Source organism: Lissotriton vulgaris, chromosome 8 (assembly GCF_964263255.1).
Source record: "Lissotriton vulgaris chromosome 8, aLisVul1.2, whole genome shotgun sequence".
Lineage (NCBI taxonomy): Eukaryota > Metazoa > Chordata > Amphibia > Caudata > Salamandridae > Lissotriton > Lissotriton vulgaris.
Genome location: NC_141696.1, coordinates 1,356,606,995 through 1,357,760,427, shown reverse-complemented (window position 1 = coordinate 1,357,760,427; position 1,153,433 = coordinate 1,356,606,995). Strand labels below are relative to the sequence as shown.

The following is a 1,153,433-nucleotide window of genomic DNA, read 5'->3' as shown; positions in this document are numbered from 1 at the left end:
ACTATTGCATGGCACAGGAGGATAAAGTTGATGGTTTCCTGGAGGCTTGAATAGCTGACACTACCTCCTTGGAACAACGTCAGTCCTGGAGAGCTCGTCTTTCAAGATGGAGGCAACCAGATGTAGAGTTGCTCATTACTTTTATGTCAGCTCTGGAAACCCGTGAGGCAGAGAGTGAATTGGAAGAGGGGGTTTTGTATTCCCACAGAATGAATTGGTGCCCGCAGTAGATTTTAACAATATTGTTTTGTGTTATTGTAATGTTATTGTGTTCTTTTCTGTAATATAGTTAGGGGGATATTTACAACAGAAGTGGCGGAGCGTGCCGTTAACCTCCTTGGTTTAACAACACGCTCCGCCATTTCAGAAACGCAGGGCTGAACCATATTTACAAGAATATGGTGCAGCTTACCTTTCCCGCCTTGCCAGGCACTACACTTAGCAGTGTATCACCTATGCAGGCACTCTTGCACGATAGCCATAGTGCAAGGGTGACTGCATCTAGGGAAGATTGTATATGTACAGGAAAGTCCCCCTTCCTGTACATAAACAATCTTGAAATGCTGTTTTATCACTTCTATGTGTGCTGCTTAATGCAGCACACATGGAACGTACAAAATGTCATTTTTTTAAAAGATTGCTTATTTGCAGGAAGAATCACCTTCCAGAACATAAACAATCCAAGGAGTTTTGCTTTTTCCATGTGTAGGCAGCACACATGAAAAAAGCAAAAACAAGGAACAATAAAGCATTTCTCCTCGTTTCGCCAAGTTAAGACCAGGTTTTCCCTTCATTGATGTAGAGGGACTGATGGAGTGTCATGTACTGGTGCAGATGGAGTAACATATATACATGGCCGAAACGCTTCATGTTTCGAAGTAAAACCTTTGCATCTACACCAGTCTCAGTGAGCGTTTCCTTCTTCGTGTTGGATTTCTTGGTGAATCTACTGCCGGTAAGCTCATCTAACTTAACACTCCATAAAGAGTTTTTTGTTTTACTAATAACTTTGGTGCCATTTGACCAATCTTCACGAACTGTTCAAAACTAGTTTACCACTCACTTCAGCTGCTGTTGAGAAAGTTTTGGGGTGATTTGTCAAGCGGGACTGAAGAAAATGGGGGTTCAAAAATGTGTTTTCCCCATGCTGTTTCCCATTGGGATTTTAGATTCAACTACAGCCCAAATGGCTGCACAAAATTATAGAAAAATTGGCAGAAAGTTAGATCTTGGTCCAGAAAGAGTGCCTTATGTAGTTTGGTGTAAATCTGTTCAGTAGTTTTGGAGTTCTTAAAGAAAACAGATTTATGGATGTCTAGAGCTATGGATGCACGTGGTACCAGCAATGCTGTGAGTGACTGGCCGTAAGCTGAAAGGAAATTTACGGCCGCTATTTTATAAATTGGGACCTGGTCCCGGGGAGGGAGGGGGAACAAAAATAACTGTTGAAATTGAATGATAGTGATCAGTATGGATGTACCCATAGCCCATGAGAGTGATCGAGAGGTCTCTGAGAGACCCCCAATGGTTCAGGAAATTGCCCAAAAATGTTTTTGGGGGGTGACCGTGGATCAGGGGGTCCATCGCAGTTCTTAGCACAGCCCCTGAAACCAAAATGGACCCTCGGATCCAGAGCCTGATTAAAAAAAATACACCAGACCCACTCAAAATCCCACTCCCACACATATGAAGCCACTCACAAACCCACACAGCCACTCACACACCTATACATCCACTCACACATCAATTCACAAACCCACCAAAATTAAATCACACACCCACAAACAGACCCACAGAACCGCTCACACACCTACACACAGACTCACACAGCCACACACACACCCACTCACAGACATATACACTCTCTCACAAACCCATACAGACACTGACCTACTCACTGCATTAAATGTGTTGTTGTTTTGTATTAAATGTGTGCTTTCAATTGAGACCAGATCTGCAAATCTGTCATGGATCCGCCTGCAGCATAGCCGGCAGACCCCTTATTTGACAGGATATCCAAGGTAAATCCAGGGATTCAAGTGAGACATTTTAAAAAAAGGATTTGAAACAAAAAGAACCAGTGTTTGGAAAAAGGATTGTCTCTGAAAAGAGTCTTTTTGTTTATGGTATGTAAATGATAACTACACATAAAACAGGATGAAATCTTTTAAGTTGTTGAGGAATACCCAGTTGCCTGTGTTTGTGAAATAGACTCTGCCTTTTTGATATAATTTGTCCATGTCACAGAGTATGTGGTTATGGAATATAGAGCCCATAATTGTAGGCTTGGAGAAATGCAGAAACGGCATTACTGACATGTTTTCAGGATTTCTGTAACTGTGGACAAAATTGGGTTGACTACTTACACTTCTGTCTTCGGCAAATGTTGCAAAACAAGGAAGTATGTGGGGAAAGTGACAATAATTTACCACAGGCATCATTCATTAGGATTTCCAGACCTACTCCAGTAATTGTGCTTAAGTCAATGCCCCCACAGTGCACAATCATGAGGTCTGGATATTGACAATCCACAATGCTTACAACCAAAGGCATCAATTGTAGCCACTTTAACGCTCTCTGGCCAACTCAAGTAATGTCTACATTAGGTATATCTAGGTTCCTGTCATTGCCACTCTTTCTTGCACTCTGTCCGGGAAAAATAGAAAACTATGGCCCACAATCCAGCCTCTCATCATTTTGGAGACAAGCAGGAGTAGTAAACAGAAGGCCACAGCAGAAAGAGGCAGTTTTGAAGATCAAAGGCAGCTAAAATGAAGGAAATCAAGTAAGATATAAAAGGACATATTAAATTGGATGGTGGAGATGTGCAGGCAACTAAAATTAGATAGTGACGTTTATATAAAAAAAGTAACTACCTATGTGATTGGCTTTCGAAAAATTGGTAGACGTTATGTTGTTTGCGATATGTTTGAAATTGCTAACAGTCAACCATACCTGCTACAGTTAATGTGAAGCTAGTATACTGTTTAATGAAAATCTTGAGAATGTACTCACCTGCTGGTAGGCAGAGACGACTGGAAACATGATTACTATGGAAACAGTGCTAAAAGAGTGTTGGGGAAGGCAGCAAAAGAGACTTCAGTGTGAAACTGAAAAACATACTGCAGTAAATAAATTGCTCAGTAGGGAGTGCATGTGTTGTAACTGGTAACATTTTAGAACAAAAATAGAAATGGAAAGCATTAACAGCCGATTGCTTAATGCTTCTAAGGGCTCCCATGTGGATCCGCAGATCTGTGGATGAGGATTGCCATAGGTCTGACTGGAGACCTGCAGTGGAATACAGATGTTAACAAATATTGCACTAAATTTGGACAACAGCAAAGAAATTGTACAGGTACGTTAATTAGGTTGTACTATGGAGAAGTATATACTTGTTTTTAAAGGTGTGAGTGTATGTAACCTGAAAGAAAATGTATAGCTTTCAGTAACTATAGTAAAAGGCAAAATAGGAGGGAGCTTAGATAAGAGCATTAAATAACAAACACTGGCAAAGCCAAGAGGTCTCACCTATACAAGAGCTATTGACTTTGGCAATGCGTGTTTGACATGTTGTACACCAGCATAGCTGCTATTCAGCATGGCTAAAAGTTAGTGGTGTGGAGTGTCATAGAGTGTAGTGGGTAACTAGAGTGCTACAGAATGGATTTGTTGGAGTAGAGTGTCATGGAGTGGAGATTAGGGAGTAGATTGTTGTAGTGTTGAGTAGAGTTCAGTGACAGAGTGTGTTGTAGACTACAGGGTCGCGGAGTGGGGTGGAATAAGATGGAGTGGGTTGGAGTGAATTGAGGTAGTGGGGTGGATTGCATTGGAGTAAAGTGGGATGGATTGATTGAGTGGGTGGACTGGATGGGGTGAATTAGAGTAGATTGAGATGAGGTGAGGTGGATTGGGGCGGGTTGGAGTGGGGAAGATTGGAGTGGGTGGATTAGATTGCATTGGGTGGGTGGAATAAATTATAGTGATAGGATTGTGGTGCGGGGTGGATTGTATTAGGTGAGGTGGATTGGATTGGAGTCTTGGTGGTTTGGGAGTGGGGTGTATTAGGGTAGAGTGGAGTATGGTGGATTAGATTGGACTAGATTGGATTGGATTGGACTGGACTGGAGTGGGTGGGTGGGTATTAGAATGAGGTGGATTGAATGTACTGGGTTGTAGTAGGTGGATGGGACTGGAGTGAGGTGGATTGGACTGGGGTTGGGTGGGGTGGATTGGACTACAGTGTGGTGGTTTGGGTTGGATTGGAGTGGGGTGGATTGGTTTGGAGTGGAGTGGAGCGACGCACGCCACGACCGAACCACCGACCCCCACCACCACCCTCCGCGACTGGACTCTGATCAGCACCGAAGACACCGTCCGCACAATGAACTCCATCCACTCCGGATCTCCAACTGACCCCTGTCCTCACCACGTCTTCAACAAAGCCGACGCTGTCATCGCACCCCACCTGTGGGACATCATCAACACCTCCTTCGACACCGCTACCTTCCCGGAGAGCTGGAAGCACGCCGAACTCAGCGCCCTACTCAAGAAACCATCAGCCGACCCCACCGACCTCAAGAACTACCGCCCCATCTCGCTGCTCCCGTTTCCGGCTAAAGTCATCGAGAAGACCGTCAACAAGCAGCTGGCTGCCTTCCTCGAGACGAACGGATCCCTCGACCCCTCGCAGTCTGGCTTCCGGGCCAACCACAGCACCGAGACCGCCCTGATCGCAGCCACCGATGTCATCCGAACTCTGCTCGACAACGGAGAAACAACGGCCCTCATCCTCCTCGACCTCTCTGCGGCCTTCGACACTGTCTGCCACCGTACCCTAGTACAGCGCCTCAGCAACGTCGGAGTCCAGGAGAAGGCACTGGAGTGGATCATCTCCTTCCTCGCCGGAAGGACACGGAGAGTCCGCCTCCCTCCGTTCAGATCTGAAGCCACCGAAGTCATCTGCGGCGTTCCTCAAGGCTCCTCGCTCAGTCCAACCCTCTTCAACGTCTACAGGAGCACCCTTGAAGACATCGCACGCCAGCACAACCTCAACATCATCTCCTACGCCGACGACACCCAGCTGATCCTCTCCCTCACCAACGACCCCGCCACCGCCAGAGCCAACCTTCACGAAGGGATGAAAGAGGTAGCCTAATGGATGAAGAACAGCCGCCTGAAACTGAACTCGGACAAGACGGAAGTCCTCATCCTGGGATCCTCACCCTCCGCCTGGGACGACTCCTGGTGGCCCCCCGCCCTAGGCAGCGCACCCAAACCAACAGACCACGCACGCAACCTGGGCTTCATCCTGGACTCCTCCCTCTCCATGACCAGACGAGTCAACGCCGTCTCCTCGTCCTGCTTCAACATCCTGCGCATGCTACGTAAGATCTTCCGGTGGATCCCCACAGAGACCAGGAAGACGGTCACCCAGGCCCTCGTCACCAGCCGTCTGGACTACGGCAACTCCCTCTATGCCGGAACCACCGCCAAACTCCAGAAGAGACTCCAGCGGATCCAGAACGCCTCAGCACGACTCATCCTAGACATCCCCCGTCGCAGCCGCATCTCCGGACACCTGAGAGACCTGCACTGGCTCCCGGTCAACAAGAGAATCACCTTCCGACTCCTCACCCACGCACACAAAGCCCTACACAACCAAGGCCCAGGATACCTCAACAGCCGCCTTAACTTCTACGCTCCCAAACGCCAGCTTCGATCGACCGGCCACGCCCTCGCCGCCGTCCCCCGCATCCGAAGAGCCACCACAGGGGGACGGTCCTTCTCCTACCTCGCCGCCAAGACATGGAACTCCCTCCCAACCCACCTCCGCCTGACCCAGGACCACCTCGCCTTCAGGAAGCAACTCAAGACCTGGCTGTTCGAGCAGTAGCGATCCCCCCTCCCCTAGCGCTTTGAGACCCTCTGGGTGAGTAGTGCGCTTTATAAATGCTTTGATTGATTGATTGATTGAGTTGGCTGAATGGAGTGGATTAGATTGGGTTGGATTGGATTGGAGTGGGGTAGACTGAATTGGGTGGATTGGATTGGGGTACAGCGGGGTAGATTGGATTAGAGATGGGGGGGTGGACTGGATTGGAGTGGGGTGGAGTGGACTCAATGGTGTGGATTGTATTTGAGTGGGGTATTGAGGTGGGTGGGGTGGATTGTAGTGGGTCAGATTGGGTTGTGTTAGTTTGGATTGGGGTGAGGTGAATTGGAGTATAGTGGATTAGAGTGGGATGGATTGAATTGAGGTCAAGTGGAATGGATTGGAGTGGAGTGAATTGTATTGAGTGGGGTACATTGTATTGAGTGGGTTCGATTAGATGGGGCAGATTAGGTTGTAGTGAGTTGTGCTGGGGTGGGTTGGACTGGAGTGGAGTGGACTGGAGTAGGGTGGAATGGATTGGGTTGGAGAGGAGTGGGGTGGGGTGGGTTGAATTAAGGTGGAGCGAAGTGGCTTGGATTGAATTGGAGTAGGGTGGATTGGATGGATTTGATTGAGTAGGATCATTTGAACTGGGGTGGATTGGATTGGAGTGGAGTGAATTGGATTGGGTTGGGTGGATTGGATTGAGGTTGGGTGGGTTGGATTGCGGTTGGAGGGGGGTCATTTGAAGTGAGGTGAATTAGAGAAGGGTGGACTGGAAAGTATTGGATTGGGGTAGGATGGGGTGGATTGTGATGGATTGGATAGGACTGGACTGAACTGGGGTGGGGTGGATTGGATTGGGGTATGGTGGGCTAGATTGGAGTAAATTGGATTAGAGCAGAGTGGGTTGATTGCATTGAGTGGGGTGAGGTGGGGTGGATTGGAGTTGGGTGGAATGGGATGTGTTCAATGGCATGGATTGTATTTGAGTGAGGTGGATTGGATTGGGGTGTGGTGGACTGGAGTGGGTCAAATGGGGTAGTTCTGGATTGGGCGTTGGATTGGGGTGAGGTGCATTGAAGTGGGGTAGATTGTATTGAGGTAGGGTGTAAGGGATTGGATTGGGGTGAATTGTATTGAGTAGGTGAATTGTATTGAGTGGGTGGATTGTATTGAATGGGGTGGATTGTATTGACGGTGGATTAGATTAAGTGGATTAGATTGGAGTGCGTTGAACTGAACTTGAGTGAGTGGGGTGGATTGGAGTGGGGTGGACTGGAGTAGGGTGGAATGGATTTGAGTAGGGTGGAATGAATTGGTGTGGGGTCTGGTGGATTGTAGTGGGTGTGGTGAATTGTAGTGGGGTGGATTGGAGTGGGGTGAGGTAGATTGGGGTGGGGTGGGTTGGACTGGGGTGGGGTGGTTTTAGGTGGCTTGGAATGGGGTGGGGTAGGTGGATTGGATTGGAGTGGGGTGGACTGAGGGGCGTACCCCACTCCACTCAGTCTACCCCACTCAGCTGGATGGATCAGAGTGGACTGAATTTGATGGGGTGGATATTAGCATATTGGACTGGACTGGAATGGGGTGAGGTGGGGTGGATTGGATTGGAGTGGGGTGGATTAAAGTGGTTTGGAGTGGGATGTCTTAAATTGGAGTGGGGCAGGGTGGGGTGGATTAAGGTGGACTGGACTGACTGGTTTACAGTGGAAATGGCTTTCAGCAGAAGCGGCCGCTCCACACGCAGCTCCCAGCCTCCCAGAAGCCTCTCAAAAGCGGTATCGTTACCTAATATAAGATCTACCTGATTTAGGATCCTGCACATTTCAACTTCATTGCAGCCAGAGCGTAGAGCTACATTGCCCCGCCCGCCCGCCGAGCAGCATTGTTTACATTTGCAGAGGCCATCTGACTCATAACGATTGACGAATTCAGTGCGCTAGTTAGACTGTTATTCTGCACATCTCTGCCTGTATTTGACCTGCGCCAGTTATTGCATTGTGTACCTGCCTGACCGCCATTATCATCGCGATCGCCTACTCTGTGCCCCAGTGTTGTTTGCAGTTCTACTGCTTGCTGCCATTTTGTTTGTTTTTTGTGCCTCCTTCCCCCGATCTCCACCCCGCCTCCCTGCTGACCCTCCCTCCCACTTATACTGACCTTGCAGCCCCTCCTCGCTTGCGCTGTGACCGTCCTGCTTTCAGCAGAAGCGGCCGCTCCACACGCAGCTCCCAGCCTCCCAGAAGCCTCTCAAAAGCGGTATCGCTACCTAATATAAGATCTACCTTATTTAAGATCCTGCACATTTCAACTTCATTGCAGCCAGAGCGTAGCGCTACATTGCCCCGCCCGCCGAGCAGCATTGTTTACATTTGCCGAGGCCATCTGACTCATACTGATTGACGAATTCAGTGCGCTAGTTAGACTGTTATTCTGCATATCTCTGCCTGTATTTGACCTGCGCCAGTTATTGCATTGTGTACCTGCTTGACCGCCATTATCATCGCGATCGCCTACTCTGTGCCCCAGTGTTGTTTGCAGTTCGACTGCTTGCTGCCATTTTGTTTGTTGTTTGTGCCTCCTTCCCCCGATCTCCACCCCGCCTCCCTGCTGACCCTCCCTCGCCCCTCCCCTTCCACTATCCACATATGACAGATGCACTTGCGCGCAGCGTTCACGCGCAGCGATCGCGCCCCAGTCGCGCCGAAGGTGCGCCAAAGGTAAGCCCGTCTATGCCCGTCCGTGCCTGGACCGCGCCCAGTGCCAGACCCCCTGGACCCCGCCGCTCCCAACCCTCTAGAGTCACGTATGATACCGCTACACTCCTCTCCCTCAACCCCGGACGTTCACCACTATGCTGCGAAGCTACTCCAGGACGTACTCACGGCCCTTTCGCCTGCCTCTCCTGCAAGTTCAACTGCTTCAGAACCCTTGCCAAATCCACGTCCTCCAAACATGACTCCGACTCTAACCGCCTAAATTGCATCCTGCTCAACACCCGCTCAATCCACAGACACGCCACAGAACTCTGGGACCTAATCGACACTGCGTAACCTGACATCGCCTTCCTCACTGAAACATGGATGAACACATCATCTGCTCCCGACATCGCCATAGCCATACCGGCTGCTTACAAGATTATCCGTAAAGACCGCACCAATCAAACAGGTGGAGGCATCGCCATCGTCCACAGAACCACCATCAAAATCACAACCAGCTCCGACGACAATCTTGTAGCCGCCGAACATCTCCACTTTCAGATCCACACCGAACCCAGGACCACACTTAGTGGCACCCTCATTTACAGGCCCCCAGGCACCACTCGCACTCAATTCAGCTATGACATCATGGACTTCATCAGCCCACACGCCCTCGCCTCCGAGAAATACATTCTTCTAGGAGACCTCAACTACCACCTTGAAAACAAACCCGACAGCAACACCAACTCCCTTCTGGACAACCTGGCCAATCTCGGACTCAAACAACTTGTTGACACCCCCACTCACTCAGCCGGACACACGCTCGACCCTATCTTCACCTCCAGCAAGCACATCTCCTTCGACCACACTACTGCTCTCCACTGGACGGATCACAGCTGTGTTCACTTCAGCTACAAAACCACCCTGACCCACAACCCTCCACGACCTATTCCTCGGAGAAACTGGAACAAAATCACCACCGACCAACTCCTCACATCACTCAAACAAAACCCTCCCACCCTCTCAACGGACCCAGACCAAGCGGCCACCAACCTCAAGCAATGGATCACCCATAGTGTGGACGAATTAGCACCCCTGAAAAAGCACCAGATGAAATCAGCCAGCAAAAAGGCTCCCTGGTTCAATGATGAACTTAAAACATCCAAGAAGCTATGCCGCACCCTGGAGAAGAATTGGAGAAAAAACCCAACCTCAGACAACATGGCCTCCCTCAAGACAGCCACCCGCAAACACCACCAAATGATTCGATCCGCCAAGAAATCAGCATTCAAGGATCGTCTCGACAACAACACTCACAACAGCAAGGAACTCTTCAATATCGTTGAAGAATTCACCAACCCCACCGCAGCATCCAACGACATCCCTCCCTCCCAAGACCTCTGCGACGCGCTATCCTCCTTCTTCTACAACAAAATTGCCGACATCCACAACAGCTTTGAGAATTCTCCCAGCGATCAACCCGCCCCACCCCCTTCAGATCCTACTCCTCCAACTAACAACCTCAGCGCCTGGAACCCAATCTCCACTGATGACACCATTCGCCTCATGAACTCAATCCACTCTGGCTTGCCCTCTGACCCCTGTCCCCACCACATCTTCAACAAAGCTGACTCCATCATCGCACCCCAACTCCGCGATGTCATCAACTGCTCTTTCAACTCTGCCACCTTTCCAGAAAGCTGGAAACGCGCCGAACTCAGCGCCCTCCTGAAGAAACCCACAGCAGACCCCTCAGAACTGAAAAACTACCGACCCATATCCCTCCTCCCTTTCCCGGCCAAAGTCATTGAGAAAGCCGTCAACAGCCAGCTCGCCACCTTCCTTGAATCCAACAACTCCCTTGATCCATCTCAATCCGGGTTCCGAGCCAAACACAGCACCAAAACCGCCCTCATTGCAGCGACCGACGACATCCGAGCACTCCTGGACAACGGAGAAATATTGGCCCTCATCCTACTCGACCTCTCCGCCGCTTTCGACACAGTCTGCCACAGCACCCTTTTACATCGCCTCAGTAACATCGGCATACAAGGAAAAGCCTTGGACTGGATCATCTCATTTCTCGCTGGGAGAACTCAAAGAGTCCGACTTCCCCCATTCTACTCAGAGACCACCGAAGTCATCTGCGGCGTACCTCAAGGATCCTCACTCAGTCCCACCCTCTTCAACGTCTACATGAGTCCTCTCGCCTCCATCGCACGTCAACACAACCTCAACATCATCTCTTACGCCGACGACACCCAGCTAATCCTTTCCCTCACCAAAGACCCCAACACCGCCAAAACTAATCTTCACGAAGGCATGAAAGAAGTTGCCGAATGGATGAAACAGAGCCGCCTAAAACTCAACTCAGACAAAACGGAGGTGCTCATCCTAGGATCTTCCCCCTCAGCCTGGGACGACTCTTGGTGGCCCTCCGCTCTGGGCACAGTACCCACACCCACAGACCATGCACGCAAACTTGGCTTCATTCTAGACTCCTCTCTCTCGATGTCCAGACAAGTAAACGCCGTCTCGTCCTCCTGCTTCAACGTACTTCGCATTCTCAAAAAGATCTTTCGCTGGATCCCCCTTGAGACAAGAAAAACTGTCACCCACGCACTGGTCACAAGTCGGCTGGATTATGGTAACACACTTTACGCCGGAATCACAACAAAATTACAGAAAAAACTCCAGGGCATCCAAAACGCATCAGTGAGACTCATATTAGACCTCCCACGCCAAGATCACATCACCGGACATCTAAAAGACCTCCACTGGCTTCCCGTCAACAAAAGAATTACTTTCCGCCTTCTTACCCACGCACACAAGGCCCTCTACAATCTAGGACCCGAATGCCTCAACACTCGACTGTCATTCTACAAACCTACCCGCCAACTAAGATCGTCCAATCAAGCCCTCGCCGCAGTCCCGCGCATCCGGAAATACACCATGGGTGGCAGATCCTTCTCCTTCCTGGCTGCCAAGACATGGAACTCACTCCCCACCCACCTCCGCCTCACTCAGAACCACATCTCCTTCAGAAAAGAACTGATAACCTGGCTATTCGACAAATAATATACCCCTTCCCCTAGCGCCTTGAGACCCTCTGGGTGAGCAGCGCGCGATACAAATGTCTGAACTTGAACTTGAACTATTAAGGCGAGCTGGATTGGAGTGAGATGGATTGGAGTGAGGTGGGTGAAATGGATTGGAGTGGAGTGGTTTTAGCTGGGGTGGATTGGATTGGAGTGGGGTGGATTGGATTGTGGTGGGGTGGATTGGATCAGAATGGGATGGATTGTATTTGAGTGGGTGAATTGGGCTGGATTGGATTGGAGTAGGCTGGGTAGAATTGGAATGGGCTGGATTGGAGTGGATTGGATTGTGGTATATTGGGTTGCCGTGGATTAGATTGGAGTGGGGTGGGGTGGATTGGAATGGGCTGGAATGGATTTGAGTGGGTGGATTGGGTTGGACTGGAGTGAGCTGGGTAAAGTCAGAATGAGTTGGATTGGATTGGAGTTGGTTGGATTGTGGTGAATTGGGATGCAGTGAATTGGAGTGGGTAGATTCGAATGGGCTGGAATGGATTTGAGTGGGTGGATTGGTATGGGGTGGATTGGACTGAGGTGGATTGGACTGAGGTGGATTGGATTGGACTGGGGTGGATTGTGGTGGATTGGATTGGAGTCGGGTCAGGTGAGGTAGATTGGATTAGTGTGGGTGGATTGGTGAAGCCTTATGAATTGAAAGTGGTGAACTGGGACAGAGTGGGGTGGATTGGACTGGAGTGGGGCAGGTTGGAGTTGGTCGGATTGTTTTGTAGTGAAGTAGATTGGAGTGGGGCAGATTGCTTTGTACTGGAGTTGAGTGGTTTGGAGCAGGGCAAATTCAAGGAAGGCAGATTGCTTATTTCTCCTTGTGGCGCCATTCTAACGCCTCCTTTTGAAAGTTTTTGGTGCTGCCTCAGATTTACCGATCACTTTAAATCTGGAACAGTGTTATAAAGCCATGGGTGTTGCTGGGAAATGGATCTTAAATGTTTAACATTGTTTAAAAAGACGCACTATGTATGTTTCAATGGTCTGGAAATATAATTTATAGACTTATGTTCTCTTATTTATTGTGAAACTCCTGAAGAAGAGCTAATTAAAACTTGAAATGCATTGGGTATAAGATGAGTCATTTCTGAGGATGTTTTATGTTTTCCGGCGTGCCCAGAAAAAGGCTTGGATAAGCCTATCTCCGGCATGAGAAGCAGTTGAATACATTATATCTTACGTGTGATTTGCCATCGGAAATAAATGAAACCTTCAAAAGTTTATGGAGTACATGGATTAATTCTTGAAAATCTGGAGTATAAGTGTTAAATCAAAGAAACGCTGTGCACCCGTGCAAGGAACACAACTAGGCTCCGATTGTTCAATACAGGAAGCGTGAACCAGGGCGGATCACGCAGCCTGGGCTGCACGCTCCACAGTTTAGTTGTGAGAACGTGGAACAAAAAAGAAAATAAAGGTGTGCACTGTAGCACTTGAATGGAAACTTTGTTGCTGGGAATGCCCACAGTAACATCCATTGCATGCCCCTTTGATGCAGAAAAGTACATTGCAGAGGGCCATATTTACAGGACTGTGTTAGTGGCTGTGCACGGCCTTATAAATATGGGCTTGCATAGAGCGCCCCCAGCGATGCTCTGGTGGCACTAGGGGCTTGTAAATATGCTCCATTGTGTTATTCTCATTTCTGATGTTGATACACAATCCCACAGTGCACCTTCAAAGTGGGCATTGACACCACTCACCTCAAGTTTAAAGGGTCTGCTTTTTCACCCCATCCCCACAGGCAAAACTGCATTGCAGGGCTCAAATATCTGGGAGTTCAATGTGCAACGATTGATATAACTGAAGCCGGTAAAATAGCCTAAAGCACTGAGCAGCCCAGCTCAGATATATGAAACATGCAGTCACGTGTTCAAATGCTACGAGAAGTTACGCAGGCGTGCTCAACAGGGTTGTACTGAGGAGGACAATGGCGGCAACAGCAAGTACTTTGTTATTATTTGTATTAAAAACCCCACACAAACACATAGTTTATCACCCAGAGGAGTCACACCCACGACCACTATCCATTTAGGATTTTGTTTGTTAGCATCTCCCTCTCAATCTCGCTCCATGTATTATGTTTGATGCACCATCTATATGGCGAATCCACAAAATGGCTACCTATCCGCAAAGCATTCAACAACTTCTTATGGGTCGCAGGCACTATATAAATCTACAAGACAAGATGCTCCATGGACAAATACAGCAAAAGCTAAAAATGGGGTGCAAAATGCGACTATGGAAATGAATTGCAGAGGGTGCGAGTAATATTGGATGTTTTTATTTTGTGTATGGTTTTTCAATTTCGTTACTAAACAGTGTAGAGTTAAAAAAGTCATGTGCAATAATTACCATGTTTCATAAAGCTGCGCAAGTATTTCTAAAAAGCATTTGCTAATGCTGTGTAAAGGACGGATGCATTCATTGGGATATGGAAGCACAGACAATGGATCCGTGACCCACCCAATGAAGCCATTCTAGAACAAGGCTAGCTTTTCGGCTGGCCGCATTACAGAACAAAAGCCAAAAGGTGTGGCAGCCTCACCGTCTCCACACTGTAGTCACACACACGAGGTAGTACCTTAAAATCCATGCTCTTACATTGCCGGGCTGTAATGGTACTGTTAAGCATACTACAAGTTTCCTCATCGCCACAGTTTTTCCGGCAGTAAGCTTGCCATGAAAAGTGTGGCGGTGAGAACGCCAACCTTTGTAGGGCCCCCTGTTACCTCAGGGCTATGGGGTGCATGCAGGGGGGCACATGGTGGGTCTCCCTGTGTGCATGCACCCCATATCCTGCATGACATGGTCTGCACCAGTCCATTCGGTGCAGGAACGGGCTTTGGCTTTCCCGTTGAAGTGCCTTTCTAAGGCTCACCACCTGGTACCTCCAAAGCACAGCCCGCCTGACAAGAAGACTACTCCTAATCTGGCAGGAGATCAGTGGATGAGTTTGGCGGTGTGGGAGCAGGGCGCTGGCGTGGCGGCCCACTTCCATACCAGTAAACTCGTATTAAGGCCCTTAATCTCCGTGTTCCTAAAAAAATCAAATGCACCCTTGTAAAAAGTAACTGGTGCACATGTGCCTCTGATCTTGGGCAAATCAGCAAGTCACTTAATCTCCCTTTTCCTTCAAAAACAAGGTATCCTTGTGTAAAGTAACTGGCACTCATGTAAAGCCTGTTTGCGCTATATAGCACTGCATAAAACAAAATGAGATAGAGGATGGAGCGAGTGAACTGAAAACACAAGCACTGTATGGAGTGATACAAGACAAAGAAAAAATGTAGTTCCCAAAGTTGGGTCAGTGGATGTTTACAAGTACTTGGTCCATGTTCTGAGGGAGGGCCAAACACATTAGAGGCATGACGCATTCATGTCATGGACAAATAGGGACAAAGGTTTTGAGAGCGATGATGGAGCAAGCAAATCAAAAGCCTATGGGCTGGCTGGAGCTCACAGATAGAACACTACAATCTCTTTGAGGACAGCTCATGCGTTGTTAAGTCGAGACCTAAAAATGTAGGGATCAGGAAAGGTGGTAGAGGTTGCGATACTGAAAATACAGTTGCTTTATAGAGCCAGAATGAATATGTTAAAAATGTTATGTTGCTGCTTGCTTATAGTATGTAATTCAATAGTATGTAATCTGCAGCCAGTCACGCACTCAGGCAGACACACACCCAGTTACATTCCCACAAAAGCCTTCAGGTATACACCACTCATATAGCCAGACACTGACTGACATACACATTTACTCACCCATAAAACAATTCATATACCCATTTTCTCAACTATACATCCACTTACAAAGTCATGCACACACCCATAGAGACACTGTCACACCCACTCACACACCTTCACAGCCATTTGTATCCTTAAAGACTGTTCCGAGTGAATATTCCTGTGTTTTCTACACCACTACTTTAAACACTAATGACCAAAGTAAAACATCTTTGTGTATAAGCTACTCTTTTGCAAACCACACCAACACCATTGATGAACCTGAAAAGAAGTTTTAGTGGAAAGTAAGATTTACAGAAACTATTATAATATTCAATCAGTTGGGAGGTGTTAGCCAGTGGCGTAACAAAGGCCCCCGCAGCCCCTGCGGTGCGGGGGGGGGCAAGCTCCTAGGGTCCCCCTCAGCACAGTTCTCTGGCCAGAGAGCTCCCGATTTAGTCTGGAGGGGACCCCTCCAAGTACTTTGCAGGGGGCCCCAGCAAGTTTCGTTACACCAGTGGTGTTAGCAGACAGGCCACTGTATGACAAACCACTACTGATGTGGTTTTTTATTCTGGACAAAGGTGTAAGCAGAAAGACAAACTGATGTTAATATCTTCTGCACTGAGCCATCACCCTAGAAGAAGGTCTTAGTGAACAGATGAATTTACTGTAATCTACTACTACATTCATACATCTCAAAGGATATAGTTCTAAGGAAACTGGTAAGTGTGTCATAAAACAGAAGAATACTCAGCCATCACTCTGGAGTGAAGTCTTAATGAACAGCTTAAACTGTTGCAAACCATACACCAATAATATTAGAGGAGCCAACTTTCAACTCAGCACCCTTAAGAAAACCAAGCCTTTGCTTCCTCCTGAAGACATCAGGCCTGCTGTACAATCCCTGGTTATCTCTCATTTTGAATATGGTTTGGTGACCCTTGCTGGGCTTCCCAAAGTTAGCTTGGCCCCGCTCAGAGCTACTCTAAACACATCAGCCAGGCTCATCACTGGCTCTACAAAGCATGACCACATCTCCCCCGACCTTCGGCAACTAAATCTATTGAAGCCAGGATACGTTTCAAGATAGCTTGCTTGACACATAAAGCCATACATTACAACACCCCGGTATGCTTGGCAAAAAAGCTTGAACTATCGGGCTCTTGTCGGAACTTAGGAAGTACATCCACCCTACTTTTGAAACCTCCCATATTCAAAAAGAAAAGATCATACAATTGGGCCTTCACGGTCTTGCTCCAAGAATTTGGAACACTCTATCTCCTGAGAACAGATCCAATCCTTCCATGGCAGCTTTCAAGAAACAGGTCAAACGGCTATTCTTGAGTGAACGTTACAGCATCAACTTGTTCTCATGCATTGTCTACAAATTTGACTCTTATTTTATACCGTTGTTTCGATTTATTGTATGCTTGTCTGATAAATGGGTATCTTGCTCTAGGGCAATTCTGATATTGTTCGTATGGGCCTTCTCTTCAACCCTTGACCTTGATTGTTTTCCTCCTTTGCTTGACGTTGTGTGGACTTAACTCCACTATTTGTAACATTGCGCTTGGTTTTATTCGTGCTTTTGCCACATCTGTACAATGCTCTGCTACCTGTAAGGGTCTTGTTCGCGATTTATAAAACTTTTCAATTAAATACACATACAACAGCAGGGGACATGTGTCAGTGAGGAGGCTAGTTCACTGATAAATAGTATATCCAGTTTGAAAACGAGATTATAGATCTGATGACGTGTTAGGAAAAGTAACATTCCTTATTACTACAGAAAGAATAGTAATTATTTAGTATTTATCTTAACCTCTGAAAAACTTTTAAAAACATACATTCACTGGATGATGTCATCAGTGATGTCATTTAGCCCAGCTTCAGACAGGAGATCTTCACTGGAGCATCAGCTTAGATGGTGCCATGATACATTAAAAAACGTAGGTATCTAGATATACCACACAGACGAAACCCTGCATGGATAGGGCACTGAGGTCAATACGTGGATCCCTCATCTTTTGTCGTTCACTGCCCCTCTCCCCGCTGGCCTGAGTGGTGAATGCCAAAATGCGTACACAAAATACAGCTACTCAGACATCCACTCACAGACTGATACAGACAGTCAGACAGCCACTCAGATGTGCTATGGTAGAAATAGTATGACTAATTGCTAGTACAGAAAGAATAGTAATTTAACATATTTTGTAGTTTAGTATATATATTTAAGTCTCAGAAACATTTATGAAACACTTACAGTCACGGGATGATGTCATTACTGATGGCATCAGTGATGTAATTTGAGATGTCATCAGTGATGTCACTGACCATGTCATTTGTGATGTAATATGTGAGGTCATAAGCAGTGCTTTGGGGGGTGTAAGTTATAGTTAGCTCGGATAACTACACTTGCTGAATTTCCCTGGTTTTGTATGACTGAAATCTGAGCCTAACTATCATGTCCCTGTAACATTTGTTTTTTTCAGGGAATTTCTAAGGTTTTTAAAATTCTATTTCCTAACTATAAAGTACTTGTACCTTTGTTTTTTCAGTGAATTTCTACATGTTGTTAAATTCTATTACCTAACTATAACATCCCTGTAACCTTTGGTTTGCTCAGTGAATTTCAATTTTTTTTTTTAATTTATTTCCTAACTGTGACCTTTGAGAGTTGGTTTGTAAGTGGCTGTATGGGTTTCTGAGTGGGTGTGTAAGTGGATTTGTGGGTGTGTGAGTGGCTTTATGGGTCTCTGTGTGGTAGTGTGATGACTGTATAGGTGTATACATGGCTGTGTAAGTAGGAGCATGAGTGTCTGAGTGGGTCTGTGACTGCTGTGTGAGTATATGAGGAGATCTGAGAGTGGGCACATGGGTGTCCGAGTGGGTCTGTGAGTCAGTGCGTCAGTCTCTGTCTGGGTCTGTGAGTAGGTGCATGAGTGTCTTTGAAGGTCTGTGAGTGGTTGTCTAAGTCTCTGAGTGGGTCTGTGAGTATGAGTCAGTGTCTTAGTGGGTTAGTCAGTGAGTGTGTGAGTCTCTAAGTGGGCCTGTGAGTGGATGCATGAGTGTCTGGCTAGGTGTCTGAGTGGGTCTGTGAATCGGTGCATGAGTTTCTAAGCCAGTCTGTGATTGGTTGCCTGAGTCTCTGATTGGGTCTGTGAATGGGTGCATGAGTCTCTGAGTGGGTCTGTCAGTGGATGCATGAGTCTCTGAGTAGGTCTGTGAGTGAGTGTGCGAGTCTCTCAGTGGGTCTGTGAGTAGGTGCATGAGAGCTTTAATGGATCTGTGAGTGGGTGTATGAGTGTCTAAGTGTATCTGTTAGTGTGTGCATGAGTGTGAGTGTGTCTGTCAGTGTGTGCATGAGCCCATGAGTGGGTTTGTGAGTGGATGCGTGAGTGGATGAGTAGGTCTGTCAGTGGGTGCATGGTAAAAAAAAGTAGGAGGCATGAAGGAGCAGGTCCTCGTGCTAGCTCCCCCATAACGGTCCTCCTGTCCCGATTGTCCACAGTCCGCTACCTTCTTGCTGCCTTCCGTTTTGCACCTTTGCTTGTTTTCTGCTCATTTTTAAGCCTCTACTCTGCTCACTCCTGCCCTCTATTTTGCCTTTTCTGCTCATTTCTGAACTTTATTTTGCCTCTTTCTGCTCATTTCTGACCATTATTCTGCCTCTTGATGCTTTTTTCTCACCTTTATTTCGCCTCTTTCTGCTCCTTTCCCACCTGAATTCTGCATCTTTCTGCTCGTTTCTCGCCTTTATTCTGTCTCTTTCTGCTCGTTTTTCACCTTTATCTTGCCTCTTTCTGCTCGTTGCTAGCCTTTATTCTTCCTCTTTCTGCTCGTTTCACACCTTTATTCTGCCTCTTTCTGCTAATTTCTCACCTTTATTTTGCCTCTTTTTGCTCGTTGCTGACCTTTATTCTACCTCGTTCTTCTCATTTCTGACCTTTATATTGCCTCTTTTGGCTTGTTTCTGCCCTTTATTTTGCCTCTTTCTGCTTTTTTCCCCCCGGACTGCAGGGGGAGCTTCAAGACTATTGCGGTCCCAGCCGGCTCTCCACCTCTTGCAGAAGCTAGCATTGCTGCTGCATGGAGGGTGCTACTGGAAAGGCATCTCTGTCCGTGCAGGAACAAATGTTTCATCTCTTTCCCAGCCCGCATGTCTGGGGGCAGGGAAAGAGAATATTAATGTATCAATACCCTTATGTTTATATGTGATCACCGTTAGCTATTAGATTAATCATGACCCAATTTTTTTTAAAACATCTTTTTATTGAAAAAAGAAAAGAAAACAATAACAGGTGACTTACATCGCGGAATGAAAGGATGAGCAATATACATACAGGGCATAATGGATGGAGAACTATCAATAATGCCTACTCACAAGCTACATCGGGTAAGCGGCCACACGACATTCAGGATAATCAAACAAATACCAAACACCAACCCCACCTCCCCTGGAAACAGGATAAACATTGAGCAGCAGTCTAGAGTAGAGGGGAGGGGGGGGCGCAGCAGTAAAAAGGTTACGAGACTACAGCCGCATCCTGAATTCAATAACGGATGACGCAACAGTTGGCTAATTTATGCTAATAATACCCCCACCAGAGCCCATCCACCCAAAACACAAATTTGCGCCTCAATAAGACCACCGATATCAGGATTCAAAAGGATTTCAAACATAAAAACTACAAAGACTAACAAGACGAACACCCCTCCCCCCACCCTGCACCCCTGCATATGGCTTGCGCCTGTCCCCAACTAGCTGTGTGCCTGTCGCCCCATCTAACTAGGTACTAAAAGTAGAAAAAGTGGAGGAGGACACCACAGTACGGGCCCCCGGTCCCCCCTCCCCCTCGCCATAACCAAGAATCCCCCAGGATAAAGCCCACAACTATTAGAGCGATATAAAACAAAACAGGGGAAACAGTAAACACCACCCGACCTCCCGTAAATACAATGGTAGCGAATCCCACTTCAGCAAGCCCACGGTGCCAAGCCCCAACAATCAGTCTCATCCTTGACCCTGCCGATCAGTCGTGCAAGCCCCTTCCGGACGGACTGTCGCCTCCGCAGGATAGTCAAAATGCCGAAACAGTTCAGTAAAGTTCCTTCCGAGGCGACAGTTCATCGACATCAACGATGTCCCTCACCGCCATGAGCTCCCAACGTCGTTGTCTCTGCGATCGTAATGAAGGTGTCTGAGAGGGGAAAAACGCTGTTTCATCCTGTAGACAGTTCCCACCAAGAGTTTCTGGAAAGGAAGCACCAATTAATCCACACACAGTAGGCAATGATGGTGGGCTTGACAATCCGTAGAGAGCACAGAGTTCACGGCCGTCGGCCATCACACTGCCATGAAGCTCCGACACCCCTCGTGGCACAGGGCCCACTGCAGTTACAAGGACCTCCGTGGGTGGTATAGGCCGATCAGGATATTGCACCGGATCAGGGTCCGGTCCCTCATGCCCATGTCGGTATGTGACCGCTATCATTTTCTGAACAATGGACTCCACATGGGAATGTAGTGCCCCGATAGCTACCAATACAGTCTGCATCGACGGTTCAGACTCAGTCCGTCCCACCACATTTCGTTCCGAGTCGACCATAATCGCCTCCCCCAGGGGCACCGGACTTCCCCGGGGGAACCGGCAAAATTGGGACAGACTGTCACGGAGGGAGACTCAGGGCATACCTAGGCCACAATCCACGCTCCGCTACCGCAAGCGAAGACCCCGACTCAGCGAACACAGGCGGCGGCAAACCGGGTCTCTGGGTCAGGGACCTCCACCCACAGCCACAATCGTGCCTCGTCAACCCTCCGTCGATGTTTAGGCCAGAGCAACAACTGCCGTCAAAATCGGGCTTAGAAAGTTCTCCACATCCAAGGACCGGACCCTGTCGATCACCCACGGCCGATTTTATTCAACTGGAACCCGGCTGGGCCAGTACTCGAGTCCCCGGCTCACAAGCTGGTGTAGGCCCCAAACTGAAACTCTACATAACTCCGTCCACCAAGCTGGTAAAAGTCCCGGGATCGCTCCAAAGTACAGCACAGCAGTTCACACGCCCGGAGGCAGGGTGTAAATTCAGGATTAGTAGCAGGATCATCTGGCGGGGGACGGAGGTCAGCGGAGCCGGGAGCCTAAGCGGCCATCTTGGTTGCTAGCGTAGCTCCTCCCCCAATCATGACTAGATTTGATTGCTTTTCAATAATTAATGTTTCATGATTGTCATTAATGTTGGTACTGGAAATTGGCGGGGTTTGTAGACCACCATAGATAGTACACTAATTCCTTTCTGCTGCTTGTAGAGCCCATTGAGAAACCAGTAACATTTGACTCCTTATGTATCCCTACCACTCAGTTCACGATTTCCTGCGGGGTAATTATATTGGTCATCTTAATGTACCACCTGATATGTTTCAAACTCTTATATTGATTCAATGCAGGCAAGTGTAGAGGTCTTCAGATGTATTGAGGCCTCCCTGGTACTTGGAATATTATTCCAGGATATAACGTGTCTCTAATTTCCTTAGTTTAGACTCTCTATTTCCCCCTCTCCTGCTCAGTGGGACTGCATCTATGAGATAGTATTTAAGTCCTTGTACCTTCGAATCATGTTGATCTTTAAAATGATGTGCGATTGAGTAGGTATTGTCTTGATTTAAAATGGCTCTCATGTGCTGGAGTACTCTTTTGTGAGCCTGGAGTTTCGTACTCCCAATATATTGCAAATTACAGGGACATTGTAGGACATAAATGGCAAGATCTGTTTTGCAAGTCAGGGCTTTCTTGATTTTGCATTCTTTGCCTCCAAATGGGGTTTCATACATTGTTTTGTTGACCCCTTGTTGGCAAGCCTTGCAGGTTTTGCATTTATAAAAGCCTTTATGGGTACTTAACCAATTAGTCCCTTCCATAATCTCTGGACTGGTTTTAACTAAACTGTCTCTCATGAAGGGTCCCCTACTATGAGTAAATTAGATTTTGTGTGGAGGTAGGTGTCCTATCACCTGGTCATTAAGTACTAAAGGCCAATTTTGTTTTGTTATTGACCTAAGGCTTTCCTTTTGCTTACTGTACCCAATGATGACGGCTGGTTCAGTTCAGTTAAGGAACAGCTTTGTTTGTCTCTGAGCAATTCTGCCCTATCCACCTTCATAGATTTTTTGTAATTGCTTTGTTAATGGTTTTATGTGTGTAGCCATGTTGTAGGAATCTCTATTTGGTAGCTATTTGCGCAATCTTAAGATCTTCATCCTTGCTGTTAATCCTTGTTAGCCTCAACATCTCCCCGTAGGGAATGCTTTTTACCAAGAGCCTAGGATGAGCACTGCTGGAGTGAAGAATGGAATTGCCAGCAGTCTCTTTTTGGTACAGTTTAGTTTCAATTTTACCATTAGATATTTATACCTGGGTGTCAAGGAAATTGACAGATTCATGACTGATGGTGGCTGTGAAATGCAAGTTGATATCATTCTGATTACTTGCATTTACAAATTTAATAGCTGTTTCCTTCGTATCACTCCATACTACAAATAAGTTGTCAATGAATCGAAGCCACAAGATAACACTGTTATTCACATATTGTTCATGTGTAGTACCAAGAACCAGCTCCTCCCACCAGCCCATGTGTAGACAAGCATAGTTCGGGGAGAAGCTGGCTCCCCTGGCTACTCCTCGTGTTTGTTGGACTAAGGCATTGTTGAACATGAACACGTTATTATTGAGACAAAATGTAACCATCTCTATCAGCATTTTGTTGTGCTGTACAAATTGTGCTGATCTTAAACTCAGATAGTGTTCCAACGCCTTTACTCCATCTCTATGATTAACGCTCGTATAAAGTGAGCTTACATCAAGCGCTATGAAGATATGTGTTCTTCCATTCAAATTTGCTCAATTTCCTTAAAAAGTCCCCAGTATCCCTGATGTAGGATGGTAGTGACTGAACATGCTCCTACTAAAAATAGTCCACATATTGTGACATATGCTCTGGTAGGCTATCTCTAGGAGCTGTAATGGGTCTCCCAGGTGGTTTCTGAGGGTTTTTATGTACTTTGGGTATAAAATGTATAGTGGGTACAGTTGGAGTCTCATTTTTCAAATATTTGTATTCCTGCATGTTGCGAAGACCTAAGCTTTTCCAGGCCAATAGTTTTTTGTAAAAGTCATTGTACGTGATTTTTAAATTCAGTGCATTGCTCTTGATATAGCACTCTCATTGAACTGTTGATATGATTCTTTCATGTATTCTTCTTTTGACCAAATCACAATGTTTCCCCCTTTGTCAGAGTTGCGTATCACAATCTTCTAGTTGGCCTGTAGTTTTTGCATTAAAAGATAGTATTGAGGATTTCTTCTATTGTATTTGTGTTTGGCATTACTCACTCTGTGATTTAGTTTTTTAATTTGAGATGTAACCTGTTCACTGACGATATCAACTGCATCCCTTGGGGCTATCAGAATAAAAGTTGACTTCAGTCTGAATGGTGTATATCTGATGTTCTTATTACCCATTCTCTTATCACAATTATCATTCGTATTGTCAATCCTTGACTGTTGACAACCTGAACCGGATGCACCTTCAGTGTGTTCCGCATGCATCAGTTCTTGTAAGTCTCTCAAAAGGGGCATATCTGACATAGAAAGGTTCATAGTTGATGATTGATCCACTGCTGCCTCCCTTTCAATTGATTTAACATCTTTATTCATGAGTAGATGGTATTTTTTTAACTTCCATTTTCTCACTCATTTATAGATATCCATTCTGGTTGTTGCATAAATAACCCCTTTGCTGCGGGGGTTAATTCCCACGCTGTGCTGGGGGGGAGGGGGGCACGCACTGCGCCCGCATGCTCATGGCGAGCTCAGCTCGTCATCAGGCAAAGCGCTCCTGTGCTCATGACGAGCTGAGCTTGTCACAGGTGCACCGGTTACCGTGGAACGCTCAGCACAGCAGGGGAATTATCCCCGCATGCGAGCGTTCCACGGCTCAAGACGAGCTGAGCTGGTCATGAGCATCGGAGCACCATGCCTCATGACGAGCTCAGCTCGTCATGAGCATGCAAAGTGTTAAAAAAAATTCTCAGAGCAAAAGGACAAGCCTAGACTCAATAGTTGTTCCTCTGCTTTTGATAGATCAATGTTGGCAAGATTCATGATTGTGTTGGTTGTTGTTGTATTGATATTTATTTCTGCTTCCATCTGCCCGTTGTCTGTTTTTTTACTTTTGTTGCATTTCCTGCTCACTTTCTTCCTCTGCTGGTGTTTGTTGTTTTTGATTGATCGGATTTGTTTCTCTGTATTCGGGGGCAGAGAGTCTGTCTCCTGTCTTGGCATAAAAAAAACAGCTCCTCTGCCAACAAGAGCTTTTGTAGCAGTTGCCCTTCCCCCGGGTGTCTTAGATCTGATTCGGACTCACTATCCACTGTGGAACTAAGGTCAGATTTGGAGGTGTTGTTATACCTCTCCCTGTTACCTGAAGTGCTCGCTATTTGATCTTCCCTGGGTCTAAATTTGGATATTTTCAAGTAGTCATATTTTTTGGCAAACGTAAAGATCTGTCCCAACTCATAGTCTATCTTGTCTCTATGGAACTTGTAAGTCTTCCTTTCTTTAATTTTGTCTTCTTCCTTCCGCAATCTTGTTGTCATTTACTGGCGCAATTTAGTAACTTCGTTTGTTTGTCCCATGACTTCTATTGCATCATTGATCTTATCTATTTCCTTCAGTAGTTCAGCACGGTCGATATCACCATATTTAATTAAAATCTGTAACAGTCTTTTAGAGAAATCTAGATTACATTCAGCCCATTTTCTCATCATGCTTGGATTGGGGTACTCATAACTGGGTGCAATGAGTATTCTGAGCCCCCTGTGTATTCTCCCAACATCTATGTATTGTTGGAGTGATCTCGATTCCCACCACTTGTTTTGCTCCTGGCGCATTGATTTTTTCAGCTTCTTCATTTTATCAATTAGGTTAGTGGCATTGCTGCTTGGTGGTGTTGTTGTTTTACCTCGCCCCATCATAGAGGCCAACGGTGTATCACTAAACATTTCAGAGGCAGCCGCCTCCTAGTCCCGTAACTCGTCAGCATACATCTTGTTTTGATATGAGTAAATCAGCCGGAACGGGGGATCCCCGATGAATGCAGTATCCTGTGTTCTGCTGTAGCACACTTTCCACCCCCGCAGTTTAACATTTCCTACCTTTCCTCGAAGCCTGCGTCTCCGACTCAGAATCCGCCTGCCGCGTGTTCGGGTGCCGAAATGTTTGTTGCTGCCAGGGGGGGACAGACGCGTTATTACCTTATGGAAACCTACATTGTCCAGGACAAGTCCCGTAACGATTGACTTCTGTTGTCTCCGCGTTACCCAAACCCGGAAAGGGGGTCCGTGTACAGCCAGAAGAAGCCTTCCAGGCTCGTATATACTTTGGATTCTGTCAAAAACTGCAGAATTTTTCCCACAAAATGGGCATGGACCATGATATCTATATATCATCATGTGAACAAGCCTCAGATGAGCCGAAACTTTTTGACGATATACAAGGAATACATTGAATTGCATAACCTTCTGGTCCGTGTCCATTGTTCATGAGGCAAGGGGGATTCCTGTTGTCCTCACATGGAGGTGATTATATATATATATATATATATATATATATATATATATATATATATATATATATATTACCCACTGGCGGCCGCCAGATGGTAGTTATAGTTAGGATTTTTTTCAATGCAAAATCTCAACATTCTATTGAAATAACTTTGGCGCGGTTGAGGAATCTGCCTGAAAATTTCCTCAAATTTGCCTCGCGGCGCTTTGGTCCTTCCCTGAAAGTTTGGGGGGGATTCGTCAAGCGAGGGCCGAGATAAAAGGGGGGTCCCAAAACGTGTTTTCCCCATGTTAATTTCCATAGGGCGGTCGGCCTCACTTTTAGCCCGAACGGCTGAATGGATTTCCACCAAACTTGGCAAAATTGTAGGGACTGGTACCCCGATGTGCCTTTGCTATGTCTCAAGATATATGCTCCAGTGGTTTTTACGAAAATTAACTTTGAAAAAATATATATTGGGCTACATTGGGCTATATATATGTTAGAGCCCAAATATAACCCAATGTAGCCCAATGTAGCTCAATGTAGCCCAAAGATGGCCACCAGAGACATAAAAAAACAAATGTAGCCCAAATATCAGCCAGATGTAGCCCAACTATAGCCCAATGACAGAATGTTCCAGAGTGTTCTAAAGAACAACTAGAGCGCTAACAGTCTTACTTATGACAAAAGTATGGCACACCTGAAGTCATCTTGATTGGAATAAAGTGTTAACACTTACAACATTTAATTTGCAAAGGAACAAAATGAGGGGGTTCATTTTGTCATAGAAATTATGATTAGTGCTGAAGAAAGAAAAATTGTGCTGTCATGAGTGATGTCACTGACCATGTCATGAGTGATGTAATATGTGACGTCATCAGCAGTGCATTGCAGGCGCGCAAGTTATAGTGAGTCCAACTAACTATAACGTGGGAATTTCAATGGTTTTATGTCAGTAAAATTTCCAGCTAACTATAACTGGTGTGAAACCTATGGTTTTTTCCAAAAAGGGGCAAAAAATAGGGCCCGTGGAGAACAACGTGGTGCATAACCAACAAAAAACTTCAGACTCATCTGACAGTGACACTCAAGAAAGAACAAAACAAAACACGGTACATCTCGCCAATAATAGCCCTGAAAACCGGGCTGAAATGCAAATCACAGGAAGCCCCAAGTTGATTATAACGACAAGACTAAATCTCTCAGGCCGCAACCTGCGAGAAAATATCGTAAAGACTGATCAACTCAAAAAAACTGTCCCAAAGGCAACCTTTATTCAAGGGGAATCCAAACCCGCTGACGAAGAAAACACCAAGTCAAGAGAGAAGGGGCCAGACGGTTCAACAACGATAGTAATATTCCATTTTGAATACCACTCTAGAGGTTCAATGGACTTCTTAAACAGGGGAAACATCTTGCGGCTATTAAAAACAATAGAGAGCCTTAAAACCATTACATCAGCAGACTTGGATTCCGTCAAATTTATCGAATCTCGGAGCCATCCTGGGGTAGAGTCGACAAAAACCACATGGACCACAGGAGAATTCCCGGAGAGAATACTAAAAGAAAAGGAAAGATTTGACTCTTGGGGTATAGAACTTCAAACTCTCTCGCCCACAAGATACCCGGAGCCCTTCTTATATGACAGTCTCCAAAAGAAGTCCAAGGAGACGGCTCTTAAAGGATCTGTCTTAAGAGGAGCTAGAAGTAAAACGCCAGAGAGACAACTGCACCTGAATCTGGAAGAAACAAGATCACTGACTAACGACAAGAGGGCTTCACCCAATTGGAACTGGCTCGCAGAGTCTCTAAATGCGAAAGAGACAAGCCAATGACAAGCAAAAACAAAAACAGCCAACAAACCTAATACCCTAAGTATATGTTCATGGAACATCAACGGCACCGGCGACAAGTTTTCAGACACTGACTTAGGCAATCACCTGACAAAATTCGACATCATCGCCATACAAGAAACTTGGACTGAATCACCTCCAATTCTGCCAGGGTATACACTGAACTTCTTACCGCCTACCCAGAGCTCGCTTTTTGGCCACAAGAAAGGAGGCCTTGCCACTTACAGCGCATTAACAGCGATACTAAAAGTAGACCAGCTAAACTACAACTTATCTGCCCCAAACGCAATGTTAGCTCTACGACTGTCACCCCGCATGCAAGACCCAAATGAGGATATAATCTTTATAAACCTCTATCTGCACCCCAGAGAGAAAATGAAGGGAGCTCGACAACTGAAGGAAGAACTTGCGAAATTGGTGAAGGCCGAGCTCACGAATAACATCATTATCTCAGGGGATTTTAACCTAAATTTGCTGAGCGAAGCAGCCACGGGCACTAAATATGATGAGGACCCATTCGCCTGGGAACCTAATTGGCAAGACCGCACCGCAGGGGGCAGAAGTACAAAAACTACAAGGACCCTGCTGGCTACACTAGAGGAGCTAGGACTTAGGGCACTTAACGGAAGATTTCCAGGGGATCAACCGCAGTCAGCAACATTTCACAGTACCCAGGCAAGTTCCACCATAGACTTTACCTTTGTATCCCGTAGTCTGTACCATAGAGTTGTAGACTTTAGAATCGGTCTTACTGACTGCAGTGACCACCTGCCTCAGGAAACAGTAATGCACATATCAGCGACACTAAAGCCTCCCAGCTCGAACAACGTAGGTACAGACTTTACATCAAATGAAAGACGGGTACAATGCAAAGTCTCCAACCCAGAAAAATTACTAGAGCAAGCGATACGCTCTCTCAACGAAGCTCAACGCATTACGCACAACCCGATAACAAGCTGGGAAGTGTTTGTAAAACAAATGAGAGACACCGCGCAGAGAAAAGAGCTTGAAACACGAACAAGAAACTGCTGTAACAAGAAACAGAAAAGATGCAACAACTTTCGAAACAGCAGCAGGCTAAAAACACTTAAGACAATGATTAATCGGACTCTACGAAGAGTAAAAATAGATCCGTCCCTCCTCCACGAGCTCAGACAGCTAAAAGGAGAGCGTAAGAAATTAATATGGCAGCAAAAAAGGGAAGAGGAAGAGGCTTTTTGGGGAAAACTCCTACATGACGCCAAAACAAATCGCAGTGCTCAGTTCTGGCAAAAGATCAATGCTCAGATCAATGGAAAAAATCGAGGGATTGACTCACAGGTGACAGAGGATGACTGGATAATCTACTTCAGCACTCACTTTAGTGAGAATAAAGGAAGTGGAAAGAAACAGGCGCTGACAATGGAAAGACGGACGAATACCCGTCCCTACACCGAGAACATTGGAGAACGAATGAAGCTGTAATAATCACGACGGAACAAATTATTAAAAGAATCATAAAAGGCAGAAGAGACGGAGCCCCTGGCCCTAACGGTATACCACCAATAATATTTAAGCAGGACCCAAAATACTGGGCAACTAACTTCAAACCAATGTTCAAAAAAATCTGGCAATCATCTACAATCCCACAATCTTGGAGGGGGGCAATAATATCCCCAATCTACAAAAAAGGAGACAGAAAGGATCCTAAAAGTTATCGGCTAATAGCCCTTCTAGACAACGAGGCAAAGTACTATGCAGGCCTCCTACTTCAGGAACTAACTCTATGGGTAGAAGAAACTTCAACAATCCCGTTTAACCAAACCGGCTTCAGGAAAAACATGGGGACATCTACCAACATCTTAGCCCTGTCACTAATAATCGACTCAAGAGGGAAACTATCCCTTGTACCTGTGTTTCATAGACTATAGCGCTGCATTCGACCGGGTAGACAGAAACCTGTTGTGGAAAAAACTAAAAAGAATGAACATCCCACATGATCTACTGAACCAGCTAATTCTCCTGCATAGCGATACGTGGGTGCAGGTCAAACTAGGCCCTGGAGAATTCTTAACTAAGAAAATTCAAACCCACACAGGTGTAAAACAAGGCTGCGTGTTAGCCCCAACCCTATTCAACCTTTTTATGGCCGAATTATCCACAAATTTAAACGCAAACAACTCACATGCTCCAAAATTAGGGGGCAAACAGCTTTCTTGCCTATTCTACGCCGATGACCTGGTGCTGATCAGTCGGACACAGATTGGGCTACAAAGGCTCCTCGACATCACTGCGGAATACTCCAAAGCCAACAAACTCTGTATTAACTACAGTAAAACGAAAATCATGCCCTTTAATTATCGCAAGAAAAATTCACCATTTAGATGGCACTTGGACTCGAACAAACTGGAGACCACAAACAAATATTGTTACCTGGGAGTAATTATAGACGAAAGGGGTAGCTTTAAACCACAACTGGAGGAGATCAAGAGGAGAGGCCTAATGATAGCAGCATCACTTAGGAACCTCAAAAATAAAATCGTTGGCCTAAACCTCGCCCCCCTCCTACAAGTAATCCAAGCCAAGCTGATTCCATCTATCACATATGGAAGTGAAGCTATGAGAGGGAGGGACACGGGAACTCTGAACAGAGTAGTCTCAAAAGCAATGCGGATTATGTTCGGTCTTCCGAAATACATCTCACCGGCGCAGATCCGCCTAGAATTTGGGATGGCCAAAGAAGAACTTGCACGAAAGGGAACTTACCTTAAGACCTGGTACAAAATAAGCAGAGGAGAAGAAAACACCCTTAACACATTTCTCTGGAAAGAGCTACAAAGTAAAAGCGACAGTCCAGCAAGACATTTCCTGGAGGATGCCATCAATCATCTTGGGGCAAGGCAGCTATGGGACCTCCAAGGGAGCCCGTCAGGCTTCAAATAAATCATAAACAAAATCGTCAAGAAAGAATCCCTCCTGCAAGACAAAGCTTCACTAGCAAAGAGAGCACACGGCTGGCTGACCGTGCAAACATACAACAAACGTACTCCACAGGCGTACCTGGTGAACAGCTTCTCCAAAACAACAAAAGAATCATTTTTAAAACTACGACTTGGAGTGCTACCAGCAGCGGGCCACATGGCCCCATGGCTGCGGCCATCAAAACCAGCAAAATGCCGCCTGTGCGGAATACATGAGGAAAACATCACACACCTCATAACCATCTGCAAAGAGCTGCAGCAAGCCCAGAAGAACTTACTGAGACCCTTATTTTTAAATAAAGGAATCAGGTCCTGCAGAGAAGCAGTTTTGAGCTGCTTTAGAGGAGACGACGTGCAAATGGCCTGCCGACTGGTAAAATATCTCGGAGTAGCAGAATCCAGGCTCAAAACGACGAGACCACAAGTGGACACCGATATCACCTACACAACATCATCTGCCTCCAGACCTCAGACCGGGCAAGAGACCCATATTGACCAAGAACATTAAATTATTTCTCACAAGAGGCACGAACATCTTGGGAGATAGCCGGTCCGTCCCCGGTGGGGAAAGAACAACATATTTGCCGGAAGCAAGCGCTCGGACAGAAGTACAAATTTTTACCTAAAACAGAAACTTATTTGTACTTAATGCTGGATGAACATTGTCCAACCTTTTACGGTTTTAGACCGACTTTTTTTAACTGTTTCCTTCTTTTTTTAACTGACCATTTTCTTTTATTGCTAAAAGCTATTTGTAATGGTTTTTATTAACTGTACAATAAAGCATTTACTTACTTACTTACTTACTATGATTTTTTCAGTGAATTTAATAGGTTTTTTAAATGCTAATTCCTAACTATAACTGGTGTGAAACCTGTGGTTTTTTCAGTGAATATATGTATATATATATATATATATATATATATATATATTCCACACAAAGTTCCAATAAAGTACGCTCTCAGGAACGACACAACAATCCAGGAGTAAACTTAGATCCTTAGTTTATTCACACAACGTTTGCCGTACCAATCATGCAAATTTTATTGTATAATTATTGATGGTTGTGAAGCTCATCTTATAAATGTTATTTTGATTAATTAGTCACGTCATTGTTATGTTTACAACACCATTACAAGATGGCCGACATTATTTTGTATACCAATACGTAGTCCTATTTCTGTTTTGACTTTGTAACTTCATTTAATGGCACACTTTCTCACACACTTTGTCACACGTGATCAAGGCAAGTCGCCGAAACGCGTTGTGTGAATAAACTAAGGATCTAAGTTTACTCCTGTATTGTTGTGTCGTTCCTGAGAGCGTACTTTATTGGAACTTTGTGTGGAATACTTATTTTCCGGTTGCTTCGCCGGAGCGTACGCCACTTTTCAACGGGTCACAGCGTTGCAGCAGAAGTAGCTTTGTTGGACATATATATATATATATATATATATATATATATATATATGCTGCAAGAACTCGTCTCAGTCTCCCAATGAAAACCGACAGCCAAATATGCAAAAGACGAGGTAGACCCGATTCAGTGCTTCTTTTTTATTTAATTTTAAAGTGCAACCACATCAGCCACGACGCGTTTCGGCAGATCCCTGCCTTGATCACATATATATATATAATATCAGGACTTATGAAACGCCATTTAGCTCTAAGATACATTCCATCAAGAAATATCTGTCATGTAAAACTGAATTTGCAGTGTATGCACAAGTATGCAGCTGCAACTTATTGTATATAGGCAGCACTAAACTTGCGGTGCATAAAATAATTCTGCACAATACACGTGCTTTTGTTAATAGCGACCCTAGTTATCCTGTGGCAAGTCACTTTAAGGAACACCATCAATTTAGCCTTAAACACCTCAATTATTATGTGTTGGACCCAGTGCCCTTTGACAAGAGAGGTGGAAATAGGGATGCCAGACTCCGGCACTTGGAAACCAGATACATTCTAGAACTGGATACCAAGCAACCAGGGGGTTTAAATACCAGTGAGGACATGTATACCTACCTATGATAGTTTTTCACTAAATATTTATTTAAATATTTTTTAAAGTATTTATTTAATTATTTATGTGGTTATTTATCATAAGATTCTGTTCAGATTGACGACCAGTTTAGATGCAGGTTCTCCTCCCCATATATATATACATATTTTACTTACTCGGTTGGGTTGAGAAGGCCTCCAGGAACGTGCAATAAGTTTTATTCTTCAGTGACACAATGTTAATAGGGCTTCATTTTCACTAATGAGTCACTATTTGTATCTTGAGCTACATCAGAATGAAATGTTGAATCATTTTTATAACATCAGGAATTTTTTAGCTAATTTATTGGGGTTTTAGGTTGAAATGATTTTATAACAATTGTTATATTGTGTATTCATTTGTGGGAATCAACCTTATGACCTTCTCAATCGTTTGCCTATTGACTTGATCTCCTTTGCAGTATGCATTATGTCTTGTCATTTTGTTTGCTACTTTGAAAATTTGTTGCAAGGTCATAGGAAACCAGCATTAGCCTGTACCAGTTTGGCTGCTAGCAACTTTTTGCACATATGTATTTATTTTGCACTAATTTAGCACTTTTTTGCACATATTAGGATTTAACGAGGGACTGGCACTTGAGGATGATGAGGTATACATACCATGCACTTAGCCACTTTTAACAACACATAGCAGCAAGATTGACTTTGATTCAAAGCTAGGATATGAACACATGCATGAATTAGGGGTTATTCGTATGTATTTATACAAAAAAGTATCCCTCTATTATTATATTTTAATCACGTATGTTAACGATCAATGTATTTTACGGTGATTTGACATCCTGGTTGAATTCCTATACTCATATTGTACATGATTTTACGCATTACGCTGTAAAATGAATATGTAGTATGTCTGTTATGTCTATTGCTGCTTTCACTAAGTACTTGCACTTTAAATAGAGGTAATCCCGCCCCAGGCCCTGACATGTGATCAAGGCTGTGTCTTCAGGCCGAAACGTGTAATGGCGACATGGTGATTGCTGATTAAAATCACCGCAATGAATATGGGTCTACTCTTGCCTTATTTCGAACGGATGCGAAGTGAGGGCAAGCTTGCAAATATATATATATATATATATATATATATATATATATATATATATATATATAGGAGTGAAGAACAAGCAAGTATTTTGTCAAGCTCTATATAAGTTGTGTACTTCGAGTGAACAAAGATGGCGATTACTTTTGATTGAAAAAGGAGAAAACGCGTCTTAAATTAACGTGATTGCAGTATGGTCTCAAGAATAAAGAGATGGATTTCACACAGACCTCGAGTGCAGATTCTCTTCTAATAAAGGAGTTTGTGGTTAATATTAAAAAGGAGCCAGCGGTGGCGCCTTTTACTGCACCACCTGTGTTTTGGTGCATAGTGGGAGTAACCACGACTTTGGATATACATATATATATAAAATAACAATACACAATTGAGTATAGGAATAATGCCCCACGCTTATAGCTTTTAGTGCACTGGTACCCAACCAGTGTTGGAAAGTATAATACAGAGTACTGAGAATCAGTAATAATGCCCCACAGTTGATTCTTGTCTGGCATGACTTCTTCATTCACATATGCTGTATTTTCAAAACAGCCAACACGTGTTTTGCACCTATTCCGCTTCAGGGCTGTCACAAACACTGAAAAATACATATAAATTCCATCATATCATGTTAGAACCTATATATTTTGTATATACCAATTTAACCTGATCTAACAAATCTAATACATTTTTTTCTAAACTTTTATAGCCAAATTATTGGCCTTGAACATTCCACTTCGTCCTCTCTCTACTTAGGCTACATCCCCCCCAAAAATTATTTCTTTTGGTATATCTTTATAGTTCGCCATATGGATTTAAGACCATATCCTTTATGACACGCACAAAGTATCAACAATAGATGGATTTTGTTTTATAGGCATATACCATGTTAGACTAGACAGGAGAGGTGGAGATTTGGATAAAAAGGTCAAGGCTAGTGAAACTTTTTGGATAAATGAACTACAGACGGTCCAATATGGACTTCATATAGATCAAGAGCTGTTCATGGTGCTGTAGTTATAAACTAGTGTAGAACCTCACAATCAATGAGCACAGGATTTGAGAAAAATACAAACTATATCAAGAAAAGGTAGGAGAGGGGTGCATAACAAGTTGCTTCAAGGTGTATCCAGCAACTTTTCTATACCTGTGTTAACTATCTTTCTACGATAATCTTTACTGTAAAATATTTCATGATTCAAAGACATAGGTCAAAAGATGTTAAGCGAGGTAGAAATCACCCCAGGCTGACTGCGGTGACTCCAGGAAGGCACATAGAGAATAAGGGCAAGTTTTGTTTTTTCTTCAATTGGGATCTGATTTCTCTATCAATCATGATAACTCATTTAAATGTTAGGCAATATTATATCCTCATATTTATTAAACTGGAATATCATTTCTATTAAGTAATAACAGCACTGATATAAAATGACAGTGCTTACGTAATGTAGATAATGAGAATATTAGTATTCTCAGTAGGTACATTTAGATATAAATACATGCTAGGTAGATTCTGCATCATAATAAGAAAGCCAATATGGCGATAGCAAAACGACAACTGTATAGATGCTAAGCACAGCTAGCAGGTTCAAGTCTATAGATATTTTCAACCATAGTATGCATTTACATTGTAGACAATGAGAACACTGTCATCTCTGTAAGGATTATTCTAGATATAAAATGTACGGGACCAAAGCTGCATCACAACTAAGAAGACTAGTTGTCATTTAGGCTCTCTAAGTAATGATAAAATGTATCAGTACCTAAAGTCATATAGGTGACGTGATTAATAAAATGCTAATAGGGTATTTTAGGACGAAACATAAGTTGGATCAACTCTGTATCACTAAAGAGTCAGTGAGGGTGCTAGAACAATGGTAATTCGAGAGGTGTAGAGGATTAACTAGATGGGTTTGGGACTGCAGAAAACCTCGTTATTATATCTATTTCTTTGTAATTTTTCATTTAAGAATAAATCGGTGATATTTTTTTTTGTATAGCAATTTTTTGGTATTCCTAAACATTATTACAATGCAAACTAGTGAAAACAATTGTTTTCTCCTAAATATAGCAACTAAAGTGAATACTTTTCTGCCGGGTCATGGCTAATAGCAACTTGAAATTTTGATGAACCACACAGGGACTCATATTTCACTTATCAAGGGGGTATATATAGAGGAAGAAGAAGCTCATGCATTTGTGAGGAGAGGAAAGGAACGCGCAAGATAGGCTGGAGACGCTTTGCGCACAAAAGGTAGGAGTACATGATGTAGATATGATATAGAGTGCAGTAGTGGGTACTTGTGGATTGATGATTGTAGTAATTTTTAGGTTGAGCCTAGGCCTGCATGTGCTGTCTCTTCGACACATGCTGTATTCACTCTGTGGGCTTACAGCCCACCCACAGGTTCTCATTTGTTTATTTCAGTGCCCTTTAAAAATCCTTGCTTCTACGTTTTTTTTCCCTATTTGTTCCTCCTTTTTCATTGTTTGTTCCCTCCCAAGGAGCTGGCCCCCCACTACTTGTAGCCTTCCACTTGCCCCATTTTATGACTGTAAAAGGTACTACTTTTTCCACTGTCTGAGAGCACTGCACACGAGAGCTGGATGTTTTCAGTTGCACTGAGCTCCCACGTCAGGCAGCCATTGGGCAATAACCCCCTAAGCTCGGCGTACCTGACAAATTAAAGGGATTGTTCCCTAACCGGTGGTGATGTGTGTCTTTATGGCGTTTCTCCTTGTGGGGGCTCTGTGTGCCCACGGATGCCCTGTGCTTCTATGAATCTAGATGGCAGTCATGGGTCAAATGCTTCTTCATAGGTCTCCTGGGAGAGTTGTTAAACTTTTTTTTCCCTTTCACCGGATGCCTGGCCTCAGATACAGATTAGGTCTTGGCTACGCTACATGTCTGTGCTTGGCTCTTCACTTAAATTTACTTTATTCCTCGCCTTCCTTTCCAATAGGTGCCTTTGGTCCCCATCAGAGCTGCAGCCAGAAGGTGCAAAAAGGTAAATGCCAGTGGCCCCCTGCCCCATCAGAGACGACAAGCGCACGCCTAACACAAAACATCGCTAAAACTCATACCTTCTCCCTTCTTCCGTCTTTCGATCTCACAGGATCGGACAGTATGATCTTTAGGATGGACACTAACAGCGGATCCCTACTTATGGTCCTCATTTACCGTCCTCCTCAAAGTATGCCCACATTTGCTGCATCTTTAGCAGAACATCTTGCTCCTCTGATAATTAGTTATAAGAAAATTGTGCTGCTGGGTGACTTTAACCTTTGGATGAACTCCACTGAGTTGGTTGGGCAGGCAGCTGCACTGAAGGAAACTCTCTTAGATTTGAATCTCATCCAACAGATTCACCTCCCCACCCACGAAAAAGGGCATAGCCTTGACCAAATTTGGTCACAGAATGTTCCTCTCACTATTAATTCCATCACTCCCTGCATTTGGTCGGATCACTTTCTGATCGATTTTTCTATTATTATCACCGAGAGCAGAAAACAGCCGTTTCAGAAAGGAGGGAAAGTCAGAATTTGGAAGAATGTTGACCTCCCTGCTTTTATTGACACCTTAACCTCATCCCTTCCCCTTTTAGATCAGGATATCGAAGGGACCGAAGAAGCCTTTTCCAGCGGGCTACTTCAGGCAGCTGACGCTCACGCCCCCTGCTCTAATTTTTCCCGCTCCCGCACCCATGACGCTCACAGGTGGTTTACACCTCATCTGAAAGCTCTAAAGCTGCAAGTTCGTCAAAAGGAGCGGAAGTGGCGAACAGCGTACTTAGAACTTGACAAAGCCAATTACTGTAGGGCGCGAAAGGAGTACCAGAAACTCATTCAGAAACACAAAACTGACCACTTCTCAGAAAAAATCCTTCAATCACGTAATAAACCCAGAGATCTGTTTAATATTGTGGAGAGTCTTAGTGGCAGTGACAGAACCTCTTTAGCTGTGGCTCCCACCCAGGACTTCTGCAACACATTAAACACTTTCTTCTTTAATAAAATCTGCACCATAAAGCAAAGTATTTCCACCATTTCATCTTCCCCTCTTCTGGCCGACATTTATCATAATCCTTCAACTCTGGAATTTCTCCCCTTCATTGACGTTGCCTGCTTATCTAAACTCCTTCTTAAAGTTAAATCTGGCTCTCCTGAGGACATCTGCCCCCCATATATTTTGAGAGAAGTGGGAACCGCCATCCCCGAGAGCATGCTCTCCATGATGAATGGATCTCTTTCACAGGGCCTAGTCCCCGATAACTTTAAAAAAGCTCTTCTTATTCCTTTGTTAAAAAAAGCGGGGGCTAACCCATTGGACCCACTTAACTACAGGCCTATATCCTTGTTGCCGTACTGTGCCAAATTATTGGAGGCCCATGTCTGTAACAGCATCTCCCAATTTTTGGAAGAATCACAGTACCTTGCGCCTAATCAGGCTGGCTTCCGCCCTTATCATTCTACCGAAGCAGTTACCGTTTCGGTACAGAATACTTTGAGGCGGAATGCCGATGAGGGGATCCACCAGGCTCTGGTGCTACTGGACCTATCGGTTGCATTCGACACGGTTGACTATACCATCTTGGTCAACCGTGTCGAGCAGGCAGGTCTCAGGGGCTCTGCGCTGAGCTGGATCCGCTCATTTATTACTGGCCGCACTCAATCTGTGAGACTGGGTTCCTTTACAGCCCCCACCATCCCTACCACTTGTGGAGTCCCTCAGGGCTCATCCCTGTCACCTTTGCTTTTTAATTTATATTTACGCCCCCTGCTGTACTCTCTCAGGAATGCCAGAGTAACCATCTTCAACTACGCAGATGACTTGCAGCTCATCTTCCCTTTAAACACCAAGGACTCAGTGGCAGAGTTTCAAAACACCATGTCTCACATCCTGAGTTGGATGAGCTGCAGTCATCTGAAACTCAACCCAGGCAAGACTGAATTGGTCTTGCCTGGGCAGAGTGTACTTAGTTGGAACCCTGGTTTCTGGCCAGCCAGCATGGGAGCCCCACCATCCAAGTCGCCCTCAGTTAAGAGCTTAGGAATTTTTCTTAGTGAAGATCTCTCTCTGAAAAGGCAGGTCGGCGCAGTGGTGTCTTCTAGCTTCTTTCAGTTGAAGAAAATCAAGAAAATTGCTCGTTTTTTTTCCCTGGAGGCCCTCACACAGATTGTCATCTCCCTGGTTCTGTCCAGACTGGATTTCTCCAATAGCCTCTATCTCGGGCTCCAGGTTGGAGAGCTAAAGCGTCTCCAGCTGATTCAGAACCAGGCAGCTAGACTTATTCTCAACCTACCTAAAAGGCAATCTGTCAGATTGGGCCTAAAACAGCTACACTGGCTGCCTGTTGAGCAACGGGTAGCTTTTAAAACCGGATGTATTTTGTTTAAGTCCCTACATCACTCTGGTCCTCTATTCATTAGAAATCTGTTTAAAAAATATGATCCCCCCGTAATCTCCGGTCCATGCATAAATCCCTTCTGATTGTCCCTCCTTACAAGAGGAAACGTCTCGGAGGTTGCTGCTTTGACCACCTTGCAGCCACCTTCTGGAATTCTCTTCCCCTTCACCTCAAAACTTGTGATAACATCCTCAGTTTCAGACACTCCCTCAAAACATGGCTTTTTTCCCAAGCGTTCTGCTGAGTTCCTCTTTGCCACTCCTGACTGACGCGTTGTGTTCCTGTCTATAGCGCCATGAAGCCCCCGGGCGTACGAGCGCTCAATAAATACATATCAATATCAATATCAATAAAGCGGGCACCTATCTCCCCGGACCTCCCTCCTCTACCCTCATAATTTCTTTCTAAATATTCTCACCCCGTGTTCCCCTCAAAGTTTATTAGCGTGCTGCGGTATCAGCACCCTAGGCGGAAGAGGGTGTGTGCTTACTCTGAGGCAGAATGTGGGGGTCCCCGGCTCCCACCGCAGACCCACGTGTGTGACCCTTTATCCGGAGCCGGCGCTTTAGCTTCTCTGCTTTACAAGAGGGCACCAGGTGCAAGCACGAGATAAGCCGGGGACCCTTTATCAGGGCCGGCGCTAGGGATGGGCAGCATGGGCGGCTGCCCAGGGCCCCGAGCTCAGCCCATCAACAGGGGGCCTCGCAAAAGTGTTTTCCCACCGGCCGCCGCGAGGCCCAGGGAAGGGCTGCCTCTCCCTTGGGCTTCGCAGGCATATTTAGGAAATGGGGAAGAGGCCCCCCTCCCTTGTGCCTCGTAGCACTGGGTAATGGCTCTGTTAAGCCCCAGGGAGGGGGGCCCTTTTCCCCTGGGCTGTGCAGCGCACATATTAGCGCGAGGCCCGTCTGCATTTGTAATTGGGGATGCCGTCCACTTCCCACTCCAGTGCCAATTAGCACGCATTTTGGGGCCTGACAGTGGTAAAACAATTTATGAAGACAAGCAACTCTCACAGATGCTGATGAGCTGCGAAAGAGATGCTGGTCAGTGGCTGAATGGAAGGTGTTGTAGCACACGAGGGGGGCACGCACCATGCAGGGCCAGGAGCACCTTCCGTAATTTAGATGTAAATAGCTTTCAATCTCTGCGTTCCAAAGAGCTCTCTCAGTCCAGGGGCTGTGAGTCAGGTCAGTTAAAAATGTTAAGTGTTTTGCAGGCTCCACTGGTGTAGAGTTCATAGTGTTCTACTCCTCATTTCAGTCATGCATGAATGTTACGCGTCCCCAAAACTTTGAGGGGAAAAAGTGTTCCCTTTTAATTAGTAGTTATGAAAAACTTGATTGTGTAAAATTATGTCTATTTGGGCAGTACCGTGTCTAGTAGTTTAAGCCATAGGCTACGTTTTTTTGTTGTTGTTTTTTTTGTCCTCATATTGCGGAGCTTTATGTGGTCGGAGTTTCAGGTGTCTACCTCTAACTTTTTGTTTCGTTCCATTTCTACCCCTTGGTCTCTCTTGTCTGGGTAGTGTAGAGGAGTATCCTTGAAACATCACATAGTTTAAACTTCGGTTTCGAAACGTGAGGGAGCTAGCTGTTATAGCTACTCAACAAGTACCATACTTGTTAACCAGAAGTTGTTTCGCCTTAATCATAGGACTGATGTTTCTACTCTGTGGTAGGATTTACATGTTTTTCAAAACTTTCCCAATACTTAAATCTTTTGCTGTTGTTTCCTTTTCTATCTAATTTGTTTATTCTTACTGCTGAGTTCATCCACTCTCTGTGTGTTGGAGAGGATGTTCCTATCCATTTAATGCAGATTTCCCTTCTTGCAAGTACAATTAATACAAAGAGCAGGTTTTCTTGGTAGTTGTTTAACCCCCCTCTACTGACTGCTTCTTCGATCCCGAAAAGAGTAAGAGTGGTACTTACAGTTATTTCTCTCTTCATGATTTCGCTCTGTATCTTACCAACTTCATTTCAGAAATCCTTTAACATGGGGCAGCTTCTGAACATGTGGATGTCGTCTGCCTTTTCTTCGCCGCATTTCGGGCATTTCTTTATTCCTGTATTTTTGAATTTTGAGAGTTTTTTCGGGGTCCAGTATGCTCGATGTATTGTATATAAATGGTTTCTTTTTAGTGACGCAGATTTTAGTGTCGACCAGCATTTCTCCAATGATTTTTCCCAAATTAAGTCTAAGTCGGCTGTGGTCAAGTCTTTCGCCCAGATTTGATCTTCAATGTTTTGGTTTCTGTCTCCAGCTGTTATTAACCCCTTGCATGCTGATTAGTGAGCAGTTCCGTCATCAGCTACGGGTGAGCTGTGCTGATGACGGAACCGGTCCGTCATGACTCCGCCCGCGCAAGGCGGAGTCAGCATGGGCGGGGAATTCCCGCCGCACGCAAGGGGTTAATGCCCAGTACCATTTTTGCCACTTCTTTTGATATTAATGTATGTTTTACCATTTCTTTTTCCAGTTTTTCATTTTCTTTGTTATATATGGGTAATGTTTTAGACCAACTTAGAATCTGATAATATTTAAATTTGGAGATTGAATTGCTAGTGATATTTTGAAGTTCTGTCCATGTTCTCAAAGTTGAGCCATTCAATAGTTGTCCCCAATAGTTTACGTTGGCTATCTTTAATGGAGTTGCCAAAGTATCCTTTAGGCATTCTGGAGTCCCTGGTGAGCTCCAAATAGGTGCTTTCTCGCTATAGTACGGGATATTTAAGACTCCTCTTATTTGGGTCCAAATTTTTGCTGCCTCCCTTAGAATCTTCAATTTAATCTTTTTGAAGTATTTGGGGTGTCCAAATTTAAACAAAAAGTGATCAACTGAATCTGTCATTACTTGTAAGTGTATTGGGTAATTTCCATAGCTTTTAAGTAGCACTCGAATGTTTTTAAAGTAAAAAGCCCTATGATACTCCTATAGGTCCGGGCTAGCCAGTCCTCTGTCTTGTTTTCTTCTTCGAAGTTTTTTGTGTGAAATTCTTATGCCTTTCGAGGCCCATATGAAGCTTGCGATTTCGCTTTGTGGTTTATTCAGTAATGATTTCGTGAATTCAAAAGGGATTGAATTGAACAAAAAAGTATATTTTGGTAGTATGGACATCTTGATGATGTTAGATCTTCCTATCAAACTGAGTGGTAAGGTAGACCAAGTCTTGAACAATCTTCTCACCTCAACTGCAACTTTGTTTATATTGCGTTGCGTTATTTTATTTAGATCATGATTTATCAGGATTCCCAGGTAACTTATTTCATTCTTTATATTTGAACTTTTAAATTTGGTGTTCCAAGTCATAATTTCCGTTTTTGTGTGGTTCACTAAGTAACCTGAGACCTTTCCAAAGGCACTAATAGTTTCTTCGATCTTGGATTTGGCTTTCAGGTAGTTGTTCGTGAAGATCATTAAGTCGTCTGCATAAAGTGCAATTTTTTTCTCCCATATTTGATATTTAAATGGAGTGATTTCTTTGGCTTTCCTTAAGTTGTTTGCAAGCGGTTCAATGTATAAATTGAAAAGCAGGGGTGAGAGAGGACACCCCTGCCTTGTTCCTCTACCGATTTTCACATCATCAGTAAGACAACCATTAACTAGAATTTTAGATCTTGGTGTCTTGTATATTTGTTTTATCACATGCATAAAGGGCTGCCCTATGTTATTTTTAGTCATGACTCTCTCTAAAAAAGCCCAGTTCACTCTGTCGAATGCTTTTGCGGCATCGACAGTTAATATAGTGAGGGGGAGATTCTTTTGTGTGGCTATGTCTATTGCAGTCAATAGTTCTTGTGTGACTTCGTGCAATTGTCTCCCTTTAACAAAACCTTTTTGGTCGGTGTTTATACGTTTCGGCAGATTTTTCCCCAATCGTGTCGCCATTATTTTCGTGAAGATTTTATAGTCTGTGTTTAACAGAGATATAGGGCGATATGATTCGCATCTGGCCGGATCCTTTCCGGGTTTTAGGATAATGGTGATGACCGCATCATTCCAGGAATCTGGTATGCTGCTTTCCTGCTTAAGAATCAGGTTTGCTAGGTCTGTGATGTGTGGGAGCAAAATATTTCTTAGTTCCATATAGAACTCGTTTGGTAGAGAGTCCGGTCCCGCTGCCTTTCCTTTCTTCAGACTTTGAATGGCCACTTCCACTTCGCTTGTTAGGATTTCCTTATTCAGTTCTATTTTTTCTTCATCTGTTAATGCCAGTATTGGGACATCTTCGAGATAGGAGTCAATTAGTGAAACTTGTGGGTTTGTGTCTTCGGTATATAATTTTTCAAAAAAATTCCTGAATTCTTGTTTTATTGTTTCATCATCTGTTCTTTGTGTTGTTTGTCCCTCCTGATGTATACTTCTTACTTTATTTTTGGCTAGGTCTGTTTTGAGTTTCCATGCCAACCATTTTCCACATCCCTCGCCATATTCGTGTTTTGATAACTTGCTAGACTCCCATTTTTTCTGCACTCTTTCTTCGAGGATGTCTTCTAATTTTTCTTTCTCGTGCTGTCTTTCTTGTTGTATTTCCTATTTTCTACTTGTTTCTTGTTCCCTTAATATTAAGGAGTCTAGAGTGGTAATATTAGTTTCCAGATCTGATATTTCGCTCTTTAATTTTTTATTTTTATAAGCATCTAGGCTCAATAACTTTCCTCTTACCACTGCTTTATATGTGTCCCAAATTATCTGTTTTGTGGTGCTGGTTTTGTTAAGTTCAAAAAAATTTAAAGTTTCGTTTTCTAATTCTTTAATTATTTGTTTGTCTTGTAATATTGCTCTTTCTACTGTGAATCTTTTTATAGTTTCTGTTTTCTTGATCTGTATTGTTAATTGAACAGCCGAATGGTCTGAAATATGAGCTGGTAGGTGTACTACACTTACCACACTGTTGGATAAATCTCGATCAATAAGGAAGTAATCAATCCTCGACCTGTGTCCTAGTTTTTTGTTGTGTAGAGTGAACGGTTGCTTGATGTCTCCTTTGTCTCTCCAGATATCGATCAGCTCAAGATCTTTTTTGTATATGGCAATCCACTCTCTCATTTTTGGCAAGTTTGCCTGTCTTCCTGGTGGTGACCTGTCTAGTTTGGGGTCCATCACAAGATTAAAATCTCCTCCCAGGATAATAGGTGAGGTAGCTAATAGAAGCTGTGAGTATAATTTCCATAGGGGTTCTGCGTCGTCTTGATTTGGACCGTAATATCCTGCTATCGTGAGCGGTCTGTTTTCAATCTTTATTTTGACTATTGCCCATCTTCCCTTGTTGTCCACTTCTACTGAATCAATAACCGCTTTTAGAGACTTTTTTATGATTCCTTTGATGTTACATTGTTGTGTTGTACAAGCGTATGTATCTATCCAGCCTAAATGTTTTACTATTTGTATCCACTCTTCTTTCAGGAGATGTGTTTCTTGCAGTATTATTACTTCGGATTCTGATGTTTTGATGTATTCTAGTATTTTGTTCTTCCTATTCTTTGTCCTTAGCCCGTTTACATTCCAAGAGAGTATCTTGATGTTTTTAGTTGTACTCCCCATTTTTCCATTTCTGTTTGGATTGTGGATTATTGTTTAAAATCTCCATTTTGTTTCTCCTTTTGATACAGCGTAAGAGGATTTTTTTGGGGTTTTTTTTCCCTATTTTGCGCCCCACCCTTATTTCTTTTCGTGATATTTTTGTGTTTTCTTTTTATTAGTTTTGTGTAACCCTCCCCGGGGAAGCCTCCTTCTTCTTTTCCTTTGGTTATCTTCATAACCGGCTGTGCTTCCCTGCCCCGTGATTTCCTGATTTGCTCGTAGTGTTATTTTGTAGCCTTGCACCTCTGATTTTTCTGCTATTAGTCGATATTATGAATTCAAGGGATTTCCCGCTAACTCATCGGTTCTTCTGCTCTTCTCTGGTCTCTCATAAATTCAATGAATGTTCTGACTTCTTCCGGTTCTTTCATGTTTCTCATTTTGTTCCTCCACATTATTCTAAGAGATGGAAGGAATTTCATTTGTACCGTAGCACCTAGTTGTTGAAGTTCTGACATTAAATTTCCTATCTCCCATTGCCTGATTTGGGACGCCTTCGACATGTCTGATCTTATTCTAAAGGTCCAGTTCTCTTTGTTGAAGTTGCCATTTTTCAATGCTTCCCCCAAGATTTTCTCTTTTAGTAGGTATGTTTTGAAATTCACGAGTATTTTCCTTGGGGTCTTCCTCTCCTTGTTTTTTCCAAATGGGTCCCTATGTGCTCTTTGGATGTCCTCTTGTAACAGTGCTTGGTCTGCCCAGGGGAAAAATTCCGTCAGTAGTGCTACTACAAATTTCTTCATGTCTGATCCTTCTTTATTTTCCGGAACATTTAGAATTCGTATGTTATTTTTTCTTGCTTGGTTCTCTAGTGATTCCATCTTTTCATTCATTACCTTAGTTTCTTGTTTCAGAGAATTTATTTCTTTCCGATTTTTTTCTACCGTTTTGCCTAAGGCGACAACTTCAGTGTCTACTAGCGTCACTCTCTCGCCTAAGGCATTTAGTTTATTGTCCCATTTTTCACAAGCTTCCTGTATTTTGTCTTGTTTGGCTTCAGATATTGCGAATTTTTCTCTTATTTCAGTCCATATTTTCTCAAGGAGCTCCTCTGTTTGATTTTTCTGAGGGTGTTGAGTGTCTTTTTCCCCCCCTTGTGATCCCCCCTGTGATTCCTCCGTATATTTTGTTGTTTCCTGTGTTTTTTCGACACAGTCCTCTTTTTCTCCCCCCTCCGCCATGTGTTTTCCTTGAAGCTTTGTATCCTTTTTCAAATTAACTTCCTTGCTGCTTTTCCAACAGTCTTCTAAACACTTTGACTCAACACCTTTTTTGTTTTTAGTTTTTCTCCCTTTTTTTGTACTGTGTGATAGAGCTTGTGAAGTTTCAGCTCGATTTAGTGGTAGTACCGTGTTAGAACAGCAACGACTTTCTTCTTCCGCCCTCGTAGGTGATAGTTCATGAGATGGAGGTTTAATCTGCTTGCAGTCTTGGGTAGATTGAAGTTGTTGTATTTTGAAATACGATCTTAGAGAGGGTGTCACTTATATTTTGGTTTTTGTTTGAGACGAGGATACTATTTTTTCTTTAAGGGTAGTCAGTCCTCCTTCAGAATCAGCCTTGTTATTGTCTCTGATCTGTTTTCTGAGCTTTTTTTTTAAGCTCTCTTGGAGATATCCCTTTAGGATACTACTCTTGCCTTAGGAAATTTCTGTTTCGCAGGCTATAAGTGGATATGACTTGTTCTCTTTGTTCTCTTTGCTCTTCTTGTACTTTTAGAAATTGTCCTCCCTGAGTTTTTGTTTCTGTTGCTTGTGACTGAGGGGGGGACTTTTCCGAGTTGTTATAGCCTTTTTTACCGCCCTCCACTACTATGCTCGGCAAGTCACTCATAGGCTGTTTGTCTATGATTTCTCTTTGTTTGTTAGCTTGTGTGTCTAATGGATATTGGAGAATAATTGGTTCGATTGGGCATATGGATACTGTTACTGAAGTCTTGTCTTGTGTTTTCTTTAAATAAATTGGAAGTTTAAAAATTGAGCAATTTTTTTATCTCACCTTGGGGGGTTGTGCTTCTTTTTCGTTGTGATTACTTATTTCCTTCTTCTGCTGGATATTTTGCTTTTGCTTGTGCTTGTTTCGCTTGTTGTTGTTTCTGATTTCCCTATTAGTGAGCTTTTCCCCCGTATAGTTTGGTTTGATTGCTAGCCTTCCCAAGCTATTCGATTCCTGCTGCACACTTTCGCTTTCAGTGCTTGTTCTGTGTTCTTTCGGCAGCTCACTGCCTCTCACGCTTACTCTGCCGCTTATGCCCCGGAATTGGAAGCTCAACCTTCCGGCGGCTCGGCAGCAGCGCGATCTGGCTCCCGCAGCCGCCGCCCAGAAACTGAGGCTGCAACTCGGCTCCGCTCTCTCCTGCCTGCCGCAGCGCGAACTCTCTCCTCTCCCAGGTACGGAAACTGAAGAAATCACCATGCCGTGTCGGTTTGCCGGTGAGAAACCCTTGCCGTTTGTTATATTCCCACTTACTTTGTCATTTCGTGCATTTGCGGTGTTCTTTAGGCTACCGTCTTCCCCGCATGTCTCACAGGTTCAGGAGCACATGGGCTGAGCGTCCTACCCAGCCGCCATCTTCCCCCTCGATCTACAGGGCATCAAATGTCAGCAGGTTCACCATCAGCTCCACCACCCATAGGCTACGTTTTACAACTTTTTTTTGAACAAATCTTTGGAGAGAAAAACACTTTAAACATCGAATGCAAATATATAAAATAAAAATGTTGCCTACCCCAAGGTATTCCCTTGAGTATATGCCTATTTTTAATTGGCCTATTTGAAATGTATACAAAGGGACGATTTTACAAAAAGTTTGTAGCCTAAGCTCTGCTATCCCAGTACAAAATCTTAGGCTAGAGCTTGGACTCCATCACCCATGTTCAAGCACTGGCTACTGTGATTTGTTGGGGGTACAAGGTCCTTAACTCCCTTTGCTGCTAGGCCTTTCCCCCGTGCTAAGCCTTTTTTTGGCCATTTGTTGTAGTTTGCGTTTAGGCCTGTAACTTTGTGCATGCAAGGGGATGGAACCAAACTCCCCTGGGCCTTACATCTCGGGCTCATGGTGGGGGTCCACATCTTGAAGCCATGGTGAAGCACTGAAAGGCCTTGCAGAGGCCCCCTCTCCCCTGGGCCTCATAGCCATACTTCAGTGCTGATAGGCCTATGGGTCTATCCTAATCCTTTCAATGCTACACCATGTATGAGAGGCACACAAGAGGGGCACTCCTTGTGTGGGCCCCCACCCCTGGGTCCATTAAAATGTTACTCACAGTGCTGGACCCTGGCCCTGTGCATGTGTCTCTAACAGAGGAATAGCAATCGGTAGTGCAGCAGGTGGCATGGCACCAGCTCACGCATATTAAGAGCTCAATCTTTCAATATTATGGCTTTATTGTACTGTGCAGCCAGTGGCCGATGGTGAGAGATGCTTTCACTTTTCACCATGGCACCACTGGTGTGCTACAGCCCTCTCTATCATGGGCCTCCCAGCCATTTTACAGACCTGTGAGGCCTGCGAGAGGCCCTCCCTCCCATGGGCATCACAGCCATGGTTGGACACTCACAAGAGGAGGCACCCTCCTATGAGATAAGCAGCACTGGGACATGGCTATGAGGCCCATAGGTCCTCTCTCAAGGGGTGTAGTTAACAATAGTGCAGCAGGTGCAGTGGCACCAGGGCTCTTTCTTGCATCACGGTCCATGACAACATTACTAGGTCACTGGTTCCTACTCCCTTGCACTGCAGAGCCATGATCCAGTACTGCTGTGCAGCTCACGGAAGGCCCACCCTCCCCTAGGCCTCACTGTCATCGTCCAATGCTGAGAGGCAGCACAAATTCATGAATTCCATGCTTACGGCAAGAGGCGACATCTGAAGGGCATAGCTATCAATAGCGTAGAAAGTGCAATGGGACAATAGTCTTTTGGGGTTATCTGTCCAATGCACCCAAATTATGGATGTATTTTACTGCTCAGTCAGTGACCGGAGGGTAGTGTGGAGTCACAATTTGCCTTGCTTGCGCGACGGCAGGCCTGCTCTCCTACACCTTGCATCCATGATCCTGTTCTGTGATGTCCAAATATCATTCTCTCCCTTGGGCCTTATGTTTTTTATTATATGTGTTGTGTTTAACACTTAACATAATTCTGGCGAGTAAAGAGCCTACACACAAAAAAGATTGTCCTACGTCTCTTAGCATGTGTGTGTGAGATACTGGTGAAAGAGAGGATTTATGTTAAAACAAATTATGAAGTATTAATGTCATCCTAAGGTAGCACAATAATGGCACAGAAAGATAAGGGAGCCTTTTGAAATTTGAAATTATATCCATGGTGTGAGAGGTATTCTCTTGTGTCATTTTATATTTTGAATGATCCCGCCCCTCATTATTAATATTATTATTATTAATTCGTTCTTGTTAAGCGCATGGCTACCCTCAGGCATCCCAGCGCTATCATTACCTCACAGGATCTCCCCCCTTTATGAGTCAGAACTGGAAATTGTGTCATGCACTCATCTGGAAACAATCAGTTAAAGAGGAGTAAATAATGTACATCTTTGTGAGACCTGCACCTAGCTTTTCCATCCAATATCACAAATGTAATCCATTTAATACAGTTTTAAAATATATGGACTTATTTCATTTGTATATTTATCTTTTTGTCCATGTTACTGATATCGATGTTAGGTCTCTTCAGGGTTGCCAAATAAGATCAATAGTCCTTCAATGTCACTTTCTGTGATGTCACTTCTTCTGATGTTACCAAGGGCGGTTCCTCCACTAGGGCGGAGGTGCGTTGCCCCACTGCTTTCTTGCAGTGTGAGAAGCTGAAACACAAAATGCTAAAACTACCATTTTATGTTTCTGCTACTCGCACTGCAAGAAATCAGAAGGGTTTGTTGGGGATGGGCGGGTCTCCTTTAGGGCAGGGGAGGATTGCCTTGCCCCCTGAAAAAGGCCCTGACTGTTGGTCGGCCCTCCGGGACCGACCAAACAGTCATGCACACTCTGGCCTTTCTCCATGTAGGCACCAATGCACCCTTCATGGAGAAAATGTCCTCCCCATAGGCGCCTGGCTGGTCGGCGGTCCAACCAATCACAATGCTGCCATTGCAGCGTTGTCATTGGCTTAGGAGAGGGAGGCTGCCTGCTTCCTGTTCCTGCCAGAGGCAGGAAAGAAAGAGAGCAGGTCAGGAGCAGAGATGACGCGAGACCTGGGAAGGTAAGTTTATTTTATTTTTACATTACCCTCTGCGCGAACCCCTGCAAGACCTCACACCCGCGAGTCATGCTGGCCGCGACTGGATTTTACATGAAAATTAGAGGGGCCTCACATCTTCCCTTTTGCCCGGGGCCCCAGAAGTTCTAGGACCGGCCCTGCCCTTTATAGCCTCTCAGAGTCAGGCCAGAATGGCGGGGAGCTGTAGACTCTCAGTAGGGCACATGTACACATCCACAATATCTCACACGCAAACACAACACACTCCTAGACTAGACAAAACACTTGCACACAGAAACACAAACATAGAGGTACATGAAACAGACCGCCTCTCTCACGCACACCTTGAAACTCAAAACCTCAGCTTCGTTAATTTGGGTGATTTTTTTAAGTTTGTTGTGCTTGGTGTTACATTGTACCAATTGTTCAGGTGATGGGAGGCTGGATTGTACACAGCAGAGTTGCTCTGTAGGTGGTGTCATGGCTGTCTGGGGGGGGGAGAGAGAGAAAGAGAGAGAGAGTGTGTGTTCGTATGTGTGTATTTGTGTTTGTTTGAATTCTTGAACATCTGTTTTCAGTTATAGCTTGTACAAGGATGTAAAAAACACACAAAAAATACATATGATTGGATAAACTACTCACACCTTGAGATCTGTTGTGCATCTGCCATGTAAGACATCTCAGTAATCCCTTTCCCTTCAGTGTGTAACATTTCACATGCACCACAAGAATCCGAAGACAGAGTGTAGCAAAAACCAGATCCGGTCTGTCTTTAAAGTGCTGTGTGTGTAATAGGCAGAGATGTTAAAGTGCTATTTTCTGCGTAACAGAGGCTGGAGCTTTAAACCTCCATGCGAGTATGAGGTTGTCACAAATGTAGTGCCACGCATTAATTTCCTTTAACAGTGCTTGGCCTTCAGCACATCCAAACCTGCTCTTTGTAGAAAGAGGAAACACGAGGATGATGGAACCTAGTGTGCCAAATTACTCACTGATTGCCTTTGAAATGTCACCCGCCAGCTTCTCCTTAGCCCTCCTGGGGAAGAGAGAGGTCTCCGTGCCAGCGAGGAGCCCTAACTAATTGATATAAACCGTGCCGGGACCCAGCGGCCCCTAATAGCCCCAGAGGAGTGCCAGCACTGAAAGCAGTCGGATAGCCGTGCCACATCTCTGCAGTCTCCTACCGTGACCCGGCGAGCAGACCAGCCTGAAAGCCTCTTCTCATCTCTCTCTCTCTCTCTTTTCACAACTCCCTGTTTTCAGTTTCTCTTGCTTCTGCTTCCTTGTATCTTTTTTCTCTTCACCATCCCTGCTCATCCACTCACCTCTAAGCACTGCAGATTACTTTCAGCACGTCAATATATTTGACAAGTATGTACTTCCTTTGCACACTTGCAAATAGAATCACAATTACAAGTAGCAAACATGTCAATTACTCTGTGCGCACCTTGGAGAGGCCAAGGATTGAATGACCATGTGTTCTAAACAGATATATGGCCCACTGAAAAGCACTGTGGGAAACTAGCACTACTTTCAGCCTCAACTGCAGAGGTCGCATACATGACCCTTTATAAACTATCACACAGGCGCCTAAAGGCGACTCAGTTCACAGTAGGCACTATCCAGGGATAATACACTGCAAAAAATAATGCAAAATACCATCCTAGAGCACTTAGGGAAAGCAAGATTAAGTAAAACATCTGGGGCCTCATTTATGAAAAGTGACGCATCCTTGCGCTAACGCAAGGATGCGTCTCTTTTCCGTACGACACCCTGCGTCAGAAACTTGCGGCGCGGATGCGTCATATCTACGGAATGACGCACCATGCCGCAAGCGGAGGCGCAAGGCGGGGAAAAGTGACGCAGACGCGGCCGTCCTGACGTAGCGAAAAGACACGCAAGTGCGGGAAAAATGCCGTAAGTCGCATTTGCGGAACGACGCAAGTGTACGCATCGCTGCGTCACTATTACGTTGCGTCAGAATCCGGAAAACGCCAAAAACAAGCGCATCTATCACCTAATTCTCCCGCAAATGGAAAAAATTGCCACCATGGAGCCTGAAGGACAGAGCAGCAGCCAAGGAAACCTTCCACATGGCAGCCAGAATGCCCAGCCTGCAACACAGGGAGAAACTCTTGGAAAGAGGAAGCGCAAAACAAATTTCAGTGCTGAGGAGAACGATACACTGATAAGTGAGGTAACAGACCACCAGCACCAGCTGTTTGCTAGTTCCAAATTGCCACTATCCAAAAAAGAGGCCATTTGGCAGGACATATTGACCAAGGTGAACAGTGTGGGCCAATCTAGGCGGACAGTCATTGACCTAAAAAAACGGTGGAATGATATCAAGCGCCGCACTAAAGAAAAAATGGCCAAAAACCGGAAAGACTCTGGGCTTACAGGAGGAGGCAGCCCATCACAACAAGAAGAGCTGGATGACCTTGAGGAGCGGGTTGCAGCGGTCATCCCAGAGGAGTTGGTTGTTGGAATCCCAGGGCAGGACAGTGCACTGCATGAGGAACTGGAAGAGACACAGGAAGACACACAGGGTAAGTCCCTACAGGGGGAAATGTGCAAATAAGGTAATGTTGTGCTGTGCATAAAGTAAGGTGGCTGGTTCAATTACTGACGTGTTGTGGAAAGACAAATCATGCAATGTCATGAACTGTGCAGGGTCTACAAAAAGTATTGTACCACAGACATGCACATGTTACATTTGGGAAACAGCTACCCCTGTGTAAGTAAACATATATGTCCAAAGTGAAGTCTGAGCCCACTGCTGCACCTGACAAGTGCCACACGCAGGTGCAAAAATATAACTACCCTCCTGAAAATAAAATCACACAACATCCTGCTACAGACCGAGTGTCACACTTGTATGACTTGGACTGCTACCACTGTGCTGGCCGGATGTAATTTTGTTCATGTAGTGTTGCCACAATGTGCCACACCCACAATAATAGGCCACAGACAGCCATGTAACATAGTACAACATATCATGTCATTGCATCATTCCCACATTAAAGTGTCAGAAAGCGCACTTCCAGGGCTGTTGCTAAGGGTATACCCAGAAACATCTATGTCCAATTGACAATGTACAATAGGAACGTCAAAATGTAACTATCATGCTGCGCAACAAAGATATGCATACACAGGGTCTGTGTAAGGCATGCACAACCTGAATTAAAACTTAATCTCCCCTCCATGATAAAACCAACATATCTCTTTTGCATTCAAGTGGACACATAGAAAGGTGAAAAATCTTTTCATGACTGCATCATGCACGAATGTGTCCCTTCCATGCACACAAACGCTGATCCCCTGCACAGCTGGACCCCCTGCAACATGGTGCAAGTCTGCCTGGGTTGGCGCATGCCAAGCATTGTGTACCTGTGTTGTTGTGAAGGACAGGTGTGCTTCTGAGTATGGCCATGGGCCTGGTCACGATAATGTAGTTGTCGTAGTACATGGTCAACCATGGCACATTAGAGTGCCTGCTCATTCTGAGTGTACCAGTGTATGGGTTAACAATGCCTCTTTGATGATTGTCGTGCTGCCACATGCAGGTGACACAGAAGTTGTCAGTGACAGTGATGGTGATGTTTGTAGCAGAGTTATGTCCTGGCAGGTGAGGTGGCATACAGGGTTGAAGGTGAGGAGGTACCTGACATTGTATACTTGCAGTGTTCAAGAGGAATACACCTTTGTTCACAGTGTGTACCTGAGCCAGTCAAATGCAAACAGCGTACAGTATGGTAGCCGTTGTGTCATGCGATGACCATTTCAATGTATGCTGCACAATGTCAACTATGCAATGCATGTGTTCAAAAATAATATATCTCAATTCTACTTCTTTGTGACCCCAAGTATGTTGTGATATAAGTACTACATGTGGTAATGTGTGTCGCTATGTAAAAAAAAAAAATATTGACAAATGTTAAAGAGTAATAAAAATGTTGTGCATTTATGTGTCAAACAATAACAATTGGTTGTGTCATGGGGGACATATGTCTGAACTATTATTTGGATAGGTGTACATCATGAGAAATATGGGGTAACATCACAGATTATGAACCAATGCTGTGTACATAATGTTTGGCTATGAAAAATGGTGTGTGCAGCACTCACTAATCTGACTCCATTGTGTGTGTTGTGGTTGTTCATAAAGGTATTTAAAGCTTCAGGTCTGGGTGTGTGGTGACAAGGAAACTCAATCCATGTACTCACTGAAAGTCTCCGCTGTGAAACACCTACTCTACAGTTGCAACATGCCTAGTATGAACAATGAATGAAATGGAATGTCATGACACGGCATGTTTTGGTATAATGTATGTGCCTTTTTGTACAAGAGTGTCACACCTGTTGTCCATGGGGGCACAGTGTCAAACATTGGCAATTGTGGAGGGAGAGCTGTGAGTTAACAAATGCAGGACAGAACAATCAATGTCTCATGGTTGCAGGGATGTGTGTGTGAGTGTGTGCAGCAAAACATATAGAGGCCCATTCACAGAATGAACTCAAGACTCAATTCTAATCTTACTACTATATTGTAATTCACAGAATGCAGTTACTACTTTTTCACATTCACAGAATGAACTTAATACTTTTGGTATTCACAGAAGTAACGATTTTGACTAAAGTGTCTCTGAAGACAGACTTAAGATAGAGTAAAGGCAAAATCCTAACTCCTGTGAATACCAAAAGTACTAAGTTCATTATGTGAATGCCCAAAGTAGTAAGTGTATTCTATCAACACCAAAAATGTATCAAGTTAACAATTGAGTTTCAAGTTTGTTTTGTAAATCTGGAACACATTGAGGGAAGTCACGCCTCAAAGATGTGTCCCAGTTCTCTGCAGCCTATGCAACCCTGCCTTTGTGTCACGTTAAAGGAATCAGCCAGCCAGGCTCACTACTCTGAGTCAATCACAATGCTGTGAAGTGCTGGTGTTACTTGTAATAGTACGTGGGACAATACATGCTGGAATGTTGGCCATGTTTGCCATGGAGGCTGAAATGCAGCCTGTATACCAAACATGGAAGTGGGTATTACTGCTCTGGTCATCATGGGTGGTACCTGAGTCATCTTGGCAATATGCACATGAGCCACATCATCTAAGATGCCCCCTACCCACCCTCCCATGCCATGATGACACATAGCATTATCACATCAGTCACTCATCCCTTGGGTCTCCATAATAAGTCATTTCAGTTCTCTCATCTGAGCCCACACTCCACATATGGTCTATGAACTACCACTAAGGCCACCACCCCTGTGTTCATGTGTTTGGTCATCACTGAATATAGTAAGTCACAATTAGCCTACTCAATGTCAGCTGCTGTGCAAGCCCACAGCAGACGGATGTACATGGTGTGCTGAAGCCACGCCTATGGGAAGTCTGAATGTGCCCATCTGGGTCTCAAATGCAATCATTTGCAGCAGCATCTGATATACAGTCATTCACTGATGCAGCTCAGCCAGCCTCCATGCACTCATACATGGAAAACATTTGAGAATGACAACAGGCCTTTCCAAACATGACCCACAGACATTGCACATGCCTACACTGCTGACAAACCTCTAACACCACCCTGGTCTCAAACACAGCCTACACCAGCGTTACTGCAAGTGAAAGTCACACCTGGATACACAACTGTGCATACCACACCTCCACCCTCTGCAAGCCTAACAAACAGCACTACAGGGACACGGCATGGTAGAGCACTGATCTCTAAGAAGCAAGAGGCACCAGCAGATACCTTGGTAAGAACTGTATAAACACCAAGACCCCTGAAATGTAAAACACATACATGGCCCCAATGAGGGAGAACCACAAATAAACAATCCTACATAATGGAAAGTCCTGCCAGCTAGTCAAGGTCGAGCATTTATACAACAACCTATGCTGCAAAGCCACAGACATCACCCTGCCACTACAGACCTGTGATAAGTGTCCAACAAAGTTCACCATAAACAACAACCATTTCAATACAATAACTTTCCCGTACACATGAGATGCCACAGGCAGCACCACCCACACCTCTCACAACACAACAGCCATACTAACAAACCCACCGGGACACCAGTCACAGCTCAATGCACACCCTCAAACATGAGATACAGCCACCTGTGGGATCACTACAGCCCTGTCCTCATTATATCAACAACAGCACCAAGATCACCATATTCACAGCCACAGGTGACATCTCCACCCTCCGGGACCAGGAGCTGTGAGTGTGCTCCAACACAGACTAACAGCACACAGATTTGCCACACTACATGATGCAGGATTCTAAGGAACATTGCTTAACAGGGTCACTCACCCCAGCAAGAGGTTCAAGGATCAGACTGACAACCTTCGCCTTCAAATGCACGTTATTCCAATGCTGAATGCAAGAGGGACCATCTATGTGTCTGACCCCTGTCAACATCAACAGGGCTGCCTCAGCACCATAACTAACCAAATACAGCCTCAACATTGTATCCATTGCTGATGACAGACTACTCATACTCTCTCACACCTAAGACTACACCAACTAAACACATGAAAAACAGTGAGGAATGCAGTACGTCCCAGTCTGCATCAACCACAGCTGCATGTAATCAAAATCAGAGAATACAGAATTCTGTGTCCTTGGAACAACTCCTTCAGCATGTGAAAACACATGTTGCATCTACCACTCTGATGGGAAGGGGCTGCCACTAATGCTCGAAGAGAAACGTCTTGATGAGTCCTCTGAATGGGAGTAGGTCCTGGGTGTGCCGTAGATGGCCTGGGAGTGCAAGGTCTTGGCGGTGAGGTAGGACAGGGAACTGCTGCTGGAAGTTGGTCATACGATGCGGTGGACAGCGGTGAGGGGGAGGCTGGTGGAGTGGACGTGGCGTGTGGGGGTGTAGAAGCTGAGTCTGCTGCACATGTAGGGTGGTCCGGCCTAATGGAGTGCATTGTGTGTCTGGTTGTGGAGCTTCAAGCTGATCCACTTGCTGATGGGGAACCAGTGTAGGTCTCACATTTGGGGGATGATGTTGCTGCGGTGGGGGACGTTGACAATCAATGAGCCGTAAGTGCATTGGATGTGTTGCAGTAGTAGTAGGTCTTTTTCAGGGAATCCTGCCTACAGTGCGTTGCAGTAGTCCAGTCTGCTGGTGCTCAGGGCCTGTGTCACAGTCATTTTTGTCTGGGGTGGGGATCCACTTGTGGATCCTGCATAGCATGTGGAGGCAGTTGTAGCATGAGGGGAAGATGGCGTTGACCTGCTCAGACATGGAGAGGGAGGAGTACTGGAAGTATTGTAAGTTGGGTGTATGGTCAGTGAGTGTAGTTGCTGTTCCCAGTGTGGTTGCCCGACAGGAGTTGTCCCAGGCTCAGGGTGTGGGTCCGAGGATGATGACCTGTGTCATCTCCAAGTACAGTTTCACACTGCTGCTCCTCATCCAGTTGGTGAGGGACTTCATTTCCACGTGGAGGTTTGTTCATGGTGTGTGTAGGTCCCTGGTGATGGAGTGCAAAATGCCACATGCACTTCCTACTGTGCTGGAATGTGTCCCCAATACACACCAACTAAACAGACATCAGGACATGCACTCAAGTAGAATGTTGCAAGTGTGCAAGCACTGTCTGCCCATGTGCCATGTTTATTTGTAAAGTTCGTATCCATCAAATGATTAATGCCATGTCACTTTTTGTACACATGAGTGATGATGTGTCGCTTGAACTTTGACATGTTGAAACACAGCAAAGTCAAAAAGGGTAGATGACTCTAAATTGTGCATTTGTACACCACATGTCAGACATGATCATAAACATACATCTATTTTTGATTTCAGGCCATGGTACACCTACTCTGGAGCTGGAAGCCATGTTTGAAACGGACAATGAGGGTGGTGAAAGTGTAACAAGTATGGGCCCAGAAATCATCCAGGACATAATACAATCACTACAAACTCCCTCTCCACCCACAAGAAGGCAAAGCAGCCCAGTGGGATCTCCGGTTGGCCAACAGGGAAGCACTCCTATGCCACCTCCCACAACATCTGTGCCTCACCAGTCGCCAAACACACTAAATACATTTGAACAGCGTGTAGTGGATGTGCAGAGTCAGTTGGCACAGGAGGTGCGTAAGGGCATTGAGAGCATGGCAGGGACCCTAGAGGGAGTGCTCCGGTGCCTAACCTCCAATACTGCCAGTGCGGAAACTGGTAGCACCACTGAAGCACCACCACGCACTTTGTTTGACGCCATGACTGAAATTTCCGAAGTCATGCAGCAGAGGCACAGACAAATGCCCACCACAAGTGCCAGCTTTGAAGTGGCCAACACTCTGAAGGAAATGCAGGACACCCTCAAACAAATGACAGCAAAACAGGATGAATACCTCACAAAATTGGCTGACTATCAACGAGATGTGAAAGATGTGCTTGAGAACCAGCAAATAATGCTGAATGCATTTATGCGGTACCTGATGGGCATCGAACATGTTGCAGGTCCAACACCATCAACATCTGCAGTCCATGAAGTGGCTATGCCTACTGTGTCGACTGCCCCACTGGTCACACCATCAGCTGGGACAAACACATCAGATGAAGATGAATCTGAAGAATTCCCAGTCCTCCGCAGAACAATGCGTTAGAAGCACATATTGTCAGTGTTATATCTTTGTAATGATGTAATGTTCTATGGTCTCTGTGCTCACAGGATTCCAGAGTGTGGAATCCAGGGGGCAGTACACAGATGAACAGTTACTGTGAGAGTTGGTCCTTGGATCTCCCTGGGGTTGTTACTTTGAATAAACTACATTTTCTTCTACAATCCACTGTACTTCAAGTCATTGCAGTCAGGAGTCGGATTTTCCTTCACGAGCAATTGTTGTCATCACAAACTACATGTTCCACAAACCCTGTGATCTGGGTGGAGTATATAAGGGTGGAACCTTCGGAGAAAGACGTAGGATTATTTTTGTACCTGACCCGGAGGTGGAGTAGGAGGTTCATCCTTGGGAGTGCTTGTTCCTTGTGTTTCCTTGTCTTGGTCCTCTCTCCTGCTCCATGACAAACAGCATCAAGAGGTCCCTCCTACACGCCACAGCAAAATTCACACAATCCTCAAAGTCGGTCACACTGCCAATCCATAGACAATATACATTGCTTCATTTCCAGAAACAATGTTCCACAACACACTAGCTGCCACACTCCACTATGGCATGCGGCAAGGTAATACACCACACTGGATTGTCTCCTCCCTTGCAGACCAGAGCAGATGATTTTGCATAACACATTTCACAGTACAACACACAGAGTACTGATGCTGAGTTCCTCAGTGACTGTCCCTCAGTACCTTTGTCTACTATGTGTACATGGCCCCACTTGCTGAGAACATCAGTGGACATGGACTCTGCATAGTACCCTATGCCTAATACACCCAGCTCTGCCTCTCCCTCACCAAGGTACACAACATCACAGGACACAACTAACCACAATGGATGCAAGATGTGCCAACAAGTATGTGCCTCAGCTGGACAAATCTCCATTTGTTGTCAAAAGAGGTCATCACCCTCACAACAACCACTACCACATGGGACTATACCTGGGGGTACCCTGGGCTGGATAAACAGTTCACCACTCATATGTCTAACACAAACTATACATTGTACAGAACACATCCCTCACCCTGTCAGTACGGATAATAGTAGTATCCTCACCATAGTACTTCACCCTCTGCAAACTGTGCAAGAGCATCAAAATTATTGTCAACTGATGCATTGATTAGACCTGCCACACATCCATCACCATCATCCGGTTCAATGTTAATGCCCTCAATATCAGTATCAAAAATACCCTCCGGACAAAAATGATTAACGTCCAGACAACCGTAGGTAGACGTTCCCAGTGGCTCCCATGATTATACCACTACCGCCAGCACATACAGGATAACAACTGCATCCACACCCATACAGATATACTGACACTCAAGGAGTTCACACACACACACAGTCAGCCACAACCCTGGGCAACCAAACCTCTACCAATGAATCTGCTTCGAGTCCCACAAGACATACGTCTGGAATACAGACCTAGCCATGGTCACATTTCTCTGCATCTACATAGCCAGCTTGTGAACCAGCTTTCTTTTCCACTTTCAGGAAAGACGTGGGTCATATGGCCCTGAGCATTGTGAAACACTGCAAACATTGAGCTACAGTCTCAATACCAGGTGGCCCAATTGATGACGGCCATTGTGCCATCTGACCCTCACTTGTAGTGACGTTGTGTGACGCCTAACCCTGCCTAATAGTCATCATCCATCACCAAGGCACATGGTCATGCGATAATGCAGCATGCATCAAATCTGACCCTTACACGCCTTGTTCTGCGTTACAGGCACGTGCAATGGGTGTTGCTGGGTGCCTTGCCAACAACATCCATTTGCTTTTCACACTGGCCCAGATGCAATAGGAACATGAAATGGTAAGCTCTGTCCAGAAATACACTGACCCAAGGCAGGCTTGACGAAGGCTCAATGTTGAGAATTATGAAGAAGTCTACTTGTCTCACCTTTTTCACACAATGCAGTACATATTGTAAGAGGAAGAGCCCGTTGTGATGATTGATTAACTGAGAGGTGTCCGTTCCTGTACAAGTCTGATGGTCCCCGCAAGGCAGACACACTTGCCCCATTGTGCAAAGGTGACTGCGTTAGCGAAGAACAGGACATTGTACAACAGTGATGGTGAGAACAACAGGACTGCGCTGTATCTTGCAGACATGGCACGGTCCTGCCCTCCCTCCTGCAAAAGGGTAGCGCAACTGGAAGGGCTGCTGTGCTCCACTATGGCGAAACTTAATGAAAGAGGTCCCACAATCTTTACACAGGATTGTTGTTCACATGGGCTCACCTGAGACGCATTAGCTAAAGTCCCTCAAGGGTGAGTATTGGCCTGTATGAATTAGTGATAGTATAAGAACAACTGGCTTAGAATAGCCAACACGTAATGGTAATCTCAGATATGAGATCATTGTTGACATTCCTTGTCCAGCAAGGATAACGCTCACCCAGAGCTTATTTCACAACTTCATATGCCTACAAGTCAGAGTCATTGTGTAAGAGAAATATGATTTATTTGCAAAAAAAGTTCACACTAAATAAAATCTATGCTAAACTACACTACACTTATCAAAACTATAAATCAAATCCTACACTAAGCTAATCTAAGGCGCTAACATCTACACTTATCTTGTCTAACTTATCCTATACCTACCTCACACATACTACACAACACACAGATGACCCCCCACCCCCTATTCAACAATCACACATCAGGCACATATACACTTAATCTAAACACATACTAATTAACCTATCTAACTAAACAAGGATATATATATATATTTTTTTTAATTTTTATAAACATTTAACATACACTATACATCAACCCCCCACCCACTCCTAATAACTTAACACTTATCCTAACACTATTCCTAAGTACTAAAACTATCCTAAAAACTATCTGACTACTTAAACATTTAAACAAGAACAAGGTCCGTAACTTGACAGGTGCAACACCATGTCATCAACAACAACCACAGTTCTTCAATGTCTTTATTCCTGCTCGTCCATTTGAGCAATGGTGGCCTTCAGGTCGGCAACCATGGACAGCAGGGTGGCCAGCTGCAGCTGCATGCCCGCAACCTTTAAAGTCAACTCCTTTTGGCCCTTTTCAAATGTTTCCATTTTGGCCTCTATTTTGTCAATCTTGGCCATCAGGAGCACACCGTCTATATCTGCCTGCGCACAAGCCTGTTTAGGTGGGGCTACTGCAGCTCCACCTGTCATTGTCCCAAGGGCCTGTGCAATGTTGGTTCCTGATTTTGGATGAGTGCTTGTCACTGGGCTCAGATTAGAGGCATGTCCAGATGTTGAACAACCTGCTGATCCTGCAGATTGACTGTCCATTTGGGGGTCTACATCTACATGTGAGCCAGTTGCTGGTCCTGAGTCAATGTGTGACCTTTTCCCCTTTTGCTTCCTGCTCCGCATGTTGCATGGGGAAGTGGGAGTTGGTGATCTCCAGGCTCCTTCAGCACGTAATGCATCATGTCGGCGTCCCATCTGTCTGAATGCACGACCAACATTGCGTATGTGTCTGTATCTTTCTAGACGGATGCGATAATGCCTCTCCTCATCTTGTGACATGTTGTCTGTAATGGAGCAATGACATCCACATCAGTCTGCACTTACACATTGACACCTGTACACATGCACATTATACGATCTTCAGAACATTTTGGCAAGGGCCTATCGTTAACAGGGCATCTATGTCAAAGCATGGGGTCATCATCATCGATTGTCATACACAGGGATGCTAAGTGATGTTGCGTAATACCTAAGATGATAATCACTGTAGATGACATGTAAGGCATCAATACATATGAGATGGTACATTCAAATGCATTTGTCCTGGGCATGAACTCAATGCCCCCCATTCACATATGCAAGCTCCTTCTCAACATGATGCAAGAGCATCTGTGTGCAGGCAAGTTTTCTCTAGGCATTGTAATTTGACACTTCATACGCAGATACAAAGCAAGGTATATGGACCATCAGCCCTGTATGCTGCACAAGGCAACACACATGTGAAAAGCACCATGTAAACAAAACATGGGCACATTAGCATTGTGTTGGAAGGAGAAACACAGGTGTGCACTGCAATAGATTTGGGGACTGACTCCTATCATGTGACTCTTGTACATGGGGTGCTGCTTGGGAGTAAACATGTGGTGTGTTTTCATACAAGGCAACACACACTGCACAACACTTCCATGGTAGACACTTCTTTACAGGGGACAACATATAGACAGCATTAAGGGCTGGTATGTGGATTGACTATGCATGATCATTGATGCAATGGACATTTAAGCACATGTACATCATACCATATCAACTACTGATGTCAATAGGGAATTGTGCCGGTGACCCTTTTAGTAGCATAGGTAAGTGCATGATTGTTGTGCTAATTAATGATGGACTTGCAGCACTGTTCCATCCCTCTAACAATGGCAAGTACTGACACACGTGGGGCACAAGGAAATCGAACTTGTAGGAGGAATATCTATGTAGTACTACAATGAGCATGTCTCATGTAGCCATGGTATGAATACACTGAGTGTCACGTACCCCAAGGGTCCTTGCTCAGCACAACAGTCTTCGACATCTCCATGAGCACACTTGCCACCATTGCATGCACACACCACAACAACATAATATCCAATGCCAATGACACCCATCTGGTACTGTGCCTCACCCAAGACCCAGCCACAACCAAACACAACCACCATGAAGGAAAGATAGCCACTGCAGAATGGAAGAAGGTCAGTCAGCAGATACTGTAGACACACAATACAGAGGTTATCAGCCTTGGCTAATCAACTAGTGGCAGGGACGCCGCCTATTGGTCCACAACAATGGTCACTGCAACAACACCCACGGACCATACACCCCACTTGGGATTCTTCCAGGTCTACTCACTCACAACTAACAAACAAGTGGACATCATGTCATCCTTCTGATTTTTCACCCTGCGCATGCTCCAATAGATATTCAGGTGGATCACCATGGGAACGTGTGAGACGGTCACCCAGGCCCTCATCAACACCCAACTGTACAAGGGGAATGCCCCATACACAGGAATCAATGCCAGACTTCACTTAGAACTACTACCCATAGTGAAAGCATCGGCACAACTCTTCTACGACATCCGTCACCACTGCAGCATTTCTACAGGCCATAATGACCAACACTGGATCACCGTCAACACAAGGATCACGTTGAGGCTCCTCACACACACACACATACATGACATGGGCCCAGAATGACTCCTCAAGGGGCTCTTGTTCTCTGATCCTACCGGCCACCTCTGCTCCACCAGCCTCCCACTAGCCACCATACCAAGGATTGACTGCTCCACCACTGGAGGTAGATCACCCTCCTACCTGGCCACCAAGACATGAAACACCCTTGGGGCACAACTACGACAGACCAGGACCATCTCACCTTCATTTAATAACTGAAGACCTAACTATTTCATGAGTAGCAGCACACCCCCTCCCTTCAGTGACTTGAGACCCTCACACCTGAGTATGGTGCTCTATGGAGGGCTAGATGTATTGTTTGATTGTGGTCTATTTTTGTGTGATGTATACTTACAGCAGCACAATAAGTGTTACTGTGTTCCATGCACACTGTAACACCTCATACATGTGACCCTTATATTTGTGTTCATGCATTTCCACATGGTGCCATTGAGTCCTTGACACTTCCATGCACATGTGATGTGTAAACAGGATGCATGCAAGAATGATGCATTTCGACTGTCTGCATACATGTCATGCATGAGGAGACATTGTAAGCATACAGACAAAGATAGTAATGATTTCACACTCACCAGTGGCCTTAGGATCCTTGAAGGACTCCACCTCTTCCCTTGTGTATGGTGGTGGCCCACCTACAAGTGAAAGACAATATACCAGAATGTCAGCGTATGCAGCATATTTCCACACAGTACAGACATTACATGAGAGTCAGTTGAATCCTCAAGATTGGCTTACGTGCGTCCCATGAGTCAACGTAAATCAGACAACAGTCTATGGCTAACTGCTTCACATGTGAAGCACACTCTTGCACTGCATGTATTACACACATGTGATCCCTTGTTTGTGGTGTCACATTGAGATGGCATTTGCTAAAAATCTGCACACTTGGTCCATTGAGAAAATATGTTATTGTCATGTAGATGTATGTGATTGTGCTTTGAAGAATGTATTTAAACCGTATGGGATACCTTCCTGTACGTCAATGGTCAAACTGCATACACATGTGTTGTTGTGTGCTGCACAATGCAGCTGCACACAGGGAAATATGACATACATGGATACATTTAAACTTCACTCCCTGTGGCGCCTCACTTACACCTCCCCAGGGCAGGCATGTGCTTTTTGCGCTGCCTCACACTCGTACATCTCTGGCCTTATCTTCATAGGGCTTGCGCCGCCAGAGCGTAACTTTGACACATGTTAATGAGTGTTGCTGCGGCGCCAGAAGGCCTTCATTACAGAGGCCCCTGGTGCATTGACTAAGGTCCATGGATGTTGGTGTGAAGATGGCAAAGAACACCCATTGCACACCCTTTTGACACATAACAATGCATTGAAAGTGCTGACCTTTATCATGCATGATTATGCCTCAATGAGCGGCATAGTCCAGCATGGTGAAGATCAATCTTGCTTGTGCGTTACCACTACGTCAGTAGAGGCCATGTGTATCATGCCTTTTGTGAATTGCTAAGTCTGACAATTGCAGGATTTTGCCGTTGGAGCATTTCTAACTGACTACTTCCATGGCTTAGGATGTATGAAACATTTTGCATTTACGGAATTTGAAAAGTTTTGAAAACCACAATTTGCCATAGCATTTTGGTACTTGCAAATTTGCTATTAGTTAAGTGCTATGGGCCTCATTTATGACTTTTTGCCGTAGGGAAGCGCAGCAGGCCTTCCTGCTGCGCTTCCCTATGGCAAAAGAAAAGGGCAGAAATGCGCCATATCTATTAGATACGGCGCATTCCTGTCCTTTTCCCCTGCGCCGGTGCACAATGTGCTGCCTGCGCCAGCACAGGCCCCCTTGCACAATGGTGCAAGGGTGGCTGTGTTGCGGGGAAGATTATTTTTGTACAGGAAGGTAAACCTTTCAGTACAAAAATAAGCACAAGAGCCTTTTCCTCTTTCTATGTGTGCTGCAGAATGCAGCACACATGGAAAAAGGAAATACGAGGAGAAATAATGACATTTCTCCCTGTTGCGCCTCCCTTACGCCTCCCCTGGGGAGGCGTAAGCTTTTGGCACAGCTTCAGAGTTAGGATTTCTGGTGCATGTGGGGCAGTGTCAAAAGGGCATGGTTGTTGCTGGGAACGCCCCCAGCAACACCCATTGCACGCCCCTTTAACGCTGAACACTGCGTTAAAGGGACTGATATTTATCAGACAGCAGTACGCCACCAAAACTGGCGTACTGCTGCCTGATAAATACCACGCAGCCTTCTGCGCCACGGAACTTCATGAAAAGTGAATTTTCGATGGCGCAAGGGGCCTCATAAATGATGCCCTATGTATGTATTATTTTTTGTGTATCAAATTATGTTTCAGATTTAGCTAATTGACAACAACCTGTATTTGATGGTAAGTAGCTATTTTAGGGAAATATGCTCCATTGCACATTTTTGAAGGTGCCAGGTGATGCACACACATGGCCATAGTGCATGTATGTGCACCATATGCACACACATCATTTTGATGGGTCCAGCAGGGTTTTTTTGAGAAACACCTGCACCCTTTGGAGAAATCACAATGGCTGATTTGCTATTACAGTATTTATAGAAAAGTGATTCCTATGTCCCTCCTGGGCCATGGGAATGAATTTTGATTGATCCCTTACTTACAAATTAGACAATGCAAAGTAGCAACTATGGGAGATTATGGAATTCCTACAAAGTAGTGATTTTTCTTTATACATACCATTTTGCGAAGAAAAAAAACAATTACATTAGAACCTACATTTATTTGTTGAGAAAGGGTTTGTTGATAGATATGGCCCTATGTCTGACTTTACAGGGGCACAAGGGGATCATCAGTGAGGCCCCTGTGGTTTGACATTTGGTTTGCTTTACCTTAGGATACCGTTGTTAATACATGAAATAAATATATATTGACTTACCAATTGTTCCATCAACCTCAATGCCAAGGTGGTCCAGGAGATCCTGCTCACGGTTGATGAGATCTGCCCACCGATGTTTGTACTGTCTGAGGGTCCGGTCCACTCCAAACATTCTCAACATCTGGTACCGGACCCTCTCCCACCTGAGCTTCCTTTCTTGGGTTGGGTAACCCTGCACTACCCTGCCTCCACTCCCAATCATATTTGGGAGGTAGTGGAGTATCAGCCACAGTAGCCCCCCATACTCCTTCTCACTTAGGTTCCTAGACCTGGGTGGCATTGTGACAAAGCACAAGCCACGCTGTGTAAATGCCACAAATAAAATTTTGCTGGCACAGAAATCCCAAAAATACACAATTTCTCCACTTAACTGTACACTACTCCCCCTATTACTAACTATGTTACAACCCCTAAACAGAACAGTAATCCCCCTATGAAAAAAGTATTAAAACCCCTAAACAGACAGACACCCCTTGACACACAAGACACAGTTAGACAATACACAACACTACAGCCACTATTTGGACACACTTACCAAGACACACACTGTAAAACAACTGCAGGACAGGACAAAACTCTCAAGAACTTTCCAAACACACTCCTACACCTCTCAGAGACTACAAAGGAGTGAAATAGAAAGTGAAAGTATCATATAACTTCCTGTTTGTGAGCAGGGCAGGCTGGGAGGCTGGGTACATCATTTCCTGTTGCGATGCGACTCGTTTCCGCAAATGCGTCATTTTTTGACATGCGAATATAACCGATTTATGTCGCATCGTTATTTTAAGCATGGTACACTGATAATACATTTTCCCTTACGGTGCGACCTGTTATCGTGGGAGCGTCATTATTGTGATGCGACCAAATCATTATTGTGTCGCATCGTTATTTGAAGCATGGGTGACTGATGCCATATTTTACCATGAAGCTGCGACCAATTGCAGTAGAAGCGTCACTATTGGCATGCGACTGAAACCTATTTAGGTCGCATCGCTGATTAGACGCAGGGTACAGTGATGACATATTTTCCATTACGGTGCGACCTGTTATTGTGGGAGCGTCATTATTGTGATGCGACCAAATCATTATTGTGTTGCATCGTTATTTGAAGCATGGGTGACTGATGCCATATTTTACCATGAAGCTGCGACCAGTTGCAGTAGAAGCGTCACTATTGGCATGCGCATTAAACGTAATTATGTTGCATCGTTGATTTGTTGCATGGTACGCTACTTCCTTATTTCCCCTTACGGTGCGAGCAGTTATCGTCAAAGCCGCATTATTGTCATGTGACCAAATCATTATTACGTGGCATTGTAAATTTGAAGCATGGCTGAGTGATGATATATTTTCTCCTCAAGGTGTGACCACTTTGACTACATGCAACATTATTGGCATGTGTCACAATATTCAGTAATGGGGCATTGCATTTTTTTATCTGTCAATTTTGTTGCATATATTAGCTGCTGTTTTTTTGATGGTGGGCAAAAGATGCATGTTTACGCTTAGCATGGAAGTGTCTCAACAGGGACAAACCATGTCAGCCTGCAGAAAATGTGTGTTTCAATATTCAGCTGAGTCAGACTAAGACATATGTTGACCATAGTCACTTTTGGGCCTTGTGTTATGTCACTTTTGTGCCTAGAGTCAGCAAAGCATGGGTCAGTTTCAGACTTATGCAGACCTAACGTCTCCCATCTCCCTCCTTTCTCAACATTAATGTAGGACCATGTTACCCGATGTCTATCACACTACATCGAATCCTCCTGTCACATGGAGCCCAATCAAGGCGGTTTCAGACCTGCCCACTCAACAGAAGCAGTTATCTTGCCACTCTTGTACACACTCAGGGGCAACGTGGACGCAGGGTCCCCCCAAGCCCTCTTACTCCTGGACCTGTCGTCCGCATTCAACACGGTGGACCATAACATCCTTCTCCACCTTGGAAAACATGCAGGCATCCAGGGAACCACTCTTGAGTGTGTCGAGTCCTTCCTAACTGGAAGGACTGAAATGGTCCGCCTGGGACCCTATAGTGAAACAAATACCCCCACGTCCTGTGGAGTCCCACAGGGCTCCTCCCATTCAACACTCCTGTTCAATCTATACCTTTGGGCGCTGATCCATTCTGTACAGAAATGGGACCTTATTGTGTATTACTACGCTGACGACTTACAGATCATCCTCCTGCTCAATTCACCTCCTGCCATCAAGACGTTCCACGCTGTCATGATCCACATCCAATTATGGATGTACCAGTACCTATTGAAGCTTGACCCCGTTAAAACAGAGCTCCTCCTCCGTGGACTCAGTAATGGCCACTGTGGCCCTCAGTTCTGCCCTCAGAGCTAGGTTCCCCCCCAGCCCTGGTAAAATAAGTCAAGGGTCTGGGAGTCATCATTGAGGCTGAACTCTCCCTCAGGCCACAAGTGGGTGCGCTACTTTCTTCCTCTATGTACCAGGTCCGGAAGATCGTTACAGTCAGTCACTTACTCCCTCCCACCGCACTTACCCAAGTGGTGTTTTCACTCGTGCTCTCACGCCTGGACTTCTGTGAGTCCATCATGTACGGTCTCCCACGATCCCTGCCACACCACCTCCAAGTTGTCCAGATTCAAGCAGCCCGTGTAATTCACATTACACCCAGATTGCAATCAGCCAAACCTCTACTCCACAGTCTTCACTGGCTCACAATAGACCAGAGGGCATCTTTTAAGGTGACCTGTCTCACATTCTAAGCCCTCCACTGGTCCCGCTCCACGTTTCTCAATTATCTTATCTGCCCTCACCACACAACACAAACACTCATATCAGCTCACCGTCATCTGGTAGTCACTCCCAATACTAAAACCCAGAATTTTGGTGGTTGCACAATTTGTCATCTGCCTCCTGGGCTTTGGGATCTCCTTTCTCTCTCCTTCAAATCCTCCCCTTCCCTTCTGGACTTGTGGTAATCGCTTCAAACACACCTTTTCCCTTCCATGTGCTAACTCTCGGCCACTCACGCTTCCTTCCTCACTCACTCTGTCTTATGGCGCCAGCAAGCCTATGGTCTCTGTGCACTCTATAAATTTCACCTATGAGAAGGTTACATCAGATAACGTTGCTTTTCTGCTTTGAGTCAGGAATGCATGGCTCAGATTCTGACGTTGTCAGACCTATCGTCACTTATGTGCGTGGAGTCAGGAATGCATGGGTCAGATACTGAGGTAGGCAGACCCAACGTCACTTTTGTGTGTTGAATCATGAATGAGGTTCTGAAGTATGATACACTAACTTCATTTATGTGCCTACCACATTTGTTTATTTGTGCAAACTTGTGTGAGCACTGAAGGCTACTTTTGGATGGATGGTCAGATTTTGACGCACACCCACTGTGTAACATGTTGATGATTGTAATTTTTGACATATTACTTATTTACTTTCATCATCACTTTACAACATACAAGTACTTTGTTGTTATTTTTCCTGCTGTGTGATTTCATTATGTGGACTCCTCTTCACCAGTGCTTTATTAAATTTCTGCACCACAACATATGGATGCTAAATGTTGCTTTTTGACAATTGTGAATTTACAACCTAATTTATGACGTATTTGCGTATAATATTACTGCATGCATTCCTGCGGCACTTCCCTACAGCAAGCAAATAGGGTGTGAAGGTGGTGTGTCTATGACATATGGGAGATTCATGTGCTTTTCATGTGTGGTGACGCGCAATGGGCGGCCTGCCTACCTGCAGTATGTTTGCTGTGTTTCATGGAGGAATACTTTTGTACAGGAAGGGTCACCTTCATACACATGTGCATTCATACCCTGCACACCGAGACACATGCACTATGGTGCCAGGGTACCTGTGTAGGCCAGACACTGGTGAGTGTCCGCATTGCAGGTGAAATTGCAAGGCAGTACAATGTAAATGGATGTGTGGGCTGATGTATGTCTGATGTCAGCCTCCAGACATGAGAGTAAGTGTAATGTATGAACTCCACATATGAGATTGTCATGCAAATTGCAGTGTGAATTATTGTCAAATAATCATGCACAAGGTACATAAGGTTGTATGAAGTATTTTTATTTGTGCAAACACAAATGTAGATGCATGATGCGGATGTTATTAGTGACATTCTTAAACGAAATTGCGCACTATCTGAGCACGTCTACGGATGCCTACTGCTGTGCTTGGATTTACAGGAGCATGGCCATCCTCCTGGTCATCCTGTGGCATTTCTGCATTCAAATCTGGATCATCGTCCCAGGGAACACGTGTGAGAACACAAATATTGTGCAGTATTGCACAGGCCAAAATAATTTTGCACACTGTCTCTGGTGAATACAGCATGCGTCCACCAGACTTGTCCAGGCGCCGAAACCTGGCCTTGAGCAGGCCAAATGTTCTTTCCACAATGTTCCTGGTCCGGCTATGTGCTTGATTGTATGCAACTTCCTGTGGTGTCTGTGGGTTTCCATACGGTGTCATCACCCACGGCTGAATGCCATACCCCTGGTCAGCTGTAATAGAATAAATGAGAAGGTACAATGAAAAGTTTGATATGGTTGGGGTAAAGTAGAGGCCATATGTTGTGGGTAATATTTCATTTGTCAGTGTCCATTGGGCATGGATGTTGCAGATAACACACCCAGGGACTCACATGCAAGACACCTTTGCAACATAGTTCTGCTGTGCAATGGACACATATTTGGAAGAGACAGGTAGTGTAGGCAAACCACTGATATTAACAGCATATCATTCCATAACATAAATTTATTTCTTAAAGTAGATAAGTATGAAGTCCTCCTATGCATTTTGGCCAGGAGGCCCTTTGTCATGGAGCATTCATATCCACGCATTGCAAGGACCGTTACTCGGCTGTTCTAAGACCGGTGTTCTGTTATGCTGGTCTTGGAACAGCCAAGTAGCAGTCCTTGCTACGCGTTGCTATGAACGCTCCTTGACAAAGGGGCTTGTAGAAATGTATTTTTGCTATAGATTGATATGCTGTTGATATCATCGATAACCCATTAACTTGAATACTTGTGAATTAAAAACAGAACTTGGATTACAACTTCTTTGGATCATTTTCATGATCATGTACGCTGTGCCTCGCCAAGGGAATGTATTTGCAGTGGTTTGTGTACACTAACTGTCTTGCACTTTTGTTGCTTTGACGGAAGCACCACCCTTGGGAGCACCCTCAGCTGAACAAGACTCTACATACTTTGTTTACTACCGCTGTGCACCACCCACATCCTTTTGTATTTTCTCAAATTTTGAAGGACATGCATTGACTCCCTATATGCCTCTACATGACCGTGGGCCTCATTTATGAGGGACTTGCACCACTGGTGCGTGACCTTTTGCCATTTTAGTTTTGACGCACCAGCAGTGCATGACCGTCATTAATTATGGCCCTCTATTAATGTCTATGTATATGCTATTACATGGGTACTCACAAACTTTATATCGGGGCCAAATTTACAGTGTGGCTTGTGGCCGAGGGCCGCAGTGGTGGGGCCGGTGTCAGTGGGGGAGTGGCCAGGGCTAGAGCCACAAATACAAACTGACCATGAGGTTGGACACAGGCCGCAGCGACAGACGCCTTTGTCTACTGAGCGGCCAGACCTGGCATACACATCTCTCACACTCACTCTCTCACACTCACTCACTCACTCACTCACTCACTCACTCACTCACTCACTCACTCACTCACTCTGTCTGTTTCCCTTCCTCTCTCTCCCTCTGTCTGTCTGTCTCCCTCCCTCTCTCTCCCTCTGTATGTCTCCCTCCCTCTCTCTCCCTCTGTGTCCCTCTGTCTGTCTGTCTCCCTCCCTCTCTCTCCCTCTCTCCCACTCTGTCTGTCTGTCTGTCTGTCTGTCTCCCTCCTCTCTCTCCATCTGTCTCACTCTGTCTGTCTCTCTCCCTCCCTCTCTCGCCCTCTGTGTCTCTCCCTCTGTCTCCCTCCATCTCTGTCACTCTCCCTCTCTGTCTCTCTCTGTCTCCTTCCCTTTCTGTCTCCCTCCCTCTATGTCTCTCTCTGTCTCCTCCTCTCTGTCTCCTTCTCTCTGTCTGTCCCTGTCTGTATCTGGGCCTGTCTCTGTCTGGCCCTCCTCCCCCTCCCTCTGTCTCTCTGTCCTTGTGTCTATGTCTGTCTGTCTCTGCCGCTATCTGTCTATGTATGTCTGTTTCTGCCCCCATCTGTCTCTGCCCCCATCTGTCTCTGCCCCCATCTGTCTCTGCCCCCTTCTGTCTCTGCCCCATATGTCTCTGCCCCCATCTGTCTCTGCCCCCATCTGTCTCTGCCCCCATCTGTCTCTGCCCCCTTCTGTCTCTGCCCCAATATGTCTCTGCCCCCATGTGTCTCTGCCCCCATGTGTCTCTGCCCCTATCTGTCTCTGCCCCTATCTGTCTCTGCCTCTGTCAGTCTGTCCCTGTCTCTGCCTTTCTCTAGCCCTGCCCCTATCTGTCTCTCACACTATCTGTCTCTGACACTCTGCCCCTATCTGCCCCTCCCTCTATCTGCCTCTGCCTCTATCTGTCTCTGACACTCTGCCCCTGTCTGCCCCTGCCCCTGTCTGCCCCTGCCCCTGTCTGTCTCTGCCCCTGTCTGTCTCTGCCCCTTCTGTCTCTGCCCCTTCTGTCTCTCGGGTAGTGCACACATACTGTGTCTACACGTCCCCGTCACCAGCCCAGAGACAGCCTCCCCCCCTGTAATCTACAAGCGAGCTAGTTTTCTTTCAGAATTTGCTGCTTTGTAGGGTCTGTGTCCCACCACTTGTCACATCATGGCACCCCCAGCAGTGAGGCCAACGCCCCCTTGGCGCCAGTCAGCGGAGTATTTAACGGCTCTTTGAAAGACCATTTAATTGTTAATGAGGCCTTGTTGATTTTGATCTCTTCTTAGCGCCCCTGCATCTCCACCCTATGCCTGAAATCACCCGGCCCCCATAAATCAACAACCGGTGGTGTTTGCAGACACTTTTGAATAAATTTAAATTTAACAGAGGTACATGTCTGCAAGGTCCGCGGGCCACACAGGAAGGCTTGCCGGACCGCAGTGGAAGGCTTGCCGGGCCGCTGACGGCCCGCCGGCCGTACTATGGGTACCTGTGTGCTAGTACAACATTATTACATCCTGAACCTCATTTATGCGTCATTACAGCAATATTAGCAGCATGGTAGCATGGATGGTGCATTGTATCATACTCTTTTGCTTACCTACAAGTAGTCCATTTCCATACTGGCCATTCTTGAAACGATCATTTATGATGCAGTTCCTGAAGATGAACGCATCATGGACACTGCCAGGGTATTTTGCCAGCACATTAGTAAATAGTCCACGGTGATCCACGATGGCCTGTACATTAATTGAATAGTTGTGTTTCCGATTGATGTACAAATGTGCAGTTGCTGCCGGAGGGACTAATTGCACATGCGTACAGTCCATGGCACCCAGCACATGGGGTAAGCCTGCTATGGCATAAAATCCTTGCTTTATCTCCATCTGCTCTTGTGCATTGTTGGGAAAACGGAGGTAGCGGGGTGTGAGATGGATGATGGCATCCAGGACAGTTGGCAGGAATGATGAAAAAGCTGGCTGGGATATTCCTGCCAGTTTGGCGACTGTTGTCTGAAAGGAGCCCGAGGCTAGCATGTGCAACACAGCCAGGAGCTTTGCCTGTGGCGGTATGTTTGTAGGCCTGTTGCTTCCTACCTCTAGCCTTGGTCCAATGAGTCCCAGTAGATGTTCAATGGTCTCCTTCTTCAGGCGGAATAGAGTAATGACCTCCTCATCCCTGATGTCTCTCAGGACGCTCCTTGGACGGAATAACCGCTCCTTTCTGCGGCGTTGCCTTGGGGGTGGGGGTGGATTTTGTGGTGCAGGGGGTTGTGGTGGTATTCCTGCAGCTAGTTGTCTCCGTCTGGCAGCTACTCTCAGCATAACGACCTCCATGGTGTGGGTATGGTTGCAGCAAAGTTCAATGGCCTCCTCTCTCCTCTCCTCTCGCTATGTGCCGATGCGTCATTTCCTGCGCGTCCGTTTTGTAGGCGCACCAATTCCGACGCATCCGCAACGTTGCGCCATTTCCATCGCGGATGCGTCAAAAGCGGGAAAGTTAGTAAATGCGGATGCGTCACTTTTGCGCACATTTTTCCGCGGTTACTCCCACATTGCATACATTATTATTTGCGCGTCGCAGGGCATTCTGACGCAGTGGGTTTTGTAGCGCAGTGAGGTAAAAGTGACGCATCGCTGGAGATGCGTCACTTCATTAATATGGCGCATGCGGTGCGCCGAAGATGCGTCATTATTTTTGACGCATCTTCGGCGCAAGCTGTTCATAAATAAGGGCCCAGAAAAGTAAATAGTAACTACATCCATGACAAATTGTTTTTTTACAGGTATTGTTCAGAAATTGATCAGTGTTTTTTCCTTTAAAGTTAGAGACATGAATATAAGGCCAGACAGGGGGCCCCTTTCAAGGTCTGTCATTAATTACTGCCAGGTTTTAGTACCGGAGGGACCCACCCCACTTAAAGCCACCCCTCATCCTGAACACGTTTTTACAACAGCCAACAACATATGCCTTCTTCTCTAAGGACCTTCAGGAAATGTGAGTCTGCATCAATGTTTCATGCAGTCTGAAACCAGGAAAGGAGCTGCCCTGTGTGTGTGTATTTACTATTGGTTTCTGAGGATGAATGTAGCTGCTGCAATTGGTACCTGCCTTTAACAGACCTTGGCTGATACAAGAAGGATTTGTGCCAGTGAAGCGTGTTTGAAATGCTCTAGCAGGAGCTAGTTGTCCCTCTGTCATGAGACCATTACCGTTTCTGTAATTTATGGAGAACTCGTAATTGATTTCAGTATTTTGATAAATACTTGCCATTTTTTATGGGATCACAGTGCTCCATGTTGGTGATTGTAGAAGCCAAAACATTTTCGTGGCGCGCTTTCAGGGCTTCAGATAGATACCAAGTGTAAACTAAAAAGAAACCAATATCGTACTATCTGATGACGTGAGTGACCTCTCTCCTCTTTTAAGCCTCTGTTTTGGTTGTATTGTTTAGCCCTGTGACAATCCAGGCAACGGGGGAGGCAGGACCGGATTAAGACCTGTAGAGGCCGAAAGCACTTTCTAAAGGTTTTGGTGCCCCCCATATATATCTATCTAAATCAAAATATAAACAATAATAAACCATAAAATATATATATTTTTTAAAATGAAATAAAATGTTGGAAAATAATGTTTATTTTTGTATACTTCCACTTTATATTTTCAGCTTGCAGTTTTTCACCATATGGTCCATGATAAATTCGGCAATGGAAAATGTCTGTGGTGCCCCCCGCACCTCCCCCTTAAAGTATGTGCTTATTTTGCTTAATGGTCAATGCATGTGTTGTATCCTGCTTCTCCCTGCTCGTCTCTCTTTCTTGTCCTTTCTTAGTCTCTTTTACTCCGCTGCTCAGCCTGTATCCTCCTTAGTTCTATCTGTGTATCTAAGTGTACTTACTGCCAGTTACTTTGGAGGCTGAGCAGCAGGGCAGCTGCTCCCGGTGGGACATATACCTTAACCTTTTCTGGAACATGGATTACTACCTTATCTAAATGCTGTACTTGATTATTTGATTACAAAGAATAAACATATCTCCTGACACAGCAAATAAGGATTCATCTTTCAATTATTGGATGTTACAGCAGCCCGGGGGGGATGGGATGTGGCTTTAAATCCAGAGCTGTCAACTTTGGAACTGAGAGAACGAAGGGGCATATTATCAAGACAGGAGATAAAATTATCGCCGCTTTAGCGGCAGAAAACTGCCGCTAAAACAGCGATAATGGGCTTGATAATATGGGTGGTGGGGGTCCATATGCTCTATGGAATTCCAATTGAAGCCCATGTTAGATGTCCTTCACATCTAACATGGGCTTCAATTGGAATGCCATAGAGCATATTATCAAGCCCATTATCGCCGTTTTAGTGGCAGTTGTCTGCCGCTAAAGCGGCGATAATTTTATCACCTGTCTTGATAATATGCCCGAAGTTCTAGATTCAGTGTGAGCTCGACATCCCTTGATTTTGATGAAAATCACTTAACCTGCCTGTCCCTATAACGTGAATGTAACCTTGTGTAACTGGTTCACTTGTAAAGCGATCCAATACCTTCAGGTCGAGTTTAGCACTATATAAAAGCACAAAAAGATAAGCCATAGTGAAAAGGTTGTTCCGTTTGCTGTACTTGTGATTTGCATGCAATTTCAGCACGTTGCCTTTCGCGTCGGGAATGGAGGCCCGGGCGTTACACAAACTCATGCAGCGTGGGGAGGGACACATCCTGGAACCCCTCTCACCCTCAATGGGGTCCCAGTTCAGGCAAAGGAATATTGGTAAGATATTGGAGACTCAGGTGCCCCTCATCACATTCTGCAGGGTGGTTCCCATCATTTTGCATTACACCACTGTGGAGGCCTGTGTGATCTTGCTGCTTCACAGTCATTGCTACACTTTATTTAGCATGACATTTTTATGTACAACTTTCTAACAACGTTATGATCCCTTATGTGGGTTCCTGTAGGTAGTAAATTCCTTTTAGGTTGTTTATGTAGACAGTGCACCTACATTGTTCGGCCATTTTGGCAGCTCAGAGGGTACAAGAAACCCATCAAAATTTGACCTGTTGTTTGTCCACTTTCCTTGGCAGATTTTTAATTTAGGGAAGTTAATACAGGGTATAATATTAATATCATGTGAGATTGCTCCTCGTTATTAGCAAGGTATTTTCTAAGTGGGAACATAGCCTGACATACCATGCAAAGGGGAGAATAGATGTTGGTAAAATTGACCTTGGATGTTGAATGAAATTGCAGAATTACAACTTTTTTAATATGTTTTTTAGGACCACGCACACAAATATATCGTCATCCTTGGGGTCCTTAGAGCTAACTAAGTAAAATGTTTGGGGAAAAACCAAAATGGAGAAAATATTTTAAAGAGCTCTACTGTTTTTCTGCTGGTAGAGCATACCAAGGAGTCGTGGACTGCAGTTTGAGATCTGACCTTGGGTTCTAGCAATCAGAATGTTTTACTGTCTCTCTAGTCAGCAGCCATCCTGTGCTCTAAATTCACACAGGCGCTCAGAGGCCATAGGTTTTTCAGGGTGCAGTGCAAGCAACTCCTTTTTTAGGTCTTGCTTACTAGACAGTGCATGTGCTATCTGTGCAACTCATGCTGTTAGCTAAGAGTGGGCTTAGAGCCCGCCCATTGCTTATCATTGGTTGGCTTCACTAATTTACTTGCTTCTTATTCCTTAACCACAGTGTGCTTTACTTCAACTTCTTGTGTTTTTCTGCCCTCCAGAGCATGGAGGCACATTTTCAGATGCTACTTTTTACTTTCTGTTTAAGTACTCCACGAGAGTGCATGTGTTTTCCATCTGTCTCTCTCATATACCCCCCTCCGCTGCACTTGTTGTTTTCCTGCCCCATTTCCATAAGTCTCATGTCTTTGGCGGCCTCAATCACTGGGAACCCACCCGGCACCAACCAACCACGCACGCAACCTGGGTGTCATCCTCGAATCCAAGCTCAGCATGACCAACCAAGTCAACGCAGTCTCCTCGTCATGCTTCCACACCCTCCGTATGCTCCGCAAGATCTACAGATGGATTCCAACTAACACACGGAAAACAGTCACCCACGCCCTCATCAGCAGCCGACTCGACTATGGAAACGCCCTCTACGCCTGAACCCCGTCCAAACTCATCAGCAGACTCCAAAGAATCCAGAACACCTCCGCACGCCTGGTCCTAGACGTTCCACGCAGAGACCACATCACCCCGCACCTGAGAGACCTGCACTGGCTCCCCGTCGACAAAAGAATCACTTTCAAACTCATGATCCACGCACACAAAGCACTCCACAAGACCGGCCCAGCCTACCTCAACAGCAGACTCTCCCTATACGTACCCAACAGGAGGCTCCGCTCCGTCGACCTATCCCTGGCTGCCGACCCGCGCATCCACAGAGCTACTTCCGGGGGCAGATCCTTCTCCCACCGCGCCGCTGTCACCTGGAACGCTCTCCCCCTACACCTACGACAGACCACAGACCTCCCGGCCTTCAGGAGACTGCTCAAGACCTGGCTCTTCGACCACTAGCTGTAGCGCCCCCCCCCCCCCCAAGCGCCTTGAGACCCCAATGGGTGAGTAGCGCGCTTTACAAATTAACTGATTGATTGATTGATTGATTGGTGCTTCTCCCCACTCCTACCATTGCTTTAACACCAGTGTTCTTCATCCGGAGCTCCTCATTGTGGTCTCTATTGTTCATCTGTCTTTGCTTTCCTTCCCACACTTCTGTGTTATTTCCCTCGGCTTAACATTGTGCAGCTTTGGTCCTCCCTCCTTGTTGCTTTTCTGCCCTCTGTTATTCTGCCCTCCATGTTGCCCCCTATGCTTGCTTCACCCCACCTGCATTACTTTTTGTTTAACGATCCAACTCGGATTGGTAAACAAAAATAAAATAAAAAAACTTGCATCATGTTTTTAGCGAGTGCACCTTCAAAATTATTCAGCGGGTTGCATAGGCTTTTTATTCCTGTTTACTAGCCATGTTTCACAGTATCAGGGTTGCTAGGCAGCATTGTTCAAACCAATGGAAAAGTCAATAGGTCCCAAAGTGGTAGCTTATTGGCTTTGCCTCTGCTTGTTTTGCAGGGTAGCTGGACAGGAGGTACAACAAATTTAAATTTTGCTTGCTTTTCGTATTTTATGGTTATTGGGGATGATGAGTCAAGGTACTCCCTAACATTCCTCTGACAGAGAATCTACATCTAGGTTCTGCTGGTAAAAGTACCATTTTTTTTTCTTTTTTGAGGTTGGCCTCTCCACTTCAGACCATAATGAAAATGTGAAATCTTAGTGCAGCATTCACTTTTAACCTGAGCATTACCACCTTCCCCCACCCGCACAAGTTTATCACCATGAGTTGTTCCTACCGCGGACGGCTCCATTGAGCAGTCCTACCCCATTTTCACCCAGACTCTCATACTTGCAGAATTAAAAAATTTATGTACAGAGAGGAGGAGCTTCGCGGGCAAGCAAGATGGCTGCGTAAGCTCGGAGCTCCGCAGACCCTCCGACCCTCTGCAAATATCCTGGACGAAATCCTATTCCACAGCGGTGGATTCTAATTGGCGAATGGTCACGGACGCAGGAACTGCTTTCCGCTTCCAAATCCGACATTCCTCGGAGAAGTTATGTCGTGATGAACTTTGTGCCAGGGATGCGCCATTGTCCCGGAGGTGGCTGGTGATCGAGACGACGTGGCGCATGATCGATATGCGAAGCGAGCATCTCCTGTTACTGCTGGCGGAGTGCACGTAGCTGCGGAGTAGCATACTGCTGACTTGGCCTGTGTGGAAGCTGAGCCTCGTGCCTACTCAAGTGCCTACTGTGTCTTCGCCGTATTGCTTTTTGTTCTCTACGGACCCATCATGGCCGGCAGGGGTGATCCGGACAGGACGGCGAACCGTGCTAGCAGAAAGACGATCCAACCCCAGGCCAATAAAATCGACCGATATGCCCAACAAAGGACCTCGCCCTCCGTAGTGGCCCAGTCTAAGGACTCTTTACGCACGAGCTCGCCTGACGGGTCGGAGCCCACTTTACGAGACATTATGGGGGCCATCACAAGCATCAGGACTGAGATGCATAAACAGCATGAGGTCCTTGCACATAAGGTGGACACCCTGGCCATTGACCTCAACTTGATCAGGGCCGACCTGGGCAAAACTAATGATCGAGTAAAATCCCTCGATATCAAGACCTCCAGCCTCACGACCGATGTCTCGGACCTGCAAGCGGAGATCCGCACCTTGAGGTCGGTTAATGACCTGTTCTCGAGACGGCTGGAGGACTTTGAAGGACGTGCCAGGCGGCAGAATGTGCACATTATCGGAGTACCGGAGGGTGCGGAAGAAGCGGCCGCCGATCTCTTCGTTGAGGACTTGGTGAAGACCCATCTCGCTCCAGCTGGTCTCAGTCACTTTTTCTCGGTGGAACGGGCCCACAGAATACCTGGCGGCCCCCCCGAAGACGGGTGTCGCGCCGAGGCCCATCATCGCCCGATTGTTCAATTTCAGAGACCGGGACATGATTCTCCAGGCTTCGAGGCGACATGGGCCTCTCAAATTCCAGAATGCTGAGGTGAACTTCTACCCGGACTTCACCAGGGCCGTTCAGAGACAGCGCCAAAGCTTTGCGGGGGTGAAACGGCGCCTCAGGGATTTGGGGATGAAATATTCTATGCTGTTCCCCGCTAAACTGCGAATGGAATGTGATGGCCGAGCCCTGTTCTTTGATATGCCTGAGTCTGCGAGTGACTGGCTGGACACTTTGCCGCACCGCTGAGAAGAACACGAGGAACACTCCGAAGGCGCCTCTGGGGGCCCTGATCTTCAGGAATAGTGTTTTTTGCACTGCCTTTAGCGGTTGGTGTGCCCGTTGGCTGTGACTGAGAATGCCAAGCTGTTGCACTTTTACCCATCCTACTCTCACATAGAGGGTGGCAGGGGGGGACTGTGGGGGTTCCTTACTCCTCTAGGGTCTTTCTTGTAGTTTAGTTTAATGGGGCGACAGGTATACTGCTGGTTGGGGGGGCTTTTTAGTCTGCTGCAGGGGTGCAGGGTGGGGGGTGGTGTTGGGAATGGTTTTGTGTGTTCTTTTTGCTTCCTTCTTCTTTCTCTTAGGCAATGGGTCGTATGTTCTGTCCTGTTTCATTTGTCGTTGAGGCTTTTTGGGGTTGGGCGGGACTTGGGACATGACGATGGGGGGTAGGAAATTGCAAATTCTTTGTTGGAATGTCAATGGCTTGGGTGATCGTATTAAAAGAGGGGTGGTATTGCAACTGCTTAAAAGACAAATACTGGATATTGTTCTCTTGCAGGAGACTCATTTGGTAGGGAACATGTGTAGAGCGCTCAACAGGAGGGGCTTCAAAATGGTGGCTCATTCGGGGTTCTCTTCGGGGTCCAGGGGGGCGGGTGTCATGGTGCGTACGTCCCTTTCTTTTGAGATTGACTCCACTATAGTTGACGAGAGGGGGCTGTACGCGGCTGTTTCAGGGCGCTGGGAGGGGCGGGCCCTGACATTGGTTTCGGTTTATGTTCCTCCGGGTTTGCAGAACAACACCTTCCAGGACCTTGGGAGCGCCATTTTGAACCTGCCCGCGGGGTTGTTGATTGTGGGGGGTGATTTTAATTCGGTTTGTTCCGGATTCTTGGACAGACATCTGCCTAGAGACCTCCGTAACACGCAAATGTGGTTGCCCACCTTTCTTGATACCCTGGGGTTGGTCGACTGTTGGAGACTCCTTCATCCCACCCAGAGCCATTACTCATTCCATTCTGGTGCTCACGGTAGCCTCTCCAGGATCGACTACGTTCTTACCTTGGCGGCTCACGCACAGGCGGTCTCCGAGGCCCGTTTTCTGGCGAGGGGTATCTCGGACCATTCTCCGCTGTGGGTCTCATTCGACTTCAATATTGTCGTACCGGACCGACCTGTGGTGGTCAATCCGTGGTACTTTCGGAACCCCAAGACTCGTGGTCTCCTGGCTAAGGCTATCGACCTTTATTTCACAGAGAACGTGGGGTCGGTCTCATCGTCTGCCACTTTGTGGGAGGCTTTTAAAACTGTCTTGCGGGGTGCGGCCTTTACTCTCATAGCGGAGGCCCGTAGGAACAGAGATGCCGACATGGTGCGAATCGAGGCAGAGATCATGGAGCTGGACTCCCGATTAGAGGCGGGCCTTGAGCCTGACCTGCTGCATAACCTCTCCCTTAAACAATCGGAGTACCGTGACCTTGCCACCGACGCTGCTCTCGTACTGGGCAGGGAACAGCAGGGTCGGATTAACGACGTTGGCGACAAGGCCGGGAAGTTGCTGGCCTGGCTCGATAAGAAAGAGAGGGCCAGCCGTGTCGTCCCTGAGGTATTGGGAGAGGATGGTGTATCAGTCACTGACCCAAGCGCCATTGCTGAGTCCTTTTCGGAATACTTTCAGGGCGTTTATGCCTCTGTCTCGGACCGGTCTGAAGCCGATTCGGTTGCTTTCCTCTCTGATATCCACCTCCCGTGCTTGTCGGACGCGGACCGGGATGATCTAGACAGGGACATATCCGTGGATGAGGTTGCACTTGCAATCCGTTCCTTGAGGTCTGGCAAGGCGCCGGGCCCCAAAGGCATTCCGGTGGAACTGTACAAGATTAAACCGGATGTGGTTTCCCCGCATTTGCGTAATATGTTCCAGGAGGCGCGGGAGACTGGCCTACTTCCCCCTGACCAGAGGTTGGCCACCATCGTGGTCATCCATAAGGAAGGGAAGCCGAGAGACTTGTGCCGATCGTATCATCCCATCTCTCTTTTGAATGCGGAGCCTAAGATTCTTGCCAAAATGCTCGCCAACCGTTTGATTGGCGTCATCGGAGACTTAGTGCACCCGGACCAGTCGGGCTTTATTCCACACCGCAACACTGCTCTCAATCTGCGTCGACTTCACGGTGCCCTAGCTAGGGCCCATACGCTTGAGGAGCCGGCTGTCCTGGCATCTTTAGATGCCACGATGGCCTTTGACTCTCTCGAGTGGAGTCATTGGTCAAAGTTGAGACATTGGTCATTGGTCAAAGTTGAGACATTGGTCTCAACTTTCTGTTGAGACCAATGTCTCAACAGAAAGTCTCCAAACAAAAAAGAAGGCAAAATGGGACACATTTGAATTCTATGACCAGGGAAAAATCGCCAAAACGCTGGCGGAACTCAGATCGAACAACCATTATCAAGACCCTCTACCGGGAAAGTGTGTAAGAAAAATCAGTCACACCCTAGTCCCGATCTGGACCGAGATAATAAATGCCTCACTTGCACAAGGAACCCTCCCGGACTGCCTAAAAACAGGACAGGTAGTACCCATCATCAAAAAACCGACAGCTGATGCAACAGACCCGAACAACTATCGACCAGTGACCAACATCCCTCTACTGGCCAAACTCATTGAGAAATGCGTACAGGGCCAACTAAGTCAACATATCGCTAAATTCTCGCTACTTGACGATTGCCAATCAGGATTCAGAACAGGACACAGTACGGAGACTGCGATCCTGCACATTGTTGATGACGCCCTACAAGCCTTAGACCAAAATCAAACATGCCTACTAATCCTCCTAGACCTGTCATCAGCATTCGACACGGTAAAGCACGAAGTGCTAATGACCAGGCTACAAAACAGGATGGGTCTGTCCGGAAACGTGCTGAAATGGTTCAATTCCTTCCTACAAAATAGGACTCAGAGATTCTTGGTGAATCAAGCAATCTCTTCCCCGAGCCCCAATGTAATCGGGGTCCCACAAGGCGCAACGCTATCCCCAGATCTATTCAACTTGTATGTTGAACCTCTCACTGAGATTCTTCAACAATCACAGATATCCTATCACATGTATGCAGACGACACCCAATTATACATAAAGATCGCCTCCCTTGAGGACATTGACCTAATGAACAAAACACTAAAGAGAGCTCTGCAATGGTTAACAATGAACCATCTGAAACTAAATGCTCAGAAAACAGAATTCCTGCTAATCTCCCCGACAAGGAGCCAATCGGATGTTAAGGAATGGATTAAATTGGTGACGGCGCTAAATTGCGCCCCGACACTAGTCAACTCAGCCAAATCACTAGGAATTACGCTAGATGAAAACCTCGACATGAAAGACCACATTAACTCAATGGCCAAGAGCGCCCGCTTCCACTTAAATTACCTAAGAAAACTGAAGCCCTTTATCTCAGAATCGGATCTAAAACTGGCTATCCAATCACTTGTTATCTCGAGGATCGAATACGGCTGCACCACATTAGCTGGCCTACCGAAAACATCCACAGCACCACTAAAAGCCTGCCTCAATGCAGCGGCAAGACTCATCACGGGAACAAAGAAATTCGATCATATATCTCCTCACTTGAAAGCTCTAAACTGGCTACCCTACGAAGCCAGAATTCAGATGAAGATGGCCTGTATTACACATAAAGCGGTTCACCACAACACGCCTAGATACCTAGCCAAGAAACTTAAGCTATCAGGAGGTAACAGAACAACCAGAAGCGCAAGAGAGCTTCTATTGCGACCAGCCTTTTTCCGCAAGAAAAAGACCTACAACAGAGCATTCTCTGGAGCTGCCCCCAGAATCTGGAACTCACTCCCGCCAAGCATCAGGAAGATTCAAAATACATTATCATTCAAACGAGAACTTAAGAGCCACCTGATGAGTAAATTCCCTACATAGAGAAACTTACGGACTACTGAGACGATCATTTACGCTCACAGAGGAGTGTCCACTTCATGAATATTAGAAGATCATTACCTGACATCTGATTGTGTCCATGTTCAAGCCTAGGCTAGATACATACTGCTACCTCATATACTTGTGAATTTATAACTATATCTCACAGACAAGACTATATAACCTCTACCTCACCTTATTTATTTACCCACACTATCCTGATATGCACTGGAATACCTTATAACCCTACCTCACTGAGCTTGGTTTGAGACCAATGCTAATTGCACAGACATTAAGTTCTTATATATCTAAGCATGTACATTCATTATTTTGCCTTCTACCTCATATATATTTTGTTGTTATTACTGCTATTACAATATCTATTTGTTATTCTTACCTGTTAAGCGCTCTGATACCCACGGGTCTTGTACGCGCTATACAAAACACTATAAATAAATAAATAAATAAATAAATAAAATACCTGTGGGCAGTGTTGGCGAAGCTCGGTTTTGGCCCGGAATTTGTGGGGTGGGTCAAACTCTTATATGCCGGACCGCTGGCTAATGTTGCTGTTAATGGCCGGGTTTCCGCGCCTTTTGCTCTTCAGAGGGGCACCAGGTAGGGCTGTCCTTTGTCGCCCCTCCTGTTTGGACTCGCGCTCGAACCACTCGCGGCCCTGTTGAGGGCCCATCCCGAACGACATGGTATCAGATGGGCCCCTGACTTCGAGGACAGAGTCTCACTGTACGCAGATGATATTCTTTTGTACCTCACCTCCCCCTGTAAATCCCTCATTGTGGCCTGTGATGTGCTGCGGCTTTTTGGTTGGTACTCCGGCCTAGTCATTAACTGGACCAAGTCACACTTGTATGTCCTGAAAGGGGGAACGCCGCGCCTCCCAAGGGGCTGCGGCATACAGGTGGCGAGCCAGGGCTTTAAATACTTGGGGATTTATATCTCCACTAATTCTAAAGCGCGCTATGAGCACAATCTGCTTCCCCCTCTCCTCCGCCTCCGGCGTGATGTGGAGGCTTGGCGCAAACTTCCGCTTTCCCTGCTTGGGCGCGCGGCATTGTTTAAAATGATGTCCCTGCCCAGGTTCCTCTACGCCCTGCAGAATACCCAGGACCCGGTCCCAGCTCGATACTTCGGCGAGATCGAGAGCCTGCAATGCGCCCTACTTTGGGACGGCCGCCCTCGCATCGCGATCACGAAGCTTACGCTACCGTGGTACGATGGGTGGATAGCACTACCTGACGTGCGAAGGTATTACTGGGCCTCCCAGTTAGCGGCAATTAACCACGGCCTATACGGTCCGGAGAACAACCCAGGATATGCCATGGATCGGTGGCTCTTGGGCGGCGGTAATTACTACAGGGCACTCTACTCGAGGTCTCTCGACAGGCGGATGTCTGGTCCAACGAAAACGCGGTCCATATTTGGAGGGCGATTACCAAGGCGCAGGGATGGAAGGATAGACTGACTAAGGCGACCCCGTTGTACGACTCGGACATCCTGGGCAAATTGTGGCATACCAAGGGCTTTGATAAGTGGGACCTTATTGGCATTTCCAGGGTGGAAGATATGTTGCAGCGTGGCGAGGTTAAGACCTTTGCCCAGTTACAGGCAGAGTTCCAGCTGGGTGGGGCGGAATTCTTCCTGTATGCTCAGTTGCGCCATGCATTGCTGTCCGCCAGACCGGAGGGGGAGGCGATTCCTGACAGCTCCCCTTTAGAGGACAGGGTGCTGGACGGCCATATGCCGGACAGTGCCATCTCGCTGTCCTACAAAAAACTTATCAATGTTCGTACGGACCTCCTCCTGGGTTTGAGGGACAAGTGGATACAAGATGGGATAGAAATTGATGACGAGGATTGGCAGAGTGCGGTGTCCTCCCCTAAGGAGGTTGCTATCTCTTCCCGTCTTCGGCTGGTGCAGCTTAAAATCTTGCACAGAGTTTATGTTACCGGTCCCAGACTTGTGCACATGGGCTACTCTGTTGATGGACTTTGTAGGCCTGGCTGTGGCGCCCTCGCCACCTTCATGCACATCCTGTGGGAATGTCCTGCAATAGCATCCTACTGGCGACGCGCGCACTCGATTATGGGCGAGGTGACTGGGGTAGCAGTGCATGCGGAAGCCAGGAGATGCCTCCTCAACATTTGGGGTCCGACAGACCACAACGTGGCCCAGACCCAATGGGTGACCCTTGGCAATATGGTAGCTAAATGGGACATCGCGCAGAAGTGGGGAGCTACAGCGGCACCGAAGGTTGTACAGTGGAAGGCCAATATGGATTGGTGTATGTTCCGGGAAAAGACCGTTTATGTTGCCAGGGGTAAACCTAAAAAGTGGCAGAAACTGTGGGGGGCTTGGAACGAATATAGAGGGGACATTTGCGTGCCCCCAGATTCCGCTCCACAGGAGGAACGCCTATCACCGTAGCTTGAGACGCCAACTGGGAATTTTTTTTTTACTTTGCTATCCTGTGTTTTCCTCCCTCTCCACTCCTAGTGCTCTATTCCGTTGGTCGCAATTGTGCTCATTGTGCCCTCCCGACCCCCCCCCCCCGCAACGCCTCACTGTTTCTCACATTCCATTGCCTCTCTCTTTGTGCCAGTTTTGGTGCTTCCTTTCTTTCTTTTTCTTCATTACATCTATGTTCCTTATATAAAATTTAAAATCAACCTCATTCGTTCTGATATATTAATTCTTGCACTCTTGTTCTTCTGCTTCGAAATGCTGCCTCGCCTCCGGGATGTCAGGCTGAATAGCTGTGTGCACTGTTCTTAAATAAAGGTTTTAAAAATTAAAAAAAAAAAAAAAAATGTATGTACAAATTGCCAAATTGCTAGAATGGAAGGTTTCAATAGGAGTAGAGATCAAGGGAATGGTCTGCCCAGTGGATAATAAGAATTTTGCGTTAAAGGTGCTTTCCTGGAATCTGAATGGATTAAGGACGAAATATAGGATGGGAAAAATATTTCAGTACTTAAGAGATACATTAGAGCAGATTCTTATATTACAAGAGACACATTTGATGGAAAGTGTATTAAAGTCTCTCTGCAAATCTAGAAAATGGATCCAAAGTGTCATTTGCACTACGCAACAACACTCCACTAAGGGAGTTGCTATAATTATTTTTAAAAATTCACCTATCTCTCTTGAGTCAAGTACGGTGGATAAAATGGGGAGATGGGTCATTGCTAGGGTCAAATGCCATACATTCAAGTTTACATTGACGGGATACTATGGCCCGAACACGGACGATCCAGGGGCCTTTAGAGGTCTGTTGTCTGAATTGTTGAATTATACAGATCCGGTAATATTGGCTGGAGAATTTAATGTGGTCCTGGATCATACCCTTGATAAATCACAGAGAAGTAGAGCTATTCTTAACTATAAAATGGCAGGACTGATTAAAGACACAGTGAAACAACGTGCATGGTATGACGTGTGGAGGAATAAGATGGGCAAGAAAAGAGGCTATACTTTCCACTATAAGAAATACAATCATAAGTCTAGAATAGACTATTTTTTCTTGAGTGCAGTTTTAAAGAAATGGGTTCAGGATGTCAATCATGTAGGGGAACATCTCTCTGATCACTCAGCTGTGTCTCTAACTCTCAAGATACCAGTTAGAGCAATTTCCAGAAGATGGACGGTGTAGCCTGCCATATTTCTGGAAGAAGAAATAATTGAGAAATTAACATCAGAAACAGAGGCCTTTTTTCAAATTACTTTAGGTAGTGCCCTGATACATATGGTTTGGGACGCATGCAAGTGTTTCTTAAGGGGTTTAATAACTTCCATACAGTTTGCTAGACAGAAAAAATACAAAGCGGAAGTGTAGGGAATAGAAAAAGAAATACAAGTAATCGAGAATCATATTAATACACGCCAGTGCACTTTGTGCAGGTTGTTCAGTAGATTATCAGAGGGACCATTAACCTTACTTCTTTTCAGGTGACACTCCTCATGTGTGTTTATCTCCTGAACTGATTGAGAGTGAACATTCAAATTTTCCCTAACATCCAAAGTCGTGCCTGAAACCATACCAGGATTAAGTGTGGGTGGAGGTGGGGTCGGTTGGGGTTGGGCTGTATTACTTGAAGATTTTAAAGAGCGGGGTAAAAAGACCTTAGATGCGATGTTTGGGGCTCCAATTATTGGCCCCTCCACAATCGGGGTGATCCCTACAGAGCTAGCGTTATCCATAACACCTCCCGACAGTGGATTACTACTAAGCCTGGAGATGCTGCTTTCAATCAAAGACAGCCGTTGTATAATTGGGCCAAGTTTAATGTCCAGAATGTCTTTGAAAAAGTTATGCATGGATTCTAAAAAAAGGCGTCATGTTTGCATTAATCAGCTCTTGCCTGACAGTTGTGTTCTTGGACATTGTTTCAGCTCTCGGTCTTTTTGCCCTCCCCCCAGATGTCTGGCCCTTTCTTTTCACTCCAAGACCTTGATTGGCCAGCTCTACTCCTCCAGGCCTCCCTCGAGTAATTGGTCTGATGGTGGATGCAATTACGGGATTAACAATATTTGCAGTCCCTGTTTGCCCAGTTGTTCAATCCTGATGAACCCAAGGCGAACTGATCAAAAGGTACCTGATGCCCGCTGCGATGATAATCAGTCCTCTCTGACCCACTGAGTCCTGTGTTCCTGTATTGTAAAGAAGATCCTCTACTATCCATGTCAGTAGCTGTGCATATTGGCTGGGATGAGATGGGAATAACAGGTGATCTAGACAGGCGCCGATTCACCAATGCTATCTCTTTATCCAGCACTAATGCAGCACGCTGTAAAAACGAGTCCATGGTTACAATAGGGCCTGGAGAGTCTGCCTTAACTGCTACCCTGCGCGTCCCCATCAGAAATCGTCTCCCGCCCCCTCTGTGTTACACCCGTCCTGTAGCTGAAACAATTGGGTACCAGTCCCTAAAAGCCCCAGATGGTCCCCAGAGTTTCAGCACAATAAGCAACGTTGAAGCTAAGTGGAATTAAGTTGGTGAGGTCGATTTATCCCTACCTGCTCGATGGAGTATGTCAGAGTAGTCCAGATTGGGGTTGATAACAGAGGGCAATGTGCGATCCTCCTCTGAACCAGTGCAAGAAGTGGTTTATTCGGAGTAAGCCAGGAGCAAGAATATGAAGGCCAAAAAAATATGCCCAGCCCGGCCTCCTCTGGGCTCCTCCAGGCACAGACGTGGGCCGCCCTTGGCCCGTGCTTCTCCCGGGCGCATTCCGCACTGCGGGAGCCCACTGGGACTCATGAGGGCGCCTCCAGGCACAGGAAAACAACGTTGGCGGCAGGGTTTGCAAAGGCACCTGGACTGGTAGTCTGTGTCCCCTCTCCTCTTCTCTGTGGCAATGGCGGCAAAACAGCAGCAGTAACGGGCTGTCCTATATGTATATTTTTTCATAATTAAAAACTAAGGGGCATATTACCAACAACTAGCGATAATTATCGCTATGTTGGTTTAGCGGCGATATTTTTATCGCCGAGCTGCGGCGATTTTTATCGCTTAGGAACCTTGCTATTATCAAGGTTTATCTCCTAAGCGGTAAAAATCGGTCGAAATGCATGAATATCGCTGAAAAGTCAGCGTTATTCATGCATTACCGAGCTAATTCTCTTAGCCATGTTATCCACCTACCATTGGATAACATGGCTAAGAACTGCTCAGGGGCAGGTGTTAGCGTTTGGAGATATTCGCGCTTAGTGCGAATATCTCCAAAAGTTGGTAATAGGAGATAGCGATGTTAGCGACTGTTTCCAGTCGCTAACATCTTGGCACGCCCACTTTGCATGTCATTAGTGATAAATATCACTGACATGCAAAGCGGGGCCCAAGATGGTCGCTATCTCCTACTAGCTGTCGCTAACTGGTGTTAGCGACAGCTAGGTAATAGGGAGGTAATTTTATCTCCGCTTTCTTGGCTTTTAAAGCCAAAAAAGCGGAGATAAACCCCTTGATAATATGCCCCTAATTTCTTTGAACTTACCTTTAAAAAGTACAAATCATTTTTTGGGGCATGTAGCTGATATATAAAGAGATCAAAGTGGACAATTAAAGACCAGTAACTTGACTGGATACAAAAGTTTAGAAAAAAATGATTCATTTTGTTAGATCAGGTTAAATAGTTTTCTAAAAAATGTATAGATCCCAATATGATATCAAGCAATTTATATGTATTTTTCTGTGTTTGTGACAGGCCTGAAGAAGCATTCTGTGCGCAAAAGACGTGTTGTCAGTTTTGAAAATAGTGCATATGTAAATAAATGAAGTCGTGCCAGACAACTATTAACTGTGGGACCTGTGGGACATTACTATTGATTCTCAGGGGCAGATTTACAAGAAGGTGCCACAGCGTGGCACCTCAAGCTCTTTGGCTGTGCCACGGTGCAGCACTCTCAGAGCACAGGAGTACAACATATTTACAATGATATGTCGCATTCCTGTGCTCTCCCCTGTACTAGCGCACAAAAAGCTAACATGCTCCGGCGTTGGCACCCTTGCACCATGGTGCAAGGATGCCTGCGTCATGGTGAGATTGTTTTTGTGCAGGAAGGTGCTCCTTCCTGCACTTCTTTTAAAAATTAAGAAGGAAGGGGCTGTGTGGCCCCCTCCTGGGCCATATACAGACCCGGGACCACCACCTCCCCAGGGCCGGCCCATGTACAAGAAACCCTACTAAAGCCAATTATGGCCCTGGGACTTCCACCACCAGGGCCGCTCCTGCAATGTCCTGGGGTGCCCACCTCCGAAATAAAGCAGGTTTGGTTTTGCTTGGCGGGAGCTGACAGCCCCCAAAAAGCAAAAGCAAACTTCTTCCAGCAAGCAGTAGCTGTCAAACCGTTTCCGCTTGCTGAAAGCAGAGTTTTCATATCTTTCCCTCCCGCAGAAATGCGGGCAGGGAAAGTGATTATAGTATTGCTCTTCCACGCGGGGAGCTGCATTTACAGCAGCTCAGTGCATGCAAGAGCAATGTCGGTTCGTGCAGGAGGAAGGCAGGTGGCTGGGACTGTGCTGGCCTTGAGGCTCCCCCTGTGGTTCCCAGTATCCAGACAGGGTGCCATGGGTGGGACCAGGGCACCCAGTGAGACGTGGCCAGGACCTGGCTTCCTGGGGCTGAAATCGGCACAGGGAGGGGAGCCATGTAGCCACTCCCCCCTATCGATTTGTGGCCGGGCCTCGGGGATGGGGTCCCCGGGGCCAAAATCGTCCAAAGAAGAGGTGATGCGCAGCCCCTCTCCCCCATACAATTTCAGCTGGGGCCTGAGGAACGTGTTTCACAGGGCTGAAATCGGCCCAAGGAGCTGCGCATCTCCCCACCCCAATAAGTCGTGGCTGTGCCCCGGGGGATGAGGTCCCTGCGGACGTTCTGGCCCTGATGCTCATTTTACAGAAATGAAACCTCAACAAGAGGCAATTACAAATATAAACATACCAGGGCCCCCGTTGAAACTTCACTTCTGAAAAGGGCAAATGATCCTAGCTCCTGGGCTTGGCAAGGGCAAAGCAAATGTGTTTTCCTGGCAATTCCATATTGAAAGACAATCTGAAATTCTTTGTGGAGGTGACTGCATCATTGATCTATTGGAGCACAATCTGTAAGTGACTGTGACGAGTGGGTTCTTTGTGGTCCTGTCCTGGTGAGAGCAGAGTCCATGGTTCTCCCTTTAAATTGCTTGGAGTATGCAAATGTGGAAATCACTTGGATGCTTCTCTGTTTGGCGCCACCCACCTTAGTAGTATCCGATGGTCTTCCTGCCTTTTGTCAGGATGATGGACAGCTTAACAAGTGGCCCCCACAGCGCATTTCCCGACAATTTTGGTGAAGAGTTCTTGATGCAGAGGAATATGCGAACCTCTCTACCAAACAAAGAAGCATTTACTTCATATAGTTAAGAGTAAGGACATCTTTGCAGTCTCTTCATGTTCTTTATAGGACGTTTCATGTTGTCAGATATTTAAGGCTTCCGGTTTTTTACAGATTTTCACAGATAACTACAGAAAGAAAACAATGGGGGATATTCTCAAGAACGTGTGATAATTACCGCAAAATTAGCTTAACGCAACTCTCCTTATCGCAGCCTATTGCGGGAAAATAACGCTGTATTAACATAGCATTCCCAACACGGCAGTACCATGCGATAGGCTCACGATAAAACTTCAAATGTCCGCGATAAAGTCAGCGCGACGCCGCAAAAATGCGAAATACGAACGCAAAAAAAGTTGCCATGAGACCAATCGCGATACAAAAATCAGCGCAAACCAGCGACGGGCCTGCAATTCACACATGTCAGGCGGGAAAAATCACCATAAAAGTAGAAAAAAACCAGACAAAGACATGCCAAACAACCCCGAAGCACAATGGATGTTGCTGGAGCAAGTACGGAGGACAACCAGAACCACATAAGCCCCCTGGAGGACCAGCCAGGGACCTCGGGGTCAGGGAAGGGCAAGGAGAAGAAGAGTAGGAAGAAGCGGTTCAGTCCGCAGGAAAACAGGATCCTGATAACGAGGTGGTAGAACACCATCAACAACTGTTTGTCACCTCCACTGTGTCATTGGCAACTATAAATGGACTATGGCAGTCCATCGTGGACAGGGTGAATGCAGTCGGAGTGTTGATGAGGACAATGGAAGAAGTCAAGAGGCGCTGGAATGATGTGAAGCGCACAATCAAGCTCAAACTCGCCAACAACTGGAAGGCAGCAATGCAGACTGGGGGTGGGAGTCCTACGCCACATGAGGACCTGGACGAGATGGAGGAAATTGTGTCCACAGTCTTCAGTGGGGAGATGGTGGCAGGAGTTGGGGGACCGGACACTGCTCAACATAACCGGACACAACAGCACCAGGGGGAATAACAACCAGGGACGGGGGGGAGATGAACACAATAGCACACATGTACAATTAAGTAGAGCACATCTGCGAACAAACCATGCCCCAGCCCCCAACTCCCCCAAGGAGACCAATGTACCCAAGTATTCAACATCTCAGCACTGTATAAGCACAGAAGTCAAACGCACACTGCATGATAGGGATAAGGGGATGCAGAGATGCAGGGGCGACTCCCCCGAAATGCAGCACACACACACATAACATGCAGAACGCATCAACATTGACAACAATGTGGTACAAATCACAACACGTCCACAACCGAATGCAGGACACAAATGGTGCCGCTTATGTGTAGAAACTGGCCAATCACATTTGGCATTGCAGGGAAATGTGAGTTGATAATGTACAAGTACAAACACACATACATTATGTTGTCAAAATGTCCACTGTCCCCCATCAAATAGGCAGCTCCTCCCAAACAGCCACAATGTACACAGTCATGCAGTCTGTATGAAAACATGTACAATGCGACAACATACATGTGAACACATTGTTAAACTGCATATCCCCTCCACATTGCAGAGGGAGGTCCGGACTGGTGACGATAGTTGTGAGCCCTACTATACCGCAGTGTATGCCTGAGCCAGTGGGCAGTGCGTGCCTACTGCCACGTGGCGTTGCCTCACGGGTCACAGAGTTAGTGGCACCTCAAGGGCTAAGCGGGTGTGCAGCCTGTGATGATGCAGTGTGCACTGGTATGTCCTTTGCCATAGCGAAATCAAGACCCAGAACCAAGTGTGAGATCTGGAGGGCCCACAGAGCTGGGCTGCATGATGTGGAGGGTCCCATGTTCGTGGGCCCTGGCCTGGGGGTTTGCACCGGCATGTGGTGGGCCCTCTTTGTGACACGCCGGTGGCGGAAAAGTGAGCAGGGAGGCCTGGGTGCGCAGGGGCGGGCATGCACCGCTGGGTGGCAGGAGGGACTGGGGTGCAGCTGCCTGGGTGCGCAGGGGCGGGCATGCACCGCTGGGTGGTGGGAGGGGCTGGGGTGCAGCTGCCTGTGTACGCAGGGGCAGGCATGCACCTCTGGGCGTCGGAAGGGGTTGGGGTGCAGCTGCCTTGGTGTACAGGGGTAGACAGGCGATGATGGCGTGCGCAATTGTATGTACTTTGCCATTCATGTATCTGGACTCTGTTTCAGATGTGGGACCTGGTGCACTGCACTACATACTGGCACGTGGTTGGAGACACAAGAGTGGCAGCAGGTGAGCAGTGAGGCCTGGGTGCCCAGTGTCAGCACTCTCTCTCCCTATCCCTCTCTTCTTTTCTCTGTGTCTCTCTCCCCCTCTCTTTCCGTCATCCTCTCTCTCTCTCTTTCCGTCTTTCTCTCTCTCTCCCTCTCTTTCTGTCTTTCTCTCTCTCTCCCTCTCTTTCCGTCTTTCTCTCTCCCTCCCTCTCTTTCCATCTTTCCCTCCCCTCCCTCTCTTTCCGTCTTTCTCTCTCTCTCCCTTTCTGTCCATCTTCCTCTCTCTCTCTCTCTCTCTCTCTCTCTGTATCTCTCTCTCTGCTTCGCTCTATCTCTGTCCTTTGATGAGCGCATGACATACCTCCTTATCTGGATTTTGTCTTGCAGGCTGTGACCTACAGATTGTCCAGAGGAGAGCCGCCATGTGTCTTGAATAATGTTCTTCTGTGTTTTTTAATACATTTTCGTTTGGTAATTCGAAGGTGAATTTGTGATGCTTATTTTTTGTGACAGCACATGCATGTTACCTGTTGTGATTGTGCGACATCAGGCGGATTCGCGGATTCTTGGGTACATGATTTTGTGAAGTTGATGTGACACTTCTTTGCCTGGGAGGGGAGCGGGGGGGGTGCTTAGGGGGGGAGGTGTCCTGGGGGTGGTGGCGGTGGGTGGTGTGGCCCTGTTGGGGCTCCGAGCTGCATGATCAGTTGCTCCATGGCATCTGTTGTTCTATAGGTGTGGCTCTGGGCTGGGCTCCCTTTCCTGGTGCAGGCTGTCATCCGACTTTACACCAGGTCAGAGCAGGTGTTAATTTCCTGCTGCTAACATGCCTCTACGCCTGTTTTGGGTTCTTATCGCCAATCTGGCTGGGCGTAGAGAATGTTGCGGAGTGGTGTCATCGCAGATTTTGCACGGGAACGCCTACTCTGCATATCATGAGCGATAGTTGGGGGGTCATCTGTGGCAATGTTTTTTGCGGCTGCTATCACAGGTAAACTGGTGATATGGGCTACAGGCCCCAGCTTGTGAATGGGGCAATACATTTATCCCCACTTTGGCTGCGATAAAGTGCAGTTAACTTAGCGATAAATCCTTGAGAATATGCCCCAGTGTATTTCCTGTCTGTATTTATTTTTAAAGTGGAAAAATACAGAAAATATAGCTTCTGGTGAGAGACTCTTTATGATGTATTTCATGAATTCCAGGCAAAAGCTTAGCAGATAGACAGCATGGAAAGTTAAAAAACAGGATGAGATTTCTTTAAATACAGGCATATGTTAACATATATATTTTAGTATAACTCTAATATGCACCTGTGATTGTAGACTTTTGTTATATTTGCAGCTTAATTTGCTAAAACGTGAAGGCATCAATGCATGAATGCACGTCCAAGAGTTGCATAAATGTGGACATATACTATTTCACAGCTTCATTTATTATTAAAACATAAAATAAATATGGATAAATACCAATAAGATGGACAAAAAAATAATTTGGATAAATACAGACAGAAATGTTAAAAAATAAATATCATAAAACCTGGACCCCCTCACATATTTCTGGATATAGACGCACCAGGAACAATCACATTACCAAAACACACACAAGGTCACTGGTGACATTTCCTCATGCTCCATTACGCATCTGTAGTGTGGAATACATACTGGACATTGACCCAAGGCGGTAGTACTTAGGGCTTGATTATGACTTGGGTGGTGTGGCGCTGGGTCCTCCCACCACCGCACTGCCAAAGCTGTTGTCAGGCCCCCCGCCAGATTAGGAGTTTCCTTATGTCTGGCGGGCTTTTTCTTTACGTTCCTACTGTGGTGCCCTGAAAAAGGGCACTGCAATGGAAACGCCAAAAACAGTTCCTGCACGGCAAGGACTTTTAAGTCCATGTCATGCAGGAACTGGTGTGCATGCAAACAGGGGGGCACATGTTGTGCCATCCTGCATGTATCCTCATGCGGAGGGAGCACAGGAGGCCCTGTAGGGCAACCCTGTTTCCTCTGCAACAGTCTTCATGGAGTAGGAACCTCCATGACCCCACCAGCAGAGAGAAAACTCGTAATATGCTTAGCTGGACTGCGACTGTCCAGCCAAGCATATTGCAGCCTCCTGACCGCCGCAACACCACCGAGGAACAGCGGGTCTCAGGTGGCTGTGCTGTGGCAATAGCGGTCCAACCATCCTAATTGTAATAGGGCATTTGAGAGACCGCAACCGTTGTGACCCCACAAGTCTGGCAGTACATAGACCACCAGCTTGGTAATAGAGCCCTTAGTAATGTACCACTTGGCTAGATATTTTGTGCAAAACTGCACTCTTGTAGGTCCTTTGTGGCTGAGTCACTCACACGGCTACTGACACACCCACACAGACACTTAGACATCCACTGACAAACCCACCCACAGACCCACTCAGACACTCACACACCCACTCACAGATGCACTTGGACACTCACTCAAACACTCATATACCCACTCATAGACTAATGCACCCACTCCCAGATCCACTCAGACACTCACTCACAGACTGACTCACACACTCATGCAGGCACTTGCAAACCCACTCAGACACTCTTGCATCCACTCACAGACCCACTCAGACACTCAAGCTGTCAGGAATATCAGGGCGGCTTGCGGTCTAGGGCCCGCCCCACGGCATGAGCTATGCTCGAGGTATTTGTGTGGGAAAGTTCACAGTTTTCCCTCCAGGGGGCGCTGGTGGTTCGCTTGCACAACCTACAGTAACATATGTTGATGCATATAATGATGTGTGATGTAAATGTACTTGGAACATGCTCTTTATACCCCTTAGTTCGCCTAATGCGTGAGATTTGACTGTCTCACGCGAAATGAGTGAGGTTTGGCAACCTCACGCGAGATGCGTGAGGTTTGGCAAGCGGTATTGAAAACCTCACGCGAAATGCGTGAGAAACGGCAAGCGGTCGCGTTTAACATCGGGCGTAGCCACGTTAACGTGCGCGACCACGCCCAGACCTCTTTGCTCACTATTCTAGAGATCTTGAGGGTGTAGCAGCGTCTCCCTGTAGCTCTGAGTGGAGTTCAGAGTTTTGGAAGCATTTTCTTGGACTTTGCTTCTGGAAGTGGTTGGCAATCCTTTTGAAGGTCCTTTGGGAAGGCGCAACCTGCTGTGGAGGTATTTGGGAATCCTTTGCAGTACCAGTAAGTTGGATATCTGAGGCTTAGGTTTCTTCAGCCACGCCCTGTGTATCAGTAGAGTAGGTCGTACTCTACAGGTAGGACATTTTAAGCTATTTTCTGCGCCAATATTTAAAGTTCATTATAGTAAACTTATTTAAAAGTGTTTTTGAGTCTTTTATCTGCGCAAATTACACATTCTTTGTTCTCTGTGAAATAATTCTCTGAGAGCTTAGGCTCTAACTTGTTGGGTCTTTTTCTTATGGTTTCTTTGGTCGCAATCCATAACCGTCGCAGTACGAATTGACATTACAAAAGAAAGAATTATATTGTTAAAGAAAGAATTTTCAAGTGAAGGTTTTGAACTTGAGATTATTTATGTAAAGACTGCACTAGAGATTATTCATGTAAAAGTTTATGTTTTACTAGGCGAAGAGACATTTTTGACTGTCATTGTAAAGTGGTTATTTACAAGAAAGGTGTCATTCTGTCAGTGTTGAATCTGAGACCCAAATGTGTTTTCTTTTGATGCTTAATTTAAAGGAATGATTTCATATATGTTAATTTGGAGTTAAACCCAGGTTAAAGACAAAAGGTCTTTTATTGAGGGGTGAAATTTTAGTTCTTTAAGCTGTTGCAGAGTTCTTAGAATATCGGTATAGATTTGCAACACTAACTTTTCCTTTTCAGATCTCCTTCCCTGCTGTTCCCTACCCAACTCCCCTGACTAACTTTTCCTTTTCAGATCTCCTTCCCTGCTGTTCCTTTCCCAACACCCTTTTCCCCTCGCTTGATCACTTCAATATTCTGTGTATTTACTACAATCAGAATTGGAGGTATCGAGAGGTGGGCCCCTATATCAACTCGACAGATCCTGAGGAAGACCTCGTCTGACAGAATAGTGAGCCCACGAATTCTTTTCCTCCTGATCTGTCGGAGTTGCTATAATGGCCACCTTAGATGATTTAATGGCGGTAATTGTAAAAATGCAAACTGATCTAAATGAAACCATGAATGCAACTGCGTTATTGGCTGAGAAAGTGGATAACATTCAACTTCAGAATACACCATTGCCTGATGAAGTTCAGGATACAGGTTCAAGAGCTCCCACTAATATCTCTGTTACTGTACCCCCGCAAATTCCTTTAGCATCCCCAGAACGTTTTACTGGAGATCCTTCTAAGGTGCAAACCTTCTTGACACAAATTGAGTTGCACTTTTCTTGCAGGCCTGCAGCCTTTCCCACTCCTCAATCTAGGATTGCGTTCCTTATATCCTACCTGTCTGGAGATGCCGCTACTTGGGCGGTTCCGTTGGTCAGACAGGATAGTGCCTTATTATATAACTGGAGACGTTTTGTAGGGGAATTTGAAAAGGTGTTTGATAGGCGAACTGTAACTTTATCTGCAGACAGGGAATTATTGCAATTAAGACAAGGAAACAGAGACCTTATTTCTTATTTGTCCCATTTTAACAGACTGGTGGCCGAAACCTCTTGGCCAGAAGAAAAGAGAGCTGCTCTTTTTTATCAGGGTTTGCGGGATGAGTTAAAAGATGTTCTTGCACAAATTGATCCACAACCAACTGCATGTTCGGATTTGATTAATCTAACCTTACGACTGGATCATCGGCTCTCTGAAAGAAGGTCAGATAAAAGAAAGAGCGAGAAGCCAAATTGGAAGAATGAACCTAGATCTCGGACTCAACTATCTCACTCCGAATCCAGTTCAGAACCAATGGAGATCGGAGCTCTTAGACAACCATTATCTAAGGAAGAAAAAGAAACCCAACGCAAAAATGGACAATGTCTTTACTGTGGTCGCAAAGGACATTTCGTGAAGGATTGCTTGATGAAGCCAAAAACTAAGTCCTTCAGTGCAAACAAGGCGGCAATCCTAGAAAAAACAGATCAAACGTCGGAAAACTAGTTTGCCCGAGATGTTTAGAAGGGGATCTCTTGGGTACCATCGCTTACCCTTCCATAAACTCTTGTGTGTCCAATTACAAAGCTCATTTCAGGTTAGCAGTACAAATTCAAGTAACTCTTAAGATTTGGCAAATGGAAGTTTTAATTGACTCTGGTGCTACTGGGAACTTTGTTGATCTAGACACTGTACAGAGACTAAGTATCATTTGCGAGAAAAAAGAAACTCCAGAAATTGTCCAAGCAGTCGATGGGAAGGTTTTGTCCGGAGGGCCAGTTACAATGCAAACCTCAAAAGTGGTTATGATCTGTGAGGATTCAAAGAAACAAAGACATTTAGAAGAAGTGCAATTCGATGTGATCCAAGCTCCTCAATATGGGTTTATTTTGGGCATGCCTTGGCTCTGCTTGCATAATCCTCTAATCGATTGGCAAAAAAGAGAACTTGTATTCCTGTCAGAGTTTTGTCAGTCATCTTGTTTAAAAATCTTGGAACCAATTGTAAGTAAAATCGCAACTGCAGAAGAAAAAGAGACAATTTTACCCAAAGCATACAGAGAATTTCAGGAGGTGTTTAGTGAAGAGAAAGCAGCAAAACTTCCACCTCATCGAAGCTATGATTGTCAGATTGATCTTCTGCCAGGATCATGTGTACCCAATTGTAGAATTTACGCATTATCAGAAAAAGAAAACCAACATTTGAGAGACTATCTAGACCAATATCTAGAAAATGGTTTTATCCGTCCTTCTAAGTCTCCAGCTGCCTCCCCTTTGTTTTTTATTCCAAAAGCGAATGGGGAATTAAGAACTTGCATCGACTATAGGGCGCTGAATAAAATAACCATCAAAAATAAATATCCATTGCCGTTAATCCCTGTCCTTTTGGATCAAGTCAAGACAGCAGTGATTTATACCAAACTTGATCTCAGAGGGGCTTATCACTTGGTACGAATCCGACAAGGAGACGAGTGGAAGACTGCATTCAAAACTCGATATGGTCTGTTTGAATACTTGGTAATGCCATTCGGTCTCTGTAACGCCCCAGCAGCATTCCAATTCTTCCTCAATGATGTCTTACGAGAATTTTTAGATCTATTTGTTATCGTGTATATCGATGATATTTTAATCTACTCAAACTCTGTGGAAGAACATGAAGGCCATGTAAAACAAGTTTTGAAAACCCTACAAAAACATAATTTGTATTGTAAACTAACAAAATGTGACTTTCATGTATTTGAAGTGGAATTTTTAGGTGTCCTACTCACCCCAACAGGAATGAAAATGACTGATCGAAAGATCCAAGCAGTAGCTGAGTGGCCTATTCCAACTTCAGTCCGGGATGTACAATGTTTTTTGGGTTTTGCAAACTTTTACCGTCGATTTATTGATCACTTTTCTGCAGTAGTAGCTCCTATCACAAGATTACTGAGAAAAAAGGTAAAATTTGAATGGTCTTCCGAGGCAAATGATGCATTTCAGAAACTAAAAAAGGCGTTCACAGCAGCTCCAATTTTAATGCACCCGGATGTTAAAGAACCTTTCATAATCGAAGCAGATGCGTCAGATGTGGCAATTGCAGCTATTCTTTCTCAAAGGCATCCTAAAACTGGTCAAATGCATCCGGTGGCATACATGTCACGAAAATTGAACTCAGCCGAACAAAACTATATCATCGCCGAAAAAGAGTTACTTGCTATCCTAGAAGCCTTCAGAGAATGGAGACACTACATCATGGGAGCTAAATTCACGGTAACCGTTTACACGGATCATAGGAATTTGCAATTTATGAGCTCAGCCAGAATGTTGACACCCAGACAGCTAAGATGGATGATGTTTTTTGCAGAATACGATTTCGTAGTAACTTATCGTCCTGGTCAAGACAACAAGAAAGCTGATGCTCTTTCTAGGAAAGATTCTTCTTTGCACAGGTTCGAAGGAGATCCACAAGCGATCATAAGCCCAGATAAAGTACTTTGTTTGATATCAGCCGATCAATTTCTAGAGAAAATACACGAAAGCTTCTCTCCTAATCAATGGAAAAAATGGGAGAATAAGGAAGAGAATCAAACTATCAAAGAGGGATTACCATTTCATGGAAGGCAAATCTATCTACCAACCAAAGAACTACAAAGAACTGTTTTCAGTTGGTTACATTCTCATCCAATGGCAGGACATCCGGGTCCGAGGAAGACAGTGGAGAAAATACAAAGATTATTCTGGTGGCCAACTCTGCAGAAAGATGTGACTCAAATGGCTCAAAACTGTGAAACTTGTGCAAGATTCAAAACGGATCACAGTAAACCAAAAGGTCTGTTGCAAGTGCTACCCACTCCAACCAGACCTTGGGAACATATTTCCTTGGACTTCGTTACAAATCTTCCGCAAAACAGTCAACATTCAGTTATCTTGGTAGTTGTAGACAGTTTAACAAAGTACGCACATTTCATAGCTTGTAAACAATTGCCTACAGCTGGACAGTTAGCGCAAATCTTTCTAAAAAATATAGTGAAACTACATGGACTGCCTTCAGTATTGATATCGGATCGAGGTTCTCAGTTTTCATCCAAGTTCTGGCAACAATGGTGTCAATGTCTACAGATCACGTCAAATATGTCAACCAGTCATCATCCTCAAACGGATGGTCAAACCGAACGATTAAATCAAACCCTGAAGCAATATTTGCGATGCTATGTAACAGATTCAAAAGAGTCTTGGTTGGATTTGCTATGGTTTGCTGAGATAGCCTATAACTCATCACCTCATTCTTCTACAGGATCCTCTCCTTTTGAGGCCCTATATGGCTATATACCAAAAACAATTCCTCTAAATCTGCCCAAAGAAGAGACCAATGCACCCGCAGTTCAAGAGACAGTGCAAATTATGCAGAACATTCATCAGAAAATTCACAAAAGGCTATTACAAAGTAAAGAGAAATACAAGCAGCAATATGATAAGCGTCATCGAGCAGGACCAATGTATTCTTCTGGAGATAAGGTGTGGTTATCCACTAAGAACTTACAATTTAAACACAAAAACATGTTTCGTCCCAAATTCATTGGTCCATATTCAGTGATCCGTCAAGTTAATCCAGTGACATACAAATTGCAACTTCCCAAGAACTTGCGGATTCATCCTGTATTTCATACGTCATTGTTAAAGCCAGCTAGACAAGGTGTAACCCCCAAACCTGCACCGATCCTGATTCAGGGCAATTGGGAGTATGAGGTGCAGAAGATATTGGATTCTAAACGCAGAGGCACGAAACTATGGTATCTGGTTTCCTGGAAAGGTTACGGTTCTGAGAATGATTCTTGGGAACCGGCGGAACATGTTCATGCCCCTCGGTTGTTACGCAGATTCCACCTCCTTCATCCTTCTAAGCCGGGCCCTAGACCGCTCTTGGGAGGGGGAGGTACTGTCAGGAATATCAGGGCGGCTTGCGGTCTAGGGCCCGCCCCACGGCATGAGCTATGCTCGAGGTATTTGTGTGGGAAAGTTCACAGTTTTCCCTCCAGGGGGCGCTGGTGGTTCGCTTGCACAACCTACAGTAACATATGTTGATGCATATAATGATGTGTGATGTAAATGTACTTGGAACATGCTCTTTATACCCCTTAGTTCGCCTAATGCGTGAGATTTGACTGTCTCACGCGAAATGAGTGAGGTTTGGCAACCTCACGCGAGATGCGTGAGGTTTGGCAAGCGGTATTGAAAACCTCACGCGAAATGCGTGAGAAACGGCAAGCGGTCGCGTTTAACATCGGGCGTAGCCACGTTAACGTGCGCGACCACGCCCAGACCTCTTTGCTCACTATTCTAGAGATCTTGAGGGTGTAGCAGCGTCTCCCTGTAGCTCTGAGTGGAGTTCAGAGTTTTGGAAGCATTTTCTTGGACTTTGCTTCTGGAAGTGGTTGGCAATCCTTTTGAAGGTCCTTTGGGAAGGCGCAACCTGCTGTGGAGGTATTTGGGAATCCTTTGCAGTACCAGTAAGTTGGATATCTGAGGCTTAGGTTTCTTCAGCCACGCCCTGTGTATCAGTAGAGTAGGTCGTACTCTACAGGTAGGACATTTTAAGCTATTTTCTGCGCCAATATTTAAAGTTCATTATAGTAAACTTATTTAAAAGTGTTTTTGAGTCTTTTATCTGCGCAAATTACACATTCTTTGTTCTCTGTGAAATAATTCTCTGAGAGCTTAGGCTCTAACTTGTTGGGTCTTTTTCTTATGGTTTCTTTGGTCGCAATCCATAACCGTCGCAGTACGAATTGACATTACAAAAGAAAGAATTATATTGTTAAAGAAAGAATTTTCAAGTGAAGGTTTTGAACTTGAGATTATTTATGTAAAGACTGCACTAGAGATTATTCATGTAAAAGTTTATGTTTTACTAGGCGAAGAGACATTTTTGACTGTCATTGTAAAGTGGTTATTTACAAGAAAGGTGTCATTCTGTCAGTGTTGAATCTGAGACCCAAATGTGTTTTCTTTTGATGCTTAATTTAAAGGAATGATTTCATATATGTTAATTTGGAGTTAAACCCAGGTTAAAGACAAAAGGTCTTTTATTGAGGGGTGAAATTTTAGTTCTTTAAGCTGTTGCAGAGTTCTTAGAATATCGGTATAGATTTGCAACACTAACTTTTCCTTTTCAGATCTCCTTCCCTGCTGTTCCCTACCCAACTCCCCTGACTAACTTTTCCTTTTCAGATCTCCTTCCCTGCTGTTCCTTTCCCAACACCCTTTTCCCCTCGCTTGATCACTTCAATATTCTGTGTATTTACTACAATCAGAATTGGAGGTATCGAGAGGTGGGCCCCTATATCAACTCGACAGATCCTGAGGAAGACCTCGTCTGACACAAGCAGCCACTCATGCACCAAGTGAGACATTTTTGCAGCCACTCCTACTTCGACACAGATACTCACACACCCACTAACACACCCATTGAGATACTCACTCATACACACACTGAAACACTCAAGCACTCACTCACACACTCACTCTGAAAGGTTACAGTTACAAAATAGAATTTAAGAACCTTAGAAATTCACTTAAATAAACAAAGGTTACAGGGACTTTACAGTTAGGAAACAACATTAAAAAAAACTTAGAAATTTACCAAATAAAACAAAGGTTACAGGGACATTATAGATAGGCTCAAATTTTACTCGTATAAAACCAGTGAAATTCAGCAGTTATAGTTACTATAACTCATACCCCCGTAATGCACTATTTATGACCACACATATTACATCACTTATGACATGGTCAGTGACATCCCTGATGACATTTCAAATTTACATCACTGATGCCATCATCCACAGAATCACTGACACACCCACTCACAGCCCCATAGAACCTTTCATACACCCACTCAACCATTCAAAAACCCATTCACAGACCCATACCAGTACTTACACACCCACTCACTGATTCATAGATCTACACAAACATCCACTCACTAGCCCATACAGCCTCTGATACACCCTCTCAGTTTCTAATACAGCCACTGACATATCTACTCACATAACCATACAGCCACTCACACACTGACTCAGTCACTCATAGAGCTACTCACACACCTAGTCACTCGCTCATACAGTCAATCACACAGCCACTTACCAATATAAAATCACTCACCTTTACAGTCACTGACACAAGCACACACTCTTTTTTTGCAAACAAAAAAAGAGTGTTCAATGGTACATAGAGAACCACACTTGGAGCAAAGAGAAGGGAAATGTCACTGGCCTCGCTTTGGTCAGTTAGAAAAGCCCTCACTCACCGACCTGGTCGATGACATGCTCCATCATCGGGCCCCACTGAAGAGGCCGAGTGCCTCTTCAGTGTGCTGCGACGCCAGATCTACTGCGGAGATGATTTTTTGTGAGTCCAGGCGTAATGTGAAACTAATTAGTGGTAGTGTGAGATAAAAAATGTCTTAAGTGTATCAAAAATTATTTATTATATGATCACTAGGACGTTAATAAAATCTAGTGTTGGAAGATGAACCCAAATTAATTGTTAGCTTTAATTCCAATAGATGTTTACATCAGTCAACATGTTTCTGCCTTTGAAACGGTGTAATTTTACCAGGCATTCATCAGGACAACAAAATGGACTAAACCCTGGCGGTATGAGCTACTAAGGCTCACCCTAACCATGGGACGTGAAAGTTAAAGGTGAAAAAGTAAAAAGTGCAAAAGGAAAGAGCTTGCTCCTTCCCGGTAACTCCTGGTTTAGGAGGCTTACCAACTGTAAGGTTACTGCACTTGTAAATTACATATGATCAGCACCATGGGTCACGAGAGTGGGTGGTAGCGTATTTGGCACACCGCCCTAGACGTCAGGCACCCTCTCGGAACTGGCTGCTCTCTCGACCGGACCCCGACAATCACACACTCACCCATACAGCCATTCTCACATTCACTCACTCACCCATACAGTCACTCATGCTCCATCATTCACCCATACTGCATTTCACATGCCTAGTTACTCACTCATATACTACTGACACATCCATGTACACACCCACACAGCCATACACACACTCACTCACCCATACAGCCGCTCACACACACACATTCACTAACCCATGCAGGCACTGACTCACCCACTCCATTATCTATCAAGGCAGTCACACACACCCTCACCCAACCATACAGACACTCAGAAACCATAGAGGTAACCAGACAATTACTCACTCACCAATACAGCTAATCACATACCCACTCACACACCCATACAGCTATGTAGACACCAACAGACAGACAGATACAGACATTCACACAACCAGTCACTCGCCCATACATTCACTGAGACAACTAATCACTCACATATACAGTCAGTCATGCACCCACTGAATCATACATAGCGGCACTCATACAACCACTGATTCACAATACCTTTTGGAATATATATTTAACACTCATACACTTTTAATAAACATTCACAGTCACCAAATGATGTCATCAGTGATGTATTTGAGATGTCTCAGTGATGTCACTGACCATGTCATGAGTAAAAAAATGATTAAAGCATTTCGGAAAAACTGCCTTCTTTCAGGTTGGTATCTACACCAAGTTGATGTAATGTTAGTTTGATACAGTTACTACTATATCGTGGTAGCTTACTGTGTTGGGTGGTATTCTCTACAGAGGCATAAAACCTAACTCTGTGTGCTTAGTGCTACTAGCTACTGTCTTACTATTGTGTGTTGCATTATTCATTTGTCAAGGTGATGTGCTAACCATCCATACTAACAACAGAAGAGCCATTAAGGGAGCAAAGCCAGACAGAGCAAGATGCAGGCAGGCTTTAAAGCCTCTCCAGTTTCATACAATGGCCATTTAATCAAAATGCATAGATGTGCTCAGCGAACGTTTCATGGGAATAACAAATGCTTTCTGTACGTCTTTCTGTGTATCGCCTTGATCTGCGCGTTTTGAGGCGCGAGCTGGACCTTGGCAGAAATGTCAGCCATCAGTATGAATGGCAAATGAATCATTCCCTGTCTGCACGCTGCTGGGAAAATATCTGCCCTACAAAGAGAGCTCTGAACGCAGTGTAATGCAAATTAAACTGCTCTTTAAAATTGCTTTTCATGCCCGTGGTTCTGCTTCGTTGCATTACAAGGTGTGAAAGGTCTGGAATGGATCTGCACATACCAGCCAAAGGAGAAGAACGTTATTATGTTCAAGCCCTCCCTTCTGATATTAAGGATGTGGGAGACATCTGAGGCCCAGTTGGGTACTCTATCCTCGCTACAGGATGTTATTCATGGGTTCTCATGAAGTTTAACTTAATTACTCTCAATACCATTAGTCTGAGTCCTTGCTTCCTCATTATAGCCATTACATCATGAGGTGAGTCTGCCTCCAAGACAGGCGCTCTGTTGCCCTTTTTAATTTTCTAAAATAATAAGCCCTGCCTCCACTCTTCAGTTGGTGCATGTTGGAAATGGGATCCCTGGCTAGCCAGGGCTTGCGCCAAAGGCAGTGAGAGGCCACCACTCCTAAGTCAGGGCAAGGGAGTTACACGCCAAGATAACCCCTGCTCACCCTCTAGGTAACGTGGCGCGAGCAGCAGGGCTAAACTTGGAGACAATGTGAGTTAAGTATTTGCGCACGCACCCCAGCAACAACACCCAAGGCCCACCACAAAGGAAACTCCACACAAGGTTATATATAAAATAGCATTTGTATTATAGTAACAACACATTAGATAACACACATACTTTACAATGTGCCAACAGGCACGGGCAGAATTTACAAGGGATTATGTACAGGACAGGGCCACATGAACCATTGTCAGGGGTAGGCACTTGTTAGAAATAATACTTGAAATGAAATGAAATGAATGAAACTTATATAGCGCACGACTTACCCTGGGGCATCTCCGCGCTTGCTTAGGGAACCCGTCCTGGTATTCCCCTGTGAGATAACCCTGGCAGGGTATCCACAAGGTGAAAGCCAGGCATCCCACCGCGAGGGGCCGTTGTGGAGATTAAGCAAGCTATTGCCCAGAGTCGCAGAGTGTGAACCCGTGAGTCGAGAAGGCACCGGAGCGAGAATTATCGAGTCCGTGGAATTTTTGAGCCCAAGACCCGCCGAGGCGGGGAATTGAACCCTGGTCCAGGGCCGAACTCAAGCTCCAGGTCTGCCGCCTCTAACCCCTGAGCCACACTTCTCTTGTAGGTATAACACTTAGCACATAAACATATAAAGACTGTAGCACCAAAAATAGTAAATGTAGCACACAACCAGTAATCACTGGTAAGGGTAAATACCTCCTACGCAACCCTAAACACTGTAGGAAAAATCACGCAGGGAACTAGGACCTTATCATCAGGGCCTATAGAAGGAAAACCATCACCTAAGCAGGTCACTTTTAGCAAAGGGAGGGAAACCTAAACAATCACCTAAGCAGGTCACATTTACCAAAGGTAATACATAAACAATCCTCTAAGCAGGTCACTTTTAGCAAAGGGGATAAAACATAAAATACCTAAGCAGGTCACTTTTAGCAAAGGTAATGGGACATCAACAATCCTCTAAGCAGGTCACTTTTAGCAAAGGGGATAAAACATAAAATACCTAAGCAGGTCACTTTTAGCAAAGGTAATGGGACATCAACAATCCTCTAAGCAGGTCACTTTTAGCAAAGGGGATAAAACATAAAACACATTGCACATGAGGCATTAAAACATATTCAGAGGTGCAGGTAGAACATTTGCGCAGGAATCAAAATAAGCAAGTAACTCACAATGCGCAGGGTGCACATATCACAATACTAGAACTGTCCCTCAGGCCAACTGGCCGCGCAAGGGCTGAAATGTCAAGAGTCCAAATTGTCAGGAAGGTTGCGCGGGCAGCCAAGAACACAAGCCTAAACGTAGCAACTGTCCACTAAGTGCTGGACAGTTGTGAATAAGGATATTGCCAACATCGGAGCCTTGTGGGCTCAAGAACACACTGGGGTGGAGCACCACGTGGGAGCCTCGCAGGGCTCTGATCCAAAGCACTTGTGTCCCCAAGAGCCTCTTTGGGCTCTAAATCAATAGAATGGCCCTTGAGAGCTTCAGCGCTCTAAAACAATAATGGGCACTCAAGAGCCTCTCTCAGGGCTCTCCAACAATAAGGGGGGGCGGTAGCCTCTCAGGCTCAAAGAACAAATGACGCTGTGAGCCTTTCTGTGGCTCTAAACAACTGTGGGCGTGGGGAGCCTCTGGGCTCAAAAACGGGAATGCCCTGAGCCTCTCGGGCTCGAAATATACAGATTGCCCCCAGGAGCCTCGGGGCTCCTAAACACAGATGCGGGCTTGTTGAGAGTCCCTCACGGGGGACTCAGGAACCAATACAGATGCCCCCAAGAGCCTCAACCGGCTCTTCACACTGATGGGGAGGGGCGGGCACCGGCAATGTGCCCCGATGCCCTCCTCCCCGATTCTGCACTCCCGGGCCCCACTCACCGGCTGTCTCGCTGGCGGGACGGCTCTCCTCTCCGGCAGCGCGGGGCTCCGCTCTGCTCACGGGAGCCTCGTGGACACGGCCGGCAGCTTCTCGCCTCGCTGCTCGGCTGCGGTGGCAGGACTTCCAGTTCGCCTCTCCCGGGCCGCGCAGCGATTGGCCAGTTGACCCAGCACTTCCGGGTCGTTTTAAGGCAGCGCGGCGGCCCGGAGGGAGCTGCACAACTCCTGAGCTGCGGCGGTGATCTCGGGGCAATGCCGGGTCGGCACCGGCTTTAAAATAATTAAATAACACGGGGCAATGCCGGGTGGTCACCGGCTTCCAATTAAAATATAAAGCGAGGTGGGCACTCGCTCGGCCAAAAATTGGCAAAACTAGACGGGCAGAAGCCGGGTGGGCACCGGCTGCACAAAAAGCGCTCCCAAGCGCTTAGGGGCAGAATAAAGCGTTCCCAGGCGCTATGAGCAAAGTAAAGCGCTCCCCAGCGCTAGTAGAGAGAGGAAAGCGCTCCCAAGCGCCAGGGGACAGAATCAAGCGCCCACAGCGCTAGGGGTCAAAAGCAAAGCTCCGGCAAGGTCTGGAGGCAGGCAGGGGGCAAGGCTGGGCCTAGAGCCAGCTCACTGGGTCTCCAGGCAGGGAGACAATCCAAGTGGCGGTCCTCCTGGCCCCAGCAACAGCAGCAGCCCCCTCAGCTAGGATCCAACAGCAGAACAAATTGTATGGGGACACAGCCCCTTCTTATACTGTAAATTCGGATGTATGTTATTAGCACGCATACTTTTACCACGCATACCATTACCACGCAATTTTTACAACGCAGGACCCTTTACAACGAATGCCTTTACAACGCATTACACTACAACGCAGATACTATTACAACGCATACCATTACAACGTAAGTATAGGTAAGTATATAACATTTTGAAATAATGTAACTAATAATTATTTATATATGTTAATTAATTATATTAATTTTTATTTAAGAATGTGTAAATATATATGTTAAAATACCTCTATACCCCAAAACCCAAACCCAGCCCTGAACCCTAAAATACCCCTGTACCCCAAAACCCAAACCCAGCCCTGAAACCTAAAAATACCCCTATACCCCAAAACCCAAACCCAGCCCTGAAACCTAAAAATACCCCTGTACCCCATAACCCAAATCCAGCCCTGAAACCTAAAAATACCCCTGTACCCCAAAACCCAAACCCAGCCCTGAAACCTAAAAATACCCCTGTACCCCATAACCCAAACCCAGCCCTGAAACCTAAAAATACCCCTGTACCCCAAAACCCAAACCCAGCCCTGAAACCTAAAAATACCCCTGTACCCCAAAACCAGCCCTGAAACCTAAAAATGCCCTTGTACCCCAAAACCCAAACCGAGCCCTGAAACCTAAAAATATCCCTGTACCCCAAAACCCAAATCCAGCCCTGAAACCTTAAAATACCCCTGTACCCCAAAACCCAAACCCAGCCCTGAAACCTAAAAATACCCCTGTACCCCAAAACCCAAACCCAGCCCTGAAACCTATAAATACCCCTGTACCCCAAAACCCAAACCCAGCCCTGAAACCTAAAAATACCCCTGTACCCCAAAACCCAAACCCAGCCCTGAAACCTAAAAATACCCCTGTACCCCAAAACCGAAACCCAGCCCTGAAACCTAAAAATACCCCTGTACCCCAAAACCCAAACCCAATACCCCTAATAAATGTTTTAAAAAAAGATAAACGTACCTATACTTACGTTGTAATGGTATGCGTTGTAATAGTATCTGCGTTGTAGTGTAATACGTTGTAAATACATGCGTTGTAAAGGATCCTGCGTTGTAATAGTTTTGTTGTAACAGTATTTCGTGGTAAAAGATGCGTGGTAAAGGTTGTATACCTGTAAATTCCTTTGTCTGAAGGTGCAGGGTGGGGGAGAAACCAGTCACAGCTGGTTTTGAAGTACCCTGGATAGCTCAACCACCCATTTCATTCACTGGCAGGGCTAAGGTCATCAGTCGCACCATAGGGGGCGGAGCCAGCATTGTGTGGGGAAAGTCTAGCCCCATCAGGGACCAGGTGCACGCCTCCCCAGCCATCAATATGCTAATCTCACACTCACCACCGGGCAGACCCATCCAGCCTTCCTGGAGCCAGGCTCACCAGCCAGCTCCAGCCAATCACACGGCAGGCATATTTTACATTAATATGCCAAGTCCTAGAAGTGGCACGTCTACACAAGACACACTCATGCCACATACATCATTGCGAAGCATTCATTCTCACGAGCTCGCACATACCAAATTCGAGTCTGCACTCTCCACGCATCAGGAACTACTAGGGACACAGACATTCCCTATGCATCCCTATGGGAGAGCAGGCAGCCTAACTACATGCACGCACTTTACTCTGGGACACAGGGAAAAAGTGCGCAGAGACCAGAAAATCATTAACACAGATCACAGATTAAAAGCAAAAAGATTAGGGGTGAACCTGCCAGAAGGGCCAAGTCCAACAGTGCATATAAGGACCACCCACACCGAAGACATCCTGCAATGTTGCAAACCCTAGAACGGCCAGGGTCAAAGGTCAAACAGGAGGCAGGGTGGGCATAATGACTGTGACATGGAAGACTGGACTTGCAGTAATGTGGGTACTGGTAAGTAACAAAGGGGCACATGCATCAAGCGTTTTTGCGAATCGGCCCGTTTGCAAATGCAAAAAATGCTTTTCAGATGCAGCAAACCCTATTTTGCAATTTGTTAATCTGTTATCGAATCCCAAAATGGGCTTGCAATTCGCTAACAGGAAGGGGCGTGTTTGAGGCATCCCTTCCTAATACCGAATCGCATCGGTAAGTAGGAATGTTTTGTGATCGAAATGAAGTCGCAAAACATTCGCATTTTACCACCTACTTTAAGCGTATGCAGTGGTTCCACAGGCAATGGTCCCAGGGGCCACTGTCCAATCTTAAAAAATGAAAAGAAAACTTTTCATTTTTGTTTTTTAAATGCATCCTGTTTTCTTTAAGGAAAACAGGCTGCATTTAAAAAAAAATGCTTTATTTAAAAGCAATTACAGACATGGTGGTCTGCTCAGCCCAGCAGGCCACCATCAATGTGATTTTTGCTATTCCTAGGGGGTCGCAAATTGCGACCTACCTAATTAATATTCATATGGTAGGCCATTTGTGATCCCCTAGGAATCACTAAAAGTGTTCAACACACTTTCATGCATGACGTTTTGCGATTTCCTAATTGCAAATCGCAAGAATTTGCTATTAGGATATCGCTAAACGGTTTCTTAATTCATCTGGCCCAAAATCACGTATCCTTGTGGCCGAAGGTGTTGTGGAGATCTCACGAGGTGAGAAGTTACATGATTCCAAAAGTTGTGGTCTGAAAACTCCATAAGGTAAATTAGCTTTAGATAATGCTCTTAGCAAATACTCGTATGGCTTTCATGCCGACTGTTACCAACTTTTTATAACATGTTTGCGGCAGGAGTTTGCAGTAGCATTGCAAGCCCTGCAAATATACATCCGATTGTTTAGAAACGCATAAAGCAGCAAAATAATGCTCGGTGCTTGCTAGTGGTGAAACCATTCGCTTGTCCTACCTTTGAAAGCTGATGTCAAAACTTTACTATCCAACGGCGTGAGCAGGATTAATTAAGTACCGGTTACGCATGGGTGAATAATGAGTCAAATTGTACCGTAAATAATTTTTTTAAGAGCACTGGCAACACAATGCAAAAGTACCTTTTTATTTATTTATTTATTTATTTGCAAACTTATACCGCGCTAGGAATCGACTCCCGAAGGAGTATCTCCGCGCCTCTGGCATCATCTGTGAGCAAAGAATACCCAATCATATAACATTCCTCCCTAGATAGATGGCCTAGTGCTGAAAGAGAAAGGTTTTTAGTTTTTTCCTGAAAGGAAGATGTTCTCTGCATAGTCTGATTTCCATGGGGAGATCATTCCACAACTTCGGGCCAGCCACTGACAAGGCCCTTCCCCCTTGTCTTGTCTTCTTAAACCTGGGGACACATAGCAATTCTCGATCTCCTGATCTAAGAGATCTGGAGGGGACATATAAATTAAACTTTTTAGTCAGGTAGTCAGGGCCTTTCCCTGTGAGACACTTGTGAATGACTCAGCATGTTTTAAACATCACCCTCTGTTTCACTGAAAGCCAGTGAAGTTTGGTTAACAGGGGTTTAGATGGAGTACAAGCAGGGACATTAAGAACAAGGCGTGCAGCGGTATTTTGCACAACCTGTAGATGGAAATATTCTTCTATATCTTTGTTGATTTTTTTTTACTGGGTTCTATTCTGCGGAGTTTTCCAACTCGCCCCCTAAATGTTATGTTACCTCCTACATTGAAGAAGTCGGAAGTCAGAATGCAGATTCATCTAGGAATATGTTTATGAAGACAACGGCCCGACGCTGCCATCCATCAACAGCGCCCCACCCAACTAACTCCTCTAAGGCAGCATCATTCCATAGCATAGATAGCTCCACGTTATAATAATGACATCACATTCAAATTGTTGCAGAATTCTATAAGACAGAATATATCAATATCTAGTCTAAATTTAATATAAAAAGCTTTTGTGGTGGCAAGGGGGCATATTTGTGAGGGCTTTGCTTTGACGCAATGTGGTACATTCACAACATGAACCTCCAAATCATATTTATGAAGCCAAAACTTTGTGTGGCTTCCAATGACTTAAACAATATGGCATAATGCAGTGCAGCGCAAACCGGTGCATTGCATTACTTTGCACAAGGGAGACATTCCATGAGGCTTAGCGGTGGGGGTTCAACGCAAATCCCATGGTTTTTGACACATTCCCATATTTACTAAACCCTCCTAACGGGAATGCGCCAAAAATATACGCCTCCCCTGGTGAGATGTAACAAGGAAAAATATCTTTATTTCTCCTCGTTGTTTCCTCATTCCATGTATTCTGCATTCTGCAACACACATAGAAAGAGGAAGACAACTCTATAGATTGATTTTGTGTTGAAAGGTGTCCCTTCCTACACAAAAACAATCCTGTCTACAAAACAGGCCCCCTTGCATCATGGTGCAGGGATACCTTCGTTGGCGCTAGGCTGCCGAAACGGTGCCAGTGCAGTGAGAAAGGACAAGAATGCACCATATTGGATAAATATGGCACATTCCCGCCCTTTACCTGTGATGCAGGGTAGAACAGCAAGGTGACTTGCTGCCCTGCGCCACAAGGGCCATAAAAATGGCCCTAAGTTCTTTCTTCTCTGCTCCCTCTGATTGATCACCTCCAGGTTTAAGCCAGACCAGTAGATGAAACAGACATAAAACATGTTGAAGCCCATGACCTGCTTAAAACTAACCTACAAAAAGGAAAAAATAATAATGGTAAAACGACTAAACCAGCCTTAACTATACCCATGACCAGGTATGCCTGCCTATGAGACAGACAAAAACACTCTGCTGGATATTTATGAGGGCTTTGTGTCATGCTTGCACCATGCAGCGTGGTATGTGCCCAATGCAAATATCTATGTCATATTTATGAAGCCACGCAAGGCCATTTTGCGTGGCTTTGAATGGCTTCAAAAATATGGAGTAATAGCTTGGTTCACTGAACTAAGGAGGAGGCCTAGACAAGAAGCCAACACAAGAGAAGGCTCCTCTTAGAAGTTTTAGTGGTAATGGCCCTGACAGTGATGTCAGTGAGGTGCGTAGGTGAGGCCCTCAGAAGAGATGTGACCATCTTAAACTGTCCCTGCATGCTGTGCAGGAGGGTTGGGATAGGGGTGGAGGGTTGATTTGACACCCTAGGATTGGCTGGCCAGAGGTTTCTGGCTTCTAGAACCTTCCACCCCATTTAAAAACTCTTGTGATAGGGAGAGAGAGTGCTATTTACAAAAGAGTACCAAACACAGGTAAAAGGGTAATACTGCAATAAATGGCAGACTCTCAAACCAAAAAAACACACAGGGAAGGCACTTCTATAGTCATGGAGAATAGAAATGTTCTCTACTAAAAGGTCTTCCTTCAGATAATAGAGAGGGCATGAACTAACTGTGGAAGTGTCTTTGAAGGAGGAGAACTTTGAGGTCAGTTTTGAAGGCCTGGTAGGAGGTGGTGGTCCGGAGCTGAGGCGGAAGTAAGTTCCAGATTCTCATTGCGTTGCCTGAAAAGTATTGGGCCATCGATCTTTCCTTCTTGAAAGTACATATGACCAGGGGCCATATGTATGAAGCCTTAGTGAATCCATAATAAGTCGCAAACAGGTAACCTCCACAAAAATTGCGTTTTTGAATGTACAAAAGCCATTTGCAGATAATTTTGTAGCAATATGAATGAAAAGCGAATTGCTATTTTTGCAGCACTAAATAGCGAAACGCAAATAACAAATCGTTAATTGCGAATTACTATCCGTATGTCGCAAATAGTGGCAAAAACTTAATTTTGCACATGCACATTACCACCAACTCAAACTAGGTGGTAACTTTGTGCAAGCTATAACAAATAGCCCCAGAATGCATCTGCAGCTTAAACAATGCCGGCTCTCTATATGACGGCAAGGAGAATATGCATCTTGGCTGGGTTGCAGAGAAGGAGGAGAAGACAGGAGAGGAGTTTCAGCATCAGAATTACTCTATTTTTAAAAACAGAGGAAGCCATATATATATATATATGAACAAGGCCACGTAGTTGGCCGAAACGCGTCATTCTTTCCGATGTATTTGCGCTCAACAAATAAAAAAAAGTCACTGTTTCCAGCAGTGGGAGAAAGTTACTACAGAGTACGTGTTTCTCTTTATGGTGGATCTACTCACCGGATAGGTAACTGGATATATATATATGCTGCCACGGAACAACACCGCAGGAAATCCTCAGGTTTCCGTAGTAACAGAGTACCATCAGCATGCAAGCATGGACTCAGTGAGACTTCAACTACCAGCATGCCAGGCAACTGTCACCCAAGATGTCCACCAGAGGGCCGGCCAAGCGTTATAAATTCTGAAGTTCCCACTGACACACCCTGAACCACCTGGGCTTACCTTTGAAAAAGTTCGCAGCAGGCGAAAGAAACGTGTCAGGAAATACAGCTGCCCATCTGTACTATTCCAGTGCCACAGGCAAGGTGTTGAAAGTGCGACTCTCTTTTCCCCACAGGAGAAGTAATTTGGTATATATAGAGCGGTGGGTCCAGCCGCAGAGACACGCACTGCCTCCAAAGAGCGCTGATAGTCACCCGACCATGGACCACAACTTTTGCCTCGGAAACGAACATAGGGTGAACAGCAGCCGCCAAGCACCAGAGTTTGGTGAGGATCCAAACAGTCCAACAATACAGACTGCCACAGGACAACACCGCAGGAAATCCTCAGATTTCCGTAGTAACAGAGTACCGTCAGCATGCAAGCAGGGATTCAGTGAGACTTCAACTACCAGCATGCCAGGCAACCGTCACCCAAGATGTCCACCAGAGGGCCGGCCAAGCGTTATAAATTCTGAAGTTCCCACTGACACACCTTGAACCACCTGGGCTTACCTTTGAAAAAGTTGTCAGCAGGCGAACGAAACGCGTCAGGAAATACAGCTGCCCATCTGTACTATTCAAGTACCACAGGCAAGGTGTTGAAAGTGCGACTCCCTTTTCCCCTCAGGAGAAGTAATTTGGTCTATATAGAGCGGTGGGTCCAGCCGCAGAGACACGCACTGCCTCCAAAGAGCACCGACAGTCACCCGACCATGGACCACAACTTTTGCCTCGGAAACGAACATAGGGTGAACGGCAGCCGCCAAGCACCAGAGTTTGGTGAGGATCCAAGCAGTCCAACAATACAGACTGCCACGGAACAACACCGCAGGAAATCCTCAAGTTTCCGTAGTAACAGAGTACCGTCAGCATGCAAGCAGAGACTCAGTGAGACTTCAACTACCAGCATGCCAGGCAACCGTCACCCAAGATGTCCACCAGAGGGCCGGCCAAGCGTTATAAATTCTGAAGTTCCCACTGACACACCCTGAACCACCTGGGCTTACCTTTGAAAAAGTTCGCAGCAGGCGAACGAAATGCGTCAGGAAATACAGCTGCCCATCTGTACTATTCAAGTGCCACAGGCAAGGTGTTGAATGTGCGACTCCCTTTTCCCCTCAGGAGAAGTAATTTGGTGTATATATATATATATATATATATATATATATATATAAAACAACAGTTGGCGTTAGTCCAGGGCTCTGTCGGCGCGGCGGTCCCTCCCAAAAAAACGGCGTTTTTTGAAATACAACAACACGCTTTCTGCATACCCTCCAGGTTCAGAAAGGGTCGGGACACTCCGGGATGCTTCAAATTAGCAACAAGGGTTACAAAATGCTTTTGTAACCCTTGTTGATTAATAAATTAATTTGAAGCATCCCGGAGTGTCCCGACCCTTTCTGAACCTGGAGGGTATGCAGAAAGCTTGTTGTTATATATATATATATATATATATATATATATATATATATATATATATATATATATATATATATATATATATATATATATATATATTCACTGAAAAAACCATTGGTTATAGACCATATATAGTTAGGGATTAGCATTTTCAAAACCTTAATTTACTCGCACAAAACCATAGAAATTCGCATATATAGTTAGTTGCAATAACTATATATCGTGCACCCGCAATCCACTGCTGATGATGTCACATATTACATCATTCATGACATGGTCAGTGACATCACTGATGACATCACTGATGACATCTCAAATGACATCACTGATGACAACATCCAGTGACTGTATGTTTCTGTAAAGTTAAAATATGTCTTACATATTGAAGAATGAGGGGATGTATAAGTGTCTGGATGAAGGATTTAGTAGGTGCATGACTGATTGTATGAGAGAATGATTAAATGTGTCTCACTGAGTGCATGGGTTAGTGACTAAACTGTCTTAATTTGTGCATCATTATATCTGTTGTTCTGTAAACTGCTGCATGTGTTGATCAGTAGCTATATGAGTAACTATATGGGTTATTGATTGGTTGCCCAAGTATTTGTATGGGAGAGTGAGTGTGTGTGTGGGGGTGGCTGGGAGGTGTGTGACTCTGTGCATAGATGTGTGAGCAGTTGATTCACTAGATGTATGGGTTCAAAAGTGCATGTGGAAACAGCTGTATGGGCGGTTGACTGTTTGCATGAGTGTATTGGTGAGTGATTGGATTTCTCAGTGCTACATGTCAAAGTAAGTACATATGTAAAACACAGTACATGTAAGAGTTGACATATATAAATAACTGTGCATAAGAGCCAGTGAATGTGTGAGTGGCTGTATGGATCATTGTGAACTTGTATCAGTGATTGTATAAGAGAGTAAATATGTGTTAGTATATGTTTGATTAAGTAAGGTGTGTATAACTGTATAGTTGAGGAAATGGAGGTGTGATTGATTCTTTGCATGACTGACTAGGTGTGTGAGTAACTCCATGGATGAGTGACAGTCTGTGAGTATCTGTTTACACTGATTGTATCTAAGGTTTTATTCGAGTCTGAAGAGGTTCATCGTATTATCACATGAATGATATCATCAGTGATGTGATCAGTAATGTCAAATGAGATGTTATCAGTGATTTCATCAGTGATGTCATTTGAGATGTCATTAGTGATGCCATCAGTGATGTCATTTGAGATGTCATCAGTGATGTCATTTGAGATGTCATCAGTGATGTCATCAGTGATGTCACTGACCATGTCATGAATGATGTAATATGTGACATCATCAGCAGTGGATTGCGGGTGCGCGATATATAGTTATTGCAACTAACTATATATGCGAATTTCTATGGTTTTGTGCGAGTAAATTAAGGTTTTGAAAATGCTAATCCCTAACTATATATGGTCTATAACTAATGGTTTTTTCAGTGAATTTTCAAGGTTTTGTAAATGCAAATTCCTAACTATATATGGTCTATAACCTATGGTTTTTTCAGTGAATTTCATTGGTTTTTTAAAAGCTAATATCTATAGCTGTAAAATATATTCTTTATTACGTGACGTATCACGTAGCCACGTGAGACGCCTCATGACGCGTCACATAAACGTGACGTATCGTCTCTGTAGCGCAAACAAAACCCGTAACGTAAGCGCGCCAGAGCACGCTTACAGATATATATATTTTTTTTTTAACCTTAATTAGACAAAACCCACACGTGCACATATCTTGAGGCCTTGCAAAGGCACATCAAACAAACAATTTTGCCAAGTTTGGTGGAAATCTTTTCCTTTAAATTTTATTTTACTGTTTCTCTTGGTTTTCCCCTTGTTACGCTTACCGGAACGCTACCCGGTACGCAAACCGGACGCTCCGAAAACACAAGATGTCGGACTCCCGTTACGCTACCGTTTAGCTGCCCGGTTGACGTACCGGGAAGCGCCTCTACCGCGAAAAATCGAAATTTTTTTTTTCTTTTTTCCTTTTGCCCTGCGGGGCACTTTAATATCCGCCTCATCAATCCTAGGGGGTCAGGAATGGTCTACCTTGCCCCCTTTCCTTCATTTCCCCCTTCGTTTTTCACCACCTCTTGTCTCTCGATCCTACCGAGAGACAAGATGGCGGCCGCTCCGGACTGTTTACAAAGTTGACAGCCAATCAGCTTCTCCTCAGACTCCCGTTACGCTGCCGGTTAGCTGCCCAGTTAGCTGCCTGGTTCGCGTACCGGAACGAGCCTCTACGGGGAAAAATCGCAATTTTTTTTTTTTTTTTGCCCCGCGGGGCACTTTAATATCCCCCTCATCAATCCTAGGGGGTCAGGAGGGGTCTACCTTGCCCCCTTTCCTTCATTTCCCCCTTCGTTTTTCTCCACCTCTTATCTCTCGATCCTACCGAGAGACAAGATGGAGGCTGCTCTGGACTGTTTACAATGTTGACAGCCAATCAGCTTCTCCTCAGACTCCGTTACGCTGCCGGTTAGCTGCCCGGTTAGCTGCCCGGTTCACGTACCGATTTGCGCCTCTACGACAAAAAATCGAATTTTTTTTTTTTTTTTGGGCCCCGCGGGGCACTTTAATATCCCCCTCATCAATCCTAGGGGGTCAGAAGGGGTCTACCTTGCCCCCTTTTTTTCATTTCCCCCTTCGTTTTGGCCTCCTCTTGTCTCTCGATCCTACCGAGAGACAAGATGGCGGCCGCTACGGACTGTTTAGAATGTTGACAGACACCGGAGAGCCAATCAGCTTTGCTTTGCAAAGCTCCGTTACGCGCAAAGTACGCGAACTAGTGCGCTATCTACGACGCTGTCACAGATATATCTGTTTTTTAAAACGTTAATTTCTCAAAATCCACAGGAGCACATATATTGAGACCCAGCAAAGGCACATCGGGCTAACAGTCCCTACAATTTTGCCAAGTTTCGTGTAAATCTATTCAGCCGTTCGAGCTAAAAGTGAGGCCAAACGCCCTATGGAAAAATGAATGGGAAAAACGTGTTTTGGGACCCCCCTTTTTTCTCGGGCCCCCCTTGACGAAACACCCCCAAATTTTCAGGGGCTGATCAGAAACCAAATGTGCCATTTTCCTGAAAATTTCAGCCGATTCCGTCCACAAACGCCAAAGTTATTAGACATAGAATTTCCAAAAGTTCCATAGAGAAAAAATCCTAACTATATATACCTACTGGCGACCGCCAGTAGGTAATATATATATATATATATATATATATATATATATATATATATATATATATATATATATATATATATATATATATATATATATATATATATATATATATATATATATATATATATATATATATATATATATATATATATATATATATATAGGCTGAGTAGCGCTGTAATCTTGGAACTCATTGCAGATTTAATGTCACAGCTTGAGAGTAACCCCTTGCACAGTAATTACATCCCAACCAATGTGCAGGCTTTATGTAGTTTGCACCTCTACACGTTTAGTAGCTACTAAGGTGTTATGTTACTGTGCATTCAGACATATATTTTCCTAGAAATGCACAAGAATTACACAATACCAAAATTGAATTTTATTACCAATTTCACTCATGTAATTGGATGTATTGATGGAACATGTGCCTTTCTGCCCTCCATCTGACATTGGGTATTTATTCATAAATTGCAAAAATATTTATTCCTTAAACATCCAAGTGGTGTGCGATGCAAAACATGTAATCACAGATACTGTGTCACAATATCCAGGGAGCGCCCACTCTTTCATTTTTCGCCATAGTGGCATTTATACAAGGCTACAGAGAGGAGATTTCAATGATGAATATTTGTTGGGTAGCTATAGATTGAGTAATGTGAAATATACCTTACATGTGACTTAATTCCTCTGTCTCATTCAGTTATGTCTGTTTGTAGGTAGGTGATAGTGAATATACTTTACATTAATGGAATACGACACCTTATCCATCCCCCACAACACCAAATGAACATCATGCAATGTGGGAACACCAAATGAACATCATGCAATGTGGGACTCCGAAGAACAAGAGGTGACATAGAACACACTTTTGAACTACTAAAAAGCTCTAAAAGCAGTTTCAGATGTTTGCATAGGAGTGGTGGTGCCATACAATATCACATTAACCCCTTGCATGCGTCGGACGGCCCCCAGCCGTCCGACGCCACCGTGGGCGTGTGCGTCGGACGGCCGGGAGCCGTCCGATCTGAGCACGCGTGGAATTTCGCCGCGCTGTGGCAAAATTACGGCCGCGCCCAAGGGGTTAAACACGTTGCAATATTGTAGCAACATGTGCATTTCTGCGCAATATAGCCACACAAAAAAGAATTGGAAATTACAATGCCAGATTCAGAGTCTAATGACAAGGATGAACAGACCTACCACCTCATTCACATGGTGGTGAATTAAGGGCTGCAGGAGAGTAAGTCAATCAATCAGGATTTATAAAGCACAGCAAATCATCTATGATGGTCTCAAGGTGCTGGAGTTGCTAGCTGATTCACAGTGCTCTGTTTATATGAACAGTCAGGCTTGAGTTCTTTCCTGAATTGCCGGAGCGAAGTGGCGCACTTCAGGTGCAGGGGAAGGTTAATACAGGCTTTGGACGCCAAGTGAGCTGGCTCGTCAGATCATGGGGGTGTCTGCGAGGAAGAGGAAGGCGGATCACCAGTGTCTGGTCGATTGGTGGAAGGTCATTTGTTTGTTGATATATGCTGGTCCATTGTTGTGCTGCCTTTGTGTGCGTGGGTCAGCATCTTGAAATGGCATCTCTTCTGGATTGAAAGCCAGTGTAGCTTCCTGAGGTGGGGGGTGATGTAAGTCTGTCTGGAAAGGTCGAGGTTATGTCTTGTGAGAAAGACGTGCCAACATTACTAATCATTATTTCTCACACATTACTAATCATTATTTTTCACAGTAAGGGCCACGTTTTTCATAGGGTTGTGTCACTTTTGATAGAACCCTGAATATATGCGATTTATTAAGCCACACAAGGCAACCTTGTTTAACTTTGAGTGGCTTGATAAAGCCAGAGTAACGCAATGCAGCGCAAACCACCGTCATGGGTTATTCTGCCCCAGGGAGGCATTCCATGGTTGGTGCTTGTATGTTCTCAGGCAAAATTCATGGATTTAGATGCATTACCAGATTTACCATAAGTGGTAGACATGAGAATGCACCAAAACTGCTATGCCTCCCCAGGTGAGGCGTAACGAGGAGAAATATGTTTATTTCTCCTCACTTTTTACTCTTTCTTCATCTGCAGCAGCACACATAGAAAGGAGAAAATGTCTCAGGGTATTGTTTTTGAGCATGGAGGTGCACCTTCCTGCACAAGAACAATCCTGCTAACCCAGGCACTCTTGGACTATGGCGCAAGAGTGCCTGTGTTGGAGCTTGTGCGCCAGTGCAACAGTGCTGGGAAACCCTAGGAATGTGCTGTATTATGTTTAATACAGCGCATTCCTTCCCGTTCCCTGTCATGCAATGCAACAAGGTGACTTGCAGCGCTCCGTTGTGTAACATAGTGGTAAAAATGCACTTTAGTGTGTTAAACAAGTATTTTTCATGCACTAGAAAGATGCTTGTAGTTTTGAAACTATAATATACCTTCATTTTCAGGTGAGGTAATGTATTACTGATGCTATACATCTCTTTTTGTATGTTAAACACATAGGATGCAATATTTGGAAATTAAAGTGAACAAAAGTGTACAATATTTTAAGGTTTGTGTTTGCCTTGAGCACATGTTTTCGCTCCAAAATTTCCCCAAATCCACTGCAACTCCTGCTTTGACACAGATTTATACTTTCTGTGGCTGAAATGCTGCTGACACTGGATTGATCCTTGCCAATTTTAGGGAGGCAAGTGTGAAGTTCATCTAAAGCTGAAGAGACATCAGATCTATACATTAAAAGAGTATCAGGGTGAGTACACCTCTGTATTTTAACAGCTGGAGGTCGCAGGTGACTCGCTCTTCGCTTCTGAGCTGAGTGGTCGCTCCCCTGTGGCTTTGGTATCGTTGTGCAGCGCATTGTACTGGATACTGCTTGATATCTATTGCCTGCTGTGTGCTTTTGACTGCCGCTTTGTTTATTTGCATTTTTGAATTGCCAGCGTTACTTTCTTGCTGAATTTGCGTTTTCCCCCAAGCGCTCTTGCCCTGCTGACCCCTCCGCCTCCATTTTGTTGTTGTTGTCCTCCTCCGTAGCCCGCCCCGCCTCCCAGCTGAGCCGCCCTCCCACAGACTACAAACAGCGCTCCTTTATCTGGAAGCGCTGTGACTCGCTCTTCGCTTCTGAGCTGAGTGGTCGCTCCCCTGTGGCTTTGGTATCGTTGTGCAGCGCATTGTACTGGATACTGCTTGATATCTATTGCCTGCTGTGTGCTTTTGACTGCCGCTTTGTTTATTTGCATTTTTGAATTGCCAGCGTTACTTTCTTGCTGAATTTGCGTTTTCCCCCAAGCGCTCTTGCCGTGCTGACCCCTCCGCCTCCATTTTGTTGTTGTTGTCCTCCTCCGTAGCCCGCCCCGCCTCCCAGCTGAGCCGCCCTCCCACAGACTACAAACAGCGCTCCCTTACCTGGAAGCGCTGTGACTCGCTCTTCGCTTCTGAGCTGAGTGGTCGCTCCCCTGTGGCTTTGGTATCGTTGTGCAGCGCATTGTACTGGATACTGCTTGATATCTATTGCCTGCTGTGTGCTTTTGACTGCCGCTTTGTTTATTTGCATTTTTGAATTGCCAGCGTTACTTTCTTGCTGAATTTGCGTTTTCCCCCAAGCGCTCTTGCCGTGCTGACCCCTCCGCCTCCATTTTGTTGTTGTTGTCCTCCTCCATAGCCCGCCCCGCCTCCCAGCTGAGCCGCCCTCCCACAGACTACAAACAGCGCTCCCTTATCTGGAAGCGCTGTGACTCGCTCTTCGCTTCTGAGCTGAGTGGTCGCTCCCCTGTGGCTTTGGTATCGTTGTGCAGCGCATTGTACTGGATACTGCTTGATATCTATTGCCTGCTGTGTGCTTTTGACTGCCGCTTTGTTTATTTGCATTTTTGAATTGCCAGCGTTACTTTCTTGCTGAATTTGCGTTTTCCCCCAAGCGCTCTTGCCGTGCTGACCCCTCCGCCTCCATTTTGTTGTTGTTGTCCTCCTCCGTAGCCCGCCCCGCCTCCCAGCTGAGCCGCCCTCGCCCCTCCCCCTCCACCATCCATATATGACAGCTGTTCCCGCGCGCAGCGTTTACGCGCAGCGTTCGCGCCCAATCCACGCCGAAGGTGCGCCAAAGGTAAGCCCGTCTACGCCCGTCCGCGCCTGGACCGCGCCCAGTGCCAGACCCCCTTGCCCTCGCATTGCCCAGCCATCCCGCATTACCTACGATGCCACCACCCTCCTAGCCCTTAACCCCGGCCGTTCCCCCAACTGCGTCCAAGCCGCTCCTGGACACACCCATGGACCTTTCTCATGCTACTCCTGCAAATTCATCGGCACCGTCAACAACTCCGCTACGATCACACCTCAGATTCCCGACCCCAACCACCTACAGTGCATCTTGCTCAACACCCGATCGGTCCACAGGCACGCCATTGACCTATGGAATCTACTAGACACCATCTCTCCGGACGTCGCCTTCCTTACAGAAACATGGATGAACGCCTCCTCCGCCCCGGACATCACCATTGCCATCCCAGAAGATTATAAGATCATACGCAAGGACCGTACCGGCCACACAGGAGGAGGAATCGCTATCGTCCATAAGAAATCCATCCACATCTCAACCAGCTCTGACATCAATCTCGCCAACTCTGAACACCTTCACTTCCAGATCCACATCGACCCCAAGACCACACTCAGAGGCACCCTCCTTTACAGACCACCAGGACCCCGCGCACAATTTAGTGAGGACATCACGGACTTCATCACTCCACACGCACTCCCCTCCAAAGATTACATCCTCCTGGGAGACCTCAACTTTCACCTTGAAAAGAACAACGACCGCAACTCCACCACCCTTTTGGACAACCTCGCCAACCTCGGACTTAAACAACTGGTCACTTCCCCCACCCACATCGCAGGTCACACTCTCGACCCTATCTTCACCTCCAGCAATCATGTCTCCTTCAGCCACACTACGGCTCTCCTCTGGACTGACCACAGCTGCGTTCACTTTACCTACAACAAGCCCAAACCCAACAACCAACTCTGCAAAGAAACTGGAACAAAATCACCATCGACCAGATCTCCTCATCGCTTCTTCTAAACCCCCCAGCCCACTCCTCAAACCCCGACCAAGCCGCCACCAACCTCTCCCTATGTCTATCCAACAGCGCCGACATCCTAGCACCACTGAAAAAAACGACAAAGCAAACTTGGCAGCAAGAAGGCCTCATGGTTCAACAATGATCTTAAGAAATCCAAGAAACTCTGCCGCTCCCTTGAGAAGGCATGGAAAAAAGACCCAACCACCAGCACCAAGGACGCCTTCAAAAACGCCACCCGCATACACCACCAACTGATCCGAAAGGCCAAGAAAACCGCCTTCAAGGAACGACTAGATAACAACGCCCACAACAGCAAGGAACTTTTCAACATCGTCAAGGAATTTACAAATCCCTCGGCCAACTCTAACGACATCACCCCCTCTCAAGCACTTTGCGACTCCCTAGCCTCATTCTTCCACAACAAAATTGCAGACATCCACAACAGCTTCGACAACCAACCCGGAGACCAACCCACCCAACCTTCTGCAGGTCCTTCACCCCCTTGAACATCCTTAATGACTGGAACCCTATCTCCACTGAGGACACCATCCGCCTGATGAACTCCATCCACTCAGGATCCCCCACAGACCCCTGCCCTCACCACATCTTCAACAAAGCAGACTCTATCATAGCACCGCACCTCCGAGACGTCATCAACTGCTCCTTCAAATCCGCCACCTTCCCAGAAAGCTGGAAACACGCTGAACTCAGCGCCCTTCTGAAAAAACCCACAGCGGACCCCACCGAACTCAAAAATTACCGCCCTATCTCGCTCCTTCCATTCCCGGCCAAAGTCATCGAGAAAGCAGTCAACAACCAGCTCGCCGCCTTCCTCGAAGCCAACAAATCCCTCGACTCCTCACAGTCCGGCTTCCGAGCAAAACACAGCACTGAGACCGCCCTCATCGCAGCAACAGACGACATTCGAACTCTACTGGACAATGGAGACACAGTCGCCCTCATCCTCCTCGACCTCTCCGCAGCCTTCGATACAGTCTGCCATAGCACCCTTCTACAGCGCCTCAGAAACATCGGAATCCAAGGAAAAGCACTGGAATGGATCACCTCGTTCCTCACCGGAAGAACCCAGAGAGTCCGCCTTCCACCATTCAAGTCAGAGGCCACTGAAGTCATCTGCGGCGTACCACAAGGATCTTCACTCAGCCCCACCCTTTTCAACGTATACATGAGCCCCCTCGCGGCCATCGCCCGCCAACACAACCTCAACATCATCTCCTACGCGGATGACACTCAACTGATCCTATCACTCACCAATGACCCTAGCACCGCCAAAACTAACCTACACGAAGGAATGAAAGAAGTAGCCGAATGGATGAAACACAGCCGTCTGAAACTGAACTCAGACAAAACAGAAGTCCTCATCTTAGGTACCTCCCCCTCCGCATGGGACGACACTTGGTGGCCAGAAGCCCTTGGAAAAGCACCCATCCCGACAGACCACGCACGGAACCTGGGCGTCATCCTGGATTCCTCACTTTCAATGAACAGACAAGTCAACGCCGTCTCTTCATCCTGCTTCAACATTCTCCGCATGCTCAAAAAAACATTTCGTTGGATCCCCACCGAAACTAGGAAAACGGTCACCCACGCTCTGGTCACGAGCCGACTGGACTACGGAAACACCCTCTACGCCGGGACTACCGCTAAAATCCAGAAAAAACTCCAACGAATGCAAAACGCCTCAGCCAGGCTCATATTAGACATCCCGCGTAAAGAACATATCTCTGGTCACCTGAAAAACCTCCACTGGCTTCCCGTCAATAAGAGGATCACTTTCCGACTCCTAACCCACGCACACAAAGCACTCTACGAAATCGGACCAGAATGCCTCAACACACGAATGTCCTTCTACACCCCCTCCCGCCAGCTTCGATCCTCCAACCAAGCCCTTGCCACTGTAACTCGCATCAACAAGACCACCATGGGAGGCAGATCCTTCTCCTACCTGGCAGCTAAAACCTGGAACTCACTTCCCACTTACCTTCGCCTTACCCAGAACCACCTAACATTCAGAAAGCAACTTAAAACGTGGATATTTGACAAGTAATTCCCCACCCCTCCTTAAGCGCCTTGAAACCCTCTGGGTATGTAGTGCGCTATATAAATTCTCTGACTTGACTTGACTTGAATGTAGGTGGTATATAGTTCGCGCCAAATCATTCTCCAGTCAACTTTATAAAATGTGCTGGCTAGGTCAACAAATGCAACGTATGTTGTTTGTTGTGTAATTGTGATGTATTTATCAATACGTAGTTGCAATGGCAGACAATTGTCTATTATAGAAGCATCTTTTCTAAACCCTCCTTTCTCCACAGGGATGAAATTCTTATGATATATCCACTCCTGGATTTTTGTTCAGTTGACTTAAATACAGTGCACCTGGCTTGCACTGGTAATTCCCTTTAATTTTTTCTACTTTACTCTTGCTGTTAATGGATTTTCCTCATTTCTTGAATCTTCCATTATTTCACTCTCCACAAACAGTGGAATCAGGACTGGGTACCAGCCCGCTTTAGAAGTTACATCACTTCTCTCAGTGCCTCTCTGGCTTCTATTTTCATTTTTCTCTGTCTGTGTCACAATATGGGTGATATTTTGTATATGTTGGTTGAAGGCTTTATCAAGTTTGCTCTTTGGATTTATATCAACATTTTGATCTGTCTTGATAATCTTTATTCAACACGTGTAGTTATCAACTGCTGTATTGCTAACGGTAAGAAACTGGGGCGCATATTACCAACAACTAGCCATAAAACTAGCGATAATTATCGCTAGGTTGGCTTAGCTGCAATAATTTTATCGCTGTGCAGCGACGATTTTTATCGTTTAGGAGCCTTGATATTATCAAGGTTTATCTCCTAAGCAATAAAAATCGGCCGAAATGCATGAATATCGCTGAAAAGTCAGCGTTATTCATGTATTACCGAGCAAATGCTCTTAGCCATGTTATCCACCTCCCATTCATTGGATAACATGGCTAAGAACTGCTCAGGGCAGGTGTTAGCTTTTGGAGATATTCGCGCTTAGCGCGAATATCTCCAAAAGTTGGTAATAGGAGATAGCGATGTTAGCAACTGTTTCCAGTCGCTAACATCTTGGCACGCCCACTTTTCATGTCATTAGTGATAAATATCACTGACATGCAAAGCGCGGCCCAAGATGGTCGCTATCTCCTACTAGCTGTCGCTAACTGGTGTTAGCGACAGCTAGGTAAAAGGGAGATAATTTTATCCCCGCTTTCTTGGCTTTTAAAGCCAAAAAAAGCGGAGATAAACCCCCTTGATAATATGACCCGGTATTGCTGGTTGACTGGGATGTGAGACCTGGTCAAGCAATATAGAGTGATTTTTAATAAATTATACTAGACCACAACCACATCACTCCAATTAGTAGAAACGTGAGACAGTCAGTTTGTAAGGTTTCAGGCAAAATAGTGCTAAAAAGCACAAAACGTCAACTGTGGAGATCTGGTCGCACCAGACCGGGACAAAGTCACAAGTTCAGGCTGTGATGTTGGAGGTTGGGCTGGCTACAAGGATCAAGTTAGGCCCTCTGAACAAAGAACCCTAAATACTGGTTGCAGAGCATCGTATGGATCTATATTGAGGATGCACGTGCAGCCTAAGCGATGTGTCGGTTCTGAGATGTGGCTAGGCTGCGGTGCGAGTACCTGTTGCATCTTCATCGAAGATCCTGTTGAAGCGGTTTTTAATGCAAAGTCCAACGCCGGGGATGCAGTTTGCAGTTGGGGTGGTGTGTCAGTTCCAAAGAGCTGCGAGACTGAGAAGAGGAGTCCGTTGTCATTGTTGAGGCTGTCATCAACTAGAGATGTGAGGGCCTGCACCGATAATGCAGCAACAGTTCTGAATGTGATGCGAGTTGTCTGGTGATGCAAGTCTTCTCGACTGGTCCCATCCCTGCAACAGTGGAGATGCGTTGCTTCTGTTCGGGGTTGTGCCGCGCAGTAGAGGAGATGTATCGGGTCCGCTGGATCCACAGAAGCTGGTAAGCCCACTTTCAAGGGTCCAGGACTTGGGTGGCACTACTTGGCAGGTGTTAGAAGAAAACAAGTTACTTACCTGTAACTTTGGTTCCCCAGTATTGGTAACTTTCATAGATTCCCATGGTTTGTATCATTCCCCGTCGTCGGAATGGGAGCCTCGTTAGTATAAAAACCATAGAAACAAAAGAGAAAAACAGGCCTAGGCCTCATCTCATTTTGTATCCCATCACTCTCTTTGTGTAAAAGAGACCAAACTTTTGCCAGGACCAATCAGAGTAGCCTCACCCCCTAGAACCTTCCTGAGAGAGCTCAGAGCCTCAGATTTTCGTAGCCGTTGTGCAAACCGCCACTATCTCATGTGAAAAGACTGAGCTTTCCCAGGGGAGGCGGGTGGGCGCATGGGAATCTATGAAAGTTACCAATACTGGGGAACCAAAGTTACAGGTAAGTAACTTGTTTTCTTGTCCCAGTATTGGACTTTTCATAGATTCCCATGCTTTGTATCAGAGTAGCTAGCAGTAAATCACTAAGACACATTCTGTAAAAAACATGGCATTACATAACCATATAGTAATACTTATAGTAAAGTAAGAAAAATAAACATAAATTTGCTCACCAGGATGGAGGGATTGTAAGGAAAGCTCACCTCTCAATGAAAAAGATTCCGTAGAACTGCTTGACCAACAGCCGTGTCGTCTCGTCCTGCAGACTCTAGGCAGTAATATTTCGTGAAGGTATGAGTACTGCTCCACGTTGCTGCCCTGCATATATCTTTAATGGCGACTCCAGAGAAAAGAGCCACAGACGATGCCACAGATCTTGTAGAATGGGCATGAACTGTACTGTTCAATGGCTTGCCCGCCTCCTGATGGCAAAATTGAATCGCACTGGAGATCCAGCGAGAAATGCCACTCTTTGCCAAAGGAAATCCCTTCCCTGGTGCGCTGTAGGACACAAACAACTGGGATGATTTCCGAAAGGGTCGTGTTCGCTCTAAGTAGAATTTCAAGCATCTCTGAACGTCCAAAGAATGTAAAGTGCGTTCCGCAGGTGTTGAAGGGCGTGGAAAGAAAGGCTTTAAAATTATAGGTTCATTCAATTGGAACTCAGACGGCACCTTCGGAATGACCTTCGGATTGGTGCGAAGAATAAGAACATCCTTTTTGAATTGAAGGAATGGATGCACTATGGAGAGGGCTTGAAGCTCACTAACTCTTCTCGCTGAAGTAAGAGCTAAGAGGAGGGCAAGTTTCCAAGAGAGGAACTTCAAGTCCGCCTTGTGCACAGGCTCAAACGGAGGTTTCATGAGTTGAGCCAGGACAAGATTGAGCTGCCAAACTGGTGGAGGAGGTCGAACTGGAGGGTACATCCGGAACAAACCCTTCAAGAACTGCTTAACAATCCGAGAGGACCATAAGGAAGGGCCTGAAGAAGTACGCCAAAACCTTGAAATGGCTGCAAGATGGACCTTCACAGACGAATGTGCCAACCCAGACTTAGCCAATGATAGTATATATGGCAAGAGTTTGTGAGGCAGAGATTTGTAAGGATGGAGACCTTGTCTTTGACACCATAGGCAGAACCGTCTCCATTTTGCCTTGTACGTTTTATTTGTGCTAGGTGCTCGAACCTGTGACAAAACGTCTCGACATTCCTGAAAAAGATTCAGATGACGGAACTCTCTGTGTTCAGGAGCCACGCTCTCAAGTGGAGCAATTGCGGATCCGGATGGTAAACCTTCCCCTGATTCCTGGACAACAGGGACGGAATTGATTGTAAGCAAATTGGAGGAGCCTGGGAGAGCCGCAGGAGCTCTGTGTACCAAAATTGCCGGGGCCACGCTGGTGCAATGAGAATCATCTTGCACGGTTCCGCCTTCATTTTCTTGAGTACTCGAGGAATGAGGGGAATTGGAGGAAAAGCGTAAAAGAATGCGCTGTACCAGGCCATCGAAAGGGCGTTCCCCAGGGACCCCTGATGGTGAACCTTGCTTGCGTAAAACCGGCATTTGGCGTTCATTGGAGAGGCAAAAAGGTCGATGGTAGGTGTCCCCCAAATCGAGAACACCCTCTCCAGAATGGACTGATTCAATTCCCATTTGTGCGTAACCTCCGTCTGTCGACTCAGGGCGTCCGCCTTGACATTGAGCGAGCCTGCCACGTGTTCGGCTCTCAGACTGATGTTGTGAAGGATCGCATAATCCCAAACCCTGTGAGCTTCTGTGGACAGAGTTTGCGACCTCGTTCCCCCTTGCTTGTTGACGTAGTGCATGGCCGTCGTATTGTCCGTCCGGACCAGCACTGAATGATTGCGAACTCTGGGAAGGAAGGCCTGCAAAGCCAACCGAATGGCCGTCAGCTCCCAAAAATTGATATGGCACTGGCGCTGATCCGGGCTGCAGTGTCCGCTGACTTGAAGTTTTCGGAGCACCGCTCCCCAGCCTTCCAAAGAGGCATCCGTGGTTATGATGAGGGAGGATGGTGAAATTCTGAACGTCAGACCTTGTGCAATGTTTTCTTGTACCAGCTACCATTCGCATGCCTTTCTTATTGTTGAAGTCACCAACACCTTGTCGTTGAATGATCCGTCTGCTTGTCGCTATTGTTTGTCTAGTTCTTCCTGCAGAGGGCGCATTCGCAGCCTGCAATGCGGTATTAATCATATGCAGGATGACATCGACCCTAGAAGGGACTTGTATTGACGGACTGACAGGCATTTCTTGTGGAACAGTTGGCGAGCTGATACGATCAACTTTCGTTGACGGTCCTCCGAAGGATGAGCCGTGCACTGTGTGGTGTCCAAAATGGCCCCCAGAAATCGTGTGGTTTTGGAGGGTTGTAGAACTGACTTGCGTTTGTTTAATTGAAGGCCTAGGTGTCTGAACAACTGAATGCAAGTCGAAACAGCCTGAGAGGTTTCCTCGAAAGATGGAGCCTTGACTAGCCAGTCGTCCAAGTAAGGGAACACCTCCAGGGAATGTGTTCTTAGAAAAGCTGCCACTGGTCCCAACACCTTGGGAACACCCGAGGTGCAGACCGTAGGCCAAACGGAAGCACCTTGAATTGGAAATGGCTCTTGCCCACTGTGAACCGCAGATATTGTCTGTGAGCTGGGTGCATCGGTATGTGGAAATATGCATCTTCTAAATCCAGGAAAGCCAAGTAGTCGCCTGGGTTCAAAAGAGGAAGAATTTCCTGGAGAGTGACCATCCTGAAAGAGAGTTTGATGAGATAAGTGTTGAGCTCTCGTAGGTCTAGAATGGGGCGCCAAGTCTCTGTCGTCTTCCGCACCAGGAAGAACCTGGAATAAAAACCTCTGCCCCTCTGGGAGAGAGGTACCGGTTCTATTGCCCCCTTGAGGAACAATTGATGGGCTTCTAGATGGAGCAGTCTCAGATGGTTTGTGCAGATGGCGCCCGGAGCTCTTGTTGGAGGAAGATCTTGGAATTCCAACGTATGGCCACTTTGTACAATATTCAGGACCCACTGGTCCGATGTTATACACCTCCAGCTGTTCAGACAAAAAGATATCCTGCCCCCCACCGATGTGACTGGGAGGGAAGGAACAGCAGGTAGAGCCAGGAGGCCGCTATTGCCACTTGGCGCTGTCACGTCCTTGAGGATTCTGACCCCCTCGCGGAGTTTGGCGAGAGTAAGACGCCGATTGTCCCTGCCATTGATTGGAGTACTAGGTCTTATAAGACTGGGACGATTGTGATGAATATCTTTGTTGGGCGTTGCCTCTATACAAAGAGAAACCTCTGCCACGAACGCCTTAAAACGGGACCTTACGGTAGTTGAGAGAGCCCAGTGACTTCGCCGTGTCGGTATCTTTCTTTATATTCTGCAGGGCATCATCAACATGCTTACCGAAAAGCATTTCTCCATCAAATGGGAGGTCCAGGATCTTATTTTGGACCTATTGACGAAACCAGATGGCTCTCAACCAGCCCTGGCGACGCAGCACTGCTGACCCCACTAAGGCTAGAAAAGCAGTGGAAGCAATATCCATCGCAATCAATCAATCAATCAATCATCGCATTTATATAGCGCACTACTTACCCAGAGGGTCTCAAGGCGCTGGGGGAGGGGGATCTGCTACTGCTCGAACAACCAGGTCTTGAGTTGCTTCCTTAAGGCGAGGTGGTCCTGGGTCAGGCGGAGGTGGGTGGGGAGGGAGTTCCATGTCTTGGCGGCGAGGTAGGAGAAGGACCGTCCCCCTGTGGTGGCTCTACGGATGCGGGGGACGGCGGCGAGGGCGTGGCTGGTCGATCGAAGCTGCCGTTTGGGAGCGTAGAAGTTGAGGCGGCTGTTGAGGTATCCTGGGCCTTGGCTGTGTAGGGCTTTGTGTGCGTGGGTGAGGAGACGGAAGGTGATTCTCTTGTTGACCGGGAGCCAGTGCAGGTCTCTCAGGTGTCCGGAGATGTGGCTGCGACGGGGGATGTCCAGGATGTGTCGTGCTGAGGCGTTCTGGATCCGTTGGAGTCTCTTCTGGAGTTTGGCGGTGGTTCCGGCGTAGAGGGTGTTGCCGTAGTCCAGACGGCTGGTGACGAGGGCCTGGGTGACCGTCTTCCTGGTCTCGGTGGGGATCCACCGGAAGATCTTACGTAGCATGCGCAGGATGTTGAAGCACGACGAGGAGACGGCGTTGACTTGTCTGGTCATGGAAAGGGAGGAGTCCAGGATGAATCCCAGGTTGCGTGCGTGGTCTGTTGGTTTGGGTGCGCTGCCTAGGGCGGGGGGCCACCAGGAGTCGTCCCAAGCGGCGGGTGAGGATCCCAGGATGAGGACTTCCGTCTTATCTGAGTTCAGTTTCAGGCGGCTGTTCTTCATCCATTCGGCTACCTCTTTCATCCCTTCGTGAAGGTTGGCTCTGGCAGTGGCGGGGTCGTTGGTAAGGGAGAGGATCAGCTGGGTGTCGTCGGCGTAGGAGATAATGTTGAGGTTGTGCTGGCGTGCGATGTCTGCGAGGGGGCTCATGTAGATGTTGAAGAGGGTTGGACTGAGCGAGGAGCCTTGAGGGACGCCGCAGATGACTTCGGTGACTTCAGATCTGAATGGTGCTGATCGGAGTCCAGGTGCGGAGGGTGGTGGTGGGGGGCGGTGGTTCGGTCGTGGTGTTTGTCGGTTGAGTGCTGAAGCTGTTGTGTATGTCCGCGATCTTGTTGTGGAAGTAGGAGGCGAGGGAGTTGCAGAGGTCTTGCGAAGGGGTGATGTCGTTGTTTCCGGCGTTGGGGTTGGAGTGCTCTTTGACGATGTTGAAGAGTTCTTTGCTGTTGTGTGCGTTGTTGTCCAGTCGTTCCTTGAATGCAGTTTTCTTGGTGGCGCGGATGAGTTGGTGGTGTTTTCGGGTGGCGAGCTTGAGGGCAGTCATGTTGTCCGGTGTTGGGTCTCTGCGCCAGGTTCTCTCGAGGGCTCGGCAGTTCTTCTTGGAGCTCTTGAGTTCGTCTGTGAACCATGGGGCTTTCTTGCTACCGGGTCTGCTGGGCGGGGTCCTCAGGGGGGCGAGCTCATCTGCGCAGTCGCTGATCCACTTTGTGAGGTTGGTGGCCGCCTGGCTAGGGTTCGTTGTGCTGGTGGGAGGGTTCATGCTCAGGGAGGGCGCGAGCTGGTCGGCTGTGATCTTGTTCCAGCTCCTGCGTTCAGCCTGTTGCTGGTGGTGGTGGATCGTGGTCCTTGCGAAGCTGAAGTAGACGCAGCTGTGGTCCATCCAGTGGAGTCCGGTGGCGTGGCTGAAGGCGATGTCCTTGCTGGATGAGAAGACGGGGTCGAGTGTGTGTCCGGCGTAGTGGGTGGGGGTGGTCACCAGTTGCTTGAGTCCCAGGTTGGCGAGGTTGTCCAGCAGGGTGGTGGTGTTGCGGTCGTTGTTGTTCTCCATGTGGAAGTTGAGGTCCCTGAGGAGGATCTAGTCAGCGGAGCAGAGGGCGTGCGGGCTGATGAAGTCGGCGATGTCTTCGCTGAATTGTGTGCGTTGTCCCGGGGGTCTGTAGATGAGGGTGCCTCTGAGGGTGGTCTTGGGGTTGATGTGGACCTGAAAGTGCAGGTGCTCGACGGTTGCGAGGGTGTCGTCGGTGTTGGTCGTGATGCGGATGGTGTTCCTGTGGACGATGGCGATGCCTCCTCCGGTGTGGTTGATGCGGTCCCTCCGGATGATCTTGTAGCCGTCTGGGATGGCGATGGCTATGTCGGGCGCTGAAGAGGCATTCATCCAGGTTTCCGTGAGGAAGGCGACGTCTGGTGACGTTGTGTCGAGCAGGTTCCAGAGCTCGACGGCGTGTCTGTGGACGGAGCGGGTGTTGAGCAGGATGCACTTCAGGTGGTTGCTGCTGTTGCTCGCCGAGGTCTTGAGCACTGCTGGGGTGGTGCAGGTCCGGATGCAGGTGAACTTGCAGGCGTTGCAGCAGAAGGGTCTGTGGGTGCGCCTCGGGTTGGCTCGGTAACAGCCCGGGAGTCGGCCGGCGTCGCACAGTCGATAACTTCGGAGGAGGATTTTTCTCCCTCCATCAGCACTCTCTTGGCCTCATCCCTTGTCGCGTCTGGCAATTGTTCCACAAACGGTGCCATGTCACACCACATCTGGCGATCGTATCTGCCTAGAATGGCGAGAGAATTCGTTGCTCTAACCAGCAAGCTGGCCATGGAAGAAAACCTCTTCCCCACGTTATCCAGACGTCTACAGTCCTTGTCCGGAGGCGTAGTCAAAGGTGTCGTTGGATTTTTTGACTTCCTTTGGGCGGCCTGAGAGATCACTGAATCAGGCTTCGGCTGTCCAAGAAGACAAGCTGGACTGCCTTCCGGAGTCTTATACTTCTTTTCCAGTCTGGGAAGCACCGGAATAACAGTGGCTGGATTCTGCATGATTTTCATGCCTCCCTCCCACACATATTCGATTATCGGAATGGACTTGACAGATCTCCTGTATTGCTCCTTGAAGTCATAGAGGAAGCACTCAGACTCCTCTCTCGTAACCGGCAGTCCAAACCTCTTTGACGCCCTCTCCATCAGGTTATGGAACCCCCCTATGTCCACAGGAGGGGATATAGAAGTATCACGACCACTGGTGTCTGGGTCTTGTAGCCCACTGTCACCCTGATCCAGATCTGGGTCCTGCAATGGATCAGTCAAGGGATCCACTTGAACAGCATCATCGTCCGAAGAGGTATCCTGCTGGACAGGATTGGTTGGTTCTGGATCCGGTGTCCGAGATCGGACCAGAGGTATAACCTGAGGTGGGAAGTGGGGCACCACCGGCGAAGGAGGCGGATCAGTAACTGACTGTGTTTCTGGCAATCCCTGAGGCGCAGACTGCGTTGAAGGTTCCGAAGGAAACCTGTTTCTATAGTCCTGCAACATCAGCTGAAGATCAGAGAGCAGAGAGGCGGGCATGGCCACCATGTCTTGTCCTAAACCAGTGGTACGTCGCTCTTGTGAAACATAGTGCAACTGTTGCTCTCCTGCATGCTCGAAATATTCCTCCGTGTCAGTGTCCTGCAGTTTTACATGCAAGTCTGAGGGACTGTAGGCGTCTCCGTAATGGCCAAACTCATCCTCCTCTTCCTCCGACTCATCATCCAGGAGCATATTCGGTGGATGCGATGACACTCGTCGTGGAGACGTCATTTCCGGCGTCATTTTTATTTTCTTCAGTGGAAAATGCATCTTTTGACCCGTCGATGGTCTCGTCGTCAGAGCCGTCGTCGACGGAGCAGCAGTTGTCGACGGTATAGCCGTCTTTGTCGACGAAGTCTTGGTCGTCGACAGGATGATCGTCGACGGTACAGCTGCCGTCATCAACGAAGTCTTGGTCGTCGACGGGATGATCATCGACGACTTCGTAGACGAACTCGTCGTCAGAACCATCAGCGTCGACGTCGAAGTTGTCGTGGTCGTCGACGTAGTTTTCGTCGTCGACGAGCCCGTCGACAGCACTTTACCGGAGCTCATCGTCGTCGACGTGGAAGAAGCAATCGTCGACTAACCTGGAACCTTGAATGGCGACGAAGACGTCGACGTGGAGATCGCTACCGACGACGAGCCCGTCGACGGAGCCAAGGAAACAGCGGGAACTTTCACAGAAGTAATCGTCGTCGACGTACCTGACGTTTTCATTGTCGATGGACGCTGTTTTTTCTCCGGACCGGTTCCAGGAGTGACAGACAGAAGAGTGTTTGTCACCAGTCTTTTCTTTTTTGGACAGAGGAGAAGTAATGGAAACCTCCTTTTTGTCCTTTGAGGCTGTAGCCAATCCAGTAGCCTGTCCCTGCCTCTCCTTTTTACTTCCGTGAGGAGATTGAAGGGGACCAGCCCTCTCAGACCTATCAGAGATCTTGTGAGGGGCCTTAAGAGGGGGCTCAATTGAAGAAGAACCAGGGGGAGACCTACCCCTCTTCCTGGACTTGTGAGAGAAACCTCTTCATCTGATGAAAGCACCTCCTTCCAAGTCTTCATCTTTTGAAGCCAGGTCAAAAGTCGACCCTCTCTGTCACGGAGAGTCTTGGTAGAGCAGGTTCTACAACTTTTGTAGTCGGTGGCCTTGTGGTCCGGGTATAAGCAATAAATACAGTTGTCATGCTTATCTTCCACAAAAAGTCTTTTTTTCCCACAAGTGTCACAGGACCTAAATAGGGCCTTCTTCTCCTTGTCAGACATCTTGATAGCAGTTGAAAAAATTGAAGAAGTAATCCAAAATCCAATAAGATTGTAGAAAAAAAACTGAGCAGAGCTCAATGGAGACTCCCTAGCACAATGTGCGGTAGAAAAATCTGAGGCTCTGAGCTCTCTCAGGAAGGTTCTAGGGGGTGAGGCTACTCTGATTGGTCCTGGCAAAAGTTTGGTCTCTTTTACACAAAGAGAGTGATAGGATACAAAATGAGATGAGGCCTAGGCCTGTTTTTCTCTTTTGTTTCTATGGTTTTTATACTACCGAGGCTCCCATTCCGACGACGGGGAAGTTAATGGTTGATTGGGGTGTGAGCCTCGGTCAAGCAACAACCACAATCCTAGACAGGGTAATGTACAAGCAAACTCTAAATTAACCCATACTCACTCTCTGGTAGCGTGGCACAGAGCACCCAGTCTCAACTTGCAAAGTATTTGTGCAACACTTTAAACAGTAACTCAGTGAAAACACCACAGAAAAAGTCACACACCAGGTTAGAATAATAGAACTGTCTTTAATAAATAAGACCACATGACAAAAATCCAATTAGTAGAACCGGAGACATTGAATTTTAAAATTCAGGGAGAACTATAGCGCCACAAAGTACAAAGCGCTATTGGGGATATCTGGTCCTTCCAGACTAGTACAAATTCACAAGTTTGGCCAACCGTGATGGAGTGAAGACCTGCTAAAGGGAGCCAGTTATGCTCACTGAACAAAGTACCTTAAATCCTGATTATGGAGCATTGTGTGTATTTGAATCAAAGAAACGTTGCACAGGTGAGGAGATGCATCAGTTCCAAGATGCAGTGAGGCTGTGTTGTGTGGTCCTGATGCATCAACGTCGAGGATCCTGTGGACGGGGCTTGTAATGTGAAGTCCAGTGTCGAGGATGTGAGGTACAGCTGAGGTGATGTCTCAGTTCTGATGAACGGTGAAGATGCGATGCAGAGTTTCAGTGTCTTCGCCAGGGCTGCCATCAACGAGGGATGCGTGGAGCTAACGCTGGGAAAAGTGTTGCACTGCGGCGGTTCCAAAGGCAATGCGTTGATCCCAAGATGCGGAAGGCAGCGGCAATGCGTATCTTTTGCAATGGGTCCAATTCATGCAGCAGAGGGGATTCATCAGTTCTGCTGGGGGAGGACCCGCTCAGCGGAGGAGATGCATCAGTTCTGCTGGGGATGCTTTACTCTTCAACAAGCACAAGGGAAACCCTACTCACAGAGAACCAGGGTACGTATTATATATCAAGAAACAGTGGTTCTTGTGGAAACATTGATTGGGTACATGGATGATTTAAAAAATGGCGCAATGGCAAGAAGTTTGGGTCAAGTGGATTTCAGGCAAAGAGGTAGCCGAGTACACCGTCCTTATTTTTTAAAGTTTACATTAATTATTTGAGAAAAACTATTTCTTTGGTACAAAACAATAGGTGCATAGTGTCCCCAGTGTGAAATTGGAACCAAGAAAACAAAAATGTAGTGACATTTGTGACAATTACAGAGTGTTTTCCATTATTTTTTGACAAACGATCATTAATATTTTCAGCAATTTCTTCCAGCACTGTAAACAATAATTAGTGCTAGTATAATGATTCGTTCTCTTCAGTGTCTACAGTGTTTCGACCCTTCAAAACAATATAGGGTCTCCTCAGGACCTACTGATATAGGGACATCTGTAAAATCAAAAAGAGGAGTGGCATAAGCTCTAGTTTAATGGGAGCCTTGTTCTAGGGTGGATAAAAAGGAAGGCCGTCGAGGTGTCAATACCTGGAGCAAAAACATTCCTTTTCAACCTTCCCTACTAATTCCCATCTAGCCACTCTACGAGGTCGCCTTTGTTATCTTCTAGCGCTTGGACGCCCCCGGGCAGCAATTCGCGCTCTACAAATTTACATCCATTTCCATTTCCATTCCATGAGAACACCGGTCAAGTGAAAGAAAGGAAAAGATACTCACACTGGACTCAGCCGGGTGCTACAGAAGTGAGAGGAAAGAGAATTAGTGAAATCCAGATATTACAAGTGATTAATGGTAAGGTACTCAATTAGCTTTTGAATTGCTTACCTCGGTGTGAGGACAGCGAGCGGGCGAGGTGGGGGCTGGCGCTAGAGGATGAGGCAGGGCAGGCGTGATGGCCGATGGAGCTACAGGAAGTGGTTCGCTGTAGACAACAGGAGACTGTTAGTATTGGCTTTGATTAATCAATGTGTGTCCTTCCATGATAAAGATGTAGAAGGCCTTACCTGAAGAATGTCTTCACAGTATAGGCGGAGGAACAGGTACGTAGTTTATGTGGGCAGGAACTCGATGCGTCCTGGCTGGGTATGTCCTAGAAAACGTATGGTGTGTTCAATATGATGCATGTAGCATAGGCGTCAACTGTCAAATAATGGAGAACTCGGTATTCTCTCACCACCGCATTCTATATTAATTAAGCGCGGCGGCCCATTGTTTACGGTGTGAACATTCAAACATATTCAGTCACTTGATGGAGGGCCCGGGGGCATGTGAAGCTGACCAGCAAATAAGTGACAGCTTTCTTTTGATAACAAAAACGGAGCGAAAATGGAGCTTAAATGTGGCCTTGTTAAAAGAGTCCAGTTAGCTAGTAGTGCAGGGTCAAAATGCCGATAAACAATGCACTCGATAAAGGCAGTAGTGTACAGCAGAAACGTGAGCTCTAATTGGATAGGGAAGCTTAAATTAAAGCGCATGCTAAGCTGACCTGCACCTGTATAAAGGCCTTCTCCTAGTAATAAAGAAGGAACGAGAATAATACTCGAAAGTGGCGTAGTTGAACTGGTTACAAAGCTAAAGCCACATATAACTATGTGGCTATGGGGCGCTAGTAACATTTAATTTATAAGCCCTGGGTACATATAGTACCACTTTACCATGGATTTATAAGTAAATTAAATATGCCAATGGGTTATAAGCCAGTATTACCATGTCTGGAGAAGATAACACATGCACTTTAGTACTGGTAAGCCGTAGTAAAGTGCACAGAGTTCTAAGGCCAGCAAAAAAGTCAGAAGAAATGGAAGAAGGCGGCAAAAAATTGGGAGGATGACCACCCTAATGCTGACAGGTCTAAGAATGACAAAACTTTATCTCACACCGACATGTAACCGGTGCCTGTGTCTGGTTCATTTTGTGGTACACATTGATGACAGACACTGTTTTAGGAGTAGATTCCCTATACACATAAGTGGCCTACACTCTTAAGGGGGATAGGACTATATCTAATTCAGTCACTGAGTAGCCTATTAGAGAAATTCTAGGCTTACATTTTGCTCTTCCTTGGGTTAGGTTTGACATGCTTTGTGGAAGCTTTGATGAGTCACATGAGAAGATTTCACGAAAAGGCTACTCTGAAGTGTCACAGAGTATGATGAGACTGATTGGTCCACTTTCCAAGAGTTTCTGATTTTCTAGTCTCGCACCCTTGTTAACTTTTTGTTGGGTCATGCTCATTTTATCCAGCAACAGCTTTTATAGATCTATCAAAGAGTCTTTATTCAGCTCAACATCGTTGTATTCAGTTCCAATTATGTTCATTTTTGGGAAATATTCATTTGTTTAGAATGATTTTGAACTCCACTGATGGTAAGGATACGATGTCTTAATTGCTTTATTTGCAGATCAGCTGCCATAATATTGTAAGAAGCACCAGCATCTTGGGTGTATTTTGTGCCTGTCTCCAGGCCTGTCATCACCATTAGACTCTAAGGGGCATATTTACAAGCTCCTATCATTACTACAACGTCACGTTCAGTGACATTGTGAAGGAAATAGAGGCTTCACCTTATTTACAAAGCAGCGTTAAGCCACTTAATGTGGCTTAACGTTGCCTTGTAAATAATGCACCCTTTCAAGCTGTACTCAGCATGAAAGGGGAGGGCAATGGGTGTTGCGGTGGGCGTTCCATCGCAACACCCGTTGATTTTGACACTGTCCCCTATTTACAAGGGTGGCATAAACAAGAGGCAGCGCCAAAAATGAAGATCAGGGAAAACCTGGTCTTAAGATGGTGAAACTAGGATGAATGCTTTATTTCTCTTCGTTTTTGCTGTTTCTAGGTGTGCTGCATTGTGCAGCACACATTGGAACAGCAAATTGCCATTGATTGTGTATGTACAGGAAGGGGACCCTTCCTGCACATAAACAATCCAAAAAAGAATTACGTTTTAAACCAGCACACATAGAAGTTTCAAAATACCATGAATGATTGTTTAAATGCAGGAAGGGAGACCTACCTGCTCATAAACAATCATTTCCCCTACCGCAGGCACCTTGCACTATGGTGCAAGGGTGCCAGCGTTGGTGCTAGGCAGCTGAACTCGGCACCAGCACTAGGGGAATTGCAGGGGTGCACCGCATTCTTGTGAATAAGGCGCATCCCTGCACTTTCAGAATGGAGAAGCCTGGCATTAGCAAAGTTTGCTTAATCCCACACTTCTCCATTCTGTTGTAAATATGCCCCTAAAGGTCTTCGGTTATCAATCCTACTCCAACCCACGTGTGTCTCTCCAGTGCTTCCCTTCTCAAGCCATTGTGGCGAGGTTGTTGTGCTGTGGTAATATTCTTATCGCTGCCGGACTGATTCCGATCAACAATCCTTGGACTTGCTGGAGGCCTGAAAGAAGCTACCCCTCAACAACTGTGACTGAGCCAAGGTCACCCACTACTCTAGCAAGCCAGGCTGAAGAAGGCTGAAATGCCAGAAACCGGTCCTCTGAAGCTTGTTTCCGGTCCAGGGAAGGCATGGCTTGGCAGTTCGGGCTGGACTGTTCCCATGAGGCACAGGGTCAGACTGATTTGCATATGGCCATGTCTGAACTGGGGTGGTGTGGAGTGCAAATAAACGATGGATTTAGGCCCAGATCTCTGTACTGGGGGGAATGTATGACATTGTTCTGCATTCTGTCCATCAACTGTGGTTTTTGCAATTGTCACCCACTACTCTCACCTGAATGAAAAGGGATGCCCTACATTCCCAAACCCTAAAGTATTGTGGTCAGCTCTGTCAAGGAGACCTAAAGTCCAACAACAGCCTCTGATGGGCTGAAAGCCTGTCTGGTAAGGATTCCAGTATGAACAGGCACCGGTATGGGATGAAGGCTATCACCATGGAATCAAAGACACTGAGAACATACAGGGATCGTAAAAGCACTTTGAGTGGCTGGACCAGGCATTTAAAGTGGACCTTTAAACTAGGTGGCAACCTCAACTTTTGACTTCAGTGAAGTTCTGTGCACCAGTTTAGAGAAAGGATTAGCACAGGGGTAGGTATATTGCTGTACTCCCCTAGAGTTGAAGCACTTCCTTGGCTACTACTGCACGTAACTGAATCACTGCAGCCATAGGCAAGTCGGATTTACCTCACATTATTTGACAAGAAAAGTAACTTACTACACAGCTGTGAGTTTACTGTGCTATAGCTCCTTCAAGTGCACTCAACTCATAAACATTCCATACAGTCATAATACTGAACCCTATCAACGCACCATTCATGTTTAGCTGTATTTGAGTTTCTAAACCTAGATCATCCTCCAGGAGCAGGACTGATTTCCCACTCTACCCCGACAGCCAAAGCCAGGTTCCTCAGCTTACAGTAGTATCTAGTTCCCTAGGTTTAGGAGACAAATCACAGAACTTGTTACAAGAATTGCTTAGTGGCCACTAGGTTCCCTTGAGAATTGACCTGATATTACCTCGCTCAGTATCCACCTTCCTATGTAAGTCTTAACGTTTTAAATATTTTTCTGTAGTCCTATAAAAAATAAAGTAGAAATGTTCCTTTTTGTTCAGCAGTCCTGTTCTGCTTCTTACTCACCTTTACCACAATTTATATGACTTTCACCTTTTTTCCGTTTTAGAGCACATTGTTTATGAAAAATATATCTATTGCGCCTAAAGAACCATTGGTGGAATTTAATAACCTTTTTGTGATTTACAAACTTTGAAAAGATAGCATAATGAACAATATATTGGGCAAAATATGTTCTTTTGTTTTAAAGTGTTCAAGCAGCTCAAAACTAAACCATGCAGAGTCAAAGTGAAAATCTTTATTGTTCAAATCAAAAACCATCACTGAGTTTCAGCACAATTTCGAAACATATTTTTGTTTGCTTACATCAATAGTTACATACAGTTTTGTATTTCTTTATAAAAACATAAAAACATTCAGTTGATAAAAAAAACTTAAACTAGAAAATAATACCACTTTTTTTTTTAATAAAACATTGACCAGTTCCTAGATAGGCAAAATTTCTACTATCAGAAATGTTACGATGCCATAAACTAGATCGTTGAACGTAGATCCATCTGGTAAGTTAACCAAAATTAATTATTTGTAAAACGTTTTAAGAAATGATTGTTTAGAAGACATCTGTTGTGTGGTGGGATGGCGCTTGGGCTCATGGAATCACCTATACATCGGCCTTTGGGAATGCCTCTTGATGGTCAGGTGGTACTGACGTTGGCTCCAGTTTTCCTTAAGATCTTCTTTCTTGCTTCCAAGCCATGGCTTTCACCAATATAACTCTGATTTGCTCTAATCCAACAACTAAGTGAGAAATTAAGCACTGCCTATGGCCCACTTGTGTCCCAAACATTCCTGGGTCTACAAACTGTAGCTAAACTATGGTAGTTTGCATTCATTCATTTATAATGCATGAGTCTAATTGACCTTTCACAACATCATAGGAGGGATGGAAACCATGCTCTAATCAAAGAATAGTTTTGACTAAAGGGCAACCCTGGGGATTTTCAGCAACACATCTCTTGGCATGTGTCAAGTGCTAAGTGTCTAAAATTTCTATACCAGGGGACAATTCAGTCCAAATACGTATCTAAATTTAGAAAGTATTTGCGGCACACACGTCATCTGTAGGGACTCCTTACGCATAAATGTGATGACTAATTGCTTGCCGGTAATGGTTCTTCAAGCTTTTCCTGTGAATATGGTTCTCTGCATCATTTGTGCCTGCGAATGCAAAGGGTGGGCACTGCTACACATCTGTGTGTACTGGGACCAAATGTTCTTCCCAGTCTTTCACCCAGAGGGACAGAGAACGCGGCAAAAAAGGGAGAAGGAAGGAGGAGAAAGATAGGGAAACAGTGACAAAGAGAAAACAATGATAATACAGGACCTGCAAAAGTGAGATAAAGAAATGGAGTGTAGCGTGCTGAAAAGAGAGCCACCAACTAGGCAGGCGTGGTATTTGGCAACGTTACATTCAGTAGCAAAGGCTGTGAGCATTTTGGATCTATGCACTTATTCACTTAGGGCCTCATTTATGAGGTTTTGCCGTAGGGCAGCGAAGCAGGCCTTACTGCTGCGCTGCCCTACCACAAAAGAAAAGGGCAGGAATGCACTGCCCTACAGTAAAAGAAAAGGGCAGGAATGCGCTGTCCTACAACAAAAGAAAAGGGCAGGAATGCGCTGCCCTACAACAAAAGAAAAGGGCAGGAATGCGCTGCCCTACGGTAAAAGAAAAGGGCAGGAATGCGCTGCCCTATGGTAAAAGAAAAGGGCAGGAATGCGCTGCCCTACAACAAAAGAAAAGGGCAGGAATGCGCTGCCCTACAACAAAAGAAAAGGGCAGGAATGCGCTGCCCTACAACAAAAGAAAAGGGCAGGAATGCACCGTATGTATAAGATACAGTGCATTCCTGTGCTTTTCCCCTGCACAGGCACACAATGGGCTGCTGTGCGCCAACACAGGCACCTTTGCACCATGGTGCTAGGGTGCCTACTTAGCGGGGATGATTATTTTTGTACAGGAAGGGAAACCTTTCTGTATAAAAATAATCAGTAGAGGCTTTTTCCTCTTTCTATGTGTGCTTCAGAATGCACCACACATAGAAAAAGGAAAAACAAGTAGAAATAAAGATATTTCTCCTCGTTGTGCCTCCCTTATGCCTCCCCTGGGGAGGCGTAAACTCTTTGTGCTGCCTCAGATTTACGAATTCTTGTAAATCTGGGGCAGGGTCAAAAAGCTATGGATGTTGCTGGGAACGCCCCCAGCAACACCCATTGCACGCTCCTTTAACGCAAAACACTGCGTTAAAGGGACTGATATTTATCAGGCAGCATTAAGCCTAAAAAAGTGGATTTGTGCTCCCTGATAAATATCTAGCAGGCTTCTACGCCACGGAACGTCACAAAAAGTGACGTTCTGGAGGTGCAAGGAGTCTCATAAGTGAGGCCCTAATTATTTAGTTAGTTATTTATACAAATAAAGCACTGTCAAGACCACTTCCAGATTCCAACTCAGTTTTTAGGACCAGGTATTCATAGATTTGTACATTAGCCAATTTCCTACTACCAACTTGTGAGATGTGGGTAGGTCTTCAAAGGAGCTGGGCATCGTTTCATACTGATGACTTAGATAATAATATCGAACCAAGTGACCTGACGTAGTACTAATTCAGCATGGGTGATAATTTACTGAACACACCAATCATGGAAAGGTACAAAAAAAACACAATGGTGCATTTAAGAGATGGTGTTGCTTCACTTCACCTCTTGCCTTCTTGGCGACAAGTTCAATTGTGAGCCTTTGGTACTATTTGATAATTCACTGTTACACGTCACTTAGCTCACAGCCACAATTGGTTCCACTGAAGAGAGATCAGTCTTCCCTGATTGAATGTTTGAGGTTGAAGGAAGCGTATTGGAGACTTGAGATCTCTTAAAATGGCCGCTTTCGGGCCAGGCTACTCTGTACGATGGAACGGTCGAGGGCAGCATATGCTCCGTGGGTCCAGACTGTCTTTTACACATACTGATCAACGATTTCAGTTCAGATCGGAAATTATCATTCAGCCAGCAATAGATGAAGGGATTATAACAGGTGCTGCTCATTGCAAGCCAATGGAAGGCGAAATAAAGAGCATTGTTGGTGCGAATGGTTTGGCTCGACAGAAGGACAACGTAGCAGTTCAGCGGAAACCAGCATACTGCGAAGAGCACGACCACGAGCATCAACATTTTGATGGTTTTTTTCTTCTTCCTTCTCAACACAACATACTGCTCAGTTGTCACATCTCCAATGGCATTGCGCAACCACAGCTTCTTGGCCACTGTTGTGTAGGCAACGGAGATGATTAAAAGAGGCAAAACGTACAGCAAAAAGAATGTTGCCAGGTCGAGGTATTTCCAAAAGAGGTAGGCTGGCTCAGGGAAGTCTGGTAGGCAGAGACTTCGGATATTTTCCTCACTGAAAAGAAAATATAGAATAGTTTAGCAAATATGAGACCTGTTTAGTATGCAGTAAGTGGTGCTTTTCATGCTACTGTTTGTTTCAATCTAAAAATTATTAAATTAGATGGAACAGAAGAACAAAATTGTGGAACAACTCAAAATGTATGCCCAACAAAGTCATTCCATAGCACAGTTCAGGAATATTCTAGAACCTGAGGATCTTTACTAATTAAATAACTCTGGACCTGTTGTAGAGACGGGTGCCAATTCTGAGTGGATGAGGGACACCCATTACGGACAGACATTTTGTCGATGGTGTGTTTACGGAAGCTGAGAATCTAGATTTTGTATTACAGGAAAACCCCGAATTATGCCCAAAGAAACATTCTCGAGATCACTGACATACATCTTGTCAATGGTGTGTTTACAGAAGCTGAGAATCTAGATTTTGTATTACAGCGAAACCCTGAATCATGCCCAAAGAAACATTCTGCAGGATTGGAGACTCACTTCTGGCATGTCTGCTGCTGCACAAACACAGCAAAAAGTAACACTCTGAGGGCCCGATTCACAGAACTAACTTAAGACAAAATCCTAAACTTACTACCATTTTGGTATTCACAGAAAGCACTTAATCATTTTGGTATTCACAGAAGGCACTTACTCATTTTGCTATTCACAGAAATTAGGATTCCTAAATGCCTTCTGTGAATACCGAAAGTCTTAAAGTTAGGATTTTCTCAGTTTAGGAGTAGTAAAGTTAGGACTAACTTTAAGACTTTCGGCATTCACAGAAGGCATTTAGGAGTCCTAAAGTTAGGAGCCCTAACTTTACTACTCCTAAACTGAGAAAAATCCTAACTCTAAGACTTTTGGTATTCACAGAAGGCATTTAGGAGTCCTAAAGTTAGGACTAGTAACTTCTGTGAATACCAAAATGAGTAAGTGCCTTCTGTGAATACCAAAATGAGTAAGTGCCTTCGGTGAATACCAAAATGGTAGTAAGTTTAGGATTTTGTCTTAAGTTAGTTCTGTGAATCGGGCCCTGAAAGTCTAAATGATAAATAAGTCCATTTTACACTTGTGCTGTTCTCTTGCAAGATGTATGAAATTCAAAGGTTTAGAAATTACAAATTCACACCCTACCTACATTGTTATTAAAAAAGTAATTTAAATACTTTGAAAGAAAGCCAAACACTTTTTAAGACTGTGCTGATTTTACCCATGAGAACTGATGTCGTCATGATTATAATCAGTAGACTTTAATCAGAATCAACTGATGGATCACGGATCAGGATCCGCTTGTAGTAACTGCTGCCAATATTCAGGTGACATTTAGCCGCTATGTATTAAATGCCTTAAGTGTTTCTGTTGTGTGCGAGTATCAGCCCTAACTGGGAATCCATTTTAATCGCGTGTTTTTAATCTGCGCTGACACTTACTGTTTTAAAATTGTACAAGTTACTCCTTCTTCCCATGCTGATCTCTTGGTGCCATCGCTTTCCGGCCCGCCACAGCTTCAGTAGCTGTTTCTGCAGAGAAAGCTTTCGGACTCACTTCCGGAGGGCGGCAGTTAGCGCTCTAGTACACTCTGCCATAAAAGCTGATGCCGGGCACGCAGCAGACGCAAGCAGCTGGCATGCCGAAGGTGCACCAAAGGCAAGCCTGTCTGTGCCCGGACGTTGCAAGGACCCCTGGTTCACTTAGGGTAAGTGATAACAGATCCCACCGTTACCATTACTCATTGGTTATCATTCATCAATTGAGGGTGCCGAATAGCGTAAGAGCCCCACAATAACTCTTATGCTCTAATAGTTTCCCCCCTAACCTAGAGGGCCCAGTGGCTTGTTTCAAATGCTATCTTCAAAATAACAACAAACTAGGGAACCTTATGGGGACTGACCCATGCCCCATACTTATTAGGGAGGACCTAAGAAGCCTCCTCTGGTATGTAAGGTCACTAGCCAAACATGTCACTGAGATATGGGATCTAATCACTGGATATTTGTTTCCTGACGGAAACATGGCTGAATCCGTCCAACCTTCCAGGCATCTTGCTAGCTATTCCAGATAACTACAAACTGATAAAACTTGACAGAGGATCAAAATTAGGTGGAGGCATTGCCATAGCTTTCAAAAATACAATCAATGTAACATGGATCACGACCACCATCTCTGACTCAATAGAGTTAGGTATCTTTAAAATAAATCTCTCCACTACAGACACCTGCAACGGAGCCCTGATCTATCGCCGCTTCAGGATCCAAGGCTAATTTCAGCCAACAGCTGATGGAAGAAATAGCCACCCATGTCTTAGCCTCAAATACATTTCTCCTCCTAGGTGACTTAACTACCATGGGGAAGACCATACTATTTATCAAGTCACTAAGCTGTTAGCGGACCTGGAAACACTAGGACTCTTCCAACGAGTCAGAGGCCCCATGCTTATAGCGGGCCACTCACTCTACCTGATGTTCTCCATTCTAGAATGTAAGGTACCAATTCCCCTCACATGGACAGATCATTTCTTAATCACTTTTCACATTCAGTCTCTTCAACCTTCCATCACAAAGAGTAATAGCAGACCGGCACTAAACGCCTACAGATCATGGCATTGACTTACTCCAGAGGCTTTTAGGGAAGCCTTTCAACTCAGCCTGCCACAAAGTAATCCCTATGTCATTGATCTGCTGGAGTCCTTCAACATTGCCTTAACCAAAGGCCTAGACGCAACAGCCACCTATAAAAACCACTGCCCCACTAATCACTGACCATCGGCCCCCTGGTTCTCCTCCGAGCTAAAACTAGAAAAATCAAGGTATAAGAACCAAGAGAGGTGCTGGCGCAGAAGCAAAAAGCCTCAAGATAAGGATCTTTATAAACAAGCCTTATTGTGTTACCACCACAATAGCAAAATTGCAAGGTGTAATTCTATTATCAATCAAATTGAACAGGATGGCAACTCGCCTAAAGTTCTTTTTAATATAGTTCACGACTTTACCACCCCTCCGGCAAGTACTCAGTCTTCCTCTGAATCCCAGAACCTATGTGACTCACTGGCCAACTTTTTTCAGGAGAAAATCTCCCACATGTTACCTCCCCCCTTCTCCTGGGGTAGGGATCATAAGCTCCGATGTTGATCAGTTAAAGGATATACCTTACATCTTAGGCAGTTTTGCACCTTTCACCCTGGAGGAAATTTGTAGTTCTCTGGCAACAGCCAAGTCAGGCTCCACTTTGGACATCTGCCCCCCAAAATAATGTCTCTGCTGTCCAACTGCCTTGCCCCAGTGATCCTAGAGATTTTCAATTGCTCAGTGAAAACAGGCACCATCCCGCCTGAGTGGAAGGAGGCATGTGTACGTTCTATCCTGAAAAAAAGCACCTTGGATCAAAAATCCCATGCCTATTACAAGACTATATCTTTGCTACCTCTTCTGGGCAAACAGCTCGAAAGTCTAATCAATAAACAACTAGTTGCCCACCTAGAAACCAACCAAATGCTAGATTCCTTCCAATCTGGCTTTCGACCAGGCCATAACACGGAAACGGCATTCCTGGCCGGGACTGACTCCCTGCGCCTAGAGCTGGACGCAGGTAACCCAGTAATGCTCATGCTATTAGATCTCTCACCAGCCTTTGATACAGTCTCTCACTCGAGGTTGCTGGAAAGGCTGCAAGAGATTGGCATACAAGGCCTTGCACTCAAATGGCTCCATCATTTTCTGAAAGATAGACATCAAACTGTCATCCTGGGCCCATATTCCTCTTGCAAGACAATCCTTGACAAGGGTGTTCCCCAGGGTTCCTGCCTGAGCCCTACTTTGCTCAATGTCTACATGGTTCTCCTTGTCAGGATCGCAGATTGCTTTGGCTTCAAAATAATCTCATACGCGGATAACACCCAGCTGATGTTTACATTTGACCCTGATCTGACAGAAACAAAAAAAGTTTCACCCTGGTCATCTAGTCATCTCCGATTGGATGAACAAGAACTATCTCCAATTAAATGCAGACAAGAAGGAGATCATGCTGTTTGGGAAAGCTTCCTCTATTTGGACAGACGATTGGTGGCCACACCAACTGGGCTCCACTCCTGTGCCCAAACAGGCAGTAAAAAATCGAGGTATGAAAATAGACCAAGCTCTAAAAATGAAAGAGAACATCTTGTCCACCTCTGGAGTATTCAATCATAACATGCACCTTCTGCGCAGAATATTCCCTTACCTTCCAACCTCTGCTTGAAAGACTTTAGTCCAAGATTTAGTAATAAGCAGGCTAGACTACAGCAATGCCCATTTAACGGATGCTAACGAGACCCTGGTTGCCAAACTCCAAGTAGTTCAAAACACTGCAGCAAGACTCATTCTTAATTGCCCTTCAGGGACAGCTTCGCTCCATTGCTGAGGGAACTGCACTGGCTGCTAGTGAAGAAAATATCTTGTTTTAAGATCTGCTGCCTTACCTATAAAGCCCTAAAAGGGAAAGGCCCATTATATCTGCAACAACAAATTAAAGCATACACACCTGGCCGTTGCCTAAGATCTTGTGATAAAGTCTTATTGTGTGTTCCTCACATTCGCCTGACTCGAAGTGGAGGAAAGGCTTTTTCCTATCTCGCTTCCTACTACTGGAACAAGCTTCCACTCCATGTTCGCGCATGTTCGAACTACTGTAAATTTAGGAAACTACTCAAATTCCACCTATTCTGAACTCCTTTCTCCCTCCACTGATTCCTGTTTCTGCAACACCCGAGATGCCCTCGGGTGAATTGTGCGCTATATATCAAATATAAATAACATACCATTAAATAACATGTAAACTGAACATCCTTGATATGCACAACTCTGGAAACCATGCAGTCATTTGGTGTGCAGAGTGCACGTGGTCCTAAATGCAATCAATTGTGTGTAAGGAGAAACAAAATGTACTTTTCATGCATTCGAATGTTGAAGGTAAATCTAACACTTCTTATCCATTATTTACTACAGAACTTTAAAAAAATGAATGATATGACTAAAGCTTTATGAGTTCGAATGCACTTGCACAAAGTAGGCATACTGTAGTTATACATTGAGTTGCCTAAAGCAGTATCTTCTAAAACTAACTTGAAACTTTCCCAATTACATACGAAACCAGCAGCTCTAATTATAACTGTAAATCTTGCAGCCTAGGCCAAAAACTCTGTAACAAACTCCCCACAAGAATCCAGGATACTCTATCAAATGCTTCTTTATGTAAAAAAAAATCATAGCTTGAGGTCCTTGTCAATGGTTGCTTGACCTAAACGTGATGTCACTGATTTAGTGTATTCTGCTGCTCTTCTGCCTGTCACAAATCCAAGTTGGTACCCATTCCCAAAGTCCGAGACAAACGAGGGCACGTAATGTTCTAGTAACTTTCCGTAGATTTCTGCAGCAGTGAGATGGACACATATAATATGCCGTAATAAGTTATTTATTCGTGACTTTTTTAAACAGTAAGAAAGGCATCATTCTATGAAGAATGTATTTACTTCCATTTGCATAATGAAGTACAGTGCTCAAAGCAGATTTGGTGCTAATTGAGTGAGCACCTTTTATAAAACCCATGCCTGATCAAGCCCAGGGGGTTGGTATTTTTGATATATTTAATAAAACAAAGCAACACAACTTTTTTGTTTGATAAATTACTAATGTGAGAAAGGCAGTCAATAAAGGTGGGCTTATCTTCCAGTTTAGCAGTGGCACACGTGAGTTTTTCTGACTGACGTCTATATATTAACAGAGATGAGAGCTATTGTCTTTATCTTTGCAGAGCTTACCTGGGCATATAATAAACGAAGCGACTCGGCAAATTTACAAATTGCAGTTATGATATGCCTGAGCAAGTCCTGGACATGTTGACTCCTACTTACAGACGGAGAGCTTCATTCCCTTACAGATGAAGAGCTAGAATCGTTTCTATTTTTTGTTAATTTCAGTGCAGTTTGCACAGTTTATCATAAATTGTCATATGGTGTTTTCATAGTTAATAAGCTCTATATTCTGCTCTTCTGCCTTCTATCTGGGATACAACATAAAAAGATTTAGAAGTGTTGTCATTTAGCCCGTGACCTGGTTTGTACCCATTGATCAACTGACCTAGGACTGGCTTCCAAATTGTTGACTGCTTCATATATTGGGCCATCGAATGCCGGTGACACCTTGCATATTTTCCTACACATTGTTTGTGTGTTCTGGTGTTACCTTCCCATCCTAAAGAACCTTTCGGAGAATGTCCAAAGAGTAGTTCAAAGAAGCTGAAACATACCCTCTTCTGTGGCTCCTCTCTGTAGATTCAAAATAGACATGGCACAAAGGAATTTCCCTTCCGCTAGAAAGGCTCAAAGCAGAGGCTTTTTATTTTTGGAATTATGTGGATCCCAAAATACACAAAAATCTAAATTTTATTAGGAAGCTCAGATCTTTAAAAAATGTGGTTTTATTTCTGAAGTGATATGATTGACTCAAGCATATCACTTGATCTTCTTTGGTCCATAAGAATACTCTCTTTTTGTCAGCACATACTACTGCTTTAATTGATGTCACTAATCAATACTAGATTCTGTTTGCTGTACTTGTGCTGCTCCTATTCATTAAGTTAAGGACACCAACTTAATTTTTAGCCCCCACTTTATAAAATTTTCACATTTCAATTTTCTTTTGTGTGTATACATACTTTATTAATCAACTAATGTTATTTAATTTTCTAAACAGTCATGGATCCTGTGAGTTGACGTTGAGGACCCTTGGTGGTCTCCAGTTCCTAGATTAAGAAATGCTGCTGTAAAAGACAACTGAAATTGCGTTTTAGGGTTTAATATTCACATTGGGTGTCTACTGGTGATGTCATATGAAAATATCAATAACCATGGTTCTGCCTGTTCAGGACATTACACATTTTCTGTATCTATTCAAACTGAATGTCAGAAAGCAAGAATCGTGGAAAAAAAGAGAGGCCATATGCTTACATTAATTAACTGCACATACAGTACGTTTTGATCTACTTCAAATTTTACCTGTACTCAAAGGTGAACAATTTTTGGTACATGGCATGGGGGAGAGAAAATCCGGTGGCCATTATCCAGATGACAGCAATATATACCGCTCCTTTTGCTGTGGATATCCGAGGTTTCAAGGGATGCATTATCACCTATAAAAAGTAAGAATGTGCATTGTGTTTGAGTATTTACAGGCATTGAAAAGTGCATTATTATTTGTCTAATATCTAATGTAAAATTAAGAGGCAAAGCACTTCTTATCCGTTCTTATGAACTTCCTACCAAGAGCATATACAATATTTGTGTCCCAATACATATGCTACAATCTTGGATAAATGGTGCAGGGGTCATTAAGTCAAACCTCAAAAGAATTAGAAGGCCATTGCTGCCTAATACAGCGCTGAAGTAACTGCTTCTGTTTCAGATAGCTTGAAGGAAGGGATGGACATCATGGGGCAGATTTACAAAAAACTGACACATATGTACAAATACCTGTTTCCCTGCGCCTCCATATGAAACCCTTGCTCCACCATGAATGCACCGCATTTACAATATGGTGCACCATGGCGCAAGGATTTACAGATGTGTCAGAAATTCTGACGCATCTGTTGACCCAAAAGTGACGCATTGCTGGAGTTGCTCATGAAAGTGACACAATTCCAGCAATGCGCCACAACAGATAGGTGAGTCCCATTTAAAAAGCCTTGCGTCATTCCTTACGCCTGGTCTGAGAACGCGTAGGGATTTTGACGCAGTGAAGACGTAGAGTGATGCAGTGAAATGTTGTAAATTTCACTGTGCCAGTTCTACATGCCTTTTTGCGTGGGAACGCCCACCCTGCATACATTATACATGACGCAGGTATAATGTGATGCAGGACTTTACAACATGACTCATTTCCCTAGATGCCAATGCTGGCTTTTTAGTCAATAGCACTTTACATTCTGGGATTTATGAGCTCCTACTTACAATGCTAAGAGGTAAAAGCCAGAAGTCCTGGAATGCAACCTCCTGTCAGCTAAAAAGCAAAGATTGGCTGAAGGAGTCACATATGATGCAGTATCATTTGACAATCATGAGTCTGAAGAGATTCCTGCACTGAGATGAATAATACACACTTTCCATATATATCCTAAAAAACAAACATTTCCAAATTCTAGAGGTTTAATGGACCCAAGGAAAAAAAATCCCCGTCTTTATTGATAGATCAACTGAACAGCCATAATAATGCAGCGTGCAGAGATAACTAGAGGTCGAAGCATTACACAAAATGATACAATGCACTCCTGTCTCTCACATTTCAGCTTACCAACAAGCACAATATAAAACACTTCCTACAATGGCACAAAACAAAGACCACACTCTTCCTACCCACACCGTCCAGGATGGTGCTTGCTATGCATGCAGTGAGCATTTCAGTACCTTATACAGGCTAGTGTTATACAAACGCCACAATAAAATGCACATAGTTCTGCATTGCCAATTTCAGAGCAGTGATCACAAGCAGAGACATAATTTCTCACTGAAAGTCAGCATTTCCACTAGTCCTATAGAAAAGGGAAACCTTAAGTTTTGTTTCGTTAGAAATCCCCTTTCTAAGAAAACAGACATATTTTTTATAGTTTTTCCATTTAAGAATCCTTTTACTACTGATTCTTTCCGGCAGTAATAACTTACACTACGAAATTCGGCTTCACCCCTTATTCAGGGGGTGAAGACAAGGAAGTCTACCCTTCAAAGTACTTTATACCAGAGTTTGAGAATAGCTAAAAATAGAAAAGTTACTCAAAAAGTGTAAGAGTAAACTACTGCTGTAAATTATTCACAACTGCAAGTTACCTTTGTGAATTCCCCATATATTTCCAAATGCTCAGCCTGTAACACTTTGAAAATGAGATGCATAGAAGACTATTTAGTGGCTAGCAGCTCTCTAAAGGCACAGCCTGTAGCATGAAGGGGTCAAGCAATATGGCAAGACGTTTAGCTTTACACATGCTAAGAAGGAAAAACGTTATAACAAATGGAGGGCCAAAACCGTCAGTCTTGAATACTTTCATAATTCATGACAGCGCGAACTTGACAATGTAATGACCTCTTATGAATGTGATAATCGCTGTCTTTATTTTAATGGTTCTGTACGCAAGCTCTCATCCACTCTGGTGCCAAGGAGACAGAGGCTAGTTTGGAGCACAGGTTAGAGGGGACATATTTTCTATGCAAAATTAATATTAGCATTCAAGACGAGGCCAGATTAATAATTGTTCATGCAATGCAGCAGAAAAAACAAACTTACTATGCTGCTTTGCACCACACAGTGTGTAGATACATACCTCCTAAGATTGGCCTGCTGCTGTCTTCCCCTCTGCTGGGGCACAACCAGGCTGCCTTGTGCGACACACAACCTCTCGCTATGCTGTAAGGTGAGTGTGGGCTGTCTATCTCAGTATTTGTAATGAAAGCATACCTTTGCAGTAGATATGCCTATCCCTAGACAAACACGAAGCAGGGCTGGGTTTAGAGTTCGTGGCGCCCTGTACGACAATCTTTGTTGGCGACAAAAATTATTTTTATGTTGAGTTGCATGGTTTCTCAGCCACATATTAAATATATACAGGATAAATTGAGAGTATATGAAATAAATGCTCAAATATCATATAAATGGAATAAGAAATATATGGGGAACAGATATTATGACACCATCAATCAAATATAACTTGTATTTTATAGCCTAAAATAATATACATATTTTGTTTATGTAATTATTAAAAAAAAAATTAACAGTGGTAATATTTTAAAATATGATCTACAAAATGAAAGAACATTTAACTTTACGGGCTTTCATTTTTGCAAATGTCAAGATTAATGTGAATAAATCCAGCTGTTGTGCAATATCCTGTTCAATGGATAGGATTGCCAGAGATAATAGCCTTTCATCTATTATTGTTGAGCGTAAATAGGTTTTAATTAACTTTTACTCAGAAAAACCTCACTCTCCACTAGCCACTGTCACTGGCAAAGTTAAAAGTATATGCAAAGCCACCAAAATATTAGGGAAGATATCTTGCATACTCATGTCTTTGAAAAAGTGCAATGCTTCACGCGGAGTATTTTTACCATTAGGGGGAATGAATTAAAAGTGTATTAATTCTTCAATTAGGTCTGATGCATTAATATCAGAAGACCTGCCATCTGTAAGGGTTGCATGTATATCCCTGCAATGACCAGGAAAACCTTTAGGTAGAGATTTCAAATTCAAAAATGCATAGTCTGACATTTTTGACTAAACCCGCCATCTGCGCTTTATCAATTCGCCCTTGTCCAGTTTCCTCATCTGAAAGATTTTAGAAAAATGAAGTTTATTTTTATTTAACGGAAATGTTATATCCTACATTTCAGGGGGGTCAAGAAGTTACAATATTATCCACAAAGGTATAATTTAATTTGTCTGACCACGGTGCTGGATCAGATGTGTCAGATATGGAGGATGACGAAGTATTGTGCTCAGCTGCCAGTGTAATAGTTTGACTATTTAGCGTAGCAGCTGAGCTGTCTTCAATTGCTTTTTCAAATGAAGCAAAAGATTACTTTACTGATGCTCTGAGGAGGATGACAAGGTATTTTGCTCATCAGACAGGATACTAACATTATTGATAATTAGCACACTCAAACGATGGCCCGTTTCACCCCGATCCTTCATCAAATCTTATTTAGATGGTCCACCAAGTCATTACAATTTCTCAAGGCATTTCACAGCTTTCTGTTTTTGTGCTTCTCTTTCCTCTTCCAACTTTGTGCTCCGGATAGCTTTTTGGTCTCATTCTTTCAAATGACAGTTCCTGATGTTCGCCTAAAAAATGCACACAATTTCTGTGTCCATTTGATGTGCTAATTGACAAATGATAGGCCTGGGATGGGGGTGTCATATCCTGAATTTCATTCTAACTGCATTAGGGATTGAAGCCATACTGGCATTATCCAATTCACTTTCTAGTTTAGTTGTAGAAGAGTACCTGGTTGAGGAGACGCACAACAGACTGAGATCATGAAAATGGAGAGAATGGTTTCAAAATAAAATGTGCTCAGTTTGCAAACAGTGCATAATAATTAATGAATGGATAACACATACTTTGTCCTCTTCATATTCACACTTACACTTACTCTCCAAATACTAACTGCAACAGAGAACGGAAACAGTACAATGTTGTCTAATTATCAGTAATGCATTGCAATTACTAGGAATATGGGAAGATTAAAGGTGGCACACCTTTATTGCAAAGAAATAGCATCTCTGTGCACTAACATGCCTGAAGGCATCTTCCAGTTCCTCCTGCTTTGCATATGGCCTGTGAATCCCTTTCCGTCTAGATCCAGAGTACATTCTTTTCATGGGTACAGTACACAGCAAGATTTCCAAATTACATGTTTGCACTAACATTCTGTAGCAGACCTTTGAGTTCAAACTAGGGTAATCACTTTTCTCAAATGAAATACCAGTTTTGGGATCCTAAAATGGCCCACAGCTGGTACTTGATTAACAATTTGTACAAAATCCTTTTTATTCTTTTTAACACTGTATGGGCATCCTACAGACTGCTTCACATCTCATCTAGCATCTGATATGATCACCTCACCTCCATTCTGTTGGATCAGAATCATCTTCAAAACCAGCTGCGCCATTTACATAGCCATTGTGAGCACCACCCACACTTTGAGATTAACGGGAATGTAGTGAGGCACTCTAACACCCCTTCTCACGCTATTAAGCTTTATTTTGCCTCGCCTAGCCGCTTTGGTTGACTGTTAGGCGGCGGCGGGCGCCATCTTGGGTGTGGGCTGGGGCTGCGCTCTAGTCGCGCTGGCCTCCCGCCCTCCCAGACTACTTAGCTCGTCGTGTTTCTACGCTCGCTGCCTTTCTGAGCTCTCCCTTTGTGAGCACTAGGGCTGCGAGCTATCTGGGATCAGTTGTAATCATTGCTGCATTTTTAACCTGTTGTAAATCGTTTTTAAAATCATTTTATACTTCGTGCAGAAAAATCCGTTTGGGGGCATTTTATTCTTTGAGATTAACGGGAATGTAGTGAGGCACCCTAACAGCCCTTCTCACGCTATTAAGCTTTATTTCGCCTCGCCTAGCCGCTTTGGTTGACTGTTAGGCGGCGGCGGGCGCCATCTTGGGTGTGGGCTGGGGCTGCGCTCTAGTCGCGCTGGCCTCCCTCCCTCCCAGACTACTTAGCTCGTCGTGTTTCTACGCTCGCTGCCTTTCTGAGCTCTCCCTGTGTGAGCACTAGGGCTGCGAGCTATCTGGGATCAGTTGTAATCATTGCTGCATTTTTAACCTGTTGTAAATCGTTTTTAAAATCATTTTATACTTCGTGCAGAAAAATCCGTTTGGGGGCATTTTATTCTTTGAGATTAACTGGAATGTAGTGAGGCACTCTAACACCCCTTCTCACGCTATTAAGCTTTATTTCGCCTCGCCTAGCCGCTTTGGTTGACTGTTAGGCGGCGGCGGGCGCCATCTTGGGTGTGGGCTGGGGCTGCGCTCTAGTCGCGCTGGCCTCCCACCCTCCTCACGGCCAATAAATGAGCACCATGACCAGACGGCGCAGCGGGCTGGCGCAGCGGGCGCGCGCCGAAGCCGCGCCAAAGCCAAGCCCGTCTGCGCTCGTCAGTGGCCGGACACGGCCCAGGGCCACAACCCCTGGTCCCCGACTGCGCTATTCTCCTCAGCAATTAAAAGAGCTGAACCTAGGTAAGCTACATCACAATTGCATTACTGTTTGTCCTACCGCTGCGGTGGGCGACTGTCCCCTCCCGTGCCCAGGGTGTTCTTACCAACTCCCACATTCTTACTCATCAGTCCTTCCAGACACTAATTGCACCTTGTCTTATGTTCCAGATTACGCTGTTTCTGATAGTTGCCGAGCAGCGCTTATTAACACACGCTCCCTTCCATCCCACAGTTTCCAGATCAGCGAGTTTATACTCGCCCATGACCTGGACTTACTATTTGCCACTGAAACTTGGGCAGATGCCGGGTCAGGGCCGGATTTCTGCGCCGCAACCCCTGATGGATATAGTGTAGTCAGACATGACAGACCCATAGGAAGAGGGGGTGGACTCGCTATTATTTATAAGGACAAATACCGTACCACCTTGGATCCCATTAACTCCGCTAACTGTGAAGCAGCTACCTTTGCTATTAGCATTACCTCCAAACAAGCTCTGAAAGGTATATTACTATACCGGCCTCCTGGCCCTCGAAACCCCTTTCTTTCTACTTTTTCCGACTTAAATGATCACATCATAAGCTCTCAGAAATATATGATACTGGGAGATTTTAACTTCCATTTGGAAGAGCAGGACAACCATGACACAATCCAACTTACTGCTGATCTCTCCAATCTGGGACTGCACCAATTGGTCAAGGGCACCACACATCAGGCGGGACATACCTTAGACGGTCTGTTCACTAATGATCCTGACATCGCTGTACTGGACACCATTCCTATCACGTGGTCAGACCATAGGGCCATTATATTTCAGCTATATATCCGGACCGCAAATCCTTCTCTACCCAGGCCACGAACCAGGGTTGGGACTCGTGCCTGGAAAAAACGCGGATATCCCTCAGATGTTAAATTCCCTGGCTCTCTCCTGCCCTCAGGGAGGAGATACCCCTGTATTATCAGCCTCAGATTTCCAGGATTGGATTCGAAGTGCCGCCGATCTAGTGGCCCCGGAGAAACTCACGAGACCTAACAGAGCATCTCCGTCGGCCGCTTGGTACACTGAAGATCTCAGACTTCACCGCCAACATTGCAGGAACCTAGAAAGGCGCTGGAGGAAAGTCTATTGCCCCATAGCCAAACAAACTTATAAAGATGCTCTCAGAATATATAAAAAGGCGATTATTGCCCGAAAAACTGTTTTCTTCTCGGCACAAATAGAGAACTCCGCAAATTCTGCTAGAGAGCTGTTCTCTGTCGTTACGACTCTGTCCACCCCCTCCACTGGACCCGGGGTCGAACCTTCACAGATTTTTTGTAATCAACTGTCCACTTTTTTTACCACAAAGGTGGCAGATATATATGCATCTTTTGAAGGGGATATTAGAACTAAACATAGAGTCTGTACTGGGGAAGAAGTAATTTCTGATCACAATTATGATAATTTTCCCTGTTTTACACCCACCTCACAGGACAACATTATCAGACTCATCTCCACCATCAAGTCGGGTTCCCCTCTGGACCCTTGTCCTCCCTCCGTGATGGTAAAACTCACAGAAGTGATCTCTGGTCCCCTCATGGAAATTTGCAACACTGCATTCCAGACAGGTCAATATCCCAGCCTGTGGAAGAAGGCTGTCATAAAACCCCTTTTAAAAAAACCTTCCCTAGACCCTACAGCTGTGGCCAGTTACAGACCCATTGCGTGTCTACCCTTTCCTGCCAAAGTATGCGAATTCCTGATGAATAGACAACTCTCAGAGTTCGTCGAGGCTCACCAACTCCTCGACGAAACGTAGTTTGGGTTCAGGAAAGGGCATGGGACTGAGACCGCCTTGATAAAGGCCTCTGATGAACTCAGGGCAATCATGGATCAGGGAGGGGCGGCTGTCTTGATCCTTTTGGATCTGTCGGCAGCCTTTGACACGGTCGACCACACCATTCTGGTCGACCGTGTCACAGCCCTGGGGATAAACGGTTTGGCCAGGGACCTTATTTCATCTTTCCTGGAAAATCGTACCCAGACTGTGCGGCTGGGAGATTTCTATTCCCCTATCTCTGCACTCCCCTGTGGAGTCCCACAGGGCTCCTCGCTAAGTCCCATGCTATTTAATATCTACGTAGCGGACTTGGCGAGGGTAATTAAGGCCCATGGGATACGAATTACATCTTACGCAGATGATACCCAGCTGGTTCTGGCTATCCACAGAAATGGCCCTTCTGTGGCAGCCAACTTCCAAAGAGCCATGCTTGAGGTCAGTACCTGGATGGCCTCGAATTGTCTGAGGCTTAACTCGGACAAGACCGAGATCATGACCTTTGGCAGGCTCTCCCCGGAATGGTCCTCCATCTGGTGGCCTGAAAAGCTGGGCCCTCCACCTGTCCCAGTGGAAAAGGCCAGAAACCTGGGAGTGATCTTTGACAGTAAGCTGTCCTTTGACCTCCACACTAATAAGGTTGTCTCCTCAGCATTTTTCATTTTGAAAAAAATTAGGAAATTACTGCCTTACCTCCCTACCTCAGCTGGGAAAACTGTGGTCTCTACCTTAGTTTTCTCAAAAATAGACTATGGGAACGCTCTCTTTTTACACACTCAGAAGCGTGTCCTAATGAAGTTGCAGTCTATCCAGAATGCGGCTGCAAGGATTCTTCTAAATATCCCTCACCGCAAGCCCACCACCCCTGCCATCCGCCACCTCCACTGGCTGAGAGTCGAGAGCCGCATTAAATTTAAGGCCCTCTGCATTGCCTATAAGGCAGTACATGGCATAGGACCCAGGTTCCTTACTGAAGCATTTCAGCTTTATACTCCCAAGAGGCAATTAAGATCGGCCAACACCAGTCTCCTCCCTGTACCGCGTACAAGAACTGCCACCTGGGGAGACAGGCGTTTTCTGGTGGCCACTCCAAAACTTTGGAATCTCCTGCCACTGGTCATTAAGACCGCCCCGAACCTGATGAGCTATCGCAGGCTCTTAAAAACATGGTTATTCAACCAGTAAGAGGATGGCTGATTCTAGTAGCTCCACAGCGCCGAGACACCCCAGGGTATTCGTTGCGCTATAAAAATTTCGAAAATAAATAAATTATCTTGCAGACCAGCCCACCATCTCTGGTGACTCAACATACCCACAACCAGGACACCATCAGACTGACACCTAAGAAGTTTATAAGAGAAAAAACAGAGTAGCTAATTTTTCCATTCTTGCACACAAGATCAGGGATAACATATCATCTCTGTATCCATGAGGACTGCCCCTAAATGTTGCTCCAATTTAGGCAAGCGTTCAAGATAGACCTCTTTAAAAATTCCTACATCACAGTACAATAACAGTACTCTGCTGCTTTAAGATCCCAGATATCTCTCTTATCATCTGTTGCCTGTAGGCTTGCCATTGATCCTGTACAGTGATTTGCTGACATTTTGCTATGTTTTATGCTAAACAAATACCACATACATACCTGTGTCTCACAGACTCCGTACAAAAAAGGAACATAACATCCCACGTCCTTGGCTGCATTGTTAAATATTGGACGAATTTGTTAGCATGAGCTGAAAGCCATTTTGTATTTCTGGCAGCCATCTTGTTTCCTATGTGCTGCCACGTGCTCGCCATGTGCTCTGTCATCCCTCAGTGTTGACTGCTCTTGTAATCTGCCTAAAAACGAACTATATTCAGTATCTTCCGCCTTCGCACATGCTCAGTTGAGCTTGCAGCTGTCCTTGCAACTGTTTCTAGTATGCAAATGCCAGGATGTGTTTGCCAAAAACAGCCACTGTTAACTCCTCCCACTTTGTTGAGCAAGCAGATCTTGTATGCCCATATTAGTCACTTTGCATGCTTACATGTGCCAGGACTGCCCCTTGGTCTTATGCGGACTATGGAACACTAAGCATATATAAGGCCCCAGTTTTCTGTACTTAGACTGCCTCATTCATTTGCTAAGGCTTCTGTGTGACGTAGTCTCCCTCATCTGAGGTTTAATAAATAGGTATTTTATATTTCAGCTTCTCTGCCAATTTCTTCTTTGTTGGTTTAAAAGGACCAAGTATCAATGGGACCCTTGAGAAGGTTTCTTGTTTTCTTCAAATGGCCCTTAAACGTGGACCTCATCAGAGAAGTGGCTATCTAAGCAGAGATCTTGTCAGGAGACAGAAATCTACTGAGGAGGACAGGACAGGATTCTACTAAGGAGGTACTCTGTGCACAGAGATTCTGGGGATTCTCTGTCTCTGTAGTCCAGTATATTTCTGATCTTCCTGATTTTGATCCTCCACGTTTACCACTCCTGACTGAGAACCTTTTTGGCATGAGTATTCTAAAAATGACCGTTAGGTCATTCATAACTTGTCAGTTAGAATTTGGACAACCATTTGATTGGTAAGAGTCGTTCTGCGTCACTTGCTGTTGGTTTTGATGCCTTGGATTTGTAAGGTAGTTTAGTAACACTTACTGTGTCTTAGATTTGTGTTGGCCAACTTTGGATTTGTATGGGCTAGATATACAAATTGCAATTTGTGTAGGCAGGTAATGAGTAGACTTTTCTCTACTTTGTATAAGATTTGAACGGCGCAATGTACGAAGAGTACCTTAAGACCTACTTTGATTACAATATTTGCATATTTTGCAATATTGTTGGCATGCCTGTTTGAAGCACACATCGAAGAATGTGTTGCTTTTTGGAGGTACCATAGTGCGATGTGAATTAAATTAGCTGGCTCCCTTGAGGGAATACCTAAATCGGTTTAGGTATAAAAACATATTTCTTCCTTGGTGATTTTGTATCCCCATGGAATTCAAATATGGACGTAATACAAACAAGGATACTTTTTCTGCGCAATTTTATGAATGGAGATATGCAGAGCGATATGTGTTCTGCCAGACAAAGCTAGTGAATTGAATGTATTTTGGCTTTTTGAAAATGAAACAGTCTGTTGGGCTGTTTTTGCAGTCTTTTGGAATACTATTGAAAAGCTCTTCTTGTAGATATGACTTACAACTAGTATTTACAAATGGTTTGGTTTAAGTACAGTCTGTGGGCTGTCCTTTGTTTCTGTCTTAAGTGTTGATCTGTGGGTTAAATGTGTGTTTAAATGTCTATGTGGTTTGGGGTTTTCCCATTAGTGAAACTTCTGTGAGTAAATAGTGATTGCGCTCTTTGTGTAAGGATTGCTAGCCCTAAGTGCGCTGTATTATGTGTCCTGAGTGTATGACCCCTTCTGTATATGTTTGGAATGAGCTCAATGTGTGTGTTTCTGTTTTTTTGCTGTCATCAGTCTGTTGTGCAAAATGTCATTTAATTAATATTAAATAAAAATTAAATAAAAATCCAGAAATGAACCATATGATATGCTAAATAACTGTATGTTATTATTAAATTGATAAGAGTAAGCAACTATGCCCATGTACAAACTGCTAATGCTTAAAAGATAAAATTAGAATTAATTCACATTCAATAGGAATAAAATAGGCCTCAAAAACGAAATTGTGTGTTTTGCAATAAATAAACTTACATCATTTTTCTTGGATACATTGTATTAGATATTAACAGGCAAACACATCATCTGATTAAATTTTTCCTGAACAAAACACATATTATAGAGCATGCATTAAAATGCCGCAGTTTTAAATAGTCACCATGCTTCCATTCCAACACTGAAAAAAGCTTTCCACCAGCTGTGTTTTTACTGCCGCCTGGCAAACAGCTGTCGTTTTTGTAGGCCACAGAGAGACAGGAATGTTGATTCAGCTAGGATTTTCTCAGTGCTAGCATTGTGTAAAATCCTGCATTTCAGACTGCTGTTTTCAAAAGTTACAAACATCAGGTCCATTATTTTAGATACCAGGAAATCATTTAAGGTAGGGATTTCCTTTCTTAAAGCTTTTTACATGAGCACATTCTTGGTTCTGATGTTAAATAATGACTGTCCTTTTAAAAAAGTGTCGCCAAACTTTTCATGCTTCAAGTTAGGCTTCTGTGCTTAGGCTTATGAATGAATGTGTCTAAATATGATAGGCAAGAGATGCAGCTTGCTTTTCCTATGTGGAATTTTCAAAATGATTGGTTTTAGTAAAAAAAAATATATAATATTTATGAAAAAATTATCTAAAATAATAAGTGCTTTTAAATTCGTTTTTTAATATTTATAAAGCTTAATACTCATACTGTGACCTCCTAGCATTAAAATTTAATTTAAGTTGTGTTGTATCACATAATGAGGAAATTTGCATTTGAAATATCACTCCGCGCAGGTGTAAAAAACTCATTTAAATAAGGGTATATATGATTATTTTAATTTCCAACTCCTTGGCTATCTAGTAAACATTCTGAGGATGACTATTATGCAAAAAAATATAGTATATTCATTTTTAAGTGCCCCAAATATCAAAGTCAAAATTGGGAAAAATTCACTATTTAAACAGCATTTTTTGCCATTTAGAGCAGCTTTTAAAGTGTCTTAGGCTTCAGTAAATGCATAAATTTAGGTATAATACAAATAGCTGACTACTATATTGTTAGACAAGTATATTGCATACTGCTTACAATTGAAAATATGTATAAAAAACCAGCAGAAGTTATTTTTTTAACTCTAAACTGACAAACAGGGGAATGGGTCAGCTTTCCGTTTTCAGGGTGACTTTGAATAGGGAAAGCTGCATGGAACACTTTGCACACAGAATAGGACAGCTGGGAAGAGTTAAATGTCAGTTCTATATGTAGAAACCTGGCAGGACTACCAGAGCAAGGTCTGCTTTGACATTTTAACATCTGAAACTTTTTGAAAGACAAGATGGCAGCACAGGGAAAAAGGAAAAGTTTTACCTTTTTTTTGTTGGCAAAAAACAAGCACTTTATGCACTCATGTGATAGCAAACGATATAATGGTATATGTGAACTTTGATTAACAGATAAGCTTTGCGAGATTTATACAGCACTAATGCTTAAAAGCTGAGGCAATGACATTTAGTTTGACTTCATGTGCCCTCATGTTACATTTGTACATTTGCTAAAAGGGTTTGCAGCTTGGGTATTCATGTCTTTTTAGTTCTCTAAAAGGTGCTATGTACCTCCTATAACTTTGTTTATGCCTAGTTGCTACACATAGGAGTTGATAGTGTTGACAGAAGGGAAACCTGTTTCAGGTTTCCTACTGTCAAAATGGGGGAAGGAGGCTAGCTCCTCTACAAATAATGCTAGGTAAAATGTATGTTGCTCTTTCCTTTTCTCAACTTATTTTTAGCCTGTCTAAATTGTCTGTGAAATAGCAATGAGTCACTTAATTGGCCATACAGTAATAATGTTTTAAACATTGTTAGCATTAATAAAATGAATACAAATATATGTTATGTTACTGCCCATCCTGTTTGGTGAAATTATGACAGGATAAGTAGTCTAGATTGTTGTTCTTTTGATCTTTAAGGGGAGCTAGAGGTTTTTTATTAGCTAGTCTGTGTCAATAAACTGACAGTCCTTATTAGAGCTGATGTTGCATAGTTTGGATCATGAAAAGTAGAACTCAGGGAAGATGCCCATGTGATCATTAGCAAAAATATTTTGAAGGAAATGTTGTTGTATAGATAAGAGGCCCAGTGAAATTAGCAGTTTTAGATTTTCTTGTTGCTCCTATAACATGAGAGCATGGTCCTAATCCTACAATGTAGGTATGTGGGTGCTTTTATTAAGAATAATCATTTTTGAAGTGTCTGCAGTCCTGTACAAGTAATGTAAAATTTATGAGCAAAAGTGTAGAACATTTCCTTTTTTTGAGGGTTTTCAGATTAGAAAACAGGAATACACCAATGTAAGGATTTAGGGTATGTCTGTGCTGTTTTTTCTCTTTTCCTCGCAATTTAGAAAATGAATACAGACTTCCTTGGCTGATTGGGATTGGGTGATGTATTAATCTTGTCAGTTCACCAAAGAGTTCCTTTTATACTTGCCATAGGTCCAGGCTGTTGTGTTTTTTTTACTCTAACATGGATAGATGGAAGTGGTTCTTGGGTGCCTTGCTAATATATGAGGCGTCCCAAGACTGGGAAGTATATCAACAGACACTATCCTCTCTGTTGATAGACTGTTTCTGTGCCTTGTCTAAAGACCTTTTGTTCTGTCCCGCAAATAGATATCTGCTGTTTTACAACCATTGCCAGAGGGGCCCGGACATCAGATTCAGCCTGGGGAGACAGCTTCAGCACCAGTTCAGCTTGAAGCCGAAGTGAAGGTAACCAGCACAGGCATTGCTGGCAACTAGGACCTCAGTGAAGGAAGAAGTCCTGAAATGAATCGTGTACCCCTGCCACTGTCTTGGGCGAAAGACGGGGTCACAAATCAGAAAGGAGAAATATTTGATGCTCATCTGAGATTTACAGACCGACCAGAATGGCGAGGAGGCTTTGCTTGGGGTGGCCCCTTTTGAAACAAGGGTTGCTTTAGAGATTCTAGCATCAGGCATCCTGGTCCTAAAGTGAATGCAAGTTTGCTCCTTTGTTTGTTGGTAAAGAGATACCTGAGCACACTGGATGCAAATGTGTGGCCCCAACGAATTAGCAGTGCGATTTAGGGAAGAATTTGAGATTAGGGTACAGATGCTGTGTCTCTGGTGCCTGTTAGATTGAAGCGAAGAAAACTTGTGCACTGCCTGAGACACTGGACAGGATCGCTAAGAGCATTCGCCGGGTGGGTGACTGCCCTATTCTGAAAGAAGAGACTTTTCCCTTGAAAATGGGCTGTGATTCTTGAGTTGCGAGTTGTTCCGCTCCACCGTGGAAACAACAAGAGCCTGCCTGTGAGGCTCAAACGGACACAGGGAGAAGACTCCCCTCTGGCTTGGTTGTACAGCGGCTTCAATTTTCCCAAGGACTTCTTTTTTTTGTCAATAATGTATCCCTTTAGTCGTCCCATTTTTGAGGAGCAGCCCTTTGCAGCTCTTCGTCCTAATTCCTATGGCCCTGTGTGGTCCTCCTGGTCCCAGATATGATTGATGTTCTAGCCCTCATAAAAGGAAAATTTAACAGTCAATTGGAAAATGTTTTTATTAGATATGTGCTGTTGGCTATTCTGAAATTTAAAATGAATAGTCACTGAAATTCATAGGAGCCCTGAACATGTTTACTAGATGATTTTAGGATTTGCTTTTGCTTAGGACTAGAAAAATGATAATTCTATTTGTAATAGTGGTCATTTCTTTCTCCTGCTATCTGAATGTTAATTATGACCTGATGCTTCGTTCCCTTTGTATTCCTGCTTATGCTTATATATACCTGCTTAATGCTTAATGAAATGTTTAGAATGGAAAATTCTCACCTAGTAATGAATTAGGATATTGATACATTTATGAAAATTAATGTGCACATATTTTCTATGTTCCTACTGGATCATAGAAATGTCTTTAGCTCATTCTAAAAGGACCATCTGTTAAATATTGGACGGATTTGTTAGCATGAGCTGAAAGCCATTTTGTATTTCTGGCAGCCATCTTGTTTGCCATGTGCTGCCACATGCTCGCCATGTGCTCTGTCCTCTCTCAGTGTTTACTGCTCTTGTAATCTGCCTAGAAACGAACTATATTCAGCATCTTCCACCTTCGCACATGCTCAGTTGAGCTTGCAGCTGTCCTTGCAACTGTTTCTAGTATGTAAATGTCAGGATGTGTTTGCCAAAAACAGCCACTGTTAGCTCCTCCCACTTTGTTGAGCAAGCAGATCTTGTATGCCCATATTAGTCATTTTGCATGCTTACATTGAAGGACTGGGCTAATTTAAAGCCCAGCGGTTCCAGGGGACAACACCTGAAACCTTCGAGGAGATACCTGTTCCGGCGTACAAATTACAGAGACACGGGACACTTCCTTCGGCGTCAAAGATCAGCGTTTATTTACTGCAGGGACACAGAAGTCGCTAGAAGTACAACATAGTGTATGTTCAGAGAGTCTGCTTCAAATTGCAAAAGTGGATCGCTCCTTTTATACACATTTTAGCCATTGCACAACATAACGAACAAAAGGTTACAACTCAGTTCCCACAGTAAACTTCAAAAGGGTCGCATTCATGTTTTCAGAAGCCCGGAACATAATTACAGAAACATGTCGGTTCCCAACTGTAAAAACACACTATCCCACCATTAGGCACATTCCATTCTAGTCGTAAACGACCTAAGAGAAGGGACAGAAACAGGTGCAGGGAAACAAAGACTGACAACAGATTGAAAAGAGTGTGGGAGCAATATCGGAAGCGTGATCACAGGATCAAAGGATTTAAGCCTAACGTATGCAAGGCTGAAACAATAGACCGGCACGGCAAGATGAGCCTCGAGCGGAGCCATCTGCTTTTGCCGTGTCACTTCCCTAGTCATAAAGGCACACTCAAAGGAATATGCATCTTCCGCAAGAGCTTGGGAATCCCAGGGTCATCAAGCGGACATTGTCCGTTCGCCGGCTACGTGAGGGCAAGAAACAAAATGGATGCCATATCTAAAATGGAACCCGAAGGTTCGGATGAAAAACCCATAAATAAGACGAACCCTTCCAAGTAGTGTAGCGAAAACACGTACATCTACTAATCTCATCATTTACGGTTCGTAGATACCAAACTCATCCATATCCGACCAAACCCAAAACGTCGTTCCGATTCTCACCGAACCTCAGACGCTCCATTTGCCCTCATGTAGGCAAGCACTAGTCGATATCAAAATCAATATCGATATTCATCAGATCGTTTAGATGTTGCTGGAGCATTATTCTATCCATCAATGTCTCTCTGGTAACAGATGGTCTTCTTATACACGTTGTAGCACAAATGCTACATCAGGCTGGACCACACTGTACACAAAGACAACATGTGAACAGAAACGTCACAACAACCCCTACAATCATCAGAATCTTCCAACCCCAAGTCGACATCAGACCCCAAAACCATCCTAGAAGCGTCCAATCACCTTCGTCCACTTGTATGGACTCGGAGATTTTATGCAACTTTGAGATGGCTTGATAAACAGTTGGAGCATTGTCAGGTATGAAAATACAGCAGCTCGAATGGATCACTTTGCACACACCACCTCTATCTGCGAGTACAACATCTAGAACCATAAGGTTCTGTAATGTCATCAGTCTATCCGCTTGCAGCTCTGCTGTCAGGTTACCAAGAGCACTTGCAGTTATGTTAGCAGTTGATTCTACCACACGAGTCAACTGTCTCAGGTTCCTGCTATTAACCATAGGTCCCCAAAACGGTAGGAAACCCTTAAAGAAGTCTCCTGCTTCTTGAACGACAGTGTCCTCTTTACTAATAACGCCTCTCACAACTCTTGTTTTGTGGTAGTCTGGGCAACTGTGAAAGTCGGTGGCAAAAGATTCGCGATATAACATGTGCCCGAGAAGTCACGGGGCAACCACGTATAAACGCGATCATAGCACACAAAATAGGTACCCTTGGCAGTCAGAAATACAGGGGAAGAGAGCATCGGTAAAACATACGTCTCAGTACAAGCACTCTTCCCAAGCTGAGCTCTCGGATTTCGACCAAGACCTTGCAGACAGAAATGGCCAAGGTGGGGTACAATCCAGATTGGAGACGAGCTCTTAAGCTGTCTATCACCTACTGAAATACTATACTCGGCCTCACTCAGATCCTTGTAGGCTCGCACCTCCTCCTCTGGAATAAGCGATGTATCAAAAATATCTCTATCCAGATCAGCAATCGCTATCGTCAAAGACTTGTGGTACAGGCCAGAACCAAGGTCTGTGGAACGTGGCTTTCGACGGGGGTAGGAATGTAGTGCACTACGGAACATGGTTTGGAATGCCCGAGCTGACCCCTGGGAGCTGTAGGGAAAAATTAAATACGGGATACCCTTATCCATGGCATGTGGCATTAACCCACACACCCAACAGTTGGTAGTGTTCATCACCAACTGATGCTGATGCAAAAGTTGGACAAAGGAATTGTTCATAAATTCCGCACGTCTGACCTGTTCATGTTGGGGCAGAAGATGAAAAGAATGTGGAGAGATAGTGGGAACGAGAACAGAATTCAGATCATGAGAGGGGGAAGTAGGTGAAATGGAAGGCAACAGTAACTGAATCCCAAAATACACTCCACCCACCAATAACATAGACACAGTTAGGAACAACATGAAAATCTGAAACAAAAAACACTTTGTTTGTAAAATCTTATGCAACTTAGATCTTTGCGCCGACATCATCTCTATTTCTGACAGCTTAGAGAACTCCATCCTCTAAGGACCGTCCGTAACGTTCTTGACGCACCTAATTCTGAGTAGCAATTGTCAATTCCCAGGAGTTCCCAGAAATCGACAAAAGAAACCAACCTAGTGTCAGAGACCTGCCAAACAGAAGTAGGTACCCGTACGGCCCTACGGCCAACCCAGATGGTAGGTTTAATCAATTAAGCATCCAATTTCATATAAGTCTCCTAGCTGCACAGAAAAGGAACACACATGATATGTAAAACAAAATTAAAGAACTCAAGATTAGGAAAAATGCAAATGTTCACAATGTTCATAGCAACAGGGAGGGGGTAATGTAGATTCAAAAACAAAAGGGAATTTTTTATTTGTCCTTAGTCACCCGATCGAAGGAAATATCGACATTTTCCAGGTCGAGTTTGAGTGAACAGAGTTCGATTGTTCTAGGTAACGGTTCAGAACTTGAATTCTCCAATGCTGAAGACAAAGGTACAGTTCCAGATGGTTCAACAAACGTATCTGGCTGAGCTGGATCGATCTCTACAGTTGAGCATCACTAAATGGCACAAACTTCGGGATTATATCAGTTTCAGTCGGGGCAAACCCTTTCCTTATCCAATTATTTGCTGGCAATGGGAACGGCACTCTCTTCGTGTGGGTGGCGTGCACCCAATGTTTCCTGCCGTCCAACCGAACTGCAGTCCTCATTGCCAACAAGACTTGGTAGGGTCCCACGAACCTGGGCTAGAGATTTCGTTTTCTCCTAAAGTTACGAATCAGCACCCAATCTCCAGGTTGGAGTCGATGTCCAGGTCCTTCTGTTTGTGCCGGTAGAGCTTCAAAAACCTGTTGATGAATCTAACTCAATTTAGCAGTCAGATCGTAAAGATAGTCAATCAACATTGGATATTCAATTCTGCTAAATTCCTTAGGCCTTGGAACTCCCCAAACGTTCGCAGGACGGCCGAACACAATCTCATATGGGCTAAGTCCTACTCGAGAGTGCACATTCGCCCTGGTCGACAGGAGAGCTAGAGGCAATGCATCAGGCCATGATAACCCACTTGTCGCTTGGATTTTGGCAAGTTTCAGTTTCAGAGTACCATTGTACCCTTCTACCAAACCCGCCGATTGAGGATGGTTAGCACTATGAAATTTTTGGCGAATACCCAAACCCGCACACGCACTCTTCATCACCTTTCCCACAAACTCACTACCATTATCTGACCATACAATCTGTGGCATTCCAAACCTTGGGAAATACTCTTTGAGTAGAACTTTTGCTGTGGACAGGGCAGTATTATCCTTAAGAGGGTATGCCTCAATCCATCTGGAGAACGCACAAACCACAACCAATATATATTTTAAATTATTGCATCTCTCCATATGGATGAAGTCCAACTGGATAACTTCAAAGGGGCATGTAGGAGGAGCAAAATGACCAGGTGGAGTGGGGGTGCCCTTGCCAGGATTATGCATCAAACATACCATACAGTTCCTGACCACTCTCTCAGCACACTTAGCAATCCCATCATTCTTCCATACGGGAGACAACAGCTTACATATACCTTTCGTGCTAATATGTGACATGCCATGGGCCATAGTAACAACAGCAAGCACATACGCATCCGGTAACATCCATCTCTGATACTCTGACAAATCAACCCAACATCCATTCATGTCTAACTTCCCTGTGCTTTCTTTCCACTTAGCCTTTTCAGTTTCGGTAGCCTCATTCTGAATCGCTTTCACACTCTCAACTGTGTCCTCACACATACCAGTCTCCGCCGACCATCTCACTGAACTCGTAACATACATTCGGTTTGTCAGATTCTTGGCCGTTTCCTTAGCAATCTCATCTGCAAACGCGTTACCACGACCAACATCATCTGTAACCTTTCGATGTGCGCTGCATTTAATGATTGCCACTTGCTTAGGCAATGTAAGTGCATCTAAAAGATCGTTCACGAGCTGTCCGTGTTGAATCTTCGTGCCATGAGACGTCATGAATCCTCTCTCTCTCCACAATCGACCAAAACTATGTGCTACCCCAAACGCATACTGACTATCAGTAAACACATTCACTCGCTTTCCTTTAGACAAAACACACGCTCTCGTTAAAGCAATCAACTCTGCAGCTTGTGCCGAATTCTGACTCAATCTCGCAGTTTCCACAACTGTACTCAACGTCACTACAGCATACGCAGTCGTCACATCACCATTCGGCAACTTGAAGCATGAACCATCTACATACAAAGTACCATCAGGATCTACCAATGGAGTGTTTTTCAGGTCGATACGACCCTTCGTCTCTTCTTCAGTTCTTAAGTAACAGTCATGTGGTGCTACATCACCTGATTCCATATGAATCGGCAACAATGTCGCTGGATTCAACACACTACAACGTTTTATCTGTATATGACTTGCCAAAAGTGTCAACTCATAGCCGGACAACCTTGCACTCGTCAAGTGTTGAGTCTTTGTTCGATTCAAGAGAGTGTCAACTGCATGCGGAACCATCACTGTAAGCATATTATCCATGACCAGACCTGCGGACTGTCGAATGGACACCGCAGCTGCAGCTGTCGCCCTTAGACAACTTGGCAACGCTCTAGCTACTGGGTCTAAAGTCGAAGAAAAATATGCACATGGACGCTGTTTGCCGCCAAATTGTTGCGTCAAAACACTTAACGCACAACCTTCTCTCTCGTGAACATATAGTGTAAACGGCTTACTGTAATCAGGAGTACCTAACACAGGAGCCAAACACAACGCATCACGCAATTCAGAAAAACTTTTCTGACAATCTTCAGTCCATGGCAAAGGAGTCGGAACATCCTTGCACGTGAGAGCTAACAATGGCTTCGCTAACAATGAGAAGTTTGGAATCCATTGTCTGCAGTATGACGTGATGTCTAGAAAGGCACGTACGTCTCTCTGAGTTGTTGGCACAGTCATTCGAGCAATCGCTGCAATTCTTTCTGGGGTCAACCTTCTTCCCTCCTTTGACAATAAGTGACCTAAATAGGTTACTTCTTGACAACAATACTGTAACTTAGAAGGTGCCACCTTGTGATGTAAGTCACATAAATGCTGTAACAATGATACTGTGGCAGTTTTACAAATTTGCTCAGTGTCGGCAGCCACTAACAGATCATCGACATACTGAATCAAGGCCGCACCAGCAGGTAACACAAATGCATCAAGTTGACTCTTAAGGGCCTGACTGTAGATCGATGGACTCTCACAGTAGCCCTGTGGTGCGCGTTTAAACCTAAAACTGCGACCACCTAATGAGAAGCCGAATAGATCTCTGCTTTCCTCAGCAATCGGAATACTAAAGAAAGCATTCTTTAGGTCTATCACCGAAAACCAGGAGACAGAGGCTGGAATCAGGGTCAGCAAAGCTGTAATGTCAGGAACCACTGGAAACTGTGGAATCACGACTTTATTCACTTCTCTCAAATCAATTACAAAACGGTACACAGGAGGCTTGGATGGGTCAGTTCATTTCAAAATAGGTAACACAGGACTATTACACACATTTCCCCTAGTTTCTTCAATACCATCCTTTTCGATCAAGTCATAAATGATCGCTAATAGCGTTCGCTCGCCATCAAGAGAGGTACGATACTGGGGGATACGTGGTAATCTCACATGTGATTTTAATTGGACTACATAAGGTGGTATGTCCAGTAGGCCCACATCATTGGGACCTGTTGCCCATAAAGACTCAGGAAGGGAACTCAATTCCGGTGGGAGCTTATCAGTTGACAAGTACATAGGAGAGATCACTCTCTGACCTAATGTAAGCTCCACTCCCGTAGGAGAGCAATACAGAGTCGCATATAACCGCTTCAACAAATCCAGACCCAAGAGATTCTCACCACAACCAGTAGTTAAAATCATAGGAGCCTCTAGCTCACGTGTCCCGATCGTAAGGGACAAAGGGCTAGAAACTGGATTGCTAACCGAGGCGCCAGAGAATCCAACAGAAACATTCGTTAAGCCAGACAAAGGTGCGCCAGGGAGTTTTGAATGCATGATGGAACTTTTTGCTGCACCAGTGTCCAACAGAAAAGGCTCAACTACGCCCGATGTGGTAACTGCGACGTAAGGCCCTCTCTGATCAACCGGAACTGATACTACTCCCTCTCTTTGTCTATGGCTGTCTTAATAATCGCTGTCTGCACCAATCTCATGCTCAACATAATAGTCATCCACATGATACTGTGCAGATCTACCAGACGATGCATTCCGCTGATCAAAACAATTGCTCGTGTTCGATGGAGGAGCAGAACGCTCATTTTGATTTTGAGAGGTGCCACGACCTCTACCTCGAGAGACTTGCTGATAACCACCACGACCTCCTCGAACCGAGACACCATTCGTTCGGTCACGTAAAACAGGACAATTAAACTTATAATGGCCCTCACCCTTACAATATGCACACTGATTATTCCCAAGCATAGATCTGGTTTCAGAGTATTCAGAGCGCGACTGCATCCTAGAAGACTGCGCCTGTGGTCAATACTGCACATGCTGCTGTTGCGAGTCATTCTGATTCGAGCGCCGAGGATACGCTTGCTGCAATAAGACCTTAGTTTTTAGCTCCTTCGATTTCTTTTCTGCACGATCATTCTCCTCTTTTTCTCTATTCTCATAATATTGAGCCATTGCTAATATTTGAGCTGTGGTTGAAACAGCCCAAGCACTTTCAGAGTTTTTCAATTTGTTGCATAACTCAGGCAACAGATTGAACACGAACTTATCGACAAACAATCGCTGACCTCCCTCAGTGCTCATATCCTGACCACTATGATCAATAAATGCCTCCTCAAACCTAGTAAAGAAATCGGAGACACTCTCGTCTTTCTTTTGTTTGCAAGCAGACAATTTATCCCAGTTCACCTTCATCGCTGGCATGAGTGTTTTCATGAGCGCAATGATTCTTTGGGGCAGATCCGTAATTAACTGATCAGGCTTGGCCCCACCATCTTGTTGTCCATCGGCCGCTACAATTGCAGCCCAATCACCACCTAACTCAACTGCATGATTCTCGTTACGAATCTTCGCCCAGATCGGTTGCGGTACTACATTACCAAACAACATGTCGATATTAGCAAGGTTCATAATAGAAGCATCTACAAATTGGGATAACTCCTTGTAATAACCTGCCGGATTCTTCCGTGGGTCAGGCAAGGATTGTTTCACCTGCAAGACTTCTGATCGCTTCCATGGGAGGTGTATCCAAACTCTCTGGAAGTGTGGCAAAACTGGAGGAACGGCAGCAGCATCACCTGGCCTCTACACTGGGGGGACCTCTCGCATGGGGTACTGACCAGATTTCATTTTCAGATCACCGGAGTCGTCGTCAAACAACACTCGTGAAGGCACTGTGGACCTAAAAGCTAACAAACGCTCTAATGCACGCCATACATCACTACCTACAATCATACCGTTCGAAAACTGACTCTGAAGTTCAGTCATATCGGGCGGTACGATATCTAGCTCATCATTATCCAACTCCTCTCTCAATGATGTGCACATCTCTTCGAACACGAATCTCTGTGTGGGCTCATTAAACTGAGAGAACGTATCGAAAACTATGCGTGAAGTGTACTTAGCAGGGTGTCTAATCCACCTACGCGCCATAGATTCTAACACCTCACCTTCCTTTACACCAGGCATTTGGCTTCGTCTCTGAGAGATTTCAGAGACATCAGATTCAAATAACGATCCGAAAAGTGGAGAATAGAGATTAGCAATAGAATGAGGTATACGTTTACGAACAGAAGGAGAAGAGGAAAGAAGAACAGTGATAGTGATAGTGCTCCCTTGCACCTCTGATAATTAAACTCGCAAAAACGATTTAAACAATACTTGTTTTTTACTCTGTGTAAATATTTTAACTGGGGCTTTTTTATCTGTATTGTCTTCTGAGGCGAGACTACTTCGCCTCGGATCGAACTTCCCTTTTTCAGCGCCACTGCATCCAGGCGCAGGGAAGCTTTACACTCTACTTGGCCGCCATCTTCCATTGGGAAGGCTGGCCGAGAGCTCTGCGCCCCTCCCACCCTCCTCCCGCCCCGCCCGGAGTATGAATAAAAACAACACCATTGCCCGTCCGCGCAGCGGGCGCGCCAAAGGCGAGCCCGTCTGCGCCCGTCCGCGCCGGGACCGGGCCCAGGGCCATAACCCCTGCCCCTCGCCTTTCCTATACCCGCAACGCACTTTTGGAGTTCTGTCCACCTCATGCCTCGCTGTGCACTAAACTGGATGTCTCCTTCATACAGTCTACACCGCCTATACACTGCTCACATTGCAATGTTCCATCAGTGACTGCCAACCCAATTAGGGACGCTAAAGCTTCTACTCCTAAGGCTGACACGTATGTCTCCTTGGCACTTATTAATGCGCGCTCCCTAGGTAAACATTGCCAGGACATAGCTGACCTTATCAGCGATTCTAATCTAGACGTGCTCTATATTACAGAGACATGGTCCGACCAGACATATGCCCCTGACTATGTCACGGCAGCCCCCCCAGGTTATATTGCCTACCGACAGGACAGGCCCATAGGAAAAGGCGGAGGGATAGCTATTATAGCGCGAGACTATTTCAAAGTCCGCTGCTCGCCTATCCCCACCAACACATGCGAAGCCATGCTCTTTGATATAAAGGTGTCTCCCACCTACAATTTCAAGGGAACATTAATCTACAGACCCCCGGGGACAAGATCTGCGTTTCTCGCTAATCTCAGCAACATCACTGAGTCTATAGCCTCAGAAGACTCTACTACAATTATGGGAGATTTTAATTTCCACTTAGAGCTTCTCAATGATAGGGATACCACAACCCTTGTATCCGACTTAGATACAATGGGCCTTAGACAACTGGTTACAACTCCCACCCACCAGGCAGGCCATACGCTAGATGGAATTTTCTCCAATGTGGAAGGACTGTGTATCACTTCAGTTCTCCCCATGACCTGGACAGACCATTCAGTTATTTTTACTAGACTCACCATCAAAGGTTCACAGAGAGTAAAAGCCACCCCCGCTCATAAGAACACGTTCAAAGCATGGAAGGACATTAATCCGAATGACCTCACGCTGCTTCTTAATACCACTTTGCCGGAATTCTCCACTGACCCTATCACCGTAACCAACCAATTCCAAAAGTGGTTGGGTGAGGCCACGACTCAGTTGGCACCCACCAAATCAATATCCAAAAATAGAAATATGCCTAACGCTCCGTGGTACACGGCAGAACTCAAAACCCAAAAACAGTTAACCAGGAACTTGAAAAGACACTGGCGTAGAAGTTATGAAAGCGAAAACAAGGAAACATATAAGAAAGCTCTGGCCACGTATAAAGCTATGATAATAGCAGCAAAAAAAGATTTCTTCACACGGCATATAGAAACGGCTAAAAATTCCAGCAAACAGCTATATCACATTGCCAAAACCCTGACGGGAAATGCCCCGGACCTTAACCCTCCTCCATCGCAAGCACTATGTGATGCTTTATCGGAGTTCTTTTTTGCAAAGATTAATGACATCTATCAAGCCTTCAACTTAGATCAGGCCAGTTGCAGTGCTACCACTCCCACGGCCAGTCTCAATACCTCCTTGACCTGTTTTAGTCCTCTTACCACTGATCAAATAAAGGGCATAGTAACCACGATTAAAGCTGGTTCTGCCCTGGATCCATGTCCAACCTCCGTATTAGCCACCGTACCAGAGACCATCATCCCTATTATAACCTTGGTTTGTAATACAATTCTGGCTTCTGGATCTTACCCCGACTCACTTAAAAACACATTAATTAAGCCTTTGCTCAAAAAGCCTGGGTTAGATAAAGGTGAATTAAAAAACTATCGCCCTATAGCAAGTCTTCCTTTCTTAGCCAAGGTCATAGAAAAGGCTATGAACCAGCAGCTATCAGCTTATATAGAAAATAACAATCTGCTTGATGACACGCAGTTCGGTTTCCGCAAACATCACGGTACCGAAACCGCTCTCATCAAAGCAGCTGATGACATAAGAGTCATCCGCGACCAGGGAGGAACTGCTCTGTTAGTTCTCCTGGACCTGTCAGCTGCTTTCGACACGGTTGACCACAAGATCTTGGTCGACCGTGTCGAGAGGATGGGCATCACGCTCACGGCTAAGGACTTACTTGCTTCCTTTCTGGCCAACAGAACTCAGGCGGTCACAGTGGGCCCCTTCCAGTCGGCTGATCGGTCGCTACCGTGTGGGGTACCCCAAGGCTCATCCCTAAGTCCGACACTATTTAATATACATGTGTCGGACCTTGCTATGGTCATCAAAGCACACGGGATGGGCCTAACCTCATACGCTGACGACACTCAGCTGGTGCTGGCAATCAAGGGCGATGGACAACGGGTGGCAGAGAGTTTCCAAAGCGGGATGATTGCTATCGGCGAGTGGATGGCAAGGAATTGCCTAAAACTTAACTCCGATAAGACGGAGGTGGTCATCTTTGGTAATCTCTCCCCAGCCTGGTCGGAAACCTGGTGGCCACCGGCCTTAGGCACACCTCCCACCCCCACGGTCAAAGTTAGAAACCTAGGTGTTACCTTCGACGATCAGCTTGATTTTATGGCCCACGCAAACAAGGTGGCAGCAAATGCCCATTACAAGCTTAGAATGGTAAGAAAAATTACACCTTATTTACCAGACTCAGCAGCAAAAACTCTAGTTACCTCTTTAGTGCTCACATCACTAGACTACTGCAACGGTCTGCTGCTCAATGCTCAGAGCAGAGTTACCAAAAAACTACAGACCGTGCAGAACGCTGCCGCTCGCGTCCTGTCAAAAAAACCTAAGTTTGCACCCATTTCGGATACGCTTAGAAGCTATCATTGGCTGTCCATCCACAATAGGGTCAAATTCAAATCTATGTGTACTGTATATAAGTCTCTACAGGATCAAGGACCTCGATTTCTCAAAAACCAACTGATACCCTACAACCCTACCAGAACTCTCAGATCCATGTCTCTTAACCAATTAGTGGTTCAACGAAACCGAACTGTCTCTTGGGGTGATCGCCACTTCTCAATTGCTGCCCCCAGACTTTGGAACACTTTACCTAACCATATAAAAACAAGCCCCACACTTCTTCAGTTCAGAAAAAAACTGAAAACATGGTTATTCAATCAGTAATTCACATCTCTGTACTTCCTGATCATGGTGAGACCCTACTGCATTTTTAGCGCCGAGACGCCCAAGGGTATTTGTACGCGCTCTACAAATGACATTAATAAATAAATAAATAAACAGGAGCAACAATATTAGGACTAAACATAGGAGCAGTGGAAGTGGCCAAGATAACAGGAGTAGTAGTAGCAGTAGACTGAGAGGTTACGGGCAGAGGAGCAGTAGGAAGAAGAGGTGGTAAAGAAGCAGGGCCCACTTGAAGAACAAGGGGATTTGGAGGAACAGGGCCAACTACAGACTGACCAGCAGCCACCGGAACGACAGGCGGAAGAACAGGAGGAACTATAGGGGCTATAGCACCCTGTACATAAGGGGGTGGTGACTTTAGTAAATAAGATAACAAAGGATCCTCTTTCGATTCTTCTTCCTTCTTTTCAGAACTCGACGGTAAAACCGGATAACATCTATCCACCGCCATGCTATGCTGTCTGATAGAAACTTCCCTTTCCTTCTCTGCCGTGTCTCGCTGATGCTGTTCTGCACCTTGCATTATCGAAAGGACACTCTCTTTCTTATTTTTCTTAGTCAGCTTGATTTCTTTCTGTCTGGCCTCTTTACGCCATAACCTAAAGGAATCAAACATTGCTGGCCTAGCTTTCTTTTTAAACAATTTTGCTTCGAGATTATCTAAAATCTCAGTTTCAAAGCTACCATGGGGTGGCCAACTAAGGACACCATCTTTTCTCGTATAACGAATCCAAAATGGGTTATATATAATGGGGCCCACTCCATGTCTACTATAGAGCTCATAAATCGGAGTCCCAACTGGAGGTATCGGACACGAGTCCTCCAACCGGGAATCCGTGTTGCAATATCTAAGGAAACCAAACAAGATACTACGGCCAGGCATCATGCACACTAACCGAGTTTCAAACTTCAAGGGTTATCAAATTACGATATCCTCGCAAAAATACGAGACCCTCGGTTTTTGGCAATTGCAATTGTCAAAGAACCCAAACAACAAAAAGGAAAAAAAAACAACTAAGAACCAAAAATGTAATGGAACCATGCAATCAACCAAGTTTCAACAACAACAACCAAGTTTCAAAGTACGAAGCAAATATCAAGCAAATGCCAAGTTTTCAATTTTGAAACAAATGTTCCAAAAAAGGAACCAAAGAGCTAACCTAAGAACTGGGAGCGACCCACAAATACTTAGCTGAAAGAACTATGGCGTCACCAGGAAGGCCCGTCTATCGTCTCGCCGTACAAAGGACTACGCCAGGCGCCAAAACAGGTCGACAGTCAGGGCATCAGTCCGTCGCAGCCGTCGGGAAGCGGGAATCTTCACGGGAAAAATCTTCAGACCACTTATTTCGACACCAGGATCGATGAAGCGGGGTGCACCTTCCCTCGGAGATTTCACACGAAGTTCCTCACGATTGTCAGGCTTTGGACCGGTACCACATGATGTCGCCCCACGTTGGGCGCCAACTGAAGGACTGGGCTAATTTAAAGCCCAGCGGTGCCAGGGGACAACACCTGAAACCTTCGTGGAGATACCTGTTCCGGCGTACAAATTACAGAGACACGGGGCACTTCCTTCGGCGTCAAAGATCAGCGTTTATTTACTGCAGGGACACAGAAGTCGCTAGAAGTACAACATAGTGTATGTTCAGAGAGTCTGCTTCAAATTGCAAAAGTGGATCGCTCCTTTTATACACATTTTAGCCATTGCACAACATAACGAACAAAAGGTTACAACTCAGTTCCCACAGTAAACTTCAAAAGGGTCGCATTCATGTTTTCAGAAGCCCGGAACATAATTACAGAAACATGTTGGTTCCCAACTGTAAAAGCACACTATCCCACCATTAGGCACATTCCATTCTAGTCATAAACGACCTAAGAGAAGGGACAGAAACAGGTGCAGGGAAACAAAGACAGACAACAGATTGAAAAGAGTGTGGGGGCAATATCGGAAGCGTGATCACAGGATCAAAGGATTTAAGCCTAACGTATGCAAGGCTGAAACAATAGACCGGCACGGCAAGATGAGCCTCGAGCGGAGCCATCTGCTTTTGCCGTGTCACTTCCCTAGTCATAAAGGCACACTCAAAGGAATATGCATCTTCCGCAAGAGCTTGGGAATCCCAGGGTCATCAAGCGGACATTGTCTGTTCGCCGGCTACGTGAGGGCAAGAAACAAAATGGATGCCATATCTAAAATACCAAACTCATCCATATCCGAACAAACCCAAAACTTTGTTCCGATTCTCACCGAACCTCAACATGTGCTAAGGCTTCTGTGTGACGTAGTCTCCCTCATCTGAGGTTTAATAAGTATGTATTTTATATTTCAGCTTCTGTGCCAATTTCTTCTTTGTTGGTTTAAAAGGACCAAGAATAAGTGGGACCCCTGAGAAGGTTTCTTGTTTTCTTCAGCATAGCAATACAAAACCAACCTCATGCCCCAAACCCTATTGCAGAATGGGACTTTAATCCAAATCGTAGATACTATGTAGCAAGGTATGAGACACACACATAATAAGAGAGCGTGTGCAGAATGTGTGAGACACACAGAGGGGGAAATTGTGCACCAGTGATCATAATGAGCTTCTGCTCTAAAATTCTCTGCCAAGAGCAGACCTTGCTGCATCTTTATCACAGGATCAAAGTAGAAGGGATCTATGGGGAACAATGTTACCATACTTTTGGAACTTTACTAAAACCCGGATTTTATCTTAAAGAACGTCTCTCCTTGAAAGGCTGATGCTGACTTTAAAATGCCTCCAACTAAAAGGGAAAAGTGGAGGGGCTCCTATGAAGCTGAAGGAGCCGCACTGGGCTTAAGAAAAAGCAAGCCTTTTCGCAAAGCCTCCCGCTACCTGAAGCAATTAAATATGTGGAACTGGTAATCAGTAAACCTAAAGGCTGATTGGGAGCCAGTATAGGCTTTAATTTATGGAGTCAGTTGAAGCTTCATGGTGACAAAATTATTCTTTTTGAGAAGTAATATAAGAGCGTTACGAGCTGTGTTGTGGTGTGTGTGCTTTTAATGGGCACGTAAAAAATATTTGCACTAGGTACCGTCTAATTGTGTATTACTAAAATATCCATTTTGAAAGTACTTGTCAAATGCAGCTTGGTAAATCCAGAGTAATGCAAGGCCGTGCTTAACCACTGCCTTGTGTTACTCTGTGTTGGGAAGATGTTCAATGGGTGGAGTGTGGGCATTGCCACGCGTCCACCCATGGATTTTGAAGCATTCGCAGGTTTGCTAAGAGTACTAAACCTGGCAATGTGTCAAAATGCTGCTCCATCCCAACCAGGGTGTAACAAGGAGAAATATGTTTATTTCACCTCGTTATTTCCTCTTTATATGTGTGCTGCATTATGCAGCACATGTAGAAAGAGGTAAATGCCTTGGAGGATTGTTTGCACAACAACAGTCCTGTCTGCAACAGAGGCACCGTTACACCATGGCGCAAGAGTGCCTGCATTGGTGCCAGGCAGCACACAGTGCACCAGCGCAGAGAGACAGCAGGAATGTGCCATATATTAGTAAATATGGCATACTGCTCCTCCTTCCATTTCGCGCGGCTAACAAGGTGTCTTGCTGCATTGCATCAAAAGTTTGCAAAACTTGGCCCTCAATATTTTTCAACATTTTACAGCAGCTTAACTTATGCTGTGTGAATAACAATTTTGAAATAATGACTTACATTTTCACAGTGCTTTCTGTTACAGACTAGGCTCCCGAAGCACTATAAATACACCAGTCACTATTCCTCACTGCACCAACCTGGCTTCGGATTTGTGAGACACTTCAGTTACACAACAGTCTTTGCAGTAATCACATTAACCAACTGTGTATTTGTAAAGCGCACAATCAGGCGTCTTGGCGCTGTAACAGATGTTTATTGTTTCCCAACTCAATGGTACTCATTTTATTGACCTCGGATGGATGAAAGGCTGGGTGGACCTGGCGGGAATTGAGCCTGTGTCCATGAGGTTGAACACAGGTCTCTACAGTAGACGCCTTAGTCCACTGAGACACCAGACCCGGCTGAAGAGTGCATTTCCCATCGATTTGTTTAACTTCCGTTTTTTGTTTTTTTCAGCTCTGTGCATTATTCTATATGCAGTTACTTGAAGGTAAAGGACCAATCAAACAGTTACAGAATTTTTTACTTTAAGTTATGCCTTTGACTGCTCCCCCGCCCTCACTATCTGCATACCTATTACATTCTCATACTTTTTTAATGCACCTTTACCCCTGCGTTATCGCTTGGCTAAGTTAGGCAACATATTACCTTACTTCTTTGTTTTATCCCTTTCCAGCAGACCAGTTCCCTAATGCTGTTTCCTATTTCTTGGGTGGTAGGTCACCAAAGGCCCCTTATAGAACTAACGAAAATAAGGTAAGTGGAGATTTCGAGAGGAAAATCCAGCACAATTTGATAGGAATGAGTATGTTTTATTTTATTGAAAAAATAAGCTACCCTGTTCAATGAGCTCAACAATAAAGTAGTCTCAGTATTTATCTGCTCTCATATCACCAAAAAATCCTGCAGTCATGGACTTTCTAATTTATGGACAACACATCACTTTCTCTCACCAGTCCGTAAAGGTACCTTATTAAGGCCAGATTACTACTTAATTCATCAAAATCAAAGATAGAATATTATTGGCACTAGGGTTCGACATTCATCTACTTTATGTTCGCTCTAAAGGCATACATCATGTGCTCACCAGATTCACTGGATACAGCCACGGTTTGTGCATTTTTTCTACTTGATGGAGCTCTCTTCTTATTGCACTCGTGTGGAAAATATCCCAAAATATACTTATTCAAATCCACATTCCATTAGTAGTGTAGCCAGTGTGCCATAGGCCCCAGTGCAAAGAAAGAAAAGGGCCACCTGGCTGTCCTTTGAATTATATACTACAGCAAATATTAAGGGTTCAGTGGGCCCCTGGAGCCTGGCATCACTGCACCTGCTGCACCACTGGAATGTAAGCCCTTTTCTTTAATGAAATCCTAAAGCAGGTGTTGCAGTACACAAACAGAAATATGGGAACTATGGTTGGTACATTACACAGAGAAAAATATGAGGCATTTGTTCACATTAAAAAATTCTGCAAGGGCCTGAACACATTTCTTAAATAGAAAATTATACATTATCATTTGTATTATTTTTTTAATCTGTTTTATTAGGTTTTCCCGCAAGTACAACATTTGAAGACTACTCATATTGCATATTATGCCGCAAGAGCAGCAAGTTAAATGCATAAAGTCTAGTTCCCAAACAACAAAGCCTGAATTAAAATAAAAGTAACAGAAGCATACTACATAAACCCCAACTAACGCCACCCACAACCTCCCCAACTTCTCTCACCCCTAGATGTAGTATCTGTAAGAAGCAGGAAGCTAGGTCTAGCACTGGCTAAAACCATTATCCTAAAGGTGAGCATAAAGGATGGAGTCAGGTCAGAATCCATTAGCGTTGGGGTGTGTCAGTCAAATGAAGTACCTAGGGCAGGTGAGTTCTCAGTAGTCGTGTGAGAGGACATTGATACATGGTCCCCAGGTCTTTTGAAAGGACGTTTCCCGGTCATCTAGGGTTGCTGTGTGTCTCTCCATCCCTAATAGTCCCCAAAGTCGCAGAAGCCACTCTCATGGTCAGGGGTTCTCTCTCTAGCCCAGCGGGCCATTACTGCCTCTCTAGCAGCACATAAGGCCATGGTGATAGTCTTCCCCCTGGGGGACCACAGGGAGTAAGTTAGTGGACTGGGCAGTCCCAGTATGGTATACGTTGGGCATCTCAGCATGTCAGTGTGGAATATAGGATCAGTGCTCTTGAGCACTTCCCCGAAGAACGCAGTTATTCTGGGGCAGTCCAATTTCTCTGGCACCCAGGGAGTATTGTCAGTCGCCATCTATGTATCTGTTGTGGGGTATAGTACCAGGAGTGTACCATCTTTAGGAGAGTGTCTCTTTCCGAACTACTAGTTGCTAAAAGCCGTGCCCTAGTATAGATGTCTCTCTAGTCCATGTCCGTTAATTGTTGTCCCACTTCCGCTTCTCAACACTGTTGTGCTGGTGAATGGTTTCTCACGGCAACATAAAAAGATGATGTCTGGTATGCTGAACATTATCAAACAATCACCCGCCATTCACAGATCTGGGTTAAATCCATAGTTTATTTGCTCAGCATGCAACCCCAGTTTGGACCCAGCCATATGCAAATCAGTCTTGACCCTGCTCCACATGAGAATAGTTCAGCCTTAACTGCCACACCGGGTCCTCTCCGGTCTGGAAAAAAAGCATCCTGGGACCGGTTTTGGGGTTTCACCCCTCATGAGCCAGGCTAGCTTGAATCCAATAGGCATAGCGAGCACGGAACAACATCGGGGCATACCATTCCCACTTAGAGGGACTATAGCAACACAAAAGATGATGGACGGTGTGCTGGCCATTGTCAAACAATCACCCCTAGTCACAGATCTGGATTAAATCCTTTTTTTTGGCTCTTGTTGTGTTTGCTATGTTCGCCCTAAGTGGCCAAGGGTTTGCCCAGATGTGGGTCCCTTGCTCGCTGTGCTATTGGACTCAAACTAGCTTTGCTTATGTGGGGTGATACGCAGAAACCAGTCCCAGGATGCTTGTTTCCAGTCCAGGGAGAACCTGGTCCTGCAGGTTGGGCTGGACTGTTCCCATGAGAAGCAGGGTTAAGACTGATTTACATATGGGTGGGTGCAAACTGGGGTGGCTTAGTGAGAAAAATAACTATGGAATAAACCCAGATCTCTTGACTGGGAGTGAGTGGTTGAAAGGTTTCAGCGCTCCGTCCATCCTCTTGTTGAGTTGGTGAATGGTTCATCATGGTCTGATGTCATACCAGTTTATAGATATCTGAGAGGATACACTTATTGACCTGTTTCATTGCAGACTGCATTACCCAGTGCTGAACTTGCCAATAATGTGAATGTTCTCTCTAAGGGAGGCCATAGGTTTTTGTTAGTTTTTAAATATCTTTTTATTGCACATAAATCAAAAGGAATCATAATGGCATTAAGTAGCAAGCACCGTATTGAGATAAACATTGGTACACAGTAACACATTCCCATCTGGTCTCTGTAACCACAGAACCACCCAACCAAGGTCATAGTAGTCTTTTAATTTTTCAAAGGCTGTGATTCTGTCTGCTTGAAATAGGTCATCCACCGTCTTACAGTTGCCATGTCGCCAGGACTTGTAGAGAGTGCCTGTAACCGCTAGTACAAAGTGGGGGTTATGTAGTATGGAGGTCAGCAGAGATGGCATCGTCGTTATCCTCGGGCAATGGCGATCTTGTCCCACACTTCAATTGTTGATCTAACCACCAGAGAGAAATAAACACTAGGTGGCCTGTTTTGTTTGACAGCCAGGGAACTTTGCATATATGAATGTCAGGGATGGCTTGGTCCATCAAGCACCAGTGCTTCTCAGAGGCAAGAAGATGCAGTTCGATCATATATCGGAGGTGTACCACCGTGTAGTGTTGCGATAGCAGGGAACTCCCAAGCCTCCCTCCTCTATTGCCTGGTAGTCCCTGCATCTCGACATGTGGGGTTTCTGGCCCCCCAGATAAATTGATCAATGCATTGCCGCAGTCTCTGTATCATCCCTGGTGGTGAGCATTAGAGCCACTGGCGCCTTGGATCAGTCAGGATCCGCATGTACAGGGCATTATAGGTGATGGGGACTGGGAAGAACGAATCACCCTATACGCCAATGACAAACTGCTGTATGCTGTGCTTTGCCACCTTACTGTTGACAGGCTGCTACACATTTTCCAGTTTATTGGCAGCTATTCTGGGTATAAAATGAACTGGGGTACGTCTCTAATCTTTCCCCTTATAGGAGATATTCGTCCTCTGTCGTCCAGATGTACAGCCCTGACTGTGAAAGAGAAGTTTCAATGTTTATGCATCCACATCTCTGGGATTGCTGATGAATGTCTGGCTAAAGATTTACTGCTGCAGCTTGAAACCCTGTGGAGTGATGTGACCCACAAGATGAGACTCTCAGTGTCCCTGATGGGTTAAGCTGTCCTCTTTAAGATGACGACCCTACAGTGCTTGCTCTATATTATACAGAACACTCCATACAAAATACCACTAGGCTTCTTCCAGAAGGTTGACAGTGAGCTGCACAAACTCCTATGGGATGGGGTAGTTATCAGATAGCACAATGCTAACTCCAGAGAGGGGTATTTGAGGGGGGCCTGGCAGTCCCAGATATATGGAAATATTATTGGGCAGCTCCGTTGATTAAAGTTCATGACTGGGTATTCATGTGTAGAGGCGAACCCACCTGCCAGGTGGATCAACAGGCAATAGAAAGTTGAGGCTACACAGAAGCATTGTACCAAAGGAGGCAGGAAGGACAGTGCCAATCCACACACAGCCAGTGGTTCGTACGTGGCGTGAGGCCGCTAGATTTCTGGGCTGGGAGGACAGGCTAACGAGAGGAACCCGCTATGGGACAGTGATCTACTATGGGAGGTGGGGAACCTGAAGGGATTCCATAAGAGGAGACTCCTGGGCATTGATCACCATCAGGATATAGGGAGAGGCCAGGCACTGATTACATTTGATGACCTGAGGACAGTGTACCAGATTACTGACACTGATAGGTTTCGATACCTGCAAATGGGACACGCACTACGGTGACACGTCTTAGAGAGGGAACAACGGCCAGAATACACGGCCTTAAAGGACTGGCTATTGCTTGACCCTATGACAGACAAGGCCACCTCTATAACCTATAGGAAGCTCATGAACAACTCACCAGATCCATTGGGAACCCTAAGGGAGGCATAGGAGGCAGATTTGTGGCTGCTGGAGGATGATGACTGGGTGGAGGCAATCCAAGGTCCTTCAGAGATAGCTATTTGTGCCCCCTCCTGTCTACTACAACTGTGGATCCTAAAGAGATCCTATTCCTCTAGGAACACTCATGTACCGGGTTGGAAGATTTGACACAGACCTGTGCATTAGAGGCTGTGGCGCAGTAGGGTCCTTTCCCACATATAATGGGCCTCACCCAAAATTCAACAATACCGGAGGGATTTAGCACAGGTCATGGCCAGAGCCACAGGCTTAGATATCCCATTGGAGGCACAGTGGCATATTCTATGTGGGGCGGGGAGAAGGTGTGGTCTAAATATCACAAACTATGTCTGCGGCTGGCGGTGGGTGTTGAGAAAAGAAACATAGCAAGGCCTCGGATGCTGATCGTCCTCCGAGGGTGGTAGACTGGATAAAACCGACCAGGATAGGTGTCAACAAGCGAGAAGGTGGTCTATCAGAATCAGGGATGCCCAAGGAAATGGCAAAAATTCTGAGACCAATGGGAAGCATGTAGAGACCACTGAAAGTACACCCTGGTGGGAGGTCACAGACATGTTCATAAAGAGGCTTAGGTAGTATTTTGAACTATGCTTAGATGTGCCTGTTGTACTGTAGGAAGCCTTTGTTATCTAGTTGACTTTAACAGACACTGTAAAAATGGTGTATTTCTATTTTCGCACTCAGTCATGATTTTACATGTACAAACCTGGAGATGTGTCCTGAGCAACTGTTTAATAAAAAGATGTTTGAAAAAAAACTGTTTAAGGCTACCCTTGCTTTGCCTTATGTATTGTTCAAGAGGAAAATGTAACTCGCTGGTGAGATAAATCCTAAGAAAAACTAGGGCTGCATAACAACAACCTGCCCAATTGTTTGGTAATTGGAAATAATCTGACTTACCACACACATTATACATGCCCTTTATATTTTCCTCTAATTTTGAGAAGGTTTCTCCTTTAGCTCAGTAATTATGCTTGCCTTTCACTCCATCCCAATTAATCAGCGGTCTCATTTCCCTCTGGGTGCCGGATTATACATAGAGAGCCCTTCTTGGTGGCATCAATGCTCAATCTTGGGACTGGTTCCTTTAAAGTCTCCTTACACTTTCCAATACAGATTTTCACCGTTAACAATTGGCACATTTTCTAATGAGTCATCGAAGTCAGAATAATGTTTTTTGTTGAGTCTTGTTGATAGAAAAGATTTAAGAAAATGGAGCAAGAGAAAGAGTAGGAGAAAGGTAAGTGAAAATATGCTGTTCCCTCAGACGCGGAGGCTTCAAGGTAAGAGCAAACAAAACCGTTCTCTACTGCCATAACTTTCACATATTGGGCTAGCATTTGATAATACACATTATGACTATACACACTCTCATGCTGTGGGACATGGAGACCTTGCTCTCGTGTCTGAGAGATTTTACTACAGGTTCAAGGGTGGAGTTTGTCAGAACACGCAGAATATTCCCCATGCCCTACAGCAAATAAACATCCAACAGCCATCCGAACATGGAGACAGAAATGGCAACTGCCACAATTATAAGCAAAATGTTGCAATGTTGCTGCACCATGTTAGCTTACATCCGGTCAAGAAAATCTCAGATGAAAATAGTTAGTCCTCTAGTCACTATCCTATCATTGCTACCCCATCTCGTGAGCTACTGGGATTTCTATTCTGCATCAACTGGAGCCTTAAAGGATCTATCGTCCTCTGACCATTACCCTAACTCACTGCCCATCCCTTCAACGTTTGTCAGTGATACTCTTGTTGTGGCCTGTCTTAGTCTCAGGGAGGCTCGTCAATATAAGTCAGGTAGTCATCAGAGTCGAATTTGATCTTTGCAAGAAGTGTCCATCTTGCGTCTGAATACTTCCAGTTCACCATCTCTCCCGTTGGGGTTATTTGGCACTAGTCAAGTCCATGCTTTCATCCACAAAGTCAGTCTAGTCAACTTGTTCTGGTTCTTCTAACTCACTGCCTTCCCTAATCGTCTCTAGTCTTTTCAAGCTTCCCCTAATGAACCACATTCCTTAGAGTTGCTTGAGATCTCTGGTTCTGCGGGAGGATGCGTATTTTCAATCCAGGAGTTGGTATCACAGTGGTCTCCGGATTAGCAGCAGTCTCATCTGTCTCTCGTGTTGGTTGATGCTTGTCTGATGGAGACTGTAGACCTCCAGGCTGATCTTCCTTTTCTCCTGAAGTTCAGATAGCTCAAACATGGGGCAACTCCATGAATTAGTCGATGTTGGTTCCACTTCTTCCTCTTCGTGTCTTGCCCTCTTGGTATGGGATGAGTGTATCCACTTTGGCAAACCAGCACACTTGACAGCAGTTTTTGTGACCAGGATCAACTGGTAGGGGCCGCTCCAGCACTCCTCCAAGCAAAATTTGTGGATGTGTTTCTTGACATGAACCCAGTTGCCAGAGTTCAAACCATGTCTTGGAGACCCTCGGACATCTGGAGTAATCGCCTCGACCTGATGAGAGGCAGAGCGTGCCACATCAGATATTCCCTTACAGTTCTTGAGAACCAGGTCATCTGTGATGTTCACAAGAGTGGCTGTTGGGACAGAAGGACTTTGCTTAACTCTCCCCATCAGCATCTCATGAGGGGACAATCCTGTTCACTCATAGTGAATACTTCAAATACTCATTACTTCCAAAGTAAATATGTTAGACCAATTGGGTGACATGGAGGCACACACTTTAGCCAATTCAGCTTTGAAAGTCCCATTTAGTCTCTCTCCAATGCTTGATGCCTCCGATCTGTAGCTATGGTGGAATCTCTGGTCAATCTCTAAGGCTGTATACACAGCCACTGCATTACTTAAAGTGAGTTCCTTGATCCTATTCAAGATTAATTGACATCCCAAATCGTGGTCTCAACTTCTGCAGAAATAATTTAGCAACTGTTAGGCTGTCTTGGAGAGATATGCTGCAACCCATCGTGAAAACAAACACACAGTGACATACATCAGTTGGGTACATAACGGCATCTCTGCAAAGCTGAACTGGAGACAGTTGAAGGGACCATCAAACTTCTCAATGTGGCTCATGGTCACCGCAAGTCTTTTGCCCACATGTTGTTTTGGCAAGTTGGCACAACGCTGACACAAACCTTCTGCCATTGATCTGAAATGGAGATTATACCATTAGAGTCAGAAGGTGGACATCATTCCATCTCTGCTCACATGTGTTGGACCATAGGAAGAACAAACTTTCCTTTTCTGGACACCTAAATGCCAATGGCATCGTTCACACATCCCATTCTTTCCCACTTGGCTTTCTCTACCTCCGGGAGAGTTATTTGCAGTTCCTACAGCTCATTGATAGTATGTAGTGCTGGACTCAAGAGAGCAATACTGGGCAACTGCATCTGCATAAAAGTTGCCTCTAGTAACAAAATCACTGACACTCTTGTGTGCAACAGAATTCACCATAGAAATTTCCATTGGCAATTGCAAAGCACCAACAGGTTCGAAACGTGCAATCCATTCCTGATTGAGGTACAACCCAGTTCAGAAAACCTCACTGTGTCTATAACTGATGAAAGTTGTGTATAACTCTTAAACCATACTGTAGTGTAGTTCCTAGTTTCCCACTAGGCCCTGCGCATTGGAATAACATAAACAGTAGTATCGACGTGGAACTGCGGATATTCCAGGCCTCCACTGACTATGCTAAACTTAATTGGGTGTGTTACCAACTAGCTCAGAGGTCACTGGAAACTTTCTTCTCTGCATGGGAAGTGATCAGCTTCCCTGGCACAGACAAGAAGGGATTCAGCTTTCCAACAACCGTGCAACATGACAACTTTGCTCCTCAGATCAAGAGTCAATCTCTAGGGTCGTGTGAAACAATAGACATGTATTTCACTCAGTCAGTTTAGTGCAGTTTACTTTCACGAGATGTAGAGAACAGAGAGACGGGCGTTTGTCAATAAAGGGTTAACATTTATTGAACAGTCTTTCTTCTCGTACAAGAGAAATGTATTGCCACAATTGCAAGACTTGTTATGATAAAAAGTACGTACAGTAAGATAAGTATTGCGAAATAGAACTGTAAAAGCATTGATATGGTTTCTTAGCCATACAATGGTTTAAAAGTAATAAAACATATATACATTCATATATACATTAGGCTAACATACTCAACTGGTGCTTCTAACTACGCCTACCCCAGTGTGCCTGACCTAAGCCTAACACGTGGAAGGGGAGTAAGTAAGTAGCTTTAAGTTAAGTTGGTTTTGCCAAGGTTTGCTTCAAGAATTCTCGTCTAAGGGTTTAGTCAACACCATACCTCTGAATAGAATGATGGAAGTCTGGTATTTCCTTCAGGGGGCACTCAATATCCCAGTCACCAGCGAGGGCAGACCGGAAACGCTGGAGCTGGATTTCTCTGCAGGAGAAAGGCAGCGGCTCTTCTTCAGCGCGTCGGGAGGAGGAGGCGGGGGACAGCGTCCGCAGCAGCTGGAATCTGCTGGGCTCTTCGTAGAGGGACGGCTGTTCAGCTCCTAAGCGTACTGCACCATCGTTCGCGCTTTAGCAGCGATAATGGTATCAGTAGCTTCACCACCAAGGGACAAAAGCAGCAGCGTACTGCCTGCAGCAGCAATGGGATGCACACAGGGTGCACGACAGCTTACAACAGCACGACAGCTCTTGTTGGTCTCTTTGCTTAAGGCAACGTTGGTAATATTTATACCTGACAGGTGCCGGGTTTGACGCAAGTTTGCTGGACATAAGACGTCAATTAAAGATGTCACTAGGAAGTGATAGCTATCAGTTGCTCATTAGAGTTCCATTACTAATCAAAACACAGCAAGCGGGGATTTCCAGGTTTGCTGAGTTTTTATCTTGTTGAAGAACTCGGAGTGTTAATCTAGGAATATCAGATAGTGACTTCTGCTCTGTCATTGCACTAATTGGTTGCAAAGGAAGTGGCAGAGAACTATGCTGGAATGTGGCTCTGTTCGTGTGAGGCCAGAGATGACTTTCTGAAAATCGCACTCGAACGGTTATGCCAATATAGGGAATAAATGGATTTATAGCCGAATAGGGGCATAAGGTTACAGTATCGATCAGGAACCTAGATAAACACGCAACACCCACTCCACGTATTCATGTCCATCAAATTACTAAAACTAGAGCAATTAGATGCATGTGTAACATTGCCCACCCCAAAATACATAATGCATTCGAAATAGGCGTATTTGTAATACATGAAATTTAGGTACTGTACGTTTTTTGAAGCATAGAAATCATTCAAAAATTATTGCATATGAAATCAATGAACGATTATGCATAAGAATTACACATGAAGTATCTCTAACAGAAGAAGGGCGAGATAAATCATCACATATAAATGCATTGTAATAACATGTGCTAGAGGCTGATGTAATGTTGTTATGTCTCTAGATGTGTTTAGAAATAGAAGTGTGAAGCTTCTGTTCTCTAAGAATAGTTTTTACGTTAAGCAAAGATTTGTTTGTGCCAAAAAAGGGTGAATATTAGAAAAATTGTCCAAATCAAAAGAATTAATGCTTGAACGGGGAAATAGAGTTACAAAGCTTTTTGCAGTTTTTGTTGATCAAAACTGAAGGCCGAATTCAGAGTTCATGGGAACGCTGTGTGTCGGAAAGCTTCTCCAAAGTTATTGTTTCTGTATGGGTGAGAACATCGTGTCAGACAGGCTCTCAAAGAATTGGTCTACAAATTCAGGTGATAGTTCAACCAAATTAGATAGCGCTGTAACTTGGCAGGTGTGAGAATGATTGCTGTCATCATAGTCGGGAGCAGCAATGCTCACAGAACGTTGTACCTGGATGATGTTGCTTTTGTCACTCGCTCCACTGTTACCACTTGGTTGTAGCACAGGAGTCTCCACGAATGCCGTCATCAGGATTGGTAGCCGCTGGGGACAACACAATGCGTGAGCCGTTATTGGACTGAGCAAAGTATCGACGTCCATTGGTACTGCTGATGGAAGTGAAAGACAGATGTCCAACACGCATTCATCGCCGCAAAGCATACACCGTAGCACAGGTAAAATGCAATTTTGCCATATCGGTCTGAATGAAAGGAACCAGGTCATGTTTAGATCTCTCAGCCTGGCCAATCCAAGGACGTTAGTTATCCTGTCCCGGTAGCGCATTGCTAGGATTGTCTCTTCCATTCCCATGGGAGCTATGTCTGAGCCGAGGCTTGCCATAACGAAGCAGGAGGGTCAAAAATAAAATCCCTGCGACGAGTCCCAAAAATAATGGTATGCCGCCAAAAACAGAGTGTACAAAATTAGGAACGATTCCCAAAATTGCCTGGAAGGGTGTTAGAAGTCCCGTAAAGACTGTCTTAAATATGCCTGGGATGCTTGTTGCACTAGACATGTTAAGGAGTTGGCTCAACATTTCTACGAAATGCACGGGGCAATTTGTTGATAAAAGGTCATGAACTTCAGTAGCTGTCCTTGCAACTAGAAGATCATACGTCTCTTTTGATGACGTTATAGGCACTGTTGTCTGTAAAAGTACAGATTTCATTTTGCTTAATGTATCAATTCGTATAGAATAGAGATTCAGACGAGGCCAGATGGGAGTCACTGTGTCTGCAGGCCCACTCGGGAACAATAGTTGCATACAGCATTTGACCATGGATGTTACTCTTACTAGATAACTTTTCCCTGGCACAAGGCCACAACATCTGTGATCCGTTCTAAGAATGTAACTCCCGTTTGAAAGTTGCATAAAGAAGGGCTCTATCTGAGTTGCAGGTGTGACTAGCTGGTGGCATGAAAGGTTGTTTGAATTTCCATCACATGCTCCGTGTAAATTAATACCCTGACACAAAAGTATACCGCTTAGTGAATGTTTAAGATTTTCACCACTAAGAAATACATTTTTGTCGCTGTCACTGTAGCAAGAATGTGTGTATGGTAATTTCTATTCAGATTTTACATATCCTTTACCCAATTGTTCATACTGGCCAGCAGGTATGTACTCAAGGCATTTTTTAAATCGGAAAGTTGTTATCGGAATTGTGATAATTCCGTGTATTATCCATTCAATGACAGGACTCTCTGACATTGTTAATGGTAATCTCTCGAGTTTTTCGATGCTCAGGATTGTATAGTCTGCTCCTTTCTGTGCCAAACTGATCTGTTTATCAGTAAGGTTAAAAATGGAAAATAATGACGTTGTGTTGATTAAACGCCAAGGCACATAGCCTGAACGAAGATTTTGCAGCGTCCAGCCTAATTCTATAATAGAGCGTAATTGAGACTGGCCATGTTGTAACATTAGCAAGTCTCTGTCTATCACATCAAAGGCAGATGATACAATATTGTCCAACGAATATATTCTGGAAGACAGAGTCATTAACCCATTGTCTACTACAGAAAGTGATTTTTCCAAATTAATACGATCAATTTCTCGTATTTTTTCAGCAGTTTCAATTTGTTTGACTTTCCAAGCCTCGTTGTAAGCAGCATAGATACTGGTCGCTATGAAACGCTTTTGACGCTGTTTGCGTGGTCCAAGAATGAAATCGCGCAAATCAGCACCATCTTTTAGTAAAGACAAGTGTTGCTTAATTTCAGCCAGTGTGGATGATGTTAGCCATTCAAGGCAGAGTTTCCCTACACTGTATGTTGTTATGATCCCTGGATGTTGTCTCTGGGAATATCTCGGGTCTAGTCTGGTCATTTTTAACCCCTGTGTTTTATTCAGGAATCTATCTTGACAGCTGTTTGTGTCAGTAGGCCAGATTAACCACTTTTTCCAATCAGGATGTGATCTGTTCAAATGTAAAATTTGTGAAACGTCTAACTCAATATCTGCAGTTATATTCTCAGGTATTGGCTTTGGTATAGACGGTGTTTTAAGGTCTTTGATCTTAGCTAGGCCAAGACAAGATGTTTGGTGTATTGTGTCATTTAAAAACAACATTTGTTCTGGTATCATGCAGGTTCTAAATAGTGCTTCAATGCCTTGCACCTGCCAATCTTTTGTACCCCAAATTGTTTTCGTTTCAATATTATTTTTCCAATAATCAAAACCAAATGTCACCATTTTGTCATAAAATGCTTCTGAATATATCAATTTAGAATTTGTCAGCATTGTTTTCATTCCTGTTTTATCTAACAGTTTGTAATAAAACGTTTCTGCATCACTGGTGTTAAACCCTGAGAAGTATTTGAATTTCTCAAAAAATGCTTTAGAACTGCTTTTAGGTGGTGTAGCACAATGTTCCCATTGATTATACGTAAAAACATTTCTAGGCTGTGCAGATTTATGCAAGTAATGATCCCCATAGTGGGTGTAACAGAATAACTGCTCATAACTAGATGAACCTTGTAAATAATCATGATCTGTGAATCTAGCTGACATTACTAAATCAGACATCATGTCATTAATACTGTTAAAGTCCCAATCATCAGAGAATGTACTGTGTTTTACAAAGTCACTTAAGGAAACCTTTAGTTGATGAGGATACTTCAGGATTTCGACCGGACAATATATCTCATAGTCTGTTTTCTCCCATACTACCCCACCAGGTATTGGAATTGCTGTAACATTTACTGTTGACAGTTCTCTTTTCTTCACGTGGGATGATCTGTGTGGTTTCAGAACTAGGTTGATGTTCTGACTTGCTGTGTCCATTGTAATATATTTTCCCTCAATGAATTTTCCCAAACACAGTACCATGATGAGCCAAAGCAGGAGGAAAAATACACCTAGACCGAACCAGAACTCTAGCCAAGGGGAAATAAGGTAGATTTCCTTCAGTTCATGAAAGAGTTCTGTTGCTTTTTCTTTAAATGACTTTTTTGTTTCTGGCATCACTTCAGGGTCATTTTGATCTTCAGAGAAGTTGTCGAAGTTGATGAAATAACCAGAGGCAGTTCTGTCAATTGTTGGGATTGTTCTTTCAATCTGTCTTTCTGTAGCACTTTCTGATGCCACATCATTGTAGACTGGTGTTGTTTCTTGACGAACCGTTTCAATCTGTGTCTCAAGAGGCACGAGTTCCATGGCATTATTGCATAGTCCTTCATTGTGCACTGCAGACTGATCGAATGTGATTAGTCTTTCAGTTTGAACCTCTTGGATTGTTGCAAGTTTGGGTATTCTGTTGTTTCTTGGGAGTCCACTGGGCCTACTGTTGATTATAGGCCACATGCTTGTGGTTTTACCAGATCGATAGACACGACTCTGTTCTCCTTTTTACCAGCAAGGGGCGGCAGTACTACTGATCTTGTTCCGGTGACTGCCAAGACAGGTACTGCTTTTCTGTAAGAAGGCCCAAATTCCTTCTTAACCGCGATCTTTTCTCTGACTAGATCCCCAATCTTTGGAATCCAGACAGGCCTTGCTGGGGCTGTTGCTGGTGGTGCCTCGTCAGTGGTATCTGGCTGTTGCTTTAACTTTATGTTGCTTAATGATTTTCTTGTTTCATTCAGTTCCTGTAAAACAGCCAAACGATCCTTTACATCAAAGTGCGTTGTTTCTTCTTGTACCACTGACATCTGACTATCGAGGTCCTGAATACGCATTCTAATTCCGAACAATAGTTCGTATGGGCTGAAACCTTTTAGAGAATTTCTTGGCATGTTGTTAAGACTAGTTTGGACACTTATTAAATGTTTGACCCACCCAGCGCCTGAACCTAATACCTTCGCTGTTATAGATTGCTTTAGACGCCTGTATTCTATGTGCTTCCAAAATTGCACAAGGACGATAAAAATCCACCAGGACGACCTATAATTTCAGGGTGCGAATCTCTGTTTGAACCTGTTGCCAAATATATCGATCATTTTTTGAAACCCTTCATTCAGACTATCCCTGCACATCTCCAAGATACCACCGCTTTCTTAAACCGTATTTCCACCATCAAATTTGATCATAACAGACAACTCCTAGTTACACTGGATGTGGTGTCTTTATACACCCAGATCCCTCAAGAACAAGCATTGGAAACCTTGACTGTGTTCTTGGATAAAAGAGAAAGACCAGTGAGAGTCCCCACTAAGTTCATCCTTGACCTTGCACGGTTTGCACTGCAAAAGAACTTTTTTACGTTTGATGCAGAATTTTTTTATCAAATCAAGGGGGTGGCGATGGGCTGCCCCTTTGCCCCAGAGCTAGCCATAATGTTCATGGGGTTATTTGACGAGAAATTCATATATCAAACTAATCCTTTTGGCGGCAGTATTTCACACTACATGCGGTATATTGACGATATATTCATGGTCTGGACAGGAGGACATGAAGAACTGGGTCAATTCGTATGTTGGCTGAATTCGAGAACGATTGACATCCAGTTCTCGGTCTCAGCATCAAATGAATCTATCAATTACTTGGATGTTAAAGTGGCACCTTCTGAGGGAGGTTTAAGCACAACATTATTCCGGAAACCTTCTGACAGGAATAAAGCGCTGCATTTTAACAGCAACCACCCTCGCAGCTTGAAACAAAATTTGCCTTATGGACAATTTTTAAGAATCCACAGAAATTGTTCCAGCAAAGAAGAATACTTTCTACATGCTGAACATTTGACAAATCGACTCATTCAGAGAGGGTACCCAAAAAAACTACTAAAAAATTCCCTCAAACGAGCATGGTGGACCCCTCGAGAGACGTTGTTAGAAAAAAGAATTAAACCAGATGTTAAAAGGATGGTGTGTGTCACCACTTTCTGTCCGGCTGCAAACTTACACAGGAAGCTCATTACGTCCAACTGGCATTTACTAAAGAACCTGCATGAGGATTTCTCAGTACCACCACTTTTTGCTTATAAAAAGGACAAAAGTGTGGCCAATTATGTTGTTAGGGCAGCATTACCAATCACTAGGGCTCCTACATTACATAGCCTTTTTGGATTACCTCCACCCAAAGGACACCACAAGTGCGGGACATGCACTTGTTGTATTGAGACCATTGAGGACACAGTCTTTACATTCGACAATATTCATTGGAAACACGACACCTTTACGAATTGTAAATCCAAAAATGTCGTATATGCAATCATTTGCCCATGCCCTCTAGTCTACATTGGGAAAACGACACAAGAAATCAGAAACAGGATCACGCAACACAAATCGCGCATCCGCAGGGGGGTGGAGAATGCCCCATTAGTCAACCATTGGACCAAGTGTAAGCATGAAAACACAGACTTGCGATGGACAGTTTTGTCCAAAATTGAAAAAGACCCCAGGGGCGGTGACGTTGATGCCAAATTGTCACAACGTGAAGCAATGCTTATAATGAAGTTCAATACCGCAACGCGGGGATTAAATGAAATATCTGAAATTTATAAGCCTAATGCTTAAGCCTGACTGGTGAAAGAGACTGCATAGTCCATTCCAGCCCTGTTTTCCTAATTCTTTGCAAAACCGCCTTAGAACTACAAGTCCCAGAAACCCCGGTCCTCCGTTATGAACCAGGAAGTACCGAGGCAACAGTTCTACTCGAGGGCTCCAGCCGTGTGAACCATGCACACCACCTAAGGAGAAGGACTGACGCCTCGCTCCCACATCGGTATGTTGTCCCGTTTTACTGAGAATCAACCTGCTCGCGTTTGAACCGCCAGACAGCTAACAACCATTTCGCTCCGTTTTGCAGCAAAGGAGCGGTCGCCCATGAAACTAAGACAGAGCAGCGAGTCTGAAGCTGTTCGCCAGCGGGTAAGTCATTACGTTCCCCGTGCCCCCCCCCCCCCACCCTCCCTTATATCACACGCGGTCCGAATGAATGATTTGGGAAGGTGTGAGAATAAATACTGAATGTTGTCGCTTGTATTGTTTTTCCACACACAGCTGCTGTGACCACATCTATTGGGAAATACAATTCCACTTCGGAAGCCCGCCATTGATTGTATTTTTTTGACAATTGGATTAAGGTAGGGAGCATCAGTTGGACACTGGCAGTCGATCCCTTCTTTTATTTACTTGTTCATGTTCTGAACAAATGTGCTCAAGCTAGTCATTTTTTATTGTTTCAGAACCAATCCGGTCCTGAGGAGAACCCCACCAAATTTAAGGGGTTTGAAACGCGTCGACCAGTTTTTTGTCCCGCATCTGGTCACTATTATCACTTTGGAACAGTCGTTGCATTCATTTGGGTTCATGAGAGATCTTGTGACAACTACAACTATAATAGATTGCAAAAATATGAAAAGACATATTTTCCATTGATTTACTTACCGATGCCTGGACGCACTGTTTTCTTACTTTCTTCTGTTTTGAATGGTTTGTGTGTGAATGTATGGCCAAGTGTGTTTGAAATTGTTTATTCATATGTTTGTACCTATTGTATATAAAACCTATTGCATTTTGTATTTTGTATTTTCCATGCACGATGAATAGTGTGCTAAAAAAGAAAAAAAGAACGTTTACTAAAATAGAATAAACTTGTTTAGTGTAAAAGAAAAACAGGTTGTTTTTGCTTCAATCAAAGCAGCTTTCTTTGAAATTGATCAGTTGATGAATTGAGACTCCAGTATTGGCTCTTGTTTTGTTTAATAATAGATTGCTTTATGTCACGTTTTTTTCTTTCTACCACACTGTTCCCTTCGGGGTGTGACGGACAAGAATACCGCAACCCAATTCCCATGCTGGCCATGGCCTCCTTATAAGCTCGAGAGCTAAAAGCAGGACCCTGATCAGAATGGAACGTGGTAATTGCGTATGTGCCGATAAAGACTCGCAAATCTTTTATAACCGTTCTAGCGTCAGCCGAGCGCTGGGAGCCTCATTTCTTAAGTGCTTTTTGTCTTAATGGTATACACTGGGACGCGCTTCTCTTCTTTGATTGCGCAGATAGACCGCCTTATGCTGTCTAGCAGGGTTCCTGAAACTACACTGGCCTGTTCATTACTGCGATCTCTGTTGCAGTTTTCACAATTTTGAGCAAAACATTGAATATCTATACTCATTCCTGGCCACCAGTACTCTGATTGTAATTCTTTCAGAGAAACCTTAATTGTTTGGTGTCTCAGACCCAACCCCATGTGTGCTTCCAGTAAGAGGAAGCCCCTCCTGCTCCTGTTTGGAATTACTCTGTCCCCCCACTCCAGGGATTCGAGCAAAAGGAACGGAGTTTGCATCTATTACGTATGCATAATTGAGTGGATAGTTCACAGGTAGTGCTGCACAGTCGCCTTTTACGGTCGTTTTTACTGCCAGCATGGTTTCCCCGTCTATGTATTTATCTGTACGCTTTTTTGTGGCTACGGAAGCCGGTATAGTTGCTTCCGCTGTGGCTGTATTAGCCAATGAATTCCCTGCAACGTGAACGCCATCACGTTGATGACTCTGTGCGTGAATCACGTGAGTCTTTTGTAGTTCTTTGTGTAAAAGAGCTACCTGTTTCCATAGCAATTTATGCTTTATTGTGGCACCTGTGTCATCTTTGTAGTCATTTTCAATCCAGCTCTGCAGTTTGTTATTGTAAGAGTTGACGCAAAAATGAGAATCACACACTATAAGTGTCGGGAATTCACGTTCTGCATTTTTGAGCGCCATCTTTAAAGATCTGATTTCAGTTCTCTGAACCGAACAGTTTCTTACAGATTCAGTTTTTGTTACTTTCGGTCTGAATTTACCGCACAGCCAACGGCCTTTAATAATCGCACATGCTGCATCATAGGATTTTCTTTCTACGTTGAAATGCTGTACAGAGCTATCTGTATAGATTATACAGGCATATTGTGGGAGAGGCAAAATTTCGATTGGCAGAGGATATTCTTCTTCATATTCTAAATCATTCAGTTCTTTGAATTGCGGGGCGAAATAGTATTTCACATCTTCCGCTCCTAGAGAATCCATACACTGTATCCATTTCGGATCCAGTGACACTGTAGGCAGGTTTACTGGGCTGAATAGCGCCTCGAAGGCGGATTCCGCTGTGAGGATGTTAATCCGTTTGCCGTGTGCTAGTTCTCTTTCATTTGCTAATGCGATTTGCACTGCTTTCACAGTTCTTTCTGTGGGACTGAATGTCTTTTCTGCTTGTGTGTACAAGTGAGATTTAATTGAAATTGGTACCTTTTCTCCCTCATTAGAGGTCAGGTACGTGAATCCGCATCTTCCTGGGATGACTCGGATTACAAGATCACGTGTTTTGTCACGTGTATCTAATTTTGTTTTTGCCAACATGTCTGTTTGCAGTGATCTCAAAATTTCTGTGTGTTTTTGAGTCCAATTGATTTGTTTAAAATCAGGTTTAATTAATTCGTAGAGAGGTTTAACCCTTTCTGCGTAATTTAGAATGTAAGTTCTTCCGAAATTCAGAAAACCTAGTATGGATTGTAAATTCTTCAGCGTTTTTGGAGCTTGGAGTACAGCGCACTTCTCTAAGAAGTTGTCCGCTAGGCTTTTCCCTTCACTTGATAATTCTTACCCTAAAAATAGTACTGTCAGATGGGCAATTCGGGACTTTTTAAAGTTGAATTTGTAACCCTCTGCTGCGAACCCAAGTATAATGGTGTTCACTCTTTTCAAGTGAGTATCCAAGTCGTCGTCTGTGAGATAGATATCATCTACGTACGATAATGCCTCATCATCATATATTTGTAGTAACTCTGTTACCCTAGCTGAGAATAGTCCTGGGCTGTTCTTGAACCCCTGTGGGAGTCGACAGAATTTTTTCTGCGACCCAAATGCAGAGAAAGCGGTCAAATATCTGCTTTCTGGTGCAATGTTTTGACAAAAGAAGCCATTAGATATGTCTAATGTTGTTTTATATTTTTTCCTAACTATGTTATTCATTAGGGCTGCACTATGCGAGTTTTGTACTGCAAAAGTTTTGCAACATGTATTAAGATGTCTGTAGTCCAAAACTAGACGATATGAATTGTCTGGCTTGGAGACAGGAAACAAAGGATTGTTCATTTGAGAGGTGCATGTTTCAATCACCCCCTGGTACTCAAGTTGATCTAAGATCTCCCTGACTTGTTTTTTAGCTTCTTGCTTTATGGGATACTGCCGTTGGGCAGTTGGTTCATTTTTTAACTCGATTTTGTGAGGAGGTGAGTCCTCATCCCATCCTACATGATTTTTATATAATGCAGGTGCCACTGCCCATTTCCTTGCATATGTATATTTTTTGTGAATCGGAATGTGATTCGAGAAGGCAGGCATAATCACTTCTTCGCCACGAGGGCACTCCCTGACAAACTCCGGGGGCCAATCTTTTTCAGCTAACAGAATATCATAGCCTTTTGAGAGCTTATCCCAAAATAGACCCTTAATTTTCCTAGTCTTATCACCCTCTATACGCAATGTTATTTCGTATATCTTATGGGGCTCGCTAAGTCTGGTGTCGGCAGTTTCAACCTGAATGTATTCATTTGTGTCCACTGTCTCCAGATGACTCATCAAGATCTTGCGCGCTATACTGATTTCTGCTGCACTGTCCAACATTGTCAATGCCCACTCCCCGTTTTTCAACTGTGTCCTCAGTATTCTCAGCATGTTCGATTACTCTAATACTGGCTACCTTCTTTTTAGGAAATTGAGATTTCTTATTTTGAGCAGGTTCCTTGTCTTTGGACTTGGTGTGCTCTCCTTGGTCTGACCGTCCTCTTCTTTCCGAATTCTGTGGAAAAGATCGAGAGGGACGTGTATCAATACTTTGATATCTATCAGGTTTTTTCAGATTATCCCTATTTCTAAGGTTATATCTTTTCTCAGAGGGCTCCCTCTGGGGAGACTGGCGTTCTCGAGTCGGAGTTCTTTCCCTCCGTCGAGGAGACCTTCCTCTGGACTGGAAAACTTTTTCCTTGGGAGTGGATTGTTTATTTCCATCCCAGCTCTTTTTAGGAGTGTTTGAATTATTTTTAATAAATAATTTTACTAACTCTCTATATGCTTTTGTTAATTCTCTTATGTTAACTAAGAGTTCTTCTTTTGACATTTTTGCAATGTCAGGATGTGGTGTGTAGCTGGCTAGAACCGTCCACGTTGCTCCTGGTCTACCTAGTGGACCGAGCCTGGTAATGTGATCATTATGTTTTAGGGCGCCATTAAACCAGAGCAGGTGCTCTTGAAATTTAAGTGGAATTTCAATCTCCTCGAAAGGAGCGTACTCTTCCGGGGGTTTCTCTATTTTGTAATAGTGAAACTCTTTTGTTCTAGCGTTTACCGCTGGAAAGTTTATCCATGAATAGAATACCTCTGTCTGCCGATACTCGTGAGCCTCTATCACGAAAATTACTGTACCACCTTGAGGTGTCAGTCCGTTCTCTATAAGTTTTAAAGTTATAGATCTTCTTAAGTGGACCGGGATGATAATAGCATCCTGTTGGACCCGGGCCCTTATGGCTGATTCACCCCTGAACTTTTTGCTTTTGATGGCGACCTGGTGTTCATGATTTCTGGCTTGGCGCACTTTTTCCCTAGGTCCCAGAGTGAAAGTGCGTGCGTGTAGTATGGCTGGCCTGCCCTCCCATAGGAATGCATGGGGAATGTGTGTGTCCCTGGTAGTTCCTGATGCGTGGGGAGTGCAGGCTCGAGTTTGGTATGTGTAAACTCGTGAGAGTGAATGCTGCAAGATGGTGTCTGCGGCATGTGTGTGTCTAGTTGGGAAGTGCTACTTCTGGACATTGAGATATGTGTGCAGTGAGGGTGCTGGAGCGTGATTGGCTGGAGCTGGCTGGCATGCCAGGCTCCAGGAAGTCTGGATGGGTCTGCCCGGTGGTGAGTGGGAGATTAGCATGAGTGATGTGTGGGAGGAGTGTACCTGTGTCCTGGATGGGCTGGGTTTTCCCCACACAATGCTGGCTCCGCCCCCCTGTGGTGTGTCTAACGACCCTAGCCTCCCCAGTGAATGAAATGGGTGGTTGGGCCATCAAGAGTGCTCCAGAACCAGTTGCGACTGGTTTTCCCCCCACCCTGCACATTGTGACAAAGGATTTCAGTGTATAAAAATGGGGCTGTGTCCCCACTGAAATTGTTCTCTTCTAGGATCTTGAGGGGGCTGCTGCTGCTGCTGGGGCCAGGAGGAACCGCCACTTGGACTGCCTCCCTGCCTGGAGGGCCAGTGAGCTGGCCCCTGGCCCAGCCTTGCCCCCCTGCCAATCTAAGGACCTTTGCTGGAACTCTGCCCTGCTGAGGGCAGCTGGGAGCGCTGTGCCTGTGTTCCCAGCACCTGGGAGCGCTTTGGACTTTCCCTAGTGCCTGGAAGCGCTTCGTTTGCCTTTGGCGCTTGAGAGCGCTTTATTGATGGTCCTAGCGCTGAGGAGCGCTGTTGTGCACAGCCGGTGCCCACCCGGCATTTGGCCGCCTTATCTGCCGATTCGCGGCGAGTAACGAGTGCCACCTCGCTTTATTCTTGAGTCGAAGGCCGGTGCCACCCGGCATTGCCCCGTGGAGTTTTGCATTGATTGAAGCTGGTGCCCACCCGGCATTGCCCGTGATCACCGCCGCAGCCGAGGGGGAGTGAAAGCTGTTGCCGGGCCGCCGCGCTGCCTGCAGCGACCCGGAAGGCCCGCCTCCTGACCCCCAGGGCCGCGCTGCCATTGGCGGCCCCGGCGGAAGTCAGGCGGAGGGAGAGAAGACAAGGCCAGGCGGGAGGCGAGAGGAGCAGCCGGCTCTGTCCTCGAGGCTCCCCGAGTGAAGGAGAGCCTCGCGCCGGCCGCCGAGGAGACGCCTCCAGCCCCAGAGACCCGGTGAGTGCCTGGAGAGGGAGAGGGGCGTCGGGACACATTGCCGGTGTCCGCCCCTCCCCCGTAGCGCGATCTTGCGCGCGCTGTTGTGTGAAGCCCGAGGGCTTCAGGGGGCATTTCGTCTTGATCCCGAGTCCCCCGTGAGGGACTCCAACGACGGCCGCATTTGGTTAGAGCCCTAGAAAGGCTCTTGGGCGCCCACATCGAGTGAGAGCCCTGAGAGAGGCTCTGGGGGCATTTTCCTTGATTTAGAGCGCTGGAGCTCTATTTGCCTATTTGCTTTGTGAGCCCCTGAGAGGCTCCTTGCCCAGTCAGTTGTCCTGAGCCCCGAGGCTCCAACGTTCGCACCCTTGGTATTTACAACTGTCCAGCACTTAGTGGACAGTTGCTACGTTTAGGCTGGGTGTACTTTTGGCTTATTACAGCCTGCCCTGACTTTGGGACACAGGGACTGCCACAGGTTGTGGCTCATGGGAAGGTTTGCGCAATTGCTTGTGCTCGCACCGCTGAATGTGTTCTGAACCATCATGTGTCTTTCCTTGCATACACCGCTGAATGTAGGTACTGCATCATGTGTTGTCTTGTGCTCGCACCTCTGAATGTGTTTGGATCCATCATGTGACTTCCTTCCCTACACCGCTGAATGTTAATGCATCATGTGTAATGTTCCTATGCTTATACCCCTAGATGCTGGTGATTCCTAGGTGGTTGCTTTTCTCCTAGTACAGGTGTTGCTAGTTGAGGTCTTTTGTTCCCTGCGCAATAGTTTCCTAAGGTGGTTAGGGTTGCGTAGGAGGTTCGTATGCTTTACCAGTAATTACTGGTTGTGTGTTAATTTGTGATACACGTTTATTTTGATTCTAAAAGTATTCTATGTGCTAATTACTATTCCTAAAAAGTGATGATTCCTGACAGTGGTCCAGGAGGCCCTGTCTTGTAAATATCCCCCTTGTAAATTCTGCCCGTGCCTGTTGGCACAGTGTAACCAAATGTATGTTTTATCTAATGTGTTTTTGATATAATACAAAGGCTATTTTTATATAACCTTGTGTGGAGTTTCCTTTGTGGTGGGCCTTGGGTGTTGTTACTGAGTGCGCGCGCAAACACTTAACCTACATAGCCTCCAAGTTTAGCCTTGACTGCTCGCGCCACGTTACCTAGAGGGCGAGTAGGGGTTGCCTTGGTGTGTGACTCCCTTGCCCTGACACTTAGAAATGGCGATCCCTGACTGACCTCGACGCGAGTCTTGGCCGGCCAGGGTCCCGTTTCTAACATTGGTGGCAGGCGGTGGGATCCGGATTTGTGTTTGCGTTGTACTGCAGTGGCAACAGGCCACACTACAAAGCTCTGCATTTTAGATAATTACATGTTGGGGATTATTGTCCTTTGAAGTTCTAGTATTTCTTTTTCCAAAGAGTGTCCAGTACATTTGTCCCCTGCCCTGCTCCCAGAGTTTGGTACCTGTGTCACGTGTGGTCAGGTTGAGAAATCAGGGGTGGTAAAAACTGCCTTACCGGTCCGAGGGGAGGGTGTGCGTGGATGAATGGTGTGTTGCCTGGACAGATTAGTGTGAGTTCTCTTTAGTAGGGAGCTTGCTGAAATACTTTTGAACCGTGTGCTCTTGCTTCAGCTCTGACAGTTAAAGTCCCCTGTGTTGCACGTGTCTGTGAGCATCCTGTCAAGATGGAATCTCCTTTTAACCTCTGTGGTCTGTTTAAGTACAGTATGCATGAGTTGGTACGGTTATGTAAGGAGAGAGACATCTCAGTGAGTGAGTCAGACACCCAGTCCAAGCTTAGGGATAACATGATCCTGTGGCAGAAGAGTGACTGGGAGCGTGAGCACAGTGAGAGGGAGAGGGCCTGGACCGCACACCATGAGGGTGGTGGGTCTGAGGGGAGCCCTGAAGAGTCTGATGTGGAGAGTGAGGATGACAGTGGATGGGCGCCAGCAGAGAGCGAGTACCCCCTAGATAGGGAGTCCCTTGCTGGGTCCAGTGTCAGATGTAGCACCCCATCCCTTTCCCTGTCCCCAGAGGAGTGGGTGGATAGGAGAGAAGAGAGGGAGCACCAGTTGGCCATGGAGAAGCTCAGGTTAGAGCATGCCAGAGAGATGGCGCAGCTGGGTGTGAATGAGCGGACTGCAAAGGCTGAGAGGGCCTTGGCCAGGGAGAAGATAGCCCTAGAGGGTAGGTTATCCCCTGACCGCAGTCATAGTTTTCTGGATTCCCCAGGGAGGGTTGGATCCAGTGGTGGCAGCAAGAGAGAGTTTGGGGCGGGAAGTGCCATGCCCCGTTTCCAAAGAGTGGTACCTTGTTCCCGAGAGGACACATACAGGTTGAAGTTCAGAGGCAGTAGGAGACTGCCTCACCAGGATTGGGGAGATTATGTGGATGATTGCCATGATGCACTGATTGATTGGTTAGAGGTTCATGGGGAACCTGATTTTGATGGACTACTCAACCTTGTTATCAGAGAGCAGTTGCTCAATTGTTTTGTGCCAGAGTTGCGCAAACACCTGTCAAGAGGTGACTACGTGAGTCCTTGGGACATTGCAAAGGAAGCAGACCGCTGGGAAGGTGCCAGTGGTTCTGACACGTCATGGGTGAATGAACCCGAGAGTAGTGGGTTAGGTATCTTCCAGACCAGTGTGGTGGAGGAGGCTCAGAGTAGCCCAGCTAGGTCCCAGTGTAGCGAGAGGGGTGAAGGGGCTCACGTCTTGTCTCTGTGGAGTAAGAGTGAGTGGGGGACTGAGTGTTCCCAGGTGCCCGAAACCCAGTCTCAGAACCTGGATGGTTTCTTGAGGGAACACCAGGTTAAGGATCTAGGCTGTCCTGTTAGACCCCTTGAGGGTGATCCCCTAGTGTCTAGAGAACCTGGAGTATCTTTAAATAGTGTTCCAGTGGTTCTAGTGCCCGGCAGTGCCACTCCAGTTGGGGGGGCACGGAAGTCCGAAGTGAGGAGTGATTGGGGGAGTTCCCCAGTGGGAGAACCAGTGGGTCAGGGACTACCCAGTTGGGCGAAGTTCCCGTTTAGTGACCATGGTGACACCACTTCTGTTCTGGGGGATCTTCCCGCACTGTCAGGTGGACAGGAGACGGGAGATCTGCGCCAGACAGACAGTCACACAGCACATGAGTCATGTGTTAGCCTCAGGGGGATGGTGAGTGAGTCCCCAGAAGTCCTGGAGTGCCAGGCAATTATCCCACCTAGAGGTTTAGACCGAAGGTTGGGAGGCCAGGTTCAGGATCGGCCTGACCTGAAGGGTGGGACTTCTGTAACCAGAGTCCTAGCCAGTGCTTCTTCCAGGGGTACCTCTCCAGTCGGGAGGGTGCAGAACTCTGGAAGGGGGTGCAGAGGGTGGGAGAGTCCGCCTCTGACCCCGGCGCAACCTGAGGGGTTAAACCCTGGGTTGGAATGGCGTTCTAGGTGTACACCTCGCAGGAGGTGAAGGAACCCCAGACGAAGAGGTAGGGGGAGGAGAGCCTTCCCTGGGACTCCTGGTCCGCCTGAGGTTGTAGACCAAAGGCTGGTGAACCAGTGGCAGTCTAGTCCTGTCTTGCAGACAGGGAGAGTGGAGAATGGACACTATGTGCCAGGGGTTACTACCCCCCACTTTGTGAGTAGGCAGGAACCAGTGGCACCTGGGTGGCCCAGGGCCTGGTCCTGGCCGCGGACAGCTGAGGAGTACCAGTGGGGTAGCCCAGTTGTTCCAGATGGTGGTTTGAGAAGGAATCCCAAGGGTTCACAGTGGCGTGGAACAGGACGGTGTCCCGGCAGTGGCGGGCCCGTGTCCTTGTTCTTTCGCCCAAAGCAGGGAAGCCCATCACGGTGGTGATCGGTCTACCCTGGGTTTTGGCTGGAAGGGGGTTGTGTTGGACCCGGGCCCTTATGGCTGACTCACCCCTGAACTTTTTGCTTTTGATGGCGACCTGGTGTTCATGATTTCTGGCTTGGCGCACTTTTTCCCTGGGTCCCAGAGTGAAAGTGCGTGCGTGTAGTATGGCTGGCCTGCTTTCCCATAGGAATGCATGGGGAATGTGTGTGTCCCTGGTAGTTCCTGATGCGTGGGGAGTGCAGGCTCGAGTTTGGTATGTGTAAACTTGTGAGAGTGAATGCTGCAAGATGGTGTCTGCGGCATGTGTGTGTCTAGTTGGGAAGTGCTACTTCTGGACATTGAGATATGTGTGCAGTGAGGGTGCTGGAGCGTGATTGGCTGGAGCTGGCTGGCATGCCAGGCTCCAGGAAGTCTGGATGGGTCTGCCCGGTGGTGAGTGGGAGATTAGCATGAGTGATGTGTGGGAGGAGTGTACCTGTGTCCTGGATGGGCTGGGTTTTCCCCACACAATGCTGGCTCCGCCCCCCTGTGGTGTGTCTAACGACCCTAGCCTCCCCAGTGAATGAAATGGGTGGTTGGGCCATCAAGAGTGCTCCAGAACCAGTTGCGACTGGTTTTCCCCCCACCCTGCACATTGTGACAAAGGATTTCAGTGTATAAAAATGGGGCTGTGTCCCCACTGAAATTGTTCTCTTCTAGGATCTTGAGGGGGCTGCTGCTGCTGCTGGGGCCAGGAGGAACCGCCACTTGGACTGCCTCCCTGCCTGGAGGGCCAGTGAGCTGGCCCCTGGCCCAGCCTTGCCCCCCTGCCTATCTAAGGACCTTTGCTGGAACTCTGCCCTGCTGAGGGCAGCTGGGAGCGCTGTGCCTGTGTTCCCAGCGCCTGGGAGCGCTTTGGACTTTCCCTAGTGCCTGGAAGCGCTTCGTTTGCCTTTGGCGCTTGAGAGCGCTTTATTGATGGTCCTAGCGCTGAGGAGCACAGCCGGTGCCCACCCGGCATTTGGCCGCCTTATCTGCCGATTCGCGGCGAGTAACGAGTGCCACCTCGCTTTATTCTTGAGTCGAAGGCCGGTGCCACCCGGCATTGCCCCGTGGAGTTTTGCATTGATTGAAGCCGGTGCCCACCCGGCATTGCCCGTGATCACCGCCGCAGCCGAGGGGGAGTGAAAGCTGTTGCCGGGCCGCCGCGCTGCCTGCAGCGACCCGGAAGGCCCGCCTCCTGACCCCCAGGGCCGCGCTGCCATTGGCGGCCCCGGCGGAAGTCAGGCGGAGGGAGAGAAGACAAGGCCAGGCGGGAGGCGAGAGGAGCAGCCGGCTCTGTCCTCGAGGCTCCCCGAGTGAAGGAGAGCCTCGCGCCGGCCGCCGAGGAGACGCCTCCAGCCCCAGAGACCCGGTGAGTGCCTGGAGAGGGAGAGGGGCGTCGGGACACATTGCCGGTGTCCGCCCCTCCCCCGTAGCGCGATCTTGCGCGCGCTGTTGTGTGAAGCCCGTGAGGGACTCCAACGACGGCCGCATTTGGTTAGAGCCCTAGAAAGGCTCTTGGGCGCCCACATCGAGTGAGAGCCCTGAGAGAGGCTCTGGGGGCATTTTCCTTGATTTAGAGCGCTGGAGCTCTATTTGCCTATTTGCTTTGTGAGCCCCTGAGAGGCTCCTTGCCCAGTCAGTTGTCCTGAGCCCCGAGGCTCCAACGTTCGCACCCTTGGTATTTACAACTGTCCAGCACTTAGTGGACAGTTGCTACGTTTAGGCTGGGTGTACTTTTGGCTTATTACAGCCTGCCCTGACTTTGGGACACAGGGACTGCCACAGGTTGTGGCTCATGGGAAGGTTTGCGCAATTGCTTGTGCTCGCACCGCTGAATGTGTTCTGAACCATCATGTGTCTTTCCTTGCATACACCGCTGAATGTAGGTACTGCATCATGTGTTGTCTTGTGCTCGCACCTCTGAATGTGTTTGGATCCATCATGTGACTTCCTTCCCTACACCGCTGAATGTTAATGCATCATGTGTAATGTTCCTATGCTTATACCCCTAGATGCTGGTGATTCCTAGGTGGTTGCTTTTCTCCTAGTACAGGTGTTGCTAGTTGAGGTCTTTTGTTCCCTGCGCAATAGTTTCCTAAGGTGGTTAGGGTTGCGTAGGAGGTTCGTATGCTTTACCAGTAATTACTGGTTGTGTGTTAATTTGTGATACACGTTTATTTTGATTCTAAAAGTATTCTATGTGCTAATTACTATTCCTAAAAAGTGATGATTCCTGACAGTGGTCCAGGAGGCCCTGTCTTGTAAATATCCCCCTTGTAAATTCTGCCCGTGCCTGTTGGCACAGTGTAACCAAATGTATGTTTTATCTAATGTGTTTTTGATATAATACAAAGGCTATTTTTATATAACCTTGTGTGGAGTTTCCTTTGTGGTGGGCCTTGGGTGTTGTTACTGAGTGTGCGCGCAAACACTTAACCTACATAGCCTCCAAGTTTAGCCTTGACTGCTCGCGCCACGTTACCTAGAGGGCGAGTAGGGGTTGCCTTGGTGTGTGACTCCCTTGCCCTGACACTTAGAAATGGCGATCCCTGACTGACCTCGACGCGAGTCTTGGCCGGCCAGGGTCCCGTTTCTAACACATCCGGGTCTGTGTCTAGGAGACTCGTGTCTTCCCCTATTACTTGGGTTGCCAGTCTAACTGCTTCCCTTTCTTCTTCACTGTCTGTCATTTTTTTATAAATGCAGGCTTTGCAGAGTTGGTCTCCAAGGAGACAAAGATTAGGTGCACAATATTTTGGAACACTGTATCCTTCAACGTTGAATAAACCAGAGCTTTACATAGGAATCTCTTCCTATTAAGGTCGGGCGGATTTTAACCTTTCACCCACTCCAGACGTCTATTGGAGTATTTACGGGAGAAAGGGGTCTGTGTGAAATATGCACGACTGAGTTACTCTAACGTCTTGCGTTAGTTTATCGCCTTACCAAACGTTGGGCTCCATGTAGTGTAGTTCCTAGTTTCCCACTAGGCCCTGCGCATTGGAATAACATAAACAGTAGTATCGACGTGGAACTGCGGATATTCCAGGCCTCCACTGACTATGCTAAACTTAATTGGGTGTGTTACCAACTAGCTCAGAGGTCACTGGAAACTTTCTTCTCTGCATGGGAAGTGATCAGCTTCCCTGGCACAGACAAGAAGGGATTCAGCTTTCCAACAACCGTGCAACATGACAACTTTGCTCCTCAGATCAAGAGTCAATCTCTAGGGTCGTGTGAAACAATAGACATGTATTTCACTCAGTCAGTTTAGTGCAGTTTACTTTCACGAGATGTAAAGAACAGAGAGACGGGCGTTTGTCAATAAAGGGTTAACATTTATTGAACAGTCTTTCTTCTCGTACAAGAGAAATGTATTGCCACAATTGCAAGACTTGTTATGATAAAAAGTACGTACAGTAAGATAAGTATTGCGAAATAGAACTGTAAAAGCATTGATATGGTTTCTTAGCCATACAATGGTTTAAAAGTAATAAAACATATATACATTCATATATACATTAGGCTAACATACTCAACTGGTGCTTCTAACTACGCCTACCCCAGTGTGCCTGACCTAAGCCTAACACGTGGAAGGGGAGTAAGTAAGTAGCTTTAAGTTAAGTTGGTTTTGCCAAGGTTTGCTTCAAGAATTCTCATCTAAGGGTTTAGTCAACACCATACCTCTGAATAGAATGATGGAAGTCTGGTATTTCCTTCAGGGGGCACTCAATATCCCAGTCACCCGCGAGGGCAGACCGGAAACGCTGGAGCTGGATTTCTCTGCAGGAGAAAGGCAGCGGCTCTTCTTCAGCGCGTCGGGAGGAGGAGGCGGGGGACAGCGTCCACGGCAGCTGGAATCTGCTGGGCTCTTCGTAGAGGGACGGCTGTTCAGCTCCTAAGCGTACTGCACCATCGTTCGCGCTTTAGCAGCGATAATGGTATCAGTAGCTTCACCACCAAGGGACAACAGCAGCAGCGTACTGCCTGCAGCAGCAATGGGATGCACACAGGGTGCACAACAGCTTACAACAGCACGACAGCTCTTGTTGGTCTCTTTGCTTAAGGCAACGTTGGTAATATTTATACCTGACAGGTGCCGGGTTTGACGCAAGTTTGCTGGACATAAGACGTCAATTAAAGATGTCACTAGGAAGTGATAGCTATCAGTTGCTCATTAGAGTTCCATCACTAATCAAAACACAGCAAGCGGGGATTTCCAGGTTTGCTGAGTTTTTATCTTGTTGAAGAACTCGGAGTGTTAATCTAGGAATATCAGATAGTGACTTCTGCTCTGTCATTGCACTAATTGGTTGCAAAGGAAGTGGCAGAGAACTATGCTGGAATGTGGCTCTGTTCGTGTGAGGCCAGAGATGACTTTCTGAAAATCGCACTCGAACGGTTATGCCAATATAGGGAATAAATGGATTTATAGCCGAATAGGGGCATAAGGTTACAGTATTGATCAGGAACCTAGATAAACACACAACAATACTGGCTGCCAGTATAAATTGTGACTCATGAGCCTTCCGAGGTGCAGCAGGCTCTGGTAAGGGCAATCAATTCCGCTACTTTTGCGGACTTTACAAGGGACAAATGAGATGCTTCACCATCTCCTCTCAAACTACATACAGCATAAGCAGTTCTTAAAATGCTGCTTCATTCTCTCAAGCAGTACTCATCAACAAAAAGGGTATGATCAGATTCAGGAAGTGTCAGTTCTCAGTTTTGTACACAACTCAGTAACACTAATACAGTCATTATCAAATTCATCCTCATCATCTCCTTCTGGAGTTGGCAACATAGAAGACGGTATAGTGTGTTACATCTCCAGATGGAAACATTTTCTGCTGACAAAATGATTCTCTCTCGCCTGGATTACGGCAATGCTCTCTACTTGGGAGCTCCAAAGGCCACAATCAACAAGCTGCAGGTCACGCAGAACTGTGCCGCTCGACTACTCTACCAAATTCCACGTAGGCAATCCACCAAGCCTGCTCTCAAGAAGCTGCACTGGCTTCCTATTGCAGCAAGGATACAGTTCAAAGCCATGTGTCTCACCCAGAAAGCAATTTGGAGGACCGGTCCAGCTATAATGCATCCTTTAGTCACTCCCTATCTCCCCCACAGAGCTTTACGCTCTAGCTCATCACACCTGGCCACTTTGCATAAGATAAACAAAGCCCGTTGGGGAGGTCGTTCGTTCTCTGTTAATGCCACAAAAATCTGGAACTCCCTTCCTCTCGCTCTCAGAAAGAATAATAACCTGTTGGCATTTAGAAAGCTTTTAAAAACCCATTTGTTCGGAACATCCTGCTAGCACGCCAACCTGTTCTTCTCTGATTCAGACACCAGCGCTGCGAGGCCTCAGGGTAGTCTATGCGCTATATAAATGTAAATTTAATTTAATTTCATTTCATTTCATAGCGGGTTGAGCGGCTATATGTCAGGTGTTCAGTTTGGTAATTGAGGTGTAACCCATCACTTTCCCCTCAGTCTGCTGGATGCTGAGGCTCAGTGCTGCAACAGGTTTGAGACAGCCAGGTAATGCTTCTGCCACTGTATCAAGAGTAGCTGAGAAGTATTTAATGGGGCACTTAGTCTTCCCATAAAATTCTGTTAGTACAGACAGTACACACCCATCCCTTTCATGACAAAAGTGTTCAAATTCTTTCGTATAGTCTGCCATTCCAAGAGCAGGTGCACTACAAAATACATTTTTGAGCTCCTGGAAGGCTTCCATGATTTCATCATCCTTTGGTATCGGGTCATTGACATCAGTGTGCTTCAGCCTCAGTAAATGCTTTGAATGAATAAAGGAACATTTAAAAAGCGCGTGGTTACCCAAGGGCATTCCAGCGCTGTGGCACCGTTTAAGCTATGAGGAGATCAAGGAAAGAGAGTAGTTTTCGGAACTTGAGATAATCCGATTCAGAGCGTATGTAGAGGGGAAGATTGTTCCAAAGCCTGGATGCATTATATGTAAACAGTCGGCCTCCACTATGTGATCGTTTAATCTTGGGTACTAAGATTAAACCTTTGTTATCAGATCTAAGGACTCTGTTGGGCCGATAGGGTTGGATCCAGGGATGGATCAGAAGCGAGCCCTTTCCAGTGTATGCCTTATGTGTAATGCACAGCGCCTTGAAATTAATTATTTCCTGAACAGGGAGCCAATGCAAGGTGGCAACATCGGATTTCGCGGAGGAGCGGCTGGGAATATTCAGCAGCATGCGAGCTGCACAGTTCTGTACCGTTTGAAGTCTTTTGATGGTGGCCTGAGGGGCTCACAGGTACACGGCATTAGCATAGTCCTGTCATGATAGAATAAGGGCTTGGACTAGCAGCCGTCTGGCGGCAAAAGGAAGCAGGGGGAGTATCCCTCTAATCATTCTTAAAAGACCATATCAGTTGGCTGCCACTTTGCATCATTGTTCCTTGAAATCAAGGTTACAGTCAAGCCAGACCCCTAGGCTTTTAATTTGTTTTTTGGGACGGGGGAACCTAGGTAGCTAGGCCAGAGGAGGTCTGTGTTTAGAGGAGCGGACTTCCCCAGGAGCAGGAGTTTGGTCTTTGATTCATTGAATTTTAAAAATGAATTGTTCATCCAGGTAAAAACTTTCTCATGGCAGGAGGCTAGGAAAAGTTAGGAATGTATTTTCTGCAGTAGCCAACCATGCCCAGGAACATTCGCACTTCTCTCTGTGTGGTTGAGGCCTTCATTTTAAGAACTTTCTCTATGCGTTCATGACTCACCCACCTCACTCCTTTTTCAATTAGATGTTCCAGATCAAGACCTCCTTTTGACAGTACTGTAATTTCTCGGGAGAGACTGTATGCCCATTCTCAGCCAAATAGCTGAGTAGAGCAATTGAGTCTTGTTGCAAGGTTCCCTGGTCTTCGAGGCGATCAAAAGATTATTGATGTCTGTATTAAAGTGGAACTGCAGAGACTCTAGATTCTTTTTAAGTATCTAATTGAAATAGGATGGGCTTTCAGTATACCCTTGAGGAGCACACCACCACACATGGGTCTTCTCTTGGAAACAGAACGCTGAGAGAAACTGACTCTTCCTGTAAGGGAACTAAGAAGAGGGCTTGGCAGCGGTCAATGACTATGAACTACTCAGCCTCTAGGGGAACTTGGAACAATATCACAGCAGGGATCGGTACCACAAGATAGCATGGAAAGACAAGTTGGTTAATCTTTTGGAGATCTTGGATGATTCTCCACTTTTTGTTTGCTTTCTGTAAGGCCCTCATCATGTGTTACATGGACTCCTGACAACTTGCTTTAAAATGCCTTATTCTGTCATTCGCTAAGTGACTGGAGTGATCCCTGCTTCCGTTTCTGGAGACATTGTTATAAGGGCAAGTCTGCGGAAAAACAGCATTTGGAGGGGGGATGATCTTTAGGAGTTTTGTGCCTTTAATTAACCTAATCTCTCTCCCTGTGAAATCACAGACATTCTCCTTAACTGTCTCTTTCAGATCAACTGCTAGGTCCTTTCTTGTAATAATTGAGTATAACCTGACAACAGGTTCCAGTGACTGCAGCTTGAATTCAGTGTTGGCCGCTTGAGTTTCAAGTCGGACTCCATCTTGCGTGCAACTGTTGACACAGTTGAGTTTGTAGAGAAGGTCCCCGTCTAGCAGGTTCACGCAACTAGAATCATAAATCACAAACTGATGTTGTTCTCTTAAGTCTCCTATTTTTAACGGAACTGGAGCAGTAATTTGGTTAGTATGCTGTTGATTTGTAATGCCTACGACTTGAACTTTTTTTTCCAGAGAGGCGTAAATTAGAGACCTCAACTGTTCTACCTGATGAAAGAGTGGCTCCTGTGTCTATTAAGCAAGATATAGGATGTCCATTAGCCTCTCTGTCCACAAACGTCCACTCTGTTACACTTCTAGGACCCATTCAGGCACCGTCATTGGTCCTGGTTGAAATCAGTGGAAGTTTCAAACATCATGGTGAAGGGGTCATTTTGGGGTAACATTGGATTTTGGGATATTTTGTGTTTGGGTAGGGAATGTGGAATAATTCCTTGTATCAGCACTGGAATATAGGAGTTCAGCAGCACACCAAACGTAGGAAGTTTTGGGACTCACATGGGAGGTCTCAGTACAGGAGGAAGCTCTCCGTGCCCTGCTGGACTCACAATTTGGGGTTCAGTCACTTATTCTAAGTTTTAGCGAAATTCGCACTTACAATACCCCACCTTGTTGCAGATGTGGCATGGGGTAACCTTTTCTAAAGCACTTATACTAGTTCTGAACATATTACAATGACCTTTCCCCATTACTGGGACATGCTACTTGTGGGGCATGGAGACTACCTGCTATGCTATCCAGTGACTGGGGTCTACCTCGGGTCTCGCCTTTGGGACCTTATGAGTATTTAGTTATCCAGCACAATATCCTTGGTGCAACAAAATCAACTGTTGCATAGCTAAACACTTATAAGATCCCAAAGGCGAGACCTATTGGCTATGCCAATACTTGTTTGCATTGTAAGGGAGCAGGGCACCATTTACTGGCACTCGTGAGCTCCACAGACAGAAGGGTGTGAGGGAGCAGTGCAGATATTGAGAGGGACAGAATTCACTAAAATGCCTAGGGGCCAACATCAAGAAGCATGCTGGGGCACACTGCACAGTTTAAGATTGTTGCAGGTAACTATTCACTAGGGGGGTTTACAGTAGAAAGGGTGCAAGGGCATAGTGCCTAAATTCACCTTGGAGCAGGGCACAGTTCACTAAAACGTTTGACTTTCCACTATCAGACGAGTGTGGGGCACTGTGCACAGCTTGAAAGGGATGTAGGCACTTCTCACCATCAAGGCATCGGCTTCCAGACTCAAAAAGGTACAGGGGCACAGTGGGTATAATCCCAAGGGTGCAGGCCGCTGTTCAGTAAGTGCCCAAGTTTCCACAGCCAGGATGGTGTGAGGGCACAACTCAGAGATGGCATTTGTTTAGTATTGCAGTTCGGAAAGGAGCTGGTTCACAAATGCACTACTTAACTTCAATAAAACAAACTTAATGGCGATTTATAACAGTACCAACCCATAACAACTAATGAGACATCATCCCCAAATAATGGCACCTGTCCTCATTTTTGGAGTGTGGTCACTCTTCTGCCAGAGAATCTGTGTCATAGCTTACATCATGACAGAGTCGATTGACTAAAGATTACCTGAGGTATCTCCAAAGGCAGCCCAGCTCAGACAGCAACCCATGACTGCGATAAGCAGTTGTGCTGGTAACCCGATGGACGTGCATACTAGGTTTCATCCTGAATGAGGGGGTGCCATATCTTTGAGAGGGTGATCTTATTAAATTGAGTGAAGAAAGCAACATTTTTGGAGGGTGATGCAGGTTTGCAAAGGTGTATCTTACTGAACAGAGGATAAGTTAACAGGTGTGCCTGAGCCCCCAGAGTAAAGACACATAGACTCCGCTTGTCTTTAGGAAGCAGACAGTCACAGACACACACAAACAAGAACACAAAAGTGGTGCCACTAAAACAGATGAAATGTCTCACACTAGTGCCTTGGTGCGGTCTGTTGTCTGTGGCTGCCTGTAGTGAAAGAAAGACTCGTGCTGCCCAGTGTTTACACTGACAGTTGGTAGTGCACGGGCGTGCGTGCATGCGTGTGTCCAGGAGACGTGGAGGAAGTAAAGTGCATCCACATCACACACAAAAAGAAGCACTTTAACTTTTAAATACACAAGCACCAAAACGGCATTTTTCACTGACAATACAGAAATAAACAATAAATAATGTGAAGCATGATTTTTGCTCATGTGGCGCACGCCTCCCTGGCTGTCATGCAAGCTCGAACCCCCACCACTTTCCCTACCCCTGCAGCTCACCGGGACTAGGAGGAGGGCTGGAGACCGAGGGAGAGGCGGGTCCGGCGAGGAGCGTCAGTAGCAGCAGCCAGTTGGTGCCTCCCCCTGAGCGCTTCGAACGAACCTGATTCCTCATTTGCAAAGTTGGCAGCAGGGCACAAGTCCTAAACAAGGCGCGTGTGCCTCGCGCAGCAGGGTGAGATGGGGGTGTGTGTTCGATTCACTTGCGGGAGCCAGCGGCTGGAGCTGCGATAATTGATCACATCTGGTGCCAGCCGCTCGCTCCCGCAATTAAATGGCCTCACGTGCACGCGTTGCCATTGAAGGCAATGGCAAGGCGTGCACGTGTTTGGCTAAAAAGCTGTACCGATAGCAAGAGGTCTTCTTGCCTACTGCGTAGGCGAGACCTAAAAAACGAATAGGCAATTACATTAGACATGCATAGGCAAGTTTAGCAGCAAAGCGTACAGATCAGAACTACAAAGAACTCAATACAGTCCATTTGTTAAATCAGGCATAGATTGGTCTTCTAAAAGTAGGGAATAAGGGGTTCCAGGGGACATAAAACTACATATCCTTTTATTGGGTTTTAGACAAAGACTTTTATACCATTCTGAACAAGTAAATTTTTCTTAGGGAGAGCACCAATGGAAAAGGGCAAGAAGAAACATTTTACAACAGAATTCATTCAAAGATTCTCACATGCTAGTACTACATTGAATTTCAGTCATTTCCACAATTTATTCGAGCATGCTGGTTGATACATTGTAAGGCAATAGCCTGGGACAGTTTGAATATCCTTGGTTAGGTACAGAGGGAAAAATCTATGAAAACACTGTTGCGCCCATTCACAAAGAGCTTCTGCGCTCGTGGAGAGAGGTTCCTCAGTCGTGGCAGGATCTCCATGGTCTTGGCAAGATCTCGGCTATGGGAAACTGCAGGGCAGAGATCCTGCCACAAGTGCAGAGATCCCGTGGTGTCTCCGCCATAAGTTAGAAGGCTCTTTGTGAATCGGGCATCTCTGTTTATTCAAGCAAGTGAGCCTTGCAATTCGTTATTTATAACAAGAAACAACACTAATGGTCATCACGTGATATTTAGATGTCAGGGCAAGCAGTGAAAACGAATGTAAGGATTTTTCAGCTCCAGGACATATAAAAGTTAAAAATACACGTCCGGACTTTTAAACATACTGAACCCTGCCCTCTGGTTGGGGAGAAATCACACAAAGGGTGTCAGGTTCAACAGGAACAGATTGCCCCGATATTTGCAAAGGCGCCTCCTTCGTTATGGCGAAGGAGCATACCCCAACTAAGAAAAAAATTATAATAAAACCAATTTATCATTTTATTTTTCTTGCTGTGCCGATAGCCAGCTTTTGGGTCGTGCACTGCCATCCTGACAGAGCGTCACTGAAGGTGCAGGAGAGTTGTGCACTGTAAGTGTACTTCGGTTTGGCCAGCCGTCTTAGGACGGCCAAACTAACATGCACTTAAAACAACTCGCTCGACTCATCCCAGTCCGGATTTTGAGCCAACCACAGCACCGAGACCGCCCTCATCGCAGCCACCGATGACATCAGGACCCTGATGGACAACGGAGAGACAGCCGCTCTCATCCTCCTGAACCTCTCGGTAGCCTTTGATACCGTCTGCCACCGCACCCTAATAACCCGCCTCTACAACACTGGGATCTAAGGAAAGGCCCTGGACAGGATCACATCGTTCCTCTCTGACAGAACCCAGAGAGTCCGCCTCCCTCCCTTCCGCTCCACGGCCACCAATATCATCTGTGGCGTACCCCAAGGCTCCTCACTCAGCCCAACCCTCTTCAATATCTACATGAGCCCCCTCGCCACCATCGCACGCAAACACAACATCAACATAATCTCCTACACCGACGACACCCAACTGATACTCTCCCTCACCAAAGACCCATCCACCGCCAAAACCAACCTCCAGGACGGAATGAAAGATGTCGCAGAATGGATGAAGCACAGCTGTCTGAAGCTCAACTCGGACAAGACGGAGGTCCTCATCCTCGGACAATCCCCATCCGCCTGGGACGACTCCTGGTGGCCCACGGCGCTGGGCACCGCACTGACACCCACGTACCACGCACGCAACCTGGGATTCATCCTGGACTCCTCCCTCACGATGACCAAGCAAGTCAACGCAGTCTCGTCCTCATGCTTCAACACCCTGCGCATGCTCTGAAAGGTCTTCCGGTGGACACCCACCGAAACCAGAAAGACGGTCATCCAGGCCCTTGTCACCAGCCGTCTGGACTACGGGGACGCCCTATATGCAGGAACCGCAGCCAAACTTCAGAAACATCTTCAGCACATACAGAACGCCTCCGCACGACTCATCTTAGATATCCCTCGCCACAGCCAAATATCCGCCCACCTGAGAAACATACACTGGCAACCCGTCAACAAGAGGATCACGTTTAGGCTGCTCACCCAAGCACACAAAGCGCTCCACAACATGCGCCCCGAATACCTCAACTACCGCCTCTCGTTCTACACCCCCACCCACCAGCTCCGCTCCACCTGCCTCGCCCTCGCCACCGTCCCACGGATTCTCAGAACCACCACAGGAGGAAGATCGTTCTCCTACCTGGCAGCCAAGACATGGAACTCCCTCCCCGCACACCTACGACTGACCCAGGACCATCTCACCTTCAGGAAACACCTCAAGACCTGGCTATTCGAACAGTAGCAGCACCCCCCCCCCCTCTTCAGTGCCTTGAGACCCTCACGGGTGAGTAGCACGCTCTATAAATGTCACTGATTGATTGATTGATTGATTGAGTTACAACTCAATGGATGTTCAGCTGATTGGCATTGGCCATTGCTCACTCCTCACATTCTGGGTAAAACTTCTAAATTCATGAAAGGCTGGAAGCGTACTGCAATTACTTCGCCCTCACGCAAGACTAGATTTGTGCATCAACTGCTAGCTTTGCATGCAATTACTGCTTTTTTATGTGCTGTATCTTACAAAAAGTTGTATTCATTTATATTTCATACAATTAATTTTTGATTTACTGCAATCAGAACACGTTTCAGTTGTACATTGATGAAAGTTACAACCAGTACTTAATTTAAGCCAAATGTGGCATTTGGGGCTCTCTGGCACTCATCCAGAGCAAGAGGGAGAAAACAGAAAAGAGGGAAAAAAGGAGAAAGAGAAAGACAGAATAACAGTGACAAAGGGAGAAAGCATGGATGAGGAAAACGTACAAGAGTGAGATAAAGAAGCAGTCTGGTGGTCAACTAAAGAGGCATGTAGTAAAATCAAGACAGCACAACCTTGATATTCGGCACCCTAACCTATGATAGCGCCGGCCACAGGCTTATGAGCAAAACCTTGGTTTTCATCATCTATTCTTTTACAAATTGAGCACTGATCACAACTCTTCAAAATGATGCCAATTCAATATTAATTTGAGCCGGTGGTTTGCAGGGGTATACAACCTTTAGCACGCATTTTTTACAACGCACTACCATTACCACGCATCTTTTACAACGCATGCCATTACAACGCATAGCGCTTTGGGACGATCTGACATAGGGAATGGATAGTGAATAGGTTAATTTACTATCCAATAACCTTCCCTAGTGTCCAAGGGGACTGGTGTTGGAATAGTAAATTAAACTATTCACTATCCTTCTCCCAAAGCACTATGCGTTGTAAAGGTATCGCGTTGTAAAAAATGCGTGGTAATGGTATGCGTGGTAAAAGTGTGCGTGCTAACATCATATATCCTTTGCAGGTGGGGCTCACCAGCACTTATTTTGGTGGACCGTCACATACCTGTCCTCAAAAGACTTCAAACCAGATCAAAAAAGAGGAAATCACAAAAGGGTGAAAAGAGGACAAGAAAGGCAAAAAACTGTGAATGAGGGAGACAACAGGAATGAAAAAGAGTCCACAAGAGAGAGAAAAATAAGCAGGGAGAGTCGAGTGGTAAGTTAAAGAGGCAGGAGGTGGAACCAAGACAGCACTACTTTGGCATTTGGCACCTAGGACCTTCGATACCGAAGTCTTCGGGCTTCTGAGCAAAACTTTAGGCCCGGGTACTAATTCTATTACAAATTCAGCACTACATAAATTACAACATGTTGTGGTGTATAGCATACATAATAGAACGTTTCAAAGTCATGGTTACTTTACAATGAGGGTGGAGAGTGATATAAACACATTTACAACGACCAGACAGATGTGTGTAAAGACACCTCAAGAACTGCCGCTAACTAACGCTAACGCTAGTTAGCAGCAGTTTTCTTAACGCGGCCTATCAACAAAAACGATCACCCTGTTAGCGATGTATTTACAATACATCGCTACATGGCGATAGTTCCAGGTAGCTGTGGTGAAAACTGCCGTTAACACTAGCATGAAGGTGTCACAAATTCTGGCGTTAGCGGGCGAAAACTGACTAATGGCCAATTTGCTTGCAAAAAACTCACGTTAGTCCGCCTAACAAGTTTTTTTGCCTCTAGAGGCAAAAATAGCCAATAGGTCCAGCCCCAATGAAAAAAAGGAAACAAAACCAATGGAATTCAGATTGGAGCAGCTAGGGCCAAGTGCAGCACAGATCAGCAACTCCCCCAATACCCCCAACAGCCAGGATGACCAGCCAGAGTCCCAGGGGAAGAGGAAATCCAGGGCTTCAATCATGAAAAGAGGTGCATCGCTGGGCAAAGCCAGTGATGCATCACTCATCATTGCGTACTCCTTCCAACACCATGACATCCAAAACCTTGAAAGCGCGGACAGTCCAAAGGCCTCGTTGGGCCTGCGTCTGGGATGGGGAGTGGGATGCGGGTGTGCTGATGAGTTGCAGGCACATGGTGGTAGACATTGAGGTGTTGGCGATCACCCTTACCTGGTGGTGAAGTCTGCCAGGTCGCATGGAGACACGTTGCTGACCTGTGTGAGAAGACCGCCTGGTGCCCCTTTGAGCTGTGAACAGTAGAGGCACTCCTGTGCACCAACGTTGGGATGTTTGCATCGCATACCACACACCACCACTACACCGGGTTTCATGGAGGAGATAACCAATGGTGAGCCACGCCTCTCTGCATCACAGTCCGGAGGATGTTGCGCTGGCCGGACGCTGTGGAGGATGAGGCCCATGAGCTGCACCAAACTTGTGTGGCGGGAGCGCCGGAACCTCACGCCTAAGGGGGCCTTGTTGCATCACCTGCATCCGGAGGTTCCCCAGCAGACTTGGTGTCGACTGCTGTACCCTGGCTTGTGAAATCCCGCCTGGCTGAGGCTCCTGCTGACTGAGTCACAGATTTATAGAGAGTGCAGCGGATTGAGCAACAGTGCAATGCCCAGGTGAGGAGAAGGTGGGACGCGTAGCAGAGGGGAACCGGGGGTCGAGTCGGGCACAGGCCTAGCACCTGCGGGTGATGCACCCCCAGTGGCGGCTCATCCACTGTGGCGGAAGAGCGTCGCCTCACTGCTTTCAAGCAGTGCAAGAAGAGGAAACATAACATGATGATGACTTAGTGATGTACTCATGCTATGTTTCCTTTGCGGGCGGGAGGGTGGGTGGGGCTGCACTACCCACGGAGCAGGGCAGCTCAAGTGCGCAATGACTGCTCGGCCTTCTCATGCCACCCAAAGCAGTTATGCGCACATCCCTGTTTGCAATGAAGGCTCCATTACAGCGTGCATGGAGAACATGCCCACCCCTCCAGCCCCGGGCTGAATGCCTCAGAACGGCGCTCAAGAACAATCACAACTCCGTATTGCAGCATTTTGATTGGATCCCTGCTTCCTGTTCCTGGACTCGAGAGAGCAGGAGCACAGAAGGACGTGGCCTTGAGGTAAGAATAAAAAATAAATATTTACAATGCCCGCTACCCCCCACATCCCCGCCCCGTCCAGGGTCCTTTCCCATATTTCCCATCACCCAGCTGTCCAGTCACCCATGCAGCACTACATAATGGCAGTCTCTGTGCGGCCATGTGCAGCGGGCGTACCGCAAGCCAGTCTGTGTCCATCCACCCCTGGACCGCGCACAGCTCCAAGCACCCTTCCTCTCTGACACTCCACCGCTACGACGCCAGCACCCTCATCGCCATCAACCCTGGACACACACCTCCTGCCATCTAGTAATACTGTAGAATTCTCTTGCACCCTGCGCCTGTCGAAACTGCAAACACACCTTCTGTGACACCAGTACACCAGCGCCTCCTGCCACCCAGCCAAACACAGCGCAGCCAACCAGCGCAACTGAATCCTCTTCAACGTGCTGTCCCTCCACAAACACGCAATAGTAATCTGGGATCTCCTCTACGCCACCTCTTCAGACATCGACTTCTTCACAGAAACCTGTATCAACCTCTGCTCCGGACCGGGCATTGCCATCACCATATACGACGGCTACAAATTCACTCCCACGAACCACCCCTAGCGGCCAGGAGGAAGCATTGCCATTTTCTGGAAAAGGCACACTCCGAATGACCACGCACTCTAAAGACCCGACGGTGACCACAGAACACCTCCACTTTCAGATCCGGACCAACTCAAACACCACCCTCCATGGCACGCTCATCTACAGGCCCTTCGGGCCATGAACCCCCATTCACTGATGCCATTGTAGACCTCATTGCACCCCAGGCTCTCCCATCCATCGACTAAATCCTACTCGGAGACCTCAAGTTCCACCTGGACAAACCCAGTGACTAGAACACCATCCCCCACCTGGGGGACCTCGCCAATATCGGACTCAAGCAGCTAGTCAACGCAGCAAAGACATAGCCTGACAAACGTTCTAGCCTGTCTTCACCACCAGGGGTAACTTCAACTACAGCCTCACCACAGGACTCTCCTGTACCGACCAACATTGTTTACATCTTGCCCATATACACCATCGTCATCATCCCCCCCCCCCCGTAGCGGCTGGATCAAGGCTACAAAGAACTTCTTGTCAACTCCGTCAGCACCACCACTCCGCCAATGCTTACAGACGCCAACACTGCAGCACGCAACCTCCACAGATGGATTTCCAACTGCGCCAACACCCTGGCACTCCTCAAGAAAAGACCATGCAACACTCCAAGAAGGCCAACTAGTTTACTCCCACCCTCCACTAGTCCAGCCCCACCTGCAGACGCCTCGAAAAGAGATGGAGCCACAACATCAATCAACTCCGCAACACAGTCAGTTGTGCACCATGGCCAAGGGTGGCTGCGTTGGCGTATGGCAGCCGTTGTGCGCCAACTTAGGCAAAAAAGACAGGGTGACTTATTCAGGAGCCCCTTTTGACAATTTCACTCTGCCGGTGCATCATTTCCTTGACGTACTTGCAGCATGATTCTTGCACCACGTTGTGCCGTATTTGCAAAGTGACTCATCTGGGCATATGCGTGACCTTGTGAAGCCATGTGCCACATTATACCTGCATCAGGTATGATGTATGCAGGGTGGGCGTTCACATGCAACAAAGCATCATAGGAGTGGCACAGTGAAATCATCAGATTTCACTGCGACTATTCTAGGACGCCACTGCATCAGTACCTTACGCATGCCTCATGGCAGGCATATGGGTGACGCAGTGTCACAGGGACAGGCTGGCCCCATGCACAGCTGGAGTTGTGCCATGCTTATGACCCAACTCCAGTAATGCGTGACTTTAGCGCTGACAGATACGTCAGGATTCCAGACATATCTGTCATTAATTGCGACATGGAGTGCTATAAAGTGAATACAGCGCATTCATGGTGTCGCAAGAAGGGCGTAGTGAAAAGTGTTGCAATGCTGTTTTGTCGCAGCGATGCAACACTTTTCATGAATGAGGCCAAGGAATGCGCCCCATCTTATTGATGGTGCACATTCCTGCTCTGTACTTTTGTCGCAGGGCAGAACAGCAACATTCCTTGCAGCGCTGACCAGCACCAAAAACGTCTGAAATAAAGCCCAAGTTTTTGCACCAATTTTAGGACCAGCTATTTTCTGGTCTTAAAAAACTGCCTCTAACAGCAGCACAATACAATGAATTCCTTGTAAATATCGCAAAGTGGGGTTAGCAGCAGTTTTTGCACAGGAATGCCTACCTTGCATTTAATTTTCGTTAGCTCCCGCTACCAGAAGTGGCGTTCTGAAAAATGCACGTTTTTGCTGGAAAACTGCTGCTAACTGTGGTTAGCGACAACTTATAAATAAGGCGATAAAAAAAATAGCCACTGTAACTTCAAAAAATTGACACTACAGCGGTTTTGATTCACTACATGCATGACCCATCCATCTCACATCAGCATTATGCCCTCCCTGGATGGGCAACTGAGCAGTCTACAAGAGCTGAGGGAAGCCTGCCTGAAATTAAAAGGAAGACAAACTGGGTTTGGGTGGGCAGCTCAGGTGGAATGTATAAGAGGGCTAATAAAGTCCTCCTTGATTACTTTTAGAGGGCTATCTTTTAATTAATCTCCAAACACCCACATATTGCCACAGAGGTTCATGTCAGAATTACGGTCGAAATATCGATCTGTGCACATATTGAGATCCTCATACTGACTCCCATAATATAAAGATTAGATATTATAAACTTAGCTGTGATGATATTGTGGAAGTCGATATTATAGTTTCCATTATATCAGTAGGTGGGTTTTGTGACTGTGACATTGAAGCACAAAACCGCAATAGCTGATCTAGTGGAAACCATTCACAACTTGCCAATTGGAATTTCTACCTGGGTCAAGTTGTCCTCTGCGGAAAACTTGCGTACAGCAAGCGTTGCGGGCTCATATCCAATCTTGGCCACCTCAGCCATACATCTCTCTGACGTAAATTGAGTTTACCTGAATTCACGTTGTTTGATAGTCAATCCTGTTAATACAGTAAATTTAGCACTGAAAAATCAAACAATTATAAAAAATTAACTCAATATCTATCATGATACAGATATTCGTATTGAGTGCCAAAGGCCTCTTGGACAGCGACCCACTCAAACGATTGCGTCATCGCGCCTTCGGCCCTGGGCTGAAGCTGTGGCACTCTTCTCGAGAGGGCTTCAGAGCCATTTCCTGCTCCGACGCCTCGCATCTGTAAAGTGGCTTTCCAGCTCCTCCGCACGTTTCTAGATGCGCCAGGCACTTACTTCTTCCTGTGCAAAAGCACTCATGCGTCTTTGTTTGCTCAGCTAGGGACAGCTGCAAGTCCTTTTTAACAGCACAGTAAAGCAGACGATGTCCATCATATCCTGGAACGAGGAAGGAATATCTTCTGAGCCATCCGATCCTGATTGATAGCCCTTTATTTACAAGCGCATTATCATTGCCCTGCTGGAAGCATGGATGGATGCTCTCGCCTATACAGAAGCCCATGTTTCTTATTACACTTTGGAAATAGCAGCAGATAGGGTCCACCCTTCGTGGGTTGTTTCTAGGCGCAGATCTGTATTTGTCTTACAATATTGCTGAATTTATAACGACAGGATCTAATCATTTTTGGCAGTGCTACTTTCCTGGGGCGAGGCATAAAGATGGTTTGCTATTAAGTGTTATAACAACAGTTTCTGACAGCATATATCTCATGACTTCATAAATCTTGCTGTGTTTTTAGATTCTATTCCAACCAATTTAGCATCAAAGGCAGGAAGAAGTGCTCCTAACATTTTCATGATAGGGACTTACTTCAGTGTCAAACAGAGATGCGAGTTGAACCCTACATTCATTGCTAATAACTTTTTTCTAGATACCAACCCTCCAGAATAATTAATAGTTACTTGGTTTTATAAACTTAATGAGGTAATGAATGGACTCGGAATTAGCATGCAAGACAAACCGAAAGCCAAAACTTGACTTGTTTTATTCATACTTTTCAACAGCCAGTTTAGACAGAGTTCTGTAGGATGGAGAAAATAGTCTCACGTAGCCTGAAATACAATTAAAACGCAACGAGGATACAGAATTTAGCTAACATGTATTATGAAAGGATGGCCTGGGATGATTTAGAAGTTGCCTATGGTTCAGGGGATGTTGGCCCCTTTTGGAACATGATAGGTATGTAGTAGAAGTGTAGATTCTGCTGTAGACATGTTGATTACTGAGCACGTGTGGGTGGATCGTTTCACAGAAATATACAGTCCTCGTAAAATAGAAAGAGGCCCTTGTTTGTCTATTCTGCAGGAAATGGAAGAGTACTATATTGAACTTGGAGAAATCTGCGGGGTGATCACTGTAGTGTTGTAGGGCCTAGGCCTATATGCTGCTAAAATAAATGACACAGACACTGAGAGTACAGTGGTTAACTGGCCACGAGCATGTGCGCCCATGCCCTTTTATTTGCAGGGTCATGTCACTCGTGACACCTGTGGTGGATGAGTGTGGGGTGCAAGTGTGTTCAGACCTCGAGGGGGTGGCTGGCAATACCAGTGCCTGCTCAGACACTAGAACTTGTCCAGAACGACACTACAATCTCTAAGAGCCAGGGCCATTAACATCCCTGGCCGAAATGGAGTTCCAATTTATCTTAAAAATCTAACTTGGATCTTTAGGCCTCTTATTTACCTAGGGTTCCTAAGAGCTTTTGCACGCATTTTGTTTTCCCAAATTCATGGTGTTCTGTTGTAATCTGAAGGAGTTACCGGGCCAATCCACCCTGCTGTATACCAACTTCCTCAGTTAAGTTGCTTGGAAAGATATTTTTGGTTCCGTTCATTCAACCGGGCTGTTAGACTTGGCCCTTTTGCAGGGTCATCCCAGAACGTTTTGCCTTCCCTCTGTATTTTTTCTGACATTTAGTTGGTGGTTTTAGGACTCTGGCCACTTGATCACTGCTGTTCAGTGTTAAACTGCATCATGTGCTCTCTGTGGTAAACTTGGAAAGATTTACTGGCCCTGGGTATGTGAGATACCACTTTACAAGGGACTGATAGGAAAATTAAATACGCCAGACTGGTGTAGACCAATCTTTCCAAGCTAAACCCTGGGTTTGGTGAAACAAACTATTTTCAAATTGAAAAAAGTTTTCGGTGAGTGCGATCTGGGCCATGATAAAGGAAATCGGAGTGGCCGCGGTCCATGTCCCCCTGCGTAGGATGGAGTCCACTACCTCCAGTGCCTGGCATGTCTCTACATGTCAGAGTTTGAGGGCAAACAAATACTCACCAACACAAACCCATTCAGGGACAATGTCCAATTGTGGCGACGCTACATAGACGACATCCTCGTATTTTGGAAAGGCACAAGAGACAACATCTTTGCCTTCCGGTATACACCCGTTACAACGCATCTTTTACTCCGCACTACCATTACAACGCGACTTTTACAACGCATACCATTACAACGCATTGCGCTGGGGGGCGCTCTAGGATAGGGAATAAGTATAATTTACTATCCAACACCTTCCCTAGGGTCCACGGGGACTGGAGTTAGAATAGTAAATTATACTTACCACTATCCAGCACCTCAAAGCGCTATGCGTTGTAATGGTATGCGTTGTAATGGTCGCGTTGTAACGGTAGGTAGTTGTAATAGTATGCGTTGTAACATGGTACATCCTTGCCTTCCTCACATGGATTAACAGTCTCAACCCATGCCTCAACTTTACAGCAAACAGCTCGGTTTCCGAGATCGTCTTCTTGGACCTACTTATTACAAAGCAACCAGACAAATTGGTGACCACCACCTACAAGAAACCGACAGACAGCCACTGACCCCTACTCTACCAAAGTTTCCATCCCAAAGCCCTCAGTGAAAACTTGCCCTACGGCCAATTTCTACGTATGTGCAGAAATTGTAGCAACTTAGAAGACTACAAGAGACAGTCATCTGAACTGAGCACAAATTTGGCACAGAGACATTACCCACCAAACCAAATTAAAAATGCACAGAAAAGAGCCCAAAGCACGAACAGACAGACTCTCCTTGAAAGTCAAGACAAACAACAGTTCGAACTACTAACTTGGTGGACCACCTACACCCCAGAATCAAACATGATCAAGAGTGTGATTAACAAACACTGGAAAATCCTACAAGTAGAGGAACAATCTTTTAACAAGCAAAAATTAAGGACCTACTGATTAACACGAGACCCAGGAAACATAACACAACGCAGAACACACTCTGGGATCTACCACCCGTCACGGGTCACTACCCTTGTGGGTAATGTGTTGCATGCCCACTGACGAAAGCAAGCAAAATGATCGCACTGACAGATACATGGGTATGGAAACAAAACAAACACGCCAATTGCAACTCCAGCAATTGTGTGTACCTGATCACATGTCCCTGCCGACGCCAATACATTGGCAAGACAACAGGACCAGTGAAAACGAGAATTGGGGAACATAGGAGCAACATCAGGTGCTAAAGAACCAACACCAAGATGTGTGCTCACTATGCAGAAGCACAACACACACCAAACAACCTCAGTTGGACTATTTTGGAAACATGTAAAAATATTACCAAAGAGGCACTTTTCATGAAAGAACAACGCTGGGTGTTTAGACTGTCCTCCCACATAGTGGTAGTGAAGGATGACTTCCCATGGGCAGAACTAAATCGATAAATAGGACCTAGACATGCCTGATCGTCCCTGGGGGCCAACGGCACTGGGGGCAGCCCTGACCCCCACCGACCACGCACGCAACCTGGCGATCATCCTTAACTCAGCGCTCTCAATGACCAAGCAAGTCAACGCTGTCTCCTCCTCCAGCTTCAACACCCTCCGCATGCTCTGTAAGATCTACAGATGGATCTCACCAGATACAAGAAAGACAGTCACCCAGGCCCTCGTCAGCAGCAGACTCAACTAAGGAAACACCCTCTACGCGGGTGCCCCGACCAAGTTCATCAATCGAGTACAATGCATCCAAAACGCCTCGACACGACTGATCCTCAATGTACCACGACACGGCCATATCACCCCCCACCTGAGAAACCTGCACTAGCTCCCCGTCAACAAGAGGATATCCTTCAAGCTCCTCATCCACGCACACAAGGCACTCCACAAGACCGGCCCAGCCTACCTCAACAGACGGCTCTCCTTCTACACCCACTACTGCCAGCTACGCTCCGCCGACCTCTCACTCGCAACCATCCCGCGCTGGAGATCCTTCTCCCACCTCGCCACCAAGACATGGAACATCCTACCACTGAGCTTACGACAGACCCAAGACCTGCTGACCTTCCGGAGGACACTGAAGACCTGACTGTTTGATCAGTAGCGCACCCCCCCCCCCCCCCAGCGCCTTGAGACCCTCGAAGGTAAGTAGTGTGCTTAACAAATGACTGATTGATTGCTGTGATCACACCGCTTAGCTTAACACCAGCCGAACACAATTACCAAGTTAGACCTCCACAATAGTGAAGACCTTAGGCTTGCATCGCAATAGGGCACCCTACATTGAGCTAGCCACCCCTATTTAGGTGTGAATACAGCCAAATACATGATTAATGAGGGCTACGTCTACAGCTGAGGCACAGCAGTACCCTTGCTGATCCCTTTTCCACTCGGAACTAACCACCAGTGTTACTCCTACCAATGGACACTCACTAAAACACAAGGGAGTGATTATTCCACCCCGTGTTCTAATACCTTTCAATGAAGTTTTAAATATAACCATTTTAAATAGGCAATGCCACTGTTGACAATCACATACCCACTGCACACTGATAACTCCAGTGAAATACCTAACACCTAATAAAGTTTCAACACGAAAAGGAAAAAACGGCAGGCATACGTAGAACTCCACCCCCACAACACACTCCTCGAGGACATCGCTACCACCAAAATGGCTGCTCAGTTACCGTTCTAGAATTTCTAGTCATGGGCGTGCACAAAAGACGCAGACCCGGAAGACTCAGACACAGGGCCCAGAGCGAGGGTAGAAACACAGCTAGTTGCTGTTCGCCGAGCCATGAGTATACTACGCCAGAACTAAACTTGGATATCTCCAGTAAGCCTTGTCATTAACCCTGTGATAAACTGGTATGCAAATTCCCTCTTTTTCAGCTATAGAGCAACTACGTGCTCTGTTACAGTCCCCATCAGGCTGTAGACCTCTGTACTTAGAGTGAGTAGCCCAACCAAACTATTCCACCTTTTGGGTACAATCGAAAGCAAGACAGCCACCCCTGCCGCTCCCTTGTACAAACTACCTGATGATGTAACTGTTTATTGTATTGTGAATGGTTGATCAACCCGTATACCTTCTTAGCTTCACCGACCTGTTTAGCTTTACTTCTAATGACGCATAATGTGTGTGCGGAGTTGCGAGTCGACGGCAACCTTTATCCTGCCACTCCCTTGTACAAACGACCTAACGATGTAATTGTTTATTGTATTGTGAATGGTTGATCAACCAGTATACCTTCTTAGCCTCACTAACCTTTTTAGCTTCACTTCTAATGACGCATAATGTGTGTGCGGTGTTGCGAGTCAATGGCACCCTTTAGTATTAGTTGTCACTCACGAGGCATGTGCAAAAGTCTTTGAAGCACTACTGTCTTTTGTCTGTGCCAGACCCTGTGTAATCTGTTGTGGTCACTTTTAACAATCACGTTGAGTAATTGGGATATTGCCTTACGTTCTCACCCATGCGACATAATTGCGGGCACTTTTACACAACATAGTTGCACTGGTTGAACTACGTCCCTCTTGACATCCCAATCGTTACTACCGGGTGCCTTAACTTAAAGAAAACTCCCCCGTATGTATTATATAACGCACCATCTTTGGGTAAACCTCCGTACATTGGCTAAGGAGAACTCCTTCATCCCGTACAGGAACTTGACCTAACCAAGTACGCACTCGTATGGGCAGCCCAAATCCCGGATTAACGTCACTTAAAACAAGTACGGGCCACATATATGGCCACCAAAAACCATCTTTATCGCCTTCACGCTAGATATAACTAGCGCACACCCAGACACAGCACTATCAGTATGAAGCTAGGTCACAGTCATAACAGAGACACACCCCCTGTATTACTCAGGTTTTAATTGCCATTGTGCTGTTCTTTCCTTTCCCCCCTCCTTTCTCCCCCTACAGGTCTTACGCTACCACCCAGTATAAGTCTACTAGAGTGTTACTCTTTTTGTCTGGCTACCACCCCATCAATCAGGAGCCAGATATGTAGTAGTGCACCACACTATTTACGTAGGTCCTGATGAAGGACCATATGACTCGTTAGGAGCAACAGAGGCACTAAACATGTTGATCCTTTCCACAGAGATAGCCCTCTAGGAACATTACATCCACATAGGGGGAAACATCCTTTACAACGCAACTTTTATCACGCAGTGCTATTACAACGCAGGTTTTACAACGAAAACCATTACAACGCATTGCGCTGGGGGGCGCTCTAGGATAGGGAATAGATTTAATTTACTATCCAACACCTTCCCTAGTGTCCAGGGGGACTGGAGTTGGAATAGTAAATTAAACTATTTACTATCCAGCACCCCAAAGCGCTATGCGTTGTAATGGTATGCGTAGTAAAACCTGCGTTGTAACAGCATGCGTGGTAAAAGCATGCGTTGTAACGTCATACATCCCCACATAGGGCATCCATGTACTTTTAATCAAGCTGGAACTACCTTGAACATTAAAATAGTTGATTAGGACTGCTCCAGACTTATTTTAACTTTCACTTTCCATGCACTACCCTTGCCCTCTTACCCTCACACACCATACGTCTTCTTCAAAAAAAGATCTCCGCCAAAGAGCCCCATTTACGGTGAGCCCGTCGGGCATTGTAGCGCCGTCCCGACGAGGAGCAAAGCCCAATGATGAAGCATGACATCCTTCGGGGTGTGTGAGGGTATCACGAAGAAAGACTTGTCTTCCCCGTCCCCCCTAGGAACTGTATACCCCTTGTAGCACAGCTTACTTGGAGCCTGTATACAGGACCTGCTTAAATAACGGTTCCCGCTCCCAAACCTCCTCATTTTTTTGATGCTTAAAATTAAGTGCCAACGCTGAGCACTGGAAAGCACTCCCTCAAATTAAGCACTGCTATGCCCTTAAGACTTTCCCTTTTCCTCTGCCCTTTCTATACACCAGCACTTTATCGTGTGGTCATCCGTCTCAACTATGGAGTTTTAATGAAGACTCCATTAGCGATTGCAAGCAAACAGAACTTTTAAATAGTTTTATTCTGGTAACATGCGACCCTTTCTTCCGTTTTATCTGCTGCACATTAGCCTTTCAGGTAACATCAAGGTCAATTACGCAAGAGCTCACGCTCTTGCACTTTAATTCAAGTATACACAAGGTAATCAGGACGCTTTATGCTGGAAAAATGCGGCCCTTTCTTTTATCTGTTGTGCATTAGCTTCTGAGTAGTATTAAGGTTAATTATCAAAGAGCTCAAGCACTAATGTATTACCTTTTGAATACTGAATTATTCAGAACATTTACTGAAGTGACCTTATGTTTTAGTATGCGCTTATTCTTTTAACTAATTGTGTACTAGTTAATACTGAGTGCTTATATCATGTAATGGTTTTAACCAACTAAAATCTGGATTAATTAACTTAAACATGACCTTTGTCTATGTGCAACCAAGGTTGGTTTCAGTGCATAGTCTGTGGACAGGTCCAACGTCCAACCCTCTGAAGGGCAGCCCCCTCGCCGTGCGGGCCCTTTGGCTCTGTGCAGCAGGGTTGGCCCCAGGCAACAGCCTGCGGTAAGGTCTTGTTAATTTGTTTCCTGAGAGTTTACGTATCCTGTCTTGGAGTTAGTGGACCATCTCCAACTTGTATACCTTTCTTTGACATCCTGCAGGGTACACGGACTCAGCAGCTGTACAGCTAACCCTGGGGTCCAACAAGCATTTAATGCCCTTTGCCACTGATTTGCACACCATTAACCTGGGTTTTCGGACGTTGACCTGGATTCTCAGATGTATGATGTCAACTGGGACCACAAATGCAGCTTCAGGGTCCAAGAACCCTGCAACAAAATCAACCATTCAGCATTTGTAAAGCACAAATCTGTCACCCCTAAATCAGCATTTTTTAAACTTCAGAGCTCCCCCCCTTGGAGTCTATCTCAAGAGCGTCTGTGTGCTTCACCTGCCCCTATGGCTCCTTCATGTTTTTTTCCAGTAAGGGGGGGCCTCAATGTTTTTATTTTATTTTCAGCCAGCCCTTAGATCCAAGGACTCAGCTTTGGATTCACAGACCCAAAAAAAAGAGTTCACTCATTGAGTCGATTTGGGTATTTACATTTTTTTATTTTGATCCACGGATCACCCACCATCTTGGGTTCCCAGACCTTCAGCGAATTAATAGTCCAGGAAGTCTCACTTATTTTTAATTGGCAATTCAATTCAACTCAATCTGAAACCAACAAAAAGAGCTGCATGACAGATCTGTATGAAGATGCAAAACGAAATCCAATTAACGTTTTTGGGAAAATGTAGAGCAAACGTTGTCAAACAGTGTCAAAGGAAACTGCTTTTCATTGGAAAGCTAGACCCAACCACAACTACAGAGGTGCTATCACCTCAAACAACTGCAAGAGTAAAGTGCCCCATAAATTATTAAAAGCACCAGCTAGGGAGCCTTGGGTTGTTCCTTGTCTTTAAGTGGAGAATTGCTCCTTTATAAGAAGTACGTTAATGTTTTCCAGCAATGGTACTAAGCGAAAGACCTTGCAAAGTTGTATAGCCAATGAGCCTTGCTTGCGTTCATGCTCAGCATCTAGACCTTGCTCCCACGTTCCTCACCACCACAGCCTTTTCAATGAGCAAGTGGGGTTGGTCATGGTACCTGACATTCAGCCAGGCACTGCACCCATCCTTCTACCATCGCACCCCTGCAGTTCTGCATAACATAGGCGTGCAATCAGCCTTTCAAAGCAACTCTTGGTGCAGGCCTTGTAGAAGCCCCTGTACAACTGAAAGACAGATGTAACGCATTCAGCAGTGCACAGTACCATCTGAGCGGGAAACAACCTTTACAACGCAGTCATTACATCGCGCTACATTTACAACGCAGTCATTACATCGCAACATCCTTTACAACGCATGCCACTACAACGCAGCCATTACATTGAATGTCACTACTACGCATGACACCTCAATGCATGTCACAACAACGCAGGCATTACACGGCATGTCATTACAAAGCATACCATACAACGCATAGTACCCCTACACTATCCAACACTTACCCTACTGTTGCACCCCCTGGAGTTAGAATAGCCATTTTTACCCCTACACTATCCAACACTTACCCTACTGTTGCACCCCCTGGAGTCAGAATATAAATTTTTACCCCTACACTATCCAACACTTACCTTAAATGCAATGTAATGGTATGCGTTGCAATGGTATGCGTGGTAAACGTATGATGCAATGTAATGGAATGCGTTGTAAATGTAGTTTAAAAAAATGTGTTGTAATGGCATGCAATGTAAATGTATGCGTTGTAAAGGATGTTGCGATGTACAAACTGTGTTGTAAAGGTATGCGTTATAAACGTATGCATTGGAATGTCATAAATTTCATCTGAGTGCAGGGCACTGAATGCAACCAAGCCCTGTTCCAGAACAGGTGAACGATGAGCATGGACAGGTGGACCTTGCACTAACCTAAGTGCCAATGAACCAGCTGTGCATGACCTTCTAGACTCCATAGTTCTCACTATTCACTGTGCATGTTGTTTGCCATGCAGAGCTCCACTCTAAATCTTTCTGTTATTTTAACTTTTAAAAATCTTCAAAGGAACTGCACAAAGTAATGATCAAAGTAAACAGACGTCCATTTTGATTCATCCTTCGATGCCCACCTTAACACTTTTTTGTAAGGTAATTTGCTACTAAATGGATTTACATTAAATCAAGAAAGGCACTTCACTGAGTATACTTCCAGTTTTATTCCAATTACGGTCTAATTACGATCAACGCTACTGGTGTCTACTGTATGTGCAGCAAATTCCGTATTAATGGCTGCTTCTCAAACGTGAATGACTGTTCGTTCATGATTGATAAATGATTCAGATGTTATCTATTTGAATGCTTTGTAGCACATGCCCATGTGGAAGTTTATGGTTTTAATTGACTAGATATGATCTATTTGCATGTTTTGTGGTGAATGCCCATGTGGATGTTTATGGTTTTAATTTACTAGATTTGATCTATTGGCATGTTTTGTGGTGCATGCCCATGTGGGTGTGTTTATGGTTTGAACCCGTTAAGTACTACCGTCGGCCGTTGAATGTTCGGAGCACTACCTGACTGGTGCTGCGCATGTTCAACGGCCAACGCAGCCCCGCCCGTTCTTTAAAACGGCCGCACTGACGCGAAAAAACGGGCGCGGTTAACAGGTTAATTAACTAGATTTGATCTATTTGCATGTTTGTGGCGCATGGCCATGTGGATGTTTATAGTTTTAATTGACTAGATTCGATCTATTTGCATGTTTTGTGGCGCATGCCCATGTGGATGTCTATGGTTTTAATTGACTAGATTTGATCTATTTGTATGTTTTGTGGAACACGCCCATGTGAATGTTTATGGTTTTAATTGACTAGATTCGATCTATTTGAATGCTTTGTAGCACATGCTCATGTGGATGCCTATAGTTTTAATTGACTAGATTCGATCTATTTGCATGTTTTGTGGCGCATGCCCATGTGGGTGTTCATGGTTTTAATTGACCAGATTTGATCTATTTGCATGTTTTGTGGCGCATGCCCATGTGGGTGTTTATGGTTTTATTTGACTAGATTCGATCTATTTGCATGTTTTGTGGCGCATGCCCATGTGGGTGTTTATAGTTTTAATTGACTAGATTTGATCTATTTGCATGTTTGTGGCGCATGGCCATGTGGATGTTTATAGTTTTAATTGACTAGATTCGATCTATTTGCATGTTTTGTGGCGCATGCCCATGTGGATGTTTATGGTTTTAATTGACTAGATTTGATCTATTTGCATGTTTTGTGGAACATGCCCATGTGAATGTTTATGGTTTTAATTGACTAGATTCGATCTATTAGCATGCTTTGTAGCACATGCCCATGTGGATGCCTATAGTTTTAATTGACTAGATTCGATCTATTTGCATGTTGTGTGGCGCATGCCCATGTGGGTGTTTATGGTTTTAATTGACCAGATTTGATCTATTTGCATGTTTTGTGGCGCATGCTCATGTGGGTGTTTATGGTTTTATTTGACTAGATTCGATCTATTTGCATGTTTTGTGGCACATGCCCATGTGGATGTTCATGGTTTTATTTGACTAGATTCGATCTATTTGCATGCTTTGTAGCACTTGCCCATGTGGATGTTTATAGTTTTCATTGACTAGATTTGATCTATTTGCATGTTTTGTGGCGCATGCCCATGTGGATGTTTATGGTTTTAATTGACCAGATTTGATCTATTTGCATGTTTTGTGGCACATGCCCATGTGGATGTTTATGGTTTTATTTGACTAGATTCGATCTATGTGCATGCTTTGTAGCACATGCCCATGTGGATGTTTATAGTTTTAATTGACTAGATTCGATCTATTTGCATGCTGTGAAAAGCAAAGTTTACTATGCGAAGTAACATTCAAAACATAACTTTTCAACACTTTTTTGTTCCCCCGTCCACCACATACAGCCACACCCAAACCAGCGCATGACAAAACGCTGTTACTTGAGGCTATTTAAGTGCAACGTTTTGTGCAATGCCGGTGCCGTAGTTATGATCAAACCAAAAAAATACCTCTTCAATGGGAACTGCGTGTTAACCATAACTACACAGTCACTATCGCTGACTATCTAATATACTTGTTATGACCGTATCTAAACAAGCGTGCATTTCACTGATCTCAGAGAATGATAGGCTGATCTGTTAATACTGGGATTTGTATTTAGGATCTTAGGATTACATGTAGTCCTTAGCAGTGAGTACTTAATCAAACGATTTATATCAAAACATACACACAGAATTTTAATGCTAAGTTTTAACAAATAAGAGATACAAATAAATAAGTGTTTTAGATATAGGATCATATTCAAGACTAAATGACAGGACATATTTCCTAGGCCAAAGACACAAACGATTGCGATCCGTTTCCCCTCGGAAGGTCTCCTTGACTCTGGTGCGGTATTTACTTGCCTTTTTTCAGTCCTTGCCGATTCAGTTTCTTTGGCTACCTGTAGCATTTTGTATTGTGCTGCCTGTATTTATGTTAATTTAGCCAACAATAACTGCTGCCTCGCATCTCCTCCAGCAATGGTAAGATCCTTCACTTTCAGCCATTGCCTCCTCGCCTGCAACTCTGAACCACCTGCCATCAAGGAAACCATCAAAAAACCCACCTCACCAACCGCAACCGCCTCGGAACTACTCCACTGCCTCCTGCTCAACGCCTGATCAATCTTCTAGCATGCCACCAAAGTCTGGGACACTATCAACACCCTCACCCAAACATTATCTTTAGCACAGACACTTGGTGCAACCCCTTGTCCATCCCCAATATCGTCACTGACGCCCAACGGCTGCAAGATGAGACACCTCGATCGCACCAACAAACACGGAGGCGGCATCACCATCATCCACAAAGAAAGCATCCGTTGCACCACCACCAAAGACAACACTGCACTAATCATGGAATACCTCAACTCCCAACTCCAAACCGACAGCAGGTTGAACCATCAGAGTCACCCTCGCCTACAGACCCCCAGAACTACGCCCTGGCTTCTATAACGTCATTTTCAAATTCATCGCCCAACTCGCCATTGACTCCAAGCACTACATCTTCCTTGGCAACCTCAACTTCCACCTCGATGACCCAGACAAACAAACTACTAGAAAGCCTGAGCAACATCGGGCCCCATCAACCCCACACATTGCGCAGGGCATACGCTTGACACAATCTTCAGTGCCATCGATAGAGTCAAGTACAGACATGTCACCAAAATCACCTGGACCAACCATACTATCGTCCACTTCAGCATCGCAGGATCCTCATGCACCACCACAAAGCATCCCAGCTCCTCCCACCGCAGCTGCAGCAAAGTGACAGAGACCCAATGGACCTACCCCCTCAACACCACCCATCCAGACTCTGTAACCAACCTTGAACAGTCCGACAAGAACTTCTTTGCCTAGATTACCAACTGCGCAAAGAGTCACACCGATCAAGCCTACCAAGGCCAGGAGATTCACCAAACAATACACCAGAACATAAGACCATGACACGCAACTGCAAACGACTAAAAAGACAATGGCGCACCAGCAAAGATCCCCCAGTCCAAGCCACCCTCAAATCAGCCCTCAACCAATATCATCAACACCTGAAAGACACGAAAAGATGGCGGACCGCATCAAAGCCATCGAAGCCAGCTCCAACCACAGGAAGGAACCCTTCAACATCATCAGAGAGTTCTTCCACCCGTCAGCCACAGAGAGTATTATTCCCCCCTTCCTAGGACCTCTGCAACACCATGGTGGACTAGTTCCACAACAAGATCTACACCATATCATCACACCACATCATCAGGGGAGCTTGGTGTTCCCTCTGCACTCTCCCTACCTTTGGGTTGTTCTCCCAAAAATGTTGCCTCTTGGAATTCCTTTATCCTGCCAGATTGCACAGAACTACTACATGCTATGACAACTCTAAAACCAGCCAACCTCTGCCGGCAAATTTTTTTTGTCAGTCAGTCAAAAAGCTTTATTATTGGTTAAAAACCATAAAAGCACATATATGCAGAATTGGGAATAAAAACATGCCATTGGACAACAATATACTACATTCAAAATAACGGACAGAGTCCAAAATTAAAAACATGAGAAAAGTCCTATACAGTTAAGATAAAACAATAAATGGGCAAGTAAGTCGGTCCCTGGACATATTAGTTTAACGGTACCTTCTGGATTACAGTGGTTGTGCTAGCGCAGTTGAGGTAGTTTTGAAATTTTTTAATTTTTGCGCCTCTTGCGCACCACATAGACAGAAGGTATCTCGTGGTTGCAAACACAATCAATAGGTTGGTGTCATATTTTCATTTTCTATATACCTCCCTGTAATCCCTGAGACCCCTGGATTTACATAATTGGACGATCCATTTTGCTCTTGCCTTAGAGTAGAGGGGACAGAAGAGCAGAATGTGCAGATCCGTCTCTTCACTACCTTCACACCCTGGGCAAGAACTCGATACGTGGGGAGCGTTTAACCACTTATTTGTCTCCGCCCTCACTGGAAGAGTTCTATGTTTGAATTGGATATATAATTTATTTGCCAGTAAGGGCTGGATATCGTCCAGGAATTTCTCAAATTGGTAATTATCCCTCACCTCCAGAAAAAGTGTTGGTCAACCTACCCAGCAAAGGATTTGATAGTGTAAGGTCCTTTCGATGGCGCTTAAGTGCGACGCCCAAAGACCTCTTGGTAATCAAGGGACAAGTTTCCTCGGGAGAGGACCACAAATCGTCCCTACCCAATGCGTAGCAGAGCTGTTTAACATGTTTAAACCAGGGGCTTTTGCCCACACCCCTTATGGTCAAAAGGTCCCTTAAATCCTCCCTATAGCTTAGGAGCTCTGGGGTTGACCAGACTCGCCTCCAATACAGCAGGGGACAATTTAAAATAGGCCTGCTCCCATACAGGAGGTTAAGTCTAGCCGTAAAGGGGTCAAAGGTGTGCTCTGGGGAAGTCTCAATAGGCGCCTGATGAAACTATTCTCAGTTATAGAGAGAGGGGCGGCGCGAACGTGTCACCAGAGGTCTGCTCCGTAGATCACCCCACCTCTCGCCTGAGCTTTGTAAATTTCAACTGGCGGTCCCAATGATTTGAATGAACACTCATTATGAACCTTTAGAATACCGCCAGAGGATTGGGCCAACTTCAGATTTGCCTTGGTCAGATGCGACCCCCAATCCATCCTGTCATTTAGTGTTACCCCTAAGTAATCGAAGATGGACACTCTTTCCAGCACCGAACCGTCTATATAGGGGTGGGGCAGTTGGATGATTTTGCATTGTAGACCATATACTTGGTTTTGTAGAGGTTAATCTCCAAGTTTCTAGATCTACAGAAGAAGCAAAACGCCTCCAGTGTTTGCAGTATACCCATAGAGGATTTTGATAACAAAAGGGTATCATCAGCGAACATCAGGGCTGGTATCTTACGGCCTGCTAGGCTGGTATCTTACGGCCTGCTAGGCTAGGCGAGTCTAGATCCCTCGCTCTCATTAGATATTCGATCAATCCATTGAGGAACAGGGAGAAGAGCATAGGGGCCAGCACGCACCCCTGCCCCACGCCCTTCACCACCGGAAAGGGAGCCGAAAGCTCCCCATTCCTCCCATACCTCACCCATGCGTAGGTGCCTTGGTGCATACGTTTAAACAGCTGGCACAGATATACCGGAACACCCATCTCTAATAGTATCGCCCAAAGCTTATCCCTCTGGACCAAGTCAAATGCGGATCGAAGATCCACAAATATCAAATACAAGCAACCTGCCCCCATAGTCACCGTCTTCCAATAGACCAACTGGAGTCTAAACAATTGGTTGATGGTAGAGACCTTAGCGCAAAATGCCGCTTGGAGGGAGCTTAGGATGTGATGTTCGTCCATCCAGCTCTGCAACCTCGATAGTAAAAAGCGGGCAAACAATTTCTGGAATACATTGATGAGACTAATAGGGCGGTAGTTGGCCGGGTCCAGTGGGGAAGCCTTTTTGTGGATGGGGATAATCTCTGAGCCCAGCCAGGTTGGGGGGGATCTCCATGCCGTGTAAGATGGCATTAAAATATAGCCAAATGTAGGGAGCCCATACCGTCTGCTCACTCAAAAATAGATCTCCAGGGATCCTATCAAGGTCCGGCGCTTTCCCCGAGGACAAGCTTCTAAGGGCCGCCAGGATTTCGAGCATAGTGCAAGGTGGACAATCAGGACCCTTTGCCTCCGATAGTGCTAGAGCAGGTGTACTCTTCATTAATGGAACTAGATCTACTGTGGATGCAGAGTAAATGTGGGAATAGAGAGGCTTAAAGCGGGCTAACCAGACCTCTTCGCTCAGGTTAGGAGTTATGGCGGACGACGCCTCTGCTGAGCCTGATCTAACAAGATTCCAGAAGGCCCTGAACTCACATCCGTCTAGGGCTTCTTTTAAGCTTTCCCATCTCATAGCCTCCCATTCTGAAGTAGACTCCGTAATCATTTTTTTGTAGGTATGTCTAGCCATTCTAATAATCAACAGAGACCCGGTTTTAACCTCCTTTACGAGAGCGCATTTAGCCGCCCTACAATTTTTATTAAACCAATGGGCCTGTTTTTTTGGCCGTATCCTCTTATTGTCTGTAGTGTGGAAAAAATTAGCCAGAGTAGAAAAGAGCTTAGTGTGGATATGCTCTAGCTCCCGGAAGTAGGTCAGATCATAATTGTCAGCCTGGAGATCCAAAACCTCTATTAAAGCGCCAGCAGAGTGTTGGTATAGCACAGCTACTTTGCCAGGGGCTGACACAAACTTGGCCCACCTGATACGTCTTCCATCCGCCGCTATGACTAGATTCGAGTCAGTGAAAGTCTTCAATACCCCCACTTCATGTTGGTGTCCCAGTGTGAAATTTAGTTCAAGTGACAAAAGATTGTGGTCACTATCTACCCTTTGGATTACAGTGAAGGTCCTCAATTGGGCCCAGAATTCCACATTAACCAAGATGTAATCTATGGTTGTACTTCTCCCCACTCTGTTGTAAGTGCTTGTACCTGGTACATCGGGGGGAAGTCTACCGTTGCAGGCCTTGAGGGAGTAAGATACTACCAACTTACTAATCTGGAGGGCCAAAGGTGTTATGCGCTTTGCCGGGTACATGGAGCATTCCTGGATGTGCCATGTAGAATCCTCATCTAGGGTTACAGAGGGAATCCCAGCCAGCGGTTCGAAGTGACAATTAAAATCGCCCCCGATGATTCTGTGTATCGGTGAGGGAAATGAAGAAAGGAGTTCTTCAAGGGCCTCTAGCGTAGATAATCCCAACTGGTGGGGCGTAGGGCGTAAATAGATGTTAAACACCACCACCGTCGAACCATCCAAGTATTTAAGTACAATAAAGAGGATATCCGGGGAGTGGGAATCTATTACCTTAACTGAGCACCCGAGGTGTGTAGCTACCCAGATGCACAGTCCCCCCGAAGGTCTTCCCTTGGATCCCTGCAGAGTCGGTGTGAAGAAATTTGCTAAGCCCACCCTTGGGGGGACAGTCATCAACCAAGTCTCTTGGAACAAGCACAGGTCATATCTGTCCATCAACTCTCCCCATTCTGGATTGGATAGCTTAGGACCTAGCCCCGCTACATTCCAGGACCCAATTAATGACCTACGGGACTCGGCCCTAGCAGAACTGGCAATAGTGGATAGTAACACATTAGAAGGGGGAGATCCAATATGGCTGTCCAGCTCTATTCCAACTCCTGACAGGCTAGTATTAGGGTTTAGACTTAGTGAGATGGTTGTCATACCATCGTCCTTTGTCCTAATAGTCATGTGGGGTACGCCCTCCTCAACTCTCTCGCCCTCCCCCACAGAACACCTGGCTACATTGGGGACCATTTCATTGGGCCCCAGTGGATGAGGTAGTCAATCCACATTATTCAGGGAACTAAAACTATGAGCTACTGGTAGGTTGTATTCTAATTCCTATCCACCATGATGGAAAGAAGTTGGTGCAGGCCCACCCAGAGCTAGATCTCGTGAATAGAAGTACCCCAGGTGAAGTGTATTAATTGCGCCCGGATTGGAGGGACCTCCCCATTCAAGGATGTGATTAACCATGCCGGGATCCCTGAAGTTAACAATCACACATCCCCTCTAATATCTTTGGGTCTAGTCCCCAGCCAGCTGACTCTTCTAGCGAATAGAATTTCCCCGTGGCCTGAACTCTTCAAAGGTCTATTTCGGTTCAGCCAGAAAATGATTTTGTTCTTCAGCTCGGGAATGTTTCGCCTCGCTCGCCTGCCAACAAAGGGACTCCTGTTAAAACCACCACATACGGAGAAGCCTCAGGTGGTAACTGGGGGCAGGGAGGAGGTTGTTGGATTCCAATGGCACAAGATTTTATAGCATGGTTCTGAGGCACCAAACCCGGTACTGGCCGCTGCTTATTAGAGGCTTTTGGGGTAGAAGGTGGATCTAGGGGAATCAGACTAGCTGTATCTAGGTGCATCCTAGTTGGAATAGCTGGACCAGGAGCAATGGTGGCAGGAGTATGTTTATACGTGGTCGATGCAGCCAAACCCTGTATCGGGCTGTCTAGGCGAGGGCCTTAATTATGACTATGGCCTTGAGTGGCCTGCTTGGTGTTACCTAGAGCCGCTTTCACAGTATTATTCCCATTTAAAGTAGGTTGCTGTTCTCCTGCTCCACCCTTTTTATTTATCAATGACACAACTTTATCAATTCTACACATCAAGGTTTTAAAGTGAGAATTGATGAGCTGTTCCATTTGGCCTTGGAGGTCAATTAATAAATGGGTGGCCCTGACCGGGGGAGCGAAAGTAGAAGAAAGGGGGCCTGACACTGACTGTGGGGTATCGGGAGTAGGTATAGTTCTCTTAAATACCTTTTTAAGGGATTTTGGCTTCTTAGTTCTGGGACGGGGCTTAGATACATTTTTGCCTGCCTGGGGGACTGGAGAAGGTACAAGATTAATAGAGGAGCTAGCATCTGGCACGAACTGTGCACATGGGAGCTCGGCAAAGGAAGACACTAGCATTAAATCAGGAGAATTTACCATGGCTAGGGATACGTCCCTGGTAGGCAAAGGGGAGGGCATAGCAGGTGTGAGTGAAAGGCGTCTTTCGGTATTCTCTATGGCCGAAGCAACCACCCCTATTGTTTTTTATAGCATATTGTCAATGGCTGTTAAGGCGTTTTGCCTTGTAAGGGGGCGAGAGGGTGGGGGATTAGTTTTGCCCATGTTGCTTAGCGTGGAGTTCTACTTGGTTTGTTTTTACAGAAGCTCAAAATAGCGTTCTAAATGAATTAGATATAAAAGAGTAAACTAATCGTTAAAAAATAATAGGGCCCTACTGCAAAATGTCCATAGTCAATATAAAAAATGTCACAGTAGGGTCTAGCTTTGACTGAATAAAATAGTAGTGATTACCGCAACAGAAAGGTCCAGTTCATTAGCTTCCAAAGGAGTCAAGAGGGGTGGCCGTGCCCGGCCTCCTTCGGCCCCTGCCGGCCACAGACGGCCCGCCGTTTGCCCGGGCTTAGCCTGGCACCACCCGCGTGCGTCCCGCGTTGCGTGGGAGCTGGAACGCTTTAAGTCCTGTCCTGCGCCGCCAGGGGCCCGCTGGGTGATGTAGTCCGCTCCCCTCAGCGTGGTCACAGAGCGCTGCAAGCCGTTCCCCTCACGGTGTGGTTCCAAAGCGCCAAGCCGTTCCCCTCACGGCAGAGTTACAGGCTGTTGCCCTCACGAAGGAAAGGAAAGGAAAGCCATTCCCCTCACGGCAGCCTCAGGTCAGTTTAAGCACCTCCCACAATGTGTGGGAGCAGGAGTGCTTTAATTGCTTGTTACAGCGCAGCGGTGACGCCGATGTCCTGCGCCCCCGGGAGCTCGCTGGGTGATGTAGTCCGCTCTCCTCAGCGCGGTCACAGAGCGTTGCAAGCCGTTCCTCTCACGGTGTGGTCTCACAGCGCCAAACCGCTCCCCCACAGCAGGGTTCCAGGCCATTGCCCTCACGAAGGAAAGGAAAGGAAAGCAGTTCCCCTCACAGCAGCCTCAGGTGAGTTTAAGCACGTCCGGCCGCAATCTTCAGTGCCATCGATAGAGTCAAGTGCAGACATGTCACAAAAATCACCTGGACCAACAATGCCATCGTCCACTTCAGCATCGCAGGATCCTCATGCACCATCACGAAGCATCCCAGCTCCTCCCACCGCAGCTGGAGCAAAGTGACAGAGACCCAATGGACCTACCCCCTCAACACCACCCATCCAGACTCTGTAACCAACCTTGAACAGTCCGTCAAGAACTCCTCCGCCTAGATTACCAACTGCACAAACAGTCACACCGATCAAGCCTACCAAGATCAGGAGATTCACCAAACAAACCAGCTGGAATACACCAGAACTCAAGACCATGACACGCAACTGCAAATGGCTAAAAAGACAATGGCACACCTGCAAAGATCCCTCAGTCCAAGCCACCTTCAAATAAGCCCTCAACCAATACCATCAGCACCGAAAGACACGAAAAGATGGCGGACCGCATCGAAGCCATCGAAGCCAGCTCCAACCACAGTAAGAAACCCTTCAACATCATCAGAGAGTTCTTCTACCCGTCAGCCACAGAGAACATTATTCCCCCCTTCCTAGGACCTCTGCAACACCTTGGTGGACTAGTTCCACAACAAGATCTACACCACATCACCACACCACTTCATCAGGGGAGCTCGGGGTTCCCTCTGCACTCTCCCTACCTTTGGGTTGTTCTCCCAAAAATGATGCCTCTTGGAATTCCTTTATCCTGCCAGATTGCACAGAACTGCTACACGCTATGACAACTCTAAAACCGGCCAACCTCTGCCGGCAACATTTTTAAAGACCTCAACTCGGCCATTCTACTGATTTGGTCGAGGATCATTCATGAATCTCTCCTGCAAGGGAGCATCCATGATTGTCTCAAAATTGGACATGCAACTCCCATCCCTAAGAAGCCCAACTGGGATTTATCTGATCCTAACACTTTCCGACCGATCACCAACATCATGACACTAGCCAAACTCCTCGAGAAATGTGTCCACAAGCAGCTATGCAACCATATAGAGAAATTTCAACTACTTGACCTTTATCAATCCGGTTTCAGAGCAGGGCATAGTACTGAAACTGCTCTAACTTGCATTGTGTATGACGCTCTGAAATCCATAGATCAAAATGTCCCCTGTATTCTGATCCTTCTGGTACTGTCTAATGCATTCAATACCATCAAACATGTAAACCTGATTAATCTTCTTCAACTTAGGATGTGTCTCTCAGGGCCGGTCCTAAATTGGTTTGTCTCTTTCTTACATGACCACACTCAAAGGATTAAACTCAACCAGTCCCTCGCATCCAGTACCTCCGGTCAGGATTGGAGTTCCGCAAGGATCCGCACCCTGGCCCATGCTATTTAACCTCTATATGGAACCTCTCACCGTCATTCTGAACAAGTCTCAAATTCATTACCACATGTACGCAGACAACACGCAACTGTACCTGAAGATCTCCTCTCTGGAGGACATTAAAACCTTAAATGACGCTCCTTAGCAAACTCAGTAATGGTTAGCCCACAACCATCTTTTGTTGAATACCCTAAAAACTGAATTCCTGCTGATTACCCCACAGATCCACTCTGCACCGACCCGCGAATGGCTAAAACAACTCACAGCCTTTAACTGCACCCCTCATGTGGTTGATTCCGCTAAATCACCTTGGACAAATACCTTAATATGCAAACTCACATCAGCACCACCATTAGGGGTGCCAACTTTCATCGTAACACAATTAAATAAAATAAAGCCTCTCCTTCCCACCAGAAGACTTACAGCCTGCAGCACAATCCCATGTGATATCACAACTGGAATATGGCCTGGTGACCCTTGTAGGGCTTCCTAGAGCAAGCTTGGCCCCTCTCAGAGCCACGCTCAATGCATCCGCAAGGCTCATCACAGGCTCCAAAAAACACGATTGCATCCCACCCGACCTTTAGCAGCTCAAATGGTTGTCTAATGAAGCAAGGATCTGTTTCAAAATAGCTTGCCTCACACATAAAGCCCTACATTTCAACACTCCGGCCTATCTGGCGAACAAGTTTGTTTTTTCTGGCTCCGGTCAGAACTTAAGAAGTACGTCAACACTACTCTTGAAACCTCCTAAATTCAAAAAGAAAAATTCGTACAAACGTTCTTTCTCTGGCCTTGCACCTAGAATTTGGAATGGTCTTCCTACGGAGATGAGAGCCAATCCCTCCTCTGCCTATTTCAAGAAACAGGCCAAATGGTTTTTCCTGAGTGAACATTAACTGCATCCTCATGTACTCTTTCTCTAGTCCCCTTGTTGACAGATTTGACATTTATCCCAACGTATCTTTCGCTATGTATTTTTGATTGGATGTTAAACTGTTATTTTACTCTAGGGACCTTACGAAACTATAATAGAAGAATACTTCTTGGGCCAATTACAGATTTGTCATTTACTCTACTATGCTGTGACGAGCCACTCTATGATTGTTTTACTGAATGTTACAGGAAATATATGGCACTATATGAGAAAGTGAACTAGTAGGCCTTCTACCCAATGTCTGACTTTGATTGTTCACTCCTTCTTGCTTTACAATGTTGACCTCAACTGTTCTGAGTTCATGCTTGCTTCTGCCTCTGTGTACAGCACTCTGATACCCACAAGGGTCATGTTTGTGCTTTATAAAACTTTTCAACTAAATAAATAAATAAAAGATATCCACCATCTACACAAACTTCGAACACCAACCCACCGACCTCTACAACCTCCTCAAGCCAACTGACGCCACCCACAACCATCTGCACACTGCATGGAAATTGCTCACCACACAGAGCACCACAGGCATCATAAACTCCATCCACTCTTGAGAACCCACGGACCCCTGCTCGACCACCTTTTCAACCTTGGGAGCAATGAAATCAGCTACGAATTCACCTCCATTACCAATGCATCCATCACCACAGCCACCTTCCCTGATCAACGGAAACAAGCAGAGTTCCGACCTCTCTTCAAAAAACCCTCTGCCGAACCCAACAAACTCAAGAACTACTGCCCAATCTCTCTGCTCCCCTTACCTGACAAAGTCATTGATAAGACCATCAACCACCAATTCACCGAACACCTGGAGAGCAACAATCTACTGGACACCTCCCTAACTGTCTTCCACGTCAACCACAGCACTGAGACAGCCCTGATCGTGCCACTGATTATATTAAGATCCTCCTTGTCCACAGAGTGACAGCATCCCTAATCCTAATCAATCTTCATTTGAAACTGTATCCCACCACACCCTTATCCAGAGACTCCACCACATCGGGATCCAGGGGGACACCCTCAAATGGATTGCACCCTTCCTCACAGGACAAACCCAGAGAATCTGTCCTCCACCCTTCAGTTCGAAACCCAAGAGCATCATCTGCGACATCCCTCAAGTTTTGTGACGTCCCATAAGGTTCTTCCCAAAGCCCCACTCTGTTTCACACATTATACATTACACCCCTAGTCAGCATCATCAGAACTCAAGGCCTCAGTATCATATCCTATGCAGATGGCACCTAGCTCATCCTCTTGCTTACAGAAGACCCCTCCACCATTAGGACCAACTTCCACAACTGCTGGATGAGCATCGCCGAATGGATGAAGACCAACTGCCTGATACTCAGTATGGACAAAGCAGAAGTGCTGATTTTTGGGAACAACACCTCCCCATGGAACGACACCTGGTGGCCCCCAAACTCGGATCCAAACGGACAGACCATCCCTGCAACTTATTTATTTATTTATTCAAAGTTTTATATAGCGCGAACAAGATCCTTACAGATATCAGAGCGCTTCACATGGACAAGGTAGGGGCAATAGGAATGAACAGAGATAATGGGAGCAGTGTAATAGTCATTAACATGGTAATAATCATAACATACATAAAACATATGCATATACAATCAAATAAACAAGTAATAAAACAGCACAGGTCGTTGATCACACTACAGGGGTGTTCAGGTACACCTTGGGTATGTGGATGGCTTATACCAGTGTTATAGTATATAGAGAACACTGAGTGAGGGCAACGGGAGAGTGGATCAGTAAACCAGCGTGTATCCTATATTAGTCGGTAGACGAGAGTAGCGTAGTAGTGTCCCCATCAAGTAGAAGTATGGTGCCAAGGGACAATGAGAACAGTGGTACAAAGCAATGCAGAGTCACTGATCCAGCACCTGTGAGGTTCAGGAGATCTTGGCCAGAAGGATGCTTTTCACCTCTTTCTTGAAGAGTGTAGTGGAGGAGATAAGCCTTGTTTCAGGGGGGAGCGCATTCCAGATCCTGGGTGCCATTCCTGAAAAGGTCGCTTGTATGTTTTCTCTTTCCGGAATCTACAAGGTTTCAGGAGTAGATTTTTTGTACTTCTATTGGATCTCGACCCTCCTGATATAGACAACTTTTGAGCGAGGTAGTTGGGTGCATTGTGGTGCACGGCTGCATGTGTCATAACTGCAATTTTTAGCTGTATTCTGGCTTCAAAAGGCAGCCATTTTAGCGATTTTAAGTCTGGGGATGTATGGGAATGCTTTCTTGATCCAGTAATGAGTCTCGCGGCAGCGTTCAGGGAGGCTCTTAAGGGTGCTGTTGTGGATAGCGGTAGTCCGCTGAGGGTCACAATTCCGTAATCTATTCGGGGGGATGACTAAAGCTTGTACAGCAGTTTGGAAGTCTTCGGCAGGGAGGAAGGGTTTAATTTTCCTTAGTGTGTTGATTTGGAAATTAGCTGCTTTTGTGGCTTTGCTAACGTGCTGCTGCATGTTGAGCTTGGCGTCGAGAGTGACGCCTAGGGATTTCGCCGAGTCCACGATTGTGGGTTGGACATTGAGTGCTGTTAAGTTATTGAGCTAGGTTTGGGTGATGGAAATTTTCGCCGGGGGTGAGATGAGTAGGAACTCAGTTTTCAGAGCATATATTTTGAGGTGATTATCGGCCAGCCAAGATTGAGTGTTAATAAGCGTGGAATTCAGATGTTTGATATCTTCAGGGGATTGTAGTTTTAGGTAAAGTTGTGTGTCGTCGGCGTATATATGGAATTCGACATCGGAAGCTTGGAGCAAGGTGGCGAGCGGTTCCATGACGAGGTTGAACAGTGTGGGGGAGAGGGAGGATCCTTGTGGTACCCCTAGATCTGCAGGCACAGGTGTAGATAGCACATTGTCGATCTTGAACTTCTGAGACCGGTTGTGAAGAAAGGACGAAACCAATTTGAGAACAGTTCCCGATAGACCCATTCTAGTGCTTAGCAGCTCCAGCAAGTTCTCATCTTTGACCGTGTCAAATGCTGACGAGAGGTCAAGAAGGATGAGGAGGCAGGACTCATTGCGATCAAGAATTTGGAGGGTGTCATCAATTATGTGTGTCATAGTTGTTTCCGTACTATGTTTCGCTCGGAAACCTGATTGATGAGGGTTGAGGAGGTCGTATTGGTAAATGTGTTTTGTTAGTTGGAGTTGGACACATTTCTCCAGCAATTTGGCCAGGGTGGGGATATTGGTGATGGGCCGATAATTGCTTGGGTCAGACGGATCAGCTGTAGGTTTCTTGAGTATAGGCGTGACTTGCCCCACCTTGAGGGAGTCTGGAATGAGGCCTTGTTGCAGAGAGCTGTTGACGATTTTGGTCCAGAGAGTGAGGAGCACGGGGATGAAGTCTTTTGCAGCACTAGCAAGTAGAGGGTCTGTGAGGTGATTGGAGGGCTTTAAGGTGCAGAGCAGTTTGTGAATTGCTTCTTCCGAATAGGTATCGAAGTACATCCAAGTTGCCTTGTTTTTAGGTTGAGTTTTAGCCATTCTGGTGTGGTTGGGGAATCGGCTTACATCCATGATGAGGTAATTTCTTATGTTGTCAGTCTTTAGCTTAAAGAAAGCAGAGAAGGCTTCACAGTGTGGGGTGTCGCTTGTTGTGCTGTTTGATTGTAGGGGTTGTGTCTTTGTTTGGGTCTTGATTAGTTCAAACAGCTTTCTTGGCCTGTTTTTTGCTTGGTCCAACTGGCGGCTAAAGAAGTCCGACTTTGTGCGCTTTATTTTCCTGAAGTAGGCATTTCTCTTGTTCTTAAGTCTTTTGAGGTGCAGTGCTGAAGGGTCAGATCTCCAGGTGCGCTCTGCCATTCGCATAGTACGCCTGTCGTCATTGAGTCTGTCATCGAACCAGGGGTTAGAAATTTTGGTGGAGACTCTCTTCAATTGCAGGGGGGCGACTTCATTGACTATTGTCTTCATAGAGTCAAGGTAGTGGTCGGTCAGTGATTGAACATCCGAGGCACCTGAAGGGGGATGGAGGAGATTGCCGATGTGGGGAGGCAGGGTAGAGGGGTTAAGATTCTTCATGTCTCTTTTCCAAGTTTTGGATTTGATTGGTTGAGCAGGGTTAGGTTTAACTTTTTCATTTATAAAGAAGGTGATAATGTGGTGATCTGACCAATCGCAGGGTAGAATCGCCTCCAATTGTGTAGAGTTCTCTTTGGCAATGATGAGATCAAGTATCGAGCCTTTGTCGTGTGTTGGTCTATCGCATATTTGGGTGAGGTCAAGCGCATTAAGGAGAGTTTTGAGACTATTCACCACTGTGTCTTTCTGATCGTTCCAGTGGAGATTGAAGTCACCCAGGTAGACTTGGGTGGTCTGCCGGCCGGCATTGGAAGTGATCATGTCCATGAGTTGTTGGGTGAATATGAGATTGTCACCAGGCGGGTGGTAGATGAGATATACAGCACAAACTTGTTTGCCCTCGCTGGTGATGTCGAGGCAGAGGAGTTCACAGGAGGAGAGGGAGGGGGCGGTGCCTATAGTAACGGAGAGGTTGCTCCTAAAAATGCATGCAATTCCCCCGCCCGTCTTGCCAGGAGGCCTGTCCAACTTAATGATGTGATAATTGGGGGGGACTAGTATGTCAATAATCGGGGTAGAGGTTTCAGTAAGCCACGTTTCCATTAGAAAGGCTAGGTCCAGATCCCTAGCTGAGACGAGATCAGCGATGTCGGAGGCGTGTCTCTGGGCTGATCTGCAGTTGAGTAGGATGCATTTGAGTTTGGGAGAGAGAAGGGTGGTCGAACTTTCTAGTGTGAGGGGAACTTTTCTGAGGTTGTTAGGGACGGAACCTCTGTTGTTCAGTGTTGGGAGCCTCAGAGGGTTTGTAAGAATTGTGGGTATGGGGATGTGTGTGTTGGATATGTGTTTAACCGGACCTGGGCCATAAGAGCGCAGGAGAGAGCATAGGTCGCAGTCCGACAATAGGTTGAGGACACGGCGGGGCGGTGGGAGTTGTTGCGAACGGGGATAGTCGGCCAGCGCGGGTGTCGTCGGAGGCGAGGGTATGTAGGAAGGGTGTGTCGTTTGTAGGGTAGAGGGATCGTGGGAGGAAGGCTGGGCTGCGAGGAGAGAAGGTCTTTGATTGCGTGGATATCTTTTTTGATTTGTAGAATATCCTCTTTGACTTGTTGGAGGGTGGATAAAGTCAGGTCGGGAGGTGCACTGGGGATGGTGTTGGTGGTGAGAGCCATTGGTGAATGATTGAGTAGTGCGTTGGAAAGCGGGCAAGGTATCGAGGGGGGGGATATACTAGCGTTGTTGGAAGGTTCTGTGGTGCTAATGAGTGGTATGGCATTCAAAGTGTGGGCGTGTTTGTGAGCGATGGGTGTGGGTGAAGTTGGTGAAGCAGGCGGAGCGTGGGAGGCATAGGTAGTGACGTCAGTGGGAGACGGTGCCGGAGAGTAGAAGAGTGAGTGAAGGCTGAAGTCAGTGGGGGAGACGGGAGGGTAGTGAGGGCTGAGAATAAGAGGTGGGAGAGAGGGGGATGCTAAGGTAAGGGAGGCGGTGTGTTCTGTATCTTTTGTTGGGAGGGTGAAAGTGTCGTGGATGGGGGTGGGGAGGGAGCTGGGGAGGGAGAGGTGTCTGCCGTTGGGGGTATGGGAGGGGGGGGTGGATAAACTCCGAATGGTGGTGTGTTCAGATGGTGGCGTGTTGTGGGTGAGAGTTGTTGTGTCAGGTGTGAGAGACTCGAGGGAGGAAGTAGGGAGGGAGAGGGGTCTGCCGTGGGGGGGAAGGGAGGGGGGGTGGATAGACTCCGAGCGGTGACGTGTTCAGATGGTGGCGTGTTGTGGGTGGGAGTTGTTATGCCAGGGGGGGGTAGGGATGAAGGGGGAATGAGTGGGAGTAAGAGGGGTCATGTTAGAGGGGAGGCTAGTATATGAGGTGGAGATAATTGTGACTGCCCTTGGGGAGTGTGGGGCATTAACAGCCTGTGGGCCATTTACTGGGGTGCTGGGGGAAGAGGTGTTGTAGGTGGGGGCTGCGATGTCAGGGGTGATAGTGCTGGTGAAATTCTGGGTGGGGGTCTGCGGCTTCGAAAGGTGCTCTTTGAACTTAGGGAACAGGTTGTCGAGTAGTTCCAAGTTCTTGTCCGTGGATTGAATTAGGACAATCCCGTTATTGTAGATAGTAATGGTGGTCCTGCCAGGGAAGAGGTGGGAAGGTGTGATAGAGAGGGTTAGGCCGTGAGTTGTTTTCCTGGTGGAGGAGACGGAGAGTAGGGATAGGAACATTTTTCTCCATTGGGCTCTGCGAGAGGTGTGGAAGATGATATCGGTATTCAGGGCTCCATTGCCCGGTGAGAAGTAGGTGTCGGCAAAGGGTGTTTCAGGGTGCGACCTCAAGAAGTTATGTTTAAAACGTTTAGTGGCTTTTTTGGTGAGAGTGGAGGGGTAGTTAATTCTAAAAGTGTGCTTGCCGTTGAGCTCCATTTTAGAAAGGCTGTGATGGTGGGTGTATGAGATAGGACGATAATAAAAAGCTGTCAGCCGCTAGTTACAGGGCCAGGGAATGACTAGTGAGTGACCATGTATAAGAGGTAGAGGTCAGTGAAATCCACGAATATGAGGTAGAGGTCAGTGAAATCCACGAATATGAGGTAGCAATCAGTTAAATGGACCCAAAGTAACACTAGAGAATGGTCAAAATGAATAAACAGATTGTAAGAGGTAGCATTGGTGTACTTCAGGAATAGAAAGTGAATGGGTGCAGCTTACAAGAATGAGCAAAATATATGAGGTAACAATCAGTGCATAATAGAAATAAAAGTGAGGTGTGCGCGGTTTACAAAAAATACAGCATACAAATAGGAATAAAATACTAAGGATATACTGGAACCAATATAGGTGCAATAGTCAAATCTGAGATATAATATGAAGTATAATACTGCAATAAAAGTGCACAAGGTTATCAAATGAAAAGCATAGAGGGTAGAAACGAGCAATAAGGGAAAGCTAGTTAATGAGGGTGACTGGTCTGGGAAGGCCACCGAAGTGGTGGACTAGTCTAAGATGGCCGCCAAATAGAGAATAGGGAGGCAGGAATATAAGTCCTTTGTCTGTTGTTGCTAGATTTAGCTAGTTCAGTTTCCCTTTCTATTAATGGGTGAGTTGGTCCATCTTCTATGTTGCTGCTTCCATGTTGCTGCTTGGTGAGGAGGAGAGAACCTTATCACAGTTTAGGTGACCCCTGACCGAGTTGGTATGCCTCTTCATGGTCATCTGGGCAGTGGTGCGATTTATTACTCAGGTTTATAGCCCCCGCCATTTTTAACAAAAGAGCCTCTGCCACGTCGCCGAAAATGCCCTTGTTAGGAGAGAACTAAAAACTTGATCAGTCCGGGCAGAGAGAGGGCATGAATGATCAGTAGAGTAAAAGACTAATGTGTACACACCTTTTAGTGATTCAGGCGGCCACTCATAGCATAGCACCCCTGCACGGGCTGCCACTCCTCTGCGTAGCTTTATTATTATACCAAAACACCATTTTCAGTTGTGGGTAAAACTTCCCACATTGACCATTTATTAATTCACACATAAATGCTGCGCCCCTATATATGCGCTACAGTTTACCATATATATATACAAATTGGCATCTCTAGAGGCGTGTTGTACCAGCAGGACACAACACCACCCCCTTTTCCAAGCCACCAGCTTCTAGGGTAGAGCCAGAGAGTTCAGGACCACCAGCAGGACGGTCCCCTCTCCCGCCTGCCTAGAGCCGCCATAATTGCCTCCCCTGCTCCAGGGTCAACCGTTTTTCCATCCAAAAGGAGTCCCCCAGCCTTTTCTCTTAGAAGGGACCCCGCCACCGCCCCAACCTTTGAACTTAGGGACGGGTGGGTGGGCAACTATTTCCCGGCTAGCCTTCTCGTCAAACAGGCGAGAGACAAAAGAGGGCTACTCCCAGAGGCGCTGCCCTCTTATTTCCTTGGAGGGAGAGTCCTTAGACGCCCACAAAGCATCTCACATTACGGTGAGACCCTCCCCATGACGTCTGGCTGCAGAAACGAAACTTACCTACTGAGGCGGGCACGGAATGCCCACTAAAGGCCCCCCTCCCCTAGTCGCGGGGGTGGCCTCCCATAGTGGGGATATCTCGTGCCATTCGCTCATCACCCCTGGCTCACCCCCCTTGGATAGTAGTAAGTTAATTTAATTTATTCAACTTAACTGCGGAAACTGATCCGTGTAAATAGGGGGCCAGGAAAGCCGACCTGCTGGTGGTCCTGGACTCTCTGGCTCTATCCTAGTAGCTGGTGGCTTGGAAAGGGGGTGGTGTTGTGTCCTGCTGGTACAACACTCCTCTAGAGATGCCAAATTTTATATGTATGGTAAACTGTGGCGCATATGTATGGGCGCAGCATTTATGTGTGAATTTAATAAATGGTAAATGTGGAAGTTTTACCCACAACTGAAATGGAACTTGGTATAATAATAAAGCTACGCAGAGGACATCAATCATTTGTAAGTGTTTTACTGGGAGAGGGGTGAGCCTGGGGTAACGAGAGAATGGCACGAGATATCCACACTATGAGAGGCCACCCCCGCGACTAGGGGAGGGGGGCCTTTAGTGGGCATTCCGTGCCCGCCTTTGTAGGTAAAGTTTCGGTTCTGGGGTTGGACGTCATAGGGAGGGTCTCGGTAATGCGAGACACTTGGTGGGCGTCCGAGGACCCTCCTCCCAAGGCGATAAAGAGATCAGCACCCCGGGAAATAGCCCTCTTTCGTCTCTCGCCTGGGCAGCAAGAATGTCAGCTAAAGAAGAGTTGCCCACCCACCCATCCCTAAGTTCAATTGTGGGGGGCGGGGTCCCTGATAAGAGAAAAGGCTGAGGGACTCCTTTTGGACGGAAAACGGTTGACCCTGGAGCAGGGGAGGCAGTTATGGCGGCTCTAGGCTGGCGGGAGAGGGGGCCGTCCTGCTGGTGGTCCTGGACTCTCTGGCTCTATCCTAGTAGCTGGTGGCTTGGAAAGGGGGTGGTGTTGTGTCCTGCTGGTACAACACTCCTCTAGAGATGCCAAATTGAATATATATGGTAAACTGTGGCGCATATGTATGGGCGCAGCATTTATGTGTGAATTTAATAAATGGTAAATGTGGAAGTTTTACCCACAACTGAAATGGAACTTGGTATAATAATAAAGCTGGCATCATCCTGGATATCAAACTCACCATAAAAAGCCAGATCAGTGCAGTCTCCTCCATGTGCTTCCACACCCTGCACTTGCCCTGAAAGATCTTCAGATGGCTCCTCATCAACACCAGGAAAGCCATCACTCAAGTCTTAATTACCAGCCATCTGGATTACGGCAATGCCCTCTATGCAGGACTCACCACCCAACTCCTGAAGAGACTCCAGACGATCCAGAACTCAGCCGCCAGACTCATATTCGACCTCCCCAAACGGACCCACATCCCCCCACCTCAGGAACCTCCACTGGCTCTCCATCAACAAAAGGTGCCAATTTAAGAAGCGTATACACTGCTACAAGACCCTCCATGACCAAGAACCAGCATACATCGACCACCGCTTGCACTTCCACCAATCCTCCAGACACCTGCGCTTCACGCCCCTCGCCCTTGCTCACTCCCAAAATCCACCGAAGCAACAGTGCAGGACGCTCCTTCTCCTACATCCCAGAAGATCCTGGAACAACCTTCCGCAGCACCTCCGAGCATCATCCTCTCTTCCTGAATTCAGAAAAGGACTCAAGACCTGGCTCTTTGACTGATCCCAGCAAAAACCCAGCGCCTAGATACCTTCATGTGTGATTAGCCGTGCTCAATAAGTCCAAGTTGATTGACATATTTCCTAGACAAAGGCACAAACTATTTGACTGAAGTCAGGACATGTTTAAGGTGATACCCTGATCAAGTAACCTGTGGGTATTGCCTCCCTCTGTGCCCAGTACCCAATGTGTCCAGTAGGCAACAGTGACTAGGGTACTGGCAAAAAGGGTACAGCTAAATGTCATTCTATATGCCCAATGGCCAGAGAACATGGCCACATAACCTATCAGTAGACTCTATGCTCCAGAGTACGGGCTCAGGACTGGTTAATGGTCATGCTCTTTGTGCGGGTAGCTCGGAGTACAGCCACAGGCCATACATAATGGGTACTAATTATTCCCAGCAGACACTAGTGGTAGGGGTAGTGAGTAGTGAGTTTATACTATATCTCAAATTCTATCCCTGTTTCAAGAGGGCAACGAGGACATGTATATTGGGCACAGGACATGGCCTAAAATGATACCTTATCTCCAATGACTGATAGACATACTTGGATTTTAGTTGACAGGATGTCCTGGTTTAATTATCTTTACTCTTTTTAAGGTGTGACATAATGTGAAAGCTTTGAGACACTAGACCAAAATGAGTGGGTAAAATGAGTAGTAAGAGTAGGAAAAATGAAAATAGGGATCAGCAACTAAATCCTAAGGTTTTAGGAATAACCAGGATTTCAGATTTCGGTAGCATGTAAGGCGCTTGACAGCGTCACGTAAAGTTTGAGGTAAGCTGTGTAATACAGACCAGGGCACCTTACTGAAAAACTTCTGTTCCTTGTAGAAATGGGCCTTAAGTTTGAAGTTCTTGTCAGCGAAGATGAGAGCTCTTACAGAACGGTGAAATGAGATCAGAAATGCAATGTAATTGAAAATGTGGAGAAGTGCCATGTTGGTTAGGATCTGGAAAATTGGTGGTCAGTGGATGATTTCAAAAACTGGGCAGATATGCTCCTGATGACACATAAAGGACATCAGCAAAGCTGCTGAGTTTTGCAAGGCATATAGCTTCATGAGACGATGGGGTTTGATGGGTTCAATGAGTATGCTGCAGCAACCCTGCTTAGAAGGAAGCATGGCATGGATGATGTCAGAAAGTGAGAGGAGATGTTCTGAATCAGAGTTAGAGTAAAGTCAGCCAGTCAAAATCACTGCATTAATTTTGTATATTTTATTTTTGCATTCTTATATTACACACTCACTCAGAATAAAACACAAAATTAAAGAACAATATAAAGTAACTGGTATCCATAAGCTAGGGACACTTCAGAAGCCAGTCAGAAAGAGTACTGTAAAGAAGATAGCAGGAGGGAAACAAATTTGAGACTCATTTTTTTGTGGAAGTTAAGGACATTTAAGTGTAGAAAAAAGGGACCAAAGAGTCTAAAGGTATAATATATTTTGATTCAATACGTGTTTCAAGTTTCTGTACAAAACCGAAATACAGATTCTGCAGATCAGGAAGCCATATATTGAACTTTTATGGAGTTACATAATGCAGTTGCCACTCCCAAGAACATTGGCCATGCAGCTTTTTCAAGTCCAGCATCTCTTAGTTTCAAATGTTAAGTTGTATGTGCGTTTCCACTTTCTGGTACTTTCTGCAAGGTGCCTCATGAAGGTAACCATGAACGTAACCAGGTTGGTGCAGATGTGATGTTTTTTAGACTATTAAGGCCATCTTGAACTTTATCATGGCTTCCAGAGGTAGCCAGTGTAGATCTTTGAGAACTGGTCCAATGTGATCGTTTCCTGGCACGTGAAACCAGTCTGGCTGCAGAATGAAGCACATCTTTAATGGGTACCACAGTAACAGGTGAAAAGTGTAGCAGAAGAGCTTTACCATTAGCAGTTCCTAATGTGACTAATAGCTGAACCACAAAGTGGCAGTCAATTGGGAGAGGAGTTGGCCTATCGACTAGGGCTGTCGACCTCGAATCTGGGGAACCGGGTTGAGTCTCTGCAATTCGATCTTTTATATAGTATGACAATCTTAGCCGCCTGTGCAGATGTATTCTATTTTTCTAGGGGGGGGGTTTGTAATGATTTTAAATAATCAAACAATAAAACTTGAAACTTGAGTCTCTGCAATGACGCTGAACATCCTGTGATTCTGGGCAAATCACTTAATCTCCCCGTGCCGAACAAAAATTAATATGTCCTCATGTACAGCAACTGGTGCTATGTAAAGCGCTCTGATACCTTTGGGTCAAGTTCGCGCTATATGAAAAATAGGGGGTAAAAAATGTTGACATTTTTTGATTGAGTGTTCAACAGCTCTAGCTTTGCCTGCAAGATTTTCAATCATTGTTGACAATGACCACGGCCCTCCGAGACTTGCAGGCGGAATCTTCATAGAAAAAAAAACTATGCCATTAGGTCTTCAAAACGCTTTCAAACAAACAAGTAAAACTGATTTCTTTCTCTAAAGTAAAAAAAAAATTAAAAAGCAGGAAAAGAAGTCGCGCTTGGCTGCCAATCAACACATCTCCGACCAGAAAGCTACCAAGCAGAACGTTCAAAAGCTATTTTAAGAAAAGATTAAAAAGACTGCGCTACGGCTTGCTCTCGCCTCACGGCCTTTTTGCTAAATTGTTTGATGCCTGCAGGTTGTGACTATCACAAATCGAATCATTAATGCGTTTTCTTTGCACCTTCACTGTTTTATTAAATGAACGCAGATATTAGCTTTGTTCGTAGTTCATTCAATTTGGCATTGGAACATGTTGAAAAGCAATCATTTTTTGCATGAGGGGCGATTTTGCAACTGTTACAGTGAGATTTATCAAATTTAGAAACAGGACAGAAATGTTACTAAGCAAGTAAAAATCACAGGGAAATGGGGGTCGCTAGACATACAAGACTCTAACAGGCACATGCATCAACCATTTTTGCAAGCGCAAATGGTGTGATTTGCAAAAAACAGCCGTTTGCGCCCGCAGAAAAGGGCATTTGCGATGCATCAAGGTTCAAGGCACTCGCCATTTGAGAATTCGCAATTAATTGTGATTTCTCAAATTGTGTTTGCATTTAAGGCATCGCAATTTGCGATTCTTTAAATGCAATGCAAGAACCACTTTAAAATAGCGATTTCGCTACTAGGTGGCTACTAGGGGGCGCAAATTACCATCAAGTTGAACTTGATGGTAATTTGCAAAAAATTGCAGGTTACACACACACATGCCCTTGGGGCATGTGTGTGTGCTACATGTGTGCACAGAGAAATTTCAGGGGTGCAACAGGGTGTCCTTTTGACACCCTTGTACCCTTGAAATTGCATGAGCAATTTGAGAGTACCTATTGGTACTCGCAAATTGCGCATGCAATCTCCCATTCATTCCTATGGGCCTGTAGGCCCATAGGAAAGAATGGGAAGGCATTCCGCATTCCTTAATTGCGAGTCGCAATTTGCGAGTCGCAATGGAAGAATGTCTGGGAATCGCTAATTTTATAGTGATTTCTACATGCATAGGCTTTTGCAATTCCTTAATTGCGATTCCTTAATAATCACAATTAAGGAATCGCTAAAGCCTACATTGATGCATGTACCTGTAAGGCCCGAAAAGCTATGCCTTCTCGCTTGGCTCATAGCAATCCGTGTACAAATGCTTAAGTATTGTATATCCAGTTTTATTGGTGATGAAAGTTTACTTGCTTGAGTTTTTAGATTAGTAATTTTGTTTTTTGAATGTTTTATAAGTTGCCCTTCATTAGTGTGTAGCCATATGAGACTTTCAAGGTCAAAATGACGGCACTGGGCACTTTTCGTTATTATGCACTTTCAATGTTATGTAGAATGTTTTATGGCTTTAATTCACGGACATAAATATTTACTTACTTTGTTGACATGCTAAGATTTATATCCAGCCGTAATATTAGGGATTTTGCATCTTTGGAGAAAAAAGGAAAAAACACACACTGTTCCAAATAACTAACCATTCTGATTTGAAACGTAGGACTTGAGGAGAGTGAAGCTAAATAAATCTGGTTTTATCTGGAGAGGGATTTAATAGATTTTCAACCAGTTCTAAATCATTGCTAAGCAGCTCTTCAGAACTATCATGTTGTGAGCAGAGGATAGCTTTAGAATTGTTTATGTATCATCCACTTATTACTTAGTGGACAGTCACACCTGTTCCTTCCAGATAGACTCAGAAAAGGTCCATGTGTAGCTTAAACAGCAGATGAGCCATTATTGAGCTCAATGTCAAGGAAATCACTTAACTTGACCAAATGTTATAGTTGATGAATATGGAAGCAGAGTGTCTCAACACCTCACCACAATGTCCTCATGAGTTACTAGGATCTCAAATAGAATTTCAAAATCAACTTAGTAGATCCAGGAAGATGAAGATAAAGGTAGCCCCCCTCATCAAACATTCTATGAATATTGCCTAGGATTTTTAGTAAGGCAGACTCAATGCAGCATCCACTGATTCAATTGAATTGACATGCACTTCAAAACAAGGGGTGCTGGCTAGTATGACCATGAGACTCCTGCATTTTAATAGTAAAGATGACTTGGTTTAGTAGAGTAGTTTTAGAGTACAAGTCTTGAAAGATCTGGAGAGATTCAGGACAGCCCACAATCAGGAAACAAGAGATTGAGCTAAAATTTGCACAGAGAGATATCCAGCAAAGAAGATAGCATCATGAATCTACTAATTTAAGAGCTATCTGTTCTCAAAAAGAAGGTTGGGATCAATAATACATGAATGCATAAAACAATCCGAAGCCTAAAATCCATTAAAAATACCGAGTTATAATTAACTATACAACCAATAAACCCAGCCCCAATAAACTGCTCATAACCTTACAGATGACATCATACTTGACAATAAATTAGGGGATCATCATATGTTCATGTGAAGATAGCAATCATTTTTGAATCAATAACTTTTGAATACCAACTAATGGGATGCATTACATGCATAACAAGTATTCTTCAAGGTGAAAAGAACAAATTGACAATTAACGTTGCATGCATTCATATAGGAAGTCTTCTGATATTTCACTGTTATTACACAAAATGAAATAAATGCTTACAAAGCAGCCATTGTGAAACGTTTTAAGTCTGTAAATAGTTCTACAGATGTACCCTTAAAACACCATTTTAAAGGGCAACAAACTACTAAAGGACTCTCCAGAGCATTCGCCTAATTATAAATGGCCACTCACCTGGTGTCTGTCCACTGCAATTGCCGTGAGGGTTAAGGCTGAGACATGTAGTGAGCAATACTGAGCAAATCGACTGACATGACACATGCCCTTTCCGAAGATCCATGTGCTGTTCACAAAACGAGCCTGGGGAAGGATTAAAATATTGTTTGATTAAGCATGTCACAAAAATATGTTCTATACATGTATTGCACGCAATATTATAGATGCATTGCACATATGTGTAAATACATATGTCCAGTCAGGACAGTGGTCTTGGAAGAGCACTAAGGAAGTCATTTTTTATAAGTTTATATATATTTCATTTCAGCGCATCTTCTTCTATGCATGGATATTTGCACCAAACTCAGTATTCCTGCATGACGTTAACACAGTGCGGAATATATGTGAAGGCATCATAATAGTATACTGTTAACAGTATCATACAGCCAAAGTCTTCCTTTAATTATATCATTAATCCATGGCTACATTACTCTACCAGTTACGACATTTCTGTTCCAATATTATCTACAACATCACCAGGTAAGCAGGTATGAAGCGCTGGAGGAAGGATTTGTGCATGAATACTGGAAATTACCTATCAAGTTCAGGTGCAGGAATGGGGACACAGGCCTTTTTCTCAGTAGTTCAGACTGTGAGAAATCTTTAAACAGGTCCTTGATTTGCAAGAACATTTCACTTTACGGGGCTTGTAATGCATCGGTTGCAAGTTGTCGTGTTATCTGAAGGGTTCTCCGGCTACCATGATTCGTCCAGTTTTCAAGCTGCTCTCTAATGGGAGCTATTTGATGCTGATGATCAAGGCTGCTGTGGAATGGAACCAGGCATTGCTTATCTTGTAATTCCATAATTACTTGTTGCACACAAGTATTGGTTCCACCAGCCCGCGCAGTTAGGGAGGCAACGCTGTGGCCTTTGATAAATGTTTACAACATACACAGCAAGACCACTGACTCATTGTCAGTGAAATTGCTCTCCCACCCTCGCAGCTCCACCATTAAGTGAGGTGCCCCTGCCCTTGCACTTTTGAGTGTTGGTGATCGAGGCCCTCCTCCACCCGCAGGTTTCCCTGCGCCTCATCCCTGGTGGTCCAGTGGACCTCTGTCTCCTTTCTTTCTTTCTGCTCCTTCACTCGTTTTTCTCCCCTTTCTATCTTTCACCTTTCTGCACCTCTGCTCTTCTGCGCCTTATTTCTGCCCATTTTCCCTTTCTCTCCCTCTGCTCCTTCACTCGTTTTCACTCGTTTTTCTCCCCTTTCTATCTTTCACCTTTCTGCACCTCTGCTCTTTAGTGCCTTATTTCTGCTCATTTTCCCTTTCTCTCCCGCTGCTCCTTCACTCGTTTTCACTCGTTTTTCTACCCTTTCTATCTTTCACCTTTCTGCTCTTTTCTGCATCTCTGCTCTTTTGTGCCTTATTTCTGCTTATTTTCCCTTTTTTCTTTATCCCTTCTTTCCTCCCTTTACCTTTCCCCGCCGCAGCAGCCCCCGCGGCCCCTCCCCCCCCCCAGCGCGAACGGCCCAATCCAGCTCCCCTCCCCGCTCCCGCCTCCCAGCTGTCCAGCCCTCCCTGACCTCTACTTAATGGCGGCCACTGCGGGGACAGGCGAGCAAGATCACTGACACATTGTCAGTGAAATTGCTCTCCCGCCCTCGCAGCTCCACCATTAAGTGAGGTGCCCCCGCCCCTGCACTTTTGAGTGTTGGTGATCGAGGCCCTCCTCCACCCGCAGGTTTCCCTGCGCCTCATCCCTGGTGGTCCAGTGGACCTCTGTTTCCTTTCTTTCTTTCTGCTCCTTCACTTGTTTTTCTCTCCTTTCTATCTGTCACCTTTCTGCACCTCTGCTATTTTGCGCCTTATTTCTGCCCATTTTCCCTTTCTCACCCTCTGCTCCTTCACTCGTTTTCACTTGTTTTTCTCCCCTTTCTATCTTTCACCTTTCTGCACCTCTGCTCTTTAGTGCCTTATTTCTGCCCATTTTCCCTTTCTCTCCCTCTGCTCCTTCACTCGTTTTTCTACCCTTTCTATCTTTCACCTTTCTGCTCTTTTCTGCATCTCTGCTCTTTTGTGCCTTATTTCTGCTTATTTTCCCTTTTTTCTTTATCCCTTCTTTCCTCCCTTTACCTTTCCCTGCCGCTGCAGCCCCGCGGCCCCTCCCCCCCAGCGCGAACGGCCCAATCCAGCTCCCCTCCCCGCTCCCGCCTCCCAGCTGTCCAGCCCTCCCCGACCCCTACTTAATGGCGGCCACTGCGGGGACAGGCGAGCAAGACCACTGACTCATTGTCAGTGAAATTGCTCTCCCGCCCTCGCAGCTCCACCATTAAGTGAGGTGCCCCCGCCCCTGCACTTTTGAGTGTTGGTGATCGAGGCCCTCCTCCACCCGCAGGTTTCCCTGCGCCTCATCCCTGGTGGTCCAGTGGACCTCTGTCTCCTTTCTTTCTTTCTGCTCCTTCACTCGTTTTTCTCTCCTTTCTATCTTTCACCTTTCTGCACTTCTGCTCTTTTGCGCCTTATTTCTGCCCATTTTCCCTTTCTCACCCTCTGCTCCTTCACTCGTTTTTACTTGTTTTTCTCCCCTTTCTATCTTTCACCTTTCTGCACCGCTGGTGCACCGAAGGCGCGTCAAAGGCAAGCACGTCTGGGCCCGTCTGCGACCCGTCCCCGACCAACACCAGGAACCCTGGACCTCCGCCCCGCCAACGCTACGACCCAGCAGCACTCCACGCACTCAACTCAGGCTGCAACAACAACTGCAAGCTAGCATCACCAGCCGACACCCATGGACCCTTCAGCTGTCACCGCTTCCGGCACACCTGCAGCACCGCCAAGAACACGGATCCAGCACAACCCGTCCACAAGAACACAACCGAACCGAAAACCCTGCAATGCATCCTCCTTAACGTCCGATCCCTCCACAAACACGCCACAGAAATCTGGGACCTCCTCGACAGCACCACCCCAGATGTAGCATTCTTCACCGAAACCTGGACCAACACCACCTCGGGACCGGACATCGCCATCGCCATCCCCCAAGGATACAAGATCTCCAGGAAGGACCGCCCCACACACCCACCCAGGAGGGGAATCGCCATCGTCCACAAATCCAGCCTCCGCCTGAGCACACTCCCTGACGAGTCCACAAAACTGATGGAACACCTTCACTTCAAGATACTGGCCAGCCCCACCGCCGCCCTCCGAGGAACCCTCATCTACCGACCCCCTGGACCCCGCGGACCCTTCGCCAACTCCATCACAGACATTATCTCCCCGCAGGCCACCGCATCCACCAACTACACCCTGCTGGGAGACCTCAACTTCCACCTCGACAATCAACTGGACCCCAACACCACATGCCTCCTGGACAACCTCCACAACATTGGACTCCGCCAGATCGTGACCGAGCCCACGCACTCAGCAGGACACACCCTCGACCCCCTCTTCACTACAGGAAACTCCATCACCTTCAGCCACACCATCGAACTCCCATGGACCGACCATCGTTGCGTTCACTTCACCTTCAGAACACCCACCATCCACAGACACCAGCACCTGCTTCCACAAAGAAACTGGACCAAAATCACCGATGACCAGCTCACCTACTCACTCAACAACTCCACCCCAACAATCGCGGAAAACGATGACCCCAACACCGCAGCCCGAACCCTGCATAGATGGATCTCGGACAGCACCAACAGCATAGCCCCCCTCAAGAAAAACAACAATACCTGTGCCAAGAAAGCCAGATGGTTTACCACCGAACTTCGAGAGTCCAGGCGCACATGCCGCCGCCTTGAAAAGACCTGGAGAAACACCAAATCCACAGAAGCCCACAACAACTTCAGAGCCGCCACCAACGCCCACCATCAACTCATCAGAGAAACGAGGAAAAAAGCGATTGAAGACAGAATCTCCACCCACGCACAAAACAGCAAGGAACTCTTCAGCATCATCAAGGAGTTCGCCCAACCCACCAGCGAGTCTACCGACATCCCTCCCTCACAAGACCTCTTCAACAAACTCAGCATCTTTTTCCACCACAAAATCAAGAGCATCTACGACAACTTCGACGAAGACAACCAACACACTGAACCCTCACCAACCACCCCGACACCCGGAAACCAGCGATTGATGACTGGACAGCCCTCACCACCGAAGACACACTGAAGACAATGAAGTCAATCCACTCAGGGGCCCCCACGGACCCCTGCCCCCACCACATCTTCAACAGAGCCGCCAACACCATCGCACCCATGCTCTGCCACACCATCAACCGCTCCTTGGCGACCGCCTCGTTCCCCGACGACTGGAAACACGCCGAGATCAACCCCCTCCTGAAGAAACCCTCAGTGGACCCCACCGACCTCAAAAACTACAGACCCATCTCCCTGCTCCCGTTCCCAGCGAAAGTCATTGAGAAAGCCATCAACAGCCAACTCGCCACATTCATTGAAGAACACAACATCCTCGACTCCTCCCAATCCGGCTTCAGAAAAAACCACAGTACGGAAACCACCCTCCTCGCCGCAATAGACGACATCCGCACCTTACTGGACAAAGGAGAAACAGTAGCCCTCATCCTCCTCGACCTATCAGCGGCGTTCGACACAGTCTCCCACCGCACCCTAATACGCAGACTCTACGATGCAGGAATCCAGGACAAGGCCCTCGACTGGATCTGCTCCTTCCTCTCCTGCAGGACGCAGCGGGTCAGACTCCCCCCTTTCCTCTCGGACCCCACACCTACCACCTGCGGAGACCCCCAGGGCTCCTCCCTCAGCCCAACGCTCTTCTACGTCTACATGGCTCCACTTGCCCCCATCGTCAGAACCTACGGACTCAACATCGTGTCATACGCAGACAACACCCAGCTCATCCTCTCCCTATCCAACGAGCCCAACACCGCCAGACGCAACTTTCGAGAAGGCATGGAAGCCGTCGCCAAATGGATGAAAAACAGCTGCCTACAACTAAACACCAACAAAACAGAAGTACTCATCATGGGCCCAAACCCCGACGCGTGGAGCGACACCTGGTGGCCCACCGTCCTCGGAAAGCCGCCAACCCCCACAGACCACGCACGCAACCTGGGAATCATCCTGGACTCCGAGCTCAAAATGGACCGCCAGATCAACTCTGTCTCATCTTCCTGCTTCCACACCCTCCGCCTCCTTCATAAGACCTTCAAATGGATCCCCCTCGAACACCGAAAGACAGTCACTCACGCCCTGGTCACCAGCAGACTCGACTACGGCAACGCACTCTACGCCGGAATGAACAAAAACCTCATCCGCAAGCTACAGAACATCCAGAACGCCGCTGCAAGACTGGTCCTCAACCTGCCAAAACACTGCCACATCTCCCAGCACCTGCGCACACTCCACTGGCTCCCCGTCGAGGCGAGAATCACCTTTAAGATGCTCAACCACGCACACAAGGCCCTTCATGGCACCGGACCAGCATACCTGAACAGCCGACTCAAATTCCACGCACCCCAAAGGACCCTACGATCAGCCCAGCGCTCCTATGCCGTAGTCCCTCGCACCAGAAAGACCAGATCGGGAGGCCGTTCCTTCCTCGCGGCCAAAGCATGGAACGCCCTTCCGCTCCCCCTCAGACAGACAACATCACTCCCCATCTTCGCAAGAAACCTCAAAACCTGGCTCTTCGACAGACCCCCTCCTTGATGGAATGGAACCTGCACCCCCCCACTTACCCCCCCCCCCCACCCCACCCCTAGCGCCTTGAGACCCTCACGGGTGAGTAGTCACGCTTTAACAAACTCCTGATTGATTGATTGATACACATTGATTCTCTAAGCAAACTGAAAGCCATGCTTTTTCAAAAAGATGTGACCTTAACATCTGCCAAAGAGATGTTTGATCTCCAGGTTGCGAGATATTCGTCAAAAATAGAGACGCTACTTCATACGAACATCCCACAGCATTTTGGGTAGCTGGTCCACCGTAACTTTGACATGTCTGATACGATGAGAATAGGGCACTTTTTTAAATGTATTGCCTCTGGATTGGTTAGCACCTTTCAGACAGTTTTTGGAGTTATACCATCATTCATACACTCCATAGAAGGAAGTGTTTTTGGAGGTCTTCCACTTGTCCTGCTACTAGTGTCGGGGATTCTGATTTTAATTATTCTGCTCCGCAATGGAAGTCCCAGTTCAAACCGGAATAGAGACAGCACTGGCTGTGTTGTTACGCCGTGAGCACATAATACACTGCTTTGAGAACTGAATGAACATTGATTCTTGTCGTTTAGGCCTGTTTGGCCTCACTGCGGACAACCTGGATTCAGCTGCCTGCTTTGCAGCCATAAATGCATATTGGATTTCTGCCTTGGATCGCAATTGGTTGCGCCATTGGACACTGAGATACTAATGAACCATTTGAAGGCCCATGGTTACAGTTGTCCCCAGCGTATTCCTTTGCTGCTGAGCACATTTTTGAGCCACTCCTAGTTAACTGGATACTGGCTCTATGGAATGCTTACAGGATGTAGTCCCTCCCTCGGTGGCTGCTGTGGGAATTGGATGGACCCACCCTTGCGCTATACACCGGTTTCGAGGTGCGCCTCCGGGAATGTTGTCTGTGGTTGCCAGCAACAGCAATGTTACGTCTATCACTCAGAACACATAAACAATTGGCTTTTCAGTTTGGTAGGAATTATTTCGCCTATTTTCGTAAACAAAATGAACTATAAACAATGTTTTTCTGCTTTTATTATAGGCACCATGGCTTTCTGAGGGCTTGAGGTTTCAAACAGTATAATGACGTTTAATGGTTTTTATGAGTATTTTCAAGGGTAGTTTGCTTTTAAATTATTTTAAAAGTGGTTTTAGACATTTTAGTTAAAATTTTATATGGCCTGCTGTTTTTTTGGATGGCTTTTTTAAATCGACTCTTAATATGAGGAGTGAGTGTTATGTGCCCGAGTTAAGCCCATGTAGCAATGCTGCACATTTACTTACATTGTCCACTTTTCTGCACAAAAACATTATTTTTGCACAGATTCGTGTGAGTGACAATGTTGGATTATTCCTCTGAAACTGCTGTGCTCATATATCTGCCTTCACACAACATTATCATGATGCTTTGAACACTGATCACAAGGCCTTTACGCACAATGTACAAATGTTGCTCTATCTTCATCCACGGGGCGTGAGGATTATCTACATATCCATAACAATGCTAATCTGAGTGTACATTGCAAGGATGCTTTTTATTATAAATAAAGAAGCATTTCCGGGGGTTAGCAGAGGGGACACTTCCGCTGACATTGTAGGGTCATGCATGCTGAAGCTTCTTCAAGCAAATGTCTAACACCTCCGTGGGGGGTGTCCAGTCCGTGACCAAGAGGGGTCCTATATTCTTTATAGCCAAGTAATGGGGTTTTATCATCCGAGGGGGAATTCTTGGCTCCACACCTACATACACTCTAGACATACACAGAGTAAGGATTGCATAGTAGGAGTAAGCCTGATTACTACCTTGTATTATATGCCTGCATATATATATACACTGTCTTAGCACAATGGTGGAACTGTATCTGCTGTTTACTCTTTTAGTGCTCGTAATCACAGCACATGTATTCTATACAAGAATAACATTGATTCAATAAATATATTGAAACGTCCCACTGTGTATTCTTTGTATATTTTTCTTGAGACCAAGAGTGCACGAGTGACTATGCGAAGAGGTTCTGATCTGTTACCACGATCCATATGGGGTCATGATTGTCTTGTTCAACAGTTACCAGAAACCATTCACGCCCTGTCTGGGTTAGGGGAGCTTATGGTGGCACTGTGAGCTAGCTGGTTTCTAGGCAAACATATACTATGGTGGTACATGGAATCAGTCAAAGCACCTCACCCAAAGTTTATGATGTCTGCAAACGCGCAGATCCCACAGATTAGTAGGAACTACATGACATGATTATATAGAGGCAAGGAAGTAGGAAGGAAAAAAAATGGGCCTAGCCATCCCAAAGCGGCCACAGGTAGCCATGATATCTACACTAAATCAGACAAACTATTCTGTATGATTCCCTTTGTCCATAAGGTATGTTCGTTAATGGGCCCATATGTCTCTGGTGTGAGGTGAGTGGCAGAGTCGACATATAGATATCCAGCGTATCATGCCAGTTTTTGAGGTTGGCTATTCAATCTTTCTTAGTAGAAGAGGGTCCTCTAGGCCATGATATAGCTACTCTGCTTTTAGCAAGAAGGAGAGTAAGTACCACAGGTTTACAAGATAGTGTTGCCCCAACTATCACGATATAAAGTTTCCTTTACAGCCTTTGGGGAGCAACAGAGGCATGTGCCATCCATGTATAGACAAAATATAGAGTTCAAAATATTGGGGGGACAAAATATAATGCGAAGCATTTTGAGGAGAAGAGTATCATGAAGGTACGTTTCTATGGGTATGCAAAGTTTTACAAAATTTAACTCCACATGTATGTACCTTGATGATATATACACCTTGAAGGTATGTATATGTGGAGTTAAGAATAGTAAATCTATACTTATCTATTTGCACTTACTTTATCGATATTTTGATCCTCGATATGTTTGACATAATATTCTGTCCACACGTTATTTTTGTTCTTGATATTCTGTCAGAGATCCTGTACCAGCATGAGCGCAAATAGCATTGGTTCCAGGCAGGGAAATTGGGGAAACATTGTTCAGTGGGTGTTTTAGTCCGAAATCTTGAAAAGATATTAAATGGTGTATTCCTTCCTCTCTATTTTAAGAGCTCTGATCATGTTTAAAGAGTAACAAACTGTTCATCAAAGAGGTAACCTAATTTCCAAAGTCTAAATCAGTTATTTGCCTTTGGGCCTTTGATTCATAAGAAACTGAAAGAAAGGGATTGCTAATAGTTGAGAGCAAGGTGGAGAACAGTCCCCTCAGACCACTGCAGTGCCAATCTATTACATGCGTTTATGGTGCATGTGACAGTATTGGAGTGTAAATGAGGCGCACAGACCTATGTGCCACTATTGTGGTCAAGGGGGTATCCTCTACTATATTGCGCTCTATTCATTCGAATGAAGTGGGAACACAGGATGTATCCAATGGAACATATATTTAGCCTTGGCCGCCATGTAATAATATCTATGTTAGGAGTGGCAACTGTCTCCCCGCCCCCCAGACATAAGTTAAAGTAACCCAGTTAATCCTCTGCTGTCTCAAAAACACTGAGCACAAGGTATTGAAGAAAACCCTAGGTGTCGGCAAGGGCCCATTATTAAATAGATAAAGCAGCCGAAATACAAAAGCTTTCTTCAGCACAGCACTACATCCTGCTAGAACAAGAGGAAACCCGCTCCAGAGATCAGCCTGATCTTTGATTTTCCAGATAACAGTATAATTATTCTCCTGGATAACTAATGACTGGTCATGGTGGACCATGATGCCCAAATACCCGACTGGGTCATCACACCACACCAGGAGGAAGTTAGGTCTCCCCTGCCAGCTGTGAGGGGGATCATCTGAGATTTGCTCCATTTGATCTGCATTTTGGAGAAAATGCCAATCTTCCTCATGAGTGGACAAAGATTGTGAGCTGGCTCTTTAACATAGTACAATTTTGTCAGCGTAAAGGGAAGATAACACTTTCCTGCTCTCCGTGGACAGAGATGAGAGTGCTTCTCCTTGAGTGTACTGATCAGTGATTCCACAGCAAAAGTAAATATTAGCAGCAACAAAGTGCAACCCTCCCATGTCCCCTGCACACTCGGGAAGAGGGCAGACAGGCAACCGCCAATAATTTGCAAACTAGCAGAGGGTTCTCTGTATAATAATGTTATGGAGCCCACCAGGCACCTCCTCAGCTCTAGGCGACGGAGCAAATCAAACATATACGGCCATGAAAATAAGCCAACGGCCATCATACTCAGCAATGTCTGGGCTGCTCTAGTGAATGTCGGATGCTACTGAAGATCTATCTTTATGCACATCCAAAATAGCTTTGAAATCACCTCCTAATAACACCATATCATTTTTTAAAGATAGTAATGATTTCTGCACTTTTTTTTCCTCTTTTTCCTATTTTAACATCACGCTGTACTTTTCCTCACAAGCCAGTGAACCTCGGCATGAATCATGACAAGACGATACACCATCGGAGTCAATTTGCTTAAGTACGTTGAACACAGTTCACTTTTATCTGCTTCTCTATTCACTCCTTCTACAGTCTAATAATGTCGTATATGTTCACAAAATGTGGTCCTCCTGTTTGATTAATGCTTTTTTAGGTTTAGGTTTAGATTTCCCCTGATGAAGGGCCCCTTATGAGCCCGAAATGCATTGGGAAGACCGATAAAGAGTCAAAATCGACTATATCAGGATGACATATTTGTGTTGAAACAAAGAATACATCTTTATGCTATGAATAAAGATTGATGCATCTTTGGATTACAAGCATTCAGCCAGTGTTTTGATTAAAAACTTCACAACTTGAATTCCGCCACGGCGATTCCTATAACGCAGCGCCCAGAGGGACGTCCTCTAACAGTAGAGAATGCAGGAATCATTACTTTCACAATATCAACACTCCAAGGTTCAGAGAGTGATACCTCCGAGGCACGCGTCAATTTCATCATCCCTTAACAACTGAGCTAGTGCGCAGTCAACCATAATTCATTAATTGTTCAAAAATAAACAATGCCACATTATTCCCTCATAGAAAGTGTGAGTGTCCATGTTTGGCCCATATGTGTTTAAACTGTAAGACGATCAGGTCCAAAAGTGCTTTGAACTATGTAGTAACTGCCCTTAATGTCAGCGACCGTAGTCATTAGCCTAAAATTGACCCTGTGCTGCATCAGTATTGTCACTCTCTAGAATGAGTGTTATAGGATTTGAAAGTACTTGTGACTACCCCAGTCACTAGCAAAGCGGGATTCTATGTGTTTTTCTAAATGGGCCTCTCGTAAGTATGCATTATCCACGCCATGCCTCTTCAGGGTGGTTATTATTTGCATGGACTTTTTGCTTTGGGACAATTAGGTCCTCTAACTTTCCATGTCATTAATTTCATAATGCCTGAGATTCCGTGATGGTCTCTAGAGGGATAACAGCGGCAACATGCCAACATTCACCATCAACACTGCCATTTAGGCAATCCCAGAGCTTCTCATTATCAGCATTATACATGCCATGCAGGAATATCCTTTGTGCCCCAATGCCTCTAAAAGCCTTTATCATGATGCCATTGACATTAAGTGATAGCCACATGTGAACAACCCCCTTAATCTAAACCCCAATGAATAGTGAGAACAACCCACCCTCATAATAAATTAAGCTCAACTTATAAATCTAATAAACCCTCAGTGCAAATCCCGCCCAGTGGCTCTAGGGACCAACCAAGTAGAGAAAATGTATAGAAAAAAAAACATTCAAACCAAACCTTGCCATTCAACACATAACAGTATAGGATGCCCATCCCTCATAAAAAATGTAAATTTTGATCTACCTACCTCCAACTATCTCTGAGCAATACACATCTACAAAGAATTATTAATTACTAGCAAAACCACCCAGACACGAAAAGAGCAAAATATTTCCCAGACGCTCCACCCACCCACTTCACAAATGTGTCTAATCAGTTCTGTATACGATTGTCTCTAGAAGTCGGAGAGTCAATTGTTTCATTAGTTGTAGGTAGGCTTTGCTTCATATCAATCAGTCAGGATATAATGGCAGGTACATTCAAGACTGACCCCAGTCCCACTGTCCACAGGTGGGTCACCTCCCTCTGCCAGCCGCCCTCTAGCCACCTTTTTGCTTTTTTTGATCAGCGTTTCCAAACTTGCCACCAGTATGCAGTCCTTTCAATATAGCCAAATACAGCACAGTTGGAGGCGCATGGAACTTACACCAATCTAAGAGGGCTGCTCCCAAGTTGCCCTGAAAGGTGCTCCTCTGCTAATTTGAGCGCAAACTCAACATGCATGCTTTAGAGGCACGCCAAGCCTGTCTACTGGTGGAGCTGGTGAATTGCTAATAGGCTATCTCTCTTTAATGCAACAAGACAGGACTGATGATGGATGCTATACTGCGCATCAGTCATTAGAAATCTGTACACCTGTCACCTTTCAGTATATTGTGGAGTATATTCACTACTATTAACTTTACGTATGTAAGGAATTGTGTAGACTGCTTTATAGAATGTACACTGAACAATACCTGTTGACACTTGGTGGCATGATTAACTATTGTAATTCTAACCCTAAAACTCTTGAAAAAGAGGCTATCTCTTAACACTTTCCCCACAGCTGAATGTGGCAAGGAAATAGACAGTCCACTGATAGAAAATAAATGCCTGAATTGGCGCAGGTAGTTCTCAGTGGGCACTCTCCCTTGACTTAGGCTGTTAATGCTCTTAATGTGTGATGCAGTGCATGGGGCAGCAGGCGATGAGACCCCCTTTCAAGTGTGAGCTACATTGCATGCATGTGCCCAGCACAGTGTGGCTCACAGCTTCAGAGCACCTCAGGGCGAGAGGCTCAGGACCCACAGACCACTGCTTCAGAAGGCCAAATGCACCAGTCCCTGCAGAGGTATATAAAAATGCTTGAATTAATCTCAGCCACTTGGCCACATCCCAGTCCATTATTATTTTGCACAACATGCCACTTCAGTCTGGACCAAGCCATATGCGAATCAGTCAGTCTTGCTCCAATATGAATGGTTCAGTCCAAACTGAGACACCAGGTTCTCTCTAAACTGGAACACAAGCAACCCAAGACCAGTTTTGCCTTTACTGGAACTCGTCAGTTGGGTGCAGCTTGGTTCCAGTCCAGACTTTGGTCGGTTGGATATTTTTTGTTTGTCTATCCAAACACTGGAAACTCCTAGCATTCGCATTTTTTTCTTGATCCGTCTTGAATGAATTGTGTTAAATCTGGGACTTCTTTGTGGAATGTTAGAGAGTAGCACACTTTTTCAATATATTAGTGTCATGGTGAAGGGAGTGTTCGGACAAATTGAGTAGAGTGCTGTTAAATTGTCGGCGGAGGAGCTGTTGGGCTTGTCTATCTCTTGGCATGCAATTAAAAGTGCCATATCTGCCATCTGGTCTATTTTAATTAGCTTGAAATAGGGTGTCCACAAGGGGGCATCAGATGTGAACTAAGAGTTTCTGTGATTTATTAAACGGCACAGTTTTCTACTTCAATCATGGTTTGTATTTCTAGCATGTTCTACTATCAGTTGTGTGGTAGAAGGCCAGTTGTTTGGTAAGTTTGCATTGCCCCCTGCGGCGTTGAGGGATGGAGGGTGTGTGTGCCCTGTGATAGTGCATACAGTTGGACAGTCTGTGTCTCTCTCTCTCTGCAAACTGAAGTCTGTGGTTGCCTAGAAAAACTGTAAAAATAGGAATTGATCTTGGTGTAGTGAGAGTGCCTGGGTCAAAGAGTTATGGCCTGGTACAAGAGGTTGATGCATTCACCTTTTCATTTTGAAGTATGTCTTTTAAGAGGTGGTATTATGAGTAAAATGAGCAGATGTTTCTGTTGTCAGCTCTAATCAAGAAAGTGCCTTTATCAAATATACTGCTGATAAGGTTTGCTTTGGAGGTATTATTTCCTTGGGATTTTCGTCTTACATCTCTGAGTATTCTCTGTCTTTCAGTGATTTTGAGGCGGTTATTGTATGTCTGTCTCCAGGTCAATTTAGCGTTCATATAGACGGGAAAGTCAGTTCTATGATTTCTCATACTATGATGGTAAGATTGAACAACCAATATATCACACATTACATTTCTGGGCACAAGTTTAATCCTTTTTTATATATGAGTCAAGATTAGTTATCTAATTGTACTACACAATTTCCATATTCAAAACTAACAATCAGTTTGAATTAATAATGTTAAAATACAGTATATTACTCTAGTAAAATTACATTAGGCCTTTTTTTACATAAAGGTGAATGTGTTAGGCACTAGCCATTACCTTACTACACCAAATTAATACTTATTTAAACAGAAACAAGCAACTGACAGATAGTTTCTTTAAAATAGGGCAGCTCATGTTGCAGTAGCCGGCATTATAATGTTTTCAGGCTCATGATATGAATATGAACTTTCCAATTTACAGATACTCAAAGTATGTATGTTCTTTTAATTCAGATTTCAATCAATTTAGAGGTAGAAGTTCCTTTCCAAACTGTCTTTCACGGTCTTTTCATATCATACTGCACTATTTTCATAATTAGAATTACAATGTGTAAATTCTTCTCCGAATAACATTGGGACCAAGTCTAACATTGCTAATTTAGCACATAGCCTTGACACATTACTCTTAAATCTGGAATAAAAAATCCTTCTGCCCTCAGTGCCAGCAAAGAAGTTGGATCTGTTTTGTCTAAAAATTCTTAACCTCAATAGCTTCACTGCTGCTCCTGCATCATCAGGTAAGTCAGTGGTACTCACTATTGATCTTGCACTCTCATTTATCCAACACACTAACAAGATTGCCAAAGCAGCAAATATACATTGACATACACTGAAGAAGATATGTCATCGAATCCCTTCCACGTTTACCAAAATGCCTTAATGATATAAAACGCTGTATGAATTCTAGCAGGTTAAAAATTCTACAGATTTTTTCTACAGATCTGGGTACTTCGCTATGAACCAAAATCTTCTGCAAGAAGTCTCGGGGGTCAAAATTGACTGTAACCTAAAACTCAACCTTCAAGTTTCCAAGTGGTTTCTTCTTATTCTGTGATTTTAAGCAAGCTCAGATCTATTTGCCTATACTGTCTCTAGATTCCAGAAAAACAATAATAGTAGCCATAATATGCACTCATCTTGATTATCGTAACACACTGTACAGTATCAGTTAATGCTTTATAGAAGAAGGTTTCTAGTTTTTATATTACCAGCTTTTATGCCCAGTTCTAACCTGATTAAAAGCTGGGGTATAGTGCTAGGCTGGTGAAGTAGGAGCCTTAAAGCATTACAATATATTAGGTTTAACCTGATATCCTTGAGCCAATATATGCTGCCATGTTGCGCATTAGAAACTGGAAAAGATTGAATCAAAAGTCTCCAATACTGGTTGCAAGGTGAGTACACAACATTGGATAGCTGCCATTAAGAATTTCTAATTAAGTGACTCAAATTGCTAGGACGAGTTCAAAGTCAATATGAGAATCACACCTCGGTAATTTTAGGACCTAATCTAGTCAATGTTTCGCCTATAAGACCCAATAATAATTACATATCTTTTTTCAAATATTTAGTATTTTAATTTAAACTTCTTCATTCTACACTCTTAATTTATTTAATAATCTCTGAAGCACAAATGGCATTTCATCAAAAAGCACAAAATTGTCCACAAACTTTAAAAGAGATAATGCTCTAAGCCCAATTTGCTTGAGGCCATTAATAGCTGGTATGTTCCTGGTGCGGGCACCACCTCGGAGGTATTGTTGTGAAACCTGTGAAGAATTTTAATAATCCCGGCTCAATACATAATTTGTTCAATTGGTACCACAGACACTGCCTACTTATATGATTGAACGCCATGAAGTAGTCGATCGTGCAACAGTATGTGTTTCTCATCAATGCTTTCTTTGTTAGTAAAACAGTGACTACTATATTGCCAGTAGTACAGGTCCCAGATCTGAAGCCAGCTTGTTCTAGGGAAGAATATTGTAAATATGTATCCATTTCAACAGATGTTTTAATGCCACTTTAACAAAGAGTTCCCCTTCAAATAAAATAAAGCAATTATTCTATGGTTACTGGGTTAATTGGAATCCAATCACTTTTTTGTACATTGATGCTACGTTGCTTCCACGCCAAGTGTCAGAGACTTAACCTCCTATCATAACTTCTTTAAAATAGTGCCAGTAATTTTGCCCAACACAAAATAAACTAATTTCAGGATTGCAATTCGAAATCCATTGAGCCTTAGAAATGTTTGCAGACTTAGGGCCAGATGTATCAAGGCTTTTGCGACTCGCCAGGGCTGAAAATCGCAGAATTTCGGCCTTTGCGACTCGCAAACGGCCGTTTTGCGATATTTCACATGTATGAAATAATCGCAATTTATTTAATCGCAATTATTTGCGATTCCTTCTTTTGCATAGCATTTAAGGAATCGCAAATTTTGCGATTCCTTAAATGACATGTATGACACATTTTTGGTGTGCGAATTTGTGTAAAAAAATCGCATTTTACCATCAACTTGTAGTTGGTGGTAAATTGCGATTTTTTTCAAAAATGCCCTAATTGGCATTTGTAAGGGTGGCATGTGACACTCATACATGCCCATAGGGCATGTATGTGTGCCACATGCGCACACATGTAGATTTGAGGGGTGCAGCAGGGTGTCTTTGAGACACCCCTGCACCCTTGAAATAATTCTCAAATTGCGATTAGCAAATTGCGAAATCGCAATTTGAGAATTACTGCACAATCATTCCTATGGGCCTCCTGGCCCATAGAAATGAATGGGAAAATTATTCCTTAATTACGATTAGCAATTTGCTAATCGCAATTAAGGAATTTTAAGGAATCGCTAAAAAATAGCGAAATTCTACATACATACCATTTTGCACTTCTCAAATAGCGATTCCTTAACAATCGCTATTAGAGAAGTGCAAAATGGTTTCTTGATACATCTGCCCCTTGATTTGATTTTCAGTTGTTACTAGAGTTATTTCAGTGTCATACACAAACTCTCAGTGTTACTCATTTACAAATGGTCTGGAAACACATCCACTTGACATGGGCCACTACTTTGCGGTCTTCATTCTTGCTCTGATATGGTCCCACCCAGTTCTGATTCAGAATACCAGAACCACTTGTGACTAAAGATCAGAATCTCTTTCGGTCTTTCATATTCATCACCTTCACCATTTGTTCCCATTTTCAGCTCATAAAGCTGTTCTTAGCCACGTTATGCCTCAATGGCTTTCATTTGAATTTGAATTTAAAAAGCATTTGTACAGCGCTCGTATACCCAGCGGTTTCATGGCGCTAGTGGTGGACAGTGGGCGGCAGCAGCTAAAAGATTAGGTCAGGTAGGCTTGCGTAAAAAGGAAGGTTTTAAGATTCTTCCGAAACAGAAGGTAAGAAGGTGAGGTGCGTAGGATAACCGGAAGGGAATTCCAAAAGGTTGGAGCCAGGACAGCGAATCTCGCTCCACCCGCCTTCTGCTTTTTAAAGCGAGGGATGGCAAGGAGGGCCAAATGAGCCGAGCGAAGTTCTCTGCCTGGACAGTATGGCTTAATGAGAGAGCAGATGAAGTCGGGGGCAGTGCCCGATCTAGCCTGATACGTGAGGCAGCCGAGTTTAAACAGGGCACGCTCTCTCACAGGGAGCCAGTGCAGTGTTTTGAGTAGTGGAGTGACCCGATGATATTTAGGTAGGCCATGGATCACGTATGCAGGGGCCCCATTATAGACTATGTTGCCATAGTCTATATGGGACAGTACCATGGCCAACATGATAATTTTTAAAGCTGAGGGAGAAAAGAAACGGGAAACTTTCCTAATTACTCTAAGGGAAAAGAAACAGGAAGAAACCACGGAACTGACTTGTGAGTGGACAGTGAGCTGGGGATTAAGAAGGATTCCCAGGGTTTTTACTTTGGACACAGGAAGTGGAGGGACACCAAGGGAAGGGGGCCAGAAGGAAGGGGACCATGGACTGCAACCACCTCCGGTCAGGACCAGCTCGGTCTTGTCCGGGTTAAGTTTGAGGTGGCTGCAGTTCATCCAATCTTGAATGAACGTCATTACTGTTTGGGCGTTCAGGGCGGATGAGGGTGAGTGAGACAGATTGAAGATTAACTGGAGGTCATCCGCGTAATTGAACACGGTGACCTCCAGTTGCTGTAACATAAAAATGAGGGGAAAAATATAGAGGTTGAACAAAAGAGGGGAAAGTGATGAACCCTGAGGGACCCCGCACTCTACCTTGCGAGAGGCCGCAGCAAAGCCAGTCAAACGGACCGCTTGAGTTCTCCCAGCAAGAAAGGACTCCAGCCAAGAGAAGGCTAAGCCTTCTATGCCCGCCGCCCTGACACGGTTAAGGAGGATGGAGTGGTCCACCGTGTCAAAAGCGGCGGATAGGTCTAGGAGAATCAAGGCTTGCGGAAGGTTGATGTCAATACCTTCACGCAGCTTGTCCATGACTGAAATGACCACTTTCTCTGTAGAATGCAGGGGACGGAAACCGGCTTGGCAGGGGGAGAGGCAATGATTTGCCTCAATATGAGTGCTCAAAGTGGAGGTGATATGAGTTTCAAGAACTTTTGCAAGGTAAGGGAGGAGTGAAATGGGGCAGTAGTTGGAGGGGGAGGAAGAATCGGTGTCCGGTTTCTTTAAGATTGGGATGACAACCGCCGATTTGTGTGGACTGGGGACAAAACCATGTGCAAGTGAATCATTGAGGAGGGTCAAAGGGGGAATGGGACAGGCTGAGTAGACTTCCCTGAGGATACAAGCAGGGGCAAAGTCCAGGGGAGAGCCTGATTTGGCCCGATGAAGCAGAGGAAGGAGGGTGTCAATGGTTGGTAATGAGAAGTTAGTCAGTTTAACAATGGTGGGGGGAGGGGAAGGGTTAACAAAAGTGGAGGAGGGCGGGGGAATGTTGTTTTTAATTTTGACAACTTTGTCTATAAAAAACTCGTTAAGCGAGTCACAGAGGGACTGGGAAGGGGGGATGGTAACCGTGGCTCTAGTGGATGAGGCAAGTTCATGGACAGTGGAGAAGATTTCCTTCGATTGAGACTCAGCGATCATTAACCTGTTGGTGTAGTATTCGGCTTTTGCTTCCAGAATGCATTTCATGGTAGCCTTTTTTTGGGCACTGAGCTTTTGTTTAAAATCATTCGCCCAAGTATCAAAACCTACTTAAATAATGTCAGCCAGTTAGAGTTAAACCATGTACCACCAATATTTGGTGCCAATGGGCAAACATTTATACAAGTTTTTTAATAGATCTTTCTCTTTTAGAGGGTCCCAAAAAATGTCAACCGTTTTTGTCCTGATAGTTGTGCCATCAAAACTACATGATAAAGCTGTCTTGTCTCATTCGAAAAGGATTGACGTATGTCATGCAGTTGATAACAGCTGACATTTCTTCAAATTAACGTGATAGTGGTTGTATTTTAGAATATCCTGTTCTAAATATTGTGCCACAAAATTATTGAAGCAAGCATATTGATGACCAAAGCATTGTGAAGTTAAGTATGTAATGTTATCAATACATTTACTATTATATAATCTACATATACACACCTGGAAGACATTTTTGCAATGTACATTTATGAGGTGTTAAGCACAGTAAACCTATACTTGCCTATGTAGACTTACCTTCTCGATATTTTGGTTGACACAATTTTTGCTAGAATATTTTTGCACCACTATATTTAGTACACAAAATTATGGTACCATACAGTTTCAGACTCAATCAGTTGTGGTTGGTGGAGGATAGCTATTTCAGATCATGATTTTTTTTCAAGAAGTGTCGTACTTTCTTCCATTTAATGCTATTGGGGATTCCATTTACTTTGCATTTTTTATGTTAACCAACATTGTCGTACTGTTAACTGTGGTTGACCAGGACACGTTTAGAGGTGTACATTGGTATTTATGTAGCACAAACCTAGCTGGAAAGAACTGGAGTATTGTTCATCAAAGGGGGGAGCTCGAAGATGATACAGGAAGGAATTGCCTCTTTTAAATTACATCATATTTCATACATATACAAATGAATTTCACATATTTATATTTTAGTCACAAGGAGAGATTTCCCTTAAATCACACATCTTCGTAAAACCAGGCGGTTGTGGATTCAAACTCAGGTCTCCTGGTTCCAAATTATTCAGGTTAGCCCCTAGAAAATTATGAAGGAATGGGTGATACTGGAAACAGTAATTATGTAGTAATTATGAAGAAAGATTAAAGCAAAAATAAAATATCTTGAATTAGCATGATACGTTTTAGCATCAGAAACTAAATGAATGAGTCAAACAAGTATAAAAACCAACAGGTATTTAATCAGGAAGCACCCCAAAAAGGAAAGCATAAGAAAACCCAGCATTTCCACCACTTTGCACATCAGGTATTTATTGTATTGGCGGACGTTGTCAGGGAAGAAAAGAAGAGTATATCTTGCCGCAGTTATCTACTTTAGCAGTTAATAAGACAGTGGGTCTCCATACTAAGGAGTCACTACTCAGGTTCTATCAAACTATTTCTTTTAACATTAGCCAAGCTTTATAAAATTTTGAATAATATAGCAGCACTGTGATTTTTTTTTAACTAATACCTTAGTTAGCAATTGAAGAATGAATGTTAATAATAATGTTATGTATGGTTGTCATACATGAAGCAAACAAACATTTTTCCTTAAATGTTTCAGAACACTTGATAGTTTTATAGGGCCTGCTTTACCCTAGAAGGATGGACATACAGCCATCTTTGAATATTTTTTAAATTACCTAAGAATACTTGTCATTCCCAGATGGCCAATGCAGTAAAAGAACATCAGACATCTTTGAGCGGTCAAGAAGGACAACGTGTTGAAAATACTTCTTCAAAATGGGTGCCAGTATATGCACAGAGTAATCTTGGAATACATTTTGTAAAATGTGTGGAAAAACCAATCCAAGATATTGGCCAATGTACCTGCATGAATGAGTCCACTGAGACAACAAATGGAATGAAAGACCTTGCAAGCTTGATCTAGATAACCTTTAGCGGAAGACTGTGGTGCCCAGAAAAGAGAAACTTTCAAAAATGAAACCATTATGGCAGGAATGTCCAAAGTAGGTCGGGGGGGCTAAAGCCATGAAAGATATGCTTACATGCAATCAATTTAAATAGAAGAAATGTATATACTCAATGTTTATCCTTAAAGTGTTTTGGGCAGCTTTGGGTCCTTGGACTTACGTTGGAGATCCTTATTTTATGAAGTCTGTCTGCTGGATTTGCATACACGGCTCACAAACCTCACCATTATTATGAACAACACTACCTCTGAAAATAACTGTGTGCTCCCCCAACTTTTAAAATAACCTACCATCGCTACCTCCGTACTATATCACAGTCTACTCTAATCAGCCTACATATCGTTTACATATTATTACCATGTATGTTCATTGTTTTTATCATTTTCCTTGTGTATTGTTTAAATGTTGCTGTGCATATTCTGTAAAGGGCTCCGAAACCTTCGGGTCAAGTTTGCACTATGTAAAACTGGACAAATATAAATAAATAAATAGTCAAGCCTTGTTGTGGGGATAGCAAATTTCAAACAGGGAAATCAATAAATCAAGTAATATGTTTTTAATATTTATTGCGTGATTGTTCAAGAGATGATTTTAGAATTCTCATTACTTTTGGAAGAACTCACATAATGCACATCAGGTAATGTACTCATGCTATTGGGAAGAACATGGGGATTTGTCAATATCACAGCGTGTTCCCACTGTCCATCTAATAACTTCTTGTAAGCAATGGTCCCGATTCACAAACTTAATTTTTTAGAACGTAATGTAATACTATAGTAGTAATATTCATGTACTGCAAAATGCAATATGCAAACTTACGAATACAGACCACCACCTCTGTTATTTTTTGGGTGAGAGATCTCGGCTATAGTGGAAGATCTCCATACACATGAGTACCCTACTTTGTAGTAAATGTGGATTGACCAGGAGTAGTCGTGGGGAAATGGGCCATAGTTACTCAGAAAATGAGAGGGGTCAAGGGAAATATGAGAAAGTGTTTGTGAGGGACATGGTAATACAAAACACACACCCGCAAAAGGGTGAGACCATTACAATTTTAAAAAAAGCAAAATATATATCTAAAGTTACTGCAGTCCTAATTGTGTTAAAACAGGTGTAAGTGTACTCCAGACATGCCTTGGAGTTGGTCAAGCATCATTAATAGACAATGTTGGAACTGGGGTCACCAGTCCCCTAGGGTAGCATGGCACGAGCGGGTAGGCATCAGAAAGCATATGTGTTAAGCAACCATGCAGCACACGCAACCACTGAGTCAGAAACCTGGGCACGCAATTAGTGACACCACTCCAGTGAGTTAGTGTAAAAACTCAAGTTAACTTTATTAAGATAGAGCTGGGTCAGGGTATTAGGAATTCATCATAAAATTAGCTTATTAACTTTCCACTAAAATACATGTGTGAGAACACTTGCCAATAAATACTGGATGAATAAATAATAAATATTAAATATTAAATAACCACAGGCCTGACCTTGGCCTGGTTTCTCATCATCACCTGTAAGAAATACATTATAAGGTCATGAATACAACACTGCGTTAAGTAATGAGGAAACATTTCACTAAAGGTGTGACATCCTATTAGCCTCAGCCTTAGGCTCCTCCTCTCCTATTAGGGGTAAAACTTAGGAAGGCATAAATGACGTATCATAAATAACTGTAGATCAGAGTTATCATTCTTCTTACGCCTATGAAGAACTTCCTGTGAAGTCAACGTAAAACATTTCATTAGGTCAGTATTACCTATCTTATCAAGTAAGAATTTCCTTCAATCAGGGTAGCCTTTCTCTTAGCAGAAGTAAACATTTAATAATAGATCAACCATTTCATGCCTCAGACCTGCACATTCCATTGGGCCTATGCAGAGCATTCCCCTAAATAAGGCAGTAATAACTAGGCCTATTGTAATATGTGCATTTCATTAGTAGCACAAACACTGCATTTCTCAGCAATAACATTTCTTAAAACGCAGGAATAAACAGTGCCTCAAATGAGGGTAAAGCATTCAATTGGCAGGAGCGACCCCTTCCTTAACCAGGAATGACATTTCAGCGGATAAGGGTAACATTTCCTTATTCAGTGCCCAACAGTTCAATAATCCCAAAATAAGTCAGGCTTCAAGCATTAGTGAACATTTACTAATAGGTAAACCTTTCATAAGGCCTAGGCTGAACAGGACTCTAGGCGGAATATGGAAAATCCCTGGGTTTGGGTCTATCACTCGCTATTTCTCTTCATCAGGGAATGGTAGGCTTTCCATTACAGCCCCTAAACAGGAGGGGGGGGGGTTACCCTATTAGGAATTGAGGCCTATAAACTATGGGCCTTGGGACCTCTCAACCAGTCTAATACCAGGGTAAACATTTCCTGCAGTAAAGATAAGCAGTTCAACAACACAGTTCCTTGGGTTAGAGTAAAGGAAGCAATTCACCAATGCATCAACATTCAATAAAGGCATCACCTTTCATTATTTTCCAATAAACATTTCAGTATAACAACCCCAGCATTTCATTAACCCAGCATGGAACATCTCCTCATTTACTGGTGGGTAATTAATCACCATCTTCCTATGGAAGAATATCCATTTCCTTAGACATAGAGAACCAGGCCCTAGTTAGGGAAGAACTTTCCATTAGACAAGTTAAGCATTTCGTTTAGCAAGAATGAGCTTAAAGAACTTGGCTTGCACATATAAAACCTTCCCTTATGCATATAGAAACATCTCCTTAAGCCCGGATAATCTATGCATCAGGCTAAGATGAACAATACATTAGTCTAAGCTTAGCCATACCTAAGGCCTAAATAAGCATTCCATAATGGCTAAGCTGTCCCAGGCCTCAGACAACAAGAAGTCAGGTTCCCCTAGCCAGGGGTTAACTTTTAAGGGCCCACCAGACAATCCGGGCCTCCGCCCAGTTCAGGGAGTGCTGGAGGCACAATGGTGGCCAATGGGGCCCAGTAACAGCTTTTCCCAGGACGTGGCAGGTGAGCGCTTGAGGGGGGTTTCACGGCGCTTCTCTCCCTCATCACATTTCACAGGGGGGCAGCCTCGTGGGGACAAGCGGTGCTTCAGCCCCAGCCATCTCCTGGCATACAGCGCTTCCACGGGCACCCCAGTTCTGGGAGCTTGCGCTCAAACAGCAGTTCCCGGGCAGTATAGCGCTTCAGCAGGCAGTCCTAGCACTTGGGGCACTTCACAGCGCTTTACAGGGGGGCAACTTCCACAGCCCTGCAGGCAATTCACAGCGCTCCCACAGGACACAGCAATTCTTCACCAGTCAAGCGCTTGGAGGGCAATGTAGCGCTTAGGCAGTTTCTAGGTTGGCGCTTCATCAGCAGTTGCTTTAAAATAGAGGCAGCTCACAGGACATGCCAAAGAGCAGCGGTAGGTTAGCGCAGGGACCCCAGGTGGCGTCAGGGGGCACAGGGAGCAACACAGCGCCAATACCTGGGTGGCTCTTCAAATGTCCTGTGGAGATTCAGTCTCTTCTTGGCGCTTTATGTTCCTTGCGCCTTTGTAAGTTTCTTGGTTACTGGTTCCTTGATTTCTTCTTGGCGCAGCTGTTTCTTGCGCCCTTGTAAGTAGCAGTTGGGTTCTTGTTTCCTTTGGTTTCTTATTCCTTGAAGGGGGTTAAGTTGGTGGCTGGTGTTGGATCTCCTCAGCCAATCCCCTCAAGTGGTCCCTGGGGGTTCCCTGCCGCGGGGCTAGGTCAGTGGGGGGGGAACAGGATACCTCAACACTTGTAAAGCAGCACACTAGGCCCTGTCATTCCAGCATCATAAGACCCTGCCCTGACCCCCACTGCCTATCCTCCTGCGTAGGTACTTCCCCAGTTCTTCCCCTCAGCTTCTCTCCTCAGGAAAGTTCCCTCCCTTTCCTTTTATAGTGCCAGTTGACAGTTGGTAGTGGCAGTTGGTGTCACCTCACCTCTCCCAGAAGGTTCCAGAGGCTTCCGGAGGTTCCACCATTCTACCTGTGGACAGGCTGGCAGGCTAAGATGGATACATTGCCTGAGGGTTCCAGCCAGCCCCTGGCTACTAGAATGCGCCCACTAAACCACGCTGCTGCAGCAGTGGTCTGTGGCGGCCATGTTAGGGGTAGGAAGTACCTGTACTTTAACACTAGTTTTACACTACACAGGCCCTTCTCCACCACACAAGGCCTACACACTGTTGTTTCAATAGGGGCATTCTAAATTAACAGGGGATAAAAAGCGAAAAATGTTGGGGAAAGGGCCAAGTCTCACACATCTCCCCCCCAGCCAAAAGCCAGGGTAGACTGGTCATTCCCTTGACGGGCTTCCCTGCTTGGGGCGGAAAAAGGTGGACGCAGGCCCAATACCACCATGACATCCTCGCTAATCCAACCACCCCACTGGTGTTCCTAGTGGGATGCGGCCAGGACAGACCTCCAATCCGGATGTCTCTGGCCCTTACTCTCTCACAGAGTGGGGGGCAGTCGCCCCAGGCCCGTGGTACCTTTTTCCACTCTCCTCCTCAACCTAGGGTCTAAACCCTTAAGTTGAATTGGTGACAGGGGCGAGACCTACCTCTCCCTGCACCCCCTCCCAGGGTTCCGCACCCTCCCTCCTGGATTACACATCGGGACAGCCTAGTCTCCCAACCTGGTGTTCTCTTAAAGAACACTCCAGGCCCAGTGACCACAGCTGGGGCACCTCGGGACACCCCTGGGAGTCACAACGGGGGAACTCTGAATACAGAGATTCTTCCCGCCAGGTCAGGCAACCCCTGAGAGTCACAACCGGAGGAACTCTGAATACAGAGATTCCTCCCGCCAGGTCAGGCAACCCCTGAACCTGGCCACCCAACCCAGGATCTTAACCCCATGGCTGGACCGGTGCCAGAGGAGAGTCCTCCCTCCCTCTGCACCCCCCTTCCAGGGTTCCGCACCCTCCTCCCCAGATAGGTACCCCTAGAAGTCACAACCGGAGGAACTCTGAATACAGAGATTCCTCCTGCCAGGTCAGGAAACCCCTGAACCTGGCCACCCAACCCAGGATCTTAACCCCGTGGCTGGACCGGTGCCAGAGGAGAGTCCTCCCTCCCTCTGCACCCCCTCCCAGAGTTCCGCACACCCTCCTACCCGGAGAGGTACCCCTGGGAGTCACACCGGTAGGGTCCTTAGTTACCGGTACCCCACCTTCCAGGTCAGGCAATTCCTGATCCTGAAATCCCAGTCCAGGTCCTACACTCTGTGACTGGTCTAAACTCCGAACCTCGGGTACGCTGCCACCATTGGAAGCACCTGGTACACATAATTCCAAGGCCTTCAGCTCTAACTCTTCTAGCTGAAGCCTGTGCACCAGCTTCCTCTCATCCATTGCAAGGCTCTCACTCTCCCTCTCATGCTCTATCATCTTAGACAACGCACACCCCCAGTTACTCTACTCCCTGCCCCAGAACATCCTCCCGGTAGCACCTTGTCAGACACAACAATTTTGAGTAGGCCTGGGTCTTCTGGTGTGCCCGCCTCCCTGGGTGTGACCTGCCCCTCCTGTTCCCCATCCCCTCTCCCCTCTGGGTGGGCTCCTACCCGTGCCCCCAAAGTGGTACGGAGTTCCTTCTTCCCTCCGCCCAACAGGCACCCCCATCCCCTGACAACACTCCGTTATGCCAGGTGGGGACTCAGATAAATCTGGGAAAAGATACCAGGACGTGGGTGACAGGTTTAGGTCAAACAGATCTTGATACACTCTACAGGCTAGACAGTGGAGGGGTCAATTACTTTGGCTTACACACACAATAATTGTGCAGCCCAATTGCTGTGCACCCTGTCCCAATGGAGGGTGCTGCATGGTCAAAAGTCCTGGATCCCACCGCTCGACACCAATATGTTGGAACTGGGGTCACCAGTCCCCTAGGGTAGCATGGCACGAGCGGGTAGGCATCAGAAAGCATATGTGTTAAGCAACCATGCAGCACACGCAACCACTGAGTCACAAACCTGGGCACGCAATTAGTGACACCACTCCAGTGAGTTTGTGTAAAAACTCAAGTTAACTTTATTAAGATAGAGCTGGGTCAGGGTATTAGGAATTCATCATAAAATTAGCTTATTAACTTTCCACTAAAATACATGTGTGAGAACACTTGCCAATAAATACTGGATGAATAAATAATAAATATTAAATATTAAATAACCACAGGCCTGACCTTGGCCTGGTTTCTCATCATCACCTGTAAGAAATACATTATAAGGTCATGAATACAACACTGCGTTAAGTAATGTGGAAACATTTCACTAAAGGTGTGACATCCTATTAGCCTCAGCCTTAGGCTCCTCCTCCCCTATTAGGGGTAAAACTTAGGAAGGCATAAATGATGTATCATAAATAACTGTAGATCAGAGTTATCATTCTTCTTACGCCTATGAAGAACTTCCTGTGAAGTCAACGTAAAACATTTCATTAGGTCAGTATTACCTATCTTATCAAGTAAGAATTTCCTTCAATCAGGGTAGCCTTTCTCTTAGCAGAAGTAAACATTTAATAATAGATCAACCATTTCATGCCTCAGACCTGCACATTCCATTGGGCCTATGCAGAGCATTCCCCTAAATAAGGCAGTAATAACTAGGCCTATTGTAATATGTGCATTTCATTAGTAGCACAAACACTGCATTTCTCAGCAATAACATTTCCTAAAACGCAGGAATAAACAGTGCCTCAAATGAGGGTAAAGCATTCAATTGGCAGGAGCGACCCCTTCCTTAACCAGGAATGACATTTCAGCGGATAAGGGTAACATTTCCTTATTCAGTGCCCAACAGTTCAATAATCCCAAAATAAGTCAGGCTTCAAGCATTAGTGAACATTTACTAATAGGTAAACCTTTCATAAGGCCTAGGCTGAACAGGACTCTAGGCGGAATATGGAAAATCCCTGGGTTTGGGTCTATCACTCGCTATTTCTCTTCATCAGGGAATGGTAGGCTTTCCATTACAGCCCCTAAACAGGGGGGGGGGTTACCCTATTAGGAATTGAGGCCTATAAACTATGGGCCTTGGGACCTCTCAACCAGTCCAATACCAGGGTAAACATTTCCTGCAGTAAAGATAAGCAGTTCAACAACACAGTTCCTTGGGTTAGAGTAAAGGAAGCAATTCACCAATGCATCAACATTCAATAAAGGCATCACCTTTCATTATTTTCCAATAAACATTTCAGTATAACAACCCCAGCATTTCATTAACCCAGCATGGAACATCTCCTCATTTACTGGTGGGTAATTAATCACCATCTTCCCATGGAAGAATATCCATTTCCTTAGACATAGAGAACCAGGCCCTAGTTAGGAAAGAACTTTCCATTAGACAAGTTAAGCATTTCGTTTAGCAAGAATGAGCTTAAAGAACTTGGCTTGCACATATAAAACCTTCCCTTATGCATATAGAAACATCTCCTTAAGCCCGGATAATCTATGCATCAGGCTAAGATGAACAATACATTAGTCTAAGCTTAGCCATACCTAAGGCCTAAATAAGGATTCCATAATGGCTAAGCTGTCCCAGGCCTCAGACAACAAGAAGTCAGGTTCCCCTAGCCAGGGGTTAACTTTTAAGGGCCCACCAGACAATCCGGGCCTCCGCCCAGTTCAGGGAGTGCTGGAGGCACAATGGTGGCCAATGGGGCCCAGTAACAGCTTTTCCCAGGACGTGGCAGGTGAGCGCTTGAGGGGGGTTTCACGGCGCTTCTCTCCCTCATCACATTTCACAGGGGGGCAGCCTCGTGGGGACAAGCGGTGCTTCAGCCCCAGACATCTCCTGGCATACAGCGCTTCCACGGGCACCCCAGTTCTGGGAGCTTGCGCTCAAACAGCAGTTCCCGGGCAGTATAGCGCTTCAGCAGGCAGTCCTAGCACTTGGGGCACTTCACAGCGCTTTACAGGGGGGCAACTTCCACAGCCCTGCAGGCAATTCACAGCGCTCCCACAGGACACAGCAATTCTTCACCAGTCAAGCGCTTGGAGGGCAATGTAGCGCTTAGGCAGTTTCTAGGTTGGCGCTTCATCAGCAGTTGCTTTAAAACAGAGGCAGCTCACAGGACATGCCAAACAGCAGCGGTAGGTTAGCGCAGGGACCCCAGGTGGCGTCAGGGGGCACAGGGAGCAACACAGCGCCAATACCTGGGTGGCTCTTCAAATGTCCTGTGGAGATTCAGTCTCTTCTTGGCGCTTTATGTTCCTTGCGCCTTTGTAAGTTTCTTGGTTACTGGTTCCTTGATTTCTTCTTGGCGCAGCTGTTTCTTGCGCCCTTGTAAGTAGCAGTTGGGTTCTTCTTTCCTTTGGTTTCTTATTCCTTGAAGGGGGTTAAGTTGGTGGCTGGTGTTGGATCTCCTCAGCCAATCCCCTCAAGTGGTCCCTGGGGGTTCCCTGCCGCGGGGCTAGGTCAGTGGGGGGGGGGGAACAGGATACCTCAACACTTGTAAAGCAGCACACTAGGCCCTGTCATTCCAGCATCATAAGACCCTGCCCTGACCCCCACTGCCTATCCTCCTGCGTAGGTACTTCCCCAGTTCTTCCCCTCAGCTTCTCTCCTCAGGAAAGTTCCCTCCCTTTCCTTTTATAGTGCCAGTTGACAGTTGGTAGTGGCAGTTGGTGTCACCTCACCTCTCCCAGAAGGTTCCAGAGGCTTCCGGAGGTTCCACCATTCTACCTGTGGACAGGCTGGCAGGCTAAGATGGATACATTGCCTGAGGGTTCCAGCCAGCCCCTGGCTACTAGAATGCGCCCACTAAACCACGCTGCTGCAGCAGTGGTCTGTGGCGGCCATGTTAGGGGTAGGAAGTACCTGTACTTTAACACTAGTTTTACACTACACAGGCCCTTCTCCACCACACAAGGCCTACACACTGTTGTTTCAATAGGGGCATTCTAAATTAACAGGGGATAAAAAGCGAAACATTTTGGGGAAAGGGCCAAGTCTCACAGACAACCAATGCTACTGCAACACACTTCCAGAGGAAACAATAGAGGCATGGAATTAAAATAACACCCCATAGGAGCTCAAGTTTACTTAAGTACATGTGAATCAAATTTGAACTTCAATAATAGTTTATTTCAGAGAATTAGAATTTTGGTATTGTAAAGTAATATTTCGTTACTATATGTAAAGCCAACCCCCTGCTATGCATGGCCTGTCGCTGTGTGCAGTGTGGGTTTGACCACAGGCGCTGGCCTACGACCAGTCCCTACAGACAGCCAAACCTCCACTGATCAGCTGCAGGGCATAGTGGGTAAAGCTACAGTGGTTGTGCCAGGGAGAAAACAATTACTTTGCAAATGGCAATGAATCTTGTTACCAATATTTTATATGACTCGCTGCTTACGCAATATGCCAGAGAGTAAAAAGTAAAAGTGGGCTAAATCACAGCACGCAACAAGGTGAATTTAATGGAACACAGCGGTACAACAAAAAACTCTAAATTTGTTTGCAAAAATTATTATTATTTCATATTTTTTCGTTTTTCACAAAACATATTGAAAATAAATTTTTCAAGGGTTGTCAATGTGAGGCATAATTGTAAAGTGAAAAGTGTTTCAAAGTGACAATGGATGCCCAGTGCTGATGGCGCAGTGCATATGTACAAGAGTGAAGCTATATACAAATATGTACAAGTTGACGAATGGTCAGAACAACAACAAAGTCAATATCTCTTGTTATGGCAGGACCGCTCATTATTGTGCACCAAGAGGATTTGTTAAGACTGAGCCATGTATTATCGTCGACGTTTCGACCCTGGTAATGCATTAGTATAGTGTCAAAGTGGGTCTTCTTCAGGACAAAGGAAAGCCCAGCAAGTGGGAAGTATCCCTAGGCATCCCTCGCTGAGTCGAGGCTGCCAGAAAGATCTGCACTTGTCAGGAAGGCTCAGGTAAGTGGAATCTCTGAGATGAGGTAAAGTGAAAAACTCACCTTGAAATAACACAGCAAAGTTGTGCCCTATGTCAATTAGGAAATGAGTCAGGAAAACAGAAGATAATTTGAAGTAAATCCAGGCATAAAGTCTGTGGATTTATGCCTAGATTTACTTCAAAATCGATAGGATTTCCTCAGGTTCGTCATCTGTGAGTCCATTTTACAAATGTCCGCAAAACTTTGCAGACCTATAGCTTTTTCTACATTGGCAGATGATGCAAAATTTTGTGTTGCTTCCTCAAGGGGCCGCAAAGAAAAAAGGGGGTCCCAAAACACGTTTTCTCCCAATGCAATTTCAATGGACTTTTTCGTTGGGTGTAGCGCCAAAACGGACAGTTGAATTTACATGAAATTTGGCAGGATTACACATTATGGTGTGCAGATGATCCTTTATGGTAGAACAGGTAAGTAGCAGGGACGGCTGGAGTTAATGGTTGAGATGGGCGTTTCCCTGCCACCCTGAGGGGAGAGACAAGAAGAGGGGAAACAAAAAAACACAGAGCAGCTGCAAAGAAATAATACTTGATATATGGTGATAAAGTGTACTGAATGTATTTCATTTATAATGGGGCAACTGTGATTAACTTAGCAGATGCCCTGCCGCGCATGTCCCTGCTGGTCGAGGTCTCCTTCGCCCTGCAGGCAAAGGCTACAGCCGTGACATCATGGCAGAGGCTGTGCCGAACTGCAGTGCCATCGATAAGGTTGCCATTTGGGGGCTGTCACACTGGCCCTAGGAGGAGTTAACAGCACTCTATTCCTTTCAATGGCTGGAGGCAGAGCAGGTCAATATGAAGAATGAGGTAGTGTGTGGCAGCACTTTAATACTCATCACGAGGGGGCGCGCTTTAGGGGGACTCCAGCGATGCATGTGCGTTCACTTGAACATGTTATGTTGCTGTACCTGACTCTTCAAAGAGTGCGCTCTCTCATCTTGCTTGTCGCAGTTTAAGCCCAAGGCAAAAATACAGGGGCCACCTATGTTCCCTTCAAAGCTGCGATTGTCAAAGATTGCGTTATTTTTGGTTTTGCTGTATGTGTTTAACAGGTTTTGGCTAGTTCAGTTTTGAGACTTTAAATAGACTTGCCTTGTCCCATTGCCTCATTCGCGTGCACTGTGTGAAAAAACAGGTAACACGCTGTGGTACAAGATTTAAAATAGTATTTCAACAATGTGGCGCCTCACATAGGGAGCCCCTGTGTTGGTACCTAAGAATATGGACTGTTCCTTAGAAAAAGTGTTTTGCTGACCTTGCGCCATTTCGCTCTCCTACCCAAAACATTTGCTGCTGTAATAAATACCCCCGTGACAGAAGAAAATAATTGGTTCCAGTGTATGTTAGAGAAGCCAGTCAAATGTGCAAAGCTTGGACGCTTTATTATAAGTTGCTTTAAATCAGCTCACTTACATTGAATCAGCAACGGTGTGTAAGCTGCGTTAAACTATGGCATGAGGTTTAGGGCTGAGGCAAACAGGACGATACACACTGACACCCTTAACATTTCTGTTACATTGATTGATTGTTTATAAAGACACTACGATTACTTTGCGTGTAAGATGCCTAGACTGGCCTTTATATGTATGTATGTATGTATGTATGTATGTATGTATGTATGTATGCATGCATGCATATATGCATGCATGAATAGCTTGGTAAGGCCATCCTTGCTGCTCTGCTCCCCTTGCCAGCCCTGTTTTCATTCCAGTGAGTCTGACAATAAGGTACTACTGAACTGATCACGTGTCCCTCTTTTTTCTAAAGTACACATCCTGACCTTGCGTAGTTAAAGGTGCTCTCACATGTGATAAAGAACATAGATGAAATAAAGTGACATTGAAAAAATAAAGTATTTGCAGAATCACATCTTTTGGTCAAGCACAGAAGCCATTATTGATTCCAGCTTCACTAGTTTCACACTGTGCAATTAAGACACAAGATGGGTATCCCTTTCTGCCATCAAAAGTTAATGCTTTGGCCTCAATATTTGGAGACTGGGATTAGAGCCGTGGGTGAATTCTCATTTTACTTTTGGCAGTTGCACATGGCGTGAACCTTGCCCAAGGGTACAAGAGCACCTGACAACATTCAGAGACCACATTACACTTTGCCAGGATTCACAGGGCGCTGAGCCGAGACTGTGGTTGGAGCCAGGTTTCCCATGTTGCATGGCCAGCAGATGTGGCCACTACGTCCCATCGCCTCCGTGAATTAAAGAAAATGGGCACCAAAGCAAGCAATGCCCAGGTGGCTTCTAAAGACATGGCGATGCATGGCACTCCTATTACCAATCTTGGCAAGCACTGAGGATCTCAGGGGAAAATAGTTAGAATGAATGGTAAAATAGGTCTGGAGTTCAATGTGACTATTGGGAGCAGTAAGGGATCTCTAAGACTGGGGTGTGAGCTTATTATAGAGAAGCTTGCTTGTCTGCTTCTACCCTTGGTCTCTTTAGAGTAGCCAAAAGGCTGAAACAGGTAAAAGAACTGTAAAAATTCATATACATATTTTCTACTTAGATCCTAATTGTTTTTAAGTCAGTTGGATAATTGTATCTGTGTGCGGTTATGTCTAGATACAAAATACTGCACACCGTGCTGTTGCTCTATGCATTATGCTTAAGTACAAAGTTTTCCACGACTAACAGGATGCTGAAATTCCACTTTTTTATTTCGTTTTTTTCTAAACGTTTCCTCCCTCTCCCCCACTTTTTCAGTTTGGCCTCTATCATAGCTTTTACCCCAACCCATTTGTAATCCACCAGCTGCCACTGGTCAGTAGGTTAAGTAATTGTAAAGCTATAAGGCATTTTAACTCAATTTTATCTGTGGCCACTGCATTTTTGCAGAATTTCGCAAAAGAACTGAGGTACATATTGTAGACAAGGCATTATGTGATTGGTCAATGCCGGCCTTTATAAAAGATTAAGGTGGGAAAGTTGCTTTAAGTGCAATTTGCTTGTTTGGAATTTAAATATTGGTAAGTATTAGGTTTTATATTTTTTCAGTAGCAGTCGCTACGGGCAGTAGCGGTAGGGCGGAAGAGGGAGGAGGTTAAAAAAATAAAGAAAAAAGATGAATGGAAAAAAATTAAGTAAACTTTCTTGCTGGCCGCTGCTTCTCCTCCATCCATTTCTTCTTCAGTGGACGCAGGAAGCACCATGGCTTCCAGACTCCCCTAGCCAATCACAACAATACTGAAACCATAGTCATAAATGGTCTGAGCACCGTGGTACGGCATTCCGGTGGTGACTGGGATCCTGTGCATGTTCTCCACCCAGGCTGTGCAACCCAGCCAGGCAGAGAACATGCTAAGTGCACATAAGGGTTTGGCTGGCCAAGTCGGCCAGCCAAACCGTCATGCGCACTTATAGAGTGCCCTACACTCCTCCCCCCTGCTCTGTTGGCAGTCCTGCCCACCCCAACCCTACAGAGGAGTACTGAAAAATAAAATTATAATAACATGCTGTTATCATCATTTTATGTTTCCAGTGGGGAGATGCTCCTCCGCCTTAGCTGAAAACGACTTGGCTGCCTTTTATGTTTTGTAAAGACATCCATTAGTTAGTCATATGCCTCCTTCTCATCATCATGTACCACAATATACCAAAGAACAATAACTAAGTATTTTGAGACATATAACTTCATCACTATTTAAATTATGGACATCTAAAACAAAAAATTACCACATTACATTTACATCAGTTTACCCACTTTCATGCTACGTCTATTTAAAGCACCACACTCCATTCTACACCACTCTGCTCTATGCCACTCCACTCTACGGTGCTGTACTCTACATTACTCCACTATACGCCACTTCACTCTATGCTAATCTACAGTACACTACTCCACTGTACTCCACTCCACTCTACTCTACGCTATTCCACTCTATGCCTCTCTATTAGATGCCACTCCAGCATACACCACTCCACTGTAGGCCCCCCACTCTATGGCATTCCACTCTATGCTATTCCACTGTATCTTCTCAACTCTAGGCCACTGCACTCTACTCTATTCCACGATATGCACCTTCACGTCACTCCACTGTACGCTATTCCAATGTATGCCACTACACGCTACCACATTCCACTGTACACCACTCCACGTCACTCCACTTTATGCTCTTGCACTCTACGCCACTCAACTGCACACCACTCCAGTCAATGCCACTCCACTTTACGCTACTCTACTCTAAGCATGCTGATTTATATTATACATTAAAATATTTTTACATGTATTTTTAACACTCTACTCTATGATATTCCAATGTGATTAACTCCACTCTGCCCCACTCCACTCTATGCTATTCCACTGTATGCCATTCCATTCTACGCCACTCCACTGTTTGTCACTCCACTCTATGCCACTCCACTGTACGGCACTACACGCTACACTACTGCACTCTACTCAGCTTCCATGTACGCTATTTCAGTGTGTAATAAGCTGGGCTACACAGAGGTGAACTTCTCAGGAGGTACCTGGAGAGCTACAGTAGCTCACAAGCTACTGTTTGGAGATCCTCGGACGCCCCTCATTTACACCACACTTTACTACACTCTATAGAAGTCCACTGTACAACAATGTACTCCTGTCAATGCGAGTCTACAGCACTCTGCTTTACTCTTTGCCACGGTGTGACTCTGTACTGTAGTCTACGACACTGTACCCAACTCCTTCTATGTTGCTCCACCACATTTTAACATACTCTACTCTATTTCTGTACTATATTCCACTGTACTCCACCACTGCCGTCTACACCACTCTACTGTACACTACTTTAAGCCACTCAACTCTACGACAGTCTACGCCACTCCACTCTACTGTACTGCAAAGCACTCTACCCCCTGCCACTCCATTGTAAAACAATGTAATCCACTATGTGGCACTCCACTCTATGACACTTTGCAACACTCTACAACATGCCAGTTCACTCCACTGTCCCAGGCCCAGCTCTCCTGTGCTGCTGCATCGCTCTCTCCTGCTTTTTGCCTAGTTTTACTGCGCTCTCCTTTAATTCCTCCATTTTTCTAAGAGTGGAAAAAGGTATCAGAAGACCAGTGTAACAACACTCTTCTCTCCCAACTCACAGACTCTTCACACAACCCTGAGAGCTTCTCCCAGTGGATCACAGTCTGTGCCAATGCCATCGCCACCACCATGAGAGCCAGAACCAAAGAACAAAGCTAAAGTGCAAGCTGGTTCGCCAAGGAATGGTACTACACAAAATGCAACTGCTAACAACTTGAAAGGAAGTAGCGCATCAGCAAAAAGACAGAAGACCACACCATCTTTACGCTCACTCTGAACGAGTACCACCGCCTCCTGAAAGAAACAAAGAAGAATGTCCTAGCAGACATCATCAAAGCCAGAGCAAACCACAGCAAAGAACTCTTCACCATCGGGAAGAAATTAACCAATCTGCAGCCACATAATTCCGTCCCAGGAACTGTGCAACAACCTCGCAGAATTCTTCCACAACAAAATCTAGATCATCAACGTAAACTTTGAACACCAAAGCTCAGCTGCACAAAGCAGCAACCAGCTCGTATCCATAAACACAAACACCAGACACCTTCTCACCCACTGGAAACTGATAAACTCACATCTGTAAATGATTAAAGAGAATTGTAACCTCTCGCATTTATAACTTTGTAACTCACTGTGTTTTTTCTGATTGTTTTACTCGGAATTGTTATGTTGAATGGCTTTAATTAACAATCAATAACAAAATTAAATCTAATTTAACTTAACATAAGTTTTTAAAACAAAAGTTAAGGCACATTTAAATGAGATGTCTAACTTGAAACCAAATTATTAGGAATTACATTTTAAAAAGTGTTAGTAATGAAAGATATTTTTTTTAATATTACTTTAAAGTTAATATACATGAATGAAATTAAAAGATATTTTAATGATTTTTATTATTTACATTTTATTAGTTCAATGTTAGTAAACATATTTTCAATGATTTTATATTATACATTAACATATTTTTACATGTATTTTTAACAAACTATATTATATTTTCCAACATTTCCCCGTAGGGAGCTCTCCATCCAAGTGGTGGAAATATCTACTAGCAGGTTAAAAGTTACCTGTATTAACTTTACACTCGTAGATTCTGTTGTAGGAGGATCCAAGTCCTCATTTAACAGGGTGGATACATGTAAGTTTACACTTAGGAGTAAATCTCGAGTCAGAAATGGCGAACAGCAAAACATTATAGAGCCACACCTAAGAGTAGGAGTAGAGTTACACATGAGTAAATTCACTTCTCTCCTGTTCTCTGGAGACTGCCATTGTAAAAAATCATTTATTAATTTAAGTGGAGGAATAGATATTGGTTTTTGTGGATTCAAATATGGGACTTCTCAATTAAAAGTATTACCTTCTATATTATGTTTACATATTGGTTTAACAATGGTGCAATAACCAGTGCTTTAAATGGGCCGGTACTCACTGGTACTGAGTACCGGCACTTGTCATTTTTAGCGAGCTGAGTACCGGCACTTCTCCACTGCCAAGGAGAGTACCGGTATGCAAGAAATGTTCGCTCATTGCTGCTAGTGCTGCTGAGCTCGAGGCAGTCAGAGCGGAGCAGATCTTGACATCCGAAGCGCCTCTCTAGCCCTTAGCTGAGCCACCGCTGAACCATTCAGCAGCGGCTCATTTGCATTATGCACAGGATGTGGGATGTTGGGGTGTTGGAGATTTCACCATCTTGCTGTGTCTGAGAGTAGTCCCCATCCAGGCCCTGCTCTGTCAATGGCATTTGCACCATCGCTGGAGCTGCGAAGTAACTAAGGAATAATCCGAAGGGAGCCTTGAGTGTATTTGTCTGCTTATGTGTTCGTGTTTGCCTGATATTGTGTATGTTTGTCAGAGAAATTAGATCATAGAGGACGAGAATCGGTACACTTAAAGGGTATTTGAAAAGTAACGTGTGGAATGCTAGTTTCTGTGTGTATGTGTGCGCACTCTACAAGATCTAAGGATTTCACTTAAGTCAAGCAGGTAGAAAGAGTATGACATTACGAGGCTGCAAATATTACAAGGAAACATTAACATTTCGTGCTTACCCTTCATTTCATGTAATGAGTTAACACGTTATGTTTAGATTAATACATTTCTCACGTGTTTTGGTCTGTCCTGCAAGTGGTGTCTGAGATGCAACTAGCGCCACATTTTTCTTTTTGGGGGGGGGGGGGGGAGGTTGATAAAAAAAATTGGGGGGGGGGGGGGCGTCTTCTTCCAGCAATAGGCAGAGTAGAGGTCCAGGGGTTCTAAGAAGGGGTGTCAGTCAGTCAGTCAAAAATAGCTTTATTTGGTTTTCACAAACCATAAAGCATATAAAACATATTTCATATAAAAAACTTTTTCAGTTCATAAAAATTCTACTTAGTTCCTTTGTGGCACCGAGCCTTCAGTCTTTGCCCATTTTTATAAGTAAGCTTTCTACCGCTATCATAAATTTTATCCCCCTACATATTAAAATGTTTGATGCGGCGCCCATCCAACTTGTCGCCGCCTGTCTGCACGTGCGGATATTTAAATTGTTAAAAACCCTTCTCAGCAGTTTCCTTCTTTCTAAGAAGGGGTGAAAAAACAACAAAGCCTCATTAGGAAGTAAATGGTCTTTTAAAGACCTGTGAAGTACTCGGTGCGGCTGCAATAAGACGAACGCCAGACCAGCCAGCCTACAACAGCCTAAAAACTGTCTGTGTGTCTAGCTGTTTCAATCCGGTCTGACACACCAGAGGAGGGCATGGGGGGACTGTAGCCCTTTGAGCCCAATGGGCGTTGCGATTCTGAGTGGTGTAGAACTTATTATTAATTATGCTATGCCAGCATCTCTTTGGTTATGGGACACACAGATTTTTAGCCTGAAAGTGCGAATAGTACTGGAGATGGCTTGGATGCTCTCATAGTTTACAAGCTCCTTCCATTATGATTTAGGGCTTGTTCCAAACAAGTCTTCACACCACCCTTTCTTAGCATATGTAGCTGTTAATCTGCACATATCCTAAGTTGGAGACTACTATCAGGCAGTTGAAGGGCAAAATGAATACTCGATAGAAGTGTCTTTGTATTAGCATGTCTCTCTCCGCTTCTAACCCCGCCCACTAACCACACCCCCAACTCAATTTAATCAGTACCTGCACTTATATTTTCCCATTTAAAGCACTGGCAATAACGGAATTTGTGGAATTGAAACAGAGACTGCAAGTCTTGCATTATCAGCAAGCATGAAGATTAGGCTGGAGAAATTAACTTGGGCTGTGGCCCTCATATCCTGTTTCTCAGACAGTTGACATCTACACGCATTGTGATGCTGAGTCACTAATGCGTCGTATAGCACTGCAGAAGTACGGTTTATGACAGCAGGACTGCAGTGGTGAAAAGGTGACAGGTACATTTGCTGCTGGTTTTTGTCAAGTATTGGCCTGGATCCCTGCACAGGGACCCTCAATCCCTTTGTCTGTTCCCAAATTTGAAATATGCGTTGTGTGTTTCAATGTTAAATAGCAATTACATAGAGCCAATTATATGGTTTTATCCTTCACAGAACTTAAAAGAAAATTCTATTTTTTATACGTACAAATCATGAATTATCTCACGCTGTACAACAGTCTTAAAGAATTAGAGCAAGACAAAATGTGCTACATGGGTTGATCCTAGAGCTAGGGTGACCAACTGGCATTGGTGCAAATTCAGGACGGTGAGTGTAAAAATTCAGGACAAAGGGTCAAAATTCAGGGCACAAATTCAGGACAGGAGGTCAAAATTCAGGACAAAACTTCAGGACAATAGGTACGTTTTACAGACACATCAGAGGTCGCGCAATAGTATATAAGTAAGCCCAGCCATTTCCAAACATATTCAACCATTTGCAAACCTATCCATCATGTATCCTTCCATCTATCATTTCACTCATCCATCCCTTCATCCATCCCCTCATCCATCCTTTCACTCATCCTCCATTATCCATCCTTCCATCCACCCTTTCACCCTATCCATCTGTACACTTATCCATCCACTCTTCATCCCATCCATCCATTCACTCATCCATTCAGCCATTTACCCTTTCACCAATCCAGCCATCCTTTCACTTACTAATCCTTCCACCCATCCACTCTTTTAGTCATCCATCCATCCTCCCTTTCCCTCTCCATCGACCCTTTCACTTAGCCTTCCTTCCATCCATCCATCCATCCACCCAACCATCCATCCATCTACTCATCCACTCATGAATCCATCCATTGCCCCTATTACTCATCCATCTATCATTTCACTCCTTCACACATCTATTCATCCTTTTGTCCATTTACCCTCCCTTTCACTCACTCATCCATCCTTACACCCACCCTTTCACTCATATGTCCATTCATTCACCCTTGCACTTATCAATCCATCAATCCATCCATCATTTCACTCACCCACCTACCCCCATCATCCATCCACCCACCATCCACCCACCCACTCATCCATCCTTTCACCCACCCACCATCCAATCCACTCATCCATCCTTTCACCCACCCACCATCCACCCACCCACTCATCCATCCATCCTTTCACGCACCCACTCATCATCCATCCATCCATCCTTTCACCCACCCACTCATCATCCATCCATCCTTTCACCCACTCTCCATCCATCCATCCTTTCACCCACCATCATCCATCCATCCATCCATCCATGCATCTGTCCTTCCCCTCATCATCCATTCATCCCCTCATCATCCATCCATCCTTCCCCTCATCATCCATCCATCCTTTTCCCTCATCATCCATCCATCATTTTCCCTCATCATCCATTCATCCTTCCCCTCATCATCCATCCATCCTTTTCCCTCATCATCCATCCATCCATCCATCTGTCCTTCCCCTCAGCATCCATCCATCCTTCCCCTCATCATCCATCCATCATTTTCCCTCATCATCCATCCAACCATCCTTCCCCTCATCATCCATCCATCCTTCCCCTCATCCATCCATCCTTTCACCCACCCCCTCATCATCCATCCATTCCCTCATCATCCATCCATCCATCCTTTCACCCACCCCCTCATCATCCATCCATCCACCCTTCCCCTCATCATCCATCCTTTCACCCACCCCCTCATCATCCATCCATCCATCCATCCATCCATCCTCCCCCTCATCATCCATCCATCCTCCCCCTCATCATCCATCCATCCTTCCCCTCATCATCCATCCTTTCATCCATCCTTCCCCTCACCCATTGATCCATCCCATTCATTTATCCTGCCCCTCATCCATCCATCCTTCCCCTCCATCCATCCTTCTCCTCATCCATCATCCTTCCCCTCACCCATCCATCCATCCCATCCATTTATCCTGCCACTCATCCATCCATCCTTCCCCTCATCCATTTATCCTTCCTCTCATCCATCCATCCTTCCCCTCCATCCTTCCCCTCATCCATCTTTCCCCTCATCAATCTTTCCCCTCGTCAATCATCCAGCTACCCTTCCACCCATACATCCAGCTATTTACATTTTCTCTCCATCCTTCCCCTCACTCATCAATCCATCTATCCTCTCTCATTATCCATTTATTCAATCTTTCATTCATCCATTCACCCTTTCACTAATTCATCCAGCTATTCACACATCCCTTCACTTACTTACACGCCCACCTTTCCATAATAATTTTGAGCTGAGCCCTTTTGAGAAGAGGCCCATCAAGAACTTCACCCTCGCTGCAGGGGCCGTTCCAGGACTGGGACAGAAGTCACCCAGGGCGGAGACAGGATCCACCACAGGGGGGACAAGAGCTATCACAGGCGGGGGTGAACTGGAGCCACCACATGGGGGGACAGGAGCAGGAGTCATCACAGGAGAGGGAACGTGATCCACCAGGGTGGGCACAGGGGTGGGCATGCAGTATTCTAGTATCGGCTTCTCGCCCCCTCCTGCACAAGACAAGGAGAAGACAGGCTCTGTGACCAAAATGCCATCCCCCACTGTGATATACAGTACTTACAGGAGATACTCTAAGAGAACTGATTGACCTGATTGTCCTCCATACTTTGTTAATCACTGTGGGTGCGATTGTGCCATTTCTTTATTGTATTACATTATGCATGTTTGAAGAACCGAGGTTTGCTTACAAATTAGTGACAGTAATTAAGCTCGTGAAGAGAAGCAGGTGCTGCCTCGGTGTAATCAGGGGTGTAATCTGGCCGAGTCTAGGATGTTTGGGGCCCTGGGTAGAAATGGAATGTGTGAGCCCCCCTCTAAATAGCAGATACAAGAGGCATTCAGGGCTGTTTGCATGTGAATGGATGCCCCTGCTCTGAAGCTGCCGCCCCTCCCTCTGTCACCTTCAAGCACCTCTTAACAGCTCATCAAGGGCTGGAGGTGTGAGGGTTGCCATCCCGCTGTGCCTCTACAGTGCTGCTTGGGGTCTGAGCTTTCATACAGCATCGGAGTCAAGAAGGGAAGTGGGGGCAAGCTGTGCCCGGTTAAAATTACGGACAAATGGCGTCCGTTAAAGAATCCTTCACGGACAACGGACAGACAGCCAAAATTACGGACTGTCCGTGAAATTTACGGACGGTTGGTCACCCTAACTAGAGCATTGCTACAGACGCTAGCCTTAGGCTCTACCGAACAGATTAAATTGAATTCGAGATCCAAGATTTGCAAACTCTTTATGAATGACAACACACCTCCTTTCAAAACGTAAGAATGATTGGGAATCTGAACTGAATGAAATAGTCATGGTGGTTTTACAAAGATTCAAAAAATGTGTGCTAAACTACAAACAGACCACTGAGAGTCCAGTCCGTGTTTTCTCATCCCGTGTCCTGTGCATTCAGCAGTCGAGGCGAGGCGGCGGCAGGCTGTGGCAGGTGAAGCGAGGAAGCAAGGAGGCGGCAGGCGCTGTCCCGGCCGCCAACCCCTCCCCGACCTGACCAGACCAGAGCAGCAGCGGTGGTGAAGAGGTAGCGGGCAGCGGGAGGGCTACCCTTAATACCGCGAGCCTTGAGCCCCGCACCGAGAGCCGCGTTAGAAGCAACAATCGGGAGCAGCTGGAGCTATTGCGGCTCTGCAGTTGTGCTCTGCAGTTGTTGTGCAGTTGTGGTGCGGGAAGCCAGGAGCCATGTAACCTACAAATTACAGCAGGAGGCGCATAGAGCCTGCGTGGAGTCGCAGAAGACTGCAGGGGGGCCTGTGAGTGGCTGCAGCGGTCCCGGTCTTGATCCTGGACCCCCACCCGGTCCCTCATCGCTGCCGGCAGTACCGTCTATGCTGCTCCCCTAAGCCCCCCCCATCCTCACGGCGAGAGAGACGCTTTGCTTCTGCCGCTCCTGCTCCTACTCCTGAACCCGCTCTCTAACCTGCTCCCGCTGACCTAAACCCCCGCCTTCATTAGCGGCTGGCGTGGTCCAGGACTGCGGAGGACTGCAAAGCGGACTGCGGTGTTGCGGAGTCTGTTCAGTGGCACTTTCTTGGACCCCCTTTGTGACCCCCCTTGTGACTCCTGAGCCCCTCCTGTGGCCTGTGGCTTGTGGCCTGAGGGGGCACTGTTGCAGTCCATCACCATTTCTTCTCGACCCAAGACCTCTGCCCTTCATCCACCACCCCAGTCTCTTACCACATGCCCCCAGTAGCAGCCACTGCAAGGCTGTGAGCAGGGCGGCGGCAGAGGGGGCCAGGTGGGGTGAGGAGGGCAAGGCAAGGGTGAGGCGTGGGGGCCTAGGTGCTGCAGCTGTGACCTGGTAATTGAGATCCGGCAGAGGAGGCAAGACACTGCGGGACCTCTGGATCTCAGAGACTTTAGAGACTGCAGAGGCAACAGACGTGCAGTTGTGCAGACATACAGAGGAGTGGCAGATTTAAGACACCCAGTGGGGAAACAGCAATGACGAAACAGTAATTGGGAGCTAGTGAAATTTGGGGGAGCGAGTCCGGCTGTCAGCAGTCCAGTGTGAGTTCCAGCTGAGGCGGTCCGCCCAGAATAAGCAGTGCCGGCAACTTTGCCAGAGCGTCCAGCTAGCTCCCCTGGCCCACTCCAGCTCTTCTACCACCTTCTACCACCCTTCACAAATCACTTGAAAAAGATTGGAGAAAAAAACAACACCTCTTGCAAATCAAAATATTAATAATGGTCATCAGCTCCATCAGCATCAATTTTAATACCTCACCAATACACTGGAGGGGCCGGAAGGGCAAAAACAATAAAAGGACAAATGTAAAGAAAGGCCAAGGAAAAACTAGGAAAAAACAGGAAATATAATTCACCCCGACTGTTCGGGACCCTAGCAAACCAGACACCCAAGAACCATCTAAGGACCATCTAAGGGTCATCTGGCATTGACAAACAGGCAGGCTCTTAATACACTAAACAAAGAGGAGCTTAGAGGGAAAAAGAATTGATCAAAGGTCACCCTCCATTCAGTTATATGAATACAAAACAAGACCTAGATCAAAAAGGCATAGGGATTTCAATATATCAATGGTTTACCATCAACAGCAAAAACTTTTTGCACAATACTCGTCTCTTTTGATTATTGAGGTAGGAGGTACAACCAAAATATGTCAATCAATAAAAACCTTGCCCAACCCTTGAAGGAACAAAAGACAGTTGTGAGACAACCAATAACACACACCAATGTGTCCAAATAGGAAAATGAAAGGAATTAGAAAAAGTGTGTGTGAGCGAGATGGCACCTCACGGGCGAACCACCAATGGGAACCTGGCAGGTACTCACCAGGATTGCCCTGATCTCATCATTGGCGCCATCAAGCTCTAAAAGAAAACAAGTGTACACAGAACAAACAAAACAGTGTTTGTGAAAAAATGCAGTGTGTGAGACAAACAACCACAACACGGAAGACCAAACACATATGTAAAAGCCACAAGCAACACAGGACTTATCTTTATTCTGTTTCTTTAGTGTTGGTTATGGAATGTAAAACTGTCTTTTGTTCCTTCAAGGGTTGAGCAAGGTTTTTATTGATTGGCATATTTTGGTTGTACCTCCTACCTCAATAATCAAAAGAGAGGAGTATTGTGCAAAAAGTTTTTGCTGTTGATGGTAAACCATTGATATATTGAAATCCCTATGCCTTTTTGATCTAGGTCTTGTTTTGTATCAGGCTCTTAATACACAACAAAAAAAACCTTCAAATCAACAACTCAGCCACTAATCTGTAAAAACAAGCAAATCAATAACATTTGATTACAACACAATAAAACTACAGCAAAAAATCAAGGGCCCATAATAATCCAACCACTCGATTAAGTAATCATTTAATTAATCCCATTTACCTGACTTCCCCAATCAATCAACCCGAACCATTACTCAAACTAACCAACAGGAATCTCTAGGATCGATCGGGAAGCCCTGCAGCCCTTTAAACGAAAAATAAATGAATAAATAAACAAATTTAAAAAAATTAAAAAGCAAAAAGGCTCCCGGGATGAGGTCAGGACAAGTAAGGAAAGCTCCATCAAAACTCCCCAAAAAAGGTGCAAAGAAAATGTACCTCTGTGATCTGGTAGAACCCCAAATGGCATCCTCGCCTCACCAAACATCAGCAAACCCAAAGACAGCTTCTGATCCAGGGCCTGTACATGCCTAATCAACCGCTGAGAAACAAACATCTGGCTCTAAAGAACAATCTAAACCAACAAAAATCAAGGCCTCACTAAGGGACTACTTTAGGACCACAGTCCCAGCTACAGCACAGAAGAATACTACAAGCGCCCAGGAGAGACAACAGGTACCCCCCCCCACCCCGGCAGGTACTCGCCTAGGTACCCTCCAAGCTATGGCCACATCAAATAACGGTTCTGCCACTGATCCACAGGGTCGATGGAGGGCCCATCGACTTGAGGCAATCTAGCGCTTTATCAACATCAGAATCTCCCTGCAAAAGCACCCTAGAAGCCCTGGACGTCAGTCAACCACAACAGGCTCCCCTTCAACCCTCATGCCAACATACAACTCATCTAGAACAAGCTTCACCCATGGTAACAACCCATAGCAACGTTGACCAGTCAACTTTTCAACCATTTTTAAATTTAAGTCCGTTTTCTCCATCCGTATTTTATTCCTCAACCAATCCTAAATCGGACAAGCTACAAAAGAGTCCAAAAGCCTCACTATTACAGGCCGGGGCCTATCCACAAGCGTTCTTTAGCATCCCAGTACAACAAGAAACTGATTATTTTCTGGACAAGGTGAATCAAGGGGAAGAAGCCGACCAAACGGTCATCCGAGAAGGGTCAAATATTAACATAATTAACATTTCTCTGGACTTATCATTCTTCAATACTGAACCCAAAGAGCCTGAAAGGCAGGACAGTTCTCCTTCGGCCAACCTTAATAACCTATGGTCCCAATTATTACAAACCTTTCAAACAACGTCAGCTGCACTAACATATCATTCAGACAAGATGGATATGCAGGTGCACCTGCTAAACACACTTGCGGTGTACACTGCCGGGATTGACCAAAAATTGGAGGAGCTTAACGCTCTTATCAAAAAAGCCCAAGCCCAAACTCAACTGGTGCAATCAGTGTGCTGCTTCTCCCCTATATTCGACATCCTCTCATCTCTGCCCCAATTCCTTTCAGCCGTCCTAACGGAAATAAATAAACCCTCAGAGTCCGAGACCCAAGATCCCTCAGCTCAGACTCTAAGCCAGGGACAGGACCACCTTGCATGAAAGTACAAACCAGTCCAACTTTCCCAAACCCCACAGAGACAGTAGTCGCTAAACTACTCTCCATCGAACCATCTAAAAACCATAATTTACACCGGTTGTCGAAAGGGGAAAAGAAAAGACAACGAAAAAGCCGGAATAAACTACAAATTGGTACAACAACTTCAAATATGAGTAACGTCTCAAGGAGTGACGCAGCACTTTCAGGAAATGCCCCATCGACCCCATCAGCATTAATTTAGAAAGGAGAACTGACAAGCCCACAACTATTATCGAACCAGTTGCCGCCACAGACAGAACCTTCAACCCGGACCAGTTAACAGTTAGGGCTACCTCAAGTTCTAGGATGCCCCCTCCAGCTATCAATACAAGTAAAACCTGGTTCTAAACAACCACCATCCAAGCACCTAGTATTGGAAGAAGAGCAACAGAGTCCAGTAACTTTTCAAATGCCAGCCCAGGAAACTAGTTTCCCTCGTCTTCTTATCGTCAAGGACAACAAATCACGCACACAGAGTACAGCTATAGAATCTGGTCATAAGAACGATACAAACCAAGCAAGCTGTCGCAAGTTGGTGCCCACAAATAAAAGTCATCTCCCATAATCCTCAAATACCAACCATAAGGAATTGCCCCTTTTAGGATTCACTATATCTACATCGTCAAGAAAGCCCTCCGAAGAAAAACCAAAGCAAAAACAGCCAGTAATGGCCAATGAGCCCTGTGAGTCCCTAAGCAGCCCCCAAAACACCAAACTGCTGCTCATCCCAGAATTCACTTCGGGGGGCCCTCATGACATCCTCAACCGAGGGAATATACTAAAACTTTTCAAATCACTACAAGACCTAAACCACCTACAATCGAGATACATAATCGCTATCAAATGTATTCCATCTACCGGATCTATCACGGGCGAAGCTATGCAAGTAACACTGGTAACACGAGCAACCCGGGATTTGGTCTTGCAGAAAACTGACCAATTTAAAACCTGGGGTAGAACAATAACAATACCAAGTGCCCCTTGTTACCCCTCAATACTGGAAAACAACCAGGTGCGTACTTCTAGCTCCTCCTTAGCCCCCTATTTGGAACTGAGGTCCGCAAAAGGCAGCTCGTCAACTGGAACCCCTGAGCCCGCAACCGACCAGCGAAACCTTGGTGAAGCAGACTGGTTATGGCTGCCGGGGATTCTATCCAGAAACCAGACCGATTGAACCACCATTAACCACAGTCTGACAATATGCTCCTGGAACATCAACAGATTTGGCCTGGAAAAACAATCTCCCGCCACCCTGGACTTTTTAAAAGAATATGACATCCTCCTTTTACAGGAGACATGGCAGGAGAAAGTATCCCAGTAGTGGGCTTTCTGGAGTTTATGACACCTGCCACCAGGCAGTTCAAGTTCGGCAGACCAAGTGGCGGTCTCTTGATCTATGTATCAACAAAATTATCCAAATGCATCAAACAGATTACATTTGAGGTGGATTGGCTCTCTGGAATAATTCAGGGAAGTTCGCTTACGAACCCTCAGCTGCTCATCCTTAACGCCTATATCTCCCCCTGCACCACCAAGAAAAAATCCAAAATGGACAGCCTGATCAACTCCATTTGCAACCTAATTGGCAATTATGGCAGTACACAAAGTATCATTTCAGGTGACTTCAATACTAATCTCTACTGCAATCTTGCCGACGACACAGGACCGGACCCCCCAAGAATCCCTCCACATTTTGCATCCCAGTCAATTCCTGTTGGGAACAAATCTTCAACATTGGGTGAATATGTGGTAATGCAGTTCAGCAGCTTAGGATATACCTTATTGATTGGGCGCTTTTCCTCCGACATCTCGCCCGCTTGGACCCGGTCAGATGGCAGATCCCTCTTGTTTTTGGACTTTACTCTAGGGAGCAGAGAAATACTGCCCTGGATCAAGAGCTATCTAATTGCTCCACAAGGAAAGAGTGATCACCGGGCACAAATAATAACACTATCCACCAGCACTCCACACCATCAAGAAACTGGTCTACACCCACTCAGGCATCCACACAGAAGACCTAAAGTGGATAAAGTAGTCAGATTCCACGGCCCTATCCCATACAGAAAAAAAGCAGAGCCCTATTACATCAATCTCTAGAGCTAAATACTCATGTCGTTAGTGGCTGGACCTCTCTTACAAATCTCCTTCTCAACGAACTTCCTATAAGGAGGAGCCAGAGAAACCATAATTCTGAACCAAGAGGAACTGAGCACTCTGTCAATCAAGAAAGATCCCCAGCAATAAAATGTACATCAATAACTACAAGCAAGCTCAAGCAGCTTTCAGAATCTCCACACAAAAGGAAAAACTAGCGGCCTTGAATCAATTCTGGCTGAAGCTTATCCATGAAAGTAAAAATCCTAACCCGAAGCAATTCTGGTCTCTTGTAAATAGGAGCAAACAAAGTTAAAGTGGGTACGGTAGTGCAAACATTAGTGAAGCAGTCTGGAGTAAGTTTTTATCTCTTCACTTCAGATACACCAACAAAAACGAAGCTTGCATCGATTCCTCCAGCCTTGTCAACCCCATGATCTTTCCTCCGGGACTGGAGAGCTCGAGGCGGGCTCGGCCTGTAAACACTCCACCTGAAGATCCAACACACAAGGAATCAATTAAAAGGAAGGATACCTCACCAGAGCCTACGGTGTCACCTGTTGCCTTAAAAAACAAGATTTCAAACTTCATAAGGAAAGCCAGAGCCGAAGGAGCCCCAGGTCCGAACGGCCTCCCTCAAGCCATGTTCAAATCCGATGTCAGCCTATGTTCAGAATACTTGACCCCTTTATTTCTCTACTGCAGTCTAAACAACACGTCCCAGAATCTTGGCGAGGTGCAGTCATTCACCCAATCTACAAAGGTGGGAAGAGAAACAAGCCACAAAATTACCGAATGGTTGCACTTCTTGATGTGGAGTCTAAGTACTATGCAAATATTCTACTGGAGGAGCTACAGGCTTGGGCCGAAAGAACCGCGCTCCTTCCTTTTAACCAGACGGGCTTTGTGGCCTATACTGGTACTACAACCAATTTGCTAACGCTAACCATCTTTATGGATAAAGCGACATGCCAACATATCCAGCTGCACTGCTGCTTTGTAGATTTCAAAGCGGCCTTCGATCGTGTGCCCAGGGGTCTGTTATGGCAGAAACTAAAATCGTGGGGCATACCCCAGCCTCTTCTTCATGCAATAATTCAACTCCACACGGAAACGTGGATATGAATTAAGCTGGATGAAGGCTGCCATGTCTCCAGGAAGATCCGAACAGAAACTGGCGTCAAACAAGGGTGTGTATTGGCCCCACTCCTTTTGTAGGTCTCGCAGACGTAAAAAGCAGGCGTAAGCCTGCTGTCTGCGAGACATCTTTTGCTGGCGTGTTAGGAGGAATGTGAAGACAGAGCTCACGCACGAGCGTCGCTGTCTGATTCCTCCGCGAGGGCGCGCACGGCACCACACACGCATGCGCATACACAGAGACACACAAGCGCCCATGCACGCACCCATACATACAGAGAATCCACCCCCGCCGTCGCATACACACACGCGCGCACACACACACTGCATACACACACGCTCCCCCCTTACCTCACCAGACACACACACACACGTGCGCACACACACGCGCGCGCACACATCCCCCTCACACCCCACTCACCATGTTCTTCTTGCGTGTCCCTCGGCAGCCAGCGGGTCATTCAGGTTAGCAGGCGGGGGCCGCGGGGCTCTCCACGAGCACGGGAGCCCCACTAGCTAACACGGAAATCCTCCGGCGGGCACAGGAGCGCCTGCTTCCTGTTTTTGTCCGGCCCCGCCCCCGTCCCAACAAAGGTTGCCTGGCTTCCTTTTGAAGCCGGGCTGCGGCGGTGAGTTTGTTTGCTGTGCTATGTGTGTTCGGTTGATCCCTTTATTCTCTTCTGCACCACTCACACATACACTAAAACATGGACACCTCAGGTATATATTTTGTTTTAAAGTAACGCGAGTGCCTTACACATAAAACTTTGAACATATTTGTGGGTGGTTGATTGTTTTTGATAAGTTGAAGGCAAATTGATACGTTTACATGTGCTATATCTCTTTATCTGTGTGTATAGTGCTGCCCCTTCTATTGTTATACTTTTACCCGCAATGTGCTCTGAATCGTTCCCTGGGGACTTTTATGTGCCGTACAAATAAAAAACGAAAATAATGCAATGTAATAGCCCGATCTCCTGAGACGCTCCGTTGCACGCTGTAGCGCTGTGGGCCCAAGGAGCTATGCACGCGTGTTTATAGTGGACAATGCAGCTTAATGAGTCACACACATATGACTAAGAACAGGGACTGAGCTGCACGGCGACTCAGCTGCAGGTCGCAGGAGACAGCCCAAGGGGACTGAAACGCTCCGTTCCACGCGGTAGTTTTATAAATAAGCAGGGCAGGTAACAAAGTAGCCAGATCTCCTGAGACGCTTCGTTCCACGCTGTTGCCCCAAGGAGCTATGCACGCGTGTTTATAGTGGAGGCCCAAGGAGCTTTGTACGCATGTTTACAGTGGACAATGGAGCCCAGTATGTTACTCACATATGACTGAGAACGGCAACTTAGTTAGTTGCATGTCGCAGGTGTGACCGCTAGTGCCTCACTTCATTTTCATACGGTTGGATGTATTTGGCACACAAGTTGAGCGACTGCAGCTTTATGTGCACAATGCAGCTCAGTAGGTCACGCACATGTGACTAAAACGGCGGCCCAACTTTGGTGAGTTTTTCTTGAGCCTTTTGTGCTGTTTTCAAGAAAAAGGCTCACTATGGGATTCCCATAACAAACTGTTTTTGGAACCAACCCACAACCTCTTTCATTATTCTGGATATTTTGTTGCACATTCATTGAGAATCTACTCAACTTTTTTTATTGGGGGGGGCGGGAGGGAAGGAGGGGGTCGTGAAGGTTGTAAACGAAAAAGTAAATTTGTTAGCAAAGCAAAAATAAAATAGCGTTGTCTCACACTACCTCGCGCCCGTGCACACACACAGTCAGTGACGTCGTTGTTGATCGGCGAGTTTGTGCAACTTTGGAAAAGTCGGGAGGGTGAATGATACATCACGTTTTCACCCTCCTGACTTTTTCTAAAGTTGTGTGTGTTTGTATATAAGCTTCCGTGTGTTTTGTTTGTGTCTGAGTGTTTGTGTGTCTGCATGTTTTTGCAAATCTGTGTGTCTGCATTTACGTGTTTGTAAACAGTTTGCACACTTTGTTAACATGAATCTGTACACCTGTTTTTAAATGTTTATGCATTTGAATATGTCTGTGTGCAGGTTTGTTTCAGTGTCTTTGTGACATATGTGTTCGTCTGATTGGGTCCTTGACCCTTGTATATGTGATATGTTTCTCTGAGTGACTCAGTTAGTGTGTGTGAAGGGGTTTGTGTCCGTGACTGTAAATGTCAAGTGTTTTTCTGTGTCAGAAGTCGTCAGTGCGTTTTGGTAAGGACTGTGTGTAGCTTTGTGCTTATGGCGGCATGCCTTTGGGCCTCCCAATGCGCTTATGTGAGTATGTGTGCCTGTTTGGGTGAGTGTGTTCCATCCTGCCCAGTTGTGTGTCAGTATAAGCATCTGTGTGTGCCACAATGTTTATGTTAGTGTGTCTTTCTCCCTGTGTGTGGCAGCCGTTTTCATCTTCCTGAAAACATTGTTTTCGGTGCCTTTTGGTGATACATCACTTTCCCGGGCTGGCGTGCGTAGTTAAAAAGTACTAAATTCCAGGGGCGGCTGGTGACATTTGAAAGTGGTCAGGCGTAAACTAATTTGCATATTGCACCGCAGCGATCGAGCACAGCGAGCAAGCCCGAACCACCTTGCATCCATCCATACATCATTCATGCATCCACCCATCTATCCACCCACCCACCCTGCATCCATACATCATTCATTCATGCATCCACCCATCCACCCATCATGCATGCATGCATGCATCCATACATCATTCATACATCCACCCATACATCCACCCACCCTGCATCCATACATCATTCATTCATTCATGCACCCACCCATCATGCATCCACCCATCATGCATGCATCCATGCATCCACCCATCCACCCTGCATACATCATTCATTCATGCATCCACCCATCCATCATGCATCCGCCCATCATGCATGCATGCATCCATACATCATTCATGCATCCACCCATCCATCCACCCAACCATCCTGCATCCATACATCATTCATTCATGCACCCACCCATCCATCCATCCACCCATCCATCCATCATGCATCCACCCATCATGCATGCATCCATCCATACATCATTCATGCATCCACCCATCCACTCACCCATCCTGCATCCATACATCATTCATTCATGCACCCACCCATCCATTCACCCATCCTGCATCCACCCATCATGCAAGCATCATCCATACATCATTCATGCATCCATCCATCCATCCACCCATCCATCCATCCACCCACCCACCCATCCATCCATCATTCATGCACCCACCCACCCACCCATCCATCCATCATGCATCCACCCATCATGCATGCATCCATGCATGCATCCATCCATCCATACATCATTCATGCATCCACCCATCCATCCACCCACCCTGCATCCATACATCATTCATGCACCCACCCATCCATCCACTCATCCATCCATCCATCATGCATCCACCCATCATGCATGCATCCACCCATCATGCATGCATCCACCCATCATGCATGCATCCATGCATCCACCCATCATGCATGCATCCAATGCAATAGGTCTCACATTTATGCGTTTGAGCTATTGACATTGCAAATAGCAATGCCTTTTATTTTTGTTTTTGTTTTAAAACATAAAGAAAAGGCATTGACATTTACAATACCAATAGCTTAAACTTGGGTAACTGCGAGACCTATTGCATTGCAAATGCTTGTAATTTGTTTATATCCGACCTCTCTCCAGTTCTCGACAGTGTAAACCGCCATCCTCCTCAAGTTGACGGGACCCGCATCACCAATTTGCTTTTCGCCGATGATCTGGTGCTGATAAGTCACACAAAAGTGGGTCTCCAGAGGCTACTGGATGAATTGCTACCCTACACGACAAGAAACCATCTAGAGCTTAACTTGTCAAAAACCAAAACTATCTCTTTTGGGAAGCAAAAAAGGTCAACAGAAAGGTGGTACTTCAACAAAACAAAGCTAGATTCAACCACCAGTTATAAATACCTGGGCATCTTTCTGGATACAAGAGGTTCTTTTATCAAGCACAAAGAAGCATTAAAAATTAAAGCTCTGTCGTTAGAGGTGGCCGCTGCAAAATTGGCAAAACAGCTACTAGGTCCCAGCCTAACACCCATGCTGAAAGTAATGAAAGCCAAAGTAATCAACTCCCTGACGTATGGGCATGAGATCACAAAGGGCACAACCAGTATATTAATAAACAAGTTAACAACAAAAATCTTTAAAAGAGCCTTTCGGTTGCCAAAATCTGCCTCGCCAGCTCAAGTGAGACTCAAATTGGGACTCCAAGATCACCACGGAGTGGAGGCAGGTGCATTCGTTAAACTGTGTCACAGGGTTCCTTGGAGGCCTGACTCTTGCAGGAAATACAGAAAAATCAGACCAGCCACAAGCATCGGCAACTCCTGGATTGCAGCCTACAGTGACTAGGTGCTAAAGACCTCCGGGATATAAATCCCTCTCACCCTGTGTTAAAGTCCACCATAAACAAAACGTTAGATTGTGGTCCTTTCACTCGGACAGGGCGATACTCTCAAAGAGGAGACACGCCTGGGCTGTAATCGCCAATTTTAAAGTGGGTGTTCAGCCACCCTACCTGTCAAGCACATACGCACTTTATTGGAAACGCAAGTTTTTAGCCTTGAGGATGGGAGAATGGCCCTTTCTGAAGAACCTCCCGGAATGGCGCCGGCCAGGTAGTAGCACAGAATGCAGGTTGTGTGGCTACCATTCTGAAACAATGGAACATATCGTCTTTGCATGCCCTGCACTGCTCACAGCCATACGGTCACTGTTGCGAGGCCAATGTATTATGTTGGGATTTCGATCTTGCCGCCAAGCAATAAGGCCGCTCTCAACCCTGACAACACCAAGCTAAACATTGGGCTTTCGAAATGTGTCCATAAAGCTTCAAAACCTCTTGAAGCCACAATCCCATCCAACCCCTCCTCCCCATAGCAGGGTGGCCGAGTTAATAGACACAACATCCAAATCAGAGACTAAAATAAATCGAGAGTGATGTACTGTATCAGAACATTATTAGATCTTAGTGGTTCCGAATTTTAAGTCATTTTAAATCCATCGTTTTAATACTCTTATCACAGTCATTTCTGTTACTCAATTTTGTCATGTTTTATAATTGTAAATGCTTTTTTAAACAAATCAATAAAGATTATTGATATTAGTGCTACAAACAGACCTTATGCAATGAACAATTGTCTGAAGAATCTATCAGGCACCTAAAAGTTAGGTCTTTTAGAAAGCAGCAAGTATTGGTGATGTCAGAACACACAGACACAGACTATTTACATATATTCTTTCAATTCCCAGAAGTATAAGAATTGTGGTCCAAAATCAACACCAAATTCACACATTTATTGATATTCAGTTTAAAGTTGTTTTTGTCATTATTTAAATAATAGCTACTAGATACACAAACTACAAAGGGCCATATTTCCAAATCCATTTCCTTCTGTAAAATGAATTTTGAGAAATTTGGTTCCTAGATTATATTATTTATGAGAGTGAAACTCAATTTGGTATTTACTCTCTTGTTTCCTTGAACATGTAAGTAAATCTATCACCAGGGGCAAGGAGTGAGTTTCCGAAATCGGACGTTTGTCAAGGTGTACCTAGTATCACGTTTGTGGTTGTTCACAAACCTTTCCTTTGTCCTATTGTGCCCAGTGTGGGAATTAAAAGGCAATCCCTCCAAAACAGGTGAGGGTGTAGGGAAAGATGATTCCATACTGAGAAAAAATGTACACAGTGGAGAGAAAATGGAAGCGTCTTTAAAGTTCAATCACACTAAGGATTTTTTTGTCAATAGTTTTTTTGTAAAGTAGTCGTACACACTCCTCAGAAGGGATGTATGTTATTTAAGCATGAAAGAATTCAAGCTCCCTGGAGAAACATAAAAAGCATTGCCTGAAGTGAACAATAAAATATTAAAATGTTTTGGAACCAGCTAATATTTGGGTTGAGATAGGGGGAAAGCGAGTTCCTAAGAGTGGAAACAAGTACTGAGAGTCCTCTACCACATATTGCGCAGAGGAAATAAAGAGTTTACAAATGTCACAGACTGACTATGAGGCCACAGACGGCTGCTCAGAAAATGAGTTGCCCATTAATAGTATTTGCAAGAGTATTTTAAAAAGCACCCCAGTTTGAACGGGAAGGCAGTGACCTTTACTCTGGTGGAATTATTCTACATGACCTAGAGAGGTGCAACAAAACACTATGGTACCCTTTGTAAAGAGCATTGCAATAGTCTAAATGATGGTTATGTAGTGTAGTTCCTATATTCCCAATAGGTTCTGCGCATTGGAATAACATATACTATAGTTTAGACGTAGGACTGAGGTCGACTAGGTCTCTATCGTATATATTAAACTTAATTGTGAGTGCCAGCTAGCTCAGAGGTCACTAGAAACTTTCTCGAATAAACAAGAAGGGATTAGTTTCTGAAAACCGCATAAACATGACAACTTTGTTTCCCAAGAATAAGAAATCAATCTCTAGAGTCGCTGAAACAATAGATAACTATTTTACTCAGTCAATCGTGCATGCTTCGTTTCACCAGAGGTGCTGAGAAAATAGAGAGACGGGCGTTTTCAATAAAAAGTATTTATTGAACAGTCTTCTTTCTCAAGCATAAGAAATGTACTGCTACAATCGTAATACTGGTTATAAAGTACAGGGCATATAATACGAAAAGTATTATAAAGTAGTACTGTAAAAGCATGATATGGTTTCTAAGCCAAAAGTTGCCTAAAACATATACGATACATACAGTAATAAAATAATGACTAAAAGTACTCAACTGGTGCTTCTAAAATACGCCTACCCCGGTGTACCTAACCTAAGTCTAGTACCAGGGAAGAAGTAATTGAGGTGTAGCTTAAGTTTAGTATTCTTTGCCAAGAATCTATTCCAAGAATTCTCTAAGGGTCTAATCAGCTCTGTACCTTGGTTTTAGAATGAAGGAGGTCTTGTATCTCTCTATCAGGACTCGATTTCCCAGCAACCCGCAAGGGAAGCCTGGAAACACTGGAGCTGGATTTCTCGGCTGGAGAAAAGACAGCGTCTCCCAGTGCGTCAGCTGGACGGTCGGCTTCCTTCGGCACTTGCTGATGCAGGGCGTCGGGCAAGTAGTTAGTCGATCTGATCCAAACCACCGTGTCTTTGTCTGGGCAAATGTAGGCATATTTATACTTTGAAGGTGCAGAGTTTGACGTATGATTGGACTTAATAACGTCACTCAAAGACTCAGTTCTTTGAAAACTCCATGATTTCCTAAATAAATTAGTATTCAGGCGAGGGGAAGTGCCTAGCTGCTGAAGGCGGTTTTCTCTAAGAAATCGTTGTTTATTCTTGGACCTTAGTGGAAGTAGCCATGCCGTATTTGGGGTGCATAGGCTCAGTCCAAGTATGGTAATGATTTCTATGACTATATAAGGATCGGGTAATTTATACCTATATAACGGCATGAATCTGGAAAATTTCACTAGGGTCCTAGATTAATTTACAACATCCACTCCACGATCTTAAGTTTAATAACTAACTGTATTAGCACTGAACATATCTAAGGCATGTGTTTACAATCCCACCCCAAAATACATGAAATGCACTTGAAATGGCTGTAGATGAAAATTTGAGCATTTCTATTGTACGCATGTAAGGAAAATGATGTCATTCTAAGCATAAAGTATCATATCTGAAATGCAAACTGAAGGAACCATGTAATTTTATTTATGAAAAATGGCTCTTAAATGCAGAAAAATGTTTATAGCAGAGGCGGCTGGTTACATTTGAAAGTGGTGGCGTAAATAATTGTCGTACTGTGGTGAGCAAGATCGAACTACCCCGCCCCCGAGAAATGTTTGAAAAAAGAGTGGACAAATGGTGCATTTTCAAGCAAATTTGAGGTCACAGAAACCCCTCTCAACTAATTTGGAAATGTCTACTTTTTTTATTCTGCAGCCCACTATTGAGGTTAGCCAGGGTTTGCTGCAACGTGTGCATTTTTGTGCTAATGACAGCTATAACAAAAGTAGGAAGTTAAGAAAGCCGAAAATTTGCCTCATTGTCTTTATTAAAACCTGGACTTTTTTGGACTGGTGAAGCAACATACAAGTGATCCATTTAGCACCTTTGTAAAATGGAATGGAGGAAACATAACTTGTCTCAGTTCATTTTACAAGACGTTTTTTAAAGCTAGGCCAGAAATTGAGCGTATGGACTGAAGGTCTTTACCAACTATAAAACAGACCTCTTATGAAGAAGTGGTGACCGGTCAGAAAAGGCGTTCCCAATAACATTACCTTTTTTAAACTAATATTACATTTAAACAGATTCTCCTCTTGTTGGCATTGACAACAGACATGTAAATGTCCACGATTTTCATATAAAGTTTCAGATTAGACTTTATACTGTTTACAGTTTTGATATGTAAAACGAAATGCCCGAGATCACACATTTTAAGAGGGGGAAGCCGGGATTTGACCTTAGACGTTCTGGTTCAACAACTGGAAATGTAGCCTTTAAGACACATCTACTATCTTCCCACCAACGACCGTTGACATGTGAGGCCCATGTGCCCAAAACTACATGCACCACCTATCTTCAAGCATAGTTCTCCGTCTGGGGCCAATGTTCCCCTCCAAACAGCTGCTGCTTTGCCTGTTAAAACAACTGAATACAAATTCAACACACCAAAAGTGCTTAGGTGAAATCCCCGCATTCAAGCAAGGATATCACCTGACCTCGGTGGCAGCCCGTCTTATACAAAACAAGAGGTGGGGGGCAGGGAGGGTTGCTGAAACCTTTCAGAGGCGGGCTAGTTCTGGGCCTCTCAGAAAGGGTAATTAAAGTCACATTCTTGGAATCTGCTAAAGCATCTGATGCTACACGCAGCCTAAATAGAAATGTAACTGGGGAAGAAAGGTTTCCAAGCTTTAATTATTTTAATGCGTGTCAGGAAAGTGTCATGCGGTCATCTTAGCCCAGGCTGCAGAAGACGAGGGGGGCTGGAGCCCCTTTAGCCCAATGGTCGCTGCGGGCCAGAATGAGGTTATAATGAAAGGCTGCCTCTCTCTCTCGCTCTCATACTCGCTCACACTCTCTCTCTTATATCGCGGCAGCAGCAAGCACTTGATTGTAAGGGCCAAAGAAAGTAAAGTTGTTTAAAAAGTCCACCGCACCATTCTTCATCTAAGTACGTGAGGTGGCATCAAATTTACAGGTCCCTCTCGCGGCCTGCATGACTCCGGGGGTACGTGTGCGGTGGGGGTGGGGTAGGAGGTCGGGGGTAATGAAATAAATACAGTATTAAAAACAAAGAAACTAAACTTACGGGATGAGGCACCTCCTCCGCCGCCGGCCGATCCTGCGTCATAACATCACCTCTCCGAGTCCAACGTGACTGGATGCGACTGGGGGTGGTATCCTGCCATGATTGACACTGCATATGGGCTATTCTACGTCACCGCCCGAGCAGGAGCCTATCCGCAGACTGCTGCACTACACTCGGCATGCGCAGCATGCCTAATGTAATGCGAATGGAGTGGCCGTGCTAAATACAAAGCGCCCCAGGCTCGCAGATGCGTAGTAGGAGTCCACTTCTCTGGAATCCTGCTGCTCTCGCCTGCTTGCATGCACTGAATGACGCATGCGCACTTGAAGCAGCTGCCAGCGCAGGCCGGAAATGTAAACAGACAAATGAATTGCGTCTGCTTACATTTGTTGCTGCCTGCCTGTGTTAACGTTACAGTTTGTGAGTTTGTCATGATTGTGATAAGTGTGGCGCTGCCCAGACGCCCCTAATCGACCAGCCGCCCCTGGTTTATAGTATTGAGGACAAGGCCAAATATTTCCTCTAGAAAGTGTTCAAAAAGAATTTCTTGTTCTCTAAGAATAGTTCTACTTTAAGCAGATTAGTCTGTGCCAAAAAGTTAAATGTCTTTTGGGAGAGAAAAAAAAATGCAATCGTTTGAGAAAAATAGAGTTTCAAATTTAGAAGTCTTTGTTTTAAAAACGGGAAGGCCGAATTTCAGAGTTCACGGAACGCTGTGTGCATGAATCAAGAGTTATTCTCGGTGTCAGGAGAAAACAACAGATCGACTAGGCTGGCAAAGAAATTGTCTACCACAGTAGGTGAAAGTGGAACTATTTCATCAAGTAGATCAAATGTGCACAGATGCGAAGTATTGCCATCAGCGGTAAGTGCCACGTTAGCAATGTTCATATCCTATGGTACCTGTGTGCCTGTCGATCCTTATATCTCACCCTCAGTTAGACTTACTGGTGAGACCTCAATGAATGCCGTCATCAGGATTGGCAGCCGTTGGGGACAACACAATGCATGAGTCGTTACCGGACCTAGCAAGGCATCGACATCCGATGGCAGGACTGATAGAAGTGTAAGACAAATGTCCAACACACATTCCTCTCCGCAAAGCAGGCATCGTAGAACAGGTAAGATGCAATCTTGCCAGATTGGTCTGAACGCTAGAAACCAAGTTGTGTTCAGATCTCTTAAACGAGCCAAGCCAAGAATCTGTGTAATCCTCTCACGATACCTCATGGCAAGGAGGCATTGTTCCATGGTATTCTGGGTATCGCTGGTGACCGGACTTGCCATATCGGAGTAGAAGGAATAAAAATAGAATTCCTGCTACGAGTCCCAAAATGAGAGGCAGACCGCCGAACACAGAGTGCACGAAATTTGGAAAAATGCAGAGGACTGCTTCAAATGGTGTTAACAGTCCCAAAACAATCGTCTTAAATACATGTGCGATGCCACTGGTATCAGACATGTTTAAGATTTGACTTAACATTTCTGCGAAATTTACTGGGCAGTTTGTTGCTAATAATGCATGTATCTCTGCAGAGGTCCTTGCAACTTACAGATCATACATTTCTCTAGACGAGGTCAGTGGCACAGTTTTTTGCAAAAGAATGACTTTCATTCTGTCTAAAGTATCAATTCATATAGAAGAGATATTCAGTGAAGGCCATAATGCCGTCCCACTGTCTGTCTTGCTCTTTGGGTACAATACTTGCATATAACAAGTGACCCTGGATGACACACTAACGAGATAAAGTTTTCCTGGCAACAACAACTGTGGTCATGGAGCATAACGTAGCTGCCACTGGATAGCTACCTGAAAATTGGTTCTATCACTGTGGAGTGTGTACCGTGCAGGTGGCAAGAGAGGTTATTTGCAGAACCTTCGCAGGCTCCGTGTAAATTAATACCTTGGCACAAGAGTGTACCACTTAGTGAGTTTTTACAATTTTTACGAATAAGGAATACCTCCTTCCCCTTATTCCAACATTTGTGTGCAAGGTAAAGTCCAGGTCTACTTAATGTATTCTTCACCCAACCTTTCATACAGGCCCACTGGTATATGCTGTAGACAATACTGAAATTGAAAAATCGTCACTGGTATCGTAATGGTGCCATGTATTATCCATTCAATGACAGGCTTCTCAGAAACTGTCAATGGTAATCTTTCCAATTTTTCAATGCTCAGCACCGTATAGTCTGCTCCTCTTTGTGCCAAAGAGATTTGTTTATCTGTAAGGTTAAATACAGCAAACAATGACCTTGTGTTGATTAAACGCCATGGCACGTAGCCTGAACGAAGATTTTGTAACGTCCAGCCTAACTGCATTATAGAACGTAATTGAGACTGGCCATGTTGTAACATTAGCAAGTCCTGCTCTATTATGTCAATTGCAGAGGATACAATGCTGTCCAAAGAATATATTCTTGAGGACAGAGTCGTTAACCCATTGTCCACTACAGAGAGATTTTTAATAATAATAATAATAATAATAATAATACAGCATTTTGTAAAGCGCGAACAGCTACCTCGCTAGGAGGTGTCCTGGCGCTAGGAGAACACAGTTGACCTGGAAGTGAGAAGTGAGAGAGTTAGCGAGGTTGAGTGAAGAGCCAAGTCTTTAGCAACTTCTTGAAGCAAGGTTCGGAGGGGGCTTGCTGGATTGCTTGTGGTAAGGCGTTCCATAAAGAGGTAACATTTGCAGAAAAAGTTTGACCTCCTAGTCGAGCCCTTTTAGTTCGTGGGACAGCCAATTGAACGCGGCAATTGGAGCGCAGCACGCGGGTTTGGGAGTATCTCGGGAGCCGGCTTTTCAGGTACTCTGGGCAGGAACCATACAGAGATCTGAAGGCCAGCGTAAGTGCTTTAAATTTGATTCTGCTGGCAACTGGAAGCCAGTGCAGTGATCGTAGATGCGGAGGGACTGACTGCTTGAGAGGGATTCGCAGCAGCAGTCTCGCAGCCGCATTTTGGACTCTCTGAAGACTTTTCTCTAAATTAATACGATCAATTTCTCGTATTCTTTCGGCAGTTTCCATTTGTGTTATTTTCCAAGCTTCGTTGTACGCAGCGTATACACCGGCGTATATGAAACGCTTTTGCCGTGGTTTGCGAGGCCCCATTAAGAAATCTTGCAAATCATTTCCTTCTTTAAGTAAAGATATGTGTTGTTTGGTTTCCAGAAGTGTGGATGTCTGTAGACACTCAAGGCATAGTTTTCCTACACTGAATGTTGTTACTATGCCTAGATGTTGTCACTGGGTATATCTTTGATCTGGCCTGTTCATTTTGAACCCCTGTGTTTTGTTCAGGAATCTATCATGACAGTTATTAGTGTCTGTGGGCCAGATGAACCATTTTTTCCAATCAGGATTAGTTCTGTTGTGTTTTAAAATATATGGTACGTCTACCTCCTTTTCTGTAGTATCATTATTCTCAGATGTGGGTTTAGGTATAGACGGTTTATTTAAATCTTTTATCTTAGCCAGGCCAAGACAAGAAGTTTGTTGAACAGTGTAATTTAAAAACATTATTTGTTCTGGTATAATGCAGGCTCTGAATAGGGCTTCTAAACCTTGCACCTGCCAGTCTTTTGTGCCCCAGACAGTTTTTGTCTCAATGTTGTTTTTCCAAAAGTCAAAACCTAATGTAGATAGCTGAGCATAAAAATTTGCAGAATAAATTTGTTTAGTATTGGTCAACATTGTTTTCATTCCTGTCTTATTCATATTTTTGAAATAAAACGTTTCTGGATTTGTAACATTAAACCCTGAGAAGTACGGAAACTGTTCATAAAATGTTTTTGAGCTGCCCTTTGATGGCATTGGACATTGTTCCCATTGATTATAAGTAAAAACATTCCTAGGGCTTGCAGATTTCTGCAAGTAATGGTGACCACAGTGATTAAAACAATACATTTGTTCATAGACTGATGAACCTTGTGAGTATTCAGGTTCTGTAAATTTTGCAGACATTTCTAAATCTGACATCATATTATTAATAGTCTCAAAGTCCCAATCATCAGAAAATGTGCTGGGTGATACAAAGTCAGTCAAAGAAACTTTGAACTGGTGTGGGATCTTCACCAGCTCCACTGGGCCATAGATATCATAATCAGTTCTGTCCCATGCTATACCACCAGGTATAGGAACGGCTGTGATGTTCACTGATGACAGGTCTCTTTTTTCACGATGGGATGATTTGTGAGGTTTCAGGACCAAGTCGATTTTCTGACTTGCTGCATCCATTGTATTGTATTTTCCATCTATCAATTTTCCCAAGCTTAAAACCAGAATGATCCAGAGCAGGAGGACAAATACACCTAACACAATCCAAAATTCAATCCATGGTGAAACCAGATATGTTTTTTCAAGTTGATGAAGAGTTCTGTTATTTTTTCTTTAGGAGTTTTATTTGCTGGCTTATCTTCAGTTTTACTGGGATCCTCAGAAAATGTATCAAAGTTGATAAAATAGCCAGAAGCAGTTCTGGCAATTGTTGGAATTGCATCAGGATTGTTATTAATCTTTGGAGTTGCTTCTTCATTTGCAATATTGGTATAGTCAGAGGCTACATCATTGTAGACAGGTGTTCCTTGACGAACTGTTATTTGGGTCTCAAGAGGCACGAGTTCCATTGCTTTGTTACATAGTCCTTCTTTTCTTACTGCAGGTTTAGCAAAGGTGATAAGTCTTTCAGTTTGAACCTCTTGGATAGTAGCAAGATTTGGTCTTCTGCTACATCTTGGGAGTCCACTGGGCCTACTACTTAATATTGGCCACGTGTTGTAGTTTGACCAGGTCGATAGACAACTCTGTTCTCCCTTTTACCAGCAAGGGGCGGTAGTACTACTGATCTTGTTCCTTGAATTGCCAAAACAGGTACTGCTTTTCTTTAAGGAAGCCCAAATTCCTTCTTTACCGCGATCTTTTCCCTCACTAGATTCCCAATCTTTGGAATCCAGACAGGCCTTGCTGGGACAGGTGGTTTTTCTTCAGTGGTCGTTGGCTTTTGTATCGTGTTACTCAGACTTCTTCTTGTTTCATTTAAGTCCTGTAAAACAGCCAAACGATCTTTGGCATCAAAGGGTTTTTGTTCCACCACTGAAGTTTGACAATGGAGATCTTCGATCATCATTCTAGTACCAAATAGTAATTCATATGGAGTGATTCCACCCAGAGAATGTCTTGGCAGATTATTAAGACTACGTTGGACACTTATTAGATGTTTGACCCACCCATCACCAGAACCTAATATCTTAGCTGTTATGGATTGCCTTATGTCACGGTTTTTTCTTTCCACTACCGCATTACCCTCGGGATGGAAGGGACTAGAATACCGCAATACAACGCCCAAGCTAGCCATGGCCTCTTTGGAAGCCCGAGAGCTAAACGCAGGACCCTGGTCAGAATGTTGCGTGCCAATTGCGTATGTGCCGATAAAATCCTTTATAACAGTTTTGGTGTCAGCCGAACGCTGGGGCCACATCCATTTTATCCTAGTAGTTGTGGGACCGCATCTGTCCATGGTGACGTCTGCGTGTAGATAGTCTAATGCTGTCTAACAATGGTATCTGAACTGGGCTGGCTACACTGTAGTCAGGTATCTGGTGGTCCTCAAATCTGTGGTATCTTTAACAGGTATCACAGTTTATTCCAAATTCGTAAACTTGGATGCTCATTCCTGGCCACCAGTTCATCTCTTCTAATTCTATTAGAGATTTCAAGATCCCTTGATGTGTCAGACCCTCTCCCATATGTGCTTCTTGAACCAAGTAAGCTCTACGCTTCCTGTTTGGAATTACTCTTTCCTCCACTCCAGGGATTCGAGCAAAAGGAACGGAGTTTGCATCAATTATGTATGTATATGTGAGTGGATAGTTTAGAGGTAACGCTGCATGATTGCCTTCCATTGAGGCTTTTACTGTTAGTAACGTTTCTACGTCTATTACTCTTTTTGAGCGAGCGATTGTAGCTACGGAAGCCGTTTGCTCAGCTGCCTTCGCGGCTTCATCAGCCAATGAATTCCCTGCAATGTTATGTTATTTTTATTTGCACCGCGCACAGCTGCCCCAGCAAAGGGGCGTCCTGGCGCTTTGAGAAGGTAAACACAACACAGCATTAAAAGCGGGCAGAAAGGAGAAGAGACACAACACATGAGCTAAACAAATAAAAAGGTCTTGATAGCCCGTCTAAACTGAAGGAGCTCATCGATGGCCCGGATTTGTGAAGGAAGAGAATTCCACCAGCTCGCTGCCAGGACTCGAAAGGAGCGGCCACCAATTCTGCTCAACTTAAAACGCGGGACCACTGCTAAGTTCTGGCCTAGTGATCTAAGAGTGCGAGAGGGGACATAGGGGATCAGCAGTTTCTCCAAGATTTGTGGGGAAGTACCCTTGAGGATTTTAAATGCAAGGCAGAGAACCTTGAATCTAATCCTCTACTGCACAGGGAGCCAGTGGAGAGAGCGCAGGGCATTGGACACCGAGCACCGCCTAGGCAGACCTGTCACCAGTCGGGCCGCAGCGTTTTGAACCCGCTGGAGCCGCAGAAATTCTGACTGGTTAACCCCCGCCAGTAGGGAGCTGGCATAGTCCAGCCTGGACAGCACTGATGCTTGGACCACCAGCTGTCTTGTGGGTGCATCAAAGAATTTGAGGATGGGTCGAAGTCCTCTGATGATGCCATAGCAAGAAGCCGCCACATTCTTGGTATGACAGATGAAACTCAGAGAAGGATCAAGCCACACCCCCAGGTTTTTTATCTCTTCCGCTGGGAGGGGAGTCACACCCAACTCCGAAGGCCACCATTTGTCACCCCACAAAGCCACCTGTTTACCAACCACCATAATCTCCGTCTTCTTGGTGTTTAACTGGAGACAGTTGGAATTCATCCAGTTAGCCACTTCCCGCAGACCATCACAGAACCTGGGAGCCTCCAGGTCTGAGTCCCCACTCAGTGTGACCGCCAGCTGCGTGTCATCTGCGTAAGAGACCTTGGTCAGGCCCCACCGCTTGACGACCGCAGCCAACGGTCTCACATACAGATTGAAAAGGGTGGGACTCAGTGATGACCCCTGTGGGACTCCCTGGTCTAACGGGTAGGATGACGACTTACCGGGCGGGATCACCACCTGGAATGGCCTATCCGTAAGGAAGGATCGAAACCAGTGCAAGGCGGAGCCAGAAACGCCCACCTCCTCAAGACGCCGAATCAGAATCCCGTGCGAGACCGTGTCGAAGGCGGCACTGAGATCTAATAACAATAGTGCCGCCGTCAGACCGGAATCCAGCACGGAACGCAGATGCTCGACCATCGAGAGAAGGGCCGTCTCCATGCTGTGACCCGCACGGAACCCGTTCTGGGTAGGGTCGAGAATGTTAAGCCTACCAAGATGGTCTGTAAGAGTGGCATTCACATGGGCCTCCGCTATTTTCGTGGCCCAAGGGAGAAGGGAGATAGGGCGGTAGCTTTCAGGTTTAAGGGGGTCAAGAGTCGCCTTCTTCAGAATTGGCGTGACTACTGCCTGCTTCCATCTGACAGGAACCACTCCAGAAGAGAGGGACAGGTTGATCAAGGACAGCACCGGGGTACGGCAAACCGGGGCCAGGGTCTTGAGTTGGACCGGTTTCAGCGGGTCTGCCGGAGATCCAGACTTAATTTTGGCGCTGATAGAGTCAAACACCTCCAGAGATAAGGGGGGTAAGATAGAAAGACATTCCCCCTCACCTAAGGTGTGACCAACCTGCTCTAGCATCAGGGAACCCGTTGGAAAAGTGCGATAGATTGCTTGCACTTTTTCATGGAAGAAAGAGGCCAAGCCCTCACAATGTGAGTCCGAGCATATTTCCACTGCAGTTGCTCTCTTCGCCATCAGGTCCTTTAATACTTTAAAAATAAGTTTCGATGGATTGGCAGAATTCTGAAACTGTTGAGCATAAAAGGAAGCGCGAGTTTGACACACTGCCCTATGGTAGATCTTGACCTTGGCCAGATAACATATCTTCAGATCTGGGTCGTACGACTTCCTCCATAATCTTTCGGCCTGTCTACAGGCCCTCTTAAGAGATGCCAAGGAAGTGTCATACCAAGGACTCGGCTCCTTCCGATGACACTTGGACCAACACATAGGAATCAGAGAATCGAGGGCACCAGATATCCACTCACAGAAGGAGTCGTATCCACAATCGACCTCGGTGAGCGGACCTAAAGGAACCTCCTCGAGCAGATGGTAAAAATCCTCCAGTCTTAATTTGTTCCAGTGTCGTTTAAGAACAAGTCTGTCCTGAGATAGAAAAGGAGAGTCAGACAAAGAGCATGCCGTTTTCACCAGCATGTGGTCTGTCCAGACCAACTGGGAGGAACCAAGAAATCTGAATCCTTCTAGATTTGTGAAGAACGGGTCAAGAGTATGACCACCTCTATGTGTGTCGAAAGTAATCATCTGCGAGAGCTGTAGAGCCTCAAGATCCGCCAGAAAGCTCCTAATAGAGGGTGAACGCCATCACGCTGATGACTCAGTGTGTGAATCACGTGAGTCTTTTGTAGCTCTTTCTGTAAAAGAACTATTTGTTCCCAAAGCTTTATATGCTTGATTGTGCCACCTTTTGAATTTTTGAACCCGTTTTTAACCCAGCTCTGCAAGTTTTCGTTGTAAGATTCAACGCAGAAATACGAATCGCACACTATCAGTGTGGGGAATTCGCGATCGGTATTTTCAAGTGCCATCTTGAAACCCTGTAGTTCAGCTCGCTGAGCTGTACAGTCTCCGAGTGATTGAGTTTTAGTGACCATAGGTCTAAATTTGCCTTCGCCACAGCGACCTTTAACAATCGCGCACGCAGCACTATAGACATGTTTACCCCCAATTGCGGGCTGTGCTGATCTGTCTGTATATATTATACCTCCGTAATGTTCTAGAGGCAGAATCTCGGTTGGCAGAGGACATTCGTATTCCTATTGTAGGAATTCTAGCTTCTTCAGATAGGGGTCAAAGAAGTATTCAACATCTGTTGCAGCAATAGATTGTATCCATCTCAGATGTAAAGCTTTAGCATTGGGAATGCTTGCTTAGTCACATCATGGCAACAGGACCCCCCACAACATAAACATGCATCCCGCAAATAACACACTAGACACCAGTGTTAGATTGGGAAAAACTGCTTCAGGTTTATTAGATACAACGTTATGTAACCATAGTGGGTTATCTTACGGGCGATCCAAGGGCAGGCCGCATTCTCGCCACCTGCCCGCTTGTTGAGCCAGGCAGCACCGTGGCGAACCACCTATGTGCTGCCCCTTATGGTAATGATTATACTCACGCCACTTGCGGGGCGTAGCTAGGCAAACCCCCGGTTGCACAGGCCCACAACCACCCGAAGGACTACTGGGGCGCCGACACGGATTCCCGGAACCTCCCCTGAGGCCCCAGGTCTTAGGCTCTGGCACCCCTATGTGCCCGCTGAGGTACAGTGCTGCACCTCTCTGCTTCAGGATCGCCCTATAACTCCGCCACAGCCCGGCCGGTGGCCACCGTCGCCGCCCGGGCCCCCCACTACTTAGCTTCCTTCCTACCTGCAACCTCTTGGCTGGAGTGCTACCTGCCAGTCTAGGAGAAAAGGACCATCCCTACCGGTGAAAGGTGGACCCCACCACCTCATGGTAGCCCTAGATCTGTTCCTGAATCAACCCATGCCTGGGAGTCCCGGAGCCCTCCGCTCGGTGAACTTGCCCAAGGCACTGTCGACTCGTCAACAAGACCACTCTACCGCTTCAAAGGATTAGTCGCCCTGCCTCCCTGCGTAGCACGATCACCGGCCATCCTACCTCACATTGAATCAGAGCCCCTTACTTGCGCCCCAATTGCTGTACAAAAGAAAACGTTCCTTTACTGCACAAGGGCTGCAACATATGCCTAAATACAACACATGTGTAAAAGGAAACGCATTTCACTTTTGTCGCAGGGCATGCCTGCATCGCATCCGGACTCCCACTGCTTACTGACAGAACAGCCCAAATATTGGCCCGTACCAACAAATTTCCCGGTACATCTAACGCTTAAAGTGAAACATCCAAAATTGTACAGTAGCGACCGGCTAAGTTCAGATGCGCCAGATGACTATGAATGTACAACTCCCTGTGGTGTAACCTGCGTGCCCCACAAAGGTACCGACCTGACACCAGTGGAGGACCTGAGAGTCCCAGACCCTCGCACACTGCCCCCAGCGTGCAATGACCCTTATACCTGTTGGTAGTAGGTAGACCCCCATAAGTAGGGTGATTCTCCAGCCCGGTTCATGCATCTGAGACATAGAACATCCATTAGAAGCCCTGCTCCCCTACGTAATTAATATGGATACTCTGCCGTGAGACAGAGCCAAAAATGCCCCCCCTGCTACGGAGGCCAAGCTTGTTAGTTGGTTACGAGAACTAGTTTGCCCCAATACATTCTAGTAAGGAGATGGGTGTGGCACGTACTGCGTACCTCCAGCGCCAATGTAGAAGAGTAGCGTCGTAAAACTAAGACAATGATTCACATGCTAAGTCTGAAGACGACCAATGCACTTTGGAGTGTGTAATTTAGAGTCACTTCTAACTCTTCCCGTTCTACTTCTTCTCATAGGCACCATGGGCGTCCGCAGACATTTTTCCAGGGGGGGGCAAAATGTTAACGTCATCACCATCCTCCAACATGATGTGTGCCAGGTGGGGCACAAGAAACACTGGGGCGCAGAACTGGGATAGACTCAATTAATTCCCAGGAATCCAGGACATGTGACTGACCCTGCCACAGGCCAAAAAACACCACCTGTAGGGAAAACGCTAAACTTTCTAACAAGGTGCTTTATCTCTGTCTGCTAGGTGTGCAGACTTCCGGGTCCTCGATCCAACACCAATCAACGCTATTTTCAGCACGATTTGATTTTTATCAGAATACTTTATGACAGCCCATGATTAAAGCACCAGATTAAATATACTGTATGCACGGTGTATGTTAGGGATTATTTGTAGCACACATGTTTACCAATATTGGCTTCTTGGTGCTAGAATTCATGATAACTTTTATCCAAAGTTAAAGCACAATGTCAAAGTTAGTAATAAATAATGCATCAATCACACACGCTAGTGATTCGCCAATGGGTGCTCCATTTACTAGAATTCCCCAATACAAAATAAAATGTATAGGTCCAAATGTTCGGTATATTTTTTAAAAGAAACTTAGAGTCCCTCTACGTGTAGTCACTGTCAAACTGACATTGTGCGCACGTTTTGGGATACAATAATGGCCAGCTCCCTTATGCAGAAGCCCGGCACCGTAAATGTGTGGCACATGCGGCGCCCGCAGCGGCGGCACATCACAGGTCCAGGGATGCTGAATCTTACACAGTGGTCAAAGTGGGGGAAAAAAGTAGGGGAACAGTGGGCGGAGAATCAAAGGGCGGGAATAACCCAAGGTTTGGATCTGTGAGTGGAGCCAGAGGTGTGGCCTGAATGCGAAGACATCCCAATTTTTAGTATTTTTTTGGCATTTCACTGCCCAGTTTAATCAACCAATGGATACACATGATTATTTAAGGTTATAATGAGTTATTGACATTAAAATTTATTCACAAAGTGGGATATGCTTCTAATCACAGAATGTACCAAATACGATAAAATATGGTAACACAAGCCATTTGTCTCCGAGCCATGGAGTTTCTGTCATCAGCACTACTCCCTTTTTCCACAACAGCAGTTCAAACATGAATGGCAAAATATCCTAGTTTGCAAATGTTTTCTCTAAAATTATGCCTCTGCCATATTTGCCTCATAATGCAAGATATGCTGCATGATCTGACCATTTAAACTCATAAATTGTTTGTAGCTCAAACATATCAAAAGTTAATATAAAATGTGACTTGTGCTGCTACGGAGTGGATGGCCTATTGTAAAGGTTGACTGATCACCTTTCTCACTGCTGCGTTTGTATGTTACACTGGTACTAATAAGGCAAAATCTTTCCAGAGACTGTTAGCATGTGTACACACGTCAAAATAATAAAATATCTAAAAATATACTGCATTACGCTGCAGCCTTTTTTTTAATGCATAACTTAGTCAACACTACGGCATAATGTTGTCATCCTTTGCTGCATAATTAATTCCACTGGCCCCATAGCAGGCAGCACATGTTAAAAGTGCTTGTGAATGAAGCCGGGTGACTGTAAATTTGTGAACTTTGTTTGGTGTGCGTGCAAATCCGGCATTGCCAATCACTGGTGAGTTGCAGCTACTACTGCTGAAACAAGGCCAATGGAGGTACCTATGGGTGAGGCAGACTGACCTCAAGGGCAGAGCCAGCCAGAGCACTGGTGGTGTCCTGTGCATTAATGTTTGTTAGTGCCCCCCAATGGCCACCTCTGCCATGGATTCCCTCACTACCACCCGTTAACTGTGCCCCCAAGTCTCCATAACCACTCTCTCTCAGATGCATTTAATTTGATTTACAGTGCCACTCATACCATTGTAGGGTGTCAGAGCACTTTAAATCACACACATTACACAGAGACAATCAATATGTGTGTAAATCATTGTATAGAAAATGTTACATAAGACTAAGGACTACAAGGTGTAGGAGACACATGACAACCATACTAGTAGCCCGTATAGTTTTATAGTGATTGGTGTGGTGAAACACAATAAACGGAATTTAAAACGTAATACCATGGTTGGGGGTTCTCCTTAATAATCAGAATTGATTTCTGTCCAAAAGAACACTTTTTGGGACATTAGGATAATCAAATACGGGGTGGAGGCAGGGGAGGAACATAACACTCTAATTTATACCTTGCAGTTTGTATGCAGCTCTTAGATGACAGCTAATAGCTCCTGTTCTAAGTTAGGATTTTAACTTATAAACTGCAAGTAACAAAAGGATCTCTCTGACAAAAGCTGTAGCCCACTGACCTATTTACATTATGTGCACTTTGTGATCTGCATGGCGCATGTTCTTTGTAGCCGGTACATTAACCCTCTGAGCTACCTTTCCATGAGTCAAAACATCCACTAGACAAAATTCTGATCTCTCTCTAGGAAGAACATTAATCATCAGAGTCATCATAACATTTTCATTGTTGCCGAAAATTGCTGGAGGCCAGGAAGGAGGCAGCAAGCGTTTTTTAAAACCATAATATACTTGCAAACATGATGCCTCCACCTAAAGTCAGCACCCGGTGCTGTCACACTGGTTGCACTGCCCTAGAGCTGGCCCTTCTCAAGGGTCCGGTGACCTCAGTGACAGGGTCACTGTTGATCTAGGGTGTGCTGCTTCATAGGCCTGCCCGCAAAACTGGAGGTGAACTTCAGTATGGATAGTGGTGGACAAGCCTTGAAGGTTAACATACACTTGTCATGCTAGGGTCCACCTGCTGGTGCGAAGACACCAGGACTTCTAAGGTGTTGCGAAGCCTTCTAAAGTCTAGCATGTGATTGTGCTCTCGCAGGAGAGTGGTCTGGTGGACTGGTTTTAAGGCTAAACCTGGTTCCCAGTTCTAAATTTAGCAGCTCTGACCATAGTGCCACATCCTCTCCCCCACTGAACACCGTACTTCCCCAATGAGAAAAACTCCCACTGCCTTCAACTACAACCCAATTGTTGCCCGCTATAAACACCTGGATGCGGCTCAATTTAAATTACGCACTATACAGGAGCAATATGCAGCCTAATAAAAAAAAAAGTAACATTATCCTGGAAAAAGCAAACACTTATAGGGAATGCAAAATTTAGCAAACCATGGGAAATGTAAGCAGGAGCAACATGGTTACCTTAATGCTTTTGCACTCACTATTCAGAAATCAGTGAGTGCTTTTTCCTGAAAAGTTAAGGACACGATTACAGGGCCCTGAATGGACCCATTTCAATGGCCATTGCTTATATCCTTACAAAACGTAAGCAGTATGGTTAAAATACCACATCCCTGGACGCAGAGCCGCAGCACACATTTTGTTTTCTAATCCACACATTGTAGTACCTCCCGGATTGGTGCACTCGTTCCAAGTCCAGGGAAAACAAAGACAAGAAAACAAAAATAGCGCTTCACCTGCAAACTCTGTAAAAGTGGCGCTAATGTGTTTCAGTGTGAATAAAATCAGTTTGGCAAGTTTGCTACCACTCTGTCTTACTTTATTTAGTTATTTATATATTTTTAGCGTTTATTCCCAATGCTGCACTTTGGAATTAAAATGTCAGAAAAATATGACATTTCCAGCAAAAGCTTGTTTGTTTTTTGGATCCATTTCACGGGGAAGCAAATAAAAGAAAGGAGAAGAAAGAGAGTTAGAACCCCGTCTTGAAGTCACGGTTTTCATGGGCGTCCGCAGGTGGGGCAAGGAGGGTCGCTCCCAGGGGGGGGGGGCAAGTGCCCCTCCTTGCCCCCCCCTGCGGACGCCCATGATAGGCACCTCCTCGTCCTAGGCCTTCAAAACTGACCTCGACATTCGTCTCCTTCAATGACACCTCCCCATATCGTACAAGCCCTCTTATCTGATAGAAGCCCTATAATGTGTAAAATTCAATTCTCCTTTACTATGAAAGTGTCCTCCCCGTGAGTACTAGTGGCTGAGAGTCTGCCCTGTATGAAGTATACTCCTACTACCTGTGGTAGGAACTCTCTTGTAACACGCACGCGTCACTTATCTCTATGCACACCGATGCATCCTCATAAACTGTATATGGTTCCGGTACCTGCACAAGTGCCACCTTTCGCATACGTAACGTGGGTTCTTGTGTATAGAGTGTGCTCTTTTTATAGTGACGAGCACAATGAACCTCTCGTGTGCACCTAGGAGGAGACCGCGTGGCGTACCAGGGGGTGGACACCGTGTCCAGGCACACTGATGGGAGTGCGCAACTCGCCGGGTATAGGCATGGGTACCGCACCCGCTAGCCTGGCTGACGGCAAACACAGGACTGCAGGGACTGTCGTCCAACCCTGTCCAGGGCTGCTGCCGATCCCCGAAGGTGTTATAGATCCGGGTTCCCCGCATGCGTGCTGATAGGCCGGGCAATTAACTCACAAGTCCCCCCCTTGCACCTCCCACAAGGGAGGTGCAAGGGGGGGACAGCATTCAACAGAATCGGCTCTACTGTACACGACAGACACCATTCGTACTGCCCTAGACCAAGGAAAGAAGGCCGTCCTGATTTTATTAGACCTGTCGGCGGCCTTCGACACGGTCTCCCATGCCATCCTATTAGATCGGCTAAAAACATCTGGCGTGAAGGGGACGGTACTAGAGTGGTTGGAAAACTACCTAAGGGACAGGAGACAGGTGGTAACCCTGGGGGAATTTACCTCCACGGAAAAACATCAGACGATGGGAGTACCCCAGGGGTCCAGCCTTAGCCCAACATTATTCAATGTCTACACTGCGCCCCTGATTAAACTAATATCATCCTTTGGCATAGATGTAGTAGCATATGCCGATGATACTCAGTTAATACTGGTTACGGATAGGGACAACCAGTCATGGGAAGAAACATTCAAGGACTGTTTAACTGCCCCCTTCGATTGGATGCAGAAGAATCACCTAAAATGTAATACAGGAAAAACAGAGATCATTCCGCTAGGCCCAAATAATGACTTTATTCCCAGGCAATGGTGGCCAGAAAGGGCAGAAATACCGCCTCATACCACCATAGTTGCTCGGAACCTGGGGGTCATGTTTGATTCCAATCTTGCCTTCAAGCAGCAGGCAATAAAAGTGGCAGGAATGTGCTTTGGCTTAATCAAAAGCCTGAGGAAATTCTTTGATATACTCCCATTGGAGGCGAGGAAAACTGTTGCAGTAGCGTTGGTAACGTCGCGCTTAGATTATTGCAACAGTTTGTATGCTGGCACAAATAAAGAAGTAACTTACAGGCTTCAGCTAGTGCAAAGCGCTGCTGCCAGATTGGTGCTAAAATGGCCAAAAAGATCGTCAGCCTCAGGGGCATTAAAAGCTCTTCATTGGCTTCCCATTGTAAAAAGTATCCTGTTCAAAGTTCTGATTATAACATTTCGAGCAATGCACAAAATAGGACCACTATATCTACAGAAAAAATTCAAGAGATACTGCCCAACCAGAAGCCTACGATCATCAAATTCCAATACTTTGGTGGTTCCTAGGTTTCGTTTAAAAACCTGTGGAGGAAAGTCCCTGGCAGTACTGGGTGCAAAGGCTTGGAATACTCTGCCTCCTCTGGATAAAGAAACAGAGTTCCGCAAAGAATTAAAAACTTGGATATTTAAACTGCAAGATAGCATGGCCAGAACTCTAGTTTGATGCTTGCCTTTGTTTTTGGTCCAACTCTGAGTCACTTTGTCATCTGGTAATTTGCCGGAGGTAGCGCCTAGATGCTCCATTGGAGCGATTGCTGCGCGATATAAATAAAATTTTACATTACATTACATTTACATTACATTGCATTACAGGACCAGGCTGGTACTCTAGTATGCTCGAGGGCAAGGACGCCTCACACTCCGTTCCAAAATGAGGCCGTCGAGTCTGCATGATTGGCCCCAGACAGCCGCTGCATACGGACAACACACCCAAATATTGCCCAGTAAAGAAACAAAAGCCCCGACTCATACACGGTTCCAAAGAGCAAACATCCGATTATAGTACAGGAGCTACCTGCTAAGCTCTGAGGCCCCAGATGACTACTACTGTAATCCTTCCAAGGGGTGTAACCTGATTACCCTACAACATGGCAGAATGACACCTGAGGGGAACCCGACGGAGACCCAGCCCCTAGCAAACTGCCCACAATGAGCTAACCCTTATAGCGGATGGTATTTCCGTTGGCCCCCCAAGGGTAGGGCAGCTTTCCAACTTTGTTCCTGTATTGGAGAGAAAACATCCATTAGAAGCCCTGCCCCCCCCCACACATACTAATCTGTATCACAGCAATGAGAAGGGGGCCGAAGATGCCCCCACGCTACCCAGGCCAAGCCTGATTGTCAGTTACCAGTACTAGTATGTCCACCATGCCCTCCCGAAGGGAGATAAGTGGGCAAATGCTTGCGTGCCTCCAACGCCTGATGCATAAGTAAAGTTAAGGCGTGGACCTACAAACTGACCTAAAAAGATCTACCCCTAAAGAGACACTTCCAATGATACTACATGCCCTCTCCCATATCCGATGGCAGACCTTACATTCTGGAAAATTCTACCTGCCTAGAGAGTGGAATTGTCTTCCCAGTGAATTCTTGTTGTAAGAGAGTCTGTCAACTTGCAGAAATCATCTTCTACCAGTGTTAAGAACTCGTAGTAACATGTACTTATTACTATTCTCTTGTAACCGCTAAGTGCTACCTATGCAACAATAGGTTACCTGTAAAGAACCAGTGACACGAACGCCTGCATAACGATTCGTTCCTGGGTAGGCCTGTCTACCAGCAGGGGGGGCTGGGACCACCAAGCGGCCCCGGAACCCATCGTAGAAGTGGCCCACCTTCTGGCCAACAACACATAAAAAGCCCTCACTGGGCTCATCAATAGGAAATGTTTGATACCTATCAAATATTTACAGCTCATAGGGGCAGACACATAGGAGAAAGCCAAAGCGCTACGTATAGGCTGGAGAAGTGAGGAGAGAAAAGTGGCCGAATGCCGTGGATGCACAAGTGAAGCCTGCCAGTACATGCGCTTGGGTAAATATCAACTTGAATGCATCAAACTACTCTTAGTACAAGTAAAAGGGACATGCCCCATCAAGCTAGTGCGCTAAGCTATATCCTGCCATTGTTGCGATACTCCCTTGTGCAGCCTGGCCCAGGAATAAAGTATATTGTTATCCGGAAGGCAGTTACTCCAAGCATGCCCCAAATAACCATGAGTGTGTTGCTTGGTCTGAAAGAACGTGGAAAAGTATGTTTTAGTCACCCCCTGACAAGTACAAAACCTGTCGCAATCCCGTTGCAAAACATATGCAGCCACTGTCTCCCATGTGGAGTGACCCCTACAAATCCCCTAAAGCTTACTGGCTGTGGTCCTAACCCAGGTGACCCTACCTGCTGCCCAAGGGTGACCCTTGATGTCAGACCAGCGTGACCTGGTTCAATCGTAGCCCCGGAAGTGCTAACCCTTCCGTAGTGTTAAAAGAGTGGGCATGCCTGGAACTAGGAGGTACTAGAGTACGTGTGTAGTATGCACTTGTGATGGTGTACCCTGCCCGTTCGTAAACATGCATTGTGGTTGCGTGCTGACACAGCAAGGAGCAAGCCAGAAGCTGCCCTTTGCGTGGAGAATGATGAGGACATGCAGGCTTGAATAATGGAGTTCGCAGACAGGGCATGCCCGGTGCACCAAGGAGAGTGTAAGGGATACTCACATCTTACTCGTCCCCAAGCCCAACTATCCAGCACACCTCATCCCAGGCCTACAAACCGACCTCAACTCAATAAAATTAAAGCCCTCTAATGATAAAGGGAAACCCTAAATATAGAAGAGATATTTCCCTTGACTATGGAAGTGTCTTACCAGTGTGTTCTAGTGCTTAGGTGTCTGCCAATGCGTGCAGTGGTAACCTATTACCTGCGGATGGTACTCCTATGTAACATGCAGGCTTCACGTATCGCTTATAATATGAACATTGCTACCCCTTAACGTAGACTTAACTTCCAGTACTTGCGCCCGTGCCACCAATGCCTACGGAATCTTATGAGCATGTCTTCGACTGCCTGACATGCATTCTTGAAATGACCTCTACTAGAACATTGAAGCTTTTGTAGCTTGCCTAAGAAGCTCTGGCGATGCCGGGGATGGAGCCCGGGGCCTCGTACACGCAAAACAAGTGCTCTACCAATTAGCTACATTCCCCAAGTCACTTTTCTTCCAGTTAAAGCCCTTATGCTACTTCTAGGTAGCATAAATAAAATAAAGCCAAAGTCATCCTAGTACCTCACCAGGTACTACATTCCGAAGGCAGGTGACATAAGTTAACTATAGACTTTTATCATTTTTGGGGATATGAATCTTCTTATTTTGGGATTTTGCAGTGCACGGCATCCATGTGCGTGCTGGTTCAGCAATATTGACCGCCACACTGGAAGCCGGTCTGTCACCCATAGCCCTATTTAGTGAGACAGAGGAAAGCAGTAATATTACAAAGGCATGGTCTTGCTAGACATGGTCTCTACTAGATCAAGCAGCTGTTGCAAGGGTTCAGATGTCTACTGGACTTCTACAGAGGACTTACAAGTTATTCCATATACATTTGAGAACTGGCTAATAGTGTGCAGTAATGCCTGTCAGTGTCAATTAGTGCATATATTTCACTAAAAGAATCTGCCTTGTTGTGGCTCCTGGATACATGAAAGTGTATATTTTAATATTCATGGCTGAATATGTCACATATAAATCCCGTGGATCTGAATTATAACTGGTAAAATGGCATCATTAATATTGCCACCATTGTTCATCTGCTGCAGTTTACCTGGGAAGTCATTGGCAGGAAGTGTCTAGAAGTCTAGCCAAAGTGAGCCCGTTAAATTACCCTTTAATAAATATATGGGTAATCTATATATATTAATGCAAATATATCATTGAGTGTGAACCACATATTGAAAGCAGTAAAGATACCTGCTGTGTAGCAATAATACGTTTTTAAGAACAATCAAAGTGTACGACATAGTCCGTAAAGTTGAACATGCCCGGGTACAAAACACTACTCGAGAGCAAGTTCAATAGTATCATACCGTGCTACTTAATGAAATTGTATGAGAAAAAACCATTGAATGGACATGCAAAACTCCGGCGTGTACGGAGAAACTGTGAAACCGAGGGACCGTTCCACCCGGTGGTCAAAACACCTCACTGCCCGAGTATGTACACAAGCGAAATATTTGCTAAAACATCCTTGAACAGTTTATGCCCAGAAAATTGCCAAAATGCGGAGTTGCAGAAACCGGCACGAAAACCAAACACCCCAGTGATAAAGGCCGGCCAAGAAACTCGATAGCAAAAGCGTCTCTCTCCGCTCCCGGTGTTGTCCGGGTTGCGCGGCCCAAAGGCAGGTCCATGAACCCTGGCTCAGAGTACAGTGCCCTAGAGGGTGGCCACACAATGAAACCACGCATACACCATCTGACAAAAGGGGCAAAAGGCGACCACACTAGTCTGCAGCCTGAAAACGTGCATGCAAAATCACATATGAATAATACCAACATACATGTCCCCCACAAATAAATAGACAACGAAGCAGAATGGCTACACCGGGCGCCATTACCCACATGCGCCGAACATCTCGTAAAATTATTGCCCCTGGGGATGGCCGCACACAGACGCCATTACCCACGTGCGCCGGACATAAGAAAAACATACCGCCCATGAAAATGGCTGCCAACTGACGCCATTACCCACGCGCGCCGGATAATGTAACACAATACTGCCCATGAAAATGGCCAGCTAGCCCAGGGAACTGCGTGCCCCCGCCACCGCCACCATTGGGGAGTCCCACTGATCATGTGGGCACACCGGCAAAAGCAACATCAGCGAAGTGGGAGGTCCTTCCTCACTGCCTGGGTAGCCGCAACTGAAACCGATACCCAAGCCCTCACAATGTGAGTCCGAGCATATTTCCACTGCAGTTGCTCTCTTCGCCATCAGGTCCTTTAATACTTTAAAAATAAGTTTCGATGGATTGGCAGAATTCTGAAACTGTTGAGCATAAAAGGAAGCGCGAGTTTGACACACTGCCCTATGGTAGATCTTGACCTTGGCCAGATAACATATCTTCAGATCTGGGTCGTACGACTTCCTCCATAATCTTTCGGCCTGTCTACAGGCCCTCTTAAGAGATGCCAAGGAAGTGTCATACCAAGGACTCGGCTCCTTCCGATGACACTTGGACCAACACATAGGAATCAGAGAATCGAGGGCACCAGATATCCACTCACAGAAGGAGTCGTATCCACAATCGACCTCGGTGAGCGGACCTAAAGGAACCTCCTCGAGCAGATGGTAAAAATCCTCCAGTCTTAATTTGTTCCAGTGTCGTTTAAGAACAAGTCTGTCCTGAGATAGAAAAGGAGAGTCAGACAAAGAGCATGCCGTTTTCACCAGCATGTGGTCTGTCCAGACCAACTGGGAGGAACCAAGAAATCTGAATCCTTCTAGATTTGTGAAGAACGGGTCAAGAGTATGACCACCTCTATGTGTGTCGAAAGTAATCATCTGCGAGAGCTGTAGAGCCTCAAGATCCGCCAGAAAGCTCCTAATAGAGGGTGAACGCCATCACGCTGATGACTCAGTGTGTGAATCACGTGAGTCTTTTGTAGCTCTTTCTGTAAAAGAACTATTTGTTCCCAAAGCTTTATATGCTTGATTGTGCCACCTTTTGAATTTTTGAACCCGTTTTTAACCCAGCTCTGCAAGTTTTCGTTGTAAGATTCAACGCAGAAATACGAATCGCACACTATCAGTGTGGGGAATTCGCGATCGGTATTTTCAAGTGCCATCTTGAAACCCTGTAGTTCAGCTCGCTGAGCTGTACAGTCTCCGAGTGATTGAGTTTTAGTGACCATAGGTCTAAATTTGCCTTCGCCACAGCGACCTTTAACAATCGCGCACGCAGCACTATAGACATGTTTACCCCCAATTGCGGGCTGTGCTGATCTGTCTGTATATATTATACCTCCGTAATGTTCTAGAGGCAGAATCTCGGTTGGCAGAGGACATTCGTATTCCTATTGTAGGAATTCTTGCGTCTTCAGATAGGGGTCAAAGAAGTATTCAACATCTGTTGCAGCAATAGATTGTATCCATCTCAGATGTAAAGCTTTAGCATTGGGAATGCTTGCTTAGTCACATCATGGCAACAGGACCCCCCACAACATAAACATGCATCCCGCAAATAACACACTAGACACCAGTGTTAGATTGGGAAAAACTGCTTCAGGTTTATTAGATACAACGTTATGTAACCATAGTGGGTTATCTTACGGGCGATGCAAGGGCAGGCCGCATTCTCGCCACCTGCCCCCTTTTTGTAAATATTTTTGTCCACCCTAAGCGTGGAAGGGTATACTCAGATGTGAGTCCCTTGCTCATTGCACCATCAGGATTCAAGCAAGCCGGGCCGAAGACGGCTGAAATGCCAGAAACCGGTCCCCGGTAGCTTGTTTCCTTCCCAGTGTAAGAATTGGCTTTTGTAGTTTGGTTTGCCCTGTTCCCATCATGCACTGGGACAGGAACAGGCTAATTTGCATACAGCCAGGTTCTGAAACTGGGATGGTGCAGTGAGCTAAAAAACGGTGTTGGATCTAGCCCTGATCTCTTGACGGGGTGAGAGTATTCTGTTTAATTCAGAGACTCTGTCCCTCACCACCCCTTTTTGTAAATACGCTTGTTGAGCCAGGCAGCACCGTGGCGAACCACCTATGTGCTGCCCCTTATGGTAATGATTATACTCACGCCACTTGCGGGGCGTAGCTAGGCAAACCCCCGGTTGCACAGGCCCACAACCACCCGAAGGACTACTGGGGCGCCGACACGGATTCCCGGAACCTCCCCTGAGGCCCCAGGTCTTAGGCTCTGGCACCCCTATGTGCCCGCTGAGGTACAGTGCTGCACCTCTCTGCTTCAGGATCGCCCTATAACTCCGCCACAGCCCGGCTGGTGGCCACCGTCGCCGCCCGGGCCCCCCACTACTTAGCTTCCTTCCTACCTGCAACCTCTTGGCTGGAGTGCTACCTGCCAGTCTAGGAGAAAAGGACCATCCCTACCGGTGAAAGGTGGACCCCACCACCTCATGGTAGCCCTAGATCTGTTCCTGAATCAACCCATGCCTGGGAGTCCCGGAGCCCTCCGCTCGGTGAACTTGCCCAAGGCACTGTCGACTCGTCAACAAGACCACTCTACCGCTTCAAAGGATTAGTCGCCCTGCCTCCCTGCGTAGCACGATCACCGGCCATCCTACCTCACATTGAATCAGAGCCCCTTACTTGCGCCCCAATTGCTGTACAAAAGAAAACGTTCCTTTACTGCACAAGGGCTGCAACATATGCCTAAATACAACACATGTGTAAAAGGAAACGCATTTCACTTTTGTCGCAGGGCATGCCTGCATCGCATCCGGACTCCCACTGCTTACTGACAGAACAGCCCAAATATTGGCCCGTACCAACAAATTTCCCGGTACATCTAACGCTTAAAGTGAAACATCCAAAATTGTACAGTAGCGACCGGCTAAGTTCAGATGCGCCAGATGACTATGAATGTACAACTCCCTGTGGTGTAACCTGCGTGCCCCACAAAGGTACCGACCTGACACCAGTGGAGGACCTGAGAGTCCCAGACCCTCGCACACTGCCCCCAGCGTGCAATGACCCTTATACCTGTTGGTAGTAGGTAGACCCCCATAAGTAGGGTGATTCTCCAGCCCGGTTCATGCATCTGAGACATAGAACATCCATTAGAAGCCCTGCTCCCCTACGTAATTAATATGGATACTCTGCCGTGAGACAGAGCCAAAAATGCCCCCCCTGCTACGGAGGCCAAGCTTGTTAGTTGGTTACGAGAACTAGTTTGCCCCAATACATTCTAGTAAGGAGATGGGTGTGGCACGTACTGCGTACCTCCAGCGCCAATGTAGAAGAGTAGCGTCGTAAAACTAAGACAATGATTCACATGCTAAGTCTGAAGACGACCAATGCACTTTGGAGTGTGTAATTTAGAGTCACTTCTAACTCTTCCCGTTCTACTTCTTCTCATAGGCACCATGGGCGTCCGCAGACATTTTTCCAGGGGGGGGCAAAATGTTAACGTCATCACCATCCTCCGACATGATGTGTGCCAGGTGGGGCACAAGAAACACTGGGGCGCAGAACTGGGATAGACTCAATTAATTCCCAGGAATCCAGGACATGTGACTGACCCTGCCACAGGCCAAAAAACACCACCTGTAGGGAAAACGCTAAACTTTCTAACAAGGTGCTTTATCTCTGTCTGCTAGGTGTGCAGACTTCCGGGTCCTCGATCCAACACCAATCAACGCTATTTTCAGCACGATTTGATTTTTATCAGAATACTTTATGACAGCCCATGATTAAAGCACCAGATTAAATATACTGTATGCACGGTGTATGTTAGGGATTATTTGTAGCACACATGTTTACCAATATTGGCTTCTTGGTGCTAGAATTCATGATAACTTTTATCCAAAGTTAAAGCACAATGTCAAAGTTAGTAATAAATAATGCATCAATCACACACGCTAGTGATTCGCCAATGGGTGCTCCATTTACTAGAATTCCCCAATACAAAATAAAATGTATAGGTCCAAATGTTCGGTATATTTTTTAAAAGAAACTTAGAGTCCCTCTACGTGTAGTCACTGTCAAACTGACATTGTGCGCACGTTTTGGGATACAATAATGGCCAGCTCCCTTATGCAGAAGCCCGGCACCGTAAATGTGTGGCACATGCGGCGCCCGCAGCGGCGGCACATCACAGGTCCAGGGATGCTGAATCTTACACAGTGGTCAAAGTGGGGGAAAAAAGTAGGGGAACAGTGGGCGGAGAATCAAAGGGCGGGAATAACCCAAGGATTGGATCTGTGAGTGGAGCCAGAGGTGTGGCCTGAATGCGAAGACATCCCAATTTTTAGTATTTTTTTGGCATTTCACTGCCCAGTTTAATCAACCAATGGATACACATGATTATTTAAGGTTATAATGAGTTATTGACATTAAAATTTATTCACAAAGTGGGATATGCTTCTAATCACAGAATGTACCAAATACGATAAAATATGGTAACACAAGCCATTTGTCTCCGAGCCATGGAGTTTCTGTCATCAGCACTACTCCCTTTTTCCACAACAGCAGTTCAAACATGAATGGCAAAATATCCTAGTTTGCAAATGTTTTCTCTAAAATTATGCCTCTGCCATATTTGCCTCATAATGCAAGATATGCTGCATGATCTGACCATTTAAACTCATAAATTGTTTGTAGCTCAAACATATCAAAAGTTAATATAAAATGTGACTTGTGCTGCTACGGAGTGGATGGCCTATTGTAAAGGTTGACTGATCACCTTTCTCACTGCTGCGTTTGTATGTTACACTGGTACTAATAAGGCAAAATCTTTCCAGAGACTGTTAGCATGTGTACACACGTCAAAATAATAAAATATCTAAAAATATACTGCATTACGCTGCAGCCTTTTTTTTAATGCATAACTTAGTCAACACTACGGCATAATGTTGTCATCCTTTGCTGCATAATTAATTCCACTGGCCCCACAGCAGGCAGCACATGTTAAAAGTGCTTGTGAATGAAGCCGGGTGACTGTAAATTTGTGAACTTTGTTTGGTGTGCGTGCAAATCCGGCATTGCCAATCACTGGTGAGTTGCAGCTACTACTGCTGAAACAAGGCCAATGGAGGTACCTATGGGTGAGGCAGACTGACCTCAAGGGCAGAGCCAGCCAGAGCACTGGTGGTGTCCTGTGCATTAATGTTTGTTAGTGCCCCCCAATGGCCACCTCTGCCATGGATTCCCTCACTACCACCCGTTAACTGTGCCCCCAAGTCTCCATAACCACTCTCTCAGATGCATTTAATTTGATTTACAGTGCCACTCATACCATTGTAGGGTGTCAGAGCACTTTAAATCACACACATTACACAGAGACAATCAATATGTGTGTAAATCATTGTATAGAAAATGTTACATAAGACTAAGGACTACAAGGTGTAGGAGACACATGACAACCATACTAGTAGCCCGTATAGTTTTATAGTGATTGGTGTGGTGAAACACAATAAACGGAATTTAAAACGTAATACCATGGTTGGGGGTTCTCCTTAATAATCAGAATTGATTTCTGTCCAAAAGAACACTTTTTGGGACATTAGGATAATCAAATACGGGGTGGAGGCAGGGGAGGAACATAACACTCTAATTTATACCTTGCAGTTTGTATGCAGCTCTTAGATGACAGCTAATAGCTCCTGTTCTAAGTTAGGATTTTAACTTATAAACTGCAAGTAACAAAAGGATCTCTCTGACAAAAGCTGTAGCCCACTGACCTATTTACATTATGTGCACTTTGTGATCTGCATGGCGCATGTTCTTTGTAGCCGGTACATTAACCCTCTGAGCTACCTTTCCATGAGTCAAAACATCCACTAGACAAAATTCTGATCTCTCTCTAGGAAGAACATTAATCATCAGAGTCATCATAACATTTTCATTGTTGCCGAAAATTGCTGGAGGCCAGGAAGGAGGCAGCAAGCGTTTTTTAAAACCATAATATACTTGCAAACATGATGCCTCCACCTAAAGTCAGCACCCGGTGCTGTCACACTGGTTGCACTGCCCTAGAGCTGGCCCTTCTCAAGGGTCCGGTGACCTCAGTGACAGGGTCACTGTTGATCTAGGGTGTGCTGCTTCATAGGCCTGCCCGCAAAACTGGAGGTGAACTTCAGTATGGATAGTGGTGGACAAGCCTTAAAGGTTAACATACACTTGTCATGCTAGGGTCCACCTGCTGGTGCGAAGACACCAGGACTTCTAAGGTGTTGCGAAGCCTTCTAAAGTCTAGCATGTGATTGTGCTCTCGCAGGAGAGTGGTCTGGTGGACTGGTTTTAAGGCTAAATCTGGTTCCCAGTTCTAAATTTAGCAGCTCTGACCATAGTGCCACATCCTCTCCCCCACTGAACACCGTACTTCCCCAATGAGAAAAACTCCCACTGCCTTCAACTACAACCCAATTGTTGCCCGCTATAAACACCTGGATGCGGCTCAATTTAAATTACGCACTATACAGGAGCAATATGCAGCCTAATAAAAAAAAAAAGTAACATTATCCTGGAAAAAGCAAACACTTATAGGGAATGCAAAATTTAGCAAACCATGGGAAATGTAAGCAGGAGCAACATGGTTACCTTAATGCTTTTGCACTCACTATTCAGAAATCAGTGAGTGCTTTTTCCTGAAAAGTTAAGGACACGATTACAGGGCCCTGAATGGACCCATTTCAATGGCCATTGCTTATATCCTTACAAAACGTAAGCAGTATGGTTAAAATACCACATCACTGGACGCAGAGCCGCAGCACACATTTTGTTTTCTAATCCACACATTGTAGTACCTCCCGGATTGGTGCACTCGTTCCAAGTCCAGGGAAAACAAAGACAAGAAAACAAAAATAGCGCTTCACCTGCAAACTCTGTAAAAGTGGCGCTAATGTGTTTCAGTGTGAATAAAATCAGTTTGGCAAGTTTGCTACCACTCTGTCTTACTTTATTTAGTTATTTATATATTTTTAGCGTTTATTCCCAATGCTGCACTTTGGAATTAAAATGTCAGAAAAATATGACATTTCCAGCAAAAGCTTGTTTGTTTTTTGGATCCATTTCACGGGGAAGCAAATAAAAGAAAGGAGAAGAAAGAGAGTTAGAACCCCGTCTTGAAGTCACGGTTTTCATGGGCGTCCGCAGGTGGGGCAAGGAGGGTCGCTCCAGGGGGGGGGGCAAGTGCCCCTCCTTGCCCCCCCCTGCGGACGCCCATGATAGGCACCTCCTCGTCCTAGGCCTTCAAAACTGACCTCGACATTCGTCTCCTTCAATGACACCTCCCCATATCGTACAAGCCCTCTTATCTGATAGAAGCCCTATAATGTGTAAAATTCAATTCTCCTTTACTATGAAAGTGTCCTCCCCCTGAGTACTAGTGGCTGAGAGTCTGCCCTGTATGAAGTATACTCCTACTACCTGTGGTAGGAACTCTCTTGTAACACGCACGCGTCACTTATCTCTATGCACACCGATGCATCCTCATAAACTGTATATGGTTCCGGTACCTGCACAAGTGCCACCTTTCGCATACGTAACGTGGGTTCTTGTGTATAGAGTGTGCTCTTTTTATAGTGACGAGCACAATGAACCTCTCGTGTGCACCTAGGAGGAGACCGCGTGGCGTACCAGGGGGTGGACACCGTGTCCAGGCACACTGATGGGAGTGCGCAACTCGCCGGGTATAGGCATGGGTACCGCACCCGCTAGCCTGGCTGACGGCAAACACAGGACTGCAGGGACTGTCGTCCAACCCTGTCCAGGGCTGCTGCCGATCCCCCAAGGTGTTATAGATCCGGGTTCCCCGCATGCGTGCTGATAGGCCGGGCAATTAACTCACAAGTCCCCCCCTTGCACCTCCCACAAGGGAGGTGCAAGGGGGGGACAGCATTCAACAGAATCGGCTCTACTGTACACGACAGACACCATTCGTACTGCCCTAGACCAAGGAAAGAAGGCCGTCCTGATTTTATTAGACCTGTCGGCGGCCTTCGACACGGTCTCCCATGCCATCCTATTAGATCGGCTAAAAACATCTGGCGTGAAGGGGACGGTACTAGAGTGGTTGGAAAACTACCTAAGGGACAGGAGACAGGTGGTAACCCTGGGGGAATTTACCTCCACGGAAAAACATCAGACGATGGGAGTACCCCAGGGGTCCAGCCTTAGCCCAACATTATTCAATGTCTACACTGCGCCCCTGATTAAACTAATATCATCCTTTGGCATAGATGTAGTAGCATATGCCGATGATACTCAGTTAATACTGGTTACGGATAGGGACAACCAGTCATGGGAAGAAACATTCAAGGAATGTTTAACTGCCCCCTTCGATTGGATGCAGAAGAATCACCTAAAATGTAATACAGGAAAAACAGAGATCATTCCGCTAGGCCCAAATAATGACTTTATTCCCAGGCAATGGTGGCCAGAAAGGGCAGAAATACCGCCTCATACCACCATAGTTGCTCGGAACCTGGGGGTCATGTTTGATTCCAATCTTGCCTTCAAGCAGCAGGCAATAAAAGTGGCAGGAATGTGCTTTGGCTTAATCAAAAGCCTGAGGAAATTCTTTGATATACTCCCATTGGAGGCGAGGAAAACTGTTGCAATAGCGTTGGTAACGTCGCGCTTAGATTATTGCAACAGTTTGTATGCTGGCACAAATAAAGAAGTAACTTACAGGCTTCAGCTAGTGCAAAGCGCTGCTGCCAGATTGGTGCTAAAATGGCCAAAAAGATTGTCAGCCTCAGGGGCATTAAAAGCTCTTCATTGGCTTCCCATTGTAAAAAGTATCCTGTTCAAAGTTCTGATTATAACATTTCGAGCAATGCACAAAATAGGACCACTATATCTACAGAAAAAATTCAAGAGATACTGCCCAACCAGAAGCCTACGATCATCAAATTCTAATACTTTGGTGGTTCCTAGGTTTCGTTTAAAAACCTGTGGAGGAAAGTCCCTGGCAGTACTGGGTGCAAAGGCTTGGAATACTCTGCCTCCTCTGGATAAAGAAACAGAGTTCCGCAAAGAATTAAAAACTTGGATATTTAAACTGCAAGATAGCATGGCCAGAACTCTAGTTTGATGCTTGCCTTTGTTTTTGGTCCAACTCTGAGTCACTTTGTCATCTGGTAATTTGCCGGAGGTAGCGCCTAGATGCTCCATTGGAGCGATTGCTGCGCGATATAAATAAAATTTTACATTACATTACATTTACATTACATTGCATTACAGGACCAGGCTGGTACTCTAGTATGCTCGAGGGCAAGGACGCCTCACACTCCGTTCCAAAATGAGGCCGTCGAGTCTGCATGATTGGCCCCAGACAGCCGCTGCATACGGACAACACACCCAAATATTGCCCAGTAAAGAAACAAAAGCCCCGACTCATACACGGTTCCAAAGAGCAAACATCCGATTATAGTACAGGAGCTACCTGCTAAGCTCTGAGGCCCCAGATGACTACTACTGTAATCCTTCCAAGGGGTGTAACCTGATTACCCTACAACATGGCAGAATGACACCTGAGGGGAACCCGACGGAGACCCAGCCCCTAGCAAACTGCCCACAATGAGCTAACCCTTATAGCGGATGGTATTTCCGTTGGCCCCCCAAGGGTAGGGCAGCTTTCCAACTTTGTTCCTGTATTGGAGAGAAAACATCCATTAGAAGCCCTGCCCCCCCCCCACACATACTAATCTGTATCACAGCAATGAGAAGGGGGCCGAAGATGCCCCCACGCTACCCAGGCCAAGCCTGATTGTCAGTTACCAGTACTAGTATGTCCACCATGCCCTCCCGAAGGGAGATAAGTGGGCAAATGCTTGCGTGCCTCCAACGCCTGATGCATAAGTAAAGTTAAGGCGTGGACCTACAAACTGACCTAAAAAGATCTACCCCTAAAGAGACACTTCCAATGATACTACATGCCCTCTCCCATATCCGATGGCAGACCTTACATTCTGGAAAATTCTACCTGCCTAGAGAGTGGAATTGTCTTCCCAGTGAATTCTTGTTGTAAGAGAGTCTGTCAACTTGCAGAAATCATCTTCTACCAGTGTTAAGAACTCGTAGTAACATGTACTTATTACTATTCTCTTGTAACCGCTAAGTGCTACCTATGCAACAATAGGTTACCTGTAAAGAACCAGTGACACGAACGCCTGCATAACGATTCGTTCCTGGGTAGGCCTGTCTACCAGCAGGGGGGGCTGGGACCACCAAGCGGCCCCGGAACCCATCGTAGAAGTGGCCCACCTTCTGGCCAACAACACATAAAAAGCCCTCACTGGGCTCATCAATAGGAAATGTTTGATACCTATCAAATATTTACAGCTCATAGGGGCAGACACATAGGAGAAAGCCAAAGCGCTACGTATAGGCTGGAGAAGTGAGGAGAGAAAAGTGGCCGAATGCCGTGGATGCACAAGTGAAGCCTGCCAGTACATGCGCTTGGGTAAATATCAACTTGAATGCATCAAACTACTCTTAGTACAAGTAAAAGGGACATGCCCCATCAAGCCAGTGCGCTAAGCTATATCCTGCCATTGTTGCGATACTCCCTTGTGCAGCCTGGCCCAGGAATAAAGTATATTGTTATCCGGAAGGCAGTTACTCCAAGCATGCCCCAAATAACCATGAGTGTGTTGCTTGGTCTGAAAGAACGTAGAAAAGTATGTTTTAGTCACCCCCTGACAAGTACAAAACCTGTTGCAATCCCGTTGCAAAACATATGCAGCCACTGTCTCCCATGTGGAGTGACCCCTACAAATCCCCTAAAGCTTACTGGCTGTGGTCCTAACCCAGGTGACCCTACCTGCTGCCCAAGGGTGACCCTTGATGTCAGACCAGCGTGACCTGGTTCAATCGTAGCCCCGGAAGTGCTAACCCTTCCGTAGTGTTAAAAGAGTGGGCATGCCTGGAACTAGGAGGTACTAGAGTACGTGTGTAGTATGCACTTGTGATGGTGTACCCTGCCCGTTCGTAAACATGCATTGTGGTTGCGTGCTGACACAGCAAGGAGCAAGCCAGAAGCTGCCCTTTGCGTGGAGAATGATGAGGACATGCAGGCTTGAATAATGGAGTTCGCAGACAGGGCATGCCCGGTGCACCAAGGAGAGTGTAAGGGATACTCACATCTTACTCGTCCCCAAGCCCAACTATCCAGCACACCTCATCCCAGGCCTACAAACCGACCTCAACTCAATAAAATTAAAGCCCTCTAATGATAAAGGGAAACCCTAAATATAGAAGAGATATTTCCCTTGACTATGGAAGTGTCTTACCAGTGTGTTCTAGTGCTTAGGTGTCTGCCAATGCGTGCAGTGGTAACCTATTACCTGCGGATGGTACTCCTATGTAACATGCAGGCTTCACGTATCGCTTATAATATGAACATTGCTACCCCTTAACGTAGACTTAACTTCCAGTACTTGCGCCCGTGCCACCAATGCCTACGGAATCTTATGAGCATGTCTTCGACTGCCTGACATGCATTCTTGAAATGACCTCTACTAGAACATTGAAGCTTTTGTAGCTTGCCTAAGAAGCTCTGGCGATGCCGGGGATGGAGCCCGGGGCCTCGTACACGCAAAACAAGTGCTCTACCAATTAGCTACATTCCCCAAGTCACTTTTCTTCCAGTTAAAGCCCTTATGCTACTTCTAGGTAGCATAAATAAAATAAAGCCAAAGTCATCCTAGTACCTCACCAGGTACTACATTCCGAAGGCAGGTGACATAAGTTAACTATAGACTTTTATCATTTTTGGGGATATGAATCTTCTTATTTTGGGATTTTGCAGTGCACGGCATCCATGTGCGTGCTGGTTCAGCAATATTGACTGCCACACTGGAAGCCGGTCTGTCACCCATAGCCCTATTTAGTGAGACAGAGGAAAGCAGTAATATTACAAAGGCATGGTCTTGCTAGACATGGTCTCTACTAGATCAAGCAGCTGTTGCAAGGGTTCAGATGTCTACTGGACTTCTACAGAGGACTTACAAGTTAGTTCCATATACATTTGAGAACTGGCTAATAGTGTGCAGTAATGCCTGTCAGTGTCAATTAGTGCATATATTTCACTAAAAGAATCTGCCTTGTTGTGGCTCCTGGATACATGAAAGTGTATATTTTAATATTCATGGATGAATATGTCACATATAAATCCCGTGGATCTGAATTATAACTGGTAAAATGGCATCATTAATATTGCCACCATTGTTCATCTGCTGCAGTTTACCTGGGAAGTCATTGGCAGGAAGTGTCTAGAAGTCTAGCCAAAGTGAGCCCGTTAAATTACCCTTTAATAAATATATGGGTAATCTATATATATTAATGCAAATATATCATTGAGTGTGAACCACATATTGAAAGCAGTAAAGATACCTGCTGTGTAGCAATAATACGTTTTTAAGAACAATCAAAGTGTACGACATAGTCCGTAAAGTTGAACATGCCCGGGTACAAAACACTACTCGAGAGCAAGTTCAATAGTATCATACCGTGCTATTTAATGAAATTGTATGAGAAAAAACCATTGAATGGACATGCAAAACTCCGGCGTGTACGGAGAAACTGTGAAACCGAGGGACCGTTCCACCCGGTGGTCAAAACACCTCACTGCCCGAGTATGTACACAAGCAAAATATTTGCTAAAACATCCTTGAACAGTTTATGCCCAGAAAATTGCCAAAATGCGGAGTTGCAGAAACCGGCACGAAAACCAAACACCCCAGTGATAAAGGCCGGCCAAGAAACTCGATAGCAAAAGCGTCTCTCTCCGCTCCCGGTGTTGTCCGGGTTGCGCGGCCCAAAGGCAGGTCCATGAACCCTGGCTCAGAGTACAGTGCCCTAGAGGGTGGCCACACAATGAAACCACGCATACACCATCTGACAAAAGGGGCAAAAGGCGACCACACTAGTCTGCAGCCTGAAAACGTGCATGCAAAATCACATATGAATAATACCAACATACATGTCCCCCACAAATAAATAGACAACGAAGCAGAATGGCTACACCGGGCGCCATTACCCACATGCGCCGAACATCTCGTAAAATTATTGCCCCTGGGGATGGCCGCACACAGACGCCATTACCCACGTGCGCCGGACATAAGAAAAACATACCGCCCATGAAAATGGCTGCCAACTGACGCCATTACCCACGCGCGCCGGATAATGTAACACAATACTGCCCATGAAAATGGCCAGCTAGCCCAGGGAACTGCGTGCCCCCGCCACCGCCACCATTGGGGAGTCCCACTGATCATGTGGGCACACCGGCAAAAGCAACATCAGCGAAGTGGGAGGTCCTTCCTCACTGCCTGGGTAGCCGCAACTGAAACCGATACCCCGCCGCCCTACCCACAGAGATACCTAGTCACTGGAGGGGGGAAACCGTGCAAACAACCGCCTGTTGCCATGAATACCCCCTACTCATCTGTGCCGAGGAGGTCAGTGCCAGTAAAATAATGAACAAATACCCCCTACCCCTATATTCCCTCGGAAATTCAACACCAAGTGCACCCGAGCAGAGGACCAGGAGTTCGCCCCGCTAGACACCCGGTGGAGGTTTACTACCCAGCGCTGTGTCCAAACTAAAACACCGAAAACACAAATGAATACACAATTTCACATAAACGTGACCTGGCTGGTAATGAGTTGTGGGTTCTGATAACCGACTGGCTTTCTCCTTGAATAGGTGAAGTTGTTCGTCATTACCGAGACACGATGTTCCATCGAAGGTTGAACTTGTCCCAGGGGGTAAAACACAGGGATACGTAAAAATAAATCAGAGTTTCAAATGGGGAATTTCCTAGCTGACACTTAGTTTTAATTCTGTTAGGATAAGATGGCATGTTTCGTTTACTGCAAAAGACGAAGCCAAAACCAGTGTAAACGACAAATCATACATTCAATGGCTGTACCGCAGACGAAGAGTATGACGGATGCAGCGCACACGCAAACCAAAGGCGGGCCCTAAAACGCGGCCTGTATGCCCCCATACACGTGGCCTGCCTGCTCCTTGAGGATACCGAGGCCGTGTACCTAGGTGTCTCCCATGGCGCAGCTCCACCCTCGCTGTCCCCCCGCTATGGAAAACGGCAACACACAACCCATCCACTCCGACTCACCGCATGGAAAGCAAGCAGGCGGATGGCGGAAAACTCTACAAACCGCCGCCAGACTGTTAGGATTCGGTTCCCAGTCCTCTTTTGCTGACCATAGCCTTCACCATCACGTGACACGCCAGCAGTATAAAAAGGAGTCTTACCATAGGATCCTTGCTTGTTATTACAAACCTGTGGGTTCCTGCTCCTTTTGGTTCCTGAGAAAGCTGTTGGTCGTTGCCGTTCCTCACGGGCTCGTGAGGAACTTTGAAATACTTGCCTTTTTCCCGTATCCCTTACCTTGACCCCCAGTGTGGATATTCCCTGATCCTGTTCCCTCTGGCTCCGTTGTTGTTTCCCCCCCTGTGTTCCCGTAGTGAGTTAGTTAGTGTTCCAGTTCCCGTCCCCCTCCATCTCTCGTTAGAGATTATCCAACGACATCCAGGGGCTCCTGTTTGTCAGACACAAAATTTTGTGTCTTTATCCCTTTGGACCCCGAGACGTGTTACAGCGTTAGATCGGGCGCTAGTCGTTCGTTCTATCAGCAAGTCTTGTGGAGTTATCCGCCTCGTTGTAGACGGATCTGACGTTGTGAGCTAATTCCCGGCTGGGAATAGTTTTTACTTCCACTCGTGAAACGAGCATTATCGTTTCTCACTTGTTTTTGTTTTATCACTTATCACTCGTTTTTGAGATACAGGGGTTTTTTGTTCATGCACGTTCCATTCGCATGTTTTTTACCCTGTGCAATCCCGTCACGCCCAAACCTGAAACACCCAAGAATTCTGTTTGATAATTCCCCTCGAAACAAAACCTGCATTTGCTAACGGTAAGTGTCAGTGTGGTGAACGGCGCGACATGGTCTTTGTTCGCTATAGCAGGATTGGGAACTGAAGATTATTGTGTGCTATCCCTTTTTTGTTTCCCTGTTCATGCAGGTGCGGAAGCGAGGAGGAGGGTGTTGTTTGAATCTCCGTTCTACAGGGGTGGAAGGTTTGGAGCCATTTGTTTCCACCCCCTTTTCTGGTTCATCGGTTAACTCATGTGGGCCATCTAGTGAGTGACCGGTGAGTCGGGGAAGTGGTTGGGACTTGTAACGTTCCTGCAGTGTGTGGGTTGGGCTGGAGCCTAACAGAATAACAAGCCCACGTTTTAATACACTGCCCGAACGAATGGATGTAGAAGGCGGAGCCACGGCAGGGACGGAAGTCCCTACCATGCTCGATGTTATGGGTGCCTTAGCTGCTTTACAGGCTCAGGTGCAGGACTTGAGACAAGAGAACGTAGGATTGAGGCAAGAACTGGGGGTGGTAAGAGCGCGGGAAACTGTGCAACCAAGGGGACCGACACCTCTCATACACCTGGCCACGTTTCAGTATGGAGGGGCGGGACAGAGTAACCCGGGAGGTAGTACCCCGGTTGCGATCACAGTGTCCTCCCCTGTTCCTGTTCCCCTGGCTCAACCTGAACGATTCTATGGAGACAGTGGGAAATTCGGCATGTTCATGAATCAGTGCCAGTTACACTTTATGTGTAGGCCGGGGGCCTTTCCTGACGATGCGGCAAAGGTAGCGTTTACGCTTTCTTATTTGGCTGGTACTGCTGCCCAGTGGGCTATCCCCTTAGTGGAGGGTAAGGATCAGATCACCAGATACTACATTCCGAAGGCAGGTGACATAAGTTAACTATAGACTTTTATCATTTTTGGGGATAGGAATCTTCTTATTTTGGGATTTTGCAGTGCACGGCATCCATGTGCGTGCTGGTTCAGCAATATTGACTGCCACACTGGAAGCCGGTCTGTCACCCATAGCCCTATTTAGTGAGACAGAGGAAAGCAGTAATATTACAAAGGCATGGTCTTGCTAGACATGGTCTCTACTAGATCAAGCAGCTGTTGCAAGGGTTCAGATGTCTACTGGACTTCTACAGAGGACTTACAAGTTAGTTCCATATACATTTGAGGACTGGCTAATAGTGTGCAGTAATGCCTGTCAGTGTCAATTAGTGCATATATTTCACTAAAAGAATCTGCCTTGTTGTGGCTCCTGGATACATGAAAGTGTATATTTTAATATTCATGGATGAATATGTCACATATAAATCCCGTGGATCTGAATTATAACTGGTAAAATGGCATCATTAATATTGCCACCATTGTTCATCTGCTGCAGTTTACCTGGGAAGTCATTGGCAGGAAGTGTCTAGAAGTCTAGCCAAAGTGAGCCCGTTAAATTACCCTTTAATAAATATATGGGTAATCTATATATATTAATGCAAATATATCATTGAGTGTGAACCACATATTGAAAGCAGTAAAGATACCTGCTGTGTAGCAATAATACGTTTTTAAGAACAATCAAAGTGTACGACATAGTCCGTAAAGTTGAACATGCCCGGGTACAAAACACTACTCGAGAGCAAGTTCAATAGTATCATACCGTGCTATTTAATGAAATTGTATGAGAAAAAACCATTGAATGGACATGCAAAACTCCGGCGTGTACGGAGAAACTGTGAAACCGAGGGACCGTTCCACCCGGTGGTCAAAACACCTCACTGCCCGAGTATGAACACAAGCGAAATATTTGCTAAAACATCCTTGAACAGTTTATGCCCAGAAAATTGCCAAAATGCGGAGTTGCAGAAACCGGCACGAAAACCAAACACCCCAGTGATAAAGGCCGGCCAAGAAACTCGATAGCAAAAGCGTCTCTCTCCGCTCCCGGTGTTGTCCGGGTTGCGCGGCCCAAAGGCAGGTCCATGAACCCTGGCTCAGAGTACAGTGCCCTAGAGGGTGGCCACACAATGAAACCACGCATACACCATCTGACAAAAGGGGCAAAAGGCGACCACACTAGTCTGCAGCCTGAAAACGTGCATGCAAAATCACATATGAATAATACCAACATACATGTCCCCCACAAATAAATAGACAACGAAGCAGAATGGCTACACCGGGCGCCATTACCCACATGCGCCGAACATCTCGTAAAATTATTGCCCCTGGGGATGGCCGCACACAGACGCCATTACCCACGTGCGCCGGACATAAGAAAAACATACCGCCCATGAAAATGGCTGCCAACTGACGCCATTACCCACGCGCGCCGGATAATGTAACACAATACTGCCCATGAAAATGGCCAGCTAGCCCAGGGAACTGCGTGCCCCCGCCACCGCCACCATTGGGGAGTCCCACTGATCATGTGGGCGCACCGGCAAAAGCAACATCAGCGAAGTGGGAGGTCCTTCCTCACTGCCTGGGTAGCCGCAACTGAAACCGATACCCCGCCGCCCTACCCACAGAGATACCTAGTCACTGGAGGGGGGAAACCGTGCAAGCAACCGCCTGTTGCCATGAATACCCCCTACTCATCTGTGCCGAGGAGGTCAGTGCCGGTAAAATAATGAACAAATACCCCCTACCCCTATATTCCCTCGGAAATTCAACACCAAGTGCACCCGAGCAGAGGACCAGGAGTTCGCCCCGCTAGACACCCGGTGGAGGTTTACTACCCAGCGCTGTGTCCAAGCTAAAACACCGAAAACACAAATGAATACACAATTTCACATAAACGTGACCGGGCTGGTAATGAGTTGTGGGTTCTGATAACCGACTGGCTTTCTCCTTGTATAGGTGAAGTTGTTCGTCATTACCGAGACACGATGTTCCATCGAAGGTTGAACTTGTCCCAGGGGGTAAAACACAGGGATACGTAAAAATAAATCAGAGTTTCAAATGGGGGATTTCCTAGCTGACACTTAGTTTTAATTCTGTTAGGATAAGATGGCATGTTTCGTTTACTGCAAAAGACGAAGCCAAAACCAGTGTAAACGACAAATCATACATTCAATGGCTGTACCGCAGACGAAGAGTATGACGGATGCAGCGCACACGCAAACCAAAGGCGGGCCCTAAAACGCGGCCTGTACGCCCCCATACACGTGGCCTGCCTGCTCCTTGAGGATACCGAGGCCGTGTACCTAGGTGTCTCCCATGGCGCAGCTGCACCCTCGCTGTCCCCCCGCTATGGAAAACGGAAACACACAACCCATCCACTCCGACTCACCGCATGGAAAGCAAGCAGGCGGATGGCGGAAAACTCTACAAACCGCCGCCAGACTGTTAGGATTCGGTTCCCAGTCCTCTTTTGCTGACCATAGCCTTCACCATCACGTGACACGCCAGCAGTATAAAAAGGAGTCTTACCATAGGATCCTTGCTTGTTATTACAAACCTGTGGGTTCCTGCTCCTTTTGGTTCCTGAGAAAGCTGTTGGTCGTTGCCGTTCCTCACGGGCTCGTGAGGAACTTTGAAATACTTGCCTTTTTCCCGTATCCCTTACCTTGACCCCCAGTGTGGATATTCCCTGATCCTGTTCCCTCTGGCTCCGTTGTTGTTTCCCCCCCTGTGTTCCCGTAGTGAGTTAGTTAGTGTTCCAGTTCCCGTCCCCCTCCATCTCTCGTTAGAGATTATCCAACGACATCCAGGGGCTCCTGTTTGTCAGACACTAAATTTTGTGTCTTTATCCCTTTGGACCCCGAGACGTGTTACAGCGTTAGATCGGGCGCTAGTCGTTCGTTCTATCAGCAAGTCTTGTGGAGTTATCCGCCTCGTTGTAGACGGATCTGACGTTGTGAGCTAATTCCCGGCTGGGAATAGTTTTTACTTCCACTCGTGAAACGAGCATTATCGTTTCTCACTTGTTTTTGTTTTATCACTTATCACTCGTTTTTGAGATACAGGGGTTTTTTGTTCATGCACGTTCCATTCGCATGTTTTTTACCCTGTGCAATCCCGTCACGCCCAAACCTGAAACACCCAAGAATTCTGTTTGATAATTCCCCTCGAAACAAAACCTGCATTTGCTAACGGTAAGTGTCAGTGTGGTGAACGGCGCGACATGGTCTTTGTTCGCTATAGCAGGATTGGGAACTGAAGATTATTGTGTGCTATCCCTTTTTTGTTTCCCTGTTCATGCAGGTGCGGAAGCGAGGAGGAGGGTGTTGTTTGAATCTCCGTTCTACAGGGGTGGAAGGTTTGGAGCCATTTGTTTCCACCCCCTTTTCTGGTTCATCGGTTAACTCATGTGGGCCATCTAGTGAGTGACCGGTGAGTCGGGGAAGTGGTTGGGACTTGCAACGTTCCTGCAGTGTGTGGGTTGGGCTGGAGCCTAACAGAATAACAAGCCCACGTTTTAATACACTGCCCGAACGAATGGATGTAGAAGGCGGAGCCACGGCAGGGACGGAAGTCCCTACCATGCTCGATGTTATGGGTGCCTTAGCTGCTTTACAGGCTCAGGTGCAGGACTTGAGACAAGAGAACGTAGGATTGAGGCAAGAACTGGGGGCGGTAAGAGCGCGGGAAACTGTGCAACCAAGGGGACCGACACCTCTCATACACCCGGCCACGTTTCAGTATGGAGGGGCGGGACAGAGTAACCCGGGAGGTAGTACCCCGGTTGCGATCACAGTGTCCTCCCCTGTTCCTGTTCCCCTGGCTCAACCTGAACGATTCTATGGAGACAGTGGGAAATTCGGCATGTTCATGAATCAGTGCCAGTTACACTTTATGTGTAGGCCGGGGGCCTTTCCTGACGATGCGGCAAAGGTAGCGTTTACGCTTTCTTATTTGGCTGGTACTGCTGCCCAGTGGGCTATCCCCTTAGTGGAGGGTAAGGATCAGGTGTTGAGGGATTATGACGCCTTCAAGGAGCTGATGCGGGGGTTGTTTGCCAAACATGCATTCATGCAAGCCAGCGACTCAGAATTGCTGAAATTGCGACAGGGCAGACAGGATCTCCTCACGTATATAGCGACCTTCAACCGGTTGATCTCTGAGACACATTGGCCAGCCGATAAGCGGACCTCATTATTTTACCAGGGTCTTAATGATGACTTAAAAGACGTGGTATCACAAGTGGTAGATCCTCCGGAGGAATGTGCCGCATTCATTGATCTGGTGGTTAAATTGAACCACCGGCTATCGGAAAGACGTGGGGATCGTTTATGATTTCAGGTGTCCCGCGGTAGCTTCATAAAACCTGAAGTTAAACAACCTCTCGGGGAATCGAAGCCTGAGCCCATGGAAATAGGGGGAGTAAGGGGTCCCTTGACACCTGAAGAAAGGAAACGAAGAAGAGACAAGAATCTATGCCTCTATTGTGGACAGGGTGGCCACTTTGCAAGGGAGTGTCCCGTCAAACCATCAGGGGCGGGTTACAGCAAAAATGTGGCATATGTGCAGGTAGAAAGGTTGCCCCTCCCGGAGCATAAGATAGGGCAGTATGAGGTGTTGGGGGCGGTTGATCTGGCGCCTCGACATTTCGTCATCTCGGCTCAACTTCTATTAACTGCTCAGAATAGAGTGCTGGTATCGGTGTTGTTGGATTCGGGTGCCACCGGCAATTTCATCGACATCTCCCTAGCGGAAAAACTCGGTGTGCCCTGCCAGTATAAGAAACAACCGGAGTTGGTTCGAGCAATAGACTGAACCGAGTTGTCATCTGGGTGCATCACTAGACAGACGATGCCGTTACTGTTGGTATGTGACAACGGCCACTCGGAGTGTGTGGTGTTCGATTTAATTGATGCACCTTCCTTCGGGTTGGTGTTGGGGGTGCCTTGGCTGCAGGAGCATAATCCCAGGATTGACTGGGTGCGGCGGTTAGTTACTCTAGACTCGCATTATTGTTTGAAGAACTGCTATAGTGTGGCCAGTAAGAAGGTCCCTCCCTTGTATTGTGCGACCGTGGAGGAGAGTGGACTTCCGAGACAGTACGGGGATTATGCTGATGTCTTTGACAAAGGGTGTGCTCAGAGTTTACCCCCACATCGGTCTTTCGACTGTAGAATTGATCTAGTGGAGGGGGCTCCTTTGTCCTGTAGTCGTATATATGCTTTGTCTGAACCGGAGGAGAAGCATCTCAAAGACTATCTGGATGAGATGTTGGAACTAGGGTTCATCCGTCCTTCTTCTTCGCCCGTGTCTTCGGCAATCTTCTTTATACCAAAGAAGGAAGGCACCCTGAGGGCTTGCGTTGACTACCGGACGCTAAATAAGGCTACCATAAAGAACAGGTACCCTCTTCCACTTATCCCCGTGTTACTGGACCAACTCCGCAAGGCCAAGGTGTTCACCAAACTGGACTTGCGTGGAGCCTACCATCTGATCCGTATGTGACCCGGGGATGAGTGGAAAACGGCTTTTAAAACTAAACACGGGCTGTTTGAGTACTGTGTGATGCCGTTTGGCCTGTGCAATGCGCCAGCGGCATTCCAGTACTTCATTAACGAGGTCCTGAGTGAATACTTGGATAGGACGGTAATTGTGTACCTGGATGATATCCTTATTTTCTCAGAGACCTGTGTAGAACACCATACACATGTACAGCAAGTGTTGCAGAAATTGCGGGAACATCGGCTTTATGCCAAACTGGAAAAGTGCCTATTTGATGCAGAGGAGGTGGAATTTTTGGGTTTTTTGATATCAGCCGAAGGAATACGGATGGACCCAAAAAAGATACAGGCAATTCTGGACTGGCCGGTACCAACTTCTGTTAGACACATTCAGGTACTCCTAGGGTTCGCCAATTTTTATCGGCGTTTCATTGCTCGATTTTCAGATATTGTGGCGCCGATGACCAGGTTGTTGCGTAAGGAAGTCCCTTTTGTGTGGGCTCAGGAAGCGCAAGAAGCTTTTCGTCTGTTGTTGAAGACCTTTACAACGGCGCCGGTATTAGCCCATCCTGATCCAGCGTTTCCTTTCTTTGTGGAGACAGATGCGTCCGCGGGAGCAGTAGGAGGGGTGTTGTCCCAAAAGGAGGAGGGCACTGGCCATATGCATCATATTGCGTATTTTTCGAAGACATTGTTACCTGCCGAACGCAATTACACGGTGGCGGAACGGGAGTTGTTAGCAGTGAAATTGTCGTTTGAGGAATGGCGTCACTATCTGTGGGGGGCCCGCCATAGAATCACGATTTACACGGATCATAAGAACTTGGAGTTTTTCAGATCAGCCAGGGCATTGACACCTAGACAGATGCGGTGGGTCTTGTTTTTTAATGAATATGATTTTATCATAACTTACAGACCCGCTGCACAGCAGATTAAATCAGATGCGCTGTCTAGGATACATATGGATCCGGAAGAAGGGAAAGTAGGAAAAGAAAGCAGACCAATGCTCGATAGCAGGAGGATTGTGGGAGTGGCCTCAGTCAAAGAGTTTACTACTAAGATAAAAGAGCAGTTAAAGCAAACGGACTTGGCCCCGTGGTTACAGCTATCGCAGGTGGTGCTCCGGGAGGGGTTGCTGTATCAGGGGGTCAGGCTGTTTGTTCCGCCCGAGTTGAGAGCAAAGGTGGTGGAGTGGTGTCACTCTTCCTCCTTGGTCGCACATCCAGGAATAGGGAAGACAAAGGAATTGTGCTTGAGGTGGTTTTGGTGGGAAAGTGTGGCGCAGGATATTCAGAAATATGTGACAGCCTGTCCTGTCTGTGCCATCAATAAGCCCTCGCATAGTAAGCCTTCCGGTTTATTACAACCTCTGGTGATACCCCCTTCCCCTTGGCATACCATCAGCATGGATTTTGTCACAGACCTTCCCTTGGTGTCCGGCTTCACGGCCATTTTAGTGGTTGTGGATTTGTTCACCAAAATGGCCCACTTCATTCCGCTTCAGAAAATCCCCACAGCAAAGGAAATGGCCTTGGAGTTTATGTCTTCGATAGTAAGATTACATGGGCTGCCTACAGCAGTCATCTTAGACAGGGGGGCGCAATTCGTATCCCATTTCTGGACGGAGCTCTGTCTGGTGCTTAAGATGGATATACGCTTGTCATCTGCGTACCATCCCCAGTCAGATGGGCAGACAGAGCGCACCAACCAGACAATGGAACAATATCTGAGGTGCTTGACTACTTCCCTGTCGTGCGATTGGGTGATGGCATTACCCATAGCAGAATTTGCATATAACAACAACATACACACGGCCCTGGGAATGACACCATTCTATTGTTCTATGGGATATCATCCAAGAGCCCTAGCAATCCAACCCACTGGGCACATGCCAGCCATTGATGATGCGTGTAAACGATTGGGTGACATCTGGGAAGTAGCTAGGGTCAGGTTACAGGAGGCCAAGGCAGCTATGAAAGTACAGGCGGATCGCCATAGGGTTTCGGCCCCTGCTTATAAGGTGGGCGATCAGGTATGGTTGGTTTCACGTAACCTGAGGCTACAGGGGTCGCGCAAGCTACAGCCCCGGTATGTAGGCCCTTTTCCGATTGTACAGGTCGTCAACCCTGTGGCGATGAAGCTGTTATTACCATCCGATTAGAAGATTCACCCTGTATTTCACACCTCATTGCTGAAGCCCTTTGTCCCCTCAGATCAGGTCTTGCCCCCTCCTGCTCCGGTGGTGGTTGATGGAGAGGAGGAGTTTGAAGTTCAGGCTATTCTTGATTCTAGGAGACGGAGGGGTAGATTGTATTACCTGGTGGACTGGAAGGGGTATGCTCCGGAGGACAGGACGTGGGAACCAGCTGGAGGGGTTCATGCGCCCCGTTTAGTAAGGCTTTTTCATAGACAACATCCCCGGAAGCCTAGACCTGTGGGGAGGATCATTGGGGGGGGGGTACTGTTAGGATTCGGTTCCCAGTCCTCTTTTGCTGACCATAGCCTTCACCATCACGTGACACGCCAGCAGTATAAAAAGGAGTCTTACCATAGGATCCTTGCTTGTTATTACAAACCTGTGGGTTCCTGCTCCTTTTGGTTCCTGAGAAAGCTGTTGGTCGTTGCCGTTCCTCACGGGCTCGTGAGGAACTTTGAAATACTTGCCTTTTTCCCGTATCCCTTACCTTGACCCCCAGTGTGGATATTCCCTGATCTGTTCCCTCTGGCTCCGTTGTTGTTTCCCCCCCTGTGTTCCCGTAGTGAGTTAGTTAGTGTTCCAGTTCCCGTCCCCCTTCATCTCTCGTTAGAGATTATCCAACGACATCCAGGGGCTCCTGTTTGTCAGACACTAAATTTTGTGTCTTTATCCCTTTGGACCCCGAGACGTGTTACAGCGTTAGATCGGGCGCTAGTCGTTCGTTCTATCAGCAAGTCTTGTGGAGTTATCCGCCTCGTTGTAGACGGATCTGACGTTGTGAGCTAATTCCCGGCTGGGAATAGTTTTTACTTCCACTCGTGAAACGAGCATTATCGTTTCTCACTTGTTTTTGTTTTATCACTTATCACTCGTTTTTGAGATACAGGGGTTTTTTTTTCATGCACGTTCCATTCGCATGTTTTTTTACCCTGTGCAATCCCGTCACGCCCAAACCTGAAACACCCAAGAATTCTGTTTGATAATTCCCCTCGAAACAAAACCTGCATTTGCTAACGGTAAGTGTCAGTGTGGTGAACGGCGCGACATGGTCTTTGTTCGCTATAGCAGGATTGGGAACTGAAGATTATTGTGTGCTATCCCTTTTTTGTTTCCCTGTTCATGCAGGTGCGGAAGCGAGGAGGAGGGTGTTGTTTGAATCTCCGTTCTACAGGGGTGGAAGGTTTGGAGCCATTTGTTTCCACCCCCTTTTCTGGTTCATCGGTTAACTCATGTGGGCCATCTAGTGAGTGACCGGTGAGTCGGGGAAGTGGTTGGGACTTGCAACGTTCCTGCAGTGTGTGGGTTGGGCTGGAGCCTAACACAGACATGGGAACAAAGAGGGTCTCCACGGCGTATCCCCCGCGAGGCAGCGACCTGAGGGCTCGCGGACATCCCGGGCCCAAGCCCTGCCCTGCACTGTTAGGGGGGTTACTGGTCGTCTTAAATAGGTTCTGATTCAGATTTGACGCAGTGTATATTTAATGAATCAAATGGATAAATGTAGTTTATTGTTTTCATTTGTGTATTATTTCATGTACAGTTTCATTTTAAAAACCCTTTAGAAGTTTAACCTGTAGCAATTGCATTTCGCAATGCTTGTTTGTTATTTAATTCAATTTAGTGTCACATCTAAGATTGTGCGCTCTAGTGAGACAGGCTCGTGTCTGTCCTCGCGCTAGGTAAGATGAAGAGAGAGCCTCGCGCTGGTCTCGTGGCTGAGGCTATAAATACAAGTCTCAGCCAACTGCCAAACGCTTCGTCTCTCGTTGTGCTTAGCGAGAGCTTCTGTCCCTACGTAGGAATTTCCTGAGTCCTGATACTAGCTAAACCGCTAGTTCTGCCAGAGCCCCGATATTCATCTCCTTCTTTTAAATCGTCTTCCGTGTCTTCGGAAGCCCTGGCTGTCAGCGTCAAGATTTATGCTGAAAGACGACGTGACAGATTTCCGGCGTTTCTCTGCGCAGCCGGGAGGTAGTTTCCCCGCTCCTCTCCTCCTCCGGCTGTCAGATCGAGTCTCCTGTTCCTCGTTTAAGATTTATGCGGAGAAGAACAGTAAGAGGTTTCTTTTTCTTTAAAAAGGCCACGAACATTTAAAAAGTAAAAGGAAGTGGCAAAGGTGATTAACATTGTAGTTCTCAAGACGCTTAAGAGGTTTAACGCGTCAAGGAGAGCTGATCTTAAAACAAGCCTTGATAAAGGCAAACTTACTCTGAATAATTGCTCTGGAACTTTGTTCAAAGACTTAGCGCTAGTTACATGAAGAGACCCTTAAGCAAGGATTTGAAAGGGATTTATGACTACTAAGAAAGAGAGCCAATCTCAGAGAAGAGTTAATCGCTTAAAAGCGAACTGGGTGAAATAAACAAGCCTTTGTAAATACAATAGTGTAAAATAGGCAATCTGAACCAATATGGACAATGCTGTGTAATGTTGACTTATTTTCTGAGTGTTGTAAGAAAAAGTTAACATATTTATAAGTTTAGATTGGAATAATAGTCTTAGGTGATAGAGTGAATTTAGACAGGTTGTATTTCCCTGTATTTCCCTGTCTCCCAATTGCAGAGTCTCTTTACAGAAGAATTATCTTAAAGACTCAGGTATGATCTTGCATGAGTTTTTTGAGTTCTGTTTAAACTAACCACACTAATTATATCGGTTTGTTCACTCAGTTAAAGTGCCAAGCTATTTTGACATGTTGTGTTTACTCAAAAGGTGTCGAGATTTAGAACCTGAGTTAAAACTTCAGTAAAGTGCGAACAAGGGTCAGACGGATTTATGGTCAGTAAGCACTATGTTTAATAAATAGTTAAGGTTAGTTAAGAAGTTGGCAGCAAGGTAATTGATGTTCATATTGTTCATGTTGCACCGCAGTATTGCTTGAAGACAGCGCAGAATTTACCTAACAGAAGGTCCTCGGCCCGGAGCACTTCCAAAGAGAGACACAACCGAAGATTAAATCTTGTATAATTTGTTGTGCGTCTCTCTGTCACTTCCCCTTTCCCTGGGGGAGAAGTCAATTCAGTCAGTGTCCAAGTCCTGATTGTGTTGGTTGATCCTTGAGGGAGTTGGGAGTTTGCAGCTCGAGAGGAAACGTCAGAAGAGTCTCGCAGGACTCCTCAACAGTAGACGAAGCCAAACTTTCCTATTTTAAAATCGTTTCCTTTCTAGTCTGCAAACTCACCCTCATGGATGCTTCACAGTTGTCACAGTTAGTCCAGAAGTTGACAGTGGAGATGGAAAATTTACGTTTAGAGAATCAATCGCTTCGTCAGGAGCTAGATGAGACTAGGGTTGGATTCTCGTCTTGGAGGGATTCTTCTAAGGAGAAGAAACCGGTTTTAGCGCCAGCTAGATTTGGAGTAGATGTTGTTCAGCCTCATACCTCAGTAGTTCAGTCAGAAAAACAACCAGTTCAAGTTACTGTAGTTACTCCTACACCTGTCCCTTTGGCTAATCCTGAAAGGTTTACTGGAGATAATAGCAGATTTGCAACATTTTTTAGTCAATGTCAATTGCACTTCATGTGTAAACCTCAAATTTTTTCTTCTGATTCTGCTAAGGTGGCTTTTATAATTTATTATCTGGGAGGGGTGGCTGCTAATTGGGCCATGCCTTTAGTAGATAATAATGACCCTTTGCTTCACAATTTGCAGAATTTTAAATTGGCCATGTCCAGTCTATTCGCCAAACATACCTTAATTCAATCTTCTGATAATGAGTTATTGAGTCTTCGTCAAGGGACCAAGGACCTTGTATCCTATATAACTACCTTTAATAGACTTCTGTCTGAAACTCATTGGCCTGAGGAGAAGAGGATTTCTTTATTTTATAGAGGTCTAAAAGATGATTTAAAAGACTCCCTTGCGCACATTGTGAATTTACCTGATGGGTTTAAGGAATTTCAGGATCTAGTGGTTAGACTTGATCACAGATTGGGTGAACGTAGAAATGAAAAAACTAGGAGTGACTTTAGAAGTTCGCTAGTTAAAGTTGAGAAAAAAGAGTCTGAAGTTAAGAATTTTTCTGTTGAATCTGTTTTACCGGGTGGGTTCAAAGGGCCTTTAACTCCTGAAGAAAAGGAACGGAGGCGTAAGGGCAATTTATGTTTATACTGTGGCAAACCTGGGCATTTTGCCAAGGATTGTTCTGTGAAACCCACAAAAAAGAAAATTTTTGTTGTTGAAACTCTTCCTATTAAGCCGTCGGAAAACTAAAATACTCGAGGAAAGCAGAGATCGTTCCCTCGAGCAAATCTCTTTCTAAGATCTCCAAATTTGTCACCAATGTAACTACACATATTCCCAAACATTTTACTATTCGGATGGTCTTTATCTTAACTACTCTTCAAAGACATAGCATTCCTGTACTTTTGGATTCTGGGGCTACTGGGAATTTTTTCGATATTGGGTTTGCCCATAAATTGAATCTGAAATTTGTTACTAAGGAGGAACCTGAGTCTGTGAGAGCAGTTGATGGTTCGGTTTTATCTTCTGGTATGATTCAATTTAACACCGAACCATTAACTTTGGTAGCAGATAATGGGCATACGGAGAAAGTGGTTTTTGATCTTATTGATGCTCCAAGTTTTGGTGTCATCCTAGGCATTCCTTGGTTAGAATTACATAATCCCAATATTGATTGGATTAAAAGGACTGTTACTTTAGAGTCTTCTTTTTGTAAGTTACACTGTTATCAGGAAACCAAAGATCCGGTGATGCCCCTTTTTTGTGCTGCTCTAACTGCGGAAGATAATAGGCTTCCAGTTGAGTATAGAAATTTTTCTAAGGTTTTTGATCCTGTTGAAGCAACCAAATTACCACCGCACAGAATTTTTGATTGCAGAATTGATTTAGTTCCTGGTGCTATTCTACCATGTAGTAGAATTTATGCCTTAACCGAACCTGAAAATGTTTATTTAAGGAACTATTTGGATGAGCTTTTGGAGTTAGGTTTCATTCGACATTCTACTTCTCCTGTTTCGTCTCCTCTTTTCTTCGTTTCGAAGAAGTCTGGGGATCTGAGGGCTTGTATTGATTACAGAAAGGTTAATAAAGCAACCATTAAAAATAGGTATCCATTGCCTTTGATTCCAGTGCTTCTTAATCAAATTAAGGGTTCTAGTGTTTACACCAAACTGGATCTTAGAGGAGCATATCATTTGATTAGAGTCAAAGAAGGTGAATAGTGGAAGACCGCTTTTCGTACGAAATTTGGTCTTTTTGAGTATACGGTTATGCCATTTGGTCTTTGCAACGCTCCAGCGGCCTTTCAATATTTTATTAATGAGGTCTTGCATGATCTGTTGGATGTCTGTTGCATCGTTTATATTGATGACATTTTAATTTATTCTAAAAATATGGAAGAACATGTACAACATGTTCAGTTAGTGTTACAGAAATTAAGAGATCATTCTCTATATGCTAAATTGGAAAAATGTGTTTTCAATGCTTCTCAAGTGGAATTTCTCGGCTATTGTTTATCTCCTGAGGGGATTCTTATGGATCCAAAGAAAGTCGAAGCAATTCTAACCTGGCCAATTCCTACTTCAATTAAAGACACGCAGAGAATTCTTGGATTTGCTAATTTTTATAGGCGATTCATTTCTAAGTTTTCAGATATTGTTACTCCCATTACTCAGTTATTGAAGAAAGGGAAGGTCTTCTCTTGGACTGAAGAAGCTGATCAAGCATTTTCATTGTTGAAGAAGGCTTTTACTTCTGCTCCCATTTTGGTTCATCCTGATCCTGATAGGCCTTTCTTTGTGGAAGCAGATGCTTCACAGACTGCTATTGGTGGGGTGTTGCTTCAAAAGGATGCAAATACTGGTCACTTCCATCCTATTGCTTTTTTCTCTAGGAAATTGCTTTTAGCTGAGCAAAATTATACGATTGCGGAACGTGAATTGCTAGCCATTAAAGATGTGTTTCAAGAATGGAGACATCACCTCTTGGGAGCTAAACACACAATTACTGTTTATTCTGACCATAAAAATTTACAATTTTATTCCACTGTTAAGGCTTTTACTCCTAGACAGATGAGGTGGTTACAGTTCTTTAGCGAATTTGACTTTTTAATTATGTATCGACCTGGAAAAAAGCAGTTGTTATCTGACACTCTTTCACGATTAGTATGTGAAAGAGATTTAAATTCTGTTAAGGATCCCCCCAGTATTTTGCCTTTGGAAAAAATTGCTGCTGAAATCCATTCAGAAAGTTTTTTGGATTCTGTTAAGTTGGAATTAAAAAATGTTGATGTTCATGAATGGTTATTTAAAAAAGGTAATTCCATTAGAGATGGGTTTTTCTATCACAATGACAAATTGTTTATTCCCACAAGAGATTTACAGGATAAGGTCATGCAATGGAATCATGATTTGGCGATTGCTGCACATCCAGGTATTAACAAAACCCTGGATTTGTGTCAACGTCATTTTTGGTGGGAAAAAATGATTTCTATTATTCAACAATTTGTGAAAACCTGTCCAGTTTGTTCTCGTCAAAAGGCTTTACATGAGGTTCCAATGGGTTTGCTTCGTCCTATGACTATTCCTCCTCACCCTTGGCATACAATCAGTTTAGATTTTATTACTGATCTCCCTAAGTCTAATGGGTTTACTACAGTTCTTGTGGTGGTGGATCTGTTATCCAAAATGGGCCATTTTATCCCGTTACACAAGATTCCCTCGGCAACTGAATTCAGTGCTGTATTTTTATCTAATATTGTGAAACTTCATGGTCTGCCCTCAAAGATTATTTCGGACAGGGGCCCTCAGTTCATTTCTAAATTCTGGTCACAACTCAGCAAACTCTTGGGAATCGAGTTGGCTCTGTCTTCTTCTTTTCATCCACAGACGGATGGTCAGACGGAGAGATTGAATCAGCATGTTGAACAGGGTTTAAGATGTTTGTTAACTACCTCCTCTCACCCTTGGGATGAGGTGTTACCGTGGGCTGAATTTTCCTATAATAACACCACTCATTCAGCTTTGGGTTGTTCTCCTTTTTATTTTCTCACTGGTCAACACCCAAGATCTATTCCTATTCTCTTACCTGATGAACAATTGTCTATGCCTGCAGTTACTGATAGGTTAACTCATCTGTTGGATATCCAAGATAAGGCTAGAAAACAATGGGTCAAAAGTAAGTTATCTATGAAAAAGACTGCTGATTCTCATCGTAAAGCTGCTCCTTTGTATAAGGAAGGTCAGTTGGTATGGTTATCCACCAGGAACATTCAGTTGGAGGGTCCCAGGAAATTGAAACCTAGATTTATTGGGCCTTTTGAAGTTAAGAAAGTTTTGAACCCTGTATCTGTGAAATTAGTTTTACCTGAGGAATATGCTATTCACCCTGTTTTTCATGTTTCTCTGTTGAAACCTTTTGAACCTTCTACTCGTGCTGATAACCCACCACCGCCAGTAATTGTCGGTGACCATGTTGAGTACGAGGTTAAATCCATTTTAGATTCCAAAAGGATTCGGGGTGCCTTGTTTTATTTGGTTGATTGGAAGGGTTATGATCTTTCTGAGCGATCTTGGGAACCTGAGAAAAATGTTCATGCTCCTAGGCTTGTTAGATCTTTTCATGCTCTGCATCCTGATAAACCTAGACCTGTAAGACGACCTTTGGGGGGAGGAACTGTTAGGGGGGTTACTGGTCGTCTTAAATAGGTTCTGATTCAGATTTGACGCAGTGTATATTTAATGAATCAAATGGATAAATGTAGTTTATTGTTTTCATTTGTGTATTATTTCATGTACAGTTTCATTTTAAAAACCCTTTAGAAGTTTAACCTGTAGCAATTGCATTTAGCAATGCTTGTTTGTTATTTAATTCAATTTAGTGTCACATCTAAGATTGTGCGCTCTAGTGAGACAGGCTCGTGTCTGTCCTCGCGCTAGGTAAGATGAAGAGAGAGCCTCGCGCTGGTCTCGTGGCTGAGGCTATAAATACAAGTCTCAGCCAACTGCCAAACGCTTCGTCTCTCGTTGTGCTTAGCGAGAGCTTCTGTCCCTACGTAGGAATTTCCTGAGTCCTGATACTAGCTAAACCGCTAGTTCTGCCAGAGCCCCGATATTCATCTCCTTCTTTTAAATCGTCTTCCGTGTCTTCGGAAGCCCTGGCTGTCAGCGTCAAGATTTATGCTGAAAGACGACGTGACAGATTTCCGGCGTTTCTCTGCGCAGCCGGGAGGTAGTTTCCCCGCTCCTCTCCTCCTCCGGCTGTCAGATCGAGTCTCCTGTTCCTCGTTTAAGATTTATGCGGAGAAGAACAGTAAGAGGTTTCTTTTTCTTTAAAAAGGCCACGAACATTTAAAAAGTAAAAGGAAGTGGCAAAGGTGATTAACATTGTAGTTCTCAAGACGCTTAAGAGGTTTAACTCGTCAAGGAGAGCTGATCTTAAAACAAGCCTTGATAAAGGCAAACTTACTCTGAATAATTGCTCTGGAACTTTGTTCAAAGACTTAGCGCTAGTTACATGAAGAGACCCTTAAGCAAGGATTTGAAAGGGATTTATGACTACTAAGAAAGAGAGCCAATCTCAGAGAAGAGTTAATCGCTTAAAAGCGAACTGGGTGAAATAAACAAGCCTTTGTAAATACAATAGTGTAAAATAGGCAATCTGAACCAATATGGACAATGCTGTGTAATGTTGACTTATTTTCTGAGTGTTGTAAGAAAAAGTTAACATATTTATAAGTTTAGATTGGAATAATAGTCTTAGGTGATAGAGTGAATTTAGACAGGTTGTATTTCCCTGTATTTCCCTGTCTCCCAATTGCAGAGTCTCTTTACAGAAGAATTATCTTAAAGACTCAGGTATGATCTTGCATGAGTTTTTTGAGTTCTGTTTAAACTAACCACACTAATTATATCGGTTTGTTCACTCAGTTAAAGTGCCAAGCTATTTTGACATGTTGTGTTTACTCAAAAGGTGTCGAGATTTAGAACCTGAGTTAAAACTTCAGTAAAGTGCGAACAAGGGTCAGACGGATTTATGGTCAGTAAGCACTATGTTTAATAAATAGTTAAGGTTAGTTAAGAAGTTGGCAGCAAGGTAATTGATGTTCATATTGTTCATGTTGCACCGCAGTATTGCTTGAAGACAGCGCAGAATTTACCTAACAGAAGGTCCTCGGCCCGGAGCACTTCCAAAGAGAGACACAACCGAAGATTAAATCTTGTATAATTTGTTGTGCGTCTCTCTGTCACTTCCCCTTTCCCTGGGGGAGAAGTCAATTCAGTCAGTGTCCAAGTCCTGATTGTGTTGGTTGATCCTTGAGGGAGTTGGGAGTTTGCAGCTCGAAAGGAAACGTCAGAAGAGTCTCGCAGGACTCCACGACCCGTACAACCAGACTACCCCCCCCCCCCCGGAGCCACCGACGGAGAAGGGGAGAGGCCCATGGCTATACACACTCACCGGACAACCCGACGCCAGACCAGGAACGACGCGTGACTGGGATGAGCCAACAGCATCAGGGCAGCGAATGACAAAATAAAATGTGTGTCCCCGCTGGAGAGGTCACCACGATGCGTCTGGTGCGGCAAAGAGGCATGGAAAATGGCGAGGGGGACTTAGGTACCCCTCGCCCTGCCAGCCGCACCGGACGTGACCACCTGCTCCTCCTATGCTCCCTTCGGGACTCCTCCTGCCCCGGGGAGGAGAGGGTGCTAGAAGGGGGGGCGGGGGAAGCCCATTGTGACTAGGAGGCCACCCTCCTAATGGCCACTGTGTGGCCTCAGGCAGCCGCATTTGTCACTGCTTCTAAAGCAGGTACAGGTGTAACGATCATTATTCGTTTTCCCTGTGCGAGAGCTCTCTCTTTTGCTACTGCAGTTTGAACCGCTGTCAGAATTTTTTCTGTAGAAGTGAATTTTACTTCAGCTTGTGTACACAAATGTGATTTGTAAGCAATTGGTACCTTTTCACCTTCATTAAAGGTCAGGTATGTGAATCTGCATCTCCCTGGGATGATTCGAATCACAAGGTTGCGCATGTTGTTGCGTGTTTCTAACTGTGTTTTTATTAACATGTCTGTTTGCACTGAACGCAGAATTTCTGTGTGTGGTTGAGTCCAATTAGTTGGTTTGAAATCAGGTTTGATTAGTTCGTAGAGAGGTTTAACCCTTTCTGCATAATTCAGTACATAAGTTCTTCCAAAATTCAGGAAACCTAGAATTGACTCCCCATTTTTGAGTTTTGTCCTTAGGATCCTCGACATGTCTGATTTTTATGCTTGCGACCTTCTTTTTGGTGAATTGAGTTTTCTTATTTTTTGGAACGTGCTGTTCTTCTTTTGACTTCACACGTTCCTCTTTCTGTTCTGATCGTCCTCTCCTCTCAGATTTCTGCGAGGAAGTCTGAAAGGTACGAGAGGAACGTGTATCAGTATCTTGATATCTATCAGGTTTTCTTAAAGCATTCCTATTTCTAAGGTTATATCTTTTTTCAGAGGGCTCCCGTTGGGGAGATCTTCCTCTGGACTGAGAATGTTTCTCTTTAGGAAGTGTCTGTTTAGTATTTTCCCACTTCTTTTTAGGAGTAGTAAGATTATTTTTAATAAACACCTTTTCAGGATTTTCTGTTAATTCGGGTTTTACTGGTTTCCCACCCAAACTATCTCTTCCTAAATCTTCATAAGATTTTTCAATAATTCTAGCAAGCTCGGTCTGTTATATCTGTTTCTTTTAACTTTTGGTGGATTGCCAGGGATGCAGCTTCACCTCTAATGTTAGCTAATAATATAGCTGAGACCTGTTTGAATTCTTTCAGTAATTTCATACCCAGATTTAAGGCCGGTTCTGGACCGTAATCATTTTTAATCTACCTTAGAACATCTGGTATTACCGCCATAGACGGTACACCATGTGTTTTTGTGTAGATTGAAGCAAAGACTGTACCCTAAGTGTCACAGTCCTCCACATGTGGTGCTATCCCCATTGGTAAACAGATGCAGATGTGGATGCCTCCTTTCTCTTCATCTGTCAGTATAGTGTCCACAGGGTTCCTCAGGGGTCCACTCTGAGCCCCCTACTGATTAAAATGTACTTAACACCCTTGATTTATTTGGCAGAGAAGCTGGGTGCCAAAATCATGGCTTATGCCGATGACACCCAGCTCCTCTTTACCTGGAAGGGCTCTGATCTTCAAACCGATGTGGCCCATCGGTGCCTATCATCAGTATTTTCTTGGTTGGCACAGGCAAGCCTTACGTACAACGAAGACAAACTTGAGGTGCTCCACTATGGCCAATTCCCTCCTGCTTTTAGAGAACCCCTCTGGCCTCCGGAGTACCCATGCCCCAATGGAGATAGTGGTGTCATCAAGAACTTGGGAATTTGGTTCGGGGACGACTTGGGCTTTCATGAGCAGATCAAGCGTCTCTCAGGGGTTTGCTTTGGCATGCTCAAAGCCTTGAGGAGGTTTTTTCCCCTGCTCCCCGCTCTGCTAGGAAGACGGTGGCCAGGGCACTCATCTTATCGCGTCTGAACTAAGCCAACGCTCTTTACATCGGCATTCCGGGTTACCTCCTGGGAAAGCTGCAGGTTATTCAAAATGCAGTTGTCAGGCTCCTGTTCAACATCCCGAGGAGAATGAGCGTACGTCAGCAGCTTAGCAATTTGCATTGGCTTCCCGTTGTCCAGCGAGTGCGCTACAAAGCTCTGACCATGGTGCATAAGGCACTCCACGGTCCAGGCCCTGCCTATATTAGTTCAAGGTTTGCCTTTTACCTTCCTAGCCGTCCTCTTCGCTCCGCCCTCCAATGCCAGCTTGTGGTCCCTAGATTTTGACGCATGTGGCTTGGGGGCAGTCCTCTGTGGTAAAGACAACCACCTTATGGAATGCTTTGCAAGATAACTTCGGCATACTAAGGAACTCTCTATCTTCAAAAAACTCCTTAAAACTAATCTGTTTAAACAATCGATCTAGCTCTTCTGCCTCTCACTGTCACCATCCCCTGCCGTGCCAGGACACTCTAACATAACATTGTCAGAATTCTGTGTTTCTCATGAGGTGTACTATCAGGGAATACTGCCTCTATTTGAGTAATTTTCTGAGCTAACCAGAACCGAATTTGTTCCCTCTTTGCGGGCAATTTACCACTGACTGATTGTATAGTCTGTGGTGTGATTTTGTTTGTATTCCCCTGGTAAGGGGTGTGCAGTGGAATCCTTAGAGCTGGTTGGACTGTTAAGGTCTGCATGACATATTGAACCAATTGTCTGTGTATTTTAGTTAACTGTTTCAGCTGAGCTAACAGTTCTCGACCTGTCGTATTTTCTATGTCATGATGTGGTGCATAGCTGGCTAGTACCGGCCATGCAGCTCCTGGTCTACCTAGTGGACCGAGCCTGGTAATGTGATTTTGATGTTGTAGGGCGCCTTTAAACCAGAGCTGATGCTCTTGGTAAGCTAATGGAATTTCAACGTCCTCGAAAGGAACGTATTCCGCGGAGGTTCCTCTACTTTGTAGTAGTGGAACTCATGTGTTACTGCATTTGCTGCAGGAAACAGAATCCATGAGTAGGTTACCTCTGTTTGCCGATATTCATGTGCCTCTATAACAAAGATTACTTTACCACCTCTCGATGATACTCCATTCTCTATAAGTTTTATAGTTATGGTTTTCCTTACATTTACCGGGATGATTATTGCATCCGGGTCACCCTGTTGGAGATTTGTGTCATCTAAGACTGCTTGAGCTGTTGCTGTAGCTCTTTCTTCGTCACTCTCTGTCATTTTGTTGACGGAAAGTTTGCAGAGCAAGTTTCAAGGAAACAAAGATTAGGTGCACAATATTTTGGAACACGGTATCCTTCAACGTTAAACAAACCAAAAACTAATATATAAGATTTTCCTCCTACTCAGTTTTGGCAGATATTAACCTTTTACCCGCTCCAGACGTTTATTGGAGTATTTTACGGGAAAAAGGGGTCAGTGTGAAAAGCACAACTGGGTTACTCTAGTATCTAGCGTTAAATTATCGCCTTACCAAACGTTGGGCGCCATGTAGTGTAGTTCCTATATTCCCAATAGGCTCTGCGCATTGGAATAACACATACTATAGTTTAGACGTAGGACTGAGGTCAACTAGGTCTCTATCGTATATATTAAACTTAATTGTGAGTGCCAGCTAGCTCAGAGGTTACTAGAAACTTTCTCGAATAAACAAGAAGGGATTAGTTTCTGACAACCGCATAAACATGACAACTTTGTTTCCCAAGAATAAGAAATCAATCTCTAGAGTCGCGGAAATAATAGATAACTATTTTACTCAGTCAATCGTGCATGCTTCGTTTCACCAGAGGTGTTGAGAAAATAGAGAGACAGGCGTTTTCAATAAAAAGTATTTATTGAACAGTCTTCTTTCTCAAGCATAAGAAATGTACTGCTACAATCGTAATACTGGTTATAAAGTACAGGGCATATAATACGAAAAGTATTATAAAGTAGTACTGTAAAAGCATGATATGGTTTCTAATGGACAACAAAAAGGAGGCTGGGCTGTTCCTAAAAGAAGAAAGGGGCGGTCACTGAGGTGTAAGGGGTAGTGCTCGTTGGAGACAACCCTGGGTATCCATTGTGTTGGATATAATGGTCTCACACACCCTTGCGAGTGTCATGCTTCATCATAGGCAATGCTCCTCGTTGGGTAGGTGGTGCTACACCCAACGGGCACACCTCAAAGAGGGGCTCTTTATCGGAGATCTTGTTATCCAACTGCCTATGGGTGAAGTGTGGGTGAGGGGCCAGAACAAAGTAGACAGTGTGGGTGGGGATAAAATGAGGCACAAGGTACCAGAAAACAATTTTATTCTGGTGGTCCTCTGCCGCAATTAAAATAAGAGTTAGTCTGTACTCGCTGGAACTTAAGTTTCCAAGAGCGGGACAGTACTAAGAAGTGAAAGGTGTGGTCAACATGTTTCTCGCTTAAAGTTCATTGACATGCGATTCTTCAGGACCTAGTATAAATGAAAACTACTATCTACAGAAACATGACCTATAGGAAGTGTCACTTTACAAAAAGCGCACAAGTTGTACTACCTGTTCAACACCTGCTCCTGCCTAGTAGTTAAAGTTAATAGGTGTCAACAGTACCCGGCAGGTCTCATATCAGGGGAGAAACCATAGTAAATCAGGTTAATGCTGCCTGTGTCAGTGTATCTCGCGCCTACCCATCGCTGCTGGGTCCGGATTTCTAAGCCATAGGTTGCCTAAAACATATAAGATACACACAGTAATAAAATAATGACTAAAAGTACTCAACTGGTGCTTCTAAAATACACCTACCCCGGTGTACCTAACCTAAGTCTAGTACAAGGGAAGAAGTAAGTGAGGTGTAGCTTAAGTTTAGTATTCTTTGCCAAGAATCTATTCCAAGAATTCTTTAAGGGTCTAATCAGCTCCGTACCTTGGTTTTAGAATGAAGGAGGTCTTGTATCTCTCTCTCAGGACTTGATTTCTCAACAACCCGCAAGGGTAGCCTGGAAACACGGGAGCTGGATTTCTCGGCTGGAGACAAGACAGTGTCTCTCAGTGCGTCAGCTAGAGGGTCGGCTTCCTTTAGCACTTGCTGCTGCAGGGCATCGGGCAAGTAGTTAGTCGATCTGCTCCAAACCACTGTGTCTTTATCTGGGCAAATGTAGGCATATTTATACTTTGAAGGTGCCGAGTTTGACGTATGATTGGACTTAATAACGTCACTCAAAGACTCAGTTCTTTGAAAACTCCATAATTTCCTAGATAAATTAGTATTCAGCCGAGGGGAAGTCCCTAGCTGCTGAAGGCGGGTTTCTCTAAGAAATCGTTGTTGATTCTTGGAACTTAGTGGAAGTAGCCATGTCGTATTTGGGCTGCATAGGCTCAGTCCAAGTATGGTAATGATTTCTATGCCTATATAAGGATCGTATAATGTATACCTATATAAGGGCATGAATTGGGAAAATGACACTAAGTTCTTAGATTCATTTACAACAGTTAGATTACAGTACAATCTTGCTATATTACTCAGTATTTAATGCCTGGCAGAGCTGAGTGGAGTGCTTCTTTTACCACCAAGTTTCTTCTGCTAGTCGATCACACCACTTGGCTCTGTCAAGCAGACTCAACGGCATTTGCATAGTGGTGTACCTGAAGCAAATGTAGCAGACTGTTGGTACTGATGTTCTATTTACAGATACTGCTAGTCTACATCTAAGCAGGTATCTAGTGGCAGTGGGTGGAAAGAGAATGAATAATGAACAAATAAGGTATTTACCCCAAACTGTGTCCCAATGCTAGGATGACATCACAGGCACTGGGCATGCAGCTTACCCAGAAATATGTGGTTGAACAGTCGACTCATTAGGTGTTTGCAGAAAATAATTTCATTTGGCAGGCAGCGCGAAAAGACGAGAGTTCCAGACTCTAGCTATCAAGTGGGAGAAGGATGGATCAGCACCACATATTAGGACTGCTCAAGGGATAGCTGAGGTAGAAACAAGGCAGCACAAGGAGGGTATCCAGAAAAGACCATCTGCTGGAAGATGGAGCCAGTTCTGTAAATGGCAGATGCAGTAACATGACCCTCCTTGTTACTGGAAATAATGTATATCTGCCAGACTGTGGTAAACTGAGTTCCTGTGGATCAATCCAGTATGAGCCAGGCTGCTCTATTTTGGAAGATTTGGGGTTGGACCAGCAGATGTTTAAGAAGGTCATAGTCGAAGAAGATCAATGTTTGTGGCAACTGATTGGGAGCAGGGTTTTAGGCAGAGAAAATATGCTTGGTGAGTTTATTGACCTGGGGTCTTTATCAAGAATGATGCAGATGTTGCACAAAGCGACAGAAGTAACCCAACGTAGCCTACCAGATGTCTGATACTAACAGTATTGAGCTTCATGGAACTGAGGCTTATCTAATTAACGATGGCGGTAAGGCATTTTTAAAGACAAAATTGTGAGGTTAATACTTTTTTCGCAAGTGGACAATAAGCTGCATGACATCTGCATAGCAACAGAAGAGCATACTAAGGGCCAGATGTAGGTCACCAAATACCGGTCAGTAACGGCCGATTTCGGCCGTTACCGACCGGTATTTGGTGATTGAGATGTGGGGGCCTATATCTTACAGAATTAGTAATTTACCGATTCTGTAAATTTACTGATTCTGTAAAATACCGAATCGGTAAATTTACCGAATCGGTAAATCTATATGTAGATGGCACTGGAAACAGTGCCACAGGCCCCGAAGAGTTTGTTATTTACCATGTAATAATATTGCATGGTAAATAACGAATTCCTGTGTACATGCACATCTGTGCATGTACACCTGTGCCATGTGACACACATACATGCCCTCAGGGCATGTATGTGTGCCACATGACACACAAGCCTGAATCAGGGGTGCAACAGGGTGTCAAAGTGACACCCTGTCCCCCTTGTAAATTCAGTAATTTTACCGAATCGGTATTTACCAATTTGGTAATTGACATTGGTTCCTATGGGCCTCAAGGCCCATAAGAATCAATGTCAATTACCGAATCGGTAAATACCGATTCGGTAATTACCGAATGTTACCGAATCGGTAAAAAAAATCGGTAAAAATACCTACATAGCATTTACCGATTTGTAAATACCGTATTGGTAAAATTCGGTATTTACGAATCGGTAAATGCCATTTACCTACATCGGGCCCTAAATGTTTGAATAAGCCGAACTACAGATGAGTACAGCTCAGTGAAGACCCGTATGGACCCCACAGGGCAGGCAGCAAAAGGGGGCTGGAAAAGGGGCATAGAGATTTCCTGAATCAGAATTCTAATCAGATGGGGGTCCTATCTTTAACCCTCTCCTCTGCTAGGCACAGCAGCAGGATGGGATGATAGAAAATGGCTGAGGATGCATCGTCCACAGCAGCCACCAACAAGGATTCCACGCCATGATTTTCACAGAATCGTCTTCTGTGGTGTCCAGAAGATTGTTGCATTTCAGAAATAGAGATTCATGTAATGGTGCTCTCTAAACCTTGGTCTTGAAAGGAAGCAGAGAAAGAAATTGAGTAGTAAATGTGGTAGAGGACTCCACTTCAGGCCTCTTGAGAAGAGGTAATGACCGTTGTTTGTTTTCATGTAAGAGCATTATCTGCATAAATGTGCCTGTATGAGAGAAATTAGAGAAAAATGGAATAATCTTCAGTGAGCGTGGATCCTACGGAGAGCTAGATTTGATGCACACACAATTGTTCTGTGTGAAAGTAATGGTGGGTCCCCCCACATCTGATGCAGCGCTACTCCGGAAATAATTTCTATTACCATAACACCTTTCCCTGAAGTACAAAATCATACATATACTCAACAGTGGGGCCCATGACACTGCGAGTCACTCTCAAAACACTTCCATCCTACTTCATGGATCGGTGATATTCAAAGGAGAGCTGCTGTATCATGGTGGAGTTTCTAAACTAAGAAACTAGATATTTATAATATTTACATCTGCAGTTTAAATGAGCTTACCATGGTTTTTATTTAATAAAACATTTAATTAGACACGCCACCACTAAGGTTGACGGATCTGCTAGTAAAAAATTAGGCGTAGGAAAACTCAAGACCAGCTTAATTCTCCATTTATCTCATTTTTATTAAGAGCAAATTCAGCATGTCTAAATTGTATTCATTTTATTTATTTATTTATTTCAAAACAACATTTTAAAGAATAAGGATTTCTAAATTCAAGACAGTTAGATTCATTTATTTAAGAAAACTTTGAAATAGACATTTTCATTTATTTTATCAGTCAAGCATTAGCTAAAGACAGATAGTTCCCAACTAATCATTTATTCTCCTACCTTCCCTAACTAAACCCTCAGCTAAAGTACATCTCCCTGTGAAAGGACATAGAAAAATTAGTCAGTGTCTTACATCTCAGGAAAAATCAGCATTCCAGCAGCATCTCGGGAGGAAATGTATGTATGTAAATGTATTTGAGCTTATATAGCGCACAGCTACCTACAAAGGGTTTCCCGGCGCTTGCTTAGGGAACCCGTCCTGGTATTCCCCTGTGAGATAACCCCGGCAGGGTATCCACAAGGTGAAAGCCAGGCATCCCGCCGCGAGGGGCTGTTGTGGAGATTAAGCAAGCTATTGCCCAGAGTCGCAGAGTGTGAACCCGTGAGTCGAGAAGGCACCGGAGCGAGAATTATCGAGTCTGTGGAATTTTTGAGCCCAAGACCCGCCAAGGCGGGGAATTGAACCCTGGTCCAGGGCCGATCTCAGCTTCTGGGTCTGCCGCCTCTAACCCCTGAGCCACACTTCTCTCGGGAGGAAATCGAAGAGAAGTTTTTTCTTCAATAAAACTAGCACTTTTTATACCTTTTTTTTACTAGCTCTATCTATCTAAAAGTGTAACTTTCAGCCTACATTCGAGTTCTGATTTGACAATTTTGGGGTGGATGAGCATCATCTTGTCATCATAATATTAAATTTTCTTCCGTTCGCAAATTTCTAAGGCCCAAGTCCGGCCTAGTCCTGTTCTCTACTTGCAACTTTGCCATATATTCTCACGTTCTGAACCATTGTGCTCATCATTTTGGCAGCCATCTATACTTCCAGGCCAAACTGTCCTTGAACCGTAGTCACTGCAGGCACAAGCAGCTCGCATTCAGACTTGGACTTTGCTCGCGCATGCGTACTTCTTTTGTAACCACAATAATCGAGTGACTTCATTTTCTTTTAGGCCTCACGAGTCAGAATGGGGACTATCATAGAAACAAGCACAAATGAACATTAATTTTAAGTAGTTTAACCCTTCTGTTTACCGCCCCCCCTTTCTAAGGTTTTCCCTATTTGTAATTACCTAGCAAATAGCCACATTTAAGTGTAATATACTCACTTATCCCCGCGTTTTGCCACAATAATACATAAACAAAAGCACATTTATGCTGCATTCCGTTATCTCAAAGCTGCTCATTAGTTAGCACATGACAAAATCACAAGATTAGTTAATTATGATTGCAACATAAGCAATGTTATTTTCTCATGTGTCTTTGTGTAGGTGTAACTTTTATTCTAAGTTGATTAGTTTCATGCGTCACTCAAATAATTCGAATTATGAAAGTATGATTTCTGGGGGGGGGACAACCAAATATGGCTCAGTCTGGGCTTGAACCCTACAGGGTCCCATGCAGAGGTCATGAAATTTCTGCCTGCGCAGCCACAGTACCATCAGATTAGCTGTGGCTCAATGTGTGCCTATTGCACACCCGGTCCCTTGCACAGGTGCTAACAGTGTCTATGGACACCTTCACATAGGAAATATTTTCAGCTGATGGGGTCACATTCCCCAACTATTTCTGTCACACCTGTTGTTGGGGCTCACGTGTGCAGCCCAGCCCTGTAGCCTTTCACTCTGTCTATAGTGTGTTAGTGTGATGTAGCAGGCAAGATTTGAGAGTATTAGTGTCTGGCTATTAGTAAAGTCTCAATTATGTGACATAGTATAATGTTCATAAAGAGCTTGATGTTTCCATAAATGCATGGAAGTATTAGGAGCACACACGTGTACCATAACAGTGGGAGAAATATTATTCAGATGTTTATATTATCAATATTTTGCATTTTGATAATTTTTTCTGAGTTTCATACAAAACGCATAAGCTGTGGAAGGTCAAGGATGTATAAGGCGTTCTCCTTCACCTTTCTAAAACATTGCAAGAAGTTATTCTCTATGATAACTGAATGGGGCTAGCATTTCCTCTCACTACAAAACAAGCACTGTTGCCAGCATGCATCCCAAGGACGCAATTTACATAGCGACCTTGGCAACAGTTAGAAATAACACAATGGGTCCAAATGCACTTTCTAAGAAATACCGATATATAATGTAAACAACGGTATGATTCAATTGGAGATTTATAGAGCAACACTGCAGGATGATGTAATATTTTCAGCATATGATAGCAGGGTGTCTGTCGAAAGCATGCCAATCCCTGGGAAGGACATTTGGAATAATGGCTAAATTACCGATCTTATACAGGGCTTAGGCACGTGATCAAAGATTGTGTGATTCAAAGAAAATTTGTTTTATCCATGTTCCTCAAATTGTAAAACTACACTCTCTTTCTCCCCATTACTGCTCTGTGCAGCGCATCTCGGTCCTTGAGATGTTTCTCTTACACACAACTGGTCTCTGAAACGCTCTCTGCTGCTCCTAGTGCTAGATGTGAGCTACATGACAAGTCCACAACAGTGGCCACTCCTCAGATCCTTGAGGGGCACAAAGTACCATCCATGTACTCATGAATCCCTGGTAAGTAGGTGGCCTGCGGCTGATTCAATGCCTCTTGAAACCAATAAGGTCCTGCCAACACGCTGGGCAATATGTATTTCATATTATATAAATGTGACACTGTGAGAAAATGAAACAGTTACAACGAGCATGTTTTTTTGCCACAAATGTCTGGGGGATACATACCTCTTCCTACTCTCTCCCAGCAAATTACCTTAGTTGTTTTTCTCGCTCACTTGCAATGTTTTCACTTTTAGTTACTGCACTCATTATGAAATCAAAAGCAACACAGAACATTATTTTGAATTTTTCCTTTCAGATGCCTCCACCTGCACATCTTGAAGAAGTTTGCTCGCTCCATGATGATCCACGCTGCATTTACTGTATTTTATGGTATTATGAGAAATAAAAAGGGATTCGGGTTTACAATTTGTGTCTATATCCCTTAAATAAAGGCCACCATGGATCACTACTATATTTTAGCTATATGAATTGGGTAAAAATATGACCTGATATGGGGGACTCGGTCAAATTATTTTACTCACGGGTGTTCTGCATAAAAATATGAAAACCCCTAACCTAAAAAACAAGTATTTGCAATGCAATCCGTCTCGCCTTTGGGACCTTATAAGTATTTACTATTTATCTATGCAGCATATTAGCTTGGGCACTGAAACATGTACTGTTCTAGCAGTACCACCCTTTACTGTCTTTGATACAACTTCAAAGAGACTTGTTTTAGCTGTTTTAGAGTATCATCATGTTAGACCTAAAGCATTTTCAATGTTATATACAACAAAGCCATATATGGTGCTTATTTATTATATTTAACTAACTACTATTGACATAGCAAATAATTTAAACAACCTAACAAGCTCCGCCTTCCTAGCCCTGCTCAGCTTTCTAGTTACAGCAGGAAGGTAGGGTAGTTTGGGAGACCAGTAAGAAATGAGGAGAGAGGAAATATTGCAAAGCGAGGGGTGGGGGCAGGAACGAGTGGGAAGAGCGCTGAGGAGGAAATATGACAGCCTGCAACTGCACTAAAAAAGAGTGTTACATAGCAAATTCAACAGACAGACATGTAGAATGAATATTGTGCCACAGAAGTGGACAGAAGGGAGGTTCCATTCATGAAGAGGGCACATGGGGTGAGTGTTACATCTTTATTTGTACATCCAATAAATGATCTATCCCTGAAGATGCAACAGAAAGAGTAAGTTCCATCTTGGTGGTGAGGGGGGGAGGGGGAGTCACAATATTGGAATGGGCCATCGCTGGGGGTGCTGCAGGAAGTTATGATTCTTCCATGGCGATTCTGTCGGAATGAATGTTGGGAACCTCTGCTGGACACTAATAGCGCCCAAGGTTGTTTAAGGGCCTGGAAAGCAGAGAATTCTATAAAATGAAGAACACTCCGGACGTAACCGGAAACTCGTGGTGCCCTTTGGGAACGTCATATCCCCTGTCCTCTGGGAGAGAAGCCGGCTGTGCACAGTGCTGTGCAGCAGGGGTTGGTGCATTGTATCGTGGTTTCGTGGGGCGAGGGTGTGTATGTCCTTCAAATGCTGCCATTTACACGTTTTCGTTTAATTCCCCGTTTCAATTAAACTCCATGTTTTTTCTCATAGAAGAGGGAGTTGGAACAGAGGCAGTCTGTCATAAGGGTTGAGGAGCTGTCACTGAATTAATTCCTGGCTCTTCTGCCTGCAAAGCAATTTGTTTTGGTTTTCAAACAACAATATTTGATGACGTGGGGGGTACACTTGTTCTCTTTTCACACCCTTACCATCTTCGTGTCCAGCTTTGCCAAGTTCATTCCTGGAGGCGATAAGTCTCGCCGTGCTGCGATTTTTCAAATTATAAACTTCCACAATAGAAGTGATTATTAGCATTAAATCTCTTGCCTGTGGTTACAGATGTGTCTTTCACCCACACCTTTTTTTTGTTACATCACATCCTTTATCCTGGGGTACAGCAGCGCGTTTCACTTTACCTTCCAAGAGCTACAGCGCTGTCTCTTCCCCTCACTTACCTCTTTTGGTGGTTATAGTGACGGATCTGACTCACCTCTAGTTTATTCAGTACAGCCTCTCTCCAACTTCCTCGCCTTCGCTGGTGACTGCAGCAGCAGCCTGCTCCCCCACCACACACCTTTCTGAGAGTTACAAAAGAGCCTTTTACTCGCCTGTCTCCAGCTCACAGCGGTACCTCACTGCCCCCTTTAGTTCAGCTGTGCTTTCATTGTCACATGTATATAGCGATGTATATAACGATGTATATAGCGGGAACTCGACCCGAAGGTATTGGAGTGCTTTACATGACCACCAGTTACATTACACAAGCACACACTCATTTTTTTGGTAGGCACGGGAAGATTAACTTAAAGTTACAGTTGCACCCGGTCTCATATCTGCGGGCTATGCTGCAATTCCCTCACACGCTCTTTCTCCCTTCCCTTATTAACACACATGGCTGGTCCCTATCACTCATGTAAAGCACCCTCCCCGGAATATCCGTACAGCCCATATCATGTACTGGTACGTTACCAGTTTTAGGGCTGCCTCGACTTCTATTATCAGATTTGCATTTACATAAACAGCTCTACTTTAACATCTGACCTTTACACTGTTATCTACATTCCCGAGTTCCATAGTTTCCCAGGTCCTCGGGTAGGCAGCTCGTCCAGTTAAGGTTTTTGCTTGGCATTCTGATACTTGTAGTCCTGTTTTATGATTCTATTATAAGGGCATATGCCATAATGCAAAGCATTAAGAGAAAATGGTACTCTGGCAAATAGCAGGGAAATTTGGGATCTCGCATCATCTCGGACATCCTCTAAGCAACTGGTATACCCCTCTCTCAAAATACCTTACCCATAATTACCGCCCACCTCGGACTCCTCCTTCACTGCTCTTTGCATCTCTGTTTCATGCCCAACTCTTTCTCATTTCCAAATCCCACCACGCTCTTCCAGACTGACCCCAAATGTTCTGTCTTTCACTCTGTGCTTATCGCCCCCAACCCCCATCCCGCCCCTCTCCCTCACACCTCGGTCCTGAAGAATTTTCGCTTTCCCGCCACTCTCTCCGAGACTGTGCCCCTCACACTCTGTGCGCCAGCAGCAGTCGGGGCTGCTGAGGTATTTCGCGCACCTGGGGCCGACTGGTTGTTATACACTCACCTTGTGATTGCTGTGGGCTTGAATTCCTTCTTACGAGGAAGCTGCGGCAGCGAGCGCGGGAATGAATGAAGTTAGCAATGTTTATGCAAGGTTTTTCGGGCCTGACCGTGGCCAGCAGGGCGTTCCTATCCCTGTCCAATCTCCTGTCACGGAGATCAGTAAATAGTAAAATAGCCGTCAGTAGCGAGTGACACAAACAACCATTGAAAATGCAATAGGACTTGCAGTTACGCGAGTCCTATTGAATTAGAATCGGAAGTGAGGGTGGGAAGAAGGCACGAATGGAAGTGGGGTGGGGCTGTTTTGGTCTGGGAAGTCACAGACTGCGGGAGGGGATGGGGAAGGCAGGGGAAGAAAAATACTGTTGTAAGTAAAGGGGCTGGCAGCCGTGGAAGGATACAAATGATGAATGAGGAGAGACTAACAAGCCTCAAGTCAATTGTAAGGCAGCATTTAAAACAAAAGCCAATGGGCATAGAGTGTGGGTGAAGCTTCCACGAAGCTTCCACCATACAGTATATTCTGCATGCTTCGCAAGGCAATGCAGCGTATTAGCGCTGCAACGCTAGGCGAGACCTGAAAAATGAAGATGATACGTGAGTGTTGCCACAACAAGATGATGAACAGAGTGCTGCAACTTTTAAACCACTCATCCCCAGTCAAGAGATAAGGGTTTAGCCCATTGTTATTTTGCTCACAATGCCACCCCAATTTGGACCCAGCCATATGCAAATCACTCTTGACCCTGCTCCTGATGTGAACAGTCCAGCCTGAACTGCCAGGCCAGGTCCTCCCTTGACCGGAAACAAGAATCCTGGGACCAGTTTCTGGGTATCACCACTCATTGGCCAGTCTAGCTTGAATCCAGTGGCACAGCGAGCAAGGGACCCATGTCTAAGCATACGCATGGCCACTTAGGGCAAACATAGCAAACACACCAAGATGACGGCTGGAGTGCTGAAATTTATCAACCACTCACCCCCAGTCAAGAGATCTGGGTTTAATCCAGTGGCGGCTCGCCAAGGGAGTGCTGCAGGGTGGTGAGGCGGGTGAGGGGCAGGGTAGGGGGTAGTGGAGTTCAACATACGACCAACAGGAGCAAGGTAAGTAATTAAATAAATAAAACAATTATCTTGCGTATGCTGCATTGCCAACTCGGCGTTGCAGCGTGCGCAAGGTAAATTGTTTTATTTATTTAATTACTTACCTTACTCCTGTCGGTGTTATGTCAGACTCCACTACCCCCGCACCCTGCCCATCCCCCGCCCCGCAGCACTCCCTCGGCAAACCGCCACTGGTTTAATCCATCGTTCCTTTGCTCACTGTGTGAGTGTCTGCACTTAGAGAGTGTGCTTAAGTCCTTGACTTTCTCTAAGGGCTAGGTACCTCATGTAGGCGGGCTAGGTACCTCATGTAGAAAATCTATCTAACTATTTCTCTCTGTCTATCTATCTTTCTTCAATGGAAAAAACAAGGTTATGATGAAATTATGGTTAGCTGTTGTTACAAAAAAACGGACATTCATTTAAAAACCAGAGTTAAATTACAGCTATGTCTGCAAATGAAACTGAAAAATCACTGAAATTCAGAAGTTATGATTAGATCCACCATGCATCTCACACAGCTGCCATGTACACCATTATTGGCACACCAAACGCAATGTTCAAGATTATACACCCTTGATGCGCCAAATGCAACTACAAACGCCATAAATAATCTTACAGATGAGATTACACAGCGCATTACCCATTAAACTATGAATGTAGTATTACTTAGTGGTTTAAATATGCATTATTCATTACATTGTGCTTTTAGGTGTAGTTATTGCAGCGGCGTCACTAGGGGGGTGCGGGGGGTGCGGGGGGTGCGGACCGCACCGGGTGTCACCCTATCATGGGGTGACACCAATCTGGTTACGCTGCTCTAGCTCGCTGTGTAACACAAACACAGCAGGAGTACCGTAATTCTCACGGGCAGAATCATTCAGCAGCATGGCATCTGAGTGGCCTCGGGCGCTGCCGGGTCACCGCGGCCCCGAACTGCAAATGCCAGGGAAGCAGCCCTGCCAAGTACAATGCAACACGTGCTGCTATAAAGGTTAAACTGAAGTGGCTGGTAACGCTGGAAGCTGCTAGTGCTAAAATTTATCAATAGACTCCCAACTCCACCCACATTACCTTCTGAATGACGTCATACGCGCCACGCGACGTTATGTCCTGCTTCCACGTCGCCATGGCGGCCTGCGGTTGTAATGAAGATTGGATCGCACCCTAGCCAAGTAATTCGATCCAAGCCCACTGGCGCCTGAATCAGTAAGTGAGCGCCAGTATTTGTCTTCATACAGAGTAAAACCTGCCGTGCTGTAATTTCGTTGCTGTAAAAAAACCTGCCGTGCTGTAATATCGTTGCTGTAAAGTTTGCCTGGCAACTTGGTGGTGGTAGAAAGCAAGAGCCGCAGGGGGTAAGTGTGCCGTTCGCCCGGCCCTTCCTCTGCAGCATCCCCTCTGTGCTGCTGTTTCCACTTTCCAGGCCATCTCCTTTTCCGTCCAAGGTCACGCTCTGCGCTCTTCAGATGGAGTTGCTTGAAAAGAACGTTACCAGTGAGTTCTCTGGAGCCAGGACCCGTTTTTTGGCTGCTGGTAGGTGCTGGGTGCGTGGACAGAGAGGGCCGTGAAACTCGTTATTAATAACGGGCGGCCGCACCACAGACCCAATGCTCAGCTATTGATTTAATCACACTGTTTAATGGCCCGGTCAGAAAAGTGTGCAGCTACGGCAGGGGTTCGAAGAACTTCTTTTCAGCACATGTTTTTGATGTATGAGTAGGAACTGGGTGTCGGCTTTGATAGTGTAACGGAAATCCCCCTGGATTGTCAGTAGCTACGGGCATAAGATAGAACAGCTAAAATATTCAATCTGCTTTAAGTCTGAATTCCGAGATATATATAGTTAATGTGTAGGCAAGGCAGTTATTTACCAGGTCCAACCTTTCTGATGTGCTGCGCTACTGGCTCAACTGAGAGAGGGAGGACTCATATTAGCTTTTGTGTCTGATGTGAAAATATAGATTTTCCAGTCACGCTTGCGACTTCATAATTTTAATTTCAGAGTTGAATTGAAAAGTACAGTTCAGTTGTTCTTTGCAGCTGGTCACATCCAGTCAGTTAAAGGCCGTTGCTTATAACGTTGGTCGGAAAAACTTTCCAATACCTTAAAAGTAAACCACAGGCTACATGTGTGTGTGGGAGAAGCTTGTCATGTCTGTTATTTCTGATCTTTATGTTTCCTTTGTCGTCATTGCTTGATTTTGCTTTCGAGACAGTGTCACTCATAGTTGTTGAAATGTCACTCATAATTACACTGAAATTATGAAATTGTCACACATAGCAATCTGAAACCTTGGCAGCTATTGGGAAGGAGACTGTCCAACAAATATTCCAAGACAGTACTCCAGTCGAATAACTGTGCTTAGGGGGCTGACGGGTAGTCGCGCTGTGCTGATTGCGCGGTATTTCCCCGGCCGGCACTGCCGGAGTTCCGAGAGGCAGTACCTGTGTGGGACAGTGGTTTCTGCTTTAGTTTATTTTGGCTGCCTGAAGGCCTTGCTGAGTCTTGTGCACAGGACGGTGTTTTCGCCGATATTACACCAAAGTGGCGGCTGTTTGGGGGCACGTTGAATGGTTGTGCAGCATTTTGTTTTATTTGCTGCACTACAAATTTAAATGCACAATCGCCATCACCCGTACCTTGCAAAACATAATTAGAGCGTATGCTATAGCAGGCGGCAGCTTTTACACACCAGCGGTCAGAGGGTGCAGGCAGCGAGGGCAACTGACCAATCTGTACTTAAAGTGGGGCAGGGCACCGTGGCCAAGACTGCAGAAAGGGGGCAATACAATTAATGAATGGAGCCAGGAAAGTGCTCCTTGCCTGGACGCCCCGGAGAAGTTTTTTTTTTACAGTACATTGCGCGAGCAGGTTTAGCTGCACCTTCCTGATCACCTTGTCTGGCAGTACCTAGACCAATTATACATTAATAGCTGCACGTGGACAGCTGTGCTTGTGTCCCGAACGGGGTGCTCAAGTCAGCCAGGGTCGATGGCAGCTTACAGCGCCCTTTCACCCTCCAGAGACGCCTGCACAGGGCCTCTGGATCAATAAGGCCTCTTGGTTCTATTAGCATGCAGAGGAAGTTTTATAAAGAGTCATTCCAAATGTCTGCAGTAGCGGAAGTAACACCATGCACGCTTTGATCCCAAATGATGCCACATGGGTAACCCGTTTTACCACGGTTACCTTTTGAGTCAGGAAAGAGGAAGAAAAAGTTTACTAGAGACCAAAATGAAAAATGAGACAATGGGAAGGAGGGAAAAAGCAAGAAAGAGGATAAAAGGGGAGAAGGAAGGAAAGAAAGAACAGGAACCACACGTTCACAAAACTGTATTTTATGAGTATTATCTGTGAGCTACTGCTTTTTACTAGGTTAGTGCCCTTCCATTTCTACCACTTGACAGCAGTTTTAAGATCTGAGTTTTTCGTTGCCCAAATGGGTGTAATGTCTGTCATTTATATGTTTTGCACTTCTTCATTGCTTGATTTTGCTTGCAAGAAAGTGTCACTCATAGTCGTTGAATGTCACTAATAATTACACTGCAATTATGAAAATGTCACACATTGGCAATCGGAAACCTTGGCAGCTATGGTACTGTGCATTCACGAGTTAGACCCAGTACCGGCTTGCACAGGTATGAGCAGGGGGGCGGGGTGGTGGAAGCAGACAGACTAGGGGTTAAGTAATATTACATTTTATTTTTTTATTTTACAGAGTTTTATATAGCGCAAACTTGACCCGAATCGGATATCATACAGAGTTTTATATAGCGCGAACTTGACCCGAATCGGGTATCAGAGTGCTTTACATAGCACCAGTTGCATTACATGAAGACACATTCATTTTTTGTTAGGCACAGGGAGATTAAGTTATTTGCGTAGAATCGCAGGATGTTCAGCGCCATTGCCGAGACTCGAGCCCATGCGGTAAGTCGTGAGGGGGTGACACCATGAGCTACCCGCACCGGGTGACACCAACCATAGTGACGCCACTGAGTTATTGGTATCAATATTGATCAGTCATAATCCTTCGACTGCGCACAGCAAGGGATCGTGCAGGGACCTCGCACAAGAACCCAACCGGCCCTGAGCTGCCACACCCCCCACTGAGTATGCCCTTTGGCTTGTCAGCAGGTGCTGACTCAGGGCCTGGCTACTGACCAACTATTACTGTTCATGCTCTTTCGGTGGCCACACAGAGGCTGCCCTGATTTTATGGGTGGGTGGGGGGGTCTTAATAGATGCCAGAGTGGGGTCTCCAGCACACAATCTCATGGGCGTTGATGGACCTCCCACAGGGTTTGTAGACCCAGAAACAAACAATGAAAGCCTGTGGGAGCGTCCAACAAAGGCCCACAAGCTTGTGTGGGTTCCTGAACCCTGAGTTAGGGTTTATGAACCCACTAGGGAGTCCAACATGAGTCCAAGAGCCCTTGCCTTCATGGGCAAAGAAGCAGGATTCTTGGATCTCAGAGCCCGGTTGGGGTCAATGAGCATTGGCTCTTGGTCTACGAACCAAGCAACAAAATGCCCTTACTTTTATTATAATCTGAGGGGGGTCCCTATGGTCCTCCATCTTCCGAACCATGGGTGGGGGATGCTACCCCTGCTGTCCCTTGTGGCTCTCTTACTTCTTTCTTTTCGGGGTGCGGGATAGAGCTGCAAGAAGTGGATGTACCAGATTTTTCTCTATTGCAGCCAGCCAATGGAAATATGCAGGTCCACAATCTAGGCTTTGGGTTCACTGACCCAAAAAGGATAGCAGCAAAAAATCTTCCTTGTCCAATCAGATTTGTTTATTTTTTAGTAATTCTGTGGATGATCAGTGAACCCATGTCCGAGGGCCAGTCACGGATTAATGGTCTAGATATCTGCAATTTCGAACTCTTTCAAGTCCACCCCCAAAACATGTTTTAACGCGATCTTCTCAAAAAGTAAATAAACAAAGGAAATTGACTCGCTCTCGCTCTCGCTCTCGAGCTGAGTGGTCGCTCCCCTGCCTCCCTGGCGACCTGTGGTATCGGTGTTCCGCATTTTCTTGATTAACTGCCTCCTATTGTTGCCTGCAGTCTGCCCTGCTTGCCGCTTTACTTTAATTGCATTTTCAAAGCGCTATTGTACTTGTATCAGTTTTTGCGCATTTCGCCCCAAGCGCTCCGCTCCGCTGACCCCTCCGCTGCCATTTTGGTTGTTGTGGTCGCCCTCTGGAGCCCGCCCCGCCTCCCAGCTGAGCCGCCCTCCCACTGCCTACAAACAGCGCTCCGTGACCTGAACGCGCTGTGACTCGCTTTGCTCTCGAGCTGAGTGGTCGCTCCCCTGCCTCCCTGGCGACCTGTGGTATCGTTGTTCCGCATTTTCTTGATTAACTGCCTCCTATTGTTGCCTGCAGTCTGCCCTGCTTGCCGCTTTACTTTAATTGCATTTTCAAAGCGCTATTGTACTTGTATCAGTTTTTGCGCATTTCGCCCCAAGCGCTCCGCTCCGCTGACCCCTCCGCTGCCATTTTGGTTGTTGTGGTCGCCCTCTGGAGCCCGCCCCGCCTCCCAGCTGAGCCGCCCTCCCACTGCCTACAAACAGCGCTCCGTGACCTGAACGCGCTGTGACTCGCTTCGCTCTCGAGCTGAGTGGTCGCTCCCCTGCCTCCCTGGCGACCTGTGGTATCGTTGTTCCGCATTTTCTTGATTAACTGCCTCCTATTGTTGCCTGCAGTCTGCCCTGCTTGCCGCTTTACTTTAATTGCATTTTCAAAGCGCTATTGTACTTGTATCAGTTTTTGCGCATTTCGCCCCAAGCGCTCCGCTCCGCTGACCCCTCCGCTGCCATTTTGGTTGTTGTGGTCGCCCTCTGGAGCCCGCCCCGCCTCCCAGCTGAGCCGCCCTCCCACTGCCTACAAACAGCGCTCCGTGACCTGAACGCGCTGTGACTCGCTTCGCTCTCGAGCTGAGTGGTCGCTCCCCTGCCTCCCTGGCGACCTGTGGTATCGTTGTTCCGCATTTTCTTGATTAACTGCCTCCTATTGTTGCCTGCAGTCTGCCCTGCTTGCCGCTTTACTTTAATTGCATTTTCAAAGCGCTATTGTACTTGTATTAGTTTTTGCGCATTTCGCCCCAAGCGCTCCGCTCCGCTGACCCCTCCGCTGCCATTTTGGTTGTTGTGGTCGCCCTCTGGAGCCCGCCCCGCCTCCCAGCTGAGCCGCCCTCCCACTGCCTACAAACAGCGCTCCGTGACCTGAACGCGCTGTGACTCGCTTCGCTCTCGAGCTGAGTGGTCGCTCCCCTGGCGACCTGTGGTATCGTTGTTCCGCATTTTCTTGATTAACTGCCTCCTATTGTTGCCTGCAGTCTGCCCTGCTTGCCGCTTTACTTTAATTGCATTTTCAAAGCGCTATTGTACTTGTATCAGTTTTTGCGCATTTCGCCCCAAGCGCTGCGCTCCGCTGACCCCTCCGCTGCCATTTTGGTTGTTGTGGTCGCCCTCTGGAGCCCGCCCCGCCTCCCAGCTGAGCCGCCCTCGCCCCTCCCCCTCCACTACCCATATATGACAGTTGTTCCCGCGCGCAGCGTTCACGCGCAGCGTTCGCGCCCCAGCCGCGCCGAAGGTGCGCCAAAGGTAAGCCCGTCCGCGCCTGGACCGCGCCCAGCGCCATACCCCCTGGCCCTCGCATTGCCCAGCCCTCCCGCATTACCTACGATGCCACCACCCTCCTAGCCCTTAATCCCGGCCGCTCCCCCAACTGCGTCCAAGCCGCTCCTGGACACACCCATGGACCCTTTTCCTGCTACTCCTGCAAGTTCGACGGCACCAAGAACAACTCCGCTACGATCACCCCACAGACTCCCGACCCCAACAACCTACAATGCATCTTACTCAACACCCGTTCGGTCCACAGGCACGCCATTGACCTATGGAATCTACTAGACACCATCTCTCCGGACCTCGCCTTCCTAACAGAAACATGGATGAACGCCTCTTCCGCCCCAGACATCACCATTGCCATCCCAGAAGACTATAAGATCATACGCAAGGACCGCACCGGCCACACAGGAGGAGGAATCGCTATCATCCACAAAAAATCCATCCACATCTCAACCAGCTCTGACGTCAATCTCGCCAACTCTGAACACCTTCACTTCCAGATTCACACCGACCCCAAAACCACACTCAGAGGCACCCTCCTTTACAGACCTCCAGGACCCCGCGCACAGTTTAGTGAAGACATCACGGATTTCTTCACTCCACACGCCCTCCCATCCAAAGATTACATCCTTCTAGGAGACCTCAATTTTCACCTTGAAAGAACAACGACCATAACTCTACCACCCTGTTGGACAACCTCGCCAACCTCGGACTTAAACAACTGGTCACTTCCCCCACCCACATCGCAGGTCACACACTCGATCCTATCTTCACCTCCAGCAACCATGTCTCCTTCAGCCACACTACGGCTCTCCTCTGGACTGACCACAGCTGCGTCCACTTTTCCTACAACAAGCCCAAACCCAACAACCACCCCCAACCAACTCTGCAAAGAAACTGGAACAAAATCACCATCGACCAGATCTCCTCATCGCTTCTTCAAAAGCCCCCCGCCCACTCCTCAAACCCCGACCAAGCCGCCACCAACCTCACCCAATGGTTATCCAACAGCGCCGACATCCTAGCACCACTGAAGAAACGACAAATCAAACTTGGCAGCAAGAAAGCCTCCTGGTTCAACGATGATCTTAAGAAATCCAAGAAACTCTGCCGCTCCCTGGAGAAGGCCTGGAAAAAAGACCCAACCACCAGCACCAAGGAAGCCTTCAAAAACGCCACTCGCACACACCACCAACTGATCCGAAAAGCCAAGCAAACCGCCTTCCAGGACCGACTAGATAGCAACGCCCACAACAGCAAGGAACTTTTCAACATCGTCAAGGAATTCACCAATCCCTCGGCCAACTCCAACGACATCACCCCCTCTCAATCCCTCTGCGACTCCCTAGCCTCATTCTTCCACAACAAAATTGCTGACATCCACAACAGCTTCGACAACCAACCCGGAGACCATCCCACCCAACCATCTGCTGGACCTTCACCACCCTCGAACACCCTTAATGACTGGAACCCAATCTCCACTGAGGACACTATCCGCCTGATGAACTCCATCCACTCAGGATCCCCCACAGACCCATGCCCTCACCACATCTTCAACAAAGCAGACTCTATCATAGCACCGCACCTCAGAGACGTCATCAACTGCTCCCTCAACTCCGCCACCTTCCCGGAAAACTGGAAACACGCAGAACTCAGCGCCCTTCTGAAAAAACCCACAGCGGACCTCCTCGACCTCTCCGCAGCCTTCGACACAGTCTGCCATAACACCCTTCTAGAACGCCTCAGAAACATCGGAATCCAAGGAAAAGCTCTAAAATGGATCACCTCGTTCCTCACCGGAAGAACTCAGAGAGTCCGCCTTCCACCATTCAAGTCAGAGGCCACTGAAGTCATCTGGGGCGTTCCACAAGGATCTTCACTCAGCCCCACCCTTTTCAACGTATACATGAGCCCCCTCGCAACCATCGCACGCCAACACAACCTCAACATCATCTCCTACGCGGACGACACTCAACTGATCCTATCACTCACTAATGACCCTCACACCGCCAAAACTGACCTACACGAAGGGATGAAAGAAGTTGCCGAATGGATGAAACATAGCCGTCTGAAACTGAACTCTGACAAAACAGAAGTCCTTATCTTGGGTACCTCCCCCTCCGCATGGGACGACTCTTGGTGGCCAGAAGCCCTTGGAAAAGCACCCATCCCGACAGACCACGCACGGAACTTGGGCGTCATCCTGGATTCCTCACTTTCGATGTACAAACAAGTCAACGCCGTCTCTTCATCCTGCTTCAACATTCTTCGCATGCTCAAAAAAACATTTCGTTGGATCCCCACCGAAACTAGGAAAACGGTCACCCACGCCCTGGTCACGAGCCGACTGGACTACGGAAACACCCTCTACGCCGGCACTACCGCTAAACTCCAGAAAAAACTCCAACGAATCCAAAACGCCTCAGCCAGGCTCATATTAGACATCCCGCGTAAAGATCATATCTCTGGTCACCTGAAAAACCTCCACTGGCTACCCGTCAATAAGAGGATCACCTTTCGTCTCCTAACCCACGCTCACAAAGCACTCTACGAAATCGGACCAGAATGCCTCAACACACGACTGTCCTTCTACTCCCCCTCCCGCCAGCTTCGATCGTCCAACCAAGCCCTTGCCACTGTACCCTGCATCAACAAAACCACCATGGGAGGTAGATCCTTCTCCTACCTGGCAGCTAAAACCTGGAACTCCCTTCCCACTCACCTTCGCCTTACTCAGAATCACCTAGCATTCAGAAAGCATCTTAAAACGTGGATATTTGACAAGTAATTCCCCCCCCCTCCTCAAGCGCCTTGAGACCCTCTGGGTATGTAGAGCGCTATATAAATTCTTTGACTTGACTTGACTTGACTTCCTCAATTAATCTTAGACTTTCCTGCCGTTCAATGCAGCCGTTTTTTCTGCACATGAGAACAAAGAATTGTATGGGAATTAAAATGGGAAACTTCACTTTTTGTTCCGTCCTTCCATTCTGTCTCCCTCTTGATGGATCAACATGAAACTTGCTATACCGAACTCAAATCAGATGATTATTTTTGGGCGGAATGTTTGTGCAGATTTGTCGAACGGCGTTGAACGTGTTAAGAAAACAAAAACATTGCCTTTTCAGTGAAACTCTGACCTACCATAACTACAGCAAAAGTGTATATGCCTGTCTGCATATATACATTTAGAGAGAAATATAGATAAATAAATATGATTTATTTAGAACAAAGTTAGCCAGAAACCAAAAAGTACTGTACACTGCAGGGGGTGTACAGTAGGTAGTGCTAACAAAGGGTAATCCAGGGATCTGGAAAACAGCATCAAGAGGTTTTTTTTGCAGTTGTTTAAAGCGCGAACTCGACCCGAAGGTATCAGAGACTGTACATGAGCACCAGTTGCTTTAAAGACGGATACAGTGGTTTACAGTAGAGACGGAAATAGTGTTGGTGTGAGTCTTGCAGAGAGGGCAGGAAACTAAGCATAGTAGCAGAGCTGAAGGTGGGAACGTGGTGGAGTGGGATGGAACTCTCTGGGTGTGGTACTTCCACCAGGTGGTTAACCTACGACCTCTAAAGAGGTGCTGTTGAAGAGATGGGTTTTCGATTTCAGCTCCCTCTGGAAGTGGATAAGGGGTGCAGTTTGGTGTGACAAGTATGGAAGCGTGCATACGCGAACCCTTACCAGAGTGAAGGGGGTGTTGAGGAGAGTTATCAGGATGTCGGCGACGGCCAGGTTGAGGATGAAGAGGCTGGTGGCAGAGTGCATCCGCTTGTTCTTGATCACGACGTGGCACACCAGCATGTTCCCAAACAAGGAGAAGACGATGATGAAGGAGTATGCCACGACCAAGAGGGCTTTCACCATCGGGTTCTGAGACTCCGTCCCGTACCGCTTCCGGTTCACCAGGCTGCTCCAGTCGGCCAGCGTGTAGTTATCCCAGGAAAACAAGCTCGATATATTCTGGACTTTGAAGGACCCTTGGAAAGTTGAGTTGTAAGGTGAACTCCCGGTACGTTCCAACGCCATGGCCAGGTATGGAAAAGACAACCATACTACACGGGTAACCATTTTCTGAAGCACAACTTTTTTGGGGTTTTTTTGGTTTACTTTTGCCTGAAGAAAAAAACCCTCATGGGATGCTGAGCGCCTAGATGCACGAAGACCAGAGGTTGAACTGTCAATCGCCCAACCACATTGGACTCTTCTTCATAAACTGACCTCGGAAGCGGGGAGCCGCCCCTCCTTATCACGAGCAGTGCTCATATCCCACCCTCGCGCGCCGGAGCAGGATATTGGTGCGCCTGGCCTCGATGGTATCGGCACGCGCCGCAGACGGAGCGCTCCGCCGGCCCGTCTCGTGAGGGGCTGTCATTTTGCAGCCTTTATCAGCACTTTTATATCTCTGGCGCGCGCCGCTCCTAACCAGGAGCCCGCGCGATTGGACACAGGTCTAATCACTTCCCCCTCCCCCATTCACCCCGACGCTCCTGCTTGTCAGACTTGACTCCCACTCTCGGTATTAATTCAAATGTACCCAGCGCAATCCCAGAAGCAAAGCCCGTTCGCCGACCAGATGAGGGAAGGCAGGAAAGGCGCCTACTTTCTCTGAAGCACGTTTGTATTCAGTGCTGGTCGCTGCCTGGCATTAAACGCTGCTCTTGGGAGCAGTTTGTTGTTGCATGTGTTTTTGTTCTCCTTGATACGATTAGGGCTCCAGGTTTTATGTTTTTTTTTTTTTTTACATATTGATGTATTTTCTGTGTATATTTTTTTGCCGTTTTATATAGCTCGAACTCGACCCGAAGGGTATGGAGCGCTTTACATGAGCACCACCAGCTAAGTTACACAAGGATACGCATATTTAGCCAAATCACGGTTTTCTCATCTAATAAGCATTTATAACAACTTTATTTTAGGGAGGGTAAAAAATAATTAGCATTTTTTATGTTTCCAAATGAGTTTAACTGAAAAATTTGCACTCGTGTTTTGATGTCTGTATGTTTTAGTGAGTGACCAGGCACATATAATATAATACCACGCTCTACTGAAAACATTAGTCTTGTGGTATTGACACTTGTGCACATCTTTAGCTATTTGAACTTCATTACACATTTCATTCTTTTTAACTGTATTCATTTAATATGCACAGGTATTGAGCTTGCAGTCCTGACAACATAGACACATCATTTGTCCATGTTTCAGTTTAAAAATACACAAATGCAGCCAGGGAAACAAGTTTGCTTCCTATCTAACTTTGTATGTCATAATAGAATAAGAGAATAAAATGCATGAGAGGCATAAAAGGGATGGTCTGGGGGAGTGGCAGGTGTGCGAGAGAGACTGGTTTGAAATAAGGATACACAGTGCTGGTAGAGAATACATTGCCTAGGAGAGTAAGAAGGAGACGAAGAGAGGAAGAGACATTGAGTGACTGAAAGGTTAACAGGGAGATTAAAGAGATGGTCTGAGGGATGCAGAGAGGGAAACGGCAGCGGGGTATGGGATGAACTGAGAAATAAAGAGAGGATGGTGGCAGAGGGATACACACGATGTCCAGAGACAGAAAAGAAGGAGCAGGAAGAGACAACGAGGTTCTGAATAAGGGCACAGTAATGTTTTTTCTCGAAAGACGGGACAAACATGAGAAGGAAGGAAAGGCCACACACACTAAAATAAGAAGCAAGAAAATTAGATTGACAAGGCAACCAATAAGCAAGAACAACAATAAGCAATGGACCACTTTAAGTTAATATGTTTGGCAACAGACCCAGTACCCCCACAGAATCCGACCATCAGAAACCCCAAGGATTAAATGGAATTGGCCAGGAAATTCGACCAAACCATTAAGAATCAATGCCCAGTGCACTGGGAAACAAGCACCAAGATGCTAGAACGTTACAGGTCACCTGGAATAAACTTGAAGCTTTTAAAGGCTTGCAAAATACCAAACTTTGAAAAAAAGCCGCTGCCAAACATATCCATCCTAACACAGATAAAACAAACTCAGAAGATCGAATCTGCCAAAAGTCACCAGGCATAAGTTAAGAAACTTTTGCTTCACTATTGGGTCACTAACAAAGTCTGTCCGAAAACATACTTAAAGCCAAGGAATAAAGACTAATAATAAGAAACTTCACTGTTCTAGCATCTATGCCGAAGACTGCAGGGGATGGAGGGATATAGATATGATTGTGAGAGATAGAGCGTATAAAATATGAAACATGAAATAGCACGAACTTAAAATCAATCCCATCGCGTAGAGCCCTTATAGTTGTGTGTAGCGTTTTTGGCTCTACTTCTGGAAAGCTGTTGCATGCACTTGGAAACCTCTCCAATAATCACAACCGATCTGGTCTCATACTGTGACATTGATTTAAAAGAGCACTTATACATCAGTGGATTGATTTCTGAAACATAGTAAAATGTATCTGAATTCAAGCAAAAGATGCATCAGTGGAACAGGATATATAACTGATAAATACTGACACACTAGTCATCTGTTGAAACATGTATGGTAGCGCATAGAACTGTACTGGACAACTATACCTCGCAATCGTTAATAATGTAGTACTAAAAAGGTCTGGTATGTTATACTCCTGCTAATAACCTCTATGGGTGTGCTCCATGACTGGATCACATGCAGCTTGTTTTATGTGAGAGAGCCAGGCGGGGTTTCAAGATGTCACAATGCTACCATTTATAATTATGATTTTTTTTTTAAGTCTTAAATTTGCTAAAAACAGAGCAGTTGCAAGCAACTTTCAGCACATGTAAGCTTTGCAGACATGTGCCTAAACTAAAGCCAATTTACATTTAAGTAGTCTTTTGAAAATTGAACACTGCAAGTCCCTGGGCTAGGTTTCTTGCAGCACAATCCAGACTATGCAGCAAGGGCACTAACTAAACATCCTTCCTTGTTTTTATAACAAGCGTGTCTCCTTTGTGAGTGTTTTCCTAGGCAACCGTAATATGGCACAATTAGACCACTCATTATTTTTCTAATTAAGTGACAGACACCAACTACCAATTATTCTACATCCGACCGAACTTAAGGACCGTTTGACATTTACATTATGTTCCAAATGTTCAGAAAGACAATCTCCTTAATCACCATCACTCCCACAATTTAACAATAGATGTAGTAACGCATTTCTTTAAGCAACGCCTTGCTAAAATTACTTTAAAAGTTATACAGAACAGTTTTACAGTGACATACATACCTTCCAAGAGAGAGCCTTTCCATGACAATAATAAAGCAAACCTTTTGAACACGGTAAAATAGGAGAGACTTTTTTTCTGGACCAAGGGCGATAGAAAGCAGACAAGGGTTTACCGTTTTAGTGCTTTCAATGTTTAAAGCAAAAGAGAAAAATAGTTGAAAACAAACGTGAAAGGCGTGTTTAAAGGTGCTGGTTAGTCAAACAAAAACACATGTGGGGCAGATTCCGATCCGGAAAAAAATTCTGCCGTACGATTCGTATTCGTAGCTGAATCCGTACGAATGGGAAACTACAGTGCGACCTGCGTAGTACGATCCATTTCCGCCGATTTACGTACGAATCTCAGCAAACGGTACGAACCACAGTCGAACACCCGTACGAATTAGCATTGGAAATCCTACCGTACGATTTGTAAACATGCAGTTCAACCACACTAGTACGATCCGGTTCGGAAAGCCTGTACGCGATTCGTACGGCCCTAAGTAGTCGCTCATGAAGAATGATTCGAACGGTAATCATCGCCTCACAGCAAGCGGCATCAACACATACCACCCGTCTACCGCACGATGAAGCGTACGCGACCCCCCCACCCGCCAACGGCCCGTACAAGTCACCTGCATGCACAAATACGACACGCACACACCCTGATCAATCCTACCCGAACCCCCCCACGCCCCCAACGGCCCGTACAAGTCACCCGCACACACAATTACAACATGCACACACCCCCTCAAGCAACCGCGAACCCCCCACCCGCTAACGGCCCGTACAAGTCACCCGCACGCAAAAATACAACACGCACTACCCCCTCAAGCGACCGTGAACCCCCACACCCGCCAACGGCCCATACAAGTCACACGCACGCACAAATACGACATGCTCACACCCCGATCAAGCCTACGCGAACCCCCCCACGCCCCCAACGGCCCGTACAAGTCACCCACATGCACAAATACAACACGCACACCCCCCCTCAAGCGACCGTGAACCCCACACCCGCCAACGGCCCGTACGAGTCACCCGCACGCACAAATACGACACGCACACCCCTCTCAAGCGACCGCGAACCCCCACACCCGCCAACGGCCCATACAAGTCACCCGCACGCACAAATACGACACACACACATCCCGATCAAGCCTACGCGAACCCCCCCACACCCCCAACGGCCCGTACAAGTCACCCGCACGCACAAATACGACACGCACACCCCCCTCAAGCGACCGTGAACCACCCCACCCGCCAACGGCCCGTACAAGTCACCCGCACGCACAAATACGACACGCGCACCCCCCTCAAGCGACCGTGAATCCCCCCACCTGCCAACGGCCTGTACAAGTCACCCGCATGCACAAATACGACACGCACACCCCCCTCAAGCGACCGCGAACCCCCACACCTGCCAACGGCCTGTACGAGTCACCGCACAAATACGACACGCACACACCCTGATCACGCCTACGCGAACCCCCCCACACCCCCAACGGCCCGTACAAGTCACCCGCATGCACAAATACCACACGCACACCCCCCTCAAGTGACTGCGAACCCCCCACCCGCCAACGGCCCGTACAAGTCACCCGCACGCACAAATACGGCACGCACACCCCCCTCAAGCGACCGCAAACCCCCACACCCGCCAACAGCCCGTACAAGTCACCGCACAAATACGACACGCACACACCCCGATCAAGCCTACGCGAACCCCCCCACACCCCCAATGGCCCGTACAAGTCACCCGCACGCACAATTATGACACGCACACCCCCCTCAAGCGACTGCGAACCCCCCACCGTCAACGGCTCGTACAGTCACCCGCACGCACAAATATGACACACACACCCCCTCAAGCGACCGCGAACCCCCACACCCGCCAACGACCCGTACAAGTCACCACACAAATACAACACACACACACCCCAATCAAGCCTACGCGAACCCCCCCTCTCCCCCCAACGGTCCGTACAAGTCACCCGCACGCACAAATACGACACGCACACCCCCCCTCAAGCGACCGCGAACACTCCCACCCGCCAACGGCCCGTACAAGTCACCCGCATGCACAAATACGACACGCACACCCCCCTCAAGCGACCGCGAACCCCCACAACCGCCAACGGCCCTTACAAGTCACCGCACAAATACGACACGCACATACCCCGATCAAGCCTACACGAACCCCACCACACCCCCAACGGCCCGTGCAAGTCACCCGCATGTACAAATACGACACACACACCCCCCCTCAAGCGACGGCAAACCCCCCCACATGCCAACGGCCCATGCAAGTCACCCGCACGCACAAATATGACACGCACACCCCCCTCAAGCGACAGCGAACCCCCCCACACTCCAACGGCCCGTACAAGTCACCCGCACGCACAAATACGACACGCACACCCCCCCTCAAGCGTCCACGACACCCCACACCTGCCAACGGCCCATACAAGTCACCGCACAAATACGACACGCACACACCCCGATCAAGCCTACGCAAACCCCCCCACATCCCCAACAGCCCATACAACTCACCCGCATGCACAAATACGACACGCACACCCCCCTCAAGCGACCGCGAACCCCCCAACCCGCCAACGGCCCGTACAAGTCACCCGCACGCACAAATACGACATGCACACCCCCCCTCAAGCGACCGCGAACCCCCACACCCGCCAACGGTCCGTACAAGTCACCCGCACGCACAAATACAACACGCACACACCCCGTTCAAGCGACCGCAAACCTCCACACCCGCCAATGGCCCGTACAAGTCACCCGCACGCACAAATACGACGCGCACACACCCCGATCAAGCCTACGCGAACCCCCCCACACCCCCAACGGCGCGTACAAGTCACCCGCATGCACAAATACGAGACGCACACCCCCCTAAAGCGAACGCAAACCCCCTCACACGCCAATGACCCGTACAAGTCACCCGCACGCACAAATACGACACGCAACCCCCTCAAGCGACCGCGAACGGCCCGTACAAGTCACCCACACGCACAAATACGACATGCACACACCCTGATCAAGTCTACGCGAACCCCCCTACACCCCCAACGGCCCATACAAGTCACCCGCACAAACAAGTACGACCCACACACATAACGCAAACCCCTAAACCAGCACAAGGACTTTGTAAACCAGTCGCACAACACCACTAAACATGTCTCCTGTGTACACACCATTGAGAAACAATGTCCTGGCCACATACAAACAGCCAAACAGAGGGCAAAAGTCACACCCCCCATATAACACACACACCACCAACTCAAACTAAGCCACACCCACAAATGGACCAATAAAAGGGTCCACACAAACAACCCAACATCCTTTGCAACATACCTTTTTGCAAAAAGAAGAGCCTGCTAGCACATCACCTACTGCACCCATTAACCTGCACACATACAACCTATCACATCTACACCCACACCACCCACTTCACAATCAGACCCACACACCCTCTTCCATACACACCATCACCCTCTCAATCACAAACATCCCACACCATGACCACACCAAAGAATCCAAAGTTCACTAACCCGGAAAATAAGATCCTTACAGATGAAGTAATCAGTGTGGAGCCGCAGCTGTTTGGCGCATTGGTCAGACACACCAGCATAGCTGAAAAAACTTGCATGTGGGAGAAGATCGCTGACAAGGTCAATGCTGTTGCACCCATCAAGCGCACCAGGCAGGAATGCCAGGCCAGGTGGTATGATCTGATCTGCGGAGGATGGTCAAGAAGAAGATGGACCAGGACTACGCCTCTGCACACCACACTGCAGGTGGTGGTCCCTGCAGACCTCCAGTATACCAGCCCTGGGAGGAGAAAGTCATGGCCCTGCTGCCACCGGTGGGAGTACACGGAATAGAAGGAAGCGTCGCGCTTGAGTAACTTACATGCATTGGGGACAATCCTCGCTGGTTTCAAGAGCTTTTTTGCCCACTATAATCTCGCAGAACAACGCATGCGCGTTGGTTCAGCAAGACCTAAAAAACGAGAGCTTTGAATATGATTTATTTATACACAGCTCAAACTAGGTCATCTGTCTGCGATTTTAGATGTTAATCATTCATTATTGTTTTATGAAAATCAGAGCCTGTTCTAAATAGTGTCAGGTACATTGGCAAGTAAAATGTCCAATACCATTCAATGCACTCACTGTGAAATATAGCTCCAGGCTGAGCAAGAGGGATATTCAAATAAGAGGACAACGAGCAACAGCACATCGGGCCCTATTCACAAAGGTCAAAATACACTTGTAGATTAATCTCAAGTAAATTTACTATTACGCTTTTGAGTAAGTTTATTACTTTTGACTATTCAGTTACTCAAAAGTATTGATTTACATGTCCAACTCACTGATACAGGGGGCGGAGTCAGTAAAACAGCAAATATGACTGTAAAGTTACTACTAGCAGTGATTTTATGCTCATCAGCATCTGACAGGTAAAACAGTTAACTGGTGATAGTGGGTTTTGCTTGAATGGTCAGAGGACAGGGAGCATGAGTCTCAGAAACCAGTAATCCCTGTTAAGAATTTATGGCTGCTGACACACACACAGATGTGGGACACCTGTAATGGTGCCAGTGACCAGCCGGCTACTGACCTGGACAAAGGGGCTGTGACGGGGGTTCAAATTGCAATGTCTCTGGAATTGCTTGTTCTACATAGATGCGTTCAACGGTTCCAGAATCAATGCGACTTCTTCCAGCTGATGGCATAGTACCCCTTACCAAGGTTTGATTCAGTAGTTCTCGAAGCTCCCATTGATGCTTGACGATGTCTTTGTCCCTCCTTTTCCACAGGTTCCATTGAGGCTTCCCTTCTGGGCTTCCTGAACTTAGCCGAGTCTGTGATAAGTGAAGCAACTTAGCAACAGCCATTTGCTGCCAACGTCTTTAGTGGTAAAGTCAAATGCTGAATCAAGTACTAGCTGTAGAAACCAGTAAGTATCCTTCGCTGGTATTCTGGCTTAGCCAATCAAGGATGTTGCACCCTTTGAATTTCAGTGTAGACCTCCAAACCTTAAGAGTGCACCTCCAGTGTGATCAGTTGGTTGCTCATGCAGCCCAGGCTCTCCCTCCTGGACCAGGTGGATGAGAAATGACTCAATACACAGGTCATTTCACTGGAGGATGGTGATCACAAACAGGGTACGGGCATGTTAAACTCTGGCATCGGAGCAGTGACTACATCAAAGTGAACTGGTGGCTAATTGCCTCCACTCAAGAAAGTCAAATCCCTTGGGAAGGTGGACAGGTGATCTGTAGGAGCAGGTTGCAAAGTCCAAGAGGGATACTAGCCTCCCAGCACATAGGCAACTACCATCATGTGCAAAACACACATAAGTGGAAACAAGTGGACGCCACTACTGACTCGACCAAGCACACTCATGAAACCATACGCACATGTGGCAGGAAGTCCCATGGATATTACAGACATCTTGAAGCCAAAGACCTCCAGTTGTGGGGGAGCTGAACAAACTTTGAAGAGGGGGCGGGGTAGTATGTGTACCCCACCAAGGACCAGGTGGAAAATCATATGTCCTTTACTAGAATCTTACACTGCTACTCCTGCCAGTCACTCACAATCTGGGTGGAGGTGACGGTGACAGCCTAGCTTATGATGTCTCACATCCGCTAAAACAGGAGTATTTACAATAAGCTTGCATGTTCTCTAGCTTCCCTGAGGGAAAAACGTACAGAGCTAGACAGAAGATGTACAAAGGCATAGCTTCACATGCCATACAGAGGACTTTCCTCTCAACAATAATATAAAACTTTTCTATTTTAATAAATCGTTAGTTTCCCAAAAAGCGATTTTAAAAGCAAGGGGGTATATTTCAAAGTAGTTTGACAAATATCTACTGCCTATATCATTGAAAATTCACTAAGATGTATGGTTCAATATAAAAAAAAGACATATCTTGTTTCTATGCATTGAAATGCAATTTAATCACATCACTCCTTCTCTTACATTGTACCAGGACCAACTTGCTTCCTGCTGTAGGTCGAGGTTTCTACTGCACCATAGCATTATTCATTCGTTTTCGGAGGATATGTTATTTCATTCACAAATGGTGAACCGAATTGAACATGGTTTATTTATGTCACTTTTTTCTAGGTTTGTGGAAAGTGTTGTATGCCGCACCTGACACCTTCTATTCACTTTTGGTGGCTAGGGTACAAGGAAAGGATATATGGAAAGACAGACAAGCAATCTTATACAAACCTAAAAGGTTTCCAGGCGTTATCCAATCTAGCAAGTCGATCTCTTGGCAATCTACACTTTGAGCATGTTTCACAGAGATCCTAGAAAAATGTCAAAACCTTTTCCCTCCTGGGCTACCTCCCACAAGTTAAAGAGCTTTTTTTTTTTTTTACTTTTAGGGGATAGTCAGTACCCACTGGGGAGGTAGAGAGCAGGATATGGCTGTAACCTGCATCTTTAGCAGTGGAGGCTTTCGGGGCCAGATGTGACAGAGGTTCAGATTGATCAGTTGTAGCCACCAGGTCAAGTCCTCTGCAGTAGCGGATCTTCAGCAGTTGTATTGGGGCGATCAGGGTTTTCCTCTTCAGTGATGCAGCAGCCTCACAACAGCAGTTCTTGTTGGATAGCCAGGTAATATGACGGTACTTGCTCTGTAACAGTCTTGGTGTAGCTCACACAAGTCCTTTATGAGCTTCTCCTCCAAAACAGCCCACCCTCCTGCAGGACCAGGCACACTCCTTTCCTCTTTCAACAGGCAGCAAGGCGGATGAGTTACGGTACAGCACTCCTACAAACCTGGCTGACGGAAAGCAGCACTGGGATCATACCGCCGAAGTGAAAAAGCAAGGGGGTCACCGGTATGCACTAGTCGGGCATTAAAGCGGTAACTACTCACATATGAAATGAATGCAGTGTGGTGAAAACTGACCCTCGCCCTGAAGAAATTGCCCAAATATATATACGGCAATTAAACATGTTGGCCCTCTATTGAGATAGAAGGCAACAGAGTGTCTTTTAACGTGAGCAAACCCACGGCATAGAATAAAAGGGGAATAGCCAGTGTAGGTTTAGCTCGTTTTTAATTCTAATAATGTGGTTCCAGTGCATCAGGTTCCACGTTATTAGGGGTCAGATTCTATAAGCACTAGGGAGACACATCCTAGCGCTCACATTACCAGTATTTTCACCACTGGCTTTATTATTCGTTCACAATTTCTGCGCAAAATCTTTTTTTGTTATGGTACGGTTGTGCTAATGATGAGAACCTGAGCCTACTGGTGAGAACCTACCAGTGGACTCCCATGGTGTTACTTTCGTAAGGTACTCCATACCTGTTCACTCCATTTTTTCATTTCTTTTCATTCTTTAGAATTTATGTTGCACCGCACACTGGGTTGCACATGCAGGGAACAGAACAAGAAAATAGAACAGGGATTCGCAGCGACCGACAGTATATGAATAACTGCCAACATAGCACACAAAATTGTGGGAGCTAAAGACACGCAGAAATCCAAACTAAACTGTTCTTGAAGTAGGACCAGGTCATATTGTGTTTGATATATTGGGTGGTGAATAACCTGTTCCAAATAAAACCCCAATAGCTCTTTTTTGAGTAGAGACTTCTAGGCAGACCCTCCAGGATTTAGCAATTTGCAAAAAATCACTAAATTTGGCAGTTTTGTAAAAAGCCCACTATTATAAAAAAAAGTGCCCAGGAAATTTAAAATATGCAACCCCTCCTTTTATTGGGCCAGCATTGACCATTAAGCCAAATAAAAGGAGATTTCAGCAGGTGAGGTGTTTGTTTACTCACCTGACTGTTGTTGCAAAGCATACCATTGCCTGGAGGTGCCTGGAACGAGTCTGATCCCTCGACCACCGCAGAGCTCCTCAGACCCCGGCCATCTTGCAGCGGTGCCAAACCATGCCCGATACAATATTTTTTAACAAGATGGCACTGAAGCCTAACAAGTTAGCATAAGCAAAATGTTTTTGGCTTCAAGAGATTATAGAAAAATCGTTTCAAAGGCAATAGCATTCTAAAAGTATACACATGTGAATTCGAGAGTAGATTACTAGTCTGTGCATTGTATAATGATGCACAGTTAATATTAGATTAACCAAAACCTCTACAATAGATTCAGCATTTATGAGAAGGCACATTCTGCCCCTCACTCATGGAGGGTTGAAGCCTTACATTAATCTCTCCCAGAACCAATGGCCATTCAGCGCCCACCAGCAAGTTCACTTCAAGACAATAAATTGGTCTCATAATTATTTTGCCCTCTCCACCCAGGACCTGAGCCAATATTAAAATCATAAAAATGTTAACGTCAACCTATCACTGTGCACATTTATACAATCCTTCATGGAGCCAGCATAGGTGCAAATAGGAGGTCTGAATACTGTATTTACTAGAATGTTGAGGTTTCCCCTTTCAGGAATTACCAATATTCAGTGACTGGGACAATTAGATGTATTGGTTGTAATTTTGCTGGGTTGAATGTGGCAACTAAGCGCCAGCTGGTAAGGGAAGAGCTTAAATTATATAATCCCCATATTGTATTTTTCACAGAACCTCCCTTGGCTTACAAAGATAGAGGTCAGCTTAAGCAGTTGGGCCTTGAAATAGTTGATTGTACATCTCAGGGCGCTGCAATTCGAGCAGTACTCCTTGAGGGTTTCTTCCGATCACTGCAGCAGATGGGTAATTTCACAACTGGAAATTTACCATAAAAAATATGTATTCTGGGCAGTGTATGGGCCCAATGCGGATGATCCCACTCTTTTTTAGGTAAACAGTCACAATATCGAATTTTTAATATCGAATTCGCAAAATATCGAGTTTTATATATCGAGTGGACATAATATTGAGTCACAAAAATGTTGTGGTGCAGAATATCGAGTCACAAAAATGTAGTGATGCAGAGTATCGAAATTCAGGTAAGGAATGTCGGTTTTCATAATATCAAAGTTAGTAATATCAACAGTCATAATATAGCTGTTAAAAATATCGTTTTTTTAATAGTGTTTTAAATGTTCATATATGTGTTAAAAGTATGTATTATTTTTGTAATGTATGTTTGTATTTTTTTAAAGTAGGGAATTTTATATTAATTAATTTTTGCTTAATTTAATTCCGAAGCGGGTTGTGGGTTTATAGGGGAATAGGGTGGGAAGTAATTTAATTATAGTAAATTACATATTAATTTTTGGGAATTATTAAATATTGTTATTGTTATTTTGCGTTTTAGTTCTGTAGCGGGTTGTGGGTTTATAGGGAATGGGGTGGGAAGTAATTTAATTGTAATTAAGTAATTATTTATTTTTATTTATTGGTATTGGTAATTAATGTATTGTTAATTAATAATAATTGGTAATTACTTTTTATTAATTGGTTGATCATTTTTATTAATTGATAATTATATTAATTGTATTAATGTATTATTCGGAGCAGGTTGTGGGTTTATAGGGGAATAGGGTGGGAAGTGATTTAATTGTAATTATTGAAATAATTTTTGTGTGTTGATGATTAATTTACTGTTAATTATTAATTGGTATTTTTTTAATTACTTATTCACTTTTAGTATTGAAAATTAAGTTGGTGTTAAGAGTTACTTAAGTTTTTAATAATTAATATTTATTGGTATTTCTGATTAATTAATTATTAAATACTTTGTGATTGGTAATTAATTTTTAATACATTGTTATTGGTGTTGATAATTAATTTATATATATTTAATTATTAAATCATTACTTTCCCTATTGTTGAACTCACTGGAGGGAAATTAGTAATTTTTACACCTACGCTATCCAACGATTTCCCTTGTTGTTGCACTCACTGAAGTGGGAATAGTAATTTTTACCCTTCCGCTATCCAAAGCTTTCCTTTCTGTTGCACTCACTGGAGTGGGATTAGTAATTTTTGCCCTCCTGCTATCCAACGCTTTCCCTACTGTTGCACTCACTGGAGTGGGAATAGTAATTTTTACCCTACCGCTATCCAACGCTTTCCCTACTGTTGCACTCACTGGAGTGGGAATAGTAAATTTTACCCTCCCGCTATTCAACACTAAACATATTGAATACTTTTTTAATATTATTAAGTTAACATATATATGTTGCTTACTCTCCACGGCTCATTTGCTGCGGAACCTCCCGTAGTCTGGTGGCGCGTTTACACTGGCAGAGCCCCGCCAGTCAATCAATTCCAATAGTATCCAAGTTGAAACGCACGCTCAGAAATCAAGTGGTACACAGTGTTGCTTTATTGCTGTAAACAGCAATAAAGCAACACTGTGTACCACTTGATTTCTGAGCGTGCGTTTCAACTTGGATACTATTGGAACATATATATGTATTAAAAAATGAAAATACATGTTTATTCTTTTATTTACATTAATTATTTATTAATTTTAAGGTTATGTAAGTATTTGTAAGTATGTTTCACTTAATTATATTCATTATTTCATTATTTAACATTACTTTTAAGACATTACAAAAATTCGATATTTTAACAAACATTATTATATACAATGATATTTTTGATTCAATATTTTTGTACTTACCTGTTTGTAGATAGGAAGTCGATATTCTGTCATTCTATATTTTGGCAGGTCGATATTTTGCTCCTCGATATTCTGTCAGTGATCCGAATTATGGCATGGATTCTACTAATAGGGCGGCTTTTCCGAAAATGGTAAAGGTCAGAAGCTCAATCCTGGAGATGGCTCGACTTGACTGTTTGTCTGATGTATGGCGGACACTCTATCCTACACTACCTGTGTATACTTATTAATCTGCCCCTCATACGCAGTACTCCAGAGTAGATTTGGCCTTTGCTAACAGTAAAATATTAACAACTTCCAAACTTGAGGTATGTCCCCGGATTTCTTGCGATTACAACCCTATTTTGCTTAGTTTTCAACCAGAGACGGCAGATAGGTCTAAGTGGCCCTTCTCATTTCCTAGGCATTTGTTGAGGGATCCAGAGTTTATCTTGTCAATCCGAACATCTTTAACTGAGTTTTAACACTCTAATGTGGGCTCTGCCTCTCCTTTCATAGTTTGTGATACGATCAAGGCCGGTGTACGAGGCATCACCCAGCAGTACGCCTAACGCCAAATTAAAACTAACAAGAATAATAAAGGGGATTCTGCCAGGCGCTAACACAGTTAGAAATTCTCCACACTGAGGAGATAGGTTCGGGGGTTTAAATCAAGATCAGCTATATGCCTCAGTGATAGATAAATGCTTACTTATCAGCAGGATACTATAAGAAAAGATTGCTGCTGCTTTTAATAAAAATCAATCTGTGCAATATGAATACGGGGATCGGGTGGGGAGAGTACTGGCATATCAGGTGGCAGGTTGGAAATCTAAAGGGCAAATAAAAGCTAGAGAAGGGGGAAGATGGAACCATGCATACATTCCCCCACTCAATAATAGAACAATTATCCCAATGTTATTGGAGACTTTACTCCCCATTCTGTTTACCTAATAAAACTGAGCTTGATAATTATTAAAAAGATGTAGCCTTCCATGTTTGAATGAAGAAGAAACTGTCATTCTTCAACGTGATATTACAGCCTTGGCCGCCTTACCATCGGGAAAGGTTTCTGGGGATGACACCCTCCCAATCAAGTTTTACAAAACCTTCATGACCCTTATCTTCCCATTATTAAGGGAGGTCATACATCAGATTGGGATTCGAATGGAGGTGCCTAAATCTTGGAATATGACTAACATTGTTTTAATTAAAAAAAGGGGAAACCAGCTGACGACTGCGGGTCATACCGCCCTATATCCCTTATTAACTCAGATGCTAAAATCTTTGCTAAAGTATTGGCTAACCAGCTAGCTCCTCTTATGCCTGGCCTAGTTTCCGACCAACAACACAGTATTATTACAGGTAGAAATACTACGGCTCACGTTAATACAGCTACTACTGCTTTTGACATTGCCAAAAAGATAACACTTAACATAGGGATGGTGCTATTAGACACCTAGTAAGCCTTTGATCGAGTGGTATGGGACAGCTTATGGGCCAGACTAATGACTAATGGGTTGGACGGTCGATACATTAAATGGAAATGTGCATTATATATCAACCAGCAGGTCAAACTGATATATAGTAACGTGCACTCTGCCTCTTTTCAGATACACCGTGGCACTTGGCAGGGGTGCCCACTTTCCCCATTGCTATTCCCATTGTATATCAAGCCACTTATTAGATCACTTAATCATAATTTCTGCATCGTCCAATTTAGTATTGGATCACGCAAATTAAAAGTTACCGCCTATGCCGACGACGTAGCAGTTTTATCTTCTGACTAGGCGATGGAGCTTGTCTTAATGCAAGAGGAGGTAGAAAAATGTGACTGCTTTTCAGGCTACAAACTTAATGCTCATAAACTCAAGTCCTTCTTAATTTTCACCCGGCTATACCAATAATAGGGGGCAGTACAACCACAACCTAATTGGGGGTACATATCTCTCCTCAGGTAACTAGTCAAAATATCGAGTTTTTAATTTCGACTAGACATAATATCGAGCCAAAAATATAGAATAGACATAAGATTGACTAGACATAATATAGACTACAAAAATATCGAGTAGAAAAAATTAATATCGACTAGAATAGCAAAAATATCGATTCAAAAACATAGAATGGACATAATATCAACTAGACAGAATATAGACAACAAAAATATCGAATTTAAGGTAAGTAAATATTAATATTTAATTTTTGTGTAATATAATTTTGTAGCGGGTTGTGGGTTTAATGGGAAATAGGGTGAGAAGTAATTTAATTATAATTAATTAATTATGTTATTTTATTTATTGGTATTTATTTAGAATTAATTGTTAAATTATTATTAATTGGTAATAAATTAAAATATAAGTGCAAATTAATTTTAATTGATTAATTGATAAATATTTTATTTTTAGTAATTTATTTTTTGTAGCGGGTTGTGGGTTTATAGGGGAATAGGATGGGAAGTGATTTAATTATAATTAATTAAATATGCTATTTAATTTATTGGTGTTTATTTACAATTAATTGATAAATTATTATTAATTGGTAATTAATTAAAATATAATTGCTAATTAATTTTAATTGATTAATTGATAAATATTTTGTTTTTAGTAATTTATTTTTTGTAGCGGTTTGTCGGTTTATAGGGGAATGGGGTGGGAAGTAATTTAATTATTATAAATTAAATATGTTATTTTAGTTATTGGTATTTATTTAGAATTATATATTACTTAATTAAAAATTTCAAATTAATTAAAATATAATTGGTAATTAATTTTAATTGATTGATTGATAAATATATTAATGGTATTATTTCTTTTGTAGCGGGTTGTGGGTTTATAGGGGAATAGGGTGGGAAGTAATTTTATTATAATTAATTAAATATGTAATTTAATTTGTGGGTATTTATTTAGACTTAATTGATAATTAATAATTGATTGGCAATTAATTGAAAAAGAATTGGTAATTAAATGTAATTGAATAATTGATAATTATGTTAATTTTAGTAATTTATTTTCTGCAGCGGGTTGTGGGTTTATAGGGGAATAGGGTGGAAATTAATTTCATTATAAATAATTACATATGTTATTTTAATTATTGGTATTTATTCAGAATTAATTGTAAATTAATTATTAATTTGTAATTAATTAAAAAATACTTTGTCCTTTATTGTAATTGATTAATTGATAATTATGTTACTTTTATTAAATTAATTTCTGTAGTGGGTTGTGTGTTTTTAGGGGAATAGCTTGTGAAGTAATTTAATTGTAAGTAGTTAAATTTTTGAATAAAAATGTATTGAGTTAATTTTTCAGAACACTTTTACATTATTAAATATTTTATTATTAATAGGTAAGTTATTAGCATTAGTAGGTAATTTTTTTTATTAAATAATTGTTATTTGTATTTTAAATTGATTATTTAATATATTTAACACAATTGTAAAATATTTTAATTAATCTGTAATTGGTGTTACTATTTATATTATTTATATTTAAATAAGAAGTATTTACTTGCACTACTATTGCACTCACTGTAGTTGGAATAGTAATCTTTACCCCTACACTATCCAACGCTTTCCCTACTGTTGCTCTCACTGGAGTGGGAATAGTAATTTTTACCCCTACGCTATCCAACGCTTTCCCTACTGTTGCACTCACTGGAGTTGGAATAGTAATTTAAACCCCTACTTTATCCAACACTTTCCCTATTGTTGCACTCACTGGAGTGGGAATAGTAATTTTTACCCCTACACTATCCAATGCTTTCCCTACTGTTGCACCCGCTGGAGTGGTGATAGTAATTTTTACCCCTACGCTATCCAACGCTTTCCCTACTGTTGCACTCTCTGGAGTGGTAATAGTAATTTGTACCCCTACGCTATCCAACGCTTTCCCTACTGTTGCACTCACTGGAGTGGAAATAGTAATGTAAACCCCTACACTATCCAACGCTTTCCCTACTGTTGCACTCACTGGAGTGGGAGTAGTAAATTTCTACCCCTACAGTATCCAACGCTTTCCCTACTTTTGGACTCACTGGAGTTGGAATAGTCATTTTTACCCCTACACTATCCAATGCTTTGCCTACTGTTGCACTCGCTGGAGTGGTAATAATAATTTTTACCCCTACGCTATCCAATGCTTTCCCTACTGTTGCACTCTCTGGAGTGGTAATAGTAATTTTTACCCCTACGCTATCCAACGCTTTCCCTACTGTTGCACTCACTGGAGTGGGAATAGTAATTTTTACCCCTACGCTATCCAACGCTTTCCCTACTGTTGCACTATCTGGAGTGGTAATAGTAATTTTTACCCCTACGCTATCCAATGTTTTCCCTACTGTTGCATTCGCTGGAGTGGGAATAGTAATTTTTACCCCTACGCTATCCAACGCTTTCCCTACTGTTGCACTCTTTTGAGTGGTAATAGTAATTTTTACCCCTACGCTATCCAATGTTTTCCCTACTGTTGCACTCTTTTGAGTGGTAATAGTAATTTTTACCCCTACGCTATCCAATGTTTTCCCTACTGTTACACTCTCTGGAGTTGGAATAGTAATTTTTATCCCTACGCTATCCAACGCTTACCCTACTGTTACACTCACTGGAGTTGGAATAGTAATTTAAACCCCTTCGCTATCCAATGCTTTCCCTACTGTTGCACTCACTGGAGTGGGAATAGTAATTTTTACCCCTACACTATCCAACGTTTTCCCTACTGTTGCACTCTTCGGAGTAGGAATAGTAATTTGGAGCCCTATGCTATCCAACGCTTACCATACTGTTGCACTCTCTGGAGTGGGAATAGTATTTTTTACCCCTACGCTATCCAACGCTTTCCCTACAGTTGCAGTCTCTGCAGTGGGAATAGTAATTTTTACCTCTACGCTATCCAACGCTTTCCCTACTGTTGCACTCGCTGGAGTGGAAATAGTAAATTTTTACCCCTACACTATCCAATGCTTTCCCTACTGTTGCACTCACTGGAGTCGTTACAGTAAATTTAACCCTTTCGCTATCCTACGGTAAAAATATTGTATATGTTTTGTAAATAATATGTATATATGTATATATATATATATATATGTATTTAAAACATTTTGTTTTGTTACATTAATTATTTCTCAATTTTAGGTTTATTTAAATATTTTAAATATGTTTAAATTAATTTAATTTAATATTATATTACTTTTAATTTACTTAAAGACATTTAAAAAAATCGATATTTTGACAGTCTATATTTTTTACACTCGATATTTTGGAGTCGATATTTTTGCAGTCGATATTTTTGCTTCGATATTTTGACTGTCGATGTTGTGTCAGTGATCCCTCTCATCATGCTGAACAGATATGGAGACTTAACTATGAACCATTGCTGCAGTCTGTCACCCAAAGCCTAAAAAATTTGAATAAACTTCCAATAACTATGATTGGCAGATGTAATATAATCAAAATGACTATCCTGCCTAAGTTTGTATATTTATTCTGCACTATCCCTTTACGCGTTTCCAATGTTTTTTTAAGAAGCTGGAAGGTGCGATAAATAGTTTTTATGGGACTATAAGCAAGCACGCTGAGCTATTCAATCACTTAAGTTCCCTTATAAACAAGGAGGGCTTCAACTTCCTGACTTTAAATTATATTATTGGGCAGCGTTTACAGGGTGTCTTCAAAGTCTTCTATCCATTAAGTACCACTACTTTTGCTTTTATTTGGATTTAGGCATGGATAGTGATATGTTTTTGTATAAGAACAATGATCCAAATTATTACAAAAGAGTTCGATTCAAGACAATCAGAGACATAGTACGTATATGGTATGACATTTTAAACCATTGCTCGCTGTCCTCGAATGATCTATGGTATAACTCTAATGTCCCTCTATGGGATAATCCTATCCTCCCAGAAGTATTTCATGATACTGTTGCTCGACGTTGGGCAGGGTATGGGATCGAACGGCTGGGGCAACTGTATGATCTTAAAGGCTTCCGCACATGTGCTTGTTTACAATCTACACATAACCTCCCGCAACAATTTTTCTTTAAGTACTTACAGCTAAGAGACTTTTTTTAAGATGACAAATGATTCAAATACGGCATAATTCTGATCTACTGGCATGCTTATCACATACCATTCAGAAATCACAAATATGTACAATATATCTGCAACTTTGCCAATATAGGAGGGATGAGAGCGTCTGGCCACCAAGTGGAGCCAAGCTTTAGGCATAGAAAGTGTACCCCTATAGAAATAGCTCCTTCTTTAGATACTTTAGATAGGGCTATTCATTCTAGTAGTTTAAAGCTGCAGCAATTTCACACTATTTGTATGCTGTATTACACTCCTGAAAAGATCGTGAAATGGGCACAAATGGCACGGGGAGATGAGACAAACTGGACGCTCTGCCCAAAATACGGATTGGCTGCAGCAAGTATTGTACAAATGTTTTGCAATCGCCCCAAGCTTGATACTTTCTGGGGGGAAGTCACTCAAATTATTGGTAGTCGATTGGGTTTGGATTTCTCTCCTAGTACAAAGGAGATTATGCTAGGTCACAAAGAGGATGCTAACCGAGGGTTGAGATCTTTCTTTTCCATCACTTGAGTGGCAGGGCGGCTCTGTATCGCAAGAGCAAGGATCTCGTCAAATTCCTCAGTTTCTCTAGAGTGCTGGGCACCCATGATGGATGTCCATGAGAGGTAGCAAGCATCAGCTATGGTCAGAGGTATGCATTCATTACAAAAACTGGATCGCATACGTGACTGTTTTGTCTAATTTGACACACTAGATTACGATTTTAAATGCCCCTTTCTTTTTTGCAACTTTATTGGGATTGCAATGTATATGAATTAACTTGATGCATTTTCCTTTTGTACCCTTTGGCAAATAAAAAAATTATAATAATAATAATTTTGTGCTTTCCCTGCTCTTACCAAACACACAACCAAACACTTACAAAAATATGTGAAACACAGTATAAACGCAAGTGGCAAACATATATATCCCGCAACCTACCTACGTATAAATTACCTGCTTAATGTCCTTTTAATTAAAAATCTACTCATTGAAGAGTCACTGCATTATTCGTGCCTTTTTAAAACTTTCCCATGATTTAATTTTATGAGTTATCTATCTGTTATGTTGCGCCCCTTTCTGTTTGAATTTGAATTTAATTTGAATTTAAAAGTATTTCTATAGCACGCGTTTACCGGACGGTTTCATGGCGCTGTGGGGTAGCTAAATTCAGATTAAAGACTCCAGGCTAGCTCAGGTTGAGAATGCTTGTGAGAATAGAAAAGTTTTCAGTTTCCCTCGGAATTCCATGTAGGATACTGAAGTACGGATAGAGAGGGGTAGGGAGTTCCAAAAGGACGGGCGAGAACAGCAAACTTGCATCCTCCCGACCTCTTCCTCCTAAAGCGAGGAACCACCAGAAGAGAGAGGGCGGAGGATCGCAATTGTCTGCTTGGAGTGTAAGGGTGAATATGAGAAATCATAAAAGCCGGGGCTGTCCCAGCCAAGGCCTGAAAGGCGAGGCAGCCAAGTTTAAACAAAGCTCTCTTTGATTGGGAGCCAGTGGAGAGAGCGAAGAACGGGGATGATGTGGTGAGATCTAGGTAAACTGAAAACCAGGCGAGCCGCTTGGTTTTGCACCAGTTGGAGTCGGCGCAAAGCGTAGTTGGGAATGCCATTATATAATGCATTGCCATAATCTAATCGTGAAAGGACCATCGCCATTAGGATAAGTTTGAGGGCTGATACTGAAAAGAAACGTGAGATTTTACGAATGGTGCGCAAAACAAAAAAACAGGCTGAAACCACCGTGCTCACGTGTGAGTGAAGAGTAAGATGTTGATTCAAAGTAATCCCCAAAGTTTTAACAGAGAAAGAAGGGAGAGGGGGGGGGAACCAAGCAGAGAAGGCCAGAAGGCAGAAGACCAAGGGTTGAGTTTACCACCAGTCAGGACAAGCTCGGTCTTGTCAGGGTTAAGTTTTAGATGATTGGTGTTCATCCAATCCCTGATGAATATCATCACTGACTGGAAGTTGGAAATAGAAAGAGAGGAATCAGATAAATTAAAAATAAGCTGGAGGTCATCAGCGTAATTAAACACTGTGACCTCCATCTGCTGTAACGCAAAAATAAGAGGAAAGATGTAAAGATTAAAAAGAAGGGGGGAGAGAGAAGAGCCCTGAGGGACACCACATTGTACCTTGTGAGCAGTAGAAGAAAAATCCGCCAGGTGAACGGCTTGGGTACGGTCGTTGAGAAACGATCTGACCCAAGACAGGGCGGAGCCCCCGACGCCTGCCGCCTCGACACGGGAAAGAAGGATGGTATGATCAACCGTGTCGAAGGCGGCAGAAAGATCGAGGAGAACCAGCGCCTGTGGGAGATTGGAGTCCAGACCCTCTCTAAGTGTATCCATAACGGATACCACCACCTTCTCGGTAGAATGCAGGGGGCGGAAACCAGCTTGAGAGGGGGCTAAGAACTTGCTAGTCTCAACAAAGGCACTGAAGATTTTAGTGACGTGCCGCTTAAGGACCTTCGCCAAGTAAGGGAGGAGGGAGATAGGGTGATAATTAGATAATACTGTCGAATCTGCCCCAGGCTTTTTCAAAATAGGGACGATCGTAGCTGGCTTGTGCAAAGTGGGAACGATTCCCCTTCTTAAGGAGTCATTAAGAAAGGTCAGGGGAGAAAGAGGGCAAGTTTGAAAAATCTTACACATGATGTGGGCAGGGCAGACGTCCATCGGGGATCCAGATTTTACAGTGGGGAGAATAGAGAGGAGGGTCTCTTCAGATAGCAGTGTGAATTGATCAAGTTGACAAGTATTGGGCGGTGGAATGATGTCAACAAAAGCAGGGGAAGGAGGTGAAATATTGGATTTGATATCTGCAATTTTACTTATAAAGAAATCATTAAGGGAATCGCATAAAGGTTGAGAAGGGACTGGTTTAGCTGAAGTCCTGTCTGAGGTTGCCAGTTCAAACACGGTAGCGAAGATTTCCCTCGATTGGTTCTCCGCCTGAAGGATCTTATCGGAGAAGTAGGAGGTCTTGGCCTTGAGGATAGCTCTCTTGTACTCCGCCTGGATGGTGTTGTACAGGAGTTTGGAGGGCTCGCTGTAGTTACGCCTCCAAGTGCGCTCTGCCTGACGGGCCGCCAACTTTTTCTCCTTAAGTTCAGGACCGAACCATTTATTCGCGTCGTGGGAGCGCTTCACTTTGACGCGCCTGAGGGGGGCCACCTGATCGCATGTTGAGGACAGCCAACTGTTTATGGCCACTGCTTGAGATGGAGTGGACGAGTTCTTAATGGCAGGGCTTGATGTTAGAAGAGAGGAACACAAGGATGGAATATCCACTTTACCCCAGTTGCGTGCCCAGGTGTTCTTGGGGAAAGACGGCTTCTTCGCTAGGCCCAGATCCAGAAGGAAGGAAATCAAAAAATGATCAGACCAGGGGCAAGGAGAAACAATGGGAGCAGGGATCGAAATATTAAGGGACCAAATTTGGTCCAAAATGTGACCTTGAACATGGGTGGGAATATGGATATGAGGAGTGAAATTCAAGCTGCTGAGTAGATCGGTAAAGTCTTTGGAGGATGCATCCTCCGCTGGATCAGAGGGCCAGAAGTTGAAGTCCCCCAATACCAGAACCGATGAATGATTGACTGCAAGGGTTGCAATTAATTCCTAAAAGGCCGGGAGAAAATTAGCCATTTTTTGCGGTGGGCGGTACATAAGGACACAGGTGATGGGAGTTAGGAGCGATGTCGATCGAGCAACTAAAAAGTCGACATCCAGTATTGGAGGAAAGGAGAGTAGCTGAAACTGGAGGCCAGAGCGAACCAACAGGGCAACCCCTCCTCCCACTTTGCCAGGCCGATCAGCTCGCAAAGCATAATACGAGGAGGGCAAGGCAGCCAATAGGTTGGGCAGTGACTCAGGGCGGAACCAAGTTTCCGTAAGGAACAGTAGGTCTGGCTTGTAAGTGTCTAAAAAAACAAACAAGTCAGACTGATGCTGTACCGCCGAACGAGTATTCAGCATAAAAGCTGCAATGGGCGGGGGAGGGGTCTCTGAAGGTAAAGAGGAAGGAATGGGATCGATGTGAGGGGGAACCCCAGCAGAAGGGGGACCGGGTGCCAGGGGGAGTAAATTGAGTGGTAGGGCAGGCAAGGGCGGAGTGCGAGCAATATTCAGGTGACTAATATGCTCCCTTGTGGCAGAGTCCAAACTCCAAGGGCCTTGATAGGCACACAGCTGGTCAGGCGAATAATGATGAAAATTGGCATAGTGTCTTGCCCCTAGCCCCGTCTGGCCGCGGACGGGCGCAGACGGGCTTACCTTAGGCGCACCTTCGGCGCGCAAAAGGCGTGCCCGCTGCGCTCGTCCGCTGCGCTTCCGGTAACACATGGGCGTTTTATGGAGGACAGCCTCGGGCCGCTAGACCGCTGCCTGCGGTGTGCGCGCCCTTCCGGCTTCTTCCAATATGGCGCCCACTCTACAGCTGTCCGGCAAGGAAGCTGCGCTGATGGAGCTGCTCTCCACGCGATCGGCACTGGGAGCCGCGCGGGACCGGGGCAAAGGGTGCCGAAGATAGGAGAAAACGGTAGGTAGAAATGCCAAACAAGTTTAAACCAGGTGAGGCAGCAAAGGCTGACAGTTGACAAGAATTACAATTAAAAATGCGAGCAAGTTAAAACACTGAAACAGTATTAATCACTGCTAGTATTAAAAAACACACAAAGTCAGCAGAGCTCTAATTCAACGTGAGAGCCCACAATGAGCCCAGGAGCTGCCACCACCTGAAAGCCCACCAAGAACCCCACGCTGTATGCCGCTTTATGGAGGACAGCCTCGGGCCGCTAGACCGCAGCCTGCGGTGTGCGCGCCCTTCCGGCTGCTTCCAATATGGCGCCCACTCTACAGCTGTCCGGCACGGAAGCCGCGCTGATGGAGCTGCCCTCCACGCGATCGGCACTGGGAGCCGCGCGGGACCGGGGCAAAGGGTGCCGAAGATAGGAGAAAACGGTAGGTAGAAATGCCAAACAAGTTTAAACCAGGCGAGGCAGCAAAGGCTGACAGTTGACAAGAATTACAATTAAAAATGCGAGCAAGTTAAAACACTGAAACAGTATTAATCACTGCTAGTATTAAAAAACACACAAAGTCAGCAGAGCTCTAATCCAACGTGAGAGCCCCCAATGAGCCCAGGAGCTGCCACCACCTGTTCCTTAGTATTACAGTCCCAATTATTGGATTTCTTTCAGAACAAAAAGTTGATACACAGAGCCAAAAGTATTTTAATGTGCTGACGATGCATGTTGCTTATGGCCTCTCTTTGTTTAATAATCGTGTGTGCACAAATTGCATATGATTATTGAGCCTATCAATTCATTAAGGTGCTTATTTTATGTGTGGGATCTCTCTATCAAGGTTTCTTTGGGTACATTTTATTATTAACTAACCATTTATAACACGCTACTTTCATTCTGAAAGTGTGTTAATATACTATTTCATGTAGTGTTCCCTCTTTTTTTTTTTTAAACTCTTTATTCACAGCTGTATCATCAGAAATACGACAGTTCAATAAACGTCTGCGTTACATCAGCTGGTATTTTTCATTTTTCCCCCAGCCATAACAACCCACTTTGTCATATTTATTCCTAGACGGGGAATTATTGGCAATACAGATGGTCTGATTACGGTGTGCAACACATCTCATTCACATGTCTGTATTTGTACTCTATAATTCCGTGGGATCAAACAAATGACTAACACATCTTCCCTCCCTCTCCCTCCCATCCCCTCTGTACATTCCCCTCCCTGTCCGTCTCCTGGTCATCCTTGCAACTCTTGTCGTCTAAGCTCGGTTTGTACTGGCTTTCACGTAACATAATTAGTGTTACATCCTGGCATATCGGACGACCTGCGGGGGCCAACTGATCCCACCTGTACAGTCCCTAACTCCCATCCCCTAACCCTGAGAGCCAATTCCCGGCACCAGGGCCAGGTCTATATCTTCAAGCGCTATGAGCATGACCTCCAAGTCTTGGGAAATGGGGTGGTTTCTGTGGCCCCGCATTTCCTCCTTCCTGAGGGTCGCCCCCTCTGCCCTGCCCCATTTCAGTACCTCCGTTTGCCATAGGTGTGTTCCCGGTGCCCTAGGGGATTTCCATCTCATTGTTATCGCCCGTATTGCCAATAGCATAGCCAAGTCCAATAGTTTCAATCGGGCTTTCTGCGGTTTAGGCCGGCTGCGCAGCCCCAGAAGACAGGGCAGAGCCTCGACGTGCACCGGCAGGTTTGTGACCGTATGGAGCACCTGGCACACCCCGACCAGTACTCGCGAAGTCTTATGCAAGTCCAGATCATATGGAGGAACCCAGCTTCATCCTCTCCACAGCGTAGGCATCTATGAGGGGCATCCGGGAACATCAAGTGTAGTCGTTTAGGGGTAAGTATGCCCTGTGCAAGATCATTACTTGTATGAATCTGAACCAAACGTTTTGTGATACCCTCTGGGGGTGCTCCAGCACCTTTCGCCATTCTTTCTCTCTCATTATCCTATCCGTGTCCCACTCCCAAGTGTGTTGTAGTGTTGTGGTTGGAATCGTGGCGTGTGCCCTGATGCCCAAGTACAGCCAGCGTACTAGGTGACCCCCTGGGTCCATGTAGTACAGTAGGTGAACTAATTCATGTTGTGGGGGTCGGAGACGTTGTGGTACCCGTTTGGAGCGTATGAAATGTGTGACAGTGACGTGAAGCAACTATAGCTGTGGGGGAGCTCCAGTGGCCTGCCGGAAGGCGTCGTGGTCCAACAAGTTGTCATCTCCGAAAAAATGACCCACTTCAACCACACCAGCCTCCTGCCAAGGGCGCATTGTTCTGCCAGTGAGTCTACCTTGGGGCGTCGGGATTCCCAATAGGGGGATATTATCCGTATACGCCAGCATTGGGGCTGGATATGCTAGGGCCCTTCGCCAACATACTAAACCCGTGCGTAGAAGTGGGTGGCAGTCCACGGGGATGTGGCTCCGCGGGAGTAGTAATGTGTGTAGTTCACCCCGGTTCAGCCTCTCAGGCGTGTAGCCTATTTCGTGTAGGTTCCGCCCTGCCGTCCAGTAGGAGAGCCATTGGAGCTGACTAGCCAGGTAATAGCTTTTAAAATCTGGGGCCCCTAGCCCTCCGTCTCTAGTCCCCAGCTGTAGCTTCCGGAGGCCTATCCGGCGTCTCCCGTTCCCCCATATTAAAGTGACCAGTAGCGTATTAAGAGTGTCAAAAATAGATTGAGGCAGGCTAACAGGGAGGTTAACAAAGAAGTATAGTATTCGGGGGAGCATCACCATTTTGGAGATTGCGATCCTGCCCACAACCGATAGTGGCAACGCAGTCCAGAAGCCCACCGAGCTGCGGAGCCGCGTTATGGCCTTCTTGATGTTTCCGTCTATCTGGCCCTCTGGTGTCCTGTACACCTGTATCCCCAGGTACTTAAACGTAATCGGGGCTATTGGGATAAGATGGGCCTCAAAGGAAATGGGGCCTGGATTTGGGATGTCTCGAAAGTAAAAGCCGTCGGACTTTTCCGGGTTAATGGCTAGTCCCGAGACCCCAGCAAAGTGGCCAAATATGTCATAAATGACAGTGTGATCAGCCCCCAGGTCTTGTAGGTATAACAGTATTTCGTCCACGTAGATCGATATCAGGTCATATGTACCATTATTCGGTATACCTCTGTGTCTTTCCTTCATACACAGGGCTATGGCCAAGGGTTCTAGAGCAAGAACAAATAGCATTGGGGACAGGGGGCATCCTTGTCTGGTGCCCCTGTGCACTGCATATGTGTCAGACACATGACGCCCTGTGCGTGCTTGTGCCGTAGGTGTCGTGTAGAGCAGTCTGATCCTCTCCAGGATGGAATCTAGGAGCCCAAACCTCTGTAAGGTTAGAAACATAAAAGCCCAGGACAACGAATAAAAGGCCTGTCTAAGGACCAAGGCTATGCAGCCTGCTCTGTGGAGGGCCTATGGGGTTGTTGCCATGAGAGCGTGTAATCTTCTCGTGTTCATGGAGGTGCTTTTACCTGGGAGAAAGACGCACTGGTCTCTATGAATTAAGGTAGGGAGGTGGGCCTGGAGCCGCAGGGCTATCGCTTTACTAAGAATTTTGTACTCAGTAGAGAGCATCGATAGGGGCCTGTAGTTGGACATGTCAAGTTGGTCCCTACCCTGCTTTGGTAATGAGACCACTAATGCTTGCATAGTGGAGTAAGGTAGATGGCCTTCCTCCAACTCCGCCCGGTGCACCTTTTCCAAGACAGGTACAGGGTGTCTGAGTAGGTCGCGTAAAACTCCACCCGGAGCCCATCCATGCCCAGTGCTTTGTTACGATTAAGGGATTTGATGGCCACGCGTATCTCATGTTGCGTAATGGGTCCCTCAAGGTCTTTCTTAGCGTCTGCGGTCAGTGTTGGGAATGGAAGGTCGGCCAGGAAATCAGACATTCGACCTATATCCTACCGCTCCGGTCGCGCATAGAGCACTGTCAGATGAGCACAAAATGCCCGGTTGATATCATTCTGTGTGCCAACCAGGGCACCTTCTCGAGTTCGGATTTGAGTTATCACCGGGACATCCGGGCGGTCCCTTACCAAGCGAGCCAATAGTGCCTATAAACCGATCCGCCTCTGTATGTTGACGACGAAGGTATTTTTTGTGATCTATGACACGAAGCGTTTCTAGTGTATCCGCGTGTTCTATGTCTTCCCTTCGCAGGTCTGCTTTTTTGACAGGGTCAACTCCCACCTCCCTCTCCAGCAACTGTAACCTAGCCTCTATGCTGCAAAGTTTCCGGTGTATTTCCTGTCGGGCACCTACGAGCTGTCCTATCGCCGCGCCATGGTGTTCCCTCTTTAATCTATGTTTTTCTATGTACATATTGCATATGGTTTTTTTGTTGGGGTGAATTACTTAGGTATTTTTTTCTGACCAACATGCAAACATCTTTATAGAGAAACACAGTATTGGTGTTTATATATTTTGTATAGATAGTTGCAAAAGTTGCCAAGTGTGCTATAGAAAATATATAAATGTTGCTATATTGTACAGAACACTTTAGAAAGGCCTCGTGTACTTCATGAAATATTGTTCTCTGGAATGGATTGGCTGTTATAAACATTGAGTGCACCTGAACGAAGGTTGCTGGAGTAGGCATTGCTCGCTTCTGAAAGCTTTCCAATTACACCAATGGCCCTTTTGTTACCTCCAAGGCTTTCATGCTCACGACGGAAGCGGCGCTTCCACCCACATGTAGAAGCACTGTGCTAGAAAGCACTCACTCTCCCTCCCATCAATCCAAACAGAGTCCCTCATGTCAGGGCCACCTGTACCAGTGCCGCCTGCTTGTGGTCAGAGTGCCTTCATCATCGTCATACTACCAGACTTTCTGGGTGCTCTTGACATTTAAAACACTAGGGCCAGTTGGCACTTATAACAGTGGAACTTATCTCACTGCCACTTGATTTCAACTTTCCTGGAGGACGCCTCAGCTCTTTCACAGAACCACTCATCAGTGAAACTCGGCTCGCTACAGTGACATTCATCACATCCCCAGTACCACACACAGTGCTACTGGCATCTGAAACATGATGCAACTCAAAGGATCTGATGTAGATCTCGTGGATGGGTCACTTTGTCACAACGGTGATGGATATCTGGTCCGCCTAAATATAAATCCCATTATATCCACAGGTAAAGGAGAAAAAGCAGACCTTAAGCCCCGTTCCAGGGAAGGTACGTCTAGTTGCCATGCCTCTGCAAGTTAGTAGCAAGAGCCTGGTTTAAGGCGTAGGTTGTTAGCTGATGGTGTTGAGGTTACAGAGCTATGAATAGGCGCTGTTACTTAACCATCATCTCAGTCTAATCCCCTAAAGAGTTTGGGCCTGATTTAGATCTTTGTGGACGGGTTACTACCTCACAACGGTGACGAAGATCCCGTCCACCGAAATATAAATTTCATAGGATATAATGGAATTTATATTTCGGAGGACAACATATCTGTCACCCTTGTGAGGGAGTGGCCTTCCGCCAAGATAGAAATCAGGCACTTTTGTTTTTAGAAAAGAAGCAATTGTAAAAAAGTTGAGTTTTGTTAGTCTTCACCTTTGATGGTATGATATGTTGTTTACAGATCACCTTCTTATTTCTTTGTTTTTAATTTGTCTCAATAGAAAAGTGTGTTCCTGGGGTATACAGGAAGTTGTGTCATAAGATTTCTGAGTAGAATTTCTGGCTCTTAAGACTTGAAATAGTAAGCTTCCCTAAGTCCATGAAATTTGCTATATTTTGTCTTTTAATGAAGTTCCCAGAGTACCATACAATGTTATTCGTATACTTTTAGGTATCCATGCAGCTAGACTGGAAGCGTTAAAGGAGCATGAAAGTTTTGCTATTCAGTTCTCCTTGACTCTTCTCTAATGCTTTCTTACTTGGATCCAGTACATCATTATTCAGTCCGGGCCATGGCAGCTTTAGCTTTCAAAACCACCTTCTCAAAGCACTCACTCACCCTCAGCCAGTCACTACTATACTTTGGCAAATTAATCAAGCATTCCAATCACTTAACAGCACTCATCTCAGCCACTTAAATCATCCATTGCTTGCAGCCACTGGACCTCATACTTAAACATACCACTGCCTTAACATTAGTTTTCACACACAATCTTCACGAAAATGATGGCTCCAGAGGTGCCGCACCTTCATCTCCTAGGGATTCCTATCTTCCCCTTCCTTTGATGACTGGGTACTCCATGCAGCCACAAGGAGCAGATACAATGATTTTGGGAACAGAAAAAGACAATAATCTCCAGTGTTGGTTTCCTACTGGACATTCTCAAGCGTAAGCTAACTCCCTCCAAGGATCTGATTGGAATACATTGGAGCTCGGGTCAGAATGGATCTAGGGAGAGTTTTTCTTCCAGAAAAAAGAATCCTACATCTTCAATCATCAATTCTCGACCTTCGATCAAGAGATCAGCCCCCTGTAATGCTGTGAATATAAGTATAGGGGCATATGGCACAGACTGTTCATACAGTACAGTGGACAAGACCCCATCTGCATCCTCTTCTGTGGTATCTGAACAATCATTGGTCCCAGTGACTGTTGTTGGGTGGGGCAACCAGTGCCACCGCATCGGGTGCTGACTTCAGGGGGCGCTGTGTTTGCAAGTTTATTTTGGTTTAAAAGCACCTACTGCCACGTTCCTTGACTCCAGCAATATCCATGCAACAATAAAATGTCAAGATAACTCTGGTGATTAATGTTCTTCCTGTAGAGAGAGTTAAGTTTTGTCCAGTTGATGTTTTGACTGATCATAAAATAGCACAGAGGATTCATCTTTGCCTGTTGCAAAGTATGTGCACTATGCAGATCACAAAGTACATATAATATAAATAGGTCAGTGGGTTACTGCATACATACTTTTGTTACTTGCAGTTTATAAGTTGAAATCCGAATATAGAACAGTGAATTATTAACTGTCATAAAAGTACAGCATGCACACTGCAAAGTATAGAGTAAAGCATAGATTAATGTTGCAAAAAGGGGCCATTTGGATAGAAAATGATTCTATTTATTAAAGAGAACCCCCAACTTTGGTGTTATGTTTTAAATTCAATGTTTGTTCTTCTCCAGACCAAGCACTCTTAAACTATACTGATACGGCCTACTAGTATGTGACTCCTACACATTGTAGTCCTCTGGCTTATGTAACATTTCCTATAAGCTGATTTACACATGTACGATTGATTGTCTCTGTATTATGTGTGTGTGATGCAAAGTGCTCTGACACCCCATACTGGTATTAGAAGCACTATATAACCTATTAAATGCATCTGAAAGAGAGTGGTTATGGAGACTTGAGGGACACTGTTAAAAGGTGGTGGTTAGGGAATCTGTGGTGGAGGTGGTGACCACCTCTACCACTGCTGGGGCGGCATCAACAAACATTTTCACAACGGGTGCCACCAGCGCTAAAGCCAGCCCTGATTGATCCTCTGTGATGGACTCATTTAACAAGATGGTTCCTCTCTCTCTAGAGATCGGGGGCGGCCTTCTTTGGTAGTTGGATGTCCAAAATATTTCCAAAGGAATGGAGATGCACATGGATTCCCAAGCAGTGCTGACTACGGATGCAAGCTGTCTCGGTTGGAGGTGCCACACTGCTGGACAATACATGAAAACAGTGTTTCTGTCGGTAAGTTCAACTGATTTGTAATAGGTATTAGATACCATGCAGAGAAAATGCCTTAGTGATATAGCCAAGTAACACACCAAGGAAAACAAACTCTTTAAGATATGGAATTGAATTTCTTTACTTTATATTTGTATATATAAACAAATCAACATCATCGACAGCTGTCTGTGACATGAAACACATGCGGCGGAAGAACGGTGGTGTACAGTTAGTGACTGATAGTGATATGTGACATAGTGTTGTGCAAAGGTGACATAAATAGCATGTATAAAGCGTTAAAAAGTATTCAAATGACAAGTCCAAGATGCAAAGCAAAAATCCCAACAGTAGTTATAATTTACTTTTGAAGTCAGGGAAATTGCATGGACTAATTAAGACAATAACGTTGACGTTTCGACCCTAGACTGTTGTGCTGCTAATTCGGCATCAGAGGCGGGTCTTCATCAGAACGGGGGGGAGGGTTGACAGCCAATAATTTGGTTCATCCAGTTGTGATCAATATTCGGAGAGGTGTCAGCCGACACCTCTGACTCACACCAGTTGATTGTGGTCCAGTAGAAAACTGGATGCATGTCGTCACCAGCCAGTGGAGGTAATTTTGTCAAGAGTAGTCACAGCGATCAATGAATTAGGATAGATTCACTCGGGACGTCCTCATCCGTCCGTAGTCTGCTTACTAGTGCGGATGAGGACGTCCCGTGTGAATCTATCCGAATTAATTTTCTACCAAACCACAATCAACTGATGTGAGTCGGAGGTGTCGGCTGACACCTCTCCGAATATTGTTCACAACTGGAATACCTATATGGTATACCTCGCTTTGTAATGAGTAAGACAAGGACAAGGGATGTAAGAGTAATGCTCCGTCTACATACCAGTACTCTTTATTACTTTGTGGCACCCACACGGGTAGGGCTAATAATAATAATAAATAATAATAATCCATATTTGTAAAGCGCACAATCACCCGTAAGGGTCGCTAGGCGCTGGGGGCCGTCGGGAAGATTAAGCAAGCTATTGCCCAGAGTCACATGGTGCTGGGCTAACCTGCCGCTGGAGCTGGGGATCGAACCGTGATCCCCAGATTCCAGCGTCAGTCGCCCTGGCCGCGGCGCCACACCTCGCGGGCATGGCTCCTCCTGTTTTTTTGCTCTTGAGATGAGATAACATTACCTCACACTGTAATGACTGGAATGAGGATGAGATAAAGTAAGGGTAATGAAGATTTCTTGTAAGTAACTGGGGCATCATGAAAACTGAGAAATGGCCTGACGTAGTGCTAGATGCAGGGCTGGGCTTTAGCACAGGCGATCTGGGCCCATGCCCTGGGCATTGACATTTGCAGGGGCGCAAAGAGCTGTTTGCATGCAGATCATGTAGCAGTCACCCTCTGAATTTACGCCTGCAATTCATCCAACACTGTTTAATCATGCTTTTTGCTTGTACAGGCTTCAGATGCCCCATTGAATTCCTACCGCCTTCAAAGCTCCTTAACACTTTCTATTGCTCCTCATCTAGAGTTAAGCACCGGCAGGAAGAAGCTGAGATAATGGTGATTCCAGTGAATAAGGGGAGGAGGAGTGCAGTTTGTGGTATCCGCCAGGGCCTGTCCTGAATACAGTAGCCCCCATCCTCCTCACCCTCGCAAAATTTACTTAGTAGAAGCAGCAAGGAAGAAATTTTGGACAAGACTGCAGACAGCTGAGACACAGGAGGTTGGACAGGACAGCAGGCAGCCAGACAAGAAGGGCTCAGTTGGAGCTGCTGAACCTCTATAAAACTAAATTCGATTTTTTATTTTCTAAGCGTGAAACATCTTACAGATATCTGGTCACATTGTTGCAAAGTACAAAACTCATGTGTTACTCGATTACTGGTATTTTAGTAAGTTTATTAAGGGAATGGATGTGGCATAATGGCATTGGAACCAGGGAACCAGATTCAAGTCCCAGCGCATGCTTATTAAGTTTATTAAGGGACTGGATTGGGCATTATTGCTCAGGATTCTGGGCACTCACCCATGCTTAAACCCCACATCCGCCCCAGACATTTCCACAGCAATCCTCCTCAGATAGAAATTCACTTACCAGGACCGCCCCAACAAGCTGGGAGGAGTAACAGCTATAATCCACAAAGAAACCATACATACTGTGTACCACCACCAAGAACAATACCCCCACCCGGGAAACATTCTTTACAACGCGGTAATGGCACCGCACTGCCATTACAACGCTGGTTTCACAACGCAAGTCGTTACCACGACTTGCACTGGTGGGCACTCTAGGCTAAGGAAAAGTAGATTTACTATTCCAGCACCTTCCCTACTGTACGTAGGCTGGTGTTGGAATAGTAAATCTTACTATTCCTAAGTCCAGCACCCTACAGCGTAAGTCGTGGTAACGACTTGCGTTGTAAAACCTGCGTTGTGATGGTCTGCTGTGTTTTATACTGCGTTGTACTGTCATGCATCCCCACCACCCCCATTGAGCATCTCAACTTCAAGGTCCACATGGACAACAAGACAACCTTGAGAGCCATCCTCGCATACGGAACCCCAGGCCCGCGCTTCAGCTTCTGCAACACCATTGCAGATTTCATTGCGTCCCTAGCCTTAGAATCCAAAGACTAAATTTCCCTCAGCGACCTAAATTTACACATGGACGACCCCAATGACAAAAATACTGCACACCTCCTCAACAGTATGAGCAGCCTCAAATTGATCCTGATCGTCCACAACCCTACACACACCGCAGGACACAATCTGGAACACATTTTCACCTCCAGCAACCGCGTCAAATTCAGCCATGTCAATGAACTCACATGGACTGATCACAGCATCACAAGCCCCTGCACCACCCCCCCCAAGATGATCAATGGCCCCCCCTCAGATGGAATAAAATCTCAGAGACCAGCTGGGCGAACTGCCTCAACACCTCCAACCTTGCTATCACAAACCTCTAACCGGGAGTGAAATACCTCAGCGCTTGAATCACCAATTGCTCAGACAGCATTATTACCATCAAGAGTAACATCCAGAAAAAATCCTCCAAAAAGGCCAGCTGGTACACCCAAAAACTCCGAAAAACGAAACGAGATAGCAAACACTTGAAGAGGAGAAGGCACACCAACAAAGACAACTCCGACAGGGCAGTCTTCAAGACCTACCTAAACCTCTACCACCACATGCTGAGGGCAACAAAGAACGCAGCACTTGCCGCACGATTCAAAACCAGCTCCAACAACACCAAATCACTATTCAATATTATTCAGGAATTCTCCAACTCGGCTGCCAGCATAAACAACATCCTTGCCCACTTCTTCCACGACAAGATCTAACAATATACAGAAACGTCTAACCCATACCAATGGACCTCCTCGACGGCTATGCCACTACCTTAACTGACACGAACCAGACACTGACCACCCGGAGCATCCTCTCCACCCAGAACACCACATCCACCATAAAATTCATCCACTCGGGAGCTCCCACAGACCCATGCCGGCACTACATCTTTAACCTCAGAAAGCAAGCGATCGACCAGGAACTCACCACCCTACTCAACACCTCTATCACTATCGCATCATTTCCTGATGCCTGGAAACACGCCAAAGTCAGACCACTACTCAAAAAAGCTTCTGGAAACCCCAGCAAACTCAAAAACTACTGGCAAATCTCCCTGCTCCCATTCTCCAGGAAAGTACAGGAAAAGATAATCAGTGATCAACTCATGACACACCTGGAGCAGAACTAGCTACTCAATGCCTCCACATCCAGCTTCTCCAGCAAACACAGCACAGAAACTGCCCTGATCGCAGCAACTGATGACATCTGAACACTCCTCAACTGAAGAGAAACAGCATCTTTGATTCTTTTTGATCTCTCAGCAGCCTTCAAGACTGTGTCCCACAAGACACTGCATGCTCAGATGGTTCCCTTCCTTCTTCACCGGAAGAACCCAGAAGGACCACCTCCCACCTGTCACCCCTGAACCCAAGGAGATCAACTGTGGTGTCCCCCAGGGCTCATTCCTCAGTCCCAGACTCTTCAATGCCTATATGACCCCGCTGGCCAACATCGGCAGATCCCACAGTCTCAAAATAATTTCCTACGCAGACGACACCGAACTCATCCTCTCACTCAACGATGACCCCACCACCACCAGAAAAAACTTCCACACATGCATGACAAACGTCACTGGCTGGGTGAAGAACAACTGCCTGCAGTTGAGCACAGACAAGACAGAAGTACTGATCTGTGGCAACAGCAGCAACACATGAAATTACTCCTGGTGGCCATCAGACCTAGAACCCACACCAACTGCCTCCAACCACGCCAGAAACCTCAGAATCATCATTGACAACAAGCTCACCGTGAAATCACAGATCAACGCCTGCGTTCTCACTCTGCGTATGTTACATAAGATCTCCAAGTGGCTACCCCTATGCACGAGACGGTCCTTGACACAAGCCCTCATATCCAGCCGACTGGACTTTGGCAATGCCCTCTATGTTGGAATTACAGCACACCTTCTACAGAGACTTTATACCACACAGAAAGCCGCAGCCGGACACATCCTCAGCCTTCCCCAACAAAAACCCATGTCATACCCAAAAAACACCTCAGGAAACTCCACTGGCTCCCCGTGCAGAAGAGATTCCAATTCATGCTGCTGACCCACACACACACGCTCTACAAAACCAAGGACCCACCTACATTAACCACATCATGAACTTCCACCCACCATCAAGAAGACCATGTTCTGCCTCCTTTTCATTTGTCCTTACTCCCCACATCTACCAAGGCAGAAGTGGAGGACGCTTCTTTCCCAGATCACCGCAAAGACCTGCAACAACCTCCCCACGCATCACCAGACCATTACCTCACTTCCAAAATTCCAAATGGACCTCGAGGCCTGGCAGTTCCAATAAGTCTCCAGGGCCTGCAAGTGCCTGGGTACCCTATCGGGTGATTAGTCACGCTTTCTAAATTCTGATTGATTGATTTAATGAATCTGACTTTGTGTAATGTAACCAGTGCTCATGTAAAGGGGTATAGTTTGCACTATGTAAAAATGATGAAAAAACAAATACACCATTTCTCTTTGCTTTCTAGTACTTGCAGTTTTGTTTCTCCTCACCATAAATATGGGACTACAAGTACCAGGATGAAAAGACAAAGCATATCTGCTAAGTTAATCAAGAAATTGGCTTGCTCTTTGTACATCTCAAGTTACTGGCTACAACTAGGATGAAAAACAGAGAATCAAGGGGTTCTGCATTTGGTTCTGCCCAGGGTTCTATCCGCGCAAAGGCCGGCCCTGGCTCGATGGGTTAAGGTTAGGTTTACATTAGGTAACAACTGTATGTGTAGTGATTGTATTGGCTGTGTTAACAAATCTCTCTTTGGAACAAAAAAATAGTTATCTTTTCCCAAGCCTAGTCATTGCTTCTTGCATCTGACCTATCATCATCTATGAATGTCATCAGCAGACATTGGTATTCATATCGCGTGATGCTCTCATTACTTTTCCTCTATAACATACCATAGACTGTGTGCTAGGAGAGGAGCTCATTTATTGGTTCACCCCTAGATAAATAAGAGAAAGCCACAATGTTGTTGCCTATGTACCAAGCATTGTGCAGTGATTTTCCGCTCTCCGCTGACATCTCCAGTGGTATGAATAAAGGATGCAAGTTTGAATCCCAGCTAGGTGGACCACGACTTCCCTCCTTCATAAGTTAATTAACTGAATACCATTAAATTGAATAATAGTGACATCTGTTATTTACAACGCTTAGAATCGTTAGACGGCCAGTATGTGGTACAATATAAATTACTTGACTACTATTTCTATTACTATAACAGCATGGTAGAGCTTTGCTTCAGTTCACCTTCTGGCCTAAGTTTCTCCTTTTCCTTTGAGTGTACTCAGCAAAGATCTCTCCCACTTCATGGACGGAGGCGTCTCAATAGCACATTAGATGCTAATATATTGCTTGCGTTCTCAGTAAGAGGGTATCTGGAAAAGGATGTACCAGGTAGTGATGTTGACTATTCGGAATCGGAAAAGAAATTGGGACCTATCTACAATGCCTCTGCAGCACTTTTGCGCCTCCAGACTGTCACTTTTGTGATGCTCCGGAGGCGCAGTGTTCTGGCCCATATTTACAAGGCCACGCAAAGCCACCCTGCATGGATTTTCATGGCCTTGTAAATAGGGAGAAAGGCAGTGCCTTACTCTGCGTGGAAGGGGCGTTCCATGGATATTGATGTGGAGTCCAATGCAACAGACATAGTTTTTGACACAGCCCCAGATTTACAACACAGCAAATATCTGGGACAGTGCCAAAACTAACGCGTTCACAAAGCAGGCAGAACGAGGAGAAATGTTTAAATTTCTGCTAGTTTCTTCCCAGCCACGGTCCGTGCAGGTAGCAGCGGTGGGGCAGTGGGCCGGGTGAGGGGGGATTTTGAGGGACGATGCAGAGGGAAAATTAAATAAATAATACATTTTTCACCTGCATCATCTCTCGAAATCACCCCTCCCCCGCCCCCACTGCTGCTACCTGCACGGACCGCGGCTGTTTTTTCCTCTTTCCACATGTTTTGCATTCTGCAGTAAACATAGAACTAGGAAAGCACCTCCTTTAATTATTTTGTGCAGGAATGTGTCCCTTCCTGCACAAAAACAATAATTTCAGCAACACAGACACCCTTGCACCATTGTGAAAGGGTGCCTGTTTTGGCGCTCCGCTGTAGTTTGCGCACTGATGCTGGCAGAAAGGACAAGGGTGCGCCTAGATACAGCACATTACTGCCTTTTCTTTTGACGTAGGGCAGCACAACAAAAAGGTTTATTGCCCTGCCCTGCACCAAAATATTGTAAATATGTCCCATTGTCTTCCAAGGTCAAGAAGGCCTGGCAGGCTTCATCAGCAGTGGTTAAAAGTCACTGGAAAGACGGCGCTGACAGAAAGGGCAGGAATCCGCTGTATCTTGTAGATCAGGGCATTTCTGCACTTTTCTTATGACGTAGGGAAGCGCCGCTAGAAGGCTTGCGGGCACTGCCCCAAGGGAAAATATTGTAAGTATGCTCCATTGTCTCCCAAGGTCAATAAGTCTAGCAAGCTTCAGCAGCAGAGGTAAAAAGCCACTTGAAAGATGGCCACTATTTCGAAGCGCTCTACAATTCTCTGCATTGCATTCACCTAGAATATTGCTTTCGCGTCTGGCCCCCATCTAATTCAAAAGAGAACCATCCATTTGGGAAAATCGATAACTGAGGCTTATACAGCAACAGGCATGCTAAAAAGCAGTGAACATTTGAAAAAACATGTTCCGGATGAGGGTGGATTCATGTTCAGGCCGAGCTGATGGCCAGCAATATTGGTCCCCTCGCATCTGTACTGCATGAACCGTTCTTGCAACCCTTGTTTGTTGTTGAGTCACAACTCGTGGGAAGAGGGGGAATGGTGGAGGAGGAGGGAAATGTGCATTTGTCACACCAATTTACAGCAAACAGATATTTGTGTAGTAGTGTGCTGTAGGTGTGTTGTTATTTGTATTTATTTATTTTTAAAGTTTTATATAGCGCGAACTAGATCCCATAGGATATCAGAGCACTTTACATTAGGAAGGAAAGGAAGGACAATAATGCAAATACATCAACAGGTAGGGATAAAAACAAGCATGATCTCAGATTACACGACAAATGCCACAAGGAGGTCATATTAAACAATTGTAAAAGGGTAGCGAAGGAGAGGCATAATATGTCATAAAAAAACGTATTAGTAAATGATGGTACAAAAGAAGTAGGAACAAAATCAGCGTGGAGGAGAGCCTAACCAACTTACCAAAGGAATTTTTTTATAAGGAATCTTTTGACTTCTAATTTGAACACTGTTGTTACGGAGATTCTGCGTACTTCCGGTGGTAGAGAGTTCCATATCTTTGGGGCAGCTCCAGCGAAGGCTCTGTGACAAGTTCTCTTTTTACTGAGGATAAGTGGTTTCAGGAGGAAAGTAGTAGCGCTTCTTGAGGCTCTTACACCACAGGATAGTTCAAGTTTTGGTGCCAGGTACCTGGGAGTATTGAAGTGGATGGCTTTGTGCGTCATAGCGGCAATCTTTAACTGAATTCGTGCTTCGTAGGGGAGCCAATTAAGGGCCAGATGTAGGAGCCTTAATATCGGTCGGAAACGGCCGATTTCGGCCGTTTCCGACCGGTATTTGGCTTTTGAGATGTAGGGGGCATTTTATTTACAGAATCGGTATATTTACCGATTCGGTAAATATACAGAATCGGTAAAATACCGAATCGGTAAATTTACCGATTCTGTAAATCAAGATGTAGGTGGCACTGTAATCAGTGCCACAGGCCCTTACAGAATCGTTATTTACCATGGAATACTATTCCATGGTAAATAACGAATTCCAGTGTACATGCACATCTGTGCATGTACACCTGTGCCATGTGGCACACAGACATGCCCTAAGGGCATGTCTGTGTGTCACATGGCACACAAGCCAGTAACAGGGGTGCAACAGGGTGTCAAAGTGACACCCTGTCACCCTTGCAAAATCGGTAATTTTACCGATTCTGTAATTACAGAATCGGTATTTGCCATTGATTCCTATGGGCTTCAAGGCCCATAGGAATCAATGGCAAATACCGATTCTGTAATTACAGAATCGGTAATTACCGAATCTTACAGATTCGGTATTTTTACCGAATATGTTACCTACATAGCAATTACCGAATAGTGAATACCGAATCTGTAAAATTCGGTATTTACCATTCGGTAAATTGCTATTACCTACATCTAGGCCCTAGTGATTTTAGGACTGGCGATATGTGCTCATTGCGTTTAGAGCCTGTAACCAGTCTAACAGCAGCATTCAGAGATGCTCTTAGTGGAGCCAGGGTGTATTTGGGTATGTGTATCACACAGTTCCGCTGTGTATTCACATCATGTCACCCCCTGTTGCACTGGGTTCTGCCCCTTCAGTATGCTCTGATGTTTTGCTTTTCTGATTACTCTTTTTTTTCCCTTTTTACTGTAGGTGAGACTCACTACCGGTGTCTCACCCACAATAATCACATGGCAAACACACTGCGTATGTTTACCACCTGTCCATTTTTTAATAAAAGGTCGATGAGATGCAGCAAGGGTAAAGGGCACTTGGCTGGCTGAACATGAGCATGTGTGCACATGTGTACACGTGTACAGGCTGCGCATGGGAGACTCCTGTCATATACAGCCCGATAACAGTGCACAGGTAGCCTGGCGCAATGGAGACTCTGCAGGATCAGGTATTCACCTTGGATGGGAAACAGCATTCACAACGAAATGTTTACTTTGACCTACAATAACCACAGCTTTTTTACACTGGAAAACAGTTACAATGCGATTCATTACCATGCAAGTCTTAACAATAGAAATAAACATGAGTCATTACCACGCAAGACTTTGCAAAGGAAATAAACTACAACAGTTTACCCAATATATTACTGGGACTGGATGCAGTGTTTCGTTGTGTATTCGTAAACAATGGGATTCTATAAATGTGAGTGGTGACTAATTTGATATGATATTGTATATTCTCTAAACTCGTGGATACACTGCAATTTGAAAATCAGGCCTCTCTGCGAGTGGCAGAATGAGGGCACTGTGTGTTTTTAAAATAACCCTCACACACTATGAATCCCATAGTGTCATTTTCCCATCATTGGGGTCTTCCAGTCCCTCTACGGGGCGGGGCGTGCTTCGACCTACGAGTGACGCGGGAGCACTTATATTTTTGACAATAGGCTATGTGATGTGATGAGGATAGTGATATGTGTTAGGGAGTGTAGGGACCTATTTACGTGAATGGTAGTGTAAAAAAAAGGTAAAAATTCCCAGGCTAGTCGAAAAAATTAACTTTAATGGCTTCGCAAGCTGGGAACATTAAAAAGGGGGTTAGTAAGTAGAATTACAAGTGTTGTCTACTTTGTCGACATGACATGTTTCATAGGCCTGATTTTCAAATTGCAGTGTATCCACGAGTTTCGAGAATATACAGTATCATATAAAATTACTCACCACTCACATTGACAGAATCCCATTGTTTACAAGTCTAGCTCAGGAGGGTGATTCTATCATCTCCTCTACACTTCCCCAATTGATTTATTGGAATTTGTTGTGTATTCCCCATAGCGGGTACCAGGTGAGAGATCAAGGGGCCACAGACCCTGAAATGCACTCCTTAATCTGAGCTTTACATTCAGGTGCATTAGACTGGGGGTTGCAACGCCAAGCTGGTCATTCCTTAAAATAATAAAATGGTGATAGCAGATAGACACAACTAGTGAGTTAGTGCATGTGCTGTGCAACGCTGTTGTCATCAAGAGGTCGTGAGTTCCCCTCTATAGCTGTGGCGTCGGTAGTACGACCCCCCTCCACCCACGTAAGTTGAACAATATCTACTGGCTGCATTACAGGTTGCGCTGTATGAGGGTGTCGGTGTAGTGTTATCTCTGAGGTGGGTGAGTATTAATTTAAACATTAATTAATATATAATTGCCCGAGACCAGAGCAGCTGCACCACACCCCATGCAACGTCTGTCGTAGTCCCAAACTCGCTCCACTGATATCATGTGTGGTCTTCGGGCAAGGGTTCAAGTCCCAGATAGTCTGACTCTGTTTTCACTCTTCTGACGTGGTGCATAGGGTATGATTAATATAGGAGATGCTGACGGTTTTTTCCCCATATTACTTATCGAACCTTCATTGTGTACGAGATCTGCCATCTTCATGGTGGTGTTTTCTGAGAATATGTAAAATAAAATCATTTAACGCATACTTTTTAATTTTACTAAAAGTGTTTACAACAATGAATGTTGTTGCAAACAACATTACAAAGTAAAAATATCACATACAAATCTTAGGAAAAGAAATCCAAAATAATAGTATGCATGGTGAAAGTGTGCATGCTAGTTGTTCATGTGGTAAGTGTACGTTTAAAGTTAATGGATATACAAGCATGATTAAATATGCAATGGAAAGACCTGCGTGGTAAAGCCACAAGTGATAATGCTGCACAAACACCTGGGATAGGGCCTATACGAGTACACTAATAACGAAAGTCAGTGTGCTTTTTTACTGTTTTGCCTGTAGTGGTACCCCATTATAGATATATGGAGAGAACTGCCTTAGAGTGTAGTTTAACTCTCCCTTGGCCTACAGAGACCATTGATATCTTGAATTGGAGCATAACACCATTTGTAACTTCCAAAATGATAACTGTACATCTTATGAGTCATTCAGAGTTTCCATACTTTCCTGGTTCAACTCAGGAGCAGAGCCCAGGCCTTGTGTCATCCTGCTGTGCCCAGTTAATTACATTTTCTCCAGCAGCAGGAACAAAGGCTGCACCAAATGAAAGGAGCAATTAGCAGTACTTCTCCCAGCTCCTGAGGAGGAAAGGGGTTTAAAGGAAGGGGGAGCAGAGCCGCTCTAACCCCCATATGGCCAGCCTCCCACTCTCTGTGCCTGTGACTGGGGGGAGTAGGAGACCAGCCACCCCATGCACGTCTGCTGGGAAGGAGCAGACACACAAGACTGAAGTTGCCGGCTCCCTCTGCGGCACAAGGACGTGCTGCCAGGCTGGGGAGCCAGTGAGGGCGGCCAGGGTTGGCTCCTTAACTGCCCTCCAATATAAATGGTGACATGGGGTGCCCGAGTGGGACTGGGAACCACTCAGTCTGGAAACACATGGCGCAAGGCCTCAAAGTCTAGTGGAAAAGGAAAACCCGAAAGCGCGCCTCTCCCTGCACAGCGGGGGAGAGCCGCTACCAAGAAATGTACCATCTTTACAAAAAGTCACTCCCTAATGCTTTACGATTCCCACCAAACTAAATGCATTTTTGCCTCTATCTCTACCTTTGGTGGTCCCAGGATAATGGGATCCCCACCAAGTACTCAGTATGAATCATCTTTCCTCCCAGGATGCATCCTGAGTCCTCATCCTAAATTGGGGGGGTGGGCAACATTATTACGTCCCCTGGTTTTCAATGCTATTTCAAGCACTCCCATGACTAGAGCTTCTGTACTGTAGTTTGCAGTGCCTTGTCCACTTGGGACCTTGTGCATTGTAACACCCAAGAAGGTCTGGAAGTCTTAGAAAGCATAAATGCAATTAGACACGTGGTTAAGCATCCTAGAGGCTACCTGTATAATTGTAATGTGTTGCTTTTTCACTGTGATGCCCTCTAGGGACTGTTTCTACCTTTACAGTTTGTTGACTAATATATAAAACAAACGAAAGGTTGATTTCTTATAAATGTTTAATAGGTTATAATAATGACTGCACATGTGTTATTGGTTAAGCCTTATGCAATAATGATAATGATTCATGCAAACGTAATGTTATGTAAATTATTGCGTACTTTGTGCATAATAAATACACTTGTCCTTTGCATGAAGAAAAAGTACTGACCAAAAAAAGAGAGTTTACCCCAGTTAGACCAAAAGGGACCAGGTAGTTAACACTTGCCAAATAACATAATTCTCTTATTGGTCACATTTACTAAACTTTAAATAGTTTGCACTGAACCAGAATCTGCATAACAATATTAAATGTCGTGACTAGTCTATTTGAATACGTATATTTTATTACACACAATGCAAACAAAGACCTGCTTTCGATTGCACTTTATTTAAAATTGGTTAAAAATCCTTTGACAACATCATTATTTGCTTCAAATGTATTGATATATTGTTTTTTGTTATATTGTTTTTGTCATATTTGTTTCAATTCAGATGTAAAAAAATGGATTTGAGTCTCATATACCTGTAATGTTTTTATGGAAAATTTGGTCTATAGACATTGTCAATTAGTTGTATTATTGTGATGATTTTTAACCAATTTTAAATAGAAGTGCAATCGAAAGCAGGTCTTTGTTTGCATGCCTGTATGGGCATTGTCTTCATCTATATATGCCTCTATATGCATTGTTCTTTTGTCTGGTTACCCATATGTGTGTTGTTTGTTAGTACATACAACCATTACAACAAAGAACTAATTCACCTGAAATAACCCAGGCCTACTGGCCTTAGCCAATATCTTTTTTTTCTTTAAGGATATGGAGCTCCATACAACCAGGTGGATCGCTCATCTTGAGTCTTAATGTGCCTCGCATCATGGCCTTACTTAATAATTTTTTAACAGTTCTAATGCGGCCATCACCATTTTAGACTGATAAAAGAATAATTTGGTATGCCAAAAATATTCCAAAATTATTGCTTGTGCAAGCACTTGGGTGAGCAGGCAAGAGGTAGCAAGATACCATTCAATAGTTTTACCATAAATATTACAAAATGTAATCCAAAATGGCTGCCTCTGCATGTACACACTCGGGCATCCATCTTCGAATGGTTTGTTACCATAGCTATAAAGTACATGACTCCAAGATCGCCACCCAAGCATGAGCATGCAGGAGAGCAATCTGGGAATGTTTCTGCAATACTCTATCATTCCTTAACGCTGGGCTTTCAACACATTCCATCTTGGAATGGTACAAATTAATAAGGGCTTTCAAAAGTACTCAAGGATGGCCATCCATGGGCATGCATGCACGGGTGGCCATCTCTGAATGCACTAGAAATATTTTATGTTAAATAATCGCTGCCAGCAATGGCAACACAAGCATTGGCAAGGCCAAACTTACTGGCTATGCAAATGCTTCTCTATACATTGACATAGAAACCAACAAACTTCAAAAACATTTTCAGTCATGGTGACTGGTGCCAGCTATTTAGAGAGAACAGACATAAGTCATAATACTGAGGCATTTATAGATGGCTCCAACACCTTTGTGTAAGTCAAGCTTCCAAACAGATAGTTGTAAGGAGGACACTTTAACCGTAAATAGTTAGCTTCTCAGCTACACATCAACTGACCACACAGACCCAGCATTCTAATTAAAAGCTCAATGACACCACAAATGACATACTAATTATGATAACACCACTGCAGGGCATCACCCTACGTCCCATGTCCTCATCCCAGTTATTACAAAGTGACGGGATGTTACATCATGACAGGAGCAAAAAAACAGGAGGATCCATACCAGCTAGCCCTACCCAGTCACTTGGGTGCCATAAAAGGCACTGCCGGGGGCGTGTGTACAATAAAATATTGGAACGCAGAGCTGCCTCAAATTTGGCAGCACCGTGCTCCAACAATTCCAAAACGCAGGGATGCGTCATATTTACAACAATACAGCGCTAAAGTTAGCTGCCTAGCGCCAACACAAGCAGCCTTGCACCATAGTGCAAGGATCACTGCTTTGCAGGAAATTATAGTTTATGTGCAGGAAGGTGTCCCTTTCCAGCACATCAACAATCAATAATGGGGATTCTGTTACTTCTATGTCTGCTGCAGAATGCAGCACACATAGAAGTAGCAAATCCTCATTATTTGATGATTGTTTATGTGCAGAAAGGGACACCTTCCTTCACATAAACAATCATTCATGGTGTTTTGCTCTTGCGATGTGCGCTGTAGAATGCAGCACACGTAGAAATAGCAAAAACAAGGAGAAATAAAAGTATTTCTTTTTATTTCGCCATTCAAGCGCCTGCTCTTTAATGGCATTAGTTTTTGGCAGTGCCTCAGATTTACCCATCATTGTAAAAAGGCAATTGGGTGTTGCTGTGGAATGTCCGCAGCAGCACCCATTGCATGCCTCTTTGGTGCAGATACCTGCGTGAAAAGGTACAATATGTACAAAGCAGCGTTAAGCCTAACGTCACTTTATAATTATGGACCAGGGCGTTGCAGCACAGGAACATCGTTAAAAGTGACGTTTCTGTGGCATGCTGGGACTTGGGGGATATGCTGTTTTTGTCCCCTCTATCTGGTTGTTGTGGTGTGCGCTCTAGTCTACGAGTGTGTACGCGAGGACGCGTCACGCCGTAAACGAGAGCGGAAGGCGCACGCATGCGCAGAATGGACAGAAGCAAAGGCGCGAAAGATTTATTCGGCAGTTGGCGACCGGAGCGGATGCGATAAGACGCTCGGCGCTCTATGTCTATGAGAGTTTCGACTAATCTAAATAAAGCAGTTCTACAACTACAGAGGCTCAGAGTACATGTTGTGGGGGCGAGGAAGGAACATTATATTGGCGACGAGGCTGACACACGAACACCACCGAGCACAGTGGAGAGGAGCAACCAACCCCATCAGCCCCACACCAGCCTGCGGGACAGAACAGCAACCTGCAACCAGCACAGGCATAGAGCGTGGCAGCAGCGCAAAGGCACCCCGTGCAAGGACACAAGCCACAAGGAACCAGGTCAGTGCTTACTGAGGGAAAAGGGCACATACCCAGCACCCTGGCAACCAAAGGCACCACCCCACAGCCAGAGGAGGTGGCGCAAACAGACAACCTCACGCAGGCAATAAGGGATAACACCCCAGGGAGCCCCAGGGGTCAAGGTGACACGGCAGGGAGTGCAGGAGCATCCAGTGGGCCCGACCAACCCATAGCCCAAGAGGCAGACCACAGAGGCGAAGCCAAAATGGCGAATCAAGCATCAGCCCTGTTGGCCTCCATCCCTTTCCTACCCAGACCAGGGGAACCCCAGTTAAAATGGGAGGATTGGAGGGAATACTTTAAGAACTACATTGAGGCACTAGAGGACGAAAATGGAGAGGAATACACCCCAGCAAGAAAAAAGAGACTGTTACTCCACAATCTAGGCCTGGAAGGGGTGAGAGTGTTCGCAAACATAGTGCCCAAGGAAAGGGGTGCAACAGAGACGGATGTCTTCAAAAATGCACTGGAAGACTTGGACAACCACTACCGCCCAGCGGTCTGTGTTTCCATAGACCGTTACAATTTTCAACAAAGGAAGCAAGAGGCAGGCGAGTCCATAGACGACTACGTGGCCGCGCTCCGACGTCTGGCCATCACATGCCAATATGGTGCTCTACAGGATGAGTACATCAAAGACCAGATAGTCATGCATACCACCAGCAGGGCTGTCCAGGACAAACTATGGGCACAGAATGAGACCTCGCTCAAGGAAGTCATGGAAATGGTGAAAAAGGCGGAAATGTCGAAACGCGGCGCAGATGCGGCCAAAAGAGAAAGCACGCAGAGGCAGATGATTAACAAGATAGACGAGGCCTCAACGTCCAGCAAACAAAAAGGAACGTACGGAGAACAGAGGAAGGAGACAAAATGGACCGGGAAACAGACGGGCCGCCCCAACACAGACAGCAAATTCTCGTGTTATAGATGCGGTAGCACAGCGCACTCTGCTCAGGATAAACGCTGTCCTGCGTTTCGCGCCAGATGCGCGTTCTGCGGCCTGGTCGGCCATTTTGAAAAAGTATGCCGCAAGAAGGGAAAGAGGACCACGGTCAAGTGTGTGGAATCTGCGACTTCGGAAATCAGCGAGGAAGACGACCAAGAAGACGGAGAAATGGTGCTGTGTATTGAGGACCAGGTGCTGGAGGTGACAGGGAAGCGCAGAGATAAGCCCCGCACGGACATGCTCATAGGGGGAGTGAAGGTACACGTGGCTGTCGACTCAGGTTCGCCATGGACCATTGTACAAAGATCCATATGGGATGAAGACTTCGCACCAGTAGTGGGGCCAGACCTACTGCCGCCGGACATCAGGCCCATCTCATACACAGAGAACGCTATTCCCTTGGTGGGATGCCGAGACTTCACGTTCGAATTCAGAGGTAGGTCAGCTACCTGCACTCTATACGTTGCAGATAAAGGCCCTTCGGTACTTGGATGGAGAGACGCAGGGGATCTAGGGATCATACTCAACCCAGGCGGGAAAGAACAGATACTCTTAACGAACGAGTGGCCCCTCACGAAAGAAGAAGACTGGAAAGCGGCATACCCCAAGGTGTTTGAGGGTACAGTGGAAAACTGGACAAATTTGTCCACAAAATGGTCCTCAAGGAGGGGGCAGTACCAGTGGTACACAAAGTCAGGAACATTCCCATATCCACCAGTGAAGCCGTGCAACGGGAACTTCAGAGGATGGAGAATCAAGGCATCATAGAGCCGGTGGACAGTTCGGAGTGGCTTTCCCCCTTAGTGGTAGTCAAGAAACCAAATGGGAAGGTTCGTCTCTGCGTGGACCTCAGAGAGCTCAACAAATGCCTCATTGTGGAGAAGTTTCCCCTGCCCAGAATTGAGGAGATGCTGGCAAGAACAAAAGGTATCACCCATTTCTCCACCATTGATCTCACGTCGGCGTACCACCAAATTGAGCTGCATCCCACGAGTAGGAAGTACACCTCCTTCGTCACGCCATTCGGGTGCTATCAATTCCGCAGGATGCCCTTTGGTCTAGCGTCCGCAGCAGCTGTATTTCAAAAGTTGATGCATCGGTTGTTTAAGGACATCTCAGGGGTGCAGTACTTCCAGGATGACATTCTGGTGATGGGATCCACCAAAGGGGATCATGACAGCAAACTAACCAGAGTTCTTGAAGTGTTGCAAAACAAAGGCTTGACTGCAGAATGGAGCAAATGTAAGATCGGGATGCCCTCAGTCACGTACTTGGGACACGAAATTGGGACACATGGTATTTCCCCGAAGGAACAAAATGTGAAGGCCATCAGGGATGCCAAAGCCCCGAGTACCAAGGAGGAAGTGCGGTCATTCCTCAGAATGGCCGAGTACTATAGTAAGTTCGTGAGACACTTTGCCACCAGAACGTACAGAATGCGACAACTCATCAAAGCAAAGGCGAAGTTTGAATGGGACACAAAAGCGCAAAACGAATTCGAGATGGTAAAGGACTGCATCAGCCAAGCTGTTCCATTGCAAGGATACGTCCCCCAGGCAACACCATAGTGACGACGGATGCAAGCGACAAAGGCTTAGGGGCAGTGTTGGCACAGGAGAGGGAGGATGGATCCGTAGAAACCATCAGTTTTGCTTCACGCGCTCTATCCCCGACGGAACAAAGGTACAGTGTCATTGAAAAAGAGATGCTGGCGGTCACTTGGGCCATGGGCAAGTTTCGACAGTTCATTTGGGGTACAAGATTCAAGCTCCAAACGGACCACAAGCCCCTGGTCAAGGTCCTGACGTCTTCGGGCCATGACACTGCGACCCCAAGAATTGCAAAAATGACACTAAAACTACTTGATTACACCTATGACGTGGAATATCTACCGGGAACTCAAAACAGAGTGGCAGATTACCTCAGCCGAGCGGCAGCAAAGGAGGATGCGCCGGAGGCGGCCCCGGACAAAGAGGAGATGGTAGCCAGCATGGAAGACCATGAGACGACGATTAGCTGTCAAGAATGGGCAGCTGCTTACGAACAAGATGCGGAGAAGGTAGAGATAAAAAGACACCTTATGTCTGGATGGCCGGACAAGAAGAAGCTCACAGAAGGAGTGCGGAGGTTCTACGAGATGAGAGAGGAACTGTCCTTGAGTGATTCAGGGGTCTTCCTATACAGAGGAGAAAGGGTAGTACCACCGGAAATACTGATACCCAGATTGTTGAAACAACTACATGAAGGACATCTGGGCATCGTAAAAACCAAGGCACGAGTTAAGCAAATGTATTGGTGGCCAGGCATGGATGCCCACATAGAAAGACAAGTGAGAGAATGCGGGCAATGCCAGGGAGCGGACAAAATACTACGACCTCTCAGGCCAGCCTTGGGAAAGTTCGAAACCCCACAAAACCCCTGGGAGAACGTGGCCATCGACATACTTGGGCCTGTCCTGGACAGCAGAGGAGTAAACAAATATCTATGTGTAGTCATAGACAAGTATTCGAAATGGCCTGAGGTTGATATACAAGAATCCATGGACACGGACACAGTGCTGAAGTTCTTGACGTCCTTGTTCTTAAGAGAAGGAATACCCAAATCTACTCTTAGTGACAATGGGCCGCAATTTGTCTCGGACAAGTGGATGAGATTTATGAAGAGGAACGGGATTGAGTCAAAGCACACAGCCATCTACCACCCAGCATGCAACGGCCAAGCGGAGCGGTTCAACCGCGTGTTAATGGGCTCCATACAAGCAGCCATCTCGCAGGGAAAAGACTGGGAGACCGAGGTAATGAGCATGCTGTGGGCTTACAGGATTACCCCCACGGTGGTGGGGTACAGCCCCTTCCAAGTACTGAGAGGTCGACTCCCGTTCACCCGGGACAATGTAGTGTGGAGGGAGAAGACCATCACCAGCAAGTGGTCCCCGGCGGTGGTTCAGCACAACCTTGAGAAAGCCCAGAAGATTTATGCTGCCCATTATGACAAACGACGAAACACAAAGGATACAGAGCTGGAAGAAGGAGAATGGGTTAAGGTCAAACTGCCCACTCTACAAAAGAAAGGAGAAAGCAAATATAGTCAACCCTTACAGGTCAAGGAGGTCCGAGGCAGGGCGGCTCTCCTCAGCGACGGCAAGGTGTGGTCCCAAGACCGCATGGCTAGAGTCAACAAGATTGTAAGGTGGCCCAAGTCAGAGGAGGAGGAGATACAGGTGGGGTCTGAGGAAATAAGACCTTCCTGTGTTCATAACGCAAACGAACTGTTGGAAGGCGTAGAAGAGGACAGAGAAATGGAATCTCAGGTCACAGAGTCTGCCAACAGGGACTACACACCGGCCGGTGAAGTACAGGGAGAAGATCAGAGAGATGGTGAGAGAGCGCTGGGTGAGAGAGAAGCAGAAGACAACATGCCGGTAAGGTACCCTCGCAGCGGGAGGGCAGTTACCATGCCCTCCAGATATAGAGACTTTGAAATGAATGGACACTAGAACTGAGACTGGTACTGTTAATTTGTTAGTGTAAAGGGGGGAGATATGTGGTGTGCGCTCTAGTCTACGAGTGTGTACGCGAGGACGCGTCACGCCTTAAACGAGAGCGGAAGGCGCACGCATGCGCAGAACGGACAGAAGCAAAGGCGCGAAAGATTTATTCAGCAGTTGGCGACCGGAGCGGATGCGATAAGACGCTCGGCGCTCTATGTCTATGAGAGTTTCGAATAATCTAAATAAAGCAGTTCTACAACTACAGAGGCTCAGAGTACATGTTGTGGGGGCGAGGAAGGAACATTATAGTTGTGAGGGACAACAATATCAATCCTTCCCTCGGTGTTGGTTGAGGGAGCTCTTGCTTGGATTCGCACATGCTCAGTGTGGATTGAGGTCCGCACATGCGTCTTAGCTAGAATCTTGTTTGCTAATGTCCATTCCTTTCGAGGCAAGACTGTTTCCCCAGTTCTCTTGGGGACTAGAGGGCCAAGTTTTAGGTTTACCAAAATCCCCTGCTTTTGTGGGAAGGTTAGGAGGTCAGATGAGGCACGAGGATTTGGTCGGTAAGATACGGATGTTAGAGAGCGACTCAGTTCCTACATTCTGCCTTCCTGCCAGCCCAAGGCACAGTTCTGAAACAAGCAGAATCCCTGTGACAATGGGCAAACATTCCTCTAAAAGACATACGGCACCCTCGCCATCTTCCTCTTCTTATTACATAAATCGCTCTCCTTCTCCAAAACACAGCAGGCATGGGAATGAGAATAGGATTAGGCGGATTGTCCTCAAAACTTTGGCCACATTTACAGATGATTCTTCAGTTTCTTCCCTTAAAAAGATGGCAGAGGTAGTTTCTGATTCGGCAGCCGAAGATTCTGGAGAGTAGGCTTCTACTCCCACTGATTTAAAGGTATGATGGTGGACTTGTTCGTTCATATTAAGGAGATTATGAACTTTTCTCCTACTGAAAAGCCAGTAACCTCAGATGATTTCCTCCTGAGGCAATTTCAAAAATCTTCTAATCTGGAATTGCCAATTCGTTTGTTTATAGTGGATGTTGGTAATCAAGAGTGCAAAGAGCTTGATAGGATAAATGTGCTGCGGTTCACGAGGTAGCTCTATTCTCTGGAAAACATGAACTTCATACTAGCAGATACTGTGCATTCGTCCATGGCAGAAGAGAACACTTTAAAAGATCTGTATGATAAAAAAAAGTAGACTCTGCATTGAAGAAGGTTTTTTCAGGAACCAATGTAGCTATGCAGGCTGGTATTTAAGGACACTATACAGCACAATTCCTTATCACAGATTTCAAGAATCTATTTTCATCTATTCACGGTGAATCATATTTTCTACCATTACTAGAAGAGATGGAGAGCCAGGTAGAATTTCTATCTGATAACTCTTTTGATGTGGTCATGTCAGTCGCTCTCGCAGGGAGAGCTTCCTTTGCGGTAAGGAGGAATCTGTGTCTCGAGGTTGGATCACTGATGCTGTGTAGACGGCAGCTGCACTGAAAACAGCCTTTGAAGGTTCCAGGCTATTTGGTGTTGAATTAGAGGATGAGCTCCATCGCATATTCATGGAGAGGAAACATTCATCCTCCTTCCAACGTCAATCATTAGGAAACTCCAATTCTTAAAAATAAAGGTCTTCGTTTTGTCAACCATCTAGCAGACAGCATAATCAAGAGCATTCTGTTAGATCTCGGGAAGATCATTTCCTTTTAAATCCTACAGGAAACGGAAGCAGGACACAAGGGCGAAGAATCAGCATTCCTGACTCTGCGTGGACACTTGACTCTTTATCAAGAGTTGGGGGTAGGATTCAGCAATTCTTTTCATAGTGAGAACTGATAACAACAGCTCATTGGGTTCCTCAATCACTCCACTACCTCGAGACCCAGTCAAAAAGATGGCCTAGTTGGAGGGAGTCCTGACTCTTCAGAGAAAAGGAGCCCTTGCTCCTGTCCCCATGGCTGAAATGGGACAATGGTTGTACTTAATAGTACTTCTTGTTCCAGAGTCCTCAGGGTATTATCATCTGGCCATCAATGTGAGGTATCTAAACAAATGTATTCAGAACATCAAGTTCAAAATGGAGATGCTCCAGAGGATTATTCCTCTGATACCAGCTGGCCATTTTACTATTAACCTGGATCTCATGGACGCTTACCTGCACTTTCCAATTGCAAAGTCATTAAAACTAGTTAAGGTTTGCAATAGACCATCAAAATTGGCAGTTCCAGGTTCTCCCCTTTGGGCTGAAGGTGGCTGAGGATCTTCACGAAAATGTTGGCTCCAGTGGTGGTGCATCTTCATCATCTCCTAGGGCTTCCTATCTTCCCCTACCTTGACGACTGGCTACTCCATGCAGCAACAAGTAGCAAATCTGTAAGAAATGGGGGTCTCTGGTTGGCAATGTTGTACACGTTTGTCCAAGTAGGGACACTTGCTTCTAGTCAGGATAAGGGAGTTAGGCCCTTAAACAACACCTGCTCATACCCTTGGTAGCTTGGCATGAGCAGATAGGCTTACCTCAGAGGCAGTGTGTAAAGCATTTATGCACACATACAGTAATACAGTGAAAACACTACAAATGGACACCACATCAGTTTAGAAAAATAAGTAATCTTTATCTGAATCAAATAAGACCAAAACGACATAAATCCACAATACATATAGCAATATCCTAAGAAAAGGTCAGTCACACAAATAAAGCTTGTAGCAACAAATAACTCCACCTGGAGCTATTATGATATTGTGACAGATGAAAATCCAAAGTCCGGCGCCGACTGTGAGATGAGCGGCGTCATTTGGAGAGTCACACAAACCCCCAAAGAACAGTACAGTTGCAAATAATTAAAGCAAAGATGGTGCACAGCATCGGGGAGGTGGTGCTTTGTTGGCGCCGAGTGGTGTCAGTTCCTTATGACCACAGGGGAGGTGAGGCGTCAGTTCCTTACTGCTGTCACGGAGCTGAGGGGTCGGTTCCTTACTGTTGCTGGGGAGGGGATGTCCTGTGGCAGCGAGGAGGCCGTTCCGTACAACAGTGCGGTGTTGATGGGTTCAGGAAGTCACGTCCAGAAAGAGAGTAAGAGAGTTTCCTCCTTTCCATATTTAGGAGTCACTTTCAACGATAGGGGAACTTGGGGCCCTCAGCTTTTGGTCAAAAGCAGCGCTGTCGCTAGAGCGGCCGCAGGGCTGCTGGGGTTTGCCAAAAAGCTAGGTGCCCGCCCCATGGAAAGCATCATTAAAGTTTATAAATCCAAGTGTCTGTCAGTTGCCCAGTATGGCTCGGTAATTTGGGGATATACCAGCCCAGCTAAAATACAGATTGTAGAAAATAAATTTTTGAGATCTTTGCTCTCTGTCCCCCAATCAACTTCGACCTTCGCATTACATATAGAGTTAGGTTTGGGCTATATCTCAGATATATTAAAACTAGCCCCAGTGATTGGTTGGATAAAAACATGGCTCAATCAGGAGCTCACTTTAAATCACACCATCTTAAAAGATTGTTTAGCCCTGGATAGAGCCCTTTACATTCCTTGGTTAAGATATGTTAAAATGCAGCTTACCTTGGCAGGCCGCCCGGAGCTCTTCTCTTCTCCAGAGGGGATAACTTATGGCGATATATATTCAGTCAAAAACACCCTGACAAATTTATATGCCATGGAAAGGGAAGAAGTTGAGCTAAAAAAGATTATGGTGAGGAAACATTGTATGCTCTCCTTAGCTCCAGGAATGGAACCTTATCTCATTTTTACTACAAATTCTTATCATCGCTTTCTCTTAACGAGATTCCGCTTTGATTTAATCCATTTTGTACTGGGTAACTTTAGAACTTGGTCGCGACCAGAGGATGCCGATCCATGTGATTGTGACCACTTCTCAATACAGGATACGATGCACTTTACTATGTTCTGCGGACATTATACTAAGATTAGGAAAAGTTATCTGCTCCCTATTTTACGTCACCAGGGCTTCATTCAGGTTAAACCAGCCCTGTTGTTTTTGCAACTCCTCCCTAATGTAAAAGTAGCTTTTTCAGTGGCTAGTTTTTTGGTTGCAGGCGCACGTCTAAATAAGCAACGCACAAGGCACAGGCACTTTATCTTTGAAAAATGAACTTCCTCTCTTTTCTATTTACCTAAATGAACAGTGCTTTTATAAATCCTTCGTTTTAGCTTTTTTAGATATTTATGTATGTTGTATTGTAGTATACCTGTTTTTACAATATTGATTGAATGTTTTAAATTTGTTAAAATGTTTTGTGCTTCAATGAAAGTGTATGTAATCATGGTATGTAACATTGCTTGCTCTTTTATGATTTTCAATAATCGAATAAAGAAAATTGACTGACTGACTGACTGACTGACAAGTCACGTCCAGTGTCGGCCTTGCAGTGATGAAGCACTGGCGTTGATGAGGTTGAGGCTACGATGCGAGTCAGGGTGGTGCATTGTGAGTGTCATGAGTGATGCCCTCAGCTCCGGTGCAGACATCGGCCTCAGGGAGGGCATCTGAGTTGATACAGTGCAGTGTTGGCAGGCGTCGGGCTGCTGTCCAAGTCAGGGCAGTGCATTGTGCTCTTCATGAGCGGTGCCCATGGCTTAATTGTAGGTCGTGGCATCACTCGCCGGCGTCGGTGTTGCAATTTCCCTCTGTGGCAACTGAAACAGCAGTTCCAGATGCAGGAGGACAGAGGAAAAAAATTATTTGTGTCCCTCAAACTTCAGAACAGAAAGTAAGCTTTACACCAAGCCCTTGGAGATCTTCTTCAAGCAGGATACACAGCACACAGCAAAGTCTTGGTCCTCTCCCTGGTAGAAATAGCCACTGTAGGCCAACCCCAGACAGCATACAACAAAGGAGCAGTACTTCTACTTCAGTTTTCCCAGCTCGTCTCCTTTGCAGATGTTCCTCTTGAATCCAGAAGTAATCTAATGTTCTGAGGTCTGGGCCCCAATATTTATTTAGCTTTTTCCATTGCTCTCCGGTGGCAGAGAGGCTCTGTACTCAGTCAAAAACAGTTCTGTCCTCCCTGGTTCAGCTTCTCAGCAGGAGGTGGCGACAGCATTGTGTAAAGCAAACCAGGCATATTCAGGTGCAAGGAAATCTCCTCTCCTTACTCTAAATGCAGCCCAGGTCTATTCAGCCCAGCCCTGATTCATTCAGGAAAGGCAGAACACACCTCAAACCCCCTTGTGACTGCCTGAAGAGAATGCACCTCACCAGCTCCTGCCACTCCAAAGCTAGACAGTCAATCCACAAACCAGCAGAGGCACACAGGATGGCTAAGCAAGAAAACACCCACTTTCCAAAAGTGGCATTTTCAAACACACAATTACAAAAATCATCTTTACTAACGGATGCATTTTTATATTCGGAGTCTACAATATACTTGTATATTCAGGCTTACTAAACTCCATCTTCCTACCATGTCCCAATGGGAAGTTATACTTATAAGATGTTATAAATAAACTACCATTCTTCCATAGTGAAAAACAAATAACACTGTAGTTTACTATCAGGACATGTCACACATATCAGTACATTTCCTACCTTTCACGTACACTGCACCCTGCCCACAGGGGTACCTTGGGCTTACCTTAGGGGTGTCTCACATGTAATAAAAGCGGAGGTTAGGGCCTGGCAAGTGGGTGCACTTGCCAGGTCTACATGGCAGTAGAAACTGCAGTGGGAGGTCTGTAACCCTTTTTAGTAGGCTGCTTGTGTATGGGTGTATGGGTGGGTGTGTATGCAGGACCTTAGCAGCATTTGACTTACAGGTCCTGGGCACTCACAGTGCTCTATACTTAGGGGAATTAGTAGTAAGTCAAACAAGCCAATCATGGAAACACCAATCCATATTCATAGTTTACAGAGGAGGCACTTGTACTTTGGCACTGATCAGCAGTGGCAAATTGCCCAAAGCATCTAGACCAGCAAAAATGAAATCCAGCACACAGTAAAAAATACAGGAGGCACAGGCAAAAAGAAAGGGGAAAATCAGGCCTAGGATGCCAGGTATAACAAGATCTACTGCTTTTAGGAACAGACAAAGTCAATAATTTTCAGTGTTGGTCTCCTACAGAACATTTCCAACTGCCAGCTCTTCCTCTTCAGGGATCTGGAGTTCATTGGAGTTCAGTTCCAAATGGGTCTATGAAGAGTTTTTCTTCTAGAAAAAAAGAATCCTATATCTTCAATCATCGATTCTCAACCTATGCTCAAGAGATCAGGCCCTTAAAAGGTTGTGGTTAGAAGTACAGGGGCATTTGGCGGTGACTATCCGTACCGTACAGTGGACAAGACTCCATCTGAATCTTTTTTGTGGCAACTGAACAGTCATTGGTCATTTGCAATGGACTAATTAGACAAGATGGTTCCTCTCTCTCTGGTGATCAAGCGCAGCCTTCTTTGATACGTGGACGCCCAAAACCTTTACAAAGGAATGGGAATGCACATGGATTCCCCAGCAGTGCTGACTACGAATGCAAGCAGTCTAGGTTGGGGTGTCACACAGCTGCAAAAGAATAGTCAGTGTAGGTGGTTGTTTCTGTAGACTAAGAAGTCAATGAATTGAAGGGAGTTAATGGCAATTTTCCGAGCCTTTCTTCAACAACTTCTAGGAGGAATATTTTGGTCAAGACAGACATTACAGTTGGTATCCTATATAAATATTCAAGGGAGCACTCGTTCCAAGTCTCTCAACCAAATTACAGCCCAGTTGAGTACTTGGGCAGAACAGAACTTATCAAACAACTTGTCACCTGTTTACATCAGGGGATGCACAGTTTTTTAGCCAACAATCTCAGCGGAAAGTTTTCATATTCCCAGGAATTAACGTTATCCTGGAAAACATTTATAAGGAAATGCAAGCACTTCAGCAGTAACCCTGGGCGTAGTTCGCGTAGTAGCGCTACGCGTAGCAGCACGAAGTGCACTTTGCACTACGCAAACTGTGTAGTGCACTGTCCATTATGCTGTTTGCACTGATTGCACAGTGCTGGATGCTTGTCCGCACTGTGCAATCAGTGCAAATCGCATTTTGAACGGTGCAAGCGGTCGTTTTCTGCCGCTCAAGTAGATATCTACTCGAGCAGCAGCTTTCTCAACGCGGACTGGTAGTTTCTCATTGCGAGCAGTCGCCAGCATACGCGACCACTCTCAATGAGAAACCTGACCTCCCCGCGTTGAGAATCTCGCTGGGAGGTTTATTTTTCCTCGCTCGCAATCGGCAACTTTATGTTGCTGATCGCAAACGAGGAAAAAGTCTCACCTGGAAGTAATTTTGCTCGCTCGCAGTCGCCAACTTGACGTTGAGGACCGCGAGCAAGCAAAAAATGACCGCTGTGCTACACTAAGCTACGCGTGTTTGCACTGTGCTACGTGCAATTAGCTTTGTGCGAAGAAGCGCATACTTCACAAACTACGCGAGCGTAGCGTAGTACTTTGCCCAGGGTTATTTAGTAGACCTTATCTGGATTTGTTGGCAACACAGACCAGTGCTCAGCTTCTGAAATTCTGCTGCAGGTTTTCTAGAGTAGGGAGCCTGGTAGTGGACACATTTGTGTTGAAATGGCCAGATTGTCTCCTCTGTGCTTTTCCACCCTACCCATTAATATGGAAGGTTCTCGTCAACTTTCAGGGGAGAAGAGAGATTTGATTTTGGTGATGTCTTATTGGCCACTGGGATTGTGGTTTCCTCTGCGGAAATCTCTGGCTCTTATTAGACTGTGGGCACCTCAATCCCTTAGACTTTAGGTCACTCTGTCGGTTTTGAAATTGAGAATTTGGATCTCCTGGCAAAGAGTCTATCCTCTCCTTTGGTGGAGGTAATCAAGAACTCCAGAAGACCTTCCATTTTAAAATCATGTCCAAAACACTGGGGGTATTTAGATTCTTACTGCTCTTCTCATAATCTTTCAGAACCTGAATGTCCTGCGGTTTAGTATTTCTTTTTGGATGGCTTTCACTTGAACCTCTCTCTCTTTACTCTGAGGTCCAAATGGGTTGCTATTTTGTATGTACGTGAATTTTCGGTACCTTCTACGGGAGTGGATTCTATAATTTTGAGACTATTAAACGGCTTCTCTGTGGTAAGGCCTGAGAGAAATCACCTCTCTCTAGCATGGGATCTTCCTTAAGTTCTGAAGGCTTTATAGACTCAGCCTTTTGAGCCCGTGGGTGAGGTTGATTAGAAGGTTCTTTCTTTTAAGGTCTTTTTTTTCTGGTAGCTATCAGCTCAGCTAGGAGGATTGGTAAATTGGGAGCTTTAACGGGTAATACTGCAATTATTCTGTTTATGGTAGATGGTTCATTTTAAAACCTGATCCTACTTTTATTCCTAAAGTTAATTCTGTCTTTGTTAGATTTCAATAGATAATTCTTGCATCTATCCTTCTCCATCCATTGCAGAAGTACAATTGTTGAACACACTGGATGTTGAAAGATCTTTTTAATTTATACTACTAGGTCTCAACATTACAGGAAATCTGATTCCCTGTTTGTGCTTTCAGAAAGGCTGGAAAGGGGAACAAACCAACTACGTTCACTCTCAGTAAATGAATTAAATCAACTATCTTGCTGGCCTTGTATGATCCTGGGTATCTTCTGGTTCAGGAGAGGTGCATAGTGGGAATGAGTGCTCCCTGGGAGAAGTTTCAGGTAGAATCAGTTCAGGAGAAATATAGAGCAGTTTATTAGTCATCTGAGCATAATCTTGCTGAGCATTACTGTGTGAACAATATCTCTGAAATACTTGTGTGTTTATGAACAGGTGTTTTGAACTAGCCACTATAATTGGGGGATTGTGGTACTCCATTTGATTTTCAGAAACCAGTAAATTCTGGGTTATAGCACACTACAGAAATGTTCCTTTGTTTTCTTCAAGTTTTCTGAAACAACTTCAGCTATGGTATACCTCACTTTGTAATGACTGGGACGAGGGACGTAGGGGTAATACTCCAGCTACTTACTGGTAACCTTCATTACTTTGTGGCACATAGGTGGGTGAGTGAGGCCAGCAGGTACGACTCCTCCTGTTTTTTTCTCCTGGTGTGAGGTAAGATTACCTCACTTTGCAATGACTCAGATGAGAACCAGATGGATTAAGGTTAATGAACATTATTTGTGAGTAACCGGGGCATCATGTTGCATACAAAATGACTGGCTTGTTGCCTGAGGTAGTGCTAAATGGAGGGCCGGGCTTTAGCACGGGCGAGCTGGGTCCATGCCCACGGCATGGACATTCATAGGGGCACAAAGAAAAGTCTGCATGCAGATTATGAAGTAGTCCCCCTCTGAAATGACTCCTGGAATTCATCCCACTCTGTGTTTATTCATTCTTTTTTCTTGAACAGACTTCAGATGCCTCATTGAATTCCTCTCGCCTTCCCAACTCCGTAACACCCTCCACTACTCCTCATCTACAGTTAAGCACTGGCAGGAAGAAACTGAGTTAAGGGTGATTCTGGTAAAAATGGGGGAGGAGGAGTTAAGTTTGTGTCATCAGCCAAGGCCTGTCCTGAATAGAGTTGCCCCCATTCTCCCCTCCCTGGCAAATTTTACTTATAAAAGCAGCAAGGAAGAAAATGTTGAATAACACTGCAGACAACTCAGACAAGAGGTTAGACGAGCCAGCTGAAAACCAGGCAGGAAGGTCTCAGTTGGAGCTGCTGAGCCTCTATAAAGCTAAATTCTACGTTTTGTTTTCTAAACGTGAAATATCCTAAATATTTCTGGTCACATTGTTGCAAACTACAAAACTACTGTGTTACTCAATCACTGGTACTTTATTACGTTTATTTAAGGACAGGATGTGGCATTATGGCATTGTAACCAGGGAACCAGGTTTGTGTTCCAGCGCCAGCTTATTAAGTTTATTAAGGGACAGGATGTGGCATTATGGCATTGGCACCCGGGAACCAGGTTTGAGTCCAGCGATGGCTTAACATTCTCGGGATTCTGGGCAATACACCATAATTAATCCCCACATCTGCCCCAGACAATGACACAGCAATACCTGCTGGATATAAATTCACTCACCAGGACTAACCAGCAAGACAGGAGGAGCAACATCCATCGTCCACAGAGAGACCACCACCACCGACAACACCACCACCCCCATAGAACATCTCAACTTCAAGGTCAACGCTGACGACAAGACAACTATCAGAGCCACCCTCCCATGCTGACCTCCAGGCCCGTGCTCCAGCTTCAGCGACACAATCGCAGACTTCATTGCGCCCCAAGCCTTAGACTCCAAGGACTACATCTTCCTCAGCGACCTAAATTTCCCACATGAACAACCACAATGACAAAAAACTGCACACCTCTTCAACAGTAAGAGCAGCCTCGGATTGAGCCTGATTATCCACAAGCCTACACACACTGCAGGACACACACTAGACCAAATCTTCACCTCCAGCAAGCATGTAAAATACAGCCATGTCACAGAACTCACGTGGACGGATCGCAGTAATCACAGCACTGAAACCACCCTGCTCACAGCCACCCATGGCATCCAATCCCTCTTCAACCGAGGAGAAACAGCAGCTTTGATCCTCCTCGACCTCTGGGCAGCCTTTAGCACTGCATCTACCGCATCAGCATCCAAATCCTTCCTCACCGGAAGAAGACAAAGGATCCACCTCCCACATTTCACCTCTGAACCCAAGGACATCACTTGCATTGTCCCTCAAGGGTCATCCCTCAGCTCTACGCTCTAAAATGCATATATGACCCCGTTGACTAACATCTTCAAATCCCATGGTCTCAACATACTTTCCTACACAGACGACACCCAACACATCCTCTCACTAACCGAAGACTCCTTCATCACCAGAACCAGCTGCCACAGATGCATGACAAACATCACTGACTGGATGAAAAACAACTGCCTGCAGCTAAAAAGAGACAAGACAGAAGTTTTGATCTTTGGCAACAGCAGTAACACATGGAATGACTACTGGTGGTCATCAAACCTAGGACCCCTCACACACTCCGTCCAACCATACCAGAAACCTCAGAACCATCATTGACAACAAGCTCGTCATTAAATCACAAATCAGCGCTGTCTCCTCCGAATACTTACTCACTCTACCCATGCTACGTAAGATCTTCAAGTGGCTACTCCCACACATGAGAAAAACGCGTGACACAAGCCTTCATGACCAACCGACTGCACTAGGGCAATGCCCTCTTTGTTGATATCACCCCACATCTTCTACAGAGACCTCAGACCATACAGAATACCTCAGCCAGAATCATCCTCGGCTCTCCTCGATGAACCCACATCACATACCACCTCGGGAAACTCCACTGTCTCCCCGTACAGATGAGGTGCCAATTCAAGCTGCTGACCCAGGCACATGAGGCTCTAAACAACCAAGGACCCAACCACATCAACCACGGCCTGAACTTCCACCAACTGTTCAGAAGACTACTTTTGACCTCCCTCTCACTTAACCAGGAACAGCATCCCCAAGCACCTCCGAACAATCACCTCACTTACGGAATTCGGAATGGCCCTCAAGACCAGGCTGTTTGAATGAGCCTCCAAGGCCTGCAAGTGTCTGAATACCCTATGAGTGATTCCTGATTGATTGATTTAATTAATCTGAACTTGTGTTATGTACCTGATGTTCATGTAAAGGGGCGATGTTTGTGCTATATAAAAAATTTGGAGGAAAACAGTTCTACCATTTCTCTTTGCTTTCTAGTACTTTTAGTTTTGTTTCTTCTCACCATGAATATAAAACTACAACTAGCAGTTTGCAAAGACCATGCATATTTGCTCAGTTAATCGAGATAATGGTTTGCTCTTTGTATATCTTATGTTACAGGCTACAATTAGGATGAAAAGCCAAGAAACAATAGGTGCTAAATTTGGATCTGCCCAGGGTTCTCTCCGCGCAAAGGTTGGCCCCGGCTAGATGGGTTAATGTTAGGTTTCCATTGGGCAACAACTGTTTGAGTAGTGATTATATTGGCTATGTTAACAAATCTCTCTTTGGAACAAAAAAAGTCTGACTCTTTTCCCAATCATGGCCAATGATTCCAGCATCTGACCTATCATCATCTATGAATGTAGTCAGCAGATGTTGGTATTTATATTGTGTTTCACTCTTCCTCTATAACGCAGTGTAGACTGTGTGCCAGGTGGAGAGCCACTTTATTGGTTCACCCCTAGATAAATAAGAGTAAGCCACAATGGTGTTGCCTGTGTACCAAGCATTGTGCAGTGATTTTATGCTCACTACTGATATCGTCAGTGATATGAATAAAGAATGTGACTTTGAATCCCAGCTAGCCTGACTACGACTTCTATATTTCTTAAGTCAATACATTTAATACCATTAAACTGAATAATGGTGACAAATATTATTTACAGCAGTTAGAATTGTTAGACTCCATGTATAAGGTGCAATATAAAATATTTGACTACTATTTCTCCCAGCTTAGCTTCAGTTCTCTTTGTAGCCTAAGTTTCTCCTTTTCCTTTAAGTGTCCTCAACAAAGCTCGTTTCCACTTCACAGAGACGTCTCGAAAGCGCAATAGAGGCTGGTAAATTACCTGCAGTCTCAGTAAGAGGGTATCTGGAAAAGAATGTACCAAGTAGAGGGGTTTGACTGTGTGGAATCATAAAAGACTTTGGGATTTATTTACAATGCCTCTGCAGCACTTTAAAGCCACCGCAGCATCACTTTTGTGAGGCTCTTGAGGCATAGTATGTTCTGGCCCATATTTACAAGGCCACACAAAGCCACCCTGCATGGCTTTTCATGGCATTGTAAATATGGAGTAAGACAATGCTGTACCCTGTGGGAAAGGGCGTTCCATGGATGTTGCAGTAGATGTTCCCATGTAACACTCATATGGGCAGATTTACCAGGAAGTGCCGCAGCGTGGCAACGCAGGCTCTTTGGCTGCGCCAGGCTGTGGCATTTCCAAAGCACAGGAATGCAACATATTTACAATAATATGCCACATTCCTGTGCTCTCCCCTGCGCTGGCGCACAAACTGCTGCCATGCGCCGACGCAGGTACCCTTGCACTATGGTGCAAGGATGCGTGCGGCATAGGAAGATTGTTTTTGTGCAGGAAGGGACACCTTCCTGCGCAAAAACAATCACTACAAGCATTTTCCTCTTTCAATGTGTGCTGTGTAAAGGAGCATGCATTGAAAGAGGAACAAACGAGGAGAAATGAAAACATTTCTCCTCGTTGTGCCTCGCTACGCCACCCCTAGGATGGAGTAGCATTCAGATGTATTTCCAGATTTACGATTCTCGTAAATCTGGAAATGTGTCTTGTTCCATGGGTGTTGTGTGGGAACACCCACAGCAACACCCGTGGAACGCCCCTTTCATGCAAAGTGCTTCGTGTAAAGGGGCCACATTTACAAGGACAGGATAAACCACGCAGGGTGGCTTTTCCTGTCCTTGTAAATATGTAGCAGTAACATGCCCCACCAGTATGTCACAAAAAGTGGCGTACAGGTGGCGCAGGGGGCTTGTAAATCTGCCCCATGTTTTTTTAAACTGCGCCAAATTCACAGCGTAGGAAAAATCTGGGGCAGCACCAAAACTAAAGTCTTCCCAAAGCAGGCAAGGCATAAGGAGGATAAATGGATATATTTCTCCTAGTTTTTTCTCTATCCACGTGTTCTCCATTTTTCAGCACACATAGAACAAGGAAAACAACTCCTTTGTTTTTATGCAGGAAGGTGTCCCTTCCTTCACAAAAATAATCATGTCAACAACACAGACACCCTTGCACCATGGTGCAAGGGAGCCTGCGTTGGAGCTCAGCTTCAGTTTGTGGACCGCCGCTGGCAGAAATAATGAGAATGTGCCATGTCTTGTAGATACATGCAAAAACAACAATTGATGGACAGAATGCAGAACAATGTCATACATTCACCCCAGTACAGAGATCTGGGCCTAAATCCATCGTTTTTTTGCACTCCACATCACCCCAGTTCAGACATGGCCATATGCAAATCAGCCTTGACCCTGTGCCTCATGGGAACAGTCCAGCCCGAACAGCCAAGCCATGTCTTTCCTGGACCAGAATCAAGCATCCTAGGACCGGTTTCTGGCTATCAGCCGTCTTCTGCCAGGATAACTTGACTACAGGGGTGTGGAGAGCATGGGACTCACGTCTGAGCATACCCATCCCACTCGGGGTGACAAATGCAAAAACAATTTATGGACAGAATGCAGAACAATGTCATACATTCACCCAGTACAGAGATCTGGGCCTAAATCCATCGTTTTTTTGCACTCCACACCACCCCGTTCAGACATGGCCATATGCAAATCAGCCTTGACCCTGTGCCTCATGGGAACACTCCAACCCAAACTGCCAAGCCATGTCTTTCCTGGACCGGAATCAAGCATCCTAGGACCCAGGAAAGACATGGCTTGGCAGTTTGGGCTGGACTGTTCCCATGAGGCACAGGGTCAAGGCTGATTTGCATATGGCCATGTCTGAACTGGGGTGGGGTGGAGTGCAAAAAAACGATGGATTTAGGCCCAGATCTCTGTACTGGTGTGAATGTATGATATTGTTCTGCATTCTGTCCATCAACTGTTATTTTTGCATTTGTCACCCCGAGTGGGATGGGTATGCTCAGACGTGAGTCCCATGCTCTCCACACCACTGGAGTCAAGCTATCCTGGCTGAAGACGGCTGATAGCCAAAAACCGGTCCTAGGATGCTTGATTCAGGTCCAGGAAAGACATGGCTTGGCAGTTCGGGCTGGACTGTTCCCATGAGGCACAGGGTAAAGCCTGATTTGCATATGGCCATGTCTGAACTAGGGTGCGGTGGAGTGCAAAAAAAACGATGGATATAGGCCCAGATCTCTGTACTGGGGTCAATGTATGACATTGTTCTGCATTCTGTCCATCAAATGTTGTTTTTGCATTTGTCACCCGAGTGGTATGGGTATGCTCAGACGGGAGTCCCATGCTCTCCACACCACTGGAGTCAAGCTATCCTGGCTGAAAACGGCTGATAGCCAGAAACCGGTCCTAGGATGCTTGATTCCAGTCCATGAAAAACATGGCTTGGCAGTTCGGGCTGGACTGTTCCCATGAGGCACAGGGTCAAGGCTGATTTGCATTTGGCCATGTCTGAACTGGGGTGGGGTGGAGTGCAAACAAACGATGGATTTAGGCCCAGATCTCTGTACTGGGGTGAATGTATGACATTGTTTTGCATTATGTCCATCAACTGTTGTTTTTGTATATGTCTTGTAGATACAGCGCATTCCTGCCCTTTTCTTTTGATGTAGGATTGCGCAGATAGAAGGCTTGTGGTGCTGCCCTACTCCAAAATATAATAAATATGCCTGCTTTTCTCCCAAGGTCTAGAAGGCCAGGCAGGCTTCAGCCGCAAATGTTAAAAGCCACTTGAAAGAAGACTGTTATTTTGCAGAACTCACAATTCCCTGCATTGTATTCATATTGAATATTGCTTTCGCATCTGGCCCCTATCTAATTCAAAAGAAATCCATCAATTTGGGAAAAAATATATAGCTGAGCTAATACAGCAAAAAACATGTAAAAAAGCAGTGAACATTTGAGAAACATTCCGGATGAGGGTGGATTCATGTACAGGCAGAGTTGGCAGCCAGCATTAATGGTCCTCTCGCATCTGTGCTGCATGAACTTTTCTTTCAACCCTTGTTTCTTGTTGAGTCACAGCTGAGTCTGCAACAGACTCAAGCGCTGCTGCCCTTCAGGAGATGTCTCAAGACCTGGCTGTTTGAGCAGTAGCAGTAGCTGCACCCCCCCTCCCCCTCTCCCCTCAGCGCCTTGAGACCCTTACGGGTGAATAGCGTGCTCTACAAATGCATGATTGATTGATTGATTGATTGATTGATGGTGGGGGAAGAAGGAGTTGTGGTGTGTGGTTATCATATCAACTTACAAAATACAGACATGTGTGTGCTGTTATATCATGTATATCACACAGTGCCTCTCCATATTCTTAGTATATCACCCCCTGTTGCACTGGGATCTGCCCCTTCAGTATGCTCCAATTTTTTTGCTTTTCTGATCATAAGTTGTTTGGCTTTTTACTGTGTGGGGAGTCTCAATACCGGTGTCTTGCCCAAGGCAATAACATGGCAAATGGACTGCACATGTTTACCACCAGTGTCTGCCTTTTAAGATAATGTTGTTGAAACATAGCAAGGGTAAGCAGCACTTGTCTTGTTACACGTAAACATGTGTGCACACATGTACGGGCTGCACGTGGGAGACTACTGATGTCTAGAGGCCGGTAACAGTGCACAGGTAGCCTGGCGCAATGGAGACTCTGCAGGATTAGGTATTCGCCTGGGATAGGCCTTACAAAGTTTGTGTACGCAAATGTTTTTGTTTGTTTTGTTTGAATATTTTTTTTGTTTTTAAAACAACCAGTAGCATTAACATGGGAGAGGGTTAGCAATTCAGTACCAGTATTTGCTGTGTTACATGTAAAAACACATGTTAGCGAAGCAAGATGATACAACATATATTTAATCTATAAATGGCCTGTGCCACAATGAGCATACGTGGAAGTATGTGTATGGACTATGAGTATGGAGTCCACAAAGTTTAGAAACAGTTTTTTTTGAAATTCATACATTGCCCGATACAGGGCCCAGTACATGTGTGGCTGGTGTGAATGTAACCAGTGGCGTGTCATCGACAACAGTGGCAATCAAAGATAAGGAGGAGGGGGGGGACACAGAAACCGGTGGAATAACTCTGGGCTATGTACGGGTTTCCTGGCCCACTTCGCCCGCGTCAATTTCCAAAAGTAGGCCTCTGCATACACATCCCCCTTCTGTGAACCCATTAAGTCCCTGCTTGTGTGAGGGGCAAGCATAGTGCCACCACACCTTCTCATGTTTGCGACATGGTGTGTTAGTGTGCTGTGTCTGTCTCTTCCATTTCATCTGCAACATTTGGGTGCTCCTAGTCATGGTGCAGATCAGTTTGGAAATTATGTAATATGGTGTCCCAGTTCGCAGCAATAGGTATCTTGTGGAGTCTGAGGGTGTCCTCCTTGTGCAAGGCGCTTCTTTCAACCTGGGCCCATATCTAGAGTGCAAGATATCAAAGCAGGTGGCTCAGATGACCTCCAGCACCTGGTAATTGCTTGGCTGACAGTAGCCTTAAATAAAGCAAGCGAGAAGTGACCATCTGTCACTTACTCCTATGAAATAGACCCAGGATACACATCTCCCACCTGTGGGCTACCGTGAGCCCCGTACGTGCAGATAATTGTGTTATTACATGCTGCCAGTAATTTGTGAGAATTGGGCAAGCCCATAGCATGTGAAGGAGGCCAGCACCCAGAAGGTGGCCTCAGGGGCAGTGGACGTCTGTGCGGTTAAAGTATCTTGGCTGGGGTTGAATAAACCCTCTGAGTTATGTAGAATTGGATAAGGTAGAAACAAGCCTTTCTGGGGACATGAACCGGATCTTCCATTATAGCAGCTCACTCCTTGTCCATGCTTGTACGAGCCAAATCAGTGTCCCAGTGCCACCTCAGAGATGTGAGCAATGTGGTGATGCAGGGACTCCCTGTCCCCATGACATGAAGGTATTGAACAGTAAGGTGTGTCAGAGGTTCTCTACACATGTTCCCCCATTTAGCCCGATTGCTGCAATCAACAAGGTGTGCAAGAGGAATTGGCCCGGCAGTATCGTGTCCTCCTCCAAAAGGATGGCGTAAGGTGTCAGTTGTCCCTCTTGGGCCGCTCATTGAAACTGTGAATTGCGAAAACCACAGTTGATGGACAGAATGTAGAACAATGTCTTACATTCACCCCAGTACAAAGATCTGGGCCTAAATCCATCGTTTTTTGCACTCCACACCAACCTAGGTTGGTGTGGAGTGGCTATATGCAAATCAGCCTTGAGTGTTTGATTGATTCAGATGCTCCGTCCATCATCACCCCCTTTTGTACCATTGAAACTGTGAGGCAAGGTAGTAATGCTCCATATTTGGTACAGCAAGCCCTCCTCAATCAAGTACAACTTAGTGAGTGCCACCTTGAAAGCAAGACTTGTTGCAAATAAATTCTCTCAAGGGGGTGGGGGGTGGGATATATAGTGACGAGTTAATGAATTAATAGATTAATCGAGGTAGAACCACCATTTTGAGAAGAGCATTGTGGCCCATGGCAGACAGTGGGAGCGTGTGACAAAACAACACCTGGGATCTGATTGCGGTGATCACTTTCACAAGGTTGCCCTCCAGCAGGTCTATTGGTTGATGGTACATTATGACCCCTAAATACCAAAAAGTAGCAGAATGCCATGCCATTGTGACAATACTAAAGAAAAAGGCAGGGTCGGGGTGCGAAGGGGTACATGGGAACAAATAGGATTTGACCCAGTTAGCCAGCAGACCTGAAAGAATGGCAAAGTCATTGAGAGTCTGAGCTAGCGTGTCAGGTGCCAATTGTATGTCCTGACCAAACAGGTGAAAGTAATCACCATATAAGGAAATCATATGTGTTCCATCCGCCTTTGGGATACCCCACTCTTTTCCATGGGCTCAGATAGCCATGGCAAGTGACTCAATAACTGGGGAGAAGAGCAGTGGGGAAAGGGGGCAGCCCTGATAGGTACCCCTGTTTATCGGAATAGGGTCTGAAACCTAAGAGCCTGTCTTAACTCTGGCAGATTGGGTGGTGTAAAGCAGCTTAATCTGTTGGAGCAGGCGAGCCCCAATACCGTATCGTGGCAGGATGTCAAACAAAAAATCCCATTCAAATGATTCAAAGGCCTTCTCAAGGTTTATTACCAGACACCCAGGGTGAGGCCATCTCTGCGCATAATGTTTAGAGACACAGAAGATGCGTCGCAAGTTGAATGAGGAGTTGCGGGCTAGTACAAACCCATTCTGATCATTGACGCACCCTTCCTTCCTTGGGGGGATGGAATAAGGCCCAGTAAACAGTGTTTGATCATAGCCTCAAGCTGAATAAGGATGGCACGTGTCAGGCAACCCAGGACCAGGACCACCTCCCAATATTGAGTAAGCTTGTCACAGGCTCATAACATGTGTGAAGTCTGCATCCCCTCCCCCCTCTTTGGAGTGAGGACACTAAGCTGTGTGGTTAGAGTAAGTTCTACTGAGCCGTGTGGGGACCAAGTACGTGTGGCGGAGAACATAAAGGATGCCAACTTGAACAGCGCATTACAAGACACTTCTTTCACCAGGGTGCAGGACCTATTTCACTCAGCATCTGTAATGGATACCGAGATGTTATGCTTCCCAACCCTGCCAGGCACAATATGTGGCCCGCGGACGTTCTGTCCTTATGATGTGTTATATGCGAGACATCAAGTCATCCGGAGGAGCTCCAACAGCACGTCCAGCATTTTGGATTCACTTAGTGTAGCCACTGTTCCCCTGCAATCCTGGTCAGGGCCACAAACTGCAAGAACTGCCCCAGGCCCACCCCAAACGCTTCCTGCGCCTCTTAAAATGCTAGACAACCATTCTCCGGGTGTAGGTCCCCTAGCATCTTGCATCTCTCTCCACCTATTTAGGGAGACCTCACGGTCGAGATCTGCGAACTAAGGGAACCACAACAGTTAAAGATTCCAGGAAAATGGCTGTGTGTGAAATATCCTCCTGACCTCAGTCCCCCAGACCTGAGTGACCTGCCAGACCACAAAATGGCAGGCTCTGAATTTTTCAGGTCTCACTAGAAGTGTGGATGTCAGGCATTGGGGGTTCCGGCCAATATGCACTTCACCCAATTTTCCTCATCAGAGCAACTCTGGCCCCTGTTGTAGAGTGAGGCCAGATAATGCAGCACATAACCAAGGAGACCAAGTCCCCCTCCATGGAGTCAAGCTTTAGGATCGGGAGGCTTACCCTGCTGTGTTTGCTTCACCCCCACCTAGACCAATGACCCCAGTAAACTGCTGAATGTCTTGAAAGTGCATCTCATGATCAAACACTGTGAATTCTGCAACATGAACAAGCATCTTGGAAGGAATATCATTTTTGTTAAGGAGATCCTGCCAACACCTGACAGCGGCCTGTCACTGAGGCTTGGATTCCAGCAAGGACCTTGCCCATGTTTAGGGAGTAATGTCCGTCCTCCTCATGTGTAATTTGAATCCCCAGGTATCTGAACGTCTCTAGCTCCAAGCACAGCCAGACCTGCAGTAATGTTGAAGGTCGCCTCTTCAGCACTGCCAGTGGGAACCACAGTGATTTACCCAGATTAAATTGGATACCACAAACCCTTGTAGCTCCTGTATAAGCAGTAGCACCGAACCTCAGGTTGCTGTAGGTACATCAGAGCGTCATCAGCATATAAGGAGATCAGGGGGTCTCTTGCTCCCACCCATATGGCCCAACCCCCCAGCTCTGCACATATGTGGATTACGAGTAGCTCCACTACCAGGGCGAACAGCAGCAGGACGAGCAGGAAGCGCTGCCTTGTGCTGTGTTCTATTGGCCAAGCCACTGAAATGTAGCCGCTTGACATCACCAAAGGGTCCATATACAGCAGGGAGACCCATTTCAGAAACCCGGACCAATTATTATTCGTCTCAACCTCAATCTTGGGAGTCAAAAACACTTTATATATCCAGGGCTCTCAGTGCCCCTTCCAGAGGTGAGCCCCACACTGTTTGCGGATGTGAGTCAGCCAACATAAAATTCATGAGGGTGCTACGCTGCGGGACTAATACACATTTATTGTCATGGATTAAACTGGGGGTCACTGCTCACAGGCACGTGGCCAGGGCCTTGGGCAGCACCTTGGCGTCGGTGTTAGTCATGGCCAACAGGCGGGAGGAGCCCATGAGCTCCAGGACGTACTCCGGCTTGGGCAGCATGATGATGAGGACTTCCGGCACAGATTTCATCAGGGTTCCCAACTGTTGGGTCTCCTGGAATACCTTCAAAATCTGGTCCAACAGCAGGTCTGGTAGAATTCAGGAGGTAGGCCATCAAGGCTCGGGGATTTACATTTGGTCATATTCTTAATGGCATCCAGCAGTTCCTCTCTAGTGAGGCATGTATCTAAGGCTGCTGCCAGTTCCAAAGTTAGAGTCTGGAGTCACACGCCAGTCAAGATATTCTCCCCCACCATATCTGCCCTGTCATCTGGACATTTATAGAGTGCCCACAGATGTCGCAGCTCATCGTTTTTTGCTGTCTGGGTATGTACCATGCCACTCAAATGGACTCTCAATGCCAGTATTACAGCTGGGGTCCGTTTGTCCAACAAATGCCAGGCCAAGAGCCTGCCCGGCTTGTCCCCTTCTCGATCCAGGTGCTGCCGATATTCCTTCCTCGTGAGGTTTTTCAGGTTGTCCCATATTTCCCTCAAGGTACACCTCACCGTTTGCATTTCCCTTTCCGTGGAAGATTTACCCGAATTGTTTTGTTGCAGGCTAGTTAGTTTCTACTCTTGTTTCCTAAGTTCACCCTGCAGCATGAGATTGACTCTGCATGTCTTTGTGAGACATTCCCACGCAGGAATATTTTGAGCACATCCCAGTTGAGCACTCTTGTTGAGGCCGTCCCCCAGTTGTCAGTGGAGTTGCCACGGATTACCTCCCTAAGGTCAGATCTAAATGCTACGTCTCTCAAAGAGTCCGTCTGCAGTTGCTAGATAGGCACAGGAGACACACATGAGCCCATGTGTGTGTGAGGAACACCAGTGCAGTGCATGAGCCAACAGAAATATTCCCATATATTCTACCTTCTGTGTGTTGAACCCCAGTTACCGGGACACCAGTATCCTATCCCGTCTGCTATATGTTTGATGCACCAAGGAATAAAAAGTGAACTCTAATTTTGTGAGGTGAAGTGTACGGCAGATGTCTATTCAGTCTACCTGCCCCATAACTTAAATGTGTGCGTCTGCCATGGTCAGCTTGGCCAGTGCTCTTGGTGGACGTTGATCAAGCTTGCAATCCAAGATGAGGTTAAACTCTCCAGCCCAAATCAAATAAATTCCTAGGTATGGAGTCAAGAGGTATCAGAATCTCAGGAAATACTCCCTGTTTTCTTGTTTATAGGTATAAACATTTAACAGGCAGGTCTCAATGCCATCAAGGAGTCCGTAGAATAGGACATGTTGCTCCTCCACATCTGCCTGGATCTCCCGATGCTGAAACGGCAGCCCTGGTGCCACCATATGGACATACCCCTAGCATTTGTCAAGTAAGTGGAAGTGTATAGCTGACCCCGCCTTTTGTTTTTAACCTAATCAGCTTCCTCGTCTAGCATGTGGGTCTCCTGTAATATTGCTATTCCCACCCCTTGCTGTTGCAGGTAGGTGTGTACATGATATCGCCAGGAGATACGTTCCACCCCTCCTGCCATTTATCCAGGTGTCCCAGTGGCCTTGGCCTCCTCCCACTGGGTGCAGGGGTTTCCTGTGTCGCACTCTTTCCAACACCATGCATGCTGTCCCATATATCTTTCTCATTCATTCGCAACACTTTGGGCACACTGCTAATGATAACGTAACTAAGTTGTCCCCAACTCCCATTCCTTCCCCCAGGAAAACATCTAAATATAACCAAAACTGATGTCTCCCCATTCTCATGCAAGATAAACACCCCATCCCTTCACTCAACTAGTCTAGTGTATGGCATACCCCCAGGCCACACCGGTAGTCTGCAAAGGTCTTAAAAAAAGGTATGAAAGCGGGAGGAGCCTGCCTCCCCGGCTCTCCCTCATTGGGTGGCACCCTGGCGGGGAAAGGAGCGGCCAGCCCAGAAATCCCTGTAGTGTCCCCTAAACTGAGTCAAGGATAGTTAAGTGCCACTCAATTCCCATCACGATTATCCAAAGCATCCTCTGCACACCTTACCAAATAATGGCTTTCAGTGTCCCTGCCGTTCAGAATACAGTCTGGTGTCGGGGGGCACCAACAAACACCCCCCTCACTTCCTTGGATTATCTTCAGATTCAATAGCCTCACAAGGATCGTCTTGTGTTGTGCATCCTCCGTAGCTACGTCAATGGTGCCGTCCAACTGGTAGACTACACCTCGATACGCTGCATTCCTCTGCTGTGGTCCATTCCCCATCTCTGTCTCTCAGTTAAACCATTGGGTCTACCTCTAGACCTCATTACTCTTGTATCTGCCATCTGTCCAGCCAGTACCAGGCCTCCTATGGGGATCCAAAGAAGCGAGCATGGCCCTCTTTCATGATCTTCAATTTGGCCAGGAATAGGAGCATGTAGTGTAGGTTGAGTGTGCACAACTTCTGTTTAACAGCCAGGGAGGATTTTCTTTGGGCCTGGACCCTACGGGATGTAATCCGGGAAAATACGAATCATGCTCCCCGTGAATCTATTGTCTCTGTTCTTCCTGGCCTATTGTAGGATGCTGTCTCAGCCCGTATAGTTAAGAACTTTAGCAATGATGGCCCTCGGTGGGGTCTGAGGTGGGGGGGTGCTAGACTAACACCCGATGGACCCTTTCAGCGCCTTGAGACCCTCCGGGTATGTAGCGCGCTATACAAATCTCCTGACTTGACTTGACTTGACTCAATTACAAAGAAATTTGACAGGTCCCAGCTCCCATCAGGTCACAGAGCCAATGTTCAAGAAATAGCTCAGTGAATTCAACCTTGGTCCACTCTGGGCACCAAACAAATCGCAGGTTGCAGCATCTAGATCTGCCCTCCGCATCTTCTAAGTGCTCATCTCAGAGCACTGCACGCTCAGAGAGAGTATGCACGGTATTAGTCAGACCGTTCACTTCTTGTGTGAGCGCCTGGACCTTATCTTCAGCCTATCGGGAGCGTTCCAAGATACCCTAGACTAGTGGTCTTCGCATAGCAAGCTCACTTCGAAGGTTAGTGGTCCATTTTCTTTTCTAGGATCTGCTTCGAGACATCAATTGTTGCCTGTATTTGTGAGCCGGATGGTCCCTCTCTCGGCAGTGGGGACATGTTCCCATCCCCCATTTACGCTGCCCCAGTTCTCCGGGCTCCTGCAAAATGGTGCATGTGCAGCTGCTGCGGCTCCTGAATGGCCTTCCCATGCACCATGCATGGCGCACCGGCAGTTGGTCTTTTCGGGGGGTGAAGTTTCTCTCCCAGGCGTCAGGGCCCAGCGCCACTCCAGGTGCACAGCGGCACAGGCCCAGAGGGGGGTCAATTAGTGTCACCCACCCATGCCCCCTTCGCAGGCCACCACCCAGAGTGGGCGTCGAGAGGTCACCCCAAGCTCAGATTGTCCTGATCTAGCAATCCGGGACTAATGATTTTCTAATGACACGGCCCAATTTCCACTACCCAGCAAGTCCCTTCATGCTGGGTTAGTGTTATTCAAAACTATTCCAATTTACCAATTTCCATTGGCAATGGAATCTTTAGTTTACGTAGTTGATTACACTTGGCAAACCAATACTTGTATCTGATCCCTCATAATCTAGAATAAAAGCACTCCAAATGAAGACAGACTCTTTTGTAAATGTATAATGTTTATCAAAATAATGTGAAGTAATGCTCATCAGTACCAGTACACACAGTCCAAATCATAGATTGTCACAAGGCAAACAACATCAGAAGAGAAAATTACAAATTCATATTAATGACAATGCATAAAGGAGTGGATAGGCGAAGAGACAAAAGATTCAAAGACAAAATACATTTGCAAATGATTATGCAAATTCCGATTTCAGACTATACTAACCCAATTAAGAAATAGGAAATACTACTCTTGTGGCCATGAGAGCAGCAAGGCCCCCTCAAGAGGGTTTGAAGAGGCAAAAACGAAGTCAGGAATCAATGAAACAGGAACAGTCAACATCAGAACAGCAGACAGTAAACAAGGCCTCTCCTCACCCAGGTAGGACAGTAAACCAATAACAAACGATGATCTCACCCCAACAGTCTGTCAAAATGTCTGCCAAAACCCCCTCCCTCCAGGCACCTCAATTATGCCCTAAAACCCAAATGCCCACCCACACATGTATCTAAGCTAAGGGTTTTCTCCACATTTGATTGGTTAAGGAAGGGGGTGTATTGTCACAATACTCTTGGCATGTTCATCACATCTAAACATCTCATTGTTTTATTCATTCAATTACATAAACTTCCACCCCAGGAAATACAAATTCGAGCCACTGTCATTTCCTTTCCTTTTCTCTGTCAATGTTGCAAACTTTGTATAACTTTTACAGATTGTGCCTAGGCAGGGGACGCTTCTCTCCGCTTGTCGCATTGTTCTTTCATTCAAATCTTGTCAGGCACTCAGAATCTTGAAGGACAGAGTTATGTTCCACTTTCCTCTTCTCTCTCGTTTTCTCAATTGTAAGGATTTTATTCATTGTATTCTAAAACTCCATTAACCCCTATGTCTCATGCAGTGTAGGAAAACAAACACTGACATTTATTATTCACTTGAAACGCTTTTATCTCTACACACCAACCCAGTGCTGCATTTATCCCTGCGCATTCCATTGTTAATTATTACCTTTTCCCTAGCAGACATTAATGGCGAGCACAAGAGCAGCATCAGTCCTTTTATTTTTGTTAGTCAAAAAGCATTTGCGGCCTACTTTTAGTATTTTAGTACGCACTTGCGCAGTAGTATCTTCCCTCATGTTAGCTTCTTCCCGCATAATTTTTACTGCAAACGGTTAGTAAATGTTACTGATGGCTCAATCCGAGCAGGTTTTATTTACGCAAAAACCCTCCTCCATCAGTCCCATTCATTAGCTCCAGCCTCAGGAGCAGTACGTTCAGGAGTAGCGCAAGGAGTGAGCAGTTAGCTGTCGCAGCAGCAGGGCGCCGGCCATCGAACGTCTTCCCAGGAGCAAGCTAAACCCCGGGGGCGGCTAAGAAGCTGTCGGGGGGCAAGAAGTTGTCTGAGGGGGGAAATAACTGGTGGGGAAGAGGATCCCAAACAGCTCCCTTTAGAGAGGTCCATGTTTGGCGTCCCCAGGTGATCCAGGCACCGTCACCGGGGCCACCACTGTCTTTCACCTTAGGCTTCTGGCAGCAGACTATGTGTTTTGTATTTACTTTTGAATATATCTCCTCACAGCATGACCCTAGTGTTCCATTCTAGAATTACTAGGTCCATGCCGTGACATTGATGGGCAGTTTGAGAGAGGTTACCGGTGCTTGAAGAGGTGTACCTGGTGGTGCTTTGTTCTCTACAAATAAAATCTTTTTTTCTTTAATTTGCGAGCCTTATTATTCAACAATGTGGCTATGAGTGGAGAACTGGCACCACCGTTGAGAATTTTATGTTTGAGGATTTTTAAAATTTTGGGGGGATTTCTGCAATTGGTGCAGGCATTTGCATTGGAGCTTTGGAGGAAGTTGTGTGCTGATTGGTTCTCCTTAAGAAAAGTGGCTGAGCAGTGGATTTTCTTCTTTTTTTTCAAAGAAGGAATGTCTTGCAAAATAGCTTTTGTAGAAGCTTCCATTCACGTTCCAGCTTGCTTCATTCTGTGTTCCACCCTTGGAGCTACTTACATTGTGACGTACTTCTCGATACGCTGGTGGCCACTGACGGGAAGGTCATCGTATGCCTAAAACGTTTCAGTTCTCTTGGAGTTTACCAGCGTATTACGTTATCACGCTCTAATACATGTGACTATTTAGGATTTCTTCAAAGTTGTCTGCTTCTCAGTTTGTGGAAATTCTCTGGAGCATATCCAGGAATTTTTCTTTAGTACCCTGGATGTTTGGGTGAGCGTTCCAATTTCAAAATGTTATTTCTACTACTTGCGATTTAGCGTTTTCTCGCATTACGTATTTGTTTTTTTGTTCCACTGACTCTGTGTGGCATTTTTAGCAGCACTGTTCGAGCAGCATTTAGTATCGTGGATGGCTTGTGTTCAGTTCGTAAGGCTCCTTTACTGGCTGATACAGGAGTGCAGATTGGACACTGGGAAGCTGATTATGATGGCGGAAGGACCGCCACCGCAGGGCTGGCAGTAGTGATCCAGAGTCACTATAGAATTTCCGTCTCACATGCGTCACCATTCACTACCTAATACTCACCAAAATTATCAATAACCAAGCCCATGAACTAAGAAAATCATGAAGCTGAATCATGTGGGCTAATTTACTATACTATTAAACTCATGTATACATATTTACAACTGCAGTATAAAATTTTTATTCATGATTTATCTAAGAAGCATTTAATTAGACCACTGAGGCCAACGGATTTAAACTAATGGTAACCTCTCAATAATCAAGTCCAGCTTGACGTTTTAAGTCTTTTATTTTTAAATTCTCAAAGTTTCATAAATGTTATTAGCTCATTTATTAATACCAAGCATTTATTGATTCAGTTTTATTCATTTAATCATTGGCTCAAAAGGTCCGACACTTCAACATTGCATAGAATCATGAATTAAAGAAAACATCAAACCTATTCCCTAAGTTAGCTTTCTGACCTGAAAAGAAAACTATCTATTATGCTTACGTGTCCAAAGGAAAACGGACAGCACTTCGCCCTCAGGAAACAGTCAGCCCCGCTCCCCTCAAGAGGCCTAATTTTTATACCTTTCTCACTCGCTAATCTAACTAATATGTTATTTTTTAAGGAAAGCAGCAATCTAATTGGTTGACATCCATCAGACCACCATGAGCCCAGCGCATCAAACTCTGTGACATCATTATGTCATTGTCCATTGACACAAAGCAACATTGGCTTCCCGAAAACGCAACTTTTAACTAAAGTTCTTTTTCGTTTCCTCCAGGATTTAAGCCAAGCTGCCTCTACACGCTTCCTTGGCCTTGACGCTTTAGCTTTTCGGAGCTAGATAGACTGAACGTTCTTTGTTTGAGCTTCTGCACATTTCCGTGGAAGTTTTTTATATCATCACGTCGCGCTCTGCTCCTATTGTCAGGCCAACCAACTTTTCATTAGCACTAGGCCCCCAACTTTTCACTCGAGCTAGTATTTAAACAAACACAAAAAGGTGATTAATTCAAGTAAAATAAACCCTTCTGTTACCCACCCTACCATTGCTAATAATTAACCCATTAATAAATGACATCTAGCAGAAGCAAACAAATAAAGCAGCACATTTAATATCTACCATTCTTCATAATGTTCAGCTGAAGTCTTTATGTATCTGAAAGAGTAAAAAGATGATCGAAAAATACACAGCCAGACAGTCACGACATAGGACAAACATATAAGCACATATAAAGAAAGCACTTGCCATAAAATGATCAGCCGCATTAATAATGACAAGGACAATAGGACGAACAAGACAATATTAATCATGTGTTACATGACAAACTCGCAAATGCAACAAGAGCACATATATCATTAGTCCCATGTGTTCGTGAGTGTGCAATCTTATTCTAAGTTGAATTAGTAAAATAAATCATGCAACAATTCATTAATAGATTAATTCATGTTACAGGGAATAAACTACACGAGTCAGAATAAAATAATTTCTGAAGCTAATAACATTTTTGAACCCAATTTAGAGACATCACATTATGAATTCTCTCAGAATTAGTTTCCCTAAACCCCTGTTTCTGCTGTCTGGTCATCCCTTTGAAACTGAACCCTTCGCATTTCCTCTAACTCATATTCCTTCTCCTGTTCCTTTCTGAGTTTGAAAATCCTCCTCTTTTCTTTCTGATTCTTCTTCCTCTTGTGAATCATACAGCTAATTTTTAGCAGCATTATCACTATAATGATGACAATTACTGGATAGAGCACTTTGCCAATGATGGAACTAAAAACTTCTGAAAACCATTCTTTTATAGCCTCCATTCTTTCCCCAATTCGTTCAGTGAAACTTTCTTCTTCCATAGGTTCTATTTCCTCATGGAACTCAGTAATATTCTTGATAAGCGACTCTATATTCCAACACTTGTCAGGAATATAAGTACAGCAATGTTGGACATGTAAGACCCCACAGACTCCTCCCTCTTTTGCAAGCAGAATGTCTAATGCAAGACGATTCTGCATAACCATGCTTCTGGTAGCAACAAGTTCTGTATTGACTAATTGGAAACCACTTGCAGTATCTGTTGACAATCTATCTACGATTGTAGAAACTTTTCTGATTTTGATTGAATTCATGGTAATTCCTACCATAGGAATAACAGCACCAAAGATGTCTCCCAGGACTTCTGTAAAACTTTCTCTTTTGTACCTATTCAGATGTTCACCAAATTCAAAGGTACCCTTTTCATTTCTGTCAACATGAAAACTTTTAGGGAAAACCAAGCCAAGATAGCATGTCCCATACCAATGGTCTGGGAGGCTAAAATATGCTTTATTACCACAAATAAAATAAATTCCAGGAAAAATTGGATCCTTACCACCTTTAAATCCCCATCCCCCTATGATACGATATGTATCCCCACATTGACTTGCACCCACAAAATAATTATCGTAAAGTGTGTTATCTCTCCTAATGCAAAATTTTCCACTAACTGGTTCATCTATGTGTATAGCAGCATTTGTGTTAACACCATTTAATTTAGCATCCTCCATTTGCCAGTACTTGGACTTGGCATGTTTAAGCATCTCATTTCTCTTGTAAACAGCCCTTCTCTCCTCAACCATGTTCAGGAAAGTCTTTTCTTCTGCTCTCATTTTGCATGTTAAATTATTGCTATATGCATACTCATAGTTGAGTTCATTAGTAACTAAAAAGAATTCCTTCATCTGTTTCGCAGGCTTCACTTTGTTCAAGCTATTTACAACTTTGAGATTTGCAAAAACCTCATCAAAGTCTGAATAATAATATTCCAGACGACCAGTTTGATAAAACAGGCTAGCAATTACACTGCAAGTAATGCCATAAGTAAGAGGTAACATATTATAAGTCATCCCCTCTGAAACAGAAGCAGGCAGCTTCACGCATACATAACAATCTTTAACATTCATTACTTTAACATATTCAGACAGAAGCCTTGAAAATGAATTGCTTGAGAAATCTCCAACAGATCTATCTTGATGAATCTCTGGATCATGCTCAATAACTCTGCTAGACTTGCCAGCATGTTTCTCATGTTTAGGCTCTACCTTACTTGTTATGTTAGTCTTGAATTTTTCTTTATTAACATCAAAAGGATAAACTACAGCTAATATTAACCAAACTAGGATTAATAAAACCACACAAATTGAAGTCTTTGTCACTGAGTTCTTCCAAATCTTCCTGACTACTGCTCTCCACCTCCACAAATGGTGGTATAATAATATAGGTCCACTCTGGGGACTTATACTTTTGGTTTGGCTTAATTACTCTTTTTGGCTTTCGAGTGATTACTTCAATCTTTTTATTTTCATTTTCTTTATCAGAATCACCCCCTGACTAGAAACCTCGTTGACCTGATCTTTTGATTTCTTCACCAGTTTGAATTTCAAATTATCTTCAGGCCAGATATCTCCTTTCCTCAGGATCTTTTTCTTTGGCACACTTTCGTTACATTCAGCTTTCCAAGCTCTTTTTCTGAATTTTCTTATTTCAGATTCTTCATCACTCTCATCAGTGTCTGTATCTGAGACTTCAAATCTGTACCTAGGAACTTCTTTACTCGGCAGCTTCACTCCATTCGGAACAATATCCTTACTGGTACTTGGTAATTCTTCCTCTTCTTCAGGAATCACCTTCAGCTTCCCAGTCTCAGGCTCTTTGCTCCTGAACACATAGTTACTCTTTTGCTTTTCAATACTTCCTTGGATTAGATTTTCGTCTTGCTCAGAATCTTCTGCTGCTTCTGAATCTCCCTTTTCTTTTTGAGATTCTTTTTCTAGCAGATCTTCATCAACACCTCGATCTCCAGTTACGATATTCAGATCTTCTTCATTCAAGTTCTGATTCTCATCTAGATTTTCTTGATGTTGATTTTCTTGCTGATCATCAGACTCAGGATCTTCTGGGTCTCCTTCTGAATCTGAATCAGTTGTTGTTTCACTGTCTTCATCAGGATTTTCAGGAGGTGGTACACAAATTGTATGGCTCGCGTGCACCCACCTTTTCAACCCCTTGCATTTAACAGCATTTGTTGTGACCAAAATCACTTGCCTTGCCTTCTGCCACTTTGGTACTAAACAGTTTCTTCTCCGATGAACTTTAGTCCTTACCCAGTCTCCGGGTAACAAATCATGCGCTTGCACTTTCTCCTTTGAGATTACATCTGTTCCCACCTGATGAAATACAGAATTTACTACATCAGAAAGATTTTGGCAATATTCAATGATTGCACTATCATTAATACTCATTAATTTGCCAACTGGAACACACGCTTGCCTCATTACTCTACCCATTACAATGTCATGAGGACTAAGGCCTGTCTTTTTCTCTGGAGTGCTTCTTAATGACATCAGAACAAGTGGAAGAGCATCTGTCCACTTTACTCCTGTAGCTAGACACATTTTTGAAATTCTATTTTTAATAGTTCCATTTATTTGTTCAACAACACCTGATGCTTCTGGTCTATAAGCACAATGCAGCTTTTGTTCAATGTTCAGAGCCTCACAAATCAGTTTCATCAATCTGTTTTCAAAATGGGTTCCGCAATCATTTTCAATGGTCACTGGAAATCCGTACCTAGGTATGATCTCCCTCAGAAGCAATTTTGCCACAGTGACTGAGTCATTGTGACGAGTTGGGAAAGCTTCTACCCATCTTGAAAACAGACAAACAAATACTAGTACATATTTTAATCTGTTATGCATCGGCATTTCAATGAAATCCATCTGTAATCTGGTAAAAGGACCACCCTCCCGTCCTATGGTTCCCATGCTTACAACAGTTTTCCTGTTTGGATTCATCTGTTGGCAGGTCAAACATCTTTGGCAAAGTGACTCTGCAATGATTCTGAATTTTGTATTGAACCATGTTTCTCTGAATAATCTGATCATATAATCTTTCCCTAAATGTCCTGGACCATGGTACATCCGTGCCATGTCAGCAATCATGCAGTTTGGCATTACAGGCCTTCCATCTTTGTAAACCCAAATTCCATCTTCCTCTCTTTGTCTGCATTCATTTTTTAACCATGTGTTTTTCTCTTCTTCATCTGCCTCATCTTGTAAATCTTTCACCTCCTGCCATGTTTCAACTACAGAAATTAGCATGAGAGAATTCATCGTGTGACTTTTGTCTTTTTCCCGATTGATTGAATAATTGTTCTTCGCGCTGTACTTTGCAATTTCGTCTGCGTATGCATTCCCTTTATTGATGTAATCATCACCTTTCTTGTGAGCTGCACATTTGACCACAGCAATTTGCTCTGGTAACTGAATGCCATCAATCAATCTCTTGATCAATTTTGCATTTCTGATTGGCGTACCTGCAGAGGTTAAATAACCTCTTTGAGACCATAGCTGTCCATAGTCATGAACTACGCCATATCCATACTGACTATCAGTCACTATGGTTACCCTTTTGCCAACTGCCTTTTCACAAGCTCAAATTAGACCAATTAGCTCTGCAATTTGAGCAGAACGAATTCCACCAAGAGGTGAACCTTCAACAACATCCGAAACTGTACATACCGAATATGCTGCTCTCAGAATCCCTTCATCAGTTCTCAAACAGGACCCATCCACAAAGTACACTATGTCTGATTCAGGCAAAGGAACATCTTTTATGTCCTGTCGTGGTTTTGTGCAGTAATCTACAACATCCAGGCATTCATGATCAATGTCATTTTCATAACTTACCTCAGTAACGACTCCATCTGGTAAGAGTGTGGAAGGATTCAAATTAACACACCTCGCAATTGAAACATTATCTGATCCCAGAATTGTTGTCTCATATTTTGTCAATCTGCTGCTTGTTAAATGTTGAGTCTTACTTCTGGTAAGGAGAATTTCAACTGAATGGGGTACATATACCTTTACAGGAAATCCCATAATAATACCCTCACTTTGTTCAAGACTTACACTTGTCGCAGCCACTGCTTTTAAGCAACCTGGTAAAGCTTTTGCAACAGGATCCAAAACAGCTGAGAAATATGCAATTGGCTTTCTCAACTTTCCATGTCTCTGAATCAACACAGACAATGCACAACCTTCCCTTTCGCTGCAGTACAGTTCAAATTCCTTTTCATAGTCTGGCATACCCAGGGCTGGAGCTTCACATAAACTCTTTTTTAATTGTTCAAAAGCTTCCAGTTCAATTTTTGACAAACTGATTGGATCTTTTATGTCTGCTTTTGTTAGTCTCTGAAGTGGTTTTGCGATTACTGAAAATCCACTAATCCATTGTCGGCAGTAACCAGCCATTCCCAGAAACATTCTGACCTGTCTTTGTGTTGTCGGAGGCTGAATAGCTCGAATCATTTTAATTCTTTCAATTGTCACTTTTCTTGTTCCCTTTGCAATTCTGTGACCAAGATATTTTACTTCTTGTTTACAAAACGGCAATTTTGCAGGTGACACTTTGTGTCCCTCATCTGCTAAACGATTTAACAGAGTAATGGTATCAGTAACACAATTTTCTCGTGTTTTTGCTGCCACGAGCAAATCGTCAATGTACTGTACCAGTGTGGATTTACCAGGCAATATCAGATCTTCCAGAGATTTCTTTAATAACTGATTAAAGATAGATGGACTCTCAGTATACCCTTGTGGGATACAACACCATGCTAGGATCCTATTCTGGAACCTGAAAGCGAAAATTTGCTGGCTTTCTGGATGTAATGGAACTGTAAAGAAGGCATTGCACAGGTCAATGACCGTGTACCATTCTGCATCATGCGGAATCTGGTAAAGAATTACCGCAGGGTTTGGAACAATTGGACAACATGGAACCACAATCTGGTTAATTTTTCTCAGGTCCTGAACAATTCTATATGTTCCATTTGGCTTTTTAATACCCATAATCGGTGAATTACATGGGCTGCTCTCAATTTCTTTTAGCACACCTTGACTTATGAATTTTTCAATTACTGGAATGACACCCGCGATTGTCTCAGCTTTCATTTTGTATTGAGGAACATTTGGAATATCTATTCCCTGCTTTTCTGTAATTTTCACTGGATCCACATTTTTCATAAGACCCATATCATTTCCTGTTAGGTCCCAAATTGCTGGATTAACTGGCTTTTTGAGCTCTTCTGGCAAATCATTTTTATCAAACACAGGAAACAGTGATGTTTTTTCTTCATCAACCATTAACATGGTCAATTTATAAAGCCCATCTTCTTCTGCTGTTTGCATTTCAATGCCATCTGGTGAGCAATATATTGTGCAATTCATTTTGCATAATATATCACGACCCAACAGATTCACAGGACTGCTGTCACAAACTAAAAATCTGTGTTTATCTTTGTAGTTCCCTATTTCCACCTTAACTGGTTCTGTTAAACTTGTTTTAATCTGCTGGTTAGCTACACCTACAACTTGGATGGACTCACCAGAGAGAGGAAGGTTTTCTATTTCTGCTGATCTAACAGTAGAACGGGTAGCACCTGTGTCCACAAGGAAAGTAACATCAACATTGTTCACTTTAACATTTACAAATGGACCAGACTGATATACCTCAAGAGTGGGTCCAAGCACACACTCTTCTTCCTCTCTCAGGCACCGTCATGAGTAATCTTCTGATGAATCACTCTCTTCTTTGTCTTTCAGCCAAAATTGAGAAGCATTTGACATGTTAACTTTTGACACATTATTAACCAAATTACCTCCACAGAAACCTGTTTCAGGAGAAAATCTCTGTGTGTTAGCACTATTGGGGAATGGTGCTTGTGGTACCTGACTCTGCTGAATTTGGCTCTGCTGAATCTGGTTCTGCTGTATCTGGCTCTGCTGATTTGCTACCTGTCGCTGTAGCTGTCGCTGCTGACTTAACTCGTTTAACTGTTGCTGCGGATTTAACTCACACTGCACCTGTGGATTCAATGAATTATTTTTAAAATTTCTGGGCGGGTTTTTACACTCGAGCTGCCAGTGTCCAATTTCGCCGCAATTAAAACATGGGAGCTTTTGTTTCAGCTCTTCAACATTTACATTAACTTTTGGCTTATTATTATTATTATTGAAATTGTTCTTGAATTTCCCTTGATTCTGCTGCTGCATAGAAGCTAACTGCTGTTGTTGCTGCTCTGCTACCTTCACTTGTGCCCACATCGCCTTTTCCTTGAGATTTTTCTGCTTTGCATCTATCTCATCACTGCAATATTTTGCCTTTCTCAGGATATCATCAACTGAAAGTGATTGCCAGCACACAATTCCATTTCTAATCATATCGCCAATTTCAGGGCTCAGGCCATATACAAATCTGTATATAAAGTGGCTCATGTCCTTTTCACTTAATTTTTCGTAGCCACTGTACTGTTTGAACACTAACAGTAACCTTTCATAAAATGAATGAACTGATTCTTTTGGTTCCTGGTTTGTTCTATCAATTTTAACCCAATCCACTTCCTTCAGGGGAATTTTTCCTTTTAGCCAATAAATTACTTTATTATAAATGTCCATGACATCTTTTGCTGGGGCACCTGTGACCGGGTCTCGGGGAGGTTCTTCTTTTGGCCAATCCACAGAAATTTTGCATTCTGTCCAAAGATCTGATGGGACAACAATATCAAAGAATCCATCCAGATCAATCCACAGAACTTTTGACACTTTTATAAATCTGTCTACCTGTCGATACCACTCAACTGGCTTTTCTCTCCAACGTGGGAAATCATTGGTAAACAGAAAAATATCCTGTCTGGACCAAGGAACATGCACATACCCTCCTCCTGCTATTTCCCTCATTGGAAATTCTGAAACCACATCATTTCTTAACCTTTTATCCTGTTCTTTATTCTTCGACCATTTTATTCTCCATTTACCTAATTCGCCTAATTTTCTGAGAAAACTTATTAATTCTTTTATATGGGCCATTCTTCCAGCAGCATTTAGATTGTCAATATCTCTTTCAGAAAAATCCACTCTGTAGTGTTTCTGCAAATGTTTCTGTTTACTCAAATCAATCTCCAATTCAGCAGCCATTTCTTCCAGTTGTTCATACCTGTTTTTCGTTTTCCACTGAATACTTTTACAGATAAAAAGCAATTAATCATCCTGATAATATTTCAAATTGTCAGTACCAATTGTGCCAATGATTAATTCTTCTAAATCAGCTTTTAATTTTGCAACATCAAGCTTTTTATAATCAGGAGCTTCAGGGGACAATGCATTTTGAGATAAATCTATTCTATTTAGACTTTTCTCTGACAGACCTGAATCTGATTCTGCCACAGATGGTGTTTGCGAACCTGACAAACTTCCATTTAATGTTAAATTTGGCATCATAGATTTTTCTCTATGAATCTCTGAAAGTTCTGAATCAAATCTCTCAGCTACTTTTTGAATTTCTGCATTTAATGGAACTGTCAAAGCTGAATGTCTATTGTCTCCTTGATCATAAACTGGTACAACAGGACCAATAGTTACTGGTACTGTCACTGCTTCCATGCTTTTTGTCAATTGTTGAATTAAATCTTCCTTTGCTTTATTGTAACTAGAAATTTCTTGCATGTCTGCAGGTATTTTTCCCTGATTTCTCACAAAATTATTTTCCTGTTGGGGAAATCTATTTTCTCTAGGAGTACTAGAATTATTAACTGACCCTACCCTTTCAGGTAATTTTAAAAATCTGGGAGAACCTTCTTCAGCTTCTCTAGGAGGTGCACTTGGAGAGGTTCCTGTAGAAACTCTCGGGGTAGTCTGAGAACTTACTTGATAAGGTGGTGGTTTGCGTTTAGTAGCATAAATGTCTTCTAAAACTGCATCATCTAATTCCTCATCAAGTCTTTTTCCAGCTTTCTTTTGTTCTAGATCTTCAGTAATCATTATTCTCACTGGATACATACCATCATACATATCTGCCTTTCTCCAGCGTCTCACTTTGTCTTCATGTGTTTCTCTATTTAGAATGTACTTTGAATTTCTAGGTGCCAAGCATTTGCTTTCACGCTCAAGCTCCATCATCTCAACCTCCCATTCAACCAATGCCTCAAATTGTGTAGGCCTAGGCTTCGGCACAAGATCCATCATTTTTCCTCTCAAGTTTCGTAAAACTTTCATATGAAATGACCCATCTTCTGGCCAGGCTAATACGCCATCATTTCTGGTGTAATGCATCCAATTATCAAACCAAATTACAGTATGATAGCCATATTCGCCTTCCATATAGGCTGCGGGTGTTTTGTACTTATGAAGTAATTTACCACCACGCGTTTCAATTTTCTTGTCAGGTTTAAAATAATTTTTTACTTTCTGAAACCATGAAGGCTTCTTTATCTCACTATCGTTCCAATAACTCATGTTTTAAATCAAAATTGTTTATTCCGAAGGCTTCAAAATGTTTTCTTGGTGTTCCGCTATTCTAGCCAATCCGTGCGCGAAAGACACCAACAAGCCAATCAGGTTAAGCCACGTCACCACCTTGCTCCACCAATAGAAGTACAGTATTCAGAACCATCCAATCTGGGACCAGCTCGTCACTGTCACGTGAGCCAATCAGTGCGCTTTCTGTGACGTATGTTAGCCAATCACAGCGCGAACCAAAATGACGTATGCTGCCGCTGCAGCTTCTCTGTGTGTTACTCCGTAAACTCACCCCTCCTTCACAAAACTTTTTCACGGCGCCATTTTAAACAAAACTTTCCAATTAATTTTTAATTAGTAACTACAAATAAACAAACCACTTGTCTGTTTTGCTAACAAAGTGATAATTTTACAACCTTTCAGAACTCACTCTTCGCATAAAATAGACGACGCTATTTCTATACGATCATTTATTCACACATACATACGAAAACCCTAATCATTCACACACGAGATCTTGGCAGGACTTGAACCAACCACAGAAAATGTCAAACATTAATAAGAATAGACAACACTAACTCACCCTTCTCTCAAGCTTGGATAAATCCTATTACTCTTTTCACAAAAAGTTTTAAAACAGGCTCACCAGGTCCCTATGCTTAATGCTACGATTTCTTAGGCAATCCTCACTATTACATTCAACCAGTCACATCTAAGGTCCCTAAACTTGTGCTGTACGTCCACAACACGTGATATATTCTATACCACAATTTTGAAACAGAACAAATGCACTGTGTAACTCTTCTAGTCACACTACCCTTTGCCGGCAAATAACCAGGAATTTTTCACACTGCTGGAAAAATCCTTACGACTACATACAACAAGTGAACAAACCTAACAACAATTTTTAGACATGTATCCTATGTAATTTGCATGTAACATGTATGTTACCATAGTAACCGAACTCTCCTACCAAAAGAATTGATCCAGCGTCACTATAGAAATTCCGTCTCACATGCGTCACCATTCACTACCTAATACTCATCAAAATTATCAATAACCAAGCCCATGCACTAAGACAGAAAATCATGAAGCTGAATCAAGTGGCCTAATTTACTATACTATTAAACTCATATATACATATTTACAACTGCAGTATAACATTTTTATTCATGATTTATCAAAGAAGCATTTAATTAGACCACTGAGGCCAACAGATTTAAACTAATGGTAACAACTCAATAATCAAGTCCAGCTTGACGTTTTAAGTCTTTTATTTTTAAATTCTCAAACTTTCATAAATTTTATTAGCTCATTTATTAATACCAAGCATTTATTAATTCAGTTTTATTCATTTAATCATTGGCTCAAAAGGTCCGACACTTCAACATTGCATAGAATCATGAATTAAAGAAAACATCAAACCTATTCCCTAAGTTAGCTTTCTGACCTGAAAAGAAAACTATCTATTATGCTTACGAATGCTTATGAAAACGGACAGCACTTCGCCCTCAGGAAACAGTCAGCCCCGCTCCCCTCAAGAGGCCTAATTTTTATACCTTTCTCACTCGCTAATCTAACTAATATGTTATTTTTTAAGGAAAGCAGCAATCTAATTGGTTGACATCCATCAGACCACCATGAGCCCAACGCATCAAACTCTGTGACATCATTATGTCATTGTCCATTGACACGAAGCAACATTGGCTTCCCGAAGTCGCAACTTTTAACTAAAGTTATTTTTCGTTTCCTCCAGGATTTAAGCCAAGCTGCCTCTACACGCTTCCTTGGCCTTGAGGCTTTAGCTTTTTGCAGCTAGATACACTGAACGTTCTTTGTTTGAGCTTCTGCACATTTCCGTGGAAGTTTTTTATATCATCACGTCGCGCTCTGCTCCTTTTGTCAGGCCAACCAACTTTTCATTAGCACTAGGCCCCAAACTTTTCACTCGAGCTAGTATTTAAACAAACACAAAAAGGTGATTAATTCAAGTAAAATAAACCCTTCTGTTACCCACCCTACCATTGCTAATAATTAACCCATTAATAAATGACATCTAGCAGAAGCAAACAAATAAAGCAGCACATTTAATATCTACCATTCTTCATAATGTTCAGCTGAAGTCTTTATGTATCTGAAAGAGTAAAAAGATGATCGAATAATACACAGACAGACAGTCACGACATAGGACAAACATATAAGCACATATAAAGAAAGCACATGCCATAAAATGATCAGCCGCATTAATAATGACAAGGACAATAGGACGAACAAGACAATATTAATCATGTGTTACATGACAAACTCGCAAATGCAACAAGAGCACATATATCATTAGTCCCATGTGTTCGTGAGTGTGCTATCTTATTCTAAGTTGAATTAGTAAAATAAATCATGCAACAATTCATTAATAGATTAATTCATGTTACAGGGAATAAACTTCACGAGTCAGAATAAAATAATTTCTGAAGCTCGCTCCATCAGTAGCAACCGTCAGCCCTGCTGTGGCGGTCCATCCACCATCGAACGGGTATTTCCCACCGCTAGATTAGGATGGCGGTGGGAACATGTATACGTCCGCAGCGGACTCAAAGACTGTCCACCGCAATCAAGTGTCCCGATTGCATGGTGGACGGTCCAGGGAGCCCAAAATGGTGGCTGTGCCTAGCAGGCACCATCTACCAGATTGGAAAGTCATACGTTCTGCTACAGGGCCTATTGTGGGCCCCCAGGGGCCTGAGGGGTTTGGGGGCTGCACCTGGGGGGGTACCATTGCCTTGCTCAAGGTGGCAGGCACTGCGCGGTGCCTGCCACATTGTGCATCGCAATGCAAAACATGGTTGTTTACCATTGCGTACGGTGCTGCAGCCAGCAGCACCGTCCGCAATGTTAAACTGCCAGCATGTGCCCGCCAGTGTGGTGGGCGCATCCTAATTCAGCGGGTGGGACCGTGGCATCTATGGCGGATGGTCCCAGCTCCGCAGGGATGGCGGGTGAACGTAAGTCTGCCAGCATTCCTAATAGGCCCCTTGGTTTTGTTTGTGTCAGTGAACAATTCCCATGTACATATTTATTTCTGCTGCAACAAGGGTGAAGATTGGAAAATGTATTTAGGTGTTATCAAGTGAAAAATGTCCTTGTCATATTTATTGCATTTATTTAGTCGTATTGAGAGCGAATTTTAGTCTGTAGCCTTTACTCATTTTTTTCTCACTTTTGGAATGCAGCTTTGCTTTATTTTTATCTTCTTTTTCTGCCAAATTCTGCTATTACAATGTGTGTGCAAAACTATTCCTTAGCGCCACCACAGTGCTTTTGGCCGGCTGACAGTTCTCCTTGCATGCGCTGGGCAGAGTGGAAGGCATATTTTCTAAATTACATTGAAACATTAGATGTTCAAGGAAAAATTTCAGTTGCACAAAATAAAGGGAATTTCTCACAAGCCATAGGTACTGAAGGCCTCAGAGCTTTTAATCAAATGCTTAAAGAAGGTGGAGAAGGTGAAAGAAATGTTTTTGAAGGAGCTACTTCGGATTTTGATCCTTATTTCTCACCAAACGTTTGAATTGGTATTTCTAGATACCATTTTTTTCAGAGAAATCAGGATGTTGAAGAGTCCGTAGATAGTTCTATATCTGCGTTTAGATCCTTATCCCTTGATTGTAAATTTGTAATTGTACAGGAAGATTTTATTAGAGAACACTTGATTATGCATGTGAGAGATCTGGCTGTTCAGCAAAGGTTGTGGGTGAATGGTGATGCTAATCTTGAGTGTATTTTAGCTATAGTAAGAAATGCTGAGATGTCCAGCAGAAGTGCCAAGGAGGTGAAAAGTGATGTAAATGTAAAAAATGGTGAGACTATTGCTAAGGTCAGCAACAAGTACAATACTGAGAATGAGGAGTCCAAGCAAAAGAAATTAGGGAACGGTAAGGGGAGATTTGATGAACCCTAAGAGACAAGCTAAGGTGTTATAGATGTGACAGCAAATCACATTTTGGTAACAACAAAGCGTGTCCAGCTCTTAAGAAAAAGTGTTCTAATTGTGGCGTCACAGGGCACTTTTCCAAGGTGTTTAGGAAAGGCAGGAATAACAGGCTTAAGTGCATTGAAGATAACGAAGGAAGTGAAGATGAACATTTGTGGGATGATACTAAAGAGGGCAACTCATTTGTGTTAAACATAAAGGACACTAGTCCCATAATTCAATATTGACAATACCATGGTAAAGAAACAGACTGTTTCTAACAGGATAATAGGAAGAGTGGCGGTTCAAACGTAGGCTGACTCTGGATCCCCCATTCCATTGTGCATGACTGTGTATGGAGATCTAAATTTGCTAAAAGACTAGGAAATAACCTAGAGGAGCCAGACATCAATCCTGAAGGGTATTCAGGCAAAAGAATAGAAATAATTGGTTTTAGATCTTTGAATTTTAGATTTAAAAATCGTGAATTTGTTGCTAAATTGTATGTATCAAACAAAGGTGTGTGTGTTTTAAGTTGGATTTGAACAGGGGGGACTTGATATTATTCTCAATCCCAATAGTCCTGATCCTGTTATGGTGATTGGGGATCACAATGGCATTGTTCTCAGTTCAAATGTTATTGTTTGATTAATTAAAATCATTACAATTCCCCCCTGAAGTGGATAAAAAATAATTTAGGAGATTACATTACAGTCCCATTCTAAAATGCTCCTGATATTAAAATACCATGGTTAAGATACTTACGTACAAAATGCTTATCGTTAAAAATCTTATACAAGGGTTCCTACTTTAACAGTGTTCTCCTGACATAGAACCCTTTTTGCTCTTTAACTTTTTTGGTATAGTCCCTCCCAGTCTCCTGAATAAAAGCAAAAAAAGACGGGCTATCAATTTAGCAGCATAATACAACACCGATAGGGGCTAAAGTTTAAAACTCAAAACAACAACTTTAACGGTGTGTGAAACCCCTTAGGGAAAACACTGATAATAATGAGGTCCCAATGTTCAACTGTAATTTTCTGGGCTGTCTTTTTATTTGAGGCCTACAGCTAGGTGGGGTCTTTTTGTGGGTTAACATTCTATCCGCTTAATTAATATGGAAATTCAACTGTTGCATATTTGCGTAGATCCAACTTATTTTGTTTGTTCTCCATCGGCTTGCCGTAAACGTCTGGTAACCATTGTCATGTATTTGACCCCCTGGCAAGCCAGGATGTTGGACGTGCCCTCCAGCCAGCATATCACTGCTTGCCTGCTTGAACGAATGTTCAGATCGTTGAAGATGAATTTTAAGTTCTGTCTCCTCTGGTCCAGAACAGCTGGACAGGCACATAATAAGTGGAGTTCTTGTTTGAAGCCACATAATCGACAGATCTCCGATTGAAAGGCCTTTTTCCACGATGGATACAGGTCTTTTGAGTCATGCACACCCAATCGAAAGTACATAAAGCTCTTTTTTAACTGTGGGCTGAAATGGGCAGATAAATATGCTTGTGGCCTTAAGGATCTGTAGGAGTTAATGACTGTCTACCCGTGCTGGCGCTTGGTGATTGCCTTTTTGTCAGCCAGCAAGGATTTCTTTTTTCCTGAGATGTTTACTGCTTTGCCAAAGCTTACTCTGTCTTCCCCGTTTCCCCATACTGTTTTTAGTTCCAGCTCGGCTAGAGATGTTCTCAAAAAGCTTCCCCAGGAATTCAGTGTTTCGAAATTCATCTTGTGCTTAATTTCGTCCCAGCATAAACTGTTCAAGGTGTCCAGGTTTGAGGAGCGAAATTTATGACAAGGTTTTACAAAACCGCTCATTCCTCAGAATTTCTGGTGCTGAAGGCCGAATTCTAGTCTGACCTGGGAGGGGGAAGCAGATTTTGGCAGGTCAAAAACGGCCCTATAAATTTTTGACTGGAGCTCGTTCAGTAAATGCGCTTCCTTGCCGCACCAGGGAGCCAGGCCGTAGGACAGACTGGGCTGGATTTGGGCAGCCATAACTTTTATCAGATAAATGTATTTCGGGCTGTCCACTTTTTACGTAGTAATCTATATGCATAGATTAGTGATTGAGGTTTTGCTTTTAATGCCGATTTATGTTCTTTATGAGATGAGCCCTGCCCAATTGTTACGCCCAGATATTTGTATGAGCGCAGCTCCTCCGCAATTGCCCCTTTGGCCAGCCATTTAAACTTGTTTTTTTTAGGATCCACTAAGCGAACAATTTTTGTTTTTTCTTTGTTTAGCTCCAGTTGTTCCTGATCCAAGTAAGCTGCTAAATTGTTTATTGATCTCTGTAAGCCAATAGGAGTTTGGCTCAGCAAAACATTATCGTCTGCATATTGTAGGATGGCAACTGACTCGTTGGCCATATTCTGTGGGTGGGAATCGGGTTTTTCAATGTATGATGCAATGTCTGATAGGAACAAGTTAAATAGGCTGGGTGCCAAGACGCAGCCTTGTTTCAAGCCTCTTTGAGTATGGATGCTTGAGGTTGTGCTGAACCCGTCGCCGAGCTTAACTCTTGCCCAGGTATCCGTGTGCAAGGAAATTATGGCATTGAGCATTGCGCTTGGCAAGCCCCATTCGTTAAGTTTCTTCCAGAGATGACTCCTGCTTACTCTGTCAAATGCAGATTTGATATCCACAAAGCACGCAAATAGCCGAGATTTCTATTTTTGCGCTTTTTCAATTAGGAGTGCTAGAATGGCGAGGTTAGTTGTGGTGCCCATCCCTTGCCTGAAACCCGTCTGGAACTTGGGGATTATGTTCTTCTGCTCCATCCAGTCTTGCAGCTGGACAAGCAGACAAGAGGCATAAAGCTTAGCTTCTACATCCATCAATGAGATCGGTCTATAGTTTCCTGGCTTATGATGGTCTCCCTTTTTAAATATGGGGTGGATGATATTCCCCTTCCAGGATGCCGGGATGTTAGTCTGAGTATAGATCTTGTTGAAGAGGGGCGTGAGATGCGAGGACCAAAACTCTGGGTCGTTCTTAAAGATGGCGTTAGCAAGGCCATTTGGACCTGCCACTCCCTCGGTCTTAAGTTTTACTATAAAACCTCTTAGTTCCTTCGCATTAGTCAGGCTGTCCGGCTTGTTACTAAATTACTCTGATATTGATAATCTGCCTTCCGCATATTCCGGGGCGGAAAATGATTGTATTTCTTCCTAATCCAGATGCCGCCCATAAGGCCTTCCTGCGAGTCTCGTTGCTGTATTACTGTACAGAGATTGCACGTGGTGAATCCACGTATCTACTCCGATTCCCGCCTCTTGTTGTAATGTTAGGCCAGTTGACAGTTTGTTTATTATACTCCAAAAGTCACTGCTATTGGGCTTTTTGCTTGCAGTCAATAATTGTAACCAGATGGTACCTTTGTGCGCTATTTTCGTGGTCCTCAGGTTCCTCCTGTAGTTGCTCCTTAGTACGGTCCCCAACAGATTATTGGCTCAGGATACGCTGTCCAATGAACTATGCAACTCCATAGCAGATCACTTTATAAACAAAGTGGACACAATACACGCCTCATTTACTAAAATACCTGCGATTTCTATGCAGGTGAAGATGACAGACAGTTGCCCGGACAGAACTATGTGCTTAAACAGTTTTGTGATGGCAGACCGTCAGTCTATGCTTCGCATTGTTAAAAGTGTGAAATCAGGCTCACCTAACGATGCTGTCCCACCTAAATGCTTCACTGACATCACAGGTGTTTTATTAAATCATATAAGTCATCTCATCTCCCTTTCTTTCCTTGAAAAGCAGGTACCTGAACCTTGGAAAAGAGCTCAGGTTATTCCATTAAAAAAGAAAGCTAACTTGCACGTGTCTCAACTTCAGAATCTCCGCCCAATCTCTCTGTTGCCCTTCTGTATGAAAGTGGCAGAAAAAATTGTAAATATACAGCTTATGGAACATCTGGAGCAAGGGCGATTTCTTCACCCTACTCAATCTGGCATCAGAGCTCATTACTCTACTGAATCGGCAGTCCTTTACTCAACAGAACTGCTGAGGCAAATAGCTGATAAAGGCCAGACAGCAGCGCTTGTGCTACTTGACTTAAGCGCAGCTTTTGATACTGTGTCACACTCTACGCTGCTGTCACATCTATCAGAGATTGGAGTTGAAGGAGATGCATATGAGTGGCTAAAGTCATTTCTGGAAAATAGAAGTTTCCAAATTCACTGTCCGCCATTCAAGTCCACTCCCAGACAGCTGAAGCACGGGGTTCCACAGGGCTCAAGTCTGAGCCCTACCTTGTTCAATCTGTATATGGAACCCCTTGCACGTATAGTTGAGTCCTTCGGTGTTAATATTATAACTTACGCCGATGATACGCAACTAATGATTACACTCAGTCAAGATGGAGAAGAGACAGCTATCAACTTTTCAGCTTGTCTCTCAGCTGTAGCGAGATGGATGAACAATAACTGTTTGCGTCTGAATGGAGACAAAACTGAGGTGTTGCTCATTGGTAAGGCTCCTTCAGCGTGGTCATCAGACTGGTGGCCAGCAGAACTTGGTCAGACCCCTGTTCCTACGGATTCAGCCAAGAATTTGGGAATGATACTAGATACCAAACTCTCGTATGTGAAGCATATTGAAAAGGTTACTGGTAAATGTTACGCAGTTCTCAAAATCCTGCGTAAGGTCCTGGACCTAGTACCGATGAGTACAAGGAAATCCCTTGTCCATGCCTTAGTCACCCCACATCTTGACTATGGCAATGCCCTACTTATAGGGCTGAGCAAAAAGGTCTGAAACAACTACAAAGAGTCCAGAATATGGCTGCCCGCCTAGTTCTCAACCTCCCACGCAGAGCTTCAGGAAAGGATGCATTATCCAAATTGCACTGGCTTCCTATAAAGGAGCGTATACTTTTCAAGGCCATGTGCATTTCCCATCGAATTGCACAAGGGAAAGGACCCCCTTATCTGAACAAGCTCCTCAGCATCCACCGCCCAAAACGTCACTTAAGATCACTGGGCAGTATGCTGTTTTCAGTTCCTCGCATTTTTAAAGCCAAAATGGGTGGCCGTTCATTTTTTTATTTAGCGGCCTCCTATTGGAATAAACTACCCCTTGAATTGCGGATGGAACCCTCCGAGAGGAGATTCCGCTTGAAACTTAAGACGCATCTCTTCCCTAAAGACTAGCGGTCTGTGTCTGGTTAGAGATTCTACTGATCTGGCTGGTCTGATGGTTTAATGATGGGGTTCTATAGCGCGGGGACACACTGTTCAGTGTAACCAGGCGCTCAATAAATGGTTCTATTATTATTATTATTATTAGTTTGGACAGCTTCAGTTTTTCTGTTTTACGACCCATTTTTGCTGCTTGTGATTGAAATCGCACCTCTCTTGCAATCTCTCTTTTTTGTTTTCTTAGGTCTTGGTTGAACCAGAATTCGCTCTTGATCGCCATTCTTGAGGTGGGTCCCAGGGTGGAAGGAATTTTTGGACTAATAACTGGGCCAACTGTTCCCAGGTGTTAACACAATCGATTTCTGCTTGAGGGCCCTGCTTGTCCATGATGTCCCTGGCTGTGTCCTGAATAGATTGAGGTGCCACTCCCCGCCATTTTAGCTTTCGAAGATTGAATTTTTCCGGGGGTTGCATAATAAACATAATTTTTTGTGCAGGCTTTACTTTGATATTCATTTTTAGGATGAGGAAGATGGTCGCTTTCGACTCCTGGAATGATTTTAAATGTGTCGATTTGTGGGAGCAAGTTGTTACTAATTATGGTAAAGTCTATCGCCGAGGCGACTTTTCCGCTTAAATATGTAGCAGCAGCAGGACTATCCCCCGGAGTATTCCCGTTCAGGATTGCCAAATCGAGAGACAATGGCATTGGAGAAGTTATGTTAAAAAAAATCCTGATGTTTTCAAAAGGAAATTAGAGAATTGGTCAGCTTTAAACATGATATCCACCTGAAAGAGAATGCTTGTCGTAAAATACACAAAGCTACGAATATTCCCATAGTGGTGCAGGCTGAAGTAGAAAAAAGAGCTTAAAAGTTTAGCTGATGGGGGCATCATTGAAAAAATTGAATTGTCTGAATGGCTTTCCCCCAATGTTGTTGCCAGACAGTCTAAGAGCAACATTAGACTTGCATTGAACTGTTCCACCTAAACAATAACATTTTAATCAATCACTTTCCATTACCATGTATTGCAGAAATGTTAGCCATGGCTGGTAAAGCAAAATTCTTTTCTACAATTGACTTGTCTGCAGCCTAACACCAAATTGTTTTACATGAGATGAGAGATAACAACATTAAACTGATTTCTCTACACTATCCGGCTGCTATCAATATAGGAGGATGCTTTTTAGGTGTGCATCCGCAGTCGCTGTGTTTCAGCGTATTATGCAGAACCTATATGGCGACAGTAAGCATGTTGTTTGTTTTGAACTATTACTATTCCAACTCCAGAGGGTGCAACAGTAGGGAAAGCGTTGGATAGCGTAGGGATAAAAATTACTATTCCAACTCCAGAGGGTGTAACAGTAGGGAAAGCATTGGATAGCGTAGGGGTAAAAATTACTATTCCAACTCCAAAGGGTGCAACAGTAGGGAAAACATTTGATAGCGTAGGGATAAAAATTAGTATTCCAGCTCCAGAGTGTGTAACAGTAAGGAAAGCGTTGGATAGCGTAGGGGTAAAAATTACTATTCCAACTCCAGAGGGTGCAACAGTAGGGAAAGCGTTGAATAGCATAGGGGTAAAAATTACTATTCCAACTCCAAAGGGTGCAACAGTAGGGAAAGCGTTGGATAGCGTAGGGGGTAAAAATTACTAATCCAACTCCAGAGGGTGCAACAGTAGGGAAAGCGTTGGATAGGGTAGGGGTAAAAATTACTATTCCAACTCCAGGGGGTGCAACAGTAGGAAAAGCATTGGATAGCGTAGGGGTAAAAATTACTATTCCAACTTCAGAGGGTGCAACAGTAGGGAAAGCGTTGGATAGCGTAGGGGTAGAAATTACTATTCCAACTCCAGAGGGTGCAACAGTAGGGAAAGCGTTGGCTAGCGTAGAATTGAAAACATACTTGTAATAATTTTTATATTTAGAATAATGTATAATTACATTTTTAAATAAATCTAAATCATTTACAAACAATTAATAATTATTAAAAGCAATTACATTTGAATAATTAATTAACAATAAATTACCAACAAATAATAATAAATATGAAATAATAAATATTACTCACCAAATAATAAATATTAAACAATAAAATATGTTTCATTCCAAAAAATATTATTTAAAATTAATTCACAATTAAAAATTATTAAACAATAAAATTATTTTTATACCAAATACTTTATAAAATATTGATTACCAATTAATTACAAATATTTTCCAATAGGAAATAATTACCAATTAAAAAGATTAATTGCCAATTAACAAAATTATTTCCTAATTAAATAATTATTTACCAATTACAACAATTATTTCCCAATTACAAACATGAATTACCAATTAAAAAAGATTAAATAACAATTAAAAAAATAAATTATCAATTTAAACAATTTATTGCCAATTAATTATAAATAAAATAATTATCCATAACAAAAAAATTATAAATCATTAATTATTTTTATTTTTATTTATTTATTTTTTTTTTTGTTAGACCTTTATTGCACATTATACATATACACAGCGGTGTGCCTACAACCCACTGGTAGGGCCGGCCGCAATCAGTGTACCAGCCGAGGCAGACGAACCCAGGAACATATATCACTGGTAGAAGTGTACAACTTAGTAAGGCACAGTTCGTGAAGGCACAATAGTTGTTCAGAATAAAATGTTCAAAGTACACCATAAGACTGTGGCCGTAGCGCCCTGATGGTATCTCGGTCTCATTTTACATTTTTGAAGAACCAAACTCAAGCAATAACAGAACCCAACTCCCCCCCAACCCTCCCGATCCTGGTCCTTGTGAGTGCTCCGAGCCTGTTAGGTACAGTGTCCAAAAGGTAATCAACCCCAGAGGTGGCAGACGGGCATTAACCAGGGTAGGCAGTCGTTGATAGGACCATTCACCATGGTTCAAACAACATCGGGTACATGCATGACCGTTAGGTCTCGCTGTCCAGTTATGGGGCATGCGGAACCTCCAAGTATATCCATAGCTCAGACATACCGTGCAGGACAGACGGCACACGCTCACTCAGTCAATACTCATTCGGGTTCACCGCCTCCGTCCGATAAGTCGGCACTCACACTCCTCTCGCTATCAGTGTCTGCTAGGGAAAGCATATGGAGCGTAAACGGAGCCCATATATCCCATGGCCGCACCTTCTCCGATAGTCCCTCATAGTAACAATTCAGTTGATCCCTACAATAAGCCATGTCATTCAGCCACAGCTGCACATCAGGCGCTCTCCTCCCTCCCCAACCCATAGCAACTCTCCGTTTGGCCAATTGGAGCGCCAACACAACAAGCCTTCTAGACTTTGCTGGTATACCAGAAGCAATTCCCAGGAGGCAAAGACGCACATCCAACGCAACTTCGGTCGATGTCATGGCTGTAAGCATCTCAGACACCGCCTCCCAGAAGTCATACACACGGGAACACCCCCAGGCCAGGTGTACAAAGCCAGCGTCATCCTCTCCGCACCGGACACACTGGGCAGACTCTCGAAGACCAAACCTAACCAGCTGAACCGGCGTGTAGTACCACTGATGTATGTACTTATAATGCAGAAGATGAAAATTACCATTAATCACATACCCCCCAGTCATAGCACAACATTCGGTCCACTCGTCATCACTCAAAGGTTCTGGGAGACTCCTATCCCATCTGGCCCTAGCCAAGACTGCGCCCCCTCCCTCATCTTCCTGTGCAGCTCGATATAGTTTAGATAGCAATTTAGTCCTGTCCGTGGCAGTGTAAAGCAACTGTAAAGCCCCGAGTGCCAACGGCTCCTCCGGGTATGTTGGATATAGAGCATGTACCGCAGCCCGAAGCCTAACGTATATAAAGGTAGACATAGCAGCGTTGGTGGAGCGAGCCGTCATGGCCTGCAAGGGGAGAAACGATGCCCCAGGGAAAAGATCCCCCATAGTTTGAAGTCCAGCTTCCCTCAGAACCTGCAACCCTCCAATCTCTCCAGATACCGAAATACCTGAGTGATAAAGCAACGGCATAGCCGGCGCATATAACGGCAACCTGGCTGCCCGTCTGCCCAATTCTTCCCAGGCAGTCGCCGTGATCCGCACAGTGTCAATCTCCCCCTTCTCAAACACCGAATGTTCATTAACAATCATGGCCCTTAGGGGATGTGGCAGGACAGCACTGGCTTCAAGCGCCACGTGCGGAGTGTACGGTGGAGCACACATCCAGTAAGCCGCAAAATGCGCTTGCGCACAGAGATAATAAAGCTTCATGTCCGGCACAGCAAACCCCCCCAGTTCGAACGGTTTGGTCAGTACCTCCCACGTAACACGTGGCTTCTTACCAGCCCAGGTGAGGGATATCAGTAGGGACCGCAGTCTGGTAAAGAAGTGCGACTTCAGCGGGACAGGTATATTGACAAAGAGATAAAGAAACTCCGGCAGAACCACCATTTTAATTAAGGATACTCGATCTGCCAGAGTCAGAGGGAGACGGGTCCAACGCGCTATCTGATCCTCCAACTTAGAGATGGCAACTCCATAATTAGCCCTTATAATTTCTTGGGAGTCCCTGTGCACCCAGACGCCTAGATATCGAACCGACTCTGTTGCCCATTCCAGGGGAAATTCCAAGGGGATCTGGTGTGTAATGTCCGTGAGAGGTAGCACAACAGATTTGTCCCAGTTAATGGTCAGTCCAGAGTGGCGACCAAACTTAATGAATTCCCGGAGTATGTTTTCCAGGTGGAGCGCTGGTTCACGAACATAGAGGACCATGTCGTCAGCATACATTGACACAGCCAAGGATCTAAGAGGGAATTTCAACGCCGCTTCCGCATACCTCTGCCGCAAGATACAGGCCAGTGGTTCCATCATGATAGCAAAAAGTAAAGGCGAGAGCGGGCAACCCTGCCTTTTTCCCCTCTGAATCGGAAATGGGGAAGAGACATGACCATTGACCCTCACTCTCGCTGTGGGCTCAGTATACAAGAGAGCAATCAGCGAAGTAAAAAAAAAAGGGTACCCCCATCCGGTGCAGAACAGCCAACATATATTTCCACGCCACCGAATCAAAGGCCTTGGCAGCGTCAAGCATGACCGCCACCGCAGCCAGCTCCGGTTTAAGCAGGTGTAGCACAGCAAACAGAGCCCTCAGATTGTGTGTAGTTGACCTGAGAGGAACAAACCCCGACTGATGCGGCAGCACCATGACTGGGAGGAGCAAACGCAGTCTCGTGGCTAAGACCTTGGCAATTATTTTAACATCGGTGTTCATGAGTGAGAGGGGGCGATACGAATCGCATTTGTTCGGGGGTTTCCCTGGTTTAGGCAAGGCTACCAGTAGCGCCTCTCTCATTGTCGCCGGGAGCCGGCCGCATTCAAACGCTTCCTCCAAGACCATCGCCAGTTGCGGAATCAGCAAATCTGCATATTCTTTATAGAATTCGGAGGATAGACCATCCGGGCCAGGCGCCTTCCCATTCGGGAGAGCAGCAATTGCCTCCCTAAACTCAGCCTCAGTGACATGATGCATGAGAAATTCCTGCTGTCCCCTGGACAACCATACCAAAGCTATGTCCTCGAAGTACCTATTCACTTCCTCCTCATCTGCCGTGTCCCTGTGCTCATAGAGTTGTGCATAGTGTTTCGCGAAGCAAGCCAGAATACCGTCCGTGCTAGTCACCACGTCCCCCTGATCGTCAATCTCCTGCACCGTACAGTGGCGTGCCCAGGGATCCCTGACCCGTTCCGCTAGCCCCCTCCCTGGCCTACCCCCTTCTCCATAATATCTAGCTGTGGCGTGTTTGGATAGGAATTTCACCTCCTGCTCCGCCAGTTCATTATATTCAGTGACTTTTGATCTGATGTCAGCTAGCAACGTGGCCTCCGCACATATCTCCAGCTGACGCTCCATAACCAACAACTCTTTTTCCAGCCTGGTCATGGAATCCCGGATAGACGTGAGCACCCCTGATCTTAGACCAATACACGCCCCCCTCACCGTCACCTTGAAAGCCTCCCATACTGTACTCATATTGTCAACAGACCCCACATTGTTCACAAAAAACTCCTCAATGATCTGACGTAATCGCTCACGTAACACCTGATCAGTCAATACACCAGGGGAGAAACGCCAAGTGAAAGGAGCGGGCGCATGCGCCGGCATCTGTAGCACCAGTTTAACAGGAGCGTGGTCGGAGACAGTGCGAGGCAGATGTTCAACACCTAACACCCATCCACTCACATCACGAGTTACCAGCCAGTAGTCTAATCTCGACCACGTATCATGCGCCGACGTGTAACATGTTCCCTCTCGCTTGCTCGGGTACTTCAATCTCCAGATATCCAATAGTTGCAGCCCACGCATACCCTCACATACCGCATCAGCCGCTTTCTTGCGCACACATGGTCTGTCCTGCTTCTTGTCCAATTCAGCATCCAGCGTGACATTCAAATCACCACCGCAGAGGATAGCCGACGGGGGAAGCATATAAAGTTTGTTCCAAAGTGTAACATAAAAATCAGGATCATCGACATTCGGTCCGTATACATTAAGAAGGGTGATCAGCGTACCACACAATTTACCCTGCACAATGATATATCTACCATCCTGGTCAATCTCCTCATGGTGTATTTCAAACAGGACATTTTTCTTTATCAGAATCATCACCCCCCGGGCATAGGAGGAATATGCCGTGGCCAGTCGTACCCCCGCCCAGTGCTTACCCACTATTTCAGCCGCCTTACCCCGAAGGTGTATTTCCTGAAGAAAAACAACCTGAGCACCATGTCTATTAAGAAAAGCAAGCATTTGTCGTGTCTTTTGCGGCCGATTGAGTCCCCGCACATTCCATGTGACACAAGTGATTTTACCCCCCCTATCCATATCGCCAACCTCTCAAGCAACCCAGCAACCATAAGACCCCTACCAGCTCCCACCCGTCAACCCAACAGTCGGTACCCAGTGACCTAGAAAGGCCATGAGCGCTCTTGCAAGGCACAGCATACAAATACCAACAATGGTCAACACATCCTACAGGTGATTCAGGGCACCAACCATTGACCAGGATAAACAACAACTCCCCTACAAACTCCAAAAACCCTTCCCCCATCCCACCACCCACTTCAGCAGTCCCAATTTGCCAAAGCCATCCCATACCCCCACCCCCCCTTGCAACCCCCAACAATGCAAACAACTGTGTGTGGGGATCTCCCATATCCAGGGGCGTAGTGGCGCACAACTCTCGCCAGAAAACTGACGAGAGCAAGACCATTCTCAACAACCAAAACCCCAACCCTCTGCACCCCATCTTCATGGTCATAGGAAAAGGCTAAACAGCAGCCAAATATCAGTACATTGCAATATGACACCTATTGATACTGTCATGGTTCAGTGTAGGCGGCAACTGAGGCGGACAGCGCCAGAAGCAGTCATCGCGGCAGGCTCACGTGCCCCCCTCCATCCACAGCAGCAAGCCAGGCCCCCCACAACCCCCCAGGATGCATGGTCAATACAACAGCACATATGGCTTGACTAGGAAAAATAACGCAGGCCAGTTTGCTCGTCCCACGGCCAGTTGTACGAGTCAATTCAGTCACCAGAGTACTGCAGGAGCGGGCCACAGCTACCAACTGTACAATTTCAAAGAAGGCACAATACAGTACTGCTCAGCCGTGCCCCCCTTCGACGGAGTGTATGTAACAGTTCAGGCTACTTCATCCTGCCGCTCCTCCTCGCCATCCAGAAGCCCATTTGGCGCTCTCTTGCGTTTTTTCTGTTTTTTGGCGTAGTCCATGGCCGCCTTAGGGGAGGAAAAGATCTTATTATCCGACGGAGGCCCTATCCGAAGGCGAGCGGGATATAGCATGGCATATGGAATGTCTTCAGCACGCAAAAGCTGTTTCACTGTGGCAAATTCCTTGCGCGCCGTCTGCACAGCCATGGTAAAGTCAGGATAGAACTCAAGTTTGTTTCCCTGATATTCAATGGAGCCCTTTTCCCTTGCAAGGCGTAGAATGGTATCCCGGTCCCTATTGTTCAAAATCCTGGCTACTATCGGACGTGGCGACGCCCCGGGCGGTGGGCGTTTTGCCAGGGAGCGATGAGCACGCTCTACTATGAAGACACGAGACAACTGGTCTGCCCCAAAAATGTCTATGAGCATGCGTTCCATATAGTCCTCCATGCGACCAACATTCGTGGATTCTGGCAGGCCCGTGACGCGGACGTTATTCCTTCTGGACCTCCCTTCCAACTCCTCGTTCTTTGCCTGTATGACCGCCAACACCCTCTCCATGTTGAAAACCTTAGTTGAGACCGTGGCAAGGCCATCTTCGGTGGCGGACACTCTTTGCTCCACCTCCCCCATCCGCTCGTTTTGGCGGTCGAATTGTGTCGCCATTTGGTCCAGGCGGTGATTAACAGATTCCATGGTGCCTTCTATGGATTGGAGGGTCTTTTGCATAGCCACTAGCGTAGATTCCAAATTCGGGGCGCCCCCAACTGCCCCCCTTTGCTCAGTGCCCGGCAGGCGGCAGGGGGGTCTCCAGCCTGGACCGCAGCAGGACGGGTCCCCCACGAGGGCCGAGGTTCCGCAGGCGGGATTCCGGTGGAGGGCAGCTCGGCTCCGGTGGTGTCCGCCGCAGCCGCCGCTCAGGAGAAAAACGCAGCAGCGACTCCCCAAAGTCAGCAGGGAGTGCACAACTCAGTTACGGGGCTCAAGAGTCAGGATTTGTAGGATAATTAAGCGAATATTAGATGGTCTCGGCGGAGCCTCACGCAAGTGCGGCCATCTTGCTCGGCGCCCTCTAGCGCCCCCTCAATCATTAATTAATTACTATTAAATTACTTCCCACCCAATTCCCCTATAAACCCACAACCCGCTCGGGTACTAAAACATAAAATTTACTTAAAAATAACATTTTTAATATATAAAAATAATACACATATAATTTTAAAAAATTAAAATCCTTAACAAAAACATATTACACGTACATAAGTAAAAACATAAAAATAATTAAAAAATCGATATTAGTAACATCGAAATTAGTTACATCGATATATATGCTATCAATATTACTAACTTCGATATTACTTACATCGATATAAATAAATTCGATATTACTTACCTTAGGGTCGATATTCTGTCCAACGATATTCTTGACATCGAAATTCTGTACCTTCGATATTTCCAACTCGATATTTGTGTAGGTCGACAATTAGGAATCGATATTTAGACTGTGTACGGTGGCTGCGGTGGTGGCTAGCCAGGAAGAGCCACCACCGGCAAAGAAGAGTGTGTCAGGTAGGTGGCGGGGGCAGCCCAAGAAGGAATCCGGGAAGCGCGGGGGCAGGCGACAGAGCCAGCCTGCACGTCTTCCTGGAGACGCAAGACTGTCTAACTTGCAGTCGAGGGAGGGGGGCGGGTGGAAGGCCTGCACGCGCATATGCGCGTCGTTGCTACAGGGAGCTCAGACCTTGAGTGCAGCAGTGGGGGAGGGTGGGACATTGAGATGCGGGCCCGGAAGGGCGCTGGGAATGGCAGCATGCTTGGGGGAAATGAGGGAGGGGCAGGGGAGAGGATCACATCGGCGAAGAGTAGTCCCTGAACCTGTCTGGGTATATGGGGAAGCAGGCATACAAGGATGGACAAACGGAGGAGTCCCCATTAGACCTTTCCTGGAGGCCAGGGCCAGTGACCACCCAGAATTTTAGGGGATCTGGGGCCTCCAAGATTGCAGAACAGCACCCCTGGGGGGGAGGCCCTGGTTTCATTGGGGGCAATTTTGCAGCACGGGTGGCACAGGGTGCTGGGAGACAGAGGCAGGAGCCCTCCTCCCTTGCTCCCCAGGTTTGGGGGGATGGCGTTGGAAGAGAGGATCCAGGATCAGCGCAGGCTGATCCAGTAATCTGAACAGAGGTGGGAGGAGCTATGTGCAATCAGGGGGACAAACAAGTTGACCTCTGGAAGGGGTGCCCCCTGCTCCCACGTCAGAGGTGGGGCAGCGGCAGTGCAGGAACACAGTATTCAGGGCCCCAAAGGAAAGTGGGTGGAGGAGAGAAGCCACCCCAAGACGGGGTTAGGGACAGCTGAAATGGCGGAGAGACCCAGTGGTGTTGGGGCCTCCTCAGGTTGGAGCAGCCTGGGGGGTGGCAAACCAGTGGCGGAGGCTGGTAAACATGTGGGGGGCTGGTGGGGCATGGGTGGGACGTGGGTCAGAAGGAGCAAGGGGTTCCACGGCGGCCCACCCTCCAACGAGGGATTAGGCGCTGACGGCGGCCGCAGAGGATATTGGTGGTGTGCTTGGAAGGAAAGGAAAAGGACAGAAGAGAGCGGTGCGTGAAGTGATGTGGGCACCTGCGGAGATTGAGTCTGAGCTACAAATGGATTTATAAGGAGAGTGATGAGTTGGAGGTAGGTGAGGTGAGGGATGATGATGATGTGGATTTTACGCATGTGATGGAGGGCAGCCTGGGAGCGACAACAAGGAAGCTTGGTGTTTTGCAGGAGGCAAGTGCGGCCAAAGGCAAGACAAAGGCGGTGAGCCAGAAGAGGACAGGCACCAAAGGAACGGATCGGGAGGCACGAACAAGCCTGGTAGTTGAGGGCGGCTTGGGACGGGGGTCCTAAAGGGGGGCAAAAAAACCTGGTTGGTGTGTGTGGGGGAGGGGTCTGTGAGGTACACGGGAGCAACGGCAAGCGCAGTATGGGCGCCTGTGGCAAAGGGGAAAGAGAATGGAACAAAGAACTTGGAGGTAGCCAGTATGCAGACGGACAAAATGGAGGGAGTAGAAGGGGAGGACGAGACAAAAGAGGACAAACATCAGAAGAAACTCCCCTATATGGGTTTGGCCATGCCGTTGGGGTCTCACTTATCAGACAAAACGAGAAGCAGAATCTGGAAACATGAATATGTGGATGTTTTCAAACTACTGCATAGAGAGATCCAGGCAAAGGAAGGGTCGAAAGAAGAAGAGTGGGAGCTGACAAGGAGGCCCAGAGTTCCCGTTAACATGGAGAACTGGACCTCAGCTTTTCTGATATACGCCAGTATTTATTGTGACAAGCATCTTGATAGGGCCACAGCTTTATTGAAATACATGGACATCACCCGGAAGGCACAGATGCATTTCAGGGGGTTTGCATGGTCAAGCTATGATGAAGAGTTTAGGGCTAGTACCAGTGTTAACCCGGATAAAGCATGGGGGTAGGTGGACCAGCAACTGTGGGTGCGTGGATGTCATGCACGCAGTCGTCCGCATCCACACACAGCAAGTGGCTTGCTGGTGACATACCGGTCTTTTCCAGCGTGTCCCGCCCAGGCTGGGGCGGGAGGAAGTAACGTAGTAAAAGAAACACAGGTCCAACATCTAAGCAAGGGGGAGGCAACACAAGAACCTGTTGGAATTACAACAAAGGTTTCTGTTCAAGATACCCCTGCAAATTCAAACATGAATTCTCCAAATGTGGGGGAAGGCACGCACTCATGCAGTGTTTCACTTTGGTCACGCCGTCAGAGCAATGGCGGGCCACTAAGTGCAGAGGACAGGTTGGCCCAGTTAGGATCGAGGCCATGGGCCTGTGGCTTTCAAAATACCCGGACAGAGAAGCTGCATTAAAGATTCAATGGGGATTTAAGGAAGGTTTCCGGGAGGGTTATCAGGGTCCTAGAGAAAGACGGTGGGCAGAAAATGTGAAACCGGCCAGAGAGTTGCCAGAAGTGGTGGTGGCAAAATTGAGAAAAGAAGTTGAGGAAGGCAGGATAGCAGGACCGTTTGTTGATTGGCCGGTAGAAGACTTGATTATTTTACCTCTTGGGGTGGTCCCCAAGAAATAGCCGGGAGAGTAGAGGATGATACACCACTTATCCTGGCCAGAGGGGAGGTCCGTTAACAACTTCCTAGCAGAGGAGGATTCGAGGGTGCTGTATGCCTCAGTAGATGACGCTATCCGCCTAGTAAGGTTGTGTGAGTTATAACAATGGGGCAACCCAAAAGCCACTGGACCTGGGTAGATAATGGTACAAAAATGTCCCAGTGGAATTCAAATGAAACAAAAGATTGATCAAGCATATTAATCAATAGCATCTGATCAAAGTCAAACACCACCATTTATTCTTTCCAACAATGGGTTTGCTTTCATTGTATAATAATATTTGAATAAATCAAAACATACAATGGAAAACAAATCCTAAATGGATATATTCTTTAAAAACAGGTGAACAGAGGAGTGAGGTGATAGGTGTATAGGAAGGATTGCTATATAGGACAGTGGTGCATACATATGTACATCAATAAGATAATTGTAAACTATCCCAACAGTGTTACTGTCCTATCATTAAATTTCAAGTCATAACACCGCTGGTAACCTCATAGCCCTCCCCATCAGCACTTCATGAGGTGAAAGACCCGTTCTTGTGTCTAGGGTACTATGCATACTCATCAACACCCAGGACAATGCATCAGGCCATTTCAGAGACATGGACAAACAGACCTTTGCCATTCGGGCGTTCAATGTCCCATTGATTTGCTCCACTATTCTAGAAGCCTCTGGACGATAACTACAATAGAGTCTCTGGTCAACATTTAGTGCTGTGCAAATCATTTTCATGATTTCGCTATGGAAGTGCGTTCCTCTGTCCGATTTCAAAGAGGTCGGAATCCCAAATCTAGGAATCAACTCTCTCAGCTACAACTTAGCTACTGTGAGTGTGTCACACCTACGTGTCGGGTATGCCTCCACCCACCTTGAAAACACACATACCACTACCAAGATGTATCTCAAACCATTGCACCTAGGCATCTTAATAAAATCCAACTGCATCCTGTTAAAAGGTCCTCCCGACCTCCCAATATGACTCATTGTAACCACAGTTTTCTTTCCAGCATTCATTTGTTGACATGTAACACATCTCTGACAAACAGCTTCTGCCACTGCACGAAATCGCGGATTGTACCACGTTTGTCAGAACACTGGCACCATTGCGTCTCTTCCCAAATGTACTGCACCATGAATCTGTCTCGTCATCGGACTCAACAGCTTACCGGCAACACCGCTCTTCCATCACTCGAAACCCCAATGTCCACATCACCTTTCATGCAACCTGGATTGATCCACACGTTCTTCTCCTGATCAGAAACCTGTTCCTGCAAGCACTTGAGCTCGTCCCCAAGTATCTGCCCTGGCCAACATTATGTTGAACTAGGTTCTTTCTTGGCTCCCTTCTACATGATTCTCAGTAAAGGAACAACCTTGCTCAGCACATAAACGTGCAACTTCGTCCGCATAGCGGTTTCCCAGTGACACAAAATCTGTCCCCTTTCCATGAGCCTTGCATTTGACAACTGCAATTTCCTTAGGGCGTTGTAAAGCTTCTAGAAGTAACCTCACAAACTCCCCATTCCGGATGGGTGATTCAGACAATGTCATGTAACCTCTCTGGGACCATAACTGTCCGAAATCAGGAACCACACCAAACCCATATTGACTGTCAGTGTAAATGGTGATCCGAATCTGGTCTGCTGCCAAGCAGGCACGAGTCAAAGCAATGATCTCAGCCACCTGAGCGGAGTATACTCCTTCAAGTCATGCAGCTTCACCTACTCCTGTAATTGTACATACAGCAAATGCTTCACTAAACTCACCCATACTGACTCTTATGCACGAACCATCAACAAAGAAAATTTCATCGGGTCAGTCAATGGTTCATCAACAATGTCAGGTCTCGGTTTGGTGCAAAGCTCAGTCACATCAAGACAATCATGGTCCTCACAATCCTCATCAAGTGTATTTGGCAACAGCATCAGTGTAGCAGGATTCAAAACAGAACACCCCCTAAGGGTCACATTCTACGCTGCAAGTATAACCTGCTCATAGCATGTGAGCCTATTGTTGGTCAGGTGCTGTGTCTTGGTCCTGATCAACAACAATTCAACAGAATGTGAAACATACACAATAAGCTGGTGACCCATGACGATACTTTCACACCTTTCAATGCTGGCACCCGTTGCAGCAACAGATTTGAGACATCCAGGCAATGCTGAAGCTACTGGATCTAAAGTAGCTGAGAAGTAGGCAACTGGTCTACCGACACCTCCATGATCTTGAACTAAGGCTGATAGTGCACAACCTTCTCGTTCACAGCAGAATAATGAAAAAGGCTTATTGTAATCAGGCATCCCCAGTGCCGGAGCACAACAGAGATCCTCTCGCAACTCCAGGAACGCTTTCATACAGTCATTGTCCCATGATACCGGATCACTCACGTCCTTGTGCGTCAATCTCTGCAAAGGCTTCACTTTCAATGAGAAGTTGGCAATCCACTTCCGACAATAGCCATCCATCCCCAAGAACATCCTGACTTCCCTCTGAGTAGAAGGCAACATCATACTCATAACTGCCTCAATCCTGTCAGGTGACACCTTTCTCTTGCCTTTTCCTATCCGATGACCCAAGTACTGTACCTCATTCAAGCAATACTGTAGCTTATTTGGCTACACCTTGTGTCCATTCTCTGCCAAATGATTCAATAAGGCGATGGTATCGACCCTACATGCATCCTCAGTCTCTGACGCCACAAGGAGGTTGTCTATATACTGGACGAGAACTGAGTTCTGCGGCAGTACAAGACTCTCAAGGTTTCTTTTCAAGATCTGATTAAAGATCGATGGACTCTCCGTATACCCTTGAGGGATACGACACCATGTTAAAACACGGTTTTCCAGTTTAAAAAACAAACGAAATTGGCTCTCCTCGTGCAATGGGATCGAGAAGAAAACCTGACAGAGGTCAATCACAGTGAACCACTCTGCTTGACATGGAATTTGAAACCATATCACAGATGGATTCAGTACCACTGGACAACAGGGAACAACTATGTTGTTGACCCGGAGCAAATCCTGCACAATTTTGAACTTTCCGCAAGGTTTCTGCAATCCCATAATAGGCGACTTACACAGACTGCCCATTACCTCCTTCAAATTCCTTGTTTAATCATGGACTCAATCACAGGCTTTATCCCTGCGATTGTTTCTGGTGTCAAATTGTATTGGGGCGTTCTTGGGACTTCAACATTCTGTTTGATCTGAATCTTAACTGGCTCAACTCCTTTAATCAGTCCCACACTTCCCGTGAGACTAAATCTCTCAAGTCAAGTGGAAGCTCTTCCACTGTCACAACAGGGAACATTTCTATGCACAAATGCTGATTTGTGACCTTAAAAGCAGCGTTGTCATCATTAGTTTGCAATTCCACTCCCTTGGGGTTCAATAGATGGTACAATTGAGTTTACACAGGAGGTCTCTCCCTAGTAAACAAACAGGGCTCGAATTGCACACCACAAATTGGTGTCTATCTCGAATCGATCCTATCTTCACAGGAATCGGTTAAGTCAAAGGGTTTGTCATTTTCCTATTTGCAACACCTACAACTTGGATCGATTGTCCCGAGAGGGGGAGGTTGGGAACTACTGCAGATCTCACAGTAGAATGGGTAGCACCAGTATCAACCAGAAAGGTGGTAGGGTGACCATCAGATTCCACAAATCTGGTCTACCTCCAAGACTGCCCCAAGTGTGCAGTCTTCCTCCCCCCTCAGGCACCGTCATGCCAACGGGTTTAAGTAGCAGTCATCACCGTCCTAAAAGAGAGGCATCTGCTGATAAGTCTGAATTCCTGACGGAATCTTCAGTGGCTGGGGAACCTGTACTCGCGGAGCCGAAGTCCCCCCTTTCACGGACCTTGACTTCATCACTGTCACCTGAGGCACCTGTACCTGACCTACTTCTTCCTCCTGCTCCATCTGATTTGCAGGATTCAAGGGACACTCACATTTGCAGTGTCCGTCCTGGTGACACAGGTGACACTCAGTGTTCTTTTTCAACATGGCCAGAACTACTCTTGGCTTAGAGTCTTCTACATTTCCCTTTCCCTTATTCTGTTTCCTTGCCAGCGTACCTCCTCTTGACTGTACTTGTCCTGCCTTGTCAGCTGCCTGCATCTGGATCAGCAGCAGTTTGTCCTTAAGTTTCTTATGCTTCGAATCTATCTCATCACTGCAATATCTGGCATACCTCAGTATTTCATCTATCAGCTTGTTCTGCCAACAGATCAAATGTTGCTGGATCATAAGACACATCTAAGGTCTCAACCCTATAACAAACTTCGAAACAAACTGTCCCATATCCTTAGGATCCATTACATCCAACCCACTGTACTGCTTAAAAACTTGTAACAACCTTTCATAATACTCATGCACTGTCTCCTTTGGATCCAGAAGTGTCCAATCTATCTTTACCCAGTCGATGTCCTGTGGTGATACCTTGGACTTCAACCACGTAATCACTTGCTCATATTTTTTCATCACAATCGGCGACGGACCATTTGTAGCAACATCTCTGTCTGGTTCAGAGGTGGGCCATTCAATGGCAACCTTACAGGCTACCCACAAATCACCTGGAACCACAATGTCGAACAGTGTATTTAAACCAATCCACAACACCTTCGAGATCTTAACGAACCTCTCAACCTGCTTATACCACTCAACTGGGCTCTCTGTCAAGTTCGGAAAGCCATTTGTGAATGCTGCCAAATCTCCTCCGCTCCAAGGCACAGGCACATACCCTCCGCTAGACACCGCTCATAAAAGGTAGTTCCCAACTCCTTGTACCCCCCCTTCAGGAGGAGGATCTCCGTCATATTTCTCTTTACACTCTTTTTCTATAATCATCTTTCTTCCCACTTGTCAAGTCTATTCCATGCCCGTATCCCTATAATCAGTTCTCAAATGTGGGTCTTTAGTCCAATCACCCTCTTCTCCTCCAAATCCTGGTCAGTATAATGTAGTCTGTGACTTCCCTGCAACATTTTCGTTTTAGACAAATCCACCTCATATCTGTCAGCCAATTCAACCAATTTCTTGTGTGTTGACCTTGCCTTACGAGTCACATCTTTTGCTACAAACAGCAACTCATCTGGTTCATATAGTTCCACTCTCTAAGTGCAAATTTCCTTCAACTATCTCATCGACTTCTGCTTTCAATCGCATCACATCCAACCTCTTTGCCCTTACTGCTGACTTAAGGGTACCTCTACTAGATGCACCACTTGACTCTCTACAGTCACTGCCCTGTTCCCTGCATCTGCTCACTTCGGAAGTCTCTCTAAAAGTCATCCTATTCTCACCGCTCCCATTGTCCCAGTCTGCCTTGGCCTGTCATCCTGAGTCCCTACAACCGATTCCCATGTTCTCAAATCTGATCTTAATTTGCCCAAAGATTTTGGTCTCGGTCCTCTCAGATCCATCGGTCCCCTAGACGAATCTGCTGTAGCTGGTAACGGTGTACTCGACTCTACAGGTCTCGGTACTGGAACCAACCCATTCACTACACTGTTCCCTCCAAAGCCAACACTCCCTTCCATTCCTGTCTGTGATGCGTTTCCATTTCTCATCGGCTCTGGATTGTACACTAACACTATGGGACCAATGGTAACCGGCACCTTAAGAGCATCCGGTAACCTCTGAGGACTGACACTTTCTGCGTTCTGCATTTCCCCTGTTGAGAGCTTCCCCACTACCTCTGTACTAGATGGAGCTTGCGGTTCCCTAGCTCCCTCTGTCGGGGCTGATCTCTCCCCCTCTGACTCTGGATTGTAAGGGGGTTGTCTCTCTGATAGCAGCCTTTCTATCAAGCTATCATCAGTATCACTGTCATCATCCTCAGGACTCTTTTTCTGTGGGACTCCTGCCTTAACCAAAAGTGGGTACAATTTATCCCCTTCAATCGTCTGTACTCTCATCTCTTTTCCAACGCATCCCACCTCGCATCTTGAAATGCCCTCACTGACCTCTTCGATCTTTCTTGTCTCCTGTCCCTGTTTCTTTTGTGTACCGCCCTAATCTACGCATGTAACGCCTCAAACTGGGTTGGCCTAGGCATAGGTCGCAAGGAAGCCATAATCGATTTCAACTGATATAACACTTCCAGTCTAAAAGTTCCATAACGGGGAAAGGTTAATTCTTCGTTGCCTTCAGTCATTTTACACCAATTCTCAAGCCAAAGTATGGTATGCAAACCCACGTTCGTAGCCATATAATGAGCAGGAGTATCCTCGGATGGAGCCTCTCCCAACCCCCCTCCAGGGCTCTAATGTCTTTTCTCTTTTGAACAAATCTCGCAAAACTTTAAAACATTTCATGGTGAAACCAGTGTTTCTCTTTACACAGCGTTTCTACTTCCTGATAAAAATCCACCAATTTCAGCGCGTCTTCACTCCAACCACCCTATCACAGCGCAGCACCTTCTGACGTCACTTGTCCCCGCTTTGCAGCAGTTCCCCTCCTTTGCAATTTGACTCACTCATGCAAACGTCCCATTCATACACTGAAATAATCGCTTGTACGTCCAAGCAACCACTTCGCTGACTGTACGTCCACAGTCTGACTGCACGTCCACAGTCGTGTAATTGTCTACCTCAACTGGCAACTGTCTGTCCACGAAACGACCGGACAATCACCTCAACTGATAGGTTACAAATACTCAGCAACTTACGACCAGCGTCAGTTACTCACGCACTCACACGTTCACTCCCCCTATCTCGGTCCAGCGGGCAATTGATGGTACCTCACGATTCCCTTAACAATGGTCGACAATTACTCTGGGTGTCTGCCACACCCGAACGGCTTAAGCTACTCCTTGAGCCTAAGACTTTCCCGGGCTGCGCGCGCTCACAGCCTGATCTCCTTTCACACAACAGGCATTCCAACTCCGCAAGACACTGCAATACAAACACAGCAATCTAACAACATATAACCCCGTTCATACTCACTCTCCCACGAACTGCTGCTTCCACCACACCGTCACGCTCCGTCGGTTTCCATGACACGTGGTCATCCGCCGATAATCCACTGGGCAATCATCACCTAATTTCTATGGGCCTTGGAAAACTCTTATCCTAATCTAGATCTCCCCTTACTCTAGAGAAAACCATCCTCAGTTGCTACCAACTGGGAAGGTCTGGATTCTTATCTAGATTTTATCTTACCGATCCTTAGAATCCGCGGTCGACTGAATCTTTTTGTCTGCTGAGAAGTGTAAAGGGAAGATCCTCAAATTCATAACTTTTAACAGCCTTGTAAATAACCAATCAAATCAATTGTTAAGGACCACTGACTACAAAATTAGGTTTAAGAAATGTATTACAAAGCCAAAAATAATTGAACTTGCAAACACCTCAGCAAGAGGTTCAAGAAATAAACAGGCACTAATACAAACATCTGCTCACATCTCTGCTCTGCCTCAAACTGTCTAAAGTCTGCTCTCCTCTCTAGTCTGCCCAAGACTGCTCAAGACTGCTCTTCACCCTCGGGGTACTGTCCCTAAAACAAAAACCCCAAAACCAGTAAACACAACCAGAAAACACCCCTTCTAGCATGTACGTTCTCTTTGGATTTTTCCAGCAGGAAGCCCATCTCCGTACAAAAATCGCTGCTGTGTCCTTGGGTCCCAGGGACCTTCTTCGCCAAATGTTGCATTTCAGAATTCCAGCACACTCCCTTCGTTTTCACTCCCATCAATCTAACCCTTGCACCTGCAAGAGAAATTTACGAGAACAGCCTTCCTCATGCTCTAAGTTACAATTAAAAATTCAACTGGGAACAGGAGCCTTTCCCGAGGGAAGCATTCAAGTCTGCATCTTCAGCCATGCTAAGAAAAAGTACAGTTAGGCCTCTGCTGGTAATTTCACGTTTCAGGCCTTTACACGTTTAAATGCATTTTTTATTCTACAACATAGCATTGCATTTGGAATAATTTCTAAAGTATCACACCTCATTATAATCGAAAAACACTATTCTTCTAATGTTAGAGCATCACTCTTTTCATTAATAAACACTTTACACATGCAGTTTTAATATAGCAAATCTAATTCTAAAGCAACATTCTACACATGAAGCAACATTTCTACACTATTCAAGGCATATTCTCGATGAAAACACTACGTTAGTTCTCAAGTAACCTAAGCACTATTCAAGGCATATTCTCAGTGAAAACACTACGTTAGTTCTCAAGTAACCTAAGCACACATCTACATATTGCACTGATCCCTGGCCTAGTACTACATGTCAAATGTCACACATTAACTTGGTCCTCTAAATATGCGGGTGCTGTCTACTGGAGATTAAGGTGCACCCCTACAAAATGTTAAGATAACATGGCGCTCTATCACGTCTGTAGCCTATACACCCTGCGGATTTCTCGTTGCTGGGGATGCAGTTTGAATGGGTCATCTTTGTAGACAAAGTCTTGCAAATGGGCTGTGCGATCTCTTGCGCATTGTTTGAGATGTTCAGCACATTTCTACAGTGGGCTTTTATGAAGATAAGTGGTCACTGGGAATTGTCTCATTACCTGGATGATTTCTTATTAATCTGCAGAGGTAGTTCAGGAAACTGCAGGAAGGCGTTACAACAGTTTCAGGCCATGGCACAACTTTTCGGGGTTCCCTTAGCGCCGGAGAAAACAGCTGGGTCGAGCTGTGGATTATTGTTCCTGGGCTTCGAACTGGACTCGGTACTGTGGTTGGCTAGGTTGCCCGCAAGGAAGGTGATGGAAATACAGGCTTTCCTGCTATGGGCGATTGGTGAAAGGAATATCGATTTGAGGCAGGTACAACAACTCATGGGTTTCTTGAATTTTGCTTGCCGGGTGGTGAGAGCTGGGAGGACGTTTTGCCGACCACTCGGCATGGCCATGTCTGGGGCAGGGCTACCACACTACAAAGTCAGATTCTCAATGGGTGTCAGAGCGGATTTGAGAGTATGGCAGACATTTATGACAGACTTTAATGGAGTGTTGATGGACTTTGTAGAGGACAGGACGATCTGGCAAGTTCAAATCTTTTCTGACAGAGCAGGGGCTTCTGGTTTTGGTGTTTTCTTGGGATGGTCGATGTCACGCAGAGGAATGGCCAGACCATTTGGTAAAACAAGGGAGGAGCATAGCTTTTCTAAAGTTTTTTCCGTTACTGGTGGCTTTGGCTGTGTGGGGCCCAGAATTCTGGAATAGGTCGGCACGGTTCCATGTAGACAACATGATGGTAGTGGAGCTAGTGAATAAACAAAAAGCGAAGGACTTGATGTTCTTGCGGCTGCTGCGTAGTTTCATGCTAAAATGCCTGCAATTTAATGTAGTATTTCGGGCGAAGCATGTTCCAGAGGCAAGAAATGCCATTGCGGATGCTTTGTCTCGTTCGCATTGGCGGAAATACCGACGACTGGCACCTGGAGCGGATGCATGCAAGACAGAGCTGCCGGACGGCATCTGGGCCTGGGGGGAGTGGAATGATAGGCCTGTTTGAGAAGCCTATAGCAGAATTTACAAGGCATAGTTACAGGCTGGCATGGGCTGAATTTGGATCGTTTATGGGCTGGACGTGGATATATGGAACATGTCACGCCAGGACACTGAGCAGGGTGTTATGAGTTTTGTTCTCAGTTGTATTGTAAAGGGTTTGTCACAGACGATGATAGCCGGGAATTTGGCTGGGATTTCTTTTTACAGTAAATTGCATGCAGGCTTTCACCCGGCAAAAGATGAGTTACTAGGTAGGATGTTGAAGAGTTTGGGTCAGGAGTTGGGGGAAGAGATGGGAGGAGCACCCAGAAAGGCTATTGCTTTTGAACTGTTACAGAAGTTGTTGGAGGTTTGGCCTACTTGTTGTTATGATGGACACAAGGTTTCAGTTTTCCGTCTATGCATGTTGTGGAAGTTCTTTGGAGCGTTTTCGGCTTTGGAGCTGTTAGGCACTAAGGGGCGGTCGGGGAGAACATATGAAGAAATAAGATTGGATGGGGAACGACTGGGGATTTGGCTGGGGCATTCAAAAACGGATCAGGCGGGTAGGGGAAAATAGGTGTGGTTGAATTAGATTAGATGTATTGGGCGTGCCCAGGGCAGGAATGGCAAATTTTCTTGGGTGGGTCAAGTAGGCTGTCCGGTGACATTCTTTGTCATGCATACGGAGGGAAAGTGATAGCTTTTCAGTTATTGGCGGTACTGTGTATGGCTTTAAGGAGAGTGGGTAAGGATTCAATCCTGGCACTGAGCCCATCCCAAGGAAATGACCAGGCTGTTCTTTAATCAGCAAAGAGACAGGTTTTCAAAGATTTCCAAAATGCGAGCCTGTTGCTGTAAGTGGCTTTCTAACAGAGACAAGCTTTGGGGTTGGTGTAGTTGTCAACGGGAAGTCAGTGTAGTTCTTCAACTGATGAGAGATAGGCGCCCATTTCGGCAACACTCGCAAATTAAGCTGGCAGCCAAATATTGAATCATTTTGAAGCCTTTGAGCTTCAAACTTATGCAGAGACAAATATAGTTACAGTAATTAAGATGCGATTCCAGGACAGCTTGGATGCCAGTAAATCGAGAACCTGTAAGAAAAAGTGATAGTATGCTCCTCAAAAGTTTCAGATGGAAAAAGCAGAATATTGAAAGTTTTGGGGAAATTTGTACGTAAAAGTCCAGCTTATTATCAAAAATATACCCCAGCTGTGTACATTGGCAAAAGCTGTAGGCCACCTACCCAATAAGGATGGCCACCAGTTATCCGACCACAACACATAGGTAGAGCTACCCACTATCAATACCTCTGTCTTATCAGACCTAAGATTAAAAAATGTGCTCTGCATTTAGTGGTCCATAAGGACAGGCAGGCCGGAAACTTGGTTTGATCAGTGTGCACATCTCCTACCGTATCAAAATAATCTGTGTCGTTGACATAGGGCGTCGCCACCTAATTAAAAGATTTGGTCAATTTTCTAAGTGGGGCCACCTAATTGTTAAACAGAGTCGGGTTAATAGATGAGTCCAGAAGGACACCGTAAGTGGAGTCCCGGAATTCGGACCTTAGTAATTTGTTGTGCCTCTGGATTTCAGCTCCAAACGGCTAGACCAGAAATTTTCTTTATCATTCTTTCTGTGTTTGGAATTTGTTTCAGAAGCATGTGTGTCAGGCTTAAGAGAGAGCATGCAGTGGAACACTCCTTCAAATTATGTTTTTCCTCTATTTGCAATGACTCCTCTAGTCTATGCAAGTAGCTTGTTCATTTTTATTCGTTTACTCCTCAACACAGCATAGAATCTCTAAGGCCTAGGATTAGTGGGGACAGATAGAATGGAAAAGTTGGAGCAATTATAAGAACTGGAGAGGAAAATATAAATGAGCTATCCTCTTTGACCTTCTATTAGCCTGTCGTCCAAACCCTTGTACACACCAGTGTGCGCCTGACTTGAATGTATGATTTACAACAGGATTTTGACCACTGCAATTATCTGTAGGTCTCCATTGTTCTACTTTACCTGGAGTTTGCACAAGCTTTATCAATCCTTCTATTAAAATACCCCTCCTATTTCTTTGTAGGTAAATCTCTTAAGGGCTGTCTGTGAATATATGGCAGATGACTTTTTAGGTATGGTGTTAGCCAAGAAATGTTTAAAAAAAACAAGAAAATCTTAAAACATAAATAGAGGGACTGTCTGTTGACCGTCTTTCCCCACTGGTCTGTTGAAGTGTCATTAAAATTTGCTTCCGAGCACAACCACATACAACATGAGGCAATGGGTAAACCATCGTCCAGTGGCGGTCTTCAGTGTGAGTGACAGTATTTTTCTGATGAATACTTTTATCTTCAGATTCCTCACCTTAAGAATATCTGCAGGTGGCATACTACTGGATAGTTTTGTATCTGTGCTCCAGTACATGGGGATTTGGTGTTTGGCAGCCCCACAATGACTGTTCTGCCACAGACGTAATGCAAGTCTTCTGATGACTTCCAGACAGTCCTCTTGACAAAGAAGCAAAAATAATGTATGTCTTCACGAATATTTTCGTAGACTAGCGTATCCCTCATATCTGTTAATGCAGTTTGTCTTCTGGGAAGGTACACCCATGTTATTTATTTATTTATTATTTATTATTTATTTATTTTTGGTTTTTATAGAGCGCGTAGTCACCCAAGAGTATCCCAGCGCTAAACCTCACGTTCCTGATGACTGAAAGTAGGGGATGGCACTGATTTAAGGGAAGAGAAGGGTTTTGAGAGACTTCCTGAATCGCAGGAGGTTAGGTTCTGATCTGAGACTCAAGGGGAGCGCGTTCCATTGTTTCGCTGTGTTGACTGAGAAGCGGCGGCCACCTGCGCGGGCCTTCTTCACCCTGGGAACCAAGATAAGGTTTCCATGTGTTGTAGGATAGGACCAGTGAGATCTTGCTGATCATCCTCAAGGACGTATCTGGTCCAAACGACCTATGATATCCATGATGCTGCAAAGTATATGCTCTGGGCTGGCCTGGGCACTATTGATTCCATGGGTAGAGCTAGTGGCACCAGTGTGGGCTAAGGAGGCACGCCTGAAGGAGATCAACAGGGTTTTCAGTGGACACGTAAGTGCCCTTAATGGGCATACCCGTTGATGGCTCCAGGCTATTTAGCGAAAAGCTCGACTCAACACTGGAATTATTTAAAGACCGATGCACCCCAGCTAGGTCATTGGGGAAGTTATTGCCAGCTAAGCAGTTTCCACATCAATACAAGACGTTAATGGGTTACTACAGGTGGCTGGCTTACAGACGTTACCAGTCTACCCAACCTGTGCTGCAGCAGCTGACCCAGCCCTGTTGAGTCCTAGGGTGTAACAAGAACCGAAACCACTCGCATCAAAAAGGGCAGAAATCCTCTAGCTCTTCCTCCTGTGCTGCAGGATGGCAAACTGCTTTTATTTGCCCTCAAAGTCCCTTGCCTGACCGGTAGAAGACAAAATTCAGCCTGGCTTCCCAAGCTGAAGAGCCATCACCTCAGCTAAGTTAGTGTAACACATTTTTCAGAGGGGTTCCACCCTACTTTTCATTTCTTCCACACACCATCTTCCTCCTATGGCAGAATTACTTTTGGAGGAGCACTCCACAATCCTAATGAATCAACTCATTCTTCTGCTATCCAAAAGTGCCAATGAGTGGTAATGCACTCGGAGACTGACTCGGAGACGTTAAAGGTGCTCTCAGACTCATCTAAGATCTCTGCCTATAGAAGACCTTTTTGAGGATGGGCACATTCCAAATGCTCATCTTGGCTCAGGTCCTTCCAACTCTGAACCCAGTAGACTGATGGAGTTCCCGTACTTGCAGGATACATATTTTCATATACCTGTCCTGCAATCCAACGGGGGTTATCTGCTGTTCATGGTGGGCCAGGAAAAAGTTAATCTTACTGTGCCTCCATCCCCCCAGGTGTTTACAAAAATCAATTGTGGTGGTTGCGGCACATCTTATTTTTTTTATTTTTATTTTAGCTGTTTTATATCGCGCTCATATACTACCAGAGTGTCCTGGCGCGTAAAAAGAAACAAGTATGTGGCCGGAGGGAAAGAAGAGAACAGAAATTTTCTTTTTCAATGAGGAAATTAATAAGCCATTCTGAAAAGATAAGTTTTAAGTGCCTTCTTAAATGTCACAAAATTTTCAGTTAATCTCAGGGGGAGGGGGAGGGTATTCCAAGTCCTGGCCGCGGAGGTTGCTAGTACATTTATACCGGTACCTTGGCAACTGGCTGCTAAATGTGGGCTTGCCTAAGTCCTACACCACGTATGGAAGACAAACTCCCGACATCCTTGGGGTTTTCGATCAACGAGCCAAAGTTCCACCTGTTCCCCATGCAGAGGATTTCCCTTCATTGAAGCTGTTTGAACACAATTGCTTTCAAGACCTTTCCACCGCTACACCAAGTGCAGGACATTCAGGATATGATCATGTTATTTTAAACTCAATTCTGAGAGGATGGCTCTGAGGCTTCTTGAACTCCTGGCCTTGTGTATCCTTCTTGTCCCGAACACCAGGCGGCATATGCAGGCCCTGTCATGGATCCTCAGGTTTCACTGGGCCCAGTATCAATGCTGACTCTCTGACTTCATCCAGATCTTGCAGGTAATGACTCAGGACCTTCAGCAGTGGCAAACAAGCACTAACATAACTAACAATCTGTAGCAGGCCACTATCCTTTCCCCACCCAGACTTCACAGGTGTGTGACTCATGTAGCGCTACTGGGTTGGGGGGGTTGCCTGGTGGAGGTCAGAGACCTCTGGTCTGTGGTGTTGAGCCAGTTCCATGCAAGTCTAATGGAGCTTCGGGTGATCCGTATGACCCTGAACGTCTTCCTGCCATGCATCAAGGGGAGGCTTATACAGATCATCACAGAAAACACAACCACCATGTGGTATTACAAAAAGTAGGGTGTGGTAGAGTCCTGGATCCTATGCCAGGAGGGCCTACATCTCTGGAAATTACTAGTCTAGTAGAATTTCATTTGGGTAGCCAACCATCCAACAGGTTCGCTGAATATGGGTGCGCACAAGCTGAGCAGACCTCAGATGGCAGATTAGAAGTGCCATCTCCACCTAAAGGTGGCAAGAGGTATCTTGAATTAGTAGGATTTACCCTGGATAGATCTCTTTACCACTACACTGTTGCCCAATGACAACAATTTTACATGTTGACATTTTCTCCATGGCATTAGGTATCAAACAAATTCCAGCTGGAAGGAAATAAAGGACTGTTATACACATTTTCATTGCTATCTCTCCTGCCTCGGGTTCAGAGAAAGGTCAGTACAGACCAGGAGCAAGTCATTTTCATTTAAATTGTTTTTATTTTGGCCTCCAGGGCCATAAAAGTGAACGTAAAACAGTACATGGTAAATAAATAAACTAGTGCAATAAAATACAATCTGACTTGTGTCAATCATATTTCTTGTAGGTAGACGCCAAAATGTTGCCATAGCAAATTAAAATGTCAACTTGCATGGACGGAATGAAAGCTAAAATGTATTATTAAACGTTGTTGCAACACAATATAAAAGAAACAAGGATAATATGTGCTAAACCACATGAAATTAAGTGGGGGGGAGGGGTAGGGGGGGGGGGGGGCTTTCTGTGAAGTATCCACATAGTCCCCAGAAACTTGCCAATTGGTATGGCAAGGGGTAAGCTGCAGTCCACACTCGGGATACAAAGGGTGGCCAAGTGACTGTTCTGGTATAAGCACCTACTGGTGGGAGCTAGCCATATCTAAGTGGTCGGGCATAGGCTGGGCAAGCAAAGAAAACATGTGCAACACTCTCCACTGTGGCTCGACAGTCCACCTCTAGGGGAAATATCTCTCAGCGGGATATTACCCACTCTAAATTGAAAATATAGCGTCTTGTCGATTGAGACAGTCACATGGTCCCAATATGACTCATACCCTCTCATGGGCGTAAAATCAAGTAATTTTCTAACCAGTTTCGGGGAGTTGGCCCTTCTAACGTGGTCGGCCTCTGTGGCTGCCAAGTAAAGCTCCACCAGTAAGTTTTTTTAATGGAAAACGGTAGTGGTGGCATAGTTCCAAAGGTCATGTAGCCCAAGGGAGCAAAGTGACTCTTTAATGGACCCAGGGTACTTTGGTGAATCGAGCTGCATGCATTACGTTCTGAAGGGCAGTGGTATAGTGAGCAAGATCTGGGGTTTTCCATAGCTGTCTCCAGTATAACAGGGGACGAAGCCTAACTTAGCCAGAAAGGCTTCTTACACCCATGTCCAGAAAGAGTGGTGGCATAGGGTTACTAGAGGGAGAGATGCGAGATTGCATAGGAATTTGTTTTTCAGTACTGATAAGTGTTTTAATGTTGGTGAAACCCCACAACTCTACCCCGTAGCCAGAGCCATAACCTTATAAAGGTGGAGTGCATGTGGGATAGGTTTAGTGTGAGAGGCCCTGTATTCTTTAAGAATTGCCCCCGTGACTTGCTTACGTTTGGGGCAGCTTTGGTGACGTGGTTTCCAAGACATGCGTCCACCAAAGATAATACCCAAGTAAGTGAAATAGTCCACCATCCCACGAGGCCCCCCCCCCCTCCCAGTGCTATGTGGGTATTAAACTTCATCAGCTTTGTTTTAGCTGTGATTATCTCCAGTCCCCTAGTAAGACGGAACTCCTCAAAACGAATCAAGAGTTTCTGTAACATGCTCGGCATCTTGGAAACCAAAAGTGTGTGGGTAGCAAAAAACAGTATTGGGGTATTTGATGCTGGCTAAAAGTGGTGTGTCTGCTTCAGCCTGAGATAAAAATTAGATGTCGTCATTAATATATATAGAGAGAAAATGTGGGCGTCAGTACATAACTCTTCTTGTTTTCCCCATCTAATACGTGCAAAATTGCCCTCGTGAAGACTGATTACCAATGACCGTATAGTCAAAGCATTTTCATGCCTGAGGGTGTGCCAAAGAGTGGGGCATGTTACCAAGTCAAACATGGATCGCAAATCGACGAAGGCATTGTAAAGGTACCCTTGCCGATGATGGCGGCCATCCAATAGATTAAAAAAAAAAAAACAAGTCGAAAGCCTGGTTGATGGTGGAGACTTTTGACTGAAAGCCCGCCTAAAAGGAGCTGAAGATGTCCATCTTCGTCATCCAGTCCTAAATTTGGCCAGCACACATCAAATGTCATCTATCAAGAGTTATAGTTCTATAGTTGCTTGGGTGGGACCTGTCACCTTTCTTGTGTGTAGGTATTATGGTGATACCTTTCCATGACTCGGGGATGGGTGCCCCCACAGCGATGGCATTCGCAATAGTTTAGAATCATTACCCTGATAGTAACAGTGTGCTCTATAAAAAATAAATATAAAATATAAAAGCATAAAAAATAAAAAATAAAATAAAAAAGTCCAGTGTGCACCAAGCAATCAAACCAAAGGGAATGAAAGGAGTCAAATATAGTCCTGAAAAATAACTCGATGCCTTTAACTTTGTCACCTTTGGTTTTCCAGAATAAATTCGAATGGCAATCCCAAGATTGCAAGGAGAGTTGAGCATCCGACTCCGATGGGTCCAGCAGAGCACCCTCTGACAAATGAAAATAAATGATAATAAAATAAGGAAGCAACTTAATTGCTCACTAAAATTCTACGAACGTGAAATGAACTGAAAAGTTTGGAAATATTAAAAGTCCCAGCATGATGGGAACACTAAAAAATCCAACACTGATCCAACCTAGATAGATCCACCTAAGTCAGACTGAAATACATGACTGATGTTCATTCATTCCAGAGGGAATGGCCGATCAACGCATGACTGTAGAAATATCAGAAAGTGATTCTGGGAGATGGTGTGAAGCATAAGAGTTCAAAACAGCTGCATCTAAATCCAGAGGCATTTGTATGGAGGTCCTGTCTGTGTCATCAGCAGAAGAAATTCCAGGATTTTGAGCAGAACAAGAGGAAGGTTATGGTCTCCCACAAATAAAAATATGAAAACCACAAATGACTGAGCTGAGAGGCTACCATATGAGTTTGAGGGCCCATCGAAAGTCAGGGATGGTGAAGCTAAACAACTTAAGATTTATACAGAGGCTTTATTGATTAATGTGCATTAGCAAAGGACCGTATACTGGAATGTAGGGAAAGATTTGAGGTATTTTTTTGGGATGTTTAGTGTGTGCACCCGGCTGGAGCTGCTGTGGTTCGACAGCACCCGCATGGTAGAATTGAAGAGCACATTGGCTGAGAATAATAATTTGCCTCTTTCAATCGTTCCTTTATCATACTTTCAACAACAACATTATTAACATTCATACAAGGAATGCAGTACAACTAGCTCTATAAGTAGCAAACTCACCTCAAGGCCTGAAATCCAGGCCTTGAGGTAGATGCACTTTCAGGCTCATACCTCACATTTTCCTAGCAGTAGTATTTAAGATGTACCTTTTATGCCTCGCAAACTATGTGTTGGAGGAAAACCTTTGAATCTAAGACATTCAGTGCACATTTATAGTTAAATACAAGCAACGTTTGTCACCCGCATTGGATATTCATAGATTTACATGGCTGAACCAAGGATAGCAAGCAATGTGATGAAATGTGGAGGTAGGGTGAGGCTCATCTTCCTTAAAAAGATGCTGAAACACAAGTCGTTTGACAGTGGACTAGCTCCTAATCTGAAGGTCAAAACAATAGTGTTTGTGAAGGTCCCACTGCACTACTAATGTCCAGAAGTGGTGCTACAAACAAGAAAAATACCACTGCTGCCCCTCTTCTGACCGAGTTCCAGAAAGTGGTCTTACCCGCCTTAGTGTGACAAAGAGTGATGCAGGCAGTTATCTACCTAGATAAACCTTGCTTCGAAAGTAGGAGTTCAATTGTAATAAGCAATTGGTTCATTGGCCTCAACGACTTTGTCCTATGTAGATAAAATATCAATATCTCTTGATTTCAGAGAATATAGAGATCTTTTCATCAGTTGCATAGAATGTTGCGAGCCAAGTTGGTAAACCATTGGAGGTAAGAGGTGAAACTCAGCTGGCCCTTCAGGAATAAACTTAAAAGTATAGTTTCAGTGACTCTTTCTTTAAAGATGCATAGAAAACGTCCATCAAAGGACTAGACCTATTTCTTGCTGACTTGTCAAGCTGCATTAATTGTGAGCAACACAGCATTCCTCCAGTAGATGTATTAGGTCTCTACTTTCAAAGACTTGGCCCAGAAGCTTTGAGAGATCTCATTCAGGAGCTTGTTTTGTTACTTGAGGTCTCATGTAAACTCCATTACAGAAGTGGTGGTGGGTAAAGGAATTGAAAGACTGCTTGTTTTCTGAAAGCATCTAGTACCCGATGCCAGGTGAGGTCCTCTATAGATGTGTACCAGACATAGGCAATATGTATCTGGTGTGAACTGAAAGTGAGAACTTTGCTACCACAAGCAGAACCATTTTCCAATTCTGAAAGTTGGTGTTTAAGGTAGAATGAGGCTTCCCCGCCTGGACAGTAAGTCAGTAACTGTCTTACATACTTAGTGTGCCACACTGGAACTCCTCAGGAGCCTATCGACGTGCAGGGGTACTGCTACGAAAAAGTTTCTCCGAACCCAGTCTGGTGCCTCGGGGTAATTCTAAGGTAAGAAATCTATAACTAATAGTCTCTTTCAGAGAACAACATGTATATGCCCATTATTAAAGAAAACATACCTGGACCCTCAAGACCCAAACAACTACAGATCTATTGCAAACAGACCATTCCCCTGCAAACTAATGGAAAGAACAGCATTCACGCAGATGTCTCAATTTATCAAAGATAACGTCATACTTTCTGACTTCCAAACAAAATTCTGCCCATGAAGAGGCACAGACTCTGCCCTCATCACCATCTGGAGGGACCTGAAAAACACAGTGGACAACAATGGGGTAGCTGCTCTACTTCTCTTGAACCTTTCAGCTGCCTTTGACACTGTTGATCAGGACTCTGATCCAAAGACTCAGTGAAGCCGGCATAGAGGGGACGGCTCTCGACTGGATGACATCCTACCTTCAAAACAGAACAAATATAATCCATTCTCCACCTTCCTCATCCTTCCTCATCCAATCCCTACATCATGAAAGCAGGGGTCTCTCAAGTCTCAAGCTTTTCACTCTTGCTTTTCAACATCTACATGAAGTCATTACCGCCAACGATCAATTCATTTCAGCTCACCTGCTATAGCGACGCAGATGACAAACAAATACTTTTTAAACTAGAAAGCCCTAAAGAGATTGGAAACTCAAACCTTTTTTGTTGCCTTGGAGCCGTTGATTAGTGGATGACATGGAGTCATCTCAAATTGAATGCATCCAAAACTGAAACACTCACCATGAGAACTGGAAACATATGATCCACTCTCCACCTGATGATCCTGGGACAACTTTCTAACATATCCAAGGAAATAAAACTCCTCAGAGTTACAATGGACTCTAAGCTATGTGTGAATGCTCAAGTGGATAATTTGGCAAGATCATGCTTTATTACTATGACAACTCTGTGATGCATCTCCCCCCACCTTGGATTTACACACAAGTACCTCTCTTGTACTTTCTAAACTTGATTACGCCAAGGGCTTCTACCATGGATCACCTCTATCAGTTACGAAAGGACTACAATGAACTGAAAGCTCTAGCAACAAAAATACTCCTAAATGTAAAGCCACAAGTCCCCCACTTGCTTTAAAGGGCCTACATTAGTCACAGGTGGCCAGAAGATCCACTTTAACACCTTGGCTGCTAGCGATATAATCCTTCTGCGCTGCATTCCCAGAATCCCCATTGTTCACGACGAGCTCAGCTCGTCATCAGCACAGCTCAACTGTGCCTCATGACGAGCTGAGCTCGTCATGAGCATCGAAGGGGTTAAAGCTGCTTTGTAAAACCCACAAAGCAATACATGTAACAGGACTACTTCTCATCAGGAGGAAAATCAGAATATGCATACAACAAAGAAACCTCCACTCCAGATTGGCGCCTGGACTCAAAATCCCAGCATGCAAGAAAAAAAACATGGGTGGAACACCTTTCTCTGTTCAAACAGCCAAACTATGGAGTTCATTTCCTCCTAGCATACAATCACAGATAACCATGTTCTCTTCATGAGATTACTCAAGAGCTACCTCTTCCCCCCACGACCACCATTTCAAAACACAAATGTACAGCAATAGTATGCATGACACCAATGGTGCATATATATGTGTTCGTAAACAAGTATGATTGTATGTATGTGTTCAGATATGTGCATTCCGTTGTACAAATGCACATATTACTTATGAACAACATTTTTTATACTTTCTTATATTTATGCTTAACAAAAGTACACATTTTTATATTACTTATGGTTAAAATATATACATTCACTATAGTTATGTATAGAGGACATTATATATAAAATATATAAGTATTTGACCACATGCTTATGGGTCTCCATTTATTATGATCATTCATATCACAACATATAAACATGATTATACAGAAAGTATGTGTATACCTTAAATAGTCAATACATTTATTACTTTTGAAAAATCATAAATATATATAAAAATAATAAAATAAAAAAACAATATTAATGGGGAAAAACAAGCAAAATAATATGGGTATGTATCTCTCTATTTTTTATACTTACAAGAGGAATGAAAAATAAATATATAAAAATGAGAAATAAAAAAGATATATATATTATAAGCATACATACATGTATATCCTTATCATTATATACATATATAAGTAGATCAATACATCAATAACTTATCAGGTGGTGAGTGTACGCTTATGGGTTTATTTTCCAATAATAACACATCTATCAGAATGTGAAAATATGAATATAGCAATTGTATCTATACGTTCTTCATTGATGGAAATATTGGGGGGCATATATAAATTAGAAAAATATAAATAAAATAAACCTTAATTTACAGCAAAAATGGAAAGCCTGAGTTTGTAAATATTTATCCATGCATGCACATATGGGACTTTTAATAGTACTATTTTATACCTCCTGATTATTTTCCATATTCCACTAATATTAAAATCTATATGTATGTGTATCTCTTATGTGTGGTTATGTATCCACATATGTCTATATTTACCTCCCACTGCAGAGAAAAAAAGTTAACCAATCTCCTAAAACTTCACCAAACCAACACTCAGACTCATCATATTTCTCTTCCACAATATCCCCTACGTCCACTCTCACCCCAAACCTCATTAGTACTACGAATTCTAAAATCACCCATTCCAAGCTCTTCCCCCTCTATTCAACCTTTATACTATTTATTCAACTAACAGGCTCTCTGACTCCTCCCAAAACCAATTTATCATTATGAACTTCCAAATAATCCTTTCTAAACTCTTACCTCCTCTATCCATCCTGTTAGACATGCCATCTTTGGTGTGGGTTCCCCTGACATTTTGCTTTCTAGCCTCCTGTTTTGCTGACTTAATTATTGCTGGTTTTAGGATTCTGGGCACTTTACCACTGCTAACCAGTGCTAAAGTGCATATGATTTGTACTCTAAACATGGTAACATTGGCTTATCCACAATTGGCATACTTAGTTTACTTATAAGTCCCTAGTAAAGGGCACTACATGTACACAGGGCCTGTAAATTAAATGCTACTAGTGGGTCTGCAGCACTGATTGTGCCACCCACTCCAGTAGCCCTTTAAACATGGTTCAGGTCGGCGACTGCAGAGCCTTTATGTGCAGTTTAAACTGCCATTTCGACCTGGCCAGATAACCCTCTTGCCAGGCCCTTTTTAATGCATATAGGCCACCCCTAATGCAGGCTATGGTAGCTCCAAGGGCATGGTGTAGTGTATTTAAAATGTTTGGCATGTACTTTTAAGTTTTACATGTCCTGGTAGTGAAATACTCGTAAATTCCCTTTTCACTACTGCAATGCTTATCTCACCAGTAGGTTAACATTTTATGAGTGTACTTTTACATTGGGACAAGATAGGAAAATCAAAGTTGGTGTCTCTGAACTCACAATTTAAAAACAAAACTTTTGGTGAAGTTGGTTTTTAAACTGCAGTTCTGAAAATGGCACTTTTAGAACGCTGGCATTTTCTTATTAAAATATTTGGTGCCTTCTGCCTGTGCCTGGAATACAAGTCTGGGGTGGGTGACAGCTGGCTTTATGCATTCCCTCAAGACAGCCACACACAAAGGCAGAGTAGGTGTGACTGAGCAGCCATCTGCATGTTGATGGGTCATCCTGAGGCAGGATGAGAAGGAGGAACTGACATTTGCATCTGAATAGGGCTGTGCCTCTCCCCACACAAAGTGCTGCAGTGAGTCTGGAGCCAGGGCAGGAAAGGCAAGGACCTTGTGATCTTCAAAGGCCTCCTTGACGTCTCCCTTTCTTCAAAGGCACACCTGAGTACAAGTACTGGACCCCTGACACTGCCAAATGAGAACTTTGCTGGAACCAAGGACCATCTGCCATAAAGAAGAGCAGCTGTGCTGTAGGAGGGACTGCCACTCTGCTAACTGCTTTGCTGTTTTGGCCTGCTGATTGCTGTGCTGGAGAATGGACTGCCACTTCGCTACCATATTTGCTGTGCTGGCCTGCTACGTCTTGCGTGGGAGTGAGAAGGACTGGACCTGCTCTCTACATCCTTGAACCCAAGTTTCTCCAACGGCTTGCCTCCTGTTTTGAAGTCACAGGCCCTTCAAAGACTTCCTTCAACTCTGCTTAAGCCGCGAGACTATGTCTACTGTGAGCCCTGCCCTGCCAGGAGGTACCAATCCAGTATTGGGCCTTAATGATGGGTTGTGCAGCTGTTTCCCTGCAAAAAGCAATGCAGTGACGACGCAGTGCCCTACAACGCCGACGTAGTGCCAATCTGAGGACATCCCTGCACGGCTCGATGACTCGAGTCCCATCTGCAAGGTTCGACGACGATGCAGCACCGATCCAACGACAGTCCTGCACAGCTTGACGAAGACGCAGCACCTGCATCATAAAGGGTTTGATGACGATGTGGGACCTGTCTGCGAGACTCGACAAAAATGCCTTGGCCCAACTGCGTGAATTGGAACAGATGCATCGAGTATTCAATGCGGACGATTGCTCTATCCAAAGTACTTTTTCAGTGGGCCCTGCATGGGCCCTGTAACTGGCCTACGTTCCATCATGGTCATCCTGAAACTTTGGATTCACCCTGGTCCTGCATGACCTCAAGTAACCCTTATGTGCTATTGACTTCTAAGCACTATTTTGCAGTTTGTTCTTTACAAAGTCATAACTCAAGATCAACTTATTGGATGTTTGCTATTTTGGTTGTGGCTTAATCATACAAAATATTCTTTATTTTTCTAAGCTGGTATTGAGTCTTTTTGTGGTGTTTTCACTGTAATTAAAGTGTAAAACAAATACTTTACACATTGCCTCTTAATGTAAGCCTGACTGCTCTGTGCCAAGCTACCAGATAGTGAGCACAGGTTAATTTAGGTTGTGTATGTGACTTACCCTGACTAAGATTGTGGTCCCTGTTGGACAGGGGGCATATCTCTACCAACTAGAGACCCAATTTCTAATGCAACCTTTATAATGTTCATCCAACTAGAAGGCTCACATGTCTACAACTCCCACCACTCCCAGTAACAATTTATATTTACCTCTACTAACTTGCCTTTGGGTTCGGAGTAGTGCGTCCTCACCGAAAAGTGCATCAACGCCTCTTCAGGGTAGTACGCGCTATATAAATACAATTACAATTAATACTGTGATTCACAGTAATAAAAAAGGCAAAACCAATAGCATGGTATGATGAAGAAAATCCATCTATCCAACAGAAAACTAAAATCATAAATTAAATCATCAGTGAAGCTATTGTTACCTTTGTAAACAGCCTTATTGGCACATGCAAATTGTTCTTTGTCATTCCTGTAACAAAGAACCCTGTCGGTGCTGATTCAACCTCAAGTCTCCTCATCAGCTGTTACACAACAATCTTGTCCTCGCCATAGATAACCAACACCCCTTCAGCACCTTGACTGAAGATGCTGCTTCTGTTGATGATTTTGTTCTTCAGCAAACAGTATTTTCTTCTAACAACCCAGGGGACCTCATCAGTTCAGCCAATTTCATCAATGGCCCGTCCGTCACAAATCTGTCTTTTAGACACAGCTCCTCAGGATCAATACGATGATGATAAATGGTCCACCCCTCAATATCCCCAATTCTGCATACAGCATATACAGAAGTTTGGAGCAATTGAATAGGGGAAAGGGAGTTAGAGAAGAACGGCACGGAAGGAGACCTACAAAAAAAAAAAAAATTATTATCTCCACAATTCGTGTTACCTTGAACTATTCTGAATCACACAAAAATATATACCTGTCTAAATGAAAGTGCCTGGGGATAGAAGCCTCCTGCACAGCGCTGGAACTCAATCACTCCTCATTAGGTACAGCAGAGACTTCAAGACAAGCTGTACCCAAGGATCTAGATGTGATCTCAGGTTATATCTATTCAAGCATGCCCATTCCCCACACATCTCTTACTAAAATCAAGTGTGAATGTGAGAGATCAAGCACACATACCCCCTATAGTATAAACAGTTCCAATTACTCTTCTTTAAAATAATCGTACACATGTGGATTGTAAAAATGTCAAAATGAGCAATGTCTATTAATTCCTTGCGGTACTCTTAAAAATGAAAAAACGCAATTCCTTTGATTTATGCTCATTTATGCATGCCAAAAATAAAAAAATAAAAATGTATTTATATGAGAGAAAATGTGTTTGAAATGAAGTCTCTCTCTCTCCTAATGCTTTTCTGAACTGCTCCTTGCAGTTCAAAACATCAGAGTGCATATGCAGACACAGACCTCGTGTCAGCCGTGCACTCGGGAATTTCTCCAAGCATTAATTCACAAAACCGGAAACACTCCATCATGAAATGCCAGCAATAAAAGAACTCCTTGAAAACCATCAAAGCCCTAACAGAAGGATTGTTCTCGGGGCTCCTTACAAAAGGAAAATACCACACTTGAGTCCGTTCTATTTCTCCTCAGAACGCAATAGCCTCCACCAAGAAATACATGCAGCCTTTTTCTTAAGAATGCAGCAAGTAATCCGAGCAGTAGTAAATGAAGCTCTTTTGGCGCCAGCTCTCAAAACCAACAGGATGTCGTTAATTACGCACGGCATTGTGCGCTGATCCTGAATATAGCCCTCCCTTCTCTCTTCAATTGAAACTAATTGGACAAAAGGGTCTCCTGGGAAACGTGGTTATTCTTTCTTCTGTAATCAAGACAACATTCCTGATGAAACCCACTTTGCTTTAACGACTTCCTATATATACCCCATTACATTTCTCAGTGTCACAGTCTGAAGGCCCTTACGTTATCGCTTCCTGACACGTCAATGACCATCACAAAAAAACATTGATACTCAGTCAATTCAATTCAATTTGAAAGCTTATATTCAGTTTAAATAAATCAACCATATAAGCAATACAATCATAAATCAATCTACAATAATAATTATAAAATATAAAACTGCAGGACTAATGAAATATGTATACATAGAAATTCATAAACATATGATAATCCTGGTACAGAAAATGCAAGTAGAATAGTTCATGTATGCACCCTAGCAATCTACATAAACATGTATAGGTCCTAATAGAAAAGTGCAAGCGCAAAAAGTTACATGTGCGGCCCCAATAATCTTACAGCCAAGTGTCAATGATCATCGATTTCCTTATACTAATAGATTTCAAAAGGAATGTAGCTAAATAAAAATACAATCCTGGGTCCTCTATTCTAAAAAGCAATTTCATGACATCTTTAGTAGATCTTATATTATAATATGAAAAGAACAGTTTTAGATACAATTTTCTAAAATGCAAATAAAATGTACAGAATAATAACATGTGGCAGCCGCTTTGTCTGGAAACTCCATCACATAGGCATGGTTGAACAGAACACTGTTTCATAACTGGGAAATTAACAAGATGATGTACAGTACCCAATCTGAGACGTGTCAACACAAATCGGTGTGATGCTCTTTTCACGACTGACAGGTAAGTTAGGAAACCCTGTTTAAGATCCAATTGCAGATAAAATATAAAAGCTGTTTGGTTCTTAATTACGCAGGAGCGAGCCTTTGTTTTGGGGGCTAATAGAATTGATTTTATCTCCGTTCTGGCAATAAAGTCTGCACACACAGGATCCAGCCGAATATCACAATTAAATAAGGATTTAAACCAGTAAGAGATGTAATGAAGCCAAGGTGTTCTTAAACAACTCTCCATTTTGAGGCAGTTCCGTATTATTGTTTGGGTGAACATTGTCTCCTCCTTCGACCATAAAGATTTCCATAACAGGAGAGGGTGTAATGAAGCCAAGTCTGAAATATATTTGATGCCCACTTCACGATGAATAAGTGCTGTGGAGGTCGATGGTGGGACACACAAGAAACGTTTTAAAAAATAATTTTCAGTTTATTGTAATAGATTACCTTGGCAGTGTCCCCAAACACCTGCGCCATAAAGTGCAGCAGTAACACATCTTGCCTCATAGATTGCCATCATATCTTTGATACGTCGGTTGCCCAGTTTAGCAGCAAATCTAAAAATACCATTAATATTTCTCATCATCTTAGAACAGGCATTTTCCTGTTCCTGTGCCCATGACCTGTTCCCCGCAAATGTAATACCCAGGTAGCAAAATGTTTTAACTGTCTGGATCTTAGAACCTTCAATATAAAAGGATCTAGATATTATCGGGTTCTTGCCGCAAGCCATAACAAAAGTTTTAGTTTTATTGATAAAAAGCTTTCTTTTAGCGATAAAAGCAGTACAATTATCAATAAGACGCTGTAACCCAATAGGGGTACGGGAAAGTAAAACCGCGTCATCAGCGTAAAGGAGAATTGGAATGGGGTTTCCATCCACCCTCTGTGCATCTGACTCGAACAATTTCAGGGCTGCATCTACATCATTGATAAACAATGAAAAAAGTAGCAGTGCCAGCACGCGTCCCTGTCGGATGCCTCTTTTAACATTAAAACAGGGGGTATATTCACCTGAATAACCATACCGCACCTTACTTGACCGCTCCACATATAATCTCGCTAGAAAATAAACTATCTCTTTGGGAGCGCCCATTTCTAACAATAAGGGCCATAAAATAGAGTGGTCTACCAAATCAAAAGCGCTGCTGAGGTCAGCAAAGCATAAATATAAATTGCCCTCCTTTGCTAGGGTATACTTGCCAATCAAGAGATTCAAGTTGACACACTGCTTTAGTGTACCAACTCCTTTTCTAAACCAGTATTGCATTTGTGTAAGGATCGACTTTTCTATAACCCAACCTTCTAATCTTGATAGCATGACCCTACTCATAATCTTTACAGAAGAATCCAGTAAGGAAATTGGACGATAGTTACAGACGTCAGTTTTTACTCCTTTCTTTTGGATTGGTATTATTATTGACTGGCCCCATGATAATGATAATGGGAATTGGGTCTCAACAGCGGCATTAAAAACTCTAGTTAAAAAAGGGGACCATAGGACCATTTTGTTTTTATAAAGGTCTATCAGGACCCCGTCAGGACCCGGTGCCTTACCCCCCTTGCTACTAGTTATACCCTCAGTGACCTCCTCTATACTAATTGACAGGGTTATTATTGGCCAGCAAGTGGGAAATTGGGTAGGCAAAATGGGTAGGGCGTCTCTATCAGTTGGGTTAAAAAAAATTGAGAAATATTCTACCCAGGAATTGCAGTTAATATGGGAATTGAGTTCTGGTATATGGTCATCTTTCAAGAAGGTGCTATTAACTGTATCCCAGACCAATTTACTATTTTTAGTGTCAGCAGCGTAACTTAAATTTTCCCCAGCTTTTTCTTGAAGCTCTACTTTTCTGGCTTTTTAAGGCTGAGCAATATTCTGCATGTAAGACCTTAATTGTATCCGGGTATCTTGGGTTGCACCCCAGAGCTTGTTCAAGATGATGTAGAGCCGAAGTACAATTACTGTCGAACCAGCCCACCTTAAGTTTTTTATTTCCGCGGACTGGTTTCGTCAAGAGACTCTCAACAACATTATTAATCTTAGTGAAATTGGCAAGCATCAATTGTGGATCAACCTCATCACCTAAACAAGCTTGGATTTCATTCTGGCATTGCATAATAACATCGTTCTGGATTTTGGATGGGTCCAAACTAGCCCATTTTATCCGGACACCATTCGGTCTAATGGGGGCAATGCACGGGCTATAGGAGACACCAGTTGAATTTTTAAAACCCCAACATAATAGATAAAGAGAAATACTATTATGATCACTAGTTGGTTGATCCACTATCCAAGGTAATGAAAACAATTGTACAGTATTACATGAAGTTATAATGTGATCAATATTGGACATTGCATTTCTGCCTGTAAATGTAGGGCGTTTCACATTATATTTATCAGTGGCACAGTGCAATAATTCTAGATCCAGCTTAGCAATAACACTGTTTAAAGCCGTACCATATTTAAAATGGGGGAAGTGCATATAACAATCATCGTCAGTTTCCCCCTCCTGTGCCCACAAACTTTGGTCAGGGATAGTGGACACGCCTGAACATTAAAATCACCAACCCAAAGAATGATGATCGATTTTCCAATGGTACTAATCAGCTTATCAAGTTCCTTTTCCAGGGCATAAACAACTGACCATCGGGAAGAGTTGAACACGTTAAAGTTATCAAAATAACATCTTTACCCACGTGGGATACCAACCACATAATCTTGCAATGGAAACCAACAGTAGTACAACATTTAATCTTACATTTATTCAAGTTGGTGGAGATCAAGATCAGGAGACCGCCCTTTGCTCTGCCCGAAGGGGAAGCCTGAGCTGGGAGCCAGTGTTAAGTAAAACCCTCTACATAGATTGGTTCAATGCTCCACGTCTCCTGTATACATATGATGTCATGTTGGGCCAAAATAAAGTCAGACCATGATGGTGTGCCTATTTTGCTCCTGAAACCAGAGATGTTCCAGGTGATGACTTGATACCCATTACCAGTATTATCCTCATGAACTTCCCAAAGGGGTACTTCGTGACCCGCCACTTCGCTAGTGAGAATCGATTCTGCTAAAATGCATTCTGAATCACTTGGAGTGGTTGGTATCAAAGTTACATTTGTAGGTAACATTCCGCCCTGCTCTATCACACATAGTTCGACCTTACTTAATAATGAATCGTCATCATTCTTGGTTTTCGTTATAGAGCTTTTGGGTTCATATCTTACCCGTTCTGCCTGACTAGATTGTATAAATCCCTCAGGTCAATTGTTAGTATCAAGATTACTCAGGGCCTGGAATCTATTGGCTAATGGAATAGCAACATTAAATAAATTATTGGACTGGGGAGGGGCTAGAAGGGGTCCATTTCTAGGCCGACTACCATTTTCCTGTGTCACCATTAGATGTCTATAGAAGTACCCTAGAGGGAGAAGAGTAGTATTAAATTCCCGGGGGGGGGGGAAGGTGGTGGTGCGTTATTAAGAGTATTGTTTGCCCACCTTGGAGAACAGAAATTAATAATGATACAATCACTGTCTAAGCATTTTTTAAGAGGGCCGATCCAACCCACTCTACGTGTTGTCAAAATCTGACTTACCCCCTCCATTGGGTAACCACAATTATTGTTCAGCCAAAACACTACTTTGTTCATAAGTGAACCATGGTCTTCTATCTGTCCAAGTTGGAGTTTTGGTACATTAACCAAAATTGCACCATAGGCACCACATTCAGGTGGCAAGTTTACAGATGTGGCTGTTTTTCTATCCCCAAAAGCTAATGTTCTTAAGCCATCAGGCTTTGCGGGATCAAATGTAGTAAAATTACCTGACTTAATCTCTACTCTTTCCTTCTGAGATGGGACAAATCTATAATTGTTAGTTGACTTTCCTATTACTATATTTGCGTCTTTTTCCCCATTTACCAACTCTACGTAAGGGTGCCCTTCCTTAGAATAATTGCTGGGTTCTTTATCCGGGGCAGTAATCAAATTAAAGGGGCCTAAATTAGCATCTTTCTGTTGGATCCTAATCGACTCATTTTGGAGTTTACCATTGACTTTAGCAAGTGTACCACTAATCTTGTGAATTACTCTGGCTAAATTGTTGAGTTTGTCATAGAGCGGCCTTAAAAGCTCTATGACTTTATCAGAAATGGCAGCTAACGTTAAAACATGCTGTAGAGGGTCTGTCAGCAGGTAGACCTGGTTTCCCAATATGGCTATTCTTTTTATCTTTTTTTGGCTTAGGATTAGGGTTAGAATTCTCCTGTTCTAGAATATTCTTTCTACATCCCCATGTCTTTTTCAAAGGCGGGGGGCTTTCAGGAATAGTCAGAGTAGGAGTCAAAGATATTCGAGTACAGTCCCCATTAATCACTCCGACGTTATTGGCGTCAATGCCTGTCTCCTCAACTAGCAATGGGTAATTGATCGATTTATCGAATCTAGTCTAACTAGAAGGACTAGTAGGGGCCCTAACCTCATTCCCCTCTTCTCCGCCCATGTAAATAGAACCCATAGACAGTCGTCTCTCAGTACGGTCTATTTCTTCTGAGAGAACCTTAACCGCTTTAACCAAATATGAGTCAATCGTAGTACAAAATTTATCAATGAACGGCTTAGCGGTCTTCCTCCTCGCCATGGTATTACAAACAAATAAAACTATATAATGTAAATGTACAGGTATTTATATAGCGCAAATCACCAACCGGTTTCTAAGCGCTTGCTTAGGGAACCCGTCCAGGTATTCCCCTGTGAGATAACCCCGGCAGGGTATCCGCTAGGTGAAAGCCAGGCATCCCGCCACGAGGGGCCGTTGTGGAGATTAAGCAAGCTATTGCCCAGAGCCGCAGAGTGTGAACCCGTGAATCGAGTAGGCACCGGAGCAAGAAATGTCGAGTCCATGGACATTTTTAGGACTCAAGACCCAGCCGAGCCGGGAATTGAACCCTGGTCCCGGGCTGACCTCTGCTTCCAAGTCTGCCTCCTCTAACCAGTGAGCCACACTTCTCCACAAGATAGAAGGTAGGTGATAGGTCCTTATGGAGCTCCAACAAGGGCATAAATAACGGTTACCCAGGTTTGTAATTATCAGATGTACATATAAGTTGCAAACTTCCATTCATACAAGTTAGGGGGGTGGCCCAGCCTCCTCCGGGCACTGACGGGCTAGCCCTTGGCCCGGGCTTCGCCTGGACGTTGCCCGAGCGCGGCCCGCATAACACGGGCCCACGCCTCAACTTATGCGCCTCCTGGCGCAGTGTATAGCGTCAGTGGTGGGCGCGGCTCTCAGGGTGCTGAGAACTGTGGTTTCCCCCAGTTGCCGGTGCCAGAGTCTGTCCGCAGCAACAACGAGCCCCCACCGGGGACGTGGAGAAAGGTAGCAGTTGTTGTTGGCAAGTAGGTTTGTTCCCCCACAGGTGCGGGCCCCCGCCTCAACTTATGCGCTTTCTGGCGAGGTATATGGCGTCAGCTGTGGGCGCGGAGCTCAGGGTGCTGGGAACTGTGGTTTCCCCCAGTTGCAGATGACGGAGTCTGTCCGCAGCAACAACGAGCCCCCGCCGGGGCCGTGGAGTAAGTTAGCAGTTGTTGTTGGCAAGTAGGTTTGTTCCCCCACAGGTGCGGGCCCCCGCCTCAAATTATGCACCTCCTGGCATGGTGTATGGCGTCAGCGGTGGGTACGGCGCTCAGGGTGCTGAGAACTGTGATTTCCTTGTTGCCGGTGCCGGAGTCTGTCCGCAGCAGCAACGAGCCTCCGCCGGGGCCTTGGAGTAAGGTAGCAGTTGTTGTTGGCAAGTAGGTTTGCTCAGTCATCTCTGAAGATTCTGGTTAGCTTGGCACGTGACCCAAATGAATGTATGATGATACTACGCGATCATGTTGATCGCGGTATGTTACACCGCAGGATTTACAACGCAAGCCGTTTCAACGACTTGCGCTGGAGGGCGCTGGACTTAAGAATAGTATGATTTACTATTCCAACACCAGTCTATGTACAGTAGGGAAGGTGTTGGAATAATAAATCGTACTATTCCTTAGCTTGCAGCGCCATCCAGCGCAAGTCATTGAAACGACTTTCGTTGTACAGCCCGTGTTGTAAACATACTGCGGTGAAACGCCCGCGTAGTAAAGGTCGTCTCCCGACCCTTATCACCACTGAATGTATGGGCATAGCTACATACACGTATTCTGGGCATAGAAGAATAAGATATTAGTTGTCAAGAACAAGCCTCTGGAATGACCTACTGCCCCTGCTCAGCCTAATTTCTCCAAGACTGACCTATCTGTGGAAACTATGAAGTGTCAGCTTTGTGTCAGTAAATTGGTTGCTGCCCCACAAAATTATGCAGATTATGCGCCTTCATGGGTCAGCACTGAGGAGCACTAAAGGGGTTTTGAATGCTTATGAGCCAAGGCACAACTGTCAGGAACCACCAATGGTACAAGTCCCAGCAAGCATTTGCAAACATTGCAGAAGATAATAGATGTCTTGCACAGCAGATTCACTGTGCAACCCCTAACACCTCTAATCTCACTGAAACTACTGCCACCGCTTCATTTACCTGCAGCATCCTTCACTGATGCACTCACAGAAGTCATTGCTGACTACGCCACTGCCTACACACGATAGCGGAAGAAAACACGAGAGACCTTCAGGAGCACTCCAGGGATTCTACCCCATAAAATTGAAAAACCGGATTTGATGTTGAAAATTATTTTGTATAAGATGAGGAAGTGTACAGAACTAAAAACATTGTAAATAGCCTTGAAAAAGCCCTGCCGCAAATCGCCACAGGGGCTAAACACGTGTCGGCTGTCCACGCTTTTACCTACACAAATAAAGAGTAACTTTTCTACAAAACAAGGACTCTCTTGATTCTGTTTATACAAATAAGGATTGAGCCTAAGGACATTAAGACAGCAATACCTAACACACTCATCATCCCCTTTAAATACTTTATTGTCTGAAAACTCAAGAGGTCCAGAGTTTTTTTGAGTGTGTTACCATTATCAAAACCCTGTGAAAACTGATGTGGACTTGGATTCTCCTGTGGACCACCTCCTTTCTGTAGAAAACCACTGCCTACACAGCCTTCTCAAACACTCAATCTCCACAGATCTGGACTATCCTTCCCACGTCTCAGAATGTAGGAGAACAGAAAGTGCAGGATGACAATGAACTCGAAGCTGAGGAAGATGGTGAAGTACTTTATCAGGTAAGGGATAAACACGTTAACCGTGGTGACAAGAAATGGAGAGATTTCCTAGTACCACATGAAGGGGAACGAACACCTCCCCATATAAATTAAACCCCAGGATGACATCAAAAGTTTTTACTGCCTCCTGAAGAAAGAAGCCAAGAAATTAAATCTTCCCACGGTAGTGTACAAAACCAATGCTCTATTCCTATCTTAGGGATCAATTTCTATCTGAGTGGTAAAGATACTCTGTTGCAACGTCAATAGAGTATCTATACCATCAAGATAATGGTCCACCCACCCGATTAAGATGCGGGCAGACCATAGGTTTAATTAAGCCGGCAACTAAACTACTCCGTCTCCACCATGATTAAACCACTCCGATGGCCCTGCGGAGTATGGGTCGCTGGAGGCAGACCGGTAATTCTGTCCACCTAATATAGATGGCCGGAATTACAGGTCAGTTTTCACTGCCTGTCCTCGCCAGGAAAGCCCTGTTGAAAAGAAGCAGTGAAAACTGCTACATGTTCCCCTCGCCAAAGGTGAGGGGGGCCTATATTTTTTATTTTCAAAACGAAAATTCTGTTTTGAGATTTTCTTTTTAAAAATGAAAAGACATAAACTGTCGGTTTCTGGCAATGCTTCATAAATGACTGGCAGCTTGGCAGTCATTTATAAATCTGGAGGGTGTTCCCTCCACCAGGGTGACAGAGTAATTTACTCAATGGTCCTGGCGGAACAAAGCGTCATCCGTCAAAATTTACATCGGCCCCTTAGTCAGTTCAATGGGTGACACGTCTATAAATTAGCAAATGCTTTAGCCATTCTAGGGCTATCTTTTTGCCTAGAGGTGTCGAGTAAAATCCTTTATATGCCTTTGAATGTGGAGATTCTGTTAAGAAACTATGTGAATGAGACTTTGCAGAGCATAAAAGGCTTAAGGAACACACTGTCATGGTCCATGGCCCGTACGAACCTGTGTATTCCAAGCAGGGACGGAGATGTGCTACTCCGACCGTCAATGGTTTTCAAGTATTCCACTGCAGAGGAAGTTAGCGGTACAATGTAGGCAATGCCTGGGGTAAAGGTTCACGGCTGCATTGCCAACACTATGCTAAACATGCAAATGGAATCGAGACGAAATCCATTTTGTAGAGTGCCATGGAATTCTTTTGAGACTTACAATGGAGGGCGCTATCTAAGAACTCCTTAATGTAAGTTCCCAGTGGTTCAAGGCATTATTTGCCAGGCATTCGTGATATTTATTTGCGCCGTTGGAATCTTGTTGCTAGGAGACTAGAATGTATTGCACTTTCATTGAGAGTTGTCAAGGACCTTGTTATTAGAGAAGTATTCTGGAAAAACAATGGAGACCAAGGATTTACACATGAATTTGAACTTTAGTACTTGAGTCATGTTTTCTAGGATTACAAACTGTATTGCAACTTATAATGGAGAGGGCAATGGATTATTTATACTGTACAGACTTTGTTTATATCATTTGAATCACATATTTAATTAAGGTCTTGCCAGTGGTGGGAAAGTGAACATATATTTCTGGGAGCGGGAGCACAATCCTAATGAGTATTCATTTTGATTCCACTGATGAACTATGCTTATTTTTAATCATTCAGAACACAGGCTTGATTTCTAAATCACACTAAGTAGTTGTAGATACAAGAATGTGTATTACAATTCAGGTTATTCAACACATTATTTAGAAAGGTTATATCTTTCAGCTCTAGGAAGCCATAGCGTTACCAGCAACCACAGAGAGTGGGCAACACAGACATTGCCACAAGGTAGATCAGATGTAATAGTAGAAATTATGAACTGTAATATCATTGACCAAATAGTAAAAGAATGATGTCTTCTTGTAGATACAACTCCTCTGCAGCGCAGGATTACTCATGCAGTTAGAAAAGGAAAGATGAAGATATTCAAAGTGTCTGTTTCTCTCTCACTTTTCGAATTACCCTTCCCCACCTCTACTGCAAATCGGCATAGAAAGTCTTTGCATGGTCGTCAGTGGGTTCCGGGAAGTGTGGATACAAACATCAATTCTGGTAATTCTGGATTGCCAAGTTTGTTGTAACCACCTATTCTGCAGTACAGATGAAGTACCTCCTTTTGTGGCTCGAAGTACTACAGAGGAGTTCTCCTCATCTATCCATACTAATATAATAAAGAGAGAACCCAAACCTTTGAGGTGGGTAATCTCAGAAACCACAGCACCAATCACAACACCCAATACAGCGTTGAAAAGGGCAGTTGTAGCAGAAGGACATAGGCTATGCAGACGCCCACCATATACATTTAAAATGTAAAAGAACCGTGCCAGCAAAGTAGTCCCTTGTGGGCGTGTCTGCGTTGTGCTGTGGGCGTGACAAACGCTGGGGGCGTGTGGTACGTTCCACCCTTCATGCCATGTCTCATATCGTGTGCTAATCCCACCCTGCTCTCTTTAAATACCCCTGCACCCCATAATCATAACCCACCCTTACTCCTTAAAATACCCCAACACCCTTAAACACTAACCCATCTTAACCTTATAAATATACCCTGTACCCCAAAACCCAAACCTAAACCCTAAAAATACCCCTGTACCCTTAAAACCCAAACCTAGGTCTGAACCCTATAAATACTACTGTACCTCAAACCCCAAACCTACCCCTGAACCCTAAAAATACCCCTGTAAACCAAACCTACCCCTGAACCCTAAAAATACCCCTGTACCCCAAAACTACCCCTGAACCCTAAAATACCCCTGTACCCCAAAACCCAAACCTAGCGCTGAACCCTAAAAATAACCCTGTACCCCAAAACCCAAACCTACCCCTGAACCCTAAAATACCCCTGTACCCTAAAACTACCCCTGAACCCCAAAAAATCCCTGTACCCCAAAACCCAAACCTAGCCCTGAACCCTTAAAATACCCCTGTACCTCAAAACCCAAACCTCACCCTGAACCCGAAAAATACCCCTGTACCCCAAAAGCCATACCTATCCCTAAACCCTGAAACTACCTCTGTACCCCATAACCCAAAACTATATCTGAACCCTTAAAATACCCAAACACCCCAAAACATATACCTCAGTACCCCAAAACATATACCCCTATACCCATACTTACCGTATCCAAATATTTAAAAAAACATGCGTTTACCATTCATGCATTTACAAAGACTTTCGTTGTAAATGTATGCGTGGTAAAAGCATATAAAATGTAATGCCATGCGTTATAATGGCATTGCGGAGTCATGGCACTTATGTAATGAAAGTATGCGGAGTGATGGTATGCAGAAAGAAACTTGCGGAATAATGGGTGTTTACCCTCCCCCGGTAAGTACACTGGTGGCACGGCGGCCCACATCTCCAGCAACATACTCATGTTTTTTCACCACCCATTTGAAAAATGCACAGGTCTCTATCATTGATGGCTAGCACCGACATACACTTTTAGACACATCTCCCGCCACAAGTTCTAGAATTCGAGCGTTAGAGCTGGGGTGCTACGTTCGAATCTCGGCATCAGCTCAACATCCTGTAATTCCAGGAAAATCGCTTTGTCTCCCCGTGCCTACCACAAATTAATGTGTTCTTCTATAATGTAAATTGTGCTCATGCCATGTTGTCGAGTTTGCGCTATATAATATTGCAAGGAAAAATAAAGTAGGGAAACTCGAGTTCACACACTACTGGAAGCGCACTCTTAAGTGCATCAGCAGCGAACTGTGAATCGGAACGTTTCACAGGCCTATCACAGATAAGAAATGCTATCAAAACGAAATCCTACAAAACAATATACTACTGGCCGGCAGCAATTCATACCCGGACAACGTCGGGACGGGCTGCTAGTTACAACATAAAGGGGCAACAGCATTATTCGCAACAGCAGTATGGATACAAAACGGGTTACACCTCAAGTTGGGGGAAAGAGTGACAAATATATCAAAGAGTAGCAGGCAAAATAAGGGGTGCATTATAGTTGTGCTACCAAGATACTAAGACTCTTGTCTGCTCTCTAAATATGCTACCATCTCATCCCTCCATTTAAGCCATGAGGGGTAGAATCTAAAACTTTGCCTTGGAATTGAAAACCATTGCATTCAACTGCTGGCTATTTCAGACAGTGAGGTCAGGTCACACACAAACTGCAAGCAAATAACTCTCCACCTTCAAAAGCTAGTAAAAGAGAAGTCTCACTCTCCTTTTGAAGGAAGTTACAAAACAAGCCCCTAACAATGAAAGACATAGATGTTTTTATACCAACATATTTCTGATCAGAAAGAAGTCAGAAGGTGTTGACCAATCTTAGACTAATAGACTAACAGTGTTCAACAAAGAAGCAAGCGATTGAGCCCACATCCCAATGCATTGTTTTCCACCTATGATGAACAGGTTGGCCTTCTGCCCCCTAATGGCCTTGGGATGCATGAAGCAAATTTATCCCACAACTTACACTTGTGCTTCAGCTCCAGATACCAAAGGCACACCTCAAGAGGAGCGATCTGGATTTGTGCTTGTGGAAGGACTGACACAGTTCGAACCATGAAATTTCAGGGTGGTGACATCCTGTAAGAACTGCAGATGAACATTCTGAGAACAATATTAATCAAGAACAGCAGTCCGGATCTATTTCAAGGTTCAAGTAAAAAATAAACAGACATTGGTGCGCCGGACTGGCATTTATGGGCTCCAATGATGTCATGCATTTGGTAGTCGAGACGGAGTTGAATGCCAACAAACCAGTGCAAGAGAGCTATTTCAACTTCTCCCAAATCAAGTCTGGCACCTGGAGGAGAATCAAGAGACAAGGAATCTGCAGGTGGAAGTATCCGTCAGGAAAGAACTGTATTTGGGAATATGGACATTTTAACACTGTTTAAAATTAGCAGGGATTACAACCGGACAAGTAGGAATGACTCACATTCCTGAATCTATGAAAGAGCCAATGCTGGAAAACCAAGCACCATTTTTAGTCTGCTTTGACAGAGTGGACCTTACAGAAAACATGAGTGAAACAGAAAGTTTTAAACTAGGCTTGGAAGACAACTGATGAATTGTCTAACATATGCTGATAATTTTATACTTTCAGAAGTTGCCTCAACTGGACTTCAACAATTAATACAAAGATAAGAATTAAGTTCTTTGTGGAGCCACCTTCACATAAACGGATGTACAATTTAAGGCAATGAAGTCTGACGCTAGGGAAACGGGTTTTCTCGTGGAATCTGAGTAGTTCTAAACTAAGTTGAGTAACATTATATTATTATTTATATTTTAATAGAATGGAAGGGTACAATTTATTAGTGGTAACTTAAAATGCTTTAACCTCTTCTATGGAGGAAGTTTGAATACTCCAGAGATAAAAGCATTCATATTTTAACTTAATCCAGTATTGGTATGGAGCTTGCTAGTATTTTGTATTCCGTAAAAGCAAGCCTTTAGATAAAATGCGATGTAATAGTATCTGTTATGTGTACAGTTGAAATAGTTGAATGAACAATCAGTGAGAAAACTGGAGTTCGGTTTTACACCTATTATTGTGTTAGCTAGCACAGTTTGAAAAATGAATCTTTAATAAATGTGGTTTAACTGATGTTAACTTAAGATGGGAGAAAATGGTTGTTGAATGGATGATAAAAATAACAATTGGCAAGTCATACCCATTTTGTACACTACGGTTCCAATTACATTTTGATGAGCATACCAAATTGCATCTTTTCATAAGGACAAGTCAAACATATCTAAATAATGAGGTTATGCTATAAAGAGACACATATATACAGAAAGCTTTCTGATACATACCACTATTGCAGATAGTGTTGAGACCTGGGAAGGATTATATCAGGTAAAGTAAATATTTAGATTGTCAATTATATGAAATAATGCAATGGATATTTTGCGTTTGTGCAAGTCTGCTTCATGAAAGCAAAATATTGTGAAGACCCTCAACATTCAGGATTTTTTGTTATAAGGATGAAGCTAATATGATCAGCATCTACATAATATGGCTGAGATACCCGCCACCCCCTCTCAACACAATCCCCAAAGAAGGGAAACTGGAAACGGTTCTTGAAGTTTTTGGAAGTGGGAGGGAGTGACCCTCCCGGCCGTATTTATTAAAACAAAAAATTAAACACATTAAAACATTAATGTACAATTTCATACCACATTGCGATGTTTGGCTAACCTTAACAGATTCTCTAATACAGAGGTTCTCCTAGCCGAACTAACATCCTACAAAACATTTACTTGAAATATTGAAATTGTACATCCTAACGTTTAAGGGCCAACGGCAAGGTCGTAACCGGTGTCAAGATCCCTAACCAGACATACCCCCCCCACTTGGAGGGGCGACAGCACTGAGGCGTACTCAAGTGCAACTACTACCAATTTCCCTTGACTTGACGGGGGCACTTATCAACTCGACGCCAGTTAAAGGTCGTTCGAAGACTCGTGTGAGGTATCTAGAAGGTATCGTAGACCTCCCCCCAACCCCACACAACTTACCGCATCTGCCGTCGCAGATGTCACTGGCCCCGGGAAATTCCCCAGGAGGGGGCTGTAACCCCTCCTACACAGGAAGGGGCCTTGACCGCCTTTCCTCTTCTTTCGGCGACCCATCCTTAGAAGGGACCGCCTCCCCGTTGAGGGGCCAAAGGCCACCTCCCCCGAGCGCTCCCATCCGTGTTGGGTGACGCCCACTCATAGGGATCTTCCAATTAGTGCTCACCGATCATGACCTTACCGCCCGACCAAAAATAAATACGACAAATGATAACTAACGAAACACATTGGCCACTATGACCGAAAAAACCTGTTTATAAATGGACCTTACAACCGAAGTTCTTTAATCACAAACTTGTAAAATTAGACCAATCTTTATTACACATTCAATGTCAACACAACACTACAATAACCTGAAAACGAAATAGAATCATTGATCAAATTTATTAAAACAACTAGCTGTCCTCAGGGGCTGGTGGGTGGGTCAAAATTGGCTCTTCGTTCCGTCTCGAGCTCACATGCAGCGAGGGGGTGCAGCTTCAGAGCACAGGAACAAGAGGATGTCTTCTGGTCTTGCGTCCCTTTTTATCCATCTTCAGGGCGGGCGTAAACCCGCCCCTGCCTGCCCCGAGGGCGTGGCCAGCCGCGTCAGTGTCTAGGCCAGCCCACTCTAGGGCGGGAAAAAGCGCGCCCCGGCTACGCCGCTTCGGGCATACCAGCCGAGACGCGCCTCCCGCCCAAAATGGCTTCCCGGGGGGATCGAGGCACTCTGCCATACGTTCGGGGGGACCGAGTGGTCGCCCCTTTCCATATGGCTGAGATACCCGCCACCCCCTCTCAACACAATCCCCAAAGAAGGGAAACTGGAAACGGTTCTTGAAGTTTTTGGAAGTGGGAGGGAGTGACCCTCCCGGCCGTATTTATTAAAACAAAAAATTAAACACATTAAAACATTAATGTACAATTTCATACCACATTGCGATGTTTGGCTAACCTTAACAGATTCTCTAATACAGAGGTTCTCCTAGCCGAACTAACATCCTACAAAACATTTACTTGAAATATTGAAATTGTACATCCTAACGTTTAAGGGCCAACGGCAAGGTCGTAACCGGTGTCAAGATCCCTAACCAGACATACCCCCCCCACTTGGAGGGGCGACAGCACTGAGGCGTACTCAAGTGCAACTACTACCAATTTCCCTTGACTTGACGGGGGCACTTATCAACTCGACGCCAGTTAAAGGTCGTTCGAAGACTCGTGTGAGGTATCTAGAAGGTATCGTAGACCTCCCCCCAACCCCACACAACTTACCGCATCTGCCGTCGCAGATGTCACTGGCCCCGGGAAATTCCCCAGGAGGGGGCTGTAACCCCTCCTACACAGGAAGGGGCCTTGACCGCCTTTCCTCTTCTTTCGGCGACCCATCCTTAGAAGGGACCGCCTCCCCGTTGAGGGGCCAAAGGCCACCTCCCCCGAGCGCTCCCATCCGTGTTGGGTGACGCCCACTCATAGGGATCTTCCAATTAGTGCTCACCGATCATGACCTTACCGCCACAGGCCGGATAGTTGACCGGCTATCCGGACCCCCCACACAACTCCTACCTAAAGGTCATGCTTCAACGATTTCAACCATGCTAAGAAGTCACCTAAGAGTAACTGATTCCCCACCCAAGACAAATGCACACCATCCCCCAAATACATACTGTCATCATTAATACAGCTATGAGAAACAGAATGCAATGTCCGGGAACGGAACAACCTACTCACTTTATTGTTAAGCTTTCTAACAGAATGGTTCAAAGCAGGAATAGAGATAGCCCCCCGCCACACCTTTCGTGGAATCAAATGGGACCATGCAATCGTGCACCCCGGAACTCTCCTCGCCAACCAACTTACGGTGGAAAGCATTGCCTCCAGGAGTAGTCGTCTACCGATGGTGACTAAATCATTACCCCCAACATGCACTATAACTATAGACGGCGGTGACCTTGTCCGCCCTAACAAACCCTCGAAAAATGTTTGAAACTGGTCAATACAGAGACCGCCCCTTCCGTAGAAGGACATCCTGTACCCGTATTCCCCAGCTACGTGAATCATGTCACCTGCTTTGAATACGTCTGCGGCACGCCTCACGTATGAGTGGCCCACGACCCACACCTCCTTTTTCACAGCCGGTGATGTCAGACCGCTGGCCCGGTGTAGGGTCGACTGCATAGTCCGCCCCGCCTCGTAGGCTTGCGTAACTGAAAAAGTAAACAAAAACAAGAAGCGTGAGTACATTATTACAGCTTCACAACATGTGCAACCGCACGTATCTTTTGTAACAATTGGAGGACCAACGCCCCACTCGTTTCACTTGCTCAACATTAAGACCCCTGGCTGTAGCTTCCGTAGCAGCCCCTATCCGAAAGGAATGGGTCCCAAATTCGCCCGGGTTCAAGCCCGCAGCGGCAATTGACATCGCAAGCACCCGCTGAAACTGAAATTTCGTCAGTGGGGTGGCGTCAGCGTGTCTTAACAAAGTCCCCCCCCATGATGCCACCCTTCGTGCTAGGTAATCCTCTAAACACTTTACCGGACATATGGAGGACCCAGGAATCCTGCGTATGATGACGCAGTCACCCATCCCATCTTGATCAGTCTTGGATTTTACAAAGGAGACAGTCATTGTTTCTCCCCTGATCTGAACGTGTTCCTGGCACAAACCCCCTGCCATATCCAGTTTGTTCCTTGCCACTAGTTCGCTTACCCGCATTGCTCCGTGAAATGCTAGCGTGAAAGCGGCTCGGAACAGCACCGCCTCAAACTGAGATGAACATGTGGCCGGGAGTGTGGCCAACAACTGGGACAATCTATCCAAACCTATCGGGCGCCTTTCATCTACTCTGCGACCCTCAAGGCGTTGCCACCCACGCAGCGCTTTCTGTACAACGAAAGACGCTGTTGGGTCCTGGATAGCGTGTGCTCTGGCAACAAAGGAAATGGCAGCACGATGCCTCTGGGCCGTAGCCACCGATTTCCCAGCCCTACGTAAGGACATCAGGAAATTCACCACCCATTCCTCGTGACCCCAAAGTCGCTCTCTATCATTCCCCAAGAAGGCTAAATAGGCCCGAAACGCCCCTTCGTATGCCTTCCTCGTCCTTGGTGCTAGACTCTCTCCCACGAGGTGACGAAGTTCAGGGCACCGAGAGACCAGAGAGCTTCGGGAAAGGGTGCCGGCTCTGGGTCCGCTGAGGGGAGGAAACCCGAAAAAGCCTGCATTTGAAAACGAGACAGTGCGTCAGCCGCCTGATTCATCACCCCCGGAACATGTTTTGCTCTGAATAGCACGTTCAATTGCATACATAGTAAAACAATTTCCTTAAGCAGTCTCAAAATCAGTTTACAACGTGCTGCCTGACTATTGATGCAATCGACCACGGTCATATTGTCAGACCAAAATATGACAGAGTGATCTTTGAACCCATCGGGCCATGTTCTCAAGGCCACCAAGATGGGAAACAGTTCCAGGAAAGCAATATTACTCGTCAGACCATTCTCATGCCACCATGTCGGCCATCTTTGTGCCGACCATTTCGTGCCGAAAATGGCGCCAAAACCTATGCTTCCTGCTGAATCTGTCCACAGCCCCAGCTCTTCAGAAGACACGGCTGGTTCATTCCAGACGATTCTACCATTGAAGTCCGCCAGAAATGCTAACCAAATACGCATGTCCTGGCGGATCTCGGCCGATAGTCTCGTGCGATGATGGCACTCTTTAAGGCCGACCATCGCTTGGGCAATTGAACGGGAAAAGGGGCGGGCCATTGGTATTACCCTCAGGGCAAAATTCAACTGTCCCACCAACTGCTGTAATTGTTGCAGCGTAACTTTTGATGCATTTATACACACTTGCAGCGCAGCCCTGAACTTCAACACTTTCTCAGCTGGCAAACGGAAACACCCTTCAATGGAGTCCAACTCGATCCCCAGAAACTCGAGGCAAGTCGTAGGACCCACTGTTTTACCCGGCGCCAATGGCACACCGAACTGTTTCATTAACACACAAAATTCGGCCAAGGCCCGGCCACATTCAAGATCCCCGGCTGCCCCAAGAAACAGAAAATCATCAAGGTAGTGCATTACATCTTGGAAACCTGTTTTCTTTGTGAAGACCCATTGTAGAAAACTACTGAATTTCTCGAAATAAGCACAGGATATAGAGCACCCCATTGGCATACACCTATCCATGTAATAACAACCCTGAAACATGAATCCTAGGAGACGCTGGTCGTCTGGGTGTACCGGGAGCAATCGAAACGCTGACTCGATATCTGACTTCGCCATCAGCGCCCCGGGCCCCAGGCGATTTAAAATGGCTACGGCCTCATCGAAGGATGCGTACCGCACCGAACACACTTCTGGATCGATTGCATCATTTACGGAAAGACCTCGTGGAACTGATAAATTATGAATCAGTCGGAACTCACCGGGGTCTTTCTTGGGGACTACCCCTAAGGGAGAACAAACAAAATTCTGGACCGGGGGTAAACTAAACGGGCCGGCGACCCGACCTCGAGTCACCTCTTTCCGGATCTTATCCTGTACTACGGTCGTATGCTGCAGGACGGAAAGTTGATTTTTACACTTTTCCATACCCTGAAAGTCCCCTACCGGGATGCGGAAACCATACGAAAAACCGTTCCGCAGCACCCCAGCAGAAGTACGATCCGGGTATTCACTGAGCCAGGGAATCATCGCCAGGGTATCAATTGGGGTAGGTAAAGGTGCCCCTCGGACTATATTAGACCTGTTTGGCACCTCCTCTCCCCCCGTTATCACCCGTTTTGGCTCTGCACAAGGACTCAGGATGGGACGACCCACAACCACTACATTCATGTTTGAATTTACACGATCCCTGGGGTCTAGTACATTTACCTCTGTTGTAATTAAAGCAGAAACCCTTTTTCCCGGTATTGCCGGCAGGTTTCGAGTAATCGTCGGCACCCGTACCTGATCGAAAGGGCGTCCCCGCATATTGCCGGGAGGATTCGCCAACATTACTTCCCACCAACGGCATTTTCAACATTCCTGACTCCTTCATTTTATCCCAAGTCAAGGAATCATAACAATCCCAGGTTAAACTGTTATTATGCTCCTTTTCCTTTCTGAACAGATTATCGTAACAAAACCAATGATTACCCTGGTGCGATGTCGAGTACCCCATGATTCGTGATTGATAGATTGGGAACTCGGAAAGCAACTCAGGTCTACGTTCCCCCAAGATTGATGTAAAGATTCCCCAAGCATTGCCCCAATTGGCGATATTCTCATTCACTTTAAAGGCGGCCATTTTTGCGCGCCAAACACTCGGATGCATGAGATCCTTCTGACTCTTCACATGCTCTACTTCATAATGATCAACAAGCAGTGAGAAAATGTTCACATACTCCCCCGCCCAAATCTTTTCCTTAATTGCCAAAGGAACATGTTGCCCCAACTTTTCTCTCCGAGAGGGTGTTGACTCATCCCTCGCGATCGGCAATGGCCGCTTACCTGCACCTGACGCTGCCTCTGTGGTCGCAATCGTCCCTGGTGTCTTGTCCCCTACTGCAGCCGGCACGGGCACCTTGGCTGCTTCCCGTTTCTCACGCAATTGCTTTATCAGCGCCTGCGCATCGACAGCCGTGGCGCCCTCGTTACCTTTACCCAACCACGCTGCCAATTGTTCCGCCAGCTCGGGCGGCATATCATCCTCGGACACGGGGGTGACCACAACGGGAATTGGATTCCCCTCCTTCGGCACGGGAGTTGGAGCCTCGAGCGGGGCACTGGGACCCGGGATGTCTTCACCCGCTGCCCCCCTCCTGGGCCTCTTGTTTTTCCCTCCCGGGGCTGCTCCCGCCAAAGGACGTTTTGGACCCCCTTCCTCATTCTTGTCCACCCGCTTCTTTAGCTCGGACATCTCCTTCATGAGAACGCGCAGCATCTGGTCAGTAGTCATGCGCTTTCCCACCTTCTTCGGCATTCTCCAACAAAGTAACTGTAAAACAAACAAGAACGATTAAAACGCTCAAAATTGGCTCTTCGTTCCGTCTCGAGCTCACATGCAGCGAGGGGGTGCAGCTTCAGAGCACAGGAACAAGAGGATGTCTTCTGGTCTTGCGTCCCTTTTTATCCATCTTCAGGGCGGGCGTAAACCCGCCCCTGCCTGCCCCGAGGGCGTGGCCAGCCGCGTCAGTGTCTAGGCCAGCCCACTCTAGGGCGGGAAAAAGCGCGCCCCGGCTACGCCGCTTCGGGCATACCAGCCGAGACGCGCCTCCCGCCCAAAATGGCTTCCCGGGGGGATCGAGGCACTCTGCCATACGTTCGGGGGGACCGAGTGGTCGCCCCTTTCCATTAAATCCCATGTCTGTAAGTGGTGGAGTAGGCGAAGAGCACAGCCTATATAAAGTAGTGATATCTTTGGGGGTTTAAAGTGCATTTGTTGAAGTAGACACTTGTGTAGATGTACTAGTGTTTACAGGACATAGGTGTAATATGATACATATATATATATATTTTTTTTTAAACCTTTATTAGTTGCGGTCAACAGAGACACATGACAGTCACAGCATCAACAATCCATTACAGTATGATACTTATGGTGCATACATCAGAGAGGCATCAACGTTACATGGACTGGTGCATCCCATTTAGGCAGGCCAACAATACATTCCCCAGTGATCTACGGTATAAGGATATCCGAGTTATGGCACTCCTCCTACACAGCCATGGTCATAAGGTGGATGGGGGGCCTTCAGTACTCTTGTGTACAGGTGTAGTGCCATTCAAGGAGGAGAGGTGCAGCGAAACCACCCGACTCCCGGCAGTCCCAGTGCTTACAAGTCAGCCAGTATCATCCCTGTGTATAGAGACGTGTAACATGTGTATCAAGGAAAGGTGGCCTCACCCGACACCCCAGTAAACGTTCGGTGTATAGGCAATAGGGGTGTAATGTGTCATAACACGGTGCACAGTATTCAACTACGCAAACGCCATCTCTATCGATGCGCAGTCACATGTTCCAATGTGTATGTCTACCCCCTGCTGACCCGCTGTAGCAGGATATCTGGAGGATTAGAAAGGCGTGTTCTGTGAATAGCAGCACACGACTTGCTAGTATCCCAGCATTCCCAGCACCACGCCACCGCTAAGCCTACCACCCCTGTCCAAGCAGGGGGGGCGAGTTCCCACCCGTCGTGCGATATATAGTATGGTGAGTGTATTACACAACATCCACTCGCTCAGGGGCCAGCCAACAGACCTTCATCCCCAGGGGAGTCACTGTGAGTCGCCTGGGACATCCAATAAACCTGTAAAGGGGACCAAAAATCACTGGGTCTACATCGGGCGGGAAGTAATTCCGCATATACGCCATGCTGGTCCTGGCAATATGTGAGGTCGTCCAGCCATTCCTTAAACTTTGGTGCCCTGCCTCTCCCCCATCTGCAAGCGATCCTCCTTTTAGCTAGCAGCAGCGCGATATTTACAAACCTACGGTCCGCTTTGGGTACGTCCTTGGTATACCCCAATAACATCACCACCGGATCCAGAGATAGAGGGCCAGCAATCATGACTTGGAGCGCAGCATGGACCTGCGCCTAGTATGCTTGTACCGCTCCACACTCCCAGGCCAAATGAAGGAAACCTGCGCCTTCCACACGACATCGTGCGCACCTGTCGTCCTCTGAGAGGTGAAATCGCAGCTTCCGAACTGGAGTGTAATAATATCTCTGTACAAACTTGTAATGAATGATTTTCAATCGGCAGCTGGATGATATGTTAGCCGTGACCGAGCAGCAATATTTCCACTGCTCGTCGGTGATATCATCATTTAGTTCAGAGCTCCAGTCAGCCCGTGCTTTAGACAGAGCCGGTGGACGCTGCTCGCGGATAGCAGCATACAGTTTTGACACCAAGTGTCTGCCATCCGACACCAGCAGCACATGCAAAGGCAGCACTGTCCCCGGTTCCTCTGGGAAGCTAGGGAGTATGTCCCGCATACCCTGCCGAAGTCTAATATAATAAAACACCTCCATCGGTGTCGGGGGACCAGTCCGAAATATCTGATCTTTGGTGCGGAACAACCCATCCTGGAACAGGTCACCCCATGTGTTAAGGTGAACGCGGTTGCACATGGACCGAAACCCATTTTCCAGTAGTAGTGACAGCTTCGGGTGGTACGCAAGGGGCATCGCCGGTGAATAGAGCATAGGCGCTTCAAGCAGTTTAGTCACTCTCCTCCAAGCGTCAATAGTACAAGTCACAGTGGTAGCAGGCGTCTCGACATCTCCAATCTGTCCCATAAGCATGCCCTTGAGCGGGAGTGGATGTACTATCCAATCCTCGGCAGCAACTTGCGGCATGAAGGGGGTGGGGTTAACCCAGTGATAGGCGTGTTGCGCCTGAGCACTGAGGTAATACACTTCTAGATCTGGTACATCGAAGCCACCCCTGTCATATGGCTGTGTCAGGACAGCCCAGCGAAGGCGCGGTTGTTTTCTGCCCCAAAACAGGCGAAGCAGCTCAGTACGAAGCCTCTTAAAAAAATAGGGTCCCGGGTGGTAGGGAATGTTCTGGAACAGGTATAGGAAACGCGGAAGGATGACCATTTTTATCAGGGAAGCCCTGCCTGCCATCGAGAGCGGGAGGGCCAACCAGCGGGTCACATTGTCAGTCAATTGCGAGATAGCCACTCCATAATTCAGCCGGATCGTGTCCTCTTTATTGAGCGATATCTCAATGCCCAAGTATCTCAGGTCTGAGTTACACCACTCTAAGGGGTAGTCTAACGGAAATTGGGCAACTGAGGCCGTAAGGGGGAAGAACTGCGATTTCTGCCAGTTAATGTGCACTCCAGATACGCCGCCAAACACGATGAATTCTCTCAGGAGTGGATTAAGGTGTTGTTGTGGGTGCCCCACATACAGCGTGACGTCATCTGCATAAAGGGAGATCCCAATCTGCCGCTGGTTACAGTTAAAGGCGCTGTCCTTATGCAATTGCCGGATCCTGCACGCCAATGGTTCAATCGCCAAGGCAAAAAGCAGGGGCGACAGTGGGCAGCCCTGTCTGGTCCCTCTCGTGATCGGCATTTGGGCAGAGAGCACCCCATTAATGATGATCCTGGCGACTGGAGAAGTATAGAGTAGTTTCACCCAAGCAATGAATATCCGAGGGAATCCCATCCTGTCTAAGATAGCCATTAGATAGCCCCATTCCACTGAGTCGAACGCTTTGGTGGCGTCCAGAAACACAGCAGCAACCGGCAGCTGAGGCGCTATGGTGGGTATGAGGGAGAACAATGTACGAAGGTTATGCGATGTGGCTCGCCCCGGGACAAATCCAGATTGGTCTGGGAGCACCAGGGTATTCATGAGCAGGGACAGCCTGGTCGCCAGGACTTTAGCTAGTATTTTTGCGTCGCAATTTAGCAGTGAGAGGGGTCTATAGGCGTCGGGATCAACCGGGTCTTTCCCTGGTTTCAGAAGGGATGTTATCGCCACCTCCCTCATTGAGCCCGGCAGTATCCCCACCTCGAGCGACTCTTCAAAGACTTCCTTCAGCACCGGTGCCATGATGTCTATGTAGCACTTATAGAATTCGGCCGGAAGGCCGTCTAGCCCTGCAGCCTTGCCATTGCTGAGGGACATGATCGCTTCTCTGATCTCATCTAGTTCGAAAGGGCATCCCAGGAATGCCCTGTCACCGTCGCTCAGCCAGCACAGCGCTATATCATCTAGGAAGTTCCCGAACTCCACATCGCCTCCCTGCTGTGTGGAATACAGCCGTTTGTAGTGCTGCAGGAAGGTGTCTTGGATTCTCTTAGTATCCTGATAGGTCCCCCCTTCGCCATCAGCGATCTCCAATATGTGGGTGGCACTGCGCTGGTGTCTCGTGAGCGCCTCGTGAGCGCCGCGAGTACCTTTCCCGGACGGTCCCCCTCGCAATAGCGCCTAGCCGTCCAGTACTTGCCTCGGAACTTCACCTCTCTGGCCGCTTCCTCCTCAAAGGACGAGAGTTTGGCCCTGAATTCCTCCGCCAGGTCAGGGCCAGGATTTCTGACCATCTCCGCCTCTAGCGCTTTAAGCTCTAATTCAAGTTTAGACAACGTGCGCACTATGTCCCTGAGTATACCACAGCTCTTGGAAATCGTGACGCCCCTTACAGTTACTTTAAAGGCTTCCCAAATCGTTTCCACCTTATCGACCGACCCCTTATTCCTAGGGAAAAACGCTTCTATCTCCTCACCGAGTTCATGTTTAAAGATAGGGTCAAGCAGGGCAGAGGGGAAGAGCCGCCACGGCGGACGTGCTCTGGCATATCCAGGCAGCTCCAATACAGCCAGTACAGGGCAGTGGTCTGAGTAAGTACGAGGTAGATGTTTCACCTGGACGACGCCCCCAGCCAGACCTCGTGAGATAAAGCAGTAGTCAATCCTCGCCCATGAGCGTGCGTGCGCCGTGAAATGCGTGCCCTCCCTAGTCGTTGGGTGTGTGTGCCTCCAGCTATCTAATAGGCCTGCCTCCTGCAGTATACAGTGTAAAGTGTCCCGAGCTTTCGTGTTGTATTGTCCACTACCATCTGATCTATCTACCCCAGGAATCAGTGACAGGTTGAAGTCCCCCCCCCAGACAATGTGTGTAGCTTCGATCTCCAATACATGACCCCACAATGTTAGAAAGAACCCAGGAGTGTCAATATTGGGTGCGTAACAGTTTACAAGCATAATCACATCAGTGCCCAACCTGCCCCTAAGGATCACATACCTCCCCTCAGTGTCCACCCTCGCACCCAACCTCTGGAAAGGCAGCACTTTGTTAATCAAAATAACCGTACCCCTCGAGTAGGTAGAATAGGAGGAAAACTCCCTCACAATCGCCCATCTACTTGCAAACTTAGGGGCGCTACGTGGGTTTAGGTGGGTTTCCTGAAGCATCGCTATCTGCACATGATGCCTGTCCAAATATGCAAGTACATTTCTACATTTCCTGGGGTCATTAAGGCCTCGGACATTCCAGGACATTATGGAGACGTTACTCAAGGCGGTATCACCCATGCTCATCATCGCACCCCTGAAAAAATCCCGTGGCCAGTGCCCCAGCCCTCATTCGGATCGCACCATTCACAAGACTCGCTACTGTTCGGAACAGTCGCATCAGCCATCCATCAATGCGTACATACAATTTGACACCGATCTCTGCCGTCATGTCATGAACATCTCCCGCAAAACTGCCTCTAGGCTCAACAACGCAGACCCCAACAGTCACACACCCATACACCCCCCACGTGCAGCAACTCAATCCCCTCGCCCCAAGTCCTCCCCCTCCCACTGAAGCAACCCAAACTTGCCAGTACTGTACTCCCTCCCCCCAACCCGAACCCCGTACTCAAGAACCATAGAAGAACTGTGTGGGGAATCCCCTTCTGGGGGCATCAGAGGTACACACCAATACACCCCGACCATCCCCTCCCGCCCCGCACAGATCATACGGGAACAGTCAGAGAAGGGGGGGTGGCGCCTGGTATGCATTACCCCTGCGGGTCAGAGCCTGTCCATCCCACCAAAGTCTCTCGCAGCGCCTTCCCCAGCCGGGGAAGATGCCAGTCAAGTCAAGCGAGCTGCCCCTGCATCTGCTGTTGCCCAGCTCCCCTCCAATATCGTCACCGTCCTGGACATTCCAACAACAGCCTCAACCCCGGAGTACATTGTTCATCCTGTCCGCCTTTCCACAGCCAGTTCACTCAGTGATGATACTGCAATACAGTTCCTCATCTCAGATCAGGATAATCAAGGCCAAGACAGTCCACAGGATTCGGATCAAATGTCAGTATTACCCCGGGAGGGCAACTAATCATCAACAAAGAGGCTACCTCATCCTTCAGCGTGCTCCTCTGGGTCTCCGTCCTCATCTCCATTTTCCGCGTTACGTCTGCCTCTCCTGGTGGCTCGGAGTCTCTTTACGTAATCCTCCACCTGCTGCGGATTTGTGAAGAAGTGTTGTTTGCCCTGATGGGTCACCCTAAGGCGTGCCGGGTAGAGGAGTGCGTAATCCACTTGCATGTCTCTCAACTTTTTCTTCACGTCCAGAAATTTCTTCCGCTGTTCCTGTACCAGAGGCGTAAAATCCGGGTAGACTGAAAAGGGTACTCCATCGCAAGACAAGTTTTGATTCATCCGAGCTGCTCGTAGTGCCGCATCGCGGTCGCGGTAGTTAAGCAACCGAGCGATAATAGGCCGCGGCTGCGCTCCTGGTTTGGGCACCGGACCCAGAGAGCGGTGCGCTCTCTCGACAATAAATTGACCTGAGAAGGCCTCCCTGACCACTTCAGCAATCAGGATTTTCTCGACATATTCTTCCATGCGACCAGTGTTGGTGGACTCCGGCACGCCCGTGACGCGAATGTTGTTGCGCCTACTCCTCGCCTCCAACTCCTCATTCTTTGCCGCTATCACCCGCAGTATGTTGTCCATACGGGAGAGGCGCGCATCGTGGGATGCCGAGGAATCTTCTGAGGCAGAAATACGTCTCTCAGCTTCCGTAAGGCGTTCTTCATGGACCTCCAGCTTCTGCACGACCCCATCCATCCTGGAGGACAGGCAGTCCACCTTATCCACAATCGTGGCGAAGCCCTGCCGCATCTCTTCCAGCATCACTCGCATCTCAGGGGCCATGGATGTGGAGGGGGCCTCAGCGCTCGATGGTTCGTGGGCACCGCCAGCGCCAGTCGTGCCACGCAGCTGCTTCCTGGGGGGCGCAGGCTCAAAAGAAAGCTTAGGTTGCCTATTATCGTTCTTCCCCATTGTGCTCCGTCTGTAGGGGCCTGAGGTGCCCAGCAAGAGGCGATCAGTGTGGCACTCACTGCTCCTCGGCAGTCCCTTGCGCATTCGCGCCCCCCTGTATTATGATTGCGCCTGTTGTAGTGCCCTCCTCGTGTGGAGCAGGTCCGCAGTGACAGGGCGTCTCCCGCACCTCGTCGTTTCCCAGTATTAATGTCCAGTGCCAGTTGATGTCTCTCACGAGGGGGGACTGAGGCCCCAGCTGGCCACGTTATGTGGGTGACGGGCAGCGACGCGCAGGAGAGGAGCAAGCCACGTCCGCACTCAAGAAGCCCTGGGGGGCGGTGGGTGGGGGGAGGGAAGGCCCAGCGCACCCCAACAGGACAGCAATTCTCACTGCCCGACCAGAGTTTATGGCCCCCAGTGGTCTCCTGATGTCCCTCGATCCTCAGGCCACAGGCAAGCACACAGTTGGATCAAGGGCCCCGACGGAGGTCCGCAGCAAGAGACCGGGGTCCCGGTCTAGCAACCCCCAGCTCAGGCGGCAGGTCTCGGTACCACCTGCACTCCCAGCAGGCATACAGGGCCGTCGGCCAGCACCACCGCACGCTGCTGCAGTCATGGAAGGGGGAAGACTCACCGCCGCTGTCGTCCTCCGGACTCCGACAGGTCCCGCACCCCCCGGGCAGGGCACTTCGTTTCTGAGGCCTACCTGCCTCGTGGCAAGCCCCGGCCTCGCGTGGCACCACGCGCCGGCGCACGCTCCGCTCCTCTTCAGCAGCACACCTCGGACTGAGTTCTCGGTCGGCCAGCTCCGGCGCCGAGCGTCGGATCGTCCCCAAATTTGGACCGGAGCTACAGGATAGGAAGACTTACACTCGTTGGGATTTGCAGGCGAAAAACCGCAGGCAATCAGGAGAAATGCAGGATAGAGCTGACCAGGCAGCCAGAGCCTCACTGAAGTGCGGCCATTAGCTTGTGCGCCCTCTAGCGCTATGATACATATATATAGTACTTGTGAAGGTACACTGTCAGCTCTAAATGTTTGTAATATCTGAAGGTTGGAATAGGTTAAACAAAGGGATAACACTGATGTTCCTAAAAGAGATCAGTGAACCAAGCTTACTCAAATATGCACTGTGTTATCATGCACAATAGAGGATAAATGTTTCTGTGGAGTCAGAAAATGTAAATGTAAAGCTTACTGTAACCGACTGCTCCTTGCCTCACACAAGTCGTTTGTTAAAGATCTGACATCTACCATGAATATTGGGAAAATACCTTATAAGCAATCATACCGCTCAATAATTCACTTAAACACACAAATGCATAGATCTAACAAGTAAGTGACAATGTTCATATTTCCTGGAATGGAGTTGTATGAAAGCTTTGAATAAGACTTCAGGTAGATGTTATTTTAAACAGCAATATATGTTTAATCGAAAGAAAAAACAAAGGATTCACAATAAAGCTCAGCTAAGTTTGCCTAGCAGTGCACTTAAACAATAATTTCAATCAAGGAAGCACATTTGTTGGGTGTAATAACAAATGGGGGGGGGGGGGGAAGGGTATAACTTGCATTGGTTTTTTTTTTCATTATTCACTGTGCAAAATACAAACTCTGAAACTTCAGTACAAATTTTCTTTTCAGTTTCTATATGAGAAGGTAACAATCTCATTCAGCAATCTTATAAATGTAAACGTTTTTAGTATTTTGGATGCATTAGGCTTCCTCTCATGTGCTCATAAAACCCAAGAGACTGTCTAATCATGCTATATGTGAAAGGCCCTTATTACTCAGATTGGTTAAATCCAATACATAGTACAGGTCTGCAGTGTTAAAGACTACAAGTTTAAGGTACTAACATCATTCACAAAGAAATTATTTAAAAAAATATATCCGGAAGTAAGAAACAGGCATAAAGATGCACACAAAGAAAAAAATACTAATAATGCATATGGTTCAGAAAAGCTAATGAACTATGTGGGGATCAGAAAGTTATATTTCATCGAAAGGGTGAGCCATTAACTTTCCATACATTATTGCCTGTCTCATTTTGTACATAAATGTCATACACTCAGTGTACAATAAATGATAAAATCCAATTTTGATTTTACAGCATTGTATGGAGTTTATTAGAATGTGCAAATATTCAGTGATCTAAGTGCATTGCTCTCCTTATGTGAAGTAACTTCAAAGCAAGATTAGAGTTCCTCAAACAACATCAAACTATGGCCAACTTTATGCGCTAATAGGGCAGCTGTTAGAACTACACCAGTATCAACATTCTCACACTTGAGAAAGTACTTCAGAAAACCTGTGGTGAATACAATGTTAAAGGGCTGATTTAGAATTGGGTGGGATCTATAACCAAACAATTTATAGTGGAAGTGGTAAGTCCACCATTCTAGGATACTTCATCGTTGGGGACCCTGCTGATGGAATAGCCTCTACCACACAGAGAGCATGCAGAGGTAATTTCAATGGCATATTCTCTAAGTGTATATAATCCTTTCAGCGGTGGAGTAACACAAGATCATTGCCCCTCTGCAGAATGTAATGAGGGATCCCGGCATACTCAGATCACACACACGTTCACTGGTCATGGGCTCAATGGGGGCCCCTTAAACGGCTGCCCCCCATATGCTGCAGGGGCCTGCTCTGCAAAGCAGAGTGGCTTTGTCAAGCCTTTAACTATTTTTTATTCCATGCCATTTCACACATTCTGCATTAAATGGTATGGCTTAGAGGAGAGCAGGCCCCCACCAAGAGAAAAAACCCTGGGGGCCCAACGCACCACAGAGGCCTCCACTATCACCCTGCCTTTTAGCTGACAACTTAACACTTCCTCCCACTAAATCAGTTCCAATATCTATTAAACTGTTTTTAAAATGTTAATCTCTCTATTACATTTTAAAGGAAGACTATAATTTTTTTATAGGTATTCCTGAAAAACATTTAACTTCCTAGTGCTTTTTCAAATAAAACCAAATAAATACTGCTGTGAATAAAAATATATTTATCTTTGACCAAGCCTAGGCACTAATGCAGGGCACGTAAATCTTTTTAAGATGGAACCTATTGGTGCTGAAGCGAGACCTTATTGTGTAAAGAAGTCGCTGTTCCTCATTTTCAGAACACCCTTTGTAAATCCTTTAGATTAGGCTGACGAAATGGAGTGGAGCAGAAACGGGAGAACACTTATTAAAATACACGAAAATCCCATCAAATATGGCATTAGTGATATAAATAGGCCTGTTTAGGGCCGAACGATTCTCCAGATAAACAATAAAATATGGTTGGATATTTCCTTTATCAAGAGCAGAAACTGAAAACATGGAAGACTGTCTTCATTTTAAACCTATTAAAATATTTTAATGACGTTACTATACATTTTTTACACATTATGTACTACAATTATATCTTAAATGGTACTATATTTCGGAATTGTTATAATTTAGGCTGCATCCTTCCAGTTATAATTGATTAGAGTGCTTTTAGTCAGTCAGACATCAATATTCTAAGACGATTTTTTGGTCAAGAGAAAAAGTTAAGCTGGAGTGTAATTGCTTTTTGTAAGGAGAAATGCAACAAAAAGGGAAATTGCAGCATTTGAAACACACTTAAAGGGATCAAATATTAGAGAAAATAATAAAATATGTATGCATTTTCAATTTCCTACATTTGAATGACAAATACTATATTCTTTTGAATCCTAGCCCAAAAACATATTTTTTCACATATTCTCTGAGGGCCAGGATTATGCACCAATTCCTCATTAGGTTCACTTTTTAACAATACAGCTTCCAGACCTATTTTTTCACCAAAGGTCACTGTTTCAAAGTGCGTGTCTTAGTATGCTATCCCTGGAGCATTGAGTTGTCAATCCAAAGGTTCCACAGTTTTCAATGAAAGATTATGTTCGCTGAACACGGATAAACCACAGTCAAATAGGTCAAGTAAAAACCAAACAGAAGGCAACCTTATGACTGTTCTAAAGGAAGTCTCCGATTATCGAAAGACACTTACTGAGGGAGGCTTTTTCCAAAGACAGAATCCAGGCTTAACCAGACATTGTAAAATGTACATTTACATGCAACAAGGAAATTGCACACATTTAAACATTTGAAGTGCATTATTTTTCTATTGCAATGTGTTCTTGTGCAGCTCAATAAGAATAGTTTTTCTGGCTTTCCTTAAGGGATGAAAAACAGTGTGGCAAGGAAGGTGTGTACATAATGTGTTCTCGTCCAAGTGAGCATATACCAAAGATCGTATTCGTGATTCAGTAAGATCAGCAAAACACAGGAGCTAGCTTACAAGCATCATGCCATAAACAAAAACTGGTTAGTCTGTTTCAATTTTCAAAGACTGCATATTTTTGCCTTTTAACCAAAAAGTCCAATTTAAGGAAGTTAAGACACCAAGAATCAACCTGGTATCTTCTAAGAGTAAAAACTGTTTAGTCCACACTACTGAAAAGAAAGACAAATGCCCTCAGTTTGAAACACCAACCTGCATACCAGTAAAAGTATCAGATAGGCACACACGTGTAATATACGATGAACTGAAATCATTTTAAGCCTTTAGTGTGAACAGATTTGTCAAACTCTGATAAAAACTACTGTAAACTATGTGAAACGTAGAAAATGTAATATGTTTATTGTCTGAAAATAAACAACATTTGAAGTCGGTAATATTATTTACAACTGTATGCATACATATGTCTTTGGAATTTCTCCAGTCCAAAAACACTGAAATGAAGGTCCAAGTCACAATGTGATGCTTCATCTTCTATTTCTTCTTGATGGAGCAACAGAGCTCTTGAAGGGGTCAAATTCTTCCTGCAAGAGAATAAGTCACTCGTCACTAAATATGCACAAGTTTCTCATGATTTTTGAGAGATAAGCCTTAGGAAATAATTCTCATTTTGAGTAGTTATTTGAATGTAACTGCAGGGATAGAGCTGTACTGCCACTCGCTGAACTCTATTTCTGCAGTTTTAGTCATTCATAATGCGCCAGTACACCCTCCTCGCTGATAGTGTAGTCTACAAATCTGCAAAACATAGTACACAGCATCGCAAAATGTAATTTGCCTCTTTAATGTTCATGAGAAAAGAGGTTTTGCAACCCTTAATCAATGTATATTTTGTGATTTGTGACGCGACTGTTCAGTCGCCATTATGTGTCTCATGGCTTCTGGAGAATACCTGGCATCAACATCAGTTTTAATGGCTGGCCAACATCTAAAACTATAACCACACAGAGCAGAATTTCTACTGTTGACCTCCTCCCCTACACAGTGCACTTTAGTTGGAGTTCTGAATGGACAAGCACATGGACCTATCTGGGATGAGGTCCAGGTCAGGAACTGATGTATTCCTGGTAACTCACAGACTTGGCTGGCCATGGTCCTTCCAGTAACATGGTGCATCTGTAATGCATGGCCTGAGTAGGCATGATGTGGAATGTTGCGTGTGCAAGCGTGAAGACACTGTCCTCCAACTAACATAGTCCACAAGCGTTGGTGATATAGCACCTATGGCTCTTGAAGCACTAAGGGCGATGTGGTAGACTGGGGTATAACTGCATGAGACCTTCATGGTCAAGTGGGTCGACATAATCAAGATAACAACATTGTCATCAGCATGAGCAGATAAGCATTAGGCTAGTGGTAAGGAAGGGTGCCTTGAGGAAGACACAAGGCACAGTGTCTCGCCTTGGTTTGCTGAAGTGCCTCAAAAAGAACTTTACAACTGCTTTAGTAATAGACTGGAACAATTCTCACTGTACCCTGGTGACTGTAATAATCCACCTAAGCAACTCTGAATGTGTAATGTCTCGGGCAACCGTGATAAGGACTCAAAAGAGCAATTGGTAATTTCTCCCATGGCCGATCAGACAACCAAGTAGTTTCCACGGGCTCTGTATGCATATATAAATGCTTGTCACTTGAGGTACACATTTTTTTAAAAACATATTTTATTGTCTTTTGTAGTGGTTCTAAGCATGTGCAACAAACTCCTTTACATATGTGCATTTATCGTAGCGGACATTCATTCTGTCTGCATATCATTACCATTAAGTCAAGATCTTTTAGTGCACCGTGCTACAAGCATTCCCCAATCCACATGGATATTACCCTATCTCCCCTCCCCCCAACGTCCCCCAACTACCCCCGCGCTGCTGTCAACTAGGGTATTGTTCTCCCTTCCTCAGCGTTCCACTTGAGGTACGGATAACACAATATCTGGCATTTTTTAAATGTCACTACCTGTCAAAAGACTATCATATTCCCAACTAATCTCCTTTAGAAATCTTGTTACCAATTATATGTCATAAGCCTTATTCACAACAATTCATAAAACAAACAGCACAAATTTTGAATCTCTCTTAAGCATTCCATTTACCAGAGGTAATTAATATAAACTATTGCAATAAGGCTGAGCAGCTCGCTCAAGTATATATTTTCACAGCCACGCTGGTAATTTACACAAATTCTCTGAGGTTGTTGTCCACTACAATTCTATATCACCGACCAATGTAACATCCACCACTACTACCAAGCACTCCTCATTGTACTCTTTACATCTTTCTTCCTCCCAAGGAGGTGCGCCAGAGCTGCAAGATGCCTAGGGCACACGGTTCCCATATGTCCCGCAGACTAGAATGCACAGACCGTCAATAAATCTGTATGGTCGAATAGGAGCATAACATATACGTAAGGTATATGTCTGTGGTGTGACAACGGGGGCAACAAAGCTGCATGTCAGGAAAGTAGCGATTCAACTGGGCAGGGTTAAGGTATGCTCTGTGTAACCAGGAGATTTGGAAGATTGTTCCCATTCCCACTTACGCCCCAGTGCTGTGAAAGGGAAACCGCAAGTTCACGAATGGCCCTGCATTGCAATGTGATGAAGTGATATTCATCGCCCATCGCGAGTATGGCCTGTAACAACGGGTGGGAAATTGACAGGTTCCGCCTACGATGCTCCCGAGAGAGTTCTGCGGGTGTTGTGTAGTTTTCGGTGAATAAGAAACTGTCCCAGCGGAGGTCATGGTCTGTAGTCAAGTGGTCAAAGGAGAGGGGCTGACCATCAGAAAATAAGTCCCCCACCGTAATCTGCGATTGTGCCGTCTAGACCGCTAGTCCGCAGATGAAAAGAAGCCCTGGAATCAAGACAGGCCAATGAGGGGGAAGGGCTGAGCATGTTGTGCGTGAGACGATGTATCCAGAGTATGCAGGAGCGCGCCACTGCTCCCTACAGGGGCCAAAGAGAGGAGGGCTGAACCTTTGGAAGGAGAAAGCCCTGTACTGCGGCAACCGGCATGACCCCTGCTCACTGCCTGTCTTGTCTATGTTACACCTTTGCGACAGCCACAGCAGCAATGCTGCCAGATAGTATGCTTTGAAGGAGGGGGTACACAGACCTCCCCTGCCTGTCAGCAACTGCAATTTCTTGAGGGTGACGTGATGAGACAGTGTTTTTTACCCAAAATAAGGACACATAAAAGGGAGTCAAATTCATGAAAGAACTACTTTGGTGGGATGACAGCTAAGTTGGCAAAAAGGTACAGGGGACTTGGTTAAACCCCCATTTCCCCCTGCGCTATCTTGCCAATTGGATCCAGGGGTAAAGATTGCCAAAACTGCACTTGCGACCTGATGCCCGCCAGGACCCATCAGAGGTTCCCCTTATAAAGATCAAGAGGATAAAGACTAACCCCTAGTAGCGGATTGCCTCCCCAAACCAATGAAGGTGCACCTCATCAAGGTGTGTAATTCAGGGCCACTGACCAGGGCAGAGTGAGTAGACCACTGTCTTCACCCAATTGACCCAGATGCCTGTGACATCGGTAAATGCACACAAGGAATCTTGAAGCGAGGAAAGATCAGTTGTGACTTCGCGAAGATATAGAAGCAGATCATCAGCAAACCAAGACTCAGCATGTGTCCTATCCTCGAGGGGTATGCCTCCACACGCAATCGAAGGGCCAGGGGCTACATTGGCCTAACGGATTGGGCAGTCGACCTCGAATCTGGGGAACTAGGTTCTAGTCTCGGCGCTGAACATCCTGTGATTCTGGACACATCACTTAATCTCCTCATGCCCAAAAACAAAAAAATGATGTGCCCTCATGCAACTGGTGCTATGTAAAGCACTCTGATACCCGATTCGGGTCAAGTTCGCACTATATAAAACTCTGTGAAAAATAAAAATAAATAAAAGAAGAGCAGGAAAGAAAGCGAGCATTGCTGCCTGGTGCCATACCTGAGATGACCAAGGTGAACTCGAGAGGAATGCCTGATATAGTGTAGCCGAATAAAAGCAAGCAATATCTTCCCGAGACACATGGGGCGAGTACCAGAAAATGATGATCCAACATCAGCGCATCAAAACTCCATCTCCAATTCTAATGTGAGGCAGGCAGCGCATGGGAATCGCCCTTGGACATGGTCCTGCGTGTGAAAGAGACGCAAAATGTTCTGGGAAGTGCTACTGCCTGGGACGACCCATTCTATTCTGAGTGTATAAGCTCTGAAAGGACTTGGGCATACTTTCCTAGAATTTTATAATCCACGTGTAAATTGGCAATAGAGCTGTAGGATGCCAGGTGTATGTGGTCCCTATCAGGCTTTTGGATTGAGACCAGGACTTTGGCACACCAACTGCTAACAGAGGGCAGGCAATGCTTCATAACCACCTACAGTTCAGCAGGTTGATGCGAAAACCCTGCTCTCTCAGACACAAAAGTACTGAGATCCTCCAGATGAGTGCTCTACCCTAAAATGGAGGCATGTATCATTACTGTGGCCACTGCTGATGGCAGGCAGGCAGAGGAGATTCCCACAGCTGAGGTTCTCCTCCACTGACCATCACTATAGATCTATCACTGTTTCCAGGGTGATCTTGATGTTTGCCAGATTGCCACAAGTTGAAATCACTGCAGACAAAAACACCATGGGAAGGTCCACATGTGTCATTGCGCTCGAGTGACCAGGAGGATGCAAGAAGCCGGCAGACATAGCAGGCAAAGGACTGTCAGGTCAGGAATCAGATCTCTTTGCTGAAACATAACAACCATATCCAGAATTTCTGGAACTCTCTAAGGAAAGAAGACCCTGGGAGATGTATTGCTCACCAACACGCCTTTGAACAAAAGTTGTTGAGGAAGCTCCAGGTGCATCTTGAATAGGTTGATGGAAAATCCTAAGTTGCTGTGGTGTTCAAATGGTCCGACTGCTGTGGCAATTATCAGTATGGGGATACTGAGATCAGTATGGTAATACTGAGATTCTGGTTCTGTGCAGAGGGGCCACAGTCACCACTGTTACCTTGTTGAAGACTTAGGATGCAGATATTAATCCAAACTGGAGGGCTTTGAATTGGTAGTGTGTGGAACATACCAGAAAGTGCAAGTAGTTACTTCGTACCTGCAGGATAAAAATAATGAAAGTACATTGTATGAAAGTCGAGACACCATCCAGTCTCCAAGGTCCATAGCCAGATGAACCAGTGCTCGGGTCATAATCTTGAAATACATTCAAGATGCAGAGGCCTAGAACCGGATGCACCCCATCATCCTTCTTGGGTATAAGGAAGTAACAATGGTAACATCCCTGCCCCTTCTTGTTGGACTAGGACTGCATGTTTGGAAAATGCAAGTGTGCGTGTCTGAGGAAAAGCCGGGTGTAATAGAAAGGGAAACTTTTGGAAGGGAAGAGTGCCAATTTCTATAATCTATAGGAACCACGGGTCAGTTTGATTATTTGATGAGTCCTTAAATGACGTAGCAACCTTTCCCCCAATGCTAAGTGTTCTTCCCTGTGGAAAACCTAAAGTGGCTTAATGGGTGGTACAGAGAAAAAAGAAAAGGACTGCTGAGCCATTTGGCTCCTAGATCAACCTCGGCCCCTGTATTACCACAGAAACTTGTGGGTTGTTGGGACTGGCTAACAAGATTGATGTTAGTCAAAAGGCATATCCCCTGCATAGCCGCCTAATATGCAATATTGTCTAAGAAATTGGCAGGCAGAAGAAGCCAACCATTGAGTATGTGCTAGGCTCATTTCTGTTCAAAAAGCTTGGGGGACGAGTCTGTCTTTGCACCAAAGCGGTGGGACCAATCGAAAACATGTCCATTCCATGAGAAGCCCATCAAGCAGAATCAGGCATGTGTCTGATGAACCCATGGTCCTTGCCACTGATTCCACTGTATTCAGGTTGCTCTAAGGATCTGCTTAGCTGTGTTTGCATCTCGGACAATTTCAGCAATGCTTTTACTAAGGGGCTATTTCCCACATCACATTGGTATACATAGCCGTCATCAGTGGACCAGACAGCCAAACTTTCTAACCCTTGGTTTCCATTTTCCTAGACTCCCAGTCAGGAGATGCTTTGGAGGTGGACCCTGGATTTTGCTTTGTAAAATATGACGCCTAAATCACCATGCTTTCAGATGGTGCGCAGGTTGACAGTATGCCAGGATGCCCTGGGACCAGGCAATGGTTACCGTAATACAGGGGTCTCCAACCGGTCGATCGCGAGCTACCGGTAGCTCGCCGAACCCTCATTAGTAGCTCGAGCCTTGCATCTCAAATTTGTAGCCCGTTATTCTCATTTAGTATTCTTGGGCCTTTTTTCATGCTGTTGCCTGCCCTCGCCAAAACCAACTGCTCAGATTGGTCTAAATGAGTCTAGCGTGGGCGGGGCAGGCCAAAGACGATGACGCTGTTGCTGAACTGCGTCTGCACTTCACTTGGCTTTCACAGCCTTGCACCGAAGCAGGTGGGCTGGAGTGGACCAGCAGGTCCTGGAAAACCTACTATCATGGAGGTGGCGCACGCAGTATTGAACTGCTACGAACCCGAGCTTCCTGCCTGGCACATTATATTTAAGCAGCAGATAATAGGTAAGCACTGGCCTGGCCAGTAAACATCTTAATCCTCTGAACCTGGAGTTGCAATGTGCGTTTTTTATACTCAGTCTGCCACGGGCCCGAAAGACTGGAAATATCTTTTTCTCCCGATGTACAGCTCTGGGCTATAAATCAGGAGAAGCAGGGTGAGTTTCACTTTCCTTTACGTAAGGCACAATACAAGCAAAGCTCTCCCCATCTGCACTCCTAAAAGGAACATAAATTGTCCCACTCTTCAGCACAGCTATGAATGTACAGTGCCAACTCTTTCATACCGTCTGAGGCCAGGTCAGTGACAGAGCCTGGTCACACGCGTAGTGATGTGTTTCCAATATTTAACACTGCAGCAGCTCGCTAAAATTACTGAAAATAATCTGCGACGCCATCCCATTTCAATGTGATATCCTGTTTCGTTCTAAAATAAACTTTTTTTTATGGCTATTGCATGAAATATTAGCACAAAATATCTCTACAAAATGTGTAACAATCACGCATTACCCACATTCAAAATGAATGGTAGGAAAATAAAATTTAAAGAAATCTGGTAAAAAAGTATTACAGGTTATTTGGGCAATGCTCTCTGCAGAACATTTCTGGCTCAATCGTGGCCCCCTGAAAGGTTGGGGCTCTGGGCCAGAGACCACTTTGCCCATGCCGTCTCTGTTCCTTGCGCCTGTGGTAATCAACACTACAGCAGTTTCTCTGGGTTCCAGATCATGCACAGATCTGGAGTATTCTAGTTAAATCCTCAGGTTGGAGGTTGAGTTTGACTGCCTCATGGGAACAGAGCTATCTGTTAAGAGTACTTTGACTCTAAAATAGCCAGCCTTCCTCTTTATTCAATAAAAGCAGTTAAAAACAACAGGTGTTAAACATACTTTCAAAAAGAGTTGGATCTCAAGGTTGTTTTACAGATGCATTCATTGTGAGCCTCTGCCCAGGCCTAGTATCTGCATTGGCGACGTGGTGTTGCAGATTTTACTTGCACATTGAATGTGTCTAAGAAAAAAATGGTGTGAAACTCTGCTTTATTGATGATCACATTTAATAATTGAAATAAATCAGCATTTCAAACTAATTTTTCTCCAACTAAAATAGCCTCTATCTAAAAAGTTATCCTATTTACCAAGTAAGCTACGGGAGGGTATGTACCTATGAGACAGAATAGCCACATGAAGAACTTGAAACCTTCCCATTGGCCCTGAGACTAGAGCATCTGTCACTGTTGAAATTGTATTTGTTTTTCACAAACTCAGTGAAGCTTGCACTTGATTGAGCCATGTATTAAGTAGAAAATATGTATTCTACATAAAGAAAAATCCTCTTTCACCTCCACAAAGAAAACATAGTAGGGAATAAAGCCCCAAATTGAATCAAATTAGTTAAAAATTGTTTAAATCTGAACCAGGATGGGACATTTTAAAACTGAAAAAAAGTATGTGTTGAAGGAGAAATAATTGAGGTTATTCATAATAAAATGATTGTCTTTTTGGAAAACTAGTGACTGCACATCTAAGCTAGACTTCAATAAATAACATTTGGTAAGGAATATATGTTGAGGTTTAGCTTTTGCAGTGTGTGAAAAAGTTGATCGAGGATCACAAAAGGAGGTCATAGGCATGTATCCTGCGGCAGCTCATTACACTTTTCAGGAAATCTGCCATGCAAGACAAGCTTTTGTTTCAGGTGGCTCAACCTGTAGCTGTCTGTAGCTTCAAAAGAGGGAGTGTGGCCCCTTTAGTTTAAACCACAGAATGGGCTCCGGAGAAATTAGGCTTACAGTCAATGAAACTGGGCGTGGGGCTGTCTCTAAAAAGAAATTTGTGAGGTGCTTGGCCTTTAGTAGCTCACAACAATTTTCACTGATCAGAAGTAGCTCTCACTACAGGAAAGGTTGGAGACCCCTGCCGTAATATGTCTGTTTATGGCTAGGGTGGAAGATGGTTTGGTCTATACTGCTTGAATAAGCGCTATCAAAGCATTGTTGAATGGGGAAAGAGCTGTGCCAATGAAGAAGTAGGTTAGAGGAGATCTGTCAGGCATTTAGCCTTGTTTACCTCCATAGAAAAAGGCAATCCTAGAACCTGTCTGTCTTACTTAAGGATTGTAGGAAAAGAAGTCACTTCAGAAAATGGTAGTCCTGAAGGGCACCCAAATTCTAACTCTGGAAAGGTATCTAAGCTACTTACATTTTAGAGGGCCAAGTAGTCTGCTTCGTCTGTGCTGGTGGGGCAGCTAGTTGGCTACGTCACTACTATAGCCATCATTATGATTGATGATGAGTAACATTTGTATATGGTACAAGTCAATTCCAAATATGCTATCAATTTGCTGTAAATATTTATCCCTAGGCAAGGCTTGAGCTGGGGCTCTTCTCTATGCTGGGGCTCTTCTCTATACTGGGCCTCCTCCGTCAATCTCTGTGCTTGCATCCTTGAGCGCATAAGAATGTCCTTTTGTATTTGGTATGTGCTCTGAAGCCAATACTAGTGCAGTGGAAAGTGCCAGTGGAGGGGCTAAAGGCGTAGGGTTGGATGTCAGTAGGATTCCAGCAAATGCAGTAGAGTGGCATGAGGGGGACATCTTAAGTTGGGTGGCAAGGGGGCAGAGCGTGCTGGCAGTATTCCGTCAGAGGACCCTCAGGGTACATGATATCGAAGGCACATCCAAGGGAATTTGAGTGCTATAAAAGAGCGGCAACATGGCTAAGGTAAATATCTTGACCTGCTTTGGATTGCAGCTGGAAAACCCCTGGGTACACAGTAGGGAGGATTGGCGCCGGAGTAGCTGGATCCTAAGCTGGGGTTAAATTGACCAACGTTGGCTCAGAGGAAGACTCAATTACTCAAGCGGGGGAGTGTTGCGGGACCTATCCAGAAACACGATCAATGTCTGGGTGTGGAATCATCTCTTCTGTGATGCTTCTTGTGCTTCCTCTGATGACTTTGAGAGAGCTGCGCCACAACCCCGACCAAATTTAGCTTTGTATCCTGCTTCTTTAAGGCTTTTGAGTGCATGAGCCACATTGGTCATTCCACTATGAATCATGCTCGAGGCACATCACCACAAACAGATCTCATGAGGGTTACAGGTAGAAGAATCCATTAGAAAAGGACACATCTAGTTATACATCAATGTAACGCTGAGGAAAGTCGCTGTGGTAAAATAGAGAGTTCTGCCGATAAATGCCCCGTGAGGTTGTTCTTCTAGATGTGTCTGAGGAAAGCAGTTGGTCGATTTACTTGAGCTAAAAAAATGCACTAAAACGTACACTATGCAGACAATACTCTTAAAACATTTCAAAGGTCACTGGCAATTTGCTAATTCAAAGTATGTAAAGCGAAAAACACGTTATAACCCGATGATTGTGGTAGATTCTGTACAATAGAGCATTGTGCTTCTTACAACAACTATACATAAATGTTTGACACATTTTCAATTCTAGGAATTTCAAGCCTCACAGCATTCCCCATCTGAAGATGGGGGGAGGGAGTCTAGCTCTGAAGTTGTGGGAAGATGTTGGAGGCCATTGGCCCATCACTGATCATTACACAGTTTGTGTATTGTACTGCTTCCAGCCCCTTCTTGTCCTTTTAGAAAAGACCCTTTACCCCACTGTTAGATAGACAATCACACTGGCAATACCACCCTAACAGCTCCCTCAATGCCCTCTTAGCATATGCACGAAGTTCAACCTCAAAGACGCATGGCGACTTACACATCCAACCACGAGGGACTACACCTTCTATTGAAACCCCCACAAATCACACACAAGAATAGACTATATCCTAATTTCAGGGATTCACACGCACATGATAGAAGAGGCACAAATAGAACCAAGGCTAATATTAGATCACTCAGCAGTAAGCCTGAAACTGGCAGGTAAACACAACGAGGTGAGGACCCTTAGCTGGAGTTTCAGAACTAGTACCATCACAGACCCTGCTCACAGAAAAGAGATCATAGGCGCCCTTTCCGACTACATGGCCAATAACGATAATGGCGAGGTCAGCATAGACACTCTATGGGACGCTCGGAAAACCACAATCAGGGGGAAGCTAATTGACATATCGGCCAGGATACATAATAAGGCGAATTTAAGACTAACCGAGTTGGAGGCAGAAATCAAAAGATTAGAACGCAAACTCATTAAAGACAACCAATTTGACACCACCCTTCATACGCTAACAGGCGCCAGATACGAATATAACTGAATCATTAGCGAAAGGGCTGGCCTCTGGTTCAACAGATGTAAAGCGCTAAACCTATGCGAAGCCAATAAGGCAGGGAAACTCCTGCCGTCATACCTGAAATATAAAAACAACCAGAGGGCAGTCACAGCGATCACTGACACTGATAGCAAAACATACACCAAACACAAAGACATCCTCAGAATCTTTAGGCAATTCTACGCAGACCTTTACAGAAATGACAAGCAACTAGATAAAGACGCATGTCAAAGGTACCTAGAAAGATTAGGCCTACCGAAACTAGACAGTGAGGACAGCTTGAATCTGGGGGCAGACATCAACACTACAGAGATAGTAACGACAGTCAGGTCCCTAAAAAAGAACAAAGCCTCAGACTATTTCAAATCCTTCCTACTGCAACTCACACCACTCATGAAAAGAGTATTCAACCATGCGGCACACTCAGCGAGAATACCAGCAACCATGACAGGAGCTACCATAACAGTAATACCAAACGATAACAGGGACCAGCAACTACCGAAAAACTACAGACCAATCTCCCTGATCAACGTAGATTGCAAAATCTACGCAACGATCCTAGCAGCAAGGCTAAACAGGATACTGCCCAAACTGATAAGCAACTCCCAGGTAGGAGGCTATTTGAAAGGCAGATTGGCCAGTGACAACACACGCCTTCTATGTCATGTCTTAGAGCAAGCCTCAAAGATCCCACACCAAGCTGTTGCCATAGCGCTAGACGCGGAAAAAGCCTTCGATAACGCTTCATGGGCTTTCTAAGAGCAATGAATGGAAAATTTTAACCTAGGAGAGGGATACATAAAGATGACTATGGCCCTATACCAGACACCCACGGCATGCATCACAATAAACGGGTCCCTATCAGAACCTCTGTCCCTCCAACAGGGTACTAGACAGGGCTGCCCACTGTCGCCCGCCCTCTTCCTCCCAGCTCTAGAACCCCTAATCCAAGACATTAAAATAAACAAGAGAATAAGGGGGATATATATCGACCGGACTACTATAAAGGTAGCAGCCTACGCGGATGATATATTAATAATGGCCTCGATAGAAGCCCTCATGACCACAATCGACGAATACGCCACCCTTTAAGGGTACAAACTTAACAATGATAAGTCACAATACAAACCGCTAAACATCCTCTGCAATAAAGAGGTGCTGGGCACATCAGGAATCAGGTGGCAGTCAGGCCATGTCAAATACCTGGGCATTTACTTTAGTACGGACCTGTTCTCTACCCTTAGACACAATGAGAAGCTTGTGTTAGACAAGATCAGAAAGCAACTTGAAGCTTGGACTCCCAAATTCATGTCATGGTGGGGGCGAATCGAAACAATAAAAATGATGATCACCCCGCTGGTTAACTACCTCTCAAGCATGCTCCCAATATTCCTATCGGACGATTTCCACCAAAAACTAGACAAAATGTGCTCCAGATTTCTGTGGCGTGACAAAAAGGCTAGAATAAGCCTGAAAAAACGAAGACGACCCAAAAACCAGAAGGAGGTAAATCTCTCAGATTTCAAAACATTCCAACTGGCGTTCCTGGCCAAGCAGGGCACGCACTGGATAGAGCAAACAACAGATTACGTACCAGTCTGGCTACACTTAGAAAGAGCAATACTAAAAAATCTCAACCCACTTGCCCTTCTCACTGCCAGCGCACACCCACACGCGGGCAATCGAATAATAAAAAAACACTAAGATAGCACTGCTGAAGCTCGACAAAAAGTTGGAGGTGAGCATTAAGGGCTCTAAGGCCGAATCCCTATGGGCGAACAACAATATAAAATACAAGGGCAAAAAACTATTTCGACAACTGGATAATGAAGGGCATCTCACACCCATACCAGCTGGAAACAAACTCCTCACCACTAACCTTCGCCAACGTAAAAACATCCCTCCAACTTGAAGACTCAGACCTATACAAGTTCCTAAAGATCAAAACAGCCCTGACAGAATCCAAAATATCTAACTGGAAGGCTTCAATACTCCAATATGCTGCAAATATAAATAGACTAGGGCATCAGGTCTCACGCAAATAGACAACGCTCACTGCGCAAAAATCCAACATCAACGAAAAGACAGAGAAATATTGGAACACCCACATACACCCACCACTGAACGACCGGGAGTGGAGCACTCTATGGTCATCAGCCACACGAGCCAAGATCACCCAAGCTTTGGTGCAGACCAAACTATGGCTCTTACACAAAACATTCTGGACTCCAGAACGTCTACAGAAGCTAGGACTCAGGGACAACCACACATGCTGGAACTGCATGCTGTAACGCCGCTAAGGGTGACCTGGAACACCTGATCTTCCTGTGCCCGACTCTCAAGGGGTTTTAGGGGAGGGTCTTTGACTTTATAGACAAGGTTTTTAAATGTAGAATACCAAGGGACTACCCCTCGATCATCACAGCCTCCAACAGAACTGACCTCCCCACAGAGGGAGAAAGAGAACTCCTGGACCTCCTCCTAACCGCTGCAGTCAAGCTAGTCCTCTCGAACTGGAAAGACAACTCTAAAGTGGCTTACAACGGTTGGCTCACCAGGGTCACCTACCTAAGAGGAGCCGACTCACTTGCGATAAGATACTCACCCTGGAAGAACACCTCCAGAGACCTATGGATATCATTGGACAAGTGCCTATTATCCTTTGACCCACCCTGAGACACTAACAATCTGAATGATAGACTAGCCAGCAGAAATGTACTCCACTGCCACAATGATACCTTGATGTTGCCAGGCCGAAGCCATAATTCCTCTCTCTTTTTACTTATTCACATCTTTCTCCTTCTCTCCTTCTACATTACTCCTACTAGCAACAAATGGGGGCCTGCCGAGAAAACTCACCATGGACGACTCACCTTGTATCCTCACCGGCGGACTTCCCAAAATGAAGTAAACCCTGTTTCACTGTATGTATATGTATAAAATACCATAAATAAAAATAAAAATAAATTAAAAAAAGACCCTTTAGCATAGAAACATTATATCAGCATTGGCAAAGCTAGTAAAATTCTCTTCAGTGTTCAGGACTGATAGGGTCACCACTGGTTTAACATGACAATGGGGTCCGGAATTAGAGTTTTAGCATGAAGTGTTAATAACTGGGGACCTGCCTTCCGACCCCCAATACTTGCACTGGACAAGACACAGTTGATCAGATGTAGATCATTGGATTCAGGGTTTAGTTCAATTGGGCTTTCATTTCCCTCTTGAATGTGGTGGCTATTGCATGCTTTTACATACTCGGAGTCCAAAGTCACCCCTGCCTGGTTATTGCGAGGCGTAGGACACGGCTGGCCACTCATGTTGTGAGTTGCAACTAGAGGAACAGAGCAAATTTTGGCACTGCCATGTATCTTATTGAGGGACATCAGACTGTTTAGTATGCTGCAGCTCGTCTCATCTGGGGAGCACTAAAGGTTGATTCCACATCCCTCCGATTGGCCCTCTTGTACTAGTTGCCAGTGGTAGTCATGGGCACAGCTTATGTAAATTATCATGCACTATACAGAAAAAAAACCTCACACTCTATTGCAGGGGTCTCCAACCTTTCCTGTAGTGAGAGCTACTTCTGATCAGTGAAAATTGTTGTGAGCTATTAAAGGCCAAGCACCTCGCAAATTTCTTTTTAGAGACAGCCCCACGCCCAGTTTCATTGACTGTAAGCCTAATTTCTCCGGAGCCCATTCTGTGGTTTAAACTAAAGGGGCCACACTCCCTCTTTTGAAGCTACAGACAGCTACAGGTTGAGCCACCTGAAACAAAAGCTTGTCTTGCATGGCAGATTTCCTGAAAAGTGTAATGAGCTGCCGCAGGATACATGCCTATGACCTCCTTTTGTGATCCTCGATCAACTTGTTCACACACTGCAAAAGCTAAACCTCAACATATATTCCTTACCAAATGTTATTTATTGAAGTCTAGCTTAGATGTGCAGTCACTAGTTTTCCAAAAAGACAATCATTTTATTATGAATAACCTCAATTATTTCTCCTTCAACACATACTTTTTTTCAGTTTTAAAATGTCCCATCCTGGTTCAGATTTAAACAATTTTTAACTAATTTGATTCAATTTGGGGCTTTATTCCCTACTATGTTTTCTTTGTGGAGGTGAAAGAGGATTTTTCTTTATGTAGAATACATATTTTCTACTTAATACATGGCTCAATCAAGTGCAAGCTTCACTGAGTTTGTGAAAAACAAATACAATTTCAACAGTGACAGATGCTCTAGTCTCAGGGCCAATGGGAAGGTTTCAAGTTCTTCATGTGGCTATTCTGTCTCAAAGGTACATACCCTCCCGTAGCTTACTTGGTAAATAGGATAACTTTTTAGATAGAGGCTATTTTAGTTGGAGAAAAATTAGTTTGAAATGCTGATTTATTTCAATTATTAAATGTGGTCATCAATAAAGCAGAGTTTCACACCATTTTTTTCTTAGACACATTCAATGTGCAAGTAAAATCTGCAACACCACGTCGCCAATGCAGATACTAGGCCTGGGCAGAGGCTCACAATGAATGCATCTGTAAAACAACCTTGAGATCCAACTCTTTTTGAAAGTATGTTTAACACCTGTTGTTTTTAACTGCTTTTATTGAATAAAGAGGAAGGCTGGCTATTTTAGAGTCAAAGCACTCTTAACAGATAGCTCTGTTCCCATGAGGCAGTCAAACTCAACCTCCAACCTGAGGATTTAACTAGAATACTCCAGATCTGTGCATGATCTGGAACCCAGAGAAACTGCTGTAGTGTTGATTACCACAGGCGCAAGGAACAGAGACGGCATGGGCAAAGTGGTCTCTGGCCCAGAGCCCCAACCTTTCAGGGGGCCACGATTGAGCCAGAAATGTTCTGCAGAGAGCATTGCCCAAATAACCTGTAATACTTTTTTACCAGATTTCTTTAAATTTCATTTTCCTACCATTCATTTTGAATGTGGGTAATGCGTGATTGTTACACATTTTGTAGAGATATTTTGTGCTAATATTTCATGCAATAGCCATAAAAAAAAGTTTATTTTAGAACGAAACAGGATATCACATTGAAATGGGATGGCGTCGCAGATTATTTTCAGTAATTTTAGCGAGCTGCTGCAGTGTTAAATATTGGAAACACATCACTACGCGTGTGACCAGGCTCTGTCACTGACCTGGCCTCAGACGGTATGAAAGAGTTGGCACTGTACATTCATAGCTGTGCTGAAGAGTGGGACAATTTATGTTCCTTTTAGGAGTGCAGATGGGGAGAGCTTTGCTTGTATTGTGCCTTACGTAAAGGAAAGTGAAACTCACCCTGCTTCTCCTGATTTATAGCCCAGAGCTGTACATCGGGAGAAAAAGATATTTCCAGTCTTTCGGGCCCGTGGCAGACTGAGTATAAAAAACGCACATTGCAACTCCAGGTTCAGAGGATTAAGATGTTTACTGGCCAGGCCAGTGCTTACCTATTATCTGCTGCTTAAATATAATGTGCCAGGCAGGAAGCTCGGGTTCGTAGCAGTTCAATACTGCGTGCGCCACCTCCATGATAGTAGGTTTTCCAGGACCTGCTGGTCCACTCCAGCCCACCTGCTTCGGTGCAAGGCTGTGAAAGCCAAGTGAAGTGCAGACGCAGTTCAGCAACAGCGTCATCGTCTTTGGCCTGCCCCGCCCACGCTAGACTCATTTAGACCAATCTGAGCAGTTGGTTTTGGCGAGGGCAGGCAACAGCATGAAAAAAGGCCCAAGAATACTAAATGAGAATAACGGGCTACAAATTTGAGATGCAAGGCTCGAGCTACTAATGAGGGTTCGGCGAGCTACCGGTAGCTCGCGATCGACCGGTTGGAGACCCCTGCTCTATTGCCTATTGTCGTGTCCCACGCTAATTACACACGGACACTGACTTGTATATTTATGAGCCCTTTATTCATGCATCTGTACCGGTCCCTGTCCCTACTCTAACTGTCCCCTTGGTTCCTATTCCCCGGCTCCTCCCGTTCCTGCTCCTCCCTCTGTCTCCACCCCTCAACCACTAGACTGCGTCTCACCATGCTACATCTCCCCCTTTCTTAACAAAATGAGCTTAATGTCCTCAGTGTTCGCAGTTCTTCAATCCGCCACACAGGTTGGCGAACAGCCTGCTCTTCGAGCCTCAGTAGTGTCGAATCCGAGGGGGGCTTGACTTTGGTCAATTTTTCGGTTGTCTTAATCAGGGCATCCTTGATCACGTTGCGTGTGAACTGTCTGCTCTCACATTCCGCAGTCGGCATGTCTCTTTCCCGTGGTGTAACTACTGTTGGTTTAGGTGCTCGATCTCTTTCATGGGTGGATAGTGTTCTGGTCCTCTTCCGAGCGCCCGTATCCACTTCTGCTTCCGTTTGTCTTGTCCGGTTGAAGGCAACACTGTCCTCCAGTTCAGGATCATGTAGGCCAGACAGTATGGTGCTATCTGATGAGACTGTCTTGGCTTGGTTCAGTAATTCATTCACCGCCTTTGTCTTTACTGCCTTTTGCTTCGTCAGGTCAAAAACAATACTGTCTTCCTGTTTCGAGTCTGGGATGCCGGCCGGTGAGGTATGAACGGTGGAGGTCAGTTTGGTATGACTTGGAGATTGATTTGCTGTCTCGGGTTGTTTCTCCCACGCCTGCACACGCCTGGAACAGGCAGACCCTGGGGTCGGCTGAATGTTGGTGTGTCTTGTTCTCCTCCGATGATGACTTAGTTCTCCCGCCGTGTCTGGCTTCTTTTGCGGATTGACTGGTTGGTCCATTTTTATTTGGGTGCTATTGGCCAAGATGCTGACCTCCGTTTTATATGACCAGGACCAGGGCCTTCGAGTCAACCTTGCTGCCCCTACCCGGGGTGACGGTGTGGTATTAGTGTCACGATGCACCTGTGCTCGATGCGACAGGTTGTCTGGTGGAGTGATCGAGTGTGCATTGACATTGGTGTGGGACACGTTGCTCTCGACGTGAGGAGTGTCTCTTGGTTTGCTGATGTGTTCAGGTGCTTGGCGCCATGGCCAGTGTCGGGACCACGACTCTGTCGACTCGAAGGATCGGACCGAAATGCTGTCCGAATCAGAGGAGTTCTCCCTCACTTCCTTCTGAGAATGTTTCTTTAAGAATGTTGTACGTGGTCGTTGTCGGGACCATGACTCTGCCGACTCAAAAGATTGGACCGACATGTTGTCTGAATCAGAGGGGTGTTCCGTCAGTTCCCTCTGCGAGTGTTCATTTGGGACTGTCCTTCTAGGTGGTCTTCGGAACCGGGTAGTCCGTGACGAGCTGCTTTCCCCTTCGGAATTGTGTTTGAAAGGCTTCTCCATGTGTCTTTGTTGGAATATCTTCAACGCTGCCTCATTTGGGAGATTGTTTGAAGATTCCGTGCTTGTTCCTTGTGCTTGATCCCAAGCTTTCGCCTCTTCGTCCTTCTCGTCTGATGTTGCCCATCTACGCTCTGTTTCATCGTTTTCGCGGGGCCCATGAAGGCATGGATCTTTTCTTGCTGGTTGTTGTTGTTGTGAGGGACCAGTCCGTCTTGCGTTATCTGGTTCTCCTTCCCAATTGCTTGATGTTCCCACACCTCTGACTTGGGGTTTATGTGTTCTCCGGCCAGATGTTTCCTTGGACTCGTCTTCACTGCTTGTCGACTGATGTCCCTGCGCCGACTTTCGGTGTTGACCAGTGCGACTCCTTCTTCTGCGGTTAGTCTTTCTCTCCCACTTGCTGTGTGGGATGCCTTCTGGTCCAGGAGTGCGGTCTGTCCCACTTGATGCTCTTGCTTCCTCCTTTGAATGATTCTTTGAGGAACTCCTGGGAGGTGAATAACTGTTTGGAATTATTCTTTGGGTGGTTGACTCTGGGTCATCTGACTCCGAGCAGTCCTTGGTTGATCTTAAGTAGTCGGATGCTGAGAAATCTGACTCTGAGTAATTCGTGTTATTTTCTTTGTCACTGTGTCTTTCCTGTTGTCTTTTTGCTGGTCTGTCTTCCCTCTCTCTCCTTTCAGTTCCGTTTGTTTTCTGAGGGTTGTCTGTTCGGGCGTCTTGATAATTTGCTCTCAGATTCGGGGCCTTTGATTTGTCTCTTACATTGACGTGCAGTCCAATTTCAGCCTTCCTGATGATTTCTTCCAGTGACCACTTTCCTCGCAAGATCTTGAGTTTCGTGTCGGGGTTTGCGCAGCCTTCTATTATCCGGAGTAGGACTGCGTCCTCATTCGTAAAGGTGTTGAAGTGGCAGCCTTGTACCAGGTTTTTCAACCGAGTGATGAAGGTTGGCAGTGGTTCACCGGGTTCCTGCCGAGCTGTGTTGAAAGCGATGCGCTCTCGATCCACTTCCGTTTGTGCGGAGAGACGGGCACATAGCTTCTCTTGGAGTCTTTTATAGATGTCTGTGTCTTCGTCGGAAAATGTTTTGATTGGGCATCGGCCCTCTGGACCCACCAAATGGAGGAGCAGCATTAGGCATTTCCTCTCTCTTTGTTCTCCATTGGCATCCAGGAAATCACTCAATGTGGCCAGCCATTGGTTCCGTTTGAGACACAAACTCCAGGTATCCGTCTGCATCCCTGGGGGTGGTGCGTCAAAGCAGGGATTGAACTGTTGTGAGATTTCTTCTCCCGCTATAAGGGGAGGATTTTGGTGGATCATGTTCACACAGCACGGGCTGTTCATTTGTCTTCTCGTCTTCGTAGTTGATCTGTGTTTAGTCGAAAACCTGCGGTCTGGTCATGTGCTGGGACGTTAGCAATGCTTGTTTGGCCTTAGCCAATGCTCGCTTGGTCTTTGCTAATGCATGATTCTGTTATGTTCGCCAGTGCTTGTTTGGTTTTCAGCAACACTTGTTTTCTTTCTTTGCTGCGATTTGTCTAATGCTTGTTGACCTGCGTGTCTCAATGCTTGTGTCTCTTTGCGTGGATCGGTGCTTGTTGATTTGCACGTATCAGCGTTTGTCCAGTTGCATACGTCACTGCTCACTTATTTACTTATTTGCATGTATCAATGTTTGTTTATTCGCATGTACCAATGCTTGTTGCTTCACTTGTCTTTGCATGCACCAATGCTTGTTTATTTGCATGTACCACTGCTTGTACTGGTCTTCGCATGTGCCAATGCTCGTTGATTTGCATGTATCAATGCTTGTTTATTTGCATGTACCAATGCTTGTTGATTCACTTGTCCTTGCATGTACCAATGCTTGTTGATTTGCATGTATCAATGCTTGTTTGTATGTCTGTTGCCTTTGCCAATGATTGTTTGGTTTTTTTTTGCCAATGTTTGTCCTTTACCAATGCTTATTCCACTGTTCGCCTGACTTAAAGATGGCCGCCGCTAAGTTTCACAGGGATGTCCTTCCAGCTGCCTGACTCTAAGATGGCCGCCCAAATCACGCGAGATGTGCTTGCATTCAGCCTGACACTCACATGACTCACCGGCAGCCGATTTCCTTCTGGGCAGCAATTCCTTTTGAGCCTCTACACACTCCTGGGCTTCCAGCACACTCAGGTAGGGTCGGGGCAAGCTCCCGATTGGTCTTCATCATTTGCATGTCACTTCTCACGCCTCGGGGTAGGGTTCTCCATCGAGGCGGCACACTTTCCTTTGGTGGGGCAGCGCTTCCTCGCACAGCGCCCTCACGGTCTCCGCTCTATGTCTCCACGTTCAGGCGGCAGGGTCGGGTTGGGCTCCCGATCCCTCGCCCAGTCCACGCTGACCCTCACCTCACTCGGGTGCTCTCTGTTTCTTTTGGCGCGAAACGCGCTCTCGCTTCAGGGCACGTTCACGGGACCTCCGTGGTGTCTCAGACGCCTTCTGGTCACCGGAGCATCCGGCAGAATCGGGGTGGGCTCCCGATCTCTGCTTCTTCTTTGTTTTCGGTTCCCGTTTTTCTTGCGCCGACAGCGTGCTAACGCTCACGCATCGCGCGTGAGGTTTCCCGACCTCTGGTCTCCGGCGGGCACCAGTCTCAGCGCGCTCAGCCGCGCTCGGTAACCGACCTTCGTGGGGCGATGTCCACCACGCCAGGGTGTCTCTGCTTTGCTCTAGGGCGCTGGGCAGGGTCGGAGTGGGCTCCCGACTCCTGCTTCTTCACGGATGCCGATCCTCACGCATCCGGCGGGACTCGCGCTTTCGGCGCGAACAGCTTTCCTTTCCTGAGCGTTTTAACGCTCGATCTGGCGGCTCCCTCTGGGCTCCCACGGTCGCTGGGGGGGGGGAGCAGGGTCATCGGCTGCCGACCTCTTCCTTCTGGCGGCAGTACTTCCAGGCAACAAGTTCTTTACTTGATGCTGCAGGGACAGGGCACTCCGGTCGGGTTCTGAAGGCTATGGTCACGCCTATCCCATCCTCGTCGCCAGCTGTCGTGTCCCACGCTAATTACACACGGACACTGACTTGTATATTTATGAGCCCTTTATTCATGCATCTGTACCGGTCCCTGTCCCTACTCTAACTGTCCCCTTGGTTCCTATTCCTCGGCTCCTCCCGTTCCTGCTCCTCCCTCTGTCTCCACCCCTCAACCACTAGACTGCGTCTCACCATGCTACACCTATTACCCTTCCCTTGCGCACTGCGATCTGACTTCGTCACAGCTCACGGTTGTCAGTGTTGCGCGGTTGGCTCAACATTGGTCTCTAATCTCTCAAAAATTTGTCCTTCCTCTGCAGCTCATCCATCACTTTTCTTGCATAAAAGTTAACCATTTGTTCACTGTGCTTTGGAGTCCTGTCTGTTTTCTGTGTCAGTGCCAAGAAATCTTCTAGTCCAGATGCACTCCACATGTGGTAGACATTGTAAAGTGCCATACCTCTTGAAAAGCCTGTGACTGCAATATCACCAACAAGTTATGAACTGCCTCCTTTTGTAAATAAATTGTCTGGGATATCCCTTCTGTTCCTAATAGACTCAGAAAGACTGCAACAGAGGAATGTAGAGTTTGTCTGTAAGGATGCAATATTTTGACACTAGAGGTGATGGAGAGAGCACTCCCAGGACCTGAGCCAGATTAGAGGATCCAAACGCAGTCAGGAGTTTAACTCCACTTCCATGTCAATACCTAAGAGTGCCCTTTCCCTGAGCAAAGATTGCTACTGTAAACTCAAAGCTTCGAGGACTTCCACCTCAAAAGACATTCATGTATATTGGGACAAGAAACAGGAGGCAGCACCAGTAACAAAGCAGAAAAATAGAGGTGAAGGGTATGGTCAGAAGTATGGCCTTAGATCAGAGGATGTCATATATGGCAAAGCGCCAGGAGAGTTTCTACATTGGTGCCCATCAGACCATGTCTCCACAAATACCCCCAATATCTCATTGTCCTTTCAGTATGAGCAGCATTGCAGGATAACTGCGTGGAAGACGAGGAAACCCTTTAACGGTTAAATTGTGTGCAGGTGCCATACCCTGCAGCTCTGAGAAGCAGAGGATTCCCATGACCAGACCAGCAGTAGCTCTCACAGTGCAGAATTGGGGCAAAGTCGTCCTCACACCTGCACTGAATATCTATTTAAGAGTGTTCAAGGGAGCCCACATTCTTAGTGCAACATTCACTGGCCAGCAGCCAATCAGGATGCAACAAGCTGACAGCTGCTCAGGTAAAAAATCATGGACGCCGACTTAGTTTCAGCTTAGAAAGCATGGTTGTGATTTGTCTAATGTAGGCTTTGGAATTATTAATTTATTTCTTTACTATGGTGCAATAAAATATGATTGCAGTTTACAAATGAAATCAATATTTTACCTCATCGTCATCTTCAAACATGACACCTCTGAATGATTGGCTCTGGGTACTTTGCTTGCCATACGAAGAGGATGTGCTTGAAGTCCTGAGATTATCAAAAAAGAGAAAAAAAAACATTCTTTGAAGGGGCATGCATGAATGTCAAAGTTAACTATCTTAACAGACCTTACTTTTACAAATACCCAACATGCCCAGTCAATAACACCTCAGAAGGGGCCAGTGATGATCTAAACGAAAAGCATAAATCATGGCCCTTTATACAATGCAGTTGCTGTGGTAAACATTTGCAATTTTGGCTCAGTGTCTGTGCAAGCGGTCGCTTCATCTTGCATCCAATTTGCTGACATAGTGCCAAATAAAATTAATAATTTTATTCACAAACATCCAATTATTTTTTTTGACCGGAATGGCCAAGTGATTTTCCTCATTTCCTGGCTGCCCATTGTTTATGCATTTTAAACAAAATGTATTACAAGAGCTATTCACTAATGCACAGTAAGATACAATTAACAAAAATAGAAGCTAAACTAAAGATAAACTTAAAAACCATGAAGGTATCCCTCTACAATGTCATATGAAAAATTTGGGAACAAGAAATATGGAAAATATCAGAGAAAGAAAGACACTATTGCAGAGAGAAGGCGGTTATAAGCATTACATTAGACTGCCCTCATAGAAGGGCGATACCACCTTCAGGTTAAGGATAGCCCGAAGCACCAATCTATCAAGGTCGAACATAGTATGCGGTGGTCGCACAGAAGTGACCGCAATAAGGTAGGCAGTTATCACAACCAACACCCTCAGAATGCAACTATGCATGCCTTTTAAAAGGTGCACACATCAAACAAGCGGCAACTAAATCATGTTAGACCTTTCAAAAATTGCATCGCAATGGTTTATTTGAACAAAGAAGGTCGATCCGGTAAATGTAGAGATTCAAAAAGGTTTAAAAGGGAACCCTCAACAGTGCCCACAGCAAAGCCGAATGTGTCAAATATAAACAACATTTAGCCATAAAAGGTTCAGCGTGTGGCTCCTTGGACCAGCGTCCAGTGTAGATGTAGAAGGGTGGCTACCACCTGGATGAATTTCTGGATGGTGACTACATTTTCCCTAAACTTATGACTGTCAATTTATTCTGCTTAACAGTCTTCAGAACTCTAATATTGCTCGAGGAACAGTGTAGTTACGAACAGATACATTAATTTAGTTGATTTTAAAATAGGCTGATTGCACTGGCCCAATCATCACTCAGAAAATTGAACACTTATACTTTCCCCTGACTGGTCAGGTGGTAGCCTGTTTTCCTGAGCCATGCAGAAATTCTTCTTTATTCATTACGGCAGCCATATTGGATGCAGACTTTCATAATTATTGTGCAATGTTCTACCCCAAAGTGCTAAGCCACTAGCAACTATTTAGTTATGAACCTAAGGCAAGCCCGATTGCGCCACACACTAAGCTGTACAAATGAAAGCAGACTTAAATGGGATTAAACTGCTGAAGGGTAAGGATAAACACAGAGTTTCCTATAACCCCAAAGAGTTGTATTCTTATTCTCATCCTTGTATACTCTTTCAGTGGCTACTAAACTTATTTTAAAAAGCAGAGAACTTATATCTTAATGCACCATTGTACAAGATTTTATCTCACAGGGACCAAAGCCCAAATTACCTGAACCTAACTTCGATATGTAATGTGAGATCATCACTTACATATCGCATATCTCAAAGCGAAAACATGTGAAAGCCGGTTAACTAAGATTTCTGCACCTCACGCCAGTTTTGACATATTTACAACTCCCACGCAGCAAGCCCTGGGATCAACCTTCTAATGAGGCCTCTGCGCTCCAGATCCTTGAGATACCAATGATGGGCGTGCGCAGAATGATAAAGTCCAGATGGCAAAGTAAGATTTTACAAAATGTCATTATTGTTCAATCGGTATCAAAACAGCTTTAAGTTCCAGCCAACACTTTTCGTCCTCCCTAGGAGAACTTCATTAGGGCTCCTACGGGCAATCACCCTTATGAGGGGGCAACTGAGTTAGTTCTTGTGTCTACAATATATCCCGAGCTGGACCAGAGTGTGTCCACAGCGAAGATGTCTAGATCAATCACGAAAAGCCCGAAAAATACGTAGGAAATCTGTACATTGACTCCCACTGGTTGATGTCAAAGGGCTGCCTTGTGCTCGGAGATAGATCCATGTAGATCCTTAGTACTGGACTAATGCTATTTCATAGGAATTAAAAATTCAGTTTTTAAGTTAAAGCAGTCCCAATATGGGAGTTTGAGGCTGGTCGTGTTATCCCACACTTGTCGGCAAAGGTCGTAACTTCTGTCAAATGTACGCTAGAAACTGAATGCAATAAGGTCTGCAGGCAGTATCTCCGGAGTCTACAGAGGGAAAGTTCCCACGGCCTTATCGGGCCCGTCCGTGAAATTCAAGCGTTCGGAGTGCCGAACTGAAATTTTTTATTCCTATGGACATACCATTGGTCCAGAACTAAGGATCTACAAGCATCTATCTCTGAGCACACGGCAGCCCTTTGACATCAACAAGTGGGAGTCAACGTACAGATTTCCGATGTATTTTTTGTGCTTTTCGTGATTGATCTAGACATCTTCGCTTGCAGGCAGGGAAACAGATAAAGTCAGTTCCCAGTGGACAGGAGCATTTTTCATGCTCATGCTCATTAGGAGGAGACTTAGTCTTTGCTATTTGTTGGTGGGAGGTTTGAAAGGTGGAGAAAGAAGTGAAGAAGATGGAAGTGATGATTATGTGGTTTGTTTAATCAAAGATAGTGGGATCAAAGAAGATGAGTGGAAAGTAGAATTGGCTAAAGATACAGATTTGCAAAGGGTGATTGAGTGTTCTAAAGGTGGTTGGAAAGAACAATATAAAATACATGAATCATTGAAAGCTTTCTGGAGGGTTAGAAGTAAACTTGTGTGTCAAGATGGTTTGTTGCTACGTGGAACAAGGTTAATTCAGCCTCGTTCTCTAAGGGAGCACTTAATAACCTTTGCGCATGACAGCCATTCAGGCATTTCAAAAACCAAGGAAAGGTTGAGGCAAATGTATTGGTGGCCCGGGATGAATATCCAAGTGTAAAGAGCTGTGAGGAGTGTTTAGAATGTCTGAAGTGTAATAAAAGGCTGAAAAGTAGAGTGCAACCTTTGGTTCTGAGGATATTACCAGAGAACCTAGGGAAGAGGTGGCCATAGACATTTTAGGTCCCATAGGAGAGTCCAGAGCAGATAGGTATGTTATTGTACTAATGGACTCGTATTCGAGATGGTCTGAAATAGATTTAATCAGTTCTGTTGAGACAAAAGATGTGACTGGATTTCTTGAGGGCATTTTCGTGTAGGAAGCATTTCCATCTGCTCTACAGTCGGACAACGGAGTGCAATTCGTATTTAAAGAGATGGAAATGTTTCTTAATGAGAAAGGTATTACACACAAAAAGCTGGCATTATATCACCCAAAGAAAATTGGTGTACTTCGAAGATTCAAAGAGCTGTTCTAAGCCAGTCTTGTTGGAAGAAAGAACTTTTTAATAAGATTAGGAACTATAGAGTTACACCACACACGACAGGGACGACACCTTTTGAATTATTTCGGAGGAGGAAAGCTTGTACCTAGGTGTGTCCTTCTTGGATGAATCGAAAAACTAAAAGATGAGTAGGCGGTGTAGAAAATGAAGATCTAAACAAAAATGTGGTGGAATTTGAAAAGATGCTGGTAAACAAAGAACGATATGATGTGCAAAGATCTGCCAAGAAATTACATGTATGTGTTGGTGATATGGTAAAAAAAAGTAATTACATTCCTTGCTCATTTAAGGCAGTCTCACTGCCTCACTAGTGTAGGCTTGTCTTTTTCAAAAGATACACAAAATGCCCTTATGCACTTTCGGAGAAAGAATCATAGGAAGACTACATTTCCCATTTCCCTTAACGTGCTCGTATTTCCACGCCATGGCGCGATGACGTTTTTGCACCATGATGCCACATGCCAGGCCTCTCCTCTGCAACACTCCTGAGATAACGAATGGGCAAACTCCTGCTGCATGCCCTGTTTTGCTACGGCTACAATGTCGAGCAGGCTTAGCCCTTGCCGCTGATTGAATGGGTACTGGTTTCCATATTTCTTGAGAACCGGCAGGTGTTACCAATAAAATCAGCTGGCAAAGATGAGGCTCAGCTCCTAAAATAAGCAAACTCACCGCACATTTCCTATCCTTCTAGACGGCTATTGGTAGGGAACAGGTAAGATCTAAGCGGGCATTTCTCTTTGACAAAGTAAGTTTGGTCCGTTTATTTTAATCTGACATGACATTGGGGCCGTATTTTCTTGTGTTCTTAATTTAACCATACCCAGGGTACCATTTTAATTAACAAGTTACTTATCTTAGGTAATGATATATCTGTAAGAGACATAGATTATTTATGGATTCCTCACCTTAGAATTACCACCATGCGTCAGACTGGATCAGCAGAATTTTTCTTCAGCAGTACCCCTGCGCGTCGGTAGGTGGAGTCGGTCAACTCCGTGTTTATCGTTGGCATCGTGGTCGCCGGAATGACGTTGCGGTATCTACTTTGACGCTGCCCCTGTGCACTGACGTCAGCTCTTTACACGACATTCCACGCCAGAAGCGTAGAGCCATGCAAGACACTGACCACTAGTGCACAAAACTAGGGCCCTGAAAGGAAGTACCTTACCCTAGAAGTCAGTTTGCAGAAAGGGAAGGATGGGTGGCGCAGTGAGGAATCCATAACTAATTTATGCCTTTTACAGGTATATTGTTACTGAAGGTAAGTAACTTGTTCATCTGAAAGAGACAAATAGTTATGGATTCCTCATCTTAAAATAGATACGCCAGCAATACCAACCCCGGAAGTAGGTCTGTGAACCCAGTTCACACCAGAAAGTCCTGGAGAACTGAACGGCCAAAGAAACCGTCTCTCTGGACTTGGCTTTCCAGGCATTAGTGTTTGGTAAATGTGTGCAATGAAGTCCTTGAAGCTGCTTGGCAGATGTCATGAAGGGGGACTCCACATCCCAAAGCAGTAGTGGCTGCCGTTGCCCCTAGTGTAATGGGCACGCAACCCCACTGAAAGTTACTTTTTCGCTACAGAGTAGCAAATTTTGATGCAAAGAAGGACCCATCGAGAGATGGTTTGTTTTTGCACGGCCTGACCTTTCTTGCCGCCCATGTAGCCAACAAAGAGCTGATCATCCACCCGAAATTGTTTTGTGCAATCCAGATAGAATGAAAGCGCACGTTTTGGATCCAGACGGTGGGCAAAGTGATGGTCTGTCCTATGTGGAAAGAAGTAACCACTTTGGGAAGGAAAGAAGGCCTAGTGCGAAGGACAACTTTGTCCGGATGAACAACCAGGAAAGGAGGTCTTGAAGAAAGGGATTGAAGCTCACTCACCCTGCGGGCAGAGGTGATGGCGACCAAAAAGGCAGTTTTAATGGTTAAAAGTCTGAGAGGACAGTTATGCAGCGGCTCGAAAGGAGCGCACAAAAGGTAGGTCAGAACCAAGTTCAAGTCCCACTGAGACATTATGAAAGGAATTGGAGGAAACAAGTGAGTAATGCGCTTAAGGAAGCGGTTTACAATAGGGGGCTTGAAAAGAGATGGCTGATCAGGAAGCCGAAGAAAATCCGAGATGGCCGAAAGATAGCCTTTCAAGGTGCCCAGAGCAGAGCCCTGCTGTGCCGAAGAAAGAAGGAAGAGGAGAAGCTCTGAAAGGGGTGCAGAAAAAGGATCCACAGCCTTTGCTGCACACAATGCCAGAAATGTGTTGCATCTACAGGCATATTCCGTTTTGGTGGCGGGACGCCAGGCTGGCAAGATAACGTTACTGACTTCGCAAAGATCGTCGAGAGCTGTCAACTGTTGCCGCTCAATCTCCACACAAGGAGGTGAATGCTGGACAGGTTTGGGTGAAGGACCGCCCCCTTCTGCTGCGACAGAAGATCCTCCCGAGGGGGCAGTCTGATCGGAGGATCAATGGCCATGTGCAGAAGCTTGGGATACCAGACTCTTCGTGCCTAGTCCAGAGCCACAAGAATGACTTGGGCCCGGTCGCGCTTGATCTTCTTCAGTACTCTGGACAGAAGTAGTATAGGCGGAAAGGCGTATAGAAGACCGCAACTCCACTCGCAAAGAAAGGTGTCGCCTAGCGAGTGCTGCCTTGGAAATTCCAACGCGCTGAATTGCTGACATTGCGCTTTCTCGTCGGTGGCAAATAGATCTAACCAAGGCTCTCCCCACTGCTGAAAGAGACCTTGCACCACCTCCGAGTGAAGACGCCATTTGTGATCCATCATGCACCGGCAGCTGAGTTTGTCCACCCTGGCGTTCAGAGAACCTGCCAGGTGTTCAACCACCAGGGACATGCCCTGATGTTCCAGCCACTTCTAGAGACAAAGTGCCTCCTGGCATAGGGTCCATGACCCCACCCCACCCTGCTTGTTGCAGTACCACATGGCCTTTGGTGTTGCCCATGAACACCTGCACTATCTCCCTTTGATAGAAGGAAGGAATGCCTTCAGTGCAAGATGGATCGCCCAAAGCTCCAGAAGGTTGATGTGGAGCCCGGACTCCGCCGGAGACCAGAGGCACTCTGATCTCTGCCTCTCCCATGTGGCCGCCCCACCCCAGAAGTGAGGCATCTATCACCACTGTGAACTCTGGTTGGGGAAGAGAGAGGGATCTTCTGTTGACCCAATCCTGGTTCATTAGCCACCACTGCAGTTGGTGTGCAGTGCCCTCCGAGATCTGGATGCAATCGGAAAGATTCCCTGATGCTGTACCCACTAGAAATTCAGGTACCACTGCAGAGCCTGTATATGCCACCTGGCATAGTCCACCAACAGGATGCAGGAAGCCATTAGGCCCGGTAGTCTCATGGTTATTCTGAACGAAACCTGGGATATAGGCTGAAAGATCAGAATCATAGCCCGAATATCCCGGACTCGCTGTTCGGGGCGATAAGCCTGAAACTGCGTGTCCAGAACCGCTCTGATGAAGAGGAGCTTCTGAGAGGGAATCAGGTGTGACTTCGGCACACTGATGATGAACCCCAGCGAATGCAGGAGGTCGGCTGTAGTCTGGGGGTGGGTGATGAAAGCCTGGGGCGAGTCCGCCTTCAACAGCCAGCAGTCGAGATAGGGTAAGCCTGGAAGCCCTGATCTGCGCAGATGAGCTGCGACCACTGCGATCACTTTTGTTAACACCCGAGGGGCACTGGTAAGGCCAAAGGGGAGCACGGTAAACTGAAAGTGCTCTTGTCCTACCATGAACCGTAGGTAACGCAGATGGCACAGCAGGACGGGGATGTGAAAACAAGCCTTCTTGCAAGTCCCACTCTACCCTCCAGTCTCCAGGGTTGAGGGCAGACAGGACCTGAGTCAGTGTCAACATCTTGAACTTCTCCTTCCGGAGGAAGCGGTTGGCGTTCCAAGGTAGGATGCCGGCCCTTGCCTTCTTGGGTACCAGAAGTAGTGGGAATAAATAATAACCACAACCTACTTCTGGGGCAGGAACAAGCTCGATGGTTCCTTTGGCCAAGAAAGCCGTAACTTCCTGTTGGAGAAGGGCCAGGTGATCCTCAGACATGCGATGGAATTGAGGTGGCATGGAAGGAGGGGTAGTCTCGAAGGGGAGGGAGTAGCCCCTTCGGACTATCTGCATAACCCACCTGTCCGGCGTGATGTTGAGCCAGTGGGGGAGGGTGATGATGAGTCCTGCCGCCCACTGGCGATTGGTGGCCCTGAAAGTTCGGACTTGTAGGGTTTGAAGTCTGCTGCAGAGGGGGCGCTGGTGGACTGGCCCGCCCGACCCAACGTCGGTGGGATCCACATACCGTGCAGAGGCTGGATAGCTTGCACAGGCCTGTGGCTCTGGGCGGAACGTGGCGGGCACCCCTTCCTTAGCCACGAAAGGGGCGCAAAGCAGACTGAGCTGGGTGGGAGGTGGAAGCGAGGCCCATGGTTCTGGCCATAGCCCTAGAATCCTTAGAGCACTCAAGCGCATTGTCGGCCTTGTCACCAAACAGGTGACGGCCATCAAAGGGCATGCCCAAAAGTGTTGCTTGGACATCACCTGAAAAGCCAGTGGACCTCAGCCAGGTGTAGCGTCTCAGTGCTACTGACGTGGAAATCATCCTACCTAGTGAGTCGGCAGTGTTCAGCCCACATCTTATGGCGAACTTCGCTGCGTCTCTCCCTTCGGCAATTGCACGGGAGAGCACGTCCCAGGCCTTCTTCGGGCATTGTGGCAGCACCTGCGCGACCGTGTCCCACAACGAGTGGGAGTACTGGTCTAAGAGACATGCGGTGCTCACCGACCACAGCCCTAAGCTGGAGAAAGAAAATATCTTCTTCCCAAGGTGATACAGCTTCTTGGATTCCCTATCAGGTGGTGCGTTAAGGAATGCGCCCTTTGAAGCCGATGCTTGGACCACCAAGCTCTCGGGGGTGGGATGTTGAGATAGGAAAACGGGGCCGCTCGGGGCTGGGCGGTGGCGTCAGGGAATCATCCGTTCATAAGGGCCTCATTGAACGGCAGCAGGGGCTCCAAAGAGGCTGCTGCCGGCTGAAGCACCTAGGTCAGGAGGTTAGTCCTGACCACCACCATAGGAAGCTCAAGGTTTAGGGCCTCGGCCACCCTACGAAACACCTCTGCGTAAGATGCACTCTCCTCCACAGCCACGGTAGGAGGAGATAGCATGCCAAGGTCTGGCTTCCCCCAACTTCTCTCTCTAGTCCGGTTTCTCAAACTGGTCTGCCAAAGGGTCCACAGATCCCTTCCAGTCCTCCTCACCCTCCTCAGGTAGCCACTCAGGGCTATAGGGAACACCAGGGGAGAACAGTGGTACAAAAATACCGGTCGGCGCCGCTCCCGACGTCGGTCGTAGCCGGTCCAGCTCCGTGTCCATATCGAGGGAGAGCCCGGGGTTGACGTTGGCTGGGGACACAATCAGCGTCAGTGGGGGCAGAGGTGTCGCCACTGGATTTGGGACTGGAAGAAGTGTCACAAGGTCGACCGGCGCCGATCTGGATCCAGGCCTGGATCCCTGGGGGCCCTGCGGCACGGGAGCTGAAGCCGCCGGCACCAAAGGCCTAGAGACCCCAGCCAAGTCCGCGGGACTTGAAGGCACGCCGGCAGAGTTGGGCTACCCAAAGATGGAATGGAGGGCTTCGTAAAAGCTAAGAAGTTGGGCAGGGCTAGCTACGGCTTACGGGAAAGCGTGTAGGCCGGAGTCGACCCAACAGGCTCTGTGGGCGGAGTCGGACGACTACCTTCCGCTTCCGGCGTCGGCCAACGAGAACACGAAGAGTGAAGGTGCTTCTTTGCCTTCTTCTTGTGCTTCGACTTACCCGCAGGCTTGGACGAAGAGTGGTGGTGACAACTCCACGACCGGTCCCATGACCTCCCTCCCGACTGGGACCTTGAACGGCACTGAGCAGACTGACGGGCCTCGAGAAGCTTTTGGGACCGCTCCCGCAAAGACTTCGGGTTTATGGCCCAGCAGTCGGAGCACGACTTTGGGTCATGGTCATGCTCCAAACACCAAAGGCACACAAGGTGCGGGTCCGTAACCAACATCAGTTTGTGACAAGAGTCACAAGCCCTGAAGCTGGTTTGAGGACAGGACATCCCTACGTGCAGCAGGAGTCGAAGGATGCGAAAAGATGTTGACAAAAGTCGAAAAAAGAGTCAAAAAGTGACTTGAGGTACCGCTTTCTCCGGATCTGCGATGGCTGGTGCTGACGTCAGCGCGCAGGCGGCAGCGTCTAAGTAGATATTGTGATGTAATTCCGGCGACCACGAAACCAAAGACGAACGCGGAGTCGGCCAACGCCACCCACTGACACGCAGGGGTACTGCTGAAGAAAAATTCTCCGGATCCAGTCTGACGCCTGGGGGTAATTCTAAGGTGAGGAACCCATAACTAATTGTCTCTTTCAGATAAAAGGATACTTTTGTGGTATACCCTAAGGTATTTTTAGTTAGTAACTGGACCAATGCTATCCAGAAAATATATATATATATATCTAAGAACTCCCTCAGGATAGCCCAACGCGAGGTTGAGTCCCCCCTGTTAGTATTACTTTACCAGGGTGGGACGAGGAAGCCTTTGATGAAGCATGCCACATTATGTGAGTGAGCCTACCCAGCTCAATTCTTGGAATTGCCAGTTTCAGTAGGAGGCACTAAATCATACTTAAAAAACAACAGAATCATCTGAATAGCTTCTAGTATTTACCCCAGATACTCCCAACACAAGGACACCACGCCATTATTGTGTGTTAACAAATAAAATACCCTCAGAAAGGGTCTTAAATTCTTGAGTCAAAATTCTTATCTCCTATGAAGGCGATTAAAGTTTTCAAAAATGCAATAAAACTGAATATCATAGAGTATGGAATCTTGACAGGGTGGCAAAACTACCGAAACTGACAGGAACAAGTATTAATGATGAAAGTTAAAGGGATAATTTGAGCTTGAATGACAAGAATATCTTCTCAACTGATGGGGGGGGGGGAAGCAAGAAGAAGTGGGAGATGCCGTTTCAAACCCAAGCACATGAAAGACTTTGTTTGAATACTACATGTAACTGTGGGGATGCAGTCTTCATATTTTCTTTTCTTTCCATTCAAAGTGTACACATCATCCTTTCTTTTTTGTAGAACGTTGCAAGTATTGTTGTAGTATGCCATATATTATATTGTGTAAATATGTGTGCATATTCAAAGCTGAAAATAGCCCAGTTGGGCTTTGCTGTTGTTTTGTTGTCATGAGAAGGGAGATGTGTGGAACCTATGTGCTTACGGTTCCACATGTTCTAAGAAAGTAGAGAGGCATCAATCTGAGCGGAGAGTGTTGGGATTTGAATAGCGCAGGGGTTGGAAGGAGCTGGAGCAAGAAGGCGGAGGTGTTAAGATGGATCATAAAATAACCCTTCTCAGCCTTATCTGACAAGTGGACCTATTTCTTTACAGGGTCCATCGTGTTCCATTCTGTGACAGGACTGCTGTCTGCAAGAGCAGCGCTGAGGAGCCGAGAGATCCTGTCCTTAGCTCAGCCATGGACCCCTAGTCTTGCACGTGTGGCTGATTGTTACTGAGCCTGAGGTATGAATTTTTAATAATAATAAAAAAAGATTGTAGACTTTATTCGATTTGATAGTGAAAAACACCCATTCTACCATGATGGCGTTTTTTTCAGACTAAAAAGGCATGTCAGTTCTGATGTCCCTTGTATATAAGCATAAACTATGATTGTAGCTCCCCTTCTCCAATTATCTCTCATCACCCCCTTCTCTCTGATTTCTGGACCTATATATCTACTGTTTTTCCTCCTTCCTTCTTCTTTCTTTCCCGTTCTTCTTTTCTCTTCTCTCTTTCCCCTCTCTTCTCTTCCTCTCTTTCTATCTCCTCTATCTCTCTGTCTTCTCATTTCTTCTTTTACAATTGAACCGTTATTTTACTGCTTTTTTATATGCATCACATGTGTATCACTTGGTTCTACTGTACTATTATATTATCTTTGTATTGTTCTTTCTTTAAACAAATAAAAATTTCCTAAACTGAAACTATGATTGTAGCTGGAGTAACTCAATGGTACATTATTTCTCATTATTTCTTGGTGCTCTAAAATCTTATGGTCATGGAAAAGGAGGCACAAGCGAAGAAAAGAAATTGACTTGGGTAGCAAAGTTTGGTCAAACTGGGAAACTAGGACTAACACCAGGTTTCCTGATTACACGTTGTGGGATTCAGCCACTGTATGGATTTCTCATTCTGTCCCCCTTCAGTCCTAGCAACGATTTTATGAACATCGCAGAAGTAAATCAGTTGGCGTTTGCCTCTTATTTAAGTCCTTTATTGTTGCCCTACATGCAGAAACATTTTTGTCTCTTAAGCAAAGAGGTTTTTGTACAGCGTGCACCCTGAGCTGAATTATACCAGGTGCTCTCAAATGTGATGATCATGGAAAAGGAAGCACAGTGAATAAATGTAGCTGCTCAGGATCACACAGGTTGGTCAGGCTGGGGAGCTGGGATTGGAACCAGGAGCTAGATTTTGCCCAGGACCCGCCTAAATCTTCTTACAACCCTAAAGGAATTCTGTGTGTGGCTGGTCAGCCTGAGGTTCAGAAAAGTGCTCCAATAACAGCACAGTCACGGCAAACACGGCAATGGTTAATCATGTAACTGACCATTTTAGCCAAGGGAAGAAAAGATACTACAGCACGAAAATAATTAAAATACGATGTCAAGGTTGAACGGTAATTGTTGAAACACTTGAATGGGCGTGCTAGGTGGGTATACAGACATACATTACTTGCAACCAGTCAAGTCGGCATCTAAACAGAGAAAGCGCCAAGTATGGATGCGGGTGCACATGGTCTGTTACCAGAATGAAGCCGAACGTTGCTAAGCAACCGCATAACCCTGCGATGAGGACGAGCACTCGTTCCAATGAAGGAAGTCGGCAAAGCAATTCACCGGCCGCGGTGCGTGAGGGACACGCCCCTTCCTCTCGAGATAGACTGACAGAGCACGCGCTGGTTTGTAGAGTTGCGGACGGTGTAAATTTATGAATGCGATAAAAAGGGATGTGAAAGAAAGCTACATTATTTGAAAACACAAGAATACACCGAAGGGAAAATAACGTTGTGGGGACCGAAACTAATGACAGCAACTCGAAAAAAAAATCGTAGTACACACAGAGGCATAAAATCACCATGCATGATAGCATGATTACGGCGCAACGTCGTGTAAAAGGGAGCAGTTGTACCACACTATTACAGTGTTAAACGGTTATGCATGATACTATGTACGATAATGGCAGGGCACATACTCCAATAAAATATGCACTGCACTGGATGTTCTCCTCATTAATAAAGCACCCCGTTCTGACAATAATCATGCCACAGATCTATGATCCATCAAAAGATGACTCTTGTGACTAGACAATCAGCTTTGCCCAGAAGCGACTGACTCCTCTGCACTTCTGGACACAAGAATGGAATTGCAGGAAATATCATTAGAGGCATCACATACATTTTCACACTAGTGAGATCCTAGAACGCGACATAACATTACCCATGACAAGGGTGAAATCAGAAAACATTGACCACAGTGACCTTAAAAGAAGTGACGTCAGTACTGCATTGTTTTCAAATGCCGACATCGGCCATGGGGCTACGACACCATTAGGGAATTTTTCAACTGACTTATGCTGAAAAGAGCCAGGGTTTATGGCCTTGCTGTAAGTGACTGGACTACACATCACATTGATTGAATGAATAGATCAGCAGGTTGAAGTGAAATGTAGGATTATTGAATTCAAAAGTCCCCAGTGACCTGCTGACTGGTCGAATGCTTCCTCTGGGAGAATAAAGGGATGCCTGCTGTCATCCTGGAACCTTAGACATTACAATTATTTTTCATTATTATTGTCAGGATATGACAACATTTGTTTTACTTCCTCCAAATTGTCAAGTGTAGCACAAGATAAGAATTGCTAATTAAAGGGGCAGTTCTGTTTAATACAATATTTATGTACAGAAAAAGGTAACTGCGACCTCCGTTCATCAGCGGTATTCTATAGAAAAGAGGTGTCCTTCTTTACCAGGACGTTAAAAGCATCGAATGGTAGGGAAAGAGGAGTGCGCCATTAAACACACATCAATCACATCACTATCTATATCCTCTCTCTTTATCAACAATTGGAAAAGATAACTGATGAAAAAATACAGTCAATGCCAAACACAGTTCTTCCACCTCACAGGCGGTGCACACACCTGCATAGGTCTGTGCGATGCACCAGGCTCGTCATCAGGGAGCATTTATTTCTGTGTCTTAATCCACGCTGTGCCTCATTCCTGTAAGCTTCATGTGAGATACAAATGCCATTGGAGTATGGTGTCCCTCTGCTTTCTTCTGGCTCTCGTTCTCCAATCCAACCTATGATGCTTTTTGATCCATTTGGACAGAACATATCAATTCAATCCTTGTCACTCCCTGTAGCTTTACTTTTACTACATAATTTCTCTCACAGCACACTGGCATGGTTCTGTTGTGCTCATTGTAGATGTTGGTGGTTTTCCTACCCTGTCTCCCTTCAATCGTATTGTTTATATTATGTTCTCTGAGAAAATGGCCAATTTTATGAGCAATAGCAACTATTCCGCATAAATGTAGAATCATAACTCATTATTTTGGTGAAATTCCTATTGGGTCTCTCATAAGCAAAGCATTCCCACTCCCACTAGAGGCAGCACATACTGCTCTCACCAGGAACATCAGTCGCTCAAAGGTTAACAGATGCAGAAGATATCCCTATGCAATGAGTTATGCCAATAACTTCCTCCAGTTTTAGACTCAGACAACCTAATACACGTCCCTGTATCGTCTCTGACTAACAACTGAATATAAATTGGTCTCAAATACATATCCATATAAGTAGCTGCCAAAACTCACCGCTCACCAACATACGTATCTACGGTTTGATGACTGTATTGTTTTTATTTTACAAAATTGTGTCTTTCAAGTAATACGTTGAGTTCCTCCGTAGAATGTTTCTCGAACCCAGCAGTGGCCTCATTATATTCTTGCCTTGTGCTAAATGCCCCTGGTTTCAACTTCTGGCAAATTATCAAGGACACGTTCTCCATCTCTCCAAGGCAGTCAAACAAAGGTGCTTTCCTCCTTTCAGGAGCAAACGTTGTTGCGTCAATGGCAAACAAATAATTTCCACACGATCTTGCTCAACATTTCCATCTCATGGACGGATGGCTGGCTGGGATAGGCAGACGAGCAACCTGAACCGGCAACTTGCTGCGTGGAAACCATCTTTCTGTCTGGAATGTTTTCGTAAACATCGGAAAATATTACCTATATGCCTCACAGAGTTTAACACCTGGTAAAGTGATAAAAGCCCATGCTCGTTAAGTGCCAACTGCAGCGCTTATTACTTTTTTTTCTCAACAAAACTTTGCATATCATGCAGAAGTGCTGCACTTATAGAAGATAAGAAACGTGAAAACATGGATCCCTGATTCCGTGGTGCCCAAACTGTCCTGATAGGCAAATTGGCACGGTATCGATACTCTCACATACTGAGCATAAGCAGTTAAATGGGCGTGCTTGGGAGGCAGGTGTCTAGGTCTGCCTACTCACTGGTTAAAGTTACGCGAATGCTGAGCCTGAAATGCATCATGACGTGATGCACTCACCAGGAAATGCAGCCGGAGTGTTGCTGCAAAGCACATTGCCTTCCCTGACAGGTGCAGCCCTGTCAAGTACAATGCATCAGAGGTCAGAATAAGGCATTTTAGTGTGGTGGTCCGCATCACTACACTAAAATGCAAAGTCACACAATTATAGCGCCTCCTGAAGCTGTCAAGGGGGAGACTGGAGCGCCACTATAATTAGCACTGAGCAGAGCAGCATGACGGCGCGCTGCTCTGGCAGCCGCAGGGTGCTAGACTCTGGCAAGTGCACACTGTGCAGTGCGCTGTCTGTTACCCTGTTAAATTTGTTGAGAAAACTTAGTTTTGAAGGACAAGTTACTTACCTTCGGTAAAGCCTAATTTGGTAGAGACAGTATCCAGCTGCAGATTCCTTACTTTTGAATTCCCCAGACATCAGACTGGATCCGGAAGATTTTTCTAGCAATAGCCCTGTGCGCCGTAGGTGGTGTTGGTTGGCTCCGCGTGACGCCATCAGTGCTGGAAGTGATGTCCTCGTCACCTATATAGGCGTCACCTCAGCAGGCTGATGTCAGTTACTTTTCACAACTTTCCACGCCAGAAACGCAGAGCCATTAAGAGTATTGATATAGGTGAGTTGAAAAAATTATGGCCCTGACAGGGCACACCCTTGACCCTAGAAACTTGGCCTCAGGGCTGGGAGGACGGGGTAGGTCGGGTGACTGTGACTCGATACTGTCTCTACCAGATGAGGAGTTACCAAAGGTAAGAAACCTGTCCATCCGAAAGAGACATCTAGCCACAGATTCCAAGCCTTTGAATAGACTTAGTGGTAATGGACCACACAAAAATCGGGCTACAAAGGGGCCTAGACACGCTCGATATGTACAACAAAAGAAATGAGCTTATGATAAATGCTCAAAAACGAAAGTAGTCATTTTCTGTCATTTTCCCAAAAAAGCTTTACTGAAATGGCATGTGGGCAAAGAAATCATCGCTACCGCGAGATCGTCCAACTCCCTCGGGTGCTGGCTAAGTGAGACGGGTAGAGCAACATTACATCTGCACAAAATGAAGGCCACAGCACAGTCAACAACTTTTGCCCTATGCAAACTAAATGAGTTCATCCATAGTCCAACAATAGCCCCTATCAGAAAAAAGTAATACAAGCTAAAATTAGGGCAACTGCAGGTTATGCACAGCAGGCATTTACGGGCAAAATGGAAACAATGTTGGACAAAGCACAATGCCTGGCCCACAAACGCATTTTCAAAGTCCCTAAATACACTTGCAACAGCCTAATTCGTTTGGAATTCGCACTGAAGCAACAAAGTAAAGAATGCCTGGGAATGCACGCAAAATATTACTATCAAGTATTAACAGCCCCAGCCGGAAGCTTAAAGAGCATGCTGAAGCCAATCTACGGAGGGTCAATCAACCTGTGGCAATGTTACATGGAGAAAGCAGTGGAAATGTTGAGTTTGGCAATTAAAAATTGGCACGAAGGGTCGACAAACTATGTGGCCATTAAAAACTCAATTAATAAACAATGTTTCCAACTGTCGCACATAAATGACCTAGCAGAATATGTAACAGGAAGAGGTGCACCAGGGCTGTTAACATCATATGCAGGGCATAAAATCCAGCCCTATCTTAATCAAGCTCTGGGAAGGAAAGCACTCAAAAACATTATATGGGCCAGATTAGTGCCCCTCCCAATTAAAGAATTAAACCCTGGGTGGAAGTCCCTTGAATACAAAATCAGATGCAGAATCTGCAACTTCAAACATGAATCTCTGCTACACTTAATTGTTGCTGTCCCGGTATGCTTCAGCCCTGTCAGAACCTTTTAAAACAAATATGGCTGCGCAACGGGGTCTGGACAGTAAAAGAAGTCGCCTCCGGACAGTAAAAGAAGTAGACTCTTTTCTTGCACTCTACCGCCAGCCTTGGCCAGGTTTGGGAGATACATGGCCGAGCTCCGACTTAGGCTTATGGAAGAAGAGGAGTCAGGCAATACAAAATACAATCTGGTTTATTAAATAATTAGTCTCCAGTAACCAGCTGGTGAAGACGTCATTTTAACTATTAAACCTTAGAACCCGTATTAAATTTGCAAAAAATGTTGAACTGGCAATCTCTCGCCATTTTAGTATATATTCCTTTTTTTATTATGTTTTGATAGTGCTGTATGTAAACGCTTTTTTATGAATGCTTTTTTAAACAATGGTTGTTCCAACTCTCTTTTTAATTGTATGTAAGTCGCATTGCAAATGGTTTTAAGTAACTGTGCAATATAAATAAAATTCATTCAGGAATAGAAAATAAATGTGACCTTTGGATGATCAGCAATGTTTGTAGCATAAAATACTTTATTTTGAGTGTGATGTGCTAACAGAAAACATTAACAGCAAACCAAAACACTTCAATCAGCAAACAAAAGCAATGCAGTTGTCTTACTTGATACAGGGAGGCAAGATCACCTCAATTTAGTGAGGTCACAAGGGGCGCAGATCTTCTAAATAATGTAAACACAATAGCTCAAGATCCCTTTAAGATAGGGAAAGAGAATTTTTGGCGTAGCACATATTTAAAGACATACTAAGCTAATGCCTCGTCAATGGCTCAATTACCATTTCAACCACATCATGCAAATCTTTTAGTTGACGAATACCACAGTGCAAAAATCACAGCCTACCTTCGATCCACCTTAGGGTGGTGAGAAAAGGAAACTTCTTCCACATCAGAGTCATCGTCAACAATATCCTGAAAACACAAACATGTTTTCCTTATATAGTATTCAATGCATAAATTATATTTATAACTGATGTACTCAATTATGACATTCAGCTTGTAAGGCAAGCATATTTTATCATGGTTCGGTAATTACTTGCTTCACCACGGTTATCAAATTGCCATTAAATGTTCAGACATCTTAAATGCATATAGATACTGCCTTTCAGTCTCTATACGATGAACACCAAAAATGAGTCGCATCTTTGATCGGACAGAACACAATCCTGCAGCGCTTCATTTTGGACTTTCACAGATGGCATTTGTATGAATTGCACTGGCTCCCGATTAAGAAGAGGATCTTTCTTAAGGCGCTGGTCTTTATACACTGCGCCTTCCATGGTCCAGGGCCCGCCGTATTAGATTAATAGGATCCAACATTAGCAATGCCTCTGCTCTACGTCGGCACTCCAAGTTAGGGTGCCATAGTTCCAGAAAGTTAGGTGAAAGTTCACTCCTTTTTGGTGCTTGCAAGCAAGGAATAGAATTTGCTTCCTGACCCTTTGAAGCCCACCTTCCCGGACCCCCTTTTCAAGAAGGCATTAAAACCCATCTTTGCCTTAGTCTAGTGCGCCCTAGCAATTGACCTCTGGACATCTTCAGTGCCGGGACACTCCGCTGAGTAGCTGATGGCTTAACAAATCTATCATTTATTCATTCCATGATACAGTTACTCCACCTTGCCTGGCCTGGGCCTTTATAACGATGACCCCCGCCCCCAATCCATCTAGAACACACTTTTCACCACAATACAATTTAGAAAACTACATTTTTGCTTGAATATGCTCGTCACCACTCAAGAATTTATAATCACTTATTGAATCTTCTTTTTCCCCCTTGATTTCAAATAAAAAACAATAGTACGTGCATCTTTTTTCATATGGAATTTAGTATGTGTTACTTTGGTTGCTCGCAAGACTTCCTACAGTCTACCCTTCCTCAGGAACATGACGTTCAAAATTGCCCACAAAGCTCTATGTGCCGACTCATCAATAATTTGTACAGTTCTAATCCAGCTTGATAGTTTCTGCTGCTTTTTCTTGCTGATATGTGATTTAATGGTCGCTAGCCTCATGCTTTGTCAACGGATTAAACATTTTAATACACTGGATATAATGGTCTTAATATCACTGGATAAAATTGTCATAAGGTCCTGTAAGATAAACACTTATCCTGTACTATTGAGCTACATGTGTTCTGCACCCATGGTGCATGCCTGAAATTACAGTTATTGACCACTTTATCAAATCTATCAGTTACCAGGGGATATTACCTCAGTTGTGGCCAAAAGACAGACTTTCCATGGCTTAATGCAGGCCCTTCTGTGAGAGGGAATTACATACCAACTGGGTTCAATTGGTCATTCCAGCCTATGTATGGCCTGATGAAGATAGCAGATAGGAATCCTTCTATTTGGCCTCACCAACATTTGACAGTGACATTTGAGGCAGTGTGGTGCAGAGGGCCTCAATAGCCACTCATTATTTGAGTGCAAAGGTACGGTGGAAAGATGTTTACCCATAGGACAACTTTCCTGTAACTGTTTAGTTCCATAGTGAGGGTGCCAGGGCCGGGGTATTTTAATGGTTTCTTGGCCAACATCAGCTGTTCTCGTTCATAAGGACCTATAATAAAGCTAAATTGTTTTTTGTCTGTGCAAGGTAGTAGAAGTAAAACTTGTCCGAAGGTGATTGATCAAATCTAGTAGCATTACACTTGTGCCTTGCATATAAAAACAAAGCTAATCATATTAAATTGTAAGGTTTCTTTGAGCTAAAAATGAACTATAGAGGTACTAATATGGAACTTACCCTCACACAATTTAAAGTCATAACTATTGGCATGAAATATGAGGTTCAAAAAGTGAATCAATCAAATAGTAGGTACCACTAACTCAGTGCGCCCTAAGTCATTGCCATATGGCTTTATTAAAGCAGAATTCAGTAGGCCAAAGACATTGATAACAGTGCGGCCCCCTCGGACCATGTATCATCGCAGAGCGTGCACATGCTGAGCGCCAGAGGTACCACCAACTCAGTGCACCATAAGTCATTGCCTCGTGGCTTTATTAATGCAGAATTCAGTAGGCAAAAAACATTGATACCAGTGCGGCCCACTCGGACCACGCATCATCGTAGACTCCACACAAGCTGCTTCGTTCACGTGCCACTAACTCAGTACACCACTTATCATCGCTGGCTGCACACACGCTGAATTCCAATGCCTGTGCAGCTGTACTCAACGCCACGTGCCTGTGGGACCTTCCTGACCGCTGCCTCCTGCCTACACTGCAGTCATCAGAGCTCACAATTAATTCACTCTTCAATCATTAATTACAAGTGCAGTAAACAACTAAGTATAACGTCCCTCAAAACCTACACAATGTCCTTTTAGTATCCTTGCTTCAAGAACTTGTTTTATATCAGTTATAGCTTTAGTACAATAATCAAATTCATCTTGCAAATCCAAACGAACACTGAATGGCAGTCTACACTGCGGACAGTACAGCTCACAATTTGAACTATAAAGTCAGTGAAATCTATATCTTTCGACAATTTATTCCATAGATGTTTCATCTCTTGTTCGAGTCGCGATTGCAGATGACGCAGTCCAGAAGGCAACAGACATTGCTCCCAGTACGGACAGCCCACACCACTGATCTTCGCTGGCTCCGCACACGCTGATTGCTTCTGATGCCCTTACCTCAGTGCACCACAATTCATGGTCCCTATATGATAGAATGCTTTGTGTATGATTTCAGAACTGCCGCCCTACCTCAGTGCACAGAAGTCATGGACTCTTTACAAGAGAATATTTTGTGTATTATTTCACATTTATTGCCCTTACCCTACTGCAGCACACGTCATAGACCCTTTATGATTGAATCTCTGTGTATGATCCGATAATTACTTTTGTACTTGTTACCACCACCAACCATTCCCGAAGCACTGGCTTACACTCACCCCACATGCACTCACCATACACGTCACTGGACATGTGACCATGGTAATAAAAAGGAGTCGAGCGCATGTGCCCGTACCCAGTTCAACTATCTATCTTTGCCCATGTGTTCATTATGTTTGCAAGATGCTGCCCCTGGGCCCTACAACATTACATTCTGCTGTAGACAGCGTATACAACCATGTTACATCTGGCAGTGGGGAAAACTTTGATTATGTAACTTTGTCTCGCTCATTGTACAAGTACGTACGTACAGACTGGATCATTAGAGTACTGCAAGGAGAGTGTATAGTCAATTTCTAAGTGCGTGGGGATTGCCGGAGGTTTTATTTTTTGTTGCATATTTATATAGCGCGAACTCGACCCGAAGGTACTGGAGCGCTTTACATGAGCACCATATTTACATTACACATTGAAGCACACAGAGATTAAGTGATTTACCCACAATCACAGGATGTGGATGTGACCCAGAGGCTCGAACCCTGGTGTCCAGCACCAAGGTTGGCAGTCTAGCCGACGGACGACATAGGCACATATGTTGGTGCAGCCTAACTCCGAACACGAGGTTCGCTCTAATTGGCTGCCCTCCATGTCCTAAAAACTGCAACCTGAACTTTCCAGCTACAACACGCCACTGAATGTGCAATAAACATTCACATCCCAGAAATACGTCATGTTCACAATCTTTCATGTCTGGAACTATGTATGAATGTAGGGTCAGTGATTCCCCGTACCTTCTATGTTGGCCATGTTATGGGACTTCACTCACAGAATGCCACATTTGCGCTTACGACCCGGCTGACAGCAGCACTACAACACGGACACCTGCATCAGTTAATTCCTCATATACTTCACAACGGAACCAAGCCCATAGCTCTGAAGTCATTCTTCACAAGCTCACGCAGCACTGGCATACACCACGCCAGCCCATTTGGCTTACGCTTACAGGGAAGGACAACCACACTACATGGCCCACATTTTCATTGTAGTGATCTGCTGGTCACAGGTCTAGTTCTCAGCATGCCACAGCCACTCCCTCCCAGCTGCTACACACCCACACCACACCCATCCAGCACATGCGTCACAGGACACGTGACCGTGCCAATAGAAAAAACCGGGCGCACGTGCTCGACGCCATTTCAGAGTTGCTCGCAGCGAATGCACTTGGGCCGGCACAGGTACACAGCCAAGAAACAGTGAATTTCGGTCTACTGAGGTAAGGGCATTGTACGTGCTGAGGGAGGGGGACGGGGGGACTGCGGTGATGGCCCGTCCCGGTGCTCCATACACCTCATCTATTGTGTGCCCTGCTAGACCGCAGTGTAGGCCTGAGCATACCGCCACATGCGTGCCCTCACTAGTCACTGAGTTAGTGACACCACAAGGACTGAGCGGGGGAGCAACTAGCGATGATGGGTGCAGGAGTATGTCATCTGCCATGGTGATATCAAGACTCAGCACCAAGTGTGAGACTTCTGTCTTGTAGAGCCGGGCTGCATGATGTAGAGGGTGCCCTGTCTGCCAAAAGGTGAGCAGTAAGGCCTGGGTGCGCAGTGGCTGGCAGAGACCTCTGGGCGGTGGGAGTGCATGGGGTGCAGCAGCTTGGATAAAAAAATACGTCACAGCGATTTAGGCGTACACAGTCGTATATATCCAGGCTTTACCCTGTCTTTTTTTTATTTTTATTGATGCACGATTACAATGTTACAAGTAGCACTTTTAGTTTGCAATTACTAACAAGAAGAGCAATGAAATCAAAAGAGATTATAAACTTATTAATTCACAATTAATTCACAATTGATAATTCATAATAGCACGTTCCGTTACGCCAATACCATTTCCGTAACATTTCCTCATGCACGGTTTTATAGCGTTTTAAACACCCCTCCATCCCCTCCCACCCCAGGGTTGGCCATCTGTTTAGATACAGTTTAGTAGTTTTATGCCGGGGTTGCCAAAGAGTACCTAGCCGAAAGTGGCTTAAGCACCTGCTCTTACCCCTGGAGCCACTTGGTCAATGGTTCCCAGACCTTTCCGCCTTTCGAGCGAGCCCAAAGCCCTCTTTCCCATATATAGTTTTGTCAAACATAGTTAGCCACTAGTCGTGTTAACTATTGATGATAACCAGAGGGGGGGAATGGATCTAGCCAGGCTGAGGCCAAGGAAAGTCGATATACAGCCATACCTATAAAAATCAGCTGCTCTCCCTGCTTCCCTTGGCTCTCCTGATCTACCCCAAGGCAGATTAGGGCTGATAAAAGACTTATATCCCTCCCTAGCACATCTTTGAAAAATTTGGTTATTTCCATTTTTAAGCTATTCAACGAAGCGCAGGAGGCAAGCATAAGATCGAGGTCAGCCTGATACAGAGAACATCAGGGGCATACGGTCCCCTTCCCTGTTCCTCATTTAGCGATCTTTTTCGGCATATAGTAAAGCGAAAAGCAGGTTTTATAATATTGCGCTTGAAGCCGTGCTGGTATTAAAAAAGTTTGTGCTAGTTCAGTTGAGTGAAGAAATAGATCCTCTGAAATATCAATTTCCTCTTTCCACTTGCAAGCCCCAAGTCATCCGGCATTAGAGAATTGAAGGAGTTATACACAATTCCTAGAGATGGATGATTCTGCCTCAGATTATCTATAATGGGACTATTAATAAAACCTAGTGGGCCGCCACATTTTTTACTTAGGAAGTCGCGTATTTGCAAATACTTGTAAGAATCCCTCCAGTCTAATTCGTATTTTTCTTTAAGAGTTTAAAAGAAAACTATATCGGTGAGGGAATAGAAATCCCTGAGCTTAGACAGGCCTTTATCATGCCATCCTTTAATTATTTTGTCGTTAAAAATTTCGGGCAGATTAGAGTTGTTCTAAATTGGTGAGTAATAATTCAAGCGGACTAATCCTAGCATTTTACGAACCGCTTTCATTATTTTATGACCAGTAGCCAGCATCTGTTAGCGTACCTTTTTGTAATGAGTCATTCAAAAACCTCCAAGCCCATCCCCAAGCATCTTTGCCCATTATGAGTTCAATAGGTGTGGGTATGTTTCCTAGGAGGTCATCTATCGGCTTGTCTGAAAACAGAGTGTGATTATGCAAAAGGGTGGTTGCCCGAGAGTAAAGTCTGATATTTGGAAGAGCCAGTCCGCCCCTGTCCCTTGGTAGGGAGAGGAACTTATATGCTCTTCTGGTTTTCCATAGGACCAAATAAATCGTGAAAACAAGTCTTCAATCTTTTTCAAACAATTGTTACTAAATTCTAGCGGAATGGCCCCTATAAAATATAAAAACTTAGGGAAAAAAAGCATTTTGATTATATTGCATCTGCCAATTATCGAAAGATGTACATTGCTTAGTCGCCTTAGCTCAGGTTTAATTTTGTCTAACAACGGGTCAATGTTACAGTCTACTATTTTTTCAACACTGGCCGTAATATTTACACCCAGATATATGGCCCTTTCCACCTGCCTAGGGTCATCGCCCATACTGAAATTTTTGCATATAATCTGGGGTTTGGAATACCCGGAGGGTAGTCCATATCTCATCCCCTCTAGTTCAACCTCTACCATGGATGTTTCGGGGTTAGAAGTCACTAGCGCAATATCGTCGGCATATGCCAATGCCTTTGTTTCCCAACCATGAGTGGTGATATGGCTAATCATTTGATTGGCTTCCAGAACCCGTAGGAGGGGATAGATATATACGGCAAATAGAAGAGATGAGCTGGGGCATCCCTGGCATGTACCACAAGTTATTTTGAAAGTCTCTGTAAGTGCGCCATTTAAAAACAGTTTCACAGTGGGTTGAAAATATAACATCTTAAATGCCTGTATAAATTGCTGGCCTAACCGGACCTTTGACAGAGACTCCCATAAAAATGGCCAGGAGACTCTGTCAAAGGCCTTCTAAACATCATGTAAAATAAGTGCTATGGGGTCTCTAGTAATATGTGCTGCATCAAATAGTGAGATAGTTCTCCTAATATGATCTACGGTACAACGTCCAGGGATGAATGCATGTTGCTTGGTGATATGACTTTATGTATTACCCCAGCTAGTCGAACCGCTAGTATTTTAGAGTAAATTTTACCTTCCGCATTTATTAGTGTTATGAGGCGGTAAGAGGTAGGATCCAAAGATGATTTGATTTTGGCTTGCGACCATGATTGCAGAGCCCCCCCCCCCCCGCCCCCCCTTAAAAACATGTATGAGTAAGGGATATATAGCCTCTTTCAATTCTGTAGAGATTTTTTTATAGTATTCAGCAGGGATGTTATATAGGCCTGTGGCTTTACCATTAGGAAGGCTATTGAAACACAGCAGAGCGTCCACCATAAGGGAGGCTCTTCAAGTTGAGCCTGGTCGTCTTGAGATATCTGCTCTCCTTGGATTTGGTAAAAGTAAGTTGAGATATCGTTTAAATAAGGTTTGGTGGTTTCATGATATAGATCTTGGTAATAAGTAAGAAACTCTGTGTGTTGCCCTCTGGGTTGGAGACTATGGTCTTTCACTGCAGTAATAATATTCCTAGTGGCTTTTTGTCTGGCCCTAATCGAGAGGTGATGTCCGACCTGCTCGCTACACTCATACGCCTCCTTTCTCCAAGTCTTCAATCTGTCTGCAGCCCTTTTGGCTATTACTTCCGTGACCACTGATTTAGCTGACATTATTTTGACCAGCGCATGTACAGGGTTTTCGCCGTCCCTATGCGCCATAATGTAAGTTTTCTTCTGCAGAAGCTAGTTGATATTGCAGGATAGCCAATAGCTGACGTTTGTTCTGATTTAAGGCAAGCTAAAAGCTCAGTATCTCTCCCCTTAGTGCAGCTTTCTTTGTATCCCAGACCACTTCTATCCCAGCACTACCTAGATTTTACTTGATAAATTGGGGGATCCAGTGCCTCATGTATTACAGTATTCATCATTTAAAAGTAAGGATCGTTCAAACGTCCAGCAAGCAATATCACAGTTAACCACTGTTACCCCTCTTATTTCCAAAAGTAAGGGATTGTGATCCGACAAAACACGTGGGGTCTTTTCTACTGTACATGTATGAAGAATAGAATGAGATGAAAAGATGTAATCTAATCTCACAAGCTTATCGTGTGGAAAGGAGTAGAAAGTGTGGCCGCGATCTGTGGGATGTTGTGAATGCCAAATATCCATAAGCGCCTGTTCCTGACTTAGCGTCCTCAGGGCCTTGAAAACTTTAGGTTTCCGACTGCAATATATTCCCAATATTTATCTGAAGTTATATTTTGATTGGCGGGCAGATTTATGTGGAAATCACTGCAGATGTTAATAGTTAGAGGCCACTCAGCCAATTCATTATTCAAATACTCAAAGATTGCGGGGTCATCGATGATACTACCATATACCGTACCTAAGGAAAATGAATCACCATTTTCCCTACGGCACTCCATAATAACCCACCTCCCGTTTTGATCAGCTGATGCGCGTGTAAATTGAAGTGAGCATTTGGCCATAACTATTGCAACTCCCGTGTCCGGGGACTTTGTGTTGTAGCCCCTATTACTGTAAAACCAAGCGAGTCAAAAAGGTGAATCTGTGTTCTATCAATGTGTGTTTCCTGTAGGCATAGGATATCAGCTCTAAGTAATCAAAGCGCCACTGGAGTATTGTGACGTTTCTTTGGAATGTTTAGTCTGCACACATTGACAGTTGCTATATGTAAACTACTCATTTCATGCCATAAAGTTGTTCCAGTTCAGACACCCCTGGTCCAGATAAGAAAAACAAAATCGAGCCATTACTCTTGATGCCAACCCATTCCCCCTCCCAACCCCTTCCCCCGCCCCACTGGAACCCCCTCCCACCCATTACCTATCACTAAGACTACCTGGCTCTACAAGAGCCAGGGCGAAGGCATCTGAGCATTCAGGACCCCGTGACCTCCCAATCCGACCCCCATCCTAACCTATACACACCCTCTGTGCTGAAATTCTTTTATGTTCATTTACTCATGCTTAGAATTCCCCTAAATATATTTTCCCTCTTTTGGTGACTGCCATTCTTTTGATAGCGTTGACCCTTGAGTCTTAGACTTTTTTTTGTGTTTATTTGTGTCTTTTGTAGACTCTGTAATCTCCTGCAGATAGGATTGGGCCTGAATTTCAGAGGTGAAGCTGCGCGTAACTCCTTTGTAGATAATTTTTAGACGTGCAGGGTCCTGTAAATATACAGTTGCTCCTATTTGTTGGAGAGGGGCAAAAAGTTGTCTTAACCTCCACCTACACTCCACAGTGGCATGAGCAAAGTCAGGCCTAGTGAAAAAAGTGACTCCATTGAACTCTCTCTTGCTGGTTGGCCCTGCTAGATCATAGAGTGTCCGGCGTAGGAGAAAGTTGCCAAAGTACAACTAGCATAGTACGTGACTACTGTGTAGAAGACTGGATTCGTTTGGTAGGTGTTAATGGGACTACTGTTGCACGCATTTTATTGATTTGGGAGTTCTAAGGTGTTTAATAAAGTCTGTTATCCTTTCTACTACCCAATTTTAGTGTACATATCACTTTTCACACTTTTTTCACCTTTTCACTTGCACTGCTCTACAGTTGCCTTCTCCCACCCTAGTATCTGTTAACACCTTTTGGGTTCCACTGTTTAGACATAGGTGTGACCTCTTGTTGTCTACAGTGGACATTTCTAAAAAACTTACCTTCCCGGTGTGAAGGAACCCAAATGATGAACAGGGCGTTCAGGATCGACAACTGATGGGTATTTTTCAACACAGGAAAGATACTCACTCTGAGATAGCGTCACTTAATTTTCTTTCCTCTCTTGGGCGTCCCCTTGTTTCAGATATATAATCGGTTGTAACCAATTCATTTAATGACCCACTGCTACTCTGTTTTGGTGTATTGCATATTGTCAAGTCCCTTATCGCTGCCTTATCTGCACTTTTCTGCAGATAACGCTAAGATATGGGCATCGCTCTATTATCAAGGCAGCGTTAAGGCAATTAACGTGGCGTAAAGCCACGTTAATTGGCTTAGAACTGCCTTAGCAATAACGCCCCTTTCATGATAAACCAATCCTGAAAAGCGGCGTGCAGTGGATGTTGAGGTGGGCGTGCCACCGCAACACCCATTCACTTCGAGGCTGCCACCTATTATCAAGCTTGGCAATAATAGGTGGCAGCGCCGAACTTAAGACCAGAAAAATCTTGGTTTTAAGGTGGCGAAGCGAGGAGAAATGCTTCATTTCTCATTTCTCCTCGTTTTTGCTTTTTCCATGTGTGCTGCCTTATGCAGCACACATGGAAAAAGCAAAATGCTAAGGTGTCTTTATGTACGGAAAGGTGTCCCTTCCTATACATAAACAAATCTCTTTTTAAAAATGCCAATTTGTAACTTACATGTGTGCTGCATGAAGCAGCACACATGTAAGTTACAAAATGGCATGTAAGGTTTGTTTATGTGCAGGAAAGACCTCCTTCTACATAAACAAACTGTCCCTCCTTGCAAACACCTCCGTTGGGGGTAACTGGTAAAACTTATTATCATTGCAATGGGAAATGCTAGGCTGCACCATATCCTTGGTAATATGGTGCAGCCTAGCGTTCCCGAAGTGGCGAAGAGAGGCGTTAAGCCAAGACGGCTAACTCCTCTCTTCGCCACTTTGTTGATAATATGACCCTCTGTCTCTTCCTCCCTCTCGTTTTTTTTCTCTCACTTGCTATCTCTCTCTCTTCCTCTCTCTCACACTGTTTCTTTCTCTTTTCCTCTCTCTCACACTGTCTCTCTCTTTCTCTCTTCCTTGTATCTCTTTCTTTCTCTCACTTTCTCTGTCTCTCCCTTCCTCTCTCTCACTTTTTCTCTCTCTTCCTCTCCCACTTTCTCCATCTCTCCCTCTTTCTTCCTCTCTCACACTGTTTCACTTTGTCCCTTCCTCTCTCTCTTTCTCTCTCACTTGCTATCTCTCTCTCTTCCTCTCTCTCACACTGTTTCTTTCTCTTTTCCTCTCTCTCACACTGTCTCTCTCTTTCTCTCTTCCTTGTATCTCTCTTTCTTTCTCTCACTTTCTCTGTCTCTCCCTTCCTCTCTCTCACTTTCTCTCTCTCTTCCTCTCCCACTTTCTCCATCTCTCCCTCTTTCTTCCTCTCTCACACTGTTTCACTTTGTCCCTTCCACTCTCTCTCTTTCTCTCTCACTTGCTCTCTCTCTCTTCCTCTCTCACACTGTTTCTTTCTCTTTTCCTCCCTCTCACGCTGTCTCTCTCTTTCTCTCTTCCTTGTATCTCTCTTTCTTTCTCTCACCTTCTCTGTCTCTCCTTTCCTCTCTCTCACTCTTTCTCTCTCTCTCTTCTCTCTCACACAGTTTCTCTCTTCCTTGTATCTCTCTTGCCCTCTCTCTCCTTCCCTGTCTTACTCTTTTATTCTCTGTCTTCCTCTCTCACACACTGTTTTTCTCTTTCTATCTTCCTTGCATCTCACTCTTCCTATCTTTCCCTCTTTTTCTCTCTCCTTTGCTGAAAGCATGATGTGCCATCTTATCTTTCTTTTTATCTTGCAGGCTGTGATTCACAAATTGTCAAGGAATGACACGCCATCGCTGTACATAGTTTTATTTGTTGTTGTTTTGTTTTAATAAAATGTTTTATATGTAAATCCATACATGACTGAGATTCTTATTTGTCCAACCTCACAAGTATCTTTTTTAATAAACTACAACACCAGATGATTTCTTAGGCTCAAGATTTTAAAACATTCCTGTGAAATCTGATTAAGGGGGTGAGCGGGGATGGCGGACAAGGAGCTGCTTCGCATAGGGAGACTTGCGGGCCCAAGAACGTTGTTGAGGGTATGCTGGTGATGTGGGAACAGAGTGCATTACCTGCTGATGTAGGAAGAGACAGCATGAAAGGGGTATCTCTCACAAAGAGACCTACGATATGTTTTCAGATTGGCTCGGACAGATGCGAGCTGACATACTGAATCACAAAATGGCTTTTCAATGCTATATAGTGTGACTTATCAATAGTTCGCACCCAGGCTCGCAGAGGGAAAGCTGCGGCCCCTAGACTCGACTCGCACAGGGAGAGCTACGGGCCGTCCGCTCCCAAAGGAACAGCAGCCTACTAGCTCGCAGAGGTAGAGGCACAGAAGGGTACTAGCTCGCAAAGATAGAGAGCTGCGAGCCGACGCACTTGCTTCTAAAGGCATAGCAGCGAAGTGGTGATGCTGGGCAGAGGGAGCGTGAAGGGGGTATCTCGCAGAGAGAGACCTGCAGTAGATTTCCAGTCTTGACTTCACAGATACAACTGCAGCCCCAAGAAGTCCCACAGGAACACCTGCGAGCCTACCAGTGATTCGCACAGGGAGACTTGCGGGCGCAATAAGGTTGTTGGGGGTATGCTGGTGTAATGGGAACAGGGTGCGTTACCTGCTGATGTGGGGAGAAGCAGAGTGAAAGGGGTATCTCTCACAGACAGAGCTCCGGTATGTTTTCAAAGTTGCCACTGACAGATGCAAGCTGACTCAATCACAAAATGGCTTTTCAATGTTCCTAAAGTGTGACTGACTTATCAACAGTTCGCACCCAGTCTCACAAAGGGACACCTGCGCCCCACAGCAAACGTAGATAGGTGGGAGCCGACGAACGGGCTTCTAAAGCCATAGCTGCGACCTAGTGATATGAGGAGAGTCACCGTGAAAGGCATATCGCACACAGATGCCAGTGTTGCCTCACAGAGGTAAAACTGCAGACCCGATGGCTTCTACACAGAGACATGTGAGCTAACGGAGTAAATCACAAAATAACTACCAACACTTCCTGGTTTCAACAGTTCACAGCCAATGAGCTGCGCGCTCGTGCTTCTAACCCCTCAGCCAATCACATGTCAGAATTCTCAAATATCGATATCTGTAAAATTTCATATTTCTCAAAAACTACTGAACACATTTACACCATTTAAAGAAAAGTGTTCTTTCTGGACCATCACCTTTCTCCCTGCCAAATATGCTGTAATTCCATTCAGCAGTTTCACCTATAGTCTTCTGTAAAGTTTCATATCGAAACTGGAATTAGAAAGTACGTTTTGGGACCCCCTTTTTTCTCAGCCCCTCCTACACCATTCACACCCAACCTTTCAATATAGGACCTAATCAAAAAAAGAGAAACTTTTTGGATAGTTTCATAAAGATTCGTCAAAAAACGCCAAAGGTATAAGCACATACAGGGCTCCAGGAGGGAGGCCGCGCAACCCCCCTCCCGACATGCATGAAGCCCTGGGACTGTGCGGACCCCAGCGGGCCCCCGCAACCCCTGCGAGTCCCCTGCTATTTTTTAAGAAATGCCCCCGGAACCTAGCCATTCCAAGGGCCACATTAAATTAAAACGCGCGACCCCAGCGCAAATTCCGCCATTTTTTTCTTTTTTTAAAATACTTTTTTGGGCCCTAGGGGTCCTTCTAAGACCACTTGAGCAGGCCTAGGAGGTTAGGGTGTTTCTACCCTGCCCCCTTCCCTTGTTTTATACCTTTGTTTCTCCGTTTTCAGGTGACTTGCTTCTACCGAGCCACAAGATGGCTGCCAACACTTCCTGGTTTCCACTCCTAGCAGCCAATCACAGTGAAACTCGCGCACAGACTTATGCTCCGCCCAGATATCGAAACTTTTATTTTTCTAATTTTTCAGCAACTACTGAACGGATTTACACCATTTTTATTTTAAAAAAGGTCGCTTTCTTACCCAAGCACTACCTTTCTGCCACATTTGAGGTAATTCCGTTTAGTAATTTCGGCTGTAGCCTTGCCCTAAGTTTCCTATGGGAAATTGATTTTTTGACTCTTATTTTTTTAATTACTCAAAAACTACTCAACAGATTTACACCATTTAAAAAAAATGTTGCTTTCTGAACCAAGCTCTACCTTTTTGCCAAATTTAATGTAATTCTGTTCAGCAGTTCGGGCTGTAGCTCGTGGCAAACTTTCCTATGAAAATTAACATAGAGAAAAGGAGTTTTGGGACCCCCCCTTTTTTCTCAGCCCCTGCTTCACGAATCACCCCCAAACTTTCAGGATAGCTGACCTGGATAAACTTTTTTTTGGGAGAATTTCAGGAAGATTCGTCAAATGACGCCAAAGTTATTAGCAAATCAAAAAATGCTTTTCCAATGGAAACTAGGTTCTAACTATAACTACCTACTGCCAGACACACACACACACACACATATATATATATATATATATCTTACTTATATTCTCCTCACTTCGTCCTTCACGATGGAAGTCACGGCACAGCAGACAGGTAGACTTTAACAAAAAGTTCTTTATTTACACAACATGTGCAAAAATAACATGCATTGATTAGGATGGCCTACGTGTTTCCGCTACTGCTAGCCTTCCACTGGACCATAGAGTCCCTGGAGTCTAGACCATTTTTAAAGTGCAAGGTGCAGTACAAAACCCCCTTTTCCATTTCCATTGTGTGTCTAGACTGTCAACCTTGCTTGCAGGTAATGGCATAATGGTACTCGCCATTTTCAAGGTGTTTTGTATTTCTTTATGTTTCTAAAAAATATACATATTATATTTACAGTGAAGTACTCGTAAATAATTTACAGTGTATGTAGTCTACCCCTATATATTTACAAACTATATACATATTCCGACAGATGGGAGAGGGTGTTTTCCCGACTAGATGTTATTCTAATATATATATATATATATATATATATATATATATATATATATATATATATATATATATATATATATATATATATATATTACCTACTGGCTATCGCCAGTAGGTATATATAGTTAGAATTTTTTCTCTATGGGACTTTTGAAAATTCTATGTCTAATAACTTTCGCGTTTGTGGACGGAATCGGCTGAAATTTTCAGGAAAATGGCACATTTTGTTTCTGAGCAGCCCCTGAAAATTTGGTGGGGTTTCGTCAAGGGGGGGCTGAGAAAAAAGGGGGGTCCCAAAACGCGTTTTTCCCATTCATTTTTCCATAGGGCGGTTGGACTCACTTTTAGCTCGAACGGCTGAATGGATTTGCACGAAACTTGGCAAAATTGTAGGGACTGTTAGCCCGATGTGCCTTTGCTAGGTCTCAATATATGTGCTCCAGTAGTTTTTGAGAAATTAACGTTCAAACCAAGATATATATCTGTAACAGCGCTCTGGGCAGCGATCCGGTCCGCTTACTTTTCGCTTATCGGAACTTTGCGCGCAGAAAGCTGATTGGCTCTCCGGTGTCTGTCAACATTCTAAACAGTCCGGAGCGGCCGCCATCTTGTCTCTCGGTAGGATCGAGAGAGAAGAAGAGGTGGAAAACGAAAGGGGAATTTAATGAAAGGGGGCAAGGTATCCCCCTCTTGACCCCCTAGGAATGTTGTTGGGGTTATTAAAGGGTCCCGTGGGGAAAATAAAAAAAAAATGATTTTTCACGGTAGAAGCGCGGCCGCGAACTGGTAGCGAAACGGGAATTCGCCATTTTGTGCTTCGTTAATTAAATTACTAGTTATAAGTGGGTGCGGGAGACGTATCCTAATCCCCTATGTTTCCTGAGGGTGGCTGAGGAGGCTGATATATGTTGATACATCTCTTCCAGCGGCTGTGCGTGAGCTTTTTTTTTTTTTTGCTGCGTGACAGTCCGGAGCGGCCGCCATCTTGTCTCTCGGTAGGATCGAGAGAGAAGAAAAGGTGAAAAACTAAGGGGGAATTTAATGAAAGGGGGCAAGGTATCCCCCTCTTGACCCCCTAGGAATGTTGTTGGGGTTATTAAAGGGTCCCGTGGGCAAAATAAAAAAAAATTATTTTTCACGGTAGAAGCGCTTCACGGGCCGCGAACTGGGCCGCAAACTGGTAGCGAAACGGGAATTCGCCATTTTGTGCTTCGTTAATTAAAGTACTAGGTATAAGGGGGTGCGGGAGACGTATCCTAATCTCCTATATTTCCTGAGGGTGGCTGAGGAGGCTGATATATGTTGATACATCTCTTCCAGCGGCTGCGCCATCTTGCCTTTTTTCGAATGCCACAATTTTGTCGTGCACGGCAGCCATTTTAGATGCCAGGCTGGTCCCAGGCTATCACCTAACCCTGCGGATGTAGTTTATGGCCCCAGCTGTAGAGAATTCAGACATGCCAATCCTCCTGATTCAGGCGTGTGAGTACTGATTTCAGTGCTAGTCTCCCGCCTCCCGATTTCTGCAAGCAAAAACCCGGGGGCATATTACGAACAACTAGCGATAATTTTTGTCTCTAACTTGTTTAGAGACAAAAATTATCGCCGCACATCGGCGATTTTTATCGCAGATAAACCTTGCTATTATCGCAGAAAAGTCAGCGATATTCATGTATTATCGATCTAATGCTCTTAGCCATGTTATCCACCTCCCATTGGATAACATGGCTAAGAACTGCTCAGGGCAGGTGAAAAGTCAGCGATATTCATGTATTATCGATCTAATGCTCTTAGCCATGTTATCCACCTCCCATTGGATAACATGGCTAAGAACTGCTCAGGGCAGGTGTTAGATTTTGGAGATATTCGCGCTTAGCGCGAATATCTCCAAAAGTTGGTAATAGAAGGTAGCGATGTTAGGGACTGTTTCCAGTCGCTAACATCTTGGCACGCCACTTTGCATGTCATTAGTGATAAGTATCACTGACATGCAAAGCGGGGCCCAAGATGGTCGCTATCTCCTTTTAGCTGTCACTAACTGGTGTTAGCGACAGCTTGGTAATAGGGAAATAATTTTATCTCCGCTTTCATGGCTTTTAAAGCCAAAAAAGCGGAGATAAACCCCCTTGATAATATGCCCCACGATTCCTTGGGGGTTTCAGCTGACAGGGCTTGGTATTGTGTTACATGGTAATTTTTCCATGAAACGTCAGAGGGTCGATGCAGGGGTTCTAGAAGAGGTGATAAACCATTTAAGCCTCATGAACAAGCGCATGGTCTTTTAAAGATTTGTGAAGTACTCGGGGCGGCGGTGTGTGTGTGCCCTCTTTCAGGAGCGGGCGGGGGGGCACTGCCAGCAACTTGCCAGGTCAGGTAGTGTTCAACACGTGCATCACCCTTTCTCTGCCTGCTATTGCGCTCCATGCTTCGGAAAGGTAAGAAAAAGAACGTGCATTTGACTTTGAAATGTCCGATCCTGCAGCAGCACACTTCCAAAGCCCACACATGACAATAACCCGATTCAAGGCCCCATTCACCCGTTTTTAAAAAAATAGATAACACTCCAACAAAGTAAGGTTATAAAACTTTATTAACTACTAACTTTAACGAACGGAACAAAAACTAAAAACATTTAAACATTTCTCAACACAAAAAGCAACAATGGTTAGAAGCTGTCTTTTGTGCGAATAGTCCCAAGGCAGCACAACGTGCAGAGTTCTGGACGGCACCCAGGTGATGTCGCCTGGGTGCCGCACTGGTTTAGGGATCCTACAATGCTGCTCCGAAAATTGGCGTGGGGCGTCCCGGGTGGGGCGGGGGGAGGCCTCGTCAGTAGCGGTCTGTTGTGCGAATAGTCCCAAGGCAGCACAACGTGCAGAGTTCTGGACGGCACCCAGGTGATGTCGCCTGGGTGCCGCACTGGTTTAGGGATCCTACAATGCAGCACAGAAAAACAGCGTGGGGCGTCCCGGGTGGTGCGGGGGGAGGCCTCGTCAGTAGCGGTCTGTGTCCAGTGTCACATGGCTGACACAACATGTACGACAGGCACCGCGGTAAAGGTGCTTCCTGGTACGTTAACCGGGCAGCTAACCGGCAGCGTAACGGGAGTCCGACATATTGTGTTTTTTGAACGTTTGTGATATGTGCACGTGTGGATTTTGTCTAATTAAGGTTAAAAAAATATATATATATCTTTAAGCGTGTTTTGGCGCGCTTACGTTTTGGGTTTGGTTTGCGCTGCAGAGACGATACGTCACGGTTATGCGATGCATCATGAGGCGTCTCACGGGCTACGTGATACGTCACTTAATAAAGAATATATTTTACAGCTATAGATATTAGCTTTTAAAAAAACAATGAAATTCACAGAAAAAAACATAGGTTATAGACCATATATAGTTAGGAATTTGCATTTACAAAACCTTGAAAATTCACTGAAAAAACCATAGGTTATAGACCATATATAGTTAGGGATTAGCATTTAAAAAACCTTATTTTATTTGCACAAAACCATTGAAATTCCATATATAGTTAGTTGCACTAACTATATATCGCGGACCCGCAATCCACTGCTAATGATGTCACATATTACATCATTCATGACATGGTCAGTGACATCACTGATGACATCACTGATGACATCTCAAATGACATCACTGATGACATCACTGATGACATCTCAAATGACATCACTGATGACATCACTGACATCTCATTTGACATTACTGATTACATCACTGATGATATCATTTATGTGATAATACATCTTCAGACTCTAATATAACCTTAGATACACTCAGTGTAAACAGGCACTCACAGACTGTCACACATCCATGGAGTTACTCACACACCTAGTCAGTCATGCAAAGAATCAATCACACCTCCATTTCCTCAACTATACAGTTATACACACCTTACTTATTCAAACATATACTAACACATATTTACTCTCTTATACAATCCTTGATACAAGTTCACAATGATTCATACAGCCACTCTCACATTCACTGGCTCTTATGTTCAGTTATTTATATATGTCAACTCTCACATGGAGTGTGTTTTACATATGTACTTACTTTGACATGTAGAACTGAGATATCCATTCACTCACCAATATACTCATGCACACAGTCAACTGTCCATACAGCTGTTTCTACATGCACTTTTGAAGCCATACACCTAGGGAATCAACTGCTCACACATCTATGCACAGAGTTATACACCTCCCAGCCACCCACACACATACTCAGTCTCCCATACAAATACTTGGGCAACCATTCAATAACCCATATAGTTACTGATATAGCTACTGATTTAAACATGCAGCAGTTTACAGAAGAACATAAATAATGATTGCCAAATTAAGACACTTTAATCACTAACCCATGCACTCAGTGAGACACATTTAATCATTCTCTCATACAGTCAGTCATGCACCTACTAAATCCTTCATCCAGACACTTATACATCCACTCATTCTTCAATATGTAAGACATATTTTAACTTTACAGAAGCATACAGTCACTGGGTGTTGTCATCAGTGATGTCATCAGTGATGTCATTTGAGATGTCATCAGTGATGTCATCAGTGATGTCACTGACCATGTCATGAATGATGTAATATGTGACATAATTAGCAGTGGATTGCGGGTCCGCGATATATAGTTAGTGCAACTAACTATATATGGAATTTCAATGGTTTTGTGCAAATAAAATAAGGTTTTTTAAATGCTAATCCCTAACTATATATGGTCTATAACCTATGGTTTTTTCAGTGAATATATATATAGATAGATAGATAGATAGATAGATAGATAGATAGATAGATAGATAGATAGATCGATCAAAACAATACCCTTTCAGGTATAGAGTGATGCATAAATTATGCAAAAAAAAGAAGCAGAGAACTCTGGGTAGTTCTCAGGTTTAGGTGGAAAGCAGCTCCTGTATAAAAGCACCCTCAGCACCAACAACACTCTAGATCTTCTCACCGCAAATGTCTGCTTTTCTATCAAAGTCTTAAAGCATAGGATTAGCACTGTGCCATCCACTCAGAGATAGAAAGGGACAAAGTATTTTGCCATTTCCACAGCAAAGTCTTTAAGCATAGGTCTAACCCATTGCTGTCCATGCCGAGCTGTATAATGACAACAGACATTTACCACTCCAGGCACAGTATTACAGCTTTGAATTGGTAAAATAAAAACCAAGCCAACCTGAAATGATTAACAGCAACCCCTGAGACAGTGTTTCGCTCTACTTAGAGCTCTGCGGGGAGGTATACTTTGTCCACACACAAGGGAGCACCCCAGTATAAATCAAAATAATATCCTTTCAGGCATAGAATGACACATAAATTATGCAAAAAAAAGCAGAGAATGCTGGGTAGTTCTCAAGTTTAGGTGGAAAGCAACCCCTGTATAGAGCACTCTCAACACCTGGGACACTCTAGATCTGCTCACCTCAAATGTCTGCTTTTCTATCAAAGTCTTTAAGCATAGGATTAGCACAGTGCTATCCACGCCGAGATAGAAAAGGAAAAAGTGGTTTGCCATTTCTACAGCAAAGACCTTAAGCATAGGACTAGCACAGTGCCAACTTAGTCAGGAAACTTGCTATATATACATATGACTTCAAAGTTGGTGGATGTGAGTATTGTAAACCTATGCTTACCTTTATATTAATTGTCATTATATTTGTGTAGACAATATTATAGAATGTCAACATTTTTATCCTCAATACTCAGACGTACAACTGTAAAGCCAGACTTTGCCTGGTGTAAAAATTAAAAAGAAATCTTAAAACGCCTAAAACGAATGCAAAAGAACAAAATAAAACAATTAAGTGAATGGCATTTCCTAGTGTATGTTCATATAGAAAGAAACATTTTATTGAAAGGCGCCCTTACAGAGCTCATTCGAAATTGATTTGTGGCCCTGCAACCAGTCATTTAGGCACCACCTGGCTTACACGGTATAGTAATAATAATTTCCAGAATCAGACAGGCAGCTGGTAATATTTAAGACCATCAAATTGAAACCCCATATATTGGAGTTCAAACAAGCTACAGAAACAATGGAACAAAACGGTACTTGTTGTCGGGACACAGTTCATGTTGAATTCATTGACTTTAATAGAAATGAAAACGAAACCAGAAAATACCCTTCACGACCTGATTCTGGAGCAGGGTTAAAAAAAGAAAAAGAAAATACCCTTCAACTCTGCTTCTACCAGGGCCATCAAAACTTTGGCCTCAAAACGCAGATACATGCAGATATTCAGAATAAGCACTAACTGCACCAACTGTGATCTATCCTATGTGGATGTTTTGAACATTGTAAATGTCCCTGCAGAACAATGTTGGACACCTCTGGCCAAAGGAAGAATGTATTTTAGGTAGGACGCAAGCATAGTTCATCTGCATTGTTTTTTGTCTGCATTTCTCAGGGCCTTGAATATATTGGGTTGCAAGGGACTCGCACATAAAGGGTCTTTGCTTGTTCGGCATATGCCACAATAACACATAATCATTGAAAAGGGCCTATTCACACCCCAAAACTAATGCATAAAGTAATTAAACTGAATATACGAGAAAAACAAATTAACAGAAAAAAGTGCGTTGCATCTCCCAACATTAAACTTAGCGTTCAGTCACTTTTCACTTTACAACTATTCTCTGCAAAAAAAAACCCGTTAAAACCAAAGAATAGATAACGACATCAGTACAATTTCTCAGAAGACTTCTCAATTAATCTAAGAGCAGAAGCAGCTCGTTAACACTGCAGGAATCTGAAGGGGGTTAGCCTCCGAGGGCAACGAGTGTAAAATGGAGTGCAGATCTCTGTGCGTGCCCTGCACTGCAATACGCGACGCCCATTAAAACGAAACGATTTATCAAGGGAATTCAATTTGTTATAATGTCTTTCTTGGTTATCACCCGCTGCAGGTTAAAAGGTTTACCTCGGAGTAATTTCTGGACGGAATACTTCTGGAGGAAGGTTGTCTTGACGATTTAAAGGCTAAAAAGAAACGGATGTGATTAAAAATTATGACACAAAAAACCATAATTGCATGAGTAGATAACAGTACTTTACAAGCAAACAATTGATATAAACAGCAGAGTAGCATCTGCATATAAATGCAGTACAAATGGTTTTGCAGCTCATTAAAATACACATTTATATAAACCTATAGGTTTTAGCAGGACCAAAAACAGAATGTGGCAGTACCAGGACTGCAATTAGCACCATTACCCTAGGAGATCTTTGTGCCACTTGAAAATGAGGAATAATGTGCAAAAATCGAACTTACCACTCAGTATTACTTCCCCAAGCGTAATTTGCTCTGAATATGGAACCAAAGGCAAGCATCATATGGGCAAGCGACTTACCGTTGATAACGATCTTTCTGGTGGATAGACTGACCACAGATGTCTTACCTTTAGAATATCCTCACTCAGGCAATAGACTGGATCCGGAAGATTTGTCAGCATAGCCCTGCATGCCGGTAGGTGGTGGTGTGTGGCCTTGCATCGACTCTGCTTCACCCCAGAACCGACAGCCAAAGCCGCACGTAAGCGCTACCCAAGCACGCTGACATTCGTTTCTTTCTTGCATCCTCGGATGCTGGGCTCTGAAAACGATTATTCCTGCCGCTGTGCAAATCTCGAACAAGGACCTTTTAGCCGGAAAAGAGTCCATACCACAGACCGGGGAGGAGGGAGGGCCATGAGGAATCTTCAGTTAGGAGAATCCACCAGAAAGAGAGTTACCAAAGATAAGCAACTTGCTCTTCAGATGCATACTTCTAACTATACGTTCCTCGCCTTTAGAAAAGGTTTCGAAACAGTATCCCCCACGGTGGTGAGTCTGTGGAGTGACTCAGACCAAAATGTCCAGCCGGACTGAATGGCCAAAACCTCTTACCCATCGGACCTGGCTGCCAAGTCAAATAAACTTTATTTGAATTTCATTTGAATCCATAAAAATATATTTAACAATAAATACATGGAATCGTGCATTAACTAATCATCATTCTAATACATTAAAACATTGTTTAAAAATTATATCGACCTCAATAGGTACTAACAGCGAAACCTTCTTCAGGAGTCTTGCAGCCCCGGAGCACATAAATACCTAAGGTGCAAACGTAAGGAACAATGATCCTCAGTAAAATCATAGGCATTCTTTAAAATTATACATGTACAGGAAGGGGAACTAAATAGATACTTTGACCACAACAGAACCTTACTATTTAATCCTTTTCATATCGGATCTCATCAAACTGATAGAGATCTTTCTTCTCTTCAATGCTTGTGAGATAAAAGCAGATACAGACCGACAAATAACACCCCTATCAAGACAAATAACACCACTATCAAGACAAATAACACCACTATCAAGACAAATAACACCCCTATCAAGACAAATAACACCACTATCAAGTCAACATAGAACTTTAAAAGCGACCTGATAAAATAAGAAATTTTCATTTCATAGGGTGGAAATATACAAAAAATCTACTAATGCCAACATAGAACTTATAAAACAAGATGAAATGTACGTTTGATGTGGTAGCCATTCCACCACATGGGCTATTGGGTAGATTTTTTTTGTCCATGCCTCCTTTTGAGGGAATACGACTAATTGATGCAAACTACCCAGCCGTATTGGGACCTGGCTGTCAAGGCAATAATGCTTTGTGAATGTGCGCACTGATGCCCACGTCACAACCGGACACATATCCAGGACGGGCACTCTATGTGCCAGTGCAGTGGTAGCAGTCTTGGTCATGGTGGAATAGGCCCTCAACCCTTTTGCAGTCTGCTTCTTGCCTACCATGTACCATATGTTGAGGCAGAGGACTACCCACTTTGACATTGTCCTTTTCTGCACTCCTTTTCATTTCTTTGTCCACGAAAATCAGATTGTTCACGTAATGGTCTTAAGTGGGATCGATGTGAAGCACAAGGCAGTCTCTGGGTACAGCTGATAGAGTCTCTCCTCCTCTTTAAAGGGTGAGACAGGGCAAAGAACGCTGAGGGTGATGCATCACTCAACAAGAAAAACGAGTCATGAGTTTTGGCAAAAAGTCTGCCCTAGTCCTCAACATGAATTAATCTGGGAAACACTGGTGTATGCAGCTGCATCGAAAGAACTTGGAGTTCGCTCACACAAACAGCTGAATCTATTACGACAAGGAACACTATGTTCAGTGACAGGAAAGGTAGAAGACAGCTGTGCATAATGAAAGTTAGGACGAAATTAAGATCCCTCTATAGCATCACAAAGTGGTTGGTGGAAAATATATGTGGCATACCTTTTCTAAACCACATCACAACCAGTGATTGAAACAAGAAAGGCTGGTCTGGTAAACATAAAAAGACAAAAAGGTCCGACAAATACCTTTCAATAGTGCCCATTTCAAGTCCCTACTGGGCCAGAGATCACATAAAACATCAGAAAGCTTGACTTGCACTGAGTCTGTATTGCGGGTGCCATACCAAGCCACAAATGTATCCCAGCATTCGGCGTAAACAGACTTTGTTGAGGGACGCATGGTGGCAAGGATGAAATTCACAACTTTGGGAAGGAGACTGAATGCATTCAGTGGTCCGTGCTCAATCTCCACACACGGAGGAGTAGATTGTGCAGGCTTAGGTACAGAATCCTGACCCGCTCATCAACAGTGAACAGAGGACAGATGTTTATGTCCAGATGTTCCAGGTACCACACTATCCTGGCCTAGTCCTCAGGCACGAAGATAACTTGGGCCCAGTCGTTCCTGATCTTTTCAGGACTGAGGACAGTTGAGGCAGAGGAGGAGGAAAGCCAACCACAGAAGTCCCATGCTCCACTCTAGCTGGAATGCATCCCCAAGGGAGAGCATATTTGGAAACTTCAGCATGCACAAGTTTAACACTGAACGTTCTCAACTGTAATGATAAGATCTAGCCAGGGTTCTTCCCATTGCTGGAAGATTTCCTGTGCCACTTAGGGATATAAACGTCATTTATCATCCACCAGGCACCGCCAGCTGAGTTCATCTGCCCTCATGTTCAAAGATCCTACAAGGTGGTTCACGATGAGGGAAATGCCTGACGTTCTAGCCAGCTCCAGAGATGAAGAGCCTCTTGGCACAGGATCCAGGACTCCACCCTGCCCTGGTTGTGGCTGTACCACTGGGTGGTTGTGCCAGTGAAAACCTGAACTAGTCTCCCTTTGATGGCTGATCGGAAGGCTTTTAGTGCCAGACGAATGGCCCACAATTCCAACAAGTTTGTCTGGAGTCAAGCCTCTGCCGATGACCAGAGTCCTGTGATCACCGCCTTACCCCGGCAGTGAAGCGTCTATTACCACCATCAGCTCTGGGTGGTCTGCTGCTAGTCCAATAGCGGTTGAGCAGCCATCACTGCAGATCTTTTGCATAGAATCAGATAGATTCACCTGGTACAGGGCCAACCAGGTTCCACTGAAGAGCCTGCATATGCCACATGCATAGTCAGCAAGCAGGATGAAGAAGAACAAAAGGCCCAGAAACCCCAGAGTTACTGGGCTCATGGTGACGGAGGAAATGCCAAAATGTGGACCTTATACAGAATGGCTCAGATGAAAAGGAGACCCTGCGAAGGAGTCAGGTGTGATTTTGGCACATTGCTAGTGAATTCCAATGATGTCAGTAGGTTTGGACTTCTGGAGGTGGTCTACAACTGACTGTGGCAAGCATGCCTGCAATAGCCAGTCGTTGAGGTAGGGGATAAATGTAATCTCTGACCCCGAAAGCTGTGCTGGGACCAGTGCCCTTACTTTAGTGAACAGCTGAGGGGCATTGGTGAGGCTGAAGTCGAGAATGCCAAATTGAAAATGCTCCTGGCATACTTTGAACCACAAGTAGTGTCTGTTGGACTGCAGGACTGGAGAAAATGTCTCATCCTGCCTCTCACAGGATGGTTGTGTGCAAGTCGCTTGGAGGTTGTTGCCAAGTGGACGGATGACTGGGAAGTTTGTTGACCCTGGTGGCCTGGATGTTGTCTGCTTGATCCCGGACCCTGAAAGGACTTGGGTGCTTCTTGCCTCAGTGCTGCTGGTAACAGAGGAAACAACTGGAGTTTCCTCTAGCGAGGGGAAACTGCTGAGAAAATAACCTAGCAGGAGTAGAAAGGCCAACAAAAATGCATTGCGGCCCATCTCTCTTAAAGATGTTCCAGGGCTGAATCAGCCTTCTCCCCGAACAGGCAAGATCCAGAGAAAGGCTTGTCCATGGACAATGCTTGTATGTCACCAAGAAAGCCTATGGATCTCATCCACAAGTGACATAGGAACACAACTGTGGAGTTATCTTACATACAATGGAATGTTGAGCCTGTTGCCAGGCTGGAATGTTATACTTTGAAAAGCTTTGTATTTCCTAGTAGCTATTAAGCTAAGCTGGAGGTACCTGCGGTTACTCTTCAATAAAGATACCTTGTTTTCACAATCTGCATGAAATCGGATTTTAACATTGGCGACAAGTTGACCATGATCTGCCCAGGGGGCACACAACCAGTACCTCCACCCCTGGATGAATTTACTACTAAAAGGATTACTACTAAAAGACCCATTACAAGTTTACTACAGCTTACTACAAATGAACTTCTGCATACTATTGTGAGTACTTTCTTTGCACAATCATCTGTTGGCTAACTGTTTCCTGTATGCTGTGACTATGATTCTACTCTTTGCTGTGTGCTGTGAGCACGATTCTACTCTTCACCTCATGAGATTACTCTTCGCTGTATATTGACTGGCTGTGATATCGATTGGCTGTGATATCGATTGGGTCGTTAGTGAATCAAATTTCACATGTTCAGCCTGCAAATTCTGTTTCTGCAGTGGCGTTAAGTGTGTGCCTGAGACTGAACCTATTGTGGAAAATACTGAACATAGAGATGGACTGCGTAAATAATTAACTGAACTGCATGCCAAATCTCGGGAAGTTTTTGACAGCGTAGAAGTTGCGTGTCAGACATCTACAGGCTGTGGAAATGGATGTCTTGTGACGTTTTCAGCATTGCAAATTTAATTGAGAGTTATGTTTCAAGTGTTGAGAAACTTTGACAGCGTTGCTGTTTAGGTGAGGATTATGTGCCAAGCTGTGGAAATAACCATTTTATAACGTTTTGATAAACATCAAGCTTTGAAAATAAACATAAAACGTTTTAGAACGCTTACTGACTTGCTTGAGGCTGCATTGAAAACGCGCTTCCCGTGTTGAAGCTCCATTCTTCACTCACGCTGTCTCACGTTTTTCATTGTAACGAAGCCGAGAGATTGCATCTTTTCCAAAACGTTTTACGATTACAATATCGACCTCCAGGGAAAAACAATTCAACTAGGAACTTAACTGAACATTTCTTCAAGCAACAATTTGGTTTGTTATTTTAAGTTTTTATTTTAATTTATTATATTAACTTATTGCTTCATTTAACCTTTGCTTTCTTACAGGTGGGACTGATCTTGAGATTGTATCAAATAATTAATATGGCTGATAAGGTATTATCTGCACCACCAACTTTTCTCCCTACTTCAGGTGATCCTGGTATTCTTTGGAAGGATTGGGAAAAGTTATTTTTAACTTACATCCTTGCTACTGGAGCAGATAAGTATGGGCCTGTGCGTAGGCAAACAATTTTACTTCACCATTTAGGTGTTGAAGGACGTCGCTTATATGAGGACCTTCCTGAAATCTCTTTAGGGATGGGTGATGGTCGACCAAGCAATGTCTATGAGATGACTATACAGATGCTAGATTCATGATTCACCACTAAAGTGAATGTTGTGCTAGAAAGGCATACTTTTTTGTCGTAAGCAAAAAATAAATGAAGATATTGGGACATATGATGGCGCTTTGAGAGGTCTTTCACTAACTTGCCGCTTTGAGGTTTTGAGAGATTCTCTATCATGAGATGTACTAATAACAAAAAAGTACGAGAGAAACTGCTTATTGAGGATCCAATATTAGATGAAGCGATTCAGATTGTCAAAGGTTTAGAGCATACTGATTTGTGGATAAAAGAAATGGAAAATTGTAGTAATTCCATAATACCGAAGGAGCAGGTTGCCAAAGGAGGTGAAGTTCATGCATGTGTGGATGAAACTAAAGTAGGGAAAGTAGGGAAACAGTTTAGCAAACCTCCTAGTAAGTTTCCCAACAAATTTAATAACACTCCTCGTGCAAATGCTGCTACTCTATGTGCTATAGTTGTGGTGCTCCTGGGTAGCTTCCAGTCCCAAATATATGTCTAGAAATGTGTTATGTGGGGTTTGTGGCAAGAGGGGTCATCTTGCCAACGTTTCCAGGACCAAGACTCAATTTGGGCAAATACAAGAAGTGGATCACATGTGTGAGAATGTTCAAGTGCTTGTGTTATGTATTGATGATTGCGATGTTTCCCAGGTTCCTGCGGACCCATGCCATGTTCATACTGTCTTGGAGTGTGGTGTTGTTAGGGAAAGTGCATGCATATTAGACAAACCTCACTGTGTCATAAGTTTGGATAAGCATGATGTCATGATGCTGGTTGACTCAGGGAGTTTGTATATGCTATTATCCAAGGATATGTACTCCAAAGTACGTAAAAGTCATAGTGATGTTGAGTCATGGACCAAGCCTGATATTAAGGCTGTTGGGTATGGTGGAAAATCAATTGATATTTTAGGACTAAAGAAGACGGTAATCTCATTTAGTGGGAAAAAGGTGTATGGTCGAGTATATTTGACCAAGAAAGGATCCAATTTACTAGGTTGGCGTCACCAAAAGGATTTAAATATAATTCTCAATCCAAATGCTGATGAGCCTGTTATGTCCACAATAGTGCATGATATTTGTACAACATATCAAACAAGTTTAATGGAGAAGTATCCCGATGTTTTTTCTGATAAACTGGGCAAGCTCAAGAATTTTCACACAAGATTATTCAAAAAAAGAATGCAATTCCTATTGTGCATAAAGTGAGGAATTTACCGTATTTGATGGGAGATCCATTACAAAGTGAACTTTAAAAGTTACTTGCACAAAGTATCATAGAGCCCATCATGTCTCAGAGTGGTTGGCTCCCATCGTAGTTGCACCTAAGAATAGGGGTAAAATTTGCTTGTGTGTGGATTGGCGCAACTTAAATAAAAACATTTGGTAGATAGGCAGCCCCTACCGAACATTTCTGAGATGTTGACAGCTATGGGTGGTGGTACCATCTTTATCGATATGTCTGCAGCATATCATCAGATTGATTTAGATGAGGAATCAATACATCTCACCTCATTTGTTAGACCGCTGGGGGCATTTCGCTATTGCAGAATGCCGTTCGGCTTAGCATCTGCCTCAGCAGTGTTTCAGAGGGTGATGCAACACATTTTTGAAGGCATGAATGATATCTTGTGTTTCCAATATGATGTGTTGATTGTGGGGAAAGATAATGTACATCATGATGTGGTAATGGAAGAGGTTTTTGAAAGAATGGAGAACAACGGGATGACCATAAAAAGAGAAAAATGTCAATTAAAGAAAAGTTGAGTAACATATCTGGGACATGAAATATCTAGGGATGATATCAAGCCAAAGAAAAGGATTGTTTCTGCCATCAAGGATGCTCCTACTCCTCATAATAAGGGCCAGTTAAAGTCCTTTTTAGGCTTAGCAGAATATTGTTCAAGGTTTGCGAAGGGATTCACAGAAATAATTGAAACTCTGAGGATGCACATGAAGAAAGGGGTTGTATTTTAGTGGAATTACAGTTGTGACCATGCTTTCAACAAGATTAAGAGTAGTACTGTGAATGCTCCTACTCTTGGTCATTTTAATGTCAAGGCTAACACCTTTGTTACAACTGATGCCATTGCAGTTGGGATTGGTGCCGTTGTAACTCAAGTGAGTGATGGAGAAGAGAAAATCATCGGATTTCCATCTAGAACGTTATGTGATGCGGAATTATCGTATTCAGTGATTGAGAAGGAAGCCCTGGCATGTTGTTGGGGAGTAAAATATTATAAATATTTTGTGTGGGGTTTACCATTTAATGTCCGCACAGATCACAAGCCCCTAGTTCATTTATTTAAAGGAGGAAGAGGTTTGGAGGGTAGTGTTACTCCCAGAATTTCCAGGTGGATGCTGTTATTTCTCGATTATAAGTTCATGATTGAGTATGTTAAAGGATTAAGAAATGTTGTGCTGACTATTTGTCTAGGATGCCAATAGAAGAGGTTGATACAGACGTAGATGATGTAATTGAGGAGGTGTTTAAGGTTGGTAGTGAGTAAGCTGCCTTTAGTAAACAAGAACGGATTGATACTATGTCAAATGGTGATATCTTGCCGAGTGTAGTAAGGTGTGTGTTGGAAGGATGGAATTAAAGTCTCACTGAAAATGTTCGCTTTAGAAGTTACCACCAGTGGAAGGTGATTTCTAGTGATTTAAGTGTGTGTGATGGGAGACTAATGAGAAGGTGTCAGTTTGTGCCACCAGTTGGGCTAAGGAGTAAAATTGTGAACATTGCCCATGAGGGGCACCTGGGAAGAAATATGACTAAAAGAAGGGCGTGACAGTCATAATGGTGGCCTGGTATGGATGGTGACATAGAGGATGTAGGAATGCTGTGCATGTGCCTAAGCCGATAAAACTAAGGTGATTAGACAACCTCCCTTAGCATGTGTGTCATTTCCCAAGCGCCAATGGGAAAGAGTAGCGATTGATTTTTTGGGCCTAATCTCTAAACTTGGGTCACGTAACAAGTTCTTGATGGTTCTGGTTAATTACCATTCCAAAGGGTTTGTGGTCGGTTTGTGGTCGAAACTACAGAGTATGTGAATATGCAAAAGGTAATTGCATTTCTGGAGAGAGTGTTCTTGAATGAGGGTAAACCTAACGTTTTAGTCTCGGATAACGGTGTTCAACTAGTGTCAAAGGAAATGCAAGAGTTTCTGTGCAAATTTAGAATCAAACATGAAAGAGTTGCCTTGTTCAGGCCTCCCGCGAATGGCTTAGTTAAAAGAATCAACCGCTTAATAATGGAAAACTTCCAACTGTCACTTTCTAATGGATTGTCGTGGTGTGAAGAACTTAAGTAGCTTGTGTGGTCATATAGAGAGACACCGCATTTTATGACTGGTGTTTCGCCATTTATTTCTCTTAAAGGATGTGAACCCGGTGTTTTTTTTTAAAAAATTTTTTAAATTTTAATTCCATACTTTGCACAGTTTACACATCGTACATTTATACATTTCATATTAATTGCCTGTAAAGAAAAAACATAGGATCGGCAATAACGACTCATTTTGATATATGTACAAAAAGCAATAGGGAAAAAACAGCCCTTAATCTTACTGAGACCCAATATTCTCTTTCCATCTAGTTATAGGTTCCCATATCTTTAATCCTCTCATTTTACCTCTTATCCCTTTTCGGGAATAAATAGGTTTCTCCAAATTATAAGCTGCCAATAAATTAGCCAACCAAGTTTGCATGATAGGTGGATTTTTATCTAACCAGGCTCTAGCTATAGTCAATCTATAAACTGCAGCAGCCACAAAAATAAATCCTTTATGTACTATACCCCCAACCTGATCTATCCCCAACAATAATATTGATGGTGTGAGGGTTATTTGTAGCTTCAATGATCTAATTAGAAATCGTTCTATATTTTCAATCAAAGTATATAGTTGTGGACAGGTGGCGAAAACATGAATTATATCCGCCTCTGGGAGGTTGCACCTTGGACAAGTGATACCCGTAGTACCTCCCCATTTAGCTATTCTCGCTGGGGTAAAGTATAAGAAGTACAACGTTTTATAATGCTGTGATTGTAAAGGTGCCGAACACAAAACCGTACGCGCAAGCTCAAGTGACTCTTGAAATAATTCTTTTGGAATACTCAGTTTCGATACCCATTTGTTACAAAATTTTTCCATATCATCTGCTTTCACTTTCACCAAACATGCATACAAGCTCCTAATTGTGCAGTCTGCAGACATTTGTATTTTCTCTAAAATTTCGTTACTCTGATATCCTGCAGGTCCTCCTTGTTTATTACCCAAAAAGCTCCTGACCTGAAGGTATTTAAAAAAAGATCTCCTGTCAATATTATATTTTGTCACAAGATCTGTAAACTGTAACATCGCTTCGGTCCCTCTGAGATCCCCAATCTGTATAATTCCCCTTTCGGCCCAGCTAGCCATTGTACTATCCGCAAAGATTGCCGCAGGCAATGTCCTATTCTTGTGTAATCTAGTATATCTATTAAACCTACCAAGGCCTGACTTCTTTGAAAAAACATTCCAAATTTTAACAGCAGCATTGAGTGTTTTAAATCTGGTCCTTTTGTAGTACCCATACTCCGTACAGTTTAAGAAGCAATTTTCTGCTTCTTCACCCAAAACAGCCATATAAATTTCTGTAGACATACTTGTAACTTTTTGCGTCTTTCCTCCTCCCCCAATTAACCCCTGCATATACTGCAGGGCAGCAGCAACATAATACATCCTAAAATCAGGCACTCCCCACCCCCCTTTTTCTCTCGGTAAAGCCATAAATCTATAAGCCCTTCTGGTCTTACCCTGTGCCCATATAAATTTATTCAGAATAATCTCTAATGAGTTAAACCACTTATTCTCGAAAAAAAGGGGAATAGCTCTGAAAAAGTAAAGGAATTTGGGAAGAATTAACATTTTAATAATATTTGTAGTTCCTACCAGAGACAAATGCAGATTGTTGAGCCTTTCCAGATCATTTTTGACCTTTGACAATAGGGGGGTGATATTATTTCCGACTACCTTATCCAGGTCTGATGAGATAGCCACCCCTAAATAAACTGCTGAGGTAACCACACGTGGATCATTACAATTAGAATATACATTCTCTACTATCTGGGTCTTTGCTTTATTAAGACTATAACCGGAGATTTGCCCAAATAGCTCCGTTTCTCGTTCAACTTCACCAATTGACATATGAGGGTCGGGAGTAAGTATTGCTACGTCGTCTGCGTAGGCGAGGGATTTGACTACGCAACCATTCAACCTAACTGGCGTGATCAAAGGATTACCTTCTAGTCTATGGAGCAATGGTTCTAAATACAGGGCAAACAACAATGGGATGTGAACCCGGTGTTAAGGAAGTTCCTGGATGGCTGAAAGATAGGGATTGTGGGTCGATCGGACTGCTGTGGAAAATAGTGTGGCCCAGCGACAGTTGGCCGCAACACAGTATTATTATGCTAGAAAGAGTGTAAAAAGTCTTGATATAAAGGAAGGAGGCGGGGTGGTTGTTAGGCGTGGTGGAAGTGTCATAAAAGGAGACAGCACATTTTCTAAACCAATGTAAGTGAAATCTGTAAAAAAACATATTGTCATTCTGACTGATGGTTCTGCTTGAAGGCCAGGCTGGAATGTTATCCTTTGAAAAGCTTTGTATTTGCTGGTAGCTGTGAAGCTAAGCTGGAGGTACCTGCGGTTACTCTTCAATAAAGATACCTTGTTTTCACAATCTGCGTGAAAGTGGATCTTTACAACAACATTGCTCCAACTGCTCTATCCCGTCAGTGGCATCCAGTCCAGTATTTGGCTGCATACACACCATACTGGATGGTTTAAGCCAATGAGGAACAACATTTTTAAGGTACTGCTAGCAAAATCATACTTACCATGTCCAAGAGAGCATGTGAGTGTCACCCTAATAGATAGCTGGGACTGAACTACCGCACAACAAGAACATTTGTTTCCCAAATTAGGGCTAGAATGGAAGTAGGCATTGAAGTTGGTTCTGAATCTGAGACAGGTTCAGGAGGCACATAATATGGATCTGCTAGAGGTATCCCGACTGCACCCTTGGGGCCCAAATACGCACCAGAGGGAGCCAGAGGCTGCTAAAGATACGCAACATGGCCTCTTTAAAAGCCTTGATCTTTTGCAAAGTCACTGGCGGCCAAAGGTTCATTGGGATCAGCATCAGAATTGGCTCCTGGGACGGGGAACAGATTGCTAGACTATTGTTTCTTGTGAACCTAACTTATCAAAGAAGAGCGGTAGATGACTGCAACCAAATGGTGGCTGTTTGGGAAACGACTGGACACTCGGAATATCTTTCTGGTTACAATTACCTCTTCCTGTGCAGAACACTCGAAATATGTCTCAAAGGGAAAGGAGAGCTGGCTTGCTGTTCTAGATCAGCTGGAAAAATGTTGTCTGTGATGTCTGCACCTTTTAGACTGCGGAAACTTGAGCTTATCCTCGAATTGGCCTTTTCTTCTCACTCCAAACTGAACATACTCTAGTTCCATCTATGGCCAATTTCTGTGTAGTCTGTTAGGGATAGGTGTTTGACTGACATTTTTATATCCAGTTTAGACATTTTACAGCTTTATTTTTAAATGAACCAGTCTAGTTGGATTATCTGGGCAGGCAAAAGACCATTTTAGAATGGACATATAATTTTTGTGATTCTAAGGAAAGTGTCAAATATCACTAAGCTAGGACAAGGATCTGTGGTTTTTGAGAGTTTAGGATTTTTTTTTAAGGCTTGGGATATCAAATTTTCCGTTGTATTGAAAAATATAGGACACAGAAAATCCAATTACTGGTGACGTATATCTCAAATATCTTTGTGATGTTCTAAGAGTATTTTAATGGATGGCACTGAGTAAGTGTATGGGGGCAGCAGGGCTATTAGTGGGCCTGGTCACTCCGGGTCTGAGACCCTGTAGTAATTAAAAACAGATACTGAAACATGCCGTTATCAGGTCCTATAACCATATCCTTAACCATAGTGGGAAAAACACTGATCGATTTCTGAACAATGAATGCACAAAAAGTTAAGGTAATCCATGTCAGAGATTTAGTTACTATTTATACTTCAAGTTCTAATTAGTCTTGCAGTGCGTAAGAGTGTTAGCTATTTTGAGGATGTCGTATTATTTTTGTCTAGCATATTACTCTTGTATAGTGCATACTTCAAACTCTGTCAACTCCAGGTGCTCATAACAGGTCATGTTTGAGAGCTCAGGAGCTAAGACTGCAGGCCGAGTACATTTCTCACAGTGCTGGTCAGTCTGTCAAAAAGGTGTTCAGAATACATTGCCAACCAATCCTTGGCCTGTCTGCAGAGCACACAGAGCAATGGTCACATTATTGCTCGAATTGGATTTCCTTAAAAAACTGATGATCAGAGGTGTTTGGCAAAACAGGAAACGTTTGTTTAATTGAACAGTTCAGCCAGGAGAAGAGTTACAGACAGGCACTAGGTCTGAGTATTGTCTCAATTTACATCGAGTTTCAAGCTTCTTTAAATACAATATAGGAACAGCCATAAAAGGCTGCTGATGTACCATAAATGAGGGATGCTGGTTGCTGCCTTTAGGGTCATAAATTAATGGGCAATGGTTACTGCAGGTGGGTTTTGTCCCATGTGGACACATTGTGGCCAGTGGTCAATGTGTCTAATGTCTGGCATGGGGAGCGGGTGTTCAGTACATGTGCTAGGCCTTGATTGGCTAAGTATTCAAATCTCATGAAGCTTCTGACTTTATGGTGTTTTTAGGAGCGCGTACCCCCACTGGCCAAGTATGGTTTATTGGGGCAATCTCCATTGTTATGTCCCTGCGCCTATCTGGGGAAGTGATCGAGCCTTTCCTGCCCGAGTGCTTGCCTGCCAGTTTTACAACTTCACACCTGTGACCCATCAATCAGTAATCCCGGGCCTAGGTCGCAGGGCTTCCTGACCACGTACTTGCGTGTCGAGGTAGATGTGGAGTTCCGAACAGGTGATTCTATTAGTAAGGATGATAGTTCATTTTTGTCAACAAATCCATTGATATCCATATTAACAACATATTATAGATGCAATTGTTATTCTGTGCAAATGTGTGTGTAGGAGGTACACAGTTTTCAAAATATTGGCATGGCGAAAGTAAAAAGAAATGCAGTGCTAACAGGTAAGTGGGTGCATTATGTGTGTAGAGGGGTGGTGAAGTGAAAGATGCGAGGAAGTGTATTTAGGAAAGAGTGAAACAAGGGTAATGAAGAGGAAAGAGATGAGGTTTTAACATACGCAGATGAACGAGGTGTGGAAAGGAAAAAGGCGACTATGTCTAACATAGAGTAAACCTAATAGGAGTGATTGGTACATTCTGAAAAGCACTACCCCTTCTACAGGCGTCAGTAATGTTTAATTCATAGTCTCACAATTTTAGAATTGAAAGATTTTCAGTATTAATAATTTACAACAAAATCATTGTTGTTACTAATTTATTTTATAGAGCTAATGACCACTGACAAAGCCAGTAACCCTGGCTGGATTACATGTCTGTTGTTGTGTTGTACAGCTGCATGCAATAACAAAGCTCCGCTAAGAACCAAACTACCAGTCAAGTTTCCCGGCATACTTCTTCCATTTCTCTTTTTTTCTTTCTGGTCCTTCTTCCCTTCTTTCTTTTCAGCCTTCATCTTTGTTTTTTTCTTGCCTTTCTCTTCTGTCTTGACATCCTCTTTCTTTCTTGTCTTGTACTTTTTTGTCTCTTCTGGTTTCTCTTTCTTCCATTCTTTCTTGCCTTCTTTCTCAAAGACCAGAGGCTGGCAGTCAATGCCATACGGATTGGCTTTTTTTTTAGTATGTTTTAGCCAATACCTTTTGAGTTTAATAAATGATGTGTATAATGACTAACAGGGGGTTTCAGGCAGGCTTCATACATTAGTCTATGGTGATGTCATTCATATTTTTCTTCCAACAGCTCCAACATGCATCAGCCACTGCATGGCTTCATTAAGAGTTATGGCCTGCTGCCCTTTCACAAGGAGCACATCCCCACACAAACTAGTTCCATTTAGTGCCATGGAGTACTATGGCAATGTATGCTTTTTTGAAATCTTTAGCTGGTGTCTTTTTTATTGATTAGGGCACAACTAATTCCTGAACAATAAAGTTTTGCAAAAAGCATGACAAAAGAAAACAAAAGTGGCCAAAAGGCTGTCAGTCAATGCAAGAGCCATTGGCTTTGCCAATGCTTATTTTTACATGTAGCCTAAGTACATCTCCAGCAGTCTGCCACAGGTTTAGAAAAGAACACAAACTAATACGGTGTAAAGGGGCTTTGAGTTATCCTCTTTCAGTCTTTGCCTTGTTGGCAGTGTCATGCACATTTTGATTAGTCCAAGAGCAGCCGTTTAGAGCTTCGAAAGTCTTTCAAATAATTTATTGACATAAATTAAGAACCAAAAAATAAATATTAGCAAATTCAATGACATGCAAGTCCAGCATAAATCCATAGCAAGATACAAATGCTCTTAGCGTTGTATATACCAATACCAAACGTTACTAAAATATAAGGAAGGAAGTGAAACGATGGAAAGCAATGAGATAATAAGCCATAGATGGAAAAAAGAAAAGAAAGGAAAAAAGACAAGAGGTAAAAAAAGGGAGGGAAGATGAAACTAAACTACAAAGAAGGGTAAAGAGGGCAGAGAAAGGGGTCATTCAGACAAAGCCCAGGCATAGTAATGTAGGGTGGGTGGGGTGAGGTGTGGTGACAAGGAAAAGACTGAATCAAGAGTCATGGCGAATTGAGAGGGTTGTATCCTGTAGAAAGGGATACCACGTTAGAAGAAATAGATCTGCTTTGTCCAGTAAGTTGTAAATTACCTTTTCATGGGATGTGGTCTTGAACACTTCTGCAAGCCACTCCTCGTGTGATGGCAGTTGTGGAGAATACCAATGTCGTAGAATAAGTTCTTGGTAGCTGCAAGCGCAGTGACAAGCAGACAATAGTCATGGTGGGTCAGCTCGGAAAGATCTGATAAGTCGCGGAGGAGAGCACGGAGTGTCGAGCACTGTCATGGACATCAGAAGGCCTGCCTTGGACCCTCAGAGGGCTGCCCTGCTGCCTGAGGCCAGACATTAGAAAGAGGATACAGCTATGTTGGATCCTACATCCATGTACAATATTGTAGGCGTCTCTTTTGAGGTTAAAAGTCACGTATATGTGTTATTAATGCCTATTAATCGTTGCACGTTTCTCAGTTTTCATTGATTTATTGTTGGGTGCAGGTTTATTTGTGAGTTATGTAGAAAATTGGCTAAACATGTCAACCCTTGGTGGAAATTTCAGATGACTAGATAATAAAGTGTTTCATACTGATACTGGTTGCACCATTTGATCTGAATGTTATTTGCAGAAATAACATGTGCATGCTACCGTGGCTTTAAAATACTCACTGAAACTAATCAACATCAAAACAAAACCGACATGCAAAGCCAAGCAGTAAGTGGTACTAGTAGAATTTTCTTCAGAGGAAGCATCTTTTCTTCAGGTGATCTAAGTGAGTCACAGAGACCATTCTGGTAGATCTTAAAGATCACCGTTATGTGCAAGATCTAGTTCAGCTAAATTAAACCAGATCATGTGTTCCTTAAAACAAGATCTTATCTTATTTTATTCCTAGTCAGATTTTTTTGCTACTGACAGACAAGTGAGAGCGCTATCTCAGATCTTCCTTATGCATTTTTCCCAGTCTGCTTCAGGAATTCCCATGATGCCTTTGATACCCCAGGCAGCCTTACCTTTCTAATCCAATAACACTTTCTCAGGGCGATTATTTCAACTGCGTAGTCCCCATTCCCTAAGAGCCAGATCTATAACCAGTGATACGATTTTGCAATTCTGAGAGAAAATACAGCCCGGATTTAGAAATTCTAACTCTCTGAGGGGGTACAGACTTGGCCTACTTCACAGTTTTGAGGAAGGAAATCAAGCGGATGGCATCTGTCATACCTCCCACCTCTCACTTGGAGATGATGGGTATTGGGCAACGATCAGTCCTGTGAGACATACAGGCTGGTGTTTTTTCAGTGAATTTTAGAGCCCAGACGCCATATGAATGAAAACCCACTAGAAATCCACAATGTATATTTTAAAAGGTTTTGATGACAACGAATTCACTACCCTAATGCAGGTCTTATGAAAATAGTGCTATGCCAACAAATGAAGGACGGAATGCTGAATAAATCATACATCCACCCCCAGTTTGGGCTGGACTGTTCTCACGAGGAGCAGGATCAAGACTGATTTGCATATGGCTGGGTCTAAACTGGGGTGGCACGGTGAACCAAGTGAATCCAGTCTGCCTGTTACTGAAAACTGGGAAGATGGTGATTTTCAAACCGCAAACTTTTCGTTTATTCCATCTGCAGGAATAAAACAGATGCTTTCTTCTTTAGCACGTTTTTGCCAATTTTGCACACACAAAACACTTTGCCATATACCTTTAGAATCCCCAGTATGTTGGGAAAAAAGGACGCAAATATGGTGTGGATAACTTATGGAGGCCTAAGTGCGAAGGTCGCCAAGTACCCAACAAAAGGCTTCGCACTGGAGAAGGCCTAGCAGTGAAGGTGTTCAATTACACTGATAATAACTGAAACAGCAACTTTAGCACAAGTTCGGTTGACAACGATTTTTTTTTGTGGATTACATTTGTGTTCCGGTGATGGGTTTTCTTATAGAATTACGGCTGGCAATTGCTGCAGTGTGGAGGCTCTGCTTTATGTAGCAGTACTTAACAACTGCAGACCGATGCTATTGTTTCTGGGTTCCTCTTGAAGGGGGCACAGGCAGTCTCTGTTGCCATGATGCCAAGTTCTGTCTGTCCCACTGAAGGGACTCCGTAGATTGGCAATTGGTAGTGGGTGGCAGTCAAGGACACACACAGCATATATACCACACTAACATGTGCCCATGTCATTTTGCAGTGTGTGCCTACAAAAAGACATTGGTTATTTTTCTACTTTTTAGTTATGAACCAGGCTGCAAAAAAAAAAAATCTGGTGGGGAATCAATCATGGGTGGGGGAATGGAAGTAATGGGTGTGGAAGCAACAGGGGGAATGTGAAACATGGAAGCAACACAGCATGTGCTGGTGGGGGAACGAAAACGGTGTGTGAGAAAGCAGTACAGCAGGTGCAGGTTGGAGGAAAGGGCACCCTTAAAGACTTTGCTGTATAAATGGCAAAAGACTTTGTCCTTTTCTATCTCGACGTGGATAGCACTGTGCTAACTCTATGCTTAAAGACTTTGATAGAAAAACAGACATTTGAGGTGAGCAGATCTAGAGTGTCGCTGGTGTTGAGAGTGCTCTAACAGGAGCTGCTTTCCACCTAAACTTGAGAACTACACAGAATTCTCTCCTTCTTTTTTGTACATATATATATATATATATATATGCACATGTATATATATATATATATATATATATATATATATATATATACACATACATATATACATATATATATAGAAAGAGAGAGAGAAAGATAAACACTATGAAAGAAACTCTCAAATGCTCTTGGAATTGCTGCTATTTTGAATGCTGGGGGACAGAAAAACGTCGTTATCACTGGCCTGACCCTGCTGCCTCTATTTAATCTAAGCATCACCTGTCCCTTCTCTGTGCACTCCTGCTTTTTATTGCAGCTGCGAAAATACCCTAACCCATCCAGCAATGAATGTTCTCTGCTGGAGAGCTCTTTGAACACTGGCTACAATCCCAACTGGATTACCTCTGCTTGTGTTTACAGCCCGTAGGCACGCAATGCAGAGTGTTTTCCACCCGCACGCAATGCTGCATCGGACCGGGGTATGTACCCCAAAAGGGGCTGTAAATGATTGCTTTTATTTTATGAAAGACATGATATTGCAGCTTTCTTTTTAAATTATCACTTGCAAAAGCTATTCGTAGGATTGCTTGTTCTATCCAGTGCCATGTTATACATTTACAAAATAAAACTGTTATTAGCCTAATCTGCTGCTCACTAAGTTAATATAAACATCATTTTCATTATTTTTTCAATTAATCCGAATTTATATCACTTATCCATGTGAACCTCGGATTCTGCTCCGAGATGAGTATTGTCCCTACAGCAGTTTAAAATAGATTCAGGTCCTAGTATGGCACTACACTAATGCAAACACATGCTCAGAGCCCCAAGACTGACACAATACAGGAAACTTGAGTTACAATAAAATATATGCAGAGCCATGATTAATTAATGAGAGAACAAGTTACTTTGATTGTATTACTTTAGAAGAACTGGATGTCCTGGAATTAATGTTCCCTTTTAGCAGTGGCATAGTTGCATGCACCAGAAAGGTCTTGCAATGATTCAGATGTGCTGCCTGAGCAAAAACATTTTTAAGTCTCAGATACAAAATGCCTGTTAAATATTCAAGTCTTACACTAACGTGTTTGAAGCAGTGCGGGACTCAACATGTGTCCTCTGATATGCATATAATACCTTGACATGTAACAAGTATTAGCAAAGCAAACAGCTCTCGCCTTTGAGACCTACTAGCTCTGCCAATGCCTTTAGAGCATCAGCAAAAATACCAGAGTGGTACAGCGTGAAGTAGAGTTAACAAATGTTGCAAGGACGCCTCATCTTGTAGGTGTGTGCGTGTGTCATGACACATACGCGTGACGTGGGAGCCATTTTTTTTTATTTACCAATCTGAGATGGATAAGTAATGAAAAGAAAATATAAAAATGAAGTAGTGCAAAAGCGCTTTTATTTATAAAGTGGTAGGGCCGACAGCAACTTGTGGGCAGTGGGGGGCAATGGAGGTGAAGCTAGGTTAGCTGGTGGGGGGAGGGGAGACACACGAGGGAAGAAGCAACAAGGGAGTGGGGGAAGATGAACACAAGGAAGAGAACACAGGGCCAAAGGGAGAAGCATACAAGCGAGAGCAACATGGAGTGTGGGGGAGAGAAGCACACAACCAAGAGAAACCTCGAATACAGGGGCAGAAAGGCACTCCAGAGAGACAGCTGGAAAACATAAGGCAGTCTCATGCAGTACTTAAGAAAAAGAAAAAAGTTGTTCCCTAAAAGTGAACGGTGGAGTGACAAAAGTTAAGAGGCCATGCAACAAGGAAGGGCAAACCAAAGATGGACAAGTCAAGCCACTGAATAAGAAGCAAACAAATAAAGGTACAATAAAGTCAAACAAAGGTGAGCAAAAGGTGAGCTTTAAACCCATTGTAGATTTCTGGTAAGCTGACTATAGGTCTTTTGCAATCAGACAGCTTGCACTGTGTGGTAGGATAGGCCTAGAGTGAGTCTGCTGCTCAAAACACGTAGTTAATTGAAGTGTCAGAAGTCCTCTTAACTTAATTAATAAACAGATTAATCAAATCATCAAAAAGAAAACCAAAAGCTTGATTTCCCTGGATGCACTGCATATGGGTTTCTCATATGTAGGACAGCACCTGACAACTAATTAACCACAGAGATGTCCCTTGATCTGCTCTAGCAATGGCTGAATACCAGGTGGATTGCAAACTCTGTGGAAATTAGAATGCAAATTAGTTTCCTATCCTCTTATCTTTCTCGTTGTCCAATGCTTCAATAATTTGCATGGTAAAAAAGATTGTTTGAGCAAATGCTCCAATGCAGGACACTCTAATTGCTCCACAAAGGCAAGATGGCGTTCTGGCAAGCAAATGTGAGAAAAATTACCCAGGCAAATTTCCTGAACCAACTAACACATGAAGAAATAAATCAGTACATATTTAAAGAAAGATACTACACCATTGCATGTACATATAAAGATACAAATTTAATAACATGATATTTGATAAAATTGATTCCTAATTATACAAAAAAATATAAAAAGATTAGTGGCATATAACAATATGCATATCTTCAATCAGATGAATAGTTCATTGGATATAAAAGACAGATGGTTTCCTGGCAAGCAAAGTCAGAACAAAAAACAATACATATGAGAATCTGCTTCCAATAATGATTGTATTCAAAAGTCCACTGCAGACTCAAACAAGCATTGACACAGCCAATAGGTCTCACCTTTGGGACCTTTTAAGTGTTTTGCCGGAGCTATTGTTTTTGTTAATGTGTTTAGGCTATTTTGTAGAGCACTTGTGACGGCCTGTTCAGTAGTAAAATATTGCAATAATTGGTGGTTAGAGGGGCTCCTAGGGCTTTGGGCCCCAGTGTCACAACACCTACTGCACCATCTAAATAAAGCCTCTTTCAACTGCAAGGTAACTGCCAACCACCCGTCGGCCACCCATGGGATATGTAGTTCCTACTCTGTTTAAGAAAGAATCCACCCTTGATAAGTCGCTGTAACCAAAGGTAACATAGTGCAAATTATATAAATAAACAAATACTGGGGGACTTTCTTGTTTTTTTTCTCTCACACCTGCCAATTCATCTATGCCTTGCTGTAGTCAGCATCATCAGTTATGACGAGTGAATTGTGCCTATCTGGGCTTTAAAGCCGGTTAGTGAGCATGTTTTTCTGTCTTCTGCAGGTAGCTTTAAAAAAATCAACTGCACTGCAACTAAAAACGCAAGCCCAAATCATAGTACCACCACAAATAATAAAACTTCTCTCTATGTCATATTTTATTATAAATGTTTTCACATGCGTGCGGTGTCCCCACCATTGATTATCACAAAGGTAGGGGGAGGGGGGGATAGGGAGGGGGGCAGTTGTTTGTTTACAAAAAGTTTTTGTAAAACACTGCAATGTATTGTTGCTGGAGTCTGCGGACCTGCAGCAGGCACACTTCGCTCGATAAGAGTGCGGGTTCCTATAAGCCTTAAGGTCAGATGGGGACAAATAGGATATTATGTGCTTGCGGAATAAACACTGGAACTGTGATCCTCACAAAGTAAATAACAAACACGCGTAGCATTTAAATATGAAATGTCCCAAGCGAGCGATAATTAGCTGTACTAAAAATATCCTGTGGGGATCAATGAGGAACATGGCGGCAGCTGACTGAACGTCCGCGGGCACTCTCCCTTTGGGCTCTAATGGCGGCATGATTTTGGGGTAGAAGTCGAAAGCCCCTCTCCAGGAAAACTTCCCTGATAATGGTTTGGGTCGAGACTGACCTGCAATCTGATGCCTCGAGTCGGATCCCACATTGCTGGCGGCAACTGCCTCTCTGCTCTTCCGGTTGTCTCCACCAGCGATTCTGGTCCCGGCGTCCGTGTCAAGGTCGGGAAGGAGGGCGGGAGGAGCCCGCTGCTGGTCTCTAGGTTTGAGTTGCGGTGAATGCACGAGCTGCGTCAAGCACACTGAGGAGACACCGTCAGTAAGCTGGGGGGGTCCGTTGTGGTGATTGGAAGCGAGCCGGAGTCAGGGCGTGAACGTGAGACGTCAACCGAGCAAGCAGCAGGCTGGAGGTGGGGGAGAGCCGCGGCAGAGCTGAGGCGGTCGGGGCAGAGGCTGAGCAGCGGTAAAAACGGCTCTCTGAGACAAGGAGAGGGTGCTGGATTGGAGGCGGGGGAGGCTCGGACAAGCTTTTCTGAGTAGGAGGAGGTTTTTTGCAAGACTTCAGGGGGAGTAGTGGCAGCGTTTCTTGCTATTTTTGAATCTCAACCGTATTACCATTTTGGTAAAGGAGGCAATTCCAAGAACAAACTTGCAGTAGTGAAAAGAGACACATCAGACAAGGTGCTTGCTGATTGTATGGCGAGTGGAGCTTCAGCACAAGAGGGTATTTTTGCCCTCCAACCTACTAGGTACTCATTAAGGGCTAGAGCAGCACATATTTTTTAAAAAAATTGATTACACATTCAATTATTCCTCAACGAGTTCCCCCCCCCTGTTGCTGAAGTAAATATTGTGACCAGGAAAATAAACAGATTAAACAAGACGGGCGTGTAGGATCACCTGTATCCCCAGCTTTCTCTAAAGTACAAAAAATAGGGCAAAATTAAGAGAAAAGAAATCTGCAGAAACCAAAGTAAGAATCACGCCATCTTTGAAATCTTACTACCAGGTTAAGTCTCTCACCTCTTCTAAAACTCCTCAGCCTAATCTTAACCCTCAATCTCAAGCACAGCCCCAAGTTCTTCCCGATCCACAAGGACCCACTGCACTTCAAAAGGTGCCAGAAGAGAAAAGTCCGAATGAAAAAGAGAAAACCAAATCTGTACTTAAAGATAAGGATTGTAGTGAGGTTGGTGGAAAAGAAATACTAGAATCCACAAAAAAATCTACGCCTAATCAGGTCCAGGAAGTACACCCGGATATAACTCTTATCAACAGATTCGCTATATTTGATCAGCAGGAGGTAGTCACCCAGGGGCAGGAAGTAGATCTAAGATACATGCCAGATTCGTTAGACACTCCAGTGAAAGGGCAAAATGAAGAAGTGACAAAGGAAGGTTACACCCACCCCCTGGCAATTGAAGAAATTCCTGCTCCAACCTCCCATACATTGGCAGATATTCTATTGGCCCTGAAAGAAGAGATGACCAATAGGTTCACAGTCTCTGAGGCAAATCAAGCTGATCTAGCTAATAGCTTATTGGTTTCTGAAGCTAATCAAGCGGCAATCCGGTCCTCCCTCGAGTTATTGGCCCAGAAACTGGAAGTAGTCACTGCACGGACGGACGCAATTGAGGAAGAGATCCCTAAGATTAAAACTGCAATAGAGACCACGGCATCGCAGCTGGGGAAATTAACTACTCAAAATAAGGAACTCAAAGATGACCTTGAGAGGTTGGAGAACCACGCGAGGAAAAATAATTTGAACGTTATGAATGTGCCCGAGGCAGTGGAAGGGGACGACATCAAGGGCTTCTTAATCTCGCTCCTGAAACGTACAGTCCTTAAGGAGCATCCGGGAATCGATCTAAACTATGAAATACAGAGATTCCATAGATACCCATTTAGAAGGAACCCCGGTACGTCAAAGCCCCGGAAAATCTTGGTAAATTTCTTATCTTATTCAGTAAAAGAACAAATCCTATCCGCAGCTCTGAAGGAAGGTGCTATCGCCTCTCCATTTGCAGATCAGTCTTCCTTTTCATTTTGTATTAGATCAGACATTTCTCACGAACAGCGGAGATGCAGTGGGAGCTGGGGAAGAGATTACCAGAGCTGAATGGATTGGGGGCAAGGGCCCAACTGAGATTCCCAGCGAAGTTACGTATAATGTGGAACAACCACATGCACATGATCCGCTCTCCCCAGGAAGTCGACACCCTAATAGCAAAGATAAAGAATGAAAAACAGGGAGGGGAGTGAGAGGGGTGAAAATAGAAGTTTAAATAAAAATCTCAAGCCAAGCCGCCAGTTTAAGTCTACATTATAGTACATTTTTTTACAAAAAAACCCAGAGGGAGAAAATGCCTGAATAGGCGCTTAGCCTTTTTTGGCAGGTAGGGTTCCTCAAGGGGATAGGGAAACACAGGGAGGTAGGGTGGGAAGGTTAGATGGGGAGGGAGCACAGGGTGGCAGGTAAAAAAGGAAAAGAAATTCTCTCATCTCACAGATTATCTAAACAACGTTGTAGAGGCTGTTCTTTAAGTAAGGGTGTAAGGATGGAAAAACAAAATGAAGGGTCATAATATTAGATTCATTTCTTGGAATATAAATGGCTTAAGATGCTCAAGACGACAAAGACTAATCATTAAATACATAGAGATGCTGCCAGCACAGGTTTGCTTACTACAAGAAACTCATTGAAGCCAAATAGAATCCGAGAACATCTTTTCTAAACTCCCCTGGCTACAATGTTTTTGTCACTCACAGCAATCGGGGTACTGCCGAGGGGTGGCAATATTGTTTAAGAAAGGTCTCAACTGTGAGATAAAATCGGTTTTAACAGACCAATCAGGAAGATGGATTATTGCCCAGCTAGTTCTAGGAGGGGAAAAAATTACATGCAGTTCTTTTTATGGCCCCAATGTGGATGACCCCACTTTCTGATTAAATTGCAAGATAATCTTATTTCAGCGTCGCCTCCAATAATTGTTGGAGGTGACTTCAACATTCGCCTCGATCCAGCTAAGGATAGATCCAATCGTAGCTGTGTTATCCGATCTCCAAGATCTAGAAGGGTTTTGAAGAATCTTCTCCATAATATCAATATGGTGGATGTCTGGAGAGCAAAACATACCACCACTCGGCAAGGATAGATTATGTCTTAATTAATAAAGAATCCCTAGATAAAATCCAAAATATTTCTGTAGCATCTAGTCATCTCTCGGACCACTCCCCTTTACTTTTTAAATTTTCAACAAATAGGCCATGTCTACAGTTGAGGTGGACTCTGAATAGAGCCTACCTGATGGATACAAATATTATTCAGGTAATAAAAGCGGCCTCAACTGAATTTTTTACTTTTAATATGGGGTCCGCCTCAATAGATCAAGTGTGGGACGCACATAAAGCTAATCTGAGAGGGGTGCTCGGTACTCAAGTAAGAATTAAAAACAAGGAAAAGGCTCTAGAACTGCAGTCTCTCGAGTCAAGAATATTGGCCCTTGAAAGAAAAAGGATTCAATTAACTCAGGAGAATCCAAGGGACTTGGTGCGATTAGAAGAAGACTTTGAGAATGCAAGACAAAAACTAAGGATCTTCCTTGATGGGAAATGCAAGGCCCAATGGCAAGCACGAAACATGGAAAACTTTGAGTATGGGGAGAGAGCGGGAGCATTGCTTGCGTGGAAAGCAAGAGTAGACCGGGCAAGAAATGACATAAATGAACTTATTATAGATATTCTGGGAACAAAATCTAGTAATCCGGATGACATTCAGAATTGTCTTCGGTCTCTATTTACAACCTTGTATAGCGAGGAAATACAACCTTCCCCGAGGCAATTAGCTCATGGCTCAGGGATAAGTCCATGCCTGTTTTAACTAAAGCAGCTAAAGATTCATTGGAAGCATACATTACAATAGAGGAGATAAAGGCTCAAATCCTGAGGGCAAAAAACAAAAAAATAGCGGGCCCTGACTCCCTCCCCATTGAAATCTATAAACTGTTAAGTGATGAGCTTTTGCCCATTCTCCTGACTACTTTTAACTCAGTTTATTCCACCTCAGAGGTGGTCCCAAGATCTTGGAAAGAGGCTACAATAGTCTTAATATTGAAGCCAGAGAAAAATCCGTTGTTGGCCGACTCCTACCGACCAATCTCCCTGCTGAATGCCTACTATAAAATCTTTGTGGGCATTTTAGCAGGAAGGCTGGCAAAGCTTGTATCAAACCTAATTAATCATGACCAGAAAGGTTTTATGGTGGGAAGGTTTATTCAGGAGCAAACCCAAATCTTGATCGGCAACATTGATCTGGCTGAGAAGAGGAATGATCCTTTAGCAGTTGTGACCTTAGACGCCGCTAAGGCATTTGATCGAGTGTGCTGGAGATATCTCTGGGGGGTACTTGACACGGTGGGAATGGGTCTGATATTTGTGCAAACTTTAAAAAAATTCTATTCTGGGGCGTCAGCGAATATATTAGTAAATGGCTCCCTGATTCCGAGCTTTGAAATAAAGAGAGGAACAAGGCAGGGGTGCCCCCTGTCCCCTCTCTTATTCAATATTTACATTGAACCCCTGGCACAATTGATCAGGATGGATAACGTCATCAGTCCATTTAAATCACAAGAGTATCTGTGTAAAATAGCTCTCTACGCCGACGATGTTATTATATATACAAGCGATCCCAATATTGCCATCTCCCGGATTGAGACATTGCTGCAAGAGTTTGGTACACTGTCAGGGTATCTAGCCAATTCGACTAAAACAGAGATCATGTGCTGGAATACAGTGTATAGGGGTGGCCTACAAAGTGGGGAGTTTAGGTATTTGGGGATTAAAATTGTAAAAGATATAAAGAAAATCCCCATGTTAAATCTGGCTACGGTTGAAAAAGACATAGAGTACCTCTTTGCAAGGTGGAAAAATCTCCCGCTGTCTATTTATGGCAGGGTGAATTTAGTAAAGATGACAGTCCTCCCCAAACTGACCTATTTGTTTAATACTATTCCCCTTACTTTCCCACAGAAAACTATCAACAAAATCCAGGGCAAGATTGGAAGTTTTATATGGGGGCAAAAAAGTGCTAGACTGTCATGGAAGAAACATAGAAGGAAGCTTTTAAAGGGTGGCTTGGCCCTACCAGATATTAATTGGTATTTATTGGCATTTCAGTTTAAAGGCATTAGGATGCTGCTTACAACACCGGCTGAATCTAAGTGGGGTAGTCTTTTGAGGGAAATGGCCACAGCAGAGGGAGACAATGGGCAAGGTCGATTTTTGTTTAAATTTGGGGCGCCCAGATTTTGTAAACGAGTACGCCTGAAGGTTTTGAAAACCGCCCTGTCAATGTGGTATAAATTGAGGCGTATCTGGGGTCTAGGGTATTTCTCTAATCTAGCCCCAATATGGGACTCTCCGGGGACTCCGGAGTGCTTGAAAGACAGCTTAGCGGTACCACTAAAGGGGGCAGGATTGCAGATATGGTCGGATCTGGTAGATGCTGATGGTTTGCTCCCCTGGGAATACTTATCAGCCAAGATTGGTCCCACATTTTCAAGATTTAAATATATCTAATTAAGATCATGGTATGAAGCAGAAGAGGGTGAGATTAAAGGGAACTGGGATCTAGAACAGTTTTTTTTAGATCCGCATCCACGAAAAAATTAAATAGCTTATTGGTATGCAAAGCTGGTCGAAGCGGAAGACAGAGAGATTCCCCCAATCCGCTGTGTGGAATTCCCTCCCCAGGCCTGTCCGGCAGAAGAAAGATTTGAATCTTCTCTAAAAATCTTATACAAATATATAAAGCCAGCGAGATTAAAAAGGAATCATTTTTTTTGTTGAATAGGCTTTATTTTACTCCTGCCAAGATTGCGAAGTTCGCTCCAAGTCCGATGCCTAAATGCCCTAGATGTAACACCGATAAGGCTGACGATCTTCATATGCTCTTTAACTGCCTAGAGCTAACTGTATTTTGGGAGAAGGTAAGGGAAATATTGGCTGCAATTTTCAGTATAGAGGTGGAATTGGACATTCATTTGGTCATTTTTTGGTAAGAACGACTCCACAGCTGAGATGCTCTCCCAGTCGGAAAAAGGCCTATGATTGTATCTGATAATCATAGCCAGGAGGGAAATATGTCTAAGGTGGAAAGACCCGACCCCCCCAATAGAGAAAGCTGGGTTAAAGCCATATTAAACATCGCCTACAGGGGTCAGGGGTACCTGTCAGAGAGTCAGCCCAACATATGGTCCCCCCTCCTGGACTGGGGTCGACAGTTACATTCGATAAACTTTTAGAATAAAGGTGGCAGTTTCCCGGTTCCCTGACCTCAACCACAAGAGGTTACCCGGGGGGCTTGGATCTATGCAGTGAGTCGAAAGGCGCCCAGTTGGACCATAGACGGCTTGTTAAACCTGCTCAGATCTAAGGTGAGATGAGTACAAAAGAAAAAAAATATATATTATATATATATATATATATATATATCCTGTGGGAGGAGAATGAAAAACGAGGTATTTAAAGGCTATATATTAGAGAGGTCCCATGGGGGCAGCGAAGGTGCTTGGAAGTAGGTAAAAATGTGTGTTTAGAAATATCTCTTTTTCAGATGCTACAAACACACAGGCGTAGCATTTTAATATGAAATGTCACACACAAACGATAATTAGCTTTACTAAAAATATCCCGTGGGAGCAGCAAGTAAAAATAGGTAATTAGCTTTACTAAAAATATCCTGTGGGAGCAGCAGGAAAAACGAGACAGGCAAACGTAAACAAGCATGGCTAAACAAGCGCAGCCACGCTAATTAAAAACAAATGGCCCCTGCGCACCACTGCTCGCTCCCTCCAGACGCACGAGTGTTACAAAAGTGCAGACCGATTCCAAAAGGTCATCTCCTGGAGCAGCGCATGCGGGCTTCGCTAGGTTCGTCCTAAGAAGGAAAAGGGTATTCAGTTAATATGATACCCATAATCTTTCTTGCCTACAAAAGAGAACTGATGTGTGTGGATTAAGGCATGAAACAAGGAACTATTTATAACAAATGGGTAGTCTGAAGCAGGCCTCCTTCGTCATTCACACTCACCTTCATGTTAATCCCAGTGTTTGAACAGCGAGGGGTCTCAACAGGTAGTCACTTGGAAACCTAGCTTCAGAAAAACACTTAGGAAGGCTCACAGTATAATTGTATACTGAGATGCAAACCCAGTCTTCAGAGGTCTTCACAACACTTGATTTATTTATCTGTGTGATAAATACTGCACTGTACCTGCATCTAAGCACTATAGCATGCCAAAAAAATGGCAAGAGTGACAGCAGTGGTAATGGATGGAGGGGAGAGGGAACAGAGGGTCTTTGCAGGGACTAACGAGTAAAGACAAAGGTTTAATGAGATGTAAAGACAGACGGGGTGGGGTGTGAGGAAGAATTTCATTTGGGGTTTACAGTCGGAACATTTAAAAAAAAAAACATTTTAGCTTTTTTTGAAGGTGTTAAAATAAGAAAAGAAATGGCTCTCAGTTCAACTGGTAGGCCGATCCAAAGGTGCGTTCCCAAGCAGTGGAAAGTATGATCACCTAATTGTGACTTCCTTATGTTAAGTAAGTTTATGATGTGTTGCTTTGTCTTAGGGCCTCGAATGCTTGCTGACGAAAGATTCTTGAGTAAGTGTTTAGGTGCAGAGCTCTTATATTTCTTTGCAATATTGACCCCAAGGAATTATTGCAGGAGTCTCTATCTTACTCTTGCATCGTATTATTGTAATAGTCTCTATGTACGAGTAACTTACCTTCGGAAACAATGTATCTGGTAGAGTCGATTCTAGCCGCAGATTCCTTAACATAGAATTATCCCCAGGTGTCAGACTGGATCTGGAAAACTTTTTTGCCACAGCAACCCTGTGCGCCGGGGGGACGGCATCACGTGACTCTGCCCAGGCATTGTCCGCGCACGTGACATCAGCGAGGTCACACAAGTCCCACCCCGGCGCGCTACTCCAGTTTTCTTCAGAGAACTTTTCCACGCAACAATGCAGAGCCATCGGACAAACTATGGGAGCATGGGAAACGTGTGCGGAGAACAGAAAAAATGGAAAAGGAATGGTGACGAACAACACCATAAGGAGCAGTGTCAACACTGCAGTACCCAAAGGCAGGGAAAGAAGAAAGAACAGAGCACAGCCCTGAGCAGCCACCCTGCCAGAATGTAGACAGTTCCCCCCCTGAGACAAGGAACACATGCAAAATGCCATGACAACATGTAGCAGGAGCATAACCCCAACGAAGAACAACGAAGGGGAACCAGTTCCAAGACAAACAGGGAACGACAAACCTCCAAGGCAACCCCAGCACGGAGTGCGACAACCCCCCAAAGGAACAAAGGACAAGGCACGGCCAGATGACCCCAACCCAGAGGATAGAAGAGGGTCCAGGACCCTTAGTAACAAAGAGGGAGGGAGGGGAGGGGCGAAAGTAAAGGCAAACCTCAATCCTGGAGCAACCAGAGCAGAGGGGCACAGGAGAACCTATAGACCCATCCTCTAAAGTGCCAAAGAGGAGGAAAGGAACAAGAAACAAGACAAATCATCCTGTCAAAAGAACAAAAGAATGCACTCACAGAAGACATAGCCACCCACCGGGAGGCAAGTGCAGAAGGCTAAGCCAAAAGGTCCTTGCAGAACGGGGAGGAAGGGCGGGCTGTGTGAGGAATCTGCGGCAAGAATTGTCTCTACCAGATACATCATTACCGAAGGTAAGTAACTCATACATCTGATAGAGACTACTAGCAGCAGATTCCTTAACGTAGAATAGATACCCTAGCCATACCCATGGGAAAGGGGGGTCTGCGAAAGGACCCCACCAGCCTGGACATAACAGAGGATCCCACAGGGGACTAGTCCAACGGACAGGGCGAGGAGCCCCATCCCCCCAGGCAAGAGGAACCTCCACAAGCAGAACACCACCGACCCCAAGAGGGGTGTGGGAAGAAGAAAGGAGAAATAGGAAGCCCGTTCACACTCAACAGAGGAAACAAGGGCAAGGACAGGGGAGGACGAAGCACCCCATGCCCCTACAAGGCAACAGAACCTCCATCCAATGCCAAGGCAAGGAAAAGGAAGAGGAACTACCTAGAGGGCCCAAGGAGACGAGGGAAAAGAAGGCAAGCCCACCACATTCGTAAGTCAATAGACCAGACAGAACGGCACTGACAGCAATACCGCAGTCGGAAGCAGGAAGAGTAGCCCGGAGCCCCCAGGAAGACCGGGCAGGCTGCGCCTGAAAGATGAAGGAACACAAAACCATCTCAGCCCCTAGGACAGAGAACATGAAGGCGAAGAGGAGCCCAGACACACCTCAGCGAGGGGTCCGCACACACGACCATAATGAAGTAGAACCAGAGCCACATCGCCAGGTCGCAGACAGCAGGTCAGACCTGGCGAACAGTGCAGCGACCCCGGAGAAGGACACCCCGGGGCGCCACCAGGGCATACCACTCCAGCAAGAAGGGAATTGCACCTGCAACGTACATAAACGCCATAAAGAGAAGAGGCCCGAAGGCGACCACAACTCTGCAGCACAGAACAAGCTATATAACAGCTACCACTACCCCACATAGGGTATGTTAAGTCCCAAGACATGGGAACCCTCTTTGGAAGAAACTTCCGTAGCAGAGGACAACAGAAAGAGCAGCGAAAAAAAAAAAATTACTCGTAGAAGGCTTGTTAAGCAGCCAAAGAGAAAAACAGTGCCATCTAAGGGAAGATCAACCAGCCGTTCCCTAACATTTTCCGGGAACACACTGTCCCGAAGCCAAGCATGGCGGAGAAGGGCAACGAAGAAGCCATGGCAGGACCAAGCACCTCCGAGATGTCCAGAGCGGAGCGAAGAATAAGCACCGCCAGCTCCAGGCCATCCAACGCATGGTGCCGCAAATCAACTCCAGCATCCTCCTGCGAAGCGGCGGATCCCAAACAAGAAGGGGCCCTAGCCAACACACAAAGTGTTAAGGGCCCGCAGAGCTGCACTGGTCAAAGGGAACATGTTGCGCCCCCAAGAGTCAAGCCAGCGGGCCTCCCGTTATGGTGGAGACAACAGCGGCGGCAGGGAGGGAAAGGCAGTCCGCAAAAGTGGGCTTGAGGCAGAGGAGTGAAGGGAAAGACACACTGGGTCACGCGATGCTGGTGCAGAAGGTGTTGGGGCACCGGATAACCTGTGGCAGGGCGCCTCCAAGTCCTCATCAGGGAAGAAGGGAGCGAACCCTCAAAGGGAAGCAGCAGCTCCCTCCCACCAGAGCCCTGGTGGATAACTTCCAGAAGATGACCCGCGGTGAAATGGGCAACCGGATCACCCATGCGCAAAATACCCACAGCCGTGGACACAGCACGAGCAAAGATCGCACCCGCCTCCGTAGGGCCCCACGGTGGGGAAAGCAGCTCCTCCGTGGGCGATGGCTGCAAGCGAAGGTGGCCATCCCTGAAACCAACCGGAGGCGGCAAAGGCCATTTCCGGAAAGGAGAAAGAGGAAACGAGGAGTGGGGGACCTGTGGGTCCTCTGGTGAAAACCGCTGCAACGGCGATGAGCCATTCTTTGATGACGTCAGGGAAAAAGCCATGACGCGGCAGCCCGTCTCTGGCGGGGATGACACCAGCAGGCGCCCAACCTACGGGGTAGAGGGGGCATCCTAAGACGAGTCCGCGACCCGACGCCTGTCCGTCGCCGTAGAGTCTGCAACCCGAGGCAGGACGTCATCATTGTCTGGCACCAAAGGAGATGCCGGACAGGCTTCCTCCACGCCACACAGCGCAGGGTACCAAGGCTGTGCCGGAGCCGGGGTGGCTAAGGGACGGCAACGACTCGAGCTCCGACGAGGCAGCCGCCTGCATGGAGCCCCCCGCCAGCCTCAACCCATAATGGGACGAGGGAGGTCCGCCTACCCATGTGGCGCCGCCAAGGCCGACTCGACCTCCTAGGAGGAAGCCGTCTGCGTGGCGGGACGAGAGAAACCCGGAGAGGGACGAGGGGTACCCCGCCAGCCTCAACCCATAAAGGGACGAGGGGGGGTCCGTCGACCCCTGTGGTGTCGCCAGCAGCTGCCGACGCCATAGCAGAGTCACCCCAGCCTTAGACAAGGTCGCCGCCTGTCTACAGGGCTGAGAAAGGCTTGGGATGCGACCCAAGCCCCGGTGACCTCCCGTGACACCACAGGGTTTCCCGCATGCGTTTGCGGCAAAGCAGAGGCGCTGTGGTCCGAAGGAGGGGCACCCCAACGGCACCACACCCTCCAAGCCTGGAGCCGAGCCAGTCGGCGCCGGGGCCGGAGCTACCGGCGACGCCGCAGAGGGCCCCGCACAACACAGGGGATCCGCCAACGTCCCAGGAGGAGAAGAAGCCAGCGCGGCCAGCAAAGCCGCAGCATAAATCTCCATCTGGGCTCTCGACGGCCCCTCACCGGGAAACGGTGGATTAGGGGACGATACCTGGGGCTGCATCACCCGCGGAGAGCCCACGTCCCCAACAGGCTGGAAACCAGCCCTCGGGGACAGACTGCGACACTTACCGACAGGGGAACGATGCTCTTGCGGCATAGGAGTGGGATGAGGACTGCGATGGCCACTTCGAAAACCATCCGGCAAAGCTGATCGAGGTGACCGAGCCGACCTGGACAGACGAGCCCAGAGAAGTTTCATATGACGCTCCCGCCGCGACTTCGGCTTCAACTGTTGGCACGCCTCACAATCAGTGGAGCCGTGATCTTCCCCCAAACACCACATCAAATGAGGTGAGGGTCCATCGCCCACATAAGGCGTCCACACGACGAGCACGTCTTACAGCCCGAAGCATTAGCGAAGGAAAAGGCCTAAACAGGCTCGGTGCATGAACCGGATCCGTCTTGCACTCGGAAAAGAAAAACAAGCATTTGCAATGCAATACGTCTCGCATTAGAAAAGTGTGAGCTATTGGTATTCTAAATGACAGTTTTTTTTAATATGTGTTGGCTTTGAAAATATATAAATTAATATCATTGGTATTCACAAAGACAATAGCTTACACTTTCCTAATGCGAGTCCTATTGGCTACGGCAATGCTTATTGGTAGCAAGCAAGGACAGTGCTGTTGTGGTGCTGAGTGATGATGTGGTTGGGCTGAGTGATGTGGTGGTTATTAGAGTGATGTGGTGGTGTATTAGAGTGATGTTGTGGTGTATTAGAGTGATGTGATGGTGTCCTCGAGTGATGTGGTGGTGTCTTCGAGTGATGTGGTGGTGTCCCCGAGTGATGTGGTGGTGTCCCCGAGTGATGAGGGGTGTCCCCGAGTGATGTGGTGGTGTTCCCGAGTGATGTGGTGGTGTCCCCGAGTGATGTGGTGGTGTCCCCGAGTGATGTGGTGGTGTCCCTGAGTGGTGTGGTGGTGTCCCCGAGTGGTGTGGTGGTCGCCCCAAGTGGTGTGGTGGTCGCCCCAAGTGGTATGGTGGTCGCCCCGAGTGATGTGGTGGTGCCCCTGAGTGATGTGGTGGTGTCCCAGAGTGATGTGGTGGTGTCCCCGAGTGATGTGGTGGTGTCGCCGAGTGATGTGGTGGTGTTCCCGAATAATGGGGTGGTGTTCTCGAGTGATGTGGTGGTGTCCCCGAGTGATGTGGTGGTGTCCCTGAGTGATGTGGTGGTGTCCCCGAGTGATGTGGTGGTGTCCCCGAGTGATGTGGTGGTGTCCCTGAGTGATGTGGTGGTATCCCTGAGTGATGTGGTGGTATCCCCGAGTGATGTGGTGGTGTCCCACAGTGATATTGTGGTGTCCCCATCCCCAAGTGATGTGGTGGTGTCCCCGAGTGATGTGGTGGTGTCGCAGAGTTATGTGGTGGTGTTCCAGAGTGATGTGGTGGTGTTCCCGAGTGATGTGGTGGTGTCCCCGAGAGATGTGGTGGTGTCCCCGAGTGATGTGGTGGTGTCCCAGAGTGATGCAGTGGTGTCCCAGAGTGATGTGGTGCTGTTCCAGAGTGATGTGGTGGTGTCCCTGAGTGATGTGGTGGTGTTCCTGAGTGATGTGGTGGTGTCCCTGAGTGATGTGGTGGTGTCCCTGAGTGATGTGGTGGTGTCCCTGAGTGATGTGGTGGTGTCCCTGAGTGATGTGGTGGTGTCCCCAAGTGACGTGGTGGTGTCCCCGAGTGATGAGGTGGTGTCCCTGAGTGATGTAGTGGTGCTCCTGAGTGATGTGGTGGTGTCCCTGAGTAATGTGGTGGTGTCCCTGAGTGATGTGGTGGTGTTCCTGAGTGATGTGGCAGTGTCCCCAAGTGATGTGGTGGTGTCCCCAAGTGATGTGGTGGTTTTCCTGAGTGATGTGGTGGTGTCCCTGAGTGATGTGGTGGTGCCACTGAGTGATGTGGTGGCGTTCCTGAGTGATGCAGTGGTGTCCCAGAGTGATGTCGTGGTGTTCCAGAGTGATGTCGTGGTTTCCCCGAGTGATGTGGTGGTGTTCCTGAGTGATGTGGTGGTGTCCCTGAGTGATGTGGTGGTGTCCCTGAGTGATGTGGTGGTGTCCCCAAGTGATGTGGTGGTGTCCCCAAGTGATGTGGTGGTGTCCCCGAGGGATATATGACGCTACCACGCATACTTTTAGCACGCATACCATTACCACGGATTTTTTACAAAGCAGGTCATGTAACAACGGATACCCTTACAACGCAATACACTACAACGCACATACTATTACAACGCATACCATTACAACGTAAGTATAGGTAAGTATATATATATTTTAAAAAATTATTTTTGTAATATTTAATTTAATTATTCATTATTATATTTTAAATAATTATTTGTTTATATTTAATTTAATTATTCATTATTTAATCATTTTAAATATTTATATTAATGAAATATATATTAAAAATACCCCTGTACCCCAAAACCCAAACCCAGCCCTAAAACCTAAAAATACCCCTGTACCCCAAAACCCATACCCAGCCCTAAAACCTAAAAATACCCCTGTACCCCAAAACCCAAACCCAGCCCTAAAACCTAAAAATACCCCTGTACCCCAAAATCCAAACCCAGCCCTAAAACCTAAAAATACCCATGTACCCCAAAACCCATACCCAGCCCTAAAACCTAAAAATACCCCTGTACCCCAAACCCCATACCCAGCCCTAAAACCTAAAAATACCCCTGTACCCCAAAACCCAAACCCAGCCCTAAAACCTAAAAATACCCCTGTACCCCAAAACCCATACCCAGCCCTAAAACCTAAAAATACCCCTGTACCCCAAAACCCAAACCCAGCCCTAAAACCTAAAAATACCCCTGTACCCCAAAACCCAAACCCAGCCCTAAAACCTAAAAATACCACTGTACCCCAAAACCCAAACCCAGCCCTAAAACCTAAAAATACCCCTGCACCCCAAAACCCAAACCCAGCCCTGAAACCTAAAAATACCCCTGTACCCCAAAACCCAAACCCAACCCTGAACCCTACCCAAAACCCAAACCCAACCCTGAACCCTAAAAATACCCCTGTACCCCAAAACCCAAACCCAATACCCCTAATAAATGTTATTTAAAAAAGATAAACTTACCTATAAACTTACCTAAACTTACGATGTAATGGTATGCGTTGTAATAGTACCTGCGTTGTAGAATAATGCGTGGTAAAGGTATCCGTGGTAATGGGTCCTGCGTGGTAATGGATCCGTGGTAACGGTACTGCGTGCTAAAAATTGCATGGTAACAGTTACATACCGTCCCCGAGTGATGTGGTGGTGTCCCTGAGTGATGTGGTGGTGCCCCTGAGTGGTGCCCCTGAGTGATGTGGTGGTGTCCCTGAGTGATGTGGTGGTGTCCCTGAGTAATGTGGTGGTGTCCCCGAGTGACGTGGTGCTGTCCCTGAGTGATGTGGTGCTGTTCCTGAGTGATGTGGTGGTGCCCCCAAATGATGTGGTGGTGTCCCTGAGTGACGTGGCAGTGTCCCCTAGTGATGTGGTGGTGTCTCCGAGTGACGTGGCGGTGTCCACGAGTGATGTGGTGGTGTCCCTGAGTGATGTGGTGGTGTTCCTGAGTGATGTGGTGGTGTCCCTGAGTGATGTGGTGGTGTCCCTGAGTGATGTGGTGGTGTCCCTGAGTGATGTGGTGGTGTCCCCGAGTGATGTGGTGGTGTCCCAGAGTGATGTGGTGGTGTCCCTGAGTGATGTGGTGGTGTCCCCGAGTGATGTGGTGGTGTCCCCGAGTGATGTGGTGGTGTCCCCGAGTGATGTGGTGGTGTCCCCGAGTGATGTGGTGGTGTCCCCGAGTGATGTGGTGGTGTTCCAGAGTGATGTGGTGGTGTCCCCGAGTGATGTGGTGGTGTCCCTGAGTGATGTGGTGGTGTCCCCGAGTGATGTGGTGGTGTCCCCGAGTGATGTGGTGGTGTCCCTGAGTGATGTGGTGGTGTTCCTGAGTGATGTGGTGGTGTCCCTGAGTGATGTGGTGGTGTCCCTGAGTGATGTGGTGGTGTCCCTGACTGATGTGGTGGTGTCCCCGAGTGATGTGGTGGTGTCCCCGAGTGATGTGGTGGTGTCCCTGAGCGATGTGGTGGTGTTCCAGAGTGATGTGGTGGTGTCCCTGAGTGATGTGGTGGTGTCCCTGAGTGATGTGGTGGTGCCCGTGAGTGATGTGGTGATGTCCTTGAGTGATGTGGTGGTGTGTGTGAGTGATGTGGTGGTGTCCCTGAGTGATGTGGTGGTGTTCCTGAGTGATGTGGTGGTGTCCCCGAGTCATGTGGTGGTGCCCGTTGGTGGTGCCCCTGAGTGATGTGGTGTAGCCCCTGAGTGATGTGGTGTTGCCCCTGAGTGATGTGGTGGTGCCCCCGAGAGATGTGGTGGTGTCCCTGAGTCATGTGAGTGATGTGGTGGGGTCCCTGAGTGATGTGGTGCAGCAGCACAGAGACTGAAGCTAAGAACACCCAGGGTTGAGTGCCAAAAAGCGCGTTCAGTTTGTCAAAGCACAGAATGATGGAGCCGGGAAAAAGCAAGGGAAACAGGAAAACACAGGGAGAGTGTCTAATGATAGAGGCAGCGAGGGCTGGGGCTTGGACAGCAATCAAGTACGGGGTCGAGAAGGCACTGAATGGGAGAACACGGAAAACACCCAGGGCCAAGGAAGGAAGATGCAAGCACACGGGAGAGCAGGTGGAGGCAAGCTCTCGGCATTGCTGTGGCGGAGGGGGGCGAGGGAGCGGGAGCGCATTCCTTTGAAGTCTGATGCGGGGGCGGGGGAGCGGCAGCCTTTGAAGTCTGATTGGGGGTAGCGGCAGCCTTTGAAGTCTGATTGGGGGGGAGCGGCAACCTTTGAAGTCTGATGCGGGGGCGGGGGAGCGGCAGCCTTTGAAGTCTGATTGGGGGTAGCGGCAGCCTTTGAAGTCTGATTGGGGGGGAGCGGCAACCTTTGAAGTCTGATGCGAGGCACAGACAAATTGTGGTGTGTGACGTGGCTGGCGTTGTGCATGCGCATAGATCACATGAACAGTGTCTAATCCGCCGTTTTGGTAGACTGTTCTTTTCCCCGGAGCAATGCACAAGCGCATTGGCTCCGGCGAGACCTTAAAAAATGACGTTAGACTTATGTGACCTCGCTGTCGTCACGTGCACGGACGATGCCTGGGCAGAGTCGCGTGATGCCATCCCCCGGCGCGCAGGGATGCTGTGGCAAAAAAGTTTTCTGGATCCAGTCTCACGCCTGGGGATAATTCTACGTTAAGGAATCTGCGGCTAGTAGTCTCTATCAGATCGTACTCTCACATCTCCTGAAGAGGCTTCAGACATTGCAAAATACAGCTGCTCGTTTTCATTTAAAAATTCCTAAATATGAGTCGGCTAGGGGAGCCATCAGGATACTACACTGGCTGCCAGTCAGGCAACGCTGTAGATTCAAGACTCTTTGTCAGGCTTATAAATCACTGCACAGACTGGGGCCAAACTGCTTCAAGGAGAAGTACAAATGGTATGTTACAGCGAGGACGCTTCGCTCAGCCTCTGCTATGAACCTGATTTTCCTCCCTTTCAGGGGTGGGAAGAGTTTTTTCAGGACCACAGCAGTTCTTTGTGCCATTCACACTTTACTTACCTTCAGAAAAGACTTAAATACCTGGCTTTTCACACAGGATTAGAAGGCATTTGCTCACCTGCTTGACTCTTGCTGACACTGCTGTAGCCAAATCAGTTTTCTATAGTGCCAATATGCCCAATCAATCAGTCATTTGTTCAGCGCACTACATACCCGCAAGGGTCTCAAGGCGCTGGAGGTGGGGTGGGGGTGGGGTGGTGGGGTGGGGCCGCTACTGATCGAACAGTGTCCTCCTGAAGGTCAGCAGGTCTTGGGTCTGTTGTAGGCTCAGTGGGAGGGTGTTCCATGTCTTGGCGGCGAGGTGGAAGAAGGATCTCCCGCCGGTGGTTGTTCTTCAGATGCACGGGACGGTGGCGAGTGAGAGGTCGGCGTAGCGTAGCTGGCAGTTGGGGGTGTAGAATGAGAGCCGTCTGTTGAGGTAGGCTGGGCCGGTCTTGTGGAGTGCCTTGTGTGCCTGGATGAGGAGCTTGAAGGATACCCTCTTGTTGACGGGGAGCCAGTGCAGGTTGCTCAGGTGGGGGGTGATGTGGCCGTGTCGTGGTACATCGAGGATCAGTCGTGCCGAGGCGTTTTGGATGCGTTGCAGTCGATTGATGAGCTTGGTCGGGGCTCCCGCGTAGAGGGCGTTTCCGTAGTCGAGTCTGCTGCTGACGAGGACCTGGGTGACTGTCTTTCTTGTATCTGTCGGGATCCACCTGTAGATCTTGCGGAGCATGCGGAGGGCGTTGAAGCAGGAGGAGGAGATGGCGTTGACTTGCTTGGTCATTGAGATGGTTGAGTCGAGGATGATTCCCAGGTTGCGTGCGTGGTCGGTGGGTCGGGCTGCCCCCAGTGCCGTTGGCCACCAGGAGTCATCCCAGGCTAAGGGGTGGGAGCCGAGGATGAGGACCTCCGACCTGTCAGAGTTCAGCTTCAGACCGCTGATCTTCATCCAGTCGGCGACGGCCTTCATTCCTTCATGGAGGTTGGCTTTGGCGGTGATGGGGTCCTTGGTGAGGGAGAGGATCAGTTGAGTGTCGTCGGCGTAGGAGATTATGTTGAGGTCGTGCTGTCGGGCGACGTGTGCCAGCGGGGCCATGTAAATGTTGAACAGTGTCGGGCTGTAGGAGGATCCTTGGGGTACGCTGCAGATGATCTCGGAGGCTTCGGAACGGAACGGGGGTAAGCGGACACTCTGTGTTCTGCCGGAGAGGAAGGAGGTGGTCCATTCCAGAGCCATTTCTCGGATCCCTGCGGCGTGGAGGCGTGCGCGTAGTGTGCGGTGGCAGACGATGTCGAAGGCGGCGGAGAGGTCTAGGAGGATGAGTGCTGCAGTCTCCCCGTTGTCTAGCAGGGTCCTGATGTTGTCAGTGGCGGCAATGAGGGCGTTCTCTGTGCTGTGGTTGCTGCAGAACCCTGACTGGGAAGGGTCCAGGATTCTGTACTCTTCGAGGTATCGGGTTAGCTGTCTGTTAACGATTTTCTTGATGACTTTGGCTGGGAAGGGGAGCAGAGAGTTGGGTCGGAAGTTCTTGAGCTCTTGGGTCTGCCTTGGGTTTTTTGAGTAGGGCGTTGATCTTGGCGTGTTTTCAGCTCTCTGGGAAGGTCACGGTCTCAAGGGAAGAGATTGATGATGTTGCGTAGGTGGGGTGCGATGGAGCTGCTTGCTTTGTTGAGGACGTGGTGCGGGAATGGGTCTGACGGAGAGCTGGAATGGATTGTGCTCATGGTCTTGATGGTGTCATCAACGCTCACGCTGGTCCAGGCTAGCAAGGGGACGTGGTTGATGGTGTGCGGAGGGTCTGTTGTGTTGCTGTCTTTTGGGGCTGTCTGGGTGTTGAAGCTGCTGTGGATGTCTGCTATCTCGCGGTGGAAGAAGGTGGGGAGGGAGTCGCATAGGGCTTGCGACGGCAGGATGTCATTGGTGTTGGAGCTGGGGTTGGAGAGTTCCTTCACGATGTTGAAGAGCTCCTTGCTGTTGTGTGCGTTGTTGTCGAGGCGGTCTTTGAAGCCTCAAGGCATGAGTTTGTGCTTTATAAATTATATTTACGTTACATTAAATTACATAGGTTACAAAGGTACATAGGTAGTGGAGGAAGCAGTGGAACTGAATCTAAATACCACAGAGAACCTTGGCTCATCCTCACTAACTGATCCTCACTGATGTTACTCGGCGTAGTTTTTCATTTGGTACCCATCAATATCAGTGGCCCCCATGGTTTCAGGAGTCATGTAGGCAGCTGTAGAAAAATACAGTAAACTAGTAAAGGTACAGTCGGACAAAGTTATGAGCAAGGATCTACCACAGTCATACATGTTTAATGACCCAAGATTAGTGAGCTGCATATTTCTGTAGAGAGGTTCTGTAAAGAGGTTCTGAAGAAGTTGATCAAACCTAACTGTTCTGGACCTTTTTCTGCCTTTAGCAGATTAGATGGGGGCCCAGAGACAACGTTTTTAATATAGCAAGGAATACTTTTGGTGTCTGATTTAGAGTTTAGCAAGAGAAGGCTAAGACCTAATTTCCGTAAAATCAAGATACCTGTTTTCCATCTCCCACTTTATTGGCAGAGATGGGGATCCCAACAAGTTTCTTCATAAGGGCTGCCAGGCATCTGCCATATCAATTGGTTGGCAGAAAGCAAAGCGAGTCAGGGTCAGCAGGGTCTGTCCAAGCTCAGAGCACGTGTTAGCCATGTTTCCAACTCTCCATGTGTAATAACTGCCTACAGCTTAATGCCAAGAAGACCGAGGTCCTGATCGTAGGGAAGCAGGCGGACCTCTGGGGAGATCAGTGGTGGCCTTTCGAACTAGGGGTGACCCCCCTTCCAGCGGCCGAAGTTAAAAATCTGGGGGTCTGGCTGGATTCTAATCTATCTTTTACCAGCCACACGAAGAAGACAGCAGCTACCTGTTATGGTATTCTGCGAGGACTGAGACCAGTCCTCAAATTCTTCGACCCCCCCACTCGGCAACTGGTAGTTCAGGCCTCCATCCTTTCCCGGATTGATTACGGGAGCGCCTTGCTGCTAGGAGTCAACCAGGCGGAGGCCACTAGGCTTCAGAGGGTGCAGAACGCTGCGGCACGGGCCATTGTTGGCCTTCCAAGACGTTGTTCGGTTTCGACTGTTCTGACCTCTCTTCACTGGCTTCCGGTCAGACAGAGAATCAAATTCAAGGCTCTCTGTCTGACATTTAAGATTCTGAAGCTTTCTTCTCCCCCCGCCTTGGTGGGCCTCATTTCTTTTTACGTCCCCACGCGGTCCCTCAGATCTGAATCACTTCATCTGGTGAGTAAGCCTAGGTTCAGGCTGAGCAGGATGGGAGGACGTTCCTTCCGTGTTCTGGCGGCTGATTTGTGGAACTCCCTTCCTGTGCACATTCGTGCCCTTAATAGTCTGACTCTTTTTAGACGGGCCATCAAAACCCACTTGTTTTCCCCTGTTATCTGATTTCCCCTCTTTTCAGCTCTGATCTGTTGTGTTGTGTACATGATCTGGCGCCAGGACGCCCCTTTGCTGGGGCAGCTGTTGCGCCTAATAAATGTTATTAACATAACATAACATAACATTCATCAGGGACTCCTCTGCTGTACTCTGGCTGTCCCAGAGGCATGTACAAGGGAGTTAGGGTCTTCATCTCCCCTGAACCCATGGGATACAGATAGTCATTTGGGCCACCTGGTGAATGAACAAGATAAGTCCAAGTGGGACTGCTGGAGATTACCCCAGGTGTAGAGGAGATTGTGCAGTAGGCCAGAAGTGATCCTCAGGGTACCATGGCTGAAGCCTGGGGAAGAGTAATCCAAGACATTACCAATGACCATATGGCCTGGAGATTCAACTGTGGCAGGTGGTGATCTACTTCAGATTATTTTGAAAGGATAAAATTGTTCCTTTTAAAACACGATTTTCACATAAAATGGTTAAAATCCATCATTAATGTGTTGCTATACTTAGAATTAACTTTACACTGCAACAACTAGTCAAGAATAGGCAGTATTGTACCTATGTAATCTTTATGCACTGGATAACCGCAATTTTTTCAAGGAGGCCAATTTATCTCCAATTATGACCCCCTGTTTTTCGTTGGATAGTCCATCCAGAATGACCACAGTAGGAGATGGAAATTAAATGATTACATTAAATTAAATTTCTAAGGCCAGAGCCTGTTATTATTAAAAATGCTGTTTACGAAGGACAACATATCCAAATTCAAGTAATAAAAATATCCCTCAAATACTAGGTTCAGTCAGAGTTGGCAGGGGGCAAATAATTTGCGCTTACTGTAGACAGCTGGTGTGAACTGCAGGTCGTATCTGAATCCCAGCAAGGCCAACCCAGCATTTCATCTTTGGTAGATTGAATACCATTACCTTGGATAATAGTATTTGCTAACTCTGGTATGAAGCTCTCCAACAATACAAGACAATATTAAATATAAACAAACCACTCTCTCTGCGGAATGACTTGCCTCTCTCCATATGGAATAAAGCACAACTTAGCTCTCCTGCTCCATTCCAGAGTCTGATGATAGAACTAATTTTTCTAAAAATAATTTAATCTTTATCAAGGCTGAGCCGGCGTGCCTTTAGTGGGGTTGTAGTGCCGTGCCAATAGGGTTCTTAGTATTTTGTTGCCCAAATTTGAGAACAAGCTAGTGTCACTGATGAGGTATCATTTTCACACTTGCAGTTTCACAAATTTCCACATGCATCTGAGTAGCAACAGTGCAACTTCTGAACATGATTTAGAAGCACTAGTTTGACCATATACAAGATTATCTACTGCAGTTGTGAGAAGCTCGTGTAACTTGTATTTTGCCTCACTCACTACTGGTTTTGTGAAATAAAACCTTTCCGTCCTCCTTCAGGGCCCTGCTGAACCTCTTTCTAATTCTGTGAAAGACAGACGGTTTTGAAGAGAAATATTCCATAAGGGTCCATGCTGTATCTGGTTTACGACTGTAGGTTATGAGGAACATTTTACACCACGAAGCGGCCACGCATTTCTGAACCTTTCAGAACATTCAACATTTGGATAGTATGGCCAACCAAAATTTTTGGGGGGCATTAAATCGAACTCATTTTGTAGATTAAGTGAAAGCTATTGAATCACCATCTGTTGAGCACAGCAGGCACTTTTGATATATATCCAGTAATGTCCATAGAGGGTGCATTTCCACCTCACTACCCTGCCTCCGTGCTTTATAAAAACGTGCCTGACTATTAAATCAAGGGATAGGCTCCCAAACTATACTTATACTTCTTGAGCAACTAGTGTTACATTTAAGCAAAAAGCCAATGCACAACGCTAGTTTAAAATGATAAAACATGATAATTTCCCAAAAATATATTAAGCTTCTAATGCTGTTGAAAACTACTGTGGTAGTATTTTGCACATGCATATTACTAACTGTTCAGAATCAAAGCTACAAACAACCTTTGCATCCAGCCAATTGATAGTTTTATATTGCAAACATGCATCTCCGAACCACCTTTTCAAACTTGGTCAGCGTGGTAAACTTTATGACGTTTCCTGGTAGTAATGTAAAATTGTGCACATTTTTGGATTCTCTACTTCAAACAAAAATCGGATATCATAATATCTCACCCAGGCATTCACAGTACTCGTCTGGTTATATTTCAGTTCAACAATAATGTGCATCACTGAGCCTCGGCCTGGCCCGTCTGCTACTCCTTCTTCAGCCACACTCTCACACGTAAGCACAAGCAGAAACACGCACAAATTAGGTCATTAAAACACGCCTACATATGCATTCACACATTCATGCACACATACATATAAATACATGCGACTCATGGCCCAATCTCTACTTCCATGAGGTTCTCGAGAAGATGGCTCATGGTGGTCCTGCATCTCCTGATGGGGTCCATCCAGGGTCTATGTCGTCCTCTGGTGCAGGAGAAAGCAGCATCTGGTGGTGGGTGGAAGGAGCTGCAGGCTTCAGCAACTGCAGGTACATGGTGCTAGGCCTGCTGAAGGGTTCAGGAAACAGACGGCTGCTGGCTGCAGCTCTCTGACTCCTGAACTCTGCGGAGACCACGAACCAACGCTGGTCCAGACTGGCACTCACATGGGGGCAGCAAATCTAAAGCCTTCATAGGGTAAACAATGGAAGGGGTGATGGCAGGAGCATGGACAGAGCAGCAAAGGCTGCTTCGCGCTCTGCAGCTGTCAGGCTTTGTCTCTTCCTCTCATTGGCTCATCCAAAGGGAAGAGGATTCAGAAGGCTGACCACAGCCAATATCAGTGCCCAGGGCGAGCCAGGGAAACATTGCAGTTTTTACAGCACCTGCATGCCTTCACCATTGCCTCACAGATCCATATTGCACAATCAAGATTTGGGTGCAATTGAAGTTGCCCACTCTCACATGCTCAGTGTGTGATTGTCCATTATTCTGTTGCTCTTCTACTCCCAGACTCAGTAGTGAGAGAGCAGCAGACAGATTGTCAATCTCCTCCTGCTTCCTCCTACTGATCTTATGGGTCAACACCCCGAACGCCCATACGCTGGAGGCGTACCCAAGATCACGTTAGAGCAGACAACCCACATCCTGAAGGGCACCCACAAGAACTGGGTGTTATCATCCCCATTAACTGTGTCCTTAATCAGGAAAAAAGTCCTCAGGTGAATGTAACAAGGCATTAACTAAAGCAGAAGTGGTGCTTTTGCCCAAGTTAATACTAGTTTCTAAGTAGCATCGTACATCCTAATAAACTGCCTGATAAATCTTAAACACAAAAACCTCTTCTTAAAGGCCAGCAGCTCAATGGTTCAACGTGACATAACATGGCATAACAGAAGTAACTTGTAGCTTCCAAAGATCCAGTGAAAAACCTTTCGATAAAGATTTCTCTATTTCTTCAATAGAATCACATGCCAATTTTAAGAAACTGAAATGTACTTTTTCCCTTCCTCGTGAGTCACAACTAATGCTGTATGCATTAATTTATGCATACTTGACCGTGCTTTAATTCCTTTTATTACACAATACTTGCTAACATTCTATTACTGATGATACACTCACTCGTACAATTGAACACACTGTTAAACTTATGAAAACTAATAAATAAATACTGTGGAGAAATCAGAAGCTGAAATGGAATTCTTCTAAATCAAAGTGAGCAACGATGACATTAAGGTTTGTCAAACCAACATCTTTAGGTCCCTTTCTCTACCACAAACTGAAGTCCGTAGTAAAGGTTGGCCAGGATGAGTGATTCATGAGAATAATCAAAAACGAAATCTAAGACATAAAGAAGAGATTTGACCCTTCTTACAGACCCAGTAAACAGGTCCACACTTTCACCTTATAAGGTGGCCGACCATTAAAAAAATACTATATGTTTTGCATGACATTAGAAGACAACGTTAAAACGAACAATGAAGATGACAAAAGAACCCCTAAATTTTCTTGAACTCGCATTTGCGTTTTCTGTTAGAAGGCTTCTTTGAACAATGAATTAAAATACCTTCCATTCTGTCCTCCCTCCAAATCTGCAGACATCTTATTCCATCTCACAAATTAAATGTCCCCCTAAACTGTGCTGCTGTATAAACTGTTAATGTTATTATACTGGCTTGCAATTACCTCTCATATTGTATTATCTGCTCGTTCCAATGTTTCTTGTACAATGGTTTAATGCAATTTGAAATTTAAGTTACTTGTTAAGCTGCCCTTTCCTTGTTGTTCAGGAATGTTGTATATGTCTGTGGTAAAATACGAATGGGTACTTGAATACTGTTAGTCCTTCATACAGGTGTAAAGGTTACAAATCTCAGAATTCATTTAGTTATTCAAACAGCCACATACTCTGAAGGATCTGGAGGGCAAATTAACCAAGTTTGGGAAAGTGCTTTAAAAGTCGAATGATGATGGCAGAAATCAAACTGAACAAGGGCAACACATAACAAAAAAGTTCCTGATCCACAATAAAATAGCCAGTTACAATTCGAATCATGGAACCCACATCTGCTCTAGACATCTTATGTTGCTCGCTGTGAAAGATAAGAGTAGGTACAGGAATCTTTGGTATTTCGACAAATCAAAACGACTACCCCAAAAGAAATGGAGATAGCTCATTATTATTATGTTGTCTATAACTTCAGAAACTTTCCTTAAGATCTGGCTGTGTCTTGACTGTTACAGACCTTGAAAATTGAGGGACAGCGCCATAGCACCCCAAATATTGAGCATATGGTGTAATGGCAACTGTACAGCATGGACACCTCTAGCCCTTGTGAAACTCAAAATGTGTTGGTGACACAAAGGACAGAATTAAAAGGAACAAGAATTAGACTGCAGAAGGCAGGATGGAACAGTTCTTATGCGTTCACAAGGTGTCTGCTACAATTTAAGCCATGTTGGGGCCAGATAATTGGAATGTGCTGTCAGACAGGGTTTATACTTTCCTGGCTGTTTGATCTGTATCTAGAATGTGAATATACTGGCGACAACTTCAGATTTGGGTAATTTACAAAATCAGTGATCAATATATATACAGACAAGTTACGCACTCACCATCCATGATGGTCTTGGCAGGTGCGGCCACAGGAGCTTTATTAGGCCTTCCACTGGCGGAGGGTTCTGAACTTGTACTGCCTGCAAAAAAAAAGTGCTACAATGTTATAACCCAGTCTGATTATAATGTTCTTCTCCAATCTGTTAAGAGCCAGTGCTCTAGAGATATAAAATCGATTAGTTCAGTAACAGTTTAATACACATATACAACTAATGGAAGCTATTATGGCAACAAATAATACACGATATTGCAAAAAACTAATGCTTTTGTAACTTCGAAAGAGCAACATATGAAAATTATTGAAGTGGAGTGAAATGAATTGTGGAAGCAGTGAGGACATCTTTAGAGTAAAACCACTAAAGACTGAAGAAGTTAACTGCCGGTGGCAAAATTCACCAAATCTATGCCAACACTTCCAGACACCACATTAAGATGATGCCAAATGATACATGTTTTTAAAAAATATATATATTTTTTTTATTTATTTGAGTTTTATATAGCGCTGGCTAGACCCGGGGGTATCAGAGCACATTACATAAAGAAACAGCGTGTGACAGGTTACAAAAATATTCACAATTAAATTACAGAATGATTACTTATTCAATACAGGACTTATTGGCGAACACAATAATCAAGATCCAAAAAGACCAGGGAGAGCAGGGAGTCCACATGAAGGAGACAGCAGCGGAGAAAGAGACAAGACATATGGCCAAAGTCCGGCTTTGTAGGTGACGGCCATAGCGGTGTGCCACAACCAGTCTCCCCTATAACTGGTGGAGCAGCTCCACTGGGAATCGGTCATGCGGTTCGGACTCTGCCGGATAAGAGTGAGGATCAGGAAGAGACCAAAAGTCTTAAGTTCAGAGACGGGCGAGTTGAGATGGCAAGGGTGGCAGGATAGGAAAGGGTGTGTAGTTTGGCTGCCATCTTGTAGTTAGGCAAGTCGGTCAGTTGATTTCAATGATTCTGTAGCTGGGAATGTTTCTGCGTCTTTGGTTTGTTTACTTTGATATGCCAATTATCCTAGTCGAACATCGGGACCCCCATTGTCTAATGGGACATCGTCCGTCACCGGCGGAAATACCTTATAGGGCACCATTTTAGGGTCAGGCTCCGTAAGTTCCGGTTAGAAAGTAGTCGCCGAGTTTTATAGAGGGTAGAATTAGGCGCCATCAGGATCCTCAAATCCCACATTGGGATTGTATATGTTTATTCATTCACCCACTCACCGTCTCAAGAGAGCGTCCGCTGTGTATCTCGTAGGACACTGCCGGTCGTGTTCGAGTGCTCCTCCCACTACAGCAGTGACCGTGCCATGGTAGCAGAGCTGGTACGCGAGATGTGTCAAAAGCGGCGAATTCCTCCCCGTGGGGGGCAGCAGGCACTTTGAGGTGAGGGTCGCGGGGTGGGGGGGTAGATTGCTTGTTGAAGCGGTGGCCGATGGCAATACGGTGCTCTGCATTCAGCCCCAGGCGCTTGTTTGCAGCTCCCCGGGGCACCATCTTAGATTATTCAGAGGGAGGGACGTTACCGCAGATATTTCAGCTGAGGCCGATCAGGGAAGGGAAAAAATAGTCTAAGTTCCGGTTGTGGAAACTTGGTAGAGGAAGGTTGGCAATGCGGTGAAAAACGCCGATTCGGAGGCTGGATAGAGGGTTTGCCACGGAGCATCAGTTCCAAGCGGCCAAGATGGAAGCTGGCTCCTCCTCCATCTCCAGCGAGAAAATACCCAATACATGTTTGTATTACTTAATGACACTTTACACTTCTATGTATATAACATGAAATATGTTTAATTAAAACTGAATAATTATGCATGGGAGGACAATATTTGGGCGTTATGTTATATATGATCACCCACTGGGCATCTCAATTAGGCCTGAGCGGTAAATTCCATTCTGCTCGCGGAATTTCTGGAATTTGGGTAATTTCGCGTTCCGCAGAGAACACGAAATTGTCAAAAATTCTGCGTTCCGCAACTTCGCAAATTTTTCTGCTTGTTCACGTTCTCAAATGCGTGTTCGCAAGATACTTGCCCCCGAGCACGCAAACAGCGATTGCGAACAGTAAAAAAGCATCGCGAACAAGCAATTCCGTGTGTTCGCAGAGATTTTTTACCGTTTCGCAGAGATTTGCGTAACGAGATTACGCAAATTCCGCCCACCTCTAATCTCAATTCAACCTGATGAATATACTGCTTTAATTTGTTCTTGAAATTAGATTGATAGATTTGTTAGACAATATATAGAGATTTAACAAAATGTCTTCTAATATATCTATTTTCTAGTTGCTAAATTAATTTCTGATAGCAATAGAGGTACACAATGGCCTATCCAAATTTCACCATGGGATGGTGTGGAGATGCATGTCTTGGGATCCATTCTTTTACTACGATCAGAAACACAACCTCCTCCGATTATGATTTATCAATTGTATCCTTTTGATTTGGAAAAGTGCATTATACCAACTTGAACAGTATATTTAAATATTAAATAATAATTAGTCAGAATGGCAATAGAAACGAGACATACAAAGATGTTATTTTTAGAATTACTGTTAACAATAGAGAATAGGGGTTAGTCTCGTTAATACATCTCACAGAAATAGCTACATATTCAGTATTACAAGTAGGTACCGTCATCCTAGGTCATAAAATTCATGTATTTCCTTTGCAGAATTCCTGTGTGTGGAAAAAGTCTGAGGTGCAAATGAGAACTACGTGACAAAAAATGATATGTAGAAGATTTTAAAACCATTCTTGTTTCCTTGAAAATACCCCAAAAAAACAAAAGAGGTAACAACAAATACCACACTAACAATGAAAAAATAGAGACATCAGAACATGTAACTAAATTTATATCACAATAAAACAATTGAACCAAAATATGTTGGACTCTGCAAAATTCTTGAATTCTGGTACCCTCCAACAAGGTATGCAGATCTCACTGTGCCACACAATGCCACAAAAACATACAGCACTTTCAAACATGAAGAATAAGCTAGGTAAGAATAATTTTGAAGGGAAACAAGCATAAATGTGGGAATATGTTATATTGGCTTCTGCAGGCTGTGTGAATTTGATAACGGTGACTGTTTATAAAATCGTTTTTAGCATTTATATAGTTTATGTTATTGCTTGCCAATGTCTGCAATTGTATGGACTGAGAACAAACCATCCTACATAAACAGCCTTTACACTGTGATCTTTACCGCATAGGAAGTTACAACACATCCCTTTACAAAATAGATCAGTATCACGCAGGCATTCCTTTGACACTTTATCATCGTACTTTACAATGCAGGAAAAAAAATACATGACATAATTATGTAATTTAAAAAAGGAAGAATCGAGAATTATGGGGCGGGTAGGTGCTTACGATGGTAAAGGTTTTAAAGGGGTACAGTGTTATTACGGTTTTACAAGGGATTTTAGAGTTCAGGGATGGGTAAGATTATGGGTAAATGAAGGGTTTTGATGGTTCAGGGCTGGGCAAGGTTAATTGGTAGTAAAGGATTTACAGGAGTTTTTAGGGTTCAGAGATGGGTATAGGTTAGTAAGGGTTTTACAAGGTTCAGGGATGAGTAGGGGTTTTAAAGTTTTTTTAGGGTTCAGCAATGGTAGAGTGTGTAGGATAGTAAGGTTTTTTTAGTGATCAGGGATGGGTAAGTGTGTAAGGAGTTTAAGGGTATTTATTTGGGTTCAGGGATGGGCAAGTACACAGGGTAGCAAGGTTTTTTTTTTAGAGTTCAGTGAATTATAAGGACAAAGGGCAGTACAGATTTTACAGGCGATTTTAGGGTTCGGGAATGGGTTAAGGTATGTGTTAAAGGGTTTTTAGGGTTCATGGATGGGTAAGGGGTAGTAAGGTTTTAACAGGGGATTTTCAGGGTTCAGGGCTAGTTAAGTGTACGGCGTCATAAGGGGGTTTAAGGGGTCAATGATTGGTAAGGGTACAGTAGGAAAGGTTTTAAAGGGCTTTTTAGGGTTCTGGGCTAGGTAGAGGTGTGGCTTGTAGGGGTTATTTAAGGTGCAAGAATGGGTACGGGCAGTAATGGTTTTAGAGATGTATTTGAATGTTCAGGGATGAGAAAGGGTACAGCTTTGTAAGAGAGTTTTACGGGGTTCGGGATGGATAAGGGGTTTTAAGGTTTTTTAAGGTTTAGGGATGGATAAGCATAATTGGTAGTGCAGGGTAAATGTTAAAGTGTAGTGGAGAGAAAAACATAATAATATATATTTAAAATAATTGTGGGTTTGGATGTCTCCCCCACAAATAAAAACAAGCATTTGTAATGCAATAGGTCTCGTATTACTGATATTTTATTATATTTATTTGAAGGTTTTGTATAGTGCGAACAATACCCTTGCGGGTATCAAAGCACTTTACAGGGCAAATGTAAGTGATAGAAATACGCATAGATAAATATAGGTTAGACTAATACAAAAATAGTAACTAATAGAGATTAGAAAATATATACAGGATATATAAATAGTTCAAGGGAATTTGGCCATGAGAATCGATTTCACTTCTTTTTTGAAAAATGCAGTGGAAGGGTTCTGTCTAGTTTCTCGGGGCAGGGCATTCCAAATCCTGGAGCCATTCCTGAGAAGTTCTGGTTGTAGGTTTTCTTCTTAGCAAATCGTTGTGGTTTCAGTAGAACGTTTTTGGAGTTCCTGGTGGATCGGTTACCACAGGAGAGCACCAATTTCTCAGCGAGGTAACTCAGGGTTTTGTGATGTAATGCCTTGTGTGTCATACAGGCGATTTTCAAATGAATTCTAGCCTTGAAAGGTAGTCAGTTGAGGGCACGAAGGTCTGGAGAGATGTGACAATTTCTTTTGGAGCCTGTGATAAGTCTAGCTGCTGCGTTGATTGAGGCTCTTAGAGGGACCGTTGTCGATCTAGGAAGGCAGCACAGAACGACACTCCCATAATCCACTCTAGGAATTACTAGAGCTTGAACTGCTTGTTTGAAGTCATTTGTGGGCAGGAAGGGTTTCAGTCTTCTCAAGGTGTTCAACTTAAAATTTTCTCCTTTTGCAGAAGTGCTGATGTGTTTCTGCATATTTAGCTTACTGTCCAGGGTTACTCCCAGCGATCTTGCTGAATCGATAATGAGGGGTTGACCGTTGAGTGCTATTATGTGTTTCATCCACTCAAGGATGATGGTCGATTGTCTGGGGGGAGCAATTAGGGGGAATTCAGTTTTAAGGGTGTTTAGTTTCAAATGGTTTTTGGCCAACTCTGTCTGCGTTTTTTGGAGCGTTGCATTGAGAGATTTGATGTTCTCAAGGGAGTGGATTTTTATGTAGAATTGTGTGTTGTCGGTTTACATGTGATAATGGACCTTCGAGGAGCTGAGAAGTTCAGTGAGTGGTTCCATGAAAAGGTTGAAAAGCGTAGGTGAGAGGGATGAACCCTGCGGGACTCCTAAAGTGACTGGGGTGGGTTTGGACAAGGATTGATTGACCCTGAATCTTTGTTACGTGATAGTTTGAGGTATTGGCATTGCAAAAATTAATGCAACACCAATAGCTCATACTTTCAGTAAATCGAGACCTAGTGCACTGCAAATGAGTGAGTAGTGAGCCAGGAACCAGCATTGTATGTCTCAGTGCAGTACCGCAAGCTGCTCCCAGAGCTCCCTAGTGAGCAAGGCATCAGCACTGCTTGTCGAGGTGCAGTACAGCAAGCTGCTCCTAGATGTCCCTAGTGAGCAAGGCACCAGCACTGATGGTCTAGGTGCAGTACAGCAAGCTGCTCCTAGAGGTCCCTAGTGAGCATCATAAACTTTGAAGATTGGTAAATCTACCCTACCCATATTGCACTGCATGCAAGATAGAACCCTGAGTACATTCACATAGCTATGTCCACATATGAAATTAGTAGCTTTGAAATGTGACAAAACAACTATTATGTTAATTTCGGATTAGGTTGTACTCTTTGAGGAGCTGATGAAGGGAAATGTATGGAAGGTCTAATATAAATTGTGAGATGTAGTAGGTGCAGTACTGCAAGCTGCCCCTAGAGCTCCTTAGTGAGCAAGGCACCACCATTGCTTGTTGAGGTGCAGTGCTGCAAGCTGCTCCTAGATGTCCCTAGTGAGCATCATAAACTTAGAACATTGGTAAATATACCCTACCCATTATGCATTGCATGCAAGGTAGTACCATGAGTACATTCACATAGCTATGTCCATATATATAATTAGTAGATGTGAAATGTGACAAAACTATTATTCTATTAATTCCGGATTAGGTTGAACTCTATGTGGAGCTAACGAAGGGAAATTTATAGAAGGTCTCATATAAATGTGACATGTGCTAGCGAGTAAAGTAACCACTGCCAAACTAGTTTAGGACCAAGTGAGAGTCCTGTCTGAAGGCCTTTAAGAAAATAGTGCCTTGAGGCTGGAATTAAAACCTAGGGCGTAACAACACATTTACCAGGGGATGTCCTCATGGGCGGTTACAAGAAGAGACAAGGTGGTACTAAGAAGGGACTACAAAGCCTAAAGACCAATGGAAAGCCATCATTTACGAAAGACAGGGACACGAGCCAATTAAAAAGATGTCCAGGAAGTAGTAGGCGGAGCTTTATACACATATCCTGAATACAGTATGTCTCGAAGAGATAGCGCAAGCGCTGTCTAGGGGAGACCTAAAAAAAAAAAATATATATATATATATATATATATATATATATATATATATATATATATATATATATATTTATAATTATTTGTAATATATGTGCATATATTCAACTAGAAATGGTATAATCTTTTATATAGATATATATATTTTTTATACAGTTTTTAAAGTGTACATGGTAAATGGTTTCAGATTTCCATTTTAGATTATTTACAATGTAATAAGATATGCCAAACTAATTTATTCGTGTAAATTCATACAAATTCAATCCAGGTTTACTGCAAATGCATTTATGCTGTTATTATGTGTAGGAGCTTTAATGATAAAAAGAAATATATTTCATAATGTGCTTTAAAAATAACGAAGTAGCCACTTACCCTATCCTTTATAAGTGTGTTTTCACTTTTTATTAATCACGTGGTGTGCTTAGCCAAAAAGTTGAAAAAAATTAGTATTTAAAGGTCCTCTGTACCATTGTACCGTTATGTGATCAAGGGTAGTTCCTACCCGAAACGCGTCATGCCAGAGAGAAACAGAAGGGGATAATAAACTGACCTTTTTGAACTGGAAAAGCTGTGTGGTGGTCCTTATGTCCCTCATGCCAAGCCTGGAGAAGCAGGAAGGAATGGAATAGCAATTGCGGAGCCCGGTTTCCACCGCTTCTTGGACCCCGCCCTGAAAGTTGGTGGCCGCCTTCAAACCGTTGTTCGTTGCTGCTTTACTGTGAAGGAATTAAGGCTGGTCGAACCCCCCGGGAGCTGATAGAAAGCACAAACACCGAGAGCGGAAGACGCCGACGCTGGAGTCGGAGGACTCGCGTGGGATTATTTTGCTGACTCGGTGAGTGAAATACAGCGACTTCACGGGACAGGGCTTACTGCAGCTTTCAGACACGGTCAGTTTCGCCTTAAAGGGAAAAGCACTGCGGTGCGGGAAACAATTCATAGACTGTCTCTCAAATAAAAATGGCAACAATGTTAACGGACGCGGTACGAGACCGTGAAGCTAATGCGAATGCCTTGTATGACAACATAACCAACAAAAGCACAGTGAGTGTGAATGTCATTACGATCAGCGAGGACGTCAATAAAGATGTTAATTCACTATTGAAAAACTTGGAAAAGAAGATGAAATCAGAAACCACCAAATGGTGGGAATACAAATCACTGACTAAATATATAGAGGCGGGTAGAGTTCCTGCCGGACTGCGAATACTTTTAGCCCCAAGCTTTGAAAAACCGAATCCGGCAATGCTACGCGAATGGGGTGAGAGTAATTTGCATGCATATATGAACCTGGTTAAAATCCTCGTGAAGTATGCAGAGATAGATCGACTTGCATTAATACTGGAGATTGAGGCAATAGAAGGCGAACAGAGCAAATCTGACAAACAGGATTGGATTACGGCGAAAAAGAAAGAGATTAAAGAGCGCCTGAAGAAACACGAGGAAAAAATCCAAACGAGAAAGGTACAAAAGTTTTCTCGTGATTTGGAGGACTATCGCTTGGGACACATATATACATTTGCTAAAAAGTATGACAGCATGCGCAAACAAAAAAGTGAGAATCTAAATAAACCCAATATTTTGCGGTTAATCCAGCAAATGAAATAAATGAAGGAACAGATACCGACTCTTTCATGAGTGGATCAAGCATTGATGAGGACAGAAATACCAGCGCGACCAATACAATGATTTCAAGCCTAGAAGAGGAGGTCGATTTTTTAGTGGAGGAGCGGATGAAAACGCTAAGGCCTCGGAACAACACAAAAGGGGCCGGAAAAAAAGTGACACCATCAGACGGACAAGGCGCAGGAAACGTCAGCGGGAAGCCAAAAAGGAAGCAAAATTATTGGCGCAAGAAGTAATGGTGGAAGAAGAAAAAACCATCATAAATTTAACTACTATGACACTTACCAAGGCGGAGGAACAGCTCCTATCTTTAGGGCTTAACTACTGCCCCAACACCAACTTTAATTATGCCTCAACCCGTGGTGATTTATTTTGCTACATTAGAAAACTGAAATTGGAAAAATTCTTCACGCTCAAACATGGGTGGGAAGACAGAAGAAATAAAGAATCTAGTGGAGCAGGTTCAAAACTAACTGTGGCGGAGGTTCCTGCCCTTTGGGCTATGCATGAGTTAAGTAATGAGGAGCCCAATACATCCCAAATCTCCACACAGAATAAACTGAAAGAGCTGGACTTACTGCAAAAAGGAGCAGGTGAAAGCCCGTTCAAACCAAAATCGACTTTCATTCCGCTTGTGCAAAAAGATGCAATTGATGTATTCCATGATCGAGTGATTGAAGATATAAAACAACTCAATATTAAAGTGAACTTCAAAAAGCGGCAAATGGACCAAAAACAAAGAGAGTTTAACCAACTCATGGACAAAATTAGAAAAAATGTTGGGGTCATTGTCAAAAAATCAGATAAGGGCGGGAATATCGTCCTGTGGCCTAAAGCAGATTATGAAAAGGAAGTGATGCGCCAACTCATGAATACAGAATGCTATGAAAAGACAACCATGAAGGCATATACCAAATCAAAAGATAACTTGAAAAAGGAACTCCTCAAGTGGAAAAGTGAGGGACTGATTACCTCAGAGGAATATAACTTCATGTATAATGCAAATCCTGAGATACCTTTTATATACTTATTACCTAAAATACATAAGGGGAAAACGCCCATTCCAGGACGTCCAATCATATCGGCCATCAACAGCATGACAGAACGTGTTGGCCAATATATTGATTTCTACCTCCAAGATCTGGTAGGAGCCCTACCATCTTATATAAAAGACACTGGGGACTTTCTCAGACACATCAATGATTTTACCTGGTATAATGACCTAACCTTAGTGACTCTGGACATAGAGTCGTTATACACAAGCATTCAACATGATTGTGGCCTACAAGGGGTGGCACATTTTTTGGACACTAGACCTGCAGATTATTTAATGCACAATAGAATGTTATTGTCACTTACTGCATGGTGTCTTAATAACAATTTTTTCTCCTATGGTATGGACATGTACAGACAGAAGCAGGGTGTGGCAATGGGGGCTTGCTTTTTCACTAGCTACGCGTGCTTGCACGTTGGGCTCTGGGAGAAGCAAGTCCTCATGGGCAAACACAGGAATATTTATGAACATAAGGTCATTGTTTAGTTACGTTTTATTGAGGACGTTTTTATGATTTGGAAGGGTGACAGTAACAGTGCTGAAGAGTTTATTGATCAAATCAATGTCAACGAGTGCAACCTACACTTCACATCTCACAGTAGTTCAACTACTGTGGACTTCCTGGATGTACTAATACAGATAGTTGATGGGAGATTGAGTACTAGCGCATTTAGGAAGCCCACTGCAGGAAATGCATTGTTGCATGCGACTAGCGCCCACCCCAAACATCTGATCGCTAGCATTCCCTTCGCGGAGTTGCTACGGTTAAAACGTATATGTAGTACTCAGGAAGAATATGAAAAAAGTAAAAATGAAACATTAAATCGTTTCAGAAGAAGAGGTTACTCTGAAAACGTGTTAAGCAAGGCAGTAGATAAAGCCAATGCAAGACCCAGAGAATCCCTGCTTCCGAATAACCATACAAGTATATTGGAGGAAGGAAATGATATGGAAACCCCGAGATTAGTGACCACCTACAGTATGCAGGAACGCAAGATCAAGGCTATTTTAACTAAAAATTGGCCCATAGTACTAACAGACAATGTCTTGAAATATAGATTACCTGACAAACCAACTGTGACATTTCGAAGATGCAAAACCATGGAAGCACATTTATCTAAATCCATGGGAGAAGGGACCTCTGCTAAAACATGGTTACCGGCAAAGCAAGGGTTTTTTAAATGTGCAACCTGCAGGGCTTGTAACTTTGGGGTCAACACTTCGAAATACAGTACCCCATTTAGGGAACAAGAACTTAACATCAGAAGTAATTTTAATTGCCGCACGGACTATGCTGTGTATGTTCTCACGTGCACTTGTGGGCTCAGGTATGTGGGCAGTACAAAGAAACAAGTGCACGTGTGAATTTTGCAACATATAAGAGCAATTATTAATTGTGATCCGGCTTATCCGGTAGCACGGCATTTTAAATCTGTGCATAATAAGGACATCAACTGTTTAAAGTACTTCGTAACTGATCACGTCCCTATGCCTAGGAAGGGAGGTGACAGGGAAACCCTCTTGAGACAACTAGAGACCAAATATATTCTGAATCTTAATTCTAAGTTTCCCCAGGGCCTTAACAATACAGAGGATCTACACACATTTCTCTAAAGCAATTTGTTAACTAGTCTTGTATTGATGTATTTACCTATTTTGGACTTGCAGCCTTGTAACCACCACCCTCTCTTTGTATTTGCATTTGTACTCTTTTTAGAATTCCCGAAAAAACCAGTGTAAGAAAAAAAGAAAAAAAGAAAAAAACAGTACAAGAAAACAAGCTTTTATATTTCCGTATAAACTACACGAAACGTTCAGCAGGATTGCAGAACTTTGACTGACTTGGACAATACTGATGAAATCGGCCACATAAAAGCGACTTAGATCAAATGGATAGAAGTCCTATGAGTTGTACGTAAAAACCTATTCTTATAACCCTCTTGGCCACTCTTTGTAGATAAAGTGTTTTTGAAAATATGTTTATTGAGATGTGTTATGGATAAGGCACAAGCGCACAGTTAGCTCCATTGCATATATGCATATTTTTTTAATACTATATTTTTTAGCATCGACTCACTTTTTTTGTACAGCACTTAGCACTTTTTTTGATATAGGAATTGAGTGAGCTCTTTATAACAACTGGGACCAGTTGTCAGTAACTTAAGATGATTGAATCGCGTAATTTTTGCACATGGATATATGAATATTGATATTTTTGCACATTTTTGCTTATTTGCACATATGTAGCTGCATTCAGGCAGGACATTTGCACAAAAGGTAGTACTGAGTAGATCACTACATAATATAAAGTAGTGAAGTTTACAGAATGGCATAATTTTGCACATATTTAAAATAGCATTCATGCTGTTAGAATTCATAATTATTTATAATTATTTGTAATATATGTGCATATATTCCACTAGAAATGGTATAATCTTTTATATAGATATATATTTTTTTTATACAGTTTTTAAAGTGTACATAGTAAATGGTTTCAGATTTCCATTTTAGATTATTTACAATGTAATAAGATATGCCAAACTAATTTATTCGTGTAAATTCATCCAAATTCAATCCAGGTTTACCGCAAATGCATTTATGCTGTTATTATGTGTATGAGCTTTAATGATAGAAGTTTGAAAAGAAATATATTACATAATGTGCTTTAAAAATAACGAAGTAGCCACTTACCCTATCCTTTATAAGTGTGTTTTCACTTTTTATTAATCACGTGGTGTGCTTAGGCAAAAAGTTGAAAAAAATGAGTATTTAAAGGTCCTCTGTACCATGGTATGGTTATGTGATCAAGGGTAGTTCCTACCCGAAACGCGTCATGCCAGAGAGAAACAGAAGGGGATAATAAATTGACCTTTTTGAACTGGAAAAGCTGTGTGGTGGTCCTTGTGTCCTGCATGCCAAGCCTGGAGAAGCAGGAAGGAATGGAATATATATATATATATATATATATATATATATATATATATATATATATATATATATATATATATATTCTGAGCAAACGCTGTGAAGCTTGGAAGAGCACTCATCCGCTCTGTACCCTCCAGCAATTCAAAGGTGCAGCCCTCCGTTTTTGCTTCGTGTTAAAAATTAAGTCTGCCAACGCGTTTCAGGGCTCAAGGCCCCTTCTTCATGGGCTGAGAAATCACACATGAGGCCAGCATGCGCAGTGAGATACTTTTAATGTGAAACATCCTACCGGCGAGGGGCGTGTTTTCATCCACCTGCCCTCGGTGCATTCTGGGGGATTGGAGTTTTTGCATACTGGAAAGTCTTCTCCTTTAAGTAAGTTCATGTGTCTCTTTCCCAATATTTTTCATTTCAGTACATTTCTCTTAGTGAGCCACGAATTTGCAAACGTAGGAAGGTTTCATCAGCACATTCAGAGCGGCGCTGCGATGTCAAGTTCTTTCCCGACTGCAGTCTCCTCTCAGCTGTCGGTTGGAGTATCCTTCAGCTGACGGTGGTGCATCTCCCCACGGTCACGCACCGTGTGATATATATATATATATGCTCCAATTTGTCCTCTGTGTTTGGGCAATTCGGAGCTCTTCCTTCCCCTGAGGTGAAATATTTTATCAATTTCGAAGCTGCTTGCAAACAAAAAACCAGTTGCACTCTCAATATTAGGAGTAATTCTTCATTTAATGAATGAAGTCATGGAGTAGCAAACAAATGTCCAAGGAGTTTCTGTTCCCCTGGACCTTGATCACAGTCCAAGGGGACAAAAACCTGTTAGGAGTTTGTTTGGAGAGGTGCAAGTTCCACAGAACAATGCCTTGCGTGCAGATGCTCCCTCGTCCACTCGGCCGAAGAGCAGCTCAACTTCTTACTCTTTTTCTTGAGCCTCTTATCGGAGTGCCCCATGGACTTCAAATGGGAGGAAGAGGATGTCAGGCTCCGCAAACAATCCCGGGACCTTCCTCTCGATCAGGACCTCGATTTTCATGGAGTTGCTTGCCGGGCTATTAGCGGCTTCAGGGACCGCTCCCTCAAAGCCTTTAAGGCCATTGCCCGGCAATCGGGGTACGACTTGGTGTCATGGTTGCGCTCGAGCACTACAAACTTATGAGGTGTGGGACCGACACTGGTCGGTGACAGGTGCCGTAAAGCTTAAAACCTGTCTTACGAGATGACATCTCAACACACCAGGAGGTAGAACCTTAAAATGTCGAAGAAACGTTGAAAAAATTCTGTCAAAAAATGACAGAGCGTAAGCTCTTCTCCGGATAAGTGCTGGCTGAGACAGAAAGAAAAGAGTTCACATCAGTGCACCTGGATAGCGCCTTTATAGGTGTTGCTGATGCCTCTTCCGGCGCGGATGATGCCACGCTGAGCTGATGAACGCCACCTACCGAAAAACAGGGGTAATTTGGTATTTTCCATTTTGTATTGTTTTATACCCACTGCTTCTAAATGAACCGACTTCCGGTTTAATAATTGTGCTTATATGTGTATCCAACAATATACTCTAAGATGGCGTCTCATTTGACACAGAGGGGTTAGTCCCTTGTTTGTTGCCACGAAATTGTAAATGCTTTATCAGTAGTGCATGAGCTAAGTGTCATTGACACTGACGAGGGCTAAACGCCGAAACGCGTTTGTTGTTATTCGAATAAAGACCCGTTGAAATCTGCCACCTCCAGAGTGCTGTTTTTCCTGTGAAACTATAGGAAAATTGAGCGTTATGTTTCGCGGCAGTCAACAAGACGCTAGCAGCACCCGCTCGTGAGTGCACGTAGTATCTTTTGTGGAGTTTGAGCCGTTTCGTTTTCCTTCGAGCACTGCCGCAGCTGTTGGGCACTGAAGAGAAGCCGGAGGACTGCAGCGAAGGACCGCCCTGCAAGACACCTGGGCTGGAATCCAGAGCGCACGCCTAGCCGGTGAGCCCGTTTTTGCATTTGCAATATTTTAACAGCTAGCATCGCGGCAGAGTGTCGTGGAGGGAGGCATTTCTACGGGGCAAGAATTGAGCAAGAGAAAAAACGAACAACTTGACTCATGGATATTTCTGTAAAACGGAACGCCGCGCTGCAGCGAAGGATATGTTTAAGCGGCATGAAAAGCCGCCAGAATCAATAGTTATAGCAGCGGAGCCTCAAAGCATCAAACTTAAGGACAACATGACTAAACTGGAGAGACTCTACGAACGGGAAGTTGGAAAGTGGTGGGAGGCTACAAGTCTGACAAGTTACATTGAGGAGCATCGTGTACCCCGAGGCTTGAGAGTGTACACGGTCCAGTTGTATGAACACCTCGACCCCCAACTCCTCACTGACTGGGCGGAGCACACAGCCATGTACTGCGAGGGGACATTGAAAATCCTCGTAAAATATGCCTGAAGTGATAGGGAGAAGGCATTGGCAGAGTTTAAAAGTTTGGAGGAAGAAATTGATAAGGAAGAAGAAGTGGCCAAGGTGCAAGAGTTGACACTGACGAAGGCTAAACGCCGAAACGCGTTTGTTGTTATTCGAATAAAGACCAGTTGAAATCTGCCACCTCCAGAGTGCTGTTTTTCCTGTGAAACTATAGGAAAATTGAGCGTTTTATGTATATATACATATATATATATATATATATATATATATCTGCTCCAATTTGTCCGCTGTGTTTGGGCAATTCGGAGCTCTTCCTTCCCCTGTGGTGAAATATTTTATCAATTTCGAGGCTGCTTGCAACCAAAAAACCAGTTGCACTCTCAATATTAGGAGTAATTCTTCATTTAATGAATGAAGTCATGGAGTAGCAAAGAAATGCCCAAGGCGTTTCTGTTCCCCTGGATCTTGATCACGGTCCAAGGGGACAAAAACCTGTTAGGAGTTTGTTTGGAGAGGTGCAGGTTCCACAGAACAATGACTTGCGTGCAGGTGCTCCCTCGTCCACTCGGCCGCAGAGCAGCTCAACTTCTTACTCTTTTTCTTGAGCCTCTTATCGGAGTGTCCCATGGACTTCAAATGGGAGGAAGAGGATGTCGGGCTCCGCAAACAATCCTGGGACCTTCCTCTCGATCAGGACCTCGATTTTCATGGAGTTGCTTGCCGGGCTATTAGCGGATTCAGGAACCGCTCCCTCAAAGCCTTTAAGGCCATTGCCCGCCAATCGGGGTACGACTTGGTGTCATGGTTGCGCTCCAGCACTACAAACTTATTATGAGGTGTGGGACCGACGCTGGTCGTGACAGGTGTCGTAAAGCTTAAAACCTGTCTTACGAGATGACATCTCAACACACCAGGAGGTAGAACCTTAAAAAGTCGACGAAACGCTGAAAGAATTCTGTCAAAAAATGACAGAGCGTTAGCTCTTTTCCGGATAAGTGCTGGCTGAGACAGAAAGAAAAGAGCTGACAGCAGTGCACCTGGATAGCGCCTTTATAGGTGTTGCCGGCGTCTCTTCCCGCGCAGATGATGCCTCGCTGAGCTGATCAACGCCACCTACCGTAAAACAGGGGTACGCTCATGAAAAATCTACCGGATCCAGTCTGACGCCTGAGGTAATTCAAAGGTAAGGATTCTGGGGCTAGAAATATCTATCAGGTCCCACAGCCAGGCACCCGTAGTTCTACTGGGAGTGTGCGTGTGTGTGTGTGTGTGTGTGTGTGTGTGTGTGTGTGGGTGTGTGTGGGTGTGCGTGTGTGTGTGTTTGGGGGCGGGGGGTTAAGATATTACATCATACCAGAACTTACTGGTCAGCATGGGGCTACTGCTAGCCGGAAAGGAAATTATATAAAAGTGGGGAAGGCAGACCGACTACAAGTCCAGAACTGGTTGATAGAAATGAATAGGTGCTGAACAATAGAAAAACTGATATACAATGGCAGAGCATTTCCCAAACGTTTGGAAAATCTGGGATAGCTGGAAAGTGGAGGATGACTAGCCCAGCCCACCAAGGAGGCGGAAAGTTAACAGTGGGCATTAATGGGATGAAGAACTACGCCAAGGCCTGAGATGACCTACTGTTGGTCGTTAAGTTTCCATGATAGGCAGCTCTCTGCCCAGAAATGTACCTGAAGGAATGAAGAAACACTGTGGTAGCCTGGGTTGGTAAGGGCTAATTGGGGCAGGGGGAGGCAAGACCGTGCACTGTTTTAGTTTGGAATGTTATTGGAGTTTGACAAGATAAAAATAACTCCGCTTCAGAGTGAGCAATTGGCCACTGATGTTGGCACACTGCAAAATCAATTACATTTTTTTTTTTTTTAAAGTTTTGTCCTGTCACAGATTCAAACCTTTAAATCAGCTTTAAAGCCTCATTCTACTTTCAACATACATCTGGAAAGCACATCAGGTGCTCAGCCTTTGCCTTGTTTAACATGGCGTCATAATTTTGCACCCCAAACCTTAGTGATTTGTGAACGGTGACACATACATTTCAACTTGCACAATCACACTTGCCAACAATACATAACCTATTGCCTAGTGAAGTAACATGTGAGGTCATAAGTGTGTGGTGGAGGCACAAGTTATAGTTAGCTCAGTAAACTATAAATGGTGAATTTCAGTATTTTATTTGGTTGTGTAATACTTGCTTTTTATCTCATTTCAATATCTAACTATTTTTCTACACAACATTAGGTTACAATGTAAATAAAACCTGTTCCTAAAATCGGCAATGATATTTATTTTAAACAATTGGGTGTTCTTCTAATTAAATAGGCCTTCTACATATGTAAGCCTATAATAAATAGATTTAGATTATATAGTCTATGCCTTTATAAGGCACTTTGGTGGAGTATCAGAAGACTCCATAGCTCCTCATGAAACAATATATGGTAATGTAGTAGGTAGAACATTCCCAGCTAATGAGCCAAAGGAGAAGGACTTCTGAGTTTAATTATAGGAAGTAATCAGTGTTGTGTCAGCAAGGGGCTGAACATGCATGTAACTGAACAACTGTTAAGCGATTCTCTGGTATTTACTCTATAAAAGAGTGATTATTCTTACCAATACACGGAGCTGTATTCCAATTCTGCATCTTCTGCCATGTTACCTCTAAACAATGACTAATAGGTAACTGCACTCCATCAACACCCCCCACTAAGGCATATCTTTAAAACTATGCCTGTGGTTAAGGTGCACCCCGATGCAGAAACCCGTTTCAAAAACTATGAACGGACAGACAAAAACTAACCATAAGAGAAGTAATCATGGGGCTGAACAGGTAGGGCTGATGGTGGAATAAGTAAAATGTGGAATTACAATATGCCTTCATCCAGCACGTCTCCTTCATTCTCTGAATTCACTACAAAAGGCATGCTCTATGACCTGGATTTTTTATATCGATAGCACTGATCCGATCTGTATAGGCGAATGCCAAAAAGGTGTAAGATTAGGTATGCACATCAGGGAAATGGATCTGAGGAATAACTTACAGAGCAAAACCTTTACAGCGCAACTGATCGTAGATCAATACTTGAAATGTGATATTTATATTATTAGTAATTAATTATGTTTGCAACAGCTTTACTCTGTTATGATTGGAAAAGCGCACTTACCTCTTCCTCGTCTGGATGCGCCTCTTACAGTTGAGGTCTGTCCTCTGCCTCCCCTGGCCCGACCCCTTCCTCTTCCTCTACCTCCACCTCGGTTCGATATCGAAGGGCTGTTGTCATCGGAGTCGTCATCGATGGTTTCTGGTTTGCCAATGTCCATCATGTCATCGTCGCTCAGCACAGAGGCGGGGCCATCTTCCTCGCCCCTGTGGGCTCTTGCGCGGTTTATGGCCTGTTTGAAAATGGGCACTTTAAATAGACAGCTTACATGTATCAACATGGACTAATGCATCATAAAGCAAACGGTGGAGTTAACCCTCGGAGTGAGCAAAACATCAAGAAAAACAGAGTATGTTCAGGAGCTGCCACAACATATATAAATCAGCCCCTCACACATAGCATGAAAGTAAGTGTTTGGGACCTAAAGTGCGTTTGCTGATGGGAAGGTCTTCTGGGAGCTGGTTGGACTTTCTGGTTAATGCAAGTGATCCAAAAGGAATATGCTACTTACCAGTATGCATCTGTTCTTGGCATAGAGGGCTGCAGAGTGGTACATTATGAATAGATCGCCATCTGGTGTTGGGCTCGGATGATTGCACTTTGTTTTTCTCTTAGAGAGTCTTTTGTATCTTGGTGACTCCTCCTCTGGTTGGTAGTGCGCATGGGCATCGGCTCCATCCTTAGATTGTTTTGCCATAGTAGGGTTAGATGGAGTAGTATGATAGAATACAGATAGGAATGCCCATGTAAGTGTATCTAAAAAGGTTAATGTTGGAACAGACACAGGTTTCCAGGGAGGCTTGGAGGGCATGTACCACTCTGCAGCCCTCTATGCCAAGAACAGATGCATACTGGTAAGTAGCATATTCCGTTCGAGGCATATGGGCTGCAGATGGTACATTATGAATAGACTATACAGCAGTTCTCTCCCTAGCGGTGGTTGCCCGTGTCTGTTGCAACTGTCTGAAATAAAGTCTTTAATACAGCTTGTCCCACTCTAGCTTGTTGTGTTGTGTGCACATCTACACAATAGTGCTTTGTGAAGATGTGCGGTGTAACCCAGGTAGCTGCTTTGCATATGTCATCTAGTGGAATGTTTCCCAAAAATGCCATAGATGCTCCTAGTTTACGTGTTGAGTGAGCTCTAGGAGGAACAGTTAATGTTCTCTTTGCTTTTAAGTAGCATATTTGAATACATTTTACAATCCATCTGGCAATGCCCGCTTTAGAGATGGGATTGCCCTTATGTGTAGGAGAAAACGCAGCAAATAGCTGTTTTGTCTTTCTGAAAGTTTGTGTTCTTTCTATATAGTACAATATTGCCCTTCTGATATCCAATGTATGTAGTGCCCTTTCCGCTACTGTTTGTGGTTTTGGAAAGAAAACCGGTAATTCCACTGACTGATTGATGTGGAATGCAGAAATTACCTTTGGTAGGAATTTTGGGTTTGTTCTAAGAACCACTTTATTTTGGTGTAACTGCATGAATGGTTCTTGAATCGTAAAAGCCTGCAACTCACTTACTCTTCTAAGTGACGTGATAGCTATGAGGAAGGCCACCTTCCATGTGAGGAATTGTATTTCACACCTATGCATAGGTTCAAAGGGTGGCCCCATTAGTCTGGTAAGTACTATGTTGAGATTCCAGACTGGGGAAGGTGGTCGTCTTGGTGGAATGACTCTTTTGAGTCCCTCCATGAAAGCTTTAATTGCTGGTACTTTAAACAGGGAAAGATGTTGCCTGTTTTGTAGGTACGCCGCTATGGCTGCGAGATGAACTCTGATAGAGGTGTATGCTAAGTTACATTGCTGCAAGTGTAGTAAATAGCAAATGATCTGTTTAGTGGATGCGTCCAGAGGGTTGATGTGCTTACTGTTACAGTGTATAAATAAATAAATTATAATAAATAAAAGGGGTTTATAAAGCGCCTGGTGACGCCATCCCGGCGTGTCCCCGCGCTGTGGAGAGAGCAGCAAGAGAAGGGGCGGACCTGGAGGACCTAGAGGGTATACAGGTGGGTTTTTAAAAGTTTCCAGAATATTGTTTCCGTCTCAGCTAGTCTAATGTTTATTGGGAGGGAGTTCCAGTTGTTGGCTTCCATCACGCGAAAGGAACGTCCTCCCATTCTGGCCTTTTTTATCCGGGGGACTTTAAGAAGGCCAGTTCCCAAAGAGCGAAGTGCTCTATTGGGCTCATAGGGGATGGCTAGATCCTTCAGGTATTCAGGGGCTTTCTGAGAGTATCCTATAGCATATAAGGAGCGCTTTGAAAAGGATCCTCTTTTTTATGGGAGCCAATGGAGAGCAGCCAAGGAGGGTTTAGAGGCTGCTCTTTTGGGTAGCCTGAGGACTAGCCGTGCTGCCGTATTTTGGAGGACCTGCAGCCTTCTGATATTCTTTTCTGTTGTCCCTAAAAGTAGCACATTGCCGTAATCAATACGGGAGGTGACTAATGCTTGGGTCAAGGTGCGTCTGGCCTCTAAAGGAAGGAGGTCCAGAGTCCGGTTTAGGGTCTTTAGCACCCCAAAGCATTTCCCTACTACTTTGTGGACGTGGCTATCATAGGAGAGTTTGGGATCAACCCAGACCCCCAAGTTCTTTGCTTCCTTGCAAGGGGTAGGTAGAGGACCCAAACAGGGAATCCACCATTCCTGAGTCCAGCTAGCATCATTTCCTCCTATCACAAGAACCTCTGTCTTAGAGCCGTTGAGCTTCAGGCAGTGCTGGTTCATCCAGCTTGCAAGTTCCTGCATGCAGGTTTTGAAGTTGGCTGCTGCTAAGGTGGGTGCCTGGGATAAGGAGATGAGCAGTTGGGTATCATCGGCGTAGGATACTAATTTTATGCCGTATGATTGGACCACATCTGCCAACGGGGCCATATAAAGGTTGAACAGGGTGGGGCTCAGGGCAGAGCCCTGAGGCACCCCCTGTTCTAAGGCAATGCTGTCTGAGAGAAAAGTACCTCTCTGAACCTGGAAGCTGCGGCCTGTGAGGAAAGCTTTTAGCCAACCTAGTGCCGCCTTGGTGACCCCAGCTTTGTTTAGACACTGTAGCAGGATGGAGTGTGCTACAGTGTCAAACGCAGCGCTGAGGTCCAGCATGATGAGTGCCATTGTGTGACCCTCATCAGCTCCTGCCCGAAGAGTTTCAGTCGCTCTCAGGAGGGCTGTCTCAGTGGAGTAGTTCGTCCTGAAACCAGATTGGGAGCCGTGCAAGGATTTATTAGATTCTAAGTGAGCCATGAGTTGTTTATTGGCTATTTTTTCGGCCACTTTCGCAAGGTATCGAAGGAGAGAGATGGGACGTAAATTTTCCAATATATCCTGACTCACATTAGGTTTCTTTTTGATTGGCAGTACTATTGCTTTTTTCCAATCCTCAGGGAGGCAGGCAGAGGAAAAGGATTCTTGGATAACATGCCTGATATAAGGTTCCAGTACTTGTAGACTAGCTGTGAGTACTTCCGGAGGGGCTGGGTCGCGTGGGGAACCCGATTTGACACTTTTGCAAACGTTGACAAGCATTTCAGGAGGGGGTACCGAAAAGCATTGTAGGCAAGGCTCATTAGGACTAATTTCTGTGCTTTCTTTAAAATCATGGCCAGAGGTCAGGTGACCAGAAAAGTTGGCATAGATGGCAGTTATTTTCCCTGAGAAGTATTTTGCTATTTTGTTGCAGGTTTCCACAGAGTCATTACCGGATGGATTATCATTAGAGAGCACCGAGATTTCTTTAAAGATTTTAAAAAGCTCTTTAGAGGAGTTCCCTGCCTTCCCAATACGAGTTTTGTAATGCAAGGCTTTGGAGGTGCGAATTTTTTTTATTATATGCTTTTTGCGCATTTTTGTATTGTATTTTAATAGTAGGGCAGAAGTTGATACGCCATTCACGTTCTAATTTTTTACAGGCAGATTTAGTTGCCTGGAGTTCAGGCGTGTACCACGGGGTTGATTTCCTCACATTATTGGAATTTTTCATTTTACGAATAGGAGCAGTCTTATCTAGGGCCTTTAAGATACGGTATTGCAAACCTCTTCCACTTTGCTGCATAGCACGCTCTGGTGGTAGGACGTCTTGCTTGTTTAATGATTTCCATACATTCTGGTGGTAAATCTAAATATCCAAACTCTATGACCTCAGGAGCCAGATCGCTAGGTTCACTTGTTTGGGATCTGGGTGCATTATTTCTCCATGGTTCTGTGTAAGATGCATGGGTAATAATCTTAGCTTTTGATGTGGCACCTGTGAGAGTTGTAGTAGCGTGGTGAACCACGGCTGTCGTGCCCACGTGGGTGCCACTAGTATCATTGTCATTGAGTGCTGCTGCAGTTTCCGAACCACTAACGGAATTAGTGGGAGAGGGGGGAAAGCGTAAGCAAATCTGTTGGACCAATTTATCCATAGTGCATTTCCCTGGGACCGTTGGTGTGGGTACCTGGATGCGAAGTTTTGGCATTTTGCGTTCTGATGATTGGCAAACAGATCTATATCTGGTTGCCCCCATCTCTGGAAGAATGGCTGCAGTATTTGGTCGTGCAGCTCCCATTCGTGTACTTGTTCTGACTGTCTGCTTAGGATGTCTGCTATCTGATTTTGAACTCCTGGTAGGTGTTCTGCTAACAGATAGATCTTTTGAGGAATGGCCCATCTCCAAATGTCCTGTGCTAGTTTGGATAGTTGGAGAAAGTGTGTCCCCCCCTGTTTTTGAATATAATACATTCCAGTCATGTTGTCTGTTCTGATCAGGACTGCCTTGTTTGTTATTTGCATTTGGAAAGCTTTTAGTGCTAGAAATACCGCTAATAGTTCCAGGTAGTTGATGTGCAGTTTCTTTTGCTGCACACTCCACTTCCCCTGCACTGTGTATTTGTCCATATGCGCTCCCCATCCGGAGAGCGATGCGTCCGCTGTTATTATCACTTGTGGAATCGGTTCTAGGAACGACCGTCCTTTGGAAATGTTTGTTGTGTTCCACCACTTCAGAGAGCGATGTGTACGGTCGTCTACCAACACCAGATCTGTAATCTGACCTTGAGCCTGATTCCACTGTGTCGCTAGACACTCCTGTAGTGGACGCATTTGTAGTCTGGCATGTGGTATTAGCAGTATGCAGGAGGACATCATGCCTAACAGTTGCATAAACACTCATGCTGGGAGTGAGTGTTGTGGTTGAAATCTTTGTATTAACCCGACCATTGTTTGTATCCTGATCGGATTGGGGTATGCTATTGCTTTTTCTGTGTCTATAGTAGCCCCCAGGTATTGCTGAATCTTGTTTGGTTGCAGGTGTGATTTTTTGTAGTTCACCGTAAACCCTAGGTGGTGCAGCAATTGAATTGTCTTCTGTGTGTTGTGAAGACATTCTTCTTGTGACTTGGCCTTTATTAACCAATCGTCCAAGTAGGGGAAGACATGTATTTGTTGTCTTCTTAGGTGTGCTGCCACCACAGCTAGGCATTTTGTGAACACTCTTGGTGCCGTTGTGACCCCGAACGGAAGGACTTTGAATTGATAATTTTGTCCTTCCACTACAAACCTTAGGTATTTTCTGTGGGCTTTGTGAATTGGGATATGAAAGTAAGCGTCTTTTAGATCCAGTGTAGAAAGAAAGCCCCCTTTCTTCAGTAAAGGGAGTACCTGTTGGAGCGTGACCATGTGGAAATGTTCAGAATTTATGTATGCATTGAGAGGTCTGAGGTCCAAGATTGGTCTTAGGGACCCGTCTTTTTTGGGGATTAGGAAGTATAGAGAGTATACTCCTGTCCCTTGTTGATGTTTTGGTACCTTCTCTATTGCATGCTTTTGTAGCAGTGCTAGTACTTCTTCCTTTAACAATGTCAGATGATCTTGACTCATTGGACGCTGTTTGGGGGGGATGTTTGGTGGGGTAGCTGTGAGCTCTAGGCAATAACCATGTTGGATAATCTGTCTCACCCACTTGTCTGATGTGATGTCTTCCCAGACAGGTAGGAACTGTGATAGACGTCCCCCGACCGGTGTTATGTGGTCTGGGGGAAGTTCTATGAAGTCACTGTTTTGGGGTTGAGGCGTTGCGGTTGTTATTATTTCCGCGGCCTCTACCCTTGTTGTTGTTACCCCTGTAACTACCTCTTGAATTACCTTTGGGTGATGTAGGTGTGAAAGAGGTCGATTGCTGATTTGTTCCTGTATTTTTTGAGCCTCCTCTATAGGTGGATCTACGAAAGGAACCTCTTTGTGTTGGCTGTTGCAATGCTCCCATTGACTTAGCCTTTTCTGTATCTTTTTTCATTTTTTCTAAGGTCTCATCTGTGCTTGAACCAAAAAGTGTCTTTTGATCAAAGGGTTGGATCAATAAGGACGTTTGTACTTCCTGTTTGAATCCTGAGATTCTAAGCCATGCATGTCTCCTTAACATAACACTGGTGTTGATGGATCTTGCTGCAGTGTCTGCTGCGTCTAGGGCGCACTTAATGGAAGTATTAGTTATTATTTTTCCTTCCTGTATTAACTGATCTGCCTTTTTCTGATGTTCTTTGGGGAGATGTGTGATGAGTTTTTCTAATTCATCATAATGTGCCCTGTCATAACGTGCAAGTAGTGCCTGTGTATTGGCTATACGCCAGCTATTTGCCGCTTGTGATGCTACTCTCTTGCCTGATGCATCTAATATTTTTGACTCTTTATCAGGTGGAGGAGCCTCTCCTGTAGATAATGAGTTCGCTTTTTTACGAGCGTTTGAAACTACAAGCGAGTCCAGAGGTACCTGCCCTTTGATAAATATTGGATCCTTTGGAGCCGCCTTATATTTTTTATCAATTCTTGGGTTTAACACCCTAGCCCTCACTGGGTCTTTGAATATTTTTTCTGTGTGACTGAGAAGACCCTTCAGCATAGGAAGAGTACCTGATGTTCTTTGTGCATTAGGTAGCGTCTCTAATAGGAAGTCCTCTATTTGAGGTTCTGTATGTATATCTACTTTATGATATTTTGCTGCCCTATTATTGAGCTGTACAAACCCTGTGTTATCATCAGGTGGTGAAGGCTTTGAGGGATATAACTCTGGGTCGTTGTCCTCATCTGACCCTACGTTATAATTTTCCCATGGGTCATCCTCATCTGGGATGGTTTCATCATCCCCTTGAGGTTCTCCCTCCCCTGGATCACTGTCTACATCAGACTGAGGTGTAGATGGTCTTGGTGTGGAAGGTGCAGGAATATTTGGCATAGTGTGAGGAATAGGAGAAGAGGGTGTGACTTTAGGTCGAGGAGAAGCAGGAGGAGTTGTATTTGTCCTCAGTGTTCTCTTTTTTGAAGGAAGAGATTTGTCTTCTATCTGTTCATTCTTTCTCTTCTTCGTCACTACTTTGCCAGTTTGCGGATCGATAAACAAAATCTTTTGTTTGGGATCTGTCTGCTGCTCCTGAATCGGTACCGAAGGGCTTGGTTCCGAAAGGTGCTTATGTTTTCGATCGTCAATGTTCGGTGTTTTCGGCACCGAGTGTTTACTCGATTCCGACTTCCTCGGTGCCGAGTGAGTCTTCGACGTCGAATCATGTTTCTGTTTCGACATGGAATGTTTCGATGCCGAGCTTTCCCTTGCATGAAGCTTCGGTGTCGAAGTCGATGTCGACCGTTTCTCGGATCCGACATGGTGGGAGGCCGAGTGTTTCGGTTTCAGTTTCGGTTTCGTTGACGGGCCCGAAGGCGGGGCGTCGGAAACTTTTTTCTGCGGTTTGACTGGGCTCGAAGGCGGGGTCGTTAACACACGGGGTCGGTTTTTTGGTAAGGGGACGTCGTCACTCACAGTTTGTTGCACATCGAGTTCTTCGACATCCGACTCGTCCCCTTCCGACCCCGACTGATCCTCATGATCCTCTTCTTCCTCAAGTTGCTCGTCTCCGAACAGCTCCGGGATCGCCTCCGACTGCATTCTGGAAACCTCGTGTCTTCGAGCTCGACGATTTCTAATCGTCGACTTGGAGGAGAATGCTGCGCAGGCTTCGCAGTCCCTGGATTCGTGTTCAGGCGATAGGCAGAGGTTGCACACCTCGTGTAGGTCCTTGTGTGGGAACTTAGCACCACACGTTGGACATTTCTTGAATGGAGTCCTTTCCATGGACTCCGGGCTTGACTGCGTCGAGAAAGGCCTCCTGTTCGTCGACGTAGATCAAAGTTTTTTCTTCGATGTTGAAGTGGAAACGCGTCGGAATGGAAATGAAACGCGTTCGATAACAATACCGTCGAATTGGAAAGGGAATACGCGCCGATAAGTCACTTCTTTTCGAAGTCGATCTGGAGCGTCTCAATCCTCATCCGAACCCGATGGCGGAAAAAAACAATCTAAGGATGGAGCCGATGCCCATGCGCACTACCAACCAGAGGAGGAGTCACCAAGATACAAAAGACTCTCTAAGAGAAAAACAAAGTGCAATCATTCGAGCCCAACACCAGATGGCGATCTATTCATAATGTACCATCTGCAGCCCATATGCCTCGAACGTCTAGTTACCTGTAACACTATTTTTAAGCCAGGTGCATCTTGGGAGTGACCGTGTTTGACAAACAGTGCACCTCTCCCAATTCAGGAGGATGGACACACTTAGAACCGTTTCTTTCACCTCTTTATTGTATTCATTTCCAGTACTCAGTTTACGACATGGAGACCTTGTGCCATTCATTCTTTCTTCACTATGACAATCTCAGTGCTGTAATGGCAGAGGAGTAGTCAGAGGGAGGGCACGTTTAACCTGAGATACGTACTGTGTGGAACATGCCCCTCCAACATAAACCAGAGAGCGGCTGCTGTGCGGTGAAGGTAAAAATTCACATTTTATTTCTTCATATTTAAATAAGACCATAATAAATCCAGTGCAGTACACCCCAAGAAAAGTGGGTGTTTTGAGAGCACATGCCCACACTCCTTCTTTAGAAGAGGATTGAGTGTAGGAGAAAAGAACACTGAAAGCGCTGTGTACTCCCACAAAGTTACAACTTTGGGTGTAAGCACAGCAGCACGGACACCTAGCTTGGGGTGCCCATTCCTTGCCACAAACTCACTTTTCCAGCTGTTAAATGCCAGCCACCTGACAGATATTCAGCAGTCATAAAAGCCACCGACACATACATCTGATGAAGTTCGCAAACCACCATGATCATTCCCTTGTTGTCTTGTTTCTTTAAATTCTTTTTCATTATTATTGTTCACTTTATAAGTTGCTTGTACTTTTACCTTTATTGTTATGTATATGCATACAATGTATAGTCTTTTACAAAAAAGTTTGACATTTTGCTTTCTGCTTCTCCACATCATGTTTCTTTCCTTTCCCTTTCCCTCTCCCCCTTTTATTCTTTATTCAGGCTTTATTGTTTATAGATTCCTTTTACTCATACGCCCTTATTATGTATTTTTATATATACATTTATATTTTCTTGTATGATGCTTTCCTATTGTACTATCTTTTTGTGCTTGGTTTCAATAAACGTGAACTTAAAAAAAAGCCAGCTGACAGAATTCACATCCACAGAGCTAGGATTTTCAATCAGGATTTGTGATTTACAGTTACAGATGGCAGCTTCTGTGCATGTTAATGTGATCTACAGGTGCAAAGAGACTGGCAAACCAGCACCTCTCCCTGGACACAAGGATACAGCCCCTTGATATGTTTCATTGTCTTTGGTGAATCACAGACATCACTGTTGTGTCATGACCTTTAACAAACATGAGCTGTAAAGGTCAAGAATCAACTAAAAATCACAGACATGTGTGCAGCAGGTAGAACTTGTGGCACGAAGCACAGAATGCAATTACACTGCACTCTAGCCACTGAAAAAAACACTTCATAGTGTATGTTTGGTTGTTAATGGATAAGTATATCATATCTCTGTCTGCACGGTGCTTTCTGAAGATATCATTAGCCTAGAACACATTGCTGAAAATTTTAATTCTAGCACCTACATTATTAAAATCATTCCATAGCATTATATAGAAGATAATGTTACTTTTACAGCAACTCTGTCACTCCTAATTAGTAAGTCATCAACAAATCGTAAACTGTGGCTATCCTGGAAAGGACCTTCTCAAAGCTGCTACTACATTGCTTTGCGTGTCCGTCTCACATCACACTGGTGAATCTGCACTTGTCCAAGCCTCCATCTTTTGCACAGTACCCTCTTTAAAAGGAGCCCACTGGTGTAGTGGAGCTCAGCGGTGTCAGAAGGACAGGCTGAACCGTGTTGGAAGGAACAGGTCGATGGCTGAGTGTCCACCACAGGCTTGGACAGACGGACCCATGCTTAACATTCATGCTATCCACATACAATAGATACAAAGGGACTACATTTCAATAGAACTCATTTAATTAGCTATTTGATGATTAGTTACCCTAAAACTTTGGCAAGTATCTATCCGTCCAGTTCCCAAGTGGTGCAAGTATTAGCAGAAAAAGACGAACCATGAAGGTTGCTTCATCCAAATAAGTCATCCCTTTGCCACACTGAGTGCAAATTCCATGCAGAAAGAGGAAGTCAATAACATGTTTAAAAAATAATGGCGTCTTTGTCAAATGCCACTTAGCCCTGCGTCACATAAACGTGAGGAAGGCACACAGTAGAAATGATCAACATAAAGCGTAAGCAGAAAACTGCAATTGTTTATTACAACACGCTGAGCCAACGACACAGACCTATTTGCCTACAAAGACAAGCATGCGCAAGGTGGATATGTAATCTTTGCGTTCGTCCCAGTGCCGATGTATGTGAGCATCCAATTCTTAAACAAGTTTACCTAAAGATGGATCCCAGACCATGATTCCACCCTACATTTCCCCTTTGTTCCGAAGTCCCACTATGCTGCTCGCCCACATCCTCAGATCCTGCAGCCAATCCAAGAAGCCTCAGAGGATTTCCCCAGTAGAGCTATTTTGCCATCACCAGTCCCCCAGCTCTAAATTTAAGACTCAGTTTACCACTCTTTTTCCGTGGTAGTAGATCTAGCAAGGAAGAGTGTGGAGGGTTCAGACAGTTCGAAGCAGGCATTACAGACCCTTCTCCAAGAGTGCCTCGACAGACCTCAGCTGCACCTGATATGGAGACAATCTGCAGGTCCGGGCCACAGGGGCAGCCTGGATCGTGGTCATGTCAAATTGTGCACCTCTATCAACATGATCCATGCTTGTATAAGCTTAAAACTCCATTGTGAGAAACATGTTAAACAGGACATATTCCAGTCAGGATCAGAGGTAACACCATGGCTGATTGTAAACGGGGAACATCCTTTACAACGAAACTCTAACAACGCGGTACCATTACAACGCAGGTTTTACAACGAAAGTAGTTACAACGACTTTCGCTGGAGGGCGCTCTAGGATAGGGAATAGTTTAATTTATTATCCAACACCTTCCCTACTATCCATGGGGACTGGAGTTGGTATAGTAAATTAAACTATTCACTATCCAGCACCCCCCAACGCAAGTCGTTGTAACGACTTGCGCTGTAAAACCTGTGTTGTAACGGTACGCATGGTAATACCACGCGTTGTTCTGTCATACATCCATTGTAAACAGTCTACAGATACAACGTGCATAGTTGGCAGAAAATGACACACCTTGCAGCATAGTGCCAAGCACAACAACTGTTTTCAGTGAGAGCAAGTTCAAGTTTCAAGAAGCCATCTGTTCTCAGGCTTTGGGGTAATCTGTGATAGGCAGTGGTGGAAAGAGGGGCTCCCAGCCCCACTCCGCAATCCAGCAGCTTTTACTGAGGTGATTCTCGGTGAATCTTCCAGCCCCATCACACATTCACTGGCGCCCGCATGTGAAGTGCTTTGCTTTCAGAGGAGCATCTGCAGCTTTTATTTTGAGTTATAGCAAAGCAAAACACAAATGCCTCGATTAAAGGGACATCAGCACTCCTCCTGTTCGAATCTCATCCTGGCTGGAAGCATGAGGGAATAATATACTCACCTCGTCATCTCATAACGATTTAAGAGATACAACTATAATCTGGAAGCAGGGCGTTGCCTTTTCCAACCTCTCTGTGTAAGGAATACGCTTGTGCACTATAAGAATATCACATATATCTGTCTATATGAGCTATTACTCTACAAACCATTTAGACAGCAATTTCTAATAACTGTTCATTACTAGATAAAGGAACTCTTTTTAGCAATCTCTGAATAACGAAAGATTGAGAAAAACCAGTAATGTTCTAAACATATGCCTTTCAGTATGCATGAGGTTACTAACACTGACTGCTGCATAACTTACTAAGCTACATTACAAGGATTCTAGCTTACTAGAGACCTGCACGTAAAACACGGTTCTCTGCAACAAAAGAAGTAACCCCTTGAACTATTTACATAACATACAAGTCTGTGACCTGGATGTTATACGCTGCACTTCGCAGCAGGCACAGTAACCCTCTCATTTTATTTTATATAAATCCATCTTGCGCGTAGACTGGATTTGGATGTAGACTCAGCAAGTGCGTGAACCACCAGGATTATTTTACAGCTGTTATACTCCAGAGTCCAGAACCTCAGGGGTACACAAAGATTTCTGCAGCAGGGGCGGTCTGTGTGAGAACATTTAAATAAGCCAGAACTAGTTTACCATCACGTATCTTGCTGCCAATGTCTTTGGGGGGCAATGTTTGAACAAATAATTAAATATGTAGGTTGCCTGTCCGACTCTGCTCCTGTGACTCCCCCTGCTGACCACCCTTTGACCCCCAATGTATAGGCACTTAGAGTAAACGCCTGTCAGTGCGCCCTGAACCAAAGCAAGGTGCATTCGGATGGCATTTGAAAGCACTGGTTGAATTTCCGAACCAATAAAGCTCTTTTATGCGGGCAAGGTCTCAGCATTCAAATTTCTGTGAGTTTGAAGCACGGCTGTGCCCTCGTAAATGCCTATATCTGCGCATCTTATATACCGCAGACAACTCCGAGAATCGGACACATAATTATCTTAATATAGTGATTCATAACCACCACACCTGTTGTCATATTTATTCAGCAAGTGTCAACACAATTGCAATAACATAGGGTCGTGCAGACGCAATTTTGAAAACGAATTAAGGAGCGGGGAGCGGGCTCCTGGTTGCCATGGAAAACTCTGAGGCACGAGCACTGGTCATAAGGTGGTTTCTCTGCTTTTAAATGGATTTGCACAGCTGCACGTAGGGAAAAGGAACCCATCTCACCGCTGCAAATGGAAATACGGCTGAAGAGATTGACCAATGCCTGAGAGGATCGGTGCCGGGTTGCTTCAAAAAAACATTTACCAGGCTGACCCACTGATCAATACAGCGTGCCTGAGAGCTGAAGTGTACTGAAAATTACCCAGAAAGCAGATATTAAATATAACATTTCTTTGAAGACTCGCCGATGAATTCGAAACGCAGGATATCCTGCCTACCTGTGGGTGAACGGAGTACCTCTGTGCTATCCAAGGAAAAGGGCCTGCAAAGGGGGGACAGCATTGGGCACTTTGTGCAACAGGCCTCACAAATGCATTCACTCACACCCACACACACTCAGCTTCACTCACGCTCTCAGTATCACTCAATCTCACTGTCATTCACTCACACTCAGCTTCACTCACGCTCTCAGTATCGCTCAATCTCACTATCATTCACTCACACTCAGCTTCACTCACACTCTCAGTATCACTCAATCTCACGGTCATTCACTCACACTCAGCTTCACTCACACTCTCAGTATCACTCAATCTCACTGTCATTCACTCACACTCAGCTTCACTCACGCTCTCAGTATCGCTCAATCTCACTATCATTCACTCACACTCAGCTTCACTCACACTCTCAGTATCACTCAATCTCACGGTCATTAACTCACACTCAGCTTCACTCACACTCTCAGTATCACTCAATCTCGCTGTCATTCACTCACACTCAGCTTCACTCACGCTCTCAGTATCACTCAATCTCATTGTCATTCACTCACACTCCGCTTCACTCACACTCTCAGTATCACTCAATCTCGCTATCATTCACTCACACTCCGCTTCACTCACGCTCTCAGTATCACTCAATCTCACTATCATTCACTCACACAGCTTCACTCACGCTCTCAGTATCACTCAATCTCACTATCATTCACTCACACTCAGCTTCACTCACGCTCTCAGTATCACTCAATCTCACTATCATTTCACACGCCCACATATCCTTTTACTGACCTTTCTCCTCCATTGTCAGGTACTACAGAAAAGGCCTAACGTGGTGCTGAAAACAGAATGAGGAGTTGGACGTGGCAGCAGGAGCATGCTAAATGTGAGGAACCAATATCAACCTCTCTCCCAGCTTCTGTTAAGGTTCCCCTGCTTGAAGGAGTTGAGGGAGGGGTTTAAGCAGGATGTGGCCATGGTGAGGAAGGCATCCTCATGTCTGCTGTGAACTGCTGGAGTGGCTGGCAGCCCAGCGAATAATGCTGCCAGAGACTGCTGGTGAGAAGCGCAAATTGGACGGTGGCTTGGCCAGATACGTGGAAGCTCTTACAAGAGCATAGCTGAGATGAAGGCGATGAGTGGAGCTCTTGGGGTACGCTGATCCCCATATTCTGGTCTATTACTGACTGCAAAGTGCTTCAGAACGTAATAGGGAACACAATAGTGAACATGCATGTGATACACATGGGGTGGGGCTGGGCAGGGAGGGAGATTTAACTTCTTTCCTGTGCTCCAGGACACTGGGAATCACTGCCATAACATCACTCTAGTGTGTTATACTCATTTCTAGAATATGAGGGGCATCCCATATGCGGTTTAGGTGCCCCAGAGAGTGGACTGGATGGCGACGGAGATGTAATGACATGGGGACTCTAGTCCTGTACATTGATATACATGTACAGGAACTTACAGCATGCACGTTACAAGAGAATACCGCACATCCAGGTCATTCTCTATACCATAGAAGGCCATACAAGGCTACTCATTCGTAAACCGGAAGCTTCAATTTGATGTGCAAGTTTGACTGCAAATTAACTCACAGAGTGGGAATATATTACTCTTAAAACTGAAACCCCAGTCTCTCTTGCGTGCACTGCTTCCTTGATTATCGGTGTGACACCCATGCATGAAGACAGGTGACTCTGGGAGAGTTCAATGGGACATCAAATCTGGCTGGAAATAACAGAAGGAAGGAAAGAAAGAATGTACAGCACAAGGGAAGCAACAGACTTACTAAGTAGGCTGAAACAGCAGCAAGGAAGGATGACCCCCATGCGACTTGCAAAAACCTGCTCGGCTCGATTAATCAGCTACAGCATCAGGAATTACATTTGCAGAACTAATGAAAACAGTGAAGGCAGATATGGCTCGGTGGCTCACAAATGTCTTGAAAGAATACCAGCACATTGGGGGCAGGGTAAGCATCAATGAAAACAACCTCCTGTCTATGATAGGTGACATGAAACTTACAAAAGGCCTTGCTGCATATGGAAGTCTGTCTGATGTAAATGTGTGACAAGTGTGAGTAGACGCCTAAGAATACTATTCCAAATGGCAGAACTACTGTCTGTGTAACGTGAAAGAACCTAAGGAAAGTGGCAACCTTGAGAGATATTCCATCCTAGAGAGACACTGAAGGAGGGTTGGGCTTTTTCTGCTGTATACCAGTAAGGTGTGGTCATCTTTTAATATACAAGAGCACTGGTGATTGCTGTTGTATTTTATTTGTTGGAATTAATAAAAAGAGACTGGAAGAAAAAATGAATACATAAACTCAATAAAGGCAAAGTAAATAAGTCTTTATGAACTAGAAATACATTTCTAGTTCATAAAACATAAGTTTCCCACAAAAATAAATGCCTGACTATACAGAATTGTCCCATCTTCAAGGCGAGCCTTGTAGAAATGTTTGTGCCCAAAAGGGAAATATTTTCTTACAAAGCCAGGACATATGTAGTGAGGAACGCAGAGGTGACATTGTTCATAGGTTCATTATTCTTACTGAAAATGTCCCTCCCCCCCAATATCCGATTAGCTTCAACACATCAGAGTAATAAAGATTCAATATTCACCAGCCTTTCTGATTTAGTACGTCCCTGTCCCACTATCCACAATAGAAAAATTACCTCGCGAACTTCTTCGTCCTCTTCGGTCGTGTTCTTCTTTCTTGTCTCACGAAATCTTCGCACCTATATCATAGTGAGATTTGAAAATACATTAAAACCCACCCTGAAGAAACTAACCATTGTGCATGTTTCACGAGAAAAAAGAGAAAACGCCCATTACTGGCTCATCAGATTTTATAAAAACAACATAGATGACCATTTTCTTCAATCCATGAAGTGCCAATTTATGTTAAATAAGTGAAAATTATTAGTAAGGTGATTGCATGTAGGAGGCAAGATGTGATCACAGAAGTACCAATTATATTGGATTTGTTCACAGTCTTTGACAGAATGGCCCAATAGATCTTATTGTAAACAACATCTCATAGTGGTGACAGAGCAGACTGGTGATCAATCAGAGTGGTGATGTCAACTGCTGAGGCTGGGTTGTGTTGCTTCCAACACACTGTACAAAACAAAACCTGTCTAAAGTCCCTCGTACTACACCGCATGCCCTACCCCCTTTTGAGGTTTGCAAGATGTCACTGGTGAAAGTGGTCAAAGCATTCAGACAGTTGCAGGTCTACGCTTAAGACACCTAGCCAGAGAAAACACAACTGCACTTGTGGCATCCTCAGGTGCATCTGGGAGAGTAACCATTTTGCAAAACAGGAAGCTGCACAGACTGGTGCATGGCAAGAGACAGACGAAGCTGAACCCTTATCAGGTGGACAAGGAGTGAATCCCCGCTGACTGAAGCAGACAAGCGGGTCGTTTCAAGGAAGGGAGCTCTCCTCCAGGTGGGTTAAGCAAAATTAACATCCTGCTTTATAAGAGGAGACATCCCAGGAGTGATGGTGTGGTGAGAATGCAGCAACTTGACCCACCCTGTATGTCTGGCCTGAACAGGCAATAGCTGGCATCCATCCCTTTTTCACCCTAAGACCCTGTCTTTCAACCTTAGTTTCGGCCGGTTTTATCAATGGATGAGGCTGTATGCCCTAGATACAAGGCTCATTAAACCCACTTAACAAGCGCTAGTGGTTTTGCAATTATCATGGTTTAAAGATACCACTGTACCCTAACTGTGAATCCTATTTCTAGAGTTACAAGAGCGAACATGTGGGTCCAGCCGGTGCCCCAGAACCCAAATATGCTGTTGCTTGTATATTACGACGGCTACCAAGGCTTATTACCCGCAATGTGCCTACTACCTACTCTAGCCCATTACACAGTAGTCCTTCTGCTTATTATTAGAAGACGATCTCTCGATGAATTGTGTCCAGTGTCCCATTTGTACCAGGCGACTAGGACACGGTAGCCTGTTAAATGGACACTGAAAACCTGCCTTTGGACCAGTTCTTTAGTACATTAAAAAATAAAAAAACTTTTTTCTAGGCCGGATTTAGTGTAGTTGGTTTTCAGATGTTTAAAATAGTTTGCACTTCGGGCAATTTTTGTAAGATTTTCACGGACCTGTAACATCTACCCATAGGCAATTAATGTAATGATAAACTAGGACAAAATATAGACGTCATAGTGGCATTCGGAAATGCGCAAAATACGAGTAGACCCCTGAGTGTATTACAGTGTTACACTGAATCTTAGTACCAGGTGGATGAATGTTTAGAAAAGCTATGTCCAAATATTGTATTTTCAAAACTGCTATGTGGTAATCACTATTCTTAGACTATGAACGTTTTATTTTTAAATTAGTGATTCCTAGTGGGTCGCAAATTAACCTACCTCATGAATATTAATGAGGTAGGTCGCAATTTGCGACCCATTGGGCAGGGAAACATCCTTTACAACGCAACTTTTACCACGCAGTGCTTTTACATCGCAACTTTTACAACACAAACCATTACAACACATTGCGCTGGGGGGGGGGCGCTCTAGGATAGGGAATAGATTTAATTTACTATCCAACATCTTCCCTACTATCCAAGGGGACTGGAGTTGTAATAGTAAATTAAACTATTCACTATCCAGCACCCCTCAACACTATGCGTTGTAAAGGCATGCGTTGTAAAAGTTGTGATGTAAAAGCATGCGTGGTAAATGCATGCGTTGTGATGTCATACATCCCATGGGGAATGACAGCCACCACAGGGTTAAAGGATTAGTGGGGTAAGCAGACTACCATGTCTATGATTGCTTTTAAATAAAGAATTGTTTTTTTTGTTTTTGTTTTCAAATGAAACTCATTTTCCTTAAAGGAAAACGTGATGTGTTTTGAAAAAAAAATGAACCATTAAACTTTCATTTTTTACGATTAGTCAGTGTTCCTACTGTTAAAAAAATATACATTTTACATTCTCAAAGGGGACCCTTGAGGACCCCTTTTCTTTTGCAAATGGCTTACCACCTCCTTGAGGAGGTGGCAAAGTATTACTATTCGATTGCAAAACATCAATACATACCATAAGGAATTGCTATTTGGATGGGACGCCCTAAACACGCTACTTCCAAACAGGGAATCCTCTTGACTTCCTAAATCCCTTTAGCGATTAAGTAACATATTACTGAATCACTAAATGAGTTTAGTGCATTTTTACAACCAATTTAGTGGTCGCGAATGGCTTCATCAATGTATTTACGTTTGGAGAGCGAATGATTAAACTTGGTTATCCAAATGGCTTTTAATACTTTCTGAAGTTTGGGCACCAGTGGCAAATAACAGGTACAGCTATGTATTTGCTAACTGTCCCATGACCCAGAATAAAGGCATTTTAAATGGGTTGGAAGAGTGCTGCACAATGGATGTCACAAGTAGACCACATTGGTTCATTATTTCATTTTTTGCCCAACTGACAGCTATCTGCCATCATAGTAAATATTTCTCAGGGAGAGTGATTTTGTGATGCTGTGAAGAAATTTGCTTTTAAATATTGTCGTTAAAATTGCCCATGAAACAGGTTGTATGTAATTTAATGTCGGTCTTTAAAAGCACTTGATACAAAGATCATGGATTGCTGCCTGGATTGACTGGTGTCCAGGAAGCTGCACAACAATGAATCACTTTATACTGATGGTAAAGAATCTAGCAGGAGTTCCTGGATTCCCTCTTGGATACCTGGGGAAGTCTCATTTGTAAACCACTTACAAACATTACAAAGAGGAGCTATGTCTATGTCTTATTTTAAGGTAATCTAGAGACAGGCTTTAATTTTCTGAAGATGTACTTACTCAGTGTGGACAACAAGATATAATCAAATTGGCTAATTTTCCATTCGGACCACTGATCTTAGGTACAGAAAGAAGTCTCAAATCCACTGAGGCCATAGTACACAGAGAAAAAGGTCTAGTCAAACTAAAAATTCCCAATACACAGTACTCTCCCACCACCCACCATTGCTTTATGCGTCTCACCCTGGGCATAGATAATAGCCATACGCCCACAGTGAGCGACCCTTGACCCTGTTAGGTAGGTCGCTCCCGCTCCACACAGCACCGCCTGTGCGTCCTGACCCTGCCCCAGCTGCCGCTGCTGAGGAAAGTTTAGTCGCTCCTCCACCCAAAGGCTACCACCTGCGCCTCATTCCTGGTGGCCAGTGGTAGGCCTTAGGTTTGCTCTATTGTCGGTGTCATTTATTGTATTGCCCTTATTGTTTTTATTGCTTTTTTGGTGTCTGTGACTGCTATTGTCTGTCTTCCCTGTGCCTGTATGTCCTCCTGTGCCCTTTTTCCTTCTGTTCCCATCGTTGCCCCTGTGATTCTGTGCCCTTCTTCCTTCTGTTCCTATTGTTGCCCCCGTGATTCTGTGCCCTTTTTCCTTCTGTTCCCATCGTTGCCCCTGTGATTCTGAGCCCTTGCTCTCCGTTCCCTTCGCCGCTCCCGTTCTCGCCGCTGCGTCCCTGCCCCCCTGACTGCCCATTCTCTGCCTCTCGCCTCCCAGCTGCTCCTCCCTCCCACCTCCCCATATATGGGGGCCGCACGCCGCTGGCGCGCCAAAGGCGTGCCTAAGGCAAGCCCGACTGTGCCCGTCCGCGCCCAGTGCCAGAAACCCTGGTCCCAGTGCCCAAGACGACGACCGCCGCTGCTACGATGCCAGCACACTGCACGCCCCCAACTCCGGATGGACACACACCTGCATCAAGGTCGCCCGAAACGCACACATGGTCCATTCACCTTCCGGAACTGCAGCTACACCAGCCTAAGAGCTGCCGAACCACCAGCCAAGAAAGACCTCAACCACCTCCGATGCATCCTACTGAACACCCGCTCCGCACGCAAACATGCCGTCGAGCTCTGGGACCTGCTCGACACATCATCCCCAGACGTCGCCTTCCTGACAGAGACCTGGATGGACGACTCCTCCGCACCCGACATCACCCTAGCCATCCCAGACGGCTACAAGATCACCCGCCGAGACCGCACCAACGGAGTCGAGGAGGAATCACCATTGTCCAAAAGAACAGCATCAGGGTCTCGACCAGCACCGACGACACTCTCAGCATCGCCGAACACATGCATTTCCAGATCCACACAAACCCTAATACCACCCTCAGAGGCACTCTCGTCTACAGACCCCCCGGACCACGACCCTAGTTCAGCGACTCGATGGCCCACTTCATCAGCACGCACGCCCAGACCTCCACGGACTACATCCTCCTCAGAGACCTGAACTTTCACCTTGAGAACAACGACGACAGCAACTCCACCACCCTGATCGAGAACCTCGCCAACCTCGGACTGAGGCAGCTCGTCACAGCACCAACCCATTCCGCCGGCCACACACTCAACCCAGTCTTCTCCTCAAGCTCCCATGTCTCCTTCAGCCACACCACCAAACTCCTCTGGACCGACCACAGCTGCATCCACTTCACCTTCCAGGAACCCACCACACACCACCACATACCACTGCACCAAACAGATTCCCCACCGCTGCTGGAGCAAAATCACTGAAAACCAACAACACGCAAACCTCGCTCTCAGCCCACCCATCGACCCCTCCAACAACGACGATGCTGCCCGCAACCTCAGGCGCTGGATCGACGTCTGCGCCAACACCCTCGCCCCGCTGAAGAAACCCACCCACAGAGACACCAGCAAGAGAGCTAGCTGGTTTACCCCAGAACTCCTAGCCTCCAAACAAACATGCCGGAAACTAGAGAAGAAAAGACACAACGAAAATACACCAGACAGCCTCGCAGCCCACAAAGACGCCTTCCACAAACACCATCACCTCATCAGGTCTGCCAAGAGGACCTCCTTCAAAGACCGCCTCGTCAACAACGCACACAACAGCAAGGAGCTCTTCCACATCGTAAAGGAACTCTCCAATCCCAGCTCCAACACCAACGACATCCTGCCGTCGCAAGCCCTGTGTGATTCCCTCGCCACAGTCCTCCACTGCAAGATCGGGGACATCCACGACAGCTTCAACACTCAGACAGCCCCAACAGACATCAACACTCCAGACTCTCAGCACACCATTGACCACGACCCCCTGCCAGGCTGGGCCACCGTGAACATCAATGACACAATCAAGACCATGTGCACAATCCACTCCGGCTCCCCTTCAGACCCATTCCCGCATGACATCTTCAAAAAAAGTCAGCAGCTCCATCGCACCCCACCCGCGGAACCTCATCAATCTCTCCTTCGAGACCGGGACCTTCCCAGAGAGCTGGAAACAAACCGAGATCAACGCCGTACTCAAAAAACCCAAGGCGAACCCAAGAGACCTCAAGAACTTCCGGCCCATCTCCCTACTTCAGTTCCCAGCCAAGGTCATAGAGAATATCGTCAACAGACAGCTAACCCGATACCTCGAAGAAAACAGCATCCTGGACCCATACCAGTCAGGGTTCCGCAGCAACCACAGCACCGAGACGGCCCTAATTGCCGCGACCGACGACATCAGGACCCTGCTGGACAACGGTGAGACCGCGGCCCTCATCCTCCTGGACCTCTCCGCCGCCTTCGACACGGTCTGCCACCGCACACGACGCACACGCCTCCACGACACAGGGATCCGAGAGAAGGCCCTGGAATGAACCACCTCCTTCCTCTCCGGCAGAACCCAGAGCGTCCGCCTCCCCATTCCGATCCGAAGCCTCCAAGATCATCGGCGGGGTACACCAGGGATCATCCCTCAGCCCGACACTGTTGAACATCTGCATGGCCCCGTTTGCACAAGTCGCCTGACAGCACAACCTCAACATAATCTCCTACGCCAACGACACTCAACTAATCCTCTCCCTCACCAAGGATCCCCTCACTGCCAAATCCAACCTCCACGAAGGAATGAAGACCGTCGCCGAATGGATGAAGATCAGCCGACTGAAGCTGAACACGGACAAGACGGAGGTCCTCATCCTCGGCTCCAACCCTTCAGCCTGGGATGACTGCTGGTGGCCCACAGCACTGGGGGCAGCAACGACACCCATCGACCATGCACGCAACCTGGGAGTCATCCTTGACTCAACACTCTCCATGACCAAGCAAGCCAACACAGTATCTTCCTCCTGCTTCAACACCCTCCGCATGCTCCGCAAGATCTACAGGTGGATCCCGACAGATACATGAAGAACAGTGACCCAGGCCCTCGTCAGTAGCAGACTCGACTATGGAAACGCCCTCTACGCGGGAGCCCTGGGCAAGCTCATCAAACGACTACAACAAATTCAAAACGCCTCTGCACGCCTGATCCTCGATGTACCACGCCACAACCACATCATCCCCCACCTGAGAAACCTGCACTGGCTCCCTGTCAACAAGAGGATTTCCTTCAAGCCCCTCATCCACGCACACAAGGCACTCCACAAGACCCGCCAAGCCTACCTCAACAGACAACTTTTCTTCTACATCCCCAACCGCCAGCTGCGCTCCGCCGACCGCACCCTCGCCACCGTCCCTCGCATCCGAAGAACAACCACCAGCGGAAGATCCTTCTCCTACCTCACTGCCAAGACCTGGAACACCCTCCTACTGAGCCTACGACAGACCCAAGACCTGCTGACCTTCAGGAGGCTACTCAAGACCTGGCTGTTCGACCAGTAGCACCCCCCCCCCCCTTTTCCCCCAGCGCCTTGAGACCCTCGCAGGTAAGTAGTGCGCTCTACAAGTTCTTGATTGATTGATTGATTGAGGGCATGCTTGGTGCACTCCTTCAGGTCACAGAAGAGGTTCTGGACCTCCCATTATCAGGGACAGGCTAAGTTCTCAGGGCACATGCTAGATTTATGTGACACTAGGACCAAACAAAAAGCCAGGATACCAATTTCATATGAAGTCAGGGAATAAAGCATGTTACATTGCATGCTATCACATCGCATTCGGTTTCAACAACCTTGTTGTTAGAACGAGATACCTTTACAACGCAAGTTATTAGATCAACTTGCTGTAGGGAGGCGCACTAGATTTAGGAATAGTGTAATATACTATTCCAACTCCAGCCTGCGCAACAGTAGGGAAGGTGTTGGAATAGTAATTTAACTATTTCTTCAGTTAGAGCGCCCCCTACAGCAAGTCGATCTAATGACTTGCGATGTAAAGGCATCTCGTTCTAATAAACTGGTCGTTCACCACGCAAGCAAAAAAAGTAGCCGGTACGTGCTTCGGGCTCTTGAAATCATTGAGGAAGATCCTGCCCCTCTTGCCCCCCAACTCTCAAAAACTGCTAATTCAAGGCCTGATACTCTCTAGGCTTGATTATAGCAATGTGATCTACCTGGGCGCCCCCGAAGCAACGATGAACAAGCTTCAGAGAATTCAGAACGTCGCCGCCCGGATTCTCACTAATACTCCTGCCAGAGCCTCGGCCAAACCAGCACTAAAACTCCTTCACTGGCTCCCAATAAAAGGAGCGGGTCAAATTTAAGGCCCTGTGCCTAGCCCACAAACTGCTACAAAATCAAGGCCCCCCTATTCTCAGAAAATTTATCAAACCCTATAAATCCTCTAGATCCCTCCGTTCGGACAAGGAGAATCTCATCATCACTCCCAGATTTAAGAAGGCACGTTCAGGTGGAAGACGTTTCTCAGTTCACACCGCTCGCCTCTGGAATGCTCTCCCCCGCGACCTGAGAATTGAACCACATTATCTACGCTTCAGGAAGCGGCTGAAAACCCACCTTTTTTCATAAAAGAAACTTGCTCGTCCGGAACCCCGAACTCCAGTTCCCCCCTCCCCTCCCTTACCCCCCCCTTCCTTTCCTGGCCCACTGACCTGTAGAGGTAGGGTTCTTAGCGCTGGGATACCTCCGGGTGACTACGCGCTCTATACATTTTTTTAATAATAATGATAATTTTTAATAAAGGAACGCGATGCAACGGCAGCATTGTAAACGCTGTTTCCTGAAGTCAGGCACTCATGCATGTTTACTTTGAAGGGGCAATTCTCGGACAAACAGTTTCTGTATTTGGTTTCTCATGGGGTTGATATCATGCTCTCTCTACCTCTATGTCAGTAGGTTCCAAGGGGGTGAGCACTATACAGCTATATGATCCAACCAAGAAAATGGAAATAAACATCTGTTATAAAGAGATACCTTCGTTAGCTTGCATATACTGCATAGTGTGATTTACAAAACATGCTACACGAAAAATAAGTCTGTGGTATGTCACCAAACTTTGTTCACTGTTGATGCTGTTCGACCAAAGAATGAAGTCCCTGCTGCTTGGAAATATTTAGGTGTTATGTCTCAAGGGGGAGCGTAAAATCGTTCTGGATCTGTGCTGATAACGGATGACCGGGATATCACAGAAAGTGGCGAGGATGCAACCAACATACAATTGTGTTATACTCATGTTTCATGATCAGGTGTTTGTATTAGGTATTACAGCCAGTACAGTGTAATAGCTAGCTTTCTTAGGGTAAAACGTATTAGCCTGGTGCAATGCCGGCCCCCTTTCTCTGGTATCAGCATGGCTACGCTGAAAATATTGTTATTCTTCATAGTAAGTGTAGGAGAGTAGGGTCTGCAATCCTATGATCACCCCAGATTTTTGCTTTTTGCTTCACTGGTTTACGACTTCCCTGGCTGTGGGCCTGCTAATCAGACCCACAGCCTAGCTGTTCTCTCACTAAATTGACATGTGTACCTTAGGTGCATTTACCAATTGGTACTGGGCCACCTTATCAAACCCTGTAACTCAGGGCATAGGTGTACCCAGGGCCTACCAGGGGCTGCCGCATGTATTATGCCACCCCTGGCTGGCCATCTAAATCTGACACAACTGGCTGCACGACAGCTGGGGCAAGGTGGTGTAATCACCCTTTGCTTTAGATATAGTATACTTATATCTAACCCTAAAATGGACACATAGATTCCTATCAGTCACTCCTATGGCAGGCCTTGACAATCCTGAAGGCAGAGCGCTTGGAATTATGTGAGATGGTGCTCTGGCATGAGCTGAGCCAGTTTGCAGCTTGCGGAACCAAGTCCTAATAGCTGTTCCATGATAACGCGTACCATATACTCTTAAGTGCATTATAATCCTCGCGGTTATATGCCAACTCTGGTATCGCTTTATCAAAACATGTCGAGTAAGGTGTCATACGAATTGGAATACTAACCCCTCGCCAATTCTGGCGACGGGGTTAGCATTCCACCCTTATAGAGGGACACAACATGTATGTAACTGTGAACCCCGGTTAAAGTTAACTCGAGCCTCAGCATCACAAAATGGATGCTGCCACCACAGACGCAAGTCTGACCTCCTGCTGCTGGGAGTCCTTCCAGCGAGGAGAGCTTGGACAAAGGGTTTCCTGTCAGGGGCGGTGCTAGCACCATCCCAGGCAGGGTTTTGTGTATCCTGGGTAGGCAGGGCTTTAGAGGAAGGTGACTGCAAGTGGCACCCCAGTGCTCACTATGCATAGGCCGGCTAGAACCAGTTCCAGGGGCACACCAGCCCCTGAGCTGGGGAAAGTCCGGCATGGGAGAGGGGTGTAACCACCCCCCTTCCTGGTCCCACCCATGGGCAGGACCTAGTCGCGTGCCAGCCCCTTTCCTTAGTATAAAGATAGGAGCGGGCCCCCTTCCAAATTAGATCATCTTTGAATCCTGAAACTACTTTCTACGAAAGGAACTCAAGACTTCTTCCTAAGATTTCTCCCTTGTGACTAAGGAGTAGTCACCCTGCATCTGCGGGCACCACCTAAGAACACTGCGGTTTGCTGCACGTCCTTCCTCCGGAATCTGACCGACCAGCACGACGAGACCCGGCTTCCCTGGCACCTCTGACCTCTACCTACATCATCAGCCCAGCTGAAATCCGTGGGTGTGACGAGACCTCGAGGGACCGGCCATCTTCAGAACTGCACGACGCTTATCCAGCACGACCGCCGAGGGATCCTCGAGTGAGTGCTTTGGGGTTCGAGAAGCCCTAACCCTGAGCAGCTCCAGCACCGAAGTCCAGCCCCCCAGCATCCACGAGATCTGCGTGGGGCCCTTCTGCTCTTTGCTGCTCACCGCGTTTGTCCGGCTACTTGCCTGCTGGCTTGTGGCCCTCTTGACGACGCACCGCGACGACAACACCGCTGGTCTGGTTGCTCCAGGATGGCCCTTGCTCCCCTCCAACAGAGGAGCACCCCGGACCCTCCTGGTCCACTCCAGACGCCATCTTGAGTCCATCGCGTGGGCTTGCATTTGCCAAGAGTTGTTGCCCCAATCCTGGGTCCAGCGACGTCGACAGCAGATACCTTCGTGGGACAGCTTGCACCTCCATCCTGGTTGCCGACAACGCCTCCTGGTCCGTGAGACTGCAGAGCCCAGCGTCGCCCACTCACCTGGTCGAGGTGACACCATCCAGTGCCATCCTGGTGCCCATCTAATCACTGGCTAGTGATTCAGAACTTGGTCCCCTCTGCTTACAGGTATCCTCCATCATCGATCCAGGCTTGGATCCCTCCGAATCTCTTCACTGGTCGCCTGCCAGCAACTTCTTCTTTCAGGCTCCATAGACTGCAACGAGGATTCCCGACGTCTTTTCAGACCTATGCAGCTGCAGCCCCTGGGCTAGGTAACCTGAGCATTTCGGTGCTCCAGCATAGCTTAACTATCCAAAGGTCCAGATCCTTTTTCGTTTCAGCTCTACCTAGTCGGATTCGTCCGATAACACTAACTTTACGAAATCTAGCATCCATAGACTTTGTCCCGCATCCCGCCCGAGAGTGCACACTCTGCACCCGATCCCCCTAGGCCTCCTGCTAGTAATCTGAAGGTTCAGTAGTCCAGTCCTAGCGATCCTGAAGTCTATTAGAGTAGTACTTACCTGCTAGTAATTTCGCATTCCACTTTTAGAGTATATGGTTTTTCGTGCCCCTCGGGCATTTGTGTAATTTGTGCGACTTAAAGTATTTTCGTAAGAGCTTTGTATTGTGCTTAGCACCCTGTCCTCATAAAGAGTCCAGGGTTGTTGTGTTCTAAATAAATATCCTTTTATTTTCATAACAACTTGTGTGGTGTCCTTTCACTTGGTGTTCAAGGGGTATATGTAATGGTATAACAGCTGGCTTAACACGCCCTCTAGAGTCTAGCCTAAAGACTGCTCTTGTCCATGCTACTAGGATAGCTGGTCTACGGTTGACTTACAACCAATCACCAATAAGGGTTGTTTGGACTGATACAAAGTGCTCACTAGAATAGTGAACATTATATATCAGGCCAACTTCTCACATTGGTGAGCAGCGGTTGGGATTTGAGCTTTCTGTTGTTTTACCACACGTATCCTAAGAATATCATTTGAAAGATCACATAAGTACCAAGGTACATATAACTTAGCTTAGAATACTCTGAGTTCTACTGAACCAGCTGTTGTAGTTCAACAGGGCCTAGCACACCCTGAGTACAACTCTTAGCAAGGGATCAGTAGGCAAACAAATAGTGTAGGTAGGTGCATCACTTACACCACACTAGAAGCATGTCAGACAAAGGAGGGAAGTTGACCCTCCACAGGTCACTTCCAGATATGCTGCTCTTAGCTTCCAGGAGATGAGACAAATCTGTACATCCAGGAAGCTAAAGCAGGGTTCTAACCCTACAATTCCCTTTCTGATTGGTCTCTTAGAGACTTATGATGCCAGAAGGACTGCTAACACAGATCCTTCTAATCCAGATGGGAACATGCCCCCCTTAGAAGGAACCCTGACCTCAACCTCCATGCAGCGGTTAGTGAAGGGGAGGAAGAGGATCAGGAGTTGTCAGGGGATGAGGCAGACAAAGGTCAGGTAGAAGTCAGTAGACTAACCAGGACCAACTTAAGCAGGCATGAGAATGGATTTGGGGGACCCCCAGGGCCACTCTCAGGCAGGCTTAACATTGGGAGTGGACGAGTTAGGTCTCTATCCAGAGGCTCTAACAGATCCATTCGAACCAATGGCTCTCAGACCTCTTCTCACAGAGGGATGACATCCCCTCAGAGAAGAGAGCATGAAGCTAAGATGAGGGAAGTCAATCTGAGGATTGAAAGGGAAGAACTTGCCCTGGCCAAAGAAAGACTTGTCCTTGCTAGAGAGCAAAAGTTGAGTGGGCTAGATCCCACTGGTGGCAGCATTTTACCTAGAGAAAAGGACAGGAGTTTAGACACTAGACACCTGAGTAAGAAGGTGCCCCCCTTTAAACAAGGGGATGATATCCACAAATGGATAACTGCTTTGGAGAGGGCCTGCACTGTCCAGTGCGTCCCCCAGAGTCAGTGGGCAGCTGTCTTGTGGCTCTCCTTTGAAGGCAAAGGTAGAGATAAGCTCCTCACTACTAGAGCTGAGGATGCTAACAATTACCAAGTCCTGAAAAATACACTGATAGATGGGTTTGGCCTAACCACTGAGCAGTACAGGTTGCTGTTCAGGGATACCCAGAAAACTCAGTCTCAGGATTGGTCTGATTTTGTGGATTGTGCCACTAAGGCTTTGGAGGGCTGGTTGCTGGGCAGTAAGGTTACTGATTACACAGGATTGTACAATCTGATCATGAGGGAACAGATTTTAAACAATTGTCAGAACCAGTTGTTGCATCAGCACCTTGTTGACTCAGATCTGACCTCTCCCCAAGAATTGGGAAAGAAGGCAGACAGATGGGTCAGAACGAGGGTTAAGCAGAACCAGGGCCAGAACCAGGGTGGTCAGAAGAAAGCAGACCAAAAGGGTAATACTAAGAATGAGCAAAATGACCAGAAGTCTTCGACAGGCCCCCAACAAACCAAAGAGGGTGGGGGTCAGGCTTCACAGCAGAAAAAGAAGACTCAAGAAGGCCAGTCTAAAAGGTGGTGCCAATACTGTAAGAGTAAAACTCACTGGTTTAGTGAGTGCACCAAGAAAGGAGGGCAAACTCCTACCACTGCAGCCCCTACGGCACCTGCACCCCCTAGTACAGTCAGCAGTGGTAGTGCACCTCCCAAGGGATTAGTTGGGTTAACCTTGGGATCTGAGGGGTATGACAACTTAGTTGGCACACTCACTCAGGTTGTCCTTGTCTGTACAGGGGATATGGATATATCCCCTGATGCAAGTCCCAATACTTTGGGCAAATACAGGCAGACACCTTTTATAAATGGAAAGATGGCTCAGGCCTACAGGGACACTTGTGCAGTGTCACAATGGTGACACCTAACTTTGTGGACCCTGGACAGATCATACTAGGTACAGACTACCTAGTGACCAATGCCAGCAATGTCACTACCCACCATAGTATGGCAATTGTGGCTTTCTCCTGGGGAGGGGTAAGTGGCCAAAAGAAGGTTGTTGTTAGTTCAGACCTCCCAGTTGAATGTTTGTTGGGCAATGATTTGGAGTCATCACTATGGTCAGAAGTGGAGCAGAGGACTCACATGGAGATGTTAGGTGTGCCAGCACATGTCCTTGCTGTGACTAGGTCACAGGCCAGAAGATGCCCCACTGAACAGGTGGACCAGACACCTTCCAAGAAGAAGAGCAGTAGGGTTAAGGCATTGCCTTCACCCTTGCCCCAGGTTGAGGATCAAGTCTCAGAGGAGGCTGACCTACAGGAGCTGAGGGAAACTGAGCCTAAAGAACTTGAACCTGATCAGGTTGAGTTTCTGGGTTCAGGGGGACCCTCCAGGGAAGACCTGGGGAAGGCACAGTTAGACTGCCCTTCCCTTGAACTCCTCAGACAGCAGGCTGCTGCTGAGGCTGCAGGGAACGCCACAGGTACCCACAAGGTATACTGGGATGATGGACTCCTGTACTCTGAAGCAAGAGACCCCAAGCATGGTGCAACCAGGAGGCTGGTCGTCCCCTTGTCACAGAGAGGTTTCCTTCTTACCTTGGCCCATAAGATTCCCCTTGCAGGACACTTAGGCCAGAATAAGACTTGGGACAGACTTGTCTCACACTTTCACTGGCCTCATATGAATGAAGATACCAAGGAGTTTTGTCGCTCCTGTGTCACCTGCCAAGCCAGTGGTAAGTCAGGTGGCACAACAAAGGACCCCCTTATACCAATGCCTGTGGTGGGGGTGCCCTTTGAAAGAGTGGGGATTGACATTGTTGGTCCAATGGAACCCCAGACAGCATCAGGGCACAAGTTTATACTGGTGGTGGTGGACCATGCCACCAGGTATCCTGAAGCTATTCCCCTTAGGACCACTACAGCACCTGTTGTGGCAAGAGCCCTAGTTGGAGTGTTCTCCAGAGTTGGCTTCCCTAAGGAGGTTGTCTCTGACAGAGGTGCAAACTTCATGCCAGGATATTTGACTGCTATGTAGAAGGAATGTGGTGTCAACTACAAGTTCACTACACCCTATCATCCACAATGCAATGGGCTTGTTGAAAGGTTCAACAGGACCCTAAAAGGGATGATTCATGGACTACCTGAAAAGCTCAGGCGTAGATGGGATGTCCTGATACCCTGCCTTTTGTTTGCTTACAGAGAGGTCCCACAGAAGGGGGTTGGCTACAGCCCTTTTGAACTTCTGTATGGGCATCCTGTGAGAGAACCCCTGTGTTTGGTGAAGGAAGGACGGGAGAGACCTCTCAAAAAGCCTGCAACCAACATAGTGGACTATGTACTTGGTCTCCGCTCCAGGATGGCTGAGTATATGGAAAAGGCTTCTAAAAACCTTGAGGCAAGCCAAAAACTCCAAAAAGCTTGGCATGACCAAAAGGCTGTCCTGACTGTGTACCAGCCTGGACAGAAGGTGTGGGTGTTGGATCCAGTGGCCCCAGCAGCACTCAAAGACAAATGGTCTGGGCCCCACACAATCATTGAGCAAAAGGGAGAGGTCACCTACCTGGTGGACCTTGGAACTCCCAGGAGCCCCCTCAGGGTGCTCCATGTGAATAGGCTCAAGGCATATGTCGACAGGAAGGACATGAGCTTGCTCATGGCCACAGATGAGGAACAGGAGGAGGAGAGTGGTCCTCTCCCAGACCTGCTCACTCAGAACCCTGATGATGGGTCAGTGGATGGTGTTGTCTTTTGTGGCAGCCTCTCTGAACATCAGCAAAAGGATTGCAAACAAGTTCTTCAATCCTTTAGACATATGTTCTCTCTGACACCCAGTCAAACCAATTGGTGTACCCATGAGGTTGACACTGGTGACAGCCTGACAGTTAAGAGTAAAATCTACAGGCAGCCTGATCATGTCAAAGACTGCATCAAATCTGAAGTGCAGAAAATGTTGGAGCTGGGAGTTATTGAGCCCTCAGATAGCCCTTGGGCTAGTCCAGTAGTTCTAGTGCCTAAACCTCACACCCAGGGTGGTAAGAAAGAGATGAGGTTCTGCGTAGACTACAGAGGCCTCAATGCAGTCACTAAGACTGATGCCCACCCAATACCAAGGGCAGATGAACTTATAGATAGATTGGCTTCTGCCAACTACTTAAGTACATTTGACCTGACAGCTGGGTATTGGCAAATCAGGTTAGCTGAGGAAGCCAAGCCCAAGACAGCATTTTCAACCCCTGGTGGGCATTATCAGTTTGTGGTAATGCCCTTTGGTCTGAAAAATGCACCGGCCACCTTCCAAAGGCTGGTGAATCAAGTTCTCACTGGGCTGGATGACTTCTGTGCAGCATATCTTGATGATATAGCTGTCTTTAGTTCCACCTGGGAGGATCACCTGGTCCACCTGAGGAAAGTGTTAGAGGCACTGCAAGCAGCAGGTCTCACTATCAAGGCCACAAAGTGCCAGATAGGGCAGACACAGGTTGTATACCTGGGCCACCTTGTAGGTGGAGGCCAGGTTCAGCCACTGGAGAGCAAGATACAATCCATCAAAGACTGGGCTCCTCCAACCACCCAGACTCAGGTTCGAGCTTTCTTGGGCCTGACTGGGTATTACAGGAAATTTGTCAGAAATTATGGTTCAATTGTGACACCACTTAATGACCTGACAAGCAAAAAGATGCCAAAGAAAGTTTAGTGGACAGCAGGCTGTCAAAAGGCATTCGATGACCTAAAGCAGGCCATGTGCACAGCCCCTATCCTAAAGAGTCCAGGGTTGTTGTGTTCTAAATAAATATCCTTTTATTTTCATACCAACTTGTGTGGTGTCCTTTCACTTGGTGTTCAAGGGGTATATGTGATGGTATAACAGCTGGCTTAACACGCCCTCTAGAGTCTAGCCTAAAGACTGCTCTTGTCCATGCTACTAGGATAGCTGGTCTACGGTTGACTTACAACCAATCACCAATAAGGGTTGTTTGGACTGATACAAAGTGCTCACTAGAATAGTGAACATTATATATCAGGCCAACTTCTCACAGCAAGTTGTCTAACCCCTGTAGACGGATGTCTGCAACCAATAAGGCTGTTAAAGACTACTGTCTGATAAAGATCACACACTTTTTTAATTTTACTTCATACCCACCCTTCATGTAGTCTAAGACATGATGAAAATTGTACATGGGGGGAGATGCATGTGAGATTTCCCTTTGATAATCCATGTATTTCATACGTTTGCTTGTCAAAAGCTTTTCTTGCATGTCTCTTTTTTCAAATGTTTTTTGGGGCTATAATTTGAGTTTAAATGTGTTCACATTGTCATTAATGGTTTGAACCATTATCCTACCGTTTATATATCACTTGGTGTGCCTTGTGCAGAAGAAGTTTTCTTCCTGCAAGGAGAACTTACTTGTGAAATTGAGAGAATTGTGAAGAATTGCATGCTGCAAAACAGCCCATGAACAATAGGCTTGTTCTTGAGTCCCCTTATTTAAAGTTAAGTTACTGTATGAAATAAGCATATCTGCCTTAGCTTTTTATTCAAAATAAAATAATGACAAATCAGTAATTTGATTTAGGGTTTAATATGCACAATATTGTACACTGCTCTAAACCTGCTTAGGACCTTGTAGCACTTTTTAAAAGACTTGTTAAATCACATAGTTGTACATTGTCTTACTTTTCTATGAGGATTAGGATATTATATCACATGGGTAGGAAATTCCGCGCCTTCCAAATATTTTACAGCTAGATGAAGAGTTTTCCGCTTATGAGCAGTTTTGTTTTCCATTTGCTTCCATCCCCCCACAATATCAAAACTATGTTACTTTCAGCCTTCTCCATTACTTGTCTTTGAAAATCTTCTGCACTTGCTTTATCACTCTGATCTTCTCATACTATCAGCTCCTCTTTACTCTAGTAACTGTCTCTTACTCTGCTATACATTTCTTTTCTGGATTCTTCCCCCTGTTCATTTTCCCTTTTCTGTCACCATCACTCAATACAGTAATTTCCCTTTATGGTTCTCTCTGTCTACCACCTCCTTTTCCACTACGTCTTGGCTCTGCCCCGTTTTGTTCAAGTCTCCAACGCAGTTCCTCCACTTCTCTTGTTTTTCTCACTCATTATCTTTCTCGGTATTTGAAAGACTCTGTGCTTTGTCTAACAGCAGAGTGATTTAGAATGTCCCTGTGGCTTTGCCTGACATCAGACTGATTTACAACTTACCTCCTCGTCAATCTTGTCCTCTTCCGCGTCTATATGTCGATCCTTAAGGAACCTCTGAGTTTTCTCCACCTGAAATTTCACCAGTTCTTCTATCGCATCTTTCTCCTCTTTGTCCACAAACTCTTGTACTGCCTCTCCCATACCTCTCTCGGTTAATAGGGAAAGTTGGACATTCTGCAGGAGACAAAGCCCCAAAATGCATTATTTTATCTAATCAACAAACTGATCTTGAACAACTAGTAATATACATATGTTTCCATTAACCAAGCATCTCAGATGGAGCATACCACAGTATTTTAGAAAAAGATACCACTGCCTACTTTGCCCCATAGAAGTCTTCATTGCTAGTTTTTTAACCAAACAAAAAAGAGCAACCCCTATTTAAGCCAAGGGGACAGGGTTATTTTGAAATCAAAAAGAAAAAAAACTTCTTCACTTCCCCAGTATTCCCCACCACTTCTCTCAGTGTATAACAGCCATCATAAACCATGTACTGAATGTACCCTATGTGCTGAAAGTCCTCAAACAAATACAAAACATTAAGAGTATTATTTATTTCATAATGACTTAACATTTTATTTTTATAAAATAGCCTGATAGCTAAAAAATATTAATATAGAGGGGCGTGGTCAAGATCAAAATGGTGTAAAATGCTCAACTTGGAGCTCTTGTCGCCCATCTTTGCTCTGGTCTAATATCCTGCCTGCTTACAGCCCCTCTGCAGCATCCCGTGCCCTGGGGAGGCAGTCTAGGGCTGCTGGGGACCCCTGCTGGAGGGGATGCAGCGGTGGAGCTGCTGCAGAGCCGCCGTTGGTAACAAGACTGACGCTCACCAAGATGGCGGTGGGGTGCTGAGCCGCAGTGCGTGAGCAGAGGCACTGGGGGCCTGATGGAGAAAATCAGTCCAAGTGCCAAGGGACACCCCTCGCTCTTCCTGGCGTGCCTTCACCCACTTGGGGCCCGTGCTAAGGTGGAACTTGCCTCACCGGGGGAGGGGCTGCTCGGCCGGCAGAGAGAGGATCTGCGGTGAAAAAGTCCTTTTTGGAATGGACTATTGGCGGCTCCTGGCCGCAGAGAGGACAGGCTCTGGAACATTTCAACCAGGATACAGACCAGGCGAAGTGGGGTCAGAGCCCACACGCTGGTAGGAGTCATAGAGGATGTTGCAGTGTATTAATAACAAGAATTTATTGTTTGATTAATTAAAACCATTACAATTTAAAAAACACATTTGATTCATTCGTAAAAAAGACCACTGAATAAAAAATACAAAACTTGTGAATTGCTTAAAACCCTAAAAAGCATTGTAAACAGCTAGGAAGCCAGGTTCTAATTGGCTATTATTGGCAGTCTAGGGTTCTGTTATTGAGCCTGTGGTGTGAATGCCGCCCTACTGAGGTGAGGGAGATTTGGCAGGACTGGTATCTCCCAACAGTTTTGATGCCTTGTTTACAAATTTGGTTAGCCCAATGTTCAGCATGGTGGTGTCTAGATTTAAGGCAGCTATGATAGCCACACATCCTGCATTTGATACTATTGTCGGAACTGCACCATTCATTTAAAAAAGGCCAGTCACCCATTCTCAGAGCTAACAAGCATTTGCAATGCAATAGGTCTCGCATTAGGAAAGTTTGAGCTATTGGTATTGTAAATGACAATTTTTCTATTTCTGTGTTGGTTTTGAAAATAGCGAAATTAATAGCTATGTCATTTACAATGCCAATAGTTATAACTTTCGCAAATGTGACACCTATAGCATTTGGAATGCAATATGTGTTGTATTTACGTGACTTAGATGTATTGATATTACAAATAACAATGGCTTTTAATTTTTTGAAATATAGTTAGAGGGAGGGCGATGGAGTGAGGGAGGGCGATGGAGTGAGGGAGGGCGATGGAGTGAGGGAGTGCGATGGAGTGAGGGAGTGCGATGGAGGGAGGGAGGGCAATGGAGGGAGGGAGGGAGGGCGATGGAGGGAGGGAGGGAGGGCGATAGAGAGGGAGGGCGATGGATAGGTGGTTGTGTGTGGTTGGGGGTGTTTGTGTGTTGTGGGTGGGGGGTGTGTGTTGTGGGTGGGGGGTGTGTTGTGGGTAGGGGTGTGTGTGGGGGTTGTGTGTGTGGGGGTGTTGTGTATGTGTTTTGGTTGTGTGCGCGATGGCTCAGAAAGATCTAAAAAAGTAGACACTACATGTAAATCGTTTTTTCGTTTTTCAATCCGAGATAAAAAATCCAAACTCCAATTCGAGGGATAATGCTTGCTGGGTGAAAATAGAGTACCCTTTCCTCCCTGAAAAAAACGACGAATGGTAAGATTCCATCGTTGGATACAGTAAAATAATCAGAGTAACAGGAAGGATGACTTCCATAATAAAGCGAGAAGGGCAGACGGACTCAGTGTTGACATTAAAAGAAGGCTCTTGGCAGATGGTCAACGCCTTTTAAAAAAAATCCAGGTCAAAGAACGAGATGGGCACTCACAATATGCGACGGGGTTGTATCTGAAGGGAGGCTCTCTTGGAGGGGGAGGGGAGGAGTAGAGCAGATGTGAGCGGTAAAGCTCCATGAATGATACATTTTATTCTGGCACTGCAATAGTGTGCTCATTATTTCTGAAAGACATGCTTCAATATAAATCAAACTAAACTCGAGCATTATCTCAAACACGTAACTTAATTTACCAAGGAACAGTACTCCATGGGACGTTTTCTTCATTGAACATGACGAAAGGGGCTAAGGCTACTGCATTTTCTAGGAAGCCGTGCAGTTCAGAGGGGGCACAACAAAAACAGTGGCGTTCCAGTGCCTAGAAGACAATATCAGCAATTACAGACAGCCAATTTGTGGAAGGCAGCAAGGCCGACACCCCTACGGGCACTGCCTCAAAACATCACACGCTCGATGGGCATTATAACGAAGTCCGCGCCATCGTTTCTCGTGGACAGTCGGATTCTACAATAACATAACTATATTAGTGGGGGTGAGGCATTGTATCTCCTAATGAAGAGCTTTTTCTTTGTTTTTCGAATCAAGAGTTAACAAACAAAAACAAGAGAGGCGCTTGGAACAAAAGTGCAGATAGTGAGGTATAACATGCTGGGTGGGGAGCACGAGGCAAATGCAAACCCGCTGCGTGGACAGCGAGCCATGGCTGAGAGCACACGGACAGAGTGTGAACGGCCTGGGCACAGACAGGGTAAGGACCACAGGGCACATGCAATGGGAGGAGCTTGCTCATTCACGCAGGGCGCTGACCGCTGCCACCTTATTTCATCACATTCCATAGACATTACACCGAAAGTGCCTTAAGGCGCCGGAGTTCAGGCTGCGCGCTACATGGAAAGCATACTCTTACTTGCCGCCTCTGCGTCGTCTCGTGCTGTGCAGCCAGTGGGGGCCCTGCTTGATAATGGCGCTACAGAAGAGGTCAGAGCGCCCACTTCCAATGCCTGTATCCCCCCCACCCCATTCCTGGAGGGCACCCCCGTGACGTGCTCGAGGTCCCAGAGAACAGGACTCTGTGTGCACTCCACCGAGGGGCCAAGGCAGCAACAAGACGTGCTTTGAGGCAACATTTCTTAGACAACCCTGCATCCAGTACGGTAAATAAATACCGCAAGTCACCGCCTTCCGTCACTCTGCCGGCCTGCGACCAGGAAGTCAGGCAGGCCGGCGCGACAACAGGAAACAGGAAGTAGGAGGGCGGGAGCCTACCCCGCCTCCCACGGAAGAGCCGCGATTGGACGGAGCCGCCGTGTTTGGAGCACCGGAGCAGGCAGGAGCCTACCCTGCGCCCCGGTGCCGAAGGAAGGAAGAAGAATCCTGCTGCCGGGCCCTGCAGCTGAGGAGAGCCGCCGCACGAAGGAAGCCGGTGAGTGGGTTGCTGAGCGGGGGAGGGGGGAGGGGGGAGGCGGGGGAAAGCGAGTGCGCGCGCGAGTGCGGGCGGGCGGGCGGGCTTTGTGTGCGTGCGTGTGTGTGACTGTGGGGGAGGGGTGTGTGTGTGTGTGTGTGAGCGAGTGTCTGTGTGCCTGCGTGTGCATGCGCTCGCCTGTGTGTGCATGCATGCAGAGGGGTGGGGGCTGCCTGCCTGCGTCTATGCAAGGGCTGTGAGTTACTCTGCGCATGCGCGGGGACTCTGCGCATGCGCAGATCAGACGCGCGCTCCCGCGGTGAAAACTGCGAGCTCGTAACAGATTGGTGTCCTCATTCCCAGCATTCTCACTAACGGGCCACAATAGGTCTGAAGCAGACACCTTCAATGCTCACGCATTGAGGGTAGGTCTGCTCGACCTAAAAACGTTTGCTTCCAATAAAGTGAGAATGTGCTTGATAAATAGGGCGACTCGACGCCTAGTTCAAAATCGGAAATTACTGCCCAAGCGTGTTTCCTTTTTGACAGAGTTGCCCTGTCTGAATGAAAGGACCACAGCCTGACGCTCTTCTTGATGGCAACCTTTAGCACCGGCTGAGAGGGGTTTGTTCGCCAGAATTCCTTGACTCCAAGTAATTGTAAATTGTGATTCAGGTGTTGCTGATACTTCTGGCTGGCGTGGTTTTTCGATATTTCCTGCCTAAGTCTGGCCTCCAGGGAGCCCTCCTGGGCATGGCGCAGTCTGTTACAAAACTTTATAAATGCACCAGCCTCTACACCATGATGGTCTAGTAGACCCAGTTCAAGTCGAACTTGGGCTGGCGAAACTGATTTTGGCAGGCGAAACTCGTGTTTAAAAATGTTGATTGTTAGTTTATTTAGTAAAATACTTGGTGTGCCCTTTGTGATCTTGTGCCCATACGAAAGAGAGTAGGTTATCTTAGCCTTCATCACTTTCAGCATAGGGGTTAGGCTTGGGCCAAGTAGCTGTTTTGACAGTTTCGCAGCGGCGGCCTCTAATGGGAAAGCTTTGGTCCATAATGCTTCTTTCTGCTTGACGAATGAACATCTTGTGTCGAGAATGATTCCCAGATATTTGTAATAAGATGTTGATTCGAGGTTTGCATTATTGAAGTACCACCCTCCGTGTGGCCTCTTTTGCTTCCCAAAAGAAGATTTTTAGTTTTTAGCAAATTCAGCTCTAAAGAGTTTCTTGTTGTATGAGGAAGCAGTTCATCGAGTAGCGTCAGTAGGCCCACTTTTGTGTGGCCTAGCAACACCAAATCGTCTGCATACAGCAGGTTGCTGATGCGGGTTCCGTCTAGTTGAGGGGGATGGCAGTTAACACGATCATGTAATGGGGATAAGTCTGATATAAACAGGTTAAAAAGGAGGGGGGCCAGCACTCAGCCTTATTTGACAGCTAGGACCGGACTGGGAACGAAAACCAGCCCTGGCAAAGTGCTCGGCCGCCCCAGAACGCCCCCCGGAGAGGTGAGGGGGGGAGGGGGGGGGGGGAGTGACCATGGCTGCTTTTCGTCCGCTTTTGTTACAGGGCCGATTTTGGCCCTGTAACAAAAACGGCCCCCAGAGGTCCAAAACCGTTTCCCACCCTTGCGGCCCACCGGGGGATTGCCCGGTGCCTGCAAAGGCCAGTCCGGGCCTGTTGACAGCGCTTTTGGTTCCAATCTTCCTGGAAACGTGGGAGCCTTCACTCAACTTGATTCTGATCCATGTTTCCGAGTGGAGTTGGACTGTAGTGTGTAAAAGGGTCGAAGGTATGTCCCACAACTCTAGTTTTTGCCACAACAGGCCCCGGGTCACGCGATTGAAGGCCACTTTAAAATCAACAAAGCAGCAATGCCGTTGAGTTTGTTGAACTGACGCTTTCTCCATCAGGACGGTTAGGGTGTCGCAGTGGTAAACTGGGTGCCGGAGGAGTGGAGGCAGGGGGAATGCAGTGTGGAATGTGTTTACACAGCATTACTTTACTTCCTACACTATGTGAGACCGGAGGCCCAGAATGGAGGTAGCTCCCGGAATGGTGGCAAAAAAGACCCTGCCCCCTACTGACACTGGCACAGATTACCCTGCCCACCTGCTGTGAGCCAACAGAGGTCCCTTCCTGGGGCGCAATTCGACCAGGAAGCAACAATGAGGATTGGCAACTCATGGGCAGGACAGTTGGCAATTCAGCTAAATGTAGAAATGGGTCTAAGGAAGACAGGAAGAGAGCAGCCTGGGAGCTGGGACACAACGACCAGGGGCCACAGAAAGGAGCAACACAGATGTGGAGGAGAACCAGAATACAGATTCATAGATTGAAGTTCTCTTTCAGAAAACATGGAGAACAAGACCCCAAAGTGAAAGGACTCCAAGCCCAGCTTCAGCATGGTGATATGAGGGCTGGGGATCTCATGCTTAGGTCTATAGGAAATGCCCTGGCTAATCAAGCCGACCAGTTGTGGAAGATCCTGAGTGCCATTACGGACATGGAATCCTCCTCAGAGGCCAAGATAGAAAGAGTAGTCCTAGATCTGGGACTGCTCAGGATGGACCATTGGACACTGGCCTCCAGGGTCACAGGGATGGAGTATGCGGTGGGCTTGGTGATCCCCAGACCATGGGAAAATGAAGGCTCAGCAGTGTGAACTGGCCTCTGGTTTGATTCCTGAAGCAGTGGAAAATGTCCTGTTCTTCTGCACAAAGCATCTTGGTTCTTGCCTGAAGTGGATTGGCTAGTGTGTTTGAACATGTGGTGACTCATTATTTAACTTCCCTGGGGATCTTGAAACGGAACACCTGTACCCTTGTTGTGTTTGCTGTAAGCCGTTACCTGACCAAGGTATTGTACAAGTAGGCAAAATTCTTATACCATTTAGCTTTCCTAAGAGCGAAAATGTGTATAATTTTACTAACTATGCACTATTTACAACTGACACTGTGCACTATGTATATTTTTCACCCCCTGGTTTTGTATTGATTGCTTCTCTGCGCCTTGACAATCTTGCACTGTAGCGAACTAGATGAGTTAGAATGATTTGCACTCCCTGGCATTGCATCAACTGATCTTCATATGCACCGTACATTAGTGACTTTCTACGCAACGGCTTCGGACCGGTGATTCACAATGCAATGTAAAACTTAGCATTGATCTTTTCTATATGAAGGAGAGTTGTCACTTTTAACCTCATTAGAACATTTTAATATTTTTTAATGTGATAAACACTTTTTTTATTTTTGTGGGCTTTGTTGGTTATGATAACCGAATAAAGTACTTTGAACTATAACTGGCCTCTACGGTGGAGCTCCCGCTGCAACAATATAAGGATGAACAACCTACCTGAACAGGTTGAGGGGAAATCACCAGAACCTTATGAGGAGCAATGGCTCACCGGCAATGTATACATTGCCCGCCCCCCCAACAGGCCTGTTCTTGGTTTCAAGAGCGAACCATGTTCCAGGGCATTCGCCGGCCCAGGGGAGACCTCTGGGACCAGTGATGGCAAGGGTGCTGAACATTAGAGACTGGGACCAGATCCTGCAGAAGACCAGGTCAAATCGCTCCTGAACAGAAGATGGCAATAAGGGCCACCTCTTACCTCACTTCATGCTGCACGTCCACAGGAGGGGTGACTCATTTTTTTAAATAAAAGCAAAAATAGACACCTAGGCCTCTCATATTCACTACTATGCCCAGCTAAACTTCGGGTAGTCAATAAGGACTCATAGTATTTGAGACTCCGGAAGATATCTGGAGATGGCTGGAGCAGGAGAAGGGGGCAGAAATGTTGCAGGCAAGAACAGAAAGGGACAGAATAGTGGAGACAAATTGCTACCTCAAGATTCCGCAACAACAGCCAGTATGGGGCCCTGAAGCGTCACGTTCGACTCTGAGGCGGACTCTGCACTGGACCCTTTTGGCTTGGGAACCGAGGTGACCCCAATGACAGTGGGTGTCATTATTTGAATCGCCCTGACCGGCCCAATGAGAGCCAGTAGAACTATAGGGCACTGAGTGGCGCCAGGATCCTGGACCACACTGAGGAGGAGCTGATATACACTTTTCTTGTCTAGGTAGACTGGAGGAGGGATAGGTGGACATGGACAATACCAACAACACCCTTCTGGAAGATTCTCTATAGACAACACATAGCCATCCAAAACATTGTCCTAAATTAAAGTTGGTTTTAGAGCTTGTGGGGTGGAAGGGCGACAGACCTTTCCTGAGTTGGCGATAAGCATTTTTTCACTTACAGAGATGAAATGTAAAGTGGGGGGGCTTCATTGTAGTTTGTGGATGGTTAAATGAATGGCAGAAACTCACAATAGGGATTCTCTAGGGCATGGGGGATGTTGAAAGGGGTGAGGCAAAAAGGGCGCAGGAGTGAGGACCACATGATGGGGGAGGAGGTAACCCTAATCGATTTAAAATGCTCAAGGGGACAAGATCAGGAGGGGAGTGGTCCCTTAGGACATCTAATGTTTAGCCCCGGATGTAGTTTTTCTACAGGAAACACACCACTTGGGCACCAAGTGCAAGTTCTTGGGAAGAGACCGCTATGTATCACTAGGACATGCAGCGTTTACAAGGGGCTCTCACAGGCTCGCTCTCCTAGCGAGGAAGAACCAGGGATACATAGGGCCACATGCTCATCAATGTCTATGCCCTACCTCAGCTTCAGCAGGCAGCGATGGATAAAGGAGGACCAATGCTGTTAGGTGCAGGTCGTACAATCCCTCTGGTGGGAGGGCTGACTGGAATGATGTACTGCTGTAGATAGGTCACAACAGTGATTGGGCAGACTGCCCCTATATACGTTTAACCAAATTCACCCCGGTGCACGGGCTAGCAGGTGTGTGGAGGCTGACACGTCCCACTGCAGTGGACTAATATTACTACTTTGGGGCCCATGGGACATTCTCACAACTAGACTTCTTGCTCATCCCAACAGGACTGGTGCCTCCAATCGAGGGGTCAGAGTACCTGGACAGGAAAATCTCGGACTACTCACCACTGTTAATTACTTTGAGAGCTTCAGGGTGACCGGTTAATCCCCAATAGCACCTCATCACCAGGGAAATGTAGGACCCAGCTGTGGTCAGGCAGATTTGAGCAGATACAACAGTGTATTTTGAAAAAAAATAAAGATATGGTGGATCATTCAGGGATAGTTTGGGAACCCTAATAACGGTCCCACAAGACCATTTGCAGAGGATGATAGCCTGTAAGACGCATGATAGACATGGTAAAATATTAGAGCTGGAAAGGCAGGTACAGCTCCTAGAGTGGCAAATGGCACAGGCAGGTACAGCTCCTAAAGTGGCAACTGGCTAGGAGGCGACAAGCAGACTCTTGAAGACGACCAAGACAGAGTATCGCCATACAGTGGAGGAGGAGGCCTGTCGCCATTTGTATGTGGTGCAACAGAAGCTCTATGAAGTAGGAGACAAGGCTCGATGCCTTTTGAATCGCAGGGAGGAGGAAGTCAGATGGGTGGGGGATATATTGTCACCAGCACAGGGGATAAACTTACCCCAGTGCTGATAGCCCAGGATGTGGAGTAATATTATCAGGCCGCATAGGGAGGAAGCATAAACAGAGCACTTCCTGAGAAGGCTGGCACACCAGCAGCTGGACAGAGAAATGGTAGCGATGCTGGAAGGGGAACTCACACCCAAGGCATTGAAGGCCATGAGTAATAGGGAAACTCCAGGTCCCAAAGGGTGACAGGACAAATTATTAAGAGACTAGAAGCTCTGATGGAACCTCACCGACTAGCAATCTACGAAGAGACCCATACCAAGGGATATCTCTACTACCCTCCATATCTGCGCCACACCCGGGTAAGGTGAAAACTGAATGTGACTCCTACCGCCCATCTCCTTGTTGAACGTTGAAACTAAGGCCTGTATCTACAAAAGGAATTTACATTTCTTAACAGTCCGAATCGATATTTTGGGCTGTTAAGAAATACAAAACTGTCTTTTCTAATGTACAAAGACCTATTTGACATCCCAGTAGAAATCGCATTTTGGGATTCACAAAATAGGAAGTCGCAAATATCTATTTCATATTTGAGGTTTCCTAACCTCAAGTCCATAGAATTTCCTAATAGCGAAATGGGCATTTAGGAAATGCTATTACAATGTAATCAGATTAGGCAGTAACAGGTGCAAACTAAAAAGCATACCCCCAAAATGCATCAAGATGATTCCCAATGGCAGCTTTGGACATCCTGGCAAGGAGGAGAAGGATAAATACAGGCTCCCGTGTTTGTTTTAATTGTACCCCCGGTTTGGCCAGGTCCCAGGGGCATGCAGGGTGTAATAAAAAAAAATTGAGGGGGCACATGAGCACCCTACAAGAGCTTAAAAATGCCCCAGGCACCATTAAGTCCCCGGGGTCAATTTTAATAGTAAGCGGGGGCGTGCAGACCACCTCGGAGACCATCACCTCACCGGGCCCCAAATGAAAACTGATGTGGGAGGGAGGACAGAGTGGACCCCCGAGCCCTCTGGACCACCACCTCCTCATGGCTACAAATAAAGTGCTTAGGGGTCTGCTCGGACCCCCCTGAACCCTGGGCAACATTACCTCCCTGGGGCTATAAAACAATTGAATGGGGAGCCGCAACCCCCCCCTCACCCCACCCCGGGATTACTACCTCCTGGGGCTAACTTAAATATGGAGCAGGGGGGGCATGGGCACCATGTGGAGAAGTGTGGCTCAATGGTTAGAGCGGCAGACCCTGATGCAGAGGTCTAGCCCGGGACCAGGGTTCAATTCCCCGCCTCGGCGGATCTTGGGCTCAAAATTCCACAGACCTGATAATTCTCGCCTCGGTGCCTATTCCAATCATGGAGTCCCACTCTGCAACTCTGGGCAATAGCTTGCTTAATCTCCACAACGGCCCCCACAACGCTAAGGATGCCTGACCTCCACCTTGGGGGTGCCCAGGAGTGGACGCCTCACAGGGAAAGCCAGGATGGGTTCCACAATGGTATTCTTCGTACAAGCGCCTTGAGACCCTTGCGGGTGAGTAGTGCGCTAAACAAGTATCAATTTACATTTACATTTCACCACTACCTCCCTGGGACTATTTATTTTAAGGAGGGGGGTCGGTCCATGCGCCCCCTTCACAGGCTGTTCTCAGCTCTGAGGACCACCACCTCCTCATGCCAGCCCATGCAAACAGAAGTCGGGGCACCACACAGCCCTCTTCTTGAGCCATTCATGGCCCTCGGGATTGCTACCCCCAGGGTCAGCTCCTACAATGTCCCAGGGTGCAGGCTAGAGGTTTGCGTTGGAGGCCCAGTTTGGGCTGACTATGCTACTGCGTAAAGAGACTGGCTGGTGGTGGCTCCCACTGATTTTCCATGAGAGCGGCTCGGTTCTGGTGCAAACAGGCCTGCCATGGTCGCAAAGAGTACAAAAGCTTAATTTAATAGCCCGTTGAGCCACACCAAGGGTCCAGCACCTTAGCGGCATCATTTGGAGGCCAGGAACTCGCTGAATATCAGGGGACCAGCCGTCTAGCACTCTGAGTCACTCTGGGGTCTTGAGGTTAAGCATGGGCTGCAGGTACAGTTCTTCCTCCCCAGGCAAGAAGGCATCAGGTCAACACAACAGGGCAGTAGCTTTCTCAGAGTAGTAGACCAGCAGAGTGGCAGTCCTTGTAGAAGCACACAAGTCCTTATTTCTGGCTGAGCATCCACAGGCTCAGAAGTGTACTGAATAGGTAGTGTCTGAGGTCTCTCTTTTATACCCTTTTGCCCCGGTTCTGGAAGGTGGGAGAAGGTGCATTTGTCACCACGAGTACCACGGGTATGCCCAGACGTGGGTTCTGTGCACTCCATGCCACTGGAGTCAAGCTATCCTGACTGATGAGGGGACTGTTCCCATTGAGCACAGGGTCAAGGCTGTTTTGAATACGGCTGGGTTGAACTAGAATGACATGGTGAGCAGAAAAGGATGGATTTAGGCCCAGATCTCTGTACTGGGTGAATGTATGACATTGTTCTGCATTCTGTCCATCAATTATTGCTTTTGCATTTGTCGCCCGGAGTGGGAGGGTGTGCCCAGACATGGGTCCTATGCTCTCCATGCCACTGGAGTCAAGCTAACCTGGCTGATGAGGAGTGAAACCCCGAAACCGGTCCTAGGATGCTTGTTTGCAGTCCAGGGAGGACCTGCCCGGGCACTTCGGGCTGGATGGTTTCCATTGGGCACAGGGTCAAAGCTGATTTGCATATGGCAGGGTTCAAACTAGAAAGGCATGGTGAGCAAAAAAGGATGGATTTAGACCCAGATCTCTGTACTGGGGTGAATGTATGACATTGTTCTGCATTCTGTCCATCAATTGCTGTTTTTGCATTTGCCACCACGAGTGCCCAGACGTGGGTACCATGCTCTCCATGCCACTGGAGTCAAGCTATCCCGGCTGATGAGGGGTGATACCCCGAAACCGGTCCTAGGATGCTTGTTTCCATTCCAGGGAGGACCTAGCCTGGCAATTTGGGCTTGACTGTTCCCATTGGGCACAGGGTCAAGACTGATTTGCATATGGCTGGGTTCAAACTGAAATGGAATGGTGAGCAAAACAACAATGGATTTAGGCCCAGATCTCGGTAATGGGGTGAATTTTTGACATTGGTCTGCATTCAGTCCATCAATTGTTGTTTTTGCAACTTTCTAAAAGTGCCATTTTCAGAACTGTAATTTAGATACCAAAAATGAACTGTTTCCCCTTCCTATTTAGAAATTACAATTATATAATGTAATAAGGCAACTCCATTGTTATCCTATGGGAGAGATAGGCCTTGCAGTAGTGAAAACCAAATCTTAGCGTTTTTCACTATGAAGACATGTAAAGCTTAAAAGTACAGGTCCTACGTTTTATATACATTGCACCCTGCCCTCTGGGGTGCTGAGGGCGTACCATAGGGGTGACTTAGATGTATTCAAAAGAAAGGTTTTGGCCTGGCAGAAGGTTTATTTTGCCTTGTCGAAATGGCAGTCTTTAGCTGCACACACAGGTTCTGCAATGGCAGGCCTGAGACATGTTTAAAGGGCTACTGAGGTGGGTGGCACAATCAGCGCTACAGGCCCAGTAATAACATTGCATTTAGAGGCCCTGTGTACACGCAGTACCACTTTACCAAGGACTTATAAATAAATTAAATATGCCAAATGGGGATACACCAATATTACCACATTTTAAAGAGTGAGCACATGAAATTTAGCACTGGGTAGCAGTGGTAAAGTGTGCAGAGTCCTAATGCCAGCAAAATCGAGATCAGAAACAACGGAGAAGGAAGGCAAAAAATGGAGGAAAAAGGCAAAATATGGAGGAGAAAGGCAAAAAGTTGAGGAGGAAGGGAAAAGGTTGGGGGGAAGACCATCCCAAGGCTGACAGATGCAACACATAGTCTGCCTGGGGAATGTGATGGCTGATGAGGAGCTCAAATTATTTGCCTATTTACAAGAGGAATATGGTTTCTCACACATGCAACATTAAAAATACAATCAGCTTTGACATGCCTTATGGGCAGAGATTGTGGACGTGTCTTCACTGCTTGACGTGTCTCCACTAGACATCCACCTGCTGACAGGACCCTGAAGGAAGGGGCAATATCCTCCTCAATACCAACCCTGATGGCTTTGTACACCTCCGACAACACTGTAAACAAGGCATGATGATATGGAGGATGTGGATTGGGAGGCAGTGCGGATTCACCCCTGGGAGGTGGCCATTAAGGCACGCTTCCACCTGATACAGCTTTAAATTCTACACAGATTTTATATAGCATGAGACAGGTTGCAGAGGATGGGGAACATCCCACTTCTCACCTGTGTACCCTTGGACGAAACATGTGAGGGGTCATTCCACCACTACCTATGGAAATGTTAAGTGATCTAGCAATACTGGTTGACTATACTGAAAGAACTGGGGGACATACTAGAAGAAGAGATTCCGCTTAACTCCTGATTTGTGCTCCTGGGAGTGCCGGAGGATAGACACATGCCCCGTAAGAAATTGTATTTTGGCGATAAAATGGCACAATGGCGAAATATGAAAGCGGACACCATGCGAATAAAAGAAAGCCACAACATTTACAAGCCTGTTTTCAATCACCCTGGAATTCCAAAGGCAGTGGAAGCAGCGGTGCGAAGGAGAGCCTTCCCATGCCGCTGTGCAGAAACCAAAGAAACAAGCATCAACGGGAGCTGAAGCTGAACACAGGAAAACATTTACAGGAGCAGGAAATAAAATAAAACATTGTCCCCTACGCGAAGAGGTAAACAACCAAACTGTAAAGATACTGTACTAGGTCCTTTCTCTGCAGTAGGAAACAAAAGACAAACATGAGGGACAAAGAGGAAGAACTGACCACTAGCAAACAAGCAAGAATTTTTAAAGGGCACAAACAAATAAATGAAAAGCAGTGGGTGGGCTGTAAGCCCACACAGAAGTATATACCAAAGTATATACAACAGGTTTCGAAAGCTCGACCTAAAAAAAGTAAAGCTGTGCTCTGGAAACAATCCTTAAATGTAGCACAGGCGGCAAAAACAATATAAACAATACAAACTGCTACAGATTTCGGAGCTTGATATTCAAACGGTGTAATATGTGTTTCAACTCTCTCGCACAGGGACTTCAGTGCAAAGGTAAAAGTCACTTCAGGGAAGGGAGTGGTGTAAGATAAATTATATGTTCTGAAGATGCCATGCCGGGATAAGAACTCAGGAAAACAGGAAGGTGCTCTCTAATGTGTGTGTAATCAACTGCCAGCTGGCGGAGATTTGAGATCTATATCGACTGCTGGAAAATAAAGTGTGTGAGAATGAGCCCTCGAGTGAGATGTAGACCACATACTCTTGAGACACTTTGAGATGTCCACCTTGAAGCGTATGAACCTGGCGTTATAGAGCGGACGCCCTGTGAAAGGTGGTTAATGTGAATATAAGGGGCACAGTTTTTTTAAAAATAATCAAATGTTATTCGTTTTAACAACTGATAGCGTCTTCCACCAACAATTGGTCAATAGCACCACCGTGTGCATCAAGGGGCACTGGATTTAGAATCAATCTTTAGCGACATCCTCAGACAGCCCATGGTATGAGTCTGACAGTCATAAAATAACCTACACCAATAGACAGTGGGTGTTATACAGGGGAATGGCTGAAAGAAATTTGACTGTGGTTCCTGATGTTCATAGTGTAAAATGTATAACAACATTTTATTTTAAAAAGTTAAGCCATTTAGAACAGTACTGTTTCTGCATAACCGTTATTTAGCAGGTTCCTTATTGAAGGCATCATATGACATTAATTAAATCTGATCAATTGAGATACTTGAATTAATCTGAACCACTTTTGGTGCATTCTGTACCACCGTTTTTCTTTGTCTTGACATTATAGAAGTGGACCAACCAGATGCAAACCAGCCTTGGCCCTACCCCGATCGGAAAGGACCAGCGTGAACTACTGGGCCATATACACTATGTACAGGAACGCAAAAAACCATAGCCTGGTCTTGACATTCTTAGACCTCGTCAGTCAGATGTAGTTTGAGGTTCTATGGCACAGAGAGTAAGAGACCCATGTCTTGGCACACTTATATTACTTAAAGCGACTCCGTTATCAAAAAGTGGTCAACGGAAATAAGTAAACCGATATGAACAACCGGCAATTAACATAGTAATATTACATGACACTGTTTTAGCTTATCTGTGCAGTTACAAAAGGGTACTAACTACGTAGAAATCAGGCTCATGCCTCCTTTGAACAGGACCACTAGTAACCTTAGGTTATTACCTCTTGAGCCTTATCAGGGAGCTGCACCTTGAACCCAAAGAAGTATGTGCATTACCATTCCACTGAAGTGTCCTTCAGTAGCAGGACTATACCCAGAGGTGCTGCTCGCGATGGCGTGCCACTAGACTATAGCTGCACCGCTCTGATGAGGCCCATGAACGCCAAAACCAGGCTGGAGCAGTCTGTGTTCCTATTCATTAGGGGAGGTGGCCTAGCAGTTCGGATAGGACTATCCTTTCTGGGGCAGAAGAGGGACAGACTTGCAATCGGCTGAGCTCTGTCTATAATGGCACATACAAAGGAGATCAGTGGAATGGGATGTGTCTCAGAATGGCTGCTAATTCAGACTAATTCAAGTATTCCACCCATCATTATTATGCTGCCTAGCCCTTGATATCGTAACTTTTATGATATTCTACTTGTTGCCACTATGGTTTCTACTAGTTCTATTGTGCCCCCCATACTTCTTACTATATCCCTTGGTGGATGCTACGCTCAGGAACAAGGTGCTCTGTAAACCATATAAATTGAGAGTTGACTTGCTGGGCCAATAGAATAGACCAATTATTCTGTGACTGTTTATTACTAATATTCAAAAGAAAATTGAGTGACTCTGAGGATCCCAACAGTGGTCCTATACTTGAAACATCCACAGATTGCAGTGTTTGTGCTAATCCAGCAAGAGGTGTCCTCGCCCACACAGAAGCGAGAATGCACTCAAACTCGGCGGCAAACAGAGTTTTTCTCAGCAAAGAGAGATTTAGGTGTAACCAATCAATGACTGCATATTGTATTGTAATTGCATTTATATAGCGCTTACTACCCCTGACAAGGCGTCAAAGCGCTTTTTCAGCTGGCAGCACGCTACTCCGGGACCCATAGAGGGTTAGTGTTGAATTAGTATAGTGAAACATGCAAGTACATTTCAAGTGGTGGATATGTTAGTCAGTTATTTGGATTTGGAATGATAACAGAAGGATAGAGGAGGACAAAAGTGTGTATTCATTTATCACTTGTTGACGCATTCAGGAAGTCTATAAAGGATTAGTGGTGAATTAATAAGGTGAAATATGAGGTAATTTCAGTGGTGGATATTAGTCTGTTACTTGGAGTGAGAAGGGTAGCGGAGGGATAAAAGGGGAAGAAAGATTTGCATTCATATAGCACTTGTTACCCCTGTTGAAGCACTTTTCTGGCGAGTAGCACGCCACTCCGGAACCCATAGAGGATTAGTGTTGAAAATTAGTATAGTATAAACATGAAGTAATTTGAGTAGTAGATATGTTATTCAGTTATTTGGGCAGTATATTAGTATAGTTGAATATGGAATTTGAGAAGTGAACATGTTAGTCTGTTAATTTTGATTGAAAAGGACAGTGGAGGGATAAAAAAGTGAAGGGTTTCTTTTTTTTCAGGTCTTAGCAGTAGGAAGAGGCTTTTGGATGAGTAAAAAGGAGTTTTGGGGAGAGAGTTTAGAAGGTTTGTTTTAGGGGATCGGTGTAGTAAAAGGGTGTCAGATGATGCAAGGAGGGGTAGAGCAGGAGAGAGTCTAGAAAGGGTTATTTTGGCGATCATAGTAGTGGTTTGGGATAAATGAGAGAGTGGATGTAGAGGATATATTGATAGATATATAGGAAGAGAGATAGGGTAGTGCATTGGAAGGAGTAGTAGAAAGAAGTTTGAGATGAGTCAGAAGGTTGGGCTAGAAGATATATTGATCGAAGTAAAGGCTGAGAAATAGACTAGTGCATTGGAAATGCTAAATTAGAAAACAATTGGTAAATATATAGATCCATAAGTACATTGAAAGTATATAGATACATAAAGGAAGTAAGTATATTTAGATTAAATATATTGATAGAGGCACAGGATGAGAAATAGGGTAGTGCATTAGATATGCTTTTTCAGCTGAAAAGTAACAGACACACAGATCCAAGTACATCAGAAGGTACATAGATGCACAATGGAAGTATGTACATGTAGACCAAAGATGATTTTTATTTAATGATTAATATTATTATTATTATTTTTTATTTTCTCCTAACAACATCATTATTTTACATGTTTGATAACATAATACACAAAAATAGGTACATATCCACAGGGAAAGCAAATGCTTATATACAGAGGGATATGCTGTAAATTTCTGTTTCCGTATGGTGCTTATGTGTGGAAGAGACAAATCTTGAGTAGTTTTCTGAAGATAAGGTGGTTATCAGTGGATCTTATGTTGGGGGGTAAAGAGTTCCATAGTTTGGCTGCTTGAACAGAGAAGGATGTGCCACCCATGTTTTTTTACTTGTATGGTGGGATGTTGAGGCGAGATGATCCTTTATACAGGATGTTCCTTTGTTGAATGTGTTTGGTGATTTTATTCCTGATGAAGAGTAGTCCTATTCCATGTATTGCTTTGTGGGTAATACAAAGCAGCTTGAACGTGGATCTTCTGGCAACCGGTAACCAATGCAGGGCTTTCAAGGCAGGGGAGATGTGGTCTCGTGGTTTGATATGCAAGAGTAGTCTGGCAGCCGAGTTCTGAATCCTTTATAGTCTTTTCATGGTCGTTAAAGGTGATCCGTGGTAGAGGCTATTGGCGTAATCGAGTTTGGACAGAACAAGGGAGATCGTAGCTTAGACCTTGTGTGGAAATCCCAAATGAGGGAAAATTTGTTGCAGTGTTTTTATAGTAGCAAAGCTTGATCTTGCTAGTTTATTCACTTGGGCATTCATCAACAGCTTGGATTCCATGGTCATTCCGAGGTTTCTTACTTCCGTCGATACTTTAGGCAGTGATCCCAGTTCATCAGGCCATGCGGCAAGCGGGTTGTAATTTTTCCGATCGCCACAGTGAATATTTCAGTTTTTGAAGCATTCAATTTGAGATGGCTCCAAGTCATCCACTGATCCACGGCTCTGAGACAGCTGAAAATTGGTGATTTTCCAATGTCTTTGAGGCATTCCGTTGAAGGGGTATTTGCGTGTCATCTGCATAGTTGTGGCACGTGAGGTGAAATTTATTGATCAGTACTGGTAAAGACTTCATGTAGATGTTGAAAAGCATGGGCAAGATGATAGAACCTTGATGGACCCCTGCTTTTGTTGAGTACGGTTTGGACGAGAAAGGTGGAGTATGGATGACATTAGTTTTGTTTCGAAGCTAGGACACGATCCAGTCTAGAGCAGTTCCCTCTATGCCGGCGTCATAAAGTCTTTGTTTCAGAGTGTCATGGTCAACCGTGTCAAAGGCAGCTGAGAGGTCCAAGAGGAGTAGCGCAGCAACCCTGTTGCGGTCAACTATATTCTTTAGGTCATCCCAGATGGCAAGGAGGGCAGATTCAGAGCCTCTTCCCGGATGGAATTCTGTTTGGAAATCTGAAAGTTTGTCATTCCCTTCAATGAATTGTGACATCTGGGCGAACGCTGCTCTTTCTATCAGTTTGCCCAGGAAAGGTCCATTTGTAATGGGTCTGTAGTTGTCAGGGTTCAGGGGGTCCAAGTTTGTTTTCTTCAGTAAAGGATGTATGTATGACTTTTTGAGTTCTTCTGGAAATATTCCAGTAGTTAAGGAATCGTTGATGATTCTTCTTACTGGAATGGCAGCAGAGGTTGTTAAAAGAATTGTCTTGAAAGTTTGTGGCAGGCCTGCTTGCTTTGACCAGGTCCATAAATTCATCATGTGAGATGTGTTGGAAGGAACGGAGAGGCTTGATTAGAGCATTCTTGGATAGTTGTTTTGTACAAGGGTTAGTGCTGGTGCTTTGTTTCTGTTTTAAGTACAAGTCCAACATGTCTGCTTTGTCCGTGTAATGATTTGCCAGTTTGTCTGTGAAATCTTGAGTAACAGGATGAGTTCCTTCTAGGCAATTTGGTTTTCGAAATTCATTGAGTATTTTATAGAATTCTTTATTTGCACATTTAGCGTTTCAAATTCTGTCTGAATAGTACCTTTTCTTAGCTTTTTTGATAGCTGACTTATATAATCTGTTAATTTTCTGTAGGTGAAGTTTGTCTTGTTTGGCGTTTGTTTTGAGCCAGGTACGTTGCAGCTTTCTAATTTGTTGTTTTATGTCTTTTATTTCTATGTTTCTCCAAGGCACTTTTTTTCTTTTGTTCATTTGTGTGGTTTGAGTGGTATCAGGATGTCAAAAGCTTCCTGTAGCCACTCATATAGATTCTGAACAAAATTTATGGTTTCCAGATTTATACTGGATGTTAGTTGTGTTTCCAAGTGTTCCAAATTGAGTTTGTTCCACGGCCGATATGTGGAGGATGTAAGGTAGTTTTAGGTGAGTCGCTTAGTGTTGTTTTATGTTGGAACGCAAGCAAGTGATGGTCTGACCATGTGACTGGAGTTATAGTTTGAAAGGTAACTAGTTCAGTATTAGCAGGCCTGTACTGGCCATAGCGGGCACGGGGCAATCCCCCGGTGCGCCGCACGGGTGGAGGCCGGTTTTGGCCACTGGGGGCCGTCCTTGTTACAAGGTCGCCTCCGCAGCATAGCTGCAAAATCGGCCCTGTACCAAAATCGGCCTAAAGCCGGCCCCGGCAAAAAGCCTGGTGGCACCTCCAACCATCCCCCTCCCCCCCCCCCACACCCCCCGAGTGGGGAGGGGGGGCCGGCCGAGCACTCTGCCGGGGCCAGTTGTGGTTCCCAGTCCGGCCCTGAGTATTAGCAAAAATGACACCTAGGATATGTCCAGCAGTGTGTGTCGGCTAGTGGACAATCTGATGCAGATTCAATGCGTCTAGGCCGGCGAATATTGTTTTTGGATGGGTCATATTGGTTTTATCAAACCAAATGTTAAGGTCACCCAGAGCGCATAGGTTGGAGTGTATTGTTATCAGGTTTGAAACTGTGTCTAGAAGTGTGTCTGGGAATGTTGCCTTGCTAGGTGGAGGTCTGTAAAGGAGACGGACGTTACAGGTGGAAGACGGTGTAGGATTGCATCTTGTTAGAAGAGCCTCACAATTCTTTATGGAGATGTTGTCAACTTTAGTGATATGTATTGTTTGCCTGAATACAACAGCTAGACCACCTCCTTTTTGGGCTATACAATTTTGGGTGATTATTTGATAGCCTAGAGGAATGGCTTCATGCAGGACTGGAGCCATATCCTCTACCAACCATGATTCGGTTATGAATAGTGTTAGACCTGTCAGCCTTAGGGTGGTCTTCCCTATTTTTTTTCGCTTTTGCCTCATTTTTCTCACCTACTTTTCGTTGGCCTTAGGTCTCTGGGCACTTTCCCACTGCTTACCAATGCTAAGGTGCAGGTGCTTTCTTCCCTTAAGATGGCTGCCACTGACCCCTGCTACTGCAGCGTGGTCTTTTTAGGCGCACTCTAGTAGCCAGGAGCTGGCTGGAACCCTTAAACAATGTTGCAATGCCAGCCTGCCAGCCTGCCCATAGCTAGAATGAGGGAAGCTCCTGGAACCTTCCAGAACAGGGGAGGTGACACCAACTGCCACTGCCAACTGTCGCTATATAAGGAAAGGGAGGGAAACTTTCCAGAGAGAGTAGTTGGGGCATCACTGACCTGGGGGAACCTACGCAGGAGACTTAGGCGGTAGGGCCTAGTCAGGAACCTATGCCACTGGGGTGACAGGGTTTAGGCGCTGTCCACCAAGCTGTGTGAGGAACACTGAACTAGCCCACTGATCTGGCCCAGCAGGAGGGGAACCCAGGGACCACCTGAAGTGATTTACTGAGGAAACTCGACAAGCCTTTAACTCGCCACCCCCCCCCCATCTCTTCAAGTAACTTCTACCAAGGGCGCAGGATCCAGCTAGCGCCAAGAAGACCTTCTTACTGCCCACAGGACTTGTGGGGAATCAACAGGTATTAGCGCTGTATTCCCCTTGAGAAGCGCTGTGAACTGCTAACTGCCAAGCGCTGTATTCCCCTTCAGAAGCGCTGTGAACTGCTAACTGCCAAGCGCTGTATTCCCCTTGAGAAGCGCTGTGAACTGCTGACTGGCAAGCGCTGCATTCCCCTTGAGAGGCGCTGTGAACTGCTGACTGGCAAGCGCTGTGCCCCTTTTGAGAAGCGCTACTGCGTGGATACCATGTGTGGGCCCTGAGATTGCTGCCTGAGGCGTGATGGTAAATTGCCCTAAAGCGCCGCGAGGACCGAGCACTTTGACCACTTAATGCTTCTCAGCTGGGCCCCCCCCCCTGGTCGCACTTCTGTCGAGCGCTCTTGCACTTCTGCTTTAGCCTTTGAGCCTTACTGTCATCGTTGCAGCCTGGCGCCTTCTCCGCGATGCCAGTGCTGCCTTCTGCATCCCCTCGGCGGCCCCCAGAGCCAAGAGAAGGCCGCCGTAAAATCTGGTCAGGCCGCAGTAGGCCTCGTTAGGCCTGAAGCCGGGATCTAGCGTCACGTGACAGGGGCAGCGGTGTAATTCCGCCCCTGCCGTGCCGTGATTGGGTCCCTGAAATTGTGCTCCGTGAGCCACTCAGCAATTGGCGGTCGCTGCGCACCCTGGCCTCCTGTTGGTCCCCGGTCCCTGCAGGCTCTGAGGGAGGACCGCGACCGGAGCGGACACCTGCGCGGGGGGCTCGCAGAGACGACCGGAGCCCCTGCGCACCCCTGACTTCACCGGAGGGCTTAAAAGGAGCCCGGGAGCCCACAACACCACCGGAGGGCGCGGTAGGAAGAGTGCGCCTCCGGGAGTCATCTTACATTGTGCTGACCCTTCGCAAGGGCCCGAACAGGGGCCGAAGAAGTGAGGTAAACCCCCAGGGAGGTTCCAAGTCCACCCTCCCCGCGGGAGACTATAGTTGGGCCCCGTTGGCCCCAAGAGATACTGAGGACTGGGCAGGAGCCGTAAGAAAAGTTAACCCCTTAGCAGGGGAATGGTTGTTCTACTGTGGTGGCCTGACCGCTAAGGGAATTGTCATACTTAGCTGATGAGTCATGTCCTGCCTATCATGACCAAAAGAAATGCTCATATCTAAGTGCTGAATTGCTTTATTCCAGCCTGATGAAATGCACTTTATTTGCTGATAAATTACTTATTTTTGCAGCTAGGTAATGTTTACCCTCCATTAGTGACTGCTGCTGAGCAATGAGATGTTATTTAAAAGTCTGAGAAGGAAATTCTTTGCAGGTGCTGACTAGGAGTAAGGCTGTTACCAGGCCTACCGTTATTTAATATTTATTTATTTATTTACATATTTATTGCTGAGAAATGCAAAACCTGTGTTTTAAAGTAACGGCAATGAGTTAATACCGCTGTGATTTTTGACTGCTCTGATTCTAATTCAAGATAATTCAAGATAAAACTTATTTATTTGAATCAAGTCAATTATGGTGTGGACTCAGTCCTTGTGTGCACTTATTGTCTCAGTGGATGAGTGTGTTGTGTAGTCACTTTACACCTAAGCTTCGGGTGCCTGCCGGCTCGGTCCATGCTACCCCTGTGGACCTGGCGAACCCAGTTCCTACAAATAGTATGTCTGGTTTTGCATCGGTGAGAAGGTCGTAGATGTGATGCTTGTTTTAGGGGGGGGATCAAGCATTTATTAGTAGACAAAGTAGAGAGTGGCCTTTGGTGATAGTGGGACTTTGTTTTGTAGAAGAGTGATCAGTATTGTGTGGGTGTGTAGCAGGTGTGTTTTTAGTGCTGGCATTAGCTGTATTAGGATAGCAATCATGTAGCTGTTCTGTATTGTGTTTCTCATCCGTCATGCTAAGAAGACATTTTGATGGGTCTGCATGTGTATGTGTTGGAGATGGTGTTTGAGAGTGAGTTGGAGTGCTGTGTTGCTTTTGTGGTGTAACATTGTTGTGAGGTAGACTTGGGGAAGCAAAGTTGTGAGGTGTGGCATGGTGCTTATATTTTTTGTGTGTGTTTAAGGCGGAAGGTGTATGAGTCAGGGGAGGTGGTGCAGCATGTGGGTCATGTCGTAATGTTCTAAATTGTCCAATGGATGAGAGGCAGTTGGAAGAGAGGAGCTGTATTGCTGTTTCTGTGTTAGGTGTGGTGGAAGAGTGAAAGCTTGGCATTGGAGTTTGTTCCTTTGTGTGCTTTGAAAGGTGGGTATATGTATGTATTTTGTGATGGTAAGTATTATGAGGTGTTGTGCTCTGAAGATTTTGTTGTGCTGGTGTGTGTCATATGTTTTGATTTTGAGGTGTAGTGAAAAGGGGTGCTGATGTATATGTTTCATGCATTGGATTTGGTTGTGTAGTATTGTTTGTGAGAGGAGGTTGTGACGTAGAGGGGGTGGTGATGTGTTTATGAGTAGAGTGTATGTTGTGTGTAGGAGGGAATGAAGTGGAGGTAAGAGTGTTTATCTTAGACTGTTTTTTTCAAGAGTTACAAAGTGTGGTGGTGTGCAGTGTGTGTGTTGTGTGTTAGTGTTATTATGGTAGAAGGGAGCGGAGGGTGTTTGTTGGACAACTGATGGAAGGATCATTATATGTTTGTTAGTGATAAAAGGTGGTCTGTTAGGTGTAATTACTGCAGGGAGAGTGTGTCTGAATGGGATGTAGTTATGTATGGTGTTGATTGGCGTTGTGTTAGTGATGAGTGTATTGGTTAGTGGTATAGGATAGAGTTGAGTACTGTTTGTTGGTGATGGTGTATATGTGTGGTAGTTGGGATAGTAGGGTGTGTAGATGTGGTTTGGTTGGGTTGGTGGTGCATGCTGGTACATTAATCTGTGCATAGTGTTGTGCATGGTGTAGATTTGGTGTGAGTGTGTTGCTGTGTTTGTGGATGTGGAAGGTGTGGGCTGGGTATTGCTAAATGAGAAAAAGGGCAGCATTTCTGGCCTTAGTCCCTACCAGTCTCGAACAGGCTCAAACAGGCAACTACCCGTGTCCTCTCCGCCCTTAACAGGCTCAAACAGGCAACTGCCCTTGTCCTCTCCGCCCTTAACAGACTCAAACAGGCAACTGCCCTTGTCCTCTCCGCCCTTAGCCTGGACGCCCGGGCTGAGACGCCCTAAGCCTGGCCTTTTTTATAGCCCTAGTAATCAGGTGACCCCTTCAGCCAATGGGAACCCTAGCCCTAACACTATACAATCACAACACTAGCACTAAAAATCTAGATCCAATAGGAGACCAGGACCTTACAGCCAATCTTAGCCCTAGTCCAAGCACCCAAGTAGTTAAAAAACCCTAGTCTCTACGTCCAATAAAGGCCTTAGCCCTACCACTAGTCCCAACCCAAGTCCAAGCAGCCAAAGGTACAGTAAGCCCTAGTCCCTACTTCCAATAGAAAGCCTAACCCTACTCTTAGTCCCACAACTAGTCCAACAACCAATCACACCAGAAGCCCTAAATAGCTACTTCCAATTAAAGGTTTCACCCTATCCCTAGTCCCACCCTACTCCCAACAACCAATAACATAGGAAGCCCTAGTCCCTACTTCCAAATGAAAACCTAACCCTAGCCCTAGTCCCAACCCTACAATGATTGAATCACAGACCCAGAAACCAATCAGAGTCCTCAAATACCCAACCAATGAGGACATTAACTCTAACCCAATAGAAACACCAGATAAAACCAACAATCATTGTACACATGTGCCAACCACTAGCAGGCCATAGAAGGTCTCAGCGACCTCAGACAAGGTTTGCTGGCCAGGGAGTTGGATACAAAAGGGGATGATGGACGGAGCGTTTGAGCAAATCAAACACTCACCCCCTTTCACCTGATCTGGGTTTAATCCATCACCATTCTTTAGCTCACTCAGCCACCCCAGTTCAGACATGGCCATATGCAAATCAGTCTGACCCTGTGCCTCATGGGAACAGTCCAGCCCGAACTGCCAAGCCATGTCTTCCCTGGACCGGAAACAAGCATCCTTGGACCGGTTTCAGATTCATAATCCTCATCAGCCAGGCCATATGCAAATCAGTCTGGCTACTATGTAAAGCGCTCCGACACCTTTGAATCGTTTAAGCATTATAATAGTTAATCAAAAGGGAAATAAATAAACAAGCAAATAAATAAGTGAAAAAGTAAACAAATGGGGCGTGGCTTGACGGGCGACGATGGCGGTCGCAGCTTAGTAGAGCTCCCGCCGGCCCGAACTTCCTTGCGACATTTATCCTGGCCCCCGAGCCCGCAGAAGATCCCTGGCGAGTCTTGCTGACTCCGGAGTGTGTCCTGTCCTCTCCGGTGGCGGGATCCCGCGATTCTGTCTCCGCCGGGACCCTGAAGCGCCGACGGCAGTGTGTGGCCTGGTGGCTGGCCGCGAGCCGGGGACCTCGATTTTGGTGACGCCGTGCGGCGGCTGTCGGAGCGCGGCTGAGGGTGCCATCTGTGGTGCGGATCCCGGACGTCCCTGCAGCGCTTGGACCCTGAGCCCGTGGTTGGTGCCGGGCGGGCGCCGTCGGTCAGTGTGTGGCTCTGATTCCTCCGGTGCCAGGCTCTGGCGGCTCCATTCCCTCGGGGACCCTGTGGCGCTGACGGCGATCGGCGGCCTGGTGGCTGGCTGTGGGCCGGGACCTCGATTTTGGGACAGCCGAGAGGTGGCAGTGGGCGCGCCGCTGCGAGTGGCGTCAACAGCGCAGACTTTGGCCGAGTGCTTCACCCGGTGGCCACTGGTGAGTGGGGACCTTGCTGCATTACCGGGCCACCGTTACGTGGGGACACTGCAGTATTCTTGGGCCACTGTCGCATGAGGGCGCTGCTGCAGCCTGGGGGCGCCGCTACATAAGGATACTACTGAAGGTGCCCTGCCCCCTCTGGCTCCTGGAGGTACCTGTGGGCATCGTGGGGACCTGTCTGGTCCGGAGCCTTGTGTGTCGTGCCGCTGGAGTCGTCTTGACCCGCCGCCCCTCCTGCGCGGATACCGGACCCGCTGTCCGAACGTGGTCCTGAGCTTCTTGTTGTGGTCTCACTGCCCCGGGCCTGCGGAACCAACCTGTCCAGTCCAGTGTGCTGATCCATTGTGTCCGTGAGCGGCCATGACCAGGGGTGGCGGAGGGGGCCCGCCCAAGCAGGGCCCCATGGACAAGTTTGCCGGGCCCAGTGGTGGCGCCGGGGCGTCTGGTGGAGGTGGCGGATCAGGGCCAGACAACGCTGCAATCCTGGCGGCCATTACCCAATCCCGGGACATGCTGGACGCTAAAATAGGGGCGGTGGGAGCGGATGTTACACTGCTTCGCCAGGACCTCCGGAACGCAGTGGCGAGGATCACTGAGACTGAATCTCGAGTGTCGGTGACCGAAACAGACATTGGCGCCCTAAAGAATTGAATGGCGGAGGTGGAGTGCGTCCAGAAGACGCTTGCGGCCCGCGTGGAGGATGCCGAAGGGCGCGCACGGAGAAATAACCTCCGCTTCATTGGCTTTCCGGAGCGGTGCGAGAAGGATGGCATGGAACGTTTCCTGACTCACTGGCTGGAGAGCTGGGTCCCCGAGGGGACGCTGTCGGCGTGTTTTGTGATTGAACGGGCGCACAGGGCCCTGACTCAGCGGCCGCCTGAGGGGGAACGTCCTCGGCCGGTCATTGCTCGGCTGCTGAATTATCATGACCGGGATGCCATACTGCGGGAGGCGAGGACCAAGGGCTCGCTTACATATGAGAATCATGCCATAATGATCTTCCCGGATTACACGAAAATGGTTCAGCAGCAGCGACAATCCTTTGTGGCCGCCAAGGCTAAGTTGCGGGGCCTGAAGCTTCAATACTCTCTCCTGTACCCGGCCCGCCTGCGGGTAGTACACCAGTCCCGGACACACTTCTTCGATACACCCGAGGAGGTTTTTCGTTGGACAGATGAGACGGTGCGACTTCGGCCCCATGCCCAGCCGGGGCTGGATCCTGGCGGGTCCCAGAGATCGTCACCGGAGCGGACGGACCGCACCAACCGGAAAGGACGGCATCGGAGGTCCAGGTCTAAGAAACGGTCAGCTTCCGCCAGTGCGACGCAGACGAACGGCACAATTGACTCTGAACACTCTGATGCTGGCAGTTGAACCCTGGTGGTGCCTGGCTGTTGGTGTTGCCCGACATGGACCGACTGGTGAGACTGTTCCATGTGACTTTGCCTGAGCTTCTCTGTATGCTTCTAAAACACTCTGAGGCCCTGGGTAGAGCCACTGCGGGGCTCGGGTGGCGGCCTTTATGGGCCTTAGACCCTCACGAGTAGTGGGTGTTGTTGGGGGGGTGGTGAGTGAGTGTTAACGGGGGTGTTGGGATCCATTGGTATGGTGGGCCTTGGGTTCTCTGTTCTGGACCCGGGTCTCTCCATGCCGCGACAGATACTTCACTGTTTTCTGAGGTATTGGGATGGGGGGAGTGGGGTGCAGGGGGGGGTTGTTTTCTTGTTGGGGGTTGGGGAGGCCGGGGCCGGAGGTGGCCAGGTGGGTTTTGGGGTACTGGGTGTTCGGGTTGGGAGGGTGGGACCACACGTGTCTTTGGCTTTTGATTTTGTTGCTTTGTGGGGTGTGCCAGGGTGGGGCCGGGGGCCGGAGGCTGGACACTGTCTTAATTATGGCTGATACTGCGACTGTACCTCCTCAAAAGACCCTGCGTGTTGTGACGTGGAATGTGAGGGGCATGATGGACAAAATTAAGCGTGGGGCTGTGCTGCGTTGGGGGAAGAGAGAGATGGTAGATGTGCTGCTGCTTCAAGAGACTCACATGCTGGGCTCTAAGGCCCTTAGCCTCCAGAGGTTCGGGTTTCAGCAGGTGTACCATGCGGGCTTTACAAGGGGTTCTAGGGGGGTGGCTATCTTAGTACACCGCAGGTTGGCTTATGTGCATGACAAGCAGTGGATTGATCCACAGGGCCGATATATTTTCATCAAAGGCCGGTTGGGTGCTGAACAAGTGGTTTTTGGTAGCGTATATGCCCCCCCCCCCCCCCCCCCCCCCTGCAGTGGGCTTTGTCTGAGCGGCTGTTTGCGCTGTGGGATGAGATTCCGGAGGTCCTCACCATGGTGGGGGGCGACTGGAACGAGGTTATGGATGTTGGCCTGGATCGTCTGAGGCGGGCGCCTGTGGTGTCGGATCCCCCCCCCACTATTGCTCCCACCAAACTGCGTGCGACTGCGAGTGGCCTGGGCTGGGTTGATGTATGGCGGCACTTTCATCCTGCTGTGCGTGAATTCACGTATGTGTCGGCGGTGCATGGGTCCTTCTCGAGACTGGACTATCTGTTTGTGCCGGGTGCCTGTCTTAGTCGGGTTAAGGATGCTATGATACTTCCCAGGGGCCTGTCAGATCACTCCCCCGTCCTAGCTACCATGACCCTCCCCACCGTGAGACAGCCGTTTCGATGGCGGATGTCCTCTTGGCAGTTGCAGCGGCCTGAGTATGTGCATCACCTGCGTGTGGCGATTGATCATTTCTGGCGCGAGAACTTGGTTGGAGATGTGAGTGCGATGGTGGTGTGGGAGGCGCTGAAACCCACGCTTCGGGGCGTGGATATAGCTTGGTGCGTGGCTGCTCGACGACAACATCGGGAGGCCATTGTGACCGCCGCGGCCCGCGTGGAGGAGCTGGAGCAGCGTGGCCGGCTTGGGAGCGACGAGGGCATTGTGAGGCAGCTCTTGCAGGCCCAGCAAGCATACGCCTCTGTTCTTTATGAAGAAGCCCGGCAGGCGTGGCTCGCCACGCGCAGCAGGGTGTATCAGTGGGGCGACAAGTCCTGTACTATGCTGCATAGATTGTGCCAGGCGACCTTCCAGCCCCTAGTGTTGCCGAGCCTTACCGCGGATGACGGGTCGGTCATGACCGACCCGGACTTGCTGGCGGCTAGCTTTGCCCGTTACTACGAGGCGCAATACGCTCCCCGGGATCGTTTAGAGGCGAGCGAGATCTCCGCGTACCTTGACGACCTACTGCCGCAAGCCGTCCCCGATGAGACCAGAACCGCACTGGACGCCCCGCTTACGGCTGAGGAGCTCGGAGAGGCTCTTGGTCAACTGAACACGGGTAAGGCGCCCGGCCCGAGTGGCTACCCAAGTGAATTCTACAAAAGGTTTCACGTTCAGCTGGGGCCCCACTATCGCTGTGCTCTGGAGGAGGCGCGGGCTCGGGGAGAGCTGCCACCAGATTGGCGACATGCGGAAATCGTGGTATTTTTGAAGCCGGGCAGGGCACCAGACCGGCATGACTCGTACAGGCCGATTTCCCTCCTCAGCATTGAGGCCAAGGTTCTGGCTAAGGCCTTGGCAAACCGCCTCCTGCCCCATGTGGCTGACCTAGTGCACCCCGATCAGGCTGGTTTCATGCCTCGCAGGGCCACTCGACATAATATTCGGCGGGCGCAGGTGGCGGTGGATGCTATGGGGGCTAGAGATGAGCAAGCGGCACTCCTCCTAGCGGACATGGACCGAGCCTTTGACTCGGTGAGCTGGGCATATCTGTTCACACTGTTGGCCCGCCTCAACCTGGGGCCGGTCTTCCTGTCGTACATTCGTCTCCTTTACACCAACGTTACGGCCTCGGTCCGCGTGGCCGGTGCTACCTCTGGGCGCTTCCATGTGGGTCGTGGTACTCGGCAGGGTTGCCCGCTGTCCCCGTACCTGTTTGCCCTTGCCATGGAACCTCTGGCGTCGCGGATACGAGCGGATGACCGGTTGCGCGGTTTCGTTTGGAATGAGGATCTGGTGGATAGGATTGCACTGTATGCGGATGACGTTCTCCTCTTCCTTACGGACCTACGGCGATCGGGTCCCTGAGTTCTGGAAATCATGCGGGAGTTTGGCGGGGTCTCGGGCCTTCACCTTAACCTGAACAAATCGACCCTGTGGGTGCTGGGCGGTGGTGTGGTTGCTGACCCCTGGGCTGCTGAGTTGCGAATGGCCTCGGATGGCCTAAAGTATCTGGGAGTTTTTCTATCGGAGTCGCGGGCCGTGGCCTGGGCGCGTGGAGTCTTGCCGGTGTGGGAGCGGGTTCAGGCTGATGTCAAGACCTGGGCTAGAATGCCGCTTACTATCTTTGGGAGATCGGCCATCTTCAAGATGGTGGCGCTTCCGCGGCTCCTGTACCAAATCCAGAACTTCCCATACCCCATTGGCCTGGAGTGGTTCCGTCAGGTTAACTCGGTGCTGGGCCGCTTCCTGTGGGGTGGTGGTGCGGCCAGAGTGGCGTTGAAGACGTGCTTTCTGTCCACATACAGTGGTGGCCTGGCCACCTCGGACCTCCTCTCTTACTACCAGGCTTCCCACCTGCTGGTCCTAAATGATTGGTGGTATGGTGATAGAAGAGACCCGGCTTATGCCCTGGAACGGTTGCTCATGGGCGACCACACGCTCCATACAATTCTTTACTCCGCTCGCTTACGTCGTGCATTGCCATCGGTCACCGGAGTGGTCTTTGCGGTGTGGCGACAGTCATTGCGCCGCATGGGATGGTGGGGCAGGTTGACGGCTGAGACGCCGCTTTGGCACAATGGTTTGCTCCCGGAGCTGGCGGCCCTAACCGGGTTTGAGGGTTGGGAGACCATTGGGATTACTCAGCTGGGCCAGGTTGTGTCGGGCACCACCCTCAAATCCTTCGAGGAGCTCCGTGCAGAGTTCCAAATGCCTCAGTCCCAGTTCTTCCGCTACCTCCAGCTGCGGCATGCCCTCGCCCCGAGCATCGCCGGTCTCGACTCCCTGCCGGAATTTAGTCCAGTAGAGGCCAAGGTATTTATGGGGGACCTGGGGGACAGGAAGGTCTCTAGGATCTACCAGACACTTGTAATTCATTGCTCCTCCACCCTACACTCCCTTCGGGAGGCGTGGGAAGTGGATGTGGGCCCCCTTGATGACGACGATTGGAGGGAGGCACTGGAATCCCCACGTGGAACCGCCATTGCGATCCGGCTCCGGCTGATCCAATTCAAATATCTGCATCGTGCCTATTATACCCGCGAGCGGTTGTGGAAGGCTGGGTTGATTGTGTCCTCGGAATGCCTGCGCTGTGGAGTGGTGCCTGCCTCTCTGGTGCATACGGTGTGGTCGTGTGGCCGATTGACTGGGTTCTGGAGGGGCGTGTGGAGTTGTCTAGCTGAGGTCCTGGGCTGGGATCTTCCCCGTACTCACCGGCTGGGCCTCTTGCATATCATGGAAGGGATTGGTGGTAATGTTTATAAGCGCCACTTGTTGCTATTGGGGTTGGTCGTGGCTAAGCGGGACCTGGCCCGAGCGTGGAAGTCGGTGAGGGCTCTCCCCTTGTCGGCGTGGAAGGCTGGGCTGGATTATTTCATGGGTCTGGAGGGACCGATATTTGAGGCGAGGGGGTGTCCACGCAAACACTACAAAATTTGGAAGCGTTGGGCCGACTACCGTGGTCTGTCCTTGGACCCCCCGGCGGAGCAGGAGGAGGACATCTGATCGCAGTGACAATCTTGGTCCGCAGTCGTAACGCCCTGGTAGAATTACACCCACATATGCCTCTTCCCTGTTGCTGTATGTACACGTGTGGTGGGGGTTCTTAGAATGGGGGGGAGGTAGCGCTGGGGGTTAGGGTAGGGTTTTGGGGAATTTCTATACTAAGCCTATTCTGAATCTGCTCTATTATTTGCTGCCTGTGTAATTGCTGAACTGATTTTGTTGTGGTGCTCTCGATGTGTGGAGATGCCACATTTGTGATGATCATTTGCTTAATAAAATTGGTTGTGAAAAAGTAAACAAATAAGTAAATAAATGAACAAGTAAATATATTCAGTGATTTGTTTCCCCCTGTGGAACACGGATAAGCAGTCAGTACAACAAGCTGCTGTTGATAGCAAGAATAGGAACGGGGGTGGGGGAGGAAGAGGGGGCAGAATGGCCATGGTAGCGGGGAGAGAAATATGTGGAGGGGATAAAAGGGGTTAGTTATATAACACGGGCAGTGACATCAGTCACTAACAAAGTACATTGCTTTAAATACATAAAAGCTTCTGTATAATGCCTATGAGGGGCTTGTAAGCACACTAATGGGCAACTGTGAGGAGTGCATTCATCAGTTTAATTATGTGCCCCAGTACCTTAATTGCACTTTTTTGAAGCAATTAACACAATGAAAAGCTTGGAATGAATTAAAGAACGCAGATTCCACGTTTTAGGAAAGACCCGAGCGGGACATACACGTGCAGCCCTTGAACAAGGACACAGCTGTTGTCCACATCACACTACTGATGTGTGCTCCACTTACAGCAATGATAATTTCACTGGTGGAAAGCTCCTTTCAGCACTGCTCCTGCAGTGGCAGCTGCCTCAAGCAGAGTCATGTCTTACCACCAGAGAAACATCTTTACATGATGATCTACTGAGGATGAAGGCTGGTAAGCACACCTCGGGGCCAATGAGGAATATGTCCAGGGCTTATAGCATGCCCAGGGGCAATGACAAAAGAGCGCTAGTGCCTAAATCAAGCGGTGGAGCCCATGAGGAACAAGCACAGGGCTTAAAGCATGCCCCAGGGCAATGGCGAAAGAGCGCTAGTGCCTAAAGCACACCGCAGAGCCAATGAGGAACAAGCCCAGGGTTTAAAGCATGCCCAGGGCCAATGACAAAAGAGCGCTAGTGCTTAAAGCACGCCGCGGGCCCATGAGGAACAAGCCCAGGGCTTAAAGCATGCCCCGGGGCAATGACGAAAGTGCGCTAGTGCCTAAAGCACGCTGCGGGGCCCATGAGGAACAAGCCCAGGGCTTAAAGCATGCCCCGGGGCAATGACGAAAGAGCGCTAGTGCCTATAGCACGCCGCGGGCCGATGAGGAACAAGCCCTAGGGCTTAAAGCATGCCTGGGGCAATGACGAAAAAGCGATTGTGCCTAAATAATGCTGCGGGGCCCGTGAGAAACAAGCCCATGCTTAAAGCACGCCCCTCTTTCAATGTATTTCGTTCCATAGATAGTAATTAATTGTCCCTGCTTCGGCCCTTTTGATCCTGTACCAGCTTTTGACGTATGCTCCCTTTCGGGCTATTTCTTGGCTTTGTATGCCGAATTCTAATCTTCTTTAAGCGGGCGAGAAATACTTAGGTAAATTAAAAATCATTCTGGCCGCTCCTGAGACAGTGCTATTTAATACAGCTGCATCTCTTCCCGTCAAGCACTCGCTCCCATAAGTGATTGCCGGAATTAGCTTTGCTTGCCAGACTTGTAAAAGTGGAGTAAGATTTGGACCAGCAGTTTTAAGTTTGATAGATTTTATTGCTGCCTCAATAGAGTTGCCTCTTCTTTTGATGACATCTTTTTGTGGGTTAAATGTGCCTCTATTGTCTATTATCACTCCTAAATATTTGTATTGGTCTACTACTTCTATTGTTGAGTTAGCCAGGTGCCAGCTGAATTTAGAGGATTCTTTTCTTGGATGAATCCTCATGACCTTCGTTTTGTCAAAATTAACGGTTAAACCATTATTTGCTGAATATCTACTGGTAGTGTCTAATAGATGTTGTAGGCCAATGGGGGTTCGACTAACCAGCATGAGGTAATCTGCGTACAGGAGGTTGGAGAGTAACAGCCCTCCTATGTTTGGCGCATGCGGGTTGCAAGTGTCCAATTCAGATGATAGATCGGACATGTACAAGTTGAAAAGTGTTGGTGACAAAACGCACCCCTGTTTGATCCCCATGATTGTTGGGATTTTCAGCGACAGGAACTTTCCATCTCCTAGTTTGACTTGAATCCATGTATTTGTGTTGAGAAGTATTAACTGGCTTAGGAGGGCTGATGGTATTTTTTTATCCTTAAGCTTGAGCCAGAGTTTGCTCCTGTCGATTTTATCAAACGCTGACGAGTAGTCAATGAAGCACAAAAATAGAGGGTGTTTTGATGATTTTGTCCCCTCTACCAATTGGCACAAGGCAAGTATATTTGTAGTTGTTCTCATGACCTTGCAAAAGCCCGTTTGATTGATGGGTATGATTGATCTTTTGTCAGTCCAAGCAATGAAGTCATCCAAAAGTAGGCTAGCATAGTGTTTCGCTTCGATATCAATTAAAGCCACAAGCTTGAAGCTGTTTGCTACGTTCTTGTCCCCTTTCTTATATATTGGGCCAATGAGAAACAAGCCCAATGCAGAAAGCATGCACCGGGCCAATGAGGAACAAGCCCAATGCAGAAAGCACACCCCGGGGCATATAAGTAACATACCCAATGCAGAAAGCACCCCCGATACAGAAAAGGCGAGTTGTGACAGATTTAGCCATTCTATTTTGAAAGTTGGAGACTATACAAATGGTACCTACAAGCACATTCATTTACAAAATAGCTTAATTAGAGGGGATCATCATAAGGGTTTAAATTATCCTCATCACAGTCACATTCACTGAGGTTTCGCATGCACTTAGTCTTTAGAGGGAAAGTTAACATTCATTTCATATCCTGCTGCCCCATAGGGGGCGTGGCCTAACATCATGGCCGGCTAGATGAGTTTCACCGGAGCTCCTGCCTCGACGAATCCATCCTTACTGAATCCTGATGTTCCGGACACTAACTCTTTTAAAAAAAACAGTGGCGGAATACCGCCCAAGTAAGCAAAGTGCGGCGAGACCGCCTATCTGACCTCAAAATGGGGGTGCCTGACTCTCGCTTGCGGTTACACCGAGCCCGCCAACCTGGGGGCCGTTGACGTTGCAAGACCCGGAGGAAGTGCGGGTGAGAATCCTGGGCCCCAGCTGATGAAATTTGTGCCGGGTGCCCTTAGAGCTGTAGTGCAACGGGAAAACAGACCGTAAGCATTGCAGAGAGGCGGCCTGCCTGACCCCAAAACGGTGGTGCCTGCCCCTTGCGCAGACTACCATTGAACCTGTGGGAGCTCGAAGGAGCAAAGGGTGGCAAATCATGGGCCCGACGGGCAGAATCACCCCTGAGGGAAGAGAGTACAGTTCAGCCTGCAGGTACACAACGAAGGACCCCACCTACTAAGGAAAAGCTGCCATACTGGAAAAGCGTCAGGAAATGGCCTAGGGGTGCGGAGAGAGGGCCCCAAAATATATGTCACTGAGAGTAAAATAACCTCCGATTTCTTGGATCTGTTCCTTGAGCAATGGACAGAGATGTCATACTGCAATATGTACATACCCATGGCCTTCCCAAGTTTGAGGATCGAGACATTCAGATCTACACTGATGTAAGCAAGTGGCTCTATATATACTGGACCAAAGTAAGGTACAGTGTGTATAGAGTCCACAGTCCCCAGAGGTTTGGCAGAGGCTAAAAAGTTAGATATAACCTTACTCTCTAAAGTGGTAGCTTGGTCGAGCAGTAAGCCGGTAGTATCAGAGGGCAGTGTAAAGCATTTGTTGTACACACTCAGTCAGAAAATGGTCTCACACACTCAAGAACTGAACTCTAGGCCAATTGTTCTGAATCAAAATATATAGTTGTTTTATTTTAGAACCAACAAGGTATCAAAATATACTTTCTCAGAAGGAGTTACTTTAGTTAAACTCTTTTCAAATAATCAATAGACTTTTTGATTACAATAGTTACAGTTGTTGCAATAGGCAACACAATTTCAAACACAATGCAACGTTGAGCTCAATGGGAATTTCTAGATAAATGCAATTAGTTACTTCATGGAATACTTCTCTAACCACAGGATTGGATCCTAGATTCAGTCCTGGGACATCTCCTGTAAACAGTTAAGTAAAAGCGTTTTAGCTACAGTAGTGATTTTTAAGGGAATATTATTGTATTTTAAAAGTTGACACAAAGACTTTTTCACATAGAATCACCAATGTTATCCTATGGGAGGAAATTCACTTAGCAGGTAAGTAGTGTTATCGTTACTTTTTCTATCTCAGGGTTGGATCCTGGATCCAGCCCTGGTGCATCTCCTGTAAACAATTGAAAGAATGCGTTTAAGTCATAAAGGAGATTTTTAAGGAATATTTGTAGTTTTTCAAAATCGACACTTAGAAACTTTTCTGGTGAAAATCATACAATGGATTCCTATGGAAGGACATTCAAGTTACTGGTAAGCAGGGTTAAAATTACTTTTCAGGGACAGTGCTGGGCTAAAAGATGCAGCACTGGGTTCTCTAAAATCAGTCGAATTTGTTGTTCGACTGATTTTAGATGAATATTTTAAAGTTTCAAAACTCCACAGACTTTTCAAGAGAAACCAGTCAATGTTATCCTATGGAAGAAAAGTGAGTTATCGGCTTTTGGGTACGTAGTCGACTGGCAGAGTTAAGGTTCCGGGCACAGACTCAGGGGTCTCCCAGGGTCAGGTAGGTACAGTTGGTACACCCGCAGGGGCAGCCAGGTGCAGAGAGATTTAGACCCAATGATAGCCTAAGGGTGGCAGGGGGCCTGTGGTTGGTGGCAGCTGGCAAGCAGGCCACTCAGCTTTGGGAGCTGGGGTCCTGGTCACTTGCTCAGGGCAAATGGGGAAGTAGGTTAGAACCAAGGTTGCACTGCCAGGTGTTACATGGGGTTCTTCAATAAATCAATGAGGATGAAGTAGTAGAAATAAGTCTTCTTTATTGTAAGTTCATCACAGCATCTTCCCAACACACCAGCCTGGATCAAAAGATTGGCGCAACTGTCAAACCTCAAATCCATCTCACAGAATCACCCCAAACATTCTAAGTGCCAAAGAGATATAAGAACACAAACTAGAGCACCTACATTCTAAATCAAAGAAACCATAGAATACAACACATCTTCATCTTTTCACTGAGAGAAAAACAAATATCAGAATATTCATTGTATGTAATCTTTAAGATAATAGGGAGCATAAGTTTTATGTTTGCTCTTCCTAGCAATACTTGTTACATCATTGGAAACAGTATCATCAGCAGTACAAACATTGTTCTCCATTGAAACTGAAGGTGTAAAAATGTCTTGAGAAGAAATCGCATCACCGCCACCACTAGGTCGAAAAGAGTCACCTGTTGAAGAAGACATGGAGTGCTGACAGTCTGGCAAGGAATAACCTGAGTAATTGTAACTCATGTTAGATTAAAAGTTCTCTTGAGAATTCTGTTTTCCTAAAACAACATTCCTTTTACTCCACCCTTTACCATTTTCAACAAGAACTGCACGCTTGGAAACTTTTAAAATTTTTGTCATTGAATAAAACTTCGATTTATGACTTTTGTCTCTAAATGGTATTTTGACCTTTACAACATCCCCAACCTTGTACGTCTTTTGTTTTCATTTTAATATCATACATTACTTTAATTTTAAGTTGATTCTTTTCAGCATTGTCACGTATTCGTTTGATATCAGGTAATTTTTCTGGACATTTTGTTTGATCCAAAACCCAATTAGGACCGAGTTTAGAAGCACCATAACGTTTCTTAAGTAAGACAAAAGGAGTGACACAAGGTGTGGAGTGTTATGATAACTCCAAAGCCTTTCTTGAATAGCTTTTTGAATAGAATTGCCCCGATTAGAAGCTAACTGCATGGTGTTTTTTAACATTTTATTTACCCTCTCAACCATTCAATTTCCTTGAGGCTATACAGAGCCACTGCCAAGTGTTTGATGTCCAAATTGTTTAAAAATGTTCGCATGGCATGAGATTTGAATTGTACGCCATTGTCTGAAACTATAAACTTTGGAATTCCTTCTCTACAAAATAACTTGTTTAATAAGTTAATCACAGAAATAGTGGAAGGTACAGAAATAAATTTACATTCCACCCATATTGAGAAATAATCAAAAACGACCAAAGCAAATCTCATGTTTGGCTTTAAATTGTACATTGGTCCAATGAAATCTATTCCTAATTTTCCCATGGTCCTTCAAGAAAATCAACTGGGTGAAGCAGGGGCGTAGCTAGAGCTTGAGGCGCCCGGGCTATTCCTCAGATTGCCGCCCCTGGGGGGTTGGGAGGGGGGGGGAGGGATGCTGGGGAAGATGGACAGCGAGCACTTGAAAGAGGTCCGACAGACACGTAGTATCGCTGCTAATAGTTATACCTTGCCTAGAGCCAGTCAAGCGTGCCAAGCTCTGCCACAGAGCAGCAATGAAGGGTTGCGCCTTGACCAGAGGAGGTGCCACTCTGGTAAGGAAAAATAAAGATGTTACCAAATGGTCAATCAAACATATCCCGTTGTCACAGTGAGATGGCGCCCTACATTATTCTATACAATGGCGTGAATACTGCAACAGGAAATACTAATCTGTGTATACACCTAAATAAAGCACTCCAATACCTCGCGGTCTAGTCAGCATGATAAAAAACAGCCAAATAAATAAATAGGGATCACAGCATCTTCACGTGATAACAAAAGTTGCCACTGTATATTTCCGATCTTTCATTTAACGAAAAGTATCTGTAAAAAAATCACTAAAGACCTGGCTCATGGAAGAATCTTTTTTTTAGCTTACACTCTGGAGCAATACTGGCACAGCTCCTACCAAAGAGAGACATATGCATTACATGACAAAGTGTACTGCAGAGCAACCCGTGGATTTGCTCCAATTCCAAACATGTTTATTCACAACACAGCAACCTATTGTATGATCATAGTGTACTGTTTGCATATATACAGAAATACCAAGCCTGCAGACCAGGATTGAATATGGTCCTTGAGTGGAACTATACGTGTAGTAAACCACTAAGATGCCCTCAGGCAGGCAACCCGCTGGCTGCTCAGTACATTATTTTAAAGAAATTCAGCCCGATGTCACAGGGCTACACACAAGGTATATTTAATTAAGTATAGCAACATATTAAGGTTATCATAAGAGTCATATCAAAAGAACACAGTTTCTGGTTTAGTACTTAATTTACCTAGTTCGTTAATTTTAGGACTTGTAGTCTTGGTGTAGTTCAGTTTGATCATTTTTATTAACACACCAGAAAACAGTGATTAGTAAATAATGTGCAGAAACTGAAAAGTTGTATCCACTGTAGGGATTAAAGTGATAAACATAGAGACTTTGTGGACGGTTGGCACTGAATTTAGGAGCGGGGTGGGGGAGTCACACTGGGTGACAGAGAATGCACAGTGAATTTTCTCAGCATTAGGAAGAGACTCATGCATGCACGGCTTCGTGTAATTTAGGTGGGGCATGCAGTATTCAGGCTGGTTTCTCTCAGTATCTATAACAGTATCCATGAGAGGCCTGCGTTGCCTATGGAGGATTTCACAATATTGAAATAGTCTTTGTTGGGAGCATAGCACTGGGGGGGGGGGGGGGTTGACAACATTTATGAGCAGTTACGTCACTCTTTCTCTCACATAATATTTCCTCAATTAGTTCTCCTCCCTTTTCATTCACAGCCCTCCTCGCTCCTCCACCTTGTCAACATCCTGTACCTTTTTGCCTGTCTGCTTCCGGGGCTGATTTCGAATTTCCATCTGTCTCCCGAAGTGGGAGACAGTGACAGTGTGAAAAACGAATATCCAGACACACTTCACCGCCTGCGCCGAGACCCACGGACTGAGTGAACATCTACAGCACACAAGTGCTGCTGCTTTACTGCTGCGGACGCGCTCAGGACAATAAAGTTTGCAGGACCGTCGTCGGTAGCGCTTTCGCGCGCAACCTGATTGGCGGCCCTGAGTGAAAACCAAACATGAAGGTACACTTAGTTGTGTGTGCAGTGCGGCACACTAGCCAATCAAGCTCAGTTATGCTGCGCCTCCTGTCCCCATTTGCTCAGGGCTTGCAGCCCGAGCCAATGATGATAAAATATCCGGCACTGTGACTGCTGAGGCCCCGCCCCAGCAAAAAAAAAAAAAATGTGCACAACAGGCCAAATGCGGTACGTCTGTCGCAGCGGCAATTGGCAGCACTTCAGAAGTTACAACAAGCAGGTGACCGTGAGCTTGCACGTCTTCAAAGGGGCCGCCCGCGCAGCACTGGTGGCCCGTTACGGCGGCCTTCATAATAATTTATTTGAGGACACGTACACTACTGTGATTGACAGTAGTGTCAGTGTCACCAAATAAATAATAAAGGCCTCCATAACGGGCCACAAGTGCCGCGCGTGCAGCCGCCCTCAAATTAGTGCCGCCTGGGGCGGTGCGCCCCCCTGACCCCCCTAGATACGCCAGTGGGGTGAAGGGGTGTATTACGAAGCTTCAAGGTCTTATCTGCTTCAGAACAACTCGTGCAACGCTCAACAAAATTCTCTACGTCAACATCCATCCCTGGCCACCAATAATGCAGTCTTAGCCTCTTCTTTGTACCAGTCATGCCAAGATGACCTTGATGAAACAAATTTAACAATTTCAACTTAAGTTTGCTGGGAGGAATTAATAGATTTCCTCTCATGACAAAATCATTTTCAACAGTGAGTTCATCCTTAATCTTGTAAAATTGACGCAAACCAACATCTAAATTCCTTTCATCAGGCCATCCATTAATGATGTGGGTTTTACTTAAGTTTTGGACATTGTCACATTTGACACAATCCAACCACTCTGAACTGTTGATTACACCTTCCAAAACAACTAAACCATCAACCATACCAACAACATATTCTGTGTCATCATTGTGAAAAATATAATTCTCTTCAGGTAAGGGACATCTAGACAGAAAATCGGCACGTGTGTTTTTTCCACCAGGAATATGTTTGATACTGAGATTAAATTCAAACATTCTTGAAAGTAGTCTTATCAACCTTGGACTCACTTTATCATGGTCTTTCCTGGATAATAAAAAAACTAATGGCTTATGATCTGTTACTAAAACAAACTTTCTACTCCAAAGAAAAGTTTCAAAATGTTTAGTGGCCCACAGACAAGCTAAAGCCTCTCTTTCAATGGTGCTGTATCGTCGTTCTGTTTGAGACAAAGATCTAGATGCAAAACCTACTGTGTACTCATCACCATCTACTAATTGACTAAGTATGGCACCAAGTCCAACACTACTAGCATCAACCGTAACAATCGATTGAATGTCATCTCTGAAAGGATGTAAAGCAGGTGCATTCACAATAAGATGTTTTAAACTGTTGAAAGCCTTATTCTCAGGCTCTTCCCAAACAAATTGCTCACCTTTTCTGAGCAATTTTCTCAAAGGTTCTGTTTGCAAAGCAAAACTATCAATGAATCTTGAATAGTACTCACATATCCCAAGAAAGGATCTTAATTGGTCTTTGTTTACAGGGAATGGACTATCAACAATGGCTTTGACAATGTCTTGCTTAGGAAAAATACCAGCCTCAGAAATGTGATGACCAAGATAATCAATATCATTCACCATGAATTTGCAATTCACCTTTCTGACGTGAAACCATTTGACTCCAGAATATCTAAAACATCAGATAACTTTTTAATATGTTCATCAGTGTTTTTTTAATATATCAGGATATCATCCGGATACGCAAGGCCATTACTGCAATCTCCAAACAAATTGTGCACCAACCCTAATTTGTCATTGATTAAGAATCATGCTTGATAAGATGCTGTTGTAAAGAAGGATTTGTAACTGGTATGTCTACTAATGAAATGGGACATGAAGTACCAGGTCTCAATACCATGCAATTTCCCTTGATCCTTCCATCCTAAAATATTGTACCCTTTTTTAACTACATATATTTTAGTGGATATGATTCTATCTTTGAATTTGATCTTGTCTTGAAAGAATCCTAACATGTCAATGTTATGAATTTCAAAAGAAATAGTATGAATATCAGGAGGAGAAAGTTGCACAGTATTCCAATGTCTATCAAACAACACATCAGTTACAAAAGTGGCTGGAGAACCAGAATCAACAGTTACTTGAATTTCAATATCACTAATGGTGACCGCACATAGGGGACCACCATCATCTAAATCAGAATCAATAGAAAGCACAATTTTCTTGGAGCTTTTAATTGTGCAAATGTTGTTTCCTGAAAAATCCTCCACATTTTCAATCGAATTAACTTTGATAGGATTCTTATTGCACATTCGTGTAAAATGTCCATGCTTTTTGCAATTAACACATAGTTTACCAAGCGCAGGACAATTCTTGGCATTAGCTAAATGTGACGGAGAGCCACATCTATAACAAACGCTTTGTTTTTTCGTGTCTTTAAAATTATCTCTGTTTTTGTTAAAATTAGTTTTGAGTTTGGTGATCAAAGCATTGATTGCCTCAGAAACGGTAACAGTTTTTGTCTTATTTAATTATTTTTGAGATACAGCTGATCTTTCAATACCTCTAGCCAGTTCAAGTGTCTCTTTAAGTGAAGGATCTCTACAACAAAGAAGTCTTTCTTGAACTTTCTTGTTGTAACAATTAACAATTAATTGATCCCTAAGGTAAGAGTCTATGTTACCATCAAATTCACATGTGGCAATTAAAACTCTTAATTCTTAAGGTATCTATGGATTCAAATTCGTACTGACGTCTGGTGTTAAATTTGTGTCTTTCAACAACAACACTAGTTTCATCAATAAAATAATCAGCAAGTCTAGAGACAGCTTCTTTATAACTGTCCCAATCAGTTTCATTAGTTTGAGTAGCTGAAAGTAAATGATCAAAAGTACATTGTCCCTCAGCACCTAAGTTGTTGTAAAGAAGCACTAATTTTCTAACCGGGTCAAATTTTGTACCATCTAGTGATATAATAAAGCTAGCGAAACCCTTAAACCATTGCTTCCATTTAGTTTTAGGAACACCTGGCTCAGGTAAGAAAAGTGGAGGAGAAGAAATATTATGCATCATGTTAAAATGAGTATAATGAGTAATTATACAGAATTTTAAAACAGTATCAAATTAATTAAACAAATAATTACACGAATAGCAACTATATAAATTAAAGTTGAATCATGAAACGAAACACAGTCTTGAAGGTGTGCCCATCACCGATTATATGAAAGACCGTGAATGTCTTCGGGTGTGCAAAGTGGAAATAATAGTGAAGGTGTGCACATCACTGAAAAACGAGGAATGATAATGAAGAAGAACAAAGGAGGATGTTCACATGTCAATAAACTTAAATGTTCATGTGCGCGATGATAAATAAAGATGTGCGCCTCATCAAAGATATGAACAGTAAATAACTCGGTAGATGAGCGTGTCCGTACAATACGCCGTAAATTTAGTGCCTGACTGAAAGATGGAGGCACGTTGCGCTGGAGTTACGTGAAACGTAAGTCACGTGAGTGTGACACCTGACGTGGGCAGAGGCTGGGCTTCGGGAGAGAAGAATGGCCGTCGAACTTCGGAAACCGAAAATTCTGGGCTGCGCATGCAGGTAGGTTTTGAGCGCTCGCAAAACAAATGGCAGTTAGTTAGTTACAGGCCAAAGTTACAAAGAAATACATACGGCCTGAATGGCCCTTTGATAGCCAATATCACTTCGCTTCAGCACTCGAAAAGTGTAAGATGTTTCCCTCGAAGTCCGTTGAAGAAGTTCAAATAGGTGCGGGAAAGTCTCCCTCAGGGTCGGAAAGATGCTAGGCAGTGATAAAAAGATCCTGATCGTCGCCAAATGTTACATGGGGTTCTTTAATAAATCAATGAGGATGAAGCAGTAGAAATAAGTCTTCTTTATTGTAAGTAAGCATGGGCGGAAAATCCGTTTCGCTCGCGGATTTTGCGGATTTTCGGTAAATTCGCAATCCGCGAGATTTGCGAATCTCCGGCAAAATCCGCAAATCCGCGAGCAGCGGATTTTGCTCGCACTGCTCGCACTGTTCGCGTGAGTTCGCGGCTTCCCAGTACAACTTCGCGCCCCGCGAATAAGTGCAAAATTGCAGAAATACGATCTTAGCAAAACTGAAACTACTTACCAGGTTCAAAAGTTCAGGCTCATCATTAGTAGCCATTTCCTGTAGTGCTTCCTGAGGGGCCCCTCCAGAGTTCAGTTGCCAGTTGCAACTATTATGTGACCCTGCTCTGAACCTCAGAATAGTTACACATATGCCACAAAGGTCCTGAATTACAGCTAAGGGAGACAAGCAGGAGCCAGGCTGGAGGTTCAAATCCATTAATCAGCCCCTAATTCATTATTGTCAGTTGGGGCAGGGCAGGTGTTGTAACTAATTTTGCAACAATGAAAGCACTTAGCAAGTTCAAAAGATCACTAATCAGGAAGCACTAAGGAAGCAGGTGCCAGCTAAAAAAATATTCTGTGACACATTAATCAGCCCCAAATTAATTCAGGTCACTTGAGGCAGGGAAGGTGTGCTTGCGTTGCCACAATAATGTACACTGACTGGACAACCAGAGGGTGCTGTGATGAAACAGAGGGTGGCATGGGTGGGCCAGAGGGTGGCATGAGTAGTCAGAGAGTGGCAGTGATGAAGAAGAGTGTCCCAAACAGGCTGGACACGTAGAAACAACAAGTTCGCGAAACTTGCGACCCGACAGGTAAGTTCGCAATTTGCGACATTGTACAAAACCCTCGCGAACTGGCAGAAACCCGCGCAAACACACAAAAAAAAAAAATCCGCAAATTCGCGAGAATTCGCGGATTTTGCGGATTGCGAGTTCGCAAATCCGCAAAATGCGCGAACGCGAGATTCGCAAAATTCGCCCATGCTTAATTGTAAGTTCATCACAGCATCTTCCCAACACACAGGCCTGGATCAGAAGATTGGCGCAACTGCCAAACCTCGAATCCATCTCACAGAATCCCCCCAAACATTCGAAGTACCAAAGAGATATACACATATATGCTCCAAATAGTGATGAAGGTACGTTCCTGGGGTCAGTTCTGCGCCAGAAAACTCTTGGTCCAGATGTAGAACTGATTGTTGTGGGACACTGCAACTGTGCCCTAGATGGTACCCTGGACCGGCAACCCCCAAGACCCGAAGCCAAACCTAAAACCAGAGAGGCTATGCAACAGATGTTAATAAATTATAACTTCGTGGATATATGGCGGCATCGCAATCCCACCAAAATGTATATTCCTGTCACACACCTGTGACAAATACTTATAGTAGACTGGATTACTTTTTTGTACAGGCAGGACTACGAATAGGATTGAGGAGGCACAATATCTGGCCCGATCTCTATCAGATCTTTCCCCATTACTTATGGTGTACACCTTGGGTAGGCCGAGATCGAAGATCCCGCTTTGGAGAATAAAAACTGAAGCACTCACTGACCCAGTCTATAAGGACACAATCGGTAGGGAGCTACAGAGGTCAATTGGAGCACCGCTAGTACTAAAGCCATTGACTGGGATGCCATGAAAGTGGTCCTACGGAGTTAAAAAGGTGCTAGAGCAGGATCTACAAAGCCTACAACAATAGTTGGCTGTCTTGGAAAAAGCTCTCCCCACTGATCAGCCCTACCCTTTTTAACATTTATTTGGCTCCTTTGGCTGAGGCAGTAGAAGCACTAAGCTTTGAAACAATCTCTTATGCTGATGACACCCAGCTACTGTTCACCATCGGCCCGAACCCAGAGGCTGATGGGCTCCGTTTTACTAAAGGCATACTTGCAATATCCAACTGGATGACCAACAACTTTCTCCAGTTGAACCCGGGAAAGACGGAAGTAATGCTGCTGGGAAAGGCAGTTAACACCTGGAATAATGAATGGTGGCCTCCACAACTGGGTGCTCCTCCGGTCCCAAAACTGAAAGTAAAGAACCTGGGGGTGAAATTAGACCGCTCATTGTCTATGAGGGATCATGTAGCAGCCATCACTGGCTCCTGCTATCACAGCCTCCGTTTACTTCGGAAAATCTTCCCATATATTCCAACTGACCACCGTAAAACGCTGATCCAAGCGATGGTGATCAGCCGTTTGGATTATGGGAATTCCCTCCTGGCCGAGGTCGGGACCACACTCCTAAATAAACTTCAAGTCACCCGAAATACCTCGGCAAGAATGATCCTAAATATGCCTGCTGGCTCCCCATCACTGCCTCTGCTAAAATTTCTGCACTGGTTGCCGGTAAAAAAAGCTCCATCTTCAAAATCTGTTGCTTGTCCTTTAATGCTCTAAACAGCCGAGGCCTGAAACATCTACAAAAGAAATTAAAAAGATATGCCCCAGGTGGCCTGCTGAGATCGGGCATGGCGAGATTGATACAGATTCCCCGCATCAGTCTCAAGCGAACAGGCGGTATGGCTTTCTCCTACCTTGCCCCTAAGTAATGGAACAGTCTCCCCAAATACCTTAGGGAAATCCCACTGTATACTTCATTTAGGAAACACTCAAAAGCCTTTCTGTATTAAATTGCAACCCAGCTCAGCTGACGTGTCAGCGATGTGCCACTCTAGGCAGCGCCGAGATGCCCCAGGGTGATTCGAGCACTATACAAGAGTGAATAACAATAACAATATAGAGGAACTTACTAAATGGACAACACAAAGACAAAAAATAGGGGATCTATGGGACACACTAGACAAATACAACAGAAATAGAAGTAGGAGTAGATGGTATGCAGAAGGCGATAAAGCTGGTCATTTGATTGCATGACTAATCAATATAGAAACACAACCTCGACTGATCCTTGCAATTAGAACTGACTGGCAGCAAATGGTCTACACACAGCATGAAATCAACACAACATTTGCGATCCATCTAACAAAAATATAGACTGAGTCCCAGAACTCCACCCACATTCAAATCATACCGGCGTACCTAACAGGCATGGAATTGCCCAGTCTAGACTCTGAGGCTCAGGAATTGTTGGGAGGCCCCTTTAGGGAAAAGGAAATAAAAGCAGCAATATCCCATTTAAGAACAGCTAAATCCCTAGGCATGGATGGCCTAGCAACTGAATTCTACAAGTAGCATGCCGGGCTGCTGGCTCCCAGATTGCTGGAAGTTGTTGAAGAAGCAAACGAGCTGGGTGAACTGCCTGGTTTAATGCGGGAAGCATTGATAGGGATGATTCCGAATCCAGGGAAAGACCCAAAGCTTCCAGGCTCATATAGGCCCATCTCTATGCTAAATGTAGACCTCAAACTAATCAGCCAGGTGCTGGCAAGTAGGCTTCTCCCTTATCTTCCCCAGATGGTACATGGGGATTGGTCAGGGTTTATACCTGGTAGGAACACACTAAGAAACATTTGTTGGCTCGCACATGTAATGCAGACTCTTGGGGACAAAGCAGATGAGAGCGCATTAGCGCTTTTGGGTATCGAAAAAGCGTTTGATTTGGTCCGCTGGGAATATCTCTGGCAAGTACTCCTAAAAATGGGACTGGGATCGGAGTTTGTAGCCTGGGTCAGACTACTTTATATGAAGCCCATGGCGAGTCCGAACGGGACGGTTTGTATGGAGGCGTTATCACTCCATAGGGGCACAAGGCAGGGCTGTCCGCTGTCCCCTTTGCTATTTGCTCTCGCAATGGAGCCACAGGTGTGTTGCCTCTGGAAGGAGCTGCAAGGCCATGACATCAGGATAGGCCAAACGGAACACATAGTGTCAATGTATGCGGATGATGCCTTGGTCTATTTGCGAAGCTCGTCCCTATCGGTTTCACTGCTGCTCCAGGCATTAGGGAGGTTTGAGGAGGCGTCTGGTTTGCGCATCAACAAATGAAAATCACATTTGTATCCAACAGGAAAGGAGAGAGTAGGTTCCAAGTCACTGGAACTCCTGCGGAAATTGGATTCTGTGCGATATCTGGGGATCCGAGTGGCCAGAGAAAAAGATACGATCTACAAACATAATATGGGATGGATAATAAAGGGCCTCCAGGGGAGTATAACGTTTTGGAACACCCTAAAATTATCTCTGATGGGGAAAATTGCTTTAATTAAAATGGTGGTACTACCTAGGTGTTTGTACACTATGCAAGGTTATTTCTATGAAATACCACATAGAGTATTCATGGACTTGGATAGGCTTCTCATCCAGCTGCTATGGAACGGAAAGAGGTGCAGGGTAAGCCTGAAGGTGATGAAAAGACAATGAGGCAAAGGGGGTCTTGTAATTCTGGACCTAGAGTTATATTATCTAGCATCCCAATTACAACATGCAATAGCGTGGTTGGATACAGATCTCTCCTGGGAGCGCGCCCTGTTAGATAGGAAACAGTTGAGGGCGCTCCTCTGGACAGATAATAGGCTGGAGGGGACATATACTCCGTTAATCGAGCTCATGGGCACCATCTGGGATAGAACGACTAAATGACTCATTAAAAGAGTACCCTTTGCACCAGAGGCGTATATCTGGGTCGTCCCACAGTTTGCTCACATAGAGCATGATATGTCCATCAAAAAAATGGAAAGAAGGGGGCTGTTTGATGTTTTCCGACCTTTACCTGGAAAATTGGTTCATTACTTACCAAGACACAGTTAGGGACGGGTCAGTTCCTACAATATGCTAAAATGGCAGCTATGGCACGTCATCTCTAGCCGATGTTCCCGGATGCCCCTAACCATATACCAACATTGGTCACCATGATTGCAATGGCGGGTGGGCGGAAAATTGTTTTCCACCTATGCAGGGCACTCAGAGAGGATAACACGATCAAGCCCCTGAAAGTAGAAGAAAAGTGGCAAGAGATCAGTGAACACATGGTATCAACAAGAGACTGGGAAAAGATCCACAAAAGTGTCTGCAAAGTTTCGATCTCTAAAAGATTCAAATACAATACAATATAGTACATATGACCTATGTTTCGCCCAAGAGGCTTTACGCTATCAATTTATCTAGAAACCCCAAATGCCCTTGTTGCCAGCACGCAAAGGCTGATTTTATCCATGTGGTTTGGCATTGCCAAATAATACAAAGATATTGGGCCAAGATTCTGGAACAACTGAATAGAATCACAGGATGGGCAATAGCCTCTAAGATACAGACATGCCTTCTTGGCTTGATCCCTAAAAATCCCAAACGTAAAACTACTTGACGATTTTTGATATTCGGTCTCACAATAGCTAAGAGAAGAATAGCGATCTACTGGTTGTCTCCGCAGGGCCCACAGGTGGAAAAATGGAAGAACGATTTAAAAGACTAGGCAATGGTTGAAGAAAATCATATAAGGAAAACCAGGAGGGATGATAAGCTCCCAGAAGTGCTGTTGGCGTAGGGGGCAATGATACAAGAAATAAAAGAGATAGGAGAGACAACCTCACTGACTTCAACTGTCCCTGGGGAGGACGAACACAACAATGAGACGGCTAGTCATAATCATGAATAAGGGCAATAGACGCCTAACAAACTTCGTTAGATATGGAGAGAAGATATTATCTAGCAGGACTGGTAATTTAGGGGGTTTAGGGGGGTTAACAAGTTTGTTAAACAATATAATCTGTTCAATATTTGTTATCCCTATTGGGAAAAACTATTAACATAAATCTTTTGAACACTATCTCATTAGAACAACGTTGAGATAAAATGTATAAATGATGTAACATGTATACTTCACTGGTTATATTGAACAATAAAGAAATGGAAAAAAAAGAATTAATAGAAAATCCTTCTGCCCCAACATCACAACTGGTTGGCTTTCAAAGTTTCAAAGCAAAAAGGTAGCAGAGGATTAGGTGTTAGCAACAACCGACTAGGAGAGAAGAGTGAGGAGGGGTAAATGTACAGCTTAATAATCAGAATTTTCTCGGTAGAGTAAGACAAGAGGAAAAGAAAAAAGCAAATTGTATCCTCACAGATCCAATACCAAGTTTATGAGGGTTAAACATTTTCAGCAACTTTAGTATTTTCAGTTTACTATTGGATTCTGGGTGTGAATAATGTCTTCTGTCTGCATACATGGGGATTGGTATAATGGAAATTTAAATACCAAGCAAGGAATAGGTGAACAAGGATGTATGTCAAAGAAAGAGATGGCACATTGGAGTTACTTAAAAGGGGAGAAAAAATAGAGATGCTTGAAGTGAGGGAAGCCAAATAGGAGGGACTTTGGGATGAAGGAAGGAATCAGAGCTGCCCAGATGAAGGGGGGGCCCAGGTGCAGGAGGAGAGTGGGAATCTTGGCACTGGAGTTCCTCGGTTACACTGCTGCATCTGCCTGTTGCTGTGGGTTTCCCAAGCTCCTCCAGACATTTTGATCTTGCAAGCGAAGTAGGACGAGATAATGCTGGTGCGTGTCTTGTAGACAATGAAGTATGATTTAAAGGTGATGATGGGAAGGGGGCCGTATATATCTAGTGTAGGTCTCCTTTCATATCAATCCGTAACCTATAAAATAGTCTGCTTATAAACAACCAGTTAGGGTAAAGCTGCCAGTGTTAAAGACCATACGATACCATTTCGGCAAGAATAATTAAACGTGTGTTAGATGTTAATGGCAGACAGGTGGATGATAGGCTTTGGTTGGGGGGAGATAGTTCTACTTGCAACTGCGCCATAAGAGCCTTATTTGTGCCAATATACCTTGTGAAAAACTAATGCTCAGAGCAACAGAAATTACATTAATTCATGTATGCACAGTGGGATTACATGAGAGCAATTTGATTATCTGCAAATCCAATCAAGATGTTTTGTATTTCCCAATAAATACAAATAAAAACCATACGAAAACAAAAATAGAGCGGCTATTGGCCGAGCATGTTTTCACACCGAATAATGAGTGAAATGTAGAGATCAGTGGCTAAAGGAGATTCTCGTACTATAAGCAGAAGCAAGGAGTGCATTTAATAATAATAATAATACGGCCATTTATAGAGAGCAAAACAGCTACCTCCCACAGGAGGTGTCCTGGCGCTATAACAACAAGTGACAGCAGCATAAAAGGTCAGACATCAGCCATTCCACGGAATTAATCCAGGGTAAAAAGCCAAGTCTTAACTGCCTTCCTCAATAGGCATTTTGAATCATTTTGCCGCATGGTAGGCAGCAGATTCTGATTGTTGAAGCGCACTAGGCGAGTTTGTTTGTAGGCAGATAGTAATTGTTTCCAATGGAATGACAGAAAAGCCAAAGTTAGGGCCTTAAATTTAATTCTGTTGGCCACCGGTAGCCAGCGAAGTTCCTTAATATGTGGAGAGATATGCTGTTGCATGGGTACGTGTCTAATCAGTCGAGCTGCAGTGTGTTGAACCAATTGCAGTCTCTTCACCATGTAAGCAGGAAGGCCCAAGTAAAGGCCATTCACATAGTCCAGCCTGGACGTCACAGTTGCATGAACTACGGCTCGACTGCAATTTTCTGGTATCAGGTGTAAACATTTCCTCGTGTACCTCAGTTTTCCAAAGCAGGAAGATGTTACTTGTTGCATTTGCGAGGAAAAAGACAAATCTGCTTCCCATTTTCGCCGCACCAGTTGGGGTAGGTGGCACCCCCATTACTTGGGGCCACCACAAGTGCGAGTCTGGAGGCTTGTTGGTCCCAAAAAACATCACCTCTGTTTTATCAGCATTTAATTTTAATGTATTATTGTTCATCCAAGCAGCAACACCAGTGAGACAGCTCTTGAAACTTTCAAAGGAGTCCAGCCGACTGGTCTTTAAAACGAGAAAACCAACAGGGTGTCGTCAGCATAAGATATTGCCTTGACTCCCCAGTTAGCAATGAGTGAAAACAGCGGGCAAGTAGATGTTGAAAAGCAGTGGGCTTAGAGCAGATCCTTGGGGCACCCCACACCACAAGCGCGTCTGCTCAGACAGATAGGGTTGTAAAGCCACCCTTTGAGTCCGCTTGTGGAGGAATGACTTCACCCACTCTAGGGCGGTTCCCCTAATGCTGAAGTCATGAAGGCATTGAACCAAAACATCATGATCTACCGTATCAAATGGCGCAGATAGGTCCAGGAGCACCAGCATAGCTGATGCTCCTGAATCTACCGCTGCCCTCACTGATTCAGCCACCTCTATCAGGGCCGTCTCTGTGCTTAAGCCTGCGCGAAAGCCATATTGGGTGTCATGTAAAACGTTATTGGTCTCCGAGAATTTGGCCAATTGAAGCTGGACAACCTTTTCCAGCATCTTGGCTGGTGCTGGCAGTAAGGGAATAGGTCTATAGTTAGACAAAACCCCAGCATCAACATTGGGTTTTTTCTTCAGAGGCAAAAGTGTGGCGTGCTTCCATGGATCAGGGAAGGTGAGTCTGGCCGGGGCTGTGGACTCGACAGCCACCGCAATCCATTTATGAAAGGCCAGGGCATCAGCATTGGGATCCCCCGATAGTTCAGGTTGGCTAGTGTGCAAGATAGGCCCTAAAAACTCCTAAGTCATATATTTCCAGTTTTGTTTTAGAAACGAATGGGCGTGAGCATGTGCTACTATTCTTCCTAAGCTACAGGAGTAGAATATAAAGACCAGCAGTTTTGGGGTGTCCATGTTTAAGTTCTGGATATTGGAAAATACCAGATCGAGGGTATGTCCGGCTTTATGTGTGGAAGCTATGAAATGTTGAATTAAATTGACCCCTGTCGGAGAAGACACCAGTTGCCAAGCCTGGGTGCAATTACCATCATCTATATGAAGGTTAAAGTTCCCCAAGACTGTATAATTAGAGAACAGAATTGATTTTTGAACCACCATTATACCAGGACTACAGTCAGGAGGTCTGTAAACTAATAGTCCGGTGAAAGAGGAGGTCGGGCTCACCTTAATACAAAAATGTAGTCCTTCGATCTTATCCATATTAACTAGCACTGAAGAGGTAAAATTCCCAGGAGTCCCTAAAAATAATAGCGACTCCTCCTCCTCTTTTCTCACCATCTCTATTAGCGCAGCACATGTTAAAACCCCGGGGATGGCTAATGCCACCATTGCCATGGAATCTTCCTTTAGCCATGTTTCAGTCAGAAACACAACCTCACATTTATTTTCCACAAGGAGTGGCCATATATCCTCTGCGTATTTTACCAGAGATCTACAATTGATTAGGCATGCTCTAATCTGAGTAGCGTGATTAATCTTCCTTATTTTTGAACTAGCCTTTACTTCCTGATTGTCTGGCTCCCCCGGGGCCCAACGGCATGCGGGACATGAGCTAGGGAGCGCCCCATTGGCTAAATTGCAGCAGTTGCGCATCACACACTTGTTAATATTGAAGGATAAGAGCTCACTTCTTGTCCAATGATTTTTCACCGACCTTGGCAAACGGGCAGCATGGCTGGCGGTGGCCGTGATCCGGTCGCGGACGGGCGCAGACGAGCTTGCCTTTGGCGCGTCTGCTATGCAGCAGAGCACACATGTGAATTAAATACTTCTCGCAGTGCAGGGAGAGCGAGACTAGAGGGTGGAGCTGCGTCCCTCCACTTAAACAGCACACAGCTGCGGTGGAACGGGGACCGGGAGCAGGGAAAGTGCTTCGTGCTTCGATCAGCCCAGTAAGTGAAGTCTAATCTTCAACAGTATTACATCATCAAATAAAAACAACGTAACTTAAAAACAGCGTTTAGCCCACTACTAAATCACAGATAAAAATGTACTGGATGTTGCAATGACACCTGGGCTTGAACTAGGATCCCCAGATGCAAAGTGAGCCATTAGGTCACACGGCCATCATATCACCTCGGAAGGGAACGTATGCAAAGAACTTATTCCCTTCCGTTTTTTGGCCTTCAGATGGCGTGAGTGGTTACAATCTGCTAAGGAATCCTGTCACCTGTAATCCTGTGGATCCCACACCGGTATAACAATGCAAGGTCCCTCTTACTGTACACTCCCAGCCCTCGGAATGGAACTGAATTTTTTAAAATTTGTTTTTATTAACATTCATCGACATAAGCTATACAGTACAGAGGAATCAGTACATTTTACTTAGTGAAGACAATGAGTAGCAGCTCTGTGCAACATTACACTGTAAGGACAGGTTACGGGGTAGGGTAATCATCCTGGTCAATGCTACACGGTGGGCTGCAGATCTCCCCTCGGTAGGAGTTCCAAGGGCTCCAAATTCGAGACTATTTTTTAGGGCAACCCCAGGCCTTGTAAACAGTCTTTTCTCTATACATGCACCAGTCAAGGTCTTTTTTTCAGGCCTCTACTGAGGGTGGTTGCGCCGCTCCCCATAGTTGTGCAATATTCCTCTTTGCCAGCAGTAATCCCAGTGTAGCCCACTGTGTTAGGTAACTATTCAGATCAGTAGGCTCCCATATATTCAAGAAGCATCTACGTGCTTTTAGGCGGAGGACCAATGTGAGTACGTCGCTTAGTATGTCATGTATTTTTCACCAATAGGATTGTATGTGTTCGCATTCCCGTCAACTGAAATTGATTAATTGTGACCTGGTCTGGGGTGCCGATAGCAGGACTGTCACAGGGGTATGCCCATTAGTGGAATGCATGTCTGCTACTCGGCCAAGAGTGAGCTTTTTATAGAGCATCTCAGAAAAGAAATGATTGCGGGAAAGGGAGAGTGTAAAAAGGTCTGTTAAATAAAAAAAACTGAAGAGAAAATTAGCAAACACCTGAGGGAAGTACAATGAAGCCTGGTGGCCATAAGCCAGGTGCCGTGCTGGGAGAGAAAAGCTTAGCTGGAATGTAAACATTTTTTTTACTGAGCTGCACAGCAGCTGTGAGATGGATATATTAAAATTTGAACAAAAAAAGCATAAAACAAATGAAAGGCTTGTGAAGTGTGGAATCTTGAAGCGGGTGCATCGGTAATCAAGCCCAAAACACACTAATATTTGAGGGAAGTGCTAGATTAAAATGTGGCCAAAATGAAGCCCAGGGGCCGTGAGCCGGCTACCTCAACACAAAAGAAATGAGGAGGGAGGGTTGGAGCACTGCAGCATGCACCAAGAGTACGAGAGAGTGGCGCCCACAGTATCGCTGGTCTGATGCCGCAACAGAATACAAAGCAAGAGGAGAGTACGAGAGAGCTAGGCACACAGTACTGTTAGTCTGGTGCCACAACAGAAAAAAAACATGAGGAGGGAGGAGAGGAACAGCAAGCCATGCAAGAAAAGTACGAGAGGGCAGGGCACACAGTAGGACTCCTCTGGGTGCTGCAATGCAAAACAAAAGAAAGAGAAGGGAGGAGAGAAGTAGCATGGCATGCACTAAGAGTGCGAGAGAGCTGGGCACACAGTAGTGCTAGTGAAAAGCGCCCTTATGATAATCAGTCACGTTTGTAAAAAATACACTCATGAATGTGTAGAGAAAAATAGTTCTCCCAAACAAGAGATAAACAATAAAAGCGTAAGGAAACTGTACTTGGCCGGTGCTCCTCAGCCAAAAAATGAAAGTGACGCATAGGCTACGCGAACTATTTAGGAGGCAACAAAGAGATACAGAATACAGCTGGTCTTGCAAACAGCGCTTGCGCGCTGCCTAGGCTCGACATAAAATGCCACAACAAGATTTATGGATCTAGCCTTGTTACTTCAGGCTAAACGAGCAATAGCAATGAAATGGAAGCCACGTACACCCCCTTCCATCGCACAGTGGAGGTCTGAGGTCATAAAATGGGTGCAAGCAGAGGTCACTGCGCTCCACTCAGAGGAAAAACATGGTCTAAGATGGCATCCTCTGCCAGGCTGCTGGGACACAACCAATCCAGATATTCTAGTATATGCTGAGGAGAAGCCCGGCATCCTGGAAGTCATGGAGTGCATCGCCAATGGGTCCCATAGCTGTACCCCTGACTGTTCTTTCGTAATATCTCTCTTTCTGGCATTGTGATTTTGTCATCTGAGGCGGCCTACTTTCACCCTTAGCATTCTTATGTACACCAACATCCTTCTCTAAGCCAGGGACTACAGCGGGGTCTCTCACTGGCTGGGATGATGCTTCTCTAACACAGGAATTGAGATTCTCGGGGGCGAGTCGGTTTCCAGTTTTTGGAACATGCAGTTTTCCTTCTTGGTGGCTGACTATTTCTGAAATCAGTCAGTAGTCTCAATGGTCATTGATATCAGAGATGCTGTACATTTTGCATCTACCACTGTCACAATGACTTGTACGACATACTGAATGCTGGTTACCTGAAACTGGTAATTAAATCAATCTACTAAAAAAACATGAGAACTGGTGAACTTTAAAATATTCCATCTAGATTCAGCTAATTTTTGAAAGAGCCCATATTGTTCTTCCCGTGTTCTATCACTATTATTACCCGTTGACCTATAAATAATATTTTTTACTTCAATTATATTATACATACATGTCACAGAAAGTCAGAACTGGAAAGTTCAGTATCAATCCAATGATTGGCTATACGCAGCTGTGCTCGACAATGGTAATAAAACACATTCTGACATATGAGCTAGCTTTATTTTCGTTTAGTACATGCTTGATTGTTTGCACATTTAAATAATCTCCATTTTAGTATTAAATTCTAAGTGATTGCCAAAGAAGAAAATAAAGACTTCAACAGGACAGGGGCTTTTTAAACAGATGATACAGAACTAAACAATGGTTGTAGTAAAGACGATAAGATACTGTAAAATGTACCTTTTCTGCAGTCTGAAAGTATTGCTTCACAAGATCCTCTACCCTTAGTGTTGTTGAGTCTAAACTGGGCCTTGTAACAAATTTTCCAAAATTGATTTCTTCATCTCCTAGAAAACACAAGCAAACAGGTTACACTTCTATACTTACCCATCTATCAACCTCCTTCTTTGCTAAAGATGTTGAAAGAGCCAAATGTATACTCAAACTCTGTCTCAAGGAGCCTTCAAACAAAAAAAACCCTGAAAGCAGATCTTTGGGAGTTCAGAGGCCCATGCTGTGGAAATCACCGAACCCAATATTAACAGCAGAGACAAATTACAACCTTTTCAGGAAGGCCCATGTGCTTAAATTTTCCAGCACGCTTTCGACTAAAACAAGCAATGGCAAAGCCAATTGGACTTACCCATTCAAGAGCTCTGAGCTTTGCCAATGTGTTTAGCCATGTACTCCTGAGTGGCTGCTGTACAGCATGGCTAAATGTTATTGGAAGAGAGGAGAGTGGAGTGTTATAGAGTGAAGTAGAGCTTTGTGGAGTAGAGTGTCATGGAGTGGAGTAGAGTGTCTTGGAGGGCAGTAGAGGGTTGAGGAATGGCACAGAGTGTAGTGGCGTAGAGTATTGTGGAGTGGAGTAGCATGAAGTGGCTTAGAGTGTCATGAACTAAGTAGAGGGGAGTGAAATAGTGTGGAAGGGGGTAGAGTGGAGAGACAGAGTGGAGTAGGGTGTGGTACAGTGGAGTGGCGTAGATTGGAGTAGTGTCCTAAAGGGAAGAGGCACAGAGTGTCGTAGAGTGGAGGAGAGTGTGGTAAAGTACAGTATCAGAGTTGAGTGAAGTGGCATGCGGTGGGGTAGAGGGAGTTGCGTACAGTGGAGTAGAGTGTTGTGACATAGAGTGTAGTAGACTTTGGAGGTATACAGAGAACTAGAATGAAAGAGTGGAGTGGAAAAACCTGGAGGAGAGTGTTGAAGACTAAAGAGTCATAGAATGTAGTGGCAGAGTTTTGTAGAATTTTGGAGTGTCAAGGAGTGGCCTAGATTGGAGTGCCATGGAGTGCTGCGGAGGGAGTATAGTCTCATAGAGTGGAGTAGAGTGAAGGGACGTAGAGTGAAGGCGTAGAGTGGAGGAGCTTAGAGTGAAATGGCATGTCTTAGAGTAGAGTAGCGTGTAGTAGAGTAGTGCAGAGTGGTGTGGACTGTCGTAGAGTAGAGTGTCTTAGAGTGGAGGGACGTAGAGTGGAGTGGTGAGAGTAGATTGACATCTCGTAGAGTAGAATGGAGTTGTGTATCGTGGAGTGGAATGGCGTAGACTAAAGTGGCATGAAGTGGAGTTTCGAAGAATGGAGTGGAATGTTGTAGAGTGGAAAGGCATATCCTAGAGTGGAGTGGTGTACAGTGAAGTGACATGAAGTGGAGTTTCGAAGAGTGGAGTGGCATGTCGTAGAATTGGGGGGAGGAGTATCATAGAATGGAGTGGTGTGTCGTAGAGTGGAGAGGCATGCAGTGGTGTATGCATGGTGCGGTCGCACACTGCCATTACAGAGAACACATTTTAAATTGAAATCCCCATTACAGTGGGACAGACATTCAGTTTTACTGATAAAGGTATACAGCACACAAATGGTAAAGTGTGAAAATATTATCATCTAGTGTACTGATTTGTTTAAATCATATTACAATATTTGTTTCCACTACACTTCAGAATTGTGCTTCTTTTGTGCTTTCCTATTTCTGATATTTTCTGAAAAATCTAAACAGTTAATTTACAGACATTTAAATTTTGTTGTGTGCTAGAATAAAACATTTCCTTCCACAGTAAGATTGTCACATACAACCTCTCACTCCATGGAAGACAGAGCCTGACATTTGACCTCAGTCTTTGAATGCACACCAAATGTGACAAGATAAGAACAAGATTTAAAGGCCTGTTCATAGAAAGTGAGCACCCGCAGAGGAATACAGGAAATAAGCTATGCTCCATGGAAGGGAGACTTTGATTATATGAATCCCAAAATAAGGGGCAGAACTCAATTAACCACATCATCTTATCTCAAGCAGAAACACACAGGGGAGATGAAGGGTGGTAAGGCAAGATGAGGATGGAGAGATGTAGGAAGAGAAGCAAAAAGAGCAGTAGACAAGGGTAAAAAAGGGACTCCGACAAAGAGCAAATTGAGCTTCAGAAAAAATGAAGAAATAAAAAAATTCAAACGGCTATCACAGTGGTAAGTGAATTACTGAGAAGCAACAACCACAGGATGCAGGAAACGTTCAGTAGTACTGAATGGCCCAATTCGTACTGAGGAAAGGGCACACTATACCCATTTCATGTTTCATAACAAATCAACACCATTATCTAGCAAACAAGTGGAATTTTCGTCATTGAGCTTATATATGATGTATTCATATGATGCGATGAGCATTGGGTCTATGAGCAACTCTTAAAGCATAGGAGTTGGTCAATATGAACTGCACAATCACTGTGAGCACAGAGTAACAATCTTACACTACAGATATAGTCAGAATTACTGTAACAGCATTTTGGGTGCATTGTTAGGCTCAAGGGACTTTAAGGACAGATAATATGGTTAAAAACCTAGACAAAGCCAGAATCACTGTATACACAGTGAAGCTTTGTCTGCCTAATTCCACTAGTTGCCTGTAATTTTCATACTTGCTTGTAATTCCAGTAATTGCGTTTATTCCTGCATCAATCAAGATCTGTTTGTATTGCATTGCTGATTGAATTAGTACGTTTGCTTAACAGTATTAAAACACTGGGTCAACATTCTAATGAGAGTTGCCTTGTGAGTTTCTGAGTTGGGTCTGACGTCACAACATCTACCCTAAGAGTCAAGAGCTAAAGGATTTACTTGGTGTCATTTTTCAGAGTTCATAGTATGCCAGTGTTGGACATTTGAGGTAAAACACCCCAATTCCCACAACCGGGACCAAGTAACCCTGATTGCAATGTGAGCACCAAAATGGTGCTGACACAGTAAAGCACGTAGGCATGCTGCAAGAATGGTGAAACCAGTGTTCTACGTAAAGGATTTCATAAGGGAACCCCCAGTGAAGGGAACAACCACCACTTTATCTTTCTACTATCCACCACATTCGCAGGCCTCAATTGTACAGGAAAGAAACCTAATGAATGTCAGGCCAGGAAACAGGTGAGTTTAAACGGACAGCCATTTGCTTGCCTATCATGCACCCGGCAGTTTCTTTAGAAACTAGCTGGCAGCAACACTTAATCTAAAAATGCCCAGGAATTCATGGAGACAGGGTCACTCAATTTCCTTCCTAAGGCATTCTTTTTTTTTTATTTGATTGAGATATGCTGACAACATTGCTGATAATATGTGACATTTGCAAATCTCATAGTGTGCATTTTACAAGTTGGTTGTCGGGTGGCACTGGGTACAGATGTGGTTTATCCTCGAACTCACCAGACACAAGTTTTGCAATCTCCGATCCTAGACTGCTCATGTGGCTCTGTGATAATTTGCGTGAGTTCGTCGCTTGGGTCTGGGTCAGATTCCTCAGCTGGGGGGAGCAAATATTGCATCGGAATGAGTTCCACTTGCCCCATACCCGCGCCCACTTTTGGGGACAACCTCTGTGAATGAATACTGCCTTCTCTGCCACCATTGCCTGATCTAAGTCATTATACTAAAGTTGATGCAGGGGGGCAGTGAGCGCTCCCCAGCGCTGTACTAAATTTCGCTTAGCCAGTGTAATCCCCAGGGTCGCCCAAGCCTGTGCTGAGTGGTTGAGTCGGTTGGCTCCCAAATATTAAGAAGGCACATCCAGGGCTCTGGGGGGACCTCAACGCCGCAGACCCAGGTGATCGTAGCCATGACTGTCTCCCAGTATTGTGCTATGTTGGGACAGTCCCATAACGTGTGGAAAAATGTGCCCAGTAGCCCACCCCCCCCCCGTGAACACAAAGTTGTTTTAGTCCGTCCGATGTTGTGAAGTGTTGTACTAGTGTAGTATGTTCTGTGCAATATTTTCAGTTGCACGAGTTGTAGTCGGGACGGAATTGCCACCTCCCGCGAGGATGCCAAGGCCTCCTGCCAGTTCTGAACGTCCATGTCCCCCAGCTCAGCCCGCCACTTCTCTCTCAGGTTTGTGTGTGGGATCTTTCTGATTATTTATCAGTTTGCGGTATGTAAGAGAGATTGCTTTTTTGGTAAGGTAGTCTGTCAGGAGGCGGTCTTCGAGTGGTGATGACTCGGGGAGATCGGCCCCTCGGGGTATGGCTCTGGTAAGTGCTTGTTTGATTTGCAAATATCGGAACTGCTCCGAGTCGGCCATTTGATATGTTGAGCGCAACTGGGCAAATGTCACAATCTCTCCCTTCTTCCACAAGTCCCCTACCCTAGAAATTCCAATAAGGTCCCAGTGAATAAAACCTTTACTATTGCGAAGCATACCCACTTTTGGGGTGTCCCAGAGTGGCGTGTGTTGGGTGAGTACTCCCTCCCAGCCGAGCGTTCGCTGAGCTGTGAACCAAGTGTGCACTGCGTGTGCCGTGGGGTTGATCAGTGTGCGTATCTTGGCCTTGCTATAGAGTGAGCCCAAGAGTCCGTCTGTACCAAGGGTGTGTCTGTTAAGTCGTAGGGCTGGTTCCTCCTGCGGGCGTGGAGCCATTGGTTCACTACTATAAGTAGAGAGGCCCAATAGTATAGTTGTACATTGGGCAGGGCAATTCCACCATCTTATCCAGCTCCTAATGAGTTCGGACATCGCTATGCGGGGGGAGGGGGGGGTCTTCCATCCCAGAGGAGGAGGCCCACCTCTGCCTCGATGGATTTGAAATAGGAGTTGGGGACTGGGATTGGCGTGTTTTGGAGAGCCTACAAAAACCTGTGAAAAGCCATCATTTTGAATAGGGCCGCTCGACCCAAAAGGGTCAGAGGCAGTGAGTGCCAATGTTTCTCGTCGTTTTTGAGTCTCCTGTGAGGGGGCAAGAGGTTACGCTTATAGAATTGAGTGTGATCTGGTGTGATGTGGATGCCCAGGTACTTAGATCCATCCTTTCCGAGTTGTATCGTTACTCCCCTGGGCAAGCGCGGGGGGCCGCGGATAACGAACATGACCGACTTCGCCCAATTGATCGTGTATCCAAAGAACCTGCCGTAGGACGCACAAATGTCTAACAAGCAATTGATTGATCGGCTAGGGGAAGTCATGTATATCAAGATGTTGTCAGCGTAGAAGGAAATGTGGTCCTCCTACCCCTCCGTCCACCGCAGTCCCCGTATCACTGGGTCCCCTCTGATCCAAGATGTGAGCGGCTTAAGCACTAGAGCAAATAAAAGCAGGGATAGGGGACAGCCCTGTCTGGTCCTGCGCCCCAGGGGGAAGTCGTCAGACACACGTCCATTAACCACTACGTGTGCCAGGGGTTGCATATATAAGAGCTAAACCCAGGCAAGAAATTTGGGGCCAAAGCCAAAATGTTGTAACACTGTGAACAAAAAGGGCCATTCCAACCGATCAAAGACCATACTGGCGTCTAATGATAGGATAACCGCCTCTTCTCGAATAGTAGGCATGCGGGCCATTACACTGTGAAGCCGTCTCGGGTTCATTGCTGTGTTGCGGGCGGGCATAAAACCGGATTGGCCGGGGTGTATGAGGGACATATGATGTGGTTAGAGCCTGGTCGCCAGTGCTTTTGCTAATATTTTTGCTTCTGTGTTAAGGAGTGAAATTGGACGGTAGGAGGTGCACTCCTTCGGGGGTTTACCGGATTTTTGGATCATCACTATGGTCGCTATCCTCTGGTCTCTTGGAAGTAGTCCCTTTTCTAGGATGTCCTCGTACATCTGCAATAAATAGGGCCCCAGTGTTTCCGCTTCTTTTTTGTAAAGCTCCACGGGAATACCGTTCGGACCCAGTGCCTTGCCCGGTTGGAGCCCTCTGATAGCAGCTGTGAAATCATCAGCTGTAAGCGGCGCATCCAATGTGTGCAACTCCGGGGCTGCCAACGTTGGCAGACGTATGTCTTTAAGAAAGGCCAGGTTTTCTTCCACGGTGAGGTTCGGGGTGGGAGATTAAACTGTCATGTAGTGTTGTGCAAAGGCTGGGACTATGTCCTGTGGGTCTGTTATGTCCTCCCCAGACGCCAAGTGTGGCTGAGCCACCCAGCGACTTGTGCGCTCTTTTTTATCTAGCCAGGGAAGAAGCTTGCCGGCTTTGTCTCCCACTTCATAGATAGTGTGTTGCGTTTTCTTAGCTCTGGCCTTAGCTTCTTCTCACGTGTGGTCCCTATAGGCCTGTCTAGCAAGGGCTAGTTTGTGAGTTGTTTCGTCGGTTGGGTCTCTTGTGTGTTCATCTTCTGCCAGGCCAACCACCCTCTCGAGCTCCTGCAACTGAAGGGCCTTGTCCTGTTTGTGTGAAGTGATCAATGAAATGGCCTGTCCGCGCAGGGCTGTTTTGTACGCCTCCCAGAGAGTAGTGCGAGTGGACACTAAGTGTGTGTTGTCCTGAAAATAGTGCTTCATGGTTTTGTGTAGGTTTATCCCTATGGTTGGGGCCCTCAGGTATCCTGGGTATATAGGGTATATGCGCCTCCTCCCAGTGTGGTGTGATGTGTATGTTCCTGAAATAGGGGAATGATCAGATATTACTCTAGGGAGATGTGTGATCTCCAGGACGTTCTCTAGGCTTGTTGGAGAAGTGAAGATATAGTCAATCCTGGACATACTGTTGTGGGCTCCTGAGTGATATGTGTATTGACACACCGTGGGGTGGCGTGTGCACCAAACGTCCACTAGCCCCAACGCTTCTGAGAAATCTCGTAAGTGTGTGATTTAGTTCCTTGGTCTCTTGGTGGAAGTCTATCCCAGGCAGCGTGGAGTACAGCATTAAAATCGCCCCCATGATCAATTCCCCTAGGGGCAGTGAAAGCAGGAATTTACCCAGGGCTAGGAAGGCCAGACTGTGAAGTGCAAGGTTGTAAGCTCGCCCTTCCCACTGACAAGAAAGTGCCGCAAAGCATCCTTGGTCATCTGTCTGGTTGCTCCGTACTACCAGCGGGCAACTCTTTCGAACCAGTATTTCTACCCCTCTGGAGCCTGATGTGAATTCAGAGTGTGCTATCATCTTGCAACCCCATCTATCCAGAGCTTTGGTGGCAGTCCCCAACAGGTGTGTTTCTTGTAAGAAGACCAATAAGGGAGCATGCCTCTTGAGATGTTGTAATATTAGCCCTCTCTTTATTTTGTCACATAGGCCATTCACATTCCAGGATATAAAGGTAAGAGGGGGGCTAGGCTTGTTTGTGCCCTCCGGCCGTGAGTGCACATGGTCAGGAATGGACATTAAGGCGATTGTAGGGCATTGAAGCTGTGTGTGCCGGTCATAGGGTTCCATGCGTGCTAACCCTGAAATGTTCGCCGCTATTCCAGCACCCGGATCGATTCTTGGCACCGCCTGCTGCTTCATTCAGCTTCATCACGCCGCCAAATAACCGGATGTGCTCAAATCTGCAATGAACGACTCCGAGGGTTTCTAAATACAGCAACTCCGCGGACACCGGCCCAGTAGATGTGCTTAAATCTGCGATGATTGATTCAGAGGATTCCGAAATGCAGCACCGTTCACTCACCGCAACCCCGTCCTGAGGACGATCCCAACTAAAGCGGATCGAAACATCGTCGACAACACAGCGCAATCAATGGCGCGGCTCCCCTCAGTGGCTCACTTTAACTGTCATCTGTAATTGTACCTAATCTGACTGAATTATAAATTAGAGCCATTGTTCTTGATCATCACACTGTATATATTATTTCACTCACACCACTTGCGCCGTTTTTGCTGTGCACCATTGTCACTTGCGTCGCCACCTTGTGTCACATGTACACACTGAGCACCAAGTGCAATTTGGGTTGCTTCTTGATTTACTTCTATACAGTGTTGCCATAACTGTATATCTTGTTTATACTTCAAATATGTGATGCTATGAGAACTTTCTAAAAACCAATTGAGTCTCCTTTTTCCTTGCTAGTAATGCTTTCGGCATACATACCTAACTGTCTACTCATTAATACGTCGTGGGATATTGTCTGTTTATTTTATCCCTCTACCCTAATCCCAACCTGGTTTAAGAGTCATAATGTACGGCATCAGCATTTGACAGTGAAACATAGGTAAAATAAAAATTCCAAACTTGAACAGTAACATAAACAAACCCCCCTCCACCCCCTCCCTGCATCCCTGCTAGACGGATTTCCAACTACCCGCCACCCTAACAGTGCAGAGTGCTTTAGTCCCATAAAAAGTACTTGCGAGTGGGGGGAGAAGACATCCGGAGCACTTCGAACATCTCCTCACTCAAAGACGTTTGGAAAGTTAAGAACGGTACAGTACATATGGCATCGGGAAGGAAATATAAAGTTTGTTATTCGTTATCCCGGTGGGTCAGCACCCAGTCCTTCGGGAAGATCCGTGCTGTAGTTGTGTGTCGCGGTGTAGGGCTTTTGGGGCGTTCTTTGTAGCGGTATTGCGAAGTAGGTGCCTATCAACATCGATGTTTCACTTCTCTGGATTTTTCGGAGGCTGGTCCACTTCACCACCTACTACTTGTCTCTGGCCTTGTGATGTTGCAGCTGGTGGGCAAAGCTGTTGTTGTCTACTGTCTTTTCTCAACCCATTTGCTTGGTGCCAACCATCCAGCCAGATGTGGGTGTCTTCAGGTGTTTCGAAAAACCAGGTTGTCCTGTCCACCACCACTTGAAGCCTCGCTGGAAACAGCATTAAATAGGTTAGTTCCCTGTGCCTAAGTTCCTTCTTGACCTCGAGGAAGCTTCTTCTCGGTTTGGTGACTGCTGCTGTGTAGTCCGGGAAGAACGAGATTACTGAATTTTCTATGCACAATGGCGAAGCCACCCTTGCTGTTTGGAGGATTGCATTGCGATCCCTGAAATTAAAAATCCGAGCCAGGATTGGTCTGGGGGGGCTCTCCCGGTTTAGGTTTACCGCCCGGCACTCTGGGAGCCCTTTCCACGAGAAGAAACTGAAAAGCCCCCTTGGTTGAAGCTGGGTCTTGATGAGCTCCTCTATGCACAGGTCCATAGCTAGCACCCCTTTGGATTCTGGAACTCCTGTAATAGCACATTGTTGCGTCTAGACCTGCCTTCTTGGTCGTCCAGTTTGAATGCCATCTGCCGGCTTTGAGCTTCTAACTGTTGGCCCTTTCATTGTAGGGTGGCGGTGTCTTTCGTGAGGGACGCCGTAGTGTTTTGACTTTGGTTACTCTCGAAGCCATTTTCTGAAAGTCTGCACGGAGGAACGACACTTCCACAGAGATAGATCCCACCGTTGTTTGGACGTTTGTTAAAGCGGCCATTATGTCTTATAATGTGACTTCTTGTTGGCCCTAAGGCGTTGAGTTGGATACTGTATGGGCCCTTAGGGTGGCAGCATCTGGGGTGTCCTTGGAATATGCGTACTTATCCAACTTGACTTGTTGGGTTGTGCGTTGGCCCCAGCCCCTCATTTGGTCCGTTTTCCGGGGTGACCCTGTCCATTGGGCCAGTGTTAGGCAGTACTCACCGCCGCCTGCCTTGTGACGGGGTGTCACTTGCTGCGTTTCGGGTTTCCTGCTTCGCAGTGAGGGGGGACGCCGGTGGTCACTAATCCCGAATTAGGCACTGTGTTGTTGAGGTAGTCTTTGGCCCTCAACCAGGGCCAGAGCCAATTCGCCGGGGGTCCCCAGCGGGCCCAGCAGAGTACGGTTAGCTGAAGTGACACACACTGTCATTGAAGTCTGTGACTGGCTTGAGAGTAGGAGGTATGTGGAGTGTCTCGGCCGTGCTACGCCAACGTGTGCGCCGGGCCCTCACTTGTGGATCTTTTTTTTTATGGCGCTGTTTGTTATTCGAAGGTCTGGGATCCTTGGGGAGGGATAACGCCTCCTCTTTTTGTGCGTCTTGAAGGCCTTGTGCCTGGCGTAATGCCTGCCCCCTTGTCGATGACGCTGGAGCGCCGAGCGGCCCGCTTCCCTGTTGGCAGTCGCGTGCCTCACCAGGGCCGCCGCATGGTCTTATCAGCACTCTGGAGGGCATGCAGGGTCGAGGTGTCTGGCTAAGGTCCCTCTTGCTGTGGAGTGCAAATCGTCCCTTGACGTCACGTTCTTACAGTGGGGCGTGGGCACTATCGTGGTGGAATGGTGTCTCAGGCGGGGCCTCTTTTGCATATCCTGCTGCTGGCCGCTCCGTGCTTGGCACACCAGGACTCTTTAGGGGCCCGGTCGCGGGCCTCGATCAGGGTGGGGGGTTGAAGATGGCTCCCACTGCCAAGCGCCACCTGTGTCCTCTTTCAGGGGTATTTGGGGCCTGAAGGCCAATAATCCCTGGGCGCAGAAGGGCCTCTCCTCCCTGCCGGGAGCCACCGAACCACAGTTGAGTCTTGCGGGGACATACACGGAGCAAAGCTGATGTGGTTGGCGAAGTGCTAGGGTACAGTCCCAGGGGTCCCCTCCAGCGCTGCTCACCTCTTCCCGTTTCCTGAGTGCTGCGTCGAGTCAAGCGCGGTCGCGCGTTGTGCGGCGAGTCAAGCGCGGTCGCGCATTGTTGGTGTACGCGAGGCCACTGCTTCAGTCACGGTCACAGGCCGCTCCGCGCCGTCTCCCTGCAGAGTGCTGAAACAGTGCTGCCCCAGCTCCAAACTCGTCGGAGGGAGCCTCTGGCGCACCGATGCCGGAAAAGTGTCTTTGGGGTTCAATTTATTACAGATAATTGAGCGGACTTTGTGGGGATTTCTTCGTGCTGGCCGGAGCCGTGCTAGGTTGCGGCCATTATGCTCGGCTGCAAGCCACGCCCCCTAAGGCATTCTTGCTGTAGTTGGTACTGGAGTGGATGACTATAGCATCTTCTTCAGGTTTAGGATGCAAGTGTACAAGTTACAGTGGATTTGTGACTTCAGGATCTGATTTAATTTCTGCCCAAGGATCTCTGATCCACTTCTCTTAGGAATCATTGACACCAACTGGCTTTGGTGGGCTGCAGGAGCTGATGCTGTGCTCGGGAGCAATGCCTTGTTACACTAGTGCCTTTAGGGTCCAATAATTTACTGGCTTGGATAGCAATCGTCTTATTAACTACAACTAGGAAGACAATGGAAAAGAAATGGAAGTTGCACTGCTTCAATGGGAGATTGTCATTTTTAAATGACATTTCAGTCATGTGACGGCTTGATAGGAAGAGTAGATGGTACCCACAAATATTTTATTCGCATTCGCTGGTAATCCAGGACTCTTGATGACAAACACAGCACAATTATGTTACTGAGTCACACTGAAGAGACCCACAGAGATTTTGCTATGATAAATGAAGCAATAGCTGAAAACGTCTCCCGAGAAAGGGTGTTTGAAAAGTTGAACATGCCCTTAAAAGAGGTACTGTTAACTGTCTATTTGACGCTTCAAAACTCTTGATGAGTCAAGATGAAACTACATATTTTCTTTAAATTCATTACTAGCGCCGAAGTAAAGCTATATACAAAAATATATCTATGTTTTAAAATGTAATAACTACGTTTACTTAATAATTGGAAAGTGGGAAAGGGAACAACTCCAATTCTCCTGAACACTCAAAATACAGTTCCTCCACTAAGTATTAAACAATTCATAGAGAAAGACATTGTGTTGTTATAAATATAAAAAGCACAGGGCATTACCAAACAATTTAGATTCAGCACACTTCCACAAAGCTCCAACTCTATCTCCTAATGCACACTTTCCCAAAGCTTTTGCTACCACTGGCCACACGTACTCATGTACAGCCTAGGCACAATATAGCCAAGTGTATCTTGTCAAGATTTAGTTCCTCATACAATAATTAGAAATAGAAACTAATGCAATCACCCCTCTTGGCCTTACTGTGATGCCAGATGCAAAAGGATGCCAAACAGCTTCACGCATAGAGTCAGACTTCCTTCTATCGCAGTGAAGCACTCCCATGCCTTTATCCCATTCACACAGAAATTCACCATTCATAAACAGCCACTGTTCACCGAAATACAGGTGAACATTGAAGAATAATGTTATTCTTCCTTACCTTTCTTAGGCTTCTGTTCTTTATGCCTGAAGAAATGAATGACATCTTTAGGATTGGCAATTCGATCCACAAATTTCTGGCTAAATCGAACGGCATTGAAGGGTTCAAAGCCACCACTGTAATCTACCTAAATGTAAATTTAGAACAAATGAGGATAAATGTTACAAGAGATGGAAAATTGCTAACCTTTCCCGTGTAAAATAATATGTTAATGGACAAAAAAACTGCCAAGGAACCATTAGGTTGAGAGCACTAGGAATCAAGCTTAGTATGTAAATGGCACAAGGCAATAACATTTTAACCAAGCAAATCTACTTTACAATTCATTGCTTCATATTTCAGAAATCTACCCGATCCCGCTGTGGTACTCAGGCAGAGCCACATTCTTCACACAAGTGAACAATGTCCTCCTACAGTATATCCAGATGGATATGGATTCCTGCAAAAGAAGCTGCTTGTTTTGACTAGTGCAGAGGTTGTTAACTTTTTGACTTCTGTGGACCCTCACTGACTCATGACTGGGATCCGGGGCCCCCCACTGAGTCATTACTGGAAGCAGGGGACTCCCCGGCCAAAGCAATTTCCATGATTTGGACCTCAAAACAATACACACAAAAATACAAAACAAGTATAGACCAAACAAATGCTCAAATATTGAATTTTTTTTTAATTCACTATCAAATACAGAAAAAGTTTTCAATTTTTCAGTTTTGCTCCTTTTTTAGTTTATGCCTCATTAATTTTTATTGATTCATGTTAATATTATTTAATTGTGAAAAACAGTCGCAGACCGCCTAACTAGGCCTCGTGGACCCACAACACAGGGTGTTGGGATAGGAATGTTTTCTGCATTATGTACAGGCATGTTTCCCAGCCCTGAATGCCCGAAAAAGTGTTCATGGTAACTTGACTTTCAATTTGTAGTCCTGGTATCATACTAACCTGGCATGCACAGGCAACGTGAGGTACTCAATATACCAGCTTGTTGAGCAGGAGTGTCAGATGGGCAGGTTAAGTTTAATTTAATGGCTCTTCTTAAGTTTGACTACTGTCCATGTCATGCCTTTTGCATAGACCACAGATATCAATTAGAATAGCACAATAACTACAACTAAATAGATCGATAATGGTGAAACCCTATAAGGGGAGAAAGCAGACTGGAGCTCACCAGGAAATCTGGTAATGGGGGCAGAAGGGGTGGTAATATCCAGCCAATTTAACTAGAAATGTTTACTCGATCCATCCTAAATTATACATTTATCTTTGGCACGACCCACACATCCGCTTCTGTAAACTACTAGAATTCAATCCGGCCTCTGCTGTGGTCTCCAAAGGGTGTTCATTGAAGCCTGTCTTCCCTTTGGTGGTGAAAGGCACACAATGTAGACACGTGAGTTGTGGATAAAATGCTACACTTTCTCTGAGTCTTGAACAGTAGCAACACACCCTTGGACTGACATCATTGCTGAGTTGTTTCAAAATCCTCTGACCAAGAGTGTGGTCCAGACTCTTTAAAACACCTCTCAGGAGAGCATAATACATCTAATGCAGCTGACACAAGGCTAAACACCTGCTTGCAAATTGTGTCTTCTTCCTCTGATTCTAGAATCATCTGCTGCGCAAACGACTCAGACCCAAAAGTAGCATTGTGACTCTCTCCACTGCATTCGGGGTCACCTTTCCTTTGGCTGGATGCACCATGACATATACATGCACATGGGAGGGAAAAGTTAAAATAATCTTGGTAGCCCATATGTATAGTGATCTCGACATGCATGGCCCTTCATACATCTCAGTTCCATCAGAAACAACACTGGTGCGGGCATCTCGATGTTACAACCTTGGTCGAGCTCTCAGCACCCATGCTGAGACCTGGAGCACAATTGAATTTAAACATGGCCGCTGGATACTGTGGTGACCAGTCTTATATTGTAGAGTCATTCTGGTCCAGTAATAGGTTGCCTCAGGCAGGATTATCTTTCCATGCATAGCTATCCTACAGACGAACGAACCGCCGGCAGACACCTAACCACGCTCACTAAAATCTCAAGAAGAAGGGCATCCAATCAGTGAATGTAAGTCCTGTTAAGTTGCACTGTTACATCTCGCTAGTTAGAGCAGTCGTTAGTAGGATGAATAAGTACACATTGTGTCAGTTGGTTTCATTTCATTTTATGGAAAACACAAAGTATCTATTGTTGTACTGTGCCATACACAGTCCATGGAGGCAAGTTCCCCAGTTTATGTAAAGTCCTTAACATGTTGTATTACAATGTGATTTAGAGTTACATGTTGAGTAATTAGACTCAGTGAATAAGCTGGCTTTACTCTTATCTTTATTCTTCCATAGCGGATAGCGGAGGGATAAAAGGGGAAGAAAGGTTTGCATTCATATAGCACTTGTTACCCCTGATGGATGTTGAAGCGCTTTTCTGGCGAGTAGTACGCCACTCCGGAACTCATAAAGGATTAGTGTTGAAAATTAGTATAGTAAAATATGAAGTTATTTGAGTAGTGGATACGTTTTTCAGTTATTTGGGTAGAGAAGGATAGGTGACGGGATAGTGAAGAGAAAGAGGTTTGTATTTAAATAGCGCTTGCTACCCCTGATGGGGTTTTGAAGCGCAAGTAGCACGCTACTCTGGAACCCATCAGGATTAGTGTTGAATTAGTGTGGCGAAACATGAAAGTAATTTTAGTGGGGGATATGTTAGTCAGTTATTTGGGTTAAGAAGGGCGGAGGGGTAGAAAAGAGGGAAGAGTTTAGAAAGGTTTGTTTTGGGGGATCAGTATAGTAAAAGAGGTGTAAGATGATGCAAGGAGATATTGGGTCGAAACGTCAACAACACATCTTAGGTTGCAAAATGATTTGCTGTTTATGAAAACCTTAAACATGTTTTTAAAGGATATTTTTATGAGCATAATGTATATAACAACCTTGGGTGCATTAGTGTTTTAAGCACAACTGTATATATGCACTCTTTTTTTTTAGCACTGCCCCGTCTGTGCTAATAACATTACATGCACAGAGCTGTTGAACCCTATAACACAAATATTTTGGCTCAGAAGAAGACAGGCTCATATAAATGTTTTTTGGTGCAATGCGCGTATACATTTGCTGATGTTTTCACAATTGATGGATCTATTTGTGCATTAATCAGCATGCCGCTAAATAGTTAGTCACCTGTGAAGAACTGGTAATCGTAAAAGAGTTCGTAATATTAGAAGGTAAAAAAATATATATGGGCCTTGGCGAGATCAGAAAACGGAATATACATGTCAAGGTCCATAACAATAGGCTTAGTATATTTATTGAGCTAGTACAGTTACTGCGATACATAGCGTAGATTATTTTACAGGTATTTCGCAATCATACATGTGCATGAATGATGAAAACTAGCTGGTCAGTTTCTTCATCTTCAACGTGGGTGGAGCAATACCCAAATATAGTTTTACCTAAAAAGCCTGATTGACGGTGTGCTCATGTGCGAGCATATTTGTTTAGCATAGTGTATTTTATTTAACATTTGGTGAGAAGAAGTCGTAAAGAGCAGTCTTTCTTGATAGTTTGCCCCAATCCTTGTAAAAAAAATCCAAGTAGAGCCCCTAAGGGACAAATGAGACCCACCTGTATTGTTTTGTGTAAAAACCCAGCACAACTGTGAAGACACAATTTACAGGCAGGTGTTATTCTGCATAGTCAGAAGCACATGCCAACTAGTTTGGCTGTCACAATGATCTATGAACCTCAGTACACCAAGGATGTAACTTCCTGTTATTGTCCAGGCAATCTCTTGACAAATTTGGAAACAAGACCACTCAACGCTATCTAGACATGTTCAACCATTTACTTAACTTTCTCTACATCACCATCACATGGATGGGTTAGAATGGCAATTGACTATTAAAACCTTCCCACTGTACCTTCAGAACTCCTATCTAACAGCTTGCCCCTTGCTGTGAGATACCAACAAGCTGCACACAAATCATCCCAAAAACCTAAAATAGATAAATACAATAAGAAAACATATGAGATACTGATAATAGTAGTTGTTAGTAGTTTGTTGTCTTTAAATAATTTTTGTGCATTTTCCACCACAATCTATTTATGTTGTGACAGGTCACTGCTGCTTCTAGCGATAATTGCACGGGGAACAGAATTGTTTGCACATAGCAAAGGGGAAAAATTGAGATTTTAAAGCGTTTTTATGTTGACAAACGTAATAAATTGAATTGCATTGAATTTGAAATACTGATAACATGCCTTAATCAAAGTAAAAAATGATGTCTGTCATTATTAATAGAACATCTCATATAATGAGATGTGGACTCATAAATGCAAGGTTTCTAGTAAAACACTCTACAGAGATTAATCTGATGCTAGAATCCGATAAGTGAGACATACTGTTTGGGAGAGGTCTGTCCACCAGATTTCCAAAAATTGCACAGGGCAGGAGAAACTAGCAGAGGAAAAAATGGGTATAATTTTGAAAGAAAAATAGAACGTTACTACTCTAGCTCATGATGAGCTGACAGGCCCCAAATGAATGGGTTTCACATTAAAATCTGAGAAAGGCTGTGTTCTCTCAGGAATCCATGCTATTGACCTTAGGGCCCAGCAACCCCCTACCTGCGATCTTTAATAGGACACATGTCAAACCTGGCCCTTACTCACTCAAACTTCTCCATCATAGGAGATTTTAATATGTGTGCAGAAGAGGATCTATCACTCCCTTTCAAGGAACTAAAGGGCCCTTGTGAAATCCTGGGACTGCGGCAATTAGTGGATGGCCCCACTTACCAAGGTGGTCACACTTTGGACCTCATTTTTTCATCAGAGGAACTCATTGTAGTGGATGACATGGAGGTGTGGTTGCAGATGGTAACTAGGGTCTTGAAGCGGCCCCACTTTGCTTGTGATCTTGTCCTCTGCACGTGGCTGCCCTATAGCCGCAATAGTGAGGACATTTCTGTACTGCGATGGAGGGAATGGGGGTATGAGGTGATCTCTAAAAGGATGAGAAATTCCTAACTTTTGGGAAGGCACAGCAAATCTGGAAGGATTTCCCGAATACACCCCAAGAGATGGAAACCCCACACTTGCTGTTGAGGGCTGGGGCGGTAAGACATATGGTGACGCATCTATGTAAAGCCCTCAAGGCGGAAAGGGTTAGGACTAAGCCTGCGGCCATCCGGCGTGGTGTAAGGAGCTGCAAAAACTCCTGACTGATGCGTAATGGAGCGTGACCTGCGAATTGGTGAAATGGCTGTCATGCAATGCTAAATATAAGCTAGCGCACTTCAATGATGTGCAAGGCACATATTTAACTCAGTTACGCTTAGTCGAATGTATGGTGACAGTAGTGCTGATTGCCCCAGATGTGTGGGTCAGAGTGCTTCCTTCCTGTATGTGGCTTGGTCATACTACAGGGCGCAGGGCTATTGAACAACTGTGATAACACAACTGCAGGCCGTAACAGCATAACGATCGAGGAGTCGCCTGCTCGGTATTGTGAAACAACCTAAAGGGGGTAAGATGCACTGAAAGTTCCTACAGGTCACTTTAGTATTGGCTAAGAGAAGGGTGTCCATAGGGTGCTTCAGCACAAGGTTCTCTTCCATAACATTTTGGTGTAAAGACTTTATTGAGTGGGCACTGGCAGAGGAGGCTCTTATAAAAGTAAATCGCCGGGATGAGAAATTGCAGGATATCTCTGAAATTTTGGCCACATTTTTGAGAGACATGCACAAGGTGATGGGTGGGGGTAGTGAGCAGGGCTCGCAAACACAAGGTACGGAACAAACTTTCACACAGGACCAGAGTTTGAAAGATGCCGGGGGAAACACTTGCATCGGGGCAGGTGAGTTGTGAGTGGTCTAGAGGATGCGCACACCTTCATGTGCAATTAGGGGTTTTGATGTTTCCTTGATTATGGACTACTAATGCACTTGCTGTGGGGGTGTGGGGGCGGCATTGGGGGTCGAAACGGAGGGGTGGGGAATGAGGTTTGGTTACCTTTATACATGCACCTGGGGATGATGTGTACACTGAACTTCGCATTAGTGGCCTTCCATATTAATAAAGACATTAAATGGCTGTAATACAGAATTGGCCAAAATGAGGCAAGGAAAAACATGGCATAAACTGAATAGGCCAACACAAGGAATGTTGTTCGATCTAGCTACATTGCAAGATCACAGGACAACAGTTGAAGATAATTATGAAGCTGCAGCGGAAACAATTGTTGAAACACCAGATACAGAAATACCCTCGAAAGACACTAAAATACGATGCAGACCCTGAGCCCCATAGTACAAAATAATATTTAAAACATCTAAACAAGCCTGCAAGTAATTGGACAGAAATTGGCGCAGTTCCAAAAACAGATGTGAACAAAAAACGACTAAAGAGCAGCTCTAAATAAATATGAGAAGGAGGTCTGCAAGGCAAAAGCCAACAAATGTGCAAATGCAATTCTTGAATCCCCTAACAGTGATAAAAAAGTAATTGATCTCATGTGCGAACTAACTAACCCAGAGTGAGTGAGGCAAGTAACTGAACCCTCACAGGCATTATGTGATAATCATGCAGAGTTCTTTGATAAAAACATCAAAAAGATCACTGAGGACATTATGGCATTTCAACCACCAGATCTTAACCCCAAAGACACTCCTGCCAGCCACGTTAGAAAGCAGGGCTCCTTTGAATTTCTGGCGACCGACAAAGGAGAATGAGCTAAAAACAACAGAGACGGTGCACAATTTAAGTGTCATCAGTGACAACAGATCCATTGAGAGCCATGTAAATAAAATGGCAGGCACTTGCTTTGCACTTCTCGGAGACTGAAGGAAACTTTTACTGATGCCCTCTCAAGCAAAAACTTTGATTGTGCGAAGTGTGACACTAAGTAGACTTGACTACTGTGACTCTGTTACTTGGAGTATCTTAATAGCTAATCAAGAGATTGTACCGAGTCTAAGCTTCAGCTGCAAAGCTGGCACTACACTGGCCAAGGAGATTCTCTGCCTCTAGTGATATGAAGGAACTCCAGTGGCTCCTGGTAAATCGGAGGATAGCCTTGAAATCTTTGTGCATAGTTTTCAGAGCATTTCATGTTAAGGGTCCTTTGTCCCTGCAAAGAAGATTTAAAAGATACGTTGCAGGGAGATGCCACCATTCAGCAACTGCAAAACTCACTTGGCGTTGCACAATTCTGTAAAAAAACAGATAGGGCAGTCGGGTCCTGATCAGAGCTGCTCAGCTTCTTAATAATCTTCCAAGCGCCCTAAGCTCTGCAACAGACCTACTGCACTTCAGAAAACCCTTAAAAACCGGCCTCTTTCCTGTGTAACCCAATGTTCATTGATTCAGCTTGCTCGATAGCAGGTTGCTTCTTGTCTAAGAAAAGGCCTTCAGCGCCAGGATACCTGAAAGGTGATCGTACGCTTTATAAGTGATATAAATGTTAAGTCTAAAGCAGATTAAAAAAAATAGAGAATCCAGAGTCTGCACAAAAAACCCGAGAGGCAGAAGAAACAAACACGGTGTGGAGGAACATTTGCAAATGTATTAAAATGATAAGGTATGTATTGGTTTTTAAAAAAATTGAATGAGAAATTTTAAATATACCTCAAAACATTCAATGATCATATCACTGATCAACAGAACAAAGAGCAAAAAAAAAAAAAATCGGTGTGCTGTTTGAACTAGGCAGATTGCGTATCATAGAACAGTCCATTCTGAAGGAACAGAGACAACAAAGATCTGCACATCCAGCACTTGAAGAAATGCCACCTTCAGCATTGTCTGGGCAAGACACCCTGGTCAATCCTGCTTTAAATCAACTGATTGAGCTTTACTCATCACTACCAATTGGCTCTCTACAAAAACATGTTAGCGAAGGCCATAAGGAATACAAGTACAAGGAGCCGGGTTGTTTACCAACAACTACATCTTTTCTTAAACTGCTAGCGAAGACACATGGTTATGTATGGGACAATCTGCTTAGAATGCATTGTTTGTGAGCTGAGCGCAAAAAGGCTTTCAGTGCCAAAAAATGGCCTTCACCTCAAGAATGCGGAAGTGTGCAGGTCGGACTCTGGGGTACACACATTTTGTACTCTCAGTAGATGCACAGCCACCCAGCTCTTGATGGAAGAGTGAATGGTAAAAAAGCAGAACTTCTAGTTCAGGAAGAGGGAATGCTTTCTTCACCCAAGCGGTACAAAAGGGGATGGTAATGGACGGAGCATCTGATCCAATCAAACACTCACACCCAGTCAAAAGATCTGGGTTTAATCCATCACCGTTCTTTAGCCCACTCTGCCACCCCAGTTCAGACATGGCTATATGCAAATCAGTCTGACCCTGTGCCTCATGGGAACAGTCCAGCCCGAACTGCCAAGCCATGCCTTCCCTGGACCAGAAACAAGCTTCCGCGGACCGGTTTCTGGCATTCCAGCCGTCTTCAGCCCGGCTTGCTTGAATCCAGTGGCAAAGTGAGCAAGGGTCTCAAGTCTGAGCATACTCTGCCACACTTATGGCGGCCAAAAACGGAACAAAAGGGGGTAGTAATGGACGGAGCATCTGAACCAATCAAACACTCACACCCAGTCAAAAGATCTGGGTTTAATCCATCACCGTTCTTTAGCCCACTCTGCCACCCCAGTTCAGACATGGCTATATGCAAATCAGTCTGACCCTGTGCCTCATGGGAACAGTCCAGCCCGAACTGCCAAGCCATGCCTTCCCTGGACCGGAAACAAGCTTCCGAGGACCGGTTTCTGGCATTCCAGCCGTCTTCAGCCCGGCTTTCTTGAATCCAGTGGCAAAGTGAGCACGGGACTCACGTCTGAGCATACCCTGCCACACTTATGGCAGCCAAAAGCGGTACAAAAGGGGGTGGTAATGGACGGAGCATCTGAACCAATCAAACACTCACACCCAGTCCTCACCCAAGCGGCAGTTTTCCAACTACCACCACCTCAGTGCTCATTAACCTCGGAGTATGGACAGAAAATGGAAATCCATGCATTAGTTCTAGCAACAAGCGGCGGAAGTCTGGTTCTGCACCACCTAAGATGAGCGTGGAGAATCACCTGAAATCACACATCTCAACGCCTGGAGTCTTCTGTAGTAACTATTTACCACTGTTATCCCATCCTCTTTAGGACCTAGTTACTATTAGGGTTGGAGTCTAGCCTGCAAAAGATCAAAAAACTCCAAACAATACATTACTTCAGTGACTATCTTCATGTATGTTTCTGATATTATTGTACACAAATCGCTGATTGAAATAGTGATTTTACAAAAACAGATTTAAAATAAGCAAAACACACTTGAAGAGAAAAAAACATGAGGACAAACTCAAACAAATAATCCAGATTCTCAATTAAGTTTCAAATGCATAGGCTAGCACGGTTATATTTCAATACAACCAGTAAAGTCTTACTCGCAGTCGTATCAGGGGTTTTTCTGGCTGGCGGGTATTTCCCAGGTGCTCTCTTTCTGCAATTTCAAGCATTGATTCAATCTGAAATGTAAAGTCAGGGTGGTTAATACAGCAGGTCAGCAAGAAAGATTTGGTTTCGTGTTTATTAATAAAACCAATGATTTAAAAATAAGCACTTTACTCTTTCAGTCTGATGACAAATGAGTGTATATGTTTTCTATTTTAGCATTAAACAAAAAAGCATTTCAACCAAATTATAATAGTTTTGGGTGTCCACATTAGCAGCACAATGTGTTTTTTTTTGTTCTCTTAGCTCTTTAATCATAACTTCTACCTCCGATACTTACCATGATTTGCTGTGAGCACCGGGAAAAATAACAACAACAAAAAAAAATATGATGATGCAGTTGTGTCAATTATTAGCTTCACACATGGGCCACCAGGCACTGATGAGCCTACTAAAAGCCTCAAATATGGAATTATATATTTTTTAAATGTACTTCAGAAATTATAGGGCAAAGGAGGAGTGGGTGGGGTTGAATTGGTGAGGGTGACCAATGGGAAGGGGTATGATTAAATAAAAATGAAGCCAGTTGGTGGGGCAAAGGGAAAAGCAGAACATGATCGAGAGAGCAACACCAGGGTGAAAAAGAACAAAAGTAATTTCCTAATTGTGATTAGTGGATAGATACAAGTGGCTGGCCACTTGCTCCGGCACACCTCGTTGCACCACGGTACAGCACTCGTGAGTTACTGCTATGCCTTGGACCCAGCGTTAAATTCTGGTACTTACAGCCGTGCCAACAACCCACAATTCCCTGGCTGTCTAGTGCCCTGGATGGGCCTTTATGGGTTTGAGCCAGCCAGCTCCTGATTAAGCAAGGAGAACATTGGTCCTTGTTCCGTTTACTTGGAATCCTGCATACTTTATAATAGTAGTATAGATTATATATGATATACCTTTAAGCAATCACTGCATGTCCATCCTGCTAAGGTCTTGTGAAACGCTGTATCTTCCTACAGCTGTAGCACATTTACAATCTACGCAAAGAGTATTTAGAGCGATTAACGTTTCTTACTTCAGACATCTACCTTCTGGATTACATGAATATGTTCTGTGATTCTAATTATGTTCAACATGAAAAATTCATAAGTTGCAATATATTAATTGTAGACTACAATTATAGAGTTTACCTAGCAAAAATCTATCACTTTTCTGTCCATATTGATATCTTTGTACCACACTTGTATCAAAAGAAGGGTTATCAAAGTCTGTGCAAGGTGAGGATTATTTTGCTCCTGTCAAGCTGACAACAAGTTGGAACTGTCTGGGTTCACAATTCTCAATGGATGGTGTTCATGTGCAAAGTCTAAGGGCCCTATTAGGATGGCGAGCGGATCGCCCCCCCGGCGGTGACCGGCGGGGCGATCCGCCCGCCATCCTTGCAGCAAAGACCCCCCCCTTTTTTTCTTTTTCTTTATCAAAATTGGGGACAAAGGGGCTTTTTAAAGAGATCCAGCATACGTGCCCTATCAGGTCCTATGAACAAAAAAGTGGACACTGTTCCTCTATGAGTGGTGTCCAGCAATTGAGTGGTGGTGGAGGGGAATGAGAAATGTAGTAGAAAAAAGAGGGATGCGGGGATCCCGCTTTTGCGGATCCAGGATCTTCACACATCCAGCAAGCTAGGTGTCAAGCTTCATCATCTGGACCTGCTCTTCGTTGGGCCGGCGCTGCAATACCCAATGGGCACCCGCAAAGGGGCTCTTTATCGGAGATCTTTTGTTCCTTTGCCGTATGTTGAAGTGAGGGTGTGTGGCCCGTGGAGGTGTAGATATGGTGATGTGTAGTGAGTGCGTTAAAAGAGGTTGGATATTCCAAATAAAGTTTTATTCCAGTTGGTAATCCACCTCGTTAAAAACGTGTAGAGTGGCAATACCCCTATGGAGGGGTCGTCAGTTGAAACTATGCCAGCTCTTGAGATCGACATGTTTCTTGCCTGTTGGTTATAAAATACCGTGGCAATTCTTCAGGACCTATATTGTGAAGAAGTGAAAAATTATATCTACACTACATGGTGCAGCTAATAGCGAACAACCATCAAGGAGACACTACTTCCGGTTGCTCCAGTAGTGTTTGTTGAATACCTCCCTTCTGTGGGAAAATCGCCTCAGCTGGTACGGTGAGTCGAATTGGCTCCTCCAAATTAGGTGCCGTGTCCAGGAGGGGGACCGCACTGGATCACCTACCCTCTCTCCGCCCGTACCAGGAGACCCCCGCCATATTACAATGGCTGGGGTGTCTGTGGCGGAGAGAAAGACCGTCCGCCGCTTTTCCGCCCGGTCGACAAGTCGACCGGGCGGAAAAGGGTTGAATATGGTGGCGGTGTTTGTTAGACACCGCCAACCATATTAAAATGTGGGCAGGAACATGCCTTTCCATGGCGGCAAGGCATGCGGAGGCCCGTTGCAGGTCCCCAGGGACTCTGGGGGGTGGGGGTTGCACATGGGGGTACCTATAGTACCCCCCTCCCTTTCAATGAAGAACGTGGCAGGCACCGTGCAGTGCCTGTCACGTTGTGCATTGAAACGCACAACCTGCCTCTGTGGCATTGAGGCCGGAGGTGCTCTCTGCACCGCCGGCCGCAATGTTGCAGATGCTCCATGCACCTGCCAGTTTGGCGGGCGCATACTAATCGGGAGTACGCCGCACCCTCAGCGGGCAGTCTTGCTTCCCTGCCATACTGGCCGCCCGCCATACTAAGGGGGCCCTTAATCTTTAAACAAGTATTGTTCTCTTACACTTAGGTGTATCCAGTTCAGTCTTTCATTAACTTTAAAGGATAGCAACAATCTCTAAAGTTTGAAAACCCTGGCAACAACATCCTGCTGCAGCACCTATGCATCTCGATTGCCTAGCAACAACACACTGGTCCTTGAGGAGCTTGCACTGTTAGATCTAAGTGACTGCCACTATTTGCAAGTTTTGTGAGAGTCCTGTAATTTTCCTTGAATTCACCTATATGTCTTGTATAGTGTCCCCATCCTAAACAAAAGCCTCTTTTAAGCAGCCCCCCCCCACTGTGCATATTTTTCCTGATTCTAAAGGTGCACACAGACAAGTAGTACGGAGTCTCGTGCATGTGCGCAAACCAGCGCAGGTAGGTAACTGGACCATAGAGTGTTTGTCTAGATACATAAATCAATGCAAGAATCAGTAAATACAAATTACAACGTAATCATATGGCTACATCTAGGTATGGTATCCAACCATTCGGTCAACGGAAAAGCTAGTAATGATAGCAATAATTCAGAATAAACAACAATTGCATGTCTCCAGTAAACAAGGACAGGACAGGACCTTGTATCCAACTTCACAATCAAGGGTTTCTCAACCAGAACATGAGAGTTGACCAACGCCAGGGGCGGCTCCTCCATTGGAGTGGAAGAGAGTTGCCCCCCACTTAAATGGGGGGCCCTGAGATGAAAAATAAAATGGTATTTCATTTCCATTTTATCTTTCAGCCCCCATCCAAACAGACCATCCGGACGGCGGTCGTACAGCTGCTGAGTGACAGCAGCAGGGAAAAGGGTGGGCTTTGTATGCACTGTTTAAAGTGCATATGTCTTTTTGGCCGGACGTCTTGAGATGGCCTGTCACACATGCGCACTTTAAACAGCTCTAAATCAGGTGTCTTAAGACAGCTAGGTTAGAGCAAGTGCATGACTCTAGAGCGCTGTCGAGCGGCGAGTGAAGACCCTTCCTCCAATCAGCCTGCTGCTCTCATGCTGGTGAAAGCAGCGCCCTGATTGGTCAAGAGAGTTTCCTTATGGCCGGACTACAGTTACAACTAAGACGCCGGCAGCGAGGAGGTCCTGTTGAGTAAAATAAGTATCTTTTGTGTTTTTATTTTAATTTTATATGCACGATCCCCCCATCTCCTTCGTAGATACCAGCTGCCACTGTCATGACTTTGCACATGAACACCATCCTTTGAGAATTGTGAACCCAGACAGTTCCAACTTGTTGTCAGCTTGACAGGAGCAAAATAATCCTCACCTTGCACAGACTTTGATAACCCTTCTTTTGAAACAAGTGTGGTACAAAGATATCAATATGGACAGAAAAGTGATAGATTTTTGCTAGGTAAACTCTATAATTGTAGTCTACAATTAATATATTGCAACTTATGAATTTTTCATGTTGAACATAATTAGAATCACAGAACATATTCATGTAATCCAGTAGGTAGATGTCTGAAGTAAGAAACGTTAATCGCTCTAAATACTCTTTGCGTAGATTGTAAATGTGCTACAGCTGTAGGAAGATACAGCGTTTCACAAGACCTTAGCAGGATGGACATGCAGTGATTGCTTAAAGGTATATCATATATAATCTATACTACTATTATAAAGTATGCAGGATTCCAAGTAAACAGAACAAGGACCAATGTTCTCCTTGCTTAATCAGGAGCTGGCTGGCTCAAACCCATAAAGGCCCATCCAGGGCACTAGACAGCCAGGGAATTGTGGGTTGTTGGCACGGCTGTAAGTACCAGAATTTAACGCTGGGTCCAAATCATATATAATCTATACTACTATTACAAAGTAAGAACTGGGAACCTTTGAGGCGGCTAAACTCGGGAACTACAGCGCCAATCCAAACACCCAATACATCATTGGAATTGGCAGGGTCTGCAGAGTGACATAGGCTATATACCCCCCCAAAAAATACGTTCTTTAAAAAATATACCTTACAAAAAAAAGTAGTCCCTTGGAAGTAGCGCCGGCCGTGTGCGTGAACGTGCTGACATCATCAGGAGCGCGAGGAGTACAGCCATGGGAGGAAAAGTAAAGACGGCGCGGAACCGACATCCGGTTCACTGAAATGTTCGGAGCCGTGGGGAGGAAAACGAATGCGGCGTTCGGCGGGAGGAGAACAGAAGACAGCGGCGGCGACAGTGGGGACGCGAGGTAAGGGACTTCCTGGAGCGCGGAAAGGAGCAGACAATTTGTTAAATTAAGATAATTCCTCACTTTGCACCTTAAATAAGTGTTTTTGCATAGAATGGTGATAAAAAATGCCAATGCCTCCGATACCCTCTTCGGGTGCAGTGCAACCGTTGCAACTCTCGAGTTGGGAGCTGTTTTCTTTGCTATGGGCCCCGGTACAGAAAAAACTCTACATAATGGAAGGACGGTCACTGAAGCCGTTCCTTTTTTGCTGGTGTTCACTCATAGCAACGCGGCCTGGCAGCACATTCAAAGACGCACTGCCGTTTGAGCGTGGTGATTGTTTCCAGGCAGCAAATGGGATCCATTTATTAAAATTATTTTTGGGAGAGTAGTTTTGACAAGCCCCTTTTGATTTAAAAGCAAGACCGATGACACGCACTTCTGATAAAAAACTGATCTCAGATCTGTATCAACACTTACTCCTCACCAACATACACACCTACAACGCAGGGAGGGTCAGGTGGGAGAGGGACCTGGGGAGACAACTCACACGCAAGGAATGGGAAGGGGTTTACTACAGAGCCAGACATTCAGCCTACCACACGGGCCTCACCAAAACTATGACCAAGGTGGCCACCTACTGGTACCACACACCTGAACGCTTAACATCGATGGGACCCCCGAGTTAGCGACCGCTGTTGGAGGGGGTGTGGGGAGCTTGGAACACTGGAGCACTTACTTTGGAGTTGCGACCGTCTGCAGCCCTATTGGACATCAATCCTAGATTTGATAGATGCACACTTAGATACTCAACTCCCCAGGTTCCCTGCTTATGTCCTGCTTGGCCTTCCTAACGCCTTGATGTACCCCTTGAAATCCAGGAGAGGGAGACTTATTGTGATCGCACTAGGGGCAGCTGTGCAAAACATTGTAGCGCATTGGAGAGCTACCCAGCCTCCCTTACAAATAGGGTGGCTGCATAGACTATGGGCGGTCCTAGGGATGGAGAAATTGTCACTGGCAAAGGCAGGGAAGGGAGAAGAATTTGCAGCACTTTGGCGGCCATTCCTGACCCTGCTGATGGGAGAATTCCGTGAACTGAGCTGCCCCGGATACCTACGATTGCTGCGCCTCGCAGAGACCCCTCTTACGGAACCTAAAGCGCAGCAACGTAAGCGTAAGACTCCAGGCGGCTCTGCAACCTAAGGAACCTACTAGTGAGGTGCCGCCTTATAGGCTATTTCTTTGCTCCGTGGACAAGGAGGGGGGTGGTTGTGGGAGGAGGGTGGGGGGGCAGAGGTTGGTGTTTCCTCTTTCTTTCCTTTCTTTTTTCCTCTTGTCGCATAACCACTACAGCATGCACCTGTTTTTTAGCCCTTAAGACGCGGCCGGCCCGGATGGGTTGTAGGTGGCTTGCTGTGTTAACGCTCACATTTGGAGCTTCTTTTAGCCGTGTTTACACTATTGAATTGTTCTCCACCGCTTTGTGCCGCTGCAGGCACCGGTTGCTGTGCTTGATGCAATGTTTTCCTTTGCTGCTCAATAAAAAAGATTTAATACTAAAAGCAAGACGGAGGCGCGACGCTGCGTTATTCAAGGTGGTCCTGTCCCCGCTGCTTAGTTTGTTATGGCATAATTTGGTGGCAGGCACACTTGCTGCACGAACTAAAAACTGTGACGGGTGTCAGTATTGCAGGGGCCCTGAAGCAGCCTTAAAGTCGGGCGGGTGGGGGCCCAGAAGCAGCCTTTTTCTCCCGGACAACGTCGGGACGGGCTGCTAGTATTAGTAATAAAGTGCTGGAGAAAGAATAATAAAACCACTAAATGCTTTGTCTTTTATTTAGATCTCCACATTCCTCCAGTTAAAGACAGTGCCCAGCTGTGCAACCAGACAGTGTCTGGAAGCTCTTTTGTCCGTTCACCTTTCCATGGGTCTACTTCTAACCAATTTATTGGTCAGTATATGCTCGTTGGGCAACAATGCTATTCAAACAACCCACCTAAGGAGAGCATAAGATATTAATCTAAACAGAAAGAGACAAATTAAATGTTTTGTTCAGTATGTGGTTAGTGGTGCCTTTGGAAGAGTGTAGAAGTCCAACTAGAATGGGATTGTAGAGAAAGTGCATCCTCACAGTTTCTCACCAAGCGTTTCTTGTTGAACATTCCTGAACTTCAACTACTTTGTCAGGTGGAGCGCCTGACTTGTTGTGTACGGATGCACCAGAGTGCCTGGTCTCTTTCTGTTGTCAAATAAATCTTGGTTAACAATCGTCTGCCTACAAGAAGCATCTGTCTTAACATTCATCTCAGCAGCAGCCATTTTACATATGAAACATTACTTCTCAAGTATCCCACAGGCTACCCCTTATGCAGTGTAATGAAAGAGCCACTCATGTGATCTTGGCACCCTATTATGACCATCAACCACCACCATTTTAACTGACTTTAGTGTGTTATTTTACCCTAGCCTTAATGTAGGATGGTCCTGCATATGCCCTGTAATTTTGGTGTCTTTCAAAGGGAGCTGTCGCGGAGTGGAACAGTCTTGCCAAGAGCAGAGCATGTGGGATGTGCATTTGAAGGCGTGCAGTTGTGCAGAAATGTGTATTGTATTGTGAATTGGTGAGAATTATGAGTTCTTTGACATGGTTTAATGTCATTCTGTTCTCTGACTATACCTTGCTTTATGGCAGTGCTTACTATTTATTAGCTTTGACATGCTTTCATGTCATCTTGCTTTTCAATTCCATCTTGCTTTGGGCCTTGCTGTATGCATGGCCTAACTAACTACATTTTCATGACTGAAGCTATGCTCTGTGCTTGCACGTACCTGCAAAGTGGGGAGGGCATGTTCTGCTCTTCCTCCTGTTTTTCGCACTTTACTGACTAGAGAAAACCGGTTCTTATCAGAGGAATGTACATGATCCATCTTGAAGCCATAGCAAAGGCCTGATCAACCGATGCCGTGGTCTTGGAGCAAAGCGGTACAAAAGGGTATGCTCAGACGTGAGTCCCTTGCTCACTTGGCCACTGGATTCAAGATAGTCTGACTGATGAGGATTATGAATCCGAAACCAGTCCCAGAATGCTTGTTTCCGGTCCAGGGAAGACATGGCTTGGCAGTTCAGGCTGGACTGTTCCCATGAGGCACAGGGTCAGACTGATTTGCATATGGCCATGTCTGAAATGGGGTGGCTGAGTGAGCTAAAGAATGGTGATGGATTAAACCCCGATCAGTTGACTGGGGGTGAGTTTTTGATTTGCTCAAACGCTCCGTCCATCATCCCCTTTTGTATCGTGTGGTCTTGGAGCAGACTGGTACGGGCTCTCATGTGAACGAGGGGGCGAGGCTTGCTAGAAGTTTGTTATGTTCGGATTTTTATTGAAAAGGGCACCCTACTGATCTGGTGGGAATTTGGATTCCGAGTGAGGGCAGACCTGCCTATCTCGGATTGAACCCTGATTCCTGAGCTCTGATTCCCGGCTGAGTGAAGACTACCCCCAGCCAGAAGTGGGCAGTGTATGCATCAGGTGATGTATTGAGTTGCCATCGTGATGTGAGCCAGTCGCTGGGATCATTTGAGGTGTTTTCTTTGTGGTGTGGGAGGTGCACATCCAGAGCGATCCTCGACTGTGTGTGTGTGTGTATATATATATATCTTTCTGATCTCTTGCAGTACGTCCAGTATATCTGATCAATTATCAGTTATTGCTTTTTTATTAATCAGTATAATTATAGATTCATGCCATTTAGATTATAGTTTGCTACATATATATGAATCTTATGCATTTGGTATCTGAGATAGCCTTTGTTTAGAGAGTATTATGTAATAAACCCCAAGCCTTATTCTAAAAGTGATAGAGTCTTTGCATTTTGTTAAATAAAACCTTTTTTTCAAAAGGTGCTGTTTGTTTTGTGTTGAAGTCTTGCTGTGCCAGGAGTGGTAAGACATGCTCAATAGTGTATATTATTCAAAGGTGCAGTGGTATATTTGCTTCCCAGCTGGGAGTGCAGGGATTGGGTGTGGCTTATTGGTGAGAAGCCACATTCAAAACATGCAGTCTTATGTGAGATCTACTTTAGTTCTGAATGCAATATTAACTTCTATTTTTTCACATGCTTATTATTGCCTTACCTTATTTCTAACAAACAACCATCTTCTGGCGCACATGCGCACACACTTTATTTCTATAAAAATAAACACTCTTTGCTAATACCTGCATTAGCTATTTATTACTCTACTTACTTCATAACACAAATGTATTAATAAAAACACACCCTGAAGTCACTTTTCCTTTGTACACCATTTTGTTCATTTCACTTGTTAAACTAATTTCAGACAGCCTCTGTTTCTTTACAACTTTCAAACCTCAGACTTCCCTTATTCAGTTTAGATTTTGATGAACTCACGTTTCCTTTCAGCCTTGTTTTAATCCCAATGATTTTAGTCGTTACTATTCTACACGTGGAATAGATCATAAACGTGGTGTGCAATGAACACTGCTCCTCATTACTCGTTTTCACTTTACGTATGTTTCCCACGTTTTTTGCTTCATATGTTTTACTCTTCTTTTTTAGGTCTGGCTTTACAGCACAGCTGTATACAAGATCTATTATTACTAATTCTTTAAAGTGTAGAGAGTGTGCTTTGGTTCTGCCCGGTGGGGTATCTCTCTCTCACCTCATGCTATTGACTGTAATGTATAACTCCTCATCCTCTGAAATATTTGCATTACAATGCATGAAGGACTACTTAACACCTCCAACGTACACTGTATCATCACACCCTGAAGTCCTTATTTCATACATACATATTGTAGAAACTCAATACTTTTTAGGTCTCGCTGCGACGAGCGCGCTGAAAGCGCGTTCTCGCAGCGAGAACTATAGTCGGCGTCTCCGCCGACAAACGAGACGAAGGGAGACAAGAGCTGAGCTTCTACCATAGACAGCTCACGTGACGTTGCGCGGCCCAATCTTAAGGCGCGCTCGGAATCTGATCTCGCAGTCCCGCCCCTTCTCACCGGACCGGCACCCGCCCTGCACGTCTTGTTAATGTGCTTGTTATTTTTTACTTTGGCAGCGTGGTGCATCTCGTGTTCAGAGGCTAGAGACGTGCCCCAAGGTGTCTCCCCTCCCTCTCCCACTGAGTGTAGGACACCTTGCTGCTCAACATAAAATAACTCGCCGATCGTGGGAGCAGTCGTGCACCGCTATGGGGGCACCGCATTGGCCACTATGTGTGCTCCAGTGCACACACCAAGCCCACCCCGTCCATAAACAGTAAAATAACGCACAGCCCGTGTGAACTGGAGCAGTCACCCGTTCAGCAAGCAATGTATACGCTACCATGTGTGCTCCGGTGCAGACGCCGAGCCTGCCCTTCCTTAAGCAGCAAAATAATGTGCCGCCCTTGTGAACAGCAGCACTTGTGCACCGCTCTGTATGCGCCGTACCTCCGCCATGTGTGCTCCGGTGCACGCAGCAAGCCCACCCCGTCCATAAACAGTAAAATAACTTGGAGATCGGGTGAACAGGAGCAGTCGTAAACCGCTATGATGAGCGCCATACACGCCGCCATGAGTGCTCCAGTGCACACACTAAGCCCACCCCGCCCATAAACAGTAATCCAGTGCCTTGTTCACTTCTCACACAGGTTGTTTGTGTGTGGGACATTGCCTCAGTGGAGCTTTGTTGATGTTAATAGGCTTCTTTACAGTGCTTTAATTCACACTCTTGCCATTTCTAAGCGCTGTAACTGGTAGCTGTCGTGTTACTGTTACACAGTTTGTTTTACATCGTATATTCACCTAAAACAACTAAGGAAATTGGTGCTCGTTGCGTTCCTCCAAAACAGAGCAGCAGACGCTGTACGTTGCAAAGAGAAGAGATCCGGGCTGCATGTCCATTGTGAGAGAGTGATTTATAAAACCTCTGCTTTTCTGGGCAGACATCCTTAATAACCAATTCCCAGCCACCTCATTCTGAGCGAAATACTGCAATATGGGTTTACAGGCCCATTCAAATGATGGAGCGCCTGGAAGAGGAGGCTAAGGCGCTAGTCGTAGGTGCACAATTTCAAGCCAGCCAGCGTGGTGTTTGCACACAACGGCATGCACCAGGCCTGGCACACCACCCTGCTGCCGCGGAGTTGTACAAGAAAGGAGCTAGGGACCCGTGGTATTAATGTCATGACAAAGACATCTTCTTTTTTGTAGTGTATACTTTGAATACAGGCACCTTTTAAGGAGTCTTTGTTATTTTGTGCAGGCTGAAACATGTGGGACAGTGATTTCTAACTAGTATTTTGAGAATGATTTGTGTGAAATGTTGACACAGTACGTATTCTGTCTCTGTCATCCTGAGGCTCTCCGCCCTTCTATGCTGTACTCACTTTAATACACACTACTGCGGTTGTGATGATGTCAACAAACCCAGCCAAGTGTGCTGTCTGGTGGCTCGTTTACACCCTTGGGGCGCCATCTGTTAACCGTCAGGGATTCGCGGCCTCTCGGCTTCTTGTTTTTCTGTCCCCTCTGTTAAGTGTGAACCGGGCTCATGGTATCAAGTGCTTGCGCAGGGCCGAGATGACGATCTGGTACAGTGGGGTACTATATAGTAGAGCTGATTCAACCTGGGAATTGTGCACCAAATTGATCACTTCCTCCGTAAGTCTGTGTATTTGTCATTACCAGAAATACATGAACTGAAGGTGGGTTCAAGTGTCAGTGCCCTCCCGCCGTGATCAGCTTATCCTGTCAGCCGCTAATTATCACCACTCAGACCACTGACTTTACCGACTATTCTCCATGTGTATCCCTTTTTCGGTTGTTCGAGGTGCAAAACGAGAAGGGAGTTCGTAAGAGTTCTTAAGAACATGAAAGAAAACTTCGGCCAGGCATCTGCTCTTCATAGAAAGGTCAGTGCTCTCTGTAAAATATAAGTGTTCGGGTCAAATGCTTTTTTCTAGGGCTCCGTCGCCTGGGTTGCCTATTACCAAGGATAGTACACAGGCTTGTTATGTTTGGCTAACGGCATTCATTCATGCCAACCCTTTTGGTGATTTAAGAAAATGACTGTGTGCATCAAATGCAATTGGCAACTTTGTTATTGGGTGAGCGGTATATCCAAGTTTTGCTTCAGAAATAGAGCTTATTTGCTGCACATTTCTACTGTGGCATCTGAAAATTTTCATTGGTGGAAGCGTTAAAAGTATCTGCTTTTCAGAAACCATTTTAAATGCAGGCAATGAGTGTTTGCAAGTGTACCTTCTAGCAGTAAGAAGTATGCAGTTTCGAAGAACTCTGCTTCTCTCATTCCTCTTCTTGATACAAAGCTTAACACCAGTTAAGGTATACATTTATAGCCTGCAGTGTGAAAGAATAAAAAATGTGTGTAGCATTTACTTTTGTAATTTTTTGTTGTTGGTAGAAACGTTTACTTTGATAACAGGGAAACAAAAATAAGTAAAATAGCCAACAGCATAAATACCAAACTAGTGTTTAATACAAAGAGTTATACACAAAATGACTGCAGAGCAAGTAGCGTTTGCAGGTCGCTCCTTGTATGCCAGACAGTATATGGTTGGTTCTAGGTTATCACACAACAATTTAGTGCATTTTGGCTGTTGTAATCACCTGAACCAAAATACCATAGAACAGTGACTTGTAAGGAGAAGGCCAAAGACTAAATAGACAACTGATAGTCTAGCAGCCAGATGGGTTCATGTAGACCTGTAGGCAGGTAAAACCTTCACCTTTGGCTAATCATAGCTGTTATGCTGCCATGGCATTATGCCTAATAAAGTTTGAAGAGTGGACTCTATAAGTACCAGTGCAATACAAAGAGTACAAACAAAGCATACCATTTTGATACCGGGTGGCAAGTGCAACACTTCTTCTCAAAGGGGTCCTGTTTATTCGCCTCTGGGATATCCATTTTTAGGTTGAGCCTAACGGTAGCGCGCATGCAATGCTCGCTCTGCGAGGCAAGCTGTATTAGGGTATGCAGTGGAAGCTCCGCCCATATTTGTCATTGGCTTCTGTCATTGTCCTTCGAAACTGCTGGCTTCAGATTCGTACATAGGTTTGTTAGTCTTGCCTTGGTACCGCCTTGTCTGCATTTGTTACCGCACATAACGACTGTACCTTTTACTTGGTTCGTTACACTGTGTCCGTAATTTAGTGGCTGAGCACTATTTTCTTTAATGGTCTTTACTTATTGCAGAGCGGTCCACTTTCACTTTAGCTGCAGCGCTGATTTATTTAATTAATTTGCAGCGCGTCCGCATTAGTTCAGTGTAGGACATGCAAACAAGCATTTGCAATGCAACAGGTCTTGGATTTACGCGAGTTTGCGCTATTGGCATTGATTATGACCATGCTTTTTATTTTTGTTTTTGTTTTCATAAATAAAACGCATTGTCATTTACAATGTCAATAGCTTAAACTTGCGTAAATGCGAGACCTATTGCATTGCAAATGCTTGTTTGATTTGTTATTTTTTCACTGCAGCAGACCTTTTTATGATTTCATTTGTTTAATTAAAAACAAATACAGACGGGCACACACTCCATATGCTTAAAAAACAACAAAACACTGGCAATAGGGCTTTCTTTAATGTGACCATGCAGGGAAACAGGAATGCACAAAGGCAATCTGGAAGCATAAGCATGTTAGAGTCAGATCTATTGGTTTTGCCAATCCGTACTAGGTTAGCCGAAAGGCTAGGTTTTGCAATGCAGAAGCAGTGAAAGTAACGTGGGACCTGGTGGGAGAAAAGGTGTTGCTAGCTTTAGAATTGTTTGAGCTGCAGCTTCCTGCTTCAGGAACTGTATATTATGCCTTAGGTCATCATTTCAATGTGATTGCCTGTGTTCATTGGTTCAGCACTGGCAGAAAGTATGTTATGTCATCAGAAAAATCACTTGAGTCAGGCAGTACCTTACACGAACAAGGGGGAGCCAGTTTTGCATATCCCATTACAATGATGTAGTGCACTGGGTACTTCTGTCTGTTAGTGAAAAGTAAAAACAAGTATTGGCAATGCCAATAGGTAATGCCTTATGAATGGACTGCAAAGCCAGACCTAACATTCACGTAGGACCTAACATTCACATAGGACCTAAACAGTCATGTAGGTTAATGGCTGACCCCTTCCCATCTGTGCTGCTACCAGAGAAAACACCCTAAATTATATATTACTTCAAGACACTTTAATAGTTTTCCAATGCTATGTGTGTGCCTCTGAAAGTTCAAGGTCAGGCAGCTGGATAAATAAACAAAAATGATCACAACTGGGTGGAGGACAAACATTTATTTTGCTGAAGCACACAACTTCTGCCCAATCAAAACAAGCATTTGCAATGCAATAAGTCTCGCATTTGCGAGAGTTTAAGCTATTGGCATTGCAAATGATAATGCCTTTTATTTATCTGTTTTGCTAATTAACACAAGAATAAAAGGCATTGTATTTTACAATGCCAATAGCTCAAACTCTAGTAAATGTGAGACCTAGTCAAAGAAGCGGCCGCAATTGTCCCGGCTGCTGGGAAAGTGAAAGCACGTGGCGCTCTGAATCTTATTGGCCATGGCATTTACCCTCATCGTACCTCAGCCTGTTCCCTGTCCTGCACATTTCCCTGTGCCTCGTAGTCAATGTAGTCCTGTGCCCCTGACCTGCACGTTACCAAACATCGAAAGCGCATTCCGCTGCACTCCCCTAATGCACAAGACCCAGTGCTCCCGAAGTTTCATCGCCCACTGCACATACCTAGTGCTTCCCTTGTACACATCAGCCTATACCCGCTCACGCACATTACCTTGATGCTCTTGCGGCGTAGCTCCAAGTGCTCAGTGGATACACCTCACCCCGGTAACTCTGCTATAGGGGGGTCCGATGTCTGTATGCTTGCTGGTGTGTGCACATGGATGCGCTTATGCCTGTTGAACCTAGTAAGAATAGATTTCTGCAGGTGTTTTGGTCTGGGTGCATGTGTTTGTGCTCTGTGTGCATGGTTGCACAAATGTTGTGTATCCCTGTGTGCAGCCACAATGCAAAGATCAACCCAATCGCTTTGGCAGCATTTACTATGTCATTTTTAAATCTGGATGTATGTCCTTAACCTATTATATTTTTGAGTCTGGATACCTACCCGGCCATGAGGGCTCCGGGTATGTCACATTCCTTTCTTATCTTCTTTAAGCAACACACCTGAAACAAATTGCTCAGGGCTGGAGGTCATAAAATGGCAAACGCACATAATGATGTACTTCATATGGCTGTTACATGGCCGTGCAATTTTGCAGCTGAGCTACCGATTTTCAGGGCTGTTTACTTTCAAATGTAATTTCTCTTCACATAAATCAATATACACATTTCAGGCTTGATAGGGTCTGCAAATGTCATCAACGCTGAAACAGTAATATAACAAGCCTGACTGAAAACAAGACACGGCTATTACACAGCAGATACACTCTCATTCCAGGGGCTTTCATGGTTTGCGTGCCCCCACTTAAAGAAATCACAATTGGAAACCAGTTATGCTGTTGTGATATGCCAGTCAGGTACTCCCGGAGCCTGGCTTGCTGGGGCAACTGGGCAATCAATCCTAGTACCAAATGTTAACTGTTGTCCCTAGAACTTCAGGAAAACACATAAGATAATGGAAGGAATGATGCACAATGGCAAAATATTCACCCCCAGTCACAGATCTGGGTTTAATCCATCGTTATTTTGCTCACCAAGCCACCCCAGTTCAGACATGGCCATATGCAAATCATTCTTGGCCCTGCGCCTCATGGGAACAGTCCAGCCCGAACTGCCAAGCCATGTCTTCCCTGGACCGGAATCAAGCATCCTAGGACCGGTTTCTGGCTATCGGCCGTCTTCAGCCAGGATAGCTTGATTCCAGTGGCTTAGTGAGCACGGGACCCACGTCTGGGCATACCCTTCCCACATAGGGTAAACAGCAAAACACACAAGATAATGGACGGAATGTTGCAAAATGGCAAAACCTTCACCATTAGTCACAGATCTGGGTTTAATCCATCGTTATTTTGATCACCAAGGGTGAATGATTTGCCACCGTTGGCCTACTTCAACAGAAGCTGGGGGGATCGGGTGCAGTAGTATTAGGGGGTAGGGTGTCGGGTTTTGGCAGCTCCGAAGTCCTCACAGTCTTCTTTGGGTGTCTGCAGCATGCAGGGGATAGTTCCTCTGATCAACAGATGGTCTTGGTTCCTGGGTGTAGTGTAGTGCTGGCAGGTCTCCCAGGTGGAGACTCAGCAGCTGCGGTACAAGTCATATTTTGGCGCAATTCTCGAAGTCAGCAGGCAGGCCGGCACGGTTGGCACCAGGTCAGTTGCTGGGTCTTCAGTTCTTGCTCTTTGCAACTCTTCAAGTCTGTCTTCTTTTTTTCAGGTTGGCAGGATCTGATTTCTGGTGCCAGGGGCTCCCCTAAATACTGAATTAAGGGGCATTAGAGCTGTGTAGGGTAGTAACCAATAGGCTACAGACCGTAGGGGTCACTACTCCCCCTATATGATCTCTCACAGGGAAGCGGGCATAACCCTGTCCCGGAATTCTTACGTTTTTCATCTTTATCTTCAAGATGGCCATCTCTGAAAAGCCTATTTGACTAGTTAATTTTTCTACCTGTCTAGGTGACAAGCGGCTCTGGACAAAGGGGGTCGGTTTCCTCTCTGGTGAGGGGAGGCAGACTCACATTTCAAAGGCAGCAGCTTCTCTGAAGCTCACCTCTTGGAATGATAATCAGCAGGTCAACCTGTGTGGAGGGGGTTGGAAGACACTCTTCCAGTGAAGGCATTGTGTGTGTCTTCTTGAGAACAAAGGCCTTCACCCTAGGAGGTCAGACACTTGTTTCGGGTGGAAGGCTGGCAGGGACCAGTCAACCAAAGCACATGAGGCTGGTGGATTTTCAGGGGCGACCTATAAGGTGCCTTCTGTGTGCATATATTTACAAACACACTATTGGAATCAGGGTGGGTTTGTGAACATGACATGTTTGATACCAAATACCATATTTTCAGCCATCATGTATTTATTTATTTATTTAAACTTATAAGGCGCACGGCTACTTGCAGTGGGTTTCCCGGCGCCAAGGGATAGACTGAAGAAGAATGAACTACCAGGCATCTGTAAATGAAGCTACTAGAGAAGACTGCTCAAAATTACTGCTGAAAGAGCCAAGTTTTTAGACCCTTGCAGAAGTGAAGAAGATCTGTCTCCAACTTCAGGGTCACAGGCAGAGCATTCCAGGATTTAGTGCCTAGTTGAGAAAAGGAGCGGTCGCCCATCTTCACTAACCTAAATCTAGGAACGATAAAATCTCCTTTTCCTGAGGATCTCAGACTGCGACTGGGCTTATAAGCATGAATGAGATTCTGTAGGTACCTCTGGCAGATCTCTGTTTTATCTTAAAGATGTAACATAAGGCCTTGAATTTAATTCTACTCGTTATTCTCAGCCAATGTAGATCGCGAAGGGCTTGACAAGCAGATGTTCTCCGAGGAACATTGCGTAACAGCCGTGCGGCCGCATTTTGAACAACTTTAAGTTTATTCACTGTTGTTAAATCGGCACCAAGATAGAGGACATTCCCGTAGTCCAGGCGAGATATTACCAAAGCCTGGACCACCGTCCTCTGTGTAGAGGCAGGGGGCATCCACAAGATTTTTTGAAGCCATCTTAAGGTGACAAAACAGAAGGAAGCCACCCTGACTGCCTGTTGCCGCATTGTGAGCTTTTCGTCAATGAGGAATCCGAGATTGCGAACCTGGGCAACGGGTTGAGGGGCAGGACCCATGCTCTCGGGCCAGTGTTGAGGACCCCATAGATCTTTACCCTTGCCCAGGATCACGACCTCGGTCTTGTCCCCATTTAACTTGAGGAAATTCTCCTGCATCCATTCTGCCACTCGAGTCAGACCCTGCTTAAGAACCGAGATGTTATTGCCTTCCCTGTTAGAAAGAGAGAAGATGATTTGTGTGTCATCGGCGTAAGAAAATAAATTCAAGCCAGCTTCCTCCACAATGGTGGCCAGGGGTCTGACATAGATATTAAATAGTAGTGGACTGAGAATAGACCCCTGGGGAAAGCCATACGCCGATACACATGTTTACAAGGATGCTTTGGCTGAAAAAACCTGGAAGGTATTATCGCTTAAAAAAGAAGCTCACCAAGCCAGAGCTGAGCCCCCAACTCCCAGAGATTGGAGAGATGTAAGAAGGATGGAATGGGACACGGTATTGAACGCTGGAAACTATAGCTAGAAGCTGTAGCTGGGAACTCGCATTTACCAGGATCCAGCACATGTTTTAAAATGGCTTTGCTGTTCACATGTACTGGTAGTAATGGAACTGACCAGCACTAGGGCATATCTGATCATGCAGATCTGTCCACTCATGTAATATAAGGCACCTTGCCTTAGGGATGAAAGGCCTGCTGCTGAGGTGACTTACAAATATTATATGTAGTGTTTCGGGGTATGGCATAAGGGAATGTGTCATGTCGTGTTTTCCCTTTTGTCTGCACCAAAACATGCAGCCTGCAACAGCAGTCTTGCATGAGTTTGGTGAGGGGTCCCTAAGGGTAGCACAATTTGTGCTGCAGCCTTTGGGGACCATCTTTAGAACCTCACGGCCTAGGTTCTAGGGGTACCATTTACAAGGGACCTATAGAGAGTTCTAAAGGTACTGCCAATTGGGGAGACAATTGTACAGTTTTTGGGAAAGAGAGCTGGCACTGGGGACCTGGTTAGCAGGAATTCAGTGCACTTCCAGTCGAAATCAAATTAATGACCAGGCGAAAGGTAGGGGTGACCATGTCAAAAAGGGGCACTTTCCTACAATCTGCAGGTGTTCCAGTGTGATCATCAATTTCTTGGTTTTGGTCTGATTTATGATGAAATTTGTTCATACCCTACTTTATTTCTCACTGGCCCTTTCCCCATCTGAGTAGAAGACAACTGGCTAGTATGTCTGATAGTGGGGAAGAAGTAGATAGCACTGGCGCAAGACATGCGAGAGTGACTCCCAGTGCACTGGTTGTGGGCTGAAACGTTCAGCTAAAGTTTATCAATAAAGTTTCATTCAACAACAGTTTCAACGATAAAAGAAACCTTTTCTATTGTTTTTCTTTTCAAGGTCTTTTATTTATACTTTCGAATTTCTTCTATGTTTCTGTGATATGTTCCCTTCATTATTCAATCATGAAGTCAAATTTGACAATCCGTGAAATTTCCAATGCATTTCGCCCATCGGGCTTCATCAGGGAAATCTACAACACGAAAATACATCTATCACCAATCCAAACTTAATAATGCATATAATAACATTGCTCAGAAATGTTCAGAAAATCTGATACAATCTATTGAATCATAAATAAACTATAGTTTCAAAGAGGTTAACTATCTACTTTAACGTCAAGTATGTGTTCTCTGAATGAACATTTATACTATGGGTCACATGAGTTAATTGTCATAACGTTGCTTGTTCACACATTAAACCTGCTCCTTATCTCCAAAAAGATCCCCTCTGTACCTTTGGTGTATTTTAACCTTAATGCTGGCGAAAGCTTGCGTCCTGTTGGCGCCCTGGGTTTAACCTTACTCGTATATAAAACACTTAAAGCTCCTGGAGGGTTGCGGGTCGCTCTATAAAACGTATAAAACGCATTAGAAACCTGGCTTTACGCGCACGTAATATCCTAAACAAAGAGGATTGCCATTCTTACCCGGGATCTATTCAATAGATCCCGGGTAAGAATGGCAATCCTCTTTGTTTAGGATATTACGTGCGCGTAAAGCCAGGTTTCTAATGCGCAACCCTCCAGGAGCTTTAAGTGTTTTATATACAGAGGGGATCTTTTTGGAGATAAGGGGCAGGTTTAATATGTGAACAAGCAACGTAATGACAATTAACTCATGTGACCCATAGTATAAATAAAAGACCTTGAAAAGAAAAACAATAGAAAAGGTTTCTTTTATCGTTGAAACTGTTGTTGAATGAAACTTTATTGATAAACTTTAGCTGAACGTTTCAGCCCACAACCAGTGCCCTGGGAGTCACTCTCACATGTCTTGCGCCAGTGCTATCTACTTGTTCTAATTATACTCTTGAGCGGGGAGTAATCCCAGGAGCACGGTATCCAATACAAGCGTGGATTTAACCAAAGCAGTGCACAGTTCATAACCCAATTTTGATAGTGGGGAAGGCCACAAAGTGGCAGGGAGACCCCACCAAGAAAAAAAACAGTAGACTTAAAAGTGCTTTAATACCAAGCAATTTATTGAACAAAAACACACTCTCTCTTCCCTGAATAAATATTGCTCCTAATCCCCGGCTGTCACACGATGTTCCTTAAACTTTACATACTTTAAGTGCTCAGGCAATACCTCCTTCTTAATAGTGTATACGTCTTAATTGTCGGGTAAAATGCGGTGAAAGCCTTCATTAATGATGCACTCAAGTGTGATGCTTGAATTGGAATAACACTGGTGAAAAGTGTAAAAAAGATCTGGCAAAATTTGCCATGGACAAGGTTTATCCTTACACCAGCGCCACCTATGTACCGCCCACATACAACAGAAATGGACGTAGAGGGGGCTCCACCTACGGTACTTCGACCTCTGAGGACAACTCTAGTGACTCAGACTCGAGCAATCAAGGTAACATTACTAATCAACAACGGGGCAGAGGAAACAGAAGAAATTGGAGAGGCCAAAATTATGGCCCCAATCAATTTAACCCTTGGTGGTCACCTAATCCGTGGATGACTCGAGGTCCTTTTCCTCCACAACCTATGGGCCCTTTTGGCCCGATGCCCTTTCCTCATAATCAGAATATGCAGCCTTTTTTAGGGTTTGGCCAAGGAAGGGCAAGAGGCAGAAGACAATCCTCCAGAGGAACAGTACAGTGGACTGTCCCCCCACAATCGATGGGTCTACGGAGTGGCAAGCAAGTACCCCAGGATCAAGCGGGGACGAGTGCAGAGACAGTTTGATAATCAACTTAAGCTCCAGAGAGCTTTCTCCTACTGAAACTCAAGTGTTGAACCGAGGACTAGGTTTTGTCCAGACCACAACTGGAGATACTTTTCAGACCAATATTGAGCTTGCTCAGCTTTTCAGGAAGGTCAGGTTACATTTTTTCTTTTCGAAATCTGAGAGCCTACCTACTGAATCCAATACGGGATTAAAAAAAGCCTCCAACTTCACGCCTTTACCTCATACTATTCCAACTAAGGTATTAACCTTTGAGGAAGCAGTAAGACATGACATTCAGATCCTGTTTACAAGGACTAACAAACCATTCATGAACCTTTCGAAGCAAGAACAGCAGGCCCTGTCGGGACTAACAAAAGACGATACAGTCATCATTAAGCCTGCAGACAAAGGGAGTGCCATGGTCCTTATGGATACGAGTACTTACAGGCTGGAATGTCTCAGACAACTCAGTGACATTAATTCGTACAGTCCTCTGTCCGTAGATCCGACTAAGAGACTTTCCCTGAATATTAAACATCTCACTGAGGAGGCACTGTCAGAAGGCTGGATCACGGCAAACGAGGCCTCTTTTCTCTGTACTTCAAATCCGGTGATGCCATATTTTTATGTGCTCCCGAAAGTTCACAAAAAACAACGCCCTCCACCAGGACGACCCATAATTTCCGGTATCGGGTCCATCTTGGAACCGCTATCTACATCTTTCTGCGACCCTTGGTAAAATTGATGCCAACATACATCCAAGATACGAAGGATCTGCTGAGAACTCTACCCAATATTGAGTTTGACACCAACTTCGATATTCTGGTATCCTTTGATGTAGAGTCCCTCTACACCTCAATACCACAAAACGAGACACTAGAGGTGGTTGAAATACTACTACGGGAACAAACTTGGGACTCCATCACTCCGGTATCCTTCATCATGGAACTTGCCACCATGGCGATGAAAGAAAATGTCTTTCGGTTCGAAGAGACAGTGTTCCTCCAGACATCAGGGACCAGTATGGGCAGTGTTTTTGCCCCATCCCTAGCAAACCTATATGTTGACAAGTTCGAAAAAGATCGTGTACTATCATCTATGAATCCCTATTTACCATTGATAAGGGTTTGGAAACGCTACATAGATGATATTCTGGTAGTGTGGCGTGGAACTGAAACCGAACTAAAGGCCTTCCATTTGTGGCTGAACAAGCAGAACACGTTCCTATGCTTTACCATTGAATTCTCAGAAACCACCTTGGCATTCCTGGATCTTCGTATTACGGCTACCACAGGGGGCTTGGTGTCTGAATTGTACAAGAAACCCATGGCACGAAACTCACTTCTCCAATACGACAGCTGTCATCCGAAGGCGCTCCGGGACAATCTGCCCTTCGGTCAGTTTTTGCGCATCCAACGCAACTCCAGTACCAAAGAGGGTTTCTACAAACATGCGGGAGAACTTGAACAATGTCTCAGTGACAAGAAATATCCTAAAAAATTGATCCGAGACTCAAAAAAAGAGCTTCTAATAACAATCATGAATCATTATTAGAAGTGACTTCTCCCAAACCAAAAAATGAGAGGATAGCGTTTGTAAACACCTTCAATACACGATCCAATGCAATCAAAAAAATTGTAAAACTACACTGGAGGATCCTCAACACTGGCCCTGATAATCTTCCTATACCATTGTTTGCGTACAAAAGAGGAACAAGCTTTAAAGATCGGCTAGTGCACACTAGACCAGGACCAAAGAAAACTCACCAAGTGGGAACTCTATGGGATTTGCCACCGGTCGAGGGTCACCACCCACAAGCATCGACATAGGGACTCCAAGACGTTGGGAACAAAAACAGTTCACTAACTGTAACAGTTCCAACCTCATCTATCTCATCAGATGCCCTTGTCCCTTACAATATGTGGGAATGACGACGAGAAAAATTAAAGTAAGGATATCGGAGCATAAAAGTACGATCCGATGCAAAAAGCAAGCGACCCGCCTCACAAACCATTTCTTAGAGGTAGGACACGCACCTACAGATTTTTCTTGGACCGTTTTGGAACAACCACGGATCCCCCCGCATGTTACCGATATTACAAAACATCTTTTCAAATTGGAGCAGAAATGGGTGTATCGTTTGAATACAGATAAAAATGGTCTCAACGAAGATATTCCCTGGACTTCATTATAGGGTGATCCCTGTTTGATCTCCAGTACCACATCTCCGGTTTGAGCTGACAGGTTTTCAGGATTTTTCGCCTTAGATGGCGCTAGATCTCATACACAGCCCTTAAGACAACTGAGAGAATGCCTATATGCTCGACTAACCTCAACGTCTATTGACACTATTGTATTGCTCATAGACACTAGCTTCACATTTAACCATGGGTGTCTAGTGATAGACCTACCCACTTACGACTACTTCAATGTCGTCGATTACCCATTGAGCGCTGTAATTATCGTTGGCTATCAGCACAAGTAATACTGATTGACCAACATCAGGTCTCATACTTAGACCAATCAGGACATCATAACCAAAATTATTGCCCCAAATGAACATAGAGGCAAGGTCCGGGGATGTGTCAATTTTAACAAGTGATTCCTCACTCGTAAAGTTATGCCAATGACATTATATCATTTCTTTTGCTTTTGATATTCCAATGCCAGCACATTTAAACACTAATTCATTTTACTGGCGATTCACGATTGAAACTTGCTTGTAGTCTCGATAAGATCTAGCTCTGCTACATTTCACCGCAATTTAGTCCTTTGACTACATTTCCCATGATCCCTCCGGACGCTGTAGATACACGTAGCTAGTCGTCACCAGGGGGATCGGCGCATGCGCACGGGCACTGTCACAGCATTTCCGCATCTAGAAAAGCAGCATGTAAACATCTCCCGGTGCCTCACCGTACAGCGCAGACGCCTGACTGGGGTATCGACGGATAGGTAGGTTAACTAATCGCGCTATGCAAACTGGTTTTTGCACTAATTCCCGATGGCGTTATGCACTCGAAATGACCTTAGCAGTGTCATTACAGTCTCAATACCCTCGGATTCTTGCTTGGTATTTGGCGCTTTGAAACTCGTAATCGAAATACTCCTTTCACAATGTATTCTATTACTTTCCCGTTTGGTAGCACCACATTTATCGGTATTCAGCACCTTTTACAAATAGAACTGATGCAATGTGCTAAAATAGCCGACTTTAGCAGCGTCATTACGGTTTCAGTATCCTCTGATACCTGTTTGGTTTGTGGCGCTTTGACACATATTACCAAAATACACCATCCACAATGGATTGTTTTATCTTCCCGTTTGGCGGCACATCATCCATTTAGCACTCCTAACAAATAAGAACTGACGCAATGTGCTAAAAGAGATGTTGATGACTATTGTATAATTGTAACGGTCTACTGCTTGAGATTCGGCGGTCTCTTTGAGGTTTTTCACTGTTATTTTTGTGGTCCACTTTCTTTAAAAATAGAGCGGTGCCCCTATTTCCTGAGCTGTGGCCAGGCAAGGAGTGGCGCCGGTCTCCCAAACTCTAGGTGAGTGAGAGGCGCATTTAAATCAAGAATGGTTGGGTACTGTACTTGAAATATGCAAGTACATAAATAATGTTAGTTGTTGAAACTCAGGATAGATAACTTTTACTAATGTGTTGTCCCATTTTTCTCTGTTTTCTTTCATATGTGTCGTCTACACATGATTCCTCTTGCCTGTGGCAATCAGCTTCTACTAAACAGGAGCATTGAGAAGGCCTATTCAGGTGATATCCTAACAATTGTATTATTTTTATTATGCACACACACACTTTTTTGAAGCAGTAGCAAAATATAACTTTGGTCCTGAAGAAGCAGGTGATACACTCAGTATCTGTAACTGCAGAAACATGCCGACCTTTCTACACATGCAGTAGATATTTGTTCCAAACTACTGTTATTTTGCACTTCACGTTTTTTAATCTTGGAAGTGGATTGCTTTTCATTAAAGTCATTTTTGCACCCACTATCCATTTTTAACCACTCACTTTCACTTATTTTTTGTGCACTGCTTTTCAGTTACCAACATCTGAGTGTACTGATTGTACGTTGTGGACATACCACTTGGTGAGACTGGCCCAAATGATGACAAATAGGGCGGTCCAGAGAGTGTAACTGATGGGTATCCATATCACGCAGTGATGGGTGCAAGCGTATCGTGTAGTGGACTAGACACATTCTGAACACAGAGCTCTGAGTTTCTTTAGACCCACAGTTATTATTATTGTATACAGTATAACACTGGTGGTACCTGTTACGTTTATAACATTATCATTACCGCTGTATGAGGCCTCAGCCAGGAAATTTGCTGTAACCTGTCTGTGTTCAGCCATGTTTTCACTCGCCTCTTCATCCAGCCCTGCACTTGTAATCTAACTGTTTTTGCCAAAACTCACCTCACCATGCACTCTGTCACTCCCTCATCCATCCATCCACTAATTAATTCTTCCAACTGTTGACTTCTATTTACTTACGCACGCAGTTATACATCCACAAACTCGAAAATCAGTGAATAAACAATTTCCTTTTAAAAGGGAGGGGCCTATTGCCTTTGCAATGCTCATTTTAAACTAGCAATACAATGAGTTGTGCCATTTTAGGGTTTTTGGAAAAGGGGATAGTAGTCACCTGCCAAAAAATACAGGCTTTTTGAAGCTGAATAGTTGTGCCTGCTGTACAACTCTTGAAAAAAATAAGGAATCATTTGCACGTTTCTCTAACTGCAGTTCAGCACTTTTGGTCATGGGCATGTGAATGATATTTTTAACACCTTGGATGCTTGAGATATCCCTCTGCTGTGCTGGGCCATAATGTTAATGGGTGTGGTCATGACAAGCTCAGCTCGTCATGAGCATCGAAGGGGTTAATCAATGCCCAGGAGTACTTCATTGCTATGAGAATGTGTCTGGATGACCAAGAAGGCAAGAGGGCAGTACAGGCACGAGTATGGAAAATAAGCTGCAGTACTGAGAGATAAAACTCTCCTTGAAGCCATTCAATTTTACACTGTTCCTTGCTATCTCTGATTTGATTGTCAACTGAGAAAAATATTTGCGTTCATAAACAGAGTAACTCATATTTCAAAACTTCTATAAAGAGTCCATAGGTTATAAATATTCAGATGCCTGTTTCCTTTAAAAATTCTGTTATTTGTTTATTTTGTTATTGCATATGATCAATGTCCAGGGAGTTGTCCTAAGTGCCATGCCCGACGATGTATGCCCGGCATTGACACTTGTGAGTCGAGCACTTGTGCGAACATTGAGGCCAGAGTGATATCCTGTACTACTTACCTGACATGTAAGGTAATCTGTGATTTTATTTTTCATTGCTTCGTGACCTGACATGACAACATGTAATATAGCAAACACAAGGAGATGATGGACGGAGCATTGAAACTTTTCAGTCACAGATCTGGGTTGAATCCATCATCATTCTTTAGCTCAGTTCGCCACCTCAGTTCAGACCCAGCTATATGCAAAACAGTCTTGACCCTGTGCCTCATGGGAACAGTCCAGCCCGAACTGCCAAGCCAGGTCTTCCCTGAACCGGAAACAAGCATCCTGGGACTGGTTTCTGGGTAACACCCTTCATCAGCCAGGCTAGCTTGAATCCAGTGGCAAAGTGAGCAGGGGTACCACGTCTGGGCATACCCTGCCAACTTAGGGCAAACAAAGCAAACACAAGTAAATGATGGATGGAGTAGAAACTTTTCAGACACTCACCCTCAGTCACAGATCTGGGTTGAATCAATCATCATTCTTTAGCTCAGTTCGCCACCTCAGTTCAGTCCCAGCTATATGCATATCAGTCTTGACCCTGTGCCTCATGGGAAAAGTCTGGCTCGAACTGCCAGGCTAGGTGTTCCTTGAACTGGAAACAAGCATCCTGGGACCTGTTTCTGAGTAACACCCTTCATCAGCCAGGTTACCTTGAATCCAGTGGCAAAGTGAGCAAGGGACCCACGTCTGGGCATACCCTGCCAACTTAGGGCGATCAAAGCAAACACAAGTAAATGTAAATTGATACTTGTATAGCACACTACTCACCCGCAAGGGTCTCAAGGCACTTGTACGAATACCGCTGTGGAACCCACCCTGGCTTTCCCTGTGAGGAGTCCACTCCTGGGCACCCCCAAGGTGGAGGCCAGCCATCCTTAGCGTTGTGGGGGCCGTTGTGGAGATTAAGCAAGCTATTGCCCAGAGTTGCAGAGTGGGACTCCATGATTGGAATAGGCACAGAGGCGAGAATTATCAGGTCCGTGGAATTTTGAGCCCAAGACCCGCCGAGGCGGGGAATTGAACCCTGGTCCCGGGCTAGACCTCTGCATCAGGGTCTGCCGCTCTAATCATTGAGCCACACTTCTCCTCGCCAAGGAGATGTAATGTAATGTATGTCATGTAATGTCACATCTGTGAGATATTGAATAAAAGACAAGTTTAAAAAAATATATTTTGAGTTTGTTGGAATCAAGGTGCTATTTATCGCACCTCGTAAATAATTATAACCTAGGTTTCGTTACTCATCGGGCGATAAATAAGACCTACCATGAGTTTTTCGGGAACAAGATGCGGGTTTTGGTGAATACAACACCAAAATCTGCACAGTACAGTAAATGCTGTATATTTGTCCCCTGTTATATTCCATCAAGTTTGACCTGCCAAATGTTCACAAGGTTTGATATAGTTAACACACCAAGGGCAAGATGTACAAACATTAGAAATACCGATTTCCTAACTGCGATTCTCTCCAAATCATAATTAAATCATAATTAGGAAATCAGCATTCCTAATTGAGTTTCATTTAGGGATTCCTTGTGGGTCGCAAATCGACCTACCTCATGAATATTAATGCTGTAATTAATTGCGACCCATTAGGATTCACAGCCATGACAGGGATAGTGGCCTGCTGAGGTCAGCAGATCACCATGCCTGTGACTGTAATTTAATAAAGCAATATATTTATTTCAAATACAGTCTGTTTTCCTTGAACTTGAAAGAAAACGGGATGAATTAAAAAAGAAAAAAGTGAAACCCTGAAGTTTCATTTTTTAAGATTAGGCAGTGGTCCACGGAACCACTGCCTGCTCTTAAAAATATTATTTACATTCTCACAGGAAAAGGGGTCCTTTAGGGACCGCCTTCCCCTTTGTGAATGGGATACCAAACGTTTTTAAACTGGTGGTAAGCTATTATTGTTTTGAGACTGTAATTCGGTCGCAAAACAGTAAGACATACAATACCGATTCAGCATTTGGAAGGGACACCCTAAACACACCAATTCTAAATACCAAATCGCAAATAAAAAAAGCAATTCGGTAACAAGTTACCAAATAACATTTATCATTTTGTACATTTGAAAAAGCATTATTCTGGTCGCAAACAGCCCGAATCTGAGAATAAGGCAGTTTACGACCAGGAAAATGCTTTGTACATCTAGCCCCAAGTGATTACTGGGTGTATTAAATAACATCCAACCCGTAATCCTAACCCCTGCGAAACAGGAGTTTGCGCAGAGGTCAGAAAACACCAACCCACTCAAAATCAGGGCCATTGGAACCGAATGTGAACGCCAGGAGGTGGTAAAAAATACCCTGCTTAGATGAAAAAGTTATCCCTAGACAGAAGAAGGAATGAAGTGGTGGAATGACTGCATGTAAAATAACGCTATTTCGGAAAAGGTTGTATGCGGAAGATGGCAAGTGACATAACCATTCCAAAATCATGGGAGACCCAGAGCCATATTGAAAACGTGTGGCTAGGGGATCAAAAGTGATAGCAAAACGCAAATGTAAGCCTCAAAAGCTATTCAGGAATTAATGACCAACACACTACAAAATCAGAAAATGCACTGATATGTATTACAAAAAGCCCAAAAGGGATCATGCAGATGTATGTATGAAATACTGTACTTTATGGTCATAAGGAGCCTTAATTCTACTGCTTGTAAGCTACAAATCGATCTTGCTTCAGTTTGTCCAAACCTGATGTCTCGCTCGCCTCCTAGGGATTTGAAATTATCCTCTATTTCAACTTGATGGCGAATATGTGTTGCCAAGATATAAGTGGCATCCTTGTTTCTCTACTATGGAACCAGTATTCTTAATTTAAGCTGTCCTGTTGTAGTGCCCAGATAAGTCTTGCTACAAGCACCTAGAAACCTATAGGTCCCTTAGATACCAAGACAACTGCTAAAAAGATTGCTTTTGAAATGACATGTGTTGTAGCTAAAAATCTACCTTTTCTGTGAATTGAGGACTTCAAAGCTTTGGATACACGTGTGACCTTGACCATATAGCTGGCAAAAACTAGGGAATTTTGTCTATCATCAGTGTATGACGTGCCGCTGAGGTCATAGTTGAGTAAGTGGTGCATGTGAGCGAACTAATGCATGCTGAGTGCGACTGGTGCTAGTGGCGAGTGCTGCGAGGCCTACATAATTGGACATTGACTTGGAAATGTTTTGGAAGTCTAGTCTGGCGTTAGAGGCTGCTTGACATTGAAGACTTTCCATCTGACCCTGAGCGGAATAAAATCGATTGATATCTGAAGGCAAGTGCCTGTGATTGGCTTTTCTTACACTTCCATGGCAGGTTATCCAGTTCCTTAATAAAAAGTCAGAGGAGTTCCACACATATGAAGAAGGGATTAGGGAGCTGATATGTACGAGTACAGAATGGAATTGTGAGGACAAGTTCAGTAACTAAAGAGTTTACTTGGTAAAGTATAGTATGTAAAGTTAGAAATGCATCCATTCATTCAACAAAGTCACAACATGTATCCATCATCAAGGAGCCAGTAGTATTTTCTAAGGCCCTTTAAGGCTGTGGCCACCCTTACTTAATCACAATTTGCATTTTAACAAACAAAAGGTAATCCATCTTCACCGACCTTTTCTACGCAGAAAGCTTCAATGGCTTGGGTGGCTTTGGGATTGTCTGCATTGAACAGGTCCGGGTGATCAGTGAGCACAAGGTCATCAATGTAGAACTGCCTCACAGTCTCTAAAGGGATCTTCTGCATGTTCATTTTCTTTCCATTAATGCGCAGCAAACCAATATGCCTGAAATGGATAAGATGAACATTAAACACTGCATTTGGGGATCAGCTACGATAGATTAGCGTAACGTAACTGTAGAATTTCAGTGTTTTTACGTCTGGGATTATAATTAACCTTGAAAATAATGTGTTAACGTCTAATGTTTTTTCAGATGATTTTTTGTTTTATAACAACAGTTGTGATCTTAGTAGAGAGCCATACAAAAGATTATTGACCTTGAGAGTAACAATATTTCTGGTGGATACATAATCCCCCCACAGATTTCATACCCTCTGAATACTCCGTTCAGTCTTTACACTGGTCTGGAAAACATTTTTCCCCATCAATAACTCTCTCACTCAGTGGAATCAAGCTCATGCCGCCCAGATTCACCCAGCCACTCCTTCTGCTTGGGGCTTTACTACAGGAAATAGGTTTGGCCCTTTGTCTGACCTTAACACCTGTGATTGACTTACATCAAGATTCAATCCACTTAACTTCGGACCACCCAATTTAAATTCACACAAAGAGGGTCAAAACATTAATGTTCCACAAAGCTCTTATAGGCCTAATGCAGTCACAGATTCATATATACCTACCACCCGTGGTCAGCAAATACTCGCCCTTGGGCCAGACGCTGCCCCAGATACGGGTACTATCAGCGAGTCAAGACAGGTTCTTCGCCAAGCGAACTCTAATGGTGCCACTTTAGCTCAAGTCTTTGAGGTAGGCAACGCTGAGAGTGACAGTGAACCCAGGACTATCAGGGAGTCATGCAGGATTGTAAGCTGGAACGTAGCGGGCCTGAGTACCAAACGCAAGGACCCAGTATGGCGCAGTTTCATCTCCAAGCACCATATCGTTGCACTGCAAGAAACTTGGGACACTGCCAGCAATTTCTGGTGGGATGGATACACTAGCTTTGCAACTCCAGCAGTGCCTAGTAACATGGGTAGAGCCAAAGGCGGCCTGGTGCTTTTATTCTCCGTGGATCTAAAAGGAAGATATAGACAGATCAGGTCCGAATCTGACAACATACTGATTGTTGAAAGGTTTATCAATAAATCTAGTAGGACCTTATATGTCAACTTCTATAACTCAAGTAATAGTGCATATAATGGTCGAAACATTGCTAACTTAGATAGTATTTTAAATTCAGTCTCAGAGAATATCTCCTTTGTATTTGATTTAGTTTTACTAGGTGATTTTAACATTCATTTATGTAATTTAACTTGTAAGGGAATAGCAATATGTGATGACGAGGATGCTGCCTTGGAAGCCCCCCACTTCGAACACACCATAGAGGGACAGGAGCTTGAAGACCTACTGGCTAATTACAACCTTTACGAGCCTAATTTCGGCGCCAGAACGCCCACTTTTAACGGCAGTCAGAATGGTTCTGTTATAGACTACATTTTTGTTTCCTTTGGTATTTTGCCCCTCATCATAGCATATAGGACGGTGGAAACTCATTTCAGCGACCACAATCCCGTGCTCCTCGAAGTGGCGTGGGGCAGTATAATGGGCATTGCCCCATCTTCCGTAAACCAAGCCTCCTCTTTGAGGCCTACAGACCAAGATAGAAGAATAAAATGGGCAAAGGTAATCCCGGAAGACTTCTATAAAAAATGTTTCCCCAAAATCAAAAAGCAGACCGAGCTATGCCAGAACTCCGACACCCAAGGGAATTTATTGGTCTCTGCTTTTGAGGAAATCTGTGCACAGGTCTCGAGAGATCTTAAAGCTAAACCTCTACCAGTAACCCAAGTTCATAAGCGTTGGTTCGACGCTGCATGTTCGAAGGCACATAGAGACCTGCTGGCGGCTCTTAAAATTGTTCCAAGACCAAAAGAGGAGATCGTGAGGCTGAGAAAAATCTATAAGTCAGCAGTAAAGAGCCGTAAAGACGCCATTAAGCGCGAAACATGGGAGGAACTTCTCGCAGTCTCGGTGCTTAAGGACAGCAGAAGATTCTGGGCAATCATCAAGCATCCTCTCTTTATGGAAGATGATAACCTATCTATGGATTGCGTGATCACTGAAGAAAAATGGCTATCCTTCTTTAAAAACGTGTATGGGGACAATGTAGCCGTTGAGGACAATAATAGACATTTACCTTCTTATGGGATGGTTAACCCTATTGTTTTTAATCCCCAAGAAGTAGAAAATGCACTTATGGATACAACCAAACATAAGGCCCCGGGCCCGGACGGAGTCCCGGCCGACTTCTTTATGTTCTCTCCCAAATTGTGGTCAAGAGTGCTATCTAACGTGTTTAATGCAGTTAACTCCAGCACAGCACCCGCCTCATGGGCCAGTTCTATTATCGTTCCCATTTATAAAAACAAAGGCCAGAGGGACGATCCAGCTTTTTATAGGCCCATATCTTTGTTGGACTCTACTGTAAAGATTCTGGGGAAAGTTCTTCTAGTGAGATTGAGGGAGAACGTTGAGGGTTGTGGCGGGCTGTGTGACTTACAATATGGCTTTAGAGAGTCCAAAGGCACGATTGAGCAATGCGTTAACTTGTATTTGCTCATCTCTAAGTATACAATGGCTAAGGAGGGCTCAGTTTTTCTGGCCTTTATGGATCTTTCGTCGGCCTTCGACCTCGTCAACAGGTCCAAACTATGGCCAATCCTGTTAGATATGGGAATTGACGAAGCCCTAGTCATGTACATGGCCTCGCTACACCAGGAGCTGTTCGCCGCTGTTAGAGTCTCCAACAATGGTAGGTGTACTCCCTCATTTAAATCCCTCAAAGGAGTCCGCCAAGGCTGTATTCTGGCCCCTACGCTTTTCACCATCTATATTAATGGCCTTGGGGCACATTTGAGAGGCAGGGGCACAGATGTTCCACGCGCAGGAGACACCCATATTCCGGCACTCCTGTACGCGGACGATGCCGTGCTGATAGCCCGTACGGGAGTTGGCCTGCAGATTCTCCTTGACGCCTTTGGTTCCTTTATGGAAAATCTGGACCTAAAGGTTAACGCCTCTAAATCCCATACCATGGTTATGGGAACAGAGGGCGCAAAGAGAAAACACAAATCATTTTTTTGCAGGGGGACCGCCGTGTCCGAGGTAACCACATTTCCATATCTGGGAGTGCTGTTCGACCAAAAATGCACTTGGGGTCCACAGATCAAAGCAAAGAGGTTGGCAATAACTAGATCTTCCTCCGCCATAGTGGGTTTTGCCAGGAAATTGGGTGCCAGACCCATGGAAGCGCTGTTGAAGTTATATAAAAGTAAGCCTGTTGCCATCGCATCTTATGGGTCCCCTCTGTGGGGTTATGTAAATCTTGACCCCATTCAGAGAGCAGAAAACAGATTCATAAGATCCCTTCTCTCTGTCCCCCAATCAACCCCTACCTATTCTATCCATAAGGAGGTTGGTTTGCCATATGTATCGGACCTATTGAGCGCCGCTCCCCTGATTTCGTGGCTGAAAATATGGCTAAACGCCGATTTACCCCTGAACCACAAAATTCTGAGGGATGTCCTATCCTTGGACAACCAGAGCAAAATTCCCTGGCTGGCCTATCTACGTAAATCATTTTCAGATCTGGGTCGCCCAGAACTTTATTGTTCCCCGGAGAAAATCACGACCAGCGATATAGCTCAAACTAAAAAAGCCTTTTTAGAAAAGAAGGAAGCAAGCCGCGAGGCAGTTGAGCTTCAGAAGCCTGCAGTTAGGGCTCATTACCTACTGCTGAGCGATTTTCAATTGGCCCCTTACCTACGTTTTGTAACTATTCCCTATCACAGGTTTTTATTAACCAAGCTAAGGTTTAACCTCATTCATTTCCACCTAGGTCTTTTTAAGGGATGGCAGAAGCCAGAACTAGCCGCCCCTTGCAGCTGCGACAACTTCTCTGTGCAGGACACCATGCATTTTATTATGTTCTGTAGTTTATATCACGAGCAGAGAAAGAAGCACTTACTCCCATTGCTAAAAAACGCTGGGTTCACACAGGTGAGACCCGCGTTGCTCTATCTACAGCTTATGGCTAATCCATGTATTGCATTTGGTCTTGCAAATTTTTTGGTCGCGGCAGCTAGGGCGAAAGTTGCTGGTCAATCTTCGCCCTAAAAGTTTATTAATTGTATGAAATCATAGTATAGGCATGGTTTTTATATATATATATATCTTTTTATCTAAGTGTAAATAGTATTTTAAACGTGTATTGATATAATGTATACTTTTTAATGTGTTGTTCTAAATGTTTCTTTTTTTTCTCTTTGTATGACTTTAATAAGTCGAATAAAGATATTCTGTCTGACTGACTAACTCTCTCACTCAACAAGGTAGCATCACATTATTCCACCTGCAACGTCGTTCCCGTTTGTGACGTCAACAGAGAACATTAGGCACCAACCGGCATGCTGATATAGTTTTTTCTAATCTCCATCAAACAATGTGGAGAGGAACCGAGAGTGCCACAACAATAATACACAAGCATTGAAAATGCAATAGGTCTCGCCTTTGATTAAGTTAAAGCCATTTGCTTTGCTAATGGTATCGTATTGCAAAGCAAATGGCTTTAACTTAATGAAAGATGAGACCTATTGCATTTTTAATGCTTGTTTACAACAATCCAATAATACCTCCCGGTGAGGCATTGTCTATAAACCAGTTTCCCATGGACAAAAATTATATGAAATTGTGTAATGCAAAATTACAGCAACAAAAATTGCAGATTTCGCCGACACTATTAAATTTCATCCAGATCTATGTATTAAATTCACTCTCAATTAAGCGTGGCCAATGTAATTAAGGGCGTGGCTTAAAACATGCATGCTAATAATCTGTGCTTAGCATAGTGTGCCGCCCGCCTTGTATTTTTCTGTTTCTGTCATTGCATCCAGATATATGATATAACAAGTAACATCATCCCTACAACAAGTCCGGACTATTGGCTTTGTCAATGGTTGTTAATTGCATAAGATAAATAAGCAGCAACTATGGCATGTATATAATATTGAAAAAGCTTCGACTTAAAGCCCTGGTGACACCACGACGATGTTGCTGTTCCTGAGTTTCAAAAAGAAGAAAAATCCAGCGAGAAAATGACTCTCTTTACAGGAATCACCTAAACTGGCATGACGTCATGCCATAACTTCTCCACTAGTGAGAAGTGAGCAGTGTGAGCAGCGCACATCGACGTGCCTGCTGTCACTGAAGTCCCAAAAAACACGGACCGCCTGTGCCACGGCACAAAACAGAGCCCGATAGAGACCCGTTTCGAGGCCTCCTTAAAAAAAACACTGCCGGTGCTCAGATCTAATGAGACCCGGCCCACTTAAAGCCCTGACCCCTATCATGCAAGCAACACCGATAAACTGTGTCATCAAACCTCACCATGAAAAACACGCGCAGGAGCAGGAGCAACAGCAACTGCTGGAAAGTTTCCAGACCCGGTCCTGCGCTTGGGGGGAATTCAAAAGGTGAGGAATCGATATGGTGGGATGTAAAAGTATATTAATTAATCAAAGCATCAGTTCGGTTTGCGGATGACTTGCCAGGGCAGCCACTGTATTTCACCAAATGCCAGTCACCAAAAGGCACCGGAAGACTTTAAATACACGACAATCAAGTTGAATTAGTACAGAGTTGGAATATGTGCGCGTACGTTGCAAAGAACACTAGTCCTTGTCTAGCAGCTAACCAAATAGAGGCGAGGTTACTGGAGACTGCTCTGAAATTAGCCGCGCGAACAACAAGGTGCTGCGTGCTATTGTGCTTTGAGAGAATTAAAGGCACAGTACACAGATATCTGTAGACTTCTTGACACATGATTTCTGCATTTAAAGAGAGAGCGTCTGTACTTCCCTTGGAGTAGTTCAACATTTAATCACCGGAATCAGCAAAAGTCTACCTATTTTACTAACCTGCAGGGCTGCTAAACATTTTGGGGGGAAATATCTGCAAACCTCAGTAGGACTTTATTGCTTTTACTAGAGAAGTGTTGCTTTTAATGTAAGGGCACTGAAACCTCCCAGCAGGACTGCACTATTTCTAATGCAAAAACATTGCTACTTGTCAGCTGGGGTGCGCCATTAACGTACAGCCCTAGCGCTTGTCAGATCAGCAGGCTGTTTTCCACGGGATAGCACAAATACTCTTCAGAAGGGCTGTGCTGCTTTTTGCGGATTACTCACACTCTTAACCACGGCTGCACTAATTTCCATGGAATTCTACTTATATTGTTCATGACTACACTGCCTTTAGTACAGGGGAACTGACACGCAGCACAGGACACATATAGAAATAGAACTGCACAGCATTCTTCACCAGGACTGCAATATGTTTCACATGTAAGGAACTCTTCAGTAGCAGTGTTGGTCTTTAAACTGGGGAAGATTTGTTCCTAGTGGCTGTCATGTCAACTGGCGTCACATTGCTTGTTTAAACATCTGATGACATATTGTGTGATCTTGGACAAAGCACTCGATTAGCAACAACTTTCAGTACGATTACAACATCAGCATACCTGCTGAATGGTAAAGCGATTTACGTGCAGCGTGCAGGGCAAAGGTTAGACTTCCTCTGGGTGTACACAACTCAGCATGACCTTACTCCACCCCATCGTAAATAAATATAACCTTCCCGACCTCGCAGCAAAGAGATACAACGTTATTACCAGTAGCGCTATAAGAATGTCTTGGGCTCTGGTGGAAGCACAGAAAAATGTTTGTCTTTGAATGTAGTTGGTGTTTTAAAATACACCAATTATCAGGGTTAAATTGGCCCTCCAAGACTATGGGCCCTGGCGCAAAGGCACATGCTACACCACTATCTGTTACATACATTTTACTGTATCCGTCGACTCACTACCACGCATGTACGCTACTGCCTTGCATTTAGAGGTATGATGTCAGATTTTTTCTCTTTTTTAACATTAAAAGAAGCTGGGGTATCACTCCTCACGACCTATCAATCCTTTAAAAGATGGAGAACAGGAGCTTACAGCCGGCCTGGGATGTCTTCAAAGAGATTGTTTCAGCAACACACGTGAGTAGTAAGGGAATGATAGCTTTCATCACCATTCATTTTTTGACAGGTGGGAACGCCCCTCGGAAGTGACGTAGGAGCCGGATATCCCGCCCCGGATGTCCCTCCCCGGAAGCCCCTGGCAGGAAGCCTGGGGCCGGAAGGCCCTGGCCGGAAGCCCCCGGCCGGATTTCCGGGGGGTGGAAGGTCAGGGCCGGAAGTCCAGGGCCTGAGGACGCCCCCCAGAGGGACCGTGGTGAAAGCGGGGGCAGGTGTAGGCAGTGAGTGGCCTTCACACGTGAATTAATGGCTGTGTGTAAGGGCTGTAGTAGAGGGCTGGTGTGAGGTGGCTAGGGTTAGCGCCAAGGCAGCCAGTAGGGCCTACAGGGGTGTTTAGGGCTGTGGGGTGGATGAGCAGAGACTTACCTGTGTGCGCCATGTTTGTTGGGCCATCAGGATCATGTCTGGGCATGCAGGGACATGTCTGGACATGTCCACTGGCTAGTAGCGGCTGCAGCCTGATGTTGCTTGAGTGGCGTCGTGGTCCATCTGTGGAATGGGAGCCCTAGAGTGTTGCAGGGTGTTTTTGGGGCAACAGGCCAGCCCCCAGGAGGCGTGCCTGTGGCCTTTGGAGTTCCTGAGTGGTGTTCTGAGGCGTGGTGGCGTGCCATAGGCATCAGGGGGCCGGAAAGCCCTGGGTCCTAAAAGAGGAGGGGAGGTAGGCCACTGGATTGCGAGGGTGGTAATTTTGCCGCCTAATTTTAAAAAGTCTCTGGTCGAAAATGACAGCATTTATGAAAATAAAAACAAGGGTTATGCAATTGTTATTTCTTTTTCATATGTGGTACTGTATTCGGGGTGATAAACATTGACATCTTGTAAAGCAACAGCAGGGGCTTGGCAACATGTTCAGACAGTGCTCTGTAACATGCTGGACTGTGCTACAGCAGTCCCAGGCTGCTAGGGTGCCTGTGCAATATCTTGCACAACTCAAGTTTTAAGGAAGTGGTGTAAAAATGATTCCTATTGTGAAAAGGAAAAAATAAAATACATATTTTAAATGTCTCTGATGTAAAATGATGTTTGTTCTGGAGATCAAAATAGGGGATATAAATAAAAACACCCTCTGTGCAGTTGTCATTTCTTTCTTTCTAAAGGAACTTAATGTTTGAGGGATAAAAAGCACGGGCCTGTATGCAGGGATAGCTGGGGGGCTGTGAAACAGGGTAATGCCTGTTTCTTTAACAGGGTAATGTGCGGTCACAAACCTAGACTGTCAGTTCCATGGTGCAACATAATGCACAGCCAAAGTTGAAATGCACAATGTAAGTGACAATTACTAAAATAAATACATAAAGACATGTGTTGTGTATTGTGTTTTCTTTCTAAGGGAGGGTAATGTGTTGGAGATTATTAATATGGGTCAGTATGTAGGGACATCTGGGGGCTGTGAAACAGGGTAATGCCTGTTTCTTTAACAGTGTAATGTGCGATCACAAACCTAGACTGTCAGTTCCACGGTGCAACATAATGCACAGCCTATTTGAAGGTCTCTGAAACAAAGGACATCAATTACTAAAAATAAAACTAAAATCTTGTGTTATCCAACTGAGGCTTTGCTCTACCTATGAGTGTGTGTGTGTGTGTGGCAGGACTGATAAATATGGTATTCTTGTACAACATGCACATTGTCCAGCAATATGGTTAGGCATATTTTTTATAACAGTAACACAGGCTGGCCCCAACCCAGAAAGGCGGCAAAACGTCCTGGATATTCAACATGATGGAAAATGTAAGTTTTATTTTTTGTTAGGGCCTAAAGACACGAAGAGGCTTCTGCGCTGGGCGGCAGCTGGCATGGTCTGATAAGCACAGCTCGACAGTGAAAGCGTGGCGCGAAATATGCACATGGACCTCATAGACGGCCGGCTAGTGAAAGCATGACATTTTAAAAGCTCTTACTTTTACATTTGAGTGGGTGTAGAGAAAAATTGAAGGGTAATACGTAAACTATCTCTCACCAGTTTTTAGACACTTAGAGGGACCGTACATACCACACCACTCTCAACACACACACAATACCACTCCATGCCACACTTTCTCTGACTTTGGCACACCATATCAATACGTCTCACCTTAAAGGTCTGTGTACCACATCACCAAATGCCACATAACACCATACCTCACTGTACCACACTAAATTGCCATGTAATTACTATACAATTCAATGTAGTACAATAGCCAAGAACACACTTGACTCCCCACACCGCCCTAGACCACCCACTGCAACACCACATCAGTCTAAACCATACCTACCTGCTTCTTTACATAAGTTACATCAAGACACAAGTCTGACACAGAAAAGGAGGGTGTTCAACATCTAGTATAAACCATCTATCTATTATGGCAAAACTCTTCCTGTCACTTTGCCGCCCCTCACAGCACCCTTGTTGACTTCATAACTCCACACAGGACCATACAGTCTATGGTGTACAACACAACACACCATACTGTACCACAACACCCCTCCCTGTTCACCATACCACATATGCCACATAGCAACACTAAATCTAACACCACACTAATGCACACCACACCAATCTACACCACACCAAAACGCAACATCCTACATATTGCACCACCAGATACAAGTATAGTTATACCAAATGACAACATCCCACACTTTATACTAAGCCACATCACATGCTATCATATTGCACCACACCCATCCATCAACCCTTCTCACAGTTCCCTATGCTTCCACATCAGACTACAACACACCATGCAGTATACATGCCATTCAATACCACAACTATCCATATAAGAGCAATTACATTGCTCAGCACAGCAGAACTATACAACAACAAAGTTCAGTTAGTACATATCACCACACCGCACCACCGAACACACCAACATACCACACAAGACAATCTCATATTGCACCACTCCACTTGAGTCTACCTCACTACAGCCCAGTATATCATGTACCAACATATTCCATCATGTCACATCATCAATTTTCAGCACCACCTCTCGCAGTACCACACCACTCTCAACACACACACTACCATACCATGCCACCCTTTCTCAGACTTTGGCACACCATATCATTAAGTCTCACCTTAAAGGTCTGTGTACCACATCACCAAATGCCACATAACACCATACCTCACCTTACCACACCAAATTGCCATGTAATTACTATACAATTCAATGTAGTACAATAGCCAAGAACACACTTGACTCCCCACACCGCCCTAGACCACCCACTGCAACACCACATCAGTCTAAACCATACCTACCTGCTTCTTTACATAAGTTACATCAAGACACAAGGCTGACACAGAAAATGAGGGTGTTGAACATCTAGTATAAACCATCTATCTATTATGGCAAAACTCTTCCTGTCACTTTGCCGCCCCTCACAGCACCCTTGCTGTCTTCATACCTCCACACAGGCCCATATATTCTATGGTGTACAACACATCCTACTGTACCACAACACACCTCCTTGTTCACCATACCCCATATGTCACATAGCACCACAAAATCTAACACCACACTAATGTACACCACGCCAATCTACACCACACCAAATCGCAACATCCTACACATTGCACCACCGGATACAAGTATACTTATACCAGATTATAACATCCCACACTTTATACCAAGCCATATCACATGCTATCATATTGTACCCCACGCACCCATCAACCCCTCCCTTAGTTCCCTATGGTTCCACCAAAGACTACATCACACCATGCAGTATACATGCCATTCAATACCACAACTATCCATATATAGGAGCAATTACATGCAACATCACAGCACAGCAGGACTATACAACAACAAAGTTCACTTAGTACATATCACCACACCGCACCACCAAACACACCAACATACCACACAAGACAATCTCATATTGCACCACTCCACTTGAGTCTACCTCACTACAGCCCATTATATCATGTACCAACATATTCCATCATGTCACATCATCAATTTTCAACACCGCCTCTCTCAGTACCACACCACTCTCAACACACACACAATACCACACCATGCCACACTTTCTCGGACTTTGGCACACCATATCAATACGTCTCACCTTAAAGGTCTGTGTACCACATCACCAAATGCCACATAACACCATACCTCACCGTACCACACTAAATTGCCATGTAATTACTATACAATTCAATGTAGTACAATAGCCAAGAACACACATGACTCCCCACACCGCCCTATACCACCCACTGCAACACCACATCATTCTAAACCATACCTACCTGCTTCTTTACATAAGTTACATCAAGATACAAGTCTGACACAGAAAAGGAGGGTGTTCAACATCTAGTATAAACCATCTATCTATTATGGCAAAACTTTTCCTGTCACTTTGCCGCCCCTCACAGCACCCTTGTTGGCTTCATAACTCCACACAGGACCATACAGGCTATGGTGTACAACACAACACACCCTACTTTACCACAACACCCCTCCCTGTTCACCATACCACATATGCCACATAGCAACACTAAATCTAACACCACACTAATGCGCACCACACCAATCTACACCACACCAAAACGCAACATCCTACACATTGCAACACCAGATACAAGTATAGTTATACCAAATGACAACATCCCACACTTTATACTAAGCCACATCACATGCTATCATATTGCACCACACCCATCCATCAACCCTTCTCACAGTTCCCTATGCTTCCACATCAGACTACAACACACCATGCAGTATACATGCCATTCAATACCACAACTATCCATATAAGAGCAATTACATTGCTCAGCACAGCAGAACTATACAACAACAAAGTTCAGTTAGTACATATCACCACACCGCACCACCGAACACACCAACATACCACACAAGACAATCTCATATTGCACCACTCCACTTGAGTCTACCTCACTACAGCCCATTATATCATGTACCAACATATTCCATCATGTCACCTCATCAATTTTCAGCACCACCTCTCGCAGTACCACACCACTCTCAACACACACACTACCATACCATGCCACCCTTTCTCAGACTTTGGCACACCATATCATTAAGTCTCACCTTAAAGGTCTGTGTACCACATCACCAAAAGCAACATAACACCATACCTCACCTTACCACACCAAATTGCCATGTAATTACTATACAATTCAATGTAGTACAATAGCCAAGAACACACTTGACTCCCCACACCGCCCTATACCACCCACTGCAACACCACATCATTCTAAACCATACCTACCTGCTTCTTTACATAAGTTACATCAAGACACAAGTCTGACACAGAAAAGGAGGGTGTTCAACATCTAGCATAAACCATCTATCTATTATGGCAAAACTCTTCCTGTCACTTTGCCGCCCCTCACAGCACCCTTGTTGACTTCATAACTCCACACAGGACCATACAGTCTATGGTGTACAACACAACACACCCTACTGTACCACAACACACCTCCCTGTTCACCATACCACATATGCCACATAGCAACATTAAATCTAACACCACACTAATGCACACCACACCAATCTACACCACACCAAAACGCAACATCCTACACATTGCACCACCAGATACAAGTATAGTTATACCAAATGACAACATTCCACACTTTATACTAAGCCACATCACATGCTATCATATTGCACCACACCCATCCATCAACCCCTCCCATAGTTCCCTATGGTTCCACATCAGACTACACCACACCATGCAGTAAACGTGCCCTTCAATACCACAACTATCCATATAAGAGCAATTACATTACACATCAAAACACAGCAGAACCATACATAAACAAAGTTCACTTAGTACATATCACCACACCGCACCAGCGAACACACCAACATACCAAACAAGACAATCTCATATGGCACCACTCCACTTCAGTCTACCTCACTACAGCTCATACACCAACATATGCCATCATGTCACATCATCAATTTTCAAGACCACATCTCTCAGTACCATACCACTCTCAACACACACACTACCACACTTTCTCAGACTTTGGCACGCCATATCATTACCTATCACCTTAAAGGTATTTGTACCACATCCCCAAATGCCACATAACACCATACCTCACCTTACCACACTAAATTGCAATCTATTACTATACAACTCATTGCCGTACAATAGCCAAGACCGCACGTGAGTCCCCACACCCCCCCATACCACTCACTGCAATACCACATCAGTCTAATCAGTCTAAACCATGCCAACCTGCTTCTTTACACAAGTTACAGCAAGACACAAGTCTTACACAGAAAATTAGGGTGTTCAACATCTAGTATAAACCATCTATCTATTATGGCAAACCTCTTCCAGAAAAACATCACACTGCTGGCCAAACAGAGCTGTAGTAGAATATAAAAATATAATGCAAGCCACAAAGCCCTCACCCAGAGGCATCTGCTTGTTTACATCCATAAATGGACAAACAATAAACTCGAGGCGCAGGGATAGAGACACACCACCACAGTGCAAATTGAGCAAAACCACCACAAACACACTGACAACAAATCAGGAATACACAAGTCTGATTTCCCCAATAAATGGACCTTCTGTTGGAGAGCAAACTACCATAAAAATTAAGGGTATTAACAGACCATGTAAATAGTGTAGGGTGGCTAAATAAAAATACCTACCATAACATAACAAAGAGTTCTTTCCTATTTGCACAGTTGCTACTAACACAGTATCATGTTTACTTCCCCGCTTTCTGGACATCCAAGTCCATTTTCTTCTTTGGCTCAATACACCACAGAAAGTCCTATTTTGACACAGTAAGTATGTAGATTTTAAAGGTCGTTATGGTGATGGAGGGATGTCTATCTTGGTCTGAGACACTTTTAATTGCATCAGGAGTTGGAGAACAAAAATCTTCTGTCATCTAGAATATGAAAGGTTTAGACTCGGCCGCAGAAGTGCTCTATGGCATGAACTGCTTCTGAGGGAGCTGGAAAGGGGTCATCTGGTGAACAATGTCACATGAGCTCTGAAAAGCCATCAGTGATGCTAGAACACATTTCTGATTCAGGATGCTGGGCCAGGGGCTACAGCAAGCTAAAACTGTAGGTGTTCTAAGAGCATCATGCTGCTACTAAACATGCAAGTGTATCAAATGAGCATGACAAAAAGTTTTAAGTGGGGAGCTGAAGGGATGGAAGTGGGTGAATGATAGTCAGACATTTTTTAGTGAAAATGTGGTTCAGTTTGCATTATGGTGCATATATTATGAATCATGTGAATACATTGTGTCATTTTATTTTACAATAAAGAAAAAATTAAAGAAATGAGTTACTTAGAAGAGACCATTAATAAATCAGAGAGGTTTTAGCCCTGCATGCACACAAGGGTAAAATAATTTGTGGATTGGTTGTTTTCGCGCCCTACTTTAACACATGTCTGTCTCCACATTTCCCAATTAAAAGACGCAAATGATTCTTGTCTGCTATGTTGGCAAACTTTAAAAAGGAACTATTGGTTACATTAGTGCCTTTCATGTGCCTCATTCTTGTAATCTGATATCTCCCACTCACAAGAGTGGCATGCCTTTGTTCTCTGGGCTCTCCTTAATTTCTGTTGATCTTTCACTGCTTTTGAGCACACAGCGCAAATTGAAAATTTCACAGATTGAAAGGCTTCACTGTTTTCCATCACCTTTCTTAACTCCTTCCAGGTCTGGGGGTGCTGTACCACCTGCTGCACCCCTAGTTCCAACACCCGGGGCGCCAGTTGATTGTAATTGTGAGTGACATAGGGGTGGACAAAAAGGAGTTTGTGCTTTCTATCTACACTGGATGGCACCTTTGGGAATGTACAACACAAGGAGTATACTCTGTGTATGGGGAGTATGGATCTGTCCTCCTGCCTCAGCACATGTACTTCAAGGCACTTTTATTTAGGAATAGCTTCCACAGATTGACAGGTTCATGTATGTTTTAGCTCTAGCACAAAGAAGCAGAAGAATCAGTGCTTAACTTGAGCCGGTGTTTTCCAGTGCTCAGCCGGCACTTAATCATCAACACCAGTGCTTTTCATTAGCACCGGTTAAGGACACGTTCATTTATGCATAGGGAGATTAAGTGATTTGTCCGGAATCACAGGATGTTAAGCCGATGCCGTGCCTCAAAACTGGTTCCCCTGCACCAATGTCAGCAACTCTGGCCATTACGCCACACCCTCTCCCCACTTTCGTGGTTGGTAGTTGGCTCTGTTTTAGGCGGTGCTAGCAGGAGAAATGGTCTGGTGGAAGCTGCCTCCTGACAAGAGCCCCAGCACTTATTTTTTTACAAATTAGCCACTGCAATGAATGGTCTACAGAGGACAATTTTTGCAACTGAGATCAAGAGAGCAAACCCTGTGTATCCATGAGCCATGGAATCAAAGCAGTAAAACTACAATAAAATAGTGTTGTCAATACAGCAGTCGACTGAACAGAAGACAATCACGAATAGGCTATCAGCGGTGCCAAATAAGGGGATACAATGGCAGTGTGCTAAGGAATGTAACGCCACGTCTGTAATTGCTAAATGCAATGGTGTTGTCTGAGCCCTCTGATGTGCACTTTGTATCCTGGCTGCTCTAAATACAAATGTACTAGACTAACAGCATCATGGCACACTCACCCTGAAAACATCAATAGTCTTCTCAAATGAATGCTAACATGCATAGAATGTTGATAGGAAGTATTGTCATTGTCGATTTCCCAATAACATTACTGTACCGCCCCTAAACAGTATGAGACTGAGAATTGCCAGCACTACAAGTACTGGAATGCTATCTGTGTTAAGTAAAGATCTTGTATCAGTATGCTGAGGATTGTGCTCCCAGAAGGTGCAGCAGGGGAAGGCAAGCATTCAATAAAATGTAGTATCTGGGGTACAACAAGTGTGCAGAGCAGCAGTAGCCAGTGCACCTACCACAACTGGCCCCTTGTAATACAGCAGACGCCGGAGACCACCAACACTTAAGGTATGTGTATACAAGGCATTGTTTTATTTTGTAATTTTTACCCTCTTAAAGCTGTTAGGTCTCTATGACATAGTACTACAATATTAACTATATGCAGGCTTATTTTACAGTTATTCCTTGTATAAAGTGTTTAACAAATACCAGAACTGAACCCTTCTGCACCCCAGACTATGCTTTATGTGTGAGTGAGGGGCCAAGGCTGATAAACATGGCAGTCTTGTAAAGCATGCAGAAGGGTTCAGTAACATGGACAGACATATTTTTGTAACGGTAAAATAGGCTGCTACAGCCCAGAAAGGGCTGGATGGCGCAAATTCCACAAAAGGTGGCAAACCAGACATGGAGTTGTAACAGGGTTTAAAAAAAAAATGCTGTTGCATCACAGAAAGAGCGGGACGAACAAGAGTTTCATAAGAGCGGCAAAACTAAAATGTATGTTTGCTGATGTAACATTTTCAGCGCCTAATTTCAAACCACCTAAAAGACTGCTAAGACACGAAGAGGCTTCTACATAGGAGTCAGCTGTCAGGGACTGATAAGCATGAGAGTCTTGCAAAAAGTGGCGTAGAGGGTCTAGTAATATGCACAGTCATGATGTTCTTAGACAGGGAGAGGTCGGTGAAAGTATGACATTTTTAAGGAGCGCTTTTTACACCTTGGGAGTGCGCAGAGAAAAAAATGAAATAGGGATGTAACTACACTTGCACTCTGAAATTTATTGGAGCACCTAATTGTATCTTTGCGGGTAAACAGGCTTTGGCAGAAGACTACAGAGTTAACATGGTGCAGAGGGGAAACAGCCATGCTGATGAAACACACTCTATACATAATGTAAGTAGCTATGGATTTTGTTTTTATTCTATAAGACAGTTCTGGTATTTGTTAAACACTTTATACAAGGAATAACTGTAAAATAAGCCTGCATATAGTTAATATTGTAGTACTATGTCATAGAGACCTAACAGCTTTAAGAGGGTAAAAATTACAAAATAAAACAATGCCTTTTATACACATACCTTAAGTGTTGGTGGTCTCCGGCGTCTGCTGTATTACAAGGGGCCAGTTGTGGTAGGTGCACTGGCTACTGCTGCTCTGCACACTTGTTGTACCCCAGATACTACATTTTATTGAATGCTTGCCTTCCCCTGCTGCACCTTCTGGGAGCACAATCCTCAGCATACTGATACAAGATCTTTACTTAACACAGATAGCATTCCAGTACTTGTAGTGCTGGCAATTCTCAGTCTCATACTGTTTAGGGGCGGTACAGTAATGTTATTGGGAAATCGACAATGACAATACTTCCTATCAACATTCTATGCATGTTAGCATTCATTTGAGAAGACTATTGATGTTTTCAGGGTGAGTGTGCCATGATGCTGTTAGTCTAGTACATTTGTATTTAGAGCAGCCAGGATACAAAGTGCACATCAGAGGGCTCAGACAACACCATTGCATTTAGCAATTACAGACGTGGCGTTACATTCCTTAGCACACTGCCATTGTATCCCCTTATTTGGCACCGCTGATAGCCTATTCGTGATTGTCTTCTGTTCAGTCGACTGCTGTATTGACAACACTATTTTATTGTAGTTTTACTGCTTTGATTCCATGGCTCATGGATACACAGGTTTTGCTCTCTTGATCTCAGTTGCAAAAATTGTCCTCTGTAGACCATTCATTGCAGTGGCTAATTTGTAAAAAAATAAGTGCTGGGGCTCTTGTCAGGAGGCAGCTTCCACCAGACCATTTCTCCTGCTAGCACCGCCTAAAACAGAGCCAACTACCAACCACGAAAGTGGGGAGAGGGTGTGGCGTAATGGCCAGAGTTGCTGACATTGGTGCAGGGGAACCAGTTTTGAGGCACGGCATCGGCTTAACATCCTGTGATTCCGGACAAATCACTTAATCTCCCTATGCATAAATGAACGTGTCCTTAACCGGTGCTAATGAAAAGCACTGGTGTTGATGATTAAGTGCCGGCTGAGCACTGGAAAACACCGGCTCAAGTTAAGCACTGATTCTTCTGCTTCTTTGTGCTAGAGCTAAAACATACATGAACCTGTCAATCTGTGGAAGCTATTCCTAAATAAAAGTGCCTTGAAGTACATGTGCTGAGGCAGGAGGACAGATCCATACTCCCCATACACAGAGTATACTCCTTGTGTTGTACATTCCCAAAGGTGCCATCCAGTGTAGATAGAAAGCACAAACTCCTTTTTGTCCACCCCTATGTCACTCACAATTACAATCAACTGGCGCCCCGGGTGTTGGAACTAGGGGTGCAGCAGGTGGTACAGCACCCCCAGACCTGGAAGGAGTTAAGAAAGGTGATGGAAAACAGTGAAGCCTTTCAATCTGTGAAATTTTCAATTTGCGCTGTGTGCTCAAAAGCAGTGAAAGATCAACAGAAATTAAGGAGAGCCCAGAGAACAAAGGCATGCCACTCTTGTGAGTGGGAGATATCAGATTACAAGAATGAGGCACATGAAAGGCACTAATGTAACCAATAGTTCCTTTTTAAAGTTTGCCAACATAGCAGACAAGAATCATTTGCGTCTTTTAATTGGGAAATGTGGAGACAGACATGTGTTAAAGTAGGGCGCGAAAACAACCAATCCACAAATTATTTTACCCTTGTGTGCATGCATGGCTAAAACCTCTCTGATTTATTAATGGTCTCTTCTAAGTAACTCATTTCTTTAATTTTTTCTTTATTGTAAAATAAAATGACACAATGTATTCACATGATTCATAATATATGCACCATAATGCAAACTGAACCACATTTTCACTAAAAAATGTCTGACTATCATTCACCCACTTCCATCCCTTCAGCTCCCCACTTAAAACTTTTTGTCATGCTCATTTGATACACTTGCATGTTTAGTAGCAGCATGATGCTCTTAGAACACCTACAGTTTTAGCTTGCTGTAGCCCCTGGCCCAGCATCCTGAATCAGAAATGTGTTCTAGCATCACTGATGGCTTTTCAGAGCTCATGTGACATTGTTCACCAGATGACCCCTTTCAAGCTCCCTCGGAAGCAGTTCATGCCATAGAGCACTTCTGCGGCAGAGTCTAAACCTTTCATATTCTAGATAACAGAAGATTTTTGTTCTCCAACTCCTGATGCAATTAAAAGTGTCTCAGACCAAGATAGACATCCCTCCATCACCATAACGACCTTTAAAATCTACATACTTACTGTGTCAAAATAGGACTTTCTGTGGTGTATTGAGCCAAAGAAGAAAATGGACTTGGATGTCCAGAAAGCGGGGAAGTAAACATGATACTGTGTTAGTAGCAACTGTGCAAATAGGAAAGAACTCTTTGTTATGTTATGGTAGGTATTTTTATTTAGCCACCCTACACTATTTACATGGTCTGTTAATACCCTTAATTTTTATGGTAGTTTGCTCTCCAACAGAAGGTTCATTTATTGGGGAAATCAGACTTGTGTATTCCTGATTTGTTGTCAGTGTGTTTGTGGTGGTTTTGCTCAATTTGCACTGTGGTGGTGTGTCTCTATCCCTGCGCCTCGAGTTTATTGTTTGTCCATTTATGGATGTAAACAAGCAGATGCCTCTGGGTGAGGGCTTTGTGGCTTGCATTATATTTTTATATTCTACTACAGCTCTGTTTGGCCAGCAGTGTGATGTTTTTCTGGAAGAGGTTTGCCATAATAGATAGATGGTTTATACTAGATGTTGAACACCCTAATTTTCTGTGTAAGACTTGTGTCTTGCTGTAACTTGTGTAAAGAAGCAGGTTGGCATGGTTTAGACTGATTAGACTGATGTGGTATTGCAGTGAGTGGTATGGGGGGGGGGGGGGTTTGGGGAGTCACGTGCGGTCTTGGCTATTGTACGGCAATGAGTTGTATAGTAATAGATTGCAATTTAGTGTGGTAAGGTGAGGTATGGTGTTATGTGGCATTTGGGGATGTGGTACAAATACCTTTAAGGTGATAGGTAATGATATGGCGTGCCAAAGTCTGAGAAAGTGTGGTAGTGTGTGTGTTGAGAGTGGTATGGTACTGAGAGATGTGGTCTTGAAAATTGATGATGTGACATGATGGCATATGTTGGTGTATGAGCTGTAGTGAGGTAGACTGAAGTGGAGTGGTGCAATATGAGATTGTCTTGTTTGGTATGTTGGTGTGTTCGCTGGTGCGGTGTGGTGATATGTACTAAGTGCACTTTGTTTATGTATGGTTCTGCTGTGTTTTGATGTGTAATGTAATTGCTCTTATATGGATAGTTGTGGTATTGAAGGGCACGTTTACTGCATGGTGTGGTGTAGTCTGATGTGGAACCATAGGGAACTATGGGAGGGGTTTATGGATGGGTGTGGTGCAATATGATAGCATGTGATGTGGCTTAGTATAAAGTGTGGAATGTTGTCATTTGGTATAACTATACTTGTATCTGGTGGTGCAATGTGTAGGATGTTGCGTTTTGGTGTGGTGTAGATTGGTGTGGTGTGCATTAGTGTGGTGTTAGATTTAATGTTGTTATGTGGCATATGTGGTATGGTGAACAGGGAGGTGTGTTGTGGTACAGTAGGGTGTGTTGTGTTGTACACCATAGACTGTATGGTCCTGTGTGGAGTTATGAAGTCAACAAGGGTGCTGTGAGGGGCGGCAAAGTGACAGGAAGAGTTTTGCCATAATAGATAGATGGTTTATGCTAGATGTTGAACACCCTCCTTTTCTGTGTCAGACTTGTGTCTTGATGTAACTTATGTAAAGAAGCAGGTAGGTATGGTTTAGAATGATGTGGTGTTGCAGTGGGTGGTATAGGGCGGTGTGGGGAGTCAAGTGTGTTCTTGGCTATTGTACTACATTGAATTGTATAGTAATTACATGGCAATTTGGTGTGGTAAGGTGAGGTATGGTGTTATGTGGCATTTGGTGATGTGGTACACAGACCTTTAAGGTGAGACTTAATGATATGGTGTGCCAAAGTCTGAGAAAGGGTGGCATGGTATGGTAGTGTGAGTGTTGAGAGTGGTTTGGTACTGCGAGAGGTGGTGCTGAAAATTGATGAGGTGACATGATGGAATATGTTGGTACATGATATAATGGGCTGTAGTGAGGTAGACTCAAGTGGAGTGGTGCAATATGAGATTGTCTTGTGTGGTATGTTGGTGTGTTCGGTGGTGCGGTGTGGTGATATGTACTAACTGAACTTTGTTGTTGTATAGTTCTGCTGTGCTGAGAAATGTAATTGCTCTTATATGGATAGTTGTGGTATTGAATGGCATGTATACTGCATGGTGTGTTGTAGTCTGATGTGGAAGCATAGGGAACTGTGAGAAGGGTTGATGGATGGGTGTGGTGCAATATGATAGCATGTGATGTGGCTTAGTATAAAGTGTGGGATGTTGTCATTTGGTATAACTATACTTGTATCTGGTGGTGCAATGTGTAGGATGTTGCGTTTTGGTGTGGTGTAGATTGGTGTGGTGCGCATTAGTGTGGTGTTAGATTTAGTGTTGCTATGTGGCATATGTGGTATGGTGAACAGGGAGGGGTGTTGTGGTAAAGTAGGGTGTGTTGTGTTGTACACCATAGCCTGTATGGTCCTGTGTGGAGTTATGAAGCCAACAAGGGTGCTGTGAGGGGCGGCAAAGTGACAGGAAAAGTTTTGCCATAATAGATAGATGGTTTATACTAGATGTTGAACACCCTCCTTTTCTGTGTCAGACTTGTGTCTTGATGTAACTTATGTAAAGAAGCAGGTAGGTATGGTTTAGAATGATGTGGTGTTGCAGTGGGTGGTATAGGGCGGTGTGGGGAGTCATGTGTGTTCTTGGCTATTGTACTACATTGAATTGTATAGTAATTACATGGCAATTTAGTGTGGTACGGTGAGGTATGGTGTTATGTGGCATTTGGTGATGTGGTACACAGACCTTTAAGGTGAGACGTATTGATATGGTGTGCCAAAGTCCGAGAAAGTGTGGCATGGTGTGGTATTGTGTGTGTGTTGAGAGTGGTGTGGTACTGAGAGAGGCGGTGTTGAAAATTGATGATGTGACATGATGGAATATGTTGGTACATGATATAATGGGCTGTAGTGAGGTAGACTCAAGTGGAGTGGTGCAATATGAGATTGTCTTGTGTGGTATGTTGGTGTGTTTGGTGGTGCGGTGTGGTGATATGTACTAAGTGAACTTTGTTGTTGTATAGTCCTGCTGTGCTGTGATGTTGCATGTAATTGCTCCTATATATGGATAGTTGTGGTATTGAATGGCATGTATACTGCATGGTGTGATGTAGTCTTTGGTGGAACCATAGGGAACTAAGGGAGGGGTTGATGGGTGCGTGGGGTACAATATGATAGCATGTGATATGGCTTGGTATAAAGTGTGGGATGTTATAATCTGGTATAAGTATACTTGTATCCGGTGGTGCAATGTGTAGGATGTTGCGATTTGGTGTGGTGTAGATTGGCGTGGTGTACATTAGTGTGGTGTTAGATTTTGTGGTGCTATGTGACATATGGGGTATGGTGAACAAGGAGGTGTGTTGTGGTACAGTAGGGTGTGTTGTACACCATAGAATGTATGGGCCTGTGTGAGGTATGAAGACAGCAAGGGTGCTGTGAGGGGCCGCAAAGTGACAGGAAGAGTTTTGCCATAATAGATAGATGGTTTATACTAGATGTTCAACACCCTCATTTTCTGTGTCAGCCTTGTGTCTTGATGTAACTTATGTAAAGAAGCAGGTAGGTATGGTTTAGACTGATGTGGTGTTGCAGTGGGTGGTCTAGGGCGGTGTGGGGAGTCAAGTGGGTTCTTGGCTATTGTACTACATTGAATTGTATAGTAATTACATGGCAATTTGGTGTGGTAAGGTGAGGTATGGTGTTATGTGGCATTTGGTGATGTGGTACACAGACCTTTAAGGTGAGACTTAATGATATGGTGTGCCAAAGTCTGAGAAAGGGTGGCATGGTATGGTAGTGTGTGTGTTGAGAGTGGTGTGGTACTGCGAGAGGTGGTGCTGAAAATTGATGATGTGACATGATGGAATATGTTGGTACATGATATACTGGGCTGTAGTGAGGTAGACTCAAGTGGAGTGGTGCAATATGATATTGTCTTGTGTGGTATTTTGGTGTGTTAGGTGGTGCGGTGTGGTGATATGTACTAACTGAACTTTGTTGTTGTATAGTTCTGCTGTGCTGAGCAATGTAATTGCTCTTATATGGATAGTTGTGGTATTGAATGGCATGTATACTGCATGGTGTGTTGTAGTCTGATGTGGAAGCATAGGGAACTGTGAGAAGGGTTGATGGATGGGTGTGGTGCAATATGATAGCATGTGATGTGGCTTAGTATAAAGTGTGGGATGTTGTCATTTGGTATAACTATACTTGTATCTGGTGGTGCAATGTGTAGGATGTTGCGTTTTGGTGTGGTGTAGATTGGTGTGGTGTGCATTAGTGTGGTGTTAGATTTAGTGTTGCTATGTGGCATATGTGGTATGGTGAACAGGGAGGGGTGTTGTGGTACAGTATGGTGTGTTGTGTTGTACACCATAGACTGTATGGTCCTGTGTGGAGTTATGAAGTCAACAAGGGTGCTGTGAGGGGCGGCAAAGTGACAGGAAGAGTTTTGCCATAATAGATAGATGGTTTATACTAGATGTTGAACACCCTCCTTTTCTGTGTCAGACTTGTGTCTTGATGTAACTTATGTAAAGAAGCAGGTAGGTATGGTTTAGACTGATGTGGTGTTGCAGTGGGTGGTCTAGGGCGGTGTGGGGAGTCAAGTGTGTTCTTGGCTATTGTACTACATTGAATTGTATAGTAATTACATGGCAATTTAGTGTGGTACAGTGAGGTATGGTGTTATGTGGCATTTGGTGATGTGGTACACAGACCTTTAAGGTGAGACGTATTGATATGGTGTGCCAAAGTCAGAGAAAGTGTGGCATGGAGTGGTATTGTGTGTGTGTTGAGAGTGGTGTGGTATGTACGGTCCCTCTAAGTGTCTAAAAACTGGTGAGAGATAGTTTACGTATTACCCTTCAATTTTTCTCTACACCCACTCAAATGTAAAAGTAAGAGCTTTTAAAATGTCATGCTTTCACTAGCCGGCCGTCTATGAGGCCCATGTGCATATTTCGCGCCACGCTTTCACTGTCGAGCTGTGCTTATCAGACCATGCCAGCTGCCGCCCAGCGCAGAAGCCTCTTCGTGTCTTTAGGCCCTAACAAAAAATAAAACTTACATTTTCCATCATGTTGAATATCCAGGACGTTTTGCCGCCTTTCTGGGTTGGGGCCAGCCTGTGTTACTGTTATAAAAAATATGCCTAACCATATTGCTGGACAATGTGCATGTTGTACAAGAATACCATATTTATCAGTCCTGCCACACACACACACACACTCATAGGTAGAGCAAAGCCTCAGTTGGATAACACAAGATTTTAGTTTTATTTTTAGTAATTGATGTCCTTTGTTTCAGAGACCTTCAAATAGGCTGTGCATTATGTTGCACCGTGGAACTGACAGTCTAGGTTTGTGATCGCACATTACACTGTTAAAGAAACAGGCATTACCCTGTTTCACAGCCCCCAGATGTCCCTACATACTGACCCATATTAATAATCTCCAACACATTACCCTCCCTTAGAAAGAAAACACAATACACAACACATGTCTTTATGTATTTATTTTAGTAATTGTCACTTACATTGTGCATTTCAACTTTGGCTGTGCATTATGTTGCACCATGGAACTGACAGTCTAGGTTTGTGACCGCACATTACCCTGTTAAAGAAACAGGCATTACCCTGTTTCACAGCCCCCCAGCTATCCCTGCATACAGGCCCGTGCTTTTTATCCCTCAAACATTAAGTTCCTTTAGAAAGAAAGAAATGACAACTGCACAGAGGGTGTTTTTATTTATATCCCCTATTTTGATCTCCAGAACAAACATCATTTTACATCAGAGACATTTAAAATATGTATTTTATTTTTTCCTTTTCACAATAGGAATCATTTTTACACCACTTCCTTAAAACTTGAGTTGTGCAAGATATTGCACAGGCACCCTAGCAGCCTGGGACTGCTGTAGCACAGTCCAGCATGTTACAGAGCACTGTCTGAACATGTTGCCAAGCCCCTGCTGTTGCTTTACAAGATGTCAATGTTTATCACCCCGAATACAGTACCACATATGAAAAAGAAATAACAATTGCATAACCCTTGTTTTTATTTTCATAAATGCTGTCATTTTCGACCAGAGACTTTTTAAAATTAGGCGGCAAAATTACCACCCTCGCAATCCAGTGGCCTACCTCCCCTCCTCTTTTAGGACCCAGGGCTTTCCGGCCCCCTGATGCCTATGGCACGCCACCACGCCTCAGAACACCACTCAGGAACTCCAAAGGCCACAGGCACGCCTCCTGGGGGCTGGCCTGTTGCCCCAAAAACACCCTGCAACACTCTAGGGCTCCCATTCCACAGATGGACCACGACGCCACTCAAGCAACATCAGGCTGCAGCCGCTACTAGCCAGTGGACATGTCCAGACATGTCCCTGCATGCCCAGACATGATCCTGATGGCCCAACAAACATGGCGCACACAGGTAAGTCTCTGCTCATCCACCCCACAGCCCTAAACACCCCTGTAGGCCCTACTGGCTGCCTTGGCGCTAACCCTAGCCACCTCACACCAGCCCTCTACTACAGCCCTTACACACAGCCATTAATTCACGTGTGAAGGCCACTCACTGCCTACACCTGCCCCCGCTTTCACCACGGTCCCTCTGGGGGGCGTCCTCAGGCCCTGGACTTCCGGCCCTGACCTTCCACCCCCCGGAAATCCGGCCGGGGGCTTCCGGCCAGGGCCTTCCGGCCCCAGGCTTCCTGCCAGGGGCTTCCGGGGAGGGACATCCGGGGCGGGATATCCGGCTCCTACGTCACTTCCGAGGGGCGTTCCCACCTGTCAAAAAATGAATGGTGATGAAAGCTATCATTCCCTTACTACTCACGTGAAAAAGAAACCTGTGTCAGTACCTTCAAGCAGCCTGTACCAGCACCTCCGTGGCAGTGCATTCCCACACACTCAGAGGGCCAGTGAAAGAAGTTCTCCATAAACCACACTGGCACGCACGCGCCCGCGCACATCTCTAAACAGGGCAGACCGAAGATGTGCACGCGGGGACAGGCTTTACTGGCGGCGAAAATTTTTTCACAGAGTATCATACCACCAGTAAAGGTGACAATACTCGCAAGCACATCTTTAGTCTTGTTTGTCTCCCCGTGTGCACGCTGGAATCGTATCGATTCCAAAAGGTCCTCTGCATGGCAGAGCAGCACATGCGCTGCTTTTCGCCAGGCCGAGACCTAATAAAGCACATAACATGTTTGCATACCCTGGCATCTTATAAGTAGTACTGTCTCATCAGGGAGGAGCGAGGGTAGTGATGAATCTGTGGGAAGATTAGGTATCCGACAAAAAATATTAGTACCAAAGGTAAGAACATTATTCTTCTGCTGGATTCATGTTCCTCCAGATTCCTCACCTTGTGAATGAGTCCCAAAGCAGTACTTCTGTGGAAGGTGAGCCTGAAAAAGGAAATCATGCAACACAGCTCTGGGAAAGTTTCCATCCCCACATGTCTGGGACGTGAATTAGTAATGATTTGCAAAAGTATGCAAGATGGACATGTGGTCGCACCACAGATGTCAGCAGCTGCAATGCCTCTGGAAAGAGCTGTGCAACAGTAATGGATTTGGTGCAATGAGAACAAATGCCTTTCGGAGGATCTTACTTAGCTAAGGAATAGCATAGTTTGATACAGATAGCCCAACGTCAAATGGAATGTTTAGTCATTGCCTTCTTGGGTCAAGGGAATCCCACAAATAGCGGATTGTCCACTCTGCCCTATTTAGAGCAGATAATCTAGTAGGACACAGCACACCTGGGATCCAGTCTACACAAGTGTTCCTCCTCGTGGTTGGAAGTAGAGAAGGGTAGAAAATTGGATCAGTAATAGACTGGGCCAAATGAAGGTGGAAAACACCCCAGCTGCCAAGTCTCCCAGATCCCTGTGTGATGTGTGGTTCCAGTTCAGGTTGTTTCCATTAAACTCTGGGACATGTAGTCCTGTTTTATGATGGAATATGCAAAACTACAAGTCCCAGAATTCAAAGAAAAAAACTGGCCCAGTGCAGCACATCACAAATGCACCTGGGACCCACCATACGTAAGAGAGATGGGAAACTGTGAAGAACCAACTTATATGGGCAGAAAACTGATCAGGGTGGGCAAACTGAAATGGCCTTCAGTGCTCCGGCCCTGCAAGCGGAAGAAGTACCACCAAGACAACTGCGTGTAGCGCTATAAGTGTCCTGGCAACTGTACATCAGCTAGAATGGAGATGTCATCAAAGAAGTCAGTAATAAACTTTATTTTCGGTCAACAGACCTTTACAGTGCAAAATGCATATAAATAAATGAATGGGGATTATGTATACACAATTCATTGATTTCATCAAAACCATACATTAAAACATGTTCATGTTTTACAGATAAAATGCAAAAAGTAAAATCTATACCGATTAAGATCATCATTTAGATAAAAGGAGTAAAGTATTATGAAAACAGTGAAAACAATGAACCCCAAACCTTCTGCTATCTAAGAGCTATACATTGTCTGTTTTACAAGGGAATTTTAGATTTGTATTCACTGGCCAAAGTTAGGGGAATCACATTAGGGCAAATCGATGGAATAGAGGACTCAGATTGTACTTTACTTCTGATTCCCCACATATGGCCCAATAATTTAGCAATTGCATAGACAAACAGAGGTCTTGCATCAGGTCTTAAAATGCATAATGCCACACTATGATCTCTGGTTCACAGCCGTTTGCATACAGGAGTGAGCCATCTGCATCTAGGGACTGAATATGCTGGGCAGCCAAAGAAAACGTGGCCTATAGTTTGTTAGGGCAGAACAGCAAGAACAACCCTTATTGATAACAGCATTACGTAGCCACGAATTTGTGAATGCATTCAAAGGGATCGTACCATATCTAAATTGAATATATAACTTTCTGTCTGCCGGCACTTAAATAAGATCAAGGAAGTCCTCCAGAGAATGTGGCAGTTTAAAATCTAGGATTTCCCCTGTTAATCTTCCTAACTTGCTATTCCTAGTCTCGTTCTCAAATGCCCAATCCCAATACATAGATTTTAGATGTTATTGTTGTTGCGGATTTCCAGGCAATTGGTGCAGCCCCCCTTCATCCCAATGTTATCAAGTAGAATATTTATGCTCCTTATCCAGCCTATCTACTTAAATGTATCTAAGGTGCAGACGTCTTCAAAGGCTATGGAATACGAGGACAATTTGGGGGTCGAAATCAACCTGTGCCAAAGAAGAAGTGGATGTAATTTTGCTAGGTTTACAAGAATTTAAACCCTGTATCTAGTTTAAGAGGGATTAGTGGAGAACTGGGTGGAAGGGAAACTAAATTCCTAAGGAACATATGCTCAGTAACTGAGATCATCCACTTTCTCAAAGCCTCACAGATCCGCACCAAAAGGGCACTGCTTACTGCCTTGTTTTTATAGATCTCTAGACCTGGGGCAACCGGTGTGCTATATGTGCAACAGTGTTCCTTTCTCAGGGCTCCAACTATCTGTTTGAATTTTAGATTGGTCTTGGTTAGATGTTGCTTCCAAGTCAAACTTTCAGCCAATCTTACGCCCAAATATTCAAAGCTAAACACCCGCTCTAAGTGAGTGTTGTTTAGGGTTAAAAATCCTTTGAAGGATTTATGCAGGTTTAGTGTCATGAGTTTTATCTTAGTGGTGTTTATTTCTAGACTCCTCTCATTGCAGAAAGCCTTGAATTGGTTCATTAGTGCCTAGAGCCCCTTGGGAGTTGTCGAAAAAAGGTGTGTATCATCTGCAAAGAGAAGCTTGGAAATGTTTATCAGTAGGAATTCTAGCTAAAGAGTTCACAACTTGGTTAATATAGAGGGAAAACAACGTGGGGGCCAAGACACAACTCTGTCGGACCCCCCTGTTGACATTAATGGGGTCGGTGACTTGGCCCTGATTAACCCAGCGCACCCTGGCATAGTTGTCATCATGAAGGCTAACGGCTAATGCCAGGATCCCAGAGGCATCCCCATGTCTCTCAACACCAACCAAATCTTGGATTCAATTGAAGTTTCTATTTCCTCGTTGGTGAAAATGACATGCTGGGTTTGGGGGTAAATCTAAAAGGGTCATCCATTCAGTATATTTCGTAGTTGTGTAGTAGAGGGCACCAAAGTGCTACTGCCAATCCCAGCTGTAATATTATGAGCTAAGACAGGTTGATTTCCCAAAATACCCCTCCCTACAAGAATCCAGAATTTCCTGAAATCTTTCAGGGAGCACGCCTCCCCAATTTGCTTTCACTTTTCCTCGTCTCAATTCCTTTTGGCCTTCTTCATAGCTAGTTTGTACAACCTCCGTAGATCTCGTACTAGGGGTATGTTTTTGGTTTTGATAGCTCTAACCAGTTGATGCTTTAAAGATCTACACTCACTTGTGAACCATGAGTTCAACGTAGTTAATTCTCCAACACTATAATTTATACGTTTAAGATTAGCAACAAAATATGCAGTAAACTGGTCAAAGAACTTTGCGTGTAACTCACTAGCATCTTCCTCGTTTCCCGTGACCAGCATAGGATTGGATCTCTGTCAGCCGGGCAAATAAATCCTGCTTCATTTTATTGAGTTTAGTTTCATTTCCTGGTCCATGGGCCATTTAAGATGACGTTTATCGTTTGTGGGTAGCACTTCTTTTGTGATCAGGTTTCTCCTTGGGGCACTATCTTTTCCCTCCCATGGTCAGACTAGCTCCAAACAACGTAGGCTGTGGTCACTGTCACTGTTCCTAATTACAGTTATATCAACTAATGTAGACCACAACCTGAAATCTACTAGGATATAGTCAATACGACTAGCTCCTGTTGGGCCAATGAAGTTCAATTCACCTTCTCAATCTGATACGATCCTGCCACTGACGGTCCTTATTCTATTGTTGTAGATGATTCTAGGACTCTAGTTAATATTCCCTATTTCATGCCCTTATGTGGTTATGTCAAATCATACCCTTATACAGGCATAAGAGTCATACCCATATTAAGACATAGCCAATGCAGTCCAAATACGGCAAGGCTACTCCCATAGACTCCTAGAAAGCACGACATGTTCTTAAACAAACCAAGCCTCCTGCTTCTGTATTGATTTGTCCTAGAACTCCCGGAGTCCTGAAAGAACTGCGAGTTCTTAGTGACGTCTTATGTCCAACCTTACGTCAAACTTGGCACCTTCCAGGTATAAATATACCAGCTTCTGCCTTAAGCAACACACGGTGGTTTGGAGCAGACCGGCTATCTACTTGCCAGACGCCCAGCTGATGCGAGTGCCGAAGGAAGCCGACCCTCCCTGTTGACGCACTGAGAGAGACGCTGTCTTTTCTCCTGCCGAAAAATCCAGCTCCAGTGTTTTCCAGTCACCCTTGCGGGTTGCTGGGAGATCGAGTCCTGAGAAAGAGATACAAGACCTCCTTCATTCTATAACCAAGGTATGGAGCTGATTAGACCCACAGAGAATTCTTGATTCAGATTCTTGGCAAAAACTGTAACTCATCTACTCCTTCCCTGTACTAGGCTTAGGTTAGGTACACTGGGGTAGGTGTATCTTAGAAACACCAGTTGAGTACGTTTAATCATTATTTTATCATTGAATGTATTTTATACGTTTTAAGTATCTTATGGCTTACAAACCATATAAATGCTTTTACAGTATTATTTCATTATTTCATAATACTCATTTTACTGTACGCACTTTACTTTATGACAAGTATTGCAATTGTGCCGGTGCCGCTCGAAGTTGCGCATTTACTGAGGGAGCTGCCTTCAACCCACGTTCTTCTACACCGGACCTGCTGGGGGCTTTAGAGGAGGCGTTGACAGCGTGAGGGACTGCGAGTCCCAGGACTGACTGCGGCGCTGTGTGGAGCCGCACCTGGACACTCTTCTCGCCCACCCCGCCTCCTGTGGTGTCAAAACCGCGACTCGCGGCCCCCGCTCCGCGGGAGCCGCTCGAAGTTGCGCATTTACTGAGGGAGCTGCCTTCAACCCACGTTCTTCTACACCGGACCTGCTGGGGGCTTTAGAGGAGGCGTTGACAGCGTGAGGGACTGCGAGTCCCAGGACTGACTGCGGCGCTGTGTGGAGCCGCACCTGGACACTCTTCCCGCCCACCCCGCCTCCTGTGGTGTCAAAACCGCGACTCGCGGCCCCCGCTCCGCGGGAGCCGCTCGAAGTTGCGCATTTACTGAGGGAGCTGCCTTCAACCCACGTTCTTCTACACCGGACCTGCTGGGGGCTTTAGAGGAGGCGTTGACAGCGTGAGGGACTGCGAGTCCCAGGACTGACTGCGGCGCTGTGTGGAGCCGCACCTGGACACTCTTCCCGCCCACCCCGCCTCCTGTGGTGTCAAAACCGCGACTCGCGGCCCCCGCTCCGCGGGTGCCGCTTGAAGTTGCGCATTTACTGAGGGAGCTGCCTTCAACCCACGTTCTTCTACACCGGACCTGCTGGGGGCTTTAGAGGAGGCGTTGACAGCGTGAGGGACTGCGAGTCCCAGGACTGACTGCGGCGCTGTGTGGAGCCGCACCTGGACACTCTTCCCGCCCACCCCGCCTCCTGTGGTGACCGCCCTCTTCACTACCTTAAGTGTACGCAATCGGACGCGTGTCGCGGGACGCGCGCGAAGACCGGGCCAAGAGCGGGCCCGTTTTAGCCCGTTCGAGCCCAGGAGGGACCGGACCGGGCCACATCTTTTTCATCTGATCATCGGACCTATCATTCTGGATTGAGCCGCAAGGTGCACCCCAGCTTCAAGGTGGACATTACATGGCTACAAGGGAGACCCGGAGCAAGGCGATGGCAGCAGCTGCTACATCTAAAGGTACTTTGGACAACTTCCTGATTAAAACCAGTTCAAAACCCACCAATGACATGTGTGTCACGGAAATCCCTTTGACCCAGAGCACCGCCCTCCCAAAATCGCCAGTTCCAATTATCCCTTCCCAGGACTCACTGGAGGCCTCGCCCCTACAGCTCCTAGATAGCATAGATCAAACAATTGAATCCGTTCTTCTGCAGCTTAGATCCTCTTCTACTTTTCAGCGAGACTCTCATCTTGCGATCACTGACAGCACTCAAATCCTATTGCCTAACTCTCCCTCACCTAAGCGATCAGGCCCTGAACTGGTCACTACGCAAGCAAGGGGCAATAAAGAAGGAGCAGTTCCCAAAAGGAAGATATTCAGACAATCGAAGGGAGCAAAAAGGGCTAGAATCGACCAAGGCCCGACTAGCGTTGCAGCCTCCCCAGACTCCATGGAACGCTCACCCCTTTTATTAAATAATGTTCGCGAGTCTCCACTGTGCCCTACGCAACTGTCACTACAGGGTACAGGGGGGCCATTTGTTTGCAGCGAAAATCTAAGGGCGGAAGGCGACCAGTTTTTACCCCTCATCACTAACGTGATGGAGAGACTCCTGGAACCCTTGATGAGGTGTCTGGATAGCATTAATACTCGGCTAACAGCAATCGAGACTACAATGGGGGATATGAAGGCCCACCCAAACCAGAGGGGGATGCATTCCACAGGTACAGTTCCTAGTGGGGTTCCCGCCATTATAGCGCCAGCTCCAGTAACTGGCCCTCCTATGGCATCAGCAGGTACAATTCCCCCCCCACCTCTCCAGATCCCTCATCCCTCTTCCTCCACCACACTGCCTACCCCACTACCAAAGCAAACTCCCCCAGTACCATTAGCAAGAAAATCCAAAGTGCCAGCACCTACTATCCCTTCTAGGCAAGGAACTACACAGAGCAGTTCTAACGCCCACACTGTCCAAAATGTTCCACCCTTGAAAGACCCAGCTATAGTAAATCTCCCACCCGAAGCCGCTCCTTACACTGTAATTTTGGCTGGAGTTCCTGAACTCTCTCCCAATACCCAGGAACCATTTGAGTCCCTTAGAAATAAGGTGATCGGCTGGTTGAATATCCACAGACCACTGCCATCAAATCTGAGGGGGGATATTCTAATGGTTAGGCGTGTTTCCTGGGTGGGACACATCAGCAAGGTGATTAAAGGGGATTGTATACTGGTTACCTTTAGAAACTGCCAGATAGTACAACTCATTACTAACTGGTTCGGGGGTTCAGGAACTACCAGCATACAACTGCTCCCACTCTCCTTCTTCTATCCGCCCAGAGTTAAAATCAATAGGAACCCGGGGGGCGAAGAAGGATGGACCAAGGTGGGATTTGCTATCGATGGGTCATGGTACAGGCCTCCTAGACATCACTTACCTGCCCAAATGGACTTCATGCATCACAATAGGTATAGCTGTCTTGAAGAGGTGGACTGACTGAACCAAGAGTCTGGCAAAGAGAGGGGCCCCGGGGCTGACCACTTCACATTAAGCTTGGAACCCGCACTGGCAAAACATACTAAACCCGACCCAGCAATTCCCTCTCCTGGTATCCAGAAGATTAGCACCCCGCAGCAAGGCCCTTTATCTCTGAGCGGAGCACCAGATGACTCCAGGGTTCTAAATATTGTTTCCTGGAACATAGCGGGTCTTTGTAATAAATTAGCTTGTCCAGATTGGGGAGCATATATTGACTGCGCTGACGTATGTATGTTCCAGGAAACCTGGGCCCGGGAGGTACAAAACCGTTTGGGTTTTGCCTCTTACTCAGTTCCCGCTAAGTGGGCTGGAAAGGGTCGGCCATCGGGAGGGCTAACTATCTGGGTGGCAACTCATCTGGGTTGTAGTGTAAAAACTCTGGACACCAGCTCGGAAGATGTTCAGTGTCTGCTGTTAGAGTGGTCGAATGGGTTCAGTCTGGGCATTATAAATGTCTATTCCAGGCCAGTTAGTGTCTCAGCTACTTCCATAACTATTGAGGAACTATCCTCCTTCCTAACTTACTTCCCTGAGGGAGCCATGTTCGTGGTGGGAGGTGACTTCAATTGTCAGTTCGAACCCCTTGCTGGCTTGCTAGATGCAGCGGATCAGGAAGAGGACGATGTCTGGGAAATTCCCCCAGTCGCCGGACCCACTGCAAGAGTCTGGTCTCCACTGGCCCTGCAGATCACCACCCTGACATTAACTCACTCGATTAGGGCATGTAACGGGCGAGCGAAGTCAGACACGCCCCCGCCTATACCTTCTCCCAGGCAGGAAGGAGGGCACGCTTGGACTATGTATTTATTGAATGCAGGGAATGGAAAAGAATCGTGGATTTCAAGATCACACAAAGGGGGGAGAGCGACCACGACCCTTTGACGATATGGCTCAGGATTCCGGGTACGAGAGAGGCCCGGTTGTCCGAGCAGGACAACTTTAACGCCGGTACTTTGTCTAGTAACAGACGCAAGATAAGATGGGACAAGCTGGCCAAAAATCCGACAGAGTTGGCCAAACTGTATAGCCTACTAATTCCTCTACTTGAGGGCGTTGCTGCACTAGACCACACTCAAGGCGATTATCACCACCAGCTCGGCAAACTACATATCTCGTTAGTCACTGCCATTAAAGGAACCCTAAACCCCATTGGCGGAAAAAAGCCTAGCCAAATAAGGAAGCCGTCTTGGTACAATAAGGCATGTAGGCAAGCAAAAAGAGACCTCCTAGAGGCGCTCAAACAAAATACCAGTAGGCCCTTAATAAAAACGAAGCGACAGATATATAGGGATCTCACACGCTACGGCAGGGAGGAATGGGAGGTTGAAAAATGGGCCAACATGACTACAACCCTGGGGGTCAAAGACGCCCGCAAGTTCTGGCAGCTTGTAGGCACAGGCTCGGCGGACCATGAGCAAGCTGTGATGCCCAATATAGCACCTGAGGCCTGGGAACAGCATTTCAGCAGCCTTTATAAGGAAGGACCCATTGACCTCCTTGACCCCATCGCGTCGACCGTAAACAATACGGACTCGGATGGATTTGAGCTTACCTTTACCCTGATGGAAGTAAGGACAGCTATAGCAAATCTTCCACTGGGCAAGGCGCCAGGCCTGGATCAAGTACCAGGTGATGTATACAAACAGGAACCTGAGATCTGGGCCCCCTACCTTCAAAAAATCTTTAACGCAATCTTAGGTGGTATGTCTCCTCCGAACACCTGGCTGGGGGCAGAGCTGGTGCCCATATTCAAGAAGGGCTCCCCCCTTCTTCCGCTTAATTATAGGCCAATCAGCCTTATAGATGTTTCACAGAAACTCTTTTCAAGGCTGATTCTGGACCATCTTCTGGATTGGGTGGAGGAGTCGGAAATCCTTAGTGTGTACCAGGCTGGGTTCAGAAAGAAGGTATCCACAGTGGACCAAATCTTCAGATTGAGTATGATATTCTGGAAAACGGTCAAAATTAAGGGGGGCTCGCTGTACACTGTTTTTGTTGACCTTCGTGCGGCTTTTGATTTAGTCCCACGAGCCAAACTCTGGAAAGTATTGAGGGATCTAGGAATTCCCCTGCCCCTACTAAACATCCTCATCCGTCTCCACGCCCAGAACTATGCGAGGGTGAGATGCGGCAGACATGGGATCCTGTCGGCGAGTTTCCCCGTTTGCAGAGGGGTAAGACAGGGTTGTGTGCTTGCACCGACCCTGTTTTGCCTCTTTGTAAACGGGGTGATTGACCATCTTAACGGGGTCCCCAACCGGGATGCCCCAAGGCTGGCGGGAACCGGCATCTCCGCGATCATGTTCGCGGATGATACCCTGCTGCTCGCAAAGTCACCCATGGGTATACAGAGAGTTCTGGATGCCTTTGTTACCTTCTGCAACGATAGGGGCCTGGAAATAAATAAATCCAAAACTAAGTATATGGTATTCAATCCATCCAGACTGTCTCGCCCCAACCCTACCATAGAGGGTGTTTCCCTAGAGAGAGTGTCAACTTTTGACTATCTGGGACTAACATTGACCGAGGACATGACCTGGGCACATCACCAGACCAAATCCCAACTGAAGCTTTCACAAAAAATTGGGGGGATTTTTAAATTGTTAAAACAGACTATCTACAAACCTTTCTCGCCTCCCCTTGAAATTTATAAGCTGCAGGCACGGGGGGCAGTCTTTTACGGGGGTGAGTTATGGGCGCATAGTTGTCAATCAAATTTCAGTACCTTGGAAAATATGTTCATCAGACAGCTCTTATCTTTACCGCCGAGTTCGCCCCTTTTTCCTATTAGACTGGACTTGGGCCTGAGACCTATTAAGGAGGAATTAGGTCTGAAACCTCTTACTTTTTGGAGACGACTCTGGGCTACTCCGGAATTGTCTAGCTATAGGAATGAACTATCAGAACTTTTACACCTACCTAATAGTTGGGACATTCCTTGGTTAAAATACATCAGGCAGGAGTTTGACAGACTGGGCCTGACCCAAGTATGGAGGAACCCTGAAGAAGCATGCTGTGGGATATCCCGGCAGGAACTGGTGAGAACATACTACCAAAAAAACCTGGCCGAACACCTATCTAACCCCAAAATAGGGTCGCTAACACTATCATTCTTGGAGCATAAGGACATTTATAAACCTGAGCCTGCCTTGGATGCCATCAATCCTAGTAGTCACAGAAAGCTGTACCTCCAGTGGAGATATAACTCTTTACCGCTCAGAGCCCTATCAGCACGATGGAAGCAGGATGCGCCTGCAAACTGCCCTGGGTGCAATGCTGATCTAGAGTCCGAGATACATATGGTCTTTTTCTGTCCTCTATACAAGATTCCCAGGAAGAATTGGATTGTCCCTATTTGCAGAAATTTGGGCATCAGGCAGCACCTCGATTCGTTCCGAATACTAAAAACTGACCTGTCGCCATGGATTGTGTTTGGGGTTACTAAATTCCTGGCGGCAATGTGGAATCTAAGAAGGAAAAAAGTGGAATAATGATCTGGTTTTAGTTGCATAGCGCCCAAGGACTAACTGATCTGCAATTTTAGCCCCTCCTTTTTAAATGACCCTATTCTGTAATCAGTGTTCTATCATTTCTAATGTTGTTTTTAACGTGTTGCTTTTATGACATACATGTCGAAATAAAGATTTAATAATAATAATAATAAAAAATTGTGGCAATTCACTTCTCATGCATGAGAAAGCAGACTGCTCAATAAATAACCCTTGTATTGAAAACGACAGTCTCTCTATTTCTCTGCACTTCTGGTGAAACTAAGCATGCACGATTGACTGAGTGAAATAGCTATCTATTGTTTCTGCGACTCTGGAGATATACTCCTTGTTCTGGGGGAGCAAAGTTGTCATGTTTATGCGGTTGTCAGAAACTAATCCCTTCTTGTCTATTCAGGAAAGTTAACACCTTCTTGTTTACTCGAGAACGTTTCTAGTGACCTCTGAGCTAGCTGGCACACATAATTAAGTCTAACATATTCAATAGAGACCTAGTCGACCTCAGTCCTACGTCTACACTATCGTTTATGTTATTCCAATGCGCAGAGCCTAGTGGGAATATAGGAAGTACACTACACTATGTTCAGTGGTCAGTGCATTTAGTTGCAAAGCTGTTAGAGAACATTTTTTGATTGGGGCAAGTTAAGTGAAGGAAGTCAAAACCAGGTTCAAATTCCAAAGGAGTGTAAGGGAAGAAGCAAAGCAAAACTTTCTCAAATTGCACCACAGGTGGAGGCATAAACAGTGAAGGTTAACCATGAAGGCACATACAAGAAGACAGGGAGGCTATGTAGCCTTTGTCTCTAGCCACCACTAGACCCTGCTGTGCAACAGACAATGCAAACTTCAAATGTAAGACAGGTGAGATTTAAAAGTATTGATACTTTCCAACTCACATTACTACACAAATGTGCTCCAGTTGCCAGTTTAGATGTATTTGGTGATAAGGTTCCAGGCTGCCTTGATGACATGTGTGACTTCATCAGAAAGGCCAAAGGATTCAAGATGGCACTGCTCAATAGCCACAAGTGCAGGTGCAGCCTCAGGCGATGGGATTGTAGGACCTGACCATACTGCTGCAAGAGAAGATTCTCCTCTGGGCAGGAAAGGAAGAGGTGGCATAGTACAGTCTCAACAGATCAGCAAGCTAATCCCTCTCACCCACTCTGGAGTAATTAGAATCAGCTGCACCTGATCCTCCTGTACTACCCAAGTCCTTTGCACATGTGCAGATTTGTGGAAATCCACACCGCTTCCTCTGAGACAATTTCTACCAGAGGACATCTCCTGAGAACCATCCAATGGGAAGTGTATGGCACAAAGCTGACTACACATCTTGTTCTAGGGTACGTCAGAGATTCACAAACAGAAACCCTTATTTGGAGAAAGTCACCTTAAGATCCTCCAGCAAGAGGTGACTTACAGAATTCATCCTGACAATGAAGGATCATGCAGGGTGGGTTGCCACTACAAAGATTTCCCATTGGTACGCCCACCTCCATAGGCGAACCACCTCCTAATATAGAGTCCACAACACTACCTGGCCCAGATTTCTGATATAATGAATGGTAGTGCTGTTGTCCAATAACATTTGGAGGTTCCCCTGGAAGGACTTCAGGAGAAAATATACCTCCTGCACCTCAAAAATAATGTATTTGCAGGTGCTCCTTCAACACAGAAAAGAGGTCATATGCCGTATTGTTGCCTAGATGAGCACCCCGGCACAGCAACAAGCATCCGCGACCATAACAGTTTGAGTTCATAGGGGCTGAAAGGGCACCTGCTCAGGAGGTCGGAGGTGTCCATCTATCGGAACAAATCTTCATACACTATATATTTATTTATTTAACTGCTTCATATAACCCTATATACCGAAAGGCAATGGGAACACTCTACGTAGAACATCAATGATGCACAGTCTACAATGAACACAACCTAGAAAAAGACACCAGTAACATTGCAACAGTGTTAATCAACAGTTACAGAAAGAACTATAACAAAGTATAAGGGTAGGGTTGTACAACAAATCGCAGATTTCCTTAGTCAAACAAATAGTCAGAAGAGATACGTTTTCAGGTGTTTGTGAAGGGACATCAGGGTGGTTCGCTGGTAATAAGTTCCACAACAGAGAGGCAGCACCGAAGAAAGAATGATGCTGAGCATGAGTAGATTTGAAGGAGGGTGGCATAAGCAGCAGATTATTTTTGCTTTTTGATACTCTGGACCCAACCAACTGTTTCATCAGGGAGGCGATATAGGGCAGGGAGTTGAGGTGGAGAACTCTGTAGGTCAGACAGCCCAGCTTGAACTGACCAAAAGATATGTACCTCAGTTGAGAGGCTCCTATGAAGCTGCAAACGCTGCACCTCAAACCCGAATAAAGGGTCCTGATCTGCCATCTGGCAAGAGCCACCAACAGGATGCAGGCCCAATACTTGAAGGACCAGGAACAGAGCTTTAGTCAGACACATCAGAGTCATTGTCCAAATATCTACAATCCTCTGGGGAGGAAAGAAGGTCTTCACAGCTGTTGTGTAAATCACTGTTCCAATGAAACGTAGCCTTTTTGTGGAAGTAAAGTGGGACTTTTGGAAGTGATAGTAAAGCCCAAGTAGTCAAGAACAGTCCTCATCCACTGGGGATGCTCCTGGGCCGGTGTTGGAAACTCTGCATTCACCAGCCAGCCGTTTCAGTGGCACTACCTCTATGGCCCCTTTGCCCAGTAAAGCAAGGACCTCTGCCTCCAAGACTATAACTGAGGCAGTGATACACTCTGAAGCAAGAGGGATGGTGAGGTGGGAGACGAGGATGGAAAGGGTGTAGCTCTGGAGGATCTTCTGGACATCCTAGTGGTCCCTAGTGATCGCCTTGCAGTTGGTAACAAAATAGGAGAGCCTCATCCACTAGAAGATAGTGACCTGAAAGGAGGGTTAGAAGGGTATAGAGGCAGCAGAGCCACAGGCGACGATGGAGACTTGATCTATTGTGGATACCCTCTAGATCAATCACTGTCCTAAAAGGAGCAATATGGAGCAATATATCTGTTGAGGCATTTGAAGAAGCTGAGAAGGTTGTTGGGCCTGCACAGCCCTAGACTAACATCAGAACTTCTGGAAATGTTGGTGGAAAAGTTGTGCAAGGGTGACTAGGCCCTCGGCTCAGGCCTTTTCTCTACTATTCTTTCTCCCTAAATAGTTGTTTCCCATCAAAGAGCATGTACGTAAGCGTAGCCTAGACATACCCAAACATCTAGTGGAATGTATGCAAGGGTGATGCCACAACATAACAGAAGCGTCCAGCGAATGGGCGAAGGTGTCAACAAAGTCAAAACCACTTTAGTGTTTTAGTTTTCGATGCATCTAGTCCAACTCTCACAAGGTCAGAAAATTGCTTTTTCATGTACCCTGACAGACCAGTTCCCATAAAGCAAGGGCATAGCTGCCATAAAGGCAGATGGATTTAGCTGTGCCTAAATCCAAGCGGCTATGGGTAAAAACTTTGCAACCCAAAAAGCGACATTTACAAGACCCTCTGTCCTGAAGGGAATGTAAGAAAAGTGTTTGGGTTCTGCTTTAAGGATGACGTGGAAGCACCAGACTCTACTGTGATGAATTGAAGGACAAAAAGTGTGGGTCATCTTGACACAGCCTAGAAAAGGTTTCTCCAGTGCAGCCATTATAGGGTCTGAGACAGCCTGATAAAAAGGGTTCTGATGAAACGGGGGAGAGTTACAACATTTCAATCAGAATGTTTGATTTCACTTTTGCAGAAGGCAAGTTTCAAAGCCTTCGCCACCATCCAAAAAACTGTTGTAAAACATAAGATCTCATCCAAAACAGGGCCAGAGGGGTAGGAAATGCCCCATTCCGGATAAGTAGCTTGTTCACTGCCCTTTAATAAATCCAAATAATGGTATTGTAAAGAGGCGATCAGCTTCGGAGTCATCATCCTCCGTCCAGCTATATCCCTCAGCCTAGACAAAGCATCTGAATATGAGCCAAAGATTTCCTCTTAATGGGCAAACGTTTGAGCCCTGGAGATAGGTTCACATACTGTTTCATCACTTAAGTGAGCCCTGACTACTTCCTTTGCCACACGGATATTTCCACCTATCGAGTCAGTGGCGGAGCACGAGCCAGCTGTAGGTGGTGTGACATCCGACTTTAGGGTCACCACCGAGGGAGGCACTGAACATACAGGGATTAGTGCCTTAACTAATATAGACTTCACCTTAGACGCTGGCACTGAAATCTGTGAAGGTGTGCTGAAAGTTGGCATCGGGGCTGCCAGAGTCAAACCCACATGCATGGACTTCCTTTGTTTAGTAATAAGACAGTTGAAGAGACCCTCTGAAAGATTCCGTCTAGCAAGCCAGAAGGTCTCGACTTGTGCAGTGTCAGCTAATAGATTGCAGAACTCAAACCTTAGCTTCTTAGGCACTAGTAGTTCTCCGGACATCAAGAAAGACTCCAGCAACAGCAAACGAAATAATGAATTTGAATGGTTCTCAGAACTGTATTGTTTCCTTGAGGAAGAGGATTTCTCCTTCCTACGGCACCTTTCATGTTTTTTATGAGAACACATTTTAGGAAATCGCTGCCTAGAAGGAGACTAACCAAATGGAGAGGGAGTCTGCTTGTGGGTCTCCATGCAGGTATTGGCCAAAAATAACTTGGCCTTAAGATTGCTGATGACTTTCGGTTGCACGGAGAAGCAAGAGTTACAGGCCGCTACATCAGGTCCCGACACCAAACACCACATAGACTTGTCTTGCAGATCCAAAAGGGACATCTTGTCACACTATCTGCAACTCTTGAAGCCTGAGGCCCATTGAAAAAACATTTGACTTACTCACTATTTAAAGTGAGAGAGACCTCTGGATTGCATGAATGAAGCACAGAAAAACACACTGATGACAGGGCACAGAAAAACACACTGATGACAGGTCAGCAATAAATATATCCGTGATCTCACGTCTGAAAACAGTGTATGGCACCACTCAGCAGTGCTGGAGAGTCATTGCTGGGAAAATAGTTTTCTGGACCTGTGTGAAGCCTGGAAGGAGTATTCATAAGGTGAGGAATATGCAAGAAGTGTTGGAAACTTACATACGTCAAGTAATGAGGAATGCACAGGAAAATTATTAAAACTTAAAACATTAGTCTATTTGTGGGGGAGCGGGATTTTTCTGCTGTTCCATAAACTAGTCTCTATGAATCTATGGTTATAAAATCTATTGTGCCCCCTACCCCTCTGTTTTCAATATTTTCATAGAGTAAATGCAGTCCCAGAGAAAAACCTTCCTTCAGCATCTGCATATTCTGCATATTCTACAGAGTCGCTTCCATTGGGGAAAAAAGAGAAGGCAGACGTCATTCTCTCTATGCTTGCGAACGGCTCTCCTTACTTCCTATCCAAATCCATTCCAGGCTGCAACTCTACACACAGGAGCTATCAAAAGCCATATCGTCTGGTTAACTCCAGCGATAACCTTACCATGTAAAGCTCCAATGGTGACCCATAGTGTCAGAGGTCCCACACTCCACCATTAAACTGCACGCCACTGGTTTACCTGGAGGAATGCACCCAGTCTCTTTCAGTTTGTTTCCTCTCCAGTAAATACATTCTTATTCCCTGCTTCGGAAATGAGCATTCTGGGGGCCCTGCAGTATTGAGGACGTTATACTTGGTCCATATCTTTGTCTTGTAACATGCGTCTTAAAAAACACATTCAATGCATATATGCTTGTTAAGATAACTTCAATTTTGTTGGAAGAGAGATACAGCAAAGAGAGAGACATAGACATATACACACTCAAATGTAAATATCTCTGTATGCTGCAGTCTGATATAAAGACTACACAGTAAGGCTAAGATAATTAGTCAATAGGGAAAGTATGTTTTTGATTTGCTAATAATTTTGTTGCTATCTGATGAATCCGCTGGAAATTTGGCAGCAACTTGGCTCGTCCTCCTAAAGTTTAATTCTTTAAAATGTCCTTTTATTTGATCAGGAGGCGGTGTGCTCCATTATTGGGTAGTATTCAAACAGAGCATATGCTACTTTAAGTCCTAATCTTGATCTATGCCCCAGCAGTAACAGAGGAACACATTTACACTAACCTTTCAAAGAACATAGAACTTTACTCAAATTAAACCCCTTTTTGTTTAGTTGCATATCCATTCAGTGGCGTTTGAAGCATATGAACTTAAATAAAAGTGTCAGTGGGATTCACAGGGTTAATCTTTCTATATGTGGACTTTTGGCGCTCAAAAACCTGAAAAATTCAGTGAAGCCACTGCTAATGTTGGATTGGCCTACCTTGCCGGACAGGGTCACAATCAGGCAATGGAGAATAACAATGATATCAATACCCATGACAAATCAGCCAATCGTCAATTAACAGTCTTAATGGAGACCTCCCAGCATTCTGCAACTGGGTTAGTTATAAAACTGTAGAGCAAGATATTGATCTTCACAGTTTTAAATACATATAATGCACCTTAAAGGTGCACTGGCCCAGTCAGACATCCCTCATATTAGTAAATATAAGTACCACAGCCAAATGTCAGACAAAAGTGAGCTGAAGCCACAAGGGCAGTATAGGTCATTCAGAATGGTAAATGAAATGTTTTCCTATCAGGAAGTTCACAAACATATCTACTTGTAAACGTAATCATTCATTTGCTCTATTGTACAAGCCTTTCTCCAGTTAAAGAACAGATGATGTATCATAAACACATCTAGCCAGCCCCGCAGGAGTCACAACAATGGCAATTGACACACTTGAAGAATAAATGGTTATCCCATGACCACACGGCATGACCAACATAGTTCTGGAAGGAATCAAGGAGGCAATCCAAGGTGTCTCCTCGCTCACTCTAGAGCCAATCCCAAGGAGACAGCCACTGTTTATTCCTGTAATGCGCCTCACGGGTTGCTGCGCCGCTCTCTTGTCTATGTGATTCCCTTGCATGATACCCAGCAATGACATGGGTTGCTTAATGTGCTTTGAGACAGGAGTGAAGACAGCAGGCCTGCAAGATGATATTATCACACAGATCCCCCACTAAACAGAAGGTGTACCCTATGGCATTCACACTAGAACAGGAGGCTGCAAGTCCCCATCACAAGAACAGTTACATGGCAATCTGAAAATGGTTTTACATACCCAAGAAAAGTAAATGAAACGGTAGATAAAATCAAACACATATCTAAGTAGGAGTTGTATTATTTCCTTGCTGCTATCTTAAACTGCCAGCTATATGAAAAATATACTTTATAGAACATTAAGCTTAATTTACAAGACCATCATGGAGATACAGATGGCTATATGTGCAAGTAATCTGCCTTCTGGAGAGACCTATATTTAACCTCCTGAACTCTTATTTAAATCACAGCAAGTGTATCTCATCATCTCTACATTTCAGAGAGTGATAAAATGTGCCTCTCTGAGTCAACCACCTGGAACACCTGTCATTTATAGAGCCACCAAAAAGCAAAACATGCTGCACCAAGCGCTACATAACTACAAGTAAATAAACATTTGTTTACCCGAAAGAAAAAAAAAGGTTTCAGGGAAAGTCAAAGTTGCAATAGGTGAAAAGTCTATGGGTCGCACACTTCTGACCTCACCGGCGGGTGTAACCCTCGAGCATCATGGTAAATGCAGTCTTTAGGCGTGTGCGCCTTTCGTAGCACTGGACGTCTGACAGGCAAAGTTGCAGCAACAACTCTATACACCGGTGTTTCGGAATTGTTGTTCCTCATCAGCAGAGTGTAGGTTTCTTCCGGGATTACTGGATAGGTCACCAAAGTATTAACAGGTTTGGTACCCCTCGTGGCGCGAAGATGCGGTGTCCGAGCTCGTCAGCTCGAAAGGTTCAAGGGAACCATAAAAAATGAAAAGTCTATGGGTCGCACACTTCTGACCTCACCAGCGGGTGTAACCCTCGAGCATCATGGAAAATGCAGTCTTTAGGCGTGTGCGCCTTTCGTAGCACTGGACGTGTGACAGGCAAAGTTGCAGCACTAACTCTGTATACCGGTGTTTCGGAATTGTTGTTCCTCATCAGCAGAGTGTAGCTTTCTTCAGGGATTACTGGATAGGTTGCCAAAGTATTAACAGGTTTGGTACCCCTCGTGGCGCGAAGATGCGGTGTCCGAGCTTGTCAGCTCCAAGGTTCAAGGGAACCATATAAAGTGAAAAGTCTATGGGTCGCACACTTCTGACCTCACCAGCGGGTGTAACCCTCGAGCATCATGGTAAATGCAGTCTTTAGGCGTGTGCGCCTTTCGTAGCACTGTACGTGTGACAGGCAAAGTTGCAGCCACAACTCTGTACACCGGTGTTTCGGAATTGTTGTTCCTCATCAGCAGAGTGTAGGTTTCTTCAGGGATTACTGGATAGGTCGCCAAAGTATTAACAGGTTTGGTTCCCTCGTGGCGCGAAGATGCGGTGTCCGAGCTCGTCAGCTCTAAGGTTCAAGGGAACCATATAAAGTGAAAAGTCTATGTGTCGCACACTTCTGACCTCGCCAGCGGGTGTAACCCTCGAGCATCATGGTAAATGCAGTCTTTAGGCGTGTGCGCCTTTCGTAGCACTGGACGTGTGACAGGCAAACTTGCAGCACCAACTCTGTACACCGGTGTTTCGGAATTGTTATTCCTCATCAGCAGAGTGTAGGTTTCTTCAGGGATTACTGGATAGGTCGCCAAAGTATTAACAGGTTTGGTACCCCTCGTGGCGCAAAGATGCGGTGTCCGAGCTCGTCAGCTCCAAGGTTCAAGGGAACCATATAAAGTGAAAAGTCTATGGGTCGCACACTTCTGACCTCACCAGCGGGTGTAACCCTCGAGCATCATGGTAAATGCAGTCTTTAGGCGTGTGCGCCTTTCGTAGCACTGGACGTGTGACAGGCAAAGTTGCAGCACCAACTCTCTACACCGGTGTTTCGGAATTGTTGTTCCTCATCAGCAGAGTGTAGGTTTCTTCAGGGATTACTGGATAGGTCGCCGAAGTATTAACAGGTTTGGTACCCCTCGTGGCGCGAGGATGCGGTGTCCGAGCTCGTCAGCTCCAAGGTTCAAGGGAACCATATAAAGTGAAAAGTCTATGGGTCGCACACTTCTGCTCTCACCAGCGGGTGTAACCCTCGAGCATCATGGTAAATGCAGTCTTTAGGCGTGTGCGATAGGTGAAAGCTACAACAGAAAAAAACTCAAAAGTACTGAAACGCATTAGGTAAGGTTATTTTAAAATGAAAATACACCATACCTCTATGCAAATACCTTAACTATTCCTGAAAAAGCACAGTCATGCTGTTGAATATTGGGAATAAGTTAAGGATTTTGTACTTAGGACACCCTATGCTGGGGTACTGAGGGCTATTAAAGCCAAGCCTTGCAGGGACAACGTGGGCACTGAGGCAAAGACAAATCTACCTCGATGGTCAGTGCAGACTTTCAAATAGCTAACATTCTAAACATTTTGCAAGTGTCAAAGCTATTTTAAGTCTCTTTTAAGAAGCGCACCTTGCAAAAAAACATTTATTAATTTATTAACATTTTAAATTATTAGTTATTAAATTAACAAAAAAACTCTCCTCCAGCAACTTGAGATAAAGTATCACTCAATATGTCACACACAAGGAAAGGCGATGCCACTGATAGGTGCAATTCAAACAAGGAAATGCCACACATTATGTTATATTTTATGTTATATCCATTTAATAAAGCGCAACGAATAGCACCCGAAACTGAAAACTTGGCAGCTGTGTATGAATGTACTTGGTATTGCTAGACAGTGAGAGTCATTAATATCAAAATCAAACCTAAAAGTTATTTGGCCTGAAAAGAACCCTCATTGTCTGATTTAGATTCATTAACCCTTTTACATATTATGCCGTTTGTCCAACACATTAAAAATCACATGGAAAAAAAACCCACTTAAAATGTGGTCAGAAATAAAAAAAACATCAAGAGATTCAATTCACAAGATGCTTCTGAAGACTTTTAAGGACTTCTTCTCCTGAAGTTCTTCTATCATCTTTTTTTCAAGTTCAATCATATTTGTCCGCTCACTATATGTGGACTGAGCAAGTTAGCGAAAAGGGAGTGCACTTATCCTGCTCATCCTAGGCGTGGCCATTCCAGATGATTCCAGAATGAATAGCCTTAGGATACTGAGTCGCAGATTCTTAATTACATGTTGGTCACGTGACCGAAATGCTTCATATATTCCGTACTTTGGAGTGTGGGGACTTCTTATTCGCCCCCTCAGAAGCTGAAGTCCTCATGAACCACAGAGGCACAAAATGTCATGAGTGGAGACTCCTCTGCTTTTCTTGCCCTCTCTGCTTCTTTTTCTCAATCATTATCCTCCTTCTCTGAAACATCTTGATAATAGATCGAAAGATGATGCATCGCGAACACTCTACTACAATGACCAGAGTCCTTAGGGGCAACTTCCGCCGGTGTGTGAGTAGTGTGCGACCCCACCCCCTTTTTGTAACTTAAAGCTCCCTTGAGCAGCGGGCTGACGAGCCTGGGATCCCGCACCTACGCGCCGGAGTGGTACTATACCTGGCAGATATTGGCAGCCATCGGCGACCCCAGAACACTGCCTATCCCTTCTGATGAGGGTTGAAAACCCGAAACACGTGTCCAGGGATGGCGAAGACAGCGAAGATAGCAAGATCGAAAGATGATGCATCGCGAACACTCTACTACAATGACCAGAGTCCTTAGGGGCAACTTCCGCCGGTGTGTGAGTAGTGTGCGACCCCACCCCCTTTTTGTAACTTAAAGCTCCCTTGAGCAGCGGGCTGACGAGCCTGGGATCCCGCACCTACGCGCCGGAGTGGTACTATACCTGGCAGATATTGGCAGCCATCGGCGACCCCAGAACACTGCCTATCCCTGCTGACGCGGGTTGAAAACCCGAAAACACGTGTCCAGGGATGGCGAAGACAGCGAAGATAGCAAGATCGAAAGATGATGCATCGCGAACACTCTACTACAATGACCAGAGTCCTTAGGGGCAACTTCCGCCGGTGTGTGAGTAGTGTGCGACCCCACCCCCTTTTTGTAACTTAAAGCTCCCTTGAGCAGCGGGCTGACGAGCCTGGGATCCCGCACCTACGCGCCGGAGTGGTACTATACCTGGCAGATATTGGCAGCCATCGGCGACCCCAGAAAACTGCCTATCCCTGCTGACGAGGGTTGAAAACCCGAAACACGTGTCCAGGGATGGCGAAGATAGCAAGATCGAAAGATGATGCATCGCGAACACTCTACTACAATGACCAGAGTCCTTAGGGGCAACTTCCGCCGGTGTGTGAGTAGTGTGCGACCCCACCCCCTTTTTGTAACTTAAAGCTCCCTTGAGCAGCGGGCTGACGAGCCTGGGATCCCGCACCTACGCGCCGGAGTGGTACTATACCTGGCAGATATTGGCAGCCATCGGCGACCCCAGAACACTGCCTATCCCTGCTGACGAGGGTTGAAAACCCGAAACACGTGTCCAGGGATGGCGAAGACAGCGAAGATAGCAAGATCGAAAGATGATGCATCGCGAACACTCTACTACAATGACCAGAGTCCTTAGGGGCAACTTCCGCCGGTGTGTGAGTAGTGTGTGACCCCACCCCCTTTTTGTAACTTAAAGCTCCCTTGAGCAGCGGGCTGACGAGCCTGGGATCCCGCACCTACGCGCCGGAGTGGTACTATACCTGGCAGATATTGGCAGCCATCGGCGACCCTAGAACACTGCCTATCCCTGCTGACGAGGGTTGAAAACCCGAAACACGTGTCCAGGGATGGCGAAGACAGCGAAGATATTAAGATCGAAAGATGATGCATCGCGAACACTCTACTACAATGACCAGAGTCCTTAGGGGCAACTTCCGCCGGTGTGTGAGTAGTGTGCGACCCCACCCCCTTTTTGTAACTTAAAGCTCCCTTGAGCAGCGGGCTGACGAGCCTGGGATCCCGCACCTACGCGCCGGAGTGGTACTATACCTGGCAGATATTGGCAGCCATCGGCGACCCCAGAACACTGCCTATCCCTGCTGACGAGGGTTGAAAACCCGAAACACGTGTCCAGGGATGGCGAAGACAGCGAAGATAGCAAGATCGAAAGATGATGCATCGCGAACACTCTACTACAATGACCAGAGTCCTTAGGGGCAACTTCCGCCGGTGTGTGAGTAGTGTGCGACCCCACCCCCTTTTTGTAACTTAAAGCTCCCTTGAGCAGCGGGCTGACGAGCCTGGGATCCCGCACCTACGCGCCGGAGTGGTACTATACCTGGCAGATATTGGCAGCCATCGGCGACCCCAGAACACTGCCTATCCCTTCTGATGAGGGTTGAAAACCCGAAACACGTGTCCAGGGATGGCGAAGACAGCGAAGATAGCAAGATCGAAAGATGATGCATCGCGAACACTCTACTACAATGACCAGAGTCCTTAGGGGCAACTTCCGCCGGTGTGTGAGTAGTGTGCGACCCCACCCCCTTTTTGATAATAGATGGGAACAAGCTTGTTTCAAAGCAGTGAATACTTGAAACAAAGCTAAACCCACCACTTTGTTCACTTTTTTGGTCAAGACACTCCGAGTCTTTGATGGTTTTATACCGTGCGTTGTACTGTAAAGTGAATCCTTTTAAATATACCCGGTATCTGTGATTGTTTCATTGTGTAGGTAACTGGCCCCTAATAAGAGGAACCAGATATTCGAAGATGAATGGAGCACACACCTCTTATTAACAAGGAAGAATTATATAAAGGTGTGAGTAGTAAAGAACAAAAAAAGAGTAGGACTGGTGTAAGCTCAACATATTAAATGTAATGCAATATGTAACGCAACTTGGATTTGTAGAGTGCGAAATTTGTCACCAGAGATAGAATCTACGCACTGAGTAGGTGCGGGTTATAATAAAAGGATCAGTTGAAGAGGCAGGTTTTCAGTTTCTTATGGAAATCCATAAGTGACATGGCTGTCCTGATGTGCTGGGAGAGGTAGTTCCAGGATTTGACTGTCAGGAAAGAGAAGGCCCTGCCTTCTGACCAATTTTATGTATTTTATTTATTTTGAAAGTTTTATATAGCGCGAACAAGATCTTTGCAGATATCAGAGCCCTTTACAAGGACAAGGGGGTGATAGGATAATAGTATGTAATAGTTGAGGTAGTTAGGTACAAGGTGCATAGTTACATAGGTAGGTCAAAATACAAGAGGTAGGTCAAAGTTGAGGTAGTGTAGGTACAAGGTGCATAGTCAAACAGATGCGCCAATAGTATAAAGGTACACGAAGAAGGAGCATATACTTTTTTGAGCGTGCTTAAAATGCTTTTGGAGATAGCATAAAGGTAGGCATAGTTGAGGTAGGTGAGTACAGGGTGCATAGTCACACAGGTGCATCAGTAGTTCAAGAGTAGGAATAGTTGAGGTGGTGTAGGGTACAGTATGCAAAGTCAAACAGGTGCGTCAACAATATAAAAATATACAAAGAGGGAACGTATACAATCAAATAAGTCGATAGTACAAGTAATACAAATAGTCCAAGGGGTCAGGCAGGTAGTACAGAGCGGATTCTTGAGAAATACAGAATAATAGATCATGTGTATTTAGCCACGAGGATCGCTTTTACTTCTTTCTTAAAAAGTTTGTTGGAGGAGATGAGCCTGGTTTCAGGAGGGAGTGAGTTCCAGATCCTGGGCGCCATTCCTGAGAAGGAGCGTTTATAGGTTTTTTTCCTTCCGAAACCTTCAAGGCTTCAGCAGAAGATTGTTTGTGCTTCTAGTAGTTCTAGAGCCACCAGAAATTGTCAGCTTTTGAGTGAGGTAGGTGGGTGAGTTCATGTGTACCGCCTTGTGTGTCATGCAGGCGATTTTCAGATGTATTCTGGCTTCAAAAGGTAGCCAGTTCAGGGATTTAAAGTCAGGGGAGATATGCCAGTGTTTTTTTGAGCCAGTGATGAGTCTCGCTGCAGCGTTGAGGGACGCTCTTAGGGGTGCCGTTGTAGTTAGGGGGAGCCCGCAGAGGGCGGTGCTACCGTATTCTATGTGCGCTCCTTTCGTTGCCTTGCTGATGTGCTTCTGCATGTTGAGATTGGCGTCAAGTGTTATGCCTAAAGATTTTGCTGAGTCTACGATGGTAGGTTGTACATTTAGAGCCGTTAGGTGCTTAAGCCATGTTTGAGCGGTAGAGATTTTTGCGGGAGGTGAGATCAGGAGGAACTCAGTCTTCAGCGCATTGAGTTTGAGGTGATTCTCGGCAAGCCAGGATTGGGTGTTTCTGATCGTGGTGTTCAGAAGCACGATGTCCTTGGGAGATTGTATTTTGAGATAAAGTTGGGTGTCGTCTGCATACATGTGAAAGTGAACATTGGATGCTTGTAGCAAAGTAGTGAGAGGTTCCATAACTAGGTTGAACAGTGTTGGGGAGAGGGAGGATCCTTGAGGGACGCCTAGCGATACAGGTACCGGAGAGGACATCAGGTTGTTGCTTTTGAATCTCTGAGACCGGTTGTGTAGAAAGGAAGTGAACCACTTGAGAACAGTCCCAGATATGCCCATTCTTGTGTTTAATAGTTCGAGTAGGTTCTCATGTTTAACTGTGCCGAATGCTGAGGAGAGATCAAGAAGGATAAGGAGGCAGGTATCGTTTTGGTCTAGGATTTGGAGGGCGTCGTCAACTATGTGAGTCATAGCAGTTTCGGTACTGTGCCCTGCTCGGAAGCCTGATTGATGAGGGTTGAGAAGATCAAACTTATCTATGTGTTTAGCCAGTTGTAGCTGTACGCATTTTTCCAACAGTTTAGCGAGAGTGGGAATATTTGTAATAGGATGGTAATTGTTTAGATCAGTGGGGTCTGTTGTTGTTTTTTTTAGTAGGGGTGTGACTTGTCCGACTTTGAGGGCGCTAGAGATAGATCCTTGTTGAAGAGAGCTATTGATAATCTTAGTCCAGAGTGGGAGGAGCAAAGGGGTAAAGTCTTTTACAGCGTTAGCAGGAAGGGGGTCAGTGAGGTTATTGGATGGTTTCAGGGTGCTGAGCAATCTGCCAATTTCTTCTTCGGAGTAGGTGCCAAAGGATGACCATGTGCCATTGTTCTTTGGTTCAGACGATGCTGTGTGTTGGGGGTTGGAGTAAAGGATTGCTTCATTGAGGAGATCGCTTCTTATGTTGTCGGTTTTTTGGTTTAAGAAAGCAGAGAAGTCTTCACAGGAAGGTGTAACGCCCATGGTGCTGAGTGTCTGGGGTTGTTCTTTGGATTGTGTTCTGATTAGCTCAAACAGTTTTCTTGGGCGGTTTTTTGCTTGGGCGAGCTGGAGGCTGAAGAAATCTCTTTTTGAGCGTTTTATTTTCCTGAAGTAGGCGTTTCTCTGTTTCTTCAGGGTTTTTAGGTGCAGTGCAGAGGGGGCTGATCTCCAGGCGCGCTCTGCCAGTTGCATGGCCCGTCTATCTTCATGGAGGCTCCCGTCATACCATGGGTTGGAGATCTTGGATGAGACTCTTTTCAGTTGCATGGGTGCAGCCTCATTGATTATTGTGGTCATAGCATTGAGATAGTGGTCAGTCAGGAGTTGAACGTCCGTAGCGCCGGAAGGGGGAAGTAGGAGATTGCAGCTGTTAGGCGGTAAGGAGTTTGGGCTGAGTTTCTTCATGTCTCTTTTCCAAACTTTGGGCTTAGAAGGTTGAACTGGGTTAAATTAAATTTTTTCATTGATAAGGAAGGAGACAATATGATGATCTGACCAGTCACAAAGTTGAATGGCGTCCTCTTTGGAGATGATAAGGTCGAGGATAGAACCTTTCTCATGGGTCGGGCTATTGCATATTTGGGTGAGATCAAGGGCGTTGAGGAAGATTTTGAGGCTATTTACCACTGTGTCACTGCTGTCATTCCAGTGGAGATTGTAGTCGCCAAGGAAAATTTGGGTGTTTTGCGGTCCTGAGTTGGTTGAGATTGTGTCCATGAGTTGTTGGGAGAAGGAGAGCTTGTCCCCAGGTGGGTGGTATATGATGTGTAGTGAGCATACCGGTTTGCTTTCGCTGATGACATCAAGGCAGAGGTATTCACAGGAAGTAAGGGAAAGGGCGGACGCTTTAATAACAGAGAGGTTGCTTCTGTAAATACAAGCAATTCCACCGCCTGTCTTTTTGGTCCTGTCAAGTCTAATGATACAGTAGTTGGGGGGGGGGGGGACTAGGATATCCATGATAGGTGTAGAAGAATCGGACAACCATGTTTCAGTCAGAATGGCTAGATCCGGTTCCAGAGAAATGATGAGATCGGCGACCCCCGCGGAATGTCTTTGGGCGGATCTGCAATTGAGAAGTATGCATTTGAGTCTAGGGGTGCAGAGGGTGGAGGAAGGTTCTATTATGAGGGGTACATTTGTGAGGTTGTTGGGGACGGAGCCTCTGTTGTTATGCGTGTGGTGCCTGAGAGGGTTAGAGATAATCGTTGGGATGGACAGATGGTTGGTGGCTAGGCGATTTTGGGGAGCCGGGACGTAAGAGTGGAGAAGGGTGTGTATGTCATGGTCAGAGATCGTATTGGTAGTGCGTCTGGGGCGGTTGGTGGTATTGCGAGAGGGGATAGAGGTCCAGTGTGGGGAGTGTTGTGTGATAAGGCGAGTAGGAGGTGAGGAGGAAGTGTTGTTAGGTGTAAAGGTAGTATTGCGATTGGTGGTATTGCGATTGCGATTGGTATTGCGAGTGGTGGTATTGCGAGAGGGGATAGAGGTCCAGTGTGGGGAGTGTTGTGTGGTAAGGATAGTAGGAGGTGAGGGGGAAGTGTTATTAGGTATAAGGTTGGTGGTGGGAGGGGGTGTCTGGGGTGTGTGGGTGTGTCATGAGCAACTCTTTGATGGAGTGTAGTTCTTCTTTCATTTGGAGGAGGGTGGACATAATCATGTCCAGCGTGGTGTTGGGCGCGGAGTTGGGGAAGGGTACTGGCAGTGAACAGGCGTATAGGTTACTGGAGGAGAGGTGGAATCGGGGTGGAGAGGTGGAGCTGGTGAAGGGGTTGGAAGTGTTCGAGAGAGGATTGGTGTTAGGGTTGGTGTTGGCGTTATTGGGCAGGGCATCAGTGTTAAGAGGGGAAGGGTAAATGAGGGCGGTGTGGAGGCTGGGGGTTGCGAGAGTGGAGGTGGGATAGTGGGGACTGAGAGTGGGGGGTGAGAGGTTGAAGGAGGGGTGAAGGCAAGGCGTGTCGGGAATGCAAAGTGTGGGGGGAGATAGGAGGAGAGAGAGTCATGTTGTTTGGGGTACAGTATGGGGAGGAGGGGTGTTCTGAGAAGCTTGGTATGAGTGGCGGGAGTGCAAGGTGTGGGGAGGATATGGGAAGAGAGAGAGTCATGTTGCGTTGGGTGCAGTTAGGGGAGGGGGGTGTTCTGAGAAGCTAGTCGGAAGTGTGCGTGGCGTGTTTTGTGGGGGAGGGGTCGAGGGGGTGGCGGTGTGGGGGATGCTAGAGGAGGTGCGTTCGGCGTCTGATGCTGAAGGGTGTGATGTGTCTGTGGAATGAGGGTGATAGAGTGGAGTAGTGGGGGGAGGGAGGGGGTGCGTGTTAATGTTAGGAGGTGGTGTGGAGTCCAGAATGTTGGGAATGAGGGCGGGAGGGTGTGGGATCAGGGATTTAGAGAAGTATTCTTTGAAGGTGGGGAACAGGTTGTCAAATAGGTCTAGGTTTCTGTCTGTGGATTGAATTAAGATGGTGCCGTTGTTGTAGATGGTGATGGTTGCTCTAGCAGGGAAGCGCTAGGATGGTGTGGTTGAGAGTGTTACACCATAGGCACTTTTCCTAGTGGTCGAGACGGTGAGTAGGGTAAGGAGTGCTTTTCTCCATTGTGCTCTGCGTGTAGTGTATAGGATGATATCAGTGCTCTTGGTTCCATTGTTGAGGGAGAAGTAGGTGTCTAAAAAGGGGGTTTCAGGGTGGGACTTCAAGAAGTTGTGCTTAAACCTTTTTTGCTTTTTTTTTGGTGAGCCCGGGGGGGTAATTTATTTTGAAAGTGTGTTTGCCCAAGGGTTCCATGTTGGGAGTAGGGTGACAGGTGGGTAAGGGGGATGCGTGGATGGGTGTATGAAAGGCGCTATGATGTGTGTGAGGAAAGAGTGGGTGCAGAAGTCAAGGAATGAGTGTGGAGGAGTAGTGATTTAGACTAGTCTAAGATGGCCGCTTCTTTAGGCGTGATGCAATGGTGAGGATTGACTAGCCTAAGATGGCCGCCAAGTTAGAGAGATTGAAGGGTATAGCAGTACTTTGTTTATTGTTGCGTAAGGAGAGCAGGGAGGTGAGCCACTTTCAGGAGTTCAAGAAAAGGCAGGTCTAGGAGTCCTATTTCTATCTTACTGGGTGGGTGGAGGGGAGTCCTATGCATATTTTGGCGAGTCAGGGGAAGGCAGTTTGCCATGCCTGTGGGCCTGTTGCCTTTGTCTTACTGATGTGTGTTTGAGAGCCCGTGGGTGTACAGGGGAAGAATGGAGATTTGAGCCAGTGTGAGGAATGCGAGCTGTTCTGCTGGACATCCCAGCTCCCCCGTGCCCCTCCCTATTTCCTTAGAAAGGCCAGGTGGGCTGGGGTAGACACTCTGCTCTTATCTGGGTTTAGCTGCACTAACTGGGTGGAAAGCCCCTGCCCCACTGGCCAGGGCCTCCTGGGCTGGAGTTAATTAAAATTCCTCTCTAGGGAGTTGCACAGCCTGATACAGACAGGGACCTGGTACATGCTTTACCTATGCACTGAACACGCGGTGAATGGTTTGTGATTGGAGGGGTATTCAAGAATGCAAAAGTAGCAGACCCCCTGATTGGATGAGCCTATCAATCAGAGGTGATAAAAGTCTGGCCTGAGTGGTCAGCTGTTGTTCAAGACTCATCTATGTCTGAGGAGGGGGCCACATGAGAGCCCTCTGACAGTAACCAGCTGCGACCCCGCGGTGTGAAGACAGTAAATAAGAGCCTGTTCAATGCTGTCTGGAAGGAAGGCATCAGCAACATTAAAAGGACCAGCTGGTTTCTGTGAGGCTTGGAGGAGTGTTCGCTTTGGACCAAGGAAATTACAGACAGCTGCCCAAGGTGTGGAAAGGAAGCTTGCAGCACATCACCCAGTGTGGAAAGGAAGCTTACAGCACATCACAGAGGCTGGTGGAAAGAAGCTTGCAGCACATGACGAGAGCCAGAGAGGAGGAAGCTTGATTCTAGTCCTTGAAGGTGAGATCAAATCCCCTCTAGGCTCCTCCCTTGCGCTGTGGGAGCCTGTACAAGCAGTAACTGGGAATAGAGGCCAGTGAAGCAGGCCCCCACCTTTCTTTTTGTGAACTCTGAGGGTATCAGGGTGAAATGGAACTCTGCCCAGCCACTACCCTCCTACAGCTAGCCAGTGACTAGTGGGACTCCAGTAAACTGTGCCAAGACATCCTGCAAATCTGATCAGATCCCTGACACCTCTAGAGCGGTGTCCTCACTCACAATGGGAGGGCACTTCTGTTGCTTTGGGAGGGGGGTTATGGGGCTGATCACGAACATTTGACTTCACATTATATGCTGAAACTATATCCTTTCAATACAAAGTTTGGTATCAAGGCTCTAGTGAATGAGAACAGCCCTGTGTAACATGATCTGTAATATGCAATGCTTACTGTGTGTTTTCATGTTAACTGTGTTTTTATAGTGCTTGGCGTCTAGGCGCTATAATACTGTTTGGGGTCAGAACTCTGCCCCAGAGGGTTATAGAGACTTCGGGTTTTCACTGTTTATCCTAGTTTTATGTGTAGAATAATTATCTTATGTGTATTAAAGTACTTTTCTTTTATAAAAAGTAAAGCACTGACTGGACATTGAGTTTATCAGCTGGTAGTACGGTTTACACTGTATTCTGAATGTCTAACTCCACCTCACCTCCTTGAGTAAGCCTTGGACTGCTCTGTCTTGCTACCATGAGAGAGTCAAGTGCTGGAGAGGAGTACTTGGTTATCCAGTTTTGGGTCCCTTAGTACTGAGGCCCCAGGACACCAGTGAGGGAACACTCCAGTTGATGCGATTGGAGCGCAGTTACCCCTGAGTGCCCTGGTGCCCAGGAAGCCGGGTCTAAGGGGTGTTTGGACGAGTGCAAGTGATGCAGGGCGGAGGTCTCTGGTTGGTTGGTGGAAGTGTAGACAGTGGTTGAGGTAGGTGGGACCCTGGTTGTGAAGTTCCTTGTAGACGTGGGTGATCATTTTGAACTGGTAGTTCTTATGAATGGGGAGCCAGTGTAGTTGTCGGAGGTGAGGTGTGATGTGTCTGTGGCGAGGAAGGCTGAGATTAGTCTGAGCCTAAGGCTTGATGAAAAAAGGTGAATATACCACAAGAAAAGGAACTTGATGATCTATGCAATCAAAAGCAGGAAGCAGTGAACAAGAGAAAGAATTCCAGAAGCAGAGTGCAGGCTTAGTACAGGTTACTTGTGAGGGAGGTTCAATACTTAACACCTCTGTCAGTCTCCTACATGCTCCTACACAAACATCATTGCGAGGGCAGGAATGTAGACAACTCACCAGGGAAGTAAACAAGTCATGCAGCCCATGCTCAGGCACTTGCTTTGTGGCTTATCAGGTAGCATACCATAAGGTTCATCCTTCAAACGAACACACAGCACAGATCTGAGCACCTACCTTTTAATGCAACGGCAATTCAGTGGCTGAGGTGACCTTTGCCCCCTATGGGTGGATTTGGCCAAAATCTCAAATCATAGCTGCAGGGCAACAAAATGCTGCAGACGTCAACTGCCTACAGATCTCACTGCTTGTGCACACTCCAGCAGCTGCCTCCGTCACACTCGAGCTCCGGAATCAATTCACAGGCTCAAAAAAGGGACACGGGTACTGGGAAGTATGCATAAAACAGTAATGCCTACTTATCTGCAAATAAACCTCCCTGCTATCCTTTAGCTTATTTCAAGAGGGAAGAGCTAGACTTCACTCCTTTGCTTTGCATTCAGAGGAGGGATCAGTTTTCCAGGCAGGAAATTGAACTTCCTTCACAAAGACTGGTTCCTAAGTGCCAGTGGCCACATTGTAGGTTTTTAAAAAGGTTGCTAACTAGGGATTGGCAGGAGATCTTAACCCAGTTAAGAACATTTGCCAAAAGTACCACTTTATACAATAACCCAGTTTTACAAGCAACATACAGCCTACCTTAGGATAACAATAGGGGAAAGGAGATCGCTTCTCCACCAACTCTACTCATTCCTTATCAGTTCAGCCCAGTCTACCACTCTCCTCCCCTTCTAATAGTCAACCAGTCTCACAGTATTGCTTCTTTGTAAGGCATGTTAGCGCATATTGATAAAGAGGCTCAGCTCCTATCTCTCAGTTAACAAATTTGTCAACAACTCTTTTTCTTCTTGCTTATGCTCCGGCATGCTCATTTTCTCGAAAATTGAAATGGTCTACTTACCTGCAACCTGTGTGTCTGCCACTGTTCCCATTTCAAATGGTTAACACCTACTCTTTTCCCCAGAAGCCCACGTATGTTTTTAATTTCTAAAATAAGCCCACTTCGAACTCTTTCACAGAATCCAGGTTCCAACTGCTCAACAACCAAAAAGTCTCTTTACTTCCTGTTTCTGTTGACCAAATATCTCAAACACCCTAGTGATGAGCAAGATAGTTTTGTTAATGCCTACCTGTCTACTGTACTACTTTTCTCACCATGACAAAATCCTCAATTGGCCCATGTGTTGTTGTTAACATACCCATTCTACTGCTGAAATCAAGTGGGTGGACTATTCCTCAAAATATGGACAAAACACTCACCCTAATTTTCAAGACTATACATGGAACAGGGGGTCCGGCGTCAACGCTCCCTAAAATTTGCTAAAACATTTTCTCACTACACTGTGACTGAACACTCGACTTTCCCAAACAACACCTCATCATCATTCCTAAGTCACCCTGAGTTCAAAGGACATCACACCACTGATGGCTAAACCTTCACTCACCTAGTTGTACCTGCTACAAATGGATATCTAAGTGGTGTACTGTCGGCTTTCTGTTTCGTCCACCAGCATTCATACCTTGGCAACTATTCAAATTTTACAACCTCGTATAGTGTTGTGATCTACGTAGCATGTATAATCGCTATCCCTAGCATTCTTGTGCAGAATACTACCCTCTATTCTTCAAATAAATGGTTGATACAATCTTGACACAGCAAAAGGGAGTACATGGGCATTAGAAATGCTGGATGCACTACAGAGCTGTAGCCCATTGTTCACAACTAAGAAAGATTTCACAAGACGTTAGGTAGAGGAGCATCCTAATGAAAAGGTGAATTGAATAAATGTGATAAAATGTCAATACCCTTCCCACAAATACATACTTTTTGGCAGCCTCTCCGGGAGACAACGAAGTAGCCACAGAACTTCCAGGTTGAGACACATAGAAAAGCTGTTGCTCATTTCTCACAGGAGCAATTTTACATTCGTGTTCATGGCCCCAGATTACAAGGTCCAGGAAGTCATCCAAAAACTGCTCAGGGATGTAATTAGTGGCACCATGCTTACTCCTGTTATGAAGTTTAAGAGTTTGGTTAGCACATTGCAATGCATCATTCAATGGCATTTCTATAGATAATCATATCAAAACATTCAACAACATGAAACACATGCTTTGCTTACATGAATGCATTTTGCATGGAGCCACTTTTTCTAAGTAGAAGGTGGATTCTTAAGGGTATCTGTTAAGGGTGAACGGGAAAATAAAGGCGTTGTATTGGTGTTCCTAAGTAGAGGGCAATGTCCTTACTGCACTTTCAGAAGTGATCTCATCCCATCCCATGCTTTGACAGTTTTCATTTACTGACACATTAAGCCTCTCCATTTACACATTCTAATTCACATTTACACATGTTAATTAGACACTGAAGTTTACACTCATTTCAAGGTGGACTCACTGAGTTACAATACTCTGCAAGGTCACCAGTTCATCTGAAAACATTGAAACCACAAAAACTGCGACAATGCTGAGGGAAGTTGCATCTACCAGCTACAACACACGACCAGTGACAGGGATAGAATAGGGCATACAAACAAGTTACTTACCTTCAGTTATGCTCTTTCTGGTGGATACTCTTGCGAATATTCCCAGGTCAGAGACAGGATACGTAAACTCAAAAAGCAGTGCTCCTGTGCACCAATAGGTTGTGCCATGTGACTGCTCCAAATCTGTCATACTCCAGAAGTGATGAGCAGGTCCGCATTTAAACACCACTCATACATGCTAACGGCATTTTCGTTTTGCAACTTATTGGCACCCTGAGACGCCAAGCCCATCAGCAGATTGGAATGACCAGTGTGCAGATTCCTACATTGGGACATTTCTGATCAAAAAGGAGAACATGTCACTGAACGGGAGGTGGGGAGGCAGTGAGGAGGCTGGATTTAGAGTATCTGCCAGAAGGATCAATGCCAAAGGTAAGTCACCTGCTCTTCTGATGGATACTTCTATGTGCAGATTTCTCTTGTGAATAGATAGAAAAGCAGTACCTCCCAAGGTGGAGCGTCTTTGGAATGGCTGAGATTAAATAGTCCTGCAGGACTGAACCAGCAATGTGCCCATCCTGATGGACCTAAATGTTAAAGCAATAGCGCTTTGTGAACATGTGCACTGATGGCCATGTAGCAACCTGAAAGATATCTCTGACGGGCACGCCACGTGCCAATGCAGTGGTAGCAGACTAAGCTCTGGTAGAATGAGCCCTCAGACGTTCTGGATGCTTAGCCGATGCATAGCAGATCTTAGCACAGAGGGCTATTCATTATGAGAAGGTCCGCTTCTGCACCACCTTGCCCTGCTTCAGGGAAACCCAAAAAGAGCTGATCGTCTACTTGATGTTCCTTGGTAAGATCCATTTAAAAGCTCAGGGTTCTCTTGGGGTCCGAGCGATGGAGTCCCTCCTCCTCTTTCGAGGGTTCAGGTGGACTAAAGAAGGTCAGAAGTATGATGGCTTGTCTGAGATGAAATGGCATCATTACCTTCAGGAAGAACGCAGCACACAAATTCTCAAAACCAGTGTGTCCGTAAAAAAGGTGGTACAATGCGGCTGACACGAGATGGCCTTAGGCTCACTGACACGGTGTGTTGATGTGATTACAAACAACATGCCTGGAGCATAGACACCCGGCTGGGGTCTGTAATTGCGCATACTGCAGCGCTCAGCGTGATCGCACTATCTTACGCGCTTCATCATTACTGTCAGACACCGGCCCAGGCGTCCATTTACCCTGAGTATCATTTGGTAAATGGTGTCCCTGTAGGTTAGCACTTTGCCTCACTGGCCTTGGGAGCCATCCATAACCATTTGGTAAAACACCCAACATTCAGATTGCCCTCTCACAGCCTGGACAAATCCAAAGCCAGATAAATACATTGGGAGAACCCCAAAGCCGGGTCTGGTGGCTCAATGGACTAAAGCAGTCACTGCAGGAGCCTGACTTCGAACTCATGGTCACAGGTTCAAATCCGGAGGGTACACTCATCTTTTCATCCATTTGAGGTCGATAAAAGGAGTACCATTGAGTTGGGTAACAATAAACATCTGTTATTCAGTGCCAGGACACCTTCGGGTAATTGTGCGCTTTCCAAATACACCTGTTATGTTATAAGACAACTGCCTTCCTACTCACCTGTAGACAACAATCAAGATGTCCAGATAGACCATTCACAACATATATAGAAGGAGCCACCTTCACCGATGTACAAAGACATTGGCGTCACAATGAATTCACCAATTGTAAGACGACGAAAAATGTGGTGTACGCCATTGTTTGCCCTTGCAAAAAAAAAACACACATAGGGAAAACCAACGAGAAGTGAGGCCCAGGGTTGTTCAACATCGCTCCAGACTGAAGAATAAAGTCTTAACTGCACCTTTGGTGGACCGCTTCGTTTCATTAAAACATTCAGAAAATGATTTTAATTCGACTGTCCTATGCGTGATGAAACCCAATCTGAGGGGTGGCGACCCTGAAGTTCTTCTATCTCAAAAAGAAGCATTCCTTACATGAAATTCGACACAGCTTTGCGGGGCCTTAATAAGATGTCTGAAATTGCTAAACTGTGAACTGCTAATCACCCCCAGAGTATGAGCAGCAAGATACGTGCCCACCGGTAACAGCAGCTGCCATACCGAGAGTGCAGCAATTAAAGCCATTTTCGTCTTCCCCCTCACATTAAAGATGAGTCGAGAAAAGGGGATTGACAAAAGCACCGAGACTCGTATTCAATACATCATCGCTGACGCTTCCGTTCCAATCAAGGTACGATGGGGGCCTCATTACCTGCTGGTTGCTTGAGCAATGTTTCCTACAAGTTAAAAATAAAAAATGTAACTAAAAAATTATTTTAACACCTGCAGCTACGTCTCCATTAAGAAGTATTCTTCCCTGACCAAATAATTCCTGATACTTCGGCATATAAACAGATACATTATTATAGAAATCACACAAATGAGAAAGTCTAAAATGCAGAACAGGGTCATTGTAATTAAAACCTGTATTTGTTATTATTTTTAGTTCTCAAGACCAAAGTCCTAGTCCGGAGGAGAACCCCCCAACAAGATGGGGTTCGAAACACGTTGACACCAGCAATTGGGCTGGTTAACATAGGGTGTGCCTTGAGGGAATATTTTACATTGTTTCTTTCCCGCCTAGACAACACCCTCTGAAATTTGTAAACCCATAGCGCACGACACAGGCAGGACAAAAGGCAGAAGCCTCCCATTTAGGAACCTTTTAGTGTCTGCCTAGTGCACTTCAGAAGTAATGACTGGTCACTTGTATCGTTTGGAATATCTTGTACGTTTATTGTGTTTTCTTACTGTTTTGCACTGTGTTGTATCACAATCTGTTAAAGTTTTTTCATTTTTTTTCCGCAAAGTGTTTCCTGACGTATGACATGAAAAAATGGCATAACCTTGTATTGTAAGTTAATAAATAATAGAGGACACAAGAGCAGGTAAGAACGTGCTTCTTTATTCCAATCATCCAGTCTCCTCAAGTGTTCTAAGGTGTGAACATTCTAAGGTGAGCTCTACAATGGAACGTTCGAATCAGGAAGGACGGGAAGGGGAGGACGGAAGATACCAAGGGGAAAAGGAGAATAAGGTAAATTACAACACCTTGTTTACAATAAACGTTAAAGCAAAGTGAAATAAATCACACGGACTTTGGAATCACAGTCTAAGGTCTCGTTTAACCATTTACGTGTTGTGAATGGTCTATCTTGACATCTTGATTGTTGTATACTATTAGAGTGATCCAGTCCAGGTAGTAATGGGACCCAAGCCTTTTCGTGCTTGAATAGTTCCTACTCACCTGGGCATTATGAGTGATATTGAGGAATCATATATGGAGGAGGACAGCATGACCTATCTCCCCATTGATGGTAATTTTTGTGAGGTGTTGGATGCCTCTATTCTGAAAGCAGTGACACAGGCAGTAGCACCACTGGAGCAGAAATTACTGAATATGGCGCAGAAAGTACTGAGTATGGCAGAATGATACTTTAAACCCCTCCATTCGAGGGAAGATATTCTGGGGACCTCGCTTCCTCTACCTCTGGGGCCGCCTAGCTCCCTGGCGCTGGTTATTAAGCGTAAATGGGACTAGGCTCCCGGCGTTAACCTGGACGCATTTGCACGGTTGAAAGACGTCTTCCTGGACCGTTCCCAACCTCTGCCAGCTGACCCTATACCGGTACCTATGTCCAGACCCTGAGGTCCCCAACTTGCCAACGCATATCCCCTTCCTAGGCCTCCTGCTCCCCTAGAAAGGATAGAATCCCCCTTTGTTTCCAATGTGGAACCTGATACGGGCTCTCAACCATGCTGCCCCTTGCGTACCCCTAAGCTCCCCAGGGGTAATACCCCCCATGAAGCACCATCAGCTATGCTGGACCTCGAAGAACTACTGCACACCTGCACTACAGAGTGTTCCTAGGCCAACAAAGTTGCTGCCAACATCGTGGGGAAATTGCACAAACCTTTAGACAAGGATGTCCATAGCCGCCTTGCAGCAGAATGCCTCCACCTGTCTCTGGGCTAGAAGGTGCAATTGACACCAGAATTTGATGCCCACATGGCCACCTTTCGCGCCAAGTATATTTGAGACCCACAGAAGGGTATCAATAGATCCTGGCCGGCTTGCCAGGATAAACTCCTGGACCTCTCCAGTCCACTGACACAAATACTGGACATGGTGGAGGATGCCAAAGCATTCAGAACCATAGTATCTCCTGATGTGCTATCTGGGTGGAGGCTTAAAGGGCCACCATTTTTTGGTGCAATGTGAATTGCGCCATCTAGACCGGGAGGAGCAGATCACTGTTTAGAAAAATTTACCCAAGTTGGGGGAACTCACCACCTCAGAGGGGGACCCAATAGCATAGGGAGGGTTACTTGGAGACCTCCAGAAACTGGGTAAATTCGTGGTGACTTTCAACTTACTCAACAAGGCTCAAGCCTCAAATAACAGGATGTTTACACCCCAGGTTTTCACAGGGCTGGTGTTAATCCGGGGACGTTGTGCCGGTCAAATGCAGACGCATGTTCATATCACACACGCTATAGTCGGGATTGCTCCAGTTTTTGCAATTTCTACCCCATCAGACAATACCCCCGCCATAGGGTTGCCAAAGGGGACCCCAGAGGCAGTGGCAACCACAGATCCTCTCAAGGTGAGTGTAAATGTGTTTCCCATTAGCACCTAGGGGGAAGACAGCAAAGATTTGTACACAACTGGGCAACTAACACCTCAGATCCTTGGGTGCTTCAAACTGCACCGGGTTTCCGTATAGAATTCTACAGCTCACCTTCCCAACATATTTCTCCTATCCCGCTGGTATTCTCGGCAGCAGATGCCATGTTGGTAGAACTGCTCACCAAAGATGCCATTGTGAGAACGTGCCCTCATCCTTCCAGTTTCCTCAGCAATCTCTTCCTAGTAGCAAAGAGGGACGGCTGACCGCGCCCAATCATCAACCTAAACGAGTTCAATGAATCGTTGGTGCTCTTACACTTCAAAATGGAAGGCATCCACTTCCTAAGAGAGCTCCTTCAACTCAACGACTGGATGGTGCATCTCGAACTCAAAGATGTATACCTCACCATCCCTATCTTCCCGCCACATCGTTGTTTCCTCCAATTCCAATAACGGAAGTGAACGTTCAAGTTGACGACCCTCCTCTTCATATTGTCGTCTGCCCCTTGGTGTTTAACCAAGGTGATGCGCTCCATGGTTGAATACTTCAGAGCATACGGCTTATTTTGCATCTGGAAGACAGCCTTCTGCAGGACCAGTGTCCACAGACTCTTGCCGTACACCTCCAGATCGCAGTCTTCATCTTGGAGTCCCTGGGCTTTATTATCAACCCAACGAAGTGGGTGTTTGCTCCGACACAATCTATGGTGCTTCTTGGATGTCTGGTGGATACGATTCAAGCTACACTCAGCCTTCCATCCCGGAAAGTCAGCAAGATCAGGGAAGAACTACAACGGATGACATCCAGACCGTCCACCTCTCTAAACAGATCGCTCAAATAGTAGAACTATTATCGTCCCCAATTCAGGCCATATTCCCGGGGCCCCTTCGCTACTTGACACTTCAGCTTCTCAAAGCCTTCAACCTTCGGTGGGGACTTATGTACTCTCATACAGTACCTCTGGCAGAGGAAGCCAAGAAAGAAATTCGGAGGTTGTTATCCCACAAAGAGGCATGGAACGGTCTGGCAATATTTGGCACCCTTCCAAACATAGTAATCGAGTCAGATGCAAGCAGCACAGGTTGTGGGGCAAAGTGTGGGGAACTCTCCACAGAAGGAAAGATAAATCCCTACAAATTAACTGCCTAGAACTGCTGTCAGGCTTGTTTATGGTGAAATGTTTGACCAAAGATTTGATGCAATGCTGCTGAAAATGGACAACATAGCGTTGGTACGCTACATTAACCACTTAGGGGGGCACAAGATCGAAAGCCCTCAAGGAGCTGGCCGGAAACGTCTTGGACTATTGTTTCCCGGGGCACAAAACCTCCTGGGTAAATCCGTAAGTATAAGTTAAGTAAGTATAAGTGTATTTGTTGATTAATTAAAATCATTACAAACAGCAGGAAACAAATTCAATTTACAATCTGAGTTTAAAAAATGATAAAAATACAAAACCAGCACATTAATGAATCTGAAATGAGTTCCACAGAAACACATATACATAATTTGCTCAACTTCAGTAGGTTGGGTAGCCAATAAGCAATTTAGCAGCAAAAGATTAATAAAGTGCAATGTGCAATCTGGATCAAGATCAAGTGCTTTAAAATAAGCATCAAAGATTTCTGATAAAGCAATTTTAGATTGAAAATAAGCATGATAAACTATCCACCAACCGGATTTGATGTACTTTGTACTAACAGCATTGGAAACATTAACTTATTAAAGTGCCATGTGCGAGCGGCGAAGATTATACCTCGACTTGTACTTACTAAATCAAATACTATTACTATTATCAAGTAACACCGAAGATTAAAGTGGCAACTGCTAGCAGCAAATATTATCCATAAAGAAACTATAATTCACTATAGGGTGGAAACGTTAATATGGGGTGGTACATTTGTAGTAATTATGCTAAAACTTGCTTTAAAATAGCCCAGGGATCCCTAAAAACATTTAAAATTATGATGTCATCGACATTTTAGTTAGCTTACATAACAGGGAGTTCATCAGTTGAGATGTCTTCCTTACATAGTTTTGTTTAAGCTATAAGGATATACTTGACAAACTGATGAATTAAACTAGCTGTAATACCACTTAGACATACAATAATTGCAGTTCTGCAGGTTCTTACTCCCATTTCCTTAAAAATCGGCTTTAAAATCATCTTTTGTTCTACGAGCAGTTTTGGGCACAAAGCTACTATGTGCTGAAAGGTTTCTTCGTTCTTGCCACATAATCTAAAGACATTAGAAGGACACTTTTTTTTCCCATTTTGGGGTTCCATCTTTGGTTGGATATCTCCCAAACCTTAACAACATAAATGTATTCTTAATTAAAGGTTTTAAATGAAATAGCAGATAAGGTTGGGGATACAGTTTGGTAAAAGAGTTGGCTATTGACCAAAGATGTTTTTTTTCCTTAGATCATCTTTGTCCAATATACAAGACAAAAGGGTTGCTGATTGATTAATTGTTTTTTGGAGACCATTTTACTCCTTGTTTCATCCACTAAGTTCGAGCATTCGAAGGTACGTAAACATTCATCTAAATAGGTTTGCCAGCTTTTCAAATGGGCCCCTCTTTGGATCTCAAGCCAACACAGATTAGCCAACGAACCTTCCTCAGATCTGGATAATAACAATAAGGACTTTAAAAATGTAGATTGTCTAACTAGGCACTGTTTCTTCAATCCAAATTCGAGTCTAACATTCGCACGGCTAATGTGTTTTGGGATTCTAAAGACCGATTTATATGACCTTATATCAATATCATCTAGTAATTTCGCATCTTTGCCCCGAAAAATAATAGAACCGTAGTCCAAAGAGGGAATTAACTTTGCTTTCACAGCTTTCAACAAATGATCATAGTTTGGGCATAGTAATTTATCTCTCAGTTTTCTAAAGGCGAATGTGAGAGATGAGTCTTTAGCTTCTAGGTTATTAAAATGTTTCCTAAAAGATACATTATAATCAAATGTAATTCCCAAGTATTTGTAAGATTTTACACATTCAATAACCAGACCGTTGATGTTCCATTCTTTAACTCCTAATTTACCTTTTCCCATGGTCATTATTTTTGTTTTTTTTTGTGTTTATTTATAGACCATTCCTTTTAACATATAGATTAAACGAGTCTATTATTCTTTTAACACCTATAACTGTCTGGCTTAGTAAAATAGTGTAAACTGCATATTGTAAGTATTTGATCTCTTTACCCATCACAGAGGGGGAATGAGCATTAATATCTTTAAAATGGGCGGGAAGGTCGGACATAAAAAGATTAAAATGGCAAGGGGCCAAAACACATCCTTGTTTCAAGCCGATATTGGTTTCAAGGCGACGAGGTGTATGTCTACCGCCGCCTACTTTGATCTGGACCCAAGTATCGGAGTATAATAATTTGATCATTTTTAAAAGTGTGTCAGATATCCCCCAATCGGCAAACTTTGTCCATAATATGTCTCAGGGCACAAAGTCAAAGGTGGATTTTAAATCAGTAAAACATATATACAGATTTTGTTTCCTAAATTGTGCTCTTTCGCCTAATAGTGTTAATAAAACCAAGTTTGAATAAGTTGATTCACCCTTTCTAAAACCAGTTTGTAAGTTTGGTATCAGATTTTCTCTTGAAGCCCATGATTCAAATTCCTCTAGAAGGCAGCTTGCAAATATTTTGGCATCAACATCAGTTAGGGCTATTAGTCTATAGTTTGCTGGGTTATCTCGGGGGCCACTTTTATAAATTGGTTGTATAATGCTACCCTGCCAAGAATCAGGAATTTTACCGGTTCTGAGTACATCATTAAACAGGAGCGTGAGAACCTCTGGCCAATCCTTCAAAGTAGCTTTAAAGATGGCGTTTGGCATTCCGTTGGGTCCTGGTGCACCGTTTGATCGAATCTTATTTATCACTTTTTTTACTTTATCTACCGTTCATGACTCAATATCCGGGGTGCTTATTGGATCTTGCCTCGATATTTCTGTTATCTCCGAACGGTTATTGCGAGTAAAAATAGTTTTCCCATCAACAAACTGAGGGCCTAAATTAACACTTTTAAAATTATTAAAAAAGGTCACCCAAGTTTATTCGTCAATATTTGCGCTATTACTTCTATTATTTCCATTTTCTAAATTGTTAATAATACTCCAAAATAGCCTTGGATCTTTCGATTTACAGGCATGATGTAATTTGGACCAAATAGTTTCATAATATGCTTGTTTAGACTTCCAGATTTCATTCCTGTAAACATTTTTTAATTTTCTAATTTGTTGAGCTACCACAACATATGTGGACCCATTCGCTTTCCTATATATTGATCTTATTGTTTTGTTAAGATTACTTTTAAGGTATTTTAAGCGATGGGAAAACCATCCTGGATTCCTGGGAATTAACGTCTTACCACCAGAAGCTTTTAGATTAGAAAAATGAGTCAAAAGCGCAGTACATAAACAAGACTTGGGGAAATCCAATCAAGTAGCCACTGGCACTCCAGTCATCTTCGGGATGCGAGGTTTTGGAAACTGAATCTCTCGGTCTTTCAGGCTCTACAAGCCGGATGGGGCCGTTCTTATTGGACCTCTCGGAGTCCTACTTGGATCACCAGTTGCTCAGATACTTCAGCTGGCGACCAGACCCCAGTGCGGTAGCAACCAATGAGTTTTTCTAGAGTTGGCTTCAACAGACGGGGTACGCGTTTCCCCCATTTTCAATGATCATGCGTCTTTCAGCCCAGGTGTGGATACAACAGGCAGATCTGGTGGTAGTGGCCCCAGTTTGGAGATCACAAATTTGGTATTCAGGTTCTTCTGGAACTTTCATGGGATTTTCCAATCCATCTACCCCTATTTTCGGATCTCCTTCGCGATCAAGAAGGGAATCGCAATCATCTGATCCTGGAAGGGTTTCTATTTCTTATGGCGTTGAAGATCACAGGTACCTTGGAAAGTCCCAGGACTTTCGTGACAAGCTGCATCCCTCCTCTCAAAAGGAGTTGGGCCGAAAGTACCAATAAATAATACCGATCGGCTTGTCTCAATGGTTTGGCTGGTGTCACCAGAGATGTTTGGATCCAGTGGGGAACCGATGTTGTCCATATCTTGAATTTTCTTGCTTCCTTAGCCTCTGAAGGCCTGGCTTACCGGTAAATCAATACGTTTAGATCAGTGATCTCGGCTAACCATGCCCATGTTGGTGATCATCCTGTAGCGGAACAACCCCTGGTTCGCAAACTGATCTGGTCATTAGGCTGTCCCTTCCTCCAGGACCCAGATATTATGTCAATAGTGTGTTGAACCTATTCCTGTTCTGTCAATCCAACAAACGCCTTTCAAGGAAGGATTTATCAGCCACACTGGCCATCCTGCTACGCTTGCTGTCATGTAGACGAGTCCTGGACGTAGGAGCTCTGGATTTAATGATAGGGTCACTTTTCATATTTCACAAAGGACAAAATGTAATACAAGTGCAGTGTCTTATCCGCCCTCTGCAGATTCCCCAAAGTTGTGTGAGGTCAGATGAATCAAAGTGTACGAGTCCCTGCCCACATGGTGAACGGGAACTCCAAATTGCCCTCGAGAAGTCAGATAAGGCAGTCTCATTTCCCACCATTGCCTAATGGGCTAAATAGGCCAAACTGGCTTTGATATAAAGATAGTTGGTGCTCACTCAGTAAGAGGAGTCATGGCATTGAAAGCATTTTTCCTGGAAGCCCGGTTAGAGGATATCCTCAAAGCTGCGGCATGGTCTTCAGATTCTACTTTTAAAAGATTTTACTTTAAGCCAGTCCCTAATATCGCCTCACTGTTGATTGATAAGCTTTAAACTAGCATAATCCTCGCCTCTGGTCCTGACATGGAATGTAAAATGCCCTAGCTAACGTGACGGAAAGTTTCAATTCAATTAAGGACTCGGAGGCAAAGATTAGTCCTCCCAAGAATCTGAAGTATATATCCGCCCAAGATGGGAGAACATTCAGTAGAAAGCATGAGTATACAATTCGGGCATAACTGATGTACCATGATAACCCTTTTGACTAAGATTACTGTGCTGCTTATGCACTCTGTGTCCTCTGACTTCACCTGTGCAAGAGTTTTACCTGAAATCTATTGATTGCCCTAGGAAATGAGTTGTCTAAACAAGATTGAGGATCTCAGTAACCAGTTTATGTTGCACGAAGAAAGAGGAGGCAGCAAGAAGGACAAAGGACAATAAATGGGACCCTGGTTATTGATTGGACAATTTACTGTTTGACTTTTTTTTACCAATTTACTGTTAGACTTTTTTGTGAAATGAAGTCCTGTTATATGTTGTAGGAAGCATGCTCTTTATATAATGCACCAAAAAGAGTTACACTATGTAAAAAATCCAGGCAAACCGCAGTTGATTTGGCTAACCCAAATGCTCTCTTTTGTCGTAGTGTGGGTGAGCAGTTAGGCTTAACAGAGGGTAGCGCTAAGCATTTGTTGACACATATAGGCAATAAATGAGACACACACTCAAAAATAAATCTGAGGCCAATTAAAAAAAATAAGTTGTAATATTATATGAATTTTGATACCAAGAATTTTGTTAAGTACATACCTGACCAACTCCACGACTTCCAAAGGGAGGACGAGGACTCACGGAGCGGTGCCAGAACCAGCCCCTTAACTAGGTCTGGGAACAAGACCTTCGATGGAAACAACATCTGCAGGTACCAGAGACAAACTAAGTGTGGATCTGTCACCGACATAGCACAATAGCAAGCGCCACACGGTTTGAATCCAGAAACTTCTTCGAAATCGAGGAAAAACCTACACACCAAAAAATGTCAACAAAATATCGAAAAAGGCCTGTCAAAATGTGACAGAGGGTAGTTCTGTTCACGGATCTGTGTTAGCTGGCTTAAAAGGAAAAGAACTGACGTTAGCGCGACGAGGTAGGACCTATATAGTTGACGCGGACGTCACTTCCGGTGCGTACGATGCCACGTGACACTGACATACACCACCTACCGGCGTGCAAGGGTATTGCTCGAGCAAGAGTATTCAGGATCCAGCCTGAAGCATGAGATATTCTAAGGTAAGGAATCTGCGGCAAGATGTCTTTATCAGACGTTTCGTTACCTTGGAGTGTATATATATAGGACCCTCACGGATGTGTTGGAGGGCAATTTAGTACGGATGATCTCCTCCCTGCAGGCGCAGATGACCTTTTGGAAGACTCTCCCCCTGGATGTGCCTAGCCGAGTCACCTTGACGAAGATGATAGTGTTGCCCAGATTATTTTATTATTATGCCAATCTCCCGGTATATGTCCCCACACGCATATTCCGAGAATTAGAAACCTCGATTCGGAATCTTATCTGGAATACGGGACGGCCCAAGTGGCTTTGAGGATGCTATATGCCTCCACAGATGCAGGGGGCCAGGCGGTTCCCAACCAGGAACTTTATTATTTAACGGCACAGCTGCAGTGGTTGGCCGGCTGGCTGAGTGGGAAACATCTGGGAGATACCTCTACGCACAACAGTCATGACGCTCACGCAAATTCACACACTGTTTCATCCTCTGACCAAAACCAGTTGTTCAACACAGTTGCACTTAGCAGTAGCGCGTAGATGCTTTATGAGAAGCTTGAAACTCACTAGCTCCATGAAGCCGTACGCTCCGATCCTACCCCTGCTGGGACGGTGTTGAGCAGCTGGGCGCAAGCTGGGGTAGTTACTGTAGTAGATTTATATGCAGAGGGGATGTTGGTCCCCTTTGGGATGCTAGCCACTGACACGGGCCACTGACACAGGCCTCCCAGCAGGACAGTTTCTGCTACATGCAACACTCATACGCACGCTAACACGGGCCTGGGGAGACCTCTCTTTTTCTTTTTGGCTATAGTGCCATTTTCGCTGCACTTCAAGTTATTCATGACTGGATTGTTCATCCCCAAACTCCTCCTGCATTGTCGTGCCCAACCAGTTTTTTGTAATGCCTGGGGTTGGGCTCCCACTGGGCTCAAGGAATAAACGTTTGAGCTAGATCGATTTCCTTAGTTATAACCCCCATAGCCCTTAACAAAAAAGAGCCTAGAGTAGAATTACTTGCCTCATTAGAGCCTTTGGTGCTTGGAAGCTTTTGCTTCCCCATATTACCCAGACAAATATAAATCCGCTATAGTTACAAAGTTATCATAAAAATCAATAAGCAAAAGGAGTCAAAAAACAGAAGAAAAAGCTACACAGAATACCGTTCTTCTACAATTGGTTGAAGGGGTGAATGGAGCCTCAGAAACCAGGACTAAGAGGGGGTCTCACCCCAGCCTCGTCTAGATGGAGATGGATGCAAAAAGGTCCGCACTTCGCCTTGGCCACTCCCAGGCACATCCTGCACTGCAGGGGACAAGTGTGCGCTAAATAGTGTGGGGGTGGAGTTGGTTTTCCTCCAGCCGCCTTTTCGTGGTTGATTATGGGCCTGAGAGTCCTGGCCCCATCGTGAACACTGCTAGTATCTTGTCATATCCATTTGCTTGACCACGGCCTTAGCTTTGGTGCCTGTTACACATACCCATATAGCGCTTGGACGCCGTCGGGCAACAACTGCGCTCTATAAATCCCCAAGTTTACAAGTTTTACAAGTTTACCTTTTTGAGGGACAAAACTGTGACTCCTAACTCTTACAGGGAAACACTGTAGCCTGACAACTGACATGCTACCATCTGCCAGCCATGCACTGATATGGGCATGAAGCCATTAGAAGAAATATGTTCCTTAACATGCTCAATTTACAAAAGCCCTTTGTTTCTATTAGTGCCAGTGGGCACCACTGATAACAGATAATGAGTTAGTGTGTACGGGATGAAAACGCTATTCCAGAATCAAAATATTCCGTACTTCATTTAATCAATCACAATGCAATTCTGCAGACTGGCTTTCTAATGCCCCTCTTGTATTTAATAATTTACCATGAATGTTGCAAGTGTCTTTAAGTCAACCCTACATACTGCGTTGAAGGGCAGCTGCATTGGCTTGAATGGAAAGTGAGACACTCACCGGCTAACTAATGGAGAGCATGTTGCACAAGCCTATGGTCGCTAATCAATAATTTTCTAACAAAGTACCAACACAAACGAACCACCAAAGGAGAAGTTTGGCAGAGAATAGTGTGTTAATAGCGATGGCAACTCTACATTATTTAATTAGCCATTTGTAAGGTAGATACAAGCAAAGTGCTTTTGCCGAGACTCCAGAGATTAACGCAGCACAATCTATTTTGTCTACAACTCGATCACTATTAATGAGCCCAAAGAAAACTGCTAGTATGGCAAAGTCTGTATTAGTTCTTGTGATAGCCGGACCTAAACTAGAAACTATGACCAGGAAGGAGGACAAAGGTTTAAAAAGGCTACAGAATGCACTTAAATGAATATAGAATTTTACCTATTTTGGTGGATCACAAACATATTAAACCAGCTATCCTCATCTTCCTTGGGCCGAAGCATTGTCACTTGTTTATTGACAAACATTCGATAGAGTCTTTCATCTGGAATTGACCCTGGAACAAATTAAAACAATCATACATTTGAAAAGAAGCAATGGAGTAGATAACAAAAACATTTCTACCCAATTAGAAGACCTATCACAGAAACCTGAACAACGTTATCTGTCAATTACATCTAACACGTTAATACAATTTTGACCAAGACTTATGCCAATATATTCATAGCTACACCCTCCCAACCCCTCCCACCTCAGCACACGTTCAGTGGTAGTGTGCACACATTCTCCAGCCAGTGACAAATTATGATATGTAGAGGATCAAGGAAGCTTTTCCTTACTACTGATCGTTGAAGTAGGATTTTCCATTTCCTGTTGTTTAGTATTAGTAGTCTAGCATCTATGTAGTTACCATGCTAACACTAGTTTACAAGTTACATATAGCAAACTGCAAGCTAGCATGCTGAACATGATGCAAATGCGGTGCACATAAATTAAAGGCCTGATTTACAAAATCCTTTACCTGCCCAGGTACAACTTGGGTATTCCCAACATCTGAATTTGCAGGTTTTTATGTCAGCAAAAGTGGTTTCCAACTGTGCAAAATATGATATTGCAATACATTTTTAGCATCATAAATGTATGAGTTGGGTGGGAAAAGTGTGCCGCATGTGCAGTGGCAGGGAGCATCCATTGGGAAATAAATGAACACCCACAGCATCATATCATTGTGGAAATTCGCAAACCATTGCAAAAGTTTTTGGAGCCAATTAGCTCAGCTATACTTTGTGCCAAAAAACTTGGCTTCTGGGTAAATCTTAAAGTTGAAAATGACCAAATCCCCTCATCCTAAAGTTGGAGGACTCAGATCATAGTGTCCTGCCGTCACTTTTGTGTGGGGTGTATTAAAGACACTTCAATCTTTTTCTGCCTGAATATTTCCTTACCAAATTCTGGGAAGGAGGCACTTCCCCTCCACTGGCAGGAAACTCCAGAGTGCGTCTATGGACCTGTGTGTTTTTTATTCAGTGTCTGAAGTTATCAGTGAGGTACAATAAAGTTTCACCTGTGAGCCTTGTCCAAAGTAAATATTTAAGTATTTGTGGCCTTGGGAGCTGTTCCTCCTCTGTGCCATTCCCAGGAAAACATTTATTCAGTATTTTTATATTAATCTCACACAGATGCCATGTTCCCTGCATTTCTCAGGCAGAAGTGCTTTTCCATTAAGGCTTAAGTTGACCTGTGATGGGGACACGTACTGATGCATAAGTATGTTTCTACACCTGCAAGACGTTCGAAGAGTCTACGCACTCTCCCTGGACATCCAAGGAAACGGACCATGGCTGCACAGAAAACAGGCCATGGCTGTTACACGCAATTGCTTCTAACACATCTAGACTGCCAAAGATTGGAGCACGGCCAAAGTTCATGACTGCCTACACGCATCACTGCAATTTAATTAATATGGGGAGGGGAAAGTTACAAACAAAACAAACGCTACAATTTTTCGTCTCTTCCTGTTTTGTCGAAGATATAAATGAAAAAAGGACACATGTTGTTACAAAATTGCCATGAGTCAGTTTTCTTGCCAGTGTAGGTTGATGAGCCTGCATTTGGCTCTGACAGGAGCAGCTATCAAAGAAATTGAAACAAAGTGTATGCACCGCAACTGCCTGAGCCCAGCTCCCACAGCTGCTCCCCAGCCTGGCCAATTCCTGGGCGCATGCTCATCCCCCTGAGCAGACCTGTTTTTAGGTCGAGGACCGAAGGCTGCGCTTGCGCAGTCTCCCAGAGGGGATTTAATGATTTGGAGTATGGGGGCTTGAACCCGCCTCTCTCCTCCTCGCTCCTCCATTGGCAGGCTTCCTAAACGGAGGCCAGCCATTGGAGGAGACAGGCATCACTCCAATAAAGCCCCCTCTCTTTCGGATTCGGGGGTATTTTTTTTTGCGTTCTTTCGACTGTGACGTCATCCGTCACTCAGAACGCCAAAAACATGCCCCCGAATCCGAAATTTTCGGATGCTTGAGGCAGCCATTTTTTTTGTTTTGTTGTTGTTGCTGCTTTCTCGCCTCTTCCCCATCAGCGCAGGAGCGGCTCCGTCATGCTCTCCCTCCCACAGATGCACAGCCCTTTTGTGCCGCCTGCCCCCGACTTGTCTTTCATCCCACCTTATGTCTCTGCTGCGCCAAAATCGATCCCTTTGCCGAGTCCTCACCCGCTCGGTCGCTTTTCTGACCACCCCCGCCCCCCTGTTGCTCGCTGTGCTTGTGAGTTTGCGGCTTTGACCCTTTGTGGTGTTTTGTTGCAGACCCTGTCGGTGAGACTTTGCTGAAGGAAGGGAAGCAGCAGTCCTGGGGGTCTTATCCCCGGGGTGCAGAAAGGTGAGGATCGCCACAGAGGGAGGCGGGGGGCTCGAGGGGGCGGGAGAGCCTGCCCTGGGGTAGAATATGGGCGCGGAGTCCGGTTTGCGGGAGTTATTTAGGGCAGATTAGGGGCAGGGCCGGTGGGGTAGTAAAGATGATGGTTCTGGATGTCGGGGCTACAGATGACGTGTGCAGAGGTAGAAGCAAGGAGGGCTGGTAGAGATGACTCTGGACGGCGGGGGCAGTAGGGAGGGAGGGCCGCCTCTCTGGGTATTACAGTCCGGGCAGTGGTGGGGTTCAGTGGGTGGGCAGAGGAGTCAGTGGGGTGGGGCAGTAGGGCGTGTGAGGTGGGGCAATATGGAAAGCTGCACTATGTGCATGGTGGGCAGTAAGGATAGCTGCCTGGAATGAGTGTAGTGTGGGACAATAAGGAAAGCTGGGAGTGTGTACAGAAGGGAAGTAAGGAAAACAGGCGTGTGTAGGGTGGAGCAGTAAAGAAAGCTGGTGTGTGTGTAGAGTGGGGCCGTAAGGAAAAAGTTGCGTGTGCAATACGAATGCTATGGTGTGTGTAGGGTGGGGCATTATGATTAGCTTTGGAGCAGAGAGTAGCAGCCCCGGGGAGCAGAAAGGTGAGGATCACCACAGAGGGGGGCGGAGGGCTCGAGGGGGTGGGAGAGCCTGCACTGGGGTAGAATATGGGCGCGGAGTCCGGTTTGCGGGGGCGGGAGTGATTTAGGGCAGATTAGGGGCAGGGCTGGTGGGGGTAGAATGGTTCGGTACAGATTTGGAGGTGACAGAGGATTCTCAGTCAAGTAAGGCAAAGTCTCTTCACGTCACCTGCTCTTTGCCCTCTAAGAGTGTGACAGGCAGTCCTCAGGAGTTGGGCAACCTCTAGGTTCGAGTGACATCTTCACTCTCATGCTCCATAACACCCTAAAGCCCTTGGTGCAAAACAACCCCATTGCTATTATTTGGCTGTTTGCCGTTACATATTTTGCAACTGCTACCTAAGTGAAAAAGCAGGAGGGTCATAACTGGTGAAGAGCGTAGTTTACAAGGCAGTAATACAGACATAAGTAGTTTCATTTGGGCCAAAACGTGTCTGCGAAGGAATACCCACCACATCAGTGTGTAATTTGTAAACGTGTAATTGCTGGAGGCCACACTTTTACCCAGAAGTCTGTGGCCATCTAATCATGGGGTGCCAGATACTGCGTAGTCTTGATTCAACCACCTGCGCTTTATCTCATCCTTAAAGGTTCTTTTTCATCCCTGATTTCTACTTTGAAACAGTTTTGGGGACTTTTTCTTCCTCCTTATTTCCCCCTTTCCAGTGGGTCTCGCATGCAACCACAAGCTCAAATGAAGCACTGCACAACAAACGAAGCACTGCACAACACTGCTCCTTCAAAAGGAGCACGGGGTGAAAATTGCCAACTGACACTCCAAAAGGGATGTGCAAATAAAAACTAAGACAAAAAAAGACTAAAACTGCAACATAAAAGAAGGAAATTATTTAGTGATGTTTAGTATAGAAACAAGAATCTTACCTAGGCCATAAAGAGCAATCTTTGTCCTGCCTTTCTGAAGCAGAACAGGACTTATGTCTATTTTCTCTACAGATGTTGAGCGGCCAAAATGATTTACCAATCCTGCACAGCTTAAAATATCCAAAGCACAAAGTGCGTCTGCCTAAAGAAAGGGGAAAAAAAATAAAATAAGATACAAGGTCCCCTGCTGCACAACCGGTCTTATGCTCTTTTGTTAAGCAAGACAAAATTATTATTATTATTATTATTATTAAGGAGTTTTATATAGTGCTGGCAGGACCCAATGGTATTGGGGAGCTTTACAACAGTTTTTTGCAAGAGTCATACAATAGAGCAGTGTTATACATATTGGTTCCGGAAGTGCAAGTGTGTTGTGCAGAATTGAGGTAGTACGAGAGTCCTGAGATAACCTCTTGAGTGCACGTTGTCTTGGGTTGAACAGCTATTGGGGGGAGGGGGAACAGGAAGGGGTCAAAGAAAGGGGAGGAGGTAGGTCTTTGTGATAAAATGTCTGGGAGCAACGGCGAGCAGGGATTTGTGTTAAGGCGGCGGCTATCCATTCAAGAGGGGGCGGTTGAGGAAGAGGACTTTTAGTTTTTTTTAATTTTGTGAAGGACGAGATAGTTCTGATGTCTGCTTGGATGGAGTTCCAGATTTTGGGCTTGTTTCCGGGGAAGGACCTTGCAGCAGATTTTTGTTTATGTGTTTTCATAGGGATGAGAAGTAGGGTATTGGAGCTCCTAAGGTTCCTTGTCTGACCACCCTTCTTGAGTTTGGCAGCCAGGTAGTCAGGTTTTCCTGTGTACAGGGATTTGTGTGTGAGGCAGGCAGTTCTGAAGCTGGCACCAATTCGACTGGGAGCCATTTAAGTCCTCTGATTGCTGGTGAAATGTGATCGTATTTCCTAATTCCAGTAACCATTCTGGCTGCTGCGTTGAGAGTTGTTTAGAGGGGAGCTACATGAGATTTTGCTGTACCAGTGAGGGTTGCATTCCCATTTCTTTGAGTCTGGATAGCACCAGTGATTGGGGGGCTTGTTTGAGGTCTTTGGTTGGGATGAATGGTTTTATTTTGTAGAGTAGCTTCAGATTGAGGAAGGCACTCTTTGTGGAATTTTTAATGTGTTTGCCCATGTCGAGTTTTGGGTCTAGGGTTATTCCTAATAATTTTACGGAGTTTGCCAGAGTAAGATTGCCGTTGAGAGAATCCATAGCTTTTAGCCATTCTGACATTTGAGGGTTCTCTTCTTTGTTGGAGATGAGGAGGATATCCATTTTGTCCTGATTGAGTTTTAAGTGGTTTAGAGACAGTCAATGTTGTATTTCTTTTAGAGTGTCATTGAGTCTGTGAATGTCATCTTTGGAGGAGGTTTCTAGACAGAACTGGGCATTGTCTGCATATTGGTGGAAAGGGATGTTGGCATTTTTAAGTACGTATGGTGGTGAGGGGTTCCATGTATATGTTGAACAGTTATGGTGAGAGCGCTGAACCTTGGGGGACGCCCCTGTTGACGTTGGAAGTAAAGTTTTTAATTTCTATCCTTTGTGAGCGGCTGTGTAAGAAGGAGGAGAACCAGCGTAGGACCACCTCATCAGCACCTACCCTTTCTTGTAAAGCCTTGATGAGTAGTTGGTGATCAACTATGTCAAAGACTGCCGACAGGTCCAGGAGAATGAGTTGGCAGCATTGATCGGTATCGAGGGATTTGTGGATATCGTCTGTGATGTTAAGGATCGCGGTCTCTGTGTTATAGCCTTTTCTGAAACCCGATTGGTGGGGATCAAGACGGTTGATGTTGTCCATGTGCTGAGTCAGTTGGAGGGGGACACATTTTTTGAGGATTTTGGATTGGAGGGGGAGATTGGAGACAGGTCTGAAGTCATTCAGGTCCTTGGAGTCCAGGCCTGTTTTGTTTTAGTAGTGGCGTGACTTCGCCAACTTTGAGGCATTCAGGTATGATGCCGGTTCTCAGGGAGCTGTTTATGATCTTGCACCAGAACGGGGCTATGGAGAGTTTCAGTTTTTTGGTCAATTGGGTGGGTATAGGGTCAAGGACGTGAGAGGCAGGTTGGAGGTGGAGATCAGTTTGAGGATCTCAGCTTCCAGGATGGGGTTGAAGGACTTCCATGTTTTCATGAAGTGCTTGCTCGTACTGTCTATTGCGCTTGCACATGCTGTAAGCTTTTGCAGACGAGGTTGACGTTGATGTCCAGTGAGAGCTCAATCTTAGTGATTTTTTCTTCGAAGAAATTGGCAAAGTTTTCGCACTGGTTCTTGGAGGCCTGCATTGAGGATTCAGGAGGTTTGTTGTCGGATGATTTTGAACAGTTCGTTGGGCCTGTTTTTTGAGCAGTCCAGGGCGGAGCAGAAAAAGGTGGATTTTTTGCTGCTGATGTGTTTTTTGTTTTTCCTCCAAGATGCTTTGAGTTGTTCGTATAGGCTTGTGGAGGGGTTGCTCCTCCATAGTCTTTCTGTAGCTCTACGTTGCCTCCTTTCGTTGTTAATGTCCGTGTTGAACCAAGATCTGGATGGGATGTTCCTTGTTTTTCTTAGTTTCAGGGGGACTACTTGGTCTAGAATGGTTGACATGTTTGTGTTGTAGTGGGCGGTGAGTTCTGTTGTGGATAGATCATCAGTGGAGGCAGTGAGGAGGGATTAAACCCTTACCTCTAGGTCAGTCATGTTGATCTGAGTGAGGTTTCTAGTCCATTTTGGAGGGTCTTGGGCGTGGGGTTGGAATGTGATTGGTAGAGTGAGTTGGAATAGGATTAAGTGGTGATCGGACCAATCCAGGGGCAGGGTGGGGTCTATTGTGACTGTGTCGCGTTGGGCGATAATGGCATCTAGGATTTCTCCTTTGTTGTGAGTTTCCTATGAGCAGTGTTGGGTTAGGTTATTGCTGTGTAGCAGCTCATTCAGGTTCTGGATTAGCAGGTTGTTTTCTTCATTACAGTGTAAATTGAGGTCACCCAGAATTAAGTTGGTCGCATCTAGGAGAGAGCAGTGGGCAATCAGGTTGGACAGGTGTTCTGTGAATGCGGTGGTGTTGCCTGGGGGGTGGTAGATAAGGTGGCAGATTAGTATTTTGTTGTTGCTAATGTTAATGGTGGCGGTTAGGCATTCAAAGGTGTTGTAATGCACGAAATGTGCAGTGCTAAAATGTGAATTGCTTTAAAGTGTTTTTTATTATATTACGAAGGGATTACTTTGATATGAACGACATCGCAGACGCAATGCTGGAGTATACATGTAGTCTTCATTCATACATAGTTATTGTCTGGACAATTATCTCTGCTGTATAGCAAAAGACCAAACATGATAAGACACATTTCAAGCTATTTTCTATTTCGTATCGGTTACCACCAACCACCCTTTAAAAGATAACATTAACTGATCCTTAATGAAAGCATTTTATGTGAATTTCAACCTTGTCCTTGTGCTTACAGATGCAACAGGGCATAGTGTTTAGCCACGCCTTGAGCCTACTCCCAATGCCACCTTAAGCATCTACACAAGCGCCCAGAGCTCCTGAAACCATAGACTTTGGGTGTATTCAATTGGTAGTTAGTACTGAACACAGGGCCAGTTTGTCAGCCACACTGTGTGCCTATTCCTTGGGTCCTCATTCTCACTATGCAAGACCTTCAACCATAGACAATGAGCTACTTCTGCATAGTGAAAAGTTGCTAGGTCCATTCATTTAATTTTGAGACACACTCCTCTTACAGCATCAGTCAAAATACACTTTCTCACCTTTTACATACAATAAAACTTTGTTGCAGTGGAGAGACCCCACTTTGTTTCAGTGGCTATAATCAAACTTAGAAGGGACCCGATGATGAAGAACACCACATTTTACACAATAAATTCTCCTAAGATAACCAACCTTGTTGCACTGGCATGATATTGAAAAAACATTCAACATTTCAAAAAAATTATAAATCTATTTACTGTATCTGAGCGCCCAAACGATACTACCCTCCAAAAGTATCCCTTCTCACTAGCCTGTGAGTCAAACCCCCCAAAAATTGTTTTTTGAGCCTTTCACTACTCTAAAATGCCAGTAGAGTCATACCCAGGCCATAGGGAATGGGATTAACAGGCAATATATGAAATGTATGCGCTGACAAAGAACTAGTAGAAATTAAAAAGTATTTTATGTCACAATTATACGCTTGTTGGAGGACAACATAAGGGTTACCCAAGAAGTACCTTTGACATGCATGACAACATACAGTGGTCTATCGAATGCAAGGAAAAAGTCCATTAATAAAAACTGGAGCATCATTACTAGCAACAAGAAAAACTGGAATAAACCCCTTTTCTCTTTCAAGAAGGGGCGGAGCTTGAATGACTCTCTTGTTCATACACGCCCACTAGCAAAAAACCTTATCACTGAGAGATCAGTGACAGACTCGTGGGGTATGCCAAGAGTGACGGGTCACTACCCATGCTCAAATTGTAGTGTATGCCATTTGACGACACACACCAAACAGTTAGCACTCAAACCTGAAAACAATGGACCCAACGTGTCCACACGGATTGTAATTCAAGCAATGTGATCTACATGATCACATGCCCATGCCACCAACGATATGTGGGCATGACGACTCGCAAGGTCAAGCAGAGGATCTGCGAGCACCGGAGCGGAATCAGGTGCCACAAAATCACAACGAAGATGAGTGAACATTTCCTTCAGACTAACCATACCACCAATGACCTACGATGGACGGTCATTGAACAAGTGTGTACAGGCAGAAACATCGCCAACACATTGTTCGAGAAGGAACAACGATGGATTTACCGCTTGGGGACACATGTAAATGGTTGAACGATGCAATTCCCTGGGCATCAGTTCTCAAAAACTGATTTTTAATAAAAGTTCTAGACATTGTCTATGGTCGTCCTCAACTCTGACGATGTCAACCATGGACAACAGCCTTTCATACTCCCACTGTCAGTCGTATACCGATCTCTAGAGTCTACCCTGTTTATTACACATCAACCATGGGGCCGTACTATCATCTGGCCCCCTTCAGTCCTGTAACCTTCCCTGTTCTGTGGTTTTGATAACCACACTTGATTCATGTAATCCTGCCTACATAGTAATACGCTCACATCATGCGATTAGAGTTTCCAAATTCCGTAGGGAACTATTTGTACTCTCTGTGCATGTGTGGTTGCCCCGGCAACCATTAGTAGTATGGGACACACCCCTCAACATAACTTTATTAATTTATCTATATGTTTCATCAAACATTGGGGTGTATTTAATATATTTTTATCATGTCCCCTTAACTAACGCATTCTGGTTGAGCAGTTCTCCTCAGCGCGACCATGTACCTGCAGGTTAGCGCTCTAGTCATTTCCAAAAAACCTGAGTGGTGTCTTTTCTCACACTTCCGGACAGACACAGCCAGTCGCGCTGTGATTGGAGCGCATAGCCTGCCCTTCCGGGACACACGCTGCCACTGACACCGCCTTGCTCTTCTACAACTACGACCCCCGGACATTTCTTCGTCCATCCTTGGGGTCCAGTGAGAGGTTTGATACAGGTCCAGAGTGGGTGCCTGGCATTGATGGCGTGAGTCTGGAATCTCCTCGCGAGCTAAGTAACATGTATGTATATTTGTAATTACTGATGTGTCTGTACCTTATGTCCTTCATCCCCGATCTAGGGTGTGACATTTTCGCCTCCACCCCCCTCCCGAGACCCATGGGGCGTGAATCGCTTACGTAACAAGTGAGCATTTTACCCTTTTTTTGGTGATTTATGGTCACGGTTGTTAGTTTTACATCCTGAGTCACCAGCCTTCTTCTAGGCGCTTTTATCGCCAATCCAGTCACACTATAATCCGCATTAATCGCCTAATTAGGCGTTCTGGTGTTATAGTAATTACATGTGATACGTTACTTATGCGCCTTATCTGTGTTGCATGTTTTTTATGTCTGTATGTCATTTTTTTCACAGATTCCGTGCACCTCAAACTAGAGGTTTACCCCGAACCTCTTTGGGTTTGTTGACACATTTTTCACTATTTTTAACTTTCACGTCCTCTGGTTAGGGTGGGCCTTAGCGTGCCCATACCGCCGAGGTACACTCCCTCCCATGGTCCTGAAGAATGCCCGGTAAATAAAACATTAAGGGCAAAAACATGTTGACCCCACCTTAAGTGAAAAACAGCCAAAAAATTAATTTGGTAGATTTTTCCTTACACATAGCTTTTAATATGTCAGATTGGTCACCGAATAAAATCTTTTTTGAGGCACAATCTGTTCATTTTTAACGATCACTACACTTCCACTGATCCTCACAATTTCCCGCTCTGCAGTAATTCTGGCGTCGCAGCACACCGGGTAAGCATTCGGCTTAACCCGGTAGAGCCCGATGATGAAGCAGGTCACCAACCAGGTTGGTGAGTGAGGGCCTTCTTTACAAATCAATTGGATTTGTACACAGTATCCTATGCTCTTGAACCACCTCTTGAAAGCACACTCTTTCGTTGTTGAAAGTATGTCACAATTGTAACCATGATTACTAATATCAAACCACTAATTAATACACAAACTTCACAAAAACCAAAAGATCTTGAGGTGCGTCTCCAGGTGCGACCCTATTTGAAATGAAAAATCAACATGAAGTTTATATAAGATAAGCGGTGTAAGGGCCTTCTTGATTGCAACAGGAAAAGATGCAATTTGTTGGTAAAATGGAGGGTAAGATGAGAGTTGTCTGATGAATTTGGAGTAATCTCTGTACACATTTGGCCAATGCAGCCTTCAGAACTAGTCAGTAGAGAAAGCCAACATTGGCTAGTGGATTACAGGATTATGCATGGAATGAAGGGCTGAGTTGTTTAAGGCAGGAGTAAATCTCCCGAGAGGCACCTATAAATAACACAGATAATCTGGAACTCAACTTAGGGTTAGACTGAAAGTCACAGGAGCATTTCCAGGCCTTCTTCCCAGAGTTTCAAAGAAAGCTTCTCTGCATTGTGACATGGCTCAAGGAGAAGGAGGAAGGAGGTGGACAATCAAGCAGAGAAGGAAGGAACTCACCACTAGCAGCAGCCTTTTGCCCCCCCTTTCCTGGGGCTGGGAAGCCTCAGTCTGACAGACATGAGAGAGTGAGAGGGCAATCTGAGGGACTGAAGGCCAGGAAGACCAGTTGATGAGTAATAACTGACAGAAGGTCAGATTGGGGGGATCAAGCAGGTTTGGGAAAGCAAAAGCTATGGGTATCTGAGAAGCCAAAAGCTGGATATTTGAAGACACGCCTAGCGACAGGTGGGCATACGTTCGAAGACTGTAAGTCCATGAGAACTTTGTTGGCAGCAAGGGAAGAAGGACTTCCACAAGAAAACTCCAGATTTAGAGACTGGACAGTCAAACATGAGAGCCTCTCACAGCATTGTAATCGGTTACATGATGGCCCATGGGCACTGGCTGCACAGGTGAGTTTAAAGCAAAATTGGATCTAAGAAAAATTGGTTGAGATAGAAAAAAACTACCACAGACACACTTCAGTTCGGGAGCCTCCTAGCCTACTAGAGAAGCCAAAATCAGGTCCACCATAAATGTTGTTTCTATGGATCAGGAGGTAAGAACATTAGAAGTAAGGGTTCAACATGCTGTTTATCATGCAGCTATCAAGAAAATCAAGGGACTTTAGAGCCTTTACCATAAGATTACACATTCATAATTTCAGTTCAGCATGCAGAATAAGCTGACACTATTTCAAATGAGAGCATATCTCAGAGACATAACAGATAGACAGTAAATCATGAATGACATACTAAACTCATCACACCCACTCAGTTTTTGTAGACTGTCACTCCCTTCTACATAGGATTTAACGGTGTGGTTCCTACCCTCTTAGACAGACTGCACACAACTAAACATACTTACACCAGTTGGATCATCATGGTTGCCATGAACGCTAAAAACAGGAATGGAAATGTTGAGATTTTCATCCTGGTAGTTCACCCATGGAAACCTAGAAAAAAGTAAACAATTTTTAGCGTGTCACTGAAAAACAAACCCTCTACAGATAAAAGGTCAATAAAATATAGATATTTATACAGAAAACAGCATATTATGTACACAAAGAAACAGCGGAATATATGCAGTAACAAAACTACCAAAAATGACATAAGCTAGTATTAAAAGAGGTATTGTGAATTCAGAGAAATGCAGTCTGGTAGCAACTGTTTTTAACCAAATGTCTTCTAAGTGTCTAGTGAATCACAACTGTGTCTCTTGACCTCGTACTCCCTCCTAAATCTTTAGACTCCAATCCTCATTATTATGCTTTCCTAGCACAACTTTCATTTATTATTCTACCAAGGGTTGCCAGTTTAGCAGAGGGAAGCAGTTACCACTTTCTTCAGGAAACCACCAGCTCCACTTCGTCATGCATGTGGCACATACCTTTATTCAACCAAGGATCCATCAGGTCTTCACCGGAAATCCACTTTTGGATCAAATGCCAGTTCCAAACCAAACAGGTTTACACAGGTTTTCTTGTTTCTCTGCAATTGGCAATAATTCTGAAAAGTCACCATCAGAATTAGGTCCCATCTTAGCCTTCACCTGGAAGTGAAGTCCAATCAGATCCCATTGTCCAAGGCCTGGTAATTCCGCCACTGGTTATAGACTTGTGCCTGGCCATTGAGGAGTTATATATACACACAAATCAGCTCCTCTCAACTTCCATATATATGTGTATGTGTGTGTATATATATATATATATATATATATATATATATATATATATATATATATATATATATATATTCACTGAAAAAGCCATAGGTTATAGACCATATATAGTTAGGAATTAATATATACAAAACCTTATTTTACTCACACAAAACCATTGAAATTCTCATATATAGTTAGTTGCACTAACTATATATCGCGCACCCGCAATCCACTGCTGATCATGTCACATATTACATCATTCATGACATGGTCAGTGACATCACTGATGACATCACTGATGACATCTCAAATGACATCACTGATTACATCACTGATGACATCTCAAGTGACATCACTGATCACATCACTGATGACATCTCATTTGACATTACTGATCACATCACTGATGACATCATTCATGTGATTATACGATGAACCTCTTCAGACTCTAATATAACCTTAGATACACTCAGTGTAAACAGACACTCACAGACTGTTACTCATCCATGGAGTTACTCACACACCTAGTCAGTCATGCAAAGAATCAATCACACCTCCATTTCCTCAACTATACAGTTATACACACCTTACTTATTCAAACATACACTAACACATATTTACTCTCTTATACAATCCCTGATACAAGTTCACAATGATCCATACAGCCACTCACACATTCACTGGCTCTTATGCACAGTTATTTATATATGTCAACTCTCACATATACTGTGCTTTACATATGTACTTACTTTGACATGTAGCACTGAGATATCCATTCACTCACCAATACACTCATGCACACAGTCAACCGCCCATACAGCTGTTTCCACATGCACTTTTGAACCCATACATCTAGTGAATCAATTGCTCACACATCTATGCACAGAGTCATACACCTCCCAGCCACCCACACACACACTCAGTCTCCCATACAAATACTTGGGCAACCAATCAATAACCCATATAGTTACTCATATAGCTACTGATCAACACATGCAGCAGTTTACAGAACAACAGACATAATGATGCACAAATTAAGACAGTTTAGTCACTAACCCGTGCACTCAGTGAGACACATTTAATCACTCACTCATACAGTCAGTCATGCACCTACTAAATCCTTCATCCAGACACTTATACATCCACTCATTCTTCAATATGTAAGACATATTTTAACTTTACAGAAACATACAGTCGCTGGATGTTGTCATCAGTGATGTCATCAGTGATGTCATTTGAGATGTCATCAGTGATGTCATCAGTGATGTCACTGACCATGTCATGAATGATGTAATATGTGACATGATCAGCAGTGGATTGCGGGTACGCGATATATAGTTAGTGCAACTAACTATATATGCGAATTTCAATGGTTTTGTGTGAGTAAAATAAGGTTTTGTAAATGTTAATTCCTAACTATATATCGTCTATAACCTATGGTTTTTTCAGTGAATTTTCAAGGTTTTGTAAATGCTAATTCCTAACTATATATGGTCTATAACCTATGGTTTTTTCAGTGAATTTCAATGGTTTTTTAATAGCAAATATCAAAAGCTGTAAAATGTATTCTTCTTTTAAAGGAAAAATATATTTTATATGTATTTAATATAATTTTTTTATGTATATACATTTTTTGAGGGAACAAATTTATCAACTATCATGCTGAAGAAGAGTGTGGGGAAAAAAAACAAAGAGGAGGACTAAGAGGAAAGAACAATCAGTTCAAAAATACAATTGCTTTAAAGCATGAAGTGCTTTTCCACACATTTACATTTAAATAACCCATATTAGAACATACAAAATATCTAGAGAGGAGACGGTGTACATTGAATTTTAGACTCTTTATTGGTACCTACATGTTGGTACTTACATCACCCACACAACACAACAGCTCTATTCAGAGCTACCCTACCTCAAAGCACTCTAAAATATTATTTTACTATTTCCCTTGGTTTTCCCCTTGTTACGCATTCCGGAACGCTACCCGGTGCGCGGACCGGGAGCTAACCGTGCGAAAATTTGAAAAAAAAGGGTTTTTTTTACATATATGGGCCTCCTCAGCCACCCTCAGAAAACCTAGGGGGTCAGGATATGTCTCCCGTTACGCTACCGGTGAGCTACCCGGTTCGCGTACCGGGTAGCGCTTCCACCGCGAAAAATCGAAAAAGAGAGCCACCACTGGAGGAAGGTCCTTCTCCTACCTGGCCGCCAAGATTTGGAACTCCCTCCCGACCCACCTCCGCCTGACCCAGGACCCAGGACCACCTCGCCTTCAGGAAACAGCTCAAGACCTGGCTGTTCGAGCAGTAGCGGACCCCCCCCTACCCCAGCGCCTTGAGACCCTCCGGGTGAGTAGTGCGCTATATAAATGCATTGATTGATTGATTGAACAGTCTTTATACGTGCATACCACACAACTTGGGATTGTCAGCTAGTCAACATTTTTTTGCAACAACGTGAAGGTAGACAATCCTCCCACACCAACATGTTATTAAACATGATGCAGACTGGTCTCACACACAATTACTTTCTGTTCAACCAGGTCATCTATTGCCAGTCACGGGGGACCGCGATGGGAACCTGCTTCGCCCCCAGTTACGCGGGATTGTTCCTGGGCTGGTGGGAGGAGCAAGTGGCCGTTAACATCTTGGCCCTTTCCCAGAATGTGGTCCTCTGGGCTCGGTATATAGATGATGTTTTCTGTGTCTGGAGAGGCAGCAGAGAGGATGCCATTCAATTTGTGGCTGACTTAAATGCGAATGATTGTAATTTGAAATTCACATGTAACCTAGACAAAAAGTCATTGGAATTTTTGGATGTAGTGGTATATGCGGAGGAGGGCAAGCTAAGGAGTAGGTTGTTCCGCAAACCCAGGGCTGACAACAGCTTATTACACGCAGAAAGTTGCCACCCACAGAAATTAATAAGCAGCATCCCGTTTGGCGAGCTACTGCGGGCCAAGCGTAACTGCGGCACAACAGAGACTTTGATTCTGAAATGTTGAACATGAAATCACGTTTTAAAGAAAGAGGATACTCTGACAAAGTGGTTGAGCAAGCTTGTTTGAAAGTAAGAACCATTGACCGTACTGAGCTGCTGCATCTGAAAAAGAAAGATAAAGAGGATAACGAACCCATAAGGTTCATTACAGCTTACAATACTCAGTCATGGCAAGTGAGGAGGAGTCTAAAAAAGTACTGGCATGTATTAAATCTGGATCCCCTGCTGAAGAGCCTAGTAGGGAGTCATCCACAGATTACATTTAGAAAGTGTACGGCTTTGAAGGAGGTTTTGTGTAGCAACACTCCGAAAGAAAAATCTAATGACAATGCAATCAAGGGTTTTTTTACATGCCAAGCATGCAAAGCATGTAAAAACAGTATCAATAGAAAAGAGCTATTGATTTCTGATACTGAGAAACCATTTGCAATACAGAAACATCTGACTTGTAAGTCGGGTTATTGTGTATACGCCTTACGTTGTCCATGTCCATTAGTATATATTGGGAGTACAAAACACCAGGTCAAGAAAAGAGTCCTTGAGCATGCGAGGGCCATAACAAATGAAGACAAGAATTATCCCATTGCCAAACACTTTAAGGAGTGCCACAATAAAGATGTTGGCCTTCTGCAATTCTGTGCCCTAGACAGGGTTTTGTTATCTGAAAGGGGAGAAGACAGAATTAGACAGTTGCGCCAGCTTGAATCCAGATTTATAATCAAATATGACACAGTACAACTGAAGGGTCTGAATAAGGATGAGGAGATAGAGGTACATCCGGGTTAGAATGAATTTATAATTACACACAGAACCATGCAGATGTAATATGATTCGATGTATGATGTGAAGCATCAGTTTTTAATATGCACCAAACTTTATAGTGATTGCACATTTTACTATTTTTTGTAGGAGACAATGTAGTCCGCACACTACTGGAATGGAAACCCAACGGCCACTCGATGAAATACACCGAATGTTCTGCAGTATGAATGTGGTTGAGTTGCATTTTTACTTGCCATTAGGAGTGGTTAGCCCACTGGGGCAGAATTGTCATATATTCGCTTTTTCCCTTGCAGTCAAACGCCCACAGGGGCAGCATTGAACTTTAATTGACCAATCAAGCACGTAAAGATTTGTTTGGAAGCGTATCCTAACAAGGCGCAGACGGACTGTATGCTTATATGACACTTTCATATTCATAATGTACTCAAATAATGTACTAGAGGCGAGTAGTAGAATGTTTAAACAGATGGTGAAAAAACTGCTAACAATCTGTGTTAACCAAGGCACTAAATAATCACTATGTATATTTTCTATGCAGCCGAAAATTGGTGGTAATTTAAAGATGTCGGCCGATGTAGATGTCAAACCAGCAGTCTTGAGACGGGTAGTCCTACCTTTATGTTTATGTTATAACACTTTATAATGGTGATACTCACGAAACAGATTTACCCGTGACCAAGGTACGGCTGCACCGAAATTCGTCGGGTAGTTTTTTTACTATTGTGTTGGAACAAATACCACGCTATATGAAAATTGTGGCTTGAGCTCTGCTTTTTTACTAAATCAGCATCTAAAACAATACATATATATATATATATATATATATATATATATATATATATATATATATATATATATATATATATATATATATTATATTCACTGAAAAAACCATAGGTTATAGACCATATATAGTTAGGAATTAGCATTTACAAAACCTTGAAAATTCAATTAAAAAACCATAGGTTATAGACCATATATAGTTATGGATTAGCATTTACAAACCCTTATTTTACTCACACAAAACCATTGAAATTCGCATATATAGTTAGTTGCACTAACTATATATCGCGCACCCGCAATCCACTGCTGAAGATGTCACATATTACATCATTCATGACATGGTCAGTGACATCACTGATGACATCACTGATGACAACTCAAATGACATCACTGACAACATCACAGATGACATCATTCATGTGTTAATACGATGAACCTCTACAGACTCTGATATAACCTTAGATACACTCAGTGAAAACAGACACTCACAGATTGTCATTCATCCATGGAGTTACTCATACATCTAGACAGTCAGGCAAAGAATCAATCACACCTCCATTTCAATGGTTTTGTGTGAGTAAAATAAGGTTTTGTAAATGCTAATCCATAACTATATATGGTCTATAACCTATGGTTTTTTAATTGAATTTTCAAGGTTTTGTAAATGCTAATTCCTAACTATATATGGTCTATAACCTATGGTTTTTTCAGTGAATTTCAATGGTTTTTTAATAGCAAATATCAAAAGCTGTAAAATGTATTATTCTTTTAAATGAAAAATATATTTTATATGTTTTTAATAAAAAAAAATTATGCATCTGCCAAACCCTGACCTCTTAATAGTGCACTGTGGTGGAAATGATTTGGGAACTATGACTGGGGTTGGTCTGGAAATGCTTTTAAAGAACACCTTTCATCAATTGATGACACTTTTTCCCCAAACTGCCTTGGTATATTCCAATATATGCCAAAGACAGAAATGGAAGTGGTCCAACCAATTTTTTCCACAATTTGAGAAAGCACGGAAACATGTGAATAAATCTGTTTGTGCTTACATGAGAGACTATGGAATGGGTTTAATATACAACAATAACTTGCGTTACAACATGCAAGACATCTACAGAAGAGAAGGTGTGCACTTCTCCGATGAGGGGAATAGAATATTCGTCCTTTATTTAAAACTGTGCATTGGAACCTACTTGTAGGTACCTAAATTAGCCACAGAACCCAATAGCTCTTTTCAGAGCTACCCTACCTCTGATCATTCAAAACGTTTATCTTTTTCAAATTTATTTTTTTTCACCAAAGTACGCTCCCCGGTTCGCTTACCGGTGCGCGTACCGGGCGCTCCCCCGCGAAATTTTCCAATTTTTTTATTTTTATTTTTGCATATATCATCGTCCTAAGCCTCCCTCAGAAAACCTAGAGGGTTACAAAGTGTCTCTTAAAACTTCGAACTCTCTGATCCTTTTTCGTAAATCCTTAAAAACTTGGCTTTTCCCTCAAACTGGTTAGTCTCTCTGTCTCCTCTACTACCAACCAGCGCCAGGAAACTCATGGTGTCAGTGCGCTATATAAGCACCCCTTACGATACGATACGATACCGTGCCCCCTTCTACCCATTCCGAACATTGTTTGTCCTCCATCTTGTGTCTCAATTCTACCGATACACAAAATGGAGGATTCCCGTAACGCTGCCGGTTCGCGTACCGGGAAGCGCACCGGTGAGCGCTCGATAAAAAAAAGGTGGGAAAGTAATTTACAGAAAAACCACTACAGACACTTTCATCAAATATAGAATAGGCCCTACTACATAGCAGTCCCTACCATTTACCCAAATATGATGGAATTCCATTGAGAAAATTATGCTGTAAGCCTGACTAAATATCCTGAGGTAAATTACCTACAAAAACACTTATGAAGTGTTAGAATTGACAACCAATTAAAATGCTACTTTCATTATCTTCTATTATTTCATGACATTTGATTGGTTATGTACCTGAATATATATAAAGAAAGAGAGAGAAACACAGACATTTTGACTACTACTTCCTGAAGTACATATCAAGTGCATTTCAACTGAGGACTTAAACTTCTTTTTGAAAGGTAAGATGTTATTTTAAAAACTGAAGTATGTTCTGCACTTTAAGTTAATTAGGAAAACATTTTCTGATAGTTATATACTATCCCTCTGTAATAGTTATAGGATAAGATAGACTTCTCTGTTTTAGTTAAGGATGGAGTTAGCCTTGTCTTGTATAATTAAGAATTTACTTAGGCTTTATCACATACATATTTTTATATTTCTACTTCCAGTCTGATACCATACACTGCCCAAAGATAAAATCACTGTTTAAAAAAACCAAACTACCTGTCTGTACTTAAACCCAACATTGCCCTATCTGTACTGAAATATTTTTTAAAAATTCAAAATTCAATTTACAGCACAAAAATGGAAGGAGAGCCAAAAAATACCAACGAAATTGAACCCAATGACTCTGAATTCTTTGATGAATCACGGGACTTTGAACTTCTGCAATGTGTAGAATCAGTAGATTACCTGATTGAAAATGAGAACATTTCTGACAATCAATTATTAGAAGTTCTTTTAAATTTTGAAAACGAATCATAGAAATAAATTTATATTTAATAATTCAAAAATTGTTTGAGACATTATTCATTTTTATATGTATTTTTTAAACTAGTACCAAATTGATTATAATGTAAAATCAGACTTTAAATATACTGTGCAACTTTTTTGTGTAACATAGTAAGTTTGCTCATAGTTACTTCCTTTCCCCCACTATATTATCTCCAATGTGTATTTAACATCTCTTTATCATCTCCTGCCTCCATGGTGTTTCTGCTTTCCTGACAGACTACGCTATGAATTCCATATACCACAATAACTTCTGAAACAACATGCAAGATATCTACAAAGAAAACGGTGTATATTTATTTTTAGACTCTGCATTGGTACCTACATGTTTGTACTTACATAAAAAAATAAAAAATAAAAAATACAACAAAAAGAACAAACAATAAACATACAATATTTGAACATTCTTTAATTCTTTTTTCCCTATATTACGCTCCCCGGACCGATTCCCGGTGCGCGTACCGGGTGCTCTCCCCGCAAAAAAAACGATAATACTTATTTTTTTTGCCCCGAGGGGCCCTTTTAAAGCCCCCTCATCAAACCTAGGGGGTCAGGGAGGATGTACTCTGCCCCCTTATGCTCATTTCCCCCTTTGTTTTTTCCACATCTTGTGTCTCGATCCTACCGAGACACAAGATGGCGGCCGCTCCAGACTGTTTAGAATATTCACAGTCACCAGGGAGCCAATCCGCTTCTCCAAGCGAAGTTCCGTTACGCGTCAGGTACGCGAACCGGGGCGCTAACCGGGACGCTGTTACAGATATATCTGTTTTTTAAAACGTAAATTTCTCAAAATCCACTGGAGCACATATTTTAAGACATAGCAAAGGCACGTCGGGCAAACTATATCTACAATTTTGCCACGTTTTGTGTAAATCCATTCAGCCGTTCGAGCTAAAAGTGATTCCAACCGCCCTATGGCAAAATGAATGGGAAAAACGCGTTTTGGGACCCCCCTTTTTTCTCGGCCCCCCCTTGACGAAACCCCCCCAAATTTTCAAGGGCTGCTCAGAAACAAAATGTGCCCTTTTCCTGAAAATTTCAGCAAATTCCGTCCACAAACGCCAAAGTTATTCGACATAGAATTTTCAAAAATCCCATAGGAAAAAAATCCTAACTATATATACAGTAGGTAATATATATATATACACTAATCCGATCCTCTCAACTTCCAGCAGGCAGACAAGCACGCCATGCCACGCCGGCGACAAAGGAGACGAACCACTAGGTGCAGAAATGATGTTATTTTATTGTGCCACAGACAACAGCTACGCGTTTCAAGCTAGATTGGACTTGTTCACACTGTAACAGTCAATAAAGTCAATCGCTTTTCTATATGCATTTAAAATGAAACACACCTCACCTCAATCAGAGATCACATGTTCATGGAAAGAGAAGATATATTTTTGTGTTTGTGTGTCCTTCGGTAAACTAACGGAATAATTCCTAATTTGCAACATCTTGTAATAGTGACATATCAGTAGCAAGAGAAATAAATAAATAAATATAAATAAATATATTCATTTATATGTATTCTCTAAATGTTTATCAATTACTAATAGTATATGAAATGTGCAATTTATAAATTCGGCAATAGGTTTCCATTCTATCTGTTTAAATACATATTTGATGGCACCTATATCAATAATGCCAGAATTATTCCTATGTAATAGCAGCAAAATGACAGTACTAAATGTTTTAGACACACAAAGCAGTCCAATATATAGATCTAATAGTGCAAAAATGACAAAGCAGCAATCAATTTAAAGTGCATAGAGAACTGTGCAAAAATACGTGCAAAGAAAGCAAAAAAGCGCATACTGCATGATTCAAGAAGCATTTCAATACTACGAACGATAATATCTCAGATCCCTGAGATAAAATTTGTATGTTAAAATTTTGAAAATCATCAACTTCATCATAACAGTATAAAATTCAATAGAAAAAGGATCACCAATACATTATTAATATAAATATCTATAAATATATACAAAAAAGTGTAAATTTGTAGACAAAGTGTAAAAAATTCATTCTTATATACAGAGCATCAAGTGTCAAGAAATGGTCACATAAAGACAATAAAGAGGAGAAAAACCAATTGATGTATATATACATATATAACAACTCTAGTTTTATGCTTAATAATAGGGATCCTAACTATTAAGTAAGTTGTATTATTTATATTATTAATATATATATTTTATATAACCACTGGCAGTATGCACAACAGAGGATAGAGATATGTTCTAATCTCATAAAAAATTATGCATTTCTTCTGTATTGTTAAGTCCATTCGGCCATTTGCTATCAAATTCCAGAATCATTTTTGTTTCTAATTGCCTTACTAATAATTCCCTGTTGCCACCTCTCCTTAATTTAGGAATTGCTCCAATCACAAAGTATTTTAAACAAGCCACGTCATTGTTATGTATGCTTTTGAAGTGGCGGGCCACTGGATACGCCGGATTGCTATGTAAGATGGCCCTAAGATGTTGCAATATTCTAACATGGACCTATAGCTTAGTACTACCGATGTAGTTTAAGCCACAGGTACAAGTCAATACATATACGGCATATTCAGTCTTACAACTGAAACTGCCAGTGATGGGCATTTCTTGTGTGCTGAATGGAGTAGTCTAATGGGTGGCATTTAGACCAAATGTACAAGCTCTACAACTAGAACATTTAGGAAAGACCTTCATTGGTTGGAGCCAGGAAGTGTTATGTTTTAATTCAGGGGCGGTCTTGTCCAAGACAGTCCCCATATTTCTTGCTAGTCTAAAGGTAATAGTTGGAGTCTGTGGAAGTCTGGAATTAAGTACGGTATCAGTTAGTATGATAGGCCAATGTTTCTTTATTATGGCTTTCAATTGTCTATCCTCGCTGCTAAATGTGGTTATCAGTCGTGGACAGTCTTTAATACATTTTGGATTGGTAGATGTCAATAGTATTTCTCATCCACCCAAGTTTTGTGTTGAGCAGCGAGGACCTGTTCCTCCATGAGCCAACGTGTAGACAGGCATAGTTGGGGGTGAAACAGGCCCCCATAGCTACTCCTCTCAGTTGTTTGAATACATCCTTACCAAATAAGAAGAAAGTATTGTGGAGGCACCATTCAATGAGGCAAACAATCTTATTATGTTCATAGTATTCAATTTGCCTATTGGCCAGAAAGTGTTTAACAGCAGCCAATCCTTGTAAGTGATCAATGATTGTGTAGAGAGACTCTACATCTAGTGTCAACAGAAGCATGTTAGAATTCCATTCCAGGTTTTTGATCTTTTCTAGAAAATCACTAGTGTCTCTTACAAAGCTTGGTAGATTTTTTACTATATCCTGCAGAATATAATCTATATATTCTCCTGCCTTCTCACCCCTGCTTTTGATAGCCAATATAATTGGTCTTCCTGGTATGGGGCTGACCCCCTTGTGTATTTTGGGAATTAAGTATAGGGTTGGGAGAACTGGAAATTCAACATTCATGAATTTATACTCCTCAAATGAAATTAAACCTTTCCTACGCCATTGTCCCAACATATTGTGCAGAGTCTCTTTAGCTTTTGCATATTCTTTTTGCGTTGATTTCTCATAACAGATATTGTCATTCAATTGTCTGTTGGCTTCTTGTATGTAATCCTTTTTTGGCCAAATGTCTAGATTGCCCCCTTCGTCAGATGTTTTAATTACAATCTCATGGTTGTCTCCTAATTTCTTCATTAATTTCACATATTCACGTTTTGTATTTAAAATTTTCTTTCTTTTTTTGCCTTTAGTGAACTGATAAAGCTTCTTGATATCATTTGTTACACCATCATGGAAAATGTCAATAGAGTCTTTAAGCATGAACATAATGAAGCTAGATTTGCTTTTGAATGGACTCAAACCAGATCCTTTTTGATGTATGTCAATCTTGTTTAACCTTGTTTGAGTAGCTAGATCTTGGTCAACTCCTAATGATTGAGAATCGGTGGTACTGTTTAAATCATGTATATCCAGGAAGGTGTGGGCATCCGAGGCAGATAGACCAATATTCTGATTTGTTTGGTGACCATCTGAATTTACATTGCATTCAGAAGCTATGGTGTCTTTAACAGTTTTGAGAGCAAAAGGATTTTTCAGTTTTAGTTTCCGAATGAAACAAAACAAGTCTATCAGTGTCATAGTATAGTTAAAGCTCTGAATGGGGCAATAATTTAATCCCAGAGATAGTAATTGTTCCTCAGCTTTGCTCAAAACAACTGTAGATAAATTGATGATAGTGTTATCTATTGACGTTTGTTTACCAAAGTGCTTTTTTTCTTCTTTTTTAATTGAATTTTGTTTGCACTTGCGTCTCCTTTCTTTTCTCCGTTGGTTTCTTCTCTGCCTGTTCGTTGTTTGTGTTGCCTCGGTCGTAAAGTTTGGAGTCTTTCCTCCACGATAAAATCCTTCTCCTGTTCTAAATTTAATTTTGTTAGCCCTCGTAAATTTGAAGGGGTAGAGTCAGTGCTGGAATCGCTGGTTAAAGAAACTGAGTCTAAGCTTGACTGATCTGTATCTTCATTCTCAGTTGGTGATATGTTTGTATTGGCACTTGTAGATGCATGTGAACTGGACAGAATATTTGCACTCTTTTTTACTGTACTCCTGTCTTTTGACTGAGTTATATTTTCGTGCAAATGTAAAAATGTGTCCATTATTATAATAATCTTCATCACGTGCAAATGTTTACGCTTTACAAAATTTGATTTTCTCCTCATGTTTTTTTTAGATGGTCATTCATTGCATCAGTCAATTTCGTTATCTCATCAGTTTCTCCTTGTGTTTCTATTTCAGTTTCAATTGCTTTAATTACCTCGATTACGCTTTCACGATCTATGGCTGCATATTTGATTAAAATGCACACTAAGTTCATGGAGGCGGCCAAATTGCTCTCCCCCCACTCCTTTAACATTGCTGGATTCGGTTTATCGAAACTAGGAGCTAGGAGAATACGCAATCCACGTGGAACTCTACCTACTTCCGCATATTTACTGAGTGATTTGTGATCCCACCATTTTGTGATTTATAGCTTCTTGTTTTTCTCCAAATCCTTGAATAAATTTCTCATGCTTACTTGCTGCCCTACGTTTTTATATATATATTTTTTGGGTCCGGTGCAGGGCGCTGAAGAAGGAAATTGGTCCGAAATGCATTTGCCGCCACCGGGTTGAACTCTGCAACATTAAAGTCTTTCCCACCCGTCCCCCTGGGTTCCTGCTTCTTCCTTTCAGGCGGAATTTACCTTCATGTTTTCTGCGTTGGCCAGCAGCGTAGTACAGGATACTCCTGTCACGTTTCTGGGTCCAGGGAACAACTGGTATGCCTCACGGCTTAACCTTCACTTTCGGGAAACGGAATACGCCTGGTACTCGCCCAGGGGAAAGGAGAAAAACTAGCAGATGAGGGATTCATCTCCCGTGGGTCACTTGCTTTGCGCACTCGAACCCCCTTCTTAATTGACTCTTTTCTCTGGCGGCTGTGGCAGTACAGGGGACTCGAGGGGAGACCTGGTGTGGCAGAAATCAGCAGTTGGTACCAACGAGCCTGCGAATTTCTGGGTACCGCAACAAAGAACTCACTATTTCTCTCCCCGGTATTTTCACAACCTATGGTGCTACCACATGGCATTATGGGTGTTGCAGTTCTAAGACATGAAAAAACTGCAGCAGGTGAACAACATTGTCAAAAGGGAGGATCAGACTCATTTTGAACTTTCAATATAAGCAGCAAGACTCACTCGGTGCCTTTTGGGTCCGGTGCAGGGCGCTGAAGAAGGAAATTGGTCCGAAATGCATTCGCCGCCCCCGGGTTGAACTCTGCAACATTAAAGTCTTTCCCACCCGTCCCCCTGGGTTCCTGCTTCTTCCATTCAGGCGGAATATATATATATATATATATATATATATATATATATATATATATATATATATATATATATATATATATATATATATATATATATATATATATATATATATATATATATATATATATATATATATATATATATATATATATATATATATATATATATATATATATATATATATATATATATATATATATATATATATATATATATATATATATATATATATATATATATATATATATATATATATATATATATATATATATATATATATATATATATATATATATATATATATATATATATATATATATATATATATATATATATATATATATATATATATATATATATATATATATATATATATATATATATATATATATATATATATCCTGCAAACGTGTCTGGGGCGTTGGGGACTTAAGGGACCTCTGACTTTGCAATTTGGGATGCTGCCTGCCACTACACGGCCCCCCCTTGACTCGGTACTCCAGCTACTAACCCCGCTCTGGTACTTACCATGATGTTGAACTCTGGGAACTGTAGTCACAGATCTGACTGCAGCTGCTCCCAATCAGGTGGGGTCAGCTGATTTCCTAACATTAGGAGCACCAGAGGATTTTCACGGAGGGAAACAGCACCATTCTGTTGCGAGCAAGCGTCCGAAGAAAGCAGTTTAGCCGAAATGCATCACGCTGCGCAACTTTCAAAGAATAAAGGACTCCCTCTTCAATCCCCACTGTGTCCTTGAAGTCACTACTATTCAGGTGCTTTTTCTGGACATATATATATATATTTTTATTTTATTTATTTTTTTCACTGAAAAAACCATAGGTTTCACACATGTTATAGTTAGGAATTAGCATTTAAAAAACCTTGCAAATTAATTTTAAAAAAACATAGGTTTCACACATGTTATAGCTAGCTGGACATTTCACTCATACAAAACCTTTGAGATTCCCCCGTTATAGTTAGTTCAGCTAACTATAACTCGCACGCCCGCAATACACTGCTGATGACGTCACATATTACATCACTCATGACATGGTCAGTGACATCACTCATGACATCACTCATGACATCTTAGCTGTGATTATCAACTATTCTTCTATTTCACATTCCTATTCAAAGTGCAGGCCTTTATCAAGCCTTTTTATTGTAACAACTACCCCGGCCGAAGGCACAGCCAAGTTTGTACACTTGCTCCCTTTATTGGCTGGGGTTATCAATTATTCTTCAATTTGATATTCTGATTCAAACTCAAAGCCCTTTATCGAGCCTTTATGTGGTAACTACTGTTGCAGGAATTCTGCTCCTACACAGAACTGTGCATAAAGACTTAGGACCTCAGTGAATTACGGTGTTCCAAAACCCACCTTAGTACCCAAACCCCCTAACAGACTAACAATCAGTGATTCATTGGTTCTTCGTCCTATAGCAAAAACACCAATGACTAGTCAACCCAGAACATGCGACTTAGATTACTTCAAGTAAGGTGAATAACAAGAGCACTCTTTCGTTATAGTCTTACAGCAGTCCAAAACAAGGAGTAAATAAAGACACGTGCAAGTTTGAAATGTTTATTTCTAACGCCGTAATCTCATGCGCAGTACCTTAGATAATACAAGAAAACATATTATTATTAAGTGGAAGGGGAGACTCCTGCCAGGATCTCTAATTCGGAGATTGGGAGTGCCTTTTTGGATTTTTTCGAGGGGATTTACAGGGAGGATACTACCAACGACCACGTGGTAAGAGATACATGGCTTGATAAAATTTCCCTGCCAACCCTCTCAACAGTGCAGAGTAACTGTCTGGAGATGGAAATATCGGAGGCTGAAGCGAGTAAAGCCATCGGGCAACTTAAGCAGGAAGGCGGCAGGCCCTGATGGCCTACCAGGAGAGCTATATCGTGCGTTGGGCGTTGTTATTGTCCCAACACTGACGGCCCTTTTCAATGGAATTCTTAGGAAGGGGGAAGCTCCCCCAAAGTCTTGGGGAGAGGCGACTATCGTTCTGATCCCCAAGTTAGGGAAGGACCCAACTGAGTGTGGGTCCTATCGACCAATCTCGCTTCTGAATAGCGACTATAAAATCTTCGCAACCATCATGTCTGCGAGACTGGGGAGCGTAATTGGTGCAATTGTACATCAAGACCAGAAAGGTTTCATTAAAGGGCGTCAGTTATCAGATCGAACGCACGACTTGGTGGGGGCAATAGATATTGGCTCGGCCTTCTCTCTTCCAATGGCAACCCTCACTTTAGACGCAACAAAAGCCTTCTATAGGGTTAACTGGCCCTATCTGGCTGCAGTTTTGAAGAAATTTAATTTTGGTGAGGGTTTTTGTTGAGCTTTTACTCTTATGTATGGGGCTCCATCGGCAAGGTTGTTCATTAATGGTGTCCTGACAGAATCTTTTGAAATCACGAGGGGTACGAGGCAGGGCTACTCGCTCTCTCCCCTCCTCTTCAATTTGTACATTGAACCGTTCGCCCAGGTTTTGCGGTTAGAGGAAAATATTCTTCCTTTCAAATTTGAGGGGTGGGAGAGGCGGGTAGCACTCTACGCAGACGACATTCTCATCTTCACGTCTGACCCGGATCTTTCATTTCCGCTGTTATTAAGAGGGCGTAGGAGTTTGGGCGTATTTCGGGGTACGAGATCAACGCCAGTAAAACTGAAATTATGGCTTTGAATATTGCCAATTTACATTTTGATGTGTCCTCCTCCGTGCGATACCTCGGAATACGGGTTACCCAAGATGTTGGAAACATCGTACAAAACAATCTAGACCGAGTTTATAATGAGTGGTGGAAGCTATTAAAATCTTGGGCTCACCTTCCACTCACTACACTGGGCAGGATAAGCTTGGTAAAGATGACTATCCTCCCGAAATTCCAATTTATTTTTAACACCATCCCCCTGGCTTTTGACGCTAAAATCTTAGATAAGTGTCAGCGAGAGATCAATTCCTTCATCTGGAATTACAAATACACCAGATTGGCATGGAAGAAGTTGAGGAGGAGGAGGGAAAAGGGGGGGGGCTGGCACTACCTGATCTACAGTATTACACATGGGCTTTTCAGTTGTCCCACTCTGGAATGCTTTTAAAAACACCACCTAGTTTATCGATAGGGACAATGTTTAAAGCCATGCTAGTTGGAGCGGACCTGCCAATTGACGGATTGCTGTTTAAATTCGGGGACCAGAAATTTTTCAAAAAGTCAAGTTCAAAATTCTTCAGTCCTCCGCTAAAGCCTGGGCACAGATCAGAAAGAGACTAGGGTTGCCCTATTTTTCAAACTTTGCACCAGTGTGGAATTCCCCAGGCTTACCGTTATGTTTAAAGGATAGCTTGTCGATTCCAGTGAAAGATGCTGGGATTGTAAGATGGGGAGGGTCAGTGAGGGCATGGGAGGAGTTAAGGGTGCAGGTTGGCCCCGGACTTTCTAGATTTAAGTATATGCAGCTTGATAGCTGGGCCAGGGCCCTGTGTCGGAAAGGGGTATCATTGGGGAAAGTCAGCAACCTGGAACAGCAGCTGGTAGAGCGACTAGGGGGGGGCAAAGAGGTAGCTTTGTGGTATTGGAGTTTGTTGGAAGAGGTTGATGGGGAGTTTGCTCTACCTGACGAGCTGTGGGGGGAAGAGCTAGGCTTTCAGTTTGAGGAGATATGGGTAAAATCTTTTACTCTCCTTTATAAAACCGCTAAACCAGCTTGGTTGAGACGTAACCATCTGTTTACGGCACATCGGGCTTACCTCTCGCCCCTGAGACTCTCCAAATTCCTGCCAGGAAAGAAATGTAAAGTTTGGGTACAAACAACGGCTCCATCACACTCAGGTTGGCTGATGTCCCTATATGAAACATCCAAGGCGGACTTGGCCAGATCTTGTGGTAAACGTAACTTGGCTTTTTAGGATTTGTTGGTCCAGTGGAGATAGCGCTCCGGGGTTTTTTGGTTTTTTTCCCCGGGTCCTATGATTATGCCTACAACACTCCATGGACCTAGGGTCTTGGTTTCCCCGGTTCGTTGTCGGTCCTACAGGTTGAAAAATACCTTGATGGAGTAATTGCAAGTCCACTCCCCCTCCCCCTCTTGTTTTCTTTCAGGACTCTTCTTCCACCAATACTGCTAAATCGTGTCTTGGTACGGGAGATAATTAAAATCCTAAGCCTCTCGGTGTTGGACACCCAAGGTGGTTGGCGTTTCTTGAAAAGAGGGTAAGGCAAATGAGGACAAAAAAAAGGTAAACATATTATCAGAAACAAGGTTGTCAGCACTGTTACTATACCATAAAATACAATGGGAGAAAGCATCTTATAATGCTAAAGGGAAACAGATTTAAAATATACCTAGATTTCACCCTCCCTACCTAGCAGGTTAGTTTATAACTACAGAAGGTCTCATAGGATTACATGGCCGGACCCATACCTCTGGTACTCAGCAGTAGTGGATCACATTGAGTTCTGCACAAACTGTCAGGATATGAATGTTCTCCCACTGTATGTAATCATGCCTGCACAGTGCATTATTAAACGCGCCAGTATCAAAAGTGGCCACAGCTGCATATGTGTTATGGCTCGAACGTGTGAGGATCATTCCGAATAACAGACAGTGTCCAAGATTACCTTGATGTTCCATGCTCTCACTATACACACTAAACTAGCGAGGCAGTCTACAAATGTAGCATAACAAAATATTCCCATGTGATGCAAAATACTCAGCCTTCTCTAAACCATATCGGAAGTGCGTGTCGTGTGCAAAGCAGAGCAGGGAAGCAAAAATGGCGTTTAAGCTTCTAATAAACCCATGCTAACTTAACACGGTGTGAGTGCAAGGCTCAGCCCCACGGCACCCTTCCTTGATCGAAGCACGTGATATAAACGTGGGCGAATTACGAACGCAGAGTCCAAGCCAGGAAAGCAGAGTCAAGTTCAAATTTGCAAAAAAAATTATTCGCCGTTTCATAGAAAGCAGTAACTAAATAATAAAGAATAGGTAGAAAAATTAAATACTCTTATTCCAACAGCCTATAAGCACAGTATGTAGCAACAGCCTCCAAGAGGAAGTCATTGTTCTCATCTGAAAACATTTCAGCCATCCAATTCAATAGTAGGAATGAACATACATGTTCCTCAATGACCGGAGCCTCTATCACCATCGGAGGAAAACTCGGGTCATCTTCAATGTAACTGTGTGCTAAGAACTCATGCTCCGCTGCAAAAACATTCCAACGTCCCATTATTCCATTTACAGCTGCTAAAGCCATAATCCCGCAGTCAGAACAGAGCAAGTCATGAACCACTAAGGGGCTCATCAGCTGGTCATAATCCGCGTTGGGAGACACCGTACTGCAGAGACACAAATCCAGGGCCCAGTCGAAATCGGAGCTCAGGCAATGGAAGACAGGTTGAACGCATGTGAAAAAGGAAAATCGAAACGATAATCCATAAGCTGCACTCAATGCTGCCAGAGGCAGCGCTCCGTAATAAGTAAGCATTCGGTTGCGGACAAGCAACAGCCGAGAAATATTGTTGTGTGCTGCAGGATGTGCATCCATATTTAAGTAAACAAATTAATAAAAGCACACCGGCAACTAATGCGAGTATTAAGGGCAATCCACCAAAGATGCTGGAAAAAATCGAATGGAAAAATGCTGAGAAGACACCAAATATAGTTTGAAAAGAATTCACAAGGCCACTGCTTATAACTTTAAAAGGTAACTCCGTAGTCATGGACGCATTAAAGATAGTCTGAATTGGGGACGTGGCCAAGCAGCATGGCCGGCAGGACGTGAGCTCCGCAAGCTCCCGGCCTGAGAACCCGTAAATCCTGCATATTTATCCTGTTGGAGCTCGAAACCGGTTGCGGCGGTGGTCGGAGGACCCCCTCCCGCCAGTGACCCCCCTTGCGAGTGGCGGCGGTGAGTGCCTGGGCGGAGAGCCGTGCTGGACGCCGATGTGGGTGAGCCCCGGGCCTCTGGCTACGCGAGGTCGGGGTCTAAGGCCTAGGCAGTGGTGAAGGCGGCGTTGCGGACCTGCTTTCCTGTGGCTCCCGGGGGACCCGGCGCTTCCCTATCTGCACCGGAGCCTGCCGCCATCTGCAGCTAGTGTGGCGGAGCCTGGAGCCTGCTGGTTGCTGCGGCGGGAGAGCTGTATCGACTGGCGCCTGCGGAGGTAGCCGCACCGGAAGGCCTTTCCCGCTGGCGCCGCATCGTATAGGAGGTGGAGGCCTTGGGAGACGCCTGCAGTGGCTTGGGTGAGGCCTTCTCGGCCCTAGCAATCCCGGTCTTCTGGTGCCCGGCAGACAGCCCGTGGTTTGCTGGCCTGTCCGGCTGTAGCGACGTTCCTCCTGTGGCGGTGGGCGGCCATTGGGCGGCCCGAATTTGCCGATACGGCTGCTGGGGGGGCTTGCCACCCCTGGGAGAGGAGCTGCTCCTCCCAGCTGGGAGCGGATTGAGGGCCCGGAGGGCGCTGCAGTGAGTGGTGTTGCGTATCCTGTCCCCCCCGCACTGAATTGCTTGTTCCTAGGGGCCACTCATCGAAGGGGATCGGTGTCTAGTGTGGGTCTATTCAACCTGCCTACGGCTGCTGAGGCCTTGATATTGAAATATTGCATGCAGTGTCGCCGCTTTGTACCTGGCGTGTCGCCCTACGTTGTTGACTGCTTGAATTCATTGGCTGGGAGGCACCTGGGACTTGCGGTCTAAGGGGGTCCAGTGCTCCTAAACCTGAGGGGGCACCCTGCGTGGCTGGTGTGCTGACCGGAGCGCTCTGGGCCTTGGTCATGCGTAAAGACAGAATGTTGTGTGCCACGCAGGCAAACACCATCATCCAATACACTACGCAGCGGCTGCCCTCCCAGCGGATTACGCGCCAATCGGGCCAAGAAGAGGGAGCGGGCGAACCCGGAGAGCCCTCTCGAGCGGAGTTGTTGAAAGCCATACAGGGCTCACATACCGCGCTAGAGCGGCAGATCGAGACGGTCTCCATAGACGTCAACTTGCTGCAAACTGACCTTCGAAAAGTTGCTGACAAAGTCACTGATGCCGAGGGAAATATTGGAGAGCTGCAGGGTGAGGTGGCCACTCTCAAAAAGACAGTTACGCACCTCACGGCCGCGACGATGGCCTTAGAGCAGAGGGCTGAGGATGCGGCCCGTCAAAGCAACATAAGGGTCCTCGGGGTGCCGGAGCGGCTGGAGGCGGGGAACGCTGAACGCTTTTTGGAAACCTGGATCCGAACATCGCTGTGCCCGGAGGGCCTCCCGGACGTTTTTGTCATCGAGCGAGCACATCGTGCTCTGGTTCCGCCGCCGCGCCCTGGGGCGCCCCCACGAGCCTTGATCGCCAAAATCCTGAACTATAAAGATCGCGATTGTATTCTACGGGCGGCGAGGGAGACGGCGGATCTCACCATCAAGAGCAGCCGGGTGTCCATCTATCCCGACTATACCCAACAAGTCCAGGAGCAGAGGAAGTCCTATTTGGGGGTAAAAAGAAAACTGCGCGAGATGAAGCTGCAGTATATGCTGTTGTATCCAGCAAAGCTCAAAGTACTCTCGTAAGGGAAGGCGCACTTCTTTGAATCCCCGGCAGAGGTGTGGGAGTGGCTGGAGATCAGGGGCGACGACGTCCCGCCCGGGGAGTGGGGGGGACCCCGGGAGACGGCCGTCACGGAGACGCGGTAGCAGACGGAGACGCCGGTCTGGGTCGGCTGGCCCAAAGGAACCTAGGATTACGGTGGGCGAGGACGGTGCTATGCTCCTGGGTCCTTTGCCGGATGAGTCTGAGTTGGGGGCTCCGAGCCTGACCAGGCCTGAGGAGGTCCTGGTCCCCGACACTTTGCAGGACACGATACAGGACACGCTCTTCACTGCTCCTGTGATCCCGGAAACAGGGGGGACTAAGTCGCTGGAGGTGCCGGTTTCATACTGAGGTGATATGACTCCTGGCCGTTCTGTATGTTTGGCCTACTGGCCTGTACCTGCTTTGCTTTTCTGATTGATGACTGCTGTCGGCAGCGTTTGACACTTTGTGACTGTATGACTCAGAATACCTTCATTGTTTTTGCCATATGAGAGATGTGTGGGGGTTGGGGGTGTGGGGGGGGAGCTGTATGGTGGGACGGGGCCCGAATTGCATGTCTCGCACCAGGGAGAGTACAACTAACCTTTGCTGGGTTCGGTATGGGGCTTGGAGGTGGGGGGAGGTTGTTTGTTGTTGAGTGTGTGTGGTGTGGGGTGAATGGGGTGGCTGTGTACGTCCTGGCACTGGCAGAGGGAGGGCGGGGTAGCATGTTATTTTGTTGCTGTCATTCTGCTCGTGGGTGGGGGAGGAGGGGGGGTTTCTTCAGAGTTTGAGTGTTGGGGGGGTTGGGAGATTGGAGGGAGTTGTGGGGAGAAACTGTATTTGGCATCGAGTGTACTGTTGTTTGAGCCCCTGGGAGGCTGCTTGCAGATGCTAGATTTGGCTGCCCGGATGGGCGTGGCTTGTGCTTATGGGATACAAATTTTTAACTTGGAACGTGCGTGGGCTGGGCACCTGCACTAAGAGACACAGGGTACTGTCCTTTCTCCGGCGACATGGAGTCTCTGTTGCGTGTTTGCAGGAAACTCATCTGAATGAGGAGGGAGCTCTTAAGCTGGCGAAGCAGTGGAAGGGTCAGGTGTTTCATTCCTCCTTCTCCACCTATGCTAGGGGGGTCCTGATCTGGGTGGCACCTGGGGTTCCCCTTGCGGTTCAGTTCGCTGAGGCGGATGTTGAGGGCAGGTATTTACTTCTGCGGGTGAAGCTGGATGGTAGGGATTTCCTGCTGCTAAATTCCTATGCACCCAATGTGGATGACTGAAGCTTCTTCTCCAATCTCCAGGAGCTTATTGTTTCGGATTTAGACGCCCCCCTCCTCTGGTTTGGGGACTTTAACTGTGTGATGGATCCGATGCTGGACAGGCACCCTCCCCGTGCGGGCACGGAACCGCGGATGATGGTGCGTCTCCGGGAGGTGATGGATAACCTGGGTGCTGACGCTGCATCGCGGAGTACAGCGGCTAACACTTGGGAAGTTTTCAAGACCGGCACACACGGCAGGAAGCAGTGCAAACTGAGACCACCCTTTTTTAAGAATTGACCTGCCATAACTAAGACAGAATAAGGAGTCTATTCTAACCTCATTGAATAAAGGAATTCCAATGGACGATTGATTCTCCATCATTACTACAGAAATAAGGATCCTGTCTTGATTGAATACGAGGCATACGGAGTGTAGCCCTACACCTTTGGGGTCATCTTCAACCCTTGGTTGCCCAACTATTAATGTCCTGATGAAGACTCGCACGGTCCAGGTTTAACTCACCGGTTGACCCTAAGCCGAGTCGAAACGTCGACGATACTAATCTCACCATGGACCCAATCTCTGCAAGAAGTGCACACAATCGATATGACTGTTGTGTTAGTATGATTTAGAGATTTGTCGATAGTAAGATTCTATGTGGGCCAGGTTGTTGCATTACGGAAATTGTAAAACCGTAATTACAGAAATTTAATATAATCATTTTGTTTATCTCTTTGAATTTCCCTTTCCGTCTTGATTCACTGCACTTCTTTTGATCACTCCTTTTTGTGCACGCTCCGTTTGGGCAACCTTTGATTTGAAAGTATTGATAAAATTGTAAAAAATATTAGTTTTGTGATTAGAGACAATGAATTCAACATTGCCTTTCCCTTTTTGATATATTGGGGATGTAGTGATAATTTCTTCTTTTTACTCTAAGAAACTGGGGGCCAGATGTAGGTAAGTAACATTTACCGAATCTTAATTACCGAAAATTACCAAATTTTACCGATTCGGTAATTAAGATTCGGTAAATGTGAGGGGTTGGTATGTAGGGAATCCAGATGTTCCCTTTTACCGAATCGGTAAAATTCGGTATTTACCGATTCGGTAAATACCGAATCGGTAAAGCCTATTGATTCCTATGGGCTTCAAAGCCCATAGAAATCAATAGGCTTTACCGATTCGGTATTTACCGAATCGGTAAATACCGAATTTCACAAGGGTGCAGGGGGTGTCACTTTGACACTTCCTGGCACCCCCTAAACAGGATTGGGTGCCATGTGGCAGGCATACCTGCCCTAAGGGCAGGTCTGCCTGTCATATGGCACAGGTGTGCATGCACACATATGCATGCACACCAGAATCGGTATTTTACCATCAAATAGTTTTTGATGGTAAAATACCGATTCTGTAATGCTTGTGGGACTCAGAAGAGTCCCACCTACATATCAATTTTACCGAATCGGAAAAAATACCGATTCGGTATTTTACAGAATCGGTAAATTTACCGATCGGTAAATTTACCGATTCTGTAAAATACAGGGCCCTACATCTCAAATTGCATTTACCGGTCGGTAACGGCCGAATTCGGCCGTTACCGACCGGTAAATGCCTACCTACATCTGGCCCTAAGTTCAATTATGATTTAGGGTGGATACATGAGAAACACCCCTGAATTTGAAAATGTTTGAATATGTGCTGATCTACTCGGCTTCCTTAAAGAAATAGGTTCTGGACCATTGTTTACCTTTACCGCTGTTGATGGGTGGCGCCTCAGTAATCCAGGGCTGAAACTATACACTTGTTACACTCCGACACACAACACACATAGTAGGCTCGATAGAGTTCTTGCTGCTAATCTCGACACATCCCTTGTTTTATCGGTCACCCATCAGGCTCGTTTTTTGTCTGATCACTCGCCCGTGACTTGCGTAGCACAATGGGTGGACCAGTCCGCCCGCGTACTTGGAGGATGCCAGGGGACCTCCTGCAGGATCAGGTGGGTACGGAACATGTAGAGACGGCCCTAAAGAACTACTTAGACTTAAACTGGGGAGACAGCGACTTGCCTTATGTGACCAAATGGGACGCTCTCAAGGCGGTTGTGCGGGGCGCATGTATGGGCCTGACTTATGGGGTCCGGAGACAGTTGCTCTGAGATCTGAGGTGCGCTGAGGATCGCCTCTGCCACTGTCAATCCCTGTCGGAACCGGATGGGTCGGACCTGGAATCTGAGCGGACGGCCCGTGAGGGCGTTCATGATATCCTTACCCACTGGATAAGTTTACCCTCGGCCAATATCGCCAGCGTCTCCACCGGGAGGGGGACAAGTCAGGCCGCCTGCTAGCCTGGATTCTTCGGAGGGAGTCCGCTCCAGCACGGATAGTGGCGTTGAAGGATCCTGCTGGGGACATGGTGCCCTCAGAATCGGACCTCCTCGCGGTTCTCCGCACTCATCTGCAGGCAGTATATACCACGGACCCCTTGGTGACGGAAGCATCCTATCAGACATACCTTTGGGGTCTGACCCTCCAGACCCTCTCAGGGGAGGATGCGGAGGAACTGGATGCCGTCTTGTCGCTTCAGGAGGTCAGAGTAGCACTGGCCGCACTACCAATGGCCAAGGCTCCGGGTGGAGACGGTTTTCCACCGGAATTTTATCAGGCGTTTGCGGATACTCTTGCCCCCCTTCGCCTACAGGTTTATCATGAGGCCCTGGAACGTGGCACACTCCCACCCACCATGCATCAGGGGGAGGTTTGCATGCTTCTGAAACCGGGAGGGGATGGCTGTGATCCCGCGGCATATCGGCCTATCACCCTAATCAACCCTGATGTGAAAATCCTTACTAGGATTTTAGCCACCCGGCTGGTGCCGCATATGGCGCACTTAGTCCATCAAGACCAGTGTGGGTTCATCCCTGGCCGCAACACCGCCATGAACCTTCGGCGCCTAAAACATGTCCTCCATGAGGTGCGTGATAGGGAGGATCCCCAGGTCCTGGTGTCAATAGACCTGGCTACGGCTTTCGACACTGTCAGCTGGGGGTACCTCTTGGAGGTGCTTCAGCTCGCTGGGGTGGGGCCCCTCTTCTGCGCCTGGATCCGGATCCTCTACAGCGCACCTACGGCCAGGGTCAGACTCGGGGCGGCCCGATCAGAAGAGTGGCAATTGGGCAGGGACACCCGTCAGGGGTATCCCCTGTCGCCGCTCCTATTCGCCCTGGCGGTGTCAATCAGAGCGGAGATGGTCCCCTGGGGGATACAAGTGGGGGATACTGTGCACTTGATCTCCCTGTAGGCTGATGACGCGTTGTTCTACCCAACGTCCCCCCGGGAATCGCTGCCGCTCCTGTTGCAGCACTTAAATCGTTTTGGTGCAGCTTCTGGGCTGCGCCTTAATCCTGGGAAGTCCTTGATCTTTCCCCTGGCAGGCTGTGGCGAGGACCCCAGACTGGGTTTCCCGCACCTGGGGTTGAGGTGGGAACTGGAGGCCTTCCGATACCTGGAAATCCAAGTGGCCGTGTCCCATGAACAGTTGCTGGCCCGTAACGCCGAACGAGTGCTTAGTCCCCTGCAGCAGTCCGTGTCCTTTTGGAATACGCTCCCAATCTCTCAAATGGGGAGACTAGCCGTTTCAAAGATGGTGATGCTGCCGAGGGTGTTATACGTCCTACAGAATACCCTGTGCCCGCTCCCCCCTCGTATATTTAGCAAGCTTAATACGCTGCTCACCTCCTTGCTCTGGGCGGGCAGGCGCAGCAGGGTTGCATTGCACACAGTGGTCCGACGCTGGGAGGAGGGGGGTCTGGAGGCCCCGAGGTTCGATTTATATTACTATGCGGCCCAACTTCTGCCAGCCACACGGTGGTTCGTGGGTACAGATAATTGGGAGTTGCAACTCCTAGCGGGCAGGGCGGACGAGAGGACGCTGCAGGTGGCTCTGATGCGGGGAAGGGGAGCGGACGAATCCCTGCCGTATGTAGTTGTCATGAATCAACAAGTCACGACCCCGTTTGTAGGCATAGTACAGTATTACACTCCTAGCAAGGATTAGTTCAAGACCTTCACCTTTCTTAAAACCCACCCATGTCCCGTGCAACCAGCACTCCAGTTATGTTCATATACATTGTTTGTGTGGTGAATTATGCTTGGTGCATGTTCTTGACCATAATTGTGGAGGGAATGTAGATTTTGCACTAACGTGTCATTATCGATGTTTTGTGTTTTGAGGAACTCAGATCTGGGCAGTGCAAGCAAAATTTCAGACAGGATCGGCAAATCGGTAAGAGAAAGACGCGTTTTAAAAGTGACACGCGTTCGTTTGGAAAGTTCTCGCGCTGTGTGTTGTTTAACACAGCGTGAGAGCAACGTTAGCACGTACAGCTTCCAGGACGTCCCGGGTTGTGGCAAGACTATAAAAGCCACACCCGGGATTCTACAAGATGCTAAGTTTTTTTGTGCCTTCCGAAGAACACCACGTCAGAAGAATCTTTATCGGAGGACTTCAAAACGGAATCCAGGCCTGAGTTTCTGGTTTCTGGAATCATCATTCTTCAGTTTTCTGCACTAAAGAGAAAGAGATAAGTAACTTTATTTAAAAAAAAGGCGCCCAACGCTAGCCAAAGAATAATTTTTGGACAATCTTCGTAAAAGAGGAAAACTTGGACTCAGTTCCATTCAGAGACTTATTTTCGTGTGTGAAACTGCAGCGCTTTTTAGGAAAAAAGATGTTCTAGTAAATTTAGCAATGTTTAAAGTAATGTTTTAAGAATGTGAATTTAATTCTTAAATCCCAAGTGAGAAGTCGTTTGGACATCAAGTGAATAATGTAAAGTGAGTAGATTTTAAAATAGATTTGATTAGCAGGTATAAAAAAAGGTAAAGGAAAGTGCAAATGATTTATTGTTTGTTTTATACAGAATAATCGATCATTTAACATAAAAAGTCGGGGCGGACAGTTCAACCACCTTCGGACGCTAGAGAACAGCATCTCTTCAAAAGACACCATCTGATGACGACTTCCAGGACGCGAAGCCAAGTCTAGTAGATCGCAGGTAGGAGTTTAACGTCTTGACATAAGAACAAGTAGAAGGAGTTTAGAGATTAAAAGAAAAAGTTGAAAGGATTAAGTCTAAGAAGTTTCTTATTGCTTCGCAGGTCGACTACAAGAACATAATAGCGTCAGATCCGGCCTCTCTCCCTGACTGCTATCCATCACCCTAGTGTTAAAAGAAAGATCACAGGTTGTAAGGTAGGGTTCTGGGAGTTTGGCCCATAGCGTCTCTGCAAAATCGATCAAAGCACCTTACAGGTAAGAGATTGCGAGAACGCAGGTAAGAGTGCTTGATCTATCTGAAAGTAGTTCGACACACTGCGGGAATCTGGCAGCGACTTGTAGAGAGGGTATTGAGGCGGGCCCCCTTTCATAGGGAGCTACCGGTGTGGATTTTGGCGCCGGTGATGTTGATGGAGGAACACATGTCGTTCCGGGAATGGCATGAGGGCGGTTGTGAGATTCTGGCGGACCTATATCCAGACGACTCTTTCGTGAGCCTAGAGAGGGCTACGGAGGCCTTTGGACTCACTGGGGGACAGTATCTCCCTTATAGAGGCCTTCAGGAAATGGCGAGGGCGACCTAGCCACAGTATTCGGAGGCGCCCCAGGTGTCCCACACTCTGAATATCCTTCTGTCCTGTGGCGGGGGGCGACGGCTGATTACGCTGTTATATTCAGCTATGAGATGTGACTCGGCCCCTCCGATATCCCCGTCTTGGGCGGCATGGGAAGCAGATCTGGGGGTCGCCCTAGACCCGGGACAACGTAAACGAATAGGGACCCTTACTCGGAAGGTGTCGTGTAATGAATGATTCAAACTGATTCATTTTAATTTTGTGCACCACACCTACATGATTGTGCCGGTGCATCTGGGCGCATTTTGCCGATATCCCTGCTAGCACAAACTCGCCCTGTTTCACTTTTGGTTTGCTGCCATTTTGTGATTGTGCCTCCCAGCCCGTATCTCCACCCCGCTCCCGCCTCCCAGCTGCCCCTCCCTCGCTCCGCCCCCCCCACTATCCACTTATGTCAGAACAGCCTACACGCAGCGTTCACGCGCAGCGGTCGCGCCCCATGCGCGCCGAAGGTACGCCAAAGGTAAGCCCGTCTACGCCCGTCCCGCCTGGACCGCGCCCAGCGCCAGACCCCCTGGCCCCCGCAAAACCCACTCCACCCGCATAACGTACGACTCCGCAACCCTCTCTGCACTTAACCCCGGCCGACTCCTAAACTGCTACCAAGCTGCCCCAGGACACACCCATGGACCCTTCACCTGCCACTCCAGCAAGTTCGACTGCATCAGGACCCACACCAAATCCACACACTCCAATCAGAGCTCCGACACTAACCACCTAAAGTGCATCCTGCTCAACCCCCGCTCGGTCCACAGACACGCCATTGAACTCTGGAACCTACTCGACACTACATCGCCGGATGTCGCCTTCCTTACAGAAACCTGGATGAACGCCTCATCAGCACCCGACATTGCCATAGCCATCCCGACGGCTACAAGATCATCCGAAAGGACCGCACCAACCAAACAGGAGGAGGCATCGCCATCGTCCATAAGAACACCATCCGCATCACGACCAGTTCCGACGACAACCTCGCACCCGCCGAACACCTTCACTTCCAGATCCACACCGACCCCAAGACCACACTCAGAGGCACCCTCATCTACAGACCACCAGGACCCCGCACACAATTCAGCGATGACATCACTGACTTCATCAGCCCACACGCCCTCCCCTCCGAGGACTACATTCTACTGGGAGACCTCAACTATCACCTGGAAAAGAAAAACGACTCCAACACCACCACCCTTCTGGACAACCTAGCCAACCTCGGACTCCAACAACTTGTCAATACCCCCACCCACTATGCCGGACACACGCTCGACCCAATCTTCACCTCCAGCAAGCACATCTCCTTCAATCACACCGCAGCTCTCCACTGGACGGACCACAGCTGCGTTCACTTCAACTACAAAAAGACCACGACCCACAACCCCCCACAACCTATTCCCCGAAGAAACTGGAACAAAATTACTACTGACCAGCTCTTCACATCGCTTCACCAAAACCCTCCTGCCAAATGACCGGACCCAAACCAAGCAGCCACCAACCCCACACAATGGATCACCCACAGCGCAGACGAACTAGCACCCTTTAAAAACCATCAAATCAAGCAAGGTAACAAAAAAGCCCCCTGGTTCAACGATGACCTTAAGAAATCCAAGAAGTTATGTCGCACCCTCGAGAAAGCCTGGAGAAAAACCCCAACCACTGACAACCTGACCACCTTCAAGAACGCAACCCGCAAACACCACCAACTGATCCGATCCACCAAGAAATCAGCATTCAAGGATCGACTTGACAACAACGCCCACAACAGCAAGGAACTATTCAACATCGTCAAAGAATTTACCAACCCCACCACCGGCACCAACGACATCACTCCCTCCCAAGACCTCTGCGACTCCCTAGCCTCTTTCTTCTACAACAAAATCGCCGACATACATAACAGCTTTGAAAACCAGTCCGGGGACCAGTCCACTCCACCCACCTCCGAACCAATACCCCCCTCTAACAACCTTTGCGCCTGGAACACAATCACCACTGAAGACACCATCCGCTTGATGAACTCCATCCACTCAGGATCGCCAACCGACCCATGTCCCCACCACATTTTCAACAAAGCAGACTCCATCATCGCACCCCATCTCCGAGACGTCATCAACTGCTCCCTCAACTCCGCTACCTTCCTGGAAAGCTGGAAACATGCGGAACTCAGCGCCCTTCTGAAGAAACCCACAGCAGACCCCACTGAACTCAAGAACTACCGCCCCATATCGCTCCTCCCATTCCCTGCCAAAGTTATTGAGAAAGCCGTCAACAGTCAGCTCGCCGCCTTCCTCGAAGCCAACGAATCCCTCGACCCCTCACAGTCCGGCTTCTGAGCCAAACACAGCACCGAAACCGCACTCATCGCAGCAACAGATGACATCCGAACTCTACTGGACAACGGAGAAACAGCTGCCCTCATCCTACTTGACCTCTCCGCAGCCTTCGACACAGTCTGTCATAGCACCCTAATACAACGCCTCAGCAACATCGGAATACAAAGAAAAGCATTGGACTGGATCATCTCGTTCCTCGCCGGAAGAACCCAGAGAGTCTGACTCCCCCCTTTTAGATCAGAGGCCACAGAAGTCATCTGCGGCGCACCACAAGGATCATCACTCAGTCCCACCCTCTTCAACATATACATGAGTCCCCTCGCATCCATCGCACGCCAACACAACCTCAACATCATCTCCTACGCAGACGACACCCAGCTGATCCTCTCCCTCACCAAAGACCCAAACACCGCCAAAACCAACTTACACGAAGGAATGAAAGAAGTAGCCGAGTGGATGAAGAACAGCCGTCTAAAACTGAACTCGGACAAAACGGAAGTCCTCATCTTAGGATCATCCCCCTCCGCCTGGGACGACTCATGGTGGCCACCAGCCCTGGGAACCGCACCCATACCTACGGACCACGCACGTAACCTGGGCTCCATCCTGGACTCCTCCCTCTCGATGACCAAACAAGTCAACACCGTCTCATCCTCATGCTTCAACATCCTATGCATGCTCAAAAAAATCTTCCGCTGGATCTCCACCGAAACAAGAAAAACAGTCACTCACGCACTGGTCACAAGCCGACTGGATTACGGAAACACCCTTTACGCCGTAACCACAGCCAAACTACAGAAAAAACTCCAACACATCCAAATCGCCTCAGCTAGACTCAAACTGGACATCCCCCGTCAAGCTCACATTTCCGGTCACCTGAAAGACCTCCACTGGCTCCCCGTCAACAAGAGAATAACGTTCCGTCTCCTCACCCACGCACACAAAGCCCTCTACGACCTAGGACCCGTATGCCTCAACACGCGACTGTCCTTCTACACCCCCACCCGCCAACTACGATCATCCAATCAAGCCTTCGCCGCAATTCCGCGCATCCATAGATCCACCATGGGGGGGAAGAACCTTCTCCTACTTAGCGGCCAAAACCTGGAATTCTCTCCCCACCCACCTCCGCCTTGTACAGAACCACCTCTCCTTCCGAAAGCAACTTAAAACCTGGATATTCGATAAGTAAAGTTCCCCCCCCTCCCCCAAGCGCCTTGAGACCCTCTGGGTGAGTAGTGCGCTATACAAATTTCAGAACTTGAACTTGAACCAGCGCCACAGTTATTCCCAATAGAATGTTGCGGATTTCCTATTGGAAACTAGGTCCTAACTATATATACCGACTGGCGACCGCCAGTAGGATGTGTATATATATATATATATATATATATATATATATATATATATATATATATATATACACACACACATAGATACACAAACACAGATATATATATATATATACACATACACACACACTTACCTTATATTTACTTATCTTGCAATGTAAAACATATTTGTGGTAAAAGATTGTGCTGTAAAGGCAATGCGTGGTTAATGCGCTACATGGTAATGGATGCGTGGTAAAGGCATTATGTTATAATGCCCGCATTGTAAAGCACTATGTGGAGATAGCCTTTCTGTCCCAATTTCTCAAGGTCCGCTTTAAATGCTGGGCTGTACAATGGAGAGTATGCCCACTCATTTACTATACAGACCTGTGCTGCCTAAAAATATTTATGAATATTCGGCAGTGCTGTGTCCACGCAGTACACTGATCTTTGCAGTGTGGATACAGCAAAGCGTGTTGGACTGCCCAACCAGAGAAGGAATCTTAAAAGTCTGGTTGTTGCCTGAAAGAAAGGGTCAGGGATGGCATATGGGCTATTTTGCAGTATGTTAGTAATTCTGGGCAGTGTCCTCATCCTAAAAAGTCCTCCACAATGCATGAGAGAGAGTGGCAAGGCGCTCTAATGTTTTATATCCCTCTCCAATCTCTGGAGGAGCAGTGCAGGTTTATCTCAGTATTTTCGATTGTCCCTAGATATCTGTAAACACAAGAAAATTAAAAATGTTGAGTCCAGCTTCCAATTTGAAAAATCAAGAATATCTCCCTATACCGAATGACCCCGTAGATTATAGACTTCTCTGAGGCGTAGTAGGGAGATATCTGGTTCCACAACATATAGCAAGATATTCCTGGATAAGACTCTGCTCACTTTAAGCTGGGCTTTTGGGTTCATATAGAGGAGCTGTGTCCAATTTAAACATTTTGGACCCAATACCATTTTCCTCATGATGGCTAACAGGAAGGGCCACTCTATTGAATCAAATGCTTTATTTTAGTTTGAACAGGCGATCGCCAGCGGATCTCCAATTTATCCATGATATTGTATAAGTGGTGGAGGTTCCATTTCTTTGATCTATGGGGTATTAACCTATTCTGGTCCGGGTGTACCAAGTCTGAGATCACATCCTGTATTCTATTCACTAACACCATAGGCAAGATTTTTGTATCCGCATTGAGGAGGGATATTGGTGTGTATGGCTCCCATCTATATTGGAGTTTCCCTGCTTTGCAGATAAGTACAATTGTCGCAGTGCGTAAATCTCCCAAATGTTCGCCCCCTCAATATGCCGTTATGTAAATATCCTGTAGTGGGGACGCTATCTTGCTGCCTGCTATTCTCTTATAGAATTCTGCTGGTAGCTCATTCGGACCGAGTATCTTCTGTATAAGTGCTAGGAGTATTTCGGCTTGTGTTAGGTCACTCTCTAATTATAGGGCAGTGGCCTTCTCCAGCCATCTGTAAGGGCAGTCCCTGAATGACGTCTATAGTCCCAGCTTAACTGTTGTCAATTGGCGGGCATAAAAGTTCTACACATAATCAGCCATTGCGTTTACTTGTTCCTCGGAACCCGTATAGGAACCTTTCTTTAAAAAATAAGTAAACAGCTGACAACTCTCCAATTAACTAGGAGACAGAACTTAAATACTGCAAGGCAAATGCTTTATACTCAGTCAACTCAATGACCAATCAAGAGTATACCTTTTGAAAAATAGGTCTTTTATTTGCACACATAGTAATGTGGGGTCATTAAAAAACATAAAAAGGAAGATCCAGGAACATTCAAGGGCCCAGATGCAAAACAGTTAATGCACTAATTTGCTGATGCTCTATAATTCAAGTAACCTAACATGTGGCTCTATTGCAAATAGTATTATATTGGGGAAGGGTTGGGTGTTCTCAGCTACCTTCCAGAAATACCGACAATCTGCAAAAACAGTCCCAGAAAGTAAACGTACTTAAAGTCAAAGAGTCTCTGCCCAAACAATGGGACTCACATGGATCTTTCTGTAAGTGCCCTGGAGCAGTTGGCACAGTTTAGGAAGAACGTGTCAGTAATCAAGCTGGTCACAGGTCGAAATTAACACAGGAGTCTTCAGTAGCTGGTCTGGGGCTTGTACAAAGGAAAATAACAAAAAATAACAAAGCTTCAAGATCCCATGTTTCAAAGCTGGTCGGTTGTGGTGAGATTTTCATTTGCAGAGACACCCACAGGGCATGGAACATCCCCTGGACACACCAGATCATCAGTTGGGACAAGGGCTACTGTTCAACCATAATTTAAACAAAAATAACTCCAATGTTTACTAGCCTTTCACCTAGGTTTCACTGAGCGAACACTCCAAATGAAATGCTACAGAGACCCGGGCACAAGCAAAACTACATTGGTGGTGTACTACAAAACTATCATTTTAGTAGTTTCTGATTTAACAATACTAATACTCACTTGCTATAACTAAAGTTGACTGACTGGTCACTCAGAACTTCAAACTGAATAGGTCGATCACCCATGCAGTACTTCCTAAAAAGCTCAAGGCACGTGTGTAAAGCTCGTCGAGAGGGCTTGTTGTCATGAAAAAGGTCACCACCCAACAGTAAAAAATCCACCTGCAGAGTGAAAAGAACAGTGTTCATGTTACTATCAGCAACATATACACATGAATTTCTTTTATCAGGATGCACTATGATTCCTCGTGTAGAGAGAAAAGGAGAAAGCTATGGTGAGAGAGGGGAGTGATTAACATATCAATGAATGAAAGAAACAAGCATTTGCAATGCAATAGGTCTCGCATTAGTAAAAGTTTGAGCTTTTGGCATTGTAAATTAGATTGTTTTTTTATTTTTTGTATTTGTACGTACATTAACACATAAACAAAGATTATGTTAAGTGTACTTTATTGTGACGAAAATCCAAGAACAGAAGTGAAATATTATCATCTTTTTGTGACATTTGTAATAAAGCTTGAAACATTGAGAGAACATATTTGAACCAGTGATGCTGTGGTGGTGCTGAGTGATGCTGTGGTTGCGCTGAGTGATACTGTTCTTGCGCTGAGTGATGCTGTGGGTGCGCTGAGTGATGCTGTGGTTGCGCTGAGTGATGCTGTGGTTGCACTGAGTGATGCTGTGGTTGCGCTGAGTGGTGCTGTGGTGGTGCAGAGTGGTGCTGTAGTGGTGCAGAGTGGTGCTGTGGTGGTGCTGAGTGATGCTGTGGTGGTGCTGAGTGGTGATGTGGTGGTGCTGGGTGGTGCTGTGGTTCTGCTGTGGTGTTGCTGAGTGGTGCTGTTGTGGTGCTGAGTGGTGCTGAGTGATGCTGTGGTGGTGCTGAGTGGTGCTGTGGTGGTGCTGAGTGATAATGTGGTGGTGCTGAGTTATAATGTGGTGGCGCTGAGTGGTGCTGTGGTCGTGCTGCTGAGTGATGTTGTGGTGGTGCTGAGTGGTGGTGAGTGGTGGTGTGGTGGTGCTGTGGTGGTGCTGAGTGATAATGTGGTGGTGCTGAGTGATAATGTGGTGGTGCTGAGTGATAATGTGGTGGTGCTGAGTGATAATGTGGTGGTGCTGAGTGATGCTGGGGTTGCGCTGAGTGATGCTGTGGTTGTGCTGAGTGATGCTGTGGTTGTGCTGAGTGATGCTGTGGTTGCGCTGAGTGGTGCTGTGGTGGTGCTGAGTGGTGCTGAGGTGGTGCTGAATGATGCTGTGGTGGTGCTGAATGATGCTGTGGTGGTGCAGAGTGGTGCTGTGGTGGTGCTGAGTGATAATGTAGTGGTGCTGAGTGATAATGTGGTGGTGCTGAGTGGTGCTGTGGTGGTGCTGAGTGGTGCTGTGGTGGTGCTGTGGTGGTGCTGTGGTGGTGCTGCTGAGTGATGTTGTGGTGGTGCTGAATGGTGCTGTGGTGATGCTGGGTGGTGCTGTGCTGGTGCTGTGGTGGTGCTGAGTGATAATGTGGTTGTGCTGAGTGATAATGTGGTGGTGCTGAGTGATTCTGGGGTAGTGATGATGTGGTGATGCAGAGGGCAGATATGCACAAAAAACGAGTCTAACAGAGCGCAGAAGGGCAGAAAAACAAGGTAAAAACGAGTCTAACAGAGGGCACAAAGGCACAAAAAACGAGTCTAACAGAGGGCAGAAAGGCACAAAAACCGAGTCTAACAGAGGGCATAAAGGCAGAAAAACAAGGGAAAAACGAGTCTAACAGGGCAGAAAGGCACAAAAAAACGAGTCTAACAGAGGGCAGAAAGGCACAAAAAATAGACACACAGTACTCTCTCAGCAAACAGTACACAGCGGGCCCACGCATGCGTGTTGCCAAGATGTGTCTCTGGAGGGTGAGCTGGGGCCGTTGGGAAATGCAGATACAGAGGAGGGGATGTCATTCTGCATGAAGCACCGTGACAGCTAAACAAATACATGGATGCATTTAACGTAAAGCCCCGGTATTATAAAGGACAGGTCATCCTTGCGGCCCATCTTAGTCCTTTCCCAATTCATTCAATCCCAGTTCAACATTCATTTGCATAAAAGATCAGTGAGCCGTATGCAGGGTGGCATGATGCGAGCAACTGGACACGCTTATGCGGAGGCCAGACGTGAGCCAGTTTGTCAGTCTGTGGCTTGCTGGCCACCAGGGCCATCTGTGGCAGTCACTGAGCCCTTCACCCACGGACTACCCGGAAGTGAACAGATAGAAAAACACGGACAGTGGAAACGTGCAGATCTTTATTACTGAGTGGGGAGAGAGAAAGCCTGAAGTGCACGGTGAGTACTGGGGCCAGAGTAGGTACTGGAAGACTGCATCTTTACTTCTCTTGGGAGGTTTGGTAAATCTCAAACAGAAAGGCCTGCACGAGATGTCGCACCTCTTGTTACAAGGAAGCACCTCAGCCACTAGCTAGATGTACATGCATTTTCACATGCATTTTCACTCGCCAGAACTTACAACCCAAACAACGGAGCAGAGTCCCGGGGGGGGGAGGGGGCTGGGGTCTGTCTGGGAGCCATGACAAAATGCTACAGCACTTCAGCGAGCAGTTACACAAGTCTGGGATCTTGGAAAGGGTGGGTGGAAAGCTGGTTCCACAACTCAGTAAAGTAAAGAGCTTTGGCAGGTCGGGGTTTCAATTGACTTCTGTAATAAACTTAATACAACTTCCATCTGTGCCTCCTGTTTTTTTTTTTAAAGTGCAACACTATGGACGGAATTGTGAGTGTCAAGGCATGTGTAAGACCAATGAATCCAACAGAAGGTCCACCGGGTCCTTGGGGAAATATCGGTGATATATTGGGGATCTTTAAAGAGCCTACTGTTGTAGGGATAGCTAAATGGTGGGCAATAACGGGACAGCTTCTACACGAAAAGATGCTATTGGCCCAGCAGCTGAAATGAGGGCCGTACACACTACTTCAGGTCTACTTACAGGGCAACCCACTGTTCTGTGAGAAGGAACACTCAGCCGAATGGCATAAGGTAAACCCCGGTCATTGGCTTACGACAAGTGATTGTCAAGTGGAAAACTGAGGGATAAAAAGAAGACATCAGTGGAGTCTGGAGAGAGGGAAGTTGGATAAACAGCAAAGTAAGAACAAGTTCCACAAATATATGAAGAGAGTGGTAGAATGGCGGTGCTAAAATTGAAACTGGTGACTGCGCAATTACGCTATGACACGTGGCTCGAGGCCAGCTATGCTGATCAGAAGCAAAGAGGGTAATTACGATGTCGAGAAATTCAATGACATTGCACGAAGGTAAAATTAAACCAGCAGAGGCACAGGCTTGCAATGTAGCCGTGGGTATCTCCGGAGATGGCGAGGGTGGGAAGGAAGATACTCTGCAAGCAGCTCTCACCTCAGCTAAACGTGGCTCGAGGCCAGCTATGCTGATCAGAAGCAAAGAGGGTAATTACGATGTGGAGAAATTCAGTGACATTGCACGAAGGGAAAATTAAACCAGCAGAGGCACAGGCTTGCAATGCAGCCGCGGGTAACTCCGGAGATGGCGAGGGTGGGAAGGAAGATATTCTGAAAGCAGCTCTCACCTCGGCTAAACGCTGCCACAAACAAGCTCTTGGCATTGCTGTGGGGGGCAGGGGAGAGGATTCCTTTAAAGTGTGAGCACAGGCTTGCAATGCAGCCGCGGGAAACTCCGGAGATGGCGAGGGTGGGAAGGAAGATATTCGGCAAGCAGCTCTCACCTCAGCTAAACGCTGCCACAACCAAGCTCTTGGCATTGCTGTGGGGGGCGGGGGAGCGGATCCCTTTGAAGCACGCCTCGCAGCCGTGAACGTGAAACAGCCTGAGGCTGAGCGCACGCTGGGGGAAGCTTCAGATGCCTGTGGGAGGGAGGCTGATGGCTTTGATGTGGACGCGCTTTCCGCACGAGTACACCACACGAACTGTATGAAATCCGCGATGGTTTCAGATCTTGGTTTGGCCTCTATACTCTCGTCCTATTATCCCTTGCGGGATTAATAGGCGAGACCTAAAAATGTAATCAAATACTCACTGTAAAGTATACCAAAATGAGGCAAAGTTCTGTAGACTCAATCACAAAAGTAGTCATTTACATTTGTGAACTATACATTTCATACTTGTACATTTCCTCGGAACTGTGTAAATTATACAGCTAACTATACAATTGTCAAGAAATTTGAAGAACTTTTATTTAGTTGGTTTCTTTCAATACAGTTTCTTACTATAATACAAACATTTTTCTAACATTAGTGTGCCCTCACTACACAAGTCATTGCTGGGTGGACAGATTCCCACACTTGCTTAATCCTTTCGAACAAAACCATTTGGGCAATGATCTGCAGGACATAGCACCTTACATCCCTACATACATCCATTCCATATTTATGGCCACACTTTTAGCAAAACATTATAAGTAATTGCTCTCCAAAAGTGAGTGGCTGGCTTAAAAAATGTAGATTCTCTGCCCTCAGAATTCAAACACCTCTTCTCCTTCAAATCATGGCAAGTGCATGGATTTATGTGTTAGTTAGATGCCCAAATATGTCTCAAAAACACACTGTTAGCACTTAGAGAATGTACAAAATGTCTACATTTTCAGTAGTAACCTAATGTGTCTCGTGTTTTTACTAATCCTCTGCCCCCTTCCCAGAATTTACCATCTTTTTCCCACCCATGTGGATACGATTTATATGTATGCTGTACACGTGTACAACTTAAACATCAATTCCACTATTATAAATTGCACATAAAGTACACCTTTACACATTACACCTACTGCCAGATGCAACTAACACTTATGCCTAAGAATCTTCAACTTTGCATACAAGAGTTAAGTAGTTAGAGTAAGTAAAATAAAAAATACTCAGTTTAGACTATAACAGCTAACATCCACAACCATAGCTTTAATATTTAATAACAAAAATGTTTGAAAACATGTGGATGAGTGCAACGGGAGATTTAATGCATTATCAATTCGCACTAAATCTGTGACAAATTCTGTAAAGTAATGATCCAAGATGTGCATAAGCTTTTAACCACTATGATTAATAATGGTTTTGTCAAGATACATCTTCCAGCTGCAAGATGAGAGTGTAGACTAAGCATCTACTTCCCATGAGCATAAGTGAAAAGCACTACCTACCAACCTGCATTTCTGAATCAAGATCGCTCAGCTCCCACTTCCAATTAGATTTCACTGAGCTGTCTGTATCGTAAGAAAGCAATCTACACAGATGGATCATCGGAATGGAGCAAAGTTATAAAATATCAATAATTCTTCAGTATCAAAGAACTTTTGAAGATCCCTAATCCCCCGTTACCCCAAGACCCCTCAGGGCCCAAGTGCAACGAACTAGCCACTTACTTTGATCAGAAAATAAAAAATATATCCACCCTACCCCAAACGGAAAGTCCTTCATGGAGTGAGAATTTGCCCCTGGAATTTGCCCTCAGCTGAACGCCTTTAATTTAATTTCCGAGGAGGACTTCCTCAAAACCCTAACCAGTATCAAAAGCGGCTCCCCCAGCGACACAGTCCCGCTGCGTTTCTTGAAACAGATAGCTGCCTCCGTTTCCTCCCCGGCAACTGAGCTCATCAACCTGTCTCTTTCCCAGGGCATTGTGCCTCCAAGTTAGAAAAGGGCCATTGTCAAGGCCCTTCTGAAGAAACCCCATCTCGACCCTCTAGAGCTTGCTAACTTCAGACCTATCTCCCTTCTCCCTGGACTCAGTAAGATCACAGAAAAAGTGGTGAACCACCAACTCTCCCACTTCTTGGAGTCCAATGATCGGTTGCGTAATTCCCAAAACAGATTCCGCCCAGGCCAGGGCACTGACACCGCCCTCCTCTCTGTCATCGAGGAGGCTAGGCGCAATCTGGACTCAGGAGGATCAGTGGCAGTGATCCTCCTGGACCTGAGTGTGGCCTTTGATACGGTGAACCACCGTATCCTGATCCAGCGCCTGGCCGAAGCAGGAATACGAGGGTCTGCTCTGACCTGGTTAACATCTTACCTTTCCAACCGCACCTTTCAAGTCTGGGAAGGCGACTCACAATCTGCCTTAATACCCCTCCAGTGTGGGGTGCCGCAGGGCTCTTCCCTGAGCCCCACATTGTTTAATGTGTACATGGCCACCCTGGAGAATGTGGTTGCCCCTTTTGTGATTAAAATAGTAAGCTATGCCGATGACACCCAACTGGTCGTCTCACTCTCTCAACTCGACCAATCCCCTGATAATTTCCATCGGTGCCTGACAAAGATCCATGCTTGGATGTGTGACTCCTCACTCAAGCTAAATGGATCTAAAACAGAAATCATGATGTTAGGCCACAAGTCGGCCTCTATGCCCTCTTCCATCTGGCCGGCTTGTTTAGGGGACCCTCCAACCCCAAAAAAAGAAATCAAAAGCTTGGGGGTTTGGCTTGAGCAGGACCTTTCGCTTAAGACACAAGCGAAAAAGACAGCAGGTACCTGCTTCGGTCTACTCCGCTCCGCCCGCAAAGTCCTTCCCCTCCTCCCCCATCACTCCAGGAGGTTATTGATACAAGGTCTAGTTCTTTCCAGACTGGACTTCAGTAACGAAATTTTCTTAGGAGCCCCTGAAGCCACAATCAACAAGCTTCAACAAACCCAAAATGCCGCTGCTAGGCTCTTAATGGGTATCCCCCTCAGGTCATCAGCCAAACCTGTTCTCAAGCATTGGCTCCCTGTGCGAGAGAGGATTATCTTCAAATCCCTATGCATCACCCACAAACTTCTGCAAGGTAAAGGACCCCCGATCATGAGAAGCCAAGTCACCCCCTACAAACCCAATAGACCCTTGCGCTTAGACAATGGGTTTCTGGCCATGGTGCCTAGAATCAAGAAAGCCCGCACCGGAGACCGCCGCTTCTCGGTGAATGCGGCCTCACACTGGAATTCTCTCCCACTACAATTACGCGCTGAACCTGGCCATCTTCGCTTCCGGGAAAACACTGAAACCCTTCCTCTTTCCTAAATAATCCCCTCTTCCTTCGTTCCCTCAGAGTATCACTCAATCTCAGCGCTGGGATGCCTCCGAGTAACCACGCACTTTACAAAAACGCCATACAATACAATACAATACTGTCTGCTTTGCACATACTGCATATGCATAAGCATGCACTAATCCGCATTCCTTCCAAAATGTTATCTGCTCCTGGTACAAGGCTGTTCATACAATGGCATTCTCCGCCTACCGATGTAGGTGACATACAGGGTGATGGCGTTAGGGGCATGGGGTGTAAAAATAAACATTTGCAGACGTGCGCACAGTGTTGAGGAAAATGAGTATCCAAGAACGCCCTTGTGAAATGAACGATTTAGGTGAGGTGAGTACTTTGGCATGTAGCCCAGGTTTTTGAGGATTCCCAGAACAGAGTGACTTCTGAATGGGATCACCTGCATTATCTGGGCCACTATTCAATCATGCACACAGACAATAAATACATGCACTTCTACCGCTCCACCTGCTAGCTAAGTTAAGGTGCCACTCCTGACAAAACCTTGATTATGATCCTGGTGCAGCATGATATGTCTGCTAGGAAAAGGAACTACTGCTCAGTCTATTCCTTCACCGCCACCTTAAGATGGATGTAAAAAGTTGGTGTCTCATACATCTAGTGAAGGAACAACCCTCACCTCAGAGCATTTAGAGGACAATCAATATGGATAAACCAGTGTGGTCAAATGTGCAAATAGCTCTGGTGAAAGAGCAAAAGTGGGAACCATGAATTTGTTTCTCATTTAGGAATTTTTCAATGGTATTGAGCTCCAATAATTTCCAATCTTCCTGGAAAGCTCTAGCAATCCCAATCCAAGACAAACATGAGGAGTAGATCAGATGAAGGTGAAATAAAGAGATAACATGATTATTTTACCAGGCTTCTCCAATGAGTAACTCGTGAGCTACCAGTAGCTCTAAAGCTACCTGGGAGTCGCTCGTCTGTGGGCATCTCAGACAACTAACATGAAAGCCTTTATTTGTATGCCAAAATTAAAAAGCATGTATTTGAGATGAAAATGTGTGTATTTTCAGAACTCGTAAGCTGATGTTTAAAGAAAAATGGTTCAATTTCCAAAATAAATGTAAAGCTATTATTTGAGTTGGAGACTTTTATTAATCATAATATTACCTTGGTGGTGGGGAACAGCAGCTATGGCTGTTTTGTACTACCCACGTGGATGCATTCCAAATTTAATTGTGTTTTTTTTACTTTACTGCTAGAAACCCTGCCTAATGCACTGCTGACAGTCTTCAATGGACTATCACATAACTTAGAGTAGCTCGTGATAATTGTCATTGAAAATAAGTAGCTCTTATTACAGAAAAGGTTGGAGACCTCTATCACTCCTGTCTGGCAATAGTGAAATGATGGTACATTGTGGATACATGTGTCCCATGAAGGCAATGTGAATTTAGATCACAAGGGAAACAGACTCCATTTGTCCTTTCTTGAATGCACATTTACTTTGAGGCCTAGAAACTAGGAAGGGTGCAGCTGTGATGCATGTCCAAAATTATATCCATAGCCTGTGCAAAACGTATCTTTTTCCCCATTTTCCTTCTCATTGATGGTGTAGAAATGGTGTAAGCTGTGTAGCGGGCATCACTGTGAAGTATGTGTTGCAGGATCAGAGACTAATAGTCATGTTTCATAAGACAAACACCCCCTGCCCCGTCTTACTGAAAATGAAAAAACACATCATTGGAACGTCTTTAGGGAGCATTCCAGATGTGCATGCCATAAATAGGAAACTGCTGTCACATATACTTTTTATAGTACTGACATTTTTCTAGTTAGCTTTTAATAAGGTACAAATTAAATGTGCACATGCATTAAAACATGGTTTAGAAATGCACATGCCTGAACTTGATGAAAACTAGTGGCAAAAAATACTCTAAAATGCATTAAAAAATGTGTTTAATAACTACTCTTGCTCAGCGTTGTCTTTCGAATTTGATTCCACCAGCTATCCTGCTATTTCCCTGTACCGCCTTCCATTCTGCCTCTCCTCTAAAAGATTTTAAGTCCTTCAGCCTATGCAAAGTAAGGAACTGACATAATCACAAACATGGTCTTTTCGTCATGCACTCAATTATTCACAGTCACTTACACACCATAATCTCAATCACATTGGCTCAAATCACACTGTAAGTCACGCTCATTGTCATGCCAGCTCTTTGGCCCCATGGGAACTCGGGCATAACTGGGCAATCCTTGTAACAACCATTGCCTGTTGTCCTTGGTACTACTGTGAGATCAATAAAGCCCAGTCCTCGTTTTAGGGCTTTGACTTTCAATTGGTGGCGAGGTCAAAAAGTCAAAGCTTAGGCTTGGAGGGGGATGCAGGCATACAAAACAGAATACAAATAAGTAATAAACAGAGGACAATAAATGAAATGTCCAGACAGCAGAATAAAGTTATAAAAAAACATGAAACATTCATTCACACCATTTATTTATTTATTTATTTATTTATTTATTTTATAGCATTTGTAAGGCGCGACAGCTACCCACAAAGGGTTTCCCGGCGCCGAAATCAGCAGACACACATGGCACGACTAGAGAGAGAGCAGATCTGGAAGCAGAGATTATTGATCAAACAACCAGGTTTTCACGCTTTTTCTGAAACTCCTGTAGTTTTCTTCTATGCGTATCTGAGTAGGCAGAGTATTCCAAAGGGTTGGTCCCAGGAATGAAAAAGATCTTCCACCCAGTCTAGCCCGTTTATACCTTGGCACCGTAAACTTTGCAGATGTCATTGAGCGAAGATTGCGATTTGGCAGGTAGGGCTTGGCAAGGTCTTGAAGATATTTGGGGGCAGTCCCAGCTTTAATTTGAAACAAATAGTTCAGGGCTTTAAAGCGGATCCGATTTTCGACCCTAAGCCAGTGTAGATCTCTGAGATGTTTAGTTATTCTGGCATATCTGGGGATTCTGCAAAGCAGTCTGGCCGCAGCATTTTGCACCAGCTGTAGGCGTCTTATGACTGCTTTATTTGCACCCAGATATAGGATGTTGCCGTAGTCAAGCCGAGATGTCACTAAGGCATTGACTACGGTCTTCTGGGTGGTTGATGGTAACATCCAGACGATTTTGCGAAGCCATCTGATAATAGTAAAACAGATACCAGCCACTTTATTAGCTTGCTGAACCATGGATAAGCTGTCATCAATGATGACTCCAAGATTTCTGACTTGGGTGGCAGGGGTCGGGAGCTTGCCCAATGAGGTCGGCCAATGTGAATCACTCCAGAGGTTTTTACTGTTCCCTAAGAGGAGGATCTCTGTTTTCTCCCCATTCAACTTAAGTTGGTTGGCCGACATCCAGCAGAAAATTTTGTGGAGGCCTGTTTTAAGTGCAGATGAATCAGACGAATCGGATTTAGATAATGAAAATAGAATCTGAGAGTCGTCTGCATAAGTCATCAAAACAAGACCAAAATTCTCTGCAAGGGTAGCTAATGGGCGATGGTACAAATTAAACAAAAGGGGGCTCAGAATGGATCCCTGTGGTACACCGTGCGGGGAGTGGAAAACATCCGAACAAGCCTCAGCAGAGGTGATCTGAAAGGTCCGGGAGGATAAATAGGATTTGATCCATTCTAGCGCCTTGCCTTCGACACCACTCTCCCCCAGCCTGTAAAGCAGTCTGGAGTGAGAGATGGTGTCGAAGGCTGCGCTTAGGTCCAGTAGGACCAGTGCCACCGTTTGGCCATCATCCCTGAGCTCTTTAATTTTTTCCGTGATTCCGAGTAGGGCAGTTTCAGTGGAGTACCCACTCCTGAATCCGGACTGAGAAGGGTGGAGTAGTTCGTTATTTTCCACATATGTGGAAAGAACTTCATGAATGTGCTTTTCCAGCATTTTGGAAAAGGCAGGAAGTAACGATATTGGTCGATAGTTGGCCAATACCGTAGGATCGGCGGCATGCTCCAACAATGTGGTAAAATCTAAATACACAGCAGTGTAATAAGCTAATTTTCTATCCAACATAACAACTAGGTCATGCGGACTCAATAGTGGTAGCTTACCTTAAATTATGTGGACTGGCAGCAAAAGAAACAGTACGGCATACAGACACTTAAGAATGCATCCACTGCACACTTTCTGATCACACGAGTCTCAAAGTTCTGCTTAGCCTTATATTTGTGATTCTATTCTTACACTTCAGATGATGCAGGAGGTGCTTGGGTGTTTCATCTGTTGCCCACAGCTTTCCAGTGATTTATGGACATGAGTGGCAGTTGTTGGTCAGTATGTGGCAGTTACATGTCTGTCTGTCAGACAGACGGACGTGACCCAGGCATCAATAATACTATGGCTGTTGCATCCCAAGTTTGAATAAAAAGGTAGAACTCCTAATGATGACAAGCAGCTTGGGAAGAATGCTATGCTATGAAGGCAAACAGAAAGCATTTGGATGGGAGGCAACTGACGGTTGACAGCGCCCTGCAGTTTATGCTGAATAAATCCTCATCATTTCAACGTTTGGACCTCATCATTCTGAAAGGAGATAAAATGTTGGTGACGAGGATGGGATGGAAGGAAGTATCACCTCTAGGAATGTTTGACATTAAGAATAAGACTTTACTGACAACTGATGTATGTGCCCATGGCTTTGGGGCTGTATTTAGCCAAATTCAGGATAAAAAAGAAATTGTAAAGCCTTGCCCTATTTTGGGCAGAAAGACATTGCAGAACATACTTGTGGTAAATACCCTTCAAAGAGCGTCCAGACCATAAGCCTTTAATACATCTGTTTACTACTAGAGGGTCTTGTTTGGCATCCCACGGCCTGGGGATGATTAGTAAACATGGAGGAATTAAATTTTGTGCTAGAATTTGGGAAGGACAAAAACAATGTGTTTGCAGATAGCTTATCAAGAAAACTCACGGTACTGACGCAGAGAGTGATTTGGAACAAGAATGGGTGGCTTATGTGTCCAATGTAGACCTTAGTGCCATATCAGAGGATGAGTGGAGATTGGATTGACCCATAGGGTCACATGGGAAAACAGAGAACCAAGAGTAGGTTAAAAGAAATATAATAGTGGCCAGGTATGGATAAAGAAATTAAAGCAAAAGTCAAAAAGTGGTACTGATGTGCTAATTGTGATGAAGTCCAAAAATGACATTCCCCTCCCCTACAACAGGTGGAACTTCCTATGAGGCCTTGGACAAAAGTTGTCATCACTATAACAGGCCTAATGGACAAGCTTGGAACAGTGAGCAAATATATCATAGTGATGGTGGATTCTTTTTCAAAATGGTTTGAAATCGAGTTTGTACCTGAAATCACATCCAGTAAAATGAGAAAATTCCTAGAAATAATTTTAAGGAGTGAGAGCTATCTGGAGGACCTAATCTCAGATATCGGCACCCAATTGTGTTCCAGTGAGATGGAGAAATATTTGGTAGACCCCATCATTGTACAGAAGAAAACTGCGGTCTATAACCCAAAAGCCAATAGTTTAGAAGAAAGGATCAACAGCGTCAATAAGGACAGTATATATTTGGCAATGCGAATGGTAGGTCAATGATTGAACATGTGAATCAGATTTTGTGGTCATATAAGACAACTGTCCACGATACCATAAAGTATACACATTTGAGTTAGCAAGAGGTAGGAAACTCAAAACTATGTTGGTGTTAGGTGGTATGAACTTGAAGAGCAGATGTGATACTAAGGAAACTGGGGAGAATATCAAGAAAAAACAAGGAAAATACAAGCCATAATATGATAGTAAAATAAGCCATGTTTACTACTGTGTGTGTCTTGGTCGAGTGAAGTATCCATGAATGGTACGGAAAGGTGAAACGAAATTCTCAGAACCCATTGAAGTAATCAGTGTCGGAAAGAACTTTGTCAAAGTAAAACATGGAACAGTGTGGATCAAAGATAGAATTGTGGTGTGTGAAAGCAAATGGTGGAATAGAAGGAAACCAAAAAAAAAAAAAAGTAATTGATAATAAAACTGAGATTAACAAAAAACATAAAAGAGTTACATTAGTAAGAACTAAATGTGTACCTCTAAAGATTATGTGATGTGGAAATTAAGCCACACATTAAATATGGAAAACTTATGTTAATATGTAATTTAGTAATCTGTTAAAAATGTGCATATAGTTGCTAGTTTATGTTTGGTTATTCTGTATTTCCAAGGCAGGAAGATAGGCTACATACCGGGTTTCAGTAAAAAGGTAGAACTACTAATGATGTCAGACATTAGAACAACAGGAAAGAAAGTTATGCTGTGAAGGCAAACAGAAAGCAGCTGGATGGGATGCTGCTGATGGTTGGCATCGCTGGGGAGTTTATGCTGAATTAATCCTACTTTCATCATTTCAAAATCTGGACCTCAACATTCTAAAAGAAGATTATAGCAATGGCCTAGACATCAACATACTAAAAGAAGATTATAGCCTTGGCCTAGACATCAACATTCTAAAAGAAGATTATAGCAATGGCCTAGACATAGGTAAGATAGTCACCAATTATTGAAGGTGATCCATGTGGTGAACTTCTTCACCAATAGAAGGGAGTCCTCTGCTAGAAGAAACTTGTAAAATAAACCGTGCTACATGAGTCTGCAAAGCAGGAAACCAACCTAGATCAGTGAAAAATGTTGAACGGGTGAGAGGGGAACCACATGTCTAACTTGCCTAGGACTTTCAACTCTACAGTCATACACACAAATTCACATTCAATCACACTTTGTCCCTCACACTAATAAATCTGCTGTAAAGTCTCACCTACAAAAATGACATATTAATTAAACAATCACTTTCACATGCTCATAAACATTCATTATAGACACTCAACAACAGCAGGCAGTGTCCTGTGCAAGTTTCCTCGATGAGTGCCCTCCATATTTGTTTTTATCAGCCCGCGAATGATTTTAAAGCACCAAAGCAGCCACAATCAAACCCCTTGGAGCTCCAGGGAGTAATTTCAGCTTTTCCACCCTAAGGAAAGAAGAGAAGTAATTCCTATGCAATTCTTATATTTCCAAAATGCTATACATGTCCAAATACGGTGAGGGACTGTGTTCTATGTATTATATTCAAATTACACATTAAATGCATGATTATATTTTCAGAAAAAAAGATTGTTGTGAACAAACACCAGTTTTGTCAAAATGTTTCTGTGTGACAAGTCTAAGTAACAGCTACAGGAAAATAATAAGAGTTTATATTTAATTGTGAAACCTTTTAGAAATAATATAGTTATACTACCAGACAAAGAGTTTTAATATTTCTTTAAAACATTTTAGATATTATTCAAAAACACGTCTTTCTTCGGTGTCACGCACCTAGAATTAACAGTATTTGTGTTGGGCGGAGGGTGGTGTTTGTGGCAGGAGTGGGGTGTGCACATGTGTGCTCTCACATACACAGACAGGATTCATGAACACAATTTCTAATATAAATGTCAGGTTTATACGATGAAAAATGCATTAGGATGGTAGAATTCTCTCTCAAAAGGCCTTATGATAGCCTTCAAAAGGTTGATTATTTTTCTCTCACAACATTTACATACAAGACATAATTGACTAACTTCGTTTTCTTGGGCGAGTTTGAGAATTTCATCAAAAGTCACAAAGCTGTCATTTCCGCGCACAGCATCTTTCTCCATGTACCCGAGGTGAATATCAGTCGCAACAAGGATTTTTAATGTGCTGTCATCATCACTGTAATAAAAACAAATTGCACAATGTAAAAAAGTATTTCATAACTTCATATCAAAAACTGGAATATAGCATTAGAAACTCTGTATATCTACCCCACAAACATTCAGAAATAGATCAATAACAGCCACACTCAGCAGTCATCTTTCAACTTTGCAAGAGTAACTCTGAAAAAATGTTTCTATTGTAAAGAAAAAGATATACTTTCCGTACAAGGTTTCTACAAACCAAACAAAGTGATTGTAAAGGCAATTTTAGAGACCTAGAAAAAGCAATTCATGTGACAATACCTACTCATCCATTCTTCGGTAGTAAGAGCTGATAGACATTTTTTTACTTTAATAGCGATACAGTGTTAGAATTGACAGTGCCGGGAAGCACCGTCACGCTCCAGCCGACCCGTCGAAGGCTACCTACAGCTGGCCCTTATCATGGAGGCCCATGCTTGAATTTCACTGCTGACTACAGAATCGGGTTGTTTGGATGATACAGTCACCCACTTGTGTAAGTTACTAACATATACTTTTTTGCCCTGATGAAGTTCATTTCCATGAACGAAACGCGTTGGCTGAGGTCTGTTTTCTATTGATTTGGATCTAATTTAAATAAAGACAATTTCAACGAAGTTACTGATCGTGCTACATAATTGATTACTACTACATTCGGGTAGTGCACCGCTCCATTGTTTCACTGGTTCCCAAGTTAGCGGGTTGCAGCTTCCAACGGCAGCTACAGGAGCAGGTTTTGCACACCACCAAACAAATTGACATTTGATCACACCTGGGGGGATTATACTGAGACCTGTGGGGCACTTGGAGTCCGCCGTTGGATCTCTGTTTTCAAGGATATGTATGAGAATTTGCTCTCACATCATAGTGTAGCTGAAGGAAGAGGATGAGAGATAAATGATTCATAGCAGCTTACAACTGGAAATGATTTTGAAAAGCTTTGAATTCTCATCCACTATAACATTAGTAATAAGTTAGAAAGGCTCTCAGCGACACAACTACCTCCCACTAGTATCTATGAAAACAGAAGTAGGTTTCACTGGATAAACACTCTGAGGAAGATGGCAAGAGACGCTAGGCTAAATGAAGACAGTACACAATCATGCAAGGCTGCAGTAAGGGAAGACTTAAATGCTTAGAAATAATATGATAGAGTGTCATGAAAGAAATGTGTGTGGAGTTCACCTAAAGACACAGAATGGCTTTGATGCCCTAAATGAATATATATGGGATAAAGTATCCCCTGCCATAAATTATAAGGATATTGCAAGTCACTGAGGAGTTGCATGACCATATAGAGGAACAAGGCAGAAGACCAAGAAGACCAAGTTGCTTTAAAAGGTTACAGAATTCCAAGGTGACTTTCAATTACCCCCCCTTTCATGTACAGCAGGGGGTAATTTATCCCTTATAATACATGGTCAACTATCAACTTTACCAAAATCCACTTAAGTCTTTGTTGTGTAGCTCTTTAAAAGGAATGGGCATCAGACTACAGTTATAACAAAATGCATATTTTGATAAACTATGTTTCAGAAAACAGGCTTCATTCTACTTCAGAGAAAATTTGGTTAGTCTTTGTTTAATTAGCAAAGAGTGCTGATTAAATGTGAGCATCCTGTGTGTGCCTAAATCAATGCAATTCAGACTGTTGCTGCAAAGCCTTTGTACTGGACTGAAAAATGGGCTAACAGCTGGACGTTTCCAAAAGCATCTCAACAAGCAGTCCCCAAACGTATCATACTGTGTACACATAATCTATGTTATTTTTTGTTATGGTATTTCAATTTATTACACGCACGAATCACCCCTGGAGGGGTATCTCGGCGTGGGGCAAGGACAACAGACATGGGGCAAAGGAGGCAATAATTAAAATAGGTGGGTTTTTAACGCTTTCCTGAAAAGGGTGTAGTTTTCACTGGTGCGTAATTGCAATTGCAATATGTTCCAGAGGTGAGGGGCAGGGAAGGAGAACGACCTGAAGCCTAACCTGGCCTTTCTAAACCTAGAAACCTTGAGCAAGTTGTTTTCACAAAATCATATGAGTCTGGGGGGTAGATATGTGGGCTCTTGACCAAGGAGGGAGTTTTGGGCTAAGCAGCAAATCTTGAAAATAATTCTCTTTCTCACTGGAAACCAATGTAGGGACTGGAGAAGAGGGGCTATTGCCGAACCCGGGGGAGGTTACAGACCAGAGGGACGGCGATGTTCTGGACTTTTGGATAGTAGCTTCTCGTTAATGGAACCAAAAGTTAGTTCCTGCAGTCCAGAAGACTAATGACAAGTGCCTGGAAAAGAGCTTTTCTTGGGGAGAGGGGTAATAAGGGAAATACCCTTCTCAGCAACCACGGCATATAGAAGCAGGAACCAGTAATAGCTGAGATTTGTTCTGTCATGGAGAGGGGTTGGTCCAGACGGACTCTAAGGTTTTTTACCACTGGTTTAGGAATCGGGACTAGACCCAGGTCTGAAGGCCACCAGTCCGGAGACCAAAGAAGTTAAGCCTGGCCAAACAACATGACTTTGGATTTAGCGGGATTGAGTTGGAGTCTGCAGTACGACATCCAAGTTGCAATAGCCTTCATCCCTGCAGAAAACAATGCTTTTGAATTAGACAAGATTGTTTTTGATGGAGAAAAGCAACTGCGTCTCATCAACGTAAGAGACTATCTCAAAGCCAAAATCTTTGACAATCTTAGCAAGGGTGGCCATATAAAGGTTAAAAAGCGTAGGACATGAGCCCTGAGGGACACCACAGTCCAGCGGACGAGTTCTAGACTTATATGGCCCCAAGATGACTGTTTGGGTTCTGTTCGACAGTAGTCAGCTAACCAGTCCAGAACCGTACCGTGGATCTCGATCTTCTGTAGATGGTCAGGAAGTCTCTGATGAGACACTGTATCAAATACTGCCGAAAGGTCCAGAAGAACCAGCATGGTAGGGATATTTGAGTCAAGGGAGCATTAGATATGGTCAGTGACAGCTAACTGGGCTGTCTCAGTACTATGACGAGGTCTGAAACATGACTGAGAAGGGTCTAATAAGTTGCTTAATTTGAGATAAGTTATCAGTTGCTTATTAATGTTTTTTCCAGCAGCTTAGCCAGCAAAGGGAGGAGAGAGATTGGCTGGTAATTGGTAAGGTCAGTTGAGGCTAGATTGGTCTTTTTTGAATAATCCTAATGAGTGCGGATTTCCAAACTAAGGGAAATTTGCCATTGTTATAGATAGATTATGTAGGGAACAAATTTGGAGAGTAAAATAGTGAGCAAGGTGTGCCAGTACTCTGGGCGGAAAGACATCAATTGGAGAGCCCCATTTTTATAGAGATCAGAAGATTGTGAGTGATTTCTGGAGAGAATGCTTCAAATTTGCATAGATTAACAGTGGCATTAGGGAAAGGAGCAAGGGTTTTCAGGCTTTCCTGGGACTGGACAGAGACAGTGGGAACATTTTGGTAAATCGCTTTGATTTTACCTTCGAAGTGGTCGGCCAAAGCGTCACACAGTGATTGCAACGGGTTTGGTACCGGGGAGCAAGCCACTGTATTAGAGTATTTTAAAAATAGTTTTAGATGAGTTCCCGGCCTCATTTATTTGCTTCCCTAGGTGAGCTTTACGAGTATTCTTGATGTTACGATGGTACGTTGTTAGAGCCACTTTGTAGGTATTTTTGTCAGCAGGACGATTGGTTGAGAAGCCATCTCTTTTGCAGGAAGCCTGCTCGGACTTTAAATCTAATGAGTACCAGGATGAGTGAGGTATGTGTAAGCTCCTTTTAAAGTGTTTAAGAGGGGCTATTTTATCAAATACAGAGTTCAGAGACCTATTAAAATGACAAACCGCTAGGTCTACATCTGCATGATCAGAGTGAAAAGGAGGCAGCTTTTCCTTGGACCAGGTGAGTGCGGTAATTTTCTGATATTGTCTGGAGGGATTATTTTGGTAGGTAGGTGCTAGGCATTTCGACAGGAGGGGATACAAAAACAAATAAGTTAACGATCGGTCCAGAGTACGGGTTTAGGTGGGTCACAACTGAGTTGTGGAGTGTTCATAAAAATCAAGTCCAGGGTGTGGCCTGCAATATGGGTTGGTCCTATAACTAGTTGGCGTAAACACAATGTTTGTAAATCGGATAGTAGGTGGTATGTTTTTATGTTCAAGTAGTCTTCCCAGTGGTAGTTGAAACCACCCAACAAGATAAATTGCTATTTTGAAGAAACATAGGAGGCTATAAGCTCCATTAGGCGTTGGCTGAAATCCCTTTTTGGAGCAGGCGGCAGTAGACTAGAGCGCCTTTCCAGTAGAGGTTAGGGGAAAAGTCAAGTTTAAAAACATATGTTTCTACCCAGTCATCAGAAATCGTGTTGACTACTGAGACTTTAATATTCTCTTTATAAACAATGGCGATACCTCTTCCAACTTTAGAGCCCTAACCTAGGCCCATCAAGATTGATTACTGTACAGACATGTATTAGGAGAAGCCTAAGTGCAAGAACTTTCTTAATTAGACACTCAAGAAAAAGAATCAAAAGCCTAAAGATTCAATTAACCTGCTCATCGGCAACCTAAGGGAGAAAGCCCCAGCAGCATTTCCAAGAGGGAGGAAAATGCCATATTTTTGGCGAAACATTTCTGATCTAGCTAGCATTTAATTCCAGAAGAAATTCTTGTAGATCTCTTATTGAACCTGAAATCTTCACAAAATCTTGGGGTTGCACTTTCTTTCAAAGAAGTCAGGCTATGTAACCATAAACCAGATCTTGACAGCCTTCCATACATTATACACATTGCTTTCCTGAAATGTGTTGATATGAGTCTCAAACTCCCAACATCTACTGTAAGCCTCTGAATTTTGCCAAACTACCTAATGGCAAGCCTAATTGAAATTTGGTTCAAATTAAGTCTTCTATAACTAATCAGCTCCTCTACATGTATAAAACCTAAGCTCCCTGGGTCTCCAGGTTTTCAATATGTAAATGATCTCACCAAAAACTACGTTGTCAATGAAGTGATTAAAAGTAGATGGAAGACTGAATGAAATTAAAACATGTACCAAGGAAAGAAAAGACACAACACGTATATTGGTCTTGCAGAAGCTGCATATTAAAAAATATAAAATGAGTATCAATATCACAACACAACACAAATTCTTCTTTATGATATACACGTCTACCGAAATCTCAAAAATGGTGCATAGCACACATCTGAAACCTTAACAGTTCACTAATAATATATTACCTATGGGAATTTCAACAGTGGGGATTTCGTATATAGAATACGTTTACAATTTTCAAGTGACTTTCACACAAGGTAAACGGCAAAATCCACCCTGGAGCTGCCATGTTTTAAGATTTGGCAGAGAACTCCACTAGTTATCTTGTTTCACTGGTGTCACATGTAATTAAAATATGGACCACTAAGTTAAAGGAGAGTACAAGATTTAAATATCCAATCCTAATGTGACAAAGTAGCCAAAAATATGAATAGGTGTTACAGACTTGCTATAGGTTTTTTACTGTTCTGAGGACAAGGGCAGTGGGGTAGCCTTGTTGCCAACCAACAGGACATATACAACAAGCATTTGCAATGCAATGGTCTTGTAAATGACACATTGTTTATATACAACAAGCATTTGCAATGCAATGGTCTTGTAAATTACACATTTTTTATTAATGTGTTGGTTTTGAAAAAAGCGAAAATAATAGCTTTGTCATTTACAATGCCAATACTTTTAACTTTTGCAAATGTGACACCTATAGCATTCGTAATGCAACATGTTTTGTATTTACGTGACTTAGATGTATTGATATTACAAATAACAATGTCTCTTAATTTTTTTAAATAGTTAATACTTAAATAAAAGTTATTGTAATTTATAATGGCAATAGCTTAAACTTTTGTAATTAACTTTTGTCAAGATTATGTTCAGTGTATTTTATTGTGACGCAAATCTAAGAAGTGAAATATTAACATCTTTTTGTGACATTTGTAATAAAGCTTGAAACATTGAGAGAACATATTTGAACCAGTGATGGAGGGTGGAGTTGGAGGGTAGAGTTGGAGGGTGGAGTTGGAGGGTGGAGGTGGAGGGTGGAGTTGGAGTTGGAGGGTGGAGTTGGAGGGTGGAGGTGGAGTTGGAGGGTGGAGTTGTAGTTGGAGGGTGGAGTTGTAGTTGGAGGGTGGAGTTGTAGTTGGAGGGTGGAGTTGTAGTTGGAGGGTGGAGTTGTAGTTGGAGGGTAGAGTTGGAGGGTGGAGTTGGAGGGTAGAGTTGGAGGGTGGAGTTGGAGGGTAGAGTTGGGGGGTGGGGTTGGGGGGTGGGGTTGGGGGGTGGAGTTGGAGGGTGGAGTTGGAGGGTGGAGTTGGAGGGTGGAGTTGGAGGGTGGAGGGTGGAGTTGAGAGGGTAGGGTTGGAGGGTGGGGTTGGGGGGTGGAGTTGGGGGGTGGAGTTGGGGGGTGGAGTCGGGGGGTGGAGTCGGGGGGTGGAGTTGGAGGGTGGAGTGGGAGGGTGGAGTTGGAGGGTGGGGGTGGAGGGTGTAGGGTGGAGTTGAAGGGTGGAGATGGAGTTGGAGGGTGGAGTTGGAGTTGGAGGGTGGAGTTGGAGGGTGGAGTTGGAGGGTAGGGTTGGAGGGTGGAGTTGGGGGGTGGAGTTGGAGGGTGGAGTTGGAGGGTAGAGTTGGAGGGTGGAGTTGGAGGGTAGAGTTGGGGGGTGGGGTTGGGGGGTGGGGTTGGGGGGTGGAGTTGGAGGGTGGAGTTGGAGGGTGGAGTTGGAGGGTGGAGTTGGAGGGTGGAGGGTGGAGTTGAGAGGGTAGGGTTGGAGGGTGGGGTTGGGGGGTGGAGTTGGGGGGTGGAGTTGGGGGGTGGAGTCGGGGGGTGGAGTCGGGGGGTGGAGTTGGAGGGTGGAGTGGGAGGGTGGAGTTGGAGGGTGGAGTTGGAGGGTGGGGGTGGAGGGTGTAGGGTGGAGATGGAGTTGGAGGGTGGAGTTGGAGTTGGAGGGTGGAGTTGGAGGGTGGAGTTGGAGGGTAGGGTTGGAGGGTGGAGTTGGGGGGTGGAGTTGGAGGGTGGAGTTGGAGGGTAGGGTTGGAGGGTAGGGTTGGAGGGTGGAGTTGGGGTGGAGTGGGAGGGTGGAGTTGGGGGGTGGAGTTGGAGGGTGGAGTTGGAGGGTGGAGGGTGTAGGGTGGAGGGTGGAGTTGGAGGGTGTAGGTAGGAGTTGGAGGGTGGAGTTGGAGGGTGGAGTTGGAGGGTGGAGTGGTAGTTGGAGGGTGGAGTTGCAGTTGGAGGGTGGAGTTGCAGTTGGAGGGTGGAGTTGCAGTTGGAGGGTGGAGTTGCAGTTGGAGGGTGGAGTTGCAGTTGGAGGGTGGAGTTGCAGTTGGAGGGTGGAGTTGCAGTTGGAGGGTGGAGTTGTAGTTGGAGGGTGGAGTTGTAGTTGGAGGGTGGGGGTGGAGGGTGGAGTTGGAGGGTGGAGGGTCGAGTGGGAGGGTGGAGTTGGAGGGTTGAGTTGGAGGGTAGAGTTGGAGGGTTGAGTTGGAGGGTAGAGTTGGAGGGTGGAGTAGGAGTGTGGAGTTGGAGGGTGGAGTCGGAGGGTGGAGTAGGAGAGGGAGGGTGGAGTAGGAGTTGGAGGGTGGAGTAGTAGTTGGAGTGTGGAGTAGGAGTTGGAGGGTGGAGTAGGAGGGTGAAGGGTGGAGTTGGAGGGTGGAGTTGTAGTTGCAGGGTGGAGTTGTAGTTGGATGGTGGAGTTGGAGGGTGGAGTTGGAGGGTGGAGTTGGAGGGCGGAGGGTGGAGTTGGAGGGCGGAGGGTGGAGTTGGAGGGTGGAGGGTGGAGGTGGAGGGTGGAGTTGGAGGGTGGAGTTGGAGGGTGGAGTTGTAGTTGGATGGTGGAGTTGGAGGGTGGAATTGGAGGGTGGAGTAGGAGTAGGAGGGTGGAGTTGGAGGGTGGAGTTGGAGGGTGGAGTTGGAGGGTGGAGTTGTAGTTGCAGGGTGGAATTGTAATTGGATGGTGGAGTTGGATGGTGGAGTTGGAGGGTGGAGTTGGAGGGTGGAGGGTAGAGTTGGAGGGTGGAGTTGGAGGGTGGAAGTGGAGGGTGGAGTTGGAGGGTGGAGTTGGAGGGTGGAGGGTGGAGTTGAGAGGGTAGGGTTGGAGGGTGGGGTTGGGGGGTGGAGTTGGGGGGTGGAGTTGGGGGGGTGGAGTTGGGGGGGTGGAGTTGGGGGGTGGAGTTGGGGGGTGGAGTGGGAGGGTGGAGTTGGAGGGTGGGGGTGGAGGGTGGAGGGTGTAGGGTGGAGTTGAAGGGTGGAGATGGAGTTGGAGGGTGGAGTTGGAGTTGGAGGGTGGAGTTGGAGGGTGGAGTTGGAGGGTAGGGTTGGAGGGTGGAGTTGGGGGGTGGAGTTGGAGGGTAGAGTTGGAGGGTAGAGTTGGAGGGTAGGGTTGGAGGGTAGGGTTGGAGGGTGGAGTTGGGGTGGAGTTGGAGGGTGGAGTTGGGGGGTGGAGTTGGAGGGTGGAGTTGGAGGGTGGAGTTGGAGGGTGGAGTTGGAGGGTGGAGGGTGTAGGGTGGAGGGTGTAGGGTGGAGTTGGAGGGTGTAGGTAGGAGTTGGAGGGTGGAGTTGGAGGGTGGAGTTGGAGGGTGGAGTTGGAGGGTGGAGTTGTAGTTGGAGGGTGGAGTTGCAGTTGGAGGGTGGAGTTGCAGTTGGAGGGTGGAGTTGCAGTTGGAGGGTGGAGTTGCAGTTGGAGGGTGGAGTTGCAGTTGGAGGGTGGAGTTGTAGTTGGAGGGTGGAGTTGTAGTTGGAGGGTGGGGGTGGAGGGTGGAGTTGGAGGGTGGAGTGGTAGTTGGAGGGTGGAGTTGCAGTTGGAGGGTGGAGTTGCAGTTGGAGGGTGGAGTTGCAGTTGGAGGGTGGAGTTGCAGTTGGAGGGTGGAGTTGCAGTTGGAGGGTGGAGTTGCAGTTGGAGGGTGGAGTTGCAGTTGGAGGGTGGAGTTGTAGTTGGAGGGTGGAGTTGTAGTTGGAGGGTGGGGGTGGAGGGTGGAGTTGGAGGGTGGAGGGTCGAGTGGGAGGGTGGAGTTGGAGGGTTGAGTTGGAGGGTAGAGTTGGAGGGTTGAGTTGGAGGGTAGAGTTGGAGGGTGGAGTAGGAGTGTGGAGTTGGAGGGTGGAGTCGGAGGGTGGAGTAGGAGAGGGAGGGTGGAGTAGGAGTTGGAGGGTGGAGTAGTAGTTGGAGTGTGGAGTAGGAGTTGGAGGGTGGAGTAGGAGGGTGAAGGGTGGAGTTGGAGGGTGGAGTTGTAGTTGCAGGGTGGAGTTGTAGTTGGATGGTGGAGTTGGAGGGTGGAGTTGGAGGGTGGAGTTGGAGGGCGGAGGGTGGAGTTGGAGGGCGGAGGGTGGAGTTGGAGGGTGGAGGGTGGAGGTGGAGGGTGGAGTTGGAGGGTGGAGTTGGAGGGTGGAGTTGGAGGGTGGAGTTGTAGTTGGATGGTGGAGTTGGAGGGTGGAATTGGAGGGTGGAGTAGGAGTAGGAGGGTGGAGTTGGAGGGTGGAGTTGGAGGGTGGAGTTGGAGGGTGGAGTTGTAGTTGCAGGGTGGAATTGTAATTGGATGGTGGAGTTGGATGGTGGAGTTGGAGGGTGGAGTTGGAGGGTGGAGGGTAGAGTTGGAGGGTGGAGTTGGAGGGTGGAAGTGGAGGGTGGAGTTGGAGGGTGGAGTTGGAGGGTGGAGGGTGGAGTTGAGAGGGTAGGGTTGGAGGGTGGGGTTGGGGGGTGGAGTTGGGGGGTGGAGTTGGGGGGGTGGAGTTGGGGGGTGGAGTTGGGGGGTGGAGTTGGGGGGTGGAGTGGGAGGGTGGAGTTGGAGGGTGGGGGTGGAGGGTGGAGGGTGTAGGGTGGAGTTGAAGGGTGGAGATGGAGTTGGAGGGTGGAGTTGGAGTTGGAGGGTGGAGTTGGAGGGTGGAGTTGGAGGGTAGGGTTGGAGGGTGGAGTTGGGGGGTGGAGTTGGAGGGTAGAGTTGGAGGGTAGAGTTGGAGGGTAGGGTTGGAGGGTAGGGTTGGAGGGTGGAGTTGGGGTGGAGTTGGAGGGTGGAGTTGGGGGTGGAGTTGGAGGGTGGAGTTGGAGGGTGGAGTTGGAGGGTGGAGTTGGAGGGTGGAGTTGGAGGGTGGAGTTGGAGGGTGGAGGGTGTAGGGTGGAGGGTGTAGGGTGGAGTTGGAGGGTGTAGGTAGGAGTTGGAGGGTGGAGTTGGAGGGTGGAGTTGGAGGGTGGAGTTGGAGGGTGGAGTTGTAGTTGGAGGGTGGAGTTGCAGTTGGAGGGTGGAGTTGCAGTTGGAGGGTGGAGTTGCAGTTGGAGGGTGGAGTTGCAGTTGGAGGGTGGAGTTGCAGTTGGAGGGTGGAGTTGTAGTTGGAGGGTGGAGTTGTAGTTGGAGGGTGGGGGTGGAGGGTGGAGTTGGAGGGTGGAGGGTCGAGTGGGAGGGTGGAGTTGGAGGGTTGAGTTGGAGGGTAGAGTTGGAGGGTTGAGTTGGAGGGTAGAGTTGGAGGGTGGAGTAGGAGTTGGAGGGTGGAGTAGGAGTTGGAGGGTGGAGTAGGAGTTGGAGGGTGGAGTAGGAGGGTGAAGGGTGGAGTTGGAGGGTGGAGTTGTAGTTGCAGGGTGGAGTTGTAGTTGCAGGGTGGAGTTGTAGTTGGATGGTGGAGTTGGAGGGTGGAGTTGGAGGGTGGAGTTGGAGGGCGGAGGGTGGAGTTGGAGGGCGGAGGGTGGAGTTGGAGGGTGGAGTTGGAGGGTGGAGTAGGAGGGTGGAGTAGGAGTTGGAGGGTGGAGTAGGAGTTGGAGGGTGGAGTAGTAGTTGGAGTGTGGAGTAGGAGTTGGAGGGTGGAGTAGGAGGGTGAAGGGTGGAGTTGGAGGGTGGAGTTGTAGTTGCAGGGTGGAGTTGTAGTTGGATGGTGGAGTTGGAGGGTGGAGTTGGAGGGTGGAGTTGGAGGGTGGAGTTGGAGGGCGGAGGGTGGAGTTGGAGGGCGGAGGGTGGAGTTGGAGGGTGGAGGTGGAGGGTGGAGTTGGAGGGTGGAGTTGGAGGGTGGAGTTGTAGTTGGATGGTGGAGTTGGAGGGTGTAATTGGAGGGTGGAGTAGGAGTAGGAGGGTGGAGTTGGAGGGTGGAGTTGGAGGGTGGAGTTGTAGTTGCAGGGTGGAATTGTAATTGGATGGTGGAGTTGGATGGTGGAGTTGGATGGTGGAGTTGGAGGGTGGAGTTGGAGGGTGGAGTTGGAGGGTGGAGTTGGAGGGTGGAGTTGGAGGGTGGGGGGTAGAGTTGGAGGGTGGAGGGTAGAGTTGGAGGGTAGAGTTGGAGGGTGGAGTTGGAGGGTGGAGGGTGGAGTTGGAGGGTGGAGTTGTAGTTGGAGGGTGGAGTTGGAGGGTGGAGTTGGAGGGTGGAGTAGGAGGGTGGAGTAGGAGGGTGGAGTAGGAGTAGGAGGGTGGAGTTGGAGGGTGGAGTTGTAGTTGGATGGTGGAGTTGGAGGGTGGAGTTGGAGGGTGGAGTAGGAGGGTGGAGTAGGAGGGTGGAGTAGGAGTAGGAGGGTGGAGTAGGAGTTGGAGGGTGGAGTTGTAGTTTGAGGGTGGAGTTGTAGTTTGAGGGTGGAGTTGTAGTTTGAGGGTGGAGTTGTAGCTGGATGGTGGAGTTGGAGGGTGGAGTAGGATTTGGAGGGTGGAGTAGGAGTTGGAGTGTGGAGTTGCAGTTGGAGGGTGGAGTTGTAGTTGGAGGGTGGAGTTGTAGTTGGAGGGTGGGGGTGGAGGGTGGAGTTGGAGGGTGGAGGGTCGAGTGGGAGGGTGGAGTTGGAGGGTTGAGTTGGAGGGTAGAGTTGGAGGGTTGAGTTGGAGGGTAGAGTTGGAGGGTGGAGTAGGAGTTGGAGGGTGGAGTAGGAGTTGGAGGGTGGAGTAGTAGTTGGAGTGTGGAGTAGGAGTTGGAGGGTGGAGTAGGAGGGTGAAGGGTGGAGTTGGAGGGTGGAGTTGTAGTTGCAGGGTGGAGTTGCAGTTGGATGGTGGAGTTGGAGGGTGGAGTTGGAGGGTGGAGTTGGAGGGCGGAGGGTGGAGTTGGAGGGCGGAGGGTGGAGTTGGAGGGTGGAGTTGGAGGGTGGAGTAGGAGGGTGGAGTAGGAGTTGGAGGGTGGAGTAGGAGTTGGAGGGTGGAGTAGTAGTTGGAGTGTGGAGTAGGAGTTGGAGGGTGGAGTAGGAGGGTGAAGGGTGGAGTTGGAGGGTGGAGTTGTAGTTGCAGGGTGGAGTTGTAGTTGGATGGTGGAGTTGGAGGGTGGAGTTGGAGGGTGGAGTTGGAGGGCGGAGGGTGGAGTTGGAGGGCGGAGGGTGGAGTTGGAGGGTGGAGGTGGAGGGTGGAGTTGGAGGGTGGAGTTGGAGGGTGGAGTTGTAGTTGGATGGTGGAGTTGGAGGGTGTAATTGGAGGGTGGAGTAGGAGTAGGAGGGTGGAGTTGGAGGGTGGAGTTGGAGGGTGGAGTTGTAGTTGCAGGGTGGAATTGTAATTGGATGGTGGAGTTGGATGGTGGAGTTGGAGGGTGGAGTTGGAGGGTGGAGGGTAGAGTTGGAGGGTGGAGTTGGAGGGTGGGGGGTAGAGTTGGAGGGTGGAGGGTAGAGTTGGAGGGTAGAGTTGGAGGGTGGAGATGGAGGGTGGAGGGTGGAGTTGGAGGGTGGAGTTGTAGTTGGAGGGTGGAGTTGGAGGGTGGAGTTGGAGGGTGGAGTAGGAGGGTGGAGTAGGAGGGTGGAGTAGGAGTAGGAGGGTGGAGTTGGAGGGTGGAGTTGTAGTTTGAGGGTGGAGTTGTAGTTTGAGGGTGGAGTTGTAGTTTGAGGGTGGAGTTGTAGCTGGATGGTGGAGTTGGAGGGTGGAGTAGGATTTGGAGGGTGGAGTAGGAGTTGGAGTGTGGAGTTGGAGTGTGGAGTTGGAGTGTGGAGGGTGGAGTTGGAGGGTGGAGTTGGAGGGTGGAGTTGGAGGGTGGAATTGGAGGGTGGAGTTGTAGTTTGAGAGTGGAGTTGTAGTTTGAGGGTGGAGTTGTAGTTTGAGGGTGGAGTTGTAGTTTGAGGGTGGAGTTGTAGCTGGATGGTGGAGTTGGAGGGTGGAGTAGGATTTGGAGGGTGGAGTAGGGGGTGGAGTAGGATTAGGAGGGTGGAGTTGGAGGGTGGAGTTGGAGGGTGGAGTTGTAGTTGGAGGGTGGAGTTGGAGGGTGGAGTAGGATTAGGAAGATGGAGTAGGAGGGTGGAGTAGGAGTCGGAGGGTGGAGTAGGAGTTGGAGGGTGGAGTAGGAGTTGGAAGGGTGGAGTAGCAGTTGGAAGGGTGGAGTTGTAGTTGCAGCGTGGAGTTGTAGTTGCAGCGTGGAGTTGGAGGGTGGAGTTGGAGGGTTGGGTAGGAGGGTGGAGTTGGAGAGTGGAGTAGGAGACGGAGGGTGGAGTAGGAGTTGGAGGGTAGGAGTTGGAGGGTGGAGTAGGAGTTGGAGGGTGGAGTAAGAGTTGGAGGGTGGAGTAAGAGTTGGAGGGTGGAGTAGGAGGGTGAAGGGTGGAGTTGGAGGGTGGAGTTGTAGTTGCAGGGTGGAATTGTAGTTGGATGGTGGAGTTGGATGGTGGAGTTGGAGGGTGGAGTTGGAGGGTGGAGTTGGAGGGTGGAGTTGGAGGGTGGAGTTGGAGGGTGGAGTTGGAGGGTGGAGTTGGAGGGTGGAGTTGGAGGGTGGAGTTGGAGGGTGGAGTTGGAGGGTGGGGTTGGGGGGTGGGGTTGGGGGGTGGAGTTGGGGGGTGGAGTTGGAGGGTGGAGTTGGAGGGTGGAGGGTGGAGTTGAGAGGGTAGGGTTGGAGGGTGGGGTTGGGGGGTGGAGTTGGGGGGTGGAGTTGGAGGGTGGAGTTGGAGGGTGGAGTTGGAGGGTGGAGTTGGAGGGTGGAGTTGGAGGGTGAGGGTGGGGGTGGAGGGTGGAGGGTGTAGGGTGGAGTTGAAAGGTGGAGATGGAGTTGGAGGGTGGAGTTGGAGTTGGAGGGTGGAGTTGGAGGGTGGAGTTGGAGGGTAGGTTTGGAGGGTGGAGTTGGGGGGTTGAGTTGGAGGGTGGAGTTGGAGGGTGGAGTTGGAGGGTAGGGTTGGAGGGTGGAGTTGGGGGGTGGAGTTGGGGGGTGGAGTTGGAGGGTGGAGTTGGGGGGTGGAGTTGGAGGGTGGAGTTGGAGGGTGGAGTTGGAGGGTGGAGTTGGAGGGTGGAGTTGGAGGGTGTAGGGTTTAGGGTGTAGGGTGGAGTTGGAGGGTGTAGGTAGGAGTTGGAGGGTGGAGTTGGAGGGTGGAGTTGTAGTTGGAGGGTGGAGTTGTAGTTGGAGGGTGGAGTTGTAGTTGGAGGGTGGAGTTGCAGTTGGAGGGTGGAGTTGCAGTTGGAGGGTGGAGTTGCAGTTGGAGGGTGGAGTTGCAGTTGGAGGGTGGAGTTGTAGTTGGAGGGTGGAGTTGTAGTTGCAGGGTGGAGTTGTAGTTGGATGGTGGAGTTGGAGGGTGGAGTTGGAGGGTGGAGTTGGAGGGCGGAGGGTGGAGTTGGAGGGTGGAGTTGGAGGGTGGAGGGTGGAGTTGGAGGGTGGAGTTGTAGTTGGATGGTGGAGTTGGAGGGTGGAATTGGTGGGTGGAGTAGGAGTAGGAGGGTGGAGTTGGAGGGTGGAGTTGGAGGGTGGAGTTGGAGGGTGGAGGTGTAGTTGCAGGGTGTAATTGTAATTGGATGGTGGAGTTGGATGGTGGAGTTGGAGGGTGGAGTTGGAGGGTGGAGGGTAGAGTTGGAGGGTGGAGGGTAGAGTTGGAGGGTGGAGTTGGAGGGTGGAGGGTAGAGTTGGAGGGTGGAGGGTAGAGTTGGAGGGTGGAGTTGGAGGGTGGAGGGTAGAGTTGGAGGGTGGAGGGTAGAGTTGGAGGGTGGAGGGTAGAGTTGGAGGGTGGAGTTGGAGGGTGGAGGGTGGAGTTGGAGGGTGGAGTTGTAGTTGGATGGTGGAGTTGGAGGGTGGAGTTGGAGGGTGGAGTAGGAGGGTGGAGTAGGAGTAGGAGGGTGGAGTAGGAGTTGGAGGGTGGAGTTGTAGTTTGAGGGTGGAGTTGTAGCTGGATGGTGGAGTTGGAGGGTGGAGTAGGATTTGGAGGGTGGATTAGGAGTTGGAGGGTGGAGTTGGAGTGTGGAGTTGGAGTGTGGAGTTGGAGTGTGGAGTTGGAGGGTGGAGTTGGAGGGTGGAGTTGGAGGGTGGAGTTGGAGGGTGGAGTTGGAGGGTGGAGTTGGAGGGTGGAGTTGGAGGGTGGAGTTGGAGGGTGGAGTTGGAGGGTGGAGTTGTAGTTTGAGAGTGGAGTTGTAGTTGGATGGTGGAGTTGGAGGGTGGAGTAGGATTTGGAGGGTGGAGTAGGGGGTGGAGTAGGATTAGGAGGGTGGAGGTGGAGGGTGGAGTTGGAGGGTGGAGTTGGAGGGTGGAGTTGTAGTTGGAGGGTGGAGTTGGAGGGTGGAGTAGGATTAGGAGGGTGGAGTAGGAGTAGGAGGGTGGAGTAGGAGTAGGAGGGTGGAGTAGGAGTTGGAGGGTGGAGTAGGAGTTGGAGGGTGGAGTAGGAGTTGGAAGGGTGGAGTAGGAGTTGGAAGGGTGGAGTTGTAGTTGCAGCGTGGAGTTGTAGTTGCAGCGTGGAGTTGGAGGGTGGAGTTGGAGGGTTGGGTAGGAGGGTGGAGTTAGAGAGTGGAGTAGGAGTCGGAGGGTGGAGTAGGAGTTGGAGGGTAGGAGTTGGAGGGTGGAGTAGGAGTTGGAGGGTGGAGTAAGAGTTGGAGGGTGGAGTAGGAGGGTGAAGGGTGGAGTTGGAGGGTGGAGCTGTAGTTGCAGGGTGGAATTGTAGTTGGATGGTGGAGTTGGATGGTGGAGTTGGATGGTGGAGTTGGAGGGTGGAGTTGGAGGGTGGAGTTGGAGGGTAGAGTTGGAGGGTAGAGTTGGAGGGTAGAGTTGGAGGGTGGAGTTGTAGTTGGATGGTGGAGTTGGAGGGTGGAGTTGGAGGGTGGAGTTGGAGGGCGGAGGGTGGAGTTGGAGGGTGGAGTTGGAGGGTGGAGGGTGGAGTTGGAGGGTGGAGTTGTAGTTGGATGGTGGAGTTGGAGGGTGGAATTGGTGGGTGGAGTAGGAGTAGGAGGGCGGAGTTGGAGGGTGGAGTTGGAGGGTGGAGTTGGAGGGTGGAGGTGTAGTTGCAGGGTGTAATTGTAATTGGATGGTGGAGTTGGATGGTGGAGTTGGAGGGTGGAGTTGGAGGGTGGAGGGTAGAGTTGGAGGGTGGAGGGTAGAGTTGGAGGGTGGAGTTGGAGGGTGGAGGGTAGAGTTGGAGGGTGGAGGGTAGAGTTGGAGGGTGGAGTTGGAGGGTGGAGGGTAGAGTTGGAGGGTGGAGGGTAGAGTTGGAGGGTGGAGGGTAGAGTTGGAGGGTGGAGTTGGAGGGTGGAGGGTGGAGTTGGAGGGTGGAGTTGTAGTTGGATGGTGGAGTTGGAGGGTGGAGTAGGAGGGTGGAGTAGGAGTAGGAGGGTGGAGTAGGAGTTGGAGGGTGGAGTTGTAGTTTGAGGGTGGAGTTGTAGCTGGATGGTGGAGTTGGAGGGTGGAGTAGGATTTGGAGGGTGGATTAGGAGTTGGAGGGTGGAGTTGGAGTGTGGAGTTGGAGTGTGGAGTTGGAGTGTGGAGTTGGAGGGTGGAGTTGGAGGGTGGAGTTGGAGGGTGGAGTTGGAGGGTGGAGTTGGAGGGTGGAGTTGTAGTTTGAGAGTGGAGTTGTAGTTGGATGGTGGAGTTGGAGGGTGGAGTAGGATTTGGAGGGTGGAGTAGGGGGTGGAGTAGGATTAGGAGGGTGGAGGTGGAGGGTGGAGTTGGAGGGTGGAGTTGGAGGGTGGAGTTGTAGTTGGAGGGTGGAGTTGGAGGGTGGAGTAGGATTAGGAGGGTGGAGTAGGAGTAGGAGGGTGGAGTAGGAGTAGGAGGGTGGAGTAGGAGTTGGAGGGTGGAGTAGGAGTTGGAGGGTGGAGTAGGAGTTGGAAGGGTGGAGTAGGAGTTGGAAGGGTGGAGTTGTAGTTGCAGCGTGGAGTTGTAGTTGCAGCGTGGAGTTGGAGGGTGGAGTTGGAGGGTTGGGTAGGAGGGTGGAGTTAGAGAGTGGAGTAGGAGTCGGAGGGTGGAGTAGGAGTTGGAGGGTAGGAGTTGGAGGGTGGAGTAGGAGTTGGAGGGTGGAGTAAGAGTTGGAGGGTGGAGTAGGAGGGTGAAGGGTGGAGTTGGAGGGTGGAGCTGTAGTTGCAGGGTGGAATTGTAGTTGGATGGTGGAGTTGGATGGTGGAGTTGGATGGTGGAGTTGGAGGGTGGAGTTGGAGGGTGGAGTTGGAGGGTAGAGTTGGAGGGTAGAGTTGGAGGGTAGAGTTGGAGGGTAGAGTTGGAGGGTGGAGTTGGAGGGTGGAGTTGGAGGGTGGAGTTGGAGGGTGGAGTTGGAGGGTGGAGTTGGAGGGTGGAGTTGGAGGGTGGAGTTGGATTGGAGGGTGGAGTTGGAGGGTGGAGTTGGAGGGTGGAGTTGGAGGGTGGAGTTGGAGGGTAGAGTTGGAGGGTGGAGTTGGACGGTGGAGTTGGAGGGTGGAGGGTGGAGTTGGAGGGTGGAGTTGTAGTTGCAGGGTGGAGTTGTAGTTGCAGGGTGGAGTTGTAGTTGGAGGGTGGAGTTGGAGGGTGGAGGGTGGAGTTGGAGGGTGGAGTAGGAGTAGGAGGGTGGAGTAGGAGTTGGAGGGTGGAGTTGTAGTTTGAGAGTGGAATTGTAGTTGGATGGTGGAGTTGGATGGTGGAGTTGGAGGGTGGAGTGGAGGGTGGAGTTGGAGGGTAGAGTTGGAGGGTGGAGTTGGAGGGTGGAGTTGGAGGGTGGAGTTGGAGGGTGGAGTTGGAGGGTGGAGTTGGAGGGTGGAGTTGGAGGGTAGAGTTGGAGGGTAGAGTTGGAGGGTAGAGTTGGAGGGTGGAGTTGGAGGGTGGAGTTGGAGGGTGGAGTTGGAGGGTGGAGTTGGAGGGTGGAGTTGGATTGGAGGGTGGAGGGTGGAGTTGGAGGGTGGAGTTGGAGGGTGGAGTTGTAGTTGCAGGGTGGAGTTGTAGTTGGAGGGTGGAGTTGGAGGGTGGAGTTGGAGGGTGGAGTTGGAGGGTGGAGTAGGAGTAGGAGTAGGAGGGTGGAGTAGGAGTTGGAGGGTGGAGTAGGAGTTGGAGGGTGGAGTTGGAGGGTGGAGTTGTAGTTTGAGGGTGGAGTTGTAGCTGGATGGTGGAGTTGGAGGGTGGAGTTGGAGGGTGGAGTTGTAGTTTGAGAGTGGAGTTGTAGTTGGAGGGGGGAGTTGGAGGGTGGAGTTGGAGGGTGGGGTAGGAGGGTTGAGTTGGAGGGTGGGGTAGGAGTCGGAGGGTGGAGTAGGAGTTGGAGGGTGGAGTAGGAGTTGGAGGGTGGAGTTGGAGAATCTCGAAATAAAACCTACTTCAGTAAGTTCACGGTGAAATGAGAGCGCGGATGGAAAGTGAGGGTGATGGAGGGAGGAGAAAATGGAAGAGTTTCCAAGCCAAATAGGTAAAGGATAACGTTATAAAACACCATAGTGCTAGGGTGTGAAAGATAAATAAGGAGTTCTAAGATGTGCCAGCTTACCTACAAGATTCACTATGAACGTTGTGCCAAGATAAAGGGCATCGGTGGTGCGTCCAGTATAGGACGATTGGTAATGAAGAGGCCTACTGCTGGAGAAAAGAGGACGTAAGTAAAGAGTATATTTGCCTCAGTACTGAAATGACCGTCTGTGTGTCATGGGTTGCAATATCTCAGGATTAATAATATAGACACACGGCAAGTTGTTTGAAAATGGAACGGTAAACTGCAAAAAAAGGGGGTTCAAGAGAGATGGTCAGTTGGGGTAGGATGGGAAAGCCTCATGAAAGAAGTCATAAATGTGCCCATTTTATCGTTGGCATAACTGTAGGTATAAAGTTGATGCAAAGAATCAAAGGGTTGTTGGCATCATGGGAAAAAATAACCATTTAGCCAAAGGAAATCCAAGCCGAGTAAAATAAAGAGCCTTGCTGGTTGCGTTAGGACTGTGTTTGTCAAAAAAATGTCTCAAAAGAGTCAGAGTGGACGCCTGACCTAATGCCCCTAATGATATTTAAAACCATACGAGGTAAAAGGTTGTACCCAATTGTTACGGGGACGCCCTCTGATAAGCAAACCACCAGTATCCCTGAGATAAGGCAATAGTGACTAGAGTTAATGCGCACAACACGTGAGGGGAAGTGCGTCTAGCACATGTTAGAGAGGAATAATGTGGTTGGTTATAGCGTGGCCATACTTCAGGGGGGGGTGGAAGACTGAACTGAGATCCGTCCTCATTGTCAGTAAAGGATAGTAGTTTCCGGTAAGGGAGTAAGTTGAATGAAATCGAAGATGCGAGTTGCTATCCTAGTTTTGTGGGTGGTTAATAAAAACATTTGCTTAAACTAAGTGAGAAAAGCGGGCAAGCAATGGATCTAAAACTAATAAATAATGTAATTACCATTATTCAACAAGCTCTCAGCATTGCTGTGGGGAGGGGGGGGCGGCTTTGAAGTCCGATGCGAGGCACTGATATGGCGGGCTGGGGAGCGGCAGCTTTGAAATCCGATGCGAGACATACAAATGGTGGAGCAGGGGAGCGGCATTCCTTTGAAGTCGGAAGGGTGGGAGGGAACGAGCATATTGCTGTGGGGGTGCGGGCGGGGAGCGCATTGCTTTGAAGTCTGATGCGGCGGGCTGGGGAGCAGCAGCTTTGAAGTGTGACGGGAGACACAGACAAGTGGTGGTTTGTGCACGCGCATAGGTCACATGAACTGTGGCTAATCCGCCGTTGGTAGACTGTTCTTTTGCCCTTACTATAATCTCAGCCAGCAATGCGCAAGCTCATTGGCAGGCCGAGACCTAAAAAGGAGACCATCAAGCAGACAGAGGTCTGGTAAGGAATTGCATTCTAAATCACACGCCCGTAAGGTTAATTAATTAAATCTTAATATTTCCTGCTTTCCATATAAACAGGGCTCGAAAAATCCAAAAAATGGTACTAGTCCTGCAGGACAAGTACCTTAAAAAATGTCCGCCAACCTAACTGCAACCTACTTGACCTCGGTCTCTGAAAGCAGAGCAAATGTGACAAGATAACAAGATTCAAAGGCATCTTTATTGCTCATTAACTTTGTGAGCAATAAAAATGCCTTTAAATCTTGTTATCTTGTCACATTTGTTCCGTTTTCACAGATAGAGGACAAAAGTTGGTTTGCTTTCCTACTCGCCAGAAAGGGGGAGTAGGACCTAAAAACAGCTCGACCTTGTTAAATTTAGCTCGACTATGCGAGCGGTCGAGTGGAATTTTCGAGCCCTGATCATCCATTGCAGGATTTGGAAAAAAATAACCTTAAGGATACAAGTTTCTTTACCTACTGACAGAGAGACAACGTGTCACTCAGACACTGCTCACCAAGGCGAAATCAAAAGAAAAGGCAACCAATGTCAAAAAATTGATGACTAAAAGCCCCTTCACTGATGAGATCTTGGTGCCACCATTCCCTTACAGAGACTGGGAGTCTTTTTTGTCCATTCCCTACCGGTGTCTGGGTAAGACTGCACCACTGCCAAACACACTTCATTAAAATCATTCACAATAACAAAAAAAATTATTTGAGTTTCCTGAATCATAAGTTGTAATTGTTTCAGAGGCTTCTACATAATAAATGCAGGGATATGCTAGATATCAAAATGGATACATTAATTTGATTCATCCAAACCAAAGATAAAAAAAAACAACTGTACACTTTATTTGTGATATTGCCACATATGGCTAGCAATTCCCAGTTCATGTACTTTAGTGAAGAGTTCATGCATGCTGCTGACGCCAAAATATCCTGAATCTGTGTGACTTCCTTTTGAGGTGTAAAAAGTAACTTGTAGTGTGCACTATGTTACGTGTATCACCCAACAAAATGTTTCACTTCACTTCAAAGTTGTGTTAGCCGAGAACAGTACCATTTATTTTACTTCAAATTGTTTTCAACTGTTGTATGTCTTTCTTTGCATCATTGTTTTCTCCTTCTAGTAAATAAACATGTATCTTGCACTATACACACTCCTTCGGAAGAGAGGTTACAAAGAGGTATTGGATTTCAGCTGCGCAGTCTGAATATGCCTTGTACTCCTTGGAGGCCCTCCGTTCAGTGAAACTGCACTTCCGGGGGAGAAGATGTGTTGTTATGAATATTAAACAGCTAAAATAAACGTCAAATAATGGTTAGCATCGCTGTATTTTAGGTTAGAATTATCATTCACCATAAAAGTTAACACTGACTGAAAACATGTTTCCACCTGCGCCCCCGTGGACTCCGGATAACACTTTCCCTATTGGAGTCATACAACAGAATACCCCTGGTCTTTGTTGTGACCCTTTCACTCGGTACCTGCTGTAAAGGGGTGCGCACTGTCTCATGACCTAACTAGGAATTAATGAAAAAGAGTGTTATAGGCCCAATGGGGGGCGTGGTCTGGCCACGAGGGAGAATGGCCGAGAGAAGAGCTCTGCTCCGGTATGGCACCCATCCAGAGGCAGCCTCATTTATAGTGAGCTTGGGGCTAATAATTAGACATTTTCCAGAAGGTGAAATTACCTGGTCATGAACAGTGTGTTTTGTTCTGACTGGTGACCTTTTTTTGGAGGACTTTTCTCAAGCTGAAGAATGCCTGAGGAGACGAGCGCAGCCGGGCCTTTGACCTCATGACCTATTTGGAATCCCCGTCCTCGCATAATGAGGAAGGCCTGAGGAGAGGAGTGCTTGCCGGGCCTTGCCTAATTTCCTTGAATTGCCATTCCAGTACTTCGGCGGCACACAGACGGATTCAGACCCAGTGTTGACTGCATCCACACGATGGAATACAATTAGTTGGAAATAAGAACGCCCAAATCATTGCTGCTGTCTTTCTAGAAAAGGAGCGCCCTGAGTATCATCGGGCTGCAAGGTCCTTTAAATACACGACCAGCGGTGAAGTTCTCAAAAGTATCATGAAACGAACTTCCGAGAAGCCGAATGGCTCAGTTTGAAGGGTGATTATTCTGAACGCCCACCGGGTTTCTATCCAAGAAGGGCCCTTAGGCGCCAATTCACTACCCCACCCTCCTAAGCCCTGAAGAAGACCCACCCCAGACCCACAATCAAGGTGTCCAAGGGTCGAAACGTCGACGATATCATAACCATCGGACCAGTATAGAATATTCAGTTACTAAGGCCAAATGAAGTGGCGTACTGAATGAATTACAATTAAATATCGAAACAGGCCTTTAAAGTGTTCACGACAAACACCCATACCCTCCCCTTTCTGTTTTCCTTCACTCACTTGTATATAATTTACTTTTTCACGAGTGCACTATATGTCACAATGCATGCACTTTATTTATATGCGCCGTTTGTTACTAAGTAATTTTGGAATTTCTGCTTAACTTGCATGTATTATAAACAAGGTACTCACGAATGCAATTAATTCATTGATTAAAAAGATATTGGTACTCTTTTTTCTTTGCTACGGGATTTGCTGTTTGATTATGCTTTCATTTGATGATTGTTCAAAGTAATGGATGATCGATTAAGAAATAATTTTGTAAAATGAATCTGTATTTTTGAAGTAATCAGTTTATATACCCGACAGAACCATTGTATATATTAAATTGCCTAATGAACATGTCTGCCTTCCTGGGGAACACTTGAAATTGACAGCAGAGATATGTGAGGCAGACAATTCTCTGCTTTTCAACTTTGAAATGTGAAGTAGGTCTTCACAGATAATGGTCAGTGTCAAAGTTGTTATTCACAGAGTAAATGAAAGACTTTCCAGTCAAGGGAGCTGTTCTTGAATTTAGGCGCTTCTGAATTTAAAAAGAAGATAAAGAAGCTCAGACATCATTGCAGCCACACTTGTGGCTGAATTTCAGACTCGAATAACCCTTTTGAGGGTTAACTTTGACTGGAAAACATTCTGCACTGGCAAACGCATATGGAGCCTTGAGGCACGACGAAGCCTCGGCTCTTGCGTAATTGGAAAGCCTCACTCGCTGCATTCCTTTTTTTTTTTTTATATTTTAATTGATAAATTTTTTCCCCACATTTTATTTCCCCCCCCTCCCCCATTACATGGACAAGGCACAATAAGTTTCATAAGGCAACCACATACTCAACTACATATTCAAAAGAAAAAGGGAAAGTGAAATATTACAATATACATACTACATACAGATCCTATCATAATATATACAGATACAAATAATATATGTTAACATTCCATAATACATACATTCCTCAAAATACCTTATTCAGTTCCAGCCTTCCATTGAATCAAAGGACCCCAGATTTGTATACCCAGCTTTTTACCCTTTCTCCCTTTCCTAGAGTAAATAGCTGTTTCCAATTTTTGTATTGACAAAGTTTTTCCTAGCCATTGATGATACGTGGGAGGATTTGGATCTAACCAAGTTGAGGCCACAAGCAGTCTAAAAATCGACATTGCTACAAACAGAAAATATTTACAATTAATTTGTCCGTTGGGGGATATTCCCAACAAAATAGTTGCTGAGTCCAACTCTATTGTTGTGTCTAAGGCATTCCGGAAAAAATTCCCGATATCTTGTTTTATCTTATCTAAGTGTGGACAAGTAGAGAAAATATGTAACAAATTGGCCTCCATACTGCCACATCTAAAACACGAGATGCCCGACACAGCCCCCCATTGAGCAATTTTCCATGGCGTATAATACAGGTGATACAGGCTCTTGTAGTGCTGGGCCTGAAGAGACGCTGAGCATAGTAATTTACATCCCATCTCAAGTGATTCAGAGAAAATATCTCTTTCTCTAGCTATATCTAAATCTGAGGACCATTTAATTATCCATTTGTCAAGATCATCCTTTTTTAACTTTGTCATTTCTAAATAAAATCTTTTTATAGTACAGTCATTACCTTTTTGTATGAGATCCATCATTATACTCCTCCCAAAGCCTAGAGCTCCCCCTTTTTTATTTAATATACAACTCCTTATTTGAAGGTATTTAAAGAAATGATTTGTGTTTAACATATACTTGTTTTTCAAATCTATAAATTGTAAGATGCCATTATCTTCCCACATATCACCAATCATTCTTATACCTCGACTCTCCCATTCCTCATATACCATTCCTGAGAACACAGCCCTAGGTAATGAGGGATTATTTTTGAATCTAGTATATACACTATATTTCCCTATTCCAACTTTTTTGGAAAATCCTTTCCATATGCTGTAGGCCGCCATAATTATCTTGAAACGTGTTCTTTTAAAGTAACTTCCATCAGTAAATCTTAAAAAAATATTTTCAGCATTTGTACCCAGAGCTAAACCATATATAGCCAGCGAGCCTGTCTTATCCCATCCATCTATCTCAGCCCCCCCAATTAATCCAACCATTCCTTGTATTGCTGCAGCCCAATAATATACCTTTAGATCCGGCAGTGACCACCCCCCTCTCTCCCTGGGAAGGGACATATACCTCAATGCCCTCCGGGTTTTACCTCTAGCCCAAATAAAACGATTTACCATACTTTCGCAAATTTTAAACCACTTCTTTTCAATTAGAAGAGGGATTGCCCTAAAAAGATACAACAGTTTGGGTAAGATCAGCATTTTAATAATATTAACTCGCCCAACTAATGATAAATGTAAGTTCTCATAACGATCCAAATCTTTTCTTGCCTTTTCGATTACTGGGGCAATATTATTATCCACCAAACTATCTAAATTAGACATAATATTAATTCCGAGGTATTTCCCTGCCGGCACTACTCTTCTATCTTCACAAGGTGTAAAAGAATTTTTAATAATCTGGGTTTTAGACGCGTTCAATGAGTACCCTGAGACTTGTCCAAATCTTAAGGCCTCGGCCTCTACAAATGTAGTTGCTTCCGTAGGGCAAGGTGTTATCACCGCAACGTCGTCAGCATAGGCTAATATCTTGCATGGCCCAAGAGCTGAATTGACTGGGGTGATCTCTGGTGCTGATTCTATCTTCCGTATTAAGGGATCCATATAGATGGCAAATAGCAGGGGAGAGAAAGGACATCCCTGGCGAGTTCCTCTCTTGATTTTAAATTGACCAGTTATACCCCCGTTTATCCTTAATGCTGCACCTGGATCCATATATAGAGTCTGAATTGCTTTCAAATAGCCTCCTCTAATCCCAACTCTAGCTAGGGTCTGCCAAAAATACTGCCAGGAGACCCGATCAAATGCTTTTTCCGCATCCAAAAGCATAACTGCCATCGGGTCTCCTGCTACTTCCGCAACATCAAATAAAGTTATAACTTTTCTAATATGGTGAGTTGTCCCTCTACCAGGAATAAACCCATGTTGGTTATCACTAACCAGGTTACATATAATTCTTGCAAATCTTGCAGCCAGTGCCTTCGAATAAATTTTGGTGTCATTATTCATCAATGTTATTGGGCGGTACGACCCTGGTTCATTCGGAGGCTTTTCTTTTTTTAAAATTAATACTATATCTGCCCCGCTCCAGGATTTGGGAATGGATACCCCACTTTGTGCAGCTTGAAACATTTGAGTTAAATTATTACCTAAACATCCCCAGAAAGTTTTATAAAACTCAATCGGTAGCTGATCAGGTCCAGCAGCCTTCCCCGAGGGTAGAGCAGTCATTGCTTCTTTAATCTCAGTTTCGTCCAACACGGTCTCTAATTCCTCTGCATCTTCAGGGGATATAGTTTTTACCTCAATGTTCTGGAGATATTCATTTATTCTATCGATACTACTGGGATCTTTCTCATCATGTAAAGATTGGTAAAACTTCCTAAAGACCTCCCGAATTTCTTCTGGATCTAAATGTAGTAGTCCCTTTTCATCCTTTATTTCCTTAATCGTCCCTGCCGCCGCTATCTGTCTGGTTCGTATAGCAAGGACTCGCCCTATTTTCTCACTGAACTCGTAACATCTCTCCCTTCTGATTGTATATTGCTTTGCGGCTCTATTAGCGAGTTCTTCCTCTGCCTCACTTTTCACCTTCAGTAATTCTATTACGAATTGTTCAGTCGGCTCTCCCCTTATTACACAGTTATTAAGTTGTTCTTCTGCCTCCAGTACTTTTCCCTCTTTCTCCTTATATCGCAGTCTTTCTGTTTTCCTCTTGAAGGCGCTATAACTACACGTTTCACCGCGTGCTCCTGCCTTAAAGGCATCCCATACTATGCCAACTGCAGCAGTTCCTCTATTATATTCAAAGAATTCAGTAATCCATTTAGACATATGTTTTATATAGTCATCATCTAAAAGCAATCCCCTTTTGAATGTCCACTCCCTTCTTATTGTTGTTCCCCCACTCTGCTTTATCGTTAGGATTAGGGGATTGTGGTCACTAAGTATCCGAGGAAGTCTATCAATTTCCACTACACTAATTAAATCATTGGAAACCAGGAAGTAATCCAGCCTAACGCATGTCTGATGCGGTGCTGAATAATATGTATAACCGAGTTGTTTCGATCTGATTGACCCCCAGACATCTCGCAATGTATTATTTTCTAAAAGATCAGTAAGGGCCTTGTAAACCTTTTTTTTCCTCCCCTTATACTGTCTTATTGAGCCTGATCCTAGACCCTCCGCTCCATCAATATTTAAGTCTCCACCTACAATAACTCGAGGGGCCCAGTCTGCCAACTCAGAATCCAAAAATTGCAGAATTTCTGGATCGTCCTGTGTAGAGCCATATGCTGCAACTAATGTTGTCCACACCCCCCTAATAGTACCTCAACCATCGCCCATCTCCCCCAGTTATCTCTTAACTTTCTCCTTGTTACTACATTTTTATCCCTCGATAGAATCGCTACCCCTCTCTGTTTAACTCCTTGTTTAGAAGCAACTATTAATTGAAACCCCAGCTGATTAAGATATATCTCATGGGTACTCATTACATGTGTCTCCTGAAGAAACACAAAATCTACGTTCATTTGCCGTAGCCGTATTCCTATCTTCTGCCTTTTCGTTACATCATTTAGGCCGCATACATTCCATGTCACTAATCTAATAGACATTTTTCATTTTATTTTTTTCCCCAGCCAGTTCTCTTCAGACCCTATCTGCTTGCTTTTATTTAATGTTCTAGAAACGATATACAATACTAGGCCTAGCACACTGCATAAATAGACTTCCCTGTTAATTTCAATATTGTCTTCCACATCTTCAGTGTCACTACCCATATCATACAGTTGATACAAATTACTTTTGGCAAATCCTCTTAAGTGTCTTGTACCTTTGTGCCCTGTCCATTTCCCTGCCCATCCCCAACCCCACCCCAGACTGCCCACCCTCAGAGTCCCACCCCCCCTACAGGCAAATAGGTCCAACGGACCCATGTCTGGCCGACTTTTGCCTCCTGGATGTCAAACCCGTACACCCCCCTAACTTTCCCTTCATCTTACTGTGCTCAGTGTATGTCCAACAAATACCACCCCTATTCGTGCTCAACCTCTACCCCAATTCTTCTTATATTAATACCAATCTTTACTTATTGAAGCAGAAAAAGCTACAACTCAAGAAAACCATCCGATAAAGAGGAGTGAAACATCAAATAACTTTTTCATAGACCTTGAGCAAACAGTTTCCTCTATTATTTTAAATAAGTCCTCATATGTAGCTTTCGTCCCCAAAAATTACTTTACACAGTCTCTATTTTCCATATTATATTTATCTTCGTTTCTTTTGGGGAATATCCCTAAGAGCTACTGCATGATCATTATTCTCAACATTCTCCTTGTGCCTTGTTTTCCGTTGGTCTTGCAGAAAGTTAAGATATTCTTGTGCAAGTATCTCAGAGTAGAAAATTTTAAAGTTCCCATTTACTCCAATCTTCAAACGAGCGGGATACAGAAGGTAAGCCTCACAACCTATGTTTTGAAATGGGGTAATGAGCTGCCTCATCCTCCACCTTCTTTCCACAGTGGTGTGGCAAAAGTCAGGACGTGCAAAGAACTCTACGCCGTTGTATTTGCATTTAGCTTGGGGCTTTGCTTTGTTAATTATCTCTTCTCACAGAAGAAAATTCCCCACGTATAGAAGTATTGCGCGAGGCTTACTCTGCGCTGCTTTCTGGATCAGAGGAAAATGATGCGCCCTTTGTATTTCATGGTCAAGATCCCATGTAGACAACTCTGGGAGGGCACCCTTTAATAAGTCCACAACATACCCCCGAACATCACTTCCTTCTTTCCCTTCCTGTATTCCAATCAGGCGAACATTGTTGCGTCTTTGTCTGTTCTCAAATTCCTCGAGTTTCCATAACATGTCGGCCGTAGTCTTATCTTGTTCTTTTCTGTCATCCATCACTTTGACCATATCATCTTCTAATTTCCCGGTTCTAGTCTACTTCAGAGACTCTCTCAGCCATCTCCTCATACAACCTGCTGACCTTACGCAAGGAGGATTGTATTTTCCTATTCGCCTGTTTAGCTCTGCGCTTTGCTTTTTGGCTCTCAATGAGAGCCTCACTCTGCATTTGTTTTAATGTTGTAAATAAAACTTCAAAATTAGACATACCACCATCCGCTCCACGGTCCACAGAGTCCAGAGTTTCACCATTTACAAACTCATCTGCCGGTATTCCAGAGTTCTCTGCCATCTTATCCAATTTAGTTTTTTTACTACTGTTTTCATATTGCCTCTGCGTTCCTTTGACAATCTCTGTTGTCTAGATTTCCCTTTTCGTTTGCTTGACTTCTTTTTTTTGCTCTTAGTTCTAATTTTTTCCACAGATCTGATACTGCCCTCAGGATTTGTCTTTGATCTAGAAGAGACGTCTTTTTGCAATGTTTTTTGAACTGAATCCTTATATTCTTTATCAATAGGTTCTATCTCACTACTGATAGGAGTTGAGGAGTTTTCAGAGTCAGTCCCTGATACAGTCTCATTACTTCCCGTGTCAGTATTCACTGTTTCATCATCTGAACTCTCCGTCTCTGACTCCGTGTCTGTCGTTGATCCCAGACTTCCATTCATACTTTCCTCATCATCCGCCTCGTCATTACCAGTGAAAAAAACCTCATCACTGGGAGAGGCAGGGAGTGCATCAGGTAATTTGCGTGTGCTTGCATCCCTCTTATTAATTGAATCCAAGTTAATATCTTTATCAACCCTTAGCTCTGTTTCAATTAAGTTAGTTGCAGCCTCAGCATTACTTTTTTCTACAACAGTATCCTCCACCAGGCTTTGTTCTGCGCCTGGCCCTTTAACTCCAGATACCACTGGTGCCAAATGAATTGCGGCTTTCTCCTTTAAGAGCTTGGGTCCGCCCACTTCCACAGCAGTAGAAAAGTCTCCGCCTTCTGCTGCCTCTGTAACTTCAGTTAGAGGCTGTACCTCGAGCGTGCAGGTACCATCCCCATCTGCTCCTGCCTGTTCAAACGGTTCCCTCTCCACAGCAGGCTGCAACATCCTGCACAGGCTCACCAACGTGGGGACTCTCACTCCCTGTGGCAGATTCGACTGCAAAGTTGTTTGGTCAGTCGTTACTGGTGTTGCTGCGGGCAAAAAAGTCTCAACTATGGTCATCTGGCGGAGTGCAATTTCCTTTCCAAGTACCTCCCCAGCGGTGAGTTTTGCTTCCTCTCTTCTCCTTACAATAGCTGACGCTGGGACAGTCACATTCTTTTTTTTCCCTCCTTCCTCTTTTTCACGTATTTTCTTTGATTTATTTTCCTTTGCCGCTTCTCGCCTTTGCTGCGCTTTAGATCGTGCTTTCCCTCTTAAATTAAGCGCTGGGGCCCCGAGGTTATCCATATCCTCCTCCACCTCGGAGTCACGGCTCCAATCGTCTCGGTCACGATTCTTCCTCGAGTAAAGTGCAGGTTTTGTAGCCATAGATTTTGAAGCAACTTTCCAATAGCGACTTCCAGGTAGGGGCGAACGGGAAATCAAAGCTGAACAGTGTTTGTGCAGATATTTCTGCAGAGCCCACTTTTTCTCTTGTGGAAAGTCACATATCAAAAAAAGCAAGCCAGTGAGTTCTCTCAGCATCGCTTTTTATCAGTATCAAGTGCTCTTTTCTCCCAGTAAGAAAGGCAAATTTTCCGCAGCAGATTAGATTAAATCAACTTAGCTTGGTAGTAGATCGGTGAATCTGCAAATCTGTAAGTCTGCAATCTAAGCATTCCTATGAGGGTTTTCTTATCGCATATACCGGAAACAGGTCTGCACTCTTCTGGGCTCTAATAATTTCATGCCGGTAAGAACTGTCTTTGCCTTTCTACACTATGGCTGAATCCTGTGACTGAATGACCCTTTCTGGGGTTAATTATGTCTAAAACTATTATTTCATTGGCATTTTGAAAACCGAAGCACAGCTGAGTAGCTGAAGCACCTCACACGCTGCCTTTCTGCGCTGCCATTAACATATGAATTGCCAGCGCTTTAAACTCTGATTTACAACCTCTCTAATAGCCATCTGGAAACCTTTACAAGAACATTAAAGAGCAGCTTTCCACGTGAACCAATACTTCCTGTATTTGTGGGGAATAATTATTTTCAGAATGTCACCAGCTAGATCAACAGCTTTCTAAAATAATTTACCACAGAATCTCTTCAATTGTCATTTGGAAACCTCGTTAAGGTAAAGTCAGAGAACAGCGCCTCCAAATGTATTAATACTACCAGTATCCCTGGAAGTCCTTTATTTTTCAAAATGTAATAAGTAAGACTGGCGCAGTGGTTTGAAGTTTTTATACATATTATCTCAACATTATGAAGTCTATAGTTGCAATCATTAGTCATTGCTCGCTTATAATGTTTTCCTGAAATTTTATGAGGAGCTTCATTTGGCTGTGACTATTTTGATGTTGATATGAGGTGAATTTCTACATGTTTCTTCTCATTCCATGGCAGTTCTGTTATTACTGACTTTTGCTATATAATGTGAGAGGGAAAGTTTTTGGGACGCACCACACGACTCATTATTTCAAGAGGCTTTTCATACATCTGAAAACAATGTAATAAACAAACAAAACTCTTTCACATAGCTATGATTTGTTAATCATATATATTGATATTGTTTTACTAGCATTTGACATATAATGTGAGAGTGAAATTTCTACATTCAGTTATTCAAGAGGACGTTTCATGATATTGTATGCAATATTATGTGTCATCTTTGAGGAATGGTACATGGTCTTTTATTGTTATTCTGCAGAAAATGGCGTCAGCTAAGACAGTGGCTTTATATCCCTCGCTAACTATTGTTCTGCTTCCACAAGTAGATAACGCCTTTCTACCTGATCTTAGCCTTTCACCATATCAGTTTGTACGGACCATCTATTGGATTGCTTCATCACCTCATCAGCCAAAAAGAGTTTATATGTTCGTCACTCTGTCAAGGCAACATAATATTAAGTCACATGTTTGGGATTATTGTTTGTGATTTTGTTTTTCCTCAAGAGTGTCATTTTCAAATAGTCTTCTTGCGCTTTATGTTTAGTGGCAGATGAGAGAAAATGACAGGGCGGGACACCAGTAGAGGGGGAGGTTCCCATAGATAAGGAATTCCTTGCTGTGTCCAGTGCCCAATCCCTGTCCCTGTCCCTGTGTGGGTAGATGGAAGAGAGGGAGTGTGGAGGAGAAATGGCTAGCTCAGGAAGGTGGTTATCCCCTGAGTGTAGTGTGTGTGTCTGGATTCCCCAGTATGGTAGGATCCAGTGGTGGCAGCTAAAATGTGTCCAGTGCGTGAAGTCCCATTCCCAGTTCCCAGAGTATGGTGCCTGGTGCTCAGTAAGAGGGGTACAGGTTGAGAGTCAGGGGAAGTGAGGAACTGTCTCACCAGTCTGGAGGGGGAGTGTGTGGATGAGTGGTGTGTTAAACTGGAGGAGTTGGTGTGCGTTTTTTTGTGTGATAAAAGGAGCTTGCACAGGAGGTGTACCTCTGGTGGTGTGCAGGAAGTCCTGCAAAGGCACTGGACAAGAAGGTGGATGTCTGGCGGTGTGCTAGATGTCTTGCAGAGGCATTAGGGAGTGATTCTAAAAGTAGTGGCTTGTGTATCTGATGATCCTGTGTAGGGGAAGAGGTTTATGTGTAACCCAGCTAGGTCCCAGTAGGATGGTAGGGGTGTTGGGGCTCACGTCCTGTCTCAGTGGAGGCGGAGTGAGTGTTGGACGGTGTGTCCCACGTTGGCCCGAAACCCTGTCTCAGGGCCTGGAAGATTCCCGAAGGGAGCGCCAGGTCAGGGGCCTAGGCTATGCTTACAGGTCATTTGAGGAGGATCTTCCTGTGTCTAGAGGACGGGGAGTGTCTGTAACCAGAACTCCGGCGGTCCTGGTGTTGGGCAGTACCACTCCTAAGTGGAGGGTGCAGAAGTCCTGGTTCGCTGGGCATTTGACCGTCTAGAGTGCTTAACCATTTTTGGGGCCTCTGAAGGTCGTTCCCCGAGGAGGGGGGAGGCCTGGTTCAGGTTCAGCCTGATCTGGACGGAAGGGCATCTGTAATCAGTGTCCTGACCGGTTTGGCTTCCAGGGGTCCTGCTCCAAGGTGGAAGGGTGCAGAACTCTGGAAGGGGGTGCAGAGGGACGGTGTCCTTACCTCTGACCCCGGTGCAACCTGAGGGTTAAGATCCTAGGTTGGGAGATTAGGAAGCTTCCAGGTCAAGAGGAATCTCTACCAAAGTGGATCAGCTGAAGAGACTGAGGGGGCTGCCCTTGCTGTGTGATCTGGGGCTCACCTGCAGTTGGCTGTTTCCACTAAGGTAGGGGAAAGGGGACTTTGCTGTGTCCCCCCACCTGCTTGAAGAGGAACTGTGCTGTGTGTTTTGTACCTCAGAAGTGAAATAGTTTTCAGGTGGTAGAACAGTGATGGAGTGAGGTCCTGATATGGTAGGAGAATTGTGTTCTGGTGAGTGCTTTCCTGTGAGGGTGCGGAAACCTAGAAGTAGAGGTATGGTGGGGCATTCTTGCCCGTGACCTCTGGTTAGCCTGAGGGTATGGTCCCTAGGATGAAGGATCAGTGGTAGTTGTAGCTACACTGAGAGGGAGAGTGGAGAATGGCTATTGTGTGCCAGGGGTTACTGCCCCCCACTCTGTGTATTGGTCAGGACCTGTGACATTTGGATGGTCTAGGGCCTGGTCCTGGCCGTGGATTACTAGAGAGTACCAGTGGGGTATCCTAGTTGGGCCAGAGAGCTGTTGTTGAGAGAAATACATGTGGGTTCAGAGTGGCGAAAAACCGGAGGGTGTCCCTGCCGTGCGGGTCCGTGTTTTGTCGCCCAAAGCAGGGAAGCCCATCAGTGGAGTGATTGGGCTACGCTGCATTTTGGCTGGAAGGGGGTTGTGTTGGACCCGGCCCTTTTGGCAGGTTCACCCCGAAACTTTTAGCTTTTTCCTAGCATGTTTCTGGAACCTGGTGTTGGTGATTTTAGGCCTCTGCGCACTTTTTCACTGTGGTACAGTGTAAAGTGCGTGAGCTCTCTGTGTATGTGGTGAGAGTGACCTGCCCTCCCATAGGAATGAATGGAGAATATGTATGCCCATGGTAGTTCCTGATGCGTGGGGAGTGCAGGGTCGAGTTTGGTATGTGTGAACTCGTGAGATTGAATGCTGCGCAATGATATATGCGGCATGATTGTGTCTAGTGTAGAAGTGCCACTTTTAGAAGTTGGCATATTTGTGTAATTTGTGTCTGGCGTGTGATTGGCTGGTGAGCCTGGCTCCAAGAGTCTGGGAGGGTCTGCCCCGGTGGTGAATGAAGTGTTTAGCATGCTGATGTGAGGGGAGGGGTCCACCTGGGCCTGAATAGGGCTGGGCTTTCCCCACACAATGCTGGCTCCACCCCCTGTGGTGCGTCTGATGTCCCTAGCCTGGCCTGTGAAAGGAGTTCCCTATAACCAGTTGTAGCTGGTTCTCACACTGCCTGCACCCTGCTAGACAAAGGATTTCTCTGTATAAAAAGGGGTTGTGTCCCCTTACAAAATGTTCTTGTTTCGGACTTGAATCCTGCCAGGGGCGTGCTGCTGCTTGGGTCCAGGGGAAGGCTTGCCTCCCTGGGCCCTGCCCAGCCCCTGGATACCTGATGGACTTGGAGACTGATGGACTTTCCCTGGGGACCTTTGCCTGTGGTCCCCTGCTTGCAGACTCCTGGGAACATTTTCTTGCTTTTGCCAAGCCTTATTATAGCCTAAAGCGCCTGGAAGCGCTTTGTTTGCTGTTAAAGCGCCTGGGAGCGCTTTATCTGTCCTTCTAGCGTTTGGGAGCACTGTTTTCCTGCCCTAGCACTGGGAGCACTGTAATTGCCTTTATAGCGCTTGGGAGCGCTTTGTTTGCTGGAGGCCGGTGCCCACCCGGCATTTGCCCAGGATTGCATGAGGAAACGCGAGTGCCCACCTCGCTTCATATTTTAATTACGAGGGTGCCTACCCCTCTTTACCCCCGAAAGAAGTCACCACCGCGGCCCGACCTGTTTGTATTAATGGCCGCCGCCCGCCTGGTTGTGGGCGGGGCCAAAGACGGAAGAGGAAAAGCCGGCAGGAAGAGGAAGCTGTGTGAGGAGGAGGACGGGAGCCCACCCCGCCACCTCGCATGCCGGGTAGTGAGTCCCGGGAGCCCAGTGATGACCAGGAGAGCCCCGCTTCCCGAAGGGGGGACCCGGGGGAAGTAGCGCGGCTTCTCGTCCTGCGGAGGGGGCGCGAGGCACATTGCCGATGCCTGCCCCTCCACACAACCCGCATGGAGTCCTGGCCGGTGAGGAGTGAAGCTGGAAGGGCGGCCGAGGCCGCCAACGGAGGTGAGGGGTTCCCGGAGTCCAGGAGTACTGCCACCACCCGGGACGTCCAGGAGGAACTCTGGTGAGTGGGCTCATGTGTTCTGCCGGAGTCCGGCCCTGGGAAGGTGGTGCCTTTAGGGCTGCCCCGGATGGCAGTGGGCCGCCCCAACGTTGTCTAGAGCCTGTTAAGGCTCCACCTGTACGGGGGCATTATTGGTTATTTAGAGCCTGCCGCTGCTCCAACGACCACGGGGGCATCTTTATAATTCGAGCCCCCGAGGGCCCAGAGGGGCCCGTGCTCTGCCCCTGAGGGCTCCACTTTTTGGGGACATATTTATTTAAGGAGCCAGTGGTCTACGGGGGTACAGTGTCTTTAGAGCCTGTGGGGCTCCAGCATTTGGACACAGTATTTGTTTTAGAGCCAGGTGGCTCCAATGTGGCACAGTTACAGAGCCAGATGGCTCCAACGTCCCTTTGTTGATGTCAGAGCCTGTGTGGCTGCAGCCCCTGCGGCACAGTTTGTCTTGAGGGCGAGTGAAGGCCCTACTGCAGTTTTGCATCCCAGCTTCCCAGTAATGAGTGGGCAGCTGCACCGTTTAGGCGCTTGGGATTGACCTCAGCTGCCCAGCAAGTAGTGGGCAGCTGCAACGTTTAGGTTTTGTGCCGGTGGCGCACCCCTGACTGGCGCTGCATTGGCAGCGCGCCCTGACATTCTAGACACAGGGCTCTTTAGTCCCTTTATTGAATGGCCAAGTGGCCTGGGAGGATGATAGGTGAATAGGGCGCAAGGCCCTAAGGTGATTTTGCGCAATGTGGTTACCTGCTATGTTTATGATGGTAATTGCCTAATGTGAGTTTTGCGCAATGTGATGTGGTGCTAGGAAATGTAATGCATTTAATATGATTACGCATCTTGTTCTTACACCGCTGAATGTATGTTTTATGCATCATGTGTTTTCCTTCCCTACACCTCTGAATGTTGTGATGCATCATGTGTAATGTGTTCTTGCTTATACCCCTAATTGTATTGTGATACTTAGGTGGTTGTTCTTTCTAGTACAGGTGGTCCTAGAGAGGTCCTGGTTCCCTGCGTGACATTCTCCTAAGGAGGTTAGGGTTGCGTAGGTGGTACTTACCGGTTACCAGTGGTTACTGGTTGTGTGCTATATTTACTAATTTGTGCTACAGTGATTTTATATCCTATATTCTATGTTCTAGAAGTGCTATTTCTACTAAGTGCTGATTCTGACAGGCGCCCATGTGGCCCTGTCCTGTGTAAATTATCCCTTGTGAATATTGCCCTTGCCAGTCGGCACCATGTATATTGTGTGATTACTATCTGATGTGTTTTGACAATACAAAAGTTATTTTTATATAACCTTGTGTGAAGTTCCTTTTGTGGTGTGCCTAGGATGTTGTTGCTGTTGTGTGTGTGGCAAATGCTTTACACATTGCCTCCGGGATAAGCCTGTCTGCTCGTGCCAAGCTACCAAGGGGGTGAGAAGGGGTTATCTTGGCGTGTTACTCCCTTGCCCCGACTAGAATGGTGGTTTCTGCCTGGCTTTGGCGTCAGCCTTAGCCAACCAGAAATAGCCAGTTCTAACAAGGATCAAGCTGATATCTTTCTTCAAACTTGGTCCCCCTTTTTGGAAACCACATTGGATGACGATTCTAACCCAACTCCCTCTTCTAATGTGCATCCTTTACCTACTTAATTTTATTATCTCATATACTTTTCCTGTACTATTCCATTCTCTTTATCCTTTCTCTTTCCTTCCCTCTCCCCCCCCCGCCCCCGTTACTCTGGCACCTTTTTTTTTTTCTTTCTTTCTTTTAATCTTGATTATATTTATTTAGTCATTCCGTTACTTACATATAAGATGCATTCTTACCTTTTGTATTGTTATTTTACAACTGATTGTAGAGTATGTACTGTTAACTTTTTCCTTAACTCTATTACTAGGAGTAAATTTCATAATCTATCAATTCATTATTCTTTTCAAATATTTTGCAAATAAGGTTTTCTTATTTACCTTATTCACGTTGATATTTACTATGTATTTTATTGCATAATTCAATAAAAAAATGTCAACACAAAAAAAAGAGTGTTATTTTTTTTCCACAACTGTATAACTTGGAAAGATATCATCACATTACTCCAGCAAGAACTAAAGTCACTGGAGTTACTGAAGTCAATTTAACATAGCGATCAATTTTAAAAAAGCTCAGCCTACTCCAAGCTGCCTTACATGGTACAGCCCCCAAAATGCGTTCACCAATTATTTACAACATGCCGCCCAGTCAGACGTCCAAGGTTGTCTGCCGAATCCAGTATGTACAAGGCTCCCACCGCCGTACAAAAAGTATTATGATTGAGCTCTGCACAATCAAAGCCTCTCCCTCTGAAATTAGTTTCCTTTCTTTAACCTGGAGACACCCATACAGATGATATTGAAAACATCCAAAGACTTAGATCTTCTACCATGCTTTTACTCTTGAATTATAATCTGCCTGTTGCATTTCACTCTGCCCCTTCCTTTTGTCAATCAATGCTCTGACCTATCCACTGGCTGAACTTGAACTTTATGAAGAAAAATCCATAAAATAATATACATCTTATTATTGTAGCACAATTTAGTGATGTAACACATATCATTTGAAATTAGGGGCTCATTAGGACGGCGGACAGACTCAAGTCCGTCCGCCATCCTGGTGTGAACCGGGACCGTCCGCCATGCATGTGACGGTCCCACACACCTGATCATGATGCAACCGCCACCATTTCGGTCAGATCTTGATCATTAACATTGCGGCTGGTGCTGCTGAGAGCAGCACCCGCCGCAATGTCAATATGCCATGTTGCGCATTTCACAGCACTACTTGGCAGGCACTACACAATGTCTGCCACGTAGTGCTCTGAAATGTAGGGGGGTACCATGGGTACCCCCTAAGTGCAACCTCACCTCCACCAACACAAGGGGGCCCGCAACGGGCCCCCAAACCCAATCCCCGCGGCATGGCTTGCGGTGGCGGTCCTTCCGCCATCCTAAGGAGCCCATAAGTTCAGGCATTCCACAATTGTAGGTTGTGTAGCTTAATGGATTATATACAAATGGCACAATTGTGGTTTATTTCTAGTCACTATTTAAGATTTGTAGTGCTTCATGGTGCGATTGTTACACTCAAGTATCAAGTGTAGTTAGCTGTATAGTTAAGTATGTTTGTTGACTGTGTGGTTGATTTATTATATACCTAATTTCTGAAAGAGCTGTGGATCTCTGTTAATGCCAGCTTTGCTGTGGAGGCCGGGAAACAAGTAAATGTGGTGTGCAATTGGTAGCATGTTATACAGATATTGTGTGTCCATTCTCATAAGTCCGAGGAACCTTTAACAACTGCAAAAACAGTGATACCGAAGTAAAGGTTCTTACGATATACTGTATATAACCAGAGCACCTTAGTGCAAATATTTCCTTATCTACAATACGGTAAACATTTTGAATGAATCCAAAGGGATAAGTGCATGAAAATGGATAGGCTCAGAAAGGTGTTTGATCTCCTGTTCTCTTGTGCACTATGAAAAAGCATGAGTAGTGGCAATAGAAGATCCCATAGATTGAAATCAGCTCTATTGCCCTCACAAGTAAGAATTATGTTATCGGTCTTATTACAGCTGTAGGGTTAACACAGAGGAAACCACAGGTAGAGTGAACTAGCCAACACAAGCAGTGGGCCACCATTTAGAAAATCAACGTTTCTTACATCACCCACCTCCATAGGGGCAAAACAAAACAACTCAATAGAGACAGACAGTATACAGTATTTAACGTCAACAAGTAGATATCTATATCAAGTCTGGTAAAGTGAAGACAATCATACGACGGTTCACAATTTTTTCATGTGAAGTCCAGAGGATGCACCTTCTCTATTTGTTATTTATAGAACAATCCACCTGCACCATCTGAATATGAAAGATTAATAAAACCTTTTTGATCACCAGGCTTTTGGGTGTACACTGTTACTCTTCCCACCACCAAAGAGCTTGCAGCTCCCTAGATGCATGCAGGTAACACATCTAGTCAATAAACATTTGCAGACAGTTCTGAAAAGTGAAATTGCGCATAAGACAAAGTATACCAAGTAGTAATCAATTGAAAAAAATGCTCAACTTTTGTACAGTGACTTACAGTGTATTAGCTGAACTCATATTTGCAGAGCGTTGAGATGGCGTCCAGTCTTAAAATGCAGCAGACCACACAGGCAGCATCAGGCTGGTGATACTTGAAATACTATAACAATCTGGAAAAATCATAAAACAGGTAAATAAAATGTTTCTAGTCAACAGCACAATTTAAAAAGTAAAGGGTTAAAATGTTTTCTTTGTATGAAGAATAATAACCAAAAAGTAAGATTTAAAGCGGGATACTAAATAAACAGCAAGAAAACATATTTACCAATGGAAATAATAGAATGATTAATTGAAAAGTTACCTACAACACGAGGAATTAAAACCAACTGCACAAAACAAACAAACAAGAAATGGATTAGTACTTGTCTGGTGAGAAACAACTCCTTGTTGTACAGCTTACAACACCTATCTAACACACTTCTACTCATATTCATTTTTAACATTTCCATTTGTTTGGGAAGACTTTTTGAACTGTGCCAATTGATTTGTACTTGGAATGCAAATCAATCATGCGCTAAGGTTCAATCAAATTTATGGGCAACTTAATTATGAAACTATACTCCTCAAAATAAAAGGTTTTCACACAAAAAAAACTAGAAGTCAATAGTTCTAGAAGTTGTCTGGAGAATTCAAGTAATTTATGTCTTAAATCTAAGAGCAAAATGTAAGGTAGTGGACCCAATTAAATGTGTAGAAATTCCGAAACTGTACACAAGAAGTACCAAAAGAGACGTTGAAGGGAAAACTTCTGCCACCTTAAGACTATTTCCCTGGATCCAAATCTGGATGTCATAATTTCAACACAATGAAACCTCTGGCAGTCTTTAATTTGCTAGCTAACATGTGTATAGGTTTTGTGCCTTTTTCTGACTTAATAACATTGGCAAGGCGTAAAGCATCATATACTCCCAAATAAAGACAGCACAATCCAAATAACTATGAATTGCACTGTTTATATTTCCTTTAAAGTTCAAAGTACATCATTTTCAGTGTTAAGTTTGTTCATTGATCTCTGAGGAGGCTCCAGGAATAGAACATTTTAGTTCCATGTATGTTTAAATAACTTGGAAATGAGAAACCCGCAACAAAGCGATTTTGCATGCAGAAGATCAGGCACTGCCCACGGAGAGACATGTACCTAATCACTGTGGCCATGGGTTACTTTTAGCCAGTAATCTAGAAGTGAGAAGCTTCTTTCACTGGCACCAAACATATGTAGACACAAGCACCCGACTCCTACCAAAAAAAACACTTATCGTCTTGCCTTCGCATATCAAATAAATCAACAAACAAAATAACACACACAGGAAAAAAAACTAACAAACTGCACCAAACTTAATTATCTCAAAGGAGTACCGTTCTCAACTCATTCATCACTACCAAGTACAAATGTAATTGCCACATGCAAATGAACAAAAACCAATCCCTGCCAACAAACTATACACAAACTCTACTCCCAGGCTGTCCAGCCCGGAAATCCAGGCAAACAGCTTAAGGGGCCATCCTGTGGCATCTTCACTATTGGTCGTATTAGGAGATGGAAGAGCCTAAGGGCAGAACCCCTGTCTTTCTACTCTCCCCTTGTCCTTCCCTGAATGTCTCCCCACGTGTTCTTCTCTTCAAACACATCTAAAAACATTTTACCCAAGAACAAACAGACTGATGCCAACTACTTTCAGCTGACAGAAAACAGGTTCAAAAGTAAATGAAGTAACGGATGAGTTATAAGAGGAGATGGCTACTACAAAGATTTGCACTACTTTAAAATTAAAATTAAAATAAAAAAATTCTTGCAGGTTTCACTCCCAGGGGATGCACAACCTCCACTAACCCTCTTAATGATCCCATAAACTGTGGTTGCTGTTGATACCCTGATAAGTACCTTTAATGCACTGGTGTCAAGTCTAGATTTGTGTACTGTAATCTTGTAATTTGCACATTCAGGCCCTCCCTTACTCCTCGGTGGAGTCTACAGATGCCTTCTTGGCTGTGTAAACATTACTCAATCAGGTTGGGAGCTGCTACTCCAACATAGACTCGAAACAGTACTCTCTTTACAGTGCCTCCAATGGGTTAGATGGCTACCAATTTTGAATAGGCTGCCATTTAGATACAAGCTATTGTTTTCTGCAAGTTTGCTATGCTGTAAAAGTTCATAAAGCTACACAACACAGTTGATTAAAATCAATTATATAAATACCAATAGTTAAAATGTACATAAGAGCATATTAAAACAATCGCAGTGCAAATAACTAAATAAAACTTTGAATAAAAAAATGCTTAGAAAACAAAAGCCACAGGCCCTTTAAAAAACTGCTGGATGGTTTTCCATTAGTACTTTAACGTCCATTTTGCTTGATCCTCCACATAGCCGGCAGAAACTGCAAGACCAGAAAGACCACACATTGAACAATGTCTGTCATTATGATTTTCAGGGCTTCTCTGAATTCTCTTACCCCTACTCTTAACCTCATAGAAGCTATGGAACGTCCAGCTCCAGTGCTGGACGTTCCATTGTGCAGGTGAGGTTCGAACGTTCAATGGCCGACAGCAGCACTACGGAGGTAGTGGTGCCGTCGGCCGCCGAACGTTCGCAGCAATTAAGGGGTTAAATAGCAGTAGATTTAATTTGCTCCTATGTTCTGATATGCAGGAAAAAATGAATAGTACATGGTCAATTGATTTGTTTTGGTTTATACAAAGTGGGTACTGCCCGTTTCTTGGCTTTGTTTCTTGCCCCCTACTAACTGTAAATGAAGAGAGTGGCAGGGTCCCATATCTGAACTGCAGGTAGAGCTCCCTGTTAAATGTAGGCTCTATTTCGTCCAGAAACTGCTCTATCTCAAAGCCATCTTTCAACGTAAGCAACTCAAAGGACCCATGTTGGACTGGCTTTGCAATATACCCACTTTATATTGCCAATACAGCCTCTTAATTTGAACTTTAGAGATCACACTGGCCTCCACAGGAATGTCCCACAGTCACTCCAGCCCAATGTTTATAAGAGTTTTTCTCACATGTCTAAGCCACGGGAGATCACCAGCACCAGGCAAACAAAGTATCTCAGCAAGGACCAGCTAGTAAGGACTCAGTTTGGGCGTTGCCCAAATCCTCCTCCAAAACAAAATAGGCCTCAGGCTGGCTCTGTCAGAATTTGTTTTAAGCCTCAGGTCCAACCTTAGGGGTAGCAGCCGAGTGCTAATGGTAAGTCCAATCAATTGCCACATAAAGTGATTTTCAACTACGGCTACAGAGGAGCCTTTACTATGTCCCTAAAGCTCAACATCATACAAAGGTGTTCCTAACACCTGGTAATTGTAAACTTGAAGTGCCGGGGAAATAGGGCGGAATTGGGAGGCCTTATGCATCTTCTGTATTCTCACTGAGGTTTGCTCTAATTTTAGTCTACACTTTGCAACGTGAGTTTGCCAGTTAAAGTGTTCTGTTAAGGTAACACCTAAATAATCGAAAGTGAGAGGGTCTCTCCAAGGGGACCCTCTCAGCATGGGGTTTGATCGCCCTTGACGCCAAATTACCTGCCATCCTGGTGCTATTGGATCTGTCGGCTGCATTCGACACAATCTCTCATAACATCCTTATGAGCCGCCCATGGGAGCTTGGTGTTGAAGGCACTGCACTGAACTGGTTCAAGAACTACCTCACTGACCGTAAATCTAAAGTCCAAATCGGAACCTTTACCTCCAGCAGCCAGTCCATAGATAAGGGTGTTCCCCAGGGCTCCATACTTAGCCCTACCCTTTTAAATCTGTTTCTATCCCCCCTGGCTAAAATAATCAAAGCACACGGCTTTGACACAGTGTCGTATGCCGACGACACCCAACTATTAATCACCCTTGGCCCAGACCCTACCTCCACTAAACTTAAATTCAAACAATGTATGACAGACATCAAGGACTGGATGACTACTAACCACCTACAACTCAACGCCGGGAAAACAGAGATTCTTAAGTTTGGAAATGCCCAACAGCTATGGGCTGACGACTGGTGGCCCTTTGCCCTAGGTCCCTGCCCTCCCCCAAAAACAATAGCTCGCAACCTTGGCGTACTCATAGACACCAATCTCTCGATGTCTAACCATGTCAATCAGGTAGTGCGCACATGCTACGGGCTAATGCGTAGCCGGAGAAAAATCTTCAAATGGATACCAATTTCCTCTCGTTTGCCATTAGTACAAGGATTAATTGTCAGCCGCCTTGACTATGGCAACGCCTTGTTGGCATCCATTAATGAAACCCACCTAACCAAGATCCAGGTTCTACAGAATACCGCAGCAAGACTGGTCCTTAATCTCACCCCCCGTTCACCCTCCGCCCCCAACCTAAAGTCCCTGCACTGGCTACCCATTAAAAAACGGATCTCCTACAAAATATGCTGCCTCGTACACAACACCCTCAACAGTAAGGGACCCCGCAACCTAGCGCAGAAACTAATAGCATATCATCCCCCAAGAACGCTCCGCTCATCCAGCAAACATCTTCTAACCATACCCAAAACGCGCACCGTCAAATATGGCGGCAGGTCACTCTCCAAAATTGCCCCTACTATCTGGAACACATTGCCCTTACCTCTCAGAACAGAAGGCGACCACAAGAAATTCCGCAGGGCCCTTAAAACCTTTCTATTCTAATCACCTCTCCCTCAGCTCGCCCTCCTTGTGACCTATGGTAACTACTGATGCAGCGCTATGAGACCGTCTGGTGATATATGCGCTTAATAAATATCACATAACAAATCGAGTGGAATGGCAAGGATTCAAAACCATGTATTTTTTTTTTGCGATATTAATATCTAGACTCCTTAGTTTGCAGAAACTGCCAAAACTATCAAGGATTCTTTGCAAACCCATTGGGGGTTTCGAGCTGAACAGCATATCATCGGCAAACATCAGGGACGGAACCATGCCGTTTGTCAGGCGAGGTGCGTCAGACTCGCAGTGATACACATACGTTACCAGGTTAATAATAAATAACCAGAATAGAGTGGGTGCAAGGACGCACCCCTGCCTGACCCCTATGTTTCCTGGTAATTGATTTGTCATTTCCCCACATCTAATTTGTGTAAAGTTGTTGTCATGGCATCTTATGATCATATTCAATAGATAACTCTGAACCCCTACATCAGCCACAACATGCCATAACTTTTGACGAGGAATAACATCAAATGCTTTCCTAAGATCAACAAACACCACATAAAGGCGCCTGCCCCTTAGGTGGACAAACTTCCAGTAAAGCAGCTAGAGGTGAAGCACTTGAACTGTTGCACTGGTGTGTTCTCTAAAGCCAGCTTGTAAAAGGGTCGATATATCCGAGGCAATCATCCAGTCTTGCAGTCTCCTCAAGGTGAACCTCGCAAAGAGCTTTTGGGTACTATCAATTAAACATAAAGGCCTATAATTGGAGGGATGATCGTGGGATCCCTTCTCAAAGATAGGGATGATATCAGCATCTGCCCCTGGAGGGAGGTATAGGGTCCCCTTTTAAAATAGCATTAAAGATCAAAACAAAGTAGGGGTTCCAGACATCCATCTCGTCCCAAAAAAAATCCCTGGGGACCTTACCTAACTCCATAGCTTTGTGTGGAACAATTTTCTTGATCGCTAGCCTGATATCGCCAGGGCTAAAGCCTATGTCCACCTGCGGACTGCTTGAAGGGCCTGGTAAACCTACAGTAAGTTCTAGCTCAACAAAGCCGTCAGTACGAGTGTCACATGGAGCTTGCTCAAGGCCTGATCCAAGAAAGAATACAATTTGGGGAAATGGGGACCCATTCTACCATCATAATGTGATTTTCGACAGGAATAAACCCTTCGGCAGAGCCAAGGGAGACAATATTCCAAAAGGTGCGAGTCACTTTTTCTGCCGCTGCTAGCAGGCCCTCCCATTTCCTGAGTTTCCACTCTCTCTTAGCTACCTGTATGGCTTCTTTTTTATGCCCCTCTAGCTGCTTGGATCAGTGGCCTATCATGTGATTGGATAGTGCCCATTAGCGTCTTTCCTCCATCATTGCACCGTTTATTATACCAATTGGGGACTCTGTGTATCCTAATTGAATGTCTAGTCTCAACAAAAAAAAGCTCTGTCTCAATTTTCATAACATATAGGTGTGAATGTTGATGTAGTTAATCAGATCATCGCCCTTCTCTATAGGCAAATTTAGTAGTGGCATAAACTCCCCAAACTCACCAGCAACCACACCATACACTCCTGCAACTGAATCCCTGGTCTGCATCAGTGAGCTCCATTCAACCCTTGGTGGACGGGTTAATCTTCTGTCAAAGGGCTCATTACAATTTAATTGTGCAACAGGGGCTTGAATGCTCAATTCTAGAGCTAGTGTAGTATGGTCGCTGTCCAGGCGAGACAAAACAACCATATCTATTAGTTTGGACCATAGCGGAACATCGACCAGAAGATAGTCGATAAGACTTGTGCTCAGAGGACGGTTGAACATACGACTGCCCTCTTTGTCAGATTTTGACCTGATGCAGGCTCTTAAGCCCTGGTTCAATGTAAAAGAGTTGAGTTGTAAAGCCAGAAGGGACCGTTTTTTTATGGGAGGAATTTGTAGCTCAGGTATAGACCATAAGTGGTTTTCCATTAGTACCGTGAAGTGCATTGTGCTTGATCCTCCACATAGCCAGCAGAAACTGCAAGACCAGAAAGACCACACATTAACTAGTGTCTGTCTTTACAATAGATTGTGACATGAAATGGGAATCAAGTGGCTCAAACTGGCAGTTGAAATCACCTCCAATCTTAACAGCCTCTACAGGGAGTGCAGACAAGTGGGAGGGAGGACAACTCAATAACTCCTGACTCTGGTTTGTTTCCGAGGGCCTACAATAAACATTGTAGATGTAACAGGTGCCAGTGTGCTGAGTGGTTAAACTGATACACATCGAATTGGGGGAGCCTAGCTTAAGATCCTTGAAGCTGCACATTACAGTGGTTTTAAACCAGATTGTGCGACCCCCATTGGTCTGCCTCTCCCTGTTGCAATAAATAGCATCCTCGCTATACATAGTAAACCCTAAGGGATGCAAAGGACTGGGCTACCAGGTTTCTTGGAATAAGCATATGTCATATGCATCAATGAAGGTACAACAATCTGGGCAAGACAACTGGGGCAAAAGCCCAGCTACAATCCAAAACATAAATGAGCAAATCGGGGCAGTATGGACTTTGTCCAAACACGCACTCTCTCTGACAACAATGCAATGCACGGTGAGACAGACACAGCCCCATCCAAACACACAATCTCAATAAAGCAACACAAGATGGACTAGTCCCTGCCCCATCAAGTTAGTCTATATCTGCCAGTGCATCATAACAGTTATGGGTCAAAATCCTGCTTTGGGGGCATTGCACAATCTTGGGGCTATTGTCAAGGAGCCCTACTCTGCCCCAATCACTGACCCCAGGAACAATAAGACCATGCTTTTAAAAGGAGCCCAAGGACGGTAGAACAATATTGCTTTGGTTTAACTGACTACTCAAGTGCCCAAAAAGTAATCTACAAACAAATAGTGGGGATCTGAAGCTGACAATAATACAATCCCCTTGCCTATCCGCTGGTCCAGCACCTATCCATCCCACTGTGTCAGAAGTATATTATTTGCAATGGTCAGGAGAAAGTTTCTATAATGTCCCAACCAGTTCAAGGTTTTATTAAACAATTTAACCTGGGTCTCTCCTAGGTTCAGTCACAGAGGGGGTACTCTGGAAAGGATTGTCAGATAGGGCCACGAGGCTTGGTGTAGGTTAATCACTGGCTGTGTTGCCAATTGTATGCACCTGCCCCTACCATCCCTGTCCAATTCATGTGCAAAATAGGTGTAATGTGCCACTTGGTGGACATGACTATTTGACATGAGAGTACAACAATTGCCTTTTTGCTTGAAGTTCATAATATTAGAGCCCAAACTTGAGGAATCAAGAACAGAGCTTATGATCGGTGTCGCCAGTAGACGCTGGTGAAGTTTAGCGGAATTACTTTGATGCAGTTTGTGGCCCACCTTCTCGCCAGGATTCATGGTGAATACTGGACTAGGGCGCTGGGCGGGGGGTTCACAGAGATTTTTAAGGTCCATCAGTGCGCACTCAATAACATCCAACCATACTAGAACTTGAGACAGTTCCCCCCCCAGAATATCCTTTACTATGTCTAGCAAACCCTCCATCAGATGCCATGCTCCAGAAACTCAAAAAAAGTCTCCTGCCCTTTGCTCCAATAATGGTGGAACTGACTGAACTGCAGCTGAGGCTGCAGTGCAGCACAGGGAAGAAAAATGAATCAGGGCTGCAATTTCCACTGAGCGAGCATTAGTAGGCCACTTTAGACGCTTAGCCACTGCAAGGGAATGCAGGCTATCCGCTAAGTGAAACACCACAGTAAGATGTGTCAGACTTGGGTTTGGTACAGATAAGGTAAGCTAAGGGCAACCTGGCGTGCTTGTGGGGGGTTGGGGGTGGGGGAGTGGGCGCAGGTGAAGAGAAATAAGTGAGGGATTTACTGTTGGGGCCCATCACATTGTTGGTACCAAGAGCAATCCTACGTTCTGTAAGGCCTATCTCATTACTTATCACTCTCACAGCTTATTGAATCATCCTGTCAATTGAGGTAGTAGGTGATGGAGGCGTGATGGTGTTAGGGCCTCCCCCCACTTTTTGCTTCAGTACTTTGAATACAAATACCACAGGTCAAAAGTGTACATATGTCCCCTATATGCTTCGCTGGTATAAAACTACTTGAAGAAAGTACACAAACCTTAAGAGAGAAGACCCAAGAGGGATTGCCCAGCGTCTTCCGGGCTTGGACGGGCCCACCCTTGGCCCAGGCATGTCCCGCGCAGCGGGAATGCAGGGAGAGTTTATAACGCGTCCCGAGGCCTCGCCCCCTTCAGGGACCACTGTGCAGGAGCGAGCGCCTCTGGGTGCAAAGTAAGATGGGGATTGAGTCCCCTGAGGTGGGGAAGTCCACTGCCGGCACAGAACCCCTCTGGCTGCAGTAGAAATAGCCGGCACAGTGGGAATGCTGAAAGCTCTTATAGTGCATCGTGGCGCCCAGACCCCTTCAGAGAACACAATGCAGGACTGCCTCCGGGCGCGATGTAGGGTGGGGAATTGAGTGCCCTTGGGTGGTGAAGTTCGTTGGGGGCCTCTGGCTGCCGTAGCAAAAGCCCACACAGCTGGAATGCAGGGAGCGCTTATAGTGTGTCGTGAGGCCCTGCACCCTTCCGGAACCACTGTGCAGGTGTGCCTTCTGGAGCGATGTAAGGTACGGAATTCAGTCCACTTGGGGGCCAAGACGCCCCTCTGGCTACCATAGAAAAAGCCCACCATACTACCATTTATTATACATACTGTTAGAACCGGCTGTCTCTAGTTGGCAGAGGTATACACTTCTGACAAATAGGGACACACCTTTTCTAGTCAGGGCAAGGGGATCACCCTTTGATAACCCCTGCTCACCCCCTTGGTAGCTTGGCAGAGCAGAACAGGCTTATCTCAGAGGCTGTGTGTTAAGCATTTATGACCACATACAGTAATACAGTGAATACACTACAAATGGACACGACACAGTAGTATTATAAAAATAAGTATTTTTATATAAGGCTTAGCACAAGACCAAATAACGACAAAAATGTACACAATCTTAATAAATACTCGGGGAAGGGAAAAAGGATAGTTCGAAGGTAGGTTCTTCTTTAGCACAAAAGTCTTTAGTATCAAAGCGAATCCTCTTCTTGGCAATACAGTTCTTAACAACAGGGTAACCCACACGGGGCTACACGACGTCGAGGCAAAGTTAATCCAAAGGATCGGCGTCGACCGCGAGGAGCGCTACGTCGAGCCCGGAGTCACACGGACCCCCAACAACACAGTACCTTTGGAAAATGAAGCACACGATGATCAGCGGCGTCGAGCAATCCGGCGTCGCGTCTTCGGTGTCGATCAGGCCTCAGCAGGCGTCGTTGTCGATGATGCGGTTGCACAGAGTGAGCAGCGCTCACGGCGTCGAGAGGGCACACAGTTGATGCGATCAGCAGCGGTGCGGACACGAGGTCCCTTGGAGCTGGAGCCGTACTCCCACTCACTGGCGTTGCTGCTGGCGTCGGTCGGGCCCGGCGGCCGGTCGTCGAGGAAGCGGGACACTGGGGCCGTTACCCACTATGTCGAGCTGGATTCGGCGACGTCCGTCGGCGTCGAGGTTGCTGGCTCTTTCAGAGGTGCTGGATTCACAGTTCCAGCAAATAGCACTTTAAGCAGATGAAGTCCTTTAGCCCTGTGACTTCAGCAGGAGACTGGCACTCTTCCAGTCCTTGGAGATTTTCTTAGCAAGCGTGAGAGTACACACACAGTTCCTCTCACCTGGTTCCTTGGCAAAAATAAAGAAGCACTGCAGGATTCCCCCCAGCAAACAGCACACTGGCAGAAGGGGTAGGCAAGTCCTCAGATCAGCAGGCCTCTTGTCCTTGGTTACAGGGTTCCTTGTCAGAAGTGATCTGATGTCGTAGTTCAGGGGTCCTTCTCTTATACCCCTTTTCGGCTTTGATCCCTTTGTCCATGCAGGGGACTTTCCCAACATCCTGGGTCTGTTGTGGGTGGAGCCAGGCAGAAGTACCTGGCTTATTCACTGAGCAGGGCTGGGTCCTCAGACGCCCAGCAGGAGGTGGAGCCAGCATTGTCACTGGCAGGAGCAGAGCTATCGGCCTCCTGGCAGGAGGTGGGGCTAGGATCGTCCATGGCAGGCACAGAGCCATCAGTCGCTTGGCAGGTGGTGGAGCCAGCATTGTATCAGGCAGGGCAGGCTATCAGCAACTACTCTCCCCCTACTCTCAACGCAAATGTCCCACTCATCCCACACTGACTCATCCAGACCTCTGGAGCCACCCAGCTCCTGTCACACACACGCAAGACCAGCAGAAACCAGATATGGTTAGACAAGAAAATAGACACTTTCTAAAAGTGTTATTTTCGAACCCAGAGTCCAAAAACCATCCACACCAACGGATGCGTAATCAAACCCCGAGTTCAGGGATACCAAACTCGACATTGCACCATGCTCCCCGAGCCAGCTAGGATCATAGCGTTAATAATCCCGGCGGCCCATTCTAACTAATGGAGAGCAGGCTACCTCGCAATAGTGAAGAACGAAGATGGCTGTAATTCACTATTAGGACATGCCAACTTGGTCAGGCGTGTCCTACCTTATACTTGCAATGCACCCTGCCCGTGGGCCTACCATAGGGGTGGCTAACATGAAGTCAAGGGAAGGTTTGAGGGGCTGGCAAGTAGGTATACTTGCGCAGCCTGCGTGACAGCACTAGGCTGCACGTGGGTCTCGCAATGACCGACCCGTAGACATTCTTTTACGAGGCCGCTCCTGTGGGTGGCACAACACGTGCTGCAAGCCCACGAGCGGCATTTGTATTTACAAGCTCCGGCACTCTTGGTGCACTAGACTAGGGACTGACAGTAAACCAAATAAGCCAAACATGGATACAATAGATACATCAATTTAACATAGGGAGCACTTGCGCTATGGCACTGATCAGCAGTGACACAGCGCCCAAAGCATATACCAGCAAAACATCGAAAAACAGTGGAGGCAAACAGAAAAAATGGAGGAGAGACTCAAGCCAATGATGTCAGGTCTAACACGTGTCCCCTCCAGCTGAAATGTGGGGAGAACTACCCTTGACCGAGGGAGTCCTCATCACTAAGGCAGAAAAATCTGGACAGACCATCAGCATTGGCGTGATCTGTACCAGGGCGGTGTTCCACCGTAAAGTCCATCCCCTGTAGGGAAATGGACCACCTCAACAGTTTCGGATTCTCACCCCTCATCTGCATCAACCATCTGAGGGGCCTGTGGTCTGTCTGAACCCGGAAGTGAGTCCCAAACAGGTAGGGTCTTAGCTTCTTCAGCGCCCAGACCACAGCAAATGCTTCTCTCTCTATCGCACTCCACCTCGTTTCCCTGGGAAGTAACCTCCTACTGATGAAGGCTACCGGCAAGTCTCGGCCCTCTTCATTTACCTGAGCTAGAACAGCCCCCACGCCATGCTCTGAAGCGTCCGTCTGGACAATAAATTCTTTCGAAAAGTCGGGTGCCTGGAGTATAGGTGCTGTGCACATTGCAGTTTTCAGGGTGTCGAAGGCCGTTTGACAGGCATCAGTCCAGATCACGTTTCGTGGCTGCTTCCTGGAAGTCAGCGAAGTCAAGGGGTGCACAATGTTACCGTAATCCTTGACAAACCTCCTGTAGTAACCCGTGAGTCCTAAGAAGGCTCTCACCTGAGTTTGGGTTTTGGGCGGCGCCCAAGCCAGGATGGTATCAATCTTGGGTTGCAGGGGGGCAACCTTGCCGCTCCCTACTTGGTGCCCCAAGTACACCACCGAACCCTGCCCAATCTGGCACTTACTGGCTTTGATTGTGAGGCCTGCTCCGCGCAGGGCCAACAACACTTCCTGGAGGTGGCGCAAGTGTTCCTCCCAGCTGGCGCTGAACACTGCGATGTCGTCCAGGTAGGCGGCACTGAAATCCTCCAGTCCAGCCAAGACCTGGTTGACCAACCTCTGGAAGGTGGCAGGGGCATTCTTCATCCCAAAGGGCATCACCCGGAACTGGTATAGCTCATCTGGTGTGGAGAATGCGGACCTCTCCTTTGCCCCATCAGTCAAGGCGATCTGCCAGTACCCAGACGTTAGATCAAACGTACTAAGGTACCGGGCAGTCCTCAACCGATCGATGAGCTCATCAGCTCTGGGGATGGGGTGCACGTCAGTCTTCGTGACCGAATTGAGTCCTCGGTAATCCACGCAGAACCGGAGTTCTGGTGAAGCACCAGGCGCTGCAGCCTTGGGGACCAAGGCCACTGGGCTGGCCCAAGGACTGCATCACCCCTAACGCAAACATTTTGGGGACCTCCTCCTTAATGTATGCTCTAACCTTGTCAGTCACCCTGTAAGCCTTGTGCTTCACAGGAGGGCTGTCTCCGGTGTCAACGTCATGGACACACCAATGAGTGACACCCGGAACCAAGGAAAACAGATCCGGGAATTGTCCCAACAGGTGGCGACAATCCTGTTTCTGCTCAAGGGTCAGTGTGTCAGAGAGGACCACACCATCCACTGACCCGTCTTGCTCTTTAGCACACAGGAGGTCAGGAAGAGGCTCACTCTCCTCCTCCATTCCAGCATCTGTAGCTAGGAGCATGCCCACTTCGGACCTTTCTAAGTGGGGCTTCAAACGGTTGACATGCAGGACCCGCAAGGGGTTCCTGGGAGATTTCAAGTCCACCAGGTAGGTGACATCGCTCTTCTTCTCCACAACCTTAAACGGTCCAGTCCACCTGTCCTTGAGCGCACAAGGTTCCACAGGGGACATGACCCACACTTCTTGACCAGGCTGAAGCTCTACCAGAGTGGCATTCCGGTCGTACCAACGTTTCATCTCCTCCTGGCTGGCCTCCAGATTTGCCTGAGCAAGTTCTCTGAAGCGCCGAGTCTGGTTCCGAAAGCCCAGCATGTAGCTGTATACATCCTGGGGAGGTTTCCTGGGAGATTGCTCCCAGCCTTTCTTGACCAGACTCAAAGGCCCTCTTACCGGGTGACCGTATAAGAGCTCAAAGGGGCTGAACCCTAGAGACTTTTGCGGCACCTCTCCGTAAGCAAACAACAGGCATGGCAAGAGGACGTCCCATTTCCGCCTCATTGGTTCTTCAAGACCCATGATCATGCCTTTAAGGGTCTGGTTGAATCTCTCAACCAGTCCATTTCCTTGAGGGTGGTAAGGAGTGGTGAACTTGTAGGTTACCCCACACTCCTTCCACAGAGACTTCATATACTTCGAAATGAAGTTGGTGCCCCGGTCTGACACCACCTCTCTGGGGAACCCCATGCGGGAGAAAACACCCATCAGGGCCCGTCCCACCACGGGGGGCGTCACTGTTCTGAGAGGGATGGCTTCCGGGTACCGCGTGGCATGGTCCACCAAGACCAGGATGAACCTGTTGCCCAGGGCTGTCTTGGGGTCCAGGGGCCCAACAATGTCGATACCCACCCGGGCAAAGGGGGTACTGACCACTGGAAAAGGTTGGAGGGGAGCCTTCTGCTTCCTTCCGCTTTTCCCACTTGCCTGGCAAGTGTGACAAGTCTTGCAATGGATGTCTACATCCCTTCGCATCAGAGGCCAATAAAAATGGGTGACAAGCCTGTCATAGGTCTTGTCCTGCCCCAGATGTCCAGGTAACGGAACGTCATGAGCAAAACCCAGTAGGAAGGCTCTAAAGCGCTGGGGTACCACCAGCACACGGGCTGACCCAGGCTCAGCAGCCTTAGGCTCGCTATACAGGAGGTCATTCTCCCAGTACACAAAATGTGACCCTGACTGATCACCTGAGGATTGGGCTGAGGCCTGCTGCCTCATGCCCACAAGAGAAGGGCACACCTTCTGTTCCGCACAGAATTCCTCCCTGGAGGGACCACCATCCTGCTGCCAATGGGTCAGCTCGGGCAGGTCTCCCAGTTCGGCAATTTGTTCCCCTGTGGGCTCCCGGGCATCCCCCTCAGGGTCTACCTCCTCCTGGACCACGGGAACTACGGCGGCCGGTTTCCCGCGCCTCCTGCCTCTTCTCTTCACAGCTGGGTCCTGGGCCGTACTTTCAGGCTCCGGGACCCCATCAACACCCTTGCTCGCTGTCATCGATCGAGTGGTTGCACACACCCACTCTGGCACACCCAACATTTTCAAGTGCGCCTCTCTCTCCACCTTCGCCCAAGGGGAGTCTTCTAAATCATTGCCCAGGAGACAATCGACAGGCATGGCGGGCCTCACAGCAACCTGAAGAGTACCTGAAACTCCCCCCCATTCAAAGGAAACCTGAGCCACCTCACACTCTTTCTGGGAGTTGTCGGAAGCTATCACGGGGTAGAATGCGTGGGGAACCACCTGCTCTCTGGACACCAAGTGGCACTTGACAGCTGTCACACTCGCTCCGGTGTCTCTGAGAGCTTCCACTCTATGGCCATTAATGGTCACCCACTGCCTATATTTACTAGTGTTACTAGGCATAGGGGGTGGAGGGACCATTTGCATGTCTCCTAGCGAGACCAGGGACATCTCTGCGGGACCCCTCCCACCATGGACAACCATCTCCTCCCCTCCCAGGGCTACACTCGCCAACTGACGGGGGGGTGCACTCGGCGGTGCATTCGATTTCTTCATGGGACACTGGGGGTCGTAATACCGGTGTCCCACCTGCCCACAACCGTAGCAGGTTAGGGGGCCCCTATGAACAGGTTTACCCGTCGGGACCCCTGGCTTCTTCTCAGGGGGAGGCTGGGAACCCTTCCCTTGGTTCCCTTGGGTATTACTTTGGGGCCCTTTCTGAGACTCCTTCTGTTTACCCTTGTCCCCCCCACTCTTCTGCTGGGGACCCTGCCCACCTTTGGCTGAGTCTCCCACTGGACCCTTGTGGACCCTGGTACTGACCCAGCGGTCCGCCTCCTCAGCAAGTTTTCTAGGGTTAGATATCTTGCTATCAATCAGGTGCTGGCGCAGCTCTGGAAAACAGTTATTAGACAAGTGCTCCCACGCAAACAAATCATAGAGAGCTTCATAACTTTCCACTTTGCTGCCCTTTACCCAACCATCCATGGCTCTGCAAAAATAAGACACATATTCAACCCACGTCGTACCAGGCAACTTCTTACATTCTCTAAAAGCTTGTCTGTACTGCTCGGGGGTTAAACCATATCGCAACATTAAAGCATCCTTCATATGAGCATACGACATCCTATCCGCAACAGGCATGTCTAACAGGGTATCTCTTCCCTCATTCACAAAGCGACCCCACAACCCCGCTCCCCAATTCTTCTCAGGGACCTGGTGGGCCAACAATGCTAACTCATATGCTTTAAACCACTGACCAATATCTTCATTCTTATTGTAATCTTTGATCACATCTTTCGGGAAGTAAAACTTACTTTCTGCAGGCTCGGATGGAATGCTGCCACCAGAGGGATTCAACTCTAGCTTTTTAGCTTGGATATCCAGTTCCCTCAACCTGGCTTCACGCTCCAAAGCTAACTTCTCTCGCTCAAACTCCAACTTTTTGATCTCTAAATCAGCTTCCCTTCTACCTCTTGCATTTTCTAACTCCAACTGCCCATTTATCTTTAGCCTTGCCATCTCCATGTTGTAAGCTCGCTCTTTCGCCCTTTCTTCTCTTTCTTCAGGGGAAAGACCTTTGGAGGAAACACTGCTTCCGGGAGAGGGCACAGGTCCATTCACTGGCACCTCCTCATCCCCTTCCTCTGTGGGTACAACCACCACATCAGAGGGATTTCTGGACTCCCACCAGGCCTGCAATGCTTTATAAAAATCATCTTTTCTCGAGAGGCCGGTGGTAGGAACTTCAAACTGGTTGCAAAAGTGTTTCAGCTCATCTTTCTTGTATTTCTTTAGCTTACTCCTCTCGAACTCTTCCACAACAACGATAGCAGGGGCAGTGACTCCGTTGTCACTCATGGTTAAAACTGGCAGTGTTCAGAAAATCAAGTTTCAGGAAAGCGGAGAACAAAAATAGGATCCTTCCGAATCAGATTGTGACTGCGTTATGGTCTGCTTTCACTACGTAGCGCACACTAATCACTGTACATGGGTCATAAATGCAAGGTCCAAATCCTCACCGCTGCATCCAATGTTAGAACCGGCTGTCTCTAGTTGGCAGAGGTATACACTTCTGACAAATAGGGACACTCCTTCTCTAGTCAGGGCAAGGGGATCACACCCTTCGATAACCCCTGCTCACCCCCTTGGTAGCTTGGCAGAGCAGAACAGGCTTATCTCAGAGGCTGTGTGTTAAGCAATTATGACCACATACAGTAATAAAGTGAATGCACTACAAATGGACACGACACAGTAGTATTATAAAAATAAGTATTTTTATATAAGACTTAGCACAAGACCAAATAACGACAAAACTGTACACAATCGGAATAAATACGTTCGGGAAGGAAAAAGGATAGTTCAAAGGTAGTTTCTTCTGTAGCACAAAAGTCTTTTAGTATCAAGCAAATCTTCTTCTTGGAAACACAGTTCTTAGCAACAGGGTAACTCACACGGGAGCTACACAACGCCGGGGCAAAGATAATCCACAGGTTCGGCGTCGACCGCGAGGAGCGCTACGTCGGGCCTGGAGTCACACAGACCCCCCAACAACACAGTACCTTAGGAAAATGAAGCACACGATGATCAGCGGCGTCGAGCAATCCGGCGTCGCGTCTTCGGTGTCGATCTGGCCTCAGCAGGCGTTGTCGATGATGCAGTTGCACAGAGTGAGCAGCGCTCACGGCGTCGAAGGGCACACGGTTGATGCGATCAGCAGCGGGGCAGACACGAGGTCCTCTGGAGTTAGAGCCGTACTCCTACTCACTGGCGTTGCTGCTGGCGTCGGTTGGGCCCAGCGTCCGATCGTCGTGGTTGCTGGTTCTTTCAGAGGTGCTGGATTCACACTTCCAGCCGATAGCACTTTGTAGCAGGTGAAGTCCTTTAGCCCTGTGACTTCGGCAGGAGACTGGCACTCTTCCAGTCCTTGGAGATTTTCTTGCAAGCGTGAGAGTACACACAAAGTTCCTCTCTCCTGGTTCCTTGGCAAAAATAAAGAAGCACTGCAGGATTCCCCCAACAACAGCACACTGGCAGAAGGGGTAGGCAGTCCTTTAGATCAACAGGCTTCTTGTCCTTGGTTACAGGGTTCCTTGTCAGAAGTGATCTGATTTCCTAGTTCAGGGGTCCTCCTCTTATACCCCTTTTCGTCTTTGATCCCTTTGTCTATGCCGGGGATTTCCCAACATCCTGGGTCTGTGGTGGGTGGAGCTAGGCAGTAGCACCTGGCCTATTCATTGAGCCGGGCCGGGTCCTCAGACGCCCCGCAGGAGGTGGAGCCAGCATTGATACCGGCAGGAGCAGAGCTATCGCCCTCCTGGCAGGAGGTGGGGCTAGGATCGTCCATGGCAGGTACAGAGCCATCAGTCGCTTGGCAGGAGGTGGAGTCAGCATTGTATCAGGCAAGGCAGGCTAACAACAACTACTCTCCCCCTACTCTCAACGTAATGTCCCACTCATCCCACACTGACTCATCCAGACCTCTTGGAGCCACCCAGCTCCTGTCACACACACGTAAGACCAGCAGAGACCAGATATGGTTAGACAAGAAAATAGACACTTTCTAAAAGTGCTATTTTCGAACCCAGAGTCCAAAAACCATCCATACCAACGGATGCGTAATTAAACCCCGAGTTCAGGGATACCAAACTCGACATTGCACCATGCTCCCCGAGCCAGCTAGGATCATAGCGTTAACAATCCCGGCGGCCCATTCTATCCAACGGAGAGCAGGCTACCTCGCAATAGTGAAGCACTAAGATGGCGGCACTTCACTATCAGGACATGCCAACTTGGTCAGGCTTGTCCTACCTTACACTTACAATGCACCCTGCCCATGGGCCTACCATAGGGGTGACTAACATGAAGTTAAGGGGAGGTTGGAGGGGCTGGCAAGTAGGTATACCTGCGCAGCCGACGTGACAGTGCAAGACTGCACGTGGGTCTCGCAATGACCGACCCGTAGACATTCTTTTACAAGGCCGCTCCTGTGGGTGGCACAACACGTGCTGCAAGCCCACGAGCGGCATTTGCATTTACAAGCCCCGGCACTCCTGGTGCACTAGACTAGGGACTGACAGTAAACCAAATAAGCCAAACAGGGATACAATAGATACATCATTTTAACATAGGGAGCACTTGCGCTATGGCACTGATCAGCAGTGACACGGCGCCCAAAGCATATACCAGCAAAACATCGTAAAACAGTAGAGGCAAACAGAAAAAATGGAGGAGAGACTCAAGCCAATGATGTCAGGTCTAACATGGCTACACTATACTGTATCCTAGCTAGGTAAATACGGAGAGAGAGAGGACAGAGGAGAGAAAGTGAGGGATAAAGGAGGAACAAGTTGAGAGAAAGAGAGAGACAACGTGAAACTAGTTGCTTCTGGTTCTTACTGGTAACCTTACATATTTTGTACAAACTTCAACTCTTACTTCATACAATGTTTCATTTTTAATATCAGTACGATATTGTTAAAGTAGCTCTTGTACCTCCCAGTTCTCTTCTCACCCTTAACTGCTGCTGTGTTTTGCCAGGTGCCCATAATGGAGTGAACATTCTTATTATGTAATCAGAAAAGAACAAGTCTGGCTTTAGGAATTTTGAGGAAGGTATCCGTGAGTTAGTGGGAATGGTACTCCGACCGGCATTGTAATGAAGAACTACAGCAATCTTTGACCCAAAATGTCATCCGGCAAAAATGCAGTTGCTACATGCATGACTGAGTGACCATCCATGTGTGTATCAATGGGGTGACATCTTACTGTTCATCCTAATGGAGCGGACCAGTTCATGCAAGTCAGTATGTGCCCTCTGAGAAGATACACAGTAACAATGAATGTGGACAAGTATAAAGGGCCACATGTATCAAATTTGGAAATTGTGATTACCTATTTGCGATTTCCTGAGAATCGCAATTAGGTAATCTCAGACCACCATGTCTGTGATTACTTTTAAAACAATCTTTTTTTGTAAAGCAGCCTGTTTTCCTTAAAGGAAAACGGGTTGCGATTAGAAAAAAAAGAAAAGTTATCCTTTCATTTTTTATGAGCAGGTAGGGGTCCAAGGGACCACTGCGTGCTCTTAAAAAATGCTTTTACAAACATTCTTTGGGGACCCCTTCCTATTTGCGAATGGGTTACAACCTACTTGGAGAAGGTGATAAAATGCAAATGTTTTGCGATCGCATTTGTTACACAACATTCATACATACTGATGCGATTCAGTATTAGGAAGGGATGCCCTAAACATGCCCCTTCCCCATACCGACTCACAAAGCACAATTTGCGATTCGGGAACAGGTTACCAAATCACAATTTGGGTTTGATACATGTGAAATGCCAATTTTTGAGTTTGCAAATGGGCCGATTCTGCGAATCAGCCCATTTGCAAACTCAAAAGGCTTCATACATGTGGCCCATAGTCCCTTTTATCACCTACATAAAGGAGATGTGTAGACTGCCCATCCCCCCCTCCCTCAGTCCGCACTTCTTGAAGAAGGCTGTCACCCAGCAAAAGTTACAGTTGTCTGAGGGGTTGTCAGAAAGGAAAACACAATCCATCCTAGTTTTAGAGCAGGGGTCTCAACCCGTTTCTGTAATAAGAGCTACTTATGGTCAATGGAAATCCTCCCGTGCTATCAATCAATCAATCACGGAATTTGTATAGCGCGCTACTCACCTATGCGGGTCTCAAGCCGCTGAAACGGGCGCTACTAATATTAGTGATGTAATAGTGATTACCCCATTCAAGATTGTCAGCAGTGATCACATCAGTGCAAGAGGCAAGGTTTCCAGCACAAATATAAAAAAAATGTTTGACAATTTGAGATGATTGTACATGGTTAATAAATAAAAGCTTTAGTTGCAATTCCCCTGGCACTAAGGTAATAATAGGAGTAATAAACCTCCCCGACTCTATAATAGCTTTAAAAACATTTTGAAAACACAACTATTTTTCGTCAAACATCAGCTTTTGAGTTCTGAAAACAGACACATTTTCATCTTGAGTACATGCTTTCAAATTTTGATTGATATATATATATATTAATTGAACCAAGCGAAAGCTTCTATATTAGTAGGCTAGGCTGCATGAAGGAGAGCTACTAACATGTAGCTCGAAGACAGTCATTTTCTTAAAAGCCTGATGTTTAAGTCACCACTATAACCTTTGAAACAAAGATACGTGCAATCTCAGGCTTTTGTGAGAGTTTACGCCTAGTTCTATTTTCTACGTGAATGGGGTATCGGCTGAAACTGATACATTGTATTTATGTATACTTTAATGTGATGCACTGTGACATTACCAACGACTTGAGCAGAGTTATACAAAGCTGGAAAGTGATTATTAAGGCATCGCAGGTGTGTGGGAGTTGGTGATGGACATAAGAGGTTAAATTCAGAGAACCCCCTCTCCCTAACCCCACAGTCGAGTCGCCACAAAAAATGTACATTTGCTCCTGTGTGAGTACTCCTACATTTTCAGAAAAAAAAACGATTTCTTCGTGATTTCTCAAGAAAATCTAAGACAGTTGTAGTGCACAATTTAAAGGGGATACATTCAACGCAAATGTTGTCCACATTTATTTATTGGCACATCCAAAAGAAAAAAATGTTCTGTCAAAAAAACTGTTTACTTTCCATCGTCAACCACTATGTCTACAGATGATTTCTTTAACTATGAAGTTTGAAACGTAGAATTCCACAATACTTATTACAAATATCTATAAATCTGCCAGTCCTGATTTTGGGAATTCGGAATGTGAGTAGACAGATGATTTCTTTGTTTTGTGCGCAATCCGTTTATAAGGCAGGCCCTAGAATAATGTTATTAACTTTTATTAACAGAACTTAAGCCACACCCTTCCCTCATGGATCAGAGCAAAATATCTGTAAAATCTTAACATTCGATTAAAAATGCCATGGCGTAGCTACTGAAAGGGCATATAAACCCCTATAAGACTCATTTGGGTGTTCACGTGAACTCCTCACATAACTCTATCATGCCTGGTTCAAATCTGAGAGCATATTTGCTCAGCCTCGCGTCCGTTTTAGGTGTACGCATTTTGCAGTTGCACACATGCCAGCACTCCCGAATCTGGCAGGATATTTTCGAACACGTTCCTTACCTCCCGCCTCCCGGGGATCTAAAACTTCTATTTCCCGTGCTTTTGCTTTCGACTGGGCAACAGTCAACCGGGATGCTGCGTTATAATGATTGGCAGACAGAGGGAGAGTTTGAGAGTTCCACTTCTACCCCGTGGAACATGTCATAGGGAAACATAACCCGCCCCGGAAAAGTAATCTCACGCTTCCCGGAAGAAACCGCCCTCATACCCCGGAAAAGAACGCACCACAAAGGATCGGCGTGTCGCACGCGAGCCGCTACTCCAGGCTCTGCGCAGACAGTGACCCCCGCGGTCTTGTGTGGTGTTGAAGGGAACGGCGAACAGCCTGCACGGCCTCGGGCACCGGCGGAGGGAGCTGCGCCTCCTGGATAAGGCGAGGGCAGCCTTCAGACGCAACACAGGCGAGGACACAGCATGGTAAGGTTAGTGACGGAAGCCCTCCTTGACAGACTGGGGACGAGGGCGCGCAAGGATGGCCATAAGCTGTTGGTCGCCAGGAGGGGAGGTTAAGGTTAGCGGGGAGATGGACGCAGAACAATTTTTTTATTGTGCAGATTTCTAGCTGGCAGGCGGAAACACTATGTATCAGTTGGCGTCTAGGTTTAGATCACAAATAAAGAAGCATGGAGCCCCATTTCACCACATGGCAAATGAATGGGGGTGGACTATGGGAGATTCAAGGACCCTTTATCGCGTTTTACGGGGGAGGGGGTGGGTGTGGGGGATGCGGTCGGAAGAGCACTGAACATATTACACATATTAAATGCCAGAAGGTGTCAGCGTGCCTGTCAGAGGGGGCGTTGTCAGGCTTAAGTTCTGACAGGTATTGCCAGCCTGTTTCCTGTATGAGCACCTGTGTGAGTTCCCTGATGGGTGTTGCCCTCGAATTTAGTGTGTTACTTCCCATCAGAGTACTTGGCTCTGCTGGATAAGAGATCTACCCAAAGGGTACTGCTTTTCGGGTGGGTGACTACCGTCTCCATTTCCAGAAACCGGGACGTGGATGTGATAGGATTGGGGAAACATATTGTTGGAAATATTAATTACATCAGCGATGCGTTTGAAGGGAGAGAGACTGACAAGGGAATTTGAAGGTTTTTAACACTGGCCAACTGACTCCAGCATCTATGAGGCATGAAATGGGTTTGCTATCGGTCACAAACTTTAGAAGTTGGCAGCAGGCAATCGGGTTTAAAATGTCATAGGTGACCACAATTGAAACATCTCTTTTTCCTTGCTTTCTTCCTGTCTTCCTCACCCCACCACGAGCACATCTTTTATCAGTCCCCTTGCCCTCCCTTTTACCGTCTGTTTTAACAATTGCATCGGCGAAGTCATACTTTTATATTCGTTTGAATCATTTTTCCTCTCGTCTCGTGCCGCACAATCATGATTCGCAACTGTGACCATCTCTGCAAACCCTTTCGTTTACCACCTAATGCCTACAGTGCTCAACTGTTCCTCGACTTTCGACAACAATCCCTACACAAAGCTGCACATACAGCTTTCTATAGTATTTCTAAGTAATCTGGAAGAGACTCTTCTTTGTTTTTTGTTTTTTTTAAATCTTTGTCCATTCGTGCTTGACCGGACATCTTTCCAGCACAGCACCCAACCCCTTTTTAGCAGCAGCCAATACATCATTAGTAGGTGCATATGGTGACCGATCTCCTCTTTCCATCAATTGACATCTGCTCGCTTAGCACCACTAATCTCAACAACTGATCCACATCTGCCCTATTAGCTTTATACCATTCATACACAGTCTGCAATTCCTCACAGACTGTCACGGGGTTCTCACTGATGTTGGGGAACCCTTTGGACATGGTTGGTCATTCTTCCACCAAGCAAGACCAAAGTGAAGGAGAGCTTCTGGAAAATCCTCTTGGGTTCGTTTTTGGTAATGTCACTAGAAGAATGTGTGTGTGATGCCTCGCAGGCATTCATTAATGATCTCCTAGCTAACTAACTCTCAGTGGATCCAAGACTAACCCAGGTAATAGAAGGATTTAAAATGTGGTGGATTAAGGGACTAGCAGGGAGCCATCAGACACAGAGTCTAGATCCGGTCCTTAGGGCGATCAAATCAGCCTCTCATTGTCTGCGATATGTGCCATCTTCTAAAGCTTCGCTGCTGGCCACTCTCAGTCAATGGTCTTGCTGAATCATTAGGATTTACCCTAGACCCCAAACTTGACATGGTCAGTCACATCAAGAACTCCGCAAAGAGTGACTTCTTTAACCTGAAGCTTTTCAACAAAACGAAACCCTTCATCCTGCCTGAGGACCTCAAACAAGCCACCCAATCCCTGGTGTTATCCAGACTCGACTACGGAATTGCTATCTTTTCCGGTACAGCGAAATCCCACCTAGCCCCCCTCAAAACAACTCTAAACATAGCATCCAGAATCGTCACCGGACTCAGGCGATTTGAGCACATTGCACCTGCACTCAAAGATCTTAAATGGCTCCCAATAGAAATGCGTGCCAGCTTCAGAACTGCCTGTCTCGCACACTAAGCCCTCCACACAGGAAAACCTGAATACCTGGCCTCCAAACTCAAAATGGCCGGCCAGACTAGGAACCTCAGGAGTTCCAACTCCCTTCTGCTCATTCCTATGAAAACACGCAAACAGAAAACCGCTGCATGTTCCTTCTCCGTAAACGCACCCAGAATCTGGAACACCATCCCAGCAGAAATTAGGACTATCCCGTCCTTTGTAAAATAAAAAAAAAACTCCTAAAAGACCTCTACCTCAGCCGTGCCTTCCCGGACAGGTAAACAGCGCTATAGGGCACTATAAATGCTGTAAAGCGCTCCAATACCCGCGCTTCTGGCTAGAGCTATATAAAACTCATAAAATAAAAACATATAAATACATCTTTTTGTCTGATGTTTTCTTGTACTGGCCAGTGTCCTGACTCCCTGGAAATTCAAAGCATCCAATATATCTTCTTCTTCAGATTCAGATTTCTCAGTGGTGATTTGCGGAAATAGCGGAGGCGAGGCAGTAGGGGGGCATAAGTCCTTCATTCCACGTATTTGCGACTCATGCGTTCTCGTTTTTGCTTCCTCGTATCATTTTAGGAAAGTCGGCCATTGTTCGTTATCTAATTTCTCGGATCCTTCACTTTTTTCTCTTTCAGTTGTTTAAGATTTATAACTCAAAAAATCATTCCTCTTGAAAGGACTTCTGTCTGTCTTCATTAGTGAGTCCCATCCACTATGTCTACAAGAACTTGCTCATGCCGTTTCCATACTGCTGGTACATAGCATGACAGGATTCCTTTTTGCTCGGGGCTCCAAGGCTTTTGATTAGCTAGCCTCCCTTTTCTCCTCTTTTTTTGTATTCATAGGAATATAGAGGTGTCTGCCAGCTTTCTGCTGCAACTCATCTAGAGTAGAAAGGAAAAGTGTACAGATGTTGAGGAGGGAGGCTGGAATTACCCCACACTCATGCTCACTGAGCTCTTTGCTTTGGGAATTTTCTATTTAAAGCTATGAACCTCACAGTAACCCCTGGATGGCTGAATCAGTCAACCTTTGTTGCATACAAATTCAACCATATAGGGTCTGCACTAGGTTCCTGACACTCATGCCTAACTTCCATTTTTTTACTCTACTTCTACTAATCTGTCCTTACCTTTAATTGCATTTATGCTCTCCAGTGTCCTTGGAATACAACCCTCCCTTCCCCGCACCAGTTACACAAGCCAAACTGACCCGTCGTTTCCTACCCAAAAGACAACACTTCACATTTCCTGAGAATCTCTAAAGCACAAAAAACAAGCACAGACTTAATATTTATCAAATTGAAATATGCTAATGCTGTCTGTCTTTGTCGGAGGGCAGAGTGCCAGGCTGTGGCCCTCCTCAATTCCCCTGGAAATTACCTTTGAAACCTGGGGTCGTCATATGGAGCTTAGCCTAGTTCTCTTCCTTCCTCAGGCAATTGAAGGCAGCTCCCAGCCAGAGCTTCAAATTGTCTAAGATGTGACACAAGTACCCACACATCTTCCCAAGTCTGAATAGGTTTATTCATCAAATCAAGCAATTGCTTCAAATGAGAGTACACATGACAGAAACCGAAACTCAGATTAGCAGCTGCAGAGCTTTCTTATGAGAGAAACAAACAAGTATTGGCAATGCTATAGGTTTCGCATTTACTAGAGTTTAAGCTATTGACATTTACAATGGCAATAGCTCAAACTCTTGTAAATGCAAGAACTATTTCACTTCAAAGAAGCAGCCATCCATTGTCTGGTCCTGCTCGAAAGTGAAAGCGGGCATGGCGAGGAAAGCTGGTCGTGCCTGCAGTAAGAGAAACTAATTAAAGGAAATAGCGCTTACAGACTCAATAAGATCTATTCTGTCGCTACAGAAGCAAGAGGGCTAGTCACTGTGAGAGGTTACAAATACAGACACGGCGGGACCGAGGAGGGACTAAAATGCCTAATAACGACTCGGAAGCCAGTGTTTACAAAGGACAATGACACAAGCCAATTAAAAATATGGGTGGAAAGTGGGTGGGGCTTCAAAGCATACTCCACTGCTGCATGCCTCGTAGCAGTGCGTGCACTGCCCAGTTTCGACCTAAAAAGGACCTTGGAAAAGGTGCAAGAGTTATCAGATGCTTAACTAAACATTTATGAATCCTCACTTAACAGTGCTAAGCACAAGAGTGAGACTGAAATGTCAAAAGCGAGAGAACAGAACAGACTATGTAAAATAAAGGCACAAGAAGGAAAGCAAAATGGCAGAAAGTGAATCAAATGGTGTCTGCTATTCGAGTGGTTTAGAGCAATTTTTGGACAAGTCCGCAACATGAGACAACTACTAGTTCGCTGCATCTGATTCTATATTGTCTCCCTGTTTTATGGTGTTTTTGGGGGGTATTTCTATCTGTATTTACCCATATTGAGTTTTTGGGAATTGTTATCTGTACATATCCATATTTATTTTTGTTTTGTGAATAAATTAAGTTAAAACTGGTATATTTCCACATTTATGTAACTGATAAATGTGCATTTATGTTTGAACGTCTGATAGGTTCCAATGATAAAAACACCCACAGATGATAAATTAATGCACTTCTATGAAAACATGAACATTTTAGTATCAAGGTTGTGCATATCTGCTTCTGTTTCAGCTGCTTTACTAAAATGCTATTCTTTCTTTAACCCCTTACCTGCCATTACGCACAGCTATTAGCCTGGCAGTCATGACTGACAGCATTTAGAATCGCTCAAGAAAGAATTACATTTCCGCTTTTAACCACATCTAAAAATAAATACAGGAAAAAAAATGTTCTTCTGTCTGTTTCTAACTGTCAAAAATCTGTAAAAAACGAAAACAGGGAACCTTAATTATATAGCTGTTGTTCATAGTCCTTTCTACCTGCACCATAAATTTGGGAGGATGCATATCGGCCAGCCCTGGAAAATCAGCAAGAGTCTTGCAGTCTTCTTGGTGGACAGGTGTTTGCTTTTCTGTTTTGGTGGCAGGGAGTCTGACAAAAAAGGTCAGGATCCTTTTTTCAAGTTGTCTCACTGTCCATACACCACAACTTTACTGCTGCCTGGGTACTGTTCTAGTCAATTAAACAATCCCACAGTACTCTACAACAAGCAAAGAAGGCAGTGTGATGTCCCACAAAAGGGAAATAGGCTTGTATGGCTTCAAGATGCGATTCTACCTTCTTGGTCGACTTGACTGCCTAAGAGCATCCATGCCAGGTCACTCCAATCTCTGCAGCATTGAAATCAGCACACAAAGCATCATGCCAGTCTCAAAGATGTAGATCTGCAAAGCACAGCTGTTCACCAGGTGCTATTTTGAGCTCTTCCCTTCTGCTCCTGGTATCTTCATTTTCTGTGATCGACAGGTGGTGGTTGGAGCTTGCCACATAGTACTATCGTTTTAGTCATTTGACTGGTCAGCAAAACAAGTCTTCAGTCTCAGCAGCACTTGATGCTTCAGGCAGTGATCTTTAAGATAATGCTGTAACAGCTGACCATAATTCTTTTTGTTTCTAAGGCACTTTCTCTGTACTCAGGCCAGTCCTTTCTCTGGCTGTTCTTAACAATGCAAGTCAGTCCTCCCAATCATTCCATAATGTTTTCACTCATCAGTCCCTGTGATGAGCTCACTGTGCTCCACACGCTGACTACATTAGCTCTTGGATGGCTGCAGCAGCCCGCAGATTGCTTTTCAACCTCCCTCTGCCTTAAATTGAGTTCCACGACACAGAGGTCTTTAGTCTCATCCAATATCATTCATTATGTTACAGGACGCAGTGATCGCGTTCGCTTGGTCGTCCGTTTTTAATTGCAGAGCCCCCTTTTACAGAAGGCTACATCCGATCAGGGACTGTCCACCCTCCCATTGTTTTAACCAGTTCTTTCCTCTCTGGATGTTTCAGAAGCCTGTCAGTTACTTGTTTGTTCATATTTGAACCCGCAATTCTTCCTAATTGACCCCCTCCTTGTTAACAGACACTGTCTTGGTTTGATTATTTGCTGTGGGAGATTCATCACCCCGCCAGCAACCTCTTCTACCTAGTTTGTGCCTTTCTGCCCTCTGTTAGACTCGTTTTTCCCTTGTTTTTCTGCCCTAATGCCCTCTATTAGACTCGTTTTTTGTGCCCTTCTGCCCTCTGTTAGGCGCCACCCCAGCATCACTCGTCACCACCAAAGCATCACTCAGCACCACCACAGCATCACTCAGCACCACCACAGCACCACCCCAGCATCACTCAGCACCACTCAGCGCCACCCCAGCACCACTCAGCACCACCACAGCACCACTCAGCGCCACCCCAGCATCACTCCGCACCACCACAGCACCACTCAGCGCTACCCCAGCATCACTCAGCACCACCACATTATCACTCAGCACGACCACATTATCACTCAGCACCACCACAGCACCACTCGGCACCACCACACCATCACTCAGCACCACCACAGTACCACTCAGCACCACCCCAGCATCACTCAGCGCCACCCCAACACCACCACAGCACCACTCAGCACCACCACAGCACCACTCAGCACCACCACAGCACCACCACAGCACCACTCAGCACCACCACAGCACCACTCAGTGCCACCACAGCATCACTCGGCACCACCACAGCACCACTCCAGCATCACTCAGCGCCACTCCAGCATCACTCAGCGCCACCCCAGCATCACTCAGCGCCACCCCAGCATCACTCAGCGCCACCCCAGCATCACTCAGCGCCACCCCAGCACCACTCAGCACCACCACAGCACCACTCAGCACCACCACATTATCACTCAGCACCACCACATTATCATTCAGCACCACTCAGCACCACCACTCAGCACCACCACTCAGCACCACCACAGCACCACCACAGCACCACCACAGCACCACCACAGCACCACCACAGCACCACTCAGCACCACTCAGAACCACCACAGCACCACTCAGCACCACCACAGCACCACTCAGCACCACCACAGCACCACTCAGCACCACCACAGCACCACTCAGCACCACTCAGCACCACTCAGCACCACCACAGCACCACTCAGCACCACTCAGCACCACTCAGCACCACCACAGCACCACTCAGCACCACCACAGCACCACTCAGCACCACCACAGCACCACTCAGCACCACCACAGCACCACTCCGCACCACCACAGCATCACTCAGCATAACCACAGGTTATAGGTGTCACATTTGCGAAAGTTATAACTATTGGCATTGTAAATGACAAAGTTAATAATTTAGCTATTTTCAAAACCAACACATAAATACAAAAATTGTCATTTACAAGACCAATAGCTCAAACTTTCCTAATGCGAGACCTATTGCATTGCAAATGCTTGTTTTAATCTCCTCTTTCCAACACTCTGACTCACACTAATTATTCTCCACTCCCCTCCCCCAAATAAAAATAGGTGAAAGAACTGAACATATATCAAGTGAGTGAATACGAGGAAGAAAGGCTGTCCCAACGCACCACAGTAACTTCATTTTACACATAACTGCGTTATCCAGACAGCAAGCTCAGACAAACATGACCAGACTGTTCCCACTACTAAAACATCCTGCAGGAGAGTATCTCACAACGTGGGCAGATGACCAGCTCTTCCTTGAACAAAATCAAACACTCGAGCTGGGAGCCAGCGCTACAACCACAAAGCTACTATTATGTGGACAGTGGTCCCACGGGTAGTGATGCAATCTGTAAACAAATATAAAAGTGGGACGGCAGTCACCCCATCAACTGGCACTGACCTTTCCCCTTCTTTTAGCGCCCACAACACACACAGATACGCACATGACTGTACACACAATACCCGTCTCTCACACACCCTAATCACTGTAGGTCGTACCGAGCGTCTCCCTCTAGGAAATGCAGTCTGTGACAAGATAGGATGTCCAGAGACAGGAATCCAAGCGCATTTCTACAGACTCGCTTAACCCATGAGTTGCCGGCACGGACTGTGAACGATGGTACAAGAACTTTTCCATTCCAATTGTCAGACTAAAAAAAGTGGCAATTAAATATTATAGGATTCAAGCAGGTGAGGTATGGCAACTTTATTAACTCCGGGGTCAGACACTACCCAAGTATAGTGATGCAAGTACCTTCCAACCTAGTAGAGTGAAAACCAGGAAGCAATTTTAGCAGCCGCGGTTATGGCGTATACTTTTCTCTTTTACAGACGGCCCACTTGGACGGGCTCGCCTGCTTTCCTTCTGAAGTAAAAGGTTTCTTATCTTTATGGGGCCATGTGTTTAAACATGGACCGATAAAGATAAGAAACCTTTCACAGCCGAAGGAAGGCAGACGAGCCCCTCCAAGTGGGCCGTCTGTAAAAGAGAAAAGTATACGTCACAAAAACCTCTTTCCCAATGGCTGGCCACCATTTAGCATAAACGGTGACGCCGGCCAATGGGAAAGAGGGGCGAGGCTTAAAGCCCTTTACTGAAAGCCTTCCAAATCATTAAATCTCGCCAGCGAGACTGCACATGTGCGCAGCCCACTCCAGCCGAAACCTAAAAAGAGATACAGACCTTGGGGTCTCTGCTACAGTGAAATGTCCTGCTAAGCCCAGTGGTCCCTAAGGAGAAATTATTTGTTTTTATGCAAAGGTTAGCAGGAACAACCCTCCTAAGGAAAGTTGTGAGTGAAAGATGTGGCACAGCAGGGAGAGGTGTGCTGCAGCGGCCAGAGCAGCTGACTCCGGGGCTCACCGTCCGATCCCCGCTGCCAGCAGTAGCACCATGCAACTATGGGCAATAGCTCACTTAATCTCAAAATGGCTCCCAGCGTCTTGAGACCCTTAGGGGTGATTCGTTCGTGCTTAACAAATACCTGATTTATAGTGTACTTCGTCTTCATACACCCTGGTTCCGGAGTGTTTGTGTCGACAAGGTGATGTTGCAAAGCTAGATATTGCAGGGGCATCATTTTCTGTAGAAGCTGAGCTACATGAAGAGTAGTCACCATCGTTTTGCTATATTTGGTATTTACCTTTGTGTTGCTCTTCCTAAATCCTTACCTTTAACCTACCTACGTGTACATATGCCTGAATTCCTTCGTCTTTGTAATTCTGGTTAGGAGAAACATAAAAACATATGTGAGATTTTTGCTATAACCTGATCTTTAATGACGGTTTGGTCATCAGAGGGTTATCATAGTCAATTGCACTGTGTACTGGTTATGCCTAATTTCATTAAAAGAAATTACTTATAAAGATGTCCTGCACCACTTAACTCCACACCATTTTCCAGACTCATCTGTGGACATGAGCCTTATGTCCTCATCTCTTGTCCATTCTGGAGCAATTGCTAGAGGCATTTCAATCTACTTCATTTGTGCACATGATGCCTCTACCATCAAGGGTACTGATGGGTCTGCAAAGCCTCAGTCTGCTCTTAGTTTGGTGCGACTGTCAGCAAAGATAAAAATTCTAATAACTCCCAATGTGGAAGAGGGGAGCATCCTTCCACGCTACTAGGGATCTGCTGTCCTCCCGCATCAACATGGTACATCCGTGAAAACCCAATCTCTGACTCTGCGGGATAGCCCTGCCCTACATATTTTAAAGAACAGGGTAGTACAGAGACAGATGGTGTCAGCACAGCCTGTCACTTGAACTGGTGCATCACTTGAAATTTTGGCGAAAACCAGGCAAGTTCATATAAATCTATAGTCAGATACCCTTTACTAACTAGCATCCCAATATGTTCTTGGTGTCTGATTCCATGGGAATGGCAGAAATCCCATAATTCCATTAAATAATTTGTTTCTTTCTGTGCCTTGTCATTTTACTTCTGATGTTTTGTATGAACGAAAGCGCTGTTGACTGAAGGTGTCATAAATGTTACTATCCGTTGTTTGATTTAAGCTGAACAAAAAAGAAAGGTCATCTCAAATACTGGATTCAGGATTATGTACTAAGTCGGGGCGGTGGCTAGGAGAGGGCTACTACCTTTCCATGACAACAGTGCCATCAGATAGATACTAACGTCTGTTCTTTTTAGCTACCTTTCCCTGCCACCCTGCCCCATTCTCCTTCTTTATGGACGACCTCCGAGCAATGCAATATTACATGCCTGTTTTCTTCGCTGATTTTAGAGTTGTCCATAGGCTACTTAGTTATAATAAAGAACTACAGTGCTAACATCGCTCACAAAATCTCCCCGCTCTGTGCACCATGCTGTTAGACTAAACAGTGTAGTATTTCACTTTCCTCCTGGGGCAATATGTTGGGGGAAGATATTGCATCTGTCCTACAAATTTTTAGTAAGAACCGATGACATGAACATTTTCTATACCCTTCCAACTGTTGGTTATAATCATTTATGGCTGAAGGCATAAGATATGTGTTGCATGAGTGTTCCTTCCTTCTGGACATTTAGGAGTGAGACACAGCTTGCAGAAAATGGTTTCGGCTGCGACCCATTGCAGCAAGTGTACATAGTGAAAGTCAATGGTTGTAAGAAGTGTGAATGTGTAACTAAGCATTATGTCCCACTATTTGCAAGACCATTTGACAAATTCTGATTATTAATAAAATGAGTTGAGCTTACTGTTATCAAACTAGAATCACCCTGTGCACTCAACTCTTTCCACAATGTTCACATTGCATCCACAACCACATACGTGCGCCCACTAATCAGACAAGGTTTAGTGCTATGACTCCGTACAACAACAACAATTGCAGCCAAAGTAATCTCCGACTCCATTTTTCATTTTAAATAAGCGCATCCTTATATGAGCCGGAGACTGAAAAGCATGGAAACGGTCAATGATCTAAACCCATACAAAGCAGTCCTTCAGTCCCAGATGCTTCTTTCCCCTTTTTTAAATGCACACAATGAAAAGGCTTTTGCATGTCTGTACAAAGAGGCAAAAAAAGAAACCGAAAAAAACATATGGCATACAAAATAAAAGAATGAAATGCCTCTAACCACGCCTAAGTTGAAGGAGCAGTCCATCAATTTGGCACAATACTGGCCATTTTAAGTGTGGTAATGCCTGTATGCAAAAGAGAATCTCGCACCTTTACAAAAATTGATTTAAAAAGCAACTTGTTTACTAAACTCCAAATATTACAGAATGCGGCAGCCCGGTTGGTACTGGTATTACCACCAAGGTCTGCCTCTGTACCTAGCCTAAAAAAAAAAAACTACACTGGCTCCCATTGCGGCAAAGATGTCAGTTTAAAATCCTAAGTCTCACCCACAAACTCCTCTATGGTACAGGCCCCACCTACCTGGCAAATAAATTGGCGTGGTATAAACCATCCAGAACTTTACGTTCAAGTACGAAGTCCTTTCTTGTTCAACCTAAGTCGCGTACCTCCAGAAATGGATGCAGGGCTTTCTCCTATCTGGCACCGCAGCTAAGGAATACATTGCCTTCCCACTGGCTGTCTCTAACCATCTAGCGTTCTGCAGGAGCCTGAAAACATGTCTCTTTCCTAAGTAATCTCCCTCTCACCCACTTTTTGCTCCCTGCAATGGTTAATTACCGTTTCTCTGCCAAGCGCCCTGAGACCTTTTTGGTGAATTGTTGCGCTATATAAAAGCTTTTGACATTTGACATTTAAAGGTGGCTGTGGCCTTGTGTCCTCTCTTAAAGAGCCAGGATTTAATTTATTGATTACTTACTGGTAATATAATTACTCCAGATCCATCTTCCTTAACTCGGTCCTTAGGTTGCCCTCCACCCGAGGAATCTGCCTCCCCATAACTCCTTTGTTTTTTACCCAAACTCCAAGAAGAAAAAAATCCTCAAAACTGCCTCATTGTATTTGTCACAAGCGAAAGGTTTTTTTTTCCAGAGTTAAATTTCCTATGGCCCTCGGCTCTGTGTGGATAGCTTGTAGAGCCCAGAAATGTTACCAGAAAGGGTTTCACTGAACTTCTGTGACTTAAGTTTCCGAGAACCGGTCAGTACTGCAATAAGGGTGGGAAGGTGGATGGCATGGAAGTGATCCTTGAGACAGTCTGCTATCCAAGTGAGTGTTTTCCCCTGAACACCAAGGTTGTGCCATGAAGATAATAGAATGATGTGGAAGGCTCAGTCGAATGGTACAGACAACTCTAATTGGATCAAGGTGGCAGATCCGCCATGATTTACTAATAATTGAAGATCATCTGAGATTGAAACCAAGGCTTACTCAGTGTTGGGAGCCACGGAGACTCATATTGAGAGGGGCCAATAGTTTGATGGACTTTAAAACTTTGAAAGCAAAGCATTAATGACATTTCGAGAATTTTCATTGGCAAAGGGGGAAGAGAAATAGGGAGTTATTAAGGCAAAAAGGACCTGCCGTAGGCTTTTTACGAAATATGAACCATTAAGCTTGTTTCCATGCTTGCATAACTGTGTATTTAGTTATTGCTAGATAAGAGTTCTGTTAGTGCTGGGCTAACGTTGGAGCAGGAAGAAGAAAGCTGAGGTGGGGCATAGGTCTAACCAAGAGCTAGAATGATCAACAGAAGCTGAACTTTACGATCACAAGGGACAAAGTTAAGAATAAAAGAAGGAAGACGGGGAGTCAGAGAGATTGGGTAGGTTGTATGGAAAGTTAGTGCACGAAGGGTTGATAAATGAAATTATCATTTTAAAGATTTCCTTTAACAAAATAGAGGTCCAGCAGCAGGAACCTCTTTGCTGTAGGCTCATAGAATCTTTTGGCAGCTGTGGCATGTTCACACAGAGTAATCTGACTGCAAATCTCTAAATATTGTCTTTTTTCTCCTCCTGCCCCATGTTTTTTTTTTTTGTTGTTGTTATATTTCTTAAGTCTTGGGTATATCGGGGGAATGGGAAGACGGCTACTAGTAGATTTTAGAGGAATAATCTTGTTAAGCGAGTCCTTGATCCTGGAGTTAGCATTGTTAGCAGCCGAGGATGCGAGGGGGCAGGTAAGAATCTGGGTAGGAGTAAGTAAAGAAAGTTTGAGCCAAGCTCTCTCAAGAGTGGCTGTGAAGCAGAGAGAACGGCGATGGCCAACATGAAGGGATCAGCCAAGTAAAGTGACAAGCGAAATGGTCTGACCATGGAAGTTGGTAGGGGATCGCCGAAAGCTTATGATCAGGTGGAGCAAATATAATGTCTGATATGAGGAAATTAGATTTGGAGCATTGAAGTGCACCAGGCAATAGTCCAACTGCACGCTCCCACACCCCTCACATGACCCACTGACACAAAAGAGAGGGTGGAGCAATGAGCCATGTATGCTGGATGGAGCTGTATAGTATTAAGTAGGACATATGCTTTTAATATGCCCTAACAGCAAACTTCCAAATTGTCCCCTTTTTGCTGTGGAAAAGTTAGTAGCCCTGTTGGCTAACATAGAATTACTGACTGACCTCACAGTCCGGCTAACTTTTGAATGGGACTATTAAAATGGATATTTCAAGTTATCAAATTATTGTGGCATTAACTTGATTTCAAAGACTTATTTAATGTTACTTTTGAAATGCAACTTTTAGAAAGTTGACACTTTTTAGCCCAGGTTTCCCAGTGGCCTTAGAATAGAATAGAATAGAATAGAAACCATTTATAAAGCGCCTGGTTACTCAAAAACAGAGTGTCCCCGGGCTGAAAACCGCAAAGGAGCTCAGAGGGATAAACACAGGTAGGACGGACATGGGCAAGGGAAGGCGAGGAGATTAGATGCGGGGGAAGAGGAAAGTTTTCAGTTTTCCTCGAAATCTAATTTCAGGGGGTTCCATACGCATCTCGAGAGGGAGTTCGTTCCAGCCCTTGGCAGCCAGGTATCTGAACGAGGAACCACCCATCTTGGCTCTAGTGATCTTAGGGATTTTGAACAATATCGTACCAGAAGATCTTAGGTTCCTGGTGGGCCGATGTATAGTGAGTAGGCAGTGCAGATAACCTGGACCGGTGCCATGGGCTATACGGTGGGCAAAGCATAAGGCCTTGAATTTAATTTGCTCCTTGATGGGGTGCCAGTGGAGTTTAGACAAGGCCAATCTCCCTGAGGCTCTTCGAGGAAGCTTGAACACAAGGCGCGCAGCGGCATTCTGAGCACACTGGAGTTGGTGGATACCCTTCTTGCTCAAACCCAGTAGCAAGGCGTTCCCATAGTCCAGATCGGGGGTTACTAGGGCATGGACAATGGTCTTTCTGGAGTCCATGGGAAGAAGGTCTAGTACCTTCCGAAGGACCTTCAGTACGCTGAAGCATCTTGCTGTGACTTTGTTAACATGAGGTTTGTATGAAAGGTTGCACAATTGCTGCCCACCAGATAGCCTTCTGTCCTCCTGGGGAGTAGTGTGAGGGACTCCCAGGCTCTGGAAAAATAGCAGCTTGCTACAGAGGAATGTGTTTTCTTCCCCCTTGCAGGAAGCCACTGAAGGTGTTAGCCCAAAAGGCACGCTTCAAAGGCGAAGCTGCCTTTGATGGGCAAATGGCGATCACACTCCTGAAGATCAACAAAGAGTGAGCAACCCAAAATACCCTTGAGGGCTTGGGTGATTAGATAGAGAGGTATAGATGCCTTCAAGGGAGTTTGTTTAAATAACAATTGGTAGTTCGGACTGATTTTAAAGGATAAATTAATGATCCTTACAAGCAATCAATTCATAAAAAAAATAGGTACTTGATTGTATATATAGCCTCTATTTGGTCAAGACACATAGACCACATATAAACAACAAACACAAAGGTGTATTAGAAAAATAGAGTTTATCAAAGAATAAAAAGGTAAATGATTTCATATACAGATGAAAATGATACAAAAGTGATTAGGTCTGCAGGTACACAAAAAAATAAATTCATAAGTGACTCAACAGAACCTAAAAACACCTATCCCAAGTCAAAGTAAATAAGACAAAGCAAGGATAAGATGGAGGTCGACGTTTCGGTCTCCTAGATAACACTTTCTGAGACCATCTTCAGGACTGATGTCAATTATGAACTGTATAGGACCAAATGTAATCTGAAATATAAATATTTACAGTTACAAATCTATTATATATTTACAAATTTACTACACCTTTGTGACACAACGAAGCAACAAAAAAGCACTAATGACAGAAACAAAAACATTGTAATACACAAAAAAATCAAATGTTGTTCAACCTTGATTAGCATGATGAGAATATCATATTTAAAAATTGTTTAACCTCTCTGTTTATAGTGAAAGCACATAAGTATTTCATGGTAACAAAAACTGTATACACAATTTATAAAGATAAATCAGCAATCATTTACTGACTGGAGAGAGATCATGGAAATGAATATTTGATTAAAGGAATGTATTAAACATAACCTACTGAATATGCTTTTAACTTCAAGGTACAGAGATAATAGTACTATATCATATCATACATTTGTGAGAAACTTTCAAACAGCCCAGTCAGAAAGTCATAACCAACAAAATTTATACATGATAGCCTGTTTTGTATATACATAAAGTATGGAGAAATCACTCTTCCGGTTGATATGTTTGGAACAAAACATTGTGTACAAACAGCCAAATGCATGATTGAATTAGGTTAAAAACACTTCTTAAATTTATGCGGGTGTTTTACGAACAAGGGAAAATTAACACAGTATGAAGGGAATAATGTTACCTCAATTGTAATGCTGCAAATCTAGAGATGTTATAACTCGACCATAGTGTTGTATAGGGCAGAGGTACTGGAGCTGCTCCTAAATACAAGTACCATAATTACTCAGAGGTCAAATAGGAAAATATATAAACATCAGTTAAAATAGTCTTTTGTACCTCATCATGTATGGAGCCAGCACCTATATAAATTGCGGTAAGACGGCTGAAAATATCGATACCAACAACCGGTAATCTAAAAAATAATAAGAACCGGATATAGAATACTTCAGCATACGGACCTGACAGTCATTCGAGACAGCGTTTAGGGTAAAGATGTAACAACATACCTATTTTGTGTATTTTGGTTCTAATTTGCTTTCTTAGCCCTTGTTTTTATATTGCACCATAGCGCTTACCGGCACTCTAATTCGGTCATTACCACCGCTGTTTGGGCGGTTCAGTAGCTGTTCCTCACCTTTGTCGGCCATTTTGGGGCTAGTTGGGGACGTTTGCGGCCATACTGTTTAGCGCTCTAGTGCTCAGTTGGGCACACGAGCTCCCTACTTAAGGCGAGTTCTGTTGACAGGTCGGCCTTGGATAAGGCTTATCTGCATTACGCTGCGCTTAAGCTCATAGCGCTGTAGCTAGTAGTGCTCTGAAGGCGCTCGCGCTTTTTTAAAATCATTATTCCCGTTTTGTGTATTTTGGTTCTAATTTGCTTTCTTAGCCCTTGTTTTTATATTGCACCATAGCGCTTACCTGCACTCTAATTCGGTCATTACCACCGCTGTTTGGGCGGGTCAGTAGCTGTTCCTCACGTTTGTGGGCCATTTTGGGGGTAGCTTGGGACGTTTGCGGCCATACTGTTTAGCGCTCTAGTGCTCAGTTGGGCACACGAGCTCCCTACTTAATCCTGCTATGGAGACGCGCAGCGGTGACGCGCAACGGGCGCGCCGTAATCTCGCCGGAGTCGAGCCAGAGTCCTGCCCATCTGCGCCCGTCCGCGATAAGGAGGCGCTGAGCGCTAGGGAGGACTCGGTCTCTCCTTCGCCTAGTGGAGGTATGTATTCAAGGAAGGAACTGCTGAGTGTCCGGCATATGCTTCCACACTGTGCTGTTGACTCTATAGATCCTCTCTCCGGTCCTTTCCAGTGTGCGTGTCAGAATTTTTCACTTATCAACCAAGCCCCTATTGTAACTTTTGCTGACTCTATTGACTCTCCCCTGACTGTAGCTCCCCACACCATCTCCTCTACCCCTAAAGATCTTGTCATCTGGAACCTTAATGTTAGGTCTCTGCCCAAGCATCATTCCGAGATCCATGACCTTATCACGGAGGAGTCTCTGGATATTTTCTTCATGACGGAAACTTGGCTACAGGACGATGCCACGGCTTTAGTAAATCTTGCTGAACCTCCAGAATATTCTATCTATACCCACAATCATAACTCCAGAGGAGGGGGGATCGCCGTGATTGTTAAGTCCTGTTACCCGTGTATCTGGAAGATACAGAATGTGGAGGGCTGTGAAATCGGAGACCTCAATCTCCATTTTGATCACTGCCAGAATTCAACTATTAGTAACACTCTTGCAGACCTGGAGGCACTACAGCTTCGTCAGCTGGTTATTCATCCCACGCATGTGGGCGGACACATATTAGATCCTATCTTTATGAACCTGACTAGGGTAAAGGTGCTGCAGCCAAGTCCAGTGGCATGGTCCGACCACTTCCTTGTGAAAATGCACACTACGATCAAGGATTTGCCTTTTAAACCTCTAGATAGAGTTGTCCTAAAGCACCCTTGGAAAAAACTTAAGTTAGAAGCCTTCCATCGTCTGCTTGAGAAAAACCCTCCGGGTCAGCTCACTGATGTCGAATCGGGGTATGATCTCCTTTGTGATTGGATCACGGGGGCCCTTGATTCTTTGACTCCTGCTACCTGGAGTAGAGTTCGTTCTCTGGAACCTAGTCCATGGTACGATGATACTCTTTTGTTACTAAAGAAAGCCTGTAAACAAGCAGGAAGAAACTGGCGCAAGTCATATGAGGCAGGGGAAAAAAGAGTGTATCTCTCTAAGGTTAAAAGTTACCATAGAGCTATATGCAGGGCCCGTGCAGCCTACTACTCTCAAGATTTTAAGAGCAGCCCTAACCCCGCGAAGCTGATCTTTAAGGTTCTTAAAGATCTGACGGCCAAAAGAGCTCCCGCAGCGAAATCTGCTCGGTGTCTCACTGTGAAGACCTAGCGGCTTTCTTCTTTGAGAAGGTTCAGGCGATTTATCGCTCTTTTACCAATACTCCTTCTCCTTGTGAGATTCCGAAGCTCAGTGTCAACACTTTTGGGGCTCTTTCTTCCCTCCCTGCCATGTCAGAGGAGGAGTTTGATAGGCTAGCCACTAAGGTAAAATTGGGTTCTCCGGCTGATCCTCTCAGACCGGCGCAATTCAGAGAACTACCGACCCTCTGTCTCCCTTTAGTGCGTCATTTAATCAACCTGTCTCTGTCCTCCTGGTTCAGTCCCGATTAAATGGAAGCAGGCGGTGGTCACCCCTATTCTCAAAAAGCCTACACAGGATCCCCTTAAGTTGGAAAACTATCGCCCGATCTCACTCCTTCCTTGGGCTGCGGAAGTAGCAGAGGCTCATGTTAATGTTCTCCTCTCTGAGCATCTCCAAGGGGCAAACATTCTAGACCCTTCACAGAATGGTTTTCGTGCCGGCCACAGCACTGAGACTGCCCTTCTTGCAATGACGGAACACCTGCGGGCCATGCTCGATTCCGGTCATACAGCGGCACTGGTGCTACTTGATCTCAGTGCTGCGTTCGACGCGGTCTCGCATTTGATCTTGTTGCAACGTCTAAGAGAAGCTGGTGTCTCTGGCCAGGCACTAAAATGGTTCCAGTCTTTCTTGATTGATTGTTCATTCCGGTTCTCCACTCCGCCTTTTGAGTCTAAACCTTATCTGTTAGAACTGGGTGTGCCTCAGGGATCGGCTTTAAGTCCCACTCTTTTCAACCTTTATGTACACCCGCTGGCTGCGGTCGCCAAGCAGTGGGACATGACCATCGTCTCCTACGCTGACGATACGCAGCTGGCGGTTGTTTTGAGTGGGAAGTCCGACCTTGATGCCCCCAGGTTCAGAGCGGGTTTCCTGGCGGTGGCCGGCTGGATGACAGCCAACTGTCTTCAGCTGAATGCTAAGAAGACTGAGATACTGGTTGTTGGTAAGCATTGCAACATGTGGAGTGATGAGTGGTGGCCTCCAGAGTTAGGTGTTACGCCTACTCAGGTTTCGGAGGTAAAAAACTTACGGGTTTGGTTAGACTCTGTCCTTAGTTTCTGCGCCCAAACTAAAAAAGTCGCAGCTACTTGCTTCGGGATTCTTCGAGGATTGAGACCCATTCTGAAGTTCTTTGACGCCCCTACTAGGCAGTTGGTCATCCAGGCCACTATTTTGTCTCGGCTCGATTACGCCAGTTCGCTCCTGTAAGGGGCGAACCAGGCGGAAATCGCTCAGATGCAGCGCGTTCAGAATGCTGCAGCCAGAGCCCTGGTGGGGCTGCCGAGGTTCTGCTCTGTGAGTGCAACCATTCGGTCTCTTCACTGGCTGCCTATGGCGCAAAGGATTGAATTTAAAACTCTCTGTCTTTCCTTTAAGATCCTCAAGTTGTCCTCTCCTCAGATTCTTGAGAATCTTCTCATTCCCTATGTCCCTTCTCACTCCCTGAGATCTGCTTGTCAAAATCTGGTGGTAGTGCCTCGGTTCAAGTTGTGTAGAGCTGGAGACCGGTCCTTCCGGGTTATGGCGGCTAAACTTTGGAACTCTCTGCTGCCCCATATCCGTGCACTTGACAACCTGCTCGCATTTAAGAGGGCCATTAAAACTTACTTGTTCCGTAATGTTTTTTAGTCTCTCCCCCTTTCTTGCTTTGGTCCTGCAGTTTGTGCTGTGTTATGTGTTCATTTCCCTGTTCAAAAGCGCTGGGACACCCCTTTGCTGGGGCAGCTGTGCGCTATAAAAATCTGTATAACATAACATAACATAACATCACTCAGTATTGAATAGGCATGAGCCAGCAATGAGTGGTGTAATCTTCATAGATCATGGGAATTGTATGGGCATGGAGATGAATCTGTAAGAGTAATTTATATCAGTCACAGACTATTTATATATGAATTATCTAGTTAAACTTACAAAAGTAAAACTATTTACCTAAATTGACCACAAAGTCGATTAGAATCATGTGGGTCTTCAGATAATCGGTGTAAATTCTCGAAAGAAAGAGGGGGGACAAACAATTGTCAAAACTGCAGACCGGAGCTCGATAAATCGTCTCTAAAAAGACCTACGGTATGAGGCTTACCTAGTATCTCAATGTAGATCGAAGTGAACGCGACGGGCAGCCAGCTGGAAGCAAAAGCGTTCATTGCTGGTGAAGCCCGTATTTAAAGCGCCATTTGGAGCGCAAAATAGGACTGCGAATTTGGCCGCCATATTGAAAAGGGTCGGATAGTAGTGTAAATTAAAGCGACAATGTATCGAAATGTATACGCCACTAATGGACTCAAAAATTAATCACGCAACTTATCGAACAATAGAGTAGATATCCTACACGAAATTGTGCTATACGCCGTCAGGGTAATTATCCATCGGCATATTAGTGTATAAATTATTCGCGCGGGTGGTGTGTTAGGGATACATGTAACTGATGTCATATTGAGCAGATGCTGGTAATATAATATATTTAATATATTTGCATTGACAATTGGATAAACCAAAAGAAATGTGCAAGGGGCGTCTTGATTGAAGAATAAAAGGCCCTCATTGTAGCTTATGTGTTGGCAACATATGAAAAATCATTCAGGACACGATATTGGAAACTAAAAATATCGTAGAAATACTGGAACCGTTCATTTGTGAGTAAAACATCCGCAATCTACAAATACAGATTCTGGGTATACCAACATGATTTATACAAATAATTGTAAATGAACCTCGGTACATCAAATGGTATATGTGGCTTTTCTAGCCTCAAGTAATACAGTTTACAGTTCGACAACAACCATATTAACTATATGAAGTGAGCACAATCGGACACAATTCATTGGGTAAAAGACTGCTGGAAGAGGCTGATTAGGGTAAGCATGCCAAGACATGCCATTCGGTTGCAGAATTTAGGCCCCGTTTAACAGTGTCAGTAAGGCAGATGAGTTTACCTTCTCTCAGTGAGAGAACCCTGTCAATGTTGTTTTGTCTTTTATTTGGTCTGATGACTTCTAAGACCCACCACAACATATCGGTTTCCTTGTAGCCCAATTGAAGGTAGTGTTCAACTAGCTGTGCATTGTCTTTCTTACAGCGGATCCGCGACTGATGTTGTAGGATCCATTTTTTAATGGATTGAATGGTTTTACCTAGGTAATGTAACAACAAGGGCATTGAATGCAGTAAACCACATTTGTGGTATTGCAATTGGAAAAATGAAAATTGACATAATTAATTTTACAAGTTTTCACCATCTTGGTGGTGGCACATGCCGCACAATTGTTACATTTGTGATGACCGACTAGTGGAACTAATTGCCTCATGTTGTCAACGGTGTTATCATGAGGGGTATTCTCATAGGCATGGATCAACCTGTCCTGTAGATTAGTGCCTCTTTTGAAAGCAAAAAGAGGTTTCTGTACAAATTCGGGGATAGAATGAAGTAGATTCCATTGTCTAGACACAATTTTTTTGATTGCATTAGAATGTGGGCCAAAGGTAGACACACAAACGATGTTTGTTTTGTTTTGTCGTTGATTAACAGTCAAAAGGACCTCACGGTTGTTGTACCAAGCCCGTTTCATTGATTTTCTTAAGAGTCTGGAAGGGTAGCCACGGGCTTGTAATTTGTCCTTGAGTTGTTTTGCTTCACAAAAATAGTCATCCTTAAAAGTACAATTTCGTCGTAAGCGAAGAAATTTCCCAAAGGGTAGCCCATCTTTCAATGCCTGGGGATGATGACTTGTGTAACGCAAAAGGGTGTTCCTAGCTGTTTTCTTGGTGAACAGAGTGGTATACAACTGATGATTTGTGTCTACTTTGATGAAAATATCTAGGAATGGCATTTCCTCAGTATTGTGTTCTAGTGTGAACTGTAAATTTGTATTTCTGGAATTTGGCCATAGATGGAAATCGTTCAGTTGGTCAACGGTACCATGCCAGACCATAAACACGTCCTCTATATAATGCAGCCACTTCAGAATATTGACAGAGAATGGATTAGAGGTATGCCATATGTGTTCATCCTCAAAGCATGCAACATAGATATTCGCTATGTCTGGGGCAAAAATTGCACCCATAGCCACTCCTTTCTGTTGTTGGTAGAAAGAGTTTTGGTATAGAAAAAAGTTTTCACAAAGAGGAATTCTGACACATTCTAAAATGAACGAGGTGGGAACAGAATGGGGTCTTGGTCTCGATGCGAAGAGAGCATTGAGTATATCAAGCACCTCTGTCTGAGGGATGTTAGTATACAAGCTTTCTATATCCATAGAAACAAGTATATTAGTTGTTGGATCAAACTGAAATTTCTCAACTTCATTAATGACTGCTGTTGTGTCTCTGATATAGGATGTTCGCTCAATAGCAAAAGGTCTGATGAAATAATCGGAGCACTGAGCGAGGGGCTTTAAGATCGAATTACAGCCCGAAACGATAGGGCGGCCTGGTGGGTTGTTCAAATATTTATGCACCTTTGGGAGCATGTAGATCACAGGCACTGTTGGTGTTTTATTTACTAAAAAAGAAGCCTCTTTGTCATTTAGCCAGCCTCCTTCTAGACCTGATTTACTCAAAGCTGTAATTTCTGCAATGAGCCTTTTGGTGGGATTCCATGTCAATTTCTTATAATTAGTGGGGACAGATAGTTGTCTCATCATCTCATCATTTCATCATTGTATTTTGATTTTTCCCATACAACTATGCCACCACTCTTATCTGCTGGTTTGAGCAGGGCTTGTGGCAACTTCTGAAGATTTTGGAGAGCTAATTGTTGTTCTTTTGGTAAATTGGATTTAAATTTACATGGATTCTTAAAAAGGTTTTCAATCTCAATAAGTGTGGCATTTTCAAAGGTGATTATATCTTTGTTCACCATCATGTTGTATGGATAGAACGTAGACTGATTTCTAAGTCCTGTAAAACCTGTTTTAGGATCTGAGATATTGTTTGCAAAAAAGTTTTTTAACCGAACTGTGCGGAAAAAACGATACAGTTCAAGTTTAGTTTGAAAGAGATCATTTTTGTAAGTAGGTACAAAGCTAAGACCATAAGAAAGAACAGCCACTTCTTGTTCAGAAAGATTATGAGTTGAAAGGTTGAAAATGGGTATGGTCAAATCATCATTAACCATTCGTAATATCGGTTCCGGGTCAGACGGAACCCCGGGGTGTATTGTTTGCGGAACCATCCTCGCTTCGGTTGTTGAGGTCTCCCTGGTGGTCTGGAGCCTCGTTGGTCCTGGGCTAAAAAAGGCTGATGAGATGTAGACAGTTGTTGATCGTGCTGGCAATAATTAAAAGTAAATGATCTGTCGCTGCCGGACTCAGAGCCAGTATCAGAAAAAGTAGCCCGTTTAGCTGGTTGTTGATTGGGACCTTGAGAGATATAAAAATCTTTTCTCAAATAGGGATAGGTTCTCTCTTTGTTGTATCTCCTGATATCGTTTTGGAGTTTCTCAGTTTTCTTCTGCGAGTTAAACTCCTCAAATTCTTTAATCGTTTGTTGGATTTTATCTAGGAGAAGCTTGCTATTGCTAATTGTACTGTCACCTGAGATCTTCTTCTCCAAAGATTCAATCTCTTTTGTAAGAATTTGAATTTGGCGGAATGCTGTTTCTATACTAAGAACCATCCAGGTACGCGAGCACCTGTTTGCAGAAAAACTAAATCCAATTTTGAACTCTTCGTTGTCTACAAAGATGATTGGGATATTACGTATTTGTAGACCTTCCGGAATGATATTAGCATTCAAACAATCTGTCAGAAATTTCGCATGCAATTCAGTGCGTACAAGTTTCTTTTTTACTCTTTCTAGTTGGTTAAGATCTGATTCATATGGTAGGTTGGTAACAAGACCTTTATTCCCTAATAGGGAAGGGCCGGATGCAACCTTTAGAATATATTCATCTGAATAAACTAGAGTTTCTGCATCAGACATTGACTTATAGAAGACTGTAGAACACTCCTGAAGGGCTGCCCCTTTGTCCAGGTAGACAGGCTGGTGGCAGGAATAGAGAGGAGAGAACAGTGCCTCAACCAGTTTTCCCATAGGCCCTCTGAGATGGTTGCCCACTAGGCTTGATCTTACACTTGTTGAGCAGTGTGGCCTCCGCAATAGCGCCAGGATGCTCCCTTGGTACTGATAGTCTGCTATACAAGTAATCAATTCAATGCGACACCTCTAAGGTAGGCTACCTCGCTCCTAACATCCAAGACATCATGTGAATGGGCAGAATAGTGCACTCTGGTATTACTAGATGCCACGTAGTCATCACAGGGCGGCATGGTTCCTAGTAGCCCTTTGGCTAGTGGCCACATCATCTCCCCAGGGCACGTTCTGGCACCCCTAACCTCGTATCATGACCAGACTAGAAAAAGGATTGAAGAAGGACCTGGCAAGAGAGTGTGCACTGTTTGCTGGATTACACCTGCCACAACTTGGGCTAGCAAAGAGAGGAATGGGTCTATGAATGCTGGCTCATAGAAAAGTTGCTCCTAAGCCACAGACCAAAGAAGTTATTGCAAGGGTCAGTCGGGGGACCCCCTGGAACCAGCACCATTAAAGCTGAAGAAACCCACTCTGGCAAGTCCATAGCCGTATTCTTTAAATCTCTGCTGACTGCTGCCGGATGACGCAAGAGACTGATCCTTGACAGCCAAAAGTTGAACCTTCATCTGCTGAACACAGCCTTCACCAAAGTATAGTGCTGGACCTACTGTGTACGGAGCTCAGTATTCCAACCGCAGCTGGCCTTCTCCTGGCTCCAAGAGGAATTTGAAGCACACCTATACTTGTGGCAAAAGTCTTTACAAGTGGACCGAGGCATACACTCAAGGACACCTCGGTCGACCGCACAGCACACAGAGCATCTTTCAGCATCTTTCAGCATCATGCTCCTCAGCATCAGGATCACTCCTTTCAAGTCTATGGCGGTCTTGATGTAAAGTGTAGAACTGGACTTAAGACTGCTTTGATGACCAGGTAACTGTCCACCTACTTTGTAATGGCCTCCCTGACTTTCTCCTTACTGAATTTGGTTGCCCGACTCGGCCAGAGTAGCCGAACACACCTCTTTAAAATGTTCTAAGTTTCTAAACATTCCAGTTTCCAATGTGTAATGATGAGAAGTCCACACGTTGAGTAGTATTTTGTGATGCTTTATTCCAAGTTGTATAAAGAGACACCACCAGGAGCATTTACATTTTACGTAAAAGTCTATATCTCCAGAACCCTCTGTGGATTTTGCTCATCTTAATGTCTAAATATTCCTAAAAATATAATCTATTTTTATAAATTGGTATTGATTTATTTTGGGCTGCGTGACTTTATTTTGTTGATTGGTGCTTCTAAAGGCTTTGCAGTAGTTCCTTTTTTTTTTTTAAGCCTAAAGCTCGAAGCCATGGCTACCCAGGATTGAGCTAGAGGTTTTACAAATGAGCCTGTCTGGAAGCAAGACAGTTTTGCAGGTGTTTTGCACAGTAAGGCCGCACAACCATACCATATCATACACCACAATCTCCACAAAGGTGCATGTCGTTGAGCAAGGCTTGTACTTATTCTTGCTTGATCTTTTGGCAAATAGAAATTCTCTCTTGGGCCCCAACTATGATTGTACAGACAGTACTGGTCCTTAATTACCTCACAGTATGTGTTCAAGCAAATTTATCTTTACTGTGCAGTAAATTTGTCCAGTATCATGCAATTAAGAGTTAAACCCCATGGAACAGGTAATTGCTGATGGGGCAGTTTTTTTCCTGCCGTAATACAACTTGGAATTCTCACTTCCATGCAGAATAATGCATACATTTACCGCCTACTTTAAGCAAGTGGTAAATGTATGCTACAGGTGGTTTTTAGGGTGGAGGATGAGGGAGGGGAAGGGGATTAGGGAGAGCAAAGCATTTTATGCTTCCTCTGTTAAAAAAAGGAATGAGGCTTGGCTGTTGTTGCAGCCAAGAGCTCCTGTGATCCTTCCAGCTGGTTTTACCAGCTGAAAGAAAACTAGTTTGGGTCTTCCACATCTGGAAAAACGAGGTGTGGAAAAACCTAACACTTAAAACATGCGTTCATTTGGTTACGCCTGACTTGTAATGGGGCCCTTGCTGGATTTGAGCTTCACATTACCAAGCATGAGCAATTACCATACTAGATAGTTAGCAAACTTCTACTAACCAAACAACCGTGCACAGTAGATACATAGAAATTGAAGAGCGATATGAAAAGTTACTCAACTTAAGAAAGCGCTTCAGTGCAATATTTGTATTAGAAGTGAATGTACAAATGCTTCTAACATATCTTATTACCTGATGGTTACACCGCTTGAGTTTTTTTATGTAAAGCAGAGCATATGCTTTTAAAGTGTTTTGGGCAAGAGAAAGCCTTCTAGAAAATTATGTTTTTTTTTAAATTACTCATCCTCTGTTTTACTATGTGTTTCCATAGCATTAATCATGAGTGATTCAGCTGAATCCGCATCGGTGGAAGAACTGGAGTCCAGATTTGGGGAGTTTGCAGAGGACTTTAACCAGCTTGAGCTGCTAGAGACGCACAGGCACCTGATCCCAACCGGTACTCATAGCCTTTGGCCCGGAGAGTCTGATGATGATGATGACGAAGAGGAGGACCTAGAGGGTAAACCAGAAGAGTGGTACCAGGAGCAAGAGGAAAAGCTGAGCAATGATAATGAAAAACTGATCCTGTGGGCAGCGGAAAGAAATAGGGTATGGGCCTTCCATTTTTTTAATTCTATTTATAGGCTTTCCTTTTTATTGTTTCTCTATATTTTAAAATGTATTTAGAAGACTATATTTCAGTGGCTTTCTTGGGACAGGGTTTTTGAGAACAGTGTCAGAAATGTTAAAGATCGAGTTTGAAAACAGTACTAATCTCAAGTGTGAAACTACAAAACCCTGAAACCCATCTGAACGAGAATAGAATTGTGCATAATTGCTCTATCTAGGCCCTCATTTCGCGTGGCTTTGATTTTGATGAAATAATTATTGCCTTAATAAAATCAGACACAGAGGTGTTCGGAATTAATCAGAAGCAAAAAAATCACAATTTATGAATGTTGTTGCCCCATGAAATGTGTGTAATGTGGAGTTTGGTGGTTACGGCACCAAAGTCCGGATATCCCGGTATTTATCGGGCATCATTCTCCCTTCAAAGTCCAGCAGGTTTGATCAGCCAAAATGTAATGGATGTGTTTTACGCACCTGGTGTGATTTAAAAAAAAATGCACAACTCCTAATTCTGATATTTGCAGTAACAGGAGTTGGCCCACAGATCGGTAATTATCTGCCCACTCACAGTGAGGGTTATTCATGTCACTGTATTTTGTTTTCCTGAAACACATAAAGGCTAATGTTTTATTGTTACATATAACTGTTTCTTTTGTGCATGAAATTCAGCCGGGTTAAATGAATTGCATTTTTGTAAAAAAAAAAAATCATTTTGAAGGCGTCTACTTTTGATACCATATTTTTCAGCAGTTTATTCCATTCATTGTGTGGAATAATTATTCTACTATTGTCTAAGTACAATTGACAGTAACAGTCTGCGCATAAAACCTCACAAACATAACACCGTTTTACAAAGCCTGCACCGTGACTATGAAGTCCCAGTAACTGGTTGACTAAGCCCCTTGAAGTTAAATGCCTGCATTGCATAACTATCTAGTTGGCGCAGAAATTAATTTGGGCATTTTCAATGCTCCAGAGGAATAAACACTTGCACACAGGTTAGCAATAGTGCCCCCAAGAAGTAAATAATGTTTGTTGGCAAATAAGTGTGTAATTATCCAAAGGTTGTGAATCTATCTCTTTTGTTGTTTTCTCATGGACAAGCACATACTCTTTATTAATTATGCTGTTTTTGTGGCAAGGTGATGGATTATGGGCCAAGGGTGTAAATCTATAGTAATGCAAATATGTATTGCTGTCAGAATCACAATTTCAGTGGCTTTTTAAAACTAGACCCGTCTTACTCGTGAGGTGTGTGTTATTTATGACAGATTGTTTGATCTCAATGCATCTTTTTGCCTTTTTTCAAACTGCATCCATGCACTTATTTCTGCCTGTACAATTCCATCATCTCCACATCTACACCGTCACATTTCTGTACCACCCTTTTTCCCCTCATGCTCTGAAAAGGCAACAATTTCTTAACGCTAGTTTGTGTCCTGGTGCGTAGAACATGCTTCTCACTGCTTTCACCATACCCTAACGTCCTTTCACTGCTCATTGGACTAATACTCTGTTGCATCTTTCCACTATCCCATTAACCTGTGGGTGATATAATTCAGTTCTATTATGCCAATGCCATAGGTTTTCACAACCTCTCCCATGTCACTTAAAGTGAACTCCACTCCTCTATTAGTGATCATACTTGAAAGTTGCCCTTCTTTTGTGAACATCTCTTCATAAAATTTGGTTGCACCCTTAACAGTGAGAGAAGCTACAAACTTGCTCTCCAGACATTGGGGCAAGGAATCTACCGGCACTATTACAAAATGCATGCGATCTGGGAGAATTTCATGTGGCTCTAAAAGGTGACACACAACTTTGTCATTCCCATGCTGAAACACGTATTTGGTTGTAATGGTGATTTGTAAATTACAGAGTGCTTGCGACTTATCTGGCATATAACACAATTGTTTACTACATTCTCTCCTCATCTACCCATCCAAGGCCATCAAACATCAGACCTAACTGATTTCTTAATTAGGGTCAAACCATTGTGTTCTTTGTGTGCATTTTTAACATTATGCTGTCTCTCACTAGCTGATGGCGCATGTATTTCCTCTCAGCAAATTTGCTGTAGACAATTGTTCATGTATTTTCCAATAACTGTGTGGTTTTCCCTACAAACACCTCCCCTTTAGCCAACCATTAACCACCATGTCATGCACTGCCATCAGTGCATAATCTTTTGTCTTAGATTGAATCCAGTCCTCTTTCTCGCTGCAAATCACAACATGAACATCAGTCACTACTGAAAGGCACACTTCACTGACCTTCTGATCTCTACACTCCTATCTCATGGCTTCTTAATCATGCAGTCTCAAAATAGAATCAATCCCTACATTTTTCTTCTGCCTGAAATGTTCTCTAAATATAAATATTATTCCAAATAGAGTAGTTGCTAATCAAGCCAGTCTCGCGGTTGGCCCACTCACTCTCCTTCCATCCAATAGTTCAATTAGAGGTCTTTAATCTTTTCTTTATACAAACATTTTCCTCAAAAATATGCTTAAACGTATTTATTCCCAACACACAAACCAATAGCTCCTTTTCAATTCTGGAATATCAGTGTTCCATATTCCTTCCAAATATATTAAAACAAAACCTTTGGTTTGCTCCTTGTCCTGAGGGGCAATAAAGCTCTTACGCCATACACAGTTGTATTCCCTTTCTACAACCGAGATACTGAAAATAGGTTCCTATATTTTGTCCAATAATCCTTTTGAAGCACATTTGACATTCCTCCTTCCAAGTAAATTCCACTTTCTTTTTCAGTAGGGGCTTGAAACACTATCCTGGTAGCAAAATTCCTTGCAGATTTGTATAGAACTCGCATAGTACCATAAAAGGCAGTTGCTAGTATATACTTAATGGCAGAAACCAACTGTGCCTCAGTCTGACTCCCTCACCGGACACGACATGTCCAAAATACTCAACATCTTAAATCGCAAATGCAGACTTATAACTGTCAGTCACCCCTACTTCTCCGAAAATCTTTAATATTTACTTGCACAATCTGCAATATTGCCTTACACCACATCTTGTTCTACTTTGGTGCTACCACAAATGAAGATATCCTAAAATGCCACAATGTTCTTAACTGCTTTGATCAAATTGGCTAATATTTTCTCAAGTACTGAAGCCGTTGATGCAAACCCAAAAGGCGTTCAGCAAAATTAAAAACTTCTGCTTAGAGTGACAAACGCCATTACACGCCTCCACTACTCATCTAAAGCTACTTAAGGATAGGCGGCCCTTAGGTCTAGGTAGATGAACCAAGTGGTTATAGTCGACTATCCTGGGAAAAGAAGGACTTGCTATACAAATTTCTCCGGTCAAGCTCTTTAGCACGGAATACAGCCTCATATAAGCCGACCTACTTCCTCAACAGTATTAGCAGGCTGCTGACCCAGTGGCAGGGGGTCCGCGCCTGTAGCTAAGGAAGCTGCATCACGTGACATCCAGGAAGAGACGCTGATTTTAGATAGCGCTCCTGCACAAAGCGCAGAGGCGCGCTTTTAAAACTCTTAGCTTATTTCTTTTCCCACGGAATCCTGGACGCTCACCTTCTCACTCCTCCTGAGTGCACCGGCACGGCTCAGCGCTGATCGCAGCGGCGGGCTCGCAGCGGCTGGGGGCGCCATCTTGGACTGGGCTGCTCGGGTGAGGTGAGGCCACGGTCATCTTCGCCACCCCCCCCCCCCCCCCCCCCCGAGTACCGCCCCTACTTAAACGGGCCAATATGTGTCAGCGCAGCGGACGTGCGCAGCGGGCGCGACGGCGGCGCGCCGGAGTTGCGCCTGAGTTAAGCCCGTCTGCGCCCGTCCGCGGCCGACCGGGACCCGGGCCTACTCCCCCTGGCCATTTTATCAAGTACTCGTCTCTGGAACTTTTAAACCTACGTCCTCACACTCCCCATGGTCCCTGCAAGCACTCACTAGCTCCACGCACACTGACTTGCATTCAACGTCTAGGACTTTCTCCCTTCCTCAACCCTCTGCCTCACGCTCAGCCTCCTATACCATCCATCTCTGAGCCTCAAACTGTACCCTCTGCAAAGCACAGTTTACGCTGTTACTACCTCAACACTCGGTCCCTGGTTAAAAACCAGATAGACATTTTTCTTTTCTTGAAGGAGGTAAAACCTGACATTCTCTTACTGGCTGAAACTTGGCTAACCCCTCACTCCCTGAAGCGGTTGCTCCCTTGCTCCCACGCTGGTATTGTATCGCCACACTGCCAGACTGCAATACGATCTTTAAAGCACTGCCCTTTGCTCGCTCTGACCCCTGCATTAATCACCCTTTTGTGCCTCGTTAGCTTAACTTCGCTGCGCGATTGTAGACGCTAAGCGCTATTTACATGTATTGATTCTGGCTGTGCATTGCTGCCTGCAACTGTATTCATTGTTTAGTGCTGGCTATTGCGACGCTTCCTCTCTGTCCAAACCTTAACTTTAAAATCCCAGCCTCGTCCTGTTTGGCTTTGGGGTCGCTGCCATTTTGTTGATTGTTGTTGCCTCCCAGCACCGCCTCTCCACCCCGCTCCCGCCTCCCTGCTGACACGCCCCTCGCCCCACCCCCCTCCACACTCCATTTATGATGCATGGGTGTACGCGCAGCGTCCACGCGCTACGGCCTCGCCGAAGGTGCGCCAAAGGTAAGCCCGTCTACGCCCGTCCGCGCCTGGACCGCGCCCAGCGCCAGATCCCCTGGCCCCCGTCCCTCCCAGCCCCCCCGCATTTCCTACGATGCCGCCACCCTCCTAGCCCTTAACCCCGGTCGCGCCCCCAACTGCGTCCAAGCCGCTCCCGGACACACCCATGGACCTTTCTCTTGCTACTCCTGCAAATTCATCGGCACCAACAACTTCTCCGCTACGACCACAACACAGATTCCCGACCCCAACCACCTACAGTGCATCCTGCTCAACACTCGATCGGTCCACAGGCACGCCATAGACCTATGGAATCTACTAGACACCATCTCTCCAGAGGTCGCCTTCCTCACAGAAACTTGGATGAACGCTTCATCCGCCCCAGACATCACCATTGCCATCCCTGAAGACTATAAGATCACACGCAAGGACCGCACCGACCACACAGGAGGAGGAATCGCTATCGTCCATAAGAAATCAATCCGCATCTCAACCAGCTCTGACGCCAACCTCGCTAACTCCGAACACCTTCATTTCCAGATCCACATCGACCCCAAGACCACACTCAGAGGCACCCTCCTCTACAGACCACCAGGACCCCGCGCAAAATTCAGTGAAGACATCACGGACTTCATCACCCCACACGCGCTCCCCTCCAAAGACTACATCCTTCTGGGAGACCTCAACTTTCACCTTGAAAAGATCAACGACCGCAACACCGCCACCCTCTTAGACAACCTCGCCAACCTCGGACTTAAACAACTAGTCACTTCCCCCACCCACATCGCAGGTCACACACTCGACCCCATCTTCACCTCCAGCAATCATGTCTCCTTCAGCAACACTACGGATCTCCTCTGGACTGACCACAGCTGCGTTCACTTCACCTACAACAAACCAAAACCCACCAACCACCTCCAACCAACTCTGCAAAGAAACTGGAACAAAATCACCACGGACCAGATCTCCGCATCGCTCCTTCTAAACACCCCAGCCCACTCTTCTAACGCAAACGAAGCCGCCGCCAACCTCACCCTATGGTTATCCAACACCGCTGACACCTTGGCACCACTGAAAAAACGCCAAAGCAAACCCGGCAGCAAAAAGGCCTCATGGTTCAACGATGATCTTAAGAAGTCCAAGAAACTCTGCCGCTCCCTTGAAAAGGCCTGGAAAAAAGACCCAAACACCAGCACCATGGACGCCTTCAAAAACGCCACCCGCACTCACCACCAACTAATCCGAAAGGCCAAGAAAACAGCATTCAAGGATCGACTTGACGACAACGCCCACAACAGCAAGGAACTTTTCAACATCGTCAAGGAATTTTCCAATCCCTCGGCCAACTCCAACGACATCACCCCCTCTCAAGCCCTCTGCGACTCCCTGGCCTCATTCTTCCACAACAAGATTGCAGACATCCACAACAGCTTCGACAACCAACCCGGAATCCAACCCACCCTACCTTCTGCTGAACACTCTCCCCCCTTGAACACCCTCAACGACTGGAACCCAATCCCCACTGAGGACACCATCCGCCTGATGAATTCCATCCACTCAGGATCCCCCACAGACCCATGTCCTCACCACATCTTCAACAAAGCAGACTCCGTCATAGCACCGCACCTCCGAGACGTCATCAACTGCTCCTTCAACTCCGCCACCTTCCCGGAAGACTGGAAACACGCTGAACTCACCGCCCTTCTGAAAAAACCCACAGCGGACCCCACCGAACTCAAAAATTACCGCCCCATCTCGCTCCTTCCATTCCCGGCCAAAGTCATCGAGAAAGCTGTCAACAACCAGCTCGCCGCCTTCCTCGAAGCCAACAAATCCCTCGACCCCTCACAGTCCGGCTTCCGAGCAAAACACAGCACTGAGACCGCCCTCATCGCAGCAACAGACGACATTCGAACTCTACTGGACAATGGAGACAGTCGCCCTCATCCTCCTCGACCTCTCCGCAGCATTCGACACAGTCTGCCACAGCACCCTTTTACAACGCCTCAGAAACATCGGAATCCAAGGAAAAGCACTTGAATGGATCACCTCGTTCCTCACCGGAAGAACCCAGAGAGTCCGCCTACCACCATTCAAGTCAGAGGCCACTGAAGTCATCTGTGGCGTACCACAAGGATCCTCACTCAGCCCCACCCTCTTCAACGTATACATGAGCCCCCTCGCGGCCATCGCCCGCCATCACAACCTCAACATCATCTCTTACGCTGATGACACTCAACTAATCCTTTCTCTCACCAATGACCCCAGCACCGCCAAAACTAACCTACACGAAGGAATGAAAGAAGTTGCCGAATGGATGAAACAAAGCCGTCTGAAACTGAACTCAGACAAAACTGAAGTCCTCATCTTAGGTACATCCCCCACTGCTTGGGACGACTCCTGGTGACCGGAAGCCCTCGGAAAAGCACCCATCCCGACAGACCACGCACGGAACCTAGGCGTCATCCTGGATTCTTCACTCTCAATGAACAGACAAGTCAGCGCCGTATCCTCTTCCTGCTTCAACATTCTCCGCATGCTCAGAAAAACATTTCGCTGGATCCCCACCGAAACAAGGAAAACAGTCACCCATGCTCTGGTCACAAGCCGACTGGACTACGGAAACACCCTCTACGCAGGCACTACCGCTAAACTCCAGAAAAAACTCCAACGAATCCAAAACGCCTCAGCCAGGATCATATTAGACATCCCACGCAATGAACACATCTCTGGTCACCTTCAAGACCTCCACTGGCTGCCCGTCAATAAGAGGATCACTTTCCGACTGCTAACCCACGCACACAATTCACTCTACGACATCGGACCAGAATGCCTCAACTCACGACTGTCCTTCTACACCCCCTCCCGCCATCTACGTTCTTCCAGCCAAGCCCTCGCCACTTTACCTCGCATCAACAAGACCACCATGGGAGGCAGATCCTTCTCATACCTGGCTGCTAAAACATGGAACTCACTCCCCGCTTACCTTCGCCTTACCCAGAACCACCTTGCATTCAGAAAGCAACTTAAAACGTGGATATTTGACAAGTAATCCTCCTCCCCTTTCTAAGCGCCTTGAAACCCTCTGGGTATGTAGTGCGCTATACAAATTCTCTGACTTGACTTGACTTGACTTGATGTACTTGTAGCACTTCCCGCTGAATATTATATTTTGACAGCCAACCGCATACCCGGGAAGGCGGGAGGTGGTGTAGCAGCTATAATTTTGAAATCCCTTCATGTTAGGGAACTACCTTCTCTGATTCTTCCGGACACCGAGAACTTGGTGATTAATCTTGACACTGAAAGTGGGTCCCTCATCCTGGTCCTGATTTACCGGCCTCCCCAATATATGGCCAAGTATCCATCTCTTCTGGCGGAGCAGCTGGCTTCATACGTAGTCAGCTACTCTAAAATCATCCTTATTGGGGACCCAAACTATTGGTTCGACAGCATAGACACTGACACTCAAGCTGCTGAACTAAAAGACCTGCTTACAGATCTCAATTTATACCAGCACATTCATGCACCTACCCACCAGAAAGGCCACAGCCTGGACCAGATCTGGACGCATAACTTATCTCTACCCAACCCTGTAATCAGTCCATGTATATGGTCGGATCATTTTATCATTTACTTCACATTAGAAATACGAGGAAATGTCAAGTCCAGACCATGCAAGAGCAAAGAATTCCGCAAATGGAAATCTATGGACCTTCCGGGATTCATTGATGTTTTAAGTAAAACCGTACCACCACCGCACGATGACCTGGACACTGGCGAGAGAGCGCTGTCTAATTTGCTACGCAACGCAGCTGACCTCTCAGCCCCCCTGGTACTGGTCCCTAATATTAGAGGGAATGAAGCCCACAAATGGTTTTCCAGAGAACTGAAAGAACTTAAACTGGGGGTTCGACAAAAGGAACGGAAATGGAGACAAAGTTACTCCCCTCAAGCCAGGAAAGTGTACTGTACCGCAAGAAAGGAGTTCCGAAAAATCTTGCTCCAACATAAAACCAACTACTTTTCCCACAAAATTTTAACCTCTTCCAACAAAACTAAAGATGTTTTTAACATAGTCAATGAGCTCTGTGACGATGATAGGACAGCTCCTTCAATAGCCCCCACCCAGAAGTTGTGTAACTCTCTGAATGAATTCTTCAGAGAGAAAATTGTAACCATAAAACGCAACATTGCTAGTTCTCCTAAATCGTCTCCTTTGGATGATATTTTTAATAACCCTACTACATTAGATACCCTTCCTGCTATAGACCCTAAAACCTTTTCCACTCTCCTGGTACGGGTCAAGTCTGGCTCACCCGACGACATCTGCCCACCCCACATTTTCACAGAGATAGGGCACTCCATCCCTCATGGGATCCTTTCTCTGCTTAATGACTCACTTGATCAGGGAAAGGTACCTGCAGGGTTTAAACATGCTCTACTGATTCCCTTGATCAAAAAACCCGGTCTTGATCCTCACGATCCATCTAACTATCGCCCCATATCCCTGTTGCCATTCCTTTCAAACATTCTGGAGGCACACGTTGCTAGCTGTCTCTCTAGCTTCGTTGAAACCACTGGATACCTGGAGCCCAATCAAGCAGGGTTTCGACCGGGGTATTCTACTGAGATGGTGACACTGGCGGTCCAGAATGTACTAAGATGCAATGCAGACAAGGACATTCACCAAGCACTGGTACTTCTTGACCTGTCGGCCGCATTCGACACGGTCGACCATACCATCTTGGTCGACCATGTCGAACAGGCAGGCCTGAGAGGCCCGGCACTTAGATGGCTGAAGTCATTTATCTCGGAACGCACCCAGGCAGTGAGATTAGGAACCTTTACAGCCCCCAAAATCAAAAACGAATGCGGAGTCCCTCAGGGCTCGTCCCTGTCCCCACTTTTATTTAATTTGTACTTACGACCCCTGCTATTTTCATTAAAAAAGTTTAGAGCCTTAATTTTCAATTATGCAGATGATCTGCAACTGATCTTCTGCTTGGACTCCCCTGGCGCGGCCACCGAATTTCGGGAGGCCATGGTCCACATTCAGAGATGGATGGGCCTAAATCACCTGAAACTCAACCCAGGCAAAACTGAATTGATTTTGCCTTGGAAGAGTGAACTGTACTGGGGGCCACACTTTTGGCCTCCAGAAATGGGAAACCCCCCAGCTAAGTCCCAAACAGTTAAAAGCCTAGGAATCACTTTCAACCAAGATCTTTCGCTCAAAAGTCAGGTAGGGACAGTGGTATCTGCAAGTTTCTTCCAACTTCGTAAGATTAAGAAGATCGCCCACCTTTTAATCCACCCTGCTCTGATTCAGGTCATCATTGCTCTTGTGCTGTCCCGTCTGGACTATTCCAATAGCTTGTATTTGGGTCTTCCAGCGGGGCAGCTCGAGAGACTTCAACTGGTCCAGAACCAAGCGGCCAGGTTGATTTGTAAGATTCCTAAGTGGCAGTCCATCAGACCGGGACTGGCCAGTCTCCACTGGCTGCCAGTAGCGCAGAGAGCAGCATTTAAAGCGGGATGCATTATCTTCAGGGCTCTACAAGGCAAGGGCCCTGGATTCATTAGCACCCTGCTTGTCAGTTACACTCCCTCTCGTGCTCTCCGCTCTGGTCAAAAGAACTTGTTAGTGGTGCCTCGGATCAGGAAACAACGCCAGGGAGGCGGATCTTTCCACTTCTTGGCCTCCTCCCTGTGGAACTCTCTGCCACTGACGCTAAGGCTTCATGAAGATCTGTTAGCCTTTAGACAGGCTTTTAAAACTTGGCTCTTTAAGCAAGCTTACCCTTAGTTAAATCCGTTTCTTTCTGTTACATGTTATGTTTTGCCAGTTTTCCACAGCGCCATGAAGCCTACGGGCGTACGTGCGCTTAATACATTTAATTTAACATAACATAACATAACATATTACAGGTGACAACCACAGGGTGGCCTCAACTGACTCTACCATCCCTACCTCACACTTCAACGTAATTGATTTAAATTCTTCCTAATACTATATGGCACATTCTTAAAGTTTGTGTCAATTGGTTTAGAACCCTGCTTGACCTTGATCGGGTGCTCAATTCCACACAATTTACTACACTTTGCAACACAATACATTCCAGGACATCCGCTTACAGTCTTTCTCTTCCCTGTCACATACTAGAAATAATCCGTTCTCAGACCTTATAATTTGCCTAATGCTACAGGCTTATTATATTGAGATCCTCATACACTACATATACTTTTCCATACATGTTCTTGCCATTAATGCATGAATCAATCCAAAAACTCCCATCAAATCAATTTTTCTCCCTCCATGTACTTTTCCTTGAGTAAATTGTAAGTCGGTATATTTATCTTTGCGTCTAAATCTACCAACAGTTTTACTTTCTTCTCCTCCATATTTACCCATCAATACTCATCCTTAAGCTCTCTTCCTCTCCATACTTTTCTTCCACCCCTTTATTATTCACTACCACCACCAAATCTTTAATTCTCTGGCTCAGATCATTAACATTTTTATCACCCACTACACAATTTAAAGCTGTTCTCCTATTATTACTGCAAACGCTACTAAAATGTCTACACTTGCCACATCTGCAATCTTCACCAAATTCTGTACAGAGCTTCAGGTTCGATACAAGATATCACAGCCCACTTTTAAAATGCATTGTCCTCCCTTCATTTTTCTCTTTAGAACTTCCGCCTTTCGTCCCAGCTGAAGTGTTATTGCTCTGCAAATCAATTTGTTTCACTTTTAACAACTTCATTAACCCTCATGACTTCATTAACTCTTGTATTGTGTGTCTCTCTGGCATGTTCCCTAGAAATAACTATTCTTTTAGCTATGTCAGTTCCCTTTTTGTAAATTAAACTTTTTACATACTGGTAAGAAATTGGGTTATGGGTTTGGGGTGGGGGTGAAGTACCCATCTGAAGTAATGATCACAGTCCATGTCAGGGTGAATCACTAAAGTCACTAAATAAACCTGATCCCGCTCCCTGGTAGCTGTGGCACAGAGCAGACTGTCTACACGTTGAGGCAATGTGTAAAGTTTTTATGCAGTATTTAATCATTAAGTCAAAATGCAGCACAAATCCCAAAATGTATTAGAAAAATTGAGTCATATTTATTAAACAAAATTATATCAAAATGACACACATCCACTAAGGGGACCTGGAGATATGACTTTTTAAGGTATTTAAGTAGAAATAGTGCCCAGAAGCACACAGTGCCTATGATAGTCTATGGTCCTGATAGAACAGGACCTACGGGCAATTTCACGCTGACCATGGGTCAGATACTATGAACAAGTTTGTACTGGTCACATATTTCAGATTTTAGGCCTCCAAATCTCAATCCACCACATGAGTACCAATCTAGCCCCCCCCCCCCCCTCACCCCTGAGGAGCTCAGGGGAGGCACTTAAAGATTTGCAGTGTTTTAGAGGCGAACAGGAGGATACAATCCAGCTAGGCTGTGGCAGGAAAAGGCCTCTTGTACTTTTGTTGTGCCCCCTATAGCTTAATCGGGATGTCTGCCTTCTGATCCTTGGAGTCCACTTCTTTGTCCTGTCTACAAGAGGTAGAGCAGTCCTTTAGAACTATTTTCATGTCTTAGACAGCAGGTTCAGTAATCTTCTGATCTTCCACACGTCCAAGAGTGTTATGAAGTAGATGGCTTGAGATGCCACATTTATGCTTGGCAGAATCTAATGGGTTGGAATGACCCCTAAGGGAGCCCTAACTAATGGTATAAATTCTCCCGTGCTAACACTATCAATTTTGGGCATATTCAAGATGGCAAAAGTCTTCGTCCACTCTAAACTTGGGATCTGAGGACTGGGATGTACGTGGGAAGTGCACAATGGGATCCTCTCCCCTCCAGCACTAAAATTCAGTTTGTGGCATGTCCTGTACCCACAACAACCCCAGAGTTCGAAGTATGGTAGTACAAAAGCAGAGTTTCAGCAAACAAACAGTGTATACACAACAATTGTTTTGACATCCTGTTTCTCTCCTTTGAAGTGCACCCCAAGTGTTACATGTAAACTCAGCAGACCTGTCTAAATGATTTTGACATGTCAAAAAGGGGCCCACTATTATTAGAGCGTGCCTGACTGGGGGGAGGGGCGGGGGGACAAAAGCAGGTCCCTGTCCTAGTTTCACCTATCATTTGTCTGTAACAGGGTAGGCCTCTTTGTAGTGCATCCCAAGTGTTTTATGAAAATCCCCTCTTAGGAGTGCCAAGCAAGATGAGACATTCCAACGGGGGTTTGGCACTTCAATGCCAAAACTGATATTGCAGCTCCACCCTGCATATTCTGTCAGGTTCACAGGGGTCATCTATACCCGCTCAGGCCAGTCTGTTGGTTCTTGGGAGCCATTTCACAACTATTCAAAAGCAAATTACTGGCTGACAGCAGTGGGAAAACAAATGCGAATGAGCTTCCAGAGGCTTTAGGCAGGGGAAAAGTTATGTTTCTAAAAGTATCTTTTACAAAATATTTATTAGATGTTCGACTTCACGATTGAAGAGTATTAAAAATAGTTGTTTAATTAGTGTTCTAGCTAGTCTCATTCCCGAGATACAGTGTTTGTATTTCTTATTGTTTCTTGTGTTTTCCCCCAATGATCAGCTAGCCTTGCTACAACGAAAACACATTTTGGCAACTTTTCACTGTAGGATGTGTGTAACTTTAAACTTTTAAATATAATGCACCCTGCCTTATGGGCAATATTCCCTCTGTAGAGGTGACTTCTTAATATTTAAAAGGGAGATTTAGCCCTCTCAAATGAAGTTATTTTGAAAGGATGAGTTTGTAATGGGTGGTGAAAAAATATGAGTATGTTGCTGGAGATGTGGGCCGCCGTGCCACCAATTTACTTACCGGGGAGGGTAAACACCCATTATTCCGCAACTTTCTTTCCGCATACCATCACTCCGCATACTTTCATTACGAAAGTACCATGACTCCGCAATGCCACTATAACGCATGGCATTACATTTGATATGCTTTTATCACGCACACATTTACAACGAAATTCGTTGTAAATGCATGAATGGTAAAAGCATGTTTTTTGTATTGTTTGGATAAGGTAAGTATGGGTATAGGGGTATATGTTTTGGGGTACTGAGGTATATGTTTTGGGGTGTTTGGGTATTTTAAGGGTTCAGATATAGTTTTGGGTTATGGGGTACATGGGTAGTTTTAGGGATCTGAAAGAGACATGTTAGTGATAGATTCCTTACCTTAAAATATCCCCAGGCGTCAGACTGGATCCAGAATTTTTTTGCGTAGCAGTACCCTTGCGCGTCGGTAGGCGTCGTCTGCGGCTCCGCGTCCGTCATAGGCGCCGTGATGACGTTGTCGAAGTACTTAGACGCCGCCTCCGCGTGCTGACGTCAGTTCTTCTTTTTTCCGCGCCAGCAGCGCAGATCCGGAAAAAGTGGTACCTTAGTCACTTTTTGACTAAATCTTTTTAGATCTTTTGATCATCCTTTTTCGAGTCCTCGACTCCGATCGGTGCCGATAGGGATGCCTGGTTTCAAGCCCTGTGAAGATTGCGACCGACTGATGTCGGTCACGGATTCTCACCGTCGCCGTCTCGGCATCGACCACAACGACAAGACCTGCCTCGACTGCCGGGCCCTTACTTCGAAAGCTAGACGGGAGCGGTCCCGTAAGCGACTCAAACTCCGGCAGTCGGCCCGCGCCAAGAGAGGTCCCGGTCCGGACGGATGTCGAGGGTCCGGTCGCGGGAGCGGAGCCGTCATAGCTCCGGGAGTCGACATCACTCCTCTGGGTCGAAGTCGTCAGGTAAACACAAGAAGTCGAAGAGACGTCATCGCTCTTCCGACTCCCCCCGACGCTCGCGCGACGCGGCCGGGGGGGGTCAGGTAGCACCGCCCACGCGGCTCCGTCGGAGTCGCAGGCATCGCGTCCGGCTTCATACCCTCCGGTCCCTGGCCCTAACGCGACGCCGGGGGAGATCGAGCGGTTCCTCATGGCCATGAGGTCCCTCTCTCCCCCGACGGGTTCCGCGGCGCATTTGGGCCCAGCGGTCTGGGGGTCCAAGCGGGTCGGGGGCTTCGGCCCCGACGCCGTCGGGTGCTTCGGCTCTGACGCCGCTGGCGACTTCGGGCCCGGCGCCGCAGGGCCCGCTGGATCCGGACCCGGGTCGTCGCCGGTGGACTTAACGACCTCCCCGGCGCCGACCCCACAGGTGTCACCCCCGGCGCCGTCCTCTGCAGGCGCCGTCCCCGACGCCTCCCTCAACCCGGTTCCGGCGCCGCTCAGCGCCGATTCAGACGCCGTTTGGTGAGTTCACTTTCCATGAACCGGCCCAATCCTTAACTTACCCTGAGTACCAGGTGATGGGTTCTTTCTGACCACAATCCTCTACTTATGTTCATGAATATGGAGACGATACAATCAGATCGTAGCCTGTGGACCTTTGAAAGATCTTATGCACAACGAAAAATACTGTATACATATGGAGAATTGGATCCCAGAATTTTTAAAGTTTAATATGGGTAGTGCCCCTTTGGATGTGGTTTGGGACGCATTGAAAGCAGGTATAAGGGGCGAAACTCTTAGATTTTCCATCAACAATAATAAAGAAGAAAAACTAAAACTGTTAAACCTACAGGAAGACTTAATATGAAGGGAAGAAGCCCTTGCTAGAGCGGTGCAATGCGGAGTCAATGTAGAAAGGGCGGTACGAGAGGTAGCGATTGGAAGGAATCTAATATCCGAAATATTTACCACCAAAGCAATCAGTAAAGCGGTAGTGAACAGGGAAAAAACCTACGAACTGAGTGAGCGGGTGGGTCATCATTTAGCTATTCGTATTGGACAACAGAACTCAGAAAATATGATTAAAGCAATTAGAGATCCTGTCCATGGATTTTATTTTATTTATTTCTGGTATTTATAGAGCGCAGCATTCATCCCAAGGGATATCAAGGCGCTAAAAAAGAAAGGACTGCTGAGGTTTATGCGGGAGGGGTTAGTATTTGGGAAAGAGGTGTGTTTTGAGTTTTTTCCGGAATGAAAGAAGGTTTACAGTATGTCTCAGGTCAATCGGTAATTCATTCCATCGTTTGGCCGCCAGGTGGGAGAAGGCCCGTCCTCCTGTCCTTGTTTTATAGATGCGCTTAGGTTTTGCTAGGGCTGAGTTAGTGGATCGTAAGTTCCTGTTTGGAGTATAAAATTCAATTTTCCCTTGCAGGATTGTAGGGCCTGTTTTGTGGAGGGCTTTGTGCGCATGACAAAGTAGTTTGAATGTGGCACGCTGGCGCATCGGCAGCCAATGGAGTTGTTTTAGGCATGCTGATGCCGTGTCACGTTTGCCTTTGTTGCATACCAGTTTGGCAGCCTGGTTTTGCAGAACCTGTAGGCGGGAGAATAGCTGCTCGTTCATTCCTTCGAATAGAGCATTGCCATAATCCAGGCGGCTGACCAGGAGGGCCTGGGTAATCGTACGACGACAGTCGAGTGGAATCCAGGTGAAAATCTTAGCGAGGAGTTTCAGGATTGCAAATCCCTTACCCCACAGTGTGCGTACATGATCTTTCATAGATAGTGCGTCATCCATCATGATGCCTAGGTTTCTGGCGTATTGTTTCGGGGTCGGGGCTGTTCCCAGTGACGGTGGCCACCATGAATCGTTCCACGATAGTTTGGCTCCTCCGAACAGTAGAATTTCAGATTTTCCGGCATTGAGCTTGAGGCAGTGGTTACGCATCCAATCCGCCATTTCGGAGAGGCAGCTGTGGAGTTTATTTTTGGTTGTTTCTGATCTTTCCGATCTTTCGTCCATGGTCACCATCAGCTGCCCATGATCCTAAAGAAATAAGAGAAGCTTTTAAGCGTTATTACTTGGATCTCTATACTGAGATAGGTAATAGCCAGGTCAGTATTGATGAATATCTAGAATTGACTACACGCCCCCGTTTATCTCAATCGGATCAAGATATTCTCTCGGTCACTCCGGATTAGATAGAAATTCTACTCTCAATGAATAGTCTTCCGTTGGGTAAAGCAACAGGCCTTGATGGAATCCCTACCGAATTCTATGTCAGATTTAGTAACAAACTGAAAGATATTCTTACTAAATTAATGATTCGTATCTTTCAAGGTGGACGCCCTCCGGCATCCTGGGCCAGGGCGAAAATTATTGTCTTTGACAAAAAAAACAAGGATCCTACGGAAATTGGTGCATATCGACCAATCACATTAATCAACAATGATTCCAAAATATATTGTAAATTATTAGCCTGTAGATTATCACCTTTAATCCATAAAATTGTATCCATTAGACAACACGGATTTGTACTAGGGAGATCAACCACAGACCATATTCAGAGGGTGATCACGCTTTTCGATATGGCTGAAGTGGCAGGAGACCCTATGGCCCTGATATTGCTATATGCCGAAAAAGCATTCGATAGGGTCTCCTGGCAGTATCTATTGACAGCCATGTCGAAAAGTGGGATTGGCGACCAGTTTATTAAAGCTGTTTAGGCGATGTATACCACCCCCGAGGCAGTGGTAATGGTTAATGGGGATTTATCAGATGCCATCAATGTGACAAGAGTTACGAGGCAGGGCTGTCCCTGCTCCCCATTATTATTTGCCATCTTTATTGATCCATTTATTTCAAGGCTAGAATCAAACCACTTAATACAACCCAGGAAAACAGCCAATGGTGATACAAATACCTTGGCTTTTGCAGATGACATCGCAATAGTCACCGCCGATCCAGAGGAAACACTAAAACAAATGGAAGAAGAAGCGAAAAAGTTTGGCAAAATATCAGGTTATAAATTGAACGAAACCAAAACCCAGATTGTAATCAATAGTCAAATCAATTTTTCTGATGACAGGGTGGTAGAGAATGCATTATATCTCGGTGTCAATATCACCTCCAATCTAAACAATTTAGTAAGTCTCAATTTGAATCCACTTCTTAAAAAGACTGAGAAAAGTTTAAATAGCCTGCATAACTTATATTTATCTATCATAGGAAGATGTAATCTTATTAAAATGCTATTCTTTCCGAAATTTCTGTACTTTTTTCGGACCATCTGTTTAAATTTCGACCCATCAATATTTAAAGAAATAGATAATATATTTTCTCGTTTTATCTGGGGATATGGAAGAACACGTAGAGCTCAAAAATATATTATCCTACCAAGGGAAAGAGGGGGTCTGGCGCTTCCCAACCTTAAAATCTATTGGTGGGCAACAATCCTTAAATACAGTAGAGCTCTCTTAACCCCCAGGCAAGAGCCCAATATAGATATGTTAGTCCCAACCCCACAGGAACTCATTCTAGGTAAAGAGACAAGTGATCATTTGTGGAGGTTAACATATGACTGTCATTTCAAAAAGGTCCGCTTTAAAACACTTAAAGGTATTTATATTGTTTGGAACCATGCGCGAAAAGTCTTGGGACTCGGTAGGTTCTCCCACTATACCACCCTAGTTAGAAATTCTAATCTCCCTGAGATCTTTACAGATTATTGTATGACACGATGGGTAAGATCGGGAATGACACAGATTGATTCGCTATATGACAGTACGGGCTTCTGCTCATTCGAATCCCTAAAAACTAAATTTGGGTTGAATCGCGTGACTTTTTAAAATACTTGCAAGTTAGGGATTTTCTTGCTAAAAAGGGGGGTGGCAGTAGGGCCATGAATAAAATTCCAGCAATCGAAACAGTGGTGCGCACTAATAGTGTTAAAATTGGTGACATTTATAAAGATTTCGTTGTAAGTCTCCCAGATGATTTAGACAAGCATATCCATTATTGGCAAAACAAATTAGAATTGACAGAACCTCTTAGGCGAAATCCTCTAGAATAATCAAATTGCTTATTAATATCAACCAAACTTCAATCCCAATTTTACAAGACGTTTTTTCAACTTTATTATACACCAGCTAGAATATCCAAATGGAGTACCGGTAAAAGCACACTATATCCTCGATGTGCTCAGCCCGAAGCAGATTTGGTACACATGTTAGCTACATGTCAAACCCTAAATACTATCAGACAAGATATATCAACGTTTCTGCCAGGAATATTTGAGAGTAATATTGTAATCACCACTGCGGAAATTACACTGGGGGTAGGAACGTTAGATCCGCCAATATGCAGGGATTACTGTTTATCTCAATGGCGGTGCTTAGAATCTTCTTAACATCTGCGGCACGATTCCTTGCTACCTATAGCCTGGAAATAGCTATATACAAACATAAGGGCCTTAAAAAGAAAAAAAAGGGTTAGAAATATGGTATCCCGTTACACAATGGATCGAGAGATCAGACTCGTAATGCTGAATAATTGCGTGTATATGAAAGGATATTCTTTGTATGGTTATGATCTTATCTGTTGTGTGTCGCGCTTATTATTTGCATAACGTTTAATCTAAAATATTTCTGTTTATATTCATTGCCTGTTTGCATGGGGTTGTTTTTATAATTGGGTGGGATGGGTGGGAAAGAATGATCAAAAATTATCAATAAAGAATTGTTATAAAAAAAAAAAAATTTTTAAAGTTCTGCTTCATTGTATTATGTTAAGTAGGTAATTTAAAGTTTAAAGCATGGACAAAGTTTGCTAATGTGAATACTATTTCTAACAGGTGGCCACAGTGAAAAGACTTTTGTCTCAATGTTCCATGCTGGTTAACGTCAAGGATGAAGATTTCTACACCCCGCTGCATCGAGCTGCTTACAACGGACATGTAGAGGTTGCTCGTGAGTTGATTGCACATGGTGCAGATGTTCACGCTGTTACTGTGGATGGATGGACCCCTCTTCATAGTGCTTGCAAGTGGAACAACACCAAGGTAGCTTCTTTCCTGCTGCAGCATGGTGCAGATATCAACACTCAGACAAAAGGTTTGCTAACACCATTACACCTGGCTGCGGGAAACCGAGACAGTAAAGACACTCTTGAACTTCTTTTGATGAATCGGTACATAAAGCCTAATCTGAAAAATAACCTGGGTGAAACAGCATACGAGATTGCAAGGCGTACAGATGTTCATTACTATCTTTTTGAAGTTGCTGAGAGTTGTATCAACTCTGTATCACAGTTTGAAAACTGATCTTACTCATTCCATATATTACATTGTCATTTTATTCAATGTGTAATTTGGATATATGTTTGTCCTTTAAAATATTTGTCTGTCGGTAAGATATTTGTACTGTTAACAACAGCAACTGACCATAATATAATCGTAAAATAAAAACAAAAAGGGCCAATGAGAACTGAGGCCCTGAAAATACTTAAATCTCTCAAAGACCAATGTAAATACATACGTAGATGAAATAAAGCTAGAAGGTAAAAAGGAACATAGCATTAGATGAGCAGATAAAGGTGCACCACATGTCTAAGAAAAACTAATAGATGATGAGTGGAATACTTGCAAAAGTTTCAATCCGTGGCAATCGCTTGGGTCTTCATTCATATCCATTTTTTTGCCATCTGTGTCACTTTAGACCAAGCCAAGTCATAACGCCACTCATCATTCATCTTGTTCCAATAGGAACTCTCCTGCCCAATCTTGCCGGACTACCTGTCTGAAAGACGGCACAGTAAATGAAGTGCTCACTGCTGACATCTGTGTTACATGCATATCACAAGTTTGAATCTCGCTGTGACCAAGTAGATTTTCATTCTTCACAAATCAATTAATTAAGCACCATTAAATAGGACAGTGGTAACTTTGACAGTTTTTTGAAATGCCAAAATTGGTAAATTAAATGGCAAACATATGAACTTATTATAATTGATTGTAGCAAGTCCTTAAACACATTCATTTCACTTACTTACCCTGCTTTTCGGGGTAGAGTTGTTTGAACAGCCTATTGACCAAGAACAGTATAGACGCGCCACTGGATCATTCTAAGACTGGACCCCATTTGTTCATTAGTAACAAGAAACATGTTGTGCATGTGGAAGCTGCAGGGGAGGTGAGTAGATGCTGGCAGGTCACTTGCCAAGTGCTTGTTCAAAAGGGAAAACGCTGTATACATTTTAATAAGAGTTTTCCACCTGGATGTCTTCTTATAGATTCAGATGTTCAATTTTGTCTCAGGACTACTGTCCTCAAATTTGTTTTGGAATAAACAAATAGCCTGTCCTGGTGGATGTTGGCTCAAAGGCATTTCTATACTGTGACCTTATCCGAAGCATTTTACTAAAATCCTGCAGTGCCCCCGAGTCTTAATGCTATCTTGACATACATGATTTTTTAGCTTAATGTGGGAAGCCTTTGTCTTTTACTAGATTGGATGGTTGCAGTGGTCACATGTGAATCGGTAATAGAGATCAAGCTCCAATGTTATGGTCAGAGAAGTATGTTTATCCTTTTGTACCATGGTTGTGTTGTTATACATTCACATCTGTTGCATAGAGTAGCAAGTAGTGGAAGCAGCTCTAAATAAGTGTATGTACACCTCTTTACACCTGAAGATTTTGATTGTGAATGTTTGCATTGCCCAGCATACTGTCCATCAATTGTTTCTTTTGCAGTTGTCACCCTAAGTGGGAAGTATGCCCAGACGTGGCTCTCGTGTTCAATACACCACTGGATTGAAGCTAGCCTGGCTGATGAAGGGTGATGCCCTGAAACCGGTCCTAGGATGCTTGTTTCCGGTCCAGGGAGGACCTGGTTCGGCAGTTTGGGCTGGACTGTTCCCCCAAGGAACAGGGTCAAGACTGATTTGCATATGGCTGCATATGGCTGGGTTCAAACTTGGGTGGTTTGGTGAACAAAAGAATGATGGATTAAACCGAGATCCTTGTGACTTGCGGTGAATGTTTGCATTGTCCAGCATTCCACCCATCAATTGTTTTTCTTCCACAGTGAATGTGTTTTATGTATCTATATTTAGAGTCTCAATTGGTTGCTGTACATTTATTATACAAATATGTCTATACCAGCTGAGGGTCACTGTGGCCACTTATGAAACAAGCATTTGCAATGCAATTGGTCTCACATTTGTGAAAGTTAGAGCTGTTGGCGTTGTAAATGGCAGTGTTTTCCCTATGTTATTTTGTTTGCAGTGGAGTGTTTTGTTTAGAAAATGAGAGTTAAAGCTATTAATGTAAATATTTTATACTTGTATTATGAAGTGGAGTGGATATATGTGGTGTGTAGTGGAATTATGTGGTTCCCCTCTATATAATGTGAGCATTTAAGAAGCTGAGGTGGACTTTAGGATGGATGGGTTGTTGGAATGATAGATGCTTGTATGAATGCTTGAATGGATGGATACCTGTATGAGTACATGGATGAATCTTTGCCTTCTGGACTGGGTCTTGCTCCGCTTGCAGTTTTAAGAATACAATTAGGTGATTTCCCCAAAATACGTTTTTATTCACCAAGACAATGTTTTAGACATGGGCCATTGTGTTTCAAATAGTTATGAAATACCAGACTTCAGTACCCAAAATGCACTAGGATGGGAAAGAACGGATCAGAACAGAAATGTGTTGCTTGCATGGAGCGTGACAACCCTTATCGAGATTATAGTTGTTTTGGCTGCGAAATATGACCATCTTGTTCCTTTTACACTAACCTCAGCATAGCTGCCAAGGTTTCAGATAGCTATGTGTAACATTTTCATAATTTAAGTGTAATTATGAGTGACATTTCAACAACTATGAGTGAAATCAAGCAACGAAGACGAGGGAAACATATACATATAAATTACACCCATTTGAACAAAGTGACTGCGCCAGGAAAGGCACATTTTCACAGCATAGGAAGTCAGTGCAACGGTAGGAGATCACGACTTACACCTTCGCCACCAAGTTTTCAGATTGGTTATGTATGACATTTCCATTGTTTCAATGCACTTCTGAGTGGCATTGAACTGCACGAGTGAAACTGACAGTGCTATTGAAAAAGCTAAAATACAAGAAACTTCAAACTTTTGATAAGTGGGAAGGTTTAAAAATGACTTGAAACTAATGCAAAAGTCCTGAAAACCGCTTTCAGAGTTGATTATATAAAACAGTTGAGGCACCATTGTTCATCTTAAGTAACTCTGCTGCATCAGCCAGTATAGACAGCGCTGAAGGAGACGTGTTTTGCATGTGTTGCACTCTTCATCCATTTAAGCTTGCTGCCATAATTATTTTTTATCCGAACAAAAATCATGAGTTTAACCCAGCACACCCACCCACGCACGCCCGACAGGCCCACAAATAGACTAACATAATCACCCCATATATTTACTGACCTGCTGTCTCGAGACTGACGGCAGAACAGCAACGGAAGGGAAAGCTTTAACCTGTAACATCCGTGTCTCAGGGGTAAAATCACCATGGTCTCAGTTGTCTGCTCTAGCCAGTGGGCGCAAACAATAAATACCAAGTGGCTCAAGGGCAGTAGTTTCGGCTTCATTGAAGCTCTGGGCTGGCCCGCCCTTACAGCACCCATGTATCCATTGACATTGACTCACTCACTGACCGGGCACTACCGCTTCCCCCCACACACCCTGTACAGGGAACAGGCTTCTCCACTGTGTAGTTCTGCGGTCAGAAAGGATGAGCAGCAGCCTAATATAAACATATGTTAAGTCAGATCACCGCTGATGGCGTCTACTCTAACGTACGCTTTCACTAACTCTGCTTGCTATTCATGCATGAAAAAAGGCTTGTTAACAGTTTAGGCCTAGGAGATCAGATTACCATTTGAAACGAGCCCGAGCCGACAACAATTGGCGGATGCACGGGCTATACTATAATGATACCGTCGTTGACTTTCACTTACTTATAGAGTGACGACCCGACTGCTGGTCACTTACTGCCTCCTGCCCAGCCACGATGTGCACTCTGGACTGTCTTCATGATCCAGGCAGCTGCTGGCTACACTCGAGTCGACACTCCTCGGCCTCCGGCCCCGGGGCGGCCGCTCGCAGTTCTGGCCAGAACTCAGCTGAGACTGTCCGGCTCCGTTGCCAGTTCAAGGTGGCGCAGCCTACAGTGTTTTGTGCGGCGCAGCAAACCGCCCGCCGCAATCCATCCTTTATTCCACCTTCTTGCGCCGCGGCGGGTGGCCATGAGAGACACTCGAGTCTCGTGCTGCCTGCAGTGCAGTGCACTCCACTGACTCGGATTGCCCCGCGCCGCTTCTGTCTAATTTTTTCGGACATGAGGGCACTCTCTACCGCCGGCATATCCGGATTTTAATCACAGCCCCCATAGTGCCACGGTGATTGACAGGAGCACAGTATCGACAGAGAGGGCAGCCCCTCCTTCTAATTGGAGCAATGTGAGTGTGTGTGAAGAGTCTGACTGAGTTAAGAGGCGCGCCGCGCTGGCGCCGCAGCCACTATTGCCCACATTAATTGTTTCCAGGCAACACAGCAGGCAGCTACCTAACCGGGCAGAGTGCTGAGATACATTGTAGCGCTCTCAGCCACTCCGCAGAGCTGAGAGCAGATCAGTTTAACTCTTTAGGAACTCAGCCCAGGCAGCAGCATGTCTCTCCGGGCACAGGTGCCGCTGGTGGCGCACCTGGCAGGTGGCAAAATGCGTGACTATGCATTTCAGTGCGGTGATGCGGATCACCCCACTGAAATGCGTGAGCGTCACACCTGTTGCGTGACGCTTGACAGGACTGCCTCAGAGGTCAGAGGCCCCCGGAAGTGTCACCGAAACAGGGTTTCCACCGCAAGTGATCAAACAGTACAATCGACCCACTAAGACTGTCAACAGTTTAAAAGCCTGCATTTAATTTTACCACATACAAAACAGACGCCTCGTTGTGTTGCTGCACAAAGGGTAATTGAATACTCTGTTGTTCACGACGTGCTACAATTAGGTAGGGTGTGTTTCCTGTATATCACTCAACAGCGTTCTGGCACAGGTCACATTAACTGATGCAAATGGGAGGGAAATTACAAATCTACAATAGTTTTTAATATTAAACTTAAGATAAAGCTCTTAATGAAGTTTACAGCAGAAGGAATAAATAAACCAACCTGACGTGTTTTCTGCTGTAGCAGTACCGTCATTTTCTGAGCAAACAAGGCTGTTTCTTTTCTTAGTTAGGACGGATGTCTTTTTTTTTTTTTTTTGCACAAGCCTAGGTGTGGGGGAGGGGAGCGAAGAGAGCTGCAATTAAACAACTCCACAGCTTCTGAAGGGAGAGTGCAGAGAGAGAGCAGGAGTAGCCTGCTGGAAATTTGGCTCGCACTTTGTATCAGCGTTTATTGTAAATCGGTAGTAGCAGCAGTTAAAGTAAGGCATGAGTAGGAATCACTCCGACATCTCTCGCTTTCGCATGGGGTCGTGATTGGGTACACACGGTGGAGAATGAAAGGCTGCAGAGCTGTGCACAGTGTCCCCTCGTCTTGTGTGCCGCGTGCTCTGAATGCGGGCTGACCGACAAGGCCCCGCAGGGGACCCTCATAAGAGGGCGGCCCCTTTAGTGCCACAAGATGGCACACTGGACAGCCTAGTGTCCGGCGACCCCTTCAGGGGCCTGCATGTCATTTCCGGCCGGGGTGGGGGCCGGGGGAGGTATATATGCCTCCCCCGCCCACCTGGCGACCTCTTTGTCTGCACCCTGATGCCGTTTTGGCCGTGTCCCACGGGAGCTGCTGCATCTATTGCATGGTGAGTGCATCCTTGCCCAGGCCCCCCCTCCCCCCTCCCCTCTCGCCCGAGTTCCCATCAGATTGCATCACGGGCATGGTGGCCCGGCCAGGGCTGGAGGCTCCCTGGGGAGGTGTGGGGGGCGGGGGGTTAAAGAGCAGCACCCATTGTGCACGCACGGTGTCTCGCGGGCTGCCCCCGGCCATACGGGGGCTCCAGTCTGGGGGTTTCAGGTGCACAACTGGTTGTGGGGTCCACATGTCCTGCACGGTAGTTACCGGTGTCGGGGACTAGGACGCTCCTCCTCTCCAGTTGTGGTGGGAGCAGACAGGACAAGTGACTTTGGGCTCGGTCCACAGGGCAGTGCTCACCGCGATTAGGAATCGCACAGGGTTAATAGGTTCGCCCGGGCCTACTTTGCGGAGGGAGACAACTGGTGCCCTCCATATCCCTTGACGGTATTTCAGCGCCCTCTGTGCCATGTATTTGGTGGTAGCTGTGATTTACGGGCCTTTTTTCCTTGTGCCCAGACAATCGTCGGTTGGAGGGGGGGCACCTGGGTTGCCAGAATGTTGCGAGGCTGAACCCATATCCACCCCCTACCTTCCCTCCACGCAAGATGGTGGCATTTGTGAGTTTGGACTAGGCCACCCGGGTTGGTGGCCTGAGGGCCAAGGATGTCGAGGCCTGGGGGGCGAGGTTAGGAAGATGGTGTGCATCCTGCACCCCCCTCCCTTTTCTCCATGTGTATGTGTTGGCGAATGAGCATGTGGGACATGGAGAGCGGAGCAGGGTAATCAAGTCTGCCTAGGTCGCCATCACCCAAGCGGGGTGACAGGACTTAGCCTTGGTCGGAGATCTCTATTGGGCTATTTAGTTTATTGCATGCCCGATGAGGGCGGATGACGGCGGGCCACTGCCTTCGCCCGCACTGTGAAGTTTCCACAGGGTTTCTGCCCGAAGACTCTGTTTCCAACTGTGGTCTTCGAGGGCCGATCAATATTGTACCAGATACCATCGCATCCGATCCCCTGCCGGCTTATCCCGCTTCGTTCGAAGGCCCCGGAGGCCACATGGGAAGCCAGCGGCGGGAGGTGTCATTTTTGTTGGCCGTCCCTCCCACATCTCCCTCGCCTTGGGGGCGGGGGGGGACACTGGAACCTAGTCCAGGCACTCTCGCCTATGTCCACAGCCTGCGATCGGGCTCCCAGGCTGTCACTGGGAACGGTCCGCGTAACCCCCCCCCCCCCTTTCCGCCATCACGTTACCAGTGTTCCCTTGGTGGCATGGTGATCTCGGGCCCACTGGGTGAGTTTGAATGGTTCCTCCCTGCCAAACATATCCTAGTGCCGGCCCCGGCCCGCGAGGCCAATTTCTATCGGCACCCATTGTTTTGCAATGGTCATTGTTGTATAAGGAATTGAGAAGGTAATTTGCATGTATTATGAAGTTGGGTGATGATGCTATATTTTATTTGAGACCGTAATTTCACCATTTTATTACAGTGATACTGCTATCAAGTTGTCATTTTCTAGTTATCCGCTGAGACAAGCAACGTAGCAGCAGCAGCTTTTCCAGTCATGCACCGGAGACTTAATGCTTACAAATTGGGAACTGTTACGGAAATACTCCATGTTCCAACCAACACAAATAGCTTCACGAGATTCTGTAATTTTCTAAATCTTTGTTAAACAAATGCCTTTTTCCTGGGCCTCTACCGACATTTGCTGGTCAATGTACAGCATTCTCATTCTGGTCATCTTGATTAAAAGATAATAGGGCAGGACATTTTATGCATGTGCATGGCTAACATTTGTTTGCTTCCAGGGGCTGTGTATGGCAAGCTCGTTTCACGCCCTAAAGGATTTGGTGAATCATGTGCAAGCAGAAGGTACTGGGACCACAGGCCACCGGCAGAGGTCAGCATGGACAGCCAGTGCCCCCCCCCCCCCTCCTTTTCCCCGGTCCCAGGTGGAGGACTCGATGCCAGGCACTTCACAAGATGCGCAATGGGCGAATTTCCTCAAGATGGCCACGGTTAAAGGCCTGGTGTGGGCTAGCAGCATTATGAACACTCCCGAGCAGGAGGATTCTGGGATAGTCAGCGATTTTACCCTCCTTCAGAACAGCAGCCCAGCGCAGAGGCGGGCCCCTCTAGACCCAAGCGGGTCCGGAAGCCCACGATCAGGGACTTCCCGGCGGATCCGCCACCCAGAAGCAGAACAGTTCAGACCCCCAAGGAGGTCGTTGCACTGCAGGGTGCTCCCCCACCCCAGGCGCCGCCCTCCCCGACGGAAAGTATCGTTGCCCAAGGTAACTACGCCACTAGGGGCGATCTTGCTAATCTCATGGACACAAACACTTTTTTTGTCAAGGTTACAGGCAGGTACTGTTGGGCCCAGCCCCCCGTATTCAGGCAACAGCGTAAGGGAAGGAGCCACGTTAGCAGCGACAAGTGTATGGTCAGCAGGTGTTGGTGGGGCAGATGGGGGCCATGGGGGCGGTGGGGATTCCGGCAACCCCTACCTCCGGGGGGCAAATCACTGTGCTAGCACCCGTCTCGCTCCTCCACCAAACATCCAGCCAGATACCACCCCCGGTGAACACCAGTGCGGGGGCCACATCTATAATGTCTCCTATCGCACCCGCTCCCATACTCGCCATATTCCAACAGGTCACCACCGCCCCACTGCTGTCTGGGCAATGCTCATTGGCTTTGCAGGTGCCCCAGGCAGCCAAAGAAGGAATTTGGAGGCCAGATTTTATAGACCTTTTTACCCTGCTCTTGGTGGGCCAGGATGGCCTTGATGCCAGAAAGATAGGGGCGAAGGAGGATGATAAAAAAGTAAAATACCAACCTTGGCCAGAGAAAAACATAGCTAACTGGCTTGAGGCTTTTTCCATCCTAGCTTCTGTAACGATGGAGACATTTCCAGAGCAGGGCCCTACAACAATACACAATGAGGCTATGAAGTGGGGGGGGTAATGGCTGGTTGAATTATGATAGGGAGTTTAGGAGGAAGATGTCCCAGTGCCCGGAGATGGGTTGGGACCAAAAAGAGGTCCAGCTTTGGATGGACCACATGGGTGCCCGCGCAAAGCCGAGCGCAGGCCCCCAGGTAAACACACAGGGGGGGACAAGCTCTACCCAAGGGGGCCTTTCAAGCAGGCACAAGGGGCAAACAGGCATTTCGCGGAGCACACAGGGGGGGAAACAATGGTGTGCCCCCCCCCCCCCCCCCAGAATCATGCCACCTTTTTAACAATGGATCCTGCTCTTGGGGTAAGACGTGCAAGTTCCAGCACGCATGTAACACATGTGGCGGGCCCCACCCAGCAGTTTTCTGCCACACTAAGCAGGACAGCCGGCAAAGGCGGACAACAAAGTTGAGGCTGCAAGATCACCAGTTTATCTAGCTCCCCCCCACCCCCCACCGATCGCCCGCCCCTGTGCACCATCTTGTCCCTGCGAGCGACTCAGAAAGATCACGGAGCATTTTTACCACAGATAGTACACCAACACCTGTGCACACCACCATAGGCCTTTCCCCTGTCAGCCTGGCCAACATCATGCCTCTCCTCAGACGGTATCCCAACGAACCATGCTGCTGCTGTTTGGATTTAGCAAAGGCTTTAATATATCCTACGGGGTTTCCTGGGCAGCAGAGTGGCCGACAACCTTAGATCAGCGAGAGAACAACCAGAGGTAGTCCGGGCCTAGGTAGAGAAGGAGAGGTTCTTGGGCAGGGTGACGGGTCCATTCCTGCAACCCCCGCTGGATAATTTTGTGGTCTTGCCCCTTGGGGTGGTGCCTAAGAAGGAACCAGGAGCGTTTAGATTAATTCACCACCTCTCATACCCAGAAGGGGCATCAGTTAAACATGGGCTGGAGGAGGGCACCTGCTCCAAAGTCTGTACTAAGGACGTGGCTTTGGACCTAGTCAGGAGAGCGGGCAAAGGAGCCGGGTTAGCATCAGACATCGAATCTGCTTTTCGCTTGCTACCAGTCCACCCGAGCAGCCATCAACTGCTGGGTTTCATGCTGGAGGGCAGGTACTTTTATGACAAATGCATACCTATGAGTTGCGCTGTTTCTTGTGCATATTTTGAGGCTTTCAGTTGCTTCCTGCATCGGGCCCTACAGGACACCTACGGGGTGGAAGGGGTGACCCATTACCTAGATGACTTCTTGTTCATAGGGAGTGACGGCACGCAGGACTGTAAGCAGGCCCTTGCGGATTTTGAACTATTAGCCTGTCATTTGGGAGTCCCCGTCGCGCCAGGTTAAACGGTGGGTCCGGGGCAGGTCTTAACTTTTCTGGGGTTCGAGCTCGATACCATCGCAGGGGAGTCCAGATTGCCGGCAGACCAGGTTTGTGACCTAGCGCAACACATACAGTCCGTAGCTGGGCAGGACAGGGCCAGCTTGGAATGCATCCAAAGCCTACTGGGGAAACTGAATTGTGCAGCCACGGTCATCCCAGCGAGTAGGGTGTTTGCCAGAAGGATAGCCAGGGCCACTGCCAAGGTCACAAAGAAGCATCACATGGTGAAATTAAGCAAAGGCATGAGACCAGGCATGGCCATGTGGGCTAAGTTCCTGGCTAATTTTAACGGCTCAGTAATTTGGAGGGTTCCCTGGGCAGGCAGCCTGGACCTAGCCCTATACACAGACACATCAGGCAGGGAAGGATTCAGGGCCATTTAAGACAGGGAATGGTTTGCGGAGAAATGGTCCAACGCCTGGCACAAGAAAAAGATCACGGCCAAAATCACACTGTTAGAGTTGTTCCTGATTGTGGTGGCATTCCACTTGTGGCCGGTAGTGCTGGCGGCTAAAAGGGTCTTCTTGTGGTCTGACAATCTGGCGGTAGTTCAGGCCATTAACTCAAAGTCAGCGAATTTCCCCCTGGTTTTGTGCCTCTTGAGGGAGTTGGTGCGGGCGTGTCTGTACAATAATGTTGAATGCTGGGCACGACACATTCAGGGCATACAGAACACAGCAACTGATGCTCTCTCTCATTTTCAGTGGCGCCGGTTACGGGAGGCGTGGCTGAGAGGGAGAGAGGAGGGGACCCCTTTCCCGTCACACCTGTGGTTCCTGTTGAAATGGAAAATCGAATGAGTGGGCTGGGTGAGCTATCCTTAGCGCCAAGGACAAACAAGAGATATAGGTCCTGCATTCAAATATTTTGTTCAGTGGTTGGAGACTGGGAAGAAGGCGGGTCCTCCTTAAAAATCAGAGTACAGTCGTTCATATTGTGGGCGAAAGACCAGGGGAAGAGCCATTCTTGGATATCGGGCCATCTTGCAGCAATCCGCCACCATGCTAGACTAAGGGGCCAGTCAGATCCAACCAAAGCTTTTGTGATCAGAGCAGCATTAAAAGGGTGGGCTAGGAGCGAACCAAAGGTACCGGACAATAGGTCCCCCATAGACATTGAGACACTGCTGGGGATGCTAGATTGGATGCACAAGGCTACTCACTCAGCTTTTGAGGCCACAGTGTTTGCGGCTACATTCAGCCTGGCTTTCTTCAGGGCACTTAGAATTAGCGAGTTGGTGGCTAGAGCCAAGAATGACATGTCTGTGGTGGCATTGAAAATACAAGATGCGCTGCTCTCATGCGATTCCCTCAAAATAACGCTAGGAAGGTCAAAGACGGATCAGTTCGGGAAGGGAAGGGTGTTTTGGCTGCACAGCCTGGGTGATGGCAGGTATTGTCCAGTCAGTCAGGTCGCCCCCTATCTGGCACTACGCCCTGCAGCAGATGGTTACCTTATTCTCCACGCAGACAGCACGCCCCTTACAAAGTACCAGGTGGAACACATCATGCACGCGTGCATGGCGCTGTCTGGCAACAAGGACCCTATCCAGCGTTTCTGCAGCCTCTTTTTCCGCATAGGGGCAGCAACTACAGCGTTTAAGGAAGGGTTACCAGCAGAGGGTATCAAACAGGTAGGACGTTGGGAATCCCACTGTTTCAAGAGATACATTCGGCCTTAAGATCTGTTCAGCAGCCGGGTCCTGGCAACTGGCCAAAAGTGTGTTGTGAAGTCAATTTTCTGTTTGCAATTTTGTATGGCCATGAGCCACGAAAGTTAATATGCTTGCAGCAATCAGTTTTGGTTACTGGCAGCAGTGTGTTGTGTAGTGTATTTGACTGTTTGCATTTTGGCGTTGTGTCAATAAGCGTTTTGCAACATCACATTTCTTTATTTGCCAGGAACAAAGCGCTGGGTGATTGGCCACTCTGGCATCTGCAGGTTGGCACAGTGGACGGAAAGCAGGAAGTGGAGGCATGGCTTTTCCCACACCGAGATAACTTGGCTGGGATACCCGGGCATGTGATGGAATTGGTTGTTGAGCACACTATAGCAGGAACCGGGGGAGTCACCCGTCCCCCCCAATGTGTTAGTTATACACCTGGGGGGAACGACCTGACGGCCCTGGGCAAACATGAAGGCCACATTTTGCAACTTAAGCAACCAGCTAGGGAGATGTGAACTACGGTGGTCCGAGATCACTCCTCGGCTCCTGTGGCAGGGAGCCCGATCTGGGCAAGCAATGGAGGCTGCGCACAGGTGAGTGAACAGCGCAATGTGTAAATTCACCGAACAAATGGGGTTTGGCTTCATAAGAAACGGGTTGCTTCATGCCAAATCCACAAGGTGTTTCGAGGACAATGGGGTACATCTGTCAAGAGTTTGCATGGGCTTCTTCCTCCTGGATCTAGGGGAGGCACTGGAAGTAGCGGGATGTAAGTAGAAGCGCCGGCCTTGGTGTGGGCTCTGGCTGCGACAGTCGCCACACCTAGGGCTGTGGCGGAGTTACAGGGCGATCCAGAGCAGAAAGGTACTCAGGGGTACCCTCTTCAGGAGCACAAAGGGTGCTGAGGCCTAATATCCCCAGGAAGGTTGTGCGGTGGACCCTGGGGTGCGACGGCACCCCGTCTGTCCTACGGGCGGGTGGAAACCTGTACAACCGGGGGTTGCTTGAATGCTCCGCCCCTCGTGGGGGGGTGGCGTGAGTAATCGGGTGGACCAATGGTTCACCAGAGGTGGGAGGGGCTATCCCCTCACCACAACTGCTAGGCACTGATTGGCTAATGCCACGATGCCAGCTGGCCCATCAGGTGGTGGGCCGCGAGGGGCGTCTTGCCTTTGCATCGTCTGTAAGATAACCCACCAAGTTGGCATATTTGGTATGCTAATAAACCTGCAGCAACTTTTCCCACCAAATGTTGTCTTGTCTGCTAATTTATGTGACATGTACGTTGCTGCAGGAGAGCTAGTGAGTGTGGCCGATATTGGCACTATGCCCCAGGGCTGAGCTCTAATGTGGTAATCCATTGCCCCGTTCTGGGCTCGGCAGCCTGCCTCATTTCAGTCCTGATGCACCTAGAAGTATAGAGCTGAGGGGACGGCAGAGACGCAGCATGTAATAACAGTCCGCTGCCACCCTCCGTGTAGGCGCACGTGCAGCTTGGCCCGCTATCTACCGTGCTCAAACAAACCAGAAGAGCAACTGCTGTGGGGGAGAGAGAGTGGTTGACAGGCTGCAGGCGGTAATGCGGAGATAAATATATTTTAAGAACTTGGCTAGAAGCATGGTGTCCGTGAAGCATGTGCTACAGAGATGTAGAAGTGGAAGCGTGGCATCCTTTAAGCGGGCACCATACTGAGCCACGAAAGTACAGCATTGTGAAACCAAAAAAAGCACAAGCAAATGTATCGGCCAGGAACCTTACAGCATTTGCGAAGCCAAGAAAACAAGCACGAGCGGAGGGAGCCCAACAAAAAAAAAGAGTATTCTCCAAGTAAGCTACATTAATATGAAGGGTAAGAACACATCTAGCAGGGGCTGTCCTCCTGGGAGGTTACAGAAGTAGAAAAGGAGGAACTATTGAGCATTTTAACCAATGAAAGGCAGGCATTTAGGAAGGACGGAAAAAGGAGGCAATTTAAATAAGGGACGGTGCTTAATGCCCCTATTCTAGATACGGCATGTCTCAAAGAGACCGCGCATGCACTGCATACGTGAAACCAAAAGAAATGGAGGGCGACCCACTTGGTATCTTACTCATGGGTATTGGCGTGTATTTCAAAGTGCTATCCATTTAGACATGCCAAAACTCACGATTGCTTTGCCTTTAGCTGGTTGTGCATGCCTGATTCTCATTTTATATTACTTGTTTTGTGTTGGCAGTACTATTTAGTTAATATCTTAGTTCCGTAATAACATCTAATGATGACATATTACATTTTGGGAAGTGAATCGGTAATGTCTACTTTTTCTAGCCTTTATTCTCCTCTTGCCACACTAGATATAGGATCTCTTGAACTTCATGTCAAAACAATTTTCTGGTGAGACTGCCTATCTAATTGCATGAATGTGCTCTGCTCTGATGTTCAGCATAGCCATGCCGTATGTTTCCCTCTCAATCTCCCCAGTTACTCGCATCGCTGTTTATCGTAGACCCGGCAACCAATTCCCTAGAGAAATAGCAAAATAATTAATTAATTCATCATGTGTTTAAAAATCTAACATTAAATTGTTGTGCAAGAATATATATTCAATTTGTTTTTACATGCCACATTGCTTTTCAGGAAGAGATTCTTAGGTTACCATGTGTAGAAATATACATTTATGAAAGCAGAAAACTACTTCTAACAAGGTCAAATTTTAAACCACAGATAATCACAAGATTATGCTGTCACAAACATATTCAGTTGCTCACAGAGGCAAGTTCGAGGCCTTCTGGGTGTGTTGTATAGGAGTCTGTACCCGACAAAAACAAAACTGGCAAGGAAATACGGACTCCAAAAACAGGATCTGACAGGGAAAATGCACAACTAAAAGAAAACCAATTTTCATGTACCCTGCATTGATACCTACCATGCCAGTGCCAGATGTCACCAACAGCTTGCGGCAAGCATAATGACTAGTCAACATTTGGTTAAACAAGCATCGGCATAGCCAATAAGTCTCGCCTTTGGGACCTTAAGTGTTTAGTCATGCAACACTTGATGTTGTTGCACCAAGGATATTGTGCTGGATAACTAAATACTTATAAGGTTACAAAGGTGAGACCTTTTGGCTATGACAATGCTGTTTTCAGATGGCATTGGTGCATGGCACAGCCTGGCACAACACATAGGTTTCTGAAAGTTGTTTGTGCTACAAGGGGCCATAAGCTAAACTTGAATCGAAACATATCGGAATGTCTTCCATCCCTCTTGATGTCATGTCTTCAAATACGAATATGGATCAAGAAAGTAAGAATTTTGGCAGCACTCAACTTGTAGAAACACCAGGGTTATTGGCAGTGTACTTTCATAAATGTTATTTCCTTCGGATAGGTGATTAGCCCGCAGTATTTATAGCACTGTTGAGAGAGCGCAATTTGAATAAAAAGTATATCTGTACCATATTCACAAGCATATCGCATAAACGTGGAATCTATAACGTGAAGTTAACACTTGTAGCGTAAAGTTAGCCGATGTAACTAATGTAATAGGAAATGTATCTGTATCTACTCTATAAAGAGTATTAGAATTAGAAAGGCCCGTATACATAGTGGGCTAATATAGAAATGTATAGAAATGCTTAAGAACAGTAGAACGTGCAAAACTGAATATACGTGTGTAATTATTAAACGGAGAAAACGGCGAAAATGTAAAGCGAAGAAATGTGCAGAGCATGTATAACACGGTGTAAGCACGAGAATATAAATGTTGTGTTATATGTAGAATGCATTCGCGTATAATCACTGCTTTGCTAAATTCGATTATATATAAATGTGTGTTAAAGGTTATACTGTGTAGAAGGGTTTTGTAGGAATGTTAGAAAGGTTTGGTCATGTGTGATTTTAACCTAACTGACCAAGAGTTCGCAGGAGTGTAGTCCGCTGTACGTAATTTAGTGGGCTCACAGGAATCGTGGATAGCCTTGATCTGAATGTGCGAGACAAGAGTCAAAGGTCTTGCTAGATTTAAGGTGACAATGCTGGACGAAGTTTATGGCCTAAGTGAGATAAGAGACGCTTGGAATTTGAGTCTTGTTTAGAAATGACCGTTCACAGGACCAAATGAGGTTACGAATACAGTCGTAAAGAATAAAGGTCTGTTGAGGTGATAGACTTTGCTCTGAAAGTGTCAATTGGAATGTCAATGAAGTCACCAGCAAGAAGACGAAGATGGTGCCTACGAAGCAAGGTCAACTTAACGGACGACGCGAAGAGATGAAGCTATGGAAAGAGCCAGAAATGACATCATGTGAATGTGTACGTGGTGGGCGTCAAGGGGCGTTCCACCCATACTGTGATTGTGTATTTAGGGACAGCACCCTGGGGAGAAGTTAGCGAAGGCGAAGAGCTCAGAGCGCAGAGAGAACAGAGCGCAAGAGAGCAGTAGGCCGAGGACCCTTAGAGAGCGGATGGGTAGGCAGAGAGGGTACTGCTTCTCGACATAAGTTACCATTAGAGGCTAAGAGAGTTTGAACTTCTTTGGAAGTCAAACTGCTGACACCTTTTTTAGGTAAGGAACTTGCGAAGTAGGGATGTCACCTAGCATAGAGTAGGGACAGATTTAACTTGTTTATTCTCTTTTTGTAGATGACGCAACGGAACCACTTTGTGTCTATGCTTTTTAATCTGTTGATTCTAGAATGGACTTTGATTGTATTCTTTTGTAGACTGAGGTTCTTTAGGGAATTTATGTTCCTTTTAGTTCCTGTATACTTTTTGAATCTTATCCTGAGAGGATTGTATATGCAACTTATTCTGATTTTATATTAAACTTTTAAAACTTTATCAGTCGTAAGTGGTTCTTCAGAGTTGCGTCAGTTTATGGGGTTTATTTAACCTATGCGGGGTTTGTCTTTTACTCAATGACAGAAAATAATCGATCCAAATAGATGAATGAGATAGGTATCTAAGTGATCAGAAAAGGTATGAAAATCTCATTCCCCGCACTGTCCACTGACGGTGTGTGAAAGGGAGGGGTCGGTGGGCTGCTCTGTGAGAGCTGAAAATGATGGAAGGGCTTAGTCCGTCATGGTGCCGACCGCTGTAGGAGCACATTATATTTTACAGCCACTCAAGAAAGAGAAGGAAGTAAGAAAACAACCACAAAAAGAATATGGGAAGAAATACCTGGAAGAGGAGAAGACAGAACAGAACAAGTGGAAAGAGAGAATGAGACAGAAGAGGGCAAAACTGAAAACAGCGATAGAGAGAACTACATAGAAGAGGGAACATTAGTACAAGACTGAGGAAGAAGCACAAGAAAACTGCATGGACGATGGAAAGATGTAAAGGAGAGGCGGCAACCAACTTCGTAAAAGGAACGTGAGGACCAGATGAAAGAGGGAGAGAGTGAAGTCTGGAAAGATTGAAATAGAAGAGGGGTAGGCCAAAGACAAAAAGAAACACCGGCTAAAAGAGAGAATAACTTGAGTAAGATAGACAGGAAACAGCAATAAAGAGGTGGAGCAAGGAGTATATTGTAGAGCAAGACAGAATATCACAAAGAAGGGGGAAGACTAGATGCAGTACTTTGCAAACAAAAAACGAAAGTGCAGGAGTGCGAAGCTTTTCTTAAGAGCGCCAGGGCAGTCGAGTACAAATCTTTCCTGGTAGTTTCCAATTCAGTCAATTTTCATTTACCCTCAACACTTCCTGTGTCTTTATTTCGTATCTGCAAGTTGTTTTTCATCCAAATGTTCTCCCTTAATCACCGTTTTCCTATTTTTCTTTTCCTCCTTAATCCATTTCTACATTCCTCTTTGACTTGGTCCGCTGGCAAAGTCTCCAAAAATAAATCCATATGCTCACCACCTGCATAAATTAAGCACTGATTACATACTCCAAAGGGCAGTGCTTTAAATGGGACGCTGCGGTCAGGTACTGAGTACCTGCACTTCTTTATCTTGAGAGGGAGAGTACCGGCAGAGATGCGATACATTTAACTGGAAGCAAGAAGGTACTCTGGTACAGGGAATTGCACTGCACTCCTTGAAGCACTTCATCGAAGCTCTAGCAACGAGCAAGAGAAACGACATGAAAGATACGAGAATGATGTGAGCGACGCACAAGAAAGTAATGCAAAACAGGAGGTTAAAACGGCTTAGAAAAGGGAAAACAAATCGGAAATAAAGAGTGGAAAAGGAAAGAACTGGAAAGAGGGAGAGAAATAACCACATAAAAGAAGAGAAACGGATCACAACAAGAGGTTATGGAGAGTGAATAAAAGAGCGACCTACAAATTGACAGCAAGAAGCGAAAGAGACACTATGAGAGCAGGGAAGAAGAAAAAAATTAAAGACTTAAAAGGAGAATGACAGGGAAAAAGAAGAGAGTTAAGGTGAAACAAGAAGCGACCTGCTAATTGAGAGCAAGAAGTGAGAGAGACAATATGAGAGCAGGGAAGAAGAACGAAATGAAAGACTTAAAAGGAGAATGACCGGGAAAAAGAAGAGAGTTAAAGAAAGAGAGGGAAAGTGTGACCAATTTGAAAGGGGGGAGGAAGAACTAAACAAAAGAAGAAGTGAGAGCAAAAGGCAATAGAGCGATCTACACCAGAAGAGGAGACGAGTTAAGAAGACCTGAAGGAAGAAAGCAGGAAGAAAAGAGTAAGAGGAAGTAAAGAGTGGGGAATGAGGCGGATCTGGGAGGGAAGAGAGGAGAAAGGTGGGAATTGGAGGAATGAGTTGAAGAAAGGGCCGGATACAAGAGGGAGTCGGATGGTGCGTGAAGCCCGCGACGAGCAGGCAGCTATCCGCATAAGCAGGCTCGTACCCAGGGCTCTAATCTGCCCGCGCGCTCTAATTTACCTCCTCCTAGTTGATAAAACACAACTAAAAATTTTCCCTATCAGAAGTACCTGTTTCCTACTGTACCATGAGTGACGCTCCTGTGTCTGTCTGAACACCAAGACATAAACAGTGATCTGTAATTAAACGGGTCAGTGACTCAGGAGGGCTCGTGGGTCAATTGTGTGTGTGTGCCGGATGAAGGTTTGACTGCTATTTAAAGGGTGTAACTAAGTAGGAATGAAATAAATTATGTAGCACTGGAAACAGCTGCTCCCGTGGGGCGGAGCCTTGAAGCTGAAGGAAACAACGAGGGAATCAGAGCACGAGGGAGAGAGCAAAAGAATGCGAGGTGAGGGAGGGGGAGAGGGCGTCAAGGAGTGGGAGGGTAGGAAGGGGTTGGTGGAAGGGGGCATGGTGAGTGAAGGAAATCAATAAGTACATCTCGAGAAAGAGAAAGACGCATGGGGCAGGAAAAAAAGAGTGAGTGAGAAAGAGGGAGAGATAAGGAAAGAGAAAGTGCTGAGTGGTGCAGGAAGGAAACCAAAGAGGGGCAGTGAAGACAAGGTGATGGATGAATAGTGGAGAGGAAGGAATGAATTTGAGAAAGAAGCGGAGGATTGAATGAGATGGGGAAGCCAGAGAAAAGAGGCTGATGGGTGACAGAGAAAGGGTGGCATGATAGGACAAGGGAAGCCATCGTCTTACAGGAGACTGCTTTGGAGGTCAGAAAAAACAAACAGAAGAAACCAATGCTGCCGCCCGGAGCAGCTGTTTTGAAGCACACTCGTGCTTGCGTCAGTACCGTCCTGGGAGCGCGCGAGAGAGAGAGAGGGGGAGCAGGAGGTAAGCCCAGGAGTGGTGCACGCGCAGTCTGCTCTTTTTGGAAGCACATACTCGTGCTTGTGGCGCGCCCCTGCTCGCTCCAGCAAGGTGGATGCCGCCACAAGCACAAGTGTGTGCTTCAAAAAAGAGCAGAGCGACGGCTAAAGGTCCCCCTATGCAGTGCATGCTTGCTGCGTAGGCGAGACCTAAAAAAAGGGGGGGTGGTACTGGCTATTCAATCAAGAAAAAGCCAACAAAGAGATGCAATGTAAAGGACTTGGAGACACCTCTAGTCAGCAACCACCATGTTTCCGATTGGTTTGAACTGGCAGGGCTGCTTGTTCATGGTGTGCTCCTATGTATGCAGGCATATGTGGCTGGAAGATGTAACATACATGTTACAATGCATATCACAGATGCTAATCATAGTACTCCCCTGAGTTAGTGTGTTAATTTTCACTCATACCATCTCACAATCACTCAACTTAGCTATATCCAAAGGGACTGTTTGACCTGTTTTAATAGTGAACCCCTCAGCATATGATTAAAATGAGAAAGTACCAAATTCTGACAAGTATGTAATGAATGACCGATGTAAGAAAGTAGGATCTGCTTCTATGGCTATCCCCACTTTTTGCCTGGTGCTAAGCTGTTACTGACTAGTCTCATTGATATGCTGCTAATCAGGACCCCAGTCTATCTGCTTTCTCCCTAAATTGTTATATTCAATACTTAAGTACATCCCAAATTGGATACTGGAGTACCCTTATAAGTCCCTAGTATATGGTACTAAAGTACCCAGGGCATGGGTACCCCAGAGGTCTCCCATGGGCTGAAGTATGCATTATGCCACCCATGAGAGACCATTCAAAATGGAACTACAGGCCTGCCATTGCAGCCTGAATAAGTTGGTGCTAGCACCACTTACTAAGGATATAGGTTTCCTATAAATAGGGTCACTGCACTTAAAACCTATGTCACCCCTATAGCAGGCCTTAGCAATCCCGAAGGCAGGGTGCTTGGTTCTAAGTGAGTGGGTGCCCCTGCATGAACAGGACACCACTACAGCCTACGGAGCCCATTCTCCTGGGTTGTCAGTGAAGCAGCCATATACTATATAGAGGGGCACCCCGTAATTACGCGGTGACCATCTCGAAACTGGCTGCAGAAATTCCTACCATGTTTAGTATCAAACATGTTGGAATCATACCCCCACACCGTAAACGGTGTGGGGGTATGATTCAAAGCAACGGTGCGGAGGTATGATTCCAAGCACTGGAAGAGCGCTCTGTTAGGCTCTCAGTTTTCCCGGTACCGGCCTTTTTGACCCAGACAGCACAAAATGATTTCTGATGACCAGAGACATGATTCTGCCCTCCTGCTGCTGAGCCAAGTTCGAGCAAGGGAACGCAGAACAATAGGTATCCTGTCACAGGGAGGTGTGACCACCTCCCAGACAGGATTTAGTGTATTGGGATGGGGTGGGTGCGCTTGCCAGCGCAACTCAGTCTGCATGAGGAGCACATTTGGTGTTCCGGTGCACAGTCCAGTTCATACCAGTCCTGTGAGCTGTTGGCTCCCGCTCTCGCGCAAAACTGGACAAAGGACTTGGGAGTAACCTCTCCCCTGTCCAGACCCTCCCCTGGGAAGTTCCCTGAATCTTTCCAACCCTTTCCCTAGAGTATTTAAGGGCTTACCTGGGTGTAGGTCCCTAGATTCGTCGTGGGAGAAGATTCAGATCAGACACCACTTCTACTTCTACTGTCTGGGCACTCTGGACTTGCCTTTGTCTCCCTTCCAGTTAGCTGCATCTTCTGTGCCTGTGCACCTTACAGGAACCTTCCAAGGCCTGTGGGCATCAAAGACATCTGAAGGAACCACTCCCCTGCATTCGCAGGCACCACAACTAGGTCAACCGGTCTGCTGATCCTGAGGTCCTCCGGACTCCCAACAGCTCTGCAACACAGGTGGTGGTTTTCCACAGCTCGGAGGCCTGCCCTGCTCTCTCACCAAGTTTGAGGCCAGTATCCCTCGTGGGGAATGCAATAACTGAACTCCTGTGCACCGCATCAACTTGCAGTTGCAAAGGCTTGTTGACTTCTCTCCAAGAGCTTCAGGCTTCAAGTAGCCCTAACCTCTAGCATCTCCTGTGACCAGACATTTCAGCCACACGGCATGATGGCCTACATCTTTTGGTGAGCTGCTTGAGGTCCTCTTGCGACTCCAGTGCCTGTGGGTTAATTTGAGAATCAACTTTGTTTATCTTGGGCTCCCCTGATTACTCGGGCCTGGCCTGACTCCCTGGGTTGTGGTGAGTCCCCTGGACCTTGCAGGTCCCAACGTTGCTCCTTCAGCTCCTACGTTGGTTGCATTTGCTAAGGTAGGATGGTGCTCCTATCGGATACAGACCCCTCAGCAGTCAACATCCTTCGTGGGGCAGCTCGTGCACAGCTCCTGGTCTTCCTCAGCGTCGCCTGGTCCTCACAGCTGCAGAGTCAAGGTCCTTGTCAACTCTCCTGCAACATCTGACATCGGAGGTCATTTGTCTTCCAAGTCTCCTGGTCACACCTGAGTGACATAGACTCTGTCCCCTCTGCTTGCAGGTACTTCTCGTCTAAAATCCGCCTTCGGATTCCACAGGACAATTTCTCCTCTTGGAACGAGGGCGGTTTCCGACACCACTTAACACGTATGCACCTGGCTTACTTGATGTAGGTAATGTGGGTACTAGGGTAACCACGGGTGGGGTGGATCGCCAAACTTCTGTCTTCTTCGGGGTCCACTTGGAAGGGTCCTTAATCTTTAAAAATCCTACCGCGACTTACACGTAGACTTGTACGGAGTACACAGTCGTGTACTCTCACTGCACACGCTCTCCGTGGGAATCCTGCTTACTCAACTTGGGTGGTTCCTTGGGTCCCCAGCATTTCTACGTCCTTTCAACATTGCCTTGACTCTAGTCGTGGTTCTTATACCACTTTCTTAGTATATGGTTTGGTCCCTCCCTGGGGTCCACTGTGTATTACGTGGTATTTACTGTGATTTCTTTGCAAGTATTGTGTGCATTGTGCATATCTCCAGTGAGGAGATATTTGTATGTGTTAGAGAGTATTTGTGGGAGGGAGGGACCGGATAAACAGACGAGGAGACTGTATGTAGTGGGCCAGTTGGGAGCTTTTATTAACAGTTTGCAAGATGGTAGGCACAGTTAGTGGGTTCAGTGGTTTCCTCAGGATCTTCGGAACTTTCCCCTTCCGAATCTTCTTCTTCAACCCGGTCTTCTTCTAGGTCAAGGTTTCTCCCACGGAGGCTCATGAGAGGAAAAGAAAGAAGGAGCCGTCAGCCCTGTTTACTATCCTATGCCTTTATTCTATGGCTATCCCGTCACCAAGCACCGTTGTGTCATGCTGAGGAAACCCTGATGACATTGAGTGGGGTAAAGGTACTTTTATTGTGGCTAAGAAAACAGGTTTAGAAGGAGAGGTAGGCTGTACGTTTACTGGCACCTAGGTCTGTATCGACCCGAGTCAATATGGCGGTTTCAAATAGGGGTAGGGTCGTGAAAAGATTACATGCACTCCAATGACATTTGTGCCCGAATCAATGAGGCGGTTCAAACAGGGGTAGGGGTTGTGAGAAAAGGGCGTGTGGAATCAAAAACAAATGTTTGTGCCTATGTTGTCCCCTCTCCGTCTGTATTCCCCCCTCCCTAATCGGATGGGGCGTGTTTAGCTTCCGGGAAAGCGGGATCGGGGTCCTAGTGTTCAAAGGTAAACTGGTTCCCTTGCGTTGTATGGGCCAAGGACGTGCCCAGTTCTGTGTCCCCTCACATCCCCTTTCCCTTGCTGTCTTTCTAGTAGGGGGCCCCCCTTGTGGGTAATGGGAGAAGAAGTCTGCATTAACCTGTTCCGTCCCTTTCCGATGTTTGGTTTGGAATCTGTAAGGCTGCAAAGCTAGGAACCATCATAGAAGAGGCCATGACCTCGCTAGATCTAATCCAGAGGGTGACTGGTCCGACACATGAGAAAGGCCACACACTGGACCTGATCTGGACATCAGTCCCGATGCTGAGCCCCATCACCATATCGCCCTGCATATGGTCGGATCACCACCTGTTGCAGGGTAGAATAGCATTCCCGGGGCAAAGCGTACCGCATACCGCATACCGCTGAGTGGCAGGTCGTGAGAAGGTGGAACAAAATCAACACTGACACACTAATCTCCACTCTAGAGAGACTACCTCCTCACCTTAATAGACTACCAGAGGATGACGCTGAGACGGCTAGTCTCAAACTGTCACTAAAACTGGAAAGTGCCATTGAGGCGGTGGAACCAGCTCGAAGGGTCAAAATCGGAGATAAGGGTAAAAGTGCTCCCTGGTTCAATGAAGCATTGAGGCTTTTGAAACGCTCCCTGCTTCAGACGGAGAGAGCCTGGTGCAAGGGGTATGATTCCAACACACAAACTTTATATGCCAAAGAGTTAACCATCTATAAACAAGCTATTAGGGCCAGGAAAGCTGAGTTTTATGAAGACAGAATTGCGACATCTCCCAATCCCCAGAAAGAAATCTTTAAGGTCCTGTCAGAATTGAGAAAAAAGAAGGAACAGCCCCCCTCCTTCTCACAAGAAGACTGCCAAAAATTTCAGTCATTTTTTACCATCAAGATAGCTGACCTCCTGTCAGAAATCGAGGCCACCCCCAGACTGGACTGTCTGGGTACTACTAATAAAATTACCCCAACAGTCACCCAGCCCCTAATCTCACTACCCTTACTCACTAAGGAAACCGTGAGAACAGTGATGGGTCGAGTCAAATCAGGTTCACCGGCAGACCCGTGCCCTCCGAGGATTTACAAACAAGCCTGGTCAGGGCTGGAGGACGACATATTATCACTCCTGAACAGCTCACTTACAACTGGACAGGTTCCCTCCAACTTCAAGGAAGCCCGCCTGATCCCCCTCTTGAAAACGGCAGGGGCAGATATAAAGATCTTGAAAAACTACAGGCCCATTTCACAACTACCGTTCCTAGCTAAAATTTTGGAACAACATGTGCTGCCCACCCTCTCTCATCATCTAGAAAACAACTTCCTGCTAGAACCCAACCAGGCCGGTTTCAGGGCCCATCATAGCACGGAATTGGTCATGCTTTCCGTGCTGGACGACCTGAGACTTAGAGCAGACAAAAAAAACCTGTGTGCCCTGGTGCTGTTAGACCTCTCCGCGGCATTTGATACGGTCAAGCATGACCTACTGTTGTCGCGGATGTGGGATCTCGGTATCCAGGGCACCGCCCATGCCTGGCTGACCTCCTTCCTTGATGAACGGGTTCAGAGAGTGCAATTGGCTGACCTGGTATCGGAGGCAGCAGGTATCACATGTGGAGTCCCTCAGGACTCAGCATTATCACCCCTACTGTTTAATGCTTACCTGCAACCCCTCATTTCAACACTAAATCAGATGGACTGCAGTATATACAACTACGCCGATGATACGCAGATCATCATCCAAATTGACAACTGCCCAATGGCATATCAGAGAATGCAAAATATCTTAAAATTCACCGTGAACTGGATGACGGCCAACTCATTAAAAATAAATCCTGATAAGACCGAGGTGTTGGCGATCACAAAGGCATCTAGCCCCTTGAACGATCTCTTCTGGCCCACTGAATTAGGGCCATCCCCAATACCAGCAGAAGCAGTGAAAAGCCTAGGCCTGATCGTAGATGCCAACCTCACTATGTCAGCCCAGGTCTCAGCCGTAGTGGGCACATGTGTTGGCCTAATGAGACAACTGCGTAAACTCTCCCCTATCCTGACGGTAGACACGCTCAGGAAAGCAGTATCAGCACTGATCCTGGCACGTCTGGACTACGGCAACGTTTTGTATGTCGGTATCCCTCAAAAATTGCTGAGCAGACTTCAGATAGTCATGAACGACGCCGCCAGACTTATTTTCAACAAACCCAGAAGAACTCACGCCACCCCTCTCCTTCACAAACTCCATTGGCTGCCGGTGAAACAGCGGGCCAAATTCAAGGGCCTATGCATTACGCATAAAGCCCTGTACAGACACGCTCCAAAATACATCAAGGAACGTTTAGTCCCGTACGCTCCCAGCAGGAATTTACGATCAGCAGATGCTGCACTGTTGGTCTGTCCGCGATTTAAACTATCCTCTTTAGGAGGGCGCACTTTCTCCCACACAATTCCCAGTGCATGTAATAAACTGCCAGAGAGCCTGCACAAAGAAACAAATCTACTACCTTTTAGGAAAAAAGCTAAAAACGGTGCTGTTTCAGGAGGCTTGGGGTAATGTCTAACTCTTTCCCCTATTAGTACTGTACTCATCCTCTGCTAAGCGCTTAGAGACCCCTGGGTGATAAGGCGCTATACAAATCCAATATACAATACAATACAAAACCCTCTCACTGTTTCCTTTGTTGCGAGCTCACCACTCCAAGGGTGCATGATCTGTATATAAAATGAATTCACTTCCCTCAAGATAATATTTCAAAGAGTCAATCGCCCATTTAATGGCCAGTGCTTCTTTCTCTATGACCACGTAGCTCAGTTCTCGGGGAAACAATTTTCTACTGATATATAAGACTGGCTTTTCCTCCCCCTGTCTATTTTTTTGAGAGAGCACGGCCCCTAACCCTTGGTCGGAGGCGTCCATCTGTAATATAAAAGGCAAGGTATAATCAGGGCTAGCCAGTACGGTGTCGGAGGTTAGAGATGCTTTTAACAGCTTGAATGCTTTAGTTACCTCAGGGCTAGGATTTCTCAGTCTGTCTTTTGTTTTGACTGTCTTGTGTAGGAAGTCTGTGAGAGGGGCTGCTATTTGGGAAAACTGCGGTATAAATCTGCGATAATAACCTAGCAACCCTAAAAAGGCATGGAGGTCCCTTGCAGTCTGCGGAAAGGGTATTTGGGATATTGCATTTAGTTTCTTGTTTTGTGGTCGTATGACACCTTCTCCCAACAGGTAGCCTAAATACTTCAGAGTTTGGGCAGCTAGATGGCTCTTTGCAGGATTGATTTTTAGACCATGCTTTCCTAATGCTTGGATGACCTGATATAGGTGGACAAGATGTTGTTCCCACGTTTCACTATAAATGACAATGTCATCAATATATGCCCCAGCATACTTTCCATGGGGCCGCAAGATTATATTCATGGCCCTCTGGAAAGTCGCAGGTGCCCCATGTAACCCAAAGGGTAATACTTTAAAGTGGAATAACCATCAGGGGTAGAAAATGCTGTTTTTTCTCTATCCTCGGGTCTCAGGGGTATCTGCCAGTAACCTTTACACAGGTCAAGGGTACTGATGTACTTAGCCCTCCCAATCCGTTCGATCATCTCATCTACCCTTGGAAGAGGGTAGGAATCAAACTCCGAGATTTTGTTCACCTCCCTGAAATCAATGCAAAAACGCACTGATCTGTCTGGTTTAGGTACCAGTACTATTGGGGAATTCCACTCACTAGTGGATGGTTCTATAATATCCATTCCCAGCATCTGTTGTACTTCCTCTCTGATGGTGTTTCAACGTGCCTCAGGGATTCTGTAGGGACGGAGTCGCACTTTTTTACCGGGCAGAGTTTTAATGGAATGTTCCAATAAAGTGGTTCTTCCGAGTGTCACCGAAAAGATCTCTTGTAATGGCGACAATGACTTAACCAACTCAGTTTTCAATGAGGTAGGTAATTCTAGATCAATACATAGGTCATATAAGGGTCTGCTCACCTCTATGTTCCCTACGATAGCTGGTAGGGGTCCCTCCCATTTTTTTAGTAGGTTAACATGATATATTTGTGAAGTCCCTCTCTGTTTGTCAAGTTCTATTCGATACACAACAGGGGTCACTTGTTCAAGCACAATATAGGGTCCTTGCCATTGTCCTAGAAGTTTGTGGTCGGAGGATGCCATCATTAACAATACTGCGTCCCCCACATCAAAAGTTCTAGGCTTGGTTTTCTTGTCATATTGTGCTCTCTGTGACTCTTGAGCCCTTTCCAGATTATTCCTGACTATGGTACAGATCTGTTCCAAGTGGGTTTTAAGGTTGCTTACATATTCAATTAAAGGGGTAGTGGTATTTGGCTCTGTCTCCCATTTTTCCTGTACCATATCCAACAGGGATCGTGGTTGATGTCCATACAAAAGCTCAAACGGGGAATACCCCGTGCTTTTCTCAATTTTACATCGAATGGCGTACAAGGCTAGGGGTAACATGTCTTCCCACTTTTTTGATTCCAAAGACAATAGTTTCTTTAGAGTCATTTTAAGAGTCACATTATAACGTTCAACCAGTCCATCCGTCTGGGGATGGTATGCCGCCGTTCATATCTGTTTGATACCCAGCTGGGTACATGCCTGTTTCATTAATTTGGATACGAACGGGGTCCCCTGGTCGGTCAAGATCTCTTTAGGGAATCCTACTCGGGAAAAGACATTGATCATGGCCTTGGCTATGCTAGTCGCATCAGGATTCCTTAAAGCAATGGCTTCCGGAAAGCGTGTAGCATAGTCCACTAGGACCAGAACGTATCGACATCCGCTTCTGGAAGGCAAAAGAGGCCCAATAATGTCCATGCCTGCCCTCCTAAAAGGTTCATCAATGATAGGTAAGGGCTGGAGTGGGGCTCTGGGAGGTTTAAATCAGCAATTTTTCTGGCAATTTGGGCACTCTCTACAATATTTTTTTACCTGACTGTAGGTTTCGGGCCAATAGAACTGGTCTGTTATCAACTGTTCAGTTTTCTCGTTACCAAAGTGGCCACCTAATAAATGACTATGAGCCATATATAGTACCTTTCTCGGAAAGGGCCAGGGACTAACAATTGTGGGGATTTAGAGACTTCTGGTTTTCGGGATAATAGCCCATTTTTTAACAAGAAAATATGGACATACTTGTAAGGGGTCTTCAGAAGGCAGGGCCTGGTTCCAAGCCTCCTGTAATACCAGATCCTCTCTTTGTGCCGCATGAAAGTTCCTGTCGCTTTCCCATGGGTTTGTTTTAATTTGAACCGGCAGGGCTTATATAGGTTTCTTTTTCTCTTTTCTTCTCTGATTTTTAGTTTTCCTCATTTTGGAATGAGGCCATTCCGGGTTGTTATCTTGCGAGAAAGGGGCTACCTTCAACCAATTATCTTCTCCCTGTCCGGTTTGGTTGAGCAATTGTGAGAGATGGGGATAATCACTCCCTAATATGACTTGTCCTGGTAGTTTAGGGATGAGACCAACTTTTAGTCGGGATCCAGGATCGGTAGCGTGTTTTATCTGAACGTGAGTGGTGGGATACTGCTTTGTATCACCATGAACACACCGTATGTTCACAATGCCCTCCGCTTCTCCTAGTTCCATATTTAGGTCTTGGGGTCGTATCACACTCTGCCTACATCCGGTATCATCCAATGCAGTCATGGGTTGTCCACTCACGGTGATACCGCATCGGAAAGAGGGTGATTGTTCATCTTGGGACAGACAACAATAATTCCTTGCAATTCCCACCTCCACGGGTTCTTCCTTTTGTGGACAGAACCGTGCTATATGTCTCATGGTTCCACAATTAAAACATTGGGGTCCAGGAGTGGGTGCTCTGATTACCGGTGCGCTAGGTGCTCTATACACAGGGGGTCCAGGGACAATGGTTATAGGATCAGGCTTTCTTATCAAAGGCGGGCGGGGAGGTGGTCTGTGTATTCCGCTGACACCCGTTTTCCAAGGGGTTTCTTCTCGTCCTTTTTGGGATTCCTGGGCTGTACTATAGGCACTTGCAATCTCTACGGCAGCTTCAAGAGTAAGGTTAGCATGTTGTCTAACCCATTTCTGAATGGGTGAGTGTAGTGATGACAAGTATTGTTCTAAATACACCTTGGCCATAATCTCTTCTTTGGTAGCAGTGGTGGGTTTTAACCACCGGTCAGCCATATGAATGAATGAATGAATGAGTACAGATTTGTATAGCGCTGGCTACCCGGGGGCATCCTAGCGCTTTAGACCCATCTCAGACAAATCACTCAGCAGAACAGGAAGGTCTTCAGCCGCTTTCTAAACTGTAAATGATTAGGCTCAAGCCGCAGGTAATCGGGCAGCTGATTCCAACTTTTTGCTGCCTGTACTGCAAAACGTCGGCCCCCTGTACGAGAACGCTTGATCCTCGGGACAGAGAGCAAATTGCGGAGGTTGGATCTAAGAGCTCTGGGCCTTTGATGGTGCCTCAGGAGAGGGCACAGAATGGCAGGGCCCTTGTTGATCATTGATTTGTGGGCCATACACAAGGCCTTAAACTGGATCCTTTCCTGAACAGGTAACCAGTGTAAAGCCCGGATGGCCGTCTTCGCCGAGCTGTGTCTAGGGACATCCATAAGCATTCGGGCTGCGCAGTTCTGGACTGACTGGAGTAACTTAATGGTCCCTAATGGTGCCCCCAAGTAGACCGCGTTCGCATAGTCAAGCCGCGAGAGGATCAAGGACTGAACCAGGATCAGTCTTGCCTCGAACGGAAGAAGGGTCAGGACCTTCCGTAGGATCTTCAGAAGGCCGTAACAGGTAGCGGCGACCTTACGGGCTTGAACTTGAAAACTAAAGGTGGGATCAAGCCACACCCCCAGACTTTTAATTTGCTCCTTCGGGGGAGGGGGCGGACCCAAACATATGGGCCACCAAGCGTCAAGATTGATGGGGGCCTTATATCCCAGCATCATAATCTCTGTTTTTGAACCGTTAAGTTTCAGATAAGAGGCGTCCATCCAATCGAGGACGTTGGTGAGACACGGAGAAAGGTTATTGACCCCGGAATCCACAGCATCTGCCCTAGCCAGGGAAACCACCAACTGCGTATCGTCGACGTAGGTGACCAATTGGATTCCCCAGGGAAGGACCTCATTAGCCAGGGGCCTCATATAGATATTAAATAGGGTTGGGCTCAATGAGGATCCCGTAATGCAGTGGGAATTGTTCGGATGCTGCTTCCTCCTCGAAAACTGCAAAGAATCTGTTAGCAAGGAAGGACCGAAACCAATTAAGGGCGGTCCCCACAATGCCAACCTCCCGCAACCGCTGCAGAAGGAGTGTGTGGTTTACAGTATCGAAGGCTGCGCTGAGGTCCAAAAGGACCACCGCAGCGCAGCCTCCTCCATCCACAATTTTCCTTGCCTCCTCCACTATTGCGACCAGAGCAGTCTCAGTTCCATGCCTCGTTCTAAAACCCGTTTGGGTGACATGCAAGGCGCCCTCATCCTCAATAAATGTTGATAGTATGCGGTTGACATATTTCTCTGCAATTTTGCTAACCCATGGCAGGAGAGAGATAGGTCTATAATATAATAATCTTTTACCCTAAAATACAGGGCGCGGGGAGTTTCTTGTGGTCCTTCTCTGATCTGTCTGAACCTCATCCGATAGGTTTCTGCGTCTACTCCTAACCTCTCCAGAATGCATTGTTTTATCTCTGCATATGGGGTGACTCCTTGGATATTCGCTGCTTGATAAGAAGCTTGAAGTTCTCCAGACAATAGGGGTTCTAAATACTGGCCCCATTTATCCACGGGCCTGGCTGCTACTAAAGCCATTCTCTCAAAGTTATTAAAGAAAAAATCTGGATCTTCCCCAGTAACATATTTTTGCAAAATAACAGAGGGTAGAGTGCTTGGGGCTCTTTGTTGTCTCAGGGCATCCACGATTTTTCCCATGGCAGTGTCATGTGATTGGCCTTGTTCAGAAATGACCTGCTGTAATTTTTCTCTGTCTTCCTCCACTACTGATAGGATTTTCTCCATTGCCTTTCCTAAGCTTTCCTGGTTTTCAGCCATTTTAGCGAGTACAGCCTCCATGTCTCTGGCGAATCCCACTTCTGACACCACTTGTGGGAGGGCTGGCCGGATAAACAGACGAGGCGGCTGTATGTAGTGGGTCAGTTGGGAGCTTTTATTAACAGTTTGCAAGATGGTAGGCACACAGTTAGTGGGTTCAGTGGTTTCCTCAGGATCTTCGGAACTTTCCCCTTCTTCAACCCGGTCTTCTTCTAGGTCAAGGTTTCTCCCACGGAGGCCCATGAGAGGAAAAGAAAGAAGGAACCGTCAGTCCTGTTTACTATCCTATGCCTTTATTCTATGGCTATCCCGTCATCAAGCACCGTTGTGTCATGCTGAGGAAACCCTGATGATACTGAGTGGGGTAAAGGTACTTTTATCGTGGCTAAGAAAATAGGTTTAGAAGGAGAGGTAGGCTGTACGTTTACTGGCACCTAGGTTGTGATCGACCTGAGTCAATATGGCTGTTTCAAATAGGGGTAGGGTCGTGAAAAGAGGACAGGCACTCCAATGACATTTGTGCCCGAATCGATGAGGCGGTTCAAACAGGGGTAGGAGTCATGAGAAAAGGGCGTGCAATCAAAAAGAAACGTTTGTGCCCGTGTTGTCCCCTCTGCGTCTGTAGTCTCCCCTCCCTAATCACCCCTCTGCCTCCCCCTCCCCTCCCCATCCCGAGTGACTCACCGGCTCTGCCGCAACTCTCCAGAGTTGCGGCCGCTCTCCAGCCTCCTCCTGTGGGGTCCACCAATCTTCACACCACGACTCGACATCTTCTTCGTCTTCTTCTTTGCCTCCTCGAAGTTCCTCGATGTCCTGCAGCTCCGTGTCTTCTCGTCTCTCCGTCTCTTCCGGCACCCCGGCTTCTTCGCACTTGCTGGAAGCTGATTCGCTCTTTTTCTCCGCCCCCGGGTCAGTCCTTCCGGGGTAACTCCCTCCTCCTATGGCGTCACGCGGAACTAGTTCCTGTGTGGGCAGAGGACGGAGGGGGGTGTTTAGCTTCTGGGAAAGCGGGATCAGGATCCTAGTGTTTAAAGGTAAACAGGCTCCCTTGCGTTGTATGGGCCAAGGACATGCCCGGTTCGGTGTCCCTTCACAGTATTATAGAATAAATAGATATTTTTTTATAAATACCTTGTGTGAATATTTTTCACTTAATCTATACTATAAGATGGCTTTCTGGTAAAACAAGCTGCTTTACAGTCATTCTGGACTATGCCTAAAGGCTGCTCTCCACAGCTACCACTTAGAGAGCTTTCTAAGGTTGTCTAAGACCTCTTAAATCACCATAAGGGTTGTCTGGAGTGATGCTAGGTGTCCACTTACATAAGTGTACATCATACACCAGGCCAGCTTATCACAGCCGACGTTTAATTGCCTGGTAATTTTATGGCAATTTCTTCATGACTGGGGGACCAAGACTTAATAACTGAACCTGTTTAGAAATATATAAAAAAGTAATCATTGCGAATGAACCACTCAAAGTAGTTTATAAACAAAAGTTATAGTTGGAAAAACAAAAGTGATGTATATTCACTTTACGCATTAAAATGTGGCTCAAAAGCAACTGTGCTCCAATATTTTCCACAAATTAGCCAAGTGAATGCCTACCAGCGGATAAGTGCATAGTTCACTTAGTGTAGACCTAGAAGAAGAGCACACACATTTACAAGTTCATGTTATATGGAAGAAATGTCAAAATAAAATGATTAATCCACCTATACTATCAGAAAATATCATAAAAATCAATATAATAGAAAATGTAGGTCATGAAAAAAGTCACAGAGTAGCACCAGTCTCAAAAGAACTGGTAACACATTAGTAATGGCCAAGAACTTGTTCATAGAAACACTCACTCATTCGAATCAATTTCAAAAAGAGAGATTATAATTTCAGCAATGTACTCCATTGGAGCACCGTTCACACATTTCCCAAAAAAGAGGGAGGGTATTACAAAGTTTTAGAAAGACATTTGTGGACAAAAAACAGCAAATGCATTCACTATGTGCATGTTAACAATAGGGTACTTGGGCCAGGAGGAACCCTGGGAACAAATAGCCATCTTGCGCCATACTTTTAAATATCAAAGTAACCAGGGCCGAACTGGGAACCAAAACTGGCCCTGGCAAAGAGCTCGGCCGGCCCCCCCTGGGAGTGTGCCCGAGCTGTTTGCCAGGGCCGGTTTCTGACAATTTTGTTACAGGGGCCGATTTTGTAGCTATGCTGCAAAAATGGCCCTGTAACAAAAACGCCCCCAGGGCCCAAAATCGCCCCCCACCCTAGCGGTCCACCGGGGAAACGCCCGGTGCCCGCTATGGCCAGTCCGGCCCTGAAAGTAACGCTGTGCAAAAAAAAGCAAGTCAAAGCAAAAGCAAGTCAAAGAATGCATACATCGGCCTGTAATGTTGGTGGACCCTCTATTGCAAAAAACATTCAAAAAAATTTGTCACTAAAACGTTGAGGTTTAAATATGGGGATTTTCTGTTTGTTTTGCTGAGCTCCAGAACTAGTGCGACAGTCAAGGCGCCATAATAGGTGCATAGTTTCCAGTTAAAAGAGACCTAACATGCTGAAGATCCTGGGGTCAGTCATTCCCTGAAAATTTGAGCACTCCCTCACAAAACCTGAAAGATGTCCTCTTCATCAATAGGGAAAAGGTCTGAAGACACACATTATACGACGAGCCTTCTGTAGTCGCTGACTTGACAGGTGTTTAAAATAATTCATGAGGTAGTTCAGATCGAAAGTGCCCTTGCACTCTAGATACTCTCTATGACGGATCACCATCCCGGTGCAGGAACAAGTAATGATGCACCTCAGATAACTAGAATAAGGGAGTGATGGTGTGTGATCTTCTCTGTACAATATGATAGCTGCTTGTGAATGTGGCCTCAAAGGATTATGTAATGGCAACCTCAAGATATGCTCATCTCTCTCCAGCAAAGTTGAATAAAGTGTATGTAAGCAGATGCAAACTTTAATCTGTGAACATGAAACAGATGACTTAATACACTTCTATTTAAAATGTCCTTACTGGTGAGGTACTGGGCAAAGATAGAACAACGTGTTATGGATATGTTTCACTAATCTCTTTTCCATTTTGTAACTTGCATTCTTCAACCTATACCCCAGTTGGCAAATTGGCCCCTGATTACGGCTAAACCCATACATCCAATTTTGCTTTCTGCAATGCCTACAGTCCTTTGGCATTGGTTTGATTATAAGCCTCTGAATGCCTTGGAACTACAAGCCTTGAAGCAGTTGTAATGCGATATATGGTGCTTAAGAAAAAAATAAGGGCATGGGCTAAAGGTTTTTCTTAGGAGCCCGATGATGAATGCAATGGTTGTGAAATATGAGGACTGTCTAGACTTGGTTCCACCTCATGCCTCTTCTTCTACATGCCTACACTTCTTGTCTCTATTTCATACTTGCAGGTGCGTTATCGTCGTCTTTCTCCCTTGTCACTGTTTTCCTATCATTCTTTCTCTGCATCATAATATTTTGATGAAGAATATGGCCCCATTTCTAAATAAAGAGTGCTTATTCCCACAACCTGCAACCACCAGCACAAATTAAGGACTGGTAATATGAAATCATTGATAATCCATTTGTAAGATGAGGAAAAATGCTCTGGGAGAACTGGCTTCCATTACTGAGGAAATATGATCCCACCAACCTTAGGATGATGAATGTAGTGTTGAATGAATGAAAGTATGTTTGAGCTGCATAGTAGCTAACGTATCTGATAGAGACATCTAGCTGCAGATTTCTTACCTTTGAATTTCCTAGGCATCAGATTGGATCCAGAAGATTTATGGCGAGCAGTACTCCGGTACACCGGTAGGCATGTAAGCGCAGCGCAACATTGTTAGTGTCGTCCGCACCATAAGTGATGTCAGCGTCACCTGTATAGGCACCACCACGGTGCACTGAAGTCAATTCTTTTCTTTTTGTGCCGATTAGAGCTGATCTGGAGAAAGAGCTACCCATCTGTCACTTTTTGACAGAATACTTTCAGCGTTTTGTCAAATTCTTTTTGGAGATATTTTTTTCTCCTGGTGAGTCGAGGGATGTTTTTGGGAAGACCGGTTTTAAATTGTGAGACGCCTGTCATCGCACCATGTCGGATACGGACCCACATCTTGTGTGTATGTGATGTCTTGAGCGCAGTCACGACTCCAAGTCATGCTCATGGCACGGAAGGCTTTGAGGGAGTGGTCCCTGAAGCTGCTAGCAGCTCGGCAGGCAATGCATCTGAGGTCTCTGTCCCGATCGAAAGGGAGGGCGCGGGACCGCGTCAGGAGCCCCAACTCTTCTTCCTCTGTTTCCATGTCATCAGGACATCAGGAAGAAGAATAAGAAGCACAAGAAGTCGAAGTGTGCTTCGACTTCTTATCCATCGGCTGATGCGATGAAGCAGCCTTGACGTTTGAGGCACTGAACGCTATAGAATACCAGTTAGAAGGCCAGGAAATGGACTGGTGTGAGGAACTCTGGGATGCCATTGGTCTGGACACATCTCCAGATACTGGTATTCTTTCTCCCCCTACTGTGGCTATGGAGGAGGGAGCATCTTAGAGCATCCTATTTCAGCTGAGGTCCTGGATTTCAAGTTGCCCTCTGGTGCAGTCAAGACTAAAATGATGACAGAAGTGCTACAACGGGAGCTTCCTCTTCTGAACACTTGCTCCCTTTTAATAAAAAACATGGACGGATGTTCTTTCAAAGATGGACTGGTGTGAGGAACTCTTGGATGCCATTGGTCTGGACACATCTCCAGATACTGGTATTCTTTCTCCCCCTACTGTGGCTATGGAGGAGGGAGCATCTTAGAGCATCCTATTTCAGCTGAGGTCCTGGATTTCAAGTTGCCCTCTGGTGCAGTCAAGACTAAAATGATGACAAAAGTGCTACAACGGGAGCTTCCTCTTCTGAACACTTGCTCCCTTTTAATAAAAAACATGGACGGATGTTCTTTCAAAGAAACCTAGTCCAAGGCCAGCACAGAGGCTCCTGTGAAAAGGACAGTTGCCCGCCGCCACTGCCCCACACATGGGGACCCGAACTTCCTTACCCAACACCACACCCCTGAGAACTTGGTAGTCCAAGCCTCTACATTACATTACATGATGCACCCCAAGACAGATTCCAAGAGGCTGCATAGTTTTTTTTTTTTTAAACCTTTATTTGGAGACAGACAGGTACAAGGGAAGTGTACATTCAAAACATACAGTCATATTCGGCCATTGCAGTGGTACGTCAGTGCCTAGAAAGCATACAAAAAAAAACAAGGAGACACGAGGAAGTACAGGGCAGGGCACCAGTCAATACAAGGAGCAATAACGAAATGTGCAGTAGAGGTTAGAATACAATGATCCAGCATGGGCAGGCGAGCCAATAAGACAATGCAATATGAATACAGTACATTAGCGGAGAGCACATGAGCCAGAGGGAACACAAATATGAGGAACACAGGAAATAAAGGTGCCGCACAGGGATACAATCTGAGTTCCCGATAAAAAACCAGTCCGAAGGGAGACTCCCACCCCCCAATAGCTCGCAGGAAAAGGAGACAGTCAGCCCCCCCCTCGACATCGGAAGAACAGCAGGTGTTGTGTAAAACCCAGCCCATCATGATGTCATTAACCTATCCCCTCGCGGTCCTCAGGTTCAGAATCAGAGTCCCGCTCAGCCCTGGTCAGGAGGTACACCTGGAGCGGACTCCAAAAATCCTTTGGTCTGCATCGAACGGGCATCAAGTCAGAATAGATATTGTACTGATCCTGACAGTGAATGAGGTCAGTCACCCAGTCTTGAAAGCGCGGCACCCTCCCGCGGCCCCAGCAACAAGCAACCCTACGCTTAGCCAGCAACAGAGCCACGTCAACAAATCTACGGTGAGAGGCAGGCACGTCCTTAGAGAAGCCAAGTAACATCACTAAGGGGTCAAACGCCACCCCGTCCTCCGCCATAACCTGCAGTGCTTCATTAACCTGAGTCCAATATTCCAAAACCCCCTCACAGCTCCAAGCCAAATGCAAAAAGTCAGCACCTTCCGCCCGACACCTAACACACCTGTCATCTTCCGCCAAATGAAACCGTAGTTTCCTCGCCGGGGTATAGTAGTACCTCTGAACAAACTTGTAATGGATAATTTTAAGGCGACAACTAGAAGAGACATTGGCCGTGAGCCCGCAACAATATTTCCACTGCTCGTCTGTAATAGGAGCACCCAATTCGGCAACCCACTGCTCGCGCACCCGATTGGTCGGGACCGATCGCTGTCGGCGAATAGCCCCGTATAACTTCGACACCAGGTGTCGCCCATCTGAGACCAGCAGCACGTGGAGGGGGAGGGTAACCCCAGGCTCCGAAGGGTAGTCTGGTAGCAGAGCACGCATGCCCTGCCGCAGGCGGACAAAGTAGAACAGGTCTAGAGGGGAGCAAGCAGCCGAACCGAAGAAATGAGCCTGCGTACGGAAGGCACCTTCGTGAAACAAGTCGCCCCACGTAAGGATACCTAGCCGCTTGCACATTCTCTGAAACCCCGTCTCCAGCAACAGCGACAAATCCGGGTGATAAGACAGAGGCAAGGCAGGCGAGTAGAGAAAGGAAACTCCTAGCAAATGAGCCATCCGCTTCCAAGCATCCACCGTGCACGTCACCGTCGTACGAGGCGTTTCCACATCTGACACCTTGCCCAAAACCATCCCCTCCAGTGGGAGCTGGTGGGCGACCCAATGCTCAGCAGCAATCTGGGGCATGAACGGCGTGGGGCGCATCCAGTGATAGGCATAATGCGCCTGAGCGCTGAGGTAATAAAGTTCAAAGTCAGGGACGTCGAAACCGCCATCAGCATAAGGCAACGTAAGGGTAGCCCAGGCCACCCGTGGCTGCTTGCCCCCCCAGAACAACCGCAGAAGCTCGGAACGAAGTCTACGAAAGAAATAAGCACCAGGATGATACGGGAGGTTTTGAAAGAGATAAAGAAAGCGGGGCAGGACTACCATCTTGATAAGAGACGCCCTGCCGGCCATGGAAAGAGGCAAAGACATCCACCTGGTGACATCATCCGCCAGTTTAGTAATGGCCACACCATAGTTGAGCCGAACCGCGTCTCCCCTGTCCAAGGATATGACAATACCGAGATATCGCAACTCCGAGTCACACCATTCCAGAGGGTAGTCAAGGGGAAACCTGGCCACCGCAGCTGTGAGGGGGAAAAATTGAGATTTCCGCCAGTTGATATGAACCCCGGAGACACCTCCAAAAGCGACCAGCTCCCGCAGGAGCGAATTAAGGTTGTTCTCAGGGTCCTTGACATAGAGTGTGACATCATCGGCGTATAAAGAAATGCCGACCTGCCGCTGAAGACAATTAAAGGCACTCTGCTGATGAAACTGACGAATCCTACAGGCTAGTGGCTCGATGGCGGTAGCAAACAAGAGGGGTGAGAGGGGGCAACCCTGTCGGGTCCCTCTCGTGAGAGGGAACGAGGGGGACAGCACCCCATTCACTACTACCCTCGCCATCGGATCAGTATATAAAAGCTTAACCCAAGAGATGAAAATCCTGGGGAAACCCATCCGACAAAGAACATCAAGAAGGTAGCCCCACTCTACAGAGTCAAACGCCTTAGTGGCATCAAGAAAGATAGCGGCAACCGGAACAGTGGGATCAATGGTCGACACAAGCAAAAACAAAGTGCGAAGATTGTGAGAGGTAGCGCGGCCGGGCACAAATCCCGACTGATCGGGCAACACGATAATGGGCATGAGTTCGGCTAATCTCACCGCCAAGACCTTCGCGAGAATTTTAACATCGCAGTTGAGCAGTGAGAGGGGCCTGTAGGAGCCCACATCCAGTGGATCCTTACCCGGCTTAAGCAGCGACGTGATGGCGACCTCCCGCATGGAGCCCGGTAGGCGTCCCTCCTCCAGAGACTCCTCAAACACCTCACGGAGCACAGGGGCCATGATGTCAACATAACATTTATAAAATTCAGCAGGAAGGCCATCCAGCCCAGCGGCCTTCCCATTAGAAAGAGACATGATGGCATTCCTGACCTCCTCCACCTCTAGGGGCCTGCCTAAGAACTCCCGATGACCATCCGATAGCCAACAAAGCGCCAACTCATCGAGGAAGCCACCGTATCGAGTCTCACCCGTCTGCTGTGTCGTGTAAAGGTGTGCATAGTGATCAATAAAAGTGCGCTGAATCTCCGAAGTGTCTCGACATCGAGTGCCATCCGGAGACACCAATTCCAACACGTCCGACCCATGCCTAGGATGTTTAGTAAGGGCAGCGAGGACCTTACCGGGTCGCTCCCCCTCGCAGTATCGCCTCGCCGTCCAGTATTTCCCCCTATGCTTAGCCTCTCGAGCAGCCTCCTCCTCGTACTCGGAGAGCTTAGTGCGGAACTGGGCCAAAAGAGCGGGGTCCGAATTCACCTGCATCCTGCGCTCCAAGTCTCGCAAATCAGCCTCCAATCTCTCGATGGTCCGAACAATCAAACGGAGTACTCCACAACTTTTAGAAATAGTGACACCCCGGATCGTAACCTTGAATGCCTCCCAAATGACCTCAATGCTTTCCACAGAGCCCTTGTTTCTAGGGAAGAACGCCTCCACCTCCGCTCCGAGTTCCTCCTTGAACACCGGGTCAAGCAAAGCAGTCGGAAACAAACGCCAAGGCGGGCGCGGCCTATGTAACCCGGGGACGGATAAATCAACCTTCACCGGACAGTGATCTGAATACGTACGAGCCAAATGTGTAGCCTCCCTTAGGCCAGCCATCAACCCTCTAGAGAGAAACACATAGTCCAGTCTTGCCCATGAGCGAGCATGTGTGGTGTAATGAGTGCCCTCCCTAGTGGCAGGGTGGGTGTACCTCCAGCTGTCAACCATCCCAGCCTCCTCCACTATCCCCCGCAGCACATCCCTAGCCTGTACATTGTACTGAGGGCTACCCTCCGACCTGTCCAACTGGGCCTGAAATGCAAAATTAAAATCACCCCCCCACACAATGTGAGTAGCATCCACTGCAAGGACATGACCCCACAGAGTGACAAAAAATATAGGCGTATCAACATTGGGAGCATAGCAATTAACAAACAGTATAGTGTTCTGCCCAAGCCGACCCCACAGCATCACATAGCGCCCCTCAGGGTCCCCCAGAGATCCAAGTTCCTGAAATGCAAGCGACCTTTTAACAAGGATGACAACCCCACGAGCATATGAAGAATAAGAAGCAAACCCCCTGGCCGCAGCCCACCTCCCGCCGAAAGTGGGGGAGGGAGCGGGGCGCAGATGCGTCTCCTGGAGAAAAGCAACATGAATAGCATGCCTGTCCAAATACTGGATCACACTGCGACACTTCCTGGCATCATTAAGGCCCCGTACATTCCAGGACAAAATCGAGATCTGATCTACAACAGCAGTCGACATCACACAGAGTCAGGGCCCCACGGGACCCAATAACCAATTACAGGGCATCCAACTACCAGCGACAGCCAGCGACGGGTCCATGCCCCAGGGCACGGACAGACCCCCACATACACTCCACATATTTCCCAGTCATCTCCGAAACAACCAAACAAGAACACAACAACTCCCCCCCAACCGACCCATCCATGCAGCAAGCACTCAGGACAGACTGCGCGCCGCGCGCCGCCAAGCCATCCCACGCGGCCCACAACTCGCACACGTGCTACGCTCGCAGAGTGCGCCCCGTCACGTGGCATCCTAAAATGGCGGCCGTCGCTCTCGGGCCCAAAATGGACGGGAGCACGGAACCCAGAACCAATCCCGTCAGATAGGAAAGTGAAACAGCCTGGATAGCGGGCGCCACGACAGTTCCATGCACTCAAACAACAATAGCAGCTCTCAAATCGAACCAAAATTCCCAGGCAAACAGACATGGACAGCTTCATCCCCACCCCATCCACCCACCTGACACCACCCCAACCATCAGGCCACGCACACCCCCCCCACCCATCCCCCAACACACATCCAGTCAACCAACAGAGGACTAGAATCCAAACAAAAGGTAAACATGGGGCACACCCTCCGGGGAACCTTCCAGAGGTGCACGACGCCACTCCCTCACGCCACGCCAGTGTCCGCGCCAACGAGTATCAGGCGGCCCCAGGCGCAGCGCGGGGGGGTGGGTGCCCAGAGCGCGACATCACACATCACCATCCTGCGGTGCCACCCCAACCCCACAAAGATAGCAAAACGCACTCATCCATCACAATACAAACACGACCCACGCATCAGCAAAAAATCAAAAACGAACAATAGCTAGGCCTCAAACACTGAGAAGGAAGCCAGCAGGTCTCAATGCAAAAGATATACGTCCACAATACTCCAAAAACCGGGAAGAAGAGAGACAAAGTCCAAAGTCACCAGAATCAGGCGACCTCCTCCTCAGCCGCCGAATGTTCACCCTCCGGATCTCGATCGTCACCTCGATCCGCAGCAGCTCGCTCGCGCTGGAGGCGCTTCGCAAAGTCCTCAGCATGCTGTGGGTTGGTGAAAAAATGTTGTTTAGCCTGATGCGTCACTCTAAGTTTAGCCGGATAAAGCAAGGCGTAGTCCACTTGAAGGTCCCGAAGCTTCCTTTTCACCCCCAAGAACTTCCGACGCTGGTCCTGCACCATCGGTGTGAAGTCGGGGTACATGGTGAAAGACACCCCTTCGAAGGAGAGAGCCCTGTTAGTGCGGGCAGCCTGAAGAGCAGCGTCTCGATCACGATAATTCAAAAGGCGCGCAATGATGGGACGCGGTGCAGCCCCAGAGGCCGGACGAGGTCCCAATGTCCGATGCGCCCTCTCGACGATGAACTGGGACGAGAAAACCTCCGTCCCAATGGCGCCCACCAATAGCCTCTCCACATAAGTCTCCATTTTGCCCACATTCGTGGACTCCGGTACACCTACTATGCGCACGTTGTTGCGCCTACTCCTCGCTTCCAACTCTTCGTTCTTGGCGGCAATGACACGCAAGATATTGTCCATTCTCACCAGTTGGGTGGTATGGGTGGCCGCCGTGTCATCATGGTCCGAAATGCGCTGTTCTGCCGCCCTCAAGCGCTCCTCATGCACGTCCAGTTTCTGAACGACCGCATCCATGCGCGACGATATCTTGTCCACTTTGTCCACTATAGTGGCGAACCCCTGCCTCATCTCCTGCATCATTTGGGCGAAGTCCGGTGGAGGTGGGTGCGGGACACTCTCAGCGACATTCGGGGGGGGGGACCGCGAAGGCCCAGCTTCCTGGAGCAAACGCGCCCCACGCCTGGCCCCTCCAGAGTCAAAGGACAATTTGGACTGTTTAGTGTCCGGTTTCCCCATGACGGTGGCACAGTAGGGGAACGAGGCAAATGGGAGACAGGATACAGGTCGGACGGGGGGCGGAGCTAGCCGGCGTCCATGTAAGACGCGCGAGCGCGGAGCTCCCTGCCGATAACCCGCCAAACTTCGGCAATTAATCCTTAATCGACCCTGCCGGCACTGAAACCTGTGGGGAACTCTTGGGCGACCCCTCGGTGAGACGGCGGCCCCTTTGTTCGGCGGAGACCGGACGCGGTGCGACTTTGTGCCGCAGCACCCGGAGCGACGAAGACCCAGGCCGCGATCCCCAACCTAGCCTAGACAGCAACCCGGGTTGCGTCGCAGTACGTGCGGCGTGCGTGCCCGCGGCGGACCCGGCCACCCACGGAGTCTCCTGGACGGCGATAGCGCTTGCGCCCGGCACTGAGGCGCTGCGGAGAGGACATCCCCCTGTCTGGAGGCGACGTGCGGAGAGGGCGGCCAGGGGGTGCACGGAGCCAATGTCGCCTGTGGGGAGGCCCCGAAGAGAATCACTACATTGACGGCGAGGGGCACCGTCCGCCGACCCCCGGCACCTAGCGCCACAAGGAGGAAGGAGTTCGAAGTTGCGGTGGGCGCCCGGATCCCAAGCACTGAGACACTTTGCCCACCATCTGGGCGACCGGACAGTACAGGGTATTGCCCGACGCCACGTTCTGCGGAACGTTTGGATTGGCATTTTGGGGCAGGGAGTCGCCATCTTGGGCGCCGGCCCCACGACGCATCGCCCTAATCGAGGGAGACCCACGACCCTGCGCCCACTGCTGACCCTGATCAAGAATCCCGAGTGGTAGTCTCCACTCGTCTGACCCTGTTGACCACATGTCCACTAGAGCCACCATGGGGAAAGGAGACAAGTCACAGCCAAAGCTAACATTCGACCAGAGGAAAGCGAAAGGAGCCGAGGGGACAACACAAACCTCCCCGCTGCGCCCTGCGACATCTGAGTCCTCCCTATGCTCTGAGATACGGGACATGCTTGGGACGATGGAGAAAGGTCTTCAAGTCAGCATGACGGAGATTAGCACCAAAATCGATGCGCTGACATACCGGATGGACCGCATGTCCGAGAGGGTAGACAAACACGCGGAGCGGCTGGACATGGCAGAGAGACGGCTCACAGAGGCGGAAGAGGCTCAAACGGAGTGGGATAAGGACCGCAAACAGTTTAATCGGCTGCTCCAGGTTATCCAAGATAAGACAGAAGATTTGGAGGCACGCTCGAGGCGCTCCAACCTACGCATTACGGGCGTAGCGGAATCCACTGGCACCGGTAAAATGGAGCTGTTTGTGGAGAAACTCCTGCGGGCCCTGCTGGGGGAAGATGCATTCTCCCCTATGTTTATTGTTGAACGGGCCCACCGCACTCTGGGGCCGAAACCACAACCTGGCCTCCCGCCGCGCCCGATCGTAGCAAAGTTGCTTAATTATCGGGACAGAGACTTGGCGCTGCAGCTGGCCAGAGAAAAGGGGAAATTACAATTCGAAGGCATGGCCATCTCCCTATTCCCGGACTTCACGGCGAGAGTGCAAGAGGAGAGGAAGCGCTTCGCCCCCTACAAGAAACAGCTGAAGGACCTGGGGCTCGACTACGCCATGCTGTATCCTGCGAGACTTCGCATCAACAGGCAAGGTCACTCACATTTCTTTACTGACCCAGCGGATCTTAAGAAATCCTTAAAGGAATGGGAGAGGGACAACCGCAACAATCAGGGGAATAGGCGGGAGGACCCAGGCGCCTCCTCCCACTTGAGTGACCAGGAGTAGCCCAGCACATGAGGGACGCTGCTGACCTGTTGGCACTGGACGGCGCAAAGACTTACACACGACCGGTGTGGACCCACCGAGATATGTCTTTTGGGTGAGATCTACCTGTTTACTCCTGATCTGGTTGGGTAACACCGTTGATTGGGTGGGAGGCCGCTCCACTTGCCGGGGGAGGTCGGGGGTAAGCCCCTCTACATGAGAGACTGGTATTGAGGAACTGTAAAGACTAGAGCTGGCAGGGCTCATTACTTTTGGGCGGGGGGCGGGATGGGAGCACGCGAGAGGTTACTTGTTCTGGTTTCCCAGCTGAGCAGTTTGCTGGCTAGATCCCTCTGCCTCTGCGCTTTTGGCTTCCGGCTCCCTCGGGAGCTATTTGGGGTTCTATACAGTTTATAGTTGAACACGGGGGGATGTTGGGTGGTGATGATTCCTGTCTGACCGGGTTGGGGATGGTCGGCTGTGGGCGGGGGGGGGGCGTTTCCTTGACTGTTTGTGCATTATTGCTGACATGCTGTTTGGGGTTCGGGGTTTGCCGGGTGGGGGGTTTGTTTTTGCCGACTACCGCACTGTGTCTGCCACACTGCCTGCTCTGCGATATTCTACTTTCTAATCTGCTATGTCTAATGTTGACTCACTGAGTGCGGAGGGCTCTCCGAGCTCTTTGCGACTGCTATCCTGGAACGTGAGGGGGCTCAACGACTTCCGCAAACTCAGGAAGGTCCTGGCCTATTTGCAACGCCATCACATTGACCTTGCCTTGTTGCAGGAGACACATTTGCCGCCTTCCAGCCCTATGTTACAGGTGAGGGGTCTTGGCCCCGCTTGTGTCTCCGCGGGGTTCACAACGCATGCCAGGGGGGTGCTCACATGGGCCAATCCCAGGTCCCGACTGACGCTGACCCGAGTGGCAGGTGACCCGGAGGGGAGGTTTGTGATTACACGTTGTGTTGGAAAAGATCATGATCTCCTGCTGGTGAATGTGTATGGCCCCAACTACGACTCCCCGGAGTTTTACTCTTCGCTTGCGGACAGCTGCAGGCAGTTTGTGGGATCTAGAATGCTGTGGGGAGGGGATTTTAATCTAGTGCTGAACCCGGCCCTTGACAGATCTGCGGGTCCCCCTAGGTCCCCTGTGCCCTCCGCGTCCCTCCTTTTGTCTGAATGTGTGAAACTTGATTTATTTGATGTGTGGAGGCATAAACACTCGGGGCGGGGTGGGTTCACTCACTACTCGGCCTACCACAACATCCACACACGCATTGATTACTGGCTTGCTTCCCGCAGTTTACTCGACATGGTTAAGGGTTGCACGGTCCTCCCGCGCACGCTGTCTGATCACTCACCCTTGCTACTGTTGCTTGTTGCTCCTCCCAAGAGGATCCCCCCCTTCACGTGGAGGTTCCCCCCATACTCCCTCCTAGATGAGGTCTTCAGAGGGGAACTCGCAGACGACATAGAGACCTATTTCGCGACCAATGTGGGCTCAGTGGACAGCGTTCAGGTTCTCTGGGACGCATTTAAGGTTTACATCAGGGGGATGACTATGGCGAAGCACTCAGGAGTGCTCAAAGCCATCAGACGGCGCCTACAGCTGCTAGAAACGCAGCTAGCGAACTTGGAGGGTCGGGCGGCGGACTCGGGGGACACGGCTGCTGCAGTCGAGCGCAAAACCTTACTAGATGAATTTCAGGAGGAGGCGGACAGGGAAATTCAACATATGGGCAAATACGCGACGGCGCGGGCGTATGGGGAACGGGAGCGGCCTGGTGCCCTCCTAGCTAAACTTATGCGCAACAGTAGGCCCCCATTGGTTATCGAGAAGTTGGTGACAGCTGCTGGGGCGGTGGTTACAGAGGAGCAGGATATCTTAGCGGAATTCCACGCCTACTACACTGCCCTTTACTCCTCGAGGGACGCACACCTCGAAGAGGAAATCGACGACTATTTAGGCCACCTGCAGATGCCCTTCCTGGCTGACTGGCAAAGGGAGTTTCTCATGGCCCCCATCCAGAAGGAGGAGATAACGGAGGCACTGGAATGCATGAAATCCGGCAGCGCTCCTGGTGCGGATGGTCTCACGGTATCATTCTATAAAACCTTCAAGGCGCAACTGGTCCCATATCTGATGCTCTTGTTCGATGATATTTGCCAGCAGGGCAGCATGTCGAAATCCATGAGAGAGGCGCTGCTCATCACCATCCCTAAACCTGGCAAACCCCTTGACCAATGTGGCTCTTACCGGCCGCTTTCCCTGATCAATGTGGACGCGAAACTGTATGCTAAAATTCTTGCGACTCGCCTTTCGCTGCTGGTCCCGGATCTGGTCGCCCCAGAGCAGGCTGGATTTGTTCCCTCCCGCAATCTCACGTACAATATCCGCACAGTCCTGGGCACGATCCAGCATGTCAAACACGAAAGCAAGGCTGTGGCCATATTCTTGGATATGGAGAAGGCCTTCGATTCGGTCGAGTGGCCGTTCATGCTGAAGGTCCTTCGTAAATTCGGCCTCGGGGAGCCGTTCTTGCAAATGCTGGGAGCCCTTTACTACAAACCCACTGCGAGATTGAGGATGGGTAACCTGGTCACTGCTCCCATCGAAATTGGGAGGGGCACGCGCCAAGGTTGTCCCCTCTCCCCGCTACTGTATGCCATGGTAGCGGAGCCTCTCGCCTGCGCTATGCGAGAGTACCACCGGTTTGAAGGGATCAACTTCCCGACGTACCAAATTGGTATCTCCACATACGCGGATGACACTCTACTATATGTCCGAGAACCGGAGACCAACCTCTCTGCGGTGCTGCGAGAGGTGGTGAGGTTTGGGGCTCTATCGGGCCTCCGCGTCAACTGGTCCAAATCAGTAGCACTGCCCCTGACTCCGGTGACGCTCCCTTTTGACTCGGAGTACCCCTTGCAATGGACCACGGACTCCATTCGCTACTTGGGGATACACATCCATACAGATCCGGAGGTTTTGATCCGCGAGAATTACGGAGTGGCCTACTCCAAACTGACGGATGACGTCGAGGTGTGGTCTAGGCTCCCACTTTCACTCATGGGCAGGATTGCACTCATGAAGATGGTGGTGCTCCCCAGGTTCCTTTTTCTATTCGTGAATATACCAATAGTCCTTTCCAAAACCTTTTTCCGGCAACTTACGCAGACACTTGTCCGCCTAGCGTGGGGAGGCAAACAGCCGCGGGTGCAGTGGAAAACGCTCACCCTTCCTTACGAACAGGGAGGCCTGGGGGCGCCAGATCTGGAGCGATACTACAGACTCGCACAGGGTGCCCACCTTCATACGTGGATTCATGGGGACCCGGACATACCTCATGTGAAATTGGAGCGGCTCTTTGCAGACCCTGTCCCGCTCCCGGCGACGGTATGCTATCCGCCCGATAGACGGGTCGGCAATCTGGACTCCATAGCTGCCACGAATCATGCTTGGCATGCTCTGGTCGGCCCCCGCGAGTGCCCCCTGCTGTATTCACCTTTGCTCCGGATAGAATGGGCGGCCTGGTTGACTCCATTAACGGAGAAGGGTGTCCTGACGGCGCTACGTGACCTTGGCATTGTTACCATGGGGGACCTCTTTTCAGAGGGCACTCTGAAAACGCTGCATCACGTCCTTCAGTCTTGTCCCAGGGCGACGATGCTGCATCGCTTCCAATATCACAGGGTCCGCAGAGCGGCTCTGGCCGTTTTGGGCCCGGGCCTCGCCGAACCACCGGTAGTGCCGGAACTCACCTATGTCATCAAAACCCCCTCAGCGCGCAAATTGATAACGGCTCTTAGGTCGCTGGGCGATGGTCAGCGGCAGTGCTCCCCCTCCAAGGCCCGCTTGGCCTGGCAGACTGACCTCCAATCTCCTATCTCAGACGACATGTGGAGGTATTGTGCCACTAACACTAGGAAGATCTCTCTCAACGGCAGGCACCGACTGGTGCATTTTAAATTCTTGCAGCGAGTCTACTACACGCCTGAGAGGTTGCACAGGTATGGCCTTCGAGACTCAGCGGAGTGTGAGCGCTGCCGCTTTCACACAGCGGACTTTTTCCATATGGCCTGGACTTGTCCTGCAATACACAAATACTGGGTAGAAGTCTTTGCGGACCTCAGTACCATCCTTGGTGAGGTGATCTTGCCCAACCCGGCGCTCGCCTTACTTGGTTTTTCAAAACCCCTTCCTGTGGCTCTGCGACGACTCACGGACATGGCACTGCTCATGGCGAAACGGCTGTTAGCATTATGCTGGATGCGGGGGCCGGTCCCTACCAAAAAAAGATGGGAAACAGACCTGCTTTACTGTTGCACGCAATCGGAGGTGTATAGTGAACTCCTACCGCCTAAGAGTAGACCCAAAAACTTTTGGGGTATGTTTCGGGCTTTCCAGAATGCGAGGGAGGGTGATGAATCGGACCCAGAGAGTGTGGAGCTTGATGTACTACAGGAAGATGGGGCTGCAGCAGCTGTGCTTGAGGAGTATGATGGTTGATAACCTCCACGTTGTGTCAGAATGATGGTTCTCGCCTGGCGTTTGAGGTGTTTGAGGTGGATGTGACTTGTGACGGCCGCGCTGATTGGCGGTAACCACTGTCCCCCTCTTGGAGCGTCATCTCGCCTTCGCGGGCGACTGTTCATTCCCCCTCAGCCTAGCTGGAGGGTTAATGGTAGTAGTGTAGGGTGGGGGGTGGGTGGTGGACACGGGTTTAGGTAGTCTGGCTGGTTCTTCTTTGGGGGAGGGTGGGTTTGTTCTGATCTGGGTCTGGGTTTCTACGCAGTCCCTCCCGGATGGCTATGTCGATCCTCCTACTCCGACACGCCTTATTACACCTGGGTCTGACTCTGTTTGCATTGCGGTACTTGCATCCTGCTTACAAAATATGGCTCTCCGGTGGTAGCTGATATGTTCTGCTACCTCTACACACTGGTTCCGCGCCTGCGCTCTTGCCGCCAGGCCCTTGGGCTGTTGGATGTTACGGCTGTGTCATTTACTTTTACGCAGGGGTTTGATAGGTGTGTTTTTTCTCCCCTTTCCCGTTCCTGATGCCGCCGGCCTCCGGGTTGTAGGCGATGTTGACTGTGTATGTGACCTGGAGTTGTAATAAAGTAAAATTTAACAAAAAAAAGGATACAGGTCGGACAAGGGACCCGGCCAAGCATAAAGCAGCTCGAATCGCGGGGGCACGAGCAGGCCAACACGCCCCGCCACACCCAACGACGAGTAATGGCCGTCTTCGATCCCAGCCCAAGGGGGCGAACCCTCAGAATCCAAGTAGAAAATCCGTTGCGCCTCCGTGGGCGATGGTATCTGGACAGGCAGATGGGAGAGCCAAGAGATAAGTCCGACAACAGGGATGAGCCAAGCGTCTCGCCCGGCCAGCGCACGAACCTGGCGGAAAAGGGCGGAGCTAGGCCTACTCCCCACGTGCAGAGCCCCGGACTGGCATGAACAGTGACGCCGGGCAAGAGGGCATCAGACTTCCAGAGCGCGAGTCGGAGAAACTTGGGACCCTCGTAACTTCGGCCAGCAACCTTCGAATGGCTCAGGAGTTGGACCGTGGGTGGACAGCCGATATCCCAACCGATCCGTGGGGTCAGTTCAGGGCGCAGCGATGGTAAACAGGATACCTAGGCGGATAATAGCTCCGGGCAGCGGGAGCCTCACGACAGTGCGGCCATTCCGCAGTGCGCCCTCTAGCGCCCCCAAGAGGCTGCATAGTTATGGAAAGAAAATGTTTTCTTCCACCAGCCTTGCTCTGCGGTCGGTGAAAACTGCATGTTTATTGGGCCGCTACTCCCTCACTATGTGGGACAGAGTTGCGCAATTGCTGCCACAAGTCCAGAGGAGATGCAGCAAAGTTCACCATTAAGTGTGGTTTGCATACGACCGACTCGTTGGGGAGAGTGGTTTCGAAGACGGTGGCTTTTAAATGCCATACCTGGCTGAGAACATCTTTTTTTCCAGGGGATGTCCAGGCTTCCGTCATGGGCATGCCCTTTGAAGGCAATTGCCTCTTTGAAGACAAAGCAGACTCGTTGCTGGAGCACTTTAAGAACTTGTGAGCTACAGCCAAGTCCTTTGGCCTCTCAGTTGCCCCACGTCAACCCCAGTCTGCTTATCACCCCTTTAGTGGCTACGGAAGGGGTTTCAACAGCACCAACCATACTCCTGCCACCGCCCCACACAAGCTTCCCAGATTGCGCGGGGGCAAGGACATGGATCATACCGACCCTGGTGGGTCAGGTAGCCAGAGGTTGGCCACAACTACCAATCCTGCTGCAGCCGCAGCCGCAGCCTCTAAGTCCTCCTATTCTTGCCCTACAACAGCATGGACATCCAGTTGGTGGCAGAATCAGCCATCATCTCAACCTCTGCCAGTTCATCACATCAGACAGGTGGGGCTTACAGACTATTCGGAGGAGCTACTCCCTTACCTTCGAATCCTCCCCTCCGCCTTTGCCTCTATCTCACGTCCGGCTGACATAGGATCAATTTGTCCTTGATCCACGAGGAAGTCACAGCTCTCTTGGCCTAGGGAGCAATAGAGAGGGTTCCGGTGTCAGAAGTTGGCAGTGGTTGCTATTTCTGCTACTTTCTGAATCCCAAAAAGAACATAGGGCTTTGCCCAATTTTTGATCTGAGAACCCTCAACCTCTTCCTCCAAAAGGAGAAGTTAAGATGCTAGAGAGATAGCAAAATATTTGTAATTCTCACATTGGCTCAGGTTTTGTCTGCCCTGGACCCAGGAGACTGGATGGTAGTGCTTGATTTGGAGGATGACTATTTTCATATTCCCGTCCTGCCTGCCCATCAGCGTTACCTGCTGTTTACCGTACGCCACGAGCACTTTAAATTCATCGTACTCCTTTTTTGCCTTCAGCGCTCCTTGAGTTTTCAACATGGTATTAGGTGGTCGCATCTCATCTGCGCAGATCAGGGGTGCCAGTCATCCCCCCATCTTGACAACTGGCTGCTGAAGACGGGTTTGCCCCTGGCTGTCGTCTCCCACCTTCAGACTACGGCGAACCTTCTGCATTTGCTGGTGTTCACTATCAACATGCCAAAGTCACACTTGACTCTTTCTCAGTTGCTCTGGACACAGTGCCGCTTCAGACTTAGTCTCCCGAGCAGTGAGTCCAGGATTTTCAGGCTAGGATACCAATGTTTCCGCCTGGAGTTTGGTGAGAATTACTCTGAGGCTACTAGGCCTCATGGCCTCCTGCATCCCATTGGTAACACATGCCAGGTGGCAAATGTGAACTCTGCAGTGGGACCTTAAGTTCTGTGGGCACAGCACCAAGAGAATCTATCAGACGTGGTCCTGATGTCAGAGGTAACTAAAAAAGACCTGCAGTGGTGGCTATCGAACCAAGACTGGGTCAGTGGCAGTCCCCTTTCCCTTCCCCAACCAGATCTCACAGTAGTGACAGATGCGTCACTCCTGGGATGGAGGCGGACTTCTGGGATAGGTGGTGATCAGAGGACTGTGGTGTCTAGCGGAATCCGGACTCCACATAAACATGCTGGAGCTCCGAGCAATCTGACTGGCATTGAAAGCCTTTCTACCCTCCATCAAGGGAAGGCTGGTACAAGTGTTCACATACAACACCACCGCCATGTGGTACTGCAACAAAGAGGGCGGGGTAGGGTTGTGGACTGTTTGTCAAGAGGCCCTGTGTATATGGAAATGGCTGGAGCAGCAGGGCATATCCCTGGTGGTTCAACACCTGGCAGGTTTCCTGGACGCCAGAGCAGACAAACTCAGCAACCGATGCGTAGCGGATCACGAATGGGGTCTCCATCCGGAGGTGGTACAATCTCTTTCAGCAGTGGGGAAAGCCTTGGTTAGATCTGTTTGCCTCCCCCGAGAACACACCATGTCAGCAGTTTTGCATGCCGGAGTTTCTGAGGTGGATCTCGCTCAGAGACGCTTTTGTGTAGAGTGGAACTCAGGCCTCCTAAAGCCTTTCCGCCCATACCACTTCTGCCCAGAGTTCCCAAGAAGATCAGAATGACAGAGCCCAAGTCATCCTTGTTTCTCCGGACTGGGCATGGAGAGTCTGGTATTCCATCTTCTCAGCATGAGCATCGATCCTTCGATCAGGCTCCCCTTTCGGGAGGATCTTTTGTCACAGAAGCAGGGGAGAGTCCCCCACCCCAACCAGTCAACTCTACGCCTTCTTGAATGCAGATTGAGCGGCGACAGTTGGCAACTATCGACCTGCCCCCAAAGTTTGTAATGTTATTCTGGAAGCGAGGTGTCCCTCGACCAAAGCAGAATACGCCTGCCAGTGGAAGAAATTTGTATTCCATTGTACAGAAAAGTCTATTGTTTCTCTTTCTGCTTCCCTTTCAGTTGTCTGTCTATATATTCTTACCCTTGCCCAGCAGGACTCTGCTCTTGGCAATCTAGAGGGCTACCTTTATGCTCTGTCTGCCTTTTTGTGGCTGCCTGATCAGCCCTCTTTATTTAAGTCCCCTATTGTGAATAGGTTTCTTAAAGATCTTGTAAATACATTTCCCCCCTCTCCTTTCTTTATGCCTTAGTGGGATCTTAATTTGGTTCTCACTTTCTTAATGTGTGCACCTTTCGATTCTCACTTTCTTAATGTGTGCACCTTTCGAGCCTCTTCATAATTGTCCCCTCCATCTGCTCACCATCAAGACAGCCTTTCTAATGGCAATAACGTCTGTCCTGAGGGTGAGGGAGCTACAGGCTGTATCATTTAGGCCTCCATTCCTATCTGTTTTTCCTGAGAAATTGGTGCTTTTCACTAGGGCCTCTTTCCTGCAAAAACGGTAACACCATTCCAGGTGTGCCAATCCAAAACCTTGCCCACTTTCTACGCTCTTCCTCATCCCTCAAATGAAGAGGTACGACTCCACCATCTGGACCAAAAAGAGCATTGTCTTTCTACCTTGACCTTACACGAGAGTCCAGGGTGGATCACCAACTCTTTGTGGGGTGTGTAGAGCAAAGAAGAGTAGGGCAGTAAAGAAACAAATTGTTTCATGCTGTATTAAAATCTGCTACGCACTGGCCAAGATGCAGCCCCTGTAGGCCTAAGGGCTCATTCTACCAGAGCTAAAGCTGCAACTACTGCATTAGCACGAGGAGTCCCAGTCCTAGACTTCTGCCAGGCAGCAACATGGGCGTCCCTGCACACATACACCAAACACTACTGCCTGGGCAGTCTGGTCCACAGGGATGGGCATTTCACCCATTCGGTCTTGCAGGACTTTCTAGTTTAGAATTTGTCTGCAGCTCACCACCGGGGATGGTATTGCTTGGGTATCTATTCAAAGCTAAGAAATCTGAAGTTAGATGTATCTGTCAGATGAACAAGCTACCTACCTACCTTTCGGTAACACATTATTTGTTAGAGACGATATCTAGCCACCAATTCCTTACTGACCCAACCATCCTGCCCGCTCTGCGGATAGATTTGTTGGGTTAGGGTTAATCCCTTTCAGGGCCTTAGTTTAGACACACCACTGTCAGTGCACTTCATGGCTCCACGCTACTGGTGTGGAAAGTCTCGAAAAGTAGCTGACATCAGTGTGAAGAGGTGGCGCCTATATAGGTGACACGCATGTAACCTCCGGCATAGACGACGCTGCATGGAGTCGATCGTCGCCGTCTACTGGGGTACTACACCCACAAAAATCCTCCACATCCAGTCTGATGCCTGGGAAATTCAAAGGTTAGGAATCTGTGGCTAGATATTGTCTCTACAAGATAATGCATTTCCAAAGGTAAGGAACTTGTTAGTTTAGGACTTAATAACAGCCGGACCATCTGAATATTGTTTTCCTATTGTCTTTTTCTTTCAGATTTTTTTTGGCTGCCTTCGACACGGTCGGCCACCACACACTAAGAACACGCCTCCAAGAAGCGAGAATACAGGAGAAAGCCCTGGACTGGACCACGTCCTTCCTCTCTGGGAGAACCCAGCGAGGTCGCCTCCCACCCTTCCGATCCGAAGCCACCGACATCATCTGCGGCGTACCCCAGGGCTCATCCCTCAGCCCAACCCTGTTCAACGTCTACATGGCCCCCCTCGCACAAGTGGCCCACGAGCATGACCTGAACATCATCTCTTACGCCGACGACACCCAGCTCATCCTCTCCCTCACCAAGGACCCTCACACTGCCAAGACCAACCTCCACGAGGGAATGAAGGCCGTCCCCGACTGGATGAGGAGCAGCCGGCTGAAGCTGAACTCGGACAAGACGGAGGTCCTCATCCTTGGCCCCAACCCCTCTGCGTTGGACGACTCCTGGTGGCTGATCACACTGGAAATAGCACCGACACCCAAGGACCGCGCACGCAACCTAGGATTCATCCTCGACTCCTCACTCTCCATGACAAAGCAGGTCAATGCCATCTCCTCCTCCTGCTACAACACCCTCTGCATGCTACGCAGGATCTACAAGTGGATCCTGGCCGAAACCAGAGGAACGGTGACCGAAGCCCTCGTCAGCTGCAGGCTGGACTACGGCAACGCACTTTACGCAGGAATCCTGGCCAAACACCTGCAACGACTACAGCGCATCCAAAGCCTCCGCCTGACTGATCCTCAACGTCCCCCACTGCAGCCACATCACCCCCCACCTCAGAGACCTGCACCGACTCCCTGTCAATCAATCAATCAATCAGCAAATTTGTAGAGCGCGCTACTCACCCGTAAGGGTCTCAAGGCGCTAGGGAGGGGGGGGTCGCTACTGCTCGAACAGCCAGGTCTTGAGTTGTTTCCTGAAGGAGAGGTGGTCCAGGGTCAGCCGTAGGTGAGTGGGGAGGGAGTTCCATGTCTTGGCCGCCAGGTAGGAGAAGGATCTTCCTCCGACGGTGGATTTGCGAATACGTGGGACGGAGGCGAGGGCGAGGCTGGCGGATCGGAGCTGATGGGTGGGTGTGTAGAAAGTGAGGCGGCTGTTGAGGTATTTCGGGCCCGTGTCATGGAGAGCTTTGTGTGCGTGGGTGAGGAGTCTGAACGTGATCCTCTTGCTGACGGGGAGCCAGTGCAGGTCTTTCAGGTGGCCAGAGATGTGGTTGTGGCGAGGGATGTCCAGGATAAGTCGTGCGGAAGCGTTCTGTACGCGCTGGAGTTTTTTCTGGAGTTTGGCTGTGGTGCCCGCGTAGAGGGTGTTCCCGTAGTCCAGATGGCTGGTGACGAGGGCCTGGGTGACCGTCTTCCTGGTTTCGGTGGGGATCCATCGGAAGATTTTTCGGAGCATGCGCAGGGTGTTGAAGCAGGAGGACGAGACGGCGTTGACTTGCTTGGTCATCGTGAGGGAGGAGTCCAGGATGAAGCCCAGGTTGCGTGCATGGTCCGTTGGCTTGGGTGCGGTGCCGAGGGCAGGGGGCCACCAGGAGTCGTCCCAGGCAGAAGGGGATGGTCCCAGGATGAGGACTTCCGTCTTGTCTGAGTTCAGTTTCAGACGGCTGAGCTTCATCTGTTCCGCGACGTCTTTCATTCCTTCCTGGAGGCTGACCCTGGCGGTGGCGGGGTCGCTGATGAGGGAGAGGATCAGCTGGGTGTCGTCGGCGTAGATGATGTTGAGGTTGTGTTTGCGTGCGATGGCTGCGAGAGGGCTCATGTAGACGTTGAAGAGGGTGGGGCTGAGCGATGATCCATGCGGAACGCCGCAGATGACTTCGGTGGCCGCGGATCGGAACGGGGGGAGGATCACCTTCAAGCTCATCACCCACGCACACAAAGCACTCCGGAACACCGGACCAGCCTACCTGAACACCAGACTCAACTTCTACACCCCCGCCCGCCAGCTCTCCTCCACCAGCCTCGCCCTTGCCGCCGTCCCACAGATCCAACATACATCCTCCTGCGGCAGATCCTTCTCCTTCCTCGCCACCAAGACCTGGAACTTCCTTCCCACCCATCTGCGGCAGACCCAAGACCTGCTCAACTTCAGAAGGCTCCTCAAGACCTGGCTCTTCGAGCCGTAGCAGCACCCCCCTCCCCCCAGCACCTTGAGACCGTCACGGGTAAGTAGTGCGCTTTACAAGTTCACTGATTGATTGATTGATTGATTGATTCTGTGTAATGATCTGACATGACAAGTTGGATGAGTGTCTGCACACAGTCAAACTAGGCTTGCTCAATTTGTTGTTTTCTCTTTTCTTTTAATTAAAGTGGCTAATGAAATTTGGACATGTTTCTGTTAAATATTTTAATGTTTTATATGAACAAATATAATTGTAGTTCAGTGACCTCCATGTAAATTATGCTGTAGCTTACTAATGCTTTAAGCATGCACAGCTTGGTGGGGGGGGTGGTGCTAGAGAGCACACGGCAAGATGGCTGTGGCTTAGTGCAGCTCTGCCCGGCTGAGCATCAATTTGCCAATTATCTGCTAGAAATTGCGACATCCTGGCATCAAACTCCACCGAGTTGCAATAAATAACATTCCTGCATGTACTGGTGCTTTTGTAGACGGACTGCACCCCTGCATTCGACTGCTATCGGCTGGGGCCGATCTCGACACAAGGAGAACAAAATGGCGGCCGCTGGAGCACGTGGAGAGCTGGCCCATAATAACGTCTTGGCACGATACAGAGGAGGACTGTGACTGCGGAGGCCCCTGCTGATGCATATACTGCTGGATGCTGACAGACCAGGCGGCAAGGGGACGAGGTGCGCGGCAGAGCTGAGTGACGCGCCCAGCGGGCGGCTGGCCCGAAACAAGTGGAAGCAAAGATCCTGAGGAGCCGAGGGGCAGCGCAGCTGCTAGCCAACCATCGGGAGGGCACCTGTGGACCATCGCACTGTGGGCGGCTGTAGGATTCTGGTTTCAAAGTAAATTGAGGCTGACACAGCAAAGAGTTGTAAAGGAGCTCAGGTTTATTCCAGGAAAGGGAGACACATCCAAATCCCACCCAAGTGCCGAGCAGTAACAGTATCAGCTTCAAAACATACATTCTAGTAACTGTGGTAACAACATAGAATCAATGACATCACACAATGCACTCCACAGGTAAGCCTGAGAGTGAAGGATGCTACACATCTTCCCTTCATAAAAAAACACAACAAAAGGCAAAAAAAAAAAAAAAAAAAAAAAAACCACACATTAAGGCACATAGTCTTTCAAATGAGAATGTTTCCTGACAACTCTGGATGAGCGTTGAAACACCCTAGGACTCTCATAGTCTGTGTCAAATTCAGAATCACCAATATCCGACACAACCTTAGAATCAGAAGGATGATGATTTCCGGAGAAGACACAAACTCTATTCAAGTTCCATATTCTATGGTCCAGGGTTCTCACAGCATTTTTGAATACTTTTATCACCTTTATTGGTTCAGAGAATTTAACTTTTTTACCAGGAAGTTTAACCACTACCAAATCACCAACCTTTACAGAAGTTGCTTTTGCAGCATGTTTAGAATCAAAATAAAGTTTTCTGTTGGAAGAATTCAGTATCTCTTTTTCACGCCAGTTAAGCTTATCACTTACATTGCAATCCCAAGAGCAATTAGCAATTTCTTCACCAAGATCCCTCACCCAGGTTGGTTCTAACAAGGTACAAGGTGATCTTCCTTTAAAGAGAACAAAAGGTGATTTACCAGTGGAGGTGTGAGGAGTGAGTCTATAGTTCTCTACCTTTTTAAGAATGTGTTCCTTCCAATTAAGGCCTGCCCCTTTAGCCCAAGAGATGGTTTCCTTAAGTACCTTATTAAATCTTTCCACCATTCCATTAGTTTCAGGGTGATAAAGTGCACATTTTTTATGATTTATACCACACCTATGTAAGAAAGATTCCATTTCCTTCGAAACTAATTGGACCCCATTATCAGTGAGGATGGATTGTGGAAAACCTTCCCTTGCAAATAGGGCCTCAAGGAATCTTATAACACTGCTAGTCTCAATGTTCGATGTGAAGTGTATCTCAGGCCATCTGGAAAATAAACCCATTAATAAAAAAATGAAAATTTGTTGTCCATCAGTATAAATGGGACCAAGGATATCAAACGAGATCTCTTTCCACGGACCACTTGGGAGATCCCTAATTACCATAGGTTGCACTCTTACAACTTTAGACTTATCACTCAAATTACAAATCACACAATCTCTAATGACACGCTCGATGTGCAAATCCATACCAGGCCACCAGTAAGATGAACAAACTCTTTCTTTAGTTTTTGTCATACCATAGTGTGACTCATGAGCCAAATCAATGATGTTCTTACGTAGCTCAGAAGGAGGAACCAATCTAGTCCCACGAACCAAAAGATCATTACACACTGCCAATTCATCTTTGACCCCCCAGAATTTCGCACACTCAACAGAGCCCTGTTTCTTAGAATGCCAACCCTTCTGCAAAAGAGACATCACACAAGAGAGAACAGGATCAGAAGACAATTTCGAGCGCCACTCAGACTCATCAATAACTTCAACAGATACAGGGCAAACCTGATACTTATCTTCATCACTGTCATATTCCAAAGGTTCATCCTGTGATACATCAACCAACCTTAACAGGGTGTCAGCCACACAATTTTCAACACCCGGAATGTATTTTATTGTGAAATCATATTCTTGCAACGCAATGACCCATCTGGTTATTCTGCTGGACACTAAATCAATACCTTTTTTGGAGAAAATCTCACACAAAGGCTTGTGATCAGTTTTAATTATAAACTTGCTTCCCCACAAGAATTTTTTGAATTTTTTAACAGACCAAAACACAGCCAGAGCTTCCCGTTCAATAACGGAATATCGGGTTTCAGGGTCTTTGAGACCACGTGAGGCAAACATAATAGTGTCTAAAACTCCAACATTCTCTTGTTGAAGGACTGCACCAAGTCCCTTGAGACTGGCATCAGTGGTGAGAATGGAAACCTTTTGAGGATCAAAGCTCCTAAGATTAGGAGCTTTCTCAAGCCCCTTTTTTACGCTTGGAATTCCGACTCACAAGTATCATTCCAAATAAACTCAGACCCCTTTTTTAACAGACCCCTTAAACCTACACACTGTTCAGCAAAACCTTTCACAAACTTGTTGTAGTACTCTATCATTCCAAAGAATTTCATGAGTTCCTCTCTAGAAGAAAGAGGCGGCATCTTAATTATAGTATCCACCAAGTTTGCCTTAGGTGCAATTCTATCTTTGGAAATGGTGTGACCCAAATAATGGATTGAGGAAACACCAAAATGACACTTATCAATCTTGATAGTAAGGTTGGCCCTTTCAAGTCTACTCAGCATGTCAAAAAGGATACATTCATGCTCTTTATCATTCTTTCCAAAAACTAGAATGTCATCTTCATACACACACACTTTTTCACATCCTTTAAGTACTTTCTCCATGATGCGCTGAAAAACAGACGCCGCTGAGACAAGACCAAAGGGCATTCTGATGAACCTAAATGTCCCAAAGGGTGTGGTAAATGATGTAAGATTTCTTGAAGATTCTTCTAGCTCAATCTGGTGGTAGGCAGAAGCCAAATCTAAAGTGCTGAATATTTTTGCACCGCCCACTTTAGTTAGAAGATCTGAGATGTTAGGTAGGGGATATCTGTCACTAATAACACACTTATTGAGCTGCCTCAAATCAATACATAGACGCAAAGACCCGTTGGGTTTGCGAGCAGCCACCACAGGTGCAATCCAATCAGTTCCAGTGACCTCTTCAATAATCCCTCCCAATTTCAATTTTTCCAATTCACTTATCATTTCATCCCTAAGAGCTATGGGAACAGGTCTAGGCTTGCAAGCATAAGGTTGAGAATCAGGTCTTATTGGGACCTCAAGTTTGAAGTCTTTGAGACATCCTAGTTCATCCCTAAATACCTTAGGAAATTGCATTCTGATACGACACAATAAATCAACATTAGAATCCGTTTGAACAGAACTAACCAGTTCCTTGAGTATAATGGGATTGGGAGAACTAGGATCAAGCATTATGTGTAGATCACCCTGATGAAACCAACTGATGATACTGTCCCCTTTTTGTGAAACATAGATCTTCCCTACCGTATAACGATCCTTGTATTCTATGCGTCCTGTAAAACATCCCAACAAAGATATGAGTTTACCTCCATATGCTAAAGGGCGAATGTCAGCTCTAGACAACTGAACCTTGTTGGATAATTTACCCAAATAAAAATTCCTAGAAATAATTGTTATTTTTGCATCAGAATCAAAAAGGACGTCAGTTGATTCACCCTCAATAAAGATTGTATCAACAGGACAGTTTCTAAGATCAGCTGTAGAAGTGACTTGGACCACAACCTGTCCACAAACAAAATCCTCCTCCAAGAATTCGTTATCAACAACTTTTACAGAAGTGGAAGGGACTTTGCTTTTGCACAAATTAGAATAATGACCCTTCTTCTTACACTTGGAGCAAATAGCATTAAATGCAGGACACTTTGTGTCATTAGCATAATGACCAACTTTGTCACACCTGAAACACTTAGGTACAAACGATTTCTTTTTAGTTTTGAGAGGATTACTCGAACCTGAGGCTTTCGGTGAGTCACTCACAGTACCTTTAACTACTTGAACAGAGGGTTGTTTGTCTTTATTCAAGGTATCAACACACTTTAGAGAATGTTCAACCCTCTTAGCAAGTTGCAGAACCTCATCTAATGATGGTTCATCTTTCAACCATAATTCATCTCGAACCTTTTCGATGTTACATCCGACCATGAATTGGTCTCTAATCCTTTCTTCAATGGAAGTGGCGAATTTGCAAGAAGATGCCAATTTCCTTAATTGAGTGACATAACCCTCAACCGTTTCTCCCTCATTTTGTAACCTTTTAGCAAATTGATACCTTTCCAAAATGGTACTAACCTTGGGCAAATAATGATTGTCTAATTTTTTCATGCACATTTCAAATTCATTAAGACCTCTCTCTTCTTCAGAGGTAAATGCCAAATGGTCAAACACATCCTGACCTTCTGAGCCAAGACAATGGAGCAGAAGAGAGGTCTTGCGTTCAGCACTTAAGCTGACTCCACAGACCTTAGCGTAACGCTCGAAAACTTTTTTCCATTTCTGCCATTTAATAGGAGGGTCTCCCGAAGATGACAGAAAGAATGGAGCTGCAGTAACATTTTGCATGACTAACAATTAAATAAAGGATTGACAAAACCTTGAGTGTTTTGTATAATCAAGCAAAACAGTTAAAATTGCGTGAAATAATGAATAAATAAAATTAAGTCACAACAATAACATTATATTAAATAAATAATACAGCCTAAAAATGAAACATTTTGTTGTTTGTGTTCTTTTTTTAAAAGCTTACACCAGGTTACTCTAGCTTCAACCATGTAATAATAATTGACTAAAATGGGATAAATCAAGTGAGACCTGAGGTTGATAATGTCAAGAAAAGAGCTGAATAAAGAAGCTTATATTTTAGTTTTTTTTTTTTAAATGAAAAAGGCTTGCAGCAAGGGATTGTCAAGGAAGCTGCTCCAGCTCCAACGAAGCGTTTCTGAGGAAGTCGCCTTGATGTTAAAATAAACACAGAAGAACAATGTAGGTCTGTTGTGAGGCGTTGTTGACAAAGCGTTGCTCGGAGAAGAGGTGAAGCGCAGCGGGCGATGAGAAGCGTTGCAAAGCGTTGCTTAGAGAAGACGTTGCCTAGGAAACCACTTAGGCTTGGTGGAACGCAGCATGAAAGGTGAAACGCAGCGCAGCGTAGACGATCCGCTGTGATTGTGAAGCGTCAAGACGTTGCCTAGGAAACCACTTAGGCTTTGTGGAACGCAGCGTGAAAGGTGAAACGCAGAGCAGCGTAGACGATCCGCTGTGATTGTGGAGCGAGAATGAGCTGAAGCGCGAGGTAGGCAGTTGAAAACATTCAAAGAAAAACTTTGATAAATGTTAATACCTCGGGGTAAATGAAGCCACAGTATGACAAAAATAGAATGAATAAACAACAGGTTACTTCAGGGTAGGTAGGTGGAGTGAAATAATTAAGTAGTTTATGAGAGTGGCTTATAGAATTTCGAGTTGAAAATAGGTACTCAAGCAAATTAGATTAGCTTGTAAAGGGTTGAGGCATTAAGTAAGACAGCCGCTGGAGGTACTGAAGCAAATTAGATTAGCTTGTAAAGGGTTGAGGCATTAAGCAATACAGCCGCTGGTGCAATCAAAGCACTGCAATTAGTGATAAGAAAGTCTTAGATATCAGCCGCTGGTGCAATCATAACTGTCACAAAAACATTAAGTGTAATTTAGAGGTAGCTCAAATAATTAGCAAAACAGCCGCTGGTGCGATCAAAGCACTGCCATTTAGGTTAGGTAAGTCTGAGTTAACAGCCGCTGGTGCAATCACAGACACAAAAGAAGGAGAACACAGTACCTTGAAAATTGCAGTTAAATGTTGTTGTTGAGATAGTTGAGCCTCCCTTTTCCTCAGCTGCCGACTACGCCAATGTAGGATTCTGGTTTCAAAGTAAATTGAGGCTGACACAGCAAAGAGTTGTAAAGGAGCTCAGGTTTATTCCAGGAAAGGGAGACACATCCAAATCCCATCCAAGTGCAGAGCAGTAACAGTATCAGCTTCAAAACATACATTCTAGTAACTGTGGTAACAACATAGAATCAATGACATCACACAATGCACTCCACAGGTAAGCCTGAGAGTGAAGGATGCTACAGCGGCGTCTGTTGTCGGTGGCGGTAAGTGGAGCACGATCTGGCCAGGGTCGGCAGCTGCGGCGGCGGGTGTGGGGCTGGAAGCCAGGCCATGCCCTTCCCTGCGAGCCGTGGCCGGCTGCAGTGCTGCTAGGGCCAGGCTGTGACATGAACCGGCGATGCGGGGACCAGGCACACTGCCAGTCCTGCCGTTCCTATTATGCGTGGCATAATATTTGAAGAAATGCGGCATTAAGGAGGTGTCCTCCTGGATGCTCCCACCTGCTGTTATCGCGGGCGGAGGACGTCTGGTCATGGAGCGCTAGAGGGGGGCAGTGACTGTGGACTAAGCAGGCTGATGGGCCTTGCATCCTTCCTACCCACCTCAGGGAACTCTGGCGGAGTCCCACACGCCACTGTGAAGCAAATCCAGATACCGCCCGCACACTCATTAGGTCATCATCGTCTACTTGAGCCTGACTGTTGGAACCCCAGAGTGCACCCCCAAATCATACACCTGCCGGTCTAGTGCACCATTGGTCAGAACAGTGCGGTGTAACGGGCCGCGCAGAGGAGCGCGCTGGACACCTGTGACAGTATATGCCCATTGGGCCCTATTGCAGGCTAAATTGTAGCAATTCTCAAGCAGTGCAATGCCCTAAGGGCAGCGGCCCCTTCAACGACATTTGTTAGTGGACACCCAGCGTCACACAGGCCGGGCTATCACTTCGGCGCATAAAGGCAGAAACTCAGGCGCTGCGGGAGATGCAAGTGGGACGCCACTATTGTTGTTGTGCACATAACCAGACTGTAGGTGTGCGCCTCACTTGGCCACTGGGGTCAACATACTGCCTCTGCTTGGAGGTGGTTGGAACTTTCACGTATATTACCTCACAACAAATATGGGGAAGACAGACAGATCTCAGCCTCGCCTCACGTTCAAGGCGTGAAAAACTGGCAACACACAAAAGGCGGCATCCGACTCTGAAGCCGACGCCCAGGGGGATGGCCCGTCCACAATAGAACTGACACTACTGGCCATGCAGAAAAGCCTCCAAGCCATAGAAGGCAACATGGCTGCCATAAACCATTGACTTGACGATATGTCCTCCCAACTCGAGAAACAAAACACAAGAATGGGGGAGGTGGAACAACAGGTCACCACTGCGGAGGAGGGTTTAAGTGAAGTGGCAGATAAAGATCTCAACATGGAGAAGGTGCTGGCACTTATCCAAGCAAATAACGAGGACTTACACACCCAGTCCCGCTGAAATAACATCAGGATCACGGGCATGCCAAAGTCCACCAACACTGGGAAGATGGAGACCTTCATAGAGGCCCTCCTCAAAGACATTTTTGGCCCGAGAGCTTCTCCAACATGTTTATAATAGAGTGGGCTCATCGTTCCCTGTCGGCGAGACCTGCCCCGGGCACCCCACCTCACCTTATAATTGACAGATTACTAAATTACAGGGACCGTGATACTGTTTTAAGGCTGGCCAGAGAAATGGGCGACATTAACCACCAAGGGAACTTCCTCTCCTTTTTTTCCAGACTTTACTGTTACAGTCCAGGCGGCAAGGCGAGAGTTTGGCCCTGTTAAGAAATTCCTGCAGTCCGAGGGCATTCCCATGCCATGCTGTACCCCACTCGCCTACGCGTGGGCCAGGGGACTTTAATATCTTCACCACCCCTAAGACGGCGATGAAGCATGCAAAAAAATTGAAGTAGCGGCGACGAGAGGCACCGAAAGAATCGGATAAGGAAGAACAATGATCAGGAGTGTAATGCCCAGCTTGGTTCGATTGATGTGTCATACAAGTGATATGCTTTGATTTATAGTTCTGGGGTGTCACCACTCATCGCTTCAGGAATGTTGGAGCAGGGCAGGTTCATTCTGAATGGTTGACTTTGAAGCAGTCTATACTTTCTCATGACATTTCATTTCTAGCCCGGTTCGTAGACCTGATCAGCCATCTCCTACTCTGTGGGAGGCAAGTAGCTCTCTGGAAGCCCCACATGGGAGTACCCCACAGGTTGCACACTGTTAGAGTTGATTGTTGGGGAATGTTGAAACAGGGTAGGGATGGATTTAGCATGTTGTGGTTGCTGAAGTGGGTGGGGGGATGGAGGGTGGTTGTGGGAGGGAACTGGTTGGCAGTATGCTCCTGCAATTACTGTGAACCCAAGCGACATACCACTGCAACTAGGCATTACAGTCATATGTATATTATTACTGCTGCGTGGCACGAGTGGTAATATAAAGTTCCTCACATGGAATGTGTGAAGTTTAAACAGCCCCAAGAAAATCCATACAGTACTGACCTACTTAGACAGGCTCGATGTTCAAGTAGCCTTCCTACAAGAAACACATCTTACATCACAGTTTGAGAGAAACGTGGGCAGGCGCTGGGAAGAGGCCAGGATTGCTTCCTCATACTACTACTATTCCAGTGGGGTACTGATTCTGGTTAAGAAGGGAGTCCCCTTCACTGTCATCAGCTGGGAGATGGACGACCAAGGCGGGCTGGCCCTTATGCATGGTTTGCTTGGAGGCGTGGGGTTGCTTCTAGTAAATGTGGATGACCATTCCTTCTTTACTGATGTATGGCGGCGCATCACCAACTTTCCCCCTGTCGAGATCCTTTGGGGAGGGGATTTCAACACTTGTTAGATGTAGATATTGACAGATTGGGGAGTGGGGCCCCACGACACAGGCTAGCGACAGATGCGCTGGTGGGCTTGTTAGAAGTTGGGAACATATATGATGTGTGGCGGATGCAACACCCTGCGGCTAGAGAAAGCACTTTTAAATGCCCAATGCATGGCACATGGTCTCGCCTGGACTACTGGCTCGTATCAGAAACTGCCTGCACATGGGTGACTAATGTCAGGCACCTG

The 1,153,433-nt window shown here is 45.5% G+C and overlaps 3 protein-coding genes across 4 annotated transcripts; 1 reads left to right on the top strand and 2 right to left on the bottom strand.

Moving 5' to 3' along the window:
* Window positions 1-148,048: 148,048 nt before the first annotated feature.
* GPR83 (G protein-coupled receptor 83) lies at window positions 148,049-407,590 on the bottom strand. Its single transcript, XM_086933499.1, has 4 exons — window positions 407,204-407,590; window positions 269,477-269,602; window positions 156,082-156,215; window positions 148,049-149,058 (listed from the first exon to the last, which is right to left on the bottom strand). The coding sequence occupies exons 1-4, from the start codon at window positions 407,588-407,590 to the stop codon at window positions 148,434-148,436; spliced, it is 1,272 nt and encodes a 423-aa protein (XP_086789625.1). The 3' UTR covers window positions 148,049-148,433.
* Window positions 407,591-572,088: 164,498 nt separating this feature from the next.
* On the bottom strand, window positions 572,089-1,041,068 carry MRE11 (MRE11 double strand break repair nuclease). Its single transcript, XM_086935305.1, has 20 exons — window positions 1,040,934-1,041,068; window positions 1,019,105-1,019,216; window positions 980,024-980,156; window positions 965,420-965,580; window positions 930,850-930,937; window positions 922,942-923,083; window positions 918,969-919,083; window positions 904,180-904,365; window positions 844,614-844,785; window positions 814,707-814,787; window positions 805,255-805,381; window positions 793,189-793,295; window positions 736,425-736,598; window positions 718,585-718,647; window positions 702,512-702,740; window positions 684,662-684,742; window positions 637,193-637,251; window positions 615,518-615,585; window positions 597,568-597,652; window positions 572,089-575,518 (listed from the first exon to the last, which is right to left on the bottom strand). The coding sequence occupies exons 2-20, from the start codon at window positions 1,019,122-1,019,124 to the stop codon at window positions 575,462-575,464; spliced, it is 2,148 nt and encodes a 715-aa protein (XP_086791431.1). The 5' UTR covers window positions 1,019,125-1,019,216; window positions 1,040,934-1,041,068; the 3' UTR covers window positions 572,089-575,461.
* On the top strand, window positions 1,041,045-1,090,160 carry ANKRD49 (ankyrin repeat domain 49). Of its 2 annotated transcripts, none has more exons than XM_086935307.1 (3): window positions 1,041,045-1,041,355; window positions 1,067,728-1,068,005; window positions 1,087,342-1,088,870. In XM_086935307.1, the coding sequence occupies exons 2-3, from the start codon at window positions 1,067,736-1,067,738 to the stop codon at window positions 1,087,807-1,087,809; spliced, it is 738 nt and encodes a 245-aa protein (XP_086791433.1). In that variant the 5' UTR covers window positions 1,041,045-1,041,355; window positions 1,067,728-1,067,735; the 3' UTR covers window positions 1,087,810-1,088,870. The 2 variants fall into 2 exon arrangements, with proteins under 2 accessions (XP_086791433.1, XP_086791432.1); XM_086935306.1 differs by having other exon boundaries at window positions 1,041,135-1,041,350; window positions 1,087,342-1,090,160.
* The last annotated feature ends 63,273 nt before the right edge of the window (window positions 1,090,161-1,153,433 follow it).

What these genes read in the sequence shown, in the direction of transcription:
- GPR83 (XM_086933499.1), bottom strand. Translation starts at nt 407,590, where the DNA reads ATGGTTACCCGTGTAGTATGGTTGTCTTTTCCATACCTGGCCATGGCG. An exon ending in TCAACACCCCCTTCACTCTG is followed by an intron (nt 269,603 to 407,203) that starts GTAAGGGTTCGC and finishes ATCCTTCCCCAG; the next exon opens with GCTCGTTTTGTGAACAGCAC. An exon ending in TTGCAGTGGACAGACACCAG is followed by an intron (nt 156,216 to 269,476) that starts GTGAGTGGCCAT and finishes TACTTTTTATAG; the next exon opens with GTGATAATGCATCCCTTGAA.
- MRE11 (XM_086935305.1), bottom strand. Translation starts at nt 1,019,124, where the DNA reads ATGAGTTCAGCTAATACACT. An exon ending in ATGAGTTCAGCTAATACACT is followed by an intron (nt 980,157 to 1,019,104) that starts GTAAGTCACTGT and finishes TTTTTATTACAG; the next exon opens with TGATGATGACAGCACATTAA. An exon ending in AGGACAAGATTGACGAGGAG is followed by an intron (nt 718,648 to 736,424) that starts GTAAGTTGTAAA and finishes ACTATGATATAG; the next exon opens with GTGCGAAGATTTCGTGAGAC.
- ANKRD49 (XM_086935306.1), top strand. Translation starts at nt 1,067,736, where the DNA reads ATGAGTGATTCAGCTGAATCCGCATCGGTGGAAGAACTGGAGTCCAGA. An exon ending in GGGCAGCGGAAAGAAATAGG is followed by an intron (nt 1,068,006 to 1,087,341) that starts GTATGGGCCTTC and finishes TATTTCTAACAG; the next exon opens with GTGGCCACAGTGAAAAGACT.